Source organism: Lissotriton vulgaris, chromosome 3_1 (genome assembly GCF_964263255.1).
Source record: "Lissotriton vulgaris chromosome 3_1, aLisVul1.2, whole genome shotgun sequence".
Lineage (NCBI taxonomy): Eukaryota > Metazoa > Chordata > Amphibia > Caudata > Salamandridae > Lissotriton > Lissotriton vulgaris.
The window spans coordinates 328494008-329549705 of NC_141689.1; the positions used below are offsets into that span (position 1 = coordinate 328494008).

Below are 1055698 nucleotides of genomic sequence, written 5' to 3' on the forward strand. Positions count from 1 at the left end.
ATTGAATTTATTTTAACAATATTTCCAATGGAGTACAGTTTAAAGTCTCCGCCTTCATCATTTTTGTACAGGGGGTTGTTGCAGTACAAGTTGGTGGCCACCTGTGATTAACAGGGGGGCCACCATAGGTGCCCCTCGGCCCCCAACTGGAGGCTGCAAGGAAAAGGGGGACCCCGCTTAGGGCCACCAAACATGCTTTTCAACAAGGTTTCCATGTCGGAAAGGCCAGCATGGAAATCCTGCCATAAACTGTGCATCATAATCCGGACGGCATAAACCGCCGTCCATATGGATTACGGCCCGGTCTGACTGGCCGACAGGCTCCTTAAGCCTGTCAGAGGCCAGCCGGAATGACCAGCTGGTTCGATTCCGACCATCTGTATCGTAATCAGATTGTCAGACGTAAAACTGACAATGTCAGTCGTAAAGCTTCCGACCTAAGTTTGGAGGCTTTACAACTGACATCATAATCAGCCCCCTAAGTAGTGAACTTAAATGTTTTAGGATCTCTCCATAGAAAAGACTGGAGAAGTGGAGTTGGAGATTTCTACTTGTAGGTTTATGAATCCATTTTGTAGTAAGTAGTATTAGTACAGTACTATTTTACGTACTAAAAATGCATATGAGTTTGCAAATCTACTTCTTCAAAATGATTCCATTCCTTCCCACATTTTGCTCCAGAAATATAGACTAAAAGCCTTATACAAATAAGACAAGGCCCGTTACCTCTTCAAATCTGACTGAAAAAACCCACTCACTTAAGCTTAACACATCCTGACTCTAAACGAAACGTAAAAAATTTATTCCAAAAACTGAATGTAAACTTACATAATAATGCCTGTGTTCAGCTACGAATCTGTTAAAACAATGAGGTAAAACTTTTATATAGCCATCCTGTATCCTACTCTAATGAAGAACTGCATTTCATGTAAACTACTCTACCATCCATTTAGATAATGTCTGAAATACAAAATAAAACAAACAAGATGCATAAATAAGTAAATCTTTGAAGTTAACATATGTGGTCAACCAACCACACTCAGACAAAAAGATGAATGGTAACAAAACAACTAAAAGAAAAAGAATGTCAGCATTTGAAGTGATCTACAACAAACAACTATAGCAGCTGAAAGAATCAGAAAAGAGCGTTCCCTAATTGTTCTTCTGCAAAGAAGAACATTTTCAAGGGATGGACATCTTAATGACTCTTTTGGGCTCATCAAGGTAAGGACGGCACATTCTATTAGCTACTCTGCTTGCACACCACTGAACATGTGTAACCAGCATGTGCCCCCAAAAGAAACCACGAAAAGGCGAAATACAAAACTCATCAAGGATGTAGCTATGCAGAGAACAGTCTGCTACACAAAATAATGCAGGAACATTGAAGAAAATGGGTGCGAAAGAATAATTCAGGAACCCAGAACTACCAAGGACAAAAAGGGAACAAGCATTTGCAATGCAATAGGTCTCGCATTAGGAAAGTTTGAGCTATTGGTATTGTAAATGACAAATTTTTTAGTTATGTGTTGGTTTTAAAAATAGCGAAATAAATAGCTTTGTCATTTACAATGCCAATTGTTTTAACTTTCACAATCGTGACCCCTATAGCATTTGTAATGCAATATGTGTTGTATTTACATGACTTAGATGTATTAATATTACAAATAACAATGGCTTTTTTTAAAAATAATGAATACTTAAATGAAAGTTATTGTAATTTATAATGGCAATAGATTAAACTTTTGTTAATAACTTTTGGGAAGATTATGTTTAGTGTATTTTATTGTGATGAAAATCCAAGAACAGAAGTGAAATATTAACATCTTTTTGTGACATTTGTAATAAAGATTTGAAACATTGAGAGAACATATTAGAACCAGTTGTTGTTGAATGGTTGCACAGAGTGATGCTGTGCCGTTCAGTGGTGCTGAGTGATGCTGTGCCGTTCAGTGGTGCTGAGTGATGCTGTGGCCTTCAGTGGTGCTGAGTGATGCTGTGGCCTTCAGTGGTGCTGAGTGATGCTGTGGCATTCAGTAGTGTTGAGTGATGCTGTGGTGTTGAGTGATGCTGTGGCGTTGAGTGATGCTGTGGCGTTGAGTGATGCTGTGGCGTTGAGTGATGCTGTGGCGTTGAGTGATGCTGTGGCGTTGAGTGGTGCTGTGGCGTTGAGTGGTGCTGTGGCGTTGAGTGGTGCTGTGGCGTTGAGTGGTGCTGTGGCATTCAGTGGTGCTGTGGCATTCAGTGGTGCTGTGGCATTCAGTGGTGCTGTGGCGTTGAGGGGTGCTGTGGCGTTGAGGGGTGCTGTGGCATTGAGGGGTGCTGTGGCATTGAGGGGTGATGTGGCATTGAGGGGTGCTGTGGCATTCAGTGGTGCTGAGTGATGCTCTGGCATTGAGTGATGCTGTGGCGTTGAGTGATGTTGTGGCGTTGAGTGATGCTGTGGCGTTGAGTGATGCTGTGGCGTTGAGTGGTGCTGTGGCATTGAGTGGTGCTGTGGCATTGAGTGGTGCTGTGGCATTCAGTGATGCTGTGGCATTCAGTGATGCTGTGGCATTCAGTGATGCTGTGCCGTTCAGTGGTGCTGAGTGATGCTCTGGCATTGAGTGATGCTGTGGCGTTGAGTGATGCTGTGGCGTTGAGTGGTGCTCTGGCATTCAGTGGTGCTCTGGCATTCAGTGGTGCTCTGGCATTCAGTGGTGCTCTGGCATTCAGTGGTGCTGTGGCGTTGAGTGGTGCTGTGGCGTTGAGTGGTGCTGTGGCGTTGAGTGGTGCTGTGGCGTTGAGTGGTGCTGTGGTATGGAGTGGTGCTGTGGCATTGAGTGGTGCTGTGGCATTGAGTGGTGCTGTGGCATTGAGGGGTGCTGTGGCATTCAGTGGTGCTGAGTGATGCTCTGGCATTGAGTGATGCTGTGGCATTCAGTGATGCTGTGGCATTCAGTGATGCTGTGCCGTTCAGTGGTGCTGAGTGATGCTGTGGCCTTCAGTGGTGCTGAGTGATGCTGTGACATTCAGTGGTGCTGAGTGATGCTGTGGCATTCAGTGGTGCTGAGTTATGCTGTGGCGCTGAGTGATGCTGTGGCGCTGAGTGATGCTGTGGCGCTGAGTGATGCTGTGGCGCTGAGTGATGCTGTGGCGTTGAGTGATGCTGTGGCGCTGAGTGATGCTGTGGCGCTGAGTGATGCTGTGGCGTTGAGTGATGCTGTGGCGTTGAGTGATGCTGTGGCGTTGAGTGATGCTGTGGCGTTGAGTGATGCTGTGGCGTTGAGTGATGCTGTGGCGTTGAGTGGTGCTGTGGCATTCAGTGGTGCACTGGCATTCAGTGGTGCACTGGCATTCAGTGGTGCTCTGGCATTCAGTGGTGCTCTGGCATTCAGTGGTGCTCTGGCATTCAGTGGTGCTGTGGCGTGGAGTGGTGCTGTGGCGTTGAGTGGTGCTGTGGTGTGGAGTGGTGCTGTGGCATTGAGTGGTGCTGTGGCATTGAGTGGTGCTGTGGCATTGAGTGGTGCTGTGGCATTGAGTGGTGCTGTGGCATTGAGGGGTGCTGTGGCATTGAGGGGTGCTGTGGCATTCAGTGGTGCTAAGTGATGCTCTGGCATTGAGTGATGCTGTGGCGTTGAGTGGTGCTGTGGTGTTGAGTGATGCTGTGGCATTCAGTGATGCAGTGGCATTCAGTGATGCTGTGGCATTCAGTGATGCTGTGGCATTCAGTGGTGCTGTGGCATTCAGTGGTGCTGTGGCATTCAGTGGTGCTGAGTGATGCTCTGGCATTGAGTGATGCTGTGGCGTTGAGTGGTGCTGTGGCGTTGAGTGATGCGGTGGCGTTGAGTGATGCTGTGGCGTGGAGTGATTCTGTGGCATTCAGTGGTGCTGTGGCATTGAGGGGTGCTGTGGCATTGAGGGGTGCTGTGGCATTGAGTGGTGCTGTGGCATTGAGGGGTGCTGTGGCATTGAGGGGTGCTGTGGCATTCAGTGGTGCTGAGTGATGCTCTGGCATTGAGTGATGCTGTGGCGTGGAGTGGTGATGTGGCGTTGAGTGATGCTGTGGCATTCAGTGATGCTGTGGCATTCAGTGGTGCTGTGGCATTCAGTGGTGCTGAGTGATGCTCTGGCATTGAGTGATGCTGTGGCGTTGAGTGGTGCTGTGGGGTTAAGTGATGCTGTGGCGATGAGTGATGCTGTGGCGTTGAGTGATTCTGTGGCATTCAGTGGTGCTGTGGCATTGAGGGGTGCTGTGGCATTGAGGGGTGCTGTGGCATTGAGGGGTGCTGAGTGGTGCTGTGGCATTGAGTGGTGCTGTGGCATTGAGTGGTGCTGTGGCGTTGAGTGGTGCTGTGGCGTTGAGTGGTGCTGTGGCGTTGAGTGGTGCTGAATGATGCTGTGGCGTTCAGTGGTGCCACAGATTCGCAAACACATTACGCAGATGCAGAAGTAGTTTGACCAACGGGAGCCAAGAGTCACAAAAACACCACAATTAAAAGGAAAACAGAGACAAAGCACCCCACCAGTAAAAAAAGCATTGGCAAAGTCTGGTGTTGGCTGCCAGACTTCTGACTTTGTCAATGCTTGTTTGGTTCTGTTGGGAAAGCTACTGGGCCCTCGTGAATTTAAAAGAAAACATTTTACAAATAAATTACGGCCGGGGTATACGACTCATAATCCAAAGATTAGAGCAAAGTTTAAATCTAGGGGGGCTGGACGCAATGGGATGTGTGGTTGGAGCAGATCATCTCAGCGATGCCAGGCCATAATCCACCCTGTTGCGCCAAGCCTGTGCACACACTGCACCCAGTATGAACCAAGATGTGTACTTTGTACTGTAGTATGGACCAGTAGGCAGGATTAGTGCTCACTTCATCAGGAGACTCAGATTACTGTAGTTTACTGACACTGGATAATAGGATATTAAACAATACGACAAATCCCGTGCTGAGCAGGAACGCAGTCAATCAACTCATGTGCATTAAAGTAATGCATAGTCCAGGACACTTGGTATGCCTCAAACATGTAAAAGACCAATCACTGAAACATTACGTGATCTGTGTATTGCGTAACAAACTTTACCCTTCACAATAACGTCAGTAAAAAATACTCAATAATAAAAGCTGTGATTGAAAGCAGTTAACAAAGAGCGGCACAAATATGTAATTTTCTTTGCATAACCACCAGACACGTTAACCAGCTCCATCTCTGCTAGGCAGGGCTTTAAGTGGGATGAAAAAGCTAGTGGGTCTCTCAAAGGGGCGTGGCCAGTGTAAATAAGCGCATGATTTAAAAAAAAAACATAAGCTAAAAATCTGTGCTTAGCATAGCGTGCTGTTTCTGTCATTGCATCCAGATATATGATACAAGTAGTAACATCATACATACAGCAAGTCAGTACTATTGGCTTTGTCAATGGTTGTTAGTTGCATATGATAAATAAGAAGCAACTATGGTTTGCATATAATATTGAAAAAGCTTCCACTTAAAGCCCTGGTGACCCCACGATACTGTTGCAGCTCCCGAGTTTCCAAAAGAAGGGAAATCCAGAGAGAAAATGCGCACATCGATGGGACTGCTGTCACTTAAGTTCCGGAAAATAACTGACCACTTGTTCCAGGACACAAGACAGAGCCCGATAGAGAGCCGTTTCAAGTCCCCTTAAAACAAGTTTAATGCAATCACTGGGGACTAAAATCCTCATTTCACTCAAGAGACTTAACTGGACTCTCTTCTGTCAATCACGTGTCACAATCACTGAACACTCAGTCCCATGCGGTCCGGGGATCCAACAGTTCTTCATGGAAAAGGAGCTAAAAAGGGAGAGTCACGTCAGTCCAGGAGACTCAACCAAGACACCTCTTCATACATAGCAATGCCACGCTCTGGGCACTCAGCAGTGTCTCAAAAAACCCACCCTTTGGGCGACACCAACACATTTTAAAGACAGGATGACGCTCTCAATAATCCAAAAAGAATAACAGTCATTTATCATGGAGATGTTCAGAAGCCACCACATATCTGACGCCAACTGGAGTAACTCACCCACAGAAGCCACGTGACCCAAAGATGTGTATGTCCCGATCGGTGAAGCTGGGCACGTGCAGCCGAGACCCATGGTATCCAGAATGTGCGTCAGCAGTACAAAGCACATGAACCGTGTCCACAGGGCCTTGCAGCGCTACTTCTCGCCAGTTAACAGCGTGTCAAGCTTAGCGGAAGATATTCCAAAATAATTTGCAAAAAAAATCGTGCACATGCTCCACCGAAGTGAGAAGGTACTGACAACGGGAGGGAGGAGGGTGGGTGGGGTAAACAAGGAAAACAACGGGAGGGAGAGCGGTAAAGACGCCAAAGCAAATCGTGCCTGCAGTAAGAGAAACTGAATTCAAATTAAAAAAATGCTTGTACGCTTGAGAGCGCATTGTTACCAGGCCGGTGCCCACCCGGCATTTGCCCCGAGTGCACTTTATCTAATTATTTACGGGACCCGTTTTTAGGTCCTTTGCGAGTGCCCACCTCGCATATATAATTATATTTTAATTCGAGGGTGCCTACCGCTCTTGCCCCCGAAAGAAATCACGCAGCCCTGCTCCGTGAAAACCGGAAGTCAGGCACTTTTGGCCGAGATGGGCGGGGCCTGCAATCCGGCAGGAAGTCCCGCCCGCCGCCGCCGAGGAAGAAGTGAAGCCGGCCGACTGATGGCCTCTCCGCAGCCCGGGGCACCCATGAGTTGAGGAGAGTCCCGGGGCTGCCAACAGCAACACAGCCAGGGTGTTGCGGGGCTCCCAGGTGCTGGAGGGAGCCCTGGAAGTGAAGTCCTGACCCCTGGTGCCGCGACGAGACGAGACAGCCGCAGGGAGGAGCCCGATCCCCAGCAACAGCCCGGTGAGTGCCCGACCAGCGCTGCAGAGGAGACACGGAACACGCCGAAAGAGCCTGGTGAGTGGGAGGGGAGGGGAGGTGGGTGTACGAGCGCGTGTCTGTGTGTGTTTGAATGTGTCTGTGTGTGTGCGCGTGGGTCTGCGTGTGTGTATGCAGTGTGTGTGTGGCTGTGTATGTGCGCATGCGTGAGTGTGGAGTGTGTTTGCGCATGGGAATGAGGCACAAGAGGGGGCACGGCGCCGTGCGCGCCTACGAGGTGAAATCTGCGCTCTGCGCTCGTGCACCCTCTCGTGTCCACATTCCCAAATACGGGTAACATTAGTTGTCTTGCTGACAGCATTCAATGCTTTCGCATTGAATGCTAGGTCAGCTCGACCTAAAAAGGTGACGGGGACAATCTAGACCTTAGTGGGCGAAAAACTCACCAGAAGATTAGACCAACGCATTTCAATGCAGAGTCCACCTATTCATAAGGCTTTACAAAGCCAGCAGGGACAATCGTCTGACACTTCCTGTCAAAAACCTGTCCTTACTCATTAGTTGTGCAGGGAGTGAACAGAATAAACATGAAGGCAAGGCCCTGGACCGGAAAAGGAGGAAGGTGCATGTCTTCTTGCAACTGCAAATACAGTTGTCCCGCCTGTAGTCTTTCCTTTGTCTACATGCTGATGGGAGTCATGCTACCAGAGGTAGTGCTGGAGTGCTGGCTGCACATTGAAAACAGGTGAGAATGAGGATACTGAGAAAACAACAATGCATTCCTTAATGTAAGCAGTTACTTCTTCCTGCTGCATTCGGCACTTGGCAGTCCCACTGCGGCTGGCCCTCTGTAAATAAAATAAAAAAAATCCAGGGTTTGGCAGGCTCAGTGGTGCTGGTACTGTGAGAACCAGTGCTTCTCTTGTCTTAAATTTAGATCGTACGTGTCCCATGATACTTCATCAGCTGCTAGGAGTTCAGCAGTTTAATATTTGTTCAAAATGACGTAACTCGTGGCTGGTTTGCCTATAGCTATGTAGTCACGTTGTGTCACATGCCTCTAAGCCCACTAAACCAGATGATCAAGGCAGCCATAAGCAATGTTTGAATCCTTGTGTCCTGCACAAGGTCACTTCAAGGTCTAAACAGGAGAAGAAGGGGCAAAAAGTGTGCAAGCTCTCACTACCAGTGGTGTAAATGGTGGCAATGTTCAAGGCATAACTGGGGAGTAGTAGGGGTATGTATGGTAAAAAGGATAATCCCCTTTGTATATGATGTTTCTCTGATTTATGTTGGCCTAGGACCTACTGTGTGCACAATCATTGTTCAAACTAATTTAGCCAGAAGGCTCTGCAAGCAAAGTGTGGTAACAATTCTGCTTTTCAACGGGGGCTTGTGATGAGCAGAACTGTGGCTGCTCATCTCCTGCTGCTACTATAGGGAGCACCAGGGCACATGCTGTGTGTCAATCCTAGAATCCCAGGAGCCCATCCCTGCTCTTCTGCACTGTGTAATCCAGCAGCTGCACTTTAAGTTTAGCGGATAAGCTTGAGCTATGTCAGAGAGTGATGTGATCTCAACAGTTAACTTTGAGCTGAACATCAAAATTGTGCTACGAGTTCTGGAGCATTAGAACGCAAGCATCTGGGAAGATCATAAGAATATGTGAAGGTGCATGCTGATGTGTCCTACTAATTGCAGGCAATCCACACAATTGTGTATTTGCCCTTTATCTCTAGAGCCTGATAAGAGGGACTAACAGACTGCCGAGACAAAGGCCCTGATGCCACATAAGAAGACTATGGTAGGAGAATGCATGGTTAATTAAGGGTCCATTTAGTTCATCTTATCTTGCATCTTTATTTGGGTTTTAGGTACTAACCACAAGGTTTCACCTAATCTTTTCTATCCACTGCATCTAGACCGTCAGTCTATAGTTTCAGCCAGTGGGGGTTCTGCAAGCTGAAACATGATGGTTTGTCCAACTCTAAATGGAGTTGGCAAAACTATAGTTTAGCTGGCATGGCAGTCTGAGTACCTGGCCCGCTAAACTCTAAATAACTCTCAAAGTCTCGGCTACTCTTCTTGTGTTGGTAACACAAGTTTACTATGGTAATCAAAATACATCAAATATTTTGGTATTTTGTTCAGTCGCAATCTTACTGATCCTATTTCGTACAGTGAACAAAGAACACTGGATAAAATCAGGCATTTTATAACGGCATGGTCCCCTAATACATATCTTGGTGGGGACGGATGGAAATCTCGAAAATGATGGCAACTCCTTTAGTTAAATTTCTTATCATCTATGCTTCCTGTATACCTTTCTCCCTCTTTGGTCCCTCATTGACAAAATTACGTCCGCTTTCTTGCGGAATTAAAAGTAACCTAGAATTGGTGTTAGTAAACTTTAAATTACAATGTGGGTGCCTGCGAATTTCCTAACTGGCTTGATTATCAAATTGCTTTCCTGGCAAATTAAGGTGCTCGCTGGTTTTCCCCGGACACTGATAAACAAACACACTGGTTGCAGATTGAACAAGCGCTCTATTCCCCGTAGTCTATAATCGCCTTCTTAACCATGTCCACCTTACAACTCGCCCACTCTCGTCAAATTGTTCTGGATGCCATTAAAGCTCTAAAATTGGTGGATAAGTTCCTTTTTATGACGTCACAAACTCAAATCACATGTCCGTTTGGAAGTCTCCAACACTATTTGGCCTAATTGGGCTGCTAAAGGTATTCATTTTGTTGTCGACATTTACTTTGAAATGGGACCTTTGTCTTTTGCATCCCTTCGACACTAATGTTCCCTGTCCAACATGGATTTTTTTATCATGTTTTTGTGTATTAAAGGGAAGATATCAAAATGATGTCCTCTCCATTAACCTGCTCAGGTGACCTTTTTTGAAGGGTGCCTTTTTAAGGGAAACATTACTTCTAAAATGTACACTTCATTTTGTACCTCTACTACCATGTTCCCTCTTTCTACTCAGACCAAATGGTCAAAATACTTTCTTAACACAGACAGGGAACCCCCTCATCTGATACCCGAGACAAAATCTGTACTCACTCTTTACAGAACAAAGTTGTTCCTTCATTAGCCCAAAACAAACTCTTTGCCTCGCATTTCCTCTTTTGGGCCCCGGATAAATCATATAAATTGAAACCTACTAAGATACCTATTGGTCCTGCGCAATGGAATGCAGGGACCGGGAACACATGTAATGTCTGTAAATGGTTAACCACTGTCACTAGGACCCTATTTCTAACCACTTGAGTAGAATTGTTGCCATTAACATTGCACTAGATTTCCCCACGATTATTCTTGGCCCAAATGCTGCCCAGAGTCCGCCCACTTCACCAGATCCAGACTTGGCGCTCCTAGAGCTATTTAAAGATGATAGAAGTCAAAGCTGCTCTCATTGACTGGAAAGCTGCTAATCATGTTTCATTCCATACGGGGTGGGCCTGGATGACTTCCCATCGCTCTCAGATGCAACTCACAGGCAACCCTAAGATATTATAGAACAGCTGGAAAAGGTTAGACTCTGTTATTGGGCACCCCTTCTGTTTGTTCCATGTGGCTGCCGGGCTCTTCTCTATCTCTGTCCTCTCCCTTTTGCAGGATCGATCCCCCCTCCTGCAGCTTAGTGATGCTTATTTTTAAGGACTGTTGATGTGTCTAAAGTTGATGCTATGTTGTTCTGTAAATAGATGTTTGTCTTTTACCTTGGTATGATGTACACTCATTTCTTGTCATTCAAACAGTTTCTTCTGTAGTAAAAACATTGAATAATTCACCCAGTGGCCTGCTGTATTTTTTCTATCTTACAAGCCTCTCTAATGTGTTGCATTTCAAGCATCAGACTTCCTCCACCCTCTAAAGTCAATCTACACCTCTGTACCAATCCTGTGTCAGGTTCCCTTATTGTCGTTTTCTTTTTTTTGTCTCCATCTTAAAATCAAATAAATTATTAAAACAAAAATTACCCTTAAAGTCTTCACACCAAGGACGTTTTATCGAAAAATCATTGTGGTACCTGCCAAGCCCTTTGATCCCTGCTGATCCCCTCGAAAGACACTGAAGCCGAAGTTTTTCAATGGGATCCGTAGAAGTTGAAAGTTTTTTTTTGGCTTCCATTGCCATTTCTCGCTCATGCCGTGCTGTTCCTGCCATCTAGGATATAAATTATTTATATTAACACATTTGTTACTTAATAAACATTTCAATGCATTATATTTACAATTATGTTTACAATACATACATAAATAATCTTGCAAATATCTTTCAGGAACTATGAAGCATGTTTAACTGTGACCTAAAAACTTTCTGTTGTGAATGCTGGAGACATTCCATTGACACTCGAAAGAATCTAGGGGAGATGCAGTGTCTGTAATAGATCATCAGCAGATGCCTCACATAAAGAAGGCTTCTGTTACCTGTAGCACGGGCACTAGCCATTTAAATAAGAAGGATATTAACATCGTTCAAGATAAAAGAATCATAGGCCATTAGATTCTTAAAGCAAAGGTTAAAAAAAGAACATCTTAATAAATATAGCCTGTTTTTTCAAATTGAGGTTTTGACCATCTTATTGGTTTGGCCTGGAATAAGTTAAAGCAATCAGGATTAAATAACAAGCATTGGCATAACCAATAGGTTTGCTGCGCAATCAGGATTAGGAAAAAAAAAAAGAAACTTACGTCAAGTACTACAAAGCCTTTGCCCACTGAATGCCCTCTGTCTAATGGAAATTAAGGAAGTCTCTTGTTCTGCTGACCAAATACTAGATGGGCACGTGGCAGTTTCCTCCAATTTACCACTAGAGAGTGCAAATCAAAAATACAGTCACACATTTATTGCGTACTACTTGTCCCAAAACAAAAATATACGAGGGACTGCGAGGGTAAGCATCCCGGTGCGCATTCAAGATACTTAGAAAATCCCTCAGAGATACTGAATCATCATAAGATACATATGGTGAACAATATCACACACGTTTATCTGTTGTGAACAGTTACATGAGTTACTCCCAAATATAGATCACAGATAGTTGCAGAGGGGCTCTGCTTAAAAATAGAACCTTCAAAGGAGTTATTTGTCTGAGGAGACTTGACCTGTTGCCCTGGATCTCCTCACGGTTGTCTCCGCAGACGTCTGAAGTCACAGAGTAAGTTAGATATATGGAGGGGCTTACCCTTAACCTAACTTCTAAATGGCTTGTTCCTCATTGTAGATTGGTTGCCTGCCACTTCAATAGGAATACAACTAGCAAATCCTGCCCCTAGAAAACACTTATTTCTGGGGGAGCTTAGAACTATGTAGCAGTCTAAAATGTAGGAGGGATGTTACAATTGTATAAGACATTTGAAGATTACATTTTGTTCAGTAGAGCACCAGGGGGTTAGGGGTGCATGCGAGTAGGATTGCTGCCCTGAGGCAGGTAGGAGTGGGGGGAGCTTCCACCCCCAAAACCCGCACCATCCAGCGAGGACCGCCCTCACCCTTGCTATGCCACTGTCTGTAAATCCCACCAGTAAATACTGCACCATGAGAGACATGAAGATTTGCCCTAGCCTCCACCTCAAAAAAACACTCACTCAGTCAATATTTATTGCAGGACATCAGTTCAGAAGAAGCCTAAATATTGTTAGACATAACACAATGTGTCTTTATAGGTCCACAACACTAGTCACGTGTTCCAAGCTGTGAGTCCAGTGATTCAACATCGTTGAAACACACTTGAAAACCAAGAAGACTCATCATTCAAAGTCCCTCATTTTAGTATCATGCCTTTTCCAGAAATGGGGTCCTGGTTTCCAACCACTTGCTTAGAATACAACTCATTCAGTCAATAGATGGACAAATATATTTGTCCTCCGAAGTCTGACAGAATGCTAAAAAGTACCATCCTAGTGAACAGATGACTAGTGCAAAATAGATGACTGATGTTAGTTAATTAATTAATTGAATCAGAATCACAGAAAATTCATGCCTGCAGATTGACCTGTGACAAGTATGGTGCATCTTCCATAGTCAAGCCAAAACAGTTGTGAATTGCAAATGTTTTTCAAGCAAAAAAGGTGTGCAGTTCAGTAACAAAAGTGAGATCCCCGCCCTCGCTATGGATAATACCTTATGGGCCTGGCGGCGCAGGGTACGCCTTAAATCTCCGAGTTCCCCTGCCTTGTCGGACAGAGACACAAGACACTCTGTTAGGCGTAGAAAACCAGGTTTATTAGCTGCAGCTAAGCTCAGTTGTCCCAGAAGTACAGAGTAGGTTCTTAGGAGACTGCCACTTTATTCCGTGGCGCACAATCTTTTATAGCACACATATTTACAACGTATACTCCCAATACATACAAGGCTAGCCAATAGGAAAAGTTGGATAACAAGCTATCAAGTGTCCCAAATATGCCCTTCTTTCAGACCCTGTGTTCACCCCTCCCCACAAGTTAATCAGTGCTAGTGCCTACAATCCAATTTGCAGGTGGCAGGACGTATTTGTATGCCTCAAAGGATGGTTGTGTTACAAGAGAATACAAGGAGAGAATAGCGAAGGCCAGTCGGATAAGATACAGTAAGGAAAGAATAGGGAGAGCCAAACAGTCAGTGGAGACAGGGATGAATCAACCTAGACATGGATTATGGACTCGGCCAGACCCTGACATCGGTTTCGTAAACAAGGGCAGGGGGTTACTTTTTAACAGAAGAGACACATAGCAGCTGGAAAAGGCAAAAACACTCAGTTCGCCGTGCTGCCTGAGTGAGGGCAACACAAAATGGCGACGGGACACAAAATGGCGGCCGAATACAGGACGAAGTCGGAAACCGAAGAACCTCAGGACCCTTCTGGTCAACAGAGGCAGCTCTTGTTAGGAGGTCAAGCCCTCACCCACCGATGGTGCCTTGCTTCATCATCAGGCTGTGTTTCTCGTTGGGATGGCGCTGCAGTGCTCAACGGGCCCCTTAGGGGGGGGCACGTTACTGCAGATCTTTTTAGATCGCCGTTAGGCCAAGAATACTAGCCTTGATAAAAAGTGAATCTAAAGGAAATTCACACTATATGCAAATTGGAATGGAACTTAAAATTTACTAGAATTACACTGTGAGAATTTTTTTCCCGGGCTATCTCTTAAACATTAAAATAAATGAACCGACCTCATAAACACATACGATTCCTAGATCACTACAACTATATTCAGCATTTTTCATGCCTACTCTCTCCCAAAGCAAATCAACGGCATTTCATCACAACCTGTATTAAATCTAATCTACCAAAGCAGGCAACAAAAGGGTCTCTGAGTGATATTGTCCTACTAAATCAACTCACTTATGTGTCAAAGGATAGTGCACATGAATTAACACCCCGAGTACGGATGTCTTTCTTTTGCTCTGTGTTGATGACCGAGACGGTGCGTCCGAGGTACGGCAGAGTCACGCCATTCCAATATGCATTCCTTTCTCCCCGCAGGGCTCCTTCGCGCACTCATAGATCTAAATCATCGTTGTTGACAACATAATGAAGTTCAAGTTTTTTTATTTATTCCAGCTCAGCCAGCAGCAAACTCTACCCGTTTCTGTCTCTACGGACACCTTGCTCACAAGACTGACGAAGAACCACATTTTTTTACGTGCATTTAAATAACAAACAAACTTAGTTTGACATCACATCCTGTATAGGGCAGCTAGGCATTCTGGTCAATGCGGTTTAGTACAATACTAAGTGTTCCCCCCATGTTAACATTTATTTAACTTGAGCATATTTCTCGGAATGTTGTCCCATTGTTCCATTCGATTAAACGTGTGAACGCACCTCAAACTAAAAAATGTGGTTATGTATTGATTTTACAGTTATTGATCTTTGTATTTTAAGTTGTGTGCCTTTCTTATTGACCCTCTAGTGGGTTCATGTTATGTCAACTTTTTAATCGGCAACATGCCATTAGTTTCGGATGTATGTCGTTACTACGCATGCTTTTACAGCGCATGCCTTTACCACGCAACTTTTACAACGCAAGTCGGTACACCAACTTGTGTTGGGGGGCGCTGGATAGTGAATAGTTTAATTTACTATTCCATCTCCAGTCCCCGTGGATAGTAGGGAAGGTTTTGGATAGTAAATTAAACAATTCCCTATCCTACAGCGCCCCCCAGCGCAAGTCGTTGTAACGACTTGCGTTGTAAAAGTTGCGTGGTAAAGGTAGTGCGTGGTAAAAGTTGCGTTGTAAACGCTGTTCCCCTTAGTTTCATGGTGTATTTAAAATTTCGAAACCTCCATTGATTTAACACAACCACTAATTGCACGCAGTGATTTTCTTTCTATCAGGTATTTCTGAATGATTGGCACACTTCAATTCAAAGAAGTAATGTGCAATTATTCCAACCAACGTGCTGACCCTAACTCAATAAGATTAAAAACTACGTGTGTGTGCTAATATGTACATCCAAGGTGAAAATTAAAATTGTTAATGATAGAGAGGCTATTTCCTTTGTCCCTATTCCAGTAATTCTTTATATAGGGTACTGAATCATGTCCCAATATTTTACAGGTGATAATGTAACTCCTCATCTTGGTTCAATCCATACGGTCAGTGTTCGAAAGTTCAGAATGTGTTTGGATTCTTTCTGTCTAAGAATTTTTTCACGGTCTCCCCCTCTTGGATCGGTCCCACTGACTCCACAGCATAGAATCTCAATTCTTTCCAATTGTCACATGCTACTTTTCCATGTGCTTCGCTACAGCATTGCCCCTATCCGTGTTTATTGTAGCTCGAACATGTTCAGTGTGGATAGTGCGAGCTAGCTAATCCTTAGACTTTACTGCAAAAATGGCAAAAAGGCTGTGTAAACGTTTCTAACTCGCCACGAATAGCACTATGCTTATCCAATGTCTAAAGGTTCTGCTAGAAAAACAGACATTTGAAGTGGGCAGATTTAGAGCGTCGGTATTGCAAATGCACTCCATCAAAAAGAGCAGCGCTCCACCTAAATTTGAGAACTACCCAGAGTGCATAGCTGTTGACTTGAATAATTTATGTGGTATTCTAAGCTTGCAAGTTTTATTTATTTATTTATTTTATTATCGCGCTCAGCAGAGAAGTGAAGTTAATAGCACAAACACTAGGACAATCCTCACAAGAGAGGGGTCAAACTAACTACATGATGACACAAGGTGCTGCCTTAACAACTTTGTAAAGCTAGACATTGCGGAGGCAAAGCCTACAGACAGAGAATTTAATAGGAGCAAATAGAGCGAATGAACAAAAACAAGAAGATGCACAGGCAGTTTATGAGAAGGAATACATAAGGAGACAAAAGTACCAAGATAAGTTGGAGCCAAAAAATGCATACTTTTAAAAATAAAAAAATACACAAAAAGCTCAATACATATTATGCAAAGAAAAGTACAAAATCAGGGTGAGCATGTTAGGAGCAATATGTTGAGGAAGAGAAAACTGAAGACAAATGCAGGAGTTTTGAATTCCTCGAAGTGAGTCAATTAAATATTTTCATGTCCAACATGAAGTGATGAACAATAATTATTGCGTTACAATTGGCAGTGGGGTCGCACACTGCTCACACACCAGCGGGATCGCCCTGAAGGACTGTGGTAAGTGTAGTTTGTGTTCTGCGATGCATCTTCTTTCGATTCTCTGCTATCTTCGCAATCTTCGCCATCCTTGTACACATGTTTCGGGGTATTTACCCCTCATCAGCAGGGATTAGGCAATCTTCCGGGGTTGCCGGTGGCTGCCAAATATTACCAGGTTTAGTACCACTCCAGGCGCGCAGGTGCGCGGTCCCAGGCTCGTCAGCCGGCTGCTCAAGGGAGCATTAACATTACAATTGGGGGTGGGGTCGCACACTGCTCAAATACCAGCGGGATCGCCCCTAAGGACTGTGGTAAGTATAGTTCGTGTTCTGCGATGCATCGTCTTTCGATTCTCTGCTATCTTCGCAATCTTCGCCATCCCTGTACACGTGTTTCGGGGTATTTAGCCCTCATCAGCAGGAATTAGGCCATCTTCTGGGGTTGCCGGTGGCTGCCAAATATTACAAGGTTTAGTACCACTCCAGGAGCGCAGGTGCGGGGTCCCAGACTCGTCACCCGGCTGCTCAAGGGAGCATTAACATTACAATTGGGGTGGGGTCACACACTGCTCCCTCGAGCAGCGGGCTGACAAGCCTGGGACCCCGCGCCTGGAGTGGTACTAAACCTGGTAATATTTGGCAGCCACCGGCAACCCCAGAAGATGGCCTAATCCCTGCTGATGAGGGGTAAATACCCCGAAACACGTGTACAGGGATGGCGAAGAGAGCGAAGATAGCAGAGAATCGAACGAAGATGCATCGCAGAACACTAACTATATTTACCACAGTCCTTAGGGGCGATCCCGCTGGTGTGTGAGCAGTGTGCAACCCCACCCCAATTGTAATGTTAAATGCTCCCTTGAGCAGCGGGCTGACGAGCCTGGAACCCCGCACCTGCGCGCCTGGAGTGGTACTAAACCTGGTAATATTTGGCAGCCGCCGGCAACCCCAGAAGATAGCCTAATCCCTGCTGATGAGGGGTAAATACCCCGAAACACGTGTACAGGGATGGCGAAGAGAGCGAAGATAGCAGAGAATCGAACGAAGATGCATCGCAGAACACAAACTACATTTACCACAGTCCTTAGGGGCGATCCCAACTGGTGTGTGAGTAGTGTGCGACCCCACCCCAATTGTAATGTTAAATGCTCCCTCGAGCAGCGGGCTGACGAGCCTGGGACCCCGCACCTGGAGTGGTACTAAACCTGGTAATATTTGGCAGCCACCGGCAACCCCAGAAGATGGCCTAATCCCTTCTGATGAGGGGTAAATACCCCGAAACACGTGTACAGGGATGGCGAAGAGAGCGAAGATAGAAGAGAATCGAACGAAGATGCATCGCAGAACACGAACTACATTTACCACAGTCCTTAGGGGCGATCCCGCTGGTGTGTGAGCAGTGTGCGACCCCACCCTAATTGTAATGTTAAATGCTCCCTCGAGCAGCGGGCTGACGAGCCTGGGACCCCGCGCCTGGAGTGGTACTACACCTGGTAATATTTGGCAGCCACCGGCAACCCCAGAAGATGGGCTAATCTCTGCTGATGAGGGGTAAATACCCCGAAACACGTGTACAGGGATGGCGAAGAGAGCGAAGATAGCAGAGAATCAAAAGAAGATGCATCGCAGAACACAAACTACATTTAACACAGTCCTTAGGGGCGATCCCGCTGGTGTGTGAGCAGTGTGCGACCCCACCCCAATTGTAATGTTACATGCTCCCTTGAGCAGCAGGCTGACGAGCCTGGGACCCCGCACCTGGAGTAGTACAAAACCTGGTAATATTTGGCAGCCACCGGCAACCCCAGAAGATGGCCTAATCCCTGCTGATGAGGGGTAAATACCCCGAAACACGTGTACAGGGATGGCGAAGAGAGCCAAGATAGCCGAGAATTGAAAGAAGATGCATCGCAGAACACAAACTACATTTACCACGGTCCTTAGGGGCGATCCCGCTGTTGCGTGAGCAGTGTGCGACCCCACCCCAATTGTAATGTTAAATGTTCCCTTGAGCAGCGGGCTGACGAGCCTGGGACCCTGCACCTGCGCGCCTGAAGTGGTACTAAACCTGGTAATATTTGGCAGCCACCGGCAACCCCAGAAGATGGCATAATCCCTGCTGATGAGGGGTAAATTCCCCCGAAACACGTGTACAGGGATGGCGACGAGAGCGAAGATAGCAGAGAATTGAAAGAAGAGGATTTGCAGAACACGAACGACATTTACCACAGTCCTTAGGGGCGATCCCGCTGGTGTGTGAGCAGTGTGCTACCCCACCCCAATTGTAATGGTAAATGCTCCCTCGAGCAGCGGGCTGACGAGCCTGGGACCCCGCACCTGCGCGCCTGGAGTGGTACTAAATCTGGTAATATTTGGCAGCCACTGGCAACCCCAGAAGATGGCATCATCCCTGCTGATGAGGGGTAAATACCACGAAACACGTGTACAGGAATGGCGAAGATGGCAGAGAATCGAAAGAAGATGCATTGCAGAACACGAACTACATTTACCACAGTCCTTAGGGGCGATCCCGCAGGTGTGTGAGCAGTGTGCGACCCCCACCCCAATTGTAATGTTAAATGTTCCCTCGAGCAGCGGGCTGACGAGCCTGGAACCCCGCACCTGCGCGCCTGGAGTGGTACTAAACCTGGTAATATTTGGCAGCCACCGGCAACCCCAGAAGATAGCCTAATCCCTGCTGATGAGGGGTAAATACCCCGAAACACGTGTACAGGGATGGCGAAGAGAGCGAAGATAGCAGAGAATCGAAAGAAGATGCATCGCAGAACACGAACTACATTTACCACAGTCCTTAGGGGCGATCCTGCTGGTGTGTGAACAGTGTGCGACCCCACCACAATTGTAATAATTAATGAGTGACAAGCTGTTTACAAGTTTATAGGCAGAGAAAGGCCAAAAAGGATTAAGGTTCCCAAATGTTGTAGGTCTGAGAAAGACAGCACTCATTTGAGTACATTTTAGATATGAGCTAACTAAGAATCCATGAGCAGAAGAGGAGGCATAAATATAATGGGCTTCCACGAAAGAAGAAAGGAGCTCACCAGTCCTCTGTTCATGCCAGAGGAACTCAAACTGGCACACAGAGGTTTGAAGACAAATCAATAACTCCAATGTCAACCATGGCTGATGAGGTTTCTGGGTGGCCCTGAAAGGTTTCAGCACGAACAATAGGGTCAAAAGACGAAGATAATGCATCAGAGAGGAGCGTGGTAGCTTTATTCACAGAATGGTAAGCAAAAGGTCAGAAGGTAGTCCAAAATGGATGAAGCCATACCAGTAAGAGAACACTGTGCAGACTGAATCAATGAAATATAGTATTAGAAGTAGGCGTTACAGAGGGCAAAAGCAAGAAGAACAATGGCAACAGATCATAAGTTGATTAGAAGAAGGCGAAGGCACAGAGAACCTTAATGAACAGGCTCAGAAGATGTTCCACATGTATTACCGAGAAGGAAACGTATTATTATGTCCTGCTCTTCTGTATGGATGGATCCCAGCCCATGCTGCCATTCCGAAGTCTGACATTTACTACCACTGCATTATTTTCAAGTGAGAAGACCAGAGCTTAGCTCCTTCCCTACACTGCAGATGCCACTGTGCACATCTACTTCCAAATCTGGCTTGCACACAACTGCAAACTATCGAGAGATTGTACAGAAGTGCCTTGGTACTTCTCCTTTAGAACTGTGTCTGCTAGAGGGACCCAGGAGGCAATCTTGTTCACCACTCCTAAGGTTGACCGTCTGCCTATCTTTTAATTTCTGGTCCCTCTTTTACCTCCCGTCTTCTCAGACTACTCTATATCTCTGTGATAGTGTTCCTACTTGGCCTTTGCTCTACTTTTTCTGCAAAGGCAGTGACCTTGAGCCCAAAAACCTTACTTAGCCAGCAGGGTTACTCACCTTTGCACAATCCAAATTGTGCATCAACAGGCATACGCAATCGCGTTGGAATGCATTATAGGCTAGGACTGAGTTTACTGGGAACTAACTGTGATAATATATTCATCTTATTTACTACCTAGCTCTAATCCGTCTTTCCTAAGTACTCCTTATTCCAACTAATTTTCAGACATGAGTAATGAGCCCGCACACGTATCCTATACCAGAATTGAGAACCATGAACAAAACAACAGGAGAGCGCGACTCTGCCATGGATGCCACAGCGACGCTCTAATGGACATGCTGCCTTTCGGGATGTCGCCTCCTACGTGGAGCCTGCTAGCCGAGTTGCTTGCGCACGGTTTGGGGCGACGGGAGTGGCGATCCTTACTTGCGGCCGCACTGGTGCCTGAAGACATCACCAAACTGCGCACACCATTAGCTGAGTGTCTGGGGGCTCAATACCTGGTCCGGCGTACCCCAGTATCGCGCTCACAATGCATGCTGAACTGCGCTTCGTCTCAGATGACAAACACTTACACAGTGCATTGGGGCATCTAACTGGTCATCCTGGGCCACAATTAACAGCTTTACGACGACTAGACTGCGGCCTTCTGATCGGTCAAGCTACACCACTTCGCATCATAGTGAGGTCCTGTGACTGCAGTGGAGTGGTGCATCGAACCCTTACAACAAAGAAAATCTGTGACCAAACTGGCATTCCGTGGTCCTTCCCATGGTAACTGTGTGACTGTGGTGTATAACTCAGTGCTCCATAGTGCCACGAGCTGCACAAGAAGTACGTGAGCGCAACTAGGTAATAGGCTGCTTCTATTATTGACCCCTATTCTACCTTTGAAAATTGCACTGGGCGACATCACTGCATGAAGATATCGCCAAATTTATGCCTACTGCAGAAGCTGCATCGTGGGTTGTGACGTCTACACCTTTGCACAACTCTGACCGGGTGCCAATGGGCAGCGCGGGGCGGCGGGGGTAGCCATCTCCACTGGAGATCGCGCTCAGGCACGTAAGGCGCTGCTCAAGTCCGTCCACATCAGATCTGCCAGAAGCGGTGCAGCGCGGGTAACAAGACTGTTGTGCTGCTTGTGACTCAGTTGCTTCAGGGCCTATAATTGACATACGTGGAAGTAGCATTTTATAATACTGCCGACACCAAGGATTTATATTGAATCATCATACATGACATCGGGCGATACTCCTGACCACAGGTCCTGCTAATATCACGCTGATCAAAGACACTATTTCGAGGAGCTGGGGAGCCTACCCTTCCCGTGTCTCAGGTCACGTGCGCAATATGATATAAGACATTGCACCAGGGCTATATCTGTGATCCCATTCTTGACGTCAGTTCTGAAGGACACACAGTTTGGCCCAGTGATGCGCAACTGGCACAGATGACATAGAATCAATACTCTCCTGACCAGATGGCAGATTCTCCCTTGAATCGATTAACGGAACAAAACAAGTATGGGCAAGACCGAATGCAGCCAGCCTCGACTCACATTTGAGCCCGGCAAATCGCAACAGCGAGCAACCTCTGACTCAGAGTTAGATATTCCAAGGGACAGCTTATCCTCTATTGAGCAGACACTCCTAGCTGTACAAAACAGTTTGCAGTCTATCAATGGCAAGATTGACAATTTAAATTTATGAATGGATCATATGTCCACAAAGTTGGACAAGCATGCGCTGCGCCTTGGTGAGGCTGAGAAGAACATTTCTGACAGAGGACGGCTTACAACAAATGTCAACTACAACAAAAGCCATGGAAAAAGTGCTTGCCGTCATCTATACTACTATTATAAAGAGAGAACTGTGTCCTTTGAGCCAGGTAAACTCGAAAAGTACACCACCAATCCAAACACCCAATACATCTTTGAAAACGTCAGGGCAAGCAGAAGGACATAGGCTATATAAAAATAAAATATATATGTTAGAAGGAAAACGTAATTTTTAAGGGAAAGTAGTCCCTTAGAAGTAGCGCCAGCTAACGACGTGCGTGCTGCTGCGTGCTGACATCACGGGGGAGCGCGGAAGCCGTAAGCAACACCCTGCGAGGAGCGGACAGGAGAAAGGAAGCAAAACCCTCCAAGGTCCGGAGCGCGTAGAGGAGCAGCAACATGCCCAGGGGAGCGCAGAGTAAGAGCGGACAGGAGAGTCGGCAGAAGCGGCCAGGACCAAGAAAACGAGCGCGGAGAAACAGCGGAAGCGACACCCTCCAAGGTTCGGAGCGAGTAGAGGAGTGTCGACATGCCCAGGGTAGCGCAGAGTAAGAGCGGACAGGAGAGTCAGCAGAAGCGGCCAGGACCAAGAAATCGAGCGCAGAGAACCAGCGGACACGAGCTTGGGCAGAAGCGGCCAGGACCAACAAAACGGGAGCAAGGAAACACTGTAAGTACGCTCTGCTGCTCCCGGCCGCTCTCGTGCGCCTCTCCTGCTGCGATGCTGCCCCCAGCCCCCTTCTGCCCTGGGCAACGCCGGGGCGGGCTGCTAGTACATGCTAAAAATGAGGAATTAGAAGCCAGATCTAGGCAAAATAACCTACGAATAACGGGCCTACCAGAGTCCCCAAATACTGGTCGTCATTTTGAGGCTACAATTGTTAGGCATGGTAATTATGTCCTGATGATGATCTGTGTATCAAGATGACGGATCGAAACGCTGTCGACTTCTAATAACACCTTATACAAAGTTTTAAAACCTTTGTGTATTACTAATGTAAAGGTGTTGGTAATGTTTTGTTGTACCATGATAAAGTGTAATTACTGGTACTACAAACCTTAAGCTCTTGCCTATAAGCCCTTTTGTTCCAGTTTTGTCACTGAATGTATGTTGCACATGTGTTAAGTAGGGTGCAGGCTTGTGCCCCACTTTGTGAACTGGTTGTGTAACATTCTTCATATTCCACCACTACTAGACCTCTGTCTGACTGGACAAGTCCAAATCAATATAGCTAGGACTGTGTCTATGTTTATTCACCGTATACATTCTACCTAGAGGGACCATTGTTGTCTTAATGACATATTTAGACAGACACAAGGTAAAAATTGCCCTCATTCAGGAAACACATCTGACACGAAATACTAAAACACAAATTGGGGCACAATGGGCCGGTTATAGATTGGCCTCTTCGTACTCAGCATGCGCCAGAGGGGAGCTTACCCGTATAAAGAAAAATCTACCCTTTACTATGATCAAAAGCTGTACCGACGATGCTGGCCTTTATGCTATCACACATGGCAATTGGCAGGGAAGTTAGTAACTATAGTTAATGTCTATGGACCTAACATAAATCATTCTTATTTTTTTTACCGCATAATTTCCATATTGCGTGCTTAGCCCGATGGTACAATCATATGGGGTGGCGATTTAAACACCCAGCAAAGATAAATTAAGTTGGACGGGAGGGCACTCACCTAAAGAGGCCAGCGTTTTTATCGAAGGGATGACCAAACTCAGTCTGACAGATGTATGGCGACAACATCAAATGGAAAGCTTAGAAGGCACACACATTTCCACATCGCATGGTAGCTGGATACGGCTAGATTACTGGATACTGAGCGAGGGTGCCACGACATGGGTGTCAGATGTAAAGGGTCTACCCAGAACATTATCCGATCACAACCCAGTCAGACTTCGCTTACATATCCCACTGACTGTCAGGCGACAGTTCACATGGCGGTTTCACTCTGAAGCATATTTGGATCTGCTCTACACTCACAAGATAAGCAAGGCCATAATACAATACTTTGCGCAGAACAGGAGATCAGGTGATAGTGCAGCAATTTTATGGGAGGCCTTCAAAGTCACGATATGGGGCAAATGCATTAGCGCGACAGCGGGGATTCTGAGAGATATCGTGGCCAATTAACCAAAATCGAAAACACCTTGACACTGCTTGAACAGGAGTACGAGAGCTTTTCTAGCACACAGATTCTAGCACAACTCAAAGAATCTCTACAAGAATACAACAGTCTAGCTGCAAAAGAACTCCATCATTTGTCTAGGATGCACGTGGCCCACGCATATGGAGAGGGGGGAAGGCCAGGGCACAATCTGGTGGTAAAAATACGGACCTGTGAAGATAGGCTCACTATTGCTAAGATATCATGCCTCCGGTGGGGACCATTACACTATACAAGACACCACAGCACAATTTAAACCCACCTATACAGACCTACATACCTCCCATGGAAGGACTGATGTCCAGGAACTTGATGAATTTTCATCAGATACTGCTATTGCATGGCTCGCTGACCACCAACGGGAATACCTGAGCCAACCAATCACTGCAGAGGACATCCGTGAGGCGATCAAAGCTCTCCCAAACAAAAACGCTCCAGGTCCAGACGGCCTCACATGCGAATTCTAAAAAGAATCTGCAAAGGAATTGACACTCTACCTACTTGAGATGTATGCAGAGGCCTTCGAGGTAGGTAAATTAGCTCCCACACTCCGGAAAGCACTAATATTTACACTAATAAAAAAGACAAGCCACCCTCCCGCTGTGATTCCTATCGCCCGCTATCGCTCATTAATATAGATGCGAAATTACTCGCGGAAATCTTGGCAACCAGACTGAAGCCCCTGATGCCAAATTTGGTCCTCCCCGACAAATCTGGGTTCATCCCGTATAGATCTACCTCGCACCATTTACGTACCCCATTTGCCATGTTTCATATACTTGACCCTACTTTAAAAGCTGCAGCTATGATGCGGCTAAAGCATTTGACTCTATAGAATGGGGATACTTATTTCATATCTTACAGCGAATGGGGTTTCCACCCAATTTTATCACTTTGATACGACTTTTATATGCTGACCCAACAGCACAGATCCGTGTAAAGGCAATACCTCAGACCCTATACAAATTAGCACTCCTCTGCCCAGGGCAGTGGTAGTCGCCGTGGCCCGAGTGGAATGAGCCCTCAGCCCAACAGGGGGTTCCTTCTTAGCCAAGGAGTAACACGCCTGGATACACAGGATGATCCACCGCGAGATGGTCCGCTTGTGCACCGCCTTTCCCTTCTTAGCGCCCACGTAACCAACAAAGAGTTGGTCATCCACCCGGAACTGGCGTGTGCGATCCAGATAGTAAGAGAGCGCACGTTTTGGGTCGAGACGGTGGAGCCTCTCTTCCTCTTTCGAGGGATGCGGAGGCGGAAAGAAGTTGGGCAAGGTAATGGACTGCCCGATGTGGAAGGCAGTGACAACCTTGGGCAGGAAAGAGGGTCTTGTCCGCAACACAACCTTGTCCAGATGAACAGAGAGGAAAGGAGGTGCAGAAGAAAGAGCCTGGAGCTCACTCACTCCCCTGGCAGAGGTGATGGCAACCAGGAAGGCAGTCTTCAAAGTAAGAAGACGTAGAGGACAGTTATGGAGCGGCTCGAAGGGAGCACACATGAGGTAGGGAAGCACAAGATTCAAGTCCCACTGGGGCATCACGAATGGAACAGGAGGAAACATGTGTGTGATGCCCTTCAAAAACCTATTTACAATCGGGGACTTGAACAAGGAAGGCTGATAAGGTAGCCTTAAGAAGGCGAAAAGGGCAGAAAGGTAGCCCTTGATAGTGCCCAGAGCAGAGCCCTGCTGGCCAAGAGAAAGATGGAAGAGGAGAACCTCAGAAAGGGGTGCAGAGAGTGGATCCACACCCTTTGCTGTGCACCATGCCACAAATCTGTTCCACCTGCAGGCGTATACCGACTTAATCGGGGGACGCCTGGCTGCCAGAATGACATTACAGACTTCGGGAGGCAAGTCAAATGGCCTCAACTGTCGCCGCTCAATCTCCAAGCTTGTAAGTGGAGACTGGACAGGTTTGGGTGGAGGACCATCCCCTGCTGCTGCGACAGAAGGTCCTCCCGAAGAGGCAGACGAATCTGGGGATCGACTGGCATGCTGAGTAGCTCGGGATACCAGTATCTTCGTGCCCAGTCCGGAGCCACAAGGATGACCTGGGCCCGATCGGGCCTGATCTTCTTCAGCACTCTGGGAAGAAGTGGTATAGGCGGAAAGGCGTAGAATAGACCGCAACTCCACTCGTGACGAAAAGCGTCTCCGAGCGAGTGCCGCCTTGGAAACTCCAACGCGCAGAACTGATGACATTGCGCGTTCTCTTCTGTTGCGAATAGATCTAACCAAGGCGCTCCCCACTGCTGAAAGAGGACTTGCGCCACGTCCAAGTTGAGACACCATTCGTGATCCATCATGCACCGGCGGCTGAGTACGTCCGCCCTGGCGTTCAGGGAACCTGCCAGGTGTTGAACCACCAGGGTCACGCCCTGATGTGCCAGCCACTACCAGAGGCGCAGAGCCTCCAGGCATAGGGTCCACGACCCCACCCCACCCTGTTTGTTGCAGTACCACATGGCGGTGGTGTTGTCCGTGAACACCTGCACTACACTCCCCCGGACAGAGGGGAGGAATGCTTTCAGTGCAAGACGGATCACCTGCAGCTCCAGAAGGTTGATGTGGAGCTGGGACTCCGCCGGAGACCAGAGGCCTCTGATCTCCGCCTCTCCCATGTGGCCCCCCCAGCCCAGGAGGGACGCATCCGTCACAACTATGTGCTCCGGGAGAGGTAGGGAGAGGGATCTGCCACTGACCCAATCACGGTCCGTGAGCCACCACTGCAACTGTCTTGCAGTGCCCTCCGAGATCAAGACATGGTCGGACAAGTTGCCCTGGTGCTGGGCCCACTGAAACATCAGGTCCCACTGCAGAGCCCGCATCAGCCCCAGAAGTCGCAGCATCAACCTGACCGAGATTCGGGATAAAGGCTGAAAGATCGGAATCATAGCCTGATATCCCGAATCCGCTGTTCTGGGAGGATAAACCCGAAACTGCCCGCCTTCAACAACCAGTCGTCGAGGTAGGGGAAGACTGACACCCCTAACCTGCGCAGATGGGTTGCGACCACTGCCATCACTTTCGTGAACACCCGTGGGGCGCTGGTAAGGCCAAAGGGGAGCACGGTAAATTGAAAGTGCTCGTGGCCTACCGTGAACCGAAGGTAACGCCGGTGGGCCGGCAGGACGGGGATGTGAAAATAAGCGTCCTGCAAGTCCAACGCTACCATCCAGTCTCCGGGGTCAAGGGCAGCTAAGACCTGAGCCAGAGTCAGCATCTTGAACTTCTCCTGTCGGAGGAAGCTGTTGACGTTCCTTAGATCCAAGATAGGGCGTAGGCCCCCTTTGCCCTTCTTGGGTACCAGAAAGTAGTGGTAGTAACAACCACACCCTACTTCCGGCCCAGGAACGCGCTCGATGGCCCCCTTGGCCAAGAGGGCCGTGACTTCCTCTTGCAGAAGTTGCAAGTGATCCCCCGACAAGCAGTGGAATTGCGGTGGCATGGCTGGAGGGGTCGCCTCGAAGGGGAGGGAGTAGCCCCTTCGGACGATTTGCAGCACCCACCTGTCTGATGTGACAGTGCGCCAGTGGAAGAGGTAATGGCGAACCCTGCCCCCCACTGGCGTTACATGGGCCTGAAAGCACGGACTAGGAGGGTTTTGAGGCAGGTGCTGTGAGGGAAGGTGTGGAATGGCCTTGCAGTGGTCCCCGACTGCCGCTACGGCGGTTTCCATGGCCACCACCGCGCTGTTGAACGTTCTGCTGCGCATGGCTGGCGGCACGTGTGGGGGCGCCCCTTCCTTGGCCACGAAAGGAGAGAAAGGCACCCGTTTGCTGGTGTGGGGCCGAGAGGCCCAAGGACTTGGCCGTAGCCCTGGAGTCCTTAAAACGCTCAAGCGCATGGTCTCCCTTGTCGCCAAAGCGGCGACGGCCATCTGACGGCATATCCAGAAGGGTAGCCTTGACATCGGCCGAAAAGTTGGCGGACCTCAACCAGGCGTGGCGTCGAACCGCCACCGTCGTTGCCATTGCCCTGCCCAGTGTGTCTGTTGTATCTAGCCCACACCGGATGGAATACCGTGCTGCATCTCGGATCTCCGCAAGGGCTTGGGCAAATTTTGACCGGGCCTCCTCCGGACATTGTGGCAGCACTTCCGCGACCATGTCCCACAGGGTGTGGGTGTAGCGGCCCAAGAGGCATGCGGTATTAACTGACCGCAGTCCCAAACTCAGGGACGAGAACACCTTCTTCCCGAACATTCGTACCTCTTGGATTCCCGATCGGGCCGGGCCGTCGAGAATGCGGTCAGGGAAGTGGAGGCCTGGATCACCAGGCTCTCGGGGTGGGATGGGTGGACAAAAAGCAAGGGTCCCCCGGGGCCAGGCGGTAGCGTCTGGCCACGTTCCTATCCACAAGCGGACCTGTGGCGGGCTTGGACCAAGTGCCCACAAGAATGTCACAAAAGGCCTCATTAAACTGCAGTAGAGGCTCACTGGAGCTTGCCTGCGGTTTAAGGACCTCAGTGAGGAGGTTAGTTCTCACGGCCGCAACAGGGAGCTCAAGGTTTAGGGCCTTGGCTGCCCTCGTCAACACTACACTATAAGCAGCCCCCCTCCTCCATAGCCACGGTTGGAGGGGAGACAAATCCAGTGTCTGGCGAAGTGTCAATACCACTGGCCTCCCCAAGCTCATATGTCCAGTCCTGTTGAGACTGGCACTCCTGTGCCAGAGGGTCCTCAGACCCCTCCCAATCACCCTCGTCACCCATCTCCTGTAATTCAGGGTCAGCGGATGGGGCCAGTTCATGGAAATATAAATCTCCAAAGGCCGCCGAAACCGGACCGAGGGTAGGATCAGGGACGGCGCCCATAGCAGGCGCCGGGGACGACACCCGCTGGGCCGGCGCCGGTGAGGTCGTGAGGTCGACCGGCGACGATCCGGATCCGGAAGCGGATCCAGGGAGGGCCTGCGGCGCCGGGACCGGAGTCGCCGGCGGCGCCGGTGCACCCGACGGCGTCGGAGCCGAAGCACCCGACCCGCTAGGCCCTCCAGCCGGGGCCGTTGGGCCCGGAGGCGCCACGGAACCCGGCTGAGGAGGGAGGGACTTCATGGCCATGAGGTACCGCTCGACCTCCTCAGGTGTCGCGCCATGCCCAGGGACCCAAAGGTGTGGGGCAGGTGGGGACGTCTGCGACTCCGTTGGAGCCGCGTGGGTAGCGTCACCCAAACCCCCGGCCGCATCACGCGAGCGTTGGGGTGGGTGGGAGGAACGATGAAGTCGCTCCGACCTCTCATGCCTCTTACCTGAGGACTTGGATCCTGACGACCGATGTCCACTCCCGGAGCTACGAGGGCTCCGACCCCTCGACCCGTCCCTCGACCTCCTGTGGGACCTGGAGCGGCGCGGGGCCGACTGCCGTAGTTCCAGTCGCTTGCGGGACCGCTCCCGCCTAGCTTTAGACATCCGGGCCCGGCAGTCGGAGCAGGAGGGGTCGCCGTGGTTGAGGCCTAAACAATTGAGGCACCAGCAACGGGGGTCGGTAAACGACATCAGTCGGTCGCACCTGGAAAAGGGTTTAAACCTGGGCATCCCTACCGGCACCGTAGGAGTCGAAGACTCGAGTAGAGAAATGATCAAAAAGATCAAAAAGTTTAGTCAAAAAAGACTAAGGGGTAGAGGTTCTCCGGATCTGCGCTAGCTGGGGCGGAAAAAAGAAGAACTGACGTCAGCGCGCATGGACGGCGTCTATTTACTCCGACGACGTCATTCCGGCGTTAACGACGCCGACGGCGTACGCGGAGCCGCGGACGACGCCTGCCGGCACGCAGGGGTATTGCTATGCAAAATTTTCCGGATCCAGTTTGACGCCTGGGGATATTCTAAGGTAAGGAATCTATCACTAACGTATCTCTTTCAGATTGTAATATCTATGGTCCACTGTGCAAGACACATCACCTGAACACGACAATAATTAGTATTGTATAATCCAGCCTTATTTATGACATTGCACTGCACTTCACAAATGAGATGTCTGAAGATATATCTTTCTTTTTCATGTACAATATAGCCACAGGTTGTTTATGTTGTTATACAGATTAAAGCGAATTTTGATGCTGTGTATGTAACATGCATAATATCTAATAAAAAAATATACATATGACAATTGTTCAAGTATGCTGTGTGTACCGACTAAAGCAGAAAAAGCAGTTAGAACTTATACACATTCAATATAGTTTTGAATCCCATAAGGTTTCACATAATCTGTCATCTACAGAGGTGGCCCCTTTTGCAGGGTTTTGCCCAAACTTTTCGCCTTCCTCCTGTTTTTTTCTGAACAGTTGTTTTGGCTTCAGGTGCTCTCTGCTTTGAACTTGGTATGACTGGCTTAAAACCTGTTTGGAATAGTTAGTTTAAATGCAAGTCCCTTGCACAGTGGTATCACACATACCCATGACCCGTACATTAAATGCTACTAGTGGGCCAACAGGGCTGCTTGCGCCACCCACAGAAGTAGCCTTTCAAACCTGTCTCAAGTCAAGTCAAGTCAAGTCAGAGAATTTATATAGCGCACTACATACCCAGAGGGTCTCAAGGCGCTTAGGGAGGGGAGGAGGATTACTTGTCAAATATCCACGTTTTAAGTTGCTTTCTGAATGCTAGGTGGTTCTGGGTGAGGCGAAGGTAAGAGGGGAGTGAGTTCCATGTTTTAGCAGCCAGGTATGAGAAGGATCTGCCTCCCATGGTGGTCTTGATGATGCGAGGTACAGTGGCGAGGGCTTGGCTGGAGGAGCGTAGTTGGCGGGAGGGGGTGTAGAAGGACAGACGTGAGTTGAGGCATTCTGGTCCGATGCCGTAGAGTGATTTGTGTGCGTGGGTTAGCAGTCGGAAAGTGATCCTCTTATTGACGGGTAGCCAGTGGAGGTCTTTCAGGTGGCCAGAGATGTGTTCGTTGCGCGGGATGTCTAATATGATCCTGGCTGAGGCGTTTTGGATTCGTTGGAGTTTCTTCTGGAGTTTAGCGGTAGTACCTGCGTAGAGGGCGTTTCCGTAGTCCAGTCGGCTCGTGACCAGTGCATGGGTGACTGTTTTTCTGGTTTCGGTGGGGATCCAGCGAAATGTTTTTTTGAGCATGCGGAGAATGTTGAAGCAGGATGAGGATACGGCGCTGACTTGTCTGTTCATTGAGAGTGAGGAGTCTAGGATAAAGCCTAGGTTCCGTGCGTGGTCTGTCAGGATGGGTGCTTTTCCAAGGGCTTCCGGCCACCAAGAGTCGTCCCATGCAGAGGGGGATGTACCTAAGATGAGGACTTCTGTTTTATCTGAGTTCAGTTTCAGACGGCTGTGTTTCATCCATTCCGCAACTTCTTTCATTCCTTCGTGTAGGTTAGTTTTGGCGGTGCTGGGGTCATTGGTGAGAGAAAGGATCAGTTGGGTGTCATCCGCGTAAGAGATGATGTTGAGGTTGTGTTGGCGGGCGATGGCCGCGAGGGGGCTCATGTAAACGTTGAAAAGGGTGGGGCTGAGTGAAGATCCTTGTGGTACGCCGCAGATGACTTCAGTGGCCTCTGATTTGAATGGAGGGAGGCGGACTTTCTGGGTTCTTCCGGAGAGGAACGAGGTGATCCATTCCAGTGCTTTTCCTTGTATTCCGATGTTTCTGAGGCGTTGTAAGAGGGTGTTGTGGCAGACTGTGTCGAAGGCTGCAGAGAGATCGAGGAGGATGAGGACGACTGTGTCTCCATTGTCCAGTAGAGTTCGAATGTCGTCTGTTGCTGCGATGAGGGCGGTTTCAGTGCTGTGTCTTGCTCGGAAGCCAGACTGTGAGGAGTCGAGGGATTTGTTGGCTTCGAGGAAGGTGGCGAGCTGGTTGTTGACAGCTTTCTCGATTACTTTGGCCGGGAATGGAAGGAGCGAGATGGGGCGGTAATTTTTGAGTTCGGTGGGGTCCGCTGTGGGTTTTTTCAGAAGGGCGGTGAGTTCAGCGTGTTTCCAGCTTTCCGGGAAGGTGGCGGAGTTGAAGGAGCAGTTGATGACATCTCGGAGGTGCGGTGCTATGACGGAGTCTGCTTTGTTGAGGATGTGGTGAGGACATGGGTCTGTGGGGGATCCTGAGTGGATGGAGTTCATCAGGCGGATGGTGTCTTCAGTGGAGATTGGGTTCCATTCGTTGATAGTGTTCAAGGAGGTAGAATGTTCAGCATATGGTTGGGTGGGTTGGTCTCCGGGTTGGTTGTCGAAGCTGTTGTGGATGTCAGCAATTTTGTTGTGGAAGAATGAGGCTAGGGAGTCGCAGAGGGCTTGAGAGGGGGTGATGTCGTTGGAGTTGGCTGAGGGGTTGGTGAATTCCTTGACGATGTTGAAAAGTTCCTTGCTGTTGTGGGCGTTGTTGTCAAGTCGATGGTGGTGTGTGCGGGTGGCGTTTTTGAAGGCGTCCTTGGTGCTGGTGGTTGGGTCTTTTTTCCAGACCTTTTCAAGGGAGCGGCAGAGTTTCTTGGACTTTTTGAGATCATCGTTGAACCATGAGGCCTTCTTGCTGCCAGGTTTGTTTTGACGTTTTTTCAGTGGTGCTAAGGTGTCGGCGGTGTTGGATAACCATAGGGTGAAGTTGGCGGCGGCTTGGTCTGGGTTGGAAGAGTGGGCTGGGGGGTTTAGAAGAAGCGATGAGGAGATCTGGTCGATGGTGATTTTGTTCCAGTTTCTTTGCAGAGTTGGTTGGAGGTGGTTGATGGGTTTTGGCTTGTTGTAGGTGAAGTGAACGCAGCTGTGGTCAGTCCAGAGGAGATCCGTAGTGTGGCTGAAGGAGACATGATTGCTGGAGGTGAAGATGGGGTCGAGTGAGTGACCTGCGATGTGGGTTGGGGAAGTGACCAGTTGTTTAAGTCCGAGGTTGGCGAGGTTATCCAAGAGGGTGGTGGTGTTGCGGTCGTTGATCTTTTCAAGGTGGAAGTTGAGGTCTCCCAGAAGGATGTAGTCTTTGGAGGGGAGCGCGAGTGGAGTGACGAAGTCTGTGATGTCTTCACTGAATTTTGCGCGGGGTCCTGGTGGTCTGTAGAGGAGGGTGCCTCTGAGTGTGCCTCTGAGTGTGGTCTTGGGGTCGATGTGGATCTGGAAGTGAAGGTGTTCGGAGTTGGCGAGGTTGGCGTCAGAGCTGGTTGAGATGCGGATTGATTTTTTATGGACGATAGCGATTCCTCCTCCAGTGTGGCCGGTGCGGTCCTTGCGTGTGATCTTATAGTCTTCAGGGATGGCGATGGTGATGTCTGGGGCGGAGGAAGCGTTCATCCATGTTTCTGTTAGGAAGGCGACGTCTGGAGAGATGGTGTCTAATAGGTTCCATAGGTCAATGGCGTGCCTGTGGACCGATCGGGTGTTGAGCAGGATGCATTGTAGGTGGTTGGGGTCGGGAATCTGAGGTGTGTTCGTAGCGGAGTTGGTGACGGTACCGGAGAATTTGCAGGAGTAGCAGGAGAAAGGTCCATGTGTGTGTCCGGGAGCGGCTTGGACGCAATCGGGGGCGCGACCGGGGTTAAGGGTTAGGAGGGTGGCGGCATCGTAGGTAATGCGGGAGGGCTGGGTAGCGCGAGGGGCAGGGGGTCTGGCGCTGGGCGCGGTCCAGGCGCGGACGGGCGTAGACGGGCTTACCTTTGGCGCACCTTCGGCGCTAATTGGGCGCGGTCTCTGCGCGTGAACGCTGCGCGCTTGGGCTGCTGTCATATATGGATGGTGGGAAAAGGGAGGGGCGAGGGCGGCTCAGCTGGGAGGCGGGGCGGGCTCGGGTCAACACGAAGCACAACAACAACAGCTACAAAATGGAGGGGGGAGTCGAGCAGGGCGCTGGGGGGTATCGCGCAGTTAACTTTGGCAAGAAAACAATGGTGCAAGCAAGCGAGGTGCAGTCAATGCAGTTAAAGGCACAGTTAAATAATGCAGCTCAGTTCAATGATATCGGCAGGCAAGCGAGGTCAAAACAATTAATTAGATGGCAGTTCAAATATGCTACAGTCGCTCAAAGCAGCTCAGATCAATGATACCGGCAGGCAAGCGAGGTTAAAACAATTAATTAAATGGCACCTCAAATATGCTACAGTCGCTCAAAGCAGCGTAGTTCAACGATACCGCTACACGGTGGAGAGGCAGGGGAGCGACCACTCGGGGCAGAAGCACAGAGGGATCACAGCGCTTCTGGTACAGGGAGCGCTGTAAATAGATAGTGGGAGGGCGGCTCAGCTGGGAGGCAGGGCGGGCTCGGGTCAACACGAAGCACAACAACAACAGCTACAAAATGGAGGGGGGAGTCGAGCAGGGCGCTGGGGGGTATCGCGCAGTTAACTTTGGCAAGAAAACAATGGTGCAAGCAAGCGAGGTGCAGTCAATGCAGTTAAAGGCACAGTTAAATAATGCAGCTCAGTTCAATGATATCGGCAGGCAAGCGAGGTCAAAACAATTAATTAGATGGCAGTTCAAATATGCTACAGTCGCTCAAAGCAGCTCAGATCAATGATACCGGCAGGCAAGCGAGGTTAAAACAATTAATTAAATGGCACTCCAAATATGCTACAGTCGCTCAAAGCAGCGTAGTTCAACGATACCGCTACACGGTGGAGAGGCAGGGGAGCGACCACTCGGGGCAGAAGCACACTGCCACTGCAGGGCCTGCTTGTGCACTTTACTGACACATTAACTTGGCATTTAAAGTTACTTGCCAAGCATGAAACTACCTGTTTTCTACATATTGGTTACCCCTAATGTAGGCCCTAGGTAGCCCTATGGATAGGGTGCTGTATAGGTAAAAGGTAGGACATGTGCCCTCATTTGTGGTATTTCATGGTAGTGACAAACAGCCTGTTTGGTTTCTCACTGCTGTGAGGCCTGCTCTTCTCATAGATTTGCATAGGAAATTCCCTGGTATGTTTTTCAGTGTTCATTTATTTATCTGAAAGGAGTAGCATTGCCATTTTTGGTATGTTTGAAATAGTGATGATAAACCCTGCGTTTTGGTGAAGGTGAATCTTTCATTACTATTTTAGAAATGCCACTTTTAGAAAGTGGGCATTTATATGTTCGTAAGACTCTTCCTGCTTTGCAGTCTGACTCCAATCCACGTCTAGGGTAGAGTGACAGCAGGGCTTGTGCATCCTTTCCAGAAAGACATCACACAGGAAGGTTGGGTGTAACAGGGTTTCATCTGCATTAATCTGCATACTGAATGGTCTTCCTGTGCTGAGAGATTGGGGTCATTGACTATATACATTTGTATAGATTGTGTCCTGCCCTCACAAAAAAAAGAGTTGTTTATCCCCTGTGGATGTCTGGAGCCAGAGCTCAGATTGAATAGTGGTGTTGAGCACTTCTAAAGTTCGTTTGAAGTTACCTCCTCATCAAAGACATTTTGAGTGTTAAGTACAGGGGCTCTGACACCATGATTTAAGACACTGCTTGGGACTTGTAACCAGACACGGCTGGTTCTACAGACTGCACCCTGCCAGAAGGAACGGTTATGCAGTCAGGAGGAACCGCCATTGGACTCCCTTGTTTGTTGTGCTGAGCTGTGGGCTGCTGGACTGCAAGAAGGCCTGCCACTTGGCTCAAGGACCCTGATGTGCTGTCTGCTGCTTGTTCCCTGCCTTGGTACCCCAGTGCTCTTATGAGGCATGCTTGCAGCCTGCACACCCTGTCATTTGGAATCCCAGGGAGCAAGAAGGAATCGACCTGAAACCAGCTGTGGGACTTGTGAGTTCGTCACAAGGCTGTGTGACCAACTCAGCACATAAAGAGCGCTGTTCCTGGCTCCAAGCAGCTCATGGCTAGCGCTGTTGTGTGCTCCTAAATTCTCAATCAAGTGCAAGGTTAGTGCAGCCAGCTTCCTGATTTGAGAAATAGTGCATGTGCAGCACTTAGTTAGCCTTATTTGAACCCAAAGTGTGCTCTCGTAGCAGTGGACTCGGTGGAGGCAGCGCCTCTCAGTGCGGCCCAGTTGAAACTGAATTACCTGATCACCAAAGGCGGGCGAAGTCCATGAGATTCTTGTTGATGACCTCACTCCCAGATCCAGCACGGCATCCAAGCACGGCTGCACGAGGCTGAGAGAGGTTTCCACGCACTCCCCCCTGCTGGAGCAACACCGTGATACTTTGAGCAAACAGGGAAACCTTTAAGCCGGAGATCCGTACCCCGCACTCGAGGCACGCCACCCAGCAGCTTCCACCCACTCCGCCCGAAGGAGTGCTGCTGGCAGCGGAGTCCCCGAGGTCGGGCCGTCCGACAAAGTAGGCAGTCGGTGAGTAGGGGCCCAGCGGGAGAAGTGCCGCAGTCCTGCACTCCCTTCGCGCACAGCACCGCCTCTATTTTGACTTAGAAGAAGCGACCCAGATAGCCACATAAGGCTTTGGGCTCGCTGTGTATGGGACATTGTCTGTGCAAACATGGGGGACCAGGAGAGGTTCCTCTGCTCTTACCCACAGTGTGTGTTTGTCCCTGTGTGCTTCCTGCCTGTTTTTCACTTGCTGCATTCAGGAAAGCTCTGTGGGTGTTTTTCACATAAATTACCACTTTACCTAGAGTAGATGCGCAGGGGTCCTGCAGCCTATGTGTTATGCCTACTAACAACCATTGCACTGGGGCTTCTCTAAAATTACTGTAACCCCGGAAGCAAGGGTTAATGTGCCCACACGGGCTTGTTGTTACTGATATGTTATGGTGATATTTCATGATTTATGTCCCGCAGGTGTGGTTTTACCTGGCAATTTATGCATTATGTTCCTAACCAAACTGCTTCATTTTTATGCCATGATGTTTGCTAATGGATTTTTTTTCATCTTTAAACTAGTATTATTTCATGATGTACATTGAATGCGCAGTGATGGTGTTTTTTGACGTGTGCAATATATAACTCTTGGTCTTATTGCACTAACTGTGATGTTATGACAATTGCTTAGTTGGCAAAGTGATTAGTGGTTCATGTTGTTTTGGTCTATGTTATGTGCACAATATATACAGCGTTATTATATAATCCTGTGTGACGTCACTTTTGGGGTGAATTTATTGTGTCACTGGTGTGTGTGTGTTGAGCAAACACTTTGCACATTGCCTCTGAGGTAAGCCTGACTGCTCTGCCAAGCTACCAAGGGGGTGAGCAGGGGTTATCTTGGGTGTGTGACTCACTTACCCAGATTACAGGTGTGGGTTCTGCCTGGCTTAGGTGCACACCCTAGCCAACCAGTATTGCCATTTCTAACAGGGAGTATCCAGTTATTCCTATATATTACCTTTTCCCTTTAGCGTAAAATGTATTTCCTATTTCTCTATTTCATTTTGATGTCAGTAGACACAGCTTCTGCTTTATTGCTACCCAGCTTTAAAGTTCAGTATGTGTTACAGTTAGTCCCTCGAATCTATTATATGTTACGTTCAAATAATAAGAGTGAATAGTAAGCCTCCAGAGCACCATATGCATATTAAATATTTCCAAGGTATCAACCTTAAGTGATTAGTGACACGGACACCTAATGGAGTTATAAATGAAAGTGACAGAGAACCTCTCAGTACATTATTTCTCATGAACTTACTCAAATTAGTTTGGAATAGTATTCAACTGTCAATATGCTTCAGTAGCCAAGTGAAAAATTTGAAACATGTTGTTGACATTGAATGTGCTTTAGAGGGAAATCTATAAGGAAAATAAACACTGGGAAAAGAAACAGGTCTGATGTAAGTATTCAGTAACAAACCAGAGCTATCCCTTAGCCAAATGCCGCCGGGAACGCTAAATTATATTTCAGCAGAAACCAGGGAGCAGGAGCAAGGGAGCTGCCAAGCAAGTTGAATCTTATCAAGCGGGCTGGATGCTGAATGTGATTGCTAGGCAAGACAAACCATAGTTTCTCTCACCGAACGCGTTAGAGGAAACACCCTGTGGTTTCCCTGGCAGTTGAAAAGTGAACCAAAGTATCTTGCAGTTAAAAAACATAATAACAAAGGAATTGCTTTTTGTAAACAATGCGTATATGGAAATTAAAAAATTGACTTTGACAAAAATATGTGATGATTGAGTGTACTTTTCAGATGTAAAATAGTACCCCATCCACTGTAAGGACCACATCCTACGTGGTGAGATTCACGCACCAAACAGCCATTAGCATCACATGAGAGATGTACCCTCTTCTGCTCTAACCCAAGGAGTCAATCCCATTGTGTTAACAAGCATTTGCAATGCAATAGGTCTCACATTTGCGAGAGTTCGACCTATTGGCATTGTAAATGACAATGCTTTTTATTTATGTGTTTTTAGAAAACCTGCAAGCAATGTGTAGACATGCACTTTGTGCTTTAGTCGTTGCTTACAGGAAGCAAGGCTGGCAGTAACTATGTCTCTTTTACTGTACAAAGTGCTTATTTATGATGCTTGAGGGCAGTGTTTCTCTGGATATGAGGAAATATTTGGTGTAAAGTTTAAAAGGTGTGGTGGTATCGCCCTATTCATGCCCCACCGGTGAGCAGGATGCACACAGGCAACCCACAAAAAAGGAAGAGAAAGAGAAGGAGAGAGAATATTTATGTGTTTTTTTTTCCAAAGACAACTGAAGTGTATACACCATGATATAGAATAACCTCAGATGTGCCAACATGTACTCTGTCAATAGTGCATAGAGTTGTGTTTCCAACTGCATTCTATGACCTGTAGTTTTGCTACTTTTCTTTTCAACACAGACCTTCAAATGCCAGAAATCAAAGCCAATACGTGACTAGTGATATTGCACCAGTATTCTTGTTCAACTAATTCCGATGAAGTGTTTAACTTAAAACATGCAAACGCCATACATCGTCACACTGAAAGTAGTCATAGCTGTCAGGTATGTCACAAACATTGTAGAGTAAGTGTATTTATATAGCCATTCCAACCCATGACGAGGCAATACAAAGTAATACTGCCCGACAGTGCAGTTAACATTATCGCCAGATACCTGACTCCAGGTTACCTCGTCCTACTTTGTAGTCACAAACAGTACTTGGCTCTTGCCCAATAAAAAGCCCTGGTTAGCAAATACTGCTCCTATACATGTAATACCCCATCTAAAAAAATTCTGCCCATGAAGTTAGACCATTTTGTCCTGTGTAGTTGCCATGCCACACAGGTATATATGCGGGTCGTCTGTCAGTATCAGAACCACATTTGGCTTTTTGGATCGCCCTTGCGGGTCACCTGCCAGGCTGCATACATAACAGGAGAGTCCCAAGGCAGAAGAGGCAGCAGGCAGCAGGGGGACGGGGCAACTTCGCACACCAGACTGCCGAGATCTTGACCATGGAAAGTGCTTGCTGCCTGATGAGTAATGTGACCAAAATACCCAGCAGAAGCAAGTTCAGCCCACACAGGAAGAAAATAGAAACTTCATTGCACAATGCATTCAGGGATGTGTTAAATGTTGCGGCCATCTTGAATGTGCTTCTTGGTTATATATACCTGATCCGTCTACAATACCATAAAGCCAATAATTATTAGAAAAGTATTCATTGATTTGACTTTCGCAGCATTCTAGTTATGCATTATTCGATTGCACACGTAAACATATGTGTTACAATATTAACTGTAAATAGAAATGATAAAAGCTTTAAAAACTATCTGTAGATCCAGGCTACATATGGTGCGACTTATTTGGTTTCCTTTCAATATGTGCTACAGCTCACTTTGCAATTTGCTCAGTAATTCATGGTAGAATTGCCTACATTTACCTAAAGAGTACACAAACCAGCTTGTAGTGTTAGACCTTTTCCTCTGTTCTCTGTGGTTGTTTTGGTGCAGCTGCAACAGGGAAGGCAAAGAGTCTGTCCTTTAGAGCCAGCATGAACATTTTGAAGGGCAGGCATTAAAACAAGCACCTCTGTGTTTCAGCCAGCGTCAAGGAGAGAGTGGAAAGAAAACAAAGTGTGGTTAAAGAAAACATATGGCCCATACTGAAAGGACCCATGAAGCAGGGGCAGACGCCAGGGTGGGAAAAATGCACACTATTCAACATGAAATCTATGGAATTTGTAAAGGCAGAGCAAGCAATCACTGAAAAGTTGTGGGTGTGTTCAAAAGCCACAGACAGAAGACAGCATGTCTTGCAGAGCAGCGCATGAGCGCTGACTCTAGGTTCAAACAACAAATAGCTTCAGTAAGCTGACCCAAACAGCTTATTATGGAAGAGGTATCCCCAAAAGCCCATTTCATGTACATCAGAAACAATAGATTGTAATGGTACTCATAGGTGTGTTTACAGTGTCTTTGGGAAGATACGTTGTGAAGAGTGCATGTTTGCACCTCCCAAAACATAGCGCATTGGCATTGTAAAATGACTATAGAACAGAGGCGTTAAAGTAATCTGTTCTGCTCTTCTTGTCCTGGCAATGATAACATTTGATGGCAAATTGAAAGTAAACTGTCCTTCTACAGAACTGGAAATTGAGCCTCCACCATATATCACTCAATGCGTTCATATGATGCTTATTCAGTTATGTGTGGTACTGAAAGCGACAATGACCCACTTATATTTGAGATAAAAGTAAATAAATCCATGGATAGGAGTACATTAAAGCCAGCCTTAGTAGACCTCTACCAAGGAGATCTCACATGACCCACTCCTGACAAAGACACTTTCAGTCTGTTGCTCTGGTGAAAGTACGAATTGCCTTTTTTTATATCAATTACTGAAGAGGTCTTTGCGCCAGTCTGTTTTCCAACAATTTGAAGAGAAGATAGCGACCACGTTCAACAAAGTGGTGGTAAATATTGCAAGCAAGAAAAGGGTCTTTAGCTGACGATTTGTAAGCCCTTGTTATTGAGAATGACTATAAGTTATATCTACTCAGCCCCTTACCCTCCCGAGAAAAAAAATACCTCCAAACTGGAGTAATAACTGTGATGATTCAGTTCACAAAGTGGACGGTAGAACCCTGGTTGTTATTATTATGATAGTTGTTCTATTTTGCTTGATTTTTCTTGGCACAGTTTTAGTGTCAGTCATTACAAGCACAGAGTAAAAGGATATGCAAAATATACAGGATGTTCAGTTATTTATATATTTATTTGCACTCCACTGGTAGATACAAAGCCTAACGCTTATTCAATTGTATTTTGTTTCAGTACAATGGCAGTGGTAGTATAGGTATTTCCAGAGGCTGGTTGTAAGCCCTGTCAGCCATTGGGTGATCTTGCCCCAAACTTTTTGACCAACTCCTCCATATTTGTTTTTATCTCGTTTTTGTAGGCCTTAGTGCTCCGTGCACTTTACCACTGCTAACCAGTTCTAAAGTGTGTGTGCTTACTGCTTAAAACACAGTAACATTTGCTGGTGCTTAACGGGCATGTTTAATTAACTTATAATTCCCTAGTAAAATGGTACCTCTACCCAGGACCTGTGAATTAAATGCTACTAGCGGGCCAGGACCACTCTTTCTGTCACCCAATTAATTAGCATTGCAAACCTGCCTCAGGCCTACCATTGGAGCCAGTGTGTGCAGTTTCAGAACTGCAATTTCGACCTGACAAAATCTCACTTTTTAATACATGTAAGTCACCCCTAGGGGATGCCCTGAACAGCCCAGAGGGGTATATTTAAAAAGTTGGACATGTACTTTTAAGTTTTACATGTCCTGGTAATGAAAAACTGGGAAATTCGTTTTTCACTACTGTTCGGCCTACCTCTCCCATAGGATAGCATTTGAGTTACCTTATTACACTTAATAAGGATATCTTCCAAATGTTTACTGTTTGGTGTCTTTCAAATTGTAATTATAAATCCTCTTTTATGGTAAAGTTGGGTACTGTGTTACAATTTTTAAAAAGCTGCTTAAAAAAATTGCATTTTGCTACTTTAGCCATTTAGTGTCTGCAGCCTCTCTCTGGGTTACATGACTAAGTGTTAGCAGTTGGTCTTTATGTATTACCCACTGACAGCCACACACAATAAAGGGCTTAGGTGTTCTTGGATGGAAGGGCAGACTGGGCAAGCTCCACTTACACCTGAATAGAATTGCATACGCCGGTAGTTAGTCTGGAGCTAGGGCAGGCGAGGTAAGAAAGCTGGCCATTTTAATGCTCTAGAAGCTTCTCCCACTTCACAAAAGGCCCCGGTATAAATATTGGACCTCTTACACCAACTCTTCAGTACACTCCTGGACCTGTGGAAGACTCAGCCAGGAAGAAGTCTGCTGTGCTGCTGAAAGTACTGCCACTCTGCTGGACTGCTGCCCTGCTGTGCTGATCTGCGGGCCTGCTGCTCTCTTGCCTGAATGAGAAGGACTGGACTAGAAACTTGTACCCAGGACCACCAGAGTGACTCATAGTCTCTTGTAAACCCCACCTGGACTCTAAAACTGTGAGTCCTACTTTGCCAAGTGGTGCCACTCCAGTCCTGGACCCTTGGATGTGGGCCTAAAGGTGCTCTGCCAGCCCATCAGTGGATCCAGCAGAACAGGCACATCTCTACAACGCAGCACATTTCCGACCTAACCAGCGTATCACCTCTGCCTTCCTCAGAAATGGTGAATTGCCTCTGCTGCTCATAATGTCGCCCACAGAACCGATGCATCACCTCTGCTGACGGACTTCGCTGCAAGAATTCTGCATTGCAGCCCATCAAAACCACTGCTGTTCAAAGCCTCTTCACGCCAAGACATTACCCCGCCCAACACAGCGCCTTGGAACCACCACTGCACAATACATCTCCGAAGAAGGCCATTTCCACGCACTTGGCAGCTACCCAGAACCGCAACTGTGTGATGCATCTCCTTGCCCACACCTCGCCTCTGCTGCGGGGCGCATCCTTGAAACGGGACTTAAGGTACTCCTGTTCAGCAGGCCTAAATGTGTGACTGTAGCCGGCCTGCGCTCCATTGTAGTCGGCCTCACCTTGTTACTCTGTCCCAGTCTAGCATAAGCAGTTAACCACAGTAGGTGCTTTGTGCTTTTTGGTGCTATTTTCACTGAAATCTTTAAAATTGAATATCTCCAGGTCTACTGATTAGATTTTTGTCATGTTGGTCTTTTTTGATTTATTAGAATTCACTCAATTTGTCTTGTGTGCTGTTTCAACTTTGTTACTGTTCGAAATGGGCATAAATACTTTACACATTGTCTCCAAGTTAAGCCTGACTGCGCTGTGCCAAGCTACCAAAGGGTTTAGCAAAGGTTAATTTGGGGTTTGCCTATGACTTCACACTGACAAGAATTGTGGTTGCTGCTTCCATAGGGTTTACCCCCCTCAACAAGTAACCCAATTTCATACACTGGTGTGCGGATACCTGGATATTTTCTGGGCAGTCTCTTTACCTATGGCACTTGAAGTACTGCCTAGAGCAACAAATTAGAATGCATTTCCCTGTATACTTTTCTTCCTTAGGCTAAGAGGTTGGTGTTAGCAGGATCTCCCTTGGTGCAATCCAGAGTAGATACAGGATTCCCATTTCAAGTGGAGCAAGTGAAAGGATAAGCATGAGGGATGCACTTAGTGTTAGAGGAAGAATGAGGAGAGGGCTTTTTGTCAGTGGGAAGGGTCACCATAACCTGATCAGAGACATGCTCCGGTCAGGGGTTGTGCTTGGAATTAGGTCAGAGAAAATAAACATGCACGAATAAAAATGCTATTCTCGGATTGATGAAATGTGAAGGTAGGAAATGTCTGCATGAATCTAAAATATTGATATGTTCTACAGGTGCATTCCACACCATTTGTTTTAGGATGTTGTGCCATTATTGAGGGAGACTAAAAATATGAAAAACAGTCTTGGCTCTGTGTTAGTAGGGACAGTTCAGCCAAAATGTCTATGCTTCAACCCTTCTGGACGGGAGCACAAGCAAGCTCAGTAGTGTGCAGCTTTAAACCCCAAGGGACAGCGAGCTCCCAAAGTACATTTGGGCATTCCGATCTGACTTAAGGAGATGTCCTTGTCCATCACTTCTGCTTATCACGAGTGAGCTTTCCAAATGAGTCACTATAGGTGATGAAAGTAGGCCTAAATGTGGTTCCAAGCTTGTTGCCCAACAGAAACTCATGTTGCACCTAACTGATAAGGCCAATAAAGCCTGCTTGTACATCTCTTCAGAGATGGGCCCTAGAAGTATGTGGTAGACTCTTCTAACAGCATTAGAATGAAATACATACAGCTGGTCAGTAGAGGGAATTACAGATCAACGTTGCATAAACTGTGAAATGAAGTGACACTGAAAACAGAAAGTGAGAGAGAATTATAGAGGAACAAAACAGAAATTGTGACATTTAACAAAGTAAAACGTTCTCCTTATTAAATCAGATGGAAGTGGAAAAGATGTTTCAAACAATTCATGAAGAACAGGAGGTTTGACTGAATTTTTAATGAGGTATTGGATCCAATGATATTTCTAACTAGACACTGGAGAAATTTAAATTCGTCTGGAGTAATTTGGGTAATTCTGCATTACTCTTGGACACTTAATTACCGATAATCATGCAATTACTTGCATAATTAAGAGTAATTTGGGGGGGAAAATCCTACCGTGAGAGCACATTTAGTGAACATGAACGCACGCTCAGGCTCACTTTCTGCGTGCAAACTGCATTTAGAGCTACTTCTAAGCGCATTTTGCGCTATGCAAATAATGCTAAATTCAGGAAGTCAGTTGGGGGAAAATCCTACCCGAGGAGCACCTTTAGCGAGCGCGAGCAGCTGCTCACCCTCGTTATTTGTGTTCTGTTGCATTTCGCACTATTCTTAGTACAAAATGCATTCTCATGCCCATATTGGACTCAAGGGGTTTTTGAGCTAAGAAATAGTGCTAAATGCAGAAGTACTATTTCTTACGAACTTAAGCAAAGTCTCGTGGAATTCTCAGGTAATTCTGCCGAATTCCGCTACTCTGAATTACGCGAGTTACACCTACCCCTAGTTCTAATCTCTACAACTGGAACTATTATTAGACCAGTCAGTAAATGGTAAACATGATCTACAATCAATAACAACGTTGGAGTAATTACTAGTGGTTTAGGTTAAGTGTTTACAGCCATAATTCTTGTGATATCTAACACTACTGCGATGTCTATCAGTGTGCTCCCTGTCCACTCATCGAGGTACTACATTTGATAACATTCATACTTCTAGGGTGCATCTGTGATTTAGGTCCAAAAGCCAGCCCACTGTGCACTACAAGCTCGCACGGCCTTGGTGTCTGTGTTGTGGGAAGCTACCCTTCACCACAAGAGCTCATGACTTGATATTCTTGTGGGGTCGGGCACCAATGAGAGGGGGCTGCATTAAGGGCAGGCAAAAGGGAATGTGGAGTATATGTGCCTGTGGGATTGTGGGACTACATGGCTGTGATAGGTCCCACAGCACCTGAGGACACGTGGTCAAGAGTTGGCAGGGTGGAGAGGGCAGGCATAGGTTCACCACAAGAGTGCAGGTTTCCAGGTTCGGCAATGATAACATTGGCAGCTAGTTTTCAGAGAACCAGTGCAAGTGTCATGGGGTGCAGCCAATGTTTACAGTACCAGTTGTAAAATGGCTACAAAATGGAGGATTTTTTCAAGAATCTATGGACAATATTGAAGGATGCCATAAAGTATGCCACTTTCAAAGGCCATAACCACAGCTATCCAGGAGAGAGTGCATGCTTGATGACTAATTCCCTAGGCTTCGAAACTAGTGGGAGGGAAACAGAAAACGAACATAACGATGGGTAGCCATATATGGCAAGTCAGATATCCTAGGGAAGACTAGCAAACTGTCGGGCTGGGTGTGGGGGCGGGTCTGCCAAAAAATTCAACATGCTTTCAATCATTTCCAATCCAGAGAGATCTTTCGATCTAGAACAATTTCAATATGGTTTCCCCACTTAACTTAAAATAAATACAATGTTTCCCACAGTCTGCATTCTGCTGACTGTCATGTCCGCAAGGGCAGAGATAATGTGAAGAGGAGTTTTCCACCTGTGTCCTAGAAGAGGGCGTGATTCATTCAACATAGAGACAGAATATGCACAGCCGCTCGACACACACTCAGGGCAAAGTGAAGGGCACCAGTTATGAGGGCCTGAACGGATTTTCCATGAGCGAGTAGGAGGCAGACTGCCTTCCAGGTGCACAAGTGAAAAGACCTATGTCCCTGCACTAAGAGCCATCACAAACCCTAAGGCTTCCCACAGACTGGTGGGCGAGAAGTAGCCACTAACCATAATGGATGGGCCCATTCTATCGGGGCATTCCGCAATCCAGCAGAACCCTGTGCCCTGTTGGGATGCACAACAAAAATGTGAGGGGCAGGTGACGTCAGCCAAAAAAAGTCACAGCACCAGGATAGTACAGTGCTCCCCACAGCACAAGGACTTTCTTTTCTACAGCTTTTCTTAACATTATTATCTGAATGTAAAAGCGTCTGTTTTTTCCTGGGGGACTAAATATACATTTTCAAGTCATCTGATACACATCACATTGCTTGAATGTTTGTTTTAGTGTATGATAATATTTAATCTTTCACGGATTGGCGCTTTATGACTTCAGGAGGCAGTTCTCTTTTTTTATTAGGCATTCCATATACAAATTTTCTTTGGCTGTACACACTTATCCTGTAGTGATATTTGCTTCCATATCTACGATAAACTATTTTTGCTTATTAAGCAAGCTACAAGTTACTTTTTTTTTGTATCTTCGAAACACACTTTTTGGACAATGCATTAGAGTGAGGGAGGGAACACAAGCCCCAACACTGACATACTTGAAAAAAGGCTACATTTATACCTTAGCACCAAATATCGCCTTTGTGCCATTCATTTACAGACTAAAAAGGCCTTAAAAAAACAGACGGACAACATGATTTATAGTTTTGTTGGCAGTATTTCCGTCTGCCAGTATCTTGGATCTAGGGCACCTGTCACCTAAATGGTGAAAATTCTGATTTCTTTTGAGTTTGATGACAACAGAGTGGGGGGCGGTTTGTAATTTGGTGAGATTTAAAATCCTATTTTGGGTAGTGGACACACACCTCCAAAGTGGTGGTATGTTGTAGGCGATCGCACATATTGGCGCCCCAACACGCTTGGGGATGGTTCCCAGCAGGTTAGAACACTATTTCGCCCTTCTCCTCCTCCTCAAGGTGGTCTTTCACAGGACCAACTCCTACAAACATGGTTGTGAATCTGGCACAGTAGCTGGGCGACTAAACTGCCACAGTCTCTGGCACTGCAAGAAACATCCTTGACAGACTCAATGCACAGCCTATGAACGCCCAGGGAGCATGGTTATCTTCATTCTATCATAGACTACATTTCCCTTGTATACAACACCAAACCAGATCTAAATAACCCTAACTGAGAAAGTTTACAATCTACTGGCTTCCGAATGCAATTTCCCCCAAGCATGTTAGAATGTAAACATTCAGATTAATCTAGGGCTTGCTCACACTTTCCCAGTAAGCCTCTGTCCCTCAACTGCCTCATGTCCCTATAGCTCCCCATTGTCAACCTACAAGGAAGAGTCGGTTTTCATCTTTCACCTTAAGGGCCCCAATGGAATGTTATGGAATATCAATTTTATGTTTTACGGACTCTACATTAAAAGTAAGAAGTCGGGGGCGTGGCCAAGATGGTGGCTCGGTAGGCCTCGCCTACCCCTGTCCCTCCGACTTCCGGCCTGCAAATCCATTCTGAGAGAAGCATAGATCGGTGGGGAGCGCCCATGAACTAAAGCGGGTACCTTGCCGCCCGATCGCCCTAACTGGCACTGTTTAATACTGCCAACCAAAACAGGACTAGTCCGGAGGCGGAGCACACGGGGGACAGATAGTCAGGAGACTTCGGCGCGACTTGTGACTCACATCCCCCGGACCCGACTAGAGCACACAACAGCAGAGCCCTGCCGCTTTGCACAGTCCAGGACTGCTTTGCACCCGTGAGCGGCCTATGACGCAGCTGCTGCCTTGAGCGGCGATCTTGCGGACCCTGTCGTTTTGTGACTGTTCCTTCCCAGCAGAGCTTCCAGTTGCTGTACGGGGTCGCGAGACACCACGCTGTTGATCGTCGCTTGAGGGCGCACGAGCGATAAGGCAATTGCAGCGTACTGGGGGCTGTGGGAGCCTCGGACCCGTGGTTCTTCTTTTGATGACCCAGAGGCCGCCCAGACCATGGACTGGCATCTAGTCCCCCCTGTGGAGTGATCACATCTTGACCCAGCAGCGTTCCAGTACCTAAATTCCCCCCATGGCGACAGTTCTCGGCTCAGCCCACTTTTAAACTGCTGCGACGGCCTGACCCCTCATCAAGGGACTACTACACAGTTCTCCCTGGCAGCAGCAGTGAGCAAGGCCTTGCTGCCTACCTACTTGGGGCCTCCCTGATTGACGCACGTGGTACATAGCTGCTTGGGGTGCGGGACAAATCTGCATATCTCCTCTAAGACTTTTAGCACATATGGCCTCCTGATATGGAATATTGATGAGCGAAGCGGTTTGTGGGCCCAGCTGGTCGTCTTGGGCATTCTCCCACAGCGGCTGGCCACGATTGTGCCTCAGATCTTGAAAAGAGAAAGGGTGGCTCGGAATCAGCGAAGTGATAAACGAGACGGGAGCAGGGCCTCGATACACTCCTGCACCTATGGTGAGGGATTACGCTTTTTGCAGTGCCCAGCGTGGCAAAAACCGCGACAGCCCTACGGCACCGCCACTTACCAGGAAATCGTGGCCTTAGCATACGCCTGCCTCAAAGCAAGTGAGTTTACGATTTGGAGTGCCCAGTAGCGACACTAATTAGATCGATCTATAGGCTCCACTAGGCCCCACTGCTGTGATCTCTCTACAGAAGCTTAGACGGGCCTGCCATAGCACCATGTCTTCTGCCAGTGCCAGTAAAGAAAATTCCCTTAAAGACTTACTTCTTAAACAAACTGGCGGCCCTGAAGCGGCAAGCTCCGCTAGTGGGGACGCGAAGCAACTAGAGGCGGTGAGGAAGGAGATAGCCCAGCCACGAAAGCCTTTATGATAGAACTGTTGGCAGCTATTAAAGAAGATATTCTGGACCTGAAGGACCAGCTTGCCGCTGATCTTAAGGAAGTCCGGCATGATCTAGATGAAGTAGGAGAACGCGTGGCCACCCTTGAAGAGCATGAACTCGGATGTGAAGATGAGTTCCACCAGCTGCAACAAGACATGATCCGGCTTTAGGAACAACATTTGGATCTGCAGGCCCACACGGAATATCTCGAGAATCGTTCTCGGAGGAATAACATAAGGTTCAAGCTCTGCCCTGGAAGGCAGAAGAAGAACACCTCAGATCTTACGTCCTGGCCCTTTTTCAGCAGGTGCTGGGTGAGGAGGGCACTCGTGATATTCAAATGGACCGGTCCACTGTATGGGTCTGCCCAGTGGTGAAAAGGTCCCTCCACCGGACATCTTAGTATGTATACATGATTTCCAGCTTAAGGAACAAATTCTGCGCAAGGCACAAGAACCTCACCCTCTCCAGTTCCGGGGTCACTCTCCTGTGCTCTTTCAGGTCCTTGCAGCATCCACTCTGGTCAAACAGAGGGAATTCAGAGTGGTCCCATCTCCGAGACAATGGGATCCCATACTCCTGGAGCCATTCCTTTCCACATCATCCTTAACACCAGGGTAAACTAAGACAGATTTGTTCTCTTTCTGAGGCACTCAGTGTACTAGGTCTTGAGAAACCCTCGACTCTGAATCACCAAGAAGGGCCCGAAGAGCGTATCGTCCGCAGGGCCTCACGCTGGCAATTGGTGGGCAAACCAACATCCAATCTGAAGCCGGATCCAGAACCCATGGCCTGGAAACGTGAGGCGGTCCTCTCCTCTCTTTCTCAACCTCAGGAGCGCCCGTACACCCCCTGAGACTCAGCTGCAGTTCATTCGGGTTGGAGTCCTGATTACTGGCCAGAGGGACGCCTCAGTCTGCTCCTTGGCTCTTGCTGACGGTTTATCCATTTGAAGCTGATGCATCACCAGGTACTTTGGAACATGTTTTGCTGCCAGAGTCACGACCCTGTTGGGTTTTCATCTCTTGACAAACTTTTGTCTCTTGTTATTTTTGGGACTGGGGTACAAAAGGCTAAGTTCTTTATTCCTATTGTGGTTGTCAGTTTTCTGTGGGGCCCAGTGCTAGCACACATGCCTCTGTACCCTCCTCATCAGTCCGTCTTCGCTCCCGTCCACCCTCTGCACTCCTGGTCAATGTAGGCCAAGGCCGAGCGACACGCATTAGTCTCCGTTTCTGATGGGGAAAGATCTTAAAGTTGTAAGTCGTAATGTCCGGGGCCTGAATCACCCTGTTAAGTGCTCTGCTATATTGTCTTTATTAGAGCACTCTGGGGGGAGACATTTGCATGTTACAGGAAACCCACCTGCTGTCTAAAGATGCTACCCACATGCGCTCATGTCAAGTCCCCCACCAATACTGGTCCTGCAGCGTGGCGAAGAAGAATGGGGTGGCTATTTTACTAGGGGTGAAGTTCGAGGGAAAGGTGCTTTCCACTTTTTATATAGCATGGGGCAGGGTTCTAGCGCTTAGGATTCAATTGGGGTCCACTATGCGAACTGTAAATAATGTATATGCACCTAATAAACACCAGGAGCCTTTTTTATTTAAGCACATTGCAGAGGGCATGGCCTCCCCTGATGCTGCTATAGTTGTGGGTGGTGACCTGAACTTGGTTATGGGCAACGACCTAGATCGGTCCGGCCAGCGACACACGGGGGGGGTGCCTTCTTGCCGCACAGTAGACAGTGGTTGGCTGACAGCGGTCTGCATTACGATCGGCGACTTAAGATCCCGACCCTCAGGGACTTCACTCAGTACTCCGCAGCCCATAAAACGTATGCACGTTTAGACATTTTCCTTGTCTCTGAATCGCTTTGGCCCAGGGTTACCAATGAGTCTTTAGCAACACTTTCCCTATCTGACCATGCATTAATTTCCATTCACATACAGCCGGAAGGGGTTGGGTACACTCCTGCTTGATGGTGGCTAAGAGTGGGACTGCTACACTGGCCTAGCCATAAATAGAGCATACGTGCAAAGATTATTGAATATCTGCTCTACAATGACACTGGGGATACCTCACTGGCAAGCATCTGGGAATCCCTCAAATTGGTTATCCGAGGAGAGCTTATGGCACTTTCCTCGGGTGATATAAAAAATGTAAAGAAGCCCGACAGAGCTTGGAACTTGAGGTGGGAGAGTTTGAGGCTATACACAAGTGTACGGGTGCCCCAAGGGTTTGGAGATCCCTGGAAAAGAAACAACTGCTCCTCAAACGTTTGGACCTTGATTGAGCAGAACATGCTTTGCTTCGCCTTCGCCACAAGTTTTACTTAAGCAGTGATAGATGAGGCAGGATGCTGGCTCAGCGGCTACGCACCAAAACGGTGGCTGCAGCTATATCCTCCCTAAGGCAGCCTCCTGGTGAGGAAATACTTTAGACTCTCAAATAGTGGAGGAGTTCAGGCAATTTTATTATTCCCTATATAGTGAAGAGGCACAGGGCAACTCCGATGAAGGGACCTATCTGGAATTAAGCAGGTTTACCCGCCTCCCTGAGGCCCAGGCCGAGCAAGTGGGGGACCCCATTCGCCTGGATGAGGTCATAGCAACCTTTTCTCATCTAAAGCTGGATATATCCCCAGGGCCGGATGGCAACCCTGCCCTTTTTTATAAAACATACTGTAGGGAATTGGCAGCTGTCCTGACACGCCTTTTTAATTCCTTCTTAGATAGTGATGCAGTCACGGACTCTATGTTCAAAGCTGAAAATTCAGTTATACTTAAGCCTCATAAAGATTCTAAGCTTTGCAGTTCTTACTGCCCTACCTCGCTGCTCAACATTGAAGCGAAGCTCTTCGCAGGTGTCTTGGGGCGCGGTTGGGTCCACTCATGGCAGGTCTAATTAACCTGGATCAGGCGAGGTTCATCCCCACTCGCCTGGGCGGGGACAATACGAAGCGCCTTCTGCATCTCATGGACAGTGTACATCGTTCTCATAAGGAGGCCGTGCTTCTGTCTGTAGATGCGGAAAAAGCATTCAAACAGGATACGTTGGGGGCATTTGTTTGACACACTGCGAAGCTTTAGGTTTGGAACTCTCTTTATCCAATGAGCTCAAAGCATTTACCATACCCCTCAGGCCTTTGTTAGGGTGAATGGAGTGTCCTCAGCCCCCTTTGCGATTGATAGGGGCACGTTGCAGGGGTGTCCTCTTTCGCCAATCCTATTTGCTTTATATATGAAACCCCTCCCTCAAAGAATACGAGATCATCCAGATATCCGGGGTCTCTGTTTCGGAGGAGATACCCATAAGGTAAGCCTCTATGAGGATGATGTCATATTATCCCTTGCGGAGCCCCTCACGTTTATACCTGCGCTGATCAGCGAACTGGAGTCTTTTGGGCGTATTTCAGGCTTTAAGATTAACCTTACTAAATCTCAGGTGCTCAACTGGTCTTCACCCCAGGCCCATGTAGACCAATTGCAGCCGAGCCTTCCCTTGCACTGGACTAGGGATCCTGTGCCCTATTTAGGTATTCTCCTTGCCCCCCCACTTTCCCGCAAGCTGGTTCTGAACTATTTGACTCTGGTGGATCAGACTAAGAAAGCAGTGGATGGTTGGTCTAAACTTAATTTGGCATGGTTCGGTTGCATAGCTGCTGTAAAGATTACGATACTGCCGAGGATTCTATATATATTTCAGATTTTGCCCCAGGTGTCCCCACAAAGTGCGATGGGAGCTTTACAAAAGTGAGGGTGGAGCAAACTTGTCATTGGTCCACAGATATCTTCAGGCCGCCCACCTTTGATATGTACTAGAGTGGAACCGCCACCTTTCCAAAAAGCATTGGACCTTCATGGATCAGGTAGTCGCAGGAGCGACTGTTTGGCGGGAGATCTGGCTTCTGAGCAAAGAGCGGGCGTGAGACCTATATTCCTCTCCAGTAACTGCAGCAACAATGAAAGTGTGGGACTCAGTGGCGCTCAAGAGGGGCCTTACAACTTACCCCTCCCCTATGACTCCAATGGTCGATAACCCTGACTTTCCTCCGGGTTGTAAATCCGAGTGCGCTCAGCGTTAGAGAGAGGCAGGATGTAAACGCTTGGGTCATCTATTTGACCTGGACGGCATCATCCCCTTCAAGCAGTTGCGCCAAGATTACAACTTACCACGAACAGATGAGTCTATTACCTACAATTGCGCCATTGGGCTACCACTGCTGCATATCTATCACATGTCTCTCGAATACGCATACCTTTCGAAAAATGGGTAATTAGCAAGAACGATGATAAGCACTTGATATCGGGCCTGTATGTCCTACTTGCACCGAGCACGTGAGAGAGTCGTTCGAAAGGCCAGTTGCGATGGGAGGGGGAATTGGGGCTGGCCCCCAATGATAAAGAATGGGATAACATTTATTGCAGAGCTCACCATACTGCCTTCAATACTGCTGGAACCATGTCTGCGTTTAAAGTAGCATCCTATTGGTACCTCACGCCCGCTCGTATTAACCAATGGGACAAAAATCACACAGAGCAATGTTGGCGGGCTGTGGCTTGACTGGTTCCTTAGTACATCTTCTTTGGCACTGTCCGAGACTAGAACGATTTTGGGAGCAGGTGTTAAACAACATAGATGCGGCCTTTGAGACTGAGATCCCCCATTTGCCGGCTTACGCTCTACTGGGGCTTTCAAACCCTATAACGTTTCCATTGCGGTCACTGCGTGGCAGACAGATGGCTTTACTTGCAGCTCGCCGGCTGATCTTGGCCCACTGGGGTACAGCTACAGTCCCAGGCCTCACAACCTGGTTACATAGATTATGGTCGACCCTAGCTGTGGAATGCCTTTCCCTTTAGCAAGATCATAAGGGCGATAAGTTTGCAGACTTATGGGCTCCCGTTATCGCCCTATTATCCAAAGAATTTCGAGAAGTTACTTGCCCCAAACTCTTTCAAATTCTCCAACTGATCCCTAGGGCTCAAGATCAGGTGACCCCTATTTCGAAATAATGGGGAGACACAGGTGTAACCGCTAAGGTTGGGACAGGACACCTTTAAACATTTGTTGAAGCACGGTGTGGGCCTCCCTTTCTTCTTCTTTCCTTTCTTTGGGTGAGAGGATGGGGGGAGGACTGGTTTCTGTTTCCTATATGTTCTTTTGTTTGATATACATATTTTTTCGTAGTTGGTGTTCCTTTTTCCTTCAGATCAGACATGTTCATAAGCTATGCCAGCCTCCGGGTTGTAGGCACTGAAGCTGTGTATATAAGTATATCCTATGCAATGTTTCCCAGCAGCCGGCCCATGGGGTTGTAGGCACACGGCTAAATATGTAAGTTAGCGTGCTTCATAAAACAAATAAAAAGATTTGTTCCATAAAAATAAGAAGTTCAAGCCATTGCAAGTAAGCTGCAGCACTATGCATAAACAAAAATTAGCGCATTGTTACATCATCTTGTCTTCGGTGACACCCCACCAGGGAAGCATTCTGCAAAATAGCGATGTGTACAGAAAAGTCAAGGATTCTCAGCTGCTAATTGTTTTAAGCCTGAAATGGTGTGATACCAAAATACTGAGCACCTAATTACGAGTTTGGCGATTCATGGAACCATTAGCAATCAAAGATACCTTTATGGTACTGGGGGATTTGAATTTCCATCTGGAAAAAAACGATGACTTTAACACCTCGTCATTGGTGGCTGATCTTGCTACCATGGGTTTAACACAGCTGGTGACGGCACCTACACACGAGGCCGGTCACACCCTAGATGGGATCTTCACGAATATAAATGATATAACCATAAAAGAAATATTACCCCTAATCTGGACTGACCATTTTGCTATCGTGAGTAGCTTTAGCATAAGCCAGGCCACTAAAGTTAATCAGAACACCCTACCATCAGAACCATTTAGAGTTTGGAAGGACGTGGATACAAAGATGTTGAGAACATCGCTAGCCGATACCTGGCCATCCATTTCTGAGGAATCCAATGTAGCCGTGCAGCAATTCTCAGATTGGTTAACTTTAGCAGTAGAGACATCTGTGCCACTAAAAACTATATCTAAAAACCGGAGGACGCCTTCAGCACCTTGGTTTTCGGAATCTTTGAGAAAACAGAAACAGATCTGTAGGAGTGTTGAGAGGAAATGGCGAAAAAACTATGATAGTGAATCTAGAACACTATATAAACAGACATTGGCATTATACAAAAAAATGATCCTGGAGGCCAAAAAACCTTTTATGAGGAACAAATTAATGGCGCCAAAAATTCTAGCAGACAATTGTATGAGGTGGTGAAGTCATTAACTGGAAATCAGCCTGATTTGGCCCCCCCTCCCTCGCAGACTTTCTGCGACGCCTTGGCAAATTTTTTCTATTCTAAAGTGAACGATATCTATGCTGAGTTTTCCATGATCAACTCACCAAGTAATTTGGTACCTATGACAATTAATAAACAAATTACATGCTCACTTACCCAATTTAAAGAGGCAAGAGAGGATCAAATAATAGACATTATCAAATCGATTAAATCAGGCTCCGCTCTTGACTCTTGTCCACCTAAGATCTTTCCTCCAGTAATGGACTTGATAGGTGCGTTTGTAAAGCAAATTTGCAACACCATGTTCACCTCAGGTGTTTTTCCAGATAAACTGAAGAATACACTATTAAAACCACTACTGAAGAAACCAGGCCTAGATAAAGAGTTATTAAAAAACTACAGGCCTATTGCCAGTTTACCCTTTCTAGCAAAAGTGGTGGAAAAGGTTATGAACGCCCAGCTTTCGGAATATATTGATCAAAACGACTTGCTGGATGAGTCGCAGTTTGGCTTTCGGAAGCTGCATGGAACCGAAACTGCGCTCATCAAAGCCGCAGATGATATCCGGGCCATTAAAGATCAGGGTGGCACGGCGGTTCTGATCATGCTGAATCTATCGGCGGCCTTCGACACGGTCAATCACTCTATCTTGATTGACCGTGTCGAAGAGCTGGGCGTCCAGGCCATGGCCAGAGCCTTGCTCGCCTCCTTCCTGTCAGGAAGAACCCAAGCAGTAACCTTGGGGCCTTTCCGATCGACGGACCTGGCTCTCCCATGTGGAGTGCCACAAGGCTCATCCCTAAGTCCGACCCTTTTCAATATTTATGTGGCGGACTTAGCTAAGGTTATTAACACCTACCGGATGAGCCTTACCACCTATGCGGATGATACACAGCTGGTCCTAGCCGTCAATAACGACGGCGAAGAGGTGGCAGCCAGGTTTCAGGAAAGCATGCTGGCCATTAAGGAGTGGATGGCTTGTAACTGCCTAAGGTTGAATTCAGAGAAAACGGAGGTGATCATTTTTGGAAAACTCTTTCCAATCTGGTCCTCAATATGGTGGCCTCCGTTGCTAGGGGCGCTGCCATCCCCGGTGCAGAAAGTTAGAAACCTAGGTGTGATTTTTGATGAGAGACTCAATTTTGTTGAACATGCTAATCAAGTAGCTTCTGCAGCTTTTTTCAAACTTAAACTCCTTAGAAAAATCATCCCATTTCTTTCAGACAAAGGAGGAAAAACAGTGGTGAGCTCACTAGTATTGTCCGCCTTAGATTACTGCAATGGCCTGTTCTTGAATGCTCAAGCCCGTGTTGTGGCTAAACTGCAAATGATCCAGAATGCGGCTGCTAGGCTGCTGTCTGGCACCCCTAAATTTCAACCAATTAAACAAGCTATCAGGAGCTATCACTGGCTGACGGTGACAAACAGAATCAAGTTTAAAACTTTGTGTATCACCTTCAAAGCCACCCGTCAGCTAGGGCCAAAGTTCCTGAAGGAGAAGCTTATACTTTACCGCCCCACCCGACAACTAAGGTCATTAAATGCTCTCCGCCTAACTGTACCTAGAACAAAGACAGTCACTTGGGGAGACAGATCTTTCACCATAGCTGCAGCCAGACTTTGGAATACACTTCCACTGGAAATTAGATCCTCTCCCACACTGCTACAATTTAGTAAACTGTTGAAGACGTGGCTGTTCAACCAATAAGCCCTTCACCCTTCTGCACCACTAAATGCATAGTCCCTAGGCCATAATGAGTCTCAGCGCCAAGACGCCCATGGGCATACGCCGCGCTTTATAAATTTTAAAAATAAATAAATAAAAATAAATGGGACTACCAAACCCGTGATGGCGGTCGCTGGACAGCCAGGCTGGCGGTCCACCCGCCGAATGAGAACTACGGCGGTGGGACTGGATAGACCACCACAACCACCGCGGATCCTTAATCCTGGGACGGAGGCACAGCGGTATGGGTCTATGATATGCTGGCAGTGCCGGTGCACCACATGCCAAGCATATTATGAGTTTCTTCACTGCAACCCTTTTTCATGGTGGTGAGCCCGCCATGAAAAGGGTGCGGTGAGGAAATTGTGTTGCCTCTGTGCGCCAGGATGCATGCAGGGGGGCACTTTTGCCCACCTGTATTTTCGCACCCCCTGTTCCTGCATGGACAGAAATACACAACATCGCGTATTTCTGTCTGTGCAGGAATGGGCCGTGTCGCCTTTCTACGGCTCTCCTATGAGCCTTAGAAAGGCTCAGCGTGGGACCGCCACTGCAAGTCCACCTGCAAGGATTACAACTGGTTATCTGGCGGGCTGTCTGACTACAGGTTTGGCGGTCTTGAAGTGGGGCGCTGGCCGGGTGGCCGACTGTAAGACTTGTAATCAGTCCCTGAGTTTTAAATATTGGCTTGTTCAAAAATTAAATTAAATGAAAAATGAAATCAAGTATTTGTAAAGCGCACAATTACCCGAGGGTGTCAAGGCGCTGGGGGACGTCGGGAAGATTAGGCGAGCTATTGCCCAGAGTCACATGGTGCTGTACTAACCTGCCACCAGCACCAGGGATCGAACTGTTAACCCGTGGTCCGGAATCAGGCGCCCTGGACGCTGCGGCTCAAAATGAGGAGATAGAATAGCAAGTCTATACTTCACTATGTATGCTTACCTTAAAAATATAACAAAAATCTATGAGACAAAATCCTGCGCACACAGATTAGGTACAAACAAGTAGAGTGCTACTTTATATGATTCACAGTAACAAAAGTCCAACGTAAGGTTCATTGACGTATATCTCCTTTTATTTGATCGTCACACCAATGGAAATTCACAGCCAACCGACACGTGTTTCGTTATAGGTCTATACAAATCTAGACACTATAACTCTTCAGGGCTCAATGGCTGAATCTTTATCTGTAAGGGCCCTAGTCCGGTGATAATTCCAACCCGGCAGGGTAACCTATTAGTACGAGAATGACGGCGTAGTGGTTCAGATAAAGCAGTTCAAATCATACTGTAAAGAAGGGACGCCAAAATTTCAATAAGTCCGAGTAAATAACAAATCCGTGGTCCAGGTCGTGAAGTAAAAAGAAATATTTTTCACAGTTCACCACATGGGTACGTATGCTAGTCTTATCTGTGCTTGCGAAATATGACGTGGAATTGAGAACAAGTTCTTGAAGAGACCGGATCGTGCTGTATTTAAAACTACTGAGTCATTTGTGTTTATCATTTCCGATCCGTACAAAATAGATGGCAGAAATGTTGCTGCTATGACCTTTAGTAGATGGTTTGTTGAGCAACTGCTGGATTTTTTTAATGTGAATAGTAGTTGTACCCATGTGGTGAACTGTGAAAAATATTTCTTTTTACTTCACGACCTGGACCACGGATTTGTTATTTACTCGGACTTATTGAAATTTTGGCGTCCCTTCTTTACAGTATGATTTGAACTGCTTTATCTGAACTACTACGCCGTCATTCTCCTACTAATAGGTTACCCTGCCAGGTTGGAATTATCACCGGACTAGGGCCCTTACAGATAAAGATTCAGCCATTGAGCCCGGAAGAGTTATAGTGTCTAGATTTGTATAGACCTATAATGAAACACGGGTCGGCTGGCTGTGAATTTCCATTGGTGTGACGATCAAATAAAAGGAGATATACGTCAATGAACCTACGTTGGACTTTTGTTACTGTGAATCATATAAAGTAGCACTCTACTTGTTTGTACCTAATCTGTGTGCGCGGGATTTTGTCTCTTAACTCTTAGATGTGAATTTTCACATTTAAATTGAGGGGTTCTTGGGGTCTCCCCTCCCTGCCAGCACCAGTGATTGTTGTAAATTGTACTTGATATACACGCTAATTTTGTTTGAGCGCCATTTTTTCCTGTATCCTTAATACCCTTCCGCTGTTGTGTATAACAAAAATCTATATTTTAGAGTCGAGATATGTGGAGGTTAATCCTTCTGTGGTCAATAATTTTACATATGACTGTATGAACACACGTTCATGCATAAAGTGGGTACATAATTCTTTCGTGGGTGTTTCATTAGGCCTCGGCTAGCGTTGCAGCGCGCATGTGCTGCTCGCTTTGCGAGGCATGCAATACAGTGTAATAGGGAAGCTCTGCATACTCTCTCTCCCCAAATTTCTCATTGGCTAATTTCCTCAATGCAGCCTTCTGATTGGTTTTTTGCTTGTTAGTCCCGCCTCACGACGACCATGTCGTCATTTTTTTCCTGCCACGGCTACTGGCCCCTTTACTTCAGGCACTATTTTGTTCCCCTACATCACCCTCCCCGCAGTCCGCCCTTCTCGGTCCCTCCCACCCGCACTCCCGCTCGTGCACTTTCTTCAAGTGCGCATAGACCCCCCGCCAAGTGCTATCTGCTTCTCCCAGGCTGACATTCTCAGCGGCAACCTCACCCCTCCCCCCACAGTCCATGCTTCTCGGCCCCTCTCACCCGCACTCCTGTTTGTGCACTTTCTTCGCGTGCACATAGCCCCCCCTGCCAAGCGATGTCTGTTTATCCAGGGCTGGCATTCTCAGCGGCAAATGCCCTGCATTAGTGCCACCCTGGTGCCTATGACAAGGATAGTTTGCTATTTGACTTGGCCGTGTTAGTGAATAAAGAAAGCAGGGATAACGCAGCACCGAGTTATTAAGCTGGTGATCCGGACGTGTGTCCAGGCCGTAAAAACGAAACAGTGCTCCTCGGCTGCAAGCAGAGCATAAATTGGGAGCAGTAACGGCACGGGGGCGCGCGAGAACGGGTATGGGCGAGGGGTCAAGGTACTTGTCAAGTTATTGAATACTTTTTTTCTATGACATAGTTGCCTTTCAAATATATGATGCGCTAAAAGCTCACCCCCTGAAGAAAATGCGTAACTGTACATTTGAAAGAGTTTGCCACAGAAGTGCCTTTTCACAGTGCGGGGTCTGGTTAAACTTAATGAGGTATCAGTGGACATGCTCCCATAATGCTCTGCTTTAGGGGAATTGGAACTCCACAGGTAAACGGCATGGCGGCTAACAGAGTGAAACAGAACAGGATGTAGAGTGAGAGCTTGTCACTAATTATGTATCCTGCTTATGGTCAAATCAAGAGATTCTACTACTTCTCCAATATATTTTCTACGCTATTTGCTCTGAAGTTTAACCGTACAACATTTTAAATTATTTATGTTACTTTTGGGATACTTGTAAAATTATTGAACACTTTTTTTTCAGTATTGCACCACACTGTACGCATAACTTGTTTCTACATGGACGACGCAAATATTGGTATAGCACCGTGCCCACTTAAATTTTTTCCCCATGGCGTCCTCTTAACGGGCCGCCATGCACGTAACTCTTGATGTACATGGGTGCAATGCTTTATGTTCAGTGCTGTCCCGTCAAGATCTATTGTATTGCCAATGCATGTTTTAAATGGAGTTTCTTGTTTGTGGGTACTTGTCAAATTATTGAATACTTTTTTCTAACGGGCATAACTACCTTTTAAATATATGAGGCTCTAAAATCTCGCTCTCAGAAGAAATTGCATTACTGCACATTTCAAAGATTTTGCCACAGAAGTGCCTTTTTACAGCTCGGGGTCTGGTTAATCTTGATTACGTATAAGTGGACATGGTCCCATCATACTCTGCTTTGGGGGCATTGGAACTGCACAGAGACACGGCATAGCGGCTAACAGAGTGAAACAGAAGGTGATATAGAGTGCTTGTCACTAATGATGTATAATGCATTTGGACCAATCAAGAGATTTTACTACTTCCTGGGTATATTTTCTACGCTATTTGCTCTGTAGTTTAACCGCACTACATTTTAAATTATTTATGTTACTTGAAAGGTACTTGTAAAATTATTGACTACTTTTTTCTTTGTGCATATTTACCTTTGAAATATAAGTTGTTTTAAAAGCTCGCCCTGGGCAAAATTGCAAACTTCATATTTCGAATAGTTTGCCACAGAAGTGCCTATTCATTGGGTGGGGTCTGGTTAATCTTGATTATGTTAGCTGATACATGCACTCTATCTCTCTTTTGGAGCTTCTGTTTGGTTGGAACCCCAGCGTGTAGTCTCATCTGCCCCATTCATACTTCAAAGTCTTTTCTTTCAGCACTATGCATTTTTTCTGTAGACCTGATGTTATGCATCCTGTACCATCTTGCACTGACCCAATTGCTATTCTTCGAAGTCTTGCTCCATTAGCCTAACAGTGAGCCCTCCTCCCCCTTGCACATCCCTCATATACTACTGCAACGGTGCTATACGTCCACTTTTACCCTTGCTCTCTGTTTTGCCCTGGCAACATTAGAGCCCCAGGAAACTCTGCTTCACTTTAGTGGCATCTAAAAATTGGGACCCTGGATTCAAAATGTCTCTTCCTTTGACAGCTGCTTGGAAAAACACCAACACGTTCTAAATTATTTGATAACCATAAAAATCCATTATTAGTGAAGTATTTACCCCATTAGAATCCAAAATATACCTAGTAGGAATACCAAATATTAATTAAGTGCTGGCGGACAATAGTCGAGCAGTACTTTTGGTGCTGCTCGACCTGTCCGCAGCATTCGACACCATCTCCCACTAGATCTTACTCCACTGACTCGAGGACATAGGCATTCGAGGGATTGCCCAGAAATGGCTGACCAATTTCCTCACCAGCAGAACACAAACCATAAATCTAGGCCCTTTCAGCTCACAAACTACTAATGTCGCCAGAGGGGTACCGCAGGGCTCATGCCTAAGCCACACACTGTTTAACATATATGTTACCCCCTGGCTGACCTACTAAGAAAACTTGGTTTTATCCCTATCTCCTACGCTGATGAAACACAACTCCTTCTCTCCTTTGATAAAATGGACAAGAACATCCAATCCACCTTCTCAGATGGTATGAAGAGCATTGCCTGCTGGATGAGTAACAATCTCCTACAGCAAAACACTGACAAATCTGAGGTAATGCTATTTGGGGAAGCAAAGCTAAAATGGTCCCCCAACTGGTGGCCTGAGGAACCAGGGTCTGCCCCACTCCCCAAAAAACAGTGGAAAATGTAGGGGTAAAACTCGACCAGAAACTAACGCTCGAAGAACATGCTAATCACACTGCTGGGACATGTTACCACACACTGGGTCTGCTCCGTAGGGTTTTCCCCCCTTCGGCCAACAACTGCACGTAAAACTCTAGTGCAGGCCCAAATCCTCAGCCGTCTGGACTACTGCAATGCCCTACTTATCTCCGCCAAAGAATCCTCACTCTGAAAACTTCAAGTAGTCCAAAACACTGCGGCTAGGCTGGTGAAGAATGCTCCTCCCAGAACCTCAGCCGCTTAACTTCTCCGAGAACTTCACTGGCTCCCAGTGAAACAAAGGGTAAAATTCAAAATATGCTGTATGGTTCATATACCCCTGAACAATCAGGGTTCCAGCTATCTGACCCAAAAACTAGTCAGGTAATTCCCCCCGAGAACCTTACGTTCAAGTAATCAAGGACTTCCCCAAGTCCCACGCATCAAACTGGCCCGTATGGGCGGTAAAGCATTCTCTCGGCTCGCCCCTCGCTATTGGAATCAGCTGCCATTCCACTTGCATCAAATTTCCAACTTTAAGGCGTTCAGAAAGTTACTGAAAACAACCCTGTTCTAAGAATCTCCTCTGGTTGGCAGCCAGCAGTCAAAGTACTGAGATCGGTCGCTATAGAAATTATAAATCAAATCAAAATAATTAACCAATGATGAAAATATCAGCAACCTGAAACCTATTGAATTTGGATAAATACTCGTATAATGGAGATGTGTATAACTGGGACACTGGCTAATAAAAAGGAGCACTTGACAAAGCCAATAGCCTGGCTTGGTGGCGCCAACACATGCTTTCACAAATGCTGATTTTTACATGTGGTACAAATGGGGGGTTGACTGATCACGTCTCTTTATCACCATGCCTGCTAACAGTTACATTACACGATAAATGTTGGCATGTATACAGGGCTTTAAGTGGGCCGGGTCTTGCTGGTGATGCAGATTTAACACGCATTTGCAGTGCAAACGTCTCACATTTACATGAGTTTAAGCTATTGGCATTATAACTGACAATGCCTTTTATTTATAATACCTGGTGTGTCACGCAGTTTGGTGCTTACTTTCCCTCCATGTTAAACAACAGTAGATATTTCAGCACCAATGCTAATGTGCTGCATAGCTTGATACATATTAGGTCCCAAAGACGAGGCTGATTGCATTGCAAATGCTTGTTTTTCAATGTATCTGGTTCAGTAGAAATAATCTGCCAGTGCAGTCATTCAGCTGTGTAAAACATAGGACTCATCATGATGCGTGGATCTGCTGATGGTATATTTCCTTAATGTTCTGATACACCTGGAATATTCACTCAGAACTTTGGAGATTATGGCCTCAATTCACAAAGAGACTCGGCAGCCGTGGCAGAGGCTCTGCAGGCGTTGTGGTGGGATCTCCACAGTCGTGGTGGGATATTGCACTGCAGTATACATCTTATCTTAGAATGATATTTCTGAAGAATACTCATTTTCTCAGAATGGCGAGATGACGTGGACATGCAGATGACTATAGAAACACACTTAACACGTCCTCTGAGAGTAGTGCATATGTGGGAAAGAAACGGCAAAAAATGAACAGACATGGAATCTTAGCAAAACTATTTAACCCAAAATTGTTGAGTAAAAGTTGTATAACGTTTATCTAGTACTCAAAGCGTAGCAAACCTATGTTTAAAAATGTTGTGTCATCACAGCACAATTATTGCTACAGAGGAACCCTTGTTGTCCCTTAAGTAACACAGAACATGCCAGCAGCGATCGAACCTCTTGGTCCATTCACAGGGGAGTTACCCTCAATTAAGTTAGAATGTTCCCAACGAAAATGAAGCAATTTCCCCCACGTGTGTCAAATTAAAGGGAGTATGCTGACAAAACAGATTCACCTGAATTATACCTCATGCACTATGCGCTGAGCAATTTGAGGGCTTCTGCACATATTTCATCCCCAGTGATGAATCCCAGGTTCTGGAAGGAAGGCAGATGAGCCTTCGAACAGAACCAGGCCTGAATGTGCACGAGAAAAATGCCTCTTCCAGAATCGCCAACAAGCATGAAGGGGCTCTCAAACTTTCTTCAGGGGCCAGGAAGATGCTGGCAAACAGGGAGGGACATGTGGGGCTACCATTGTCGCATGTACTATGAACGAAGAGTATAGGCGTGCAATTAAGCAGGGTGGGCCAGTGCTTCCAAGCTGCCAACCAATTAAATAGTCGGGGCACTTGACTAGACTCTCGGTTGGACACAGGTCTATTTCAATACATTATTTAAATAATAGGCCCCAAAGTTTCAAGGACAGTTACGTCATCACTTGAGATCAATAAGATATATAGGTCAAATTACATCCTGCTGGGGCAACTCACAACCAACTTACCATATTTTTTATCCTTCGTATTTGTTACTCTATTTCTCAGAACATACAGCCAATATCAACATGGAAGCACTTAGTACTAAGTCCAGAGGACAATCCACCAATAAAAATACCCTCTAGGTGCTTCCTCTTGAGCCAGAGTTCTTTGAGTTGTTGGTAAGAAAACTGAATGGGGAAACTGTATCATGGAAATACACACATTCATATGCAACTTGTAAAGTAGTCCAAATAAAAAATTAACGTACATCCATTTTAAAGACAACAATCATGTGTAAAAGTGTGTGATTTTGAGTAAAACACAATCTCACTGTGACTAAAAATGCAAGTATGTGTGACACTTAATGCAATTGTAAATTTGTGAAATGTGATGCCATTATGCAATTCAAATATGTAAAATGCCTAATTGATATTTTTGAGCTGGCATCAATTAGATTACAGAGCTAGATTTATACTTTTATAATACCAATACATAACATGCTCATAAGACATATCCGTTTATGTTCTTCTCAGGGAGTGATTGTCATTCTGTTGGCTCTTTCAGAAGGCGCCGTGACGTCACAACTGACTGTTATAATTAGCCGCAATTACATTTTCTTAATATAGGCGATATTGATATCACAACTATACTGTAGTAAATACATTATGTATAGTTTTTTTTTAATATTGCAAGCTTCCACAAGAGTTTGCAACCTAGCCTGGGGTGAATGCTGCCATGTGGTGTAACGTAAAATGACGTCCCCCTCACCCTCTAGCAGAATGTGATGAAGTGCCCCTGGATCTCCCATATTCATTGATTTTGGACTGAATGGGGGCCGCTGGAGGGGTGAGGCTCCCTGATTGGTTGACCGCCACCCATTCCCCGAGCAGGGGCTGCAGGGGCCTGCATTACGCCCCTGAATGAGGATTTAAAGCACACTCAAACAATTGTGGCAGCTCTGAAGCTAGACGGATAGAAACGACATCCGTGGTACTTCCCTCTTTAAGTATTTCAGATGTCGTAGTTTGTGAAAGTAAAATAATTGAAAGGTATTCTTGCTTTTCTGCAGAGTGAAACTCGGAAAATGAAATAAAAATGTGCCAAGTTCACAAATAATTATCAATTTAAGGAAAACACAAACACAAACGGAGGAAAAACGCATCTACATTCGACAGTAACTCAGTAGCATAAAACAGCATTAACTATTATAAATGCAAGCTTGCTCCAGGCTGTAGGGCACAGTGCATTAGTTTGTTCGAACTTCTGGAAGCTGCATCATTTTGTCATACCTTTTAAGTCTAGAAAAGTAAATCTAATTTGAACTGGATTACATTAGAAGGAAGTCTATTTGCCGTAATATCCGTAAAAGTAATCAATAAAAATGTTCGTTTTACCTTCCAAGGCTTCTCTGTATCACGCTGCTTCAACCTGAAACTATGGACTCTCCTACATTTAGCGTAAGGACTGGGACCCCGCCCTCGCAATTTTCACTCCCTTTTCTGATTGGGCTACGAAAATCCAGGTGGCTAAACCTCGGAGGATGATTCGTAGACTGTACTGCCAGTCGTATAGTGTTGTTGTCACACAGCCCAGTCGTTTCTAGGATCGAGCCTTCGTTGCTAAGGAAGCCCAAGTTGCCTGTGGAGGAAGGGTGAGCACAAACACCGGGCTCCAGCGCAGCATACTGCCTAGCGAAGGCTACACAGCATGCATTTTACGTCATTTATTAATATTCAACAAGTAATGATACCTTTCGGAGGCAGATTCGGGCTACTACTTTCGGGTTGGAATTTTATCGTGTCTCAATCCTACAAAAAATAGTTTAATTAAAAATGGAAAAAAATGTTGATGATACTTTAAGAATCAACATAATTTGATTCTGATCAAATGACTTAATCTACCTGTGTCTAAAAAATAATAAACATGAATGCGATCTTTTGATCGAGTTCGCGCTGTACAAAAAAAAAAAAAAGGTTTGCACCGCATACAGTGTTTCAGATTTTAAAGTCTGTAGATGTGATATCAGTCGAATGATGTCCTTACAATGAAGAGGTCACGAATTACACCACATTTAAAGTGGAAATTCTAAAACTGATATTTTTATCACAAGTAAGGATTAATCAACTGATCTGTATATATATAGTGATAGTCAAACACGCAAGGAATTTAAAATAGCAGCATTTGTAGTTCTAGCTGGTTGGCCCTGCTTATGGTGAAAATGTGAGGATGACAGGAGATGTTGAGGTATATGAGTGTCAAATCTATCTTTTTAATAAATGCATTGTAATCCAAGAAAAGGCCCTTGACTGGACCACGTCCTTCCTCTCCGGCAGAACCCAGAGCGTCCGCCTCCCACCCTTCCGATCCGAAGCCACCAACATCATCTGCGGCGTCCCCCAGGGCTCATCTCTCAGCCCGACGCTGTTCAACGTCTACATGTCCCCCCTCGCACAAGTGGCCCGCCATCACAACCTCAACATCATCTCCTACGCCGACGACACCCAGCTCATCCTCTCTCTCACCAAGGACCCACACACCGCCAAAACCAACCTCCACGAGGGAATGAAGGCTGTCGCCGACTGGATGAGGAGCAGCCGTCTGAAGCTGAACTTGGACAAGACGGAGGTCCTCATCCTCGGACCCATCCCCTCAGCCTGGTATGACTCCTGGTGGCCGACAAACTGGGAACACCACCCACTGACCATGTACGCAACCTAGGATTCATCCTCGACTCCTCCCTCTCCACGTCTAAGCAGGTCAACGCCGTCTCCTCCTCCTGCTACAACACCCTCTGCATGCCCCGCAGGATCTACAAGTGGATCCCGACCGAAACAAGAAGAACGGTGACACAGGCCCTAGTCGCCACAACACTGGACTACGGCAACGCACTCTACGCAGGAATCCCAGCCAAATACCTACAACGACTACAACGCATCCAAAATGCCTCCCCCCGACTGATCGTCACCTTCCCCCGCCGCAGCCACATCACCCCCCACCTGAGAGACCTACACTGCTCCCCGTCAACAAGAGGATCACCTTCAAGCTCCTCACCCACGCACACAAAGCACTCATCAACGCCGGACCAGCCTACCTGAACAGTAGACTCAGCTTCTACACCCCCACCCGCCAGCTCCACTCCGCCAGCCTTGCCCTCGCCACTGTCCCCCGCATCCAACGAATGACCTCCGGCGGCAGATCCTTCTCCAACCTGGCCGCCAAGACCTGGAACACCCTCCCTACCCACATACGGCAGACCCAAGACCTACTCGCCTTCAGAAGACTCCTCAACACCTGGCTCTTTGAGCAGTAGCAGCACCCCCCTCCCCGTAGCGCCTTGAGACCCTCACAGGTAAGTAGCGCGCTTTACAAGTACTCTGCTTGATTGATTAGTTATCATAGCAGTGTAGGCCTTCTATTCCACTTAGTTTATGATGCTGCAGCCAATAATCTGTCTCACGGGGACATGTGAGAGTGGGGATAATTGAATCTTAATCTACGACCATAATCGTCATACAAACCCAGTCACTGGTCGTACAGACCCCGTGGGGTAAGGAAACTTGAGTGGGACCCCCTGAAAGTTATGTGGAGGGGGCCCCTTCAGACTCAATCAGGTGCTCTCCGGCCAGGGTACTGTGCTGAGGCGGCCCCTGGAGCTTGTGGTTCCTGCACTACAGGGGCTGCAAGGGCCTCGGCTACGCCACTGCCGACACAAACTTAGAATAACAGAGTAAGATTTAATTAATAAAACAGAACCAAAATGAGAAAAATACAGTCAGTAGAACCAGAGTTATGATTTTTTAAAGAATAAAGTGAATTTAATGCCAAACAACGCAAAGCACCAACTCATTATTTCTGGTTGTGCTGGACCAGGTCAAATTCAAAAGTTTAGTGTTGGAAGAATATCCGGTAATAATCAGGAAGAAACAGACAGAAGACTGGAATGGAAGAATCCGTCTTTATTTTCAGTGGGCGTCCGTCCAGTTTCAGGTCCAAGATCATAATGCTCATTATCACAAACCAACCGATCCCCCGCACCCACCAACATTCAAGAATACACAATATTTAATCACGAGAAAGCCACGAGCATTGGCACGAGTGCCATGCTTGTGACTACCTAAGATGGAAGAACCCACGTACACCTGACACACCTTCCCCCCCTAAAACACTCCCCCCGAAAAAACAAAAAAAACAAGAAGGAAAAAAAAAGAACAAAATAACCGCCTAACTCATAACATAGTCACGAAATCTCCCAGGGAGAAAGTGAAACCTTGCACACTTGGAAGAAGCACTAGAATCAATGGGAAGGGAATTGTTCGAACTCACAGTAGTATCTTGTTCTCTAACATCTAGAAAAACATTGGAGGCACAATCCCCCAAACAACTTTTACCGCCGCTAAACAGAGAAATCCTGTTTAAACTCCAAACATTACCACCATCCACCCTAACAGCATTTTTGAAGACCTCAATAACTCTTTTAGGTGATGACCAAATCGAAAAACCCTTGGAGACGCCTTCTTTTTTTTTTAATATGCACAAAATCTCCAATATTAACTGCATGTTTACTCACAGATCCGAGTCGCCTTCTCATGTCATGTTTCATTTTCTCCGTATACGCCTCAACTCTGAGTCAGACCTTTTCATAGTCAACATTGTTAAAGTGACTACTCTTACATAAACTCTTCTTCAACCACCAAGGAGCCAATCATGGGAACTAGGTTTGCGTCCTCTCAAAAGTTCAAACGGACTGACTAGAGTTAGGAGACGTTCTGTATGCCAATAACATGGATTGTAAAGCATTACACCAATTCAAACCTCACTTCACTAACAATTGGATAGCTTCATTTACAACGCGATTGAATGTCTAAACCTGGCCATTAGCCTTGGGATGGAATACAGCAATTCTTATGTGTGTAATACCACATTTCCCAAAGAAACATGCCATTTCTTTGCTAATAAACTGAGGCCCATTGTCAGTGACAACCTCTCGAGGAATACCTTCCCTACAAAAAACATCGTCCAAAAACTCGATAATCTTCTCTTAAGTAACCTCCTTTACCATCCTAACTTCAGGCCACTTAGAATAGTAAACAATTTACACAAGGCCAAAAGCTTCTTGTTTAGGTAAAAAGGCGAAAAGCCCAATTATGTCTCGGCCTAGTTTCTGCCATGGAGCTGCATGAAAATCAACAGGGTGAGGTTCAGGTTGCAAGGCTACAGCAGACATGTCACTGGAGGAACAAATGGCGCAAGCTCTCACAAAATGTTCAACACACATGTCAATACCTGGCCACTTAAAGGATTCTTTAACACATCTTCGAGTGCAAGAAATGCCTAACAGCCTGATTCAACATTGTTCTTTAAAGCATAGGGAGGAACACATTTATCACCTCTTACAACACTGATGTTCTCAATTGCCAACTCATACTTGACCTTAAAATAACTTATCATGATCCCAGACAACTTCCTTTCTTCAGGCCACCCTTGTAAAATATACTCTTTCACCTTGTTTAACTCCATATCTTTGCCCATTTCGTGTGACCATACAACCTCTTGGAGACTGGCATGTTCACCACAAACTGAATTGACATAACTCAGGGTAAAAGCAACTTCACAATCTTCTTCCACAGCTTTCGAAAGCTCAGAAACAGGAGGGGAAAACCTAGACATGCAATCAACATGTACATTTGCTTTACCTTTTACATATTCTAATTGATATTGAAAACTTTGCAACCTGGACGCTAATCTTGCCAAACGTGCGGACATGACGTGTTCACCACCCGGTGCCATCATATATACGAGGGGTTTGTGGTCAATTTTGAAAATGGTCAGCACCCCAAACACAGGCTAGAAGTTCCCTCTCTATGCTTCTCTGCAGCTCTTAAAGCTCTAGAAGCGTATGCCACAATCCATTCTTTTCCATTGTCCCTTTGGATTAGTACTCCCCCTAAACCAATGCTGCTGGCATCAACCATAACAATACACTTTTTTACAGACACAAAAGTTTTAGAAAAGGAGAATTCACAATAAATTCTTTCAAAGTACAGAATGCAATTGGCATATCATTGGTCCAAACAAATTTAGCATTTTTCTTTAAAAGGCACCTGAATGGGTCTACATTAGAGGCATAATTAGGAATAAATTTATTGTAGAATTCAGTCAAACCAAGGAAAGCCACAAGTTGTTCCTTAGAGGTGGGAATAGCAGCATTGGTGACATTTTTCACATGATTACGTTTGGTTTAATGCCCAAGCCACTAATTGTGTGTCCCAAGTATTCCACTTCAGTTGCCTTTAATTTGCACTTGTCAGGACGAAGAGTAAGAACCTTATTAGATAATGCAGTAAACACTTGTTTTAAATTTTTGTCATGTTCGTCCTCATTCTTACCGTAAACAAGTATATCCCCTTGAAAAGCAATAGCACCTGACAACCCCTCCAATGTTTCTTTCATCAATCTCTGAAAAACTGAAGCTGCACTAGCAAGACCAAACGGCATTATACAATATCTGAACAGCCCTTCATGTGTTATGAAAGCGGTGAGGTTTTTAGATTCATTCTCCAAGATAACCTGACGGAGGCACTGGCCAAGTCGATACAGGAAAAGACTTGTGCCCCAGCTAATGTGGATACCATCTCATGCAGAGTAAGTCATGGAAGGGCATTTATCCAAATCGCACTATTTAGGATGAGTAAGTCTACACAAAGATGAAGTTTGTCTAAAATCACAATTGTAGAAACCCATGGTGAAGATTCAATATGTTCAATAATGTTTTAGTCACACAGATCCTTGACTATATCTTTGGGTTTGATGCTATAGGAGAGAGGAACATTTCTTTCTCTGTGATCGAAAGGTACAACATTGTCATGGAGTTTGATAGTGTGTTTAAAACCTTGGTATTCTCCCAATTTCCCACTGAAAACAGTTGGAAATTTTGTTTTCAATTCCGAAATGTGATTAGAATTAATATTTGAAATGGCATTTAAAGGTTCTACTACATAAACAGGCAGATTAGCTCTAGGTTCAAGTCTAATCCCTATTTGCTCTTGATGAGGCCATCCAAGAAGAGATTGCCTTGGCCTCGCAACATAAACTTTACCAAATGTATGTTGTCCTAAAAATTCAAAATTAGCCCAAAAATACCTAACTAAAGCAATTTTGTACTCAGTGTAACCACCGGGTGTGACATCTCGAGCTAAAAGTGTCTTATTGGGCCGTTTGTGGTTTACAAAATCAAGAGCCACAATGGTATACCATGCGCACAAATTACTAAAAATTGCAATTTAACACCATCAATCGAAATCTCACAAAAAGGAAATTTGCTAACTCCCTCATTTCCACAGACGTTGATGACAGTATTAATATCACTTTCATGACTATCATGAATACTATCACAATCATCTGCATCTTGGATCATGTTCACTCTCCTAAATATTGACCTGCAAACTTTGCTGAAATGACCTTTCTTGCCACACTTTGAACATGTTTTGGAGACAGCCGGACACAATTTAGAGTTAGCTATTTGTCCATTACTTTCACACCTATAGCAAACAAAGAGACCCTTCTTGTTATCGCTCCTTGCCCCTTTAAATCTTCTATCAGCTCTCAAATTGTTTCCATAATTTTGTGATATTGGCTTAGCAGTATCTCCAGGAACACTAAATACATCACTTTTTTCATTGCCTCCTATTTATTTAACACAGTTTTCAGAGTTTTCAATGTATATATCAACATTAATGGCAGCATTTAAGAACATATCAGAAGAGGTCCATAGTCTTTCTTGAACTTTTTTGTTGTTTTTTCTCATCAATATTAGATCCCTAAGAACTTGTTCATAAGAAATGTGCTAGAAATCACGTTACTGCAAGAGATCTAAGAGCTGAAACGAAATCTTCAATGGATTCATCAGCACATTGCTCCCTGGGATAGAAGGTAAACCTTGCCATTACAATATTTTTTCTTTTTACCATACCTAAGATTAAGTTGTAATGATGCATAATAGTACAGATTAATATTTCCAGGATTGACTAAAGTAGGTAGATTTTTAAATTCTTTTAACCCTATTCCACTTGAACAATGTTTTAACAGTGCCAGTTTCCTTTCAGGTTCACAGTCCTCCTAGAAATACGAGTTCCCATATTACCCACTCCATTTTTGGTTCACCAGGTGTTGTCAAGAAAGAATGAGGAGGTACACTGCCTGACATTGTTAAACAATACGCAAAAAACGAAATGAGAAAATGGAAATGTGTGTATATATATATATATATCTATATATATATATATATATATATATATATATATATATATATATAGATAGATAGATATATATATATATTTATATATATATATATATATATATATATATATAATATATATATATATATATATATGTATATAAATAAACAAAACAAAATACATTTGACTATGTAGAAAAAATGTGTGCACATCACAGAGTGAGGTATATGCAACCGCTTTTCCAGTTCCACCGATAAAATTGAAAAAGTACCTCAGAATATAGCTGCTTGCTTGTTGAAGAAAATCCAAAATGTCCACAATGAAAAGACACAGACGTGATGAAAGATGAACGTCGTTTCCCAAGTTGAGTGAATTACATTTTTCCAATCAGTAAAGATGGCCGCCCAAAAAAACTTAATTTACATCCTTTTCTAAAGAAAATTGAAGTAATTGTGAAACAGTGAAGTTCCTCTTGCCGTAATCAGGTTCTTCGCCGTAAGCGTGATAATCTTCTCTGGAGTTTCCAGAAAATGAAACAGGAGGAAACCAAGTGCAGTGTTCCAAAACTGGTGAGTGCATGCCTTCTTTAAATGAAAACCCATGCTTCCGCTTGAATAAGGCAGCTGAAACAACGCAGTCCCAATTTCCTCAATAGGATTACTGTATTTCCTTGTTTAAATTGAAATAACGCTGTATCCACAATTGCAGAAGACAAATAATAAAAATGCCAAAATAAGTACAACAAGTAGAGCGCGGAACCACCGCGAAAGAAACAGCGCAATCCAGAAAAGCTTGGCAACAGTGCTGTAAGGTTCAACAGGAAAGTCAAAAATAGTGCCGCACAGCAAGTACACTAAAGGATTGTTATATTTCGGGGTCTCTAGTTGACCAAATAGGGACCCTTGCGTCTAGTCAGGGTAAGGGGGTACACTCCTAAAATAACCCCTGCTCACCTCCTTGGCAGCTTGGCAAGAGCAGACAGGCTTATCTCAGAGACATACAGTAACCCAGTGACAACACTACAGATGGACACCACACAAGTTCTAGTATAAAAATAAGTATTTTTATATAGACTTTACACAAGACAACAAATGACAAAAATCCAAAATGCTGTACTTTAAAAATGGTAGAAATAGCTTAGTTCTCTTTATATGATAAATGCGACACTTTGAGTTCAATGTACCTTTGTATGTGTAACAATATACAACTAATGTGTTGCAGGAAAGGTGATGCGTTGTTTCCTTACATGCAAGAACGGTGATGCGTCGGGTCCCTAGTGATGCGAAGGGGATGCGTTGGTTCTTCTCGGCGTGGGGCGGTGAGGCGCTGATTTCTTACTGTACTTCCGTGGCTATGCATCCAGCAGTGCTGTGATGCGATGAGATCCGGTGCAATGAAACGAAAATGGCGTCTTCTCCTAGATGTGACACGATGCGTGCACGCCCGATGGCGGTCCGGCGACTCAACCATTCTTCTGAGCCATGACAGGCGCTGCGATACGCTTCTCCGGTGGTGCGACGGCGTCTGATGCGACAGCGACACTCTTCTCCGGTGATGCAAGACGCTTCGGGGATGAAATGCGACAGCTGCAGCAGCAACACCCTTCTTTAGCGATGCAGCGGCGGCGACACACTTCCCGATGATGTGACGGCGTCTGATGCGACAGCGACTCTCTTCTCCAGTGATGCAAGATGCTTCTGCGAAGCTGCAGCGTGCACACCCTTCTTCAGTGATGCAACGACAGCGGCTGCAGTGGCACACGCTTCTTCTTCATGAGTCGCGTTTCCAGCTCCTAGCGACACGCAGTCCCTCAGAAACCCAACACAGCTGCAGGCACTTCCAAAGAACTCTTCGGGAGCTGGTGGGTGAAGTCTGTTGTCCCTGAGACTTCAGCAGGATGCAAGCTCTATCTCAAGCCCTTGGAGATCCTTCACAAGTTGAATGAAAGTAGCACAAAGTCCTTTCTCCTTTCTTTGGCAGTCAGGAAACCACTGCAGGCCAATCCCCCAGAGAGCACTCAGTTTAGGGATAGTCTCTTCCTCAGTTCCTCTGGTTCCTCTCAGCAAAGGTTTCCTCTTGTTTTCCAAAAGTGATCTAAAGTTCTTGGGTCTGGGTCCCAATATTTATACTTGCAAATCCTTTGTCCTCTGAAGGCAGAGGGTCCTGTACCCAATCAAACCAGTTCTGTGCAGTCCTGGAGCACTTTGTTTACAAAGCTCCTTCTTTCCTTTGACAGTGTGGGCCAGGGACATTAGACGCACCACAGGAGGTGGATCCAGCATTGTGGAAGGCAGGCCTGCCCTATTCAGGTCCCAGGTGCAACTCCTCCCTCCCATCTATATGCAGATAGCTCTATTCAGCCCTGTCTCCTGGAATCTCCAGCCCCTGTCACTCAAACTCCAGATAAGGAATAGACAACCTAGCAGAGGTAGGTTTGGACAGTTAGGCAAGAAAATACCCACTTTCTAGAATTGGTATTTTCTAACACAGAATAGTAAAACCAACTTCACTAAAAGATGTATTTTATCATTCTTAGTTCAGGCATACGCAACTCGAATTTCTACCTAGTTCCCTGAGTCAGTTAGGATTATAAGATGTCATAATCAAACTGCCCATTCTGGCCTATGGGGAGCAGGTAGCCTTGCAATAGTGAAAAACGAAAAGGGCTGTAGTTAACTATTAGGACATCAATCAATCAATCAATCATATCATTTGTAAAGCGCACTACTCACCCGTGAGGGTCTCAAGGCGCTGGGGTGGGGAATGCTGCTACTGCTCGAAAAGCCAGGTCTTGAGGAGTTTTCTGAAGGTCCGCACGTCTTGGGTCTGTCGTAGGTCAATGGGGAGGGTGTTCCAGGTCTTGGCGGCGAGGTGGGAGAACGATCTGCCGCTGAAGGTCGCTCTTCGGAAGCGGGGGACTATGGCGAGGGCGAGGTCGGCAGAGCAGAGCTGGCGGATGGGGGTGTAGAAGCGGAGTCATTTGTTTTGAGATACATTGGTTCGGTGTTGTGAAGTTCCTTGTGTGCGTGGGTGAGAAGCTTGAAGGTTATCCTCTTGTTGACCGGTAGCCAGTGCAGGTCTCTCAGGTGGGGTGTGATGTGGCTGCGGCGAGGGATGTCGAGGATCAGGCGTGCAGAGGCGTTCTGGATGCGCTGGAGCAGTCTCAGGAGTTTAGCCGAGGCTCCTGCATAGAGGGCGTTTCCGTAGTCCAACCTGCTGTTGACGAGGGCTTGGGTGACCATTCTTCTCGTTTCAGTGGGGATCCACTTGTAAATCCTGCGTAGCATGTGTAGGGTGTTGAAGCAGGAGGAGGAGACAGCGTTTACCTGTTTAGTCATGGAGAGGGTGGAGTCGAGGATGACCCCTAGGTTGCGTGCATGGTCAGTGAGTGTTCGGACAGTTCCCAGTGCGGTCGGCCACCTGGAGTCGTCCCAGGCCGAAGGGGTGGATCCAAGGATGAGGACCTCCATCTTGTCTGAGTTCAGCTTCAGTCGGCTTTTCCTCCTCCATTCAGCGACGGCCTTCATTACTTCGTGAAGGTTGTTTTTTTGGTCTATTTAGGAAATGCCACACACATTATTGCATGTCCTACTTTTTACCTACAATGTACCCTGCCCTTGGGCCTACCATAGGTTTGAATAATATGCAGAAAAGTGCCTAAAGTGCTTAGAGTCATAGAACAGCTAACAGCAGTTCCGAAAAAATACAGGAGGAAGGCAAAAAGTTCAGGGATAATCCCTGCAAAAAAGTCAAACACAACCCCCTTCCAGCCAAAATGCTGAGGAGACCAATATCAAAGGTTAACCAAGTTATCCTACACCTCTCCATCCATGGACTTACAATATGTTCCCCCACAATTGGATCACGCAGTGCCCTACAAGGGTTAACCGAATTATCTTTCACCTCTCCATCCAGTGCCGGGCACACATACTCTACACCACTCTCCGGAGACTGGCAAGACAGTATCCGATTGCCTCTGTCACTGAACCCACACTCTACTGGGCGGTCTCCACACTCACACACCAGGACATGAACCTTGGGGGAGCCCCTGTCCCTGCACCTCTCATCTAGAGTCAGTAGAGTGCCCCTCCCACCACTAAGACCATGAATCCCTGTGTCAGTTTTCCCATTTTCCTCAGGGACACTGCGCACTACTGGAGCTACCACATGTCCTTAAACCTCCTGGTGTATGTTAACCCCCTCCTTCAAGTCAGGCGTCAATACTGAGGGAGTATATACTACTCCCTCAGCACTAGAGAATTATATTTTGCTGCCACCATCTGAGCTGGATTCCACCTCCAACTCAGCAAAGCTCCCTTCCTGAGCTACACACATTTCTTTTTTTTAGGCTGAGACACTCATGGCCTCAAGCCTCTCGAGCTCCAAATCAAGCTCCCTCATTCTCAACTCATGCTCAAACTGCATCCTCTTTTCCTCTGGGCCAATTTCCTAGTTTGCAACTCCACTTCTAACTACCCACATGACTTGAGCTTGGTCAGCTCCATCTCATGCATCCTACTCTTCTCCCTGTCCTCCAGCTCTTCTGGGGACAGGCCCTTGGCAGAAACACCGCTGCCTGCTGGGGAAGGTGCTCTCCTCCCCCTGGACCCAATGGCTCTTCCAGCTGCTCCTCTGCATTTTCAGCCCCCTCCTCATTCCCAGGGGTATTCCTTGCTTCGACCCAGACCCTCAGTGCCTTTTGGAACTCCTCCTTCTTGGAGAGACCGGTCATAGCAACTTTAAATCTCCTGCAGAAGTGATTCAGCTATTTCACATTGTAGCATTCTAGTTTCTCCTCTTCCCAATCAAAATCAACCTATCCAATGGATGCTGCTTTACTCATGGTGGTTAAACTTAGCAGTTCTTGGCAAAAATAGAAAATCCCAGGAAAAACAATCTACCAAAAGTATGTGGTTGCGTTTTGGTCTGCCCTCACTAGTAGTGTTTTACTAATCACTGTCTATGAGTCACAAATGCAAGTCCAGAATCCTCACCGCTGACCACCAATGGTAGATTTGTGGGCCTCTAGTTGGCAGAGGTAGGTACCTTTGACCAAAGAGGAACCCTTCCATCTAGTCAGGGTTAGGGGGTACACTCCTAAAATAATCCCTGCTCATCCCCTTGGTAGCTTGGCACAAGCAGACAGGCTTATCTCTGAGGCAGTGTGTAAAGCATTTGTGAACACATACAGTAACCCAGTACAATACTACAGATGGACACCACACAAGTTGTAGTATAAAAATAAGTATTTTTATATAGACTTAACACAAGACCACAAACGACAAAAAATCCACAATACTGAAGTTTAAAAATGGTAGAAATAGCTTAGTTCTCTTTAGATGGTAAATGTGACACTTTGAGTTCAATGTACCTTTGGATGCGTAACGTTAACAAACAACTCACCATAAAACCTGCAGACATAGGCGGGGCAGTGGTGATCCAAACTACAACTGCATACAACCAAGAATGTAGGAGACTCCTATCTGATAGGAAAAACTACCAGGTTCTCTTGGATGACCCCACAGAATCCTTACGTGTACAGATAGGGGCAATGATTGAGGTAGCCCTGGCCCACAACTGGCTTACAAAGAAGGAGTCAGATTTTCTGATACAGAAAAACCCTCGTACACCATACTTTTACACAATACCGAAGGTTCATAAGAGTTTACAAAATCCACCTGGCCGCCCAATTGTGTCCGGCATTGCGTCAATACTAGAACCATTATCCAAGTTCGCCAACACTTTTTTGAGGCCTTTGGTACAGGCAACAGATGCATATCTGAGGGACACAAAAGCGGTCCTACAATTACTACAAAATCACCCATTTGACCCAGACTCGCAGATGTTGCTGAGCCTTGACGTAGAAAGCCTCTACACCAGCCTTCCGCATGATGAAACCCTCCTAATCATCGAAGAGGTGCTACATTCCAACCCATGGAAATACCAAACCCCACGAGGAGTGGTAATGGAGTGCATTTCCATAGCACTAACCAAAAACTGTTTTGAATATGAAGGCACCCTATATCTGCAACGTCATGGAACCAGCATGGGGAGTGCTTTCGTGCCGAGTCTGGCGGGGTTGTACGTGCACCATCTGGAGTCTACCAAGATCCTCCATCCTAGCAATCCTTTCAGGGGTAAAATCCGCACCTGGCGACGTTACATAGATGATGTTTTGGTCATCTGGGAGGGGGACGGCCAATCAATTACAGATTTCATGACTTGGCTGAACACACAAAACGCTTTTCTCAAATTTACCCACCAAATGTCCGGTAAGTCAATGGTGTTCTTGGATCTGAACATCTACCATGAGGCAGGGTTTCTTAAAACAGAGACTCATTTCAAACCAACGGTTCAACAGTTTCCATCCACGTCACTTAAGAGAAAATCTGCCATACAGACAGTTCCTACGTCTACGCCGCAATTGTAGCGACGTAGCCAAGTATAAATCCCAAGCCCAAGACCTGAGTGAGAAACTAAAACAGAGACGATATCCAGACAAAGTCATAAAGAGTGCAATGAAAAGGGCACGGAATAATAACCGGGAGGCTCTCCTTGAAGACAGAACTCCCAGAGAAAACACAGCTAACAGAACAGTCTGTGTTACAACATATAGTTCAGTCTATAACCAGGTCTCCAAACTGGTGAATAAACACTGGCGCATTCTGAGGAGTGGCACCCTAGATATGGAAAAACCTCTGTATGCCCACAGGAGGGGCAAGAATCTTAAAGACATCCTTGTGCACACGAGACCTCTAACCCCAGTGATCCAACAAACCAGGTTGCAAGGGCTACGTGGACACCATCCATGTGGGAACTGCAACAGTTGCCATCTAACTGAGAAAAGTCAGACCCTCACTTTCCAGAATGGCACAAAGTGGGAACAACGAGCGTTCACCAACTGTAACAACAGGAACGTGGTTTACCTCATCACGTGCCCATGTAACAAGGAGTACGTGGGCATGACCACACGAGCTGTGAAGATCAGAATAAACGAGCATAAGAGCAATGTAAGGTGTAGAAAATCGACAACAAAAATGGCAGCACATTTTTTGGAGGCACAACATTGTGTCAACGAATTACACTGGACTGTGATTGAACAACTACCAACTGATGTTGGTTTATTTGAGAAGGAGCAGAGGTGGGTTTTCCGTCTGGGCATGGACACCACTGGACCAATGGGCTCCTCTCTATAATCACACTTTCTTACTTTGGGCATTGGCTAAACCCTTATTGAATCCACACATCATTTATTCATCCTACAGAAAGTGATACTCCATCAGACCCCTACCAGACCCATACCTTCATATCCTCAGTATGGTTGCCCCTTGATAAATCATGGGATGCGAGACTTTCTGTATGCGGACACAGCGCATATACATTACATTTTGCATTGTTAGGATTGCCCGTTACCTTTTCAACCTCGTTGGCGATCTATCACAAAAAAAAAACATATTTTGTATCTATCACCTCTCTGGGTTTCATATTAATCACTGTTGGCTCCAAGGTACGCGCGCGAGTAGCTAGCGTATTTTCAAGCATGCGCGCAGTATGTAGGGACCACAATTTAGAGACACTTCCCCTACGTGCATGCGTTTGAGAGTATGACACGCCCTCCATTGGCGCGCAGTACCGGACCTCCTTCCGAAGGACACAGTCCTTCTTTGGGCATATTCCGTTTTCAATTATGCACTAATTAAAGCAATTGTTGGCAATATATAAGGGGTAGGTCAGCACGACTCGACATACCGTCGGAGCCGCGTTGAGGGGAAGGCAGCCCACCAGGTCTTGCAGAATCCGTGAGTTTGGTCATACAAGGTAGTGGCATCTACATTACCTTTGAGTATTAGCATCTAAGACCCTAAACCTAGCTTTTTAACAGCTTTTTAACATCCTGCAGGTTGCCACATTGAGCAGGAAGAAAGAACCCCCAATACTACGCTTTGGCTCATGAGGCCAGCTAGCTTTTGTCCATAAGTAAGCACTGTGTATGAAAATGTCTTTTTCCCTCCAGAATTCCAACCTTATTTTTGGTTCTTCATCACCCTCCTATGTATTGAATAGGTATTTTTTCTTGATCATCAACTGTGATGTTATGATTTATTATGTTTTTTGTTTATTCACAGGTTCTGTACTATTAACGCCAATTGGGCGCAACAGACTTTATTCGCAATAACACTAATAGATACATTTCACTTTTTTAATTTTTGTAGAGTACACTTTTACATCTACATCCCATGTGAATAAGTTGAGCATAGTTGTGCATGTCCTCGTCCTGAAGAAGGAGTTCTAACACTCCGAAACATGTCGACGCACTTTTGAGGTTGACGTACCCTAATAACAGACAACCTCACCCTGCACCATTTTAATCATACCAGCCGAGGGCCTAATAAAAACTTTTTATTATTTTTTCTCCTACGAGCCAGGTATCTTTTAACCATCACTTTTCACCACCTCACCACTCACACTTATTTCCCTCACACACACCAACACATAGTTCACTTTCAGTGCTCCTACGTAGTCGTGAGTCGCAGCACGCCGCATCCCGTAGAGGGGTGCGAAGACCCCAATGATGAAGCATGACACCAAGGGGCCTGTTGGTGTGTGAGGGGTATTTAAAACAACACTGTGTGCTCCCCACCATTGTAGGGAAAACTACCACTACCAGAGTGGATTCTATTTTGTTTATGTATCTTTCCTATCTGCCCAACTGACTGCAGAGAAGATTTAGGTATCAATATGGTTGCTCCCTCCCACACAGATACAAGTCCCACAATGTTCAATTGGTGTCAAGAGAGAAGCTTGGTTTTCCTAGTTGAGCTAATTCTTCTCTTGTGTTTTAATACTTTTCATATTGCCTCTTCTGAGTACTGCTTAACTGACGTCTACCTTGAGATGAAGTAACTTAAAGGAGGATTCAGGAGAAAACGAGTGAGGAAAGACAGCGACGTAAGACACCACAGGTCATAGAGAGGAAGGAAACTAAAGAAAGGTTTAAGAATAACAAAACACGTACCTGTGCACCTTTTTCTTTTCACAGAGGGCTCTGGTTCAAGGAAGTGCTGCACCTGTGAAAAAGAGAGAAGAGGAGAAGCTACTGGCAGTACGAAACTAGGAATATTTGGAACACATTAATATCCTGGTCTCTTACAATCAAATTAAATTACATCTCTGCAGTAAAACTGTTTTAAAAGGACCTCGAGCGTTGTATAATCATTTCTTCCCTCCGTTCCTCCGCAAAACTCTTGTGCTTCTATAAGAGCACCCTTCTGGTTGAAGTTCACAACCCACCTAGTGAACTGATGAGGGCCTCATGTCTTTCCCACAGAAGCAGCAGAAGCCACACACATTATCATACAGGCAGGCAAAACATGGACAGGCGCTGAGCAGGGCAACAATGGTGCCCAAAAATAACTGAAACTGCTATACAGATCTGAAAAAAAAACTTTTTGCCACTCTAGCCACACTACTGTCGCCCACATTTTCCCCAGTTCAGGCAGTCTACAATAGCCACCTCAGGAAATTCGTTTTGAGCTTTAGAGAAAAGCGGCCACTGTCATTGCAGGCACCAAACCACACCCCCACATAGTGCCTTTGGAGTTTACTCTTCACATCATGCATGAAAACGTATTCAGCATGTCAATTATCTTGCCTTTTGTCTAAATAAAAGAATAATAAGATGCCCTGGGTCGTTTTGCCACTGGACAATAGCACTGTAAACATCTATTTATCACATATGATGTGTAGCACGAAGATGTTTGAAGCAGATGCTTAATCCACCAAAATGAATATATGGGTAAATGAATGAGTGAAAGTGTGGGTGCTGATGCCATTTTCACTCGTGTCATTTTGTTTCCTGATGTTTAAAGACAGACAAACACACATGATAATAAGGATAACAAGTGACCATTACTCTAGTGTATTTATTCATTTATTTTAAGAGTTTTTTATAGCACTGGCTAGACCCGGAGGTATCAGAGCGCTTTACATGAGAATAAAAAATGTAACAGAAAAAGATCAATAATTACACAATAAATCCCAAAAAGTAGGCAGTACAATTAAGAGAGGAGAGAAAGGAGAGAGAAAAGTAGTGGAGGCGGCAGGAGAGGTGAGAAAGGGGGGACAAGGGAAGAGACAATACGGAGAGATGGAAAGAAGTCTGGCTTAAGACTGACTGGGTAGGTGACGTCCAAGGAGGGAATCCCTGACTTGTCTCCCCTATAGCTAAACCAGGTAGCTCCATCGGCATTCAGACAAAATAGCTAGCTCTCAAGTTTTGAGTGAAGAGGTTCACAGGAAAAACAGGGTGGGAGGGAGATACGGCAGAAAGACAAAAGAAAGTCTGCCCAAAGTCCGGCTGGGTAGGTGACAATCGAGGGGGAAGTCCCAAAACCCATCTCCTCTATAGCTAACAGGTAGCTCCACCGGGCTTAGGCCAAATAGCTAGGTCTCAATGGAAAACATTTAAATAACATGGAGGGCAAAATAAATGGAGAGTAGAGGGGATGGGACAGGGAAGGTGAGAAAGGGAGGATAGGGGAAGAGACAACAAGGAGAGACCAAATGAAATCTGTCTAAAGGCCGACTGGGTAGGTAACGACCAAGGAGGGAATCCCCAGCCCATCTCCCCTATAGCTAAACCAGGTAGCTCCATCGGGCATCAGACAAAAAAGTTCTGTCTCAATATATTGAGAGAGGGGAGAAGAAGAGAGATAAATGGAGGGAGGATGCGGGAGGAGACAACAGGAGGGACGAAAGGAAGTGCAACAATGTGGTTCAACAATATGACAGGAAAAGACAAACAAGTACACATTACATCAAACAATCAGCAATACATTCGGAGAGGAGAGAAAGGAGAGAGAAATGAAGTGGGGGGTAGGGGAGTTGATAACGTGAGGATAAGGGAAGAGAACCGTAGAGACGAAAGGAGGTCTGTCTAAAGACCGACTGGGTAGGTGACGACCAAGGAGGGAATCCACGGCCCATCTCCCCTATAGCTAAACCAGGTAGCTCCATCGGGCATCAGACAAAGTAGTTCGGTCTCAAGTTTTGAGGAAAGAGGTTCACAGAAAAAACAGGAAGGGAGGGAGATACGGCAGAAAGACGAAGGAAAGTCTGCCCAAAGTCCGACTGGGTAGGTGACGATCGAGGGGGAAGTCCCAAAACCCATCTCCTCTATAGCTAACAGGTAGCTCCACCGGGCTTTGGCCAAATAGCTAGGTCTCAATGGCAAACATTTAAATAACATGGAGGGAAAAATACATGGAGAGTAGAGGGGATGGGACAGTGAAGGTGGGGTGCTTACCACATATAAATAAAGATGATTTTCAATGTATAATTGAGCATGTAGGTTTTATTCACCTCCGCCACAAACGGTCCCAGCTTAGCTGACAATCCTGGCAATTGTACATTCTAAGAATACTCATATACATAAACTCCAAACTATTAAAGTTACAGGCACATAACATAATATACAGAGCATTACATATCTCCCTTCTTTAACAAGACAAAATAAAATGAAGAAAGAAGAGAATTATTTTATAAGGATGCTAAAATACAAATTAAAACTAAGCAAACTCAAGCAAATACAGTAATAAACAATGAAGCTAAAATAAACACAAAATCAGACATAATCTTTCATGTAAGCAGGAGCCCTGCAAGATCTTTAACTCCTCTTTTTACCATCAAATAAAGATGTGGAGTAATCTGTGGAAAACTTTACAGAGTTAAACAAGTTGTTATTATCATCAGAATCATCTTGACATAAATCATTAGTTTTAACTACCACTACATGCCTTTTGTTCCAAATTCTCCCATCTAATGTTTTAATAGCATTCTTAAAAACTTTAGTAACAGGTCTTACATTGGTATACTTAGACCAAGCTTTACAACCAACAGATGTTTTTATCTTAACTAGATCACCTATGTTCACTTCTTGAAATTGCACTCATTTCTTTTCATCAAAATATTTTTTTCTACTCAACTATTTATTCAACTCTCTTTCTCTCCATTCTCCTATGCCATTATCAACTAATCCTTTGTTCCATTTCATCCATCCTGGACACCACAAAGTATTAGGAACTCTACCTTTAAACAGTTCAAACAGTGATTTTCCAGCAGTGGAATGTGGAGACCAACGATATGCATTAATTCTGTCTTGAAGAGCAACCTTCCAATTCAGCCCATTAACCCTGGCAAGCTGTATACATTCTTTAAGAGTTTTATTAACTCTCTCTACTGCTCTATTAGTCTCCGGATGGTATAAAGAACACCTTTTATGACAAATTCCACTTTTTTTTTTTATAAAACTCTGAAACAAAGTGGAAAAAAATTGAGGACAATTGTCAGATACAATACTATTAGGATAACATTCTTTCTTGAATATATCCTCTAAAAACTTAATAACAGAATCGGAAGTAATATCTCTAACAGCACAAACCTCTATCCATCTAGAGTAAAGATCTATCAGGCAAATGCATCAAGCAATTTAGGAATCGCAAACGGTGCGAATCGCAAAATTCAGCCGTTTGCGATTCTCAAATCACTATTTGGGATGCATTAACCAAAAAGTGAAGAAATCGCTATTTTTGCGATTTTTTAAAGTGCGATTTCTTTTAAGGAATCGCAATTTTGCGATTCCTTAAAAGCAATGCATGAAACTGAAAAAAATGGTGATTTCGCAATTAGAGAGAAAAAATTACCATGAGGTTGGACCTCATGGTAATTTTGCGAAATGTTAGAAAAATGCAATTTGTTACATTTTTTTAACTTTCATGTTGTGCACACACATGCCCTTAGGGCATGTGTGCACACAACATATGTGCATTCTTTGATTTCAGGGGTGCAACAGGGTGTCCTTTGGACACCCCTGCACCCTTGAAATCGCAATCTCAATTTGCGATTAGCTAATTGTGAATCGCAAATTGAGATTGTCTTCCCATTCATTCCTATGGGCCTCTAGGCCCATAGGAATGAATGGGAAGGGATTCCCTAATTGCGATTCGCAAAATGATAATCGCAATTAAGGAATTCTAAGAAATCGCAATTTATTTAGCGATTTCTTAATGCATAGGCATTTGCAATTCCTTAATTGCGATTCCTTAAAAATCGCAATTAAGGAATCGCAAATGCCGAGTTTGATGCATGTACCTGAATAAGTACTATTAAATAAGGAGTATCAGAAACACCATTAAGTGGACCTAAAATATCTATAGCAACTTCATCCCAAGGATAACGTGGCAACTCTCTGCAAACCATGGGCATCTGCTTAGTTTTAAGAATCTTATCGCTGGCACAACATTCAACACATTCCCTAACCATTCTTTATATCTCTAAGTCCATTCCTGGCCACCAAAATTGCATGCACATCATTTCCTTTGTTTTTACAATTCCTAAGTGTCCACAATGTGCAGGTGAAAGCAGTTTTTTTCTATCGCCGAGAGGTGGTACCAATTTTGTACCACGTGTCAACATACCGTCTGTTATTGAAAGTTCTTCACAAACAAGAGACCAGGGTTTTGTCAATCTTTTATTCTCTTTCAATAAATCTATAACCTTGATTAACTCTTCGTCTTTCTCCAATTCACTTCACCACTCACCTTCTTCCACAACACCCTCAGTAATTTCACAAACATTAATTACTTCTTCATTTTCATATAAATCCTCATCATTTATAGAATTTCCATCTACCAATCTTGACAAGCAATCAGCAGATTTGTTTGCCACACCAGGAATATACTGTACTTCGAAGTCAAATTCTTGTAAAGTAATAATCCACTTCCTGAACCTGGATGAAATAGCATCAAGACCTTCTTTCAAAAATACCTCTTTTAAAGGTTTATGATCAGATAAAACACAGATCTTAGTACCCCAAATCAAATTTTTGAATTTTCTTAGTGCCCAAAAAATTGCTAATGATTCTTTCTCTCTGAACCTCTAAGCACCTTGAAGAACAACCAATTAAAAATTCCTTCCCATTTCTTTTTTGAACTAGAACAGCGGCAAGTCCCTTATCACTTGCATCTGTAAACATGTATGTTGGAAATCCAGGAATAAACGCATGAAGAGACGGAGCTTTCTTCAACTCAACTTTTATACCCTCATATTCACTCTTACACACTCTTGTCCATTCAAATACCACATTTTTTGCTGTTAACTTTCTTAAGTTGCAAGTCTTGTCAGCAAAATTTGTTATAAATTTCCCATAAAATTCTACCATGCCCAAAAAAGAAAGAAGTTCTTCTTTATTAACAGGCTCGGCGATTCTATCTATTGATTCAACAAGCTCCCTTTTTGGAAAAACTCCTTCACATGTTATTCGATGTCCTAAGTAATTGACCTCTTCCACTCCAAATTTACATTTTTCTTTTTTTAATGACAGGCCTGCCACATTCAAACGTACCAAAACTGCACAAACGCGTTTATTGTGTTCCTGAATGTTATCACCATAAATTAACAAATTGTCTTGGTAACATTTCACACCACTCAGACCTTTCAGAATTTTAGACATAATGCGTTGGAATGCTGAAGCTGCTGAAATGAGACCAAAAGGCATTCGCCTGAATTTGAATGTGCCCATAGGAGTAACAAATGCTGTTAATTCCTGCAAAGCTTCATCCAATTTCACCTGGTGGTAAGCGGAAGCCAAATCCAGTGTTGTAAAATACCTTGCACCTTCTAATGTTCCAACCATTTCATCCATATTTGGCAACGGAAATGTATTCACTACCACTTCTCTATTTAGGGAACGTAAATCAATGCATAAGCGAATTTCGCCTGATGGTTTCTTAGCTATAACAACAGGAGCCAACCATTTGTGGCTTCAGCAGGTTCTATTATTTTATTAACAACCAGTTTATCTATTTTTTTTTGTACAGCAACCTGTTCACCTATTGGGATCCTCCTTACTTTAGCCACAACTGGAAGTGCACCCTCTTTCAACCTTATATGTTGTTTGTATCCTTGCAAGCGCCCTAGACTATCTTTAAAAACATCTGGAAATTTTTCTGCAAACATGGCAGACATGTTTCCAGCCTCCTGTATCTGCACTTGAGGTGATGCATTATGATTAAGTTGTACTCCAAGTTCCCGCTGATGTCGCCAACCCAATAACGCATCACCTTTTTTAGCCACATAGATTTTACCAACAGTTATACGACTGCCTAACTCAATGGTAGCTATTAAAATATCCCAACATTTTTATGGGTTTTTCTCCATAACCCAACGGAAATACATCATTCCTTAACATTTTTACCTTATTTTCAAAATTTTCAACATAACTTTTCATCAATCATAGTAATTTGTGAATTTGAATCAAATTTAAAATTAATCAATGCATTTTCAACATTTACTAAATGAGACCGATGTTCTAATAAATCCCTTTAACCTGAAAAGTAACTGTTTTCACCTGTGGTTGTGACCATTTTTTAGTATAGTTATCTTTTTTATACATTTTTGTTCTACAACATTTCGCAAAGTGACCCTTTTTCCCACAAGTATTACACGTAGATCTTAATGCTGGACAACCTGTGAAATTAGCTAAATGACCAATTTGACCATATCTAAAACAGGAAAAACTATTGATCTAACTAGAAGAATTTGTAGCCGTGTTACTCAATTTCTGATAATTTTTCTCTACATTGCCTTCTTGCTTCTTCACTTGACAAATCACTTCTTCTACTTTAGATTCTATTTTTGTCTCAGTGTTAGATGTTATCTCTTTTTCTCCTTTTATTCTTCAACACATTTTGTCATATGTTCCATTGTTTTGCGATGACTAATACTTCTTCTGGAGGTGGTTCGTCCTTTAACCAAAGTTCTTTTCTTATGCTATCATGTGCACACCTCAAAACAAATTGATCTCTAATCCTTTCTTCCAATGTTTGTCCAAATTTACATGACAAGGCTAGTTTCCTTAAGGCTGATACATATTCTTCGACAGATTCGTCTTTTTTTTGAGCTCGTAGCCCAAAGTGATATCTCTCCATTATTGTGCTTAACCTAGGTAGGTAATGTCGATCTAGTTCTATTATAGCTATTTCATATTCATTTAAATTCCTTTGCTCTGATGCACTTAGTTTAGGTAGATGTTCCAAAACATCTTGTCCCTAACCTCCTAAACAATGTAGTAGTAAGGAATGCTTACGCTCTGCACTTAAATTTGTGCCACATACTTTAGCATAGTTCGCAAAGATTTTTTTCTCCATTTTTGCCATTTTACATTTGGTTCTCCTGGACTTGTTAAAAAGAATGCCAGTTGAGTTACGTTTTGCATCTTTACAACTAAATTTATCTTTTACTGTGTCTGTTAGAGATCCACCAGTCTAAATCCACCTTTGCACTAACTTCTGTTTAATTATTATTTTTTTTTATATATATATATATATATAGGATTAGTTCCAAAGTCCTTTATTTTGAAGAAGTTCTTTATTTTATTAATGAGATATTCCTCTGTTTTTAATAATAATTCATTATTAAGACTGTTACTCCTTGTATTTATTTTCAACAGAAAGAGATCTTTTTTTAATGTGTTTTCACTTCAATTGCGCCTTTACTAGACGTATTCCGATCTTTCTGAAATGCTAGGCAACCTCAATGCCCCTTTTACGCTACGAGATCAACGCGTTGTTAAGGAGAAACAATGCTCCTGATTAGTTTCAGTATTACCTCACAATTAAGTCGTCGTCATCTGCATCACTGAAGCGCAAGACGCCGTTTCATTCTCTCTCATGGAACGCAAGGAAATATTTCCTTAAACAAACGTCACTGGAACGCATGAGAATGAGTCAATGACACGCACGTCGTTTCTTCCATTGCTTTAACACAGCACTTTCACCAAAACCTTTTCTGACTCGTAGTAACCCTCCCACCACACTCCTCACTGTTATTTCATACCAGTGAACCCACACTTCGGATACCGCCGCTAAGAAGACAAGTCTTCGCTTCTTTACTTCTCCGCCGCTGGAGGAGTTTTCCGAGGCAAGGTCAGACTTAACCATGTGTTGAGGTGTTCTCCCTTCTTTCGATCGTCGCCAAATTAATGTGGTGTTTACCACATATAAATAAAAATGATTTTCAATGTATAATTGAGCATGTAGGTTTTATTCACCTCAGCCACAAATGGTCCCAGCTTAACTGACAATCCTGGCAATTGTACATTCTAAGAATACTCATACACATAAACTCCAATCTATGAAAGTTACAGGCACATAACATAATATACAGATCATCACAGAAGGTGAGAAAGGGAGGATAGGGGAAGAGACAACAAGGAGAGACGAAATGCAATCTGTCTAAAGGCCGACTGGGTAGGTGACGACCAAGCAGGGAATCCCCGGCCCATCTCCCCTATAGCTAAACTAGGTAGCTCGATCAGGCCTCAGATAAAATAGATCAGTCTCAATACATTGAGAAAGGAGAGAAGGAGAGACATAAATAAGAGGGAGGATGCGGGAAAAGACGACAGGAGAGACGAAAGGAAGTCTGGCTTAAGACTGACTGGGTAGGTGACGTCCAAGGAGGGAATCCCTGACTTGTCTCCCCTATAGCTAAACCAGGTAGCTCCATCGGCATTCATACAAAATAGCTAGCTGTCAAGTTTTGAGGGAAGAGGTTCACAGAAAAAACAGGGTGGGAGGGAGATACGGCAGAAAGACAAAAGAAAGTCTGCCCAAAGTTCGGCTGGGTAGGTGACGATCGAGGGGGAAGTCCCAAAACCCATCTCCTCTATAGCTAACAGGTAGCTCCACCGGGCTTAGGCCAAATAGCTAGGTCTCAATGGAAAACATTTAAATACCATGGAGGGCAAAATAAATGGAAAGTAGAGGGGATGGGACAGGGAAGTTGAGAAAGGGAGGATAGGGGAAGAGACAACAAGGAGAGACAAAATGAAATCTGTCTAAAGGCCGACTGGGTAGGTGACGACCAAGGAGGGAATCCCCGGCCCATCTCCCCTATAGCTAAACCAGCTAGCTCCATCGGGCATCAGATAAAATAGATCAGTCTCTATACAGTGAGAAAGGAGAGGAGGAGAGACATAAAAAAGAGGGAGGATGCAGGAAGAGACTTCAGGAGAGACAAAAGGAAGTCTGGCTTAAGACTGACTTGGTAGGTGACGTCCAAGGATGAAATCCCTGACTTGTCTCCCCTATAGCTAAACCAGGTCGCTCCATCGGGCATCAGACAAAATAGCTAGCTCTCAAATGACCCGGGTATTTCACAGGTAAACTGGGTGGGGGCTAGGGCAAGGACAGGAGAGGGCAAAGGTCAGTAGTAGGAAAGAGGAGAGGAGTAGAGCGGGGAGGGTAGGGGGTAGGTAGTTTGATAAAAGATCCTATGGATCTGCTGCGAGGCATTCAAAAAGCAGGTCCGTTCTTTCTCAGTCGCCATCTTGGGGTTAGAACGCCGGGTGAGAATTATGCCAGAAATCATGTGTTGCTATGACCGGTAAGAACGGCGGCCACAGGGTCAGACGCTCCCGACCATCCGATGTCCGGGGTCAAGTAAAATCCAGGGACAAGTATGGGGGTAGAGTTAAAAGTAGCATAAAGTGTAAGTCAATAGTCAATAAAGAAGGGAGTAGAGTTGAAAGGTAGCATAGAATAGAGCATCAGTGGGATGAGTAGTAAGTTAAGGAAGAAGGCAAGCACAGCATAAATGAGGTGAAAATGGATAAGAAAGATAAAGAAAAGAGATAGGGAAACAAGTAGAGAGAAGAATGTAATTTAAAGTGACAAGATAACAGGCAGGAGCTACAAAGGCAAATTGTAATCAGGGCTCCCTTCAAAGATGGCCACCGATTTTGTGGAGGTGGAGCGAGTCCTTTCTCAATGTCTATTTTTCAGCAAGGCAAGGGGACAACAACACCAAAATAAAGAAAGGCAAAATGGAGGCCCATTAAAAATTGTTTGTGATTTAGAGACTCAAAATGGGCACCACAAGTTCGAAACCACAAGGGGAACCAGCCCCAGACCCAGGTAGATCCATGAGGAGAAACAAACATTAAGACAATCCCAGAGGGCAGCATTATAAAGAGTCCAGGAAAAACGAGCCCAAAAAAATAGCACATCACCATCATGTCAGGCTGCAAAAAGTCACCTCCAGTTCAGCGCAGGGCTGGGTGAATCCCAGCCGAGTACAGGGCAGCCTGCCGGGACAGATCCGATCTCCGTGAAGTCGGCAGTGTAGGAACTGGGGTCACCAGTTCCCAGGAGGGTAGCTTGGCCCGAGCAGGTAGGCACCCGAAAGCTTAGGTGTAAAGTGACCACACAGCACACACATCCACTGAGACGGGGAGCGCACACAATGACTGAGACCACACCAGTAAGTTTTGATTCAAATCAATAAATTTTATCTAGGATCAGGATTACGTCTGGTAAATCATTTAGAGCAAATCAACATCACAGTAGCAATAACTCATCAAGGCAGTTCAGCAGAGGGGAGTAAAGGGAGCAGTTCATTAATCAATAAAGCATGTCAAACTGTGGGCCAAGGGACCAATCAAACAGCCCAAAATAGTGCTACCCTTTTGGGACCTGCCTAAGGATAGGTAAGGACAACTAGTCCCCCAACGCGGGGTTAAAACTTTAATAGGTTCAGGCCCCAAATTCGTCTCTCAGGGCTCTAGCCCGTTTCCAGTGCTTGAATCGACTAGTTAGGGCCAACGGGGCCCAAAAACAGTGTTCCCCATGGGAGGGGCGGACTCGGGACCTCCTGTGACCTTCCTTCCTCCTCCCCCGGGGTTTACCTCGGTCCTCGGCCCTTCCAGGGCCCTTGCGGCGTTGTCAGGTGATGCAGGCGGGCTCGTGCTCCTTCTGGAGCCCTCTGGCGCGTCTGGCTGTGCGGGGCCCCGCCGGGCTTCACGGGCCCCGCGCAGATGATTCTACCGGTCCCAGCGGGGTGCAGCAAGCGAGAAGGGGCTCTGACTCTTTTCGGCCCCTCCGCGATAGTCGGGGGTTGAACCGGGCCTTGGCCGGGTATGGCCCTAATCAGATGTTGGGGTAGCGGCAGCGCGGTGGGCAAATCACTGTGGAGGCGGGGGCGCGGCCTATGACACGGCCGGGCGCCCCATTACGTGATGCGGCTGTAGACGGCGTCAGGCCCTCGCGAGGCCTAGCACAGCCTATTTGGAATTCCGGCGGCCCTCTCCTGTGACCAGGGGCCGCCGCGCAGGCACAACCAGCAGCCAGGCCCACGCAGTGGGAAGTGCCATGGTCACGACGGCGAGGCCCCGATTCCCTTTGAGGCCCCACCGGGGATGGCAGCGGCCCGCTCCTCTCCCTCGACACAGGGCCGTGACGGTGAGTTCCCGGCAGGGGGGGTCACAGGGACAGCAGTGCTTGCTGGCACAGCCGGTTCACCAGTTACAGTGCTCCGGGGCCGTTGGCAGGTCAACGGGTTACAGCGCTTCGGGGACAGTCTCAGCAATAGCACTTGGGAGCAGCCCTAGTCCCCGGAATCACAGCACTTCTCACAGGGGCACAGTAGGAGAGCGCTGGGTAGGTAGGGAAGGCAGCTTCGGAGTCCCAGCAGTTCAGTAGGGGGAAATGAGGCAGCACAGCGCAGGGCACAGGGGGCAACCAAGGGGGGCAAAGATGGCACAGACCGGTAACTGGTTGAGCCCCAGTAGTCCTAATGAGCGCAGGGGGGTTCCTCTTGGCGCTTGGTGGTTCAGGCGCCCTTGGTGGAATCAGGTTCTTGGTTGCTTGAAGGGGGGGGGGTTGAGTTGTAGGCTGCTGACAGGATTCCTCAGCAGGTCACTGCAGGTGGTCCCTGGGTTCCCCTCCTGCCGGGCCAGATCAGTGGGCTAGTTCAGTGTTCCTCACACAGCTTGGTGGGCAGCGCCTAAACCCTGTCACCCACAGTGGTATAGGTTCCTGACTAGGCCCTACCTCCTAAGTCTCCTGCGTAGGGTCCCCCAGGTCAGTGATGCCCCAACTGACAATAAACTTTCCCTCCTTTCTTTATGTATGCCCAGGTCAGGTGACCACTCTCTAAGGTGGCAAATGCAGACTCCGCCCCTATTCCAGAAGGTTCCAGGAGCTTCCCTAGTCTAGCTATGGGCAGGCAAGGCAGGCTGGTATGGCAACAATGTTTAATGGTTCCAGCCAGCTCCTGGCAACTAGAGTGCACCTAAAAAGACCACGCTGCAGTAGCAGGGGGCAGTGGCAGCCATGTTGGGGGAAGAGAGCACCTGCACCTTAGCATTGATTAGCAATGGGAAGGTGCTCAGAGACCTAAGGCCAACAAATAAAAAAGGTGGGAAAAATGAGGCAAGGGAGAAGAAAATAGGGAAAGACCATCCTTGGGCTGACAGGTGTAACATGCGTCCCCCCCAGCTGGAATTGGGGAGAGCTACCCAACCTCTAGGGAGTTCTTGTCACTAAGATAGAAAAACCGGGAGAGACCGTCAGCATTGGCGTGGTCAACTCCAAGCCGATGTTCCACCCTAAAGTCCATCCCCTGTAGGGAAATGGACTGCCTTAGCAACTTGGGATTTTCGCCTCTCATCTGCATGAGCCAGCGAAGGGGTCGGTGGTCGGTTTGAATCAGGAAGTGAGAGCCAAACAGGTATGGCCTCAACTTCTTCAAGGCCCAGGCCACAGCGAAGGCTTCTCGCTCAATGGTACTCCATTGTCGTTCCTGAGGAGGAGTCTTCTGGTGATAAAGGCCACAGGTTGGTCTTGGCCGTCGTTGTTGAGTTGCAAAAGCACAGCGCCTATGCCGTGCTCAGAGGCGTCCGTCTGCACGATGAACTCTTTCGAGACGTCAGGTGCTGCAAGCACCGGAGTGGTGCACATCGCGTGCTTCAGTGTCTCGAATGCCTCTTGGCAAGCAGCCGTCCAGATCACTTTTCGTGGCTGCTTCTTGGACGTCAACTCAGTCAAGGGAGCTACGATGGTACCATACCCCTTGACAAACCTGCGGTAGTATCGAGTGAGGCCGCGGAAAGCTCGTACCTCAGTTTGGGTTTTGGGGGGCTCCCAGGCCATGATAGTTTCAATTTTGGCCTGGAGGGGTTGCACCTTACCCCCGCCCACCAGGGCTCCCAGGTGGATGACAGATCCCTGTCTAATCTGGCACTTGCTAGCCTTGATGGTCAGGCCAGCACATTGCAGAGCCTGTAGCACCTCCTGGAGATGCTGCAGATGGTCCTCCCAGGTGCTACTGAATACAGCTATGTCGTCCAGGTACGCCACTGAGAAGGACTCCAGGCCAGACAGCACCTGGTTCACCAACCGCTGGAAAGTGGCCAGAGCATTCTTGAGCCCGAAGGGCATCACTCTGAATTGAAAGTGACCCTCGGGGGTGGAGAACGCTGTTTTCTCCTTTACTCCATCGGCCATGGCAATCTGCCAGTACCCTGATATTAAGTCAATGGTGCTGAGGTACCGGGCTGCTCCCTGCCGGTCAATCAGCTCATCTGCCCGTGGGATTGGGTTAGCGTCTGTCTTAGTTACAGAGTTTAATCCCCGATAGTCCACAAAGAACCGAAGTTCTGGTGTGGTGCCCGGTGGGGCCGCTTTCGGCACCAACACAACCGGACTAGCCCAAGGGTTGCTGGAAGGCTTGATCACCCCCAGCTCCAGCATTTTGGCCACCTTACCCTGGATGCTGTTCTTAACTTTATCGGACAGCTGGTAAGACTTGGTTTTTAAAGGCGGACTGTCCCCTGTGTCCACATCATGGGTACACAGATGTGTAATTCCAGGTGTGAGGGAGAACAACGAGGCGTACTGCTCCAACACCTGGCGGCAGTCCCTCTGTTGCTCTGGGGTCAAGGATGGGGAGAGGACCACTCCCTCCACCGATCCATCCTTCTCCTGGGACACCAGAAGGTCAGGAAGAGACTCACCCTCCTCCTCCTCGCTCCAATCCGTCACCATGAGGAGAGCAAGCTCAGATCGCTCATGGTGCGGCTTCAGGCGGTTGAAGTGGGGCACCCGAAGGGGTTGTCGGGGGGTCTTCAAATCAACGACATAGGTGGTCTGGCCTTGTCGCTCCACAATGTCGTACAGACCAGTCCACCGGTCCTGGAGGGCACTAAGCTCCCCAGGCTCCATGACCCACACCTTCTGTCCAGCGTCCAACTCCACAGTCCGAGCGTTGCGGTCATACCACTCCTTCATGACGGCTTGGCTAGCCTCCAGGTTGTCTGAGGCTTCCTTCCACAGCTTGGCCATCTGGCTGCGGAATGCCAGCATGTAGCTGACAACATCACGGGGAAGCTTCTTCGAAGTCTTCTCCCACCCCTCCTTGACAAGGTGGAGGGGCCCCCTAACGGGATGGCCACAGAGCAGCTCAAAGGGGCTGAACCTGACTCCCTTCTGTGGTACCTCGCGGTATGAAAAGAGCAGGCAAGGGAGGAGGACGTCCCACTTCCGCCTCAAGTCCTCTGGCAGGTTCCGGATCATCCCCTTCAAGGTCTTGTTAAAGCCCCCTACGAGCCCGTTAGTATGGGGGTGGTAAGGAGTGGAGAACTGATAGGTCACTCTGCACTCCTTCCACATGGCCTGCATGTAGGCCGACATGAAGTTCGTGCCCCTATCTGACACCACGACCTTGGGGAATCACACTCGCGTAAATATCCCCATCAGGGCCCGCGCCACCACAGGTGCAGTGACGGTCCTCAGAGGGGTAGCCTCCGGGTACCGAGTGGCGTGCTAAACTAACACCAAGATGAACCAGTGTCCCGCAGAGGTCAGAGGGTTTATCGGCCCAACGATGTCAAATCCGACAGACTCAAAAGGGGTCCCGACCGCCGGGAGCGGTACCAAAGGGACCTTCACTTTAGTCCCAGTCTTGAACTTGCATTGGCAAGTCTTGCAGGTCTTGCAATAGGTGTCAGAGGCAACTCTCATCCTGGGCCAACAAAAATGCCGGACCAACCGCGCAAAGGTTTTGTCCTGGCCCAGGTGTCCAGCCAAAGGTATTTCATGCGCCAGTTCCAATAGGAAGGCCCGGTAGCATTGGGGATCCACTAAGGCCCTCGAGGATCCATGCACCGGAACCTTAGGCTCACTGTAAAGGAGGCCATCTTCCCAGTACATGTGATAACTGCCGGTCTCTAGGTTGACCGCTTGGGCTTCGGCCTGCCGCCGCATGCGTTCAAGCGTGGGGCACTCTTTCTGCACCCAACAGAATTCCTCCCGGGTATGCCCTCCTTCCACATGCCACTCGGCAAGGGACGGCAAGTCCCCCACAGGAACAACCTCCACCTCCACGTACTCCGGGGTTAACTCTGCGGGCTCCCCATCCATCACACGAGGTGTGTCCTCCACTCCATTCTCCTCGGGACTGGCATTGGGTTGGGCCGTAGTTTCAGGCTCCAACCTGGGTTGAGTTCCTTGGTGGGCAGCCATGGACCTCGTGACCACGCAAGTCCATCCTGGTAACCCCAGCATCTCCGTATGGGCCTTAAACTCCACTTCCTTCCAGGCGGTATGTTCCAGGTCGTTTCCTAGCAGACAGTCCACAGGCAAGGCAGGGCTTATAGCAACTCTCAACGGACCTTTCACTCCTCCCCACTCAAAGGGAACCGGAGCCACGGGATAGTAGCTCAGACTGCCGTCAGCCAACACGGCCGGATGGAATACATCAGGTACTACTTGCTCAGGGGACAACAGTCGCCTCACAACGGTGGTCATGCTGGCACCTGTGTCCCTCAGAGCCTCCACCTCCTCCCTGTTAACCTTCACCCTCCGCTGGTACTTAGCGCTGTTCGATGTTAAAGGCATCACTGGGACCACCTCTCTGTCCCCGAGTGAAACCAGGGTCAGGCCTGTCCACTTCCCTTACCTATCTAGGGGCAGCTCCATCCCAAGCGCTACACTAGCCCCCCGGGACTCTTGCCACCTGTGGGGGCTGGGGGTCTCTTGCAACACTGGCAATCCCCCTTGTAGTGTCCAACCTCCCAGCATTCGTAGCACCGGACAATTCTTGGCTGCTGACTCTTGTCAGGGTAAGAGGGCTTTGGGGAACTGGACTGAGGTGGGGTACCGACTCCTCTCCCAAACTGTCTGTTTTATGGGCCTCGTGAGAACTCCTTCTTTTTATCTCCCCCCTCTTTCTTCTGGGGGAAACCCTGTCCGCCTTTCGGGCTATCTCCCCCGGGGCCTTTGTGAGACACCCGGGTGCTAATCCAAGTATCCGCCTCCTTCGCAAGCTCACGGGGATCAGTCAGCTTGCAGTCCACTAGATGTTGGCGCAGCTCCGGAAAACATTTATCCAAGAGGTGCTCTCTCAAAAATAAATTGTACAGGCCCTCATAATCATACACCTCGCTGCCACACACCCAACCATCCAGAGCCTTAGGGGCATAATCAAAAAATTCTACCCAATTTTGCGTGGACAGCTTATGGTTGCCACAGAACTTCTGGTGATATCTTTTGGGGTTGAGGCCAAACTTTTTAAGTAGCTCTTCCTTCATGGGGGGATACCTGAACTGATCCGCCTTATCTAGGTACAGGAGGGTTTCCCTGACATTGGGGGGTATGTATTGGTACAGGCCACCTCCCCAGTAGCTCTCAGGCACCCCATGGGCTGTCATACGCCTCCAACCACTTGGCGATGTCATCCCCCTGAATGTAACTCGCTATCAACTCTTTGGATAATCAAAACCTAGGCTCGTGTTGAGCCCCTGGTATGCTGCCACCATTGGGACTTCCTGGCGCACTTAATTGCAAAGCTCTCAGCTCCAACTCCTTCAGCTGAAGCTCGTGCGCCAGCTTCTTCTCTTCCAATGCAAACTTTTTATCTTCCCTTTCTCTCTCGTGCTCTAGCTTGGCAAGTTCCCACTTCAATTGACTCTCCTCCCTCCTGTCCTCATACTCCTGTGACGACATACTCCTTCTAGACCCACCACTACTTGCCCTGGGACGTCTTTCTGGCAACACATTTTCAGACATATCAATGTTGAGTAGGTCTAGTTTATCTGGAGCACCCGCCTCCTCTTGTGTGACCTGCCCCTCCTGTTCCCCAACTCCTCTCCCCTCTGGGTGGGCCCTTACCCATGCCCACAAGGCAGTACGGAGCTCCTCTTTTGCGGCTCTCCGCCCCACGTGCACCCCCACCCCCTGTCAAAATTCCCTTAGCTGCACCACTGTATACTCTTCCAGGTCGGCTAGCTGGAACTCCATTTTGACAGGTGGGGACCCAGATAAATCAAGGGAAGATACTAGGACGTAGGTAACAGGATTGGGTCAAAACAGGACTCTACACACTCAGGTTAGACAGTGGGGGGTGAATTAAGTAGGCTTGCATGCACGAAAGGTGTCTAGTCTAATTGCGGCGCACTCTGTCTCCCTGGAGGGTGCTGTATAGTCACAGGTCCCGATCCCCACCGCTCGCCACCAATGTAGGAACTGGGGCCACCAGTTCCACGGGGGTAGCTTGGCCGAGCAGGTGGCCACCCGAAAGCTTAGGTGTAAAGTGACCACACAGCACACACATCCACTGAGACAGGGAGTGCACACAATGACTGAGACCACATCAGTAAGTTTTGATTCAAATCAATGAATTTTATCTAGGATCAGGATTAGGTCTGGAAAATCATTTAGAGCAAATCAACAATCACAGTAGCAATAACTCATCAAGGCAGTTCATCAGAGGGGAGTAAAGGGAGCAGTTCATTAATCAATAAAGCATGTCAAACTTTGGGCCAAGGGACCAATAAAACAGCCCAAAATTGTGCTACCCTTTTGGGACCTACATTAGGATAGGTAAGGACAACTAATCCCCCAATGCGGGGTTGAATCTTTAATAGGTTCAGGCCCCAAATTCGTCTCTCAGGGCTCTGGCCCGGTTCCGGTGCTTGAATGAACCAGTTAGGGCCAACAGGGCTCAATAACAGTGTTCCCCAGGGGAGGGGCGGACTCGGGGCATCCTGTGACCTCCCACCCTCCTCCCCGGGGGTTTACCTCAGTTCTTCGGCCCTTCCAGGGCCCTTGCGGCGTTGTCAGGTGATGCAGGCGGGCTCGTGCTCCTTCTGGAGCCCTCCGCCGCGTCTGGCAGTGCGGGGCCCCGCCGTGCTTCACGGGCCCCGCGCCGATGGTTCTACCGGGCCCTGGGTGGTGCAGCAAGCGGGAAGGGGCTCTGACTCTTCTCGGCCACCTTCGCGATAGTTGGGGGTTGGACCGGGCCTTGGTCGGAAATGGCCCCAATCAGATGCCGGGGTAACGGGGACGCGGCCTGGCGGGCAAATCACTGTGGAGGCGGGGCGCAGCCTATGACACGGCCGGGCGCCCCGTCACGTGATGCGGCCGTAGGCGGCATCAGGCCCTCGTGAGGCCTAGCATGGCCTATTTGGAATTCCGGCAGCCCTCTCCTGTGACCGGGGGCTGCCGAGCATGCACAACCAGCAGCCAGGCCCACGCAGAGGGAAGCGCCAAGGTCGCGACGGTGAGACCCCGATTCCCTTTGAGGCCCCACCGGGGATGACAGCGGCCCGCTCCTCTCTCTCGACACAGGGCCGTGACGGTAAGTTCCCGGCAGGGGGGGCCACGGGGACAGCAGCACTTGCCAGCACAGCCGGTTCACCAGTTACAGCACTCCGGGGCCGTTGGAAGGTCGACAGGTTACAGTGCTTTGGGGACAGTCTCAGCAATAGCACTTGGGAGCAGCCCTAGTCCCCAGATCACAGTGCTTCTCACGGGGGCACAGTAGGAGAGCGCTGGGTAGGTAGGTAAGGCAGCTACGCCGTCCCAGCAGTTCACTAGGAGGAAATGAGGCAGCACAGCGCAGGGCACAGGGGGCGACCCAGGGGGGCAGAGATGCACAGCCTGGTACCTGGTTGATCCCCAGTATTCCTGGTGAGCACCGGGGGGGGTCCTCTTGGCGCTTGGTGGTTCAGGCACCCTTGGTGGAAGCAGGTTCTTGTTTGCTTGAAGGGGGGGTTTGAGTTGAAGGCTGCTGACAGGATTCCTCAGCAGGTCACTGCATGTGGTCCCTGGGTTCCCCTCCCGCCGGGCCAGATCAGTGGGCTAGTTCAGTGTTCCTCACACAGCTTGGTGGGCAGCGCCTAAACCCTGTCCACCCAGTGGTATAGGTTCCTGACTAGGCCCTACCGCCTAAGTCTCCTGCGTAGGGTCCCCCAGGTCAGTGATGCCCCAACTGACTAAAAACTTTCCCTCCTTTCTTTATATATGCCAAGGTCAGGTGACCACCCTCTAAGGCGGCAAAAGCAGACTCCGCCCCTGTTCTGGAAGGTTCCAGGAGCTTCCCTAGTCTAGCTATGGGCAGGCAAGGCAGGCTGGTATGGCAACAATGTTTAAGGGTTCCAGCCAGTTCCTGGCAACTAGAGTGCGCCTAAAAAGACCACGCTGCAGTAGCAGGGGCCAGTGGCAGCCATGTTGGGGGAAGAGAGCACCTGCACCTTAGCATTGATTAGCAATGGGAAGGTGCTCAGAGACCTAAGGCCAACAAAAAAAAGGTGGGAAAAATGAGGCAAGGGCAAACAAATAGGGAAAGACCACCCTAGGGCTGACAGGTCTAACAGGCAGGAATAAGTTTCAGAATCCAAGGATCGGCGAGCCCAGGCTACGCGGCGGCTGAGGAAGTGGCAGAAGAATGAGGGACCCGCGGGACGAGTCCACAACATGTTGAAGCAGCCTCAGGACTTAAATGGTTATAGAGCGCATCGCATGGCATCAGGGTCCTCGGGGCTGGCACAGGTGCTCACCCAGAAGTGCCTGTGTGAGGGCGATACCAGGTCCGGGCTTGCGCACTCGCGAGCATCAATGATGCGGAAAATCCAGAGTAATGGGCGCTCATCCGGGCCAAGGAATCCTCCTCAGTTTCCCGTAACGACAGTCCTTTGGAATTTTCATCCAATGCCCCATCCCAAACAAAACAACAACTTTTGGCAGACCCTTCGATGGCACAATGTAAATTGACTGTTGGCACTTAAGACTTGTCATGTGAACATGTTAGTATGATAGTGAGAGCCGATGGATATTTTTTGAACTTTGAGAAATCTGTTCTGGGCAAATGTACAGTTTCTTTTTTACAGGAGAAGCTAATCGTGGGTCATGATCTGTTTCAGACTTATTAAAGGGGGCCTGGCAATTTAATTCTGAAATTTAGAACTGGTGATTGTATGCTAACGTACATTCATTAAAATTATAAACCAATAAAAAACTGGAAGACATCCAGGGTCACTAAATGGCACAAAGCATTTTATTTTCTTCAAAACACATAGTAGCAGTTGAGGAACACAGAAATTATGTGGTTTTTTGAAGGTCTTTCATGGATTTAAGTTTAATTGTTGCTGTAATATGTACTGCGTTTATCAAATCTACGACTAGCATTTAGTTCTTATAAATTACTATGTATTAATTGTATCATTATAACATTATCTCATCTCTTAAAATATTTTAAGAAATCATTTATATCTGCTATATTGTCGAAGTAATGTTATTATAATATGATGCGCCCTGAAGTTTTTATCGTTTATATCACCAGGATAAAACAATGGAGGGTTAACTAACAGTATAGGGGTGTGCATCATTTGTCACTGGGCCTAGTTCTCCTTAGAATGTCCAGAAATGGGGGAGAGGCAAACTGGCGGTCGACTGAGACCATAACTGCGCACTATGCTGACAGCCCAATGACTTTCCTAAACGTTATGCAGTGATTTTCCGGGCGGAGAGGTGGAGAAAGCGGAACAATGGAGAAAGAGCTCCTTCGGACCCCTCAAACCCCACAGGGACGCTACATGCAGCTCGTCTGTGACCTGCATCGGTTTGGCGCTTCTTAGGTATTTCAAATATCTGAAAGAGATATTCTCTGCGATCCTGATTCTACCCACGGACTGCGCTGGGGTTGAAGCAGGTCTCTGGGTGAGGGACCCGGTGGAATCGGTGTTGGAGTCAGCAGCGGTATCGGTGGAATTGGGCCTGTTGTGGTTACTGTGGAGAAGGCAGAGCTCGTGGGGGCCGAGGAAGCTGCAAAGATAGGCCCAAAATCAGCGGCGAAAGCAAAGGCACAGCTTATTTTGAAAAACTATGTTGCTGCAGCAAGCGCAGACATGGGGGAAGCTGTATCACCAGGTTTGACGCCCTCACGTGTTCGCTAAGGGGAAGGAGTAGGGGCGGGAGCAGGGGCAATTTCGGAAAGAAGAAAGCAGGAGTAGTGGCTAAGCCCCGACCTGCTGGACCCACAGTGATGGATCTCTTGAGGGGGCCTGGCGAGAAGGCAACTACTGCACAGGAGACCAGAGGGATGAGAAGTGTGAAGGAGCCGCCAGACACCAAGGTATCAAGAGGTGCTTTGGGGAGAGACTTGGGGGTTAATCCCAGTGAGAACAAGTGGGGGAGAAATAGATTTGGGATTGAGTGATTTAGAATTAGGGCCCGCCCTCGTAAACAATAATACTCCTGATGCTAACACTGCTGACAATGCTGCCACGATGGTTCTCGCTGTTGACATATCAGGCCAGTCGGTGATACGAGTAGAAATAGAAACAGAAGTAGAAGCAGAAGAGGAAAATATGAGTGGGGGTAGGAAGCCCGAAAAGGGTTCTGAAAATGAGCTTGACTTTCTCTCTGTTTCGGATGGGGGAGAATGGTCAGAGGGGATAACGGACAGCAGTAACACCGATCTAAGTAACAGTGATATCGAGATTGAACTGTCAGATGGGGAAAAATCAAGGACAATCTGGAGAAGAAAGAAAACACGAGAGAGAGACCTTACTTGGGACTATACCCTTTCGACCCAGCTTATTAGTGTCCCAGCAAATGAAGAAAAGGGGAAAAAGGTGTGTGGGTATAGCTCGCCGATGTTAGAGGCTATTTTCATGGCAATATCCACCCACCGCAAGGAGACATGGCAGGATGGGTGCAAGGCTCAGGCTGCGATGATGAAAGTAAATGGGGTGGTGGGAAAATTGACAAAAACGTGTAGTGCGTTTAGGGAGTGGAAGACGGATTTGGAGGCAAGGATGTGCACCACAGAATCTGATCATGCAAGCACTCAGGAGCAGGCTAAATCACAGGAGGGATAGATAGCTGATATTCAGTGGAAACTGGAAAAACATGAGAACCGACAACGATGAAATAACTTACGTGTTTTGGGTGTTCCAGAAGTAGTGGAGGGGGAGGGATGCCCGTAGGTAAGTCATTGAATTGTTCAGAGAAATGCTTCCGGAACTCACAGTCTGGAATTAGTCATTGGAAGTTCAACGGCACATAGGGTGCCTTTTGTACAAAGGCAGCCAGTAAGGGCAGGGGCATTGCCACGAGCCATTCTGGTATACTTCTGTAGCTTTCTATTACGTCAAGCTATCTTTGAAAAGGCAAGACCTGAGGCAAGGCGATCCAGGAACGGGGTCTCCTATTTTGTTCGCCCAGACTTCTGCCATGCCACAGTTGAAAGACGGTAGAGGTTGAGGCAGATGATTAAACCCTTTCAAGATAAAAATGCTTAGGCCTTCCTGAACAATCCTGCCAGATTCAAGTTGTCTGGAGTGGACAAACATGTTTTTTTTACGTCTGAGGTGAAATCTAACGAATATTTGGATAGTCTGACACGGTGAGAAGATATAAATAGGGTATAAGAAAGGGAAAAACTAAAATTGGGGTTCTTTTTCTTGGTTTTTTTTCTGTACGGTAGTATAACTAAAACACTAGGAGAAGGAGAAGATATAGTTACTACACAGCATTTACTGACTAAAGGTAGTATGTGTTTATGGGCTCTCAGCTTTGTGCGATGCATCCATCATGTGCAGACACTTGTCTGATTGTCTCTCGGAGGGGATGGTGGGGGGGGGGGTGGAGGTGCTGGGAGGGGAAGAGGGGTAGGGGGGTAGGGGGAGACAAGGGGGATAAAATGTGGAAAAGACATACCCAGAGGAGAAGAGAAAATATGTAGACTCTTAAAAGAAATGTATGCAATTCAGAGTATGAACTGTGTTGTGTTGGAGAGAACAGATGGGAAAATAGGATTGGTAGGATTACAAGGAACCGCTAAAATGAAATTAGGATGGGGAGAATAAACATCTGCTCAGTGAATGTAGCAGGACTTAATGATGCAGCCAAGATAGGTAAACTGGGAGAGTTGGTAAGGATGAATTCATTCGACATTGTCTGCTTGGAAGAGACCCATGTCCCTTGGGAAAAAAGACATTAGATGACAATCCAAGGATACAATCTTTTAACATCTACATCTCAAACCTCAAACATCAGAGGGGTAGCCATTTTGGCTAAAACATCTTTGGGGCAAGCTAAGCGAAAAGCAGCTTGTACGCTAGGAAGATGGGCGATAGTCGAGCTTGGGATGGGACTTACTATATGCTCAATTTATGGGTCGAACTACGATAACCCCCAGATCTTTGAAGATCTTGAGCTAGAATTGGCAACGTTGCCTACACCCATAATTGTTTGCAGAGATTTTAACATCGCCCTAGACCCGCAGCCAGGTCAAATCAATCAAGGGATATATCAGGTGCGGAAACCCCGGGTATACAGGGCACTAACCTCACTTAACAAGAGCCATGGTTTAGTGGATATATGGATGGCTAAAAATACATCCCAAAACATAGGATACACGTACTACTCATGTCCACATTAAAAATATGTTAGGATTGACTACTTTTTTGGAACAGCAAACCCATCTCAATAAAGCTAGTATTAAAATCTTACCCAAGGTTATATCGGACCATAATCCATTAATTTCGGGGCTGGAAATTCCAGGTTTTATTAAAGAAAGAGGAAAGTGGTCACTTGATAAGAAGTTATCTGTCAATATAGATTATATTGAGCACATTAGTAAGTGGACAATTATTTTAACATCAATAGGTATCGTTCCTCTAGAATAGTTGCCTGGGATGCCTTTAAGGCGGGTCTGAGGGAAGAAACTATTAGCTACACTGCCAGACAGAGCGCGGTGTATGGAGAAAAATCAAGAGCTAATGTGTAAACTTAAAGTGGCAGAAAAAGAAAATTTTCTATTAACTAAACAGGGAAAAGAAATAATGCAAATTCAGGGGCAAATTGCGGCCCTTAAGGTGGAAATTAATGGATAGCTAAAGCTTGCTCAAAAATCAGCGGAAGAGTTTCAGTCTCAGCGTAACAACTTATACGAAAGTGGAGAATTAGTGGGGAAGAGCTTAGCTCTTCGTACCAGGCAAAAGATAGTGCAGAATCACATACTAGTTATCAATGCGGTAATAGGGATAAATACTGACCCAGACGGTATAGTTAACATTTTTCAAGAATGGCTATCTGGTCTCCCCGTGGCAGCATGGTTTTATACCAGGGAAAGGAACAACAGACCACATCCCTAGAACAATCTCACTATTTGATATTGTGTCTGAAACGGGGAGCCAGAGGGCCATGATCTTTCTAGACGCAGAGAAGGCATTTGATCGAGTGACATGGGAATTTTTGTGGGGGATTCTGGCGCTTAAGGGGTTTGATTCAGAAAAGGGGGTGGTGATGAACAGAGTGTCTGAATTAAGCAGACCACTCTTATCCAGTCCAAAGATCAGGGCTTGATCCATCACCGTTATTTAGCTCACTGCACCATCCCAGCTCAGAACCTGGCTATATGCAAATCAGTCTGTCTCTGGCCCAGTGCATCATGGGAACAGGGCAGACTAAACTACCAAGCCAATTCTTCACCAGAAAGGAGACAAGCTTCCGGGGACCGGTTTCTGCCATTTCAGCCGTCGTCGGCCCGGCTTGCTTGAATCCTGATGGTGCAGTGAGCAAGGGACTCATGTCTGAGTATACCCTGCCACACCTGTAGTGGCCAAAACCGATTCAGAAAAAGGGGGTGGTGATGAAGGGTTTTGGACAGGGAGTTATTAGAGCAATTAATGCAATGTATCATGATCCAAAAGCCCGGATACAAGTGATAGGGAGAGAGTCTGGTGAGGTTTTTATATCTAGGGAAACTCAGCAGGAGTGTCCCTGTTCACCCATACTATTTGCTCTTTATATCAACCCATTAGTAGAGAAGCTACTACAGTCATGTAAAATCAAACCTATCTGTATCAAGGGGTATCAGACCAAAATATTGGCTTATACTGATGACGTGGAAATTTTAACAACAGACCCTAAAGGGCCCATGATAAAATTATTTGTATAACTGAGAGGTTTGGCCTGCTTTCAGGATATGGTCTAAATAGAGAGAAAACTATTGTTATTTGTACAGATTATGTAGATTTTAAGGATTCAAGGCGAGCAGAGTGAGCAGTTTATCTAGGGGTGCAAATTACAGCAAAAGTGTTTAATATAATCAATTGTAATGTTGATCCACTGGTTAAAACTATAGCTGCAGTACTGAAGAGACTGAATGGGCTACATTTGTCGATAATTGGGAGGGGACATTTCCTGAAAATGACTAATTTGCCCAAAATTTTATAGCTGTTCAGATCTATTCCGCTCGCTCTGGAGGATCATATACTCAAAAATATTGATTCTATGTTTTCCGATTTTATGTGGCAATATGGGAAGGTGAGGAGGGCTGTGAAGTTCCTGACATTACCACAAGATCGAGGAGGGCTTGCAGTCCCAAATATTACATTAGATTATTGGGCTGCCCTATTGCATCAAATATCTTTTTTGTTGAAAATAGATGGTAATAGCAGCAAAGATTTGATTGAGAGAATTCCCAAAATATTTGAACTTGCATTAGGAAATGAGGCCGCTGGGCTACTTTTACAACTTACTTTACTTTACAACTAGAGCAAAGTTATTACAAAAAAGTTTGGTTTAAAATCATACAGTGCATGGAGGCTATGGAAGCAGATTTCAAAATGTATGGAAATTCCTAAGGTTACACAATATACCCCCTTATGGCATGTATTGTGTTTTCCGACGGATGTTCATGATGCTAAGGGGATGGAGTGGGAAAATAAAGGGGTGACCACTGTTGGAGAGTTTTATGGTGGAAAACAACAACCCCAATTCTCCAAACTTCAACATGACTTCGGAATACTTCCCAATCATTTTTTTAAATTTGTACAGATCAAGAGTATTTTTACAGCATATAGACCAAGGGTGAAGATTGAGAAGATACCTCTCATGGACCAGATTAGTAGTGAGTCCTGTAGAATTAGAAGCATAAATAGTCTGTTATTAGCAGCATTGCCAGATGACTTGGTAAAGAATGAGACGTCTTGGGCAGTGAAATTAAATAACCCCGACGTAGATATTTATAGGACCTGCTAAAATGTTTTTATCCTCAAATTTAAAAGAACAACTTTATGAAACCGCATTTAACCTTTACTTTACATTGGCTAAGCTATTTACATGGGGGAAAAAGGTGGATGATAAATTTCCGAGGTGTGGGGTGGGTCCGTCTACACTAATACATATGTTCTATGATTGTGGGAAATTGACCCTCCTAAAATCAGGGCTCCTCAGTTTTTGGAAAACCCTATTTGATATTAATCTCGAGCTGACCTCTACGTTAGTGATCCTGGGATATGACAGCACTTCAGGGGTGCGATAAAAAACAATATGGCTGAGATACCCGCCACCCCCTCTCAACACAATCCCCAAGAATGGGAATACGGAAACAGTTCTGAACTTTTGGAAGGCGGGAGGGAGTTACCCTCCCGGCCGTATTTATTAAAATATGAAACAAAAATTAAAACATTAAAATAACAGTATTATATTATGTACAATTTCATTTCCACATTACGATGTTTTGGCTGACCTTAACACATTTCTAATACAAAGGTTCTCCTAGCCGATACTAACATCCTACAAATGCATTTTCAAATTGAAATTGTACATCCTAACGTTAAGGGCCAACGGCAAGGTCGTAACCGGTGTCAGATCCCTAAACCAAAAAATCCCCCCTCACTTGTGAGGGGCGGCCGCACAGAGGACTGCACCTCATGTGCACATACCAATTTCCCTTGTCTTGACGGGGGCCCCAATTAACTCGACGCCATCTTACTGGTCGTCCGAGGACTCGTGTGAGGTGTCTAGAAGGTAGCGTAGACCCCCCTCCCCACCCCACACAACTTACCACATCTGCCGTCGCAGATGTCCTGGCCCCGGGAAATTCCCAGGAGGGGCCCGTAGCCCCTCCTATCCAGGGAGGGGCCTTGACCGCCTTCCCTTTCCTTTCGGCGTCCCATCCTTAGAAGGGACCGCCTCCCCGTTGAGGGGCCAATGGCCACCTCCCCCCGGGCGCTCCCATCCGTAATGGGTGACGCCCCCCCCTAGGGATCTTCCAATTACTGCTCACCGATCATGACCTTACCGCCCGACCAAATAATAAATACGACAAACTAAGAAAAACAAAAAAGCGGCTAATTACTAAAGAGGAGAAAGACAAAAGGATATTCGAAGTATGAACTGTCTAAAACATCCTGATCCACTCTGGTGCGAATACTTTTATTCAATAAAGCATACCGTAAAGAATTATCCATTTTATTGCATACTGAATCACAACTTTATTCTGAACAACCTGTAAGAAAAATTAATTACCACGTCAAATGACTTTATTTCAAAAACAACTTGCTGTCCTCAGGGGCTGGTGGGTGGGTCAAAATTGGCTCTTCGTTCCGTCTCGAGCTCACGTGCAGCGGGGAGGTGCAGCTTCAGAGCACAGGAACAAGAGGATGCTTCCTTGGCTTGTCGCTCCTTTTATCCTTCTTCGGGCGGGCGTAAACCCGCCTCCACCCGCCTCCGGGGGCGTGGCTGGCGGCTTCAGTGTCTAGGACAACCCACTCTTGGGCGGGAAAATGCGCGCCCCGGCTACGCCGCTTTGGGCATACCAGCCGAGACTCGCCTCCCGCCCAAGATGGTTTCCCGGGGGGATCGGGGTACTCCACCATACGTTCGGGGGGACCGAGTGGTCGCCCCTTTCCATATGGCTGAGATACCCGCCACCCCCTCTCAACACAATCCCCAAGAATGGGAATACGGAAACAGTTCTGAACTTTTGGAAGGCGGGAGGGAGTTACCCTCCCGGCCGTATTTATTAAAATATGAAACAAAAATTAAAACATTAAAATAACAGTTTCATATCATGTACAATTTCATTTCCACATTACGATGTTTTGGCTGACCTTAACACATTTCTAATACAAAGGTTCTCCTAGCCGATACTAACATCCTACAAATGCATTTTCAAATTGAAATTGTACATCCTAACGTTAAGGGCCAACGGCAAGGTCGTAACCGGTGTCAGATCCCTAAACCAAAAAATCCCCCCTCACTTGTGAGGGGCGGCCGCACAGAGGACTGCACCTCATGTGCACATACCAATTTCCCTTGTCTTGACGGGGGCCCCAATTAACTCGACGCCATCTTACTGGTCGTCCGAGGACTCGTGTGAGGTGTCAAGAAGGTAGCGTAGACCCCCCTCCCCACCCCACACAACTTACCACATCTGCCGTCGCAGATGTCCTGGCCCCGGGAAATTCCCCGGAGGGGCCCGTAGCCCCTCCTATTCAGAGAGGGGCCTTGACCGCCTTCCCTTTCCTTTCGGCGTCCCATCCTTAGAAGGGACCGCCTCCCCGTTGAGGGGCCAATGGCCACCTCCCCCCGGGCGCTCCCATCCGTAATGGGTGACGCCCCCCCCTAGGGATCTTCCAATTACTGCTCACCGATCATGACCTTACCGCCACAGGCCGGATAGTTGACCGGCTATCCGGACCCCCCACAAAACTCCTACCTAAAGGTCATGCTGTAAACTCTTTAACCAAGCTACGAGGTCTCCTATGAGTAAAGAATTCCCCACCCGGGACAAATGGACCCCATCTTCCAGGTACATATGGTCCCCCCTGACACACCCATGAGGAATCGAATGCAATGTATTTGTACGGAACAGTCTACCCAGTTTGTTATTTACCTTCTTCACAGAATGATTTATAGCAGACACTGAATTAGCCCCCCGCCACACCTTTCGTGGAATCATATGGGACCATGCAATCGTGCACCCTGGAACCCTTCTCGCCAACCAACTTACTGTGGATAGTATCGCCTCGAGAAGTAGTCGTCTACCAGTGGTCACCAAATCATTGCCCCCAAGATGCACTATGATTATAGATGTCCGCCCTAACAAACCCTCGAAAAAAGTTTTAAACTGGTCAATACAGAGCCCGCCCCTTCCGTAGAAGGTCACCCTGTACCCGTATTCCCCAGCCATGTGAATCATGTCACCTGCTTTGAATACGTCCGCGGCACGCCTCACGTATGAGTGGCCCACGACCCACACCACTTTTTCCTCAGCCGGTGATCTTTGACCGCTGGTTCCCAGGTGTCGGGTCGACTGCACAGTCCGCCCCGCCTCGTAAGCTTGCGAAACTGTAAACCAAACAAAAACAAGAAGCGTGAGTACATGATATCAGCTTCACAACATGTGCAACCGCACATACCTTTTGTAACAATTCAAGGACCAACGCCCCAACTGTTTCACCTTTTCCACACTCAGACCCCTGGCTGTAGCCTCTGTAGCAGCCCCTATTCGGAAGGAATGGGTCCCAAACTCGCCCGGGTTCAAGCCCGCGGCCGAAATTGCCATTGCAAGCACCCGCTGGAACTGAAACCTCGTCAGTGGGGTGGCATCAGCGTGTCTCAGCAAGGTCCCCCCCCCATGATGCCGCCCTCTGCGCCAAATATTCCTCAACGCATACGACCGGGCACATGGGAGATCCGGGAATCCGATGGACTACTACACTGTCCCCGATCGCACCCTGATCGGTCTTGGACCTGGCAAACGAGACAATCATCGCCTCGCCCTTAACTTGAATGTGCTCTCGGCACAGTCCCCCCCCGTATCCTGCTTGTTCTTTGCCACCAGTTCGCTTACCCGCATAGCCCCATGGAATGCTAATGCAAAAGCGGCCCGGAATAACACTGTTTCTGACTGGGATGAACATGTCGCAGGGAGTACGGACAGTAACAGGGCCAACCTTTCCAGACCTATCGGGTGCCTTTCATCTACTCTGCGACCCTCAAGGCGTTGCCACCCACGCAGCGCTTTCTGTACTACAAAAGACGCTGTAGGGTCCTGGATACCATGAGCCCGTGCCATGAAGGAAATGGCGGCCCGATGCCTCTGGGCCGTGGCTACCGATTTGCCTGCCTGATGTAATGACAGCAAAAACTTTACGACAAACTCTTCCTGGCCCCAAAGCTCCCTCCTAGCAGAACCCAAAAAGGACCAATAGGAACGGAACGCCCCTTCATATGCCTTCCTTGTCCTGGGTGCTAAACTCTCTCCCACGAGGTTTTGTAGTTCGGGGCACCGAGAGACCAGAGAGCTTCGGGAAACGGTGCCGCCACCGGGTCCGCTGTGGGCAGAAAACCCCAGAAGGCCTGCATACGGAAACCAGAAAGCGCATCAGCAGCCTGATTCAGCACCCCTGGCACGTGTCTCGCCCTAAAGAGCACGTTCAATTGCATACATAGTAAGACAATTTCCTTGAGTAATCTCAGAATCCATTTGCATCGTGCAGCCTGACTATTGATACACTCAACCACGGTCATGTTATCAGACCAGAACACCACAGAGTGATCCCGAAACCCCTCAGGCCATGTTTTCAAGGCCACCAGAATAGGGAACAGTTCAAGAAAAGCAATGTTACTCGTAAGCCCACACTCGTGCCACCATGACAGCCACGTTTGAGCCGACCAGTGATTACCAAATATGGCGCCAAAGCCTATACTCCCCGCCGAATCTGTCCACAGCCCCAACTCCTCGGAGGACACCGCCGGCTTGTTCCAGACAACCCGACCATTGAAATCCGCCTGGAATGCCAACCAAATGCGCATGTCCTGGCGAACCTCTGCCGAGAGCCTCGTGCGGTGGTGCCCCTCTTTAAGACCGACCATGGCTTGTGCAATCGAGCGGGAAAAAGGGCGGGCCATTGGCATCACTCTAAGGGCAAAATTCAACTGACCCACAGTCTGCTGTAATTGATGCAAATTCACCTTAGTCTCCTTAATACATGTTTCAAGCGAGGCCCTGAATTTCCTCACCTTTTCTTTGGGCAACCGGAAGCAACCCTCTTCGGAATCGAGCTCTATTCCAAGAAACTTGAGCGAAGTAGATGGCCCCACAGTCTTACCTGGCGCCAAAGGCACACCAAACTGACTCATCAGACCACAAAATTCTTTTAAAGCCTGTGCACATTCTGGGTCCCCGGCTGCCCCCAGGAACAGAAAATCGTCAAGATAATGCATAACATGCTGAAACCCCGTCATTCTTGTGAATGCCCATTGCAAAAAACAACTGAATTTCTCAAAATAAGCACAAGATATGGAGCATCCCATTGGCATACATTTATCCATGTAATAGCGCCCCTGAAACATGAAACCAAGGAGACGCTGATCGTCTGGGTGTACCGGGAGCAACCGGAACGCTGACTCGATGTCTGATTTGGCCATCAGCGCTCCGGGCCCCAGGCGATTCAACATGGCGACGGCATCATCGAAAGATGCGTACCGCACCGATCAAACCTCCGGGTCTATCGCATCGTTCACCGAAAGACCTCTCGGGGCTGACAAGTTGTTTATCAATCTAAACTCCCCCGGGTCCTTCTTGGGGACCACTCCCAAGGGTGAACAAACAAAATTAGCAACTGGTGGCATGTCGAATGGTCCAGCAACCCGACCCCGGGCCACCTCCTTCCCAATCTTCGCTTGTACCACCACCGTATTCTGCAGGACCGACAGTTGGTTACTACAATGTGCTTTACCCTGAAACTTCCCCACTGGGATGCGGAAACCATACGAAAAACCGTCTCGCAACACCCCAGCGGAGACATGATCCGGGTATTCATTGAGCCAAGGAATCATTGCCATGGTATCAACCGGGGTAGGTAAAGGCGCCCCTCGGACTATTTCAGACCTGTTTGGCGCTTCCCCTACTTCCGTTATCACCCATTTTGGCTCTGCACATGGTCTCGGGATGCGAGGACTGCCCACACCCCCCACAGTCGTGCCTAAACTTGCATGACCCCTGGGGCCTTGTACACTTTCCCCTGTTAAAATTCCAGCAGACCCCTTTTTTACCTGCATTGCCATTCGACCTTGAATGATGCTCGTTACTTGAACCCGCCCGAAAGGGCGCCCCAGATGAATGGCGGGAAAATTCGCCCCCGTTTCCCCCCAACAATGGCGCCTTCGCCATGCCTGATTTCTCCATTTTTTGCCAGGAAATGGAGTCGTAACAATCCCACGTCAGAGATGTGTCGAACTCCTTGGCCTTACGAAAAATATTATCGTAACAAAACCACTGATTGCCCTCATATGTCTGAAAATATTCCATAATACGTGTCTGGTACACGGGTAACTCGGCCAACAGTTCAGGCCTCCGTTCCCCCATAATTGCAGTGAATATGCCAAATGCCCTGCCCCAATTACCTATAGTCTCATCGACTCTGAAAGCGGCCATCTTGGCGCGCCAAACACTCGGGTGCATAAACTCTTTTTGTACTTTCACGTGCTCGATCTCGTAATGATCAGTTAATAAAGAAAACATGTTTATATATTTCTCAGCCCATATCCTCTCCTTGATTTCCATCGGAATATGCTGAGCCACTTTCTCCCTTCTCGAGGGTACTGACCCCTCCCCCGCAATCGGCAGTAGCTGCTTACCTGAACCGGAAGCTGTAACCGTAGTCGCTGCCGAACTCCTGCCCGCTGCGGGTTGTCCCACTGGAGCCTGCGGGGGAACAAAAGGACATGGGGCCTTTGCAGCCTCTCTTGATTGCCGCAACTGCTTCATTACTGCCCTGGCGTCATCTGCCGTAGCCCCCTCACTCTCTTTCCCCAACCATGCTGCCAGCTGTGCAGCCAACTCGGGAGGCATATCCTCCCCATTCACAGGGGTGACTACAACGGGAATTGGTTGCCCCTCCTTCGGGACCGGGATCGGCGCCTCAGTCGGTGTATCAGGGTGCGCCGGCGGCGCCTCGGGAACCGGGGCCTCATCCCCAGTTGCTCCCTTCTTGACCCTTCTACCTCTCCTGCTAGGGACTACACCCGGCAATGCTGGTCCGACGACTCGCTTAGGGCCCCCTACACCGTTCATTGCCGCCATCTGTTTCTTCATCTCGGCCATGTCTTTTACGAGCATGCGGAGCATCTGATCGGTTCCGACCCGCTTTCCGGCTTTCTTGCCCGGCATTGTCCAACGCTGATTCTCTGAAAGAACAAAGACAAAATTAAAACGCTCAAAATTGGCTCTTCGTTCCGTCTCGAGCTCACGTGCAGCGGGGAGGTGCAGCTTCAGAGCACAGGAACAAGAGGATGCTTCTTTGGCTTGTCGCTCCTTTTATCCTTCTTCGGGCGGGCGTAAACCCGCCTCCACCCGCCTCCGGGGGCGTGGCTGGCGGCTTCAGTGTCTAGGACAACCCACTCTTGGGCGGGAAAAAGCGCGCCCCCGGCTACGCCGCTTTGGGCATACCAGCCGAGACTCGCCTCCCGCCCAAGATGGTTTCCCGGGGGGATCGGGGTACTCCACCATACGTTCGGGGGGACCGAGTGGTCGCCCCTTTCCAGAATACTGCCTCTTTTTAGGCACAGCTATCTTTAGAATAATGTTAGCAGCCCGCTGGAAAGACATAGAACCACCAACTTTTCAGATGTGGCTAGCCAGACTTCTTGGAGTCTGGAAACAGGAGGCAGCCTTATATGCATGCAGAGGGAGGAAAGCTAGAACTTGGGGGCTAAAAATATGGGCATGTATATTGGAATGGAGCAGAGAGGCTGGGGATTTTGAATAGCTGGAATGTACATAATGAAAGTAAACTTCTATAAAAGAACTTGGTGCTATAGTAAAATAAGTAGGTATCCCCATGAACTATTTGTATATACTATATGTATTATACCCACTACCTTTTATGGGGTTTGGGTATTGAACTTTTGATATATTCATTTTATGGATTGTGATCAATTACTATCTATTTTTATACACCATATTTATCAGATTAATCTATTTAGGAGGTATTTGTATGGAACCTTTGATATATTTGTTTTACGTATTGCCATTAGATATCCTGATGAACGGACTTTGCATTGTAAAATTGCATACAATTTGGGTCGCCAAGTATTTCTATGAATTTTTATGAATTTATGCATCATTTTGTAATTTTGGAAAACTGTCTACTCTGGATAAGAAAAAAAAATGTCCAGAAATAGTAGTTTGGTTTGAAGTTATGCCTCTTGTCTTAAACCCTAGTAACAAGTTCCCCAGGCATTTTGTTTTAGGGTAATCTAAGAATACCCCATCAGTTAACAGTATTTGGACCCACAAACAGATATGACGAATCCATGGTTTTCTGGAATTGAGATACTCACAAATGCAAATGTGTCAATGAATATTATATCTGACAGACTGGGACTCTGGTGATACCCTTACAGAGACCTTCCATACTCAAATCATTAATGGGCTAGAGGTAAACACTGGTCAGCAGGGCTGTTTCAGAATATAGTCTGTCTCCCTCTCTCCCTCTCTATCTTCCACACTCTACCTCTCTGCTTCATCTTTCCCTCTGCTCCTCCATCTCCTTCTTTTCCCCCTCCAACAGGATTTAAGCTCGCTCCCAGCCCATTTTCACTCTTCTATATATCCCTTTTTTTTCATCTCCTGTTTCTCATATATTGTTTCTTGACTCGCTCTCTGCACCTCTCTTAGGAACATACACATTCCAAGGATTTCTGTGTTTCTGATGTGGTATATTGTAAGCAAGTATTCACTAATTATAAAATGATGCCTAATTTAGACATAGTTTAGTTAACAGGATTGAGAATGAAGCCTCGTCAGCTTGCACTGGTAGCTCTTCATGATTGCAGAATATTAGTGCATGCTTATTTTATGTGAACAACCCTTTTAACTCTCTCTCTGAGTGTGTGTCTTTTTCAATTTCAGGCAAATCATCAAAAAGGAGCATACACTCTGGTCTGTAGGATTAGACTTATAATATTGGTGCTTAATTGAGGAAGCAATGTGCTGAATGGTCCTCTATCATGTCATTTTTCAAAGTGTCCTGCTGAGGCTCTGTGTATGTCATTCATTAGCTGAACAAACCATTGTTTTGCTGTGTTACAAACCATTTCAATGTGTTTCCTTACTTAAGTTTCATAGCCTAACCAATGAGATACATTAGAAGGTAAGTGACTACAGAAATATCTCAACCCCTTCAATGCTCCCGGCTGTCCTCGCACATGGCTCTGGAAATCCTTCTGGTGCAGGCACCCAAGGGATTTCCTTTTCTCCCCTAAAGCCTCGGGAGCGGGGAAGGACTTTCCCAACTCCCAAGGCACTCCCTCTGGTTTTCCTGAAATGATGATCAGCCCGCATGTCTCATTGTCATAATTTCATAGGAACCGAAACTTCAGTTTCATTTTCTATGTGCTCAGGGGGCAATCTCAGCCCCTGTGCAAGTAGAAAGAAGGCAGAGGTTGAATTGGAATTAGGGAGAATCTCTAGTGGATCCTTGCTTGGGGATCCACCCACTAGCCACCAGAGAGGTGGTAAATTCCCCTTGGGCAAGGGCCTTTGCCTCCCAAAAGAACTTGGCTACATTCCGTCTTTCTCCCCCCCCCCAGGGGCAGATAGGTGTAGTAGCCAATGATAAAATGATACCTCACTTCTGTGGGTGTCCAATGCAGAATTGGCTAAAAATGTTTTTATTTTTAAAGTAGAGCTTAGAATTCTCAGTGCTATACCCTCAATCCCTATGTTTTGGGCTCTTCGCAGTCACAGGGCCTTATCCCACCTACTCAAGTGAGGTATGATTTTAATCGGGAGACTGATAGAAACGCTGTGGGGTAGGCCATTTGTGCCGGCATGGTGATTCCACCCCAAAATATATAGAACATTTTATTTTTTAGTTAAATTTGAAGTTTGCAGGGGATTCTGGGAAGGAAAACATTGGGAGATCCACGCAAGCCTCATCTTGCTGTACTCCCCTGGGTATCTAGTTTTCAGAAATGTGTAGGTTTGATAGTTTCCCTAGATGGCCGCCGAGCCCAGGACCAAAAACCCAAGTGACCCCCCTTGCAACACCAGGTTGTTTTGTGGTCAGAAATTTGGTGGCTCCTCAATACGTTTTGGGCCCTTGCCAGTCGCAGTTACTTGATCCATCCACCGAGAGAGGTACAATTTTTATCGGGAGACCTGGATGGAATGCTGGGTGATCCACTTAGATGCAAGAACTTTCCCACACAGAAATTTGAGAAAAAAGTGATTATTTTCAGCTACATTTGAGGTTTGCAGGGGATTCTGGGTAGGAAAACATTGGGGGAGCCCACGTAAGCCTTACCTCACTGAACTCCCCCGGTTGTCTAGTTTTCAGAATGTGTGGGTTTGGTACGTTTCCCAAGATGGTACCCTAGCCGGGGGCCAAATACCCAGGTGACCTCCCTTACAAAACCAGGTTGTTTTGTGATAAGTGCCAGCAGAGCTAGGGTTCAGAACCTACATCTTGGCACTTTGCAAAAAAAGAGTCCGCTTTTTTACTGTGAAAATATGGTGTTTTAATGTTGCGTTTTGGACTGTTTCCTGTCTCGGGCACTAGACCTTACCGCACAAGTGAGATACCATTTTTCTCAGAAGACTTTGGGAAATGAAGGGTGGGTGGAATTTTGTGGATCCACGCAGATTTCGGAACTTTCCACCATAGAAATATGAGGAAAATGTGTTTTTTGACAAAGTTTGAGGTTTGCACAGGATTCTGTGTAAAAGAACCTGATGAGAGCCAGTCAAGTTACCCCGTTGTGGATTTTCCTGGGTGTATAGCTTTCAAAATTGTATAGGAGTTCTAGGTTTCCCTAGTTGCTGGCAGAGGTAGGGTTCAAAATTTAAAGCTAGGCACTTTGCAAAAAAAGGGTCCGTTTTCACTGTGAAAATGTGGTGTCCAGGTTGCATTTTGGGCCTTTTCCTGTTGCGGCCACTAGGCTTACCCACACAAGTGAGGTATCGTTTTTCTCTGGAGATTTTTGGAGATGCAGGTTGGGTGGACTTTTGTGGATCCACACAGATTCCAGAACTTTCCACCACAGAAATGTGAGGAAAATGTGGGGTTTTGATAACGTTTGAGGTTTGCAAGGGATTCTGGGGAACAGAACCTGGTGGATTTGCCTGGGGGTCTACCTTTCCAAACTGTATAGCTTTGCTAGGTTTCTTTAGGTGCCGGCAGAGCTAGGGTTCAAAATCTACAGCTGGGCACTTTGCAATAAAAGGGTCAGTTCTCACTGTGAAAATGTGGTGTGTCCACGTTGCATTTTGGGCCGTTTCCTGTCGCGGCTACTAGACCTACCCACACAAGTGAGGTATTGTTTTTCTTTGGTGATTTTGGGAAATGCAGGTTGGGTGAACTTTTGTGGATCCGCACAGATTCCAGAACTTACCACCACAGAAATGTGAGAAAAATGTGGGTTTTTGACAACGTTTGAGGTTTGCAAAGGATTCTGGGTAACAGAACCTGCTGAAAGCCAGTCAAGTCACCACATACTGGATTCCCCTAGATGTCTAGTTTTCAGAAATGTAGAGGATTTCTAAGTTTCCCTAGTTGCTGGCAGAGCTAGGGTTCAAAATCGAAAGCTAGGCACTTTGCAAAAAAAGGGTCCGTTTTCACTGTGAAAATGTGGTGTCCATGTTGCATTTTGGCCCGTTTACTGTCGCGGTCACTAGACCTACCCACACAAGTGAGGTATTGTTTTTCTCTGGTGATTTTGGGAAATGCAGGTTGGGTGGACTTTTGTGGATCAACACAGATTCCAGAACTTTCCACCACAGATATGTGAGGAAAATGTGGGTTTTTGACAACGTTTGAGGTTTGCAAAGGATTCTGGGTAACAGAACCTGCTGAAAGCCAGTCAAGTCACCACATACTGGATTCCCCTAGATGTCTAGTTTTCAGAAATGTATAGGATTTCTAGGTTTCCCTAGTTGCTGGCAGAGCTAGGGTTCAAAATCTAAAGCTAGGCACTTTGCAAAAAAAGGGTCTGTTTTCACTGTGAAAATGTGGTGTCCATGCTGCATTTTGGGCCTTTTCCTGTTGCGGCCACTAGGCGTACCCACAAAAGTGAGGTATCGTTTTTCTCAGGAGATTTTGGTAAATGCAGGTTGGGTGCACTTTTGTGGATCCATACAGATTCCAGAACTTTCCACCACAGAAATGTGAGGAACATGTGGGTTTTTGACAACGTTTGAGGTTTGCAAGGGATTCTGGGTAACAGAACCTGGTGAGAGCCAGACAAGTCACCCCATCTTGGATTTCCCTGGGGATCTACCTTTCAAAACTGTATAGCTTTGCCAGTCAAGTCACCCATCCTGGATTCCCCATGGTGTCTAGTTTAAAAAAATGTATAGGTTTGCTAGGTTTCTCTAGGTGCCGGCAAAGCTAGGGTTTAAAATCTACAGCTAGGCACTTTGCAAAAAAAGGATCAGTGTTCACTGTGAGAATGTGGTCTGTCCACATTGCTTTTTGGGCTGTTTCCTGTTGCAGGCACTAGGCCTAGTCACACATGTGAGGTACCATTTTTTTCTGAAGACTTTGGGGAATGTGGGGTGGGTGGAATTTTGTGGATCCACGCAGATTCCAGAACTTTCTAACACAGAAATGTGAGGAAAAGTTGTTGTTTTTGACAAGTTTGAGGTTTGCAAGGGATTCTGGGTAATGGAACCTGGTGAGAGCCAGACAAGTCACCCCATCCTGGATTCCCCTAGATGTCTAGTTTTCAAATATATATAGGTTTGCTAGGTTTCCGTTGGTCTCGGCAGAGCTAGGGTTCAAAATCTACAGCTAGGCACTTTGCAAAAAAAGGGTCAGTTTTCACTGTGAAAATGTGGTGTCCATGTTGCGTTTTGGGCCGTATCCCGTCGCGGGCACTAGACCTACCCACACAAGTAAGGTAAAAATTATTATCGGGAGACAGGGTAACACAGAATTGTAGAGCAATTGTTATTACCTATTGACTTTTAATGCATTCCTGCCTTTACAAATGAAAGACAATGTGTAAAAAAGAAGTCACTTTGAAAAATGTCCTATAATTCTGGTGCTAGTATTGGTACTCATAATTTTGGAAATGTACAAATATCTACTGTTTCTAAACTCTATATTTTGTTCCAATTTCAGAAATACATAGGTGCCTTTCATCCCAATTTTTCACTGTATATATTTTCCAAAATGAATTGCTATATACCCGGTACATAATACAAAAAAATTGCAAGGCGCTACTCAGTTATTGGCTCTGGGTTCGTCGGGTTCTTGGTGAACTTACTAGTCCACCGGATGTAACAGTATATTGCCTTTAAACATCTGTCATAATTAGAAGAAGTTGCAGATGAACACGTTGAGATGCATGGCTGTTTTTCTAACTCATTTTCAATTTTTACTATTTTCAACTTTTTATTTCTATAAAGAAACCTTGAAGGATCTACACAAATGACCCCTTGCTGAATTCAGAATTGTGTTTACTTTTCTTAAATGTATAGCTTTCCAGGATCTTTTATTGCTTTCATACCCATTTCTACCACTAACTGAAAGAAGGTTGAAGGCATAAAAAATAGTAGAAATATGCTATGCATAAGTAAAATGCCAAAACTGTGTAAAAAATGTTGGTTGTCTGACAAAAGTCTATCAGTTCCTGAAAGCTGGGGAAATTGTGATTTCAGCCCCACAAAACCTTTGTTGATACCATTTGCAGGGAAAAAAGAAGATGCTTTCATTTGCAGCACTTTTTCCCCATTGCTCATAAAAATAATTAGCTGTATTTTGGCTCACTTCTGAGTCCCCTCCAGGGGAATCCACAAACCCTGGGTCCCTTTCAAATCCCCATGATGTTGGAAGAAAAGGAAGCACATTTGGTGTAGATACCATGTGGTCGAAAAGTTACAGGGGCCTAAGTGAGAACTACCCCAAAATAGCCCAAAAAAGACTTAGTACTGGGGAGGCCTAGCAGCGAAGGGATTAATTAACAGAACATTGATTGGTGTACATATTTGTATCTTTGCTAGTTCACTCCTGCATGTATGTATCAGATCACGGAAACAACCTTATTTTGGAGCTCAGCCACTTTTTTCTAGGCCTTCTAAAAAGAAGATACTGTACTAGTCTGTCTACATGATTTAGAATTAAACTTTCTTCTTTTTCTAACAGAGGAGACTGCTAATTGGTTTAATGATTAGTTCTTTCCTTGAGTTTCCTTCAGAAGTTGACCTTGTTTTAGTTATGCAGAATTAGAAGCTGACTATTTTACTAATGCTAATACATTAATTAACTAACTGATTATTTTCTTGCTTCTGAAATCATTATAGATTTGAGTAAACCCATTGTTGTAAAGATCCAAAGGAGACAGGATAGCTGTACTTGGTAAAGGGCTTTATTTAAAAGCTAAAGTACAGGAGAAACCCGACTAACAGCGTCAGGACACAAACTGCCTCTAACGGCTTACAGCTAACTCTCGAGCCCTGGCAACAGAAGGGCAGACACGAGCTCAGCGCGCGAGCCACAGACTCGAGCACAAGATAAATATAACACATCTCCTTTCCTTTGGCAGAGAAACTGTAAAGTTAAACATAACAAAAGCACAAAGGAAAGAAGTACATCATCAAAAATTATAATGTTGTGACAGGAAAAGTTAATAACTCTATAACTCCACTCCATTCCTAAACATTTACGCAAAAATCTTTTAGATAAGCAGGAGAAATTCTCTTACAAACTGGTCTCTGCTCTTTATGCACGACCACATTCTTGACATTTGGCTGCAACAAATCAAAACCCTGTTGGCAATTTTTTTTTTGATAAAGAGCAACCCTAAGGAGATTCCAAGTTTGCCCATTTTGTAGCCTAACGTAGTTGTCACTCACAGATCTAACCTGAAAAGGCCCCCTAAATTTATTGAACATTCTTTGATTACCCCCAGGCTTCACCTTAACCAGGTCACCTACAGATATGTTGAACTTTCTGCATTTACCCATGACCTGATCCAACACCACAGTTGGCTTCTGCAGCCAAGTAGGAACTAACTTAGTACCTGCAGATCTCCCCCTCATAAGTTCAAATGGTGTCTTCGTCATGTTCTGATGTAAAGTTGTTCGGTACGCCCAAAGCATCTCCTTAATTTCCCTTTGTACAGAACGATTAGAAGCCAAAGCAAGTTGCATAGTGCCCTTGACTAACCTGTTCACCCTTTCACACAGGCCATTACTTTGTGGGTTGTATAGCGAAGTGCGCAAATGTTTCATCCCTATATGATCAAAGTATTCCTCCATCTCCTTAGAGGTTAGCTGAGTGCCATTGTCTGACAAAAGCACCGAAGGAATGCCTTCTCGCCTAAAAATCTCACTAAGCACCTTAATAGTAGCCTGTGAACTAATGTTCCTCAAAAAGGCGACTTCCACCCACCTTGACGCCGAATCCACCAAAACCATGGCAAACTTTTTGCTGTCCTGTAGCTCATGAAAAGGACCAATAAAGTCAATACAAACCTTTTTCCAAACACCATCCTCAGACACCACCCGACCAAGTGAATGACTACCTGCACCCACCTGTAGTCTTTTCTCTGACTCCCTGCAAAGCTCACATTGCTCCACCCAAGACTTAACTAAAGAGTCTATCCCAGGCCACCAAAATTTCTCTTTAACACGCTTTGCAGTGAGTGTTTGGCCCAAATGTCCTTCATGGGCCAAAGCAACTATACGGCTTCTTAGTGACTCAGGAGGTATGTATTTTTCTCCTTTAACTAAGATAAAATCCCCTTGCATAGAAATTTCATCTTGCAACTGGACATAAGGTCTTAATGTAGAATTCACAGTGCTCATCCTGGACACCCCTTCCTTACACATCTTGATTAAACCATGCATGGTTTGATCTTTCTTCATTGCTTCCACCCACTCATCCTTTGATATTGAACAATGAAGATCCCCTGACCAATCTTCAAGATACGCTACCACATTTTCCGTTACCAATTCTTTTGACTCTGCTTTGGTGTCAGGAAACCTTGATAAACAATCCGCCACATTGTTGCACCAACCAGGTACATACTCCACATTACACAAAAAATCTTGAACACTTACTGCAAGTCTAGCCAACCTTCCCGAGCAATTCTTAATTCCCCCAGGAGCTAACACTCTCAACAGCGGTTTATGGTCAGTTCTTAGTACAAATGTGATTCCCCACAAATAGATCCTAAAATATCTGGTAGCCCATGCAGCCGCCAGTGCCTCCCGCTCAATGACGGAGTAGTTCCTCTCACATTCCGTCAAAGAACGAGATGCAAACGCAACGGTATTCAGCTGTCCACCATTTTTCTGCATTAAAACCGCCCCAATTCCAATAGAACTTGCATCTACAGTGAGAATAGTGGGTAAGGTTTGCACAAAACTTGAAAGAATGTTTGCATTCAAAATATCATTCTTAATCAAATGCATTTTTCTGTTCATTTCCCAAACAAAGCCTTTCCCCTTCCTCAAAATATTCCTTAAGGGCTCGACCTTTCCTGCGAAATTTCTCACAAACTTTGCATAGTACTCTACCATGCCCATGAATGACCTTAACTTGTCTTTGTCATTTGGCTCAGACACATTGCATATAGCACTAACCAAATCTTGCTTTGGTTGAATGCCACTCCCACTAACATGGTATCCCAGATAGTCTACCTCATTCACTGCAAAAACGCATTTCTCTTTTCTTAATGTTAAACCAGCTCTTGTAATGCTATATGAACATTGGTTGTGGGTTTGCTTATAGTAAACCGCACTATCTTCAGAGTAATGCCAGTTGTACTGAAATAGTTAGATCGTATCTATGGCAACCAAGGCCTGGGTGCTTAAGGGTATATGACACCTACCCACCAAAGTGTCAGTTTGTCCTGAGATTCAGCCGAATCCAGGTCACATATGAAACAATATACTACTCAAGCTACACCGATATCTGTATAGTCATGTGGAGGGGCGCATGGATATCTTTACACACACATCACTTTTTTTCACAGCACCCTATATCCACATAGTCCATAGAAAATCTCATTGACACCAGAAATAGTCCAATCAAAGCTTCTGTCTTGAAGTCTTTAATTTCCACAAATTCGTGATATTCCAAGTTACAGCCGACGCGCGTTTCGCCCTCTGGGCTTTCTCAAGGCTGCAATACAGATATTCATACATGTCCATCAGACACTATACAGGTCATTTTGGTACATATCACTACATATTCGCATGCAAAATCCCTTGTGAAGGATAAGTTGTATTTATGCGATATGGAAATCATTATCCTAGACGTAACACCCTTGTGGACAGTGTCTCCCAGAGACCGACTGTTTATGTTGGCAGATAGGAAAAGGAAAATGTAAAAAAGGCCATGCTTTAAATTTCCATAAAGTTCTCTAAATCCAGTGATTTATGAGTGCCGACCTGAGCGAAAATCACTTCACCATAACCATCACCTAGTGCTCAGTGCATATGCACCATTTCTTGATTATTCTCACCTTATTTAAATTTAAATGGCCTGGACGAATTGAAGAAATTCCCTTTGCTGTAATGTCCCTCGGGTTTATGTAGTCTTTCAATGTGCATATGTAAGAGGGTACATTCACGAATATATGAGGAATAATCAGGCTTCACTTTATATGTTTGTCCAATTCTGTAAAAAATGATAATGCCCATATTTTTTGGCTCAATTGATTCACCATAAGCCATGAATATATACAGAATGTCATTTACTTCTTAAAAGCACTCTGAGTATTAAGAACTGTCTCAGTATTTGTGCATAATTTGCCAATAGATCGCTTATTTGGTATACATTGAGACACATATTTCCTGTTTCACATAGTTAAAAAATCGATAAAAGAAAAACGTTATAAAAGCCGTGGCCTTACCAGAAAGTAGTTTGTCTTTATGTCACATGAAGGAATTCATTAGAGTTGCCACTCCATATTCATCAATTGGGCCACAATTTCGATGGGATTATGATATATCCCGAATATTCCCGACTAGTTGTGAAGACAAGTCAGCATAAATGGGTCCCCGGAGCAAGAAGGAAAGGATATATGGGGGGAGATATATTAGTCAAAAATATCGCGTTTACGTCCCAGCAAACCGTTCGAGTGAACTCGAACGAAATTATAGCGTTACGCGCTACCTTTCTTATTGTGCAAAGTGCACCATCGAATCACCCTTCGGCAAATTCCTTACTATCTACCTTTGTAGCTAGTCTCACCTGAAATTAGTAGTTCTTGGCCATGGTGTGTTCCCGGTCAGTGTTTCCACTGACTATTCGTTTAGGCTCGCGTTTCCCGGCGGTTTGTTTTGAAACCGTAAGCACCTGATAAGCATGTGCATAGAAAGCGGACTTGGCAGTGTATCTAGACCGGGTCGGTCTAGGTGCCGAAATTGGTGGCCATTAATAAACATGTTTATAGTGTTGGCGCCTACAGTTACGGGGACCAAACGGGACACAGTTTTCACTCGCTCCCTATTATTAAGAACCGATTGTATATTACGAATTTCCGCATTCGAAACTAGTCGGCCAAAATAATTATATTAAAAATTGTGAGACATGTTAATCTGCCATGGTCTGTGGGCTGAGTCACGTTGTTATATTCAACTATGAATGGGGGCTTGGGCTATCTATGTGAGTGACTGAGTGAAACCCAGCCAGTCATAAACGTGTTCAAAGTCACATCCATTCCGCCAACATAGCTTGTAGATCCATAGGATCCACCGTCCACTAGGTACAACCTTTATAAAAGGATAAATCCCACGCTCATAGTATAAGAGATTGAGAGAGAAAATCTTTACAGACAGTGTCCAATTAGTCAATGTGTGCAGTGTGAATATTGCGAATATACATTTTCACTTATGTACCATTATTTAGATCCGTATTCAATGCTTACCATTTCACTAACCATGGGGAAAGCTCTTTTTTCATAATTATATATCCTCATTTGGTTACAGACAACACTTATTGTATATACATTAAGCCTATGATCCATATTGATTACAGAAGTTCATGAAAGTCTTTGGTGATGTTAATGCCAAGTTCTACCGCACGTAACCTTATAATTCAAAGACTTTCTGTTTTACGCAGAAAAGATATTGGATCCCCACCTCTTGGTCCCATATTAATACTTTCTATGCCATGCATTGTAAGCTTGTGTAAATCGTTAGGATTGTGCATGTCGTTGAAGTGGACTGCCAGTGGGTATCGTGCATTGTTGTTTTTAATGGCACGTATATGCTCCTGGATTCTTTCTTTTAGGGGTCTGATGGTACTCCCTATATAAATTTTTCCACACATACAGACAATGCAGTAAATTACAAATTTTGTATTGCAATTTATAAAAGTATTGATGTGGTAGGTCTTTTCTGTATTGTATTTAAACTCAGTTTTTTTATGTAGTTCAAAACAACAAATATTGCAGTTTCCACATCGGTAGAACCCTTTTTGTGTTCCTCGTAACCAATTGTCTTGCCTTAATGGTGGTACAAAGCTCGGGCATAAGTGTTGTCTGAGTGTTTTGCCTCTTGCATGTGTAAGCATTGGTTTTTTTCCCACTACAGAATTAAGGTCAGGGTCATGTGTCAAGAGATGCCAGTGCTTCCTTAGTATTTTAAATACATCCGTACTGGCACAGGAGTAAGGTGCAATGAAGTTAACCTTCATGTTTTTATTTCTTTTTTTAGACTTGCTTTTTTGGTTGGTCAATAAGGTGGATCTTTTAATTTGGTTAACTTTATGTCTTGCTAGTTTAATGTTCATAGGGGAGTAGCCTCTCTTTAGGAATCTATGTTCCACCTTATCAAGTTCTTTTTCTAAAGCTGACTCTACGCTGCAGATACGTTTGATGCGTAGCATCTCGCCAAATGGTATAGCATTTATTTGTGAGGGGGGATGTGCACTTTTAGCGTGCAATGTGGCGTTGCACGCTGTTTGTTTCCTATATGGTAAGGTCACCAACCTATTCTTATCCACCATGATTTTAATATCTAAGAAATTAATCATTTCAGTACTTGATTCAATGGTGAAAGTTAGGTTGTATTTGTTTGTGTTGACATATTTATAGAAAGAATCTAGTTCTGCTTTGGAACCTGCCCAGAACAGTAAGATGTCGTCTATATATCTTCCAAAATAAAGAATATGTTCCAAGAGATGTTCAGGGCAGTTGCGCCATATATGTCCTAATTCGAATAGTTCTTAATACTCAGAGTGCTTTTAAGAAGTAAATGACATTCTGTATATATTCATGGCTTATGGTGAATCAATTGAGCCAAAAAATATGGGCATTATCATTTTTTACAGAATTGGACAAACATATAAAGTGAAGCCTGATTATTCCTCATATATTCGTGAATGTACCCTCTTACATATGCGCATTGAAAGACTACATAAACCCGAGGGACATTACAGCAAAGGGAATTTCTTCAATTCGTCCAGGCCATTTAAATTTAAATAAGGTGAGAATAATCAAGAAATGGTGCATATGCACTGAGCACTAGGTGATGGTTATGGTGAAGTGATTTTCGCTCAGGTCGGCACTCATAAATCACTGGATTTAGAGAACTTTATGGAAATTTAAAGCATGGCCTTTTTTACATTTTCCTTTTCCTATCTGCCAACATAAACAGTCGGTCTCTGGGAGACACTGTCCACAAGGGTGTTACGTCTAGGATAATGATTTCCATATCGCATAAATACAACTTATCCTTCACAAGGGATTTTGCATGCGAATATGTAGTGATATGTACCAAAATGACCTGTATAGTGTCTGATGGACATGTATGAATATCTGTATTGCAGCCTTGAGAAAGCCCAGAGGGCGAAACGCGCGTCGGTTGTAACTTGGAATATCAGGAATTTGTGGAAATTAAAGACTTCAAGACAGAAGCTTTGATTGGACTATTTCTGGTGTCAATGAGATTTTCTATGGACTATGTGGATATAGGGTGCTGTGAAAAAAAGTGATGTGTGTGTAAAGATATCCATGCGCCCCTCCACATGACTATACAGATATCGGTGTAGCTTGGGTAGTATATTGTTTCAGCTCTTGTAATGCGTGTCAGAACTCTATCCAAAATTAAATTGTGATCATTTGAATCCAAGCCATATATTAAAATGTCATCCTGGAAGAATACAACACGTTCAATTCCTTTCAAGACATCTGTAATTATTCTTTGAAAAGCACTTGCTGCAGAGCATAATCCAAATGGAAGTCTCTTGAATTGGTAGGTACCCTCAGGAGTGATGAATGACGTATATTCCTTCGAATTAGGATGAAGCTTAATTTGATGGTAGGCACTCCTTAAGTCGAGTTTTGAAAACACCTTACCACCCCCCAGGCTTGACACAATTTCGTTAATGTTTGGAAGCGGAAAACTGTCCATAATTACTGCTTTATTTAAACTTCTCAAGTCCACACAGAAACGCAAAGATTTGTCCGGTTTCTGTGTGATCACCACCGGACCTAACCATTGTGCTGCTTCAACTGGCTCAATTATATCATCATCCAATAATTGCTTAATAATTTTCCTTACTTCCTCCCTAGCAGACAATGGTATTTTGCGTGCCACATGCTTTATTGGTGTAAAACACTTCTAGGTTTTAATGATATGTTGATAACCAACAGCCTCCCCCAACCTTTCACTGAACACACCTGAATGTTTGCTCAAAATGCTTTCCAAATCTTTTGTCACATTACACACTTTATCATCAGTAACACACAATACCGGTGGGTCAGCCCTTGGGTCCACTCTGATGTTTAAATCATATTGGTGTATCCACCCTAATATTGCAGGTCCATGAGGGGATACATAAGTTTTGCCCTGTGTGGCCCTCCCCTTGAATGTAATGCATGCCTCAAAGAAACCAAGTACCCCAATGTTTACACCCTGATACCCTTTCAAGATTACATCTGAAGCAACTAACTCAGCCTTTGCACAAGATGTTTCATATAGCGACTTTGGAATTATAGTATATAGGGAACCTGTGTCTACCATAAGTGTCAGAATTCCCCCATTTACACCAAAATCAGCTTTTGGTCTTGCTAAAACAACATTCTCAACATTATTGATGTCTCCTTCCGACATAATCATCATGACTTCTGCTTCATCCTCATTTCCCTCACACTCTACCATGGCAACCTTTTTAAAAGTACCAGTTCTGCACATACGTGCAAAGTGTCCCCTTTTTCCACATTTCAAGCAATCTCTGGTTAAGGCTGCACAATTCTTCGAATCAGCTAAGTGGAAGGGACTACCACATCTATTGCACGCACGTGCATTTTGCTTGTACTTGTTTTGTATAGCCGGCTTATTGTACGAAGTGATTGTTTTGCTTCCTTTAGTTGACCCTTGTTTTGTACTTATAGAATTAACCGACTCACACGTTTCACTCTGTAAGGTGGCAATATCCTGGTTACCCGCTTGTTGGATTGTTTTTAATTCTTTCATACACCTATCGCTCTCTTCCACCACCTTAGCGATAGTGATAGCTTCCGTTAAGGTTGGGTTTCTTGCAGCCCATAACTTTTCTTGTGTTTTTTTACTAAAACATTGCACAATCAACTGCTCTCTAATCATCTCTTCTTGTATGTTACCAAACTGACACTTTACAGATAGCTCTCTCAATCTTGAGACAAACTCATCTATAGTCTCATTTTGTTTCTGGGGTGCAGTATAAAATTTGTGTCTACGCATAACTACATTCTCTTGTTTTGCAAATCTAGTATACAATCTAAACAGTGCATCTTTATATACATCATCAATCTCAACCGGTGGATTTGGTAAGTATTTATAAATTCTTTGTCCCTCCTTTCCTAAGGCTCCTAACAACAATGCCTTCTTTCTAATTGCAGAAAATTTCGTTCCATCTAAGGCCACAATATAATTTTCGAACGCTTCACACCAGTCATCCCATTCCATGGAAGGTTCCCCGGGAATACTTAAAAATGGAGTTGGAGCTTGAATTGAATTGCTCACATTCATTTTTAGCATGAAATATCAAATATCCCCACAATTTAGATAATAGGTATCAATATTATCTACCATCAACCAACTCATGTGACATAGTGTACTCTTATATTAATGTGAGTGTATCACAGTTGTTAATACTTTCTAAGTTTCCAGCGATAATGTGTGTGTGTCACAGCTGTTAATATCCAGTTCACTCTAAATAATGTGTGTGTATCACAGTTGATGATGTGACACACTCGAGCCTTTCAAACAAAATGTGTGTGTGTGTCACAGCTGTTAATACTGTTCCACAGGATCAAATCACCAAAAACTTCTTCTTTTGTTAAAAAATAAAACTTTTCTTCTTTAAAGTGAGTTTTAAATACCCATTTTGTAACCTTTTTGAGGCAGAAATGCTTGTTTTCGCTGTTCGTTAAGAACTGGGCCCATAGACAGTGTATTGCCCTTTTAAGCGATATTGCCCCTTTAAATTTTGCAGTGAGGATGCTCTTGTTTAGTTAATGAGCATGCGCGAAGTCACTTTGGCTCATATCCAGTTACCGGTGTCAGCGTTAACTCTCCCCAGTGAGTTTTTCTCTTCTTTATTTTAAATATATGTTTATAAATAATGTCCACCGCACGTACCTCTTCTCAGAAATCTCAACAAGAGTCTTGCTTACTATTTTGCTGCCCTGCGCTACAAGTAGACCGTTTATTGCCGATCACTCGCTCCAATCACTGTCGGGTTTCCTCCTCACTTCTGTCTGTCCCCGTCTTCAAACGTCGCCATAAAATGTTGTAAAGATCCACAGGAGACAGGATAGCTGTACTTGGTAAAGGGCTTTATTTAAAAGCTAAAGTACAGGAGAAACCCGACTAACAGCGTCAGGACACAAACTGCCTCTAACGGCTTACAGCTAACTCTCGAGCCCTGGCAACAGAAGGGCAGACAAGAGCTCAGCGCGCGAGCCACAGACTCGAGCACAAGATAAATATAACACCCATAAAGTTCATACCTGGAATCCTTGTCTCTCGCAGATTTTGTTCATTAGCCTTGAACTATGTCGTACAAAGACTCACAAGGTCTTATAACTCAGAGAGTCCAGATCTTGCCCATCAACCTTCTTAATTCGTTAATTAGAGCATCAGCACTATCACTAGATCAAGCATTGAATGATCATTTTACAAACTTGGGCTGATGCAAACAAATCTATATTCCACAACCAGGCTATAACAGAGGTTTTGTTGATGATTTCAGTTGAGATAATCCTACACACAACTCTAGATGTCGAGTTGCACCATGGAAAAATAAGTTAGAGACTGCTGGACTTTTTCTGGATTCTTTCAGTTTACAGTTATTGCATAGTTTTACTGTCTTTGCTGTAACCTTTTGGGATTTTATTTGGAGAAGCCCATTCACCCCCTAAGCTACAACCCTTAAGGCAGATGTAGCGTCTTCCCTAGCCCTGGAGCATGCAGATAGATTATGCCACATGTGGGACCTGCAGTTAAACATATTGTTATTCTCCAACATCAAGTCACGCTCTGCTCATTACGTCATACTTCCCAGAACCACACCATAACACTGCCCTGCATATCATGTAGTTCCTGTTCACAGTCCGCTCAGAACCACAAGGGTCCTAGTGCGTATGGCATCAATATACTACATCCCCCCTTTGTTGAATAAGAAGTGTTAGGCATCATTTGAAATCACATCTCCTCAATCAGTCTGTAAGGAGCTCGTACTTGTCTGCTGGCTTGGTGATCCGAGGAGATTGAGGTTCACCCTCATCAGACAGAAGCAGCTCAGGCTCTGAAGCTGGACCTGCCAGTGTGGTCGCCTCAGCCACAGTTTCAGGAGCTAGCAAGTGTCAAGGTAGGTTTTTAGAAGTGTGATGTGGCCTGAGTAATGGACTTTCCAGGATGATGTGCTGTCACCATGTGTCCCTTGCATTCCACTGCCTGTAGAGAGTCATCACCGAAAGGGATGTCTGGCTTTTGGTTCTGTGTTTGTTTTACCAATACCCAGTTTCCTCTGCATGGTGGTGCTGATCAGCGTACGCTTCCATTTTTCTCCTATGAGTAGTAGCATTGGTGGCATGGCATTTGTCAGCATTTACTAATTGATCTGCTGTCCGTTGAGGTCGTTTTGTTCTGAAGACTCTCCCAAATTACACGCTAGCTCGGCTCACACCCGATGTGGAGGAATAAGTTGATCGATACGTCCTAAGGGCCTGGCACATAGCTTGACTCAACTCTATTTCTTCCAATGATGCTTGTTGAAGTACCCTATTGAGGGTGCCCGTAAATCTTTCTACTGCATGATTCGTTTGGGGCCAGAGGGGTGTACTATTTTGGTGTTTGACGTTAAGTCATGCAGGAAACTCTTTGAAATCCTTGCTGTTGAAAGTCAGACATGTGTTGTGCCACTGACAACTGTTTTATTATTGCATGGGTTTATTAATCATGCCATTTTATATGCAGATGAAACATTAACTGCATATGTCTTAATTTGTATGCAATTTTGTAAAGCTCATGCTCATTTCTCTCATGTTAGCTGAATATTATAGACCCGAAATGCATTTTCCTGGAGTCTCCCGTATTAGAAAATAATATTGAATTCCGTGTGCATGTTAGATTCTGTTCTATCCTATGTTTCCGTTGCAGGTAGAAAAGTGCTCTTGTTAGTTGGAAATGCATCTTGGGATGATACCTGAGATATTGGGAGAATTAGAAGTAGGGAAAGTGCCCTTTTCTTCCCTATGCCCTTTGGAGAGAGGGCATCTTAGAACAAGCTCTGTCTCAGTAGCCTCATGCTACGCGACCCATTAGAAGTGTAGAGACTTCTAAGTAAGACTCCACACGCTGACACCTTAACAGATCCTGCCCTGCAAAATGCTTAATTAGGGATGTCACATTATTGCTAGTATAGGGAGAGATTCATGCTTTATTTTCACAATCTTTCTATGCTGGGGAACTTGCAAACTTGTTCCTTAATTCTCTGTACCCTGATTCTAGAACTAATAATCCTGAGTATGCTACGCTTAACTTTATTTGCAGATTTGGCTTTGTACTGGTCCCAATGTATTTCTAAACCCTCATCTTGAGGTGTTTGTAATGTATATCTAGTTGTTTTTCGCTTTGTAAGAAACTGACTAACTTTATTCTGTAGTCTGTGATTCGTAATGGCCCTCAAGGGCTGTAAATGGATTGATTGCCATTGTTAACGGTTTCTCTCCCCCTTACACTTTCATGCTGAAAAATAGTACCATTGACTCGTTGTTCTAGAGCTGATCTATAACATGTTTGTCTGTCTTCTTCAAGGTGATATCCATCTCCTTTTGGTCCAAAGAATTCAACACTGATTTTCTCCCATGCATGGATAGGAAGGTTCGACATAGTCACTGAGTGCTGTGTCTCCTTAGGAAACAGGCAATTGTAGATGTGGCATGCTTTCGGCTCCTTTTCTACTCACTCATCTAGCTGAGGGAACCACATTCTTTTGGTGGTTACAATGGTACAATGTCCTTCTTGGGCCAACTCGGTGACCTGCTACCTCAGTCTCTCAGGTATGACGATTCTTAAGCCTCTCAGTATTATGCCTTCTTATGTGACTGGTAACTCATCCTGTATGTTTTTAAACTTCTGGAATTCAGTATTATCAGCCAAAGGTCTTGCACAATGTATCCATGATTGAGTTTCAATGAGTTCTTTAACAATAGTCTGTGTTGGTGGCAGCAATGATTTGGTTCACAGACAGGGCTACTGGTGGTCTGGATTCCACAATAAAATTAAGATATTCCTCAGTCATCCTGGATGTCGAGCTGGAACGATGTAGCTGCGCTTGTAAAAAAGTAATCGGCTGAGTTCTGATCCTTTCTAGATTTGTATACAATCTCATAGTCATACTCTTGCAGCCTCAACACCCACCTTTCGATACGAGGAGCCATCTTAGCCTTTGGGTTCCTAAAAAAATAGCGTGCATCACCTGGTGTTCCGTGATGACAATAAATCCTTCCCCAAAGATAATGTTCGCAGTCCCACACCACACCCAGACTCTACTCCTCCGGCTGAGAATAGGCATTTTCTGTTTCAGGCAGGCTTCGACTGGCATAGGCCACAATGTGTCTCTGCGCATTCGGATGGCTGTTATGTTAAGCGAAGATTGCTTCCAGCCCCTCTAGGCTCGCTTCTAGCATGACTTTCAGCAGCAATTGTTTTATTTTGCCCCCTTGTTTGTTTCGTTGCCCTGTTGCCCACAGGCCCCGAATTAAATTTCTACTTAGTGCACGGCTCGGGCAACATTTGCAGGAGAGAAGAGTGACTGAAGGCAGGCTGACACGGGTAGGGGGAGGATCCTGCTTGAATGAGTGACCAGGACTCCTTGGGATAAAGTACGCATGTCGGGTTGGACGAGTGCCTTGCACAGACCAACCTGACAGGCACACTTGCATTCTCATCTACCTTCTCAATGTAGGATCCCAGGGGATTGCTGTCACAGCCCTAAAGGCTCCTAAGGCGCGCTGGCAGTGGTTGAATAAGTCAATCTTTGCACAGCTATTTAACAGAAACAGCAAGGTAGCAGTGTGAGGACTGGTTTAGGAGTTGTGGGGGTAGGACAGGGACAGTAGAGCTGAGCTGGGCTGGTAGTCCCAATGCACATGGCATGCCTCCGCAGTCACATTTTTCTCTGAGAGACCGGGATTAGGTGGTGAGTGTTTTACCAGCAACAGTCTGGGACAGGTCAGGAGCCTCTTCCCCAGCAGCAGGGTGCTGAGCCACTATGCCTTTCCTTGCTCTGCCACAGCTGTCTCCAAAGCCCTCTGGTATAGCACCCCCTTGTTGTATCTGGGTCGGTGGAGGAGTAGAGAGCGGCAAAATGTCTAGAAATTCACCACGGTCATTGTGGTGGACCAGACCTACTCGGACTTCGGGCCCAGTGAGGCACCAGCCAGCCAGTGAGCCAGCGCGCCAAGGGAAAGGTAAGCAGCAGAGCAAGGATTTATGCTCACTTGTGTGGGAGAAGTCACAAGCGGCATCAACATCGCTAATAGGTTTGAATGTGGAATATTTTCCACTATAATTCCGGCAGGGATTTCTGAAATACAGATTGGGAATTTACCAGAAAAAAAAACTGTCTGCTTATTTTCCGAGGTCACAGTCTCATCAGATAATGTGAATCGATCCTTTTTTCTTAGATGACTACAAAATATTTTATGGAAGGAAGTAATTTTTCACTCCAAAACAAATAAATAGTGTTAACTTTTTTAAAATAAACAATATTAGTCCCGTCTCGTGTAATGCTGGGGCTTGGCTGTCCATCTCCCCCACCCCCAAAGTATTTGTTATCTGCTTACTGAAAGAACTAACTTAACTCGGGCAACAGGAGGGGGCCATAATGGGGTGTGATACAATGTTCTATGGAAACCACAAAATGGGACAAATGCAAGCAGCAGAAGTCACCCACGTCCTCCTCAGGTTGTCAAGAAGAAAGACCTGGAATGTGTCCTTCAAAACTATATTATAGTACAATCCACATTTCTTTTGCTGGATTTACAGTTAAGTCTGTCATTAATACATTCTTAAATTCCTCTGGCTTTTCAAAGTGGAATTTAGTTTTAACAAAAGTAGGAGGCATGCACATGTACAGCATTTTCAGTGAGTTATTAAGGAGTAACCCCATGAATTCATTTCTAATCTCATAGTATGAAGGCTGGCGTGTTATTTCCCCAGTGTAACATATAATCTGTGACATATCAATAATGCTAGAGACTGCATTTGAAATATGTCTTGAACAGCATACTTCATGCTATATACTCTACCTAATGAGAAATCTACTCTATGGGTTCACATACTAACTTACCCTGGGGGGAGTTGGCGTAGTGCCACTACGCAGAGTTCCCCAGAGTTATGAAAAAATCTGTGGAACAGGAGGTCACGTCCTGCGGCGAGCTGAGGGTCAATGTGCCCAGGATGCCTGGGTGCCTCAGAACTGGGCAAGGGCGGGGTGGGCTACTCCCCAGTCTGCCAACGGATGGCTGACGTGCAGGTGAGACGACCCTTCCTCGTTGCCAGGTACCCGGTTCAACCCGGTCTCGTGCGGCGGGGACCAGGGATTTGAAGACTTGTGCGGGGGATCGGTGATGTTCAGGCTGCCTGCTCCTGTCACCTCCGGGAGCCCCCTTCTCAACCCACACTCCCAGGCCGAGTGCCTGGTAATGCTTTTTTTCTCCCAATGGTGCAGTCTGACTCCAAGAGGGGAAGGCTTGAAAGGGGTGACTGGGCAGTCTCGGGGTGTGTGTGGTGGACGGACGGTGTTGCCTTCCTCCCGCCTCTCCTGTACCCACAGGTGGGCAAATGTTTTCAAAAAGTTACCTGTGACTCTTGACAGTGGATCACTCGGCTTGCGCCTCGATGCGGGCTGGGTGACCAAATAGCCCTTCGGGCTGGACGACCAGATGACCCTGCAGGCTGGGTGACCAGATGGCCAGCCTGCCAGCCACCAGGGATAGCTCCAACCATTTTTCTTCCCCAGGGTTCTGTAAGCCCCCACTATGAGGGGGCCTAATAGTCGAGGAAAATGGGCTCCCCAGGGAGGCTGTCGGGGAGAGGACATGGCCTGGGCTTTACCCTCCTTGGTTCCTGCCCCAGGCTCCGGGAAGGTGGAAGGCCCACCAGCCCGTGTCAGCACCCTGACGCCCAAGGGCATGGGTGTCGGGGGTGACAGTCAGTAGCCAGATTAGGACAGCTGCAGAGCGGGGAGGACTGTCTAGCTCCCGCTGTCTCCGGGGCGAGGAGCTGCAGGAGGCCAACCCTGTGTAAAAGGGGGTGGAGCCAGAGCACAATCCCCTGGAAAGCTTGGAGAAGCACTGAGTAGGGGATGCCTGAGCCCAGTCTGGGATGTCCTTTGATGCCCAGGGGGGTCCAGCAGGGCCCGGGTAGCTCTCCCTGGCCTGGCTAGGGTTCGGAAGCTGGGACTGGGCCTGGAGCTTGAGCTCCATCCAGTGGGTCCCAGGGTGTGGAAGCCCTCCGTTCTGAAAGCCAGCCGATGGTCTGGGCACTGGGGGTCCACCGGGGCCCGGGGAGGCTCTCCCTGGCCTTGCTAGGGTTCGGAAGCTGGGACCAGGCCCTGGGCTTGAGCTCCATCTGGAGGACCCGAGGTGCAGAAGCCCCCCGTCCTGAAAGTCAGCTGAGGGTCCAGGTGCTGGGGACGGGGGTCCATTGGTTCCTGGGGAGTCTCTCCCTGGCCTGGCTAGGGTTTGGAAGATGGAACCAGGCCCGAGGCTTGAGCTCCGTCCAGCGGGACCCAGGGTGAAGGAGCCCCCTTGCTGCAAGCCAGCCGAAGATCCTCACGCTGGGGGTGGGGGTCCACCGGGGCCCAGGTAGGCTCTCCCCGGCCTGGCTAGGGTTCGCAAACTGGGACCAGGCCAGGGGCTTGAGCTCCAACCGGCGGGCCCCGGGGTGCGGAATCCCCAGTCCTGCAAGCCAGCTGAGGATCTGGGGGCTGGGACGGGCGTCCATTGGTGCCTGGGGAGTCTCTCCCCGGCCTGGCTAGGGTTCTGAAGCTGGTACCGGACCCGGGGCATGAGCTTGCCGGAGCCCCCTCCCGCAACTCAGCTGAGGGTCCGGGTGCTGGGGACGAGGGTCCATTGGTGCCTGGGGCATCCCTCCCCGGCCTGGTAAGTGTTAGGAAGCTGAGACCAGGCCCGGGCTTGATCTCCATCCGGTGGGCTCTGGGGTGCGGGAGCCCTTCGTCCTGCAAGCCAGGTGAGGGTCCGGGCACTGGTGTAGTGTAGTTCCTATATCCTTAATAGGCTCTGCGCATTGGAATAATATACACTATAGATTTGACATAGGACTGAGGTCAGTATGTCTCTATCGAGTACATTAAACTTAATTGTGTGTGCCAGCTAACTCAGAGGTCACTAGAAACTTTCTCGAATGAACAAGAAGGGATTAGTCTCTGACAACTGCATAAACATGAAAACTTTGTTTCCCTTAGAGTCGGAACAATATCTTCAGAGTCGTGGAAACAATATATAACTATTTCACTTAGTCAATCGTGCATGCTTCGTTTCTACAGAGTTGCAAAGAAATAGAGAGATGGGCGTTTCAATAAAAAGGGGTTTATTGAACAGTCTTATTTCTCATGCAAGTGATGTGAACTGCTACAATTGTTAGAATGCGAAGTATAATGCGTACAACGTGAACAGTAATATAAAATAATACTGTAATAGCATGATCTGCAGTAGAGAGGTGTGGCTCACTGGTTAGAGGCGGCAGACCCGGAGGCTGAGAACGGCCCGGGACCAGGGTTCGATTCCCGACGCGGCAGGGTCGAGGACCAGGGTCAGCGGACTGATAATTCTCGCCTCGGTGCCCACTTTGGGCAGTGATCACACTCGGTAACTCTGGGCATTAAGCTTGCCTCATCTCTACAACGGCCCCCCACAGACGCCGGGGATGCCTGGCTTCACCTTGGAGATACCCAGCATGGGACCATCTCACAGGGAAAGCCAGGACGGGTTCCCCAGCGGTCATTCGCGCCAGGATACTCCGGTAGTAATTAAGCGCGCTACAAAACACCTTACATTTACATTTACATTTACATTTACATCTGTTGCTATGACATAAATAAAAATACATACATAAATACCACGGGCTAAAATACTCAACCTGTGCTTCTAAAATAAGCCTACCCCAGTGTACCTAACCTAAGTCTTGTACGAGGAAAGAAGTAGGTGCTGTCTTAGCATAAATTTAGTTTAGTTTAGTTTTGCCAAGAATTGCCAAAGTTTTCTCTAGGTTCGAATCAGCTCCATACTTTAGAATGAGAGAGGTTGGTATCTCTTTCCCGGGACTCGATTTCACAACACCCTGCAAGGGGAGACAGAAACACTGGAGCTGGATTCTCGGCAAGAGGATGACAGCTTCTAGTCAGTGCGCCAGCTTGGGGGATGACTTCCTTCGGGACTTGCTGTGGCGAGCTGCGTTGTGCAAGTAGGTAGTCTAACTGCACCAAACCACACAATGCTTTGCGATAGCAAGTGAAAGTATATTTATACCTTGAAGGTGTTTAGGAATGCCAGTATTGACTTAGAAGTCAGGCATATGAACGTCATGAATGAACCCCTAAGCAATAGATGTTCATGCATAATAAATGAGTTCTTAGAGAAATCAATATCCAGGCATGGGGAAGTCCCTTAAAGCCTGAGTCTGGTTTTCTAAGAACTCTTTGTGACGTAGATGAACGAATGTAAGTAGCCATGCCTGTATTTGGGTAGCATGGACTATGCCTAAATAAGGACTGGATTTCTATGCCTATATAAGGGCAATGTGAAATGTACCTATATAAGGGCATGAAACGGGAAATTCATACGGAATCTAAATCGAGACACACCACTGGGGACGGCGGTCCATCTGGGCCCGGGGAGGTTCTCCCCGGCCTGGCTAAGGTTCTGAAGCTGGGACCAGATCTGGGGCTTGAGCTCCGTCTGGTGGGCCCCAGTGTAAGGGAGCCCGCCATCCTGCAAGCCAGCTGAGGGTCTGGGTGCTGGCCATGGGGGTCCATTGGAGCCCGGGCAGGCTCTTTCCGGTCTGGCTACAGTTCAGAAGCTGAGACCAGGCCCAGGGCTTGCGCTCTGTCCTACGGGCCCCGGGGTGCAGGAGCCCCCCATCCTGCAAGCCAGCCGAGAGTCCAGGTGACCAGGCCCGGGGCTTGAAGAGGCTCTCCCCAGCCTGGCTCAGAATTGGAAGCTGGAACTGGGCCTGGGGCTTGAACTCCATCCGGAGGGCCCTGGGGTGCAGGAGTCCCCTTCCTGCAAGCCAGCCGAGGGTCCAGGTGCTGAGGACCGGGGTCCACTGGAGTCAGGCGAGGCTCTCCCAAGCCTGGGTCGGCTTCGGAAGCTGAGACGGGTGCCCCGGGCTTGAGCTCCATCTGGCAGACGCCAGGTGTGGGAATCCCCCAACCTGCAAGCCAGACGAGGTTCCGAGCACTGGGGACAGGGGTGCGCAGGGGCCCGGGCAGGCTCTCCCTAGCCTGGCTAGGGTTTGGAAGCTGGGTCTGGACCCGGGGCTTGAGCTCAATCCAGTGGGCCCCGGGGTGCAGGACTACCCCGTCCTGCAAGCCATCCGAGGTCCAGGCACTGGGGACGGGGGTCCATCTGGGCCCGGGGAGGGCTGGCTAGGGTTCAGAAGCTGGTACCGGGCTCAGAGCTTGAGCTCCGTCGGCAGTCCCTGAGGTGCAGGAGACCCCCATCCTTGAAGCCAGCCGAGGGTCCACGCGCTGGGGACTGAGCTCCTTCGGGCCCGGGGAGGAGGGTCTCCCTGCCCTGGCTAGGGTTTAGAAGCTGGAACCGGCCCGGTGCTTGAGCTCGGTCCGGCAGGCCCCGGGGTGCCAGAGCCCCTTCCGGTCCTTTAAACCAGCCGAGGGTCGACTTGTTGGGGACGCGTGTCTACCGAGGCCGGGGGAGACTCTCCCCGGCCTGGCTAGGATTCAAAAGAAGGGATCGGGCCTGGGGCTTGAGCTCCATCCAGCCTGCCCTGGGGTGCGGGATCCCCCAGTCCTTCATGCCAGCCGAGGGTCCAGGCGCTAGGGTTGGGGGTCCATCGGGGGGGCCCAGGGAGGCTCTCCCTGGCCTGCCTAGGATTCAGAAGCTGGTGACAGGGCCCAGGAATAGAGCTCTGTCCGGCATACCCTGGGCTGCGAGAGCCCCCCCGTCCTGCAAGGTAGCTGAGTGTCTGGGTGCTGGAGACAGCGGCCACCGGGGCCCAGGGAGGCTCTCCCCAGGATGACTATGGTTTGGAAGCTGGGACCAAGCCCAGGGCTTGAGCTCCGTCCGGTGGGCCCTGGGATGCGGGAGCCCCCCATCCTGCAAGACAGCTGAGGGTCCATGCACTGGGGACAGGGGTCTACCAGGGCCCAGGGAGGTTCTCCCCAGCCTGACTAGGGTTTGGAAGCTGGGAACAGGCCCAGGGCTTGAGCTCCATCTGGCTGGCCCTGGAGTGCGGGATCCCCGATCCTGCAAGCTAGCTGAGTCTACGGGTGATGGGGACGGGGGTCCATTGGGGCCCAGGGAGGCTCTCCCCGGCCTGGCTAGGGTTCTGAAGCTGGGACCAGGCCCGGCGTTTGAGCTCTGTCCGATGGGCCCCAGCTGAGGGTCCGGGTGCTGGCTATGGGGGGTCCACTGGGGCTCGGGGAGGCTCTTCCTGTCGTGCATTGGTTCAGAAGGTGGGACCGGGCCCAGAGCTTGAACTCTGTCCAGCGGTTCCTGGGTTGCAGGAGCCCCCATCCTGCAAGCCAGCCGAGGGTAAGGGGTCCATCAGACCGGGGAAGGCTCTCCCTGGCCTGGCTAGGTTCCGGAAGCTGGGACTGGTCCCAGGGCTTGAGCTCCATCCGGCGGGCCCCAGGATGTGGGAGCCCCCGGCCTGCAAGCCAGCCGAGCGTCTGGGCGCTTGGGGTCCACCGGGGCCCAGGGAGGCTCTTCCCAGCCTGGCTAGGGTGTGGAAGATGGGAACGGGCCCAGGGCTTGAGCTCCTCCTTCCAGCGGGCTGAGGGATTCCTCATCCAGCCAGCCAGCTGAGTGTCCGAGCGTGGGGGAAGGGGGTCCATTGGGGCCTGAGGAGGCTCTCCCCAGCCTGGCTAGGATTCGGAAGCTGCAACCGGGCCTGAGGCTTGAGCTCCGTCCGGTGGGTCCTGGGGGGCTGGAGAACCCCTCCTACCTGTAAGTCACAGAAGGTCCGGGCGCTGGGGGTGGGGATCTATCGGGGCCAGGGGAGGATCTCACTACCCTGGCTAGGGTTCAGAAGCTGGGATCGGGCCCAGGGCTTGAGCTCTGTCCGGCGTGCTCGGATTGCAGGTGTCCCCCACCCTGCAAGCTATCCGGAGGTCCGGGCGCTGGTGACGGGGGTCTATCGAGCCCTGGGCTAGCTAGGGTTCAGAAGCTGAACAGGGCCCAGAGCTTAATCTCCATTCGGCAATCCCTGGGGTGCGGGAGCCCCTGTCCTGCAAGCCAGCCGAGGGTCCGGGCACTGGGGATGGTAGTCCATTGGGCCCGGGGAGGCCCTGCCTGGCCTGGCTAGGGTTCAGAAGCAGGAACTGGGCCCGGGACTTGAGCTCCGTCTGGTGGGCCCCGGGGTGCGGGAGTCCCCCTTCCTGTAAGTCACCAAAGGTCCAGGTGCTGGAGATGGGGATCAGGGCCAGGGGAGGCTCTCACCAGCCTGGCCAGGGTTTGGAAGCTGGGATCGGGCCCAGGGTCTGAGGTCTGTCTGAGGGACCCCTTGGTGCGGGAGCCCCCTGTCCTGCAAGCCAGCCGAGGGTATGGGTGCTGGTGACAGGCGTCCACTGGGGACGGGCGAGGCTCTTCCAGGCCTGGCTAGGGTTCGGAAGCTGGGACCCATCCTGCAAGCCACCCAGGGCCCTGTCCAGGCCCTGGGGACAGGGGCCTATCAGGGCCCGGGGAGAGCTGGCTAGGGTTTTGATGCTGGGACCAGGCCCAGAGCTAGAGCTCCATCTGGCGGTCCCTGGGGTGCAGGAGCCCCCCCGTCCTGCAAGCCAGCCAAGGGTATGGGTGCTGGGGACGGATGTCCACAGGTGCCTGGGGAGGCTCTTCCTGGCCTGGCTAGGGTTTGGAAGCTGGGACCGGACCTGGGGCTTGAGCTCCATCCTGCAAGCCCCAGGGTGCAGGAGTCCCCCGTCCTGCAAGCCATCCAAGGGTCCAGGCGCTTGGGACAGTGGTCCATCGGGGCACGGGGAGAGCTGGCTAGGGTTTGGAAGCTGGGACCGGGCCCAGAGCTTGAGCTCTGTCCAGCAGTCCCTGGGGTGCAGGGGCCCCCCATCCTGCAAGCCAGCCGAGGGTCCAGGCGCTGGCGACGGAGGTCAATCAGGGCCCGAGGAGGCTCTCCCTGGCCTGGCTAGGGTTCGGAAGCTGGAAACAGGCCCAGGGCTTGAGCTCCATCTGACGGGCCCCAGGGTGCGGGATCCCTGGTCCTGTAAGCCAGCTGAGGGTCCGGGCGCTGGGGATGGGGGTCCACGGAGGCCCAGCGAGCCTGGCTAGGGTTCGGAAGCTAGGACCGGGCCCAGGGCTTGAGCTCCGTCCAGTGGGCCCTGGGGTGCGAGAGCCCCTGTCCTGCAAGCCAGCCAAGGGTCCGGGTGCTGGGAACGAAGGTCCTTGGGAGTACGGGGAGGCTCTCCCCTGCCTGGCTAAGGTTCTGAAGCTGGGACCGGGCCCGGGGCCTGAGGTCTGTCCAGCGGGCCCCGGGGTGCAGAAGCCTCCCGTCCTATAAGCCAGACAAGGGTCCAGGAACTGGGGACGGGGTCCATTGAGGCCCAGGGAGGCTCTCCGCAGCCTGGCTAGGGTCCTGAAGCTGGGACCAGGCCCGGGGCTTGAGCTCCGTCTGGTGGGCCCCGGGGTGCAGGAGCCCCACATCCTGCAAGCCAGCTGAGTCCTGGTGCTGGCCATGGGGGTCCATTGGGGCCCGTGGAGGCTCTACCCGGCCTGGCTAGGGTTCGGAAGGTGGGACCATGCCCAGGGCTTGAGCTCTGTCTGGTGGGCCCCGGGGTGCCAGAGTCCCCGTCCTGCAAGCCATCCAGGGATTCAGGCGTGGGGACATGGGTCCATCAGGGCCCGGGGGAGGGCTGGCTAAGGTTCGGAAGCAAAGCTGGAACCAGTCCCGGGGCCCCTTCCTGTAAGTCACCGAAGGTCCAGGCGGTCCATTGGGGCCTGTGAAGGTGAAGTACCTCAAAGGAGGATTCAGGAAAAATCGAGAGAGGAAAGACAGCGACTTAAGACAGCACAGGTCAGGGGGAGAGGAAGGAAACTAAAGAAAGGTTTAAGAATAACAAAACACGTACCTGTGCACCAATTTCTTTTCACAGAGGGCTCTGGTCCAAGTAAGTACTGCACCTGTGGAAAAGAGGAAAAGCTACTGAAAGTACAATACTAGGAATTTTTTAAACAAACTAATATCCTGGCCTCTTACAATCAAAATAAATGTCTGCAGTAAAACTTTATTAAAAGGACCTCGAAAGTTGTATAATCATTTCTTCCCTCCGTTCCTCCGCAAAACTCTTGCGCTTGTCTAAGAGCACCCTTCTGGTTGAAGTTCACAACCCACTGAGTGAACTGTTGAAGGCCTCAGGTCTTTCCCACAGAAGCAGCAGAAGCCACACACATTATCATACAGGCAGGCAAAACATGGACAGGCGCTGAGCAGAGCAACAATTCTGTCCAAAAATAAGTACAAATGGGGATGGGGACGCACACTACTCACCCACCAGCGGGATCGCCCCTAAGGACAGTGGTAAGTGTAGTTCGTGTTCCGCGGTGCATCTTCTTTCGATTCTCTACTATCTTCGTTTTCTTTGCCATCCCTGGACACGTGTTTCGGGGTATTTACCCCTCATCAGCAAGGATTAGGTCATGTTCTGGGGTTGCCGGTAGCTGCCAAATATTGCCGGGTTTAGTACCACTCAGGCGCACAGGTGCGAGGTCCCAGGCTCGTCAGCCAACTGCTCGAGGGAGCTTTAACATTACAAATGGGGTTGGGGTCGCACACTACTCACACACCAGCGGGATCGCCCCTAAGGACTGTGGTAAGTGTAGTTCGTGTTCCGCAATGCATCTTCTTTCGATTCTCTGCTATCTTCCCTTTCTTCGCCATCCCTGGACATGCGTTTCGGGGTATTTACCCCTCATCAGCAGGGATTAGGCCATGTTCTGGGGTTGCCGGTGGCTGCCAAATATTGCCAGGTTTAATCCCACTCAGGCGCGCAGTTGGATTCAAGGAATCGGTAATTTACTGATTCGGTATCTTAAGGCACAGTTCTTCTAACTGTGGGGCGCGCCCCCCTGGGGGGCGTGGATGGGTTCCCAGGGGGGCGCAAAGGCCTCTGCAAGCACATGTAAATGAAGACGCCAGGAAGTGCAGTGATGTTTATTTGCTGTATTTCCAGGCTGTCTTCATTTACTCCGAAGCCCTCAGAGTGTGGGGCCAAAGGTCAGTGGGTGGGCTGCTGGGGGCTGGGCTGTGTCTGGAGTCTTATTAAGACTCCAGCACAACCGAGTATTTCACAGGTCTTTATAGACCATTTAAATACCTTCAGGAACTGGTTACCGAGGCGTAGTTTTTTTTTCTTTTTCCTGGGCCCCGACTCTTCCTATTCCTTACAATTTAATTATAAATTTACTGCTGTAGTGAGAAAATGCATTTCATGAAAAGGAGAACAACAAAGGTTTGCCAATAGAAAAAATGCCAGCCTTGTATGTTTAAAGAGCCTGCAAAGACCTTGTTTTGACACTAAATATGGTCTTAAATAAAAAAGTATGTATTCATTTGTAAAGTGACTTTCTGTTTGTTCCTTTTATTTTCAGTCATGAATCATTCAGACAGCCCTTGAACACATTTAAAAGTGCTTTATATTTGCTTTTAAAAGTACAAACAGATAAGTGCTGAAAATAGGGCTTTCGGTGAATGTTTATTTCTGTAATGTCTGCAACATCAAAATAATGAGCTGGCATTATTTATTTCACCCTCGATTCCCTGATTAATTCCATAATAGCAATAGTTCAATTTATACCTGAAACACTACACCACATCAATAACATGCTGATTAACTTTCAAGTGTCTGGGAATTCACCCCGCATTCAGACAACTCACAGCTCATTCTAACCCTTCACTTTCACACTCACCCTGCACTCTCAGCACATATTTAGGGTTTTACAGCATTTGCCACATAATCCATCATCTGCAGCATAATTTTCAGATTAAAAAATGCAGCAACACATGTTACCTTACAGTGGAAGGCCCTTTCTAAAGGTCGACTGGTCACCTTTCTGTTGCTTATTGCTGTAAGTGGGTGTTAATGTGGTACTTATGAGGGACAATAAAGGCCAGGACAATGTTAACAAGTGTAAAAATAGCAAAATAGTGCAGTAATTCTATCACAAAATATGCAGCATAATTCGCCTTTGCTTGCTTCAGAATTGTCAACCATGCTGCATAATTTGGCCTTCTCCTGCCGCATAATTCGAATGGCCCTGTTCATAGTGCTATGAGGTCCCAGACTGTAGCAGAAAGCACTGTGAATATGTAAATCATTATTTTAAAACAGTATTTACATAATCTAAACTAGGCCTCTGAAAAATGATGCAGTGATTGAGATAAAACAAGTTCTTACAAAATATACTTTTTAGTAATAAGTAATCAAACTGTATATAATGCAGACATTTTGGTAAGTGCCTTCAACTATTACAAATCCCAGCTGATAACTCCTTTACATTACATCTTAAAAAGAATAGATCTTTGCCACCATAAAGCTTTAACCCCTTGCATGCTTGTGACGGAACCGTTCCGTCACAAGCCTCGGGTGAGCTGTGCTTGTGACGGAACGGTTCCGTCACGACCCGTTCGCCGCGCCTGCGCGGCGCGAATTCCGCACCTGCGCTGATGATTTAATGGGCGGGCGGGTTCGTGACGGAACCGTTCAGTCACAAGCACAGTTCTCCCGCGAGTCGTGACGGAGCAGTTCCGTCACAAGCACGGAACCGCCGCGCGGCCGCCCCACCCCCTTAGCGCTGCGGCAGAATAGCCGGCGCAGCGAAGGGGTTAAGCAGATCCACCTGAATTATTCAGCAGAAGAGGACAACATTATGTGGCAGGTTTAACTAAATTATGCGGCAAGAAAAGGTAAATTATGTGGCACAATGCGCCACATCGTGTGGTTAGTATTAATTCATTATTTTGTCATTTTAACTCACGGTAACGCTGTCAGGGGAAATATTTCACCTCATTAGTACCAGTTTAACAGCCAAATACAGCAGAAAGCAACTACAAGATTACCAGTCAATCTTTGCAAAGGGCCTTCCACTGCTCCGGAACATGTAGCAAATGCACTAAACTGATAATTATGTGGAATAAGCTGCTGCTGCAGAAACTCACAATTCCAGTGACCCTGGCTTTAAGTGACTCAATCAATTAATGACTGTTAAGAAGGCCGGTTTCTTTTTTTAATTTCTGCACTACCGTCACACACTTCGTTTCAGGCACAGGCATCTCAAAGTCAGTATTAACCATTTAGGGGAAGTTTTTTTGTGAAAGCCGAGTCCATGGGGTGGCAGGAAGAAGTCCAGCAGGGTTGCATTCAGATGCAGAGCCCTAATCCTCTCGATCCTTGGGGCCTCACAGAAATGGTCTAGGAAAGAAGCGAGGTTCAAAGATATTGTCAAAGAGAAGGCCCAGCCTATGCAGACTCATTTTTATGTTTACAAATGGCCAGAGACCGCTTCTTCAGAGAGATACCCCAAAGAAGGTGACAATATAAGTGTTTTTTTTTTTTAAAAGGGTCATTCATTAGTAAAGCTGGTACTGCTGCCAAGTGTGTAAATGGCCACTGCTGGTTATCATAAAGGAGCAGATGCAGCAGGACTGGGGGCCAGGAATTTGGGGGCCAACTGCATCACAAGTATGACTGTCTACCTTTAAAAAAAGGGGTATCAGAACCTATTGTTCTTTCAAGCATTAGGACAGAGGAGATGATCCATCATGGTGGGGACGAGGTAAAAGAGGCAGAGGAGATAGCCTGCTACTCAGGACTGCAGTTATCATAAGTGCAGCAGGTATTGTTGCATTGGGGTCAAAGAGTATGAGGGACTCACAACACCCCAATTATGGGGAGTAGTTTGTTTGGGATATCTGTTTTTGTTGGATGCATTTGCTGATTTATAAGTCTCATATTTGGTGCGGTTCATAAGCTATAGAAAAATTATTCCTGAAATCATCTCATAAGCCAGCTCCCTGCACGCATCCATGTCCCTCTCGCTCCCCCAATCCTTCCCAAAAAGTTTTGGAGGCGGGCCCAACATCAAAACATTTTGCTTAGGGTGGACTCAGAGTAAAAAAGTTTGAAGACCTCTGTTTTAAGGATTCAGTAATTTTCCGATTCCTTAAATTACCGAATCGGTAAATTACCGAATTCTTAAATCCAGCCACCTACATTAGAAAAAGCTAAATACCGGTCAATAACAGCAAATGTACCGATTTTCGGCCGTTACCGACCGGTATTAAGCGACCTACATATGGCCCTTAGACAGAAGGGGCCACTGTCGTTGCAGGCACCAAACCACACCCCCACATAGTGCCTTTGGAGTTTCAAATCAGTGACTTAGATGGATCTCCTCCAAATTCTTTCCCAACTGATTTCCAGAGTAAAGGATGACCAACAAGTTGACCTTGTGAAGATGCTCCCAAGAATATTTCAAGACATTGGAAAACTCAAGGACTGATATATTTGTCTACACATTGGTGAAATAATTCAACACTTTTGAGCCATAACTTAATATTCAACAATAATCAATAATCTTTTCCGGTAATATATTGAACAGTCAATTGAGAGGCCTACACAATTTGCATTTGTGTGGACATTCGCTGTTCAAACTTAGCCATACAGGGCAAGTGAAATAATGCACAGCAAGTGTTTCCTCAGCTGCTCATGTTTTACAGGGAGAAATTTGTCATACAGGGCATCCTGAAAATTTGTGATGAGTCGCTCATAAAGGTCTTTCACATGATGTGCGCAGTAAACCTGATGCTTAATAAAGGCAAAAAATAAATTTGGAAAGGCATCTCTGAAGCTTGCTTCAGATGGCTGTTTCTTTACTTGTGAAGGTGTGAATGCACCCTGATCTAGATAAAACTGCATCCTTCACCTCTGCCTCTGCACCCAGCAATGTATCAGATCTTCTCTCCTTTCTAGGTCTGGCTATCTATTGTGCAGGATTTATCGTTAATTTTGGCACAATCAGAGAGAGCACTGTTGATACAGCTCACGAATCTATAAGTAATCTGAAATTGGTGAAGAAGTGAGAGAATTTGTTAGAAGGTCATGCAGCAGTAAACCTGGCCTATTTCAATACATCCTTGCACGGGATCTTCTCCTATTTTTGTAGCAACTAAGTATAGCTACACCTCGACCTTGAAAACAAGTTAGGGTATGAAATATTTAGTAGGAAACACCACTGCTTCATTTCCCAAGTGAATTCTAAGGGATGAAGTCAGACCAATGAAGAGCAGATTTCCCCTGTTCTTCAATATTGGGGAGAGTACAGATGTGGCAAGCAAGTGAGATCAATACAAAAGGAAACAAATAAACACTGTCAGACTAATAACACCAAATGGTCACTTCCAGTTGACTCGTCTGTATGTGCATATATAGGATTTATGTAATGTGAAGCTAGCAACGAAACGCTTTTACACAATAGGGGTCAGAGAAGATAGACACATGAAGGAGGAAGGGGGAAGACACATGAAGGAGGGAGGGGGAAGACACATGAAGGAGGGAGGGGGAAGCCAATCTTACCACCACCCAACGTGCACAAGTTGGGGTTGGACGCGGGTGGACGGATTCCCCCAATTAATTTTAGAGTCCCCTTAACTCAAAGCTGAGTAAAGCTCAGTGTTCTCCTTCTTAATGTGAAGATGCACACTGGCAACTACAAAGCCTGATAAGAGGCGGTATGGTGCGGGTCTTGGTCTGGTGACCCAAACCTCCATAGACTCCTATTTTTCTTGAAAGTTTGCATCTCCATTAGTATCAGAGTAGTGCTGAAGTGCACTCTTTCGCAGCGCAATTCTAGCATTTGAGCTGGAAATGCTGCCCCCGCCTCATCCCTTTTGCCTAATAAACAAGCATTGGCATAGCCTATAGGTCTCGCTTTTGTGACTTTATAAGTATTCAGTTATGCAACACAATATCCTTGGTGCAACAACACCAACTGTTGCATGGCTAAACACTTATAAGGTCGCAAAGGCGAGACCTATTTGCTATGCCAATGCTTGTTTTGTTTGCAGTGGAGTGATCATATTTGCATAGTGCTATTGCGGTTTTTTTATGACCTTGCGGCACTGTAGAACTAGTAATTGGAAATAGGTTACGTGGGAGGTGAGGTGAAAAATAAGTGACACCAATGGAAAAAAGAATTAAAAAATAGGGAAGGAGTTGTGGATAATGAGTGGCAGGGGAGAGCGTAATACCAGAGGAGGATATGTGTGACAGAGCGAAAGAGGATTTAGAGAGAAGTACGCACGAGTGACGGGGAGAAAGGTGTGGGTAGAGAAGAATGGAACCGGGGAGAAGGAATATGAGAGGGAGTGGGAAACGGGGCAGCTGCGAGTTTGTGAAGAAGAGATTAGAGCAGAATGGATGGAAGAGCTAGGGTGAGTGTCACTGGAAGGATTCCTAGTGGGAAAGAGGACCCTGATCTCACAAAACAAGTCTTGGAACCAGAGACAAAACAATAGATGCGAGTTGTGTTTATATGTACAGCACTGATAAACTGGCCCTGAAGCAACAAATACTTTAACTTCACGACCTGCTTGTCGACTCGAACTAGTATAAATATCAACTGCAGTACAGTGCGCTCATCACATTATGTACTGTGGTCTCATCTGAGGCAGACACACATTACGCTGTATCTACAGTTCCTGCAGGTTGGTTAAGTTTACAATAGCACTCTTGCAACCAGGGAGCTTTCACTCAAAAACCATAAATAAGTTATTGCTATTTGATCGAGGCCTTGAGGTCCTTTCTGAAGACAAGTTGATGTAATACCGAGGCATGAAAAACACGAACTTCATGCAAATTAAGACCTCATACGAAACGAAATGTAAGAGCCAAAATGTCCCCTAAATAGTTGGATACTTGGAGAAAGAGCAATGCATTCGGGAACTTTGTAAGTGAAAGACAGCCAATGAATGTGTATTGAATCTGCATGTCTTTTGCATGAAACCCGACTTTACTGGGGGTGGGAGGTTTGGTGCGTGTTACATTTTGTTTTTTAAGCTAACAGACGTCCAAATACAAGTACATGTGAGTCAATTCATCTCAGACACAAAACTACTAATCCACTAGTGAGTACAAAGCTTTATTTCGATATGATAATATCTTAAAAGCACATAACAGTTAAAATACAATTCATAATATTAAAAACACTCAATAAATAATTAAATAGACAGTTTAAAACAGTATTAAACATTTTACAGCTTTGAGTTTAAAAGAAACAGGATGTTAAGGATTGCCTGAAAGAGGGTTCATCACATAGCTTTACATCTGATCACCCACGCCCAACTAAGAAATTTGGCTACCCGACACGCCAGTACTGTGTTAGAATCAGATTGCAGGATTTTTAGAGCTTGGGCATAACATCTAGTCTTGAGAAGGAGACAAACAGGTTTTAACCATTTAGATCTAGGCTTGTTGTACTGCAGACGAAGAAAACATGTGCAATAGTTTCCAGTTCGGTGCTGCAGTGTGGGCCGGTGGCAGGCGTCTGGTAAGGGGGTTTCCATTTTGAGGTGCGTTCGCGGACTGGTAGGGTTCCTATTCTAAACTGTACATACAAAGCCCTGTCTTTTGGTTTTCTAATAACATCCAGGTAGGGTTCAAGAAAGGGAACAGTTTTGAGCAGTCGGAACTCATAGGTGAGCCTGCCCAAGTTATCCGCTCTAGATTCCTGGGCGTCGACCCACCGCCAGTAAGCCAGCTTGACTTCTAATTTGGACAATGAAGCACCGGACTCCCATGCCACCCAAAGGCCGATGGCCAACAGGAGTTCCTTTAATTTGGAAAGCCAGGCTATTTTATGTGACCCCTGCAAGCTCATGATTTCTTTGATGCCATCTGCGTAGCTCTCTAGCTCCGGTGTGCGCCACAGGCGAGCCCAATAAAGAAGTGGACGCAGAATTATAAGGTCTTTGATAGATCTGCATCCAAAATCGTATTGAATGGGCTTGCTAGGGGAACTCCTGGGGATGGACAACAGCTCTTTATAAAATTGGTTTTCAGCCATTGCTAGCAGGTCAACATTGCTAAAACCCCAGAGCTCAGCCCCGTACAGTGCACTGCCTACTGCTTTTGCTGAATAGATCTCTAGAGCAGGGGCTATAGGTCTAGAGACTGAAGATCTATGCTTCCTGCTTATAGCACCCACGACCCGTTTGTGGTTAAGGGCCATTTTTTCAATGTGGAGTTTCCACTTGAGTTGGTCAGATATCCTAATCCCAAGATAATCAAACGTTTTGACCCGCTCAAGCGGCTCTTCATTGAGGGTGAACGTGCGATTAGCTTTTTTGCTGGGATTGAAATAAAGGAGCTTCGTTTTAGAAGTATTGATGACCAAGCCCCTTAATTTGCAAAAGTCACAAAATCGGTCTAGCAATTTTTGGAGCCCCATGGGCGTTTTGGAAACCAATAACGTGTCGTCAGCAAAGAGCATGGCGGGGACCTTCACACCGGCCAGACTAGGGGCGTCAGCATCGATGTCAGTTAAAAAAGAAACCACCCCATTGACAAATAGGGAAAAGAAGGTCGGAGCCAGAACACACCCTTGGCGGACACCTCTGTTCATCGGAATTTTTTCTGTTAACTGCTCCTTCGCGCCCCACCGATGCGTGCGTAGGTTCCATTGTGTATGCGAGCCAGCAGGTGCAGAATGGGCGGAGGGAACCCCATCTCATGAAGGACTGCCCACAGCCGCCCTCGGGGGACCAGATCGAACGCGGTCTTCAAATCGATGAAGGCCAGGTACAGACCACCCTTGCTAATTGAGACGGTCTTCCAATGCAGTAGTAGCAGTCTGAAAGCCTGGTCAACAGTACTTGTACAGGCCCTAAACCCCACCTGGAAGGGGGAGATAATGTTATTCTCCTCTGCCCAAGATAGGATCCTTTTGAGGAGGACTCTGCCAACCACCTTCTGACCAGCGTCAATCAGGCTGATGGGCCGATAGTTGGCAGGGTCACCCCTCGGCCCCTTCTTATATATAGGGATCACTTCAGCTCCCTTCCAGGAGTTTGGGACTGGAGACCCTAGGAGTAGGGCATTGGTCAAGAAGGAGAAGAACTTGGACCATTGCTTAGGGCTGGTACAGAACAGATCGGCATGAATGCCATCCTGGCCCGGTGCCTTGCCTAGGACGATTTTGTTGATTGCAGATTCTACCTCCCTCTGCCCTATTCGGTCCATGAATAGGGGTAAGTAATGATGGAGTGGTGAGTGTTCAGCTGTTGCATCGGGATTCTCGGGGGCCCTACCCCTGCATACAGTTTCCTAAAGTGATCGTACCATTCCCCATCCGTGATGTGGTTTGATAGTTGGTCTGTTCCATTGCCATTATTTTTTCTCACTAGAGCCCAAAAACGTTCCCCATTCCTATTCTGGCTAGCCAGTTTTAACTCCTCCCAGTGGGAATCATCCCAAGCCCTTTTTGCCACTAAAAGTGCGCGCCTATACACGGCGCGAGCTAGGCGAACCTCAGTTGGATCTCGGGTTTTGATGGCACAGATTAAATTAGACTTAGCCTCCCTGCAATCGTGGGTATACCACCTGGCAGCAGGTTTCCTTTGTTTCGGCCGGCTTGTCCCACCTCCGTAATCCACTAGTTCAACGTGCACTTATACTGTATTACTCGTACATAGGGCCATGTGGCAGCAACAGTCTCACTTTGCAATTTCGGCAGAGATAATTCAGGCATTCATCTTCCCTGTTCTACTAAATCGTGTAATAATATCAACGAAGCACAGACAACAGACATTTCTGTGCACTACATAAGTTCAGTCAGTATTATAACTTCCTGGAGTGGTGCACCAAAGAATGCAGAAGAAATAACAGTCCGTTTCATAGTTAGAGCTTACCTTGCTGCGCTGTCCCCATGCTCGAAACGAGAAAGGGAGTAAACTGTACGTTTCAGCACCCTAGGGAGAAACCAGTGAAAGGGAAGACGGGCAGCTGTCAATGACCCCTCTGCCACCCATCCAGGGCTCACATGGAGCCAGAAGCCATACTGGAAAGTGAGAATTTAGAAGCTGTCTAACTACAAAAAAGCGATGCATTAATGATAATATAGAGAAATGGTCCGGATAGTATTTAATCTCGAAATGAAAATGTTCAAAAGCTTCTCTACATACAGTTTAGAAACATGTCTATTATTATACATTATTAAAGAAAATAAATGTGGACAAAACATTTGGGTATTTTAACCTTGTCCTGTTAGCATACTCGTCTGAAACTAAAAAATGCAGTTTACGTAAAACCTAAAATCAGACCACCGAAAGAAATAGGGTGAAAATGCACAATGTGTACACTGCACAGAACCCATACAGTAGCATAAAGAAAGCATTTTGTCTGCACTGCATCAGGCTGTGCAGAGAAGGGGAACTGTAGCTGGGCCCTTACCTACATATACAGGGGCCACCGGTGCAGGGCAGGTTATGCTTCATAGCATAGGCCGAGGAGAGGGAGGTAGAAAGGGACAGTCTCTGCTGCGGCTGCAGCTAGGCTCCAGCCTCATCCAGCCCCCCTGCTATCACAAACAAGCAGCTCTGATAAGAGAACGACAAAGGAAGTGTGTGATAATGAAGGAGGGCTGGGGAGATGAACGGCTTGGACAGGAGAGGGAGTTAAAAGCAGATAGAATAAATAAAACTGCAGGGGCTAAGAAACAAGCAGCTGCACCACTCCTGTGACCCATTACCCCCACCCTTAGCCCATGCAGATCGAAGCTAGATGGCTAAAAAGGGCCTGGGAGTTGTGTGCTCGCGCGCTAAAATACATTTTCTAAAAACCACGCGAGTGGTGCGCGCGCGCGGCAGCAAAAGTAAAACCAGCTGCAGCATCACGTTTGGCGAGTGGTGTGAAATGTGCATGCACCATGACGAGAGAGGAAAGCCAGATGGCGCCTCTGCTCATCACTATGCGCATTACCGCAGGCTCTATGTCAGACAAAAAGCTGTGGTTGGCTTTTTAAAGCCCACTCACTAAATGTCTCGCCAGAGCATCGCATGCCTGGCTCAGGCGAGACCTAAAAAGTAATTGCCTCACTCTTCACAACAATCAGTCATGTTAGAGTAGGGGCCACACTCTTAGGGCAGACTGTACCTCTGAAGCACTGTAAGAAAGGTAGTCAGCAGCTGTTATCTGGAATATTTTTCGTTTCTCATTTCAAAATTACAAAAAAATGTTTTACCTTATTGTTTGCCCCACTGAAATGCACATATTGCAGTTGGTGGTAGAGAAAAAAAAACAGTTACAAAGAATAACCACAAATTCACTTTTTTTTACTTGTTACACCCCTGTCAAGCAGCACCAGGTCTTATGTTGTATTGCATTACGGTATGTAATATTGACATGAATTGACTTAAAAGTTTTGTTTTCACACGGCGATGATATTTTTGAATAATTACGAGGGAATACCTGATTTACGAGGCTCTCCCCCCTGATTCTTACTTCCGGCTCACTTCCCCGGTCCACCTTGGGTCCCAATCCCAATTGTGTGGAGGGAAGCAAGTGCTGGTTGGCAGTCTAGTCGTTTACTGATTGACACATAAAAAGGTATGCAGAGCGGAGTGCGCAGCGGACGTGCGCAGCAGAGTGCGCAGCGGACGCGCACAGCGGGGGTGCCGGCGGCGCACCGAAGACGCGCCAAAGGCAAGCTCGCCTGCAACAGTCCGCGCCAGACCAGACGCTGGGCCCAGAACCCCTGCCTCTCTTCCCTCCGCTCCTCTCCAATACTCACGAGACAGAGTTCTTCAATTCAGAAAAACCCCAACCTCAACATGTAAACATTCCATCATTCTAGAGAAAATGCTGCAAAAATGTTCCTATTGCCCTTATGAACTATCTTTAAAGACAGGAAACAAATTGACGGGTGAGAATCCTTTGAACATGGGACTGCTTAATTGAAGATCCATGCCAAAGCACGCCACAGAAATCGCCATGCTACTACAAGATAACGCACATGATGTGCTATTCCTCACGGAAACTTGGTTGGTACCTAGCTCAGACCCAGATGTAGTTGAAGAGCTTCCAACGGGCTATCTAATTCAGCATGTCAATAGAATAAGTAGCAAAGGGGGAGGGATCGCCATAATCTACAAAGACCACCTAGTATGCCGCATTCTGGGCAACCCCCTCTCAGATTGCGAAAATGCCCATTTTTCCATCACGCTCACCCCCTTTGTCACATTTACCGGTATTCTTCTCTACGACCCCAGAGGAGCCCTTGGACAATTCTGTAGCTCGTTGCTTGAATCAGTGGTAGACTTAGCCAGCACTTCTTCTAAATTTTCTTTTTTTGAAAACAGGTTTTATTTGTCATGGTTCACATAAACTGCAAAGCTCCGTAACCTGGAGACTACTGCACACATCAATCATGCAATAAGAATGACATTGACATTTCTGAAAATGAATGAACCACATCAGAACACGCCACCCCCAAAATCCACACCCTCCCCCCGATTACGCCCATGTCACCAGAGAAAACTACAATACTTCCGGAGCGAAACCACAAACCCTTCAGCCACCCAACACAGTCCGGAGTCCACACACCCATCAATCTGGCAAGCGACCATCACCCTACGGAGGCGGATCTAAATCTAATCCCCGGTAGTCTACCCACCTTTTCCAAATTCTATAGTGCTTGCGGGGGCACCCCCTGGCAAGAAAGACCGGCTGCTCGAGCCCCATACAAAAATCCATCCCATTCCTCTACGCAGCCAATGACAGGGCCCGAGGCTCCTTCCAAGCCGGGCAATATCCCTCTTTGACAATGTGAGACCTAATAACAAGAGGTTGCGCTTCTATCTATTGCCCCCAACTCCCTCTAGAACATGCAGCAGGGCCAGGCGCGACGTGTAGGGAAACTCCCGGCCCAATACCTCTGACAGGCAGGAGAACACCCCCCTCCAGAAGCGATACAGTGAGAGGCAACTCCAGACTGTGTGCAAAAGCGCACCCTCCTCCCGCCGACAGGGGAGACACTCGGGGGATTCGATCATTCCTGCCCTCCACAGCCGCACTCTAGTGAAATTTACTCTATGCAGGTATTTAAATTGTATCAACCGCAGGCGCGTGGCTATTGCCTCCCCACACGGGCTTGCTAAAGCCTCTGCTCAGTCCTCGTCCTCCAGTTCACCTACGTCCTCCTCCCATGCTGTCTTTAGCCTCTGCTGATTTGTGTGTCAGTGAATAACAAACATCTGATATATGCGAGAGATCTTGCGGTCCAGTAGTTCCCCAATGAAGACCTTTGCTTTGATGGGGCTAAAATCAGGGAGAGACTCTAGACCCTCCAGACTAGGTGCCAGGGCATGTCCGAACTGCAGGTATCGGAAGAACTGGGATCATGGCATCCTATATTCGTCCTGCAACTCCTGGAACGATTTAAGTGTCAGATCTGTGATAATGTCCCCCAGAGCCGAAACAACTATAGAGTCCCATCCCCTGAAGCCCTGCAAGGCTGCCAACTGAGGCAAACGCCGTTGCCCCAAAGAGGAGTCTCCCGGGTCAAGACATTCCACCACCCCATCCTGCCCTGAATTTGCCTCCAGGCATGGAACTAAGCATGGGTGGATTTTGCGGAACCACGATCCGCGGATTTTGCGGATCCGCAGATTTGGGGGGGGCGGGGCTTCCATGCGAGTGCACATTCTTATTCAGTCACTGAATTTGAGCATCAACTAGTTCGAGCAACCATGTGTGTGTTACTATGCAATCGCCCCGACGGGCGCAGGGGTCCCTTGAGTGAGCTGTCCATCATAGTGGGTGAATGGCGGGCAGAGGGTGCAAACCGCGAGTGTGTGGGCGGGGCCAAACTGGCAGGTCTACCATGCGAGTTCGCATGCCTCTTGTGTGTATAAAAGGTCAGAGAAAGATCAGTTCAGCAGATCAAGAGAAAGAAACCCGAGTTGGGAAGAAGGCACACCTGTCCAGCCTCGACGACGCTCACGATTGTTTTTGGGCTAATGAATGAGTCACTGAATTTGAGCATCAACTAGTTCGAGCGACCATGTGTGTGTTACTATGCAATCGCCCCGACGGGCGCAGGGGTCCCTTGAGTGAGCTGTCCATCATAGTGGGTGAATGGCGGGCAGAGGGTGCAAACCGTGAGTGTGTGGGCGGGGCCAAACGGGCAGGGCTACCATGCGAGTTCACATGCCTCTTGTGTGCATAAAAGGTCAGAGAAAGATCAGTTCAGCAGATGAAGAGAAAGAAACCCCTGGTCACAAGAGCAGCACGGGTATTGTGCTCGTGAAAGTCAAGGATGCAAAACAAGCCTCTATCCAGCATCACAGCATTACAACATGTTGTAACTATTTTAGGATGGCGCCGGCAAGCTGCCAGCGCCATCCTAAAATACTTACTAAATTAGCTTCAACAGGAAGCTCTAATAGATAAAATCCAGCACCTGCTCCATTTTATCTATTAGGGCTTCCTGTTGAAGCTAACTTAGTAACTATTTTAGGATGGCGCTGGCAGCTTGCCGGCGCCATCCTAAAATAGTTACAACATTCAACTTTTGCCCCCCGGAAAAATCCGCCGCTCGCGGATTTGCGAATTCTCGGTAAATACGCGGGAGTTCGCGGATCGCGAATTTACCGAAAATTCGCAAAATCCGCGAGCGGAACGGATTTTCCGCTCATACTTACATGGAACACCACTCGTGTGGCCGGGGGCAGAAGCTTCCGAAGCGGTGCAGAATATAATAGCGTGTGCAGAGATTTGGTCCCCATAAGGTGCCGCTCAACCGCGTAGGCTGGGTCCCCCCTACCCCCGAACCACCTTCATTGAGGACCAACAGATGTGTGGCTTGGTAATAGGAAAGAACATCCAAAGTAGCAAGACCACCGGTGTATGTGGATAAAAAACAGGCGTGTAGGGCCACCCTGAATGCGCCCTCTTCTCACAAGAATCCTCCCAGTGCTGAGTTAACCTGCCGGAACCATCAAGGTGAAATCCGATAGGGATGGTTCCTTAGTTGATACAGGAGACGGGGAAGCGCCACCATCTTGAAGATGGCCGACCTGCCGTAGATGGTCAAGGGCATGCGGGACCACACCTGATGGACAACGGAGAAACAGCGGCCCTCATCCTCCTGGACCTCTCCGCGGCATTCGACACTGTCTGCCACCGCACCCTAGTTCAGCGCCTCAGCAATGTCGGAATCCAGGAGAAGGCTCTGGAATGGATCATCTCCTTCCTCGACGGAAGAACACAGAGAGTCCGCCTACCACCGTACAAGTCAGAGGCCACCGAAGTCATCTGCGGCGTCCCTCAAGGATCCTCGCTGAGCCCCACCCTCTTCAACGTCTACATGAGCCCCCTCGCGGCCATCGCACGCCAACACAACCTGAACATAATCTCCTACGCCGACGACACCCAGCTGATCCTCTCCCTGACCAACGACCCCGCCGCCGCCAGAGCCAACCTGCATGAAGGGATGAAAGAGGTAGCCGAGTGGATGACGACCAGCCGCCTGAAATTGAACTCAGACAAGACGGAGGTCCTCATCCTGGGCTCTTCCCCCTCCGCCTGGGAGGACTCCTGGTGGCCTCCAGCCCTGGGCACCGCACCCAAACCAACAGACCACGCACGGAACCTGGGCTTCATCCTGGACTCCTCCCTCTCCATGACCAGGCAAGTCAACAACGTCTCCTCGGCATGCTTCAACATCCTACGCATGCTACGAAAGATCTTCTGGTGGATCCCCACCGAGACCAGGAAGACCGTCACCCAGGCCCTCGTCACCAGCCGACTGGACTACGGCAACGCCCTCTACGCCTGTACCACCGCCAATCTCCAGAAGAGACTCCAGCGGATCCAGAACGCCTCAGCCAGACTCATCCTCGACATCCCACGAACCAGCCACATCTCCGGACATCTGAGAGACCTGCATTGGCTCCCCGTCAACAAAAGAATCACCTTCCGCCTCCTCACCCACGCACACAAAGCCCTACACGACCAAGGCCTGAGCTACCTCAACAACCGAATCAACTTCTACGCTCCCAAACGCCACCTCCGATCAGCCAACCACGCCCTCGCCGCCGTCCCCCGCATCCGAAGAGCGACGACAGGAGGAAGGTCCTTCTCCTACCTGGCCGCCAAGACCTGGAACTCCCTCCCGACCGACTTGCGCCTGACCCAAGACCACCTCTCCTTCAGGAAGAAGCTGAAGACCTGGCTGTTCGAGCAGTAACGGCACCCCCCTCCCCCCAGCGCCTTGAGACCCTACGGGTAAGTAGTGCGCTCTATAAATGTCTTTGATTGATTGATTGAAGGTCTTCCCTAGTTTGATCCCACACCGGGACCAGATTGCGTTCCCTGGACACTGATGGTACATCTGACAAAAAAAATAAAATAATACTTCAGCCCCCTCAACGGCAGTTGAAGGGATGAGGCCCATGCTCCAACCCTTTACGCACCCCCCAGAATCCACAGCATGGAGTTGCATGGGTTCATGTACAATCCAGAGGTCTCCCCGAAGATATGTAGGATTCCTGTCCAGAGCAGTAAGAAAGAACAAGACATCGTCTGCGTAAAGTGCTATTTTGTCTGTGACACCCGGGGCCCATTAAAGCCCCCACAGTTGGGCATCTATGCGCACCCGGGCCGCCAGCAGCTCCATGGCGAGCGCAAAAAGATAAGGGGAGAGGGGGCAGCCCTGGCACGTGCCCCACCAGATGGAGAACGAGCGAGAAATCGCCCCTCCCACCCGCACCGAAGCCGTTAGATCAGTGTAGAGCAGCTGCAAATAGGCCAAAAAGCGGGGGTCCGAAATTGAGTTTCCTCAGCAGAGCAAATAAGTTCACCCAGCTCAGGGAATCGAAGGCTCTATCCATGTCGGCCAGCAATAACGCTACTGGCTCCCCAAGCGGCCCACTGGCCGATACAGCAACATGCGCGTGCCTGATATTGTGGCGAGTCGCCCTCTGAGGCATAAATCCGGCCTGGTCTGGGTGTACCAGTGCTGTGATGTGTGGCCTAAGCCGATTGCCTAATGCCGTGGCTAAAACCTTAGCCTCCACATTGAGGAGGGAGATTGGGCGGTACGATGTATACAGCTCCGGGGGTCTACCCGGCTTGAGAATCACCACCAACTCAGCGTAACTCCAACCTTGGGGAAGCAAGCCACGCTCCAGCGCCTCCTCCCCCACCGGCAAAAAATGTGGGACCAGCTGTACAAAAAAACATTTAAAAAACTCACTGGGAAAGCCATTAGGGCCCGGAACCTTCCCGGGATTCAGCTCCCCCAGAGCTGTACCCAACTCGTCATCTGACAGGGACCTATCTAGTTGGTCCCGTAGCTCACCCGAGACTGTCTTAGGGGGAAGTTCATCTATGAACTTCGTAATGACCGCAGCTGCGAGACATTCTTTTGGCGTGTACAGGTCCTCATAATATGCCGCAAAGCTTTCTGCAATAGCAGGGGGCTCGAGAATCGACGCTCTCACAGGATCAAGGACAAGGGGTAGAGGTTGGGCGTGCAAGGTGCCTTGGCAGAGGCTGTGGAGCATCTTGCTCGATTTATCCCCCCATTGATAGACCTTACTACGCGTTGCCAGCCAAACCTGACGGGCCTCCAGCAGTAGGGCTGCATATTGTTGCTGAGCCAACACTAGTTGCCGTCTGGCTGGGCCGCCGTCTGTCTCTCTACCTCTACGCTCCAGTCTTTGAAACACGGCGCCGGGAACTACAGGAGGGGGAATGCGGCTAGTCAGGTGTATCCGCCTGTCTATGATTTTGAGCTGCTGCGCTAAATCTTCTCCTCCCGGTTTTGGCCTCCATTGAACACTAATGAGAGACTGCCAACCACGCGAGCAACGTCTATTCTCTACACATCTCACCCATCCGGGTGGCCACACCACCATTTCCGTTTCATAGTTTATGAGGCCCTGAAGATTCGCAGTCTGTTCCCTGCGATGAAACACGTGTTGGCCAGTACAGAGGAACATTAAACCGGTGTTATACACCAAGAACTCTACATCTTTTGAACTCTCTTATTGCACCATATGGTCGACTTACTTAAGTCTTGATGTGCTCAGTTTACCTCTCTCATTGAAACTGTAAATCACCCAGACATTACTGTTTTTCTCCAGTGCAAGGGCTTTGTTGTTACTGTGCAATTAGTGTGGATCTTTTGGGTCCAACCTAGAGCGGTTACGAGGGATTACCGCCCGCCCTTTTTGCCTGGACTGCTGTACTCTGTAGTAGTATACACTTTGCGGTTACTCAGGTGTGCGCCTGGTTACTTCTGGAAAACCCCAAACCCTCCCAGTTGAATTCTAAGGCCATGTAGGTGTCGCCATGTATCCGCCTAATCTAGCCCTGTCACCAGGGAGTGTAACTTGGTGGGGGATCCTCCCACCCCGTCATCATCACCACTCCTCCATCTATCCTGACCCAACTCCATCACATCATTCCAGTCTCCCCCCACAACAGAAAGTGTATCTGGCATATCCCCCCATAGAGTCAGAAGTCATTCCACTAAGGAACAGTGTAACTGCGGTGGAGCATACATACTGCCCAGCGTCAAAGTATACTCCCCAATTCTACCCAGTACGAAGACATATCTTCCCTGCGTATCTGACCAAAATCTCTCATGTGCATATGGGACCCTTCAATGGAATAATATTGCCACACCCCGGGAGCCCCGTGTGAAGACTGGATGAAATACATGGTGATATCCATACCGCTGTAGACATATCGCTTTAGTACCCAGCAAGTGTGTCTCCTGTAGCAGGAGCACGTCGGCCCTAGCTCGTTTGGCATAGTGAAGAATGGCCCCTCGCTTTACCTCGTCCAGTGTCCCACGAACATTCCAGCTAACTATGCGCAGGGAACCAGGGACTATCGGACTAATCTTCTGCGTGCCAGACATTTCAAATGACGTATACCTTTGTGGCCTGCATATATGTTCCCTGGTGTGTGCGATGAGCTGCAAGCTACCAACATGGACGTGCAATCAAACAAATAGAACAAACCTCCCCCCAACAATCCCTCCACCCCATACCTCATGAACATGGAAGTATCTGTCGCGTTCGGATAGGAACCAAGTCCTCAACCGGGGGACATGAGCCATACCTCCCAATGGATCCCAAACTGGCCACCCATAGCCTCGGGCCTTACCCTTTCCCGCCCATCACTGCGTGACCAGGTGCCCAGCCCACAACATTGTGCCTGTTTGAACATCAAACCTCTCCGCGGCTTTCGACACTGTCTGCCACCGCACCCTTGTACAGCGCCTCAGCAATATCGGAATCCAGGACAAGGCACTGGAATGGATCATCTCCTTCCTCGACGGAAGAACACAGAGAGTCCGTCTATCACCGTTCAAGTCAGAGGCCACCGAAGTCATCTGCGGCGTCCCTCAAGGATCCTCGCTGAGCCCCACCCTCTTCAACGTCTACATGAGCCCCCTCGCGGCCATCGCACGCCAGCACAACCTCAACATAATCTCCTACGCCGACGACACCCAGCTGATCCTTTCCCTGACCAACGACCCCGCCGCCGCCAGAGCCAACCTGCACGAAGGGATGAAAGAGGTAGCCGAGTGGATGACGACCAGCCGCCTGAAATTGAACTCGGACAAGACGGAGGTCCTCATCCTGGGCTCCTCACCCTCCGCCTGGGACGACTCCTGGTGGCCTCCCGCCCTGGGCACCGCACCCAAACCGACAGACCATGCACGCAACCTGGGCTTCATCCTGGACTCCTCCCTCTCCATGACCAGGCAAGTCAACAACGTCTCATCGGCATGCTTCAACATCCTCCGCATGCTACGGAAGATCTTCTGGTGGATCCCCACCGAGACCAGGAAGACCGTCACCCAGGCCCTCGTCACCAGCCGACTGGACTACGGCAACGCCCTCTACGCCGGTACCACCGCCAAGCTCCAAAAGAGACTCCAGCGGATCCAGAACGCCTCAGCCAGACTCATCCTCGACATCCCACGAACCAGCCACATCTCCGGACATCTGAGAGACCTCCACTGGCTCCCCGTCAACAAAAGAATCACCTTCCGCCTCCTCACCCACGCACACAAAGCCCTACACGACCAAGGCCCGAGCTACCTCAACAGCCGAGTCAACTTCTACGCTCCCAAACGCCTCCTCCGATCAGCCAACCACGCCCTCGCCGACGTCCCCCGCATCCGAAAAGCGACTACAGGAGGAAGGTCCTTCTCCTACCTGGCCGCCAAGACCTGGAACTCCCTCCCGACCGACCTGCGCCTGACCCAAGACCACCTCTCCTTCAGGAAGAAGCTGAAGACCTGGCTGTTCGAGCAGTAGCGGCACCCCCCCCCCAGCGCCTTGAGACCCCACGGGTATGTAGCGCGCTCTATAAATGTCTATGATTGATTGATTGAAAGTCTCCAGATTCTCAGCCCCTGCCAGTTCCATGGATCAGTCCGCCGAGGCCTATCTCTCCGGTGTCAAATCCCTCCTCTGGAGGGCAGTGCCAGTCAGCGAACGACGCCTGGACCTCAATCTCCTGTTACCCCTCCGTTGGCCTCGGAGGCCCCTCCGGGCCACCACGCTCGACGATGAGTCCGATTTCCTGCCTGGTGGTGTGTGAACTCGCACCTTCACAGTCTCATCAGTCCACTTAAAGACTTCCTCCAGAGAGTCAAAGAAATTAGCGCAAGATTGGTAAACTACTCTCAGGTGGGCCGGAAACAGCAATGCATATTGGAGCTTAAGGTCCCGGAGGCGAGCTTTGGCCGCCAGGAAGGTTTGTCGCTGCTGCTGCACCAGACGTGTGTAGGCTGGGAATAGGAGGATATGCGCGTTATCACCGGTGAGGGATTCCTTAGCTCTGGCCTGCTTCAGGATATCGTTGCGGTCCATATAATTTAGAAACATGGCAATGATTGACCGCGGGCGGGCCCCATGCGGGGGCCTCTGCATTAGGGCCCTATGAGCCCGCTCCACCACGAAGCAGCGAGATAGGGCATCTGGGGGGAGCCAGCCCTCCAGCCACCGCATCAGGAAACTCTCCATGCTGTCTCCCTCACAGCCCTCCGGAAATCCCACGAAGCGGAGGTTATTTCACCGGTGCCCTGCTTGGTGTGGCCCCCTCTGCCCTTATTGCGTGTCATGGCTGTAGATTAGGTGCTTCTCCCAAGCAATCAAGGGCGGCCACTCCGGGGGCAGATCGTTGGAACAGTCCGAAATCTAGGAATCGTGACCCCAAAACAATTGTCACCTCCTCCAGGCCACTCAGCAGATTGTGACCGCCAAGGGTATTTGAGTCTAGCATGGGCCTAGTCTTTCTGTGGGTTGTCTTGAATTTAAACATCATGGAGGCCATGGATGGAATGGGATTGTGCTGATTTTTCAGTGATTTTCGTTTTTTGGGCCTGTACTTGTGGCCTTTTCACCAGGGGTATTTGAGTCTAGCATGGGCCTAGTCTTTCTGTGGGCTGTCTTGAACTTAAACATCATGGAGGCCATGGATGGAATGGGATTGTGCTGATTTTGCAGTGTTTTTCGATTTTTGGGGGTGTTCATGGGGAGGGACAGGCCATGTGGCTGGTGGCCATTTTGAGTGCAGCTACAGGCACTGGCCATGTGCTGGCAGGCAAGTTGCCATTTTGAATGCAGGCTTTGTTGTTAGGCCTGCAACCATTTTGCATACTTTTCAACCTTTATTTATGCCCAGGGGTAGTGAGTCTTGCATGGGCCTAGTCTTTCTGTGGGTTGTCTTGAATTTAAACATCATGGAGGCCATGGATGGAATGGGATTGTGCTGATTTTTCAGTGATTTTCGTTTTTTGGGCCTGTACTTGTGGCCTTTTCACCAGGGGTATTTGAGTCTAGCATGGGCCTAGTCTTTCTGTGGGCTGTCTTGAACTTAAACATCATGGAGGCCATGGATGGAATGGGATTGTGCTGATTTTGCAGTGTTTTTCGATTTTTGGGGGTGTTCATGGGGAGGGACAGGCCATGTGGCTGGTGGCCATTTTGAGTGCAGCTACAGGCACTGGCCATGTGCTGGCAGGCAAGTGGCCATTTTGAATGCAGGCTTTGTTGTTAGGCCTGCAACCATTTTGCCTACTTTTCAACCTTTATTTATGCCCAGGGGTAGTGAGTCTTGCATAGGCCTAGTCTTTCTGTGGGTTGTCTTGAATTTAAACAACATGGAGGGCATGGATGGATTTGGATTGTGCTGATTTTGCAGTGTTTTTCGATTTTTGGGGGTGTTCATGGGGAGGGACAGGCCATGTGGCTGGTGGCCATTTTGAGTGCAGCTACAGGCACTGGCCATGTGCTGGCAGGCAAGTGGCCATTTTGAATGCAGGCTTTGTTGTTAGGCCTGCAAGGCTGCAACCATTTTGCCTACTTTTCAACCTTTATTAATGCCCAGGGGTAGTGAGTCTTGCATGGGCCTAGTCTTTCTGTGGGTTGTCTTGAATTTAAACATCATGGAGGGCATGGATGGAATGGGATTGTGCTGATTTTGCAGTGTTTTTCGATTTTTTTTGTGGTGTATAACTGAACTGATGTTCCTCTGTCTTCCATTGTTTTTAGGTGCACAAGACTCAAGAGAACCACCAGTGCCAGGAAGAAGTCCTGCAGCGGTGTGTGTGTGCAGCATAACGTCACGCGACGTCACGTCTGGCCTCAGACAACTCTACAATTCGTGCAACTGCGGCCTTCTGTCTGACCTGCTCTGAAGAAGATGGCCCCCAAAAAATTTCTCCGTAGCTCCTCTAGCAAGAAAGTTGCTAGTAAGGAGCAGAAGAAGCAAGTTACCAAGGAGGCTGGTGTGCCACCCGCCACGTTTTTTGGGAGCAAAAAAAAAAGTACGCCTGCAGCAGCAGGATCTGCTGGGGACCAAGCTGGGAGCAGCACCCCTGCTCCATTGGGTTCAGTGCCTCCACCACCACGCCAACTTAAGTCAAAGCCCTTGAGTGCTTCAGAGGCAGTCAGTGTACTTCTCCAATCACCATCGACCAGTGATGTTGGCTCATCGCAAGAAAGTAGCAGCAATGTCCCTGAATCAACACAGGTTGTTGTAACTCATCTGACAAGTGTTGAACAACCACAGCCGCAACAACAACACCATGTGCAAGTACACGCCCAAGTACACGTGGAAGGAGAGGCAGCAAAAGGAGATGTGCAAGCAAAGGTGCATGGAGGTTCACAAGTGCCCACAATAGTTGTTCCTCCCGAAGTAGGGGCACATCAGGAAATCGACAATGAAGCCGAGGTATCATTGGAAGCCACTCCTCCTGATGATCATTCATTGTCTTCCACATCCCTAGCAAGGAAAAGATCAAGGGGGGTGTCTACATCTTCTTCAAGCCCACCTCGTTCTGATGCAAGTGATCTGTCTTGGGAACCACAACTGCGGTCTGACAGTGAGGCACACCATGATCTGACACAGGTACCTAAGCGTAAAAGGAAGGTCGTCGAAAAACTCATACCTATGGAGTGTGATGAGGCTCAACAAGAAGTGACAGATACTGCTGGTGATGAAGCCTCTCACGATGACGACGAGCCAGTCATCACAAAGGTCACTGCAGCCCCACCGGGCATGCAGCAAAGAGACATTTTGACCCTATCCCGAGAAGCTGCTGAGCGTGATGATGATGTCGACGAGGAGGCAATGGAAATGGAATCATTAGATTTGGAATTAAGTAGTACACCAAAACCTACCGCTTCCATATTTCTTCCTCGCAAGAAGGTACCCACCTCGACCTCAATTCGTGGTGGTGAAAGTGCAAAACGTACTGAAGTTCGGCAATCCACATCCTCCACTTCATCTGGCATTAGCAGCAGGACCACCACCACCAGTATCGCCGCCTCCTCCGGCCCCCAAAGACATTTCAAGTCTCCAGTTTGGGACTTCTTTAGTGTTTGCCCAAAAATGGAAAACGTAGCCATTTGTAGCCTTTGTAAGGTTCGAGTTGGTCGTGGTAAGCTTGGTTCTAACTATGGTACCGGAGGCCAGAGAGGTCATCTTAAGAGAGCGCACCCTGTCCAATGGCTTCCGCACCTAGAGGCGTTTATGCAAGCCAGAATTGCACGTAATCAAAACGTTGATTTGTCATCTGATGATGACGAGGAGGAAGAAGACGATTCAAACACTTCACTTACACCCAGTACCCCTGTCAGCAGCACACCCCATGTGAGCCACACTAAGAGTGTGGGAGAGAGTGAGACATCAATGCGGAAAAGTTCATCAGCGAGCGTAACTGGGTCGAAGATATCATCATCATCCCGTAAATCCTTGGTCCAGGGCAACATTAAAAAGATGTTGTTTACAGAAGCGCAATATGAACGCAACCACCCAATGACGCGTCTGTATAACACTAAGCTGGCTAAAATGCTAGCTCTGGACCTTCTCCCTTTTTCTTTTGTAGAAGGGGTTGGTTTTCTAGAATTAGTGGCAGCGCTCTGCCCTAAATGGAAGGTTCCTAGCTGGTTCTATTTTGCCCGAGTTGCGGTTCCAGCACTACATGAAGATGTTCTGAAGGTGATTGGGGCAGCTTTGCAGAAGAGTGCTGTTCACACTATACATCTGACAACAGACATGTGGGCCAGTGGCGCAGGCGCTGATTACATGTGCATCACTGCACACTGGGTCTCTTTTTCAGGGGCTAAAGCAAAGCTAAACACAGGTGTTGACACAGACATTGTTTTTAAAGCTGCTCGGAAACATGCAACACTAGCCATGTTTGGTTTGGAGAAACGTCACACAGCAGAAAACATTTTGGATGTCTTTAACACAAAGGTCCTTAACTGGCTGTCCCCACTAAAACGCCGGGTTGGTTATGTTTCCACGGACAATGGCGCCAATATAGTTAAGGCCATGAGGGACGGTTACTATTTCAGAGTGCCGTGTTTGGCGCACTGTATAAACCTGGTTGTCCAAAAATTCTTGGCTAATAAAGCCAGTGCAGCGTACAGTGTATTGGACACCTGCCGAAAAATGTGCAAGCATTTCAGCCATTCTTTTAAGGCCCGGAAGCAGCTGAGGAGCCTGCTATATCAACATAAAATGCCAGTGAAAGCACTCATCCAGGAGGTGGTAACACGTTGGAACTCAACCTTCTACATGCTTGAGCGTCTGTATGAGCAGTATACGGAACTCGATCAATATTTCCTTACAGAGGGTACAGAGGAGCTGAGGATGGGTGGGCCGCAATGGAACATAGTTCAAAGCCTGACACGCATGCTTCGTCCTTTTGAGTTCTTCACGCGTGCAGTCAGCAAGGAGGACTCTAATTTGGGAAAAGCTATCCCATTGTTGTACATGCTGGAGGACCAACTGAAGGAGGTGTGTTCTGTGTTTGAAAAAGATGACAAAAACCAAGACTCTTTGCTTCTGGCTGAGCAATTATTAGAGCTCCTACAAGGTGATGAACGTCTTAAAAAGATCCACTCAGAACAGCATTACATTTGTGCTACTATTCTGGATCCACGCTACAAAAAGGCACTGGCAGGCCAAGCATTCTTTCCTTTTGATGATGAACATGTTCCAAAGTACAAACGTTGGCTAGCCTTGTCAGCCAAGAGGTTTGAAACAGAACGGCTGGAAATTGAAGGAAATGGCAGTACATCAGCAGGCCATCCCCAGTCAAAACAATCCACTTCTGCACCTGTGGCTGTGGCACAAGTGACCTCTCAGCCGTTAAAGACACCGGCAACCGGATCATCTGTACGAAACACAACAGAAACATTGGAGGCTGAAGAGGATTGGCTAGCTCTGCGTGGGTTTGGTTCTCAAAAGGTCAGAGGCACAGCAAGAGCTAAGCAAAGTGGAGGAACCTTGGATGAGGACCTTGAGTCGATGGTGAAGGACTATCTGAATGACTCAACAGAGGTCTATGTTAATTCTGACCCATTGGCGTATTGGCATGGGAAAAAAGAATTGTGGCCACAGCTCACCAACCTGGCTTTAAACTACTTGTCTTGCCCACTCGCAAGCGTGTCTTCTGAACGGGTTTTCAGTGCGGCTGGTGGCATTGTAACTCCCAAACGGAGCCGCCTCTCGCCCAAAAATGTGGAGAGGTTAACAATGATCAAGATGAATCAGCACCTCATACCACCAGATTTCAGAGTACGAGAGAGCGTGCCTGATGAAGATGAGGTGGCCAGCAACATAGATGAGGGAATTTCTACTCTGTCAGGTGACACTGAGCTCACCCTGCCTGAATTCGCAGAGTATGATGACGAAGCCTTATTCTTATTCCTGGACCGTGATACCGAGCCCTGAAAATGAGACAACGAATCAATAACTTTCTTTTTCGTCCCTATTCACTTTTATTCCTGTGTGTCTGTCTTTCTTTGTTGTGCACAGTTAATATATTTCAAACTTTAATCAGATAATCACAAAATCAAGCCCATCAGCAGAACTGTCTTCACTGGTTTGCTAACTGATTTGAAGTTGCCGCAGTCTGTATTCCTCAGGTTCACAAGTTCAGAAGAACATGCTCCTCTATCCTCCTCCTCCAGACTCCTATTTCCATCAAACCAGAGGGCTGGTTTACGCCCAATGAAGAAAGACTCAGCACTTGTGGGGGTGTTGTTGTACCTCTTTGCAGGTGAGTTGACGGCTCTGGGACCATTGTTGGGAAGCTCTAATACCGGATAAAAGTGGTTTGGACCAAATCCCAGGAAGAAATTTTTTTGTGTTTTTGATGACTTGCTTGCCTTTTAGGTGCTCTTAGGGAAGGTTCCGTCTGTTTGTGGGTGAGTTTCGTGGTCTGGGAGCACTGCTGGGACACTCTAATCTTGATTGCATTTGCTTTTCAGGAAATCCGTCGTGGCAACCCCGACTTATGGCCTAGCTACGCAGCGCGTTTGGACCGAAGGCCGAGAAATATTGCAAGTATGAGATTTTGCTTTTGGCCTGTTTGGGGGTGTTATGCTTCTTGGCGGGTGGGTTGGCGGGTCTTGGGGCATTCCTGGGAAGGTCTAATACCGGGTAGAAGTGGTTGGGACAAAATCCAGGCCGATTTTTTTTTGGCTATTTCTGACATTTTGCTCAATGTAGCGTTTTCGGGGGCCTGTTTGGGGGGCTTCCTGGTGTTTGTGGGTGGGTTTCGGGGTCTGGGCGCACTGCTGGCTATATATACTTTACTTTGCAAGAGGTTTGAAGCAAATCCATGGTGGCAGAGTAGAGTTAGGGCCTAGCTGCAGAGCGCGCGCGGAGTGATTTGGGAAATTTGTGAAAAATTGACTAAGTCCCCATTTTTGTACTTTTGCTCTTTGGCTGTTTGGGGGTCTTCTACTCGTTTTCTCCTGGGTTGACGGCTCTGGGGCCATTGCTGGGAAGCTCTAATACCGGATAAAAGTGTTTTGGACCAAATCCCAGGTGGAAATTTTTTTGTGATTTTGATGACTTGCTTGCCTTTGAGGTGCTCTTAGGGGGGGTTCCGTCTGATTGTGGGTGAGTTTCGTGGTCTGGGAGCACTGCTGGGGGACACTCTAATCTTGATTGCATTTGCTTTTCAGGAAATCCGTTGTGGCAACCCCGACTTATGGCCTAGCTACGCAGCGCGTTTGGACCGAAGGCCGAGAAATATTGCAAGTATGAGATTTTGCTTTTGGCCTGTTTGGGGGTGTTATGCTTCTTGGCGGGTGGGTTGGCGGGTCTTGAGGCATTCCTGGGAAGGTCTAATACCGGGTAGAAGTGGTTGGGACAAAATCCAGGCCGATTTTTTTTTGGCTATTTCTGACATTTTGCTCAATGTAGCGTTTTCGGGGGCCTGTTTGGGGGGCTTCCTGGTGTTTGTGGGTGAGTTTCGTGGTCTGGGAGCACTGCTGGGACACTCTAATCTTGATTGCATTTGCTTTTCAGTAAATCCGTCGTGGCAACCCCGACTTATGGCCTAGCTACGCAGCGCGTTTGGACTGAAGGCCGAGAAATATTGCAAGTATGAGATTTTGCTTTTGGCCTGTTTGGGGGTGTTATGCTTCGTGGCGGGTGGGTTGGCGGGTCTTGGGGCATTCCTGGGAAGGTGCAATCCACGGTGGGTAAGGGGTAATTAGGAAGGGGGTACTTCGGCCTACTTTTACTTTCAAAGTAAGTTTTGTCACCAGTTTTCTGCTAGGCCTCGTTTTTTGAGATTTGATTGGGGGTCTTCTACATTTTTGCGACTGGCTTTAGTAAGGGTCTGGGTGGGAGCACTGCTAGGAAGATCTAATTTTGTTCTAAAACACAGTTTACAGTACACCTAGCTTGAGGGGAAAGATCCGCTACATTAATTTGCCCATACTTATTTATCCTTCAAAAGGTGACTCAGACAGAGTACGCACTTTCAAAAATATTGTACTGTCTACTAGGAAAATCAAATTGTGACTTTTTGCACTCCACAGCCTACATACCTTATATTAATTTATCAGTGGTGTTGTAATATTATATCACTTCCTGTTTTTCGTTGAATAATTACAGGCCGGGTTTCAGTCTCTGCAATGGGGAAAAAAGGATGGAGTCAGGCTTCACAGTAGCGAGCCACAATTCAGCATCAGGCAGGCAGTGGACAGGGTGTCTTCTGGTGACCAACATCGATGGACGAAGCGTCGGCTGCAATGGAGGAGTGCCGCTAATAAGAGGATTTTTTTTCTGCAGGCAACTTACTTACCACTTCCAACAGGACCACTACAACCACATAGATACAGTATCCCTTGCCTTTTTCTCTGATTGTGACTGCATTTCTTGGATCTCTCTCTGCTTCTAAATTGATCCCTTAACACATCACTTAGTCCACTCCACTATCACATCTGCACCACACATAGTCATTTGTAAGTGCTCCTACGTAATTCGCAAGTCGCAGCACGCCCCAGGCCGTAGAGGACTGGGATGGCCCCAATGATGAAGCATGTCACCAAGGGGCAACCCTGGTGAGTGAGGGGACACCTAGAAAAAAACCAATTTCTCCTTTTCTATCTACTATACCTTCCAGACCAACCCCATTGAGTGTTGTTGTGAATGGATTTATAGTGACCAGCAAGGCTCTCGGGTATCTGGCTACAGAGACCTTATGTTGAATATCGTTATCAATAATTCCACACAGGCCCTGTACTGTCGCATTCTTTCTTCCACAGTTGTCGAATGTACTACTTACTTTTCACTGACATGCATGCAGTAGTGCATGCACTTTCAAAGATTGATGGATAGGTTTGTACCCAAAGAATTGTTTATGTTCAATTGTTTGTCTATGCTGTGCTTTTTTTTACAGGGTGTCTTCTGGTGACCAACATCGATGGACGAAGCGTCGGCTGCAATGGAGGAGTGCCGCTAATAGGAGGATTTTTTTTCTGCAGGCAACTTACTTACCACTTCCAACAGGACCACTACAATCACATAGATACAGTATCCCTTGCCTTTTTCTCTGACTGTGACTGCATTTCTTGGATCTCTCTCTGCTTCTAAATTGATCCCTTAACACATCACTTAGTCCACTCCACTATCACATCTGCACCACACATAGTCATTTGTAAGTGCTCCTACGTAATTCGCAAGTCGCAGCACGCCCCAGGCCGTAGAGGACTGGGATGGCCCCAATGATGAAGCATGTCACCAAGGGGCAACCCTGGTGACTGAGGGGACACCTAGAAAAAAAACAATTTCTCCTTTTCTATCTACTATACCTTCCAGACCAACCCCATTGAGTGTTGTTGTGAATGGATTTATAGTGACCAGCAAGGGTCTCGGGTATCTGGCTACAGAGACCTTATGTTGAATATCGTTATCAATAATTCCACACAGGCCCTGTACTGTCGCATTCTTTCTTCCACAGTTCTCGAATGTACTACTTACTTTTCACTGACATGCATGCAGTAGTGCATGCACTTTCAAAGATTGATGGATAGGTTTGTACCCAAAGATTTGTTTATGTTCACAATTGTTTGTCTATGCTGTGCTATTTTTTCTTGTCTCCCAAAACCTTTCCCAAAAACCCCCGTACCCATCCATTTTTCAAACCCTAACCCTCTTCCCCCGGGCTGTGTGGTTTTGATTGATGTGTGACTAAATTACAGCAATAAATCCACACACTTGCTGGGGAGGATAAGGTGATAGCAACAGGCTGGTGAAGAAATCCGAGGATATATTCTTACTCTGCTTGACAAAGAACCATTGCTAATGTGAAAGAACTTCATCCGAATTAGTAGTTATACTTTACCATTTGTTAGGCTACAATGTGGCACTGTTCTACTGTACTTCTGTCACCTGCTATATTCTCAGTTGTACCGTTGAATTGCTCAGGAGGACAAACCAGATTTCATTTTCTTTTTTTTCATAGGCATGCAACTGCCACTGTGTCACACCACTAGTACCACCGCTATGAGGAAATTTTATCCGACCAAGATTGCCAACCTTATTCGCTGTTTCCCGTGGAGCCAGCCCTGGGTCTAGCCCTACTTTCAAACACAAATTACAGGTAAGATAAGCGTTTGGTGGTTTGGGGGTATAATGGAGTATTAGTAGGAGAGACGAGAGACTGAAGGTAGTACTACAAAAGTCCTAGGACTCTTGGATTCACTTCACTTAGTCTGTGAGAGGCACTTAGTGTTGAAAACATTTGGGCATTTACACTTAAAGGAAGAAAATGGAACTAAACTTTCAGGAAAACAAAGTCACTGTTAAACCCCCACCCACCAGGCAAGCATTAAGAAACGGGTATGCTCAGATAAAGTTTGAAAAAGTATATTTATATCCCTACCAAAATAATCTCCCGCAAGACCCTCCCTAACCCCAACGATTGTCCTTCAAAAGTCCCCAAAAACCCAACTCCCAATTCCCACCCCCCAAAAGTCTCTAAAAAAGGGGCAAGGGACACTATGGGTGGATGCTGTCAACTTTTTGGGCCAGGGCATCATGCTCCTGGCGGAGCAAGGCGTGCTCTACGCGGAGCCCCTCCAACTCCTTTGAAAAGTGGTGGAGCTCCTGCTGGAGGCGGGACACCATCAGGGTACTGCGGCGCAGGCGTGCCTTCAATGCCTTGTAGGTGCAACGGCTGTGAGAGGAGGAAGCTGTTGTCCTTGCTACTCGGCGGTGGCGTTTGGCTTTGGCAGCCCGGCTCAGTCTGGGTGGACCACTGTGCTGGGTGGCACTGGCAGCCCGTGGGGGAACGGAGGCCGATGCAGACGACGTAGTTGTTGTGGTCGACTGCACACTTTCTTCGTCCTCCAGGGCCACCAGCCGCCGATATTCGGCCACAGTGGCATCGATCCTCCGTTGCCGGGCCGCTCTAGCCAGCTCCTTCCTCCTTGTTCGTTTGGAAGGAGAACCTATATGAAGAAAGAAAGACATAGTCTGTAACCAATGCTGTTTAAGATTAACTCAATCATTCAGCAGAAATTTGTGTTGCACTACAACTAGCAACTTGCAAGCGCATTACATAACTATTGAGGCCAGTATCTATCTAACCTCACACTTCTTCATCCTTGCTCTAACATTAGTGGGAGTTTAAGGAACAAATTCCACGAGCACTATGGACTTCCATTGGAGTCGACTATGAAAGTACACCAGTCTTATTCTTCTTCTTGTCTCTTGTTTAGGAAAATTGGTACGTTATCTTCTGCAAGCCGGCATAATGCCAGCGCAGTAAACTTGCACCCGAGAAAAAGAGACGCACGCCATGAGGAGTGACCTAGACTTGCGTTGCGTTACTGTACCCGTCCAGTACATGCAGGTGGTGAAGCTCTTACTTTTCTATTACGGGTGGCACTGAGAATACTCTGTTACAACTCAAGGGCTACTGCTTAATTAATTTAACTTTCACCCTACAGTGGAAATGAGTACTAGAAATGGAAAATTGAAGAAGATAAATAATCTGATTATCTATCACTTCACATGGGATGTTTTTGCTTATATATGGGATGACTTTAGGTGCTTTGCTTTTTATTGAGTGACCAGTGATACATCCACACATGAATGACTGAGTACTACTAAACTTATTAAGAGAGGTAGGGAGTGGCCACCGTAATAACCGGATCTATGCAGTGCTTGCAATACAAACTACTGCTACTATTGATGGTAGTATTTGGACAAAATTAAAACTTCTTTTCCTTGCCTTTCCTACACTGGAACGGACGTGCGGGTGCAGTGTTACATGCTCTTCAAAGTTACACTTAGTTCATCCACTGACCGTCTACTCTCTCTAGATCATGGGTACTCACAAACTTTCTCTCAGGGGCTACATTTACAGTGTAGTTTGGGGCCGAGGGCCGCACTGGTGGGGGTGGAGTCAGAGGGGGCGGGGCTAAAGCAAAACGATAACTTGTGACCATGAGGTTGCACACAGGTCCCTGCAGCAGAGGCCCTCATCCACTGAGCCACCAGACCCAGCATTTACATACATCTCTCTCCCTCCTGCTCTCCCTCCTGCCCTCCCTCTCCATCTCTCTCTCCCTCCTGCCCTCCCTCTCCCTCCCCCTCTGTCATCTCACTGTGTGTGTATCTATCTGTGTCAGCCTTCAGCCCGGGTTGAGACCGCTTCCTCAACGCGCACACACAGACAACAACACCAAAGTACTTAACAGGTCTTTAAAAGACCATTAACATATTATTGAGGCTTTGTTTGTTGTAGCGCCCCTGCTTCTCCACCCTGACAATCACTGCTTGCCCGGCCCCACAGAGCAGAGGCTTTGTTCTATTTCACCTCTTTGTGGCCTTGCATCTCCACTCTGCTCTGTGGGGGCCGGGGGAGCAGTGATTGTCAGAGTGGAGATGCAGGGGCGCTAACAGGTGAAATACAAAAAAGCCTCTGCTCTGTGGGGGCCGGGGGAGCAGTGATTGTCTGCAAGGTCTGCGCACCGCCAAGGAAGGCTTGCCGGGCCACCACCGGCCCGCGGGCCGTACTATGAGTACCCCTGCTCTAGATACACATATGCTATCTAAGAGTCAGATAGTAGCATGATCCAGGTATATGGACACATACAGTTTCTGTGTCACCCACCCATGCTGTTGTCCTTCCACCCATCATTGCTTCATCATTCACCCAGCCATGCATCTCATATTCTTGCCTTCCCAGCTAGTCTTCAATCTCAATAAGTAAGGAATATATAAGAGCTTACCTCTGGCCACCACCACCACCGTCTCAACTCTCACAGCCGCCGCCTCCTCCCCTGAAGAATCGCCCTCCGCCTCCGTGTCGAGCACCACCACCTCCACACTGGCCCCGCCACCAGATGTTCCACCTACAAAGTACATTTAAGAATGTTAGAATAAAGCACTCACTAGTCTTTGGTCTAGGAATGAAGACATGTGAAAACAATGTAATTTGTGACTGTCTACGTTAAAGTTAAAAAAAATGTCCTTTTTTCCAGGGAAGGTTGTCTTGCTGCACTTTTTGGCACAACTGATGAAGGCTGTTTTTTTAACACGCACCATTTTTCTCCACACAGACAGAAGATGGACTTCTAACAACAAGATCAAGTTGAAACCAGGTGAGAGCTCGGCTCGACCACAAGAAATGTCTTCAATTAATCGTCAGCACTAACCACTTTTCCATTAAACGTTTAGTTTTATTATGACTTCATTTTAATAAATGTGTTTACTTTTAATAAAGCTTTTAAACTTAAATACAATCTGTGTTTTTTGGTCCAGACTAGAGTGACTGAGCGAAAGGTTTTGCAATTTTTCTAAGCATGAGTCCAGATAGAACACTTCAAAAGACATTATGGACAATCCCAGAGGACTGCACTAAGTTGATAGAGCTATTGCTGACTAGAATCATGGGAGTTTCGCCAACCGTGCAATCTTAGTTAGCTACACAGACAGACTAATAAGAATAATCAAGTAATACCACAGGGAGTCATAGTAGAGGCAGGATAAGAATTTAGATACAGTCTACAAGAAGATCAAAGACAATTTTGAAAAAAGTCAAATGAGGAACGCTAGGAAAAATAGGTACTAGTCTAAAATGAAAACTTACTGGGGCCAGCAGAGGAGCCCTCGCCTGCCCGATCCTGGCCCTGTTGAACAGCATCCGCCGCCTGCTGCTCCTGTGTCCTCCTCTCGCCCCTGGGGGGAGCTGACGTACAACATGAAAGAAAGAACAGAAAACATGGATGATTGTTGCTTGTAAATGTCAACCAAATCAAACATTTCAAAAGAACAATAACAAAATATTTCCGCGAAATTATATTGATTAGGGTTAGTTTTCATTTATTTGCGGACCTGTGACTTCGAAAGTCACCTAACTCACTAAATAAAGTACTGAAACGTTCACCTAGGACTGGCAGGCAGCAGTCCGCAGGCAAGACGCAAAGTGACAGACAAACTCCATTGTGATTTCAGTCAGATCAGTGACAACACTAACAGTTGCCTGCTACATTACCAGTCATTTAAATAGTCAAACTATCAATCAATCAACTATCAATTACAGGCCGGGTTTCAGTCTCTGCAATGGGGAAAAAAGGATGGAGTCAGGCTTCACAGTAGCGAGCCACAATTCAGCATCAGGCAGGCAGTGGACAGGGTGTCTTCTGGTGACCAACATCGATGGACGAAGCGTCGGCTGCAATGGAGGAGTGCCGCTAATAAGAGGATTTTTTTTCTGCAGGCAACTTACTTACCACTTCCAACAGGACCACTACAACCACATAGATACAGTATCCCTTGCCTTTTTCTCTGATTGTGACTGCATTTCTTGGATCTCTCTCTGCTTCTAAATTGATCCCTTAACACATCACTTAGTCCACTCCACTATCACATCTGCACCACACATAGTCATTTGTAAGTGCTCCAACGTAATTCGCAAGTCGCAGCACGCCCCAGGCCGTAGAGGACTGGGATGGCCCCAATGAGGAAGCATGTCACCAAGGGGCAACCCTGGTGAGTGAGGGGACACCTAGAAAAAAACCAATTTCTCCTTTTCTATCTACTATACCTTCCAGACCAACCCCATTGAGTGTTGTTGTGAATGGATTTATAGTGACCAGCAAGGCTTTCGGGTATCTGGCTACAGAGACCTTATGTTGAATATCGTTATCAATAATTCCACAAAGGCCCTGTACTGTCGCATTCTTTCTTCCACAGTTGTCGAATGTACTACTTACTTTTCACTGACATGCATACAGTAGTGCATGCACTTTCAAAGATTGATGGATAGGTTTGTACCCAAAGAATTGTTTATGTTCAATTGTTTGTCTATGCTGTGCTTTTTTTTACAGGGTGTCTTCTGGTGACCAACATCGATGGACGAAGCGTCGGCTGCAATGGAGGAGTGCCGCTAATAGGAGGATTTTTTTTCTGCAGGCAACTTACTTACCACTTCCAACAGGACCACTACAATCACATAGATACAGTATCCCTTGCCTTTTTCTCTGACTGTGACTGCATTTCTTGGATCTCTCTCTGCTTCTAAATTGATCCCTTAACACATCACTTAGTCCACTCCACTATCACATCTGCACCACACATAGTCATTTGTAAGTGCTCCTACGTAATTCGCAAGTCGCAGCACGCCCCAGGCCGTAGAGGACTGGGATGGCCCCAATGATGAAGCATGTCACCAAGGGGCAACCCTGGTGAGTGAGGGGACACCTAGAAAAAAAACAATTTCTCCTTTTCTATCTACTATACCTTCCAGACCAACCCCATTGAGTGTTGTTGTGAATGGATTTATAGTGACCAGCAAGGCTCTCGGGTATCTGGCTACAGAGACCTTATGTTGAATATCGTTATCAATAATTCCACACAGGCCCTGTACTGTCGCATTCTTTCTTCCACAGTTCTCGAATGTACTACTTACTTTTCACTGACATGCATGCAGTAGTGCATGCACTTTCAAAGATTGATGGATAGGTTTGTACCCAAAGATTTGTTTATGTTCACAATTGTTTGTCTATGCTGTGCTATTTTTTCTTGTCTCCCAAAACCTTTCCCAAAAACCCCCGTACCCATCCATTTTTCAAACCCTAACCCTCTTCCCCCGGGCTGTGTGGTTTTGATTGATGTGTGACTAAATTACAGCAATAAATCCACACACTTGCTGGGGAGGATAAGGTGATAGCAACAGGCTGGTGAAGAAATCCGAGGATATATTCTTACTCTGCTCGACAAAGAACCATTGCTAATGTGAAAGAACTTCAACCGAATTAGTAGTTATACTTTACCATTTGTTAGGCTACAATGTGGCACTGTTCTACTGTACTTCTGTCACCTGCTATATTCTCAGTTGTACCGTTGAATTGCTCAGGAGGACAAACCAGATTTCATTTTCTTTTTTTTCATAGGCATGCAACTGCCACTGTGTCACACCACTAGTACCACCGCTATGAGGAAATTTTATCCGACCAAGATTGCCAACCTTATTCGCTGTTTCCCGTGGAGCCAGCCCTGGGTCTAGCCCTACTTTCAAACACAAATTACAGGTAAGATAAGCGTTTGGTGGTTTGGGGGTATAATGGAGTATTAGTAGGAGAGACGAGAGACTGAAGGTAGTACTACTAAAGTCCTAGGACTCTTGGATTCACTTCACTTAGTCTGTGAGAGGCACTTAGTGTTGAAAACATTTGGGCATTTACACTTAAAGGAAGAAAATGGAACTAAACTTTCAGGAAAACAAAGTCACTGTTAAACCCCCACCCACCAGGCAAGCAGTAAGAAACGGGTATGCTCAGATAAAGTTTGAAAAAGTATATTTATATCCCTACCAAAATAATCTCCCGCAAGACCCTCCCTAACCCCACCTTGTTAGCGCTTTGTGGGACTAGCGCCTACCTGCCGCCCTTGCTGTGGTTTGCTGAGGAGCTCGCCGCACCCGCTCCGCGGGTGCCGCTTCGCGCCCGGACCTGTGCTGCCTCTGCCTGTTGCCGTGGGGGCTCCTTGGTTTGGCGAGTGGAACTTGGTAAGCTTCAGGGCTGCGAGCGTGCAGGGACTACCGGATCCAGGTGTCCCTGCAAGACCGAGCCCATCTTCCGGTCCGCTCTCCCTGAAGCTCCGCCCCCCGCCCATTGGAGGAGTGATTTAAGCAACAGGAGTTGCTCCTGACTCCTGGGACACCTGCACCTTGTTAGCGCTTTGTGGGACTAGCGCCTACCTGCCGCCCTTGCTGTGGTTTGCTCAGGAGCTCGCCGCACCCGCTCCGCGGGTGCCGCTTCGCGCCCGGACCTGTGCTGCCTCTGCCTGTTGCCGTGGGGGTTCCTTGGTTTGGCGAGTGGAACTTGGTAAGCTTCAGGGCTGCGAGCGTGCAGGGACTACCGGATCCAGGTGTCCCTGCAAGACCGAGCCCATCTTCCGGTCCGCTCTCCCTGAAGCTCCGCCCCCGCCCTTTCCGTCTACTATAAACATTGTGTGAACTCCCGCAGCGCGGGACGCAGCCCGGGGCAAAGACCGGGCTAAGAGCGGGCCGTTTGAGGCCGTTCGAGGACTGAGCGGACTGGACTGGCCCATCCTCTTTTGCCCGCTATTCTCTACCACTGAGGACCTCAAAGTTCGACCCTCGCCCTCCTTCTTCCCATATAATTTGTTGTGTGGCCTTGCCCCTTGCTTAAGATATGTGCACCAGAACAACCAGGAGTAAGGCCTCCAAAGGTGGTCACCCAATTAGTGGTCCAATGGATGACTTCATTACCCGCACTAACTTCGCCATTGACCAGGAAATATCCAAGCTTCAGACTCGGGTATCTCTCGAGTTGGCAGCGGCTAGAAGATTGTCTGAAGTCATTGCTACTTCCAAAAAATCCTCCTTGGGCTCTATGGCTGTGGCGGTCACTCCAGAGCGTCCTCTCATCCCCCACTGTATAATTTCTCAGGCTGAGGTACACTCGACCCCATCCCAACTCATCCCTTCCCCACACCACACCGCACAACCCAATCTACTGGAAGAGAGCGCGCCCGTCTCCTCTTGTGCCCAGAATGCCATTACTACCCTTCCCCCCCCAGTGGTCTTTAATGCCCCTAGTGCTACCCAACTAAACCGGAAGGCTCGCTCTCGTTCCGCCTACTCACGGAAGAAGGCGAAAATCGCGGTGCCACAACATTTGACACCGACGAACGGTCCAACACCTACCATCAAAGTTGTCCAGCCATTTGGGGAGCAGCCACCACTGGAGGGAGTTGGGGTGGGGACAACCATCGGGCAATCACCTGCTTCCATCCCAGTAACTGAAGGTTTGCAGATAGATGGTTTGGGTAACAATGATAGGGAATTTATAGATTTGGTATGGGAATCCCTTAAGAAGCTTCTTTCCCCCTTAGACCTCAGACTTTCACGAATCGAAAATAATTTACTTGAGATGGAAAAGAGCATTATTGCTCTGGCCACTCTCGGTTTGAGAAGTCTTGAGAATCAGGGCCTTCCTGTAGCTGATGCCATTTCTCCAGCTCCCACAGCACAAACACACCAAAGTTTGCCCACTATACCCACGATTGCACGCCCGGTTCCTAAACCGAGGACTGTGAAGGTGGACCAAATACCTACTGTCACAATCCCTAAGGCCCCGAAGCGGACCCAAACCCACCTACCTGTTAATTCTAAAGCTGGGCTAACTCCAAAACTCCAGCCTGGCAAGGTAGCTATACCGCCCACCCGGGACTTCCAGGTTAAGAATAACTTTAGAGGGGGCTATATTGACCTTCCCCCAGAAGCAAATGATTTTGTAGTTGTGTTGATGGGGGTTCCACAGATCAGCAATGACCAATACGAGGATCATTGGTCCTTGAAAAATAAAATAATGCATTGGCTTAATGTCAATAGACCTATCCCCAATGGCCGTAGAAGCAAAGTTCTGATGGTGCGCAGAACTTCCTGGGTGGGCCCAACTAGGAAAACGAATGCGGGGGATTGTATAGTTGTAACTTTTGATGACCCGCACACGGCACAGCACATATGCTCGTGGCCTTGTAGTGAAGGGTCCTCTGTCATTCCGAAACCCTTGTCCTTCTTCTATCCCCCACGACCCATGCACAACCAGATGGACAATTGGTCATTAGTCCATCACCAATCAAGGAGTAACCGTTTTATCCACCAAGTGGATCCCCTTTCACATTGGAATGGTTTCCCAATCTCAAATAGATTTGGAGGCCTGGAGGAAGTAGATTGACTCCCCAGGCACTCAGGTTCCTACACAGCTGGCAATGCACCATCCTTTCCAGCCTATGGGCGTCCTGGGTCCCTTTGTGCAGGTATCGAACCCTCAGTAACTGTACATCCTTTTGGCCTAGTTCGAACACCACATAGCTCTACTTTTGAGGGGGGTCTGATAGCTAAGAGTAGTGCAAATCTAGCCGAGCTGACTGTATTGGGAGCTGTTAGTTCACAAGGTAGGGATGTCCAGTCCTCGCATATCCTTCCAAAGGCCCCAACACAGGCCACATTATCATCTGTAGGAATCCAGCCTGAGGGAATTATGGTCCCTACAACCTCCCACAAAATTTCCCAAGATGAGCCCCTTGTCAGGTCACCCCTTGCGGCTGTCCCTATTTCACCTGTATTTGCTTACTCCCCCAGCCAACCTACCACAGCTGTACCCCCGTTAAAGTTTGTAAGCTGGAATGTGGCAGGGCTAAAGCGGAACTTTGATAATCCCGAATGGAATGTGTTTATAGAGCCATTTGACATTTGTATTTTACAGGAAACCTGGACCTTGGACCCAATACATAGAGTAGGATTTACCACCTATTTTGTCCCAGCTCTACAACAAAGGGGTTCAAAGGGTCGTCCGTCTGGAGGCCTTTTAATATGGGTTAGAATTGCTTTGGGTCTAAAAGTGAGTCATAGGTCTACTCATTCTCCCGACTTGCAAAGAATCTCAATATATTGCGAGGGGGGCAAGATGTTAGAGGTCTTCAACCTATATTTGAGGGGTGCTAGGAGCGGGACATCAAGCCTACCTCAGACAGGTCTTAGCAACGACTTAGCTGCTTGCAAGATGGACTCTTATATTCTCCTTGCAGGCGATTTTAACTGTTGTTTCGAACCGTTGGCAAAGGAAGATATTTTGAATTCTTTCGAGGAAGATGCAAGAAGGGGTATCCCGACCCTGTCCCTTGATCCGATCCCTAAATGGACACAAAGTGCGATAGATATCAATGCACTCTGTTTGGAGCATAATCTGAGATCAGCGAATGGTCGTTCAAAATCGGACCCTTTGGGAGCTCACACTTACAATAGACCGGGTCACTCCTCCAGAATCGATTTTATTATCTTGAATTACAATCTCTGGCCATTCCACCTAGATATGGAGGTTGTAGCATCCTGCGACAGTGACCACAACCCCCTTTGCCTAATCCTCTCTCCAATTTGGCAAAACAAGAAGCACAAGCAAGCCCACATTTGGAAGTCATCTCATGAAATTGTTCCGTCTAATTGTGGTAGGCGTTTGAAGTGGGCAAAAGTTAAAGCTGATGAGGCAAGGTTGGCGCAAGCCGGGTCCATCTTGTCAGTGGTGGAGCCTCGGCTTGACGCTATAAGCTCAGCCAGTACTAAAGTCTTACCACTTTTCATAGAGACCATAATATCACTGAGTAAACTATTTACTATTAAATATACTAAACCCAGGGTGGGTTCCAAAAGAGATTCCAATGCTAGAGACAATTGGTACTCTCCTAAATGTCGTATTGCTAAGGGGGAGCTCATTGCTGCAGTAAAGAGTAGAGACCAGGTCGCCATTAGTTCCGCGAGGAAATTGTACAAAAAAATAGTGGCTGAGGCAAAGGAGGCTCATGATTACCATTTCTGGTGTGACCTAACTGAAGCTAGTACCTTGAAGGACTCCAAATGGTTCTGGGATCTCCTAAGAGCAAGGAACAAGCCCATTGATCAACAAATAACCTGTAACATTCCGGGTGATGCTTGGTTCAGTCATTTCTCCAAGCTTTATTCTGTTGCACTGGACTTGTCTCCTCCATGCCCGGGATCTCTGCCCATCACAACAGCTAATTCTCTTCCTATAGACCTCCCTTTCACTAGTCAGGAAGTTGAAGGGGCTATTAGGGGCATTGTCCCCAACAAGGCACCAGGCCCTGATGGGATCCCAGGGGACCTACTTAAATCTTACCCAGCAGCGTGGAGCAGATTAATCGCTTCACTCTTAAATGAGGCTCTGCTAGGGGGTTCTTTTCCTGACTCCTGGAGGGGCGCAGAAGTTGTGCCTATTTTTAAGAAAGGCAGCAGGGACGACCCAGCAAACTATCGCCCCATAAGCTTGCTGGATTCAACCCAGAAGGTTGCGGGGAAAGTTGTCCTGGGTAGGATCCTGCAGTGGGCTGATGAGGGAAAGATCCTGTCTGATTTTCAGGCAGGTTTTAGAACAGGGACAGGCACCATCGAGCAAACATTCCGCCTTCTGATGATATATTGGAAGGTGGTGGTGCTGGGAGGGGGTACGTTATATCTAGTCTTTATAGACCTGAGAACGGCCTTCGACCTAGTCCCACGGGAACTACTATGGAATGTCCTCGAAGGTCTAGGGTTACCCACCTACCTGTTGTTCTTGCTTAAAAAATTTCATGAAGGCAATTTCGCCCAGATCAGGTGGGGTGTCCAGGGAGAAAAAACATCTCGTATCCCAGTAGACAGGGGCGTCCGCCAGGGGTGTGTGCTTGCCCCCACTCTGTTTTCTCTATATGTCAACGGAGTGGTGGAGCATCTGCTGCAACATCCTGCGGATGCACCTACCCTGGCGGGCAGAAAGATCCCAACGCTCCTGTTTGCGGATGACACCCTCCTGATCTCGAAATCCCCAGCAGGCATTCAGAAATTGCTTTCTAGCTTTAAATCCTTCTGTGACAGCAGGGGTTTAGCCATAAATACAAGCAAGACCAAATTCCTTGTCCTTAATCCCCCCAAGAAATCCGTCGCCCCACCTGTTTTAGACTCCACCCCCCTGGAGAGAGTCAAAGAATTTGACTACTTGGGAATTCGCTTGTGTGACTCAATGAGTTGGAAGGCACACCATCAAAAGGTGTTTCTGACTCATAAAAGGGTCACAGGTGTTTTGCTCAAGGAACAACGAGCCTCCTCATTGAAACCAATTGGGGCAGTGCTAGATATCTACAGAGCAAGGGTTGTAAGCGCTGCTTTATATGGCGCCAAACTGTGGGGTACGCAGAGAGTCGATATGTTGGCTAAGATGGAAAACAACTTCCATAAAGATCTGATGAGGCTACCCCACAGCACTCCTACAACCCCCCTCTTGTTGGATGCAGGCACTCGCCCAATTTGTGAGCAAGCAAAACTGCGCCCCTTGTTACTTTGGTCCCGGGTATGGAATGTCCCAGAATTGGGTAGTTACGCTGACGCCCTGAAAGATCTGTTGTCTCTCCCAGGTTGCAATAAGATACCCTGGTTTAGGGAGGTAAAACAATTGCTCTATGAGCTGGGATTGGGAGACGCTTGGGCCAATAAAACAGCACCGCCCAAGCTGCTTCTAAAGAACATCTACTGGTTATGGGTAAAAAACAACAGAATGCGTAACCCCAATCTTTGCAAATCTGTTGCCCAGTTTTTACTAGTTAAAGACCTCCCCTTCAGGGAACCTTATTTGGACCTAATCCACAGTTCTGGAGATAGATCACTTTACTTCAAATTTAGGGTGGGTGTTCTCCCCCTAGGATTGTTTACTTCTTCTTGGAATCCTCCTTTTCAAACGGTCCCATTTTGTCCATTTTGCGACTCAAGGGTTGAGTCTGATGCCCACCTTCTGTTTGAGTGCAGTGTCTATGCAGCTCCTAGATTGAAATGGTTAAAGCCCTTGTGCAGAAGTCTGGGAACAAGATCACACTTAGAAGCCCTACGTATATTGCGCTCTGATGCCCGCCCATTCTTTGCATGCTGCATGGCAAAATTTCTTGGCTGGGCATGGCGTATAAGATCTGCAAAAAAGCTATTGATCCAGTAATGCCCTTTTTCTTTGTAACCTGTTTTTAGATACTAGTGCAAACATGTGTAAGGATAGCTAAATTGTGTATTTTATGTATTATTGTCTAATATGATTCCCTACGGTATTTTATATTATGCATCTTGGTAATGATTTTACTTTTTGTACTGCTTTTATGATATGTACCGTATCGAAATAAAGCTATACTACTACTAAAGTCCTAGGACTCTTGGATTCACTTCACTTAGTCTGTGAGGGGCACTTAGTGTTGAAAACATTTGGGCATTTACACTTAAAGGAAGAAAATGGAACTAAACTTTCAGGAAAACAAAGTCACTGTTAAACCCCCACCCACCAGGCAAGCAGTAAGAAACGGGTATGCTCAGATAAAGTTTGAAAAAGTATATTTATATCCCTACCAAAATAATCTCCCGCAAGACCCTCCCTAACCCCAACGATTGTCCTTCAAAAGTCCCCAAAAACCCAACTCCCAATTCCCACCCCCCAAAAGTCTCTAAAAAAGGGGCAAGGGACACTATGGGTGGATGCTGTCAACTTTTTGGGCCAGGGCATCATGCTCCTGGCGGAGCAAGGCGTGTTCTACGCGGAGCCCCTCCAACTCCTTTGAAAAGTGGTGGAGCTCCTGCTGGAGGCGGGACACCATCAGGGTACTGCGGCGCAGGCGTGCCTTCAATGCCTTGTAGGTGCAACGGCTGTGAGAGGAGGAAGCTGTTGTCCTTGCTACTCGGCGGTGGCGTTTAGCTTTGGCAGCCCGGCTCAGTCTAGGTGGACCACTGTGCTGGGTGGCACTGGCAGCCCGTGGGGGAACGGAGGCCGATGCAGACGACGTAGTTGTTGTGGTCGACTGCACACTTTCTTCGTCCTCCAGGGCCACCAGCCGCCGATATTCGGCCACAGTGGCATCGATCCTCCGTTGCCGGGCCGCTCTAGCCAGCTCCTTCCTCCTTGTTCGTTTGGAAGGAGAACCTATATGAAGAAAGAAAGACATAGTCTGTAACCAATGCTGTTTAAGATTAACTCAATCATTCAGCAGAAATTTGTGTTGCACTACAACTAGCAACTTGCAAGCGCATTACATAACTATTGAGGCCAGTATCTATCTAACCTCACACTTCTTCATCCTTGCTCTAACATTAGTGGGAGTTTAAGGAACAAATTCTACGAGCACTATGGACTTCCATTGGAGTCGACTATGAAAGTACACCAGTCTTATTCTTCTTCTTGTCTCTTGTTTAGGAAAATTGGTACGTTATCTTCTGCAAGCCGCCATAATGCCAGCGCAGTAAACTTGCACCCGAGAAAAAGAGACGCACGCCATGAGGAGTGACCTAGACTTGCGTTGCGTTACTGTACCCGTCCAGTACATGCAGGTGGTGAAGCTCTTACTTTTCTATTACGGGTGGCACTGAGAATACTCTGTTACAACTCAAGGGCTACTGCTTAATTAATTTAACTTTCACCCTACAGTGGAAATGAGTACTAGAAATGGAAAATTGAAGAAGATAAATAATCTGATTATCTATCACTTCACATGGGGTGTTTTTGCTTATATATGGGATGACTTTAGGTGCTTTGCTTTTTATTGAGTGACCAGTGATACATCCACACATGAATGACTGAGTACTACTAAACTTATTAAGAGAGGTAGGGAGTGGCCACCGTAATAACCGGATCTATGCAGTGCTTGCAATACAAACTACTGCTACTATTGATGGTAGTATTTGGACAAAATTAAAACTTCTTTTCCTTGCCTTTCCTACACTGGAACGGACGTGCGGGTGCAGTGTTACATGCTCTTCAAAGTTACACTTAGTTCATCCACTGACCGTCTACTCTCTCTAGATCATGGGTACTCACAAACTTTCTCTCAGGGGCTACATTTACAGTGTAGTTTGGGGCCGAGGGCCGCACTGGTGGGGGCGGAGTCAGAGGGGGCGGGGCTAAAGCAAAACGATAACTTGTGACCATGAGGTTGCACACAGGTCCCTGCAGCAGAGGCCCTCATCCACTGAGCCACCAGACCCAGCATTTACATACATCTCTCTCCCTCCTGCTCTCCCTCCTGCCCTCCCTCTCCATCTCTCTCTCCCTCCTGCCCTCCCTCTCCCTCCCCCTCTGTCATCTCACTGTGTGTGTATCTATCTGTGTCAGCCTTCAGCCCGGGTTGAGACCGCTTCCTCAACGCGCACACACAGACAACAACACCAAAGTACTTAACAGGTCTTTAAAAGACCATTAACATATTATTGAGGCTTTGTTTGTTGTAGCGCCCCTGCTTCTCCACCCTGACAATCACTGCTTGCCCGGCCCCACAGAGCAGAGGCTTTGTTCTATTTCACCTCTTTGTGGCCTTGCATCTCCACTCTGCTCTGTGGGGGCCGGGGGAGCAGTGATTGTCAGAGTGGAGATGCAGGGGTGCTAACAGGTGAAATACAAAAAAGCCTCTACTCTGTGGGGGCCGGGGGAGCAGTGATTGTCTGCAAGGTCTGCGCACCGCCAAGGAAGGCTTGCCGGGCCACCACCGGCCCGCGGGCCGTACTATGAGTACCCCTGCTCTAGATACACATATGCTATCTAAGAGTCAGATAGTAGCATGATCCAGGTATATGGACACATACAGTTTCTGTGTCACCCACCCAGGCTGTTGTCCTTCCACCCATCATTGCTTCATCATTCACCCAGCCATGCATCTCATATTCTTGCCTTCCCAGCTAGTCTTCAATCTCAATAAGTAAGGAATATATAAGAGCTTACCTCTGGCCACCACCACCACCGTCTCAACTCTCACAGCCGCCGCCTCCTCCCCTGAAGAATCGCCCTCCGCCTCCGTGTCGAGCACCACCACCTCCACACTGGCCCCGCCACCAGATGTTCCACCTACAAAGTACATTTAAGAATGTTAGAATAAAGCACTCACTAGTCTTTGGTCTAGGAATGAAGACATGTGAAAACAATGTAATTTGTGACTGTCTACGTTAAAGTTAAAAAAAATGTCCTTTTTTCCAGGGAAGGTTGTCTTGCTGCACTTTTTGGCACAACTGATGAAGGCTGTTTTTTTAACACGCACCATTTTTCTCCACACAGACAGAAGATGGACTTCTAACAACAAGATCAAGTTGAAACCAGGTGAGAGCTCGGCTCGACCACAAGAAATGTCTTCAATTAATCGTCAGCACTAACCACTTTTCCATTAAACGTTTAGTTTTATTATGACTTCATTTTAATAAATGTGTTTACTTTTAATAAAGCTTTTAAACTTAAATACAATCTGTGTTTTTTGGTCCAGACTAGAGTGACTGAGCGAAAGGTTTTGCAATTTTTCTAAGCATGAGTCCAGATAGAACACTTCAAAAGACATTATGGACAATCCCAGAGGACTGCACTAAGTTGATAGAGCTATTGCTGACTAGAATCATGGGAGTTTCGCCAACCGTGCAATCTTAGTTAGCTACACAGACAGACTAATAAGAATAATCAAGTAATACCACAGGGAGTCATAGTAGAGGCAGGATAAGAATTTAGATACAGTCTACAAGAAGATCAAAGACAATTTTGAAAAAAGTCAAATGAGGAACGCTAGGAAAAATAGGTACTAGTCTAAAATGAAAACTTACTGGGGCCAGCAGAGGAGCCCTCGCCTGCCCGATCCTGGCCCTGTTGAACAGCATCCGCCGCCTGCTGCTCCTGTGTCCTCCTCTCGCCCCTGGGGGGAGCTGACGTACAACATGAAAGAAAGAACAGAAAACATGGATGATTGTTGCTTGTCAATGTCAACCAAATCAAAATTTCAAAAGAACAATAACAAAATATTTCCGCGAAATTATATTGATTAGGGTTAGTTTTCATTTATTTGTGGACCTGTGACTTCGAAAGTCACGTAACTCACTAAATAAAGTACTGAAACGTTCACCTAGGACTGGCAGGCAGCAGTCCGCAGGCAAGACGCAAAGTGACAGACAAACTCCATTGTGATTTCAGTCAGATCAGTGACAACACTAACAGTTGCCTGCTACATTACCAGTCATTTAAATAGTCAAACTATCAATCCACCGCCACTATTTTTCTTATTGTCAGGGGTACAAAGGAGGGGGCAGATTTAAGCCCCTTGCGGCTCTTTTGCGCCGTTCTTGCGTGACTTTTGTGACGCAGCAGCTAAACAAAAAAGGGCGCCATGGTGCGGCGTATAATATTATAACAACGTGACGCATTTGGGAGATGCATCCCGTTATAAAGCCCTGCGCCATCAGGGGGCGTTCCGGCGCAAGGGAGGGCATTCCTGCGCTGGAACACATCCTAAAAGTGGCTGAGGGAAATCTACAAAATTTCAATCAGTCACCTTTAGAACAATGATGCGTCACACAAACCCTGCACCTGCTTGAAGCAGACGTACGGCTTGACCCAGCATTGGGGAGATAGGGTACCCCAGAGCATTGCTGGAGCTGCGCCATCGTTGCGACGCAACTCCAGCAGTAAAGCTTCGGTGACATTTTGGGCCCATGGTGCGCCGCATTGCAAATACGGCGCACCATGTTTGGTGGTGGTAGCGGGCCGCACAATTAATGGCGCATCCCTGCTACTTTGCAGGGATGCGACGGTAATTGCAATTCTGCCCCTTAGGGGCATACTTACTTACGCGTTCTGGCGCAGCTCCAGAGATGCGCCAGATCAAATGCGTCACGCAAAACTACCCTTGCGACACGGCAGATGCGCCTCATTTACAATGCGGCGCGCCCTGGCGCAAGGGTAGGCACTTGCGTGACGCATCTCGTCACGTAAGAGCGGCGCATCGCTGGAGTCACGTCGCCAACGCAATGCAACTCCAGTAATGCTCAGGGCCACCCAATACTTAACATGCTGTGTCAGTCCTTTCGCCTGCTTCGAGCAGACATAAGGAATTGAATTAACGTAGCAGCGTCGCAGAAGTGCCTGCGTTAAATCTTGTAGATTTCACGCAGGCAATTTTGCAAGGCGCACAGCCGCCGGACCGCCCACCCTGCGTACTAGGAACGCACCCATTGTGGTGCAGGCCCATGGCTTTATAACGTGACGCATCTCCCTAGATGCGTCATGCTGTAAATGACTCGCAGGGATGCGGCACGTTTACGCCGCTGTTGCGTCACGCAAGGCAACGTAAACGTGGCGCAAGGGGCTTGTAAATGTAATCTGCCCCCTAGTGTCTAGCATTACGCAGTTCTGTAAAGTACACTCATACATAATAGTTACTCAGGCCAATGAGACCACGAAATAGAAAACAAATAAGCATAGTAGCAACGCCACTGAGAAGGAGAGCAGTGCACCTGAAATGCACAGAAGATTTTGAAATATAATTTAACTACAATGTAATCGTCATCAGCGGCATTATTGGCTTGCTCCATGTAAAAAACAAATATTTGCAATACAACAACACAGAGCAGGAGAAAACATCATAGTAGTGAGTGATTAAATGGCTACTACTACTCACCAAGCCCGGGGATCTCCAAGCCGAGCTGGTCCAGCAGGTCGCGCTCGCGGTCCAGGAGGTCCGTCCAGTGATGGGTGACCTGGCTGTAGGTGCGCTGGACCCCGTATAGGTGGGATATGGCCCAGCACACCTTCTCCCACCGCTTCCGCGCTCCCGCATGTTGTAGCCGCCGGCCGCGATCCTGCCGCCTCCTGCGATGGTCCTGGGCAGGCGGCGCTGGACGAAGTAGACCAGCGCGCCCACTTCCTCCGGGCTGAATATCTCCCGTCGCGTCACTGCTCCCCCCTCAATCTCCCGCATGCTGTCCTGGCACTGGGTCCAGCACTACTCCCCGCCGCCGCTGCGGCCCTCAAGTGCCTGGGCAGCTTCACGGCGCCTGGCTTGACCATGGTCTGGGCAGGTAAGGTAGGAAGAAGTAGAAAATTAAGAAAGAATAGGATAGGGAAGAAGAAAAGAAAAGAGTTTAAAAAAGTAGTTTAAAAGTAAAGAAAAATAGCAGAAAAGACAAAAATATACAGCTAGGAAAAGAGAGGGATAGATAAGAAGCAAAATCGTAAAAAAAAAACTGAAAACAAGCAAAGGATGGCAAAGATACCAAGAGGATTAAACACCATGCCCAGAAACAGGAAATTAATGAACAACAAGATGGCCGGCGCCCGTTCACGAGCGCGAAAGTAAGTTTGCGCGAGATTTTCCTCGCGCTCTCGTGCGAACCTCTAGATTTCCCGCGCGATCTCGTGCGAACCTCTACTCGCAATGCGCTTACTGCGCGAGATTATACATAGCGGGCGGAAACGGAAATACGTCACGCAAACAAAATGGCCGCGCCCGTACTCGACCTTGGGGTAAATTTGCGTGTTACGCTGCAAGCGGCTCGCGAATACTGCAAAAAAACTCGCGAAACAACAAGCCGCAAAAAAATAAAATGCTCATTCGCACGAATTGGCGGCTTCCGCGGTCGGTTTCGCACGACGCCGCGCCCCGCGAATAGCGCGAAAAAAACGAAAAACGATTTTAGCAAAAGCAAAAGCAATGAGCAGGTGCAAAAGGTCAACCTCATGATTTGTAACGATTCTCTGTAGTGGTTCCTGAGGGGGCCCTCCAGAATTCGGTTGCCTGCTTGCAACTATTGTGTGACCCTGCTCTGACCTTAACTGTATGCCACAAAGGTCCTGATTTACAGCTAAAGGAGCAGACAAGCAGGTCCCAGGCTGGAACTTGAAATTCTTTCACTGACACATTAATTAGCCCCTAATTCATTATTGTCAGTTGGGGCAGGGCAGGTGTTGTTAATAAACTAACCCCAAATTAATTCATGTCAGTTCAAGCAGGGCAGGTGGGCTTGCTTTTCCCCCCCATCTTCTACAGTGATGATGAACCAGAGGGTGGCATTGATGTAACAGAGGGTGGCATGGGTCAAAGAGAGGGTGCCAGTGGTGAAACAGAGGGTGCTGGGAGGCTGTGATGATGAACCAGACGTAGAAACAACATAGTCGCGACCGTTGCGAGCCGACAAGTAAGTTCGCAATTGCGAACTAGTACCAAATCCTCGCGAACTGGCAGAACACAAAAAAAAAATCCGCAAATTCGCGAGAATTCGCGGATTTTGCGGATTGCGAATTCGCAAATCCGCAAAATTCGCGAACGCGAGATTCGCAAAATTCGCCCATGCTTATTGAACGCCCTTCCACCTGCGGATAAGGAACATCTCACCGGGCAGTTCGGATTAGAACCCTAGAACAATTCCCCCAAGATCGAATCCGTCGTCCCACTCACGGAGGAACTCCTTCCCCCCATTTTTAACATAGTCAATAGCGGCTCCCAATTAGACCCGCCCGTTTCACATTCTAAAGACCGCCATGCCCACTTTAACCCTTACCACTGCCAATCTAATCAACACCTTTCCTGAATCAGGCTTAGTCCCCCAGGACTGGAAGATTGCGATGGTCGAAGCCTTACTGAAGAAACCCCATCTAGATCCTAGGGAGTTTGCCAACTACCGTCCCTTCTCCCTGGTATCTGTAAGGTTGTGGAAAGACATGTGAACCGCCAACTCTCTGCTTATCTTGAAACCTACAAACGACTCCATTACTCCCAGACGGGTTTTCGTCCAGGCCAGGGCACGGAGACTGCACTTGTGGCGGTGGTAGAGGAGTCCAGAAAGATCTTGGCCACCGGAGGGTCCGTAGCCATCATCCTCCTAGACCTCAGTGCAGCCTTCGACACGGTGAATCACGGTACCCTGACACACCGTCTCGAAAGACTAGGAGTGACAGGAAGGGCCCTTTCCTGGTTGGAGTCGTTCCTCGAAGGAAGATACTTCCAGGTGTTTGAAGGTAGCATCTATTCCCGCCCACTACCTCTGCAATGTGGGGTTCCTCAGGGCTCCTCCCTGAGCCCCACCCTTTTTAACGTGTACATGTCCCCGCTGGCTGAGATAGTCTCACCCTTTGGCATTCCGCTTTTCAGCTATGCTGACGACACAGAGCTCGTGGTGGCACTGAACCACGCGGAGCAGGATCCAACAAACTTGAGTTCCTGTCTCAAAGAAGTCGCCAGCTGAATGAGTGTGTCCCATCTTAAACTCAATGGCGATAAGACGGAGCTGATGCTGCTGGGTAACCAAGCAATCTTTAACCCACACACGCTGTGGCCATCATGCATGGGACCCGCGCCAGTCCCTAAAAAGGAAATAAAGAGCCTGGGCTTCTGGCTTGACAACAAGCTCACTTTTAGAGTCCAAGCCAGAAAAACAGCTGCCGTTGCTCCGACCTGCTTTGGTCAACACGCAAAATACTGCCCCTCCAACCCTAGAGCTAAAAAAAATCCTAATCCAAGCTCTCTTTTGTCGAGATTGGACTATGGAAATGTCCTTTATTTAGGAGCCCCCACCTCAGTGATCTGCAAACTTCAGATAGTACAAAACTCAGCAGCGAGACTACTTACAGGTACTAACAACTGCTCCTCAGCCAAACCAGCCCTAAAAACACTCCACTTGCTCCCGATGCAAGAACAAATACACTTTAAAGCTCTCTGGATCACTCACAAAAATCTGCAGGGAAAGGTCCCCTCATACTCAACAACCTCTTCAAACCCCATAAGCATCCAGGAGCCTTCGCTCCAATGATCTACATTTAGCTGAGGTCTCCAGAATCAGGAAGACCCGCACCTGAGGACGCCTTTTCTCCTACAACACTTCCAAACTTTGGAACTCCCTGCCTCTTCCCATCCGCCAGGAAATCAACCACCTCTCATTCCGCAAACAACTGAAAACATGGGTCTTCCCATAATACTCCATCTGTTCCTCACCGCACGTCCGCAGCACTGGGATGCCCACGGGTAGCCATGCGCTATATAAGAGCATATCCATATCCATAATTTACCACAGACCATTACCAAAGAAAAATATCCTTCTTTGATATATAAAAAATATTCACAGCATCACACTTCAGCTGCATCAACATGTCAACGGCAGTAAGGGAATTAAGCACAACATTACACTTTAATTTTAACACGGCCGTACACTAGAACAACTTGGCTGTACATTTAAACTTTATACTTTATTTTTTTTAACTCTGCCTTACACTAGAACTTGGCCATACATGTGTACTTGGCCGTCTCGGCCACCAATGTTCCACTCCACTGCGCACATTGTGCTGGCAGGCCCCAACGCACTACAGCCACAGCTGCACTACTTGACATCCAGGGCACCGCTTCCCGCACCGGCCCACCGGGGTACCTGAACACCGGCAGGCTCCCCAAGATTCTACTCAGTCGATACGTTGTGGGTTAGAGCAGTAGAGTCCAGGACTACCGGCAGGTCAGTCCCTCCTCCCTGCCGACCCACTGACCATGTGGAATCTACCCTCTCTTGGGCTCCGTCGAATGGCAGCACCTCCATTGTTGTGCATCCCTCTTTGTTGTTAACTGTCAGCGATCCTCCTCCGTGCAGACTTGCTCTGGCAGGTGGTGGGTGGTTGACAATGCAACTGTGGCCAGGCTTGTGGTCCGAGGGAACAAACAGAATGAAACCCCCCAGCTAAGTTTCATTTCTCCGTGCCACACAATGCCATCACCTCAGACAGCCAACCCCTTCCTTGCCCAGGGGCCCCGGAGAAGGCTCAGCCCTGTGGCGCTACTAAGAGTGCCCCTCCACTAGGCGTGGGGGGCACCTGTTCAATACAGTAGTCATGATCAACAAATGAAAATAATCATGCATAAGATCAAGAAACAAAAAGAGTGTTCTTATTGCAAAAATGTGTTCATCAGAAGTGTTTTCATGTCTTTTTTTAAGGAGGCAGTAGACTGAATCAGATCGATGTCCGGAGGCAGAGTTCCGGATTTTCGAGGCAATACCTGAGAAGGCTCTGCTGCACATTTTTATTTTTGTGGAAAATCTTAGGTTTTACCAGGAGAGAGTTGGTACTTTGCAACGATCTGCATCCATGCGATAATTTTAGTTTTTGTCCCAAATAACTAGGGGTATTGAAATTTTAGCCATTATGAGTTATGCACAAATTTTTATTTGTATTTTTACCTCATAAGGGAGCCAGTTCAGGGATTTGAAGTCCTGGGGGTATGTGCTTGTTCCTTTTTGTTCTTGTGACGAGTCTGGCAGCAGAGTTGATAGAAGCCTTTAGAGGGGCCAGCTGGTGACTAGGCAAGCCACATAGTGTAGCACTTCCATAATCCAGCCTGGGCAAGACGAGAACTTGGAAATTAGATTTAAGGCCGTCCTGGGGGAGGAAAGGTTTTAGTTACTTTAAAATGCTCATCTGATAATTCGCTCCTTTGGTGGCAGTAATTATCAAAGATTCCGCAGAGTCTATAATGTGAGGAGAACAGTTGAGGGTTGTTAGATGCTTCCGTCTTAGGTCAATGATGAGATTTTAGTTAGTTGGGGTAATAAAGAGGAATTGCATTTTGGCAGCATTGAGTTTGAGATGGTTGAAAGTAAGCCAAGTCTGGGTATTTTGTAGAATAGTGTTGAGGGACATGATATCTTCTGGGGAGGAGATTTTCAGATACAATTGGGTGTTGTCTGCATATATGTGATAATGAATGTTAAAGGATGTCAAGCAGTTTGCTAGAGGTTTCATGAATAAGTCAAAGAGAGTGGGTGAGAGGGCGGATCCCTGTGGGACCCCAAGGGGCTTGGGCAAGAATGAATTAACCGTGACTCTTTTATGGAGGAATGAGGTAAACCAGTATAGAGCGGACGCTGAGAAACTCGTCCTCCGCTCAAGTAGATTTAGTAGACTGTCGTGTTTGACAGTATTGAATGCAGACAATAAGTCAAGGAGGATAAGAAGACACAATTTATTCAGGACCAGCATTTGGAATTTGTCATCCACTATGTGAGTGAGAGTTTATTCTGTGTTGTGACCTTGATGGAAGCCGGATTGACATTGTTCAAGGAGTTGGAAATGATCTATGTGGTCACAGAGTTGGATCTGGAAAATGTTTTCAAGAAGCTACGCCAGAGTGGGAATGTTGTACATTGGGCGGATATTGTTAACGGCTTAACCGCGACGGCAATTCTGCTGCTGTGCAGGCTTTCTAAAGGGTGGGCGGGGCTGGGACAGCCAACGGTCGTTCGCAGCACCAGGTAGGGAGTGCTCCCGTCGGCCGTTGGCCAACAGGAGCACGGAAGGGGTTAAGGTCTGAGTGATCTTCAGTTGTTTTTTCAAAATAGGGGTTGCTGGCCCTACTTTTAGACCGTTAAGGATAGTGCCTTGGAGGAGCAAGGCATTGACGATCTTGGTTCATAAAAGAAGAATAGACTATTTGATCTCTTTGAAGATATTCAGAGGTAAATGGTTGATGAAGCGCTATAAGCAAGTGAATGTCAACTTCATTGAGGGGTGTGAACGTGTGGCAGGATGCGTTGTTTTTGGGGGAGTACCCATGGTGAACAGCAGGATCAGCAGTCTGTTAGGGATGCGGCAAGATGTGTGAGATAGCCGGCAGGATCTGACTTGTTGACTGCAGATCATTTTTAATGAATTCTGTTTTACCCAAGAAGAAGGAAGCAGGCTTCGCAGTTTGGGAGTGCGTTGGCCGAGGTGCCAAGAGGGTTTTCTAGGTTAAGCGATTGTTGCCCCACAATTTAAAAACAATTTGGGTCATTTTCAAGCTTGGTCAAGCTGGGTTCTAAAGAAGTTGACTTTAGAGCTTCTGATTCTTTTGTTATATGTGTTCTTCACTGATCTTAAGTGTTTTAGGTGCTCCATGGAAGGGGAAGATCTCCATCTGCTTTCAGCTACTCTCAGGTTGCGTCTTTCAGTGTTAAGGTTGTCATTGAACCAAGGTTTGGAAACTTTGATGGATGTGTTTTTAGCTGAAGGGTGGTGATCTAGTCAAGGATGTTTAAAATAGAGGTATTGTAGTGCTCTGTGAGGTTGTGAACATCTACCATGTTAATCTGGGGAGTCATGGAGTTCTAACTGAGGATAGATAAGTCATTAGGGTTTATGTTCCATAAACGTTTTCAATTTTTTGGGTCTTGATAGTGGAGCTCTTTCAGGATCACATCCACATTGATGAAGAAGGTGTTACGGTAGTGGTCTGTGCAGTCAAAAGGTACAGTGGAATCCAATGTAATGTTAACCGTTTTTGCAATGATAAGGTGTAAAGTCTCCCCTGCTTGTAAGTAGGGCTGTGACAGATTTGGCTCAGCTCAAAGTTGGATAGAAAGGATTTGAAGCTGTTCGCTGCATGGTAATTGCAGAAGATATGTGGCACAATATGTTTGGAGCAGGCGCTTAATTCAGCTACATGAATATATGGGTAAATGAATGAGTGGATGTGTGGGTGTTGACACTTTCACTCGTGTCATTTCATTTCCTAATGCTTACAGACAGACAGACACTCTCGTTAATAAGTATAACAACTGCCCATTACACTGCTTAGGTAAATTTTCCAGCAGCAAAGGTCCTTTGGCATTAGCATTCAATGCCCCCCCCCACCCCAAAAAAACTTGTTGTGGCTGGCCATTGGGAGACAAGGTAAATTGACTTTGCCGCTCTTGGTACTTAAGCCTTGCCATGGGAATATGCTACTATAATGGTGAGAGCTGATGGCAATTTTTGAACTTTGAGGAATTCTTTCTGAGTAAACATAAGTTCATGGTTTATATAGCAGCTGTTTGCAATTCATCTGACACAGACTTATTAAAAGGGCGGTCTGGCAACTTAATTCTGATATTTAGAACTGATGCATGCTTGCTCACCTACACATTCAAATTATAAACCAATACTTTAGGAACTGCAAGATGTCCTTATATATGAAGCAGGGCTACTAAATGGCACAAAAGCATTTTATTATCTTCAAAACACTTATTGGCAGTTTATGAACACAGAAATGATGTGTATTTGTTGGCTTGAAGGTCTCTCATGGATCTAAGTTTAATTGATGCTGTGATATAATATTTACTCTGTTTATCAACTCTTCAATCAGCACTTGGTTCTTATAAATGAATATGTATTAATCAGTGGCGGCTCACCAAGGAAGTGCTGCCAGGTGGTCAGGCGGGGCGGGGGGAGGGCATGGTGGGGCGGTAGTGGAGTTCGATATACGGCAGACAGGAGTAAGGTAGGTAATTAAATAAATAAAACAATTTACCTTGCGCGCGCTGCATGGCCTAGTTGGCCTCGACAGGAGCAACTGGCTGTGACTTCCTCAAGCGTTTCTTAAAAAACTGTGGTGTTAAGGTTTATCAGTCTTATTCAATAGAAAATTGATCTAAGAGCCATAGTTTCTGATATAGGGATAATATTAAACTCTGTGTACGGTGTTATGTTATGTTAGTGGCATTTGCAAAGCACAATCTGTTACCCAAAGGTGTCCTGGCGCTATCTATAATCCTTCCACTGAAGCATACTTAAGAAACCGGAAACTATACACCAAAAAGTAAGGTTTTTAAAGCTTTCCTAAATGTCAGTAAGTCTGTACTATTTCTACGATGGAATAGGAGGCATTCCATGCCTTGGCTGCACCAGCCAAAAAACTCCTACCTCCCCAGCTGGCTTTTTTTGAAGAAGGGACCCTTACTAACTTTGCTCTCAGGGAATGAAGTGGTCTTTTAGGGACATACCACTGGAACTGCCACTTCAGGTGGTCAGGATCTAAACCCTGAAGGACCTTGTAGACAGTACAAAGTGATTTGCACTGCACCCGTTTCTTGACGGGTAGCCAGTGTACTCTTTTAATATCCCCGGAGACAGAGGCAAATTTAGCAGACCCAGTAAGCAGTCTAGCGGCCGCATTCTGAAGAAGTTGGAGTCTACGCAGAAACCGCTCCTGCATTTAAGGTAAAGACTGTTACAATAGTTCAGCCTTGACATTGTTAGAGTGGTGACTACTGTGCGTTGACTATCCTTAAGTGGCAACAGTAACATTTTATTACATGTTCTAAGAACAAATGACGTGGCTGAAACTACTGCATTGACTTGGCCACCAAAACGGAGTTTGTCATCAATCAAGACTCCTAAGTTTTTTACTTTCCTAGTGGGGATCAGAAGCAAACCTAGAGAATACGGCCACCAACTTGGGGTCCAAAACTGGAGGCCATTGCCAAACAGGATGACCTCCGTTTCGCTGGATTTAAGTTTTAGACAATTTTGGGACAGCCATTTACTCACTGCTTCCATGCAGTCATGGAACCGTTTTGCCATCCCCACTTCCTGCCCTGGTAGCAGTGACACTACAATTTGAGTGTCATCTGCATACAATGTCGGAGGAAACCCAAAGGATTCGATCAGGGGGGCAAAGAAGGACACATAAACATTAAAAAGCTTGGGGCTTTGGGAGGAGCCCTGAGGAACTCCACAAGACAAAGAGAAGGGTTTGGAACAGAATTCACCAAGTGAGACTGTTTGCACTCTGTCCGAGAGGAAGGAGTTCCCATGCTTTACCCCAGACTCCACACCCCCACAACCGGTCCATCAGCAAATCATGATGGACCGTGTCGAAGGCCATGGACAAATCCAACAGAACCATGGCGGCCTTACCTCCAATGTCAAGTACAGCCCTTATCTCTTCTGTTGATTTTAAGAGAGCGGACTCCGTACTGGACCCTCTCTGAACCCACATTGCGTAGGATCCAGTATTTGCGTGTCTCGTAGATATGTACCTAATTGTGCATTCATAGTTTTTTTACCAGCTTAGACGCGAGATGGGCCAGAAAATATTACGATCCTTAGGGTCCAAAGTGGGCTTTTTAAGCAGTGGTAGTATTGATGCGATTTTCCAGGCTTTAGGGAAATAACCTTCCACAAACATCGCTTTCATCATGGAAGTAAGTGTCAGAACAATGGGTTCAGGGGCCAGTTTTAATACTGCAACCGGACATGGATCATAAGGGGAGCTTGCTTTAGTTGACATCAAGGACTTATGAATATCCATGGTGGATAAGGGTGCAAACTCTTCAAAAGCAGGATGGGGGCAAGACCCAGGTTTATATCTCTCCATGATGTCCAGTGTCCCATCCGTTATTGGACCATTGAATGTGGCAAAAATGGCCTCCACTTTATTAAAGAAGAACCTGGCTATTTCATCACAGAGACCCTGATTCGAGGAAATACTAGGTGCACCAGGGTGCACCAAGCTGGTAACTGTTTTAAAGACTTCTTTGGCTGAGTTTATGGCAAAGTTAATGCGGTTAGTGAAGAACTCTTGCTTGGTTTTAAGTAACTGTTTATAGACCATCAGGCTTTGTTTATATACTTCTTTTTCTGCGCCCTTATACTCTTTCCTCCACTTCCTCTCTAAGGCCCAGCTGTAGGTAAATCTGATTTACCGACTCTAGAATACCGAATTTTACCGATTCGGTATTCTAGATTCGGTAAATCAGATGTAGGTAAAAATTCGGTAATTTTTACCGAATCTGTATGATTCGGTAATTACCGAATGGGTATTTACCGATTCGGTAATTGCCATTGATTCCTATGGGCCTACAGGCCCATAGGAATCAATGTCAATTACCAAATCGATAAATACCGATTCGGTAAAATTACCGATTTTGCAAGGGTGACAGGGTGTCACTTTGACACCCTGTTGCACCCCTGATTTTGCCTTGTGTGCCATGTGACACACATACATGCCCTTAGGACATGTCTGTGTGCCACATGGCACAGGTGTACATGCACAGATGTGCATGTACACTGGAATTTGTTATTTACCATGTAATAGTATTACATGGTAAATAACAAATAGGTAATGGCCTGTGGCACTGTTTTCAGTGCCACCTACATCTGTATTTGCCGATTCGGTGAATTTACCGATTCGGTATTTTACAGAATCGGTAAATTTACGGAATCGGTAAATATACCGATTCTGTAAATTAAGCCTACCTACATGTCAGATCCCAAATACCGGTCAGTAACGGCCAAAATCGGCCGTTCCCGACTGGTAATTGGCAACCTACATCGGGCCCTAAGTGTTTACACTTACATTTTTGATCTTTAAGTTCCTGTGACTACCAAGGGGAGGAAGGCTGTGCCCTGTTAGAATATAAATCTTTCTTGGGAGCCAACCTATTGCCGGCTGCCTCCAGCCAGTACGTATATAGAGTAGTCGCCTCCTCTATATCTATGGGCATTTGAAATAACATAGAGTTCAACAATTCTTCTAACTCTTTGGCCTCAAATGAATTCCATACTCTAGAAACCCTCTGTTTCTTAGCTAGCTTACTCACCTCCTGATGGACAGATGCGGCTAGCTTGAAGCGAACTATCGCACAATCTGACCAGGCAAGGGGTAGCAGACCTATAAAGGAAAGGTGCGAGCTGTTGAAATAAATACCATCCAACGTTTGCCCTGCCAAATGAGTTGGCCCCACAACTTGCTGACTAAGACTTACACTAATCATTAACTCTAATAGAGTGGCCATTTCTGGGTCTGAGTGTGCCTCCTGATGGGAATTAAAATCACCAAGTATAGTATAGGAGGTGGCACAGAGTCCCTATTCCAACAAACTTCCCAACAATATTAAAAATGAGCTCCTAAGGCCAGGTGGCCTGTAAAGGAGAGTGCTCTTGAAGGTGAGATGATGGTAGTAATGGAAATTTAAGTCCAGTGACTCACAATCTATATTTGATGCTGTACCAAAGGTCACATTTATTGTAGTATGATAAATGACTGCTAATCCTCCCCCTTTTCTATTTGGCCTATGCAGAGTATGACAGGGATAACCTGGGGGCGTGGCATTGACTAAGTCTGGACCAAAAGCCTAGTCGGTCCATGTTTTTGTAAGAAAAGCAACTTTTATTTCCTCCTCCTCAATTAATCTAGCAGACTCAACACTGTGCTTCACCAAAGATCTAGCATTCAGCCAAATACACTTTAACACCAGTCATTGTGATGTGCCTTTCCTGTTCATACTAGGTTGCTCTTGAGGCTTAATTGATTGATCCAATAGTTCTGGTAGCATAGAATTACACTTAGGGCATGATACCCTGGTGGTAGAAGTCCTAGTGCCCGGACTAATGCTTAGACACCCAGCCATTCTACCTGTCCCATTAAGACTATGTAACAATTCACTGATGTAACGTAATATGCTTGCCTTACCTGCTCCAAAATGGGCAGGGTGCAGGCGCTGAGTGCGGGACGAGCGGGATGGGCGCAGACAGGCTTGTCTTTAGCACACCGCTGGCGCGCCCGCTACGCACGTCTGCTGCACGTTTGTGCCAGCCTCTCTAAATATACATTCAGGGGCGAAAACACTAGCCCGCTGACCATACTTTCCCCAATATGGCGGCCCCGCTATGCCTGGTGCGGACCCACGGTCTTGGCGGGAATATAACTCGAGGTAGTGCAAAGTAAAACTAGCTTCACAATTTTGAAATCATATAACAATTTTTAAAAAGATTAATACATAACAAGCAGCTCATTTGCAAAATGACAGGTTTAGCAGCATTTAAAACGTCACTCTCAGCTCAAGCCTCAAGCGAGTTACGTGCTCGCGCCAGCCTCTCTAAATATACAGTCAGGATCAAAAACACTAGGCCACTGTCCGCAATTCCCCCAAAATGGCGGCCTCACTATTTCTGGTGTGGACCCCCGGTCTGGACGGGAATATAACTAAAGGTAGTGCAAAGTGCAACTAGCTTTACAATTTTAAAATCATATAACAATTTTTAAAAAGATTAAAATGCAACAAGCAGCTCTTGAGCAAAATAGCAGGTTTAGCAGCATTCAAAAACGTCACTCGCGGCTCAAGCCTCAGGAGAATGTTGAGTTACATGCTCGCGCCAGCCTCTCTAAATGTACAGTCAGGGGTGAAAACACTAGCCCACTGACCGTTCTGCCCCCAAAATGGCGGCTCCGCTTGGCCCAGTGCGGACCCCCGGTCTTGGCGGGAATTTAACTCCAGGTAGTGCAAAGTACTAGAGGGGTAATTTACGGAGAAAATTATTCTCAACTACTTGGAGTGGGCGGACATTCCCAAAATCCCATGGTTCTGCACCATACATTCTGTCTGGCACTGCCCTTTGCATACATATTTTTAAAATAGCACTAATACTTCTGGCACCAGCCTGATGTCTAAACTTTAAAACTACTCCAGTCAATTGTCTCAACACAAGCATGGTCTTCTATATTTGACTGCCGCATTAAAAATTCTCTGTAAATCGAATACCCAGGGGGCGTGGACGAGATGGCGGCGAGGTAGGATGCTTCTCGCTGTCTCTCCTGCACGCCGCCTCCACAAAGCACAATATCTGAACACTGCACAGTTCCTGACTCCCTGGAACATTGAGATCCGGCTATTGCACTGATACAGGGGGCTGTGGAGCTTCGGAACAGCAATCAGTGGCTCCGTGATAGTTGGCGGCGTTCCACGATAATGTGGCTGCTGTTGTCTCCTAGTGGACACAGTCTAGTTGTTAAACGTGTAATGCTACACTTAGCACCCACCCACCACTGATGTCATGAACCACGTGACACAGATAATAAAAGGAGCCGAGCGCACGTGCTCGAGGCTCACTAACCCACTGATTTATTTTGCAAATAAAGAAATTTAAAAAACAAAAAACAAAAAAAAACGTGTAATGCTACACTTAACACCCACCCACCACTGATGTCATGAACCACGTGACACAGATAATAAAAGGAGCCGAGCGCACGTGCTCGAGGCTCACTAACCCACTATACATCCTGGTGTCCGTGTCCAGTTATTATCAGCATGTGGGCCTAGGGCCCCCAACACAACAATGGCAACGAGGAGTGGTAGCTGTGCCCAGCGTGCCACAGCCTTTTTTCTTCTTGGTGAGGGGGAGTGAATCCTGCCCGAGTGAAGGGCACCCCCAGAGGAGACAGAGATGGTTGCCGAGAGGCCCGAGGGACGTGTGCTGTGCCCCTGGCCTAGTCCGAGATAAGGAGGGAGTGACCGGGAGCCCACCCGCAGCTCTCTAGCCCAGCTGTGTGCTGCTGCGATGCAGGAGTGCCCACGGAGGAAAGCAGACCGGACACAGCCCACCTGCACCGGCCGCCACGATGAGGCCATACGGAGTCCACCCGCCACGGCCGCAGCTAACTACAAGGCCCGTCGGCCGGAGGTGAGCCCAGAGGCTGTGAATAGCCCCGGGGAGTCGCGCATGCAAGAAGCGACCCCCCTTATGTTGGCACAGAAAGCGGCCGCTACCCCACCCGCAGTGAACCGAAATGAAGCCCCCCCCCTCCGTCTCCCACGCAGCGAGTGAGGACGGAGGCTTGGCTGCGAGGGGGGGCCGGGTGGAGTGTTGGTGTGCAGACCGCGGCCGCGAAGACAGAACGGGCAAGGTAGCAGCCGGTGTGCCCCCGGCGCGGCCCAAGTGAATCTGGAAAAAGTGAGGAGAGGTGTGATAAGTCTACACACTTACAAGAAGAAGAGGTGACACACACCACAACATCGTGTACAGTGACCCACACGTACAGGGAGAACACTGATGGCACCAGGAACAGAACAGGCACCTATTCACAAGACCCCGACGACCCGTCGATGGTAGGAGAGCACAGGCCGGACTATTGGCAACACCCACCTTTGGGATCGAGCGGAAACCTGGATGCGGAGGGAGCTCAGGCGGCCTGAAGAAGGAGAACTGACCAATCCACACCAGACCGTGGAGATCCAAGGGGCAAAGGCCTCAGGGACACCGGTGGCAGAGGGTCCCGACAAGAGAGATGGATCTGTCGCCGTCTAACCTGCACATCCCAGGAAGAAGAGGAACTTGTGCGCAAAGGCAGGAGTCAACAACTACCCTTCAGGTGGAGCTACGGACTTTGTGAGGTAGTATCCTCATCGTCTCCTCCATTCACACGCAAACTGTGGAGTTGGAGCAACGCTGTGAAAGAATACCCGGCCCAGTGGAAACCTGATGAAAAGGGCCTCCGGGACATCTCGTGGCAGGAGAACACCGAGAGAGGGGCGTCCTAGTGAGAAGTATGTCCTTCAAACACTCCATCCTTTGTAATATAAAGCCAAGCTGCCTACAGTGAAGAAACCGACGGACCAGTAGAAGACAACATCCTTCAAGTCTAACATATGGTCATCCTGTTTGGCGTTACCCTCAAAAGCAAGATCTCAGTGGACTGACCAACACACCCCCAGGGCGTAAGTCCACAAGAGTACGCCCACCGAGAACCAGGACATTGAGCGCAGAAGAATTAATATTTCAGCAGCGATTTCCACCATCGTCATCAAGCAAGCTGAAGAGACTCAATGTAAATCTGTAATTAGTGTATATTTATGTACTTCCTCCCACAGGTTCGGACTTTTGTCTTTCCTTAATTTTTTATCAAATTTTGGGAGGAATGTGTGTCCTAGTGGACACAGTCTAGTTGTTAAAAATGTAATGCTACACTTAACACCCACCCACCACTGATGTCACGAACCACGTGACACAGATAATAAAAGGAGCCGAGCGCACGTGCTCGAGGCTCACTAACCCACTATACATCCTGGTGTCCGTGTCCAGTTTTTATCAGCATGTGGGCCTAGGGCCCCCAACACAACAGCTGCAGGGTTGGGCTGCCGGAAGCCATCCTTGCTCCCAAGGAGCTTGACGGTCACTGGAAGCACTAGGCGGAGGCCTAGCAGAGGAGCGGTGCAGCACGAGACATTTGCGGCAGCCCCCCGTGGCCCAGCTGTGACTCCCAAAGCGGAGGTGGAAGTTGGAAAACAAAAGCCACCGGAGGGCAGTGTGAGCCTTGTCACGGGCTTGGGAGGCCTCTACTGCAGCGTGAGCCCTGAGGGATGCCCTTGCTGCACGGAGCAGCAACGTTTCTGTTGGTCCGGTAGCGAGGAGAGCACTGGAGTGTGGTGATCCCTGGATGGCAGCAAGCCTTTGTGATTGAAGGAGATAGCAGGTGGTGGGGCCAGAGCAGCTGAGGCCTAGCAAGGCCTGGGTCATCAAGAGAGGCAGGCGGTCTAGACAGAGGGCCCTGGGGTGCTGCCTCAAGGAGCTCCAATCACAGCACAGATAGAGTGGAAGATGCTGGAGGATAGCGGGAGACCGGCAGCGGGCATGAGACCATACAGGCCGGCCCACGCAGGTTTTGTTTGTCCTGACTGCAGGAAAATATGGTGCACAGATCAGAGGGGAGAGCTACAGGCTGCTGGGATCCCAGACCAGTGATGATTGCCTACAACAGAGCAGAGCAAGAGTGAAAGAGTGCTGGAGAAGCAGCAGCCCTGCAAGGCCTGCAGTACTGAGGCCCCAAGCATAGAGGCGGGCCCAGACGAGGATCGTTGAACTGCAGCGCAACTCTCAAGACGGCCAGGGGAGAGTCTGCACTGGCTCGAGGTGCATCAGGCCCCAGAGAGCAGATAAGGCTTGGCGGTGCCGGACACACCCAGGGTGGCCCCAACTGAGGCCAGAGGGAGGCATCTCGAATTATAATAGGCAGATAGACGCTTGTGGCAGGGTCCTAAGCAGTGAAGAACAACTGACCCTGAGTGATGGGAGTGCAGCCTAGACACCTGAAGTAGGTGATATCGCTGATTCAGTGCCACATTTCAACATCACGACAAGGGAGAGTACTGGCCAGGGGGGCCCCACCCTGAGTCCCGGACACAGGAACACTAGGAACAGCACAATCCCGCAAGGGAGGAAGAGGACCCGGACCCCAGCCTAGCCTGAAATGGATGAAAGTGCACAGCAATGGCTGCGGGTAGGGGGAAGAAAGAACGCTCTCTAAAGGACATGCGAATGGCGCCCGTGGGCGGCGCAATAGCAGACCAGCAATCAATGGAAGACACACCACACATCCCAGCACCTACTTCAGCAGAAGAGCCAGTAACCAGAGCATTCCAGGAGTCCCTCTTCTCGTCGTCTCTGTGCCTTTAACGTCATCCAAAGAAATGTATGATCTGCAAGTGGCAAGGATATCGGCAGAGATACATTCCCTTTTATCGACAAATTGCCCTGTGCATTTCATAGAAATGTTAAGCCAAATCTTAAACACGTCTGATACCAGTGGCATCACACATGTTTTTAAGACAGGTTTTTCGGGACAGTTAGCACCCTTTGAAACAGTTCTGGGCATCTTCCCGAATTTTGTCCATTCTGTCTTTGGTGGCCTGCCCTTAATCTTGGGACTCGTGGCAGGAATTTTATTTTTGTTCCTTCTGCTCCGATATGGCAAGCCAATCCACAGACAAGACTCCAGCAACGATGGAAGAAACAATCCTAGCAATACGATACCGAGACTGTATCACTAAGGTCCTCGGATTGGCCCGGCTAAGAGATTTGAGTACAACCTGGTTTCTTTCATTCAGACCGATCTGGCAGAATTGCATCATACCTGTGCTTCGATGTCTGCTATGCGGAGAAGAATGCGTGTTGGATGTCTGTCTTACACTACCATCAGCAGTACCAATGGATATCGATACTTTGCTAGGTCCTGTAACGATTCATGCATGGTGTTGTCCCCAGCGGCTACCCATTCTGATGACGGCATTCGTTGAGACTTCACCACTACGAGTAGGTGGCGGTGAGGTACGAGAGGAAAGCAGCACCAAACAGGTACAACCTTCTGTGAGCATTGCTGATCCAAACATCGATGATAGCAATCATGCAGAGAACTGCACAGTTGCAGTATTTTGCGAGTCTGTCTGAAATGATGTTCTCTCCAGTCAACAAGAATAACTCTTAAAAAAACAATGAGCACACAGCGTTCCCTGAACTCTGAATTCGGCCTTCAGTTTTAAATAAACAAAGCTACAGAAAATATTTGGAACTATTTTTTCCCCAGAAAGCAAAATTATTTTTGTCCATTCTCCAAAATATTTACCTTTTTTGGCACATGGTACCCTGCTTAAAGTAGAACTATTCTTAGAGAACAGAGCTTCTATTTTTAGGATACTAGAGACAATATTTTACCTCAGCCTCTAGCAAATATACAGCATTTTGTATAAATATTTTTCTGGAATGGTCTCGACCTTCTTTTCGGTATTAAGAGCCATTTCATGTGTAATTTTCGCAATTCATTCATCTGATATATATATGCATTTAACTGAATGATGACACTGCTTGAAAAGTGTACAGTACCAACACTAATTTTTATGTATTTACCATATACCATTTCAAATGCGAAATATGTATTTTGGGATGGGTTGGAAAACACACATGCATCGTTATATGTTTACTATTGCTTAGTTTTTTAGTAATGATGGACATTAATCCGTGGAGTGGGTGTTGTATTTCTATCTAGGACCCTAATTAGATATTCCCGATTCATGCCCTTATGCGGTTATAATTAATAATATCCTTACAAAGGCATAAGAATCATATCCATAATCAGTAATAGCCCATGCAGTCCAAAGCACAGCACGGCTACTCCCATCGACTCCTAGAAAGTACAACGCGTTCTTTAAACAAACCAAGCACCAAGCAGCCCGGGAAATCCCCCCCTGCTTTTGTTTTGATTTGAACAAGAACTCCTGGAGTCCAGAAAGAACTGTTAGTTCTTAGTGACGTCTTATGTCCAACCTCACGTCAAACTCGGCACCTTTCAGGTATAAATATAACAACAGGTGCCTTAAGCAAACACACAGTGGTTTGGAGCAGAGCGGCTATCTACTTGCCCGAGAGCCCAGCTGATGTGAGAGCCCACGGAAGCCGGCCCTCCCGTTTTGACGCACTGAGAGAGACGCTGTCTTTTTCTCCAGCCGAGAAAATCCAGCTCCGGTGTTTCCAGCCACCCTTGCGGGTTGCTGGGGGATCGAGTCCTGAAGAAAGAGATACCCGTCCTCCCACATTCTATTACCAAGGTACGGAGCTGACTAAACCCTTAAGAGAATTCTTGATGCAGATTCTTGGCAAAACAATCTTTACCAACTTAACTTAAACTGCTACTTACTTACTCCTTCTCAAGTTTTAGGCTTAGGTCAGGTACACTGGGGTAGGCATAGTTAGAAGCACCAGTTGAGTACGTTAGTCAATGTTTTTATGTATGTATATATTTTATCCATTTTAAAGTACCATATGGCTAAGAAACCATATCAATGCTTTTACAGTATTATTTCATAATACTACTTTTACTGTACGCACTTTACTTTATGATAAGTATTGCAATTGTGGCAATTCATTTCTCTTGCATGAGAAAGAAGACTCCTCAATAAAATGACACCTTTTTTTATTGAAAACGCCCGTCTCTCTATTTCTCTGCATTCTGGTAGAACTAAGCATGCACGATTGACTGAGTGAAATAGCTGTCTATTGTTTTCACAACTCTAGAGATACACTCTTTATTCTGAGGGAGCAAAGTTGTCATGTTTATGCGGTTGTCAGAAACTAATCCCTTCTTGTCTAAATCAGGACGGTTAACCCTTTCCTGAACATTCGAGAAAGTTTCTAGTGACCTCTGAGCTAGCTGGCAAAACTAATTAAGCCTGACATAGTCAGTAGAGACCTAGATGACCTCAGTCCTACGTCTACACTGCTGTTTATGTTATTCCAATGTGCAGAGCCTATTGGTAATATAGGAACTACACTACAATTTCAAGTGAAGAAGGGGAAGCTTCACTCTTCAGCCAGGAGGACCAGGAGGTGTCGACAACAACCAGGATCTGGAATCCAGCTGTCCCACAAAGGATGTTTAGTGCATTTCTCTTGCATGAGAAAGAAGACTGCTCCATAAATAACACCTTTTATTGAAAACGCCTGTCTCTCTATTTCTCTGCACTCTGGTGAAACTAAGTATGCACGGTTCACTGAGTGAAATAGCTGCCTATTGTTTTCACACGACTCTGGAGATACACTCTTTTCTCAGGGAGCAAAGTTATCATGTTTGTATGGTTGTCAGAAGCTAATCCCTTCTTGTCTAAATCCGGAGAGTTAACTCTTTCCTGAACAGTCGAGAAAGTTTTTACTGACCTCTGAGCTAGCCGGCAAAACTAATTAAGTCTAATATAGTCAGTAGAGACCTAGTCGATCTCAGTCCTACGTCTACACTGCTGTTTATATTATTCCAATGCGCAGAGCCTATTGGGAATATAGGAACTACACTACAAAGGAGGATCTCCAAACCGTCAAAAAGGATCTAACATTAGAAATCAACAAGATCAGAAGAGATGCATATGAGCTGGGAGATAGAGTGGTGACGCTAGAAGATAAAGGAGACACCCGGGAGGAAGAGGCAGAGACCATGCGACAGGAGATCATTCGCCTCCAAGAGCAACATGTCGATCTACAAGCACAACTGGAGGATCTTAAAATTCGTTCCAGAAGGAATAACGTTCGGATCTGAGGAGTGGCATTGAAGGCAGAGGGAAGTGACCTTTTTGGATTTGTGAGAGACCTCTTCAACCACATACTTGGCAACCCACAGGACACTGGTCTCACAATGGACAGAGCACATAGAATGAGTGCCCCCCAGCTCAGACATAGTGCCCCCGGCAGACATTCTGGTCTGTGTGCACGATTTTCAGATAAAGGAAGACATAATACTCAAAGAGCGGGCGATGCACCCCATCTCATTTCGAGACCAAACAACGACACTATTTCAAGATCTATATGCATTAACACTGCAAAGATGCAGAGATTTTCGCCCAGTGACTACTTACCAGGGTAACCAGAATATTGCTTACTCATGGGGCCACCCCTTCAGACTCATTTTCTGCCGGCGAGGGAGGACTTTGACAGCTGCGTTCATTGAAAGAGACGTGCCGGCTGCTGGAACTGGCAACACCTGAAGAACACGGAGACAGGAAGCAGGGATCCCAGACCCGCAGAGAGCAGAGGCCGTGCTAGCGGAGACAGGGGTGCCGCCGGTACTTGAGCAAGCCGGACTTAGCTGAAATAGCAAAGGGACAACAAGTAACCCTAGAATTTATCCCGTCTGCTCTGGCAAAAGCCAAGGATAATTGAGCGCACACAGTGTTGGTCTCCCCATGGAGTCTTCTTTTGCTAGGGCGGGTGGCGGGGGGAGCGATGGGAAGTTGGCCACACTATGGTCCCCATGTATTCCTCTGAATGGCCCTGAGTGGTCACTGTACTGACTCCAAACTTCGAGCTGGGTAATTTTGTTAAGGTTATTGTGGGGATTGTGTTCCTATGTTCTACATTCCTGTTAATCTTCCGTTCCGGGGTTAATGCTGGGCGTCTCTATTCACCTTACTGCCAGTCTGCACAGAATGCTGTACACGTACTTGATAGCATGATGGTCTTGGGTACAGCTCACTGACAGTCGAGTAGAGGAAGGGAGCTCAGATTGACAGCTGGTTTTACCTCTACTTATGCACTCCTCTAAACTTAAGATTCTCTCTCTCAACATGAGGGGACTCAACAACTAGATTAAAAGCCAAGCTGTGTTATCATATTTGGAGCAGACGAAAGCTGACATTTGCTTGGTATAAGAAACCCACCTTCTATTCTGAGACTGTTACAGACTCAAAATAAAGGCATCCCACACACAGTTGTTCTCTTCTAATTTAACCAAAACAGGGGGAGTAGCGATCTTAGTTTCAAAATATTTTAAAACCCTATGGTGATCCAAAGGATGCCGAGATCAACATCAGATTAATTACTTATCGCTATGCAAACTTCCCTAGAAACAACCAAACATGGACGGTGGCGTTGCACTTTGCACCAACTTGGCTGAGTTCTTCCACCAGAAAATACAAAATATATACTTAACTTTCCCTTCTAATCACAACCAACAAAATGTTGCTCCTAATACTGTACCAGTGTATGTTATGTTATGTTATGTTACTTTATTTTTGAATAGCGCAAATCACCACTGGTCTCTAAGCGCTTTTAAAGAAAGGAACAAAACGGATAGCCACCGGTGATCCGCCAGCAACCAAGCTGGCAGTTTAGATTGAGGCTGCTGTCTTTTTAAACAAGTTGGTCTTCAGAGACGTCCTGAAGGATAATAGCATTGATTCCCCTTGTAAGATTTCTGGTAGCTCGTTCCAGATTTGAGGAAGGAGGACCGACAGAGCTCTACCACCCTTGGATTTTACTTTAAATCTCGATGGGGCAAGCTTACAGGCCTTGGCGGAGCGCAAGGCTCTGCTTGGGGTGTACTTTACCAGTCGATCTTTAATGTATTGAGGAGCCTCTCCATAAATGGCTTTGTGGGCTATACAAAGGCACTTAAATTGCACTCGGTGTTCAATGGACAACCAGTGCAATTTATGTAGAAGGGGGGTAGCTCGTGTTCTCCTCGGTAGGGAGAAGATGAGCCTGGCTGCATCTTTTTGAACTACCTGCAATTTCCTGAGGAGCTTCAGAGGGAGGCCTAGATAAAGGTCATTGCCATAGTCCAGCCGTGAAATAACTGTGGCGGACACAATGGATTGTAATGCCGGAACAGAGAGGATGGGAGCAAGTTTCCGCAGTTGACGAAGTAGGTCTATACAGGTGCCTACTACTGCGGAGACTTGGGGGGCCATGGACAGGTCTGAATCAATTTTCAGTCCTAGGCTTTTTTCTACTTTCCCTGGGGTTGGAACCTCCCCCAATTCGGGGGGCCAGAAAAGCTCACACCAGGGGCTGTTTTGTGTTTCGATGATAAGCCCCTCGGTTTTATCTGGGTTAACCTTCAAGAAGTTATTTGCCATACAGTTAATCGTAAACCTGAGAAGATTTTTTACTGAGTCTTGAGGCTGGCTGGTGTTATCGAGTTGGACCAGCAGTTGAGTGTCGTCCGCGTAATTAAAGACTTGGCAGTTTCTTCGTGTTAGGTCTTCCACTAAGGGCTGCAGATAGATATTAAATAAAAGGGGGGACAATGCAGAGCCCTGGGGCACACCACAAGTTACTGGGCTGGCAGATGATAGTTGATCTCCCATTTGCACTCTCCGGCCGGTTAGAAAAGAGTTTAGCCATTTAAATGCTTGCCTCTTTATCCCCAGATTCGACACACGGTTCAGCAAGATGGAATGGCTGACCGTGTCGAATGCTGCTGACAGATCTAGGAAAATCAGGGCGCATGGCTGTTTATTGTCAGCCCTGATTCCCAGGTCGTCAACAACGGAGGCCATCACCAGCTCAGTGCTATGGTGTGATCTAAAACCTGCCTGTCTGGGATGGAGAAGTTCATGATCTTCCAGATAGCTAGCCAGGGTGTTCAAGACCTGTTTTTACAGGATTTTTGCCAAACAAAGGAGCTGGGAGATGGGCCTATAGTTTTTTTAAACTTTTATATCCGCCCCTGCTTTTTTCAGGAGGGGGATAACCCTAGATTCCTTCAAGTTCATTGGCAAATATCCTGAGTCTAGCGACTCATTGAGTAAATCCAGCAGCTGCTTTTCCAAACATGGAAGGGCCATTTGAAATATCCTCAGAGGACAAGGGTCCATTCTAGAGCCGGATTTGATCTGGTTGGCTATTGCCGTCAGACTCACTGCGTCCAAGCTGGGAAAACTATTCAGATTCCTACTCAGGCAGGGAGGGCTGGGTGGATCTAATACACTGAGATCAGTCGAGATTGTAGTGATATCCAGGATGATATCCCGGACTTTCTGGAGGAAAACCTCCTGCAAAGTATCACAGTTCGGGACGTCGATTGTTGGAGCTCTGCCCCCCCATCTGCGTAAGTTCCTTCAGAATAGCAAAGATCTCTTTTTGTTTGTTACCGGCCTGGCCGATTCTGCCCTCATAAAAGGCTGCCTTCCTGAGTAGGATATCTGATTTATATATAGACAAAAGAGCATTATAAGTGTCAAGGTCCACTAGCTTGTAGTTGAGTCTCCACCTCCTCTCTGCTTGACGGAGAAGTTGTTTTTCCTCCCTTAGAGTGGCATCAAACCAAGGGGCTTCTTTTCCTTTCACTCTAACCCTCTCTATCCGTTCAGGGGCTAGTACATCAATTGCGACCTGAAGCCGAGATATTAATGCTACACTTTTTTGATCCAGGTTATTTATTTTATTTTATTTAAGTGTATCTTGATATAGCGTACAGCTACCCCAACGGGGTGTCCCGACGCTTCTGAGTAACTTCATGCTGCATGAGATGGTTGAAAAAGAAGAGAATCAGCAAAACAGGTAGGTCTTTAAAGCTCTCCGGAAGGGTTGTCCTCCCACATGACTGGGAGAGGAATTGAATGAAGCGTAGAGACTAAAGTTTCAGCTTCCACTTTCTTCCAGGATCTAACCTTCCTCCGCAAGGGTGCTGTCGATAGAGGAGGACAGTCACAGGGTACCCAGCATCTTATCAAGAAATGATCCGACCATACACAGGGACTGATATCTGTAATCTCCACCGAGGTAAAGAGGACCAGATCAAATCCAAAGTATGGCTCTTAATAGGAGTAGGGCCATTTACCAATTGTAGCAGGTCCAAAGAGGTCAAATTTGTTTCGAACACAGCCTCTACAGAATGTCTGGGTAACTTATCCCAGTGATAATTAAAATCCCCTACCACAAGTAGATGTTTATATCTTATTCCGAGATCTGTTAGGAGCTCCAGAAAGACATTGTTAAAGTCTGGGGAGCATTTAGGTGGACGATACACTACCAGCATCACAATACAGGAGTATTTCAGGGAGATTTTTATTCCCAGAAGCTCCGCACTGTCACAGTTTTCTGCTACAATTTGGGTCACCATGAGATTCTCTTTGAATATGGCCGCAACTCCCCCACCCCTATTGTCCCCAGATCGGTTATGCCATAGCACATCAAATTCTATTGGCAGTGCTGCCAGAATATCTGGGGTGGATGAGTCCCCCAACCATGTTTCCATAAGAGCTAAAATATCAATATCCCCTTCGAGAAGGTGGGAGAACACTTCAAGATGATGTTTTTGCAGTGAACGCGTATTGAGCACTGCTACCTTCAGGCCATTTATCGTATTCACACGAGAATGTCTCTGAGCCAATGTAGTCCCCTTCCCTTCCTGAATAAAATCCCTCAATAATGACTCCTCTCCTCAAGGGCGGGCCCGTTTTAGCCCGTTCTAGACCGGGAAAGACTGGACTGGGCCTCCCCACTAACATTTTCTTATATCTGTTACTGTACACCTAGGCCTTCTGAACCTCACTGTATAGTTCCTGGTTGTGTATTCGATATAACTGCATTATTTAAGTATGTCTCCCAGAATCACCCGAAACAGTAAAGCTGCGCATACTGCCCAGATCATAGGTCCCATTGACCAATTCATTGCTAAAGCACATGACGCTATTAACCAAGGTGTGCTATTATTAGAGAGAAGGGTATCACAAGATCTTGCTATGGCCAGGCGCTCTTCACTGGGCTTACTGGCCTCAGCTATAACACCACAACGTCCCTTGGTGCCTGACTCCCAATACGAAACCCCGTCAGTACCAGGGACGGTGGATTTATCAGTATCCATTGACCTCTCTGTAACACAAATATCCCAGCTTTCTGCTCCTCACCCCTCAAGATCACTTGAGAGAACTCCTATTCTTTTTTCCAATATGGAGGTGAATCCTCCATCCCCGAACACCAGGGGTCAACGGGAAGGTGCAATCCCGAAAAACAAAAACAAAAAGAAAAAAAAAGATAACCACCCTACCCAGAACGCCACAGACTCCCAACAGGTTTTTCACCCCCAATTTAATGATGATCTACATTTATCAACTCACTCTGCACCATTACCGGAAATTTCAATTCAGCCTAGCATCTTAATATTGCCTGAAACAATTGATCTTTCATCTGACAATCGTAGTATCGTCCCAGAAGGTACCACAGGCATAGGGCGAAACTCTTTCCCACAAGATATGCCTATTTTAGCCTCCATAGAGGCTCTAATCAAATTACATCTTAACCCCATTAAACTGGTTCTATCTAAGATCGAGAAATCATTAGCCACATTGACAACTGAATTAAAAACTAACACTACGACAACTAAGCCAGCTGCTCCAGTGACTCGGCAACCTAAATCAATACCTATTCCAAAACCGGTAAAATCAGGGGCCACTCTCCCCAAACAAACTTTACAACTTCCTAAAGCGGTGACCACCACAGCGGTGGTTCACCAAAAATCTGCACCCATAACCAGCCTTAACCCTCAGCAAACCTCATCAAATTCAGCCACAAAACAACCTGTTATTCCTTCTGCTCCCGCCCCTCCTGTACAAAAGGCCACTTCTTCCGGTCCTCCATCTGCTCCCCCCGCAGCTAAAACTCCAGTCAATAAAAATGCGGCCTATAATACAAGGCGTAATGTCCCTCGCTCTGCTCATCTCCCCCCAGAAGCTACACCGTATGTAGCTATTATGACCGGGGTCCCAGCGTTGCATGTCAACTCTGAAGAACCCGGTTGGTCCTTAAAAAATAAGGTTCTTCATTGGCTGTCATTGAATCGCCCACTTCCCCCATTTGTCAACAATGGCATTGTCTCTGTCCGTAGAGTTCCCTGGGTAGGGAAAGAGAAAAAAACCATCCCAGGTGATTGCATCATAATAACTTTCGAAGACCCCCAAATTATAGAATATATCTGCCCATGGGGTGCCCAAACCTCATCGGAAGGAATTGGCACAAAAAGGTTAGCCTTCTTCTATCCCCCAGCCAACCTCCTCCCACCGGCCCCTGAATGGAACTGGACTCAGGTAGGGAACCGACATAGAAACATGGATTGGATAAACTGGCAGGGACAAGGAGGCAGAAACGCCATGCCTTCTTTGGATTGGAGAGGAGTCCCCACGTCTAACAGGTTTGACTGTTTGGAGATGGTGGACTGACCACCAACAGCCAAAGCCCTGGCCGCTGGTAACCCCTCCACTTTAGAGCCCCGACTCTTGATGCCAGTAATCTCCCCTGTCATTCAAAAACCGTCGCCCATACCCACGTCCTCATTACCATCAGCCAAGTTAACTGTTTCAGAGGACATTCGCACCTCCCAACATGTTGGTTCTCAGTTTCACCCCCATCCCAATAACCTGTGTGTAAATCATCATGAAAGTTTGCCTCGATCTCCCAGCACTGAGACGACCTCTACACAAGGCAAACAACCTCATAATGGACTGATAGCAACTGCCAACGGACCACCAGCGACCACCTTACTGCCGATATTATTCTGGAACGTAGCTGGTCTGCGACCCAGGATGCTATCGGCATCATGGTTGGCTTTTGCTACCTCTCATACGATAATGTGCTTTCAAGAGACGTGGATAACTGACCCACTCCACATTCAAGGTTACGTAACATTCCACTCTTCCGCTACCCCCTCAACACACGGCAGACCAAAGGGGGGTCTTGTGGTATACGTATCTAATAAGCTCGAAGTTAAGAAAATTTCCCTGCAGTGTACTTCCTTGTACTACCAGATCCTTTTGATTACTTTCAAAAATGGTATTTTATACTGTCTCATTAATTTCTATAATAATCTTTTACCTGTAGAATGTGTTAAAATTGTTTCTGAAATTTCACTTTATGTAGACAATCTACGTGCAAGGTTTGCGCCAACTACATGTAATGTAATTTGGGGAGGGGATTTCAATGCACAATTGTGTTCCCACTACATGAATTCTGAATGTGGCCTCCTAGACGAAAACGATTGCCCTATGACTCATTTTACCCACTCCTCTGTAGGAGATTCTTTTAATGGTAGTCTAATGTCTTTGGAATTGTCTTTTGCTAACGAACTTACTGACCCCCCGTGGAATTTAATCCTACTTTTCACGGAAGGGGTTGTTTTAGCACCATAGACTTTATACTATGTTCTTATTCATTAAAGGGTACTGTCTCACAGTTTAGTACAGGATCTGAAATCTCAGGAGACCACTTCCCCAACACAATAGTACTATCTCTAATTTTGAATGCCCCCCAACCTTTTAAGAAAAGCCTTTTGGCTCAAGAAACACTGTCCATGGCCAAAAATAATGGGTACTGTGTGAAATGGTCAAGAATTGAACCAGTAGAAACAACAACCACCGTGATCTCAAACGCACTCCCATGGATCAACACATGTTTAAATGAGACATCCTCCCCAGCGCAAATCATCACCAGTTTTGGGGAAATTCTGAAAGTAATCCAGAAGGCCCTCTTTAGATCTCGCAAGCAGGACCGCTCCAAGGAGCCAGGTTGGTTCAATACGGCTTGCAGGAAAGCTTTAAACGCCCTAAAAAAAGAGCTACATAATCCAACCAGGGACCGAGTAAAAATAGCTAAACTAAGACAGGATTATAAGCAGGCTCAGCTTAACTGTAGGAGAGACCATAGGAACGACTTATGGGCCCAACTACACGAGAGTTGTAATAGAAAAGACAGCGTTCTATTCTGGCAAACGGTAAAAGCTCCCTTCCTGAGTGAGGGTAGCTCCCACCAATATTTGGATGTAGCTGTGTCTGCGGATGAGTGGGTGTCCCACTTTTCAAAAATCTTTAGTGACCCCATCGCAGAAAGTGTCACTCAACCAAATTTTGTACCCGAGCCCACTGAGAAGGGGGAATATCCCATCGACCTCAACTTCTCTCTTGATGAAGTTGTAAGCGCACTATCTTCTTCAAAAGCCGGAAAAGCCCCTGGTCCTGATGGTGCACCACTAGATATATTTCTTTTTAACATCGAGTTGTGGTCGCCTGTAATCACCCAGCTAATCGCTGCTGTATTAAAAGAAGGACTCTTGGCCTCTTGGTCTTCCTCCATACTGCTCCCAATCTTTAAAAAAGGCGAGAGAAACAACCCTACGTGCTACAGGCCCATATCCCTCCTGGACTCACTAGGTAAAGTTGCGGGCCGCTTAATTTTGGACCGCCTCCAGGACTGGGCGACAGAAAAAAACATCTTAACAGACCTCCAGTACGGTTTCCGGGAGGGACTGGGCACTGTTGAACAAGCACTAAATCTAACACTTCTAATAGGGAAATATGCTGGAGTTAAACGGGGAAACCTTTTCATGGTCTACGTCGACCTCAGTGCGGCGTTTGATTGTGTAATCCACGCCAAGCTCTGGTCTATTTTGGACAAGTTGGGTGTCGACCCACCTCTTCTCAAATTCTTGCGGGAGCTCTATACTGGCGCATCGGCTCGCGTAAGATTTGGCACAGGTGGTGAGTTGACCCCATCTTTTCCAATAAATCGTGGAGTAAGACAAGGCTGCGTCCTCGCCCCCTTTTTATTCAATTTATATACTAACGGCTTGGAAGCGGCCATGTTGGAGGGGAGCCGGGATCTACCTACCATCAATAAGCGCCCGATACCAGCACTCCTCTACGCGGACGACTCCGTAATATTTGCTAGGACCCTAGTGCAACTCCAGAAACAGTTAGATAAATATTGCACTTTCATGCTCTCACTTGGGCTAAAGGTCAATAAGACCAAGACCTTTGTCATGCAATCAGGCCCCAAGGTAAAAAGCTCGAAACATCTTTGCATAGACCAATCAAAACTGGAACGCGTCACGGAATACCCCTACTTGGGTATCCTCGTAGACGATAAATTATCATGGAAAAGGGCAATGGCAAATAGAAGATTGCTCTACCAACGTGCAACTTCTGCCCTCGTTTCCTTTTCCAGAAAAGTGGGCAAACCATCTCCCCCAGTATTGCTTAATATCCATCAAGCAAAATGCCTGAGCATTGCTACGTACGGAGCCGGGGTCTGGGGCTACGTAAAAACAGATGAACTACAAAAAATACAAAATGGCTTTGTAAAATATCTTCTGGCTCTCCCGCAGAGCGCCCCCTCTTTCGGATGCCATATAGAGCTTGGGATAGATTATCTAACAGATTATGTTAGGTGTCAACCAATGCTACTATGGCATCGCATATGGACAAAGCCCCAGTGTCATCTCACGCGTGCCCTGATCTCAGACTGTCTCGAGATGTCGGCCTGGAAAAATATTCCATGGCTGTCTTACGTGATTAAATTCCTGAAAGACCTTGACTTTACTCAGTACATCATCGAGCCTTCAGCCATTGCTGAAATGAGTAGAAAAACCCTGAAAGCACTTTGTCTTACTCATCTAAGGGAACTCCGTATGTCCAGTGAAGTATCCAAACAATCCAATGCCCACATTCTGATGGTTCAGATGTCTCTAGGCACCCAACCATATTTATCATATTACATATCTAATTATGAAAAGTACCTATTAACAAGGTTTCGATTTAATTTGTTTTTCCGTTTAGTTACTTTTCCTAAAATGTCTACCTGGTCACACGATTTGGATAAATGTCCATGTGATAAGGTCTCCCCCCAAACAACAATGCACGTGGTACTGTTTTGCCACTACTACGCAGAACCACGCAGGCGCTGGGTCGTACCTTTGTTACGACAAATGGGGTTGAGGACCTGTCGCCCGGCATTCTTAGCCCTGCAACAGCTTGACTCGCAATTTGTGGCAAAGAATTTAGCTGTGTTTTTGAAAACTTGTATAGCCATCCGTAAAACCCTGGAAATGAACTTGTCTGACTGTCAGTACTAGTGCTGTAAATGTATATAAACTGTACCCCTAAAATGTATTAACAACAATTGTGATTTTTAATGTATTGTTTTACTACGATGTATTTTTTATGATTGACAAAACGGTTAATCGAATAAAAGAATTGAATTGAATTGACTCCTCTCGTAGCCTGCCTAGCGCAGTTCCCTCTAACACCTCATTGCCTGTCTTCAGTGCTATAAGTGTCTCAGCTGTATAAATATGTTGTTGAACAGGGGTCCTGGCCCCCGGGCCCGGCAGGGCGCAGACGGGCTTGCCTCTGTATGGTACCCAAACAGTACTGGAGCTAATTCCCCCATTGGATCTTGAAACAATAGACACCATCATGGCTCAGGTAAAATCGGGCTTCCCAAGAGACCCAGCGTCTCGCTGTGCTCTAACCTCAGTCACCGGAAATATCCTTCCAGTAGTCCTTCATCTGGTCAATGCCTCCATCTCCTCTGGAGTGGTCCCCCTCTGTATGGAAATGCGCAATGGCGAAGGCTCTTCTAAAACAAACTAACCTTGACCAGGATAACTTGGGGAATTATCGCCCCATTTCCCTCCTCCCGATGCTGAGTTAGATCTTGGAGAAGCATGTCAACTCAGTTCTGGTAGAGTTTTTAGAATCTATCTATTTACTTCACCCCTCGCAGACTTGCTTCCGTCCTCAACATAGGACTGAAAGCACCCTATTAGCAGTGGCGGAGGAGTCCAGGAGGCACAGCAGCGATCATTCTCCTGGACCTCAGTGCTGCATTCAACACCGCTAACCACAATACACTGATCCTCAGACTTAGGAGTCTGGGAGTGACAGGTTGGGTCATCAGCTGGATGCAGTCTTTCCCAGGAGAAAGATCATTCCCGGTCTTTGAAGGAGACATCGTATCCAAACACATGTCCCTTAGTTGTGGTGTGCCTGAGGGATTTTCCCCTGAGCCCCACACTGTTTAATGTCTATATGAGTCCTTTGGAAGAGATTTTCCATCCATTTGGCATATAAATCGTTACCTACGCTGATGACATGCATCTTGTGGTGGCATTAAACCATCCAGAGAAGTCATCCAGCGACCTAGGAGGCTGCCTAGAGGAGGTAGCCATATGGATGGAACTCTCTTGCCTAAAACTCAATCGGGACTCGCCATCTTTTAATTCCGAGCAGCTTTGGCCCAACTGTCTTGGCCCTGCCCCAGAACCAAAAAAACATATCAAAAGCCTAGGCATTTGGCTGGACCGCTCCCTGAGCTTTAATTACCAGGCAGCAAAACTATTGGCCATTTGTTATGACCTGCTGAGGATGTTATGTAAAATACTCCTACTCCTCCGATTTCTGCCAAGAAGAATTATGGTCCAGGCTCTCATTCTTTCTCGCCTGGACTATGGGAATGCCCTTTATTTAGGAGCCCCCCCCAATCCACTACCTACAAGCTCCAGATCCTCCAAAACTGTGCAGCTTGCTAGCCCTTCCACGTCTTGAAGTGATTATCATGAGATTCAATGTGCGAGGCCTTCATTCGCCCGCAAATCGGTGTGCACTTCTTGCCTTGTTGAAGGAAGCCAGGTGTGATATTCGTCTACTGCAGGAGACCCACCTCATGCGGGCGGACTGGAAGCGACTCCGATCCCAGTGGTTTGACAGGCAATATTTTTCATTGGACCGGTAAAGAAGGCAGGAGTGGCGATTCTTTTGGCTACGCACTTTCAGGGGAAAGTGGTGGGAACTCACAGGGAGATTGTGGGCCGCCTCCAGGCCTCAAGGGTGCTAATGTAAGAGAGGGTACACACAATACAATAGCCTCGGTCTATAGCCCCAACGAACACCAAGAGACCTTCTCGTGAGACACTATAAGCTCGATTCTGGAGTCACCCGATGAGGACCTTGTAATCAGGGGGATTTCAACCTGGTTCCTTTTGCGGAACAAGATAGATCGACGCTAAGGATGGTACACACGGGCTCGATCTCTGACACGATGCTTCAGAGATTGAGGCGGCGGGTCTCTCACACGCCTGGCACCATCGCTTCTAGACAGCACAGGAGTACACCTTTTTTCTCTGCGGCCCATCAAACGTACAGCGCATCAACCTTTTTGGACTTCACCTCAGGTTAAGGTGTCCACTGACGATGTCTCTATTGGAGTGGCAGCGCTCTCGGACCGTTCGCCAGTTATCTTGACATTGCTTCTCCCTGGTGGTGCCTCGCACCAAAGCTCGTGGCACTTAAATCATAAACTACTTACCTACGCCGCTAATATAACTGGACTCCGAGGCACTATCAAAACATACCTGGATGTAAATGACGGGGGATCAGTGGGGATTGATGTGCTCTGGGAAGCCCTGAAGGCTGTCATCAGCAGACGCTGCTTCGCTATCTCTGCAGGCCTGAATAAGGACCTCAAGGTCAAGAGGGGGGAATTTGAGGACCAAATCCTGGAACCAGAAGAGGTGCATCACCGTTCGGGGGCGGTCCAGACCCGGCGCCCACTCACACAGTTGAGGAAGCAACTGCGGGCACTAGACCTCGACTGCGCCGAGTATGCCCTGCTTCATACCAAACAGCGTAATTAAGAAGGAGGGAACAAGGCGGGGAGACAACTAGCACACGCCCTGTGGGCTGAGACGGCAATACCTTGAGTCACGGAACTCATGAACTTGGTGAGATCCTGCATGCAGATGGAGACATAGCATCTGAATTCGAGGCCTTCGATAAGGCTCTCTACACAGCCGATAGCCTGGACCCCACTGTGGCCATGGAATACACACAAGAGGCGCTAGAGACCTTGCTTGTGGACTCAGTTGCGTCCAACTTGGAAGTGGACATTAGCCCTGATGAGGTTTTGCGGGCCATCCAGGGCATCCTGGTATTTAAAGCACCAGGTAAGGATGGCTTTTCATTGTCTTTTATAAAATCTTTGTGTCAGACCTCTCCTCCCTCCTGGCACCGTTATTCAACACCTTTAGCGCTTCTGGGAAACTCACCCCGTCCATGTACATGGCGGAGATAGTGATCCTCCCCAAACCGGGAAAGGACCCTGCTCAACGTGGATCTGAAGACCTTCACCAGTATTTTGGCATCCAGACTCACTCCCCATATGCAGGGCCTGGTGGACCCGACCAATTGGGCTTCATCCCGGACAGTAGTTGCGGAGAATGGACTCGACGACTTTGCTATCTACTGGACAAAAAGCAACATACCCAGATCCCAGCGATACTTCTCTTGGTGGATGCGAAAAAGGCATTTGACCGGGTCCACTGGACTTATTTGCAACAGGTCCTCTGTCGATTCAGACTCAGGACAGATTCCGGAGCTGGGTGTCTTGTGTGTACCACGGTCCACAGGCCTGCATCCGGGTCAATGGGATTGTTTCCAGCCCCTTCAGGGTCAGACGTGGCACGCGGCTGGGGTGTCCCCTTCCCCCCTCTTTTTTGCACTCTATATGGAGCCATTCGCTCAAAGGGTTCGCCAACTCCCTACGGTCACTGGGATCCACAAGGGGTGCAGGGAACACAAGATCTCCATATTTGCGGACGACGTCCTCCTTTTCTTATCGCATCCACTGCTCTCTCTTACCCCTCTGCTGGCAGTGGTTGAGGCTTTTAGCGTGGCGTCGGGATTTAAAATTCACTTGAAACACTCAGGCTTTGAGTCTCACGTTTACAGCGGCGGATCGACACCACCTATCGCTTCACTTCCCATTTACTTGGGTGGCTACTGATATCACATACCTGGGGCTCCGGGATTTCTCCACCACCCCGAAGACTGCTGAGGTGAATTATATGGAGGCCCTGAGCAGATTGCGCCACGACCTGAATAGTTGGCAAAAGCACGCCCTCTCTTGGTTGGGCAATATTGCAGCCATCCAAATGACGACTTTGCCCCGTCTGCTTTACATTATGCAGACGCTCCCCCTCTGCACACCACCCATGACGCTGGTTAAAATTCAGCAACTTATCAACGGCTTCATTTTGGGGGGAAAGAAACCGCGCATGGCTCGACATCTCACGTATCTGAGGCAGGATGAGGGTGGACTCGGAGTTCCACATCAAAGGTGCTTCTACGAAGAGGTGCAATTGCGATGGATGATCGAATGGTATCAACTAGAGTCAGAAAAACTCTGGTGGTTTATGGACAGGTAGGGCCCCAGGGATCCACATTTGGAAGGTCCCATGGCTACCCAGACATCATCAACCGCCGTTTGCGTACCTCTTGCCAGTCCTGCGAGCCACTATGCAGGTGTGGGACAGGGTCCAAGAGAAGTGTTGGCTGTCCTCGGCTATCTCACCTTGACCCCTTTTATTGGGAACTCAGATTTCCCCCAGGCACTTGTGGGAAACGCCTACCTGAAATGGAAAGACGCATACTGTAAGCGTAAAGGCGACCTTTTTGAGGAACGGGGAATCCTGGCTTTCCACAGGTTAGTGTCTCATTATGGGATCCTGACGGACGCGCACTGGCAGTGCATGGCGCTGCGCCATTGGGTCACTCAACTCAGGTCCGTTTGTATGCTAGTCGTCTCCTCACAACATTTTAGATTTGGTACATCATCCGCACCTCCAAAAAATGTCTTCTGTCAGGTATTTACGGCTTTCTCAACAAGGCAGGAACCCAGGCCAAGTCCTCGGCGCAGCATAGATGGGAGGCAAAACTGAGTCAGGAGTTCTCCCCCAAGGAGTGGGCGAATATTTTTCACAGGGCCCGGGCATCCTCGTGCAGCACCTCAGGGAAGGAAATGCTCCTGAAAATTACACATTATTGGTATTACAACCCGGTGAGGGTCGCTCAATGGAAGCCCTGTTGCAGTAACCTCTGTTGGGGTGACTGCGGGCAGGAGGGTACACTGTACCATATTTTATGGTCTTGTCCCAAGATACAGGCATTCTGGGAGACTATTCTGCCCATAGTCGATCAGGTATACCAGACAGAACTCCCCATATTCCCTACTTATATAGTGCTGGGGCTACCCAATCATCCCACATACCCTCTCCGGTCTTGTAGGGGCAGGGTGATCACTTTAGCACTAGGGGCAGCCAAGCAGGTACTCCTGGATAAATGGGGTTCGACCGCCATCCCGACCAAGTTAGATTGGCTACGCAAATTGTGGGACGTTGTGGGGATGGAATAGATTTCAGCAGACCTGGAGGTCCACGGTGGCTTACCTATCCTCAGAGTTAATAGAGCTTACCTGCCCTCGCTACCTATGTGTCCTGAGATTCCCCACACCACACGTAATGGACCCGCCGCCTCCTCTGAAGGTCACTCAGCCCTAGATCCATACCGAGTCACAATATAAGATATGGACGGATACCTGTCCTCTATCCTCTCCATCTGTCTCAGTCTTCTCTTTGCTTTTTTCACTTTCTCTTTGCTTCTTTCTTTTTCTCTTTAATAAAGTTTGCTTTTGATTAAGACGTTTCCCCACCAGCCGGTGGTTGTAGTTGGGTGTAATGTTTAAGATTGCAGGGTACTCAATAAAACAATTTAAACCAGAGTCAGAAAAACTCTGGTGGTTTATGGACAGGTAGGGCCCCAGGGATCCACATTTGGAAGGTCCCATGGCTACCCAGACGTCATCAACCGCCGTTTGCGTACCTCTTGCCAGTCCTGCGAGCCACTATGCAGGTGTGGGACAGGGTCCAAGAGAAGTGTTGGCTGTCCTTGGCTATATCACCTTGACCCCTTTTATTTGGAACTCAGATTTCCCCCAGGCACTTGTGGGAAACGCCTACCTGAAATGGCAAGACGCATACTGTAAGCGTAAAGGCGACCTTTTTGAGGAACGGGGAATCCTGGCTTTCCACAGGTTAGTGTCTCATTATGGGATCCTGACGGACGCGCACTGGCAGTGCATGGCGCTGTGCCATTGGGTCACTCAACCCAGGTCCGTTTGTATGCTAGTCGTCTCCTCACAACATTTTAGATTTGGTACATCATCCGCACCTCCAAAAAATGTCTTCTGTCAGGTATTTACGGCTTTCTCAACAAGGCAGGAATCCAGGCCAAGTCCTCGGCGCAGCATAGATGGGAGGCAAAACTGAGTCAGGAGTTCTCCCCCAAGGAGTGGGCGGATATTATTCACAGGGCCCGGGCATCCTCGTGCAGCACCTCAGGGAAGGAAATGCTCCTGAAAATTACACATTATTGGTATTGCAACCCGGTGAGGGTCGCTCAATGGAAGCCCTGTTGCAGTAACCTCTGTTGGGGTGACTGCGGGCAGGAGGGTACACTGTACCATATTTTATGGTCTTGTCCCAAGATACAGGCATTCTGGGAGACTATTCTGCCCATAGTCGATCAGGTATACCAGACAGAACTCCCCATATTCCCTACTTATATAGTGCTGGGGCTACCCAATCATCTCACATACCCTCTCCGGTCTTGTAGGGGCAGGGTGATCACTTTAGCACTAGGGGCAGCCAAGCAGGTACTCCTGTAAAAATGGGGTTCGACCGCCATCCCGACCAAGTTAGATTGGCTACGCAAATTGTGGGACGTTGTGGGGATGGAATAGATTTCAGCAGACCTGGAGGTCCACGGTGGCTTACCTATCCTCAGAGTTAATAGAGCTTACCTGCCCTCGCTACCTATGTGTCCTGAGATTCCCCACACCACACGTAATGGACCCGCCGCCTCCTCTGAAGGTCACTCAGCCCTAGATCCATACCGAGTCACAATATAAGATATGGACGGATACCTGTCCTCTATCCTCTCCATCTGTCTCAGTCTTCTCTTTGCTTTTTTCACTTTCTCTTTGCTTCTTTCTTTTTCTCTTTAATAAAGTTTGCTTTTGATTAAGACGTTTCCCCACCAGCCGGTGGTTGTAGTTGGGTGTAATGTTTAAGATTGCAGGGTACTCAATAAAACAATTTAAACCATAAAACCAAGGAGTTGGTCCTCCAGAGGCGCAAGCCCTCGACAAAGTGTCATTCCAGAATGCAACATGTTCGCTATACCAAGATGTAGCCCAAGCCACACTTGCTCAGCGCCAGCAGTTCCGACCAGTCACATCAGTCTTAAGAGACCCCAGGGTGAAATACCGATGGGCTTACCCCTTTGGTTTAGCTTTTTCACTTGACAACAAGAACTATCACTGCATGGAATTGGAAGAGACAGCGGATATACTCGGGATCCGGTGCCCACCCCGACAAAGGCAGCGGAATAGAGAGTTGCGGAAGCTTATACAAGCTCCAGGAAGCAGGGGAGGCCCTGTCTACAGCAGCAGAGGGCAGGCAAGAGCACTACGGGATGATGTCCTCAATCTCTTTATTCGCCAGCTTTGTTTCGCCCAGGGAACCCAGATAGACTTGCGGGTTGTGGGCCTTTGTAAGGCCCTTAGGAACTTGCTAGTCTGGCATCGGGCACCCAGACTCTTACAATGAGGGTGCGAAGGGAAAGGTTCACAGTTATCAAGCCGTCAATAACACTTAAAGTTATTGTCAGCTAATATTTTATTTGTGCTGAAGTGGCTGTTCTATGGGCCTTGGAGGCAGAATTTGAACCGCCCCAGATATTGCTCCAAATTGGGGTTCTCCTCCGTTATTGAGAACCCCCAAGCTCAAAGTTATGGTTTGTATATGTTAATGTTCATTTTGTTTTGGTGTCACAGTACTTTCTGTGCTTATTTTATGTTGCTTTGGTGGGATGGGGGAGAGGTACTGAGGGTAACGATCCCAGGGGCGAAGTTGGAGAGACATGCTGACAAGTTTTGTGGTGACTGATTGGGATTAACTGCTTAACGTGGAACGTAAAGGGTCTTAACTTCCCTAACAACGGATCTGGAAATTCCTAATTGACTACCAGATTAAAATAGCTGCCCTTAAGAGACACACCAACCACATAAAGTGGAACAACGGCTGAAACATAGGGCCTACCCATAGATCTTTTGCTCCTTGGCATACACTAAACACAATGTGGTGGCGTTTCTTTTTCACTCATGACTCCCATTTCTCCACCATAACCCTAAAATGGACAAAGTGGGAAGGTTCCTGATGGTCAGGGGTGAGATACAGGGTAGATTGTGCATTATTGCCAAAATGTATGCACCCAACGCAGGGCAATATGATTTCCTGCGCTCTTGCTTAGCCTTGCTGGAGGGGTTTGCAAGGGGTGACATCTTAATGCTCAGAGACTTTACCTGATATGGGATCTGGCCCTTGACACTACACCCTCCCATAGAGCAGCGGGTGGGGCGGTTTAGCAAACCACTTAAGGCAGCATTGCAGGGGCTGGGGCTACTAGATGCTTGGAGGGTTGCCCATCCCGCGACCCAGGACTATTCCTTCTTCTCGCATTCACATAGGACATACTCTAGGATCGATCATGCATTCATTAGTCAGTCCCTTCTCCACACAATAGGGGGATCCCAGTTCCACCTGATCTATCTGACCATGCTCTCCTACAGCTGTCCTTGATTGAGCCGCCCGTGCTCTAAGCTTGTCATATGGTATTTTCCCAACTTCCTTTGCAGAGACCGGCTTCTCAGGGATGAGTTGAGAAAGGCAATCACAGAGTATTTGGACCTTAACAACCTGGAGCAAACTTTCCTGGCCAACAATTGGGATGCCTTCAAGGCAGTTATACGGGGGAAGTTTATCAAGCTAGACGCCACCTGTTTGAACCGGGGTCTCTAGTTGGCAGGGCTATGCACCCTAGTCCAAGTAGGGACCACCGCTTCCGACCTGGTAGCTTGGCGCAGAGCAGCAAAGGCGTAACTTCAGAGGCAATGTGTAAAGTTTTTGTGCAACACGCAGCAGCGACGCAATAAGAAGCACTCACAAAAGGACACCACACCAGTTGTTTATAAAAATATAAAATAGCTTTATCTCAAATTTAAGCAAGGTCCACAATTGGTAAGATCAATAATCTGGTCAATCCATTTCCAGGTAGGATCAAACTAAACCCAGTTCATAGGCCAGTTCAATAGTAAAATAAATCCAGGTTTCGGGCAAGATCACTAATCCAAATGGCACATTGCATGCTCTTCTCTGTACTGTCTCCAAATGTTCTCGTATGGTACCAAGTTCGTTTTAGGGCTGCTCGTGTGGCACAGAGCTCACTCTAGAAATGTCCTTATGACCAAAGTTCACTTTAGGTAGGCTCTTATGGTCATCATTCACTGTAGGAACATTCTTATGGCAAAAGTCCCCTTGCATCGTAATGAGTGGGCCTCTCACAGAAATGACAATCCCAGTGTGAGTGTGCACCTATGGCTATCCCGTTATGGGTTTCTCTCAGCCCCTGGTTCGCCTTAGGACCAGAATGCCCGCTGCACGTACCACCTGCTGCTTGCACAAACAGTCGTTCAGAGCCTCACCTCCGCCGGCTCTCAATCTACTCCCAGCCCCGCTAGGCAGTTACCTGGAGGATGCAGACTTTCCTTCTTGCTCGCCGGTAATCACGAGATTCGGGGGCGGCAGCGGTGATTACAGAGGGCAGTTTAAGTTATGAATCACCGGGCAGGCAGCGCTCTTCCTCCCACAGCACTTCTCATCACACTTGGGTCCCAGGGAGCGGCGGTGAGTCGCGGCGCACAGCGCTTCCCTTCCACAGTGCGTCACAGTGCCTTAGGGACACCCGAGGTGGCGGGGAGGCTTTCAGGAATACAGCACTGCGGGGACAGTGAGGGAGAACAGATCGTTGTTGTCCACTGAATTCCCCACAAAGCCGATATGAAGGCAAAGACCTTGCAGGAGCACCTTTTAAATAAGAGCGCGGGGGTCTTGAAGAATTTGACAGAGGCAGTCATTAGAAGGTTGTAGGCTCTTTAAAAAGGTTGTAGACCCCAGGCAGTTCTTCTGAATGTTGTTCAAAGAAAAGTAGTTCCTTTGGGATGTTGTGGAGACATTCTGGTGGTGGTATTTCCAGTCTCCCTCACAGGGCAGGATCAGCAGACAGTAGGGCAGCTCAGCAGGTTATGGGGCAGCAGTTCCTTGGAGCAGTCAGCCTCCTTCCCAATGGCAATCCTCCTGTGCAGCAGTCCTCACTCCAGCAGGGATTCTTCTAGGTCCAGCAGTGTAACATGAATGTGAGGCCAGGACCCGCACTTATATATTCTACAGTCCAGGGGCTAGAAAGTGGTGGAAGTCTCTGGAAGGGTCTTGGGGCAGGGGCTTCTGGAAGAGTCCAGGGAGTTCTGGTATGTTCCCTGCCTTTGCTGACCTAGCTGTCACAGTGACGAGAGACAGGCCGTTAAGGCTACAGTGGGCAGCCCATTACAGCTCATCCCAGGGAAGAAGGTGTGAATCACCACTCCCACCTCCCAACCCAGGCAGGCTATCAGTATGCAGAGGGGAGGGGGGAGTCTGCAGAGCCTAATCTAATTGCAGGCAGGAAAAGGATCACCTTCATAAAAGTAGGATCCCTAGCGTAGTAGTGCCCAAACCCTATATATCATTGGAAAGGGTTCCCCGCCCGAGTCCAACAAGACCAAACATGACAGACTTATTAGGTCTCTGTCAGAAGTTATCCCATAAGGGGAGGTTCCCAATATTAGCCTATGGAGGATTAGCCTTACTGCGGTAGCAGTGGCTTGTGGCAGATATGCCAGCCTCACAAGGTTTTAGGGGAGAGCACCCGCAGCTCTGCACTGTTTAGCAGTGGTGAAGCGCCCAGAGTCCTAAGTCCAACAAGATGTAAGGTAAAAATGGGAAGCAAAAAGGCAAAAATGTAGGGGAGACCACCCTAAGGCTGACAGGTCTAACACCACCCTAAAAAAATAATGTAAGGAGGAACATCTTCTTTTCGAGGGGGAGCTCCGAAAGGCCGAGAATGACCGCAAGTCTATTCCCTCAATCCAATCCCTCTGTAAGATTATGCAGGTTAAGGGGAAGTTTAGGCTATATACACTAATGGGGCTGAAAAGACCCTCTTGCGATTGCAGGCTCACTTAGGAGGGGGAAACAAGGTGGGATCCCTTTTGGCTCGCCACCTGCGAGTGAGACAGGATAATGAGTACATTAAGCACATAATCAATGGGAAAGGAAGGGAATTAGGGAAAGCCAAGGCTTTTGGGAAATTTGATCGTTCCTTGTATACAGCAGATCCGTTAGACGCAAAAGTCCAGGACCAATGCATAGAGGCTCTGGACCTACCCCAGGTCCCAGCCTCCACGAACAAAGACCTAAGTAGACCAATTTCCACGGAAGAGGTCCAAAAGGTGATAGACTCTCTAAAGCTCCAAAACGCCCTGTGCCCTGATGGTCTCTGTAGGAGAGTAGGATCTGCTTACTATGGTGACCCCCACTTTTTTGCTGGTGTTTCACTGTTTTTCGAATTTATTCTGGCTGGGGCCCTGCTAACCAGGACCCCAGCCTATCTGATTTCTCTCTAAATTGATTGCATGTACTATAGGTACACTCCAGTTTGGTTACTGGGGTACCCTTGCGAGTCCCTTGTATATGGTACACTAGGTACTAAGGGCATAGGTACCCCAGACACCTACCAGGTGCTGCAGCATGTATTATGCCACCCCTGAGAAGCTTTCCAAAATGACACCACACAACTGCTACTGCAGCCTGAGTAAGGTGGTGTGTGCACCCCTTACAAAGATATAGGTTACCTATATCTACCTTAAATCACTGCCCATAGAAACCTATCAGTCACCCTTATGGCAGACCTTATCAATCCTGAAGGCAGGGTGCTTGGTTTTGTGTGAGAGGGTGCCCACGGATGAGCAGGGTCCCTCTGCAGCCTTCGGAATCTATTCTCTCGGGCTGTTCTGTGATGCAGCCAGACCATATACTTGTGCATTATAACCTCGCTGTAAATGCTAACTTTGGAATGGCTGCATGTAAACATGTCGAGTTTGGTGTAAAACACTTTGGAATCCTACCCCTTGCCAGTTCTGGCTGCGGGGGTAGAATTCCATCCTTCTAGATGGAGAGACATGTACTCACTGGTCTACCCGGTAATAGTTTAAAAGAGCCCTGGCATCACAAAATGGATGGTGCAGCCACAGACACAAGTCTGGCCTCCTGCTGCTGACCGAAACTCTTGCAGGAGAGGCCTGGATAATAGGTTTCCTGTCACAGGGAGGTGTAATCACCTCCCAGACAGGCTTTAGTGCATTGGGGCTGGGTGGGTGCACTCTGAGAGTGCTTTGAAGTCTGCACTGGGGCACATTTGGTGTCCCTGTGCATAGCCAGTTCAAACCAGTTGCAGGGGCTACCAGCCCCTGCTCTGGCACAAAACTGGAAAAAGGAAATGGGTGTAGCTACCCCTCTTTCCAGACCCTCCCGTAGGTGGGTCTCCAGAGTATTTCCAACCCCTTTCTTAGGTATAAGTAAGGAACCCCTGGCAACAGGACTTTAGATTAGACCTGGAAAAAACTCTGCTACAGAAATCCCGGAACTTCAACGCTCTACTAAAGACTAGAGGATGGAAGAATTTCCCTTGAAGTCAAGGAGTGACTCCCCTGCTTGGCAGGCACCAACAAAGCATTTGCCAGTCTGCATCTCCGAAGCACCTGACAAACTCCATAGTACTTGCAGCCCAGGAAGAGGATTTCCAAACTTCTCAGAGGCCAACCCGAGTCCCCAGTAAAGCTGAGACTTGCAGCCCTCATGAGTGACGTGGAACCGAAAGTCCTGGACACCATGCACATTTGCTAGTGCATTAACTTCTCGACATCTCTTGAAGTTGTGCTTTAAGTTACTTGTAGCCCACTCCCAAGCACTTTTTGCACTGAAGATTTTGGGCCTACACTCCACGAGTGTTCCGTGAGCCCGCTTCTTGCATTTCAGCTTGAGGCTCCTTCGCAATCCCTAGTCTGTCGACTGGTGGGTCCCTGTGAAGGCAACTCTGATTTTCCTTGGGCTTCCCTGGTTGCTCCAGATGTACCCTGACTTCCCACAGCGTGGTGCGGCCCTCGGACCTTGCTGGTCCACACAAAAGCATTTCTTTACTCTCTCTGTGAGTTGCTGTTGCCAAGGCTTGTTGGGTCCAATCCGTGCACAGATACTGCAGCACTAAACATCCTTTGTGGGACAGCTGGATTCCAGATCCTGGTTGTTGTCGACACCTCCTGGTCCTCCTGGCTGAAGAGTCAAGCTTCCCCTTCTTCACTTGAAATTGTAGAGTAGTTTCTATATTACCAATAGGCTCTGCACATTGGAATAACATAAACAGCAGTGTAGACGTAGGACTGAGGTCATCTAGGTCTCTACGGACTATGTCAGGCTTAATTAGTTTTGCCAGCTAGCTCAGAGGTCACTAGAAACTTTCTCGAATGTTCAGGAAAGGGTTAACCGTCCTGATTTAGACAAGAAGGAATTAGTTTCTGACAACCGCATAAACATGACAACTTTGCTCCCTCAGAATAAAGAGTGTATCTCTAGAGTTGTGAAAACAATAGACAGCTATTTCACTCAGTCAATCGTGCATGCTTAGTTCTACCAGAATGCAGAGAAATAGAGAGACGGGCGTTTTCAATAAAAAAGGTGTCATTTTATTGAGGAGTCTTCTTTCTCATCCAAGAGAAATGAATTGCCACAATTGCAATACTTATTATAAAGTAAAGTGCGTACAGTAAAAGTAGTATTATGAAATAATACTAGAAAAGCATTGATATGGTTTCTTAGCCATATGATACTTAAAATGGATAAAATATATACATACATAAAAACATTGACTAACGAACTCAACTGGTGCTTCTAAATACGCCTACCCCGGTGTACCTGACCTAAGCCTAATACGTGGGAAGGAGTAAGGAAGTTTGCAGTTTTTAAGTTAAGTTAAGTTATTTGACAAGTATCGGAATCAAGAATTCTCTCTAAGGTTTTAATGAGCTCCGTACCTTGGTTATAGAATGAAGGAGGTCTTGTATCTTGGGTCTCAGGACTCGATCTCCCAGCAACCCGCGAGGGTGACTTGGGAACACCGGAGCTGGATTTTCTCGGCTGGAGAAAAAGACAGCGTCTCTCTCAGTGCGTCAAGGGGAGGGGCAGTTTCCGTTGGCTCTCATAACAGCTGGGCTCCCGGGCAAGTAGAGCGTCGCTCTGCTCCCAACCACCGTGTCTTTGCTTAAGGCAACGTTGGTATATTTATACCTGGTGCCGGGTTTGACATAAGGTTGGACATAAGACGTCACTAAGAACTAACAGTTCTTTCTGGACTCCAGGAGTTCTTGTGCAAATCAAAACAAAAGCAGGGGGTTTTCCCGGGCTGCTGGAGGCTTGGTTTGTTTAAAGAACGCGTTGTGCTTTCTAGGAGTCTATGGGAGTAGCCTTGCCGTGTTTTGGACTGCATGGGCTATTACTAAATATGGATATGATTCTTATACCTTTATAAGTATATTATTAGTTATAACCACCTAAGGGCATAACTCGGGAATATCGAATTAGGGTCCTAGATAGAAATACAATACCCACTCCACGTATTAATGTCCATCATTACTAAATAATAAGCAATATAAACATATACCGATGCATGTGTGTTTTCCAACCCACCCCAAAATACATAAATTGCATTTGAAATGGTGTACGGTTTATACACGAAAATGAGTATTGGTACGGTACGCTTTTTCAAGCAGGGTTATCATTCAGTTAAATGCATATATATCATCTAAACGAATTGCGAAAATTACACATGAAATGGCTCTGTATACAGAAGAGAAGGTCGAGACCATTTCATCACATATTTATACGATAATGTACATGTGCTAGAGGCTGAGGTAAAATATTGTCTCTAATGTCTCTAAAAATAGAAGCTCTGTTCACTAAGAATAGTTCTACTTTAAGCAAAGTACCATGTGCAGGAAAAAATGGTAAATATTTTGATTTGAAAGAAAAATAATTTCGCTTTCAGGGGAAAATAGTTCCAAATGTTTTCAGTTGCTTTGGTTAACAGAACTGAAGGCCAAATTCAGAATTCAGGGAACGCTGTGTGCTTGCTGTTTTTAAAAGTTATTCTTGTTGTTCAGGGGAGAACATCATATCAGACAGGCTTGCAAAAAATTGGTCTACAACATCAGGTAAAAGTTCGACCAAGTTTGAAAATACTGAAACTGTGCAGTTCTGTGCGTGATTGCGATCATCGATGTTTGGATCACAATGCTCACAGAAGGTTGTACCTGTTTGGTGCTGCTTTCCTCTCGTACTTCACCGCCACCTACTCGTAATGTTGAAGTCTCAATGAATGCCGTCATCAGAATAGGTAGCCGCTGGGGACAACACGTTGCATGAGCCGTTACAGGACAAAGCAAAGTATCGATATCCATTGGTACTGCTGATGGTAGTGTAAGACAGACATTTAACACGCATTCTTCTCCTCATAGCAGACATCGAAGCACAGGTAATATGCAATCTTGCCAGATTGGTCTGAATGAAAGAAACTAAGTTGTACTCAGATCTCTTAGCCGGGCCAATCCGAGGACCTTAGTGATACGGTCTCGGTATCGTATTGCTAGGATCGTTCCTTCCATCGTTGCTGGAGTCTTGTCTGTGGATTGGCTTGCCATATCGAAGCAGGAGGAACAGAAATAAAATTCCTGCCACGAGTCCCAAAATTAAAGGTAGGCCGCCAAAGACAGAATGGACAAAATTCGGGAAGATGCCCAGAACTGTTTCAAAGGGTGCTAACAGTCCCGAAAGAAAAAACTGTCTTAAATACAAGTGCGATGCCACTGGTATCACACATATTTAAAATTTGACTTAACATTTCTTTTTTTTTTTTTTTTATTGAGATATTTGATGTCATACATAAGAGAGGCATATAAAAATTCATTACATCCTTATTCCAATTAAACATTAAGAAGAAATTCATAATACAGATTAATAACAATTCAGTAATAAATAAATATATGTTATCTAAAACTGTGCTATTAAATATTCCGACCGTAGTTCAATAAACAGTACAAATCAAGATACATATTATACAATTATTTTTTTAAAAAGGGCCATGCTCAACCATTCAGACTTCTCCACCTAGCAAGTGGTGCCCAGATATTTCGTCCTAATTAAGCATGGGCGGAAAATCCGTTACGCTCGCGGATTTTGCGGATTTTCGGGAAATCCACAATCCGCGAGATTTGCGAATTTCCCGCAAAATCCGCAAATTTGCACGCAGCGGATTTTTTTGGCGGCGCGCGGCGTTGGTGATACAATTTTTGCGGCGCGCGGCGTTTATCATCGTTTGCCGAGTTGTTTTTTTCGATAGTTTGCGAGTGCTGCGCCATTTTGGATCTTGCTGTGTGATCCCGCGGGAATTGGCGAGCGCGATTACGTCATCGCGGCTTGCCAGCGATAGTTTGTCAACGCGAGTACGGCGAGATCACGTCTCGCGGTACTTCCCAATTGCGAGATTTGAGATGCGGCGAGCGAAAATATAAATTTGCAATTCTGCACAAGAAATCCACCAGCAAGCAGCATAAACCTTCTAGAAATGATGATTTTTATCTGAATAACTCCTTAGTTTGACATTTGCCTGCACTTTTTTAGCGAGGAGTCCATTTTGGGGAGGGGGGCAGGGGGGTGGGAGGAAGGAAGTGCCCCACAGTCTTCAACTTCCTGTTCCTGTTCAGCAGGCTCCTCCCAGTGCTTTGTCCATCTCCTGGTCACTTTTCATTTGGGTCTGGAGCTGGAAGGATTACTTTTTGTGGATGCTGCTGGATATTTGGATTTGAGGCCTTTTTGACTTTCTTTGGATCACTGTTGGATTAGAAATTTTACAAGTAAGTTTGTTTGGGGCATTACAGTTGCTGCAATTAAAATTTTGGAATTTTCGATTTTTGGGCTGTTTTGGGGCCTTTTGCCCAGGGGTACTCAGTGGTGGGTGGACTGAGTCTTTCTGTGGGTTGTCTTGAACTTAAACATCATGGAGGCCATGGATGAATTGGGATTGTGCTGATTTTTCTGTGGTTTTCGATTTTTGACCTGTTGTTGGGGCCTTGACCAGGGGTAGTGAGTGGTGCATGGGCCTAGTCTTTCTGTGGGCTGTCTTGAACTTAAACATCATGGAGGGCATGGATGGAATGGGATTGTGCTGATTTTTCTGTGTTTTTCGATTTTTGACCTGTTGTTGGGGCCTTGACCAGGGGTAGTGAGTGGTGCATGGGCCTAGTCTTTCTGTGGGGTGTCTTGAATTTAAACATCATGGAGGCCATGGATGGAATGGGATTGTGCAGATTTTTCAGTGATTTTCGTTTTTTGGGCCTGTACTTGTGGCCTTTTCACCAGGGGTATTTGAGTCTAGCATGGGCCTAGTCTTTCTGTGGGCTGTCTTGAACTTAAACATCGTGGAGGGCATGGATGGAATGGGATTGTGCTGATTTTTCTGTGTTTTTCGATTTTTGACCTGTTGTTGGGGCCTTGACCAGGGGTAGTGAGTGGTGCATGGGCCTAGTCTTTCTGTGGGGTGTCTTGAATTTAAACATCATGGAGGGCATGGATGGAATGGGATTGTGCTGATTTTGCAGTGTTTTTCGATTTTTGGGGGTGTTCATGGGGACAGGCCATGTGGGTGGGGGCCATTTTGAGTGCTGGTACAGGCAGGCCCTGGCCATGTGCTAGGAGGCAAGTGGCCATTTTGAATGCAGGCTTTGTTGTTAGGCCTCCAACCATTTTGCCTACTTTTCAACCTTTATTTATGCCCAGGGGTAGTGAGTCTTGCATGGGCCTAGTCTTTCTGTGGGTTGTCTTGAATTTAAACATCATGGAGGCCATGGATGGAATGGGATTGTGCTGATTTTGCAGTGTTTTTCGATTTTTGGGGGTGTTCATAAGGAGGGACATGCCATGTGGCTGGTGGCCATTTTGAGTGCAGCTACAGGCACTGGCCATGTGCTGGCAGGCAAGTGGCCATTTTGAATGCAGGCTTTGTTGTTAGGCCTCCAACCATTTTGCCTACTTTTCAACCTTTATTTATGCCCAGGGGTAGTGAGTCTTGCATGGGCCTAGTCTTTCTGTGGGTTGTCTTGAATTTAAACATCATGGAGGCCATGGATGGAATGGGATTGTGCTGATTTTGCAGTGTTTTTCGATTTTTGGGGGTGTTCATGGGGAGGGACATGCCATGTGGCTGGTGGCCATTTTGAGTGCAGCTACAGGCACTGGCCATGTGCTGGCAGGCAAGTGGCCATTTTGAATGCAGGCTTTGTTGTTAGGCCTCCAACCATTTTGCCTACTTTTCAACCTTTATTTATGCCCAGGGGTAGTGAGTCTTGCATGGGCCTAGTCTTTCTGTGGGTTGTCTTGAATTTAAACATCATGGAGGCCATGGATGGAATGGGATTGTGCAGATTTTTCAGTGATTTTCGTTTTTTGGGCCTGTACTTGTGGCCTTTTCACCAGGGGTATTTGAGTCTAGCATGGGCCTAGTCTTTCTGTGGGCTGTCTTGAACTTAAACATCATGGAGGGCATGTATGGAATGGGATTGTGCTGATTTTTCTGTGTTTTTCGATTTTTGACCTGTTGTTGGGGCCTTGACCAGGGGTAGTGAGTGGTGCATGGGCCTAGTCTTTCTGTGGGGTGTCTTGAATTTAAACATCATGGAGGCCATGGATGGAATGGGATTGTGCAGATTTTTCAGTGATTTTCGTTTTTTGGGCCTGTACTTGTGGCCTTTTCACCAAGGGTATTTGAGTCTAGCATGGGCCTAGTCTTTCTGTGGGCTGTCTTGAACTTAAACATCGTGGAGGGCATGGATGAAATGGGATTGTGCTGATTTTTCTGTGTTTTTCGATTTTTGACCTGTTGTTGGGGCCTTGACCAGGGGTAGTGAGTGGTGCATGGGCCTAGTCTTTCTGTGGGGTGTCTTGAATTTAAACATCATGGAGGGCATGGATGGAATGGGATTGTGCTGATTTTGCAGTGTTTTTCGATTTTTGGGGGTGTTCATGGGGACAGGCCATGTGGGTGGGGGCCATTTTGAGTGCTGGTACAGGCAGGCCCTGGCCATGTGCTAGGAGGCAAGTGGCCATTTTGAATGCAGGCTTTGTTGTTAGGCCTCCAACCATTTTGCCTACTTTTCAACCTTTATTTATGCCCAGGGGTAGTGAGTCTTGCATGGGCCTAGTCTTTCTGTGGGTTGTCTTGAATTTAAACATCATGGAGGCCATGGATGGAATGGGATTGTGCTGATTTTGCAGTGTTTTTCGATTTTTGGGGGTGTTCATGGGGAGGGACATGCCATGTGGCTGGTGGCCATTTTGAGTGCAGCTACAGGCACTGGCCATGTGCTGGCAGGCAAGTGGCCATTTTGAATGCAGGCTTTGTTGTTAGGCCTCCAACCATTTTGCCTACTTTTCAACCTTTATTTATGCCCAGGGGTAGTGAGTCTTGCATGGGCCTAGTCTTTCTGTGGGTTGTCTTGAATTTAAACATCATGGAGGCCATGGATGGAATGGGATTGTGCAGATTTTTCAGTGATTTTCGTTTTTTGGGCCTGTACTTGTGGCCTTTTCACCAGGGGTATTTGAGTCTAGCATGGGCCTAGTCTTTCTGTGGGCTGTCTTGAACTTAAACATCATGGAGGGCATGGATGGAATGGGATTGTGCTGATTTTTCTGTGTTTTTCGATTTTTGACCTGTTGTTGGGGCCTTGACCAGGGGTAGTGAGTGGTGCATGGGCCTAGTCTTTCTGTGGGGTGTCTTGAATTTAAACATCATGGAGGCCATGGATGGAATGGGATTGTGCAGATTTTTCAGTGATTTTCGTTTTTTGGGCCTGTACTTGTGGCCTTTTCACCAAGGGTATTTGAGTCTAGCATGGGCCTAGTCTTTCTGTGGGCTGTCTTGAACTTAAACATCGTGGAGGGCATGGATGGAATGGGATTGTGCTGATTTTTCTGTGTTTTTCGATTTTTGACCTGTTGTTGGGGCCTTGACCAGGGGTAGTGAGTGGTGCATGGGCCTAGTCTTTCTGTGGGGTGTCTTGAATTTAAACATCATGGAGGGCATGGATGGAATGGGATTGTGCTGATTTTGCAGTGTTTTTCGATTTTTGGGGGTGTTCATGGGGACAGGCCATGTGGGTGGGGGCCATTTTGAGTGCTGGTACAGGCAGGCCCTGGCCATGTGCTAGGAGGCAAGTGGCCATTTTGAATGCAGGCTTTGTTGTTAGGCCTCCAACCATTTTGCCTACTTTTCAACCTTTATTTATGCCCAGGGGTAGTGAGTCTTGCATGGGCCTAGTCTTTCTGTGGGTTGTCTTGAATTTAAACATCATGGAGGCCATGGATGGAATGGGATTGTGCTGATTTTGCAGTGTTTTTCGATTTTTGGGGGTGTTCATGGGGAGGGACATGCCATGTGGCTGGTGGCCATTTTGAGTGCAGCTACAGGCACTGGCCATGTGCTGGCAGGCAAGTGGCCATTTTGAATGCAGGCTTTGTTGTTAGGCCTCCAACCATTTTGCCTACTTTTGAACCTTTATTTATGCCCAGGGGTAGTGAGTCTTGCATGGGCATAGTCTTTCTGTGGGTTGTCTTGAATTTAAACATCATGGAGGCCATGGATGGAATGGGATTGTGCTGATTTTGCAGTGTTTTTCGATTTTTGGGGGTGTTCATGGGGAGGGACATGCCATGTGGCTGGTGGCCATTTTGAGTGCAGCTACAGGCACTGGCCATGTGCTGGCAGGCAAGTGGCCATTTTGAATGCAGGCTTTGTTGTTAGGCCTCCAACCATTTTGCCTACTTTTCAACCCTTATTTATGCCCAGGGGTAGTGAGTCTTGCATGGGCCTAGTCTTTCTGTGGGTTGTCTTGAATTTAAACATCACGGAGGCCATGGATGGAATGGGATTGTGCAGATTTTTCAGTGATTTTCGTTTTTTGGGCCTGTACTTGTGGCCTTTTCACCAGGGGTATTTGAGTCTAGCATGGGCCTAGTCTTTCTGTGGGCTGTCTTGAACTTAAACATCATGGAGGGCATGGATGGAATGGGATTGTGCTGATTTTTCTGTGTTTTTCGATTTTTGACCTGTTGTTGGGGCCTTGACCAGGGGTAGTGAGTGGTGCATGGGCCTAGTCTTTCTGTGGGGTGTCTTGAATTTAAACATCATGGAGGGCATGGATGGAATGGGATTGTGCTGATTTTGCAGTGTTTTTCGATTTTTGGGGGTGTTCATGGGGAGGGACATGCCATGTGGCTGGTGGCCATTTTGAGTGCAGCTACAGGCACTGGCCATGTGCTGGCAGGCAAGTGGCCATTTTGAATGCAGGCTTTGTTGTTAGGCCTCCAACCATTTTGCCTACTTTTCAACCTTTATTTATGCCCAGGGGTAGTGAGTCTTGCATGGGCCTAGTCTTTCTGTGGGTTGTCTTGAATTTAAACATCATGGAGGCCATGGATGGAATGGGATTGTGCTGATTTTGCAGTGTTTTTCGATTTTTGGGGGTGTTCATGGGGAGGGACATGCCATGTGGCTGGTGGCCATTTTGAGTGCAGCTACAGGCACTGGCCATGTGCTGGCAGGCAAGTGGCCATTTTGAATGCAGGCTTTGTTGTTAGGCCTCCAACCATTTTGCCTACTTTTCAACCTTTATTTATGCCCAGGGGTAGTGAGTCTTGCATGGGCCTAGTCTTTCTGTGGGTTGTCTTGAATTTAAACATCATGGAGGCCATGGATGGAATGGGATTGTGCAGATTTTTCAGTGATTTTCGTTTTTTGGGCCTGTACTTGTGGCCTTTTCACCAGGGGTATTTGAGTCTAGCATGGGCCTAGTCTTTCTGTTGGCTGTCTTGAACTTAAACATCATGGAGGGCATGGATGGAATGGGATTGTGCTGATTTTTCTGTGTTTTTCGATTTTTGACCTGTTGTTGGGGCCTTGACCAGGGGTAGTGAGTGGTGCATGGGCCTAGTCTTTCTGTGGGGTGTCTTGAATTTAAACATCATGGAGGGCATGGATGGAATGGGATTGTGCTGATTTTGCAGTGTTTTTCGATTTTTGGGGGTGTTCATGGGGACAGGCCATGTGGGTGGGGGCCATTTTGAGTGCTGGTACAGGCAGGCCCTGGCCATGTGCTAGGAGGCAAGTGGCCATTTTGAATGCAGGCTTTGTTGTTAGGCCTCCAACCATTTTGCCTACTTTTCAACCTTTATTTATGCCCAGGGGTAGTGAGTCTTGCATGGGCCTAGTCTTTCTGTGGGTTGTCTTGAATTTAAACATTATGGAGGGCATGGATGGATTGGGATTGTGCTGATTTTGCAGTGTTTTTCGATTTTTTTGTGCTCTATAACTGAACTGATGTTCCTCTGTCTTCCATTTTTTTTAGGTGCACAAGACTCAAGAGAACCACCAGTGCCAGGAAGAAGTCCTGCAGCGGTGTGTGTGTGCAGCATAACGTCACGCGACGTCACGTCTGGCCTCAGACAACTCTACAATTCGTGCAACTGCGGCCTGCTGTCTGACCTGCTCTGAAGAAGATGGCCCCAAAGAAATTTCTCCGTAGCTCCTCTAGCAAGAAAGTTGCTAGTAAGGAGCAGAAGAAGCAAGTTACCAAGGAGGCTGGTGTGCCACCCGCCACGTTTTTTGGGAGCAAAAAAAAAAGTACGCCTGCAGCAGCAGGATCTGCTGGGGACCAAGCTGGGAGCAGCACCCCTGCTCCATTGGGTTCAGTGCCTCCACCACCACGCCAACTTAAGTCAAAGCCCTTGAGTGCTTCAGAGGCAGTCAGTGTACTTCTCCAATCACCATCGACCAGTGATGTTGGCTCATCGCAAGAAAGTAGCAGCAATGTCCCTGAATCAACACAGGTTGCTGTAACTCATCTGACAAGTGTTGAACAACCACAGCCGCAACAACAACACCATGTGCAAGTACACGCCCAAGTACATGTGGAAGGAGAGGCAGCAAAAGGAGATGCGCAAGCAAAGGTGCATGGAGGTTCACAAGTGCCCACAATAGTTGTTCCTCCCGAAGTAGGGGCACATCAGGAAATCGACAATGAAGCTGAGGAGGTATCATTGGAAGCCACTCCTCCTGATGATCATTCATTGTCTTCCACATCCCTAGCAAGGAAAAGATCAAGGGGGGTGTCTACATCTTCTTCAAGCCCACCTCCTTCTGATGATACAGATCCAGCTTGGGAACCACAACTGCGGTCTGACAGTGAGGCACACCATGATCTGACACCGGTACCTAAGCGTAAAAGGAAGGTCGTCCAAAAACTCAAACCTATGGAGTGTGATGAGGCTCAACAAGAAGTGACAGATACTGCTGGTGATGAAGCCTCTCACGATGACGACGAGCCAGTCATCACAAAGGTCACTGCAGCCCCACCGGTCATGCAGCAAAGAGACATTTTGACCCTATCCCGAGAAGCTGCTGAGCGTGATGATGATGTCGGCGAGGAGGCAATGGAAATGGAATCATTAGATTTGGAGTTAAGTAGTACACCAAAACCTACCGCTTCCATATTTCTTCCTCGCAAGAAGGTACCCACCTCGTCTTCGACCTCAATTCGTGGTGGTGAAAGTGCAAAACGTACTGAAGTTCGGCAATCCACATCCTCCACTTCATCTGGCATTAGCAGCAGGACCACCACCACCAGTATCGCCGCCTCCTCCGGCCCCCGAAGACATTTCAAGTCTCCAGTTTGGGACTTCTTTAGTGTTTGCCCAAAAAAGGAAAACGTAGCCATTTGTAGCCTTTGTAAGCTTCGAGTTAGTCGTGGTAAGCTTGGTTCTAACTATGGTACCGTAGGCCAGAGAGGTCATCTTGAGAGAGCGCACCCTGTCCAATGGTTTCCGCACCTAGAGGCGGTCAAGAAAGCCGGAATTGCACGTAATGAAAACATTGATTTTTCATCTGATGATGACGAGGAGGTAGAAGACGATTCAAACACTTCACTTACACCCAGTTCCCCTCTCAGCAGCAAACCCCATGGGAGCCACACTAAGAGTGTGGGAGAGAGTGAGACATCAATGCGGAAAAGTTCATCAGCGAGCCTAACTGGGTCGAAGAGATCATCATCATCCCGTAAATCCTTGGTCCAGGGCAACATTAAAAAGATGTTGTTTACAGAAGCGCAATATGAACGCAACCACCCAATGACCCGTCTGTATAACACTAAGCTGGCTAAAATGCTAGCTCTGGACCTTCTCCCTTTTTCTTTTGTAGAAGGGGTTGGTTTTCTAGAATTAGTGACAGCGCTCTGCCCTAAATGGAAGGTTCCTAGCCGGTTCTATTTTGCCCGAGTTGCGGTTCCAGCACTACATGAAGATGTTCTGAAGGTGATTGGGGCAGCTTTGCAGAAGAGTGCTGTTCACACTATACATCTGACAACAGACATGTGGACCAGTGGCGCAGGCGCTGATTACATGTGCATCACTGCACACTGGGTCTCTTTTTCAGGGGCTAAAGCAAAGCTAAACGCAGGTGTTGACACGAACATTGTTTTTAAAGGTGCTCGGAAACATGCAACACTAGCCATGTTTGGTTTTGGAGAAACGTCACACAGCAGAAAACATTTTGGATGTCTTTAACACAAAGGTCCTTAACTGGCTGTCCCCACTAAAACGCCAGGTTGGTTATGTTTCCACGGACAATGGCGCCAATATAGTTAAGGCCATGAGGGACGGTTACTATTTCAGAGTGCCGTGTTTGGCGCACTGTATAAACCTGGTTGTCCAAAAATTCTTGGGTAATAAAGGCAGTGCAGCGTACAGTGTATTGGAGACCTGCCGAAAAATGTGCAAGCATTTCAGGCATTCTTTTAAGGCCCGGAAGCAGCTGAGGAGCCTGCTATATCAACGTCAAATGCCAGTGAAAGCACTCATCCAGGAGGTGGTAACACGTTGGAACTCAACCTTCTACATGCTTGAGCGTCTGTATGAGCAGTATACGGAACTCGATCAATATTTCCTTAAAGAGGGTACAGAGGAGCTGAGGATGGGTGGGTCGCAATGGAACATAGTTGAAAGCCTGACACGCATGCTTCGTCCTTTTGAGTTCTTCACGCGTGCAGTCAGCAAGGAGGACTCTAATTTGGGAAAAGCTATCCCATTGTTGTACATGCTGGAGGACCAACTGAAGGAGGTGTGTTCTGTGTTTGGAAAAGATAAAAACCAAGACTCTTTGCTTCTGGCTGAGCAATTATTAGAGCTCCTACAAGGTGATGAACGTCTTAAAAAGATCCACTCAGAACAGCATTACATTTGTGCTACTATTCTGGATCCACGCTACAAAAAGGCGCTGGCAGGCCAAGCATTCTTTCCTTTTGATGATGAACATGTTCCAAAGTACAAACGTTGGCTAGCCTTGTCAGCCAAGAAGTTTGAAACAGAACGGCTGGAAATTGAAGGAAATGGCAGTACATCAGCAGGCCATCCCCAGTCAAAACAATCCACTTCTGCACCTGTGGCTGTGGCACAAGTGACCTCTCAGCCGTTAAAGACACCGGCAACCGGATCATCTGCACGAAAGACAACAGAAACATTGGAGGCTGAAGAGGATTGGCTAGCTCTGCGTGGGTTTGGTTCTCAAAAGGTCAGAGGCACAGCAAGAGCTAAGCAAAGTGGAGGAACCTTGGATGAGGACCTTGAGTCGATGGTGAAGGACTATCTGAATGACTCAACAGAGGTCTATGTTAATTCTGACCCATTGGCGTATTGACATGGGAAAAAAGAATTGTGGCCACAGCTCACCAACCTGGCTTTAAACTACTTGTCTTGCCCACTCGCAAGCGTGTCTTCTGAACGGGTTTTCAGTGCGGCTGGTGGGATTGTAACTCCCAAACGGAGCTGCCTCTCGCCCAAAAATGTGGAGAGGTTAACAATGATCAAGATGAATCAGCACCTCATACCACCAGATTTCAGAGTACGAGAGAGCGTGCCGGATGAAGAGGAGGTGGCCAGCAACATAGATGAGGGAATTTCTACTCTGTCAGGTGACACTGAGCTCACCCTGCCTGAATTCGCAGAGTATGATGACGAAGCCTTATTCTTATTCCTGGACCGTGATACCGAGCCCTGAAAATGAGACAACGAATCAATAACTTTCTTTTTCATCCTTATTCACTTTTATTCCTGTGTGTCTGTCTTTCTTTGTTGTGCACAGTTAATATAATTCAAACTTTAATCAGATAATCACAAAAACAAGCCCATCAGCAGAACTGTCTTCACTTGTTTGCTAATTGATTTGAAGGTGCCGCAGTCTGCATTCCTCAGGTTCACAAGTTCAGAAGAACATGCTCCTCTATCCTCCTCCTCCAGACTCCTATTTCCATCAAAGCAGAGGGCTGGTTTACGCCCAATGAAGAAAGACTCAGCACTTGTGGGGGTGTTGTTCTACCTCTCTGCAGGTGAGTTGACGGGTCTGGGGCCATTGCTGGGAAGCACTAAAAGTGGTTTGGACCAAATTCGAGGCGGAAATTTTTTTGTGTTTTTGATGACTTGCTTGCCTTTGAGGTGCTCTTAGGGGGGGTTCCGTCTGTTTGTGGGTGAGTTTCGTGGTCTGGGAGCTTATGGCCTAGCTACGCAGTGCGTTTGGACCGAAGGCCCAGAAATATTTCAAGTATGAGATTTAGCTTTTGGCCTGTTTGGGGGTGTTATGCTTCTTGGCGGGTGGGTTGCCGGGTCTTGGGGCATTCCTGGGAAGGTCTAATACCGGGTCGAAGTGGTTGGGACAAAATCCAGGCCGAATTTTTTTTTGGCTATTTCTGACATTTTGCTCTATGTAGCGTTTTCGGGGGCCTGTTTGGGGGGCTTCCTGGTGTTTGTGGGTGAGTTTCGTGGTCTGGGAGCACTGCTGGGATACTCTAATCTTGATTGCATTTGCTTTTCAGGAAATCCGTCGTGGCAACCCCGACTTACGGCCTAGCTACGCAGTGCGTTTGGACCGAAGGCCCAGAAATATTGCAAGTATGAGATTTTGCTTTTGGCCTGTTTGGGGGTGTTGTGCTTCTTGGCGGGTGGGTTGCCGGGTCTTGGGGCATTCCTGGGAAGGTCTAATACCGGGTAGAAGTGGTTGGGACAAAATCCAGGCCGAATTTTTTTTTGGCTATTTCTGACATTTTGCTCTATGTAGCGTTTTCGGGGGCCTGTTTGGGGGGCTTCCTGGTGTTTGTGGGTGAGTTTCGTGGTCTGGGAGCACTGCTGGGACACTCTAATCTTGATTGCATTTGCTTTTCAGGAAATCCGTCGTGGCAACCCCGACTTATGGCCTAGCTACGCAGTGCGTTTGGACCGAAGGCCCAGAAATATTGCAAGTATGAGATTTTGCTTTTGGCCTGTTTGGGGGTGTTATGCTTCTTGGCGGGTGGGTTGCCGGGTCTTGGGGCATTCCTGGGAAGGTCTAATACCGGGTAGAAGTGGTTGGGACAAAATCCAGGCCGAATTTTTTTTTGGCTATTTCTGACATTTTGCTCTATGTAGCGTTTTCGGGGGCCTGTTTGGGGGGCTTCCTGGTGTTTGTGGGTGAGTTTCGTGGTCTGGGAGCACTGCTGGGACACTCTAATCTTGATTGCATTTGCTTTTCAGGAAATCCGTCGTGGCAACCCCGACTTATGGCCTAGCTACGCAGTGCGTTTGGACCGAAGGCCCAGAAATATTGCAAGTATGAGATTTTGCTTTTGGCCTGTTTGGGGGTGTTATGCTTCTTGGCGGGTGGGTTGGCGGGTCTTGGGGCATTCCTGGGAAAGGTCTAATACCAGGTAGAAGTGGTTGGGACAAAATCCAGGCCGATTTTTTTTTGGCTATTTCTCACATTTTGCTCTATGTAGCGTTTTCGGGGGCCTGTTTGGGGGGCTTCCTGGTGTTTGTGGGTGAGTTTCGTGGTCTGGGAGCACTGCTGGGACACTCTAATCTTGATTGCATTTGTTTTTCAGGAAATCCGTCGTGGCAACCCCGACTTATGGCCTAGCTACGCAGTGCGTTTGGACCGAAGGCCCAGAAATATTGCAAGTATGAGATTTTGCTTTTGGCCTGTTTGGGGGTGTTATGCTTCTTGGCGGGTGGGTTGGCGGGTCTTGGGGCATTCCTGGGAAAGGTCTAATACCGGGTAGAAGTGGTTGGGACAAAATCCAGGCCGATTTTTTTTTGGCTATTTCTGACATTTTGCTCTATGTAGCGTTTTCGGGGGCCTGTTTGGGGGGCTTCCTGGTGTTTGTGGGTGAGTTTCATGGTCTGGGAGCACTGCTGGCTATATATACTTTACTTTGCAAGAGGTTTGAAGCAAATCCATGGTGGCAGAGGGGACTTAGGGCCTAGCTGCAGAGCGCGCGCGGAGTGATTTGGGAAATTTGTGAAAAATTGACTAAGTCCCCATTTTTGTACTTTTGCTCTTTGGCTGTTTGGGGGTCTTCTACTCGTTTTCTCCTGGGTTGACGGCTCTGGGGCCATTGCTGGGAAGCTCTAATACCGGATAAAAGTTTTTTGGACCAAATCCCAGGCGGAATTTTTTTTGTGTTTTTGATGACTTGCTTGCCTTTGAGGTGCTCTTAGGGGGGGTTCCGTCTGTTTGTGGGTGAGTTTCGTGGTCTGGGAGCATTGCTGGGACACTCTAATCTTGATTGCATTTGCTTTTCAGGAAATCCGTCGTGCCAACCCCGACTTATGGCCTAGCTACGCAGCGCATTTGGACCGAAGGCCCAGAAATATTGCAAGTATGAGATTTTACTTTTGGCCTGTTTGGGGGTGTTATGCTTCTTGGCGGGTGGGTTGCCGGGTCTTGGGGCATTCCTGGGAAGGTCTAATACCGGGTAGAAGTGGTTGGGACAAAATCCAGGCCGATTTTTTTTTTGGCTATTTCTGACATTTTGCTCTATGTAGCGTTTTCGGGGGCCTGTTTGGGGGGCTTCCTGGTGTTTGTGGGTGAGTTTCGTGGTCTGGGAGCACTGCTGGCTATATATACTTTACTTTGCAAGAGGTTTGAAGCCAATCCATGGTGGCAGAGGGGAGTTAGGGCCTAGCTGCAGAGCGCGCGCGGAGTGATTTGGGAAATTTGAGAAAAATTGACTAAGTCCCCATTTTTGTACTTTTGCTCTTTGGCTGTTTGGGGGTCTTCTACTCGTTTTCTCCTGGGTTGACGGCTCTGGGGCCATTGCTGGGAAGCTCTAATACCGGATAAAAGTGTTTTGGACCAAATCCCAGGCGGAATTTTTTTTGTGTTTTTGATGACTTGCTTGCCTTTGAGGTGCTCTTAGGGGGGGGTCCGTCTGTTTGTGGGTGAGTTTCGTGGTCTGGGAGCATTGCTGGGACACTCTAATCTTGATTGCATTTGTTTTTCAGGAAATCCGTCGTGCCAACCCCGACTTATGGCCTAGCTACGCAGCGCGTTTGGACCGAAGGCCCAGAAATATTGCAAGTATGAGATTTTGCTTTTGGCCTGTTTGGGGGTGTTATGCTTCTTGGCGGGTGGGTTGCCGGGTCTTGGGGCATTCCTGGGAAGGTCTAATACCGGGTAGAAGTGGTTGGGACAAAATCCTCGCGGAAAAGCCTTTAGTTTTGGCACTTTTTGTAACTTAGGGTTCGTTAGGGTTAGCCCTAGCAGCAGGATTGCATGTGTTTCGGGGTGTTCTAGATTTTTCCAACTGAGTTCTGGGGTCTTAGAGCACTCGTGAGAATGTGTAATTTTGGTTGCAAGTCATTTGAAGAAAATCCATGGTGGGAAAGGGGGGATTTGGCATAGTTAAAGAAAGCCTTTGCCACTATTCTTAACTTAGGGTTCGTTAGGGTTAGCAGTATTTCTATTGCATGTGTTTGAGTGGGGGGGATTTCGAGTCTTGGAGCGATGCTGGCTATGGCTACTTTTGCTTGGTTGCTTGCAAGTGGTTTGAATGCAATCCACGGTGGGTAATGGGTAATTAGGAAGGGGGTACTTCGGCCTACTTTTACTTTCAAAGTAAGTTTTGTCACCAGTTTTCTGCTAGGCCTCGTTTTTTGAGATTTGATTGGGGGTCTTCTACATTTTTGCGACTGGCTTTAGGAAGGGTCTGGGTGGGAGCACTGCTAGGAAGATCTAATTTTGTTCTAAAACACAGTTTACAGTACACATAGCTTGAGGGGCAAGATCCGCTACATTAATTTGCCCATACTTATTTATCCTTCAAAAGGTGACTCGGAGTACGCACTTTCAAAAATATTGTACTGTCTACTAGGAAAATCAAATTGTGACTTTTTGCACTCCACAGCCTACATACCTTATATTTATTTATCAGTGGTGTTGTAATATTATATCACTTCCTGTTTTTCGTTGAATAACTACAGGCCGGGTTTCAGTCTCTGCAATGGGGAAAAAAGGATGGAGTCAGGCTTCACAGTAGCGAGCCACAATTCAGCATCAGGCAGGCAGTGGACAGGGTGTCTTCTGGTGACCAACATCGATGGACGAAGCGTCGGCTGCAATGGAGGAGTGCCGCTAATAGGAGGATTTTTTTTCTGCAGGCAACTTACTTACCACTTCCAACAGGACCACTACAACCACATAGATACAGTATCCTTTGCCTTTTTCTCTGACTGTGACTGCATTTCTTGGATCTCTCTCTGCTTCTAAATTGATCCCTTAACACATCACTTAGTCCACTCCACTATCACATCTGCACCACACATAGTCATTTGTAAGTGCTCCTACGTAATTCGCAAGTTGCAGCACGCCCCAGGCCGTAGAGGACTGGGATGGCCCCAATGATGAAGCATGTCACCAAGGGGCAACCCTGGTGAGTGAGGGGACACCTAGAAAACAAGCAATTTCTCCTTTTCTATCTACTATACCTTCCAGACCAACCCCACTGAGTGTTGTTGTGAATGGATTTATAGTGACCAGCAAGGCTCTCGGGTATCTGGCTAAGTACAGAGACCTTATGTTGAATATCGTTATCAATAATTCCACACAGGCCCTGTACTGTCGCATTCTTTCTTCCACAGTTGTCGAATGTACTACTTACTTTTTACTGACATGCATGCAGTAGTGCATGCACTTTCAAAGATTGATGGATAGGTTTGTACCCAAAGAATTGTTTATGTTCCATTGTTTGTCTATGCTGTGCTTTTTTTACAGGGTGTCTTCTGGTGACCAACATCGATGGACGAAGCGTCGGCTGCAAAGGAGGAGTGCCGCTAAAAGGAGGATTTTTTTTCTGCAGGCAACTTACTTACCACTTCCAACAGGACCACTACAACCACATAGATACAGTATCCCTTGCCTTTTTCTCTGACTGTGACTGCATTTCTTGGATCTCTCTCTGCTTCTAAATTGATCCCTTAACACATCACTTAGTCCACTCCACTATCACATCTGCACCACACATAGTCATTTGTAAGTGCTCCTACGTAATTCGCAAGTCGCAGCACGCCCCAGGCCGTAGAGGACTGGGATGGCCCCAATGATGAAGCATGTCACCAAGGGGCAACCCTGGTGAGTGAGGGGACACCTAGAAAACAAGCAATTTCTCCTTTTCTATCTACTATACCTTCCAGACCAACCCCACTGAGTGTTGTTGTGAATGGATTTATAGTGACCAGCAAGGCTCTCGGGTATCTGGCTAAGTACAGAGACCTTATGTTGAATATCGTTATCAATAATTCCACACAGGCCCTGTACTGTCGCATTCTTTCTTCCACAGTTGTCGAATGTACTACTTACTTTTCACTGACATGCATGCAGTAGTGCATGCACTTTCAAAGATTGATGGATAGGTTTGTACCCAAAGAATTGTTTATGTTCCATTGTTTGTCTATGCTGTGCTTTTTTTTACAGGGTGTCTTCTGGTGACCAACATCGATGGACGAAGCGTCGGCTGCAAAGGAGGAGTGCCGCTAAAAGGAGGATTTTTTTTCTGCAGGCAACTTACTTACCACTTCCAACAGGACCACTACAACCACATAGATACAGTATCCCTTGCCTTTTTCTCTGACTGTGACTGCATTTCTTGGATCTCTCTCTGCTTCTAAATTGATCCCTTAACACATCACTTAGTCCACTCCACTATCACATCTGCACCACACATAGTCATTTGTAAGTGCTCCTAAGTAATTCGCAAGTTGCAGCATGCCCCAGGCCGTAGAGGACTGGGATGGCCCCAATGATGAAGCATGTCACCAAGGGGCAACCCTGGTGAGTGAGGGGACACCTAGAAAACAAGCAATTTCTCCTTTTCTATCTACTATACCTTCCAGACCAACCCCACTGAGTGTTGTTGTGAATGGATTTATAGTGACCAGCAAGGCTCTCGGGTATCTGGCTAAGTACAAAGACCTTATGTTGAATATCGTTATCAATATTTCCACACAGGCCCTGTACTGTCGCATTCTTTCTATTCTTCCACAGTTGTCGAATGTACTACTTACTTTTCACTGACATGCATGCAGTAGTGCATGCACTTTCAAAGATTGATGGATAGGTTTGTACCCAAAGATTTGTTTATGTTCACAATTGTTTGTCTATGCTGTGCTATTTTTTCTTGTCTCCCAAAACCTTTCCCAAAAACCCCCATACCCATCCATTTTTCAAACCCTAACCCTCTTCCCCCGGGCTGTGTGGTTTTGATTGATGTGTGACTAAATGACAGCAATAAATCCACACACTTGCTGGGGAGGATAAGGTGATAGCAACAGGCTGGTGAAGAAATCCGAGGATATATTCTTACTCTGCTTGACAAAGAACCATTGCTAATGTGAAAGAACTTCAACCGAATTACTAGTTATACTTTACCATTTGTTAGGCTACAATGTGGCACTGTTCTACTGTACTTCTCTCACCTGCTATTTTCTCAGTTGTACCGTTGAATTGCTCAGGAGGACAAACCAGATTTCATTTTCTTTTTTTTCATAGGCATGCAACTGCCACTGTGTCACACCACTAGTACCACCGCTATGAGGAAATTTTATCCGACCAAGATTGCCAACCATATTCGCTGTCTCCCGTGGAGCCAGCCCTGGGTCTAGCCCTACTTTCAAACACAAATTACAGGTAAGATAAGCGTTTGGTGGTTTGGGGGTATAATGGAGTATTAGTACGAGAGACGAGAGACTGAAGGTAGTACTACTAAAGTCCTAGGACTCTTGGATTCACTTCGTCTGTGAGAGGCACTTAGTGTTGAAAACATTTGGGCATTTACACTTAAAGGAAGAAAATGGAACTAAACTTTCAGGAAAACAAAGTCAACGTTAAACCCCCACCCACCAGGCAAGCAGTAAGAAACGGGTATGCTCAGATAAAGTTTGAAAAAGTATATTTATATCCCTAACAAAATAATCTCCCGCAAGACCCTCCCTAACCCCAACGATTGTCCTTCAAAAGTCCCCAAAAACCCAACTCCCAATTCCCACCCCCCAAAAGTCTCTAAAAAAGGGGCAAGGGACACTATGGGCGGATGCTGTCAACTTTTTGGGCCAGGGCATCATGCTCCTGGCGGCGCAAGGCGTGCTCTACGCGGAGCCCCTCCAACTGGTTGGAAAAGTGGTGGAGCTCCTGCTGGAGGCGGGACACCATCAGGGTACTGCGGCGCAGGCGTGCCTTCAATGCCTTGTAGGTGCAACGGCTGTGAGAGGAAGCTGTAGCTGTTGTCCTTGCTACTCGGCGATGGCGTTTGGCTTTGGCAGCCCGGCTCAGTCTGGGTGGACCACTGTGCTGGGTGGCACTGGCAGCCCGTGGGGGAACGGAGGCCGATGCAGACGACGTAGTTGTTGTGGTCGACTGCACACTTTCTTCGTCCTCCAGGGCCACCAGCCGCCGATATTCGGCCACAGTGGCATCGATCCTCCGTTGCCGGGCCGCTCTAGCCAGCTCCTTCCTCCTTGTTCGTTTGGAAGGAGAACCTATATGAAGAAAGAAAGACATAGTCTGTAACCAATGCTCCTTAAGATTAACTCAATCATTCAGCAGAAATTTGTGTTGCACTACAACTAGCAACTTGCAAACGCATTACATAACTATTGAGGCCAGTATCTATCTAACCTCACACTTCTTCATCCTTGCTCTAACATTAGTGGGAGTTTAAGGAACAAATTCTACGAGCACTATGGACTTCCATTAGAGTCGACTATGAAAGTACACCAGTCTTATTCTTCTTCTTGTCTCTTGTTTTGGAAAATTGGTACGTTATCTTCTGCAAGCCGGCATAATGCCAGCGCAGTAAACTTGCTCCCGAGAAAAAGAGACGCACGCCATGAGGAGTGACCTAGACTTGCGTTGCGTTACTGTACCCGTCCAGTACATGCAGGTGGTGAAGCTCTTACTTTTCTATTACGGGTGGCACTGAGAATACTCTGTTACAACTCAAGGGCTACTCCTTAATTAATTTAACTTTCACCCTACAGTGGAAATGAGTACTAGAAATGGAAAATTGAAGAAGATAAATAATCTGATTATCTATCACTTCAAATGGGATGTTTTTGCTTATATATGGGATGACTTTTGGTGCTTTGCTTTTTATTGAGTGACCAGTGATACATCCACACATGAATGACTGAGTACTACTAAACTTATTAAGAGAGGTAGGGAGTGGCCACCGTAATAACCGGATCTATGCAGTGCTTGCAATACAAACTACTGCTACTATTGATGGTAGTATTTGGACAAAATTAAAACTTCTTTTCCTTGCCTTTCCTACACTGGAACCGACGTGCGGGTGCAGTGTTACATGCTCTTCAAAGTTACACTTAGTTCATCCACTGACCGTCTACTCTCTCTAGATCATGGGTACTCACAAACTTTCTCTCAGGGGCTACATTTACAGTGTAGTTTGGGGCCGAGGGCCGCACTGGTGGGGGCGGAGTCAGAGGGGGCGGGGCTAAAGCAAAACGATAACTTGTGACCATGAGGTTGCACACAGGTCCCTGCAGCAGATGCCCTCACCCACTGAGCCACCAGACCCAGCATTTACATACATCTCTCTCCCTCCTGCTCTCCTTCCTGCCCTCCCTCTCCATCTCTCTCTCTCTCCTGCCCTCCCTCTACCTCCCCCTCTGTCATCTCACTGTGTGTGTGTCTATCTGTGTCAGCCTTCAGCCCGGGTTGAGACCGCTTCCTCAACGCGCACACACAGACAACAACACCAAAGTACTTAACAGGCCTTTAAAAGACCATTAACATATTATTGAGGCTTTGTTTGTTGTAGAGCCCCTGCTTCTCCACCCTGACAATCACTGCTTGCCCGGCCCCACAGAGGCTTTGTTCTATTTCACCTCTTTGTGGCCTTGCATCTCCACTCTGCTCTGTGGGGGCCGAGGGAGCAGTGATTGTCTGCAAGGTCTGCGCACCGCCAAGGAAGGCTTGCCGGGCCACCACCGGCCCGCGGGCCGTACTATGAGTACCCCTGCTCTAGATACACATATGCTATCTAAGAGTCAGATAGTAGCATGATCCAGGTATATGGACACATACAGTTTCTGTGTCACCCACCCAGGCTGTTGTCCTTCCACCCATCATTGCTTCATCATTCACCCAGCCATGCATCTCATATTCTTGCCTTCCCAGCTAGTCTTCAATCTCAATAAGTAAGGAATATATAAGAGCTTACCTCTGGCCGCCACCACCACCGTCTCAACTCTCACAGCCGCCGCCTCCTCCCCTGAAGAATCGCCCTCCGCCTCCGTGTCGAGCACCACCACCTCCACACTGGCCCCGCCACCAGATGTTCCACCTACAAAGTACATTTAAGAATGTTAGAATAAAGCACTCACTAGTCTTTGGTCTAGGAATGAAGACATGTGAAAACAATGTAATTTGTGACTGTCTACGTTAAAGTTAAAAAAAATGTCCCTTTTTCCAGGGAAGGTTGTCTTGCTGCACTTTTTGGCACAACTGATGAAGGCTGTTTTTTTAACACGCACCATTTTTCTCCACACAGACAGAAGATGGACTTCTAACAACAAGATCAAGTTGAAACCAGGTGAGAGCTCGGCTCGACCACAAGAAATGTCTTCAATTAATCGTCAGCACTAACCACTTTTCCATTATCAGTTAAACGTTTAGTTTTATTATGACTTCATTTTAATAAATGTGTTTACTTTTAATAAAGCTTTTAAACTTAAATACAATCTGTGTATTTTGGTCCAGACTAGAGTGACTGAGCGAAAGGTTTTGCAATTTTTGCAAGCATGAGTCCAGATAGAACACTTCAAAAGACATTATGGACAATCCCAGAGGACTGCACTAAGTTGATAGAGCTATTGCTGACTAGAATCATGGGAGTTTCGCCAACCGTGCAATCTTAGTTAGCTACACAGACAGACTAATAAGAATAATCTAGTAATACCACAGGGAGTCATAGTAGAGGCAGGATAAGAATTTAGATACAGTCTACAAGAAGAGCAAAGACAATTTTGAAAAAAGTCAAATGAGGAACGCTAGGAAAAATAGGTACTAGTCTAAAATGAAAACTTACTGGGGCCAGCAGAGGAGCCCTCGCCTGCCCGATCCTGGCCCTGTTGAACAGCATCCGCCGCCTGCTGCTCCTGTGTCCTCCTCTCGCCCCTGGGGGGAGCTGACGTACAACATGAAAGAAAGAACAGAAAACATGGATGATTGTTGCTTGTCAATGTCAACCAAATCAAACATTTCAAAAGAACAATAACAAAATATTTCCGCGAAATTATATTGATTAGGGTTAGTTTTCATTTATTTGCGGACCTGTGACTTCGAAAGTCACGTAACTCACTAAACAAAGTACTGAAACGTTCACCTAGGACTGGCAGGCAGCAGTCCGCAGGCAAGACGCAAAGTGACAGACAAACTCCATTGTGATTTCAGTCAGATCAGTGACAACACTAACAGTTGCCTGCTACATTACCAGTCATTGAAATAGTCAAACTATCAATCCACCGCCACTATTTTTCTTATTGTCAGGGGTACAAAGGAAGGGGCAGATTTAAGCCCCTTGCGGCTCTTTTGCGCCGTTCTTGCGTGACTTTTGTGACGCAGCAGCTAAACAAAAAAGGGCGCCATGGTGCTGCGTATAATATTATAACAACGTGACGCATTTGGGAGATGCATCCCGTTATAAAGCCCTGCGCCATCAGGGGGCGTTCCGGCGCAAGGGAGGGCATTCCTGCGCTGGAACACATCCTAATAGTGGCTGAGGGAAATCTACAAAATTTCAATCAGTCACCTTTAGGACAATGATGCGTCACACAAACCCTGCACCTGCTTGAAGCAGACGTACGGCTTGACCCAGCATTGGGGAGATAGGGTACCCCAGAGCATTGCTGGAGCTGCGCCATCGTTGCGACGCAACTCCAGCAGTAAAGCTTCGGTGACGTTTTGGGCCCATGGTGCGCCGCATTGCAAATACGGCGCACCATGTTTGGTGGTGGTAGCGGGCCGCACAATTAATGGCGCATCCCTGCTACTTTGCAGGGATGCGACGGTAATTGCAATTCTGCCCCTTAGGGGCATACTTACTTACGCGTTCTGGCGCATCTCCAGAGATGCGCCAGATCAAATGCGTCACGCAAAACTACCCTTGCGACACGGCAGATGCGCCTCATTTACAATGCGGCGCGCCCTGGCGCAAGGGTAGGCACTTGCGTGATGCATCTCGTCACGTAAGAGCGGCGCATCGCTGGAGTCACGTCGCCAACGCAATGCAACTCCAGTAATGCTCAGGGCCACCCAATACTTAACATGCTGTGTCAGTCCTTTAGCCTGCTTCGAGCAGACATAAGGAATTGAATTGACGTAGCAGCGTCGCAGAAGTGCCTGCGTTAAATCTTGTAGATTTCACGCAGGCAATTTTGCGAGGCGCACAGCCGCCGGACCGCCCACCCTGCGTACTAGGAACGCACCCATTGTGGTGCAGGCCCATGGCTTTATAACGTGACGCATCTCCCTAGATGCGTCATGCTGTAAATGACTCGCAGGGATGCGGCACGTTTACGCCGCTGTTGCATCACGCAAGGCAACGTAAACGTGGAGCAAGGGGCTTGTAAATGTAATCTGCCCCCTAGTGTCTAGCATTACGCAGTTCTGTAAAGTACACTCATACATAATAGTTACTCAGGCCAAAGAGACCACGAAATAGAAAACAAATAAGCATAGTAGCAACGCCACTGAGAAGGAGAGCAGTGCACCTGAAATGCACAGAAGATTTTGAAATATAATTTAACTACAATGTAATCGTCATCAGCGGCATTATTGGCTTGCTCCATGTAAAAAACAAATATTTGCAATACAACAACACAGAGCAGGAGAAAACATCATAGTAGTGAGTGATTAAATGGCTACTACTACTCACCAAGCCCGGGGATCTCCAAGCCGAGCTGGTCCAGCAGGTCGCGCTCGCGGTCCAGGAGGTCCGTCCAGCGATGGGTGACCTGGCTGTAGGTGCGCTGGACCCCGTAGAGGTGGGATATGGCCCAGCACACCTTCTCCCACCGCTTCCGACGCTCCCGCATGTTGTAGCCGCCGGCCGCGATCCTGCCGCCTCCCACGATGGTCCTGGGCAGGCGGCGCTGGACGAAGTAGACCAGCGCGCCCACTTCCTCCGGGCTGAATATCTCCCGTCGCGTCACCTGCTCCCCCCTCAATCTCCCGCATGCTGTCCTGGCACTGGGTCCAGCACTACTCCCCGCCGCCGCTGCGGCCCTCAAGTGCCTGGGCAGCTTCACGGCGCCTGGCTTGACCATGGTCTGGGCAGGTAAGGTAGGAAGAAGTAGAAAATTAAGAAAGAATAGGATAGGGAAGAAGAAAAGAAAAGAGTTTAAAAAAGTAGTTTAAAAGTAAAGAAAAATAGCAGAAAAGACAAAAATATACAGCTAGGAAAAGAGAGGGATAGATAAGAAGCAAAATCGTAAAAAAAAAACTGAAAACAAGCAAAGGATGGCAAAGATACCAAGAGGATTAAACACCATGCCCAGACACAGGAAATGAATGAAAAACAAGATGGCCGGCGCCCGTTCACGAGCGCGAAAGTAAGTTCGCGCGAGATTTTCCTCGCGATCTCATGCGAACCTCTAGATTTCCCGCGCGATCTCGTGCGAACCTCTACTCGCAATGCGCTTACTGCGCGAGATTATACATAGCGGGCGGAAACGGAAATACGTCACGCAAACAAAATGGCCGCGCCCGTACTCGACCTTGGGGTAAATTCGCGTGTTGCGCTGCAAGCAGCTCGCGAATACTGCAAAAAAACTCGCAAAACAACAAGCCGCAAAAAAATAAAATGCTCATTCGCACGAATTGGCGGCTTCCGCGGTCGGTTTCGCACAACGCCGCGCCCCGCGAATAGCGCGAAAAAAACCGAAAAATGATTTCAGCAAAAGCAAAAGCAATGAGCAGGTGCAAAAGGTCAACCTCATGATTTGTAACGATTCTTTGTAGTGCTTCCTGAGGGGGCCCTCCAGAATTCGGTTGCCTGCTTGCAACTATTGTGTGACCCTGCTCTGACCTTAACTGTATGCCACAAAGGTCCTGATTTACAGCTAAAGGAGCAGACAAGCAGGTGCCAGGCTGGAACTTGAAATTCTTTCACTGACACATTAATTAGCCCCTAATTCATTATTGTCAGTTGGGGCAGGGCAGGTGTTGTTAATAAACTAACCCCAAATTAATTCATGTCAGTTCAAGCAGGGCAGGTGGGCTTGCTTTTCCCCCCCATCTTCTACAGTGATGATGAACCAGAGGGTGGCATTGATGTAACAGAGGGTGGCATGGGTCAAAGAGAGGGTGCCAGTGGTGAAACAGAGGGTGCTGGGAGGCTGTGATGATGAACCAGACGTAGAAACAACATAGTCGCGACCGTTGCGAGCCGACAAGTAAGTTCGCAATTGCGAACTAGTACCAAATCCTCGCGAACTGGCAGAAACAATTGCGAACACACAAAAAAAAAATCCGCAAATTCGCGGGAATTCGCGGATTTTGCGGATTGCGAGTTCGCAAATCCGCAAAATTCGCGAACGCGAGATCCGCAAAATTCGCCCATGGTTAGTCCTAATTCCCTATATTTTTTACCCTTTAGCTCATAAAGACAAGATTCGAAATTATACATACCTAGAAGCCTTGCTATCCACATTTGAAAGGTGGGGGGGGGGAATCTTTCCACCCTGCTGAAATAAGAATACGTAGTACAGCAGTAGATATAAAAACCAAAGCTTCAGCAGTACTTCCTAACTGCAGTTTCTTATCTACCCCTAATAACATTAGTGAAGGGGATAGAACAATCCTACATTCTAGCAGCCCCTCCAAGAAATTTCCAATTTCCCTTAATATCAAAGATAGATGGTCACACCGATGGAACATATGAATTAAGTCAGCTGGGCCCTTATCGCATCTAGGGCACTTATCGTTCTCCACCAGACCCCAGGCATGCAGCTTCGCCGGAGTATGATACAAATTAAACAGCGTTTTGTAGTGCTGAGCCCGTAGGTTAGAGGATCGGAAAAGTCTCTTGTCTAGTGCAAGTGCTAGATCTAAATCCGCATCTGGATCTCCTAGCTTCACCACAATTGCAGATTCAGTTTTTTCCAAATCGTCCTGGATGCCCACCATTAAATGGTTATAGATTAGTTTGATTTTATTGCCCCCATTCCATAAATAATCCGTTAGGGGGATACGATTCATTATTGAGATCCTCGGCCTAAATGCCATCACTGTTTGAACCAATTGTCTATAAAGAAACCAATGATTAGAAGGGATCCCAAACTTTTGCTGAATCACTTCAAACCTAAGTACCTCCCCTCCTGCCATAATATCCCCTAAGGTCCTTATTCCATGTTCTTTCCAAAACAGGCAGTTCCTATCCGTACCCAAAAAGGGGAACACACTAGAGTTTCAGAGGAGATGGTGAGCATTGATCTTAGGGATTTCCAGCATTTTTTGGATAGCTTTCCATGTCCCCCAAACCCCATCCAGAATCTTATACCGGGCCCTCTTATACCATCTTCGGTCTACCTCACTCACTAGTAAACCAATAGCCTTATTCCCTAGTAAAAGCTCAAAAATGGATGGGGGATCCTGCCTATCTCCTCGAACCTCTTGGGGGCTTGTATAGACATATGAGCCAAGAGGCAGGACATATGGTATAAACGAAGATTTGGTAGGGCCATACCCCCCCTTTCGAACGGGAGCGACATAAGCTTCATGGAGCGCCTGGTCTTTCCATATTGCCAGATAAACTTGTTAAAGATTGATTCCAAATTTTTTATTAGTTTTTCATCCAGCAAAAATGGGATAGCTCGAAACAGGTATAAGACCTTGGGGAATATTGATATTTTAAGGACATTAACCCTCCCTACCAAAGAGAGATGTAATACATCCAGCCTTTTTAATTCTGTTTCAATCGATCCCATGAGGGGGCAGTAGTTATCGGTGATGATCTTGTCCACTGAGGTATTAATTCTTACCCCCAAATAAACTGACGAATTTGTGTATCTGCTGTCTGATTTAGGGATATTCTGAGTGCAAATAATCTGCGTTTTCCCTTCATTTAGAAGATACCCAGGCCTACTTCCAAAATCCTTCGCCAGCTCTATAAGTACCTCCATCGCCTGCTGTGGATCGGTGGTGAAGACCGCCAGATCGTCAGCATATGCTAGCAGTTTATTTGTAAACCCATTCTGCAGCACAGGATTATTCTGTGAGCATCCCAGGATTTTTTGGATCAAGGGGTCTATATATAGTGAAAAGAGGAACGGGGAGCAGGGGCATCCCTGGCGAGTTCCTCTCTTGATCACAATTTTATCCGAGCTATCTCCCATTACTGACACCCTTGCCACCGGATCTTTATACATTGCTCTAAGAGCTCTGATGGTCATAGGGCCAAAACCCCTACCTTCAAGGATCCCCCACAAGTACTCCCAGACCACGCGGTCGAATGCTTTCTCCGCGTCGAGGAAGATCATGGCCATCTCTCCCCCCTGGCTGCATGGGCATCAAACAGAGTTATGGCTCGTCGAGTATGGTCGGTCGTGCCTCGACCCGGCACGAACCCATGCTGCCAGGGAGAGACGAGACCGCCAATGATCCTCCCCAGCCTTTTGGCCAAGAGAGTATAGCTTGGTATCCGTGTTAATAAGCGAGATGGGGCGGTAGGAGCCCGGGTTCTCCTTAGGTTTGCCCTTCTCGCGAAAGATGATGATATTAGTCTCTTTCCAAGTGTCGGGAATATCCCCTGTACACAGTATCCCATTAAAAAGATCTTGTAAAATTGGGACCGTCTCAGATTCAATGTTTTTATATACCTCCAGGGGAATTCCGTCCGGACCCGCTGCTTTTCCGGCAGCAAGATCCCTTAGGGCAGCCTGAATCTCGCTTCTAGTTATGTCCCTTTCCAACTCCTCTCTAGATGGTACATCCAGCATTGGGCCCCTGTCCCTATTCTCGTACACTTGCTGGTCTTGACGGGTCTCTTCATCATATAATTTTTGATAAAATTTTTTAAAGACCCTTAAAATTTCCTTTGATTCCGAATAGTTCTTACCATCCTCTTGTATGCTCTCTATGACATTCCTAGTTCTATCCTGTCTGATACGTAGCGCCAGTACCCTGCCTGCCTGTTCCCCCGTCTCATACCTCTTTGCCCTAGATGCCTGATAATCCCCTACAGCCTTCTGGGTAACCAATTTTTGAAGTTCCGCTTTGATAATTGCCAGGCCTCTTTGACTCTCCGTCCCGTCTACACCCCTGCCTATATCACCAATAAGCAGTTCTTCCGCTTTCGCTAATTTGCCCAAAAGTCTATCTAGCTCTCCCCTGTCCGCTTTCCTAAGTCTTGCCGAACAGCTGATGGTTTCCCCCCTGAGAGCCGCCTTAAATGCATCCCAGACGCCATTCCTAGATGTACTATAACGGTTTGCGTCAAAGAACTCCTCTGTCCATTTTTTAATATGTTCTAAGAATCTTTGATCCGATAATAACCTCCTTTCGAAGGTCCTTCTGGAGTGCCGTTTTTCTGTTTTAATTATTTCACAGGTTAAAATCAGCGGATTATGATCCGAAATTATTCTGGGTATTTTTCTGATATTAACTCTATTCAATTCAGGAGATGAAATAAAAAAGTAATCTAATTTTGAATATTTTTGAAAAGGGTGCGAAAAATAAGTAAACCCAGGATTCAGGGGCTCCTTTTCCCCCCAAACATCTTTTAGCCCGTGTGAGCTCATTAAAGAGGATACAGCCCGGAACATCCTGGGTTTTCGCCCGGAGTACTTAATCGCTTTATGCCAGTCTGTGGATATGTTTAAATCCCCACAAACTATCATTGGGACTGGCCAATCAGCGAACTCCTCTTCCAGAAAATCAAATACATCAGGATCATCACTGTTTGACCCGTAGATTGAACGGATTGTATACCCTAGGCATAGCTCCGCAATGACCCACCTTTCCTGGTCATCACATTTAACCCGCTTCGCCCCCCCAAGACATGATCTACCTAAAATCGCGACCCCCCTAGTTGTTGATGTTTGTGAGATGCATGCTATCAAGTCGAAGCCCTTGATATATAATAAATTCCGTTTGGCCCAGGGGAGGTGAGTCTCTTGCAGACACAGTATGTCTATCCCATTATATTTAACAAACTAATCCAACTTTTGCCGTTTCTTCCAGTCAATCAGGCCACTGACGTTGACTGTGCAAATTCTAATGTCCTGCATTAGGTAGTTTACTGACCATCCTTACCACTGTCTGCTCTATTCTTCTCCACACATTCAATAACAATATTTCAACCGACACAGTAATGTCTCTTAAAGAGCCGGACTCATAGATACCAATCTCAGCACAACACCAACACCAAAATATCTCATTTTTTCCTTTTTCACCCCTCAACCCCTGACCCCTCCCCACCCCCCCTCAGCCTCCTCAGCTCCCCCAACCCCCTGCCCCACCCTCTGCCCCCTCCGCCAACCCTACTGACCCAGCCCCCCCCTGCACTCCCTCAGTCGAGGCGCTCAGACCTTGTCTGTGCGTGTGATGTAAAGCAGTGGTCACACTGAGGAATAGATAAAGATTACAAAATAGTTTCAACCTAACACCCCACCCCAGGAAAAATAAACACACCTAATCCCTGTGAGGTCCAGTACACAACCTGAGAACCAGGAAAAATAAAGGGAGAGTGCGGCTACCTGGATGTTACCCTTAATAAACACAGTGCCCAGCAAATGCACTTTTTGGCTAGAACCTAGTTACACAAAGAGTCAAGGTATTCTTTTGCCTTTATCTCGGAGGCAAAGTAGTGGGTCCTCCCTTCGTTAATACCCTTTAGCTGGGCAGGGTTTATTAAAAAAGCCTGTAGTTTTTTTTCCTGAAATGGTTTAATAAGCTGCCGCAACCTCCATCTCCTTTCCGCTGTCACGTGGCAGAAATCCGGCCAAACGAAAAAAGAGACACCATCACTAGACCTCCCCGCATCTGGTCTTGCCTTCTCAGCAATTAATTGCCTCAGTACAAAGTTGCCAAAGAAGATTAAAATGGCCCTGGGCTTGTCCCCTTCCCTTGCGTTTTTCCGAACTTTGAAGGGGGTGCGATGTACCCTCTGAATTTCAGAGGGCCAGTTCCAGCTTGAGAGCTCCGGAAAAGCTTGTTCAAATAATTTGATGGTATACTCTCTGATGTCTGACCCTTCGACCCCTTCTGGAATCCCGAGGACCCTAAGGTTGTTACGCCTCATTCTATTTTTCATGTCCTCGAGTTTCCAATGGATGTCCACCACTTGTGCACAGTGGGCATCCACTTTAGTTACGGCAGCAGCTGTCTCGGCCTGCGTTGAGACGACTCGCTCCTCCAAGTTTGAGACTCTATCCCCCAGATTCGTACAAGCTTTAGACAGTTGCCTCACCACCCCCTGCATCTTCCTCCCTGCAGCCTGTGATTTCTTACTGTCTTGGCGAGTCTCCTCACGATGGGCAATAATATCCTGGTGAATTAGTTCCAGGAGCGACATCTGGGATGCCTCCGTATTTGGACTACCTTGTAGTGGCATGGTCGATGAATGATCCCAGCTTAGCTCATAGTGTTCTTGCCCCTTAGATGTCACCCCTGGCCTGACCGCTGTAGTGGGAGGTTCTTGCTCCAGATCGCTTCCTGAGTCCTGATTACTACCTTCCAGGCAGGAGCTGTGCTCGTCCTCGTCTGACCATTCTGCATTTTCAGACACCGAAAAAAAGCACTCGCTTGGGACTTTTTCCACCAGGCCACCCGATGCCCCACCTGGGGTAGCCTCAGTGTTAGCTTCAAAAGATAGTGGGTTGAGATCGCGAGGGTCCTGGGAGGGAGCACCGCTGGTATGTTGGCCTGCCTTGGGAGCGGTGCCTGCATTATTACCCAGAGTCCCTCGGTCCAATACAGCGTCTCCCAATGCAGAGTGCCCACTTATGACGGACTCTGTGGCGGATTCCGCCACTTGCACACTCTCACGCTGGTGGGCTTCATCTGATGCTTGCTGAGCAGCCATACCTTCTTCTGTGCCAATTAGACTGATGGGTAATACATCCTGTCCTCCGATATCCTGCGCTGCCCCCCCCCACTGCCTGGGGTGGGGTCTCGCTTACTCCTTTTAACTTACTGGTTTTGGAGAACATTTCTGCTATTGTGGCAGTTGCCTGACGTGTCTTAACTGCCAGCTGCTGCTGATGTTTTTTTGCAGTGGGTGATTGCAGTTTCTGCCGGTGATCTCCTTCATCCGGCGCAGCCAGTGTTGCCGTTCCCCCTTCTGCACCACCTTTCCTCTTGGATATTGCCGCTTTTGAGTTTACTGGTTTGGGGGCCATACCTCCTAAGCACAGTAAGCAGCCTCCTTTCCTAATCCTTCTCAGGTACAGCAGACGCGCCGGGTTCCAGATATTGCCGCCACCCGCGTCCAAATCTTGGCTCCTGACTCCGCTCCCGTGCTTCGTCTCCGAACAGGACTCCGCTCTGCTCCGCTGTCTTGCTCGGCAGCCCCGCCCACCGATGCTCGCAGAACGCCGGCAGCAGGGAGTGAGCGCCGCAGCAGCCTTCACCGGAGCCCGGAGCACGAATCTCCCTGAGCCTTAGCCGGAGCACACAAATACGGTAATTCGTAATTTGTCATCAGCAGTTTGGCCCATAATGTCCTGACCGCAGGTTGCTGTAATCTCGGCAAGCGATCATCGTTCTGGGGTTACAGACGCCTCCTCATTGCGACCTACTGCAAACGACCGCAACTATGCGGCCGCCATCTTGCCCCTCAAAATTTGACTTAACATTTCTATGAAATGCACGGGGCAATTTGTTGATAAAAGGGTATTTATCTCTGATGTCGTCCTTGCAACTTGCAGATCATACATTTCTTTGGACGACGTCAGTGGCACAGTAGTCTGTAAAAGAATAGACTTCATTCTGCTTAAAGTATCAATTCGAATAGAAGAGATATTCACATAAGGCTATATTGCCGCCTCCATGTCTGGATTGATGTTTGGATACAATACTTGCATACAGCAAACGACCCTGGAAGTAACAGTTACGAGATACATTCTCCTTGCACCATTCCACAACAGCTGTGGTCAGTTATTATAACGTAGCTACCGTTGGAGAGTTGTCTGAAGAATGGTTATATCTGTGTTGCAGGAGTGCCTTGCAGGTGACATGAAAGGTTATTTGAAGACCCTTCGCAGGCTCTATGCAAGTTAATACCTTGACACAGAAGTGTACCGCTTAGTGATTTATTGCCACTAAGGAATACCTCCTTTTTCCCTTCAATATAACATTTGTGTGTGTAAGGTAAATCCCAGGCTGATTTGATGTATCCTTTACCCAACCTTTCATACTGGCCTGCTGGTATATATTCTTGGCAATATTTAAACTGGAAAGTTGTTATCGGAATTGCAATTGTTCCGTGTATTATCCATTCAATGACAGGTCTCTCTGACATTGTCAATGGTAATCTCTCAAGTTTTTCAATGCTCAAAATCGTATAATCTGCTCCTTTTTTGTGCCAAACTGATTTGTTTATCAGTAAGGTTAAAGATAGAAAATAATGTTGTTATATTGATTAGACGCCATGGCACGTAGCCTGAACGTAGGTTTTGCAACGTCCAGCCAAGCTGTACAATAGAACGCAATTGGGACTGACCATGTTGTAACATCAGCAAGTCTTGCTCTATTATATCAAAGGCAGATGATACAATGCTGTCCAATGAATATATTCTGGAGGACAGAGTCGTTAACCCATTGTCCACTACAGAAAGTGATTTTTCCAAATTTATACGATCAATTTCTCATATTTTTTCCGCTGTTTCAATTTGCATTATTTTCCAAGCTTCGTTGTATGCAGCGTATATACCGGCCGCTGTGAAACGTTTTTGATGCTGTTTGCGAGGTCCCATTATGAAATCTCGCAAGTCAGCACCTTCTTTAAGTAAAGTCAAGTGTTGCTTAATTTCAGCCAGTGTGGAGTTCTGTAGCCACTCAAGGCATAATTTCCCTACACTGTATGTTGTAACTATCCCTGGATTTTGTCTCTGGGAGTATCTTGGGTCTGGCCTGGTCAGTTTGAACCCCTGTTTTTTGTTCAGGAATGTATCTTGACAGTAATTTGTGTCTGTGGGCCAGATCAACCATTTTTTCCAATCAGGATTTGTTCTGTTTTGGTGGTGAAAAATATGGGATATGTCTATTTCCACATCAGTAGTGCTATTACTATAAGGTATGGGATTCGGAATAGACGGTTTATTTAAGTCTTTTATCTTAGCTAAACCAAGACAAGTCGTCTGTTGAATGGTATCATTCAGGAATATTATTTGTTCTGGGATCATGCAGGCTCTAAATAATGATTCTAGACCTTGTACCTGCCATTCTTTTGTAACCCAGATGGTTTTTGTTTCAATGTTATTTTTTCAGAACTCAAAACCAAATGTAGACATTTTGTCATAAAATTTTTCAGAATAAATCAATTTAGTATTTGTCAACATTGTTTTCATTCCTGTTTTGTTTAACATTTTAAAATAAAACGTTTCTGGATCACTATTGTTAAACCCTGAGAAGTATGGAAATTTCTCATAGAATGTCTTCAAGCTGCCTTTTGGCGGAGTTGGACAATGTTCCCATTGATTATAATTAAAAACATTTCTAGGTTGTGCAGATTTATGCAAATAGTGATGACCATAGTGATTGTAACAGTATAATTCTTCATAAAATTATGAACCCTGTAAATAATCATGTTCTGTAAATTTAGCTGACTTTACTAAATCTGACATCATATTATTAATATTTTCAAAGTCCCAATCATCAGAAAAAGAACTTGGTATCACAAAGTCACTTAAGGAAACCTTAAACTGGTGTGGATACTTCAAGAGCTCAATTGGGCCATAAATATCATAGTCAGTTTTGTCCCATGCAATACCCCCAGGTATTGGGTTAGCTGGGATGTTCACTCATGATAGCTCTCTTTTCTCGATGTGAGAGGATCTGTGAGACTTTAGGACCAAGTTGATGTTCTGACTTGCTGTGTCCATTGTACCATATTTTCCATCAATTAATCTACCCAAACATAAAACCATGATGAGCCAAAGCAGGAGGAAAGGCAGGAGGAAAAGTACACCTAATTCAATCCATGGTGAAATCCGATATGTTTCTTTTAGTTGGTGAAAAAGCTCGGTCATTTTTTCTTTGAAAGTTTTTGTTGCTGGCTTGTCTCCATGTTCACTTGGATCATCGGAAAAGTCATCAAAGTTGATAAAATAGCCAGATGCAGTTCTGTCAATTGGTGGGATTGCTTCCGGATTTCCATTGATCTTTGTATTTTCTTTTGTTGCATTTGTACATTCTGATGCTACATCATTGTAGATTGGTGTATCATCACGAATTGTTGCAATTTGGGTTTCAAGAGGCACAAGTTCCATTGCTTTGTTGCATAGTCCCTTTTTATTTACTTCAGGTTTATCAAATGTGATTAGTCTTTCAGTTTGAGCCTCTTGGATTGTAGCAAAGTTTGGTCTTCTGCTATTTCTTGGTAGTCCACTGGGCCTGCTATTTATTATCGGTCACATGTTTGTGGTTTCACCAGATCGATGGAAACAATTCTGTTTTCCTTTTTACCAGCAAGGGGCGGTAGTACTACTGATCTTGTTCAGCTGACAGCTAAGACAGGTACTGCTTTTCTGTAAGAGGCCCAAATTCCTTCTTCACCACGATCTTTTCTTTGACCAGATCCCCAATCTTTGGAATCCAGACAGGTCTTGCTGGGACAGGTGGTTCTTCAGTGGTTGTTGGCTTACTCTTTATGTTGCTTAGACTCTTTCTTGTTTTATTCAAGTCCTGTAAAACAGCCAAACGATCTTTGATATCAAAAGTTCTTTCTTCTACCACTGAAGTTTGACAATCCAGATCCTGGATAATCATTCTAGTACCAAGCAAAAGTTCGTATGGACTGATACCTCCTAGAGCATTTCTTGGCATGTTATTAAGACTACGTTGGACACTTATTAGATGTTTGACCCACACATCACCCGAACCTAATACCCTTGCCAATATAGATTGCTTTATGTCACGGTTTTTTCTTTCCACTACCGCATTTCCCTCAGGATGGAAGGGAGAAGAGTACCGCAATGCAATGCCCATTCTGGTCATGGCCTCTTCGTAAGCTCGAGAGCTAAACGCAGGAGCCTGGTCAGAGTGTAGCATGCCAATTGCGTATGTGCCGATAAAGACTCGCAAATCTTTTATAACAGTTCTGGCGTCAGCCAAGCACTGGGGTCTACATTTTTAAGTGAATTCAGTCTTAATAATTATGGGGACGCATTTCCTTGGCTGGATTTCTGCATATAGATCGCCTGATGCTTTCTAATAAAGGTGTCCTGGCAATAGTCTGATCCGGTTCACAACTGCAATCTCTGTTGCAGTCTGGACAATCCATTGCAAATTTGTAAATTTGCAAGCTCATCCCCGGCCACCAGTATTCTGATTGTAATTCTATTAGAGATTTCAAGATCTGTTGATGCCTCGGACCCAGTCCCATATGTGCGTCTTCAATCAAGAAAACCCTCCGGTTCGTGTTTGGAATTACTCTATCCCCCACTCCAGGGATTTGAGCAAAAGGAATGGAGTTACTTATGTATGTATTACTTAGTGGATAGTTGAGAGGTAATGCTGCTTAATCGCCTTTTAACGACGCTTTTACCGCCAGCATGGTTTCTCCATCTATGTGTTTTTCTGAACTCTTTTTAGTGGCTACGGAAGACGGTTGAACCGCTTCCGCTGTGGCTGTGTTAGCCAATGAATTCCCTGCAACGTGAACGCCTTCACGTTGATGACTCAGTGTATGTATCACGTGAGTCTTTTGTAGTTCTTTCTGTAAAAGAACTACTTGTTCCCAAAGTGTTTTATGCTTTATTGTGGCACCTATGCCATCCTTGTAACAGTTTTTGCTCCATGTCTGCATGTCATTGTTGTATGACTTGACGCAGTAATGCAAATCGCACACTATTAGTGTGGGGAATTCGCAATCGGCATTTTCAAGCGCCATCTTTAAAGATCTTATTTTAGCTCGCTGAGATGAACAGTTTCTAAGTGATTCAGTTTTGGTGATCATTGGTTTGAATTTACCAGAGTGCCAGCGACCTTTAACAATCGCGCACGCTGCATTGTAGGATTTTTTCTCTACATCGTAATGATGTGCAAATCTGTCCATATAGATTACACAGGTATATTGTTCGATTGGCAGAGGATATTTTTGTTCGTATTGTAGATCATCTAGTTTTTTCAGTTTTGGGTCAAAATAGTATTTCACGTCTTCTGTAGCAAGAGAATTTTCCCATTGTATCCATTTTGGATCTAATGCCACCGTATTCAGATTGCGTGGATTTGTTAATGCCTCAAAGGCTGATTCTGCTGTATAAACAGTTATTCTTTTGCCTTGGGCTAGGGCTCTTTCTCCAGCTACAGAAGTTTGAACCGCTGTCAGAATTTTTCCTGTACAACTGAATTTCATTTCAGCCTGTGTGTACAAGTGTGATTTGTAAGCTATAGGTACCGTTTCTCCCTCATTAGAGGTCAGGTATGTGAATCTGCATCTTCCTGGGATGACTCGGATTACAAGGTTGCGTACGTTTGCAATTTTGTTTTAGTTAACATGTCTGTTTGTAGTGATCTCAAAATTTCTGTGTGTTTTTGAGTCCAATTTATTGGTTTGAAATCAGGTTTTATTAATTCATAGAGAAATTTAACCCTCTCTGCATAATTTAGAATGTATGTTCTACCGAAATTCAGGAAGCCTAGTATTGATTGTAAATCTTTCAGCGTTTTTGGTGCTTGGAGTACTGCACACTTCTCTAAGAAGTTGTCTGCCAGGCTTTTGCCTTCACTTGATAATTCATATCCTAAAAATAGGACTGTTAGATGGGCAATTCTTGACTTTTTAAAGTTGAATTTGTAACCCTCTGAAGTGAACCCAAGAATTATGGTATTCACTCTTTTTAAGTGAGTCTACAGGTCATCGTCTGTAAGATAGATGTCATCGACATATGATAATGCCTCATTGTCATATATTTGTAGTAACTCTGTTACCCTTGCTAAGAATAATCCTGGGCTATTCTTGAATCCCTGTGGTAGTCGGCAAAATTGTTTTTGCTACCCCATTATTGAGAAAGCGGTCAAATATCTGCTTTCAGGTGCAATGTTTTGACAGAAGAATCTATTAGAGATATCTAATGTTGTTTTATATTTTTTGTGCACGATGTTGTTCATTAGTGCTGCACTGTGTGAGTTTTGTACTGTAAAAGTTCTGCAGCAGGAGTTTAAATGTCTGTAGTCCAAAACTAGACAATATGAATCGTCTGGCTTGGAGACAGGTAACACAGGATTGTTCATTTGTGAGGTGCATGTTTCAATCACCCCTTGATATTCAAGTTGATCTAAGATCTCCCTGACTTGCTTTTTAGCTTCTTGTTTAACTGGGTACTGCCTTTGTGCAGTCGGTTGATTTTGTAACTGGATTTTGTGGGGAGGAGAGTCCTCATCCCATCCTACAGGATTTTTGTATAATGCAGGGGCTTGGACCACTGCCCATATTCTTGCAAATGTGTATTTTTTATGAATCGGAACTTGATTTGAGAAGGCAGGCATAATCATTTCTTCGCCATGAGGGCACTCCCTGACAAACTCTGGTGGCCAGTCTTTTTCAGCTAACAGGATGTCATAGCCTTTAAAAAGTTTCTCCCAAAAGAGACCTTTTATTTTCCTAGTTTTATCTCCCTCTATACGTAATGTTATTTCATATAGTTTATGGGGCACACTAACTTGTGTGTCTGCAGTTTCCACCTGAATGTATTCATTCGTGTCCACTGTCTCCAGAAGATTCATCAGGATCTTGCGAGCTATGGTCACTTCTGCTACGCTGTCTAGCATTGTCTGGGCCCACTCTCCGTTCGTCAGTTGTGTCCTCAGAATCCTCGGCATGTTTAATTTTAATACTTGCTACCTTCTTTCTGGGAAATTGTGATTTTTTACTTTGATGAGCAGGTTCTTTGTCTTTGGACTTGACGTGCTCTTCCTTATGTACTGACCGTCCTCTTCTTTCCAATTTCTGTGAGGAAGTCTGAAAAGATCGAGAGGGACGTGTATCAATATCTTGATATCTATCAGGTTTTCTCAATTTATCCCTGTCTCTAAGGCTGTATCTTTTCTTAGAGGGTTCCCTTTGGGGAGACTTGCCTCCTCGGCCAGGAGACCTTCCTCTGGACTGGAAAGGTTTTTCCTTGGGAGTGGATTGTTTATTACCCTCCCAACCCTTCTCTGGAGTATTTAGATTATTTTTAATAAATGTTTTTTCAGGATTTTCCGTTAGTTGGGGTTTTACTGGTTTCCCACCCAAACTATCTCTTCCTAGTTCTTCATAGGATTTTTCTATGATTCTGGCGAGTTCAAATGGTTGGTCTGTTATATCTGTCTCCTTCAATTTCTGCAGGTACTTTATATCGTCCCTTGCCAATTGATCTAATTCTCTATATGCCTTTGTTAATTCTTTTAGTTTAACTAGGAGTTCTTCGCTTGACATTGTTTCAATGTCTGGGTGTGTTGTGTAGGTGGCTAGAACCGGCCATGTGGCTCCTGGTCTACCTAGTGGACCATGCCTGGTGATGTGATTTTGATGTTTTAGGGCACCATTAAACCAGAGCAGGTGCTCTTGGTATGTAAGTGGGATTTCAACGTCCTCGAAAGGAGTGTATATATCCGGAGGTTCCTCTATTTTGTAATAGTGGAAATCTTTTGTCACAGCGTGTGCTGCTGGAAAATTTATCCATGAATAGAACACCTCTGTCTGCCGATACTCATGTGCCTCTATCACGAATATGACCGTACCACCTCTTAGTGATAGTCCACTTTCTATAAGTTTAAGAGTTATACTTTTTATTGACTGGAATTATTATTGCATTCGGGTCATCTTGCTGGAGACTTGTGTCTTCCGTTATGAGTCGATCTGCTAATGCTTCTCTCTCTCTTTCTTCTTCACTATGCGTCATTTTACTGAAAGAACATTTTTTTGTTGCAGATCAAGTTTCAAGGAAACAAAGATTAGGTGCACAATATTTTGGAACCCTGTATCCTTCAACGTTGACTAACCCAAGAACTAATACATAGGATTCTCATCCTACTAAGTTCCAGCGGATATTAACCTTTCACCCACTCCAGACGTCTATTGGAGTTTTTACGGGAGAAAGGGGTCTGTGTGAAAAGCATGACTGAGTTAGTCTAGTGTCTTGCATTAGTTTTATCGCCTTACCAAACGTTGGGCGCCATGTAGTGTAGTTCCTATATTCCCAATAGGCTCTGCGCATTGGAATAACATAAACAGCAGTGTAGACGTAGGACTGAGGTCATCTAGGTCTCTACTGACTATGTTAGACTTAATTAGTTTTGCCAACTAGCTCAGAGGTCACTAGAAACTTTCTCGAATGTTCAGGAAAGGGTTAACCGTCCTGATTTAGACAAGAAGGGATTAGTTTCTGACAACCGCATAAACATGACAACTTTGCTCCCTCAGAATAAAGAGTGTATCTCTAGAGTCGTGAAAACAATAGACAGCTATTTTACTCAGTCAATCGTGCATGCTTAGTTCCACCAGAATGCAGAGAAATAGAGAGATGGGCGTTTTCAATTAAAAAAGGTGTCATTTTATTGAGCAGTCTTCTTTCTCATGCAGGAGAATTGAATTGCCACAATTGCAATACTTATTATAAAGTAAAGTGCGTACAGTAAAAGTAGTATTATGAAATAATACTGTAAAAGCATTGATATGGTTTCTTAGCCATGTGATACTTAAAATGGATAAAATATATACATACATAAAACCATTGACTAACAAACTCAACTGGTGTTTCTAAATACGCCTACTCCGGTGTACCTGACCTAAGCCTAATACTTGGGAAGGAGTAAGGAAGTTTGCAGTTTTTAAGTTAAGTTAAGTTATTAGCCAAGTATCGGAATCAAGAATTCTCTCTAAAGTTTTAATCTGCTCCGTACCTTGGTTATAGAATGAAGGAGGTCTTGTATCTTGTTTCTCAGGACTCGATCTCCCAGCAACCCGCGAGGGTGACTTGGGAACACCAGAGCTGGATTTTCTCGGCTGGAGAAAAAGACAGCGTCTCTCTCAGTGCGTCAAGGGGAGGGACTGTTTCTGTCGGCTCTCATAACAGCTGGGCTCCCGGGCAAGTAGAACGTAGCTCTGCTCCCAACCACCGTATGTTTGCTTAAGGCAACGTTGGTATATTTATACCTGAAAGGTGCCGGGTTTGACGTAAGGTTGGACATAAGACGTCACTAAGAACTAACAGTTCTTTCTGGACTCCAGGAGTTCTTGTGCAAATCAAAACAAAAGCAGGGGGTTTTCCCGGGCTGGTGGAGGCTTGGTTTGTTTAAAGAACGCGTTGTGCTTTCTAGGAGTCTTTGGGAGTAGCCTTGCCGTGTTTTGGACTGAATGGGCTATTACTAAATATGGATATGATTCTTATGCCTTTATAAGGATATTATTAGTTATAACCACATAAGGGCATGAATCGGGAATATCGAATTAGGGTCCTAGATAGAAATACAACAAAATCACCCGACATCAGTGGGCATTCGACTATCATGCCCTTGGTCACTGGCAAGTGTCCCAGACTCTGTCCCCTCTGCTTACACGTTCTTATCATCTTCGATCCAGGTTTGGATCCACCCGGACACTTTCCTCTTGGACGGCAGCAGCACTTTGTAGCAGTTCGCTATTGGAAACGACGACTATTCCGGACACCAAAAGACACCAATGTACCCGGTTTCCCTGTGTGAGGTAACTTGAGTACTGCAGTGCTCCATTGGGTGTTGGCTCTAGAACCCCTTAAGTCTAAAGGGGTTTGCTCAAAGTCCTCTCCTAAGTGTCCTTAACCTTTAAAATTTCCAACCAAAACTTTCCCCATAGACTTTAACGGCATCCCGCGGCTGTGTTCTCACACTGCACATGTCCTCCGTGTGTCCCCTGTGTCATTACCTTGGGTGGTTCCTTGTGGGCCCAGCGATTCTACAGGCTCTAGGCCTTGTGCCTAGTCAAGTCATGGTTCTTATACCACTTTCTTAATATATGGTTTGGTACGCCCCTAGGGCTCAACCTATACTGTGCTAATTTACTGTGTACTATTGAGTTTACTGTATGTACTTTTGCTTCTAGCCTCATAAAGAGACTAGTGGGACGTGTTTAGAAAAAATATTTTATATATATACCTGGTGTGGTTCTCTTTTCATTTGGTAATTCACAAGATTATAGACTGGTAAAACAAGCTGCTTTACATTCCTCCAAGACTTAGCCTGAAGGCTGCTCTCCATAGCTACCACTAGGATAGCTTTCAATTAAAGTTGTCTATTTACCTATCATCAATAAGGGTCGTTTGGACTGATGCAAGGTGCTCACTAGAATAGTGGAAAGCATATGCCAGGCGAACTTCTCACATTGGTGTGCAGAGGTTGGGATTCAAGCTTGCCAGTGTTTTGCCAGATAATCTCAAGTGTTTGACTAACTGAAACAACTAAAGGTACCAGAGGTACATATAATGCAAGCTTAAAATACAGTAAGTTCTACTGAACTTAGAGTTTTGTGTCAAGGGCTTAGCACACTCTTTCTACAACTCAAGAGAGTTTAGTAGGCCACACTATAATAGGTAGGAGCATACACCACACCTCACTAGTTATGTCTCCAAGGCCAGGAACCAGTGGGTCCCTTCCAGATGTCAGTACTGTGCTGGCTTCCAAGTATGACAGATTCCCATTCTTAGAATTGAGGGCATTGTGTACTATGAGGAAATTGAAGACAGACAAAAGTGCCAACACCCAACGCCCCATAGAGGTACTACTGCTAGATGATCTTAAGAAGGCTTCAGAGCCTGATGGGGTAGGCAGTGGGGCTGAAGCAGCAGAGGAGGATGGGTCCAGTGGTGAAAACCACCAGAACTAAGACTCTGATGCTGACCAGGAAGGTGAAAATGACGTTGACCTGGAAAATGCAGCTCCTACTGGAGATGAGGAGGAAGGCAAAGGTGGCACTCTCTTTGTCCCTCCAGGAAGAGTTGGAAGCATGCCTAGAAGGCCCATATCTCCTTCTGTGGAGTCTGATCATTCTGGTGCATCTATAGGGACATCTGTTTCTTCTCATAGGAGGGAATCCTCCCAGGAGAAGAGAGAAAGAGACAGACGAAGTATGAGAAACACCAGCTGAGAATTAGAAGACAGCAGGTAGTCTTAGAAAGGGAATCCCTGGAACCTAAAAGAGCTAGAAAAAAGATGGGACTAGAGTCCCATGGTGGCAGCAACTTCCCTAGTGGTAGAGCGAGATCTCATGACCATAGGAATCTAAACAAGATTGCCCCTCTCTACCAGAGTGGGAATGACATCCACAAATGGATAACTACACTGGAAAGGGCCTGTAAAGTTTAGAAGGTCCCCCAGGAGCAGTGGGCGGCTATTTTGTGGCTCTACTTTGTAGACGACGGTAGAGGTAAGCTCCTCACTGTAAGAGAAGAGCATGCTGATGATTATACAGTCCTGAAGAGTTCTCTGAATAAGTGGTTTGGACTAACCACTGAACAATACAGGATAAAGTTCAGAGATACCAAAAAAGCTCAGACTCAGGACTGGGTTGACTTTGTTGATTGTGCTACTAAGGCTCTGGCGGGCTGGTTACTTGGCAGTAAGGTGTGTGATTTCACAGGATTGTACAACTTAATTATGAGGGAGCAGATCCTTAATAATTGTCAAAATCAGCTGTTTCATCAGCGCCAGGTAGACTCTGAACAGACCTCTCCCCAACAATTGGGAAAGAAGGCAGACAAATGGGTCAGAACTAGGGTGAAGCAGAAGGTACAGAACCAAGGTAGTGACCAGAAAAAGCAAGATTCTAAAAACTCTAATAAGGGTGGGGAAAAGGGTAAAGACCAGAAGTCTTATCAAGGTCCCCAAAAATCTTCATATGGTGGGGAATCCCAATAATCCAAATGAAAAGGCCAAAAGAAACCATGGTGTAAAATATGTAAACAGAACACCCATTGAACCAGTGATTGTAATAGGCTCAAAGACTCAACTCCAGCCACCATTTCCCCTAAGGAAACTGTTCTCCCTATTTCAGCTCCAAGTGTTGGAACTCAGAATAAGGGTGTAGTAGGGTTAACCCTGGGTTCTGAGGTGAACTGTGGCCTAGTCAGAGTTACAACTCAGGCTGTACTGGTCTGTGATGGAAGCATGGATATGTCCTCCCAGTAATCTAGGCAAACACAGAAAATAGCCTTTAATTAATGGAAGAGAGGCTTTGGCCTACAGGGACATAGGGGCAAGTGTCAGAATGGTGACACAATACCTTGTGGCTCCTGAGCAGTCATACTTGTTGAACTCCACCAAGTGACCAATGCTAGCAATGTCAGTACTGACCATGCCCTGGCAGTTGTTAATTTCTCCTGGGGAGGGGTAACTAACCTCAAGAAGCTTGTGGTAAGTGCAGACCTCCCTGTTGAATGCTTGCTTGGCAATGATTTAGAGACTTCAACCTGGTCTGAAGTGGAGCTCAGGACCCATTCAGAAATGTTAGGCATCCCTGCACATGTGCTTGCTGTGACTAGGTCACAGGCCAAAATATCAAAAGCTGAACAGGCCCTGGATCCTGGACCAGATGCCTTCCAAGAAAAAGAGCAGTAGGATTAAGGCAGAGCCTTCCCCCTGACTCAGAACACAGATCAAACTCTCGAGGGACATGATTGTAGTCCTGAAGAAGGAACTGTCCCAGAGGAGCTTGAGCCTGATCAGGTTGAGTTCTTTGGGACAGGGGCCCTTCCAGGGCAGATCTGAGTCAGGAGCAGCTGAGCTGCCCTTCTCTTGAAAACCCTCAGACAGCAGGCTGCTGCTGAGGCTGCTGGGAATGCTAGTGGAACCCATAAAGAATATTGGGATAATGGACTCCTGTACTCAGAGAATAGAGACCCTAAACTTGGTGCAGCCAGGAGGTTGGTTATACCTTTGAAGTTCAGGGGCTTCCTATTGACACTAGCCCATGATATTCCCTTAGCAGGTCACCTGGGCCAAAATAAGACTTGGGACAGGATTGTCCCTCACTTTCCTTGGCCCCACATGTCTGAAGACACTAAGGTGTTTTGTAGCTTCTGTGTCCCCTGTCAAGCCAGTGGCAAGGCAGGTGGTACAACAAAGGTCCTCCTGATACCATTACCTGCGGTGCGGGCTCCCATTGAGAGGGTTGGGATTGATATAGTTGGTCCCATGGATCCTCATACAGCCACTGGGCACAGATTTATCCTGGTGGTGGTTGACCATTCCACAAGGTACCCAGAAGCCATTCCACTTAGGACCACCAAAGATCCTGTGCTGGCAAGAGCCCTCTTGGGAGTGTTCTCAAGGGTGGGTTTCCCTAGGGAGGTACTTTCAGACAAAGGTGCACACTTCATGTCTATTTACTTGACTGCAATGTGGAAGGAGTGTGGAGTGAATTACAAATTCACTACACCCTATCACCCACAATGCAATGGTTTAGTTGAAAGGTTCAACAAAACCTTTAAGGGCAGGATCAAGGGTCTCACAGAAAAGCTTAGGCGTAGATGGGACAGCCTTCCTCCCTGCCTTTCGTTTGCATACAGGGAGGTTCCTGAAAAGGGGGTTAGTTACAGCCCTTTTGAACTTCTGTTTGGGCATCCTGTAAGAGGGTCATTGTGTCTGGTGAAGGAGGGATGGGAGTTACCTCTCATACCTCCTAAAGAGGCCATAGTCTAATATGTCTCCGCTCCAGGATGGCTGAGTATATGAAAAAGGCAACCAAAAACCATGAGGCTAGCCAGGAAATGCAAAGGCCTGGCATGACCAAAAGGCTGTGCTGACTTTTTACCAGCCAGGACAGAAAATGTGGGTGCTGGAGCATGTGGCTCCAGCAGCCCTCCAGGACAAGTGGAGTGGCACCCATACAATTGTTGAACAGAAGGGAGAAGTTACCTATCTGGTCGACCTTGGAACTCCCAGGAGCCCCCATAGGGTACTCCATATCAACAGACTGAAACCATATGTTGACAGGCAGACATGGGCTTGCTCATGGCTACTGATGAGGGACAAGAGGAAGAGAGTGATCCACTCCCTGGCCTGCTCTCACAGAACCCTGATGAAGGGACAGTGAATGGTGAAGCCTTGGGAGGCAGCATCACTGCTCAGCAGCAAACTGATTGCAGACAGGTGCTCAATTAGTTTAGATATATGTTCTCTCTGACTCCTAGTCAGACTCCATGGTGCACTCATGAAGTGGACACTGGGGACAGTCTGCCTGTTAAGAATATGATTTACAGGCAACATGACCATGTCAGGGACAGTATCAGGACTGAAGTCTAGAAGATGTTGGATTTGGGAGTTATTGAACCCTCAGATAGCCCTTGGGCTAGTCCAGTAGTCTTGGTGCCTAAACCTCACACCCGGGGTGGTAAGAGAGAGATGAGGTTTTGTGTAGACTACAGGGGTCTCAATGCAGTCACTAGGACTGATGCCCATCCAATCCCAAGACCAGATGAGCTTATAGACACTTTGGCCTCAGCCAAGTTTCTGAGCACATTTGATCTTACAGCTGGCTACTGGCAGATCAGGTTAGTTGATGATGCAAAGCCCAAGACAGCATTTTGTACCCCTCGTGGGCACTACCAGTTTGTGTTGATGCCCTTTGGTTTGAAGAATGTACCTGCCGCTTTTTAAAGGTTGGTGAACAAATTCCTAACAGGCCCGAAAGTCTATAGTGCAGCCTATCTAGATGATATTGCTGTCTTTAGCTCCACCTTAGAGGATCACCTGGTCCACCTGTGAAAAGTGTTGGAGGCCCTGCAGAAAGCAGGCCTAACTATCAAGGCTACTAAGTACCAGATAGGGCAGAATCAGGTTGTGTACCTGGGCCACCTTGTAGGTGGAGGCCAGGTTCAACCATTGCAGAGCAAAATCCAGACCATCATGGATTGGGTTGCTCCAACTACCCAGACTCAGGTCAGAGCTTTCTTGGGCCTGACTGGGTACTACAGATGATTTGGCATGGGGTATGGATCCATTGTGATACCCCTGAATGACTTAACTTCCAAGAAAATGCCAAAGAAAGTTCAGTGGACAGTTAGCTGTCAAAAGGCATTTGATGACTTGAAGCAGGCCATGCGCACTACGCCCATTCTGCAAAGTCCTAACTACTCCAAAGAATTCATTGTCCAAACAGATGCATCTGAGTTGGGGGCAGGGGCTATGTTATCACAATTGAATGATGAAGGTCAGGACCAGCCAGTAACTTTTATTAGCAGAAGGCTGACCCCTAGAGAGAGATACATTGGTCAGCTATTGAGAGGGAGGCCTTTGCTGTGGTTGGGCTCTGAAGAAGCTGAGGCCATACTTGTTGGGCACTTACTTCACTGTTCAGACTGACCATAAGCCCCCCTTATGGCTAAAACAGATGAAGGATGAAAACCCCAAACTTTTGAGGTGGTCCATTTCCCTACAGGGGATGGACTATACAGTGAAACATGGACCTGGGAGTAACCATGCCAATGCAGATGGACTCTCCAGGTATTTCCACTTAGATCATGGAGATTCAACTGGTCAAGGTTAGTTTAATGTCCCTGTGTTTTTTTTGGGGGGGGGGGGGGGTTAGACAGTAGGCTATGCTTACTATGGTTACCCCCCATTTTTGCTGGTGTTTTACTGTTTTTCGACTTTAGTCTGGCTGGGGCCCTGCTATCCAGGTCCCCAGCCTAGCTGCTTACTTTCTAAATTGATTGCATGTACTATAGGTACACTCTGGTTTGGTTACTGGGGTACCCTTGTGAGTCCCTAGTTTATGGTACACTAGGTACTAAGGGCATAGGTACCCATGATTCCTACCAGGGGCTGCAGCATATATTATGCCAACCTTGGGAAGCTTTCCATAATGACACCACAGGACTGCTACTGCAGCGTAGGTAAGGTGGTGCATGCACCCCTTACTAATAGGTAGGTTACCTATATCTACCTTAAATCACTGCACATAGAAACCTATCGGTCACCCCTATGGCAGAACATGGCCACTGTGCAGTCTTCAGAATATATTCTCGGGGGCTGTTCTGTGATGCAGGTAGACCATATTCTCTTAAGTGCATATAACTTTGCTGTGAGTGCTAACTTTGGAATAGCTGCATGGAAACATGTTGTGTTGGGGTCAAACACTTTGGAATCCTACCCCCTGCCAGTTCTGGCGGCGGGGGTAGAATTTCACCCTTCCAGAGGGAGAGACATGTACACACCGGTCTACCCGGTAATAGTTTAAAAAGAGCCCTGGCATCACAAAATGGATGCTGCTGCCACAGACACGAGTCTGGCCTCCTGCTGTTGACCGAAACTCCGGTAGGGGAGTCCTGGACAATAGGTTTCCTGTCACAGTGAGGTATAACCACCTCCCACAGAGACTTTAGTGTATTGGGGCTGGGTGGGTGCACTCTGAGAGTGCTTTGAAGTCTGCACTGGGGGCACATTTGGTGTCCCTGTGCATAGGCCAGTTCAAACTGGTTGCAGGGGCTACCAGCCCCTGCTCTGGCATGAAACTGTACAAAGGAAATGGGTGTAGCCATCCCTATTTGCAGACCCTCCTATAGGTGGGTCCCCAGAGTATGCCCAACCCTTTCTTAGGTATAAGAAAGGAACCCCTGGACTCAGGACTTTAGATTACACCTGGTTGAAACTCTGCTACAGAAATCGCTGAACTTCAACACTCTTCTAAAGAGTAGAGGACGGAAGAATCTCCCTTGGGGTCAAGGAGTGGCTCCCCAACAAAGCATTTGCCAGTCTGCATCTCCAAAAGCTCCCGACGGACTCCGAAGTACTTGCAGCCCAGGAAGAGGATTTCCAGATTTCTCAGAGGCTGACCCGAGTCCCCAGCAAAGCTGAGACCCGCAGCCCTCGTGAGTGATGTGAAACCGGAACTTCTGGACACCATGCACATTTGCTAGTGCATTGACTTCTCAACATCTCTTGAAGTTGTGCTTTGGGTTACTTGTAGCCCAAGCCCCGAGCACCATCTGCACCGAACATTGTGGGCCTGCACCCCATGAGTGTTCTGTGAGCCCACTTCTTGCATTTCTGCTCGAGGCTCCTTCGCGATCCCTATTCCATTGACTGGTGGGTCCCTGTGAAGGCAACTCTGATTTTCCTTGGGCTTTTTTTGTTGCTCCAGATGTGCCCTCACTCCCCATCATGTGGTGAGTCTATCGGGCCCTGCTGGTCCACACCAAAGTATTTCTTTAATTTCTACATGAATAGATGTTGCCAAGGCTTGTTGCATCCAATACGGGTACCAACACCGCAGTACTCGACATCCTTTGTGGGCCAGCTTGATTCCAGATCTTGGTTGTAGTTGACACCTCCAGGTCCTCGTGGCTAAAGAGTCAAGCTTCACCTTCTTCACCTGAAATCACCCGATATCGGTGGGCATTCGACTATCGTGCCCCTGGTCATTGGCAAGTGACCCAGACTCTGTCCCCTCTGCTTTCAGGTTCTTCTCATCTTCGATCCAGGCTTGGATCCACCCGGACACTTTCCTCTTCGACAGCAGCAGCACTTTGTAGCAGATCGCCATTGAAAACGACGATGATTCTCGACACCAAAAGACACATTTGCACCCGGTTTCCCTTGGTGAGGTAACTCAAGAACTCCGATGCTCTCGTGGGTGTTGGCTCTAGAACCCCTTAAGTCTAAAGGGGTTTGCGTCAAGTCCTCTCCTAAGTGTCCTTTATCTTTAAGTCTCCAACCGCGACTTTCCTCATAGAAGCTAACAGCATCCCGCGGCTGTGTTCTCTCACTGCACGCGTCCTCCGTGGGTCCCCTGTGTCATTACCTTGGGTGATTCCTTGTGGGCCCAGAGATTCTACAGGCTCTAGGTCTTTTGTCTAGTCATGTCGTGGTTCTTATACCACTTTTTTAATATATGGTTTGGTACGCCCCTAGGGTTCAACCTATAATGTGCTATTTAACTGTGTACTATTGCGTTTACTGTATGTACTTTAGCCTCTAGCCTCATAAAGAGACTAGTGAGATGTGTTTAGAATAAATACAAATAGTTTACATATATACCTGGTGTGGTTCTCCTTTCATTTGGTCATTCACGAGATTATAGACTGGTAAAACAAGCTGCTTTACATTCCTCCAAGACTCTCCATAGCTACCACTAGGATAGCTTTCAATTAAGGTTGTCTTTTAACCTATCATCAATAAGGGTCGTTTGGACTGGTGCAAGGTGCCCACTAGAATAGTGGACAGCATATGCCAAGCCAACTTCTCACAGTCTCAATGCACAATTCTATCATACTTTTGCACCAAAATTAGTCCCCCGTCTAGTGCTGCTCTTCAACGATATAGCTGACATGTAAAAAGTGACCCCTTCTATGGGGGAGGCTCTGATCTCTGTCATCCCCAAACCGGGGAAAGACCCCACTAGAAGCGCCTCTTACATGCCTTTTGCACTCCTGAATTTGGACGCCAAGTTATATTTTGAAATATTGGCCTCGTGCCTGAAGCATGTTATGCTGACGCTCCTGCAGCCGGACCATGCGGGCTTCATCAAGTAGAGGCAAACTCATGATGACCTCCGGAGGGTAGTTTACATTATTGAGAAGGCACAGAGGAAGGTCATACCTGCAGTTCTTCTCGACTCAGAGAAGGCCTTTGACCGGGTGGACAGGGACTTATTGACCGGTAACGGTTTGGTTTTAATGAGACCTTCATTGAAATGGTATGGGAGGATTATTTTGCTCTGAGATCCAGGGTCTTGGTAAATGGGGTTTCTTCAGAAACCTTTTCAACTTTCCCGGGGAACCAGGCAGGGTTGCCCATTGTCCCCCCCTTCTATTAGCGCTCAGCATCGAACCTCTCGCGGAATGCATTCGGTTCAATCCAGACATAGCGGGGTCCCGTTTGGCACAGACGAACACAAGATCTTTCTGTTTGCAGATGATATGCTACTTCCAGTCATGAGACCGCAAACTTATCTCCCAGTGATTCAATCTGAGCTTGCCTCCAATGAACAGGACTTGGGATTTAAGGTTTACCTCTCGAAATCCTTCCTTCTTAACTTAACCGTGCCTAAGGAGTCCATGCGGATTATTGAAGAGGCATCCCCTTTCCAGAGCGCGCACAAAAGACATCGCATATCTCGCATCAAACTCACCCCCAAGCTAGAACACCTTTACAGAGCTTATTATCCTTCCTTGCTGTGCCAGATTATTGCTCATCTGTCTAGATGGAGGACAGCTTATCTCTTCTGGATAGGGCGAGTCAATGCCATCAAAATTAAAGTTCTCACGCGCTTGCTGTATCTTTTCCTTAGCTGAAAACAATGATTACCAAGTTAATTTGGCGGGGGCAGGTAGTGCGACTTTCCAGCCGCATGTTAACTAGGTCGAGAGAGGAGGGGGTTTGGCCCTGCCGGACTTCTTGGGGTACTATAGAGCAGCTCCAGTTAGAGTGATTACGGAGTGGTCCCTCCAAGAATCGAAAAAACGTTGGCTCCACATGAACCAACAAATAGTGGGTAGGATGATCTGGGACCTCCTGTGGAAATAGAAACACAATCGACCACGCAATGACTACCACCCTAAGGGTCTGGGATGAGCTAGCTAGATCCACAATCCTTACCACCTTCCCTTCCCTCTACACGCCCATCCACTTCAACTCCGAGTTTCCTCCGGCGCTGCGGGAGGGGTTATTTGAGGCTTGGCTGGAGGGTGGCTGTCTCATGCTTTCTCATCTGTTTGAGCAGGGAAAATTTATGTCCTTCTAATAATGTGTTAGAGCCTTTTACCTTTAGCCCTCTGAAGAATATCACTACATGCAACATAAGCATTGGGTTCTACAACCACAGATTCGGCAGGCCGCCACAAGGGATTTACTTCCAATCAAAAAATGTGCGCAGTCAGGAGCCTCTAGGAGGCGGACCATCTCTTTCCTCTATTCACTCATAAGGTCTTTGTTTTTAAGAGAGGCTCAATATAAAATGGTATCTGCACCCTCAGAAGCTACACACTGTCTTCCCTAACTCATCTGATAGGTGCTGGAGGGGCTGCGGGCAAGTGAGGGATTTTAGACATATCTGGTGGGACTATCCATGCATCATTTTGGAAGGATGTACTTTCCCAAATCAAACTGATTCTGGGCTATCCGATCTCAGACATTCTAGAACACACTCTTCTGGGGATTTGGGATCCCAACCTAAAGCGCCAAACGCAGGGGGATCATTCCGTTATGTGGCTGTGCCTCCGGGCCACTAATATGGCTGTGGCGGCTGCATGAAAGAAAGTGGAGGCCTCCTCCCTTACCCAATGACATGCCAGTTTATGGCGCGCATTGGCGATGGAAAGAATGGTGCACATTGTGGAGTACTCAAGGAAGGGTATTGGCTATGTTTGGGCTCCCCTGGTTGAATATCTATCGGAGGGGCTGCCTTTATTTGCATGTGGGCCATGACTGCAAGCTCTCCATCTCTTTAACATCTAGAGCATCCGTTGGCTACCCTGATTTGCTGGGGGGGTTCCTGGGGGCGTGGAGACCTCCTCTCTCCCTAGCCCTGCCTTCACCCGCAACCACATCTGAACTTTCTTTGACCATGACACCATAGTTTGTATATTTATGTTTATTGTTTGTGAGTTATGGGGGGAAGTTGAGGGGAAAGGGAGGAATGAACGCCAAGGACTTTTATGACCTCCCATGAGAACTTGTTGACTTTCACAATGTGAGGTGTTCGTTGGTTACCAGGGTGGTTCATGCTGAGCATATTAAGGGCTTGTCGAGTCCTAGTACACAATCCATATATGATACTTTAGCTTTCTGTACCTCTCAGCATATATAATGCATTGGTGTCTCCTTCCACGGTTTGGTTTTCTGTGTACTGTTTTATCTTGGAAACCAATAAAAATATTTTTTACTAAAAACAAAATTCAGTGCTGCGCATACCAGCCCATTTCATTGCTTAATATAGACCTAAAGCTCTGCACAGGTATTCTGGCGCAAAGGCTGGGTCGCTGAATGCCTGCTCTGATCGACCCCCAAGGCTTTATCCCCAAGAGGCAGAAAAGCGACAATACCAGGAGGGTCCTACACATAGTAGAGAAGGCATCCAGAGTTCTGGGAAGTTACATGATGATGACAATAGACGCTGAAAAAGCATTCAATAGGGTTCACTGGCCCTATCTGGAACAATTGTTGTCGCACTTTGGACATGGGGAACGATTCCGCACTCAGATTTTAAACTGTTACCGCTTTCCTTCAGCCACTCTAAGAGTCAATTGCCATCAGTTGGCTCAACTCCAGATAGCCCAAGGCACGCTGCAGGGGTGCACTTTGTCACCCCTGTTATTTGCACTATACATGGAGCTGTTGGCCCATAGAGTACAGACAAACCCACAGATTCTGGGAGTCCCATTTGGGGGTGACAACCCTACTATAAGCCTTCATATAGATGACGTCCTAGCGATCCTTAAGGAAGCTCACATGGTGTGAGGGGCATTCCTTATTGAATTGGAAGACTTTGGCAGGGCATCTGGGTTTAAAGTAAATGTAGATAAATCGGTGGGCCTTAACCTCTCTCTCTCTTCCGAGATATTGGAACAACTTAAGAGAAAATATCGATTTCAATCGTCCCCTGATACAATTTGCTACCTGGGAATCCAAATAGCCTTGTCCAAGCATGTTGGAAGTGGAGGTCCCTGTCGCTTACCACCGCCACCAGACGCTGGAGGCGTGTGTCCCCGACCCCTCGCTTCAATGTTAGTGTTAGGGTTAGTGCTCTACAAAGAGCTTGTCCCCTTTCATTTCAGTAGTAGCTCCTCCTATAGTTAACTTTACCACTATATATGTCCTTCATTTGATATCTCCCATCACACTCATTGAATCACCTGTCTTTTTAAAATACAGTTGTGTCCTCTTTGATAGTTGTGCTAAGATCAGGGATAGTTAGTTTTTTCAGGTCTTTTCATTTGGCTTAGCTTGCATATGTGATAGTCCTTATTGTTATTTTGCCGTTGCCAAGGCTTTACTAGAAACCATTCTCTAAACACTGTGGAAAGCTCTCCATGTGCCTTCATATTTGCACAAAAACAGAAGTTCTGCACGTTTCTTTAGAAGAACGTGCAGCGCGTAAGGACACACCCAGCCCAGCCTATAAAAGGCAAACATTGTGATCTTCCCATTGCTAGTGCTCGTCTATTCCCGCTTACCTGGAAACGACTCCTCCTGCGCTGGCGCTCCTGTTTCTTGGCAGTCCTGCATCCACTTCAGAAGAGATCGCGAACTCAGGGCATATCTTCCCATCGCATTCCTGCTTCCAAAAATTCCTCTTCACTTCTGGATCGTCGAACACTCACCCCCATCTGCAGAACAAACAAGACAAGGTCAGATGGCATAATCTTATCATCAAGAACCTATTAAGTTAAACATCCCAATATTACCGGAGAGATTGTTAAGAGTCAACGAAGATAAAGTTGGACATTTGATCTGAAATACGTTCAAAGTGAATTTTGGTAAAATTAACCTTTCTATTGAAACATAGACTTTTGTTGCCTGGAAAAACTTGCATCGTTGAATTTGAACTTTGTGAATTAAACATCGTTTTACCTGGAATGTAAGAACTGATACTTGCAGAACTTTCTTTGTGAAAATAAGGACAGAAAAACACAGTGTTTTGATATAAGAGCACAGAATTTGTTTATGCTGGAAATGCCAAAGCAAGGTGTAAGTGGTTGATTTAAGCAGATATCAACTCTCAAGTTGAAAAGTTTTGCTAGACATCTTTTGAGAAACTTACCACAGTTTTTGTTTTCTTTTATTTTTTTGGTTTCCAGATAACTTCACAATAATAGAATTAATATTCCCGAATAGTGAAGCACACTCACCTGGGAGCTAAAAGACCAGGATTAGAGAGGTACTTCATTTTATATCTAGAAAGGAAGGGAGAGAGACAGAGAGAGTCAGGTACCAGGTTAGTGATAGTTTTTTTACCTGTTCTTGTTTATCTCTCACTAGGCACCAGTCACACAAGGAGTCAGAGTGAGCCACAGATTGCTTCTCCACCTCTCTGCGAGATCTAAACAAAGGTGTACTTCTCTTTTTTTTATTTTATCCACTTCCCCCTTCCCTTGGGCTTCTGGTTCCTCGTGCACTGTATATATAGTCAGTGCACAGGAGCAAGCAGCTTTAGGGTGGGATCGAACTGACTTCATTCTCCAACTGAACAAACCAGATTCTCAGGTGAGCTGGGCTATGACAGAAGCACTAGCCTTCATAAAAACGATTCTATTGGACAATGAATTCAGGGGAAGATACTGAGGTTATTGACGCCACAGATATGGCGCAAGCGCTGGATGATGATCTGGCTCACAATGAGTCAGTATTTGGAGTCTTGCAGCATATGCAAGAGGAAATACAAAAGTTAAAATTGGAAAATGCCACGTTAAGACAAAATCTAGATAGGTACAAACCTAGAGAGTTGTGGTAAATGAAGATGCAGAGTCCACTTGATAAGTCAAGATTCTTTATTGCAGGTTCCTTCCAGGTTAGATAGACAGGTTAAGATGTAAGGTAAACCCCACCAGGAGCCAGCTGTAAGCAGCTCAGCCTGAGATGACCAACTGCCACAGTAAGTAATAGAAAGGCACAGTGAGCTAGAGGGACACCCTGGCATTCTATGATGTCATAGATAACATAGTACAGTCTAGCCAGAGAAGAACAGTGAAGAGGACATTTACTACACATCCTCTTCCCTTATGGAGTAAGAGCAGAATAAAGGAATAATCGGAAACAATACCTCAAATGCAACAGTCAGCAGGGAAGCACACAAATAAGAAGAACAAAAAGTAATAGTGTACAACATGAGATGACGTTAGCATGAGGTATCATTAGCAGAGAAGAAAACAACATTATGACATAATATGCCACATCCCCCTCCCTTGACCAAACAGCAAGGTTTCGAAAAAAAACAAGACCAACAGCTAAGTAAGCTGCAGACACCCATAACCTTCCCACACATGGGTACACCAGAGGGTAGACACCGTAGGAACAAAAATGAGTGTCAACAGGGAGAGACACAATGGGGGTAAGACTCACTTAAGGTAACCCAAGAGAGCAAACCCCTTTGACAAGAATTCAGAAAAGAAAAAACAAAAAACAAACTACCCCTGATAAAGATATGCTGACACTAAACGTAAGATAAATTCACAGCTCAAAATCTTACCAAAATTAAGCCCTGGCCAGTAGCTTCAAGAAGGTAGACTTTGAAAGGAAAATAGTGCACAAACCATCTCCACCAAAAGCAGGGGGTCAGCGCACAGTATGGAGAATGGACTACCCACAGACACTGAACCTCCCCTGAAAAGGGTACACCGCAGGACAGCAATCCTGAGAATAAAAATGAGCGTTGACTACCCAAAAACACACAACCTCCCCTGAAAAGGGTACACCGCAGGGTAAGCAAAATAACCCTGAGAAATGCGGCATGGACTACCCATAAACACTCAACCTCAAAGGGTACACCACAGGACAGTAATCCTGGGAAAAGACATGGGGCATGGACTACCCGCAAGCACCCAACATCCCCATAAAAGGGTACACCGCAGGATAAAGACAATAACCCTGGGGCAAACGATGGGGCATGGACTACCCACCAACACCATCTTCCCCGGAAAAGGGTACACCGCAGGAAAAAGACAAAAACCCTGGGACAAACGATAGCCATGAACTACCCACAAACACCAACTACATGAGGCATGGACTACCCACACAGAAACCACCTCCCCTAGGTAGGGTACACTTCAGGATACCAACCCTGACAATATTGATGAGCATACACCACTACATGGGCACGGACTACCCACACAGAGACCACCTCCCCTAGAAGGGATACACTTCAGGATACCAACTCTGACAAAATAGATGAGCATACACAACTACATGGGGCATGGACTACCCACACAGACACCACCGCACCATACAACGACACACTTTGTAAAGAAGCACCAGGAATTTCCCATGCTAAAAACACACTCCTATACAAAACAAAACTGTGTTAAATGATACACATTTAGGCGTTGAGAACTGCTACTCAAATACATTAATAACATAAGCTCCGGTGAGCGACCTCTCACCCGGGATCTGTACACAGCTGTGCGCGGTCATCGCTGAATGTTCCCACAAGATGAGAAGACCGAAGAAGGAAAGATACGGGCCTCGCCGGTTTCCAAATAGTGATCCCAGTGGGAGTTCACGCATAGCGTCCCAAGAACGATCAAGAATGACTCAAATGTCGTCTGTGTGCTGAGGCATGAAAAAACGTTGCAGTCGAAAGACAGATGCCTCATGAAACGTGGTTGGCAGACGAGAGCTCCGACAATAAAACGAAGCACCAAACAGCTGCCCTCAGACACGCCGAACAGCAACCAGGAAGCGCACAGAGCACAAGCTGTTGTCGTGGCAACCAAACTAAACACAAAATGGCCGCCACGTCGGTCGTAGCGACGTAAGAAGCGTGTCTCCAAAGAAAGGCGTCACAGGCGTCACAGGAGCAAAGGACATGAGGAGAATCTCGCTTCACCAACTCCCCGATGCATTCCGAAGATGTCATCATAAGAACGGCAGGCGGGAAGGAAGGAAGACCGCTTAAGACCAACCGTCAACCAACTAACATAGGCATCCAAGACGGTGAGTAAATGAGCTTGGAAAGGCGCCGAAAGCTGAGGCCGTCCAGACTTCAAATCCTGCCACAATAGCGCAGCGCCCCCTTGAATGCGCTAGACAAGAACAGCGCCGGTCCCAGAATGCGCTCATCTGCACTTTCCAATTAAAACAGCAGAGAGTAGGATTCGTACGCTACTTCTACTTGCTGAGCACACCAAAGAGAAACATACAAAAGAGAAACATTTAATCTGACCTGCGCTGAAGTCAGAGAGTGCACGAAGCGGGACTCGCAGAGTTCAGGAGAAACGACTTAAACCAAGCAAAATGTCTCTCGAGTGAACGCTCGTATGAACAGACAGGGCAGAAACGAGCAGAGCAGGCAGAGGCTGATGTAAAGTGTCTCAGAGCACACAAAACCAAGTTTGCAGGCTGACTACAGACAGATGAGCACGTCCAGTAGGCAATTAGTACAGAAAACTCATTGGTGCACAAGAACACTTCACAGCAGACATTAAGGTGAAACACACGCCCTGGGTGCAGGCTGTCCAGGTGGAACAGGACACTGGTGGGGTCAGCAGGGCGTTACCTTTAGTGTGAAAAAGAAGTCTCTTTGAAAATCTTGAATTCCTAAGTTACTTCCTTAAGTTTGTTAAGTTCCTTAGGTAGTCTTTAACCTTAGATCACGCGTAGGTTCATCCTTCTAAGAATCGTCGCCAAGTTGTGGTAAATGACGATGCAGAGTCCACTTGATAAGTCAAGATCCTTTATTGCAGGTTCCTTCCAGGTTAGATAGACAGGTTAAGATGTAAGGTAAACCCCACCAGGAGCCAGCTGTAAGCAGCTCAGCCTGAGATGACCAACTGCCACAGTAAGTAATAGAAAGGCACAGTGAGCTAGAGGGACACCCTGGCATTCTATGATGTCATAGATAACATAGTACAGTCTAGCCAGAGAAGAACAGTGGAGAGGACATTTACTACAAGAGAATCATTGGCACACAGCTTTCAATCCTTTGTTTAAATCTGCTATCGAAACAGGAACAAGAGTAAATCAATCTACTATTCCTTCTCCTGTGGAGTTAACAGTGAATGTCCCAAATGCTGTGCCCTTATCTGCACCAGAACGTTTTCATGGAGACCGTAACATATTTCCATGTCTTTTTAAATTAATGCCAATTACATTTTGTTTGCAAACCCCAACAATTCCCCACTGATGCCACGAAAGTGGTGTTCGTCTTGTTCTACTTGGGTGGCACAGCAGCCAACTGGTCTATACCTTTTGTAGACAGGGATGATCCGATCCTACATAATTGGAATCAGCTCAAACGCACCATGACCCACCTCTTTGCTAAACACACTTTTATGCAGGCAAGCGATAGTTTACTTTTGAATCTTAAACAAGGCAATAAGCACCTACTGACCTACCTCACCAGTTTTAATAGTTTGCTCACAGAAACACAGTGGCCTGAACAGAAACGCGTCTCTCTTTTTAATAAAGGCTTGAGGGACGATTTAAAAGACGCCCTGGCACATATAGTTGATTTGCCAGAAGATTATTCGGACTTTGTTGATTTGGTAGTAAAGTTGGAACACAGGTTAGGGGAAAGGAAAGGAGATAAATCTAAATTGGAATCTCGGCTAACCTTTGTCAGGCATGTGAAAAAAGACACAGATACTAAGCTCTCTGAACCTGAGCCTATGCAAATAGGGACGCCTAGGGGACCGCTTACATCAGAGGAAAAGGAGAGGAGGAGAAAATTGCAATTGTATTTATATTGTGGCAAGGTAGGTCACTTTGCCAGAGAATGCCCAGTTAAGTCAAAGACTTCCCGAAAAGCTACAGTTTCCTCTGTCTCCTCTACTGAGTCAGGAAACGATTAAACTCGACAAGGGGAGAGGTAACTTGTTCGAGGAAACAGAATAACCAGACCTCAACTTCAGCAGCTTTTATTGTACCTCACATACCAAAACATTTTTTAATTCAAGTCATCTTAATAGTAACTACCCAGTTAAGACACTCCCTCCCGGTATTATTAGACTCGGGAGCAACAGGGAATTTTGTGGATAACAAATTAGCTGAAACTCTAGGCCTTCCAGTATGTTTGAAGCCTTGTCCTGAAGCAGTATGTGCCGTGGATGGACCGGAATTAACGTCAGGCCTAATTACGAAACAGACAACACCACTTGTCATGGTTTGTCAAAATGGGCATACTGAAGTGATTACGTTTGACCTAATAGATACCTCGAATTTTGGCTTGATACTTGGGGTACCCTGGTGAACTACTCACAACCCAAAAATAGATTGGTTAAATAGAACAGTCACGTTGGATTCTACCTTTTGCAGAACAACCTGCTATCAGGAAGCAGGACCTGAGAATAGGACAGTTATACATTGTGCTAATTTGACACAAGAACAATCAAATCTCCCTCCAGAATACTGTGACTTCAGAGATGTTTTTGATCCTGTAAAGGCTAGTATTTTACCCCCACACCGGTCTTATGACTGTCGAATAGACCTCATTCCAGGGGCCCCTTTAACTAATAACAGAGTCTATGCTTTAACTGAAGAAGAAACCAAATATCTGAGAACTTATTTGGATGACCCATTGCAATCTGGGTTAATCCGTCAGTCCCCGGTGTCATCGCCGCTTTTTTTTTATCCCGAAACCGGATAAATCCTTGCCCGCGTGTATAGACTATAGAGGATTAAACAAGACCACGATAAAAAATAAATACCCACTTCCCCTAATACCGGTTTTGTTGGATCAGTTAAGAAATTCCTCAGTATACACCAAGTTGGATTTGCGGGGGGCATACCACTTGGTCAGAATTAAAGAAGGGGACGAGTTGAAGACAGCTTTCAAGACCACATTTGGACTATTTGAATACACTGTAATGCCCTTTGGGTTATGTAATGCCCCTGCGGCATTCCAATTCTTGATTAATGAGGTTCTTCATGAATTTCTTGATGTATGCGTCATTGTATACATTGATGACATACTCACTATTCAAAAAATCAGAAAGAACATGCCCAACATATCCGTGCAGTATTAACCAAATTAAAAGAAAATTATCTTTTTGCCAAATTAGAAAAATGCACATTCAATGCCAGCAAAGTAGACTTTTTAGGATACTGTTTGTCACCTCAAGGAATAACTATGGACACAAAGAAAATACGTGCAATCACAGATTGGCCTGACCCATCTTCTGTCAAAGATGTCCAAAAATTCCTGGGTTTTGCCAATTTTAATAGGAGATTTATTTCTCACTTTGCTGACATAGCAACTCCAATTACCGCTCTGTTAGGAAAAGGGCAACGGTTTCTGTGGTCAGATGAGGCAGCTTGTGCTTTTCAACAGCTAAAGCAAGAAAACACGTCAGCTCCAATTCTAAAACATCCTGATCTAGATTTACCTTTCTTTGTAGAAGCTGACGCTTCTCAAGTAGCTTTAGGAGGAGTACTTTCTCAACGGGATATAGTGGACGGTCAATTACACCCAATAGCTTTCTTTTCCAAAAAGTTATTACCAGCCGAGCAGAATTACACTGTGGCTGAAAGAGAGCTTTTGGCAATCAAAGTAGCCTTTTCAGAATGGAGACACCATTTCATGGGGGCTAAGTTCCCTGTAACCATTTTTTCTGATCATAAGAATTTAACATTTTTTGGGTCTCTTATAGCCCTAACAACACGCCAAATGAGATGGTTAAATTTCTTAAGTCTCTTTGATTTCGTAATTACTTATAGACCAGGGACACAACAAATTCAATCTGATGTGTTATCCAGATATGGCTATACTTCTGAATCAAAACAAGCTAAAATAGGAGAACCAATAATTCCCCCCAAATAACTTGTGGCACCTGTACAGCAAACAGATTTTATGACAGAACTGTATAAAGCTCATATGCAAACTGCACCACGAGAATGGTTGAAGGGCGCTCAAAACACGATACAACAAGGACTATTGTATCACAACAAATTGTTGTATGTTCCCACAACTGAGTTACAAACACAAGTGGTAAGCTGGCATCATGCTTCCCCATTGGCAGGTCATCTTGGGTGGGTGAAAACCCTAGAAAATGTGCGAGCACATTTTTGGTGGGACACTATGAGTAAAGACATCAGACAATTCATAACAACTTGACCCACGGTGAGTGTGGATTTAATTGTAGGATTACCATCAATAAAGTCTTTTACAACAGTGCTAGTTGTAGTGGATTTTTTATCTAAGATGGCACACTTTGTGCCATTACGGAAACTACCAACTGCAGCCGAATTTGCTGATATTTTTCTTAAAGAAATTGTTCGTTCGCATGGGTTGCCTAGTAACGTGGTGTCAGATCGAGAGAGACAATTTAATTCTAAATTTTGGAAAAGTTTATGCAACAAACTAAAAATAGAGGTAGCATTGTCCTCAGCTTTCCATCCAGAGACAGACGGGCAAACCGAAAGACTGAATCAAACTTTGCTTCAGACATTACGCTGTTTATTAGCAGATTATACTAGTGAAGCTCTTCCAGTAGCAGAATTTGTCTATAATAATACTGAACACGTAGCATTGCATTGTACCCCCTTTTACTTCATGCACGGGTACCATCCAAGAGTTTTACCGATCCAGCTTGAAGAGTCTTTGTTGCCACAAGTAACGGATAGGCCCTCTAAATTAGGTGACATTCAAGACAAGGCCAGGAAACACTTAGGGCTCGATTCACAGAATGAACTTAAGACTCAATCCTAAACTTACTACTGTTTTGGTATTTACAGATTGCACTTACTACTTTTGGTATTCACAGAATGAACTTACTAATTTTGGCATTCACAGAATGCACTTACTACTTTTGGTATTCACAGAATGAACTTACTCATTTCGGTATTCACAGAAGTTAGGACTCCTAACTTTAGGACTCCTAAATGCCTTCTGTGAATACCGAAAGTCCTAAAATTACGATTTTTCTCAATTTAGTAGTAGTAAAGTTAGGACTACTAACTTTACTACTACTAAATTGAGAAAAATCCTAATTCTAAGACTTTCGGTATTCACAAAAGGCATTTAGAGTCCTAAAGTTAGGAGTCCTAACTTTACTACTACTACATTGAGGAAAATCCTAATTTTAAGACTTTCGGTATTCACAAAAGGCATTTAGGAGTCCTAAAGTTAGGAGTCCTAACTTTACTACTACTACATTGAGGAAAATCCTAATGTTAAGACTTTCGGTATTCACAGAAGGCATTTAGGAGTCCTGAAGTTAGTAGTCCTAACTTTACTACTACTAAATTGAGACAAATCGTAATTTCTGGACTTTCGGTATTCACAGAACGCATTTAGGAGTCCTAAAGTTAGGAGTCCTAACTTTACTACTACTAAATTGAGAAAAATCCTCATTTTAAGACTTTCGGTATTCACAGAAGGCATTTAGGAGTCCAAAAGTTAGGAGTCCTAACTTCTGTGAATACCGAAATGAGTAAGTTCATTCTGTGAATACCAAAAGTAGTAAGTGCATTCTGTGAATGCCAAAAGTAGTAAGTTCATTCTGTGAATACCAAAAGTAGTAAGTGCAATCTGTGAATACCAAAACAGTAGTAAGTTTAGGATTGAGTCTTAAGTTCATTCTGTGAATCGGGCCCTTAGTGACATATAAAGAAAACATGAAAAGACAAGCAGACAAACACTGAACTAAGGCCTCTCTATATCAAATTGGTGACAAGGTATGGCTCTCTACAAGGAATTTAAATGTAGAAGGGTCTTGAAAACTACAACCATGTTTTATCTGACCCTTTAGTGTCACAGCCATAATAAATCCAGTCACAGTCAAGTTAGATTTACCTAGTGAATACCCAGTACATTCCACATTCCATGTCTCCCTACTTAAACCATACAATCTAGAAACTCGTTCTGAACCACCACCTCCCCCTATAACAATTAAGGGGCATCTGAAATATGAAGTGCAGAGTATAAAAGACGGCAAGAGAATTCATGGATGCCTTTACTATTTAGAAGCATGGAAAGGTTATGATGAGACGGAGAATTCTTGGGAGCCTGCCTCCTATGTACATACTCCTCGCCTAATTAACTAATAATTTTATTTAACCCATCCAGGAAAACCCCGTCCGGTGGGAGGGCCCTTGAGGGGGGAGACAGTTAGGGTTAGTGTTCTACAAAGAGCTTGTCCCCTTTCATTTCGGTAGTAGCTCCTCTGTAGTTAACTTTACCACTCTATATGTCCTTCATTTGATATCTCCCATCACACTCATTGAATCACCCGCCTTTTCAAATTACAATTGTGTCCTCTTTGATTGTTGTGCTAATATCAGAGATAGTTAGTTTTTTCAGGTCTTTTCATTTGGCTTAGCGTGCATATGTGATAGTCTTTATCGTTATTTTGCCGTTGCCAAGGCTTTACTAGAAACCATTCCCTAAACAATGTGGAAAGCTCCTCATTTGCTTTCATATTTGCATAAAAACAAAAGTTCTGCACGTTTCTTTGGAAGAACGTGCAGCGCGTGAGGATACACCCAGCCCAGCCAATAAAAGGCAAACATCGTGATCTTCCCATTGCTCGTGCTTGTCTATTCCCGCTTACCTGGAAACGAATCCTCCTGCGCTGGTGCTCCTGTTTCTCGGCAGTCCTGCCTCCACTTCAGAAGATATCGCGAACTCAGAGCACATCTTCCCATCGCATTCCTGCTTCCGAAAATTCCTCTTCTCTTCTGGATCGTCGAACACTCGCCCCCATCTGCAAAACAAACAAGACAAGGTCAGATTGCATAATCTTATCATCAAGAACCAAGTAAGTTAAACATCCCAATATTACCGGAAAGATTGTTAAGAGTCAACAAAGATAAAGTCAGACATTTGTTCTGAAATACGTTCAAAGTGAATTTTGATAAAATTAACCTTTCTATTGAAACGTAGACTTTTGTTGCCTGCAAAAACTTGAATCCCTGAATTTGAACTTTGTGAATTAAACATCGTTTTACCTGGAATGTAAGAACTGATACTTGCAGAACTTTCTTTGTGAAAATAAGGACAGAAAAACATACTGTGTTTTGATTTAAGAGCACAGAGCTCGTTTATGCTGGAAATGCCAAAGCAAGGTGTAAGGGGTTGATTTAAGCAGATATCAACTCTTAAGTTGAAAAGTTTTGCTAGACATCTTTTGAGAAACTTACCACAGATTTTGTTTTGTTTTCTTTTTTTTTGGTTTCTAGATAACTTCACAGTAATAGAAGTAATATTTCCGAATAGTGAAGCACACCCACCTGGGAGCTAAAAGACCAGGATGAGAGAGGTACTTCATTTTATATCTAGAAAGGAAGGGAGAGAGACAGAGAGAGTCAGGTACCAGGTTAGGGATAGGTTATATTCACCTGTTCTTGTTTATCTCTCACTAGGCACCAGTCACACAAGAAGTCAGAGTGAGCCACAGATTGCTTCTCCACGTCTCCGCGAGATCTAAAGAAAGGTGTTCTTCTCTTTTTTTATTTTATCCACTTCCCCCTTCCCTTGGGCTTCTGGTTCCTCGTGCACTGTATATATAGTCAGAGCACAGGAGCAAGCAGCTTTAGGGCAGGATCGAACTGTCTTCATTCTCCAACGGAACGAACCAGATTCTCAGGTGAGCTGGGCTATGACAGTTAGGCTAAGTAAGGACACCGTCTAAGATAGCCCTGCTCACCACCTCAGTAGCTTGGCACGAGCTGCCAGGCTTATCTCCAAGGCACGAGTGTTCATTATGTGCAACCACACCCACAGTAACCCCATGATGTCAACACAAATAGACTCCACACGAGTATTGATAAAAATTAGCATAACCTTTATATAAGCAATTATACACTACAACCACACAATACAAAATCAACCTATAGAATGGGTAGTATTCATTTCGGTGGGTTGGTAGGTTCTAATCCCAACAACCGCTTCTTAACCAACAGTTAAGCTCACTTCTAACTGTTTCCCAAAAGGTTAGGCAGGTCGTATTGCTAGAATCACACATGTTGCAAAAGGAAACAATACTGCAATGCGTAACAATATTCTCTTTTACTGTGCAACAGAGAAACATTGCCATACATAGTGCCACAGTCATGTACTTGCAAGTTAATGAACAATGCAATGTGTATCACCATCAGCATGCCCTGTACCAGGAAAAAAGAAAGAATGTGTCATGCTACAATCCTGTACGGTGCAATAAAGAAATAATACACTGTGCCACGTTATACTGAGATACGGTGCACTGAAGAAATAATTCAATGCGCCACGTTACAATCAATTAATCAATCACATTTGTAGAGCGTGCTACTCACCCGCAAGGGTCTCAAGGCGCTGGGAGGAGTGGGGGGTGCTGATACTGCTCGAAGAGCCAGGTCTTGAGTTGCTTCCTGAAGGAGAGATGGTCCTGGGTCAGAAGTAGGTGTGTGGGGAGGGAGTTCCATATCTTGGCCGCCAGGTAGGAGAAAGATCTTCCTCCGGTGGTGGTTCTGCGAATCCGTGTGACGGTGGCGGGGGCGAGGCTGGGGGAGCGGAGCTGGCGGTGGGTGCGTAGAACGTGAGGCGGTTGTTGAGATATTTGGGGCCCATGTCGTGGAGAGCCTTGTGTGCGTGGGTGAGGAGCCTGAACGTGATCCTCTTGCTGACAGGGAGCCAGTGCAGGTCTCTCAGGTGGGCAGAGATGTGGCTGTGATAGGGGCTGTCCAGGATGAGTCGTGCAGAAGCGTTCTCTATGCACTGTAGTCATTACCGTAGTTTGGCTGTGGTTCCAGCGTAGAGGGCATTCCCGTAGTCCAGTCAGCTGGTGACGAGGGCCTGGGTTACCGTCTTTCTGATTACGGTGGGGATCCACCGGAAGATCTTTCGGAGCATGCGTAGGGTGTTGAAGCAGGATGCCGAGATGGCGTTGACTTGCTTGGTCATTGTGAGGGAGGAGTCTAGGATGAAGCCCAGGTTGCGTGCGTGGTCTGTGGGCTTGGGGGCGGTGCCCAGTGCAGGGGGCCACCAGGAGTCGTCCCAGGCGGAGGGGGACAGTCTGAGGATGAGGACTTCCGTCTTGTCTGAGTTCAGTTTCAGACGACGGAGCTTAATCCATTCCGCAACGTCTTTCAGTCCTTCCTGGAGGTTGGCTCTGGCGGTGGCGGGGTCGTTGTTGAGTGAGAGGTTCAGCTGGGTGTCGTCAGCGTAGGAGATGATGTTTAGGTTGTGTTGGCGTGCGATGACTGCGAGGGGGCTCATGTAGACGTTGATGAGGGTGGGGCTGAGCGAGGAGCCTTGAGCGACGCAGCAGATGATCTTGGTGGCCGCTGAGCGGAAGGGGGGGAGGTGGACTCTCTGAGTTCTGTCGGAGAGGAAGGAGGTGATCCATTTCAGAGCTTTCCTTGGATCCCGGCATGGTGGAGGCGGGTTGTTAGGGAGTGGTGGCAGACTGTGTTGAATGCGGCCGATAGGTCAAGGAGGATGAAGGCAGCAGTTTCCCTGTTGTCGAGCAGGGACCTGATGTCGTCGGTGGCTGCGATGAGGGCGGTCTCGGTGCTGTGGTTTGCTTGGAAACTGGACTGTGATGGGTCGAGGGAGCCGTTTGTCTCGAGGAAGGAGGTTAGCTGTTTGTTGATGGTCTTCTCGATGACTTTGGCGGGGAAGGGGTGGAGCGAGATGGGGCGGAAGTTCTTGAGGTCTGTGGGGTCCGCTGTGGGTTTTTTCAGGAGGGCGCTCCTCTCCAAACGTTTCCAGCTCTCCGGAAAGGTGGCAGATGCGAAGGAGATGTTCATGATGTTCCGGAGTTGGGGTGCGATGATGGAGTCGGCTTTGTTAAAGATGTGTTGAGGGCAGGGGTCGGCTGGGGAGCCGGAGTGGATGGTGTTCATCACGTGGGTGATGTCTTCAGTGCTGATGGAGTTCCAGGTGCAGAGGGTGGTGGTGGGGGGCATTGGTTCAGTGGTTGGGTGCATGGTCTGGGCGCCGAAGCTGTTGTATATGTCGGCGATCTTGTGGTGGAAGAACGAGGCGAGTGAGTCACAGAGGTCTTGCGAGGGAGTGATGTTGTTGTTGCTTGTGCTGGGGTTGGAGAGCTCTTTAACGATGTTGAAGAGTTCCTTGCTGTTGTGGGTGTTGTTGTCCAGTCATTCTCTGAATGCTGTCCTTTTAGTGGTGCGGGTCAGCTGGTGGTGTTTGCGGATGGCTTTCTTGAGGGCTATCATGTTTCTTGTTGACTGTTCGTGGCGCCAGGCTTTCTCGAGGATACGGCAGGATTTCTTGGAGTTTTTGAGGTCGTTGGTGAACCATGAGACTTTCTTGCTGCCGGGTCTGCTGGGAGGATTCTTCAGTGGTGCAAGGGCATCGGCGTAGTTGGTGAGCCACTGTGTTGCGGGCTGCTTTGTTGGAGTCCGTAGTGTTGGTGGGAGGGTTCTGGCTCAGGGAGGTGGTGAGCTGGTCGGTGGTGATCTTACTCCAGCATCTTCGGGGAGCCTGTTGCTGGTGGTGGTGGGTCGTGGTTTTCCTGAAGTTGAAGTGGACGAAGCTGTGATCTGTCCAGTGTAGTCCAGTGGAGTGGCTGAAGGAGATGTGGTTGCTGGAGGAGAAGACCGGGTCCAGCATGTGGCCGGCGTGGTGGGTGAGGATGTTCACCAGTTGCTTGAGTCCGAGGTTGGCGAGGTTGTCCAGCAGGGTGGTGGTGTTGTTGTCATTGTTGTTTTTCAGGTGGAAGTTGAGGTCCCCTAGGAGGATGTAGTCTGAGGAGGTGAGGGCAAGCGGGCTGATGAAGTCTGCGATGGCTTCGCTGAATTGTGTGCGTGGTCCCGGGGGTCTGTAGATGAGAGTACCTCAGAGGGTGGTCTTGGGGTCGGTGTGTATCTGGAAGTGAAGGTGCTCGGTGGCAGTGAGGGTGTCGTCGAAGTTGGTCATGATGCGGGTGGTGTTTTTGTGGACGATGGTGATGCCTCCTCCGGTTTGGTAGATGCGGTCCATCCGGGCGATCTTGTAGCCATCCGGGATGGCTATGGCGATGTCGGGGGCTGAGGAGGCGTTCATCCAGGTTTCTCTGAGGAAGGCGACATCCGGTGCTGTTGTGTCGAGGAGGTTACAGAGTTCGACGGCGTGCTTGTGGACGGAGCGGGTGTTGAGCAGGATGCACTTGAGGAGGTTGTTGCTGGTGTCTGGCCTGGCGGGTGCGGTGCCGGTCCGGAGGCAGGTGAATTTACAGGCTTGGCAGGTGAAGGGTCTGTGGGTGCGTTTCGGGGTGGCTCGGTGACAGGCGGGGGTCCGGCCGGTGTTGAGTGCGTGGAGGGTGGCATCATCGTAATTCAGTCGGGTGGGCTAACAGCATCGAGGGCCAGGGGTCCTGGATGCTGGGGGTGGTCCAGGCATGGACGGGCGCAGTGCGCAGTGTGTTGCGCACCAAGCATAATGTTTGTCAGGCACAAATGAAGTCAGGTGTCATACGACAGTTCGATAGTTCGTTAGCAGCAATAATGCAAAGTGTAATACAACAGTTTTACGTGCTCCGTTAACAGTGCCCCCTTTATGGATCAAATGATGACACAAAAAGTACTACTTCCCACTCTGGTGCTACCCCATCCTGGGTCAGCACGGGCCAGGATTCAAGCCGAAGCAACAGCTTGCGCAGCAGACTGAAGCGGAAGGCCGAGTGAATGTCCCTCTGGGTCCGCACCCCGCCCCAGGTGTTGATCCACGTTACCTGGGGGGGGGCGCAATCCCACTCTCCTCCCCGACATCAGCGACTTGGGCCTTGATCCAGAACTTTGTCACGGGTTGCGGCAGACTCGGGCCGGCGGCTCGGTTCTTCTGTGGTTGCCGGTCCGGGCCGCTGCTGATTGAGTCCAAGGGACCCAATGACTTGGTCCTCACTCCTGGGGTCTCAGTCCACACCAAGTCCCGCCCTCAGCACTGTGGAAACTTTACTTCAATTCGGTGCACACCCAAACCCGGCACTCCTCACCCGCACTTTCAGGTTGCACTTCAACACGCACACAGCACATTCAAGATTCGCCTCTTCTTTGGTGCTCACGACGATTCAGTGCTCTTCACCAACTTACACCTCTATACGCACCCTGCGCGTTCTAGCTTCTCCTCTTCTCCCGGTGCACATGATGTCCAGGCGCTCTTCACAAATGCCCTTGCTGCACCATGACACGCACTCTTGAGTGTCTGAGTCTCACCTCTTCTCCCGGTGCACACGATATCAAGGAACTCTTCCTTAACGCCCTGGCTGCACCAGGACACACACTCTTGAATGTCGGACACTCACTTCTTCTTTTGGTGCCTACGAGGCCTAGGCGCTCTTCACCAACACCCGGACTGCACCACAACACGCACCTAGTGCGTCCGAGACTCACTTCCTCCGTTGGTGCACACGATGTCCAGGTGCTCCTCACCAACGCCCAGGCTGCACCACAACATGCAAACTGCACATCTGAGTCTCACTTCTTCCTTTGGTGCACACGAGGCCCAGGCGGTCCTCACCAACACCTTTGCTGCACAATGACACACTCCCAGCGTGTCCGAGTTTCCCTTGAAACTCCAAGTGCCCAACATTACAGGGCACAAGTTGCGAAGGTCTCAGGCTAGACAGAGGAGACGCACCCACGGCGTATCTCAGAGTCTTCTCTGGTAACTTTTATATTCCTGTGTTTCCAAAACAGGGAGCCAGCTCACCTCGGGCCCTTGGGTTTTCAAGACACAACACAAAGCACAGTCTTCTTCAAGCAGGGGGACCCAGTGCCTCCAAGCACAGTCCCAACAGCCTCTCCCTTAGTTAGAACAGCAAACTGCAGATCAGCCCCAGATCAAGAAGCAAGGATTGGTCTATCCACAGCAGTCTATTCAGTTACTTTTTCTTTAACAGAGGTTCCTCTTGATCACAGAATGGGTCCAAGCCTTTTCACTCTCAATCCATATCTGTTTCATTCCAACGTTCAGGGGTTTCATCTCTCATAGTTATACCCCTTACTGTCTTTGAAGTTTGTAGGTGCTATGGGGTCCCTGATCCCTCCCTAAATCAGTTCTGGGTGTCTCCCTCCAAGTGTCACCTCTCTCCATTTGATACTGGGGGTCTGGATCCTTAATCACTCAACAGGAGATAGGTCAATTGGTTTATAGCACCAGCCCAGGCCTTTTCACTTCCAGGGCTTCTCAGCCCCCTACTCTACAGATGCAGGGCAGCCTGGCACCATCTCAACCCCTTCCTGGGCCAAGGCCTCTACCAGCTCCTCTCACCTTTCAGTTCCAGACAGACAATCCATATTTCAGAGACACACAGAAATGCTGAGAGCACAAAATTCAGCCACTTTCTATAAGAGTGGTTTATAAACACACAGTGACAAAACCACCTTCACAGAAAAATGCATTGTGACGCTATGAGTCTATACATACCAAACTTAAGCTCTCCATTATAAACTGACAGGAAATCTAGGCTAACAAACACAACACCCAGCGTCCCCATTCTGCCTATAGGCAGAATGGCCTTTCAGCAGTGAAAAACGAAATGAAGAGGTTTTCACTGTCAGAACATAACACACACACAGTTTATGTTCTGCCTTTTACCTACACTGTACCCTACCCAGGGGTTATCTGGTACCTACCACAGGGGTGCCCCCTGTGTATGTAAAAGGGAAAGTCAGGCCTGACAAGTAGTTGCACTTGTCAGGACTACATGCTAACTTAGCATTCTGCGTGCAGGCCCTACACTGAAGGCCTGAGTTACTTTCTCTGCGCGCCCTTGCCTTACTAGACCTTGCACACACAGTGCACATCACTAGGGAGTTTTACTAGTAAGGCAACATACCAATCATGGTCAACCAATCACTGTTACATTTTACATAGGGAACTCCTGTACTTTGACACTGATCAGCAGTGGCAAAGTACCTGAAGCATCTAAATTGGCCTCTCTAGGTCAGGATAACGGTCTAGGGGGGAAAGCAAAAAGTTTAGGGAACTTTTATCAAAAAGGCCAAGTCCTACAACCCACATTAAAGTTGCTGCTAATTATATCAACCTACTTAGGCAAGTGCATTCCAACATAAGTAGGTGGAAGCACCACTCGATCTCCTGGCTGGGCAGAATAGCTGCTATTAAGATTACAGTCCTCTCCAAAATATTGTATTTGTTCCAGATGCTTCCATTGCACCCCCCTCCGGGCATGCTCCCAAAACTACAAGCCAGCATTAAGCATAACCTCATGACCTTCGCTCCGCCCTTTACCCCACTGTCTGACAACCCCGACTTTGAACCGCGAGTTGGGGAGACAATGTTTATGGCATGGTGCCAATCACAATGTCGTGCTATCTGCCACTTTTTTTACCTAGAGGGGATACTCTCGTTCCCACTAATCAAAGCAGACTTTGGCATCCAGGAAACAGAGTGCCTAAAATACTTGCAACTTCAACATTGGGTCCTACAGCCCCATAATAGAACTGCAGCATGTTGCCATCTCACCCTCTACGAGTGATGGCTGCTGTCAAAGTCCTCAGATAAGGGAATAATCACCGCCTTATACAAGATGTTGCTCATGCGTAACACACACACATACAACGCAGGATGGGATCGATGGGAACAAGATATAGGGAGATCCATTAGCAACAAGGAGTGGGAAGGCATATTTTGTAGAGCACGTCAGTCGGATAGCAACATGGCTCTGACAGACACACTCACAAAAGTGATTACTTATTGGTATTACACACCGGAGAGAGTGCACAAGATCAGTCCGTAGGCTAGCAACGACTGTTGGAGAAACTGCGGGACAATAGGCTCATTGATACACATATTATGGGAATGTCCTCTAATTCAAAACTACTGGTCCCAAGTACTAGATGACATTGACAAACACCTTGAGACTCAGTTACTCAGATTACCCATCCATATCTTTCCAGGAGTACCTGACCAATTGGCATACCGACTAAAGTCCAGGAGGGAGCGCTTGCTAGGCATAGCACTGGGGGCCGCCATGCAGAACATCCTTACACACTGGGGGACCCATCAAACCCCTACGTATACGAGCTGGTTAAACCGCCTATGGCATGTCCTGGGAATGGAAAAAATAACACTCATACTTGCTGGTAAGGCTGCAGACTTTCGTGAAGTTTGGCTCCCCTTTCTGTCCTTACTGACGCACGAGTTCCGGCAACTCATGTGTCCCAAATACCTACACTTGCCACGGCTGCCAGAGGATGGGGTGCCTCTAGCCCAGGAATTACACTGAGGTATAGATAATTGGAACTTGTTTAGCTCCACGAAGGGTTGAATGGAGAGTGGGTGGGGAGGGGGGCTTTGTTCTTTCTTGTTATTTAAGCTGCATGTTTGACCTTACATTTAGGCTCTGCGTAGCCCATCATTGAGCTTGGCTGCCCGTTGACATTCTTCATAGTCTCTTTCCTTTTGTGCCTTTTTGTTCTTTTCTCTTCCTTTTTGGAAACAATAACACAGATTTAAACCATAAATCAAATACCCAAATAGTCAAACTGTTTGACAATATCCAAAGGGATAACTTCAACCAAAGGCTTTCGCTTAAAACAAGGGGAGGGCCTCAATACCATACACTTTGTTTTACTACCATTAATGGTTAAGAACTTCTTGTCACAATACTCCACAAAACGAGTTAGTAGCCTATGGGCGGCGTTTTCTGCTAGTCTCATAAATACTGTCCCATTTGCGTATAGTAGTGTTGGCACCCACTTCCCGGATGCCGTTGGAATGTCTATTGGGTCTACCATCAAATGGTCAGCTGCATCATTTAAAAAGAGGCTAAATAGCAAGGAAGCCAACACAAACCCCTGCCGGACACCTTTTTCCTTAATTAGGTGTCATAGCATAAACAATGAGATGCATTAGAAAGTAGGTGTCTCCAGAAATATCTTAATCAACTGAATATTGATTGGTTTACATGTTTGCAACTTTGCTAGATCAATCCTGCATGTCAATATCAGTCCAAGAAATGTTATAAAAACTGCTTTTGTTTGGAGATGAGCCACTTCTTTCTAGGCATTCTCCAAAAGACAACACTGTGCTAGTCTGTCTATTTAATTTAGTTTTAGAATTTCTTTTGCATTCTGAGGATACTCTGTGCTAGTTTGTTTATTGATTAGTTCTTTCCTTGGGTTTCCTTCAAAAGCTGACCTTATTTTAGTTCTGCAGAATTAGACATTATCAATTTTACAGATGATAATACCTAATTAACTTACTGATCATTTGTTTGCCTTCTGGAATCATTATAATTTTGAATAAACCTATGAAGTTTAAACCTGGAATCCTTGTCTCTCACAGGTTTGCTTATTAGCCTTGGACTCTGTTGTACGGAGACTCACAAGGTCTTATAATTCAGAGAGCCCAGATCTTGCCCACCAACCCATTTAATTAGTTAATTAGAGCATCAACAATATCACGAGGTCAAGCATTGAATAAAACGTGTTCTGATGCAAACAAATCTGCATTCCACAATCAGGCAATATCAGCCCAGACATGTTGTAGTTGATTTCAGTGGAGAAAATCCTATACACAACTGTAGATTTCAAGATGAACCAGGGCAAAATAAGTTAGGGACTGCTAGACTTTGTGTAGATTCTTTAGGTTTCCAGTTATTGCATAGTTTTATTGCAACCTTTTGGGTCTTTATTTAGAGAAACCCGGTCACCTCTTAAGTTACTACCCTTCCAGCAGGTGTAGTGTCTTCCCCAGCCCTGGAGCATGCAGATAGATTACACCACACATGGGAGCCGCTGTTAAAACATATATTTTATTCGTCAACATCGTCACGCTCTGCTCATTATGTCATATTTTACAGAACCACACCCTAACACCCCCCCTATATCAAATAGTTCTGTTCAGCACTTTGTTTTTATGAGCCTTCAGCTCGTGTGCTAAATCTAAACTTGTGTAACCTAGAAATTACCTGTGTTTGGGAAATTCTTCGTCCTGGGGGTAAAATCTCCTGTAACTCGCTGAATCGTGAGCGAGGCAGGACCTGCTATTGCCAGCTGATTTCCTCAGCCAATCACGCTGCAGGCGGGGCGGTGTTTAGGCTGCCAGCGGCTACTTCATGCCGATTACTTCACGTAAGCGCAGCGGACGTGCGCAGCGGGTGCGCCAAAGGCAAGCCCGTCTGCGCCCGTCCGCGCCTGTACGGAGCCTGGGACCTGTCATCATGCCCAAAACTCTCTCAATTACAGTGCTAAGCAACTCCTGGCACTGTATACTTCTCCCGCCACCCTTAATACCCTGACATACTCTATTTTACAATCTCAGGGTATCTTACAGCTCAGAACTTAATTCCCTGAACTAACTATCTACCGATCAGCAACCCCGCCTCAACCCTGGTGCCGAATGGCGCTCGAACACTCTCTGTTATATACCTTAACACCCGCTCTCTGGTCAAACACCAACTAGATATCTTCTTACTGCTCAAATCTGAGCAACCAGATTTTCTATTGCTCTCCAAAACTTGGTTATCTCAAGAATCCTCCCCTGACATTCTCACTGCTCTCCTCTTTGACTATCACATCATTCAAGCTAATCGCCCTCAGGGTAAAGTGGGCGGAGGAGTAGCTATTATCACCCGCCATGATTGTAAATATTCCATGCTCCCCTCTCTAGCTTTGCCCTCTGTGGCCAATTTAGTGCTCAAACTTGATTGTGAATCATTTATGACACCTCTGGTCTGTGTCCTACTCTATAGACCCCCTCAAAGTATGCCCCTATTTCCTCATTCCTTTGGTGAACAAGTTGCTCACCTAGTCACCACTCACAGGAAGGTTATGCTGATTGGCGACTTTAATTAATGGGCAATGATCCATTGGGTGGCCCCCAATCAATTGAACTCAGTGAGTTACTCTCCAGACTTAACCTGGTTCAACAAGTTACTGTGCCCACTCACATCAAGAGCCACACCCTCGACCAGATATTGACTGTTAATATAACCCTGACTCTCGTGTCTGTACTTCCTTGCACTTGGTCAGACCACTATATTATCAAATTTTCCATTTTTGACAACTTTTCTGTTAAATCTCCTTCTCAAGGATGAGTTAAAAATTCAAAAATTAGGCCCGAGGCAACTAGAGAGAACTTGGAGATGCAAGTACCTTCCGGAAGACAAACGCCTGTATATTAACTCGCTGAAGATTTAATAAAAAATCCAGCTTGTCCGCTAAAGCTACCTGTTTCTCTTCTAGAATTTTGTCCACCTCCAATCGTACTAAAGAGATTTTCTCTATAGTAAATGAGTTGTCCAATCCTGACAGACTCTCCGTCAAACCTGCAAGAGTTCTGTAATTCCTTGAACTCCTTTTTTATTGAAAAAATTGCACTGATAAAGGCTAGCATCCCGCCTTGTAATACCTCATTGCTCTGTCCTACTGTTGTCCAAAATCATAGTTCCTTTGTGCAATTTCCCAGCATCACTGAGCCTGCCTTTTTGGACATACTCTCTAAAGTTAAGACAGGCTCTCCAATTGACTGCTGCCCCCCCCAGCATTCTGAGAGAAATCTTCACCATCCTTCCCAGTGCTGCACTCCACTATCTGAATCAATCACTCTCTCAGGGTATTGTCCCGGTTACCTTCAAGGAGGCTATTGTTATCCCCCTCTTGAAGAAGCCTGGGGCAGACCCCCAATTGTTAACAAATTATCGCCCTATTTCCCTCCTGCCCTACCTTGCCAAGGTTCTGGAAACCTATGTCACTAGGGGCCAGATGTAGGTCGGCCAATACCGGTCGGTAACGGCCCAAAATCGGTAAAATCGGCCGTTACCGAGCGGTATTGCGTGAATGAGATGTAGGTGCCAAAAATAAACCGAATCGGTAAATATCAATCGGTAAAATTCCGACTCGGAAATAACCGATTCGATATTTACCGATTCGGTATTCACCGATTGGATAAATACCAACTCGGTATACACCGATTCGGGAAATAAGGAATCAGAAAACATGGCCATCGAGATGTAGGAAAGGGAAAAAAACCGAATTCATCCAAATTCGGTATTTCAGAGTCGGATTTTACCATGGACTGAAAGGTGGTGGTAACCATGTGGATGCTATAAAAAGGCTCCCAAAATGCAACCCTCCAGTCAAAATGGCTGCACTCTATGTGATAGCGAGGAGGCGAAGGCTACAGGCTGCAGGACTGAGGGTATGGCAAAGGGAGGAGCAGGTGTACAGGCAGAGGATCACTCTGTTCCAATTGACTGAGCCTGAGATACTCCAGAGGTACAGGCTGCTCCCCAATACCATCATGGACTTAATAAGGGACCTCCACCCATACCTGGATCATCCAACACCCAGGGCCCACACCATACCTCCCCATGTCCAGGTGCTGTGCAGCATACACCTGCTTGCCTCTGGGAGCTACCAGAGTGTGATAGCTGCAGTAGGAGGAGTATCCCAGGGCTGTCTGTCCCGTTTCTTCAGGAAGTTCCTGGATGTCATGACTCAGAGAATGGGAGACTACATACAGTTCCCTGACACACCTGCGGAACTTGCCAATACTAAAACAGACTTCTATGGACTGGCTCACTTCCCACATGTGATAGGCTGCATTGATGGCACCCACATTCCTCTATGCCCACCTGCAGCCACGGAACACATATACAGAAACCGTAAGTCTACGCACTCCATCAACGTGCAGGTGATATGCAATGCAGGGAACATCATCACCGACATAGTAGCTAAATTTCCAGGGAGCACGCACGACTCCTACATATTCCAGAACAGTGGAATATATAGACGGCTACAGAATGGCGATTTTGGAGATGGTTATCTGCTAGGTAAATATGTAGCACACACCCTGAAATTTATTTCTGCTCCATGTGGAATGTGTATGAAACCCATGTACCTCTTGTTCTCTCCCAGGTGATAGTGCATATGCCCTGCGTTCCTTTGTGCTGACACCGTACCTGAACGCAACCAACAGAGCAGAAAGGCGATACAATGTTGCTCACAGGTCCACCGGCAATGTTGTGGAGAGAAACTTTGGACTCCTGAAGAGCAGGTTCCATTGCCTCCACAAAAGTGGAGGTGCGCGACAGTACACCCCCCTCCTGTGTTGCAAAATAATAGTGATCTGTGCCATATTGCACAATCTTGCGACCAAGGAAGGCACAGAGGTGGAGTTGACACATCGTGAGAACATAGATGAGGACCAAGAACATGCTGATCCCCAGGCAACAGGGCCAGCCGCAGTAGATGGCAGATTGAGACGGAGTGAAATTACACAACGCTATTTCTAGGTAAAGTATGACACACACACAGGTATACTTCCGGACATGAGTAGTTTATTCTTCACTACTTCATGATGGTAACATGACTGTACGTGAATGTCACTGGCTGCACATACTCAGTTGCTGTCACTGTGTGCAGTAGAGTCAGTTCCCTGCATAGTTCAGTTCTTGCGCCCTCACACCACATTGCGGGACTTAGGTGCCTGTCCTTCAGGTTCCCTGATGGTGCCTGACTCACCATGGCTGTGCCTGCCGCTCCTGCGCACCTCATGGACAGGTGTACTGGAGCCACTCCTGCTGGTTGACCCCTCAGTCTCCTCCACACCCGTGTCGCCAGCATTGCCTAGGTTTGAGGTCAACATCTGCTCCATTGCAGAGGTAACTCTGCCCATGCCCCGGGTTAAGTCAGTGCAGCAGTGCTCTATTGCCTCCTGCATTGAGATGGAGCGTCTGCAGAGGAGAGCTGTGTTGGCAGCGAACCTGTTCATAGCCTTGGTCTGGTCGCGCATGTACTGCCGTTCCCTTGCACGCTGGAGATGTTCCCTATCAAGCTTGTCGGAGAGGACCCCCATGTAGGTTGAAATGTCTGAGATCCCCTGTGCAATCAGGTCCAGGGTACTAGCCATTTGGGTAATGCCCTTGTCCATGTTGGACATTGTTGTGCTCAAACCGCGCACCTGCCGCTGCATGGCTTGCAGCGATTTGGCCTGCTGCCGTTGGACCTTCACCATCGTGCCCTCCAGCCCACAGAACACGCTCTCACCATCCTGGCCCTCCCCACCATCACGTGCCCTCCTGCCAAGGACAGTAGTGCGCGCTGAGCCAGCAGACATAGTTGGTCTTGGCCTGTCAGGCACTGGCGCACTCTTCTGGGGGACATCTTCCTCATCCTCTGAATCAGAGGTCTGCAGAATCCTCTGCGGGGGCTCCGCCTGGCTACTTTCCCCTCCCGGCATGGGCGTGTTTGTGAGGTCTGGAGACCCAAACAACAGAGGGGACATTGGGATTGGTGTAGTGGGTGGGTCTGGTGATGAGGGGTCCTGGGTAGGGTCGTCTCCATCTTCTCCTGCGCTGTGACGATTTTTCCTTTTTTCTTTCTCCCCTCTTTTAGATGGTGCTGCCCTCTCCTCCCTCGGCGGTGCAGAACTGCGTGACGACTCTCCTGTGGAATGAAATTGACATAGTGTCAATGCTGTAGTTTGTCCGTGTGTTTTTCTTAATTAAATGGTCTGCACACCTTTGCACAGTCCACATTGCTTGTTTGGGAATGTGTGTGGCATGCCTTGCTGAGTCATGTGTGCTGTACTTTGCTTCTGTGTGTACATGACTACGTCTACCATGATGCATTGCAGCAATAATTTCTGGCCTCTCCTGCTGTGTCATGTGTGTACACAGTGGGGTGCAGGGTTGGGATAGGTGGGGGTGCATGTGGGTACATGCCTTTTACCTTGTTTTTTGGCTGATTTCGCGGTGCTATCAAGGTCTCCAATCCCGTGGATGTATTCATACTCCATGGTGGATGCAGGATGCTCCTCAATTGGTGTGAGTTTTGGGGCTTTGGCCCTGCCACCTCCTGTCAGACCAGCATCCTTTTTCTGTCCTGCTATCTTCTTCTTGGTGACTATACGCAGGTCATACCACCGTTTCTTGATGTCCTCAATGTCCCGGTGGGTGACTCCTATGGCATTCACTTTGCCCTGAATTGCTAGCCAGATGTTACGCTTCACAGTCTCTGCAATATGCAGAGACTGCCTCCCAAATATTTGGCTGTAGTGGGTGACAATCTCATCCACAGTCACCTGTAGTTCCTCTTGGCTGAACTTCTGCTTCCTTTTCCTCTCAGCAGCATCCTTCTGTCCTTCCTGTGCCTCCATTCTCTCAGTCTGCTGGCCTGTGGATGCTGTGCTCCTCTCTCCTCTGCAGATTTGTTTGTTCAGTTGGTTTCCACCTGCATGGGTGTGGCCACTCCCAGGTACTGGGGTGTGGTGCCTCTCTCTCATTGGTTGGATTCACAGGGCCTTGGCTGTGGGGGGAGTAGGCTCTCCCTGATTGGTTGACAGGCTCACATGGCATCTTTCAAACTCCCAAATCGGTATTTACCGATTCGGTAAATTCCGAGTCGATGTAATCCGAGGCGGATTTTTCTGATTCGGTAATTCCCATTGATTCCTATGGGCAATGTGGCCCATGGGTTTGCTTGGGTTTCACCGACTCGGATTTTACCGACTCGGTCAATTCGGATTCGGTAATTAGCGATTTGGCTTACCGAGTCATACTGAGTCGGTAACTTTTACCGATTTTTTTCCTACATACCATTTTCCGACTGGGGAATACCGATTCGGTATGAGTCGGTATTTTCCATTCGGTAAATGGAAATTACCTACATCTGGCCCTAGATGTCTTACTGAGTTTCTAGAAGAGTCTGAATTCCTTGATTCCAGCCAAGCGGGGTTTCTTCCGGCTCACTCTACTGAGGCCGTGATTCTCACGGTCTTAGATTCTCTTCGTGAGAAGGTCGACTCTGGTTCTCCGCAGGGCCTTGTCCTGCTCGATCTCTCCGCGGCTTTTGACACGGTCAACAACATTTTCTTGGTCGATCGTCAGAGCCGCGGGAATCATGGGACCTGCCCTTGGCTGGATTACGTCTTTCCTTGAGAATCGTTTGCAGGCAGTTAGTACAGTACCATGTACTGCTCCCAGAGTGAGTGTCTCCTGCGGAGTTCCTCAGGGTTCCTCGCTTTCTCCCCTGTTGTTTAATTTGTACCTTCTCCCCCTCATCCGAGCTTTGAAAGCACGTAATGTCTGCACTTTCAACTATGCAGATGACTTTCAACTCATCTTTCCTATTAGTAACTCTCCGGAATCTGTCTCTACTTTTCAGTCTACCATGCTGTTCATCAGTCAATGGATGAACAGTAATAATCTTAAGCTCAATCCGGATAAGACAGAGCTAGTTCTCACTGGCGGGATCATCAAGAACCCTTGGGGCCTGCATTTTTGGCCCAGGGAACTTGGCCAAGCTCCCTCTCCATCATCCACGGCCAAGAGCTTGGGGGTCATTATCAGCCAGGACCTCACGATGAAGGCTCAGATTGGCTCAGTGATCCCACCTGCTTTTTACAATTTAGGAAAATAAAAAAGATCTGCAGGTTTCTCACCCATGAAGCCAGAATCCAGGTTATTCTTGCTATGGTTATGTCCCATGCTGATTATGCCAACTCTCTCTACTATGGCATTCCCCTCTATCTCTCCAAACGCTTACAAATGGTCCAGAACCAGGCGGCTCATTTGATTACTCATCAACCCAGACATCTTCATATCACCCCCCTCTTGAAACAACTTCATTGGTTACCTGTAATCCAGCGTTGTGCCTTTAAGGTCGGGTACGTCATCTACAAGTCCCTTAATGGGAAAAGTCCTAGATTTGTGAATGATTTGATCCACAGGCAAGCTCCCTCTCGTAACCTTCACTCAGCCCATACGTTACTGCTGTCTACACCCTCTTACAGACTAAAGTGCACTGGGGGTGCCAGGTTTGCTATGCTGGCACCCATGTTCTTGAACTCTCTCCCTCCCGACATATGATTCTGCCACACTGTTCTTAAATTCAGAAGCTGTCTAAAAACTTGGCTTTTTTGCCAGGCTTTCTAATTATGCATTTGAACTCAGGCTCTGAAGACATTGTAGCGCCAAAAAACCTTCTCGGTGTATGCGTGCTTAATACATTTTACTTAACATAACATAACATAACATAACATAGCAGAACCACACTGCTCCTTGTATGTATGGCATCAATATGCTACATCTACCCCTTTGTTAAATCAAAAGTGCTAGTCATCATTTGAAATCACATTTCTTCAATCAGTCTGCGAGGAGCTCGCACTTGTCTGCCGGCTTGGTGAGCCAAGGTGATCGAGGTTTACCCTCATCAGGCAACAGCGGCACAGACTCAGGCTCCGGATCTGGACCTACCGGTTTGGTTGCCTCCGTCGTATTTCAGGAGCTGATGAGTGCAGATGTAGGTGTTTAAAGGTGTGATGTGTCCCAAGCAATGGACTTTCCAGGGTGATGTGCTACCACAACTTGTAGAGGGTTAGCAGTAAAAGAGGTGTATGTCTTTCATTTTTGTGTTTGTTTTACCAATACCCAGTCTCCATTGTCAAAGACTGTTTAGACCGTGGAGAAGTGTGGCTCAGGGGTTAGAGGCGGCAGACCCGGAAGCTGAGATCGGCCCTGCACCAAGGTTCAATTCCCCGCCTCGGCGGGTCTTGGGCGAAAAATTCCACGGATTTGATAATTCTCGCTCCGGTGCCTTCTCGACTCATGGGTTCACACTCTGTGACTCTGGGCAATAGCTTGCTTAATTTCCACAACGGTCCCTCGCGGTGGGATGCCTGGCTTTCACCTTGTGGATACCCTGCCGGGGTTATCTCACAGGGGAGATAACCCAGGACGGGTTCCCTAAGCAAGCGCCGGGAAACCCACTGCGGGTAGCTGTGCGCTATATAAGCTCAAAACATTTACATTGACATTTTACTGGGCGTTGTGGCGCTGATCAGCGTACATTTAAATTTTACTCTTACGGGTAGCATAAAATTTGTCAGCGTACACTGATTAATCTGGTGTCTATTGAGAAAGTTTTGTTCTGAAGACTCTCCTCAATAACAAGGTAGCTGTGCTCACGCCCGTTGTGCAGTGAGGAGTTGATCGATAAGGCCAGAGGGCTTGGAACTTAGCTTGGCCCAACTCTATTCCTTTAATGGATGCTTGTTGAATTACACTATTGAGGGTGCCCACACATATTTTGACTACACCATTGGTTTGGGGCCAGAGGTGTGTAATCTTTTGGTGTTTTAATGTTGAGACATGCAAGAAACTCTTTGCACTCCTTTCTGTTTAAAGGCATGCCTTTGAGGATCTCAAGGATATCCTAGGTTGTAAAGAAATCATCAAGCCTTTATATGACTTTATTGTTGAGGAAAGTGTTTCCACCAAAAGAAAACATGGATAATCATCAATAGCTGTGAGAAAAGGAAGATCCCTTTGGGTAAATTGAATTACAGAGTCAAATCTATATTCATATGTCACACATACCTATATACTTTGTCTCATTGTCCACACATACTACAATTGGACCACATATAATAGGGAAAACAAAGTAAACAATATATATTAAAAATTAAGTCACATAAATGTAATGTTTGTTTGTTTACAAAATATCACATTAAAAAAGCCCATAAGTCCATACATTTGATAACACAAGAATAGATAAAAACACAATGCATTAAAAAGATTGATCACAGCAAGCATGAAAACATAGAAAGTGAAACAACTAAAAGCTAGACAGAAAAAATGAGTCTTAACCATTTACACCTCCGTCATCATATAATATACCAAGCACGGAAATATGCCATTTATAATTAGCCTTCTTTCACCAGTGCGCAATGACCGGATTGTGTATCAAAATGTAGCGTTGACGCGTTTCGGTGGGAATTTGTCTTATAAGTCCATCTTTATCAAGACTTGTATTATATAAGCTCTGTCTTATGTTACACGTTTTCATGCAATCACCTTCTTCAATTGGTGATTGCTTACACTCCTTAATTCAGCTGTGCATTGAGGGAATTATTAGAATTCAAGACTTGATCAGGGCACCCTTGCATTAAAACTTGCAGCTTAATATGGCGGAAATCACGGTGAGGAAAGTCCGATCTTATTTTAGAGATGGCTTTGTCCTGTTTATTATTATTATTATTAGGGTTTTGTAGAGCGCATAGTAACCCGGAAGTATCCCAGCGCTAAGACCAGGACAGTCGAGAGGGTGGAGTGTAGGGAGAAAAGAGAAACGGGGATCAGGGGAACAGGTATGTTTTCAGAAGTTTTCTGAACCGGAGGTAATCTGGTTCCATCCTTAGATTACAGGGGAGGGCGTTCCAAAGGCGGGCTGCGTTCACAGAGAAACGTCGTCCGCCAGTGAGTGACTTCTTCACTCTGAGAACTGTGATAAGGTGTTCATGGTCAGAGCTAAGGGATCTTGTAGCCTTGTAGGGCCTGATGAATTTGTTAAGGATGGTTGGGCCTTTGTCCTGCAGAAGTTTATGGGACAGACAGAGAGCCTTGAATTTAACTCGTTCTCTTACTGGGAGCCAGTGAAGATGCTTCAGAGCCGGTTTGGCCGAGGATCTAGCCGGAGTTTTGGTGAGAAGCCGGGCTGCGGCGTTCTGGATCCTTTGCAATTTATTGAAGGTTGCTTCGGGGGCTCCCAGATAGATGGCATTGCTGTAATCCAGCCTAGAAAGAATGAGGCCTTGGATGAGCAATTTCTGGGAGATGGGAGGGAGCAGGGGCAGAATTTTCCTGGTTGATCTAAGGAGCCGAAGCATATCCCAGCAATTTTTTTGGCTTGGGTCTTGAAGAACAGGTCTTTCTCTAGCCAGATTCCCAGGCTCTTGATCTTGGTTTTGGGTACCGGGGGTTCACCCAGACAAGAAGGCCAGATGTTAGGGGGAAGGGAGAGCCCTTTTTGACCAAGGAGCAGGATTTCTGTCTTAGACCCGTTGAGTTTCAACAGGGAATTATTCATCCACCCCTGAATTTTGGAAAGGCAGCTGTGGCGGTTAGATGGTTCTTGGTTGGGATGGGATAGGGACACCACTAACTGAGTGTCATCCGCGTAGCTGATGATTTTCACTCCGAACGGGATGACCACCTCCTCCAATGGGGACATGTAGACATTAGACATGTAGACATTAAATAATGTCGGGCTTAGTGAGGAGCCCTGAGGCACTCCACATTGGAGGGGGATTGCTGGGGAGTAGGTGTTGTTCTCCCAGACCTGGAAGGAGCGATGGTTTAGGAATGATGCGAACCAGGCCAGGGCAGTGCCCTCCACACCGATGTCTCTGAGTCGCTGGATTAGGACCCGGTGGTTGACAGTGTCAAAGGCCGCACTGAGGTCCAGGAGGATCACTGCCACTGATCCTCCTGCGTCCAGAAGGCCTCTGGTCTCCTCCACTGCAGCAAGAAGGGCGATGTCCGTGCCCTGACCTGGGCGGAATCCAGTTTGCGAGCTTCTGAGCAGGTTGTTAGACTCCAGAAACTGAGAGAGCTTTTTATTGACTAATTTTTCAGTGATTTTACTGATTCCGGGGAGGAGGGAGATTGGCCTATAATTGGCCAGGTCCAGAGGATCTAGTAATGGTTTTTTAGGAGCGCCTTGACAACAGCTGCTTTCCAGCTGGGGGGGACTTTTCCCTGGAGCAACGACGAATTGATGAGGTCAGTTAGAGGAGGGGCGATCGTAGGAGCCACTTTTTTGAGGATGCGTAAGGGCACCGGGTCGCTAGGGGAGCCGCTTTTGATTGTGGCTAGCGTAGTTGAGACCTCTTCAATGGTTACCGGGCCGAGGGAGTTTAGGTGGATGGTGGTTGGGTCAGATTTAGAGCAGCCCTCATCATCGAAACTGGGGTCGACCGGAGGTAGGAAAGTGAGAATTTTCTGAATTTTCTTGTCAAAGAATTTAGCCAGTTTGTGGCATTTCTCTTCAGAGGTGTTGGAATCTGGAAGTTTGTCTGGCCGCGGGTCTGGGACTTTGAGTAATTCTTTTAAGATGATGAAGGTTTCCCTGGCGGAGCAGGAGGAGTTTTTTATTCTTTCATCAAAGAATAGGCTTTTGGTATTACGTAGGGCGAGTTTATAATTTCTTAAGGAGGCGCGGAAGGCAACTTTTTTGGCTGTGGATTTATCCTTCCTCCATGAGCGCTCTGTTCTTTTGCACTCCTTACGTAAAAGGTTAAGCTCAGGAGTGTACCAGGGAGCCGGATTTACTCTTTTGACTCGTTTCAAGGTGCTAGTTTTAGGGAGGAGATCGTCCAGTGAGTTGGTGAGCCAGGAGTTAAACTGGATGTCCACAGTGACTGTGTCAGAAGCCGGGGGGGGGGGAAGAGTGACCCTGAGTGTGGCGGCCCATTCTTCCGACAAAAGTTTGTGCCATCGTCAATCAGTGACCCGGGTTTTGGACGGTTGGATTGGTGGGACAAAAAGATGCCAGTAGATGGCGATCAGGAAATGGTCTGTCCATGGTAGGGGAAAAGGAGTGTGGGTTTTGAGGTTAGAGATGTTGGTAAAAATGGGGTCCAGAAGATGTCCTTTGTCATGGGTGGGCTCTGAGTTCACTAGTCGAATGCCAAAAGAATTGAGGTCCAGGAGAAGTTCGGATGCAGTTATGTCCTTAGGGTCTAGTAGATGGAGATTGAGGTCTCCCAGGATTAGAAAGTTGTGAGTTGTTGTTGCCATCTGGGTAACCGTATCGACAAGAGCGCTAGAGAATTTGGCTGGGGTTCCAGGAGAGCGGTATATCAGTAGACCAGAGAGGGAAGTTACAGGAGATATCTGTAGAGCAAAGTGACAGCTTTCGCAGTCATGGATGTTACCATCGTTAGTTCTGCAGGTGAAGTGCTCTCTGTAAATTATTGCCAGGCCACCTCCTCTGCCGAGGGGTCTATTCTGAGAGTGGATTTGGTAGCCAGGTGGTAGAGCATTGACAATGTCAGAATCAGAGCAGGGGGTGAGCCAAGTTTCCGTGAGGAACAGAATGTCGATGGCATGATCATGGACAAGGAGGTTGATCTCGTGGGAATGTTTAGGAAGGGACTTACAGTTAAGAAGACCGATCTGTAGGCCCTGGCGTTCTGCGGTGGTAAGGGCCGGATTGCAGAGGTCACAGTTAGTGAAAGGTTTTTCTCCTGTATAGATGTAGTTACACTTAAAGTTTTTCGAGGGGTTAAGTGCACGGAGCCTGTCTTGAGTGTAGGTGAGTCAGCCTGTGAGAGAGTTGGGCATAGTGACCAGGCCTGGGGCCGGCCGGGTCCGGACGGGCCCAGACGGGCTTGCTTTAGGCGCGCCTTCGGCGCGCAAACGGCGCGCCCGCTGCGCCCGTCCGCTGCGCGTACGTGGAAGCACATTACTTATAGGCGGTGATGGGGGCGTGGTCTAGTGCGAGTCCGCGTGGCCTGAGGTCAGGCTCGGTGATGGCGGCAAAAGCTAATTTCCCTAGCCCGCGGCAGCGTTTACCTCGGCTGCACGGGTGTTAAATGGTGGAAAGAGATGCCCAGAGGAGCACAAGGCAAGATAGGATTAAAGTTTTAAAATAGGTCCAAGTTACACAAGAATATTTAAAAACAGAAGTCTATCTTTAGCCCAGAGAATGTTTGCAGTGCACTCCCAACCTTATTCCTTTATTAATCACTGTAAGGTGCTTGGTAATTGCTAGGCGTAGAATATTTGCTCTCAAAGCCCTTTTATAATTAGGGTCCAATCTCAAGCTGCTCGCACCGACCGTCCGCTCCCTCGGGTTGATTTTCGTGTCTACATAATCATCAATAGTTGCCATGATATGATATCCATCTCCTAATGGTCCAAAGAAGTCAACGGAAATTCTTGTCCAGGCATGGACAGGAAGGTCCTTGGGAAACAGGCAATTGCAGATGTGGCATGCTTTCAGCTCCTTTTATACCTACTCATCCAGCTAAGGGGACCACATTCTGTCTCTCAAGGCTCTTTGGTGGCTACAATGCCACGAGGTCCGTCATGTTACAACTCGATGACCCGTTGCTTCAGTCTCTCAGGTATGAAGATTCTCAAGCCTCTCAGTATTATGCCTTCTTGTGTGACTGATAACTCATACTGTATGTTTTTGAACTTTTGGAATTGAGTATTATCAGCCAAAGGCCGAGTTCATCATCTCCATGACTGGTTTTCAGTGAGTTAGTTTACAATAGTCAGGTTTTGATCTGTGTTGGTGGCAGCAGTGGTTTGGTCCTCCGACAGGGCTGCTGGTAGTCTGGACTTCGCAATAAAATAAAGATGTACCTCAGCTATCCTGGATGTCGAGTTAAGACGATGTAACAGCGCTTATGAGAAGTAATCGGCTGGCTTCGGATCCTTCCTAGGTTTGCGAACAATGTCATAGTCACACTCTTGCAGCTTCAACCCCCACCTTTCGATACGAGGAGGCATCTAAGCCTTTGGGTTCCCAAAAATAGTGAGTAGCGCCTGGTGGGCCATGATGACAGTAAATCTTTTTCCAAAGAGGAAAACATAAAAATGTTCGCATCCAGAGTCTTCTTCTAATGACTGAGAATAGGAATATTCTGTTTCAGACAGGCTTCAACTAGCATAGACCACAATGTATCTCTGCGCTACTAGCCCCACCGGGCTTGCATCTACTGTGACTTTAGTTTGTAGCTTAGGCCCTAAGTAGGCCATTTAAGTTGACTTCTCAGTTGCATGATTGAATAATTTGAAACTCTGATCACAGTCAAAAGACTACTGAAAAAGAACATTTTGCTTTGTCAAGTATCTCAATGGGGCACTCACCGTGGCAAAATTGTGAACGATCTTGAGCAATAACTGGCCATGCCTAAAAAGGATCGCATCAGGGTGAAATCTGGGATTTAGGGGGGGGGGGGCAAGGGGTTGACAGTGCTTGCACGTTGTCTGGCTCTTGAGTCATTCCTGCATCAGAGAATGTATGCCCAAAAAAAAAGAAGTTTGGTTTTGCGCAACTCACATTTCGCTGAATTCAAACTTAGACCTGCATCAGCAAGTAACTGGCACACTTGAGAGAGGGCTTTGTCATGTTCTTTCTGGGTTTTCCAAAGAGAAGTACGTCATCACTGTAACTGAAAGCATGTGCTGCAGGTTGGATTATTCTATGGATAACATCCTGAAATATTTCAGAGGCTGACGACACTCCAAAATTCAGTCTCATGTATCTGAACAAAACAAAATCAGTGGAGGAAGTGGTAATCTATGTGCAATTCTCTTATAACTGAAAATGGTTGTACCCTTTGTTTAGATGAAGACTGCAAAAGACTGTAGCTTTAGGTGCAGACCAGGGTGTCTCTCCCTTTCAATGGCTCTGTTTGGCTGGCACATATCAATATAAATGGGCACTGCTCTATCTCTGTCCTTTTTTGGTACACCTTCTATGGGCGACACCCATAATGTGGGGCCTGTGGAATGCTCAAAGATGTAAAGTTTCAAAAGTGCTGCCAACTCTTTCTCCACAGCTTCTTGCAGATGAAAAGCAACTCTGAACTGCTGCTGGGTAATCAGACAAATGTCTATGTTGATATGAAGCTGTACTCTCATTATCTTTAGCTTTTTCAAAATGTGAACCAACTACGGAAAGTAGCTTATGATCTCAGGCTGAGAAAAGAGGTTTTGGTTAAGAGATATTATCCCATATCAGCCGCTGTGGCAAAAATGAGCAGACATGCACCCAAGTGTGTTCCTTTTAGGAAATGGATGGTGGCTCTTACCAAAGTCGTTTTGTGCTGCATTGCCGCTGTAAAGGACCCTTGGCTCATTAGTGGTTTAGAAGCTGCCAGGGTTTATACCTTCATGTCTCAAGGAGTGAGGCACGGCAAAGGTGAGAGACTGTTGAACTTTTCCATTGGCATCCTATTGATCAATGCCCCCTGTCAAAAATGAAGGATATGGGGTGACTGTTTACCTTCAATGTCACTGTCACTGTCAAAAATATGTTTATTATGACCATAGTCTTTAAACAATGCAATGAACATAATACTGGAAGGAGAATGCACAATAAATTCCTAAAACTTTTTTAAAAGTTAATCTATTAAAAGGGATCTCCACCCGTTATCAAAAGTACAAAATAACACTAAAAATTACATTTCTTAAAACCTATATTTACAAGTTATAAAACCTATTCGTTATCTTACCCCTACAGGCACTTTCATTCAGCCTAGCTGTGCTACAGTATTACAGATTATTCTTGACTTCTCAGTGCTCTCAGGGCTCCCTTTATAAATTTCCCCAGGGCAATTACAATATCCACAGAGGGGATTTCTGCTAAGAGGTTGGCTGCCTGCGTCCTTGTTTTTATATCATGGTTTAAAAATACAGGCCGCAGCCACAGTTTTCTCTGCTCTAAAAGTGTCAGGTGATCTAGCAAGATATGTGGCAGGTCTCCTTTTGTTCCCAACTCACACCTACAGAGTCCTTGCGGGTCTAACATTTTTGTTTTGAGGTCTCTGTTTACTACCCATGGGTTAATCCCGATCCGTAACCTAAGGATCTCTTGCCTATACCCACGGTTTGGTAAAATGTCTAGGTAGGGGAACCAATTTTCTTTAGACCAAGCATTTAGCATATGCGCTACTGATTTTTTCTTTGCCAAATATTCTATATCTCTCAATTTGGAAACTTCTTTCCCTCTTTGCTTCAGCTCTCCTTTGGAACAGAGGACTTGGTAAGTTACCTGGTCTACCTCGATCTCCAGTACTTTGCAAATTCCCATACATTTTTCCCTACTGGCCTTAGCCCATTTTGGCTCACTTTTCTGGATTTCTTTACGACACCAGTGAGCTACTTTTTGCCTTTCAGGGTCTTCCAGTCTCTTCCAAAATCTGATTACCGCCATCTGAGTTTGTATCACCCAGGACTTTGTGCCTATTTCTGTTCTTATGGCCTGTATCATCGAAGATTGTGGAAGTGATAGGAGCCTTTTTATGCATTTCCCCTCTATCACGTCCCAGGATCCCTTACCGCTCAAATGAAGGATCTCGGCTCCGTACAGAACTTGGGAGGGGATCATTGCCTCAAAGGCTCTGAGCATTGGTCGATGTGACATCTCTCCATACTCCCCATTGAACCTTTTTAAACCACATATGGAAGAGATTGCCTTTGCTTCTTGTGTTTCCAGTTGGGTATTCCAATTTAACGCCCTGTCGAACCATATACCCAGGTATCGATACTCATTTACTGTCTCCAGTTTGAGATCGCCTATATACCAACTAAACCTACTTATCTTTTTACCGAAGCATAAGGTTTTCGTTTTATCAAGATTGATAGTTAGAAATTTGCTAGCGCAATATGTATTAAAGGCATTAAGTTTTCTTTGGAGACCTCTCTCTGTCTGGTCAACTATTACCAGGTCGTCCGCGTACAATAGACAGGATACCTTGTTCCCATCCATATTTGCGCTAGCACTACCCTCTACCTCAAGGTATGCCGGGAGATCTGACAGAAAAATCGAGAACAACTGGGGGGCCAACACACAGCCCTGTCTTAATCCATTGGCAATAGGTATTTTTGGGGTCAAAGCACCCATGGTATCCTTGATAACTTGCTCCAATTTTCTCTATGTAGTTCCTGAATTATTATGAAGAGATCTTTAGGGATCTTTAACCTCTTTAGGGTATCCCACAGGCAGGCCCGATCCACTGAATCAAAGGCTGCTCTGAAGTCGACGAAACAACAGCATAGCTTGCCGTTTTGTTCCGTCGACTTCTTAGCCATAGCCCATAGCGCAAAACCATGGTCTATAGTGGAGTGGCCCGCTCTAAAACCACCCTGTTCTGTGGGTACTATTTGGAACTTTTCAACCCATTCATTCAATTGTTTAAGTACAATTTTAGAAAATACTTTCTCACCTATATCTAGAAAGTTGATCAGCCGGTAGTTTTGTGGTGCCTCTTTGCTCCCTTTCTTGTGAATTGGTCTAATTATGGCACCCTTCCAAGAAGGTGGCATTTCGCCTTCTTTTAGGACTACATGGAACATCTTTGCAAGCAATCTTGCCCACCACTTAACCTCCGACTTCAGTATTACTGCGGGGAGATTGTCTGGGCCTGCTGCACGGGTTAGCTTTAATTCTTTTATTGTACGCTCTACTTGTTCTTCGTTAAATTTGGCTAATAAATCTTCTGAGATTTCTTGCCAATTTTTAACCTCTGCACCCTTTCTGGGTGTTCTCACCCCATACAGTTCCCTTATGTACTCCTCCCATGCGGCCTCACTCACTACACAGTTTAATTCCCCATCTGCAGATCCGGCTGCTGCCTTTACTAATTTCCAAAATTGCCTTAGATTTTTATCCTCTATGGCTTCTCCCAGATCTAACCAGCATTTCTCTTTATGTATCCTTTTCGAGTTCGATACCATCACTTTAAATTCTTTTTTCATCTTAATTAACTGCTCCTGTCTCTCTTGTGTGCAGTTCTTTTTTTGCCTTCTTTGTACCGCACGTATCTCTTTTTTCTTGGATTGACATGCCACCGAGAACCCTTTCCCTCTGTTTATCTGTTTTGCCCTTGTGGGTTTCTCCCTATGTAAGTGTATTCTTAGACAGTGTACCACTTCTTCTAATTTCCCAATAAACCATTCCAGGTTTTTATTCTCAACATTTTCAGGTGCCGTTTTTATTTGCATGGCCTTCAATTTTTCCATATATTCGTCCGTTAGTCGTGTCGTTACCCTTTTGGGGTATTTGACCTCCTGGCTAATCACAGTGTCTCTCTGCGATTTCCTACCCCCTGCTATTGTTAGGTGAAGAAGTTTGTGATCACTCACCTCTTTTTGTTCTATCCTAAAATCTTTGATCTGGGGGAAATTCCAGGGTTGCAGGAATATATAGTCAATAAGGCCGTTCTGGTTCCCGAGATTAAACGTCTTTCCAGCTGGGGAGTCTGTCTCTATTCTCCCATTTACACAATGAAAGCCCCTTCCTCCTATTACGTGTACTAGTTCTAAGTCCTGTTTCGAGATCTCCCCCTTTGGGAACCTAGCTGGGTTTATTCCGTACACCTCTCTCTGTTCCCTGTTCCACATGTCTGCCTTTTTTGGGTTCAGTTTGTGGTTAAAATCCCCCGCTAATATTATTATATCTGCGGGGTATTTTTCTAAGGTACTATCTATGTCCTCTTTAAAACAACTCATCTCCCTTTTGTACTCCTCCGCATTATCCCACTGCATATATACATTCATTAAAATCAACATTTTACAGTTCAAATCCACTGTCAGGAGTTCTATTCTACTTAATTGAACCCATTTACATTTTGTTTTCAGCAATTTAACTTCCCTCATTGCTTTTGTTGATATCAATGTCAACAGGCCCCCCGAGGGTCGCCCATAGTTTTTCTTTGTGGCGGGGTGATGTAACTGTAGATATCCTTCAAATGTTGGGGTTTCGTCGCATAGCCATGTCTCTTGGAGGCAGGCAATGTCCACATTATTTATAATTTCCTTAATGTATTCCTGTTTTTCCTTCAATGTCATTTTGGGACAGTGTCCGAAAGAAGTTTGACGCTCTGTTTAGTGAGTTTTTTTTAACTGTGATTTACTTCACGGTCAGCTTATTCCCCGTTAGCACACGCCCATCTTTGCAAGAGCTCAATAGCGACCTTGAGGAAGCTTTGTACGACTAACTAGATAATGATTGATTTTACTTGGTCTGCACTTGTCGTAGATGATGTTGATTTTTGGTTTTGTGGTTGTGGCAAGAGTGCTTCTGGTACATTCTCACGTCCATCTTTTTCCTTTAACATGACACACTTGATTTGTACTTAGCTCAATGCACAGTTATGAAGTGGTTCCCTTTCCTACAGCCCTTACAGATTTGTCCTAGAGCTGGACATTTACCTCCATGGGGAAATGAAAATTCAATCAGGAGCATAGTTTCATTTTTATTGATGACATCAACTTACCTGCATCTGTTGCGTGCTTGCACTTGCTTTTCATGGTCAATGCTTATTCATTGTGCACTGCCCTGGCCTCCATATGAGCAGCTTTTCATTCTGCTCGTTCTGCTGCGCTCACAGCCATTAGCATTTTCTCTAGTCTGAGTATTTCTCTCAACATGTGCCTTCTGAAAAACTCTAAAAGACAGTCATCCATGATTCTAAGACTCATGGCTTATTTATAGGTAAAGTCATAGAACTTGCAATGTTTGATAAGTAAGTCAAGTCTTCCACCGAACGCATCCATTGTTTCACCCGTCTGTTGTTTTGCTTTACTAGAGATATACCTTTCATAATCAAAATTCAGCAATTGATTGAACTTGACTCCCAGTACTTCTTTCACCTTTAGGAATGACGTTGCATCGGTCTGTGAAATGTTCTTTACCGCTTCTTTCACTCTATCACCTGCAAGATTTTTCAAATATTTAATAATGTTCTTCTCATCTTCTTCCTCTACTGCATCTATGAAGACATCAAAGGTTTCAATCCACAATGTCCATGTACCACCAAGGTTTGGCTTCTTCGATGTGTCAAATGGCGGTGGTGACTTCAAGAACACTGCTGCATTATATGCTCCATTCTGCCATCATTTTGCTAGCTTATGTTGTTCAGATGATTTCACTCCATAGGGCAGCTCTGACAACTTCTGCGAGCATAAGCTACAGAAGCATGAGTACTTCAATCAACTCTGAGTGCAAGTATGGTCTCTTTTCTTGTACCTTGTTGGCGTTAAGGTTATATTCTTGCTTCGTCTGACTAGTTGCTTAATGTTTGGGGTGCAGGACAGCATCTCTGCTGACAACCTCATCGGCAGTATTGGCAGGCATTTTGAATATGCTGCTCTTCAGGGCCTTCGATTGCTTCTGCAGCCGTGTACGGGCTGGAACACAACTTTGACTCCACTTGTGTCGGTCGCAGACTGCTTTTCATTGATTCTGGGCACACATGGCATGCACAAGCAGTTTGCTGTACTGCTGCAAACTCTTAGGTGAAGCAGTTTTATTTTCCATCTGCACGTAATCCCCGACTCATTACCAATTGTAGAGTCTTCCCCAGCCCTGGAGCATACAGATAGATTACGCTACCCATGGGAGCTGCAGTTCAACATATCTTGATTCTCCAGCATCCAGTCACACTCTGCATATTATGTCAGACTTCCCAGAACCACATCCTAACACCCCCTTTGCATATCACATAGTTCCTGTTCAGAGTCCTCCCACACCCACAAGGAGCCTTGTGTGTATGGCATCAATAGACTACAGCAGGCATACACTCGCCAAACTCTTCGAAAAGGTTTTGAATGCATGCACGTTGCAGCCTTGATGATACACCTTTTAAAATTGTTGAGCTCCACCACTGAGGCTGCTGGCTTCTTCTTGACAAAGCTTGCTACCTGTCACAAGATTTGGCCCTCAAAGCAAAGAAGGAAAAATTGCCAGTCACTTTAAAGAGACAAATGTGGTGAATTATGACATCAATTCCTTTGATAATGACCTATGACATCACTCAATTTGAAGCTATTGTGCACTGAGTATTTGATTTAGCCCACCACTACTTTTTAACACTTTTATCCTGCCACATTCCCCAACAAAAATAGGAAAAGTATACCTCTACTGTAGCCTACTAAACCTTGAAATAAAAATTATGTAATGTAGCCTTAGCTTCCCAAAAAACTCTCATTGGGGCACCATTAGTCGCTACAAGGGTAGGATCCAGGGTGGGGAGTCCTTTGTCTTTTTTTCGCCATGAAGAGGGCCGACCATGACTTCATCTGGGGGCGCCCAGCGAGGCATCATATAAGGCACCACAAAGCGAAAGTTCAGTATCTTTTCCTTCCAAAGTATTGAATCAACCACCCACCTACTGCTGGATGAAGAAGGAATTGGCGGTGGAATTTTCTTGCAGCAGAAGAAGGAGGCTAGCAAAAGTTTGGACTGATTTACTTAACTTGCCCCTTGGAGGGGTGTTGATTTTTGTGGGCACTGGGCAGGTAGGAGGTGGAACTGACCTGCAAGTGGTCCAGGACCTCTCTGCCCTACCCCAGTATGCCTGGAGTTGAACATTCTGTGGGGTTTTGCCTGGTGACAGGTACCACGGCAGGGATGGAGCGCCTATGCGGTGCCCTGGTGTATGTGAAACTGCTGGTACTGCCCATCCCTCCGCGTGATGGAAGGGAAGTTGACATTATGCCCTTGGTTGAGTGCGTGGGCGATGGAGATGAAAAAGGGACCTGCTGGCACTTTTTGCATTCCGCAGTGTTCTGCTGTAAAGGGTGGAGACAACTGTTTTATTGCTTGCATACTCTGAGCTGTTCTGTTGATATTGCCTCTTGTATTCTCATAATGTCTTTGGCTGATCTTACAAGTGCCTGCTGAAGTGTAGAGTTGTAATAATGGATGGAGACACATTTTGCATTGCTTACACAATCTCTGATCTGTTTTGCTGATTCTCATTACAATAATGCCTTTGATGGTCATGTATTCTCATCACAATAATGTCTGCTTAACTATAGCTATCTTTCCTCACTGATGCTATGTGAATAAAAGGCCGCGCCCTTGGTTAAACCACACTAAATGCAATTGTTTATCTCATTGGGGGTCGGTTCAGTGAGGGGGCAGCGATTTGCACGTTGTGAGCGCACTAAAATTAAACATCCTTATAGCGTAGACCCGTAAAATTAAAAAAAAAAACGTGTTATTCTGCTTTGGAAGCCTGCCACAAGATGGCGCCTTCACACAACAGTGCGAGTGCTGTTGCCTGCCTGGAATTAGACAGTTTTCGCTTCCCATTGGTAGTTGGAGTGATAGGAAAGTCTTACATAAGGTTGGGATTTGGATTGCAGTTACCGCAGTTTTCAGCTCTCTGCTTCGTTCACATCTCTGGAGAAAATGGCTGGAATTGGACATTTGTTTTTCTGTTTCCTCTCCTTGCTGTACCCACTTGTTTCCGAGAGTGCCAAGATTCTAACTTTATCGCTTGCAGGTAGGTAACGATTAATCAGTGCCTGTAAGTATAACGTGGACAAGCAGCAAATTGTATTTCAGTATCAAAATAAAAATGTATTTTACAGTGTAAATGCATTGCTGGAGATTTATAAATACATTTTTACTAATCGAATTAAAACTTGTAGCTACGTTTTGAATGTATGAATGCACGTGGGTTTCAGCTGAAACAAACCCAGGCACTCCCATGGTGTTCTCTGCCCATCTCAGTGTCATGCCCTGGTGTCTGATAGCGCCTAGTGAATTTGCTGAACAAAGCTGTTTGAATATGTTATTATGTTAAAATGTTAATGTGTTGAAAGGAAAGCCATAAGTGAATATTTGTCCACCCGCGCACACTAAACAACTGCTATTCAGCGCCAAGATGCCTTCGGGTGAATGAGCGCTTTACGTATACACATGTTGTGCTATGTTATGTAAGAACATTTAAACATTGTTCAAATACACATTTGGGGGCAGATTTATGATAACTGGTGCATCCCCAGGGATGCGCCAGTTATGGTGCGCTGCAGCTCCGCCACCCATGGTGCGCCGCATTTACAATGCGGCGCACCATGGGGCAACAACGGCACAGATGCGTCACGCATCTGTGCCGTAAAAGTGACGCATTGCTGGAGTTGTGTCGCAAGCGCGACGCAGCTCCAGCAAGGCTCGGGGGTGCCCTATCTGACCAATGCTGCGTCAAGCCTTTCCTCCTGCTTCAAGCAGGCGCAGGGTTTTGACGCAGCATTGGCCTAAAAGTGACTGAGTGAAATCTTATAGATGTCACCCAGCCACTTTTGCAAGGCGCACCTGTCCCGGAACGCCCACCCTGCGCCGGAACGCCCACAAGCGGCGCAGGGCTTTACAACGTGACGCATCTGCCTAGATGCGTCACGTTGTAAATCGGTCGTAGGGATGCGCCACGTTTACGCCACAGTTGCGTGACGCAAACGTGGCGCATTCACAACATAAATCTGCCCCTTGGATTTTTAATGAGAGAACGCGAGGAAATGTCTCAAAGTTGGAAATGTGAGCCTTTATTGTAGGTGACTGCGTGGTTGGTACTTTGACTAAAAAGTGGGGAGTTGTGCGATTTGTTGTGAGGTTTAACATTTGGGTAGAGTAAGGTCTCTTCTGATCACCTCTTCTTTAGAAGCACTCTCTCGCATTTCTCTGCTTCGCTCCATGCGTACGCCTTGTCAAAAGTTCACCACAACATGTGTGGAGCAACTTTCAATCTTCCAATGCAGCATCAAAAGTCTTTTCATATAGGCCCCTCTGTACACCCACACACTATCCGTCAAACACAGGTGTAATGCAGTGCTTAATTTGTGCAGGAGCTTTCAGGTGCTTAGCACCAGCACTTGTTTAACAGGGACGGGGCTATTGAATTTTTCTCCCCATTGAGATGAGCTCAATAATTATTCAAAAGAAATTTACCTACCTGTCCTGTGTCCTCCACCTTCCGTTCGGATTCATGTTGTGTCTGGTATGTCTTCAAAGGATGGCCCACCCAGAACCAGGCATGATGACTGCACCACGTTATTGATGACAGTCATTCACACCTGCCTTTCAAGGTGCATTTTCTTCAGCATTCGTTTATTATTACGGTTGAGGGCGGGCTGATGGGTGAGCTGTGGGCAAGGCAAGCTGGGTCCTGAAAAGTTCCGGTCTCGGCAATAAACTTAGTGGGACATCGTCGAAGTAATTAAAAAGTGCATAGCTGCTTTCTGTTAACAACCACGCACATTAATGAAAACCCAGCAGAAGCAGGCCATAAATTATTCATTTTGACTTGTCGTTTGCATTGCAAGCTGATGCTCTTGACCTGGGGTGCACAATCATGATTTGCCAGCGATCTAATGGAGCCAGTGCCACGGAGACTGCAGGTCGCAGGTAAGAGAGTAGGAGATAGTACTCCAACAAATTGCTATTAAGTAATCTTGAACAGATTTACTATTGTGTGTCCTCTTCATCAATTTCTTTGCAGCAAATAAATGTATAAGTTAACTCTCAACTCTGCTTTTTGAAACTCAGCGCCTCATGACTCCACGGCCCCTTTCCTCTGCCACACCTGACCTCCCAATTTATGGGTTCCCAGAGTAAATTTCCAGTGCCAGTGGTTTTCTGTATATGTAAACCGGCATGTTTTTCTTTTTGCAGAAACTGCAGATGAAAAAGGGCTGGTTAGATCACTTGTCTGCAGCTGCAGTATAAGTTTTAGGCAGAACCCAGTGACACATTTTTGGACAGGAGTTCCTGCAGGTTATCTATGTTCCTGTTTCTAGGGCAAATCGGTCCACTGTAGGACCCCTGGCTCTAGCATCTCCATTCTTGTAGTAACCTTAGATGTAAATCATGCTGTTGAATGATTATCAGACAGGCCTTGTGCGTGAACACTCACAGATATTTTAAATTTGCACATTTATCTAAAAAACATAGTCTGTGTCACGTTTCAAGTGGCAGTTTCCATCTGCGCTGCTTCCCCACCAATGCACGGCAACATCAAATGAATACTGCACTCTTTAGGCAAGCTGCTTGGAGAACCTCCAGGCTCCAGCGCTCATAGCTACTGATGGCGTTAAAATGAGAATGACTTTTTCCAAAAATAAGTGGTAGTTTCATATTGAAAAATTGTTCTTTTGAGCTTGAAACTAATTGAAACAACAGAATGTAAACAATGCACGCTATATTACTTGTGCTGTGGCCAAATAAAAGAATACCACTTTCACGCTTGCACACATATTTTTCACACACATTTTGTGCCCCTTTCATGTAAAGCACACTACCGCATCCACAGCTATCTTCTGGCTGCCTGGCCACTTCATCGTTCGGCAAAGGGATGAATTAGCACTGTTTCAGTTTGAAGTAATTTGTAGCTGCATAACTTGGGAATTTCTCAGGAGGCTGGAAGGGATAGGGTTGGTTTGCTGTTGCCCTGAGCATTCGTCACCACTTTTTCTCAAAGTTTACCCAATTTGAAGCTTGGGATAGTTAGAGGAGACTGGAATGTTTTGTTTATGTCCATATGGAATAATGCTAAACAAAACCGGACATTGCGTGGCGATGAACATCTTAGAGGACCTTATTAAGCAGGAATTAGATATGAGCAGCAATTGCAAATAGAGCTCAACTGCACCTTTTGTCAATTAAGTATTGTTGCTGCTCACCTAAAAACCATAGATTGTATAAATATTATATATACTATTACAAAGAATCACGTCTTCTTCTCTGTGGTGGGGCCAAGGCTGCTGCTGTATTTAGGGAGCATGGGTTGCGAGACATTACGTTATGAGCGGATATTGCGACTGCGAGCCTCCTTTCCTGCGAGTGCATTGCATTGATTGATGCTTCTTTTTTGGAGGGTCCGGTCCGACTGCAGCAAGGGAGAAGGGGTTGGGCAGTCAGGTGTGAGTAAGTGACATTCCAGAATATGCATCATCAGAAAGGAACAGCAGGACTTTAATTTCAGAGTTTATCCAGGTCCCCTTGCTGCCAGCACTGGACTCGAGACAAGAGCTCTGTCTTCGCATGGCTCTCTACTGCCGGACACCTGCAGGGGTTCTGTAAGTCCTGACAGCCTGTGTATACAGGAGCTAATGGGGCCTTGATGGTCTTCCTGTGGGCCAGGGATGTGGAGGTGAGATGTCATGGGTGTGTGGTGCTCAGTCTTCCACCTCTGTGGGTTGATGTGTGGTGTTTTCAGATTTACACCCCTGTGGGTGACAGGCACCTCCTCAGGATCTTGCCGTGCCACAGCTTGGCCCATCTCTGCTTCGATGACACACAGCTAGTGACTGACCTTCAGCCACAGATGCACAGTACAGGGTATAGACTGACCTGTCGTGCATCCTTATGGCCATGCACATGGCTCATTTTCTGACCTTTCAAACTGAAGATTTTGGTTCTAACTAACCCTGGGCGGAGCGGCACTACGCGGAGGTCTACGGAGTTGGTGACCAACTCTATGGAAACTCCACTCCGCCGCCCACCTCCACCCTCCCTAGGAAGAATTACATCAAATATACAGTAAAAGTAAAAAACTAAACACCTTGACTGCGGCGTCCCCAGGCTGCTGTCCTCCTCTTTCTCGGTTTCACGATGATCTGCGCATGCTTGCGTATTTCTCGCAAGGAATGCGTGGGCGCACGCGCATTAGCAGATCATTGTGAAATGCAGAGGAAGAGGAGGATGGCAGCCTGGGGACGCTGCAGTCAAGGTAACTGTTTATTTTTTAACCTTTAATGTATATTTAATGTAATTCTTCCTTGGGGGGTGGAGGTGGGGACTGGTCAACTCCGCTCCGCTACTGAGTGTGCAGAGTTGTGTCTACTCTGTGTTCTCTGCGGAGCGCGGTGTAGTCACAACTCCGCACACTCCACGGGAGGAGTGGAGTTCTCCGCCCACGGTTAGTTCTAAATTGTCAGCGTCAGGAAACCCTCCTGGGTGAGTTGTGAACTATACCAATACATAGAGCCAAGGCTTTAAGTGGGATTGAAGAGAGGGGGGGGGGGGGTTTGTCTCTCAAATGGGCGTGGCCGATGTAATGAAGTGCGTGGCTTAAAAACACGCAAGCTAAAATTCTGTGATTAGCATAGTCTGCCATCTGACATATATTTTGCTGTTTCTGTCATTACATCCAGATATATAATACAACAAGTAACTTGACACCTACAACAATACAGCATTATTAGCTTTGTCAATGGTTGTTAGTTGTAAAATATAAGTAAGCAACACTGTGGCTTCATTGTCTATAATATTGAAAATGCTTCAGTTCAGAAATGATAAAAAATGTGAAGGAAGTTACTCCAAAGGCAGTGAAGGGTGACACTGTTGCGAAATGAGATTTTTTTTTACCCTGAGGGTGAGGGCAAAAATGGAGAGCCCGATGGGGACCCGTCTCAGCTCCTGCTTTTTAGAACTGCCGGTGCTGAGCACGGGAAGGACCCTGCCCACTTAAAGCCCTGCAGATAACATAACATTACAACATACAACTATATCACTCATACACATTAATGCTTCAGTGTGTGCTTCATCACAGCTACGTTTTCGACATGATACCTCTGGAGCACCCCCAAGCCTCCTGGCCCAGTGCCAAGCTCTTCCATAAGCTGCTCTACAAATCCCAACAAGCACAGTGAACAGAGCACGCTCCTGCTCATCCACCGCCAGCGCTTTGGAGCCTGTACACAGGTATGAGGCGCTATACAAATGCTACAATATAACACAATTAAATTCTACAAATCCCAGTTAAAGGTTTACAAGCCTTCACCTTTCCCCAGATTAACCCCTTCCACGCTGATGACGAGCCCAGCTCGTCACGTAACATGCGTTTTTAAAAATCTCAGCGCAGGAGCGGAATTCCGTTAGCGCGCATGAGGTTAAAGATATGAAAAGCCTGGGTGCCTGTGCCAACAATATTTCCTTTGCTCCTTCTGCTATTCCTCCTAAGTGCATTAGTAAGGTGCACTCATGCACTACTGGTCTCGTTTACACACCTATAAAACACCACTGGGAAATGCTCGGTGATGGTATATTTGTGACTCCTTAAGGAGTTTTAAAGATGAGAAAAAATGCATCATAACACGCTCTAAGAACATAAACACGTTAAGTTATTTAATATTTATAGAACGCTTTATCACCAACGTAGCTTGGAGCTAAATGTGACTGACCGGAAAAGCAACACAACCTATGAATCCCTTACATTACACTGAGCAAGGGCATAGCTTTTGGGGGTGGAGGGGCGGGGGGGGGTGGGGAGTGGGAGGGTTGTTAAATCCTCCTTATGAATGTTTGTTTAATAAAGAGTAAATAGTTGGGGGGTACAGGAGCTTTCAGTAGAATATGGTAAGGTATCTGTAGGATTTCACCTGGAATTTCTAAATAGTCACTGAGACAAAAACACAATCACATGCACTCTTTTCTCTGTTTTAAAAGTCTTAAAACATAGTTATTTTACAAGATACTGTTTTGTATTCAGTACCTCTCACAATCTGCACTCCTTGCACTTTCCACTAGCCTGTAAGCCCTCCTCATGCTCTGCTTCTCATACAATTATTACCATGATATGCCGCGTGATAGATGGAAAATCTGTAGCTCACCCCACTCCCCTCCACCCCTAGTCTTTGCGATCAATGTACCCCCCTGACGTTGAGGGAAGCAACATTGTTGGTTTTCTGTGCAGGCACTAGGAAGAGACATCATCCAGAAAGAAAGACACAGCCTCAAGCCAGAGGTTAGGGTCGACCACCGCGGTTACATCATTGGCACTGAGCAAAGATATGCAATATTGTTTCAAAGTTTCTTTACTTTTGAATTAGGAGCGCAATAGCTCAGGGCAATATATTTATGCGCACACTGCGGTCAGTATTACCACATTTCTCAAAGCATGCACAAACGGGGGAGGTTTGCAGGCAGTAATTAGGTTAGTCCACATACTTCTTGTGGCATTAAAAGTGAGGTAGTTAGTGATTTCTAGAGGGATTATTTAAGAGAGCCGTGCGTCATTTTTGCACCATGTACAGTGGTACATGCGTGAAGTAGGGCTCTTTCGAAACATGAAGCCACGCAAAGTCACCCTGCATGGCTTTGACTGCCCTAATAAATTATGAATAAGGTGACAGCGCAAATTGCTGCACCCTTACTCTGCGCCCTGGAGGCGTTCCATTGGCATTTCAGTGGGTTTTCCCATGCAACTTCCATGAAATGTGATGCTGCCCCAGATTTACAAACTCATGTAAATCTTCTGGTGGCAGAGGCAAATCCCTGCACTTCACAAGGTAAAGCCTAACGAGAAGATCTTTATTTTTTTTATCGTTTCTTACTCTTTGGTGTTTTCTGAACCCCCTGTAAACTTGTTTGGAGAGGTGTCAGAATTCCAAATTGGGTGGTGCTTACCACACCTGGTTATTACTAGGTGCATTAAATACCTCCTCCTTTGTTAAGTTCCAACAGCCAAAGGTGCTGGAACTTAACAGGGAAAAACAGTGAACCAGTTATAATTTAAGCACCGAACTCTGCATGTTATTCCCCCAAAACTCTGAAACGGATTTACGCTTGGGACATAATTACCCACCCAACCTTTAATCGAATCACCTAATTTCTCAGTGGCAAGCATTTAACTCACAGAGCCATTGTGCTGTCCGAATCAATTTATTAACCCCTTCGCTGCTGATGACGAGCCGAGCTCGTCATCAGCTATGGCGCTCGTATGCTGATGACGCGCTGAGCTCGTCATGTAAAGTGGGTTTTTTAAATCTGCAGCACACCGCGGTAAATCGTACCGCGGTTAAGGTGTTAAAAAATTGATTTTGCAAGCTGAATCACCTCAGTAGACATCCCTTTTTATCGTCTACTTTACTGGACATACCAACCAACTAATAACAATCCTTGGACTGTTACATTTCTTGGTCACTTGACCATTTTGCCCCAATTACCTATAAATCTGTTTCAGCCACATTCAGTAGTCACAATCTAAGGAAGGAGTACCATATACCTGGTAGGCCAACAACTGAACTCTTTTACAGTCACTTACACCCTGGGGTACATGATTACACCCTGTCTTGGCGCAGTGGTCCCAGACACCACCTGCAACATTGGAGAAGGCAAACTTCTTCTTGGGCATCTTTGAATGCCCCTCTCCCTCTGGGCGAGTAAAGAGACCCAGTCACAGCAGTGTCCAGAGACTCAAGGAAGAAGATACTAGTAGTTTTGACATGCATTTAAATGAAATTAATGAAAATTAACCCTTTGATCGAGGTACCCCACTTGCTTTACCACTCCAAGTGGATTATTTTGCTTAGTGCATGCCATGTTTCATGTTTGCCTGTCTAGTGTGTGCGAATAGGGTTGTTGGTGTGGGAGTGGATTCTGTTATCAGCAGGATTTTCTTTCCCCGCACGCCGCCAGATGGCCATGCTGCAGCGGATTTTACTGCACTCCGGATTAACTTTAAATCAATCAATCAATCATTACATTTGTATAGCGCGCTATTCACCCGGAAGGATCTCAAGGCGCTGTGAATCCATATACCCCTATGAATCAATATACTTAAGTGCTGGCCTTGTGGAGCGTGAATTATCTCTACCTCTACAGGCAATAGTATTACCCATCAAGAAAAAACCGAACATCAGCATGGACATAATGGATAACCTACGACCTATATCCCTGCTACCTTATATGGCCAAGTTAGCAGAGAAAATCGCTAACAGTCAACTTATGGAACATCTTGAGACCCATAATGTGTTCCATAAATCTCAGTCGGGTTTTAGAACTGGCTTCTCTACGGAGACAGCTCTCCTGAGGGCCACTGAAACCTTACGTGAGGGAGCAGATGAGGGAAAGATAATGGCCCTCATCATGCTTGATCTCAGTGCCGCATTTGACACTGTAGCTCACTCCATCCTGCTACAGTGTCTAAATAAAGCGGGAGTTACCAACAAGGCACTGGGGTGGCTGAAATCTTTCTTGAGTAACAGGAGCTTCCAAGTTCAAAGAGGGACTTTCCTCTCCGACGGGGTGATGCTTGGGCAGGGGGTTCCTCAGGGCTCTGCCCTGAGTCCCACCCTGTTCAATCTCTACATGGCCCCGCTGGCAGAGGTGGTGCAGTCGTTCGGCGTGGAGCTCGTCTCCTACGCCGACGACACGCAACTTCTCATATCTTTGACCCAAGCCCCCTCTAAGGAAGCTGATAACTTCAATGCCTGCATGTCCAAACTGGCTATGTGGATGAATGAACACTGTTTGAAACTTAATGGGACAAAAACAGAGGTCCTCATTATTGGAGGCAATGAGGTCAAATGGACGACAGAGTGGTGGCCCAGCTGCCTGGGTCCTCTGCCCTCGCCTGCACGAGAGGCGAAGAATCTAGGTGTATGGGTGGACAATAAACTGTCTTTTGACAGCCACGTAAAGAAGACTGTTGGCAAATGTTTTGGGGTAATGAAAACCCTCAACCGCACCCTCGACCTGCTACCCATTAACTCCAGGCGCATCGTGACGCAGGCACTGATAACGTCCCGTATTGATTACGGTAACGTGCTGCTCATGGGGACATCAGAGAAAAACATAAAAAAGCTACAGGTTCTACAAAATGCGGCAGCTCGCCTGGTGCTAAGACTTCCTCGCCGAGCTCCTTCACGCCCCTCTCTAGCAGCCCTCCACTGGCTTCCGATCAGTAAGAGGATTGTCTTTAAAGCTATGCTCTGGTGCCATAAAATAATTCATCACAGAGCACCGGCATATATGTCTGACTTGGCGTCTGTGTATGAACCTAACAGATCTCTTAGATCCAAAGGAATGGGTCTGCTTAGAACTACCTGCCCCAAAAAAGCTAGAATGGGAGGCAGATCATTCCGCACCTTAGCTGCCAAGCAATGGAACCTCCTGCCTCTAGATACCAGGCTGGAGAGTAATGAAATCATGTTCAGGAAGAAGTTGAAAACCTGCCTCTTTACTATGTGATTGGATTTCTTCTCTGCTGTTGCATTCCTTCTCCACAGCGCGGGGACACGCCGGGAGGTGTTACCAAGCGCTCTACAAACTCCCTTAAACTAAACTAAACTAAATCTTCGCATCTTATCTATTCAACACTCGGATCAACGTGGCTTATATACCTGACTTTACTTCAGCTGTGTCGAGTTTACTACCCCGACCCCTGGGTTGAACTCTCCAGTTTATCGATTTCTTGACCACCGGTAATCATCTTAGAGGTCCTAAACCCAGGCACATATTTTCTTGTGTCCCTCACATGATTTGACCGCCCTGATGAAGGTGTGACCCCACCTGGGTTAGACAACGGAACGCGCGTTGGCCCTGGAGAACCACGTGCCTCCATTGATTCCACCTTCCCCAATAAGAAGACATTTTGTTTAGGGACTATATCAACCCACTAAATTAATAACGGCGTGATGTTTATCATGTATCTCTATGTCTAGTTCTAACCGATTCACGTATTGGAAAGTTTATGTATCTTGTATCTCTGTAATGTTTAACTCCTTATGAGGTCTTGGAGTAGATGAGTATGCCTGGGTCTGTGGTTGTTTGTGTGTATTGAGAGAGTGCATGTGTGGGACTATCTATATGTTTACCTATGTGGGAATTTCATTATGTCATTTGTCATTTTTAGAACTTTGATGAATTAAAAGTATATATTTTTTCAAATATTTATTTCCTACTCTGGGGAAATGTTTCTGTTTGTATGGCGAGGTTCTAACATGTCAGTGACTTTTGAGCGCTTTATAAGCATTTTTCAGGCAGTGCGGGTCTTCTCAGATTGTAAGTGAGAGTTGATTTAGTTTTTGCTGAGGGGTAATCCCTCATATGGTTTCTGCATCAGTGCAAGGTTCAAGAATGTTTGAACAAACAAACAAATGTAATTCTTATAGTCATAGAGCAGTCAGAATTCGGGTTTATGTTTTGTGAACTGTGAGTACACCCTATGGATAAGATCATTAAAGCACAGCAAACAAAATAGTGATATTATAGGGTAGGCGAGAGATGCTATTTTTCTGTACCTGCAGCTGTTGTCTGACCTGACTTGACAAACAAAGCGATTTCAGGAGGTGCCCCACACTTCAGGTATAGCAGTTATATAATTGACAAAACAAAGAGCGCTCAATCACTGTCCAGGTCACCAGTTTCTGCAGAAACATTCCAAACAGAAAAGGCCCATTAGAATCTTATGACTTTGCTCAGCCCTCCGATGTTTTATCAATATTTGATTTATAAAAGTGCTCTGGGGATCTAGGTGCAATGCCTGGCTTGCTAGGCTCGGCTCTGTTTGGGCTCGCTAGTTTCAGTGGCACAAGGGTTGAGCCAGTGGTCTAAGTCAAGCTCAGTTTCTGCTTGGCTCGCCCACCTGTAATGCTTGTGTGAAGGTCTAGGTATCTGTAGATCACAAACATAGAGACCAACAGAGCACTGACCTGATTAGCTACCCAAAAGTATTTACACTTATCACACAACCTGACACTAAAGTTGACTTCCCAATACTGTCTTGAGTGTCTTCCATGAAAAATCACACCGTAAGGTCTCTCTGCGCTTTTATGATTCTAGCCTCTGGAAACCTTTAATGTTGTCATTTCTTCTTGAAATAGACTTTGAAAGCCTTGCAAACAGTTGAAGCCCCACCGCTCCTGCCAAGCTTAGGGATCTGAAATAGTATAAGTCTTGTGCCTACAATAATCATGCAACCATCAATGCACCTGCTCTCTCCTCTTTTCTCTGTGGTATTCATTCGGGTGCAACATGGTCGAATACAATAATGAAATGAAGTAGATGACAACTGGTTAACAGCAACGTTTGTTAGAAACTGAGGAGCAGGGGAGGACGTCTACAAGATCAGAGACTGAAAAGCTCCGTAGCTTGCAGATGTGAAAATCAGATCATGGTGACGTTTTTGGGCAGGAGTATGAGATACTAAAGAAAAAAATCATCGACTTTCACACACACTGGAAAGGCCAACATGAAACTTGGCATGCACTAAGCAGATTTACCCGGAAAACAACCTTTACAACGCGGTCAAAACACTGCAATACATTTACATCGCTGTTTTTACAAAGCAAATCGTTACAACGACTTGCACTGGAGGGCACTCTAGATTAAGGAATAGTGTGATTTACTATTCCAACACCTTCCCTACTGTACGTAGACTGGAGTTGGAATAGTAAATCACACTATTTCTAAGTCCAGCGCCCTCCAGTGCAAGTCTTTGTAACGACTTGCATTGTAAAAACAGCAATGTAATGTACCGCGATCTAAGTGATCACGTTGTATCATCATACATCGGAATTACCCACTTAGAGTGGCAAAGCAAGTGGGGGACCTCGACCAAGGGGTTCATTTTCATTGATTTAATTTAAGCACATGTCAACATTGCTAGCTTCTTTCTTGAGTCTCTGGGCACGACTGTGACTCGGTCTCTTTACTCGGCCAGAGAGGGGCATTCAAAGACTGGCCAGGAAAAAGTTTGCCTTCTCCCGTGATGCAGCTTGTGATTGGGATCACTGCGCCGAGACAGGGTGTAGTAATTTACCCAAGGATGCAAGTGCCTCTGTAAAAAGAGCTAAGTTTTTTTTGGCCTCCCAGGTATATGGTACTCCTTCCTTAGATTGTGGGATATTCTCCGTTCAGAGGATTTAGGGGTAGAAGCTAAGGGCTTAAAGGACATGTTCCCAATAGTGGAGGTTACTAAGGGCTATGAGAAGGATAGTGGTTTAGTCAGGGAGAGCAGTCACAGAAAGCAGTAGATAGTGGCTAGATGCAGACCTGAAAGTGAAGTTATTTGCACTCTTTAATCTGCAAATTCCTATGTTTACAAATGAAAAATTACATTAATGATTTCAGAAAATGTGATTTTACACTCGTAAAAATAATTGCTCCACTAGCAATTCTGCCATAATTGAGAACTGTTTGCATGAGCAGATCTGCTCACAGTAGCAGGTTTGTGAGCACTGTAGCATGGGGTCATCTACAAAAGGTGGTGAATATCCACAAACTCACACATTTTTAGTAATTAGACCTCGAAAATTGATAAAATTGTTACTAGAACTGCAGGTTTAGTAACTTGATAATCTACTCGACCTAACTGTAATGTACTTGACCCGTAAACTGGTCTTAAATTGTGTGATCCTAGGCAAATATTACACTCATTGTCACAAGAGCACCTTCAAAAATATGAGTTTAAAATTGCTGCTGTACAAAAATCCCTCTTTTGTTTGATTTAATAAACTGGAGGCAAATTTATAAAGGGTTTTGTAGGATCCCGGGTCTCTAGTTCGCAGAGGTAGGTAAAAATGTCCAAATAGGGACCCTTGCTTCTAGTCCGGGTAAAGGGGATACACTCTTTAGATAACCCCTGCTCACTTGGTAGCTTGGCACGAGCAGGCAGGCTTATCAAAGGCAATATGTACAGTATTTGTACCAACACTCACAGTAACTCAGTGAAAATACCATAAATGGACTCCACATCAGTTTAGAAAAATAAGGTATCTTTATCTAAACTACACAAGACCAAAAAGACAAAAATCCAACATACACAGTTCAAGAATTTGATTTTAAAAGAGTTTTAGGGTTTATGTTAAAATAATCTACAGTTGCGTTACATTTAGCCCAAAGTACCTGTAGATGCGACAAAAGTTCCAAATGGAAGCTGCAGCATTGAAATACATGCCAAGTGTCACTCCTGAGACCCCGGGTAGGCGATGCGACAGCCCCGCTGGACGCAGCGGGCATGTTGCGAGGAATCCGGTCTGTATCGGGAGGGATGCTATACCTTGTATGGATTCCGGTGCGCAGGTTCGTTAGGAAGCGTCTCGAACAGGCACGATGCGACGATGTTCGGGACGGCGACAATTTCAGGTGCGGTGGCAATGCGCAGCGCAGCGCTGATCTTCTCCACTCGCTGCCCCTCGATGCGATGACTCTGTGACGATGCTCGCAGTGACGTGATGCGGTCCACAAGCAGGCAGTGCGGTGATTTCAACCAGCGGCGACAGGCACTGCGATGATCTCGCTCCTCGCTTCGTTGGGAATTTCCTCGCACTGCCGGGGATGCGCTCCGCAAGAGAGCGATGCGTGAAAATTTCAGATTGACTTTGTTTCTACTTGTCCAGCATCCCAAACAGCAGGCACAACTGTCAGAGGCCCCACAATTGGATCAAGCACTCTAGGAAGGGCAGAACTTTCTCGGCAGAGTTCAGGGGAAAAGCTGGGGGTGAAGTCCTTTAGTTCCTGGGACTTTTAACAAGGAGCCAGCTCTCCTCAGGCCCTTGGAGATCTCTTCAAGCAAGGGCACACAGCGCACAGCAAAGTCCTTCCCCTCTCCTTGGCAGCAAAGCAACTGCAGGTCAGTCCACAAACACACAGCAGAACAGACCTTCTTCTTCAGTCTTCCAGCTTCCTCCTTGGCAGAGGTTCCTTCTTGATTCCAGGATGATCTAATTTTCTGTAGTCTGGGTAGCCCTTTTATATCAGTCTTCCCTCATCAGCCGCCCAGCAGGAGGTGGAGCCAGCATTGTGGAAGGCAGGCACAGCCCTATTCAGGCCCAGGTGCTATCCCCTCCCACCACTCAAGATGCAGCTGCAGTCATTCAGCCTTGGGCTGACTCATCCAGCCTTCTGTGGGCTCCCCATCCCCTGTCACTCACAAACCAGACAGTCAACTCACAAACAGGCCAAGGCACATAGAAAGGTCAGACAAGAGGACAGCCACTTTCTAAAAGTGCTGTTCTCAAACACAGGATTTGAAAAAAAACATCTTTCCTAAAATATGTATTATTAAATTCTGAGTTCAGGGATACCAAACTTTAAGTTTCTATCTTGCTCCTATGGGAAGATATGCAGGTAAACATTATACACAGCATTCCCCATTATAGCCTATGGGCAAGATAGCCCTCTAAGTAGTGAAAAACGAAAATAGCTGTATTTCACTACCAGAGCATGTCACACACACCAGTACATGCTCTACCTTTCATATACACTGCACCCTGCCCAGAGGGGTACCTAGGGCCTCCTATAGGGGTGTCTGATGTGTACAGAAAGAGAAGGGTTAGGCCTGGCCAGTGTGGACACTGGCCAGGGCAGCATGGCAGTTAGCAACTGTACCAAGGCACCGCGGTGGCAGGCCTGAGACACCATTTTAGGGCTACTCATGTGGGTGACACAATCAGTGCTGCAGGCCCACTAGTAGCATTTGAGCCACCAGCCCTGGCACACTCCGTGCACTTCACTAGGGACTTCTTGGTAATACAAATATGCCAATCATGGATAACCAATCACAATAACAATTTACTCAGGGAGCACTTGCACTTTGACACTGATCAGCAGTGTGCCCAAAGCATCTAAACCAGCAAAAACGAAATCCAGCACAGCGTCAAAAATGCAGGATGTAGAGGCAAAAAGTCTGGGAAAACCACGCCAAAGATGCCAGATCTAACAGGTTTGCATCACGTTTGCATCGCACAACGTGGTGCATGTGCGATGCAAACTCTAAAATCTCATTTATCAAATCACGCACTGCCACTTTGCATGGCCCTGTGTGGCTTGATAAATCAGCAGTAATGCAAAGCAGTGCAGCGCAAATTGCTGTGTTGCGTCACTCTGCCCTTTAAAGGCATTTTGTAGGTGTTGTGTGTGTGTTCCCACACAAGTCCCATTGATGCATTCTCAGATTTACTATTACTGGTAGACTTAGGAATGCGTCAAAATGCTAAGCCTTCCCAGGAGAGGCGTAACAAGAAGAAATATCTTAATTTCTCCTTGTTATTTCCTCTTTCTAAGTGTGCTGTAGTCTGCAGCACACATAGATAGAGGAATATGCCTCAGGGGATTGTTTTTGTGCAGGAAGGTGCCCCATCCTGCACAAAAACAATCCTGCATGCAACGCAGGCATCCTTGTACGATTTAGCTGGGGTGCCTGCATTGACGCTAGGCAGTCCATTGCATGTGATTGCTTGGTAAAGGACAGGAATGCGGCGAATCATAATAAATACAGTACATTCCTGCCCTTTCCCTGGAACACAGCACAGCAAGGTGACTTGCTTTGCTGCATTTCGTTACTTTTACATAAATATGGCCCTAAATATTTTCTCTAGACATATTAAAAATCTAGCTCACAAATAAGGCACACATCACCCATTATGTGCCTATTAGTTCACTAATAGCATTGCCATCAGGGCAGGGGCAAGAATGTTTCTCAGTTCATCTGTAAAAACTCACTTTTGACAAATATATTAATAACACATGATGTGGTAGTGCATTGGCATTTACAGACAGCACATTCTGGGGCCGATTCCGATCCGGTAAAAAGCGCTCCGAATAGCCGTTCGGAGCGTTTTTCCCATACGAATCGCACCCTGCAACGTCCCCCGTACGTACGACGAAGTACGATTCGTACCAGGAGCTGGACTCCGTACAAATCGTACAGAGACCTTACGACTCTAATCTCCGTACTAGTCTCACTCGGAACCCGCTGTACGCGACATCTGTACGGTTCATGGCTGGTTTATATGACCCAGCAAGTACGATACGTGTCAGGTGCTCAACGTATGACCCTTTTTCTACGGGAGCTGAAAACAGCTGTAAAAGCAGAGTTTGCGACGAAACAGGTATGGAACGGTATGGAACGCCCCCCCCTGGGTACGGCGCATACGGATCTGAACCGGAGTATCAGGACGCGAGTCGTACAGTCCACCTCAGGTAAGGGCGATTCGCACGGAAAAGCGCACAATCACATATACACCGTACGGCGCGTACCCCCCATGATCGCAGGGTTACGGTGCATACCCCTGCGATCCTTGGGCATTCGGGCGCACTACAAATTCGATAATCAAATCAAATCAAATCAAATCAAGAGTTTACATTTATCTATGGACATAGATAAGCTACACTCAAGCATAAGATGGTACATGTATAATGTGAAGTACAAACTGAATTATAGTTGTTAGAGAAACATTCTGGAGGGCCGAGAGACCTTAACCCACTTTTTGCTATATATGATTATTTAGGTTGAATTCATAATACGTGGCTTCCTGACGAAGGCTGCATGGCCAAAATGCACATGAGGAGATGGGAATAACAAGCCATGACGAATGAGAGAAATCAATCCATACAAATCGCATATTTTGAAACAGCACCTTTTCTAATAATGATGAAGCATATTTGTATATTTTATCATGTGTATAATCCTGTAATTTGATGAATAATTGAAGAATTACTCTCTATGCGGGATCTAAACTTTAAAATGTTAATGAATATTTTGGTTAAATATACAAATATTGTACAAAATAAAAAAAAACAAAGAAGGATGAATGAGAGAGTATGAATGTGTGATAGGGTCATTTCTTTACACAGCAATGAACAATCATTTTTAATTGAATTGTATATAGATTGAAGTATATATATATTTATTTACATTTCTTTCTTGTGCTGACATAATAAACTTATCAATTTCTATTTTGGTATTTGAGTTTGGTATTTGAATTTTTGATGGCACCATTTTGAGCAAGATATTTAAAGATATAGTTACCTAAGCATTTTCTTCTACAATTTCACACTCTCTGTACAGCATCATTTTCTAACAGTTCACTGTAAAAAATCCTCTGCTTTTCTTCCTCGGACTTCGAGGTAATTTGAATGAAGACATAAACTAACTTTTGGCCTCTGTCGCTAAGCTCAGGGCAGAATGGGCCAGTAGGCTCTACAAATTGCCCACCCTGCTAAAATCTGACTTGCCACAGTGAGCGGGCAAATAGATTTTCCTAAGCCTGGTAAACTGCCATGCAAATTATTGGAGATAAAAAATATCTGTTTCTAATATGAGAATACAAAAGTAAAACACCCAAAACTATTAACATATCTAGGAAAAGCAACTTCTCTATGTGGAAACATATATTCACCATGGAAAACAAAAAGAAAAGGGTAAATATGGAAATTAACATGACATTTTCCCATGTGAAAATGTACACATAAACATTATTGCTGAAGATCAAAGAAACGGATCACTGAAAAAATATCGAATACAAAAATATAGACAAAAAAAATATCGAAGTAAAAACATATAAAGACAAAATATCGAATTCCTATTTACAAACAGGTAAGTACAAAAATATTGAATCAAAAATATCGAATAAATATATATACTTAATAAAAATTTCAAATATATTAAAATAACTTACAAATAATTTAAAATTAATGAAATAATAGCTATAATTAATTAAAGCATACTTAAAACTACCTAAATAACTAAAACATTATTAAATAATTAATTTAAGTTAAAATAATAAAAATACAACTTGATTTTCTAACACATATGTATAAATATATATTAACATAATATTAATTAAAAATATACAATATTTTTACTGTAGCATAGCAAGAGGTTAATATTTACTATTACCACTTCAGCAACTGCAACAGTAGGGTAAACATTGGATAGCGTAGGGGTAAAAATTACTATTCCCACTCCAGAGAGTGCAACAGTAGGGAAAGCTTTGGACAGCATAGGGGTAAAAATTACTATTCCCACTCCTGAGGGTGCAACAGTAGGGAAAGCGTTGGATAGCATAGGGGTAAAAATTACTATTCCCACACCAGCGGGTGCAACGGTAGGGAAAGCGTTGGCTAGCGTAGGGGTAAAAATTACTATTCCCACTCCAAAGGGTGCAACAGTGGGGAAAACGTTGGATAGCGTAGGGGTACAAATTACTATTCCCACTCCAGAGGGTGCAACAGTAGGGAAAGAATTGGGTAGCGTAGGGGTACAAATTACTATTCCCACTCCAGAGGGTGCAACAGTAGGGAAAGCATTGGATAGCGTAGGGGTAAAAATGACTATTCTCACTCCAGAGGGTGCAACAGTAGGGAAAGCGTTGGCTAGCATAGGGGTAAATATTACTATTCCCACTCCAGTGAGTGCAACAGTATGGAAAGCATTGGATAGCGTTGGGGTAAAAATTACTATTCCCACTCCAGTGAGTGCAACAGTAGGGAAAGCGTTGGATAGCGTAGGAGTAAAATGTACTATTCCCACTCCAGAGAGTGCAACAGTAGGGAAAGCGTTGGATTACTATCCCCACTCTAGTGAGCTTAACAGTAGAGAAAGTAAATATTTAATATATTAATAAATATAAATTAAATATCAATACCACTAAAAAATTGATTAAAAGTACCATGTAATACAATATAATATTTCATCAATTTAAAAATATATTAATTATTAAAATTCATTAACTATTAATACAAATTAATTACCAATTTACAATTAATTAATTAAAAAATAAAATGTACTTACCAATTAATTCAAATCAAATACCAATAAATAAATAAAAACTTTTAATTAATTACAATTAAATACCTTCCCACCCTATTCCCCTATAAACCAACAACCCGCTATGGAAAACACATTAATTAAATTCACTTAATTATCAATTAATTATCAATTAATCCATTAATAAGTTATTTACCAATTATTAATTAACTAATTACCAATCAAAAAATAATTAACAATTTTTTCTAAATAAATACCAATATATAAATTATAATATTTAATAATTAAAATTAAATTACTTCCCACCCTATTCCCCTATAAACCCACAACCCACTACAGAAAATACATTAATAAAATTCACATAATTATCAATTAATCAATAATAAAAATTAATTACCAATTAAGAATTAATTATTTACCAATTAAAAATGTATTAACAATCAAAATAAATACCAATAAATAAATTAACATATTTAGATAATTATAATTAAATTACTTCCCACCCTATTCCCCTATAAACCCACAACCCGCTACAGAATTAAAATACGCAAAAATTAAATAACATAAAATTAATTGCCTAAAATAAATGACAAAAAAAATATACACTTTGCACACATATACTAACATACAAAATACTGTAAAAAATTCGATATTATTAAAAATTCGATAATTTTAATAACCTATATTAAATACTTCAATATTTTTACTTTCTATATTTATAAAAATCGATATTACATTACTTCCCTTAAAAACAATATTTTTGATGACTATATTCTGTCCTTTCGATATTTTGTTTATTCTATATTTTGAATTGTTGATATTTGTGTAATTCGATATTTTGTCCTCGATATTTTGTCTGTATACCCAAAGAAGCAGTGACATCAACCTACCAGGAGGTACTGGTACCCAAGTAAAACAAGCATAAAGAATGGATCTCAACTGAGACTATCCACAAAATCCAAAGTAGAAAGGAAAAGTAAGCTACTGTCAACACCAGCTGAACAAGAGCAGAAATGCCAAAACTCCAGGTGAAAGCACCAAAACCAACAAGGAAGCAAAGAGAAGCTTAAGAGCAGATAAGTGAAGATTAATCAATGGTCTTGCCACAGAAGCCCAGGAAGCAACAAGCCAAGGAAACTTGAAAGAACTCTATGACATAACAAGGAAACTATCTGGAAGATACAGCAAACCAGAAAGACCAGTTAAAAACAGCACTAGGAAGACACTCATAGGTAACTAAGGTCAACAATGAAGATGGGTGGAGCACATTGAAGAACTGCTGAACCAGCTGTCAAGGCCTTACAAATCGACTGCAGCTGGTCAACCTATGAAGAAATACAGCAAGCCATCAAACATCTGAGAAATGGGAAGGCAGCAGGACTTCACAACATTCCTTCAAAGACACCGAAGGCAGACGTTGACATGCTATACCCCATTTTGAAAGGATCTGTTAAGAGGAAAATGTGCCATCAGACTGAAACGAGGGATATCTCATCAAGATCCTCAAGAAAGGTGACCTAAGTAAATGTACATACTATGGAGGGATGACTTTTTTACCAACCCCAGGCAAAGTGTTCAACAGAATCATCCTGAACAGAACAAAGAAACAAGTCGATGTTCAGCTGTGAGTCCAACAAGCTGGCTTCCGCAAAGTTATATCCTGCAGAGACCAGATTGCAATACTGTGCATCATCATTGAGCAGCTGATGGATTGAAACTACTCCATCTATGTCAACTTATTTATTTTATTTATAGGTTTTATATAGCACTAGCTAGACCCATAGGTATCAGAACTCTTTACATATCATTCTGGGTCGTTACATAGAAAAACATTAAAAAAGACTGACCAACAACATAAAGGTATTATCAAAATAAACGTGTCCAGGGAATAAATTATGCAGTCAAGAATGTTACAGGACATTAAAAACAGAATTAAGGCGAAGGACAAAGATTAATCTGAAAAACATCAGAATCAGATGCCTGCCTATGATGCAGCGCTACTCTGGAAATATCTTCTAAAACCTTTCCCTGAAGTTTCAAATCACACATTTATTCATCAGTGGGGCCCATAACACTGCGAATCACTCTCACACACTTTCTCTACTTCATGATTGGTGAGACTCAAAGGAGAGCTGCTGGATCATAGCGGAGTGTCTAAATTAAAATAAATATTTATAATATGTACACCTGCAGTTTAAATTGTTTGACCATGGTTTTATCAAAGAGAAAATGTATTCAGACACACCACCATTTAATGGTCTATGGATCTGTTAGTAAAAAATTAGGCTAAGGATGAACAAGACCAGCTTAATTCTTCAATTATTTAATTTTAATTTAAAGAAAATCTTCTAGCATGACCCTTGTTTATTCATTTATAAAGTTGTTTAATGCAAATAGATTTTAAGAGAAAGAAAGAATTTTAACTCATACATTTATTTTTTTCATTTAATTCAAAGCTCAGAAAATAAGCACGTTGTTATTGAGATTATAGGACACGAATATTAGCAAAAGACATAATAGTTCCCAAAGTTCATCTCCTTATTCTCTCTAGCTATTAACCTCATATAAAGACTCCTTACTCATTCAAGTAAAGTTAAAATTCAGAAAATGTCAAAGTCCTTACGCCCCAGGAAAATTCAGCATTCTGGCAGCATGTCAGGATACACAGAAAGAAATCGAAGAAGAGAGTTTTTTTTTTAAATCCGGTCATACTCTTTTATACCCTTTTCCCCTACTTAATCTATCTACAAAAGTAACTATCAGTGTCGTTTAACAGTTCTGATTGGTTAATCCAAGGGGTGGATGAGCATAACCTCGTCATTTTATTGTTTAATTTCCGCAAGATCAGCTCAGTGAAAATGGTCTTTGTCCTTATTATATCCGTTTCTCTCATATCCTTTAACTTGTAAGTTTTGGTTTCTTTACTACGTTTCTCAGCACGGATGTCCATTTTGTTGTCACTCAGCTGGACTTTCAGGACACACTGTCCTTGAACCATCCTGCCCGAGCACAAGCAGTTCATACTCGTCTGCGGATTCATTTCACCATGCTCATGCGTACTGCATTTCAATCTCGGAGTTGCAAAAAACGTCCATTTTGTTCTAGGCCTCATAGGCCAGAAAGGGAACTATTATAGAAACAAACACAATCAAACGTTAATTGTTGAATTATACCCTTCTGTTTACCTCCCCTTTGCTAAGATATCCCTATTAGTTATTACCTAGCAGATAAAGCAACATATATGCGTGATTTACTCACCAGTCTTCATGTCTTTGCCACAAATAAACAAACAGAAAGCACATTCAGGCCGCTTTTGGTTAATTAATAGCTGCTGCATTCATTTTGAACATAACAACAGTTAGTTGATTATCCACATCGCTACGTGCAGGATTCCCATCCTGTGCTGGACCACAATTAAAACGGGTGTGGTCATGACGAGCTCAGCTCGTCATGAGCACACAGGACTGTGCTGCATGACGAGCTGAGCTCGTCATGAGCATGGAAGGGGTTAAAGTTTGCAAATGAGCAAATTAGTTTCCCACGTGTACTTGGGTGTGCATTCTATTCTATGTTGAATAATTTTCAAAATCACACGATTAATTCATGTTATTGCTATGAGCAAGTGACTTCACGAGGGGTATACAAAATTTTGTTTTTCCACCTCACTCTATCACCTATAAGGTCTGAAAGGATTGTGTGACTTAATTGGGAGCAAAGCAAAGTTAGAATAAGTATTAAAGTATTTGTTGCGCAAAAGGAATTTAAGGTCCCGTTTGAAGCAGGGTAAGGGTAGGTTTCATCAGAGGTCACTATGGAGTGCATTCCAGATCCTAGGAGCATTACCAGAAAATGAGCAAGTCTGTGAGGATTTCTTTTTAAGTTTGGGAGGGATGAGAAGAAGTGAGTTGGAGCTTCTCAGCGCCCTGTCTTGTCCTGCTTTGTAGAGTTTGGAATCAAGGTAGTTTGGGTTATGTGTATGAAGGACTTTGTAAGTGATGCAAGCAGTCTTAAAGCTACATCTACCTTCGATGGAAAGCCAATTGAGGTTATTTAAAGCTGGAGTAATTTGCTCAATTCATTTAACATCTGTTAGTTGCAGAGCAGCCATGTTGTGAACTGTTGTAAGGGAGGCAAGGTGAGTTTGTAGAGTTCCTGTGAGGATGGCATTGTCATAATCCAGTTTTGAGAGGACAAGGGACTGCACTATCATCTTAAAATCATTCAGCGCAATAAACGGTTTGATTTTCTTGATATTTTTAACAGTGTACAGCGCTCCTTTGGCTGAGTTTTTGATATGATCTTTCATTGCCAGATTTTTGTCTAGAGTGATATCCAAGGACTTTACGGAGTTGGATAGTGTAAGAGCGCAATTGAGGGCATCCTGGTTAGTGAGCCAATCTTGGATTGGAAGAGGGTTGTTTTTCGGAGACCAAAGTATTATTTCCATTTTGTTGAGGTTCAACTTTAAGTTGTTGGTCTTAAGCCGATATTGTACCTTCATTAGTGTATTATTCAGATGAAAGGCGTCACTCAATTAATTAATGTTGTAGCAAAGCTGGGTGTCATCGGCATAAAGGTGAAATTTTATACCTGCTTGGTTTAGGATAAGAGTAAGGGGTTCCATGAAGAGATTGAAAGGTAATTGAACCTTGGGGAACATTGCAACATAACATGTGTATTTGTAAAGTGCACATTCACCCCAACAAGGACTCTTGGCGCTGAATAGGATGTTTATTGTTACTTAACATTACTAATTTTATCGATCTCAGATAGATGGAAGGCCGAGTGGACCCACCTGGATTGGAACCTGTAACCATGAGATTGAACACAGGCCCCTGCAGCGGATGCATTAGTCCACTGAGCCACCAGACCCAGCTGGGGAACTGGTGTTGGTTTCGAAAGACAGTTTTTGATTTTTAATTGTTGTGAGCAACGTTGCAGGTATGAAGTGAACCAGCTAAGTAAGGACTGTGCCATTGATACCACTATGGTTCTTGAGGGTCTCAATCAAGGCAGGGTGGTTAACAGTATCAAAAGCTGCAGATAAGTCAAGTAGGATTAAGAGACAAGTGTCACCTTCATCAAGGGATCTGCAAATATCATTCGCAATATTTAGCATAGCAGTTTCTGTGCTACATCCTTTCCTGAATGCTGACTGGATGGTGTCAAAAATATGGAATTGCTCAATATGGTGGTTGAGGCTTAGAAGGATGCATTTCTCCATTGTTTTGGCTGGGAATGGGAGGTTAGTCATAGGTCAGAGGTTATTGAAGTAATTGGGGTCATCCCCTGTTTTTATCAGTATGGGTGAGATTTGGCCAAGTTAGAGTGAGTTAGGTACAAGACATGAGGAGAAAGAAGAGTTGATGGTTTTAGTCCTGAATGGGGTGATGATATTGTTGAGGTTTTGTACTAATCTGGATGGGAGGGGATCATTTGACTGGTAAGTGGGCTTCATGTTTGCAATTATATTTATATCTCTGTCATGGGTTTGAAGTCAGACCAATACACTTCATTTTTCAATCAACAGAATCAGAGTTGACAATAGTTTTTCTTGGGTCCATTTGTTCAAAAGTAAAGTCTGAGGTGGGAGCAATGAGTGGGGAATGTGAGTCAACAGGGTGGGTTGTTACTGAAGACAGATTTCTGACTAGATTAATGGACTGCTCAATTTTTGCTACTTTGTTAGTAAAGAAGTTGTCAATTTCTTCACAATGTACATAAGTGGCTGTTATTTTGTGGGGGAGGTAAGGGTAGTTTGCTGTTCGATCATGTTGAAGTGCTCCCTGGATCTTTCTCTAAAGATGTGTGTTAGAACTGGGGGTCTCTAGTTGGCAGTGGTAGGTTCCATTGACCAAATAGGGACCCTTGCTTCTAGTCAGGGTATGGGGTTTACACACTTTAGATAACCCCTACTCTCCCCCTTGGTAGCTTGGCACAAGCAGACAGGCTTATCCTAAAGGCACTGTGTAAAGTATTTGTACCAACACTCACAGTAACACAGTGAAAACACCACAAATGGATACCACACCAATTTAAAAACATAAAATATCTTTATCTAAACTAAACAAAACCAAAACGAGAAAAATCCAACATACAAAAGCTCAGTAGAATGTCTTTAGAAAAGTTGTTGCAAAAATAAACTTGTAGATGATGAAATGCAACACTTAACTCACAAAGTACCTAGGATGCATAACGCAAAACAAACAAAAGGGTTGCATAAAAGGCAATGCATCGATTCTTCCTGCGGTCCGGTTCTGATGCGACAAGATGACGCCTCGATGCGTGCATGCCCGACGGCCGTGCGGCGAACATGGTGGTTTTATGAGCCATGATAGACCCTGCGACACGCTTCTCCGGTTATGCGGGGACACCCTCGGTGACAGTGACACGCTTCTCTGGTGTTGTGGTGACGATCAGCAGCATCGCTCTTTCTCAGCGATGCAACGGCCCTGCGACACGCTTCTCCGGTGATGCGATGGCACCCTCTGTGCGGCGGTACGCTTCTCCTGTGATGCGACGGCGAACAGCAGCCGCGGCAACTTGCTTCCTTGATGATTCGACAGCGGCTGCTGTGGCAGCGTCACGCTTCTCTCTCGTTGCGTCGCACTTCCAGCTCACCACAGCAAAAAGGCCTCACCAACAGTTACTGGCCCTCCTGGTAGACTGGAACTTCCAGCAAGGAAGTTCAGGGAAGCTGGGGGTGAAGTCCTTTTGTGCCTGGAACTTCAGAAATGGGAGGCCAGCTCTTCTCAGACCCTTGGAGACTTTTCTTAAGATGGACACAGCACACAGCAAAGTCCTTCTTTAAGCAGGGGACAAAACACACAGCAAAGTCCTTTAGTCCTCTCTTCAGTAGAAACAGCAAACTGCAGGCCAACCCCAGACACACAGCAAGGGCAGTGCTTCTCCCCTGTCTCTCCAGCTGATCTTCTTTGGCAGGAATTCCTCTTGATCACAAAGTACTCTAACTTTCAGGGTTTCAGCTCTCATATTTATACCCCAAAAGTCTTTGTTCTTTATGTGTGAGGAATCCTGGACCCAGTCCAAACCAGTTCTGGGTGCACTCTGCCAGTGCACAACTTCTTCTTTTTGTCAGTGTGGGCCAGGGTCATCAGACGCACCACAGGAAGTGGAGCCAGCATTGTAGAAGGCAGGCACAGCCCTATTCAGGCCCAGGTGCTACTCCTCCCACCACTCCAAATGCAGATTGGTCTATTCAGCCTAGTGCTGTCTCACCCAGACTTCTGGAGCCACTCCAGCCCCTTTCACTCTCAAACCAGACAGGCAATCCACAAACAGGCAGAGGCACGCAGAAAGGTTGAACAAGAAAATAGCCTGTTTCTAAAAGTGCTATTTTCAAAAACTATCCTCCCTAAAAGATGTGTTAATAAATTCTGAGTTCAGGTATACCAGATTACAATTTTCTATCTTGCTCCTATGGGAAGATATGCAGGTAAACATGTTATACAGCATTCCCCATTCTGTCCTATGGGCAAGATAGCCTTTCAATAGTGAAAAACGAATGTGGCGTTATTTCACTATCAGGACATGTTACCCACATGTTACCTACATGTCACCCATACTAGTACATGACCTACCTTTCACATACACTGCACCCTGCCCATAAGGGTTCCTTGGGTCTACCATAGGAGTGTCCAATCTGTAGGAAAAGGGAAGGGTAAGGCCTGGCAAGTGGGTGCACTGGCCAGGTCAACATGGCAGTTAGCAAACTGCGCACAGGCACTACAGTGGCAAGCCAGAGACATATTTTCAGCGCTACTCATGTGGGTGGCACAATTAGTGCTGCAAATCCACTAGTAGCATTTGAATTACCAGCCCTGGCACACTCAGTGCACTTTACTTAGGACCAACTGGTAAAACATATATGCCAATCATGGATAACCAATCACAATAACAATTTACACAGAGAGCATATGCACTTCAGCACTGATCAGCAGTGTTAAAGTGCCCAGAGTCCTATAGCCAACAACCACAGGTCAGGATAAACAAAGGAGAAAGAAGCAAAAGGTTTGGGGATAGCCCTGCAAAAAGGGCCATTTCTAACAATGTGTTTCATATAAGAAATTTGTGCAGATCTCGCAGTGTGAGTTGCATCATAAAGGAGTACTGTCTCCATATTCTTTCTGATAGTCTTAGCTTCCGCCTTTCATTTTTGAGGTCGGTGATGAACCAGGATTATGATTGTAATTTTCTAGATTGTTTTAGTTCAAACCTTGCCACTTGGTCCAGAACATCAATCATCACTTCAACTTCAAATTCAACATCAACTCCATCGACTATGAGAAGACATCCAACAGCGTGGACAGAGAGACCCTTTGGAAACTACTCTGCCACTACTGTATGCCATATAAACTCATAAGAATCATCGGGTTCTCTTACGAGAGAATGACCAACAAGATAGTCCATGGAAGCCTTCCATGTGAGGACCACCAGGGTTGTTTACTCTCACCTTTTCTCTTCCTACCATAGAATGGATCATGAAGACATCCACAGCAAGGAGAAGACATTAGATCCAGTGCACACCCTGGACACAGCTCGATGACCTAGAGTTTGCAGATGACCATGCCTTACTGTCCGATACACATCTGCAGAGGCAAAAGAATACCGACCTCATGACAACCACATCAGCACAACTTAGACTCAACAGCTACAGGGTAAAAATCGAGATCCTGAAGGCTAATATGGCCAGAACAACTGCAGTCACTCTTGCAGACGATGCATTGGAAGAGGTTGAGGCATTCACCTACCTGGTAGTGTCATACACATGCAGGGTGGCACAGACACCAACATCAAGGCAAAAATCGGAAAAGCAAGGGCTGCCTTCATTCGGCTAAAAAAGATCTGGAGCTCCAAGGACCTAATGCTGCAAACCATAATCAGGCTTTTGAACACCAACGTAATCTGAGTCCTTCTGTATTGAGCATTAACTTGGAGGATAACAATGACCACCACCAACACACTCCAGCCCTTCATCAACACCTGTCTGAGGAAAATCCCCCACATCCACTGGCCAAACACCATCAGCAACAATGACGTATGGAAGAAATCATGAAAAGATGCTGGGGCTGGATAGATCACACCCTCTTCAAGCTCACATCAAGTGCCACCAGGGCAGCCCTGACATGGAACCCTCAGAGGAAAAGGAAATGAAGAAGGCCAAGAAACCCAAACAACCAAAAAGAGGGAGTGAAGAGGTAATGCTCAAAAGAGCAAAGGAGGTGGCTACGTCCTCCTGTAGTCAATATATAAGAAACAAAAGGATCCACCCTCAGACTGAAGTGTGACCGTGTTATACCAGACTACACATGTTTCCTACAGTCTTGGAAAGCACACAGCTTGCAAGATGGCAGCCGATCACTCGGCTGTGTTAGCTGGTGCTGCTTCTCTCCTGGTTAACTCACCCTTTCTAGGTTTTAAAGCCACTGGGATATTGGAAATCTGAGATTTTGGAGCAAGATCTGCAAGCTGTCGTGGAACTACAAGTTATTGACTGTCATGTTCAGGGTTGTGTCATATTTACAGGGTACCCTCTAACGCAATATTTCCTGGCTCTGGTTTGGATCGTTTCCTTACCGCAGTGCATATACCTACTCTCGCAGTTTTCTGAGAATTTGCTTTGGTAACATTGCTCCGAAACTGCCCGCCAAAAATGTTTCTGCAAAGTCCCAAGCCGCGGCAGCCAAAGTAAGCAGCCCCGCAAATCCTCCTAGTGCGAGTAAGGCGCCACAATCAGTCAGCGGAGGAGACGCGACTGCGGCGGTAGAACCGGGCAACAATCAAGCGGTACCCGCTGTGAGCGGTAAGTCAAAACAGACTTTACCCGCGTTATTTAAAACTCAGGCTGGGAAAGTGAAGACCTGCGTCGATGCCGGGACTAGTAAATTCGAGCACCCGAGTGTCAGCAAAGTGGATAATGATATGCCTTTGCAGTCAGCAGTCGCTGTTTCCATTTTGCCAGATCCTGTGTGTACTTCTGCTGTTTCTGATGTATCTTTCTTCCGAGCGAAGTCAATCCCATTGTCAGGGGCATAGCACGCTTAGTCCAGCAGCGGTCAGTGATGGTGTCGATCCAGTAACCAGAGAGTTCCAATCTACACTTTGTCTTCCAGTCAATGGAACTATGAGAGCTGTAGGTCCACAAGCTAAAAGCACTTCTATCTCGGCTCAACATATGCCTGACATAATAGCCCAAGGTGATGTTGCTGTAAGCATACCTGAACAAACGGTTCTTCCTCTTCGCTCTTCTGGGGTCAAAGAGTCTTCTAGGGAGCCTGAAGGGGGGACACATTTTATTCATTGTCTGAACATACTGGCTCATTGGAGGATGAAGATGAAGACCAAGATAGAGAATGGACTAATGATGATAGTGATGCAGGTGACTGGTGAGTCAATGAAGTTCTTAGAGACGAGGTTTTGCCCCGGGGCCCCCGCACTGTCTGTAAGTCTATTAGTTCAAAAGATCAAGGGACCCTCTTGCTAAGCAAGGGGTATTAACCCTTATTCGTTAATTTCTTTCTTCTTTTTTTGTCTGGATTGCAACTGGCTTTAATCCTCAGATGTTTACAATGACGGGGTGAAGGATCTAGGGGAGAATGGGGAAATCAGTTCATCCCATCACAAGGATTTAAGTCCTGATGCCACACAAGGGGGGTGTAGGGGGTGGGAGGGCTTGGGGGGAGTTCCAGGGGTTAAGGGTGGGGTTAGTGGCAGTCGTGGGTCTTTGTGAGAGGGATGGTGGGGGGTCACTGAGGTTTTGGATTTGCACTATAGTCGTGGTGTCAATATTAGCCAGTTTTGCTTCACGTTAGAGTATGTGATTAAAGATTTTAAAGGCTTACAGTAGGGATCAGATCATCTTTTAAGCTTTGATGGAGCAGGGTAAATTGCGATTAAGCTCATGGAACATATGCGGCCTAAACAATGGTAAAAAACAGGCCATGTTTTCTAAAATCGTTCATACTATGCAACTGGATGTGCTATGTCTACAAGAGACGCATATACCCTGGGGGAAGCGATATTGGTTGAAAATACCCGGATATGATCTAATCGCTATGTTCTAGACTGACATCTATGATCAGAGGGGTGGCCATGCTGTTGAAGTGAGGGGTTGGGGTCTGTAAAACGGTTCGAGAGGATAGGGCGGGTAGATGGGCCCTAGCCGAAATATCGGTTGATAATAGACCACTAACAATTTGTACTATATATGGGTCAAATGTAGATGATCCGGAAGTGTTGAAATATCTAAATGTAGAATTTGCAGCTTGGCCATATCTAATGTTTGTGTGTGGGGACATGAATATTAATTTGCCTGCTAATTTTAATTTGGCAGAGGGTCAAAGGTACTCCGGCAGGAAACCTAGAGTCTTTTAGGCTCTCCAGACTCTAGTTCAAGAACATGGCCTGATTGATCTTTGGTATCGGTATAATAAAGACAATGATGGGTTTTCATACTATTCTGACCCCCATAATAAAATGGTTCATCTGGACAATTTTTTGTGTGTCTGATCAGGCGGTCGAAGCGGTCTCTATCTCAGCTCCCCCCAGAATCCTATCAGACCATAATCCACTGGTAGTGGTTTGTCCTTGGTCTCGTTCGTGTAGAACCCCTAGGACATGGGCATTCAAAAGGAAACTTTTGTTGGACCAGGCCTACCAGGTCCACATGAGAAAGTGGCTAATCGAATTTCTAAACATTAATAGGGGGATTTCTCCTGACTTTAAAGGCTGCAGTGCGTGGGGAGACTTAAAGGTTTGCATCCTTTCGGTGGAAGTCTGCGCAAGAGCAGGTGAAAGGCCGCATGGTGGAGCTCAGGCTCGCAGAGATGAAATTAACACGTAGAATTAAGGATGGCCTTAATATAGATGAGAGTCAGCAGGCTGTTGCTATAATTAGGTCCACACATCTGGAATCTTTTGGGCAGGATCTGGCTGCCAAGTATCTCCAATATCTTACAATGATGTTCGAATATGGCGAAAACTCGGGTAGAGTATTAGCTAAAAGGCTCCAACAGAAATGCTTGCAGAATCGCATCACTAAAATTCTGGATCGACATGGGGTGGTTCAGGACACACAGGAGGGAGTATTGGATGTGTTTTAAAAGTTTTATATGGTGCTCTATACTGAAGACAATGGTGACACCCTGACCGAGTCCTTGGTAGAGGGCTTCTTTCAGGACATTGATATTTCTAAGATCACAATGGAGCAGAATTAGGTCTTATCTGCCCCTATTACGTGGGAGTAGGTTGAGTTGGCAATAAAATCTTTAGCCAAGGCGAAGGTTGCTGGCCCTGACGCTATTCCCTTAGAATTCTATAGGGCGTTTCATGCAGAGATTCGTCAGGACTTTCTATCAGTCTTTAGGGCTGCACAGGGTGTTGTTGTACCCGAATCATAGCTTCAAACCACAATTGTTCTGTTTAAAAAAAGGATAAGCCCAAGTTAAATCCCTCATCTTTTCGACCAATTTCTTTAATAAATACCAATAGTAAAATATACCCAAAAATATTAGCATCTAGGCTCGCGGAGGTGATCACCCCACTGGTTTCCCTGCATCAGCACGGGTTTATCCCGGGTAGGGACACGGCTGACCATGTCCGATGGGTTATTGCCCTATTGGATTGGGCTAGGCTACTGCCTCTCCCCTCGGTGTAATCCTGTTGGATGCCGAGAAGGCGTTTAACAGGATCTCCTGGGGGTTCTTGTGGGCAGTGCAGTAGTAGAGAAGTGTGGCTCAATGGTTAGAGCGGCTGACCCTGATGCAGTAGTCTGGCCGGGACCAGGGTTCAAGTCCTACCTTGGCGGGTCTCGGGCTCAATTTCCTCGGACCTGATAATTCTCGCCTCTGTGCTTATTCTAATCATGAGTCCCACTCTGCACCTCTGGGCAATAGCTTGCTTAATCTCTACAACTGCCCCAACAACGCTGAGGATGCCTGACTTCACCTTGGGGGTGTCCAGGAGTGGGCTCCTCACAGGGGAAAGGCCAGGAAGGGTTCCTCGGCGGTATTCGTACAAGCGCCGAGATGCCTACGGGTAGTTGTGTGCTATACAAGTGCGTAATCATTTCATTTCATCATTTCATTTCATTTCATCAGTGCTCCGCTGGAAGGGCTTTAGCACAAAATTCATTCAGGTCATCCAAGCACTGCAAAGATCCCCAACTGCAGTATAACGAATCTCTGGTCAGGTGTCAGGGTATTTTAACATCAGTAGAGGCACCAGGCAAGGGTGCCCCCCTAAAACCCGTAAAATCGAAGGAAATTTGGATATATTACCGATTAGGGTCGATGGTACAGGACCCTAGCCTATGCGGATGATATCGTTGTTTTAACCTCTGACGTTGACCCTGCCTTCTCTGGCTTAAACGTCTGTGCCGAACAATTTGGTCGTTTATCAGGCTATAAGCTGAACGTTGCAAAAACACAGGTTGTTCAATCAACCAATATGCAACCTTCTGACGCCCCTGTCGTAAGTGAAGCAAGTTATTTATGGGTTAAAATCACTGCCTCTGATGACACCATTCCTGATTTGAATATTCTTCCGGTGGTTGAATCTGTTAATACTAAGCTGGAACGACTAGACCATTTGCATCTTTCTCTATATGGTCGCTGTAGCATTTTCATAATGCTGGACCTTCCAAAGTTTTTATATCTATTTAGACTATTCCATTGGAATTGTCACAAGTAAGTTTGGCCAGGGCCGAAAGGGTTTGCTACAGGTTCCTCTGGGGATATCGTCGCTCACGCAGGGCAGCCAAGTGGATGTGTCTCCCCCGGGACCATGGTGGGTGGCCGGTCCCAAATCTAGTAATATATTATTGATCTGCTATGGTGCAACACCTCGGGTTACCATTGCTGGGAGACAGGGCTGAGGTTCCGCCTTCAAACATACCTACTATCTATGAGATAGGTCTGGGTGTGGCCGCTAAGGGTATTTTGACGCAAATTCTTGAGCCTAGCTACTTTAAGAAGACAAGGTTCAAGGTCATTGTGGCAATGTTTTCAGTCTGGCAGAAAATCCAGTAGAAATTGTCTATTCCAAATGTTAATATTTACACACCGTTTAAAGCTGCCTGACTTCTGCCCGCTATTTTTCAAGATCATATCACCTTTAGATGGCAGCTATTGGGTCTGAACAATATAGGCGACTTAGCCTCTGGCGGGCAAACTGCCTCTTTTTCGTTCTTGAGGGATAAGTTTCAGTTAAACATTCACGACTTTTTCAAATATCTTCAGATTAGAGGTTTTATTGATAAACGCCTACACGAAACTCCCATAATGCTAGATAAGGTTGGCATATTTGAACTTATTCAAAGGAATGCTAGAATAGGGACAATTTATCAATACTTGTTGTCTGATTTCTCGAAGACCTTGATTCACAAAATTCCATGTGGGAGGGCAAATTTGGCAAGACTTCGGTGAATATAAGGCCGGCATTGGATTTAGCTGGTTATGTTTTAGTCTCAGGCAGTCTACGGACTCAAAGCTACATGCCAATGTTCGACCTTTATTACACGCCGGCCAAAATTGCAAAACGGGGTGGCAGGAAAGGTGACCGGTGTGCGAGGTGCGGTTTCAAGCAGCTGATTCTATACACATGTTTTATTCTTGTCCGAATCTGCGCAAATTTCTGCATGATGTGGAGTGTTTTATAAATTTGGCGTTTAATATCCCGTTCACCATGTCCTCAGAGATGATGATAATGGGGTTTGAAAGGCGTTGATTTGGTTCAAAGTAAGAGGCGTATGCCTGCTTTTTGTTCTTGCTATGTCAATGATTCAGCTGTGTATTACCTCGCAGTGGCTAAGTCCAGAAGCACCCAAGTTTATTAATTGGAGAGCTAGGTTGATTGCCTTATATAATTTGGAGTCCTCAGTTTTTACATTAAGGGGCAGGCGGAGGCGGGAGCTGGCTTGTAAGATTTGGGCTCAGCTAGAGGAATGGCTAAAGCAGTAATTAGCCTAATCGCTTATCATTGCTAAGTTGTAAAACTATAAAATGTATGGTCAACCTGTTTTTTTTACTTCAACTTCAACAATTTTTTTCTGCTGTCTTTTTTTCTCTTTCCTGGTGGTAGAATTGGTTTTTCAATTTTCCATGTTTCTCCGAATGTTCTCAATTTTATGAATTACCCTCCTCATGTATTTTGTACTTTCCCTACTGTTTTTTTGTTGTTGCTGGATGTACATATATATGTAAATATTGTCTGCCACGATTTGTATTTTCTTTTTTGCTGAAAAAAAAGCACACAGCTTTGAAATATCCCTCACACGCCAAAAGCACCCTTGGTGTCATGCTTCATCATAGGCCCAGAAACACCTGGGTCCCAGGCATCGAGGCTGATTGCAAGGAGATGGGTTATACCTGGAGTCACATTTAAAGAAAAGCCCAGCACAGAGAAGGCTGAGGAAAGTCTTGGAAGATGGCCAGAGGAGGGGTAGTAGGTGTAGATAAGTAAAGTACATCATTGTTGAAGGAAAACATATTTATGTATGTGGGTACTTTTCCTGGGCAATTATGAAAATCATGGAGATTATAAAAAAGTCAGATATGTACTCACAGTGTAGGTTTAACATTTTGAGTACAATTCCAACATTTCTTTCACACAGACTACACGACTTAATGGAGGAGGATTGGATAATGTATGAAAATGGAGAGAGAACTTTTTTACAAGCCAGTACTGTAGACTGAATTTTCTGTAGTCAAATAACTCATAGTAAGGCAGACAGATAAATTAATAGAGCTATAATAAGAACAAACAAATCCCTCATCTGTGAATATAAAGTTGAAGCATTTTAGCACAAAATAAGGCTACATATGACTCTCAGTTGAAATAGCGCATCTCCTGTGATCTGTAAAAAGGAAATCTTAGGCTTTCATTCTGTAAACATTTCAGCCGCTAAGTCTTAAAACCCCTATTATTTGTTGAAGTGATGCCCCACACAGTAAATACTAACACAGTGGGATGTGGTATTTACCAACTGCAGGATTACCTCCTTTTAAGTTTGGGGGTCTAAAATTGGCATAGGTAGGTACCTGTGACAAATAGGGACCCTTGTATCTAGTCATGGTAAGGGGGTACACTCCTAAAGTAACCCCAGCTCACCCCCTTGGTAGCTTGACACGAGCAGAAAGGCTTATCTCAGAGGCAGTGTGTAAAGCATTTGTGAACACATACAGTAACAACACTACAGATGGACACCACACACGTTGTGGTATAAAAATACGCATTTTTATATAGACTTAACACAAGACCACAAACCACAAGTCCACAATTCTGTACTTTAAAAATGGTAGAATTAGCTTAGTTCTCTTTAGATGGTAAATGTGACGCTTTGAGTTCAATGTACCATGAAATTCGTAATGCTATACAACGAAAGTTGTGCAGGGAAGGTGATGGGTAGGTTCCTGACACACAGGAACAGTGCTAAGACAGTTTATTATTGCGCTTCCAAGGCGATGCGGCTCGCTTCGCCAGGATGCTATAAAGATCCGGTGCGATGAAAATAAAAAACAAAGATGGCATCTTCTACTTGATGCAACACGATGCATGCATGCCCGACGGCCATGCGGTGACTCAACGATTCTTCTGAGCTGCAACAGGGCCTGCAGCATGCATCTCCAGTGATGCGAGAAGCTGCTGCGAGGTGATGCGACAACTGCAGCAGCGACACCCTTGTTCAGTGATGCGACGACAGCGGTGGCGACATTCTTCTCCAGATATGCGAGATGCTTCTGCGATGAGATGCGACAAGCTACAGTGGCGACACCCTTGTTTAGTGATGCGACAACAGCGGCTGCAGAGGCGATACGCTTTTCTGGTGTTACAAGACGCTTCTGCAATGCGATGCGACAGCTACAGTGGTGACACCCTTCTTCAGTGATGCGACCACAGTGGCTATGGCATCGACACTCTTCTCCGTGAGTTGCGCTTCCAGCCCCTTGCAACACACAGTCCCTCAGAAAGCCCAACACAACTGCAGGTCCTTCCAAAAAACTCTTGGGGAGCAGGGGGTTGAAGTCTGTTGTCCCTGAGACTTCAGCAGGAGGCAACATCTTTCTCAAGCCCTTGGAGATCCTTCACAAGTTGATGAAAGTACACACAAAGTTCCTCTCTACTTTCCTTGGCAGTCAGACAACCACTGCAGGCCAATCCACCAAGCAGCACTTCAGCTTAGGGATAGTCTCTCCCCAGTCTCTCTGGTTCCTCCCCTCAGCAAAGGTTTCTTCTTATTTCCCAAAAGTGATCTAATTCTCTGGGGTCTGGGTCCCCCTTTTTATACACAGTTTCTCTTTCTGTCTCTGAAAGCAGAGAGGCCTTTTACTAGTCCAAACCAGTTTTGGTAAGTCCTGGAGCACGCTGTTTACATGACTCCTTCTTTTCTGTCACAGTGCAGGGCAGATACATCAGACGCACCACAGGAGGTGGAGCCAGCATTGTGGAGGGAAGGCACAGCCCTATTCACGTCCCAGGTACAACTCCTCCCATCCATCTGCATGCAGATCTCTCTATTTATCCCTGTGCTGACTCAACCTGTCCCCTGGAATCCCCCAGCCCCTGTCACTCAAACTCTAGGCAAGGAATATACAACCTAGCAGAGGCAGGCTTGGATAGTTAGACAAGAAAATACCTACTTTTTAAAAGTGGTATTTTCTAACATAGAATGTTAAAACCAACTTCACTAAAAGATGTATTTTATCATTTTGAGCTCAGGCATACTAAACTCGAATATCCACCTGGTTCCCTGAGTCAGTTAGAATTATATGATGTTATAATCAAACTGCTCATTCTGGCCTATGGGGAACAGTTGGCCTTGCAATAGTGTAAAACGAAAATGGCTGTAATTCACAATTAGGACATGCCACACATCAGGGCTTGTCCTACCTTTTACCTCCAATGTACACTGCCCTTGTGCCTACCATAGTGGTGTCTGATATGAAGAAAAGGGAAGGTTTAGGGACTGGCAAGTGGGTGCACTTGCCCAATCAGCATGGCAGTACGAGACTGCACACAGGCTCTGCAATGGCAGACCTGAGACACACTTTACAAGGCTGCTTCTGTGGGTGGAACAACCAGTGCTGCAAGCCCACCAGCAGCATTTGGACGACAAGCCCTGGGCACACTCAGTGCACTGTACTAGGGTCTGACAAGTAAACCAAATCAGCCAATCATGGAGTCACTAATCCCCTACATCAATTTACCATAGGGTGCACTTGCACTGTGGCACTGGACAGCAGTGGCAGAGTGCCCAAAGCATCTAACACCAGCAAAAACACATGAGGCAACCGCAAAAAATGGAGGGAGACCCACGCCAAGGTGCCAGGTCACCTCCGCTTTCCAAGTTCTGCACCACGGAATTGTGATTATATAGCAATGTAGAATTTATCACTTGCAGCCTAGCATGACTCATTGTGAACATTATATGTCCAGCGTAAGTATGACTTAGTAGCTACAATGTGACATTACCAGTTAAAAGCTTCTTGACTCTGGTCCAGATTCAGATAACATGACTTTGCAGGACAGGCATCAGCAGATACAAATGTAGTAAGAAGACCAGTAAGAATGATATTAGTAGATGCGATTTTTAAAAGAAAATCACATCTTTTAGGGCCTGCTTGTGGACTGGTTATCAGCTGATTATTGCATTTTCTTTTTTATATAGCCTTCACTTTGCACACACCCCAATTTACACAGTGCACAAAGTGACATGAAGAGCATTCTTTCCTGGACTTTTGTACCTTACAGTGAGAGTCAGTCAGAGGCACTCACTAGTATGTGCCCAGTATTAGTATCATAACATTAACTTAATGGAGGATGAAAGGCTGCATTACCATGGAGAAAAGGTCTGTAGAAATCCACTATCCACTGGCCTAATGGGACCAAACAAACTGTTTTGCCAGCCCTCTACTTTTTCACACAAATCATAACTGCATTGAATATAATACAGACCCTTCATTAGGTGAGAAAATGAGTGAATGGCTGGCCCTGTATAGTTCATTATATTATTAGAACTTAGGAATTTATTGAGCTCTTTTGAAAACAATGGAGTGCTCCGGGCTTCCAATAGCCAGTAGAAGCCCGGAGCTCCAACATTCCAATGTTTGTTCACAGCTGTTGCTGTGAATCAATCAATCAATCAATCAATTAATCAGTACATTCGTAGAGCACGCTACTCACCCGTGCAGGTCTCAAGGCGCTGGAGAAAAAGAAATGGGGGGGTGCTGCTACTGCTCGAATAACCAGGTCTTGAGGTGTTATCTGAAGGTGAGATGGTCCTGGGTCAGTCGTAGGTGTGCGGGGAGGAAGTTCCATGTCTTGGCTGCTAGGTAGGAGAACGATCTTCCTCCCGTGGTGGTTCTGTGAATCCGTGGGACGGTGGCGAGGGCGAGGCTGGAGGAACGGAGCTGGCGATTGGGGGTGTAGAACGAGATGCGGTTGTTAAGGTATTCAGGGCCCATGTTGTGGAGTGCTTTGTGGGCGTGGGTGAGCAGCCTGAATGTGTTCCTCTTGCTGACGGGGAGCCAGTGCAGGTTTCTCAGGTGGGCAGATATGTGAAGAAAGGCCTCCCGGAGCCCGAGGGGATTTCATTACCCTAGGACTCTGCTCTGTTTGGCCTTTGTTTTACAATTAAAACATTCTGCCCTCTAGGGGGGGAATGGGAATGTTCAAATAGCCTTAGAGCCCTCCATAGCGAGCTCTACTGGCATTAAAGGACCACTCACTTGTTAGGGGTACTCACCTTTGGCTATCCCCTTTGACGCTGGAGCGGGCCTTTAATGGTGGCCTCTATAGTAAAAGAAAACAACCTGGCAACTGGGTACTTCTCACCTTCTCTCCCATTTATTCCAATGTTATGTCATGTTAAGTGGACTTATAAAGCACATACCTGGTCCAAAAACAGGGCTTCCCAGACCTAGACCTCGAAGAGAGATAAGCTGTAACAAACTGCCGAACAGAAAGAGCAGGCATTAGATGGAGAAGAGCCATGTCTTCAGGGATTTCCTGAAGTGTAGATGGTTCTCAATGTTTCAGAGAAAGAGGTAGTGAATTCCACAGAACAGGTACTTTGACATGAAATAAGCGACCTCCAGCGCTCGCTCTCTTAAAATGCCGGACAATGGGCATATAAAGTTGGCTGAGCAAAGAAGGTGTGGGGGGAGGTTGGATCAGCAATAAAACATTGGACAAAATGGGGCCCCTAGGAATACAGAATCTTTTGAGCAACACACAAGGTTTTAAAAGGGATGCGCTTTCCCACTAGAAGCCTATGCGGTTTGTGGAGAAGACAATAGACATGGCAAAAAATAGGGAGCGAAAAGAGCAACCTGGCTGCTGCATTTGGGGCAAGATAGAGTTTTCTGACAACAGACTTGTTAATTCCTAGGTACGCAAAGTTACAATAGTCTAGCTGTGACAGAATTATTGCCTGAATGATTGATTGTCAGATGCCAGAGTAAAAGAGGCCAAGAATGGGTTTGAGGCTTTTCAAACACCCAAAACAGTTGCCTGCTACCGATTTAGCTTAAACCTCAAAGGCCAAGGTGCTTTCCATGATAACACCGAGATTTTTTTATGGAAGATTTGGTCCATGAGAATAAAATAAAAGAGAAGGGTGCAAGTGGGAGTTATCAAAAGAGTCTGAATGGAGGGAAATTCTTTTTTTTTTAAATCTCTTTATTGAGCAAATAAACAATCCACTCTTACATGTATAAGAATCATGCAAATAGACAAAAAGCAACAATTGGAGCATTATCCAGTAAACAAAGTCGCGCAGAGGGATTTCGGACGTTGTGTATGTCACATTGCATTTTTACAATTTTGTTTTTAGTGAAACCATAATCACAAAAATGTATTAAAAATTGAAAAAAATAAACAATATACAAAAGACAAATTATATCTGCAAGTTTTCGAGAACGATGGAGCAGATCAATTAGCACAATAATTTTTCCAATCTTAGTACGGTGGTCCGATAAATGCAAACATCATTACATTCTGCATCAGTCCAGTTCGCATTGAGCACTACTGGAGGAGGAGTATTTTTCCACAGTAAAACGGGCACAAAACAGGTTGTCCTATGAAACACCCATGCCATCCATGATTACAACAAACAACTGTAGCTGGTTGTGTATTTTTGGCGTTCCTATACAGAAATAGTGGTGAATACGGCCACAGCGCCGTCATGGAAACCAGTCTAGCCCACCCCCTCCGGTACAATGGAATTAATCGTTTGGGACTGTGTTTCCTGAGTGAGTTTCGCAATATACATGCAATATGGCCCCCATATGTCCACTGGTCGGGAAGCAGACAGAATCTGTTCGGAGTATTCTACACTGTTAACATTGCAGTAGGCCAAACTGCAGAGCCAAGCTTGGTAATGGAGGGGAATCCTTTCAATGGAGCAGGTAAGTAGTTGCTAACTTACAGGATATGACAGTGTCAGCAGTAGAAATATAGACAACAGGAAAGGACTGTTAATTGTAAGACTTGGTTTTTTCACATTCAATATTACTTTCATAAGTGTGTCATAAAATCAATGACATATATTAAAATGTATTATGTGAGAGGGGTTTCACAATGTGCATGGCTTATGATAATGTTACGTTATATTCAGACGAGTTACTCCGTATCAATGGTGATGGATTTCTCTTCCCCCGAAATATAAATCACATTATTTCCTATGGGATTTATATTTCAACGGATGGGATGTACGTCATTGTTGTGATGGAGTAAACTGTCCGAGAAGTTTTAAATCAGGCCCTTAGAGTCTTTTTACAGCACAGACCTATTTGCTTAGGCAGTGAAGCATTTCACATATGCATGTGCAGCGGGTGATGTCCAATGAAGTCAGGTTTATAAAATGTATAACTGTGAGACTGAAAATGGTGTCAGGTTACAATGCCCAAAGAGGTATTTCTATCAGCAGTGTGCACTTTATCAAGTAGCCATACGCACTTGTTAGTTTATCTAGGGGCTTGCAATCATAGGTTATGGTTCACATAAAAAGTTATCAGTTAAATTAGGTTGAAAGATATAGTCATAGTGGAAATGTTTTGGTAGTAGAGGTCCATTTAACCCTGTACTGGGATTCAGAAGGTAAGAGGCAACGTTAGGTTGTAGCAGGTACTGTATGTATGTTTTTAGCTTGCATAATGATTTGTTAGGTCGAGCCTGTCAATGCGCTTGGGCATTGAGCTTGCGAGAGATATTGGGGCTTAACCAGAGCTTAACCATCGGCGGTGATTTGATGCTGTGCCCGTGAAAAAAGCGCGTGCACAATGCACATCAAAGCCACCAGCCTCCCTCCCACAAGCTTCCCCCAGCGTGCGCTCTGCCTCAGGCATTTCTCCTCCCCTAATTTATTCACTGCCCACGGCCGGGCGGCCATACTTTCACTTTCACGGCCGTCAGGCCGTGTCTTGCATTTCCACTTCTCTTTCTTTCTTTCCATCTTTTCTCGCACCCTATTTCTTCCTCTCAACTTCTCTTGCCTTCACCCTTTTCACCCCATGTCTTCGTTCTCCCTTCTCCCCCTTTCTCTACCCTTTCTCTCACTCGGTTACTGCTTAAATCATGCCTCTTCTGTTGTTTGCGCTATAAGTAAGTACTTGTTTTTCCAGGAGATTACGGATCATAATCTGAGGTGTTGCTTACGTAGTTTAACAGAAGAATGATCTGTGCCTGCTTAGATTTAAAGTTTAAATGCACATAGTGCCCGGTGCAGCTGAAGTCTGTTAATTTATGTTCAAATGTCACCCTTTTCTTGTGTTTTTTCAGAACTGTGCTGATTACGTATAAAAATGGACTAGCGGTTTGATTGCTATCTAGGTAGTGTTTTATTTAATAACCTCCAAACGTTAATTTGCATTTCTTTTTAGACAAGTAGCCCATTGCAATGCTGTCTTCGTGGGTAGAATAATGATGCTTTATCGTCGTGACACGTAGGCCGCGCTTCTCATTCCGCCTGGGATTTGTATGTCCCTGTGCTGCTCCACACCTGTACGCTATGCCGCTTTATATTTTCGAGGTTGCCCTCCTCACTCTCGTTAACAGCTGGTTTTGAATTGCACAGAGTTTTAGGCAGAATCCGAAAAATCCCAAGCCCAGTCGCCACCTGTGCATTACTGTCTTCTCATGGTTAGAACTGTTCTCTTTTTTCCGCTTGACTAACTTTTGTTTGATTGCTTGGCTAAAGCAATTGCTTCTGTTTAAAGATATGCTGTTCACGGCTGGCTCCCAGCATCTTAGCATGTTGGAAACCATTCTCAGCATTTGACGCATTCATAGTCTGTGCAGTCTAGCATTTGACATGGATTTTGTGTGAAGTGTTTCCTTTTAATGGTGATGATTGGGTGGCACAAGAAATGCTTTACTCGATTGGCGGACAGAAACTGAAGCTGTGTCAGCTGGAGTGGTGAGTATCCCTGCTCCTGTGACATCACTCCACAAAAACCGGACATCGACTATGGAATCTCTTCAGGAACCTAAACTCCAGTCAGTGGCTTTAAATAAGGTGTTTGATGGAAAACTGAGCCCCCCACACAGCAATGCCAAGAGCTTTGTGCCCCTTGCCCTCACTGGAGCCTCGTACCAGAAAAAAGGGTTAACCCAATAGAGTCACTGGGACCTGGGTGTCTAGCGTTAAGAAGAAGGGGTCCCAGTAAGGAAGACGCAAAAATAGAGACAATTTAAATAAAGTAAATGAAAATAAATGCATCTATAATGTTTTATTCACATTATAGGGAAAGGTATTCAAAACCAATTATAATATACAGTTGTATCAGTGCCCCTGGGGGTAAGGTGGACGTGCAGTCGTGAGGGTAGTGTAGGGAGGTATAGTGACAGTAAAAACACGTATTATTCAGACATTCATATGAGTTCAATGTCGAATAGACAGCATAACGATATTCAATCAACACAAAAGTTCACAATACACATGCCCCAAAGTCCATATTATGCAAAAATTGGGATAGGAGGAGGCTGTGTTATAAGGTGAAAAAGTCGACGTTTCGACCCAAAGGAAGCAGGAATCAATGAAATCCTTGCAGGTGGGTCTTCATCAGGACGAGGAAGGGGTAGTGGGGCAGGCAACCTGAATATATCAGTGTTGGTGGGTTGTAATCATTGGATGAGGTCGATATTGGCATTGAATCTTGAAAAATAAGGTCCAATATCCCACATGGGTAAGGCAAAACGATCCGGGTGCTAGGCAGGGAGGGATCACTTCACGTATCGATTTTTATGAAGTTAATCCTGTGTCCCCGGTGCAGGAAAGGATAAGTCAGGATCCGTATCCGGTCTGTAGCGGCTCAATTGAAGTGAAGCGTCTCTCTCGGCTGTCTCGAGGAGGAACATTATAGATGCATTTATTTTCATTTACTTTATTTAAATTGTCTCTATTTTTGCGTCTTCCTTACTGGGACCCCTTCTTCTCACTGGAGCCTCGGCATCACACCTCAAAGTAATCCCTTCCGCTCCCCCGCCCACCCCACCCTGCCACGTCGCATTAGTAGGCAGCCCACCCCCTCCTTCTCCATATGGTCGCTCGAGCTGCAGGCAGCCCACCCCCTCCCTCTCCAGCGCCTGCCTCCTCTCTGCCCAGGCATCGCACCTTTTCTATTCATTTGTGCCTCGCATCATCAGACTTGTTTCTCTGTTATTCCAATGTTCTTTCTCGTTTTCCCGCCTCTGCCCTTCTCACCGTTTCTGTGTCCCCAGGCGACGTGCTAAATGCAGTCCTGCTGGCTCTAAAGAGGTTAACTGGTCCGTCTGGAAGAAAGTGTTCCGTTGCGCCATCATTAAATCCTGATTAAAAATGCGATTTCTCCAGAGACCTTTCCCATCAAACATTTATCTAACCTCGCTACGGCTCACGGCTGACACACTTTTTATGAATATGGCGTTTCGTGCCATTGGGAAATATTTAACGTGTGAAATATGCTGTCAAGGTTTCTCCCTAAGTCCCAGTTCTCAGCAAAAATGCAATGTATCAATGTTTAAAACGTTATTACAACAGTACAAAAAACAATTATTATTACACTTTTAATATTCATTTTTTTAAAGTTACAATACGCTACACATAATCTTCTCACAGAATTTTTTTTTAAGGTAGTGCCATTACACATTACAAAAATATTATGTAATTATTAATTATTTATAAAATTTAAAAGCCATTAGGATTTGTCATATCAATACATGTACATCAGTGAAAAAATAAACATGTAGCTTTAATAATGCTATAGGTGTCACATTTGCAAATTCTATAAATATTGGCATTTACAATATTAACATTAATACATTTGCTATTATAAAAACATAAACATAAGTTAACAAATTATAACAATTACAAGACCAATAGCTCCAACTTTTCTAATGCGAGACCTATTGCAATTCCAATGCTTGTTTTTAAGAAGGAGAGAATTTTAAGGTCAGTGAAAGATATACTAGAGTCTTGAAGCATGGAATGGAATTGTTTGGCTCCTGGTTATTTGCTTCCTGGGTTCTAGTCTGACTTGGTTTTGACAGAACGTCTTCCAGAAGCAACTGAGAATGCTTGGTTGGTCAACATTAAAATTGGTTCAAATTAATAATTTTTTTAAAAGGAACCAAGCCAAGTTTACTGTTGGAGTCAAGCTGGCAAAAGAGAGCTATAGAATCCCTTCTGAGTGGGAAGAGGTGTACTTAAATGTATTTTGACCAAAGATCATAAGGGTGTAAGCACAGAAAGTGGGGCTACAGTCGAATCTGGTAGCTTGGTTAGAATTCATTACCCATTTGATGGCAGGTTGTGGTCCCTAGGACCACTGCCTGCCCTTAAAAAATATTTTAAGAGACCGTCACAAAGTGAAAGGGGTCCCCCAGAAAACTCTTCCAAATTGTGACTGCATTACCACCCTCTTGAGAAGGGTGGTAATTTGTGAGAGTTTTGCAACCACAATTAAGGTCACAAAACATTTGTATATTGATTTGCGGACGCAATTAGGAAGGTTACGCCGACTTGCTCTTTAGGAATTGTACATGGCCCTGGGCTGTTTTGCATGTGTAAACAGGTCTCAAACAGTTTGCAGATGCAATTTAGGGTCATACATCTGGCCCTATGTCTCCTCCTTTCAGCTGCATTAGAGTGATCAATACACTTTCTCTGTCCGGTAGCAGAATGGATCCGATTAGGGTCCAGTACTCTGGCTGCCTCAAACACACCCTGCGTATGCAACATGGCTTATACACTGACACGCCTAACACACAATCTGTGTGTTAGCACAAAAGACTGAGCACGCATATAGAAGAAGAACTTTACACAATTGGAACAGTAGGCCTTTACTCCAGTGATCTAGATAAAAAGGTCTGCTAACACTTGATCCTTACAAAACACAGTATATACTAAACCAGATGAAAGGGATGGTAGTTTACTGTCTCAAATGAGGGCATGTGTGATGTGCTCCTTTAGGTTGCAGAACCAGTGCAGGACTTCTCATGGTCATGGACTGGTCTAGGCCTCTGTGCACACACTGGATTAGTCTGACTAGGGCCAAAATAAAAAAATAGAATACCTTATACAAGGAATTGAGTACTCAGGACATGGCAACACACCCCTTTTCTATGGGAACTTCCCTGTTTACCATGCAGTGAACATTTCTGTCCTAAAAATCCCACACACAGATCCCCAACTCAATCCCATCTCTCAATCTGAAATTTCTTAGAGAATTTTAAAAAAGTCGGAAATGTACTCGCAATTTAGGTTTAACTTTGTGAGTAAAATGCCATCAGCAATCAGACTAAATTACTTACTGGAGGAGAACTGGACAATGTGTAGAAAGGGAAAGAGAACCTCTATAGGAGTCAATACTGTAGGTTGAACTTTTTCTAGTCACATGATTCATAGTAAAGCAAGCAGGAAAAAGTAGTAGAACAATAATGAAAACAAACAAATCCCACATCTGAAAATATAAAGTGCAAACATTTTAGCACAAAGTAGGGCTACATATAATCCTCAAATGAAGAAGCACCTTTTCTAAGAGCTGTACAAGATTCAGGCACTCATACTTTAGTATATACTTTAGTAGATACTTATATGTGTATGTACTTTGTGGGCGCTGAAGATCAGCCCTAGAACTTGTGTGCTTCCACTTAGGGACTTTTTTTCTGTTCAACTGCCTCTATTTAACTGTCTTGATAAAAAACGACCAGCAGAGGTCAATACAATACCAGAATTGCTTTCTTTTGAGGTTCTTTCTGTTTTTTTCCATTTTTCTGGCAACTGCCTCTATTTAACTTTCTTGATAGAAAACGACCAGCAGAGGTCAGTAAAATAACAGAATCACTTTAGTTTTCTCTAGATTCCAGTCCATGGAAATGGTTTCCCACGAGCACCCGTAGACAATAATATTTTATTCAAATCTTATATTTTCAGTGATATGACCACCGAAGCCCCTGCTTTTATATTAAAAACAGAGCTTTGGACTATACCATTTCCCGCTTAAAGGCAATAATTCTCTCCATGTGTTCCCATACCTGGCATGTCACGCAGTTTGGTGCTTACTTTCCCTCCATGTTAAGAGCAGAAGATGTTTCAGCACCCAGGCTAATGTGCTTTATAGCTAATTTAAAAAAGACAAAGGAGCGTCTTCTTACATCAATATACTATGTAAATGTTTTAATTACATGAGTCCCAAGAACAGTCTCAAGGTCATTTTGTAAATTTGAATTCCACTTATGAAGTCCAATATACTTCAAAACATGTACTCATCTACCCTGTACAATGATTTTGATGGTCAATCACAATGTTATTCAACAATACATATTCATATTCATTATACAAAGGTCTTGACAGCTACTAAACAAAGATCTTGACAGCCAACACGTTTCGTCCATTTGCTGGACGTCATCAAGGATAGATTTCAGATCTGTACTGGCATCACTCTTTTGACACTGTGAGATCCCTCATTCAGGCCATTCCTTGCTCCTCTGAATATCAATTCTCTACTTTGTCGTATAATTCCGTTTATATTTCTGTTCTCCCAGTTTCTCTTCCTCAACCTAATTGCAAGTTCACCGTGGCTATTACAACAATTTTCTCAAGGTTTTTCTTACTCTTCTTTAAAACTTGTATTAGTGGACATATTCTATCAGAAACAACAGTCTTAAACAATCTTCATTCTAAATGTTATGTTTATTCTTCCTTTCCAATCCACATATTACTCATGAATTCCTCAATCTGCATTCTCCTGCCACACGTTTGTATCCGCGAACAGCCAGTCGGATAACTCCTGATAGTGCACAGGTGTTAGGCCCTCATCGTGCTGGGTATATTAGGACATGCGTTATAGCTAAATACATATAAGGTTCCAAATGCGAGACCAATTGCATTGAAAATGCTTGTTTCGAAAACTGAGGCTCAGTCTCTCGTTATCTGTTGAAATAATACCACACACAGGAAATCCTAACAGTGTGGAATGTGGTATTTACTGTATGCAAGACTACCTCCACTTCCCAAGTTCTACACCTCGCAATTGGGATTATACAGCAATGCAAAGTTTACCACATGCAGCCTAGCATGAGTCATTGTTATGTGTCTTGGGCATGAACTTTCTTTGTGTATTGAAGAGTAACTATGGCTTAGTAACTGGAATGTCAGATGACTTTTTAAACACAACTAACCTCTGTTCCAGATTCAGAAAGCATGACTTGGCAAGATAAGCATTTGCAGATTCTCAGTAAGCATGTCAGCGGGGGAGGAGGGTGATATTAGTAAATGTGTTTTTAACATTATTTTTTAATATTTTAGGAACAGTCAGTGGACTGTTTAACAATTGATTAACATGGAGGAAAAGACAGTGGTTAAATCTGCTATCTTGTGCCAGCACTCAACATTATCTTCCAACTCATAGTATAATTCTATGTAATATAGGCCCTTCAGTGAATCTGAAAGTGAGTGAGTTCTGGTCCTGTATAGTGCATTATACAAATAAAGCTTCACCATGCCCCAAACATTCATAGGGAAACCCCCCTGCAAAACATGTCACAGCAACAATCGGTATGAGAAACCGACCTGGCAACTGCCTACTTCTCGCCTCTTCTTCCATTTAAACCCATCCGAATAAAATAACAAAAGAAGGTGAAGAGTGTTAGTGGGAGCTATGGAAAGAGAGGAAAAAAAGTTGAATTGAAGTAAATTCTTACAATGCAGCAGAGAAATAGTTGTAAGCTCCCAAAATATGACAATGGCAGTACAGTAAAAGTATAGACAACAAGGAAGGACTATCCACTGTCAGACATAATTATTTTTTCACATTCAATCCTACATATATAAGTGTGAAATGGTGAATGCCTGTTCTCAATAAAAGTTGGAGAGCTTACCTAAGATCACCTTTCCTGGATCACAGATTGTATCCCAAAGAAGGACGAATATACATGGAACTTTACCAAAAACCTATGGCCGCAATGCCCTCCTCAATTACAAAAGTTTCCATCCCCGAGCCCTCAGGGCTAACCTCCTGGTGGGCCAATTTTTACGGCTCAGGAGAAATTTCTCTGAATTGATCACATACCATGAACATGCAAAAAATCTTTGTGAGAATCTCTGTGTACGTAAATATCCTTCGCATATGGTGAGCATTGCTAACAAGAGGGCTTGAATTAACAACCGAGAAGCGCTGTTAGAAACTCACACTAAGGCCCCTTCTGGTCGTCTGGTGTGTGTAAGTACCTATATTCATCTTAGTGCCAAGGTTAAGAAGGCTATCAATTCTAATTGGCATATTCTCAATAAGCATAAGAAGGTGTGTGAGAAACCCTTGTTTGCCTTTAAGCGCAGTAAAAACCTGAGTAATATCTTGATACATACAAGACCACGTCAGGCTTGCACTGTAAATATTCCACAAGCTATCTGGACAGGTATAACCATACAGGGCCATTTTACTTGTAGTACATATTTGGTTTGTCATCTCACCACACGTACTGTACAACTAGACTTAGGATTCAAAACACCCTGGAAGCTGACCATTCATACTAACTGTAGGTCAGAGGTGGTTATTTATCTGATTCACTGTCCCTGCAATATGAAATATGTAGGTATGACTACCCACAAGGCCAACACCAGAATGATCACAAGAGTTCATAAACGCAAAAAATCCAACACTAAACTAACACGCCATTTCTTAGAAGCAGTACACATAGAGGAGGATCTTAGATGGGTGGTTGTAGATAAGCCCCATTACTACAGATACATTTGCCCCCTTGATGCTATTCTGTTTCACAGGAAACAGCAGTGGGTGTTTAGGTTGGGTAGTCACCAGATGGATCTTAATGATGATATACCATGGTGTAGCATCAAATAGATGTGTCTCTATGCTGAAGTTCTGCACATACACGATTACGGTGCCCAGTAATACACCACAGGGCAACATAATGGAAAGAACCAACAGAGGTGCAAAAAGTGGGAAGAGAAGTGCAGAAAGTAGCAACAGAGGTGCAGAAGGAGGCACAAGGAGTGTAGAAAGAAGAAAGAGAAGTGCAGAAAGAGGCAAAAGAGGTGCTGAAAGAGGCACAAAGGGTGCAGAAAGAGGCAAGAGAAGTGCAGAAAGGAGCAACAGAGGTACAACAAGAGGCAAGAGTGGTGTAAAAAGAAGAAGGAACAGTGTAGAAAGAGGCAAGAGAGTTGCACAAAGAGGGAAGACGGGTGCAGAAGGAGGGAAGAGGGGTGCAGAAACAGGCAAGAGAAGTAGAGAAAAAGGCAAGAGAATTGCTGAAAGAAGCAAGTGAGATGCAGAAACAGGCAAGAAAGGTACAGAAAGAGGGAAGACGAGTGCAGAAAGCGACAACAGGGATGCGGAAAGATGCAAAACAGGTGCTGAAAGAAGCATGGAAAGTATAGAATGAAGCAACAGGGGTGCAGAAAGAACCAACATATGTTTACAAGTAGGCAAGTGAACTGCAGAAAGATGCAAGAGAGTTGCAGAAACAGGCAAAAGAGGTACAGAAGGAGACAACAGGGATGCAGAAATAAGCAAGACTGGTTCAGAAAGAAGTATGGAAAGTACAGAATGAAGCAACAGGGGTTCATAAAGAGGCAAGAGAAGTGCAGAAAGAAGCAAGTGATGTTCAGATAGAGGCAAGAGAGGTGCAGAAAGAAGCAAGAGAGATGCAGACATAGGCAAGAGAAGTACAGAAAGAGGCATAAGAATTGCTAAAAGAAGAAACATAGGTGTAGAAAGAAACAGGAGAAGTACAGAAACAGGCAAGTAAGGAAGAGAAAGGGGAAGATGAGTATAGAAAGAGACCACAGGTGTGCAGAAAGAAGCAAGACAGGTGCAGAAAGAGGGAACAGGTGGGCAGACTGAGGCAAGAGAGGTGCAGAAAGAGGGAAGAGGGGTACAGAAAAAGGCAAAAGAGGGGTGCAGAAAAATGCAAGAGGGATGGAGAAATTCGGAACAGAGGTGCAGGAAGAAGCGAGAGCAGTGCTTGAAGAACCAACAGAGGTGCAAAAAAAAGCAAGAGGTGTGCAGAAAGAGGTAGAAGAGGTGCACAAAGAGACAAGAGAGGTACATCAAGAGGCACGGAGGGTGCAGAAAGAAGGAAGAAAAGTGCAGAAAGAGGCAAGAGAATTGCTGAAAAAGCAATAGAGGTATAGAAATAAGCAAGAGAATTGCAGACAGATGCAGGTGAGGTGCAGAAAGAAGCAAGAGCAGTGCAGAAATACCAACAGAGGTGGAAAAAGAGGCAAGAGGGGTGCAGAAAGTTGTAAGAGATGTGTACAAAGAGGCAAGAGATGTACAGAAAGCAGTAGGAGGGGTGCAGAAAGAAGGAAGAAAAGTGCAGAAAGAAGGAAGAGAAGTGCAGGAAGACGCAAGTGGGGTGCATAAAGAAGTAAGATCAGTACAGAAATAACCAACAAAGGTGCAAAAAGAGGCAATAGGGGTACAGAAAGAGGAAAGAGAGGTATAGAAAGAGGCAAGAGATTTGCTGAATGAAGCAACAGAGGTGTAGAAAGACATAAGAGGGGTACAGAAAAATGTAAGAGAGGTGCGGAAAGAAGCAGGAGAAGTGCAGAAAGAAGCAACAGAGGTGCAGAAGGAGGCAAGAGAAGTGCAGAAAGAAGCAACAGAGGTGCTGAAAGAGGCACGATGGGTGCAGATAGAGGCAAGAGAAGTGCAGAAAGAAGCAAGAGAGGTACAAAAAGAGGCAAGAGTGGTGCAGAAAGAGGAAAGTGAGGTATAGCAAGAGCAAGAGAGTTACACAAAGAGGGAAGACAGGTACAGAAAGAGGCAAGAGGGGTGCAGAGACAAGCAAGAGAAGTGTAGAAAGAGGCAAGAGGATTGCTCAAAGAAGCAAAAGGGGGAAGACGAGTACGGAAAGGGGCAACAGGGGTGCAGAAAGAAGCAAGACAGGTGTATAGAGAAGCATGGAAAGTGCAGAATGAAGAAACAAGGGTGCAGAAAGAGGCAAGAGAAGTCCAGAAAGAAGCAACAGAGGTGCACAAGGAGATAAGAGAACTACAGAAAGAGGCAAAAGAAGTGCAGAAAGAAACAAGTGAGGTGCAGAAAGAGGCAAGATAGATGCCAAAAAAAGCAAGAGAGGTGCAGACACAGGCAAGAGAAGTGCAGAAATAGGGGTGAGAATTGCTGAAAGAAGCAACATAGGCGTAGAAAGAAGCAAGACAAATGCAGAAACAGGCAAGAAAGGTACAGAAAGGGGAAGATGAGTGCAGAAAGAGAAAACAGGTGTGCAAAAAGAAGCAAGACGGTACAGAAAGAGGGAACAGGTGGGCAGACTGAGGCAAGAGAGGTACAGAAAGAGGGAAGAGGGGTGCAGAAAAAGGCAAGAAGGATGGAGAAATTTGTAACAGAGTTGCAGGAAGAAGCGAGAGCAGTGCAGAAAGAATCAACAGATGTACAAAAAGAAGGAAGAGGGGTGCAGCAAGAGGTACAAGAGGTGCATAAAGAGGCAAGTGAGGTACAGAAAGAGGCAGGAAGGGTGCAGAAAGAAGGAAGAGAAGTGCAGTAAGAGGCAAGAGAATTGCTGAAGGAATCAACAAAGGTGTAGAAAGAAGCAAGAGAATTGCAGACAGAGGCAGGTGAGGTGCAGAAAGAAGTGAAAGCAGTGCAGAAAGAACCAACATAGGTGCAAAAAGAGGCAAAAGCGGTGCAGAAAGAGGTAGGAGATGTGCACAAAGAGGCACGAGAGGTACAGAAAGCAGCAGGAGGGGGGCAGAGAGAAGGAAGAAAAGTGCAGAAAGAGGCTAGAAATTTTCTGAAAGAAGCAACAGAGGTGTAGAAAGAAGCAAAAGAAGTGTAGACAGAGGCAAGAGAGGTGCAGAAAGAAGCAAGGGCAGTGCCGAAAGAACCAACGGAGGTGCAAAAAGCGGCAAGAGGGGTGCAGAAAGAGGTAGGAGATGTGCACAAAGAGGCAAGAGCGGGACAGAAAGCATCAGGAGGGGTGCAGAAAGAAGGAAGAAAAGTGCAGAAAGAAGGAAGAGAAGTGCAGGAAGACGCAAGTGGGGTGCATAAAGAAGTAAGATCAGTACAGAAATAACCAACAAAGGTGCAAAAAGAGGCAATAGGGGTACAGAAAGAGGAAAGAGAGGTATAGAAAGAGGCAAGAGATTTGCTGAATGAAGCAACAGAGGTGTAGAAAGACATAAGAGGGGTACAGAAAAATGTAAGAGAGGTGCGGAAAGAAGCAGGAGAAGTGCAGAAAGAGGCACGATGGGTGCAGATAGAGGCAAGAGAAGTGCAGAAAGAAGCAAGAGAGGTACAAAAAGAGGCAAGAGTGGTGCAGAAAGAGGAAAGTGAGGTATAGCAAGAGCAAGAGAGTTACACAAAGAGGGAAGACAGGTACAGAAAGAGGCAAGAGGGGTGCAGAGACAAGCAAGAGAAGTGCAGAAAGAGGCAAGAGGATTGCTCAAAGAAGCAAAAGAGGGAAGACGAGTACGGAAAGAGGCAACAGGGGTGCAGAAAGAAGCAAGACAGGTGCATAGAGAAGCATGGAAAGTGCAGAATGAAGAAACAAGGGTGCAGAAAGAGGCAAGAAAAGTCCAGAAAGAAGCAACAGAGGTGCACAAGGAGATAAGAGAACTACAGAAAGAGGCAAAAGAAGTGCAGAAAGAAACAAGTGAGGTGCAGAAAGAGGCAAGATAGATGCCAAAAAAAGCAAGAGAGTTGCAGACACAGGCAAGAGAAGTGCAGAAATAGGGGTGAGAATTGCTGAAAGAAGCAACATAGGCATAGAAAGAAGCAAGACAAATGCAGAAACAGGCAAGAAAGGTACAGAAAGGGGAAGATGAGTGCAGAAAGAGAAAACAGGTGTGCAAAAAGAAGCAAGACCAGTACAGAAAGAGGGAACAGGTGGGCAGACTGAGGCAAGAGAGGTGCAGAAAGAGGGAAGAGGGGTGCAGAAAAAGGCAAGAAATATGGAGAAATTTGTAACAGAGTTGCAGGAAGAAGCGAGAGCAGTGCAGAAAGAATCAACAGATGTACAAAAAGAAGGAAGAGGGGTGCAGCAAGAGGTACAAGAGGTGCATAAAGAGGCAAGTGAGGTACAGAAAGAGGCAGGAAGGGTGCAGAAAGAAGGAAGAGAAGTGCAGTAAGAGGCAAGAGAATTGCTGAAGGAATCAACAGAGGTGTAGAAAGAAGCAAGAGAATTGCAGACAGAGGCAGGTGAGGTGCAGAAAGAAGTGAAAGCAGTGCAGAAAGAACCAACATAGGTGCAAAAAGAGGCAAGAGCGGTGCAGAAAAGGTAGGAGGTGTGCACAAAGAGGCACGAGAGGTACAGAAAGCAGCAGGAGGGGGGCAGAGAGAAGGAAGAAAAGTGCAGAAAGAGGCTAGAAAGTTTCTGAAAGAAGCAACAGAGGTGTAGAAAGAAGCAAAAGAAGTGTAGACAGAGGCAAGAGAGGTGCAGAAAGAAGCAAGGGCAGTGCCGAAAGGACCAACGGAGGTGCAAAAAGCGGCAAGAGGGGTGCAGAAAGAGGTAGGAGATGTGCACAAAGAGGCAAGAGCGGGACAGAAAGCATCAGGAGGGGTGCAGAAAGAAGGAAGAAAAGTGCAGAAGGATTCAGGAGAATTGCTGAAAAAAGCAACAGAGGTATAGAAAGGAGCAAGAGAAGTGCAGAAAGAGGCAAGTGAGGCGCAGAAAGAAGCAAGAGCAGTGCAGAAATAACCAACAGGTGCAAAAAGAGCCAAGAAAGGGGTACAGAAAGAGGCAGCAGAGGGGCACAAGAAGGCAAACGAGGTACAGAAAGAGGCAGGAGGTTTGCAGAAAGAAGGAAGAAAAGTGCAGAAAGAGGCAGGAGAATTTCTGATCGAAGCAACAGAGGTGTAGAACGTTGTAAGAGATGTATAGAAAAAGGCAAGAGAGGTGCAGACAGAACCAACAGAGGAGCAAAAAGAGGCACGAGGAGTGCAGAAAGAAGGAAGGACATGCAGAAAGAAGCAACAGAGGTGCTGAAAGAGACATGAAGGGTGCAGAAAGAGTCAAGAGAAGTGCAGAAAGAAGCAATAGAGGTACAAAAAGAGGCAAGAGTGGTGCAGAAAGAGAAAGCAGAGGTGTAGAAAGAGGCAAGAAATTGGCCAAAGAGGGATGACAGGTGCAGAAAGAGGCAAGAGGGGTGCAGAAACAGGCAGGAGAAGTGCAGAAAGAGGCAAGAGAATCACTGAAAGAAGCGACAGAGGTGTAGAAAGCAGCAGGAAAAGTGCAGAAAGAGGCAAGTGAGATGCAGAAACAGGCAAGAAAGTTACAGAAAGAGGGAAGACGCGTGCAGAAAGATACAACGGGTGCAGAAAGAAGCATGGAAAATGCAGAATGAAGAAACGGGTGCAGAAAGAGGCAAGAGAAGTGCAGAAATAAGCAACAGAGGTGTACAGCAGAAAAAGGCAAGAGTTGCAGAAATAGGCAAAAGAGGTACAGAAAGAGGCAACAGGGATGCAGAAAGAGGCAAGACTGGTGCAGAAAAAAGCAAGACTGGTGCAGAAAGGAGCATGGAAAGTACAGAATGAAGCAACAGGGGTACAGAAAGAGTCAAGAGAAGTGCAGAAAAAAGCAAGTGAGGTGCAGAACGAGGCAAGAGAGGTGCAGAAAGAACCAAGAGAGGTTTAGACACAGGCAAGAGAAGTGCAGAAAGAGACATGAGAATTGCTGAAAGAAGCAACATAGGTGTAGAAAGAAACAAGAAAAGTGCAGAAAGAGTCAAGAAAGGTACAGAAAGGGGACGACGAGTGCATAAAGAGACAACAGGTATGCAGAAAGAAGAAAGACAGGTGCAGAAAGAGGGAACAGGTGGGCAGACTGAGGCAAGAGAGGTCCAGAAAGAGGAAAGAGGGGTGCAGAAAAAGGCAAGAGGGCTGGAGAAATTTGATACAGAGGTGCAGTAAGAAGCGAGAACAGTGCAGAAATAACAGACAGAGGTGCAAAAAGAAGCAAGAGGCCTGCAGAAAGAGGTAGAAGAGGTGCACAAAGAGGCAAGGGAGGTACAGAAAGAGGCAGGAAGGGTGCAGAAAGAAGGAAGAGCAGTGCAGAAAGACAAGAGAATTGCTGAAAGAAGCAACAGATGTATAGAAAGAAGCAAGAGAAGTGCAGACAGATGCAGGTGAGGTGCAGAAAGAAGCAAGGGAAGTGCAGAAAATAAAGGTCCAAAAACAGGCAAGAGGCATGCGAAACATGGTAAGAGATGTGTACAAAGAGGCAAGAGAGGTAAAGAAAGCAGCAGGAGAGGTGCCTAAAAAGGAAGAAAAATGCAGAAAGAGGCAATTAAGGTGCAGAAAGAAGTAAGATCAGTACAGAAAGAACCAATAGAGGTGCAAAATGAGGCAAAAGGGGTACAGAAAGAGGAAAGAGAGGTATAGAAAGAGGCAACAGAATTGCTGAATGAAGCAACGGAGGTGTAGAAAGACATAAGAGGGGTACAGAAAAATGCAAGAGAGGTGCATGAAGAATCAGGAGAAGTGCAGAAAGAACCAACAGAGGTGCAAAAAGAGGCGAGAAAAGTGCAGAAAGAAGCAACAGAGGTGCAGAAGGAGGCAAGAGAAGTGCAGAAAGAAGCAACAGAGGTGCTGAAAGAGGCACGATGGGTGCCGAAAGAGGCAAGAGAAGTACAGAAAGAAGCAAGAGTGATAGAAAAAGAGGCAAGAGTGGTGCAGAAAGAGGACAGAGAGGTACAGAAAGAGCAAGGGAGTTGCACAAAGAGGGAAGACGGGTGCAGTAAAAGGCAAGAGGGGTGCAGAAACAAGCAAGAGAAGTGCAGAAAGAAGCAAAAGAGATGTATAAAGAAGTAAGGAAAGTGAAAGAGGAAAGACGAGTGCAGAAAGAGACAACAGCGGTGCGGAAAGAAGCAAGACAGGTGCTGAAAGAAGTATGGAAAGTGCAGAATGAAGCAACAGGGGTGCGGAAAGAGACAAGAGAAGTGAAGAAAGAAGGGCGGTAAATTCCATTCCGTTCGCGGAATTTGGGTAATTTCGCGTTTTGCAGAGAATGCAAAATTGCGTGTTCACAAGATATTTGCGGACGTGTTTGCGGAATTTCTGCGTGTTCGCAGAGATTTTTTACCGTTTTGCCGAGATTCGCGTAACGCAATTACGCGAATTCTGCCACCCCTACAACAGAGGTGCACAAGGAGGCACGAAAGGTACAGATAGGCAGAGGACGAGTGCAGAAAGAGACAACAGCGGTGCAGAAAGAAGCAAGGAAAGTGCAGAATGAAGCAATAGTTGTGCAGAAAGAGACACAAGAAGTGCAGAAAGGTGCACAACGAGGAAAGATAACAGCAGAAATAGGCAAGAGAGTTGCAGAAACAGGCAAAAGAAGCACAGAAAGAGACAACAGGGGTGCAGAAAGAAGCAAGACAGGTGCAGATAGAAGCATGGAAAGTGCAGAACGAAGCAACCAGAATGCAGAAAGATGCAAGAGAATTGCATAAACAGGCAAGAGAATTGCAGAAAGAGGCAAGAGAATTGCTGAAAGAAGCAACATAGGTGTATAAAGAGGCAAGTAAGATGAGGAAACAGGCAATAAAGGTACAGAAAATGGGGAAGACGAGTGCAAATAGAGACAACAGGTGTGAAGAAAGAAGCAAGACAGGTGCAGAAAGAAGCATGTAAAGTACAGAATGAAGCAACAGGGGTGCAGAAAGAGGCAAGTGAAGAGGTGGTGGTCCCCGGGGTTGGACCCCCGCATTTAAATAATTAGTGCCCCAGGGAGGTGGTTGTCCTCGGGCAGTGGGGGGGGGGGGCAGGAGCCCCACCACAGTTCATTTTTTTAATTTATGCCCCAGGGAGGGGAAGGTCCCAGAGTCTTGGGGGGCCTACGAGGCCCCTGCATATAATCAACAATGCCCCAGGGAGGTGGCGATCCCTGAAGCAGCGTGGGCGGGGGGGCAAGAGCTCCCCCACACATTTTTTTACAAGCCCCAGGGAGGTGGCCGTCCCCAGGGCTGCGGGGGGCTTTATGCCCCACGTATAATTAGCATAGCCCAGGGAAGGTGACGGTCCCTGGGGCTGCAGGGGTCCCCACTACGTATTTGCTCATGGCCCCGGGACCTAGCCCACCCGGGGGCTTATAGAAAAATGAAGCTCTGGAGCCTGCGCTTCACTTTTTTTATTTTCTCAGCCGGATTCGCGCACCTAGCTCAAATTCAGATGATTTAAAAAATAAAATGCTTTTTTTTACCTTGTGGGTCCTTGTGGGACCCCCTGAGCAGGCCTAGGCGGTCAAGGTGTTTCTACCCTGCCCTCTTTTCTTGTTCTTAATCTTTTTTTTTTACTGTTTTCTTGTGACTCGGTTACTGAATAACAAGATGGCTGCTAACACTACCTGGTTTGGAGTTTTGGCAGCCAATCAGAAGTCAGCTCGTGCTCGGCATGAGTTGCGACTCCTCCTCGGTGTTCAGATATTGATATTTTTATTATTTGAGTGTCTCAGGAACTATTGAACGGATTTATACCATTTAAAAAATGATCGCTTTCTGAACCAAGAGCTACCTTCCGGCAACATTTGGTGTAATTCCGTCCAGCTGCAGCCTGTACCAAAATTCCTATGGAAATGAATATGGGGAAAATGCATTTTGGGACCCCCTTTTTCTTCGGCCTCCACTTGACGAATGACCCCAAAACTTTCAGGACGGGAGCTGATCTGAGTGACCCATTATTTTTGATGATTTCACAAAGATTAGTCAAACGGCGCCAAAGATTTTAGGTAAAAGAAAAATTGCTTACTGAATAGAAACAAGGTCCTAACCATAACTACCTACTGGCAACCGCCAGTAGGTAAAAAAAAAAATGTATATATATATATATATATATATATATATATATATATATATGTATATATATATGTGTGTGTGTGTGTACGTATATATATGTATTGGGTCTACCTCGTCTCATTGCAAGTCCGTGGTGAAGTTGTGGAGGAGGCGAGCTTTTGAAGGGTATATATATATGTATGTGTATCTGTGCTAGTGCATGTTTGTGTTTGTGTATGTATTAACTAGCAGCCCGTCCCGACGTTGTCCAGGAGCAAATAGGCTTCAGGGCCCCCGCCCGCCCCGACGTTGTCCGTGGGTCCCCCGGAGCCTTCCTCCATATATTGCAGTATTATACCTCTATGTTTACTTTGTACTCTTTTGTAACCTGCACATGTAACTTTTTCCTCCTGCAATGCACCATTTAGCTCAGTTTTTTAATGCTCTGTTTGCTTCCTCTTGCTACCTGCACACGTCATGTTTTCCTCCTATACCTCTATGTTTACTTTCTACGCTTTTGTAACCTGCACACGTAACTTTTTCCTCCTGTAATGCACCGTTTGGCTCACTTTTTTAATGCTCCGTTTGCTTCCTCTTGCTACCTGCACACGTCACTTTTTCCTCCTATACCTCTATGTTTGCTTTCTATGCTTTTGTAACCTGCACATGTAACTTTTTCCTCCTGTAATGCATTGTTTGGCTCACTTTTGTAATGCTCCGTTTGCTTCCTCTTGCTCACGATGTACGCTTTTGTAACCTGCACACGTAACTTTTTCATCCTGTAAAGCACCGTTTGGCTCACTTTTGTAATGCTACGTTTGCTTCCTCTTGCTCATGATTTTCATTTTTGCTTCATTTTTCCGCTGCTCACCCCACCTAAACAAATAAATAAATAACCTACCTCATCCGCCGCCCACCGCTCCTCACCGCCTGTCCGCCGCTCCTCCCCACGCCATGTCCACCGGTCCTCCTCGCGGTCCTGGACGCCGCTCCTCCCCGCGCTCCTCACGTCGGGCACGCACGTCGCGGCTGGCACTTCTTCCAAGGGACTACTTTTTTTTCCGGTACATTTTTTAAATAACGTATATTTATTACGTTTATATAGCCTATGTCCATCTGCACACCCTGACGATTACAACGATGTATCGGGTTTGGTGATTGGCGCTGTGGTTCCCGAGTTTACCCGCCTCAAAGGTTCAAAGTTCTTCCTTTATAATAGTAGTATAGATATAATTTGAATATATATAATGTCATTTGAGATGTCATCAGTGATGTCAATGACCATGTTGTGAGTGATGTAGTATGTGAGGTCATAAGCAGTGCATTGCAGGGTCATAAGTAAGAGTTAGCTCAGGTAACTATAACTGCTGAATTTCACTGGTTTTGCACAAGTGAAATGTGAGACTTACTATAACATACCTTCTTTTTTTATTCTATTTCCTAACTGTAACCTTAGAAAATGAGAGTGTGAGTGAGTGCAACAATGTTTCCTAGGGTGTATGACTGGATGCATGAGTGTCTCAATGGGTGCGTGACTGGGTGAGTGAGTGTCTGAGTGGGTCTGGTTTTACCAACATACGTGTCTCACTGGGTGTGCGAGTGGGTGCGTGAGTGTCTTGCTGTGTCTGTGAGTGAGTGCATAAGTGCCTGAGTGGTTACACATGTCTGAGTGAGTGGGTCTGTGAGTGGATGTGTGAATGTCTAAGTGGGTGTGTGAGAGAGTTCTCAAGCATTGGAGTAGGTCTGTGAGTGTTTATGTGAGTCTCCAAGTGGGTCTGTGATTGGATGAGTGCGTCTAACTGGATCAGTAAGTGAGTGTATGAGTGAGTGGGTCTGTGAGTCGTTGCATGAGTCTGAGTAGGTCTGTGAGTCGGTGAGAGAGAGTATGAGTTAATGGTTGCATGAGTGTCTGACTAGGTCTGTGAGTGGGTGTACATGTCTCAGTTCATTTGTGAGTGGTTGGATGAGTGTCTTAATTGGTCTGTGAGTAGCCGTGAGAGTGTCTGAGATGTTCTGTGAGTGGGTGCATGAGTGCTTGAGTTTGTTCTGCTCATTCTCTTATAATTTGTTGTCTTTTTCTGCTTGTTTCTGACCTTTATTTTGCATCTTTCTGTTAGTTTCTGACCTCTACTTTGCCTTTTTCTGCTTGTTTCCAACCTTTATTTTGCCTCTTTCTGCTTGTTTCTGATCTCTATTTTGCCTCTTGCTGCTCCTTGCTGGTCTTTATTTTGCCTCTTTCTGCTCATTTCTGATCTCTTGTTTGACTCTTTCTCCTTGTTTCTGACTTTTATTTTGCCTCTTACTTCTCTTTCTTGATCTTTATCTTCCCTCTTTCTGCTAATTTCTGACATTTATTTTGTCTGTTTCTACTCTTTGCTGACCTCTATTTTGCCTTTCTGCCCATTTCTGACCATTATTTTGCCTCTTTCTGCTAGTTTCTGACCTCTATTTTGTCTCTTTCTGCTTGTTTCTGACCTTTATTTTGCCTCTTTCTGCTAATTTATCACCTTTATTTTGCCTCTTTCTGCTAATTTCTCAACTTTATATTCCCTCTTTCTGCTCGTGGCTGACCTTTAATTTGCCTCTTTCTGCTCCTTTCTGATCTTTATTGTGCCTCTTCTGCTCTCTTCTGACCGTTATCTTCTCTTTATTAGTAGGGGATGGGACCATGCAGCTTCCCTCCTCCAGCTGATTTTGGTCCTGGTGACCCCATCCCCTCACTCACCTTTTTGCAATGGGATGGGGGCTCGCAGCGCACTCTCTGGACCAATTTCGGCCGGGGGACCCCATCACCTAGGGCCTGGCCTTTTTGCAATGGAGGAGGGGAAACCATGGAGTGTCTGCTGTGACTTGGCGGGAACGGTTATGTCCCAGAGGTGGGCACCCAAGGACATAGCAGGAGCTGGCTCTGGGGGGTAAAGTCCCCAGGACCATTCCTGGCTCCAGGAGGGGGGCTGTGCAGCCCCCTCCTTTGATGTAGTAGGGCCTGTCCCAGGGAGGTGGTGGTCCCCAGGGCCAAGAATGGTCCGAGAGGTGGGGTCACTCGGCCTCCCTCTAATTTGAAACATACAATTTGGCCTTGTGGAGTTTATGCTCCCCATAACACCGGGGGCTATCATGTCTCCCCGTTAAAAGAAACTTTCCCTGGGAAGATGGCAGTCCCCAGGCCCGGGGTAGTCTGCGCGGCCCCCTGCAACACAATATAAGGCTTGGGAGGTGGTGGTCCCTGGGGCACAAGGAGGGAGGCCCCTTGCTCCCCGTCCAATGAATTTAATTTAAGCCTGAATGCCCCCGGGACCTGGCCCACATGGGTGCTAAATAATAGAGCAGCACAGGAGCCCATGCTTCTTTTTGTTATGAGCCATTAATGCCCCGGGGATGCCATTCCCAGGGCCGGCTCGCTAGCCATTTATCGGGGGTCCCATCCCACGGACACACCACTGTGGGCAAGGTAACCTGTGTTAGCGCCTGTTTGGTGGGAGCCTTTTTGAATCTCCTACCTTGCCAGGGCAAACAGAATGTCTCCTCCCAGTCGGTGGGGTGTTTAAAAATGCACCCGCCAGCAGGATATGTTTCATTAGGGGAGAGGCTGCATGGCCCACTCCCATATTTTCTGAGATTTTGCTCTGTGGGTGGGCTCCTCGAAGGGGGGCTACCTTTGGAAAAAAAGGCCCAGGTGATCGGGCCCTAGGGCCTAATAAGGCTTGTGAGGAGGTCACTCGGCCCCCCTTCCCTTGTAAATTCAGAGGACCCTGGGGGATGGGGTCGCCAGGGTGTTATGATGCTTGGGGAGGGGAGCCACGCAGACCCCCTCCCTTTTAAAGAGATATGGCTCTGGGAGATGGGGTCCCTATGGCCTCTTAGAGGCTTTTGGGAGGGGGCACTTGCAGCGTCTTCTCCTCAAAAAAACACTGCTCTGGGATGAATGTGAGTCCCCAGGGCCTTTAAAAGGCTTGCAGAATAGGGGGTCCCAGGTCCCCCTGCCCTAAAAAAAACAGCCCTGGAGGATGGAGTCCCTCTGGCCTAATAAGGCTCAGGGAGGGGGTCACTTGGTCTCCCTCGACTTTAAAAAAGAGGCCGCCCGGACCCAAGGGCCTAATGAGGCTCAGGAGGTGGGCCGCTCGGCCTCTCTCCCCTTGAAAATATATAGGGTCCTAGGGGTTGGGTTCCACAGGACCTAATGAGGCATGAGAAAGGGGGGCATGTGGCCCCTCCCTATAAAGAGTTGTAGACCCGAGGGATTAGGTCCATAGGGCCTATTAAAGGATCGGGGAGGGGGGGCACTTGGTCCCCCTTCCCTTTAAAAAACATAAGGTTCTAAAATATGGGTTCTGCAGGTCCTAATGAGATTCGGGCGGGGGGGCTGCTTTGCCCCCTTCCCCTTTTAAAAAAAAGGACCTCGGGGATGGGATCCCCAGGCCTAATACAGTTTAGGAGAGGGGTCACTTTGACCCCCTTTAAAAATATAAGTCCCTTTTCAGGATTTGCTGCATTCCCTGTGGCCAACTCATCGCTGCACAAGGCCGAAGGGGGATTGGCTTCACATATGGTAATAAAATATTACTTTATGGTGAAAAAACTCTAGAAATTCACTGAAAAAAACAAAGTTTTTTTTATGATCTATCATATCAACAGATCAGCATGAAAATGTTCCATGAAGGAGCCGAGGTGGGTGAATCTTTTTGTAAAGGTTTGTGTAGATTCAGCAAATGGTGCCTAAGTTATTATTTAAAAAAACTTTCTTCTAATGGCACCTAACTATACGGTGTTTAATATGGTGGTGTACACCATGAAACTACCTTTCCAAGATTATGATACTACTTTACATAACAAGCAAGCTTGCACTAACACTTTGCTACAAAGAGTTAGATTTCTATAAATTATAGACATAGGAATGCTGCAAAGTCTTGGTAATTTGAGGCAGCGGCACTCTAGATAATTCTCACAATTTCCACATTAAAATAATGTGTTAATATCCTCATTATATTGACCAAAAGTTGCAAAGTGATTATGGCTCAGAACATGGTTTTATTCTAGCACAAGGGATTTATTGCATAGTAGGGTTTGCAGAATTGACCATGAATACATGCATTGTACTGTATTCCAGTAATTAGGAATAATAGATTTTGCAATAATGGAAACTAGAGAGTTACACAAATGTGTAAACCAAGAAATATTGCAGGTGTTTTTTATTCTGTTTAAGCAGGTAATGTGGCGAACCATCTTCAGGGCAAATTATTGAAATAGTATCTACAACCCTCGAGTACAACAGACTCCCACTGGCCTAGAGTTGTGATAAGGCACAAATGCATGATTAGAAATAAATAAAAACATTAATATAGTTGCAGAGCAATTGAATGCATGTCCACTAAAATTATGTCCTTTGGAAGCTATGTTTACATAAAATGAAGTAAACATTTACCTGCAGTCTGTATATATTACATGTAGCTAATATCCAAATATGGTTTTTAACCTGTATCATTTAGGAGGAAGTCATTACCTTCAGATGAGTGAGATTTCGCATATTCTTCAAGAGAGCGGTCATGAAGTCACAATGTTGCTGCATTCTGGAAACATCAATATCGCAGGTATATGAATTCTCTTTGAGTATGGATATTGCATTTTACTGATATGTCAAAATGTATAGTATTTCCGTGAAAACCATTGTCAATTAAAGTCAATTAAATCTTTATTCGGCACTTAAAAAGACACCATAAAAGTACATAAACAATACATACATTTTTTTATATATATAAAAACGAGTTTAAAAATGAGTTTTAAAAAATAAGCTAAAATACATTTCGTTTACAAAGAAGACGGGGAAATTTCCGTAGTTGGGTCTCTGTTTAAGGAGCATTACAGTCGCTTATTTATCTGGTGTTCCTTAACCGCATTGCCACCCTGATAAAACTTACTGTACAAAACAACGTATGAGCATCTGAGGCTTCCTGGAGAAACCTCAGGGCCATTTTTGCTTGTCTAAGTTTAGTTTCTTTCAGGATCCCTACTAAGAACTTACGTCTGGGAACAGAATAAAAGGAACATAGCAGAACAAAGTGAAGGGTATTCTACGGAGACCTAGCGTCGCAGCCGCAGGTACCCTTCGCCTCCAGTGTTAGAGTGAATCCAGAGGGGACGGCAAGTAAATGATGTAGCATATTTAGTCGAAACCGGGTCATATAGAATCGGTCCTGGGCGTTGTGCATCACAGTGAGGTATGGCTCCATTCCTTGTTTCTTTGTCAATAAGCAGTAGGATAAAACAGTAGGCTTACACCTTTCCACCTCGGCCTTAGTCGTAAGTGTCCATTCTGTAAAAAGTTTTTTAACCATTGTTTTATTCTGGCCGTTTAACGATTCTGGAGCAGTGAAAAAGTTTTTGCAGCCGATTGCCTCAAGAGAATCCTTTACATACTTCAGCCATGGAATATAGCCCCCTCTGTCACGTTTCAAACAGTCTTTTAGGATTTGTCTTGTGAGGTCCGCTTCTGGATTAATCCAGATTTTAATCCAGGCGAGAAGGGGTCTAATTTTGATACGATCTTCAATGTAGGGCTCCCCTACTTCCTCATGGATGATGTAGGCCGGGGTACTCTGCGGCAATTTCAAGATTCTTTTAAAGAACTTGTTTTCTTCCACCTGAATCTGCTGCAATTGTTTATCTATAAAACCCCATACTTCTGCTCCGTAAGTGACCTTGGCACAACATACCGATCTATACAGGTTTAGCATTTGCTCTGGAGACCATCTGCCAAGTCTTCTCCCGTAACCCATGAGGGCCCCCGATGACGCCACCAGTTTCGCTGCGTGTTTGTCCGTTAAGGGTTTAAAGTTTAACTGTTCGTCGAACAGTACACCAAGGTACGAGAAAGTCTTAACCTGTCCAATCTTGTGTGACCCAATTTTATAGGTAAACTTCCCTTTTTCTTTGACTCCTTCTGACATGAAATAAGATTTTTCCAGATTTGCCGATAGGTCAAGTTTAGCCATAAAATCGACAAAGCCATCGATCAGCTTCTACAGCCCCAGGGGTGTTCTGGCTAACAACACCGCGTCATCCGCGTAGAGTAATACGGGCAACGCTCGGTGTCCTATTTGGGGTGAGTCCACACGCAATTTGAGTAGTTCTTTGTCCAGGAGATTAATGTATATAGAGAACAGAAAAGGCACCAAGATGCAACCCTGCCTCACTCCACTCGTACATAAAAAGGGCTCAGTCCTGCTTCCCTCTTGGTTGTATCGGACTGTTGCGGAAGTGTTCCAGTGAAGGGATTTTAGGAGGTCTACCAGTGTTTGTTCCACTCCTAAGTTTAACAATAGGGTCCAAAGTTTTTCTCTATTTACAAGGTCAAAGGCCGCGGAGAGGTCCATGAACCCCATGTATATAGCCCCCTTGCCAGCGATGGTATATTTGGCTGTCAGGAGGTAGAGATTCAAGCATTGATCGGTGGTAGATCAGCCCTCCCTGACCCATATTGTATGTCTGTCAGGACCTGGTTCTCCTCCTCCCATTCCTGCAAACGATTTAGAATAACACAGCCCAGTACCTTGGCCGTCACGTCTATGAGGAATATAGGGCGGTAACATTGTGGGTCATCACAATTCCCTTTTTTGTAAATCGGGACTATGGTTGCCGTTGACCAGGAATGAGGTAGCCCTGCCACCACTGCCTTGTTCAGAACCCTCGTGAGCAGTGGAGCCCACAGATCTATATTGCTCAGGTAGAGGTCGGGGTGCTTTGTTCTTGCTCAGTCCTGCTATTGCCAGTTCCACTTCTTCCAGGGAAAAGTCCAATCGTGTAGTTGGATTTAACCTTGAACCTTCACCCTGGGTTAGTTGTCCTGTATGGTTATAGAGGCTCTGGAAATGGGTCTGCCATTGTTCTGGTAAAATGGTATTTATTATTTTGGGTACTCCTGGGTCCTGGAAACATGGTGTGTTAATGACTTTCCAGAATCCCGAAATATCTCCCCTTTCTGCCGCCTCCCTTAAGTCCTCCCACGCTTGTATTTGTAAACTCTTTTTATGGGATTTCAGGGCTTTTTTATATTCTAATCTGTACTGTGCAATTTTAAGGTTATCCCTAGGGCGAGACTTGAGGCTAAGTTTAAGGTTTTTGTGCGCCTTAGTACAGTCTAGGTCAAACCAACGCGGGGTAAGAGCTACTTTACTGCCTTTGGAGGTCTTTAGTAGATTATCTACATGACGTGCAATTTCTTCAAATGCACTGACCACCATTGCTCCCCCCATGCTGGGATCAAGGCATGTATTTATAGCGTTTTGCCCTTCTGTTATTAATCTTCTGTAGAATTTATCTCCATCTATCTTGGCCCACTTGATCCTCCTCCCCTGGTCCACTGCCTTTTCCATAATATCTGTTCTGTGTAAAGGTTTTTTTAAATTAAAGCCTTTTAGTGCTAAGATCAGAGGGTTGTGATCGCTAAAAATGCTTGTGTCAATAGCCATGCTGCTGATGCTTCTTTTTATGAAAGGTGAATCCAAAATGAAGTCAATGTACGAATGGCAGCCTCTGCCTTTGAATGTTGGGATAGGGTCTCCATTTCTGCCTATCTCTATCAGGTCCATAGTATGGACCAGGTTGTGCCTTTTTGTTAGTTTCTCTAAATCCCATCCCTCTATAGTGTGTACAAAATGTGGGCCTTTTGATACGGTGCATCGCGACCAATCCTTATTCAATGGTCTTAGATTCTCGCAAAGGTGGCAATTAAAATCCCCCATAAGTATTATACTATGGAGTTTGGTGTCTTATTTAATAAATCCTGCTTGTCTTGACCGGAATCCAGTTCTTTTGTAACGGTCCCCTTTCCCATCGTGCCTACAGCGTTGTACCAATTTAGTAAAAGGAGGTTAAGCCTTTTAAAGCGATACCCTACTGCTTGTATGTTTCGTGAATCCCAGTTATAATTAAACCAGGTCCCTTGAATAAGGAGGTCAACATACATTATTAATTCCCCAATCGCTCTCCCCGATGGTGATTTTGTGGCCGGAACAGAAAAGCATTTATTCCCCTCTAAGCTATACAGATTTGGATCAACCGCCCATGTTTCTTGCAGGCATATGATTTGGAAGTTGTTTATGTACTTCCGCTATTCCTGGGATTCATGTTTGGCTGCCAGTCCTGCAATGTTCCAAGATATGATTCGGAGGCTATCCTGGTTATCCCCCAAGGGAAACCCTTTTGGTTCCCTTAGTGAATGCGCTTCCTTGACTTCCCCTATTGTTATTATATTAGTGTGGGGTTCAAGTATAATTTCGCTGTTCCGCCTAATTCGAACGGGGGTTATCTTTTGGTCTAATTGCTCTGTCATTTTTATTCCCCCTTTTTTTGTTTTCCGATTCCTTATACTAGCCTCCCTACCATCGCTATGTCCTAGGGTACTCGGTGTACGAATTCCTATCCTAGTAATCCCTTCCTCCTCTAATCTCTTCATGGGATGTAAAATACTGGTTTCCTCCAATACAAGTCAGTCCACCTCTTCCAGGGCACTGAACCTGTTCCAGTGCACATGCTGAGATAGAAAAGGGTCATAGGCTGGGATGCCTTGGCAAGGCATTTGCCATTGGGGAAATCTATGCCGTGGTTCTAGCTGCTGAACCCTACTCATGGGTGTTCTATTTGCCTGCATTGGTCTTTGGGGTATATTCGGGTAAAAATATGATAAATGTAAAGGGTGAATTTGTGTGTGGGATCTATTAGGGGGTGCATTGCATATATAATTCACTGCAGCAATGTCTCTGAAATTAATTGTTATTATGTCCCCTGCTATTGTTTTTATTCCTCTCCCAATCCACTCCCCTCTTCTTACTGTAAGTATTTCGCCACAGATATTTGGAGGTAGGGGTCTATTTACCTGCAGCCATTGCACACATTTATTTTTTAGTTCGAAGTGTGTTTCCCTTTTTCCCTCTTTAAGGGGTGGAACTCCTGTCAATACAACCACAAAGGGCAGGGCTTCAGGTGGGAGGTTGATTGTCTGGAATCGAGTCAATCTTATTTTTTCAGGTACATTTTTTACTGGAGGGGGGTTTGTGATGGTCCTTTCTTTTAGGGTTTGGCCTGTTTTGTCATTTGAGTTGGAGTGTTCCTTTGCCTTGTTTTATTTGGACCTGTGGAGTGGCACTAGAGGTACAGGGGTTAGGGGGTTAGGGGCTTTTTCTACTGTTGGAATGTTCATTTGCCTGACTTTCTTTAGTCTATTTGCAGTAGGTTCATTAACTGGTACTGCCTTATCTTTTGGTGTCTTGTTAACCATACCCCCTTCTTGTCCCGCTTTGGATGCTGTGCCATCATGTCCCAATTGCCTAGTGAGGCCCACCCCCTTGTTGTTTATTAGGGATGTTAATCTGTCAATTTTTGACATAAGGGGTTTAATCAGGGCAGTGATCGTATCTTCTAGGTCTGCCTTGAGGTCGGCTACCATGTTTGCCACCCAGCAGGGTATTCCTGGTGTAGAGGTAGTTATAGGTGCCACAAAATTGTGATTTATTGTATTGTTTTGACCCTTTTTTTCCCCTGTGCTTGACCTTCTCTAGATCGTTTTGCCTCAGTATTACTTGAAATCGCCTTTTCTGTGGCACACACGGTGCTTAAATTAGTCTGGGTATTCACTGTATCCCTATTGCTCTCAGTAGGGGCCTGAGCACACGGGAGCTCGGCGAAGGAGGAAGTAACACCAAGGCTTGTGTCTGGGTCGTCTGTAGCATCTAAAGTGACTACTGAGAGATCAGTTGCTACTTCTTGTGTATCTTGGATGATTGTCATCGGTGGTAGGGACATCCTCCTTTCTGTATTTGCTATCGCAGTGGCTACAACCCCTATTGTCTGCTGTAGCATTTTGTCGATCGCTGTGAGTGTAGATACTGATTGTGGGGTGTCCACCTTCTGTTTGGTGCTAGATCTTAAGGTGGGCATCCTGGAGCTTTTAGTTACCTTCCTCATGCTTAGACACCAGTCAGTCACAACGTGGGAAGCTCGGGTAGCCGTTTACTTGTCAGGTTGTATAAATACCTTGTGTGAAGCAGGAAAGAAAAGTTAGGGGGGTGGTCCAGCCCAGCCTCTTCTGGCCTCTGAGGGCCGTAGAGGGCCCGCCCTTTGCCCGGGCTTCGCCCGGCGGTCCCGCGTGCTCTAGCGCAGCGTGTGGCTGGTGTGGTTATATTGTGTTTCGAAGGCGACCAGGGGGCGGGGCTAGCAGGGGGAGCAGATGCGTCCTCTCACCCCAGGCACACTCGAGGTCACAGGCAATGGTTCAGCGGCGATTCACAAGCCGCGCAGTGGCACCCACGAAGCGGGTGCGGCAAGTCGTTGCTGCAGAGGTGTTGAAGGAAAGCAGCGTCCCAGGTAGGGTCTCCTCGGCGATTTTTAAGTTCCCACTTTGACCAGGGAGTGCAGATAAATTTGTACTTTATGCCGTCCAGGGGGCGGGGCTAGCAGGGGGCGCAGACCAGCTGACAGGGGTCAGGCAGGGACTCCTGGGAGAGCGAGTCCCTGCAGCGCAACACCCCTGCTACGATGCGTCCTCTCACCCCAGGCACACTCGAGGTCACAAACAATGGTTCAGCGGCGATTCACAAGCCGCTCAGCGGCACCCGCTCAGCGGCACCCGCGCAGCGGCACCCGCGCAGCGGGTGCGGCAAGTCGTTGCTGCAGAGGCGTTGAAGGAAAGCAGCGTCCCAGGTAGGGTCTCCTCTGCGATTTTTAAGTATGGATATTGCATTTTACTGATAATATGTCAAAATGTATAGTATTTCCGTGAAAACCATTGTGTCTTCCAGTATGACAGTCATCTTATCAGTATTAATATGTTTATTCCCATGCGGAGAAGGTAGAATATTAATGTTGTGTATGTATTTCAGGAGTGGTATATGCTGTGGCTTATAGTCTTATCAACTAAGTGTGTGTGTTATGAAATCACACCAATGTTATATCTTAGTAATGGCTCATCAAAACCCCATACATATCCGGTGCTAGGCCTATGCCTTAAATTTGAGGTGGTCAAATTCAATAAATATCATAATATGCTCTTTTGGTTCTTGTTACTGCTTATATGTAATTGTTTAGGATTGAATTTGGTTGTTTTTCTGTGGCTTGTCTAGGTACAAAGTGTTTACAATAACATTAAGCCTGATTTTATATTTTCTTGTCTGTTATGTCCAACACCAAATGACATGCCCATTATTTTACAAAGTAGAGGTGATAACGTTGACCACTGCTCAGTTCCTTGTGTCTATCTGCAATTCGTGTGTAGCTTGTACCTTAATCAGTAAAGTGTTTGTTAATTTGTTGCACAACGTCGAATTGCCACATATTTAGCCTATGTTGCTGTGTTATTTGTAATGAATATCAAAGACTCTTGTTGCTGTGAGTTGACTAGGTTAGTGGCGTAGAAAGGACTGGCCAATTGGTGGGTGAGCAGCATGTCAAGATGTCGACCTTGAAGCTTGAGAACCGGGTTCAAGTCTCAGCAGCGACGCTCAACATCCTGTGATTCTGGGCAACTCACTTAACCTCTGTGTGCCTAACAAATATTACTGTGTCCATCTGTACCAAAACTGGTGCTCATTGAAAGTGCTCTGATACCTGATATATGTGGGTCTAGTTCACGCTACATAAAACTCTAAAAGAAACAAACACATATCTGAGCCTTACCGTTCCTCCTGCATGACCCTGAAGGACCAGCAGCCATTGAACATGGCAGATAGAACCTGATACAACAGAACCCTGTTACCCCCCTGGAGGACAACTGGTGCTACTGTGGGTGGGCACCACAATGCAGGCTTAGTTATCCCACATTGCAATAGGACTGCTACTGAGGGCGGATCCCCCTCCCTCCATTTATTTTTCACTCCCTCCTCTTCTCTTCATTTGATTTTTTCAGAGGGAGTTTTATATATCGCGAACTTGACCCGAAGGTATCAGAGTGCTTTACATGAGCAACAGTTACTTTACAGACGTACACATTCATTTTTGCCCAAATCATAGGATGTTAGTGTCCGTGCTAAGACTCAAACTCGGTTCTCCAACTTCGATGTCGACCGTTGTTGGCCATGTGTCCTCCAGGCATTCGTGATATTAAACCAGTGCATCCTGTATCACCAAGCCAGAGCTCTTAGGCCACCAATATTTATAGCATTTGGCGTTCCGACCCTTGGACATGTTGACATGATAAGGAGACTTGATCTTGGCAATATGGAGTGGAAAGATTATGTGGATTAAGGAGGAACTCACTCTGAGTAACAATGGGGGAAATACCTTGGTTGCTGAATTTGCATTAGATGTCTGTGTGTCTGCTTTGTAGACATGGATGTCTTTGTTAAGTGGGTTGTGGGCTAGTGGACTAGATCTTATCCTATGATATCCTTAGGGAGTGATGAACAGTGAAGAGACAGTCTCCGTGTCTTGTTGAGTGCACATATGTGTTCAGGGGAACAAGGTCCCAAAAGAGTAGATGAGATGCCTTTAATCCCAGAAGCCGACCTTGCAAGCTCGAGAATAGGCTTCACCACAGGCATCTTCGATGGGTGGTCATCCTTATTCACATACCATCACAGACAAAATGCAGGGTAAATCAAATGCCATCTTTGAAGCAAAAGGCCCTTTTTGGGAAACCCTCAAAGGTCAAATCGATGCAGTGGGGAATGACCTGGGTCTTCAGAAGGACAATCAATGGAAGTTGGCAGGAAGAGAGGCCCAAATAGAACAGAAAGTCTTGGAGATCCAACCACAGCCTTCAACACTTACTCTAAAAAATGCAAAAACTCATGGATAGAGTAAAATTAATTGAGGAAAGGGTTGAAGACATTGAGAGATGTGTCAGGTAGAGTAACATTCATATTGTGGGTGCAGTGGGCTGAACATGTGCGAATATCTAGAAGGCTGGCAGAAGGACCTGGTTGCACAACAAATGCTGTCTCCTTTCTTATCTGTTGAGTGGGAATATAGGGTCCGGGCCCATAGCAGTGTTAGTCAAGTTGTTACATTACAACAACTTTGATATAATCGTAATGGAAGCCAGGACTCAACAACACTTCGCCGTTGAGTAACAAAAAGTATTTATATTTCCAGACTACACACTAGTGGTGCAAAGTCGGAGAGGAAGGAGGAACTTCAGGTACTGGCAAAGTTCTGGTCCTGCCATATTCACATCAGCAAAAGGGGTCACAGAGAATAATAGGCACATAAGCAAGCTCAAACATAGGATTGCTGCAGCTCATCACTCAGAAGCTGGTAGCATATAGTAACCCTGGGCAAAGCACTACGCTCCGCTCGCGTAGTTTGCGAAGTTTGCACAACTTCGCACTACGTGAACTGCACGTAGCACAGTTCAAACATGCGTAGCGTAGTGCAGCGGTCATTTTTTGCTTGCTCACGGTCCTCAACGTCAAGTTGGCGACCGCGAGCAAGCAAAATGACATCCTTGCAAGACTTTTTCCTTGTTCGCGATCAGCAACATCAAGTTGCCGATCACGAGCATGGAAAATAAACCGCCCGGCGAGGTCAGGTTTTTCATTGTGAGTGGTTGCGCATGCTCGCGATGAGAAACTACCTGTCCACATTGAGAAGCTGCAGCTCGAGTAAAAATCTACTCAAGCGCCAAAAAAGAACAGCTCGTACTGTGCAAGATTCTGTTTTCAATGATTGCACAGTGCGGGATGCTTGTCCGCACTGTGCAATCATTGAAAATGACATCTTGCACAGTACGAACATACAACTACACATTTCGCATAGTGCTACGCGTAGCTCGCGAAGTGCACTTTGCGTAGCTACGCGTAGCGCTACTTCGCGAACTACGCCCGCCCCTAGCATATAGCACAGTTGAGAATCAAAATGGGAAAGCTGCTAAAAACATGACAAAATGGAATAGGTAGATTTACTTTAAATGGGCATGGATTTATCAGCACAATACAATCTCTTAACATGGAATGTCCTGGGGTGTGGGTAATGTGGTCAGGAGCCATGAGGTACATACATATTTGAAGAAAAGAGAGGGGTACACTTTGTCCTATTGCCAGAAACACACCCCACTACCACAGAAGGGAAAAATCACAACATAAATGGCAGAGGCATCTGATTGCAAGCAATGTGTTCCTCTGCTCTTCCCTGGGGGACAGTGCTTGAGCATCTCATGATTACTACATAGGGAGAGGTGTGGGGCAGCAGTCACAGAGGCTGACTCCAGAGCAGGTGGCACACAGTTTGTTCCCCAGCAGCTCAGCTCAGGACCATGGAACTCTGGGCAATAGCTCACCTAATCTCCCTAATGGCCCCCAGGGTTTTGAAAACTTAAAGGATGCTATGCTCACGCTTTACAAATATGGATTATAGGATTTGTAGGTCATAGAGTCCCTCATTGGTGCTACATGCAGAAAGCTTTTGTACCCCGCAAAGTCCACCAACACCATATGGGCACTAGATGTTGCTTTGTGCCGGGTTGTTAACAGGTGGTAAGGAGACCTGCCTACTAATTCAAGGGAGTCGTTTCGGGGAGTCTGGTTTCTGACCCCGAGAGAAAGGCTCCAAATGATTTTCAAACAGATATAGGGCACGCAGCCTGGGGGGCACCAGGCGGGAGTGCTCAGTCTTGGTGAGGTGGTGTATAAGTGGCTGCCAAATGTGTTCAAATCGTGTGTCCGTGTGATTAAGACGTGCTGTGAGTAATTCTAAGGCCAGAACATCGTACAACCGAAGAAACCAAGCTGCAATGGGTGGAGGGTGGGGCCTTTTCCAACAGGCGGCAATGGACTGTCTCGCTGCCCCCAGCAGGTGTAGGATCACATGCCATTCCGCGTTAGTCATGGCTTCCAATGTGCCGGGTTTGATGCCCAAAATCGCTAGTGACGGGATACAAGGAACCGGAAAACCCACCACTTCTTTAGTGTGACTGAGGACCTTCTTTCAAAATAGCGTGAGACCAGAGCAAGACCACCAAATGTGCAGGAAGTCCCCTCTATCGCCCTAAACCTCCAGCAAAGCATTGGGGAATTCAGGAACATCCGATGGAGGCCAGCGGGGGTATAATACCATTGTGTCATCAGTTTGTATGCTGATTCGCGCTGTGGTGTACTGCGGTATACGTTGGGGATGTCCCTCCACAGTCGGGTCCACCCTTCTGGGGGATGTCATCAACCAGGTCCGAGGCTCAACGCATCAGATAGCCATGAGTAGTGGGTTGTTGAGAGTGCTGTAAGACAGTGCAAATTTTAGAAATCAGACCCCTTGACCCGTCAAACCTAGGAACCAAGGATTCAAAGGCGGTGAGCTGCCAAGTCGCCTCCTAGGCATATGTCGGGGAGCTAAACCAATATTGCAACTGATAGTATTGCATGCCTGCGCCTTCCGAGAGGTGGAAGGTTTGTTTGCATTGCTCAAACGTACGGAGGGCAGTGCCCTGAAAAAAGTCCTGGATAACTCGCGTCCCTCTACTATCCAGGCAGCAAAGGCCTGAGGTTGTAAGGCAGGGGGAAACATAGGGATGCACGTTAGAAGTGTGTTGGGGGAGGGAAATATCGTTAGGCCCTGTGGTACTGCCATTTTATCCTAGATCTCCAAGACCGTTCTGGTTGGAGTAGCTATGTAAGCAATGCGGGGACGGACTCCACATGGGAGCCAGGCTAGGTCCCGCAAGGGTCTATAGATACCGCCCGGTCCAAGTGGAACCAATGCTTCTTGCTTTCGGGAACTATCCATTCTGATATAAACCAAAGGTGGCAGCCCCAATAGTATTCCAACAGGTTGGGGAAGTCAAGACCCTCCCTGGACCTTCGAAGCATGAGAATCTTATGAGAGAATCAAGGACAAGACCTCCCCTAAATAAATTTGGTAAAATCACGCTGCAGAGCCAGAATATCCGCTTGTGGTACGGGGGTGGGTAGGGTTTGAAAGAGATGAAGAATTTTAGGAAGAAGGGACATTTTAAGGGTATTGATTCACCCGAACTGTGCCAGAGGGATGCCCTCCCATCTGCGCATTTCCTCTCATATGGACTTCCTATAACTGGACCAATTAGACAAAGTCTAAGACTAATGTGTGGGAATCAGATCCAGACCCAATAGCAAATCGACACATCAGTCCAATGCATTACAATCAAGTACCGCAGGCCCTGGACTTCCAGGGCCGAAAGTGTAAGATTGAGGGCGTAGGATTTTGCAGGATTGATAGCCGAAGGCTGCTTCAAAGGACCCCAAGAGCGTCACCACCGCAGGAACGGAGGTCGATGGGGAAGATAGGGAGAGCAGAAGATCATCGGCGAAGAGAGAGGCCTTATGCTCATAGCCACCCATGGGGATACCCTGTATGTCCTGATCATGACTTATAGCAATTGCCAGGGGGTCTACCACAAGAACAAAGAGTGAGGGGGAGAGCTGTATCCCTGTTGAGTACCGCGATGGATAGAAATAGGGGCTCTGAGAAGACCATTAAAACAAATGCAAGTGGTGGGCTTTGCATATGGGGCCATCAGTTTATCCCAGGTCCCAGACCAACTTTTTGAAGGACTGCGCTAAGAAAACCCCAGTCCACGCTGTTGAACGCTTTTTCGGCATTGAGAGACACCAGGCAGGCAGGGATTTTTCGGAATCGCGCTTTCTCCACTACATGGGCTATCTGACGGATATTATCGGCACCCTGATGGTGACGAATAAACCCCACTTGATCAGTGTCAATGAGACCCAGAAGATGAGGTTCCAAACGATTCGCCAGGATATTTGTGAAGATCTTGACGTCTGTGTTTAATAAGGCAATAGGGTGAAAGGAAGCAGGTAGGGTCGGATTCTTTCTAGGCTTAGGGATAGGCACTATTTCTGCCTCATTTATCATGGGGGAGAGACCCGAGCGATCAGTGAAGCTATTAAAGAAATGAAGCATATCGTCCCGAAGTTGCGGGTAGAAGACCTGATAGAAAGTAACCGTCAGTCCGTCAGTGCAAGGGGTCCTGCCTAACGGAAGCCGTTTCAGCACTTTAGCTATTTCTGCATGGGAAATAGGATCTACAAGTAATTTAATGAAATAAGGATCAATAGGATCCCAGGGGCAAGAGTCAAGAAAAGCCATGACCGTGTCCGGGGGACAAGGAGCATGCGTGTAGAGGTCCCTGTAGAAGGTCTCCAATGTAAGGCTGGAGTTCGCCTCCAAGGTAGCCCAACCATCCGGTCGCTTGAGCTTAGCAATAGCAATGTGAGTTTGGGTAGTCTGAGCCCGAAGGCACAGCGCAAGGCACGCCCCCACGTTATCCCCTCCCGAGTCGAATTTCTGCTTGAGGTTGACTAAAAGCCGCTCTGCCTTGTTGGCACATGTTACAAAGTCAAATGAACATTTTTAAAATAAAGAGATCCAATAATCATAGGTATACTTAAGTTGGTTTATTAGTCATAGTTGGTAGAAAGGAAGGCCCCACCGGGAGCAGCATCCAGCTGCTCAGCCCTACTCACTCAAACTGACCACACATTCAAACCATGCATACACGAACATTCTAATGACATCACACACACAGGCTGAGCAGCAGAGAAGTAGAAGACCAGAATATAACACATCTCCCTCTTTTAAAACAAAGAAAAGAAAAGAAAGCAAGAGGAAATAAGAGGAAATAAATACAGTATGCCCTGACGTCGACAAGGTCAGGATTTCAAATAAGCAGTCAACACAAATAAATGAATGACTACAAATAAAAATTATGAAATAGCAATATAGCATAGTATAGGAATTCTTGCACCAAACATGAAAAGAGGCATAACATTTATTTATTTATTTATTTATTAATATTAATAAATAAATCAAGGGCGTCTCGGCGCTAGAATATCTGCAGAATTTAACCGGTGAGGGGAAGAGTGGGTCTACTTGTTAAAAAGCCAGGTCTTGAGTTGTTTGCGGAAAGACCAGAGTGAATGGCTTGATTTGATCGAGGAAGGCAGTGTGTTCCAGAGTTTGGGGGCTGAAACAAAAAATCTTCTGTCCCCCCATGAAACAGATTTGCTGCGTGGGACCACAAGGTCATTTAGACTGGAGGAACGTAAGGTTCTGGAAGGACAGTAAGGAGTCAAATTTTGCGTGAAGAAGGCAGGTCCCATATTGTGCATGGCCTTGAACACTATATAGAGAGCTTTGAATTTTATCCTATTCCTTATAGGTAGCCAGTGTAGCTCTCTGATAGTTGCAGAAGCGGAATAGTGTTTGGGGATTCTGCCCAGGAGTCTTGCTGCTGAGTTTTGGATTATTTGCATTTTATTCAAAACTCTTTCTTGTGCATTCAAGAACAGAGCATTGCAGTAATCCAGGGTCGACAGTACCAGTGAGGTGACCAATGTTTTGCCAGCTGATTCGGGAAGGAAGGGGAGGATTTTCTTGATTAGTCTCAGTTTATGAAAAGCGGCGGACGTAATCTGGTTAGCATGAGGGAGAAAGGTGAGACGGTTGTCAAAAATGACTCCGAGATTCCTCACTTTGCCAACAGGCTCAGGGGGAGGGCCAAATGACGCGGGCCACCAACAAGAGGACCATTCCGGGGTCAGATGACCAAAGATGACTACTTCCGTCTTGTCGGAATTTAATGTTAGGCAATTGGAAGCCATCCAATTCCCAATTGCCAACATGCCCTGATTGAGATCATTGGCTTTTTTATGACCATCATTCTTAATGGCCAGGACCAACTGAGTGTCATCCGCATAGGAGGTAAGGCTCATCCTGTGTGCACGAATGGTATTGGCAAGGTCCGACACGTAGATATTAAAAAGTGTCGGACTAAGGGATGAGCCTTGAGGAACTCCACATGGCAGAGACAATGTGGAAGAATGGAAAGAACCCATTGTAACCACCTGAGTCCTATTGGCCAAAAAGGAAGCCAGCAGTTTCCTGGGGTTGTGTTGGACACCAATGTTTTCGACACGGTCGATCAAAGTAACATGATCGACCGTGTCGAAAGCCGCCGACAGGTCAAGCAGTATTAAAACTGCAGTCCCCCCGGCGTCCCGGATGGATCGAATATCATCCGCGGCTTTAATCAGAGCCATCTCCGTCCCATGATATTGGCGAATGCCAAACTGGGAGTCGTCGAGAAGATGATGTTCCTCTATAAAGGCCGAAAGTTGTGAATTCAGAGCCTTTTTGGCTATTTTTGCCAGAATTGGAAGGTTGGCGATAGGTCGATAGCTCTTTAATTCTTCCATGTCAAGATGAGGTTTTTTTAACAATGGTTTGATGAGGGTCTGTTTTAATGTGGCTGGGTAGTTACCTGAAGTGAACATAGAAGTGATGACAGGAAGCACCACTTCAATGACCGGGAGTAACACTTTAAGAGGACATGGATCAAGAGCAGAACCCGATTTTATGGTGGATATAATGTCCGCCACCTGAGAACTGGAGATATCTTTGAACTGAGAGAGGGTGGGTCCTGTGCGAGAGGTTGTCGACGAATTAGAGGGGGAGTTAATATTATTAGCCAAGGCGGAGTAGATATCATTAACTTTGCCATAAAAGAAGTTAGCTAAGTCGTCGCATAGCGACTAAGAGGGTGGATAAAATCACCTCTCATAAAACAAATGCCAAAGACATCAATACAATCTGACAAATTAGACCTCACATAACCACCATCCCCATCACAAACCAAAACCCTAAATATCACAAATCATGCCAGTTGGCCAGACTGTCACAAAAAGCAATATACAGGGAACCAAACTAGATAAAATGGCGTCCCAATAGAATAACAAAAATAGGACGCAGCAGTCTCCACACGCTACCCGAAACACACTTAAAATAAAACAAACAGCACAAGGCGCATAACTCCTAGTGCATGGGTACATGACACTCCAAGTTAATGTACTCAAATTACAACATTCCGCACGAGGTACATGACTTCCCAGCTGCTCTCTGTATAACTGAACACCTCTAACTGAATAGAGCACTTACGTGGTTCAACAATATAAATCATGTATGAAACAGAGCATGAACAAAACTGAGGACTATGCAGCCCCATAAAATTTAACCTGAAACGGATGGAGCACCTCAATCAATGAGCACCTACGTGGCTCCGCAAAAGATACACACTAAAAATCCAAACTTGAAAAACTAAATTCACACTAGAATTGAACACCTCAAAACATTTTGAGCACTATAAGTGGTTCAATACAATAGAATAAAAATGTAGCCCCTGCATAACTCCTCACAGAAAAAATGGGAACTCCTCTATTAGAATAGAGCACTAAGCAAAAGTGGTTCATCAAAAACATACAGCAAAAACATACAGACCCGAGAGCAGAGGACGGCCCGGGACCAGGGTTCGATTCCCGGCGCGGCAGGTTTCTGGACCAGGGTCAGCGGACTCGATAATTCTCTCGCCTCTGTGCCCACTCTGATTAGCGATCACACTCGGTAACTCTGGGCATTAGCTTGCCTCATCTTCACTAACGGCCCTACCAGACCGCCGGGGATGCCTGGTCTCACCCTGGAGATACCCATTAAGGGACCATCTCTCAGGGAAGCCAGGAAGGGTTTCGCAGCGGTCGAAGCGCCTTGGGACCCTCCGGGTAAGTAGTGCGCTATATAAATGCCTATACATTACATACATTACATTACATTACAACACCTACCAATAGTAGTTGAAAAAAACATATAGCAGAAACACACGCTCCTACTAAGAATCACTAGAAATAAATTAAATTGAGCATCCTAACTCAAATTGCGCACTTCTATGGCTCAACCAATTAAATCAAATACAACAAAGAATGAACTCCTCAAATAAATTGAGCACATATGTGGTTCATTAACATAAAAGAAAAATCCAGCACTTCCACGACTCAGCATAGTAAAACATGACCACTAAAAATCAACACTTAAGGAAATTAAATGAGCACCTGAACAAAGATTTCAGTACATAAGTAGCTCAATTCAGTAAACGTAAATTAATCCATTAAAATGACAATAAAAGAGCACTTGAATAAACATCTCAGCACATAAACGCAGTAAAAGTAAACTAAATCAGTCCCTCTGAACACAAACATGTAAACTACCGTAAACATATCATCACTAATACACATCTGATTTACAAATAATTCAAAATAAGAAACTAAAACAATAAAAGTAGTCACCGTTGTCACAATAAACAGCTCCACTTCTCCAGTAAGGCAGGTAAATAACATTCAAAGAATTGAATCACAGTGTCTAAATCGCATGGATAATATTTTCCTGTAAATGTGAAATGAGGAAAAATAGACACTAGGTGGCGCAGATGAAAAAGAATTAGAAATACAGTACTTCAAGCGTGCCCAATAATAAAATGAATAATTTTGAAATCGTCATGTTGGAAGTTCCTAAAGAAGAAAGTTCCGTTGAGCGATCTGTGGCAGTCTCAAAATCCATATCGATGAAATGCCACTCGAAACAATACCTTCCTCTTGCAGAACGCCTGGAAAGTCCACTCGATGTAACTGAGGGGACAGGAGCACTCGGTCATGCGTAATCTCGATGCTCCATGATGCTGACGTGACAGTCAACAATGCGTAAACTTAACCCTTAGTGACACTGACGTGACCTGAGGAGAGGAGCGGTGTGTTCATAGATGACGACGCGCTCCACAGAATCACCGATATCGTGGTGACATTCTTTTGCGTCATCACTCACACACAGCTGGCAAAGAAGCAGGTCCTCAGCTGAACAAAACGACCGTTGGAGAAGACGGTGAGCAAAACACAGTATCTTACATACGGCGACAGAGTGCAAGGTCAAAACTTTTCACTAAGCCAGTGGTCAGCACTCCGGGGCTCGATGTTGGCCCCCGAATACAGCAATAAATCTTTCAATCCCTCCAACTTGTTTAAAGATGCCACCTCACACAAACTGCTGAAAGATTTCCAGGCATACCAGCCACGCAATGTTTCACACTGAGGCTCGGTCTAATTCTGAAATACCGACGGCCTTGATAATAAATCAGCAAGTTTAAAACAAATAGGGCAGACAAAGTCCAACGCTCGAAACATACCTTTAAAAAGGATGTCTTCAGTAGGCTGTCAGATGTAACATGACACCGGTGGGGCATCAAAAGCGTTGCTAGTCTTCTTAAAGCTTTTTTCACAGTTAATTTGCAATCATCATTGTAGTTCCATGTTTCAAGTTCCAAATGTACTTCCTGCACACGTAGTTCTTTCTCCCTCGTCGCAATTTAAAAGTCTTTTACTTAATTCAATTCATTTCCTTAGATTTTTATTGCTTGAAGGTACCTTAGTTCGCTTGAAAGTAGTATCTTGCACGCTTTCAGTTCTTCAAACGTCGCCAAAAATGTTGTGAATAAAAGATGGGTAGTCATGTAGTTTCTTGAAGCTCCTTTATTCAAGTAAGATGGTAATAGGAAATACAGGAGAAAACCCCACCAGGAGCAGGATGGTAGCTGCTCAGCCCACTCTCTTCAACTGTCATTCCCCACACACACCAGGCACACTAACATTCTACTCACTCTGTCATCCAGCATTCAACATTCCACGCAGACATCACATTCATACCGGCTGAGCAGCTGACAAGGAGATGACCCAAGGTACAACAGCACACTGTAAGCGTAGTTGTCCGCAAAGGTCCGTGAGGGGCCACTTGTTGCGAAGGGACGGATGCACGTAGTCCCTATGTTCTGAAGCTTTAATATCCCTAGAAAGGGTAGACTCAACTAGATGCACCTCCCTAGACCGGTCGATGGATATTGGCGTGATGACCTCCAGAATAAAGGCTTTGAAAGCGTCCCAGCGGACGTCTGCAGGAGTATCAGAAAGAGAATTGGTGAGGAAGAAGGCCTCAATCTCCCTGCCTGCCACATCAACAGGGCCTCGGAGCGCCTGGGGAGGCAGTTTCCACCAAGGAAGTGGAGCTCTACAAGCATCAGGAGGTTGGAGTGTGAGCAGGACGTGTGCGTGGTCCGAGATGGATATGTCAGAGATCTCTGCGCTGCACAGCATGTGGACCAAGGGGAGTGAAAGAAAGAAATAGTTAATACTTGAGTACCAACTGTGCACGTGAGAAAAGGAGTAATCATGAGAATCCGGGTGTAAGTGTCTTAAGGTGTCGACCAGACCAAAGTCGGTGATGGCATTCCGCAGTATTGCTGACATCGCTCCGGCGGATGTTGGGGGGTGGCGGACACACAGTGAGTCAAAGGTCTCCGCCACCTGCATCCCATGGTGTAGTGGAATAAGCAAAATTCAAAGCGGCGAGAAACACCAAGCGTTGGGTGCGGGTGAAACCATGCAGTAGAAAGTCATTTCACCGGAGGTGGCTAGTTTGTAAAAGGTGGAGCGCCACTAAGAAAGTAGATGTGGCTTCTTATGGGACTCTGATGTGGCGGGGAGGCAGACACTCAGGTAATCAAAGGTCTACGCCACTTGCATCCCATGAGAAAGTAAAGTGAACACAATTCTATCAGGCCACCGGGCCTAATATGTAAGAGGTGTCAAGCGGAAATCAGAAGCCAGTTCAAGTTGTGAAATGTCATTCAGCTGGAGGCAGCAGTTTTATTGAAGCAGGAGAGTCAATTAAGGAGCGGATGAGGCTTATAATGTCTTGTCTGGTTTGCAACGAGTCAAACTCCTGCAAGCGGCGTCTAGATCGAGGAGGAGGAACAGTAGACCACTCCGGGTGGAGAGCGCCAGGCCGACTCTATTGGGAAGATGGGAGATCCTCTTCCTCAGGGTCCACAGGAAGGCGGAGGAGCCGTTGCGCCTCTCTCAGGGACCGAAGAATGTGCTGTTTACCCTCCCAGTAGAACCTCAGCACAACTCATATTTAACATCAAGGTCTCCTAATTTGTCCGTAATGGGCTTAAACTCCTTCCAGCTTAGGACTGTAGAGGGTGCCAGGTCTTGGAAGATTTGTATCGATAAGGTGTTATAAGAGACCGATTTGATACCCTGCACCTTTTTACAAAATGGCCTCCTTGTCTGTGAAAAAGTGGACCTTTGGAAGGATATCTGGGATAAAGTCAGGGCGATTACAAAGGCCAGGGACCCAATGCGCTCTATCACGCAGAGGCGGGGAGGCATCTTTGTTTTCCTGAATGTTGTGCAGGAGGTTCTCTGTGTATGTTAGAATGTCCTTTCCTTCCGTTCCCAGTGGAACCCCTCTGATGCGGAGGTTGTCCCACCTACTGCGGTTTTCCAGGTCTTCTTGCTTTAGTTGTAGGGTGATATTTTGATCTTTGATTTCAGCCATCCTTTTCCAGAGGTTTTTGATGTCTTCCGTCCTGTGGTTCATCGTGCGTTCGAGGCCATCAACCCTGTCGCCTATCTCCATGACTTCCCTTCATATATTTTGGAGCCCAGTCTTAAAATCCTGACGGAGGGAGCAAATCTAATCCTAAAATTCCTACAGAAAAGATGGCATAAAGGCTTGAGTGATTGGCACATCAGATGTGGGTTACCCAGATGACACTGCTGAAGAGTTAGGGTCCTCTTGGGCTTGAGAGTTTGTCTTGGACCAGAGGGAAGTAACCGGATTCGGGAGGCCGAAGAGTCAGCATCCTTGTTGGCCATAGGGTTGGGGGACATGACAGCGATCCCAGTCAGAGCCGAGGGCCCAGAGACAAAAAAAGAAGAAAAGACACAGAAGGTGGATCCTGGAAGAAGCGGCAGCAGTGCAATGTAAGGCAGGAGACCGGCCTTTTGCCCTGTAAATGGTCCCTGGAGTTTTGAGCTAATGCAAAGGAACACCGTGCAGTTCGCCAGACCAAAGGCAAGAGGGGGCCCAAGCAATCACCACAGCAAGCCCGCAGGGCTATCCAAGGCCAAGTCCAGGAGGCGAAAGCAGGTGGGTAGCAGGTTACAGGTGCCACCCCGCTAGTATCAGCCTGCATTGCTGGGGTACGGTTAAGGATTCCCAGGCATCCACAGCAGCACCACCAGTGTAAAGACAGCTAAGACGAAGCATCCCTGCACCCTCTGTGGAGGGGATGCACTGTAATAGAGCTGGAATAGTCAGTGTGTTTAAGGGGCTCAGCTACCAGGTCACTCCAATTAACAGCGCTCCGCTTCCCAGGATAGAGCTGCCGAGTGTCACCGCGCTCGCCAAACCACTAGCAGAGGGTCAAGGTTCAGGGGCCACATGTCCCAGGGTCCAACAGTATAGCCACAGGCGCCATGCAGGGTCCCAATCATGGGCAAGGGGGGGTCGTACACGCAGAAGGGAGAAACCCTCCCGCAAACAACCACAACGCCCCAAGAGTAAAGGGGGCCTCCAGCTGGGAGCCAGCATTCTCGGCACCGCAGGGAAAGTAGCACAGCAGGGTTGAAGGCAGTAGAAGGCTTACCTGCTGTCCCCGGTCCCCTGCAGTTGAGAGCTAGGTCCCCACTCAGCGCAATCCTCTCCAACCATGGTCCCTCCGTGGATCCAGGGGCATCAAAATAGCTGAGCCTCCCAGCAGCGCAGGGCGAAGGATCCACCAGGGGCAGGCAGGACAAGGCGAAGCGGTCATCTCCCTCCGCATCTCCCATTCTGCAGTGCTCCCGAGGGCGAGATCTCCAAACAGAAACCGCAGGAGTGGGAGAACTTCAGACCGCAAGTAGGCCGCAGGAAGCCAGGCTTCACGGAGCTGAGAGAGTGAAGCCAGTAGGGCCCTTCCAGTCACCAGTGGATTTAGGCGACGTGTCCTACAAGCTCCGTCCAGTAGTGTTCCTCCGGGCACGACGTGCGCCATGTAGATTTCCCACAACCGCCCCCAGGGCCGGGCAGCCGGAGCAGCAAGGGGGTCGAGGGGCCCCACCAAGTGTACTGATCGTCCCAGTGCCAGGGCCTCCACCGCGGGAGCCAATCACCCTCGATACGCAGAGATAGGGCGGATACACAGCAGAATGGACTCCCCCCTGGTCACTGCCCAAGATGGCAGCCGGGGTATCCGAGACCCAGCCGATCGAAGACCACAGCCATGAAAGGCTCCGGGGCCAGTCTCCGTCAGGAAAGTCAACATCACAGCGTCAGCATAGTAGGCGACAGGCCCTGGGATTAACAGCAGTTGCAGGATACGGCGGAGCAGAGACCCGGAGAGACGTGTGTCACTCCATTTGTGCTGAAGCCACGCCCCCCCATGACGTGTTTCAAGAATGTATATTTTATGTTATTGTGTTTTTTGATTGACATGCATGCAGTATGATAGATACGTTTTTCAGCTTACTGTTCACTGTTTTGTGTGTTGTTTTTTGCAGTGACCATATGTGTAGTGATGAAATACTATTTACATTGTAAGTAACTAATCACCTCGATTGTTCTTTAGAGTTGAGTTCTTCATTTCTGTAGTTTACTTGTTTCTCACCTTCACACGAGGATTGTCTCAGTGCATGTTATTTACCCATGGTTATGTTGACGCTACGTGTCCTTATTTCTGGGGTGGGAATGGGTGTTAGTCTTATTTCTACAATTTACACTTTAGACTCTTACATTGTGGGTGCCCTATGGGTACTAGACGCATTTATGCAAATCTATTGACATACCCTTCCTTGAGGGTTATGTATGGTGTATAAATAGCCCTGTGCTACACCTATACATTTGTTTGTTAAATGGTGTGTAACTCACCTTGTGCTGCACTTTGGTTGTACGGTGTGTACATCACCCTATGCTACACGTATACATTTGTTTGTGAAACGGTGTGTAAATCACCCTGTGCGGCACATTTGTTGCACAGTGTGTAAGTCACCCTGTGTTACACGTATACATTTATTTGTTAAAAGGTGTGTAAGTCACCCTGTGCTGCATGTTTGTTGTATGGTGTGTATGTCACCATGTGCCACACACATTTTCTGCCCCTAGGGCATAGCGGCTGTATGGGTAGGTATCAACCTTCTTTTCATTTTCCCCTAAACTCTTATACATAGAATGTTGTTGGGTGTGGGTGTCCCCTATTGTTTCAGGTTCATCCACTCACCCATGAATGTGTGATATATTATATTATCCTACAGTTTTTATCCATGCATCTCCTCTATGCTTCTTTATTCTTCATGCATATTTTTCTATGCATTTTCTTCTTGTCCTTGTACTTCCTTCTATACCATCTACTTTATTTTCTCTTGTATATTTTCTTGTTTATCTTCCGTGTATTTTCTTTCATGTTCACGGTTGTTTTTTGTTGTATCTATGCTGTGATTCTTTCATTTTTGAGTTCTATTCCTCCTTGCATTTTTAGTTCTGTTGCTTATTTCTCTTTCTTGGACCTTACATGAGTTTTCTGTTTCATATTTGTATTGTGGAAGTAGGGAGGATATGTAGTAATCTGTATTGAAATTATCTTGTTACTTTCTCCCTAGCTGCTCAGCCAGTGTGAATGTGCTGCTTGGAATGTTGTTGTGGTGATGATAGATGAAATGTTTGGGTGCCTGGGAACTTAAGTGTGACAGTTGGAGTATGGGATGAGCAGCAGGCAGACTGCTCCTGGTGGGGCTGCTCTACGTGATCTTTACAACTTGTAACTACAACTTAGTAAATCTACTTGAGGTACATCTCGGTTGCTGGACTTCATTACTACACTCAAGATGAGGAGGAAAGAAGTTTGAAGAAATCCCAACAGCTCATATCAAAGCAAAATATAACAACACGCACATTGAAGTCACGTCCCCTGAAAATGAGCCACCTCTTGTGTCACAGAGGGATTCAAGAATGACAGAAAGAGCATAGTCATTGCAGTACGAACCGCTGGTATATCTGCAGCATCAAAAGCCTCTGGTAAGGGCATGTGCCACATTCAAGTTGTTGCCAAGATTCTGGGGCCTGGTTGAATGGCTGCCATCAAGGTCTTGACTATGGGTGGTTTGGAAGTAATCTCCATCACTGACAACCCTCCAATTCCACACATTGGATTCCAGCCACAGAAAGCTTGGGCGATATAGAAAGAAAATAAATCCAGCAAGGTCTAAATCCAAGGATAGCCAAAACATTAGTCTTTAGTTTCCGAATGAAAAAAAAACTAAAAGTATATGGATGACTTTTTCATTTAGCAAAGCACGTGATTAAACAAATTCTGTCTTACATAACTGGCACAAGACAAGGAATGGAGAGAAGCAAATAAAGTTACCTCCTCTGTATAAGGAAATACTCATACTTTATTCATTCAAAGAATAATTCTGGAATCCATTCATTGTGTTTTCATTTTTGATATGCTGCATTAATATATTTCTTTTTATTGGTATTACCATATTTTCTCACATTACAAATAGTAATACAACATTATTTGTAAAAAAACAATAGCAGTTAATTATTAATTCAGTGTACATTAAATATTACTATTACTGCCTCTCAAGCCATTCTTATAGCTTTGGGGGCATTGAATAGTCTGAAATGCCATACTTGTAGGAGAGTGATGGTTAGTAGTTGTGTTGTTACTATCATTTGCAGCACGACGGGCAGTGTGTGGTGGATGCTGCAGCAACCTCCTGACAGTAGCCCCCACACTTACTTTTTTACAAATCAACCACTTCTGGGGTGTTTGGTGTGGATCCACCCATGGGTCCTCTTTCTGCTACACCATCAAGCGACTCCTAAGGACATTTTGTGTGTAGATTTGGGTGTTGAGAAGACAGAGAACTACATATACTGACATCATATCTCCCCAACACAGTACAAACTGCTGTTCTACAAGATCTTAATTCTCTACTGTCCAAGAATCCACACACACCAGTGGTATTGGTGGTGACTTTAACGTCACTGGACTGTTATTGCGTATGGCATTTTGCTGAAGGATATTGCGAAGGAAGGAGACTTAACTCCAAAATTAAATCTCGGGAAACCATCTTTGTTGATCATACACAACGACGTAAACTGAAGTGAAGAAACTTAAAGAATGTTTAAATGAAATTTAAATAGCCTTGAGAAAGCCCTGGTGCCACTCGCCACACAGAGCGAAACACATGTCGGCTGTTTGTGCTCAGTTTTGAATCAATAAAGGATTTGTTTGGAAAAACTGTAATGAAAATTGAGTGAATTTTTTATGGATGAACGACACTTTGCACCCAAGGAAAAAGGATTCAACCTCAAATATATACACTTATATAAAAAGAACACACTCATACTTACCTCAAAACTTTGCAATTTTGAAGCTCATAGGGTCCAGAGCTTTGAGTATGATTCCCTCGTCCCTATAAAAACTGTGAAAACAGATATAGGCCTGGAATCCTTGGATCTATTGTTTTTGTTGAAAACTAGAGAGCATGTGCGAAGACCCAAATGTTAGCATGTGGCTAGTTCTTAGCAAAGGTGCCCGTCCAAGCGGGCAGCAAATGCTGCTGGAGTGAGTTCCGCTCCTGACAGTAGAAAGTCCTGCAGGTTATGATGCTGCCGCATTCCTAAACCAAGCACCTCCCTTCGATACCGCCAACAAGCAGATTATTGACAACAGATGGACTACATGGATTGAATCCTTCGATGATTTCACTGATGCTCTGAAAGAAACAAATGGCAAAAAAATAATTATGTACCTAAAGAATTTAGTGGGTGAAGGTTTGTGCATGCCTCACCACAGATGCAGCGCACCTGGGCTTCTTTTTCCTGTTATGCAGTAAATATTGTTGGCCCGCAGGGCACAGGGATGCCTGTTATGCTTTATTTTACTTGAGGGGGGGGGGAGCTGTGGGAACGGAACCTCCTTCGAGGGTTTGCCTCCCATCCTGGTTTCAATTTCTTCAAGGCCCCCGAGGTATGCGTCAACATGGGGAGGGGCACACCCATGGCACAGCGCTGCAGGGAGGCCTAGCTGTCCACCAGAGCAGGGTGACACTGTCCACCATAGCAGGGTGCACTTGACTTGTTTTCCAACAAAATAAAGAGCTCACCACGCACTGGGATGAAACGCAAAGCACTCCAACTTGGATTCCAGCCAAATAAAGTGTTTACACAAGCCCTTGAAGATTTCTTTACACACAATATACCACAGCAGGGCAAAATGAGTCAGGCTTTTTCCTTCACCACTTACAGAGCAGCAAATGCAGGCCAACCCACCCCTTGTACAGAAAAGGTGGTGCTCCTCATACAGCTCTTGTACTCTTCTTCTTTGCAGGGTCCTCTTGATTCCGGAACTAACCTAAAGTCCTGGGGTTTAAGGTCTTATACTTATACCCCATTTTCTAATCGTTCACTTTGCTTCAGAGTCTCTGAGCTTAATCCATACCAGTTCTGGCCTCCATGGTCCAGCATGATCACAGGGGGTGGAGATAGCATTGTGCAAAGGAGATACAGCAGGTGCTAGCGAAACTCCTCCAACCACTCTAAATGCAGACCAGGTCTATCCAGCCTAGCAACAAGTCACCCAGGAGAGACAGGACACACCTCAACCCCACTTGTGACTGGCTAAAGTGAATGCACATCCCCAACTCCTATCACTCCAAAACCAGACTGTGAATAGACAAACAGGCAAAAGCATACAGAATGGTCAATCAAGAAAATGAACAAAGTTGGGTAGGGGGAGGGCCTATAGGGAGTTTAAAGACCTAGCAGTGGCATGTTCCCTTACAAACTGAAAAAACATAGTATGTCACCGGGTCTACACAACAAAAATGTGGTCCTAAAAAAAGGTATGTGAGTGAACTTACATCTGAATGATTGTAAGAATAGGTAGGCACCTTGTGAACCCTGACAGGGTACCCATCAGTCACCACTCGGAACCGCCCTTCATCATTTGGGATTCCTGTATTACCATTAGTTAGGAACAGCAAGGGTTATACACTGGAGGTGATGTTGAGCCTCTAATGAACCTAATGCTGTCCTATATGGTAAGAGTCTCACAGGCTGTTCTTAAGCTGGAAAAAGAGGGTGACTGGGTGTGCAGTGCATGAAGTGGAAGTGATAAGTGAAACTAAAATTGGGTGAGGGAGCAAAGAATACCTTTATTCCATATTTTGCTCGCTCCTCCAATGTTAAAAAGCAGTGGGGTAAATTAAACAAATATTTACCCAGATGTATTGGTTCATTAGAGGCTCACCATCACCTCCAGTGTATAACCCTTGCTGTTCCTAACTAATGGTAATACAGGAATCCCAAATGATGAAGGGCGGTTCCGAGTGGTGACTGATGGGTACCCTGACATGGTTCACAAGGTGCCTACCTATTCTTACAATCATTCAGATGTAAGTTCACTCATATACCTTTTTTTTAGTACCACATTTTTGTTGTGTAGACCCGGTGACATACTATGTTTTTTCAATCAAGAAAATGCCCACTTTCTGAGAGGCCTTTTCAAAAACAAAATGTAAAAACCACCTTTACTTAAAGGTGTGTGTTTAAATTCTGAGTTCAGAGAGCCTAAACTCGATTTCTCTACCTTGTTCCAATGGCAAGTTACATTTGTAAGATGCTACATGGCAGCTCCCATGTTAGCCTAAAGGATAGATAGCCTTTCAACAATGAAAAATGAAATACCAGTGGTGGCTCCTCCACTAAGGTGAATGAGGGTTGCCCCACTGTTTCAACTGCAAGCTCAATACAAAAAATAGATGACAATAATGCTCCGTTATTATCATTCTGTTTTTTGTACTGAGCTTGCAGTTGAAGCAGTGGGGCGGGACTGGGCTCCCCATGTCACAGTGGTGGCTGCACCTCAAGGGTGCATGTTCTCCACTCAGGCTGCATTAAAGCCTTGGTGGAGAACATGCTTGAGCTCCCATACCCCGTCTGAGCTCCAAACCACAGCTCAATCCTGGTTCCTGTGTGGAAAAAGTCGGCGGCTGGTGACCGGTGCCACAAGCAAGTAAGTTTATTTTTTCTTTTCTATTTTTTTGGCCCCCCACCATCTCCCCCAGCTCCCCCTGCCACTGTTCCCTACCGGCCGCTACTGTAAAATACACAGTATCTATCAGGACATATAAAACACACCAGCACATATCATACCTTTCACATACACTGCACTCTGTCCATGAGGGTACCTTGAGCCTACCTTAGGGGTGACTTAAATGTAAGAAAAGGGAAGGTTTGGGCCTGGCAAATGGGTGCACATGCCAGGTCATCCTGGCAGTTAAAAACTGTGAGCATAGACACTGCAATTGCAGCTCTGAGACACATCTAAATGGCTGTGAGTGGCACAACCAGTGCTGCAAGCCCAATATTAGCATTTGATTTACAGGCCCTGGTACACTTAGTGCACTTTACTTGGGACTTACCAGTAAATCAAATATGCCAATCATGGATAACCAATCATAATCATAATTAACACAGAATATGCATGTTAGCACTGATCCACAGTGGTCAAGTGCCCAGAATCCTATAGCCAACAGAAACAGGGCCAGAACAATAGGAAAAAGGCAAAAAGTTTGGGGATAAACCTGCAAAAAGGGCCAGTTCTATCAGGCAGTAAAAGATGAAAGTGGTAAAAGGGAGGTACCATATATGGAGTGGGGTGCCATATATTGAAGTGGAAGAAATAGGAGGTGGTAGCCTGTTGCCTTTGTCCAGTTGCAATGTAACTGGAGGGATGTACTGTGGGTGCGACTTTCGATTCAGGAGCCCTACCTCCTACTATACCCTCTAATCATCGACATCAATAAATGGCAAGTAAATCTGGAGATACACCTCTATTTTACACTGTACTTTATGTACTAATAAAAATGTACAAGGCCACCTTGTACATTTCTATTAGGCATTCATAATGAGTAGGAATATGTGGGGATCTCCTGTGTTGCAAGATGCTGTGGATAGTAAATGTCTTTCATGATTTGCTATAGAAGGGAAGCTGATTGTGTAATGCAGCATGATCAGGTGTCGAGGTAGGGGTGATTAAAGATCTAGGGGTTTGATTAGGGTATGTCCTATCAAGGACCTTAACCTAAGTATATACAAACCGTCCTGGAGAATAAAGATATTGTAAGATTGGAGAGCCCTTTATGTCCCAGGGTGGTGTCCCTAGTCTACTGCAAAATTATTGTCATAGTTGGAGGTATTTCCATTTCTGAGTTTTGGGTAGATGGAATTCTTCTTGTATCACCTCAAAGGGTTTTAGTTCACCTTGTGACAGGAGTTGATCCAGAGTAGGGATGCCTGCAGGCCTATATACTTTCCAGTGAAGCAGTAATCCTCCGCACAGATGTTAGCGGTATTCCATGGAACGTGTGCATATATAGGCAAGCATCAGTGTGTAAAAGCTTATAGGCATGTGTCCAGGACTTCACCATAGAATGAACTATAGGGTTTGGTATTAAGGATGAAGAAGCCTTATGTTTGTATATTGATTGTAAACCTGGGACACTGAATGTAAGTGTTTGCTCAATGATAACCCATAAGAGGGTGGGGGGGTGTCTTTGGATTGTGACCACAAATGGGTTAAATGTGACAGTTGTAAGACTGTATGGTAGTGTTCTATGGATGGAAGTCTTAGGCCACAATGCTTATTGTGGGCTATCAGTTTAGAGACTTTATAAAAACAGCTGTCCCAAATGAATGTCTTGATGTCTTTATGAAATGTTCTTAGGGTTAAAAGTTTGATTTGAAACTGGGGCGCATCATCACTGACAAGTACTGGAACACTGTTCTCACCACCTACTGACCCTAAAAAAGCAACAGACACTCCAATGCTATAAAGAATTCCTACAATCGGGTTGGAGTGTTGGTAATAGCTTTGACTGTTGATTAGGATATGAGAGGTATTTAAGCATGGCAATGGATACATTAATTTTGATGTTGAAAAAATAGAAAGCTGAGTAAAAGACCAAGAGAAAGGAAAGAATAAAATGGAGGGTGCAGCAAGCATGATCATGCCCGTGTGTAGGATTCTGCCCCGGTTAATTAGCCAGTAGGAGGTTGCAGAATGTTATCACCCTTTGCAGTCATACTCATAACTGTGATCTGAATATGCCACAATGTTTGTTCTTCCACAGTCCGGATCACCTTTTACCTCTCAGCTTGCTTCCTGAACAGATGATCCTGCAGTCTACAGTGGCGATGTTGGTATCTGTCTACTCAGTGGCAAGTCTTGTCTTTTCTTGGTTGTGGTGTAGTTTCCATGCTTGAGTCTTCCAGGCTGTTGAGGAAGTCCATTAAATTATCTGGCTTTCTAAAGACTCTAAATTTTCCATATATCATTACCCACATCTATGTCTATTGCAAGAGCCTATACTTAATACCCCATTTTCAAAGTTTGGGTCCCAAAGAAAAGAAGATGTTATAATCTAGCAAGTGAATAATGCATCCTCTCTATTGTGGCCCTTGCCTTGCTGTCAGTCTATGTGATGTCATCAGTATGTTTAGGAGGGTTTGAGTTGAAGAAGGAATCAGTTGATATGGAAGGGCTAAGCGGCAAGGAGACTGCTCCCAGTGGGGCATTGAGTGAAGCATAACTTGGATCCTATCTGAAGAATAAAGCTGTGATCCTAATATACATCACTCGACTACCTATCTTTCTTTCAACTGTAACACTGGCGACGATTTAAAGAAAATGCGTGCTACTTCAATGGAAAATGGACTTTTAAAACTGAAGAAATTAAAGGAAATTAAAGTAAATGAAACTACAATCTGTGGATTTGAAGAAACCTGGCACCCCTATGGCCCCACCAGTGACCAGAATATCGGTCAGCCCCATTGTGGACATGCCAGTTAATGATGGACTTAACAACTGACACCCTTGAGGAATTAGGTATTTTCTCTGCCTTGTGGGGGAGGACATTGTGTCGTGGGATGTTCTCATTGTGCAGTGCCTGCACTTTCTAGCTCTGTGACTGATGTGTGGAGTAAGGTTGTGGAGACTCTTTGACATGTCTTGTGGAGGAGCGTCAATTCTGAGGAGTTCCTTATTGGTAGTGTTTGCCATCTGGAGTTTTCACGCTTCTGGTCAATTTGAGCTACTCCATTCTACACCTTTTGGGACAAGTTGGTCAAAATGGATGGATTTTCCTCACTCTCCGGGTGAAGAGCATCGTTTGTGCTGCAAAGTTTTGCCCCATACTTCCTGCAAATTGCCGACTGTACTGTGCAGGGTGTACTGTATTTGGTGCGACACTCCCACTTTGTTGTCTTGTTGTTGGTCTTTTACAGAAACAATTTTTCTCCAACTACGGGTGTTTTCAGTGACAGTTTAACCGTGGTGTGGCAGTTTAAAATTGAGACGCGTGTCATGTTTAGCGCGCAGTCTTACCTGCATCTCGGAGAGCTGTGATGTCTCCATGGATCCTCTACGACATTCTGGACTGTGCGCTGTGGATTCCTGTTCTGAAGCCTGCAATGCGTACGTGTAAGAGCCACCAGACACGCCGTCACCTACGTACAGCCATCTTAAGATTGAAGTTTTGAGATCGTATGACTTGTCTGCCGCTACGTTGTTGTCCGGGACAGATTAACTTCTTCAAGAATTGTCAGTGGCATTTTTCGACAGCAGCGATATTAAGGGAACTGGTTCAGGTGATTTTATCCACGGTTACCAGTAAGCAAGCAGAGCCACATGGAAGATTTTTTGGGGATGGCGATCCTTGGGTGAGAAGTCGCTCACTGGTCATTTTGACTGTTTCACTAAACTTCTCGACTGTGACATCCATGTTTTTGCTATAATGTCTAATGCCATACTTATACATGCCTATGAAGCTTTACTATGTTGTGTTAATAGTATTCAAAGTGTTGAGTGAATGTTATCATATGTATGTGATCAGCAGCATAAGGTGCAAGTCCTGTAATTATCCCTAGTCCTGCAAGTGTATGCAGAAGGGGGAGTATGTTTTATCCCCAGTCCTGCTAGTGTATGCAGAAGGGGGAGTATGTTTTATCCCTAGTCCTGCTAGTGTAAGCAGAAGGGGGAGTATGTTTTATCCCTAGTCCTGCTAGTGGATGCAGAAGGGGGAGTGTATTTTATCCCTAGTCCTGCTAGTGTACATCTTGTGGGTATGAGAGTATATGTTCTCTAATTGTTTGGGAATATGAGAAGACTCCGAAGCTTCTCTGGATTTACAGTTGTTTGTTGGGGTTTACGTAGTACCCTGTGTTTACGGGTCGTAATATAACCCTTAGAGTGTCACGCCTTGGAGTGTTAGGCGTGCGATTTGAAGAATACAACACTTGTGTGTTTCTCTCATCTTTTCTAGATGGGATGGGGATGTGGTGTTTGAGGATGTTCTTGAAGATTGATGTTATTCTTAAAGCTTTATTTTATTTTTGAAGCTCGTTGACTTTTCGTATGTGTGGATGTTCACATCCACACATTTATTTATTGTCAGTCATATTGCATGTATGTACTATGATCTCGCATGCTACCATTTTTACAATTTTGATGAAGAGTGATGTGTTATAATCTAGCAAGTGATTAATGCATCCTCTCTATTGTTGCCCTTGCCTTGCTGCTCAGTCTATGTGATGTCATCAGAATGTTGAGGAGGGTTTGAGTGGAAGAAGGAATCAGTTGGTGTGGAAGGGCTGAGCGGCAAGGAGACTGCTTCTTTCAACTGTAACAGAAGACTTTCCAGTTTACATTTGTTTCTCTTGAAACGTCAGCTTTTATTTTAATCTTTTGCGTGTCTAAGTCATACAGACCATGTCTACAAGCTGCTAGTAATATCTGTCAGTTTGTTCATGATAAAGGAGGCAGGCTAAAATTGGTGTTTCCCTGTTGGGTTTTGCGCAGCTTTAGAAAAGGCCAGAAGACGGTGTAGCAGTTCTATCAAGAAGCCTTTCACATCCTTTTCCAATTTTTTAGGGATATCACAGAATATAATGTTGTCTCTCTGGGCTCTGTCTTCCAGATTGATCACTTTCTTTCTAAGTTTCCAGATATCCAAGTCCCAGGAGACCAACTGCTCTAGTTGATTTTCAATCACATTCACTCTTCTATCCATCCCTTCCATCTGGTCATGAAAGGCTCCAATTTCAGCTCATATTGATTTCTTTTCCATGGCGAGGTCATTCATTTTCATGTCTATTGCTCCTGAACTTTTCTCTAGTACAGTATTTTTTTCAAAATATTTTCAATGGTGGCTTCCTGTCTTTCTGGTGCAGGGACCGCAGCCCTGCTACTCTCCCACCCCACTCAGTAGAGGATTCATCCCATTCGTCTTCATCCTGTGGGCCCGAAAGGGTTTATTCCTGACAAGGTAGTATGGTTCTTCTCTTTCTAATGCTAGGAGTCACAGCCATGCTAACTTTCTCACCTTACCCCTCACCCATAAACCACAGCCGTTAATCAGGGCATATATAATACAATGTAAGGCCTTTGGGGCGGAAGGGTATTCATTGGTGGACTGCGGTGATTCTGTTCACTGTGAAGCATGATTGTTATTGGTGGCACCCTTGTGTCTCCCTGACGTATGCACCTGGTTGTTTCATCCCTCAGGGGATTCTAGAGTAGCCATTTTTAATTCTTGGCCACCCAGTCATGGAAAATTCAGCACCATGGTGGTGTTTCACTGACTGTGAGGGGTTCCTAGAATGGAAGGGTGCAGGCATATTGGTTAGGAGGATGCTGTTTCATGCTACTGCTCTCCTGATCCAGTCCCTGGTCAACACACCTTGCTTAGGCCGCATGGTTCTGGCAGGAGCAAAAACAAAGGCCTAATTAAGGAAAGAAGGGATAGGACCACTGGGGATAGCGCTATTGTCCACTCCGTCAAGTCAGTCAGTCAAGGGGACTGGGGGTATGTGGCCTGGCGCCGATGTAGTCAAGAGCTCCGGCTGACATATCACCCAATGGCAACTATCCTGAGCCCCGGGCATGCTAATTTTAGGAAAACAGTGAAGCGGAATATCCCCAGGGCAAGCCTCCTCATAGGAAAAAGAAGCGACTGAAATCAAATGTGTGAAATCGTCCGACTTTACTAAAAAGGGAACCGCACAATGAAAAGCAAGATGGTGGCCATGATGCAGAGAGGCCGAAACCACTGCAGCCTGAAAAACAAGGAGAGAAACTAAAGGGGCTGGCTGGCGTTTTGGAGGCAAGGAACAGATTCCCAGTGACAGCAGAGGTGTGCCCAAAGAGCCGACCGACGAGAGGAACGGGCGTGGAGTCGAGCAACTCACTGCAGGGCACCAGAGGGACCTTTGTGCATCGCTGCGAGGCAGAGGAGCCTGCACCAGAGACAGAAAAATGGCAGGATTGCTCTTATGTACACAGGAGCCCCGTGGACACTAACGCTGGAGACCTGGCGACCCCAGCGCTGGTAGTGGAGATTAGCGTATACAAATAGTAGTGGGAGAGAAACCTCCGGTAGAGTCCTCTGACGGAACATACCGCATACGGGCCAGCAGTGGGCCTGGGATTGCAATGCCTGCGGAGTGAAGGTCCAGAGGGGAGCATGGATTTCTAAGTTAACGCTGCCAATAAAATTACGGCGGATCTAGATGAGCGGATTATCGCATTGGATGGCAAGAACAGCTTCAAACCTCTGCATCACTGAGTGGCAAAGAGTGGGCAGGAGACAAGGCTGCTGGCGAATAGGCGGCAGCTCAAGGCCGGCTATGAGATCTGCAAAGACTGAGGTGAGGAGTGCTGATTTGGAGGTGTCCAAGGGAGGGCAGCGAAGATAGAACAGGCTGGAAGAGTACAGCAGGTTTACGTGAGTGGGGAAGCCATTAGAGTGCATCCTGCTTCATAGGTCAGGAACTCAACAAGACATAAGCCCAGATTAGGCCTCTGTTGAGGCCCCTTGATGCATTCAGCTGTGCATCAAGGGGCAAAGCAGAGAGCAGTATGTCGATGCATGGAGGGGCTGCAGGCGCTGCCTGAAAACCAGCTGCGCTGTCATTAAATAATCACACTTTGGGTGCAAAGAACCATCGAGAGAGATGGGGAACGTTTCTAAGAGAGAAGGATATAGTGCCCTCAGCATGGGAGGAGCCGGAACCCAGATGGATGATACATTTGAAAGCATGGAATCGGGGAAGGACACCACTGCTACTCGGCCTATCTTGATGGACATCATGCAGGCCATTCCGGCCTCCAGGGAAGCGCTAGAGATGAAAATAGATGCAATTGGAACAGATCTGAACCTACTGAAAGATGACCACCGCAAATTAAAAGAAAGAATGGGGACCACCGAAAAGACACTTAATAGGATAGGATATGTGCTTGTAGAGCACTCGATTGCCATGACGTCTTGGCGCTAGTGTATGTGAAAGGGAGTACAGCCTGTATTACCAGGGTGACTAGGTAGAGGTAAACAGCCATGTTTTCAAATCCTTTCTAAAGAGCTGCCGATTGGATTGAAATCTTATGGCCACTGGCATTTTGTTCCACAGCTTTGCTGCACAGTTCGATAAAGTCCTGCCACCCCATCTTGATGATCTCCCTATGACAATAACAGCCTTACAAAAATCGCTCAGAAAGGTAGATGCCAAGGTGAAAGTTCTTGAAGTAAGGGCAGAGGACAGCGTGGCTAGACCTTGTAGAAATAATCTACGCATAGTAGGAATACCTGAAAAGACTGAAGGAACAGTCATGGTACAATTTCTTGAAGACTGGATCAAAGCCGAAATAGCACCAGAGGGTATCTTGTCTTTCTATGTGTTGGAAAGGGCAAATAATTGACCCAGATGGGAGGTATGTCATATTGTCAGGAAGGCTAGATGATAAAGATGTAACATTGGGTTGCATTTATGGTCCAAACACACACCAAACCTCATTTTTGACTCATCTTTCCGGAACGTTGGCTCCGTCACTGACGGGTTGAATAATTTTAGGGGGGACTTTAACTTTGTTACAGATGTGGAGTTAGATCACTCCCACACTCCTCTCCCATGCATAAAATAGCAGAAGCACGAAGGCACAGGCAGCAGCGGTGGAAGTTAGTGGACACCTAGAGGGAGCAACATCCAGGGGACAGAGATTATTTGTTTTACTTGGCGCTGCAAGAGTTAACTGTCAGACAAGATTTCATACTATGTTCCCCTGACGTACATGAATGTGCACAGATAAGCGAATACCTAGCCAGAACAATCTTGGATCATAACCAGTTATTGCTGGGACTGGTCTGGTCCCGAGAGAGCCCCAAAATCCCAACCTGGCACCTTAGGCCTGAAGCATTGGAAGACCAAGTCTTCCAAGCGACAATCCACATGGCTATCGGACAATATTTTGAGGAGAATGATGGCACAGCGACAAACAAATTAGTAGAGTGGGAGGCCTTTAAGATCATAATAAGAGAGGGTTGCATCTTGGAGGTGGTGGGAGTACAGAAGGTGCTTCTGAGGCTCACTCTGGTGGCTGAGCAGAGACTTTGAGGCCATGAGAAATAATGACCTGTAAGGAGAGATAAGCAGGAGGAGCTCCTGACTGCCAAAGTAGCAGTAGCTGAGCAGGTAGAGAGGCTGTGTTGCTTTGACTATAAAAATTATATGGTTCGAGGTCACCCAGAAAGGGACAAATCTGGGGCTTTGCTGGCATGGCTGGCTAGGAGAGTTTTGGATATACTAGAGCTGAAGGGCCCGGAGGGAAAGATCCGTCACTGACAACAAGATATCAATGACACATTTCTGGAATATTACACAAACTTATATGAAATTGGCTGTCCCCTACAATGAGGAACTAGTAAAATGTATAGGTGACATTGAGCTGCCGGCGGTGTCGGAGGAAGTAGCAGAGACCCTGGGAGGAGACATAGAGCTGAGTGAGGTGAGGGTGGGCATTAAGGCCATAGCCAGGAATAAGGCGACAGGGACAGATGGACTCCCTGTGGAGTTCTACTCCACGTATATCGAACTGTTGGGTTCCATACTTTTAGAAGTATATAACCAAGCGAAGCAAGAGGGAACACTCCCTGGCTCAATGAGAGAAGCGGTAATTATTCTGCTGCTGAAGCCAGGGTAGCCAGCAAACAACAGAATGGCATATAGACGGCGCTCTATGCTAAACTTGGACTAAAAAATATTCAGTAAAGTTCTGGCCACTCGCTTTTACCACATATGACAACACTCATAGATCAAGACCAAGCAGGCTTTATTCCCACCAGAAACACAGCATTACATGTCAGAGGTCTATTGCATATCCTCGAGGCCAATTCCAATTGCAGTGATGAGGGGATCATCATTACTGTAGATATTGAAAAGGCCTTCGATAGTCTTGAATGGACTTATCTACTTCAAGTGATGGGGAAATTTGGATTGGGGCCTGAGTTTGTTGGGTGGACAGCCCTATTATATTACCAAGAGTTAAGATGGGCAGACTAGTCTCCAATGCTTGCAGAGTAGGGAGAGGAACATAGTAGGGGTGTCTGCTGTCACCCCTGCTGTTTGCTTTGGCCATGGAGCCACTGGTGGTCAGAGCCAGGACAGGGAATCATTACGAGGTCTAGAAATAACCGGGCAAACACATCATATTGCACTGTAAGCTGATGACCTGCTGTTGTTCTTGGCAGATGTGGAAGGAGCCCTTCAGGTGGCTATGGAACTCCTACAAAGATTGGAGATGGTGGCGAGGCTTAGGGTGAACTGGACAAAATCATGCCTCTTCCCTACCAAGAAAGGTAGGGTAGGACCACAGGAGACGGAGGGCATCCAGTGGGAGAACCGGTGCTTAACATATCTGGGTACTCGGATATACCATACCCAAGGAGTTCTATTGCAAGCTAATATAGGGAGAGCCTTGAGGGGCGCAAAAGTTAGCTTTGACTTCCGGGGGACCCTTACTATATCAGTAGCCGGCAGAGTCGCCCTATTGAAGATGGTGACTTTACCAAGGCTCCTAAACAGTTTTGGAGTGTTGCCAGTTTTGATCCCAGCGCAAATGTTTACTCAACTAAAGACACTGAGGACAGCTTTCCTATGGGAAACGAGTAGGCGAAGAGTAGCACTCACCAAGCTTATGAGACCAAGAGCAGAGGGAGGGCTGGCTGTACCAGATTTTGAGTATTATAACCTCGTAGCACAATTACAGTGGCTTACGAAGTGGACGGCTAATAGAATAGGAGGGACAGTAGCACAGGGGGACACAACACCAAGCCTGAGGCTGCTGTCACGAGTGCTGTTGAGACTCCCTATTCAAGATCAAGAAATGACCATAGAACTGAAAAAAGCTTGAATGGTTTGGAACAGGAGCTTACGAAGGTCTTAGACTAAGTGTCCCTATAACCCGGAGATCCCACTGATTATTTGCGAGGCATTACCTCATAGAGGAGACTGGCGAAGAGTGGAGGCCTGGGGAGAGTTAGGAGTGTCACAATGGGAGACTTGTATGACGAAGCCACCCTGATCCCCTTTAACAACTTTAGAGAGGCATATGACATACCAGGGAGGAATTTCCTGCTGCATACTGGCCTCACTGAATATCACTAGAAATGGATTAGACCTTGGCTTCTTAAGCAAACATGAATTTGAATTTTTGAACTCGGAGAACCCCAGGACTCCGGTCCTATATACTTTACCGAAAATCCACAAAAGCATTACACATCCTCCAGGTAGACCAATTTTATCAGGTTGTGGCTCGATCCTAGAGCCAATAGGTAAATATATAGACTTCTTCATCCGAGACTATGTACCCACTCAACCTAGTTACGTTCGAGACACAATGCATATGATTAATCTGTTGGACATTGTGACATTCAATGAAGAGACTGATTTTTTGGCTACCCTAGACATTTCATCATTATATACGAATATACCTCAGGAGGATAGCATTAATGTTATTGAATGTCTTCTTGATACCAGACCCAGGCCTATGACTGTACCTACCTCATTTATAATTTCTTTATTGAGTATTGCCCTCCAAAAGAATTATTTCGTGCATAAGGGTGTATATTATCAACAGTGTTGCGGGACCAGCATGGGAGCAATTTTTGCTCCCAATCTGGCGAATATCTACATGGACCAACTTGAACGCACCTTTGCCATCCATGATTCCAACCCATATCGTACCAACATCAAATGTTGGTACCGATATATAGATGACATTTTTTTAGTTTGGAGTGGCACAACGGAAAACTTTCATGCATTTGTGACCCATCTAAACAACATTCAGAAACATCTTACATTCACATCCACGATCTTAAAAGACCACATTGCTTTTCTAGACTTGAATATTATAAATGAGGGAAACAAGTTGATCACATCGCTGCATAGAAAAGACACAGAGAGGAACACACTACTGTCGTACAAAAGTCATCACCCCAGAGCCCTAAGAGATGGCCTTCCCTTCGGGCAGTTTTTGCGCATTCGTCGCAATTGTGCCCGCAGGGACGATTATAAAAGAGAATCAGAAATTTTGAAACTAAAGTTACTAAACAGAGGATATCCCAACAAGTTGGTAAAGAGATCGCTAAAACGTGCGTGGTATTGCCCGCGGGAAGAACTTTTGTTGAAACGCCCAAAAAAAGACACGCAGAAAATTGTCTGCGTAACCACCTTTGGTACACACACCAACAAAATTCGCAGTTTAATAACAAAAAACTGGCATATTCTAAAGAGCATTGATACATCACTAGAGGTTCCTCTCTTTGCCTACAAACGAGCAAGGAATTTAAAAGATCATCTGGTAAATTCCTCCAGTGAAAAAATAAAAGCAGCATCAGCTACATTGGAGACAGCGTGGCGTCTACCACCAGTGGTAGGACACTACCCCTGTGGTAGCTGTGTGGTATGTCCCTTTACGTCCAAAACCACTACGTTCCAACATGGAGATATAACACACACATTGGGAACATTCTCAAATTGTAACACACGCAATGTTGTGTATTGTATATGGTGTCCCTGCGGCCTTCCCTATGTTGGACAGACACAACAGCCAATCAAAGCAAGGGTAGGCCAACATCGAAGCCGTATTAGGAAACTAGTTCTGACAGCACCACTAGTAACACATTTCAAAGATCATAATCACACTGCAGATCAAATTAAATGGCAAGTGATTGATACCATAACTGTGCCAGACAGAGGAGGTGATATCGCACAAATCTTACAGCGCAGGGAATGTCACTGGATTGAGAGAATTGACTCCATCAATCATGGTTTGAATTCAGCGGATGAATGGAGAGGATATGTATCTAGTATAAGAAACTAAATTGTTTACATCCCAGACTTCCTGTGAATATACCATTATCCTTTGTCTCTCTGTTTAGATCATTCAGATGGTTTTTTTCACTGTAGCCAATGTCTTCTGTGTACTGGCTCTCATATACATATAAGTTGTTCCTACTCACGTGCGTTTCTGTACATTATTGCACATTGTACAACAGTAGTAATAAGTCAACCTGTATTGCATACCACTATTTGTAAATTGCTAAGTGTTGAAAATCAATGTGTAAAAAAGATCGAATATAAAGTGTTGTAAATAGTCTGCACACATGGAGGCAGTAGCCATAAGACTGTCTTTATATGCCAATTCCACAGTAAAAACATGCCTCACAGCTATTCTCCGCTAATGTTACGAGATATCCCACTTGTGTCGGGTCAGCCCACATATACTTCTATCAGACTCGACATTCCATTTACAGAGCCTGCGGCGGATCGAGTTCTCGCAACTCTCCCCGTCAGGTCTGTCAGCGTCAATACCCGGAAGTGCAGACCGCCCGAGCACTACCGACTCACGGAGACGCCATCGAGCGTGACAAGATCCTTGCAGGTAGGATAACTTCCCTGTACCTGCCCTTTAATCGTACCTCTTCATTTTGGGTACATCCTGGCACTTATAAGATGTCCGTTTCTCCACCAGGCATCGCCCTGTATGGGAATATTGACGTATCTCGTCGCTACTAATCCAAGCACTATTAGGTGCCAGCGCAAAACCCTCAGGCACTGTCCTGTAGATATCAAACTCCCTGGAGAGAATAACTCATCATTCTGAGTCGCTGACCACTACAGTGGTGAGTACTGTCTTTTCCTTAATAACTTACATAATATGTAAATTAATGAATACCGTCTTGTTTCTTTGACGCTAATTCCCAATTTCTGTCCCACAAATGACAACAGTACCCGGCTGGGCTACCTGTAAGTCAATTTTATCTTTTTCATCACGCATGGGTGATTACAAGTCTCTATACAGGTACATTGATCCCTTAAGCAAATACCGATTAGATTACGAAGTTGTCACTTCCAACACTTAATTTTCACTCCGTTTTAATTGTAGATGTCCCCATATGTCCTGTCCTGATGAGACCCATATTCTTAAGGGTTGAAACGCCGTCGACGCTATAAGGAATTGAACCTACAACAAGTGCCTATGACTGGATATGGTCACTAGTTAGAATCATTTATTAATATTTGGGTCATTTTCCTTAATTAGTCATCCTATAAGAAACCGTCATGTTTATGTTTATTTGTGTGTTGTTGTAATTATTCTTTTTGGTTTCATATGTATACACTTGGGACACTGTGCACCCGTACAGTTCTTTGTTGTGCTTTTCACATGATTATGTGACAAACTATATATCGATTGTATAATTAAACAACGTATGTTTTGAAATATAAACATTACTGAGACTGATTGAAACTTGTCCTTGCATCTCTTTTCGACATCTCCTTCCACCTTTCGTTGTTATGCTAAAGTGCTATTAAGCAAATATTTGAATCATTTATACAAATATCATACCACAGGAACCGCTGTTCTTTGTTATAATATGACGCCCTGGTTCCGATGTGAGTAGGGTTTTCCTTGTTCTTTCTTGAGGCATACTGGCCTCACAGCAGTGATACGAAAACCATAGAACCCATAGAACCACAGACTTTGGTGGGATGTCAATATGTGGTAACATCAGCTGTAACCTTTAAGAAATCACCTGCCTCTACAGGCAACTCACGCATGGGACGCTCCCTGCTCTGAGTAAGTTGCATCAGAAATGGGAGGAAGACCTAAGTGAGCCAATAGAGCAGAGAACCAACAGCGGACCCCACCGACCTCAAGAATTACCGCCCCATCTCGCTCCTCCCGTTTCCAGCCAAAGTCATCGAGAAGACCGTCAACAAGCAGATGGCCGCTTTCCTCGAGACGAACGGATCCCTCGACCCCTCACAGTCCGGCTTCCGAGCCAACCACAGCACCGAGACCGCCCTCATCGCCGCCACCGACGACATCCGAGCCCTGATGGACAATGGAGAAACAGCGGCCCTCATCCTCCTAGACCTCTCCGCGGCATTCGACACGGTCTGCCACCGCACCCTAGTACGGCGCCTCAGCAACGTCGGAATCCAGGACAAGGCGCTGGAATGGATCACCTCCTTCCTCGACGGGAGAACACAGAGAGTCCGCCTACCACCGTACAAGTCAGAGGCCACCGAAGTCATCTGCGGCGTCCCCCAAGGATCATCTCTGAGCCCCACCCTCTTCAACGTCTACATGAGCCCCCTCGCGGCCATCGTACGCAAACACAACCTCAGCATAATCTCCTACGCCGACGACACCCAGCTGATCCTCTCCCTGACCAACAACCCCGCCGCCGCCAGAGCCAACCTGCACGAAGGGATGAAAGAGGTAGCCGAGTGGATGACGACCAGCCGCCTGAAACTGAACTCGGACAAGACGGAGGTCCTCATCCTGGGCTCCTCTCCCTCCGCCTGGGACGACTCCTGGTGGCCTCCCGCCCTGGGCACCGCACCCAAACCGACAGACCATGCACGCAACCTGGGCTTCATCCTGGACTCCTCCCTCTCCATGACCAGGCAAGTCAACAACGTCTCCTCGGCATGCTTCAACATCCTACGCATGCTACGGAAGATCTTCTGGTGGATCCCCACCGAGACCAGGAAGACCGTCACCCAGGCCCTCGTCACCAGCCGACTGGACTACGGCAACGCCCTCTACGCCGGGACCACCGCCAAGCTCCAGAAGAGACTCCAGCGGATCCAGAACGCCTCAGCCAGACTCATCCTCGACATCCCACGAACCAGCCACATCTCCGGACATCTGCGAGACCTTCACTGGCTCCCCGTCAACAAAAGAATCACCTTCCGCCTCCTCACCCACGCACACAAAGCCCTACACGACCAAGGCCCGAGCTACCTCAACAGCCGAGTCAACTTCTACGCTCCCAAACGCCACCTCCGATCAGCCAACCACGCCCTCGCCGCCGTCCCCCGCATCCGAAGAGCGACTACAGGAGGAAGGTCCTTCTCCCACCTGGCCGCCAAGACCTGGAACTCCCTCCCGACCGACCTGCGCCTGACCCAAGACCACCTCTCCTTCAGGAAGAAGCTGAAGACCTGGCTGTTCGAGCAGTAGCGGCTCCCCCCCCCCCCCCAGCGCCTTGAGACCCCACGGGTATGTAGCGCGCTCTATAAGTGTCACTGATTGATTGATTGATTGAGAGCATAGGGAGAATGAATGAAAGGGCATGAAAGAGTACCAGAAATGCTAGATTTCAATTGGTGCATTTATACATTTTGCACAGAACCTACCTCACTCTGGGCAAAATCAATAAACATTTAAATACACAAACAGCAGTGTGCTCACGATGCAATGTAGGAGTAGAATTCCTGCATATGTTCCGGAGCTGCCTGAAGAAAGATGTGATGGGAAATGAAGTGGCAGTAACACCTGCGTATTTTCTACTACACTGGTTTCCCATACGGCTAAAAATAAGGTGACAAGTAAATTCCGTGACATTGGCCTACTATTGGCAAAAAGAGGCATTACCAGTAACTGGAAATAAAAAGGGGACCCTAATATACTTTGATGGAAAAAATAATTAATTAAATGGGTCGAATTTGAGCGGGCAGTAAGGCTAAAAATAGCCAAGAAAACAGGGAGCAAAGGAATTATTGAGGAACCCAGAAAATGAGGCAGAGGAGGACCTACCAGTGGAAGACCATGCAGGTGGAAGCTGAACCTCACAATTTAGACAACAAGGGATGAGGAGCAGGAGAACATATATACAAGGGTAGCAGCTCCTGAGACTGACAAGGTATAAGTTCGGGGCTCATAGGGACAGTTAGTAAAGCAAATGGATATTCATCCCCGCATTAGGAAAATAGGAGATTGCCTACACACAACACGCCTGGGTGTGGTGAGGGAGAGGGGGGCTGACGTAGACAGTTTATAATGTTAAGAATATACTTTTACTAAGTGTTAAGTTTAACTAGTAGGGAACTAGGCAGATTGAATGTGATGTAGCTAGTAGAGCCCTTACTAAGCGCTTGTGGATGGTAGAAGACTTAAACTGATATCACAACACAACATTCTGCCTTAGCCATGTAATTGTATTGTCTTTGAACGTGTGACTGAATATCCGCATCTAGAAATATTGTCCTGAACTGTCGGGAACTACCCGAATGTATACTCAAAAGCTTAATAAAAATCTGTTGGAAAAAAATCAGTCACTGTTGCTGCCCGCAGGGCCGCTGCATCAGGCGGAGGCATCGGTGGCCCGATTTCAGGCTTCCAAAAGTGGCAAAGGAACAAAAAAGAAGTTCCTGCCTGTTCTTCAGAGGTTCATTTCCCCTTCCCGGTCTTTTAATGAGTCTTGTGTGGTGTAAGTCCCTTCCTCCATCCATATTGGCACACTTAGGCTAGGACAGTACTCACCTGGATCATGAACCCTCACACACCTAATGTTTCATGCTATATCTTCAGGCTCCCCTTATACCACTGGAAAGCATCCCTGGTACATCCTGCTGAGTACTGCTTTTCTTGAATGGTTGTGAACTATGTGAGCTGTACATTATTATATAGTCTAGTTTTAGGAGGACATGCAGTAAACTCCTCCTCACACTCCCCACTCTTTGCATACTCATTTAAGTAGCATTAGGAAGAATGACAGTGTGAAGGGAACCTGCAGATAGGAGGACACATATCCTACAACTTACACACAGAATTCTGTAGCAGGAGCATTATGCGATGGAGCAAATGCAGCTACTCTCTGTACATATTTGTTTTTCGCTCTGCCTATGGCCAAAGTTCTACTTTGAGGAGAACGTGTTACTTCAATAGGAAAATGTTCGATATTGTCCCTCATCAAATACACCTTGACAGTTTTAAATTGTTTGGGCTCAAGGATACAGCTCTAAATTGGCTTTCTTCCTTTCTGGATGGGAGAAGCCTAGAGGTTTGGATGCCCGTGAGCGGACGGTAGGAGTGCCTTAGGGCTAGGCACTTAGTCCTACTTTGTTCAATGTATACCGTGCACCTTTGACAATTTTGGGGGAGTCTGCAGGAGCCAAGGCAATCTCTTACGCGGATGACACCCAGCTTCTCTTCTCCTGTGGGAAGGAAGACGAATTAGCAGGAGAAGTCATTAAAAATTGCCTTTTTAAAGTGTTTATTTGGTTGGCCTTTAAAAATTAAAATGTCACCCGGACAAAACTGAGATTGTGTTCTTTGGACCATCCTCACCGGATGTATGGAGATCCTTTTGGCCCGAGGACGCCCCCTCATCAGGCCCCTAAATGGGTACTGTAAAAATACTTGGTATTAGGTTCAACAGTGCCCTCTCTTTCCTTTCACAGATTAAATATATGTAGAAGTAATTCAAATGTATAGGTCACAGTTTGTGTTTTTCCTTTATGTTTTATGTATGACATACAGCCTTGAGGAAGCCCGAATGGGGCAAAACGCGCTTCGGCTGTGGATCATTATCGATTGAAAAATAAAATTCGAATTATCAACACCAAATTGTGACTGGAGGTCGATTTTGATAAAACAATATTGATGGACAAGAAAGTGCTAAAATTGCCCAAAGGATAAAAGTGACTACTTTGGATGTTCAAGTTCAAGTTCAGGAATTTATATAGCGCACTACTCACCCAGAGGGTCTCAAGGCGCTTAGGGAGGGGGTTCATTATTTATCGAATAGCCAGGTTTTAAGTTCTTTTCTGAAGGATATGTGGTTCTGAGTAAGGCGGAGGTGAGTGGGGAGTGAATTCCAGGTTTTGGCTCCAAGTAGGAGAAGGATCTTCCTCCCATGGTGGATCTTTGGATGCGCGGAACTGCGGCGAGGGCTTGATTGGAGGATCTTAGTTGGCGGGTGGGTGTGTAGAAGGACAGTCGAGTGTTGAGGCATTCGGGTGCTATTTTGTAGAGGGCCTTGTGTGTGTGGGTGAGGAGACGGAACGTTATTCTCTTGTTGACGGGAAGCCAGTAGAGGTCTTTCAAGTGACCGGTAATGTGATCTTGGCGAGGGATGTCCAATATGAGTCTCGCTGATGCGTTTTGGATACGTTGGAGTTTTTTCTGTAGTTTGGCTGTGATTCCGGGGTAGAGGGTGTTTCCATAGTCCAGTCGACTTGTGACCAGTGCGTGGGTGACAGTCTTTCTTGTCTCGGAGGGGATCCAACAGAAGATTTTTTTGAGCCTGCGAAGTACGTTGAAGCAGGAGGATGAGACGGCGTTGACTTGTCTGGTCATCGAAAGTGAGGAGTCCAGAATGAAGCCGAGGTTACGTGCATGGTCTGTGGGTATGGGTGCTGTGCCCAGAGCCGAGGGCCACCATGAGTCGTCCCAGGCAGAGGGGGATGATCCTAGGATGAGGACCTCCGTTTTGTCTGAATTGAGTTTTAGACAGCTGTTTTTCATCCATTCGGCTACTTCTTTCATGCCTTCGTGAAGATTGGTTTCGGCGGTATTAGGGTCTTTGGTGAGGGAGAGGATCAGCTGGGTGTCATCGGCGTAGGAGATGATGTTAAGGTTATGTTGACGCGCGATGGATGCGAGTGGACTCATGTAAACGTTGAAGAGGGTGGGACTGAGTGAGGATCCTTGTGGTACTCCGCAGATGACTTCGGTGTCTTCTGATTTGAATGGGGGAAGTCGGACTCTTTGGGTTCTCCCGGCGAGGAATGAGATGATCCAGTCAAGGGCTTTTCCTTGTAAGCCGATGTTGCTGAGGCGTTGTATGATAGTGCTATGGCAAACTGTGTCGAAGGCGGCGGAGAGGTCAAGTAGGATGAGGGCCACTGTTTCTCTGTTGTCCAGTAGTGTTCGGATGTCGTCTGTTGCTGCAATGAGGGCGGTTTCGGTGCTGTGTTTGGCTCGAAAGCCGGACTGTGATGGGTCGAGGGAGTTGTTGGATTCAAGGAAGGCGGCGAGCTGGCTATTAACAGCTTTCTCAATGACTTTGGCAGGGAATCGGAGGAGGAAAATGGGGCGGTAGTTCTTAAGTTCAGAGGGGTCTGCTGTGGGTTTTTTCAGGAGGGCGCTGAGTTCGGCGTGTTTCCAGCTTTCTGGGAAGGTAGCGGAGTTGAAGGAGCAGTTGATGACATCACGGAGATGGGGTGCGATGATGGAGTCTGCTTTGTTGAAGATGTGATGGGGACAGGGGTCGGTTGGCAAGCCAGAATGGATGGAGTTCATTAGGCGGATGGTGTCCTCTGTGGTGATTGGGTTCTAGGCATTGAGGTTGTTGGAGGGCGGTATAGGTTCGGAGGTGGGTGGAGAGGATAGTTCTTTGGAAATGGTCTCAAAGCTGTTATGTATGTCGGAAATTTTGTTGTAGAAGAAGGAGGATAACGAGTCGCAGAGGTCTTGGGAGGGAGTAATGTCGTTTGAGGCTGCGGTGGGGTTGGTGAATTCTATGATGATTTTGAATAGTTCCTTGCTGGTATGGGCGTTGTTGTCGAGTCGATCCTTGAGTGCTGATTTCTTGGTGGAACGGATCAGTTGGTGGTGTTTGCGGGTGGCGTTCTTGAAGGTGGCCAGGTTGTCAGTGGTTGGGTTTTTTCTCCATGTTTTCTCGAGAGTACGGCATAGTTTCTTGGATTTCTTAAGGTCGTTGTTGAACCAGGGGGCCGTTTTGCATCCTTGTTTGGTTTGGTGGTTTTTCAAGGGTGCTTATTCTTCAACGCTGTAAGTGATCCATTGTTTGAGTTTGGTGGCAGCTTGGTTTGGGTCCGAGGAGAGGGCGGGAGGGTTTAGGTTGAGTGATGTGAGGAGTTGCTCGGTGGTGATTTTTTTCCAGTTTCTTCGGGGAATAGGTGGTGGGGGGTAGTGGGTCGGGGTAGTTTTGTAGCTGAAACGAACACAGCTATGGTCCGTCCAATGGAGAGCTGTGGTACGATCGAAGGAGATGTGTTTGCTGGAGGTGAAGATTGGGTCAAGCGTATGTCCGGCTATATGGGGGGGGTGTCAACAAGTTGTTTGAGTCCGAGATTGGCCATGTTGTCCAGAAGGGTGGTGGTGTTGTTGTCGTTTTTATTTTCCAGGTGGAAGTTGAGGTCTCCCAGTAGAATGTAGTTCTCGGAGGCGAGGGCATGTGGGCTGATGAATTCAGTGATGTCTTCGCTGAATTGTTTACGGGTTCCTGGAGGACTGTAGATGACGGTGCCTCTAAGTGTGGTCCTGGGGTCCGGTGTAGTATATATTACAGATTAAAGCTGTGACAGGCTCTTGATTTAGGCTGTTACGGACCATGAAACAAGTGCCACCTCTGCTCTCTGAGGATTTTAAGGATTCCAAGAGAACAGTAATCCAAGCATTTATAACCTCCAAATTGCATTATGGGAATGGTCTCTACCTGGGCCTCCCTGATTATCTCATGGGTAGCCTTCAGGTGGTGCCGAACTCATCCACACAGATTCTTATTTTTTCTTAAATTTTATAAAATTTTTTTTTATAAAGATAACACAGAATACAAAGTGAACCAATAAGCAGTGGGGACCTCATCCCGGCGCATATATAAGTAATAATACAACAATATGTGAGTGAACCAATACAGCCTCACTCACATGTGAGTGGAATCAACAGGATACATGTCACTTATAAGATTGTAGGGCTTTGTTCGCCGGATACATTCGAAGACACAGGATGGAACAAGTAGCCGCTCACCACACAAGGTTATAAGGTGGGGGGCAGAATAAGTATTGGGGAAGAAACGCAAATAGAAGGGAAAAGGGGAATAGCAATTGAATAACATGAGAGCTCTACGTTTCACAGTATACCAGATATAGCGTGTTAAATCCATTCGTATTCATTGTAATGTTATACCAATAAAAAATGCCACCAGGCAATATGGATGTCAGTTCCTGTTGAGAACGACACAGTGTAGTGGCAAAAGGGTCTGAGGGTGGGCAGGTGGGAGAGAGCGGCAACATGATTGGACCACAGTTGTGGTTCTGTGTAGGTGAATGTTTGCGCATAGGAGGGGAGACCCTTCCCAGGGCAGGTGGGAGTGAGTGAGGACTAGGAGGGAGTAGTGGTGGATGTAGGGAGAAGTGAGAACATGAATATTGTATCCACATCCATTAATGCATCATGGATGAGTGCACTTATCAGTCAGAGCGCTCAAGGTGGGTGGTCATCAGTTTTAGCCTCAACAGAAAGCAAATATGTTTCCAATTCTTCGCCACTCATGCAGGAATTGCCCCTTATGCGCAGCAGTCTTAGGGTGTGTACCCCCACCCTGGTCCATATCAGCAAGGTTTGAAGCCAGCCCTGAATTTCTGGTAGAGCAGGGGGCATCTAGGCCATAGCAAAGTTATGTTTAAATAGGACAAAGGCCAGGTCAATAAATCAGTGCAGGTATTTGTCGCCCTTTGCACAGGGGCGCACTCCCAATAAGCAAGATTCAGTGGTGGGGGTGAGAGAGTGGGATGACAATTTCTCTACTACAGAGGTGACCTCCTGCCATACCTGTGACAATAGTGTGCAAGCCCATACCATGTGATTGCAGTCCACATTCGGTAGGTTGCAGCGGGGACATACTGAGTAGAGTTCCGGACACGTGCTGGATGGGGACTGGGAAGATAGATGTGGTGAATGTAATTAAACTGCGTGAAACAAAACATAGGATTGCAAGAGATATTCTTGGTCATTTGAAGAGCGCAGGTCCAGGCTGCACCAGTAAGTGGATGTGATAGCACTGCATTCCATTTGGCGCTTGCCCTTGAGGTGTGAGTGAGTGGGGTAGGATTAAGAGCAGAATACAGAACAGTGATGGCAAGGCGTTGCATGACATGTAGTGTCAGAAGTCAACAATGCATTCAATGCCTGCAATGTAGGTAGTTCAGTCTCCCCAGCGCCCCAGGTCTCGCGGATCACCCATTGCATAATACAGTACTTTAAAAACTGGCCAGCACTCAACCCGTATAACTCCACAAATTTTTGGAATGCACAGTTTCCCCTCATTATAGAGATCGCTTGGTTGCTCAATTGCGACTGCAGTCCATGGGATCAGATCAATGTGTCTCAGAGACCTTCATAGTGACAGCACATCCCAGATGGGGATCGAGGGGGAGTATGAGAAGAGTGAGCCCTTGTCATGTAAATATCGACACCAGCATTAGAGGGCCACTGTCATTTGTCGACATACTGGCACAGAGCAAATGATTTGGTCAGAGAGACAGAAATAGGTGTTAATGTCCCTCAGTGTGGCACACAATAATAGAGATTCAGGATAGCTCGGTATACTCAACCAAGCCAAGGGCAAATGTAGTTGGGCTGCAGCATATTAAAACTAAATGTTGGTTGCTCCCAACCCGCTCTCAAAGAGCGGATGTTGCAGAACAGACAGCGCAACTGGGCGTGGCCTGTGCCCCAAATCGATTTGAGTAACAACCATTAAGATCTCTGAAAAAGCTCTTGGGGAGCACAATGGGAAGGGCCGCAAAATAGTAAAGCAAGCGGGGAAGTACCGACATTTTGGAGATAGCAACCCGACCCAGTGGAGATAATGGAAGTGAACACCAACAAGGAAGAAAGCGTCGTGTAGACCTTACAGCCTTATCAAGATTGCCCTCCTTGAGATCACATTCAGAGTGGTTTATCGTTATGCTGAGGTACTTGAAGGTGAAATAGCACCATTGCAGGTGCAAGTCTGGACATAGCACGTGATCCTCGGTCGGACACGCACTAGAAGTAACACACAGGATTTAGGCCAGTTCACCAATAGGCCAGAAATCATGCCATAGTTATCTAAAATCTGCATCAGCTCCGGCAGGGAGGAGTTCACATCCCACTGAAAAATAAGGGCATCATCAGTATATAGTGAGATGACGTAGTGCACATCACTCTCACCTATGTCCCATTCGACAGCTCACTGGCGGAGCTGACAAGCGAAAGGCTCTATGGCGAGGGCAAAAATGAGAGGAGACAGGGAGCAGCTCTGTTACATGCCTCTGCTGATAGGGAATTTACCAGAGATAACTTGTCTAATTTTAACACGTGCCTCAGGCTTGGCAAAAACCTCATTTTGGTAAGAGGCGAGAATAAATATTCCCAGCTTAGGGCATCGAAGCTTTCTCTATGTCTACACCTCAACACGGACAGGAGCGCCCTCTGTTGTACTATGCAAGAGGCCTAAAAGGCGATGTACATTCAGGAAAGTGTTACGACCTGGGATAAACCCAGACTGATCTGGGTAAACCAGTAACTGGACCTGGGGAAGGAGACGATTCACCAGAATATTGGCCAGAATGTTAGTCTATGTTGAGCAAGGATATGGGGCAATATGAGCGAATGTCCAAAGGATCTCTGCCGGGCTTAGGCAAGAATGCAATAAATACCCCCAAACTGAAAGATGCTTTCACTGAGATGAAATTCATGGTATCCTGACTCACAGCAGAATCTAGATCTATAGAGGAGCATGGTGAAGATGCAGAAAACAGAGCAAGGAGGAACCATTTATGATTCATCAGCTTCCCGAAAGGAGTAGAGGGGCTGGCTACGGAGAAATTAATGGAAAACTGCATTACCTCCTGACTGCCCCAGAACAAACTATTGCCCTGCTTCATTCTAGAAAGAACCTACAGGTCACTGACATAGGAACCCTCTACAGGTGTCATAACTTGCCCCCTAATCATGAGGAGTGGCTTCTACCTTAAGGTGGAAGAACATTACCCCACAAAAGAATTTCCCCAAGTGATGGAAAAATAAAATAATAAAATGTTAATAAAGTTTATTTATTACCATTTTATTTTTCAAAACACCGTGCTGAGTGTGGGGAGCGGGGATTTCTGATTTCTGCTGCTCCCAGTCAGGCAGCAGCAGAAAGAAGAGATGGGCAGGGCTCTATAACCCAGCTGTCTTTGACAGCGGGTTAGTTAGAGACAGCATAGGACTCCAGTGTCCCTGGGAGTGCCGAAGGAGACTGTTCCTTCCAATCCTGTTGCTTCTTTCCTTCTGCATGAGAGCAGTGCCATGATTGGTTACTGCAGTTTCCTGGGTCCCGCGTTGGAGCCTGCCTGCCTGGAGAAGATCCGAGTGAGGAGGACGTTGCCAGGAAGGTAAGGGGAATTAAAAATGTTGCACTTATTTTTTACATTTACTGTTGTCACACCGCACCCTCCTTACATGCCAGCCGCCACTGCTTATCACAAAAATATTAAAATTACAGAAACAGAGATGCAATACTCAAGAGTGATAGAATGATGGAAAATCTCTTGTTCCCAGACTACACTCGGGCTGTTCAACGAAAGAGAAAATCTTGTGATGTGATCAAGATGCAAGCAATGAACTTGAAGTACCTGCTGATGTCTCTGTCCAGGCTTAAGTCATCCATGAGTCTTGTTCTTTCTTCTTTGACTAACCTGAAACAGCCGGGGACTGGATGCCGTAGAAAAAGGATTTAAAATTACACTTTAAATATCCTGTTGTGGAGAACTCCTTAGTGGGTGGGAGGGGAATGGAGGGCCTACTGGCAGAGAAAAGCTGAGGAGGAGGTGACACTTACATTGATGCATAGGATCACAAAGAGGAATGCTGGAGCAGTATGACTCGCAGACTAACCTTCCTCTTGATGGTAAAGTTGTGGCTAGGGCCTGATCACCCGGCCCTTCTCCACCCCAGAGCCTGAATGTCAAAAGGATCCAGGCCCCAGGCTAAGACTGACCCAATAGATCATTGAAGCATTGCATGAAATACTCTATATCTGGATATCTGGCTGTGCCACCACTTCACTCACTTAGTTCATCCTCGAATATGACACTTTACAATGCACGCATTACAACACGTGTCATTACAACACATTGTTTACATCGCAAAATCCATTAGAACGCATGTCGTTACAAAGCATTTCGTTACAATGCATAATCATTACAACACAATTACTATTCTAACTTCGCTGGGGCATTACTGTGGGGAATGCGTTCTGATGGATGATGCGCTGTAATGGCATGTGTTTTAATGGATTTTGCGATCTAAAAAATGTGCTGTAATGATACGCGTTGTAACATGTGCATTGTAAACAATGTTTCCCTTTATCCCTCTCTTGTATTTTTTGTATTTCTTAGATTTCCAGTAATGGGTTATCCTTAACTGCTGCAGCATGCAGAGGAGGTCTCATGTTTTCAATAGAAGCCAGTTGGTATTAGATGTGGCTAGTTAGAATAACAGCTGCTTCTGTGATAGAAGCATGGGGTGGGGGTGGTTAGGGAAAGTTGGATCCATAGATCTGTTAGTTGAATGCTTTCCATGTTGGTCCTTTAGTCATCATCATCAATAAACTTTATTCGGTTTGCATAATAGAAAACTATAAAAAGTTACAATTAATCTAAAAAAACATACAAAGCCCATAAATACATATCTGAACATACAATACAAATATATCAATTTACATACAAAATATTATGGGTTAGAGAGGACACCACAATATAGAAATTTAAAAGTTAATTCATAAAAATACAGCATCCAACTTTTAGCATTCCAGACATTTTCTATACCTTAGGGAACATTTTAGGAAGGCAACCACAAATGGAAAAAATTCTGGCTTTAATAATTGTAGTAGTTGCCTCCACCACCATGGCCCTCATAGACTGCCACAACTTCCCCGATTGACACAGTCAAAAGCGGAGGAAAGATCTATGAAGGCCATGTAGATTGTCCCCCGGTGGGCAACAGTGTACTTTCGGAGGATCAGATAGAGATTTAGGCATTGTGCCATGGTAGAGTGACCTGGGCGGAACCCATGAATGTCGGAAATAATCTTGTTTTCTTCCGCCCAGGCCGTTAATCTATTTAATACGACTCCGCCTACAACCTTAACCACAGAGTCGATAAGGGAGATCGGTCTATAATTCATAGTACTGTTACAATCTCCCTTTTTGAACACAGGAACAATTGTGGAGACACCCCATGACTCTGGACACCCTTCCTTAGCTGCGGCATTAAGCACAGCCACCAGGATAGAAGCCCAGAGGGAAAGATTTAAAAAGGTCTGGGGGAATGCCATCCGGACCTGGTGCCTTATTACACGAGAGACTAGCGATGCCTTCCTCCACTTCTCTTTGGGTAAATACAACTACATTCTTATTCTGACTTCTCGCTTGCAACCTGAGTAAGGTTGAGGCACTCTTAAAAATACTGCTAAAATGAGACACCCATTACTCTTCTGTTATGTTAGTGCCCAAATCATCAGCTCTGTGCCTTTCAAAAAGAGGTCTGTTAATAAGGCTCCAAAATTTGGAACCACTAGATAGAGTTGAAGGATCTAAAAGTTCCGGCCATGTTGCCTCCTTCAATTCCGTTTTGTGATTAGCCAGTATTCTTTTGTAATTAGTGCGAAGAATGCGAATTTGGGAATGATCCCTATGATTCGCTTTCAATGCAGCCTTTAGTTCTCTAGCGGCTTTGGAGCATAAAGGATTGAACCACTTAGGGTCACCGATAATCCTTCTTTGGACCGGTACCGATAACAGTTTCCCCACCTTGGAAACGATCCCATTAAAATCATTAAGAATACCCTTAGCAGTAGAGTGAGAGTTCGCACAGTGAGAAAGTTCTGATGCGCAAGATTCATAAAACTTTTCATAAAAAAGAGAAGGGGTTACTTGGGCCCATTTGACGCGTCGCCCGCCATCAGTAGGCTTTAGCGTACCTTGAGCTATCAGCCTATCCTGCCTTTTCAATATACTACCCCCCAAGCACACACACACACAGGATTATGATCACTAAAAGCACTCTCTAGTATAGTAAACCCCGATAAAAGGGACTGGACGCTTGTTGAGATCAGGATATGATCTATAAAGGAACCACCACTACGACCTTTAAAAGACGGAACCTTTTGTTTACTAGAAGGCGCTACAAGGCACATAGCTGAAAACAAATCATAATCGTTGAGAAAGTCGTTAAGAACATCTCCCTGTAAAGAGTGCTCAAAATGGAGACCCCGGATCCTTGGACATCCCAAATCACCCATGCTAGTAGTTCCAGGATCCCCACACGGGTGGACGTTAAAGTCTCCTAATATCATAAGGCTATTTCTTAAGGGGCCACAGTACTGCTTAGCAAAATTGTGCAGCTGAGTTATCTTACATACCCCTTGTCTGTGCACTGCATTATAAAAATTGATCAGACACAGACTAAAGTTTCCTCGCCTTAAAGCAATTGCTTTAAAATCACTATAAACACACAAGATATCCTTAATCCTACATTTCACGGCCAAGGGAATAAAAATAACCAGGCCACCCCTTGCTCTTCCACTAGCTACTGGAGTAGCAGGGACAACAAACGTTTTATACCCCTCCAAAAAAAGATTACAGTTAACCATCCATGTCTCCTGGAGACAAATCACAGAGAAGCGCTTGACAAACTGCACCCATAATGGATCTACAATCTTCTCTGCCAACCCCGCGATATTCCAGTACAGAACATTATAATCCTGGATCTTAAATTGGTCCTCGGTGGGTACAATAGGTAGATCCTACGGTGGCTTGGAGAATGGTATTTCTGGTAGCTCCTGGGCCAATGGCCCCTCTCCAATTATAACCTCCAAAGCCTCTCCAACGATGAAATAAGATCATCAGTCATAGGCATCTGGGCTGTTGGCTCTAAGGGCACTACGTTTTTACTCAGTCAGTTGCAATCATTCAACCCTGTGCACAAGATGATCCCATTCTACCCGAGGGTTAAAATGACAAGTCCTATACTGCTCCACCGGTTTATGGATTCACATTATTCTGTCTAAGGTTCTCCGCCTTATAGAAAATCCCAGAGGCAGTATCTGAATACCTTGGCCCCTATATGCCAAGCCAGCATTGACCTCCCTGAAGATTCTCTCAACAGGCAATGGGTTGTTAAAATTCAAAACAATGCAGACCCCACCTCCTTGTTTTCCTGGAGCTTCCCAACCAAGCAACACAATGAACCATAATGATGTTATGTATGGTCATTGGGCCAGCAACAGTATTAAAAGACAGCCAGTGAGTAACCTTGTTTTAAGTTGAACATAATCCTCCTTTTTTCCAACTGGGAGAGATGGCACATTCCCTAAAATTACCACAAGTGGGGTTGATTGTGGGGGTAAATCAATAACTGGTCAATTTTGTTGTACTTCATTGGTGTGGCCCTGCAACATAGCCCCTTTCTTTCCCATGACATTAGGGGCAGCACCAGGCTTCTCTACTACATGTACTCTGTCTGTTAACAAACAATCAAGAGCTTTGGCATTCAGCCCCCCACCACTGCTAGTAATCATATCTGTGACAGATGAAGCACAATTATTTAGAGGGCCAGGGGCTCCAAGCTTTCCCTCTAAAGATACCTTCGGCAATTCATTATTTAAAGCAGAAGGGGCCAATGCTACACAACTACGGTTTTGAAGGGATTGAAGAATATTGCGCTGATCTGCTATACTTTGCTCAATATTATGTAATTTAGTCATAATTGGGCGTAATTTATCTTCCAATATGCGGCATAGGGTGTATTTAAACACTCCCATCAATGGGAGATCAATCGCAGCGGGGGCTGCCCCAATTACTGGTGCTGGAATCACCTGAGAAATAGATTTAGACTTTTTCGCTTGGTTGCCCATTTCTTTTCCTTTTCTCTTAGTGCTACCAGTTGAGAGGTGCGCCCCCCCAATTGTTGCAACAGAATGGGGTTACTAGAAGCCTCAGTGGAAGTGAGAGGGGTGGAGGTCGGTCTTCTTTCCACACCCTTTCTGCTAAGATCTGGAGGGACAGCCCTCTGCCTATTTGTCACAGTAACAACAGGAGACAGGGACATGGCTATAAAATCCTGCTGGGACTCCAAAACAGGGGAGAGGACAACCAAAGCTTGAGTACCATTCCCCAACCTCTGTGTATTTATGGTGCTGTTAATATGTTTTTTTGATTGATTTATATCCCCATCCAAAAGCGGTAAAGAACCGCCAGTAGGTGATCTAGATAGGCGTCTATTTACCATCTCAATCTCCCTGTCAATTACTGTCGCAGCCCTAGACAGAAAGGCATCGATAGTGGTCACGGTTACTCTAGCATTACCCAGGACCCCGTCCTGATTTGCCTGTGTCTTACGCCTCCCCATAACTGGTACACTAGAATAGAGTCCCGGGCTTGCCTTAGACACAGGCGACCCCCAAGATTAATTTTTCATACAGCAAGTTAACCACAGGATCCTTCAAAACAAAGCTACTAACAAAAACATGTAGATGTGTCCAATATCTAACCATTAAAATAAAATCACTGTATGAAATAATCCTAGATCACTAACCAAGTCTTTCGGGACACCGATGCAGCATTGAAAAGGGTATAGCCCCGCCCTGCCTCCTCCTGGCTTTGCCCGGGCACACCCGCACGCATCCGGTGCTGCGGGAGGGCTGGGCCGATTTTGAGGGCCTCTGGCGCCCTCCAACAGCGTCACTGGCTCTGCGCCTCTCCGAGCCTTCTGGGAGTTGTAGTTTGGGCTTTAGTTTTTCCAGGCGACTCCGCTCCTCGCAGTGAAGGTAGTTCTGGCGAAAATGGCAGGCTCCCGCTAGGTCCTGCAAAGGTAGGTTTCAACTGCTGTTCCCCTCACAGCTAGGTCAGATTCTGTGGCGTCCGGCGCTGCCGGAGAGCCGGGCCGATTTTGAGGGCCTCTGGCGCCCTCCAACAGCATCACTGGCTCTGCGCCCCTCTAAGCCTTCTGGGAGTTGTAGTTTGGGCTTTAGTTTTTCCAGGCAACTCCGCTCCTCGCAGCGACGGTGGTTCTGGCGAAAATGGCAGGCTCCTGCTAGTTCCTGCAAAGGTAGGTTTCAACTGCCATTCCCCTCACAGCTAGGTCAGATTCTGTGGCGTCCCGCCCTGCGGGAGGGCAGGGCCAATTTTGAGGGCCTCTGGTGCCCTCCAGCAGCGTCACTGGCTCTGCGCCTCTCCGAGCCTTCTGGGAGTTCTAGTTTGGGCTTTAGTTTTTCCAGGCGACTCCACTCCTCGCAGCAACGGTGGTTCTGGTGAAAATGGCAGGCTCCCGCTAGTTCCTGCAAAGGTAGGTTTCAACTGCTGTTCCCCTCATGGCTAGGTCAGATTCTGTGGCATCCTTTAGTCACAGTGCTCTCATTCTTTGAAGTTTAAGATTTACAAACACCCCAGAATTCGATTTCCCTCTAAAAAAAAATATGCCCTTAGTCCTCATGTCTATAAATAGGGCAGACCCACCAGCCTAGGACTGCATAGGACTTCATTTGAGTAATGTTGTAGAATAGTAACAGTATCAATGATCACATTAAGAGAGGTGCCATCTTCAAATTTGCTAAAATGGCATTTGCTGGTAGCTGATAGCACTCCTCCTTCAACAAACTCACCTCCTTTGTTTACCCTGTTCATTTTTGGGAGATTAAGACAAAACTGAGTACTCCATGAATGGCATGTTAAACGGTCTAGGAGGCGGCAATTGTGCATCATAAATCCCTTCCATTGGTGGCCGTCCAAGTCACTACCGATTTACAGGACAGATTAATAGCAGTAGATGGTTGGATGGATGGAAAGCATTACAGTTTTTTCAGCCTTTACATTCCCCAAAAAACATTTTGATTACACTCTAGATGATCTCAGAACTCTAGTATCCAAACTATCACGCATACCACTTATAATAGGTGGAGCTTTCAATGCAGTCATGAATCCAACTACGTATCTGAACTATGCGAAATGCTTGCAATTCCTAGCCAAGGAATTGAAGGCATACTTTGAACTTAGTGAAGAATTAATGGAATCCCTTGGGATAAAATGGGTGGCAGGAAAACATAGCAGCATGAGAGGCCAAAAGCTCATTTGAAAGGGAAGGAGTGGGAGAAAACTCATTTCATATGTGTCTGGAGGCAAGAGTTCTTAGCCTCGAGCAAGAAAGTCTCACCAACCACAAAGAAGAGATCCCTTGGCAACTGGAGTCTGATTAGGCCTCCTTATGACAATACTACCTGGAAGAAGTCAGCCAATGGTGGGTGGCCTTGAGCAAATAGGCCTACAAAATGGGGCACAAGTCTAGGATATGACTCTATTTGCTGGCAACCACGAATGTTGCCTCCAGGAGTGATCCCTAGCATAATAGAGCCAGATGGGATGAATGCAGACACTACGCTCTGTCTTTGCCTCTTACTACCAAATCCTCTACACACGGCAAATGATCGGAACATGAGAGATCACTCTCCACATCGGACAGAGATGAGCTTGAGCAACCCCTCATGGAAAAAGAGCTAGAGATAGCCATTAGCAACATGCATTCAGGCAAAACTTCCCACACACTTCCACCGTCATTCATTCAACAGACATTCACTCTCAAACTACCTCACTCTAATCATGCACTCATACACATTAGATCATTGGGGTACATAGGGGCCTGCAGAAAACAATTTATAAACTGCTAGGACTAAAATAACATGGAGGCAAAACAATGTGGGTAGGATATTTTTACAGCGACTACACTAGAGGCCATCCATCCATGATGGTGGAAGTGTGTGTCACATGAACAATGGATTGTTCTTCGTGAAAATTAACTTTGACGTGTTTTATATTTAATGTTTTATTCACTTTTGCACATTTGTCCTAAAATTAGCGCATGTACTCATGTCTGAGCCACTGCTTTATCAATAAATAAGCTCTATTTTCATAAAAAGATGTACCTAATTTGTGTGATGTACTATTGTCTCTGATACGTAGCTCGTTGTCACCACCCCCATTATTTTCAGGATCCCACCCCCTGGGACCTAGAAATCTACCTTGGCAGGGTTTGTCTGTTCTATTCAGCTGTTTACTTCCCCTCCTTTTCCTGCCAATATCCTAAATATCCCACCGGGGAACCCCCTTCTATTCTGTTGTCAGAGGACACAACTAGCTCGGCACATGCACAGAAGCATGCCTACTACATCTGACAGAGCTGGAATCTGTGAAATGGAAATGTACGCATACGACCTCACATCCGTCATGTAGTCCAAATGTACACTGTCCCGCAGCAATATTCAGCACCTCCCAAACAGTCACAATGTACATTGTCATATAGTCTACATGTAAACAAGAACAATGCGCCAACACACATGTCTACACAATGTCAACATGCATCTCCCCTTCACATTGCAGAGGGGCACACAACACCTCCATCAGAGCACAGAAGTCAACACATCTGTGATGCCGGAGAGGACCACCACACCTAAAACACTGGCACCCTACAACAGCCCATGGACATCCCATGCAACCCACCATCAGGACCTGGGCAGGCAAGCGACTTAGAGGAGAACACAGACCCTGCAACAGATTACACAGCAGGAAGCACCCGCAAGCACAGCTGGCGCACAACACTTTACCCACCCACACATGGTACCCCAATGCTAAGTGTCAGCATGCCAAAAGGAGGTGGCCGAACAAGTGTGGGTGGGGTACGAACCCATGGAAGGTGAACTAGATGATATACATTGGTGTCCATTATCCTTCAGGGACCACCTACACCCCACAAAGGAGACCCACACTGCCATAGAGACACATGCAGATGCACATTCACAGTACCGAACCACGCCCAGGGGCACGCAAATAGCAGTCACACACCCAGGTTGGCTCTGCGTATGATGGCCCAGGCCACTCCCCTTATCAATTGAGTGGGTGACGACCAAGCTACATGTCCAGGCTCTAACCCGCTGCCTGCGGTGACATTTCTGTGTCCGCTGTACACAGCACAATGTAATGTTGTAGGGCCAGGGGCAACATGGAGGGAGCAGGAGCAAGTCCAGCAGTCACCCAACATGCAAACAGAAGTGTCCGTGAGTTGCAGTGCACTGAGGTTGGGGCACTAGAGCTGAGCATGCTCATTTGAAGAAAACTTCTAGGATTGTGTCCCTTTGAGATATCCCAGATGCAGAAGCATTGGGGTGTGTTAGACCTGCATCATCTTCCTCATCAACGTCCCAGGTCTCCCACACTGCTTGGGGTGACATTGCTACACAACCTCTCCACAGCACAAAACTCAATCTGTAAAAATCCATGGGTTGCATGAGTCAGTGGCACCTGGAGTGCTGAGCAGGGGATCAGGCAGAAGATGGCATCCATGACAGGTGCCAGCAACTCCGTCAGTCTGCCAGTACCACTTTGGCAGATGGCGGTTGGAGGTGGTCCTGGTGATGGTGGTGTGTGCCTCCTGCGGTGATGCGACGTTCAGGCTGGTCAGGACTTATTTGATGTGTGAGCCCTGGTGGGCCCCAGTTGACCCCAGGGCCATCGCCTTAGAGGCCATCCAACATCTCAGAAGAGTTAGTGGCCCCGGATGCACAGCGACTGGCAGAGGCACCCTGCCACAGGTAAGTGACTTGCGGTGCACTGAGGTAGGGCCACACAGACTCGGCAGTTCCTCATCGATGTCGAAGGTGAATTGTGGCGGAGGGTTGCTGGGCACAGTGGAAGCTGTCCTCCAGGGCATGATGCGGAAGGTCTGATTTTATCCGGAAGCAGCAAATGGTGGGGTGAAAAGCCACAGCCTCATAGCCAGAACCAATTTGGTATCAGCTACATGAGGATGAAACTACCCCCTAGTCCATAGACTCAGACGCCACCAATGTATGACTAGTGAGTGTCCATGAATGTCGGGGAACAGACTTAGTGGCACTGGGGCTGAGAGGGGATGCAGTCTGCGATGATGCTGACTGATATGAACTCCGCCATTGCTAAATCAAGACTCTGTGACCTACTGGACCGCAGTGTAGGCCGTAGGTAGTGGTCAGCAGTTGCCCACAGCCATGTGTCGTTGGCTCTTGATGCAGAGTTAATGACACCAGCGCAGTTGTCTGTAGTGTTCGATCACCTCCCTAACGATGATCCTTTTTGCTCCTGGCTGCAATGCGTAATCCTCTTACACCTCTCCTTGCATGCAATATGTACTTTGTCATTGAGAAATCGATGCTCAGTTCCAATTGTGCGACCATCTCGACCGCAGTGTAGGCGGTAGGCTTTACCAGCAAGGGGCCACGTTGGCTTGTAATGCCATACATAGACTTGGTGTCACCACATCGAAGGGAGTATAGTGATGTAAAGTCTGCATTACATGTGCGCCCGGCCATTGTATGATCAAGACTCAGTTCCAAATGTGTGACCTACTCGAGCTTAGTGTGGCCCGGAAGCAGTAGTCCGCGTGGGCCCACAGACATGTGTGGTTGTAATGCTATGCACAGACTTGGTGAAACCACATCGAAGGGAGTATAGTGACTTCAGCTCAGCCATACACATTCTCCTCAAACATAGTGTAGTGTAATCAAGACTCAGTTCCAAATGTTTGACCTACTAGTATGCTGTGTATGCCGGTAGAGTACGTCAACGAGAAAGGAGTACTGCGGGCCTTGCTCATGGAGGACGTAACAGTCGTAGCAGATTGCCAGGGTTGCGGGCCTCGGGCTTGGAGCTTGCACCGGCACGTGGTGGGCCCTCTTCGACACAGACCATTGTCAGCAGGTGGGCATTGAGGTCTGAGTGGGCAGGTGCGGGTACGACTAGTTCGGGGACCAGCAGCAGGTACACAGGATCGCAGGCAACACTGCTCACTGTGACGGCGTCGGCCTTGTGGTGGGATGAGAGGCGCCGCCCTGGCAGAGACGTTGGGCATTCCAAAAGAGAATCATGCCCAGAGCTACGTGCCTTTTATTCACACCCCTACGCTGGCCTGGCATGCCGCAGGCCAGCCCACTCCGCTCACGTTTATAGGGGGACGTAACAAGCTACATTTCCGCTTTCCTCCCCATTGGCTGGGGTGACATGGTTGCGTCTACTGACACTACACTCAAAACACCAGCGGTGTGTGTTGACTGGATATGCGTGTGGTCTGCATACCGCAGTGTGGCCATCACATCAACACCACACTTGGAATTGTGTACATTCTCATTCCTGGGTCACTTGCCTCCTTTGCACATGCCTGGTCCCCACCCCTTCCCACATCCTGCTATTGTGTGGCTGAGGTGCCATGCCATTGATGGCTAATGTACATGGCTGGCCCAGGTTCCCAAAGTAAGTTGTGCTGTTGTGTCTGTTGGGTGTGCATGTTGTATGTGAGCTTGTGACGGGTGCATTTCCTGTGTTGTGAGTTGCATGATTGTGGAGTTGAGGTGTGTGGTGTGTTCATTTGGTATTGGCCAAGAAGCAGTGCATTTCAGTGGCTGCCGTCCCGGTAACCCAGGTTGATGATGGACTGTCGAAGGGTGTAGGGCTCATGCACACTGCCTGGGGTGTTGGCGGGGACTTTGGCGGGGATTCCCCGGTGGTCCAATATTGCCCAGACATTGGTGGTATATATGCGCTTTCTGTTGTGCTTACTGTGTGCAGTGTTGCCAGAGGGCACAAATGGGACATGGGTGCAGTCAATTGTCCCTTGACATGTGCAGGAAGGCAGCTGTGGCATATACGCCTTGCTTGGTCTCCAGCTTCGACTCGTGCGGATGTTGGTTGGAGGGTACCAGTGGCCAACAGGTGCATCACAGCCAGCAGCTTGGTCTGCGGTGGGATGTTGGTTGTCCGCTGTGTTGGTACCGTCAGCCTGTGTGCAATGGTGGTCAGGATGCGGTGTATGGTGGATCTTTTGTGCCTGTGGTGGGCTATGACATTCTCTGGTGTTGGGTCGGTGAGGTTGGTGCATTTTTGGAGGATCGCTGACTGTCTGCACTGCCTTGGGGTTCGCCGGGGGTAGTAGAGGTCCGGGGGGGAAGGGGGCTGGTCCTGGGGGTGGAGGCGGTGGGTGTTGTGGCCCTCTTGGGTGTCTGGGCCGCATGTTCAGTGGCTCCATGGCATCTTCTGTTCTTCAGGTGTGGCTCTGGGCTGGCCTCCCTTTTGTGGTGCAGGCTGTGGTCTGACTTTACACCAGGTCAGAGCAGGTGTTAGTTTCCTGCTGCTAACGTACCTTACTGCCTTTTTAGGGTCTTATCGCCGATCTGGCTGGTCGTTGAGAATGTTGCGGAGTGGTGTTGTTGTGGCTTTTTGCTCGGGTATGCCTACTCTGCATCTCATTAGTGATAGTTGCAGGGGTCATCTGTGGTGATGTTTCTTGCGGCTGCTATTGCAGGTAAACTGGTGCTAAGGGCTGTTGGCACCAGCTTGTGAATGGGGTGATACATTTATTGCGACTTTGGCTGCGATAAAGTGCTGTTAACTTGGTGATAGCTCCTTGAGAATATGCCCCATAGTAAGATATAAAACCAATTACAGTGTCAACAGAATTCACAAGTTCCCCAGAATGGTAAATGTTGCCCAGATTACAAAATTGGTGCAGAAGTCAAGGTTCTAGTAAACTCCACATAAAATGCACATAATGTTGCAGAATAGAACATTTATTTCTGCAGCTGTCTTTTTATACGCTTTTGAACCCGCAACCGGTATTAAAGGAATTAGGATCAAGGCATCTCACAATAATATTTATTCACGAGAGGTCCACCACCCGGATACCGCTTGAAGGAGGGAGGGACTCCATAGTGGCCCAGGTGCTCCGCATCTTGAAAGCTGGTATTGCAACGTTCCCATATTTAACACTCTTTTCAAGCACATGTGTCAGCTGGAAAGGCAAACTTGCTTAAGAAACATCCACTCCCCATGACTTTGTGGGCACGTGCAACGACTGTTGCTTGCGCCAAACTCTGTATGGAGTCATTACGTTTTGCAATGTCTCTACCCTTCTTGTCTTAATAAATCTTTTAATGTCTGTTCTATGCACCTTTATTCATACATTTCTTAAATCCTTATGTGTTGATCCTAGTAAAAAAAAAATGAAGCCATTTGAGGATGGTAAAATCCCAGGTAGTTTAATATCTATCAAAGTGCTTAGCCAAGAGCTCATGAAGCTTTGGTATGACAGAAGGCTACTATTCCTGAATATAAACCAGAACATTTGGTGTGGGTTTTGGAGCCTGTGGCTCCCAGGACCCTTCAGGACAAATGGATTGTATTTGGAAGCCTAGATGATGCTTACAAAAAATCGCAAGATATGGGGGAAATGGTGGAAATACTATAGTCTAACAGACAATTAAATTGCTTTGACAGTTTCTTCACTGATTGCTTAGATGAACTGTTTTATTGTGATTGCACTGTGTACTTTTTAAGGCATAATGTTATATTTTTCCAAATCATTATGAGAAAGTCATCCTTTTTGCCCTGAAAATCCCCCTTGTTTTACTGATACTGGAGGCTACTGACTCTGATTGTACCCTGGGCTCTACTAACTTGGCCCATATCCAGTGCTCTGTTTAAAAGGTATATGGTAATTAGGTGTAATTATTGTTTGTACTGACAACCTACCTGTAAGTCCCTAGTATATGGTGAGGGCATGTAGGTTTAGAGCCCAATATTAAATGTATTTATTTATTTATTTAATCAGCTTATAAAGCGCACTGTCACCTTACAGGCATCCTGGCGCTAGTGGCTACACAAGAGGCAAAGGAAAGTTAAAGCAGGCACAGGAGAACTATGGCTTGGGAAACAACCAAGTCTTCACCGATTTCCTAAAAGGGAGAAGTTCCCTAATTTGCCTAACCTCCCAAGGGAGGCTGTTCCACAACTTAGCGGCAGCCACCCCAAAAGATCTGCCCCCTGATCTAACTTTTCTAAATCTAGGCACTCTCACCAATCTAGCCGAAGAGGAGCGAAGCAGTCTAGAGGGAGAATACCGAGCAAATTTAGATTCAATTATTGGGGGTCCAAGCCCATGAAGGGCTTTAAAGACCAGGCAGAGAGACTTGAATTGTACTCTCTGCCTGAGAGGAAGCCAGTGAAGTTCAGCCAATGCTGCTGACGCAGATGATCTTCTGGGCAACCCTAAGACTAGCCTCGCTGCAGCAGATTGAATGCGTTGAAGCCTATCCAACAAAAAGCCAGTAGAGTCAAGTAAAAGGGCATTACAATATTCGAGTCTACTCAATATTGTACATCTGGCTACCAGAGCCCGTGCATGAGAGGGAAGAAGAGGCATACTTTTCCGCAAAGACCTGATTATTGCAAAACAGTAGGTTGTAGTCTTTGTGACGTGAGCTTCCATAGAAAGTCTACTGTCCAACATAATACCCAAATTGTGGACAGTTTCAACTGGTTGAACTTTGACCGATGTTTGAGGGGGCCAAAAGTCATCCGGAAAAAGAGGGGGAATCCTCCCCCCTGCACAGAAAAGCACCTCAGTTTTAACCGCAATAAATTGAAGGGAGTTGTTCTGCAGCCAACGGGCCGTATCCCGTAAACACTCATGAAACAACTCCACCGGTGTCGAATCCTCGCCCTCAAAGGAGAGGATTAACTGAGTGTCAACCGCATAGTTTATGGTATTAATCCCGTAGGATTTAATAACCGTGATCAAGGGTTTAAGATAAATGTTAAATAGCATAGGGCTAATTGCTGAACCCTGCGGAACCCCATGCGACACAGGACAAAAAGCAGACTGAAAAGGCGGAAGAGACACCGCCTTCTGTCTATCCTGCAAGAAAGATTGAAGCCAGCGCAGGGCAAAACCTCTCACCCCAGCCTCATACAGTCTTCTCAGAAGAATCCCGTGGTTAACCGTATCAAAGGCGGCGGACAGGTCAAGCAGGATCAGTGCAACTGCCTGTCCCCTGTCCGCGCGCCTTTGCAGTTCATCCATAGAGGTCACCAAGGCTGTCTCAGTTCCATGGGCAGGTCGGAATCCAAATTGCACCTCCTCCAGCAGCTGATGCTGCTCCAGATGTTTAGAGAGAGAGGCGCTAACCAGGCGTTCCACAATTTTAGCCGGAAAAGGTAGTAGAGAGATCGGCCTGTAGTGTTTAGAGCACTCGGGATCCAAAGATGTTTTTTTCAGTAATGGGGATACCAAGGCCTGCTTCCAATGAGAAGGCCAGTGATTGGTTGCAGATCAGGCAAAGAGTAGGAAAGAGTTCCTTCTCATACTCTTTCCAAATTTTATGTGGGACCGGGTCCAAGGGCGAGCCAAAGGAGATACCCTGTGCCAGCGAGCTAAAGTCCTCCTCCCTTAGAGGCGGGAACTCCAATAACTGCTCATCAAGCTGCCAGATAGGGCCCTTATCTATACCCTCCGAGGCCTGATCCCCCAAGGCCAAGGAGCTACTTAAGTTAGAGGGACCCTCAAGATCTTTAATAATCAGTTCAGTTTTTTTGTCTGAAGAACTTAGCCAAGTTCTCACAGAGCTCCTGAGATGGAGGTATCGAGTTCTTAGCACAGTCAGGGCTAGTAAGACCATTCAGTATATTAAAGATGCCCCTAGAACTATTCGCAGCATTGCATTGCAAATCATGAAGCAAAAATACATTAAAAACCAGCCCTACCTTTCAGGCTGCTTTTAAAATATAACTATGTCCAAATTAGGAATTAAGGGTACTTTCAAAGTCTTAAACTACATTATTATTAAATATAAGTCACCCCTAAGGTCTGCCCTAGGTGCTCCAAGGGTAGAGTGCATGCTAAAATAGGCAGGGGCATTATAAACAATGTTTTATTTGTCCTGTTTAGGAGAAAAGTGGCAATTTCGTTTTTCCCCATTGCAGTATATTAGCTCCATAGACTAGCATGGAAAGGCTTTATACAACATTAATAATGCCTAGCTTTTGACAGGAGTGAGCTGAAATAATACCTTAAAGTATAAAAGGTTGGATTGATTATAACTATTGCAGGAAAGTACTTTTAGAACTGCTCTCCTAAAGTTACCTAACATCAGCCCTGTATTAGCCTAATTTGATTGGCCAGCATTTGACAGGCTGAGCCACGCTGCCTTAATGAGGTGTGAACCGGCCTGCCCTGGGACAAAGGAGAGATCTGAAGGCAGGAGATCTGCTGCCAGGAAGGGAGCTGAGTAGCCAATCTGGTCTTCAAAGGGGGAAAGACACTTAAGACAGGACCCAAGCCCACCCTGACTTCCTCCACCCCCAGCCAGATGGTAGTCCCTGTAATTGAATTAGGAGAAGGGCTGGAAGGTGAGTGCTAAGGAAACTTAGCTACTTCTGTGGGTTGGCTTAGCCAGACCTGAACCTCCAGGAGAGATTATATCCATTTTGGATTTTTGTAAACAGTGCTTTCTGGGAAAGGGAAAGGCCACACTTCAGGGAAAGGGGTGATCACAGAGGGTGGCACCCATTGGTCACAGTCTCCAGGTTTGCCCCACAGAACGATCCAGAGCTCTTCACCGTCAAAATGAGAAACAAGACCTCCAGGAATCATGGAAGCATTGCATGGAAGCAGGCCACCGTCTTCGAACTGCAGCCAGAGCTGACTAGGAGCCTCGCTCTGCATTGAGAGAAATAGCTCCAAAAAAGTAACTGGGTCAGAAGGTAAAAACTTGTTTGGGCCCTACCACTCATGGTATCCTACTCGCGCTCTATAGCGGTTGGCCTGAAACTTTGACTTTGTCCCGGTCAAGCACGACCAGATGTCCTTGTGGTGCTTTCAGGCACCAGAAAGCACATTTTTACATTTAATCTTTAAAAATTCAAATCTCAGGTTTCCTACATTGGATTGTTGTTGTTTTGGTATCATTTTAATCATAAACATAATTCCCAGTTTTATAAATTCGTGTTGGATTTTTTTATGTGTTATGTTTTACTTGTTCACTGTTATTGGTGTTTTTAAATGCTTTACACACCTGTATTCTACATTAAACCTGACTGCTCATGAGCCAGGCTACCAAGGGTTGAGCACTCATTAATTTATTGAGACATGACTGGACTTTATTTGTGATTGTGGTATAAAACTAAGTGTAGGAACCTACTTGCCCTTACTAATACACCACTTCCAACAATAATAATATTTGGTTTATTAAAAAAACAAAACACTAATTTCTAAAGTCCACTCAGGTTACCTTATATCATTAGAATAAAGAGGTGAGAAGTTGTCAAGTAAGTGGATAGCTTCCCATCCCCTATGCCAATAATGCACAATCCAGATTTTCCCCTTTATATCAAAGATGGTGTGAATTTGCAATGCCATCCCATACATGAGGAGCATTGTTTGCAAAGGCACCTCAATGAATAGGGAGCAGCGTGCTATTGAAATCCAGTTGGGCCCATGGGATTTATGCAAACTGACCCAATCACGTCTTTGAACTGACCATGACAAGGTTCAACATAGGGTAAATAGGGACTCATCATCACCAAAAAAGAGGAAAATGAGAGGAGTTGGTAGCGATCCAGCAAACGTCCTCCCCAGGCTTTAATTACAAAATCAAATGTGTGTGCAGTTCTTCTCATCCACTGCATATCAATTCTGTTCAGTGGTAAACATGTTTTGTTGATTGGGCATCACTGTTAGGATGCACAGCCTCTCACTTACCACAGTAGAATGCTGCATCATCAGAGTGTGCTTCTCACTGAGTGGGTAGTTTAATATCCATAGGGACCCAAAACAGGGCTCTTTACCATAGATCTCTTTATGATTTATGTGCCTGGAGCTGTACATAGCATAAGATGGTGCCCTTTTTAGCAGGTGTTTAGCAAGGAAACGGATAAAGAGCAGCAATAGAGATGCCCTTTTGAAGACAACACAAAAATCTTCTTTGGAGAAAACGAAGGGCCATATTATCAAGAAAGGGCGATACATTATTGCCACTTTTATTGGCAGGAAACTGCCGCTAAAGCGGCGATAATGGGCTTGATAATATGCCCTTGAGAATTCCCATAGATGCCCAGGTTAACACCAGAACCAGAAGGGTTCTGTGGGTAGTACTGGTATTCTTGGTGTGGGTTATGCCAATGATTCGATGGGGCTGGTGGGTCTTGTTTTGTGGGCGGACCGTAGAAGAATGGAACATGATATGCTGGAGGGCCTTGGTGATTGCCCCATCCTCTTGCCCTTCGTGAGTGCATTCTTCTTTCTTGACTCCTTCTGCCCTGGTGGCTTGTCCCACTGTTTCAGATTGAGCCCGAGCTATTTGAACCTGTGTCTGAGGTGTCCACATCTGTATTAAAATCCTGCTGTCTTGTAGATGGGATGTAGTCCTCTCGTATGTAGGGATAAACCCGCTCATAACTGAACCGCGTCCTTATTTAATTTAATGAATGTTCTTTTCTTCAGAGTGGCTTCAAATTCATTCATAGTTTGGTTTAGCTCCTCTAGACGTTTTTAAATTGAACGGACTTACTGGTAGCTTTTGAGATGTACTTTGATGGCCTGTATCCCCCTCTTTAATTTGGCTCTTTTTATTATCAGAATAAGCCAGTCTCGTGTGCAGTGCCAGGATATTAAAGACCAGTCCTTCTTGAATGTGTTATCATTAGTAAAGATGAAGGGTTCATTTTTGAATATCAATCCGTGTGGGGCCGCATTTGCCCTTAAGTATTCAGCCATCATTGAACCATGCAACGCAGTCTTAATCTGGGTTCTTCGTAGTGTTGTGAGCTCATCTCATTAATTGTTGCCTGAAAGGACTGATGGTAGCCAGGATCTTTCCACCTCCTCATCGGAGAAGGTGGGGCCTGTGATTTCTGTCATAATAGTGTGACTGATCTCTCACCGAGAAGCAAGGTAAAAACAGATATCAGGGGAAATGGTACTCCTTTTGTGATCTGAAATAATCGGCAAAAAACTTGCACAGCTGTGCGCTGTCGACGATAACTCAAAGAAGAAAGATGGAGAAAGAGATAGTAGTGGACTCAGCCTCCTTAGGAAAATATGAAAAAAACACAAACCAAGAGGCACACTTTCCAAATATTATTTTATGTCAAGTCCAGCATCTTCAGGTTACTCCGCTACTAATATGGAAAAACGGCTGTGCAACTTATCATTGGGGGGAGTGATACATCCCTTGGTGATCACTGTAAATTGCGGCTTTCATTTTACACCTAAGGCCATGGTTTAACAGTTTATCCAATGCTTGAGGGCTAAGAATAAACGTGTTTTTCCTTTATGGGGTCAAATGGGACAGAAAGAGGTTCAGATAGTGAAAGACTCATAAGAGTTTCAGCTGAGCCCTGAACAACTGTGCTAACATCTGATGGTGGTATTTGTCTATCTCCCACACGTAAAATGCCCCTTCCAAATAGCGACTCCTTAATGTTTCCTAAAGTCACTTAAAGATTCGGAAAGCCATTCTGAATGGTTGTATGATGGAACACCCTATGCATTTACCCCTCATGTCTTTACAAGTCAGTCACTATCACCACTGCGATGTTACCATGTGCTACTTTCTCACACAAGTCGTTAAATGACTTGCTTTAAGGGAGCTGGACTTTGGAATAGTATAAATTACTATTCCAACTCCAGTCTATGCAACTGTAGGGAAGGTGCTAGACGTAAAAGTCCAAACCGAGATCCAACAACGCGTCCCCTACATCATGTCATTGTAACAACTTGCAAAGTAAAAATAATGTGTGGTAACGTTGGGCTAGTGACTTTGTTGTCAAGACTGGTTTCCCATTCGAAATCTTTAAATGTGTTCAGTACATTTAACAAAGTGTTTTAGCTGTTGAGAACCCTCAGATTTACTGAATGTAATGGTTTGTGACCATTAAAACACTTTGAACATGAGACCCAAGGTCTTCAGCTGAAAGAAACTTTATAGGAAAAAGGCACATTTATCATAAGGGTTTCAAACCATGGGCAAAATCCTTCCTGGCTGCTTTGAGGTACAGTCAAGAAAGACCTTCCTTAGGTAGAGGAAGAGGTGTAGCAGGAAGTTCAGGGGTCATCTTGTTAATCTTTTATTGGCCATCTTGCATTGGGTTGATAAAAAACCCTGTCCTCAGAAAAAAGAGAATCCAAAATGCGGACAGGGCAAGGAATGCTTATCCGAGCATGGAGTAGCAGCTACCCTAATAGCCGCAGAACACGCCAACCCTAAGACTGTGCTGCACCCTGCATGGATTGAGGCTAGTGATAGGGGGAAACAACCTTTACAACACGGTCATTACATCGAGATACCTTTACAATGCGGTCGTTACAACAACTGCGTTGTTACAATGCAGTACTATTACAAAGAAAGTCATTACAACGACTTGCTCTAGATGGCGCTCTAAACTAAGGAATAGTATAATTTACTATTCCAACACCTTCCCTACTGTTGCACACAATGGAGTTGGAATAGCAAATTATACTATTCCTAAGTCCAGCGCGCCATCTAGAACAAGTCGTTGTAATGACTTTCATTGCAACGGTACTGCGTTGTAACAACCGTGTTGTAAAAGCACGCAATGTATTGACTCGGGTTGTAAAGAGACATGTTCGTGATAGGTGAACAGACCCTAAGCCATGCCCAATACACCCACAAGTTCTGCAGCAAAGCATCACTAAGCAGGGATTTGAGAAAAGTCTGATCGTTCCTAGTAAGCAAGATCTCCACGCTCTGCTGGCTAAAGAATATCAGACATTCCTACATAATAATAAATAACAGCAAGCATTGGCAAAGCCAGTAGGTCTTAGTAATGCCCGAGCTATTGGCTTTGTTAATGTGAATGTCTTTTGCCATGTTGCCTAGTCACACATCTGCTGTTCATTATGGCTGAAAGTCACTGAAAGTCCAGAATCACAGGATGTTGAGCCGATGTCAAGTCTCTTAATGCCCATGTTGAGTTCAATGTCCCACTCCTCCTAACACAAAAAAGTGATATGATGTGCCCTGTGGTGGCTGCTTCATAGCACTTTTTTCTGTGACTTTCAGCCATTCTGAATAGCAGATGTGCTGCTAGACAACATAGCTAAAAGCTTTGCCAGTGCTTGTTTGGTGTTGATGAGGTCTTGCTGAACAAATGTGAAAGTGATAGTGAGACACAGTGGAGGAGCTTTGAAGTGAACCGAGGATATGACATGAAGGCCAGAGCTGCCGACAGGAGAACTGGGGAACCAGGTTTGAATCTTGAATGCAGCTGAACAAGCTGTGATTCTGGGCAATTCACTGTTCGCCCTGCCTACAACAAATACCCTCTGCCTACAACAAATAATTTGCTACTATGTGATGTAACTGGTGAGCGCTCAAACTGCTAAAATACCACTGGTTCATGTAAAAAAGAAAAATAAAGGAGCAGCTATGAGAGGTAGTGGGAGGACGAGTCAAGCAACACGGGAGGAAGCAACAATAAAGGGGGAAAAAACACTTCAATCGAAACAGAATCTGCAAAAAAAATGAATATGTCACTCTTTAATGTAACTGTAGGGCACTTAAAGTGCTCCATTACACTGAATCGTGTTCGCACTGTGGCAAGACAGAGGACGGAGTGAGAGAAAACATGAGAACTCGATTGGACAGCCTGAACACAAATAAAAACATAGCTCTTAAAACGGGAGCAGTGGATGGACATTAGTACATGGCACATGCTTTGGGGGCGGGCTAAACACATGGGACCTCATTTATGAGAAATGACGCATCGCTGCGTGAAAGCAGCCATGCGTCACTTCTCAGTGCGCACTCCTTGCGACATTCCTGATGCGTCATATTTAATGTATGACGCATCATGTCGCAAGGAGTTACAGATACGTCACTATTTCTGACGTATCTGTAAGCGCAAAAGTGACGCATTGCTGGAGTGTGTCACAAAATTGACGCAACTCCAGCAATGCGTCTTTTCACATGGGGCAAGCCCCATGTGAAAGGGCCTGCGTCAGTCTTACGCCTGCTGTGAGGCAGGCGCAAGATTTTGACTTAACAGCATCCTAAAAGTGACGTAGTGAAATCTCATAGATTTGACTGCGTCACTTCTACAACCCTTCCTTGCGTCAATACGCCCCCCTTGCATACATTATACCTGGCGCAGGTATAATGTGGCGCAGGGTTTACAAAGTGACGCATCTACCTAGATGCGTCACTTTGTAAATATGGTGCAACAAAGCACATTTTTTACGCTGCTGGTGCGTCACAAAAAATGACGCACCGGCGGCGTAAAAGTGACGCACGGCCTCATAAATGAGGCCCTTGGAAAGGCATGACGCATATATGCCGAAATGAGAACAAAGTATATGAAGATGGAGCGAGTAAATGGTAAGCCTGAGGATGGCTTAAAACTCACAGATTGAACACAATATGTCTCTTCGAGACAGCACATGTGCTGTCTAGCCAAGACCTAAAAAATCATTGCATCATGATTTTTACTTCGCAAACATGTACATTGACATTTAATGCAATTTAAAGTAAATAACATTTGCCATGCTTACAAATGCAAGATCACATTGTTTTTAAATCTGCAATGCAGTCTATTTTTACAGTGAATGAGTAAGTTACAATTAATCATCAGAGTCGTTTATCAAAAGAATGCTAAAATATCCAAGCTGTCTCTGCTGGCAACACGGTATGTTGACATTCTAATGTAACCACACATACATAGAATGCAAACCTGTGACTACACAGATTCAGAATTACAGCGCATTGAAAAAAAATGCGATGTAAGTGTTACTTTAAGTAAATAGCATACAAAAATGCACTGTAAATGTAAACCTATGTAAATGATTCATTGTAATGCATGGAACAGCTGGACAACAAGATGGGTCGTGGGGGAGCCGATGTCAAACAAGTCTAGCTATTTTGACTTTTGACAGTACGAGTTCAATTCAATTATTTATAAGGACAATGTAGTACTGTTTGTTGCTGTTGAACATTGCCGGGCATTTATAGTATAGGGCACATCTGCAGATCTCTTTGCTTTACTTTTATGTATCTTACACCAATTGTCAAGTGCAATTCTTACACATTCTGATAACTTTCCGTATTTTAGGTATAAGTGAACGTGGTCATAACTCGGCCAGCAGCTACAAGATTACGACTTATTCGACAGGAGAGGAATCTGAATCAGCCCTCCAAACATTATATGCTGAGGACCAAAAAAAATTTCTAGAAGGAAGGTACAGAAGACAGTAAAACTTTCAATGGATATAATATTTACAGTATATTATATAACCCAATGTATGCTTACTTGACTATATTTACTATCCACAGGGGTGTACTTGTTGATAATACTTACTATTAGATTGTATAGACAGTGTTACACTTTTTGACAAATATGCATCAAGAGACATGCCTAGATTTAAACATGTATTCTGGTAAATGTGAGGCAGAATAGTGAAAATATTTTGCCGAAGACTTCGTGGTTGTGGGAATTGCGCATGGATTTACTGAGCTCATCAACAACTTATCTTGTTCAGCAGAGAATACGTGTGTGGTGAAACAATGCCAATTGCAGCAGTGACGTCTATGGAAACAGCCTATCCTGCACGTGTGAGATGGGGTCTGTATGTGGGGACAGGACGATCAGTGAATGAAGTCGGTGCATAGATGCAGTCTGCTATGAATGTGTGAGATGGGGTCTGTATGTGGGGACAGGACGATCAGTGAATGAAGTCGGTGCATAGATGTAGTCTGCTATGAATGTGTGAGATGGGGTCTCTATGTGGTGACTGGACGATCAGTGAATGAAGTTGGTGCATAGATGCAGTCTGCTATGAATGTGTGAGATGGGACTCTATGTGGTGACTGGACGATCAGTGAATGAAGTTGGTGCATAGATGCAGTCTGCTATGAATGTGTGAGATGGGGTCTCTATGTGGTGACTGGACGATCAGTGAATGAAGTTGGTGCATAGATGCAGTCTGCTATGAATGTGTGAGATGGGACTCTATGTGGTGACTGAACGATCAGCGAATGAAGTTGGTGCATAGATGCAATCTGCTATGAATGTGTGAGATGGGGTCTGTATGTGGGGACAGGACGATCAGTGAATGAAGTCGGTGCATTGGTGCAGTCTGCTATGAATGTGTGAGATGGGACTCTATGTGGTGACTGAACGATCAGTGAATGAAGTTGGTGCATAGATGCAATCTGCTATGAATGTGTGAGATGGGGTCTGTATGTGGGGACAGGACGATCAGTGAATGAAGTCGGTGCATAGATGCAGTCTGCTATGAATGTGTGAGATGGGACTCTATGTGGTGACTGAACGATCAGTGAATGAAGTTGGTGCATAGATGCAATCTGCTATGAATGTGTGAGATGGGGTCTGTATGTGGGGACAGGACGATCAGTGAATGAAGTCGGTGCATAGATGCAGTCTGCTATGAATGTGTGAGATGGGACTCTATGTGGTGACTGAACGATCAGTGAATGAAGTTGGTGCATAGATGCAATCTGCTATGAATGTGTGAGATGGGGTCTGTATGTGGGGACAGGACGATCAGTGAATGAAGTTGGTGCATAGATGCAGTCTGCTATGAATGTGTGAGATGGGACTCTATGTGGTGACTGGACGATCAGTGAATGAAGTTGGTGCATAGATGCAGTCTGCTATGAATGTGTGAGATGGGGTCTGTATGTGGGGACAGGACGATCAGTGAATGAAGTTGGTGCATAGATGCAGTCTGCTATGAATGTGTGAGATGAGGGTCCCTGTGTGGTGAGAGGATGAGCAGTGCAGTGTCTTGAATATGTGTAGCAAGTTCCCCCCTTGTAATGATGGGTGCATGACCAGAGTAGGAAGATTGATGTATAGAAGCAGTCTTCTATAAATATGTATGATGTGGTCCACATAATGTGATAGGGTAACCAGGGCCGGGGAAGGGTGGACAGATGCCCTTTGCCATCAGTGTGTGAGAGTATCCTGAGTATGTGAGCTGGAGTTCCCAGCGTGGCAAACAGATGAATTGTATAAGAAGTGAGTGTAGGGCTGTGCTCTGTCTTCAAATCTGAAAGCAAGAGGTGCGATCAGCTGCGTCTCCTCTATTAGGATGGAGGCACATCGCCCCACTGCATTTCAAGCATTTCAAGCAGTGGATAAAAGAAAAAGAAAATGATAATAACACTAGGTTATAACCATTACCATTTTTTTTATCGGTTTACAGGATAGGGCGGGGCTTGGCTGTGTCACAGCCAGCACAGGGGGGGGGGGGGGGGGGGGAGTGGTGGGCACTTAAGTGGGCAGGACTTCTTGGTCCGGCCAAACAGTCTTGCCCACTCTGCATGTTCCAAACCAGCCTGGTGAGGATCCACAGCGCTCAGACCAATCACAACGTTGCATTGCAGCTGGGGGAACATGTTTGTACTTCCTGCTTGAAGCAGGAACAGAAGAGGATGACATGAGAAGAGGCTGTGGTTGGGGAGCAAGGTACGTAATTTTTTTCCTATACCCATGATACTTGGTGGCAGCCGCCACTGGATGAGATTCCCTTCTAAGGTGATTTTATGACAGGTGCAGGAAGGGGTTGTACGGCTGCTTGTCTGCCCTATTGAGATTGAGGAACTTGGAATACAAGGGGCTGTCCTTTCTCTTGTCTGGGCCCCAAGTTGTGTGCATGTCAGGAAAAGTATGTGAGATGAGTTGAATGGGTTTTACTGATTTTTTCGGTGGTAATGATCTTGAAGTATTTGTGTTGTATGTGAATGTGTGTGAATGTTGATTCGTATAAGGAGGTGAGATGTTTCCCCTCTCTTATTGTGCTGCATGCTGTGTGTACCAACTCAACACAATTGGCAGTCATCCTGGAGGAGGGCACACAACCCACTCTCCAATGGATACAGAACGTCCGTAGGAAAGAAGAGGAGTGACAAGGGATAGACATATACAGATAGGCACAAAGAAGAAGGGGCAGAGAGTATATTTCTCCTGCTATGACCATGCCATATGACATACTTAGCGGAATGATATTACTCTTTGCATGTGGAATATCTATTATCCTGCCATTGAGATGTGAAGAATCCACTTTTGTGTTTCTGTAGTTGAAACTTAGTTTTCAGGTTAAAAGAACCTTGATCATTAACTGCTCTGTGAACTAGACACCGACCACTACATCTTGACATTACATTATTGGAAGCCAGTGCAGGGATTTGATATATGGTGACATATTGGTTATACAATCCAGTAATAATAGAAGTCACTACAGAGTTTGGCAATACTTGTAGGCTATCAAACTGATAGTGAGGCAATTTCAAATGAGGCAGCTTCTGTAATGTAGCCCCAAACATATATAGCTTAGACCATTCTCAAGTAAAAAGTATGATGGTTACTTCATTTATTTCATTGAATAGCGATAGAGTATCCTAGATTATGAACTGAGGGAACAAATCAAGGGGGGGTCCTTAAGGCTAGTTGGCCCTTAGTCCATGAAACTAGTCCATGGAACAGCCGGATTTATACATTTTTCGCACAGAACAGTCGGAACACCACGTCTAAACCTCGAATGTTCGGACTCTGCAAGCCCTACCACGCATGCCTTAGCCATGCATATGCCTTAACCACGCATGTGTGTGGTTAAAGCAATGTGCGGTAGGGCTTGCTGATGGATGGAAGCCAAAGCAGGGAGTGATCCACGGTATGGTAAGTGGGCCTGGGCCGGTGAGTCGAGGTACTTTTGTGGGATGTGGATCGGGGTTGTTTTGTGGGCTGGGGTGGGTCAGGTTGTTTTAAATAGGGAGGTGGGTCGGGGTACTTTTGTGGGCTGGGGGGTTGGTGTTGTTGTGTGCGCTCGGGGTGGGTCAGGAATGTTTTGTGGGTTGGGGATGAGTTGTGTATCCTTTGTGCGCTGGGGGTGGGCTGGGAATGTTTTGCCGGCTGGGTGGTGAGTTGGGAATGTTTTGTGGGCTAGGGCAGAGGCGGGGGCAGTCTAGCTTTGACAGACGAAAGCAGAAAGCAGAGAGAGATACGCAGTGAGATAAGTAAGGCTGGGGTACTTTTGTGGGCTGAGGGTCAGGGTTTGTTTTGTGGGCTGGACGTTCGTGGGGTTTGTTTAAGTGAGGCTGGGGTGAGTTGGGGTAATTTTCTGGGCAGGGGTGGGTCGGGGGCAGTTTGGTGGTCTGGGAGGTTGGTTGAGGGTAGTTTTGTGGGCTGGGGGTTGGGTAGTTTTCTGGGCTTGGGGTCAGTCGGGTAGTTTTCTTGGATGGGGTAGGTTGGGGTAGTTTTCTGGGCTGAAGGTTCTGGGCTAGTGTTCAGGGCTGTGGGGTTGGAGGTTGTTTTCAGGGCTGGAGGGGATTTGGGCTACTTTTCAGGTCTGTGGGGGTGGGGCTAGTTTTCAGGGCTGGGGCAAGTTATCAGGGCTGGGGGTCAGGGGTAGTTTTCAGGGCTGGGTGGTCGGAGGAGGTTTTAGGGCTGGGGGAGTGTTGGGGTAGTTTTTTTTACTAGGGGTTAGGGTATTAGGCTTCAGGGCAGGGGGAGGGGAATGGGTAGTTGAGTCGTTCATAGGGCTTAGGGGAGGGCAGGCAGTTTTAGGTTTGGGTCAGGGCTGGTCAGAGGCAGGTTAGGGGACAAGTTTAAGGGACAGGGACTTGAGCTGCGCCAAAAAGAGAGGAAATGGAGATCAAAATACTCCGCTAAAGACAAGGAGCAATTTTCTATAGCTCGCAGAGAATATAAAAAAAAACATTTTGAACATTAAAGCAGCTTATTTCTCTACCTAAATACTAAGCTCTCTTAATAAATCCAAAGAAATTTTTAAAATAGTGAATGATTTATGTAACGATGAGAGAACCTCACCCACCCAGGACCCTACTCAAGAGCACTGCAACTCCCTGAACAACTTCTTTTTGGATAAAATCTCTTCCACCAAAGACAGCCTCCCTAATTCTGCCAGTTGCAAACCACTGGACAATACTTTCAATAACCAATCCACTCTAGATGCCCTCCAACCTATCTGTCCTAAAATACTTTTGGAGCTAATGACCCGTGTCAATTCCAGGTCTCCTAACAACAGCTGCCCATCACATGTCTTAAAAAAAATCTTTTCGGCCTTGGCTCAGAGTGTACTCACCTTCCTTAATGAGTCTCTCGCTCAAGGCAAGGTTCCCAGCGCCTTCAAGAATGCGACGCTCGTTCCCCTTATAAAAAAAACAGGGGCTGACCCCACAAACCACTCTAATTATTGCCCCATTTCCTTCTCCCCTTTCTGGCCAAAATATTGGAGGCCCATGTGTCTAGATGCCTCTCAAATTTCATTGAACACTCTGACTACTTAGAACCCAATCAAGCCGGCTTTCGACTGGCGCACTCAACTGAGGCTGTGATCCTCGCAGTCCTGGACACTCTCAGAGCAAACGCTGACAGGAGTGACCACCAGGCCCTGAGGCTCCTGGATTTGTCGGCTCCGTTCAACACGGTCGACCATAACATCTTGTTCAACCGTGTCAAGCAGGCTGGACTGCGAGGACCCACACTCAGATAGATAGAATCTTTTCTTGCCGACTGGACTCAATCAGTCAGGCTCAGAACTTTCTCTACTCCCAAACGTACATGCACCTGTGGGGTTCCTCAGGGCTCTTCTCTATCTCCGCTATTGTTTAATCTATATCTTAGACCCCTGATTCATTCTTTAAAAAATAGGAAGATCACTATATTAAATTACGCAGATGATCTTCAATTTATAAACCCACTAGGTTTCCCGGTCTCTGTGGCTGAGTTCCAGACGACCATGTCTCACATCCAGCGCTGGATCAACTTGAACCACCTGAAACTCAACCTAGGCAAGACGGAACTAGTGCTGCCTGGGAAGAGCGAGATCAGCTGGGGCCCGCATTACTGGCCGGCGGACCTGGGGTCTCTCCCCTCTCCTTCCCTCTTGGTTAAAAGCCTAGGAGTTATTCTTAATGCCGATCTCTCGCTCAAAGGACAGGTAGGAACAGTGATCTCTTCCAGTTTTTTTCAACTACGGTAAATCAAGAAAATTGCCCACCTGCTGACACACTCAGCCCTCACACAGGTGGTGATCGCCCTGGTACTTTCGCGGCTCGATTTTTCGAACGCAATTTACCTCAACCTGCCATCGGGCCTATTAAAATGATTACAGATTGTTCAGAACCAGGCAGCAAGACTCATTCTTAAACAGCCTAAATAGCAGTCAGTTAGATCAGGACTGTCGAAACTCCACTGGTCACCGATGGCCCAACCGGCAGCCTTTAAGACGGGATGCCTAGACTTCAAGGCCCTGCACGGCAACAGCCCTGGATTTATTAAAAACATGATCACTGAATACGAACCCCCGCGTAATCTCCGTTCAGTCCCCCCTCCATCTGGTAACAATCCCCTCATTCAAATGGAAACGGCAAGGAGGATGCTGTTTCTCTTACCTGGCCCCCAGCTTCTGGAACTCTCTTCCCCTGACACTCAGGAGCTGCGACAATCTCCTGGTCTTCAGGAAAGCCATGAAGTCTTGGTTGTTTGAGCAAGCCTATGCATAGGTACTTGTTATAATAACAACTTAACATAATTTATTACCATAACATAGCAGGGTTTTAGGCATTAGGGCAGGGGGAGGGCACAGTGTGGAGGTTGGGGGCGGTCAGGGTTTTTGTACCTCAGGGCGGGAGAAGGGCAGGGGAGTTTGTGGCTAGGGTGGGGGCGACCTTAGCCACACATACCCCTTTACCATGCATGCCTCTCCCATGAAAATGTGTGGTAAAGGCATGTGTGGTAAAGCAATGTGTGGTATAGACGCAGTCGTTATTCAGAACGTGTTTTTTAGGTATGCGGGGTTAGGGATTTCGTTGTTCCGTCATACAACCATTTTCCAAATTTTTGCAAGATATGATCCATCCCCTAGAAACTCTAAGGGGCATATTTATGAGAGGCATACATTGGTTTCATTCATACCATGCAGACTGCACCTGTGTGACACAAGCCTCTAAGTCAGATTTATGAAGCCACGCAAAGCCACATTGTGTGGCTTTGAATAGCTTCATAAATCTGAAGTAAGGCAAATCAGAGTAAATCACTTCATTGCCTTACTCTGCGCAAAGGAGGTGTTCCACGGGCATTGCGGTGGGTGTTCCCACACAGATACCATGTTTACCAAACCTAGTAAACCTGAGAATGCACCAAAATGATACGCCTATCCAGGTGAGGGATAATGGGGAGGAATATCCTTATTTCTTCTCATTTTTTCCTCTTGCGAATGTGGTAGATACCACTTCCGTTCCTCCTGGTGGTTAGAAACCTAGGTGCCCGAACAATCTGCAGTGGCTAAAAATTATCGCTGTGTTGGCCAGAGCTTAAGGGGACTCTGTCAACACTTCCTCCTCACACGCACAGCACGAAGACTGAGGCCTGTTCTGCACTTGTCTGCCTGGATGTAGAAATACATGATCCAGATTCCATGGGGCCTCCCAATGCATGGCAAAACTAATCTCAACATAAAAATACAGGATAGACACGTATTCACCCTAGACACGTGGCAGGAGGGCATGCAAGCAACAACTTGATATTGCGCTTTTCCTTAGCACATTGATCCCACAGTCCTGCATAGAAGAAGGCACCGCACTGGAACGTGGCCATTGGCACTAGTTATGTTGGGAATGGATACATTAGGGCATGATAGTAGCGGCGCCTCTTTGGTGTTGCCAGCCACTCTGCTCCACTGGAGATTCTTTGCTGCTTCAAATTATAAAGAGGGAAGGGGGAATTATGTTGGTTAATATTTTTGTTTGTAGTTTTGCTTGTGGTGCGATAATCACTCTTGACGATTATTACCATACCCACCATCTCCACACCCTCACCCCTTCTTGATGACCTGCAGCAAGAATGCAGTCTTAGACACCCAGATATGCCTTAATATTATTATATAATCTTATAAAGAGCAAAGCTACCTGAAAAGGGTTTTTTGGCACTGAACAAAGGTAAGAGTTTTTCAGATTAACAGCATTAAAACTGCCAGCTCTTTAGGCCTTTTAAGAAATGCCAGTAGGGAATCTCAAGTGCTCAGGAGTTTCAGACCCAGGACTACGAAAGAGAGACCTCCCATACAGCCCAACCGAAACCTAGGTGTAGTGCATAGGACCTCGTTCAAAGATCTTTGTATAGGTGTGGGCTGATAAGGCACCACCAGATCTTAAATGTAATGTGGCCCTACCCTGACTGTGGCCTTAAACATATAGCACAAAGCCTTGAAGTGAATATGCTTTGCAACTGTAAGCCAATGAAGCTCTTGGAGAATGTGTGAAACTGAGGCGTGCATTGGGAGCCCAAACAGAAGTCTAGCCACTGAGTGCTATATCATCTGTAGATGGCGAATGGATGCCTGATTTATTCCCAAGTTCTGTTGTGTGGTTCCTACTAATCTGTAGGCTCTGAGCATTTGTTGGACATCATAAACATAAGCCCCACCAAACCTTACCAGTGAGTGAATGGCTTCTAGCAACCACTGAACATGACAATCCTGACCCCTCAGGGATCGTGGAAACAGATCATACTCTTTTACTCTGTCACTTGTGCTTACTTGTGCACAGAGAAATCTACAGAGAATACACAGTGGGACGCTTTCAATATATTTTTTGAACCAACATTATTCTTGTATAGAATACATGTGCTGTGATAATCAGTAGACAGAAGTAGATGAAAGTCATTACAAGCATCAAAAGAGTGAATAGTAGATACAGTGCTACCATGCTGCTAAAACAGTGTATATATGCAGGCACATAAACAAGGTTGTAGTCAGGCGTACTCCTACTATGCAAACCCTACTTTGCATACCCAGTGTGTGTAGTTGTGAAGCTAAGAATCTCTTCCAGGGATGATCCAACCCCATTACCTGGCGGGAGAGAATGTAGGAGCCTGTCTTGGTCAAGAACTGGACACCCCTCATGTAGATGTCAGACTGCTGCGTGGTGAAATCTCAGCATGCAGGGACCCTCAGTGTCAGCGGAAGTGCATCCACTGCTAATCTTTTGGGATGCTCATTATCGATAATAGAAAGCATCCTTGTGATGTACGTATAGACTGGCAATGTTATAGATATGTAGATAGTACTAATGCCCCGTGGATGAAGATAGGACAACATTTGTACATTGTGTGTAAAAAGGCCTTGTACATGGTGTTCAAGTTATCGTGATAATGTTATGCGAAGCTATATGTGTAAATAGAAGTAGTTTCAAAGAACACTGTCGCACACGCAAATATGTGCAAAAGGTTATAGCAGAAATGTTACTGTGTAAAATTAGGACAATGTAAAAAAAATGGATGTATGACGTTACAACGCATACTTTTACTCCGCATACCATTACAACGCGGTATTCACAACGCATACCATTACAATGCATAGCGCTTTGGGGTGCTGGATAGTGGTAAGTATAATTTACTATTCTAACTCCAGTCCCCGTGGACCCTAGGGAAGGTGTTGGATAGTAAATTAAACTTACCTCTTATCCTAGAGCGCCCCCCAGCGCTATGCGTTGTAATGGTATGCGTTGTAATGCCTGCGTTGTAGTGGTAGTGCGTTGTAAAAAATACGTTGTAACAGGTGCATACCAAAAAAAATGTGCAGCTTGGTGACTTGGGCCTAACCTGGGCACTTAATAGTATAAGATGTTACAATTGTCCAGTCTTAATAAAGTTAGTGCATGGATTGCTATCCTTTGGGCTGATTGGGGAATTTTCCAGATGATCTTTTTCACCAACGTGAGCACAGCAAAACAATCGGCCGTAAACTTGATCACCTGAGACTTCATTTTTAAAAAATATATATTTTTATTGTTTTTTAGACAAACAAACAAGTGCAATTTATATCAGAGATATCTGTACACTCAGCATCTTGAGAATGATCGTCCAGCTACCGAGAGTGGGAGCGTACCCTAAAACTCAATACAACCCTTAAGCGCACTAATGGCCCAGCCCACGTTACCCTCCAATAGGTCAGTTGGGGTGTGATAAATGCAAGTGCCAAGGTACGTCAGGCATTGTCGCTCCCATCGTACCTCCTGCATATATTTACAGCCCTCAGATTGCAGCGCCGCAGGGAACAGACAAGTCTTTGTCCAATTTACCTTCAGACCGGTAACCGTGCCAAGGTCTTCCACCCTCTACATCCGCCAAAAATAGAAGGAGATCATCAGCATACATTGCGATGTGGGGAATTTGCTCTTGTACTCTCAATCCTGAATAGTGCAAGCCCGTCCTAGCCCGTGCCACCAGCGGCTCCATGGCTAGGGCGAACAGCAGAGGAGATAAGGGATAACCCTGTCTTGTCCCTTGACCAACAGAACAAGTGTCTGATGTCACCACTCCCATCTTCACCCACGGTGTGACCTGTCTATACAACAGAGATGTCCAATCTACAAAACCATCCCCTAATCCAAATTGTCGCATGACTTGGAACAAATATGGCCATTCCAAGCTATCAAAGGCCTTTTTAATATCTATCACCAATATGGCAGCAGATTCTTTGTGGTAGGTGTCTGCCTCTAAGATAGTAATGAGGCGCCGAACATTATGAGCCATATTCCGTGAAGGTATAAATCCCGCTTGATCCGTGTGTATTAAGTGGACCATATATGGGAGTAGACGGGTCGCCAGAATTCAACTCAAGATTTTATAATTCGTGGTTAGCAATGACAATGGACGATAGGCGGTCCTGTCATGGGGAGGCTTACCCGGTTTAGCAACCACATAATTAACGCCTCTTGAGTGGTTGCAGGCAAAAGGCTCTCTTTCCTTGCAGTATTATACAGTGTCACCAACTTAGGGGCCAACAGGTTAACAAACGCGCTATAGAATTCCACCGGGAGACCATCCACACCAGGGGTTTTCTTCTGAGCCATATGCTTAATCCCGCCACAAACCTCTCCCAGGGCAATGTCCTGACCCAGTTGCTCCGCCCTCTCACGATCTAGCACTGAGGAGATCCGCCGCCTCTAGGATCTCCTGAATAACCTCTTTGCCAGGGGCCACTTTGCTTTGGTATAAATCATTATAATAAGCAAAGAACAGGTCATGTATCCCCTTCTGCGTATAGCGAGCTTCCCCATCTGGGGCACAGAGTTCTAAAATGACCGTCCCTCTACACGCTGGGTTAGCTAGCCATGCCAACAGTGCCCCAGATCAATTGTACTCTGCCTGCGCCCGTGCAGCGTATTTTTTATAGTCAAAGCAGCATAATCTCTCCACTTGTACTGCGACCGCCTCTCTCGCTGTCATTAAGTCCCGTTGGCGATCTGGGCACTCAAGCCTATCCCTCTCAGTATCCTGCAATTTTTCATCCGCCCTCTCCAAATCTTGCAAAAGTACTCTACTCACTTCCAACTTATACGCTATGCAATGTCCACATACTACACTTTTGAAAGCGTCCCACTCACCATTAGCGATGAGGCAGTACCACTATTTCTCTGAAAACAATCAGTAATGCCAGTTCCCACCACTTTGCGAAATGCTTGATCTTCCAGTAAGTTCAAGGGTTCAAGGGTTCAAGTTCCAAGTCGGAATTTTGGGGCGATCAGGCAACAAAGTCAAATGTAATAATAATGGGTTATGGTCAGATAGCATTCTAGTTAAGTATTCGCTATGTTGTACTACAGCATGTATATCAGGAGAGCAAAGCATCGCATCAAGTCGAACATGGAGGTCGTGTATGGCAGAGAAGTAGGAATAATCCCGGACAGTCCGATGGTACGCCCTCCAGGTGTCTATCAGACCCCATCTATTTTGCCATTCCCGCCTGACATTTGAAAGAGCATGAGTAGGTGCGTCTGGGAGAGGAGGATGAGATCTATCTAAGTGGACATCCGTGACAGAGTTGAAATCCCCACCCATTAGCACTGACCCAGTTAAGAAAGAAGCGAATTTCCCAGACAATTGTGTGAAAAAGGCTGATTGTTTTGTGTTTGGAGCATATATGCTGTCCAGCACTACATCCCTACCATTTAGCCGTCCTGCAAACAATATATAACGACCATCGGGATCCTTCCGTTGTTGAGTGGGTTGAAATGGAACACCCGCCCTGACCCATATCAGGACCCTCGTGCAAAGGCGGAATACGTTGTGCAAAAAATCTGTCCTCTCCATCTACGCTGTAATGCCACATCTTCCTTTGGTGCTATATGTGTTTCCTGAAGAAAAGCCAGTTGGACCCCCCCTACGGACTAAGTATGCATAAAGCGTATGTCTCCGTATCATGGTGTGCATACCCCTGACATTCCAAGATAAGCATTTCAAATCAGATATCAAACCCAAGGTGTTGAGCCACACTGACTCCACACAGCTAATTTTAAAAGGCTACGCCATATACTCTGTAGCATTCCCTTACTGTTAAAGAAAGAACTCCAACAACCCCACCCCAGGACAAGCACTAAAAAACGAGTCCCCATCCAAACTACTCTAAACTGATTTTCCTCTAGTAACTACAGAGGAACAATGGGGAAAAGTGGCTGCAGTTTGTCAATTACCAACAATAAGATTATGAGGAAAAGACCACACGCATGCCCCACTTTGTATAATTCGCTCCCATCGCTGGAAGGTGCGGCACCAGCAGAAGCACCCAACTCCCACCGGCTTTAACCCACAAGCAATATCATGATGAAGCCCATATGCATATTGTTAGATGTGGCATCATTGGCGTGAGTCTGCATTCCATTTTTACTGATTGCCTCCTCTGTTTTTGATATGTTTTTGCTGGTTATATGCTTTGGCACTGTGCCACTGCTATTCAGTGTTATGTTAAATTGATGTACTAATTAATGATTCCATGATTGGGTTATTTGATTTACTTGTCATTCCCTAGTACAGTGCACCAGGGCTTGTAAATCAAATGCTGCAGGTGGGCTTGCAGCACTGGTTGTGCCACCCACAGAAACAGCTTGAAAAGTGTGTCTCAGGCCTGCCATTGCAAGGTCTGTGTGCAGTCTAGGAGTGTCATGTCGACTTGGCAATTGCACCTACTTGCCAGTCCCTAAACCTTCCCTTTTCTTCATATCAGACACCCCTGTGGTAGGCCCAAGGGCAGGGTGCATTGTAAGTATAAGGTAGGACATGCCCTGGTGTGTGTAGCATGTCCTAATAGTGAATTATAGCCATTTTTGTTTTTCACTATTGCAAGGCCACCTGTTCTCCATGGGCTAGAATGGGCTGTTAGATTATTACATCTTATAATCCTAACTGACTCAGGGAACATGGTAGAAATTCATATTTAGTATGCCTGAACTCAGAATGATAAAAGACATATTTTAGTAAAGTTGTTTTTAATATTCTGTGTTTGAAAATACCACTTTAGGAAAGTAGGTATTTTCTTGCCTAACTGTCCAGGCCTGCCTCTGCTAGGTTGTGTATTCCTTGTCTGGAGTTTTGAGTGACAGGGCTGGGGGGTTCCAGGAGACAGGCTGAGGCAGCCCAGTGGTGAATAGAGAGATCTGCATCTAGATGGGAGGGAGGAGTTGCTCCTGGGACCTGAATAGGGCTGGGCCTTCCCTCTACAATGCTGGCTCCACCTCCTGTGATGTGTCTGATGTCTCTGCCCTGCACTGTGAAAGGAGAGGAGGAATCTTGTCAACAAAGTGCTCCAGAGCTGTACCTTCCCTCCCCCTTTGCTGGCTCCACCTCCTGTGGGGCGGCTGATGTCTCTGCCCTCCACTGTGAAAGGAAGGAAGGAGTCATGTAAACAAAGTGCCCAGGAACTGGTTTGGACTAGGCAGAGGCCTCTCTGCCTTCAGAGATCAAAGGATTTTGGGGTATAAATATTGGGACCTAGCCCCAAGAACTTTAGATCACTTCTGGGAAGAAGAAACCTTTTGCCAAGGAGAAGAACCAAGGAAGCTGCAGGAGTTTGGACTGCCCCTCTGCCAGTGTGCTGTTTGCTGGGTTAGCCTGCACTGGTTTCTTCATTGCCAAGGAAAGGAGAAGGAACTTTTTAAGGACTTTCATCCTCTTACAGAATATACTCTAAGGGCTTGAACTTGTGCTCGCCTCCTGATGAAGTCTCAGGGACAAAAGTCTTCATCTCCAGCTTCCCTCAGAGTTTCCTTGATGGGAATTCTGTTTGCCGAAGCTGAAATTGTGGAGAAGCGCGCTTTCGCCGCATCTCCCAGGAAGCGTGTCTTCGTCAAAGCTGCCTGCTGTTGCATCACCGGTGAAGCGTGACGCGATTGAGAGAGTCGCCATCGCATCACCGGAGAAGCGTGTCGCAGGACCTGTTGCGGCTCCAAAGTACAGAGACGTCGCAAGGCTATGCATCGTCATCGCATCGTCGCATCAAGGGCGCCATCTTCTCGAATCGCATCAGGATCATAGCATCGCATCGAGGCGCCATCTTGCGCATCACAACCGGACCGCAAGCCGAGAACCTACGCATCAACCCCGCACCGGTTAGGATCACAACGCAACCTTGACTCTGCGCAAGCATAGAGGCACGACGCATCATTTCCCCCGGATCACGGAATCGACGCATCTCCCCTTTGCGAGTCTTTTGTTCATTTTTGCGTTACGCATCCAGGTACTTTGTTGAGAACTTTGCCGCATTTATCATCAACTTGAACTAAGCAACATTTATCATCTTTAAGTCAACTTTAAGTATAGTATTGTGGATTTTTGTCGTTTGTGGTTTTGTGTTAAGTCTGTAAGTCTGTATGAAGAATACTTATTTTTATAAAACCTGTGTTGTGTCCATCTGTAGTGTTTTCACTGTATTACTGTGTATATTCACAAATGCTTAACACACTGCCCCTGCGATAAGCCTGTCTGCTTGTGACAAGCTACCAAGGGGGTGAGCAGGGGTTGTTGAGGAGTGTAATCCCCTTATTCTGACTTAGAAGTAAGGGTCCCTATTTGGACAAAGGTGAATACCATTGCCAACTAGAGACCCCCAGATCTAACACATATAATACCAATAACAAGAAGGCCCATAGCTCGTCCAACAACCTGCAAGGAAATCAAATCAATGAGACACAATGAACAATTTAAAACAATATCATAAGCAGTTCCTGGTGTGACATGGGGCATCTGCAGGCCACTAGCCTGGGACTCATCTCTGTTTGTGCCTGCAGCTGATTAATCCATTTCTTTGCCAGTCCCGAACCTTTTGCAGGGTCCTGGAGCAATTCTGATACTGCACATAGCACTTTATTTCTCTCCCTCTCTGTCTGGGAATTGCTGGGCACCTTCACAGTGACCGGACGCCGCTGCCGCCCTCGTCGGCGCTGTGGCAATCGCTTCAGGGGTATACTAGTCCCAGTGTCCCCAGCCAGTCTCTTGCCTGTCTTATATGTTTCCAGCCAGTCCCATGCCTCCGACGGATCCTCACAAAAGTGCGTTGTACCCTCCAGGATAATCCGCAATCTGGCCGGAAACATAAGTGAATACTGTAGCCCCTCATCGCGGAAAGCTCTTTTGACAGCTAGGAAATACGTCCGGCGGCGCTGTACCTCCAGTGTATAATCCGAAAAGATGGAAACGTTGCTGTTGTCCACCATATATGGCCCGGCCTTGCGCGCCGTCTGCAGAAGATGGTCCCTATCCTTGTAGTGGAGGAGCCTGGCCACCACTGGACGCGGAGGTTGACCCAGTTGCTCCGAGTCCCACAGAGGAGTAGTTTGCATAAGCCTTTGTTCCCAACCCAAACTTCTATTGACTGCATACCACACCGGTACCGAATGCCTGGTTGTCCCCGTCAGGGCAATTTTTCTGGGTTTAGAGTAAAGGGCCATGTTGTTGTTATCGCCTAGCAGTAACCATTTGTCCATCATTTAACTCGGCTCATCCCAGTGATGGTATGTGCACTGATTGATGGCAGCCAGGTGGGCCGCCCAATAAAAATGTTTAATCTCGGGGAGTTTGATCCCCCCATCATACCAGCTCATGACTAATTTTGGAAAGGTTATACGATGTCAACCCTCCCAGAGCAATTCTCTCTAGAGACTCTCCACCTCCTTGAAATATTTTGCCCCGACCGGATCTGGGAAATTCTGAAGCGCGTAGAGGAAGCGTGGTAGGGGCATCATTTTGAACGACGCCGCACTCCCCAATAGCGAGATCGGGAGAGTTTTCCAATTGGTCACATCTCACTTCAATCTCTGCTGCAGGGGGAGCAGGTTACGTGCATAACTAGTTTTCGGGTATGCCGTTATAAATATTCCAAGATATTGGAATGCATCTTTCGCTTCCTGCATAGGACAGACCCTGAGTTCCCTCAAGAACTGTGGAGACAGATCTAGAACCTTTTGCTCAGCTACTTGTGCTCTATTTTGCTCAGACCAATATACAAAGAACACAAAGGGACGTTTTGAATATTTATTGTGATTCTTGTATAGAACATATGTACTGCAATGATCAATAGACAGAAGCAGAAGAAAGTTATGAGAACTGTCTAAACAGTAAATAGCACGAAAAGTTCCACCATTTGTTTTGGACAAATTATGTAGGCATACATATACAATACTATCACATTCTAGCCTACTCCAACAATCCAAGCTCCCTGTCTATGGTGTGAATGTATGTTTTGCTTAGAAACCCCCCTCTGGATGATCCAACCAATTTACCTGATGGGTAAGAGTATAGGACCCCATCTTGATCACATACTGGAAACCCTTCATGGAGATGTCAGGCAGCTGCTAGGCAAAAGGTTTCAGCATGCAGGGACACCCCAATGTCAGCAGAAGTGTCTCCTCTGATGGTATTTGGAAACAAAAGGCTACATTTAGAAAACAGCATCCTTGCCTTGGGCAGTGATTGTTTTCAGTCCGCTATTGTTTGCATTCCAGCTATAGCTGTGTCACCATGTAGATGAAATAATAACACATTTGTGTCATGCACATGAAGGCATTGTACATAATGTCAAGGCAGTGTGATAGCGTTCACATGAAATTCCCTGCGTCAGCAAGGTAGGTGTTCCTTAGAAGTAATCCAACTGTTATAAATGCAAATGTGTGTCAAAAGGAAAGGCAAAGAATCATGTATATGCATTTCCTACCAGGCCTGAGTCAGGCATATGACACAGGTCACTAAATGAGATCTCCCTTGGGCACTTTCAGTCTAGGGATTATAATAGATTCACCCCACATCGTTGGAACAGTTTTATAGACATCGATGGGGACCCCGTTCGGCCCCTGGGCCTTCCCCCCTTTGCTGGTACTAATGCCTTGTTCAACCTCGGCAATAGTGAAATCCAGCGGCACTATGGGCCAGAAACTAAGATTAGCACATTGCGGTTTATCAGACTTGAATATGGTGGAAAAGTGGGCTACCCACGCCTCCCTGGTGACATTAGACGTGAGTTCTGGAACCATACCTTCTTTGAGAAAGGGGGAATTAACTGTTGCCCAGAATAGCACACTGTTGGAAGTTTCCGCAGCCTGTGTCAGCTTTTCCCAGGCCTCTTTCTGGAGTTCTGTCTTTCTGTGCCTGATGGCTACCTTATAATCACATCTAAGTTTAGATACCGCTTTCTTATCTCTCGGCCTGGTTGCCAAGACCTGTTTTAATTCAGTGAGCATTGCAGTACATGCGTGATCAAACTGGGTAGGTTTCCCCGAACCAGTTTTAGTAAACATAGTGTCGATGACCTTATTAATAATCGTAAAATCCCTTAAAATATCTACTGGGTCATGATCAACATTAAGAATGGCATTAATCTCTCCAATGCACCCTCTGACAATGGATTTTAATTCCACCTCAGATTTTTCTCCTTTCCATCTTACTCTCATTCCATTGGGTCTGTGGGGTTCAATATTCTATAAAGTGCGTGAAATGGATAAGGGCCTGCCTTCCCAAATAATAGCTTCTAAAATAATACAGTTGTGGTCACTTAACATGGTTTCATAAATCTTTGGGACATTACACAATGAAGTAATATTAGATGATACACATACATGGTCGATCACAGTATTAGCATTCCGGCCCGTATATGTAGGAATAACATTACCAAGTTCGTCCTTAGCATAAGCCAGGATTTCTAAATCATAATCTGCCATTATTTTATTTAGTGGCTCACCATATGAGTTGTGTAGGAAATGCAAATCATCTTCCTCTAAATTATTTTTGACCCCACATACCCCCATGGTAGACATGGAACAGATGGGAATATTGAAATCTCCCACCCAGATAAAATCAAAAATAACGTTTTCCCCTACGATCAGTTCACCTACAGCGACCTCCAACTTGGTGCTGCATGTTATCAAAGACATTATTATGATAATTGATTAAAAGAACATTACGGGCTTGTTTCTGGTGCAGCCACAGGATCTGAGAGTGAGCCCCGACCATTAGATACCTTTTCACAGTGATGTGGAGGTTGACAGATACCAGTATCAAAAGGCCTCACTTAGCTCTACCAGAGACCGAGGCCTGCGCTGGTAGATTAAAGGAGACATGACCATCGTATCTAATCATATCCTGACACCAGGTTTCCTGAAAACAAATAATGTCATGTGACTTAATAAAATCTGTCTATCCCAATGTGTCCCCTTTTGAGGCTAATCCAGCAATGTTCCAGCTAACGATGGAACAGTCCGGGAGATGTTTCCCTATATTCGGCAGGATGGTGGTCAGACCTTGACCTGGGCCCCCAATGCCATCATCCCCCTCTCTTCACGTATTATTAGGCCCAACCCCATCTTGGACATCTTGGGCATCATTACTAAGTTCGATCACATGCATTATCCCTGATTCTCCCAGGTTATCCCACTCCTTTTCAGCATTTCTAGGGATCACCACCTCCACCGTAACAGTATGGTCCTGGTTATGTCAATCGTTAACATCCAAGGTGCTCAAGGATTGAAACCGGTTGAAGATAGGGACCTCATATTTTCTAGAGATATCAAGGGGGGGAGCGTGGGTCTTTGTAAGGAGGTTAGCTGCTATGCAAGATCATCAATATAGAAGTCTGAGAGCTCTAGAAACGATAAAAAGGGGGAGCAGGCGATCCGGGTGTTGATAAATTAGGTGTAACAACCGGTACAGCAGAGGGCTCAACTAAGCTAATATGCGGGGTAGTATTGAAACTAATATTCTCCCTGTTATCTTCAGCAACTACTAACGGGGCTGGGGGCAATACTGTTGAGTTACTTAAATCGAGCGAGAGTCGCCGCTTGGCTCTAATTATTTGGTTGTTAATGACACTCACAGCTTTTACAAGATAATTATCGAGAGTAGAACAGGCATGCTCAACTGTCGTCTTACTTCCCTTACGCCGTGACATTATGAGGTTTTAAAATTAACCAGTTAAAAGACAAATAATAAAGCTTATGAAAAGATGAAACACATAAAAGTATTATGATTAGGTAAAATGTAAAAGTGCAGCACAAGGACAAATAGGCAAGTCAGTCCAAAAGAGGAAAGTTCGGGTAGGTCTTACCCACAGAGTGATCTTAATGGTCCTTATCATTACTACTAGGGCCCGGTTCTAATTACAAGATTTGGAAAATATTAGCCGAAAGCTCTGGCCCAGCCCAGCCTCAACAGTCTCGGATGGGCCCGCTCTTCGCCTGCGCGCATGCCGCGCAGCGGAAGTAAGTAAAGGATTAAATAGCCCTCGTTGGTAAAAGAGGATGAGTCGACGGTGCTCTCGAGGCCACGCTGTGTGCTGGGGCTCCGAGTCCTGCCCCGTTGGTCCTGCCACTGATGCGCTCTTTCCCCTTTCGCTGGGCGCCGCATCCCCCGCGAAGCGGGAGGTGCAAGCAGCTGTTAAGGCCCCTGGTGACGAAAGGGGGGGGCGCCGGTGCTCTCGAGGATGCGCTGTGTCCTGGGGCTCCGAGTCCTGCCCCTGTTGGTCCTGCCAATGATGCGCTCTTCCCACTTTCGCTAGACGCAGCGAATCCCGCAAGCAGCTGTTAAGGCCCTTTGTGATGAAAGGGGACGGGCAGCCAGTGCTCTCGAGGCCGTGCTGTGTGCTGGGGCTCTGAGTCCTGCCCCTGTTGGTCCTGCCACTGATGCACTCTTCCCCCTTTCGCTGGACGAACAAACTCCTGACCAGCGGCTATCAAAAGGACATGTTACACATGTGGCGCTGTAACCTTCGATATCCTGCTTCTAGAAAATAAGCGTGTTTCAGTGTCCTACAATGCAGCTTCTTATCTTTAAATAATAGGCTTTCCGGACTGAAATTATCTCTGGCCCTTCCCTTATCGTGGCGTTCTTTTTTTAAAAATATTGCAGCACACTCAGTGGGACAGACTTCTCCGGATAGAAATGTCGGTAGTAAAAAAACGGTAATCCGGAAGTGCTAGTCCTATGGCGTTACTCACTTTCACAGAACGTAAATATTCAAGCAGACCCTTCTTGATATATGGCGCAGGAGTATGGGGCATAAGCCTCCGAATTACACTTCAAGCGATTCAAACACTAGTGTTTGTACTCCTGCGCACAATCTAAGAATATCGTGCGTGACCTGTCTGGCATTTATATGGTCCATAATTTCATTCGGAGGCGTAGCCCTGTGGAATGTGTTGCTCCCTATAAGGACGCCATATATCAAGAAGGGTCTGTTTGAATATTTACGCTCTGTGAAAGTGAGTTGCACATTTCAAACTCCATGACATGCGATTGCGGGAAATGAGATTTTGATCTCTTATCTGATCACCTACATACCTATCTCATTTGAGTCCCTTTTTGGATCGGTTATTGACTGTCATTGAGTAAAAGGCAAACCCACATAGGTTAAATCAACCCCATTGACTGACGCAACTCCTAAAGAACCACTTACGACTGAAAAGGTTTAAAGGTTTATTATAAAACCAAAATCAGTTGCAAATACAAGCACCTCAATATAAGGTTCAACAGGTATACAGGTACAAGAAGGAACATGAACTCTCTAAGAAACCTCAATCTACTGAAGAAAACAATCAAAACTAATTCAAAAATCAATAAGTTGAATATCATTGACACAAGGTGGATCTGAAGCGTCATTTACAGAAAAGAAATGAAACAGGTTAAGCTGTCCCTACTCTATGCTAGATGACATCCCTACTCAGCAGATTCTTTACCTAAAAAGGTGTCAGCCGTTTGACTCCCGAAGAAGCTCAAACTCTCTTAGTCTCAGATGGAAACCTATGTCGCATAGCAGTACCCTTTCTGCCAACCCATCCGCTCTCTAAGGGTCCTCAGGCCATCTGCTCTGCCTTCTCCCCAGGGTGCTGTCCCTAATACAAAATCACAGTATGGGTGGAACGCCCCTTTGAGACGCCCACCACGTACACATTTCACGTGGTCCTGCTTCTGTTTTTTTCCATAGATTTGTTTCTTTGAATCGTCTGTTAAGTTGACCTTGCTTCCCAGGCGCTGTCTCCATCGTGCTGGTACCCCCATGACATTCCGGTCAACTCCTCCGGACCCGAGCCTATTTCCTCAAACAGAGCTCTATTCATTACATTTGTGATTGGTACCCCCCTCGCACCTGGAAACAGACACTTCGAAACAGGGCCCCAAATTCCAAGCTTCCCTTATCTCACTAGGCCGTAAAACTTCGACCAGCATTGGCAATTTAATTTAACGAGACTTTTGACTCTTGGCTCGCACGTGCAGATCAAAGCTATCCCCCTATCTCTCCAAGCCCACTAAATTATGTGCAGTAGTCTGCACTCTGTGAACTCTTACTTCTTCAGTTTAAAATAATATGTTAACACATCACTCTAAAATCATACAGTACACTTCTATGAAAATATTGCTTTTAACACACATATATATAAGTAAGCAAATCATTGAATAATATCGAATCCATGCTACATGAAAGATACAATGGTATATTTTCGTTCTTACACAGTGCCATGTGGTCTGCACGTTTCTTCATTTTACATTTCATCTCTTTCTCCGTTTAGTAACTGTATACATGAATTCTGTTTAGCACGTCTAATGTTCCTAAGCATTTTCACACATTTCTACATTAGCCCACTATGTATACGGGCTTTTCTAATTCTAATAAACACTCTAGAGTAAATACAGATACATTTTCTCACTCCTTAAGTTACATAAGCCAACGTCACGCCACAAGCTTGTAAATATGATGCAGATATAATTTTCATTCAAATTGCGCTCTCTCAGTTCCCCCCTTTGATGACCTCTAGGGGTCATCACTAACACCTCAATTTGAATATTTTACACAGAACTGGTTGCAAGGCTCCCCCTTTTTATCGTTTCTAGAGCTCTCAGACTTCTATATTGATGATCTTGCATAGCAGCTAACCTCCTTTCTTGCTCTTTCATGGACCTTTGCAACCTTCTTGATCTATACCATTTATACAGCCTCACTAAACCCCACAATATAATTATGCAAATTAATATTGTGAAGATAGGCTTCAAGATATACCAAACAAAGCTTTTTCCGAGATTTGCAAACCAACCTCCAACTTTACCCATTCCATGTCCTACTTTTTCCCACACATTTATCTTTGTCAAGTCTTCGATTTCTTGATGTATCTTAGTAATATTTTGAATAACCTTCTCAAGGGGTTTGGAATTGTCTGGAATGTAAGTACAACATTCCTGGACCTTCAAAGCCTTGCAGACTCCACCCTCTTTTGCTAACAGAACATCTAAAGCAAGACGGTTCTGAAGAACCATGGCCCTAATCGATTGCATCTCTCCTTCCACTAGCATCAATGACCTTGCAGTACTGGCAGACAATCTATCTACAACTGTAGCTAATCTCCTGATCTTAACATCATTAAGTATCAAACCTAAAAGAGGAAACATGGCTCCAAATACGTCTCCAACTACCTCAGCATCTCCTACATCCCTTTTCCCTCTTGTCGACGTCTTTCCTTCTATGATCTCTAAATCCTTTGCATGGTATATTTTGGGGAAGACAATTGCCAAATAACATGAACCATACCAATTGTCAGGCAATTTTACATAGGCATTTCTTCCACATACAAAATATACATTAGGAATCACCTGCATCCCTTTCATGAAATCTTTCGTGTAATATTCTAACCGAAAAGCATGTTCACAACTAACTTCACCTACAAATACACTCTCATAATATGTTTTGCTTCGGGTCAAACATAACTTTCCTTTCTGTGTTCTATCTAAAGCTATTGGGCCATTGCTACCCTTCTTTTTGTGTGCCTTTTTCTCTTCGGTCCAATCTGTTTTCCATTGTCCTGACATTTTTAAAATCTTCTGCCTCCTGTAACGGTCATCAACTTGTCCAATAAACTTTTTCTCGATCTCTGACACCTTGCAAGTTAAATTATTTCGGCGTGCATATGAAGTATCTAATGTATCCCAAGGAAGAAAGAATTTTGCTAATCTATCTTCCTTCTTGTAATAGTCCCACTTATTCATTTGCTTATAATTCGGGACTTCAGGCAGTACCGAATCATAATTTGAAAAGTAGTACTCAAACCCCTCTCGACCATAAAATATACTGAGCAATAAACTACATGTTATCCCATATGTCAATGGAAGATGATGATATCTGATGCCTTCATCAACGGAAGCCGGCAATTGCATGCAGACATAACAATCTTTGGCCTCCATGGCATCAATATACTCGTACAATAATTTGGCATATGCGTTGGTTCTGAAATTTCCCTGCGACTCATCTATGTGTAACCTACGGGCTTCATCTGCCAGTAACGCCTTTTCACGTATCACATTGCTCTCCTCCTTTTTTCCAACAAGAGCAGGTTTCAAAGTCGTTACAGGCTTTACATCTGTTGTCTCAGTTATACTTGCATGTCCCACTATGTATGATACAGTAACTACTGTGATTATAAGAGAAATTACTACTGCTATAAGTGTGCCTATTATGCATTTTGCTTTACGGTTTGGACTGCCGGTCTCCATGTTATCAGACAACGTAGAAAATCCTTTTGAGGTCTTCACTCAGTTTACATTGATTTCTCAGTCTGTGAAGCACTTTTAACTAACAAAGTCTCTTTTCAACAAAGTCTTATTTTTCAGCGACAGACAGCCCTAACCCTTCTCCGTCCTCTAAATGAAATCCCTAATTTTCTTCTTCTTTCCACTAGGCACTAGGTTATCTTCTTTCTTTCTGGTTTAATTACAAAGTCCTTTAAATATCTACAATAATTCTGGTGCCAGCAGCTCTAATGGCATATTCCAACAGTTCTAAACGAAGGATGGTTTCTTCATGTGCTGGTACTGGATGACCCAAGGTTGGAAATTCTAATCTATTCAGCACCAGGTCCTTGATCCGACTTAGGTACAGGGGAACGGGGAGTGTGAATGTCAGTAACCCTTCAGTTTCGATTCCAGGTGTCAACAGCCGTACTTCCACCGTTACAATTGGATCGAGATTGGTCCCCTGCACTTCCCTCACCCTCCCGGATCTCTGTCCCCAAGACGTCTGCTGCTAGGTAGGTCCGCTCAGGAGTGGCGTATCTTCTGCAGGGCACACGTACCCTCCTTGATCTTCTCGGACTCTCGGAGCCTGAGTCCGTTGCACCTTCGTCTAGATCTGAGTCTTCAGAAATCGGGACAAGGGTTCTTTCTGGATTTGCTCTTGGGCTTGACCTTCTCCTTCTTTCCGGCCAGCTAGCTTCTCCACTCCTTGTCCTCCTGCTCCTTGTTCTTGCACTTGACTCTTGACCACTTACAGCTTGGTCAGTGTCTGACTCGAACTCCCAGCTGCTTTCTCCCTCTGAGGCGGCTTCAGTCTCACTGGTGTATTGACCGTCCTCAGCCTGGTCAGACACGCTCTCAGCCTCTTCAATCACCTCTACAGCTTGACTTTTCCCCTCTGTGGCTTCTCCGCTTTCAGCTGGATTTTCATCCGAGAGAGGAGCTGTTTCTTCCAGAGGTGCTGGAACTCTTCGGGTGTGTGAGGCGTGGATCCAGTTGGGCAAGCCTCCACACTTCACTGCAGTGTTCGTGACCAATATGACTTGGAAAGGTCCACGCCAGCGCACGTCTAGACAGTTTTTCCTGACGTGTTTCTTCACCAGGACCCAGTCCCCCGGACACAGGTCATGGCACAGGTCCTGAGATGATGGAACTTCTGCAGCCTGCACCTGAAGGGACACAGAATGAATGGCGTCAGATAGTCCCTTGCAATAGTCCAGGATCAAATCATCTGTGATGTTCAACAGTGCTGCAATTGGAACGGATGGCAGTCTCATAGCCCTCCCCATTAGCACCTCATGTGGGGAGAGACCTGTCCTTCTATCTGGTGTGCTACGTATGCTCATAAGGACCAGTGAAAGTGCATCAGGCCAACTCAAGGATGTCGATGAACAAACTTTGGCGAGTCGGGATTTAATAGTGCTGTTGATTTGCTCCACAATCCCCGAAGCTTCTGGTCGATAACTACAGTGCAGCTTCTGGTCTATACTTAGAGCTGAACATAGCATCTTCACTATTTCGCTGTTGAAATGTGTTCCTCTATCTGATTCCAAAGAGGCCGGCACCCCGAACCGCGGTATCAGTTCTCTAAGCAATAGTTTTGCTACTGTAAGTGTGTCGCACCTACGTGTGGGGTAAGCCTCAACCCATCTGGAAAATATACAGACAATCACTAGGACGTATCTGAGGCGATTGCATTTGGGCATTTCGATAAAATCTAATTGCATTCTATTGAATGGCCCCCCAGACCTTCCTATGTGGCTCAATGTGACTGGTGTTTTCTTTCCTACATTGAGTTGCTGACAGATCACACAACGCTGACATACTGCTTCTGCCGCTACTCTAAACTTCGGGTTGTACCACGTTTGTCTGAATACCCTAACCATGGCATCTCTACCTATGTGCGCTGGTCCATGCAATCTCCTTGCCATTGGACTAACGAGTTCGTTTGGTAACACTGCCCTCCCATCTGCAGAGATCCAAAAATCCATCTCACTCTTGGTACAACCAGCTGTCTCCCATGTTTTTTTCTCAAAATCAGGTGCATTATCTTGGATACACTTCAACTCATCCCAAGTGTCTACCGTTTCCAACAACATAGTTAATTCAGTCCTTTCCTGTATCCCCCCCACTTCTACCTCCGTGAGAGAATACCCCTGTTCCGCACAGTAACGTGCGACTTCATCAGCATACCTATTGCCTTGGGACACAAAGTCAGTATTTTTGGTATGCGCGGTACATTTAACAACTGCAATAGCTGCTGGACCTTGTAGTGCGTCTAACAATAATCTCACGAACTCTCCATTCCTAATAGGAGAACCTGAGGAGGTCATGTAACCTCTCTGAGGCCATAACTGCCCATAGTCATGAACTACCCCAAAACCATACTGGCTATCGGTGTAAATGGTGACTCGAATTTTATTGCCTGCCAAACAGGCACGGGTCAAAGCAATGATTTCAGCTACCTGAGCGGAATGTACTCCTTCCAGGCAGGCGGCTTCCACAACTCCGGTAATGGTACAAACGGCATATGCTGCTCTCAGCTGACCAATATCGTCTCTTACGCATGAACCATCAACAAAGAATATTTCATCAGGGTCGGTCAATGGCTCATCTACGATATCTGGTCTTGGTTTGGTGCATAGTTCAGTCACATCAAGGCAGTCATGATCTGTACATACATCATCATCAATGTCATTTGGAAGTGGCATTAAAGTGGCAGGATTCAAAACAGAGCATCTCTTTAGGGTCACGTTCTCGGCAGCCAAAATGACTTGCTCATAGCGAGTGAGCCTGCTATTCGTCAGATGCTGTGTCTTGGTCCTGGTCATTAACAATTCTACAGAATGCGGTACATACACCACTAACTGATGTCCCATAACTACATTTTCACACCTTTCAATGCTGACACCCGTTGCAGCAACGGATTTGAGACATCCGGGCAACGCTGCGGCTACTGGATCTAAGGTAGCCGAGAAGTATGCAACTGGTCTATGGGCATTTCCGTGTATCTGGGCCAAAACTGACAAAGCACAACCTTCCCTTTCACAACAGTAAAGTAAGAATGGTTTTTCATAATCAGGCATTCCTAAAGCCGGGGCACGACACAAATCCTCCCTCAGCTGCAGAAACGCCATCAAACAATCTTTGTCCCATGGTACCGGATCGCTCACCCCCTTGTGCGTCAGTTTTTGTAAAGGTTTTGCCTTCAGTGAAAAGTTGGCTATCCACTGCCGGCAATAACTGACCATTCCTAGGAACATCCTGACTACTCTTTGTGTTGTGGGCGCACTCATTTTCATGATCGCCTCTATTCTGTCTGGAGACACCTTCCGTTTTCCCTTTTCAATCCTGTGGCCCAAGTACTGCACTTCTGTCAAACAATACTGCAGTTTACTTGGAGACACCTTGTGTCCGTTCTCGGCCAAGTGATTCAGTAAGGTGATGGTGTCTATTTTGCAAGCTTCCTCAGTTTCTGACGCCACAAGTAGGTCGTCTATGTACTGGACCAGAACCGAGTTCATGGGCAGTACTAGACTTTCAAGATTTTTCTTTAACAACTGGTTAAAAATCGATGGGCTTTCTGTATACCCCTGGGGAATACGACACCATGTTAAAACGCGATTTTCCAGCTTAAAAGCGAAAAGATATTGGCTTTCCTCATCTAAGGGGATTGAAAAGAAGGCCTGGCACAGGTCTATCACCGTGAACCATTCAGCTTGGAATGGTATCTGAAACAGTATCACTGATGGATTCGGTACCACTGGACAACATGAAACAACTATATTATTAATCTTTTGAAGATCTTGCACTATTCTGTATTTCCCACTAGGCTTCTGCAAACCCATAATCGGGGAGTTACATGGGCTTCCCACGATTTCCTTCAGTATTCCCTGTTTAATCATGGATTCGATCACAGGCTTTATTCCTGCAATCGTCTCCGGTGTCAACTTGTATTGGGGTGTTCTTGGATACTCAGCATTTGGTTTTACCATGATCTTTACTGGCTCTACCCCTTTGATCAGTCCTATTTCTTCTCCAGAGAAATCCCACACCTCAGCTGACACCGCACTTCTCAAGTCCCATGGAAGCTCCTCCGCCGTTAAGGTAGGATACAGCTCCACGCATACCTGTGAGTTTGCAACCTTAAAATCGGCATCATCATCGTTAGTTTGCACTTCTACTCCTTGAGGTGTGCAATATATTGTACAATTTAGTTTACATAACAGATCTCTTCCTAACAGACACACAGGACTGGAATCGCAAATCACAAACTGGTGCTCATCACTGTACTTCCCTATTTTTACCGACACTGGTTCTGTCAGGGGATTCGTCATTCTCCTATTTGCGACTCCTACCACCTGGATCGTTTCTCCCGACATTGGCAGACCTGGGACCACCGCCGATCTCAGAGTGGATCGAGTGGCCCCTGTGTCCACTAAAAAGGTCGTAGGACACCCTGCCACTTCAGCCTCCACGTATGGTCCCCTCTGGTCTACCTCTAAGGCTGCCCCTAGGGTACAGTCTTCTTCTCTATTCACTCGTTGTCCCGTAAGGGGATCAACGTAGTAGCATTCCTCTCCTCCTACGAACAGTGGCAGTTGTCTATAGGTTTTTCCCCCGTTTGCAATACGAGGCGGTTGAGGGAACTGGGCTCGCGGAGTCTGAGTCCCCCCTTTGATAAACTTTCCCTTCAGTATCGCTGTTCCCTTCACCAGACTGCTCTGAACATCGTCCTCCTCCGGTTCTAATTCCCCCGTCTCGACATTATAGGGACACTCGCGTTTCCAATGTCCCACCTCGTTACACTGGTGGCACCTCGTCGTCTTTTTCAGTGTCGCGATATCTATCCTAGGTCTCTGTTTTTCCTCATCGTCTTTACTTAGATTATTCTGCTTTTTCCCTAGGGTTCCTGTTCCCTGTTGCCGCTGTCCACCCTTTCCAGCTGACTGCATCTGTACCAACATCAGCTTCTCCTTAAGTTTCTTTGCTTTCGAGTCTATTTCATCGCTGCAGTACCTTGCATATCTCAGGATTTCATCTAAGGGTTTGTTTTGCCAACAAATCAAATGCTGTTGGATCATCAAGCTAATGTCAGGTCTCAACCCCAGAACAAACTTTGACACAAACTGTCCTATGTCTTTAGGATCCATCACATCCAACCCACTGTACTGTTTGAATGCTTTCAGCAATCTCTCATAATACTCGTGGACAGTCTCTTTAGGTTCCTGAGTGGTTCGATCTATTTTAACCCAGTCTATGTCCCGCAACGGCACCTTCTCTTTCAACCATGCCATTACCCTCTCATACTTTTCCATGACTTTCTCTGATGGCCCATTCGTCAGGGCATCCCTATCCGGTTCAGAGATGGGCCATTCAACACTAAGCTTACATGCCGTCCACAAATCCCCTGGTACTACAATGTCAAACAGGGTGTTCAAATCGACCCACAGCACTTTAGAGATCTTCACGAACCTCTCTACCTGTTTGTACCACTCCACGGGATTTTCCCTCAGCTTAGGGAAGGAATTGGTAAATGCCGCTAAATCCCCCCTACTCCAGGGCACATGCACGTAGTTTCCATTCGCGATTTCTCGCAAAGGGAAAGCTTCCATCCGCGGTGGCCCTCCCTCTGGGGACATTCCAATTGTACTCCTTCTGACGGTCCCCCTCTTGGACCATCTTTCCTCCCATTTATCCAAATCCCTCCACGTTCTTATACCCAGGATCAGTTCCTTTATGTGTATTTTCAACCCAATCGTCCTCCGTTCATCTAGGTCCTGATCCGTGCAATTCAGCCTATGGTTACCCTGTAAGGCTTTGGTTCTTGATAAGTCTATCATATACCTGGTTGCCAACTCGGACAATCTTTCATGTACTGACCTTGCCTTCCGAGTAACATCTTTTGCCATAAACAGTACCTCATCTTGTTCGTAAAGGTCAATCCTTTCCATTGGCAATGTGCCGTCTATTATTTCATCTAGATCTGATTTTAGACTGGTTACATCGAGTCTTTTTGCCTTTACCTCAGCTCTCAGTACCTCACTCCTAGGTAGTCCGTTTACATCTCTCTCATCCCAACTCCGAGTCCTACGTCTAGGCACAGGTGAGCTATGAGGAGTCCTCCTTGATTCCCTTTGTTCCCACCTTTCTAAATCCCAAGCTTTTCCATCTTCCCTAGGTGTATGGTGGAACAATGTTCTATTTCCCACCACTCCATTCTGTCTCTTCGGCTCTGTCTCTCTAGATGCAAGATAGGATCCCCCGTTATGTTCTAAGTCACCGCAATTCCCTTCCTGTCTGGTGTCACTCAGTAAACGATAAGGTCCCTCACAGCCCTCCATGTTCCCGCGATCCCGTCCGTGATCACCGGACACATGGTGAGACCCTTCGTGACTCCCCATACTCCCGCGACTCCAATGTTGCACATTTTCGCCCGGCGTATGGTGAGTGCACCTGTAACTATTTCGGTACTCCTGTGTTCTTCGTTCTCCCTCACTAAGGATGGGGCGAGGCACCCCCCCACATCCTGCATTCTTGTCTTCACACATTTGTCTATTGCCACCGATGGTATGGCAAGTATCTCTTCTACTTTCTTAACTCCCTCCATCCCACTCCGGACTGCTTTCGCCAGCTCCGCAGTGAGAGAGGATCCTGTTATCTTGGCCTCTCCATTCGGCTTCCGTTTCTATTCTTTTATTCTGAGTCTCTACAGCAGCGTCCCATTCTTTCAAGTACTCCTTTAACTCCTTAAAGGATTTCGGTCGCGGTCCCCTCAGATCCATCTGTCCTCTCTGACCCCCCTGCTCTATTAAGGGATCCGTTACTGTATCCAATGGGGTACTCCGACCCCCTGGTCCTAGCAACTGCCTTTGGGAATTAATCGTATTGTTCCTACTTTCCATCTCTGCTCTTTCCCTGTCCCAACGTGCCTGTTCCTCCTCCTGTGCTCTCTCTGGGTAGATTGACACTACAGGGCCTATGGTAACAGGTACTTGTAGAGCGTCCGGCAGTTGATACGACCTTGCACACTCCATTTCCGGCACCTTCTGTACCACAAACCTTCCGACTACTCTCTGTACTGGACTAGGTTGAGGTATTTCCTCGCCTTTCTTAGGTTCCCAATCTGATATGGGGAGCGGTCTATATTCCCCCTTCCCGGCCCCGTCCCCCTGCTGTAGTTCGGGACGTTCGGCCTCTCTATTGTACGGAGGTGGTCTGTCTGATAATAACCTATCTATCAGACTATCATCCGTCTCGCTCTCATCATCCTCCTCTGGAGGCTTCCTTTCTCCTGTGACTTCCATCACTGGGTACAGTTTGTCTGCCTCTATTCTCTGCACTCTCCACTTTTTAGCTTCATCATCCCATTTAGCATCCTGCACTGCTCTTACCGATCGTCTCACTCTTTCTTGGCGCCTGTTCAGGCTCCGGTCGTACGCCGCCCTGAACCATGCATTGAGGGCTTCGAACTGTGTTGGCCTGGGTAGAGGTCTCGTTGCGAGCATTACCGCTTTCAGCTGATTCAATGCTTCTAACCTAAACGTCCCGTATCTCGGGAACGTCAGTTCCTCATTTCCCTCTGTTATCTTGCTCCACTCGGAGATCCACAGTATCGTGTGTAACCCAACATTCACGGCCATATAATGAGCTGGTGTACCCTCCGGCGGGGCTTCTTCCCCAGCATACGCATTTCCCCTGTCTCTCTTAAAGATCGCCCTTAGACATTTAAAACACTTCATTTTCAAGAATCTACGATTTTCCTTAATTCTCTTCCTTATTTACTTCCCGATGGCGAACCACCAACCTCTGCGCGGCTCTCGCTGACCAGCCTATCCCAGCGCGGTTCTCGCTGACCAGCCTATCCCAGCGCGGCTCTACACCAACCAGCCTATCCCAGCGCAGCTCGCTCTGACGTCACTCGTCCCCTTTGCAGCAGTTCCCCTCCTTTCTCAGCTCGTCTCCCGGTCATGCATGCGTCCCATTCATACACCGAAAAATGACTACTTCCGACCAAGCGATCACTTTTCTTGACTGTACGTCCACAGTCTAACTGTAATTGTCACCTCAACTGACGAAACGTCTTCCACAAACGTTCAGACGATCGTCTTAACTGATAGGTTGCTTACACACAGTAAACGTCCGACCAGCGTCCGTTACTCATACACTCACTCTTACGTTCCCCCTATCACGGTCCTACGGGCGATCAATGGTACCTCATGACCCCCTTCACAACGGTAGACAATTACTCTGGATGTCCGATACACCCGAACCACTCAAGCCCTTGTCTGGACTTAAGATTTTCACCGGTTGCGCGCGCTCACAACCGTCTAACAATCACGCTACAGGCATTCAACTCCGCTTGACATTACAACACAGGTACAACACAAAACACCGCAATCTGGCAACGCATGACCCTTATACTCACTCTCGACCGACTCTGCTGCTTTTTCTCTCTCGCACCATCAGCACCTTCTTCGGCAGGTAGCTCTTCTTCTGGTCGTCGATGACTAGGGGGCTTGGGGTAATCTAGACCTAACCTAGGTTGCCTTCCTCAAGAAGCCAACCATCCTCTGCTACCAACTGCGGGAAATGAGATTTTGATCTCTTATCTGATCACCTAGATACCTATCTCATTTGAGTCCCTTTTTGGATCGGTTATTGACTGTCTTTGAGTAAAAGGCAAACCCACATAGGTTAAATCAACCCCATTGACTGACGCAACTCCTAAAGAACCACTTACGACTGAAAAGGTTTAAAGGTTTATTATAAAACCAAAATCAGTTGCAAATACAAGCACCTCATTATAAGGTTCAACAGGTATACAGGTACAAGAAGGAACATGAACTCTCTAAGAAACCTCAATCTACTGAAGAAAACAATCAAAACGAATTCAAAAATCAATAAGTTGAATATCATTGACACAAGGTGGATCTGAAGCGTCATTTACAGAAAAGAAATGAAACAGGTTAAGCTGTCCCTACTCTATGCTAGATGACATCCCTACTCAGCAAGTTCTTTACCTAAAAAGGTGTCAGCCGTTTGACTCCCGAAGAAGCTCAAACTCTCTTAGTCTCAGATGGAAACCTATGTCGCATAGCAGTACCCTTTCTGCCTACCCATCCGCTCTCTAAGGGTCCTCAGGCCATCTGCTCTGCCTTCTCCCCGGGGTGCTCTCCCTAATACAAAATCACAGTATGGGTGGAACGCCCCTTTGAGACGCCCACCACGTACACATTTCACGTGATCCTGCTTCTGGTTTTTTCCATAGTTTTGTTTCTTTGAATCGTCTGTTAAGTTGACCTTGCTTCCCAGGCGCCGTCTCCATCGTGCTGGTACCCCCATGACATTCCGGTCAACTCCTCCGGACCCGAGCCTATCTCCTCAAACAGAGCTCTATTCATTACATTTGTGATTGGTACCCCCCTCACACCTGGAAACAGACACTTCGAAACAGGGCCCCAAATTCCAAGCTTCCCTTATCTCACTAGGCCGTAAAACTTCGACCAGCATTGGCAATTTAATTTAACGAGACTTTTGACTCTTGGCTCGCACGTGCAGATCAAAGCTATCCCCCTATCTCTCCAAGCCCACTAAATTATGTGCAGTAGTCTGCACTCTGTGAACTCTTACTTCTTCAGTTTAAAATAATATGTTAACACACCACTCTAAAATCATACAGTACACTTCTATGAAAATATTGCTTTTAACACACATATATATAAGTAAGCAAATCATTGAATAACATCGAATCCATGCTACATGAAAGATACAATGGTATATTTTCGTTCTTACACAGTGCCATGTGGTCTGCACGTTTCTTCATTTTACATTTCATCTCTTTCTCCGTTTAGTAACTGCATACATGAATTCTGTTTAGCACGTCTAATGTTCCTAAGCATTTTCACACATTTCTACATTAGCCCACTATGTATACGGGCTTTTCTAATTCTAATAAACATTCTAGAGTAAATACAGATACATTTTCTCACTCCTTAAGTTACATAAGCCAACGTCACGCCACAAGCTTGTAAATATGATGCAGATATAATTTTCATTCAAATTGCGCTCTCTCACGATTTATATTTAATATTTATGTTGTGTATGCATTTTATATGTAAATGTCTTGTGGCATTAATGTGATCATTATCCATGACAGAGCAGTGAACTTTGTAATGAAGAAATGTTTTTGTTTATGTCTATTGCATATACCATTGTGAGTATTTAAACACCCTACAAAAAGGCCTCTCACATGTGATCAAGGCTAGTTCCCAGCTGAAATGTGTCCTGTATCTGATGTTGCCTGAATGAAAGTTACATACTTCACATCTTCGAGTGCTTGGCCTCTCTTATTTTGAGTGTGGAATTGTCGATATGAATTAGGCACTGCGCGGCCCTCCTCCCCCATTAAAAAAAAGACCTGGCCTCAGGGAATGGATTCCCTGCGGCTCAAATCAACATCGGGAAGGAGGCCATGCGACCCCCACCAGAAATAAAGAAAAAAATGGGAAAAAATGCGGGACTGGCAAGTCGCCAGAGGCCCCACCTGCTTTCTCCACCACTCTGTAAATGCGCCTCCTGGCACAGTGCTGGTTAGGGGGTGAAGTCCCCTTGGGGGCAGAGGGTCTTTGTGGAACCCAAAACCTCCTGTTATGTTCAGTAAGGCCCACACAGCATTATTGCTGAGAGGACTTTGAAGGCCATCCTCCCTTTCTCTACCACTTTGCAAATGCACCTCCTGATTCACTGCTGGTTGAAGGATGAAGTCCCCTTGGCTCCAGAGGGTCCTTGGGTCCAACAAGCCCTCCTGTTACCTCAAGTAAGTCTCATATAGCAAAATTGCTGAGAAGTCTTCAGAGATCACTTCACTTTTCTCCGCCACTCCGTAAATGTGCCTTCCGGCACACTACTGGTTGGGAGAAGAAGTCCCCTTGGCTACAGAGGGTCATTGTGGGCCAACAAGCTCTCCTGTTACCTCCAGGGAGTCCCACACAGAGGGATTGTTGAGAGGACTTTGAAGGCCATGCCCCCTTTCTCCACCACTTTGCAAATGCGCCTACTGGTTCACTGCTGGCTGTAGTCCCCTTGGCTCCAGAGGGTCCTTGGGGCCAACAAGCCCTCCGTTTACCTCCAGTAACTCCCACACAGTAGGATTGCTGAGATGTCTTTGAACGCCACGCCCCCTTTCGCCACCATTTGGCAAATGTACCTCCTGGGGCACTGATAGTTGGGGGATGAAGTCCTCTTGGATGCTGATGGTCCATGGGGGCCAACAAGTCCTCCTGTTACCTCCAGTAAGTCACACTGACCGCAATTGCTGAGAGGACTTCAGAAGCCAAGGCCCTTTTCTACACCACTCTGCAAACACTCCACCTGGAAAACTGCTGGTAGGGAATGAAGTCACCTTGGGTCTAGAGTGCTCTTGGGGGCCAACAAGCCCTCCAGTTACCTCCATTAAGTACCATATAGTGGAATTGCTGAGAGGTCTTCGGAGGTCACGCCTCATTTCTCCACTGCTCTGCAAACGTGCCTCCTGGCGCACTGCTGGTTGGGGGGTGAAGTCCTCTTGGATGCTGAGGGTTCCTTGGGGCCTAGAAATCCTCCTGTTACCTCCAGTAAGTCTGACACAGAAGGATTTCTGAGAGCTGGTCAGAGCACCCACTCCCTTTATCCACCACTCTGCAAATGCAATTACTAGTTAAACAAAATAGAAATTCACTTAAAAAAAAGCAAAGGATACAGGGACGTTATTGTTAGGAAACAGAATTTGAAAACCTTAGACATTCACTTAAAAAACAGAGGTTACAGTATCATTATAATTAGGAAATAGAATTAAAAAACTTTGGAAATTCACTGAATAAACCAAAGGTTACAGGGATATTATTGTTAGGCTCAGATTTCACTCGTACAACTCCAGTAAAAATTAGCAGTTATGGTTACCTGAGCTATAACTATAACTTATGGCCCCACATTATACTACTTATGACCTCACATATTACATCACTAATGACATGGTCAGTGACATCATTGATGACATCAATGATGACATCTCAAGATGACTTCACTGATGGCATAATCCATAGAACAACCCACTCACACCCCATACAACCTCTCATATGCCCACTCCCACTCCCACTCAACCATTCACATACCCATTCACAGACCCATACCAGTACTCACATACCAACTCACTCCTCCATATAGGCACCCACTCACTCACTTGTACAGCCACTCACACAACCATTCACTCACTCATACAACCACTGATACAACCAGGCACACTCCCATCAGCCACTCAAATAGCCTCACACTCACCCATACAACTACTCACACACCCATTTATTTGCGTACACAGTTGCTCACACAATACTCACTCACCTATACAGCCTCTCAACACAGCCACTCACTTACCCATACAAGTACTCACACACCCACATAACCACTTACATACCCACTCACACATCCATTAAAGCACTCACACTTCTGCTCACTCACCCATATAAACATTCACATAGACACTCACTTTCTCCAATTCAGCCACTCACACACCAATTCAATTAACCAAACTCCCATTCAAACAACCCCTCACTCGCCCATACAGCCACTTACATGCTGAGTCACTCCCTCATTCAGCCATTGAGACACCGACTCACTCACCCACAGTCTCTAAACACCCATTTACCCACCTATGAAACTACTCACATTGCACTTCACTCACCCATACAGTGACTGACACACCCACTCACTCACTCACCAATACCCCAATACCGCCACTCACACAGCATTTCACTCACCCACACTGCTCCTCACACACCCACTTATACAACCATACAGTCACTTACACACCCATACACACAAGGATAAAGAGAGTCACACAGCTACTCACTTTATATATGTTAAAAAATTGTATCACTCAGTAGTAGTGCACCTAGTATACTAATGTAACTTTTGTATTAGGTTAGTATATATGTTTAGCATGCATAAACTCTTTAAAACATTTACACTATCTTAATTATGTCATCAGTGATGTAATTTAAGATGTCATCAGTGATGTCACTGACCATATCATGATTGATGTAATATGTGATGTCATAAGCAGTGCATTGTGGGGGCATATCATATAGTTATAGCTTAGGTAACTATGACTGCTGAACTTCATTGGTTTTGTGTGAGTGAAATCTGAGCCTAACCATAGCATACATATAACCCATGTTTTTTCAGTGAATATATATACAAGAGCAGGGAAAACACCTCAAACACTTTATATGTATGAGTAACCCCATGAATTTAGAAAAAATAATAAAATATCAATAAACAAATTACTTAACATAAATATCTAAATATGTCTTTAAAAAACTAAAAACAATTAATTAATTTACATAATTAATACAAACATAATTAATAGATAATTGTTATTTAATTATTAATTAATTAACTTCTAAAGATGTACTTCTTGCAGTCTGCACCTAACAAAAGCCTAAAGAAATAGCTATTTTATAACTTACATACTTAAAACAAATAATTAATTACCATTTTTTTAAACTAATTGTTAATTAATTATTAATTAACTTACCAACTTAGACCCCTTCCAACCCAGGATCCCACAATTAAAATGTAACTCAAATAAATGATAGCACAATTTTCATGGTTGATAATTGAATAATTAATTAACAAATAAGAATCAGTTGATAGTTAATTGTTATTTAATTAACAGCCCAACCTATACCCCTACAAACCGAGTGGCCTGCACCTAAACCATAACAAGAATATACAATTATGACACAGTTTACATAACTGATAGTCAATTAAGTAATAATTATAAAATAATAATTGTTTGTTAACTAATTATTACGTAAATACCTGCCCACCTTATACCCCTCAAACTTAGCAGCCTGCACCAAAAATAGAACTAAAATAAATCAGTGTTACATAATTTACATAATTAATGCCAATCACATAACTAATTAAAACATATTAATTAATTCATTCATAATTTGTTTTTTACTTACATTAACTTCCCTCCCTATCCCACTACAAACTCAACAACCCGCTAAAATACAACAAATTACTATTAACAGTTAAATATAAAATTCTAAATCACTTAAAATAACAAAGTATATTAAAAAAAATGAATAATGAATACGCAAACACATAAAATTAATATATGAACAAAAACACATGAAAATAATTACGAACGAGATTTTTGCTCCTGTATAACTGAAAACGATAATAAAAACAAATATATTCTTAAAAATGATATTACTTATCTAAAATAGTGATATTCTTGACAACAATATTTTTGCATCATGATATTTTTGTGTCATGTTATTTTTTTTCCTGAATTTTTCTGTCTCCTGATATTTAACCCCTTCGCTGCTAGGCCTTGCCCTGTCCTTAGCCTTTTTTGGGCTATTTAGGGTAGTTTGCGCTTAGGCCCCTGTAACTTTTTGACCACATAATGTATTCACGCCAAATTTGCATCCTTTTCTTTCAACATCATGTAGATTCTAAAGGTATCCAGGGTTTGTAGATTCTCTTGAAGGGGACCCAGAAAGTAGCCAAAATACATCAAAAGGTTTATTTTTGTTGGAAAAATGTGAAAAAGGGCCCCAGTTGAAAGCTTCTGATTTTTTCACTGCAAATGGTATCAACAAAGGGGTTGTGGTGCTGAAATCACCATCTTCCCAGCTTTCAGGGACATGCAGACTTATATCAGAAAACCACATTTTTTCCCGCAGTTTTGGCATTTTTCTGGGACACAGCCTATGTTGCTATTTTTTGTGCTGTCAACCTCTTTCCAGTTAATGGTAGAAATAGGTATGAAAGCAATAATGGATCCTAGAAAGCTATACATTTTAGATAAGTAGTCAAAATTCTGAATTTGGAAAGGGGTCATTTGTGTAGATCATTCAAGGTTTCTTTATAGAAACTAACTGTTAAATATAGGAAAAATTGAAAATGAGTTGAAAAAAACGGCCATTTGTGTCAACTTTTGACCTGTAACTTCTTCTAATTATGAAAGCTGTTTGAAAGCAATACACCATTACATCTGCTGGACCTTTCTGGTTGTGGGGATATATAGGACTTGTAGGTTCACCAAGAACCAGACAAACCCAGTGCCAATAGCTGAGCAGCGTCTTGCAATGGTGTTTTATTATGCGCCGGGTCTATAGAAATTATTTTGGGCAAATGTATACATGGAAAAATAGGTATGAAAGACACCTATGTATTTCTGAAATGGGAAAAAAATATAGAGTTTAGAAATAGTAGATATTTGCACATTTCCAAAATTGGGAATACCCATACTAGCATGAGAATAATAGGTCATTTTTCAAAATGACTTCTTTTTTACACATTGTCTTTCATTTGGAAGCCAAAAATGCATCAAAAGTCAATAGGTAATAACAGTTACTCTACAATTTTGTGTTACCCTAAGTCTCCTGATAAAAATGGTACCTCACTTGTGTGGGTAGGCCTAGTGCCCACGACAGGAAATGACTCAAAACACAACGTGGACACACCACATTTTCACAATGAAAAATGACCCTTTTTTCGCAAAGTGCCTAGCTTTTGTTTTTTGGCCCTAGCTCTGCCTGCACCTAGGGAAAACTAGCATACCTATAAATTTCTGAAAACTAGCCACCCACGGGAATCCAGGATGAAGTGACTTGACTGGCTCTCACCAGGTTCTGTTACCCAGAATCCCTTTCAAACATAAAAAATTGTCCAAAAAAACACATCTTCCTCACATTTCTGTGGTGGAAAGTTCTGGAAACTGTGTGGATCCACAAAATTCCACACACCCTGCATTCCCCAAAGTCTTTTGAGAAAAATGGTACCTTACTTGCGTTGGTGGGTCAAGTACCTGCAACAGGCAAGGGCCCAAAACCTATTGAGGCAACATCAAAATTACCTATCACAAACCAACCCGGTTTTGCAAGTGGGGTCCCATGAGTTTTTGGCCCTGGGCTCGGCAGCCATCTAGGGAAACCTACCAAACCCATATGTTTCTAGAAACTAGACCCCCGGGGAGTCCAGCGAGGTATGGCTTGCTTGGGTCACCCAACATTCTCCTACCCAGAATCCCCTGCAAACCTTAAATGTTGCTGAAAAAACCCCTTTTTTCCCAAATTTCTGTGGTGGAAAGTTCTGGAATCTGCGTGGATTCACAGAATTCCACCAACCCCGCGTTTCCCCAAAGTCTTTCGAGAAAAATGGTTACTTACTTGTGTGGGTGGGTCAAGCACCCGTGAGAGGCAAGGGCCCAATACCTATTGAGGCGACATCAAAATTACCTATCACAAACCAACTTGGTTTTGCAAGGGGGGTCCTATGAGTTTTTGGACCGGGGCTTGGCGGCCATCAAGGGAAACCTACCAAACCTACACATTTCTGGAAACTAGACACCCGGGGGAGTCTAGCGAGGTATGGCTTGCTTGGGTTCCCCAACATTCTCCTACCCAGAATCCCCTGCAAACCTCAAATTTCGTTGAAACAGTCACTTTTTTCTCAAATGTCTGCGTGGGAAATTCTGGAATCTGCATGGATTTACAAATGTCCTCCCACCCTGATAAAAATGGTACCTCACTTGCGTGGGTTGGTCAATGACCCGTGACAGGCAAGGGCCTAAAACCTATTGAGGCAACATCAAAATTACCTATCACAAACCAACCTGGTTATGCAAGGGCTGTCCCATGAGTTTTTCCCCTGGAACCACTCCATCATAACCACCGAACGGGTTAAAACTCAATATTTCGTCCAAACGCCAGCTTAATGATGTCAGCATGCCTTGGGGCTGATCTTCATGTAAAAAATAAAAAAACCATATCCTACTAACTAAAATAATTCAAAGTACATCTTTTTAGCCTTTAAGTGCTAGGACGAGCAGGACACAAACTTAGCACCAGAGAGGTTGTGCTAATGATGCGCCCATCCTTAGCACTGAAGTGGTTCATAAAAGGAAGAGAGGCTGTCCAATGACATTGAGTCGTCTGGTCTTTTATCTCAATCTAGTGGGAAGAATGGGAAGGAAGCAGCATAGTGCAAGGCAGTAATCAACATTAAAAATAGTAATAAAAGAGTTAAATCATTTGAGAGCTCTCCATTTCCATAATGAAACCAGCGGAGTTGTTGATTCTGGCATCCCAGTAATAGCCTGGTAATTGTTACTATCTGAAATAGGTCATTTACTTAAGCAGACTGATTAGGTTCCGATTGATGCACAGGGAAATGACGTCATCTCCATACATATGTGTTTAATTTGCCTGGTATCTCCACATAGCCATGGAGAGAGCTCCAGGTAAAGGGCTGTGCATTGTGATCTGATGGATAAAAGTAGGTTCTGAGGGGAAGAACTGTGTTCATAAATGGCAGTAGTAAGTAGGAAAAAGGAGTTAACGTAAGTAGCTTATAAAGTTTGTCTTTTGACTTAAAGGAAGATTGTTAAATCCTGAGTTTGGAGGTAAATAACATCTTATTGAAGGCTGTAAGGAGAAAAAGGAGGGGATAGACGACTCCCTGTGGATGAACTTGGATTGTGTCATCTGAGGCGAGCAGGGAGAAGCATTGCACGGCTGCAGAAGTTCGTGTTAGCAGTATTGCCATTTACGCATCCTGAAGTGAGGTTTCTAACTCTGGGTTAAGGTACATGCTTGGGTTAAGGTACATGCTTTACAATGGCAAACATTTAGACAGAATGATTGTATCTTGGAGAGGGATGGAAGTAGGGATTAAAGTCTGAACCCCTCATTGAAAGCATCGGATTGATTAAAGGGCCTTTAACCCAAAACCAATTCGCGGGCCAAGTGATTTGAATCCATTTTGATGTGAAGGGATGGTCATAGAAGTTTTAGAGGTTTTATGATCAGGGTGTGGTATGATACTGTGTTAAATGCTACTGAGAATTTGAGGAGGATCAGGACATAATTTCATATTCTGGAGACATGTTAAAGAATCACATCTTCATTACATATACTGGAAAAGAAATGTGGGTCCTGCGCAGATTAGTTCCAAGACTACCTGAAGTGGGGTAAATGTTACCATACAAGGAAACCTGGCTAAGTACACTTTGAGATACTCTATTGAATGAAATAATTTGCATGTTGTTCTTACACTATTGGGTTATGGTAGTGAGCATTACGTAGTTTTCAGATCGCAATGCTTGCTGTCTCTCTGCGAGTAAAGGAGTACCTTGGTTTATTTTCAAAGATATCAGTGTATGCTGAGGCCCATGCAGCAAATCATTTAGAAGCTGTTACTTCTTTAATATGTCATAATTTCATTGTAATCGGTATTCAACTGCAACATTATCTGCACTGTACTTTGAGGTTCTAAGTATTTAATGGAGGTATTAGAGCATTACATTCACCCAGCCGCCCAACTGCTCCTCTAAACCTTCCCTACTAAGCCGCCTATTGTCTCTGGACTGTCTCTGTACTTCCTGACTGCCCATAGACCCCCGATACTACGTATTCCTTGATTGCCCTGTAAAGACCCCTGGGCCAGATGTACGACCTGCCCAATAGTGCCTCACAAATTGCTTTGCATTTGCGAAGCGCTATTTGGCATATACAACAGTGTGTTTAACACTGGGTGCGATTCCCAATGGGGTCACAAATTGAGGGGTTCATGAATATTGATAAGTCTCTCGCAATTTGCGAGTCCATTGGGAATGACAGGCCCTCCCAGGGATGGTGGCCTGCTGGGCTCAGCAAACCATCATGTCTGGGTCTGCTTTTAAATAAAGCATCTTTTTTTTTATTAAATGAAGTCCGTTTTCCCTGAAGGAAAAGGGGGTGCATTTAAAATAAAATATAACGTTTTCGTTTAATTTTCTAAGGGCAGGAAGTGGTCCTAGGTAACACTGCATGCTCTTAAAAAATAATATTACATGCATTTGCAAAGGGGAAGGGGTCCCCTTCCCATTTGCGAATTCATTACAACCTACTTGAAGTAGGTGTTAATTTGTGAGTGTTTTGAGACCACAATTGCGGTTACAAGACATTGGTACATAGCTTTGCGGTTGCTATTAGGAAGGGAACTGCTCCTTGCTAATAGCGAGTCACAAAATACTGTTTGTACATGGGCTCATGCTTTTAGCATGCCCAAACGGGTCTAAGACCCGTTTGCGCACACTAAAAAGCATCGTACATCTGGCTCCATGTGTGCTGCATTGGCACCAAAATTCTGATGATGTCATTGACATATGTATGGATGCTGTAAATCCCTTTGCATAGTAAAGCATTCCACTGAACACCAAGTTTAAGTGGACACTGTAAAAATAACTAAACAGAATTTTAAAGTTGCTTTTATCGAAAAGTATATTCTATATGCATGTCAGGTTAAAGTTTATAAGATTGAGTATATTGAATTAAAGTGAGTTGCAGGAAAATGCATGTTACATATTTCTTTATTTTTATTCTTCCTAGATTTGTTCAGAGTGATGTTCTGGGGCTTATGAGTCACTATGCAAGCCAGTGCAACATCCTGTTGAACCAATCAGAAATCTTCAAATCCCTACAGACTGAGAAGTATGATATTGTAATAGTTAACAGCTTTAACCCTTGCAGTTTCCTGTTTGTAGAAAAACTGGGATTGCCTTTTGTTTCTTTCTTTCCTACATTCTTTATGGATGCCCAGAAAATTGGCATCCCTAGTCCCCTTTCCTATGTTCCAGTTCACAGTTCTCAATTAACAGATCGCATGGACTTCTGGGAGCGCATGAAGAACATCTTCACGTATGTTCTTACAAAAATAGTTGATCATCAAATACATGGAATTTTTGACAAAGTCATTGAAAATCATTTCCAAGAAGGAGTCAGACCAGTTTTTTCTGAGCTTTACCAAAAAACGGAACTCTGGATCTACAACACAGACTTTTCCTTTGAATTTGCACGTCCTCTTTTACCCAACACAATTTATGTTGGAGGGATACTGACAAAGCCCGCAAAGCCAGTTTCTCAGGTGAGTCATCTGCATATATTTTACTATATCCCTTTCCTTGTGAAAGTCAGCAGCAATGCAAACAAAAATAATAGTCATGAATTACATTTCATATTACATAAAATATGCATTATAATGCCCCTTCTTTTTTCAGATTTATATATAGTAATTTCTGGGAGTTAGCTTATTGAAACACTCAAAATTATTAATTAATCTTAATCCCTAAATATCAAAGTTGTATTAACAGCCAATTGCTCAGAGGTCATGACAGCGGTCATGATATAGCCTGGAATACCTAAAAACAAAAATGCTTCTTTCCATATTCGTGTATGGGATGTACAAAGTGCACTTTGTGAATTGATCTCTAGGCATCCTTGGCACTATGTAGATCATGTTGTTGGGGGTATTTGTAGCACACTTAGGGGGATATTCTCAAGAATGTGTGATAATTATCGCAAAATTAGCTTAACGCAACTCTTCACACAGCAGTCCACCATGGGAAAATAACACTGTGTTAACATTGTACTCTCAACACAGCAGTACCATGTGATCGTCTCAGGATAATGCATCAAATGACCGTGTTAAAATCAACGCGATGCTGCAAAAATGCGAAACACGAACGCGAAAAAAGCGGCGATGCCCCAAACCGCGATACAAAAATCTGCGATAACCAGCGACAGGCCTGCAATTCCCAAGCGTCATGCGGGAAAATGTACCATAAAAGCAGAGAACAAAAACAGTGAGATGACAATGTACGAGTGCAACCCCACATCCGTGATGTAGAATAAATGTCCATTGTCCGGCATCAAATAGTCTTCTCCTCACAAAAGGTCACAATGTACATTGACATGCAGTCTGCATGTAAACTGCGCAACATACATGGAACACACTGTGAAACCGCATCTCCCCTTCACATTGCAGAGGGACAATCAACACCTCCTGCACACAGACGTGTCATGTCTCTGATCAATCAAGTATGAAAGCATGGACAAATGTAGGGGCAGTGACGTCCACTTTTTTATTTGTTTTTATTGATTTCACATTACAGTGAGCCAGACATCGTAAAGCAATATATGGACACAAAAGTACATGGCATAGTTCACATGTTTACAACCAATTTAGGATAATACAGATTAATAGTGTCAGACCTCCATGATAGTCCCTGCGCAACACCACACTTTGGTCTTAAATCATTATTATGAGTCTCAAACGGCTACCAATTACAGAAAGCTTACAGCATTCTCGTCTACACCAGGTGTCTCGCCAAAAATGTCAGGTTTAGTCGAATGTATCAGGATCTAAAACAGCTATAGTATTCTAGCAAAGTGACTCCCCCTTATGTACATGTTGCTCATGTTGTGGGAATTGAGTCACAGGGTGCATCCCTGCATTATGGTGATACATATTTGACACAACAACAAAAAGAGAGGTAGGGAGAATGAGGAAACACTCTTAGTCCCCGGTTATACTTATTTAAACAAGAAAAGAGTGTCCAAGAACACAAATAAATACAAATGGAGCAGGAAAACAATGAGTATATGACCCCTCTCGGGTCAATATAGAAAGCCGTGATAGTGAAAATCGCGTGTTAAAAAAGTGCATGGAGAAGGAGCGTACTCCTCCTAAGGTCCTCCCAATTTAGGAGACCTCACAGTCAGTGAATATGCACTTGAATGGTGAGTCAGATGCACACCATGGATCTCGGGAGGGGGGTGGTAGCGTGATTGGCACACTGCCCTCGATGCCAGGCACTCGCTTGGAACCTGCTGACACCCTCGTTAACCGGATTAGGAGGAGTTCGCTCCTTCTCCATGCACTTTTTTAACACGCGATTTTCACTTTCACGTCCCTAGGTTAGGGTGGGCGTTAGAGTGCTCATACCGCCAGGGTTTAGTACACTTTTGTCCTGATGAATGCCTGGTAAGTACACACCGTTTCAAGGCAGAAACATGTTGACTGATTATTAACCTATTGGAAATAACCAAACAATGTATTTGGACCATTTTCCCACACTATGTTAATCTGTCCAAGTGATCAAGTAATAAAATATCTTTTTTGAGACACTGAAGAGATTTTTTAACTATCACTATCACCTCCTAATCACTCACTTCACGTCTATTTCACAAAACCCGCTCCGTAGTAGATCTGGCCTGGAACTACACTGGGGAGGCACTCGGCCTCTCCGGTGGGGCCCTATGATGAAGCATGTCACCAACCAGGGTGGTGAGTGAGGGCTCTCTATATTGACCCGAGAGGGGCATATACTCATTGTTTTCCTGCTCCATTTGTACTTAAGTTGTGTTCTTGGACACTCTTTTCTTGTTTCAATAGGTACATATTTGACCCCAAAAGGAGACCTGTTGTCACTTATAGGTCACAAATGACAGCCTATATGTAAAGATTTGGGACACATATGAAACACTGTAGAGTGGGATACCATACTATCTGTGACACACAGCTTGCGCTCCCTCATTTTCCCCTTCAGCCGAGCCCGCACTCCGGGACATTGTCCATTGAGGGGCAGGTGGTGCCGACACTACAACAGAGACACACACATTAGTTACTTCCCTGGTAAGGCCTAAACTTAACCACACCCAGAGCCCCGGGTTGATTAACCACACCCTTACCCTGAATTGTCATACTCAAGTCCACTCCGCTTATGCTCACAGGGGTGTAAAACACAGCTACATGGCCCAGGTCTAACCCACTGCCTGAGGTGACATGGTTGCGTTCGCTGCACACAGCACAATGTAATGTGGTAGGGCCCAGGCTCCTCATGCATACATAATGACCACACAGACACACTTAGATAGTTTGTGGGACTGGCTTCAGGCACGTGCGCCCGGCCCCTCTTATTGCCAGGGTCACATGTCCAGTGACGCCTGTGCTGGATGTGTGTGGGGTGAGCATAAGACACCCCTCAGGGGCTGGTTGGAGCTGGCAACAACTGCAACAGTGATCAGACAATCAGAAGTTCAAAGTTCAAACCGCAAGGGTCCATAACTTGAGCTGCACAAAGTTAGTGGCTCTGGATGTACAGTGGCTGGCACAGGCACACCGCCACGGGACGGTGACTTGCGGTGCACTGAGGTAGGGCCAAGTGAGCTGAGCGTGTCCTCGTCAATGTTAAAGGTGAATGTCGCGGAGGGTTGCGAGGGACAATGGAAGGTGTCCTTCCAGGGCATGATGCAGAGGGCAGAAGCCAGCAAAAACAGGCAAATGGAGGAGTGGAATGCTACAGCCTCATTTTTACCACCAAGTCAGTATCACCTACATGATGATGAAGACAACCCCCAGGCCATAGACTCAGATGCCACCAAAGTTCAACCAGAGAGTGTTCATGAATGTCGGGTCACAGACTTAGTGGCACCGGAGCTGAAAGGGTATGCAGTCTGCGATGAGGCCTGTACAATGATATAAACTCTGCCATAAAAAATCAAGATTCCGTTCCAAATGTGTGACCTACTCTACCGCAGTCAGCAGGGGCCCACAGCTGCGTGTCGTTAGCTCGCGATGCCAAAAGTTAGTGACACCAGAGCAGTTGTTGGTAGTGTTCGATCACCTCGGTAACGATGATCCTTTTTCCTCCGAACTGAAATGCGTCTTCCTCTTCTTCCTCTCCTTGCGTACAATCATATGAACTCAGTCATTGAGAAATCAAGACTCAGTTCCAAATGTGTGACCTACTGGACCGCAGTGTGGGCCGAAGGCAGTAGTCAGCGAGGGACCACAGACATGTGTGTTTGGAATGCTATGCACAGAGTTGGTGGTACCACATTAAAGGAGTACAGTGATATCAAACGTCCCATGAACATATGAACTCGGCCATCAGGATATCAAGACTCAGTTCCAAATGTGTGACCTACTTGACCGTAGTGTAAGTCGGAGGCAGCGGTGGAGTACGTCAAAGAGTAAGGAGTGCTGGGGGCCTGTGTTGCAGAGACCAGCGATGGTCTGAGGAGGCTGCCAAGGTTGCGGGCCTCAGGCTTGGAGCTTACACCGGCCCATGCTGTGCCCTCTTTGACACATGCCCATGTTGGAAGGTGAGCAGTGAGTGCTGGGTACGCAGGGGTGGGCAAGATGGGTTCAGGGACTAGCAGCCCGGGGTGCAGCAGGCACACAGGATCGCAGGCAATACAGCTCACGGCATCAGCCTCATGGCAGGGGGAGAAGTGCTGCCCTGGCAGACATGTTGACCAATCCGGAAGAAAACTACGCCCAGAGCTACGTACTTTTTATTCACACCCACTTTGCTCACGCTTACAGGGAGGGATGTAACAAGCTACATTTCCGCAATCTTCCCCACTGCCTGGAGTAATATGCTGTTGCGGGGATTCTGCTCTTACACAGAACTGTGCACAGAGACCCAGGACCTCAGTGAATTGTGGAGTACCAAAAAACTCACTTCAGTACCTAGAACCCCTAACCGACTAGCATCAGTGTCTGATTAGCTCTCCGTCCTACAGCATAGCTACTAATGATTAGACAAACCAGAACATGCAACTTAGGTTACTCTCAGGAATGGTGGGAATCAAGAACACTCTTTCGTTTGTCATTCTCATACCAGTCCACAACATGAGTAAATAGAGACACAGAAAAGTTTAAAATGTTTATTTTAACGACGTGCTCTAATATGCAGTATTTATGCTAACATAAGCAGGCATATGATTAAAAATATTACGATCAGCATAGTGCCTGACCTAATCATGGGTTCACACTCTGCAACTCTGGGCATTAAGCTTGCTTAATCTCCACAACGGCCCCCCGCGGCGGGATGCCTGGCTTTCACCTTGGGGATGCCCTGTAGGGGCAATCTCACAGGGAAAAGTCAGGACGGGTTCCCAAGGCAAGCGCGGAGATACCCCTTCGGGGGTCGATTCAGGCGCTATATAAGAAACATAATAATAATAATAATAATTAAAACATAAAGGGAGAAATCATATTATAATGACAGTGGAAACAGGTCCTATAGTGCTTTGTGTACCACCCTCCTGTAGGAAGTGAAATCCTTGCATCCAATAAAATGAATAATTCAAATATTGTTGAGAAGATGTAAGATTTATTCCATACAGAAGACCCACGACTGAACACATCAGGAACTGCCACTTGACTGAAATATGCATCATAACAATTCTAGAATATAGAATACATAGAAACAGAGCAACATGCCTACCTTAAAGGAGTACACTCTCTACACACCCCCCTAACATCACAGCCATTTTTGAAACTTTGAAAATTTTAGCAGGCACTGAAAATTTTGATTCACCCTTTGTAATTCTTATTGGTTTCTTTATGATTACCAAATCACCAGGAGACAAAGAAGTAACTTTAACATGTTTTCTTAAATCTATTTTTTTTATATGCAGCTTGTTTACATTCAACCTGTTTTCTGATTTTGTGTAAATCCACATTCGTACTTTCATCTCCTACTTTATGTTTTAACCAAGCAGGATTAAGAGATGACATTGGTTTTCTCCCTATAATCAATAAATAGGGAGAGACACCCGTGGTAGAATGGGGAGTAGTATTATAACTCCACACTTTCTGACAAAGATACTTGCAAACATCTAAATTATTAGAAACAGCGGTTTGGATACCTTCCTTTAGCAACCGGCTAGCTCTTTCCACCAGACCATTTGAAGAAGGACTGTACAAAGGAACCAAAACATGTTTGATAGAAACTTCACCCAAGAAACTTTCAAATTCACTAGAGACAAAATGAGTTCCATTGTCCGTCACAATTCCCACCGGAAAACCTTCAACCATGAATAAGCGTTGCAAGAAATTGATCACAGAACCAGAATCAGACCTCTTAACAAACGAAAAATGGAGCCTTTTTGAAAAGTAATCAATGACCACAATCAAATACCTATTTTCAGAACTAAGCAAATTAAAAGGACCTGAAAAATCCAAGCCCAATTTTTGCAAAGGACTAGAAGGCCATTCAACAGGACATAAAGGTGAAGTAGACAGGCGCCAATGCTTATCTGAACATAAACATTCTGGACATTTATTAAAAGCCTTAACTTGTCCATCAATGCCAGGCCACCAGTACGTATCCTTTATCTTCCTGACTGTACTTACAGTACCTAAATGCCCCTCATGAGCAAATGAAATGATCTTTGGACGAATACCCTCTGGAGGAACTATTTTGTCTTCCCTAACCAAGATATTGTCTACAACAGACAAATCTGCCGCAACCTGCGCAAAACATCTATCTTTAATAGACATACTCCTATCACAGGGCCAACCATGCACTAAACATTTCTTAACTCTTTGAAGACAAAGATCATTATTATCTGCAGTTAACCAGTCATTTTCAGAAATTTTACTAGATTGTGTCAGATCACTTATGTTAAAAACAACATCAAAATCATTACCTTTCACATCAGATGTAGTGTCTGTAACTTCCAAAGTAATACGAGACAAACAGTCCTCCCTAACATTATTTCCTCCTGGAATATAATTGATGTCAAAATTATATTCCTGTAACCTAGCTAACAATCGGACTAATCTGGAAGAAGCTCTATTAGAAAAGCTATCACCTAGCATATAGAACAGAGGCTTATGATCAGTAAAAAGTTTAAACCTAGAACCCCAAACGTACATGCAGAACTTTTTAACTGCCCAACAACATGCTACAGCCTCTCGTTCCATTGTGCTATAATTGGAATCAGCACTATTTAAAACTCTCGAAGCAAAAGCTATAGTATATTCTTGGCCATCAATCATTTCGCTCAACACAGCCCCCAATCCTTTAAAACTAGCGTCTACTGTGACCATAGTAGGTTGTCCATGAGAAAATGCTCTAATTGTTGGTGCTTCCAAAATCAACTTCTTAACATTAATAAAAGCTTCTTGCGTATCAGTAGACCAAATGTATTTCGCATTTGTTTTAAGCAAATGTCGGAGAGGCTGTACAATCAATGCATAACTCTGTACAAAACGAGCATAATATTCACTCAATCCTAGAAATGCCCTCAAAGCATCCTTATCTTGCGGTCTCGGAGCATCTTTGATGGCATTGATAAGTGACAGTTTTGGTTTTATACTATGCATAGAAATATCATGACCCAAGTAATCTACATCTTGAGTAATAAACTTACATTTGTTTTTATTCACAGTCATACCAACACTCTCAAGCTTTTGCAATACCCGTTCCAGAAGATTGTAATGAGATTCTAAAGTAACAGAATGAACCAAAATATCATCCTGAAATGCTTGTATGCCGTCAATGTTAGAAAATACCTGATCCATAAGGCGTTGGAACACACTGGCAGCGGACGCAAGTCCGAATGGCAAGCGTTTTTACATATAGACTCCAAACGGAGTAATAAAAGTGGTTAAATGTTGGGAATCTTTAGCCAAGGGAATCTGGTGGTAGGCAGATTTCAAGTCAATAGTTGTAAAATATCTGCTACCACCTAAATTCGCTAACATTTCCTGAATTCTTGGCAAAGGATGGCAATCAATAAGGATATTACTGTTCAGTGCCCTCAAATCAGCACAGAGATGAATCTCGCCTTAACTCTTACGTGCTACGATACTAGCAGAAACCCACTCATATGATTCTACAGGAGTAATATTGTCTTGAGAACACAAGTCTGAAAGGATTTTCTTAAGATCATCACAAGCAGATAATGGAATGGGTCTACATTTTTGAATAACAGGAACTGCGTTCTCCTTAAGAACAATGCTGTGCTGAAAACAATTAACTAATCCAACTTTATCAGAGAATACTGGAGCATATTTACCTAGTAACTCTGATAGAATAGGGTTATCAGTAGTTATAGGAACTTTATCCAAAACAGAGAGAATTGGAAGCTCACCCAAAACAACTGGATCTGCATGCCCGGGTTTCAGCATAGTTCCCAACTTCGCCTGATCCTGCCAGCCCAATATGTCACGACCGTTAACAGATACATATACTTTTGTAAAAATTTGTCTCCCTCTGATATTAATAGAATCTGAAAAATAACAACACATAGTGATATCGAATTCACCAAATGCCTTTGGATTCACATCAGTAGGCTTCAGTAAGACATTGCTCCAAAATTTTTCGAAGGTTCTTAGATCCAAGATGGTGATTGGAGAACCCGAATCGGCCATAAAATTTATGCTGATTACTCCAATCAACATATTGCACAAAGGACCCTTACACTTTTTCGTGTCACTATCCAAAGTATTAAACTCTATAGTAGATAGAGTATTGCTCATAGCTTGGCACAATTCATCCTCATCTATTTCAAGAGAATTAACCTTTTCCTTATACTTTGCAGTTCTACATATAGTATTAAAATGCCCAATTTTCTTGCAGGTGATACATTTTTTTCTATGAGCTGGGCATGTAGGATTGTTGCCCATATGGTATTTAGAACCACATCTATAACAGAACCCCTTACTTTCAAAATGTACATTGGTGTTCTTATATTTAGTAGCCACAACATTAACAGTGGGATCATTGCCTTTTATACTGGTGGAAGAATCCACAGTTGTGAATTTACAAGAAGAATCTTGTGTCAAAATCTTTGAAGAGACTACAGACCTCTCAATACTACGAGCGATGTCCATAGCCTCATCCAGAGATGGATTCTTACAGGTTAAGATGCGCTCTTGGATTTTTTTATTGAAACAGTTGAAAACCAACTGATCCCTTAATGCTGTATCCAAATCATCACGAAAATGACATTTAGAAGCTAAAACTCTCAAGACAGCCAGGTAATCCTCTATTTACTAATCTTGCATTTGCTTTCTCTTGAAGAAAACATGCCTTTCTACCATGACAGAAGGCTCATCAACGTAATTTCTTCCGAGTCTAGCTAATGCCTCTCTGTAAACATTCCAAGCGTCATCACCAGATGGTGCTGGTACAACAGGCAAATTGTCAAAAACAACCTGGTCAGCACTACCTAAATGATTAAATAATAGCGCTTTCTTTCTTGAGTCAGCATATTTAGTGGCATCAATAGCTTCAAGATAGTTGTCAAAAACTCTAAACCACTTGTGCCAAGGCACTAAAGGTTTACCAGGAACTTGTAGAAATGGAGGCAGTTGCAACACGTTATTTGAAGAACCAGAGGACATTTCTTCTAAATAAACATACACTGCTGAAAAGAAATCAAAGTTAAACAGAAAGATAAAATCATGAAAGCATATAAAATAAACATATAATTTTTAAAAATATATATATATAAAAGTGCAGCATAAGAAAATATGTAGAATAAATTATGAAAGTCACCATATGAATTGTTTTATCCAATAACGTGTGCTTATCAGTCACGGAAGTATAAGCACTGGCAATGGAGAAATGAGGAAGTGTCTTCAAAACGACGAAATAAGGTGAAATATGGAGATATTTCCCTCAATTCCTCTTAAATAAGCTTTTCAGCAAGAAAAATGGTGATTAAAAGCTTGAAAGTCGTTGAAATTATGATCTCCGCCGCATCCAAGTCGTAAAATACATTGCAGATGGCTCCTTGACGTGACCTCCACGTTCGAACGTGACGTGATGACACAGTAGCTTGACCTAAGTAATTCAGCATACCATACGTCACAGCAGAGAAAGGAGGAAAACAGAAGTGCTGATGGTGGAGTGCAGAGCACGGAGACAGAGATTCTGTTCAGGAAGCAGGACGCGCTGATTGTGGACGCAGGCAGAGATTCTTCGCTCGAGGAATAAATCGTTGGGTACAAGGCAAGTATTTTAAATGTCGCGCAGAGTCAATTAATGAAATTAATTATGGGCAGAGTTACGAAAGTTCACTGAAATATCTCCAGACTCGTGGATGTGTCAATATACTGAATTTATAGTGCTCTATTTACGGCACTCTAATGATAATTAAAACGAAAAATAACACTAATGTCGGAGCGATTTTTAAGGTTAGACCCTAGTTAGCACATGAAATAAAATAAAGCCAACGTTGGAGTAAAGACCAGTATCAAACCGACAATGTTAAAATGAAACAGTACCTTAGAAGAGCGAGTAAATAGTTCAAATTAGTGTCCATGAAGCTTTTTCATAAAGTTGAAATAATGTCCATCCAAAGTCAGTGGGTCTTTAAAACGTCGCCAATAAATGTAGGAAGTGAAATCCTTGCATCCAATAAAATGAATAATCCAAATATTGTTGAGAAGATGTAAGATTTATTCCATACAGAAGACCCACGACTGAACACATCAGGAACTGCCACTGGACGGAAATATGCATCATAACAATTCTAGAATATAGAATACATAGAAACAGAGCAACATGCCTACCTTAAAGGAGTACACTCCCTACACCTCCCAGCTAGGAACTATGTTTTATAATAATAATAGAAGGTCTCTTAGGCTTGACTGGGGAACCCCGTACCTTCAAGATCAGCAGAAGTGAATCACATCAGGTCAGCAAAAGCTCTCTCTGGAATAGGATTTTCTCCAAGTGTCTTAATCATGCATGCAGTTAAATATTAAAGGCGCTAGAATTTCAGTTAGCTGCAGATGTGCATGTTGTGTCTAGAGCATGGGCCGATCAGCCCGAATAACAGCTCACATTGTTATGGTAACCTCGGAGGCCTCTGCAAACACTGTACAGACTGAGTTCGCAATTTAAGTCTAGGGATCTTGAAAACAAGCCTTTCTTTTGTGAAGAAATTCAAGCAGTCTAACTTACAACAACAGTTACACACAGTTTTTTGTGCAAAAGCTTCAAATTGGAAAAAATTGTGTTTAAACATCTAATAGGCTTAGGCTAGCATTGGAATGTGTGCCCGCCAGGCCCTGCCTTCAATACACCCTCCCCTGATTGGAACACGTACAAGAAGGGAGGCAATTTTGGAATGCAGAGTTCAAGTTTGAGGGAGACAGAATCCATATCAAAATTTGCCAAAACGTATAAATGGGAGTAATAGGTTCTAAATAGTCTGAAAAATGTAGAAAAAAGCAAAAAGGAGGAGTAGACTACCCAACCATAAAAAGGAAAAAAAACACAAAAATTGTCTGAGCATAGGCCCCGGTGAAGATGGACAAATGGCAAATCAATCCAACAGGGTATAGGCACAGTACGTTGCAACCGCCTCCATGAGGAAGTCATTGTTATCATCAGAAAGCATTTCAACCATCTAATTCAATAACGTGAAGGAAAATACATGTTCTTCGACAGCCGGAGCCTCTAGCACCATCAGAGGACAACTCGGGTGTTCTTCAAGATAACTGCGAGCCAGAAAGTCATTGGCTGCAGCCCATATGTTCCAATTGCCCAGGACTCCATGTGCCTCTGCACAGGCCATTATTCCGATACCAGAACAGTCTCACTCATAAGCAACTAAGGGACTCATCAGTAGATCATAATCCGGGTTTAGGAGACACAGTATTGCAGAGACACAAATCCAGAGCCCATTCAAAACAGCAATCCAGGTTACACGCATGTAAAGTAGGAAAACCGGAAGGACAATCCATAGGCTGCACTCAAGGTGGCTAAGGGTAGTGATCCATAGTATTCAAGCATCCGGTTGCGAAGCTGGAGCAGCCGGGGCAGGTTGTCTTGTGACACAGGGTGTGCAGCCATTTTTGAGAAAGCAAATTAACAGCAGTACACCAGCAGCCAAGGTGAGAATTAACGGTAAACCGTTGAAGAGGCTGGAAAAAATGCCAGTATCACACCAAATAAACAGCCTGATTCATCAAAAACCCGTTTTGCGAGTCTTTAATAGCGATTCATAAGGAATCGCTATTACAGGCTCGCAAAACAGGATTCATGTAGGAATCGCAAAAAAAATGCGATTCCTACATATTCCTTATTTGCGATTAGCAAATTGCTAATCGCAAATAAGGAATAACTCCCCATTCATTCCTATGGGCCAAAAGTATTCCTTATTTGCGATTTAGCTAATCGCAAATAAGATAGCGATTTAAAGGGTGCCAGGGGTGTCCAAAGAACACCCTGTAGCACCCCTTAAATGCAAATTGAAACAGGTGTTGCGCACACACATGTCCAAAGGACATGAGTGTGTGCAACATGCAACTTAGAAAAATGCTTTTAAAGGTTTTCGCTATTTACCACGAGGTTTGACCTCGCGGTAAATAGCAGGCCGAAATTGCGAATTCGCTATTTGAAAATGGATGAATTCCTCGCAAAATAGCGAAATCGCTATTACTGATTTTTGCATTTGGGATTCATCATCGCAATTCTCAGAATCTGGCCCTTTGCGAGCGCAATTCAGCTTGATGAATCAGGCTGATAGTTTGTAATAAAGTCACAAGGCCAGAGCTTACTATTTAAAAAAAATGAGCCAAACCTGTGATTGACGAGGCAATAAATATAGTGTCAATAAAAGTGCTGAAATGTAGGGTGAGATCAGTATTTAAAAGGGCATGCACCTCAGTGCGGGCGTTTGCCACATGAAGGACAAATGTTTCACAGGATGAAGTAAGGGCAACTGCTTTCTGTGGCAAAATGAAAGGTGAGGGCCAGTCTTCCTCAACTAACAAATTATCATATGTAGAGTCAGATTTTCCCAAAAAATCACTTTTATAGTACGCTGTATGTCACCTTCAATTAAAATGACTATTTCATATAGTCTGTCAGGGGGGCCACCCTAGTGTCAGCTGTTTCTACAGTGATGAGCAAGTTAGTTGCTGTAGCCTTCAGATACGGACACAGTGCTTGCCGCACCACTGTAATTTGCGTCGCACTCTCTAGTAGGGTCAGCGCCCATGTCAAGTTCCGAAGCTGTGCTCTCACTATCCGTGGCTTACCTCGCTGTTAAAGTAGCAACTTTCTTTTTCTAAAACTGAGGGCGTTGACATTGAAAATCGTGCTGCTTGCCTTTATCTTCCGTCTAGCGGGGCTGTTCCGTTGTTCAGGAACCTGAAAATGATTAGGTGACTTAATATTTGCGCGGTCGGGCAAATCATACGCGCGCTCAGTAGACACAGGTATTGACGATGCAGGCCCGACCCTTGTTTCTTTGGTTGCTTTTCCTGCTTTTTAGATTTCCATGTCTGTTTAGGAAGGGTGGGACGGTCGTCTTTATCAGACTTCGCCATCTGAGTTTGTGGTTGAGATGTCACTTTAGCAAAAGGCTTAACACTCAAACTATTGCGGCCAATGGTCCTGTAAGCCTTTGCAATAATTTTCGGTAGCTGCCGAGGCTTATCGGCATCGAGTACATCGCGCAAAGCATCAGACACTTGAAAGTTCACTGCATCTCCCTTGACATTAGCAAGAACGAGATCAGAAACTACGTCAAACACGCCGACTAGCCTCATTCCCAATTCAACAGCCGCCTCAGGACCGTGGTGATCTTGGACACGCTTAATCACGGTGGGTAGGACAGCCATGGGCGGTGTGCTGAAGCACTTTGCATAGACTGCCGCAAATATCTTACCCCAGGTCTCACAATCTGTTACCTCTGGCACTAAGTATTTCTGCAAACTAATGGTCAGAATCCTGTGTTTCTCAGCAGGATTCTTATTAGGAAATACTGCCTCCAGTTGGTCAAATTTCTCAGCAAGTCAAAAAGGCATATCATCCTTATCTTGGGGGCGCTTGCCCATAACCTAATTAACCATGATGGGACTGAGTTTCATCCCGGCCAATACAACTGGATGCACCGCAGCACCAGGTGCCCCCACCTGGATGTTGCCAGAAACGTATTGCACTAAAGCCCGATGCACCCCTACAACAGATGCGTAAAGGACTCTTAATTCCGCAAGTGGACTGTAAGGTTATGTGGGTGTGGAGTAAACCCGGCCAAAACAGGTCAAGTGGCCCCAGGAATAGACAAAGGCCTTAACCGAACTGCCATTACCGAGTGGTGAAGGGCACCATTAAACCAAACTCGATGCTGCCAAGCTGTAATTAGAATCTCCCGTGTCCTATACGGTGTATATTCAAGAGGCACAGCAGTTTGAGTGTAAATATGAAACGTACCACTATCTGCATTCCCTGTAGGAAAGGTAACCCATGAGTAGAAAAGCTCAAATAATTATGCGGCTTCAGCACTTACCACAAAAAGTACCGCCATGCCTTCCAAGGGTACGCCAAATGCCTGCATATGATTGCGACTGCTACTCGACTATGTTGGGCTATTTCAACGTCACCCATCAGGACACAGGAGAGAAGAAACAATCTATAGTAAATGTAGCACAAGCGGGTTGTAATTCAAATAAAGAACCGTTTTAAGATATCAAGCTTGAATAAACCTATACTTAAACCATATAGGTAGGTTAATCCCTCACTACTGTCAACCGGAAACAGTAATGAAGGTGTCGTGGACTGTTGTAAGCACTACTCGAGAGTCTCAAATATAAGGCCACATCGTTAGGTGTGCCATGTTGCGGGAATTCTGCTCATACACAGAACTGTGCACAGAAACCCAGGACCTCTTGGTGTACCAAAAAACTCAAGTCAGTACCTAGTACCCCTAACCGGCAAGCATCATTGTCTCATTAGGTCTCCGTCCAATAGCAAAACTACCAACGATTAGACAACCCAGAACATGAGACTTAGGTCACTCTCAGGAATGGTGGGAATCAAGAACACTCTTTCGTTTGTCATTCTCATACCAGTCCACGACGTGAGTAAATAGAGACACAGAAAAGTTAAAAAATGTTTATTTTAACGACGTGCTCTAAGATGCAGTATTTTTGCTAACATAAGCAGGCCTACGATTAAAAATAGTACGATCAGTGTTCTAGCTGGCTTGTAGTCTGAATCGTGTGGGTTTACTGGGTTTAAGGGGAGTCAGGGTGTTAGTGCAGATAGTGATTCAGTTGTTGAAGTTGTTGATGGATCAGGTAGGTTTGTGCTGTGTGCTCTGGCTAGTGTGTTGTGAGTGCTGTAGTTAAGTCTTTCTATAAGATGTTGTTTTAGTTTTGGCAGGTTGGTCTGTCTGTGTTCGATTGAAGGTTGTGTGTGGCAGGAATGCTGAAACTGTTGATGGTGTGGTCTGCCCAGGTGATTAATGTGGGCTTGCTGACCAAGATGTTGTTGAAGAAGGTGAAGATCAGGTCTAAGAGGTGTCTAGCAGAGTGACACAAGGTCTTCAAGTAGAGCTGGTGAGTTTGGGTCAATGGTGTTTCAAGGTGGAAGTTCATATCTCAGAGGATTTTGCTGAAGTCTAGGATGAGGGATGCAACGAAATCTGATATAGTATTGGTGAAGCTTGTACATGGTCCTTATGGTTTGTAGATGAAGTTGGCATTCAGGGTGAAGTTGGCTGTGATGTGAAGTTTAAATAAAAGGTGTTTCCTGTTGCTGAGGGATACAACTGTGGAAGAGATGCAGCGGATGATATCCTTGAGGATGATGGCAATTCTATCTCCAGGGTTGTGCTGTCTGTCCTGCCTGGAAATTCTGTAGCTTGAAGGGATGTCTGGGGTAATGTTGTGTGTTGATGTGGGGTTCAGCCAGGTTGTCTGTGAGCAAAAGCAGGTCTGGTGAGTGCGTACAATGTGTGCTTGTGAAGCAGGCCCCTGGTTTCTGTGGCGTGTTTGGAGAATGAGAGAGTTTAAGGAGCATGGATAGGAGTGCAGAGTGTTGAGTGGTGTGCGTCTGGTGAGTGTTGGTATGAGTGTTGGATGCTTTCAGAGCAGGCCACAGTGACAATGGAAGAACTGCTCCGAGCAGGAGCATGGGAGAGTAAATGAGAACTTGCAGGAGGGGTAGGCAAACGCTCCCTCAGTGTTTTGTGGTGCTACGCATTAGGAGTGTGCTGAATGGCAGAAGTAGTTTAGAGCACGGAGGGTCATGGTGGGGTAGCGGAGGGTGGGAGGATGGCCAGGGTTCCTGAAGCTGTGCACAGGTGAGGACGGGCGCAGGAAAGATAAATTTGGTGGACGTTCTCTGGGGAAGGCCAGTGCCTCCTGTCATCCTTCCTCCTCAAGCTCACCTATGTTTTCCTGCTAGCGTTCTCATAGCCTCAGGAGGGGGGTCAGGCATTTTATTGGGTATTTTCTTATATGTCATCAATCAATCAATCAATCAATCAATCAATCAATCAATCAGTCATTTGTAAGTTTGCACTACATACCCGTGAGGGTCTCAAGGCGCTGGGGGTGGCCGGTACTGATCGAACAGCTAGATCTTGAGCATCCTCCTGAAGGTCAGCAGGTCTTGGGTCTTTCGTAGGCTCAGTGGGAGGGTGTTCCATGTCTTGGCGTCAAGGTGGGAGAAGGATCTCCCGCCTGTGGTTGTTCCTCGGATGCGCGGGACGATGGCGAGTGAGAGGTCGGCGATCGTAGCTGGCGGTTGGTGCTATATAAACAAATAAATAAATATCTGCCTGTGGGTCTGTTCAGGATCATCCCACAATAAAGGGGAAGCATCTGTGTAGAAGTATTCCCATCAAGAGCCTGAGGTGAATCCTGTGTGAGCAACCAATGCATATCCCCATATGTTTAATGCTGTACAGATGTTACCCACGAGGTGGGTCTCTTGTAGTAAGTACTAAAATCCAAATGGAATGTGATTTATCGCACTCCGTGTAATTATATTAAATTATGTTTTCTCCAGGTGGTGGGTGCCACGTCGGTGAACCCTCCTGGGCATGGGCATGAGGGTGATTTACAATATTTTGCAATACGCGTTTCCTTCCGTGGAAGTAACGTCTCCAAACCGCCACTCCTTGTTTAAAAGTTTCAATAAAGTTTCATAGACATCTTGTATTTGATTTATCCATGGGTTAATTTTATTTTCTTATCCATACTATTTCATTCATAGTATCATTTTTTACATGTCATATTAGTGTGCCCAATACATTTCGGGCGGAAGCCCTTTATCGGGGGACTTGAATTCTGAAAGTTTAAAGGATGACAATGTTTCATATAGCACAGGACCAGTCGCATATTTATGTTTATCAAACATATGTCAATGCTTTGTGATACATGCGTACAAAATAATATTCTTTTAGCTTTGTTTTCATTAACTTCTTATTTAGAACCTGATTGACAGTGAAGTGAATCTGAGTGAAGCGTCAAGTGACTCCGTGAAAGTTGAGTGAAAGGATGGGGCTACTAAAGTTAAAAGTGGATGATGTGCATTTTCTCGAGGCTTTTGTGTGATATGGGATACTGTTGTTTTAATAAAAACCGAGTGTGTCTGGATTTTTTATTGTGCAAGTGATCGAAAAATAGCATTAAAAAAATGTGTGCAATGTAGAGTACGTGGGAGTGTTCCAAATGTACAAAACCGGATGTATCTGCATATTTTTATCATGCAAGTGATCGGAAAATAGTATGCGTAAAATACGTGCAATATAACGTACGAAGGAGCGTACCAAATGTTGAATGTTGTCAAATCAATCCTCTTGGTACATTTAAATTTTTCTTGAATGTCGCGAGCACCTGCAATGTGCATAAAAACATATCCGTTGTAATCTATGAGGTCACGCAGATTAAGTTATCGGAATCTAATCTCAAGAATAACGCTTACCCTTACTTCGGTATATGTGTCCAAACGCCAGTGTCCATATTCTTGAGTAAAGTCTTGCGTAATGTGTGATTTTGTCAAAAAAAGTTCCGATCCCGTGGTCCTAGACGTGGAAAAAAGACTACCTATGGTGTGGTCGAACCTGCTGTGTGCGTGAAACTTCTAATGTAGTAGGACCACATCTGTGCATATAGTTTGATAAATTTGAGTACTATCACCCTTTTGAGTTCCTAATCCATTAACATTCCAGGATGGTAGTCAAAGGGATCGTTCTATAGTGTCAGGTGCCATTGGGGTTTTGATAATGTGTATCTCTTGCCACCCCTTCAATAGTGCAGTAGTAATAATGGCTATAGTACAGAGGTTTTGTTATGTGCTGTCGCCTTGGTGTGGTTTGCCGCTGCAGTGTGTCTTATAGTCATGTTTGTGTATGGTGTGTCTTAACTATTGAGCAAAAGTACCCCATTTCCATCCCCACTTATATAAATGATGTGGTTTGTAATTCCCATTGTAATTTGAAGAATCCCATCCCCCACCCTGCCTCCCTGCATGACATTCATAAACTTTCCACCTCCCCAACATTACAGAGTCTCTCTCCAACCAGAACTAAGTGGACCTGGGTAGAACCCTCCTCCCTTCCACCCCTATTCTCATTTGCTGTAAAGGCGTGGTGCCATTGACATATATGCATTATAATCTATCTCTATGTCGCTCCCTCCCTCTGTTTTCCTCCGTCTGTCTTCCTCCCTCCCCCTGTCTCTCTCCCTCTCTCTGACTCCCTCTCTCTGTCTCCCTCACTCTCTGTCTCTCTCTCTATCTGTCTCCCTCTCTATCTGTCTCCCTTTGTCTATCTCCCTCTATGTCTCCGTCCCTGTCTCTCTCCCTCTGTCTCCCTCTCCCTCTCCTTCTCCTTCCCTCTCTATGGGCCCGATGTAGGTGTCCATTTACCGACCGGTAACGGCCGATTTCGGCCGTTACCGACCGGTAAATGGACATTCCTGATGTAGGTGAGCCATTTTACCGATTCGGTAAATTTACCGAATCTGTAAATTTACCGAATCGGTAAAATACCGAATCGGTATTTTTACCGATTCGGTAATTTCCTAATGTAGGTGGGACTCTTCTGAGTCCCACAGGCCAGTCAGATTCGGTATTTTACCATCCAATCCTATTGGATGGTAAAATACCGAATACAGGTGTGCATGCACATGTGTGCATGCACACCAGTGCCATGTGGCACACAGACATGCCCTTAGGGCATGTCTGTGTGCCACATGGCACACGTGCCTGAATTCAGGGTGCTAGAGGGTGTCAAAGTGACACCCCCTGCACCCTTGCAAAATTCGGTATTTACCGATTTGGTAAATACCGAATCGGTAATGCCCATTGATTCCTATGGGCTTCAATGCCCATAGGAATCAATGGGCATTACCGATTCGGTATTTACCGAATCGGTAAATACCGATTCCTTCCGATTCGGTAATTTTTAAAATAAAATTACCTACATCTGCCCTTCTCTTTTTGACCACTTCTTAAATACCGATTCGGTATGATTCGGTATTTATGAAGTGGAAAAAAAGATTTACCTACATCGGCCCCTATGTCTCCCTCTCTCTGTCTCTCTCTCTCTTTCTCTCTGTATCTCTCTTTCTCTGTCTCACTTCCTCTCCCTCACCCTCTGTCTCCCTCCCTCTTTCCCTCCCTCTCCCTCCCCAGTCCTGCCAAGTGTCACGCCTCAGGCGTGACGCTAACGCATTTCAGTGTGGTGTTCCGCATCACCGCACTAAAATGCATTGTCACGCATTTGCTCCTGACTCTATGCTGACGTGCAGCGGCGCTGAAATTGGCTAAATTAAAGCCAAGGTGCTGCTAGCGCGCGCTGCCTGGCGTGCCTCTGACCTGCTGCGTGCGCCAGAGGGGGGGGGGGGGCAGCTGCTCTGCTGAGTGTACATTGAAAACTCTTGCTCCCCGCAGACGAGACAGTAATTGACATCGGATCCTGCTCTGACAGCCTGTGCGTGCCCAAATGCTTCATTAATGGTTGCTACTACTAGCTACAATGTAGCAAAACTGCAGAGTGCTGGATGATTTCCTCCGCGGCGCCGACCACATCATATGACAACATGACTAACCCCTGCCCAATTAAAATTATCAGGACCCTGGGGCCTGCCCTCTCAGACACAAGTCATACATTTACTTGCTTCCAGTGCAGCGCCTGGCGCGATTACCTCACATCCTGGCCAACACTGTGCAAGCGCCTAAACGGGCCGCTCTGACGGCCGCCGCCTCTCCCAAAGGTGCTGAGCCACTTAGTGTGTGATTTTGAGGCATTGGGGAGTCTCCGTTCTACTAACAAGTTTTCAGAGTTAATTAGGTTAAGGTCAGTGGTGGGTGAGAGTCAAAAGCGGCGGGGAAAGGAGATTAGGTTGAGAGCCGAGTGCTCATTGTCGTCTCCGCGACCGGTGGTTGGATGACGTAGATTGGATCCCACCCTGGCCATGCAACTGACCCTAGCCCACTGGACCTTGGTGCCCGAATCATCAGTAAGTGCAGCGTTGTCGGAGTGAGCGGCAGTATTTGTTTCTTTCAATAGTTAAGACATGTTGTGCTGTTATTTTATTGCTGTAACGTTTGCCTGGCAATTTGGCGGTGGTAGTACTAGTTAACAAGAGGCCCAGGGGTACTTCTGCCGGTCTCACTTCCCTTACAGCATCTGCATCCCGCTGTGCTGCTGCCCTCTGGCCTCCTCCTTTCCCTTGACGTCCTGCTCTTCAGATGGAGTCGCTTGAAATTAAAGTTACCAGTTTCTCTGGGGGATCAGTTTTTTTTCACTGCGTGATAGGTGCTGGGTGTGTAGAGGTGCATGCAAATCATTAAACATAGCGGGTGGCTGCACACCAGAGACCACGGGGCAGTGTGCAGCTATTGATTTAATTACATTGCTTAAGGAGCCCTGTCGGAAAAGCGTGAAGCTAGCACAGGGGCAGAATGTTCGAAGAAATACTTTGTTTCATAAGATGTTTGATGTGTGTTTGGTAACATTGGCTTTGAGAGTGCATCTGGCTCAACTGAGGGAGCAGCTTATATTATCTTGTGTCTGGTGCAAAAATATGAATTGATTTTTCCAGTCACGCTTGCGACTTCGTAATTTTGAGTTTAATGTTGAATTGAAAAGTACAGATCTTCCATTTAGCTGGTCACATAATGCAGTCAATTAAAGGTAAATGCCGTTGCTTTATAACGTTGATTTCGGAAAACCTTACCAATACCTTTAAAGTTAACCACAGGCACAGGGTACATCTGTATGTGGGGGGAACTGCTCGGCATGTCTGTTATTTCTGATATTTAATTCCCTGGTCTTAATTACTTGATGTCACTCATAGTTGTTGAAATGACACTCATAATTACACAGAAATTTTGAAAAAGTCACACATAGCAATCTGAAACCTTGGCAGCTATGCCTCCCTCTTCCTCCCTCTCTGACTCCCTCTCTCTGTCTCATTCTCTCTGTCTCTCTCTCTCTCTGTCTCCATCCCTCTGTCTCCCTCTGTTTCTGTCCCTCTCTCTGTCTCCCTCTGTCTCTGTCTCCCTCTCACTATTTGTCTCTCTCTCAATATGTCTTCCTCTCTGTCTGTCTCCCTCTGTCTGTCTCCCTGTCTGTCTCCCTCTCTTTCTGTCTCCCTCTCTGTTTGTCTCCCTCTCTGTCTCTCTCCCTCTGTCTCCCTCTTCCTCTCCCCTCTCCTTCCCTCTCTCTGTCTCCCTCTCTCTGTCTCTCGCTCTCTCTGTTTCTCTATATCTCTCTCTCTGTCTCCCTTCCTCTCCCTCCCTCTGTCACCCTCCATATCCCTCCCTCTGTCTCCCTCCCACTGTCTCCCTCCCTCTGTCTCTATCCCTCTGTCTCCCTCTCTCTCCCTCCTTCCATCTCCCTACCTCTGTCTGTCGCCCTCCCTCTGTCTCCCTCCTTCTCCCACCCTGTCTCCCTTCCTCTTTGCCTCCCTCTCTCTGTCTCCCTCTCTCTGTCTCCCTTCCTCTCCCTCCCTCCGTCCCTCTCTGTCTCCCTCCCCTCCCTCCCTCTGTCACCCTCTGTCTCCTCCCATCTCTCTGTCTCCCTCCCTCTCCCTCTCTCTGTCTCCCCCTGATTGTCTCCCTCGGTCTCCCTCTCTTTGTCTCCCTCCCTTCCTCTCCGTCCCTCTGGCTCTCGTTGGGTCATCCCACTGCTGTGCTCCCCGGCTTGTGCACGCCAGCAGGCCCCACTCTGGACTTGGGTTGTGGCGCCTCGATAACACCTTTATTTTCCCCTCAGAGGAGAGTCCTAGGCCATCAGACCTCGTCAGAGTACTATCAGCACTGCGTCTTTGGATTTATGTCCAGATAATGGAGGGTTTTGGGCTAGGGTCCTGGGAGCTTTGCTAGTTGGCTGCCATTTCCTTTTGTTGCTGGCCATGCCCTGGCCTGTTCAAATTTCTTGATGTGTCATCTGCACTCACCTTGTTGGACTCTAACAGAAGAGAACTCAAAGAAATATGACATTCACAAAAACTGATCTTTTGGCCAATCTCACTACCTTGAGAAAATATCCCAAAGAAGATTTAAAAAGTGAACTGTAAAAGGGGTTGCAGGCCTTAAAAGATGAGATACACCCTAAACTAGACACTTTGAGATTGGACAGGCATTCACTGGGGACGAGGACCCTAGAATAGAAGGCAAAATGGAGAAGTACAACTCAACTTCTCAAAATGTGGAACAAGACCTGTAGAGACTGATAAGAACATTGGACACCATTAGAGTATGCACTGTCCAAATGTGAAGCATTTGAAAATTGACTTTGCGGGGACAAAATCTGTATTAGGGCCTTTCAGGAAGAAGCAGAGGAGGCCTCACTCCTAGATGAGACAAGTAACCCACCCAGAATAGACAAGAGTCCATACTGTTGGACCCTGGAAAACACAATCAAATAAGCACCCCAGAGAGATGCTGACCAAGCTTTATCACCACATGGGAAAAGAAGAACTAATGAAGGCAGCGTTTGGCAAAACAGGGCCAAGTTTGTTTAATTAAATGCAGCAGCTGGGACAGAGTCAACAGAGTTGCATCTGAAGAAAGTCTCTCATACAAAGTTTAGGCCGACAATTAATACATCTTGTGAGGTACAATAAAACAATTCTGCATTCTGGGAAAAGCATCTCAGTCATGAAAAAAATATTTTGGTCATCTGATAAGGGGGCAGATGGCCCTCGACCTAGGGGAGGGTGTAGTGACCGGATATTTTGTCCTATTTCTGAGTGATGGTGACTTTAGTCTACTACCATCTTAGTATAGTAGATTGATCCCTATTTTCGGCCTATTCTTAGGGTTAGCCTACTGACTTTGGCATAATAATATGCCCTTTCATCACTTTCGGGCCTGAAGGCCTATATTAGAGGATAGATCCTTTATTTCTGATATCATATTACCTATTGGTAGAGCTTGCTTATGTATTTTGATAGAGCTATGCGTCTCTTTCACCTTTTTTGGGCCTACAGGGCCCAAACGAGAGAGACTCCATTTTCTTTCCTGCCTCTGCTGCTCGAGGCGCTTGTAGGTCGAGAGTGATGTTTTAATTATGAGCTGTTGTTCACTGGAGAGGAACCGGTCAGAGCTGGCCCTTATCGGAGGAATGTAAGCAGAGCTCGGGTATTAGACGAAACAACAGTTGGCCAGTGTGGGAGCATCGGAGGCCCAGGGCCTAGTACAGGAATCTGGTGGGCGGCAGGTTACTGTCTGGAAATTTCCATGAACGAAGAGCTCTTTGTATTATCGAGGTGTAGAGAGGAGAGGCAGGCAGTTGACAGTTGGCAGTTGCAATCGACAGTTGGAGTTTGGAACGATCGAAGGCTGATGATCTTTTGGAGAGACTGAAGTTACATCAAGAGTCAGTCTGTTAGAGCAGTTAGAGATAGTTAAACGTCGGAGTTAGAACAATCAGAGTGAAGACGTTAGTTGAACAGATGGTTTCCAGAGCGGCTGAAACTATATCATTAGATTGAAGTCTGGAGGTGAAGACAGTTCGTGGGAGAGAGGAAGCCAGTGCAAAGTGATCGGTGCAGAGTTGAGAAACAGAGAAGAAGAAGAGAGAAGGGTTCCAGTGCTTTGAAGGAGCATAGCGGTGCAGACGTGTATCTGTGGGTGCAGAGTAGAATCTGAGATGAGCCAAGGCACAGACGAGAGAGGGACCCAGATGACAGCTAGAACCGGACTCCGTAATTATAAGGTGAAGTCTGTCCTGCTATATAGTGCGCAAATATACTAACTCTTACCTTTACTTTTCAGGCTATGCTCAGACTGTTAGGTGGTATTGTGACTTTATAATACAATGTTTTCTTTGTCTGTTATTGTGTAATAAAGGGACCCCAGTTTGTAACGAACATATATATGCGAGTATTGTTTCTATGATAAAGCTAACCTTTCTTTACAGCCAGGTGCCAGCGTATGGAAGGATGGGCGATTCCCTTCCTACAGGTAACTGATGCGGGAGATTGATGTGAGCTTTATGTCAGGGAATATTTCTTAAGTGTAACAATTTGGTAGTTCTTGTGTGAGAGGATCGGATCTCCTATCTATCACATGAGGGATAACAATTTATATAAGATAGAAGATACTCCCAGTAAATATTAGGTACTTAGAAACTTCCCCAATAGAGAGAGCAGAAGGTATTAATAGGACAGTGAGATCGCTCAAGATAGGGCGGTAATGAGAACACCAATTGGGGATTGGTGTGTAATGAAATTGCTCAAGATAGGGCATTAGTGAGAACACCAATTGGGGATGGTGTGTAGTGAGATCGCTCAAGATAGGGCGTTAATGGGAACACCAATTGTGGTTGGTGTGGTAGAGTGAGCTGCTCTCCAATATGAGAAGGAGGGTAGAATAGTCTGGGCCAGATTGTCGCGGGGCTATAAGGTGAGATCATAGGATGAGACATGGAATTCCGTAGTTATTAGTGACTATTCTTAGTAATCCCTAAGATCGAGCAGTGTTTTTGATGGTATAAGTTTGTATATTGCGAATTCCCCATTACCGGGTAAGTACTCAGGAACTGTTGTAAATAGGGTCTGGGAAAGGATGGTGTTAAGTTTTGGCCGAGTTGGGTGTATCTAGGTGAGTCTGAGAATCCGGTCATTACAGAGGGCTATTGTGGCCATGGGGTGTGTCCAAAAGTCTAGTGTGGGGAGCACATAATCACTACGTGTAATGTGCATGGCAAGTCCTTATTGGCTGAATGTTTCTAACTCTGGAGTCACAGGTGAATGGGTTCCTTTCCGCAGTAAGGGAGTAGCCTTGATGAAGGTCTGACTACCGGCAACCCTCCTTCCCAGATTTGGACTCATGAGGCCTGAACATGGTCGTTTTCATTGTTTTAGAAAAACTGAGAGCAGACTAAATTGGTGCTGTGTGCATTTCCTTTATTTTCATCCTTTATTTTGCATTTTCTATTTGGTATTTACTTGGAGATCAGTTGACTATAGGAGTGGGAGCAATTCTTTTCGGTCCTGAAGAAAAACCTTGGGGTAGGACTTACAACTTGCTGACCTCATATACTCTAGGAGTTTCCCAGCATCACCAATTTGTAATCATATCTGCTAGGGGAGTAAATAAATTAACCTTTTTCCCACTAGTTAGATATTTTTTTATCCTTTTTATGAACAAAAGAACCCATTTCAATACCATCCCAACCAGCATAGGTGTATAGTAACATCACAAAGTTAGTGCTCCCACATATCTGCTGGTTGTAACATGCCCCTTTCTGTAGCAGGTTAGGGATGAACCCTATGATGAAGCATGCCACCAAGTGGTAACCCTGGTGGGTGAGGGTTACTTAAAAGAAAAAACGTTTCTCTTTCACAACGAGGTTGGTGTTGTTGCTTTTTTATCTCTCTTTTTTTGTCCTTAAAGGGACTCTTGTCTGATATTTTGAATGTTTCTATCTACATGTGGCATCTAGCTTTGTGGTATTTTTGGGGAACGCGTGCCTCTGACTTAATGGGTTTTATTGGGGCCAACTTCCTCTGACCTGTGGGATCAAGCAGGTGTTCTGTTATAGGATAATAAAGAAAAAGGCAGCTCCATAAGACAAAATATTTGCCTAGGATCACACAATTTGAGACCAGTTCACGGGTCAAGTACAATACATTTAGGTCGAGTAGAATATTCAAGTACTAGATCTTCAGGTCTAGTAACACTTGTATGATTTTTCGACCGCTGCCAATATTGTATCACTATCAGGCAGATGGATAGCAGTTGTTCCTTGATAGCATTTGGGCTGAGCTCAGTATCGTTTGTCATCTTCCGCATGTCCCACCTGGTTATTTGTAACCAGTGGGAGCATGCTTTTGTTTGCATGCGATGTTCAAACTTCAATTTTGATTTAAATAAACATAAGCAAAAGCAACATTCGGTTGCTTATAGATTTGCCTGAATTAACATTTTCACAACATATTGATTGCCAAGCTGAAGGATGAGATCTCAGAGAAAATGGAACAGGAAGATTGGAGCAAAGTACTCGAAGACATCAATGCCAGACTAGACACCAACGTCAAGGAAATTCACCAGCGCAAAATAAGGAAATTTAGGCGCGATACAATTGATTATAAGTCCACTCATGGGCAGTGGCTTACGCCCAGAAAAGATTCTATAAACGATCTGGCAATACCTCATCTGAAGAGAGTGTAGTTCAGGACCAGGATTTATCATTACAAAGACCACCAGTACCAGTGATTCCATCACAAGCAGGCACAGTAACTGATGAGGCCGCTACCACCTCGACTGATAAACCGTCTTTTTTGGCCGAGGGACAATATTCAAATCTACCACCGGACAAAACGGTCCAATTAAGAGAAGCGCCTCCGGGGGGGACAAATAAAAAAAAGTCACCGAAAGTGGGAGACCTCAACGCAATGTGAAACGGGTAAGTAGTAGTTAACATCTCTAAAAGGAAGAAACAAGAGTATTAAACAAAGGGACTTCTTTTGTTCCCATACACACTTCCAACGGATTGGAAACTGAGATTGCTTTATTCAAATTTAGCCGCAAACTCAGATTAAAATGGTTCTTCTTCTCCACCATGGCTAATCAAGATCAAGGTAAACCACCTGAAGTGTTTCGTACAAAAAGCAAATTCATGTCTTCATTATCTTACAAAAGTCTAGATAATTTTGAAACTTTGGTGAAAAAGGATCTGGAACAAATTAAATATACCAAACCTAAGCATACCAACTTGACAACAAAGGAGTCACAGATCAGGTTGTATGTCAGTACAACGCATGCTTTTACCCCGCATGACATTACAACGCGGGGATTACAACGCAAGTCGTTACAACGATTTGCGTTGGGGGGCGCTGGATAGTGGAATAGTTTGATTTTCTATTCCAACTCCTGTCCCCGTGGATAGTAGGGAAGGTGTTGGATAGAAAATTTAACTATTCCCTATTTAACAGCGCCCTCCAGCGAAAGTCGTTGTAACGACTTTCGTTTGTAATTCCCCCTGTTGTAATGGTAGTGCGGGGTAATAGTTGCGTCGTAAAGGATGTTCCCCGATCCTGAATGGTCTGAGACAAGACAAGAGTATAATTGTTCAACCAGCAAACAAAGGGGGAGCTCTGGTGGCAATGGACACTGAGTTCTACGAGCACAAAGTGAATTTTCATGTTAACCCATTTACTGCGGCCCCGATTTTCCCGCAGTGCGGCACTTCTGCAAAACGGGTGGGGCTGCGTCGACGATTGGCCGACGGCAGCACTGGGGAGATAGTGCTGCCGTTGGCCAATGGCCGATGGCAGCAAGGAAGGGGTTAACGACGAGGAGACATACATGAGGTTGGATACAGACCCGACCATGGTATTCATGGAACTTTTGGATGACATTTTAACTAAAGACGAGAACACAGGTCTGATCAACGCAAATACAAAAAAAATCTACAGACCACCACATCAAAAACACCGCATATTTACATGCTCCCGAAGATACACAAGCGTGCAACAAACCCTCCATTTCGTCCGATAGTAGCAGGATGTTGGTCCATATATGAACCCATCATCTACAACCATTGGTACAGAGCTGGGGCACATGTGTCAAGGACACCGCGGATTGTCTCTTGAAATTGGACTCACTTGGTCATCTTCTTGACAATCAAATGTTACTTTGCACCATTGACGTGGTGGCACTATATACGTCTATCGCTCACAGTGAAGGTCTTGAGGCGGTGGAATGGAGATTACTAAACACTTCAATAGATGAAGATTTTGGGTTATTCTTTTTGGAGTTACTTCACTTTGCATTGTACCGAAGTTATTTCACCTGGAAAGAAAACTACTACCTACAGTGGACTGGTACATCGATTGGGTTTCCCGGAGCCCCATCGTATGCCAATACGTTTATGGCATACTTTGAGGACACACACATTATGCATGATCACAGATGGCTAGAGAATACCGCATTATACATGCGTTATATAGATGACATATTAGTCATTTGGAAAGGCAACAGAGCAATGCTTGAATACTGCATACGCGACCTGAATTTGTGCAATCCCAAGATACAGTTTACTCATAACAGACAGTCAGACAAGATTCAGTTTTTGGATATTGAGATCCAGCTAACAAGTAAAGGATTGTCGACCACTGATTACCACAAACCAACTGATTTTAACAATGCATTACATTATTCATGTGCGCCTCCGATCACCCTCAAGAGCCAACTGCCAGTATCACAACTTATCAGAATAAAAAGGATAACGTCTGATTCAGCACTCAGTCATAATCTAATCAAAGAACAACTTGATAGGTACAAAGAGAGGGGATATCCGGATGAGGTTATTTTGAGAGCGAAGCACAAGGTAGAACAAAAAAACTGTGAGGACTTACTCAAGAAATCAGTTAAAACCTTGAGTTAACGAGAGGTATTTGTCCTGAAGCAATCAGTACAGGGCACCAAAATCAAAAGAATAATCAGAGACAGGTGGGAGATTGTTGAGCAAGAACCTGACTTCGCGACCTTATTTCACAGAAAGCCTATGTTTGCGCACAATCGCTCCAAGAATTAACAGGAGCTTCTCAAAGCTAAAACCACAAACAAAAAGCTCTTGCAATAAGGGCATGCGAAAATGTTGGAATTGTGGTCAGTGCAGCAACAGGAAATAAAATTGCTTTACGACACACATCGGATTGCAACACTGAGGGTGTCATATACGCCATTCAGTGCCCATGTGTATTGGTCTACGTGGGAAGAACTTCTAGAAAAATCAAAACTCGAATCATCGAGCACAAAAGGACTATTGACAACAAAAACCTAAATTCAAGTTTAGCGGCACACTGGGGGAATGCATCACATACCATTCCTCAGATCAGATTTACAGTTTTAGAAAAGGTAGATGACATTCCTGGGAAAGATTTCAATACATCCCTAGCACGCAGGGAAACATTTTGGATAAAACATTTAGGTACCACCACACCCGGGGGTCTTAATGACCATTATGAACTTCTGTGCTTTATATAGGTACTGGTCTCTGCATTTTCTATAGCATTTCTATAGTACCTTTGTAAGTCCAGCAACCTGTTTTTGAAGTGAATGTACAGGATTTGCACATATTTCTTTCAATCTTAATATTACAGAGGAATCACACCTCTAGGGGCATTGAATCTTAATTCTTCATCAATCTTTTATTATTTACACAGGCTCAGGTCAGTTTGGGACTGTCAAAAGAAGAAAGTGGATCTGTCTTATATATCTTTCAACTTTGTCACTAGTCTTTAAAGCACTTTGGCGTTTTTTCCGACAGACTCGGATTCTGGTAACTTTGAATATCATCTTTTACATTCGGTGACATTTGAGATACCCATTTCACAGCTTTACACACATTTGTAAATGTGTATCTTTTGGTATCAGGTTCTGCATCGTTACAACAGTTTGGCGCAATAACGTTTTTTTAGGTCAAATAACGGTATCGACTAGGCGTTAGTATGTTCCTATTTAAATAAACGTGCACGGATATGGCGTCTCTGCCTCTTGACGGAAGGAGACTTGTCGTCGGTCGGTTTGGAATTGCGGAAGGTGAGCGCTGGATTCAGTATCATTGGCAACACGTCCCTTTTGAATATTTTTTTAACCCACGAGACAGCGGATTCACACGGGCATTGCTATCTGTATTTCAGAGGCAGCGTGCGATGAAAGAGGACTTGGTAAGCGAGCCCGGTAGTATGAGGCATTCCTTAAACCAGGGGTACTCATAGTACGGCCCACGGGCCGCCAACGGCCCGGCAAGCCTTCCTTGGCGGCCAGCGGACCTTGCAGACAATCGTACCTGTGCTAAAAAAATAATTTATTAGTGTTAGCAAACACCGCCGCAGCAGCGCTTTACTCAGAGGACTCGGAGACTGATAATCAATGCTCCCCCGGCCCCCAGAGAGCAGAGGCTTTGTTGTATTTCACCTCTTAGCGCCCCTGCATCTCCACTCTGACAATCACTTCTCCCCCGGCCCCCCAGAGCAGAGTGGAGATGCAGGGGTGCTAAGAGGTGAAATACGACAAAGCCTCTGCTCTGTGGGGCCGAGTGAGCGGTGATTGTCAGAGTAGAGATGCAGGGGCGCTACAACAAAGCCTAAAAAACATGTAAATGGTCTTTTAAAGACCTGCGAAGTACTTTGGTGCGGCTGTCTGTGTGTGCGCGCTGAGGAAGCTGTCTCAGCCCAGGCTGAAGGCTGACACAAACAGACACACACACAGTGAGATGACAGAGGAGAAGGGAGAGGGAGGGCAGGGAGAGAGAGAGAGATGGAGAGGGAGAGGGAGGGCAGGAGGGAGAGAGAGATCGAGAGGGAGGGCAAGAGGGAGAGGGTGGGCAGGAGGGAGAGAGAGATTGAGAGGGTGGGCAAGAGAGAGAGGAAAGGCAGGAGGGAGAGAGAGATGGAGAGGGAGGGCAAGAGGGAGAGGGAGGGCAGGAGGGAGAGAGAGATGGAGAGGGAGGGGGAGGGCAGGAGGGAGAGAGAGGACAGGAGGGAGAGAGGGCAGGAGGGAGAGGGAGGGCAGGAGGGAGAGAGAGGCCAGAAGGGTGAGGGAGGCCAGGAGGGAGAGGGAGGGCAGGAAGGAGAGAGAGATGCAGAGGGAGAGAGGGCAGGAGAGATAGGGAGGGCAGGAGGGAGAGAGAGGCCAGAAGGGTGAGGGAGGCCAGGAGGGAGAGGGAGGGCAGGAGGGAGAGAGAGATGCAGAGGGAAAAATGAGGGCAGGAGGGAGAGAGAGGGCAGGAGCAAGAGAGAGGGCAGGAGGGAGAAGGAGGGCAGGAGGCAGAGAGAGATGGAGAGGGAGGACAGGAGGGAGAGAGAGATGGAGAGGGAGAGAGAGGGCAGGCGGGAGAGAGGGGGCAGGAGGGAGAGAGAGGCCAGAAGGTAGAGGGAGGGCAGCAGGGAGAGATAGGGCAGGAGGGAGAGAGAGGGCAGGAGGGAGAGGGAGGGCAGGAGGGAGAGGGAGAGCAGGAGGGAGAGGGAGAGCAGGAGGGAGAGAGAGGGCAGGAGGGAGAGAGAGGGCAGGAGAGAGATGAAGAGGGAGAGAGAGGGCAGGAGGGAGAAGGAGGGCGGGAGGGAGAGAGAGATGAAGAGTGAGAGTAGGAGGGAAAGAGAGATGGAGAGGGAGAGAGAGGGCAGGAGGGAGAGAGAGGGCAGGAGGGAGAGGGAGGGCAGGAGGGAGAGGGAGGGCAAGAGGGAGAGAGAGGGCAGGAGGGAGAGAGAGATGGAGAGGGAGGGCAGGAGGGAGAGAGAGATGGAGAGGGAGAGGGAGGGCAGGCGGGAGAGGGAGGGAGGGCAGGAGGGAGAGAGGGCAGGAGGGAGAGGGAGGGCAGGAGGCAGAGAGAGATGGAGAGGGAGGGCAGGAGGGAGAGAGAGATGGAGAGGGTGAGAGAGGGCAGGAGGGAGAGGGAGGGCAGGAGGGAGAGAGGCCAGAAGGGAGAGGGAGGGCAGGAGGGAGAGGGAGGGCAGGATGGAGAGGGAGGGCGGGAGGGAGAGGGAGGGCAGGATGGAGAGGGAGGGAAGGATGGAGAGAGATGGAGAGGGTGGGCAGGAGGGAGAGAGAGATTGAGAGGGAGGGCAGTAGGGAGAGAGAGATGGAGAGGGAGGGCAGGAGGGAGAGAGATGTATGTATGCTGTGTCTGGTAGCTCAGTGGATGAAAGCATCTGCTGCAGGGACCTGTGTGCAACCTCATGGTCACAAGTTTTCGTTTTGCTTTAGCCCCGCCGCCTCCCCCACTGACCCCGCCCCCACCAGTGCGGCCCTTGGCCACAAACCACGCTGTAAATTTGGCCCCCGGGAGAAAGTTTGTGAGTACAACATGCCTTAAACGGATTTCTCTATGCGTGACTTGAGTGGGGACTTTCAGTGATCGGCCGGTGAGCGGGAGAGACGGGTGCACAAATTGGGATACGCCGTGTATGTATTTGCAGAACATCGGTTCCAGAGCTCAGCAGCTACTGGACTGGGTAGCAGTGGCTCTCTGAAAGTGTCTCTTATTTAATACATTTTGGTCAACGGCATGTCTTGACATATATTGGGTTAATTTTCATTTATTTACAGAAGTGGGTTTTGTCTTTTGCAGCTAAGTGAGTAGAGTTTTTGTTCATCCCATGTTTTTAATATCAGTTCACAGGTCACGCCATTGACAAGCCAGCCATGGTTTACTTTAAGTTTCACTTGGTCACTAGATAGGGTCGAACACCTCCTGATGCACTCCTGTTTATGTTAACACTGGGATAGCATCTTTAATGTACACATACATATTTCTGAAACAGGGACAATGTTGTGTCATACCCGTTTTAGCAATGGTCACCATCTTGGCTACAGGGGACTTTCTCACTTTTATTCACTTCTCCATCATGTGCAAATCCTATTGCCATTGTAATTGTTTTCTATTTATGTTGTAGTGTGTATCTGAAGGAACATAATTTTCTCTTCTTTTCTACCAATTTGTACTTGAAAACATCCTTGAGGAAGGGTTGAAATAACACAAAATGCATTGGGATTTTTTTGTATTTTGTATTTAAAGTGTTGTGATAATGGTAATTCACACAAATCTATAAGCAACCGAATGTTGCTTTTGCTTATGTTTATTTAAAAAAAATTAATATAGAAAATTGTTTCTTTCAAACCTAGTGTGTATTGTATTTGAAGAAATATAAATTATGTGAGTGCATGTTTTTTTAGCTTTATCATAGTGACACATTCTTAAGGGAAAGTTAACCACATTTTGAAACCTTAGAGGCCAGGCAGTGCATCTCACAGACCAGGGGTTTCCCAGGCCTCAACATTCTTGATTCATAGCACATGGGTTAGGGCTGTACCCCCTCAGTGAGATAGCAAGCTTACTCAGATATATGTATTGTTCAAGTCATTAAAATCCAGATTAAGGCTTGTTGCACAAGGTGTGCGGGTCCACCAACATACAAAGCAAGGTCACCACATTGCCAGTAGAATCCATCAACGTGGATGTGTCCCATTTCAGGTCCGGTATATGCAGTATCACGCCACAGTTTTCGTTGCTGCCGAGTGGTATAGTTCCTTTGCCTCTGAAACACAGAGAATACAGTGTAAGTTTCTGTACAGTTAGGGGTTGTTCCTTCCCCTTCAAACATGTGTACCTAATGTTCTCAGTATCTCAGACTTCCTGGCACGGGGTGTCTATGATACAGTTGGACCCCCTCCTATGAAACTGATTTCCCCTTGGTTGATCGAGGTGAGTAGCCCTGCACTGGAATTCCATGCCAGGGGTCAACTTGTCATTAAATCAGAAGTTAAGGGTCACCCTGGAACTGCAGACAGAGGCAGGAGTAGACTATTTGTACACTGGTGTGGTGGTCTTGCTACCTCCAGGAACCTCTTCTCTACGAAGTCCCGGGTCCAAGCAGTGTCCTCCCTCATAGTGCCCCTTCTGTGCATCCTGTCTAACTTTGTTTGGATGCCACTAGGTTCAGTGAAAAGGTACAGTGTGGGAGGAGCAAGATGGTAAAAAAAAAATGTAAATCCAGTACTTGTATAGCGCACGAATCACCTCCGAAGGGGTATCCCGGCGGTGGGGGCCGTTGAGAAGATTAAGCGAGCTATTGCCCAGAGTCACATGAGGCTAGCCAGACTGCTGCCGCCGGGGATCGAATCGTGATCCTCAGCATCCAGCGTCAGTCCACCTGGCCGCGGTGCCACACCTCTCCTGGTGTCAGCGTGAATCTATGCCGTTCAAACGCGCACGCCGTTCACACTGACCATCGGCTATACGGACTGACCAGTGATGCCGAACCTAAGAGGGAGCAGGTCACAAGTGATCATTCTCCATTTTCAACTTGGTTTGATCGTTCCGGATGCTAACAACTTTCGCGGGGTGTTTGCTCTCGGAAGAGCGTTCCAGACATTCTTTAAATGCTGGCTGCTCTGCTACTTTGTTACCTCCATTTTTGGTTCAACTACCTTGAAGCTTGTGCTACGGCTGGCAGGAAGATGGCAGCGGAGCTCGATTATGTTGACCAGCGGTGCCGAAAGCAGCAAAGGCAACAAGATGAAAGCTACCCAAGCAGCCCAATCCAGCGATGTTCTCGGGGACGCTGTGGCGATGGACAATCTATCCAGAGGTAAACGGGAGGCCAACAGTCTTAAAAAGACTACAGGGAGACTCAAGGGTGGAGGAGCTATGAAAGAAGGTGCAGGCTCTCAACCGTCTAGTGCTAAAATGTTTTCTGGAGTTAAGGCACCACCCCTCACACAAAACATTACATTAGACTCCACACTCCCCCCTGAGAGTGAACCTGATAGCTCATTACTAGAAACACAAAGGAGCCTGAACCCTAATCAACTGTCTACTACCTTAAAGGAAAACTGTGCCTTCAAACAACCAAATGCAACTGCACCCCCAAGGGAGCAGCAGGAAGACGCAAATGGCACAGAAGGATTGCTGGACCCTAGTAATTTATCTTAAAATCCTGCCCCCATGGAAGGCGCCACTGGAACCATAGCAGATTTAGGATGAGCGGCACCATCAGCTTCTGCTACCTCAGTCTTCGGCTCTGTTCCGATAAAATATGCATCCGAGACAGGGCAAAAACTCCTTGCAGCCGGCACTACTAACTAAATCCTCAGTCTAGGAGCTAATCCTGGCCGCCAAGCTCCTTGGACTCCGGTGCTCAGTGTTGAAAATGTTTACTCTGTATCGGATGGCTCTTTGACGACTACAGACGAAGGCTGAACTAGCTCAAGCGAAGATAACAGCATCGATCCCTCCAAAGACACTGAAACCATGTAGCGCTAGAAAAAAACGAGAAACATGACAAAAAGACGCAGCTAGCTCAAATGGGACTACTCAGAATCGTAGATGTCTTATCCCCGTGGCGAGAAAGCAGACTAGACATTGTTCTGGGAAAACTTGAAAACTACACCAGAATCCATGGCAGAACCCTCTTTTGCTTCTATCCTAGGTTCAATCAAGGAATTCCAAGAAGAGGTTCGCTCCAACAATCGCTCAGCCAAAGGGGCCACCAATAAACTACAAGGGGGCTTGAGCAAGCTTAATAAAATATGCACTAACATCAGTGATCGTGTCAACATGGTGGGGGGCCGCACAGAGAGTCTAGAAACAGAAGTTATTACCCTAAAAGACCAAGGCTCTGCTCACGAGGCATGCCTGACGGACTTAATGATAAAGATTGAAGAGCTGGAGAACCGTTAACGCAGGAACAATCTCCGCCTGCTTGACATCCTGGAAGGAGTTGAGGGAGACAACCCAAGGCGATATATCATGAAACTCCTACAGGAGGCTTTCCCGAATCAATCGAACTAGAACTGGGACCATGAAGTTCAGAGGGCGCATCGCTTCCCCTTTAACTTAAAAGAACGGCGTAATGGTAGCAGCTCACACGGATAGGAACCAAGGGCTTTCCTGGTGTTCTACTGGAACTTTCTTCTTAGGCAGCTAGTCTACGACCAAGCCCAACCGAATTCACAGAAAGGGGCTAATGGGGTAATTTTATTTGCCAAACCTGATTTTTGCCACTCAACAGAAGAGTAGAGATGGCGCTTGTGCCAAACAATTGCCCCCTTACAGCAGCTGGGAGCCCAAGTGTTTTTTAATGAACCCTGCCAGATTGAAAGTCATTTTAAACGGGGCCTCCCAGATTTTTTTGTCTGAGATCAAGGCGGGCGAATTTCTGGGGGAAGTTAAGGCAAAAAAGGGTCTGAGTTAAAGGTCAGATGAACCTTATCTGGTTGATAGAAACCCACTAAGATTAGTAATTTAGTACTAGTCCATTGTAATGCCTTTTCCTCAACTTTTCTGACTCTTTCTGCTACTATTTGTCTTGCTAGTTACATATACAGGGGCCTTTGGCAGGTTAGTTCCTGGATGGGGTAGCCTTCTTCTTTCGGCCTTTGGTTTTTGGTGTTTTATTTTACTTTTTTTTTATTGCCTCTGTTCTCTCTCTCTCTCTTGTGTTTATTCACGTCTTTTATGTATTGATTAATGCCAAACTTTCCTGGCTGTTCTACAAGGCATGGCTTTGCAGCGAGGAATCATTACTGACAGCCATCACTCAGGGTTCTCCTGATTGCTCTAAATCTCGGGGGTGGGATCTGGAGGGGCGGGAGGATAACTGCACTGTGGTGGAGGGACCAATGACACTTGTAACTACTGTATTGGTTAGAGTTAGTGTGAAACTACTTTTGAAGCTAAGACATTAAAAAATATAAATAAGAAAGGAAAAGAAAAAGAAAAAAGAGAAAGAAAAATGTGCAAATTGAGTAAACATGTGGCATTGGCCGAGAAAAAACTCTTGGGGCATCATTGCATACAGGATACAATTGTCTGTATAATCAATAATACGGTGCACACAATTTTTATGTTGGTTAAACCTGATTATTTGAAGAACAAAAAACATTTTGTATGAATAACCAAAACACACTTAGAATTGTGTCAGTAAATATTTGTGGCCTGAACAATGCCCTGAAAAGACAGAAGGTGGCACAGGGCTTGCGCTCACTGGGGGCCGATATAGTTACCCTTCAAGAAACACATGTAGAGGGATCACAGAAACATCTACTGAACTCATTGGGGTACAGGGTCATAGGAGGGCCTGCACAAGGTGCAAAGATAAGAAGGGTAGGGGTCATGGCACAAAACAGACACCTGCTGAAATCAACCCCGGTGAAATCTGACCCTCTCTGTTGATGGGTTATAGCGGAATGTCACCTACCTCCCAACTTTATTTTTACTTTATGTTCCATCTATGGGAGTAACACTGACGACCCCGGGGTTATTAACTGGATCACAGGAGAACTCTCTCACTGGCCACTTCCAATTCTTATCTGTGGGGACCTCAACATCAATTTACCTAGTAACTGGAAAGCAAATGATCAATGGCTCTATGTAGGTAGAAAGCCCAAAGTATATCAAGCCATATTTAATGTAATACAAACTCATGGGCTTAGTGATGTGTGGGCCAGCTTAAAATCTACCCAGCTGAGATATACTTAGTTTTCAGCCCACACCTCTCCCTAGCACCTCTCCTTAATTTCTGGTTTCTTCCTCTCTAGTTCGAGACTTCTCTATAGATATTGCCCCACGATTTATGTCAGACCCTAACCTTCTCATCTTAAACATCATGGGGGTGGGTTCCAGCGGGGAGACCCCGAATTGGGCCTTCGAAAATGCTTTACTCTATGATGATGTATATCGCACGCACATGCAAGTGTGGATCCAAGAGTTTCTCGAGCTAAATATAGGGTCTGCCAAAGTTATGATATTTGGGATGCACTGAGGGCAGGCATCCCTGGGGAGACCTTACGGTTTCCGATAAGGAAAAACAAGAAAGAAAAGGAACAGATCTCGAAATTTCAAGATAAGATGAAAAAGGCAGAGGAGAAATTAACACTGGCAGCTCAAACGGGGGCTGAAATTGAAGCTGCTCAACTTGAAGCAACAGTCAGCAAGGCCGAAATTGGGTCAATATTTGCAGAGAAGGCGGCCGCTAAATGGGCTTTTGCGCGAGAGAAAATCTATGAATGCAGCAACTGCATTGGCCATCAACTGGCTCTCAGAACCAGACAGCAGGTGTCTGTTAGTGAAATACTCTTGATTCAACTTAATATAGGGGAGACTTCAAATGACCCAATTAAGATCCAAATGGCATTCTGCAAGATCTATCAGAATCTCTACTCTGAGGAGAATATTGGGCCATCAGACCTGAGAGAGGATGAGATCTCTGAATATCTAGACAAAATCAGCTCATCCAAACTCAGTGCAGAAGATTATGACCAATTAGAGGATCCTCCTCCTACCTGGGATGAAATAGCTAAAGCCTTAGCAAGTCTACTTAATAGGAAAGCGGCTGACGCCGACTGTATCCCGGTTGATTTTGCAAATTCTTTGCCCCCCAATTAAGTGCTCTTCTCACCTTACTAGTAGTTTCTATTTTCAATGGGGTTTCTCCACCTGCTTCCTGGTCCAGTGCTAGAATTGGAATATTCCCGAAGAAGGATAAGTCACCACTCGAAATGGGTTCTTACAGGCCAATTACTCTAATTAATTGCGACTCCAAGATATATGCTAAGATCTTTGCGACTAGACTATCCCTAAGAATAGAACCTCTAGTGTCGCATTGGCAACATGGGTTCATCCCCAAGAAAGGTACTACTGAACACATCCGACGGACCACCACACTACTTGACACAGCTCAGATTTCAGGAGACCCGATGTCCCAAATTTTACTTAACGCTGAAAAAGCGTTTGACCGGGTCGCCTGGAAATTTCTGTGGGGCGTCATGAGAAGGATATGTTTTGGGCCTAAGGCAATCCAAGCCAATCAAGCTCTTTATCTTAATCCCACAGCTAATATCTCAATTAATGGGAAACTGACTGAGCAGATTAAAATCTCAAGGGGTACTCGCCAAGGCTGTACGCGCTCTCCTCTGCTCTTTGCACTTTATATAGACCCTTTCATCAAAGCAATAGAAAATAAACAAGCTATTCGTGCGGTGAGCAGATTTGGATTGGACACTAAAATCATGGCCTATGCCGACGACCTGGCTATAGTGACCCCTGATCCTGAGAATGCAGTTATAGCACTAGAACAAGAGGCCCAAGAGTTTGGGAAAGTTTCGGGGTATGCTCTTAATAACGGAAAAACTCAGATCATCTTAACCCCTTCCCTGCTCATGACGAGCTCAGCTTGTCATGCAGTACACTGGTCGTGTGCTTATGACGAGCTGAGCTTGTCATGAATAATGGAAATCTGAAGCCTTCAGCACCGAGCGGTAATTGCTGTAGCAGTCAAGGTGTTAAACAATGAAATCGATTGGGTCGACAGTCGGGTCGTTCAGAAAGCTCAATATCTGGGGTCATCATTGTCACAAACATCAACTTGATTGTAGAAGAAAATCTGATCCCGTTGGTGGTAGAAACTAAAAGAGCGCTTAAGCGGATAAATAATTTACACTTAACTAACAGGGGAGGAATAATGTCATCAAGATGACCTACTTCCCTAAATTACTATATTTCTTCAGGGCTATCCCTTTAGAGATCAGCAAAACAATGTTTAAGAGATTTAAACAACCCTTCTCTCAATTTATCTGGACATACTGTCAACCGAGGCGGGCTTTTAAGCTGCTTTCCCTCTCCAGGGAAAGAGGTGGTCGGGCGCTCCCTAACCTTAGACTTTATTATTGGGCTTCGGTTTTGCAGTATCGCATGGAACTGCTCCAAGAACATTCTTACATTCCAACCACATGACTCCCGCCTCCCTTTCAACTATTACTTGGGGAAGGGGCCCGGGGATGTCTATGGAGGCAATTGACACTTGGATATTACAAACGGGTCAGATTTAAGACCCTGATAAGTACATACAAAGTTTTTTCCAACATCCGCAGAATTTATGGGCTTGGCAGACTGAACTACTATTCCCCCATTACCAATAACACCAACTTACTAGCAATTTTTGGGAAATCCTGTCTCCAAGAATGGTATAGAGCGGGAATCCTAAAATTGGGAGATCTGATTACTACATAAGGCCTTAAAACATATACTGATCTTAAAACTCAATATAATCTGAGGAAACAGGAGGCCTTTAAGTATACCGCCATAAGAGATTTTTGGGGCTCGAAAGGCCGGTGGGCCTGCTGGGTTCTCAAAAGTGGATCTTATCAATAAATTAAAAAACCCAGCTCTACCCCATATTGGATATAGTTTTGCCACATTAAATAGCCTAATGCCAGATGATATGCTTAATATAGCAAATAAATGGCATTCAAAGCTGAATATTCCCTATAATCCCTTCAATCGGGCTGTGCAATCTGCTCAGAGTGATTTGCAGTTGGCCAAACTGCAGGCACAATTCTACAAGACCGCCTTTTTTTTGTATATCAAACCTAGCAGAGTTGCTAAATGGGGAACAGGAAAAGGGGCGCTCTGCCCTAGATGCTCAGAGTTCAGCGCAGATTCGGTACATCTCGCTCCTTCCATTCCCGGCCAAAGTCATTGAGAAAGCTGTCAACAACCAGCTCGCCGCCTTCCTCGAAGCCAACAAATCCCTCGACTCCTCACAGTCCGGCTTCCGAGCAAAACACAGCACTGAGACCGCACTCATCGCAGCAACTGACGACATTCGAACTCTACTGGACAATGGAGACACAGTCGCCCTCATCCTCCTCGACCTCTCCGCAGCCTTTGACACAGTCTGCCATAGCACCCTTCTACAGCGCCTCAGAAACATCGGAATCCAAGGAAAAGCACTGGAATGGATCACCTCGTTCCTCACCGGAAGAACCCAGAAAGTCCGCCTCCCACCATTCAAGCCAGAGGCCACTGAAGTCATCTGCGGCGTACCACAAGGATCTTCACTCAGCCCCACCCTTTTCAACGTATACATGAGCCCCCTCGCGGCCATCGCCTGCCAACACAACCTCAACATCATCTCCTACGCGGATGACACTCAACTGATCCTATCACTCACCAATGACCCTAGCACCGCCAAAACTAACCTACACGAAGGAATGAAAGAAGTAGCCGAATGGATGAAACACAGCCGTCTGAAACTGAACTCTGATAAAACAGAAGTCCTCATCCTAGGTACCTCCCCCTCCGCATGGGACGACTCTTGGTGGCCAGAAGCCCTTGGAAAAGCACCCATCCCGACAGACCACGCACGGAACCTGGGCGTCATTCTGGATTCCTCACTTTCAATGAACAGACAAGTCAATGCCGTCTCCTCATCCTGCTTCAACATTCTTCGCATGCTCAAAAAAACATTTCGTTGGATCCCCACCGAAACTAGGAAAACGGTCACCCACGCTCTGGTCACGAGCCGACTGGACTATGGAAATACCCTCTACGCCGGGACTACCGCTAAACTCCAGAAAAAACTCCAACGAATCCAAAACGCCTCAGCCAGGCTCATATTAGACGTCCCGCGTAAAGAACATATCTCTGGTCACCTGAAAAACCTCCACTGGCTTCCCGTCAATAAGAGGATCACTTTCGGGCTCCTAACCCACGCACACAAAGCACTCTACGAAATCGGACCAGAATGCCTCAACACACGTCTGTCCTTCTACACCCCCTCCCGCCAGCTTCGATCTTCCAACCAAGCCCTTGCCACTGTACCTCGCATCAACAAGACCACCATGGGAGGTAGATCCTTCTCCTACCTGGCAGCTAAAACCTGGAACTCACTTCCCACTTACCTTCGCCTTACCCAGAACCACCTAGCATTCAGAAAGCAACTTAAAACGTGGATATTTGACAAGTAATTCCCCACCCCCCCTTAAGCGCCTTGAGACCCTCTGGGTATGTAGTGCGCTATATAAATCCTTTGACTTGACTTGACTTGACATATTTTTTTCTACCTTTATATTCGCTTTTGTATTTTCATTAAAAAAAAGTTCTACTCTATTAAGTTGAATCTTGGCCCTGATCCCACTTATGTACAGATGGACCAGGCATGTTGCTTTGTCAGGGGCTATCGCTTTGGATAAGTAAAGCCTGCTTGTGCCTATGGCGTGGGGTATAAGTGAACATATGTAGTATGATTGGTTTGCTGTTTGAGTGCTTAGAGTGGTCATATGTTGTTACCAGGTGTTGTGTAGTAGTGCACTATGTAGTGTGTGAGAAATGCTAGTGTTTGGTTCAGTACATGTGTACGTGAGGTGAGAGAGATGTGAATGAATAAGTAGAGTCTATGAGGTTAGGCATACTTCTAGCCCCAGAGGGGCTCGAGAGCACCCAGCTAAATAGAGTGTGTACAAAAATACGTAACTTAAAAACATTGGTAGGCTGTAGGATCTCCTTCATAAGGGAGATCTGTCATCTGGGCACCCAGCGGTGTCTTTGTCTTCTTGCTACAGTACAAAAAATGTCTCTTTACAAAATGGATGCAGATTTCAATTTGTAGTTCATGTTACTTGAGCAGATGGCCTGGTGAAAAGTCCTTTTCAAAGCTTTGAGCAAAGGAGTGGTCGACCGCGACAACGATGGTGCACATGCATCTCAATCGCAGACCTCTAGGATAAGAGCTGTGCGCTGTAGGTTAGCTTGGAAAAACACATTGTTAGCATTTGTTTGGAAATCTCTTGCATTTACATTTTACCTTTACACTTGATAGTTTTGCTGTAGATGAATTTTGCTAATGGCTTACTGGAAGGAGGTGCTCGGATTTTCAGGGAATGGTGAATTTGAGGCTGATTTTAGTGCTGCTTGTATTTATGTTCCTTCTGCTCCATGCTAGGGTAGGGACAGTGCTCTTCCTCTGTGGGCTGGTCTGTTTTAAAGGCGTGGTGTTTAAATCAGTGCTGAGGTGTCCTTTTGGTCTGCATGTGCTGCGTGTAATTGTGAGGCGAATGGGAAATTTGATTTTTAGGCCAAAGTTTCCTTTGACATTGCACGTCCCATGGGTCTCTGCACTTGGCATGGAGCAAGGTTTTCTCTAATTGGAAGGAGTTGCTGGGTTAAGCCCATCTTCTGGAAAGGGTTAAGAATTTTGGGCTGCTTTTAGGCTTGCTTGAGCAGGTGATGGTGGGCGTTTACCTATGGTCTACCGAAGGTAGCTGGAGGGTATACTGGATACTGGAGGGTCATTTGTGGAGCCCCCTGTAGGGCCCTGCAGGGAAATGTCTGGAATTGCAATTGTCTGCAGCGTTTTTCAATGAGTTGCCCGTCTCACTGTGGACTTTGTGTGTGTGGCATTATGTGGGTAAGGCTAATTAACTCAATGGATTTTCCCTATGGACTGGGGTCATATGAATTTGGTTTCTTTGGAGTTCTGAGGACATTTTAGCCCTGCCCATGTTGAGGATCATGATGCCACAGTATTTGATTGTTTTGGAACTAAAGGAGGGACTCTGTTTGGTGGGAAACCATGAGGCACCCTCCTCAGGGTTGAGACTTGCATAGCCCACCCAAGTGAGACTCACATAGCACACTCAAGTTGGACTTACATAGCACACCCAAGTTGGACTTGGGTGAGCGGTCCTGGGTGCCTGTCATTTATGCACCAGCTGGGGGCCACGCTGCTCCCTCATCAGACTGTCCTCCCCTGGGGTGTGGTCGGCTAACCCACCACAAGGCACCAACAGCAGTGGGTACCTGGATGGAAAACCTTAGAGTGGATTCCAGGTCGACATACCATGGCCGTACTAAAGGCTGGCTGTGAAGGGAAGGTAAGTCAATGGGATTTGGACCAGTATGAAAGGGATAGGTTGTACAGGGAGATGAGTTTGGGCTTTACAGCACGCTTGATTGTGTTCATGCATTGCCACCACACCCTGCCACAGCTGTGGTTCTGGTTCCTGCTGGACTTGTTGTGGCGGTTGCCCTGTGTTCGGCTAACTTCCCAGCCCTTGTGGTGGTGAGGTGGCTGCAGCCTTATTACCGTGTAGCTGATTGCGCACATTGTTCTGAGATTGATTTGGGGAGTGGATGCTCTGTAGGGGCTGTCCCAGTACTATTCCATTCTGATAGTTGTATATTCTTAGACGGCAGTGGTTAGCCATGTAGCCCATTTTGTGACAGTAGTGGCACTCTAAGAGGCTGGTTTGGACACAGACTTCCTGACCTTGGCTGCTAGAACTGGGCGGATACCCTCTGGGGTCTGGAGGTAGAACTCCCCTTGAGACTGATGCCATCTGGACCTTCGCATCCAATGCATCCCCCTGTAGGGCTGTCTTTTACAACTTATGTTGGACCAGTTTGGTGTTTCTACGGTACTTCTCCTGCTTTTCCCTGTCCTTCTCCTGCCTTTTCCACTAGTAGTGTGTATTTCCCACTAAGGTTTAGTGTCTAGCCCTACTACACCATCCAACCCAGTCTGGATCTCAGTGGCTAGTCCCCTGTTGAGGATGTTATAATAGGGTACAACCTGGTCACCCGTGTCGGTCAAGGGCTCTCATTCTATCTAGGAATTCAGTCATGGTTTTCCCAGCCTTCATGCTATCTGCCATTATTCTCCATATGTCCAGGCAGTCAGGGAATATCTTCCACAAGGCTGTCCAGATCTGGTGTCTGAATGAGTTAAATGCAACCTCGTCATGCTTGGTGTTGATACACATGACTGTGGGGATGCGGGCTAGGGAGAACACAGTGTTGGTCTACTCCCCAATGACGCTGCTGAGCAGACTATCACCTATAGCTAAGTTTATACCTGCAGTGTTCTTTTCAAAGAATGAGAACCATTTTTCGGCCCCGTCCATCAATGGGGTGCTTTGTTCCTAAGCCCTTCTTTGTTCATCTCTGCCCACGGCATATAGATGGTTCTTGCTGTACCTTTCTACAGTAGCAGACAAATTCTAACTCGGGTCGGCTCAGTCAACATCTCCCCGATGTAGCACTCCCACTGTCTCAGGCATTCCTGCAAATTGGGATAGTTCCATTTTGGATCCCCCCTTCCATGTTCAATGCAGTCCTCCGTAACAGGCATATCCTCTGGCTCGAAGGATCCCCATTCCGGTCAGGGACAATCATACTGGCCTTTCCTTTTGGTCCATTAGGCCAGAAGATGGCAGAAAGGTCACGCAGAGGCCTTGCCATCTTATCTGGATACTATCTCTTGAGGTGTTGGTCTGCCTGACTGGCACGTTCAGGGGTAGTGGTAGATGTCCTTGTCATTGCTCTCCTCGTGCGCGCGTAAAGGTGCCTTACTACTACTTCTGTATCTTAGCTGAGTTCCAGTCAGGCTTTCTTGACTTCTTATTTCCTTGTCAGTCCCTCTCCTATGCTAATGGTCAAGTGATGTGTGTGCTTCAGTTAGGGGGCTTCCTTCTGACTCTTCCCTGAGCTCGTCTCTATGTAGGGTCCAAGACCTAGCCCCGGTTACTTCCAGAGGTGGGGGAGTTCCCTTACCCTGCAGGGCTTCCCCAGTGAAAGCTCTCTCTCTCTCTCTAGCCTTAACTCACACCTTTCCTCCAACTCCCACCTGGGTTGCCTTCATCGCTCAGCATGCTGTTCTTCTAGGCAATGTTTTGGCCTCAAATGTACTCCCTGATGCTTCCTATGCACCATAGTCATACCTTGGGAGATTATAGCCCATGCCTCCCACTTTGGAATCAGATTTTGAAGGACTGTCCTCCTCTCCACTGGTGGAATCCCCTTCCAGGAGGGCAACAGACTTCCCTCTGATACTATGGTGCCCTGTAGGATGATCAGGAACATGTGCTCCCTGCTCAGACCTGGCTGGCTGCGATATTTAAAATGGTATACTTTCACTTTTGTCATTTAAAAGTACCCGCGGAATCATCCTTTTACATCAAACTGGACTCGTAATTCATTTTTAGAATCAGTCTCATTTGAGCACATTTGCTTAGAATAATCTGTGCTATATCTTATCATTGGTTTCAGCGAAGGAGCCTGCACTGGACTGAGCCAGAGCTGACAGCGTTTGGGCTGGTTGGCCACTCCCCACCCCTGGTCTGGTGACTCGCTGCCCCTGTCACTGACTATGTCATGAATGATGTAATATCGCTGCTGTGAGCGGTCGCTCCCCAAGCTCCCTGCTTGAGCTGGTATCGTTGTGCTGCGCTTGTTGAAGTAGCATTTACATTTGTAGCGTGATAATTGCACTGTGACTGCTGTAACGCTTTCGGTGTGCAGCGCTTGCTGAACTGGCATTTAAATTTGTAGCGCGATAATCTCTGGCGATTTGTTGATACTGCTTTACCCTCCGCTGCCATTTTGTTGTTGTTGTTTTCCCTACAAGCCCGTCCCCTAGAGCCCGCCCCGCCTCCCAGCTGAGCCTCCCTCCCACTGACTTCATACAGCGCTCCCGTACCTGGAAGCGCTGTGACCATCTCATCGCTACTGTGAGCGGTCGCCCCCCAGGCTCCCTGCTTGAGCTGGTATCGTTGTGCTGCGCTTGTTGAAGTAGCATTTACATTTGTAGCGTGATAATTGCACTGTGACTGCTGTAACGCTTTCGGTGTGCAGCGCTTGCTGAACTGGCATTTAAATTTGTAGCGCGATAATCTCTGGCGATTTGTTGATACTGCTTTACCCTCCGCTGCCATTTTGTTGTTGTTGTTTTCCCTACAAGCCCGTCCTCTAGAGCCCGCCCCGCCTCCCAGCTGAGCCTCCCTCGCCCCTCCCCCTCCACTCATTTATGTCAGATGCACTTGCGTGCAGCGTTCACGCGCAGCGATCGCGCCCCATGCGCACCGAAGGTGCGCCAAAGGTAAGCCCGTCTACGCCCGTCCGCGCCTGGACCCCGCCCAGCGAAGACCCCTTGGTCCCTGCCATTCCCAACCCACTAGAATCACTTATGATGCCGCAACTCTCCTCTCCCTCAACCCCGGACGCACACTACAATGCTGCGCAGCTACCCCAGGAAGTACCCACGGCCCTTTCGCCTGCCTCTCCTGCAAGTTCAACTGCTTCAGGACCCTCACCAACCCCACCTCCCCCACACATAGCTCCGACTCTAACCAACTGAAGTGCATCCTGCTTAGCACCCGCTCGATCCACAGACACGCAACTGAACTCTGGGACCTACTCGACACTGCGTCACCAGACATCGCTTTCCTTACAGAAACATGGATGAACACATCATCCGCCCCCGACATCGCCATAGCCATTCCGGAATCGTACAAGATTACCCGAAAAGACCGCACCAATCAAACAGGAGGAGGCCTCGCCATCGTCCATAGAAACACCATCAGAATCACAACCAGCTCCGACGACAATCTTGCAACCGCCGAACATCTCCACTTCCAGATCCACACCGACCCCAGGACCACACTTAGAGGCACCCTCATCTATAGGCCTCCAGGCACCCGCACTCAGTTCAGCGACGACATCACAGACTTCGTCAGCCCACACGCCCTCGCCTCCGAGAACTACATTCTTCTAGGAGACTTCAACTACCACCTTGAAAACAAACATGACAGCAACACCACCACCCTTCTGGACAACCTGGCCAATCTCGGTCTCAAACAACTTGTTGACACCCCCACCCACATAGCCGGACATACGCTCGACCCAATCTTCACCTCCAGCAAGCACATCTCCTTCGATCGCACTACAGCTCTTCATTGGAAGGATCACAGCTGTGTCTACTTCAGCTACAAAACCCCCCTGACTCACAACCGCCCACAACCTATTCCTCAGAGAAACTGGAACAAAATCACCACCGACCAACTCCTCACATCTCTCAAACAAAACCCTCCCACCCTCTCAATGGACCCAGACCAAGCGGCCACCAACCTCAAGCAATGGATTACCCACAGTGCAGACGAACTAGCACCCCTGAAAATGCACCAGATGAAATATGCCAGCAAAAAGGCTCCCTGGTTCAATGATGAACTTAAACAATCCAAGAAGCTATGCCACACCATGGAGAAAAATTGAAGAAAATACCCTACTTCGGACAACATGACCTCCCTCAAAACAGCCACCCGTAAACACCACCAAATGATTCGTTCCGCCAAGAAATCAGCACTCAAGGATCGTCTCGACAACAACACTCATAACAGCAAGGAACTCTTCAACATCGTGAAAGAATTCACCAACCCCACCGCAGCATCTAACGACATCACTCCCTCCCAAGACCTCTGCAACGCGTTATCCTCCTTCTTCTACAACAAAATCGCCGACATCCACAACAGCTTTGAGAATTCTCCCAACGATCAACACTCTCCACCCCATTTAGATCCTACTCCGCCAACTAACAACCTCCACGCCTGGTACCCAATCACCACTGAAGACACCATTTGCCTCATGAACTCAATTCACTCTGGCTCGCCTTCTGACCCCTGCCCCCACCACATCTTCAACAAAGCTGACTCCTTCATCGCACCCCATCTCCGCGATGTCATCAACTGCTCTTTCAACTCTGCCACCTTCCCAGAAAGCTGGAAACACGCCGAACTCAGCGCCCTTCTGAAGAAACCCACAGCAGACCCTTCTGAACTTAAAAATTACCGACCCATTTCCCTCCTCCCATTCCCGGCCAAAGTCATCGAGAAAGCCGTCAACAGCCAGCTTGCCGCCTTCCTTGAATCTAACAACTCCCTTGATCCATCTCAATCCGGGTTTAGAGCCAAACACAGCACTGAAACCGCCCTCATTGCAGCGACCGACGACATCCGAGCACTCCTGGACAACGGAGAAACAGTGGCCCTCATCCTACTTGACCTCTCCGCCGCTTTCGACACAGTCTGCCACAGCACCCTTATACATCGCCTCAGCAACATAGGAATACAAAGAAAAGCCCTGGACTGGATCATCTCATTCCTAGCTGGGAGAACTCAAAGAGTCCGACTTCCCCCATTCTATTCAGAGGCCACCGAAGTCATCTGTGGCGTACCACAAAGATCTTCACACAGTCCCACCCTCTTCAACGTCTACATGAGTCCTCTCGCCTCCATCGCGCGTCTACACAACCTAAACATCATCTCTTACGCCGATGACACCCAGCTAATCCTTTCCCTCACCAAAGACCCCAACACCGCCAAAACCAATCTTCACGAAGGCATGAAAGAAGTAGCCAAATGGATGAAACAGAGCCGCCTAAAACTCAACTCAGACAAAACGGAGGTGCTCATCCTAGGATCCTCCCCCTCAGCTTGGGACAACTCTTGGTGGCCCTCCGCTCTGGGCACAGCACCCACACCCACAGATCATTCACGCAACCTTGGCTTCATCCTAAACTCCTCCCTCTCGATGTCCAGACAGGTCAACGCCGTCTCATCCTCCTGTTTCAACGTACTTCGCACTCTCAAAAAGATCTTCCGCTGGATCCCCCTTGAAACAAGAAAGACTGTCACCCACGCACTGGTCACGAGTCGACTGGATTATGGTAACACACTTTACGCCGGAATCACAACAAAATTACAGAAAAAACTCCAGCGCATCCAAAACGCGTCAGCGAGACTTATACTTGACATCCCGCGCCAAGATCACATCACCGAACATCTAAAAAACCTCCACTGGCTTCCCGTCAACAAAAGAATTACCTTCCGCCTTCTCACTCACGCACACAAGGCACTTTACAATCTAGGACCCGAATGCCTCAACACTCGACTGTCCTTCTACAAACCCACCCGCCAACTAAGATCGTCCAATCAAGCCCTCGCCGCAGTCCCGCGCATCCGGAAATCCACCATGGGCGGCAGATCCTTCTCCTTCCTGGCTGCCAAGACCTGGAACTCCCTCCCCACCCACCTCCGCCTTACTCAGAACCACATCTCCTTCAGAAAAGAACTCAAAACCTGGCTATTCGACAAATAATGAACCCCTCCCCCTAGCGCCTTGAGACCCTCTGGGTGAGTAGTGCGCTTTACAAATGCCCGAACTTGAACTTGAACTTGAATATTTGACGTCATCAGCAGTGCATTGCGGGGGCGCGAGTTATAGTTAGCTGAACTAACTATAATGGCCGAATTTCTCTGGTTTAGTATGAGTGAAATGTCCAACTATGACATCCCTGAAACCTGTGGTTTTTTCAGTAAATTTCTAATGTTTTTTAAATGCTAATTTCTAAAGATAACGTCCCTGAAACCTGTTTTTTTCAGTAAATTTCAAAGGTTTTTTAAATGCTAATTTCTAACTATAACGCCCCTGAAACCTATGGGTTTTTCAGTGAATTTCAAAGGTTTCTAAAATGCTAACTTATAAGTATGTTATTTATAATACCTCTCTTTTTTCTGAAAATTGCTAGTTTTTTTAATGATATTTTGTAACTGTAATATCCTATAATTATTTTCTCTTATTTTTTCCTTTTATTGTATATATGTAATGTCTTATGTCCTTTCAAATATATATATATATATATATATATATATATATATATATATATATTCACTGAAAAAACCATAGGTTTCACACCAGTTATAGTTAGCTGGAAATTTTACTGATATAAAACCATTGAAATTCCCACGTTATAGTTAGTCGGACTCACTATAACTTGCGCGTGCAATGCACTGCTGATGACGTCACATATTACATCACTCATGACATGGTCAGTGACATCACTCATGACATCACTGATGACACCATCCAGTGAATATGTGTCTTTCTGAAAAATAAATATTAGTGAGTTATGTTTAAATATTTAAATACATATATTAGTGTTTCACTTTGTGTATAAGTGGCTACATGTGTTGATAAGTAGCTACATGCGTATGTATATGGGTTATTTGATATTTTTATTAGTATTAGTATGAGTGTCTATATGGTTAGGTGGAGGTATTACTTAGCACATAGATGCATGAGTGACTGACTCTTTGTTTGTATGTGTTTTGAAGACAGCATATGTACAGGACTGTATGGGTGGATGAGTGTCTATATGTGTTTGTTAGTGAGTGAATGACTGTCTCACTAGTGTCTTTATCAGTAACTACATATGTTTTAATCTAGTATATATGAATATTGATGTATATAACTGAGTATATGTGAGAGTAAGAGATTGTAAGATTTCCTGTTTAAATAAGTATGTGTTTCTATAAGTGATTGTTTAAGAGAATAAATATGTGTAATTTTCAATAGAAGTAAGGTGGAAGTGTGTGTATAACTCTATTTTCAAATAAATGGTTGTTCAATAGTTTATTTGCACGTGTGAATATGTGTGTGAGTAACTTTTGGATGAATGTCGGTGTGTAACAGAATGTATAGGTGTATCTCTTCATATGATGAGTGAGTATATGTATGAGTGACTATATAGAACTGTTGGTGAATGAGTGGATGAGTATATAGATAGTGGAAGTACAGAATTGCTTGTTGTAACTGATATAGGTATGTCCATTTTTTAAAAATTTCAGTTTCTATTTTTGAATATGTGTCTCAAGGGTTACTTTACACTGAGAGGAGGTCTGTCACTATGTCACAAGGATGGTGTCATCAGTGATGTCATGAGTGATGTCACTGACCATGTCATGAGTGATGTAATATGTGACGTCATCAGCAGTGCATTGCACGCGCAAGTTATAGTGAGTCCGACTAACTATAACGTGGGAATTTCAATGGTTTTATATCAGTAAAATTTCCAGCTAACTATAACTGGTGTGAAACCTATGGTTTTTTCAGTGAATTTAATAGGTTTTTTAAATGCTAATTCCTAACTATAACTGGTGTGAAACCTATGGTTTTTTCTGTGAATTTCAAAGGTTTTTTAAATGCTAATTCCTAACTATAACTGGTGTGAAACCTATGGTTTTTTCAGTGCATTTCATAGGTTTTTTAAATGCTAATTCCTTTGTATATCGAGTTTCTAACCTTTTTTTTTTTACAATTTGCTGTTTTTTTTAAGTATTCATTTTTTTTATGATTTTTTTTTTTTGCGCTCTGGGTGCGCGCACGGGGAAGCTTTCAGCTAAGCTCTCCTGTAAGCTTCTCCGTGCGCTCATCTGAAAGCGCACCCAGAGCGCAACTGTCGTTCGTGAAAAAAAAATATGAATGAAAAGTTAATAATAATGCAAAACATTTCGTACCATACAAATAAAATTTGTTTTTTTTAATATGGAAAATGATTATGCATTTCTATTAAAGTTTGATGACGTCACTTCGGCGCGCAACGTACATGCCCTCGGAAGCGCATACGTGCGCGGCGCCTAAACGCACGCAAAAGCGCCTACGATCGCGCCACGTGTGCGCCCCGGAAGCGCCTACGATCGCGCTGCGTAAACGCACCCGGAAGTGCACCCGAGCGCGCATCGTAAGCGCGTCAGGTCATGTGACCCTAAAATAACACTTTTCATTGGTTGCTAACAGTTTTTTGTTACAATGAATGAAATCCCCACCCATTTCCTTCACTTCTTCTTTCACTTTTGTGACTGAAAGACCTGCATTTTTTGCTGCTCCATATTCCTGGATTCATCATGGCTGCCAGATCATCCAGCAGTGAAGATGACTTCATTGATGAAGAGCCACCTACCCCAAAGAAGAAGGGACATTTCATTTGGAAATTCTTTAAATTCCCAGCAGACCAGAAGAAGGTGAATGCACCAAAAGTAGAGTGCAGGATCTGCAAAAAGGTCCTGTCACGGGGTAACCCCCAAAAAAAGTACTCTTTTGGAAACTTTACGATGATCCGACATGTGGAGACCAGGCACCCCCAGAATTTTGCCCGGGAAAGTGTCAGGGCTCTGGCACAGGAGGTTCCTAGAGATGGGGCCTCTACATCTACAGGAGGAGCAACTTCTTCCGGAAGAGATCAATCTCAGGGGCAGGTGGCAAACATCCAACCTGCATTCAACCATGGGGTCGTCAGATGCAGATACTGCAATCAACTCCTCACCTATGGGGAGCAAAGTGTCCTGCTCATGGTTCGGGCATTAGAGAACCATCACTGCCCTTCCCACCCCTAATTTTTTTCTTTTCTTTTTGCTCCTGTTGAGCAGTTTCTATTCCCTGTTTTTGTTCCTCTTCAGTTAAAAGAAGAAAACCAAAAGTTCTTTTCAGAACTACCTCCAATTCTCATCAAAGAGCTATAATCTTAAAAAATGAAGAGTAAGTGAAATATAGTGCATTGATAATTGAAAGGAGAATGAGTAAGAAAGAACAGAAAGGTATGAGAGGTGAAAGGAAGTGAAGTAGGAGGACTGAAAGAAGGTGAGTGTTAGAAAAGAAATTTATGACACAGTGAATAAACTGGAGGCCTCATTTCTGAAAAGTGACGCATCGCTACGTGAAAATAGCGATGCGTCACTTATCTGGACGCACTCCTTATGACATTCCACATATGTCATATTTAATATATGACTAATCAATTCGCAAGGAGTTACAGATATGTCAGTATTTCTGACATATCTCTAAACACAAAAGTAACGCATTGCAGGAGTGCGTCACAAAAGTGACGCAACTCCAGTAATGTGTCCTTTCACATGGAAAAAGCACCATGTGAAAGGTTTGCTGTGAAGCAGGCGCAAGATTTTGGCGCAACTGCATCCTAAAAGTGACGCACTGCGTCATTATTACCAAGCTTTTTGCAAGGAACACCCCCTCTGCATGCATTATACCTGACACTATTTTTTAAAAAGTGACGCATGTAGGTACATGGGTCACTTTTTAAAACTCTGCGCCATATTGTATCTGCATCAGGTATAATGTATGCAGAGGGGGCAATCCCTCGCAAAAAGCTTGGTAATAACAACGTACTGAAATCTATGAGATTTCCCTGCGTCGCTTTTAGGATGCTATTGCGTCAAAATTTTGCGCCGGCCTCGCATCACTTTTATGTTTACACATATGTCAGAAATACTGACGTATCTGTAACTCCTTGCAATATGATTCGTCATACATTAAATATGACACATCTGGAATGTCATAAGGACTGTGTACAGAAAAGTGACGCATCACACCAGCAGTGTAATAAAATGTGCCTCGTTGCACTATATTTATATTTAAATCTCAAACATTTCACTGCGTCGCTATTACAAAGCTTTTTGTGGGGGAACACCCCCTCTGCATGCATTATACCTCACGCAGATATAATGTGGCGCTTGATTTTAAAAAGTGACCCATCTACCTAGATACCTCACTTTTTAAATATAACGCAACGCAACACATTTTTTTACACTACTGGTGCAATGCGTCACTTTTCTGTGCGCACTCCTTATGACATTCCAAGTAACGCATTGCTGGAGTGCGTCACAAAAGTGACGCAACTCCAGTAATGTGTCCTTTCAAATGGGGAAAGCAGCATATGAAAGGTCTTGCCTCAGTCTAACACCTGCTGTAAAGCAGACACAAGATTTTGACGCAACAGCATCCTAAAACTGACGCAGTGAAATCTCAAAGATTTCACTGCGTCGCTATTACAAAGCTTTTTGCGAGAGAACACCCCCTCTGCATACATTATACCTGACGCTATTTTTAAAAAGTGACGCATCTAGGTACATGGGTCACTTTTTAAAACTCTGCGCCATATTGTATCTGCAACATGATTCGTCATACATTAAATATGACACATCTGGAACGTCATAAGGAGTGCGCACAGAAAAGTGACGCATAACACCAGCAGTGTAATAAAATGTACCTCGTTGCACTATATTTAAAAAGTGACGCATCTAGATAGATGCGTCACTTTTTAAATATTGCATAACAATGCGCATTTTTTTACACCGCTGGTGCGTCACAAAAATTGACGCACAGGAAGCGCAAAACTAACAGCGCAAGGCCTTCATAAATATAGTCCTGGATTTAGGGGGTCAGAGGGGGTCTACTCTTCCCCCTTATGATCCAATCAGCTTCCTGCGCGCAAGTCGCGTGTCGCGCCTGGAGCGCACTCCCGTGCGCGCACGGGAGCGCGGCTATCCCCGCGCAAAACGAAAAAAAAATGTTAATGCCCTGCAGGACCCTATTTTAGTCCCTACATCAAACCTAGGGGGTCAGAGGGGGTCTACTCTTCCCCCTTATGGTCATTTGCCCCTTTTTTTTTCAAACTCCTTGTGTCTCGATTTTACCGAGACACAAGATGGCGGCCGCTCCGCACTGTTTAGAATGTTTACAGACAACTGAGATCCAATCAGCTTCCTGCGCGCAAGTCGCGTGTCGCGCCTGGAGCGCACTCCCGTGCGCGCACGGGAGCGCGGCTATAGATATATATATTTTTTTGAACCTAAATTACTCAAAATCCACTGGAGCACATATCTTGAGACATAGCAAAGGCACATCGGGCTACCAGTCCCTACAATTTTGCCAAGTTTGGTGGAAATCCATTCAGCCGTTCGGGCTAAAAGTGAAATCGACCGCCCTATGGAAATTAACATGGGGAAAACGCGTTTTGGGACCCCCCTTTTATCTCGGCCCCCGCTTGACGAATCCCCCCCAAACTTTCAGGGAAGGACCGGACCGCCATGAGACCATTTTCCTGAAAATTTCAGGCAGATTCGTCAACCGGCGCCAAAGTTATTCAAAATAGAATGTTGAGATTTAACATTGAAAATTATCCTAACTATAACTACCTACTGGCGACCGCCAGTAGGTAATATATATATATATATATATATATATATATATATATATATATATATATATATAAATATATGTTGCGTACCCATTGTGTACCTATTACGGTGGATGACCGGATTCAAGCCGCCATATTGCTAAAATCAAGAAGGATGTGCATTTAGTATGCAACAGGTGTGCGGTGCCTGGCCCCCGCATAATGTGATATACGTATGGGATCGCATCATGTGCGTGTTTGGTATGCGATGGGTGCGCAGTGCCTGGCCCCGCGTAACGTGATATACGTATGGGCTCACGTCATGTGCGTGTTTGGTATGCGGCGAGTGAGTGGTGCCAGGACCCGCATGACGTCATATACGTGCTGGGTAGCATCGGGTGCGCGTTTGAAAACTATATGTCTATTACTTTAATGTATATATGAGGGCAAGAGATGATCTAAACTATTTATAAAAATAATATATTTGTACTTGTTATAAACTTATATTATTGTTAAATATATTTTCGCGAAGTCGCGTCGGGTGCGCGGTGGTTGCGCGCCGGGTGCATTATTCCCATGTGACTTTAAGAGAAATCATTTGATTGGTTCTTAAGGTTTCCCATTCTAACAGTTGAAGGACCCTACCCATTTTAGTAATTCTCTCTGCAGCATCACAGGAGAGACACCTGTTGAGTTTTTTGGAGCTAGATTGACAATATTTTGGTGTTTGCTGGAAAAGTTTGGCAATGACTTCCTCAAATCTACATATAGCCCATCCTTCTGATGATAAAGACTTGGATCCACCTCCCAAGAAAAGACCGGAGTGTATTGTATGGAAGTTTTTCACCATCCCAGATGGTAAAAAAAAAGGTAAATGCTCGGAAGGTGAGCTGCACACTTTGTCCCAGGATTCTTTTGAGAGGCAGTGACAAGAAGTGTTCGTGTGGGACTGCAATCATGTATAAACATTTACAAACTATACATCCTAGACATCTTTTTTTTTTTTAAACGTAATTTATTGGTTTTTTGTACAAAACATACATAAATCTTTACATAATAGTTACCATCGCATCCGCAAAGAATCGGTAAAAAAACCCCAGCAGTTATACATTACATGGTATGTTGATATATTAGCTCTTTGCAATCAGTGCACCGGATTAAACAGAACCCTTTGTAATATAACCCTTTCACTAATTTCTGCTAGAGCTGTAACTTCCCTCCCCCCTCCCTAACTTCCCACCACCGACGCACACACCATATCTGTTCTCTTTTAACATGCGTTCCCAGGAGTGGCTATGTGTTGAGCTATGCAATGTACCTGTCATGGTCCGGTGCTATCCCCCTATTAGTGATCTGCCCCTCTCAATCGTCATGCGGCTCGTAATCTCTTAGTGCCTGAACTAGTGCTTCCCATGCCGCCGCTGCCTCTAGCGCTTTATCGTTGTTTCGCCTACGCGCCAACTGATATCTTAGCGCGCTTTCACTGGTGGCCCACTTTAGGAACTCTCCCTTCCATCTTTTGCTGGTGGGACCCACTGTTGCTTTCCAATGTTTCGTAATTTCTCGTAATTTCCTCATATCTATAAATTTACTTGTAATCTTATTCTTGGATGTGTGGGGGAACCAGTGCAGTATACTAATGGTCATATCAAACATCAGTCGCCTCTCTGTTATCGCATTTAGGGTATCTCCCACCTCCTTCCAATAGAGTCCCATTGCTGGGCAAGACCAAATCATATGTTCTAATTCTACCCCAGCTCTTGTGCATCTGGGGCATGCCGCCTCTTCTACCTTAACCCGTTCTATGCTCATGACGGAGCCGCTCCGTCATGAGCCTCGGTTGAGCTGTGCTCATGACGGAGCGGTTCCGTCATGGCCCGCTCTGCGCGCCTGCGCGGCGCGAATTTCGCGCCTGCGCTGAGCGTTCCATTGAGCGGGCGCGTTCGTGACGGAACCGCTCCGTCACGAGCACAGCTCAACCGCGGCTCGTGACGGAGCGGCTCCGTCACGAGCATGCGAGCGCCGCTCGACCCCCCCGCCCCCTTAGCGCAGTGAAGGGGTTCAAATATTTCCGGATTTTCCCAGGTGTCAAGTATGCTCTGTGGAGTATATAGAAGTGCACTAGTTGGAACCTTGCATTCCTCGTGCTCTTCCAGGCTCGTTGCACAATCTTCGCCCAGGCTGCCTCAGGGATATCTTTACCTAAATCCATTTCCCACTTTCCTTTCAATGTATTCAGGGGTGGTAGGCCTTCATTGAGCATTCTAGAGTACAGACACGTGACTGCCTTAAAGGTCCCTGTGGCCATCATGGTGTACTGGCAGGCCATCGACGTCTTAGGTTCCATCAGTCCTTCTTTCCAGTGCGTTTGTATTGCTCTAGTTAACGCTGCATGCAACAAGAAACCTCCTCTCAGCAAGTCAAATCTCTCTTGGAGAGTTTGGTAGGGTAGCATAGCCCCATCTTCGTACAGGTCCCCTAACATTTGTAATCCCGCCTCCTCCCAAATCTGTAATTGTGACCAATCTCCGCCATGTGGCAACGCCGTCACCATCCCAAGAGGTATCTCGGGTGCATATGGGTGCAACACTCCCGCTCTGCGTTCGGAGCAATTCCAACAGAGTCTGATAGTTTTCTCCTCTGTGAGAAGGTCCCAGAGGTCTAGCTTCGGCTGCAAAGCTATATACAAGAGGACCTGGCACGTGTTCCTCTACCCCTCTTGTGTTCTGGTCCTCTAAATTCCCGTGCTATTTCTTGTGTAAAGATCTGCAGTTGGGCTGCTAAATAGTATAACTCAGGCCTTTGGCCGTATGAGTGTCACCTGTGCGACTCTACGCCTGCCCGCACCCCAGAGAAAAGACACTATTAGTGATTTCAGTAATTTGAAAGTGGAGCTAGGTATCCACACTGGCAGCGTTCTAGAATAATATAAGAAGCGAGGGAGTGCTACCATTTTCAAGAGGGCTATGCGGCCTGTCACCGACAGTGGGAGGGTGGCCCAGAAGGCCATGCTGCCTTTCAGCGCCCTCACGCCACGGCCCACATTCCCCTCCAGCATGTCCTCCGCCGTGTGATAGATGTGAACACCTAGGTTTCAAGCAGGTGGGTTCCCAGCTCACTGCTCGAACTATGTTTGGTCGAGTCTCCCCCTGCCTTACCGGGAACAGACATGTCTTGGACCAATTTACTCTCAAGCCCGATACTTCCCCAAAGTCCAAGAGCAGGCTGTCCATTGCCCTGTCAGCGTCCTCAAGGAAGAGCAGTAGGTCGTCCGCGTAAAGCGATATGTACTGTTGCCCGTCTCTGCTCCCTAGGCCTCCATAGTGTTTTCCTGTCCGAATCTCAACCGTGAGGGGGTCTACTGCCAAGGCGAACAATAACGGGGACAACGAGCACCCCTGCCTCATCCCCCGTTCCACCAGGTATTGCGATGATATCAGCGAACCTATTCTCACTCTGGCAACCGCCGATGTATACAGTACTTTCATTCATTGTAGATAGCCCTCTCCTAAGCCAAAACGTCTCAAAACGTAATGTAAATACCCCCATTCTAAGCTATCAAAGCTTTCTCGATATCTACTGACAATATCATTGGCTTTTGCGCCTCTGGGTGATCTTCGGCAAGTAGTCGCACCAATCTCCTGATGTTCGCGGTCGTGTTCCGCGTTGGTATGAAACCAGCTTGGTCTTCGTGGACTAGCGTGGTCATGTATTGTAACAATCGAGCCGCCAGCATGCTGCTCAGTATCTTGTAGTCGGTGGTTAACATCAACAGTGGTCCATACGAGGCCGTGTTCTCACTCTCCTTTCCTGGTTTCAACAGTGGAATCACCAGTGCTTCCCGCATTGACTGGGGTAACTGTGCTGACTCTCTTGCCTCTTTATAAACTTCCTGGAGCCTCGGCGCCAACAGGTCAACACATTTCCCATAAAATTTTATAGGTAGTCCATCTAGTCCCAGGGTTTTCTTGTGGGCCTTACGCTTAATGGCACCTCGAATTTCTCCGAGCTCTATATCTCTACCCAAGACTTTCACCTGCTCTTGATCTAGTCCCGGCAAATTCAATTCGTCCAGGAAAATGTTGATGGCAGGGTCCCCGACCTCTAGTTTACTTTTATAAAGTGCTTCATAATAGCGCTTGAAACACTGCAAGGTTTCGTTTTGAATATGGGCCATTTCTCCTCCCTCCATTTCTAAAGCTAGGATGGGGGAAATTCTCTTTCTGGGGTTGGCCAACCAGGCCAGTAAAGTCCCCACCTTGTCTCCCTCTGCATGAGCTCTCATCGTGTAAGCCTTATGGTCAAAGCTGCGCAAGCGCTCCACTTCAACTGCTACTGCTTCTTTAGCTACACTAACCTCTTCCTGTAGTTCAGGGTGGCCAGGTCTCGCTATCTCTACCTCTCGTAACTTAGATTCAGCTTTGTCCAGATCGCTTAAGAGTACTTTCTGAATTCCCGCATGTTTCCCTATGCAGAGTCCCCTGATGACCACTTTAAAGGCATCCCATTCTGTCGCCCTCGTCGCGGTCGTACCAGCGTGTTACGCAAAATACTGTGTTATCCCCTCTTCCAGCACAGCATGGAAAAGCGGGTCATCCAGCGTTTTGGGGCACAGTTTCCAAGTAGGGACGCACGAGATCCCAGCCAACCAGTCCATGTGATGTGATGTGAAAAGTATTTATAAAGCGCAACATACACTATACAGTTTCTTGGCGCTAGGGCAAAAGGACAGTAGGCAGCTGCCTAGGCAGGGCAAGGGTGTGCATAGCAGTAACAGGGAAAAAAGAAAGGTGGAAGGAACCGGGGAAAAGGAAAAAAATTTAATTATACGCAATGCGAAACAGGTAGGTCTTAAGGAGGGATCTGAAGTGGGTATAGGGAGAAGCCAGCCTTATGTCTAATGGGAGGGTATTCCAGAAGGATGGAGCGAGGAATGAGAATCTTAAACCTCCCCATTTCTTACGCTTGACTCTAGGGACTTTGAGTAGAGCCGAATGAGCTGAGCGAAGATTACGAGAGGGGACACAGGGATGAATGAGGGAGGAGATGAAAGTAGGACCTAGGCCGGCCAGAGATTTAAAGACAAGGCAGCCCAGCTTGAATTTGCAGTATTCGGAAACAGGGAACCAGTGCAGAGATTTTAGCAGAGGACGGACGTGGTGGTGCCTCGGTTGATGGAAGATGAGGCGTGCCGCCTGGTTCTGGACAAGCTGCAAACGTTTGAGGTGATAATCAGGGATGCCTACGTACAAGGAGTTGGCGTAGTCAATTCTAGAGACGACTAACGCCAAGAGGGCCAGGGTAAGAGCTTTGGTGGTGAGAAAGCGCGCGATTTTCCGGATTTTGCGCAGTTGGAAAAAGCAAGAAGAGACAGTGGCATTTATCTGGGGTTTCATCGAAAGATCTTTGCTGATGATAACCCCCAGACTTTTGGCAGAGTCAGCTGGACGAGGGGGGAGGCCCAAGCTAGCGGGCCAGAAGTTGGAATTCCAAGGATTGGAAGGCCCTCTGACAAGAACCAATTCGGTCTTGTCGGGGTTAAGTTTCAGGTGATTTGCCCCCATCCAGTTGCTGATGTGACAGAGGGTGGCTTGAAAATCTGAGACTGACTGGTCCGAGGGGTCGATGTTGAAGACTAGCTGGATGTCATCCGCGTAATTGAACGCGGTGACATTCCTATCTCGGAGAGATCTGATCAGGGGGGTAAGGTATAAGTTAAAAAGGAGCGGGGACAAAGAAGAGCCCTGCGGCACGCCGCAAGTCAACCCCACCCTGTCCGTGGAGAACTGGGATAGCCGGACCGCTTGTTGGCGACTGGTGAGAAACGAGCGAACCCAGTCCAGGGCAGTGTCCCTGATGCCTGCCTGCCTGACACGGTCGACCAGGATGACATGGTCGACCGTGCCGAAGACGGCCGACATATCCAGGAGCACTAGGGCCTGACTGATGTTAGAGTTGGCCCCCCTGCGCAGTTCTTCCATAACAGAGAGTATGACCATCTCTGTAGAGTGGGCGGGTCTAAACCCGGCCTGTTGAGAGTCAAGAAAATGAGACTGCTCAACAAACAAGCTCAAGATGTTTGTAACGTGGGACTCGAGCACCTTGCTGAGGTAGGGAAGGAGGGAGATAGGACGGAAGTTGCTCATGATCATGGGATCTGCTGTAGGTTTCTTTAAGATAGGCACTACCTCGGCTGCCTTAAAAGTGCTAGGGACTAGGCCAAGAGTGAGGGAATTGTTCAGGAGTGCCAATGGGGGGGCTGGGCAGGCAATGAAGGCCTCGCGTAGGATCTTGGGTGGACAGCAATCAGTGGGAGATCCTGAGGTGACTTTGCTTAGAAGAGCGGAGAAGTCCGTCTCCAGAATGAGGGGAATCTGAGTGAGAGAGTGGGGGTTAAGGGGGTCAGCGCGGGGGTTAGCGAGGGACCCGGAAGAGTCAGATGAGGGCGACACCGAGATGCTGTTTTTGATTTTTTCAATCTTCTCAACAAAGAAATGATTGAGAGAATAACAGAGCCCCTGTGAAGGCAGGGGTTTGATGGAGACCCTGTCGGGGTGAGATAGTTCCTTCACGATCGAGAAGATGTCTTTAGCTTTGTTAGCTGACTCCACAGTTTTGTTGGAAAAGTACAGGGTTTTGGCTAGCACAATGGAAGACTTGTACCCCTTAAGTAGGGTTAAGAACTCTAGCCTAGCTTCAGGGGCATAATTTCTACGCCAACGGCGCTCAGCTTGTCTAAGTCCGAGTTTTAAAACTTTAAGGTACTCGGTAAACCATTTCTGAGCGTCATGGGGGTGCCTAACTTTGACCAGTTTGAGAGGGGCAACCATATCGCTGGCCGATTCGAGCCAGCGGGTTAAGTCAGAGGCTTGAGTGTCTATTGAGTTGGATTCATGGGGGAAGGGAGATGCTGAGTAAGTCGATGAATTGGCTAATGTCAGCTTTATTCCAGTTCCGGGCCGCGAAGTTCGACTCCAGAGGCCTACTGGGGCAGATAGGGGCTTTAAGGGAAAAAGAAATAAGGGAGTGGTCAGATCATGCACACGGCAGTATAAGGGGGGCCGAGATCTCTAAATTAGAAGTCCAGACCTTGTCCAGTATGTGGCCTTTTGTGTGCCTGGCAGTGTTAATATGTTGACAACAATTCAGGCCACATAACAGGTCAGAGAAGGCCGCAGAGCAAGCACTCTCCTTCTCGTCCAGGGGCCAGTAGTTCAAGTCTCCGAGGACTAGGATTTTAGAATTGTTGATGACTACCTGGGACAATAGGTCTCTGAACATAGTCGGAAAATCAGGAATGGGCTGAGGAGGGCGATAAACTAAGATACAAATAAGGGGTGACACTGAGGATTCCAGTCTGAGTGCTAAGCAGTCAACCTGTGGAATACAGGGTACGGTAAGGACGGAAAATCTGGTTGGAAGCTTGATGATGGCTGCCACTCCCCCTCCGGGTTTGCCAGAGGCCCTGTTGGCTTGAATGATATAGTAGCCAGGCGGAATGGCTGCCAAGATGTCGAGAGAGGATCCGTCATGCAACCAGGTTTCCGTTATAAACAATATGTCGGAACTGTCTGCCTCTAGGAGGTGATAAATTTCCGTCTGATGTTTTGCTAGTGAGCGGGTGTTAAGGTAGCTCACTTTAAGCTCAAGGTTGGGGGGGTTTGTGGAGGGGAGGGGGAAGTGGACTGATGAGAAGGAGAGGCCAAGCAAGCATCAAGCTCAGGAAAAACTTCTCGAGCGTGTCCCAAGCCCAGTTGATCAAGCTGCGAACGGGCACTCGGGGCTAGAGGCCAGGGGGCATGCAGATCGAGCAGATCAGTAGAGGAATATTGAGTAACATGGGCAGGGTGACATGCCCCATGCCCCGTCCGGCCGCGGACGGGCGCAGACGGGCTTACCTTCGGCGCGCTCGCTGCGCTCGTCCGCTGCGCGTCCGGGGAATGCACATTGAAGAAGGATCTAAGGGTGGATGGCGTCACGAGAGTGGGCGTGGCTAATGGCTTGGCGCGAAAGGGCGCCAATGGCTTCCTCAACCCGCGGCAGCGCTAAGATCCGCAGCACGGGGGAATTTTAGGAGGATTTAAGGAGGGAAAGTGGTTTTAACACCTTCGCTGCTAACGCAATTCCCCCCGGTGCTCAATTATCCTGATCCCCATTGTTCATGACGAGCTCAGCTCGTCATCAGCACACGACCAGTGTACTGCATGACGAGCTGAGCTCGTCATCAGCATCGAAGGGGTTAAAAACAGTTACAAGCGGTGCTCTCGGCTGTGCCTCAGGAGTGTCAATGTCCTAATGCGCTGCTAGTTTTCAGCGCAGCTTTATGGAGACTGGGGAGGAGTGGGCATGGCCTCACGAGAGTCGGTGTGGCCAATGGCTTGGCGCGAAATGGCGCCCATGGCTTCCTCAACTCGCGGCAGCGCGGGGGAATTTTAGGAGGATTTAAGGAGGGGAAGTGCCCAGAAGTAAGTGGCAATACAGATAAAATTGCGAGCAAATACAGTGGTTTTAAAAACAGTTACAAGCGGTGCTCCCGGCTGTGCCTCAGGAATGTCAATAAAAAAATCACAGGGGATTGATTCAATTAAGGTAATCAGAGGCTGGAATCAAAGTAAATACTATCAAGTGTACGTTGCCTCTGACACCATGGATCTTGCAAATTATTTGTTTTCAGTGTCCTATTTATTGACAATGACTGCATTAATACTTTTAGCACTTTTCTTTACGAGTAGTTCAATGGTACACAATTGGGTGTGAACAAATCATTTGTACTTATCTCCTTTGATAATAAAGCACATTCAACATATATTAAGACAAATAACTTCCTAACATCAAAATGAATCAACATGAGACTTCACATTACTACACAAATAGACAATGAACAATAGTGAAACTAATTAATTAAGCTCATATGTAAACATAATCCTTCGAACTTGCTATTTTATCAGGTTTGCAAGGGAAGGGGGGTCCTACTGAGAATCAGAGAAAGATTTTGTGAGTAGCTTGGGGGTATAACTATTTTTCCCTCAAAGAGTCATTAATTGTCCTGTATAAGGCCGGAGAAAACCACTTGTTTTTGGAAAAGTTTGTTGCCGTAGTGTGAGATTCGGCTCTCACTAAATGTCCTATTGCTTTACTGGATCATAGGGCATACAGTTCTCCTGGCCTGGGAATTGAGCCTACGCGTTTCGACCTTCTTAATCTTGGCAGGAAAAAGTTTTTGGAAAGGTCTTCATCAGGGCTCGCTGTTGGTGCTGTAGGACATCATGCTACACCTGAGGTGGGGTGTAAGGGGCATGTTTTAGTACTGAGTTATCAAATGCATGAGCATATACTGTGCTTATTCTCAGTGTATTCAGGTTCTTATTAGTGCGTGTTGAGGTCACGTACCCAATATAAATGAAGGCGGTTCTGCTTGTCTTATCTGCAGGTTGATCGCAGAACTCGGTGTGGTAGCGTTTAACTCGTTTGTCTGGTACAGTTGCGGTCCCGTCGTCCCACAGTCCGGGGTGTACTGTGAAAAAGGGTGAGAAGAAGGGTTCAAATGTCTTAGTACTTCTCAGACACCCTATTAGCGTATGGCATGTTGCATGGTAGCGTCATAGTGCACTGAACGCGAGTTGGGAAAAAAGGGGGGCGGTTGCACCTATTCTGTGTTCCTTGTGAAAACGGTGCGTGGAAATGGTTCATGTAATCTTTTGCCCTGTTTGGGAGGCTACTCAATAAAAACGGACCCACCATGGACGTCTCGTGCCTGTGAGTTGGCCGGTGGCCGTTGTCGGCTTTTCTTTTTTCACGTTCTACGCGGCATCTTCTCGCGGAACTGTCTCTCCACGGGATTGGAAACCGCTGAGGTGGCTGCTTTTCTTTTTAGCATTCAACGCGGCGTCTCCTCGCGAAACGTTTCTCCACGAAGCCGGGTACCCCTGTGGTGAGATCGGAACAGCGCGCAGCCGGCATTGATTCTTTCACGTAGCGTGTGAGTAAAAGCGGCTTGCTCATTGGTGGAATCGCCGATATGTTTGAAAAGGGGCTCCTGATTGGTCGATGATTCAGCATTCATGCACATGTGATCTCGTTGCTGGGAGATCAGAACGCTTTCTTCAGTCTGCGTTGTTTAAGACTGTTATTTCGTCACTGGGTTTCTAAGACTTTATTTTGCGGTTAGCACGTGAAGCTAGATATTTCCGCAAGTTCATTTAGTCCATGATCAACAGTGCCTAGATACATGATGGTTTTCGCTTCCTGCTTTGACAGATTGTTAGCCACATCTTTTCCTTTGATATATTTTACCACTGTCCATTTCATGTCATCTGGTCCATGGTTTTATTCGGTGCAGTGGGGGACCATAGGTGCATTTTCTTTCTTGCATCGAATCCTGGAGCGGTGTTGGGATATTCTTGTTTTTATAGGTTGGCTCGTTTTGCCGACATACGCAAGTCCGCATGGGCATATCACACAGTATATAACGTTATAGGTGTTACAGTTTGTGAAGTGGTCATGTTTGATTTGTTTTTGGCCATATGAGAATATTGATCCATCTATGGTACTGTCACAAGAAACACAATTTCCACATTTGTGGTGTCCTCTGATGGGTGGAAGGTTCAGGAATGACTGGATGGAACTTTCTTGTCTTGGCAATGATGTATCTGCTCGGACCAGTTTATTTCTCACACTCTCATTCTTTGTCAGTGCGAAGATTGGTGGGACATCGAAAGGTTTCAAACCCCGTACTGTGTTCCAGTTTTTGGAGACTATTTTCTTAATTTCTGTGGTTGCCCCTGAAAAGGTTGTCACACATACGATTGGAGTTTCTTCCTTGTTCTTTTCTTTAGGGGTCAAGAGAGTGTCTCTGGGGATGTACCAAGTTCTCTTCATAGTTCTCTTCAATCAGCTTCTTGGGATATCCTCTCTCAATCAGCTTCTGAATCAGCTCCTGAGCGTGAGAGAAGTAGTCAGTTTTCTTTGAGCAATTCCTGCGTAATCTCATAAATTGACTTAGTGGTAAATTTTCGCGGAGATTGCGTTGATGGAAGCTGGAAAAGTGTAGGAAAGTGTTCCGGTCAGTCTCTTTGGTGTATAAAGTGGTATAAATGGTGCCTTCCTCGTGTTTAACCATAAGGTCTAAAAAGTTGATTTGTGTTTTGTTGTATGCCAATGTGAATTGGATGTTGGGATTGCGATCGTTTAGCCAAACGACATATTCTTTTAGTTGATGTTCTTCACCTCTCCATAACATGAAGACATCGTCTATATAACGACGCCAAACTTTTATATGACCATCATAGGGATTGTTGTTATAGATCCAGGTAGCTTCGTATAGTGCCATGTACATAATTGCCATTTCTGGCGCAAATGGACATCCCATGGCCGTCCCCATGGTTTGGAGGTATTGGACGTTGTTAAATTTGAAAAAATTGAATTTCAGGCAAATTTCCGCTAGTTTCAGTAGGAAGTCCGTGGGGACGTTGTGTGGTCTTTCTCTCTTGTCTAGAAAGAATTCGAGGGCTTCCAAGCCGTCTTCTTGCAGGATATTGGAGTATAAGCTCACAATATCCATGGTAACCAGAATTTCCATAGACTCATCAAATGGTTGACCATCAAGAAAATGTATTGCTTCCATCGTGTCTTTGATGAAGCTTGTGGTCTGGCCCACGAGGGGTTTAAGAAAGGTATCGACATATTTGGCTGGTCTTTCTAGTATAGAGTTGACTCCTGAAATTATTGGGCGACCAGGTGGATTCCTGGGATCCTTATGTATCTTGGGGAGAATATACATCAATGGTGTTCGTGGATTCTTGTTTATCGGGTATTCTCCCTCTTTCTTGGATAGCCAGCCTTCCTTGCGGCCTTGATTTACTAGAATTTCCAGACGATGGGTCAATTTTTCATTCCAGGTGTCGTTAGTTCTTTTGCAAGTTCGAAGGATTATGTTTACATATGAGCTTAATTAATTAGTTTCACTATTGTTCATTGTCTATTTGTGTAGTAATGTGAAGTCTCATGTTGATTCATTTTGATGTTAGGAAGTTATTTGTCTTAATATATGTTGAATGTGCTTTATTATCAAAGGAGATAAGTACAAATGATTTGTTCACACCCAATTGTGTACCATTGAACTACTCGTAAAGAAAAGTGCTAAAAGTATTAATGCAGTCATTGTCAATAAATAGGACACTGAAAACAAATAATTTGCGAGATCCATGGTGTCAGAGGCAACGTACACTTGATAGTATCAGGAATGTCAATGTCCTAATGCGCGGCTAGTTCTCAGCGCGGCTTTATGGAGAGTGGGGCGGAGTGGGCGTGGCCTCACGAGAGTGGGCGTGGCCAATGGCTTGGCGCGAAATGGCACCGATGGCTTCCTCAACCAGCGGCAGCACTAAGATCCACAGCGCGGGGGAATTTTAGGAGGATTTAAGGAGGGAAAGTGCCCAGATGTAAGTGGCAATACAGATAAAATTGCGAGCAAATACAGTGGTTTTAAAAACAGTTACAAGCGGTGCTCCCGGCTGTGCCTCAGGAGTATCAATGTCCATCGTAACTAACAGAGGGTTATGATCTGATATCGTTCTGGTTAGATATTCAGTTCGCAAAATAACTGGCATTACTGTTGGGGAGCATAGCACCGCATCTAATCTTACGTGTAACTCATGCATGCCAGAGAAATAGGAGTAGTCCCGGTCTCCCGGGTGTTGCGCACGCAAGGCGTCTATCAGTCGCCAGAGTTACTGCCAATCTAGTCTACCTTTGGTCAAGCGATGTATCGGGGAATCTACTAGGGGAGGGTGTGATCTATCTAGGGAGACATCCACAACGGAGTTGAAGTCACCCCCCATTACTAGAGGACTTGCAAGATAATGCTCCAGAGCCCCAGATACCCTCACCAGAAAACTCAACTGATCAACATTGGGTGCGTATACACTACAAAAGGCGATGTCACTGCCTCTTAGCTTACCCTCAATAGCTACATACCTACCCTCAGGGTTGATCGTTTGCCTAGTCACCTGAAAAGGGACCCCCGCTCTAATCCAGATCAGTGCCCCTCTAGCAAAGGCAGAGTATGTGGTGTCGTATACTTGGCCCCTCCATCTTCGCTGCAGCGCTATCCCTTCAGCCTTTGTTAAGTGTGTTTCTTGGAGTCGGACTAGATAGGCAAGAATCTTATGCCGTCTCATCATAGTATGAAGCCCCCTCACATTCCAGGTTATACATCTCAAATTAGTTGAATCAGCCATTCTCCCATAGCATCCTGTGCGATCGAAAACATTCCTCTGTTTCTGCGTTGGTGATGACCCCTCCCCAACTCCCCCCAACTGCAACTGTCCCAATCCCCACACACTCCCAAGAACAGGACCTAGTAACTCCCATCTAGTTCCCATCAAAACCATGACATCTGTCAAACTGCTGTTAGGCCCGACAGCAGACACTGTGGGCATGCCTTGTGGGCAATGAGGGGGGCTGGTTACCAATGGCTAGCCGCCACCATTCCTCTAAATCGCATTGTCCAACTGAGCCCTCTATAATCAGGCTCCTCTGACATCCCCCTTCCCCCCAACAGCACAGGGCCAAACTCTCTCGACAGTTCACACCCAGGAGTCTCTGCCAGTACCAGGTCTGTAATCCGGCCCACTCTCCAGGCTTGTTTACCTTACTTCCCACATTTCCCCAACTGCCTCCCCTCCATTCTCATGTCAAACCTGCGGTAATGAGTCTGGCAAGTTCAGGGCGGTTCACCATAAGCAGTCCCACGGTCGCCTTAACCTTCGTCCAGCATCCCGTCTGCCTTTGCTGGCGTGACCTTCGGCAGGTGTGTACTGTCCGCCTCAGACTGTTCAGCATCTGAACCATCTTTATCTTTGTCGGAGTCTGTTTGTTCCGGAGATGGTTGTCCTTGCGAGCTCGACAGCGCTATCGCCGCGTTAAGTGCATTTTGCCGTTCCGCCTCTGCTTCCTGCGACAGTGGTCTTTTTAAGCTCCTTTGATGGCGTCGAAGCCTCCTTGATCTCCTCTGATGGAGAAGATCCACGGGAATCTGTGCATTGTGTCCCGGTCCATCTTTTCCTGCCCTGTATAGTTCCAACCATGCACAGGCCTCTTCCGGTGTGTCATAGAAGTTCATTGAGCCATCCACATTGACTCGCAGTCTGGCCGGAAACAGCAGTGAATATTGGAGTCCTTCTTCCCTCAGTTCTCTCTTGATAGCTAAAAAGGAGGACCGGCACCGCTGGGTCTCATATGTGTAATCCGGGAATAGGTTTACCTTGCTGTTTCCCACCTGGTAAGGGCCGTACATTCGCGCTCTCTGGAGCAGGATGGTCTCTGTCGCGATAGTGTAGCAGCCTCGCCACTACTGGTCATGGGGGTTGCCCCTGTTGGGGTGGTCTAGCCCGCACCCTGTGAGCTCTCTCTCGTGTGTAGAAGGTCGATAGGCCCTCGGGAGCCACCCCTGTCTTGAGCCAGTCCTCCAGGTACTTCAGCATGTCATTCCCCTCCATTTCTTCTGGTAATCCTACTATACGGATGTTGTTCCGGCGATTGCACCCTTCCACCTCCTCCGCCCTTTTCTCCAGCGCTCCTACTCGATCCAGAACATCAGACATAGTGGCCTTAAAGGCAATCTGCACTGGTCCCATGGTATGAAGCGTATCCTCCACCGCTGTCACACTATCCACAAGCTTGCCATGGTCCGCTCTCAAGAGACCGAGGCCTGTGGCTACCTGCGCTATATCCTGCTGTAGTGCCGCCTTGGTGTCCACTATCGCCGCCAAGATCTTGTCCAACTGTGGTTGCAGGTGCTGGTCGCATGATTGGTCCTGCTCTTCATGTCCGCCATGCCCCGGTAGTTCAGTATCCGACTGTTGTTGTGTTCCTTCTTTCTTGCCTTTAGGTTTCCCCATGGTGGGTCGTCGCAGAGGCAGAGACCCTCCTCTCTCCCGTCCAGTCCAGAGGGATCCTAGGGTCTCACAGCGTCAAGGGGCGCGCTCATTCTCCCTACAACAGCCAGGTCGGTGTTTCGGTGGCCCCCTATCAGATCTTAGTCCAGTGCTGTGCAAGAGTGTTTTCCCGACTCTCCAGTCCTCGCCTTCGTTGTTGCACCAGTGCCGGCAAATTCCCTCGGCATGCACTCCGTGTCTCCTTTGTGTGGTTCTCCCTGGGCCACCTAACTGATTCCCTGGCGGTGCCCTCTCCGCTTCTAATCACCCGGGCAGCAAGCAATTAGGCCGGGTTGTGTAGGGCGGTACTAAGCTCTGCCGTTCAATACATGAGGGTGAGCTGCCAGCTCCTGTATGCCACCCTGCCGCACTTCTCTACCAGGGGAAATAGCAGTGTCCTGTAGCCAGCCTCTAATTATTGAGCTCTGCGCAGTGGGGTTAGAGCTCAACGATATCATCGCCAGCCGGCATTCATAGTAGGCCCACATTCTTCGGGTAGTCGTCAGCTCTCTGATGTATCCGGGCCTCTCAAGGTCAGTGTCTCGGTACTGCAATCCTCCCTTCTCTTAGTGGTCGTTATTTATTCAGTTCCCCCCCCTCAGAGGTGTCCACGTTCTCCAGCTCCCAGTTGGGCCTCCCGCTTATCGCTCTAGGTCTTCCCCACAATCCACACCTGTGTCAGGCCCAGGAGCACTGTCGGGCGTCACCACAGCAGAAGTTCCCTAATGGCTCCGTCTTCACGTTTCACTGCCGCCCGCTGCTCTATCGCCGTTGCACTTTCGCTCTTGATTCCGATTTCTCAGACGGGAGTGCTCCCACGGACGTCGGGGGCTGCGGGGTGCGGATGCTGGTAGGCGCAGGGGTCGCGTTTTGCGGGCAGGATTATCAACTCTTCTGGGCCCTGCTGCTCCACTCTAGCCCCGTCCTGTCCGTATCTCAACCGGGGCCGCCTCGGTCTCAGCCTCCAAGTGGGGTCAGTACAAGCCGGCAAGCTTGCACCCAAGAGCTTTGTCTCTCTTCCTCGTCGGTACTGGCATCTTAGCTCCGAGGCTCTCGTCCCTCCGGACTGTGCAGTGGCTTCAGGCGAGTGCCGGGTGTCCGGGCCCATGCGGCTCACGAGCCCGCAGGCTCACGTGCTCTCGGGCCCAGAGGGCTCACGGGCTCAAAGCGCTTCAGTGTTCCAATTGGTCCGGTTAGTTTGCAGGTCAGCACCCATATGATATTGTTCCTCAGTTGCCGTGTCTCTCGTCTCGCTGTTTCCCGTCTCGCGCCTCACGTCCCCGTTTCCGCTGTTGCTCAGGGTAGCTGCGAGGCAGGAGGGGGGTCCGCTCTGCACTCCCCCCGCTCTAGTCGTATCAAATCAGTGTCGCGGCTCACCCTTCTTCGCAATCCGCTGTCAGTTACTTGCTTCAGCCGGGCGTCGGTGTTCAGGCTACCTCGGGTTTCGTTTTCCCCGTCAGGCCGCCATTTTGGGCTGCGCTCCTCCGTCTTCACCGGCCAAACTTCTAATCGCCTGATCTCGGGCCGTTGGCCAGAGATCCTCACCAAAACTGTGTTGAGTGGTCTTAACCCCTTCGTTTGTCCACTGAATTGGTCAGGGGGGTCCGTGGAGTCTTCGTTGCAGGATAAATAAGGGCTCAGTTACGGAGCTCACGATCTAGGCGGTTTCCATCCGCGGCTCCAAGCTACACCCCCCTACATCCTAGACATCTTGCACGGGAACAATTGGTCCCAGCACTTCTGAAGCCTCAAGCTCTGCCTCTTGTGGTCCAGACATTTGTGTAGAGTTTGCGACCCTAAAACAACATTTCATGAAATGCAAGATGATTTTATGTTGTGGGAAGCAGTCAGTTGACGATTTTTTCTGTTGGAATGACTATATCATTCCAAAAGCTAAAAGTTTTGTCTGTTGTTATTTCCGTTTTCAAAAAACACCCAAAAAATTGACAAAATAGTTTAAAAAACACCCAAAAAAAGAAAAAAAGAAGTGCTTTTCAGAACTACCTTATTTAGTTAATAAAGAAAAATAACTGCATGCTAATGTGTGGGTGATTGCTTGAGTAAATATGTAGAGCATTATTGATTGAAAGAGAGCATGGGTACTGACAGAGAGAGGCTGGACTGCATAGGTAATTCACAGGTGATTGTAGCAGTGCATGTGTTAGTGCCTGGGTCATTGCATGAGTACATGGGTAGTGACTGGATGATTAGAGTACTGCAAGGAGAGTGCATGGTGAATTTGTAAGTGCTTGGGTTTTGGTGGAGTGATTGGTTAAGTACATGGTGCTGACTAGGTGATTGGAGGAGTGCATGGATACTGACAGGGCGATGGCTGGACTGCATAAGTAGTGACGGGATTGTAGCAGTACATAAGATAGTGCATGGGTCATTACATTAGTACATGGGTAGTGACTGGATAATTAGATTACTGCAAGGAGAGTGCATGGTGAATTTATAAGTGCTTGGGTTTTGGTGGAGTGATTGGTTAAGTACATGGTGCTGACTGGGTGATTGGAGGAGTGCATGGGTACTGACAGGGCGATGGCTGGACTGCATAAGTAGTGACAGGGGATTGTAGCAGTACATAAGATAGTGCATGGGTCATTGCATTAGTACATGGGTAGTGACTGGATAATTAGATTACTGCAAGGAGAGTGCATGGTGAATTTATAAGTGCTTGGGTTTTGGTGGAGTGATTGGTTAAGTACATGGTGCTGACTGGGTGATTGGAGGAGTGCATGGGTACTGACAGGGCGATGACTGGACTGCATAAGTAGTGACAGGGGATTGTAGCAGTACATAAGATAGTGCCTGGGTTATTGCATGAGAACGTGGGTAGTGACTGGATGATTAGAGTACTGCAAGGCGAGGCATGATGAATTTCTAAGTGCTTGGGTTTTGGCGGAGTGATTGGATAAGGACATGTGGCTGGCTGGGTGATTGGAGGAGTGACTGGATGATTAGAGTACCGTAAGGAGAGTGCATGGTGAATTTATAAGTGCTTGGGTTTCGGCAGAGTGTTTGGATAAGTACATGGTGCTGACTGGGTGATTGGAGGAGTGCATGGGTAGTGACAGGGCGATTGCTGGACTGCATGGGTAGTGCTCAGGGGCTTGTAGCACTGCATGAGTTAGTGCCTTGGTCACTGCATGAGTACATGGGTAGTGACTGGATCATTAGAGTGCTGCAAGGAGAGTGCATGGTGAATTTATAAGTGCTTGAGTTTTGACAGAGTGATGGATAAGGACATGGTACTGTCTGGGTGACTGGAGGATTGCACAGGGAGTGACGGGGGATGGCTGGACTGCATGGGTACTACCTGGGTAATTGAAGGAGTAACTCAGTAGTGTTTAATTTGTTAGAGGACTGCATGGGTAATGCTCAGAGGATTGTAGCAGTGCATATGTTAGTTCCTGGGTCATTGCATGGGTAGTAACTGGATGATTAGAGTGCCGCAAGGGGGGTGCATGGCAAATTTATTAGTGCTTAGGCATGGCAAATTTATTAGTGCTTCGGTTTTGGCGCAGTGATTGGATAAGAACATGATGCTGGCTAGGTGATAGGAAGAGTGCACAGGGAGTGACAGGGGGATTGCTGAACTGCATTGGTAGTGCTCTGGGGATTGTAGCACTGCATGAGTTAATGTCTGGGTCATTGCATGAGTACATGGGTAGTGACTACATGATTAGAGTACTGCAAGGAGAGTGCATGGGGAATTTATAAGTGCTTGTGTTTTGACAGCGTGATTGGATAAGGACATAGGCTGACTGGGTGATCAGAGGAGTGCATAGGTAGTGACAGAGAGATTATTGGACTTCATGGTTAGTGCCCAGGGGATTGTGGCAGTGCATGTGTTAGTGCCTGGGAGTTGCATGAGTACATGGGTAGTGACTGGATGATTAGAGTACTGCAAGGTGAGGCATGATGAATTTATAAGTGCTTGGGTTTTGGCAGAGTGATTGGATAAGGACATGTGGCTGGCTGGGTGATTGGAGGAGTGCATAGGTAGTGACATGGACATTACTGGACTACAGAGGGAGTGCTCAGGGTATTGTGCCGGTGCATGTGTTAGTACCTCGGTCATTGCATATGTACATGGGTAGTGACTGCATGATTAGGGTACTGCAAAGAGAGAGTGCATGGTGAATTTATAACTGCTTGGGTTTTGGCGGAGTGATTGGATAAGAACATGGTGCTGTCTGGGTGACAGGAAGACTGCATAGGGAGTGACAGGGGGATTGCTGGGGTGCATAGGTAGTGCTCTGGAGATTGTAGCACTGCATAAATCAGTGTCTGGGTCATTGCATGAGTACATGGGTAGTGACTAGATGATTAGAGTGCTGCAAGGAGAGTGCATGTTGAATGTATCAGTGCTTGCATTTTGGTGCAGTGATTGGATAAGTCCATGGGGCTGGCTGGGTGATTGGAAGAGTGCACAAGGGTGACAGGGGGTTTATGTTTTGCATGGGTAGTGCTCTGGAGATTGTTACACTGCATAAGTAACTGCCTGGTTCATTGCATGAGTACATCGTAAGTGACTGGATGATTAGAGTGCTGCAAGAGTTCATGGTAAATTTATCAGTACTTGGGTTTTGGCGGAGTGCTTGGATAAGGACATGGTGCTGGCTGGCTGACTGGAAGGCTGCACAGAGAGTGACAGGGGGATTGCTCGAATGCATGGGTACTACCTGGGTAATTGAAGGAGTAAATCAGTAGTGTATAGGTGGTTAGAGGACTGCATGGGTAGTGCTCAAGGGATTGCAGCAGTGTATATGTTAGTACCTGGTTATTGCATGAGTACATGGGTAGCAATTGGATGATTAGGGTACTGCAAGTAGAGTGCATGGTGAATTTATAAGTGTGTGTGTTTTGATGGAGTGATTGGATAAGGACATGGGGCTGCCTGGGTGATTAGGGGAGTGCATAGGTAGAGACAGGGAGATTACTGGACTGCATAGGTAGTGCTCAGGGGATTGTAGCAGTGCACGTGTTAGTGCCTGGATGATGGCATAAGTACATGAGTAGTGACTGAATGATTAGAGTGCTGCAAGGAGAGGCATGATGAATTTATAAGGGTTTGGGTTTTAGCAGGGTGATTGGATAAGGACATGGGTCTGGCTGGGTGATTCGAAGAGTGCACAGGAAGTGACAGGCGGATTGCTGGTCTGCATGGATAGTGCTCTGGAGATTGTAGCACTGCATGAGTTACTGCCTTTGTCATTGCATGAGTACATGGGTAGTGACTGGAGGATTAGAGTGCTGCAAGGCGAGTGCATGGTAAATTTATAAGTGCTCTGGTTTTGGCGGAGTGATTGGATAAGGAGATGGTGCTGGCTGGGTGACTGGAAGAGTGCACAGGAAGTGACAGGGGGATTGCTGAACTGCATGGGTACTACCTGGTTAATTGAAGGAGTAAATCAGTAGTTTGTGGGTGGTTAGAGGACTGCATAGGTAGTGCTCAGGGGAATGTAGCAGTGTATATGTTAGTGCCTTGGTTATTGCATGAGTACATGTTATGTTATGTTATAGGAGCTTATAAAGCGCACTTCTATCCAAGGGTGTCTTGGTGCTACACTGACTCAGACGAAACAAACGGGTGCCTATAACCTGAATAACCATGTCTTCATCCCCTTTCTAAATAAAAGGAGCTCCGAGGCATTCCTGAGATGCATTTGCAAGCTGTTCCAGGCTTTCGCCGCACAATAAGAAAAGCTGTTGCCTCCCCAACTAGCCTTTTTTATTCGGGGCACAGCTACTAATCTGGCTTTGGGGGAGCTCAACGCACTACCCGGAACATACCATTTAAAGCATCTGCTCAGAATCTCCGGGCCACTGCCCCTGAGTGCCCAATGCAGTTGCCGGAGTCCATCTCTAGCAGCGGCAAACCTTGGAATGCCTGTTAGCAGTCTCGCCGACGCATTTTGTACTAGCTGTAGTCTGTACAGATATTTTTTTAAATTCAAGTGCAGACTGTTGTTGTAATCCAGGCGCGACAAAATGAGGGCTGAGTCTCCTGCCCTGAAACCATCGGCTGGAAGGAAAAATTTGATTTTTCTCAATATCCTAAGGATGTAGAAGCAGGTAGATACAACTCCACTAACCTGGTCCCCAAAATCAAGTTTCTGATCCATAATCACACCCAGAGGTTTAGCTTTACCTGGGGGAGCTGGTAACTTTCCCATAACTTCAGGCCACATGTCAGGTGTCCAAATATTGAGATTGTTCCCAAATATAATGACCTCGGTCTTGCGTGCATTCAATTTCAGGCAATTGGAGTCCATCCAGCCAGAGATGTATTTCAGACAGTCATGACATCTCGAGGCCATAACATCTTGGGTCCCTTGCTGTATGGACAACACAATTTGTGTGTCATTTGCATAGGATGTGAGTTGCAGACCGAATGATCTAATCATTGCCGCCAGTGGGCTGACATAAACGTGGGGCTCAGGGAAGACCCCTGCGGCACCCCGCATGGGAGGGCAAAAGGCTTAGATTTGTCCTGCCTCAAGTCTACAGTTTGGATTCTGTCATCCAGGAAAGATTTCAGGAGGGTCCAGGCCCTGCTTTCCACCCCCACCTTCGAAGATCGGTCCATCAGCACACCGTGATTGACCGTATCGAAGGCTGCCATCAGATCCAGTAAACTCAGGACAGCCACCCCTCCCTGATCAACCGCAGCTCTAACCTCCTCCGTGGCCTTCATAAGGGCCAGCTCTGTGCTATGTCCCGCACGAAACCCAAACTGCGTGGTGTGGAATGCTTTGGTGCTCTGAAAAAAAGAGCTGAGCTGCCGATTGATGGCCTTCTCCAGCATCTTAGCCGGCAACGGGAGTCGAGATATGGCTCTGTAATTGTTGGGATCATTTTTATCCAGATCAGGTTTTTTTATTAGAGGGAGTATTGAGGTGGATTTCCACCTCCTGGGATATACGCCTAAGTCTATAACGCTGTTAAACAAGGGCGTAAGGGTAGTTTCAACAACCTCAGGCATATTTTTAAGTACTGCGACCGGGCAGGAGTCCTTGGGAGAGCCAGACCGAGATGCCCGCAGAAGGCTTATGACCTCTGAGGCCTGCAGCGGACTAAAGCCCTCTAATCTATCTGACGCCAACATCACCCTCAAATCAAGACTTGCTGCCGCATCACCCATCTCCCCTTGAGCCTTGGAAAAGGAGGAGAAGATCCTTTCCACCTTGTTCCGGAAAAAAAAGCTAGCTAGCGATTCACACAGTGCAGGGCTACTGTGTGAGATGGAGTTGGTGGGGATCGTTAGATTCGAGATAGTCCTAAACAGTTCTCTGGAAGAGGACTGGGCCTCCTTTATCTGATCTGCGAAGTACGCTTTCTTAGTTTCTAAGAGTAATTTCTTATAGTTAGTAAGGCTTTCTTTATACTTTTCTTTATTATTAATGCTATACCCTTTCCTCCATGCCCTCTCTAGTCTCTTGCAATCTGTTTCTTGCTTTTGTAGTTTAGCTGAACTACATGGGTAGTGACTGGATAATTAGAGTACTGCAAGGAGAGTGCATGGTGAATTTATAAGTGCTTGTGTTTGCACGGAGTGATTGGATAAGGACATGGGGCTGCCTGGGTGTTTGGAGGAGTGACTAGGTAGTGACAGGGAGATTACTGGACTGCGTAGGTTGTGCTCAGGGGATTGTAGCAGTGCATGTGTTAGTGCCTGGATGATTGCATGAGTGCATGAGTAGTGACTGAATGATTAGAGTGCTGCAAGGAGAGGCATGATGAATTTATACGTGCTTGGGTTTTGGCAAAGTGATTGGATAAGGACATGGGGCTGGCTGGGTGATTGGAAGAGAGCATGGAGAGTGACATGGGGATTGCTGGACTGCATGGGTAGTACTCAGGGGATTGTAGCACTGAATGAGTTAGTGCCTGGGTCATTACATGAGTGAATGGGTAGTGCTTGGATACTTACTGGGTGGTTGCAGAATATGGAACCAGTCAATCATTGCTCAAGTAGTTTTAAAATCACATATTCACTACCTTTGCACTCCTGTAATCGGTCAGGACCTCTCAATAGTTCACTAGGTATACATACAACTGTAAAAAAAAGAATCTGAACACATAGATGAGTCATGACATACTATCTAGTTAAGTAGATAAGTACAACATCTTAGTATCATTCAACTATACATTTGTAGAGAGAACAAAAAATGAAGGCTAATAAACTACACCTTATTTAAACATTTATCAAACTACACATTTGTACTGCATCTTCAACCATCTATCTAAAATAAGTACATCATTCAACCATACCTTTGAACAGACTTTAACAACAAGCTTAATTAATAACATCAGTAATCATCCTAAAAAATACACATATTGCTGTAAAGACTCTTTTTTAAACAACTTTCATCTACAATGAAACTAATTCCAATATACATCTCTACATTTAATAATATATTTCAAACAACAACCGTTTTAAAATAATTTTAAATCTTTTTTTAAATAAACCTCAACAATGTATAACTCACTTTGCAAATAAATGTGCTGAATGAAAAATCTCACACACTCAGACAGGATTTCTTTTACGCACAATCAATGTAATGCACCAGACTCAGCAAGGTAAAACTAGTAATGGCAAGGTTTCCTTCTCTTTCTCTATACAAATACATATAAGCAACCAATAACATTACTTTCCAGAGATTTTCAAATTCTAAAACACATTTCCATTGGTTACAGATAATAACCCTTATTCTTCACTCTTTCTGCTTAATGCCATTTTCCATAGCAACAGGTCATGGAGCATTCAACCTAATTGACAGGTCACAAGTTCACCATATGTTCAAGTTTACCACACAATGTTGCAAATGAAAACAGCAGGTGTGGTTGGCTTTGCAAAACATGACCTTATCCTTTCTACTGTTCCTTTCAAACATTGTTTACTGACCACTAACAAACATGCTTTTTAAACAAAGTCCCATGCACCCTATTTTTTGGTGTACAACGTTCATAAACAACTAATCATTTCTCTGCTTTTTTTAAAACATCATCTTGTCCACCCTTTTAGATACCTCTCATTCTACCAACTGACTACCTCAGCTACAGACATCTTTCGATTACCTACAGACATCCCTCCAAGATGCTTTCTGTGTGGATTGTTGGGCACAGCTCTGTTTTCTGATGTACAAGGTATGCTTAACACAGAGGTATTGACAAAAACCTACCTTTGCAAAATGTAGACATTAAAAGTGGCACCAATTGATGCGTTGATTAAAACCTTTTTGCATCTCCAACCCCCTGACCTCATGATTGTGCACTGTGGTGGCAATGACCTAGGCACATTGACTGGGGTAGGTCTGGAAATGCTAATGAAGGACACCTTTGCACAATTTTTGTTACTTTTCCCCAAGCTGTCTTTGCATACGCTAACATATGCCAAAGACAGAAATGGAAGTGGTCCAATCAATTTTGTTCTCAAATGTAAAAAGCTAGAAAAAATGTCAATAATGCTGTTTCTGCTTACTTCAGAGACCATAGAAGTGGCTCCATTTATAACAACAATCTACGTTTCTATATGGATGCATCTACAGAAGTGATGGAGTATACTTTACTGATGAAGGGAACAGAGTGTTTTTCAACAACTTGAAGCTCTGCATCCGCACTTACATGTAGCTACAGCAATCTCCCAATGAAAACAAGGGCTCTTTTTAGAGCCACCCAATAACCCAACTTATAGCATATGTTTACATAAAAATATCGTAATTATTTTTGCTAGGAGTCGTGCACCCTGCGCAACTAATGCAGCTGTGTACCCATGGTGTTCAAACTTGGGGCAGAGCTGAGAGCCGCACACCCATTGCGTTCAGACCAGAGGGCCGCGCTGAGAGGAGCACACTCATCGCGTTCACACCAGGGGTCGCGCTGAGAGCTGCTCACCCATCGTGTTTACACCAGGGGCCGCGCTGAGCGCCGCCCTAGGGTCACGACCCCACACTCTGGTGAAAACAAAACGTCCATTTCCATTCATTTATATTTCCCCGGGACCCCATTCCATGGAGCATCCCCAAATCTAGTTTTTTTTTTAATTTTAAAAAAGTGGGGGGGACCGCGCAACCCCCCTCCTGGGCCATTTTGGGCCCCGGGGACCCCATCCCCCTAGGCCTGCCCTCATGGTTGGGGACCTTGGGGGGAAACCTGCTCTCCCTTCCAAAATCCAAACCAGTGTTTGCTCAGACAAGGCGGGAGCCACACAGCACCCGGCCTCCCATAGCAAACAGCAGTGTCCTGAAGGTGGACACCCTGGACACTGCAGGAGGTGGCCCTGGGGGGTGGCGGTCCCAAGGGCCACAAAGGGCTCCAGGAAGGGGGCTGCCCGCCACCTCCCTACCATTAGAAAGCCCCAGGGAGGTGGTGGTCCTGGGGCTCGGGGTCCGTAACGGACCCCAGCATTTACATATTTAGTGCCCGATGCTTTTTTTTAACAGCCCCAGGGAGGCGGCGGTCCCCACAGGGCTGTGGCGGCCCCCGCAGGCCTCGGCTAATAAATTGACATTGCCCCTGGGACCTGACCCACGCGGGGGCTTTTTTAAACAAAGTGCGGGAGCCCGCGCTTCATTTTTTAAAAATAATTTTGCGGGATTTGCGACCCCATCACGATTTCGGCTGAAATTATTTTAAAAATATTCTTTTTTGGCCCTGGGGGTCCTTGTGGGACTCTTTAAGACGCGATGGGCACCACCTGACTTTCCCTAATCATGCTTAGCTTCTGAGAGTGCGGCTCAACTCGGGGCAACCTTTTCCTTTCATTAATGCTGCCAGCCCGGTTGCGAGTGGACATCGCTGCTGATGGTGTGGATCTGTTGCTGGTGACTTTTCAGTGCGATATGGAGCAGGAGGTGTTTGTTGGCACTAGGGGGAGTGCTGGGTTGTGAACCGGAATGTTTTTAAACTATTACTGCAATCTGCCAGCAGTCCACTGGGGAAACAATGTGAATGGACTTCCAGTCCCAAAATGCTTACTGATGTGCTCACTTGAGCATGTTTATGCTTCAAATAAAAGGGAAGGATCTGGAACTTCAATTGCTGGTGGTTATTTGCAGTTTACCTTCGATGAAGAGTACATGCTCGAAACGAATCAGGACTGTTTAAGGCACGATGGGCACAACCTGACTCTCCCTAATCGTTACTTACCTTCTGAGAGTGCGGCTCAACTAGGGGCAACCTTTTCCTTTCATTAATGCGGCCAGCCCGGTCATGAGGTGACACAGCCGCTGATGGTGCTGATCCAGTGCTGGTGACTTTTCAGCATGATACAGAGCAGGAGTTGTTTGTCGGCATGGGGGGGAGTACTGGGTGATGAACAGGAACGTTATTAATCTATTACTGCAATCAGCCAGCAGCCCACTGGGGAAACAATGTGAATGGACTGCCAGTCCCATAATGCTTACTGATGTGCTCACTTGAACGTGTTTGTGTTTCAAATAAAAGGGAAGGATCTGGAACTTCAAATGCTGGTGGTTATTTGCAGTTTACCTTTGATCAAGAGCGCATGCTCGAAATGCATCAGGACTGTTTAAGACGCAATGGGCAAAACCTGAATCTCCCTAATCATTACTTACCTTCTAGAGTGCAGCTCAACTAGGGGCAACCTTTTCCTTTCAATAATGTGGCCAGCCCGGTCGCGAGCTGACTCAGCAGCTGATGGTGCAGATCCGTTGCTGGTGACTTTTCAGCAAAATACGGAGCAGGAGGTGTTTGTTGGCACTGGGTAAAGTGCTGAGTTGTGAAGTGGAATGTTTTTAATCTATTATTGCAATCTGCTAGCAGTACATAGGGAAACAATGTGAATGGACTTCCAGTCCCATAATGCTTACTGATGTGCTCACTTGAGCATGTTTATGTTTCAAATAAAAGGGGGGATCTGGAACTTCAAATGCTGGTGGTTATTTGCAGTTTACCTTTGATGAAGAGCGCATGCTCGAAACGCATCAGGACTGTTTAAGATGCAATGGGCATAACCTGACTCTCCCTAATCGTTACTTACCTTCTGCGGCTCAACTAGGGGCAACTTTTTCCTTTCAATTCAATTCAATTCAATTAAGTCTTTATTTCGATTGTATTGATCACAAAAGACACAATAATATATAACATCACAAAAAAATACATACATTGTCACCAGCCCTTAGCAATAAACAATTAATAAAAATAGACAATACGTTACAAAAATAAACAAGTTAATATTTGTTTAAAAAAGCTTGAACAGTTTTAAACGGTTTAAAACCAGTACTATCCTATGGCAGTAATTTGTGTGAGATGCCTTTCATTACGTCTAAATTCTAAAACCATTTGAGACTAGTTACACTGTATGCTAGAGTCCCGTTGCAGGCTATAAATTGTAAGACATAACAGAGCGACAAATACAAGATGGAGAATGGTGATAAAAAAATCATCACTGTCGCCAGCGGCTTGCTTACAGTCCTGTGTCGGATTCTCCACACCCAACCTAGAAATTTTGCTAGGGCAATCACAATGACCTCCTGAGTGCTTGACTTCAGATTCATAATGCAGTGGCACTCGACCTGGTGCCCATATTGGAGCAAATTGGTTTAAGCCATTTGCTCCGTGGAGAGCTATATGCTGGACATACAAATGAGATGTGAGGTATTGTCTCATCCATGTTTTGACAATATGAACACTTGCTATCCAGGGTATTATGCCAAGTTTAGGTGAAATATTTAATCGGTAGTGTTCCTATCCAAAACTGAAAGAAGTGTTTTCTGTCAATGGGCTTTGTTATGAAGTCCCAGAAGTCTTTATGCATTGGTTCCAACTTGTGCCCCAGGAAGATACTGGTCAATGGTAAAGGGTTAGAAGAACACAAGTTACCAGCTCTAATCATTGCCCAGTATGCTTCTTTAAAAGCTTTTTTTGGGGGAAACATGTTGTTTGCAGGATCTTCCCACAGGCGTCTCATACCCATGTTCACTAAGGGCTTTTCACCTTCTGTAACCAGCTAATCTTGTGAGAGGTGTAAGTATCTCTAATGTCTTTGAGTGCTTGGGGCTCCATTACCTGACCAGGCTGCTTTGGGACCTGACGTTGAACTTGCCTTACTGTGCTTACTGGGACCGGGCAGTGCCCTGCACCACGAGTCCTCCCGCTGCCGCTCTTTTCACCCGAGCGGCCGCCGAGCGGAGGACTCGCTATCCCGCCACCACCTGCGGCGGCGCACCCTGACGCCGTCACCAGAGCGCCCAGAGGCGCATTAAAAGTGCTTCCACCCCCGCGTCGCGGGAGCACGCGGGTGCGCCCGGGGCAAGCACGGGCAAAGGGCGGGCCCTCTGAGGCCCTCAGAGGCCTGAAGAGACTGGGCTGGGCCCTTGATCCTGGTCAAATTTTCGCCGGTGGACCCTGGAACTGTAAGCATCTATATTTTATATAGTGTACTGAATTCCTCCATATTGGAAGCCATTGACACTGCCTAAAAAGCTTTAATTCAACTTAGAACTCTGGATACATTCGGACTGTAGATATCTGCCTATGATTGGTACTTGTCACTTTGTTCAAGCTCAAATACCCTTTTTAAAGACATATTTCCCCTCTTCTTGGTGATCTTTGATATAATGACACGCGAAACTAGAAGTAAGGCTGCAGCCGGAGGGACAACGTTGACGGGAACTCTTGATGATTTTATAGTACGCACAAACTCATTGATAGATCAAAGAATTGTGCTTATGGAGAGAAGGGTATCTCAAGATCTTGCGTTTGCCAAGAGGTCGTCTATGGGCCACATTGCTGTGGTTCGTAGTCCGGTAAATGCTTTAAGTAACTCCACCTCTTTGCTGACATACGTGGAGGTCCATAATATCAACTGTACCCAACCCGCTCTTCAAGATTCTATCTCTTACGACACCCAGGACTTGGCACCATCGGGAAATATCTTGACTGCTACACAAATAGATTCCCGGGCTGAAAGCAGCAACTATGAGATGAGAGGGAAAAGGTAGGGAGCAATCCCAAAAAATAAGCGTACTAAAAATAATAACACTACTGCCAAGAAGGCAAAATCGGTAACTGTGAGCAAAATTCGAGATGATACTAGTAAAGAAGCAGCGAGGGGAGTTCCTGGGGTGGATTCAGGGAAAGAAGAGGTTGGTTCTAGAACCTTGCCTATGACTATTCCAGATGACTCCATCTTAGATGACACTTTAGCTGATATCTTCACTAACAGCACTACAGCTAATACTACAGCCAATAGTACAGGTATCAGTGTAGATAGGGAAGATCTTTTAATAACTACATTGAAGACTCTAATTAAAACCTTATTTTCTCCCCTAGAAGATAAGCTTTTGGTAATAGAAACCCAACTCAATGAGCTACATAAGGATATAAAAGCTTTGCATACTACCCAGGCCAAAAAAGTACCCCATAAAAATCTTCCTGCTAACAAACCCCAAATATTAGATAAGTGTCCAACTGAAGGTAAAAAAGCAGCTCCGAAAACCCCATTGCCAAATCCCACTCGCCCCGAAACAAGTAAAACCTTTGTCAAATCCACTCCGACCACTGAGGCCAAGACAAATAAACCAGTTAGCCTCAATGCTCCCACCCATAGTCCCGATAAAGTCCATCAAGATAGGGCCGAAAAGTGTAGAAGCATCAACTTACCACCAGAAGCATGCCCATACGTGGTAATTATAACTAGGGTCCCAGAATTGGCTCCTCAATTCACGGAACCCTTCTGGGCACTTAAAAATAAGGTGCTTCACTGCTTAAATTCCAATCACCCTCTCCCACTAACAATACCTAGTAACATCTTAATGGTACAGAGAGTTCCTTGGGTGGGACATAATAGAAAGAGAACTCAAGGAGATTGCGTGGTCGTAACTTTTGAAGACCCAAGAACAGTGGATCATATCTGTCTGGGGGCACCTAGAAATAATGGAGCGACAATCGTGGCAAGAGCACTCTCTTTTTTCTATATGCCAGTACAGCAACCAGACAACAGATGGAGTTGGATGAGGGGCAATAACTATGCTAGGGGAGGGTGGGGGCACGAAATGCGTAGGGATTCAAACCAAAACGTTTGGGGAGGGGGGGAAATGATGGTTGGACTCTAATACAGCGAAGGGCTGGGAGAATACATCATGGTGACCGACAGCATTATGGAGAATGGATGGGACCACAGTGCGTCCCACCCATCGTCCCTTGTTATAATCGGTTCAGTGAATTAGAGGCTGTGGATTGACGTCCAGTGCACGAAGAGGCCCCACAGTCCTCCCCATTTCTATCCATTCCCATCAAATGAATGGATAGTAGCGTAAAACAGGAAATGCTCGATATGAGTGTAAGAAGGGCAAGCGATAAAAGGGTACTAAATGGCAATGAAACTATAAATCTGACAAATAATTTGCGGGGGGAGAATAATATCCGTAAAAATGGAGTAGACATCAGGAATAACAGTAAACATACTGTTGTAGATACTAAAACCCATAGAAAAATAGTATCTGTAAAACACGGGAAGGAAATAGGAACTGTTAGTATGGATGAGACAGTTGTGCACCAAAATAAAGATATGTGCATCCTGATGTTCTGGAATGGGGCAGGCTTAACACAGAAAACCACTAATCCCTCCTGGGAAACTGTCACAAATGGCCAGGACATCTTGGCCGTTCAAGAAACTTGGGCTATAGATCCCATACATCTAAACGGCTATAAAACATACTGTACACCGGCAGTAGGAGGAGCTTATGGGAGACCCAAGGGGGGTTTAACTACATATCTCTCAAACTGTTTAGTTTATGAGAAGGTACGTTTTTATTCTAAATGCAGTTTTTACCACAAATTAGCGATAGATACTAAAAGAGGAAAGAGTATCATTATCATAAATTTCTATAATATTATCCCAGGTAATGCGATTCGGGATATTTTGAAAATGTTAGGAAATGATTTACAAAGTTAAATAGACAGCAAGGAGAAGGAAGTAATGATCTTATGGGGGGGGGATGTTAACTGTCCACTATGCAAAAAGGGCCAAAAGGGCATTTGTGATTTAATGTTAGAGCAGGTCATTAATCTTACACTTTTTAATCATACTCAAATTGGGGATCTGTTAAATGAGTTACTATTTGATTATGACTTGGGATACGTAAATGAAATGGCTCACCGGCCAACACCATTTGTGCCAACATTTATTGGCAGGGGAGCATCTACCACTATTGACTTTAGCCTCTGCTCAAATGGTTATGGTCAGAGGATAGGTAGCTTCAAGATTCTCGACTCACCAATGAGTGACCATTTACCACAAATACTTGAGATTGAGAACCCTTTTGTGGCACGGCAAAATGATCAGCCCCCAATGCAGGCTGCCCCGGATGTGGCGCTAGGGAGACAAAACGGGTATACACTTAAGTGGAGTAAGGTGGTCCCGGATGAATTCCTAGTAAAGTTGGTAAATACCTGTGCCGATAGTTTTAAAATTTGCCTGGATGAAGACTCTAACAGTGAATGCATAATAGAGCATTTTAACATCATTGCAACTACTAAAAAAGAGAATCTGAGGGTGGAGTTAAGGAATGGGCCAAAGAATAGTACAAGATGGTTCGATAAGACATGCACCAAGGCCCTTACAGATCTTAAACATGCAATCCACCAGGTGCCCCGGGACACTTCTCAAAAAAGAAACCTAAGGAAATGTTATAATAGGGCATTGACAAATAGGAAGAATGTCATAAAAAGGGTGGCTTGGGAAGAATTATGTGCAGCCTAACAATCTAAAGATACATCTGCTTTTTGGAGGGTGATAAATGCCCCCCTCCTCTATGATAACACTAAAGCTCGCATGGAAATTGCGATCAACGAAGATGATTGGGTTGCACATTTCTCCACTCTTTACATGTCCTTAGAGGAAACTGTTGATACAGGACTTAACTTAATACATGAGAAAGGGGACGAGGCACAAAAGTTGGTGGTAACTCTACCCGAAGTCCTAACGAGTCTGAAAGCCACAAAGGGCGGAAAGGCGGCTGGGCCAGATAGGATACCGGCAGTTTTGTATAAAGCTAACAGCGAAATCTGGGGCCCAATGCTCGTACAGCTTTTTAACGCAGCCTTAGCAAGGGGACTGAGTCCATCATGGTTTACATCAATCATTGTTCCCATCTACAAGAAGGGAGATAGACAAAACGGTGCTTGTTATAGGCCAATATCCCTTCTTGATTCATCTATAAAGATCCTTGGTAGAGTCATTTTAGCTAAATTTCAAAACTGGGCAGAGGAGAATGGGGTAATAACCAACCTATAATTCGGATTCCAAAAGGGAATAGGAACAATCGAGCAGGGTCTAAATTTATTTATTGTTCAACAGAAATACACAATGATAAAAAGGGAGCGCTTATATTTTACGTTCGTCGACCTTACAGCTGCTTTTGATTGTGTGTCCCATTATAAATTATGGGATCTGATGTTAAGGCTTGGCGTGGAAGAGTCGATCATTCGATTCCTGAGGGAGTTATATTCAGGGGCCACTGCTACTGTTCGCTATGGAAAAGGGTGGGAATGTAGTAGGTCTTTTGGGATAGGGCGTGGTGTACGCCAGGGGTGCGTTTTGGCGCCCTTTTTCTTCCTGATCTTCATAAATGGCCTGGAGCCTTGTCTGCTGCAAGAGTGCAGGGATATGCCCATGGTTGGAAAAAGATCTATCCCTGCACTCTTGTATGCGGACGACGCTGTGTTAATGGCTCGTACCCCCATGGCCCTGCAAAAATTGATAATATCCTTTAACAGGTTTATGCTCAGTTTGGACTTAAAAATTAACTTAGGCAAGACTTTTTCCATGAATTGTGGTTCACGTACTAAGAAGCAAATGAAAGCGATGTATATAAATAACGCTCCCTTAGAAAAAACATCCAACTTCCCTTATTTGGGAATCCTGTTCCACAAGACTGGTCTTGGACAAGTGCGGTGAAGGCAAGAACGCTCTTGTTCTCAAAGACAACAATGGCCTTAAAGAGTTTTATAAAAAAAACTGGGGAAAAAAACGATTAGGGAAATTTTAACTATTTATAATGCAACGTGTGTATCGGTGGCTTTGTATGGAGCAGGGCTCTGGGGGTACTCTAATATAAAATCAATCCAAATAGTGGAAAACAAATTTATGCGGCATACCCTGTCCATACCGGAAAGTACAGCGACTTTTATTTGTCACGCGGAGCTGGGGCAGCCGCATATTTCAGATACAATTAGAACCCAGCCCGTTCTCCTGTGGCATAGGGTATGGACTACAAATGAGTGTGTACTAAACCGCGCCATACTGTGGTAAATTTAAATTACCTATACTTAATTTATGCGGTAAAGTTCAATAGGAATAACTCAGTCAAAAATAAGAGGCAGAATCCGTGGTATTTGAGGTTTTAAAAGGGGTTTTATTCCTTAAAAAGGAATTGGTTCGAACCAGGCAATCGGGTTCCGTCACCACAAAGGTTCAGGAAGGGATAGACAATACTTTATTGACAGGTTATCATATATATAGTCAATGCATTACAGTAAAGGCAGATGCAGAAGGCGTAACAGCTGAGAGAAACGAGATAAGAAACATGTGCGTAACAGAAGGCGTGCATGAGGGCGTACACAGAGGTGTGTGCTAGACAACGTCACATGAAACGTATTACAAGTGGGTGGATCCATAAGAGAATCCTGCAGGGTCAGCAGAAATATGTGGCAGGGATGCGCGCGCAGCAGCATGACGTGTGATTGACGTGGGACTGGAGGGTGAAGGGGACTTGACATTTAGCCCTACATGAAGAGACAGAAGTCTGGGATGTCAGAACAACCTAATCCCAAATCGTATCTAATATCTTGTGTTTAAGGAACTGCATTATCTGGAAGGAAAGGTCTCTCGGGCAGAGGCTATTCTATACGGACTGCTAGTGCGTGCATATGCGTCTACGTGTCTACATGAGATGCGAGGGGGCCATGGGCCTACCATGGTAACAGGAGCTATGAATTACTTGAATGGAGACAGTGAGGCCGGGCCCTATGCTCTGCAGCTGGGAGGCTGGAAGGATGTTTACCTAAACTACTAGACAGGAATGTATTTTTCGAGGAGCGGAGCAGATAACTTGAAGGCAAAATACAGTCTTGGCAGGCAACAGGCCGAGCCAGGCACCGTTAGCCGCGCAGGGAGTAATACAAAGGTCATGGATACAGATGCAGGTCCAGGCTGGAGCATTAAGAGGCAGAAGGCAGGAAAAGGCTCAATGGCAGAATTCAGGGCCTAACTCGCCAGAGCTAGAAATACATAAAAGTGCACCATGTAAAGACGTTGGCAAGGCACACTTAGGAACGGGATATCTGACCCATTCATGGTGGATCTGAAAGAGGACATGTTAACGTTGGACGCAAATGTATTTGCGTCTTCATAGCTGGAAGTGGAGGGAACATACATGTACTTGTAGCCCGTACATGGAGCCGTTGGGGTCTAAGATAGGGGACACAATTGATCATAAAAATTCATATTACCTCATTCCCTCCTTGTCCCCTACGGACCCTTCATGATATATCAATCCTCATAAATCTATCAATCTGTTCACGTAACATCATTTGCTCTTCTTTCTTCTTATGGCGTTTTGAATGAGAACTGGAATGAGGAATACATGATGTGGCGCACAAGCCGCAAATCGCTGGCCCACATTGTAGACATAGGCAGCAACTGAATACTATGAGAAGAGCAATACCGAGGAAGGATAGGACCTTCCATCCCCAGGCTGACAACGTGGTCCAGAACCAACCGGACCAAGTCCAGGTGCCTGGATTCTGGTGTATCAAACTTGCAATCTTGTGAAGACGGGTTATGGCTCTATATACTGATGGCGCGTTTTCTGGAATGAAAACACAGCAGCTCGATCCGATGATTCTACAAGCTCCGCCCCTATCGGCCAGGATGACGTCAAGGACGAGACGATTTTGAAGAACAACAATCCGCATAGCAGACTGCTTCTCTGTTAAGTTGCCTAGGGCAGAAGTAGTTTCATTCACTACAGCTTCGAGGGTTCTGGTTAGTTTTCGTATCAATTTACTATTAAAGACAGCACCTAAGTAGGGAAAGAAACCTTTATTGAAGTCTGTGTATTGCTCCCATGCCGTTTCAGTGTAGTCGACAATCGGGAGATCTCTCTGCGGTCTATTGTGTACTAGATGGGTATTCCTATGGTAATCAGGAGGGGCTAGGAAAACAGGTGGCAGAAGGAATGCAATGTAACAGGTACCATCCCAATCTAGAGGTAAGCATATGTATGCAGTATGACCACAAACGAAGTAAGAATGACGTGAAGCTTTAAATGTAGACTTGCCCTTATCACTGAATTCGATCACAGTAGTACATTTACTATGACCCAGGTGTACTGAACCATTCTTTCTGATACATAATTCACCTTTGACTGGTAGTACTGACATGGCGGGCAAGACTGGTTCGGATTCGGATTCAACATTCAGAATCATGAGGTTAAGTGTAAAGTTACCTAATCCATATACTTCATTTTCTAGATCAGTTCCTGTCCTTTTTGGTAAACCCTCTTGGTCAGGGAAACATACTTTATGCAGAACTGTGTTCAGGTTTCCCCATACCCAGTTGCCCTGGTAAACTACGGAATTGGAATCTAGAGAGTTCATTAATCTAAACCATGCACCACAGGAACCATTGTGTGTAAACGGGTACGGGAAGAGGGGCAGAACTCCCTTGTATTTCTGATAGGGAGGAAGCCGGCCACATATCCAACAATTTGTAGCGTTGCTGGTCTGATGAGAGTGATGTAACATACTAATGAATGTGTTGTTGCGCAGCGCAAGTCTGTAGGACAACTCATGCGGGGGTAATTCACTAAAAGAATGTTCAGCAGTAACATTGAAAGCAGAATGTGCACGCTTGAAAATAGGGTAATAGATATGCAACAGTATACTTGCAGCAATAATCAGAAGACTTAGAAAAAACATAATCAATAATGTCACTATACAGTGACTACGAAGTGATTTACAATATGCACGTTTCTTGATCTGTTTCTGTCTATCTCTCTCTCTATTTCGGTCTAGGGGATACATGTCAGAAACTAATTTAACCGATTCACCTAGGGGAGGACCTAAACAATTAAACTGTCTGACTTGCTAGACCTTAGTTTCAGCTTATATTCCTGGGAAGCGGTTTTCTCGACCAGGGGGAGTTTTGAGTCAGTCTGTGGAGGAGGGCAGGGCTGGGAATTCAAATCAGAAGGCAGTCCGTGAAATTTCTTAATGTGACTTGAGTGAAGCCAGCCCTTGCGGCCCTCGACTTTCACTGCTGTCCTTGTAGTCAAAAGTACTAATTTTGGTGTCTGCCAACGGGGCTCCAGTGGACTTCTTCGGTCGAAATTCCTTATAAACACATAGTCGCCGGGAACCACTTCATGGGGCTTCACCTCGGTGTTGTCTGGAAAGGCTGCAGCTACCTGTGAACGACAAGATTGTAGTGCAGACATCAAGGAGGCAAGGTAATCTGTCAGCATATTACAATCAACATCAGTGATTTTACGAGGTATAGGCGTCCCCCACATATTTGGTGGCCTACCGAAGACCACCTCGTACGGGGATAGCCCTGTTCGAGAATGTGCTATCATTCTCATGTAGAAGAGCGCAACGGGTAAAGCTACTATCCAGTCAACGCCTTTCTCTCTGCAGATTTTAGAAAGTCGGATTTTCAGAGTCTGATTATGGCGCTCCACGAGACCTGCTGCCTCGGGATGCCGGACACAGTGGAATTTCCACTGATAGCCTAACAGGAGTGTAATGTGTTTCACAAGCTCGGATGAGAACGGTTGTCCGTTATCTGAGTACACGATACGGGGCAAACCATACCGTGGGAAGAATTCACGAACCAGCTGCTTGGCAGTGGTCGGAGCAGTGTAATCTGGGACTGGATATGCTTCTGTCCAACGGGAAAGTGCACATACGACTACGAGGACATATTTGAATCCTCGACAACGTTCCATCTGAATATAATCCATCTGGAGGACTTCAAAAGGGTGATCGGGAGGTTGAAATCCACCTTGCTCTACAGGAATGCTTTTACCTGGGTTGAACTGACAACAAATCATGCAAGTACGCACTTTCTGTTTGGCTGCTGTTCGTAAGTGTTTATTGAACCAGATGTTTTGAATACTGTCTAGCATAGCTTTCTCTCCTAGATGCGCTGGACTATGTACTGTGCTAATGATAACTTGAACCATAGAGTCGGGGAGAAACCATGTAGATTTTCCCTTCGTCATCCATCCCTGATCTGTTTGGATCCCTCCTAGTTCAGTCCATTTCTTGATTTCATCTGGTGTAGCATGTGTCTGTATGTCAATTACATCATGGGTGGGATCCCTAACTGTCATGCAGTGTGTTGGAACTATTGTCTTTGTCAAGTCAGATGAATGAGTCTGAGCTGTATGCTTGGCTGTTCGGTCTGCCAGGTCGTTACCCTGGGAAACAATATCGGTGACTTTTGTATGTGCCTTGCACTTCATGATAGATATAGCAGTAGGCAGATGTATTGCATCTAACAGAGCTTGAATGAGGGGACCGTGTTGAATGTTGGCACCGTGAGAAGTCAAGTAACCTCTCTCTCGCCATAATACACCGAAGTCGTGCACAACTCCGAATGCATAACGGGAATCTGTATATATATTAACTCTCTTGTTCTTGGCTTGAATACAGGCTTGTGTCAGAGCGATGAGCTCTGCTGCTTGAGCTGACAGGGTGTCAATACAATTTGTTTCTATGACTTCAGTGTCTGTCGTGACTGCGTAGGCGGCCACTAACTCTCCTGTACTTGTTCTCATACATGAACCATCCACATAAAGTGTCAGGTCTGGATCTGGTAATGGAGTGTCTGTCAAGTCTTGTCTAGGCTTCGTCGTAATAGTAATGACTTCAATACAATCATGTGCCAATGGGTCTGTTCCACTTAATGGCAAAAGTGTGGCAGGATTTAATGTACTACAGCGTCTGATCTCTATGTGTGGCTGAAACAATGTCAATTCATAACCTGTCAGTCGTGCTATAGTCAAGTGCTGAGTCTGTGTTCGGTTTAAAAGAACTTCCACGGAGTGTGGAACTTGTACTGTCAATTGATGTCCTAACACTATAGAATCACTTTGTCTGATTGCTAGAGCTGTCGCTGCAACTGATTTCAAGCACGCAGGCAGAGCCTGGGCTACTGGATCCAATGTGCTAGAAAAGTAAGCACACGGTTTGTGTGAACCAGCTTGCTCCTGAGTGAGTACTGACAAGGCAGTACCTTCGCGTTCTGTGACAAAAAGTGTAAAAAGCTTACTGTAACATGGTGTTGCTAAAACAGGTGCTTGACATAAGGCTTTCTTTAAGTCTTCAAAAGCTTGTGTATGTTCCTGAGTCCAAGGAAGGACAGTCGAAGACGCTGCCTCCTGCGTTGTCAACTGAATAAGTGGCTTGGCTAGAAATGCGTATTGGGGAATCCATTGTCTGCAGTAAGAAGTGAGGCCTATAAAGGCCCGTACCTCCTTTTGTGTCTTGGGTCGTGACATATTTACAATTAACTGGATGCGATCAGGTGTGAGCTGTCTCTCCCCTTTGGACAGCAAGTGCCCAAGGTAAACAACTTGCTGAACACAGAATGGCAGCTTCGAAGGGGACACCTTGTGCCCCTTGTCAGCCAGAAAATGCAAAACCGTCAGTGATGCTCGTTCACATTCAGGTTCGCTTCGGGCGGTGATCAGCAGATCATCGACATACTGAAGCATGGCAGTGTTATCAGGCATGTGAATACTGTCAAGTTGTCTTTTCAGTGCTTGGCTATAGATGCTGGGGCTTTCTGTGAATCCTTGAGGTGCGCGTGCAAATTTGAAGCTTCGTCCATTTAAACAGAATCCGAAAAGGTATTGGCTTTCCGGATCGATTGGGACACTAAAGAAGGCGTTCTTGAGGTCAATTACAGTAAAGAACGCTGCTTCTGGATCAATAGCTGTCAACAATGAAGAGATATCTGGAACCACGGGATACTGTGGTACAATACATTTATTCAATTCGCGCAGATCAATAACTAATCGATAAACAGGGGGTGCATTTGGATCAGTACGTTTAAGAACTGGAATGATAGGAGAATTACATACATTGGAGTCGGTTTCCACGACCACTCCTTGTGCAATGAGCTCGTCAATGATTTGCAGTAAAGCCACTACAGCATCTGCGGGTAACTTGTATTGTCGAATTCGTGGTAAGACTACTCCTGGCTTGAGTGTGACTCGATATGGTGTGATGTGCATACAACCTACATCAGTGGGGCCTTGTGCCCATAAATGTGCAGGGACATTCTGTAACCGATGATCCATATCTCTCAATACATAGTGACCTTTAAAGTCGCGTAAAAATAGCCGTACTCCTTCCGGAGAACAACATATTACAGCTCCTAGAGCTTTCAGTGTCTTTATACCTAACAAGTTTTCTGGGCATGATTTCGTGAGCAATAAATCTGTAGTACGTGTCAATGGGCCAACTGCAAGAGGAAGGGGTTGTGATACTTCATTAATAATAGGCTTTCCTGAAAATCCAAGGGAAACATTCTGTGAGCCTGAGAGGGGTGCCCCTGGAACCTCGTCGTGACTTATAGTTGTTCTGCTTGCTCCTGTATCAATTAAAAACTTTCTGTCTTTCCCTAATACTTGACTATGTACATAAGGGCCTTCTTGATCTACAGGAACCTCAATAAGAGGCAAGCCAACCTCCCTCTCTAGGCTGTTTCATGTGTAACGTTGATAATCGGGGTAGTCATTTTGTGCATACTGATACATCTGTTGTGTCGTGTTTTGTGTTGCGGCAATAGGCTGTGGCTGTGGCACTGCTACGGTCTGTACCGACTGTTGTGAGGCTTGCATAGGCTGTACATTCTGAGGTACTTGTTGTTGGACCTGATCTTGTCTGGGCGGACGCGGTCTCTCTTTGGTTTTACCCGTGGATATATTGTGTTTCAGAACTGCACAATCGTTTATATAATGACCTGGCTGTTTACAATAGTTGCATGTCCCTTTAACAGGAGCCGCTGAATTACTGGACTGTGTCGTACCCTTTTTATGACCGTCAGCTGGAACTGACTGAGCAACTAGCATTTTCATTTTCGTGTCTTTCATACGTCTTTGTTCGTGTTCTTGTTCTTCTCTAATTCTATTCTGGTGGTACTGTAACATTTGTAACATTTGCGAAGGGGTGTTAGCTTGCCATGTGCTCTCAACTTTCAGAACACGATTCTTAACTTGGGGCAGGGAGTTCTCGACCAATTTTGTTACAAAAAGATGTGGATATGAGTCACTACTTGCTTTCAGACCGCTATTAATACCGAAACATTTTTCAAATCGGGAATAAAAATCACTAGTGTCTTCATCGGGTTTCTGTTTACAGGCTGAGATTGCACCCCAGTCTTCCTTTTTCGTTGACAGTAATCGTGGCAATACTTGTACTAACAATCCTGGTAATGCTTTGGTTTTGTCCCCAAGCCCTAGGCCTGGAGTTCGAGTATTTTCTTCGTTTTCTAATGCAGCCCAATCAATCTTTTGCTCTCCCACCTCCCATTCTTTTTCTTTGAGTTTCTCGTAAATACCAGCAGGCAATAATACTTTTAATATTTTCATAATGTCAGGATAGGTATAATCACCCATGAGTAACATGTCTTTTATTTCACGGTGAAAACCTGCTGGATCTTTGTCATGGCTGGGCACTAATTTTTTCATTTCCAATAGTTCTATTTTAGTTATGGGCGTGTACACAAACACGCGTCTAAAAGTATCATCATCATTCTTTACTGGATGTACTTCTCGTAAGGGATTCTGTCTGTCTATGTAATACATTTTTCTTTCCATGGAGGGAGCTGGATCAAGCTGTGGACACAGGAAGGCACTGTATCTGTGCCGTTGTTCTAGAATTATTTTAATTAAATCGGTACCTAGACCTCTCCATCTCCTCATGAGTAGTTCTATCAATATATCAGGTAGGGGACCTGGATCAGAGTGTTGGCTTTTATATAATATAAGGAGATGTTGTATCATGTACATACCAGCTAAACGCTGTTCGTCTGGTGAAAGATTCAAAAACGTGTGTGCTAGCGCATCATCACTATATTTATCAGAACCGTCAGCCCATTGTACTGCTGACCTGGCTAATTCTTGTTCATCCATAGAATCGAGTACATGGTACCCCATTCGTTCTCGAAGTATTTTATCAGTAGCCTGAAATAAGTGTTCAGGCGTCTTTGGATTTGACATGGCAGCTTGAAAAAGTCTCTTACTTTCTGGGCGTACCGGACGCATTGAATTATTAAAGGGTCTTCCCTTACCTACATAAGCTATCATTTCTCTAGCTGGAAATTGTAATTGTCCTGTTGTCGTTTCTGGTTGTTCCTCCTCCTCCGAGGATTCAGTCTTATCTGCATCTATTTCTCTTTCAGGCTGTTCTCTTTCATGTATCTGTTCTACTGTTTTTCGGATCCTTCGGTACATATTTTCTATACTACTCTGTTTATCATGTTTTCCGTCTGCTATATTCTGACCCCATTTGTTAAGTGCTTTCATTTCTTCCTGGTCTACACCAGGCCTATCTCTGTTTCTTATCAAGCAGTTTATGAAGAAACGTAACAACAGTTTTTGAGTGTCAACTTTCTGGTATGCCATGGCCTCGCCAATGCTTTCAGGACCTTGCCCCGTTTGGACAAAGAGATATATTTTGTCTAGATGATCAATCATTCCTGGTAGTATCATTAAATAGTTTGCAACTCGTCGTAGACGTACTGATGATAGCATCATTCTGTCGTCTTTACCGGGTACTGGATCATATCTACAGTCTGTAAGAGGCTCATTAAGTATGTCGTAATTCGCTGCTTGAGGTGTACGTTGGTGTGCTAAATCCCTATAAGTTAATCGATGTGCTGGTGGTGGAGTCTGAAAACCTCCTGTGGCACCTCCTGAGGTGCCAGGTCCAAAAGGATTTGTTGGGTGTAAGGTAGGGAGAATAGGTGCAGGAAGGAGTGGAGGAGCGGGCGGAAGGTGTGGAACGGGAGGAGGAGTATGTTGCTGCAGAGGTGGGGGCGGATTATCTCGGGGTCGAGCGCCGTCAACAGGTGGGGTGCGTGGCGGCGGAACATTAACATATTCGGGGGCTGCATCGTCTAAATAGGAAGAAAGGAAAAGGTCCTTTGCGGTCTTGTGGTGCAATTTAGTCGGAAGCAATGGAGGTGGCAGATCTTTTGGTACTTCCGGGGTGGCCTTAGGTAAACCCTCGGCCAGAAGAGGATACATACCATTCATAAGAGTGTTTCGTTGTCTGTCTACTTGTTCTGCTTTTACTCGTATACCTTCCTCAACTAATACATTTTCTCGGGCTTTGTCTGAATCCTCCCTACTTTTCCCTTCTTTTCTGAGCGCTTTCTCTGTGCGTCTATGCGATTCCTTACGCCATAATTCAATCAATCAATCAATCAAAGACATTTATAGAGCGCGCTACATACCCGTAGGGTCTCAAGGCGCTGGGGGTGGGGGGGTGCCGCTACTGCTCGAACAGCCAGGTCTTCAGCTTCTTCCTGAAGGAGAGGTGGTCTTGGGTCAGGCGCAGGTCGGTCGGGAGGGAGTTCCAGGTCTTGGCGGCCAGGTAGGAGAAGGACCTTCCTCCTGTAGTCGCTCTTCGGATGCGGGGGACGGCGGCGAGGGCGTGGTTGGCTGATCGGAGGTGGCGTTTGGGAGCGTAGAAGTTGATTCGGCTGTTGAGGTAGCTCGGGCCTTGGTCGTGTAGGGCTTTGTGTGCGTGGGTGAGGAGGCGGAAGGTGATTCTTTTGTTGACGGGGAGCCAGTGAAGGTCTCTCAGATGTCCGGAGATGTGGCTGGTTCGTGGGATGTCGAGGATGAGTCTGGCTGAGGCGTTCTGGATCCGCTGGAGTCTCTTCTGGAGCTTTGCGGTGGTACCGGCGTAGAGGGCGTTGCCGTAGTCCAGTCGGCTAGTGACGAGGGCCTGGGTGACGGTCTTCCTGGTCTCGGTGGGGATCCACCAGAAGATCTTCCGTAGCATGCGTAGGATGTTGAAGCATGCCGAGGAGACGTTGTTGACTTGCCTGGTCATGGAGAGGGAGGAGTCCAGGATGAAGCCCAGGTTGCGTGCATGGTCTGTCGGCTTGGGTGCGGTGCCCAGGGCGGGAGGCCACCAGGAGTCGTCCCAGGCGGAGGGTGAGGAGCCCAGGATGAGGACCTCCGTCTTGTCCGAGTTCAGTTTCAGGCGGCTGGTCGTCATCCACTCGGCTACCTCTTTCATCCCTTCGTGCAGGTTGGCTCTGGCGGCGGTGGGGTCGTTGGTCAGGGAGAGGATCAGCTGGGTGTCGTCGGCGTAGGAGATTATGTTGAGGCTGTGTTGGCGTGCGATGGCCGCGAGGGGGCTCATGTAGACATTGAAGAGAGTCGGGCTCAGTGAGGATCCTTGAGGGACGCCGCAGATGACTTCGGTGGCCTCTGACTTGTACGGTGGTAGGCAGACTCTCTGTGTTCTTCCGTTGAGGAAGGAGATGATCCATTCCAGCGCCTTGTCCTGGATTCCGACGTTGCTGAGGCGCTGTACTAGGGTGCGGTGGCAGACAGTGTTGAATGCCGCGGAGAGGTCTAGGAGGATGAGGGCCGCTGTTTCTCCGTTGTCCATCAGGGCTCGGATGTCATCGGTGGCGGCGATGAGGGCGGTCTCGGTGCTGTGATTGGCTCGGAAGCCGGACTGTGAGGGGTCGAGGGATCCATTCGTCTCGAGGAAGGCGGCCAGCTGCTTGTTGACGGTCTTCTCGATGACTTTGGCTGGAAACGGGAGGAGCGAGATGGGGCGGTAATTCTTGAGTTCGGTGGGGTCCGCTGTGGGTTTCTTGAGTAGAGCGCTGAGTTCGGCGTGCTTCCAGCTCTCAGGGAAGGTGGCGGTGTCGAAGGATGTGTTGATGATGTCTCGTAGGTGGGGTGCGATGACAGCGTCAGCCTTGTTGAAGACGTGGTGAGGGCAGGGGTCGGTCGGTGATCCGGAGTGGATGGAGTTCATCGTGCGTATGGTGTCTTCGGTGCTGATCGGGGTCCAGGCGTGGAGGGTGGTGGTGGGGGGTGGTTGTTCGGTCTTGGTGTGCGTTGGTTGGTTGTTGAAGCTGTTGTGTATGTCCGCGATCTTGTTGTGGAAGTATGAAGCGAGGGAGTTGCAGAGGTCTTGCGATGGGGTGATGTCGTTGTTTCCTGCGCTGGGGTTGGATAGCTCTTTCACGATGTTGAAGAGTTCCTTGCAGTTGTGTGCGTTGTTGTCCAGCCGGTCCTTGAAAGCAGTTTTCTTGGCGGCGCGGATCAGCTGGTGGTGCTTCCGGGTGGCCAGCTTGAAGGTGGTCCTGTTGTCCGGTGTAGGTTCCCTTCTCCAGACTTTCTCGAGGGCTCGGCAGTTCTTCTTGGAGCTCTTGAGTTCGTCGGTGAACCACGGGGCTTTCTTGCTGCCGGATCTGCTGGGCGGGGTCCTCAACGGGGCGAGTTCGTCCGCACAGTTGCTGATCCACTTCGTGAGGTTGTCGGCGGCCTGGCTGGAGTTCGCTGAGCTGGCAGGAGGGTGCTGGCTCAGGGAGGTGGCGAGCTGGTCTGCTGTGATCTTGTTCCAGCTTCTGCGGGCGGCCTGTTGCTGGTGGTGGTGGGTCGTCGTTCTCTTGAAGGTGAAGTAGACGCAGCTGTGGTCCGTCCATTGAAGCTTTGTGGCGTGGCTGAAGTCGATGTCTGTGCTGGAAGAGAAGACTGCGTCGAGTGTGTGTCCGGCGAGGTGGGTGGGGGTGGACACCAGCTGCTTGAGTCCAAGATTGGCGAGGTTGTCGAGCAGGGTGCTGGTGTTGCGGTCGTTGTTGTTCTCCAGGTGGAAGTTGAGGTCCCCCAGGGGAGGGCATGCGGGCTGACGAAGTCGGCGATGTCCTCGCTGAATTGTGTGCGCGGTCTTGGGGGTCGGTAGATCAGGGTGCCTCTGAGGGTGGTGTTTGGGTCGGTGTGGATCTGGAAATGCAGGTGTTCGGCGGTGGTCAGGGTGTTGTCGGTGCTGGTCGTGAGACGGATGGTGTTCCTGTGGATGATGGCGATGCCTCCTCCCATCTAGTTGGTGTTGCGGTCCCTCCGGACGATCTTGTAGCCCTCTGGGATAGCGATGGCGATGTCGGGAGCTGAAGAGGCGTTCATCCAGGTCTCTGTGAGGAAGGCAACGTCAGGGGCTGTGGCGTCTAGGAGGTTCCAGAGTTCGATGGCGTGTCTGTGGACGGAGCGGGTGTTGAGCAGGATGCACTTGAGGTGGGTGCTGCTGGTGGTCGACTTGGCGGGTGCTGGTGCGAGGCAGGTCCGGATGCAGGTGAATTTGCAGGCATGGCAGCTGAAAGGTCCGTGGGTGCGTCGTGGTGTGGCTTGGTGGCACTCTGGGAGTCGACCGGTGTTGAGTGCGCTGAGGGTGGCGGTGGAGTACGTCAGGCGGGTCGGTCGGGGTCTTCGTGGGCCAGGGGTCCTGGCGCTGGTCGCGATCCGGTCGCGGACGGGCGCAGACGGGCTTACCTTTGGCGCGCCTTCGGCGCACAATCGGCGCGCCCGCTGCGCGTGACCGCTGCGTGTTCGCACTGTCGCCATATAAGGCGAAGTGCGCGGGTGGGCGGAGCAGCTGGGAGGCGGGAGCGGGGAGGGAACAGAAGGAAAAAAGGGGCGGGGTCAGCGGTGGTGGCGGGAAGCGGGGAGCGGGGAGGGAAGGCGGAGTGCGGCGAGGTAGGTGGGCAAACAGGAAGGAGAACGCTGATACAAACTGACAAAAAATAACAGGCACAAATGGAAATAAACAACGCTAACACGGGAAAAAAATACTGGTTAAACAAGCACAAATGATGAACAAAACAAAACAAAAACAAAACAAACGACAGCGGAGTCAGCCGGCAGCGAGGCAGGCAGCGAGGCAGAGGGCAAGGCAATGGGGCACACGCAGCAGCTGGTGGCGTTGCGGCGCGGGGGCATCTTTCTGTGACTGTCTGGCTTTCTTTTTCCATAATGCTTCTTCTACTCTCATGATGCAATCAGCATCCCATGTCCCAGCAGCGGGCCATCTCTGATTCTCTGCTAAATCCTTGGTGTAATCCACCCACAAATCGAGATATAATACGGCATCTAGGCCATGTTTGTGGTACATAAAGTACCCTGGAGTATCCCTAGGTGGAATAGGAACAGCTTCCTCGAGTATCCCTTTTCTAGTTTTTATCTGTCTTAGTTTGGAGAATAAAGGCATCTTGAACCTTACTACTTGATACTTACTCGGATTTGAACACAGTTAATACAATAAACACAATAATGAAGATCGAACAATCACTCATACCACGACATTTAAAACCACATTAAAACATTTTCAAAACGTACAATAATAATTAGAATAAAACTAGCTAACTGCATAATACCGGATGTACTGCTAAACAGTACAGATACACCGCTAAAACAGTGCAGACCGGGTCTGTGTACCCAAACCCGTCGTGACCAGCACAAATTAATGCGCACGTCTAGATGCGTCCCCAGCAACGGTACTCACCGGGAAGCACGGAAACGGAAGGCCTCGGAAACTCTGGACTGGACTGGACCGGACTCGACTGGACTCGACTCGTGACGTAGATACTTCGGAACTTCGGAACCTGGTGGGCCTCTGTATACCTCGGATCTTGCTCTCTCAGCTAGGCTCTGGTCGGGATCCTCCGCACTCCTCACCGCCTCGTCTGGGTGTTGATCGCAGCCTCAGTCACCTCCGTTGGCCTGAGGGAGGTACAGGAAATCCTGCGGGTACGCGTAGTTGTCCGTCCGGCTGTGGCAGGGGACCGGGCCTGCAACGCACCTCCGGCGCGTGGGGTGGGGGAGGGGTCCCTATTCGGGCGGCAATTATGTGGTAAATTTAAATTACCTATACTTAATTTATGCGGTAAAGTTCAATAAGAATAACTCAGTCAAAAATAAGAGGCAGAATCCGTGGTATTTGAGGTTTTAAAAGGGGTTTTATTCCTTAAAAAGGAATTGGTTCGAACCAGGCAATCGGGTTCCGTCACCACAAAGGTTCAGGAAGGGATAGACAATACTTTATTGACAGGTTATCATATATATAGTCAATGCATTACAGTAAAGGCAGATGCAGAAGGCGTAACAGCTGAGAGAAACGAGATAAGAAACATGTGCGTAACAGAAGGCGTGCATGAGGGCGTACACAGAGGTGTGTGCTAGACAACGTCACATGAAACGTATTACAAGTGGGTGGATCCATAAGAGAATCCTGCAGGGTCAGCAGAAATATGTGGCCGGGATGCGCGCGCAGCAGCATGACGTGTGATTGACGTGGGACTGGAGGGTGAAGGGGACTTGACATTTAGCCCTACATGAAGAGACAGAAGTCTGGGATGTCAGAACAACCTAATCCCAAATCGTATCTAATATCTTGTGTTTAAGGAACTGTATTATCTGGAAGGAAAGGTCTCTCGGGCAGAGGCTATTCTATACGGACTGCTAGTGCGTGCATATGCGTCTACGTGTCTACCTGAGATGCGAGGGGGCCATGGGCCTACCATGGTAACAGGAGCTATGAATTACTTGAATGGAGACAGTGAGGCCGGGCCCTATGCTCTGCAGCTGGGAGGCTGGAAGGATGTTTACCTAAACTACTAGACAGGAATGTATTTTTCGAGGAGCGGAGCAGATAACTTGAAGGCAAAATACAGTCTTGGCAGGCAACAGGCCGAGCCAGGCACCGTTAGCCGCGCAGGGAGTAATACAAAGGTCATGGATACAGATGCAGGTCCAGGCTGGAGCATTCAGAGGCAGAAGGCAGGAAAAGGCTCAATGGCAGAATTCAGGGCCTAACTCGCCAGAGCTAGAAATACATAAAAGTGCACCATGTAAAGACGTTGGCAAGGCACACTTAGGAACGGGATATCTGACCCATTCATGGTGGATCTGAAAGAGGACATGTTAACGTTGGACGCAAATGTATTTGCGTCTTCATAGCTGGAAGTGGAGGGAACATACATGTACTTGTAGCCCGTACATGGAGCCGTTGGGGTCTAAGATAGGGGACACAATTGATCATAAAAATTCATATTTCCTCATGTTTGTGCCATACTCCAGGACGTGTTAAAACTTGAAAATGTAAATGGTCTCAAATGGTTAAATTACGTCAGAACGTTTCTGACGGAAATTGACCTCTTACAATATTACGATGATCCATCTACAATGGTACATATCTCTAGAAAACTATTGAAAAAGTTGTGTATGGAGTACCTGAGGGATAAAAGACTGTTAGAAGAAACTAAGAAAACACCAGTTGATTCTAACCGGAGATAAATTACAGCCATACTTAAGCCTCCCTATGTCTAACTATGATAGATTTCTTCTCACACGTTTCAGATTTAATATTGTTTTTAGATTATTGACCTTCCCTGAAATGAACTCTTGGTCAAATGAACTGTCTTTGTGCCCTTGTGATGAATTATCCGTGCAATCTGATATTCACGTTTTATTTTTCTGTAAATTTTATACCTTGCCTCGTAGGAAATTTATTGTCCCTATCCTAAAAGAGAAGAATTTAAATAGATGTCGCCCAGCGTTTTTAGCACTGCAAAAAATGGACACTGTTTTTATTGTTGCATCATTATCAGAGTTTTTTAAACATGCTTTTAAATACCAGAAATCAATTTGTATGGATGAAACTTAAATTGTGTATATTATGGAAAACAAAAACTGTGACAATTTCTCTTCATACAAAAAGCTGTTCTATCAATCACTGTAAATATATTTTATTTTATTTTTCGCTTTTATTGTTATTGACTTTTTAACCTAATAAAGTACTTTTTGAACTTTGAACTTTGAGTGCTTGGGCATAGTGAGCTAACTCCGGGGTGGACCATAGTCTTCTCCAATAGGCTAATGGTCTAAATCAAGCGACCGCTGCCAGTGTGTTAGACCCTAGATCAAAGTATAGGGGTGTGAGTGGAGTACTTTGGGAAATACCAATTATACCTCTCACAAATCTCTTTTGAGCCAGGACTAATGGGGACAGATTCTCAAATCCCCAGAGTTCCGCACCATAGAGGATAGAAGCCATAACCTTGGTACTATATATCTTAAGTACAGGGCCAACCGGCTTAGTCTGGGAGAGCCTATGTTCTTTCAGAAGAGCTCCTGCTAGCTGGGAGTGCTTAAGTGCCATTAGATCTATCTGGGGTTTCCAGTCTAGTTTACGGCCCAAAGCTATTCCAAGGTAGGTAAATATATCCGTTTGTTTCAGTGGCTCCTTATTCATTCCAACTCTTGCTTTATGTTTGTGCAGAACGATAAATTTCGTTTTGTCCACATTTACCACTAACTCGTGTGCTTTGCAGAAAGACTCAAAACTACTTAGTACTCGCTGCAACCCAGCTTGAGTTTTTGATAGAATCAGGGTATCATCAGCGAACATAAGTATTGGGACCTTTATGCCTGCAACAGAAGGAGCAGAGTGCGCTATGAAATATTTAACCACCCCGTTTATAAACAATGAAAACAGGGTGGGAGCCAAAACGCACCCTTGGTGTACCCCTTTTAAGATTGGAAACCTGGGGGTGATGTTTCCTTGTGATCCTCAGCGGACCTGTTCATAGTTAGATTTGTGCAGTTTAACTACAAGCTGTATGAGCTCTACAGGTAGCCCTAGATCTTTCAAAATGGCCCAGAGCTTATTTCTCGGGACCGTGTCGCATGTAGCTTTGTAGTCTACAAAGGCAGCATAGATGGTGCCATCAGGTAGTAGTACAACACGCCAGTAGATTGAAACAAAATAAAAGACTTGGCCGATTGTACTTACGAAGGCACTAAAGCCTGCCTGAAATGGGTATAATATATTGTTCTCTGCTATCCAGATATGTATTCTGTTCAGCACTAGCCTGGACAAAGGGCCATATGTAGGTAATCTCTATGTACCGATTCCTAAATACCGAATTTTACCGATTCAGTATTTAAGAATCGTTAAATAGTATGTAGGTAAAAATTCGGGAAATTTTCTGTATATTCAGTATTTAAGAATCGGTATTTGGCCTATCATTCATTCCTATGGGCCTGGAGGCCCATAGGAATGAATGGGAAGCCATTCACCATTACCGATTCGGTAAATACCGAATCTGTAATAGGGGGAACATATTCAAGGGTGGCCAGGTGTCACATTGACACCCTGTTGCACCCCTGAATCGTGCATGTGTGCACATGTGGCACACATACATGCCCTAAGACAATGTATGTCTGCTACATGACACTTTTAAAAAAGCACAAAATTGCTTTTTTAACCACTTGGCTGCTAGGCGTTTTCCCCCCCCTGTGCTGGAAATTGCCATTTTAGTGGCACCATGACGAGCTCAGCTCGTCATCAGCATCGAAGGGGTTAAAGGTTTTCGATATTTACCACCAACTACATAACGAATCCTTAAATAAAAAATGCAGTCAATTGAGTGTTCCCTACATGGGATTTTAGGATTCGGTAATTTACCGATTTGGCCTTTTAAGGAATCGGTATTTTACTGAATCCTAAAATTACCAAATCGGTAAATTACCGAATTCTAAAATCAAGCCACCTACATTAGAAAAAGCTAAATACCGGTCGGTAACGGCAAATTTACCGATTTTCGTCCGTTACCGACCGGTATTAACCTACCTACATATGGCCCTTACTCTTTTGGGTAGAGTCAATTAAACTGAATGGTCTATCATTGCTAGGGCTAGAACGATTGAGGTACGAGTGTTGCCGCGCTGCTACCAGTAAATTTGTTCATTTGCGCTCTGTTGTTATTGCAGGGAGCACGAGTTTGGTGTTCACACTGCTTTGCTTTGTTTGGAAACTTTTAACTTTTAACTGCCATTCGCAGGGGGCACGATTAAGGTGCTCGTACTGCGGGCTCATTTTTAATAATTATTTCCCAGCGCATCACTGTTCTGGACACTGGTGCCACTGCTGTGAGAGAGCAGGGGAGCACGAGATCAGGCGCAGTGCTATAGACCTTTAAAAATCCACGCTCACCTTCACTTCCTACTCCCCGGTCCACCCCGAGCTTAGCTCGTTGTTGTGGAGGGAGTTCTTTCTTTACCTTACTCACTTCCGGCAGAAGGGGGGAGCGGTCTAGTTTCCTACTGCCGCCTCCCCTCTTAAACCGATGTGCTGGCCGACGCGCAGGGGACGCGCGCAGCGGGCGCGACGATGGCGCGCCGAAGTTGCGCCAAAGTCCAGCCCGTCTGCGCCCGTCCGCGACGGCCGGGACTAGGGGCTATGACCCCTGGTACCATACTCTCTGGTCTACCTCTTACTTATTCTAGGGAGGTTCTCCTTAGCCTCAGGCCATCGCACTGTTCACACTGCATTACTATGAATCCTCATTATGTTCCTTCAACCTGCTCGGCTTGCTATTTCCCCCTTACATCCTTTCCCTCTCTAACCAACATAGCCACTTCTGATTTTCCTCCATTACGCCCAAAACCTACATCTATAGACCTGCCTCAGGCTCGGACGCTGATCAGCTTAAATTGTAGATCATTAGTTAAACATAAGAGAGAGATCTTTGATCTCCTCGTCTCGGTGGAACCTGCAGCTTTATTCCTCACTGAGACATGGCTAAAAGACTACTCTGGCCCGGATATTGCTGCTGCTCTCCCTGATAACTACACATATGTTGGAAAAAACAGATTAATGAAACATAGTGGAGGGATAGCCATAATTTACAATAGACTGTACTCCTGCAAATGGGAAGACTTTGAACTACCGAACAGCGAAGCCGGTCTTTTAAAACTCTCGCTATCTCCCAACTTTACTCTCTCTGGGATGCTAATTTATCGTCCCCCTGGCCCAGCGAGTTCCTGGGCCTCCACTTTTCCTGAGTTCGTAGCACCTCTAATTCAGAATTCCACAAACCTTTCAATTATTGGTGATCTGAACTTGCACTTGAATGATCTTTCCTGTTCCACCAGCATCAATCTTTTACAGGACTTGGCTGCTTTAAACATTATTTTACATAATTCTGGTCCTACTCATAAAGCAGGGAATCTTCTGGACCCCATTCTTTCTAATTTAGAAACCATTATTTGTGAGGCTCCTTTACCTATTGTATGGTCTGATCATTATATGGTGACTTTCTCTGTTACCATTGGTTGTCTACCGAACACCCTCTCTTCTTCTATTGAATCAAGGCCATCCAGAAATTGGAATAAGCTGGACTTTAAGAAACTTAACTCTTGTCTTGAGAATTTCAGACCTTTCACGGAAGTCACTAGTATTGAAGCAGCTGTTGTTGTTAATGCCTTGCTTGTACATGCTGCCGATGCATGCATACCGCAGCGCATGCAAAAGCACAACCCACACCACCCACCTGCGCCCTGGTTTACAGCTGCATTAGAAAAAGAAAAAACCATCTGCAAAAACCTTGAGCGCAAATGGCGCATAAAATATGATCTGTGTTCCAAGCAAACTTATAAAGCTGCCTTAACTAAATATCATTCACTGTGCAAAACTGCAAAAGTTGAACATGTCAACTTAACTATTCTTGAGGCACAACATCGTCCTAAGGCACTTTTTAAGGCAGTACAAAATCTTTCGGGCACATTGTGTCAGCCCAAACCACCTTGTCTAGATACTGCACAGTGTAACTCTCTGGCTGAATTTTTTATCGCCAAAATTGACACCATTTACTCTGATTTTGAAAAACCTGCCCCTTCTCCTTCTCTTCTCCATCCACCTGTTCCAGTCACATTTTGTGATCGAGTGACTTTAGAGGATAGGTCCCCTACCCCTGCACAGCAGACTCCTCCCATAGCATCTAACCCTACGATCTCCTGTGAATCCGGGGTCCCAAGGGATACCAGTCCTCCTTCTTCACAGTTGATCGGCACATGGGATCCTCTTAATGTAAATGTAAATGTAAATGTACATGTATTTATATAGCACAAATCACCACTGGTCTCTAAGCGCTTGCTTAGGGAACCCATCCTGGTATTCCCCTGTGAGATAGCCCCAGCAGGGTATCCGCAAGGTGAAAGCCAGGCATCCCGCCGCGAGGGGCCGTTGTGGAGATTAAGCAAGCTATTGCCCAGAGTCACAGAGTGTGAACCCATGAATCGAGTAGGCACCGGAGCGAAAATTGTCGAGTCCATGGACATTTTAGGACTCAAGACCCCGCCGAGCTGGGAATTGAACCCTGGTCCCGGGCTGACCTCGGCTGACCTCTGCTTCCAGGTCTGCCTCCTCTAACCAGGTCTGCCTCCTCTAACCAGTGAGCCACACTTCTCCACAATACTCTACACAATACTCTTTCTGATATTATCAGTAACATCAAATCTGGCTCCCCATTGGATCCTCTTCCCCCTCAAATATTAAAAATGCTGGACAATTCTTCCCTTGAACTCATTGTAGATCTTCTTAACTCTTCCCTTAGAGAAGCTACAATACCCTCTGCATGGAAACATGCAATGATAGTGCCTCTGCTAAAAAAGGCGAACGCTGATCCTAGCATTCTATCCAACTTCCGCCCTATTTCACTTCTCCCGGTTTTTTCAAAAATTTTGGAAAAGCACATCAACTCTCAACTCTCTTTGCATGTTGAATGTAGGGGAATTTTACATCCATCCCAATCCGGTTTTAGGTCCGGTTTCTCGACGGAATCTACTCTGTTGGGGGTCTCTGAAAACATCCGATGCCGAGTGGATAGGGGGGAAACCGTGGCACTCATTTTGCTTGATTTGAGTGCCGCATTTGATACGGTTTCCCACCCCATTCTTATTAATGCCCTTAGATCATCTGGCATCACCGGCTTAGCCCTCAACTGGTTTGCTAGTTTTCTTTCAGACCGTACCTTCCAAGTCTTCTCTTCCACATCAGCTTCCCAAACCTATAAATCGGCGTACGGTGTTCCGCAAGGTTCCATCTTGAGCCCCTTGCTTTTTAACCTGTATGTCAGACCCATGGCTACTATTGCGGAGCAAGCTGGGCTCACTATTTACTCGTACGCCGATGATACCCAGATCATCTATTCTCTCTCTACGGGTTCTCACTCCTCTTCCTCTTCCCTCTGCGCAGGACTCAGTAACATCGCAGCTTGGATGTATGATAACAAACTGAAATTGAATGGGGGGAAAACAGAGCTTCTTCTGTTTGGCCATAACACCACCCTATGGGGACCCCAACATTGGCCCTCACAAATGGCCACTCTACCCATTCCATCTAAAACAGCACGCAACCTCGGTGTCACTTTTGACGACCAGCTATCTATGAAGAACCATGTGGTTAAAACTTCGTCCACTTGTACTACCATCATTAAGTGGTTGCGTAAGATCATCTGGATGCTCCCCCAGGATACTCAGAAAACCGTGGTCCAGGCTTTAATCACCTCTAGACTGGACTACGGGAACATTCTTCTCCTGGGGGCCTGCAAGGAGGTGATTTGTAAATTGCAGACAGTCCATAATATGGCGGTGCGACTGCTCTGTAAACTCCCCAATACATCCTCTACCTCCAGTACCTTGCGTACGTTGCACTGGCTCCGCATTGAAAGCCGCCCAAAATTTAAGGCTCTCTGCTTCATGCACAGAATAAATGCTGGTCTGGCCCCACCCTATCTTAACTCTTTGGTTCAGCACTATTGTCCCCCCCGCACTCTTCGATCATCTAATCAGCATTTGTTCTCGGTTCCTAGAATCAAAAGATCCAGAATGGGTGGCCGCTCCTTCTCCTGGCTGGCCCCCTCACTTTGGAATTCCCTTCCCCTTTTGTTGCGTACCGAACCCTGCTACCTTAAGTTTCGCAGACAGGTAAAAACTTGGTTATTTAACCTCTAATTGCCTTCCTTTTGACTCTCCCTCTCTCATTTGGTTTTAGCGCCGGGAAACCTATGGGTAGCTGCGCGCTTTATAAACTTAAATATAATAAAAATATAATAATAACGATCTCCGTTTTTTTATAAATTTGCAGTATTTCGGCTCCTTGTCAAGAGCCGGGAATGGAAGCTCCAAGGCTATCGGATTGGCAAGTATCTGGATATACTGAAGCCAGTTGTCTTTATTGAATAAAAACAAGTCCACGGGACACAGTCAGGGCGGGAGGGCCCTACCCTTTGGCGCTGAATTCATGGCTTCTTCCACTTGCCTTATAGTAAAAATTACTGTCAAATCTATGTTGGGCACTTGAAATGGAGAGTTGTTCTCTCCAACTGCAAATTGGTCCTAAAAAAAAAGAGACCCACTGATCTGGCGCTATGTGATTTTGGGGTATGTGGCCCAAACCTCCTCGGCCCCATCTTTACCAGCTGCAAAAATGATTGCAAATTTTTCATTTTGCTAGCCTGTAAAAGTTCTACCCACCGTAATTCGTCCCATTCCTTTATTGCTGCTGTAGATTTATACTTTTTGCTTGCTATTTAAATTTTACCGATGTCCTTGGATTTGATTGCCCGGAATAATTGTTTATATGCTTCCTTACAGACCTTGTTGTACCAGTGGTCATGTTTAAATGTGGGCCTCTTAGTTGTTTTGTGAGGTTTGACAAAGAGATACCTAATCTTGTCAAACATGGCCTCGTGGACTTGTGTTATGCTGGAATTGATTTCAGCCTGATTGTTCATTTTGTGTAGACCATCTAGTGTGCTCGCCACCACTTCCTTCATGTTCGCAAGGGAGCTTTCATTTTCAACAATCCTAGACCATTTGACCCATCTCATGTCGTTACTTATGATAGCATCAGCGGTCTCACTTTCATTGGCTATGGGCAAGGGTGTTGTGTGGCCTTATATCTTAGGTTTTAGCAACAATGAGTTATGGTCACTTTCGTTCCTCTCACAAACCTCCATATCAACAAGAGATGGCCAGTTCTCTACATTGAAAAGGATGTAGTCGATACAACTGCTTCTCAGACAATTACTGTATGTGTGGGATCCTTGGCGATCAGAAGGTGTTCTACCATTCACTGCTCTGACCCCTTTCTAAGCTAAATGCTTTGAGGTGGAGCGCTGCCTCTGTCGTTTTTTAATCTGTGGGATCTCCAGTAGGGGAATACCCCATTGGGCATCTTCGTCTGCACTAAAATTGCTATTGATGCAGCGAGGCTCCAGAAATTCTCTGTAAAACCATCCCCTTATCCCAGGAAGATATTCATACATTACTCATCAGTGGGGCCCATAACACTGTAAGTTGCTCATACACACATTTACCCTGCTCTGAGGATTCGGTGAAGACCAACGGAGAGCTGCTGGATTATAGCGGAGTGTCTAAATTAATACTAAATGTTGTACATTATATACATCTGCAGTTTATTTCTATTACCATGATTTAATTTTAAGAAATATTTAAACACACCACCATTATTTGTCAATGGATCTTCTAGTAAAAGTTAACTAAAGGGCAACAAGACCAGCTTAATCCTCCATTTATTTAATTTTTATTTTAGAGACTAAATCTCCTAGCATGACCTCTCTTTCATTAACTTTAATTATTAGTCATTTAAACATCAATAGCCTGGAAAAGAAAAGTGATTAAATTCAAACATTTATATTTATTAACATAATAGTTCAGAAAATAAACAAAAAAATTATATTACCAAGATTTCAGAACACGGACATCAGCATAAGGACAGAATTGTTCCCAAAGACCACCTCTCTATTCTCTCTCGATGTTCACCTCCCATAAGGACTCCTCACCTATTCAAAAGTTAAAGTTCAGAAACATTTCAAAGTCCTTGCGCCATAGAAAAGATTAGCAGTCCGGCAGCATGTCGGAGTGCAAAGATAAAATCGAAAAGCAAGCTCCTTTCATACTTCCAAATGTCCTCTTTTATACCCTTTTTCACTAACTTATCTATCTAAAAATTGTAACTTTTGGGGTCTTAGACTGTCCTGATTGGTCAAGTCGAGGGGTGGATGAGCATAACCTCATCACCTTATTGTTCATATTTCCACAAAGTCATCATTATGTTTGAAAAAATAAAGTTGCTATTGTCCTTAGTAGTTTTCTTCCACTTGTGTCCTTTAAGTGGATAGTTGAGATGATTTTCCCATGCTCACAATGTTGACATTCAAATTAGTTGGCACCCATTCGGGTAGCCAGGCACACTGTCCTTGACCCATTCTGGACAGGCACAGGCTGCTCGTGCTCTTCTAGAGTTCAGTCACGCATGCGTACTTCATCGCAAACTCGGAGTCGCAGACAGGGCAGACAGCGTCCATTTTAAGGTAGGCCGCACAGGCCACAATGGGAACTATCATAGAAATAAACTCAAATAAACATTAATTTAAAAAAATATAGCCCTTCTGTTTACCTCCCCTCATTCTAAGGTAACCCGATTAGGTATTACCTTGCAAAATAAGCAAAACATAAGCATGGTTTACCGACCATTCTCCATCATTTATGCCACAATTAGACAGACAAAAAGCATATTCATGTAAATTTCAGTTAGATTATAACAAATGTATACAGAATAATCATGACAACTTCACTTAACTAGTAGATTATGGTTTGCAACACATGCAAATTAGTATCCCACGTGTGTTTGAGTGTGTGCATTCTATTCTATGTTGGTTAATTTCAAAACCACACGATTAATTCATGTTACTGTTATGGCGAAGTCACTTCACAAGGGGTATGCACATTTTTTTGTTTCCAACCTCGCTCCATCAACTCCCTCTTTTGGTGATTTATCACCAAATAACACCCAACATTTCGCAAATTTATCTCAACATGTTTCAAATTCCTTCAATACTATGAGTTATATTCTAGTTTCTTCTAATTTCTTTCTATCTTGATAAATCTTCTCTTTGAACTATTCCATCTCAATATCACCTTTTTCACGTTCTCTTTCTTGTTTCTCTTCAATTACTTTCTTTATAGATCTTTTGACATTCCTTCTCTTTCTCAGTTTACAACTTAATCTTAAAATTAAATTCACTACTAGTTTAATTGTTACTGGAATTAGAACATTCCCTATAATAGACGCCCGTTCGCACTAAGGACGCGCTTAGCGCTGGTCCTGCTGCCTCTTCCTTGGTCCTTAGGAACTCAGCTCAAGTAAGTTACCCGCTTCGGTACTCGGGGGCTGAACTTCACAGCATAAACAGAAGGGCTAGCTGTAAGGGAGGTCTCGGTTTTGCTGAAACCGCCCCTCCTTTGTCTGATTTTCTGGTTAAAGACCTGCCATGTGGGCTGCTGAATGTTCGATCTCTGTCAAAACACAGGACCGAAATTCAGCTACTGTTGGAAGTTCATGAATTGGAAGTGCTGTGCATGACAGAAACCTGGACTCGTCAAGACTGCGAGGTCGACCTTGGTCTGGCCTGCCCCCCATGCTATAAAATTCTCCATAAGCCAAGACTGGGGGGGGAGAGGGGGAGGGATTGGGTTGACCCACAGGGAGTCCCTGACCATTGATATTGACACGGTTGCAGGGGCTGAACTCCTTGGGTTTACAATTAAGAGTGCTTTAGGCCAGTCCCTGACAGGGATCATTTGTTATCGTCCTCCAGGGTCTTTATGTGCACAGCTCCAGCAACTCCTACTGGAAATTTTTACCAATATGGCTGCCACACACCGGAGACTGCTGATCTTGGGCGATTTTAATCTTTGGCTGAATGGACCCCTTGACATAGGCTTGGCCAACATCACTCAATCTTGTGCGGGGCTGGGTCTTCGTCAACAAGTATCTAAAGCCACTCACTTGGGAGAACATATGCTGGATCTTATTTTTGCGGAAGATGATCAGGTGTACATTGGGGAAGTTCTGGACTGGACTGACCATTTTTTGGTGAAATTCTATTTGAACATGGCCAACAAGTGGGAAGGCAATCGGGTGAGTGAATTTGTAGGCAGGGATTGAAGGGCTCTTATGCGGAAGAGAGGTCCTGATGGGGTGTTCTCATCAGAAGACTGTTTCTCCCCGGGGGCCCAAGTAGAGGAGAACTATGCCGCCCTGTGTAGGAGGAAAATCACCTTGACTCTTGACTCTCTTGCGCCTCTTAAGCACCTCCAGAGCAGGGGGAGACCCTCTGCCCCTTGGTTTAGTGAGGAACTAAAAAACTTAAAACTCGAGTGTAAACGGGCTGAGAGGAGTTGGAGGCGTGGCTATTTAGATGAGGACAAGAGGTTATGGAGAACAAAAATTATAGAATATAGAAAGGTCATTAATAGGTCGAAAGCCGACTATTTTGCCTCCCTGATACTTAAGGCTCCAAATAGCTCACGCAGTATCTTTAACATTCTTAACAGCTTGACTAACCCAGACTGCTGTAAAAATGAGTTTAATTCTTCTCAAGTGCTCTGTGATGACCTTGCCGGCTTCTTTCACAATAAAGTTGACAACATTATTGAGGAGCTGGGGAGGGTATCTTACCCCTCTGAGGGGGCAAATGTTTTGTCATCTGCCATGGAGGACACTGGTGCGATGGTGGCAAGCGTTAGCACGAAGGGGGCTGCTTCTGATTCTCTCTCTGAGTTTCCTCCCTTGCAGCCGGAAGATTTTTGTAAAATAGTGGACAGTATTGCATCAGGATCTCCCCTGGATCCACTGCTTGTAAGATCTGGAAGGAGTTTGGGGCAGAGCTGTTTCCCTCCCTCCGCCTGATTTGCAACCAGTCTCTTACTAGTGGAGTGGTGCCTTTTCAATGAAAGCAGGCACTGGTGACACCACTTCTTAAGAACCCTTCCCTTGATCCAGAGTGTCTTAAAAATTTCAAACCTATATCCCTCCTTCCTTTTCCTGCTAAACTATTAGAACGGGTGGTGAGTGGCACGCTGTCTGCATACTTAGAACAAGCTAAGCTCCTGGAGGAGGAGTAGTTTGGGTTTCAGCCGGCTCACGGCACTGAGACGGCCTTGGTGACCGTGATGGATGAGCTTCGGGGGCGGGCAGACAGGGGTCAGGCAGCAGTTCTTATTCTGCTTGACCTGTCTGCCGGCTTCGATACGGTTAACCACGATATCCTTCTGAGTCGGCTGATAGAGGTGGGAGTGACGGGTTGTGCCCTTAGGTGGTTTCACTCCTTTTTTATCAGGGAGGCAGCAGGCAGTGTCCCTCTCCCCCTATCAATCCACCTATACATGTGTCTCACATGGCGTGCCACAGGGCTCGGCCATTAGCCCTATTCTTTTTAATGTCTACATGAGACCCCTGATGGCGGCCAACATGCGTTATAACATCAAGATCGTTAATTACGCGGATGACACGCAATTAATTCTCTCCCTCGAGAGAGAGCGGTCATCTTCTTTAGAGGGGTTTCACAGCTGCCTGCGAGACATGTCGCAGTGGTTGAGGGAAAATTCACTACAATTTAATGAAGCTAAAACAGAGGTGCTTTACTATGCTATGGGCAAGACTCCCTCTGTGCTGCCCGGTAATTTTTGGCCCCCAGAATACCCCAACCTTGGCCAGCTTGTTAAGACAGTTCGCAACCTGGGTGTGACATTTGATTGTAAATTCTCCCTAGAGGCGCATGTCACGAAAGTGGTGGGCTGTTGTTAGTCCATTATTCGCTCTCTTAGGAAGATCTTTCCTCTGTTACCCCATATGGCGCGCTCCTTGATAGCACGGAGCACCATACTTAGTCGAGTTGATTACTGAAATGCCTTACTCCTTGATTCTCCAACATTTTTATTGGATAGGATGCAGAGGATGCAATCAACCGCAGCTAAGTTGGTACTAGGCTGGTCGAGACGGTCCTCCGCCTCTGGGGCCTTGGCGGAGCTGCATTGGCTCACTGTGATACAAAGAATTAAGTTTAAATCACTTTGCCTAGTCTTTAAAGAAAGCCTTGCACGGAAGGGGTCCTATTTCCCTTCAACGTAAATTTGAATGGTACGTCCCTGGTCGAACTTTGCGTTCATCCGGGGCAAAACTGATAAAAGTCCCCTGTTTTAAAAAAGTCAGAGCGGGGGTAGATCATTTGGGATCGCTGCTGCAAAGCTCTAGAACACCTTACCTCTTGAGCTGAGACAAATCAGTGATTTCCTGCCATTCAGAAGGAATCTAAAAACATGGTTATTTCCTAAGAACTAGGGCCTAGCTACAGTAAGTTCTTGCGGAGGTGTCAGACTGAGTTACGAGTGCCAAGATGCCTGTCAGGTGATAGTGCACTTTAGAAATGCAATAAATAAATAAATAAATAGATCTACCTATTTCATAAAACCAATTTTTAACTGCTGAAAAACTTCTACCAAGTTTCTCAAGAACACCGCCAACCTCTAGTGGTTCAACTTCCTTATGCAACTCTGTAAGATTTGTAATATATCTTTCAATATTTTGACTTTTGTCTGGGATTTAGGTACAGCAATGTTGTTCCTTTAAAATTCAACAAACTACTCCTTTTGCCAAAATTATGTCAAGAGCAAGTCGAATTTGCATCACCATAGCCCTCATAGCAACCATTTCATTGTTTACCATTAAAAATCCTCCAGCTGTGTCTGTTGACAAACAATCTACTATTGTTGACAATTTTCGAATTCTGTTTGCATTAAAGGATATACCCACTGCTGGTATCAGTGCTCCAAAAACATCACCTATTATTTCTATCACATTTTCTCTTCTTCTATGACTTAAAGGTTTACCTATTTCATGAATTCCATTAGAGTCAATCATTTTTATTATGCAGGAAAGCATCTTGGTACACAGCCCAGCTGCCTACATCAACTTGCCGGCAGGGCGAACTCGCATAACAGTGACACAGCGTCTGGGCCCACACCCCGGAGGGCGACCCCGCGTAAATGAAGAAGCTCTAGAAGCAGCCCCATCTGAGCTATAACCACCGCTTTTATAAGGGAACAAACATGAAAAACAAAACCCCTCCAGCCTCCCACCCTCCCTTAACAACCCCCACCCATTCCCACCCCGCTCCGCATCAGCTTCTACCTACACCCGTCACCCTCCAGGATCCGCCTGTTCTACCAAGTAGCACTCAAACAGCAGGCGTAGCCCCCACATTTTCCAAAGGGATGAGTTGTAAGATTTGTAGCTATTTCGGGCAGGTCACTTCTCGAAGGTCTTTAGAAAGGAGTTGTAGGAACGGACCCCAGAGTTTAGCATATTCAGAGCCCTTCCCATCCATGCCCAACAAAGCCCTTTCCATGGCTAGAATGTGCCAGAGCCTTTGAATCCAATCTCGGGGGTCAGGTATGGCCGGGGAGCCCCATTGCGCCAGGAGGACCTGTCTCACAGCCAACAAAGCCAAATCAATCTGTCTACCCCTCAGAAAGCACAAGGGAAAGAATTTAGGATTGGAAAGCCCCAACAGCACATGCTCAGGCATCCGGGTGAAAGTAATCTGAAATGCAGCGTCCAACTCATCTAATACCATGTTCCAATACCGCCCCAGCTTCGGGCAATGCCACAGCAAGTGCACCAATGTCCCTGAAAGCCCACACCCCCGCCAGCAGAGGCCTGACTTCGTAACATCCCATGCCTTGACACACGCTGGAGTATAGTAGCAATAGGCCGCTACTTTGTAGGCCGACTCTGTACCTGCAGTGTTAGAGGCCGTGTGCAGTGCGCGATAGAAAATGTGCTCCCACTCTTTTCTGGTCAGGGGGCGCCCCAGCTCTGTTTCCCAGCAGACTTGCGCTTTCGTACGCTGCTTCTGAGGATGGCGGATAATCATCGCAAATAGCTCCGAGATGAGCCTCCGGTCATCCTTCTTGCAGACCAACCATTTTTCAAACGCCGTCAAGGGCCGAGACATAAGGGCCACATTGGCTGGTTGGGTCACCCAATGCGCCACCTTTGAATAGTGGAAAGTGTCAGCCCTTGGCAGCTGGAAGTATTCTGCACATAATCGGGGAAACAGAATCAGACCATCCAGGTCAAAGAGGGAACCCACCCTCTTACAGCCTTCCTCTCGCCAGCGATGGAAAACTGGGGACACGCATCCCGATGTAAAGTCCGGGTTATCCACGATAAGGGTCATTGGGGAGGGGAAGGTAGTCCACCCCTTTCGCTGCGCCAGTTGGTCCCATGCCTTTAGGGTCGGGGAAGCCACCGGGGAGAAATACAGAAACCATGCCCTACGCTTATGCGGCTCCCGCCATATGTTACAACCCGCCACTGTTTGCTCCATAAAGTTCCAATGCTTACTAGACAGTGGCCTATTCCATTCTACGATGTATCTAAGACTGGACGCTTGAAAGTACGCCGTCAATAGGAGAAAGCCTAGCCCACCTGCTGCTTTCGGCGTAGTAGCTATGGACAATGCCAGCCGCGGCCTTTCATTGTTCCATAAGAACCTATTGAGGGCTGCATAGAGGCACTGGACCCATCGTAGGAAGTTGTCCCCCACCCAAACGCCCTCAGCACAGCAAACAGATCGTCCCAATCTACGCGGTCAAAGGCCTTCTCTGCATCGATAGAGAGCAAGAAGGCCTGCGTCAAAGAGTGATGAACCAAATCCATGAGGTGGAGCTACGCCTTAGTGTTGTCCCCCTCTTGCAGAGTTGGGATAAATCCCTCTTGATCTGGCTCAATAACTCCATCCATTAAGGGGCTAAGCCTTGCAGCCAGCACTCCTGCGAATAATTTGGCGTCAATGTTGAGCAGCAAGATTGGCCTATACGAGCCACACTCTGCAGGGTCCTTCCCGGGCTTGAGAATGACCGTGATCGCCGCCTCTGCCATGGACGGAGTCACTGCCCCCGTATCAAGAAAGGAATTAAAAAGGCGGGTTAGGAGAGGAGCCAGCTCCACGCAAAATGTTTTATAAAATATGGCTGCGAAGCCATCTGGCCCAGGAGATTTAGCTATTTTCAACCGCGCAATAGCAGATATGACCTCCTCGATGCGAATCGCCTAATCTAAAGCTTCCGCCGACTCCCGATAGAGGGGCGTAATGCCACACGACGCAAGATAATCCGCTATTCCTCCAGAAGCCGCATCCTCCCTCCTATATAAGGTCTGATAGAACTGACGAAAAGTGCCCACAATGGCGGCATCAGTGGTTCGCTCAATTGCCCAAGGGTCCCTGATGGATTTGATAGTGGTTAATTTAGTGTGCGCACGCAACATGTGTGCAAGCATCCTTCCCCCTTTGTCCACACAGAGGTAGAACTTGTGCCGCAAGCGCAATAAGGCATGCGCAGCCCTATCGAGGTCAAGGTGCTTCAGCATGCACCTTTTCGTCTCCAACTCCCTCCATACCCTCAGTGCCCCAGTCCTCTTATGGATCGCTTCCAAGCCCCTAACCTCCTTCTCCAACGCAGCGCGCTTCTTTTTGCACAGGCTAGAATGCGTCCCTGCAAGCGCTATAAATTCTCCCCGCACCACCAGTTTCAAGGCCACATTTTTGGCAAGGTAGTGAGTAATAGTGTCACGTATCTTTGCAACCACCGAGTCCGAGTGAAGCAATGAGTCGCTAGGCGCCAGCCAGCTGGCAGCGGCCGAGCGCCGCTGGAAGTAGGTATCACAGAGATAAGTGCATGATCTGATAAGGAACGCGGCACAATGTCTGTTGCTAACAGATGAGGCAAAAAGAAGGGCGTGGCCAGAAAGTGGTCTAAAAGCTCGTATGTCTTATGGGCTGCCGATAGTAGGTGTAGTCGCGCTCCTGGGGGTGCTGAACGCGCCATACATCATGCAACCCACCCTCTAAAAGCCACTGCTTCCCCCCTGTGACATTGCCCCGCCTGATGGACCTCTGCTCCGATCTGTCCACCCCGCCTCCATTACAATATTCAGGTCTCCATCCACAAGAATCAGGGCGTCGGCGATGCCAACACCTATGAGAGGGCCACCTGCAAGTAGGACTCCTGCTTGACATTTGGGGCATAAATGGACCCTATTGTGAATTGCATCTCCCTCTATTGCGCGCGAACAGCCAAAAATCTACCTTTAATGTCCACCACCTGGGAGATAACTTTGCAATGCGTGCTTGCGCTAAACAGAATGGCCACCTCATGCTCCTTATTCGGACCCAAGGACCAAAGTTGGAGCGGGAAGCGCTTGTCTGCCATGCGCCTGACATCCTTAGAGAGGAGGCGAGTCTCCTGCAATAGGCACACACCACCTTCCGCATTCTCCAGGAGGGAGAGGATAGCAGCGCGCTTCACTGGGCTATTTAGACCCATAACATTGAGGCTGGCAACCTTTAGGTCCCTACCTACCATAACAATGAAAGGGATAGGTAGCCGATGCACATCCCATCACCAAAGCCCCTAATGTACCACATTGTCCCATCTGATCCCTGGATCCTCGCCCAATTCCCCCGAAAGCTGATGCGGAGCTCCCAAAACAACCCCGAACCCCAAACCCAAACCCCCCACCCCCACCCCAGTCACATGAAAACCCAAAAGGACAAAGAGCTCAAAGTTCGCAAAAGAGAAGAAAAAACAACAGTCTGTTAAACAGGCCCCAATAGCAGGGGAACATGAAGCCATCATCTCACCCTCCCAGCTCCTGATACAGGACATACCACCGCCCAAGGACATAGGCATTCTACCACACTGCATTGGAGAAACGTCCGCCTCCGGCGCCAGCTACAGTACCGTGCTGTTGGGCCTCAAGAGACCCCAGACGTGTCGGTGACCAAGGCCACAGATGCAACTGCAGCCCTTCTCTCCAGCAGACTCGCTGACAAGTCAGGCTTTGTAGCGGAAGAGGGCTTCCGACATGTTGCCACTCCGTGGAACACCTGCGCTGCCTGTTAGGCGACCTGCCTTTCCTAGGTGTGGAAGCAGTCTGCTCCAGTCCCAAGATGTCGAAGGCTGATTCCAAGGAGCGGACCTGGACCAGCTTGCCCTTGAACTTAAAGATTACCCAGAACGGGTGTCCCCATGAGTAGGGAATTCCCTGCTCCCTCAAGTGGTTGGTTATGGGCTTAAATTCCCTGCGCTTGACATGAGTGAAGGCCGCCAGGTCCTGGAAAAGCGCAGGGTGGTGGTCGCGGAAGTGGAGGGGATTGAGATCACAGGCTTTCCGGAGGATCTGCTCCTTGAGCTGAAAATCATGGACACACACCAGCATGTCTGGGGGAGGGGCCCTGGCCCCACGTGGCAGACCAACACGGTGGACACAATCCAAATAATTGTCCTGTATTTCCTCCTCGCCAAGGATCTGGCGGAAAAGTGCTCCCACGTACTCGCGCAGATCATCCCCCTCTCCTTTCCACGGCACCACCCTAATCCGGATATTGTTCCACCGAGATCTATTCTCCAAATCCTCGGCATGCGCCTGAAGGTCCAGATTCTGCTCTGTGAGGCGTCTTGTTGGAGTTGATGGATGTCCTCCGCCATTCCCAGGTCATGCTCCTCAAGAGTTGCCACCCGCTCCCCCACAGCGTCCACATCCCGCCTCATCTCGCGCCGGTCTGATGTAAGTTGTGAGCGAAGCTCTAAAATGTCCTCCTTGATGACAGAGAACAACTCCAACATGAAGGCCTTGGTCGCCGGAGCCTCACTATTGTCAGAGCGCGGGGATTTGGTAGCGGGCAGCGAGGCCGACTGCCCCGCTACTGTCTGAGGTACATCCTTCAGGGGTTTATGCTTTCGATTTCTGGACGACACCATCATGCCCCTTGAGGGGCCCGTGCCCCAATATGCAGAACTGCGACAGAGGCGCAGCCAACTCTCAGGGGCCCAGCCAAGAGCCCATGCGCTCGCCCCCAGACGCAAGCTCAGGTCCACAACAGATCTCCCAGGGGGAGGGGCGGGGGAAAGCAGGACCACCCTGTGACCAGGGCTTCAGTCAGTGTTTTAGCAGCCTGGCCGTCCACCCAGGCAGCTGTAGCCATTCGTCAGGGGGATAGAGACAGCACAGGCCAGGCAAGGTTAATAGGCCTCCCAAATCACAAGGGCACAGTCAGTGGGTGGGCCCCCTGTATCCCGCCGTACAAATCGTCTAGGCCCCAGTCCAAAAGCAGGGGCGGGAGGCTTACCGCTGCAGGGGCCCGATCAAGGATAGGCCCCAAGCTCACCACCAGACACGGGGCTAATGCCTGCTGCCCGCCCGCATCAGCGCTCCTCTGCTGCACCAGGGTTCCGGGGGTATAGCGGCCACGAGACTCCTAGGCTTCACCCAGGCCCATGCACCAGAGCAGTTGCCCCCAGAGCAGGCCAAAACAAAGGCCCCCGCCGAAATGCAGGCCGATATCAGTGCAGCCCCCCCCGGCTAGTCCTCACCCAGTCATGTGCGCAATGATATAGTCTGCAGGCGCCTGGGGGGGGGGGGAAAGCCATCCGCTTACCTCCAGGCCCGCTTCGTGCCTCCAGAGCAGTAGGCCTCTTCTAGCCAACAAGGCCCCCAGTCACCAGGTCCAAGGGCAGCCGGGATCGGGAGCAAGAGGTCGCTCACACCCCCAACACCGGGGTCCCTGTGCCAGCTCCACCCGCGTAGGCCCTGCACCATCCCCTGGTCTGCGGACCGAGCCTCAGTGTTCCCGGGAGCCGCCCCCTCGCTCCTCACCTCTCTCAGCATGGGCCAGTGCGTAGGGGGATGTCAGCCTCACTCGGGTCCCAGCGGTGCGGGAGCACACGCCCGCCCCATGGGGGTCTCAACCGCCGCCTCCTCGATGGGCGTCCGGACCGCTCCGGGCGCCCCAACTCCTCTTGGTCCGGCCACGGCTCCACACCTCCGCGAGCACAGCTCCAAGCTCAGCAGTGGCCGCCCTCCTCCTCCGGCGCTTCAGACTCAGCGTCACACTCCGCACCGCTCAGACAGAGCCAGCAATGCTTAGCCGCCGAGGCGCCAGTCCTGCCAATACAGGCCACCGCTCTCTTTCTGCCACGAGGCCCGCCAGGCCCGAACTTGGCCAAGGCATCACTGCACAAATCTGCTACGTGCCTGCACGGATCACAAAAATAGGGGCCCCAATTGCATCAGGGCAGCTTAGGGACACGGCCACGCCGTTGCCAGCGCAGATGGGCACTAGCCGGGGTGATAAACAAGGCAAAATATCTGGCGGCGCCGGTGGGACAATGAAGCACGTCCTACTCAGTCACCATCTTGGCCACACCCCCCATGAATTCCATTAGTACCTCTATCTACATGGAAAATTTTAGGAAAGACTAGGCCTACGTAACAGGAGCCGTGCCAGTGAGCAGGCAATCTATGATAAGCTCTGTTCCCACACAAAAAGTAAATCCTAGGAAAGACTGGGTCATTGCCACCTTTAAATCCCCCACCCCCTTTTATGATATATGTATCTTCACATTGACTCGCTCCCACAAAATAATTATCATACACAGTGTTAGCTCTCCGAATACATAATTTCCCTAATAATGGTGTATCTAAATTTATAGCCACATTCACATTATGTCCTTCATTGTTATCATCATCAAATGTCCACATTGTAGATTTAGTTTGTTTCACTTTTTCCCTCCATTTGTATTGACTTCTACTATCTTCAACCATATCTAGAAAAGGTTTTTCCTAATTTCTCATTTTACAAGTCAAATTATGTTTAAATGCATAATCTAGTGTTTACAAAAAATATTCTCCAAACAACTTTGTATGCTTACTTTGATTCAATTCAGCTACAATTTTCAATTTTGCAAAAATATAATCAGAATTTGAATAATAATACTCTAATTTTCCTGTTCTATAAAGTAAACTTGTTAATACACTACTAGTAACTCCATACGTTAATGGAAGATGGTGAAAGGTCACACCCTCCAATACTGATGCAGATAATTTCACACAGACGTAAGAGTAACTGGCATCCTTGGTGCTCACATACTTAGATAATAACCTCGAAAATGTATTTCGAGAGAAATCTTTGATAGAGCTATCTTGGTGAACTTCAGGCTTATACACATGTAAATTTTCGCCTTTTGATTTATTATTATTTTCTTTCATACTCTCATTTGTTTTCATCTTTTCAAAGTCTGGTCTAAAAGGAATAATAATAGCTAAAATCAACTATACCAACAGTAATAATCCAGTACATAATAACAACATTCTACACCATTTTCTAAAAAAGGAACACTTCAATTTAGTTACCTCATTAATAGCCATTTTTTACACAGCAATTTTCACATTCTTTTGCACCCTTATATTATCTCTCTTTAAACCTTTACTTTACACTTACAGTGTTCTTTCCACCAAGATTTTCAAATCTTGTTTTCGTTTATGCTTTACTCTTCCACAGTTTTCCCAAAAATTTTAAGTATTTCTTTTCTTTCTTTGAGTCACAGTTTACTCACTTTCTTTTCCTTCACCTTGGCAACTCAAATTTCCTTGGCTGGTATTTACTTCACTTGTATTTCTGATTTGGTCTTCTCACTCTTTTTGGCACTTGCACTATCTCTATTTTCTTTCCCAACAACTCCGTTTGACTGGTTATTTCATGTACTTGATCTTCTAGTTCTTTTGCTTTATTATCTTTCAGTCCATCAGGTCCTTCAGGCCAAAAATCTCCTTTACGTGTTCTTTTTGTTTCAGGTTTGACAGTGTTACGTTCCACTCTCCAAGCTCTTTTTCTTGAACTTCTCCTTAACTGAGTTTCATCATCACTGTCATTAGTTTCATTTTCAGATCTTTCTACAGTTTCATTTATGGTGAACTTTATGATATCTGGTTCTTTCTCTGAACTTGTTTTCTCTTTGATCAGTACTTTCACTATGTTAGGAACTTCTCTATAGCTGGTACTTAGAAGCTCATCCTCATAGTGAGTTATTTCCCTTTCACCAGTTTCAAGATTTCAGTTCGTGCTTTCAGAGCTTTCAGACTGTCCTTCAGTATTTTCTTGACTACCAGTTTTATTTTCACATTGCTTAGTGTCCTTACTGGTATCAGTTTCTACCAAATCTCGAGTTACAGGTCGATCTTCAAAATTTGGTACTTCAACAGATTCACTTTCTCCTTCAGATGCAAAAATAGCATCTGATATTTCCAGATGTCGATGAACAGGTTGAGCTTCAGTATCTGGATCTCTTTCTGGTTCTCCTTCAGAATCCGAATCAGTTGTGCTTTCACTCTCGTCCTGTGGATTTTCAGGCTCAGGCACACGGATGGTGTGGCTGGCATGCAACCATCTCTTTACAGCAGCATGTTTAACTGAAGTCGTACTAACTAGAATGACTTGTCTGGGCTTCTGCCAGCGAGGCACTAAACAGTTTCTTCTCCTGTGAACTTTTTTCCAAACCCAATCTCCAGGAACTAGATCATGAGCTGGATGTTTTTCTTTCGAGTTTGTTTCAGTTCCCACCTGATGGAACACAGAAGTTATCACTTCAGACAGATTTTTTCAGTAATCCAGTATGATATCATCATTAATAGTCAACAGTTTATCAACTGGCACAAATGTTTGTCTCATCATTCTTCCCATCAGAATCTCATGTGGACTTAGCCTTGTCTTTTTATCAGGTAGGCTCCTTCAAGTCATCAAAACAAGTGGTAAAGCATCAGATCATTTCAGTCCAGTGGCCAAACACATTTTTGCAATTCTGTTTTTTATTTTTCCATTCACTTGCTCAACTACCCCAGAGGCCTCTGGTCTGTAAGCACAATGCAATTTCTGACGAACGTCCAGTGCTACACAAATCATCTGCATTAACTCGTTGTGAAAATGTGTTCCACGATCTCTCTCAATAGTTACTGGAAAACCGTAGCATGGTATTATTTCATGCAACAACAGTTTTGCAACAGTCACTCCATTGTTTCTCCTTGTAGGAAAAGCCTCCACCCACAGAGAAAACAGGCAAATAATCACAAATACATATCGAAGTCTGTTACAAGGTGGTAGCTCAATAAAGTCCAACTGCCTTCATGCGAATGGACCTCCCTCCCGTCCTATGGTTCCCAAACTCACAACTGTTTTTCTTCTTGGATTCGATTGTTGACAAACAAGACATCTCTGGCACAAGCTTTCAGCAATCATCCTAAACTTAGGATTATACCATGTCTGTCTGAACATCCTGATCATGGCGTCCCTTCCAATATGAGCTTGACCATGGTACATTGGGGCCATGTTTGAAATCATGTTATCAGGCATTACTGGTCTTTTATCTTTATAAACCCAAATTTCATCCTCTTCTCTCTGTCCACATCCTGCTTTTAACCAGATGTCTTTCTGTTCCTCACTAGCTTCTTCCTGCATTTCCCTCACTTCTGGCCAAGTCTCAACTACTGTTGTTAGCATCAAAGGACTTGAAACATGCTCAGCTTGTCTGTCCCTATTTATAGATGCAAGATTTTTAGCACAGTATTTTGCAATTGAATCAACATACCGCTTGCCTCTGGTGACATAATCATCTCCTTTCTTGTAAGCTGCACATTTCCCAACAGCAATTTTATCAGGTAATTGAATTGAATCAATCAACATTCTCACAAATTCAGCATTTCTAATGGGGGATCCTGCAGAAGTCATATAACCTCTTTGGGACCACAGTTGGCCGTAATCATGGACAACCCTAAATCCATACTGACTATCAGTCACTATGGTGACCCTTATCTATTTTCTAGTTCACATGCTCGAATCAAAGCAAGTAATTCTGCTATTTGAGCAGAATAAATTCCTTTCAGACAAGATGCTTCCAGGACATCTGCTACTGTACATACAGCATATGCAGCACTCAGAGCACCTTCATCTGTTCTCAGGCATGAACCATCAACAAACATTACATATTCAGATTCAGGCAATGGTTCATCTTTGATGTCAGGCCTCGGTTTGGTACAGTATTCGAGAACATCCAAACATTTGTGATCCACTTCATTTCTTACTTCAACATCCATAAAATCAGGTAGCAGTGTAGATGGATTCACATTCACACATCGTGAAATGTCGCATTATCTGCACCTAGGATTGTCTTTTCATATTTTGTCATTCTGTTATTGGTAAGGTACTGTGTCTTTGTCCTATTGAGGAGAATCTCCACTGAATGAGGTGCATATACCCTTAAGGGAAATCCCATCACTATACCTTCACTTTGTTCCAGACTCACACTTCTGGCAGCTACTGCTTTTAAACATCCTGGCAATGCTCTTGCAGCTGGATCCAAAACAGCTGAGAAATATGCAATTGGCTATCTCAGTTTTCCATGTCTTTAAATTCGAACTGACAATGCACAACCTTCTCGCTCACTGCAATACAGTTCAAACTCTTTTTCATAATCGGGCATTCCTAATGCGGGTGCTTCACATAAGCTTGTTTTCAGTTGCTCAAAAGCTTCCATTTCAGTTTTATTTAACACTATGGGATCTTTTACATCTGCTTTTGCCAATCTCCGTAAGGGTTTAGCTATTAGTGAGAATCCACTAATCCATTGTCGACAATAACTTACCATTCCTAGAAACATTCTCACTTGTCTCTGTGTTTTTGGAGGCTGCATTCCTTGTATCATATTAATTCTCTCTATAGTAACTTGTCTAATTCCTTTAGCAATCTTGCGACCTAGATATTGCACTTCTTTCTGACAAAACTGTAGTTTTGATAGGAACACTTTATGTCCTTCTTCTGCCAAATGATTCAGTAATGCAACCGTGTATGAAACACATGCATCTTTTGTTGTTTATGCCACCAACAGGTTATCAATGTGTTGAACCAAAACTGATTCTCCAGGCATGCTTAAACTCACTAATGATTTCTTTAGCAAATGATTAAAAATAGATGGACTCTCAGTATGCCCCTGAGGAATTTGGCACAATGCCAAAATACGGTCTCCAAACCGGAATGCAAATATTGGCTGGCTTTCAGGTTGTAATGGAACAGTGAAGAACGCATTGCACAGACTGTATACCATTCTCCATCATGTGGAATTTGGTATAGAATTACTGCTGGGTTTGGTACAATTGGACAACATGGGACAACACCTTTATTGAACTTTCTCAATCCTGTACTATTCTGAATGCTCCATTAGGCTTTTTCAGTCCCATTATAGGTGAATTACAAGGACTACTTTCTATCTCCCTCAAAATTGCTTGTTCAATCATTTTGTTTATCCCTGGGGTCATTCCTTGAACTATTTCAGCTGTCATTTTGTACTGAGGAATGTTTGGGTAACTCACTTCTTCCTTCACAGAAACTTTTACAGGATCTCCATTTTTCATTAATCCAATATCTTCTCCTGTGAAATCCCACACTTGCTCTTTGACTACCTCTTTCAATTCAACAGGTATCTTTTTCGATCAAACACAGGAAACATACTATTCTTTTCTGATTCTATCAGTGACATGGTCATGTTATACAGGCTATCCTCATCTGGGGTTTTGAGCTCAATGCCATCAGGTGAACAGGAAATGGCACAGTTCATTTTGCACAGAATGTCCCTACCAAGAAGGTTAACAGGACTGCGTCACACACCACAAATCGGTGCATGTCTTTGAAATTTCCAATTTTTACTTCAACTGGTTTCGTTAGGGATGTTTTGATCCGCCTATTTGCTACACCTACAACTTGGATGTGTTCTCCAGAGAGAGGACGATTTTGAACTTCTACTGATCTGACAGTAGAACAGGTAGCACCTGTGTCCACTAGGAAAGTCACATTTACATCATTCACCTTTCCATTCACAAAAGGACCAGATTGATCTACCTCTAGAGTAGCGCCAAGTACGCACTCTTCTCCCTCTCTCAGGCACCGTCAGAAGCTGTCATCCGACAAACTCCTATATTTCTTCAACCAATGCTGCGGACTCACACTCACTCTTGGTGATCTTATTACCTGTTCTCCTCCACAGAATACTGTCTCTGCACTGTATTTCTGTAGGTTTAGACTGTGTGGAAGTGAATGTTGTGGCACCTGACTTTGGCACCTGACTTTGTTGAGTAACTACCTGCTGCTGTGGCGATGGCTGTTGAATTACCTCATTCTGCACCTGCGTATTCAATGATGTATTTTCGGGATTAACCTTTGGTGGATACTTACACTCTTTCCTCCAATGCCCTATCCTGCTGCAATTATGACAAGGATATGTTTTCTTAAGCTTATCCAGATTTCCATTACTTTGGTTTTATTGAAATTTCCCTTCATTCTTCCCTGATTTACTTCTGCATTCCTGTTTTCTAATTGAGCTACTTGATGTTCAGCTACTTTTACTTGTGCCCACATGGCTTTCTCTTTAAGCTTTCTTTGTGTAACCTCAATCTCATCACTACAGTATTTTGCATGTCATAAAACCTCATCTACGGAACAGGATTCCCATCCCATCAAATTATGCTCTAATCATGTCCCCTATTTGTGGTCTTAATCCAATATACAAAATGACACTCATAAAATGCATGCACTGATTATTTTGGTTCTTGCAATGTCCTGTCAATCTTTTTCCATTCTGTCTCTTTTGGTGGGATTTTATTTTTCAAAAACACTATTACTTGTTTATATTTTCACAGAGCACCTGTTACTTTATCTCTTGGATATTCAGTTTTAGGCCAATCCACTGTGATTTTGCATTTGGACCAAAGATCTGCTGGTAGTATGTCAAACAATCCATCTAAATCCTCTCGTAGCACCTTTGAAACGTTTGCAAATCGATCCGCCTGTCAATACCATTCTACTGGCTTTTCTCTTAGTCTGGGGAAATCATTAGTGAACGATAATGTATCCTGTCTAGACCACGGAACATGTACATACCCTCCTCCCAGTATTTCTCTCATAGGAAATTCATTTACTACAGGTTCTTTTTCTCTTACTGGGAATGCTAATGTTGATTTATCACTGCTTTCTTCTCTTTTCTTTGCCCATATCGCTTTCACTTATCAACGTCTCCCCATTTTCTAAGCAGTACACTTAAATATTTTATTTGGGTTATTCTTCCAGCAGTATTCATATTTTCAATGTCTTTTTCTGTAAAATCCACTCTGTAAGGTTTCTGTAGTGTTTTATGCTTTACAAAGTCTACATTTAGCTCACTTGCCAATCCTTCTAATTGGTCATGCATATTTTTGTCTTTTACACATAAACATTAATTCATCATCTTCATATGTTTTTAACCTATCTGTTCCAATTGTTCCAATTATTAATTCTTCCCTGTCGATTTTTAGTCTAGCCACATCTAATACTTTTGGTTCATGTTCTTTTACTTTCAAAGTTTTAATCCAGTCACTTAATTCCTGCTCTGTCGGTCCTACTGGGGTTTGTGACAAATATATTTTCTCTATATTTTTCTTAGGAGTCACAGAACCAGATTCCGCACCAGTCGGAAACTTATACGGAAGACTTAGGTTGAAAGTCAAGTCGGACGGTGTCATATGGCTAGTACGCCTAACCTCAGACAAATCTGGATAAACCTTTTCTCTTACTTTTTGTAAACTCTGATTCAAAGGAATTGTTAAGGACTTTTCTGTTATTTTCTGATTTTCGAACACTGGAATCACAGGACCTATTGTTACAGCTTCTATATTTTTAGTGAGTTCCTTTATCTTTTCAGTCAATTCATTTGTAGAACATATATATTCAGATGTACTTGGTTGTTCTTCAATTTTCCTCTCTACTCTAGCCACATTCCCACTAATTTCATCATTTTGTTAAGGTGTACCGGTAAGTTTAGTTTCTATTAATGGGGCTTTAGAATAATATCTCATTTCTACTCTCTCTGGAAGTTCTCTGAAATTTGAAAATCGTATTGGGGTTTCAGCAAGCCTATCCTCCATCAGTGGAGCATTCAGGGTTGTACTTATAAAACTCTGTTGATATGGTGGTGGTCTTCTATTTAATATCTCCTCCAGCACTGCATCCTCTGATTCACAATCCTCATAACCTTTCCTTTCTGTCTCCACATTATTTCTTTTCTCCATGCATTTCCGTCCTACCACTTCATCAACCATTCTAACTGGATACATCCCATGACACATATTAGCATTTCTCCATCTCCGCATTCTATTCTCATGAGTTTCTCTCCAAGATCCATGAAATCTGCCTTTTGGTTCTATGAATTCTCCAAACCGTTCTTGCTTCAAATCATGCATCTCATCTTCCCACTCAGCCAATGCTTCGAATTTAGTCGGTCTAGGTCTTGGTTCAAGCTTCATCATTTTGTCTCTCAAATTTCTTAGTACTGCAAGACTAAATGTTCATACTTCTGGAAAAGCAAAAGCACCATCATTTTTGGTATATCGAGCCCAATTTTCTAACCACATATATGTATGGTAGCCATATTTTGTCATCATGTACGATGCAAGCGTTTTAGGTGGAGGAAGCAATTTTCCCTTTCTTGTCACTATTGCCTTATCCTTTTTAAACACATTTTTCAATTTTTGGAACCATGTAGATTTTTCTTTCTCTGCTTTGTAATAAAACTCAATTTTCTGAAGATTTCCTGACTTTCAAAACAATCGTGCACACTTCCGCAAACTGCTTCGTTATACCAACCTATCACAGCGCGGTTCACACTAACGCGCCAATTAGAAAAAGATACGTTTTGCTTAAGCACAACCAATGATTTCACTGCCTTGGCTGATGCACCAATCCGCTCTTACTCTGTCTTAGTCATGTGGACTAATCCCAGTGTGACACTTTTAACGTCAGCCCTACTCTGGCTTCTGCAGCTTCAACTGACCCCTCCTTTACAAAATTTATCGGCACACTATATTTACATCTTTATACAACTAAAACCAGTTAGTAACCACATAAAACAACTCCATTCGTCTGTTTAGCTAAAACCAGTGATAGTTTCCTCAAACACACAAGTATTCTGTATTTCCAGTGGACAGCGCTTACCTCTTCTCTACCACAGAATTTTCTTTCGCCTATAAAGTAGCACTTCCCTCTACCTTACCCTTCTCTCAAGCTTAAGTTAAAATCTATTACTCTCCTAGCAATAAGTTTTAGTTGGAAAATCCATTCCTTTGCTTAAGTCCAAGATTTAATAGGGTGCCTTTGCTATACATTCACCACAAGTGATGTGCGACTTCACTTGCCACTGCTCCTCTGCCTGTAGACAGAGTGACCAGCTTCCCACTTTCCAGAGCCTTTTCCAGACTACATATAGCCTCTACATATGTTAGTCATAAATTCTGTACATCAAAATTTTGTATACTTTGCCCAATACATTATATATCCTAGTTAACCTATAGCAACCACTGCTCTGCCCCCAAGTAATTAACAGATGCAGCGAGGCTCCAGAAATTCTCTGTAAAACCATCACTTTATCACATCATTGGGGCCCATAACACTGCAAGTTACTCATACACACATTTACCCTGCTCCGAGGATTCCATGAAGACCAAAGGAGAGCTGTTGGATTATAGCGGAGTGTCTAAATTAATATTAAACTTTGTACATTATATACATCTGCAGTTTATTTCTATTACCATGGTTTAATTTTTAGAAACATTTGAACACACTACCATTATTTGTCAATGGATCTGCTAGTAAAAGTTAACTAAAGGACAACAAGACCAGCTTAATCCTACATTCATTTAATTTTTATTTTAGAGACCTAGGGCCAGATGTAGGTAATCTCAATTTACCTATTCTTAAATACCGAATCATACCGATTCAGTATTTAAGAATAGGTAAATGGGATGTAGGTAATTTTTAACTAAAAATTACCGAATTGGTAAGTTTCGGTAATTACCGAATCGGTATTTACCGATTCGGTAATTGCCATTCATTCCTATGGGCCTAGAGGCCCATAGGAATGAATGTCAATTACCGAAACGGTAAATACCGATTCGGTAAAAGGGGGAAACATTGAAGGGTGGCAGGGTGTCACTTTGACATCCTGTTGCACCTCTCAATTGGGTATGGGTGCAGATGTTGCAGACATACATGCCCTAAGGGCATGTATGTCTGCAACATGGCACTGTTGGAAAAGCAAAAAAAACGCTTTTTCAAAGGTTTTCATTATTTACCACCAACCTCTAGTTGGTGGTAAATAATTAATCCTTAACTGAGGAATGCACTAACTTAAGTGCTTCCGACATCCTGGATTCGGTAATTTACTGAATCGGTATGTTAAGAATTCAGTATTTTACTGAATCCTTAAATTACCGAGTCAGTAAAATACTGAATCCTACAAAAAAATGCCACCTCCATCTGAAAAGCCCAATACCGGTCGGTAACGGCTGAAATTCGGTAATTTCGGCTGTTACCGACCGGTATTGGGCGACCTACATCTGTCCCCTAATCTCCTAGCATGACCTCTCTTTTATTTAACTTTAATTAATAGTCATTTAACCAACAATAGCCTAGAAAAGAAAAGTGATTACATTCAAAACATTTATATTTATTTACATAATAGTTCAGAAAATAAACAGAAAAATCATATTACCAAGACTTCAGAACACGAACATCAGAATAAAGACAGAATAGTTCCCAAAGACCACCTCTCAATTCTCTCTCGATGTTCACCTCCCAAAGTCCTTGCGCCATAGAAAATATTAGCAGTCCGGCAGCATGTTGGGGTGCAAAGATAAAATCTGAAAGTAAGCTCCTTTCATACTTCCAAATGTCGTCTTTGATATCCTTTTTCACTAACTTATCTACCTAAAAGTTGTAACTTTTGGGGTCTTAGACTGTCCTGATTGGTCAAGTCGAGGGTTGGATGAGCATAACCTCATCACCTTATTGTTCATATTTCCGGAAAGTCATCATTATGTTTGAAAAAATAAAGTTGCTTTTGTCCTTAGCAGTTTTCTTCCGCTTGTGTCCTTTAAGTGGATACTTGAGATGATATTCCCATGCTCACAATGCTGACATTCAAATTTGTTGGCACCCATTTGGGTAGCCAGGTCACACTGTCCTTGACCCATTCTGCACAGGCACAGGCTCCTCGCTCTCTTCTCGAGATCAGTCACGCATGAGTACTTCATCGCAAACTCGGAGTCGCAGACAGCGTCCATTTTAAGGTAGGCCGCATAGGCCACAATGGGAACTATCATAGAAACAAACACAAATAAACATGAATTTTTGAAATATAGCCCTTCTGTTTACCTCCCCCCGTTCTAAGGTAACCAGATTATAAATTGATACTTGTATAGCGCACTACTCACCCGCAAGGCTTTCAAGGCGCTTGTACGAATACCGCTGTGGAACCCGTCCTGGCTTTCCCTGTGAGGCGTCCACTCATGGGCACCCCCAGGGTGAAGGCCAGGCATCCTTAGCGTTGTGGGGGCCGTTGTGGAGATTAAGCAGGCTATTGCCCAGAGTTGTAGAGTGGGACTCTATGATTAGAATAGGCACAGAGGCAAGAATTATTAGGTCCGTGGAATTTTGTAGCCCAAGACCCGCCGAGGCTGGGAATTGAACCCTGGTCCCGGGCTAGACCTCTGCATCAGGGTCTCCCGCTCTGACCATTGAGCCAAACTTCACACTTCTTAGTAATTACCTAGCAAAATAAGCAGCACATAAGCATGGTTTGCTCACCATTCTCCATCATTTATGCCACAATTAGACAGACAAAAAGCATATTCATGTAAATTTTGGTTAGATTATAACAAATGCGTACAGAATAAACATGACAACTTCACTTAATTAGTAGATTATGGTTCGCAACACATGCAAATTAGTATCCCAGGTGTGTTTGTATGTGTGCATTCTATTCTATGTTGGTTAATTTCAAAACCACACGATTAATTCATGTTACTGTTATGGAGAAGTCACTTCATGAGGGGTATGCAAAAATGTTTGTTTCCAACCTCTCATCATCACTATCCTCATTATCCAGAGGCTCAAATGTGGTGTTAAAACCGCCTTCTATACCTAAGTTATAACCATCACTCATTGTGTCTAAAAAATTACAGAGTTGAGAGATTGTCTTGGATGATCTTCCTCCCACCATACCCCTGGCGTACACATTAACAACAAGTAGGTTAGGAGGGTATTTGGGCTTGATGAGTATTGCCAAAATATTGGGGTTGTCCATCTCCTTTTCTTCGATCTTCTAGGAGGAGCTCTGCCTTACCCAGATTGTTACCCCTCCTGAGGGTCTACCTTTTCGTCCACCTATTGCTGGCTTTGATAAATGTAAGTAGCCAGGTTGGTAGGCTGGATTAAGAGCCCAGGTCTCTTTAAATGCTGTTATGTCCTGATTATCTATAAAAAAATGACCAGTCCAGTGAGGTTGTCTTAGACGACAACCCCGCCATGGTCCAGGAGACTAATGCCATTAGAGAAGTGTCTTGATTACCAATAGGGTCACACGAGCTATCCTCCATACCATTTCCCAGGTTCAGAGTCACTGGCACTGTAATGTGGTTACCTGTGGTGCAAGATGGGTTGTCCTGCGATGTTACTTTGGGCCTAAAGGGATCTACTACATGGTTGTTCCAGACAGCGCTGATGTTGGAAATTGATCCTATTCAATGACTAAAATCAGCCCCTGTTTGTATGGCTTCTGACAATCTGTCATTTGAGATGTCATCAGTGATGTCATGAGTGATGTCACTGACCATGTCTTGAGTGATGTAATATGTGACGCCATCAGCAGTGCATTGCGGGCGCGCGAGTTATAGTTAGCTGAACTAACTATAACAGGGGAATTTCATAGGTTTTGTATGAGTAAAATGAGCAGCTAACTATAACTGGTGTGAAACCTATGGTTTTTTCAGTGAATTTCAAAGGTTTTTAAAATGCTAATTCCTAACTATAACGTGTGTGAAACCTATGGTTTTTTCAGTGAATTTGCAAGGCTTTTTAAAAGCTAATTCCTAACTATAACGTGGCTAAAACCTATGGTTTTTTCAGTGAATTTCAATGGTTTTGTAAATGAAAATGTTTTAATGTAATAATTGTTATATTTTTTATACTGATTTACTACATTATTATAATTTTTTTATTTTTAGATATATTATTTTTTAAATTACATGACATATTTTTAATATAAATTGATAAAAAATGTTTGTACACCTCTCTGCAACGCAGCCCTCTGGCATGTTTGCAGAGGGGGAACTAATTCCCCTTGCATACTGGGGGTCCCTGGGGGCCACCTAGCCCACCTGGAACCTCCAGTATGTGCCAGGGGGCTGCATTGCAGAGAGGTGTAATGAGGCTATGCCCCTTTTTACACCTCTCTGCAACGCAGCTCCCGGGCGTGTTTGCAGAGGGGGAACTAATTCCCCTTGCATACTGGGAGTCCCTGGGAGGCAAGTAGCCCACCAGGAGCCTCCAGTATGCGCAAGGGGGCTGCGTTGCTTTGCCCCGGAGGGCGGCGATCCCCGGGGCAGTGTGGGGGGGGATTGGGCACCCCCCACACTTCTTTATCACTCTGCCCCCCAAAATGTGGTCCCCCTGGGGGGTAAATTTTAAATAAACATACCGGGTTTTAAAAAAAAAACATTTTTGGCCTTGGGGGTCCTTGTGGGTCCCCATGAGCAGGCCTAGGGGGTCAGGGTGCTTCTACCCTGCCCCCTTTTTGTGTTCTACATTTTTGTTTTTCTGCTTTCTTGTGCCTCGGTCTACCGAGCACAAGATGGCTGCCAACACTTCCAGGTTTGAAGTGTTGAAAGCCAATGAGCATGCAGCTCGGGCTCGAGAAGTTTTAGAACTCAAAAAGGGGGCAGGGTAGAAGCACCCTGACCCCCTAGGCCTGCTCAGGGGTTCCCACAAGGACCCCCAAGGCATGGTAGTCTGTATTTAACACTGGGTGTATCAAAGGTTATATCAGAGTGTGAGGAGGTGCATCGTATTATCACATGAATGATATCATCAGTGATGTGATCAGTGATGTCGAATGAGATGTCATCAGTGATGTCATCAGTGATGTCATTTGAGATGTCATCAGTGATGTCATCAGTGATGTCACTGACCATGTCATGAATGATGTAATATGTGACATCATCAGCAGTGGATTGCGGGTGCGCGAAATATAGTTAGTACAACTAACTATATAGGAGTAATTTCAGTGGTTTTCTAAATGCTAATTCCTAACTATATAAGGCCTGAAACCTATGGTTTTTTAAGTGAATATATATACATATATATAATATATGCGAAGACAAAACCACTCCTGAACCTCCTTTCGGCGAACAGAGTAAACGGACTCTAGGTCATCTGCATTCAAGTATTCTTTATTTTCTTATTTTTCTTCTCATGTACCTTGCAACGCGTTTCGGGCAACGAATGCCCTTGATCACACAAGGATGCATGGATTGCTGTGCAAATATATACGAGTGATCTCGTACATATATATATATATATATATTTATATATATATATTCCACATTGCTACGGGATGCAAGCAACAGCAGATCCACCAGCCCACTCAATCATGTTAGCAGAATTATTGTTTATTTCTCTGCAACAAAAATACGCGTTTCGACCATTGCAGACCTTATCCTTGCCCATGCCCTTGACCTACTCCTTCTAATGGAAACTTGGTTAAAGAACAATTCTGCACCAATCCTGAACATCCTAATCCCCCCTGGCTATGACATCGTAAGGACCAGAAAGATCGGGGGAGGCATAGCCTGCATAGATGCATCAACCTATTGGTAACTCAATCATAATCTATAGACCTTGACACGTGCGAATACCTAGGCATAAACATTGCGAGCAACAACAGTCCCCTATGTAAATTACACCTGGTCTACCACCCTCCGTGCAACAATCTTACATTCACCAAACAAATCGTGGAGATCATCTCTTCCAACATGGGGCAACACTGCCACCAAATCAACCTCGATGACTTCAATCTTCAATGGAATGACCATAATGACCCCACAGTTAACAGCCTAAAAACCTTCCTAACTGACCTCAAACTTGTCCAATTCTGTGATAGCCCAACGCACATACTGGGTGAAACACTGGATCTGGTCATTGCAAGGCCAAACTCCATCATGCTTAAATTGATCATCCCTTGTGACTGGATGGACCACCACAGCATCTCCTTCCTCATCATTGAACCAACGAAAACACATAAACTCCAACTGAAGAAACCAAAACGTTGGAAAAGAAATACTAGGACATTAGCTGCAATGACCTAACATCCCTCACCAACAATTTTCTATCGCCACCAGTGGACCTCACAGATGTACATGAACTCACAACCCACTACAACAACTCAATGAGTAACATTTTCGACAGAGTGGCAACCCTTCAACTTAAAAGGCCCTCCTCTAAAGACTCCAAACCATGGTACCATGGGAGCCTTAATGTCCAACGCCGCAACCAAAGACTAGCAGAAAGGACCTGAAGAGTAGCACCGTTCCTAGAGCCCCTTAAACATCTAAGATCAAGCAGGAGGATTTACAACAAACACATTAGAATCTTCAAAGCTAATTTCTTCAAAGATCAACTTAACAATGCTAAAAATTAACCAAGAAAACTATTCAAAATTATTAAACTTCAATTCGCTCAACATCACACTGACTCCTCTGTAGGCCCCAACACGCAACCCAACTGCAACACTTTTGCCGGACACTTCTTAAAAAAATACAAAATAATAGAAAAAGAGATCCTTACAGCAAATGAACAACTCTCATTGTCGCCCAACCTAACCCCATCGGGCCACAATCGGCACAAACACCTATCCAGCATGATCTTACCCTCAAAAACAATGCAGCCTGGAACACTTTTAGAATCTTTGACAAAAATGACATCCTCAAGTTATTAATAACACCTAAACCATCAAACCACTTCTACGATCCTCTTCCAGCCAACATCTTCAGCGAGATCAAAACTGTTCTTATACCCATCTGGCATCTGGAGAAAGATAGTGAATGCATCTCTATCACTAGGAACCCTTCCAAGCTACTTAAAAGAAGGACAGGTAACCCCTATTCTTAAAAAATCCACAGCTGACCACACAATTCCAGATAACTACCTTCCAATAGCCACAATTCCTACACTAGCAAAACTACTGGAGAAGTGCTTCCACTCCCAAATATGCAACCATATAGCCCAATTCCACCTTATTGAGCAGTTCCAATCAGGCTTCAGGCAGAATCACAGCACGGAAACGGCCATGACCCACATTGTCGATGACGCACTCAGAATACTAAATCAAAACGAATCCTGCCTCCTAATCCTCCTAGACCTATTATCATCCCTCAATACGGTCAAACATATCAGTCTCCTAGACCTACTTGAACATAGAATGGGTTTATCAGGAACTGTCTTGAAGTGGTTTGTCTCCTTCTTAGACAACCAAACTCAAAGAATCAAGATTAACCAATCACTGTCCTCGAACACACAGGTCACCCTGGGAGTCTCACAAGGGTCCGCGTTATCTCCTACCTTTTTCAATCTATTCAAGGAACCCTTAACCGAAATTCTGAAACTCTCCAAAATCCTCTACCAAATGTACGCTGATGATACCAACTATACCTAAAAATATCATTGCCGGATGACATCCGCCTACTCAACACAACTTTACAAAAAAACCACATCTGGCTAACAAAAAGTCACCTCAAACTCAATGCGCTCAAAACTGACTTACTCCTAATCTTCCCACCACAAGGACAAGGTGACATAGTAAATTGGATGAAACACCTAACAGCCCTCAAATGCAAACCTCACATTATCAATTCCACAAGATCACTGGGAATAATACTTGACAAGAATCTCAACATGAGGGAACACCAGAGGAGCCAACTTTCATATGAGCATTCACAGAAAACAAAAACCCTTCCTCAACGACAACGACCTAAAAATAGCTGTTCAATCATTAGTTCTACCCAGAATAGACTATGGGAATATAACCTTATGTGGGCTGCCGAGATCCATTCTGGCTCCTTTAAGAGCCTCACTCAGCGCAGCTGTAAGACTCGTCACTGGATCCAGAAAGAACAACCACATCACCCCAGATCTAAAGGAATTGAAGTGGCTCCCTTATGAGGCAAGAGCACAGCTAAAAATTGTACGCATGATGCACAAAGCCCTGCATCTCAATACACCAAAGTGTTTAGCCAATAAACTCGAATTATCAGGCAATAGCAGAACTCTGAGAAGCACCAACACCCTGCTATTGAAACCACAAAAATTGAAGAAAAAGAAAACCTACACAAGCACCTTCTCAGTCCTAGCACCGAGGATATGGAACGCCCTGCCCCAAGCAATCAGAATGAACGCCTCCACCACCTCCTTCAAAAATAATTCAAACTATTTCTAATGACTAAAACTCTCTCCTGATCCCAGCCCTGAGGCAAGTTGATACCAACCAGAAGCTGCTCATCTACCAAGATACGTGATGATCTCTAAACAAGAATGACTAACACAATCCTGACCTTCAACGAGAACTTACATGATCTTATCTTAGATACTCATTTATATGTGACTAGCGCTCAACATTTCTTTTGATGTAACTTATGTAAAGCGCTCTGATACCTTCATTGGGTCTTGTCCGCGCTATATAAAACTTTATAAATAAATAAATCAAAATAAGACCACGTCTGTGGTCTTGATCACATGACCCCATCCTGGGTCGTACACCATTTAACAGTTTTGATTGCGGTCCTACATACCACATGACAATAGACATAGAAAAAAGTGTATATACAATTGTTTTTTGCCAAAAAAATGCAACATAACGGCTTTGTTAGATTTCATTTTTTTTTCACAACCAATAGCATTTTTCGTTTTAAAAAAACATTAACATGCAACCTAGTCTTCAATCTTGAGTTATAAGAATCAACCAATCATTTTTAGTTTTTCAAGTACACCAAACCTCATCCACTTATTTATCCTAACTCTCCGCTTCTAACTGCCATTCCACTTCCAGAACCCATCGGAGTACTACTGCATCTGCCTTGAAAATGAAGGTTTGGCTTTTAGGACACAGCTACATTCACTGGAGTGAAAAATATGCAGCAAACAGACGAATTTCCAACCTTGATTTACCAAATGTGGACATTACGTGGATTGGCCAGAGAGGATTGAGATGTCACCAACTGATACCATTGGTGTAAACTTTTATGCATCTCCCAGAGCCTGACCTTGTAATTGTGCACTGTGGTGGAAATGATCTAGGCACATTGACTGGGGTAGGTCTGGAAATGCTTCTAAAGGACACCTTTCGGCAATTGATGACACTTTTTCCTCGAACTGTCTTGGTGTATTCCAATATATGCCAAAGACAGAAATGGAATTGGCCCAATCAACATTGTCCACAGGTTGAGAAAGCAAGGAAACATGTAAATAAATCTGTTTCTGCTTTCCTCAGAGAATATAGCATGGGTTCTATATACCACAACAACTTGCTTTACAACATGCAAGGCATTTCTAGGCGAGATGGTGTTCATTTTACGGATGAGGGGAATAGTATCTTCCACTTACTTATAAGTACAAAAAAAACTCAATTAACACAACAGCTCCTTTTAGAGCCACCTTACATCTAAACACTCAAACTTGTAATGTATCTCCATCTTTTTCAATTTTTTTGTTCGCCGTGTGCGAGCGGGTGCGCGCACCCCGCAACATTTTTGCAAAGAAAAAGCTACTTTTAGACGGTTGGGGTCCTTAATAAACCCCCGGAGAAAACCTACGAGATCAAAGAGTCTCCACCCTGCTCCCTTTCCATGCTCTCCACTATAGTTTTTCACACTCTTGTAAATAGCAGTGCGCAACCGGGTGCGCGCACCCCGCAACTTTTTTGCAAAAATCTCTACCTTGTCCCCTTTCCATGTTCTACCCCTTTGTTCTGTACAATATATTCACTCGCACTAACAAAATGGCGGTCAACACTTCCTGATTTCCTCCAAATCGAATGTTGACAGACGTCAAACAGCAAATCAGAATTCCGCTCGCGCACAGCCGCATTAGTGCATGCACCCGTGCGCGCTTATAGATATATAATTGATTTCAACTTTAATTTTCTCAGCAACTACTGAACGGATTTACACCATTCAAAGAAAAGCGTAATCTGCGAGCCGGACTCTACCTTTTTACCAAATTTCTAATAAATCCATTCAGCTGTTCGAGCTGTAGCCGTGTCTAAACGTCCTATGGAAAATAACATGGGGAAAACACGTTTTGGGACCCCACTTTTATCTCAGCCACTTTATTACAACTGTGTGTGTTAGGTGATTGAATAAATACCTGTATTTATCCGTTTGGATTTTTTTGACATAAAACATATTTATCTTCTATGATAATTGTTCAGTGTGAATTCATATTAAGTGACCACCTGTTACTTTACGAATATTTTTACCCACGTCCCATATATATACCTTTCGGCTTCCTTATCTACGAAAAGAGGGTCCTTCTTTTAGGGCATAGCATGGGGGTGGAGATGGAGTGGGAGGGCTCCCCAGTTTGGGGACCTGGGGAATGGGGAAGGGGGCGTCATTTTTAGAAGCCTGGGCCGGCAGTTTTCTTTTCTGGTTGAAGGGGTGGAAATGGTTGAGGGTTTTAAATGAAGAAAAGTTGTTTGGCGGGCAACAAAGTGATAACTGATTTGTTGGACGAGATTCAGTGGGAGATGTGGCAGAAATGTGACTGGCTAAGGGTTAATTTGTGGATTTTGATATTCAGTGATAATGGATGGTGATAATAGGTGTCTTGGCCAACAATTTCATATTCTTTCCTAGAACATTAATGGGGTTAAGGCTTCGCACAAAAATAAGGTAGCCGGGAAAGAATTATATACCATCAAGCCACAAATTGTCCGCCTTTAAAAGATGCATCTATCCCCCGCAGAAATGTAATTGATAAAGAGACTTGGCGGTAGAATCCTATGTACCTCTTGTTTTACCTCTGCTCAGAGTGGTGTTGCATTATTGGCCCGATCCAGCAAATGAGGGGTCCTGAGGCAAAAGGTCAACTCTGGTGGTCGTTGGCTTCTTTCAACATCCAGAAGGATAGCATGTGTCTTACTATCTGTGTAGTCTACAGACCGAATAATGATGACCCGGCAATCGTTGACTTCTTGTTGGCTGAGTTCCATCTTTGGCCATCTGCCTTCATTCTTTGTGGAGATTTTAATGTCACATTATGCCTGTTAAAAGATTTCACAAGGCCACTTGAGTCCGGCATTTTGGGGGAAGCATCAGCTCAGTGGGGGATTGAAACAACTCATCTCATCATATGCACTAGTGACCTATGGCATTTTGAGAGAGCCAATGAACCCGGCTTTACATTCTATGCCACCCACCATAAAACGTATAGATATGTTCCTAGTGAGCAATACGTTATTCTCGCTATTGATTGTGCTTAATCCAAGATATATCTAATCACAATTATCTATTTCTGCTCATTTAATCAAGTGGCCTATTTCGGCCCTCTGGGCTTCAAGGATGGATATGTGAGTGAAGACTACTCTAGGAAGAAGATTACATTCGCTCTATGACAGTACTGTTAGGTGTGTTTCTGGAGGTCAACATCGGCTCGGCACCTAGCACAGTTGCCTGGACGGCACTTAAGGCGTTTTGTCAGGGACTTACAGTTCAGTGTACGGTCCATTAAGGGTGAAAATATTGGAGAAGACCGAGGCACTCCTAAGCCTTAGCACTTTGGAGCCTAGTTTGGAACAAAGTGCAATCGCTAGGGATGGGCTGCGGTTTGAATCTCACATGGAATGGTTTGCTGTCTTGCATGTCTCTCTCAAGACAATTAAAAAAAGCTGAGCTCAGCAAATGTCAAGCTTCATTAACAGTAAAGAGATTGGTCGGCTGCTCTTTAGAGAGGGCTCCCAGCAGTTCTATTAGAACCTTTATCAAGAGGACTTTTTTCCCTCTACTGATGTTTTTATGCCAATGTGTTGGGCGGTATTCTCATTATAAGCTGAATTACGCCCAACAGTCTAATTTAGAAGCACCCATAATTCTCTCTGAGCGAGAAGTTGCTAACAGCTCCCTAGCTAAGGGTAAGGCCTCTGGACCCAATCAAATTCCTTTAGAATTGTATGGGGTTTTCTCGCATATCTGGGCCCCAGTTCTTTGGGATTTGCTTAATTCCTTTAATGCATCTGGTCAGGTCTCTGGGTCTTGGGGGGAGATGAATATTGTCATCTTTCCTAAAAAAGGGAAGATTTTACTCTTTGTGGTTCATATTGTCCAATTTCTTTTTTCAATGCTGACTTGAAGATTTACACTTGCATCATGGCTAACAGGCTCTCAGCGATTATTTCAGGTTTGATCAGTATAAACCAGCAAGACTTTATCCCTGGACATGATACAACCTCACACGTCAATGTGGCTTTCACTGTTGAAAAGAGCTCATTTGGTAAGATCATTCTTTACACTCTGAAGGTCTTTGACCAGGCCTTCTGACCTTTCCTCTGTCTGGTCATGGAGCCTGCAGGGCTCGACTCTGGCTTTATACCTAGAGTCTGTCAACTTTAGGTCAGCCTGATTGTGCAGATTCCCTATTCAGGAGCTCTCTATGATTCCATTAACATTTCTCATGGCACCAGGCAGGGCTGTCTTCTCTCTCCTCAGCCTTTCATTGTGTACACCAAACCTTAAATTCAATCTCTTTAAATGGCCGATGATATCCATTCTTTGAAAATACACTGATTTGAGGTGAAGGCTCTAGCTTATGCAGATGACATAGCATTTCTAACTTTCACCCCAGATATATAGGTTTTCTAAGCATTACAGGACAATTCGTGTCCTTGAATTTCAGAGTGTTTGCTCAGTTTCTTTGCTTTCTTTATGCAATTTAGCTATATCACTGTATGTTTTCTTGCCTTATAACATGTCATTAGCCCTCTTGTGAAGCATTTTAGAGAGTCCTAGGAAGGAGATGGAGTCTTTATTTTGCCCATAAAAAGATAGCTCTTATCTCTTAAATCGTTGGCTATCTACTCATCCTCTAACAATTCTGGATCCATGTCCTAGAATCTGGTTCTGGGAATATAACCAGGGTTTTGTTATGATATAGTGATGATGGTGTGGCCTGAAATTAGGATATGCTTGATGGTTGATTCAACCACAGAGTTTAGCAGGTAGGAGTCAACAAGTAAATAATTTATCCCTGATAGATTTGATGGAGGACAGAGAGGAATGTGAATTTGTTGCCAACCGGGTCGTGAAGTTTATGTACCGAGCCGTATTGTGCCTTTGTATGTGGGCTTTGGATGGCCTAAAAGTACATTTTGATTGTTGATCTTATACGACATACATTGGGAGATTGAAAGTGTCTTGCTTAATGATTGCCAAAATCCAAGTTAGGATCATATTTATGTATAGCTCACTTTCCCTGGTTTTAAATCTGGTATTGGTCCACTTCCCTTCATCATCGTGTTTTGCAGTAATGACGGAGAGCCTTAATGTTTTGATATTAGTTTAAACACTCCATTTATTTTTCCCTTGGTGTTAGAGGATGTTATGTTCTGAACCCAGTCTATTCTTATGGTTAGGCCATTCTGTAACCAATTGTAAATTCTTGTAGGAAAGCTATTTCAGCCGTTATCCTAGCACAGTTATAAAGGAGCTTTGTTTCTTCATTAGGTACTTGGGGCCATTGAAAGTTACGTTTATAACTTTTATACCAGCCATTACTTTTAAACTGATGTGCTTGGAACAAGCATGGTGACATTGGCTCTAGAATTGCTTAACTGGCCAGTTATCCCCTAATTCCTGTGTCTGAAATGATGCTGTATTTATATTGATGTATATGAAATCATGGAGGCAGAACTCCTTCCTCCAAATGCCATTCTGAGTGTGCACTATATTAAGACCAACAAGGGTATGGATAGGGGTAGTTGGGCTATGCAAAGCTACGCAAAATGGTAAAAAATCTCAGCGACAATGCGCAGAGTTCCGCGAACACGCAAAATTGATTGTTCCGCCCATTTGCGATGCTTATTTCCTGTTCGCGAATGCTGTTTGCGTGCTCATGGGGAAATATCTCACGAGCACGCATTTTGAAAGCGCGAACAAGCAAAAAATTCAGCGAAGCCGCGGATCGTGGAATTCTTGGCAATTTCGCATTCTCCACGGAACGCGAAATTACCCAAATTCCGCTAATTCCGCAGGTGGAACGGAATTTATCGTCCAGATCTAGTATGGATATTCTTAATTAGACTTGATTGGGAGTAGAAGAGAAATGGAACTGAAAAGCTTAGGTAGAGATTAGAAGGGAATAGATATTATAAAATAAAGGCTTTTAAGACTCTGCACACTTTACCACTACTAACTAGTGATGAAGTAAATGTGCTCTCTCCTTAAAACATGGTAGACTTGGCTTGTACCCAATTGGCATATTTAATTTACTTGTACGTCCATTGTAAACTGGTACTACATGAGCCTAGGGCCTGTAAATTAAATGATACTAGTGGGCCTACAGCACTGATTGTGACCCCCTTCAAGTAGCCCTCTAACCATGTCTCAGGCCTGCCATTGCAGCCTGTGTTTGCAGTTTTAAACTGACATTTCAACCTGGGAAAAAAACATTTTGCAAGCCCAAACCTTATTTTTTAATACGTACAAGTTATTTCTAGGATAGGGCCTGGACAGCTCAGAGGGTAGGGTACAGGGCATTTATAAATGTTGGACATGTACTTTTGATGTTTACATGTCCTGGTACTGAAAATGTCTTAAATTCATTTTTTAACAATTGCAAGGCCTGCCTCTCGCATAGAAATACATTGGAGTGACCATATTACATTTAACAAGCTGTAACTCCCAAATGGGGACAGATAACCAGTTCATGTTTGGTGTCTTTGGCATTGTAATGAAAAATCCTCTCTTAAGGTAAAGCTGGTTTTTAAATTACAATTTTGAAAATACCACTTTTAGAAAGTTGTAATTTTTCTGCCTCACAATTTAGTGCCCGCATCCTGTCTCTGGTTCACATGACTGGGTGTAGCTGACAGTTGGGCTTTGTGAATTCACCTTGACAGCTACAAACAATAGAGAGGTTAGATGTGCCTGTTTGGGCCATCATTGGCAGGATGGGAGGGCAGAGCTGAGCACAGCCCTACTTACAGTTGAATAGGCTGTGCCCTTTCTCCACACAAAGAGCTAGATACCAGTACTTAGTCTGGAGCCAGGGCAGGGGAGGCAGGTACCCAGTGACCTCCAAAGGAAAAGCTCTAGAAGCTTCTCCCACCTCCTACAGGAGAAGCTGCACTTAAATCAGGATCCCCGGCAGACCCTTGTCTTGCCAGGCAGCTGGCAACAGTAGCGACAGTAGTTAAACCTGAAGTTAATAACATCAATAAATTGTGTCTGCAGTCTGCCACAGTGCCTGAGGAATGGAAACAGGCCAAGCTATTACCCCTGTCAAAGAAACCCTCACTAAACCCAGACACCCTGGCTAGCTATCGACCAATCTCACTCCTTCAAGCCGTGGCGAAGGTTTGTGAGAAGGCAGTCTTTAAACAGCTGCCTGCGTTTATTGAAACATCTGGTGCTCTTCACTCGGCTCAGTCCGGTTTTAGAGCCTCATACAGCACCGAGACTGCTTTGGTCGAGATAACAGAGGCCATTAGGGATTGTTGTGTTTCTGGTGGCAGAGCGGCTTTGGTTTTATTGGACCTCTCTGCCGCATTTGATACAGTTCTACACCGTCAGCTTCTAGCTCGCCTGTCTAATATTGTAATCTCAGGCCAGGTATGGGACTGGATCGAATCTTTTCTGGCAAACAGATCTCAACAATTGTGGATACCGCCTTTTTCGTCTACACCAAGAAACATTACTACAGGTGTCCCTCAAGGCTCTACGCTGAGCCCTCTGATTTTTAATGTGTATGTGACTCCACTGATATATTTGGCGGAAGAATTGGTTGCCAAAATTATAGCTTAAGCAGATGACACTCAGCTGCTTTTCACATGGAAGAAAGATGAGGTCTTCGTGGAAACGGTTAGAAACTGCCTGATGGAAGTTTTCAACTGGCTGGCACGGTCCCAACTCAAATGTAATGAGGAAAAGTCGGAGGTCCTTCTTTATGGGAATTTTCCACCGAGTTTTTGGGATGACCTGTGGCCCGCGGGCTTCCCCAAGCCAAAAACCTAGGGTAGTCCAGCAAAAAACCTGGTAGTTTAGTTTGGTGAGGGACTCATATTTCGTACTCAGCTGGCAGGAGTGTGCTTTGGTACATTGAAACTGCTTAAGAAGTTTTTGCCGCTCCTGCCAAAAGCGGTCAGAGAAATGGTGACCTGCGATCTCATCCTGTTGCGGCTTGAATATGCCAACTCCCTTTACATCGGCCTTCCCTGCTACAAGATAAAAAAATTGCAGACTATTCAGAACGTGGCCGCTCGAATGCTATTAGGCATTCCGTGAAGCTTCGGTATCAAGTAGTCTCTTCGCAACTTGCATTGGATACCTGTTGACCAGCGTATCTTGTTTAAGGCACAAACCATTCCCCACAGTGCCCTCTACAAGTCTGGACCCTGTTACCTTAGGAGGCTTTTCAATTTGTATTCGCCATCCAGGCATCTCCGGTCAACGTGTCAATGTCTTGTTGCCGTTCGAAGCTACCGCCTCGCCAGAACGGGAGGGAGCTCCATCTCCGTAAGGGCGGCCAGGGCCTCTAACATCCTGCCCTTTGAGCTCCAGAACAACCATGATCTGAGGACGTTTAAGAAGCAATTGAAACCCCTATTTTTTAATTAAGTGGTTTAGCTGCTATTTTCACTTCTGTTCACCCCCGCATTGGTTTATCGCGCCGGGACACTTCCGGGTATCTGTGCGCACTATAAATGCTTGGTAACATAACATAACTTAACAGGAGGCACCTGTTATAAATATTGGACCTTAGAAACAAATGCTTCAGTACACTTCTGGAACTGTGAAGACTCTGCCAGGAAAAAGGACTGCTGTTATGTCGAAAGGTCTGTGACCCTCTTCGAATGCTGAACTGCTGGACTACTGCCTTGCTGTACTACTCTCTTGCTGGAATGCTGCCCGTCCACCCTGCTGCCGTCCTGCCTGAGTCAGAGGGATTGGACCTGCACCTGAACCCAGGACTCCCAGAGTGATTGCTAGCCTCTTGTTCAGAGCCACAGGGATATACCAGGCTCCCTTCCACCTGAACTGGCAACCAGATCCAGATGGAGCACATTTCTGACCCACAAGGGGTGCCCCTAAGGTCCTGGACCTTTGGTGTGGCCTCAGAGAGTTTGAATTGAAGTTTTTGAACTTTCCCATCTGTAAAAAGGGTCCACTGATGCCAAACCTTTTTACTCACAGATCCCGCCAACACAAAGCTCGCGGGGAGAACCACCATAAAGCTCCGGCCTACACGATGGCGACTATTGGATTACAGGAGGTAACCCTTAAACCCCATGGAGACTAGGGCAATAATGTGTAACAGACAACAGTGTCTCAAGCAAGGGTGCTAATTGGCGAACAGTTATACACAGTACAGTTAATTTACATGGGAATGAATCCAGGGGGAAGAAAGCCAAGGAGACAATAAATCAACAAGATTGCAGTGTATTTCAAATGTTACTCATGTTAGACATATTGTAATTCATATGTACAATCACATGAAGAGGAAGCACTGTGTTACATTAAATGGCATGTAACCAAAAATATACAGTGTATCAGTGCTCGTGAAATTACGGCGACGACGCAGGTGACACGTGAGTGGGTATATACAGCAGTTGTGGTGGGCGCAAAATAAACAATAAATGAACTTTAAAAGGTCTTTACATAGTTTGAGATACCCCAACAATTAATGCTTTATGAATACAAGAAATAGGACAGGGTATCCACAATAGAGAAGCGCCAGGGGTTCCGCTGTGGAAATGTATGGCGTTTCTGGCCAGTAGGGAAGTTAGGCCATCATCAGGACTTGGTTACAAAATTTACAGACACAGTGTCATTGATCAGAAACCGGGCTGTATCCGGAGGGGCAAGGAATACCCACAGTAAATATGGGAGGGGGTACCTGGCGGAATCAATCTCGCGCCGGGATTAGTCAGGCAGGGGACGACAACAGATTCTTTGAGCTACAGTGATGGCCATTCCATGATGCCTGGCCTGCTCTTTGTGCTACATCAATGACCGTCCGTGGCATTTCACTGCTTGTCACGGACCCTTCCACCGCAAATAGGACTCTTTGCGATGGACCGAGAAGGTAACTTTTCAGTAGGACTACTCTGGTCCCTGTATCTGACCCGTTCCCCATTGCAGTCAGCCTGAACTTGTAACTATTTACCTGTTTCGCTTGACCAGATAGCTACGAGTGGCACTTTGGGCATGTTGGCACTATTTTCACTTAAATCTTTAAATTTGCATATCTTCGGTTCTACTGATAAAGTTTGTGTCAGTTTGGCCTTGTTTTATTTATTACATTTTTCCCTAGTTGTCTAAACTGGTTTGAGAATTTTATTGTGTTATGTTTTCACTTTATCACTGCTTAAAGTGCTACATAAATACCTTACACATTGCCCCTAAGTTAAGCCTTACTACTCTGTGCCAAACTCCCAGAGGGTTGAGCAAAGGTTAATTTGGGGTTTGCTTGTGCCTAACCCTGACATGGATTATTTCACCCCCTCAACTAGTTTTCTAAATTTCTCACACCTACACACACTTGTGATGCACAAGGTCATTTGCACAAGAGGTGTATTTATATTGCAAATGACTCTTGATTGCACCTATATGCAGTGGTCTTCCTGAGGACACTGTATAATACCTTCATCTATCCTAGATTTCTGTGGATATAATCTTTTTGGGAGAGTTTCGGGTCCAACTATTTGTTGGACTGTAGGTACATTGATGGAACAAGGTTTTGGAGCTAGGAAATGTGGAGCAGTGCAGTGTGGTGTGTTAAGGATACTCTTCTTGTGGAATTTGTTGAGTGGCACAGACAGCTACCTGATTGGAGTGTGATACGCCTTGATGCAGCAGATATATCTTACAAGCATGCAAGAGCGATAACATAATTAAAGTGTATTCTAGGTCATTCCTGATATTCAGTCCTGCAGGTCTTTCCTGATCACCACCATTTATGCTTGTTTAAGGTTGTATTGGTTTTAGAGCTCTGAGCACTATAATGTACTTTGTTTAGCTTATTTAGAATATCTTCTAGGGTTGTGTTACTATCTATCAGGTATCATACTCTCTCGTAGGTCTCTGTCCTACCCCTGAGGTTGATACACACTTTCTTCAGAGATGGGTCAAAATGGATCTGCAGTGCCAGGATGTGGATTTACCATCTTTTGATACATGCTGGAGTTCTCTAGACAACTCACGTTTGTCAGGGTTTTGTTCATTTATTTATTCAGCTGCCAGTATTTGCTAATTTACTGCACATGAAAGTCAACAGCTGGTCCAAAGGCACCACACGCCCAAGCACCCATCAATACAAACTATCTGGGTACTGGGAAGGCTAGTCAGTAGTGTTGGGTTTACCATCTTATTTGGTATCCATGGTCAGCACCTACTTATACCAAAACCCACTCACATGCCAGAAATTAAGCTGTGAGTAACCCCCCCCCCCCCGCCCCCATGGGGCTGCTAGGAGCTGGAAACAGAGTCTGGTCGACAGTTGGGAAGCAGATGATAATGGTGCTTTGTTAGAGAGCTTGGATTGAGAGATTTGGGACGCTGTTTGGCCAGCTTGGGGCGGACGCACTGAATCATTTGGCAGATACAGGTGACGCCGCCAATTTCCTTACAGCATGTTTAGTAGGACCAAGATGAAGTCTGTGTCCATCCATTGTTTAACAAATATCCAGCCAGTCAACCATGTGCATTTGCTATGTTGCATGTCAGTACTGAAATTTGGATAATGTTTTGTTGGCATACGAGGCATCTGGTGGCCGTTTAGGAGGAGGGGTTGATGGAGCTCACAAAAGAGCCATCCTCTTCCCAGGCAACAAGACCCCCACCTCAAAGACACAAGGACTAATAATTTTACAAAATAAAAGTAAAAGAAAAGCCAAATTAAAAAAAAAAAATTACAAACATGAAAAAAACAAGTACTCAGAACACTATGAAAAGTGCAATACTTTCCCTCGCTTATCCCATAGCCACATATTACAAGGCAATCTCAAAATGGCAGCCACCTACTATTTTAAGTGGATTAGCAAAGAAACATTGCATGATGATGAAGCCTCTTGGGGAAAAAAATGCACAAAGCACCCTATAACAAAAACAGCCATTCACCACACAGTTGTGCTGGGAACAAAATAACTTTATTGTGAAGTTACCGTCACAAATCAGTGAAAGAGAAATAGGGGTATAATGAAAACACCAACAAATATAAAAGAGAATACTCAAAGCATTACTGTAAACCATGGTAAACACAAATAAAAACATGTTTCAAAATAAAACACGCCCCAAATGTTTCCGAAAAAATGTAAGTAAATTCCACTAACAATTTACAAATCTCATACCAAAGAAAAGTACACATTTGCAGAAAAACAAACAGTGCAAGCAACCCAAATATAAAGACCTGCTCGATTAACAAGCACATTACCCAAATCCCAAAGGCATTAGAGTAAATAAATAACAATCTCACAACATTTCAAACAATCAGTGGCAGATCCTCCGCTATGGCAGGGGAGAGTTGCCCTCCGCAAGCACTTTAAAAAATGAGAAAAATAAAAGGATAATAAAATAGGTTTAAAACCAGTTTTATAATTGTTTTTTTCCTTGTGCTGAGGCTTGAGGAGGGGCCAGGGTGGTGATAGGCTGGGTGGGGAATGCTGGGCACTGCCTTCACTGGGCATGTGGATTTGGCCCGCAGTCCCCGGCCGGCCAAACCCACATGCGCAGTGAAGCAGTCTCGAACCCAGCTGCATTGCTGGGTTGAAGAGAAAGTATGTAAAGAGTCCCAGTCTGTCGTGGAGCTCAAATCTTCGGCACTCAGGCCAATCCCAAAGTTACTCTCGCATGAGAGCAGCTTCAGGATTAGCTGCATGATAGTCCGGGAGCCTCTGCCTGCCTGCAGTGAAGAGTAGAACAAGAGCGCAAAGCAATACTGGAGGGCAGCAGGTAAGTTTTGTTTTCTTCTTTTTCTGTTTGTCTCTGTCGTCCCAAGTTACATATTTGTCCCTTGTAAATGGTGCCTGCCTGCTCTACATTGCTCACTTAGCAATCTGGTGATTGCAGTCCTGGCCCTACAGTCAAATCAAATCAAATCAAATCATCTTTATTCGGTTTCCATTTTTTTGAAAGCCATAAAAGTACATAAAAACACAATAAATTTTAAAACTCACATTCATTCTGTATCAAACAGTGCCTTGAAAGCGTTTTTAGAAATCCATCTTAAGCAGGATACTCAATCAAATTTCATAAGTTCATTCGGTGCCTAATACATAATTTCAGATACTGTGCCACAGATTTTGTCATCAGATTATTTTCCAAAAATTGTAGCGCCAAGTAGGCAGGGCGACATTTGCGAATTTTTAAAACTTTTAATAATGGTGTTATCCACCTCCTGCGTAATGGCGTATAGAATTTGCAGAAAAAGAGGACATGAATTGTAGACTGTGGGGACATTAGGTCACAGGGACACACTGAAATGTTATGTGTCCAATCATTCTGGTTAGGGAATAAAACCATATAGTGATATAAATTAAACCTAAAACGAGTAAGAAGAAGTTTTTCATATTGTGATAAGTCATACTGCAAATACGGTTGGATGGTTGGAACCAGCTGTATTAGTAGACATTGTTGGAATGATGGCTTCCCTATTTCACTCAACATCCGTAGTTGAGATAAGTGCGACAGACAGAGTGTTTTTTGTTCTTTTTTCGATATGTCTGTTACTGACAATGGGTCATCAAAGAATCTCGGAAGACCAATGTCTATGAAAAATGATTTCACATAGACCAACCATTTTATCTTTGTCATGTTGTCTAGTTTCATGCAGTCCAGAATTATTGTTCTTGTGAGCTGGCACTCGTCCGTTGCCCATATTCTGCGCCACAGCATGATTGGTTGGATCTTGATAATATCGGAGATATAATCCACCCCAAGTTCAAGGTGACATCCAAATGTGGTTGTGCTTTTTGGGACAGCCAATAAAAATCTTAAAAAAGAGTTTTCGACTTTTTGTAATTGTTCTACGTTTGTCGTTCCCCAGACTCCTGCTCCGAAGGTGGCTGTGCTAATGCATTTAGCATTATATACCTTGATCATCTCGGTCGGAGGTCTTTTACCAAGACGAAGAGAGAAGGCCTTTAAAGCGCCAACTGTTCTTATGAGGGACAGTTTTCGGGAATTAATTGCTTCTTTCCAATTGAATGCCTCGTCAATGGTGATGCCTAGATAGGGATACGCATTTGTTCTTTCAAGGGGAAGATTATCCACATAGATTTTCTTTACTTTTTTCCCCTTGGTACCGGCATGCATCACGTATGTTTTCTTTATATTGACTTTTAAATTTAAACTGGTCATAAAAGTGCAGTAGTTATTTAAAGCCCGTTGAAGCTGGACTGGAGTTCGGGCGAGAATTACCGCGTCGTCGGCATATAATAATGCTGGGATCTGCCGACGACCGGCTTCTGGGAGATCTTTTACATCCTTTAACATTGCAGCCTCAAGACCGTTAGTGTAGAGCGTGAATAGGAAAGGGGCCAGCACGCACCCTTGTCTGACCCCCTTCTGTATTGGAAAACTGTCGGTTAATTGTCCGCCTGTCCCAAATCTGACCTTTCCCGTGGCTCCGGTGCATAATTCACGGAGAAAGTCGACTATTGGTGGTTCAATCCCCATTTGCAGCATTATTGACCAGAGTTTTGAGTGTTCCACACAGTCGAACGCTGCTGTGAGGTCGGCATAAACCATATGTAGACAAGATCTTTTTGCATTTACGTATTTTCCGGCCAATAGTGTTAGATTTAGGACTTGATCCACTGTACTCAGTCCTGCCCTAAACCCATAGTGTAGGTCTGAAAGTACCCCATGTTCTTTCGACCACTCCTGGAGTCGATCAAGAAGTATGCGCCCTGCCATTTTTCCGATCGAGTCCAGGAGGGAAATGGGACGGTAACAGGAGGGGCTATCTCTGTTGCCCTTCTTAAAAATGGGGACGAGTATCGAAGTAGACCAAGAGTCGGGGAGATCAGTGTCCTTTGCTGCATTTAATACTTTAGTTAGAAGGGGAGACCAAAGGTCAGGTAAAAATTTATAGAGATCCATGGGAACAGAGTCTGGTCCTGGTGCTTTGCCAGTTTTAGCAGTCTTTATAGCCTTCATCGTTTCATTAATTGTAAAATGTATTGCTAATGGATATTTCACCAATGGAAGAGGATCCGGGGAAGTTGAGTCTGTAAATTTGGCCTCTCTAAAAACCCCTGAGAAATGTTGCACCCAGTCCTCTGCATTTATGGCAACGTCCAAGGAAGGGTCATAGTTGTTTTCTGTTAGAAAGGGAGTTTTAACTATCTCCCAAAAAGCTGCTATATCTTTTAGAGTACTGCTTTTTAGTAGTTGGGTCCAGAGATTTGCTTGTAGGTCCTTTTTTCTTTGTCTGATTGCCAGCGTATAAACCTTCCTTAATTTGATTACCTTTTCTCTGTTGCTTTCTTTTTTGGCTAGAGCCCTCTTTAAATCGGAATAGGCTTTTGTGCATTTCGTATTGAACCATCCCTTTCTTATAGTCTTATTTTGTTTGTTGATTCAGAAAAGGGGGTGGTGATGAACAGAGTGTTTGAATTAAGCAGACCACTCTTACCCAGTCCAAAGATCAGGGCTTGATCCATCACCGTTTTTTAGCTCACTGCACCATCCCAGCTCAGAACTTGGCTATATGCAAATTAGTCTGACCCTGGCCCAGTGCATCATGGGAACAGGGCAGACCAAACTACCAAGCCAATTCTTATACTGGGAAGGAAACAAGCTACCGGGGACCGGTTTCTGGCATTTCAGCCGTCTTCGGCCCGGCTTGCTTGAATCCTGATGGTGCAATGAGCTAGGGACTCACATCTGAGTATACCCTTCCACGCTTATGGTGGACAAAAATGATTCAGAAAAGGGGGTGGTGATGAACCGAGTGTCTGAATTAAGCAGACCACTCTTACCCAGTCCAAAGATCAGGGCTTGATCCATCACCGTTTTTTAGCTCACTGCAACATCCCAGCTCAGAACTTGGCTATATGCAAATTAGTCTGACCCTGGCCCAGTGCATCATGGGAACAGGGCAGACCAAACTACCAAGCCAATTCTTATACTGGGAAGGAAACAAGCTACCGGGGACCGGTTTCTGGCATTTCAGCCGTCTTCGGCCCGGCTTGCTTGAATCCTGATGGTGCAATGAGCTAGGGACTCACATCTGAGTATACCCTTCCACGCTTATGGTGGACAAAAATGATTCAGAAAAGGGGATGGTGATGAACAGAGTGTCTGAATTAAGCAGACCACTCTTACCCAGTCCAAAGATCAGGGCTTGATCCATCACCGTTTTTTAGCTCACTGCACCATCCCAGCTCAGAACTTGGCTATATGTTGTAAATATTTTTGTCCACCCTAAGCGTGGAAGGGTATACTCAGACATGAGTCCCTTGCTCATTGCACCATCAGGATTCAAGCAAACCGGGCCAAAGACGGCTGTAATGCCAGAAACCGGTCCCCGGGAGCTTGTTTCCTTCCCAGTGTAAGAATTGGCTTTTGTAGTTTGGTTTGCCCTGTTCCCATCATGCACTGGGACAGGAACAGACTAATTTGCATACAGCCAGGTTCTGAAACTGGGATGGTGCAGTGAGCTAAAAAACGGTGTTGGATCTAGCCCTGATCTCTTGACTGGGTGAGAGTTTTCTGCTTAATTCAGAGACTCTGTCCCTCACCACCCCTTGTTGTAAATATTTTTGTCCACCCTAAGCGTGGAAGGGTATACTCAGACATGAGTCCCTTGCTCATTGCACCATCAGGATTCAAGCAAACCGGGCCGAAGACGGCTGTAATGCCAGAAACCGGTCCCCGGGAGCTTGTTTCCTTCCCAGTGTAAGAATTGGCTTTTGTAGTTTGGTTTGCCCTGTTCCCATCATGCACTGGGACAGGAACAGACTAATTTGCATACAGCCAGGTTCTGAAACTGGGATGGTGCAGTGAGCTAAAAAACGGTGTTTGATCTAGCCCTGATCTCTTGACTGGGTGAGAGTTTTCTGCTTAATTCAGAGACTCTGTCCCTCACCACCCCTTGTTGTAAATATTTTTGTCCACCCTAAGCGTGGAAGGGTATACTCAGACATGAGTCCCTTGCTCATTGCACCATCAGGATTCAAGCAAACCGTGCCGAAGACGGCTGTAATGCCAGAAACCGGTCCCCGGGAGCTTGTTTCCTTCCCAGTGTAAGAATTGGCTTTTGTAGTTTGGTTTGCCCTGTTCCCATCATGCACTGGGACAGGAACAGACTAATTTGCATACAGCCAGGTTCTGAAACTGGGATGGTGCAGTGAGCTAAAAAACGGTGTTGGATCTAGCCCTGATCTCTTGACTGGGTGAGAGTTTTCTGCTTAATTCAGAGACTCTGTCCCTCACCACCCCTTGTTGTAAATATTTTTGTCCACCCTAAGCGTGGAAGGGTATACTCAGACATGAGTCCCTTGCTCATTGCACCATCAGGATTCAAGCAAACCGGGCCGAAGACGGCTGTAATGCCAGGAACCGGTCCCCGGGAGCTTGTTTCCTTCCCAGTGTAAGAATTGGCTTTTGTAGTTTGGTTTGCCCTGTTCCCATCATGCACTGGGACAGGAACAGACTAATTTGCATACAGCCAGGTTCTGAAACTGGGATGGTGCAGTGAGCTAAAAAACGGTGTTGGATCTAGCCCTGATCTCTTGACTGGGTGAGAGTTTTCTGCTTAATTCAGAGACTCTGTCCCTCATCACCCCTTGTTGTAAATATTTTTGTCCACCCTAAGCGTGGAAGGGTATACTCAGACATGAGTCCCTTGCTCATTGCACCATCAGGATTCAAGCAAACCGGGCCGAAGACGGCTGTAATGCCAGAAACCGGTCCCCGGGAGCTTGTTTCCTTCCCAGTGTAAGAATTGGCTTTTGTAGTTTGGTTTGCCCTGTTCCCATCATGCACTGGGACAGGAACAGACTAATTTGCATACAGCCAGGTTCTTAAACTGGGATGGTGCAGTGAGCTAAAAAACGGTGTTGGATCTAGCCCTGATCTCTTGACTGGGTGAGAGTTTTCTGCTTAATTCAGAGACTCTGTCCCTCACCACCCCTTGTTGTAAATATTTTTGTCCACCCTAAGCGTGGAAGGGTATACTCAGACATGAGTCCCTTGCTCATTGCACCATCAGGATTCAAGCAAACCGGGCCGAAGACGGCTGTAATGCCAGAAACCGGTCCCCGGGAGCTTGTTTCCTTCCCAGTGTAAGAATTGGCTTTTGTAGTTTGGTTTGCCCTGTTCCCATCATGCACTGGGACAGGAACAGACTAATTTGCATACAGCCAGGTTCTGAAACTGGGATGGTGCAGTGAGCTAAAAAACGGTGTTGGATCTAGCCCTGATCTCTTGACTGGGTGAGAGTTTTCTGCTTAATTCAGAGACTCTGTCCCTCACCACCCCTTGTTGTAAATATTTTTGTCCACCCTAAGCGTGGAAGGGTATACTCAGACATGAGTCCCTTGCTCATTGCACCATCAGGATTCAAGCAAACCGGGCCGAAGACGGCTGTAATGCCAGAAACCGGTCCCCGGGAGCTTGTTTCCTTCCCAGTGTAAGAATTGGCTTTTGTAGTTTGGTTTGCCCTGTTCCCATCATGCACTGGGACAGGAACAGACTAATTTGCATACAGCCAGGTTCTGAAACTGGGATGGTGCAGTGAGCTAAAAAACGGTGTTGGATCTAGCCCTGATCTCTTGACTGGGTGAGAGTTTTCTGCTTAATTCAGAGACTCTGTCCCTCACCACCCCTTGTTGTAAATATTTTTGTCCACCCTAAGCGTGGAAGGGTATACTCAGACATGAGTCCCTTGCTCATTGCACCATCAGGATTCAAGCAAACCGGGCCGAAGACGGCTGTAATGCCAGAAACCGGTCCTCGGGAGCTTGTTTCCTTCCCAGTGTAAGAATTGGCTTTTGTAGTTTGGTTTGCCCTGTTCCCATCATGCACTGGGACAGGAACAGACTAATTTGCATACAGCCAGGTTCTGAAACTGGGATGGTGCAGTGAGCTAAAAAACGGTGTTGGATCTAGCCCTGATCTCTTGACTGGGTGATAGTTTTCTGCTTAATTCAGAGACTCTGTCCCTCACCACCCCTTGTTGTAATTATTTTGTTTGTTGGGCTTGGTTAATTCGCTTCTTATGTTTTTCACGATTTCGTTGTAGTTAGTCATGATCTCTGTTGGAGTTGTAGAGGGGTCTAGGCACTTGTCAATTTCATTTCTACATGTTTTGATTATTCTTGTATTAGTGGTTTCCTGATCTATTTGCCCCATTTGAGGGTATAACCGTTTAATCTGTCCAGTGTTAATGCTTCCTGGTGGAGCATGCCAGGATAGGCCTTGTCTGTTTTCTTTCGATGGTCGGGTTCTTGATACATCAATCTGAGTGGGAAATGATTGCTAAGTGCGTTCTTGTGCACCTCGAAGGTCTTAATACGTGTGGATTTATTGATGGATACTAATATATAATCTATTAGAGTTTCAAAACCTCTTCCATGAAAGGTTGGAGTGAATTGGGTTATGGGCGTCTTTATCATGTTGGAAAACCCTATATCTAATTCGGACATGATGGCCTGTATGTTGTTGCCTTCTGTAGTGTGGGTGAAATGAGTTAAGCAATTTCCTTGTTCATCTGTGATCCCACAGTTAGAGGTGTCACTTTTGTTACATATGTGGAGGTTTAAGTCTCCTCCCCAAATTATTGTATGTGAGTCCTTAGCGTGTTTTGCTTTAAGATCGTTAGTCTCGTTGGAAATTTAGTTTAAGGCCTTGGACAGCTCCGTTGGGCTCATGTTGTTGTAGAAGTTTATTATAGTATAAACCTCTTGATTGATTCCTTGGATGTTAATGATCTGAAAGTTCTGATGTAGTATTACAGGGGTTATTTCACGACACGGCCAAAGGTTGGAAATGTATACTATTAGGCCTTCTTGCTTGGGAGAAGTATGTTTTATAACCCAGAAGATGGATTGGGTCGTTAAGCCACGTCTCCTGGAGACAAATTACATCATTCGAATCGACCAATTCTAGGAAGCTTTTTTCGGAGTGTTTGGTCGCTAGCCCCGCAACATTCCAAAATATCACGCTCTTGTCAAGGTTTTCTCTGATAGCAACAGGTGGCATTGTCTGAACACTAATTTCTTCAAATTGGATAAGTTGTAATTCAGGATTCAAGTTTGGAGCGTTTACCTGCGCCTTTGGGGCGATTTGTAACGCTGTCGAAGGTCTGATGTGAGCCTTGGAAAGACGTTGCGGCTCTTGTATCTGATTTACCGTATTTTGAATTTTTGTCGTTGCTGTGGGATCGTGTGGCCGAGTTTTTGTTACAAAGTGATCTTTATTAAATGTCTTGCTTTTAGGGTGATTAGCTGAGTTGTTTGGTGAGACTCTATTATTGGACAGAGGAGTAGTAATATGGTTCCGTGGTGATGGTCAGTCGACCATCTCTAAACAGCTATAGCTGTTGAAAGTTGGTGTTCCACCCCATGGATCCCTGTATGGTAATTGCTGTACTCTCCTGCCATAGGTATTCCAGTCACCCCGATCTTTATAATCATGCCCCCATTCTCCCTGCTACCAACTCCTTTGGTTGTTTCCATAACCCCAGTCACCCTGGTTCCAGCTTCTCTGTCCGTAATCAGGCTGGTTCCAGGACCAGTTTGAGGGCCAGTTAGGGTCCTCAGAACGATGGCCTTGTCGAGGGTAGAAAAAGGATAGACGTTTTACGTTTATTCCTCCGCTGTTTCCTGGTGAGTCCCATGAGCATATGTAATCCACAGCACGGGGATTTTCAAAATTGACTATTATACAGTCACCGGGAATTGTTTTTGGTTGATGGCCTATCCATGAGGCCCTTCTCACCGTAGTGATTCTGGTAATGTTGTTAAGCTGATTAGGTCTGTTAATGTTCAGCCAGTAGCGGGTTTTGTTTAGTAAGGACCAGGTTGGTTCGTCTGTGTCGTTACTTAGCTCTGGAACCCCTGTTAGGATGGCTACAAAAGGGGCTGCCTCCGGTGGGAGGTTTACTGGTTTAGGACATCTTTTTTTTGACCGTTCTGGTTTATTATTGTGCCTCTGTGTCTGATCATGCTGGGGGGTATTTGGTGCAGGTGGTCTGGAGGGAATATTTGCTGGGAGAGCTTTTGCTGGGGGGACATTTACTGGGGGAACATTTACTGGTGGTTGATTTTGTAGGCCTGGAGCTATTTTGAGGGGTTCTTGGGGGGGTCTTAGTTTTTGATGAAGGAGTTGGGTTGTTTGAATTTTTCACTGGCTCTCCTAATTTTGTGGTTGGAGTATTTGTTGTAGCCGTGTTGTTAACTGGTTGTTTAGATTTGTTAGTGGACTTTACATTACCAACTGGGGCTTTAGGTCCAGGCAAGTTTGAGAGATCTTGAATTCTTGAGTTTGGAGTTTTTTTTGAAGTAGCAATTAATATCGCTACGTGTTTCTCTATGATTTCTAGGCTTTTTTGAATAGGTTGTAGCTGGTATTTGACTATTTCAGCTATTTCTTTTAGCAGGGAGGATTGTGTCTTAACATTATTGAAGTTTCTTACTGAAGGTGGAACTAAGTTTTCTTGATGGGTCTGATTGTAGTTAACTCCGTCGTTATGGTCTTCGACTATAAGTACATCAGAGTTAGTATTGCTGTTAACTTCAGTAACTGCGGTAGATTTGATGTTATTTTGACTTTGGTCTTTGTTTGAATCACAAGGTTTAAAATGTGAGTCAAATTCAGAGGTTGTAGCAACTATGTTTGTAGGATTTTTTGAGTGTATTTCTTTGTGTTGCGGGTGTTTCGGGATTGCTCCTTCCCTAATCCGTCTTATTTCACTCTGTGTGGGTTCATTTTGTGATGGCTGCGGACTTGCGAAGATATCTGGGGTTTGCTCGAGATCCTGAGTCAATTGTGAGTCTGACAGTTGTGAGGATACTGATAGATCGACAGAATTCGGAATTGCATGTATGTCCGCATATGTTTCCAGCATAGTGATATTTTGTGGTAGTACATTTGGCGTTCGTGCCTGTGCCAACATGCCCATTGACGAGCGTCTTGCTTGATCTAGTTCGTAGGAAACTCGTCGATCAATCAGCATTACAGTTTGATCGATGGTTTGGTTCACTTTAGTAATGAATTGATCTATGGGGCCTACAGCACTCGCCATATTTTTATGTGTTTTACTCCTGGAGCCCCTTGTAGTCATTATGTGTGTTTTGACCAGTCGAGTGACAGATTACGGTTTACTCAAGGTTATAAACGTAGGTACTGTGTGATCCCTCTCTGGGCAGCGTACAGTTCCTTTTTTGAGGATTTACCTTGTAATAGTTGTTAGGGGGGTGGGCCCAGTCCAGTCTTCTCCGGTCTGTGACGGGCTAGGACGGGCCCACCCTTGGCCCAGGCTTCGCCCAGCGTCCCGCTCGCGTCCCGCGAGAGGGAGCAGTGAGGACCTTTATGTGCCTCCTGGCGCGGAGTGATGACGGTGGGGCTGGAGACCTCGAGGGCTGCCGGGAGTTGTTGGCAGCCCCTCGCCTCACTCCACTCGGCGACCCCGCTGTCAGGTGGCAGAAAACAGCAGGGCGGCGGGAGGCTGGCGGTAATGGGTCTCGACAGCCCGGGTAAGATTATTTCCGATTTCTCCTCTGGGCGCAGTGCAGGTAGTGATTCAGGCAAAAGCGGGCAAAACAGCGTGACCTACAGTCAAAACTACTACATTCCAAAAACAAGCAATCAATCATGTGAATCAAGCACTATCGAACAGGCTGTGAAAACACACTGCACAACCCAATCCCTAGTAAAATACCAGCATTAGTAATGTCCTATCTCGTGATCTAGTGGTATGTTCCATCCTGGAAACGTAGGGCTAGATGTAGGTAATCCAAAAATACCGATTCTAAAATACCGAATTTTACCAATTCGGTATTTTAGAATTGGTATTTCGGATGTTGGTAAAAATTTGGTAATTGTTACTGATTCGGTAAAATTCGGTATCTGTCATTCGGAATTTACTGAATCGGTATTTACCGATTCGGTATTTACCGATTCGGTATTCCTTTGGCCCATAGGAATGAATGGGAAATACTGAATCAGTAAATACTGAATCCGAAAGGGAAGAAAGTGAAACCTATGAGTCAGCCAATCAAATGCTACCATTCACCCCCTCCCAACCAGGAAGTAGCCAAATCCAGGCAGCTGGAAGTAATTAGAAGCTTCTGGAGAGAGAGAGCAAGCAGAGTTGAGTCACTGAGCCACAGGAAAAGTTTGTTTGTGCTTTAAAACTTTGAAAATGGCAAGCAGCAGTGAAAAGGAACATCCAGAGAGGAAAAAAAAAATCAAATTTAGCACCACGGAGCTGCAGGTCCTTGTGGAGGAGGTGGTTAAAAAACACCAGAAATTGTTTGGAAAGCAGTCCCTACAGACATAGGTGAATGCTGTTGGAGTGACTCCAAGGGACATAGACGACCTGAAAAAGAGGTGGTATGACCTCAGGAGCATAACCAAGAAGAAAATAGCAGAGCTCCACAAAGAGGCAAACAAAACTGGAGGAGGGAAGAACTGAGCGCCTCCCCTGACTGAGCTGGAGGAGTTGGTGGGGTCCACCATTGAACCAGAGAGCGTCTGTGGACTGGGAGATGCAGACAGCTCAGCCAGATCTGCCACCAGAAAAGGTAAGACGCATACACAACAATCACCCCCACCCCATCACCTTCCCTTTTCCCTATGTGGCAAAGTTTACCCCACTGCAGTAGAGGTAGCATTAGACAGGAGCAATGAATCATGGGACATGTAGTATTTAAAAGACCTACCATGTCATACAGCACAGGAATGTAGAAGTTAGGCTACACATATCAGTCATAATGAGGCAAAGACAATATGTACAGTGTTTGATTAAAATAAATGTAATTGTAGAAGCAGTAAGACAGGAGAACAGAGCTAATGTACGCTTTTATGTCCACAGGCGGGACATCTTGCAGGCCTACCAGGGAGATGGAAGGCACAGCACCACAGAGGGATGACAGCCAGGAGGCAGGCACAAGTGCAGAGAATGTCAAAGAGGAGACTGGTGCACAAACACCACTGCCACCATACCAAGACCCTGAAATGTCTCCACATCTGCAGGCGTCCCCAGAACGTTCAGGATCCCTTCTGCTACTGTCCTCACCTGAACTGCCTGCGTCACTGCCGCAAACAACACCTGCACCTCAAAAGAGCAGGAGGCATGCAGTAGCTCCACTGGTAGAAATGGAGACTTCAGCAGGTGAAATGGAGGGTGAAGACACTCAAACCATGGCTGGGGAAGGAAGCACTGCCACACAGCAGCCCAGTGCAGAGTTTGGCCGTATAGGTATCAGACCCCGCAGGCCCAGAGATAGCAGTGCTGCACAACATGTGGAGGGTCCCAGTGTGGTCCGTGGGCTGGAGGGTAGCATGGTGAAGATCCAAAGAATGCAGGGGAAGGCCATCCAGTCTGTGCAATGCCAGGTGAGGACCTGGAATAAATATATGGAAAACATAGGGAAGGACATCAGTGCACTGGTAGAGGAGAATAAAGACATGGCATCAGGTATGAGGGAGATGGCCTGCAGGGGGAGCATCACTTACAACGCATTTTTTACAACGCACTACCATTACATCGCAACCATTACAACGCAAACCATTACAACGCATTGCGCTGGGGGGCGCTCTAGGATAGGGAATATATTTAATTTACTATCCAACACCTTCCCTGCTATCGGGGACTGGAGTTGGAATAGTAAATTAAATAATTCACTATCCAGTGCCTAAAAGCATTATGCGTTGTAATGGACTGCGTGGTAAAAACCGCATTGTAAAGGCATGCGATGTAAAAGCATGCGTTGTAGTGACACCAATCCGGCTGCAGGGATGTGGGAGTTGGCCACAGGTGTGCGGAACATGACACAATCAGTGCAGCTCCTGTGAAGTAAACTGGACCAGGACAGGTTAGCAAGGCGCAAGGACAGACAACATGCGCAGCAACAAACTAAGGCTATGGACCGCCTGGCCACAGCCACTTCCCTTCTATGCAGACAATGCATCAGCATGCAAGAGGGACTAACACACAGCAGCAATGAGGTGTCTAGGGGCCTTGCAAGGGTGACCAGTGCTGTAGAGGTGCTGCTTAATGCACAGACAGCACAAACTGCGGCTCTGGATGTACCAGAAAGTGAAGAAAGCACCAGTAAGAGCAGCATGACAAGCCCCCCTGTAGTTGAAACACGGAGGAGCAGCAGGTGACATGGTGAGCCAACACCCCAAACACCCAGTGAGGACAGCCAGCCACTTTCATCTGGCACTGGTAGGCGTGCCCGGAAATGACTCCTACAGCCCACTCTCCATGAACCTAAATGGGGAAGTGAGACGGACTACCATTATTGCATGGATGACATTTGTGTTGCACATTTGTGCTTTTGAGTACTTGCGTAGTGCCAAATATTAAACTATGTTGGGTGCATACTCCACCTGTCTGTGTTTATTTACTTACTCAAAAAAAGTTCTGTGTTATCTCTGCCCATCTCTGTCTGCCATTGGTTGGTGGCACAACTCCTGCTGTGTTTGGTTCAGGCAATGCATGGTCATCATTGTGGTCCTCAAAGTCGCTCAAATCCACCTCTGTGCCCCTCTTTGTAGCAAGGTTGTGTAACATTGCAAAAGTTGCAATCATCTTCCAGCAGATTATTGGTGAATACTGCCGTGCCCCTCCACTTTTGTGCAGGCAGCGGAACCTGCTTTATAACAGGCCAAAGGTGCGCTCCACAACGTTCCTGGTGGATTTGTGTGCCACGTTGTATCGTCACTGGCTGCGGGTTGAAGGGCTGAGGTAGGGTGTCAGGATGAATGAGCGGACAGCATATGCACTGTCCCCTATGTGTAAATAAGAAAACCATTACTCACATGCACACATACACATACATCTGCTATTTCTATCAGGGTGTGTTACAGTGTTTTACCTAGCAGGTATCCTTTGCCAAATTCCCCTGCTGTCAGGCGTGTGTAGATCCCATTGTTCTGAAAGATGTAGGAGTCATGGGTACTTCCTGGGAACTTGGCCACAATGTCTGTGATTATGTTGTTGGCATCACAGATTACTTTTACATTGATGGAGTGGGTTGACTTCCTGTTTCTGTATATGTACTCTGTGGCAGCAGGTAGACATATAGGGATGTGGGTGCCATCAATACATTTATTTATTTATTTATTTATACCATTTATAGAGCGCACTAATACCAACCGGTGTCCTGGCCCTAAAGTGGTAGCTCCCTGGGTTTATAATCTCAGATCTAACTCGAGAATAGTAAAGTTTTTAGGCTTTTTCGGAATGCCAAAAGGTTGGCGCTTTGCTTTAAGGCTAAAGGAAGAGCATTCCAGGCCAGCGCTGCCCCTCTCACAAAGCTTTGGCCCCCCCAACGCACCTTCCTAATGCGGGCGACCTTGATGAGCCCCAAGTTAGCCGTTCTTAATTGTCTTTCCGGCGTATACCATTGGAAGAGCTGTTGGAGGAATTTTGGACCTATTCCATGGAGCGCTTTGGAAACAATGCATAGGGCCTTAAACCTGATCCGCTTCCGCACCGGGAGCCAATGTAGCTTAACCAACTCCCTGGAAACGGAGGCGAATTTCGGCAGGCCAAGAATAAGACGGGCCGTCGCATTTTGCAGTATCTGCAGCTTATTAAGCAGCCCCTGGTGAGCCTCAAGTAGTAGACTGTTACAGTATTCAAGGCGGGAAAGCACCAGGGCTGACACCACCGTCTTTCTACTCCCTACGGGTAAGAAGGGAAGGATTTTCCTGATAATTTTCAAGGTCCAATGAATGGATGATGAAAGCGCATTCACTTGGGGTTTGTAGGAGAGTTGGTCATAAATAATTACTCCTAAATTCTTCACCTTTATCGCGGGGGAGGGGGGGTACCCATATCTTCCGGCCACCATTCCGGGCTACAAAGATTGGTTTTCTGCCCAAAAAGTAGCACCTCTGTTTTAGAGGAATTCAATTTTAAGCAGCTTTTTTCCATCCATATGCTGACTGCTTTCATACAGCCTTGAAACCTGGCAGCAGCGCCTAGGTTTTTTCCCGGGAGCAATGATACCACAATCTGGGTATCATCGGCATACGATGTCAACTCGAACCCGTAGGATCGGATCACCGGGGCAAGAGAGGAAACATAAAGGTTGAATAATGTGGGGCTTAGGGAGGATCCCTGAGGGACCGCCCGTGGAAGTCTAAAAGGTTTCGCCTCGAAATCTCCCATTGCCACCACCTGAAACCTGTTCCTCAGAAAGGCTTTCAAAATGCTCAGTGCCTTCCCCTGAATTCCGCAATCTTCGATGATGTGTGGGAAATGTGCAATTTGATAAAAATCAGTCTTGGTATTCAGCAGATCCGCATGTGTGTCAGGAAAGTAGATGTAATGATGCATCCTCTGCATCATGGCCTCTAGGAACTTCCTGAAGAAACGGGACAGGCAGCTCTGAGACACCCGATCTGCCACAACAATGACCCCCTGGTAACTCCCAGATGCAAGCAGGTGTAGGCTACAGAGCACCTGCACATGGGGTGGGATGGCATGAGCCCTTGGGGTTGGGTGCTCCAATAGTGGGTGCAGGTCCCTGATCAAGTCCAGGATGGTTTGGGGGTGTAATCTGTACCTTTGTAATTTCTCTGGCTCAGTTAGTTGGAACAGCGTAATCCTCTGCCTGTAGACTTGCTCCTCCCTCATCCAGACCCTCTTTCCTGCTGCCTGTAGCCTTAGCCGCCTTGCTATCACGTAGAATGCCGCCATTCTGGTCACAATGTTGCATTTTGGGTCCTTTTTTATAGCCTGCTCCTGGTTACCACCTGCTTTCAATCCATGGTAAATACTGACTCTTAAATACCGAATTTCATGAAATTCGGTATTTAATAAGTTTGCTACATCTCAAAACTAATTGTTTTCCATTTCTTATTTACCGATTCGGTAAATTTCGATTCGGTAAATACTGAATCGGTAAATTCTGATTCGGTAAATTCCGATTCGGTAAATTACCAACTTATATTTACCGAATCGGTCTTTTTTTGGCCCCTATATCTCAATATCCAAATACCAGTTGGTAGCCCTGTGTTGCAGAGATTCTGTGAAATCACAGCACTAAGCTTAGGATCTTAGATCATTGGTAGGCAAGGAATGAGTTATCCTACCACCTTAGCATCCATGAGCCCGGTACCGACTAGCTCTAGTGTCTCATTTGCCCTCCAACTCACTCACATAGGAACAAGTGATTAGACACCCCAGTACATAACACTCCCGCCCTCTCAGGAATTGTGGTGACAGGACACACCCTTTCACTCTCACACACATTTGTCCACAATAAGATCCGATGGAGACACGAGAAAATGGTAAAATATTTATTTTAACTATTGTTCTCCAATATGCAGTATATTGCTGCAATATGTAAGAAGATGCCTAACACACATACAGTCAGCATAGCAAGTAATCCATAAATCATAAAAGTATCTGTCTTTGGTAAACTAATCCCCCTCCACTTCTACAGAATCGAAGTGATTATATATCAAAAGATCTCTGGGTGTTTGTAGCATAACCCCTATCTAAGCATGCACAGATGGAGGTTCTACACCTCAGGTGTAGTCGCGGCCTCGTCTGTTTATTTGCCTGTCTATGAATACCTATATGACAAAGAGTCTGTGTTCTGAAACAACAGCTGCATGTGTGTTTTGCCTATGTGCTACAGCTTGACCAAAACACAATAACAAGGGGCCTTGTTGTTTGACCCTGTGTACAGTGTTCAGACTAAATCCAAGGAAAATACAGAACACAAAAATAACTGTAGGTTCTGTGTGAACATACAGAGTGGCACAAAGCAAAATACGTATGTGTAGTAGCATGTGCAAAGCAAAGTAAAGATTGCAGCGTGCTCCCGCTAACATAGGAAAAACAGCTATGGGCCTGCCCGGGATATATGACACCCTTCACTGGGTCAGGATGGTAGCACCAATATTGATGACAGATTTCAGGTGATAAGTATGCTCAAAGCGTTAGAACAGCAGTGCAGTCATTGTTATATAAAAATGTGCTAATGAGTAATTGTGAATTCCCCAACATTTGTTTCTTTAAGCATAGTAATGTCCCAAAAAAGGCAGTCAGGCCCTATAAAGCGTGATGTCAGCTGAGAGGCCAATGAATCCATAATTATATCCGCTCCGGCAGAGAGACAAATATCAGCAATCCAGTCGAGCAGGACAAAGAAACAAACATGCTCCTCAGTGCCAGATGTCGATAAGACCCTCATGGGGTAACTTGTGTTGATTTTGATGAACTGAGATCCAGAAAATGCTTTACTGTTGCAAAGGAACCATTTACGGACACTGGTCATAACTCTGGGTTAGGAATCTTGCATGCCCAAGGAACAATCCTAAGGCCACTAAGGGACTCAACAGTTAACAATTGAGGGTAACTTGCAACGGGGTAGTAAGGCAGAAGTCCAGAGCCTACTGAAAAGGGCATTGGATGCAACTAAACACAGGTTGCATGCACGTTAAGTTAGTTTAGCGAAAGATGAAACAAGACTCTGTATCTAGATTGTCCAGGGCCACTACTCCAAAGAGTGGTAGCTTGTGCTCACAGTACATGAGCATCCATTGCAGAATAGCAGGAGCAACACTATGATGCCCAAAAGCAGGACGAGCAGCAGCGGGAACTCACCGAACACAATCGAAAAATAGAACGTATAAAAGCAGGTATTACTCCAGAAATTGTTTGAAATGAGGCCACAAGGCCAAAGCCCACACGTTTAAAAAAGTGGGCCAGGCCCATGGTATCAGTCGCATTAAATATTTGATGAATCAGTTCAACAAAATGTAGGGGGAGATTTGTGTTTAACAATGTCCTCACCACCTGCAGTTCTAAGGTTTTGCAAGCCGAAGTGAGAGCCACTTCTTGTTGAAACAATAATGCTTTGAATGTGCTGAGCATATTGAAATCTGTTTTCAAAGTGGAAAGGGAAGGCCAGATTGAACTATCAACACTCTTGTGAGAAGAAGGAAACAGGACGTTGTGGCAGCAAGTGACTAACTGGTAAACGGTCACCACATACGGGATTTCTGCCCACAGACCACAACAGTCCTGATTATTTAGGGCAAGATAGCTTCATTCAAAAGCAATGTGAGATTGGAATAAGTTCTGGAACAGGAGTTCATTTCAAATAATAAGCCAAATTAGGGGTAGACACATTACAGGGGCCATGAATCTTTACGTGTTGCCAAACTAGAGACAGACCGGCAGTTGAGTCACATTCCTACCCTGTAAACTTCTCTCTCAACCATTGACAACAATATGTAAATGGTATAATTTGTATATATAACCACTTCCAAGAGGTTTGTATCTACCAACTGGGAAGTGTTTCATTAAAGCAGTGAATTGAAAAATAGCGAGGTAACTAGATTACTCTGTGTATTAACTAGAGTTCAGATGGTGCTTCTGCTATTATGAAGGGAAGCTGTTCAAGTTTCTCAATGTGTAACATAGTATAAATAGTGTCTTTCATAGCCATTGATTTTTGTCTACTTGTTAAATTAAAGGATAATAACAAAGCGGTGGAATTGAGGTTGTGGCTAACCGTGGGTGCAGTGCTCTGCTCCGCCCATGGAGTGTGCCTAGTGTTGCCTAATTCGCGATCCGCAAAGTAGGTGTAGTAGGCGGGCTACGCGCACGCCGTTGAGAAGCGAAGTTGCCGGGCCCACGAGAAATGTGCATGGGCCAGCGGCTGCGCATGCACATTTTTCAGGAAGAAGTCGGCGATAAAGCAGGAAGAGGGAGCCCCGGGACGCCGCATCTCTGGTAAGTCTTTTTAATTACTTTTATTATGCTTTTAAAGATTATAAGACCATTTAAAAGAGGGGGGAAGGGAGCCAGGCAGCGCGTTGTGGGGCTACGCAAAGTGTGCGGATGTGCGTAGATTCCCTCCACTTCGTGATGCTCCGCGTAGCCCCACTACGCCCACTATGCCCAACCTTAGTAATGGCAAGGACCCCACCTGTTCTTAAGTGTTTGAAGAGTCCAACTAAATTGAATTATGGAGCAAAGTTGAGTCTGACAATGATATAATGTAGATGCATCCCTTTGCCCAATATCAATGACAGACAATATACTACTATCTAAACTATAAATATGAGATGACAAAGTACTAATATTGTTGTCTACCACAGCAAGGACTTTATCCAAATTATCGTGATCAATTTGGCATAAACAAACTGCAGCCTAATTTGCGACAATTTCCGACTTTCATTATAAGCAGCATAAACAAATCATTTAGAACAGGGGGATTTTGGACCCAAAAGGAAATCAGACAGATTCATGTCTTTGGATAAGAGGGAACGGTGTTTTTTCACTGAAGACAATGTGGAATGTTTTAACCATTGTTGGCATAATTTACCCACAGAGTAAATGTTGACAGTGTTCGAGTGCATTAATTGTAAATATAAGGGATTTGATCTACTTGATTTGAACCCAGATACGGAGTTTAAAAATGAGCATGACAAACATTAGTGTCAACTGGCCATGTTAACCATCTACCCGAAGCCATAACTGAAGAATGAAAGGTACCATTTTGTATCATACTATTTAGTTGGCCTTCAGAATTTGTATAAGAATTCCAATCATCAAAAAGGGCAAAGGATGGAATAGTAAGAGTATTCAAATTTTTAATTTTAGCCAATCCTAGACAACTAGTCTGTTGGATCATGTCATTTATAAAATTATTTGTGCGGGTATGAGACATGCATGAAAAAGAGATTCTGTACCTTGGACCTGCCAGTCTACATTGTCTTTCCAATAATCTTGGCCTCTTAAGGCTAATTTTTCAATAAAGGAAGCTGTACAAATCAGCTTGGTTTGAGTAAGCATATATTTCTTCATGGTAATAGGAACCAATTTCTAAAAGTGTGATTTCCGGTCTGATGCATTATAACCTGTGAAATATGTGCACTACATCTGTTGCGTTTTTGAGCTACCATGAGGTGGAGTTGTGCAATGCTCCCACTGATTTCAACTATATGGGGAAGGCTGTACACTAGTCTTGTGTACCAAATGATGTCCGTAATGTTGATAACAGAACAAATGGGCACAGTTAGCAGAATTGAAATATAAATCCTCAGAGTCAATGACAGTGTATTATTGCAATTCAGAAAACATAGAATTCACAGTAGCAACATCCCAATCATCTGAATGCCAATATGAGGTACTATGACATCACCCATGGAAACATGGAATACATATGGTATTTGAAGGGTTTCCGTAGGGCCAAATACATCGAATGGTACTTTGTACCATACAATTTCATCAGAGAATGTGGTGCCAACACCCTGTAGACCTGTTCTGTAGTAGAACGTTCTGGAAGGTAATGGCCGATGATCAAAATGAAAAAAACAGTCATGAACCCAATCTACTTAAAAAAAATATCATGGAACATACGATGCAGATATGTATCAAAGGCGGAACCAGATAAGCGCGTTTTGACCAAGAGATGAAAACATACATTTGCGCAAGTAGTAAAGGAAAACAAAAGACAACGAAGACCTGTCTGAAAAAAAATTATCTTAATCAATATAATAACATGGGGCACTAAGTTGAAAGAGAGGAGGATGTGATTCTTGATGGACAGTTAGTTCTTGGACCGCAAATGGGGCATCTACTGGCGGATCCAAATAAATAATGTCCATTACTGAATGTGTAGCATGTGTAACAAGTATGAGGTCAATTGAAGTCTCGAGATCCCCCTCCTGTACCCGGGAAGAATCAGCAAGGATGGTGCTATGGGCTGTATAGCAACATTCTATGGTGGAACACATTTGAGGAATATTATTTAGGATCGGCCATATGGTGAGTCTTGACATGTTCAATGGAAACAAGGTGATTATCCTTGTATCTGGGAGATAGAGGCAACATTACAGTTTGAGTACCCTGTAGTCCAAGCACTGGAACAGGAGCACTGTAGGAGGGACCAAATTCTTTTATGATCGTGATTTTTTCACAAACTAAATCACCAACTTTAGGAGGCCATCCGGTAACAGGAATCTGAACTGCTGCATCCGACTGGAGAGAAGAAGGCAAATAAATGACTTTTAGCCAGAGTATCATGACTTTTCTGTAGATGCTGCAAGTCAGGACAGTATTTATCTATGTCAAAGGTCGAGGCAGCCACCACAGCGTCTACACCATCAAGTTATGGAATATACATCTTTATGCCAAAGACCATTTTGTAAGGGGTCCGCCCACCCAGAGATCTTTGCCGGAAGTTAATAAGCTCTCACTGTACCCCATAAAGATGAGTTAAGGAGCCATAGCCTCTACCCAATACCCTTGCTGTTAAAGACTGCTTTAAGTCATGGTTCATCCATTCTACAACAGAATTGCCCTCTGGCCTGAATGGAGACGAGAAATGCACCTGCACACCAATCAATGCCATGGAATCAAGGTACGCCTTAGAGGCGAAAGCCAGGCTCTGATCTGAATGTAAAGCGCCACAGGCATAAGTAACCAAAAAGACTTGCAAATCCTTAACAATAGTTTGTGCATCAGCCGAGCGTCGTGGTCAGACCCAAAGGAACCTAGACCAAGAATCTACTGCAACCAAATTATATTTTGATGCATTATCAGAAATAAGGGAACCGCAATGATCCAGACGAACACAACCAAACACAACCAAAAGGCTGTTTAGAAATATAAAGTAGAACCTTTACAGGATGAAACACATTGTCTCGGCTGGAGTGCATAATATTGACAAAACATTGATAAACAAATTGAAAATGGGGCGACATATCACCCCATCTCCGGACGCACTGCCATAATATATATCAATGATACAGCATGTTAATCCAGGTTTGCTCAAAGCATGGCAAAAACGCCACCACTAAGTTGATGCCCGAATGCACCTCCCTCATTCTCCCTCATATCTCTCACTTGTAGTGCACCTTTAAATTCCAAATATTGGTTATCATAAATATACATACAAGCCTTCTCCGTTGGCATTTTCGCAACGTTTAAGGTAATAGTGACCAATGTAAGATGTCTCTTTTGTGACGATGGATGAACTTTGGAAATCGTGAATAAAACTTTTGATGAACTGAATAAACTTTGAACAATCCTGGATTAACTTAATGTATCATTGGTATATATTATTGCAGTGCGTCCGGAGATGGGGTGAGAAGTCGCCCCATTTTCAATTTGTTGTTCACAATACACGTGGCTTAGGGCAGAACACGATACTGGGCTAGCACGTGAACAAACCCAAAAAGGATAACAAAGTTGTTAAAAGGAAGAAACTGGTGTGCACTCTGTCAACCTTTTTTGATTGATTTATTGTCTGCCTCCTCGACAAGTTAAGCATCCACCGATTAAAGACGTGAATGGAATTCCGCGACGATGTCACACGAGAGACTTTTTGAAAATATTATGTTATGTTATGTTAATAACATTTATTTGGCGCACAGCTGCCCCAGCGAAGGGGCGTCCTGGCGAACCTTGCCTCAGCAGTCAATTTCTAGAACTACTCTTTTTGGAATTGCCTGTAATAGATTTTGATGTTTGCACTGTGGCGTGTATGTTATTCTAACTAGTATGTTTGCATGCTTTCATTGATTATACAACACTGTAAAGTTTAACTTTTAACATAGAGCATGTCACTTGAGTTACCACAAGTATTGATGTTATAATTATCAACAGGATGGGCGTGGAAGTTTAGGTTGAAGCCCAGAAAAGGTCGTATACATATGATTAGTGTGATTGATTTGATTTGGGATGCTGAAAATTTAGGCACCTAATGTTGTCACACTTAGTGCATTATGGGAGTTTGAGCATTGCGTTTTTAGCCGGGACACATGTAGGGATTGTATTAGTTGTCCGCAGAATGGTTGGTTAAATATCTTGGATTATCACGGGAAGAAATGGGTGTTGACATCCGTATGAAATATAATTTACGGTTATAAGGTGGGTAGGAGCATGGTAACAGTTCAAACTGAAAGTGATGGGATACGCAGAGTTAAGAGTAGAGAGTGACCCTTGAAAGAGAGGCGTCACTGGAGGGCGGGGATACAACTTCAGGTGCTTTAAATACAGATTGCAGATAGAACTTAGTATGCGAACCACTCGTGAAGTGATTTGAAGATTACTTTGAAGGTCACTATTTGGGTGGATTTGACGTGGCTCTTGTATTAATTATAATGGAGAAGGCTCGTATGTATACTTATGCTAACTAATATTTGGGATTTAAAGGCACAATACAAGTGAGAGATATGAGGGAGAATGAGGGTGGTGCATTTGGGCCTCAACTTAGTGGTAGCGTTTTTTACCACTATTAGCGGGAAAATGTTAATGGCAGGATGAGTTATGTGGCAAAGACTTGCAACATTTTAAATATGAATGAACAGGGGCAAATGGTTTAAAAGGTTTGTCATTTAAACATTGTTTCTTAAATTGTAGTATACCCCTGACGAAGGGCCATTTTTAGGACCGAAATGAATTGGCTTACCAGGATGAACTAATGAGGATTGCTTACACACACTACCAGCTACTGATCAAGGCCTGTTGGCATTTGTGCAACGTTTAAGGTTATAGTGAGTAGCGTAAGATGTCTCTTATGTGACGATGGATGAACTTTGGAAATCGTGAATAAAACTTTTGGTAAACTGAATAAACTTTGAGCAAACTTGGATTTATTTGCAGTATCATTGGTATATATTATCGCAGTGCGTCCGGAGCTGGGGTGAGATGTCACCCAAATTTCAATTTGTTGTTCACAATACATGTGGCTTAGGGCAGACCACGATACTGGGCTAGCATGCGAACAAACCCAAAAAGGATAAAAGTTGAAAAAAGGAAGTAACTGGTGTGCACTCTGTCAACACTTTTTTGGTTAAAATATTAAAAAAGACGTTCATTTTTGGAAATCCTTTGGCTCCCTCCTCTTATGTGGATCAAAAGAAGAAAACTTATGGGATTACAACTATGAACTAAAATGAGTTCTAAGAGATTGTTGAACAATACTAGGCAGTAAAAAGTGAGCACCTTAGATCGAAGAAATATTTAAAAAGTTTGAGATGAAAAATTACATCCAGCCCTCCTTTGTAAAGATTTATTATAGAGACTGAGATACATTTGTCATGGAGTTTATTTATCCATTTTGTGCAATCTGATAGGCAACTGAATATCAATGCTTCTTTCATATGCTTTCATGAACCGCGTACCTCTCTCTTAGTACAGTACCCTCATTCCACTAAACATGGGTGCCAATTATGCACCCAAATGTATCACAGCACAAGGAAAATTTACAATGGGCTATGCAAATACCTGTAGAAGAAAATGCACATTTATGAGTAAATAGCACCAAGGGACAGTTGTCAGTGCACAGGATTCAGCACAATTTGCACTAAAAATCAATAATAAGAGCTAGTGTTAAACAAGCAGCAATGTCATTTGCTCACAATTTAGCACAAGCACGTTGGGATGAAAGACTAGGGTTGATTCACAAAGATAAACTTACACTTTGGGTCCGATTCTGATCTGGGTCAGAAAGCTCCCTGACCGAGCCGGATCCGGAGTATTTCCCGACCGAGTCGAATTCCTGCAGTCCGACCGAGCGAGTACGATGCGGCCGCATGCTGCCGGACTTGGTTCGGTCGGACTCCCATAGAAGTCAATGGGAGCCGGTCGTACGACGGGTACATGGGCTCCCATTGACTGAATTGGTACGTCTCACACAAGGGCGCCCGGTACAGTGGGTAAGTGTTGGTGCTATCTGCACCGTACATGCCTGTGTTGAGGAGACCCTAGGGTCTCCCCCTGTGTCTGAGTCGTAAGGCTGCGGGAGACAGGGGGTCCGACATGGACCCCCAAAGGCAACTTCCCGGACATTTTGCGAGCCGGAAACTTCAGCTCACACTGGCTGTGTGACTTGTGCATCAGACTTGCTCGGTCCTAAATCGCATCCATTGCACAGCAAGGTTTACTTAATTATGGAGCAGGTCAGACCGGAAACGGCACGGTCGGTGAATATCACGTTCCTCGCATCGTGCTTGCTCACTCGTACAGCTGTACGAGTCTGGCGGAAAACACGCGTACGGCTTGTACTTTTTCCAGCCGGATCGCGTTTTGTGCCCTTCCGATCGAGATTGGAATCGCCCCTTTGTGTACGATTGCACTTTAAGTGCAATTCAAAAACTATGTGCAGAGTTTAACTACCCCACCTATCCTATCTTTTTATGTGTGGAGGTCTCCGCCTCGACTGCAGAGTCTCCGCACGGTTAGGTGTACAGGGATCTCTGCACATAAAAAGATAGGATATGGGGTCGTAAAACTCTGCACGTAGTTTTTGACTTACACTTCGTAGTGTGTTTGTAGTATTAAAAGATGTACTATAATACACAGTTTGAGACTCAGGCTCTCTGATAATACTGCTGCAACACGGGATCTCTTTCTCAGAGGTGCCATAAAATGAATACACACATTTTGATCAACAATACAATAGAGTACCTATTACTCATTTTTTCTCTTTTCACTTTTTATAAGATATCATTTTACCACCCACTTGATGATGAACATAAATAACATGGACATCTGAAAGCAAATATTGCAAAGATTCCCATGCCGCCCTCGGTAACCTTCTTAAAAACAAGAATCATGCTAAACCCAGCAGAAGTAACTAGGATGATAGCACAGATAATGATATCAGGGGCAGTTGGATGCCATCTTACATCTTACAAATTACGCTCCATACTGGGTTTTCTAGTGAAGAAATAGAGGTAGCAATCTCCAAACAACACAGCACTTGTGCACTAGGCCGAACCTGGCTACCACAGGCACTTTTTAATGCTATGGGCCAATAGGCTTGCTGTGCTTTATAAATATATCCTGCAGGTAGAAGAACTTCCTGATTCCCGGAGGGGCTCAATAATTCATTCAATACACAAAGGTGAGGGCTCAAAACCGAAACACTTTCGTCTGATCACCCCGATTGACATTGAAACCAAATATTTTGCAAACTTACTAGCCTTACAAGGACTTCGAATACTGGGGCAAAAGAATGTTGGATCATTCCACTGAATCAAACAGGATTCCACTAATACCAGAGCTGTCTTTTGAACATAATGGCTATTTCAATGTAACATGATCATGCGGCCCAGACTCGCTCACTTTTGCAAACGTTTTTTATTGATTTTAAGGCAGCTTTTGATTGAAGCTTAAGAACTCAGCTCTGGAAGAAGTTATAATCCTAGGGGTTGCCAATTGGGCTCTTGAGATCAAAACAGTGATGGAGCATCCTGTCAAGGAAAATTGTCACCATAGAGGGCCTAAAACAAGGGTGCTTTATGGTACCCCTGCTTTTCAATTGGTTTTCTCTGAGGAGAGCTGGGTAAAGATATCTGACACACCCTCAATCCTCTGCAATAAATCCTTATTTAACTTACTTTACTCAGATGATCTGGTCCTGCTGAGCCACGCTCAAGTGGGTTTACAGAGGTTGATAAATGCTCTGTTCGAATATACAAAGCAAAATAAACTTGAGGTGAACCTTGAAAAAACTAAAATTATCTTCGGAAGGAGACAAAACTCGATGATCCGAATATGTTTTATTGTTTTATGTAGGTTGGACTGTAAAGGTTTTTATTAATAATGTAATAAACTATATTATTATAATGACATTGTATAGAGTAACATAGGATGATGTAAACCTGTTTATACTAAGAGAACCTTTTATGTGTCAATAATACCACAATAGCACAACATTTTGTTTTATTTCCTGTTTTATCTAGGAACTGGAAGAATTCATTGCAACTTCAGGAGATGCTGGTTTTATTATAGTTGCTCTGGGATCAATGATATCATCATTCAGGCATTTAAAAGTACTGGAAGAGATGAATGCAGGACTTGCTGTTATGCCCCAAAAAGTGATTTGGAGGTACCTACCATCTAAATGGCCTACCGAGCTTAAATTGGCACCTAATGCCAAGCTACTTGACTGGGTGCCCCAAAATGACCTATTAGGTAAGACATGCATGTCCTTTTTAAAGTTTAAATATCTTTATTACAAAAAAATAGAAAGTATTGAAGAATTTACATATTTTTTCTACAAACAAGCACAATCTGTATTGAAACAGATTTGTGACAATTATATTAGAAAGCAGAAAAGAGCACTTCAGGTGGAGTCCAGCTGTAATGATGGCAGCCTACCTACAGTGTCCACCGGTGATGCATGCATCAGTGGCGTAACGAAAATTAAGGGGGGCCCCCCTGCAATGTACATGGAGGGGGCCTCCTCCCCAGGCCACCACCTACCACTTTTACAGAGGAGGCCCCCTGGAGCTTGAGGACCCACCCTGCACGGAGGAGGCTGCGGGGGCTTATCTTATGCCACTGTGAAGATGTCAGAAATGCCTCTTATTTCAGTTGTGGAGCTATCTCATTAGAAAAACAACAGACCTACAACTTCGGACCATAAGACATCCACTTTAACTCCAGTAAAAAACAGAACAAATTAATTTTGCACTGACATAACAACAATATTTAGCCCATAGTAAGCTTATTCTATTTTGGCCACAGCTCAAAAATAGAAAAACGCTCTTATGTGCCCCGGCAGTGAGGTATGTGGGACTGGCAGGTTTTTGTGCCCAGGAAGTCTGTGGGACTGGCAAATTTCTGTGTCCAGGGAGGTCTGTGGGGCTGACGGATTTCTCTGCCTGAGGAGGTCTGTGGGTCTGGCAGGTTTTTCTGCCTGCGAAGGTCTGTGGGACTGGCAGGTTTCTCTGCCTGGGGAGGTCTGTGGGGCTGGCAGGTTTCTCTTCTTGGAGAACTCTGTGGGGATGGCAGATTCTGTGCCTGTGTAGCCCTGTGGGACTGGCATGTTTCAGCGCCCGGGGAGGACTGTGGGACTGGCTGGTTTCTGTGCCTGGGGAGGTCTGTGGGGCTGGCAGGTTTCTCTGCCTGGGGAGGTCTGTGGGACTGGCAGGTTTCTCTGCCTGGCGAGGTCTGTGGGGCTGGCAGGTTTCCGTGCCCGGGGAGGTCAATGGAACTGGCAGGTTTCTGCGCTTGGGGAAGTCTGTAGGGCCGGCAAACTTCAGTGCCCGGGGAGGTCTGTGGGGCTGGCAGGTTTCTCTGCCTGGGGGAGGTCTGTGGGACTGGCAGGATTCTGTGCCTGGGGTGGTCTGTGTGGCTGGCAGGTTTAACACAGGAAGTAAATGGGGCTTGCACCGCTCAGTTGATCAATGGTTATCCGTGTTATTATGATCTGTAGCGTGCTAAAGAGGTATCGCTGTCTGGTCAATACAGCGTGTATTGTAACAAAGTCTATTGCAAAGCTGCCCAAAAATGGGGGAAGACTCCTCCTAGCACTGCGAGAAAGACTAGACAAGTCTTGTTTAGATCTGTGGGACTGGCTGGATTCTCTGGCAGAGGAGGTCAGTGGGACTGGCAGGTTTCTGTCCCCGGGGAGGTCTGTGAGGCTGGCAGGTTTCTCTGCCTGGGATGGTCTGTGGGACTGGCAGGATTCTCTGGCTGGGGGAGGCCTGTGGGACTGGCAGGTTACCTCTCAATTATCTCCACTCTGGCCTCTGGGATGCCTCCTCGCTTCACCCGTCAGCAATACGCATTACAATTGGTCACCAGCCCCACCCTAAGGGTGAAGAGTAAGACCGCGCAGACACGGCGGTGGAGGGGAATGTCTGACATAATATCGACAGACAAAATATCTACATACAAAAATATCGGCACAAAAATATCGAAATCAAAAATATCGGAGTCATATCTTCATAAAGGTAAGTACAAAAATATCGAAAAATTAATATCGTAGTACAAAAATATCGAAATTAAAAATATCGTTTTTTTAAATGTATTAATAATAATGTAAAAATAATTTTAAAATACATATAATTTTACAAATATTAAATAAATATATTTAAACATAATTAAAAAATTAAAACTAATACATATAATTTTAAATAAATTAAACACTTAGGGCCCGATGTAGGTAAATCTACATTTACCACTTCATAAATATCGAATCATACCGAATCGGTATTTATGAAGTGGTAAATTAGAGGGGGGGAGATGTAGGTATTTCAGATTCGGTAAATACCGAATCTGTAAGATTCGGTATTTACCGATTCTGTAAATACCGATTCGGTATCCCCCATTGCTTCCTATGGGCCTTGAAGCCCATAGGAATCAATGGGCATTACCGAATCGGTAATTACCGATTCGGTAATTACCGATTTGTGCAAGGGTGCAGGGGGTGTCACTTTGACACCCTCCAGCACCCCAAAAAAAGGCATGTGAGCCATGTGGCACACAGACATGCCCTAAGGGCATGTCTGTCTGTCACATGGCATAGGTGTGCATGCACACATGTGCATGCACACCTGGATTCGGTATTTTAACACCCAATTGGATTGGGTGTTAAAATACCGAATCTGAAGGTCCTGTGGGACTGAAAGTAGTCCCACCTACATCCCAAATTTAAAAAATCGGTAAAATTACCGATTCGGTATCTTTGCGATTCGGTAATTTTACCGAATCGGTAAAATACCGAATCGGACAAAAGAAGGTCCCCTACATCTCAGTAGGCCAAATACCGGTCGGAAATGGCCGAAATCGGCAGTTTCCGACCGGTATTTGGTACCTACATCGGGCCCTTAATAATTTAATGTAATTTTATTTTTTTTAATTTCATTTAATTGATTTAATTTAAATTTATTTTATTTTTACCCTGTACGCCTGTACCCCAAAACCCCAAAACTGACCCTGAACCCTAAAAATATCCCTGTACCCCAAAAACCCAAAACTAACCCTGAACCCTAAAAATACCCCTTTACCCAAAAACCCAATACTGACCCTGAACCCTAAAAATACCTCTTTACCCAAAAACTGAAAACTGACCCTGAACCCAAAAAATACCCCTTTACCCAAGAACTGAAAACTGACCCTGAACCCGAAAAATACCCCTTTACCCAAGAACTGAAAACTGACCCTGAACCCTAAAAATACCCCTTTACCCAAGAACTGAAAACTGACCCTGAACCCTAAAAATACCCCTTTACCCAAAAACCCAAAACTGACCCTGAACCCTAAAAATACCCCTTTACCCAAAAACCCAAAACTGACCCTGAACCCTAAAAATACTCCTTTACCCAAAATTAATTAATATTATTTAATTACCAATTAATTATTAATTAACAATAACAATAAAGTAAATATATTAGCACATTAGCTGTAATTAATTTAATTTAATAATTAATATTATTTTTCCCAATTAATTAATTAAGAATAACAAAAAAATATATATATTAAAAAATTACTCTAATTAATGTAATTGACTAATTAATAATAATTATTTACCAACTAATTAATAATTAATAATATGTACAAAATTATAATAATTAATTAACTAATTAATATTAATTAATTACCAATTAATTATTAATTAAAAATATTTACAAACATATATTAATTAATTATTTATTATTAAATGACTTCCCACCCTATTCCCCTATAAGCCCATAACCCGCTACAGAACATATGTATCAATTAATCAATTAATTAAAATTAATTAAAATTTAATTCTTAATTAATTAATTAATAGTTCTTACTAATTAATAATTAATTTAACATAATTAAATTACTTCCCACCCTATTCCCCTATAAACCCACAACCTGCTACAGTACTAAAAGACAATATTTAATTAAATTACATTAAAAATAAATAATAAAACATAATAAATACAATATAATATACACAAAATTTATTTAAAAATTGATATTAGTAACATTGGAATTATTTATTTCGATATTATTGACATCGATATTTAAAACTTCGATATTACTAATATCATACTAATATCGATATTAAGACTGTCGATATTACTTACCTTCTATATTATGTCCCATCGATATTTAAACTTCGATATAATTGTATATCGAAATTTAAAACTCGATATTTTGTCTGTGTACCGGTGGAGACATATGCAAGCTGCGCAGTGTGCACCATTACCATTTCGTTTTTTTACATTTTACCATTTAATTTATGAAGAAAAGTTCAGAGCGAGCGTAAGTTACATCACCTACCTATATTCATTAATTACCTATCCCAGACGGTCACTGATATGTAGTGCTTGCTGGCACAGCTGAGGGGACCGCTGGAGCGCAGGGGCATCCCACAACACGGGGGCTGCAGGGACCTGTGTTAAGCCCCTGGGGCCTGTGTTACGCCCCTGCTTATAATTCCACACCACACAATTCAACTATAAATAATTTAACCCTATAACATTCCATACCACATAATTATAATTCTAAAAATACACATATTTCAACTTCACTCCATACCACATAATTCCACATCACAGAATAACATTCCGCACAACTTACTACCACTCCTAACCACATAATTACACTCCACACAACTCAACTACACATAGTTCAACCTATATAATTACACTTCACACAACATATTTACACTCAACTCTAAAACACATAATTAACCTTCACAAAATACAACTCTGCAACATGTTGCATAATTCCACTCTGCATAATTATACACCACGATACATAATAACTAGGGCTCCCGGTTTTATGGTATTTATTTTTTTGCCATTTCCGTCTGTATTTATCCATATTTATTTTTTGGGCATTTTATCTGTATTTATCCACATTTATTTTTGCGACAAGCAAAAGACGACGCTACAACTAGTATTTCTCCACATTTATTTAAATTGACCCAGGAAAGAGGCTGTGGGACATAAATACCGGTTGTTACAGAGCGAACCCCACGGTAAATGTTAGCTCTAACGTGGCTTTAAGTCAGCCCAATTGTTTTAACTGGAAGCAAAGTGGACTCCCTCATAGCTGCCAAGGTTTCAGATTGACATGTGCGACAATTTTATAATTTCAGTGGAATTATGAGAGACGTTTTTATGGCTGAGTGGCTTTGTTACGACCAAAATCAATCAGGCACACTTACTAATCCAACTCGACAATGGTGCTGAGTTAAACTGCCCTCAGAAGGATGAAAGGAACAGCCAGCCCTGCTGAAACCTCAACCTAAACCTGATCTGCAGTCAATTATGTGAAATTTGTAGCACGCAGATGAATAATGCCTCGGTCAGTCTTTGAGATTACACATTGTGGGAGCTGCAGACGTCCACGCATGGCCATGTGCCAAGAAGCCACTCGGTGTGGCGCTGTACTCGTCTGTCTGCAATCACTCTCCTGAAGAGCTATCACATGTGAAGTCTCACTGCATCACGTATGCAGCGAGTCCCCCTGCACACCCCACTTCCAAAATACATATCTAACGGTCGGATCAAAGTAATACTCCCAGAAAACGAACATGCCTGGCTGTGTGCTATGTATGGAGATCTGAAGGTGAATGGTTAATAATTGTTTCAGTACGGACTCAACTGGTTGGTAATAACTTAAATTCCATACAGTGAAGTTCAAGCTATTGAATATTGAAGATTTTCTCTAAATAAATGTATGCCAACAAATCTAGTAATTTCTGCTATGGTTCAGCCAAGAGGCGCAATTAGAACCAAATTTGTGGGGGTGGGGGCTGATTCTTCAAGCAATAGTCGAGTGGAGCTGCAGGGGCTCTAAGAAGGGGTGGAAAAAACAACAAAGCCTCATTAGCAAGGAAATGGTCTTTTAATGACCTATGAAGTACTCGGGCGCGGCTGTGTGTGTGCCCGGGAAAGGTGTCTCAGACCAAGCAGACACACAGGACGGAAGGAGGAAGTGAGGGGGGGGGAGGGTTAGGATGGGGCCCTTTCAGTCGCCTGGTTCAGTTCTCAATTGCTCATGGCTTTGCCTGTTGATTTTCTTAGAATTCACCTGCATTCTTTCTGCTATCACTGTGGCATTGCCTGGAAGCTGCACCACGGAATAACAGCTATATTTGCATACAAGCAGAGCCGGGGTAGTGAAGGGCACAGCTGGCTATCAGAGGCTGGGTGCGAGGTGCACAAGGCCTGAGGGCTTGCGAGAGGCCCTGGGAGGGCGGAGTAGTGGCCCCTGTTCCTCGCTGACACCTGCCACTGTTACCTGCACTGCTGCCTTCTCACACCGGCTCCTGTTGCGGAGAGGCGGGCCAGCCCCTGGGCTTTCACTAAAAGACCCTAATTGGGAGGAATTGAAAGGAATTTCAAGCATCATGAACAGGGGGGAGGCAAGGCAACTCTGAAGCAGGACTGCGCGGCAACAGTTTCTAAATATAAATACAGACGGAAGACAAGTAGTTTTCCGTCTATATTTATATGTAAAAATTTGTATAAACGGAAAACCGGGAGCCCTAATAATAACACACGTCACACAATTCCACAATTCATCCCCACCCCATTCATCACACAGCATAATAACACTCCACATACACCACACAGCTCCACATAATTAACCTCCACATAATTATGCTCTACTCCATACTGCATACATATACTCTACATAAATCCAGTCTATGCCACGTAGCAACACTCCACATAGCTACACTTCACACCATGCCTCATAATACCACTCAACATAATTTCACTCAACACCGCTACTTCCACATCACACAATTCAAATCTACAAATTTCCATTCCACACCACATAATTCACAACAAACTACATAATTCAGACTAATACCACAAATACACAACACACCACATACATCCAATCTACACCACAAAATTCCACATCATGCTACAATATTTAACAGCACACCACATAAGTAAACTGTACTACATACCACTCCACAACACAAAATACCATTCCAGATATTACCACTCCAAGACACACAATCCAACTCCACTTAATACCACTTAATTACACTGCACACCATGCAACATTATTTCACTACACAGATCCAATCAACACAACACAATTCCACACCTTACAATTTCAATCCGAACCATATATGTCCACTTGACACCACACACATTCCCTCCACTGTAAACAGAAAACACATAGGTAAAATGCATAGGTAAAATGCATTGTCCTTTACAACATCAATAGCTCTAACTCTCACCTTCAAATGCATCCCAGCAGATCCTATTTCTGGAGCTGCAAACTTTCTGGCTGAAGTCAGCTATGTGTTGCCTCAGAGGAGCAGAGCCTTGTGGAGAATGCTGTCTCTGGGTCCCCTACCCCCATCCTTTCTCCTGTCAGCTCTCCTCTTTTCTGCCTCCTGTGCTGTCTCTGGGGCCCCCACCCCATCCTTTCTCCTGTAAGCTCTCCTCTGCGCTGTCTCTGGGGCCCCTACCCCATCCTTTCTCCTGTCAGCTCTCCTCTGTGCTGCCTCCTGTGCTGTCTCGGGGGCCCCCACCCCCACCCCCACCCCCATCCTTTCTTCTGTCAGCTCTCCTCTGCGCTGCCTCCTGTGCTGTCTCTGGGCCCCCCATCCTTTCTCCTGTCAGCTCTCCTCTGCGCTGCCTCCTGTGCTGTGTCCGGGGCCCCCACCGCCATCTTTTCTCCTGTCAGCTCTACTCTGCTCTCTCTCTGGGGCCCCCACCCTCATCCTTTCTCCTGTCAGCTTTCCTCTGCGCTGCCTCCTGTGCTGTCTCTGGGCCCCCCGCCGCCATCCTTTCTCCTGTCAGCTCTCCTCTGCGCTGTCTCTGGGGCCCCTACTCCAGCCTTTCTCCTGTCAGCTCTCCTCTGCGCTGCCTCCTGCGCTGTCTCTGGGGCCACCACCCCCATCCTTTCTCCTGTCAGCTCTCCTCTGCGCTGCCTCCTGCGCTGTCTCTGGGGGCCCACCCCCATCCTTCCTCCTGTCAGCTCTCCTCTGCACTGCCTCCTGCGCTGTGTCTGGGGCCCCCACCCCCATCCTTTCTCCTGTCAGCTCTCCTCTGTGCTGCCTCCAGCGCTGTCTCTTGGGCCCCCACCCCCATCCTTTCTCCTGTCAGCTCTCCTCTGCGCTGTCTCCTGCGCTGTCTCTGGGGCCCCCACCCCATCCTTTCTTCTGTCAGCTCTCCTCTGTGCTGCCTCCTGCGCTGTCTCTGGGGCCCCCACCCCATCCTTTCTCCTGTCAGCTGTCCTCTGCGCTGTCTCTGGGGCCCCCACCCCCATCCCTTCTCCTGTCAGCTCTCTTCTGTGCTGCCTCCTGCGCTGTCTCTGGGGCCCCCACCCCATCCTTTCTTCTGTCAGCTCTCCTCTGTGCTGCCTCCTGTGCTGTCTCTGGGGCCCCCACCCCATCCTTTCTCCTGTCAGCTCTTCCCTGCGCTGCCTTCAGTGCTGTCCCTGGGGCTCCCACCCCCATCCTTTGTCCTGTCAGCTCTCCTCTGCGCTGCCTCCTGCGCTGTCTCTGGGGCCCCCACCCACACCCCCATCCTTTCTACTGTCTGCTCTCCTCTGCGCTGCCTCCTGCGCTGTCCCTGGGGCCCCCATCCTTTCTACTGTCAGCTCTCCTCTGCGCTGCCTCCTGCGCTGTCTCTGGGGCCCCATCTTTTCTCCAGTCAGCTCTCCTCTGCACTGCCTCCTGCGCTGTATCTGGGGCCCCCACCTCCATCCTTTCTTCTGTCAGCTCTCCTCTGTGCTGCCTCCTGCGCTGTCTCTGGGGCCCCCACCCCCACCCTTTCTCCTGTCAGCTCTCTTCTGCGCTGCCTCCTGCACTGTCTCTGGGGCCCCCACCCCCATCCTTTCTTCTATCAGCTCTCCTCTGCGCTGTCTCCTGCGCTGTCTCTGGGGCCCCCACCCCCATCCTTTTTTCTGTCAGCTCTCCTCTGTGCTGCCTCCTGCGCTGTCTCTGGGGCCCCCACCCCATCCTTTCTCCTGTCAGCTCTCCTCTGCGCTGTCTCTGGGGCCCCCACCCCCATCCCTTCTCCTGTCAGCTCTCTTCTGTGCTGCCTCCTGTGCTGTCTCTGGGGCCCCCACCCCATCCTTTCTTCTGTCACCTCTCCTCTGTGCTGCCTCCTGCGCTGTCTCTAGGGCCCCCACCCCATCCTTTCTCGTGTCAGCTCTTCCCTGCACTGACTTATGTGCTGTCCATGGGGCTCCCACCCCCATCCTTTGACCTGTCAGCTCTCCTCTGCACTGCCTCCTGCGCTGTCTCTGGGCCCCCCACCCACACCCCCATCCTTTCTACTCTCCGCTCTCCTCTACGCTGTCTCTGGGGCCCCCATCCCACCCGGGGAAGGTGGCGCGCTTTCAGTGGCTATGTGGGGTAGGGGAAGCCGTGGGGCAGCATTCCGAGGGAGCCTTACATTGCTGTAACGGTGTTCATTGTGGATGACGGCTGAGGCTGGAATGCTAAAATTTTGGTGTAACAGTAAGGGTAAAATGGGCACCCATGGCGACACCAGTGGGTTAGGGGGGATGAAGGAGATATATTGACGCTATAGTGGCCCTAGAGGGATACAGAATGTCTTGGGTCACGAATTATAATGTGATGGGAGAGCCTCCTTCGAGCGCCTTCTCTTTCCCTTAAGGTGCCTGTCTCCCCCGCCTCCTTCTGGTGCCTGCTTCTTCCTCCTCATATCGCCCAGTACTGCCCACGGACTTACCTGCCCCGAGCAGTAGCAGCAGGAGGTGGCTCATGGTGCACGGAGCCAGCAGCGGCGCCCGGTGTATGTAGTGCCGGAGGTCTGCAAAGCCCAGAGTGGAGCTGGGCCAGGGAAACCTGAGGAGAGGGAAACCCCGGGCCTGGAGAGAAACATGGAACGAAGGGAGCCCGTAGTAAGGGAAAATTCCAGAACCGAAGCAGCGGAGACCCGCCGGAGTGCGAGCAGAGCCCTCAGATTCGGACACACGGAAGAGCGGAGTCTGGAGCGATAAGGAAATTGTCCAGGAACAAACAGTTGCACGTAGAAAGAAAAGTCCCGATTGTAGAGCTCGGTGTAGGGACTAAGCAAATAATTCTAATAACTAGTTTTCCATAGGGTTTATGTCGTTCCTCAGCTCTTCATACGCTAGGGCTCACTCCGACACAAATAAATGGCATACTGAACTGTCTCTGCCAGGATTCATACTGGTGAAATGCAGATCATAGATGTCAGTGGTGAGTGTTTAACTCACTGAGCCATCTGTGTACGTTTATAACCCCTGAACAAGTAACATTGGGGGCCATGTTAAGGAAGCTTCCAGATGTGGGTAAATACCCACTGCAACTGCGCTCATGTGGCTTAATAGTAGGGGCAAGATGTCACTACTCCCGCCAGGCCCAACGTGAAAGAGAGAAACCGGAAACTGTGCAGACCAGTACCTCACTTTCTAATGACTGAAGTAAAGGACAGTGCGAGATACAAAACTCGTAACCGAGAAACCACGGAGAAGTTCACAGGAAATAAAAGTAGGTACCGCAGAGTCAAACTGAACTATTAACAAATGAAGTCTTTACTGTGGGTGCATCCTATTCCATTATATTTTAGTTCCTCTGTGTCATTACAAGCAGGGGAAAGCATTGGCAAATCTTGTGCTATCGAATCTGGGGACCCAGGATGAATCCTGGCCTCAATGCTAAACCCAACATTGTGTGATTCTAGACAAAACTCACTTTTCCTGTGCCTAAACGCGTGCTAAATGTATTTGTGTAGCCCCCCCCCCCCCCCCCCCCCCCCTTGGTGTATCTGACCGTTTCCCACCCCTCAGGTTATGCACATCAATCCATTGCTTCACGGCTAGGTTTGCGCTAAATAAATACCAGCACATTCATATCTACAGTACTACTGTGAGCTGACCCTAAAGAGGTCCGGGTAGCATGAATGTCTATCACGCCTCCCTTCAGAACGAGTAGGCACATGACACCAGCCTTGTTGGGCCAAATGGGTGTGGAGCAGATTGAGTCCATATGAAACAGCAAAAGCTACACAGCTGACTACACCCCTCCCCAACACGTAGCATGATTTAATGCTTCACTCCACGCGGACCTCTGGTGATCACACTTTATTCATTTCATTCCAGTTTGCTCCCTTGCACAGTCGGGCTCTGCACGCCTAAATCTTCAGTAAGTGTCAGTCCTGACAGCTCGACTCTTCAGGCTCGACCTCTGAGGGTCCAATCCCGAGTCCTGCTGCCCCAGCCCTTCACGCTGCAGTCTGGTAACCCCTAGTTCAGAAGCGTCTGTTTCACACCTTCAGACACGGAGCGCCAGCTGCAGGATTTGAACCTGCAGTCTAGGCTCCGCATCAGGGGCCTTATTTATGAAGGCCTTGTGCCGCCGGTGCGTCACTTTTTCCCATGTTAAAAGTGACGCACCGGCGGCGCAAGGCCTTCATAAATAAGGCCCCAGGGGCGCAATTAGAGCCAAATTTCGAGAGGGGGGTCTAAGAAACAATTTCAGGAAAGGGTTTAATTCTTCCAGCGCAAATAGGCAGAGTGGAGATGCAGGGTCTCTAAAAAGGGGTGAAAAAATAGCAAAGCCTCATTAACAAGCAAATGGTCTTTTAAAGACCTGTGTAGTACTCGGATGCGGCTCTGTATGTGCCCGGGAAGCTGTCTCCGCCTGGGCTGACACACACCATGGGGGAGGGGGTTGAAGCCCTTTGAGCCCAATGGACGTTGCACGCCTGCTCAGCACACATTGGTAAGACCCACGCTATGGATGGGCTGCTGTAGACAGCTATCTTACACGCGCCACGGCAAGTAGTAACATTAAAGGGGCAGTTTGCAACAATTGACTTAAATAGGATTGTGTTGCTAGCCATGGGAAAGGCAGCTGCTTAAACAATCGCTTTGCACCTTGGTCAAACACACCAGGCAGACCAAGACCTATGGCTGCTAGGGTCAAACAACAGACTAGCTTATCAAGTGTTGCCCACATGGAAAACGTTCCTTATGACTATGAGGTCTTGGTATCTCACATCAAATATTGTACACCTTGGATAGATCAGTGCAAGCTTCTCTCCTTTAGAGGACAGGTGCATCAGCTCAGCTAGGTCAGCAACAGTGAATAAGTTCCCCATCATACAACATGTAAAAATTGGGCAGCACCAATGCATGTTAAGCTTCCTCACAGAACAAGTATAACATGACAGTTGTAAAGGAAGATTCCTTCTTTGACAGAAGGCAGCCTTTGCAGTCTTCCTTTTCCACCAGAACATATTCACAGTTCAGATTTATACAAGCTTTCATTAGTTACACGACATGTACTGTTAAAACATGATTGACATGTAGATTACAGACTGATCTTTGGAGGTGAACTCTCGCTAAGATGAATGTAGACACAGATGAATAAGGGACTATACCAGTTCTGACAAAGTTCTCAATTAGGTGATGTTCCATATCAGCTTCTGAAAGTCTTGCTACTGTATCTCAGAGGCCTGTCAGTGCCCTTCCATGTCATGTCCTAGAGTCCTCTTCTATCCCAATGTAGTCTTTAACAGATGTCTTCTGTCATACTCTTTTAATTTTTCACCCACTCTCCCCCCTCTATATTTCTCCCTTATCCCCTCTCTTACTTCTCTAGTACTCCTGTCTCCCATTATACCACCTTCCGCTACCACAATGATTTAGGCCATCCTAGTTGAAGCTACATGTTTCTATATCCCCCACTCTGTCAATGATGACACATTTCCCGCTATCCTGGCAATATGATATTTTATGCTGGTGGTAGCCAGGCAACCTTCTAGTATTCTCTTCTCCAAACTTTGTCTCTGCTCTCTCCTGTCTCTTGCACTGTCATGTCTTCTCACAGCTACTCACTTAATCTCTTTTTATCTCTCTCCATCTTCTTACAAGCATAATCTTCACACGTTTCCTGTCTCACCCCTCCACCTCCCTTCCTTTATGTAACATAACATCATTTCTCATGCTTTTATTTAGACACTGTTTTTGTCCATCCTCACATACTTTGCTACCTCTATCCTCTTCATATTACTCAAGCTAACCACACACCCACACCACTCTTCCTGACAGTTCTCGTTCTTGTACCTCATGCATTACTTCATCACATCTTCCTTTTGCACACCTCCTACTCTGACCTTCTTCTCACACTCTTCTCTCAAAGAGCTTCTTTTCTTTCCCATATATTCCTCTTGCCATCCCTTTTTCTATCACACACACTCTCTTACCCTCACCTCCACAAGAAATGCTCCTCACACACACACGTACACATTACTTTTGCACTTTCAAATCCTCGTTCCATGGCAAATCCCATTTATTTGCTCTTCGCTCACATGTAATCCCCCATACACTGTGCCTTCTCTTGTTCATATCCCTCTCTTTCTCTTCTTCTGTTTCTTACAAGCACTTTTACTTTTTCAATACCTCCCTTCTACAGATAAACACTCACATCATTTCATTACACAAATACACTACACACCACCCAATTCCAACCCAAACAATCCCACAGCTAACAATTCCACTTGAACCCACAAAAATTCACTCCAACCAAATTAATAAAAGGCATTATCATTTAAAATGTTATGTTATGTTATGTTATGTTATTTGCATTTTTAATGCGCGCAGCTGCTCCAGCGAAGGAGCGTCCTGGCGCAGGGAAAGGTAAACACAACACAACACTAAGTCCAGTAACAAAAAAGCAGAACATTAAAAGCAAGGAACATTTAAAACAGGAAGGTTTTCAGAGCCCTACGAAAAGATATTAAGTCATTCGAGAGGCGGATTTCCAAGGGGAGCGCATTCCAGAGGGTAGCAGCTTTCACGCGGAAGGAGCGACCCCCCATCCGACTAATTCTAAAACGGGGGACGACCACCAAGGACTGTCCAAGGGATCGTAGTGAGCGGGTAGGAACGTAGGGAGAGATCAGTGTATTGAGTATCCCGGGTGCCAACTCTCTCAGAATTTTAAAAACCAGGCAAAGAGCCTTGAATTGGATACGCTTGCTTATCGGGAGCCAGTGCAGGGACCGCAGAGTATTAGAGGTAGGGCAGGTTCGAGGCAGACCAACCACCGCCCTAGCCGCCGCATTCTGGACTCGCTGTAAACGAAGAATCTCGGCTTGGTTCGCTCCTAAAAGGAGTGAGCTGGCGTAGTCCAGCCGCGAGATGATCATTGCTTGAATGACCAGCTGTCTTGTAGGAGCATCAAAGAATCGCAGCAGGGGTCTTAGCCCGCGTAATACTCCAAAACAGCAGGCCGCCACTCTCTTCGTGTGAGTCACAAAGCTTAGCGTGTGGTCAAGCCATACTCCCAGATTCCTGAGTTCCAGGACAGGGGCCGGCGCTGATCCCAGCTCCGGAGGCCACCATTCGTCCCCCCAGTGGTCCGCTTCCCTTCCAACGATCATCACCTCTGTTTTTGTCGCGTTCAGCTGGAGACAGTTGTTATTCATCCAGCTGGCCACCTCTCGCAGTCCACTTCGGAACCTGAGGGCATCCTGCTTGGCATCCCCGCTGATCGTAACCGCCAACTGAGTGTCATCAGCATAGGAGACCATGGTTAGGCCCCATTGCCTGACGACCTCAGTCAGCGGCTGCACGTACAGATTAAAAAGCGTGGGACTCAGCGAGGAGCCCTGAGGGACCCCCAGGTCCAAAGGATGGTACTTGGACTGAAATGGAGGGGTGGCAACGCAGAAGGAGCGATCACTGAGGAAGGAGCGGAACCACTGTAGAGCTGAACCACAAATGCCAATGTCCTGCAGACGGTGTAGCAAGATGCGGTGGGAAACCGTGTCAAAGGCAGCGCTCAGGTCTAGTAAAATAAGCGCTGCCGTTTGACCTGCATCGAGCACACTCCGCAAATGCTCAACCATTGCCAGAAGGGCCGTCTCAGTGCTGTGGCCAGCACGAAACCCATTCTGCGTGGGATCCAGGACATTCACTAGGGTCATATGCTCCGTGAGGGCCAGATTTACATGGGCCTCCATAACCTTGGCCGGCCAAGGGAGCAAAGATATTGGGCGGTAGTTTTCTGGTCTCGACGGATCCAAAGATGGTTTTTTTAGGATCGGGGAAACCACCGCTTGCTTCCATTTGGCAGGGACCAGGCCAGAGGTCAGGGAGAGGTTAATCAGAGAGCACACTGCTGTGCGTCCCTGAAAAGCAACGTCCCTGAAAAGAGCAGATCTTACCGGGTCTGCCGGCGATCCAGACTTGACTCGCAGGGCCCACTTAACAAACTCCTCATTAGAGATGGTAGGAAGGGAGTGCAGTGATGGACAGCTGCTAGAGCCGCTCCAGGGAATCACTGGTGACAGTGTGCTCGGAAACGCCTGGTAGATTTTCCTGACTTTGTCCAGAAAGAAGGTGGCTAGGGCTTCACAGTGGGCGGTGGAACTGTCCGACTGTGGGGGAACTCTCTTTGCCATCAGGTCTTTTATGGTTTTGAAGATGGTTTTGGTCGGGTTGGGGCTATTTCTGAATTCGGCTGCGTAAAACGCCGCCCGGGCCCTACATATAGCTCGATGGTAAAGCTTAACTAAGGCCAGGTAGATGGATTTTTTGTCGGCATCGTACGACTTACGCCACTCCCTTTCTGCCCGTCTGCAAGAGGACTTCATTGCACGCAGCGAGCTGTCATACCAGGGGCTAGCCTGCCGGGGACTGGACTTGCTGGAGATGATAGGTACCAGGACGTCCAGCGCCCTGGTAATCCAGTTACAGAACCGGTCATAGCCCGAGGTGGCATTCAGCAGGGGACCTAGAGGCTCAGCACCCATAATGCGGTGAAGATCCTCTAACCTGAGTTTGTTCCAGTGGCGTCGGGGTATCCGCAAAGGAGGTGGTATAGTGGGATTGGCAGGGAGGGGAAGCCAAGCAGACACCAGATAGTGGTCAGACCATATCACAGGATCAACCGCCACAATCCGGACATCCGAGAGAGTCGTAAAAAACGGATCAAGAGTGTGGCTGGCCACGTGTGTAGGCTGAGAAACAAGCTGGGTCAACTGCAAGGCCTCTAAAATGCCAATAGCTCTAACTTTAACAAATGCGAGACTGAAGCATTGCAAATGCTTGTTTGCTCTCTTGCCCCTTGAGCGAAATTGTAAATGCAGGCTCGATTAGATTTTCCTCTATCAGGATCTTTCTTTATTTACAGGTTCTGTGACATCCAATTTGTTGGGGACCGGAGCTCCATCTGCTGGTAACTTGAAGGATTTATTCCGCAGAATTTAACATTGTCCCATAGGATCGTGTGGTGTCTTCTTTATTCTTTACTAGTGCTGGGTCCAGAATTATTCCACCACTGGCGGAACTCCGTGGAACCACACAGAGTTTTTGAGTAACTCCACAGAATTTTGCAGAGTAAAACTCTATGAGCGCTGAAACTTTTCAAACACTCACCCCCAGTCACAGATCATGGTTGAATCCATCATCATTCTTTTGCTCACTTCACCACCTCAGTTCAGACCCAGCTATATACAAATCAGTCTTGACTCTGGTCCTCGTGGGAACAGTCCAGACAGAATTGCCAAGCCAGGTCTTCCCTGAACCAGAAATAAGCATCCTGGTACCGGTTTCTGGGTAACACCCTTCTACAGCCTGGTCAGCTTGAATCGAATGGCAAAGTGAGCAAGGGACCCATACCTGGGCATACCCTGCAAACTTAGGGCGAACAAAGCAAACACAAGGAGACGATGGACTGGGGTGCTGAAACTTTTTAGACACTCACCCCAGTCACAGATCTGGGTGGAATCCATCATCATTCTTTAGCTCACTTCGCCACCTCAGTTCAGACCCAGCTATATGCAAACTAGTCTTGACCCTATGCCTTGTGGGAACAGTCCAGCCCGAACTGCAAAGCTAAGTATTCCCTGAACCATCTGCAGCCTTGTTTCCAATACATGCCTGGGGTGGGTGACAGATTGACTTTGTGCATTCCCTCTAGACAGCCAGTCAAAGTAATGTTAGGTGTGTTTGAGTGTCCATCTGCATCCTGATGGCTCATCACTGGGGGCAGGATGGGAGAGAGTAGCTGACACTGACAGCTGAATAGGCAGTGTCTTATCGCCCACACAGAGGTTTTATTACAGCTCTGTAGTCACTCTGCACCAGGGCTAGGAAGAAAGGACCTCTGTGCACTTCAAAGACCCTTCTTTCAAGTCATCCCCACTCCGTAAGCGCAACTATGGATAACTACTCAGACTCCACCAGATCATACACTCTGGACCTGTAAAGACACTCTGTCAGGAGGAAGGCCTGCTGTGCCGCTACAAGGACTGTCTCTTTGCTGAATTGCTGTTCTAGAAGAACTGCTCTTCTGATGTACTATCTTGCAGCCTGCGCCTGCTACACTCTGACTCTGCTAAGGAAGAACTGATTGAACCAGGAGTTATCTCCAAGGGCTTGTTTGCTTTCCTCCTGTTTTTTAAACTAAGGAATTTTAAAGTCTGACCACCTACTTCTGTGCCTGGTCCATTGAAGTGGAGTCAGGTGTTTTCTCCAGTCAAACCAATGCATCTCCTGTCAGCAGGAAGCAAAACTGAATCATCGTTGCTGTTGTGGAGGCAGAATTGGAGCACTGCACTCAGAACCAGCACATCGCCTTAGAGACCCGATGCAACTGATCCAATGCATGGCCGCCACTGCAGTGTGGGAAGGTCAACGCATCTCCTCGATTGTTTGGAGAAACCCAGGGCATCGTATACAGAACCAGCACCAAGTCAAGTCAAGTCAAGTTAAAATTTGTATAGCGCACTACTCACCCAGAGGGTCTCTAGGCGCTTGAGGGAGGGGGGTATGTTACTTATCAAATATTCAAGTTTTTAGTTGTTTTCTGAAGGAGAGGTGGTTCTGTGTAAGGCGGAGGTGGGTGGGGAGGGAATTCCAGGTTTTGGCCGCTAAGTAGGAGAAGGATCTTCCTCCCATGGTGGATCTTTGGATGCGTGGAATCGCGGCGAGGGCTTGATTGGACGATCGTAGTTGGCGGGTGGGGGTGTAAAAGGTCAGGCGCGTGTTGAGGTATTTGGGTCCAAGGTCGTAGAGGGCTTTGTGTGCGTGGGTGAGGAGACGGAACGTTATTCTCTTGTTGACGGGGAGCCAGTGGAGGTCTCTCAGGTGACCGGATATGTGATGAGTCTGGCTGAGGCCTTCTGAATGCGTTGGAGTTTTTTCTGTAATTTGGCTGTGGTTCCGGCGTAAAGGGTGTTTCCGTAGTCCAGTCGGCTTGTGACCAGTGCTTGGGTGACCGTCTTTCTTGTTTCGGTGGGGATCCATCGGAAGATTTTTTTGAGCATACGTAAGATGTTGAAGCATGATGATGAGATGGCGTTGACTTGTCTGGTCATCGAGAGGGAGGAGTCTAGGATGAAGCCCAGGTTACGTGCGTGTTCCATTGGTTTGGGTGCGTTGCGCAGGGCCGGTGGCCACCATGAGTCGTCCCAGGCGGAGGGGGATGATCCTAAGATGAGGACTTCCGTTTTGTCGGAGTTCAGTTTTAAATGGCTGTTCTTCATCCACTCGGCTACTTCTTTCATCCCTTCGTGTAGGTTGGTTTTGGCGGTGTTTGGGTCTTTGGTGAGGGAGAGGATCAGCTGGGTGTCGTCTGCGTAGGAAATGATGTTGAGGTTGTGTTGGCGCGCGATGGATGCGAGGGGACTCATGTATACGTTGAAGAGAGTGGAACTGAGTGAAGATCCTTGTGGTACACCGCAGATGACTTCAGTGGCCTCCGATCTGAAAGGGGGAAGGCGGACTCTCTGGGTTCTTCCGGTGAGGAACGAGATGATCCAGTCCAATACTTTTCCTTGTATTCCGACGTTACTGAGGCGTTGCATAAGGGTGTTATGACAGACTGTGTCGAAGGCTGCGGAGAGGTCCAGTAGGATGAGGGCAGCTGTTTCTCCGTTGTCAAGTAGTGTTCGAATGTCGTCTGTTGCTGCGATGAGGGCGGTCTCGGTGCTGTGTTTGGCTCGGAAGCCGGACTGTGATGGGTCGAGGGAGCCGTTAGATTCGAGGAAGGCGGCGAGCTGACTGTTTACAGTTTTCTCAATGACTTTGGCAGGGAATGGGAGGAGTGAATTGGGGCGGTAGTTCTTGAGTTCGGTGGGGTCAGCTGCGGGTTTCTTCAGGAGGGCGCTGAGTTCGGCATGTTTCCAGCTTTCCGGGAAGGTGGCGGTGTTGAGGGAGCAGTTGATGACATCTCGGAGATGAGGGGCGATGATGGAGTTTGCTTTGTTGAAGATGTGGTGGGGACATGGGTCGGTTGGCGATCCGGAGTGGATGGAGTTCATCAAGCGGATGTTGTCTTCAGTAGTGATTGGATTCCTGGCGCAAAGGTTGTTGGAGGGGGGTTTTGGTTCGGAGGTAAGTGGGGTGGACTGGTCGCCAAAGCTGTTATGTATGTCAGCGATTTTGTTGTAGAAGAACAAGGCTAGGGAGTCGCAGAGGTCCTGAGAGGGAGTGATGTCGTTGGTGCCGGCGGTGGGGTTGGTAAACTCTTTGACGATGTTGAATAGTTCCTTGCTGTTGTGGGCATTGTTGTCGAGTCGATCCTTAAATGCTGATTTCTTGGTGAATCGGATCAGCTGGTGGTGTTTGCGGGTGGTGTTCTTGAAGGTGGTCATGTTGTCAGTGGTTGGGTTTTTTCGCCAGGCTTTCTCGAGGGTGCAGCAGATCTTCTTGGATTTCTTAAGGCCGTCATTGAACCAGGGGGCTTTTTTGCTACCTGGCTTGTTTAGATGGTTTTTCAAGGGTGTTAATTCGTCGGCGCTGTGGGTGATCCATTGTGTGAGGTTGATGGCTGCTTGATTTGGGTCTAATGATTAGGCAGGAGGGTTTTGGTAAAGCGATGTGAGGAGTTGGTCGGTGGTAATTTTGTTCCAGTTTCTGCGGGGGATTGGTTGTGGGTGGTGGTGGGTTGAGGTCTTTTTGTAGTTGAAGTGAACGCAGCGCTGGTCCGTCCAATGGAGACCTGTGGCGTGATTGAAGGAGATGTGCTTGCTGGAGGAGAAGATTGGGTCGACCGTGTGTCCGGCGTAGTGGGTGGGGGTGTTTACCAGTTGTTTGAGCCCGAGATTGGCGAGGTTGTCCAGAAGGGTGGTGGTGTTGTTGTCGTTGTTCTTTTCCATGTGGAAGTTGAAGTCTCCTAGTAGAATATAATCCTCGGAGGGGAGGGCGTGTGGGCTGATGAAGTCTGCGATGTCTCCGCTGAATTGTTTGCGGGGTCCTGGGGGTCTGTAAATGAGGGTGCCTCTGAGTGTGGTGTTAGGGTCGGTGTGGATCTGGAAGTGAAGGTGTTCGGCGGCTGTGAGGTTATCGTCGGAACTGGTCGTGATGCGGATGGTGTTCTTATGGAAGATGGCGATGCCCCCTCGCTTTATGGTTAATGCGGTCCTTTCGGATGATCTTGTAGCCGTCCGGTATGGCTATGGCGATGTCGGGGGCTGATGAGGCATTCCTCCAGGTTTCTGTAAGAAAGGCGACGTCCGGCGTTGTGGTGTCTAGTAGGTTCCATAGTTCAGTGGCGTGTTTGTGGACCGAGCGGGTATTGAGCAGGATGCACTTCAGGTGGTTGGTGTCGGGGTTCTGTTTGGCGTTAGTGGATTTGGTGTGGGTTCTGATGCAGTCGAACTTGCAGGAGTGGCAGGTGAAGGGTCCATGGGTGTGTCCTGGGGCGGCTTGGTAGCAGTCTGGGAGCCGGTCGGAGTTGAGTGCAGAGAGGGTTGCGGCGTCGTACGTTATGCGGGTGGGTTGGATTTTACGGGGAACAGGGGGTCTGGCGCTGGGCGCGGTCCAGGCACGGACGGGCGTAGACGGGCTTACCTTTGGCGCGCCTTCGGCGCGCATAGGGTGCGTCCGCTGCGTGTGAACGCTGCGCGCAAATGCCTTCGTCATAAGTGGATAGTGGAGGGGGGGCGGAGCGAGGGAGGAGCAGCTGGGAGGCGGGAGCAGGGTGGGGAGACGGGCTAGGAGGCACAACAACAAAATGGCAGCAAAAACAAAAGCGAAACAGGACGAGATTGGGGCACAGTGAGGAATATAGCTATGGGCAGTGGCACCGGCCCAATCAGGCACTACTTAATTTACAAAGCAATGCGAGCAATGCAATGATAGTGATGAGCAATAGAGTGCTACGATACTAATCAGGCACAAATACTTTTAAGGCAATGCGAGCAATGCAATGATGGTGATGAGCAATAGAGCGCTACGATACGAATCAGGCACAAATACTTTTAAGGCAATGCGAGCAATGCAATGATGGTGATGAGCAATAGAGTGCTACGATAATAATCAGGCACAGATAGAAGACGATCCACTCAGCTCAGTGGATCGTCTTCAGAACCGGCACATCGCCACTACTGCATGAAGAAAATCAACACATCACCTCGACTGCGGGATCGACACCAAAGCATCACTCCGCTGCACCCTGCATCTCTCAATTGCAACAAGGTTTAAGGTACTTTGTTCAGCAGGCCTTGCCTGGCTCCTGTATCCAGCCTGCGCACCATTGCGGTTAGCCTGAACTCCTAACTTTGCCCCATCAAGCATGACCAAAGCCATAGGCGCTTATTTCTACTAAGCTCTATTTTTACATGAAACCTCTAAAACTTCATATGTCGACTTCTACTTATCATTAATTATTATTATTATTATTATTATTATTATTATTATTATTATTATTATTAATTTAAATTTGATAAAGCGCATGGCTACCCTTACGCATCCCAGTGCTAGCGGCAGCAAGAGAAGTAGAGCAGTCTCAAGGCAGGTTCTGAAAAAGCCATGTTTTTAGTTGCTTCCAAAATGAAAGATGATGAGTCAATGAAATGAGATAGATGGGGAGCGTGTTCCATAGTCTTGTCGCATTGTATGCAAACATACGGCCTCCGGCTTATGCTCTTTTGATTTTAGGTACTGTTGCCAGGAACATATTAGCTGAACGCAGGATTCTTGAGGGATGGTGAAAGGCAATAAGGGCAAAATTCATTATAGGGCCAATACCCCAGAGGGATTTGTGCGCTATGCATGAAGATTTGAACATTATGCGTTCCTTTATTGGTAGCCAGTGCAATGATTTCTATGCAGGCTTAGCAGACTGTGATCCAGGGATGTTGTGCAGCAGCCTGGCTGCACAGTGTGACAAGTTGGCCTGGCATATGCTGTCCACTAGATATAGTTTGCACCTTGCACCAGTCCAAACAACCCCTTAGAGGTGATAGGTTAAAGACAACCTTTATTGAAAGCTATCCTAGTGGTATCTATAGAGAGCAGCCTTCAGGCTAAGTCTTGAAGGAATGTAAAGCAGTTGTTTTACCAGTCTATAATCTCTTGAATGACCAAATGAAAAGAGAACCACACCAGGTATATATATAAAATATATGTATTTATTCTAAACACACCCTACTAGTCTCTTTATGAGGCTAGAGGTAAAAGCACATAAGTTACACTTAATAACACAGTAAATTAGCACAAAATATATTGAGGCCTAGGGGCGTACCAAACCATATATTAAGGAAGTGGTATAAGAACCACGACTTGACTAAACACAAGAACGAGAGCCTGTAGAATCGCTGGGCCCTCAAGGAACCACCCAAGGTAGTGACACAGGGGACCCACGGGGTGCGCGTACAGTGTGAGAACACAGCGGTGAATCACCGTTAGCTTCTATGGGGAAAGTCACGGTTGGAAAATTAAAGATAAAAGACACTTGGAAGAGGACTTTAAGCAAACCCCTTTACACGTAAGGGGTTTTAGGGCCAGCGCCCATGGGAGCACCGGAGTACTCAAGTTACCTCACCCAAGGAAGCCGGGTGCATAGGTGTCTTTTGGTGTCGGTAATCGTTGTCGTTTTCAATGGTGATCTGCTGCAAAGTGCTGCTGCCGTCGTAGAGGAAAGTTTCTGATGTAATCCAAGCCTGGATCGAAGATGAGCAGAACCTGAAAGCAGAGGGGACAGAGTCTGGGTCACTAACCAGTGACCAGGGGCACAATAGTCGAAAGCCCACCAATGTCGGGTGATTTCAGGTGAAGGAGGTGAAGCTTGACTCTTTATCCACAAGGACCAGGAGATTTCGACGACAACCTGGAGCTGGAATTGACCTGTCCCACAAAGGACGTAGAGTGCTGCGGTGTCGCTGCCCGGATTGGACCCAACAAGCCTTGGCAACAGCAACCCGTGCAGAAAGTAAAGAAATGCTTCGGTGTAGACCAGCAAGGTCCCAGGGATTCACCACATGGTGGGGAGTCAGGGCACATCTGGAGCAACCAGGGAAGCCCAAGGAAAATCAGAGCTGCCATCGTAGGGACCCACAATTCTACGGACAAGGGATCGCAAAGGGGCCTTGATCGGAAATGCAAGAAGTGGGCTCACGGAACACTCGAGTGTAGGCCCACAATCTTCGGTGTAAAAGGTGCTTGGGGCTTAGGCTACAAGTAACCCAAAGCACAACTTCAGGACAAGTCGAGAAGTTAATCAATCAATCAATCAGTCAATTTATATAGCGGGCTACTTAGCTGCTAGGGTCTCAAGGCACGGGGGGGAGGGGTCCGTTACTGCTCGAAAAGCCAGGTCTTGAGTTGCTTCTTGAAGGAGAGATGTCCTGGGTCAGCCGTAAGTGGATGGGGAGGGCATTCCATGTTTTGGCCGCCAGGTAGGAGAAGGATCTTCCTCCGGCGGTGGCTATGCGAATGCGTGGTACGGTGGCTAGGGCGAGGCTGGTCGATCGCAGCTGGAGGGTGGGCATGTAGAAAGTGAGGCGGTTGTTGAGGTACTTGGGGCCCAGGTCCTGGAGAGCCTTGTGTGCGTGGGTGAGGAGTCTGAACGTGATCCTCTTGCTGACGGGGAGCCAGTGCAGGTCTCTGAGGTGGGCGGAGATGTGCTTGTGGCAGGGGATGTCAAGGACGAGTCATGCGGAGGCATTCTGTATGCGGTGGAGTCTTTTCTGTAGTTTGGCTGTGGTTCCAGCGTAGAGGGTGTTCCCGTAGTCCAGTCGGCTGGTGACAAGTGCCTGGGTGACCGTCTTCCTGGTTTCGGTAGGGTCCATCGAAAGATCTTTCGAAGCATGCGCAGGGTTTTGAAACAGGATGACGAGACGGCGTTGACTTGTTTGGTCATCGAGAGGGAGGAGTCCAGGATGAAGCCCAGGTTTCGTGCGTGGTCCGTTGGCTTGGGGGTGGTGCCCAGGGCAGGGGGCCACCAGTAGTCGTCCCAGGCGGAGGGGGATGATCCCAGGATGAGGACTTCTGTCTTGTCTGAGTTCAGTTTCAGGCGGCTGTTCTTCATCCACTCGGCGACGTCTTTCATTCCTTCATGTAGGCTGGCTCTGGCGGTGGCGGGGTCGTTGGTGAGGGAGAGGATGGGCTGGGTGTCGTCGGCGTAGGAAATGATGTTAAGGTTGTGTTGGCGTGCGATGGCCACGATGGGGCTCATGTAGACGTTGAAGAGGGTGGGGCTGAGCGAAGATCCTTGAGGTACGCCGCAGATGACTTTGGTGGCTGCGGATCGGAACGGGGGGAGGTGGACTCTCTGGGTTCTTCAGGCGAGGAACGAGATGATCCACTCCAGTGCCTTCTCTTGGATTCCGGTGTTGCTGAGGCGCTGTATTAGTGCGCCGTGGCAAACTGTGTCGAACGCTGCAGAGAGGTCCAGGAGGATGAGGGCAGCTGTTTCCCCGTTGTCGAGCAGGGATCTGATGTCGTCAGTGGCTGCGATGAGGGCAGTCTCGGTGCTGTGGTTGGCTCAGAAACCGGACTGTGAGGGGTTGAGGGATCCATTTGTCTCAAGGAAGGCGGCAAGCTGTTTGTTGACGGTCTTCTCGATGACTTTGGCAGGAAAAGGGAGGAGCGAGATGGGGCGGAAGTTACTGAGGTCGGTGGGGTCCGCTGTAAGTTTCTCCAGGAGGGCGCTGAGCTCGGCATGCTTCCAGCTCTCTCGGAAGGTGGCGGTGGTAAAGGAGATGTTGATGATGTCCCGGAGTTGGGGTGCGATGATGAAGTTGGCCTTGTTGAAGACGTGGTGGGGGCAGTGGTCGGTAGGGGATCCGGAGTGGATGGTGTTCATCTTGCGGGTGGTGGCTTTGGTTTTGACCGGGGTCCAGTTGAGGAGGGTGGTGGGGGGGGCTTTGGTTCGGTGGTTGGGTGCGTGGTCTGTGCGCCGAAGCTGTTGTGTACGTCAGCGATCTTGCGGTGGAAGAATAAGGTGAGTGAGTCGCAGAGGTCTTGCGAGGGTGTGATGTTGTTGTTTCCGGCGCTGGGGTTGGAGAGCTCTATGACGATGCTGAAGAGTTCCTTGCTGTTGTGGGGTTGTCCAGTTATTCTTTGAATGTTGTTCTTTTGGTGGTGTCAATCAGCTGGTGGTGTATGCGGGTGGCGTTCTTGAGGGCTGTCATGTTTTCTGTAGTCTGGTCGTGGCGCCAGGCTTTTCGAGGGCGCAGCAGTTTTTCTTAGATGTTTTGAGTTCGTTGGTGAACCACGAGGCTTTCTTGCTGCCGGGTCTGCTGGGTGGGTTCTTCAGAGGTGCGAGGTCGTCGGCGCAGTTGGTGAGCCACTGTGTGAAGTTGCGGGCAGCTTCATTGGGGTCCGTTGCGCTGGCGGGAGGGTTCTGGCTGAGGGAGGTGGTGAGCTGGTCGGCGGAGATCTTGTTCCAGCTCCTGCGGGAACCCTGTTTCGGGTAGTGGTGGGTCGTGGTTCTCCTGAAGTTGAGGTGGACGCAGCTGTGAACAGTCCAATGAAGTCTGGTGGAGTAGCAGAAGGAGATTTGCTTGCTGGAGGATAAGACGGGGTCAAGCGTGTGGCCGGCGTAGTGGGTGGGGGTGTTCACCAGTTGCTTGAGTCCGAGGTTGGCGAGGTTGTCCAGCAGGGTGGTGGTGTTGCTGTCATTGTTGTTTTCCAAGTGGAAGTTGAGGTCCCCTAGGTGGATGTAGTCAGAGGAGGTGAGGGCATGCGGGCTGATGAAGTCTGCTATGGCTTCTTTGAATTGTGTGCCTGGTCCCGGGGGTCTGTAGATGAGAGTGCCTCTGAGGGTGGTCTTGGGGTCAGTGTGTATCTGGAAGTGGAGGTGCTCGGTGGCGGTGAGGGTGTCGTCGGAGTTGGTCGTGATGCGGATGGTGTTCCTGTGGACGATGGCGATGCCTCCTCCGGTCTGGTTGACGCGATCCCTCCGGGTGATCTTGTATCCATCCGGGATGGCTATGGCGATGTCGGGGGCTGAGGAGGCGTTCATCCAGTTTTCCATGAGGAAGGCGACGTCTGGTGATGTTGTGTCGAGTAGGTTCCAGAGTTCGACGGCGTGTCTGTGGACGGAGCGGGTGTTGAGCAGATTGCACTTGAGGTGGTTGTTGCTGGTGCCTGGCCTTTCAGGTGCGGTGCAGGTCCGGAGGCAGGTGAAATTGCAGGCTTGGCAGGTCAAGGGTCCGTGGGTGCGTTTCGGGGTAGCTCGGAAGCAGGCGGGGTTCCGGCCGGGTTTGAGTGCGTTGAGGATGGCGGCGACGTAAGTCTTCCTTTGTGGGCTGGCATTGTCGGGACCAGGGGTCCTGGCGCTGGGCGCGGTCCATGCGTAGATGGGCGCAGACGGGCTTGCCTCTGGCGCGCCCGCTGCGTGACTTGGAGCGGCCTGCATTAAGAAGGGTGGAGGGAGGAGCAGCAGCTGGGAGGCGGGTGGCGAATGGGAGAGGATGGGGGCGGGGCCGCAGGGAAGGCAGCGGTGGGAAAGGAGAGCGGGGGCAGCGGGGGAAGAAGGGCACTGAAAAATAAACCAACAGCAGTGAACAACAGAGAGTGAGAGGAAAAACAGGCAGGCTAAAGGAAGAAAGGCTTATGAAAAATAACACGTGCAGATGCTAAAGGCAGAATACAATTAAGGGCAGCGGACAAGCAGGAGGAGGGAAATCGGGAGAGAGAGAGAGACGGACAGAGGAAGAGGTCAGACTTGATACTTGCCGCCCACCACTGGGCCACCAGGGATGAGGCGAAGGCGGGAGCCTGTGGGTGGTGGAGGGCCTCGAACTTCCAACAGCAGCAGCAGCGAGGGCAGCAGGCAGAGCACCAGCAGGGAACGCTGGCGCAGTGGGGGAGCGGACCTGGCCTGAGAACGGGTCAAGGTTCTTAATGCACTTGCAAATGTGCACAGTGTCCAGGAGTTCCAGTTCCACGTCACTCACGAGGGCTGCGGGTCTCAGCTTTGCTGGGGACTCGGGTCGGCCTCTGAGAAAACTGGAAATCCTCTTCCTAGGCAGCAAATACTTCGGGGTCCGGCGGAAGCTTCGGAGATGCAGACCGGCAAATGCTTAATTGGTGCCTGCCAAGCAGGGAAGTCACTCCTTGACCCCAAGGGAGATTCTTTTGTCCTCTAATCTTGAGTAGAGCATCGAAGTCCCTAGATTCAGTTTCAGAGTTTCGTCCAGGTGTAATCTAAAGTCCTGTTGCCAGGGGTTCCTTACTCATACCTAAGAAAGGGGTTGGACTAACTCGGGGGACCCACCTATGGGAGGGTTTGGAAAGAGGGGTGGCTACACCCATTTACTTTGTACAGTTTAACGCCAGAGCAAGGGCTGGTAGCCCCTGCAACCGGTTTTAACTGGACTATGCACAGGGACACCAAATGTGCCCCCAGTGTAGGCTTTAAAGACTCTCAGAGTGCACACATCCAGCCCCATATGTTGTAAACCATTTTAGGACACTATTTTAAATTTCCCGATTTATGCCCTCATATAGGTATAAAACACTATGTCCTTATATAGGTATAAGAATCATAACCATATTTAGACATAGCTCATGCAGTCCAAATACGACATGGCTACTTACACTAGTTCCGAAAATCTACAACGATTTCTTGGAAAACTCGGCTTCAGCAGCTATGGTCTTTCCCTTGCTTGAGAACTGACTTGTCCAAGAACTCATGGAGTTTTCAAAGAACTGAGAGTCTTTAATGACTTTGTTATGTCCACCTTTACGTCAAACTCGGCAACTTCAAGGTATAAATATTCCCACACTTGCCTTAGCATACACACAGTGGTTTGGAGAAGTTCGACTATCTACTTGCCCAACGCATCCTGCTACAGCGAATGCCGAAGGAAGCCGACCCTCCAGCAGACGCACTGAGAGAGACACTGTCTTTTCTCCTGCAGAGAAATCCAACTCCAGTGTTTTCAAGCTACCCTTGCAGGTTGTTGGGAAATCGAGTCCCGAGACTGACCTTCTTCATTCTAAACTAAGGTACAGAGCTGATTAGACCCTAAGAGAAATCTTGAACAGATTCTTGGCAAAAGAATACCACATTGATGCTACACCTCACTTACTTCTTCCCACGTACTAAGGTTAGGTTAGGTACACCGGGGTAGGCGTATTTTAGAAGCACCAGCTGAGTACTTTTAGCCTCTGTTATTTATGTATGTATTTATCTATCGTTTAGGAACCATACAATGCTCTTACAGTATTATTTTGTTCTACTCTTTATACTGTATGCATTATATTTTACAACCAGTTTTACGATTATAGCAGTTAATTTCTTATGCTTGAGAAAGAAGAATGTTCAATAAATACTTTAATTGAAAACGCCCATCTATCTATTTCTCTGAACCTCTGGTGAAACGAAGCATGCACGATTGACTGAGTGAAATATTATCAGAGTCGTGGAAGCAATAGATAGATCAGTTTTATCTTGGGGAAACAAAGTTGTCATGTTTATGCGGTTGTCAGAAACGAATCCCTTCTTGTGAATTCGAGAAAGTTTCTAGTGACCTCTGAGCTACCTGACACTCACAATTAAGTCTAATATATTCGATAGAGACCTAGTCAACCTCAGTCCTACGTCTAAACTATAGGATATATTATTCCAATGCGCTGAGCCTATTGAGAATATAGGAACTACACTACACATACACTAAAGCCTGTGTGGGAGCTGGTTACACCTCCTTGTGTTACACCTCCTTGTGACAGGAAATCTATTGTCCAGGCCTCCCCTGCCGGAGTTTCGGTCAGCAGCAGGAGGGTGTGTCTATGGCTGCAGCATCCATTTTGTGATGCCAGGGCTCTTTTAAATTGGTACCGGGTATACCGGTGTGTGCGTGTCTCTCCCTCTAGAAGGGTGGAATTTTACCCCCGCCGCCAGGACTGGCGGGGGGGGGGGTAGGATTCCAAAGTGTTCGACACCAAACACAACATGTTTCCATGCAGCCATTCCAAAGTGTGCATTTTCCGCGAGGTGATAATGCACTTAAGAGTATATGGTCTGGCTGCATCACAGAACAGCCCCTGAGAATATGTTCCGAAGGCTGCAGAGGGGTCCTGCTCATGCATGGACATCCTCTCACCCAAAACCAAACACCCTGCTTTCAGGATTGATAAGGCCTGTTAGGTGACTGATAGGTTTCTATGTGCAAAGATTAAAGACAGATATAGGTAACCTATATCTTAGTAAGGGGTGCATGCACCACCTTACCCAGGCTGCAGTAGCAGTCCTGTGGTGTCATTTTGGAAGGCTACCCAGGGGTGGTATAGTACATGGTTCAGCCCCTTGTAGCATATACTAGGGACTCACAAGGGTACCCCAGGAACCAAACTGAAGTGTACCTAATGTACTTGCAATCAATTTAGAGAGGAAGCAGCTAGGCTGGGGTCCTGGATAGCAGGGCCCCAGCCAGACTAAAGTAAAAAAACAGTGAAACATCAGCAAAGTGGGGGTAACCATATTAAGCAGATCCTACTTTCCTACACACAGTACTGCACAACCTGTAATTTTCTTGTGGTGGCCTTTGGAGTGCCCAGGTAGAGAGAGTTTCCATAATCTAACCGAGACAATACTAGTGCCTGTACCAAGGTCCTTTAAGCCGTTTCAGGAAGCAGTGGGAGAATTTTCCGCATCTGTCTGATGATGCCGTAGCAAGAGGCTGCTAATTGTACTGCTTGGTGGTCAAATTTAAGTGACCTATCCAGCCATACTCCCAGGCTTTTAATCCTTTCTTTGGGTTTTGGAGCTGTGCCAAGTCATTTGGGCCAACTCAGATGGAGTACTTACCAAGGATCATTAACTCAGTCTTGTTTTACAGAATGTTTGTCATTTTGGTCTTGTTTTATTTATGAAAATTGTATCTATTTTTCTAACCTGTTGAGTCTTTTTGTGGTCTTTTTACTGTGCTACAGGTTAAAGTGTTGCACAGATACTTTACACATTGCCTATTAAATGAAGCCTGACTGCTCTGTGCAAAACTACCGGGATGAGCACATGTTAATTTATGGTGTGTATCCTGACTAGGATTGCGGTACCTGCTTGGACAGGGTACATACCACTGCTAACCAGTAACCTTATGTTTAACAGGGATACATTTGCCCAGGGGTGTCAATCTAAAAAGGGGTCCAATATCTGATTACACACTCCGCCTAAAATATGATTATCTGTTGAATAGTTCATGGGTTTCTGTGATATGGTAGACCAGAACCCAGGAATAGGATAATTAGGACCATATACATTCACAATGCATATTTCAGTGTCATTAACGTTCAAGTTTGCAAAGAGCGTCTATCCTCTGAAAACACGTTTGAATGTAAATGCTTATGACACAGAATAGCTACTCCACCTTTGTTACCAGAAGCTGAAGATTATAAAATATATCCAACACATTGTTTCTTTAGTTTAGGTATATCATTGTCTAACATATGAGTTTCTTCTAATAGGACTATTTGCCCTTTACGCCAAGCCAAATCAGCAATACTTGTAATCTCTTGACAGGAGTTTTCAGATTGTTAATATTTCAAGTAATAATCCTAAGAGATAATTACAAATGGAAACAGAGAAAAGATAAGAAAGGGCTTGAAATAGGAAACAGTTTAAAGGAAAGGAAATGAAATCAAACTGGAAAGTAGACAGGGAAATTTCCCTTAAACCTGATGTATACAAACAAGAGGTGACTAACGAAAGAGCCCCCAAGGGAATCATTACAAAAAATTAACCCTACACTATTAAAAGTGTATGGGTGTTGGAACAGCTAAGGGAAGACATGCACATTTTATTAGCTGTCCAAAGGCAGCTAATAAAATGTGTTTGAGTTGAATCATAATTAAATATAGAAGGATAACCATCAATTACATACAGAATGCCCTGCAAACCTCAAATTTAGCTGAAATAAATACATTCTTCACATATGTTTGTGTGGAATCACCGTGCCGGCACAAATGTCATACCCCACAGCATGTTCCCTATTGTCCTGAGTAAAATGATACCTCACTTGCGTGGATGACTAATAAAGAATTGGCTAAAACCCAATTAAAAAAAAATGTAGTGCTTAGAATTCCAAATACTATACCCTTAATCACCATGTTTTGGGCTCTTCCCAGTCACAGGCCCTTGCCTCACACACACAAGTGAAGTATCATTTTACTCAGGAGACTGAGGGGAACGCTGTGGGGTAGGACATTTGTGCCGGCACTGTGATTCCACCCAAAAATATGTGGAAAATGTGTTTTTTTCAGCAAAGATTTGTGGCTTGCAGGGGATTCTGGGTAGGAAAACATTGGGGGATCCATGCAAGCCATACCTCTCTGGACTCCCCCGGGTGTCTACTTCTCAGAAATGTGTGGGTTTGGTAGTTCCCTAAGATGGCCGCTGAGTCTTGGGACAAAAACTCTGGTGACCCCCCTTGCAAAACCAGGTTGATTTGTAATAGGTCATTTTGATGTCTACTCAATACGTTTTGGGCCCTTGCCTGTAGCGTGTACATTACCTACCCACGTGAGTGAGGTATAATTTTATCAGGGAATTCTGGGTAGGGAAACGTTGGGAGATCCATGCAAGACATACCTCATTGGAGTCCCCAGGGTGTCTAGTTTTCAGAAATGTGTGGGTTTGGTAGTTTCCCTAAAAGGCGGCTGAGGATAGGTAATTTTGAAGTCTCCACAGTATGATTTGGGCCATTTCCTGTTGCAGCCACTATGCCAACCCACACAAGTGAGGTACCATTTTTATTGAGAGACCTAGGGGAACACTGAGTGGTAGGAAATTTGTGTCGGCCCATTGATCCTACAACTTTCCCACACAGAAATGTGAGAAAAAAATAGATTTTTTCATCAAAAATTGAGGTTTGCAGGGGATTCTTGGTAGGGAAATGTTGGTGGACCCACTCAAGCCAGACCTTACTGGACTCCCCCGTGTATCTAGTTTTCAGAAATGTGTGGGTTTGGTAGGTTTCCCTAGATTGCCGCTGAGCCCAGGGCCAAAAACTCATGGGACCCACCTTGCAAAACCAGGTTATTTTGTAATAGGTAATTTTGATGTTGCCTCGATAGGTTTTGGGCGCTTGCCTGTCGCGGTACTTGACCCACCAACACAAGTGAGGTGCCATTTTTCTCTGAAGACTTTTGGGGATGTGGGGTGTGTCGAATTTTGTGGATACACTCAGATTCCAGAACTTTCCACCACAGAAATGTGAGGAAAATATGTTTGTTTTGACAAATGTTTAGGTTTGCAAGGGATTCTGGGTGACAGAGCCTGGTGAGAGCCAGACAAGTCACCCCATCCAGGATTTCTCTGGGCGTCTAGTTTTCAGAAATGTATAGGTTTTCTAGGTTTCCCTAGGTGCAGTAGGAGTTAGGGTTCAAAATCTACAGCTAGGCACTTTGCAAATTAAGGGTCCGTTATCACTGTGAAAATGTGTTGTCCACGTTGCGTTGTGGGCCGTTTCCTGTTGCGGGCACTAGGCCAACATATACAAGTGAGGTACCATTTTTCTCAGGAAACTTTGGGAAATGTGGTGTGTGTGGGATTTTGTGGATCCATGCAGATTCCAGAACTTTCCACCACTGAATGTGCGGAAAATTTGTTTTTTTGGACGATTTTCTAGGTTTGCAAGGGATTCTGGGTAACAGAACCTGGTGAGAGCCTGTCAAGTCACCCCATCCTGTATTCCCCTGGGTGTCTATTTTTCCAAAATGTATAGGTTGGCTAGGTTTCCATATGTGCCGGCAGAGCTAGGGTTCAAACTCTACAGCTAGGCACTTTGCCAAAAAAGGGGCCATTTTCACTGTGAAAATGTGGTGTGTCTATGTTGTGTTTTGGGCAGTTTCCTGTAGCAGGCACTAGGCCTACCCACACAAGTGAGGTACCATTTTTCTCAGAAGACTTTGGGGAATGCGGGGTAGGTAGAATTTTGTGGATCCACGCAGATTCCTGAACTGCCCACCACAGAAATGTGAAGAAAATGTGTTTTTTCAAACAAATTTTTAGGTTTGCAAGGGATTCGGGGTAACAGAACCTAGTGAAAGGCACACAAGTCACCCCATCCTGGATTTCCCTTAGTGTGTAGTTTTCAAAAATATATAGGTTTCCTATTTTTGCCTCGGTGCCTGCTGCGCTAGGACCCAAAATCCACAGGTAGGTACATTCCGAAAAAAAGTCAGTGCCTAGTGGGCATTCTGCTGCCCTGGGGGGGGGAAATCAGGGGCTATTGCCCCGATATATCCCTGAGGAGGGCCAAAAGACTTTGGCTATTCTTTTTGGTGGTTGTGCCCATTCTGGTTAGCCCCCACCCCTGCGTATGAAAAAGCAAGAATATTCGCCGGCGCATTGTGGGCTTTCTGCCCCCCCGGGGGGTGTAGATCAGGGGCTACTGCCCCCATCTCCCTCCCAGTGGGTGCAGAAAGACTATAGAATTTTTAATTTGAGTGGGGGCCCATTCTCGGAAGCCCTCCACCCCTACCTATATAAAAAAAACTGGCACTTAGTGGGCTTTCTGCCCCCTCCCCGGGGGCTATTGCTCCCATCTGCCTCCCGGAGGGTGCAGAAAGTTTTCTTTGGGGGTTAGGGTAGGGGCATTTGCATGCCCATTCTGGGCAGCCCCCACCCCGGGTCTATAAAAAAAAGAATCCCTGGCATCTAGGGTCCTTTCTGTCCCCCGGGGGGGGGGGGCAGATTGGGGATAGTGCCCCCATCTGCCCCCAGGGGGCAGAAATACTGGATTTGTGTGGGGGAGGGGTTGGCAGCCCCCACCCCTAAATTCTTGGGGGGGGGGGAAACCTGGTGTCTAGTGGGCTTTCTGCCTCCGGGGTGGCAGATTGGGTGCTCTTGTCCCGATTTGCCCCACAAGGGGGGGCAGAAAGACTGTAGCTTTGCGGCAGAGAACATTGGCATGCCCATATTGGACAGTCCCCACCCCTATTTATAATTTTTTTAATAATCCCTCGTATCTAGTGGGCTTTTTGCCGCACCAGAGGGATTCCCAGTGCCATGGCGTCGGACACGTGAGAGCCGTTCGACGCACATGTGCACTGGTGCGTCGGACGGCACCCCCGCGTCCGACGCATCAAATGGGTTAAGAGTCCCATGCTAAATGGCTGATCCCAATTTGTGTAAAGCTGAGTGCAAGTAGGAATGTGGAAGCTTACAGGATTCTTAATGCTGATACAACCTCTAATTTGTTTTTTGTAGTCTCTAGTTACCTGTTTTATTTATGGTTGATAAGAAAAAGAAAACAAGTCAATTCCAACTAAAATTGGCTTTTTCTATTTTCAATTTTCAACTCGATTTGATAAATTGGGTATTTATTTTTTATATATGAACTTGTAAGGGTCAAGTGCATTTTAAATAGTCCTTAGACTTAAAAGTATGTACTGTCCGTTTGCTTAACAACTTGAAAGCACTCATGCTTCTCTACTAATGGCCAGGTGGAATTCCAATTTTAATTCTGTGGGAAGAACCTTTCCCAAGTCATGAAGGTTGTGTCATGCTTAACTTGATTCAAAAGGTTTCAAAGCCTGCAAGAAGTAAACACAATTAATAGAAGTCATCCTGATGGAACCTTCCTGTACCTGACAGTCTAAACCTATTTGCATCTCCAAAGTTTAATTAGTCATATAGGGAATAATGTCATATGCTAAGGATGTGCAGAAGTTCAGAAGAAAGATAGGCTTCACCAGGGGACTGTGGCACTCAACTGGTGCATACACCAGTCTTTGTGCACCTGGCCACAGTGGGCTTACAGAAGTGGTCACAGTAGTTTCTGTGGCTGACCCTGAGTGCATTTTTCAACTTTAAAAAGTCTTTACCTGTAGGTTGCTCAAAACCTAGTACGCTTATGACACAGAGAGAAGAAACCATACATTTTAGAGTGGGAGCATGTCTGAAGTCATTTAGCAGGCCTTCAATTATTTATTCCATAGCTAAATTAATACAAGTGCCGGACATTTCTTGCACTATATTGTGCTTTTTAAGGCTATAAAGTACAACATAAGAAAACCAAAACAAAGTCTATGTATGCATAGTAATGTGGAGTTGTCAACATTAAAAAGTTCAGCATTAAAATAAACAATATAAATCTGTGCACATAATTCCCGTATAAAATAGTAAATATTCAAATGATATCAACATCTTTTGGTCTTGATTTGGTGCTAATAGGCATTCTTGAATTTATTTAAACAAATAGGTATGAGGAAGATTTTAGAACAAAATCTTGAGAGTCATTTTATGCCCCACAATAGCGCACTATTTTTTAAGACTTCCCCGGTGCTTTAGGGGGACATTTATAACAAAAGTGCTACTTCAGACAAAATTTAAGCACCATTTTTTACACAAAGGTAATGCCAGGTGGGCCAACAAGTTATGGCAGCCTTCTTGCTGTTAGTTGTGCTGTTACAGAACATACCCCCAGATGCATCAAGAACCCATTTTGCTATTCCTTAATAGCGAAAAATAATGATTCGCTCTTAAGGAATAGCAAAATGCAATGCATGAAGAAATCACAAAAAAAATAGCGATTTCTTAAAATTCCTTAATTGCGACTCGCACATTGCGAGTCGCAATTAAGGAATACCTCCCCATTCATTCCTATGGGCCTAGAGGCCCTGAGAATCTGAGAATCTGCCCCTTTGCGAGCGGATTTTACCTTGATGCATCTATGCCATAGTTATGTATCATTAGCGAAATATATATCGCATAAATATAATTGTCTGACTAATATCATGTTACAGTGCTTACAAAAATGGTGTTTCGTTGGCTGTAGATTTTTTTTTAGTAACTCCTGTGGGGCAATATTTTTGTAAATGATATTTCGGACACAATTTTTTTGCTATACAATATTTTGGTTCTGATATTTTAATATCATACCAGATTAAGATGACTTAATTTGCATAGTTGTGTAAACCCATTGCATAGGGTGTGCCTGGAGGCCGAAGATGTCGGCTGCAACTCTTTGGGCCTTCTCTTGGGTATGGAAAGATACCCAAACTGGCATGCCCAATCTACAGACAGAAATGCAAAAAATTTGAAAAGGAATCCAAGGACAAACAAGAAATCCACAGCAGAAAAAAGAATACAGGGCTGGTCTGGTGCACACATGGAGGAGAAAGCGTCTATTAAGAGAGATACGTGAATGTAAAGTGGAAAGGCACAGGAGGAGAGGTAGCCTGTGTGCACAGAGCCCAGGCGGGGAAGAGAAGGTGATGGAGGTAGCCCAGTAAAGGCACTAAGGAGGACATATCAAGCCACAAAGCAAACCTATTCCCTAGAGTGTGCAGCAAAGACACAATCCTGCTGGGGAATCCCCTCTACCTCTTACTGAGAACACATGGCACAGGCCACGAACAAGAGGTATAACAGGAGACCATGCCAAGACCCATAAATAACACACCAGGCAAGGCAGAAGTTGGAAACTCCTATCCACAGTAGGTGTGTATGGGTAGGTGGATTTGAGCGTACAGTTAGAGGGCAAAAGGACATTGGCACCTACTGCACAAAATCACTGGAAATCATTTTAGAAAGTGAAGATGGAATCCCAAACTGGAGGGGGCAGGCAGTCAGATGAATCCCTGCTGAGTAAAAAGGACCTAAACGGACTGGTTCAGAAAACAATGGAAATAGGACTTAAAGAGTGAGTTACTGGAAATCCGCTAAGGACTAATGGAAGCAGTATACTCCTTGAGATTAGACCATTTGGGTAATACAATGGAGGAATGGGTTTGAATGTGGCCTCATTAGAAGAATAGGAAGCTACTCACGTACATGAAATTAAGAAGGTAAAAGAACAAATAGGCATGCTATTTAACACATGTCAGGATCTGGAAAATTGTGCTGTAACAAAAGGATACACAACATAAAAGAATAAGTGAAAGGAAACAATCTTGAATTCAAGGTCAAACTCCTATTTGCCCAGATTCGGAACCTAAAGTGGGGAGAAGTAGGAGGTATCAAACGTATGCATAAACTAGATATAAAAATGGCAGATTCTATAGCTCAACCACAAGATATCCTTGCTAAAATGTCCTCTTTTCTCCACAAAGATTTACTGATAAGAGTATTCCAATTCCAAGAACCTATAACATACAATGGTTGCAAAAACATTTTGCTTTAATACCTCTTGCAAAATACCCTCAGGGAGAGAAATGCCTTCAGACCCCTGGTGAGCGCAATCACAGGTCGAAATATCAGATTCTTCTGGACCTTTCTGTGAGGCCTGCAATTTCAAAAGGACATAGCAACTCATGACATTACAAAAGTGGGGAGAGATTTCGAAATACTGGGCATAGTCGTGGTAGAAGAAGCCAATGTCAACTAGAGGAACACTATGCGTGAGAAACTTGACAAACACATATCGGACCGGCAAAGACAATGGAAATGTTTGATGAGAAAACAGAATACAGTTTTGACAGAGAAAATGCATAGCGGAGCACAGAATGATAAGAAACTTTGCCCCTGAAGACTTGACAAAAAGGACTCACCGGATCATTTAAAAGCTTAAAAACAACCGTAAGCTAAACATGAAATTTGTGACTGAGGTGAAAAGGAGAATGGGCCCCATCTTCTGAGAAAAGACATACTTTGACCACAGGGTGCTAAAGACTTGTGCTCAGGTTGAAACTCCATTTAGAAATGTTTTTTTTGCTGCAGTTCTGCAGAGGGTGAAGAGGGTGTTAAAAGTCTAGTGTTGGTGCAGAAGGAGAAACTAGAGATGGAGATAACAGCACCAACCAGCAAATGAAACTCTACTAGGACAACAGCATTTGTCGTCCAACACAATCAAAGTACTATCACTTAATGTACGTAGCTGACACAATCAAAGTACTTTCATTTAATTTACATGGCTAAACACCCCATAAAATGCTCAGAGTCAATGCTGTGTTTGAATCATAGAATACTGAAAAATGTGCAGTAGACACATTTGAAAAAGGGAAATTCAACATGTTTCTCTTGGAATACTACGCCACAAACGTACATGTCACAGAGCACACTATAACATGCAAGGATGATAATTCTGAAAAGAAACAAAGTTGGTCTAACAATTGTGGAAACCCTATCTAACCAACTGGCAAGGAACATTATGGCTCTTAAAAAAAGCCAAAACTCGACTACAGAGTATCTTTATTGGCCACAGTCTTCAAAAGCATCAGGATCAACTGATGTTCATACAACCCAGATAAAACAACTGACCACACACATTCCAACATTCCAAAGAACTTGGAACCTAGAATGTCAAATTCAGAATGATGACTACATCACCACATGTTTTCCAAAGGGAGGAGGAGAGGTGCCAAACACTGGCTATAGCCACAATTTACATCCCAACCTCACATTAAGATACTTTCATGCAAAATGTGCTGCACAAGGGGAAAGGATTTATGGAAGGCACAGTTTTATTGGTAGCCGACTTCAACCAAGTAACTGATCCTAAACTGGACAGATCATGAATGAGTGGGAGCGCGGACATCGAAATTAGCTTAAGTAGAAGTGGGGGAGGGGAGATTTACCTGACCTGGGAGTACAGGATGTGTGGCGTACCCTTCATCAGGATGGGTTTCATTACAGAACATTGTGGAAAACAATAATGACTTATCAAAATATCTTCAAAATTATATTGTTTTTAAAAATGTCACTATCCTTTACGTAACTAAAAATATTCTATTTTTAACAATATTGAAAATACAAATATCGAAACAAAAAATATTGTGCACTGCAGAGAGATATAGACAGTAACAGAAATTAAAAAAACATATCAACTACAATATTATCGTTAAACATAAGAAAAAACTATTTAAATTATAAACATTCTTATATTAAAAGTAATAAATATAAAAAATATGAATTTAGTATACAAAAAATACTAATGTATAAACATGTAAGAAGTAATATATTCAACATACATTAACTAAAAAAATGAAAACAACCTTCAAATACAAAAAAATTTATTCTATAAAACAAATCAAACCATAAAACATATATAGTAATAATAGCACAATAAAACAAACAGACACATTTCAAAGTAAAACAGAAGCACTAATTAGTGTTCACCACAAACAGCAATAAGTGAAAAACAAAATTCAACACGAACTAACCATTCAGAATAATCATAAAACAAACTAACTAATACACATATGAGCATAATTATTCAAACAGTATAAAAAATCATAAAAAATCATGATTTTTAACAGAACATATATAATCAGTGCACGAAAATAACAATCTGTCAGACTGCATGAAGAAAAGCCAAAAGGAAGATGTGAAAAAAATTACCAAGCTCCATCACAAGTTAAGTTAAAAGATTAAGGGGCTGATTATGACTTTGGCGGTCTTGGGACCATAGAGGTGTCTATGGTGGTCCGAGCGCCGCCTCCGTGGCGGTCCGATCGCCCAATTTACGAGTTGTGCAGTTGGACCACAACAAGTAAATGTAAATGTAAATGTAATGTACATGTAAATGTAAATGTACATGTATTTATATAGCGCAAACCACCCACATCGCAGGCATCTAAGCGCTTGCTTAGGGAACCCGTCCTGGTATTCTCCTGTGAGATAACCCCGGCAGGGTATCCACAAGGTGAAAGCCAGGCATCCCATCGCAAGGGGCCGTTGTGGAGATTAAGCAAGCTATTGCCCAGAGTCGCAGAATGTGAACCCGTGAGTCGAGTAGGCACCGGAGCGAGAATTATCGAGTCCGTGGAATTATTGAGCCCAAGCCCCGTCGAGGCGGTGAATTGAACCCTGGTCCAGGGCCGATCTCAGCTTCCGGGTCTGCCGCCTCTAACCCCTGAGCCACACTTCTCCACAAGACCGCCACCACCGACATTTGAGCTACCGCAGTGGCAGAGGTATGGACAGCGACAGTCAATGGTGTTGGTGCTGGAGTTGGCCTGCAAGGGTATTACGACTAGCCTTTCCGCAGATGTCGGTGAAAAGGCAGCGAAAGGGCCACAGAGAAGGGCCTCAGGGCAAGCATCCCCCACTATGTCACACATGTCTGTGCATACTGTTTGCCATGCACCATATGGTGCATGCAACAGTGCACTCGATTTGCTGGTGGCATAGAAGTGGGGTCAGCATTGGCTTCAGGTTCTCTTCTAGAAGCAAAGCATGTTGGCACCTTGGCTGCACTGGCACAACACAACCAGACCGCGGAATGTTGTAATGAGGTGGTCCAGATACTGCCGCCTTGGTGGTGTTCTCTCAAATGCCAATGTGGTGGGCTGACGGTGCCCCCGTCAAACTCATAATCAGCCCCTAAAAGTTCTGCAATGTAACCTAACATCATTTTAAAACCCTAATTGAAAAATAATTTTAAAACTCTCTTTTGATATGTATATCACTTCATAAGTACTAAAAATCCACTCATAAAAATAAAACAACTCTTATACTTTAAAAATAAAAATAAAACCCTGACTAGCCCCTAAAACAAGCAAACCTGCATGCTTAAAATGTAACTAAAAAGCACTATTCCACAAGTAGGACAGAAAAGCCTACTTGACCCACATCTCAACGACATCAATAGAAACTCAAATAAAAACACTGCAACTTAAATCAACAGCTCATGTGCAACACAAGTAAAATTGTCAAACGGTTTAATGCATGTTTACACTATATTTGCAAACTAAATTACTGTTCTAACAGAATAATTAATTTTATAATTAAACTATTATCAGACAGAATGGCATAAAGAGCAACTACTTTCCCACATTGGGTACACACGCAGCCTGGAAAGATCAAGCACCAAGAATGTGAATTGGAAATGCAATAAAATGTGATAAATAGTACATTAACTATGGGAGGGCTACAAACAAAAACAATATTATAATTAAAGTCACAGAACTTAACCATAACAGAGATAGAATGAATCCACAAACTTCAAGATTTAAAAGAGGCAAGAACCAGTTACCAAGAGCGCACTACTAACATTTTAAAAGATATACTCTCTAAAGAACCTGTGCACCTGAGTCATCTATCAGCAATTCCAACTTTAAAACAACTAATATCACATACTGAAAAGCAAGAAGTCAAACCCCTGCTGCCCATTAAATATATCAAGACTCACAGAATTCAGGACACCTAACCAATGTGCCTTATGATGTACTCTTCCTTCTACATGACGATCACAATAATGAGAGAGAATAATTATATTTGCAACAAAAAATTCACACAGATATACTCCATACATACCTCTCATTTATATACTGCTGCAAAACAAACAAAGTGCAATTTTTGTTTTCAGAGTTTTATATAGCGCAAACTTGCCCAAAGGTATCGGAGTGCTCTATATGAGCACCAGTTGTGTTATACAAGGGTACATTCATTTTTGTTAGGCACAGGGTAACTAAGTGATTTGCCCAGAATCACAGGATATTGAGCGTCATTGCCGAGACTCGAACCTGGTTCCCTAGAGTTGATGTCAACCATCCTAACCTTTAGGCCACATCCTCTCCCCTTTTTTACTTTTACTTTTTAAAATATACTGTGAACTCTAAAACAACATCAAAAGAAAAATGAATAATTACTCTTCGCACAAAATTTTAATAGACTTTGAAAAGGCAATGCTGCAAACAATACTTAAACTATACTCACACGCAGCTGTACGAGGTTGCTATAGCTACTCCGAACAAAGCATTTGGAGACAGCTCCAGAAATCTTCACTCAGTGTAACGCATGCTACAAAGAGCCAACTTACCATTGAGATTTAGATGTTAATAGCTCTGACATAAGTACCTCTGACAGATGTAGTTAACCGCTGCAATATGCTAATGTAATCCCTATTTTACCAAAAGAATGAACAAAAATGAAGTACCCTAAAGGTCTATTTTGAAGACCCCTGACTTGGTAGCCTGTACCTCTCTAGACACAAGCGCCAATAGACATTCAAAATACCATGGTGGAATGCCTGCGACAGCACCATGGTTAAAAAAGCCAAAATTAACCAAAATGTTTTTTAAAAATGAACAGAAATTGAGTCCATTAATGGACTATTTTAAAGACCCTTATGGTGACAGACTGCACTGCTCTGGTCACAGACGCCAACACAAATACCAAATACCAGGGTGGAATGTCAATGACAGCAGCATGGCTCAACAAGCCAAAACCAACAATGCAATGGAAAGATGGCATAATGCCTTCCAATTCACACTATGAGGGACCCAACCCTACAGATTCATGGAAGCCGTCCAATAAGAATAAAGCTACCATCAACTAAAGATACAACAATCAGTAAACCAAATGAAACCTAAAATAAGTGAACAAACCAGGGAAATGTTTGAAATGCTGCAATTCAAAGTCTGAACTTTTTTTTAATAACAAAGGAGCACACTACCTTGGAATGATAGCTAAATCACTATGATAAACCCCTTATCTACTTATATACTCACTAGTAATGGGCAACAAAAACAACCACTGTAACATAACCATTTTTAAATACATTATACAAAAATATTTTTTATAAATCATTCCAAACATATTAATAAATTACAAAACAAGACTGATAAAAATTAATGATTTTAATTCTTAATTAGCAGTATTTATACAAACATAAAATTGATACAATATTAAAAATAAACACAGCAGCTCACAGTTAAATCACACACATCAAAAATAAAACGTTTGCATTAGAATAAAATGATAATACCTATGCATATTAAAATATTACATTTACCACCCATTAATAAAAATATCATACTTACAGTTGTGTAGCTGCAGTTCTTGATCCGCATCAATCTTACAAATATTTAATCTACAAATAAGTCAAAATTAAATACTAATTAAAATAAAAAACAAATGAAAAAAATGAAATGTCCAAGATAAATCTACCTATGTAATCCACAGTCACTAGGAACCACAAAAAAACAACAAATTATTAACAAAAGTGCTCCTTGAAAAAGTAAAATTCCAAGGAAATACACCTACAGAGTAAAAAATACTGGTAGCAGTAAAAAAAAAAGGCCACAAATGAAAATTTTGAAAAACACTATTTTCTAAAGAAAACAACAGAAATTCAAAAATAAATATGTAGAAATGTTTTTCAAATGTTTAAAACATGCAAAAAAATTAACAAACTTTAACTGTAGATGTAAAGTATCAAATAAAAACAAATCATTGTATTATAAAGTACTAATTCATATTTTTCAAACAAATGTATCATATTAACCCCTCCCATGCTTGTGACGGAACCGCTCCGTCACAAGCCACGGGTGAGCTGTGCTTGTGACGGAACGGTTCCATCACGGCCCGCTTGCCGCGCCTGCGCGGTGCTGATTTCGCGCCTGCGCTGACGCTTTGATGGGGGGGCGGGTTTGTGACGGAACCGTTCTGTCACAAGCACAGCTCGCCCGCGAGCCGTGACGGAGCGGTTCCGTCACTAGTATGGAGCCGCCGCGCGGGTGCCCCACTCCCTTAGCGCTGCGGCGGAATAGCCGCTGCAGCGAAGGGGTTATTATAAAAATACAAACTAGTATGTTTATGAAATATATGTGTTAACAAGTATAATTTGCCTATTTTTGAAAATGTTTAAAAATATCCATGTGGTAAAACTTTTTCAAACCATACTTTATCTGTAACACTATACAAAAAAGTTAAACATATATTGTACCACTGTAATGAGAATTTTTTTTTTTAGTAAAGTATGAATGTGAAATAAAATGCAAATGTATGCATTAAATAAAAATTATTTTAAAATAAAAATAAAACATGTACAAGCTTTGACATGTGTTGTTACTACAAACAAATGCAAAAGAAATAGAACTAAAAATGGCAAAACATTTTGTGGAAGGTGGTTTACTGTTACAAAGTGAGATGACACAGGTAGGTACAAGAAAAATCTTTATTTCATCTCTACAACACCACTGGTTCCTGTCATCTGGAGTCAGCTGTGGAATGTTCACACAACAAATTCATGGTACATACCTATTGGCATAGGATGGGAGGGGAGACCGAATGTACCAATACATTAATTAAAACACACATCCTTTACATAGGGTGACCAATAAGCTGTGAGGAAAAACAAGGAGGAAAGGAAAAGAAAACTTGGAGGGGGAAGTAAGTGAAGAAGAAACTTCAAGCCTAAAGGAATACATCACTTTGGAGAGATAAGTCACACACAGGAGTTAACACTTAGAAATAAACTAACTTTGCACTGTAATCATTATACCACACAGGAGATAATTTAGTTCTCTGAGATCTCCTTGGAACGCAAGGCACAGCATCCCCCTAACAATGTTTCCAGAATAGAACGCGCCCTGGGGATGTCAGTGGGCCTGTGTGAAACACTTTTGTCGATACCCCAGGTTTGACCATTTTCAAGATTGACAACATTTCTGACTACCCTGGCTATCCTTCGCCACCTCGAAGACAACAACATCCTGGACCCATCCCAATCGGGCTTCCGCAGCAACGACAACACCGAGACCGCCCTCCTCGCCACCACCGATGGCATCAGGACCCTCATGGACAACGGAGAAACAGCCGCCCTCATCCTCCTGGACCTATCACCAGCCTTCGACACGGTCTGCCACCGCACCCTAACAGCACGCCTCCAGGACGCAGGAATCCAAGGGAAGGCCCTGGCCTGGACACATCCTTCCTCTCCAGCAGAACACAAAGTATCCGCCTCCCACTGTTCCGCTCCGAGACCACAGAGATCATCTGCGGCGTTCCTCAAGGACCTTCCCTCAGCCCGACGCTGTTCAATATCTACATGGCTCCACTCGCCCACGTTGCACGACAACACAGCCTCAACATCATCTTCTACGCTGACGACACTCAGCTGATTATATCCCTCACCGAAGGCCCCCACACCACCAAAGACAACCTCCACAGAGGCATGAAGGCCATCGCTGAATGGATGAAAAACAGCAGGCAGAAACTGAATTCAGATAAGACGGAGGTTCTCATCCTCGGCCCCACCCCATCAGCCTGGGACGACTCGTGGTGGACCACATCTCTAGGAACAGCCCCGGAACCCACCGACCATGTGCGCAATCTGGGGGTCATCCTCGACTCCGCCCTCTCCATGACCAAGCAATTCAACGCCGTCCCCGCATCCTGCTTCAACACCTTCCGAATGCTCTGCAGGATCTTCAAATGGATCCCCTCCGACACAAGGAAAACCGTGACCCAGGCCCTCGTCACCAGCAGACTGGACTACTGGATCGCCCTCTACACAGGAACAACAACCAAGCTCCTGAGATGGCTGCAACGCATTCAGAACGCCTCGGCACGACTGATCCTCAACATCCCCCGATGCAGCCACATCACACCCCACCTAAGAGGCCTACTACACTGGCTCCCTGTCGACAAGAGGATCACCTTCAAACTCCTCATCCATGCATACAAAGCCAAACACAATGCCGGGCCGGCATACCTCAACGACCCACTCAGCTTTTTCACCCCTACCCGCAGTCTCCGCACCGCCAACCTTGCCCTCGCCACAGTGCCACGCATCCGGAAAACCACCGCCGGCGGAAGATCCTTCTCCTACCTCGTCGCAAAGACCTGGAACACGCTCCCCACCGACCTACGGCAGACCCAGGACCTGCTAGCCTTCAGAAGACTCCTCAAGACCTGGCTCTTCGATCAGTAGCAGCACCCCCCCCCGTCCCCGTCCCCCCCAGTGCCTTGAGACACTCACGGGCAGGTAGTGCGCTTCACAAATGTAATGATTGATTGATTGATTGATTGATTGATTGATTGATTCACAAAATCTGGAAGCATGCCTCATGTGTGGTTTGTGGCCCATTCCTCTTCTTGAAACACCCTGGGTTTCACATGCTCAGTCTGATCATACCTGTTTTTGTATTTGTCCTGGTGTTCAGAAACCATCCTAGATATTTCACTATGGTCCACCACAGACATACCCTTTTTCATCAACCATGAAGCAGACAACCTGGTCCTAGGAGCTCAGCCCTTCAATGACATGAAAGGATAAACCCCAGTAACACACTTAGGTGTGGAGCGATATGCCCATAATGTGTCCTGCAAGGCATGAGCAGCAGGAGTACCTAGTAATTCCGTTCTTTGTAAATACTCTTTGATCATGCAGTTTATTCGTTCCACCAATCCATTTACACAAGAGCAATACAAAGTGGTCGTGTGAGGAGCAATGTGAAGAGCAGACAAAACCTCTTTCATGCATGCATTCTGACGTGAACTGTAGCCCATTGTCTGTCATGAAGATGTCAAGAATACCTTCTTCAAAGAATGCCCCTTTCAAGAACTGGATGAAAGTATCGGTATTTTTGATGTACACATTTGAAAACCACCTGAGTGTGATAATCCACCAACAACAGAATGAAATGCTCATTCTGCACTATGCGATTGAGGGGGCCAATTATATTGAGCGCTATTGTGGACCAAGAGCTATCCTGGACCTTCACAGGTGACAACTGAGGCTTCCTGGTTTGGTTGGTTTTGTCATTCTTTCTGTAATCCACGCAATCTCTTATTTGGTCTCAACAATGGTGTACATGCCTGCCAACCAGTAATCTAGGCGTATTTTGTTTTTGGTGAGACTACACCCTAAATGGCTCACATGAGCCAACTCCACAACTCCCTTAGCTTCTTAGGGTGAATACATTTCTCCCCCCTGCACACTGTACCATCTTGTATGCATAACTCCAACCTCATATCTCAGTATTTAGACATTAACGCTGGAACTTCGTTTTTAGTATTCTTTAAAAGAAGCCATTTCCTTATCATGTTTTACACAATCATCCCACTCTTTCCTATTTATGATCCTTAATTGAAGTAGGACATCTTTATGCTCCACAATGTTGGTATCTTCATCAACTTTTGTAGGAGAACGGGACAAAAAGTCTGCAACCACTTTCTATGCTCCAGGTAAGTATTTGACCTTGAAATTGTACCCTTCTGTTCCCAAAATCCATCTTGCAATCCTTGGAACCCTGTATGGTGAAGGCATACATTAAGGGCTTGTGATATGTATGCCCCACATGAACAATTGGAAATCCATGACCGCCCAAAAACAAGCAAGCTCCTCTTTCTCCACAACCAAATAGTTCTTTTCAGCCCCTTTTAGTGCCCGAGAGGCACATCTACCCAGGGAAGGGGCTGCTATGATACCAGCCTTCACAGACATAAAGGCACTATGACACTCTTTATTCCACACAAAAGGGACCTTGGATTTAAATACCATCCATAATTGTTCCCCAGTGCTGGCATAATTCCGTGCAAATTTGGAGTAATATTCCAACATGCCTAAAAAAGATTTAAAGTTTTTGACACTGGTTGGATCTGCTGTATTTTTAACAGCTTTTACCAAATTTAACTTCGTTTTTTTGCCGTCTTGTGAAATGGTGTGCCCTAGGTACTCTACCCACCCTTATGCGACATTTCTCCTTCTTCAAGGTGAGCCCTGTCTTCCCTAAATTAATCTACACTCTTCTAAGCATGACAGTGTGCTCCTCCACATCCATGCCCAAGATGAGAATGTCATCTTGAAAACATAATGTCCCAGGCATGTCCCATGACACATATTGCATAATCCTCTGAAAAGTGTCTGCAGCAGAGGCCAACCTTAAAGGCATATGTAATAACTGGAACACCCCTAGAGGAGTCACAAAGGAAGTAAGGTGGCATGATTTGGGATGTAGCTCAACTGGGTGGTAAGCTGAGGAGAGATCTAGAACACTGAAACAACTTGTTCCCTTAATTAAAGTAATAACTTCATGGATGCTTGGCAAGGGATGTCTGTCCACCCGCATGTTCTCAATGAGATACTTTAGATCAACACTAAGTCTGACGTCCTTACTGGATGCTTTAGTTGCAAGGACAATCTGAGCCAATCACTGTGAGCTCTCTATTGGTTCACTTACACCTGAAGCTAACAATCTGTCCTATTCAACTTTCAAGAGTGCATGCATCATGTGAGAGATATGCCTTGCCCAAATACAACGGGTTTAGCATTAGATTTGAGTCTAATGCAATGTTGGTAATTTTTTAACAACCTAAGCTTGCCAGAAAAAACATTAGGAAAATCTCTTCGGACCTCCTTACCCCTTACAGAAGGATTAACTTAAAGAACTTGAGCAGGACTGTTAGGATCTGACTTCAATAAATCAATCAATCATTCAATCAATCAATCAAAATCATTTTATTCGGTTTTTGCATCAAGCCATAAAAGTAGTCTAAAACAATATAGAAAAGTAACATGGATAGCAGCTCAAATTTTAAGGGTCACATTATACAATACATACTTAAAACACAATAAGATAAAATTTAACATAAAACCGGGTCATAAAAACGCCTAACAGTCTCTTGGGGCCATGAACAATTAGTCACAACAGGCACTAAGTCTCACTGCAGATTTAAAAAATCTAAGGACAGATAGAATACTGTCACCAGATAACATTTGTAAAAATATAAAAGCTGAATGCACTTGCCTAAAATCCAGTAATTTCAGGGTTGGAATAATGACATTTTTCTGGGGGATACAAATTACAAAACATTAAAAATTGAAGCACGTCCTGTGGAGACTTACCGTTGGAGCCACAGGACCATAAGCTCTGACCTCTACTACACTAATGTGGCTGAGCCAGAGGAAAGTGGAAGAGGTCAAATCGAAACCTAGTTAGTAATGAAATGATCATGGCTACTAAAAGGCCCTAATAGATATGGCTTAGTACGTTTTTCAGAATAACAAACCTACAAACGCTCAGTTTCCTCAGCTCGCACCCTTCCCTTTCGGCAATCCTCCAAATAAAAAAGGTCTCCTTTACCCAGCCCAGGTCCTTTTTGTGCACAGATTTTGGGTTGGAGAATAGTTCTTCTCTTCCCAACCACTCAAAGCATTTCTTGATCTAGCTAAGCCACAGGATATAGAGGGCACGATCAAGACCCATACACTCCTTTAGAATTAATTTGCGTAGGGTCGGTCTCTCGTGCAACCATAACTTCAGCCACAATAAAAGAGGCCGAAGAGCCAACAGATCTGACAGATAAGAGACCCCCAGCTACTCATGAACCATATAGCTTGAGGTACCCTGTGACACACGCAGGAGGTGTTTAAGAAAATTATTTTCAACCACTTGTAATTCATCCATGGTGATGTAGCCCCGAATTTCACTTCCATAGGAAATGTTTGCAATGCACTTTGCCTAATATATCTGCAAAAGTGCTGCAATCGGTTTCGTATCCAGTTTGGATGCAAAATTAACCTCATAGATGCTCGCAAATATCCCTCCCCAGTGCTGCGCTGTCCATTGGAACTAGTGCTGAATGGACGTCCAATGGTCGTGCGCAGCACTGGGGAGGTAGTGCTGCCGTCGGCCAACGCCCCGACGCAGCACTTAAGGGGTTAAAAACAAAGGTGTTAGCACGTACTAATTCTCCCTCCTTACTCCAATTTAAAGGCCCCTATTTCATTTTATCGTCCATTAGATCCCCAAGGTAAGAGAAAACCTCTGTGCGGGGAACCAGTGCGGCACCAACCCTAAACTGGTACCGCTTTTTTGTACGAGGTTCCACCTGCATCACATAAGATATGGAGATGTTTATAGACAAATCCAAATCTTCCATGAAAGAAGAGAAAGAGTTAAGCAGGTAGTGTAACCCCCTGGCTGCCCTGGCCATAAGGACTGCATCGTCCGCATAGAGCGAAACCTGCCAGCCACGCTGTCCCACATGGGGGCAATCTATCTTAGTCTCTAACAATCTGCTGTAATTTATTAATATATAAATTAAAGAAAAAGGGAGCCTGGATACACCCTTTGCACACTCCTCTTTTAATTGGTTGGAAACTGGTGCAATACCTTAAGGTTTTGTGAGTAACAAACCTCAGCCTTGGTATCGTTGAGGAGATTATCAAGAAAATGAATATTATCGCCATCCACCCTATGGACAGCATGGTCCGCCAGAGCTTAGTTGTAATCAAGCAATCAACTGCGGAAGACCGATCCATAATGGCCAAATAGATGGTACCAGGGCGGGCGACTGTATACTTGTTGAGGATCAGATGTTAATTAGGACCATGGGCCATGGTTGAACGTCCATATTTACAACAAGGGGTGGTGAGGGACAGAGTCTCTGAATTAAACAGAAAGCTCTCACCCAGTCAAAAGATCAGGGCTAGATCCAACACCGTTTTTTAGCTCACTGCACCATCCCAGTTTCAGAACCTGGCTGTATGCAAATTAGTCTGTTCCTGTCCCAGTGCATGATGGGAACAGGGCAAACCAAACTACAAAAGCCAATTCTTACACTGGGAAGGAAACAAGCTCCCGGGGACCGGTTTCTGGCATTACAGCCGTCTTCGGCCCGGTTTGCTTGAATCCTGATGGTGCAATGAGCAAGGGTCTCACATCTGAGAATACCCTTCCACGCTTAGGGTGGACAAAAATATTTACAACAAGGGGTGGTGAGGGACAGAGTCTCTGAATTAAACAGAAAGCTCTCACCCAGTCAAAAGATCAGGGCTAGATCCAACACCGTTTTTTAGCTCACTGCACCATCCCAGTTTCAGAACCTGGCTGTATGCAAATTAGTCTGTTCCTGTCCCAGTGCATGATGGGAACAGGGCAAACCAAACTACAAAAGCCAATTCTTACACTGGGAAGGAAACAAGCTCCCGGGGACCGGTTTCTGGCATTACAGCCGTCTTCGGCCCGGTTTGCTTGAATCCTGATGGTGCAATGAGCAAGGGTCTCACATCTGAGAATACCCTTCCACGCTTAGGGTGGACAAAAATATTTACAACAAGGGGTGGTGAGGGACAGAGTCTCTGAATTAAACAGAAAGCTCTCACCCAGTCAAAAGATCAGGGCTAGATCCAACACCGTTTTTTAGCTCACTGCACCATCCCAGTTTCAGAACCTGGCTGTATGCAAATTAGTCTGTTCCTGTCCCAGTGCATGATGGGAACAGGGCAAACCAAACTACAAAAGCCAATTCTTACACTGGGAAGGAAACAAGCTCCCGGGGACCGGTTTCTGGCATTACAGCCGTCTTCGGCCCGGTTTGCTTGAATCCTGATGGTGCAATGAGCAAGGGTCTCACATCTGAGAATACCCTTCCACGCTTAGGGTGGACAAAAATATTTACAACAAGGGGTGGTGAGGGACAGAGTCTCTGAATTAAACAGAAAGCTCTCACCCAGTCAAAAGATCAGGGCTAGATCCAACACCGTTTTTTAGCTCACTGCACCATCCCAGTTTCAGAACCTGGCTGTATGCAAATTAGTCTGTTCCTGTCCCAGTGCATGATGGGAACAGGGCAAACCAAACTACAAAAGCCAATTCTTACACTGGGAAGGAAACAAGCTCCCGGGGACCGGTTTCTGGCATTACAGCCGTCTTCGGCCCGGTTTGCTTGAATCCTGATGGTGCAATGAGCAAGGGTCTCACATCTGAGAATACCCTTCCACGCTTAGGGTGGACAAAAATATTTACAACAAGGGGTGGTGAGGGACAGAGTCTCTGAATTAAACAGAAAGCTCTCACCCAGTCAAAAGATCAGGGCTAGATCCAACACCGTTTTTTAGCTCACTGCACCATCCCAGTTTCAGAACCTGGCTGTATGCAAATTAGTCTGTTCCTGTCCCAGTGCATGATGGGAACAGGGCAAACCAAACTACAAAAGCCAATTCTTACACTGGGAAGGAAACAAGCTCCCGGGGACCGGTTTCTGGCATTACAGCCGTCTTCGGCCCGGTTTGCTTGAATCCTGGTGGTGCAATGAGCAAGGGTCTCACATCTGAGAATACCCTTCCACGCTTAGGGTGGACAAAAATATTTACAACAAGGGGTGGTGAGGGACAGAGTCTCTGAATTAAACAGAAAGCTCTCACCCAGTCAAAAGATCAGGGCTAGATCCAACACCGTTTTTTAGCTCACTGCACCATCCCAGTTTCAGAACCTGGCTGTATGCAAATTAGTCTGTTCCTGTCCCAGTGCATGATGGGAACAGGGCAAACCAAACTACAAAAGCCAATTCTTACACTGGGAAGGAAACAAGCTCCCGGGGACCGGTTTCTGGCATTACAGCCGTCTTCGGCCCGGTTTGCTTGAATCCTGATGGTGCAATGAGCAAGGGTCTCACATCTGAGAATACCCTTCCACGCTTAGGGTGGACAAAAATATTTACAACAAGGGGTGGTGAGGGACAGAGTCTCTGAATTAAACAGAAAGCTCTCACCCAGTCAAAAGATCAGGGCTAAATCCAACACCGTTTTTTAGCTCACTGCACCATCCCAGTTTCAGAACCTGGCTGTATGCAAATTAGTCTGTTCCTGTCCCAGTGCATGATGGGAACAGGGCAAACCAAACTACAAAAGCCAATTCTTACACTGGGAAGGAAACAAGCTCCCGGGGACCGGTTTCTGGCATTACAGCCGTCTTCGGCCCGGTTTGCTTGAATCCTGATGGTGCAATGAGCAAGGGTCTCACATCTGAGAATACCCTTCCACGCTTAGGTTGGACAAAAATATTTACAACAAGGGGTGGTGAGGGACAGAGTCTCTGAATTAAACAGAAAGCTCTCACCCAGTCAAAAGATCAGGGCTAGATCCAACACCGTTTTTTAGCTCACTGCACCATCCCAGTTTCAGAACCTGGCTGTATGCAAATTAGTCTGTTCCTGTCCCAGTGCATGATGGGAACAGGGCAAACCAAACTACAAAAGCCAATTCTTACACTGGGAAGGAAACAAGCTCCCGGGGACCGGTTTCTGGCATTACAGCCGTCTTCGGCCCGGTTTGCTTGAATCCTGTTGGTGCAATGAGCAAGGGTCTCACATCTGAGAATACCCTTCCACGCTTAGGGTGGACAAAAATATTTACAACAAGGGGTGGTGAGGGACAGAGTCTCTGAATTAAACAGAAAGCTCTCACCCAGTCAAAAGATCAGGGTTAGATCCAACACCGTTTTTTAGCTCACTGCACCATCCCAGTTTCAGAACCTGGCTGTATGCAAATTAGTCTGTTCCTGTCCCAGTGCATGATGGGAACAGGGCAAACCAAAATACAAAAGCCAATTCTTACACTGGGAAGGAAACAAGCTCCCGGGGACCGGTTTCTGGCATTACAGCCGTCTTCGGCCCGGTTTGCTTGAATCCTGATGGTGCAATGAGCAAGGGTCTCACATCTGAGAATACCCTTCCACGCTTAGGGTGGACAAAAATATTTACAACAAGGGGTGGTGAGGGACAGAGTCTCTGAATTAAACAGAAAGCTCTCACCCAGTCAAAAGATCAGGGCTAGATCCAACACCGTTTTTTAGCTCACTGCACCATCCCAGTTTCAGAACCTGGCTGTATGCAAATTAGTCTGTTCCTGTCCCAGTGCATGATGGGAACAGGGCAAACCAAACTACAAAAGCCAATTCTTACACTGGGAAGGAAACAAGCTCCCGGGGACCGGTTTCTGGCATTACAGCCGTCTTCGGCCCGGTTTGCTTGAATCCTGATGGTGCAATGAGCAAGGGTCTCACATCTGAGAATACCCTTCCACGCTTAGGGTGGACAAAAATATTTACAACAAGGGGTGGTGAGGGACAGAGTCTCTGAATTAAACAGAAAGCTCTCACCCAGTCAAAAGATCAGGGCTAGATCCAACACCGTTTTTTAGCTCACTGCACCATCCCAGTTTCAGAACCTGGCTGTATGCAAATTAGTCTGTTCCTGTCCCAGTGCATGATGGGAACAGGGCAAACCAAACTACAAAAGCCAATTCTTACACTGGGAAGGAAACAAGCTCCCGGGGACCGGTTTCTGGCATTACAGCCGTCTTCGGCCCGGTTTGCTTGAATCCTGATGGTGCAATGAGCAAGGGTCTCACATCTGAGAATACCCTTCCACGCTTAGGGTGGACAAAAATATTTACAACAAGGGGTGGTGAGGGACAGAGTCTCTGAATTAAACAGAAAGCTCTCACCCAGTCAAAAGATCAGGGCTAGATCCAACACCGTTTTTTAGCTCACTGCACCATCCCAGTTTCAGAACCTGGCTGTATGCAAATTAGTCTGTTCCTGTCCCAGTGCATGATGGGAACAGGGCAAACCAAACTACAAAAGCCAATTCTTACACTGGGAAGGAAACAAGCTCTCGGGGACCGGTTTCTGGCATTACAGCCGTCTTCGGCCCGGTTTGCTTGAATCCTGATGGTGCAATGAGCAAGGGTCTCACATCTGAGAATACCCTTCCACGCTTAGGGTGGACAAAAATATTTACAACAAGGGGTGGTGAGGGACAGAGTCTCTGAATTAAACAGAAAGCTCTCACCCAGTCAAAAGATCAGGGCTAGATCCAACACCGTTTTTTAGCTCACTGCACCATCCCAGTTTCAGAACCTGGCTGTATGCAAATTAGTCTGTTCCTGTCCCAGTGCATGATGGGAACAGGGCAAACCAAACTACAAAAGCCAATTCTTACACTGGGAAGGAAACAAGCTCCCGGGGACCGGTTTCTGGCATTACAGCCATCTTCGGCCCGGTTTGCTTGAATCCTGATGGTGCAATGAGCAAGGGTCTCACATCTGAGAATACCCTTCCACGCTTAGGGTGGACAAAAATATTTACAACAAGGGGTGGTGAGGGACAGAGTCTCTGAATTAAACAGAAAGCTCTCACCCAGTCAAAAGATCAGGGCTAGATCCAACACCGTTTTTTTGCTCACTGCACCATCCCAGTTTCAGAACCTGGCTGTATGCAAATTAGTCTGTTCCTGTCCCAGTGCATGATGGGAACAGGGCAAACCAAACTACAAAAGCCAATTCTTACACTGGGAAGGAAACAAGCTCCCGGGGACCGGTTTCTGGCATTACAGCCGTCTTCGGCCCGGTTTGCTTGAATCCTGATGGTGCAATGAGCAAGGGTCTCACATCTGAGAATACCCTTCCACGCTTAGGGTGGACAAAAATATTTACAACAAGGGGTGGTGAGGGACAGAGTCTCTGAATTAAACAGAAAGCTCTCACCCAGTCAAAAGATCAGGGCTAGATCCAACACCGTTTTTTAGCTCACTGCACCATCCCAGTTTCAGAACCTGGCTGTATGCAAATTAGTCTGTTCCTGTCCCAGTGCATGATGGGAACAGGGCAAACCAAACTACAAAAGCCAATTCTTACACTGGGAAGGAAACAAGCTCCCGGGGACCGGTTTCTGGCATTACAGCCGTCTTCGGCCCGGTTTGCTTGAATCCTGATGGTGCAATGAGCAAGGGTCTCACATCTGAGAATACCCTTCCACGCTTAGGGTGGACAAAAATATTTACAACAAGGGGTGGTGAGGGACAGAGTCTCTGAATTAAACAGAAAGCTCTCACCCAGTCAAAAGATCAGGGCTAGATCCAACACCGTTTTTTAGCTCACTGCACCATCCCAGTTTCAGAACCTGGCTGTATGCAAATTAGTCTGTTCCTGTCCCAGTGCATGATGGGAACAGGGCAAACCAAACTACAAAAGCCAATTCTTACACTGGGAAGGAAACAAGCTCCCGGGGACCGGTTTCTGGCATTACAGCCGTCTTCGGCCCGGTTTGCTTGAATCCTGATGGTGCAATGAGCAAGGGTCTCACATCTGAGAATACCCTTCCACGCTTAGGGTGGACAAAAATATTTACAACAAGGGGTGGTGAGGGACAGAGTCTCTGAATTAAACAGAAAGCTCTCACCCAGTCAAAAGATCAGGGCTAGATCCAACACCGTTTTTTAGCTCACTGCACCATCCCAGTTTCAGAACCTGGCTGTATGCAAATTAGTCTGTTCCTGTCCCAGTGCATGATGGGAACAGGGCAAACCAAACTACAAAAGCCAATTCTTACACTGGGAAGGAAACAAGCTCCCGGGGACCGGTTTCTGGCATTACAGCCGTCTTCGGCCCGGTTTGCTTGAATCCTGATGGTGCAATGAGCAAGGGTCTCACATCTGAGAATACCCTTCCACGCTTAGGGTGGACAAAAATATTTACAACAAGGGGTGGTGAGGGACAGAGTCTCTGAATTAAACAGAAAGCTCTCACCCAGTCAAAAGATCAGGGCTAGATCCAACACCGTTTTTTAGCTCACTGCACCATCCCAGTTTCAGAACCTGGCTGTATGCAAATTAGTCTGTTCCTGTCCCAGTGCATGATGGGAACAGGGCAAACCAAACTACAAAAGCCAATTCTTACACTGGGAAGGAAACAAGCTCCCGGGGACCGGTTTCTGGCATTACAGCCATCTTCGGCCCGGTTTGCTTGAATCCTGATGGTGCAATGAGCAAGGGTCTCACATCTGAGAATACCCTTCCACGCTTAGGGTGGACAAAAATATTTACAACAAGGGGTGGTGAGGGACAGAGTCTCTGAATTAAACAGAAAGCTCTCACCCAGTCAAAAGATCAGGGCTAGATCCAACACCGTTTTTTAGCTCACTGCACCATCCCAGTTTCAGAACCTGGCTGTATGCAAATTAGTCTGTTCCTGTCCCAGTGCATGATGGGAACAGGGCAAACCAAACTACAAAAGCCAATTCTTACACTGGGAAGGAAACAAGCTCCCGGGGACCGGTTTCTGGCATTACAGCCGTCTTCGGCCCGGTTTGCTTGAATCCTGATGGTGCAATGAGCAAGGGTCTCACATCTGAGAATACCCTTCCACGCTTAGGGTGGACAAAAATATTTACAACAAGGGATGGTGAGGGACAGAGTCTCTGAATTAAACAGAAAGCTCTCACCCAGTCAAAAGATCAGGGCTAGATCCAACACCGTTTTTTAGCTCACTGCACCATCCCAGTTTCAGAACCTGGCTGTATGCAAATTAGTCTGTTCCTGTCCCAGTGCATGATGGGAACAGGGCAAACCAAACTACAAAAGCCAATTCTTACACTGGGAAGGAAACAAGCTCCCGGGGACCGGTTTCTGGCATTACAGCCGTCTTCGGCCCGGTTTGCTTGAATCCTGATGGTGCAATGAGCAAGGGTCTCACATCTGAGAATACCCTTCCACGCTTAGGGTGGACAAAAATATTTACAACAAGGGGTGGTGAGGGACAGAGTCTCTGAATTAAACAGAAAGCTCTCACCCAGTCAAAAGATCAGGGCTAGATCCAACACCGTTTTTTAGCTCACTGCACCATCCCAGTTTCAGAACCTGGCTGTATGCAAATTAGTCTGTTCCTGTCCCAGTGCATGATGGGAACAGGGCAAACCAAACTACAAAAGCCAATTCTTACACTGGGAAGGAAACAAGCTCCCGGGGACCGGTTTCTGGCATTACAGCCGTCTTCGGCCCGGTTTGCTTGAATCCTGATGGTGCAATGAGCAAGGGTCTCACATCTGAGAATACCCTTCCACGCTTAGGGTGGACAAAAATATTTACAACAAGGGGTGGTGAGGGACAGAGTCTCTGAATTAAACAGAAAGCTCTCACCCAGTCAAAAGATCAGGGCTAGATCCAACACCGTTTTTTAGCTCACTGCACCATCCCAGTTTCAGAACCTGGCTGTATGCAAATTAGTCTGTTCCTGTCCCAGTGCATGATGGGAACAGGGCAAACCAAACTACAAAAGCCAATTCTTACACTGGGAAGGAAACAAGCTCCCGGGGACCGGTTTCTGGCATTACAGCCGTCTTCGGCCCGGTTTGCTTGAATCCTGATGGTGCAATGAGCAAGGGTCTCACATCTGAGAATACCCTTCCACGCTTAAGGTGGACAAAAATATTTACAACAAGGGGTGGTGAGGGACAGAGTCTCTGAATTAAACAGAAAGCTCTCACCCAGTCAAAAGATCAGGGCTAGATCCAACACCGTTTTTTAGCTCACTGCACCATCCCAGTTTCAGAACCTGGCTGTATGCAAATTAGTCTGTTCCTGTCCCAGTGCATGATGGGAACAGGGCAAACCAAACTACAAAAGCCAATTCTTACACTGGGAAGGAAACAAGCTCCCGGGGACCGGTTTCTGGCATTACAGCCGTCTTCGGCCCGGTTTGCTTGAATCCTGATGGTGCAATGAGCAAGGGTCTCACATCTGAGAATACCCTTCCACGCTTAGGGTGGACAAAAATATTTACAACAAGGGGTGGTGAGGGACAGAGTCTCTGAATTAAACAGAAAGCTCTCACCCAGTCAAAAGATCAGGGCTAGATCCAACACCGTTTTTTAGCTCACTGCACCATCCCAGTTTCAGAACCTGGCTGTATGCAAATTAGTCTGTTCCTGTCCCAGTGCATGATGGGAACAGGGCAAACCAAACTACAAAAGCCAATTCTTACACTGGGAAGGAAACAAGCTCCCGGGGACCGGTTTCTGGCATTGCAGCCGTCTTCGGCCCGGTTTGCTTGAATCCTGATGGTGCAATGAGCAAGGGTCTCACATCTGAGAATACCCTTCCACGCTTAGGGTGGACAAAAATATTTACAACAAGGGGTGGTGAGGGACAGAGTCTCTGAATTAAACAGAAAGCTCTCACCCAGTCAAAAGATCAGGGCTAGATCCAACACCGTTTTTTAGCTCACTGCACCATCCCAGTTTCAGAACCTGGCTGTATGCAAATTAGTCTGTTCCTGTCCCAGTGCATGATGGGAACAGGGCAAACCAAACTACAAAAGCCAATTCTTACACTGGGAAGGAAACAAGCTCCCGGGGACCGGTTTCTGGCATTACAGCCGTCTTCGGCCCGGTTTGCTTGAATCCTGATGGTGCAATGAGCAAGGGTCTCACATCTGAGAATACCCTTCCACGCTTAGGGTGGACAAAAATATTTACAACAAGGGGTGGTGAGGGACAGAGTCTCTGAATTAAACAGAAAGCTCTCACCCAGTCAAAAGATCAGGGCTAGATCCAACACCGTTTTTTAGCTCACTGCATCATCCCAGTTTCAGAACCTGGCTGTATGCAAATTAGTCTGTTCCTGTCCCAGTGCATGATGGGAACAGGGCAAACCAAACTACAAAAGCCAATTCTTACACTGGGAAGTAAACAAGCTCCCGGGGACCGGTTTCTGGCATTACAGCCGTCTTCGGCCCGGTTTGCTTGAATCCTGATGGTGCAATGAGCAAGGGTCTCACATCTGAGAATACCCTTCCACGCTTAGGGTGGACAAAAATATTTACAACAAGGGGTGGTGAGGGACAGAGTCTCTGAATTAAACAGAAAGCTCTCACCCAGTCAAAAGATCAGGGCTAGATCCAACACCGTTTTTTAGCTCACTGCACCATCCCAGTTTCAGAACCTGGCTGTATGCAAATTAGTCTGTTCCTGTCCCAGTGCATGATGGGAACAGGGCAAACCAAACTACAAAAGCCAATTCTTACACTGGGAAGGAAACAAGCTTCCGGGGACCGGTTTCTGGCATTACAGCCGTCTTCGGCCCGGTTTGCTTGAATCCTGATGGTGCAATGAGCAAGGGTCTCACATCTGAGAATACCCTTCCACGCTTAGGGTGGACAAAAATATTTACAACAAGGGGTCCCTTTCTACTGGCTTGGTAGTTTAGTCTGCCCTGTTCCCATGATGCACTGGGCCAGGGACAGACTGATTTGCATATAGCCAGGTTCTGAGCTGGGATGGGGCAGTGAGATAAATAACGGTGATGGATCAAGCCCTGATCTTTGGACTGGGTAAGAGTGGTCTGCTCAATTCAGACACTCTGTTCATCACCACCCCCTTTTGTAAATCGATTTTGACCACTATAGGTGTGGCAGGGTATACTCAGACATGAGTCCCTTTCTCACTGCTCCATCAGGATTCAAGCAAGCCGGGCCGAAGACGGCTGAAATGCCAGAAACCGGTCCCCGGTAGCTTGTCTCCTTTCTGGTAAAGAATTGGCTTGGTAGTTTAGTCTGCCCTGTTCCCATGATGCACTGGGCCAGGGACAGACTGATTTGCATATAGCCAGGTTCTGAGCTGGGATGGGGCAGTGAGATAAATAACGGTGATGGATCAAGCCCTGATCTTTGGACTGGGTAAGAGTGGTCTGCTCAATTCAGACACTCTGTTCATCACCACCCCCTTTTGTAAATCGATTTTGGCCACTATAGGTGTGGCAGGGTATACTCAGACATGAGTCCCTTTCTCACTGCTCCATCAGGATTCAAGCAAGCCGGGCCGAAGACGGCTGAAATGCCAGAAACCGGTCCCCGGTAGCTTGTCTCCTTTCTGGTAAAGAATTGGCTTGGTAGTTTAGTCTGCCCTGTTCCCATGATGCACTGGGCCAGGGACAGACTGATTTGCATATAGCCAGGTTCTGAGCTGGGATGGGGCAGTGAGATAAATAACGGTGATGGATCAAGCCCTGATCTTTGGACTGGGTAAGAGTGGTCTGCTCAATTCAGACACTCTGTTCATCACCACCCCCTTTTGTAAATCGATTTTGGCCACTATAGGTGTGGCAGGGTATACTCAGACATGAGTCCCTTTCTCACTGCTCCATCAGGATTCAAGCAAGCCGGGCCGAAGACGGCTGAAATGCCAGAAACCGGTCCCCGGTAGCTTGTCTCCTTTCTGGTAAAGAATTGGCTTGGTAGTTTAGTCTGCCCTGTTCCCATGATGCACTGGGCCAGGGACAGACTGATTTGCATATAGCCAGGTTCTGAGCTGGGATGGGGCAGTGAGATAAATAACGGTGATGGATCAAGCCCTGATCTTTGGACTGGGTAAGAGTGGTCTGCTCAATTCAGACACTCTGTTCATCACCACCCCCTTTTGTAAATCGATTTTGGCCACTATAGGTGTGGCAGGGTATACTCAGACATGAGTCCCTTTCTCACTGCTCCATCAGGATTCAAGCAAGCCGGGCCGAAGACGGCTGAAATGCCAGAAACCGGTCCCCGGTAGCTTGTCTCCTTTCTGGTAAAGAATTGGCTTGGTAGTTTAGTCTGCCCTGTTCCCATGATGCACTGGGCCAGGGACAGACTGATTTGCATATAGCCAGGTTCTGAGCTGGGATGGGGCAGTGAGATAAATAACGGAATGGATCAAGCCCTGATCTTTGGACTGGGTAAGAGTGGTCTGCTCAATTCAGACACTCTGTTCATCACCACCCCCTTTTGTAAATCGATTTTGGCCACTATAGGTGTGGCAGGGTATACTCAGACATGAGTCCCTTTCTCACTGCTCCATCAGGATTCAAGCAAGCCGGGCCGAAGACGGCTGAAATGCCAGAAACCGGTCCCCGGTAGCTTGTCTCCTTTCTGGTAAAGAATTGGCTTGGTAGTTTAGTCTGCCCTGTTCCCATGATGCACTGGGCCAGGGACAGACTGATTTGCATATAGCCAGGTTCTGAGCTGGGATGGGGCAGTGAGATAAATAACCGTGATGGATCAAGCCCTGATCTTTGGACTGGGTAAGAGTGGTCTGCTCAATTCAGACACTCTGTTCATCACCACCCCCTTTTGTAAATCGATTTTGGCCACTATAGGTGTGGCAGGGTATACTCAGACATGAGTCCCTTTCTCACTGCTCCATCAGGATTCAAGCAAGCCGGGCCGAAGACGGCTGAAATGCCAGAAACCGGTCCCCGGTAGCTTGTCTCCTTTCTGGTAAAGAATTGGCTTGGTAGTTTAGTCTGCCCTGTTCCCATGATGCACTGGGCCAGGGACAGACTGATTTGCATATAGCCAGGTTCTGAGCTGGGATAGGGCAGTGAGATAAATAACGGTGATGGATCAAGCCCTGATCTTTGGACTGGGTAAGAGTGGTCTGCTCAATTCAGACACTCTGTTCATCACCACCCCCTTTTGTAAATCGATTTTGGCCACTATAGGTGTGGCAGGGTATACTCAGACATGAGTCCCTTTCTCACTGCTCCATCAGGATTCAAGCAAGCCGGGCCGAAGATGGCTGAAATGCCAGAAACCGGTCCCCGGTAGCTTGTCTCCTTTCTGGTAAAGAATTGGCTTGGTAGTTTAGTCTGCCCTGTTCCCATGATGCACTGGGCCAGGGACAGACTGATTTGCATATAGCCAGGTTCTGAGCTGGGATGGGGCAGTGAGATAAATAACGGTGATGGATCAAGCCCTGATCTTTGGACTGGGTAAGAGTGGTCTGCTCAATTCAGACACTCTGTTCATCACCACCCCCTTTTGTAAATCGATTTTGGCCACTATAGGTGTGGCAGGGTATACTCAGACATGAGTCCCTTTCTCACTGCTCCATCAGGATTCAAGCAAGCCGGGCCGAAGACGGCTGAAATGCCAGAAACCGGTCCCCGGTAGCTTGTCTCCTTTCTGGTAAAGAATTGGCTTGGTAGTTTAGTCTGCCCTGTTCCCATGATGCACTGGGCCAGGGACAGACTGATTTGCATATAGCCAGGTTCTGAGCTGGGATGGGGCAGTGAGATAAATAACGGTGATGGATCAAGCCCTGATCTTTGGACTGGGTAAGAGTGGTCTGCTCAATTCAGACACTCTGTTCATCACCACCCCCTTTTGTAAATCGATTTTGGCCACTATAGGTGTGGCAGGGTATACTCAGACATGAGTCCCTTTCTCACTGCTCCATCAGGATTCAAGCAAGCCGGGCCGAAGACGGCTGAAATGCCAGAAACCGGTCCCCGGTAGCTTGTCTCCTTTCTGGTAAAGAATTGGCTTGGTAGTTTAGTCTGCCCTGTTCCCATGATGCACTGGGCCAGGGACAGACTGATTTGCATATAGCCAGGTTCTGAGCTGGGATGGGGCAGTGAGATAAATAATGGTGATGGATCAAGCCCTGATCTTTGGACTGGGTAAGAGTGGTCTGCTCAATTCAGACACTCTGTTCATCACCACCCCCTTTTGTAAATCGATTTTGGCCACTATAGGTGTGGCAGGGTATACTCAGACATGAGTCCCTTTCTCACTGCTCCATCAGGATTCAAGCAAGCCGGGCCGAAGACGGCTGAAATGCCAGAAACCGGTCCCCGGTAGCTTGTCTCCTTTCTGGTAAAGAATTGGCTTGGTAGTTTAGTCTGCCCTGTTCCCATGATGCACTGGGCCAGGGACAGACTGATTTGCATATAGCCAGGTTCTGAGCTGGGATGGGGCAGTGAGATAAATAACGGTGATGGATCAAGCCCTGATCTTTGGACTGGGTAAGAGTGGTCTGCTCAATTCAGACACTCTGTTCATCACCACCCCCTTTTGTAAATCGATTTTGGCCACTATAGGTGTGGCAGGGTATACTCAGACATGAGTCCCTTTCTCACTGCTCCATCAGGATTCAAGCAAGCCGGGCCGAAGACGGCTGAAATGCCAGAAACCGGTCCCCGGTAGCTTGTCTCCTTTCTGGTAAAGAATTGGCTTGGTAGTTTAGTCTGCCCTGTTCCCATGATGCACTGGGCCACGGACAGACTGATTTGCATATAGCCAGGTTCTGAGCTGGGATGGGGCAGTGAGATAAATAACGGTGATGGATCAAGCCCTGATCTTTGGACTGGGTAAGAGTGGTCTGCTCAATTCAGACACTCTGTTTATCACCACCCCCTTTTGTAAATCGATTTTGGCCACTATAGGTGTGGCAGGGTATACTCAGACATGAGTCCCTTTCTCACTGCTCCATCAGGATTCAAGCAAGCCGGGCCGAAGACGGCTGAAATGCCAGAAACCGGTCCCCGGTAGCTTGTCTCCTTTCTGGTAAAGAATTGGCTTGGTAGTTTAGTCTGCCCTGTTCCCATGATGCACTGGGCCAGGGACAGACTGATTTGCATATAGCCAGGTTCTGAGCTGGGATGGGGCAGTGAGATAAATAACGGTGATGGATCAAGCCCTGATCTTTGGACTGGGTAAGAGTGGTCTGCTCAATTCAGACACTCTGTTCATCACCACCCCCTTTTGTAAATCGATTTTGGCCACTATAGGTGTGGCAGGGTATACTCAGACATGAGTCCCTTTCTCACTGCTCCATCAGGATTCAAGCAAGCCGGGCCGAAGACGGCTGAAATGCCAGAAACCGGTCCCCGGTAGCTTGTCTCCTTTCTGGTAAAGAATTGGCTTGGTAGTTTAGTCTGCCCTGTTCCCATGATGCACTGGGCCAGGAACAGACTGATTTGCATATAGCCAGGTTCTGAGCTGGGATGGGGCAGTGAGATAAATAACGGTGATGGATCAAGCCCTGATCTTTGGACTGGGTAAGAGTGGTCTGCTCAATTCAGACACTCTGTTCATCACCACCCCCTTTTGTAAATCGATTTTGGCCACTATAGGTGTGGCAGGGTATACTCAGACATGAGTCCCTTTCTCACTGCTCCATCAGGATTCAAGCAAGCCGGGCCGAAGACGGCTGAAATGCCAGAAACCGGTCCCCGGTAGCTTGTCTCCTTTCTGGTAAAGAATTGGCTTGGTAGTTTAGTCTGCCCTGTTCCCATGATGCACTGGGCCAGGGACAGACTGATTTGCATATAGCCAGGTTCTGAGCTGGGATGGGGCAGTGAGATAAATAACGGTGATGGATCAAGCCCTGATCTTTGGACTGGGTAAGAGTGGTCTGCTCAATTCAGACACTCTGTTCATCACCACCCCCTTTTGTAAATCGATTTTGGCCACTATAGGTGTGGCAGGGTATACTCAGACATGAGTCCCTTTCTCACTGCTCCATCAGGATTCAAGCAAGCCGGGCCGAAGACGGCTGAAATGCCAGAAACCGGTCCCCGGTAGCTTGTCTCCTTTCTGGTAAAGAATTGGCTTGGTAGTTTAGTCTGCCCTGTTCCCATGATGCACTGGGCCAGGGACAGACTAATTTGCATATAGCCAGGTTCTGAGCTGGGATGGGGCAGTGAGATAAATAACGGTGATGGATCAAGCCCTGATCTTTGGACTGGGTAAGAGTGGTCTGCTCAATTCAGACACTCTGTTCATCACCACCCCCTTTTGTAAATCGATGGTTGAACGTCCAGCACGAAACCCGTACTGGATATCAGTTAAGATGTTATTTTCATCTGTCCAATTTGTAGTAGTAGTAGTAGATATTTATTAAGTGCATATTTCACCCTTAGGTCTCATAGGACTTTGTCAAACACAGGAAGCTAGAGGGAGGAAACAGAGTTAAAATAGCCATGTTTTGAGATCTTTCCAAAATGTTTTATGGTTTGTTTCCTGGCGAAGTTGTAGTGGCAGTGAGTTCCATAGCTCTGGTGCAGTTTTAGAAAAAGACCTGTCCCCATTTTTTACAGTTTGAACCTTGGCGATCCTCAGCAAGTGCTTGTTGGATGAGCAGAGGGAGCGGCCTGACTGATATTTAACCAGTTTCTTAGCTAGATAGATCAGACCCTGGTTGTTCAAGGTTTTGTGAGTCAGGCAACATAGTTTAAAAGAGACCCTCTTCTTTATTGGAAACCAGTGGAGCGTTTTAAGGCTCGGAGCTGATGAGGATCGGGAAGGCAGATTCAGGACCAATCTTGCCACTGTGTTTTGCAACATTTGTAGTTTTGACAGGAGTCTTTCATTTATGGATGCAAACAGCGCATTGCCATAATCCAATCGGTTGATAATTAAGCCCTGTAAAAAGGGGCAACCGAGAGCAGAGGGGAATCCATTTAAAGATTTTCCTTAAGGGGCGCATTATTCGGTAACTGGTATGAACCAAGGATTTGATGTGGTCCGTCATGGAGAGTTTGTTGTCCATGATAACTCCCAGATTACAAACTGGTATTTTGGGCAAAGGGCATGGTCCCAGTGAGGAAGGCCAACAGTCTGGGGTCAATATGTGTTGTGCGTCTCCAAAGAGCATAATTTCTGTTTTGCTCGCGTTAAGGAGCAAGTGATTAGTTGACATCCATTTATTTACTGATGACATGCAGTGTTTAAATCTGCATTATGTGTCAGTAGCATCTGGGTCGATAGTGATCAACAACTGCGTGTCATCGGCGTAGGAGACTGTATCAAAGCCATAGTCTCTAATAATGTTGGCCAGGGGTGACACGTAAAGGTTGAAAAGTGTGGGACTTAAAATAGATCTCTGGGGGACGCCTTTATCGATAAGTTGACTTTTGGAACAGAAACCCCCTATTTGAACTTGTGTAGAGCGTTCAGAAAAGTAACTATCTAGCCATTTCAGGGCTGGGCCCTCGACACCAAGCTCCCATAGACATTCCAGAAGGATGACATGCATGATGGTGTCAAAGGCCGCTGATAGGTCGAGCAGGATGAGAATAGCCGACTGTCTGGCATCCAGGGAAAGCCTGATATTATCAATGATCTCTGCCAGAGTTGTGTCGGTACTATGATAAGACCTGAAGCCTGATTGGGAAGGGTCCAATAAATTGTTTTTTTCCAGATATGTAGATAATTGCTGGTTTACTGCTGTTTCCATTACCATGCCAAACAGGGGTAGGAGAGAGATAGGTCTATAATTAGCATGTTGTTTCGGGTCAGCTGTTGTTTTTTTTAAAGATTGGTCTGATAATAGCATTCTTCCATAAGGGTTAAGTTGGGGATGAGTGCTGGACCAATTTTGGATAGGATCTGTGTGGATGCAGGGTCAGTTGGTGAACCAGATTTCATCCTACTGAGTAGAACCGAGGTGTCTTCGTCTGTAAGTTTCTTAAATTCTATGAGAGAATAAGTGTTATGAAGTGTGGTTCTGTTCTGACTATAAAGTGTGTTGGTGATCTGTGGAAAACCTTTGCGGATATCGTTTATTTTATTTACAAAGAAAGTTGAGAGTGAGTCCGCCCACTCCTGTGAGATGGTATGTGTTGGTGTATCTTAGGGGGGTGGGGGGTGAATTCCTTCACAATTTTGTAAAGTTCCTTGTGGGAATTGGAGGCTTGATTGATACGTACTCCAAGATAGAATTTTTTGGCAGTGGCTATGTTATCCAGGTATCGTTGGTGTAGTGTTTTGTATTTATGCCTATCTATTTCACTTTTTGTGCGTCTCCATTTGCGTTCTGCCTTTCTGACGGCTACCTTAGTGCTTTTCAAGACAGAAGTGAACCAGGGTGATCGTTTTTTTTCCTTCTTCGGGGCAATAGAGTCTAAGGATGTGACAATGGCCGCATCAATTTTTTTCGCAACCTCATTTACGTTAATCATTTCAGAAGTGGGGATGGGGACAAAGGTTGTCAAAAATGCCATGGTCGACTCAGCTTCTGCTCTTTCTTTGGGGTAAGTTGAGACAACATTTGTCCCATTTGAAAGCTTATGAGGTGATGGTCTGATCATAGGATGGGGAGAATTTGATTGATCTTTATGTGATGAGAGTTGGTGAATAGCAGATCTAGAGTGTGACCAGCGATGTGGGTAGGGCCTGTAATCAATTTTTTTAGGCCCAGTGAGGCCAGATTGGTGATCAGGTCTCCTGTATAGGGGTCATTTTCGAGCTCGGCATGATGATTAAAATCTCAAAGGAGTATAAACGTATCTGTCGCGAGAACATGTGGTGCAATAGTTTCCGTTAGATTATTTGAGAAGTGGGTTTTATTTCCTGGGGGTCTGTTCAAGAACGCACCTTTCAATGTTTCGCTTCTTGTGCCTTCTATTGCAAAGACACAGATTTTGCCCCAGTCACCTGGACAGCCTCTATGGTGTGTAATTTGTTGTTTGCTTTGAATGCAATGGCTATGTCTCCTCCTTTCTTCCCTATCCTATCATGCCTGATAATTCGGTAGTCGAGGGGGAGTGCTGTTGCTACATAAGGCTATGAGGACTCGTTTAGCCATGTTTAAAAAAAAAAAGTAGAGGTCTGGCTTCTCTGATTCCAGTAGAGACCAGACTTCAAGTGAGTGTTGGGGGAGGGAGTGTTTGAGTTACAATATAGTGCCTTTAAAAACTCCGAATCTGGCTTTGGACCGGTGGGCAGTGGGAGAGTGGTGTTGTGTACTACTGGTACGACTGCCTTAGTGATGTCTAGGCACTCCGGAATATTGGTAGTAGAGGAAGGAAAGGCGTTTGTTCCCCGGGTACACGTTTTGTTTAAGGACTGTAACTCCTGGCTGGTATATCTGAGGATCGTCATCACTGGTATTGATGAGGGCTAAGATATGACCATAATGTTTAAGGGAAAAGAGAAAAAGGCAGAGGGGCTGGCAGCTGGCGACAGTCATGCGCGGATGGGCACAGACAGGCTTGCCTATTGCTCGCTGCCGGCACGCTGCTGTGCGCTTCTGCTCTGTGCACTCCCTTTTGGCTGCAGGAAGTGGGCGGGACTGCCGCAGTGACTAGAGTGCTAACCTCACCTTGGAACTGTGAGGGAAGGAAAATGGTGGAGTCGGTCCCCTCCGTTCAAACCGAACCAGCCGCGGCGGACCAGAGGAGACTATAATCAATGCGGGGTGAGCGGTGCAATTTTAAAATCAAGTCTAAAGAGCAATATAGTTTTTAACAAGTTTTGAAACATGCAAACAAAGCACGGACATCACCTTAGCCAAGTCAGGGCTCTGGTCAATTGCCCTCATACTGCCTGTGTCCGCTGCGCATCCACTCTGCGCACTCCCTTTGTGTTTGCATGAAGTGGGCGGGACTGCCACAGTGACTAGAGTGCTAACCCCATCATGGAACTGTGAGGGAAGGGAAATGGTGGAGTCGATCCTCTCCTTGCAAACGGTACCAGCCACGGCGGACCAGGGGTGACTACTATCAATGCAGGGTGAGCGGTGCAATTTTAAATTCAAGTCTAAAAAGCAATATAGTTTTTAACAATTTTTAAAATGAGCAAACAAAGCACGGACGTCACCGTAGTTGAATCAGAGCTCTGGTCTATTGGCCTCATACTGCACGTGTCAGCTTCATGTCCGCTCTGCGCACTCCCTTTTGATTGCAGGATGTGAGCGGGACTGCCGCAGTGACTAGAGTGCTAACTTCACTATGGAACTGTGAGGGAAGGGAAATGGTGTAATCAGTCCCCTCCGCGCAAACGGCACCAGCCGCGGCGGACCAGGGGAGACTACAATCAATGCGGGGTGAGTGGTGCAATTTTAAAATCAAGTCTAAAAAGCATTATAGTTTTTAACAATTATTAAAACAAGCAAACAAAGCACGGACGTCACCGTAGCGAAGTCAGGGCTCTGGTCTATAGCCCTCGTACTGCCTGTGCCAGTTAACCTGTCTACAATAACACAGGCAACCACCTGTTTTTTAACTTTATTTATATATTTTGCAACCAATCCACATCTTATAAGATATAGAAGGTACATCACAGCAAGACGTAGACCACAAGCAATGTTAGGTAAACAGATATAGTCTGACAATAAAAGACAGCAGTGCAGACACACCATACATATGCAAATTAAGTAGTAAGGGGCGTCAAATATTACATCAAGGCCTTATCCTGTTATGAGACTGTGGGAAACAAACTGGTGTGAGTACAGGAGATTAGCTCCCCCCTTTCTTGACATCTGCAGTATGTGTAACTTCAGTTCGCTCTTGTGTAGTGGTGCAGCAGAGGGGTGCAACGAGGGGGCCAATGGGCTAGTGGAGCTAGGCTAGGTCCCAGTTCAGTGGGAGGTGGTGCAGTGTCATTGAGGCTTAAGAGGCCAGGCTCGTGAGTTGTAGGGGATGAACGGAGCCCAGATATCTTTGGGTCTAGGTGCCATGGGCATCAATTCCCAATATGCCGCCAACATCTCCTGGCAGTAAGAGATGTCTTGTATCTACCTGTTTATGTTGGGTGCACTTTTTCCCCACTGTATTGCAATGCACCATTTGGCAAGGAGGAGCATTATGGCCATCAGGCGACCCATGCCTGGAGGCGCCTCCGCCACATGACCCAGCAAAGCAGTGAGGGGAGTGCAGCTAAGTTGATATCAAATACTTTGTGTCAGAATTGGAAGATAGGCCGGCATGTTCATGCTAAATGGAGGAAGGAGTTCTGCGCTGTGGCGCATCTGGTCTCAGTGCAATTTTGTGTAGTTGTATGGGCGTGTGGTACAGCCTATGTATGTACTTGAAATGGATGAGCCTGAGCTTACAGTTGGGTGGAAGACGAAGGAGCTTGGCGCAGCACTATGCCCATTGTTTCTCAATAGGAGGTGGGGTTAGATCTCTGCTCCAAGGTTCCAATGATGAGGGTGTCGTGACCGGCGAGGTGCGCTGTGTCATGTTGTATATACGAGTAATACGTTTTGTGGGTGATGGCCGAGTTAGGATGTTTTCTAGAGTGTCTAGTGGTGCTGGTGCAGGTGGGAAGGTGGAGTGAAGCTCTTAGTTGATAATATGAAAACAGTTCCAGGATGGGGGTCTGAACACTCGTAGGACTGTACGGATTATCCAGGAATTTATTGTCTGGATAGAGGTCCCTAAACGTGTCTAGTCCTACTGACGTGCACATTGAATAGAGCTAGTCTCCTGCATAACAAGAATGCTGTGGTGGTGTGCAAGCTATATCAATGCAGAATGTAGTAATGGCAGCTTTGCACAGCATAGTAGACCCTCCCATGCCCAGCGCAGTGTCTCCACTGTGTTGATTTTTTCCCTCGGTCTTTTGTATGCAGAGTAAAGTGCTGCTGGTAATGGGATGGGTGAGGCAATGTCTTTTTCAATCACAACATTAGGCTGGAAGAGCGTGGGGTGCGACCAGAAGTGTAGGTACTACGCCTGTGCGCTTAGCGCATTGACCTCAATGTCTGGTGCTCCGAGTCCCCCCCTGTTTGAGCGGCAGTGTCAGCACCTCCCGGGAGATGTGAGGTTGTTTTCCTGCCCAAGTGTGAGTGATAAGGAGAGAGCATAATTTTCGGGGAAAGGCTTGTGTGAGAATGAGGGGTCTATTATGCAACAAATACAGGCGTTTAGGCAAAATTAACATTTTTGCAATAGCAATTCTGCCAACTAAGGACAGCGGCATCTTAGCCCAGATGGCTATTTTGGTCTCGAGCCAAGTTATCAACCAGCCATAGTTCAGACGCCATATTTCTTGGAGGTCCCTACTTAGCCATATTCCCAGATACTTTACTGCTCCATCTGCCCAGGTCAGGGGGAAGTCCAGCGCAAGTGTTATAGGGGCTGGCATTAGGGCAAGTAGCATTGATTTGGCCCAGTTTACCTGTATGCCCTTCATGCCACCAAACAACAGGATGTCCCGTAGTATCGGGTTAAGGTTAGATTCCCGGTCTCGTATATAGAGAGTGATGTTGTTGGCATACATCGATATTATCAGGCCCCTGTCCGAAAACCCCCGTCCCCTAGCAGTGTGATGTTGTCTCAACCAGGCCGCAAGGCTCTATCACTATTGCGAATAGCAGGGGTGAAAGAGGACATCCCTGCCTGATACCGTGGGACACAGGGAACAGGTTCGATATTAAATTGTTTATCTTGAGCCTGGCTGTAGGGCAAGGGTAAAGTAGTTGGATAAGTTTTAAAAAATTAACACTTAGGCCAATTTTAGGTAGTAGAGTAAAAAGAAATGGCAATTTCAAGGAATCGAACGCCTTGGTGGCATCCAGAATTGCCGCCAAGACAGGTAGGTCTGGGTCTATTTGGTGCATGAATGAGAAAAAAGTGTGCAAATTATGTGAGGTAGAGCACCCCGGTAGAAACCCCGATTGGTCTGGTCTGGCAACAGTCGGGAGAAGCGGTTGCAGTCTATCTGCGATCAGTTTAGCAAGTATCTTTGCAGCAATATTTATCAGAGACAAAGGGCGATAAGCGTCATACATATTGGCTTGTTTGCCTGGTTTTAGAATAGTAATTATCACTGCCTCTTGCATTGTAGGGGAAGGGAGCCACTGTCAAGTAATTCCTAATAAACTGCTAATAAGTGAGGGGCCAGTTCTTCAGCGTACGTTTTATAAAAGGAGAGTGTCAGTCCGTAGAGACCAGGAGCTTTGTCACCAGGCAGACCTCTAATTACTCAAATAATGTCTTCTACTGAGAAGGGTTCATCAAGGTATACAGGATAGTCAAGTGAGCCACAGGTACGGGTGTGTTAAAGAACAGCGCCTAAGAGCAATGTGTAGTGTTAACCGCAGGATCAGTTCGAGCCGCGTGGCGCATTGCATTGCAGCCTGGAAGTAGTTTGCCATCAGTCATTGTCACTAAGTCCTGCGTCTTTTTTGGCGGTATGTAATGGGCAAGGCGAGTGCTGTACGGAGCAAACATATTTGGCATATTTAAGACATTTGGCATCAGTGAAGAAGTGGGCCTGGCTGTTGTATGAGATCTTGAGCTTGGCCGGGTACCACATTGCGTACAGGATCTCTGCACACTGCAGGAGGAGTTTAGTAGGGAGGAATTCTTTGCGTGCCGCCTGGACCAGGAGGCTGAAATCAGGAAAGAGGGAAATATTATTGCCCCGGTGATTAATGGGGCTGTGGTCTCTAGCTGCTTTTAAGACTGAGTCCCTGTCAAGAGATGCGCCAATATGGGCCGGGGCATGCCGGCAATAGGTGGTCTAGGACCCAGCGTTCTATGTGCACATTCTACCATGAACATGGCCGATAGTGCAGTCAGGAACAGTTCACGCAGCTGAGATTCGACGTATGGCTCCAGTTTGGGTATGGCTGTGGCTTCCGGTATTCCAGCTATGCAAAGGTTGTTACGCCTAGAGCGCGTTTCCAAGTCTTTGTTCTTCGCTTGGATTACGGACAGGACTTTTTCCAGATTGAGAACATGCTTCTTGGACTCAGCTTGGAATTTGAGAGCTTTAGTCGCACGGTTTTCTAACGCATCTAATCTGGTGTCGTGTGAATCTACTTGATGCTTCACTGAGTCCAACCTGGATGTGAGCCCGACAAGTTTAATTTCAATAGATTTTAGATTTGTGCGTACTTCTAGCATGACAGAACGTAAATCTTCCTCTTATGGGTCTCCGTTAGGTTGAGATTCATGGCCAGGCTCAAAGCTAGAGTCCATTGTGCGAGTGTGCCGCTTATTCTCAAACGTGATCTTGGGTTGCTTTGAGTCGTTTTTCCCCATGTTGTATGCCAGCAGTGTTACACACAGCGACGTCTCTTGTCCCAGCACCGTGAGGTGCCTCTCTTAAACATCTTGAGCAAACAAGAGTTTCTCCAGCAGGGCTCCAGGTGGGGCAGACGCCAGTGCTAGGCTCTTAGGCAGCGTGTGATGTGGTGGCATACAGGCCCCAGTCTCTGCGGGGATACAGAGTACTCAGGAACCCGTTGCACCGGGTACCCTGTGCTCTGACCCAACACCTGCCTCTGCCTCCGCCAGTGCCACAGAGCAACCCCAGGTACACAGGGCCCGCAGACCAGCGAGCAGCGCACAGCGCCCTCAGCTATCAGGGAAGGGGCAGCAGACCACAGCCCCAATGTCGCCAAAGGGTCAGCCCACATGCACACAGGCCCGCTGAAGCCCGTAGGCCTGAATGGGCACTCACTTTTGACCTGGAAGGTCTCCTACCAAGCATCATAGGCAATTTCTGATGGCGACACTACTCCGCAATCCACCTCGCCGCCGTGCAGGTACTCTGGGAGGGACCAGAATCTGGCGAATGAGCTATCGCACCTCACTCCTAAGGCAGGAACAGCTTCTGTCAGGAAGTGCCTCACCCGGCGGCAGGGCCTTGCCAAGGCAGGTCCCAGATGCACTGCCACTCACACTCACATGCTAGGGCGTCCGGGTCCGTAGCTATAGCACTGGGCAATGCCCCCGGCCGCGATCTCCGCCACAGCCTCCCTGATCCTACCCATCACACCTCAGGGCGTTTGGGGCAGATTGCCGCTCAGATCTAACAGGGTCAGCCCCAGCCGTACAGCATGTTGATTACATGGCCGCAGCAGCAAATCCTTTGCGAGTTGGTCCGAGCTGCCGTTGTGGCGTCACATGGCCCTCCTCGCTGCTGGACCTAGGCTTAGCACTCCCGGCCATGCCAACCCCTTACCAGAATAGTTGATGCACTCCGCAACTTAAAGATAGAAGATTAATTGCAGCGGCCCGAGGTTTCCGATGAAATGGGCCACCAATCCAGGGAGGCTCGGCTAGAAGGTAGGGCTGCAAAGCATCCGCGCCTGCAGCAGTCTCAGTGCATCACAGGTCATTTCTTGCGCATTCGGCAGCCCTGGGCTTCCAAAGCAGGCTTGTTCCATGCAGCGTAGTGCACAGAGTTCAGCTCCTATCATTTAAGGGCACGATTTCTCTGCTGATGGCAAGATTTTGTTGGATAGAAAGCCCGGTCGGCAGAGCCCACTTAACGAGTGGCCATCTTGCTGCTCGACCAAGCCACGTCCCCCACAGCCAACCACCTTAACCACTGAGTCCAACAAAGATGCAGGTCTGTAACATAGGGTACTATCCCTGTTAGCCCTTTTTAACTCTGGAACTATATTGGAGGTGACTTAGGAGTCAGGGGGACCAGATTTATTAGGAAGCAATAAGAAACATTTAGAAATTTGTCCAAGAGATAATCCTGTAGCTTCAGGGGAGATGATTTGGAAGAGGTTATGATCCAGCGCTCCTACTAAAATTCTGCATAAATGATGTCACAATCTACCACCATACTTACCAATCAATACCAGGCCCATAAAAATAACAGAGCAGCTGAATCATGAGGCGAATGAATCTAATATGTTGTTTAAACTATCTACAATAAACAAGACCAGCTTGTCATTTAGTAAGTTTTATTCAAACATATTCATGAAAACTTAGGCTTTGGAACTTTATTAAACAAGTATTAGAAAATGTCATAAAGAAAAGTTTATTCAGCATTTATAAAGAGAACTTAATTCAAGAAATAATATTCATTAACAGAAATAAGTGAAAAAGAGCATTTCCAAACCCTAACTATTTCCCTGTCTCTACCCTCATCGCCTGAAAACAAAGTCTTTAAAAGTCTCCTTTCCTTACGTGCGTTCGTCAATCAGCAGAACACGACCCTCTGGAATCAAGAAGCGTAGGCAAAAGTCTGCTCCTTGAGCCAACTCTTATACCCTAAAACTAAGGCTAAACTAACTATTTTCACATTCCAACAGCTGAATTCTGGCTCCCCATTGGCTGAACCACCTCATGCCACAGTAAATTGTGACATCTTCCACCTCAGGTCCGGGCTTTTACACAAAGCCATTGTTCATGCACAGAGTCCTGGCGGCACTTCCTTAGGCTGCTACATTTTGTAGCAAAGATGCTCATGTAGTGCACAAAAATTCCGCAACTCACATCCTGGACTTGAGCCTGTCCGTTCTGTGCTTCTCGTGGGCACAATAGCAAACCTCTCCACAGGATCGCCTTTGGCAGTACTTTTCAAACTTTTCACAATAAAAGTTTATAGGCTTCTGATCTTTTTCAAAATAAGTTTTTCTCTTGTGGCTTTTCATCAGCAGGCCTCTTTTCAGAAAGCGTCAATTTTGTCTGCGCCACTTTAGCTTGCGTCACTTTTTCAGAATGCGTTATTTTTCTGCAGCCAACTCTATGCTTCTTTCAGTAAACTATTATTTAAACAAACATAAAACATCAATTAATTAAATAATTGACATTTGTTCTGTTACCCACCCCCTTTGCTAAATGTTAACTCATTCATTATGTTACCTAGCAAAAGCGCATTTAAGCAGCATATATTACCTTTGATGTACCAATCCGATCTGGTACTGCATTTGTCACAGAAAAGACAAGACAGAAGCACATTTAAAAGCACATGCTATTATTTTTTGACAGCAGCAGTTAGTTTATGTCAAAGACAATAGACAATAGACAATAATTATTGTATTATTTTCTTTTGCATTTTGCACAAATAAGCATATTGTTGCACAGTTTATTCTAGGTTGATTTAATAACATGCAGCAAAACATATTAGTTTTATTAAACATTATGGAAGTCTGACTTCACAAGCCTGAACAAAATATTGTTCATTAACCCGCTCCATCAACTCCCTCATCTGGTGATTTAAAAATCACCAAACACCACCTAAAAATTTCACAAATTTTACCTATTGAACATGTTTCAGGCTTATTCAGGATTAGTATTTAAACTCTAATTTCATCTATATTTCTGCAACTCTCATATTAAGTCCTACAAAATGATAAGTTTGATCTTTTCCACCTTTGAATCCCCAACCCCCAATGAATTTATAGGTATTTTGAATTGCACCAACAAAACAAACATCAATCTGAGTATTATAAAACAAAACAAAATAAATTTAATTTTTGAAAAATTAATATATAGTATATGCCCCCTCTTTTTTTTAATTTTTTTTATTCTAAAACATGTTTTCTTCGACCTTGCGTCTAACATAAAAGAGTTTCCAGCTAACACAATTTCTTCGACCTTGTGTCACCTAACACAATTTCTTCAGCCTTATGCCAAAAATAAACCTCAACCTAAAGAAAGCTAAATCCTAATCAATGTCACTATTTTCTTCCAAATCTTCTTGTCTGCTATTGCTAACCTCGACTACTGGTGGAATCAAAATATAGGCCCACTCTGGAGATTTATACTTGTCATTTGGCTTTAATGATCTCTTGCTCTTTCTAGTAATTACTTCAATCTTCTTTCCAGTTTGTTCTTTTTTGTCAGATTCACTCTTTTGACTTGATATCTCGTTAATCTGTTCTTTTGATTTTTTCACCAACTTGAACTTCAAGTCTTCTTTTGGCCAGACATCACCTTTTCTCAAGAGTTTCTTTTTAGACTCGATTTCATAAGCCCTTTTTCTGAATTTTCTTATTTCAGACTCTTCATTACTCTCGTCTGAGTCAGTTTCAGAGATTTCAATACTGTATCTAGGAATTTCTTTACTCTGCAGCTTCACTCCGTTAGAAACAACATCTCTGTAGCTGGTACTTGGCAATTCGTCCTCTTCTTCTGGAATTACTTCTAACTTCCCAGTTCCAGAATTTCTGTTCCAGCTTTCAGAGCTTCCAATCTGCTTTTCAATACTCTCCTGAGCTTGAATCTCTTCAGTCTCTGACTCTTTTTCTGCTTCTTTTTCCAGCAGATCTTCATCATTTTCTGAATCTAGAATCACAATCTCCAGATCTTTTTCATTCAATGTTTCATTCACATTGACTTCATCATCCAGATGTCGACCACCTTGTCGATCTTCAAGATCTGGATTTTCTTCAGAACTTTCTTCTGAGTCTGAATCAGGGTTATCAGGAGGTGGTACATGAATGCTGTGGTTTGCATGCACCCACCTTTTCAAGCCCCTGCACTTGACAGCATTAGTTGTTACTAAAATCACTTGCCTTGCTTTCTGCCACCTGGGTAACAAACAGTTCCTTCTCCGATGAACCTTTGTTCTGACCCAGTCTCCTGGCAAAAGATCATGAGCCTGCTCCTTTTCTTTTGAAATCACATCTGTTCCCACAGTAATTGTGTCATTTTTTCTTGTTGGAAAAACTTCTACCCATTTTGAAAATAAACAAATGATGACTAGGACATATCTCAGTTTGTTATGTTGGGGCATTTCATGAAATCTATTTGAATACTTGTAAATGAACCACCCTCCCGGCCTATGGTTCCCAAACTCTCAATTGTCGTTTGACCTGGATTGTATTTCTGATATGTCAGACATCTTTGACAAAATGACTCCACAACTAATCTGAACTTTGGATTGTACCATGTCTTTCTGAACATTTTCATTATGTCATCTCGATCTACATGACCCTCCCCATGATACATTTGAGCCATATCTGAAATGATGCTGTTTGACATGACCAATCTCTCATCTTTGTAAACCCAAATCTTATCACCTTCTCTTAGCCCTGTCTCAGCCATCCAATTTTCTCCTCCTCATCTGCCTTATCTTGTAATTGTTTTAATTCTTGCCATGTCTGAATTACAAAAATTAATATGAGAATGCTTGAAACATGTTCATTAAATCTTTCCGATTGATTGCAACCCTCTCCCAAGCACAGAACTTAGCAATAATGCCTGCGTACTCATTGCCTTTTGAGACATAATTATTTTTCTCTCCATTTGCAGCACATTTCAGCAATGCTAATTGGTCAAGAATCTCAAATCCATCTATAAAACTCTCTTGTCTGAGCTTTGTGCAAAAATCGAATACATCTTGACACTCATGGTCATTTTCAGCGATAATAATTTCTGTTTAAAAAATATGTGACAGTAATGTATAAGGATTTAAATTTGCACATCTGAAAATTGAGACATTATCTGAACCTAAATTAATTTTCTCGCACCTGATGAGTCTGTTACTCATTAAATGCTGCATCTTACTCATGGTGAGAAGAATCTCAACAGAATGCAGAACAAAAACTTTCACAGGAAAACCCATGATAATTCCTTCACTTAGTTCCAAGCTCATGCTTGTTGCTGCCACTGTTTTTAAGCAACCTGGAAATGTCTTTTCAATTGAGTCAAGAACAGCTGAGAAATGGGCGATAGGCTTCCTTAATTCCCCATATCTCTGAATGAGAACTGACAATGCTGACAATGCACATCCTTCTTTCTTTCTTACTGCAGTAAAGCTCAAACTCCTTCTTGTAGTCAGGCATGCCCAGAGCAGGAGCTTCACATAAACTCCCTTTTAATGAATGAATGAAAATTGCACTTGTATAGCGCTAAACTACCCGGAGGCCTCGTAGCGCTTGTGACTGAATTTGCTTAACGCAGGCTCAGGGCAGGTCAGCAGAATTTGGCATACAATTGTGTTTTCAAGGCTTTCCTGAAGGACAGGTGGTTACTGTTGCCTCGAAGGGATAGAGGGAGGGTGTTCCAGAGTTTGGCCGCAGTATGGGAGAAAGAGCGGCCTCCCCATCGAGCTTTCCTGACTCTGGCGGAAGTGGCCAGCCGGAGGGTGCAGGAGCGGAGGGAACGGGACGGGACGTAGGGAGTAGCCAAGGGATGCAGAATGGCAGGACCTGTGCGATGAAAGGCTTTGTGTAGGATACACATAGCCTTAAATTGTACTCTTGCCACTATAGGGAGCCAGTGAAGCTCCCTTAGGGCATTCCTCGCTGACTGCCAGCGAGGGAGATTATAGAGTAGGCGCGCCGCACTATTTTGTGTAACTTGGAGCTTCTGGGTGGCAAAGGTTGGAGCTCCCATGTAGAGGGCATTCCCGTAATCCAGGCGGGAGAGTATGAGGGCCTGGACCAGGATCCTCCTTGCCTGGAATGGGAGCAGAGGGAGCACCTTCCGCAACATCCTCATAAGCCCAAAGCAGGTGGCGGCGGTCTTTGTGGCTTGGACTGAAAAGTCCCAAGCTTTATCGAACCAGATCCCGAGGCTTTTTATTTGGGACTTGGGGACGGGGGGCAGGCCCAAACATAGTGGCCAGATGGATGCAAGAACAGAGGGAGAAGGATTGCCCAATAGGATGACGTCTGTCTTCTCCCCGTTAAGTTTTAGGCAGGAAGATTGCATCCATCTGGCAACAGCCTCCAGACAGGGGCCTAAGGTGTGGGACGATCCCTCAGAGTGGTCTAGAGAGACCACCAGTTGGGTATTGTCCGCGTAGGTGACGATACACACACCGAAGGGATGGACTATCCTGTCTAGGGGTTCCATGTAGGCATTAAACAGGGTAGGGCTCAGGGAGGAGCCCTGAGGAACCCCACACCTGAGTGGGTGTTTAGGAGACACCGCCTCGCCCTCAAAAACCTGGAAGAAATGGTCAGCCAGGAAGGATGTCAGCCATTCCAGGGCCGCGCCCGACACGCCCATGTCCGCCAGTCGTTGTAATAGCGTGACATGGTTCACAGTGTCGAACGCGGCGCTGAGATCTAAAAGGATGATGGCGACTTTTCCACCCCGGTCCAACACAGCTCTTGCCTCTTCCGTCACCGCTAAGAGAGCGGTTTCAGTCCCATGCAGAGGACGGAACCCTGTCTGAGAGGCCTGCAGAAGACTATTAGACTCCAAATAGTTCATCAAGGTGTTATTTACGTGCCTCTCTAGCAGTTTGCTCAGCCAGGGGAGTAAGGAGATAGGACGGTAGTTCGCCAAGTTGTTCTGGTCGAGGTTGGGCTTCTTCAACAGAGCCCTCACCATCGCGCACTTCCATGAAGGTGGTACGGATTTAGAGGTGATGGATGTGTTGAGAACGTCCAATATGACCGGGCGAATAATGTCCGTGACCTTAGTGAGGGTCTGAGGGGGTGCTGAATCGTTGGGGGAACCAGAGGTAATTTTGGGGATGAGTTTATTCAAGGCAGGAATGTCCAAAAGTGGGATTGTATCAAGCGTACAAAGGACAGAGGAATCGGAAGTTGTAGATACGAGGGGTTCCGTATCATTGTTAGCGTCCCTGAAAGAGGAGTATATGGTCTCGATTTTTGGGGAAAAGGAAACAGCCAAATCGTTACAACGATTTTGGGCGCCCTCGGCAGAGGGACACTCAGCAGGGGGTGAAATAAGGGATTTGACAATTTTAAAAATTTCCCTCTGGGCATTAGCGGCTGCGTTAATTTTGCCACCGTAAAAAGAAGCTTGTGCCACCTTTATCTCCTGTTTGTAGAGCTTAATGGCAGCTCTATATTCAGTTTTCCTGAGTTGGGAGTAGTCCTGTCTCCAGGCTCTCTCGATTTTCCGGCAAGCTAATTTCATGGTCTTAAGGGAAGGTGTGTACCATGGGGCTGCTTTGGGTCTTTTTATGGAGTTACTAGATTGTATGGGGAGGACCAGATCGAGTGTGCTCGAGATCCAGCCATCGAAGTTGTTGGTGGCTGTGTTGGGATTCGTTACCTTCCTAGGTGGGTCTCTAGCAAGGGCGTCTTCCCATGCAGGGAGGGGGATTGAGGACCACTTCCTACCTCGATGTCTAGCAGGATGGAGAGTCGAGGGAGGGGGGGTTTGTGCGCCACGTGAAAGGTATCAAAAAGTGGTCGGTCCAGGGTAGTGGTGTAGGGGGATCCACCACAAGGGCGTCTATATTGCTATAGATGTGGTCAAGAAGATGACCCCTATTATGGGTTGTGTGAAAGCCCTTTTGATGTAGATCCAAGGCTCGTAAGTTGGAGCGAAGATTATTAGCTGTAGTGTCGTGAGGATCATCTAGATGTAAGTTAAGATCCCCCAACAGAGTGAAATTGGGCGAGGACAACACGAGACTTTCAGCAAGATCTGTTATTTTAGTAATGAAATTGTTAAGCGCGCCAGGTGGGCGATTGGCTAGGATGCCAGAAAAGGTGGTAGTGGGTGAGAAGTCTAGTGAAAAATGGAAGCTCTCACAAGTTGGTGAGGTGGTGGGTGTAATACGGCATTTATAGCTGTCTCGATAAATGATGGCCAATCCACCACCTCTCCCGGTCTGGCGATCCAGTCTTCTAAGCGTGTATCCTTGTGGATAGCTCAAAGGCCTCAAATTCAATTTTTGTCAGGACAATTGGGTCTTTTCCACCTGCTTTTGTCAATCTTTGCAATGGCTTCGCAATTACTGAGAAACCACTAATCCATTGGCGACAGTATCCAACCATGCCTAGAAACATTCTTACCTGTTTTTGTGTCTTTGGGGATTCCATTGCCTGAATCATTTTAATTCTCTCAATAGTTACCTGTCTTGTTCTTTTTGCAATTCTATGTCCAAGGTATTTAACCCCTTTTTTACAAAACTGCAATTTTGCAGGTGACATTTTGTGTCCCTCATCTGCCAATCGATTCAAAAGTGTAATGGTGTCTGTTACACAATTGTCTCTTGTTTTTGCTGCTACAGGCAAATTATCTATACATTGGACCAATGTTGATTTACCAAGTAATTCTAAATCCTCTAAGGTCCTTTTCAGCAATTCATTAAAAATAGAAGGACTCTCAGTGAACTCTTGAGGAAAGCAACACCATGCTAAAATTCTCTCTTGGAACCTGAAAGCAAAAATTGGTTGGCTCTCGGGGTGCATTGGGACAGTAAAGAAGGCATTACATAGATTTATTACCGAATACCACTCAGCATCATGTGGTATCTGACAAAGGATCACTACTGGGTTGGGCACAATAGGACAACAAGGGATAACTATCTCGTTAACCTTTCTCAGGTCCTGTACTATTCTGTATGCTTCATCTGGCTTTTTAATACCCATAATTGGTGAGTTACAAAGACTGCTCTCAATCTCTTTTAGGACACCCTGCTTAACGAAATTTTCAATAACTGGAATGATTCCTTCAATTGTTTCTGGCTGCATCTTGAACTGTGTAACATTAGGAAACTCAATTCCCTGCTTGATTGCAATTTTAAGTGGATCTGGTCTGTTTTCCTGGTCTCCACTGAATCCTGTATCTGTATTGTATTTCTGCTCATTAACATAATTTGGAAATGGCGGCGGAAGTATCTCATTCTGCTGAATCACCTCCTGTCGCTGTATTTGTAGCTGTTGATTCAGCAGCTGTTGCTGCTGATTTATCTCATTCTGCATCCGTGGATTTTTACACTCTCTTACGAAAGCTAAATTTGCTTTTTCCTTCTCCTTTTTCTTCGTTCATTTTGTTTTCCATTTATTCAGATTACCCCATTCTAACCCAACATTCAAGAAATATTCTCTGCACCGCTCAGTCAACCAGCAACCAGTTGTAATCTTCATTCAAATCTTGACAGAAAAAGCACATCAGCTCACAACAACGTAATCTAAGTGTAGCCGTCAGCCCAAACATAATGCATGACCACTTCAAACACAGCGCGATCTCCCCAATGCACCTCGTCCATACAATACTGCTGTCAACAAATCACACGCTACCCTCGTGGGACACCACAAACAGTGACCTTCAAATCGATTTCGCCTGTGACACAACATTTGTCAGCCGCCAAAACACTCATCAGCTGTGACACGCAAGGCGCGGTTATAGCGAGAAGGAAAATCTCATCAAAACACTTGTAAAAGTAAACAATTACTCGACAGGGGTAACGCGCATTAGCCAATAGCAGCGCGACCACTCAGAGTATCTCAGCCAATCACAGCACTGTTTGTGCCGCTTCAGCCAATTACAGCGCGGCTTGGATATGCCTTTGACTCTTTTCACAGAGAGTTTTAAAACAGGCGCCTAGTCGCTATGCTCAAAGTTCAAATTTCTTAGACAATCCTCACAATCATACATACAATGTACTCAACACACCTAGAATAGAACCCTAAACTTGTGTTGCACGTCCACAACACAGTGATATGCGGCGATATCACCTTCTGAAGCAGAACAAATGAACTGTGTAACCTGATAACAGCGTCCTGATAACAGCGTCACACTACTCTTGCCATGGCAAACCAGGAATTTTTCTCACTGCTGGAAAAACCCTTACAACTACATATAACAGTATGACAAAATCAAAAACTCAACATATGTTAAACATTAATCCTATAATTTATACTGACATGTATGTAACATGCATATGTCATGTATGTCAAAAACAACATACAACCGTACGAATTATACCAAAAACTGATCCAGCGCTCCTACGAAAATTCTGCATAAATGATGTCACCATCTACCACCATACTTACCAATCAATACCAGGCCCATAAAAATAACAGAGCAGCTGAATCCTGAGGCGAATTAATCTAATATGTTGTTTAAACTATCTACAATAAACAAGACCAGCTTGTCATTTAGTAAGTTTTATTCAAACATATTCATGAAAACTTAGGCTTTGGAACTTTATTAAACAAGTATTAGAAAATGTCATAAAGAAAAGTTTATTCAGCATTTATAAAGAGAGCTTAATTCAAGAAATAATATTCATTAACAGAAATAAGTGAAAAAGAGCATTTCCAATTATTGTATTATTTCTTTTGCATTTTGCACAAATAAGCATATTGTTAATCCCATGTATTGATGTTGCACAGTTTATTCTAAGTTGGTTTAATAACATGCAGCAAAACATATTAGTTTTATTAAACATTATGGAAGTCTGACTTCACAAGCCTGAACAAAATATTGTTCATTTACCCGCTCCATCAGTTACACAAAGACAGGGAAACTACCTTTTACATAAATAAAATAAAGTAGGAAACGTTACCTTAAAAAGGGTGCTGCCGGGTTTTGCTGAAAGTAGAGACCACTTGTGCATGCAGAATGGCAGTAGGCCAGTCAGTCTACCTTAATTATAGCGCTGATGCCAGGGCATGTGGCTCCTACCCCTCATAACCCTCACTGTCTTATGTAACACATTCTTTATCTTGATGTACACACCCGATTTACTGTCAATGTACCTGTGATGTAAAGCACTCTGACAACCTGCAGAGGAATGAGTATTGCTAAAGCGCTTTAAAGAAATAAAAAAAATTGTGGTATTTAAATTGTCATTCGTGTAAATACTGGGGCGACCAACACATCTGACATTCTTACAGTGTATGCATATCTCATATAAACTGGGACCGAACAATGTCAAAAGCATTGCCTTGATAAATACCTGGAAGATTTAAAATGTGACCCAGCCAGGATACTCCAGGAAAAAGAGACCTGATACCCCCTTAATTTACGATTTTGTTATGGGCGAAGCAGTCATCTGATAAACCCCCTCCCCCCTGCACCTTGCTGCTGAGGACAAAAGCAGAACGTGCAGGCGCTGCTGAAAGTGTCAGGAAAAATACAACATGATGTTAGAACTGGCTATTTCTGGTAGGCTAAGGCTGACACCAAAGCCAGGCAGAAACCACCATTCTGCCTGACCCTTGGGCGCAAACTGCACCCACTGTGGGAGCCCCACAGGCTCTAAAAACACATTCCTTGCAGGCAGGAGAGGGCGAGCACCGGCAATGTGCCCCGACACCCCCTCTAACTAAATATGGCTAAACGCTGGAGCCAAACAGGCTCTTAAACAAAATATGGCCCCTCTGAGCCACACAGGCCCTCTCAGCAATTGTGGGCGGGGAGCCTCGCAGGGCTCATCAAATATGCCACCAGGAGCCTCGGGGGTCCAATTCTCATGCTGCCGCCTCGTTGGAGTCCCTCACGGGGGACTCGACACAAACAAATGCCCTCACGAGCCTCGCAGGCTCGTACATCAAAATAGGCGGGTTGAGCCTCTCTGGGCTTGAGAATCCCTGGGGCCTCGCAGGGGCCTCTCAGCGCCCCCACAAGGAGTATGCAACATTGGAGGGGGGGGCCACCGGCAATGTGCCCTGACGCCCCCTCTCCTTCACACAGTCCAGGGCCCCACTCACCGGCTCACGGGATGGGGTCTGCTCCTCCTCCGAGGCTGCTTCCCGGGGCGGCGCTTCTCCTCTTCCACCGGGGCTCCCTCCTGGTCCAGGGAGCCCCGCGACATTCGGCGGCTGGTTCCTGGCGGGCCCGGGGCTCTCCCCAGCTCACGGGAGCCCCGGGCGGCCATCACTCTTTTTCGCCTTCTCTCATCAAACGGGCACCCAATCAGTGCTCGGCGGCAGGCGGGACTTCCTTTTTAAAACCAGAAGTCCCGCCCGGAGTCAGGCGCGATGCCGCCTGACTTCCTGTTTTCGGCCCGGCCGCGGCAGTGATTCAAAGTGGCAAAACGAGGGGTGGGCACCCTTGAAATTCAAAATAAAAGTAGAAACAGGGTGAGCATCCGTTAGGCAATGAAATAAATGGGGTGGCACCCATCTATAAAAATAATTAAATAAAGGTGCCGGGTGGGCACCAGCACTCGCACATAAAGCGCTAAAGGCCAATCCACAACGCTCCTAGCGCTATAACAGCAACCAAAGCGCTTCCAGGCGCTTTAGGCTATAAGAAGCCCTGGCAAAAGCAATAAAAAGGTTCTCTGAAGGAGAATGCAGCTTCTCCATGCTGCATAGGTCCCAGAGATTCCCAGGGGGCAAAGCCAAGTCCCCCCATCAGCCCAGCAAGGCAGAGGGGTCCCCCAGGAGTCCAGGAAAGTCCATCAGAGGTCCAGGGGCTGGGCAGGGCCGAAGGGATTCCCCTGGGCCCAAGCAGCAGCAGCCCCATGCAAGATTCAAGTTCATAAACAAGAACATTTTGGAAGGGCACACAGCCCCTTCTTATACACAGAAAAGTCTTTGAAGCCTTTGTGTAGGCAGTGTGAGAACCAGCTAGAACTGGTTATAGGGAAGTCCTGTCAGTATCAGGGACAGAGGTGACAGTCCCCCAGCGGGAGGTGGAGCCAGCTTTGTAGTCAGGCAGGCACAGCCCTTCACTATCAGGTGCCATCTCCTCCCACTTCCCTGGCAGCAGATGCTGCCTTTCATCCATGGGCTGACTCAGACAACCTCCTGGACTCTCCAGCCCCTGTCACCCTCAAACCAGACAGTCAATCCACAAGCAGGCCCAGGCACTCCTGACCCAGGCTCACCAGCCAATCACACGCCAGACACAAATTACACAAATATGCCAACCTCTAAAAGTGGCACTTCTAGACTAGACACACTCATGCCGCATATACCATTTCGCAGCATTCAGTTTCACGAGTTCTCTCATACCAAACTCGCCCCTGCACTACCCACACATCAAAAACTACCATGGGCATACATATTTCCCATTCATTCCTATGGGAGGGCAGGTCACTCACCACACATACACAGAGAGCTCAAGCACTTTACACTGTACCACAGTGAAAAAGTGTGCAGAGGCCTAAAATCACCACCACCAGGTTCCAGAAACAGGCTAGGAAAAAGCAAAAAGTCTCAGGGTGAACCTGCCCAAAGGGCCGGGTCCAACACATGACCAGTTCTGCACATTTCTGTGGGGCCCAACGTCTTGGCACGCCCCGTCTACCCTCGACACAAGCCCTGCATTCATCTTTCACACATCCATCCTTATCTGAGCAGGAGTATTAAAGAAGTAGTCAGGAAGGGCAGGCTGCACAAAGCGAGCACCTTTGGCGGCCTTTGAGTGCTCTCTCCGGACCTGGAACGGAGACATTACCTGCTTGCAGACGGAGCTACCAGAGTGGGGCGACAAGGTGCATTCATTAAATAATGCATAAGACTTGAGCAGACGCTGTGCAGGTGACGTGACTTCTGCATTGTGTGTGAACTGCCTCGTGGTTGCGCCGCAGTTCTTGCTGAGAGGGGGCAGATTACATTGACTCATACGTCGTTTAAAAAAATATATTATTGCCTTAGCTCACCTGCTTTCTTCCCTGGGCACTGGGATGGTGTGCACTGATTGGACGGCAGCTGCTCCAAAGGTTTGTTCAGGTTCACGCTTCACCACCGGTCTTGCTGGGCACGTTCACGCGACCCTCACCTGACTCCTGTGAGTCCTGGGCGGGGCCGTCCTATGGTGACAGACTGACTAGACTGTGGATATTTATTGAATTAAGCGTGGAAGAGGAATTAAATAACAGAAATGCCCGCCTTTAAAAGTTTAGCTGCTATTCGAGTGACCTCAGGTCAGGACCATGGCAGGGGCAGGAAGCGGAAACAGAGAGGCGGCTGAAGTCAGAGCGTGGGGGGAAGGTGCCGTGCCCCCAGGCTCTTCCCTGGAGGCTGGGCAGCGTTGTTTATGGCAGGAGGGACGTGATTACAGCCTTACAGCCGGGAAAAAGAATGATCGTTGTCACCTTAGGATCATGGGCAGGCACTGCTTCATTGTATGCTCTCGGTCTCGGGCAGTCCCTCCTCAAGGAGGCGGAATGTGCCGCTTAACAATGCATGCATCAAAGAGGCATTCAATTTGAAATATTTTCCGACGTAGACCCGGCCCTGAGAAATAAGTGCCGGTGCTAAGCACCGGCACAAATTAAGCACTGGTGATCTCACAGTGGAGACAGCCGTGTGATGTTCTTCCATGATTACATAGCAGCAGAACAAAGAAGGAGGGGCAAGTACATGGCTGTGAAGCGACAACTGAGGGAACTAGAGCTCCCCTACTCCTTGTTGTTCCCCTCTCGCGTTCGTGTGGTCTCGAAGGAGGGTGCCCGCTTTTTTGATGCCCCATCGGATGTCTGGGACTGGCTGGAGGAGACGGGGCAATGGAAAGGAGCAAGACCTGCAGGCTCGGAGGAGGGTGGGTGGCAGGAGCAGGGACCGAGGAGGCGCAGAAGGAGAGGGGCCCATCAGGGCATGGGCCTTAGCCCAGTTACGCCCATTCTGGAGAAGATGCGACTGGAACGGCAGGAAGCACTTGTGGCGGTTGCGACCCTGGGAGCAGTGAACAGTACTACCCGCCTGGACTCCCAGCCACACAGCGACCTGGAAATGAGTGGCGCCTCGTCCCCCTCCACAGTGATTTCAGAAGACATGAACATGCCTGTGGTGACACCCAAAACGGCTGACCAGCTTATGTGACTGAACAGTGGACTATAGCGGTCACTCAGGACCTCTGTCTATGAATATTCTACTTTTTGTATCCATCTAGAAATATTGATGTGCGCGCTGTTGCAATGTGTTCTATGCCAAGTGCGTTTGCGCTGTCATGCAATGTCATACAGTTAAACACTGTGCAGTCACTGCATTCGCGGGCTCTCCCGCTAGTGGCCCACATCGGCCCTGCGCGTTTAAATTACCTGTACTTCCTCGTGCACCTCTTGAACGCCCGGGAGGTCTGTGACAGGGGAGTAATGCAGCTGGGTTGCTGACAGCACACTCACCAAGACAGCTTCTGCGCTGGACTAACACTTTCTAGGAGGTGGATCTTCTTGAGGTTTGGACGTGTGTCCCATTGGGGACTCCCCCTTTTAGTTATACTGTTTGTAATTGTTCTCATGTTTCATTTGCGGCACAATGATACCCCCTTCCCTGATGGTGCCCGTAGGCCCCCCTCCGAGGTGCTCCCCCGGTCCTGTGCGTGTCCAGACACATGACACACACTAACATATTAACCTGGAAAATCCGCGGTATGCACACCCCATCAGGCCGTTATTCTGTCTTCTATCTGCAGCAGCATGCGGTGGAGATTGCCCTCCTCCAGGAGACCCACATGACCCAGATAGAGCTCGACAGACTCCGGAGGCGCTGGAGGGTAAAATTTATGGCACAGCCTTTCTTGCGCATGCACGCAGCACGCTGGTTTTGGTGAGGGCGGGTGTCCCCTTCATTTGTAAGGAAGCAAAGGTCGATTAGGAGGGGAGGTACTCCCTATTGCGGGGGCGGCTGAATGGTCAGGAAGTCCTTTATGCCCCGAACACGGACCAACCCTCCTTTCTGGCGAGCTTGAATCAGGTCCTTCATTAGTATGCTGGTCTCCCCTGGCTGCTTGGCAGGGACTTCAATATGGTGCTGGACGTGCACCTAGATTGGTCTTTCCCTCCCCTCCGAGCTGCAGCGGTGATGTCCAATGCGCAAACGTTCCAGGACTGGCTCTCACACTAGGAGATACATGACCTATGGCGTGCGCAGCATCCAACGGATAAGGTATTCTCCTATTACTCACCAGTTCACGGCTTGCATGTCTGGTTAGATAGGATGGTTGGCACCCAGTCCCTGCTCCCACTCCTTTCCAAAACAGAGTATCTGGGGAGAACACATTCTGATCATAACCCCCTATGGTTCCAGATTAGTTGGGAAGCAGACCGCCCACCTGTACCTATGTGGAGGCTACAGCCCACCGCGCTGGAGGATGCAGAGTTCCGCTCCTCGTTGGGCATGGTCATCCTTGACCACTTTGAGGTCAATGAAGGGACTGCGAGTAACGCCTTGGTAGAGTGGGACGCGTATAAAGTAGCCATCTGGGGGCACGTGGAACATACGCAAAATACTCTCGGCTTCCCTGGCACACCTGGAGGCTGAGCTTCTGCGGTACGAGCGGGGGGTGAGGGGACAGGTGAGCACTCACACACACTGAGCGACCTCCGCGCTAAGAATGCAGCTCTTCTGGAGCAACTGAGGTGCCATAATTATGAGGCACACACAGCTAGAACGCACGCCAGGGCGGACAGAGACGGCCGGCTGTTAGCCTAGTTGATACAGAGAGAAGGACGTGGTGTCCTGATAGGAGCTCTATGCACAGCAGAAGGGGGGATGGTGTACACGCTACGCAAATTACATTGTGCTCTGACCGGTCACTACAAGCAGCGCTACAAAGAGCGAGGTACTGGCCCCAGACACATGCTGGAAGGGTTCCTAGATTCTGTTACCTTGCCTGTGGCCGCTGAGGAACAAAGGGATGCGCTTAGTGCCCCTCTCACGCTGGAGGAAGTGGGAGAAGCGATTGAGGCTATGGCATCGGGAAAAACTCCAGGGCCGGATGGCATGCCCGCCGAATACTGCAAGGCAAACAGAGATACCCTTACGCCCTTACTCCTTCAGCTATATAACACAGCAATAGATGAGGGCTTGTTACCTCCCTCCATGCGGGAAGCATTCCTGGTCTCCTTGCCCAAGCCGTGAGGGAAGCCAAAGCCTTGGGTTCATATAGATCATTGGCAATTCTCAACGTGGACTATAAGGTCTTCCCAAAAATACTCACGGAACGGCTAGCGCTGGTGGTCCCCCACTTAATACACTCTGACCAAAACGGGTTTGTGCCAGCGAGATCCACGTCCTTGAACCTCAGGAGGTACTTCAGGTTGGCAGCCGAGGCAACGCGGGAGTGGCCCAGGGCGGGGTGCCTGATATTAGACCTGGAGAAGGCCTTTAATTGCCTGGAATGGGGTTACCTGTCAGCGGTACTAACGGGCTATGAGCTTGACATAGAATTCCTGCAGATTGTGAATATCCTCTACAAAAACCCGGTAGTCCGAGTGCGGCCGGGCGGTGGCGGTGGGCCGGGGCACCCAGCAGGGATGCTCCCTGTCCCTTTTACTGTTCGCACTGGCTATTGAACCTCTGGCGGCAGCAATGTGGCAGAATCTAGGCGACGGAATGCCTTTGGGCGATGCAACCCATCAGGTATCGCTTTATGCAGATGACCTGTTGGTGTTTGTGAGGGATGTGGGATGCATACCGGAACAACTAGCCCAGTTGCTTCATCAGTTCGCAGATGTCTCGGGGCTCCGGGTGAATGCGGGTAAATCCTGCCTTTATGCTTTTGGCAGAGTGGTAGAAGATCCGGGGTATTGCCTTGAAGGCACGAGACTACTATTGAAGGCTGACACCTTTAGGTACCTGGGGATCCAGATCTACTTTCAGCCGACTGACCTATTTGATGGAAATCTGGGACGGGCGATTGCATCGCTCAGGTCTCAGATATGATTTTGGTCCACGCTCCCGCTGACGACCACGGGCAGAGTGGCCCTTGCCAAAATGGTCATGCTCCCCCGACTCCCCCGACTCCTGTACTATTTTGTTAATCTGCCTCTATTTGTCCCGGCCTTCTTCTTTCAATGCTTATTGCGGTCTTGCAGGACTTTATTTGGGGTACGTCCTGGCACCCACTGGCACTGGTGAAATTATTCCTCCCAACGGATAGGGGGGACTGGCCGCCCCCTGTTTCGAACATTACTATCTGGCCGTGCAGCTCCAATGGGTCGCCTGCTGGTTGGCGGGTAGGGGCAGAGATGATACAGCCACAGACCTGCCGCCATATTTTCTGGAGTGTGTCACCAAACTCTTTCATCCACTGGCAGCACCTGAGCGACCCACTCCGCTACTGCTGGCAGTGGCGTATGCTTCTGTAGAGCAATGTTCCTCACACATAGGGTGCTTCCGTACGTGCCTGCTATACCTCTGGAGGGTTCCCTGGTGGCGAGGGGGTCCTCACATGCCCCATGCTAGAGCAGTGGAGGGAGGCAGACGTCCAGACACTTGGTGATCAGTACAGAGGTGGAGCGCTAGTGGCAAATGAGACGCTGGTCTCTGAGGATGGGTTCCCCCCCGGGGGTTCTTATTACATCGCTCTCTGGTAGCGAAGCTGACGGCCCGGTGGGGCGATGTGGCGACGGAGCATGAACAGCATTTCGCCATGCAGTATCTCCATGTCATGGGAAGGGGCAAACACCCGGTCCCCTGGTTTGCTGCGTCGTTACGGACGCACACGGTGCCCAGTTTGGCCCCTCTCACAGGTGAATGGGAGCGTGACCTGGGAAGGTCGCTTTCTGACAAGGAGTGGGAGAGAATCCTTAAAAAACCGGGACGCATTGCAGAAACATGCGCTTTCACCAGATACAACTTTACGTTCAGGAGGGGGGGTTAGTATGTGACTGTGGTTTTGCCGCTGTTGTTTCAGTTTATTTACTGTTGTTGTATAAATATTACTTCTATGTGCAAGTCCAGGTTGGGGGGCACACCCAAACCCTTGCTACAGGGCCCAGCGCGAGGACAGTCATGGACAATTCTGGAGTTTTGCCTGCTTATGTACTCTAACGTCTATCAAGCCTGGGGCGATTATCCTCTGTCTCTGAGATACCACAACTGTGTCATAGTGACATGCCCAGATAGCTTTGCTGAAATGGTTGAAGTTCATACCGTAGTAAGAAACCCTAAAATGCCAATAAACCGATTTGACAAAAAAAAAGGTTCAAGTCTAACAATCATCTCATTGTGTAAGCATGTATAAGGTGGGGGCTTGCCTATAGGTTCACAAACAGCATGGTTGTCACTGCAGAGGGGGCATACATGGTTTCATGCGCGTGTTTGGAACCTGTCACTTCTAATAGCCACCTCGGTACAATGAAATGCCTCGCATTCTAAAGGATTGCACACCAATAACAAGAGTTCTATTTTTGTGTGTGTGTGTGTGTATGTACATGCGCGCGTGTCTCTATGCTGTTTTATATAGTGCAAACTTAAACTGAAGGTATCAGAGCGCTTTACATGACCACCAGTTGCATTATAGACGACCACATTCATTTTTTAAATATTTTTTTAGGCACAGAGAGATTTCGTGATTTTCACAGAATCACAAAATGCTTGAGCCTCCCATCAGTAGTAGCCAATGCTCAACTGAGATCGCTAGAACCATAGTCTATGTGGCCATGAACATCTCAGAAGAAGCCATTCTTCTAAGCTACCAGAGACAAGTCAATGCAGTTGGCCCTGCCAAAGTAAGACACCAGAGCTAGGAATGGATCCCAATATGGAGCTGGTGATACACGCATGGATCTTTTGTAGAAAAAAGGTTAACCATAGAAACTATGAAGGATTAAAGAAGCGTTTTGGCATAATTGTTTGGAAAAACATCCAATACGGTTTTACAAAAGGTTTTATCTATCTTCGGTTTGAGTTTTTGGAATATTGGTATCCTTTCTGGAATCCTATAGTCACAATACAGTGCAAAGTGGCCGGTGCTTTGCCTTTCAAAATGCATCAGTCGACCTCACATTGTACTTCTTGTTCCTATGTTCCACATGTTCCTGTGACGTAAATAGATTTGCCCCTTGAACATTCTGTTTTATGGGGGAATCCTCAATTACACCTGAGGGAGATCTGAATTTGACTCCCAGCAAAGTTGGGATAGGATAGGCATAAGTTCCCTTCCCCTATTTATTAGTGTGCACAATTGTAAGAAAACAACAACAAAAAACACAAAGGACTTGTATGTAAACCCAGACACCAAAATGAAGAGGGGCTGATGCCCAGACAATGACATGAGCCCCTGTGGTTTATTTAGACTCAGATGTCTTAAGTGAGAACCGTTCAGACATTGTGTATAATAAAATGAGTAACAAACCCATGTCTACCACTCTGGATACATTTGGCAAAACAATCCAAATAAAAATGCTCTTTATATTTGTATCGCTGATGCACCGAAAAGTAGAACGGAGATGTATACAGCCGACACAAGCAGTTCTGCGACTTACAACGACATTACCTACAGCTCAGCACACAGCCCTATGCATTGCCCTCAACTCGTTTCTCTTACTGCCATTCACCACTGTTTTGTTTTAGCCATTTAATCCTATTTTTCCAGACAAGTCTTGCTCCTTTTCTTACCCAAGCCCCCATTTTCCCTAGTAATAGCACATTTTTTGTCCAACCCTAGTTTCTCACGGTCCGCCCCACTGCACAACTATTTTCTTATTTTTTGCATTTTCTTAAATCTTTGCACAAGGCAGCAACACCTTTTACTTCCAGTCGTGCCTGTCCCTTCTTTCCCATAGCTTTCCTCAACAGTCCACTTGTCTTACGCAGGTTTCTCCCAGTTGTCTTCCGGTCACACTGCCTTTTATGTTACCTCTTGCCTATGTGTTTTTTGGGCTCGGCGTTCTCTTCGACTCGCATACTAGTCTCTCCCAGCTAACTTATCTCCACTATCTAGTTTCTTTCACCCCTCTAATATCTCTAAGTTTCTCCTTGCCCACCTCCCCTAGTTACTCGCTCTCTCGTGCCTGCCCTCTCCATGCCCTCCTTGGTTTCGTGCAGTCTTCTTGTGCCACCCACTGCCTGCCAGCCCTTCTGCTCTTGGCTCCACCCAGGTTTGTCACAATCCTCCCTAACTTGGTGCTTCGATCTGCTTCTCATCCCTGTCCACCATGGTGCCCCGTACACTGCACCTTCTAACACCCTGTGCTCCTCTAGAGCGGGTTGTGCCGCCCACGCTGACTGTGTGTGGAATTATGCTCACCCCCTATCCGTTTCAGTCACAGTTCGTCGGTGTTTCCCGGCGGGCCATGCCCCCCCCCCCAGTTGAAAGGGGGCAGTTGGGAGGGGGGGGGCTCTTCAGAGCTCAGCCCCTCTGGCCCGAGCCCGTCACAGGAGGAAGTTAGACGCCCCCATACAAGAGTCGCAAACAGGAGAAAAAGCAAGAGTTGGGGAAACTCCCAATCCCCCGGGACAACGGGGCAGCTGACAGCTCCTCACAGCCCATCACAGGGGGAGGCCCATCCATGTCTCCATGCGACCCCACGCTGACAGGACGACACCGACAGCTCAAGGGCTGAAACACCCCACTCCCACCAATAGTAAACAGGCCCTGGGAGAGGCACAAGCAGCCGGCACCCCGGGGGACAGGCACACTGCCCCCTGTAGCTCGACATGAGCAGCCGCCCCACAGGGTGACAGTACACAACCCCCCCTCCCCTCGGAGCTCGACACTAAGCCTGGGCATAGTATGCGTAGCAGCACTACACGTAGCTTCACGTAGTATACTTTGAACTTCACGTAGTACACATAGTCTGTGTAGCATAGCTGATGACACAGTGTACTTGTCTGCACTGTGAAAAAATTGCAAAATAATTGCAAATGGCATCCTGCACAGTGCCAGTTATGATAAAATAAGTATCTCTATCTTCATATGCTAATACTTTCACAAAAGTGAAACGGAAAAATTAGCAAGCAGTGAGAGAGGTGATGATTTTGGGATCCTCCCAAACCTAGGGGAGTACCAAACAGATGCCTTAAAAAACAAAAAAGCACATCTAATTGAACAATTTGGTGGTAGTCCCATACTCTTAGGACCACCCCAAGCACATTTATTGACAAAAAAACATTCCCCAACCAAAGGCCCTGCAAAGCATTATGGGATGAGATTAGCAGTGGGCAGTGAATATTATATAGTATACAATATCAAAATAATTCTACAAAGAGCTGCAGTTCAACTGGTGCTTACTAGATGTCATGGAGAGTGAAAGCTGGCACTGTCTGGGGTGGGGGGGTCTGTGCTCCTCACCGAGAGCTCGATGAGTCCATACCCGGCCCACGCACAAACCCCTCACCCAGGGGCTCCTGACTGAAGCAGACACACACCACCTCAGAGACACACACCACCTTAGAAACACAATCCTCCCTAACGCCAACACACACAGCTCCGCGCCGCCAAAACAGCTATCAGAGCTCCACAGAGCCCCAGACCCGTCCCTCCCCGGGGAGTGGCACTCAGTCTGTGAAGGGCACCGTGCTGCCCCTCCACGAGAGAATGGCGAACAGCTCCCACCCAGGACCCCTGGTGCCCCTGACTGAGCCAGCTCCCTGGGGCATTGGGACGCCCACGGTCCCCACCTCGAGGCTAACAAACAACGCTTCAAAGAGAGCAAGTGCTGATCCTCGCAATTTCTTGTCTTTATGGGGCCATGTGTTTTGAACACATGGCCTCATGAAGATAATAAAGCTTTCACGACGCGCGTAAGGCAGACGAGCCCGTCCAAAGTATACGTCACAAAAAGCTCTTTTCCAATGGCTGGCCACCGTTTAGCAAAGCGGTGAAGCCAGCCAATGGAAAAGAGGGGCCGGGCTTAAAGCTCTTTACAGAAGTTACTCTATATCATTAGCTGCCCGATTCATCAAACAAAATTGCGCTCGCAAAGGGCCAGATTCTGAGAATCTGGCCCTTTGCGAGTGCGATTTTTGCATTTCGGATTCAGCATCCCAAATGCAAAAATCGCTAATTGCGATCTCGCAATTTTGCGAGGAATTACATTTAAGGAATCTCTATTTGAGATTCCTTAAATGCAATTCATCATCCATTTTTTTTTGCGAATTGGCCCATAGGAATGAATGGGCCCATAGGAATGAATGGCGAGTTATTCCTTATTTGCGATTAGCAATTTGCTAATCGCAAATAAGTAATATGTAGGAATCGCATTTCTTTATGCAATGTCTACATGAATCCCATTTTGCGAGTCCTTAATAGCGATTCACTATGAATCGCTATTAGGGGCTCGCAAAACGGGAGAATGATGAATCAGGCTGTAGATCCCACCGAGCGAGCTGCACATGTGCGCAGCCACGCTAGCCGAGACCTAAAAAGGAGTCCATGGTAATTACGGTGCTGGTTGTCACCTTCTCAGGTAACAACACCGCCTTACGTTTCCCCACTAATGGTCTGAAAAATGAACACAGCCTGCTCTGCACTCTCCTACTAAGGCCTGCTAAAACAGTGGCAGAAACAGAAACTGCTACCACTGCTGCAGAATCGTAGAGGGAGATGTAAAAATAATTAGAAAGGGTCAATGTACAAATTAAGTGCTACTGGAGTTACAAACATCTAAACACGGGGCAAAACCAATAAAAATGCTAGGGGGGGTAACACTAAGTAACACCGTCCTTTCCTACCCGAGTCGTCGGTCTTAGCTGGATACGAGTCCCCCACTTCATCTCGCCTTGCTGCACCATATTACTTCAGTGGTTTCCAGCAACCCAGGTTATCCAGTCGGGTAGGTATACATGTACAATGGAGGATCCAAGAAGGGTGGCCCAGCCCAGCCTCCTCCAGGCTCTGACGGGCGCGGACACGGCCCATGCGCGTCACATGCCGCGGGAGATCAGTTGAGCTTTTCAGCGCGCATGACGGGTGAGACTCCGCCTCCTCTCACCCTGCTGCTGCTGCTGCCTTTTTTCCAGGTACATCGAGTCCCCCTACTGAACATGGGTGAGTCCTGGCCGCACTTCCACTTAACTTCCCCCGCCGAGGGAGATCAGCTGCTCTTTCCAGCGTGCACAGCGTCGGAGCCTCCTTTCCTCCTGCTGCTGCTGCCTTGTTACCTTGGGACAGCGAGTTCCCCTCCTGAACACGGTTGAGTCCTGGCCACACTTGCACTTCAATTCCCGCACCATGGGAGATCAGCTGAGATTTTCAGCGTGCATCAAGCGGCAGACTCCACCTCCTCTCCTCCTGCTGCTACTGTCTTGCTTCCTGGGACAGCGAGTCCCCCTCCTGAAAATGGTTGAGTCCTGGCCACACTTTTACTTCACTCCTAGGGTCTGACTTGATTCCAAGTTCTTTTTGATGTCTCCAACCCAATAAGTTAGATCCCTTCTGCGTGACATAGATTTTACCCACAGTACTTCTTCCCTTGAACCCAGTTTCAATGGTTGTCGTACCCAACAATGGTATGGGGTCTACATTGTAACCACCCAGTTTAATGTCTGGTGTTTGTAAGACCTTATGAAAATCAGGGAATAATTCACAATAGAGATTTTACATCCACCAAGGTGTATGGAGAGCATGAGTCGGCCAACAACCTAACAGGTTTATTATCTAATGTAATGCTACAGGATGGGAAACCCATTAATTCATCACTGCTCTGTAGTTGGAAAACTAGTTTAGAATCGGAGAATAGTCTTGTTTAACAGCCGACAAAGGTTTAGTATGTAGCTCCTTGCAAACCCTTGCCAAGTGACCTCTCTTAATGCATTTGTGGCATACAACTGTTTTAGCTTGACAAGCAATATTATTGGCTAAGTAACAGTTGCTTAATGCGGAAGCTAAGCCTATCAGCTTGAGAAATGCCAACTGGCTGAAAGAAACTCAACTGCTAGCGTAGGAAATCAAATGTGTAAGACGTAGTACCAACAAAGGAACAGCTGTGACCATCAGCGTGATAATGACAAGATTGCAGGTGAATAAGGAACACCAACACTGCCAGTAATTCCCTTAAGACGTTGACCGAAAGCGTGTAAACAGCAACGCCCCCACCCGCTTGCTGTCATGAAGAGCTGAGGAGAGGGAGGCCCAACAGCGTAGATGACCTCCCATGCTGTGGCCCTGCCCAGGGAGGATGGACGAAGTTGCAGAGGCAGCTGACGGAATGGAGAAGAGGTATCTCTGACAAGCTAACACCGGATCAATGCACACCGGCCTCCCACAGGGAGAGCTGACAGCAGGGATTTCTGTAGAAGCGTCTCTTAAGAGCGGGTGCCGGGAACACGCACACCAAGTTCCTGCTGGGAGTGCCGGACAGCGAAAGACACAGAAATGCCGGTGTCAGTCTACAGCACACCGCATTCACGCTGGGATAGCAAGATACAGCGGCGTCCACACGCAGGGAGGCACAGCTGGCAGCAGCACTTCTCCACAACCACTGTAACAAGGGGAGCTGGACCCCCAGGAAAGTGGGTAACAGCAGTTGAAAGAGGATACAGCAGGAGGGCAAGGGCAAGGCAATGCAGACACACGCTACTGCCTTAGGTACTAGGAAGGCACACTGTCAGTAAGTAGGATTAAATTGAACCACTACCTTAACTTGTCCACCCGTGAATACATTGTTCAGTAGAGCGAAAGGCATGAAAGTCGAACACCACAGAGTCACTGCGCAAGTAGGGTAAGGCTGCCACTGGAGAAGAAGTTGGGAGTGGTGGTGATGAACCGTCCCCACACTGTAAATCATCACCAGTGTTACAAAGTGAGATGACACTGGTAGGTACAAGAAGAATATTTATTTCATCTCTCCACCACCACAGGTTCCAGTCAGCTGGAGTCAGCTATGGAATGTTCACACAACCAAGGCATGGTACATACTAACTGGAATGTTCACACAACCAAGGCATGGTACATACTAACTGGGATAGGACGGGATGGGAGATGGACTGTACCAATACATAAATTATAACATTTACTATTCCCACCTCAATCTAAATAATTTTTGGAGATGTTGAACACTAAATGGGTTAGACCCTTATAAGTAAGGTATTGGACATTTAAAGGAATAAATTTACTGTTCCTACTCTAATCAACAATTTTGTGGAGGGTGTTGGACACTAAAGGGATTGCAATTATCATTCCCACGCCACTTTAAAACATTTTGGGGAAGGTGCTGGACATTAAGGAATTGCACGTATTATTCCCACCCCAATCTAAAACATTTTTTGGCAGGTTCTTGACACTAAAGGGGTTACATTTACTATTCTCACACCAACCTAAACCATTTTGGGGAAGGTGTTGGACATTGAAGGAGTTAACTTTAACAGTCACGTTCCAATGTTAATCATCAGTTCTTCTGCCATGAAAAGGCTGGTGAAAAATTATGGATTCAGATGCGGACTGAATGATTAACAGTGGCTGAGATTAATGTAAGTATTCCATCCATCAGTTTGTTTTTGTTGTCCTTTCAGCTGGCCATGATTCTGATTCTGTCTCAGCCCATGCTCCTGCTCCCTACATCTCCCTTGAGCAGGACTTTTAAGGTTTAGGTGGAAAGTCCTAGTTGCCAGGGAACCCTACCCAGTCCATGGATGCCACTGCCTCCCTCTAACCCTGTTTCAACCCCCTTGCATAGCATTCTGGGACAATATAATATGGTGTTGTCAAGTCTTCTCTGTGCAAGGCTCCTATGAGGTCCTCAGCGCCACCCCTCAAAGACATCACTGCCAGCTACCTTCACACAAAAACTTCAATGGGGAGCTGCTCACATGTTTGGTTCCGAGTGTCTGGCTTCCTCCATTCGTCAGTGGACCTCACTCAGGTGCAGGGTGAGAGCTAATTAGCAGATGCAAATTTTCTTCCCCAGCTCTTTCTTTTTGAGGAACTGAGTCAAGCACTGATATTTCTGATAATTGCTCCTTTTGTTAGGGGAGACCTTTGTTCCCGCCTCAGGGTAGTTCAGTAACTAACTTGGTTCAGCAGAGGAAAATGGCCTGGAAATATGACACACCTAGATGATCCATAAGTTGTACATTTCTGTTATTTTGATCTGCATATTCAAACACAGCATGCATGTTTCACGCCAGTTTAACATCTCACTAGACTTAGTAGGCCTCAATGGAGGAAAATTGTGCTTTCAGGCAGATTTCACCTATGTGTATAATAGATTGACACAGCAGCTTTTCTAGCAAACAACACTGACCTAACTATGAATGCCCCTTAATATTATAAGGCCTACTCCAGGTCAGAACTTACCCTGACAAGGCCCCTTCTGCACCAGGCTATCTGTGCGCAAATACCGGGCTGTGAAAAAGGTAGTCTCACATGCGCAGCCCATACATGTGTGGATGCAAGTATGTACATATGTTCACATGTAACCAGTCCAGAGCCCCTTTCGCTATCTGCCCTGCAGCAGCCATACCTAAAAGGCGGACACAAGTGGTAACCACACTCAGTCCAATTATCTTGTTCTTACTGTGGGTGAAACTCAGATAGTATGACTCACCCAAACCAGGTGATCAAAAAGCAAAATAATCCTGGCGTACTAAATGACCAGAACACATATGCAACACACCCAATGCCTAATCTGCATACCTTTGTAAAAAAAAAAAGTAATGTATCACAGTGAATAGCCCTGCCTTGTATTACATTGCATTGAGTAGGCGTGAGTGTTCCTCTGCATCCACTCTTGCATTGTTTAAAATGTGTTTATTTTGTGTCACAGGTAGAAAAAATGCAATACATTACCTGATCCATGTCCTACAATCCCCCAACTAGAATACATATTCCTAAAGTAAATCAATGTATTTAGAAAACCTGCTGCAGTACTGTAACCCTTCCATTTTTTGACAACAGCGACATTCTCCCCTTCACAGATTTTTGGGAACTTCACTAAAGCTCCTACTCTTTGGGAATACAGCTCTTCCTTAGATATCACCTGCTTCATCTTATAAATCCATGAATAGAAGGACGAGTTTCTACCAATCTCCATTTTTGATTTGGCCACTAGGGATGCAAAGAATATTAATTGCTTCTGACGAACAGGTAGATTTAGTGGGACGTTAATGCCAAAAGGGCTCCTGGTGGATCTGGAATTAGGGAGACCTGGAGAATGGTTCTAAGCTACTGAAAGGCTCTCTTTCATAAATCTGAGCGAGCTGGGCAGGTAAAACATACAGGCAACCAATCACCTGTATCTTGTCTACACCTGAAACAATTCTCACATACCGAAAGCAACATTCTATGTAGGTGAGACAGCGTATAATAAAGCAGTCAATTAAAAATAAGCCTTTTGTTTAAAATTGGCCCCTCTGATGGCTTTATGGGCCCATTTGTTTTACAATTTCTAGGAATTCATTTTGATCTTACACCCAGTGGAGGACTGTATTTTATTCAAAGATGTTGGTGCGATGCTAGCATGTAGCTCTTGCTGTAATATACAATACCAGTTACCCCTCCCATTACTCCACAGACATATTATGACTGGCTAATAAAGGAGGCTACTGTATCTCCTGAAGATTAAATCTTTTGCAAAAAAATTGCGAAATTGCAGGTAAAAAAAAAATAGCTCTGAATTACTCCAGTATTTTTGGGGAACCTTAATCATTACATTGGAGAATAAAGAGAGAAAAAGTGGAAGAATCATCTTGACTAACGCTATTCATCCAATGACTGAAAGCGGGCCATTGTCAAAGTAGATTCTGAGCTTTTAGATGAGTTGGCAAATATTTTAGTTGATAAAGCTGCATAAAAGCATGGAATACCCAAATATCTAATGGAACCTAACCTCCGAAATTGGGATCGCATATCGATGGGTAGTACTTGGTCAGAACAGTCGTACAAGGGGGCTTCAGACTTTGTATGGTTAATTCTATAACCCTCTAAATCCGAAAATGTTTTAATTTTGGCAAAACTTCTCACAACATTTTGTTCGTCTGCATCCAGATAGATAATCAGATCATTTTCAAACAATTCAGTTTAGGTGCCCCCTGTAAAGGTGCCAAAATTTGGAGATCTTGGTGCAGAAATCAATCAATCAATCAATCAATCAATCAATCATTCAATCTATCAATCAGAGCATTTGTAAAACACACTACTTATCCGTGAGGGTCTCAAGGCGCTGGAGGGGGGGGAATGTTGCTACTGCTCAAAAAGCAGGTCTTGAGGAGTCATCTGAATGTCAGCAGGTCATGGGTCTGCCGTAGGTGGGTGGGGAGGGTGTTCCAGGTCTTGGCGGCGAGGTGAGAGAATGATCTGCTGCCAAAGGTCGCTCTTCGGATGCGGGGGGACCGTAGCACAGGCGAGGTCGGTGGAGCGAAGCTGGCGGGTGTAGAAGCTGAGTTGTCTGTGGAGGTTTGCTGGCCCGGTGTTGTGGAGTGCCTTGTGTGCGTGGGTGAGGAGCTTGAAGGTTATCCTCTTGTTGAAGGGGAGCCAGTGCAGGTCTCTCAGGTGGGGTGTGATGTGGCTGTGGCAGGGGATGTCAAGGATCAGGTGTGCAGAAGCATTCTGGATGCGTTGAAGTCGTGTCAGGAGTTTGGCCGAGGCTCCTTGAAGGACTGGGTTCTGTAGGACCCAGCGGTGCCAGGGCACAACACCTGAAACCTTCGTGGGTAACCTGCTCCGGCGTACGAATCACAGAGACACGGGACACTTCCTTCGGCGTCAAAGATTCAAGGTTTATTTACTGCAGGGAATACAGTAGTCACGACAAGCAACACACGTGCAACTTGGGGAGACTGCTTCAAATTGGTTCTGTGAATCGCTCCTTTTATACACAATTTCCCCATAAGGTTACATTGGACACAAAAGTTTATGACCCGGTTCCCACAATCATCCCCCAGAGGGGTCGCTTTGGTCACTCTGAAACACACAAGGTCCGGATCATAAGTGCGGAAACATTTGGCGGTTCCCAACTGTAAAAACCCATCTTCCCAACATTAGTGCATTCCAATCGGTAATAAACAGATCGAAATAGGAACAAAAACAGGTGTAGAGGAAGACGGAGACAGTGGGGAATCGGAAAGGGTGAAAAAGGGGAGGTATCGAGAAACACGAGATACAGGCATCAAAGGGACGTGCCTAATGAGATGCACGGCTGAGACAATAAGTCCATGCAGCAAGATGAGCCTCGAGCGGCGCCATCTGCTTTACAGTAGCATCCCCCTCATCATAAAGACACTTACAAAGGACATGTGTCTTCCGCAAATATCTTGGGAGTCCCAGGGTCGCGAAGCGGACAACGTCCGTTCGCTGGCTACTTGAGGGCAAGATACAAAATGGATGCCGTATCTAAGATGGAACCCGTGGGTACAGATAGAAATACCCCCATAACAGACGAATCGTTTAGGTTAGCACAGCGAAACTGCGCATACTTACTAAACTCGTCATTTGCGGTTCATAGATACCAGACTCGACCATATTCGTACGAGTCGAAAGCACCACTTACAATTGTCACGGAACCTCAGACGCTCCTTTTGCCCTCATGTAGGCAAGCACTAGTCGGAATCATACTCAATATTCATCAGACCATCTAGATGTTGCTGTAGCATAGCTCTGTCCAATCGAGTCCCATTGGTAACAGGCGGCTGTCTCATACACGTTGTAGCACAGAGGCCACATAAGGCAGGACCACACTGCACGCAAAGACAACACGTGAACAGGAACACCACAACAACTCCGATAATCATCAGAATTTTCCAACCCCAAGTCGACATTAGGCCCCAAAACCACCCACGTAGCGTCCAATCCCCTACATCCACGTGTATGGATTCAGAGATCTTATGCAACTTAGAGATGGCTTGATAGACAGTTGGAGCATTATCTGGAATGAAAATGCAGCAGCTCGAATGGATCACCTTACATACCCCACCTCGATCTGCTAAGATGACATCTAAAACCATACGGTTTTGTAACGTCATTAGTCTATCCGCCTGAAGTTCTGTGGTGATATTACCAAGTGCACTGGCAGTAATATTAGCTGTCGATTCTACCACTCGAGTCAACTGTCTCAGGTTCCTACTATTAACCATAGGTCCCCAAAACGGGAGGAAACCCTTGAAAAAGTCTCCTGCCTCTTGACCGGCAGTGTCCTCTTCGCTAATTACGCCTCTCACAACTCTAGTCTTGTGATAATCGGCATCTACAGTGAACGTCGGAGGCAACAGATTTGCAATGAAACATGAGCCCATGAAGTCAGCGGGCAACCATGCGTATGCACGATCATGGCAGATGAAGTATGTACCCTTGGCAGCCAGAAACACAGGGGACGAGAACATCGGCAGAATGTAATTTTCAATGCAAGCACTCGCTCCAAGTCGGGCTTGCGATCTTCGGCCACGACCCATGAGACAATAATTACCAATGTGGGGTACGACCCATATCGGAGGTGAGCTTTTAAGCTGCTTCTCACTCGTGAACACACTATACTCGCCTCTACTCAGGACCCTGTAAGCTTGTACCTCTTCTTCGGGAATAAGCGAGGGATCATAGATATCGCTGTCTAAGTCCTCTATTGCTATCGACAAAGGTTTCTGATACGAAGTAGGACCAGAGTAGGGGGAACGTGGTTCTCGAATGGGGTGGAAACCCAGTGCGCTTCGAAACATTGTTTGAAATGCTCGAGCTGACCCTTGGGAGCTATATGGTAACACCAGATATGGAATTCCCTTATCCGTAGTATGTGGCATCAACCCACACACCCAACAATTAGTAGTGTTAACCACTAACTGATGCTGATGAAGGAGCTGAATAAAGGAATTATTGCGGAATTCTGCACGTCTAGCCTGCTCGTGTTCAGGTAAGATATGAAAAGAATGAGGGGAAGCAGTGGAAGTAAGTCTAGGGTCAGGGGTAGGAGTAGGTGTAGCAGAAAGTAAGAAGTAAGACATCGTATAATACACCCCACCTGCCAATAATGCAGAAGCAGTCAAAAACAATAAACATATTTGGAATATAAAACATTTGGTACGACTAAGTTGCTGCAGCTTGAATCTATGAGCCTGTGCTCCTTCCACATCGTTCAGCTTCGAGAATGCCATTTCCTACGACCGTCCGCAACGTTTCTTGACGCACTTCGTTCTGTGTAGCAATAGTCAATTCCTAGGAGTTCCCAGAAGGAAGTACGCGCGCGGCCCTACGGCCTTTAATGCACAATATATATATATATGCAAAAACAAAGTCTCTCAGCTGTGGAAGCAAAAAGTATAAGGAATGAAACTCAGTGTGTATATACAAGAATAATCACAGTAATATGAATGTTCAAACTGATCGTGGAAAACGGGATAATGCAATTATCAAAGAACAGAACAGGATCTTTTATTAGTCTTTAGTGCGGGATCGGAAAAAGTATCGAGTTTTCCCAGGACGTGTCTGCTCGTCGAACAAAGGATCCGTTGAAGAGGCAGTGTCCTGCTGATCAGTTGAGTGTTCTGGTCTCGAGTCTTTTGATGACAATTGTTCAACAGAGTCTTTCTGCTGTGCTGAGGATTCTCCAACAGGCTGTGCGTCGCTGAAAGGTACAAACGCCGGCAATCCTTCGGTTTCAGTTGATGCAATGCCTTTCCTCACCCACGAGTCTGCTGGCAACGGGATGGGGACTTTCTTCGTGTGGGTGGCGTGCACCCAATTCTTCCGCCCCTCAAGACGAACCGCAGTTCTCGTGGCAAGGAGGACCTGGTAGGGTCCGGTGAACCTCGGGTCCAAGTTATTCTTGCGCGAAAAGTTCCGCGTCACCACCCAGTCTCCGGGCTGGAGCTGGTGGCCTGGACCCTCCGTCTGCGTCGGCAATGCTTCGTGAACCTGTTGGTGAATTAACCTCAGTGTAGCAGTCAAGTCATGAAGATAATCGATCAACATTGGGTACTCAAGATCACAGAAAATACCTGGCCTAGGAACCCCCCACACATTCGCAGGACGACCGAACACTATTTCATAGGGACTAAGCCCTACTCGGGAGTGTACAGTCGCCCTAGTTGACAGTAATGCTAAAGGTAAAGCGTCAGGCCACGAAAGACCAGTCGTAGCCTGAATCTTCGCTAGCTTTAATTTAAGGGTACCATTATACCCTTCAACCAAACCAGCTGACTGGGGATGATTGGCGCTGTGGAATTTCTGATTAATTCCAAGGCCCTTACACACACTCTTCATCACACTACCCACAAACTCACTTCCGTTATCTGACCACACGACTCTAGGCATTCCGTACCGAGGAAAATATTCCTTCAGTAGGATTTTCGCAGTAGACAAAGCAGTATTGTCTTTGAGAGGATAGGCCTCGATCCATCGGGAGAATGCGCAAACCACAACTAAAACGTATTTCAGGTTATTGCATCGCTCCATATGGATGAAGTCCAATTGAATCACCTCAAAGGGACATGAAGGGGGAGCAAAACTGCCAGGAGGAGTTGGGGTTCCCTTGCCAGGATTGTACATCATACACACCATACAATTCTTCACCAGACGTTCAGCACATTTCGTGATACCATCATTCTTCCACACAGGAGACAACAGCTTACAAATACCTTTCGCACTAATATGTGCTAACCCATGTGCCATTGTCACAACGGCCAGCACATACGCATCAGGCAACAACCATCTTTTCTGATCCGACAAATCAATCCAACAACCATTCACATCCAACTTTCCCGTGCTTTCTTTCCACTTCATCTTTTCAGTCTCGGTGGCCTCATTCTGAATTTCTTCCACACTTTCAATAGTGTCTTCACACATGCTCGATTCTGTAGGCCACCTAACCGAACTCGTCACATACATCCGAGTGCTAAGGTTCCGGGCAGTCTCCTTAGCAATCTCGTCTGCAAACGCATTACCACGACCAACATCATCCGTCACCTTACGATGCGCACTACATTTAACAATCGCTACTTGCTTAGGCAACGTCAGTGCATCCAAAAGATCATTCACAAGCTGTCCATGCTGAATCTTCGTACCGTGCGACGTCAAGAAACCTCTCTCTCTCCACAATCGTCCAAAACTATGTGCAACGCCAAACGCATATTGGCTGTCGGTAAACACATTCACACGTTTCCCTTTTGCTAATACGCACGCTCTAGTGAGAGCGATCAACTCTGCAGCTTGGGCAGAATTCTGATTCAACCTTGCAGTCTCAACAACAGTATTCAACGTTACAACAGCGTAAGCAGTAGTCACATCGCCATTCGGCAACTTAAAACATGACCCATCCACATACAGTGTACCGTCCGGGTCCTCCAATGGGGTGTTTTTAAGGTCCACTCGACCTTTTGTTTCTTCCTCTGTCCTCAAGTAGCAATCATGTTCTGCTACTTCATCTGACTCTGCGCTAATTGGTAACAAAGTTGCCGGGTTCAGAACATTGCAACGTTTTATCTGAATATGACTTGCCAGTAACGTCAGCTCGTACCCAGACAACCTCGCACTCGTCAAGTGCTGAGTTTTCGTACGATTCAAAAGAGTATCGACTGCATGCGGAACCATCACCGTAAGCATATTATCCATGACCAATCCTGCTGATTGTCGGATGGAGACCGCAGCTGCCGCAGTTGCTCTCAAACAACTCGGCAATGCTCTAGCTACTGGGTCCAAGGTCGAGGAAAAATATGCACATGGACGCTGTTTACCACCAAAAGGTTGCGTTAAGACACTCAAAGCACAACCTTCTCTCTCGTGAACATATAATGTAAACGGCTTACTGTAGTCGGGAGTACCCAACACAGGGGCCGAACACAATGCATCACGCAGTTCAGAAAAACTCTTCTGACATTCTTCCGTCCATGGTAAAGGAGATGAAACATCCTTGCACGTAAGAGCCACCAATGGTTTTGCTAGCAATGAAAAATTTGGAATCCATTGCCTGCAGTACGACGTGATACCTAGAAAGGCACGCACATCTCTTTGTGTTGCTGGCACAGTCATTCGCGCAATTGCTGCAATTCTTTCTGGGGTCAACCTCCTTCCCTCCTTTGACAATAAGTGACCTAGATAGGTTACTTCTTGACAACAATATTGGAGTTTAGAAGGGGACACCTTATGAGTCAACTCACAGAGATGTTGCAGCAATGACACCGTAGCAAGTTTGCAAATGTCCTGAGTATCAGCAGCCACCAATAAGTCGTCGACATATTGGATTAAAGCCGCACCGACCGGCAACCTAAACGCATCCAGTTGACCCTTCAAGGCTTGACTGTAAATCGATGGACTTTCACAGTAGCCCTGAGGAGCGCGTTTGAACCGGAAGCTACGTCCACCGAGAGAGAAACCGAAAAGGTCTCTGCTCTCCTCGGCAATCGGGATGCTAAAGAACGCATTCTTTAAGTCAATCACCGAAAACCACGATGCAGAAGCTGGAATCAGAGTCAGTAGCGCCGTGATGTCAGGCACAACAGGGAATTGAGGAACCACAATTTTATTCACCTCCCGCAAATCAATAACAAAACGATAAACAGGCGGTTTTGAAGGATCAGTACGTTTAAGAATGGGCAGTACAGGGCTGTTGCACACGTTTCCCTGAGTCTCTTCAATAACGTCTTTCTCGATCAGATCATAAATGATCGCTAACAATGCTCGTTCACCATCAAGAGAGATACGATACTGGGGAATACGTGGCAATCGCACATTAGATTTCAACTGAACAACATAAGGGGAGATGTCAAGCAGGCCCACATCGTTGGGACCTGTTGCCCACAAAGACGCAGGAAGAGAACTCAATTCCGGTGGAAGCTTATCGAGAGACAAATACATAGGAGAGACAACCCTCTCTCCTAACGTAAGCTTTACACCCACAGGAGAACAATACAAAGTTGCATACAAACGTTTAAGCAAATCCAGGCCCAAAAGATTTTCACCACAACCAGTGGTCAAAATTAACGGAGCTTGGAGCTCGCGTGGCCCAATTGTAAGGGGCAAAGGGCGCGAAACTGGATTGCTAACGGGGGCGCCAGAGAATCCAACGGAAACATTTGTTAAGCCAGACAAAGGTGCGCCAGGGAGTTTCGAATGCTTGATGGAACTTTTCGCTGCACCAGTGTCCAACAGAAAAGGCTCGACGACGCCCGATGTAGCAACTGCGACGTAAGGCCCTCTCTGATCAACCGGAACTGATACCACTCCCTCTCCTTGTCTTTGGCTGTCCTAGTAATTACTGTCGTCAGTGGCCTGATCGACGTAATAATCGTCTACATTGTACTGCGCAGATCGTCCTTGCGATGATCCACGTTGATCGAAACAATTATTAGAGTTGGAGGAGTTATCGGAACGATCATTCTGAGCACCACGACCCCTACCACGTGATACCTGATGAGAACCACCACGACCTCCTTTGGACGAATTACCACTATTTCGATCGTTCAAAACAGGGCAATTGAATTTAATGTGTCCCTCCTGTCTACAATAAGCACATTGGTTGTACCCTAACGACGATCTTTGGGAGGAGGAATCATTACGCGGCTGCGATCGATTCGATTGCGACTGCGTTCTATTCTGTTGGGATGCATTCTGATTTGAACGCGGAGGATACGCTTGTTGCAGCAACACTTTAGTTTTTAGTTCTTTCGTCTTTTTATCCGCGCGGTCGTTCTCTTCTTTCTCTCTGTTCTCATAATATTGTGCTGTAGCCAATATCTGAGCTGAGGTAGAAACGGCCCACGCACTCTCCGAATTCTTTAATTTATTGCTCAAATCGGGCAATAAGTTTGAAACAAATTTATCCACAAACAATCGCTGACCACCCTCGGTACCCATATCCTGTCCACTGTGGTCAATAAATGCTTCCTCGAACCTCGTAAAGAAGTCGGAAACACTCTCATCCTTCTTTTGCTTACAAGCTGATAGTTTGTCCCAATTTACCCTCATAGCTGGCATAAGAGTTTTCATTAATGTTATTATTCGCTGAGGAAGAGCAGTAATCATCTGCTCGGGTTTAGCCCCACCAGTTTGTAACCCATCCGCCGCCACAATGGCAGCCCAATCACCACCTAATTCATTCGGATGATTTTCCTGCCGAATCTTAGCCCATACAGGTTGCGGTACAACATTGCCGAACAACATATCAATATCGGCAAGATTCATTATCGTAGCATCTACGAGCTGCGATAATTCCTTGTAATACCCAGTAGGATTTTTGCGAGGGTCAGGCAAAGATTGCTTCACCTGTAGCACTTCTGAGCGTTTCCATGGGAGATGTATCCATACTCTCTGGAAATGCGCCAACGTCGCTGGGTTAGCATTAGGATCAGCTGGCATCCACACCGGTGGCACTTCACGCATGGGAAACTGACCAGACTCATCTGGCTGTCTTTCAATATCCTCAACAAACAATGCATGAGGTATCGGAGTGGGACGAAAAGATAGCAACCGCTCAACAGCACGTCGCACATTGGTATCCACTATCAGTCCATTTGAGAACTGAAGCTGAAGATCAGACAAAGCGGCCAGCACCTCGTCAGGCGCATCAGCCGATATCTGATCGCGAAGGAACTTACACATTTCATCGAACACGTATCTTTGGGTTGGTATATTGAATTCACAAAACGTTTCGAGTACAACACGGGGTGGACTTCTAAGAGGGTTCACCATCCAACCCATCGCCATATTATATAGCGCAACACGTTCTCTGTTTCCAGGAAGCTGACTACGTCTCTGAGGACCATCGGAACCAGCGGACCCATGAACAGGTCCGAGCGAATGAAAGAAGCTAGCCGCAAGAGGAGTAGTACGAGAACGAGTCGAGGGAGAAGTATAGGACACAGGACTAACAAGTGAAGGAGTAGAAACAGTAGCGACAGCAGGAGTTAACAAAACAGGAGCAGTAGCGGGAACAGGAGTATGTGGAAGTGGTGGAGCAGTAGGGATAGCAGCAGGCAGAGGAGCAGGAACAGTCGGAAGAGCGGGTGCAGGTTGAGGAACAGGCGGGGGAAGAATAGGTGGGAGAATAGGTACTGCAGGAACCACAGGAGTTGCGGTACCCTGTACGTACGGTGGTGGCGACTTCATAAGATAAGACATTAAAGGATCCTCAACTGGCTCTTCCTTCTTTTCCGACTCCGTAGGCAAAGCGGGATAACATTTATCAATGGTCATACGCTGTAGTCTATCAAACACTTCCTTATCCTTAACCTCCTTGTCGCGCTGAAATTGCTCTGCTTTCTTCACTATGGTAGCAACATTATCTCTCTGATTTCGTTTAGTCTGTCTGATTTCTTTCTGTTTGGCTTCTTTACGCCACAACCGAAAGGCATCAAACATGGCCGGCCTTGACTTTCTTTCGAACAATTTAATTTCCAGATTATCTAAGATCGGGGCCTCGAAGCTACCATGAGGTGGCCAACGAAGGTCACCGTCCTTCTTCGTATATTTAATCCAATAGTCATTAAAAGTAATCGGACCTAGTCCATGTTTACTATATAGTTCATAAGTGGGAGTTCCAACCGGAGGTATCGGACACGAGTCCTCCAGTCGGGAATCCGTACCACAAGGTCTGAAACAACTAAACAAAGTACTATGACCAGGCATCTTGCACACTAGCCGAGTTTCACAAACTTCAAGGGTTACGGGATTTACCAAGTCCCAGCAAGAACAAAACCCTCGGTTTTTGGCGGCTGCAGTCGTAAAACAACACAACAACAACAAAAACGCTAGAAAAGTGTCATCGACAAAAACACTCTCACAGCATTAACAACAAAACACTCGCTAAAGTGTCAACAACCAAGGATTCTGGGAGCGACCCACAAATACTTAACTCAAAGATCAATGGCGTCACCAGGAAGGCCCGTCTATCGTCTCGCTCTACCAAGGTCTACGCCAGGCGCCAAAACAGGTCTACAGTCAGGGCAGCAGTCCGTCGCAGCCGTCAGGAGGCGGGAATCTTCGCGGGAAAAGTCTTCGGGCCACTTATTTCGACAACAGGATCGATGAAGCGGGGTGCACCTTCCCTCGGAGATTTCACACGAAGTTCCTCACGATCGTCGGGCTTGGACCGGTACCACTGATGCAGCCACACGTTGGGCGCCAACTGAAGGACTGGGTTCTGTAGGACCCAGCGGTGCCAGGGCACAACACCTGAAACCTTCGTGGGTAACCTGCTCCGGCGTACGAATCACAGAGACACGGGACACTTCCTTCGGCGTCAAAGATTCAAGGTTTATTTACTGCAGGGAATACAGTAGTCACGACAAGCAACACACGTGCAACTTGGGGAGACTGCTTCAAATTGGTTCTGTGAATCGCTCCTTTTATACACAATTTCCCCATAAGGTTACATTGGACACAAAAGTTTATGACCCGGTTCCCACAATCATCCCCCAGAGGGGTCGCTTTGGTCACTCTGAAACACACAAGGTCCGGATCATAAGTGCGGAAACATTTGGCGGTTCCCAACTGTAAAAACCCATCTTCCCAACATTAGTGCATTCCAATCGGTAATAAACAGATCGAAATAGGAACAAAAACAGGTGTAGAGGAAGACGGAGACAGTGGGGAATCGGAAAGGGTGAAAAAGGGGAGGTATCGAGAAACACGAGATACAGGCATCAAAGGGACGTGCCTAATGAGATGCACGGCTGAGACAATAAGTCCATGCAGCAAGATGAGCCTCGAGCGGCGCCATCTGCTTTACAGTAGCATCCCCCTCATCATAAAGACACTTACAAAGGACATGTGTCTTCCGCAAATATCTTGGGAGTCCCAGGGTCGCGAAGCGGACAACGTCCGTTCGCTGGCTACTTGAGGGCAAGAGACAAAATGGATGCCGTATCTAAGATGGAACCCGTGGGTACAGATAGAAATACCCCCATAACAGACGAATCGTTTAGGTTAGCACAGCGAAACTGCGCATACTTACTAAACTCGTCATTTGCGGTTCATAGATACCAGACTCGACCATATTCGTACGAGTCGAAAGCACCACTTACAATTGTCACGGAACCTCATCCTGCATAGAGGACGTTTCCGTAGTCCAACCGGCTGCTGACAAGGGCCCTGGGTGACTGTTCTTCTCGTTTCGGTGGGGATCCACTTGTAGATCTTGAGGAGCATGCGGAAGGTGTTGAAGCAGGAGGAAGAGACAGCGTTGACCTGCTTTGTCATGGAGGGGGTGGAGTCGAGAATGACCCCTATGATTGCATGCGAGGTCGGTAGGTGTTGGAGCTGTTCCCAGTCGGCCACCAGGAGTCATCCCAGGCAGAGGGTATGGATCCGAGGATGAGGACTTCCGTCCTGTCTGAGTTTAGCTTCAGTCGGCTGTTCTTCATCCACTCGGCTACGACTTTCATTCCTTCTTGGAGGTTGGTTTTGGTGGAATTTGGGTCCTTGGTGAGGGTGGGTTCAATATAGAGTAGAAACAGCACCGGGGACAGGGGACAGTACTGTTCGGTGCCACTACTAATTCTCAAAGCTCCAGCTGTATGCAATTTTATAATGATTTTTGCTTCTACCATGTAGTATTAATTTTACAGAAGCCTTACCAGTTTAAAGAATAAATTAAACCTATGCAAAATGGCAAATAAAATCTCCCATTGAACTAAATCGAAAGCTATCTTAGCATCTATCATGATGATCACCGCTTTACCACTGTTGTATGCAAGGTAATTGATAGCTTGTAGCAGGAAGTTTGTGTCATTTGCAATTGATCTCCATGGTAAAAAGCCACACTGGTCGCTATAGACAACTTCTTGCATTCAGGGTGTTTTTTTTTGAAGCAATGATCTTTGTAAGTAGGTCAAAGTCATTGTTAACTGGCTAATAGGGCGAAAGGAACCGAGCAAGTCTGCGCTTTGTCCTTTTTCAAAAAGCTAACAATTATGGTCTCCTTGAAGGAACAAGGTATCTGACAGCCCTCAAGTATTTTGTTAAACAGTTTAACCAATATTTCCGCAATTTGGGCCATGAACGTTTTATACAACTTGGTGAGCAATCAATCGCTCCCACAGGCTTTTCAATTGGGAGCGGTATTAATAGCTCCCTGGAATTCAGTAAGCATAATAGGAGCTACTGCCTGAGGTAGCATTTCTCTACTGAGAGTACGCAGGCTGATTGCTCCAAGGTAATTGCTGTTTCTTTTGGGGGGGACAGTGTGTGGGAAGGCATATGGCTTAGTATAGGGTGTAAGGAAAACCCTAACTATATCCTCAGCATGATCTACCCTATGACCCCTGTCCTAGTCATTCATCGATTTGATGGCTATGTTATTGCTCCTTTTCTTTACTGACCCAGGCTGAAACCTCCCAGCATGTTTATTCTCTTCATAGTATTGCTAAAAGCATGTGTTCTGGTTAACTATTGGCTGGGACTCGTAATGATCTTTTAATCACAGTCTGACTTCCCTCAGCCTGAACTCAGTTATCAAGGAATAAATAGCATGTCAAATGCATTTGTGTTGCTTGGTCTAAATCTTGCTAAAGTGCCACAGATTTGTCCTTTCTTAGCTTGCATATGTTAGCTTTGTAGGAAATTGCTTTGCCCCTAATGAAAGCTTTGCATGCCCTGCCGGATTAAAAATGTAGAAGCTGAGCCTGTATTCTACTAAATAATATGCAAGATTGGATTGCATGACTGCTACCCACCCGTTATCAGTTAGCAAGGCCTTGTCTATAACGCCCATCGTGTTTACTCAGCCTGTTCAATATTCACCCTTAGCTCTATCATCAGGACAGAGTGATCTGAAAAGGGATTTGTCAGTATGTGAGACTTCCCCCTAGCCCACAGATGTAAAATAAAAAAAAAACTAAATATGGGATGAATCCAGCTTTATGTCCTGTAAGATATTAAACTCCTCCACCCAGCACCAAAAAGCCTGGAAGTGGAAGAAGAGCAATATAAAACTCTTCTAGAGCAGTTGTACCATCCTCAATAGGGCCATCAAATATGTTTATATGGAGGGATTCGTTTACTATTTATATACTCACTATAATCCACCTTCCTTAGGGGTCCCTAATAATCTGATACGGTATACACCTGTTACAACGCAACTTTTACAACTACCTACTATTACAACGCAACTTTTACAACGCATACCATTACAACGCATTGCGCTGGGGGGCGCTCTAGGATAGGGAATAAGTATAATTTACTATCCAACACCTTCCCTAGTGTCCACGGGGACTGGAGTTAGAATAGTAAATTATACTTACCACTATCCAGCACCTCAAAGCGCTATGCGTTGTAATGGTATGCGTTGTAATGGTCGCGTTGTAATAGTAGGTAGTTGTAATGGTATGCGTTGTAACATGGTACATCCATCTGATACACTTCTTTTGCATTGTCAGAACTGCTACCCTGCTGACTGCTGCCCTATCAGATGCAAAAAAGGCTTGGGGAACTTGGGGTATTTTAGGTGGTGCTATTTGTGTCATTTGAGACTACCTTTGTTCACAGCCTGGTATTTGCACACAGGTAGCCATATGTACAAATATGTGAAATCTGCCTGAAAGTGCAATTTCGCTCCATTGATGCCTATTCAGTCCAGTGAGATGTTAAACTGATGTAAAACATGCATGCTGTTTTTGAATATGCAGGTCCCATTAACATACATGTACAGCTTAGGGGCCATCTAGGATTGTCAAATTTCTCTGATTCAGCTCAGAATCAGATTCCAGGCTATTTCCTCCTGCTGAACCAAGTTAATTACTCTACTACTAAAACAGGTCTCCCCTTTCAAAAGGAACAATAATCAGAAATATCAGTGCTTGACTCAGAAGGAAGGGCTGGGGAAGCAAATCTGCATCTTAGTTGCCACCCTGCACCTCAATCAGGTCCACTGATGGAAGGAGGAAGCCAGGCATTCAGAACCAAACACAGGAGCCCCCTTGAAGTTTTGGTGTGAAGGTAGCTGGCAGTTATGTCTGCTAGGGGTGGCGCTGAGGCCCTCATAGGAGCCTTGTACAGAGAAAACTTGACAACACCATATCAGGTTGTTCCAGAATGCCATGCAAGGGGGTTGGAACAGGGCTGGAGGGAGGAAGTGACATGCTAGGACTGAATAGGGCTCCCTGGCATCTACAACATTCTACCTAAACCTTAAAAGCAATGCACAAGAGAAAGCTAGAGAGCAAGAACCTGGACCAGGACAATGGCCAGCTGAAAGGACAACAAAAACAAAGTGATGGATGGAATGCTTAAATTAATCTCAGCCACTGACAAACATTTGGGCTGCATCTCAATCCTTCATTTTTCACCCACTATGTCACCTCGGTTTGGACGCAGCCATGTGCAAATCTGTCTTGCCCCTGCTCCAATGGGAACAGTACTACTTGAACTGCAGGCCCGGGCCCTGCCTGAATTGGAACCAAGGCTAGTTTTGCCCTTATTAAGGCTCAGTAGTCCAGTATGGCTTGGTTCCAGTGGCACAATGAACAGAGGACCCACGTCTGGGCATACCCATCACATTTATGGCATCAAAACAAGGTGATGGATGGAATGCTTGAAATAAATCTCAGCCACTGGCAGTCCTCCAGTCCACATTCCAATCCATATATTTTCACCCACCATGCAACCTGAGTTTGGACCCAGCCATATGCAAATCAGTCTTGAACCTGCTGTATTGAGAACAGTTCATCTTGTACTCCCAGGCCAAATCCTCCTTGAACTGGAACAAAAGCAGCCCAGGACTGATTTCACCCATAATAGGACTAATCTGCCAGGGGATGTATGATGTTTCAACGCATACATTTACATCGCGGTACGATACATCGCGGTTTTTACAACGCAAGTCGTTACAACGACTTGCTTTGGAGGGCACTGGACTTAGGAGTAGTATAATTTACTATTCCAACTCCAATCTACATACAGTAGGGAAGATGTTGGATAGTAAATTATACTATTCCTTGTCCTAGAGTGCCATTTAGCACAAGTCGTTGTAACGACTTGCGTTGTGAAAACCGCGATGTAATAGCATTGCAATGTAATCCCTGCATTGTAACCAATGTTTACCTTGCCAGGCATAGTTTGTTTCCAGTTTGGGCTGAATTGTTTCCATTGGAGCAGGGTCAAGATTGCTCTGCATATGTCTGGCCCCAAGCTGAGATGGTATGGTGTGCAGAATAACTATGGAGTAGGATACAGCCCTAGTAATTACCATTGGCTGACAATAATTAAAACATGCTATCCATCACTTTTTTGTATACTTTATTGTGTCACCCTAAGTAGGACGAGTATGCCCAAATGTGGGTCCTTTGTACACTGTGCCACTGAAACCAAGCGGTACCTGGTTGATAAGCCCTAATAATGGCAAAACAGGTCCTGGGTTGCTTGTGTTCCTGTTCAGGTAGTAGCTGGCCAGATAGGTCAGGCTGGACTGTTTTGATTGGAGCAGGGCCAAGACTGGTTTGCATTTGGCTGGGTACAACTTGAGGTGGTATGGTGGGCAGAATAGCAATGTACTGTGAGATGGTTCCTAGTAACTATTAGTAGCTGAGGTGAATTCAAGCATTCCATCCATCACTTTTTTGTATACTTTAGTGTGGTGCCCTTTGCGGGATGGTATGCCTGGGCTTGGGTCCTGTGCACACCGTGCCACTGTAATCAAGCCATACTTTGCTGATGAGAGCTAAAAAAAGACAAAACAGGTCCTAGTTCATGGAGTACCTGGCCTGACAGTTTGAGTTGGACTGTTCCCACAAGAGCGAAGTCAAGACTGATTTGCATATGGCTTGGTCCAAGCTAAGAATGCATGGTGTGCAGAAAAAAGGTGGACTGGGAAGTGGCCTGAGTAATTACCAGTGGCTGAGATAAATTCAAGCATTCCATCTATCACTTTTTGATACACTTTAGCTTGTCGCACTCTGTGGGATGGGTATTCCTAGATGTGGGTTCCTTGCACACTGTGTCACTTGAACCAAGCTATTGAGGGGGAGGCCACACACGATTTTCTGAGCTGGGGAACCGCATAGACAACAGGCAGTGCACTACACTGGACCATCAGGTGACACCAGCTCCACGCAGCATAATGGGGAAACCAAGGTTCTCACAGAACGCGACGGGACCAGAAACCACACCGGAAAACCTACCAAATACCTGCGCCTCATCAACTCACCAGCGACCCCCTTGGATCCATACTGGTCCTCTACCACATTGTGCTACTACTATTGGTCATCGACCAGTCCTCAAGAATATCCCCTATCCGGCGCACCCATCAAGACATTGAATCTGCGAACCGTTGAGACCTAGCAGTTTGGCCGATGCCCGGTGGAACTACCTTGATAGCTATAATAGAGATGGGCTGGGGGCTTCCCCCCTCGGCCGTCACTTACCCAGCCGGACTTTGGACAGACTTTCCTTTGTCTCTCCGCTGTATCTCCCTCCTCCCCGCTCTACTCCTCTCCACATTCCTGCTACTGACCTCTACCCTCTCCTGTCCTAGCCCTTAGTCCCCACCCTGCTTATCTTTGAATATTCCCTCGTCATTTGAGAGCTAGTTATTTTGTCTGATGCCCGATGGAGCTACCTGGTTTAGCTATAGGGGAGACAGGTCAGGGATTCCCTCCTTGGACGTCCCCTACCCTGTCAGTCTTTCGCCAGACTTCCTTTCGTCTCTCCTGTCGTCTCTTCCCGCATCCTCCCTCTATTTATGTCTCTCCTTCTCTCCTCTCTCAATGTATTGAGACTAAATTATTTTGTCTGATGCCCGATGGAGCTACCTGGTTTAGCTATAGGGGAGATGGGCCTTGGACTCCCTCCTTGGTCGTCACCTACCCAGTCGTCCTTTAAACAGACTTCATTTCGTCTCTCCTTGTTGTCTCTTCCCCTATCCTCCCTTTCTCACCTTCCCTGCCCCCTCCCCTCTACGCTCCATTTACTTTGCCCTCCATGGTCTTTAAATGTTTTCCCATTGAGACCTAGCTATTTGGCCAATGCCCGGTGGAGCTACCTGATGGCAATATAGGAGATGGGTTTTGGGAATTCCCCCTTGACCGTCACCTACCCAGCCGGACTTTGGGCAGTATTTCCTCCGTCTTTCTGCCGTATCTCCCTCCTACCCCTTTACCCTCACCCCTTCCCCTCTACACTTCACTTACCTCGTCTTCTATGCTCTTGTAATTGTTTGTCTAGCAACTGATGTAAATTGGAACTGATGTAATCTTGTAATTTTGTGGAGCCTCATGTAAAGCACTCTGATACATCGGGGTCTAGCCAGCGCTATGTAAAACTCTTAAAATAAAATAAGGGTGAAACTAGTCCTGCTGTGCTCGTGTTACAGTTCAGGGAGGAACTAACCTGGTAGTTTGGGCTGGGCATGGTCAACACTGATTTGCATATGGCTTGGTTCAAGCTAAGCATGCATGGTGTACAGAATAGCGATAGCCTGGGATGTAGCCCAAGTAATTACTGGTGGCTGAGATGTACTCAAGCATTTTATCTATCACTTTTTTGTTCAGCTGGAAGGCAGGCAACCCAATGCCCCTGATGGGCTAAGGACTCTGTGCAGCTGACTTCAAAAGACCAGATGGATCTCTCCTGGGCCAGTGATGCAGGCCCCCTTACACATATACCACTGAAAGTCGATATTAGGAAGGGACGCCCTTAATACCAAATCACAAACCCATTTTACAACTTGGTAATAGTTTATCGAATCTGGAACTAGGGTTTTGTACATATAGAAATGCTTTTTTGTGATTGCAATTGGCCCGATTCTGGGAATGAGGCCATTTGCGAGTTCAAAAAAAATCTATGTACATCTGGCCCTTAATGCTTTAATCTGTGCTCTGATTATCAATATCTGCTGTAACTTAATTTCCTGCTGATTAATTCAGTTCAGCTGTTACTTTTTTCCACAAGACTACTCATTGTCTGCTGTTGATCTTCCTGAATTCTACTTTGTCTTTGTGCTACCTATTCTTGCACAAACCCCGAATAGCTTTCTTCACTGTATACCACATTATGCTGCACATTATTTGCAAGTTCTCATGCTAGTGATTAAAGGGCATAATCTGAACTGTAGGCTAGGTAAATACTAACTGTTATATCTTTAACCTTTTACTAACCAGAAAGAAATCTATTGAGTATTGACTATAGAAAAGACAGCATATACTCATGGGTTCAGATCACTCCATCTTCATTATTCAATCAGCTTTAAGCTATCAATTAATGATGACAAGCCTGTCTCATTTTAGACATTTGGGTGAGACCTATGGTATTGGTAGTGTCCTTGACTTGACTCTGCTTACAGTTAAAGTCATGTGTAAATACATAATATCCAGATAACGAAAGGAAGACTTCCAAAATCTCTGAGTACATTTTTGGATCCACACACACAAAAAAGAAGTAAGATTATTCAAATACACGCCGCTGTACTTGGTGGCACGTGCTTTGTGTTGTAAAACTACTCTCACCCACAAAATGCAGCCTGCTTCTTCATAGGGCTTGCTAAGCAACACCGTCGAACATACCAACCCCTGGGGTGGAGCAAAAGAGAAGGGGAAGACAATACAAACATAAAATTGTAGGGATCCAAAATTGAAATATTAGTGAGAACATAGAATCTAAAACTGGCTAAGGAATATCCACCTATATACTTTATTCATGGATCTCCTGGTCAGTATTAAAATAAATATAGGATGCACTGCATATTTGTTAACATGTTTCAGCCGATTGGACATAGCCCTTACATGGGTCTTTACGGCTTTCATCAGGATCTATGCTCCCCTATATTCCCCTACTTTCTAACCTACTGTAGTAGGTTTGAGGATAGACCCACTCAGGTCCTTGGCTGCTTAAACACACTACAGTAGTACCTGTAAATGAAAATGTTGCAGTCATAATCACAGTTTCACGCTGAGAGACCTGGCTACCTGAATTGTACAGTCAGATAGCATGCATAGGTTCTTTCTTATCACAATATTGAAAGTTCATTCATTCTTTCGAAGCGTAGAAACCTCTCGAGGTCTTGTTCGCATAACGCCCTAGATAACATGAATACAGGTTCTTTCTTTTATTAACTGTATGTTACAATTCTGCTGTTGGCTTTTCTATTTTATACAAATAGTCATTTATCGCTATAGAGTCCCACACCAATCACCAACCCCTGACCAGTGGGAATATAGTTAAGACAGAGGTTGGACACCTGAAACATCAATCTTGACTAAATCTTACTGAATTTCTCAGTAGTTGAAGCTCAAAAAGGCGCAGGAGTTATGTGGCTCCCTGTAGTCAAACACTACTTACATTAGGAAATAATACACATAATTATAAGCATTGTCCAGCATTGCCCCCCCACCCGGGCCCGTTTATTTATCTATGTATTCTCAAGGTCAAGTATGGGGGCACTAGTACACTGCATCCCTTATGTTTCGGTGGTCTCTAGTAGCCAGAAGGTCCATCCCGTCTGCATATTTATTTTTATCGTCAGGATTTAAAGCATTGGTGCAATGAGGCCAGTGTAATTCTGTTCTCTCTAGTCTCCAGTAGATCGGCCCCTCTCCAAGCTTTCCTTACTATGGCAAGGTGAAGCCGTCATCCCTGTTGTTCCCTCCGCACACCATGTAGGTACTGGTCGTTTCACTCTGCTTTACTACATCATGTGGTCTTCCATTGCAGTCACAATATCGGGGCTAGCACAGGATGTCTTTTCTGTCCTGCCCTTCTTCATCCACCATCTTGAAAGTATAAGGCTTAAGTTCTTGCAGTAATATTCTCACCTGCATTCTAATAGTTTTTTTAAAAATAGTACAAATTTGGGGCTCTTTCCCAATGGATTTTTAATGAAAAGAAAGTACCATTGTCTCAGTAGATAATATCTGTATCAAGATTGCAGTTTATAATGTACTCATCTCAGGGCAGTGTATCAATTATAGTCTTTTGTTTAATATATATCAAAGGTACACATGTTAATTTTCTAACCAAACATGTGTGTTGGGTCAGACACTGGTAGGATGAAACCGGGGATTGCCCCACCTAAGTAGCAAACTTGCCTCAAGTGTATGAATGGTATACACCCCCTATTTGATCATTGTGGGCACATTCCTCATCCTAGGCTTCTGTGTAATGGAACAGTCAGTCTGAGTATTGTAGTATTTAGTTTCACAGGGGCACTCATACCTGAAATGTGTCAGGTAACATGTGGGAACAGGTCTGTTAGGATTCACAACCTATTGAGTAAAATCCACAAAATGCTGTTGTTTAAACCATTGTCATTGCTCTGGATCCTTTAAATCCATTTCTGCTCCCTGAGTAGCAAAATCCTTTTGGTGTCTCACACTTTATTCAGGATATTTGGTTTATCTAGTACTGTCCAATGGAAGCCGTCCACTGTGTGCTTTTTCTCCAGGTAATGTGTAGTAAATTTCATCATTGCTTTCTGACATCTGTTGTTGCTCCTATATTCCGTAAACCATATCTTGAATTTACGGGTTGTCATCCCTATGTATAACAATCCACAGCAACATTTAATTAGGTAAATTACATTTTCCGAGTTGCAATTAGTATATTTCTTCTGCACCCATGGATATTTCAAACCTACGAAGATACTTTTAGGGGGGCATTAGGATGCGGTCCAGCAAGGAACAATGGATTGAGAGACAGCAGTGAGGCAGTTGGACGGAAGCGGGTCATTAAAGTGATTGTTAGGTTTTAGGGTGGAGAGGATTTTGGAGATGGAGTCTTCGTCATATTATTCGAAGTCGGGCCAACAGGCTTGGTTTTTAGGAGAGACCAGAGGGTGTTGAGCGGGGAAAGGGGAAGTGAATATTAGGCGGTACTGAGTTCAATTCCTAAAGCCGTGGATTTATCAGTGAAGAAAGAGGAGAATTCCTCTGACGATATTAGAGATTTGGGGGATTCTTTCGGTGTTTTAGCCAGTTTGTTGGACTGGTGTTTGACCACACCAGAGTTTACGGGGTCTATTCTTGGCGTTACTCAGTTCAGATCTGAAATATTCTTTTTTGGAATTGAGGATGTGCTTGTTGGAGGAGGTTCTCGCCTGGCGAAGAAGTTTAAGATGCATCGCAGAGGGGTGTTGTTTCCATATTCTTTCCCATTGTCGTAAGGACCTCCTTTCCATGTTGAGGGAACCAGTGCACCAGAGGTTCCTGTCTTTGACTTGTGTTCTTTTTACCTTCTGAGGGGCAAGGTCGTCCAGAATGATCAGCATGATTTCCAGTACTCTTACCTCTCTTTTTTGTATACATTTGTAGGGGAGGTTGATGTAGGAGCTTACCCTTTTCCTCCTTAGTTGTGTGTGATCTACATGTTTTAATTATCCGCATTACGAGCATTCAGGCAGCAGATATACATAGTACTGTTTCCTATTTTTAGGCTATATATCACCCACCACCCCAGGATCTGATCTATATTAAATAATTTGATTATTGAAATTAAATTGTAAAATCAACGTTCATTTAATAGTAGCCTCTGAAGAGCTATCTATCACTATGATTGGATCTCTGCCATAGGACAATAAGGTCAGTTCCACCTTCCCCATTGTTTGTTAGCCTGTATGTAATTCCAAAAATGTTAAGAAGCTGTTTGAAAGGGGAAAGGGTGTATGGGACTGAGAGGGAAGGAGACACGTGTTCCAGTAGGCTGGGTGATGGAAACGTGGACTGGACTCTCTGAGTTAAGGAATGGCACAGCTTCACAAGGCAAATTACAGAGCACAACCTATCTGTTGTAACAGAAAGACAGTAAGTGCATGATGACCAACATGATCTCACAAGACACACAGGCTGTTAATGAACACAGTGAATGAACACCTGGTGAGGTAAGGAGATGCACTGAAACTAGCCCCCAGGCACATCTGGAACATTGCCTGAGAACTGAAGAAGGGCTGTGCTCCACAGGAAGCACAATTGGTCTTGCAAACAGAGAAGGGTGTCCAAAGGAAAAGTCAATTCTCTTGTTGTCCAAGAGGGACACAGAAGAAAAATAAAGGGGACAGACAAGGGCAAAACAACAAAGATGAAGGATTGAATATGGTGGCGAAATAGTAAGAAAAACAAACAATGTTGCCAGATATCTATTGTTCACATAACCCTTTATAGAGCTATGCCTTATCTGTCCTGGAAATCAAATAGTGACCCTGTAGTGGCTGGTGACTTTAGCAGTGTGTTTTCAAATGAACACAGAAAGTTTATCTCCTCGATGATTGTAAACTCCATTGTCCCATTCTCTATGTGTAATGTTTCCTAACTCTTTTGTGAGGTATTTCCCAGTGTCCTGACACTATTACTGAGACTGTAGTTCCAAATCTCCTATATAGAATTCTGTCCTTCGCCACTCTTATTTCCAGGAGGCAAGCAATATCAGGCATACAAAGGTAAGATTGCAATCATAATTAGATTCAGTAAAAAAATAAAGGCCCTTTCACACTAGAATGTAGACACTTAACATTAAAGGTAGTTATCTAGGTTTGAATCCTTTCTGGGTATATAGGTCATCCACACACCTTGGTTTTTGTTCAGGACTGGACGCTTACCTGTAATCTTAAACCGCTTCTTCTGCTGTCTGAGATAAGAGCGACTGTTTCTAGAAGCCAGAATGTCACCATACACTGGAATATTTAGTAGGCAAGTGCCCTCGAGAAGTTTCCACCTTCTCAGGAGGAAAAATTCAAATCATAAAAAAATACTTTGCTGATGAAGCCTTCATATGGATGCAGAAAACCAGGAGTCCAGTATCCAGGTGAGGAAGTCCTAAGACTGAAAAGTCAAAATCAGCAAGTAAAGGGAGCGAGAAAACATGTGATGCATCGTCCAATCAGACAGGAAAAGGAAATGACATCAAGCACCACATTACAGAAAAACATAATAGACTGGGAGAGTCAAGAAAACCCCAAAGAAGAATCAGCCATGCTAAAAAAGGAAAAGAAAAGAGTGTGAAAATCTGAAGTTCACCAGCTGTGGGGTTACCTTAGAAAGCAACTGAAAATCCTTAGGCAAATGATTTCCATTTTATTTGAGTTTAAGAGAGAAGAAGCAACAGCCAGAAGACTGAGAGGAAACAGGGCCAAGAGAGAGACTCTGCAAGCCCGCACTTTTAGGCATCATATGGCATATTCTGAGCCAGTGTAACCAATTGGCCTGTAACATAAATTGGTTATCTGGCACCCATGCAGCAGAGAGATCTTAGTATGCAACAGTTTCATCATCTCCTGCTTATTGTTTTGCTCCCCCTTCTTCATTCATTTGCTTTCCTGGCACCTCTTACCATGGAGTCTGTTATCTCATGGGGCTGGTCTAGCCAGTAGAAGAGTTCTTCCCACTCTCTTCCTATTGAATGCTTGGAACTATATCCAGAAAATATAGAATATATGTATCTTAAGTACTTTATATGTTTTATCTACCTATTTTATTTTATTTTACTCTATGGCCTGCGATGATGTGGAAACTTTTATGGCATGAAAGCTGAAAAAATCCAAAATATAGCCTCTCCTGTCCCACTCACCCCTTTGACATAGCACATGATAATATTTGCTCATAAGTTCCTTTCTAAGGTATTATCAGGTCAAATCTGGAGCCTCATTTATTAAAATAAATATTATGGGGCTTTTCCCCTGTAGCATAAATTGCTTGGACACGTATGTGACATTCTAAAAGGATCCATGCGAATGGATTCTCATATTTGATCCTTGATTGTTAAAGTGATCAATAGTGCCCTAAATCCTGGGAATAAGACCCTAAATTCACATTGTCTCTTTGCAGTCTCCTAAGTGAGATCCAGAAATACTGTGAGAGAAAATTCATGCTTGGTTACAACTCTTTTTTTTTTATCTTGCAATAGTGAGGACCAGTTCTCACATTTCTAGACCTGAAAGTAAGCAATAATGGTCCTGGGTTTGCTGCTTGTTTTAGACATAGTTGTAGGCATGCATTGGGCTCTTGCAGCTGCTAGATCCACCCAACTCTACTCCACCTAATTCATCACCTGTAAGTTTCAACAAAAGCTCAACAATCCAGGTCATCATATCTATCACCCTTGCCTCTGCAGCCTCCGGAACTTCAATTATAATTATGTTGACATGTCTGCATCTATCCTCACACATGCGCCTTAGAGTATTGATCTTGAAACTGTGCTCTATTCGCACCTTTTTACTGCCTTTGGTTTCTATCAGCATACTTTTAAATGAGGACTTAGTGGGGTCAATCCTACTCTCAGCAGTTAGAATAACGTTCCTTGACATTGGTCTGGATTTAGTAGGCTGTACTTACCCATCTACGGGTTGCATTTTAGATTGGAGAACTGGACTTAGAAGGGTATATCTTTGCTTGTATTGAAAATAATATACTCCTGCAGCCTTCAGAATACATTGTGCATAACGAAACTGATCAGGGATATTCAACTCCTGTAAATAGTTTTTTATAAGTGGGCTCTCTATTGGATGAGGGTTGTGGAGTAGGGTTTTGTCTTCGAGGGGACCTGAGAAGTGGTGTCCCTTAGGCACCAGCCTTTCTAGAAGAGCTTTTGAGTCATCCTCCCTCATTTCCTCTTGTACCTGTAATTGGCAGACAATTCCGGAAAGCGATGGGGCTGTGAAGGCAAAGTTTCCTAGAAAGATCATCAGTTTCTCCAGAAACCTCCTTATCTATACAATCGCAAAATGAGGATAAAAAAAGAAATAAAAAAAAAAAAAAGTACCTGTAATTGGCAGGCTGTTTTATTTGACTATCCTCCCTGATTTTCAGTAGTGATTGGAGCTTCTGGGACGTCTCAAGTGAGTTGCTTTGATGAAGAATTGATGGCAGAAGACTCTGAAAGAGGCCTCTAGATATTACCATCTTATCCACTTCAGAAAGGGTATTGGTTTTCCTCGTTAATTGTTCATTTATTCTCGACAAGGTGATTTGTCTTGCTATATAGTCTGTTTTCTAGCTGCCTGTGTAGGATTTTGCTATCCTTGCATAACGTTTCTTCTTTGCAGTCCAATTTTGTTAGTGTCTCTTAGGTTGGATGCTTGCTAGCCGGGATCCATTCTATTTAGGCTGATCGAGGGGATGCATTTTGTGAGCCCTCCTGTTGGACTAGTAATGTTTTTGATTCGGCCCTGTCATGTTCTATTCCCACTCTGGCCCCTACCAGAGTTAAATGATCTCAACTGAGGCATTTGGGGCCAGATGTAGGTAATTTAATTTTACCGATTCATAAATACCGAATTTTACCGATTGAGTATTTATGAATCGGTAAAATAGAAGGGGGGAGATGTAGGTGAAATCGGTAATTGAATTACCGATTCTGTAACAATTCGTATTTACCGAATCGGTAAATACCGATTCGGTAATGCCCATTGATTCCTATGGGCATTGAAGCCCATAGGAATCAATGGGCATTACCGAATCGGTATTTACCGATTCGGTAAATACCGATTCCAGCAAGGGTGCAGGGGGTGTCACTTTGACACCCTCTAGCACCCCAAATACTGGCATGTGTGCCATGTGGCACACAGACATGCCCTAAGGGCATGTCTGTCTGTCACATGGCATAGGTGTGCATGCACATATGTGCATGCACACCTGGATTCGGTATTTTACCACCCAATTGGATTGGGTGGTAAAATACCGAATCTGTAAGGCCATTGGGACTCAGAAGAGTCCCACCTACATCAGGAAGTTACCGAATCGGTAAAAATACCGATTCGATATTTTACCGATTCTGTAAATTTACCGATTCTGTAAATTTACTGAATCAGTAAAATAGGGTCCCTACATGCCAATTACTAGATACCGGTCGGTAACGGCCGAAATCGGCCGTTACCGACCGGTATTTTGGCTCCTACATCTGGCCCTATGTTTGCTATTTACTGGCCACAGAGGCTGGCTAGGGCATCAACAATTTTCTAATTATGCTGATGAGGATCTGTTTAGTTGAGCCACTTATCTAAACCCGGTCGTGACTGGACTTAATCACTTGTACATCCAAATTTTTAATAGTATATGTCTAAATAAGCTTACATCATTAATTCTATTTAATGAAGCCTTTGATAACTAGTTAATAAATAAATCAGCTTGAGTTGTATCTGCAGGTAAGTCACTTCAAATGCCTTTATAATTCATTCATGAAACTGTGAAATAACATACTTTTCTTTTGACTTTAATCTCCTTTACCATTGTAAAGATGTTAAGAAGTAAGATTTATGATTCATGAGTACTTTGTTGTGACATGCCTCATTGTTCATGCCATAAATCCACCTAATGAAAATTCTTTGTATGTCTTTATTCTGATTTAAAAGCTGAAGGTTATTTATAAAATTAACGACATTTTTTTCTTTAAAATGGTTACATTTTTTTTTAATTGAAACAAAGTTAATCCATTATTTTAAAATGAAATAATTGTTTCTAATTTGTATATTATTTTTTTAACACTAAAATAGTTTTTTATATATTTTTCAGAAACAAAATGAGTTAATTTCTTTTAACATTATTTCCTAAAGCGTTCTATTTGAAGTTCCTACCTCCGTTATTTCCTAAAAGAGGGTCTTGCGGTACCTGTGAGTGACCAAGTGTTGTACTGTGCTTACTCCAGATCTGAGCTTTTGGGTTTCTTTTTGCTCTTTAGTAACTTTAGCACCTTTCTATTCAGTTTGAGTATATGAACGTGCTTACTCTTTTTGTTGGATTGGTTCTTAACCCTCCTTAAACCCTTTCCTAGCCCTCTCTTAACCCCCCCGCCCCTTGTCCACTTCAAGCCTCTCGCCTGTAGTAGTAAAAAAAATTCTAGACACTCCCCACTGTTCTCCCACATTTAGTTCTAAGACGTATAACTATGGGTGTGGAGGTCTCCACAGTCCGGGTGGCAAAGGGGTAGGTTTCATATTTTAGTACTACTACATGTAGTAAAAATGCAGTTTGTGAATTGCCTCCTTAATTTTATGCTTGCTCTCACACAGAACAATGTTTATAGTTGGGTGCCAACTGTAAGTTTCTTTACTACCCCAGCTGGAGATTTACTCCTACTGGAGGATTCTCCACCCACACAGAATAGTGCAACTCTAAATCAGTATTAACCACAGATAGCAAGAAGCTTTCTACTGTACATCAGAATGAGCCTACAAGCTAATGTTTCTTAATTCTGATATCTTGCATGTGATGATTTGAAATAAAAATTGTAAATATGGCATATTTTGATTATAGGGCACCCTAAGGTCCGGCTAATGGTTACCCATGGTGGAATGAACAGTTTGTGGGAATCCATTTATCACGGCGTTCCTGTTTTGGGGATTCCCCTTTTTGGAGATCAGTTTGACAATATGGCTCGAGTCGTGGCAAAAAAAATTGGCACTACAATTCCTGTTGGGCAGCTCACCGCGCAGAGATTTACATTGGCAATGAAGCAACTCATAGAAGATCCAAGGTATATCAAATGTGTTACAGATTGTTCTAACATATGCATATGTTTGATTTACAGATCAATACTCAGACCTTTTTGATAATTCGGTGTGTGTTCAACAGTTCTTCTCTACAAAATGAAGTCATGATGCAGTTATTAATACAATAATAATAATAATAATAATAATACAAGATAATAAATAATATCATTTATAAGTATTACGTTCATATATTTATTCAAGTCAGAGACTGGTTACTTAGAACGGATGCCGGAATCAATGCAAGCCTTCATATTTGACAAATTGACACCGATTATAAGGAAAATTAACTAGCTTGGATAAATAAAGAGATAATCATACGTGCTGGCCTGAGCTTGGCATTTCCTTTGTGGGCCTTGTCTGAATGTTACATTACCAGGTTTATCCCGACCAGTGGCGGCTGATACAGGGCAGTGGTAGTTGGGTGGGTGGCTGTGTTTAAAAAGCAAGAAAATTCCACTTACCTGTCCGACGCCTCTCCTCCTTTCTTCTGCTGTTGGTGGCCTAGAAAAAGGAAGCACCCAGGCTTCCAGACTCTCCTAGCCAATCCCCTAGCCCCTAGCTAATAGCAGTGCTGTGATTGGTCGGAGTGCCGTGGCACGGCGCTCAAACAGGTAGTGGGAGCCTGGGCATGTTCTCTACCCAGGCTGTGTATTACAGCCGGTGGAGAACATACTAAGTGAGCATTACTGTTTGGCTGGCCCAAGACAGCCGGCCAAACAGTCATGCACACTTAAGTACACATATCACTCCTCCTCCTGCTGACTGACAGCCCAACCCTGCCACGCACCTTAAAATACACACATGGGCCAGTACGGTAAAAATAAAATGATAATAACATTGTGCTAATATCATTTAATTTTTCTTGTGGGGCGTCACTCCTCTGCCTTAGCGGAGGAGCCGCTGCTGATCCTGACCATCTAATACATTTCCGTTAGCCCGAAGGAAGTATGCCATTCCAACGTATCCTTCAGAGTGTAAAAAACAGACTTGTGTGCCCCATGAAAACTCCAATGATCTTACCCAGAGGTAATTAAAATTAGGAATGCAACATTACCTGTCAGAGAAACAGATGTTTAAGTAACTTCACGCATTCTCCCAAGAGAGCACACACAAGAAAACTGAAGTAGTATTTTATTAATATCTGTTCTAGTGGATAGTGGATACAAATATACTGCACATATTAAAAGCATTGTGTTGATAAGTGAACACAAAAAATATAATTTAAAAACATACATCAAATTATGCTACCTGAATTCTCTTCTTACTAAGTTCTGGCCCATATTCCTTAGCACTGAAATGTCTGTCATTTTGAGGGATGCATAACATTTGTAGAGTAGCTGAAAGAGGAAACAAGGCAATCTGTCTCTCATAAGGACAAATTACACTTATGTGTTTCCTTTCCAGTCTACAACCTCGATGTAGAAATAGCAAGCTCCCTATAAGTGTCAAAGACTATTATAAACATGAATGGGGCCAAGTGTCTCCTTTACAGGATCCCATTTAAGAGCAAAAAAACATGAAGGTAAAACATTTTACTAAGTAGTCTTGGTGATTCTTGATTTCGTAACATGGAAGTTACAGTGTCACCAAAACTACTCTGAACCTGAACGGACAAAAAGCCAGGCAAAAGATCTTTTGAACTAGAGAAACCGAATAAGGTATGCGGCTGCAGGCAAGGTGAGAAAAATTCTGGCACTAACAATTGTTTTGGGGGTTCACTGTATACTCAACTCGGTGCAACCTATGATGGCAGCCCTGAATAAGGCCATACATACACCCACACATACACAATTGAAACAGAATAAATGTGTGGCGGAGAGGAAGGTACCTCACGGGCGAACACCCTCGGGGAAATTTGGTCAGATATTTACCAAATACTCAGCCCCTTTCTCATCATAGGTGACCATTCCTTATCCAGATTTTGTGAAAAAATCAAGAAGTATAAGGAGTGAAAGTTTGAAGAAAGAGGTGCAAAGCAAGGAGCTTAGAGCATAGCTCCTATACGTGACAAAACAGTACAGAGTGAAAATAAAGTAAAATCAACAGGCAGACCCACTGAACTACTTTATTAATAAATGAGGAATGCACTGTTGAGTTAAAAAGGCTGGTAGCTTATTGTCGCATGCCACTACCTGCAACCGACATGTTTCACTGCCCAATATAAATTACGGCAGATTCATCAGGGGTAACACTATGTTGCTGCACCCACTTCAGACATCTTTGAAACAGGAAGCCTAGATCAGCTATGCTCACTCGTAACAGCTGATCAGATATTCTCCGCCTTTGCTGTCGGTTGTAGCATCAACCGTACAGCCTTTGTTGAGGGACCGTAAATCATCCCAGGAACCTGAAGTGGGTGCAGCAACAAAGTGTTAACCCTGATGAATCTGCCGTAATTTATATTGGGCAGTGAAACATGTTGGTTGCAGGTAGTGGTATGCGACAATAAGCTACCAGCCTTTTTAACTCAACAGTGCATTCCTCATTTATTAATAAAGTAGTTCAGTTCAATTGTTAGTGCTCACAAACAAGGTGTTTGTCTGGGACAGTGGGGCATTAGAGACAATAGATACCTAAACATAGAATTAAGATAAGGTATATCCCGAATCTTACGATAGAAGATTCCAGTGGAGAAGGTTCTCATGCCCGCTAGATAATTGCTAACTTGAATCCTAGGTACAGGGATTTTTTTGGATTGAATTTCACTGAGTGGAGGGCTTTCCCTAATAGTACCCGTTATTCCCTCTAAGCTCCTCTTGCTATTATATGAGAAAAATTCTGGGACAGAAAGATTTCAAAGTAGGCGATGAATGTGACAAAAAGTAAAGCAACAAATGCATTGTGACACATGAATCTAAAGACAACGTATGGTCCAGACAGGACATGACTTCACAGGAAAAACGTTGGCACCATCTTCAATTGGGAACTGTAAGAAAATTGCTCTTTTATTATGGTCCCAACCAAATGTTGGACTGATGCTGCTGGATTTTTTTACTCTGAGAGTGCACAGAGGCCTGCTAACCAGACCCCTGTGCCCGAACCCTGACCCTAAAACACATATAATGCATTGGCTTATACGCAAATGGCATTAGCTAACTTACGTATAAGTCTGTAGTATTTGATGCCAAAGGTACCCAGGACAGGTAAGTTAGGGGGTTACCCCCAGGGATTGCAGCACTGGTTGTACCACCCTCATTGTGACACAGGCAAAACGAGTCTGCTAGTCTGCCACTGCAGATTGGAAGAGCAGTTTGAAACTGCCAGGCCTGGGTATGCCATTTAAAGATATTTCAGAGCCAGACGTCCCCCTGGCATATATGTAAGTCACCCCTATAACAGGTTTACTGAGCCCTAAGGCAGGTTGCAGCATATTACACAGGAAGAACATGTGTTTTGTTTACGTGTTCTGACTGTGGAAACACAAAACTGTTGTTTTTACTGTGGAAAAACGTGGTCTCCACTTTGGCAAGTACCCAGTTACATTGCCAACCCCTCATATGTGCTAACTCAACAATGGTGCAACCAAAGTTGATACACCAAGGTATCGAACAAATATTTGCATTCAGCCTGACCCGATGTCATAGTCAGAATTAATGTAACTTATCGCTGTGTGCAACTTTTGTAAAGTTGCCACTTTGATGCCTGTAGTCTCCCTCACCCTCAACGGTTGCACATGGGGGTTTGTCTCTGAGACAGCCTTTTGCCCTCCTGGGGAGGCATGCTAATGACTCCCAGGAAAGGTTACAATAGAAGCCTGTACAAGAGAGAGATGTTACCTCGCTCCTCCAGTAAGCCACATGGGAGAAGCCGCCTTTAAAGGGCGATTCGGAACAACTCCAGACAAGTGCTGCTCTATTGTTTAGGTGGATAGGCTGATACTTGGGATAGGGAAGGGTTACACTGTTGCCAAACTGGTTTTGCAGGAGCATGTAGCCCCCTTGGTAGCCACACCTCTTTGTTGGGTTAGAAAGCTCTGGACACTGAGAGAGGCATTCTGCCATGTTGTAGGGGACCGAATGGTGGATCCTGGGATAGCCAGATGCCACACATCCCAGGAAGTGGTCACCACGAGGAAGGGGAAATTAGCTGCCCATTGACTTCTGACAGCATCTGCCCTAGTGGCACTTTCTGAGCAAAAAAAGGGCATCAATAGAACACAGAAATCAGATCTTGACTGGACTGAGAGAGGACCAAGGAGGACTGCTTTGCTGCCTTGAGGACCAGGCATAAAGAGGCTGCACCAGCATGGACTGCCCCAGCTGACTGGTCCTGGTAGGTAGCAAAGGAGAAGGAACTGTGCCTGTTGTGTCCTGATTACGGGGAGGCCATCTCCAGAGCCCAGCTAAAGCAAGAGACTCCAAAAGTCAGTTGTCTGACCTCCTGTTTGCAGCGTAGGGCCACAACAGCTGAAGAAGCCTGCTGTGGCAAGTTGGTAGCCCAGAATATTGAGGAAACCACCAGTGGCTGCCAGTAAGCACCAGAGACCACAGCCCAGCGCTCAAAGTTGCACCTCAGTCCGCTGGACGAGGTAGAGTTGTTAGAGGGTAGCTTGGCTACCCAGAAGATGCGCTATTGCCCAGGGAAGGATTTGGCTGTGACTATGGGTCAGGTAGCCCAGTTGGTACTGGACTTCTACCAGGACCAAGAAGACTTTGAGGGACACTGACCCCGTGGTCAGGAAGGTGTCACTACTTTCGTGGACCAAGGTGTAGCCACAAGAGGACCCCTATTGACCTCTTCGCATCACTAGCATCTTTGAGCATCTTCAGCATTATATATCACTTGCATCAGGACCACTTCCATGGGGGCCTACAGTAAAGTGATAAAAGTGTCTGGAACTGACTGAAGACTGCTTTTCCTACCAAGGTAACAGTTTCTGAGGACGTTACTGGTCTACATGACTGGCTTTCTGTCAGAACTGGTCACTCAGAGTAACTCTGACCGACCTCAATAAAAATAGCCAAAGTTTTTGTTCAAAAAGTATTTCCATCAAATTCATTGAATTTGGCAATTCTGGTTTGCGGTTGAGTAAAAAGTATCTATTTACTGTACTTTGTAAAATCTATATCTCTGGAATTCTCTAGTGAACATTTTTTCATTGTGCGGACTAAAAATACAATGTACTTTTATTAAATTGGTGCCAGATTTCTTCAGTGGCTCATTTATTTTTTCTATTGTTTTGTTGCAGTTTAAATGTTTTACACTTGCTCCTTAGAGCCACATCTACCCAGGGTTGAGCTAGAGGGTTTAACAAATGAAACCTACTCGCCCTAAAGGTGTTGGTAAGTGTATTACATTATGAGGTCATACAATTCTATATAATATCAGGACAGTCAGTCAGGATATCTTTATTCGACTTATTCCAAGTCATACAAAGAAACAAAAACAATAAAACATGACATAGGATACATACATAACCCCACGTTTTCCTAAAAAGCATCAAACTACATGCACATTTAAAATACTATATACAAAATTAAGAAAATACATTTTCAGTTCATGTCAAGAGAAACATGGTAACCCTTTTAAAATTACTAAGGCGAAATTTGGCCAGCAGCTTTCACCCTAGCAGCAGCCACTAAAAAGTTAGCAATGCAAAAGGTTGTGCGGGGATTTGTCGGAAGCTGTAAATAAAGCAGCGCCGGGCGTACCTGTGTAAAACCCGCTTCTTTCAGGATGGGGAGCAAATATTTTTTCCTCTGCTCATGATACAGACTACAAAACATGACAAAGTGCATTGTGTCCTGCACCGAAAAATCATCACAACTGCAAGGTGGGGCTAGGTCTGGCTTCTGCCAGCACTTAAAAAAACCTAAGTAGTAATGTAACAGGTTAAACCTAAACTTGGTTAGTAAGAACCTGTGATAAGGGAATGTAACGAAACTAAGATAAGGTGCGAGAGAGGGGACACTAACCAAAAGGTTGTGTGACCTAACTGTTGGCTTCAGTAGTTCAACATCCTCGCGTCGTGCTTCCTTCCTTTCCCTGAATGCCTTTTTTATATAACCTATGTCCAAAGCCCTGATTTTTTCTGGGCAGGAAAAAAGTTCTGGGCGACCCAAATCTGTGAATGATTTAATTAAGTAGGCCAGCCATGGGATACTGCTATATTTGTCTAAAGATAGGACATCTTTCAGTATTTTATGGTTCAGTGGGAGGTCTTCATTCAACCACATTTTCAGCCATAGGATCAGGGGCGCTAGGCTCAATAAATCTGACAAGTAGGGTAAGCCCACCTCTTGATGGATCGAATAAGTTGGGGTTGACTGGGGTACAGAGAGAAGAGATCTAATGAATCTATTTTCTGCTCTCTGGATAGGGTCAAGATTTACATAGCCCCACAAAGGAGATCCATATAGTGCAATGGCCACAGGCTTACACTTATAGATTTTTAGAAGGGCTTCCATGGGCCTAGCTCCCAACTTACCCGCAAAGCCCAAGATCGCTGAGGAAGATCTAGTTACCGCCAACCTTTTTGCTCTTATCTGTGGCCCCCATGTTCCCTTTTGATCAAACAATACACCCAAATAGGGGAATGTGGTTACCTTTGAAACAGGGACCCCTCTGCAAAAGAATGATTTATGTCTTTTTTTGGTACACTCACGCCCCATTACCATCGTATGTGATTTGGAAACATTAACCTTCAGGTCCAAATTATCCATAAAAGAGCCAAAGGCATCCAAGAGGAGCTGAAGTCCAACACCAGTGCGGGCGATCAACACGGCGTCATCCGCGTACAGGAGTGCCGGAATTTGTACATCTCCTGCGCGCGGGACGTCCGCGTCCTGGCCACGCAGGTGTGCCCCCAGGCCGTTAATGTAGATGGTAAAAAGCGAGGGGGCTAAAATGCAACCTTGCCGTACCCCCTTTAGAGATTTAAACAGTGGAGTACATCTGCCAGTGTTTGACACTCGTACGGCTGCAAAGAGCTCCTGATGCAATGTGGCCATGAACGTAACCAAAGCCTCATCGATGCCCAACTCCAACAGGATCGCCCACAGTTTTGACCTATTGACAAGGTCGAACGCCGATGAAAGGTCCATAAATGCAAGAAACACGGAACCCTCCTTGGCAACCGTGTACTTAGAGATGAGTAAGTGCAGATTAATACATTGTTCAATCGTCCCTTTTCTCTCTCTAAAGCCATATTGCAGTTCAGACAACCCGCCACAACCCTCAACGTTCTCCCTCAATCTGGATAAGAGGACTCTGCCCAAGATTTTTATGGTTGAGTCCAAGAGGGATATGGGCCTATAAAACGCGGGATCATCCCGCCGTCCTTTATTTTTAAAAATGGGAACGATGGTAGATATGGCCCACGAGGCGGGGGCTGAATTGCCGTTAACTGCATTAAACACATTTGACATAACCTCAGCCCACAGTTTAGGTGAAAACATGAAAAAGTCAGCGGGTACTCCATCTGGACCAGGTGCCTTATGTTTAGTGGTTGCCAGGAGAGCTTTTTCCGCTTCTTGAGGATTAAAGATGATAGGATGTACATCTATGTTGGGCAGTTGGCCTTTTTTAGATCCTTCATCATCATCGCCCCCATATACGTTTTCGAAAAAAGACAGCCATGTTTCGTCGGTAATCACGCAATCCATGGGTGCATTGCTATCATCCGAAAATAGGGGCTGTTTGATGATCTCCCAAAATCTCCTACTGTCCTTCAGTACTGCCGCTGAAAGGAGATTATCCCATGTTTCACGTTTAATAATGTCTTTACGGTTCTTTATGGCTGCTTTGTAAATTTTCCTTAGTCTCGAAATATCATCTTTGACTCTCGGAACAGATTTTAGTGCCGCCAGCAATTCTCTGTGGGCTTTCGAGCATGCAGGGTCGAACCATCGCTTATGTCCTTGAGCTCCCTGGATGGGTTTGGCTAGAAGATCCTTAGAGACCTGATCGCATATTGCCTCGTAAGCTACTACTATAGTATTCCCTTGAGTGCCCGGATTTCTACAGAGCTCTACCTAGGCTTTAATTTTAGGGAAGCATTTTTCATAAAAGTTTTCCGGGATCACTTTAGCCCACTTTACTCGTCTATCTTGGTCAGAGGTCCTCAGGGGATGTGCCATTTTTGCGATTACTGGTGGTGCCCCCATATGGGCTCCCCAAGCCACTTCGAGTAGTACTGGGTTGTGGTCACTGTAGTGTGTTGAAACTGTACGGTAGGCCATAGACCGATTTAGAATGCCTGATGAGACAAAAATATAATCGATCACTGTTCCATATTGGGCGCCAGTAAAAGTTGGATTTCTCAGGCCACAGTCAGGTTCGTATAAGTCAAAGTTAGCAAGTAGATCTTCAAGCTCCTGCCCCTCTGCAGAGTGTTCGAAGTGAGGTCCCTGTAGGGCTGCATCATCGGCCTCGTTGACATCTCTTCCCTTGCAGGCTAATTTACATAAGTGAATATTAAAATCGCCTAATAAAATAAACTCAAAAGCTAAGTTGATATCCTGTGATACTGTGTTTAAAATATTGTCCAAGCTGGCGATATTACGGCCGCTGTATTCGCTGTTCCCAGAATTATAAAAGTTGACATATAATGTCCTGCTATCTTTGTTGATCACCCTTTCGACCATTAAGATGTTATCAGAATCAGAGCTGATCTGCCTATAGCTACCTTTTAGAGCCAATGAAAACAAAATCACCAAGCCCCCTTTAGCTCTGCCCGCTCTGCTAGGGACTGCAGGTTTAGTAAAGCTGGTGAACCCATCCCACCAGAGGTTGTTAGATGTGTCCCAAGTTTCTTGCAGGGCAATGATGTGATATTTTGAGACAAAGCTCAGCCAAGCTTGATCCTGGCGTTTTGCATTTAAACCTGCAACATTCCAGCTTATAATCTTACAAGAGTCAGTGGGTAACCTTGAATCATTTACGCCCTCTGATACTCCTTCAGCTGTTTGTTGCGATACCAGACCACCACTTATTAGTATCGTTCGACACCTCCCTTACTTGATCGGCTCCTGGTTCAAGTCAATCACAGGTATTTAAATCAGATAAAGGAGCAAACCTATTGCCAGTACCAAAACCCCACTCAAAGGGAGTAGCTACCTGACCCTGACCATATGTAGCTGAGTTCCACATGGGTTGTGGAGTATTTGGATGTGTCAAGAACTGATCGTTTCTCAGCCAGTGTGTTGGCCTGAAGCCCCGGGCGCTGTGATCGTAACCCAGGAAGCCAGAACCCCAGACATTTCCTCTTGGCTCTTGTGCCAAGACAGGCCTGATGTTTAACTCATTCGGGCGATTGAATCTTCCTGGCTCCCGATGTGCTATAGGCTGAAACCAGTCATTGGGATGTCGAAATCTGGTGCCCCCTCCCCAGCTGCTAGTTTTAGTATGTCTGTTATAACTGGGGAATTTGGGTAAGGTGACAAACTTAGTCTCATCAAAGAAGAACTTGAGGGTGAGAGGAATTATAGAGCCACTGCGACGTTGGGGTGGGAGAACATTGCTCAAAATGTCTGGAAGGACCTCAGCATTAGCAAAGTTTAGAATAACGCAATCCCCTTTAAACTTTTTTGGCTTGCTGCCGATCCAAGATACCCTCCTAGACATGACGATGTCCCCTGCCAGTTTATCAAACCCATGTTCTGTCATGTGCATATTGTTAGTGAGCCAATGTAACGCTTTATCTTTTAGATCCTGATTGGACTCTACTTTGTCTTGTAATGATGGTAATGGAGGCGGAAGCAGCGGCCCTTGCTGAATGGGTTGCAAATTACTTTCAGTTGGGGTAACCTCCACATTTGTGGGTATTAGATTTGTAACGAGGGAAGATAGATTTTCGACCTCGTCAGCCACCTTGCTATGTACCACACCCAACTTTTTGACCTCAGATGTTAGCTTATCCAGTTTCCCGATCAGGGGTTTAATAATAGTCCTGATTTTGATGTCTATCATATCTTGGATCCTATTAAAAAGGTCATCATCAGTAATACTTCTTGCCTCAGTATCAATATCGAGATCAGCGTGTTTCCCTACCCGCCTAGGGGGTGGGGTAGTGGCCTTTTTCCTACCTAGATGTTTTCCCCCTCGTTTAGCTGCGGATTTTCGACAAGCTCTGACAGCCCGTGTAGCGGGCTGCAGGGGTTGTGGGGCTTCGTCCGTAACAGCTGTCTGATGGTTTGAATCATTGATAGCATTGTCTGATAAATCTATTAAATCTAGTCTATCTATTAGAGGGTCGGAATCAACATCATCCACAGTTCCGTTATCTAGAGGGTTCAAAACTGCTGGGTTTAGTGGAGGATTTTCTAGCGGTAGTTCAGATGTCGCTGTACTTAGTACGCTTGTCGAGGGGCTTTCTGAAGGCAAGATAGGTGATTGACTCAAACCTAAAGATTGCCTTCGCTTATTGTTAATATCGTTGACCACTTGTACAAGATATGAATCTAAAGTATTCACAGTCTCAGCCGGGGCAGGTACCCGTTTTTTCACCATTATTGGGGCTGTAGCTATAGACAGCCTACAGAAAGCTCAGCTCAGATGGATTCGATAGAAGTCAATGGAATGAAGTGATATGGCTGGCAGTCAGTGACAGAACAATGGCAGGCCAATAACAACAATACAGTGTGTTGAGCAAAATATCAGACTGGGAAAAGTACCTTAGTAATCAGCCGGAAGATGTCAAGGGAATGGCCTAGCCTGGCCTTTTCGTCCCGCGTAGTTGAGGGCTTTGTGATTATATACGCCCCTCCTGGCGCCGTTGGTCAGGCGTCAGGGAACGCGCCTCCGCCGCTAAGACTGCCGGGACCTGTAGTCCCGGAGCGGCGGTGGCGTGCCTGGTGCTCGCGGTCTCCGGTCACTTCTCCCTCCCAGCGAAAGATGGCAAGTGGCGTGGACAGGTAATTTCCCCTGTTTTCCTTTTGCGCTTACAACGCTCCGCAGGCGTGCTCTTTTGTCGCGTCGCCTCGCTGAGCTCCTTTTCTCCTATTCTATATAATATACCCCATTTCCTCCCATTGGTGCCTGTTAGTGGGATCGAGAACATTTGTTTAGCAGTACCATACATTTGTTATAGAGGTTTTGAGACCATTGAGAATCCTCTAATAAAAGATAGAGGGACCCCACAACCAAAGGGATGGAGTACCACAAAAGACTTTTAGTCAAGCAAATATTCCCTTTGGGACACCTTATTGTTAGAATAAATATTCTCAAAGACACATACACAAAATAGACACTAACAAAATACTGTACTAGCAAGGCAAAATGTAAACACAAACAGAATTATGAAAAATACTGAACAGTTTATTCATTACACAATTCAATGTTAAAAGATTTTTCTTTTAAAAATAATTTAAAAAGAAGGAAATAGATTTTTTTTAAAACTCTTTATTCGTGACTGTTATAGTATGTCATACAGTACATTCCTTCATTATATCACATATCAGTCTTTTCCGTTTTCTTTACCATTAACGTTTGTCAACACATCATTCCAAACATGAGTCATTTGTCGTACAAGTCTCCGGAAAGAAGGAAATAGATATTAAATAAAGAAACCATAAGTTCCTATTAATAAAAAGGAGGTATCAACAGAGAAAATTAATTCAGCGAAACATCAGAATTATTCTCCAGTTTATTTATGAAACAATCCTCCTTTTTCTTATGCAACGCGTTTCGGTGGATCATCTAATAAAACCACCTTCATCAGGAATACATGTTATGTCTCCCAAAGTTTCTGTAATTTAAGAAAAATTATTTTAAAACCTTTCAATATGTATACAATGAGAACCCTGCACAACACATCTCTTAATTACATTATTACATTGCCTCCAGTTTCTTTCAACAGTATTAGCAAAACAACATAAATATACATAACAAACTGCACATTTAATAACATTTGATAAACTGCACATTTTATAGCATTTGACAGACCTGAATAATTTATCCAAGTTTTGACTATAAAACAAAACATAATAAATAACGACAGAGAATACAATAATGTTCCTAAATAAAGGAAACACATTTTCTAATACATTTTTTACACACATAGGCTTATTTACATAATGCATAATTACAGTTGAACACATATGCCTAGAAGTAGTCTTATGGGCTTGATAGTAATGGTTAACCCTAGAGGCCAAAATTACCACCTACACTGTGACCCAAAAATCAAGAGATGAGACAATGAGTTCATCCTAGTAGAGGGTCCGCTAAGGGGAGCAACAGAAACACCATGTGCGCATCTATCTAGAATCAACGTGTTAATGCTCACATACCTTAAGGACTACTTCCTAGACATAGCTTCTCGGGGTAAATACCTCCTAAGTCTTAAAAGCGTCTCTCATCCAGCGAGATAACAGCTCCTTGTCACCGGCAATCTATATGTTAAGGGATAAGTACATAAAAACATAAGGTGCACATTCGCCGTTTAACTATATTCAAGTCATTAGAATCGACCAAACCCTGCAAGCACCTAGTAGCAGAGGAAACCCACCTTACTCAGTGATTGTAACAGCAGTGTGGTAAATACCTGGACAATCTCTCAGGTACTACAGCAATGGACTGATACGAGTACACAGTTGAACTGGAAATAACAATATAAACAAAAATATCCCATAAGTAAAGGTCTTCTAAGAAGCAATAGTAATTTAAGAAGTACAGTCCTATACTCACATCTGTATATTTTTATAAAGTCCATCAATGACACACGGTAAAGTAAAAAGCCTTATAGTTCTAAACAGAATTTAATCTTCCTCAGTCACACTGATAAAACGGCAGTATATCGCAACAGCAAGATGGTTCCTTCATATATTATGCTTGGATACCACCTGAAAAACGTCAAAAGACAGACGGACTTCCATTAGCATCAAAATATAGTTAGCACTAAATGGAACCCAAAGAGAACACCCGCACCTCTATTTACCGAAAATATCAGGATACAAGCGTCCCGAGTACCTCCAAGTCTGGAAAACAATTACCCCAAGGTAGTGGGGAAAAAGATGGTGTGGAGAAGCATAACAACAGTATCCTGGGTGGAGTCAGTTTGGACGGTAAGAGCTTACACTCCTACACAAGGTCAATGTGACTTCCAGAGCAGGCTCTATCACTAGTCAGAGGTTCCCTTTCAGAGGACATTGCAGCTTTGGACTTGGAGTAGAGGGCTCCAGCTCTGGCTGAGGAGATTGACCTTTGAAGAAAGATGGGTCAGGCTGGGCCTTGGGTCCATGGAAGATGGTGGAAGAAGTGTAGCCAAAACTCTTTGTTTTGACCCCTGAAAAGATAAGGCAGAATGTTAAGTCAACATGGAAGGGGGCAACACAGGCTTGGGATCTGTTTCTTGATGCTTCAGTTAAGGCACTAGATGGTTGGATCAAAGTCAACAAGTAGAAACATTTCAAGGGCTCCAGCATCTGATGGAGTCTAAACTGTATCGCCACAGGGAATTGCGCAGTCAGCTAATGAGTGGGTGTGTACCAGGGTCATCACAAAGTCCCTGGGAAGTGACAAAAAGAAAAGTGGACAGGCCCCCCATCAGGGAAGAGGGGGATAAGAATAAAAAGTACCAAAGAGTCCCCCCAATGATAAAGGGGTAGAGCCCAGGTCTAGAAGGGGGTACCTGGAGAAGAAATTTGACCCCTCAAAGGCCGTAGTGTGTTTTGACTGTAATTTACCAGGACACAAGAGGGGAGATGCAGTGTGCACCAAAAAGGAACCCATTAATGAGCAGGCAAAAGGGTTGGCTAATGTAGCGATAGGGTGGGAAGTTGTCCTTGGAAATCCCAAAGGGTACACAGAGGCCCCCTTAGTGCCCACGGGTGGGGAGAACATTTAACATTTGGCCCACTGGCTTCCTCCTCACATGGAGAAGTATAGGCAGTGGCCAAAATTCAACGGGGTAGAGGTGAAGGCTCATAGGATACAGGTCCAGTGGTGATGGCCAAACTGGTTTCCCCAGACCTGATCCTTCCAGAGCAGGTGCACAAGATTGTCAATCTTGACAATGTCACATAGGCCCATCCAATAACTGTGGTGGACTTTGAGTGGGGTAGAGTAACACACTCAAAGTAGGTAGCTGTGCCCCCTTTCATTCCAGTAGAACATCTTCTGGGTCTGAAAACCTCTGCTTGATCAGAAGTGGAAAGAAGGACATATGTATCAATGCTGGGTCTACCTGACTTGGTGAGTATTGCTACCAGAGAACAGAGGTCCTGAGGGAGAATCAAGGGATCCTGGAGCCTAAAACGATGGACTAGGTCCTTAAGCTAGGAGAATGAACAGGAAGACTGACTAGATTCCACAAGTCCACAGGCACAGAAGTAGCCTAACCCTCTGGAGGAAGGCATGGTGCCTGGGGAAGAGCCTGCTCTTGAAAACTTGCTTGACGTGACAACATTCTAAGAAGATGTGGGTCCCTCTACAGAGGACCTGAGCAAAAGACAAAGACATGCCTCACTCTGGAAGAACTTTGGCACACATCTGTCAGACAGGACAGGGGGATACCAGTGGTACCCATAAGGTATTCAGAGGAGAGGGACTTCTGTCAGTGTGCCAAGAGGCCCCACACCAGGAGCAACCAGAAGATAGGTGGTCCCCCAGCAGTACAGAGAGTTCTTCCTTAACCTGGTCAATTTTATCCCCTTAGCTGGACAGCTGGCGAGACCAATACCTGGGAAAGACTGGCCAATCACTTTTTCTGGACCCATATGTGTGAGAAGGTAAATGAGTATTGTCACTCCTATCTTACCTGCAAGGCTCCCCTCATACAACTCCAATTGTTGGAGAATCCCGTTGAGAGGGTGGGGGTTGAAATGATTGGTCCCCTAGACTTTTCAACAGCCTCAGGGAACCGATTCCTCCCAGTGGTAGTGTACCATGCCACTAAGAACCCTGAAGCTATTCCCCTTAGAACAGTCAATGTTTCTGCAGTGACTAGAGCCCTCCTGGAATCTTCATCAGGGTTTGGTTTCCTAAAGACGTAATCTCAGATAGAGAAGCACATTTTATGTCTGCCTAGCTGAAAGTCATGTGGGATAAGTGTGATGTAACTTACAAGTTCAGCACACCCTACCATCCCCAAGAAAATAGTTTAGTTGAGAGGTTGTACAAAATCATTAAAAGCATGGCCATAGGTTGCCTAAAAAACTCAGGGGGTGGGATTTCCTTCTCCCATAACTGCTATTTGCCTAAAGGGCAGTCTCCCAAGAAGGGATTGGCTTTAGAGCTTCTCTTTTACACCATGTATGAGGCACACTCAGCTTGCTAGGAGAGTTTTGGTGGAGACCCCTCAAGGAACCCAAGCAGAACATAGTGGAGTATGTACTTGGCCATCGCTCCAGGATGGCTCAGTAAATGAAGAAGGTAAATAGGAATGTAGGGGCCAGCCAGGAACTTGTGAAGCACTGGTATGACCAGAAAAGTCCTCCATGGTGGAATACCAGCCAGGACAGTTGGTGTGGGTCTTGGTGCCTGTGCCACCCAGAACACTGCACGATAAGTGGGCAGGGCTGTGTCCAATTGTAGGGAAGAAGGGGGAAGTCACCAACTTGGTAGATTTGGGTATTCCCAGGAGCCCTCATAGGGTCAGCCATGTGAACAGGCTCAAGTTGCACCACAACAGGGTAGACATCATGATGTTGAAGGTGACAGATGGGGGAGAGGAAGCAGCGGGTGAACCTCTACCAGACCTCTAATTCTCCAATGCTGAAGATGGTAATATGGTGGGAGTGGTTCTCTACTCCACCGTCACATGCCAGCAGCAAAGGGACTGTTTTCTCTGACCCAAGGTCTGGCAACATGGCATACCCATGATGTGGAAACCGGTGACAGATTCCCTGACCAAAGCAAAATATACAAGCTGTCTGACAAGGTCAAGCCAATATCAAGGCTGAGGTCACCAAGATCTTGAAGCTTGGGGTGATTAAGCACTGGTACCCAAGCTCAATCCCAAACCCAAAGAAGAGAAACCTGAGATAAGGTTCTGTATGGACTACAGGGACCTCAGTGCAGTCATTAAGACTGATACCAAGTTCATATCAAGAGCTGATGAGCTCATTGACAGGTTGGCGGCAGCTAAATATCTGAGTATATTGGACCTAACTTCAGGTTACTGGCAGATAGATATGAACACAGATTGCAACACTGATTGTGCAATTCACTTAAATAGCCCATCTTAACATGTGGCTATCATCTGTCTTTCTCTTGCTGCATAAAATCATGAAAATCGCCAACATTTTTACCTTGGAGGCCCTCATCCAAGCGGATTCGGTCTTGTTATCTCAAGGATCGACTATGCCAACTCCCTGTATGCGGAACTACCTAAATGCCTTGTTAAAAGGCTCTAAATGGGGCGTGGTCACACTGGGAATGCATTGAGACGCACGTTGTGGGAACTCCGGCCAGCCGCTGCTATTTGAAGCAATTATAGCGGAGCTGGGGGCTCACTGACGCTGCTCCTGGGGGTGCAAATTCAGCGAAGGTGAGAGGCATCTGTTGCAGAGATGAGGACTGCGCGGGGGCAGCGGCAGCAGTGATAAATAAAATTACAGAGCTTTGGCCTCCGGACCGAGTGCCCACCATTTTAAGGCGCCTAGACCTGGATCCTCCTGATGGCTGACAAGAGCTGCTCCCGGGCACTCAGGGGCCCCCCTGTACCTGCACCGCCTCTGGACGGACGGTGGAGCGGCTGGGGCGCTTACGCTGGAGCGGATGGTGATTGGGGTTGGCCTGGAGCAGCCAAACAGACCTCTGACCCAGACCTGAGATGCCATTTTAAATACTGGGCCTGAGACATCCCCCAGCATGATCCGCCATTGACTGCCTTCCCCAGCCCGGCAGACACATCTAGGGAGCTGTGGAGTGATGGCTGAATTGTGCGTGGGCCCCTTGCTTTCGGGGGCTTATCGCAGTGGTGGCCGCCATCTTACATGTGTCAGACTCAAAGCGCCCTATCCTGTGAGTGGCTGCTGCGAGGCACGGCGCACGGGCCTTGGGAAATGTTGTGAGCCCTGTGAGGGGCTCCCTGAATGGACGCTTCAGCTGCCCTGCGACACACCCCAACCTCCTGAGCGGCTGAGAACACCATCTTGGGCCTCATCTGCTCCTCTGGCATCGGGAGGAGGTGAGCGTGAATGCCTGGAAGACCTGGTGGTGGACTGGAGGTGGTGATCTCCTCCGCTGGCCAGATGCTGGACCCTGGCAACATGCACATGCTGCGCAGGTGAGGAGTAAGGGGTGGGGACGCATCTTGCTGACTCACCTCTCCATATCCCCTCCCTTCCCCGCGCCCTGCTGCCCTATGCAGCCCCATCGCCCTGCACCTACTTCTTGCCTAGCTTGGCCAACTGACAGCTCGACTGTCCCGACGGCGGGCCCCTGATGACTGGCCTTCCTGATACTGGTGGCTTCCCCGAGGGAACTGGTGGGGCTGGATCCACGCGGCCTCACCTGAGTTATCTACACGTCGAGTGGCCTCTAACCATCCTCTTGTGAACCTTGGAGGGCAGGCGCATTCAGGGGGGCACACCATGAGCTCAGAGCATCCTTAGGACATGGGCACAGAAAATATTGGGGCCTCCTCTGAACTGATCCCGGCGGACTGCCTCTCCGGCCTGGACACTGCAGCCCCTTTGCAACCTACCCTGGTAGCACCTTGACAGTGTAACACGCGCCCCTTAGCATGGTAAGATACAGCAGACTGGCTGAGGTGACTGTGGGCTGTTGGCCCTTGGTGGGGCTGGACAGATCTGTGTGGCCCCCGGCCTCTGGGTTCTTACCTCCCGGATGGGTGAGGGAGCAGCTAAGCGTGACCTTGCATCTGTACCTGACCTGATAGCCCTGCCACCCCTTTGGATAGCGCACCTCTTGAGCAGATGGAGAGCTGAGGGAAGAACAACTAGGTGAACAGTGGTCCTACACCACAGATCTGGTACGCATTGCTCTATTCACTGCTGACCTTGATGAGATGCATGCCAATCTCCACCAGCCGGCACTAGGTAAGCGCACCTGACGCCCAAGCTTGATCCCGTACGACCCCTCGACCACCCACTGGTTCCTACCCTTGGTGCTGCTGAGGGCCACACATACACAGGAGATGACACGCACCAAAGTGGGGAAGGACTCAGCGGCACCCCCCAAAGACAATCCTGCCGCCACGATGTGGGGCAAAGTGGGCGCACCAGCTCCTGTGGAGATGGCTTCACAGACTGGAAGGGACTAGATGCCTGTCACACAAGCTTTTATGGCCACCTTTATGTCAGAGCTTAAAAATAAAATAGGTTCTCTGCGTACTGAGGTCCAATCCTGTCTCCAGGAGCTCAAGAAGGAGGTCACAGACCTCGTAGATAGGGTGGATGGGCTGGAGAAGACTGTAGATGCCCGAACCGAGGACTAGGAGAAACTCTGGCAACGCCTGGTCACCCTGGAGGAGCAGCACATCGAATTACAACTGAAGCAGGAGGACCTGGAAAATCAGAGTTGCCGGAACAACCTCCGTATCCGGGGGTTCCTCTTGGGGCGGAGGGGAACGACATCATGACCTATGTGGCACAGCTCCTGTACGAGGTCTGGGGAGATGAGGATGCCTCTCCACCGGCCCTGGACCGGGCCCACTGGGTCTCTGGCCCTGCTGGCAGGCTGGGTGTTCTACCGGACATCCTGACCCGGGTCCACTTCTTTACAGAAAAAGAGGCAATTCTCAGGGCTGCACGTGCCAAGCCGGACCTCACCTACAACGGGATCAAGATCCAGATTTTCCAAGACATTGCACCTACCACCCTTCGAAGACGCCGAGATTTTAAACCGGTCACGGACAAACTGCGAAGCATGGACATTTCATACCACTAAAACGGTTGGGGTCGCAATCCTTTGCAGAGCTGGCATCAGGTAGAGGGAATCCAGGGTCTTCCGTAGCATGGATGACCGCTTCATCAGGGCTAGGGTTCGGATTGGAGAACACGTTTTCATGCTGTGTAATGTGTATGCGCCCAACCAGATGCAGGATTCCTATCTCCGGACAACCTTTAGGGAACACCTACCACAGGACGATCCCTCGCTAATCTTAGGGGGGTACTTCAATTTGGTGTGGGACCCTAAAATAGACCGCAGTGAAGCCTCCTTGCATGGGACGGGGGCCATGTCCTCGGCCCTCAGGAGACAAAGAGCGTCCATCGCTCGTACTCAGGCATAGATTAAATTTATATCTCTCACGCCCTGATCAGCGACACGCTTTCAGCACCTATGTCCCCAATCTAGCTCTCCGATCACGCTCATGTTGAACTTCTCCTGCAGGACCCAGCCACTTGTATATCCCATGCCCCACGATGGCATCTGCCGCCGCACATTCTACGGAACCCAGTGAATGTGGAGACCATACGGACTGCCAATGACTCTTATTTTACGACGAATGATATCCCCGAAACACCCTTACCTTTAGTATGGGATGCCTTGAAAGCTACGATCCATGGTCATATCACATCCCTGGCAATTGTGCTGGCGCGTGAGGCCCGTCTCCTGGAGGATAATCTCTCCAAGGACATTAAAGATCTAGAGAGGCAGGACCAGGGACACCCCACACTTGCACCTAAACAATGTCTTGCAAACCTTAGGGGGCAACTCCGTTCTCTCCGCACCAATAAGGCTGAGAGGGCCCTATTAGCGTTAAAGCAGCATCACTTTGAGGGGGGGGACAAGGTGGGTAGGTTGCTGGCGAAACGCCTGAGAGCTCGCACTGCGAGGGCACATATCGCTAACATCCAGCTCCCTGACGGTGAGAGGACCACCGCAGAAAGGGCCAAACACAAGGCATTCCAGGCATATTATTCAGCCCTGTACAAGGTGGACGAGCAGTCCCCGGATCAGATCAAAGTTATCCTAGACCAATGTCCCTGGACCCCACTTAATCCCCATCAAGCCAAGAAGTTGAAGGAACCCCTGACAAAAGAGTTGGCTGCGGCACTAAAGGACCTCCCTCTTGGAAAATCACCGGGCCAGGATGGCCTTACATTGGCCTTCAATCACCTGTTACTAACACAACTCCAACCCTATCTTCTGCGGCTGTTTAAGTCTTTCTCTGACACGGAGGGACCAACCCTCTCTAAGGGAATGGCAGAAATAGCCCTTATTCCCAAGCCGGCGAAGTACCTCACGTTGTGCTCATCTTTCCGTCCAATAGCCCTCCTGAACACAGACCTTAAAATCTATACCAAAATACTGGCCGATCGCCTCGATCCCCACATGCCTGGCCTTGTAGAACCGGATAAGGTCGGCTTCATCCAGAATCGACAGGGAGCAGATAATGTATGCAGAATTTCCCATCTTGTGGGGAAGGCATAAAACTGGAACATACCAGCATGCCTTCTATCGCTACACGCGGAGAAGGCGTTTGATCAGTTTGATTGGGCCTTCCTACGAGCTGTACTGAAGAAAATCGGACTAGGCCAGAACATGATAGCTAGGATCATGGCCCCTTACCTCTCCCCGCAGGCTCTGGTGCGAGTCAATGGTCAGCTAACGGACCCTATCTCCATACACAGGGGCACGCGGCATGGCTTCCCCCTGTCCCCTCTGCTGTTTGCTCTCGTGGTAGAGCATCTAGCTGTGATGATTAGGCAAGCAACGGACATACATGGCCTCTTACTTGGGGGTCGACAAAACAAAGTGGTGGTCTTTGCCGATGACCTCATCTTTACGCTATCTCGCCGCATACATCCGTCCCGGCGTTACACTCCTTGCTGCAGTCCTTTTCGGGGGCCTCTGGTCTTAAAATTAATAATGGGAAGTCTTGGGCCCTGAACCTTATGATCCCTGAGGAGGAGATACTGATCTGCAAGCACTCGTCCCATACCAGTGGGCCACTAACTCCATTCGATATCTAGGGCTCCAGCTGACCCCTTCTCTTGCCACATGGAACCAAATTGGCGGGAATGTAGGAAAGCTATCTTGAAAGACCTGAGGCATTGGATATCCTGGCTAGGCTGTCTAAACACTATAAAAATGTTTATACTCTCAAAAATACTGTATTTGTTCCAATGCCTACTCACCCACAACACCAGATCCAGAGCCTTCATCAAGATCTCACCAGTTTCATATGGGGGGGGGGCGTAGGCCGCGCTTTTCCCACAAAGTCCTCATGCTCCCACGGGATAGAGGGGGGCTAGCGTGCCCCAATCTACTATTGGATCTCCCTTCTTCGTATTGTTTTGGAATGGATAACGACTGAGATCGAGAAGATCTAGTTTCATTTGGATAGGGTGGTAACCGGACGAACCATCTGGGATCTCTCTTGGCTCCATCGGACTGCGCGCTCTCGCAGCACTTATTTTGCTGTGCCCACTAAGACAGTGCTGGATATATGGGACAAAGTGGCAGTATTTAAGGGGCCTTCCCCTCCCCTCATGCTCCCATTGCAGGTAACCCGCTATTCCCTCCGGCCCTTTACCCGCAGGCATTTTCACAATGGCTGAAAGGTGGTTGCAGAACCATCATCGACCTGTACGCTGTGGGCACACTCAAAACATTTGCTCAATAAAAAGAGAAATTTCAACCCCCGATGGGAGCTAGGCTCCAATATGCACAGCTGTGACATTGGTTATCCTCGCCCGAGATGCAGCAGGCTGCCAACCATCCATTCATCCCCTTTGAGTGATTGGTACACTCCTTTGATGAGTCAAAGGGTCTTTTTTCTCAGACGTACCAGATCCTGCAACACCCTCCGCTAGTAACCATTCACCCATACCTGTGCCAGTGGCAATCAATGTCCCCCACGGAAATTACACCAGCTCAGTGGAGCTGCCTCTGACAAGACATACGGAAGGTCTATCCCAGTATATCGCAGTGAGAAACTGCATATAAGATCGTGACGCAGTAGTATTATGCACCCTTTCGATTGCACAGGATGTTTCCCACTTCCTCACCGTTGTGCTGGAGATGTTCTAATGCTTCTGGGGACTTCATTCACATCTGATGGGCGTGTCCTCTCCTGACCCTGTTCTGGAAGGAAGTTCTTAGTCATATTGAGGAGGCACTGGGCTTTCCTCTGTCTTAATCCACAGCCACGGTCCTTTTAGGCCTTAAGCCTGACAACCTAAAACCGCTTACTTGTGGTGACTGGCACATAGCTCTCCATATGCTAGGAGCCGCTAAGCAACTCATAGCGCTATACTGGAAAAAAAGCTGAGTCCCCCCCAATTGCTGCCTGGTTTGTGCGCCTATGGCGCGTAGTGATTATGGAACTCTTCACAGCGCGACTGCAGTCCCGCGACACCCACTTCCCCAAAATCTGGAATCCATTAGTTACATATCTCTGTAAAATAGAACATGTGCGTCTCTTTCCCCCGAAACTTCGGGCCCTACGCCTATTTGAAGATGCTGTAACTCCACCTGATACCTGATAGATTGCCTACACAACCATAATGGCCCTGCTCATAGCCCCGCATGACCCGTATACTGGCCCATGGCCTGGCTAGTACACGACATTGGCTCCCCTTGCTCCCCCTCCCTCTCGCCTGCCCTTTCCCCATCATCGTCTTCCCAACATAGCTCCCTCGCTATAGGGGCTTTTCTCTCTCTTGATCTTTTTACTCTTTTGCCGCTACCTACCTGTCTGCTCCTTAACACTTTCTTTCCGTAGGTCTCTTGCCTACAACCTCTGTCCTTTTGTTTGTTAGGTTATTGTCCAGGTTAACTATTGGTCTTGAAACTCACCCATGAATATAAATCTAATGCTACGCTACATGCATCATGCAGCCGGCCCAACAAGGAATGTAGGCGACATGCTGTGTACAAGCTGTTCTGATAAGCCTCCCCGAAATCCCTCGAGACACTTCTGAATTGCTCAGCCGGCCCTACCTAGACCCCCCCTTTGTTCTCTATATGAAAATAAAAACTGATTTAAAACAAAAGGCTCTAAATCATTCAGAGCCAGGCAGCACGTTTGTAAGAAAGTGGCTCAGTATATACTGGACCAAAGTAAGGTACAGTGTGCACAGAGTCTACAGTCCCCAGAGGTATTGCAGAGGCTAAAGTTAGATATAACCTCACTCTCTAAAGTGGTAGCTTGGTAGAGCAGTAAGGCAGTATCAGAGGACAGTGTAAAGCATTTAATGTACACACTCAGTCAGCAAATGGTCTCACACACTCAAGAACTGAACTCTAGGCCAATTGTTTTGTATGTAAAAATATATAGCTGTTTATTTTAGAACCACAAGTAGGTATCATAAATACTTTCTCAGAATGAGATGTTGCAATATAATACTTTCAAATGGCAATATACTTTTAAATGCAATAGTTACAGTTGTTGCAATATGCAACACAAGTTAAACACAAAATAATATTGAGCTCAAAGGGAAGTTTTAAGTAAATGCAATAAAATCACTTTACAAATGGTTTTCTTACTCAGGGCTGGATCCTGGATTCAGCCCTAGTGCATTTCCTGTAAACAGTTGAAAGAAATTGTTTTTGTTACACATGCGATTTTTAAGGAATATTTGTAAGTTTTGAAAATTGACACTGGCAAAACCCAGGCAATGTATTCCTATGGAGGAAAATTAGGTTAACGGAAAATCACGGTTATAATTACTTTACAGGTTCAGAGCTGGCCTCAAAGATACAGCACTGGGATCTCTCCTGATAGAAAGAAAGTGTCATCAATTGGAAACTGATGGCATCCCTCGGGGCACACTGATATGTGGTGAAATCCTCCTCTATTGATCAAAAAAGGTTTACACTGGTAGTGTTTCACATGAAGAATTCAAATTTTATTTTCTTCTTATTCATTAATACATGTTTGCCTGTATTTTCATTGTTGTCAATAAAGTTTTCATTGACGAGCTTATTTAATCCTGCTCCAATGCATTTCGGCAACGCCCTTCATAGGGGAGTATCTACAAAAAACGACATATGGTGGAAAATACATCATCTCACATCTGTGTTGTCGAATATCATAATACAACTGTGGCTAAACACGCACTGGGTAGAATTGTGTTGGTGCTGAAAAATTATCGTTGTGACCGTCGATCTGGAAAGTGCAGTTACCGAGTGAAAAGGTAAATGGAGGTCACTGTCTCATGCTATTACAAGTGTTGGGTGAGTGTACGAAAAAAATGGCCAGGGTCATGCTGTTCGATAGGCTGTGCTCAAATAAAGACTTACAAGGTGGTGTATGTCAAGACGGAATGCTACTGATAACAAACTCGAGTGAAAATAAAAATAAAAAAATGAAGTGAAACATAACAAAAACAATGACAGCGCTTTACATGCTGCGGTGCGTGATCGGAACGCTTGTGCTTACTTACAGAGATTGTCAATGCGATGTTGTATTCGTTCTGCTGTTTCGAGTGGTGCAACTCACACTCGCAGTTGTTTAAACGGGTACTGGTGCGAAAAAGCGGGCTCAATTAATGAAGTGGAAACGTCTACCGGTCATGTGATCGTGAGAGCGTTAGGGTAAAAATGGGACTAACGAGGTGCCGGAAGCTTCAGTTGCAATGTAATGATGGCATATGGCATGTGTGTGAAATGTGTATTAACTAATAAATGGTAAACTAAACACTAGTAACCACTAGACAATAGGTGTAAAAACATAAGGTAAAACAAATACAATTAAAAACACGGTCAGGGGATGGTCCAGAACAATTGGGCCCATAAAAGTGGGCCTAATAGTCAATATATAAGTATCTTATAGGTAACATGAAAATTCAATATGTTCATTGAGCCCGTGGGGCTTGATGGGATTAAGTCTGTAAATCCAGTAATTTTCTCGTTGGAGTAACATTTTATTATTGTCTCTTCCCTCAATTTTGTCAATCACTTCCAACGCCATGAACTTAAGTTGAGAAATGTTATGGTTCATTTCTATGAAATGACTGGCCACTGATGATTTCAAATTCTTTGTCCTGGTGCTGGACTTGTGTTCATTTAAACGAATCTTGAGTTTACGCTCGGTCTTCCCAATATATACCTTGCCGCATGGGCATTTTAACAGGTATATTAGATTGTTGGTATCGCAGGTGGCCGTAACGTTCAAGGCTATCTCATATTCTTTCATTGGGTGCATCACCTTGTTGCCTGTGATTATGTTATTGCAGTTATTGCAATTACTGCATGGTCTGGTACCTCGTGAGGGTAGGTTAATGATTTTGGGTTGTTTTAGAATTTCTCCCAGGTTTCTTGCTCTTGTGTATGCAAAGAGAGGTCTTGGCTTGAACATGTCTTTGAAGTCTGACTCTATCTGCAACATTGGCCAATGTTTCAATATGTTTTTGAACATAGAGCTCACATTTGAATATTTAGATAGTATGACCATTCTGTCACTTTGTGGTTTCGCCTTAGATTGTTTTAGAAGATCCAAACGGTTTAGATCTTTCACCTGGTTTTTGGCTGTGTCTAGTATCTGTTCTGGGTATTTCTCGGAATCTGTTGGTCATTTCTTCTGCTATGATGTTGGCCACATTGGGATCAGAAGTGATTTGTTTAACCCTTAGTAGTTGAGATTTGGGTAAGTGTTTTTTCAAAGATGCCTGGTGAAAACTTGTGTAGTGCAAAACATTATTCCGGTCAGTAGGTTTACGGAATATATCTGTTGTGATATGGTTGTCCTTTAAAGTGATGAGAACATCCAGAAATGTTATGGTTTGAGGATCAATTGTCCATGTAAATTGAATTTGTTGGTTGTCTGAATTCAAGGTGTGTAAAGCTTGCTCAAGGTTCTCTCTTGTATCTTTCCAAAGAATAAATAAATCATCAATAAAATGAACATACATCTTGATATGTTTGTTCCAGATGGGGTTGGACCAAATATTGGTATTCTCAAATTCACCCATGAATATGTTCGCGTAGACCGGAGCTGCGCTATTTCCTATGCTCGTGCCCACTAATTGCTGAAACCAGTCTTCATCATGTTTAAAATAACTCTGATATAGAGTACACATAACGAGTTCCATTAGAAATACTTTAATGGTTTCTTCCATATCTAGTTTAAGGTTAGCCTGTTCCATAGCCTCAATTCCCTCCAGGTGTGGGATTGAGGTGTATAAGGAGCTGACGTCAGCTGTGCATAGCCATAGCTGTTCGTTGGGTTCAATTTTGTTGCTTTGTAGTTTGCACAACAAGTCTGTGGTGTCTCGAATATAGCTGGCTAAAGACTGGACTGTAGGTTGAAGATGATGATCCAAATATTGATCATATTGAAGTGAGGAAGTAAGGTAGGATAATTGCTGCACTTCCAGTGCCACTCGGGCGGCTGAGTGCAGGGTGCTTTTGGGCTTTCGGGTGCCCAATGTATTTCAATAGGATGTGTCCCCTTAGGCACAGCCTGGGCTCAGCGGGTGCAAAGTGTGCTGCATTCGTGGTTCCTGGCTGCCACCAGGGTTTGTTGTTGTTTGAGCAGAACCACTGCTTGTGGGAGTCCCAGTCTTTAGATGAGCAAGATATTCAGGTCCTCCGGGGTTTTCGAGGTTGCTGACCACAGGAGACGCCGGGATTTAGCAGGAGCAGGTACCAGGATCAACAGGCCGGTAGGGCTGGGGCCAGTCTGTTGGTGTCGTCCTCTAGTTAGCAGCTGCACAGCCGGTCTTCTTTCTTCTTGTTCTTCTTGTTTCAAAATCAGGATCTGTGGAAGGAAGTTTCAGGGTGCCCCTAAATACTAAAATCAGGGGCGTTACATGTAGGGCAAGGGCAGGGACCAATGGGTCTCTGTCCTGGGGTGAGTACACCCCCTATCCTGCCACTCTCCAGTGGGAGGGGGGCTGGAGCCTAATTCTGATTGGGTAGGGCTCCCCATTCTCAAAATGGCGAGAGCCCGGAGTTGTGTTTTTTCTTGCCTCCCCCACCTGAGGGGGGGAGGGGGTTGGCAGAGACTGGCACACACCCTTTCCTTCCTATGTCTTTCCCGCCTGTCTTTCCTCCAGAGTGGGGGTCAGAACCGGTGGGGGCCAGTTGCTGAGTACAGCAAGTGGCCTGGAGAAGCTTACAAAGGTGGCTTGCCTTTGAAGCTTCCCCTGCCCATCCTGGGGGATGAGACCTAGCACCCTGTCCCAGGATGTGCATTGTTGCAGGCCCCAGAGAGCGGAGGGCTCTTTACCCAGGGGTCCAGCAACATGTGTGCTGGGTGGCAGCCTAGGCAGGCTCTGAGTCCAGACACAGGATGTGGGTTGGTTTCAGGGGGCAACTCTAACTTTCCCTCTGTTGTGCATTGTACATTAAATCCCACACTGGCATAAGTGCGGGTTTAATGTGCTGAGAAGTTTGATACCACACTTCTCTGTCTTCAGTGTAGCCATTATGGTGCTGTGGAGTTCGTAATGGCAACCTCCCAGCACCATATACTCTTAATGGCATCACTGCACTTACAGTGCTCAGGAATGGCCATGGGTACTGTAGGGGCACAGGGCTCATGCACCTGTGCCCACACCACTGGCATAATGCACCCAGCTAGAGGGGTGACTGAGGTATGCCAGGGCAGTGTGTTTGTGGGCATGACACACAGGGATGTGTGCCATGTCGACTCTCTGTTTAGTTTTGCACCAAGACACTCAGGCAGTGTGTGTGTCAGGGTGCAGGGCCTCTAAGGGTGCCACAATATGTGCTGCAGCCCTTAGGGGTCTTCTCTGGCCACAGTGCCCTGGGTACCCAGGGTACCATTTACCAGGGGCTGACCTGTAGCCAGAGATGCCAATTGGGTTTAGGCTTTAATGCAGTTTTAGGGAAGGAACACAGGTCCTGGGTACCTGATTGGCAGGAACCCAGGGCACACTCAAAGTACATCAGCAATTCAGCAAAAAGTGGGGGCATACCATGCAAGAAAGATGGCACTTTCTCACAACAATTATCCATAAACAACCTAAACATTGTCATATCACTCCACTCATGAAAAATCTCCATTGGCTGACTGTAGAACAAAGAATGATTGAAAGTAGTATATATCACTTTCAAAGCTTCTATAATAAAAGACCTTCTTTTATCACCTCCGACTACATAAATACACCCCTACATGCTCATTACTCTGTCGACTGGAACTATATGTCTATTCCCAAGTTCAGGTTTAAGAGACAGGATAGAACCAGTTTTTCAGTCAATGCTCATAACCTTTGGAACACCTTCTCCACTGAAATAAGTATCTTGCTACTTAAAATTCAGGAAAGCATTGAAAACCTGTTTATTCAGGCAAGCCCACACTTAAACTGATGTCCTTGTAGCTCTCCTGGATAATAGTATTGCACCCTTATATTACCTCTGTTCCCCCTCAGTGCCAGGAGACTATTCTGGTGACCATGCGCTTTACAGTTGCATTAACATAATATAACAATATTATATTGATATTGTGTCAGGAACACCTGTGTCATATTGTAATCTGCAATTTGGGGCTGACAGACACAAGATTAAAAAACGTTGAAAAAATAGGGCTTGTAATCTAATTCTGTCAAGCTTTTTAGTCATACATTGCTTCGTCTCACCAAGAAGTTTTCTCTATATTTTCCCAAAATGTAATGCTCTTTCTCCTTAAACCTAAAATAGAATCCACTACTTAACCAGTGGAGTCATGTGAACTCTAATCATTGATCAGAAACATAAGGAATCTTATTCCTTGTGTTTCCCTCTGGGTTCGGAGTGCTTTCAGAGACATCTGCCAAGTCGTCTTTTATCTGTGCTATCGTATACAGACCCCCCCGACTATATGCCCCTCTTTCCCCAACTCTTTAGCGAGTCGATCGCTCAACTCGCGATCAATCACGCCAACATCTTGGTGATTGGCGACTTTAACTATTGGCCATCTTCCGCCCATGAAAGCCAATCCTCCGCGGAATTTACAGACCTTCTAAATAGCATGAACTTCTCCCAGCATGTTCACACCCCCACCCATCATAAGGGGCACATCCTTGACCAAGTCTGGTCGTCCAATCTTGACATCTCACCTCCTGATGTCCTTCCCTGCTCTTGGTCCGATCATTGCTCCATCTCCTTTCAACTTCATCTGCACACTATGTGCCCTCCCCCCCGTGCTAAGAATCTCGTGGCTCGTAACTGGAAAAGGGCCAATCTACCTGAATTCCATGATCTACTGGCCCCCACTGCACCCACCTCATCCAACTCACTAGGAGACCAGGCGGACCATCTAGATGATTGGCTACGCCAGGCTAGTAATAAAGTTGCTCCTCTCAAAAAGATCAACGCTAAGCGCCCTCACGACGCACAGCGGTGGTTCACGGACCAACTTAAAGCAGACAAACTTGCCTTGCGACAAGCTGAACGCCGTAGGCGCCGCAACTATGACCCACAGCTCAAACTCGTTTACACTGACTCCTTAAAGTCCTATAAAAAATCGATTTTGATAGCCAAGACGGCATACTTTTCTCAAAAAATAATGGACTCGAACAACAAAACCAAGGAGATTTTCTCTATTGTCAACGAGCTTTCTCTACCTGACAGGGTCACCCCCCAACCCCAGCCTACCCAAACCCTGTGCGACTCGTTAAACTCCTACTTTATTGAGAAAATTTCAACTATAAAAAATAACATCCCAACCCCCGCGTCTCCTACTCCCCCTCCCCTTCCTCCCAGTAACACCAGTATCCTGACGGAGTTTCCTCCGATCTCCCTACAAGAGTTTTCCTCTCTTCTTCTCAAAGTCAGCTCGGGTTCTCCTAATGACTGCTGCCCCCCGCAGATCCTAAGAGAAGCCTTCCTTGTGTGTCCAGACCCACCTCTTGCATTACTCAATAACTCTTTGGCTACTGGGGAGGTCCCTCGCTCCTTTAAGCAAGCAGCCGTTTTACCCATCCTAAAAAAAACTAATGCGGACCCCACAATTCTAAGCAACTACCAACCCATCTCCCTCCTCCTCTACCTAGGCAAAATTCTGGAGACCTATGTCACCCGTTGTCTGAGCTCCTTCATAGAGAAATCCTCCTTTTTGGACCCCCAACAAGCTGGATTTAGACCCCTTCACTCCACTGAGGCGGTCATAGTAGCAGTCATGGACACCCTTAGGAAAGGTGCAGACAAAAACATCTCTCAGGCCCTTGTCCTACTAGACCTCTCGGCGGCATTCAACACGGTCGATCATACCATCCTGATCGACCGTGTCCAAAATGCCGGCATCCAGGGGGTGGCCCTTGACTGGCTCAGATCATTCCTTGACCAGCGATCACAATCTGTTCACCTCTCCACCTTTTCTGCACCCTACACCTCCCTCACCTGCGGTGTCCCACAGGGCTCTGTACTATCCCCCCTTCTATTTAACTTGTATTTGCAACCCCTCTTAGTTTCCCTCCGCAACTCCCCGGTCACAATCTTTAATTACGCGGACGACCTCCAGTTAATTTTTCCCATCAACTCCCTCCCTTCCTCCCGCCTTAATTTTCAGTCGATTATGATGACCATCGCAGAGTGGATGTATCACAGCCAACTAAAGTTGAACCCCACTAAAACTGAGCTTGTACTTGTGGGGGCTCCCAATCATCCATGGAATTCCACCTTCTGGCCAACATCCCTGAGGAAGGCACCCACTCCAGTGAGCACAGTGAAAAGTCTGGGGGTGATTATCTCTGATGACCTTTCAATGAGACCACAACTTAACTCTGTCACCTCATCCTGCTTCTTCCAGCTTAGGCGGATTCGCAAAATCAGCAGGTTTCTCACCAGAGATGCCCTGACTCAAGTCATCATCGCTCTCATCACCTCTAGGCTAGACTATGCCAACATGTTGTACGTGGGGATTCCTGCATGCCACCTCCACCGACTGCAGCTGGTGCAGAATCAGGCTGCCCGCCTGATTTTCCGCCAGCCTAAACACCAGCATGTCACCCCCCTCCTCCGCAGTCTGCATTGGCTCCCTGTTTCCAAACACTGTACCTTCAAGCTGGCATGCTCAGTTTTCAAGGCCCTCTCTGATGAAGCCCCTGCGTTCATCTCTTCCATCTTGACTCGCCACATTCCCCTTAGAGCTCTTCGCTCAGCATCTCTCAACCTCCTAGTGGTCCCAAATTCAAACGTAAGAAGCACGGTGGTTTGAGTTTCTCTGTTTTGGCCCCCTCTACCTGAAACTTCCTGCCACCTTCACTTCGTCTTTGCTCCAACTATGACTGCTTTCGTAGACTACTAAAAACCCTGCTCTTTCAATCTGCCTATGAATAACCCCCCTCACCCTTGATCACTGCACCTGTCAAAGAGCGCCATGAAACCGTTGGTGAAAGAGCGCGGTATAAATAATTTTAACGTAACGTAACGTAACCTCACTGATATTACCTCTTGGTACCTTATGCTTTATTGTTGTCCAAAAAGATAGGCCTCTTTCCCCAGAATTCATTTTAGACCAAGGGACAAACAGTTTTTATCTCCATTATCTGGAAGAGAACACTCCACACACTGTGGCACCAGGGATGTGCTTACCTTTCCTCTTGCCTTACCACAAGCCTGGAAATCTTGACAGTTACAGCATCATTGTTTATATTTATCCACATCCACTGCCCTTAAAATGCCTCAACAATCTTCCTTATAAACATCGGCGTAATCAAAAGCAACTCTTGTATGGCAATTATACCATATAAATTGCAACCTATCACTGATAACCAATTTTTTACTTTGGATGGAATCCATATATATTCAATGAGTCTTAGCCAAACCAGGGACCAGAGTTCTTACTCTGGCTGCTCCTCATCCCGCATTAGACCCAGGACATACAGTGTGCCTATGGCAGCTCAACCCCCAAATGCTTCAGAGACAGCAAAATTTGAGGTCTCTGTTAAGGGCACCGTTAGACATGGCAACCTTGGGTGGTTGTTCCCCAAACCTTTTGCCTTCACCCCTTCTGTTTCACTGAACTCATTTTTGTTGGCTCAATTTACCACTGCTAACCAGTGCTAAAGAACTTGTGCTCTCTCCTTAAACATGATTGGCTTACACCTATTAGTTTACTTGTAAGCCCCTTGTACAGTAGTACTACAAAATTTCAGAGCCTCTAAATTAAATGCTACTAGTGTGCCTGCAGCATTTATTGTGCCACCCACTTAACCCCTTCGCTGCGGCGGCTATTCCGCCGCAGCGCTAAAGGGGCGGGGCGGCCACGCGGCGGCCGCATGCTGGTGACGGAGCCGTTCCGTCACCAGCCGCGGTTGAGCTATGCTGGTGACGGAGCGGTTCCGTCATGACCCGCCCCGCTCATTAGAACGCCCGCGCAGGCGCGAAATCAGCGCCGCGCAGGTGCGGCGGCTGGGCCATGACGGAACCGCTCCGTCATCAGCACAGCTCAACTGTAGCTGATGACGGAGCGGTTCTGTCATCAGCAGGGGAGGGGTTAAATAGCCCTTGAAAACATGTCTCAGGCCTGCCGTTGGAGCCTGTGTGTGCAGTTTTAAACTGTAATTTCAAACTGGCAAGATAATCATTTGCCCAACCTAAACTTAATTTTGTAATAAATATACGTCGCCCCTAGTGTGGGCCCTTCACAGTCCATTGGGCACGGTGCATTGTATTTTAAAAAGTGGGACATGTACTTTTAAGTTTTACATGGTCTGGTAGTGAAAATCACTCAAAATAATTTTTTACTATTGGAAGACGTAACTTTTTCATTGGATAACATTGCGTTACCATATTACATTTAAGAAGAGAGAACCTTTGTTTGGGAGCATATAGAATTATCATGTTTGGCGGTGAGGAAATGTAATTTAAAATGCTGTTTAAAGGTAACGTCGGATTTTAAGTCCCAATACTACAAATGCCACTTTTAAAAAGTTGCAAAAAGGTGAATGGTTGCATTGTTTAGCATTTTGTTTATCATTTGTTCCTTTTGCATTTGTCGCCCTAAGTGGGAATGGTATGCCCAGACGTGGGTTCCGTGCATAATGCGCAACTGGAGTCAAGCGAGCCTGGCTATGAATGGTGATGCCACAAAACCGGTCCCAGGATGCTTGTTTCAGGTACAGAGGACCTGGCTTGGCAGTTCGGGCTGGACTGCTCCCACTAGAACCCTTGGGCGCAGAGTCAAGACTGATTTGCATATGGCTGGGTCCAAACTGACATGACTTGGTGAGCAAAAGAACGATGGATTAAACCAGATCTTTCTGACTGAAAGTGAATTATTTGCATTGTTCAGCATCCTGTCCATCATTTGTTCCATTTGCATTTGTCGTCCTAAGTGGGAAAGATATGCCCAGATGTGGCTCAATGCACGACTGGATTCAAGCTAGCCTGGCTGCTGAGGGGTGATGCCCCGAAATCAGTCCCAGGATGTTTGTTTTAGGTCCAGGGAGGACGTGCCTTGGCAGCTTGGGCTGGTGTGTTCCCACGAGGAACAAGGTCAAGACTGATTTGCATTTGGCTGGGTCCAAACTAGGGTGACATGATTAGCAAAAGAACAATGGATCAAACTTAGATCTTTCTGACTGAAAGTGAATGTTTGCATTGTTCAGCATTCTGTCCATCATTTGTTCCTTTTGCATTTGTCACCCTAAGGGGAAGGGTAAACCCACACATGGGTTCTGTGCTCACTGCGCCACTGGATTAAAGGTAGCCTAGCTGATACGGGGTGATGCCCGGAAACCGGTCCTAGGATGTTTGTTTCCAGTCCAGGGAGGGCCTGGCTTTGCAGTTCGAGCTGGACTGTTCCCATGAGGAACAGGGTCAAGACTGATTTGCATATGGCTAGGTCCAAACTGGGGTGGCATGGTGACCAAAGAACGATGGATTAAACCCAGATCTTTGTGACTGGGGGGTGAATGTTTGCATTGTTCAGCATTCCGTCCATCATTTGTTCCTTTTGCTCTTTTAGAATGTTTTCATTTTCTTCCCCCCAACAATTTGGTGCCTGCAGCCTGTTCCTGGGTCATATGACTAGGTATAGTTGGCAGTTGACCTATGTGTATTCCTCCCAGACTGCCACACATTACAAGGTCTGGATGTTGACAGGATGGGCAATCTTGAGTTGATGAGGGGGCAGAGCTGTCACTTGTCACACTTGCACTTTCAAGACACTGCCTCAACTCTCACAGAGAGGAGTTCACAGCAGCCTATTCTGCCTGCAGACAGACTGGGCCCAGGACAGGGAGGCAGGAGAATTACCCCCTACACTTCTGTAGGGGGTATTCTCCGGATGTTTCTTCCTCTTGTGCAACAAGGTATAACAAGCATTTACAGTGCAATGGTCTCGGCATTATTAAAGGTAGAGCTATTGGCATTGCTCATGGCATTTTTTATTTTAATTTTTTTTAAATCATAAATAAATAGCATTGTCATTTACATTGCCAATAGCTTAATCATTAAATAAATGGCATTGTCATTTACAATGTCAATAGCTTAATCGCTCGTATATGCATGACCTATTGCATTTACACCCACACAGAGACACACATACACACACATACAGAGCCATCCACAGTCATTCACATAGAGCCACCCACACACACAGCCACCTACTCAGAGCCACCCTCACACAGACAGAGCCACCCACACATAGAGCCACCTACAAAAAAAGCTATCCACACAGAGCCACACACACACACAGAGCCACACACACACACACAGCCACGCACACACACACAGCCACACACACACAAAAAGCCACACACACACACAGCCACACACACACACACACGCACAGCCACACACACACAGAGCCACACACATACACACACACAGAGCCACACACACAGACAGCCACACACACACACACATACACACAGCCACACACACAGACAGAGCCACACACACAGACAGAGCCACACACACAGAGCCACACACACACAGAGTCACACACACACACAGAGCCACACACACACAGAGCCACACTCACACAGAGCCACACACACACACACACAGGGCCACATACACACAGATCTACACACACACAGTGCCACACACACACATAGAGCCACACAAACAGACAGAGCCACAAACACACAGAGCCACACACACAGACAGAGCCACACACACAGAGCCACACATGCACACACACAGAGCCACACACACAGAGCCACACACACAGAGCCACACACATAGAGCCACACACAGAGCCACACACACACAGACAGAGCCACACACATACAGACAGAGCCTCACACAGACAGAGCCACACACAGACAGAGTCACACACAGACAGATCCACACACACACACAGCCACACACACACAGAGTCACACACACACATAGAGCCACACACACACAGAGCCACACTCACACAGAGCCACACACACACACACAGGGCCACATACACACAGATCTACACACACACAGTGCCACACACACACATAGAGCCACACACACAGACAGAGCCACAAACACACAGAGCCACACACACAGACAGAGCCACACACACAGAGCCACACATGCACAGCCACACACACAGACAGAGACACACACACAGAGCCACACACACAGAGCCACACACACACAGACAGAGCCATACACAGACAGAGCCACACACACACACACACACACAGAGCCACACACACACACAGAGCTACACACACACACAGAGCCACACACACACAGAGCCACACACACACACACACACAGAGCCACACACACAAGCAGAGCTACACACACACACAGAGCCACACACACACACAGAGCCACACACACAGCCACACGCACAGACATAGCCACACACACACACACGCACAGACAGAGCCAAACACACAGAACACCTCTATTTTTCTATGTTTGCACTGAAAAAGTAGGTTTTTTTAAACCACGCAAATGAAGGTACTGTAAAAACCGGGATTGTGAATATTTAGTTGTGTTCCATAGTTAAAACAGAACATGCATACAGCAACATGACCCGGTTGCAACGCGACATGCTGCCCCGCTGCAGGCACTAAAACAACCAGGCCTAAACCCGGCCCCCAAGAGCGTCCTGCCCCCCACACGCTGCAGCACCACGAGACGCGCAGTCCCCGCGGCATACGCCATAACACCCAGGTCTCAACCCGACCCCCAGGTGCGTCCTGCCCCCCCCCCACTCGCTGCGTCACCAGAGCAACCCCGGACATGGCCACTCGCCGACCGCCAACAAAGAACAGCCCCCGACCTGATCCTCTCCCTCACCAGTGACCCCGCCAACGCCAGAACTAGCCTACACGAAGGGATGAAAGACGTCGCCGAGTGGATGATGAACAGCCGCCTGAAACTGAACTCAGACAAGATGGAAGTCCTCATCCTGGGACCATCGCCCTCCGCCTGGGATGACACCTGGTGGCCCCCGGCCCTAGGCAGCGCACCCAAGCCAACAGACCACGCACGCAACCTGGGCTTCATCCTGGACTCCTCCCTCTCGATGACCAGACAAGTCAACGCCGTCTCCTCATCATGCTTCAACACCCTACGCACTACACCCTAAGATCTCCCGATGGATCCCGACCGAAACCAGGAAGACGGTCACCCAGGCACTCGTCACAAGCCGACTGGACTACGGAAACACCCTCTACGCCGGAACCACAGCCAAGCTACAGAAAAAACTCCAACGCATCCAGAACGCCTCCGCCCAACTCATCCTGGACATCCCCCAACGCAGCCACATCTCCGGACACCTGAGAGACCATCAGCAAGAGAATCACGTTCAGACTCCTCACCCACGCACACAAGTCCCTCCACGACCTGGGCCCCAAGTACTTTAACGACCGCTTGACCTTCTACACGCCCACCCGCCAGCTACGTTCGACAAGCCTCGCCCTCGCCGCCGTACCACGCATCCGAAGAGCCAGCGCCGGAGGAAGATCCTTCTCCTACCTGGCGGCCAAGACATGGAACTCCCTCCCCACCCACCTCCGGATGACCCAGGACCATCTCGTCTTAGGGAGACAACTCAAGACCTGGCTGTTCGAGCAATAGCAGACCCCCCTTCCCCCAAGTGCCTTGAGACCCTCCGGGTGAGTAGTGCGCTATACAAATGCTATGATTGATTGATTGATTGATTGACTGGGGCGATTTTTTTTTCACAGAGCGCTAAAAAGTTTGAAGACCACTGCCTTAGTCAGACCGCTTTTATAAGGATTGCATCAGATCTGTTAACATGCGGAACATAAGGATTTGCTGGGCATTAACAGCACGTGTGAAAATGAATGTTGCTGCAGATGGAATGCGTATTGGAATTGCATTTATATGTCGCTTACTACCCATGACGAGGCGGCAAATCACTTTCTGCGAATAGCGCTACTTCGAAACCCATAAAGAATTAGTGGTTAATTATTATAATGAAATATTTGTGTGGTCGATACGTTAGTTGTTTGGATTGAGAAGGATGGTAGAGGGACAGAAGAGGGAAAAGGTGTGCATTTATATAGCGATTGCTACACCGGATGAGGTCTTTTAGCACATAGCAAGCTACTTCGGAACCCATTAAGGATTACTAGTGAAATATAAAAGTAACAAAGTAAGACGTATGAAAACTCTGATTGCGAGACGACGTGCACCACCTTACAGGTCGATCACCCCGATATATATTTTACAAGCTAGATGCTACAAAGCAACACAGCTCCAATACGGACTACTCTAACATCGCTTTGCACAGGGTTCCTTCCAGAACCACTTCCAGGAATTCCAAATAGGAGACTGCCCAACTCAAACAACTAAAGATGTGAGCTAATCAGTGAACCTTTGACCGGTGTATCGTTGCAATATACAGATTTTTTCTGATAATGTGAAAGTTTAAAAGAAAAAAAAACTGCAATTTAACCACCAGCAATGCGAAGATGGGTCTTCTAATTCAATACAAAAACATGTTTGCAGCACCTGACGCACTGTTTGCTGATTCAGCTAGTCTAGAGAATCAATCACTTGCCGGCAGGTTTGGCCAATGCACACCATCGCAGATTTAAATATGGCTTGTTCTTGCTTGATCCATCGCAACATGCGGCTTAACAAATTTTTGGGCTTGGAAATAAGTCCACACAACAGCTCAACATGGCTGTCACCGTTTTTGTAATAATTCACCCTCGTGCTATGAAACATCCAAGCATAATCTAGAAAAGGCGGGTTTATTTGGACAGCGGTATAGGGAGTCCAGCCCCAGAATGCTAGATAAAGACATCCCCTGTGATCCCATGTTGCCACACACACACACATATATATCTTTAACAGCAGGATGCCGTCCTAAGCGTACTTCAATAGACAGCACTGAATAAACAACTGATAATTGTGAAAAGAAAGTTCTTCAGTGGCTATCCTTGCTGCATTAATTCACCCAGTCACCGCGCCGTTAGATGCCATGATCACGCTAGAACATTATACCCTCTTCCCTCCGGCCTCTGTCGGGGCTCTCTATCCTCAACTACTGTCGTTATTCCCTTTTCTAGAGCTCAACGTGCTCTTGAGGAGCAACCCGAAGTAATTTAATAGACCTCCCCCCTTCCCCGGTCCCGCAACAGACACCACAGGTAAGTAATTTTCTCCTCCACATGTTCCTCACCTCCGCCTGTAACAAATAGTCGACAGCGAAAAGAAGGAACCCTGCTCCGGAAGTGCTCTCTAAGGCCACGAGCACAGACAGGCGTACAACTTCCTGTTCGCTCATGGAAAAATTATTAAAAGTGTCTTAGAGAACCGTACAAGCAGCTGCAGCCTTCATGCACTGGCATCAGAAATAGAAACCTCCATAAGATTTTTGCTACAGTCACGTAATTTTGAAATATCCGCGAAGACATAATATATGCTGCGCATGGTATTGAAATAAAGTTTTCGGGATCAATAATTTTGCTTCAATGTCTGTGAATATCTATTATTGTTTTCGCACATTGTACTCTCTAACCGGATTATTACCTCCCTGAATTGAATGTTAAATTATGACACGTTTAAGATGGCCGCTGAATTAATGTACAAATTTACAAAAGTCCCTTGGGAAGTACTAGGGACGCCGAAGAATAATCCAGGGCAGGGAATGGGCGAGGGGGAGAGGACCACTCACCTCAGCAAAACAGCGTCGGGTAAAACAGCGTCGGGCAGCATGTTCAGCGAGGTCCAGGAGGGGAGGGGATCCGTCCTTTTCAGACTGGGGGGCGTGTTTTTTAGGTTTGAGTGACTGAAGACGTCACAGATAAAAAAAAACTAAAAAACACGCCCCCGAATCCGAAAAAGACTGGGCTTAAACAGAGTGACGCCCCTCTCCTCCAATGGCTGCCCAGCATTTACAAGGCCAGACAATGGAGAAGTGGGGCGGGTTCAAGCCCTCCAACTAAAAATCATTAAATCTTCGGACCGAACTGTGCAAGCGCAGCCTACGGTCCTCGACCTAAAAATGGAACCCTCAGAACCGCTCTCCCGTTCACATCTGGACCTGTTGATACTACAGAAGAAGGACTGACCTTCTGCCAGAAGACTACCATTCTGCTTGAGCCCTGCCCTGCTTACTGAGAAGGAAAACTGGACATGCACCCTTCATTCCAGACTAAAATGACTCCAAGGGTCAGCTGAGTGACCTCCTGTTCTGGACTACAGCAAAACAACAAGTTCAAGAGGCCTCCCTGCGTCTGCCCAGCTGACCATATGCACTGAACTAACCTAGACCTACAACTGGACCTGCCTGACCCCTGCTAGGCTCTGCTGGAATTGGTTCCTGATCCCCAAGCTATACCCTCTGGTCCTGTACCCTTGGTATTGCATCAGTTGACTGCCTCCTAATAAAAGGATACATTCTGAAGTTTTTGGCTTTTCACAACTGCAAACTGGCCTATTCAAGCTAAGAACTTGCTACCATGCTGATGAACAATGTGAATCTTTTATGTAACCGACTTTTCGCACTAGAGTGAGCACCAGCTACGACCTGCAGCCACAGATACGCACTTTGCACTATATCATCGACAGCCCGCAGTGACCACCAGCGCAAAGCTCCAGCCACGACCATCAATGATGCCCGGCTGGATCTTCGTGCTAGAGGGACAACAGTCGACGACACCTGGCCTGCTTACTTGCAACAGTGACAATTATCCATGGTGCTGTCCTTTCTCCTCGTGGCCTTCTCCATCGTGAACCGGACACTTTGTGCTGGATTTTAAAAGGTCACTTTTTCAGTGAGACTAACCTAATCCCTGTATCCAGCCCATGCTCCATCACAGTTGGTCTGAACTTGTTACTTTCACCTTGTCTTGCATGACCAAATAACCATGAGTGACACTTTGTGCTTTTAGGTGCTTTAATTACCTCACATCTTTGGAATCGCATATCTCTGGTTCTACAGATTTGTGTTCTTTTCGTGTCAAATAATTTGTTAAATTTTAGTCCATTTTTCTAAAGTGGTCTGGGACTTTGTCTTGTGTTTTTACTTTATTATTATTTGAGTGCTGCATGAATACTATAAACATTGCCTCTAATGTATGCCTGACTGCTTTCGTTCCAAGCTACTAGAGGTTTAAGCACAAGTTAATGTAGTTATTTTTGTAGTTCACCCTGACAGAGATTGTGGCCGTTGCTTGAGAAGGGATACCACCCCCTCAATCAGGAACACAATTTCTCACCGGCACCTAGATGTAAGAATTTTGATTTTAAGGGCTGTGTCCCTGTAAAGTGTATCAGTCTGAAACCTAGTCACATTTCCCCCACCTCTGAATATTTCATGTCATCCCCTGGGATGAATTATTTGGTTAGCTCAGAGCAAGCAACCAACTTTCTCTTTTTGCTTTCTTAGCACTTCCACTCACACCTTATTTATTGGTAATATATGCTCTGGTCCTTCAAGTGACATACACATCTTGTAGAATCTAGGCTGTACAAACCATTGGTGTATCTACCATTATCCATCAATGGAGTAATTACCTGTCCATTTATTGTCACCATCTATAAATACTAATCGGTTAGAGGACAGCTGCTACCATTTGTGGGTCAGGCTTTATCCCTCCCAGTGAGACTAGAGCAGGCTTATCACTTCCATTTTCTCCAAGCACCTCCTTAAATCTGGAATGCTTCATTACAATGGCGCTTTCTGGCGACCTAGATGTAAAGCTGGTGCAATGTGGCATTCCTCTACAACCAAATAACCACAATGTGACTAGAAAGAATTGCCCTGGGCATGAAATATCTACTCTTGACTTTGTATGGAACATGGTGGTGACTGGATCTTCCTGCTCGGAACCCTTATTAAACCTGCTTGTGTGCTCCTTTTGAAAGCTCCAAAGACTTTGGGCCAGATGTAGGTAAGTATATTTTACCGATTCATAAATACCGAATTTTACCGATTCGGTATTTATGAATCGGTAAAATAGAAGGGGGGAGATTTAGGTAGAATCGGTAATTGAATTACCGATTCTGTAAGAATCGGTATTTACCGAATCGGTAAATACCGATTCGGTAATGCCCATTGATTCCTATGGGCATTGAAGCCCATAGAAATCAATGGGCATTACCGAATCGGTATTTACCGATTCGGTAAATACCGAATGTTGCAAGGGTGCAGGGGGTGTCACTTTGACACCCTCTAGCACCCCGAATTCAGGCAGGTGTGACATGTGGCACAAAGACATGCCCTAAGGGCATGTCTGTCTGTCACATGGCATAGGTGTGCATGCACACATGTGCATGCATACCTGGAATCGGTATTTTACCACCCAATTGGATTGGGTGGTAAAATACCGATTCGGTAAGGCCTGTGGGACTCAGAAGAGTCCCACCTACATCTGCAAATTACCGAATCGGTAAAAATACCGATTCGGTATTTTACCGAATCGGTAAATTTGCTGAATCGGTAAAATAGGGCCCCTACATGACAAATACTTAATACCGGTCAGTAACGGCCGAAATCGGCCGTTACCGACCGGTATTTTGGCTCCTACATCTGGCCCTTTGTTTGCTAATTCCCAGTCATCTGCTCTGGCTTACTTCCATAGGTATGTGAATTTATAATCCACCAGGCGTTGGTGCAGGACTATGTTGTGGGTAACAATTGCTCTGCAACACCATATCTTCAATGTCCACATCATTCCCATTTATTACATGCAGGTTTCCCCATGACATTGAAAAGCATTTAACACCTTCTACGGTCTATCATCTAAGGTCTTTGTAAATATAGACAACTTTTTGCCTCAATTGTACATTATACTTTATCGAGACTAGCTGCTCTTTCCTTCTATGCTCGTCTTTTCCTTAGCATAGTTGCCTAGCGTGTAATGTATCTAGACTAGAGTGTGAAGCATTTTACCACATGAGATATTTATATTTTGTGGTTTATTAACATCACTAGGCTAAGCAGGCAAAAGGCCTGTTCAGATTAAACTATTGAGGACAGTTCGAAAAACAATGCAGTTGTTGCCATGAAATAGAAAGCTTTGTTTGTGCACTGCTTTCCTCTTAGAATAGGCATATAATAACTAAAGCATATCACATACTTCTACCTTTCCAGCCCTTATTTTTTGCATCCAAACGGGTGTCAGGTATCTCTTTATGTTGTCAGTGTGCAGCAGGTAGTAGCATGACATAGAGCATTGTATGCCCCGGTCATCTAGCATGGGCTATTGAATGATATAAGCGGTAGTGCGATTCTGTTGTCTTACTTTGTCCAGGAGAAGCCCCTGCATCCCTAGTCCATAGTAGTAAGATTAAGGATTAAAGAGGGCAAAAATCTGGCTTCTAATTCAGTACTAACAAGCACTGATTTAGCCAGCTTTCCCAATGTCTTTTTTGTCCTTATTCATGACAAAAAACATTCCAAGATGGCTGTCATGCGTGCAAACCCGGGGCAGCCATCTTGGAATAATAAAGTAAAAGAAGCATTTCAATTTGGCCACCATGCCTATGTATGCATATACTCACACAGGATCAAACCTATTTGAAGATGTCTGTCCGCCAATACAATGGTAAATGGAGCATGGAAGGTTCATATGCATCTCGGGAAACCCCTTTATGGGCTCTAATGTAAGCAAGTTTCTTAGATCAACAACAGAAAGATATAACTCATCTAGTCAAAACACAGTGAGACTCAAATACTTCGGCAGACCAAACGCAAGAATAGTAAAGATAGCCATTGAGTAAGGAGCAAGGAACTGAGAGTTAGGGTGTCTGTAGGCGAGACCTCTTCTATTGTTATTTTTCTGTCTCCTTCAACTTATGGGCCAGTGTTTCATGTATATCTCTTTTCAGCCTGAAAACACTGAGCAAATATGGTTGGGAATAAATCAAAGATGTGGTTTTGCCTCCCGTTCCTTTATTTTTCATGCATTTCGGGGTGCTACCACATAATCTCTTGTTTTCTTTAAAAAAACATTTGTTATTGAATTTAAACATAGGTAATTGTGCACGGGCTTTTCAAAGTGGGTAAGTAAAGAGGTATGGCATGTGTTATTTCTAATTTATTGTGTTGTTGTTTATTTTTGACAAATGAAGAATCATTTAGCCAGTTTGTTGCTTTCATGATCCAACACCGGAACAAATGTGGATCAGGTGGTTGTCTGCTATCCTCTTGGCAGGTGAAACAGAGTCTCAGGGTGAGCCCTGATCATTGACCACTGAGGCTGAGAGGGGTTTATTCCGCTGCTGCGAGTTGGTACATTGCTCTCTGGTGTGGGGTCGTGGGTTCTCCCCTGGTAATGACATGGGCTATTCTGTATCTTTCTCACTCCGTTAAGCCTGTTAACCCAGGCTTGTAGGTAGTTCTTTTTCCTCAATAAATAACAACACTTCGTTTTACACAGGGGCTAATGGTCTTCTGTGTAATCCCTGTTTATCTTTCTTGTGCAGCACCATACTCTCACTCCTACCCACTTCACAACAGTTTTGGCCCACCTCCCCATGGGATGTGCCACTGGCATTTTCTGAGTCAATGCAATGGCTCTCTTGGCAAATGATACTGCAAAGTCTAGGAATCTATTGCTTGCTTTCTTAGTTTTTGGATGGAGAAAGTAACCCTGTGAGCAAAAGTCCAGGGGGTACAAGCCTGTCTTGTCTATCCCACATATCTGTTGTTTTTTAATGATATAGGGCCCGATGTAGGTAAACGCGATTTTCCGATTTCAAAATACCGAGGCGGGCCGAATCGGTATTCTGAAATCGGAAAACGAGATGTAGGAAAAAAATACCGAATGAAAACCGATTTGGTCGGCATCGGTAATGAGATTCGGTACGTTCCGATTCAGCTCGGTCCGAATCGGAAATTACCGAATCGGCCAACAACGAATCGGAAAACACCGATTCGGCTACCACCGAATCGGATATTTCCGATTCGGCGAATACCGATTCGGTAAAAGCCGATTCGGTAAAAACCGAATCGGCAATCATAGACCCATGGCGAAAAAGCCCATAGGAATGCATTGCATGAACCGATTCGGCTTTTACCGATTCGGATAATACCGAATCAGATTTTACCGAATCGGATATTACCGAATCGGTAAAAGCCGACTCGGCAATAGGCGATTCAGCCAATGAGGTGGCTCCCCCTCCCCCACCCAAACAGGGAGTGGCAACCCTGGCAGGTGCAGACAATTAAGAAGTTTCTAGAAGTTTCTGGAAAGCCTGCCTGAGCCCAACACACAGTTAGCAGCAGTGGGAGAAGGAGGTTGCAGACTGAACAGCAGCAAAATGGCAGATCAGGCAGGAAGCCAGAAGTCCTCCCAAAAGAGGAAGCCCAAATTCACCACCACAGAACTGCAGGTGCTGGTTGAGGAGGTGGTGAGGGTGCACCGCCAGCTCTTTGGCAAGCTGTCCCTCAACGTGCCAGACAGCACCAAGAGGAGATTGTGGGCCGACATCGCCCAGAAGGTCAATGCTGCTGGAGTCACCCCCAGGTCCATTGAGGAACTTAAGAAAAGGTTTTACGACCTCCGCAGCCTCACGAAGAGGAAGCTGGCCGACCTCCAAAGGCAGGCTGGACACACCGGAGGAGGCAAGAACCCGGCGCCACCCCTCACCGAGCTGGAGGAAATTGTCTCCAGCACCATCGAGAGGGCGAGCATCGTAGGGATCGGGACCCTGGACAGCACTGCGATGGCCACAGCTACAGGTAAGAAGCATGCGCATCATGACACACCCTACCAGACACCTCCCCATTAGACACAATGCATAGGCAAACACCAGCACTGTACTGTCACCAACATACAAGAGACAAGCATCATGGTACATGTAGTCAGCAGAAGTTAGCCAAATATGTCAGTGCAGAATCACAAGACAGGAAACAGTGTGACACGGTGTAAGGAGATGCTAGGACATGTGGAATGCCATAATTGTACTGCCTGTAATACATCGGCACTCAGTTTACAAATGCTTCTTTGTACCTAGGGGCACCATCAGGCAGCACCACTGTGGCAGCAGAGGGAGCTTCGACATCAAATACTGCAGTGGCAGGGCCGAGCACCAGCCAGCCTGGCCAGGAGGAGGAGGATGAGGATGAGGAAGGAGACACCCCAGGGCTTGGAATGGAGGGAGTCCTGGTGATTGATTTCCAGGCAGTGCACTCCCCAGTACTGCCCAGCTCACCCCCCTTGCAATTTTCACCTGATAACTCCCCTACAAGGCAGACCATTCCGCCGACAACAGCTCCTGCCACAACCGTGGCCTTGCCACCCGTCCAACCTGTCGTGGGAGCAGGGGCTCCGGGACCGGCCAGCACCACACCACCACCAGTGGCACCCCAGCCCACTCAGCAGGCCGGAGGCAGCAGTGCCAGACGCCGTGCCACCACCACCACCACTGCTGCACCAGCACGGGAGGGCAGTGTGTTCCTGGGCCTGGAGGGCCAGATGGTAAAAATCCAGCGCCAACAGGCCAAATCCACCATGGCCTGCCAACGCCAGCTCCTGCAGCACAACCTGCAGATGGGGGAGTTGGTGAAGGGTTTCCAGGCTGTTGTGGACAGCAACAAGGAGGTGGCAGCAGGGTTGGGCAGGCTGACCACTGCCATCACCCACTCCTCTGCCAGGCAGGAGGAGCATGAGGTTGCGCGCAGGAGGGATGCCCGGGTGCTCAACCGGGCCATGGCCCGCCTTGCAGCGGCGACCGCACAGCTGTGCCATCGCAGCTCAAATCAGGAATCGGCGCTCAGTCAGCATACAGCTGAGCTGACTAGGGGGATGGCCAGGATCACCACGGCCATGGAGGCCATGTTAATATCAAACGCCGCCTCCAATCCTGCCCTGGACCTGGCTGATGCTGGAGACAGCAGCAGCCGCAGCAGCCCGGCCAGCGCTGCATCAGAGCCAAGGAGGAGCACCAGGCGATCCGCTGATGCTGCTGGCCATTCGGAGGGGGCCGAGGGACACCCCAGTGGGTCTGGAAAGCGGGCCAAAAAATAGGCTGGCAAGGGGGGATGCGCAAACCAGAACCCTGGACTTTATTTGAGTTGACAATCTCCATTATTTGATGCACATCAGTGCTGTAACTGTGGTGCATCTTGATTAAAAAAAAATTTTTCCAAGCAACATTTAGCTGTCTTTGCATCTGTACTCAGTCAGAAATAGTTCTCAGTGATCTCCTCACGTCTGTATCTGCCATCACATGGCGTACACACCCCAGCTGGCTGTGTCAGTGGCACAGCTTCGTCGTCGTCATAGTCCTCGTAGTCAGACAACTCCACCTCAGTGCCCTTCTTGACCGCAAGGTTGTGTAACATTGCACATACAGCTATGATCTTGCAGCAGGTGATGGGGGTATACTGCCTTGCACCTCCACTCTTGTGCAGGCATCTGAATCTACTTTTCCAGATGCCAAAGGTCCGTTCAACAACATTCCTGGTGCGTATGTGGGCCCGGTTATACCTCCTTTGGCTGGGTGTGGAGGGGTTGAGGTAGGGGGTGAGTATGAATGAGCGGAGGGCATATGCACTGTCGCCTGGAAGAGAAAGGGGTCACATTAGACACATGCATACATGTATTACACCTACCTACTATGTGTTATGGGGGTCTGATGATGTGGCTCACCTAGGAGGTATCCTTCTCCAAAATCGCCAGCCATCAGCCGTGCATATATGCCGCTCTGTTGGAATATATATGAGTCATGGGTACTTCCTGGAAATTTTGCTACCAGGTCTGTGATGGTGCACTTGGCATTGCAGATCACCTGCACGTTGATGGTGTGTGTAGATTTCCGATTGCGGTATATGTATTCGGTGTCCGCTGGTGGGCAAATCGGAATATGCGTGCCATCTATGCAACCGATGACTTGGGGAAAGTGTGCCATCTGGTAGAAGTCCGCTTTGGTTTGTAGCAGTTCTGCGTGGGTTGCAGGGAATGAGATGTATTGGTCCATCCTGTCAATCATGGCGTCAAGGAATATGTGGAAGAACCTTGACAGGCTGCTCTGGCTCACCCCTCCTGCTGCTGCTACTCCACTTTGATAGCTGCCAGACGCTACCAGGTGTAGGCTGCATAGCACCTGGACGTGCGCAGGGATGGCGTGTGCCCTTGGGGTGTGGTGGTCCAAGTATGGCTTAAGGTCCCTGATGAGCTCAAGTATGGTGTCAGAGTCCAGCCTGTATCTCTGTAGGATCTCAGCCTCAGTGAGCATGAACAGGGTTATCCTCTGTCTGTAGACCTGTTCATTTCTTAGCCATTCCCTCTGTCCTTCCTGCTGTAGCCGTAGCCGCCTCGCAATGACATAGAAAGCTGCCATCCTGCAAGTTGCAATGCATTTTGGGACTGTTTATATGGGTTGGAGTTGGTTACCACCTGATTGCAATCCATGGTAAATACCGAGTGAATTCTACCGATTTTGAGCCGTTTTCGGTGTTTCTGTGCCTCCCTACATCTCCCCAACTGTCGGAATCGGGGAATTTCCCGATCGGAGATTCATACGAATCGGCATGTTTTCCGATTCGGTTCATGTCCGAATCGGTATTTTTTCCGATTCGGTACATGGACCGAATCGGTGAATTTCCGAATCGGTGTCACTAACGAATCGGTAGTAGGACCGATTCGGTGATTTTCCGAATCGGTGTCACTAACGAATCGGTAGTAGGACCGAATCGGTGATTTTCCGATTCGGTGTCACTAACGAATCGGTAGTAGGACCGAATCGGTGATTTTCCGATTCGGTGTCACTAACGATTCGGTACATGGACCGATTCGGTCTTTGTGACCGAATCGGTGTTTTTCCGATTCGTTACATATCCGATTTTCGGTATGTACGTATCGGAATCTTTCCCATTCGGTACACATTCCGAATCGGTTTTCTATCCGATTCGTTCTGTTTTTGGTTCCCTACATCTCGATGGCTGTTTACCGATCGGTAAGGGCCAAAAATCGGTATTTTCGGCCGATACCGATCGGTAAAGCCCTACCTACATCGGGCCCATAGTGTATTTTGCATTGAACTAAGCAGTGTTCCACCCAGGGTAGTTCATCATGATTAAATTGGAGAAACTTCAGTCCCAAATATTAAGACTTTACTGTTATATGTAGAAACCGTTCTTAAACTTACCACTTCATCATTCTAGGCCAAAATGAACATGATTGAAAAACTGCACAATTTAGCAAAATGGCCAAATAATCCCAAGCTGCAAAAACATAAAGTAAGAAGGTAGTTGCATGCTGCCTAAATATGATTATAGAACGCATAATTATCAGGACTAGGTAGTACATATAGAGCCACCTGACACAGTATGGTCCACTTATTACAATGGAATAGATCCCTGTGAGATCATAAAATACAGATGGAAACTCCTTGCGCCATTATGTAAGAATAATCCATACTATTGATTTACAAGCACCAACTCTTGAAAACGATAGAAACCTATGGCTAAGGAGATAAAAATCAACTGACATTTTAAGTCCTTTTTGGACGCCTAACTGTTATATGTTCATCCTTGTCCGGCAAACACATAGATTTCCACAGGCACTGCTGGGCCAATCAGAGATTGATCTGTCCAAGTGCCGCCTTCATCCATCTCCAATTTCAATGCCTGTACTAGTAAGTACCTTGAGACCCTCACGGGTGAGTAGCAGTGCTTTAAAAGTTCCTGATTGAATCTTTGATTGATTGATTGGTAAGTTGATTTTATCAGCACCTTGAGCTTCATTGATGCAATCAAGAGTCTTTTTTAGAAAGAAACCCAGACAGCTTCTCGTGCAATCCCTTTGTAGAAGGTTAGGTTCTTCGAGGTTAAACCATGAGCCTAGGTGCTGTACAGATGCTGTGGAATTTTTAAATTCTCTGATCAGATGATAGATAATGTACCGCGAAAATTATTTCCTGGTCCATCAATTAGTAGCCTTCCAACCTTAGTGTACACCAAAGACTTTTAACATTGTTTTTATAAATATATCAGGACAATATATTAAGATTTGGCTTTGACCATCTGGGGGCATTACCATAACACACCAAGGCCTTTGGACTGATTTGCCTCGATTTCCATCAAGCCAGTCTTTTTTCTTGCCTAAGACAACTAGCAAAAAAATCATCTGAGATATCCCAAGAAATTGTGGCTACTGTCATATGTCGTGTACTGACTAAGGTAAACAATCAAATCTGCTTTTGCTGATCGGAACTCACACATTGGCATTTTGAGATACTACAATTAGAAAAGATAGTGTAACTTTTTTACATGTACTAAAAGTAAGCATTTCAAATGGTGGAGTGACACTGTATGTTTTTTCTTTTAGTTACAAGTTAGCGGCCACAGCTCAGAGTAAAATTCACCGATCTGAGCCCCTTCCACCCGACCAGAAGTTAGTTCGATGGATAGAACACATCATCGCGTCAAAGGGAGGCGCTCATCTCCGCCCATACAGCTTCCAACAACCGTGGTACCAGCAATGTTTGTTGGATGTTATGGCCTTCTTATTTACATCTGCTGCTGTGGTTATCTACATTTGTGTTAAGCTGCTGAGAACTGTTCTTTCAAAGCTGCTTCGACAAGATAAGCTAAAAAAGCCCTGATACGACAGACTTTTTTTGATATGTGCTTACTTTTAAGATCATCCTGTCATAGTCAACAGTAGTTCAGTATAAAATGTAAGAAGTTTAAAATATATATATTTAGAGGATGTTTCTTTACAATTATCAGTTGAATTTTGTTATATTACATTCTTTGGGTTCAATTTGCGTGTGTGTAGTACTTACATGCACAAAAAGCAATTCTGTGAGCAGATGTCCTTGATTCTGGTTCACTACATCTGGGGACGTTTCCGCTCCCAGATCAGACAGGTGTTGACAGTCTACCAGTGGTCGGTTGAAGGAGGACGGGGACAGCCTTACAAAATGGGCATATTCAGAAACAGTTTCCAAATAACCTCCTGTCCTTAAAAAAACAATTTTACTAATGGCAAGTAGTGGAGTAAGTGGAACAATTTAGAGTAGTTTAAAGAAATGGTGCACCCCCTCAGTCAGGGGGAAATGCTTTGGCCTTGTTGAACAAAAGCAAATAAAAAATGTACTCTTTGCAGAATTTTATTGGGCAGTCTTCTGAATAAGCATTGCGAACTAGAAGGACGACAGGATATCCAAAGTTTGTTTTTAAATAATTATGTTTAGCCAGCCTGGCATAGATTTTGCTTGGCAGTGGTTGAAAAGTGTGACAGATGTAGGAAACTAAACCAGCAAGGAAGAAATGATCTGTGTTTTCAAGATTCACCACCTTGATTGTACTGCATTGTTGATTGTCAAATAAAGACAATTATGATTGATCTGAACTAATATATCCCTGATTTGCTGTCATTAAAACTCCTATACCTTGCTCTGTAGCTTACATAAGCAATGTCTTGATGCCTAAGAGGAGTTTTAAGACATACACTCCAGTGGATCCAGGGACCTGCATCTCTGCCTAGTGAATCAGGAGATCCACAGTTCTTTACAAGGTCCTTCAATGAAAGCACCCTTGATTATTTTTGCAGTTCACAATGGCTGTCTTCTCACACAAGTATATTGTATGTTTCTCTTTGTACACAGAAAAGCACATATCAAGTCAAGTCAAAAGAAGTCTTTATTCGATTGTTCATCTTAAAAGACATGCTACACATCTAACATTATATCTCAATTTCTAAAGTGCAAGCATAATTAGTAAAAAAATAATTTAATATGATGTTAAAAACATGACTAAGACAGAATTAAATCACTTATACACGACTTCATTTACAGATTTAAAAAGTTAAACATAATAAAAAACAGTTAATACAAGATATCACAGTCCAATTTGGACCTTGTAGATTATTTAACTGGGACCTTGATGCGAATTAATCAACCTCAAGCGTAGAATCCAAGCCCAACCAAGGTATTTTGCAACCCCTATTACTATCAAGGGCGATAGATCAGATTTTAAAATTCTACAGGCTGTAGATGCTGAACGAGTGCCCAGACTTCTACGTAATGGGCGTAGCCACTTTTGTCTAGGGGCAACATACAGGGGGCATACAAAGAGAAAATGACACACACTTTCACCCTGCCTAGTACACAGTGGGCAGTGCTCTGGCCCTCCCTTACCCCATGATGTAGTTAGGCACCTCAGTGGTAACGAGCCAACTCTCGGTTGATGGAATAGTTTGCGATCCAGGGGCTTGGTGATGACATCCCAGTACTTTTCAAGGGAAGAGACATCCTTCAGAAGAACAAATGTCGTTGTAAGAGAACTTCCTGTCATTTCCGAATGTCTTTTACCAACAACCCATTTCCAGTAAAGATTTCTCTGCTCTTTTTTGGGAGGGAAGGTGGCCGAGTCAGGGTTATGCCATAGTTCACCAAGCCCCATGGCGCAAAGAGAAGATCTTACCCCTTTGAACCATCCTATATTGTCAGAGCCCAGGGAATCCCTTACCTCTAAACTTGCTTTGGCATAAAGCAATAGCTCTGGTGTGGTCCACAGACGCCGCCAAAATGCTAGGGGTCTGAATCTCGCTAGGTCTTCCACTGGTTGGCACCCTAAGTCGTACAGGAGCAGGATGCGCGGAGTGGATTTTGGTAAACCAATCGCCGCCCTGAGAAATTTATTTTGGGCTACCTTTAGGGGATCCAGATTGCTGTAGCCCCAAAGCTCTGCTCCATACAAAACAGAGGGTAACATTTTTGTGCCATAGATTTTCATGAGCGGGGACATTGGCTGGGTGTAAGCACTTTTATGTTCTTTGAGGAGGGCTCCTCCTATTTGTGCATGTTTTAGTGCCAGGAGCTCGACTTGCGGTTTCCAACTAAGATTTTCACTAAAAGTGACACCTAAGTATGTGAATAGCGTAGTCTGCTCAAGGGAGGTACCACCCATTGTAACCCTGGCAGCAATTAGAGATGGTCCTCTCAGCACCATAAACTTTGTTTTGAACACGTTAACCTCCAGCTCATGCTTGCGGCAAAACAGCTCAAATCTTGACAGGGCCTGCTGGAGACCCTGCCTCGTCTTAGATATTAACAGGGTGTCGTCCGCGAACATGAGCAGAGGTACTTTCATCCCCGCCAGTGTAGGAGCATCCGTGGAGTGGTTCACAAAATAATTGGTGACCCCATTTATAAATAGGGAAAACAAAGTAGGGGCCAGAACACACCCTTGTCTAACACCTTTGGCAACTGGAAATCTATCCGTAACCTCCCCGGGCTTACCCCAACGTACTTGTGCAAAAGTGTGGGCATGTAAATTCACTAAGAGTCGCACAAGAACAGCAGGCATTCCCATTTTCAATAGGCATTCCCACAGCTTGGCCCTAGGAACGAGGTCAAATGCGGACCTTAGGTCCACAAAGGCTGCGTATAGCTTGCCCTTGCCAAAAGCAACTGTCTTCCAATATAGGAGCACAAAACGGAATGCTTGGTCAAGAGTGCTCACATAGGACCGGAAACCTGCCTGCAGAGGTGTGAGGATGTCAAAATCATTAATCCATTCCTGGATCCTACCTAATACGAGGGGGGCTGTTATTTTTTGCACCGCATCGATGAGGCTGATCGGTCAGTAGTTTGAGGGAACCAAGCGATTGCCTTTCTTATAGATTGGTAGAATTTCAGCCCATACCAGGAATCTGGGACCTTCCCTCCAGAAGCAAGTGCATTTACCAGATGGGAAATATATGGGGCCCAGAGATCCTGATCCTGCAGGAATACATCAGCAGGAATGCAATCGGGGCCAGGTGCTTTACCTCTCGGGATTGTTTTCATAATATTTCTAACCTCGGGAATAGAAAACGTGAGTGATTCCTCAGAAACGGAGCATGGGAGATCAACCAAAACTACATTGTTACTCCTGAATTGTTCCTCAAAGAAGCTTACCCACTGTTGTTGACCAATCGATGCTGGGCTAGGGTGATCATCCTGGCATTTCCCCCATTTTAATAGGTGCCAAAACTGTTGCATGTTGCGATAACCACAAGCTTCGGTCAAGGTTAACCACCGGTCCTCATCCCAGTTAGTTTTAGCCTTACGTTTTGCTTCATTGTAAACTTTTCTACAGGACCTAATTCGTCCGTGGTTTTTAGATTTGATTGCTAAAAACAAGTCCCCTTGAGTCCGTCGACACTCATCATCATACCATGTGACTACTCTAGGCTTCGCCTTCCTGACCTGTTTAGGGATAATCTTAATAAACAGCTTTTTGAGGCCGAGAAACAGATCGGTATGTATACTTGTAAGATTTGCATTAATCTCGTCCTGCGACCCACAATTATTCAAAAGCTCCAAAGAGCTGGACACTAAAGTTCTAATCTCCTTTCTCGCCCCTTCATCCACAGCTATTTTAGGCCAGCGCACCCTTCTCATATCATTACTTAGGGTAACATCAGCTAGGACTACGTATGTTTCACAACTCTTGATCCTTTGAAAGCTAAAATCCCTTAAAGCCAATACAAGCGGGTCATGATCACTTTCAGGGCGTTCCATGATTTCCATATCAACAACTGCAACCCACAGCTGCACATCGACTAAAATATAGTTGATACGACTACTGTGTCTGCCGTTATTGAATGTGTGCCTACCCATCCTATCCGATCTTACCCTACCATTAGTTGCTCTCAGGCCCAAATTTAGGCACAAACCCTTGATAAATGTGGCGGAGCAAGACCATTTCCCAATCGGTGGTAACTCGAGCTGTGATATTACCCACGACATATCTTCTTCCTCCGTAAGGGAACCATCTTCAATACCCAGGGGCTCAAAGCATGTATTAAAGTCCCCCAACACAACCTTATGCCCCTCTTCAGATACTCTAGAGAGGAAGTCGTCCAGGAGGAGAATAGTGGGTGAAACCCTACCACCCTGGAGGCCCCTAACATAAATAATAACTAAAAGGATATTTAAGCCTTTAGAAGATCTAATCCTAATTATTAATATATCTGGACTCTCTATGGCAACTTCCTCAGCCCATACACCCTCACATTGGCGAACCCATGTTGTCAGCCCTCCAGCGGGGCGCCCTTTTTGTCTTTTTGTAGCGGGTTTACTGAAATTTAAAAACCCCACCGGAATACCGGCAAAAGTGACCATGTTTCTTGAAAGGAACAAACATCCCCTTGATCTATAAAATCCACCCAGTCAGGGATGCACAAGCGGGACTCTAGCCCGGCTATGTTCCAACCTACACACTTAGGGCCTCATTAGGATCGCGGACAGACTTGCATCCGTCCGCGACCCCAGAGCAGGAGGGAACCTCCGCATGGCATGCGGAGTTCCCTCCTGTGCAATTAGGATGTGACCGCCACCCTGGCGGTCACATCCTCTATTTTTAACATTGCGGCGGGTGCGGCTTCAAGCTGCACCCGCGGCAATGTTAAAAATGCAGTCATTGCATGTGCATGCAGAAAGAGGCAGGCACTGCGCGGTGCCTGCCGCTTTCTGCATGCACATGCAGGGGGGTACCATAGGTACCCCCCATGTGCACCCCCCACCCCCTCTTCACCTGGGGGACCCGCAATGGGCCCCCGCAGTGATGTTCCGTATGCTTTTCCACGGTGGAAAACCGCAGCGGAAAAGCTTAATTGATAGCCCATCCTAATATGGCGGACGGTGTCTGAGAGACACCGTCACCATATTAGAGCTTTTCCGCCGCGGTTGTAATCCGACCGCGGCGGAAAAGCTGCGGACAGAAACCAGGACCCACCAGCCATCCTAATGTGGCGGTGGGTCTTTGGTCAGTCCGCTGCGGTTTTTACGCATCCTCGGGGCCGGCGGTGGCTTCCGCCGGCCCGAGGATGCGGAAAAACCGCAATCATAATGACCCCCTTAGTGTACTTGGAGTCCAACAAATGAGGGTTTATTACCGCAAGCTGGGCTGGCGCAGTAACTGGGGGAATGGATGAAATATTATCTTGTACCGTTGTTGTACTAGCACTAATACTAGGTTCAGAACACTGAGCAATGGATAAAACCTCCGTACCTATATCAGCTGGTGCAGAGCCCCTCTTTTCCCCAGTATTGCATAAAACCTGCCCAGCAATGAGTCAATCATTTTCATCAAGATAAGACAGAGGAGCATATCTCCCAGCGGGAATCGAAGACTCAATGCTTAACAGGTTTGTCCGAGCCCGGAGAGGGATATTGTTAGGCCTGGATAGCAAAGGTGTCACATTAGTGCTAGGGCGGGCTTTAGGATAAAAGTCAGAGAAGCACATATGTCCCAGCTCATAAGCTGACTTCCAGTCACACATCAGGAACACCTCGGGCGGGATGGCACATTTAAAACCCTTGGGAGCCAAGATCAAATGCGGAAAAGGCTTCTTTAATGAAGCAGGTGCAAATTCAAATTAAACAAACAGTGGCGCTCGCCTTACAGCTAATAAAAGCTCGGCCTCACTACTAGACATTGTACACGCTAACCACCCCATTACACATAATGCTCCCTGTCTAACATGCACTCTCCAACCTCTTCACTCCAAACTTCACCGTCCAAAAACTGTTCCGAGTCCTCCAACACTTTCCTTTTTTGTTTCCCTTCCAACTGTATCTTTAAACTGACAATCTTTCTAAATAAAATAACTTAAAGCCTGTTCAACTACCGCACCTCTGCACCTGATCATCAGCGACAAATAAGTTAAACGAACCCACACCAACAACCTACCTCATCAAAGACGGCCAAACTTCTAAACCAGTGATACTCAAAGTACAGCCCAGGACCTCTTGCGGCCCTCCCGACCTTTACAATTGCCCCCCTGGTTAAAAGTTGCGCAAGCTGCTGTTTTCCTGCTGAGCACTAATATTCAGATTTGTTTTTAAAATAAAGAGGCATGCATCTATTTGCAGGTCAAATGAAGAAACTACTGTGGTGTCCTGCACTACTTAACTTTAGTTAACCTGTACAAAAATGTTTGCCCGTTTATTTAACAATTTTGTAGACATTTTTATGCAATCCTGGACTACCTAAGACCTCCTACCGCCACAGTGAGGCCCTCGGTCAAACCACAGACCATAGTTGGGACCGCTCTGCAAATGTTTACCCATGACCTAAACGAACAAACATTAGAAATGCAATAGGTTTAGCTCTTTTTTTTAGTTAGAGCTATGTCATTGTAATGGCAAAGTCTTTAACCCTTATGTGATCACACCACTGCCAACAAAAACACAAAAACACATAAGTAACCAAGTACTAGCGACCAATGTCCACTGAAAAAGGATTGGGAAAGTTGCGGAAAGAACAAAAGTGGATGCCGGTGTCCATGTACGCTGTCTGTCCTTTAACTCTAAAGGCACATGCACTAAAGCGGATGCTAACAAATCACCTGCTTATAGAAAGAAAGGCACAAGGGCCCAATGTACATAAATAAGCATTGTAGAAGGAGTGCTTTTTAATACTTAACTCCCCTCAAAAGGTCCCCAACAAACATTAGAACAACTGACCGAATTAAACGTGTGCATCTGAAAGAAGATGTGCATTAATTGCAAGTGCATCAACACAGAAACCTTATATGTATGGCATGTGTAAAGTGCATTACCTCTTCGTAAGTCTTCCTCGCCACATGATAAATTAAGTGAGCTTCAGCTCCACACCAGAACCCTCCGAAGTAAAAGTTCGCCTCCCATCCCTTCCCAACATGGGCGACCAATATCACCCTTGACCTCTATAAGAGATAAAAAGTATTCCTCTGATGGAGCAAGGACTCGTAGAGAAGAGACTTGCTCAGACTCAATCACTCAATCATGTAACCTTTAACCCCGTCTTAACCTCGTATTGTGAAATTTAATATGCACAACAAAAACTACACACAAGAAGAAGCTTGCCTATGTGTTTTACTAACCAGTAACTCGAGTGGGGGGCGTGGCTTAGCCAGCTGCAAGATGGCCGCACTCTGAGTGGGCTCTGCCGGCCAATCCTTTCTATCCGACATCATCCTGCGGACTGTGGTGGCTCTGACCCTCTGCATCACAGGCCACATTCACGGCTCCTGCGTGTGTCAAACTCATTCGTCCTTCTATTCTTGCTATTCTCGCGGGGTTTCCATCCTATTGCATAAAGGGCTTCCTGACATACATCTCAGATCATTGCGGACCCTGGGGGGCACTTTATTATTTTTTGCGGCAACCTCCTTGCCCAATCCCTGATCTTTGCAGCGAAATACGGTCCCAACTCCGATGACCCAAAATTCTTTGCTCAGGTTTGGCAACACATCTCTTCCCTGGGCCATGCCACACTGCTTTGGGGGGGGGGGGGGCGATTTCAACATTATACCTTCGGCCACCCTTGATCGCTCTGGGTCCCCGCTAACCATGTGCCACCTCTCTCCTACATTCCATACTAACAACAGCATACCCATCCGAGGGCGTGTGAGGGCACTTGCGTTATGGGCTCTCTGGGTCACCTCCATAGAACATATGGCGCATACCTTCTCTTGACCTTTTTACTGGACACATAATAGTGCGGAAGATTCCTAATCACTCTTCCTACGCACGATATCATTTTAATAAGCCTCACAACAAGACCCAATACATTTCACTTTTCTATGGTTATTAGGGCTTTTTTTAACATTTTTCTTTAATTTCACTTATCACAATTGTTTCTCATCACTACTGTATTAACCAGTGGTTCACCTCCTGGCGGAGGAAGCACAACAACTAACCCTATGATGATGCTATCACGTAACAAATGAGGCGGAGAAACAAGATATACCGCCAACCGATCCTAAGTACGTGAATGAGGGTTTTTTATCGGTATAGGAATGAAAATTAAGAATAACCCTGGTTACTCAGGACAAGTGATCCCTTCTCCCCTCATCATTGATTTTTTGTAACTAGTCTAGGAAGCTGAAGGGACCACGAACCTTCCTTCTCCCCTCTCCTTGATTGAAAATAGCATACTCTCTCCGACCATTCTCCCGTCCGCCTCAGCTTGCTCTGCCCGCATTCAGCGCGTTGTATGTTTGCCTGGCGGCTGCCTCCAATGCGCTCCGGGACTCAGTGTTCTACGATGAGATCCGAATCGCAAATGTGAACTATTTCGGCCTTAACACCAGCTCCGTTGATTCCCCTTCCACACTTTGGGAAGGCTTTAAGGTAGTGATTCGGGTGCAAGTATCTCTAAGCAGGCTGGAGTACTGCGCACTATTTGGGCTACCCTGGAGCGATTAGAGGGAGAAATCAAGACTCTTGACTCTTCACATTCTCTCTGCCCTAACCCCGACATCCTTGCGCAGCTCCGGGCAAACTTTCTGACTTTCATGATGAGGCTAACAGGAAACTTTCCTTTCTGGGTAGGGAGGCAAGGGCGCGCCGTTTTAGTAATGGGGATCGCCCGGGCAAGACTTTAGCTAATCTCCTATGCCAACCTCACGCTGCTTCTTATATTAAAGTGCTCCAGGATGGTGGCCCAGACGGATGTACCATGTTACAACGCATACCATTACAACTACCTACTGTTACAACGCGACCATTACAACGCATACCATTACAACGCATAGCGCTTTGAGGTGCTGGACAGTGGTAAGTATAATTTACTATTCTAACTCCAGTCCCCGTGGACCCTAGGGAAGGTGTTGGATAGTAAATTATACTTATTCCCTATCCTAGAGCGCCCCCCAGCGCAATGCGTTGTAATGGTATGCGTTGTAATGGTCGCGTTGTAACAGTATTGCGTTGTAACAAATGCGTTGTAACAGGTGTATACCGGCCCAGACAGAACGACCTCTCCCGAGGCAGTGATGGCCTTCTACTCTCAACTCCACACCGCTGGGGCTGTTCCCTGGCGCGACATCCTTGACCAATACTTTGACACTTCGGAGCTCCTCTGGGTTGGTAACAGCCACCGGGAGTATCTCAACGAACCCTTCTCCTTGGAGGAGATCCTGGCTACCACAAACGGTCTACCCGGTGATAAGGCTCCGGGCTCCGACAGTCTTCCAGCACCCTTTTACAAAGCCTTTGCGCCCCTACTGGTCTTGCATCTTGCCCCTATGTACAACGACTCCTTTGAGTGCAGCCACTTCCCTCCTTTGCTTTGTGAGGCCCTTTTGACACTTCTCTTGAAGCCGGACAAGTCTACCAAGCTCCGGGACTCTTATCGCACTCTGTCTCTCATTAACACCAATAATAAGATCTTCGCTAAGCTGTTGGTCTCCCGCCACCTTCCGCTCATGCCCCTGATAGCTCTCCCAGACCAGTCCAGTGTTATTCCGGGTCGTGCCACGTCACATAATCTCCGGACTATATTTGCCGTTCTCCATCAAATCAACCCCGCACTCCCAAGCCGTGGTGCCCTCCTGGATGCTACCAAAGCTTTTGTTACTCTTGAGTGGCCCTTTCTCTTCTATATTCTCCCTTGCTTAGGCTTTAGCCCAGTGTTTCTGTTCAAGCTCCACCTTCTTTATTCTCTCCCTACGGCTCGCCTCTGGAACTATGGTCTGATCACAAAGCCTATCCTTGTCACTGGGGCACGAGGCAGGGGTGTCTACTCTCACCCATGCTTTTTGCTGTAGCTATGGAGCCCCTCGCTGCCAGGCTCCGGCAGCATCACACCTAGAGGGGTCTTGGCTTTGCTGCTCGAGCCTTGGTCGTCTCCAAGTATGCGGACAACGTCACACTCCATGTCCGCAACCCCCAAGAGAATCTTGGCCCCGTGGTCCACGAGATGGTGTGCTTTGGGGTTCTGTCTGGGATTCAGGTCAACTGGGGTAAATCTATTCTCTTCCCCCTGATGGACACCACTATTCCCTTCACTCCGGAGTATCCATTTGTATGTGCATCAGGGCACACTAGATTTCTGGGCATTTGTCTCAGCAGGGACGTGGACGAACTCTGGAGGGCCAATTTCGGACGGGCGGTCGACTGGCTGGAAACTAAGATCCACCGTTGGCGGCGCCTGCCCTTGCCTCTGCCGTGGCGCATAGCCATCGCTAAGATGGTGGTGCTCCAGAAATGTCTTTATTTCTTTCTGAAATTCCCATCCTCCTCACTCTACTCATTATTTTAGTAAACTTCGCACCCTTATTATTTCTCTTGTCTGGGCCGGGCATCAGCCTAGAATCGCTTACAATATCCTCACGCTTCCCTCATCATTAGGTAGACTGGGAGCCCCAGATTTCAAATTATATGCCCTTAGCTCCCAGGCCAGCTTCCTTCACGTCTGGCTGCACCCTACTCCTTTCCAGCCTCACAGTGCAGTGGAAGCTGATCTTGCAGCCACCTGGCCACTCCAGACTGGCGTTGTTGCCCCAGTAAAACCCCCACGTGGTGAGATTGACACTTTGGAGACCATGCGATGGGCCTGGAATGGCCTTCGTAGATATTCCAGCGCTAGTACGCTCTTTGCCAGTGCTATGCCCCTTGCACACAACCCGGTATTCCCCCTTTGCAAACTGCCAGTAAGGCCAAACGTGTGACGCGCCTGGGGCTGTCCACGCTGTCTGACCTCTATCCAACCGGCGGCTTCTTTTCCTTCCAGCCGAGTCTGGCCCCATGGAAACTCTGCTGTATTATCAACTAAGAGCGTCCTGCAGGGAGCTGCAACCCGCGTTTCCTCAGCCTCCCCTCCATTGGCTGCCCTCGACTGCTCATATACATCTGCCTCCCCAAGCTTAACTGGTCTCCAGACTTTATGCCCTCGTGCTGGAGGGGGCCCAGATTCCACTGGAGCAAGGACCTAGGAACTGATCTCTCACAGGAAGACTGGCTGTACTGTTGCAAGCAGACCAATAGGCTGTCCCCCAACTACTGCCTGAGCCTCATACATTTCAAATATCTGCATAGACTGTACCGCTCCCTGTCCAGCTGCACAAAATGGGCCTCCCTTCTAGAGCTAGGTGTCTCCACTGCTCTGACCCTGCTGCTGACTTCTCCCATCTTGCCCGGCTGTGTCCAAAGGTCTCTGCATACTGGTGCGCTGTGTGTGCCGCTATCACTGAGATCACCTCTACACCTGTCACGCCTGAGCCGCTGCTCTGTCTTTTAGGCTTTGTGAAATATTGTCCGGATTCTGGCTCACTGCTATGCTGCTCGTTCTCGCATGGCGTAGGGTTGCCATGCATTGGGGACAGAGACCTGCGCCCAAGGTCAGTGCTTGGCTTGAGGACGACTTACGTTGTCATACACTCCTATCCGAATTACTGGATTTAATGCCCAGGGGCTTCCCGCATGCTTGACATCTGGGGTCCTCTCATTTCTTACCTCCTACACCAGAGCGCTCTGACCCCCGCAGCCTCTGCCACGTACCTCTCAGGCCTCTGCCAGCGACGGGTCACCGGTGTTGGCTCATACGGCACTGCCACCCCCTCCGTGCGCTCTGTTCGCTCCCTGCTGATTTTCACACCAGCACTTGACCTCTTCAGGGCGACCCTTTATCCCTTTCTCACTCCAGCACCTGTCATTTCTCTCCAGGTACTGTTATGAGCTGCTTATGTACAATTGTTCCCATGATGCATGTACCAGATGTGGTTCTCTTCTTTTAGTGCGGAATCCCCGTCTATGTACATTGTAACTTGATGTGCTTGATTATCAATAAAGGTTTTTAAAAAAAAACAGTTACTCAAGTGTGATTCTAAAATGGCTGCTAACTGAAAATCTTTTGTACGCATGCGTCTACTGCATCTATGTAGTATGACGTACTTTTGCTTGGAGGGAATTTCTTGCACTTGCACAGTTGCTGACAAGATTGCTGCTTTGAAACTCATATGCTTGGCAGCTACTTTGCTGAAAACTAAAACAAGTTATTTTACTAATGCTAACGCAGGGAAAGCATTAATAAGTAAATAGGGTTAGAATAAAAATAGGTGGAATACAGTGAAACCATTTATTTTTTAAATTAACATTTGTTTTTCTGACTTTATCATTAGTATTTGGCCTCCCACAAATCTGGAAGAAATGAAGAAGTTTTTTGGTTTGAGTTTATTGATGGGTTTGAGAAGGAAGTCGTCCATGGCTTCATATTGGTCTACCAGTCCCTTGATGGCAACAGCCATATTTCCTGCAATTATTACTTGTAATCAGTATTTACTTTTGCTTCGTATGCTGCAATTGGTTGATAATGCTTTGGCGTTGCCTTGAGATCACCCTGACTGTGACCGTCTTTTTCTTTTTTGTTTAACTTTGTTTTATTAAGTTTCTGCTGCATTAGGTGCGGTACATTACAATAATCACATGCCCCTGTTGTACAGTCATCGCTCAAATACCCCTCCGAAGCAGGAATTGTACATGCCAAAAATGTGTAGGTAAGTATAGTTTCCATAAGAGTTCGTAGGGGGCAGGCTTTAGCAGTCGATGTACCCAACCTCCCCATGAAGTAACAACGCCCCCCTCCCCTCCAAAACCCCCCAAACCCCCAACTCCCCCACCCACCCTCCTCCCCTTCCCTTCCACCCGGTGTGTCACTAGTTTGTCCTGTGTGGGTTTAGGAACATATTGTCTGTCTTAACTCATCATGCAAGGACGCTCTTGGCTGATGGTACGAAGGTAAGCCGCAGCAGGCGAAGGTACTTTGGGCAGGTGATTTCATTGAATTCTCTGGTTAGCAGGGACAGGAAAGGCTGCCAAACAGTAGTAAATGACTCTGATGATTGTGTGAGGGTTGCCTGAATTCGCTCTATACCCAATATATACCAGAGTCTATAGAGGCAGCCTGTGTGTGAGGGACGCCTCGAAGTACCCCAAAGCGAGAGGATGTGCTGAACCGCCGCTCCCATTGCCAACCCCATTTGCTTTCCTCTGATGGATTTTAAGGGGAAGGTGAGTGCATTTGGAAGACCCAAAAGAGTGTAGGCCGGAAATCAAGGAATATCAGTGTCAACGTGTGGGTTTATGTCATCTAGAACCTTTGTCTAGTAGTCTCTCACTTCTACGCAGTCCCACAGTAGGTGGGTTAGAGTCCCTGTTTCATCACAGCCCCTCCAGCATGTGGGGCTCCAGCTTGGATTGCCTTTATTTAGTCGGGCAAGCGTCAGGTACCAAAAGGAAGAAACATTAATGGCTGTTTCTTTACTGGCCGTGTTTCTGGCTGTGTGGTGTGCTCTGTAAAAGATATCCCCCCACTCTTTATCCGTGAGGCTTCTCCCTAGCTCGGATTCCCTACTTCTCTGGCCCGCCGAGCGGTGTGGAAATGGCTCGGGACTGATCATTTTATAAAGATCCGTAATCACCTTACTATCAGTCTTTTTCGTGAAGGGCCATTTTTTGAAGGCCATGAGTCGCCTTTCCACTAGGGGCCGCGTGTCGGGCTGTGTCAGCCAGTGTCTGATCTGAAAATATTGAAAACGCCGTTGGGCATGTCTATTAGGTCATCGAGTTGGATGAAGTCATCTAGGTCAAAAAGGTGTACGGTTGACCTGCAGTCAGAATCCCTCCATTGCTCGAATGCCTGAGGCTTCGTCAAACAGTGGTGTGATAGGTGAGGGGAAAGTGGTAAGTCCCCCTCTGACCGCCACCACATCCCACACTCTGAGTATCATGCGAGTAATGGGAGACTTCTTAAGGTATGCTGGTCTATCCGATCGTTTCAGGAATGGGATCTTCCAAAGCGACATCTGGGCCATCACTAAGTCCTGGAAGAGCCATCTCTTTTTTTGACTCAGGGCGGTTCCATTCTCAGAAATAATGTAGCTGTGTCGCCTGGAAATACCTCAGTAGGTTAGGAATCCCCAGGCCCCCCTCCTGCGTGCCCATTGAGCGAGATCTCGACGCATCCGTGGATGCTTCCCCACCCACAAGAACTGCTGTATTGTGTCTTGCAACTTCTTTAGCATTCCTAGGTGTAGAGTCACAGGGATGGTTGGGCAGTAGGGACAGTTTGATCACCGCTACACGACCCAGCAGCGAGAGCGGTTGTTGTCGCCATTTCCTCAGGTCTCCCTGGATTTGAGAGTAGAGATCCGAATAGTTTCGGTCAGCAGTCTGCGTTGTATTGGTGCCAAGGTGATTCCCAGATAGGGGATCGAGGTGCGAGAAGACAATCCCCCGTATGTCAAGGTTCCGCTAGCGGACTTACAAGCATTGCGGCCCAGAGAGAGGATCAAGGACTTATTCGTATTCATTTTGAACTCAGATACTTTCCCAAAAGCCTCAATTTCTTTCAGGAAGGCTGGCACGGACTGCTAGGGATTATCCAGGGCCACCAAAATGTCATCGGCATAAAGGCTGATGGTATGCGGTTCGCCCCCAAATGTGATGCCGGTTATGTCGGGGTTGTCCCTGATTCTTTGCGCAAGTGGTTCTATGCATAGCGCAAAAAGTAAAGGCGAGAGGGGGTACCCCTGTCTAGTGCCCTGTCTAATGTCAAACCGTTGTGACGCGATGCCGTTGACGCAGACAGATGCCCGGGGCTCATCAAAGCAGCTGGCAACCCAGGCTCTGAAGCGATCACCTATACCAAATCGTATGAGCGACTTGTCCAGGAAGCCCCAATCCACTGTGTCAAACGCTTTCTCAACATCGACAGAGAGGAGCACCACATCAGAGTTGTTATAGTGGACTTTGTCTAAGACATGTAGAAGTTGTGTGGTGTTGTCACTGCACTGTCTATTTGGGATAAATCCGGATTGGTCGGGCTCTATGATGCCAGGTAAATACAGTCCCAGTCTAGCTGCCAAGATCTCCGTAAAGAGCTTTAGATCGAGATTGAGCAAAGATATAGGCCTGTAGGCGGCGCAATGCAAAGCATCTTTGCCCGACTTGCGCAGTACTATGACATCGGCCGCCAGCATGTTGGGGGGGATGGATTGAATAATTTAGTCAAGAGGGGCGCCAGCTGAGGACAAAAAACCAGGTGGTGAAGCCGTCCTGCCCCGGCACTTTCAAAGGCTTTAGGCGTGATATCGCCGCTATCACTTCCTCCGTCCGGATAGGTGCATCTAAGGAGGTAGCACCCGCCTCGTTGAGCACAGTGACCGCTGCCTCATTCGGATAAGCTGCCCCCTCTTTGTCTAGAGATGGGTATGTGCTGTAGAACGATGCATAGAAGGCCTGAAAGGCTTTTGTTACTCTTTAGCCCATAAGAGACAATCATAATCTTGCACAGTGACCTATAAACTGCCATCAAAGAGGTGCTTACACACTGCATGGTACAAGTTAGTAACTTATGTTTTTTCCCAGTCTTTCATTATCCTGATGCTGCTAAAGGGGTTTATTTGGGTGGAAATACATTTGTATTGTTAAAGTCAATGCTAACCACTGTGTTAGGTTCTGAATCCCGAGTTTGTGCTTTTCCAGACCAAGCACTCTTTAAAAATGCCTATCAGTATGAATGACATGTGAATCTACACCTTGTAGACCCCTTTGCCCTATGTAATATTTTCTCTACACTTATTTACAAGTATGAATGAATGAATGAATGAGTGATTATTTCTATCGCGCAAGAAAATTTAACCCCAAAAGGGCATCAAGGCGCTGTCAGATGGAAAAGACAAAAACGTAACTGAGGCCGAAAAACAGAAACAGAGTAGGGACGCCAATCGTGTTGAGATTAATAAGCTGATGAAAACAGCCAAGTTTTTATAAGTTTGCGAAAAATAATCAAAGAAGGTTGACTAGCAATTTCTGGCGGAAGCGAATTCCATAATTTAGAGGCCAACAATGAAAATGCTCTACCACCCCATCTAGCCTTGTTGACCCTCGGAACTATCAGCAGATTTTTTGAGGCAGATCGCAAACATCTGCTGGGGATATAGGGTGTCAGTAAGGATTTAACCCCTTCAGGACCTGATCCAAAGAACACACTATGGGCAAAACAAAGAATCTTAAATGATATTCTCGCCTGAATCGGCAACCAGTGTAGCTCTCTTCTAGCCGCCGTCGCTGACGATCGTCTAGGCAAGTTCAGAGCTAACCTGGCAGCCGCATTCTGAGTTACCTGTTGTTTTTGGATCGCTTTCTTATTTATTACAACGTAGAGAGCGTTACAATAGTCGATCCTGGACAATACCAGGGCAACCGTAGATTGCTTGCGCGCCTCAGGGGGTAAGAAAGGGGCTATCTTCTTTAGAGTCTGAATGATGGAGCAGCAGGTGCCAACCGTTTTATTGACCTGTAGATCAAATGACAGGGTAGGGTATATAATTACACCTAAGTTTTTAGCAAGTTTGGCGGGACGAGGGCATTTGCCCAGGGAGGTAGGCCACCATTCCTCACTCCACAGATCTTGATTCCCACCAAATACCAGAACCTCGGTCTTCTCACTGTTGAGCTTGAGAAAGTTCCTTATCATCCATGATGATACTGATTCCATACAGGTCTTGAATTTTGCCGCACAGTCATGCCCCGAATGGGTTGTTGAGACGATGATCTGTGTATATAGCAGGATAGCACCTGATATCCAAATGCTCTTATTATTTTTGCAAGGGGGGTCACATATATGTTGAACAGAACCGGGCTTAGCGCCGAGCCCTGTGGGACTCCACATTGCACCGCCTGAGTGGAGGACATAAAGTCACAGAGTTTCACCTTTTGCTTTCTTTGGTGCAAAAAAGAGGACAGGAGGCTCAGGGCACTCCCTTCGACCCCTATCCCCCTCAGTCTGTCCACAAGAATAGAGGGGGAAGTATGATTCAGTGTCTCTATATGTGTGTGACGTAAAGTGCTCCAACATCCTACAATGGTATGAGAGATGCTATAAAACAAATGATATACATGTGACAGATGTGCTTTGGGGAAATGAGAGGCACTGTTGAAGGGTGATAATAAGGGTATCATTGAAGAACTCCAACAAAGATTGTTGTATCCTGGTGCATAATAAGATCATCATTTACTAATCTTTAAAAGCTAATACAATTCAATATATAATGATAAATGTGCTGTAGAATGCACCATTGTATCCTAAATATTCTTGGGGGGGGGGGGGGAGGACATCACTCACTGGTGTGCACTGTATGGGGACTGGTCTGAAAACATTTGCCTAGGCTGCTTTTGGTTTCCACTCTGGCTCTGGCCGGAGCAGGAGCCATGTACTGCGAAATAAAAGTAACCATTTAAAAGGTAATCACAGAGATGCAGCACCAACCTTCCAATTAAAGTTTCCCGTTTTCTGCAAACTCTTTCAATGTAAAATACTAAAATCCTTAGTAATTCGAGTATTTGTTTTGTGTGCACATGTGTTTATTTTTTTTATTACTCTTTTAATGTTTGAAATGTAAATCGTACAAATTGCTGGGGGGTCCCTGACTTCCCGTGGTGAGTCAATGGGGGTCCTCAGGAGTCAAAAGTTTGGGAACCACTGTCGTAAACTAAACACCGATCCCAACAAGTTATCTTATCCACAATGCCCTACAAACCTCTAAATGTTACTGTGACATTTTCCTTGCATTATTGTGCTCAAATTTTCACGCTGCATAAAGTAACACCAAATTTCCAACCCCCCCAGCATTTCTCCAAGTATCCCAATAGAAATGGTTCCTCACTTGTATGGGTGGGCCAAGAACCTGCGCCAGGGAAGGGCCCAAAACCTATTGATGCGACATCAAAATTACCTATCACAAACCATCCTGGTTTTGCAAGGGGATCCCTTGAGTTTTTGGCCCCGGGCTCTGCGGTTATCTAGAGAAACCTACCAAACCGACACATTTCTGGAAACTAGACACCCAGGGGAGTCCAGTGAGATACGCTTGCGTGGATCCCCCACCCTTCTCCTACCCAGAATCCCCTGCAAACCTCAAATTTCACTGAAGAAATTAATTTTTTCTCAAATTTCTATGTGGGAAAGTTCTGGAATCTGCGTGGATCCACAAATTTCCTCCCACCCAGCGTTCCCCCAGGTCTCCCTGTAAAAATGGTACCTCACTTGCACGGGTGTGTTAAAGACCAGCGACAGGCAAGGGCCCAAAACCTATTGAGGCGACATCAAAATTACCTATAACAAACCAACCTGGTTTTGCAAGGGGGTCCCATGAGTGTTAGGCCCTGGGCTCAGCGGCCTTCTAGGAAAACCTACCAAAACCACACATTTCTGGAAACTAGACACCCGGGTAAGTCCAGCGAGGTATGTCTTGCGTGGGTCCCCCAAAATTTTCCTACCCAGAGTCCCCTGCAAATTTCAAATTTTGCTGAAAAAATTACTTTTTTCTCAAATTTCTGGGGAAAGTGGGAAAGTTCTGGAATCTGTGTGTGTGAAAAGTTGGCCTGGCATATGCTGTTCACTATTCTAGTGGGCACCTTGCACCAGTCCAAACTACCCTTATTGATGGTAGGTTTAAAGACAACCTATATAGAAAGCTATCCTAGTGGTAGCTGTGGAGAGCAGCCTACAGGCTAAGTCTTGGAGGAATGTAAAGCAGCTTGTTTTACCAGTCTATAATCTTGTGAATGACCAAATGAAAGAAGAACCACACCAAGTATATATATATAAATATATGTATCTAATCTAAAGACATCCCTCTAGTCTCTTTATGAGGCTAGAAGCAAAAGTACATACAGTAAACATATTTAGCACTTAGTAAATTGGCACAATATATGATTAGCCCTAGGGGCGTCACAAACCATATACTAAGAGAGTGATATAAGAACCACAATAGACATAGAGACAAGGCCTAGGGCCTGTAGAACCACTGGGGCAACCAGGAACCACCCAAGGTAGTGACACAGGAGACCCACGAGGTCAAGTGCAGTGTCTAAATACAGCCGCAAATCAGCTTTAATTCTAAGGGGGAAGTTGCGATTCGAATTTTAAGGATTAGGGACACTTTGAAGTGGACTAGGAACAAACCCCTTCAGAAATAGGCAGTTCTAGAGTCAATACCCACTGGAGCACCGGAGTACTCGAGTTACCTTACCCAGGGAAGCCGGGTGCATAGGTGTCTTTTCGTGTCAGGTTTCGTCGTTGTTTTCTATGGCGAGCTGCGGAAAAGTGCTGCAGGCGACCAAGTGGAAAGTGTCTGGACAAATCCAAGGGTGGATCAGAGATATGAAGAAACTGAAAGCAGAGTGGACAGAGTCTGGGTCAATAGCCAGTGACCAGGAAGGCGATGAACAGATGTCCACCGATGTCGGGTTATTTCAGGTGCAAAAGGTGAAGCTTGTCTCTTCAGCCATGAGGAGCAGGAGGCATCGATAACAACCAGGAGCTGGATTTGAGTTGTCCTACATTGGATGTCTAGTGCTGCGGTGTTGGGATCCGGATTGGATCCAACAAGCCTTGGCAACAGCAACCCACGCAGAAGGCAGAGATTGGCTGTGGAGCAGACCAGCAAGGTCTGAGGGACTTACCCTTTGGAGGGGAGTCAGGGCACATCTGGAGCAACCAAGAAAGCCCAAGAAACAAAAGAGTTACCTTCATGGAGACCTACCAGTTGACAGACCAGGGATCGTGAAGGGGCCTTGAGCAGAAATGCCAGAAGCGGGCTCACGGAACACTCGTGGAGTGTAGGCCCACAATCTTCGGTGCAAATGGTGCTCAGGGCTTAGACTACAAGTATCCCAATGCACAACTTCGGGAAAGCTTGGGAAGTTGATGCACTAGCAAATGTGCACTGTGTCCAGGAGTTACGGTCCCACGTATCTTGTGAGGCCTGCAGGCCTCAGCTTTGCTGTGACCTCGTGTCGACCTCTGAGATGTCCGGAAGTCCATGACCTGAGTCGCAAATCTTTCGGGATCCGGCTGGAGCCTTGGAAATGCAGACCGGCAAGATGCTTCTTTGATGCCTGTTTGAACAGGGGAGTCATTCCTTGAGCCCAAGGGAGATTCTTCTGTCTTCTAGTCAAAATAGAATGTCGAAGTTCCAGGATATATGTTGAGTGTTTCGCCCAGGTGCAATCTAAAGTCTTAAGGACTGGGTTCCTATACTTATACTAAATTTAGGGGTTGGACTTACTCTAGGGTCCCACCTATGGGAGGACCCAGCGTGGGGGTGCTTACACCCCTTCCCCTTTGTCCAGTTGCACGCCAGAGCAGGGGCTGAGCACCCCTGCAACCGGTTTGAACTGGGGCATGCACAGGGGCACCAAGTGTGCCCCCAGCACTGTCTGAAAAGCATTCTATGACTGCACCCACCTAGCCCCAATACACAAAAGCATGTCTAGGAGGTGGTTACACCTCCCTGTGACAGGAAACCAATTGCACAGGCCTGCCCTGCTGGAGTTTCTGTCCAGCAGCAGGAGGTCATACTCTTGTCTGTGGCTGCAGCATACATTTTGTGATGCTGAAGTTCTTTTAAACTATTACTGGACAGGTAAGTGTGTACATGTTTTCTCCCTCTAGAAGGGTGGAATTCTACCCCTGCTGCCAGAACTGGTGGGGGGTAGGATTCCAAAGTGTTTGACACCAAACACAACATGTTTCCATGCAGCCATTCCAAAGTTAGCATTTACCTCGAGGTTATAATGCACCTCGCGCAGGTATATACAGGGTCAAAGCGCCAGGATACCCTCTGGGTGACAGTCTGCGCTCTACAAGTATGCGTTACATTATACATACATTAAGAGTATATGGTCTGGCTGCATCACAGAACAGCCTCGGAGAATAGATTCCGAAAGCTGCAGAGGGGCTCAGCACATGCTTGAGAGCCCACTCACACAAAGCCCACCACTCTGCCTTCAGGATTGATAAGGCCTGCTATAGGTGTGACTTATAGGTTTATATGTGTCAGTGATTGAAAGGTAGATATAGGTATCCTATACCTTACCAAGGGGTGCATGCACCACCTTACCCAGGCTGCAGTACCAGACCTTTGGTGCCATTTTGGACAGCTTCCCAGGGATGGCATAATATATGCTTCAGCCCCTGGTAGGCCTCTGGGGTACCTATGCCCTTGGTACCTAAGGTACCATATACTAGGGACTCACAAGGGTAGCCCAGTAACGAATCTGGAGTGTACCTTAAGTAAATGCAATCAATTTAGAGAGGAAGCCGCTAGGCTGGGGTCCTGAATGGCAGGGGCCCAGCCAGACTAAAGTCGAAAAACAGTGAAACACCAGCAAAAAGTGGGGGTAATCATAGTAAGCAGATCCTACTCTCCTACACAACCTGTAGGGAAATGGACCACCTCAAAAGTTTGGGGTTTTCACCCTTCATCTGTTTTAGCCATAAGAGGGGCCGATGGTCAGTCTGAACAGTGAAGTGAGTGTCAAACAAGTATGACCTCAGCTTCTTCAGAGCCCAAACCACAGCAAAGGCCTCCCTTTCAATAGCTGACCAACGTTTTTCTCTAGGGGTCTGCCTTCTGCTAATAAAAGCTACTGGCTGGTCCTGACCTTCATCATTCAATTGTGACAGCACAGCCCCTACCTCCAACTCAGATGCATCTGTTTGGACAATTAATTCTCTGGAGTAGTTAGGACTTTGCGGAATTGGTGCAGTGCACATGGCCTACTTCAAGTCATCAAATGCCTTTTGACAGCTTACTGTCCACTGAACTTTCCTAGGCATTCTCCTAGAAGTTAAGGCATTTAGGGGTGTCACAATGGAACCATACCCCTTAACAAATCTCCTGTCAGGCCCAGGAAAGCTCTGACCTGAGTCTGGGTAGTTGGAGGTTTGCTAAATGGTTTGGATTTTGCTCGGCAATGGTTGAACCTGGCCTCCACCTACAAGGTGGCCCAAGTACACAACCTGACTCTGCCCTATCTGGCACTTGGTAGCCTTGATAGTTAGGCCTGCCTTCGGCAGGGCCTTCGAAACATTTCTCAGGTGGACCAGGTGCTCCTCCCAGGTGGAGCTAAAGGGCAGCAATATCATCTAGATAGGCTGCACTATAGTCTTCCAGGCCTGTTTGGACTTTATTCACCAACCTTTGAAGAGTGGCAGGTGCATTCTTCAGACCAAAGGACATTACCACAAATTGATAGTACCCACTAGGGGTTGAGTATGCTGTTTTTGGCTTTGCATCATCAGCTAGTCTGATCTGCCAGCAACCATCTGCAAGATCAAATGTGCTCAGAAATTTGGCTGATGCCTACATATCTATAAGCTCATCTGTACTTGGGATTGGATGTGCATCAGTCCTAGAGACTTCATTGAGACTCCTGTAGTCAACACAAAACCTCATCTCTCTCTCTTACCACCCTGGGTATGAGGTTTGGGTACCAAGACTACTGGACTAGCCCAAGGGCTATCTGAGGGTGCAATAACTCCCAAATCCAATATTTTCTGGACATCAGTCCTGATACAGTCCATGACATGATCAGGTTGCCTGTAAATTTTATGTTTAATATCCAGACTGTCCCCAGTGTCCACGTCATGAGTACACCAGGTGGTCTGACTTGGAGTCAGTAAAAACATATGTCTGAACTGTTGAGAACTTGACTGCAATCAGTTTGCTATTGGTCAGTGAGGCTGCCTTCCAAGGCTATACCATCTACTGACCCATCATCAGGGTTCTGTGAGAGCAGGTCTGGGAGAGGGTCACTCTCTTCCTACTGTCCTTCATCAGTAGCCATGAGCAAGTCCATGTCTGCCCTGTCAACATATGGTTTCAATCTGTTGACATGAAACACCCAATGGGGGCTCCTGAGAGTTCCAAGATCTACAAAATAGGTAACCTCTCCCTTCGTTTCAACAATAGTGTGGGGTCTACTCCACCTGTCTTGGAGAGCTGCTGGGCCACAGGCTCCAACACTCACACTTTCTGTCCTGGCTGGTAAACAGTCAGTACAGCCTTTTGATCATGCCAGGTTTTCTGTAATTCCTGGATGACCTCAAGGTTTTTAGTTGCCTTTTTCATGTATTCAGTCATCCTGGTGCATATACCAAGTACATAGCCCACAAAATCCTGTTTAGGGGGTTTGAGAGGTAACTCCCATCCCTCCTTCACCAGACATAATGGTCCTCTTACAGGATGCCCAAACAGAAGTTCAAAAAAGCTGTAGCCAACCCCCTTCTGAGGAACCTCACTGTATGCAAACAAAAGGCAGGGTAGTAGGATGCAAACAAAAGGCAGGGTAGTAGGATGTCCCATCTCCGCCTGAGCTTTTCTGGGAGACCCTTGATCATACCCTTTAAGTTTTTGTTGAATATTTCAACTAAACCATTGCACTGTAAGTGATAGGGTGTGGTGAATTTGTGATTCATTCCACACTCCTTCCACATTGCAGTCAAGTAACTGGACATAAAGTTTGCACCTCTGTTAGATACTACCTCCTTAGGGAAACCCACTCTTGAGAACACTCCCAAGAGGGCTCTTGCCACCACATGTGCTGTAGTGGTCCTAAGGGGTATAGCTTCTGGGTAACTAGTGGCATAGTCCACCATCACTAGGATAAACCTGCGCCCAGATGCTGTCTGAGGATCCATTGGTCCAACACTGTCAATCCCCACTCTCTCAAAGCGAACCCCCATCACAGGTAGTGGTATCAGGGGGGCCTTTGTGGTTCCACCTGCGTTGCCACTGGCCTGACAGGTGACACAGGAGCGACAAATTTCCTCTGTGTCTTCAGATATGTGGGGCCAGTGAAAGTGAGGGACAAATTTGTCCCTCACTTTCACTGGCCCCACATATCTGAAGACACAAAGGAGTTTTGTCGCTCTTGTTCTGGCCTAGGTGTCCTGCTAAAGGAACATCATGGGCTAGTGTCAATAGGAAGCCCCAGGACTTTAGAGGTATAACCAACCCCCTGGCTTGGGGTCTCTACTCTCTTAGTACAGGAATCCATCATCCCAATAAATCTTATGGGTGCCCCAAGCATTCCCAGCAGTCTCAGCAACAGCTTGCTGTCTGAGGGGTCAAGAGAAGGGCAGCTCAGCTGCTTCTGACTCAGCTCTGCCCTGGAAGGGCCCCCTGGCCCCAATAACTCAACCTGATCAGGCTCAAGCTCCTCTGAGACAGTTCCTTCTTCAGGAGAACAACCATCTCCCTCAAGAGACTGACCATCACTATGAGTCAGGGGGGAAGGCACTGCCTTTACCCTACTGCTCCTTTTCTTGGAAGGCACCTGGTCCATATTCCAGTGTTAGACTTTTTGACCTGTGACCTAGTCACAGCACGTACATGTGCTGAGATCTCTAACATTTCTGCATGGGTCCTAAACTCCACTTCAGACCAGGCTGAAGTCTCTAAATCATTGCCAAGCAAGCATTCAACAGGGAGGTCTGCACTTACCACAACCTTCTTGAGGCCAGTTACCCCATCCCAGGAGAAATTAACAACTGCCAGGGCATTGTTGGTCCTGACAATGTTAGCATTGGTCACTTGGTACATCTCCCCAAGTAAGATCTGTCCAGGGTCCACAAAGTCTTGTGTCACCATTGTGACACTTGCCCCGTGTCCCTGTAGGCCAAAGTCTCTTTTCCATTAATCAAAGGCTGTTGCCTGCACTTGCCCACGTTACTGGGATTCATAGAGGAGGTCATATCCATGCCTCCATCACAGACTAACACAGCCTGAGTTGGAACTCTGAATAGGCCAGAGCCCATCTCAGTACCCAGGGTTAACCCTACTACACCCTTCTGTTGGGTACCACCACTTGAAGGTGAACAAGGGGGAACAGTTGCCTTAGGGGCAATGGTTGCTGGAGTTGCATCTTTCTTGGTACAATCACTAGTCCAATGGTTATTCTGTTTACAGATTTTACACCATGGTTTCTTTTGGCCTTTTCCTTTTTTAGAAGATTGGGAATCCCCACCATTAGAAGCTTTTTGGGGTCCTTGTGAAAACTTCTGGTCTTTTCCTTTCTCCCCACCCGTATTATGATCTTCCTTCTTTTGGTCGCCACCTTGGTTATGTACCGTCTGCTTCACCCTGGTTCTGACCCATTTGTCTGCCTTCTTTCCCAAATCTTGGGGAGAGATCTGATCAGAGTCTACCAGGTGCTGATGCAACAGCTGATTTTGACAGTTGTTAAGAATCTGCCCCATATATATATATATATATATATATATATATATATATATATATATATATATATATATATATATATATATATATATATATATATATATATATAATCACAAACTTTACTGCCCAGTAACCAGCCCTCCAGAGCCTTAGTAGCACAATCTACAAAGTCAACCCAGTCCTGAGTCTGTGTTTTCTGAGTATCTCTGAACTGTATTCTATACTGCTCAGTGGTTAGGCCAAACCTATCTATTAGAGCACTCTTCAGGACCTTGTAATCATCAGCATCTTCTTCTCTTACAGTGAGGATCTTGTCTCTACCTTTGTCTGCAAAGGAAAGCCACAAGATTCCTGCCCACTGCTCCTGGGAAACCTTCTGTACTTTTCAGGCCCTTTCCAGTGCAGTTCTCCATTAGTGGATGTCATCCCCACTCTGGTAAGGAGGGACAATCTTGTTTAAGTTTCTATGGTCATAAGACCTTTCCCTACCACTAGGGAAGTTGCTGCCAACATGGGGCTCTAGCCCCATCTTTTTTCTTGCTTTTTCAAGCTCCAGGGACTCTCTTTCTAAGGCGACCTTGTGTCTCCTTATCCACAGTTGAGCTTCTTCAAGCCTCAGCTGTCTCTCTTTCTTATCTTAGGAGGTGTCCCTCCTGTGAGAAGAGACAGAAGTCCCTACAGATGTGTCAGAATTATCAGATTCCACTGAAGGTGATCTGGGTCTTCTAGGCACACCCTCAACTCTTCCTGGTGGGACCTACGACCTGGAGGTGTTTATGCAGTACAATGTTGACGCACACAGGAGGTAATGCACATTGTACTGCATAAACACCTCCAATCTCACCTTTTTAACAGTACCAGCCCGGGAGCCCATTAAAACTTTTTTGTGTCTACCCCACGAGCCAGGTCCTTTTTAATTATCACTCACTTGATAACCCTACAACTCACGCACATCATTATTTTTTGAAACCCTCACATGCACCACACATAGATACAAAAGTAAGTGCTTCCGCGTAGTCGTAGGTCGTAGCACGCCGCATCCCATAGAGGGGTGCGAAGACCAAATGTGAGGGGTATTTTACAAACACTGTGTGCTCCCCACCTTTGTAGGGAACACACTCTATTTACAGTTGGATTCTCATTGTTTATATGTAAAGTCATCAAGCAGCAATGCCTCTATGAGGCGTCTGGTATTGGGATTTTGTCCTGGCTTCAATATCCTCATAGCACACAGCCCTTAACTCTTGAAAAGGGAATGTGTCATATTTGTATGTCTGTACTTGACTGAAATCTGGCAGAGACCCACTAGGTCCTGTCCTTGAAGTCATTACTAGTGAGGTGTGGTGTATGCACTACCTACACTACTTGTTTACCTACTAAACCTCTCTCGAGTTGTAGAAAGGGTGTGCCTAAGCCCTTGACACACAACTCTAAGTTCAATAGAACTTACTGTATTGAAGCTTGTATTATATGTACCTCTGGTACCTTTAGTGGTTTTCAAATGATCACACACTTGAGATTATCTGGAAAAATAATGTCAAGCTGGGATCCCACACGGTGCACACCAATGTGAGAAGTTGGCCTGGCATATGCTGTCTACTATTCTAGTGGGCACCTTGCCCCAGTCCAAACGACCCTTATTGATGGTAGGTTTAAAGACAACCTACATAGAAAGCTATCCTAATGGTAGCAGTGGAGAGCAACCTTCAGGCTAAGTCTTGAAGGAATGTAAAGCAGCTTCTTTTTCCAGTCTATAATCTTGTGAATGACCAAATGAAAGGAGAACCACGCCATTTATTGTTGTGATAGGTAATTTTGATGTAGCCTCAATAGGTTTTGGGCCCTTGCCTGTCACAGGTACTTGACCCACCCACACAAGTGAGGTACCATTTTTATCGGGAGACCTGGGTGAACACTGGGTGGGAGGAAACGTGTGGATCCATGCAGATTCCAGAACTTTCCAATACATACATTTGAGAAAATGTTATTTTTTCAGCAAAAGTTGAGGTTTGCAGGGGATTCTGGGTAGGAGAATGTTGGGGGACCCACTCAAGACATACCTTGCTTGATTACCCCGGGTGTCTAGTTACTAGAAATGTGTGACTGGAAATGTGTAAGTTTGGTGGGTTTTCCTTGATGGTTGCCGAGCCCAGGGTGAAAAGCTCATGGGACCCCTCTTGCAAAACCAGGTTGGGTTGTGGGTAATTTTGATGTTGCCTCAATAGGATTTGGGCCCTTGCCTGTCTTACTGGTTGTCCAATATATCCCCACAACCAGTAAGGTCCCGCTGATGTAACAATATATTGCTTTCAAAGAGCTGTCATAATTAGAAGAAGTTACAGGTGAAAACGGTGACACAAAAGCTGTTTTTTCAACTAATTTTCAATTTGTCCTATATTTAACTATTAGTTTCTATAAAGAAACCTTGAAGGATCTACACAAATGACCCCTTTCTGAATTCAAAATTGTGTCTACTTTACTAAAATGTATAGCTTTCCAGGATCCATTATTGCTTTCATACCCATTTCTACCATGAACTGGAAGGATGTTGAAAGCACAACAAATAGCAAAAATAGGCCATGTCCCAGAAAACTGCCAAAACTGTGTAAAATATTTTGGTTTTCTGAGAAAAGTCTGTCATTCCCTAAAAGCTGGGAAAATGGTGATTTCAGCCCCACAAACCCTTTTTTGATACCATTTGCAGGGAAAAAATCCAGATGCTTTCATTTGTAGCGCTTTTTTCTCATTTTACCCCCAAAAAACTAAATGTTGCTATATTCACAAATTTGGCGTGGATACCTTATCTGGTCAAAAAGTTACAGGGGCCTAAGCGCAAACTACCCAAACAGCCCCAAAAAGGCTTAGCACGGGGGAGGCCTAGCAGCGAAGGGGTTAAGCTAATTAATTTAGAAGAAGATCACAAAAGTATCTCGTGGAGGAAGAGAGTGTCAGAGAGGGGTGCTACGGAAGCATTGGTGATAGAGAGGTCATCTGTTCTGTCCTAATTCCTGTCCTGAAGCCTTTGGCCGCCTGATCTTCCCTTGGGGACCCTTCCAAACACCTTGGCCATTGGGTTGGTTTTCACACTATACTTGGTAATTATAACTATTTGTCTGTTTATGTGCCTATGTCCTTTTCTCTCTATCCTCTCCTTTCATGCATCAACATTGAGTAGTAAAATGGAATGTATTTGATAATTGATTGATTGATTCAACCTTCCTTGAATAGACGGAGACTGGTCTGTATTTTGTAAGTGATTCATATGAAATTAATCTCTTAGATAAAGATTTAAAACACTTTCGGACTTTGTGATCATTTAACATTCACAGGTAAATTGATCTATGTCATTTCACCATCAACTAATGGTCCATTGACCAGAGGAAAGAACCTTTTGAGGAAGGGAAAGATTGGTTAGGAGCCAGCAGTAACTAATCTTGGTATGGTAAGAAATTCATAGAACATGACCCCAGCGGTTTTTGCCAGGTTATAGTGAATTGTGTGTGTGGGCCCAGGTGAGTATATAGAGTTGGATTACTCATTGCTGGTAAGCCGTTGGATCACCTCTTCTCTGACTGAGATGTTGAAAACTAATGGCAGTATGGGTCACATGATTCTCCCCCTCTACATTTCGTTTTGCCGAAGCCCACACCCCTAAGTACTGTCACATCCATGCATTTCAGTTAAAAATCAGTCATACAAATGTTTAAAAGCTATATCCATATTTTGGAGCATATTGTGTTGTAATGGATTTGCACTTGAAGGACTTCTAGTGCACTGTGTTATTTTGTAGTGTCCGCGAGATAGACGGTATCAGGTTATGAACGGTCCTTTCCTGTTTATGGAGTGAGTATTAAAGTTTGCCACTGCAAAATGGCCTCCGTGTGTTTTTCACCAAGTCTTATCGGCATAAAGTAAACCCCGAACTGCACCAGGATCCCATTCAAAAGCAAATGACAACAGAAAGCTCTTCCTGTTTCGTTTTTGATCACACCAGCTAGCACTGTCAAAATAAAATTTCCAGTGTACTGCAGTGCCATAATTCATAGGTAATGTACTCATAAATCAAAAGATATTGTCAGAAGAGTTTTATTAATTTGGAAATAATGTTTATTTATTTGTGTTTAAGTTAGCATAACTAGCCTGCAAAAATAATATACTGAGCCTCTTGATTGTTTACATCGACATTTAAAGTTGCTGAAGAAACATGACATTCAAAGTTGCACGATGTGCATGTTTTTCTTCTGTGTTTTTCCTTTCCATAAAGCAGCCGCAATGGGATTCGTTTCATGGTGATGTTTCTTGTATCACATTTAACTGTGTACCTTTGGAGTAAAGCTGGTCGGAGATGTTCTTAAATGTTGCAATTATGAAAGCTGTTGACGCCTGCTGCCAAATTTGTTTGTTTATTCATTTTAAATGGTTTATTGTTCAGTCATTCAAAGTAATTTTCCTTGTATCTAGGCTAAACGGGATCATTATTAATAATCTGAGTGGTCCCTAAAGTAGTCTATTTTTCACAACACAATTTCAGCGATTTCAGATGGGTTTATCCTATGTATTTTAGCTAATACAGTCCAACTGTACCACCTCACACTATGCCAAGAAAATGATCTTCCACTACTTTTCTGGGATGTGTGCCAGACTTGTCTGGGAATTTTCTAAGATGTTCACCTACATTTTATGCTATGTTATGTGCATTCGCAAAGCGCTCAATCACCCGGGAGGATATCTTGGTGCTGATGGGGAATCTTGGCTTGTCCTATGGTTGGGCTAATGAAAGTCTAGAGCCATGTGTTTAGCTTCTTTCAGATGTCGGGAATTGAAGATGCAGCTCAGATGTGTAGCAGCAGGTCATTCCAGGCTGTAGGATCAGTTGCGAGAAAGCCCACTGTGAAATGCAAGAAAAGAAGTACAGTGAAATGGAGTTATATCAAAAAGGTAGATTTATTCTTCAGTTCAATCAGGACAGGAACATTTGATGATAAGGTAGTTGTAGAAGTTTCAGCCCCACTGGGAGCAGCATCCCTGCTGCTCAGCCCACATACAGCAACTGACTTTTCATTCAGTCATACACACAAGAACCCTCTGTGACATCACTCACACAATGTCTCAGCAGCAGAGTCCAGAACACAGAGAAAGAAGTATACATAAATGAGAGCAGGATACCACTCGTCTTACCAAATTGTTGGTGTCTAAAACAATACTTAGTAAATGTATATTGAGTCCAAGCTAAAGTCATAATAATTATTTCGACAGTCCCCTATAAATGGAAATAGTCCAATTAAACTCTTTTTGGTTTAGCAGTCATAATATGAGGTATAAAACTACATCTGTCAGGTCCGGAACATTTTCTTACGACCTTTAGACGAGTAGATGTTTCCCTTTTTCAGGTCTTGAGGGTTCTGGTTTGTCCAAGGTAGGGCGGCCTTTCTTGTAACCATGGTGCTGCTGACAATACAACATCAGGGCAGACTGAGCCTCCTCGACGGAGTACCCGAGAGAAAAAAACCCTAAAGGGAAAAACCTCTGGTGGAAGCAGTGACTCCAGAATCCAGGCAGCTGGACATGTCAACGATGGTAGGAAGCAAGGTGACAACAGACCTGGGAAAGAGAGAACCGTGAAAAGGAGGAGCCCACTGGAAAATATCAAACTGGAGCAAGAATCACCAGTAAAAGAATAACAGGAGCCAAGAATGCCAATAAGGGTGAAAAATCACCAACGGTAGAGAAGAGACACCAACAGGAATGAAGAGTGTTGCAACTGATGGAGCGAGGTGGAGAAACAAAATTTTGTATACCCCTCGCGAAATAATTTCCTCATAACTATAACCTTTATTAATTCTGTGACGTGGAAAACATTAATCAACATATTACAGAACGCACGCACAAATACACTTGGGAATACTAATCTGCTTGCATGAAAAACTATAACTGACTAATTTAGTAATGTCGTCATATTGTTTACTAATGCAAAGCTTTAATTTAATCAAAAGCGGCATAAATGTGATTTCTGTTTATGTATTTTGTGGCAAACACATGAAGACAGGTGAGCATATTACACATATGTGTTGCAAATTTTGCTAGGTAACAACTAATAAGGAAACCTTAGTATGGGGGAGGTAAACAGAAGGGCTATCGTTCAATAATTAACATTTATTTGTGTTTGTTTCTATGATAGTTCCCATTCTGGCCTGTGAGGCCTAGTGAAAATATGGCTGCTTTATTAACTGTGAATAGAAGACGAACTGAGCATGCACAGCCCAAGTCCGAGTTTGAATGTGAGGTGCATGTGCCTGAACGAAACCAGTTCAAGGACAACATGCACTGGAAGTCCTGATGACTGCCAAAAAGAATGGACGTTTGAGCTACTGAATGTGGGAAAAGTTCATGGAGTTGTTAGTTGAGGATGTGACTAGGCCAAAGACTTTCTTAAACAAAGGACTCTAAAATTCAGCTGACACAACGGAAATTGAATATTAGAATGATGAGGTGAAGCTCATCCACCCCAAATTGTCCAATCAGAACTCGAGTTTATGCTGATAGTTACTTTTGTAGATAGATGAAGTCAGTGAAAAAGGAATAAAAAGTGCTGATTTTCCTTAAGAAAAAACTCTCCCGATTTCCTCCTGAGATGCTGTCGGTATGCTGATTTTCTTCAGAGGTAGACTTTGAATAATTGTCTTTTTTCTTTAAATGAGAAATGAGCTTAGATGAGGTTATTAGTTAGGGAAGTTAGGAGAAGATGAATTTTGGGAACTTTTTGTCTTTTGCTAATACTTGTGTTCTGAAATCTAAAATAATAATGTCTATTTTCGAACCTCTGAAATAAAAATGAATGAATATAACTGATTGAGATAAAACTTTTATTCTTTTAAACTGTTAGGCATGCTAAATTTTGCTTTTAATAAAAATTAGATAAATGGAGAATTAAGCTGGTTTTGTATTTTCCTACGCCTAATTTTTTACTAGCAGATTTGTCGACCATAATGGTGGTGTGTCTAAATAAAATGTTTTGTTGATAAAAACCATGGTAAAACTCCTTTGAAACTGCAGGTGTAAATAGTATAAATAGTTAGTTTTAATTTAGACACTCCTCTATGATACAGCAGCTCTCCTTTGAATCTCACCGATCCATGAAGTAAGATGGAAGTGTTTTGTGAGTAGCTCACAGTGTTACGGGCCCCACTGATGAGCAAATGCATGATTTGGTGATTCAGGGAAAGGTGATATGATTTTAGAAATTATTTCTGGAGTAGCGCTGGATCACAACGCAAGAAAGATGAGGATCCAGCCCCTTAAATTTCCAAAGACAGGAAGTGACTTAACAGTAAGTAGAACCACCATCTTGGTTTGGAATAGGAAAAGGAAAAAGAAAGAGAAACCTCCATCTTGGAATGGTGAACAAAAAAAAAACCCAAGGAATTCTGGGAACCAGGCAGAGGAAGGGAAAAAGAACAGGGAAAGATGGCCCCTGAACAAGACTGCAGGCAGCTATGGATGATATCAGTTGAGTATCGTTTTGCCATAGGTAGACCGCCATTTATATTGGTGGTGTGCACTTAAGGAAACAATTGCAGCAAAGCTCGTCTTAGTGCCCGGTGTCTTGAAATAGGTGCCGCAGGTCGAATAAGGGCCCACTGCAGTGAGGCAGGAGAAGCTTTGGGTCAGGTTACAGCCCGTTGTGTAACAACATCTTATTCCTAATATGTCATGAGGAATCCACAATTACAATATCGTAATTGCTCTTATCAACCTGCAATATGTAGAAAATGTTTCTGTAAAGTGCATGGATATAAAAATATAAAGGTAAGAATTTTAAGTTGACACACAAATACCTACAAAGACATCATTTAATTATCATTCCATTTACTCAAAGCACGACTTTTCATAGCAATAATCATTTTTTATGAAAATTAGACCATCCCACATTTCTTACAGTATAGCATTTAACTTTTAATACCAATACAAAAAAGGAAATAAATAACCCCAAATAATATTAACATAATGTAAAATAAAAAAATGAGTACAATACATTTGACCAATTAATTACAACACATAAGAAATGGGGTTGTGAAAATATCAGCACATTCTTCATCCAAACTATACTAGTATCCATAATGTTTTGTATGGTTCTCATATCTTCATAGAAACTATGCTGCCATATTGGAACAGGCCAAACATAACCTGTAAAATAATATTCAAGCCATTCACCATAAATGAAACATATATCTTGCTTACCAACAGACTACAGTCATCTTAAGATACCCTATCAAAATAATACATTTGTATGCCAAACTTAGACTGCTGAACAAGAGGTAGAGTCCCACGGCGAGGGATTTCTGCTGAAAATCATGACTTCTGTCTTGTCAGTTTTCAGTTTAAGACAGTCGGTTTTCATCCAGTCAGCGATTTCGGTCATGCAAGCAGGAAACTTGGTCTAAGTGTTAGTTTTTTGGGACTGAGCGGTAGAGTATCAGATATGTGTCATCAGCCTAGGATAAGAAGCCTTGTCAATGGGTGCAGATGATGCTGGCAAGCAGGATCATGCAGGTATTAACGAGGGTTGGGCTGAGCAATGCGCGTTGTGGTACTCCACAGATGAGGTTGCGAGCTTTCGAGCAGAAGGAGGACAAACTAAGTGACTGGGATTGACCAATCAAGAAAGATCATATGCAGCAGAGCACAGGTCTTCAGATTCCAGTTTCATGCAGTCGTTGGATGACTGACGGGGTGAGATACTGCGTGGAAAGTCATAGAGATGCCTAGGAGGATGAGAGCAGCTGTGTCTTCAATGTCCTTGATCATTTGGATGTCTTCTGATGTGGCAATGGCAGCTGTTTATGTGATGTGGTCAAGTCTAAAACTGTATTGATTGGCATCATGGAGATGGTTTTCATTTTGGTAGCTGGTTAGGTGTCTTTTGTTCAGCTTCTACAGGATTTTGGCCCGTTAGAGTAGCAGAGAGATGGGTCTGTAGTTGGCTAGCATTGTCGGGTTGGCGGATGGCATCTTGAGGAGTGGGGAACTGTGGAATGTTTCCAGGCATCTGGATAGATGGCTGTTGTGATTAAGGTGTTCAGGATCAGTGTGAGCAGTTGCCATTTCATTTGGATGCCACGCTAGTCTTTGGGCTGGGAGGGACTACAAATGGCCGAGCTGACACACCCTTGCAGACCTACCTGACCGAGGTTGAACTGGATGCACTTTAAAGCTGATATTTTGTAAGTTTTAATGTTGTAAGTACACTTATGTATTCATTATGTTTGCCTTTCTGCAAATTCTGAATGCCTAGTCGGTACCTGCCTGTTAAAACCGGTCTGCCATTTCTTTTGGCTGTCACACTAGTCTTTGGGTTGGAAGAGACTACAAATGAAAGGGCTGACACATCTGTGCATCACAGCTTGAACAAAGTTGGAAATAGATGATTTTCAAAGCTGATATTTTTAAGTTTTAATTTTGTAAATGTTTAAGTTTTAATGTGCCTTCATCATCCTTGCTTTTTTGCACATTCTGAACACCTCGTTGGTACCCGCCTGTTAGAGTGGGTACGCCATTCCTTTTGGTTGCTGCACTAGTCTTTGGGCTGGGAGGGATTACAAATGACTGGGCTGGTGCGTCTTCACCACTGGCACATCAAAGGCACTCCTAAGGAAAGACCATCTGCTCCCATCCATGTGCGGATCTCGCCAAGGGCTTGTACCCTAGGTCCTTTCACATCAGGAAAGTCTCCCGTTTTACTGTATTCAAGTAATGAAGTTCGGCTCTCAAGTTGGATGGTATGAACAAGCTTTGTCACTCCCTTAAACCACACCTTGCCCACACTGTAACCTGACTCTTACAAATGCCAAAATTCAGAACCTTCCCAATCTAAGGCCTGTTTTAGTTCCTAGAGATTCCTCACATTAATTTTTTAACTGTACCTTGATTAATGCAAGATCATTAATTAAGCACAAAATTATACTTTTTGAGTATTTAAAGTGACAAATAAGTTAGATAACATTTTTGTCACAGGAACCAGTGTGGATAATACATCTGGTCCTGATTTGGCTCAGGTAGTCCTGTTTGGTTACACGATTGTTAATGTACATACAGTTAGTAAGAGATAAGGTGGGTTGGCTATTGTTACATGTGACTATTTTTCCATAAGTAGCTCTCAGGATGTAAGTAGTTCTATCTGTGAAACTCTTTTCTATAAATAGAGCTCATGAAACATCACGCCTTTTGATGTTCACTGATATACTGCCCACCTGGTCCCAGAGCATCCTTTGTATCAAGTATGAGCACTCTGATAATATCTAAAAAAGTGCAACATGTAGCATTAGGAGATTTCATCTCTTATCGGTTTTGCTTGCTATGTGGGGTGCCTCAAGGTCCCTTTAACCTTTAGACCTTCAGAAAACAGTGTGCATCACTCTTTTTCTATACAGACTGTACTATGAGAACACCTTATTTATAGGCATCAAGAAAAGATTCCTTCATAAACTTCGGATGCTACAGAATGCATCGGCTCAACTCTTGTTGAGCACCTCAAAATAAAAGTCTGTGTCTCAGGACTTGATTCAGCTATATGGCGGCCACTGGTAAAGAGGATAGCATTTAAGGCTCTCTGCATAGCTTTTATAGCACTGCATAAAATGGTCCCATGCTATCTCCAGGACAGATTCATTTGGTATTTTCCATCCAGAAAACTTAGCTCCTCAGAAGCTACGTGTTTAGTGCTCCCAAGGACCAAACATGCATCATGGTGGGGGCAGAAGCTTCCTGCTGAGGACGGCAAAGATATGGAACTATGTTACCCATGGATCTAAATTACTGCTCAACCTCCTGTCCTTCAGGAAATCTCTTACATCCTGGCTTTTAGATTATTTGAGTAGCATCGTTTTATGGTTCGCATTCAGATTAGCAGCAGCGTCAAGACGGTTCCGGGCATTAGAGATCTAAATAAAATTCAATCGAATCAATCAAACTGATGGGTTGCAGTAATTTGACAACGATGTGGTGGAGACAAGTGTGAAAGGGCCCAGAGTGGGTGGTCTGCATGGTGGAATCAGTTTCTTCCATGGTGATGGCTGGCCAGGTCTTTATTGTGTTTCCTTGGTTGATATGGAAAGGAGCACTGCAAGGTCAGCACTGTCTGATTGGGGATCGAAAGTGTCTTATAAGTTAGCTATCTTGTAGCACAAGAACTGGGAAAGTTTGGTACATAGGTGCTGCGAGGGAGTAAGCTGGCTGTTGGGGAGGTGAAATATTTCTCGATGGCAAAAATCTCTTTGCTGCTGTTATTGTTGGCATCGATTCGGTCTGCGAGTGTGGATTATTTGGTAGCTTGGATCTTCTGTTGGTAGCGTCCGAGAGATTTCAAAGTGTTCCTGTCCTTGTTGTCCTGGCTCTTTCTCCATCAGCACTCCAGTTGTTTGAATGGTATTTGGTTATCCTAAGCTCCTTCGAGTACGAACTGGCATGTGATTTGGATCTTGTGGTTTTGTTGAATTTCAGGGGTGCCACGGTGTTAGTGCAGGCAGTGATCCACTCATTGAGGTGGGACATGGAGTTGGGTAGGCTACTACTGGGAAGTGGTACAAAAGGGGGTGGTGATGGATGGAGCATCTGAATCAATCAAACACTCACACCCAGTAAAAAGATCTGGGTTTAATCCATCACTGTTCTTTAGCCCACTCTACCACCCCATCTCAGACATGGCTATATGCAAATCAGTCTGACCCTGTGCCTCATGGGAACAGTCCAGCCCGAACTGCCAAGCCATGTCTTCCCTGGACCGGAAACAAGCTTCCGAGGACTGGTTTCTGGCATTCCAGCCGTCTTTAGCCCGGCTTGCTTGAAACCAGGGGCAAAGTGAGCAAGGGACTCATGTCTGAGCATACCCTGCCACACTCATGGCGGCCAAAAGCGGTTCAAAAGGGGTGGTGATGGATGGAGCATCTGAATCAATCAAACACTCACACCCAGTCAAAAGATCTGGGTTTAATCCATCACCGTTCTTTAGCCCACTCTGCCACCTCAGTTCAGACATGGCTGTATGCAAATCAGTCTGACCCTGTGCCTCATGGAAACAGTCCAGCCCGAACTGCCAAGCCATGTCTTCCCTGGACCGGAAACAAGCTTCTGAGGACCGGTTTCTGGCATTTCAGCCATCTTCAGCCCAGCTTGCTTGAATCCAGTGGCAAAGTGAGCAAGGGACTCACGTCTGAGCATACCCTGCCACACTCATGGCGGCCAAAAGCGGTACAAAAGGAGGTGGTGATAGACGGAGCATCTGAATCAATCAAACACTCACACCCAGTCAAAAGATCTGGGTTTAATCCATCACCGTTCTTTAGCCCACTCTGCCACCCCAGTTCAGACATGGCTATATGCAAATCAGTCTGACCCTGTGCCTCATGGGAACAGTCCAGCCCGAACTGCCAAGCCATGTCTTCCCTGGACCGGAAACAAGCTTCCGAGGACCGGTATCTGGCATTCCAGCCGTCTTCAGCCCGGCTTGCTTGAATCCAGTGGCAAAGTGAGCAAGGGACTCACGTCTGAGCATACCCTGCCACACTCATGGCGGCCAAAAGCGGTACAAAACTGGGTGGTGATGGACGGAGCATCCGAATCAATCAAACACTCACACCCAGTCAAAAGATCTGGTTTTAATCCATCACCGTTCTTTAGCCCACTCTGCCACCCCAGTGCAGACATGGCTATATGCAAATCAGTCTGACCCTGTACCTCATGGGAACAGTCCAGCCCGAACTGCCAAGCCTTGTCTTCCCTGGACCGTAAACAAGCTTCCGAGGACCGGTTTCTGGCATTCCAGCCGTCTTCAGCCCAGCTTGCTTGAATCCAGTGGCAAAGTGAGCAAGGGACTCACGTCTGAGCATACCCTGCCACACTCATGGTGGCCAAAAGTGGTTCAAAAGGGGGTGGTGATGGATGGAGCATCTGAATCAATCAAACACTCACACCCAGTCAAAAGATCTGGGTTTAATCCATCACCGTTCTTTAGCCCACTCTGCCACCCCAGTTCAGACATGGCTGTATGCAGATCAGTCTGACCCTGTGCCTCATGGAAACAGTCCAGCCCGAACTGCCAAGCCATGTCTTCCCTTTACCGGAAACAAGCTTCTGAGGACCGGTTTCTGGCATTTCAGCTGTCTTCAGCCCGGCTTGCTTGAATCCAGTGGCAAAGTGAGCAAGGGACTCACGTCTGAGCATACCCAGCCACGCTCATGGCGGCCAAAAGCGGTACAAAAGGGGGTGGTGATGGACGGAGCATCTGAATCAATCAAACACTCACACCCAGTCAAAAGATCTGGGTTTAATCCATCACCGTTCTTTAGCCCACTCTGCCACTCCAGTTTAGACATGGCTATATGCAAATCAGTCTGACCCTGTGCCTCATGGGAACAGTCCAGCCCGAACTGCCAAGCCATGTCTTCCCTGGTCCATAAACAAGCTTCCGAGGACCGGTTTCTGGCATTCCAGCCGTCTTCAGCCCGGCTTGCTTGAATCCAGTGGCAAAGTGAGCAAGGGACTCACGTCTGAACATACCCTGCCACACTAATGGCGGCCAAAAGCGGTACAAAAGGGGGTGGTGATGGACGGAGCATCTGAATCAATCAAACACTCACACCCAGTCAAAAGATCTGGGTTTAATCCATCACCGTTCTTTAGCCCACTCTGCCACCCCAGTTCAGACATGGCTATATGCAAATCAGTCTGACCCTGTGCCTCATGGGAACAGTCCAGCCCGAACTGCCAAGCCATGTCTTCCCTGGATCGTAAACAAGGTTCCGAGGACCGGTTTCTGGCATTCCAGCCGTCTTCAGCCCAGCTTGCTTGAATCCAGTGGCAAAGTGAGCAAGGGACTCACGTCTGAGCATACCCTGCCACACTCATGGCGGCCAAAAGCGGTGCAAAAGGGGGTGGTGATGGACGGAGCATCTGAATCAATCAAACACTCACACCCAGTCAAAAGATCTGGGTTTAATCCATCACCGTTCTTTAGCCCACTCTGCAACCCCAGTTCAGACATGGCTATATGCAAATCAGTCTGACCCTGTGCCTCATGGGAACAGTCCAGCCCGAACTGCCAAGCCATGTCTTCCCTGGGCCGGAAACAAGCTGCCGAGGACCGGTTTCTGGCACTTCAGCCGTCTTCAGCCTGGCTTACTTGAATCCAGTGGCAAAGTGAGCAAGGGACTCACGTCTCAGCATACCCTGCCACACTCATGGCGGCCAAAAGCAGTACAAAAGGGGGTAGTGATGGACGGAGCATCTGAAGCAATCAAACACTCACACCCAGTCAAAAGATCTGGGTTTAATCCATCACCGTTCTTTAGCTCACTCTGCCACCCCAGTTCAGACATGGCTATATGCAAATCAGTCTGACGCTGTGCCTCCTGGGAAAAGTCCAGCCCGAACCGCCAAGCCATGTCTTCCCTGGACTGGAAACAAGCTTCTGAGGACCGGTTTTTGGCATTCCAGCCGTCTTCAGCCCGGCTTGCTTGAATCCAGTGGCAAAGTGAGCAAGGGACTCACGTCTGAGCATACCCTGCCACACTCATGGCGGCCAAAAGCGGTACAAAAGGGGGTGGTGATGGACGGAGCATCTGAATCAATTAAACACTCACACCCAGTCAAAAGATCTGGTTTTAATCCATCACTGTTCTTTAGCCCACTCTGCCACCCAAGTTCAGACATGGCTATATGCAAATCAGTCTGACCCTGTGCCTCAACGGTACAGTCCAGCCCGAACTGCCAAGCCATGTCTTCCCTGGACCGGAAACAAGCTTCCGAGGCCTGGTTTCTGGCATTCCAGCCGTCTTCAGCCCGGCTTGCTTGAATCCAGTGGCAAAGTGAGCAAGGGACTCACGTCTGAGCATACCCTGCCACACTTATGGCAGCCAAAAGCGGTACAAAAGGGGGTGGTGATGGACGGATTTACATGGCTATATGGAAATCAGTCTGACCCTGTGCCTCATGGGAACAGTCCAGCCCGAACTGCCAAGCCATGTCTTCCCTGGACCGGAAACAAGCTTCCGAGGACCGGTTTCTGGCATTCCAGCCGTCTTCAGCCCGGCTTGCTTGAATCCGGTGGTAAAGTGAGCAAGGGACTCACGTCTGAGCATACCCTGCCACACTCATGGCGGCCAAAAGCGGTACAAAAGGGTATTTTGATGTACGGAGCATCTGAATCAATCAAACACTCACACCCAGTCAAAAGATCTGGGTTTAATCCATCACCGTTCTTTAGCCCACTCTGCCACCCCAGTTCAGACATGGGTATATGCAAATCAGTCTGACCCTGTGCCTCATGGGAACAGTCCAGCCCGAACTGCCAAGCCATGTCTTCCCTGGACCGGAAACAAGCTTCCGAGGACCGGTTTTTGGCATTCCAGCCGTCTTCAGCCCGGCTTGCTTGAATCCAGTGGCAAAGTGAGCAAGGGACTCACGTCTGAGCATACCCTGCCACACTCATGGTGGCCAAAAGCGGTACAAAAGGGGGTGGTGATGGATGGAGAATCTGAATCAATCAAACACTCACACCCAGTCAAAAGATCTGGGTTTAATCCATCACCGTTCTTTAGCCCACACTGCTACCCCAGTTCAGACATGGCTATATGCAAATCAGTCGCCATGAGTGTGGCAGGGTATGCTCAGACGTGAGTCCCTTGCTCACTTTGCCACTGGATTCAAGCAAGCCGGGCTGAAGACGGCTGGAATGCCAGAAACCGGTCCTCGGAAGCTTGTTTCCGGTCAAGGGAAGACATGGCTTGGCAGTTCGGGCTGGACTGTTCCTATAAGGCACAGGGTCAGACTGATTTGCATATAGCCATGTCTGAACTGGGGTGGCAGAGTGGGCTAAAGAACGGTGATGGATTAAACCCAGATCTTTTGACTGGGTGTGAGTGTTTGATTGATTCAGATGCTCGGTACATCAAAACACCCTTTTGTACCGCTTTTGGCCGCCATGAGTGTGACAGGGTATGCTCAGACGTGAGTCCCTTGCTCACTTTGCCACTGGATTCAAGCAAGCCGGGCTGAAGACGGCTGGAAGGCCAGAAACCGGTCCTCGGAAGCTTGTTTCCGGTCCAGGGAAGACATGGCTTGACAGTTCGGGCTGGACTGTTCCCATGAGGCACAGGGTCAGACTGATTTGCATATAGCCATGTCTGAACTGGGGTGGCAGAGTGGGCTAAACAACGGTGATGGATTAAACCCAGATCTTTTGACTGGGTGTAAAAGTTTGATTGATTCAGATGCTCCGTCCATCACCACCCCCTTTTGTACCACTACTGGGAAGTGGCTGGTGCTCCAGGAGTTCAGGATGCTTCCGAAACCTTGGTCCATTCTCCGCAGGTGGGTCTTGTGGTGGTTGTTTTATGGTGATATGCTATGGGAAGTATGAATCTGAAGGGGGTGGTTGGTTGAGGGAAACAGGCTTGTCTTGTTTACCATGATGCCGCAAAATATAGGGTCCAGTAGGTGTCCAGTGGCGTGAGTGTGTCCTTACACTTGTTGGTTGAGGCCATGGTTTCCCAGGTCTTCGTGTAGGGGGGCAGAGTTAGGTTCAGTGTCGTCTTCTAGGTAGTAGTTAAGGTCTCAGAACAGGGTGAAGGTGCTTGAGTTGAGAATGAGTAATGAGATGAAGTCCACAATGTAGGAGAGTAGGATGTGCTTCTTATAGTTACTCCCCACTTTTTGCATATGTTTCAATGCTTTGACTTAGTGTGGCTGGGATCCTGCTATCCAGGACCCCAGCCTAGCTGCTTTCTCCTCTAAATTGATTGCATGTACTTCAGGTACACTCCAAATTGGATTCTGGTGAACCCTTATAAGTCCCTAGTATTTGGTATACTATGTACCTAAGGCATAGGTACCCCAGAGGCCTCCCAGGGGCTGCAGCATGTATTGTGCCACCCCTGAGAGACCACTCAAACTGACACCACAGGTCTGCTACTGCAGCCTCTGTAAGGTGGTACATGCACTCCTTACTTAGATGTAGGTTCACTATATCTACCTTATATCACTGCACATATAAACCTATGGCAGGCCTTATCAATCCTGTAGTCAGGGTGCTGGGTTTTATGTGAGAGGGTGCCCATGCATCAGCAGAGCCCCTCTGCAGCCTTCGGAATCTATTCTCTGGGTTCGTTCTGTGATACAGCCAACGATATACTCTTAAGTGCATTATAACCTTGCGGTAAATGCTAACTTTAAAAAGGCTGCTCAGATACATGTTGTGTTTGGCGTCAAACACCTTGGAATCATACCTCCCCGCCAGTACCTGGTGGGGATGTATGATTCCACCCTCCTAAACGGATGCATATGACACACCGGTACACCCGGTACCAACTTTCTCGACCTGGGCATCACAAAATGGATGCCCTCCTGCTGCTGAGCTGAGCTCGAGCAGGGGAGGCTGGACAATAGGCTTCTTGTCACAGGGAGGTTTAGCCACCTCCCAGACAGGCTTTAGTGTATTGGGGCTAGGGGGGCTCTGATAGTGCTTTAATGTCTGCACTTAGGGCACATTTGGTGTCCCTGTGCATAGTCCAGTTCAAACCAGTTGCAGGAGCTATTGGCTCCTGTTCTGGCGTGAAACTGGACAAAGGACATGGATGTAACCAACCCTTTGTCCTGACCCTCCCATAGGTTGGTCCCCAGAGTTTGTCCCACCCCTTCCTTTGGTATAAAGTAGGAACCCCTGATTACAGGACTTTAGATTTTTCCTGGACTAAACTCTGCCACAGAAACCAAGTACTTCAACGATCTGCACGACACTGGATGACTGAAGAATATCCCTTGGAGTATAGGAGTTACACCCCTGTGAAGCAGGCACCAAAAATGCATCTGACTGGTTTGCATCTCTGAAGCACCTGAGGACTTCGAAGATTTCTGCAACACAGGAGGTGGGTTCCCAAGGTCTCCGAGCTTGATCTGCGCTCTCAGCAATTCTGACGCCTGTATCCCTAGTGGGGACTGTGCAACACGAACCCCTGTGCACTGTGTTCTTTTGCAACAGCATATGCTTTCCGTTCACCCCTGAGTCTGTGATTTGGGCTAGTTGTAATCCTGACCCCAAGCAATGTTTCCACTGAAGATTTCCAGCCTACACTCTACGAGTGTTCAGTGGGCTGATATTTTGTGATTCCTCTTGAGGTCCCTTCGCGATCCCTGGTCCATTGGCCTGTGAGTGCCTGTGAAGGTAACGTTGACTTTCCATTGGCTTTACTGGCTGCTCCAGACGTGCCGTGACTCTCCATTGTTTGGAGAGTCCCCAGGACCTTGCTGGTCCCCACTGAAGCTGATTTCCTCTGACCGCTTGGGTTGCAGTTGCCAAGGTTTGTTGGTGTTCCATACTAACACTGAACCCCCCAGCACTCGACATCCTTTGTGGGACAGCTCACTTCCGGTCTCTGGTAATCCTCGAAGTCTCCTGGTCCCCATGGCTGCAGAGTCAAGCATCGTGCAAACTCACCTGAAGCACCCAACATTAGTGGGCATTCGCCTACCGAGCCCCTGGTCACCCTGAAGTGACCAGACTCTGTCCCCTCTGCTTTCAGGTTTTTCTCACCTCGAATCCAGGCTTGGATTCCACCGGACACTTTTCCTCTTCACAGCAGCAGCACTTTTCAGCATCACGCCATTGAAAACAACGAAGATTCCCGACATCACTTGACACCTATGCACCTGGCTTTCCGGGTTAGGTAACACAAGTACTCCAGTGCTCATAAGGGTGCTGGCCTGAGAACCTTCTATGTTTGAAAGGGTTTGCTCAAAGTCCTCTCCTAAGTGTCCTTATTCTTTAAAATTCCAACTGTGACTTTCCCATAGGGTTGTACGGAGCTCGCTCCTGTGTTCTCACACTGCACCCGTCCTCTGTGGGTCCCCTGTGTCACTAGCTTGGGTAGTTCCTTGGGGTCCCAGCAATTCTATGTACTCTAGGCACTGTGTCTAGTCAAGTCATGTTTGTTATACCACTTTCTGAGTATATGGTTTGGTCTCGCCCTGGAGCCCACTGTGTATTGTGCTATTTGCTGTTCTTCTAGTGATTTAATATTGTGTGCTTTGTTCTCTAATCTCATAAAGAGGTTAGTAAATAGTGTTTAGTAATAAATACATATATTTTATATATTCCTTGTGTGGTTCACCTTTCATTTGGTCATTCGAGAGGTTCTGATCTGGTAAAAGAAGCTGTTTTACATTCCTTCGAGACTTAGCCTGAAGGCTGCTCTCCATAGCTACCACTAGGATAGTTTTCAATAAAGGTTGTCTTTAACCTAATCATCAATAAGGGTTGTCTACACTGGTACAAGGTACCCACTATAATTAGTCGTCAGCATATACCAGGCCAACTTCTGACACACAATAGTGCTGGCAAAATTGGTGCATGGTCCGGTAGATGAGATTGCTGCTCAGGGTGAAGTTTGGCAGTGATGTGGAGCTTCAAGGTCAGGTGTTCCATGTTGCTTCGGGTCGTGTCTGTAGTGGTGGTGCATCTGATTCAGTCCTTGAAGACAATGCGATTCCACCTCTGGGCTTGCATTGTCTTTCCTGGGTGACAGTCTTGTCCAGGGGAGGGATGGCCATTGAAATTTCGGAGCCGATGTTGGGGTCAGCCAGGTTTCTGTGAGGGAGAACAGGTCAGGTGAGTGGTCACAAAATAGGTCCAAGATCATGGTGTGGTGGGTGTCTGGAATGGGTGGTTGTCAATCAGGTATTGGATACTGTTAGTACGGTGTGGTGACTGGTGGGAGTGCAGGGGAACTTGCAACTGGCGTAGGAGATGAGTCCTTCGATATTGCAAGGAGTGGTGTCATGCTGCAGCAATGCATGAGCAGCATCTGGGGTTGATTGCATGGAGGGTGATGGCTGGGCATAGGTAGGGGAACAGACGAGAGTGGATGGATGCAGAATCTTGCCTTTGGTGTGCCTTCAGCAGTGTGGCTGTGCTCCAATCCACCATGTATTAGATCTTGGAGCTGGGAGAAGAGTAGGGAGTGGAGGGCAGGGCTAACAGGAGGAACTGGAATTGGAAAGCAGGCGAGCACTTCAAGGCAGAGGCCAAAAAGTTATTAGGGAGCACATGGCTAGGCCAAAAAGGTGAGAAAACAGTAAAAAAGAAAAAGCTGCTAGATGGTGAAGGAGCAAGCCAGGCAAGCAAGGCAGAACGCCCAGTACTGAGACACGGCGAAGGCAGAAGCACCAAACAAAGCAAACAGAGATAGAATGCATGCAGCAATAAAAGACACCAGAAGAGAGAGTGAAGCAAGAGCGAGAAGTGAGAGGGATAGAAGAGAGTGACACTGGAGAACAGCTGAAGAGGGAGGCAGGAAGCCTCACATGCATTGGTGCTGGTCCCAAAGGGGCCTTGCCTGATCAGAGGACCAGCCGGTGCAGGTATGTCTCAAGTGTGGAAGTAGAGGCTCCAACTTATTGTCTGGTGCAGGCCGGTATAACCATTAGGTAGGAACAGGAGGGGGAAGAAGAGCAGGAGGTGGTGGGTGTGGCTGGGTGGAGGTATTGGGAGCGGGAGATTGAAGAACGGCATAGGTGGGACAGGTAAGCAGTGCGCAGGGAGGCCTAAAAGAGAGGAGAACATTGCCAAAAAATAATGTAAGGGGGTAAAATGGAGAGTGTGTAAACAAGCTAGATGAGAAAAAAAGAAAAAATAGGCAAGAATGGAAAATGATCAAAACAAGAAAGAAGAGCAAATATGATCTAAGAAAAGTACCAAGAATAAGCAAGATAACCGAGAGCAAAAAGCGAGAAACAAGAGTGAGAGGATAAGTGGGCAAAGAGAAAGAGTGACGAGGAGTGAAATTGCACAGTGAGAGAGTAAAAAACCTAGTGATAAAGGCACAAAAAGCAGCGAGATTCGGAAACACAGGCCATCAAAAATACCGCAAAAACAGAGACAATAAGGAAGGCAGACCGACAAGAACAGAGACAGGGCAAAGACAGAGGCACTAAACAAGACAAACAGAGATAGAATTCAAGTACCAATAAAAGACACCAGAAGAGAGGGGGCAAGAGAAGAGAGCGATAGTGGAGGGCAACTGGGGAGAGAGGTAGGCATTCTCACAGGTTCCGGTGCAGGGTCCAGAAGGGTATTTCAGGTCGTAAAGATCAGGTGCAGGTAAGTTACATGTGGGGGACAGGAACCTTTATCTATATTATTCTTTTCTCAGACCCTTGCCAGAATTTTTGCTCATTTCTATGAAGGAAGTCTGTTACGATTCTCAATGTTATATATGCCTTCATGGTTTTGACTTTGAACATTGTCTTGCATACCCTTTCTTTATTTGTTTTGGGCCACTGTGCTTTGGGATTTACACAGCTCGTTCCTAAGTGCAAAGCGCCAACACTATTGTGTGTGCTGTGGAACAAGCTCTATTTTGTAAGACTGAGCAAAAACGAAGGACTCTGCGATTTTGGTATGTGATTTATCACAGTTTTCGACTTAAACGTAGAGTGCACCACGCTGATTTCCTAAAGGCCGAAACCGCATGCCCAGCAACTCCTGTAAGCATACTGATGTTCCCTTCCTATGATTGGCTACCCTCCTTTTCTTAATGCACTAGCAATTCTTTTGATCTGGCAAAAAGATAGCTTTAGCTGTCTTGCCAGTTAGGCCTGGCCTAAATACAGCTTTAGGTATCTTGCTAGCCTCATGTTTCCAATTTTGAATGAACAATTGAAAGTGTAGGGTTCTACTTTATAAGCCTCTATTTTTATAGAAATTGTCTGTAGCACTACATGTCAACTGTTTTTACTTATTATTATTTTAAATAACAAGAGCAACCCATACGTCCTTGTGAGCTGGGTAAGTACAGAAGCACAATACAATGTTCACAAGGAACTCATTTAAGTACAGAATCTGCAACTAAAATCGTTGCTCTGATTCAATCATAGACAAGCTTATTGTATTGTATATTGGATTTATATAGCGCTTATCACCCAGGGGTCTCTAAGCGCTTGCCTTGGGAACCCGTCCTGGCTTTTCCCTGTGGTGAAAGCCAGGCATCCCGCCGCGGGGGGCCGTTGTGGAGATTAAGCAAGCTTAATGCCCAGAGTTGCAGAGTGTGAACCCATGATTAGGTCAGGCACCAAAGCGAAAATTATCGAGTCCATGGACATTTGAGCTCAAGACCCTGCCGCGTCGGGAATTGAACCCTGGTCCCAGGTCTGACCTCTGCTTCAGGGTCTGCCTGCTCTAACCAGTGAGTCACACTTCTCCACTTATCATGATTCATTAATGACCCTCTATTAAGTCACAGTATTAATCATATGCATTCACAACCCTTAAAAAGCCCACTAAATGTTTTAAATAAAGGTATATCTAACTGCAGCCGAAGTAGGTAATTTTGTTTTGCAGTTGTAGTCTGTACCACAGACGTGTTTCTTAAACATAAGTCATTGAGATGCACATTCTGAGTGGTATTGCGAACCCCAGTAACGTGACCATATCCTATTTTAGTGAGTACTGTGTCACATGGTGAAAAAACTGAGAAGGATATTGGTGAAATTCAAAAGGACGAGCTTAATACAATAGACAATATTTTAATCCAGGCTATCTGGGCCCGATTCACAGAACAACTTAAGACAAAATCCTAAACTTACTACCATTTGGGTATTCACAGAACGCACTTACTCATTTCTGTATACACAGAAGTTTGGAGTCCTAACTTTACTACTACTAAATTGAGAGAAATCCTAATTTTAAGACTTTAGGTATTCACAAAAGGCATTTAGGAGTCCTAAAGTTAGGAGTCCTAACTTCTGTGAATACCGAAATGAGTAAGTACATTCTGTGAATACTAAAATGAGTAAATGCCTTCTATGCATACCAAAATGGTAGTAAGTTTAGGATTTTGTCTTAAGTTAGTTCTGTGAATCGGGCCCTCCCTTTTCTATGGTGTCGATGGCGTTTCGACCCTCTCTAGATATGGGGTCTCTTCAGGACTGTGTTTCTGGGGACAGTACAGCACAGACACATATCCATGTGGGATCCAGGATGTCAGTTGACAATGATGCACATGAGCGATAATTATCCGGACATTGTTCAGTTCCACCAAGTACTAATTGTGATACTTCAGGATGTTTGTAGAACCCACACCGTTGGTTCCACGCGTATCTATTCACGCTTATGGTGATGACCCAAGTTGGTGTCACCTGTCCTGCTCTGGATCGAGTTAGCTTCCGTGTGTGTCGAGAATCCTGATAATCTTGACTATGATTGAATCAGAGCAACAATTTTAGTTTCAGATTATGTATTGTTCAACTGTTTTTACTTAAGCATACAATAATACATTATAAGGAGAATCGTTAGCTGTTTTGATATATTTTTGGTAATAGTCCTTTGAATTAATGCACAATCTGTTTAAAACGTACATCTGCAAATTCACACAAGATGCGCTCAGTCTCTAATGTGCTTTACTGAAGTACTGTTTACACTTTAAATGGGTGTACTATTTTGCAACGTCTTTTCCACTGCACCATTGCCTACTGTTAAAATGTTTTTGTCCACATTCACAAACAAGGAGAGGTGCCTTAGGAAAATCTTCTGGTTGGCGATTGGGATGCCTTTACATTGATGTACTCGGTTTAATGTTTTTCTAATTGATTTCGGTAGCAAAACATTATTACATCTCATTCCGAAAGGCATTCAGAAGGGACACCCTAAAAGGTCCCTGCCAAATATCTATTCGGTATGTAGTCACCAACCAAAATTGTGATTTGGTAATATGTTCCCAAATCACAATTTGTGTTAGCTACATACCAAAAGGTCTATTGCCATCACAAATGGTCCAAATTAGTAAATCGGACCCTTTGCGAATACAAAATAGCCTCAGTAGATTTGACCTCACTACTCTATCATGTTGCCTTGTTTACAGAGATATATCGATAAACAATTTATGGAGAAGGGTAACTTTTCTTTTTCTCTTAATTCTTTGAGAATTACCCATTGATGTAATATAAAATCTAAAATGTAACTTTTACTATATGTGTGCAGTATTTACCTTGTTCTTCTGAAGTATTGTTTGGATTGAAAACTTTAATGGTAGTTATATTGTGTGGCATTTATATTTCATCACAGTGAAAAATTCTTACCTTCAGGCCAGTACTAGCACTACTTTGTACATGCACACGCTTTCTGGTAATTTATGCTTGACATGATCCTTTATCATTTATTAGTTACATTCATGTGTGAAATGTTGTACTGGTTTATAAAGTAATTTGATCACTAGTAAGTTGGTTGATGTCATCAATAATGTCATTTGAGATATCATTGCTGATGTCATCAATGATGTAATTGAACAAGTGATGCAATATATGAGGACATAAGCAGTGCATGGCGGGGGAGCAAGTTATAGTTAGCTCACTTAATTATAATTGACAACATTTGGTTTTAAAACATTAACTTACGATTGATATTGTCAGCTAACTATAATGTCTCTTTACCCTATGTTTTTAACAGTGATTTTCTAGGATTTTGTAAACATTAGTTAAGGTCTTTTTTCATACCTAATTATAACATTACTTTACCTATGTAATTTTCAGTGAATCTCTTGTCTTTTTTAAAACATAAGTTATGATTTTTTTCAACACCTCGGTATAATGCCACTTTACCCGTTGTTCTTTTCAGTTAATTTTTCAGTTATTTTCTAACATACAGCTGTAGTTACCATACCCAACTAAGATGTCAATTTAATTTTTTAGTACATTTCTAGGTTTTTTATGTAAAGTTAAAGCATATTAGTTCATCTTAAGTATAAGGATTCCTCTACATTTTCAATAGTGTCTTTTAATTTCTCAACTGAATGACTGCTTTTTTTTCTTACTTTGCACAGACATTGAGATACTCTCCCTGGACTCATAGAATGAATATAAGGGTCCCAAGGGAATCACAGGTGGATTTTACTTCCATTTGAGCTTTTTTTCATCGACACAATAAATTAGGATGTTTTGCGTTGTTTTCTGAAGTTTTCATGTTTTTGGGTGTTACGGTACCATAGTACCTGAATATAGTGATGAAGACCCATGACACAACGAGTCATGGCAGCCGATTGGATGAAATCACTGTCTCGCTCCATTTAAAAAAAGTTCACATCCTTTCAATCTCATTTGGGATTAGTACTTGTGTGTGTCCAGATCTTGTGCTGTGCCCTGCTCTTTTTTTAGGGGGGTGACACATTTTTGGAGAGGAATTTATCTTTAAAAAGAATTGCATCTGGAGGGGAAAGACCCGCGGACCTGAAAGATGAGCAGGAGGAGACCCCAAGACCATTAGAGAGTCTGTGGTGTGGATGTTTTTCTCAATTGTTCTGGGATAGAAGAAAGTGTCAGCAAAGATTGTGACACACAGTTTCTGCCACAAGGTATTCAGTAAGGGTACTGGCAACAAGTACTCCTTCAGTACTTCTGGGATGAATAAAACAGATGAAAGGATGGTATCCCAGACACCTATCTTATGCCGAACAAAGTTGCACAGAGGAGGAAGTGCCTACATATGCTGCTGGATCTTCCCTTGGAGCTGAAGACACTGTTCCACCTCAAGTGCAGCTGAGGCAGATTGATGTGAACCCGGTTTACCAGAATATGGTTCTCTACTGCAGCAAGTTCTCCAAGATGGCTGTTTTGAGGAAGCAAAGTGTGTCTATTAGGGAAAGGTTGCCCATCAACTCCACTAAAATATATATATATATTTTTAAACTCCAAGTTGAAATGCCCTTATAGTTCATTTTTCCCCTAAAAATGTTTTTTAAAAACCCAATAAAATTATGAAATAGTTTCAAAAACTCCAAATAGGGTCTTTCTGGAGCCGCCTTTATTGGTTTAAAAATAGACAAATGTAGTGTTATTTGTCATGTCTCACTATTTATGTTACTCTATAATAATAGTCTGGTATAGCAGCCTGTGCATAACAATAAAAGGTAAGTCTACGGTTGTAAATGTAAGCAAAAAGAAAACACATAATTAATTTTGTCTTAAATAATTACAATAGCATGCTGTGGCAAACTTTTAATTTATGCTACATGACAACAGAATGCACTTACATATCCTTATAGTCTGATGTAGTCGTAGATACTAATCATAAAAGGCACACTATGGCATAAAACAAGAGAGCAGGCTTTTAATGGCCGGTAGACACTACTATGATAGTATTGACAACAATTACAGAATTCCACTGTAGAAGTGTGAAATGCGAACAAAGCAGGCCTCAGGAATATACAAAAGCTTTACAGCCCCTTGCTCCTGCAAAGTTTGAGTGCCTTTTGAATATTTTGCTAGTTGATACAGGTAGTTACTAACACACATGCTCACACAAAGAGCTATGCTACTGTCCAACATAAAGGTATATGTCTAAAGGGAGTCTGCTCTCCTTGAAATGTTGTGCACAGGGTGTAGCCCACACTCAGCATGTACTTGCCTTCTTTTATTGTTTCAAACACAAGACGTCAGCCATGCACAAAGGGTTCACTAGAGGGTCAACACTATGCATAGTAGGGACAAGGCCACCTGACGGGGTTTGGGTGGCAAATGGGCTGTCCGTGAAGAGTTGTGTACAGGGCATAGCCTATGCATAGTATGGGCATTAAAACCGAAGGGTACATGGAAGTCTAGAGATAAAATGCTCTTTATGATGGGTGGCACATAAGGTGAAGACCATGCACAACAGTTACTAGGCCACCTATATGTTGTTCAAAGCCCTAGAATGATAAAATGTCTATGTTGGGTCAGTACAGAGCAAAGTCTGTGGGAAATATAGTGCATAAGTGTCTCAGTGGGTGTGTGAGTGAGTGTATTAGTGTCTGAATGTGTGTGTAAGTGGTGCATTGGTGAGAATGTCTGTGAGTGAGTGCATGAGTCTCTGAGTGTGTGCAAGAGTAATTCAATGGGTTTGCGAATGGGTGCACAAGTTTCTCTTGGTTTTTCAGTGGGTGCATGAGTTTCTGAGTGGGAGAGTGAGTAGGTTTGTGGGTGTCTGAGCGGGTCTGTAAGTGGCTGTGTGACTAAGTGGTTCTGTGAGTGGTTGCATGACTATCTGAATGTGTCTGTGACTGGATGTGTGAGTATCTGGGTGGGTCTATGAGTGGGTTTGTAAGTCTCTGAGTGGGTGTGCGACTTGTAGCGTGAGTCTCTCAGTGGGTCTGTGAGTGCATGGGTTAGTGTCTAAGTGGGTCTATGAGTGGGTGCGTGAGTGTCAGAGTGGGTCTGTGTGTTGATGCACGAGTCTCCTAGTGGGTCTTTGAGTGGGTGCGTGAGTGTCTGAGAGGGTCTGTGAGTGAATGTGTGAGTCCCTTTGTTGATCAAGACTGTTTTGACATCAGATAGGTCCTTTGCTCTAATATTTGACAAATGGAGACTGTCATTGATAATTACGTGCAAGCAGCGCCCATTTGTATTCTAAAATTGGGCTATTTAACTTTAAATATGGGACTCATACGTCATTGTTCTGATCGATGTTGTCCCTTATCATCTACACATTTCTTGGACGTATTGATTTTATGTATATAGTCCTTTGACATTGTGTCTAGAAATATATGTGGCACAGGATTAGGCCATTCATTTGCCTCATATTACTTTTTAGCCAATTCAATTGGACAAGTCGGTAGGCATAATTTGAAGACGCCACCTGCTGAACCCACAATTGGAGGCAGTATTGAGACGCCTACTTGATAAATGTATGTGTCTCTTGTGGAATCCACTAAGTAAGTGGTTGAGCGTATTTCTCTATATAATCCGAATTGTTCCTGCCATAGGTTACGGCCATGTTTATTAAGTATATATATATATTTCATTCACAGAGTCCGGAATTCTCTTCAAGGCCCATTACAATTTTTGATCGGCCGATTGTATTTTAAGGTGATTTTTATCTCCCTTTTTTATCTTTGGGACGTTGGTATCTCGATTGGTGTGGTGGTAGCTTTCTTGATTTTCAATACATTATCTTTAATTGGTGGTCTCTCTTTTCTAGCCTTTTCCTTTGAAGAAGTCTGTTTTTTAATTTTTTAATATATGACTGATAGATGTTTATATCTTTTATTGTATACAGCACAAATTTCCTTTGCACAAGTTATTTTTTGTCCTGATGATGACCGAATAGTAACCCAGTGGTCGAAACGCAGTTGACGCCCCTGTGTGGCCATAATTTTGAGATGAACACATTATCTTGTCTTTGTTGTTCCTTGTAGATATCATGTTTGTTTGTTAGCCACCTGTTTGGCGTGTGAATTTTTTTTTGTTCTGCCAACATTTTTCTTGAGCGTTTATGTTTCTAGGAGTGTTTTTTATATAAACAATGAAATACATACATAATAAATTTTCCCTGCTTTTGTAAATTCATTTATGTGTATTTAGGCTTCTTCTTTTCCTTCTCTTTTTCCTTTGTGATTCATTCATGTTACAATTGTTCACCTGAACCAATTGTTTGTTATTATAATTAGTTGTCCTGGTTCAGGGGTGTTGGATAGCCCTTGTAGTTGGTTAATAACCAGTCTGCCATAGTCAGAAACCAGAGCACCAACCAGGCATCAACTGGGGAAAAAACTGGGAAGCCGAAGCAGAAACCCTGCAGCTGTTCCCATTTGACCTGCTTTGACCTACTTGTCCAACTCTAACAAATCGCCAGCGACGTGACTAAGCAAGGACTCAACAAGCCAAAAAAAGAAGTGAAGGGAGAAAGCAGGAAAAGCAGAACAATGAGACCTGGAAGAATTAGACAGATACCAAAACCAAAATCCAATTCTAAACCTAAAACTAAATCACGGAAAAGGAAACTGGGGAAATTGGATCTAGCATCCCCACTACATCCAAACAATTTGCAGGAAGACAGCCACTCCGCCTGCAACAAAATAAAAGAGGACGCAACTCTCGCACTGGTGGAAATAACAACATTAACAGTAAGCCAAAATTCAACCCCAATTCAAATTCAAATAACAAATAAAAATGCTCAAACCAAGTTCTCTGCTGCATCCCCTTGTCTAGTTACAGCCCTTCAGCAACCGCAGAGACCTACACAAACCTCATTACCTTTGGCATCAAAGCCTGCACCAACGGTTTCAGATAATCTGGTAATCATTGATGGAATGCCAGCAAAGAAAAGCATATGTTTCCACCAACCAAAGATTTACACTAAGTTCTCATTCCTAAAAGATCCTGGGACAGCTATTTATTCCAATATAGGAAACATCAGTGGACTCCACACACCGCTCCCCCAAAGCGAATTCGACTGTAGCCGGACCGCTAGTGATCAAATAGTCAACTCCCGACTAGCTGAAGCCCCCGACTCATCCAGAATTGAGATTGCCGCTATCACAACAACACCAGCACCACCTGCTTCTAGAAGAGTGGCAGTCTTCACTCATATAGGAGACCTAGACCCCACTGATTACAATACTTCGGAAATGGCGTCTACTAGAAAAATTTCCATCAACGATTGGAGTCTACCAAAGAAAGCTGAGCCTCTAGAGACAGTAACTGCTGCTCATCCAACTGGCCCGGCCGAGATTGACCCTGGGAAGCACAGCTTGCCGCCATACGAAATCAAGACATGTCAGTGAAAGTCAAGGTACTGATCCACAATGTGGAGCAAAGATAAGACATATCTTCTTCTCAATTACTTAGCAGTTCGTTCAACGCAACGAAGGAAACTAGAGACCCACGACCAAAACCATTTACAGCTATTGAAGAGCAAGGAAGTGACACTCAATCACTTCCATTCTTAAACACAACCTTGTCCCAAACTAAGTCACTTCAACTAAACTTGTGTAACACTCCTGAACAAACAGTCTCAAACAACAAGCTAGCAACGCCAAATCCATCTTAACGCCGTACCTTACTACCATACAACTATTCTCAATCAATCAACAACTCCATAAATAATGACATATCTTCCATAGCAACACAGGAGTGGGAGGAACTAGTTGCTACTTATAGCCTCAACCCATCGAAAGGGAAACCATTGATGCATCTCCAACACTAGAGAGGAATAGTAATCCAGGAAAGCTAGCCCCCTATATGGCTAACTATCTTGAACACCTTGCAGCACTCGGCCACAGCCTTGGAATTTCAGTCTCATAAAATGGACCTGCAGCTTTCTGTTCTGCAGACAATGGCCGATTCCATTTCAGGAATCGACTGGAAAATGTCAGGAACTAAACCGTCTGATAAGAAGGGGTCAAGTGACTGTTTCTGCTGCTCAACTAGCTCCATCACAATTACTACCCTGTGAACCAATCTTAGATAAATTATCATTCTTACCATCAATGTTAGGTGACTTGATATCCGCCCTAAAATCGACAGTTCTACAAACCAGAATCCTGCAGACCTCAGACCCACCTCTAGAGCCCCCAGTGGTGCCAATAGACCTAACGAAGGAGCAGTGGGCTGAGCAGAGCTCAGTAATTGCTCTGCCCTCAGTCCAAATACCATCGTCTAGACCTACGGAAATAGAGCTAATGACCACTTCTGCGACTATATTTGAATCATCGCCAGCAGTGAAACAGGCCTCTAGCAGGATCTGTAGAAAGAAAAAAAGGAAAGGAAGAAATCGACTACTAACGGACACAAGATTAAACCCAATTGAAATACAATCAAATTCTTCTCCTTTATCAGCAACCGATGGCAGGACACCAAATTATAACGATCAATCGCCTCCCACGTGCAAGGTCACTGAAAATGCTTCATTAGAGCCCCACCACATCGCGTAAAATTGACAGCTAGCGTCACTAAGAAACCTGTACCAAAAAAAAAAACTGAAACAGAAACTTTTACAATTCAAACCAACTCAAATAGTACATAACGCTTATAATGCTGAACTAACTCCATCCATAATAGGAAGAGATGAAAATGCTATAGCTATCAATGCGGAGTCAACTCAGCAATCTGTACGCAAGTTGAATACCAAAACCTGGGAACCAAGGATAGACTGCGACCAAAACGAACACCCAAATTACTTGGATATGGTACGCCCAAGTCACTCCCCTCAACCAACTCAACAGGGCTACGAGAGACCTCAAATAACTCACCAACACCAGAGCATGTGAATAGCCCAACATCAATTTTATTCATCCCTGAATACACATCTCGAGGTAGGGATGATATACTGAATAGGAGTAATATACTAAGACTCCTATGCTCAGTGACCAACCTAGCAACCATTAGCTCCAAAGACCTTATGCAAATAGCGTTTCAGCCAAATACTGAGCCTCATCACCCAGACCTAACAAAAGCAGGATGGCACTCACAAGAAATAGCACACAAAATTATGGAAGAAGGAGCAACATTCCAGCAATGGGGGATCGAACTGAGGTTCAAACAGCGACCACGCTATCCGACACCTCTCCTACCATCGACAAGACCGTTGGTTAAAAAAAATCACTAACTCCATACTCAACGGAGCAAGGAGTAGTTCGCCGGAGTTGTTGCCACTAGACATAAAAAGTTCTCGGCCTGGTCAAAACCAAGCTAAAGGCAGCCATTTATCGCCAAAAACCATCCATAACTGGAAGTCAATAAAACGTACAATCATCACAACGACTGCCGATAATTGACAAAAAAGGGAAGAATTCACCACCCATTCAGGCAAGCCCAGGGAACTCAGAATCTGCTCCTGAAACATCAACGGCTTAGCTAGTAAAAGCAACAATACCGAATGTCTTCAATACCTGAGTGCATTTGACCTTCTATTGCTCCAAGAAACTTGGGAAGAAAAAGCATTCGAGCTCCAAGGGTTCACTTCGTGCTGTATTCCGGCAAACAAAAACACCATCTTTGGGCGAAGGTCAGGTAGGGTTAATGTTCTTCGCCTCAATACCTACAATAGGCGAATTTGAGATAATGAATTTTTACATAACTCCCCCAAGTGCCATACATCTGGTAAAGATCATGTTTCGGTTAAAAAAGCAGGCTAAGGGAGTAATTATAATTAACACATACATCCACCCCAAGCAGAAACAAAAAGCAGTGGAAGACTTGGCAAAATCGCTGGGAAAAATAATGGAAGCAAGGGAGTTCGACTAATTCATATTGGCTGGCGACTTCAACATGCACCTCATCAAAAAAGATGAAGACAATGACCCTTATACAACATCTCAATGCAGCATGGGGCGTACCAACATAAGGCCCAAGAAAAAATCAGAAATCAACAAAGCACTCAAAAAACGTATTACAATCTTTGGAGCAACTTAACATAAGGGCCTTAAACGGTCGCTACGTTGAGTATGATCCACCAGTAGCCACCTTCCACTCCAACAAACAATCTTCTCATCTCGATTACATGTCTATATCTTTAAACATGCTTTGTTGGGTGACAACTTTTACAATAGGGACGAGCGACTTCAGTGTCCACTTGCCTCCTGAAGCCAAATTAAGATCTAACTGTCAACTGATAATAGCACCATTTACAGGCCCGACACAGAAGTCAGCTCCAACTTAAAGCGGCTTCGGTGCAACGTCAGCAATATTGACTCCGTAAGCTGCAAAGCGAAAACCCTCTTCAATGAAATTACCAGCTCTTCAACCAAGGTGTCGGATGTTTGGCAAAACTTTATTCATGCCATCAGAGAGTAAAACGAAGAAATTATGCCTAAAAACTCACGTCGAGGGAAGGGAAATTCACATAAACCAACCTTAGAAATGAAAACACAAAAACGACTAATAAATCAAAAACTGAGGCAATTGCGGAAGGATCAGACAAACCAATGCCTACAAAGTGATCTACGGGCAGCAAAAAGCCAACTCAAACGGTTGAAATGGGAAAAGCAGAAATGAAGAAATGAAGATCTATGGGTAAAACTTCTCTACGAAGGGAAACAGAAAAACTGCTCCAAGCTTTGGCAAATGGTTAAAAGACTACAGAACCCTGATCATTTAGGTCAAAACTCAAATATTTCAGAGGAGGTATGGACAAAATACCTATCAACGCATTTCAATAATGACGACACCATGGAGGGTGCCGTTATAAACAATCCTTCTTCAAACCCATAAGGTCAAAATCAAAAGGAAATTCGAATAACACGGGCATAGAAGCCCAGGGAAAGTGTGCCCACGGAGTCACTAGCACACTAATATTTGAAAAATCCAATACGGATGAAGATCCTACAAAGGCTATCGAGCCAGGCCCATCGTGTGATATCTTGCCGGTAGACATCAAACAGAAAATATCGAGGGGGCGACCCACTGGGGCACCGGGGCCGAATGGCATTCCACCAATACTGTATAAATCAGATGTGGAGTTCTGGAGCGAATCGCTGGCACCAATATTTAATAATATAAAGCACACTCAGACTCTCCCAGAGTCTTGGCACGGGTCATTCATCAGCCCGATTTATAAACGCCATAGCAAGAAGCATCCCAGCAGCTACCGGCTCATTGCCCTACTAGATGTGGAGGCCAAATAATTCGCTGGAGTCATCCTGGAGGAACTAACTTCATGGGCATCCGAAAACCTAATTATCCCAATAAATCAAACGGGTTTCTCCAAAGGCCAAGGGACCACAACCAACATCATGGCATTGTCCTTGCTGATGGGAGCTGGAAAAGAGTTTAAGTCATCTTTATACCTCTAGTTCATCGATTATAATGCGGCAATAGATCATGTGGACCGCAGCAAACCATGGCAGAAACTGGACCACTGGGGAATACTGAAACACCTCCTAGATGTGCTAATTATGCTCCATTCAGAAACCTGAATCAAAATTAAACTTGGGGCAGGTACGCACCTTTCGAACGCCATCAGGACAACAAAAGGGCTAAAGCAGGGGTGCGTATTAGCTTCACTACTATTTAATCTTTTCCTAGCCGACCTACCTGGGGTCCTCGATAAATGCCCTAACCACGAACCCAAATTGGGGAAAATTGTCCTTTCTAACCTTTTATTCGCGGATGACCTGGTGCTGATAAGTCGGACGCCAACGGGCCTCCAACACCTCTTGAAAGCAACTCACACTTTTTCAGCAAAAAACTCCCTCCAAATTAATTTTAGCAAATCAAAGGTCATGGCCGTGAACCACAGGGAAAAAAGAAATCTCTGTTGGCATTTGAATAGAGAACAGCTTGATCGGGTGACGTCTTATAAATACTTGGGAGTTATCCTGGACTCCAAAAACACGTCTTGGGTACAACTTGACTCCTTACTAGGGAAGGCGACGACGATCTAACTGCCATTAAAACCATTAAAGGCCAAACTACCTGATCTCACCTTTAAACCGCTCCTTGAAATTTTGCGTGCAACACTACAGCCCACTCTCACATACGGCAGCGAATCGCTCCATGGGAAGGATGCCGTATTACTGGATACAGTCATAGCCAACGCATACAGGGGTATTTTCAATCTCCCAAAATACGTCTCTCCAGCCCAAATTCGACTAGAGTTCGGCATCCTCAAACAAACCCTAGAAAGGCGGAGAGTGTGCATAGCCAGCTGGCACAAGATCTGTATAGCAGAGACGGGCTCCCTAAGTTCCAACGTATGGGAAGAGCTACTTCGGCAACGCAAACCCTCCCCCAGAGACTACCTATTTGAATCTATCCAAGTCCTTGGCCTGACCGACATCTGGGAAACATCATTAGACCTTTTGTCCCTAACAAAAATCGCCCAAAAATCGGCGCGCATTATTCCAGTGATCGAAGACAAGCAGGATCGAGCAAACCGGGCCCACGGCTGGATAACGTTGGGTGACTATGGAAAAATACAACCACAAGCATACCTCAATATCGGTATGAAAAGGAAACTCAAAGAAAAGCTTCTAAAACTACGCCTAGGCGTGATCCCCATATTCCCTCACCTTCCACCCTGGGGAAAAAAAACAACTCTTTGCGGCAGTGTCGCCTGTGTAAAACCGCCAAGGAGGACATTGTCCATTGTCCATGTGATTTGCATCTGTCCTAGACTAAAAGACCTGAGGCATAACTTTTTACTACCATTCTTTACACTACATGCCGTTCGGTCCTGCAGGCAGGCATTCAAATTGTGCTTTAACACCTATAACTTTAAATTGAACTGTCAGGTCATGAGGTTCTTTGATTCGGCTAAGAAAAGACTAAACAGTGCTTGACGAACATTACACGGCCCGAGGGCTAGCACCAACTGATCTCAATTAATTCTTCACTTTTAACTTAATTTAATCTGATACGCCTAAGTATACACGTCTTTTAAAATGTATATATTGGTGTTTTTACAATTTTGTAAAGATTTTTATTAACAATGTACAAACAATAAACGTATTACATCCAACCTGACCCCTTATGCCACTTTCTGTCATTTGGTTTGAGACCCTGGGGAGTGTTACGATAAGGTAAAATGGTGAATGTTTTGGCCAGCCAATCATGGCACTCCTGTTGGTGTGGAAATTTGTGATTTGTCACAATTATCCGCAATCCTACATAAAGAAATTAAAGTTTCCTTAAATTTCTCAACAACTACCATACTGATTTACACCAAATAACCGAACGAGTGATCTGCAAACCAAAATCTACCTTTCTGCCAAATTTGGTGTAATTTCATCTAGTGGTTCGGGCTGCAGGTGTGTCTAAAAATTCTATGGGAAATAACATAGAAACACTTTTTTGAACCCCCCTTTTTCTCCAGCTGACAGATCACCATGAAACTTCCTGCACCAAACTGCGCCAAAGTTATAGGCAAATCATTTATATATATATATGTCATCAGTGATGTCACTGACCATGAATCATGTAATATGTGACATCATCAGCAGTGGATTGCGGGCGCGCAAGTTATAGTTAGTACAAGTAACTATAAGTGGCGGAATTTTAACGGATTTGTATGAGGGAAATGTCAAACTAACTATAACACTCTTAAAACCTATGTTTTTTCAGTGAATATATATATATATATATATATATATATATATATATATATATATATATATATATATATATATATATATATATATATATATATATATATACACACACATATATATATATGTATATATATATATATACTACGTACTTTGAGCTGCAGGTATGAGAGAAAAGAAGGGTAAACGAACAGTTACACAACGTCAAATAACAACATCTATCAGTACAGTGGCAAGACACAGACTCAGGACTCATTCTAACCTCCCTCCCTCCAAAACGTGGTGACCCCTCACAAGGGCACTCTGCATGGCCCAAACATTTGTGATTGCAGGCACACATTGGGGCGTATAGGCTCCATGATAATCTCACAAATGCAGGATGCCTCTACACAATATGCATCAACAGAAGTGTTTAACTCTGAAATTATACAGGGCACAGATGGGGCATATCTACTATTCAGTGTGAAGGAACAGGAGCATGTGAGTCTGGTGATGTTTAAGCGTTTGGGTGGGCAGCCACTGAACCTAATCTGTGGGTCACACTGACTCAGACTACAGGGGCACACAGAAACATTCACACAAGCAATTACTGTCCTGGCACCTACATGGCTAACATCCATTGGCTCTGTATGGCCGACTATGTAACACACCCCACTCACACATACAAGTACAGGCATCGAAAAGAGTGACATTGGGACACACACACACTCCCTCACCCTGGAGACAGCTTGTCTGTCAGTGTCCACATCCTCAGGCATACACTACAGCTGCACAACTACATGTCTGACAGCCCCCTGCCCTACAGCTACCTTCATGGAGACTTACCACAACATTGGGACCACCAAACAGCCTTGGGTACTGTTCCAGCACCTCGTCCACAAGAACCTCCAGCTCCTCACTTGTGAATGGACTGGCACGTATCTTCTCTGTCCTTGCCATCCCTGTGGACATGGAGCACCTGTGATGGAAGTGAGTGGTGAGGGGTCCCAGGCAGCAGGCTCTTCAGGCAGCAGCAGGAGAGGGTCCCAGGCAGCAGGCTCTTCAGGCAGCAGCAGGAGAGGGTCCCAGGCAGCAGGCTCTGTGAGCAGTGGAAATGTGAGGCTCACTCCCACAGATTTATAGCCCCCTGGGGTCGTTTGGAAGCTGAAAAGCTGCTGCAATGGTTTGTCCAGGGCTGCCTATTTCAAAAGCATCCAATGACCGCCTCTGCGGTGGCGGTGCACACCTTCCGCGATTTTCAAACCTTCATCATGCCACCGCGATCATCGCTGCCATTGGCTGTAGGCAATGCTCCATGGTGGTGACGCACCGCAGGTGCCCAGGGTATGCTACCGCGATGGTGCATCATTCAAAAGTGTCCAATGACGCCTCTGCGGTGGCGGTGCACACCTTCTGCGATTTTCAAATCTGCATAATGCCACCGCGATCATCGCTGCCATTGGCTGTAGGCAATGCTCCATGATGGTGATGCACCGCGGGTGTCTGGTGTGCCCTACCGCGATGGTGCATCATTCAAAAGTGTCCAATGACCGCCTCCGCAGTGGCGGTGCACACCTTCCGCGATTTTCAAATCTACATCATGCCACCGCGATCATCGCTGCCATTTGCTGTAGGCAATGCTCCATGGTGGTGACCCACCGCAGTTGCCCAGGGTATGCTACCGCGATGGTGCATCATTCAAAAGTGTCCAATGACGCCTCTGCGGTGGTGGTGCACACCTTCTGCGATTTTCAAATCTGCATCATGCCACCGGGATCATCGCTGTCATTGGCTGTAGGCAATGCTCCATGGGTCACGCACTGCGGGTGCCCGGGGTGCGCTACCGCGATTCAAAAGTATCCAATGACAGCCTCCACGTTGGCGGAGCATGCCCACCACCATCTACACATGTCTCCATGCCAATGGCTACCGCACTAGTGAAAGGGGTGGTGCTGGTGTCGCACCGCTGGGGCCAGGCGGTAGCTACCGCGATTCATGCGGCGGAGCATGCCCACTGCCATCTATACATGTCTCCATGCCAATGGCTACCGCACTTGTGAAGGGGGTGGTGCTGGTGTCACACCGCCGGGGCCAGGCGGTAGCTAGCGCGATTCATGCGGCGGAGCATGCCCACCGCCATCTACACATGTCTCCATGCCAATGGCTACCGCATTTGTGAAGGGGTGGTGTTGGTGTCACACCGCCGGGGCCAGGTGGTAGCTTCCGCGATTCATGCGGCGGAGCATGCCCACCGCCATCTACACATGTCTCCATGCCAATGGCTACCGCGCTTTTGAAGGGGGTGGTGCTGGTGTCACACCGCCGGGGCCAGACGGTAGCTACCGCCATTATCATAAAATTAAATGGCTATGTCCATCGTGAACACTGTATCAGTACCCAGCAGCAACAGGGTGAAGGGCACATCCTTGTACGCACAATGCCATTCTTCCATGTCATCCACAGGTGGACGCACGTTTCGTGTGACACCCTTTGGTCTGTGGTCCCTGCCATGTTAGTTATGCATTCGATGGTTGATGATGCTTGACACTCTTGAGCTGGTGTCAATGATGTTGAAGAAATCAATGTGTTGTGGGTCATTGCTGACCTTGACAAGGCTTGTGCCACTGTATGGTTTCGTACTAGACTGGTGCTTTCACATCAGCTCATGCACACAACTGAAAGTTTTCCAGCTACTGTGATGAATGTGTGGATAGATATGTGCAGACTTTACATGATGCATTGAGGTGTGACAGGTACAGCAGATGGGTATGATACAGGCATGGTAGTTTCAGACAAATTAGCGGATGTCACAGCACCTGGCGTGCACATGTGACATGTGTGGTTCAGTATGTGTGCATTCACATTCACCAATGTGTTTGTGGCACTCGTGTATTGTTAGTGGAGAGGTGTGCCCTCTGTGTGTATCAAAAGGCCACCCTTGTAACCTGTGTGCTATGCATCTCTCAGGCAGTCTTTGTATTTCCATGACTTCGTTGATGGTATGTGCTGAGGCCATCTTATGATGGTTGTCACTGACATATTCTAATTTACATCTCAACTAGGAGGAGGCCAAATCTCCTACGTCACCTGACAGTGCTGGAGGACCTGGAGAATGTTGCAATAATTCGGAAATTCCGCCTGGACAGACCAACACTGAAGATCCTGTTTGATCTTTTGGAGCCCCACCTGCAGCCTCGCCGTCACTATCCAACTGCATTCACACCCACATATAAGGTGATGGCAACCCTCCACTTTTTTTGCAACAGGTTCCTTCCAGGAGACCATGGCTAGCGCTGGAGGGATGTTGCAGCCCATGTTCAGCCAGGTGCTGAGGGATGTTCTTGCAGCCGTGATGCTCCATAGGAATTGCTACATTCATTTTTCTAGGGGAGCAGAATTGGCCGGTGTGAAGGGTGACTTCTATATCCTTGGGCGCATCCCACATGTTGTTGGTGCCATCGATTGAATCCATGTAGGTCTGGTGCCACCACAGGCAAAAGAGCACAATGTGCAGGTGGTGTGCCTTGCGGACATGACCATTTCCCATGTGTGTGCAAGATTTCCTGGCTCTGCACATGATTCCTACGTCATGAGGAACAGTATGGTGCCCTGGTTGATGGAAAATCTGCATCCTGAGCGTGCTTGGATTGTGGGTGAGTATGTCTACTGATGTTGCGTGCTGTGTGTTACCTGCTGCACTCTGGCTGTGCAACATTGCAATGGGTGTTTGTCATTCACAGGTGACTCTGCATATCCTAGTAGGCCTTGGCTGTTGAGCCCGCTAAGGAATCCCAGGACCCCGGCTGACATCCGGTACAATGAGGCTCATGGCAGGACCGGACGTGTAATTAAGCGGACTTTTGGCGTGCCGAAGTCAAGATTCCGCTGCCTTGACAGGACAGGAGGTGCACTGGCATACTTGCCTGGGAAGGTATGACCAGATAACCCAGTCAGAAGTTATTTGTTTGAACCATCTGACTTTTTTGCAGTCTATTGTTTTTATTGTTGGAAGTGCACGACTCCAGAATAAAATTATATTGCGTACACTATCCAATTTTACCACAAGCACATTTCTTTGTTTCTTTTCACTAATCACGTATGCACTGCTTTCAGTTACGAACAAACAACATCCACCAATCATCTTGTATAGTAACATCACCAAAACCAACCATCTCTTTGTAACATCTCTGGAGATGGTAAAATACGAACTACCTACTATGTGAAGTAGACCAAATGATGAATTAGGTGGTACAGGAAGAGTAACTGATGGACATTTTTTCATATAGGGTAAATGTCCGGTAGTCTGCTCCAACTTGGAAGCATACACATAGTCATCTCCACACACACACATAGCCTTCCCATTGTCAAAGACCTACAGTTACTTTTTGTGTTTTCTATAGCTTGTCAGGGGGTTTGTAACTGTGCTGAGGTCATTAAACACTCCCTCGGACCCTCCACTTATCTTTTTGTTTGTTGTAGAGGAACCAATGCCACCACCTGCTCAAGGACCTGAGTCCAGTGATGAGGACAGTGGAGAGGAGGAAGGAGTTGACCTGCGCCAACAGCTCATCCACCGCTACTTCACTTGAAGGTGGGTGCCGACGTACGACGTGTACATTGTCTGGTGTGGTTGATGTTGTTGTGAATGGCTATGCGCAGATGTAACAGATAGGCACACGTACAGTCACCTGTGTGTGGTTAATGTGACATTGACGTTACATATGGGGACGTATGCTGGCCTCTATTTGTTCACACCTACAGCCCATTGTCTTGTATGCCAGTAGTGTCTTGTGTATGTTTTGTGTAGTGTTCTGTCTGTGATGCCATAATGACACCAGTGACTGTGGTTCTGTTGTGTCTCCCTAGGTGCTTCAGAATACTCCTGCCCTACATACAGTACATCATTTGGACACATCATGGACATTGTCAGCACTAAAAATGTTGTACTAAAAAAGATTCTGCACAAAATGTGGTGCGTCAGGTTTTTTATTAGTAAAGTGGACATGTGATTTGTGCGTGAATATTCACATGAAGGTGGGGAATGAGCAGTGAGTTGACAGTCATGGTCGATGAGATGCAAGAGTAGACACCACATGGATGTGGTGACCCAGTCCAACAGACTAGTGCCATTGCCAAGGAAATGTGGGGAGAGACAGTCCACACAGTCAGTGCAGTGGGGAAGAGGGTTGCCATCAGGGCTGGCTCCCTTACTGGCGTGTGGCAGGTGCTTTGCCTCCGGAGACTCCCAGGCTCTTCTTTGGACGCCCCCATTGATATTTTTGGCGGTGGGGGGTCTGCTGACTGGCCAGCGACATCAGGGGACTTGTCCCTCTCTGTTGGCGCAGGGGAGGATGGTGCACTGTCATCCTGCGGCACAACAGGAGGGGGCTGTGGTATTGCCTGGGACACAGGCCTATCCCTCTGCACCGCCACTTGCTGGCCTATGAGGTCCACCATCTGTCCAAGGAGGTTTTTGATGGACCTCATCAGCAGGATGAGCTCCCTTAAAAGTTCATCAGACCGGCCACTTTGTCCCTGGACCTCTTTGTATGCCTCCACAACTCTGGTGAAGTGATCCAGGGGTGGTGTCCACTCCTCCCAAGGTCTGGTGGTGACCCTGGCCCTACCACCTGCCCTGCTGACACGGACCTGCTGCCTCACCAATCTGGGTCCACACACACTATCCCTGCCCTCCACAGTTGCTGGTGTGGCCTGGTCATCCCCTGGGACAGGGGGGGTGCTGCAGGTGGTACTGGTGGTACTGGTGGTGGTGGTGGTGGTAGTGGTGGCGGTGGTGGAGGCAGAGGCCGTGACTGCAGGGGTCTGCTGTGCTGTTGTTGGTGCAGCAGACGTGGTGGTGGGGAGGATGGTGTCCTGGGACCTCTGGGTCTGTGGCACTTCAGATGGGCCGGGCTGGAGCTCATCGTCCAAACTGTCCTGGGAGTCAACATCTGAGAGTCCATGTACCGGGGGTGGAGACTGGCTCTGCTGGTCGATGTTCTGGTCCTCAGCAGTGAGTTCTTCATCACCTGTGGATTAGATGGGGAATGGTCAGTGTTGTGCACTGTGCAAGTATTGTATCATCTGCGTTTCATTGACTGTCTGTACACTACACAATTATGAAGTCTCCACTAGTATTACTGATGGCAACACTCTGTATAATTTCATAGTGCAGAGGAACATCATTTACTCATTCATGTCAGATGTCGATGCACTGCATGAAATTGTTGCTTTGTGTAGGGATGCAGGTCTCACACACATCAGGAAGAGTTAAGATGGATACCTACATGTTAGCTGAGGGGGAGCAGTGCAATGGCTGACACATGCTCCTGGGTGGGGGAGGCCTCCATGCTGCTGGAGTGTGGGACAGGGAGCATGCTGGGAATAATGATACAAGCCTCCCACCCCCAAACAGTGCTCCAATATAGGATGGCTACCTACCTGTAAGTCTTTTTTGTTGAAAAGTGCAATTGCTGACACATATTCCTGGGTGGGGGAGGCCTCCAGGCTGCTGGAGTGTGGGACGGGGTTCATGCTGGGAGTGGTGATACAGGCCTCCCACCCCCAAACAGTTCTCCAATACAAGATGGCTACCTACCTGTGAGTCTGTTTGTTGAACAGTGCGATGGATGACACATGCTCCTGGGTGGGGGAGGCCTCCATGCTGCTGGAGTGTGGGACAGGGGGCATGCTGGGAGTAGTGATAGAGGCCTCCCTCCCCCAAACAGTCCTCCAATACAAGATGGCTACCTACCTGTGATTCTGTTTGTTGAACATTGCGATGGCTGACACATGCTCCTGGGTGGGGGAGGCCTCCTCGCTGCTGAAGTGTGGGACAGGGGGCATGCTGGGAGTAGTGATACAGGCCTCCCACCCCCAAACAGTGCTCCAATACAAGATGGCTACCTACCTGTAAGTCTGTTTGTTGAACAGTGCAATGGCTGACACATGCTCCTGGGTGGGGGAGGCCTCCATGCTGCTGGAGTGTGGGACAGGAGGCATGCTGGGAGTAGTGATAGAGGCCTCCCACCTCCAAACAGTCCTCCAATACAAGATGGCTACCTACCTGTAAGTCTGTTTGTTGAACAGTGCAATGACTGACACATGCTTCAGGGTGTTGCTGTAGGGGTTATACATCTTGGTAGGCTGTGGTAGAGGGGGTATGGTGTGAGTCGTTGTACAGACCTGTCTCCCCCATACAGGCCTCCTATGCAAGATGGCTAGCTACCTGTTGGGTGAGGGTGGACAGTGTAATGGGGTTTTGGTTGTGCAAGGGAGTAATTCTCAATGTGGTCGTTGTCATTTTTTTTGTACTTACCAGCCTATGTTCCCCCGGCTACTCCTGTGAGACTCTCAGGATGCTGTATGGCAAGCACCTTCTCCTCCCATGGTGTGAATGTTTTCGGTGGGATGTGAGGGCCACGGCCAGTCACGTTCGCCAGATGCCAGTTCTTGCTCCTCTTCTCTTTGACCACCCTCTTGAGATCATGCCACCGCTTCATGATCTTCATGATCTCCTTCGGTGGCATGATCTCCTTCTTGGATCTTGGGGTGGTCCCTACAGCATTGACCCTTTGGACTATACTTTCCCACATTTGTGTCCTCGTGGCTAATGGTGTCTGTTGGACCAGGCTACCAAACAGTTGTGGCTCTACTCTCACTATCTCATTGACCATGACTGTCAACTCACTCTGTAAATTTGAGCATTTTCTGTGATGTCATGGTGTGTAGTGGTTGAAGTGTTTGTGGGTGCAGGTCTGTGGGTGGGGGTTGTGGTGTTAGTGTGTGAGGTGTTTTGTGTGCTGGGGGATTGTTGGTGCTGGTGTGATGGTGGTAGTGATAGTGGTGGTGGATGTGTGTGTGTGCTGTGCTCTTTTGCCTCTCCTGTCAGATGTGGTGTATGACCTTTCCTTCTGGAGTGTTGCAAAGGATTGTGGTCAGTGAAGGTGGTAGTTTTATACTCAGCTGTGTGGGTGTGTCCACGTGGAATTTGGCTGTCAGGTGTGTTGTGGGACTAGTCCTGTGCTTTTATATTTTTATTTGCATCATTGATTTTTATTTGTATGTGTTTTTGGGGGGGCATGGCTACTTTGATTTGTGCAATGTTTGGCATCACTGCGGTGTTTTGGAATAGACCGCCATGTTTTTCATGGTCAGTCTGCTGCGGTGGTTATGCTGCCGCTCTTCCGCTATCTCTCCCATTCACTCCTGTGTGCGACCGCGGCGGTCAGGAACAGCTGTTCCGACCGCGGGACCCTCAGGGATATCCTAATTTCCCGTGCGGTGTCTCCGCTGTCCTTGCGGCAGGTTGTTGCTTTTCCGCTGCTTTTCCGACCGCCACGGTCGGCATTTTAGACCTCACCGCCTGCGTCAGGCGGTTTTGGTAGGGCCGCTACCGCCGCGGTCGGTCTTTTGTGGCGGTTCATCCTAATTTGGCTGCCGGTTTATCCACGGTCTTGGCGGGCCGTTGTTTTCCACCTCCATGGCGGTCGGGGTGATTTTCCGCCTACTATCCTAATGAGGCCCTAAGTATGAGTTACTATATATATATGAATAAATAAAGTGGTGTTTGTATAAGTGTGTAGCTGAGTAAGTATGATCAATTATTTGCATAAGTGTAAGTATGATCAATTATTTGCATAAGTGAGTAGGATGACTGCATCAGTGAATAGGGTGTGTGCTGGTGTATAATGTTGATATAGGTGTATAAGTATATCTAATAGTGTTCTATTGATCTTTGTCAGCATGTATGAGCGAAACTATAGGTAAGTGTTTAGATGTGTGTGTAGATCTACAAATCACTGAGTGGGTTTTTAGAAACTTGTGTTGATGTGTCAATGGTTTAAACATGGTACTCTATATTTTATAGTGAGTAACGAAAGGTTATACTAGTGAATGATGACGTGTATTAGATTGTCACGTGGATGATGTAATCAGTGATGTCATCAGTGATGTCATCAGTGATGTCACTGACCAAGTCATGAATGATGTAATATGTGACATCATCAGCAGTGGATTGCAGGCGTGTGAGTTATAGTTAGTACAACTAACTATAACGGAGGAATTTCAATGGTTTTGTATGAGTGAAATGTCCAGCTAAGTATAACACCCCTAAAACCTATGTTTTTTTCAGTGAATTTCTAAGGTTTATTTAAATACTAATTCCTAACTATAACATACCTGAAACCTATGTTTTTTTCTGTGAATTTCAAAGGTTTTTTAAATGATAATGTTTAAATTCATTAATTGTTATATTTAGTTTTTTTATACTGCTTTTGTACATTTTTAAACTATTTATTTTTACATATTTTATTTTTTAAATTACATTACATATTTTTCATATAAATTGAAAAATATATTTATAACAATTTTTTATAGTTTTTTTTCAAATTTTTGGGGGAGTGGCGCACCCAAAGCGTACCTTTCTGGATCACTGTGCGGAACCCAGCTGCCATTTCACGATTGTTGTATAAGATCCACATAGGGTGTGCGATGAGTACGTATTTTCCTGTGCAATTACTATGCAACCGGTACCCAACTCCAGGCCCCTACGTGACACATACGTATTATGTTACGCGACGCTTGCGTGCTTCCGCGTGACATCACATACGTGTTCGATGCGGTGGGTGCGCGACTCCTGCAAAAAATTTTAAGGTCTAATAATATATATATGTATTTAATATAAATGTTAATGCAAGACATTATCTGAGCTAATCATAAAAATAATAAACTTTTACTTTTAATAAACCTATATTAGTTTTAATGCTTTTTCGCGAAGTCGCGTTGGGTGCGTGCTGCCTGTGCGTAGGGTGCGCAGACCCCATGTGACCTGAAAAAAAGAGATTTGATTAGTTCACAATCCTTCCTATTCTAACTATTGAAGGACCCCACCCTTTCAATCATTCTTCTTAGACCTTCTTTGGAGGAACAACTCTCTACTGCACACCTGCTATTCCTTGCAATGACTTCAGGACAGCAGCTACCATCTGAATCTGACCACTCTTCGGATGATGAATTTGTTCAAGAACCTCCATGTCCAGAGAGATACACCTCAGTGGTGTGAAAGTATTTTTTAATACTGGAGGGGCAAAAAAATTGTGAATGCAGTGAAAGTCACCTGCAAAACCTGCAAAAGGGTCCAGTCAAGAGGTGACCCCATGAAATAGTACTCTTGCAGGACCGCAAGTTTGTATAAACATCTTAAGACGCAGCACCCTGTGTACTTGGCAAAGGAGGAATGCAGAAGACTGGCTGAAAACCCTCCAGCTGCAGCTCAAAGCACCTCTGCTGCTGCTTCGCTCTCAGAACATCTGGACATATGTCCACAGTTTGCTAACCTCAAAATTCAGGTTACACGATATCCTATGACAGGGAGATTCAAAAACTACATAGGTATAAACTGGGAGTTTTGAAGACTGTATTAATACTTTGTAGCTTCTTGCAGATCTACTTGCATAGTACATAAAGAAATTAACTCGTAGTAGGATTAATGGCTAGGCCAATCCTTAACTATATGAGTAATAAGTAGAGTAATTTCAGTACTGCAAAGAGAGAACAAGATAAACGTATAAGTGCTTAGGCTTCGGCAAAGTGATAGGACATGTTTATAGAGTGGTGAAGGGAAAGGATGCTGCCTTATGTGACATGTGCAAACACACTCTGTGACGTGTTTTAAGTTAAGGAATTTAGTCTCTTTTAATCCTGAAAGTCCTTGGGTCCTACTAGCCCACCATGTCTCTCTATTGAACACCACACAGCTGCATTGCAGAGAGGTGGTCAGAAGCCAAGTCCCATTTTACACCTCTCTGCAATGCAACCCTCTGGCACTTTCTGCACATATCTGGTGGGTTAGTTGGCCCCCAGCGACACTCATGATTCAAGGCAACTTTCTCCTGTAACTTAAAATGCCCACAGAGCATCTTTCCAAACATATCTACTCCGACCAGCCCCCCTTTCTTCACCAGTGTGCAAACACAGGCCATTGTGTTTATGAATACTTAGTTAAACTTACCTTCACAGTAATAAAAATGAAAAATGCGACACATTTTTTTAGTTGTTTTTCATAATTTAACTTTTTGAAAATGTCATATTTTATAATTAGGATTGGTGAAAGAAAAGAAAAAATACAAATATAATATATAATATTATATTTTTTACAACACATCATAATTTTAACATTTTTTTAATTATTTTCTTTGCCTTTTTTGCTGTTCTCAGAATATATTGAATTTTACTAGAAACAGTGATTTCAATCGCACTCATCACATAACAGCGAGCAAAAAAATAACAATCAATAAGATTGTTTAAAAAAAAGAAAAACTACATGTAACATATTTATCATATACCCAACTATTTCTGAACAGTCCACAAAAACTACATCCTCAATTACAAACCATATAATAGAAATCACACATATGTAAAATGCTTTCTTATAAGAGAAATGTCTTACTTGAATATGAAAGAACTCAAATAATAATACGATGAACAATTATTTTTAATTGTCATACACTGTTAATAATGTTCTTTAAAAATATATGCTGACAGAATGTGCAAGAGAAAGTCCTTAATTCCGATATATACTGTTCCTCTGGCCCAAATAGTATTCTTGAAATCCTTTATTTTGAAATTATCCAATAGAAATCATTTTAATACATATTAATAAATTCCTCAGAGGCCGAAATATGTTCCTAAAACCATGGCTTTAAAAATATTTGGTAATTCGCTAGGCAAACATTGTTTAAAACCAATTGAGCATCATTACAATATGTCCATCCCTTATCACATTTTAAATAGGCAGAGTAGTGTCCAGATGATGTAGAAGGACCATCATGGAAAATAATTGCTACTGCTTCAAAAGTTCTTCTTGATATTGATACTTGAGTTGCTATTCAATAATCAATATAGCAGTATTTTTTGGATTAATTAGTGAGGGCAAACCCACTGGCAATTCAACATACCCAATAGTGAAAGAACACAAATAAAGCGGAACATAGGGTCTTCTCTTTTTAAAGATGGCGCTACTTTCGAAACGATCAAGAAGTCCTTTTAAGCTGTTTACACCCTCTGGATGGGGAGGGAAATGACGTTCTACGGTGAACACCGACTCACGGCTCCGACATTTAAATGAGATTTGTAAGTTCCTCACTCGAGCGTACTCTGCCTCGAAGACCTTTGGTGGCATCTCGGAGGATTTCAACAAAGAAGAAGGTAAGAATCTCAGACAATATAGCGCGATTTGAAATGTTTAACTTGACCTATAACTAATTTCCTGACAATATTCTCTGGGTTACCACGGTACCAGCTACTACAGTTTGCTGGATTCTAACACGGTCTAACAGTGCCATTAATTTACGGCAAATACCTATACATTCGGAACAGGCATTTTTTTAAACAAAACGCCAATATTTTAAAGTGTACCTGACACGGGTGCATACGAAATTAGAGCATCACTGACAAAATAGTGCCATACATAGAATAACAATAGTACAATGGTGCGCCGATTAACCCTGCACACTCTTGGTTTCTATACCGATAACACTTGATAATATGGCCATATTTAGCCTGGTCTCTTGAACTTAGTAATGTTAATGGGTCCCAAACTTTGGTTATTGCAACAACTATATGTTAAATTTGAAACTAGACATGCCGCTGACATTAAACATTAGGGGATTAAGTAGGAAACATAGATTATGACAGGCTTTATTTAGCAACTTCTAATATTTTTGCAGCACTGAAGAATGTTAAAACCACATGATTAAAAGACCAGAGACACCGACCCATACCAAAGGACGATACCATTTTGGAAACCCTATGCGGTTTGGAATTATCACTGCATATTAAGTATGTCCAGTATAATAGTCTAATTTAAAGTAAATTTGGTTATTATAACCAAGATATCGAGTGATTTATACATATTCCCTCTGCTTGGTTTTCAGGATATACTTGCTTCCAGGAATTAGGTATTTATATATGTATCTTACAGATTTGCTCTTATTGATGTTCTGAAACCTCACTTTTTCACCATATCACTGGATCTGAAATTTTAAAGGCACACGTCGCATTTATTAAGTTTAAGCACCAGGAGTGACTCACATCGCTCACGACCTTCAATACAAACACAAGCAGCGCACCTTCAAAACAGCACCTAAACGCACGTACTTGGTCTCTCCATTGCTATTAGGCTCATAGACCTACTGTTCCACAAGAGGTACTTCTTTGTGTAAATTACAAATAGGGTATTTGTTATTATGGCTTTCTTATTTCTGATCATTAAAATACCACTAGTTTAGGTTTCACTGTTTTAGTGACTCCCGGTACTATTACAGTATGGGCAGTTTTGTATTTAATGGGACTAAAGTGAAAGCCCCAGTATACATACAGTTTTTTCTTATTGTCTTTTTATAAGTACACAGCCTTGAGAAAGTCGTGGGACGATTTCCCCATTACGATGAAACACGTGTTGGCTGTTGAGAACTTCTGGGGAAAATTACACTGAATAATGTGACCAACAAAGAAGAAAGAATACTTACCTTCTGTTCAATATTGCATCTTTTTGTGGAAACACTCACATACTTGTGTTTTTTAAACTATCATGGGTGCTAAGGAGTGTTATTTGTTCAAGAAGGCTGTGGCCTATCCTGAAGAGAGGGGTGGTTTATCCTTACCTTATAGCACCGTCAAATACAGGGTTCTTGTATAATAATTTGTGTGAATTATCTATGTGGCGCCGTTTACCTAAAAAAAATACCACTGTCTGGTTTACTTAATCTGTAGCCACGAGGACCAGGAGGCGTCAACGACAACCAGGAGCTGGATTCGAGCTGTCGAGTACTACAGTGAATGTATCCATATTTGACCCAACAAATCTAGGCAACAGCAACCCATGCAGAATGCAAAGATTCTCTTCGGTGCAGACCAGCAAGGTCTGAGGGACTCACCCTTTGGATGGGAGTCAGGGCACCTCTGGAGCAACCAGGAAAGCCCAAGAAACAAAAGAGTTGACTTCATGGGGACCCACCAGTCGACGGACCAGGGATCAAGAAGGAGCCTCGAGCAGAATTGCTAGAAGCGGGCCCACGGAACACTCGTGGAGTGTAGGCCCTCAATTTTCAGTGCAGATAGTGCTCAGGGCTTGGACTACAAGTAGCCCAATGCATAACTTCGGGAAACCTCTGGAAGTAGATGCACTAGCAAATATGCATGATGTCCAGGAGTTCTGGTCCCACGTCTCTCGAGATGGCTACAGGTCTCAGCTTTGCTGGGATCTTGTGTCGGCCTCGGAGATGTTTAGAAGTGTATGTCATGTGTCGCAGATTCTTTGGGATCTTCTTCTTTGGGAACTTCTTTGGTGCTTGTTTGAACAGGGGAGACACTCCTTGACCACAAGGGAGATCCTTCTGTTTTCTAGTCGAAATAGAATGTGGAAGTTCCAGGATATATGTTGCAGAGTTTCGTCCAGGGCAATCTAAAGTCCTAGGGACTGGGTTCCTATACTTATACTAAGTTTAGGGGTTGGACTAACTCTATGGTTCCACCAATGGGAAAACCTGGGTAGGGGGTGGTTACGCCCTTTCCCCTTTGTCCAGTATCATGCCAGAGCTGGGGCTGAGTGACCCAGCGACTGGTTTGAACTGGGAAATGCACAGTGACACCTTGTATGCCCCAGGCACTGTCTGAAAAGCATCCACTGAATGCACCCACCCTGCCCCAATACACTAAAGCCTGTCTGGGGAGGTGGTTACATCTCCCTGGGACAGGAAACCTATTGTCCAGACCTCCCCTGCCGGACTTTCGTACAGCAGCAGGAGGTCAGACATGTGTCTGTGGCAGCAGCATCCATTTTGTGATGCTGGGGTTCTTTTAAACTATTACCGGGTAAGTAAAGGTGTACATGTCTTCTCCCTCTAGAAGGGTGGGGGGTGGAGTAGGATTCCAAAGTGTTTGACACCAAACACAACTGTTTTGATGCAGCCATTCCAAAGTTACCATTTACCGCTAGGTTATATTGCACTTTAAGAGTATATGGTCTGGCTGTATCCTCGAACAGCTAAAAGGAAGGGATTCAGAAAGCTGCAGGGGGGCTCAGCTCATGCTTGGGCACCCTCTCACACAAAACCAAGCACTCTGCCTTCAGGATTGTCAAGGCCTGCCATAGGAGTGACTTATAGGTTTATATGTGTCTGAATCTATAGGTTGATATAGGTATACTATTTCTTAGTAAGGGGTGCTTACACCACCTTACCCAGGCTGCAGTAGCAGACCTGTGGTGCCATTTTGGAAGGCTTCCCAGGGGTGGCATAATACATGCTTCAGCCCCTGGTAGGCCTCTGGGGTACCTATGCCCTTGGTACCTATGGTACCACATACTAGGGACTCACAAGGGTAACCCAGTAACCAATCTGGAGTGTACCTAATGTACATGCAATCAGTTTAGAGAGAAAGCAGCTAGGCTGGGGTCCTGGTTAGCAGGGCCCCAGCCAGACTAAAGTCAATTAATCAGTGAAACACAGCAAAAAGTGGGGTTAACCATAGTAAGCAGATCCTATTCTCCTTCACATAATTCATCTGAAAGCCTTGTGGCTCTTCTGACGTAACACAACCTTCCCGTGGGCACATCATAATCCCACTGTGCTCTGCAAGTAAATGGATATAGTGTGAGGGGAATAAGGAGCATGATGTACAGCAGAGAAATGTCGTATCACCCACGGTCCCACTGGACCCTCCGGCTGAACTGGTCTGCGCCATTGTAAGGTGCCCCCCAATTACTTTGTTAAACATGTACACCAGCCGCAGGCAGCTGTACGCAGAGCACTGGTTTCACCAGGTAAAGGAGCAGTGGGGGACTTACAGGGTAAGATGCAGTTGGAAGCCCCCACTTGCTACCTGTGAACTTGTTCTTTCCCAACAAATGGCCATGTGTGACAAATAGAGTTACCAGAGGGAGTGGGGGGCATAAGAGAGGCAGGTAGGTGAGGTACGCAGGGCAGTAGAGATCCTTCATCACCCTTAACTACTCTCCCGAACTTCCAGGACCCTCATTACCGTGCTCGCCCCGGCACCTCTGCAACAGTGCCAACGAGCAAACAACGCCCAGGGGCGATTAGCACTGTAGCCATGTGAATACGGCCACTTACTGTCTATACCGACAGTCAGCCCGCAGCCTGGGTGTACTCCTTCACGGCGTGAATACGGAACGCATACACTATTCTTATTCTTTTTAAAATGAACCTGGCATCTAGCACCTCTAGTCCCCGGTATTGGGTAAATACAAGAAGGTCATCATGCCCCCCGATAAAGGCTAGATCAACCGCTCTGTTGACCCAGCCCCATCCTTTCCACATCCATGCGCAGCCTCACTCCCATGTGGTCTCCTCCCCCCACCAAAGAGCTGGACCCACTCTTCCAAGAAACTCACACCAACCTCAGAGTAACGCTCTAAGTTACCCGTCAATACCTATTCTACCGTTCCAAGAGCGACCAGCTGAATCTGCCCTGCCAATTTTGCCCCATATACTGAGCCAATTTACATCCTGCTAATGAACTAGAACGAGGAAATTATATTCAGGGTGACCAAATATTCGAAAGCAAAAAAAGGGACATTTTCCACACTAGAACAAGGACTAAAATTTTACTCCAACCGAGCGTACATGACAACAGTGCTTCTTAGTAGATAATTAACAGAAGAGGCAGTAAGAACAGAAATGAAATGCAATTTTAAAGCCATTAACATGCCTGTTTATTAAATTACTTTCTTATAAACAGCTGCCAACTGTCTCTGCTTTGCAAAACATAAAAATATGCCTCCCACCGTTCTCGATCGACCCTCTCTAAAACCGGGGCATGAGCTAAATTTTGTGAAATCTGCGTGGACAGCTGATGAAAAAAACGGGTCTCTCTGGGCAAATCTAGGACGCCTGGTAAACCCTAATTATATTACCCAGATGGATGACCAATACTCCCTTTTCGGCCAGTACAGCAATGCTGTTGTTTCTAAGCCCCCGTATATCGAGTGTAAAGAGGAAAATTAAGGGATTAACCCCGCATTACGGTTTTGGGCAATTACCGAATGCGGCATCAGTATCTGTTTCCTCCTCCTGAAAACCACAGACAGCTCCATCTCGGCCTACTGTACTAGCACACAAAGTAATAATGATGTACAATGTTTTTTTAGAAAACTACCACAAAATAAATTCACCGTCCCATATGGGGATTGTTATAAGCCAACTACGCCACAGCCCCCCTCCCCCCGAAAACCCACCATGCCACACTCCGTCTCGCTCCTTTCGACAACGCTCCTGCAGCTAGAGTAAGGTCCAATGAGGGCAAAGCAGGCATAGTGAGGGTGTGGGGATAATTTGCTGAGTGTTGGAATGATGCACCAAGGGTTTTGGAGAGGGAACATGGTGGCCTGGGGGGTGGTGTAGAGATAGGGTCGAAAACGGGCAATGCGGGGTGAAGGTTTAGGTTCAAGGAAGTAGTGTGCAGTGAGCTCAAGTATGAGCTTCAACCCAGGCAGTGAGGGCTGTGAGGGTGCAATGAGGGTCGGACAGGGACTGAGAGGACTATAATAGGGCAGTTAGAGATAAGGTGAGACAGTGCATAGATTTGTCTAGAGGTTGCAATGAAGGTTTCAGTGAGGTTTGGAAGTGAGTGTGTTGTAGTGAGAGGTTTAGTGAGTGCTGGAGAGTGGGTGTGTTGCATTGACTGCTGTGCTGAATTCTATAGTGGTAGGTGTCAGAGTGCGGGTTTTAGTGAGTGGTAGAGTGGGAGTGAGTTGCAGTGAGTGCTGAACAGCATTGTGTGATTCCCCATTCCTCCTGTACAGCACTGTGCCTCAGAGCATCCCTGGCACACATTCTTGACACATAGGTACTCAGGCGGCAGACGCAGCCTTGTGACGCGCTTCTGGAATCATGCGTGCCCTGTGAGCTTGAAGCCTCCTGCCACCCCTGGTGTGCAATTATTCTGTATGTGTAAGCAGGGCATCAGCAGGGACGGATAAAGTGGATCGAAGCTTGAGGCTGGTACTCTTCAACGCCATTCCAGGCTTGTTTGTCTTCCTGCAGCACGCGCATCATGAAAGAGTGGAGAGCCTCCTGTATGCTTTCAGAATCATCTATCACCGGATCTATAGCAAGCACACACAGCAAACATACTGAAATAACAAGCGTACTCAGGCGACAGACGCAGCCTTGTGACGCGCTTCAGGAATCGGGCGTGCCTGTGAGCTTGAAGCCTCCCTCCAGCCCCTGGTGTGCAGTTATTCTATATGTGTAAGCGGCACGTCAGCAGGGATGATGAAGTGGATCGAAGCTTGAGGCTGGTGCTCTTCAGCGCCGTTGCAGGCTTGTTCATCTTCCTGCAGCAGGCACATCGTGAAAGAGGGGATAGCCTCCTGTATGCTTTCAGAATCATCTATCACTGGATCCATAGCACACACGCAGAGCAAACATACTGAAATAACAAGCCTGGGCGCCTCGCGCTGAAAGGAGGCAGCAGGGGGCGGGAGAGAGGAGAGGGCCTGCGCTTCCCTCGTGGAAGCGAGAAAACATATGTTGCCAGCGCTAGCTAGCAAACATATGTTGCCAAAGATCGCTCCCGCAAGTGAATCACCAAACGTGCATGAGTTGTCATTGAAGGCAATGGAACGCGTGCACGTTTCTTGGCTGAAAAGCTGTGCTGATGACTAAAGGTCTTTTGCCTCTCAGCGCATGCGTGCTACGTAGGCGAGACCTAATGAAGAGTCACCTATAGCTGTATTTTCAGCACTTATCTGTGCATAGCAAATGTAAATAAAGAGCATTTTAATTGTGTTCTAGGGCTGCCTGAATGATCCATGACTGATAATTAAAGGGAACAAAGACAGAAAAGTCACATTTGAAATAAATAAAAATTTTTTTTATTTAAAACGCTGTTTAGTCAAAACAAGGCCTTTAAACAACACCTGACTGACATTTTTCTTTTGTCAACCTTCTTTAAATTCCTTTTCACGAAATGCATCCTTACACTACAGCTAAATAGAAGGCAGAGTGGGGGCACAGGGGGTACTGGAGCCAGAAAAACAAGCATTGGCAGAGCCAATAGGTCTCGCCTTTGGGACCTTAAAAGTGTTTATCCATGCAACAGTTGATGTTGTTGCACCAAGGATATTGAGCTGGATGACTAAACACTTATAAAGACCCAAAGGCGAGACCTATTCGCTATGCCAATGCTTGCAATTTGCAATTTGCAATGCAATAGGTCTCGCATTCACACGAGTTTGAGCTATTGACATTGTAAGTGACAATGCCTTTTATCTATGTTTTGAGTTTTAAAACAAATGAAAGGCATTGTCATTTATGATACTAATAGCTTAAACTCTTGCAAATGCAAGACCTGTTGTTAGATTGCAAATATCAGACGAAGAGACCGGCCTGCAAGTTCTTCAAAGTAGTGAGAAATAGTGCAGTGAAAAAGATGTGTAAGTGTAAATTACATAGACACAAAGCGTGTAGTGAGAGCTACATATGATCCAAGCTATAAACACGAGCAAACAGCTCCAACCCCTTTCGCTCTGTGATTACACTGTTGCGGCTCAGGAGGAAGAGGGGGGGCTATTTCCTGCCCTCTTCGTGATTTGAGTGTGCAGTGTGGCATTGCATAATGTCATTGCTATCTTTGGCCTAATAAAAAAACACTCCAGCTGTACCAAACCACCAACATTCATTCATTTGACCTAGGTTCACAAAAGTCGCACTAATGTCTGTGACTACCCTTTACATTGGAGGCCTATATTCTCTCACGTCTCATGCCTCTTTCTCTTCTATTGAACTACTAACAGAAGCTACTAGCATGTTCCCACAACAATTCTCTTGGCCCACCCTCTCGTCCACAGCATAAACTTGAATGCCTATCACTGATTTAGTTGACCCAAGATTTTTTGCAAACCTCTGTGGCACGCAGAGAAAACAACCAGCCCCCTTAGCCAACACACAAATTAAACACAGCACATGACATACACCAAACACACCCAAAGTACACTGTGCAACGAGCTATCTTGTGGCTCACAACAATACTTTTGATTAATATATGTCACCTAAAAATAGGACAGAACACAAACAACTGTCATACATCCAATACAGCTCCGACGTACTATATAGTTGGCCATACCCAAATCCCCAGTGGTCAGTTCAGTCATGAAATGCCACAAACAAACAATCCACATGAACACATTACACATATATAAACAGCACAGAAAACAACTCAGATATTTTATATGGTCTAGTAGTATGATCTTCAGAAACACTTGCCAAGAAATGCCACATAAACACATAATAGCATCACAAATGTCGAAAACGAGTTAGAATACTATACACAAACATAATATAGGCTAGACATGTCAAATAGGCGATTACCAATATGATCCGTCTATTTGAGCCCACTGGCCATATTTTCTACATTTGATGTGTAAACAAAGTGTATCGCCCACTAGGTCAATCTCCAAAGTATTAAAATATGCACCCTACACCTAATGGACAACACAAATCAAAAGACACCTTAACACAAAACGAAAGGTGTTCTCAAACCAAAAGGTGTCTCCGGTGTGCAATGAAAACATTGAAACATTGGAGGGTCGTGGGACAAGCACTGAGGCAATACTTCGGTCAGGCTTGCATTATACAAATGACATAAGAAGTGAACCAAATATGTGTCTACTGTCACCGGTGGACCTTGGATTTGAGTGCACTCATAATAAGCGAGGAGACATGTTCATTTTCAGAAGCAGGAACTGGCTGTTGACATTATGTGCTTATGACGGTGGTCCATCAGAGCCTCCTTTATATTACAAGGCACAACTTTGGCTTCAGAGCTTACATCCCTCAGAATAAAAGGCTCGTGAAGCCAGAGCATTAACTCAAAGAAAGCAGAGTGTCATGGCACACTACAATGGAGGGAGGATTACAGCTCTATCATAGTACATATAATGGCCACCAAAGCATCAGCTGCAACTGCTGATTGGAACTTATGTTAGTATGCTCCATGTCATGAAGACTAGGGGGCAGATTTACAAGCCCCTTGCGCCGCTTTTACGCCGCCATTGCGTCACTTTTGTGACGCAGCGACGGGGCAAAAGATGCGCCATGGTGCGGGGTATTTACAACGTGACGCATCTCCCAGATGCGTCACGTTGTAAAGCCCTGCGCCAGAAGAGGCATACCATCGCAGGGGGAGGCGTTCCAGCGCAGGAACGCCTCCCAAAAGTGGCTGAGTGAAATCTACAAGATTTCACTCAGTCACTTTTTGGCCCATGCTGTGTCAAAACCCTGCACCTGCTTGAAGCCCGCTTAAGGATTGATGCAGCATTGTGCACTTAGGGCCCCCCTGATCATTGCTGGAGCTGCGCCGTGCTTGTTGCGACGCAACTCCAGCAATGCGCTGCTTTTAAGGCACAGATGCGTGACGCATCTGTGCCGTTTTTGCCCCATGGTGCGCTGCATTATAAATACGGCGCACCATGGGTGGCGGAGCTGCGGCGCACAATTACTGGCGCATCCCTGCCGATATGTAGGGATGCGCCAGTAATTGTAAATCTGCCCCTAGGATTCTATTCGGCCGGCCAATATGTTATAGATCCCCTCCAGTCCCCCCTCTAAAATTGCCACGAGATGGATACCGGGTAAGAGATATTAGGCAGTGTACATTAGAAGCACAGGTGACATCAAGCCGCATATTTCTGCTGCACTTACAATCACCGTATGGCGGCAGCAAAGAAAACAGAGATCAAGGAAAAACATGCCACACTCCTATTCAGTTACTACAGAAAAAAAGGCCGTGGGTAACAGACTTAGGACCTTATCGGAGGTGCTGGTAACTTTGCAGGTTTATTGGTGATTAAAGATGGAAACCCGAGGTATCCTTAAGAAATTAGTAACTATTATTGATGATATTCTCCCAAGAATTTTCAACAGCTGAAATCTATGGCTGAATCAAAACAGATTTGCAGTGTTCCTTTAACCTCGTAATTCTTATGTGGTCAGTAACGTCTGTTAATTTCTATAATGGAGATACAGAGAAAATTGTACTTGGCCCCTAACTTTGATTTCTTTTGGAAGCCACAATCTTATTGCCCATTCAGTACTTATTTTACTGGAACAACAATTTATCGCACATAAAGAAATATCGCCAAAGAAGCAAAGACAGGATGAGAACAGATGTGGTGCTCCCCATCCAGCAAAGGCAATTTCTTTGCAGCCACTTTGAAATGAACAAAAATGACTTGATTTGCAGGGCAGGTGCTGGGTCAGTGATTTACTCAGCAGGCCACACATAATTATTGGGAAATGTGCAAAGGAACAGAGTCCATAAGAAGTAGGTGTTTTGCACCGCAGGACAAGTGCCAGAGGCTGTGCTCCTCACAGCTGGACACCAGCAGGCTTGTTTCTTACAAAGTAGATTACCTGTAGTGAGTTGGGCGATACTGCAGTCATGGCTGACAAAGCCGAGTTTACTGGCCGTAGGCTCCGGGGAAATGCCATGTGCTCGAGTTTGTGCAGTTCCCGGCTGTCTGGAAGTAGAGTAGTGGATTCCATTCTGTTTCATTTGTGCTCACATAAACAACATAAATCCACAACATATCACATACATACACTCAATAACACATAGCCAAAATACAATACCATTAACAAAGCAGATCACTCTAACTTAAACAAATGTGAGACCTATTGCATTTCCAATGCTTGTTATGTTCTTGCAGCACGGGTTTCTTGTTATTCGCAGCCAGGTACCTGTAGAGCTTCTGTCTGGGAGATAGAGGGGGGGGGGGGGGTGCGGGGGTGGAGTTATTCACAGCTCTGAATATCCAAAAGTCAATGAAAGGCTATACAGGGAGAGCGAAATGCTGGAGAGGGAAGAGGTATTTCTCTCAGGTGGGGGTGGAGCGCACAGTCGCCTTCGGGATAGGAGGACGACCCTGGGGGAGGGCAGTAAGGATACATAGGGTAGAAGATGCATGCAGTCCGGGGAGGCTAGGAGGCCAAAAGGAACAGTGCATGAAAGTAGGTGGGGCCCGGGTACTCTTGGCCGAAGAGTGTTCTGCATCTAAGCTGAGCAGCAGGGCGCGGCTGCACCAACGGCTTAGCCCAGGTACAATCTGGTGGGCCTCGCAGCAGTGTGCATTGAGGACTGCACTGCGCCCTGCGCAAAGTCATCCGGCAGCAGGACTGAGACAATGGGTGGGAAAGAGCACATCCTTGAGGAGTGGAGGGCGAGAGTTGGGGTGCTTGCCACAAGCCTAGACTTTTGGTGGGCAACAGGGGGATTGGAATAGGCACAGTGAGGTGAATTAGATTAGGTAGGCAAGATCGGGTTGCACACAAATGCTGGGAGATGGCATAGTGGGGTTGCAAGCGCCATTCAGAGGCAATGGATGGTTGCAGGGCTCAGGCCACTAATAGGTTACAATCTGTGAGGGATGAAGTGTGGCAGAAGGAATGAGGAGGACTACAGTGAGGTTATATGAGTCTGGTACAAATGTGGGATGGGAATGGGGAATGTTCACACAGGAATGCTTGGGTGCAGGGAAAACGCTTGGGAAGGGGGACTGTGTCTCGGATTGCTGGATGCTCGTAAATGGGACTTGTAGGTACAAGGTATAACGGGAGAAAACAGTAGGCAATAGGGGGAGGGGGCTTATTCTCATAGCTGCCTAGTTTAGAGCGGGGAATGAGGTTTGGACCTCGGCGTGGGTCAACATCCTGTGATCCTGGGCAGAGTAAATAATCTCCTCTCTGATCCTTAAAAAGGATCTTGACCATGTGTGACCCAATGGGTGCTCAAGTAAAAGGGCAGCAATACCGGAGTCGGGTTATGGGGGAGACAGGCTTGTTAAAGTTAATGGAGGGGGGTGGTATTAGATGGCCCAGGAGGAGGAATTTAAGATAAGGAGGACTGGGTGGGGCATGCCATGGATCCATTAGGTGTTGCCTCACATCTGGTGGGGGGGCATGGGGAGTTGCGCGCCAGGCACTATAGGGGGTGTGGCTCCCAGAATTAATGAGTTGGCACCATTCCTACAATAGCAGGAGTCATTAGCACAAAGGGGTGGCACGCAGGGGATAGCGGCACCATGTCGGGTAGAAGTAGCACCGTCCCACCGATTGTGAAGGGAGACATTTTCTCGGATGGCTGGAGGCTCGCTGGGGAGGTTGTGGGTTAGAGGGAGACGTAAGAGCGCCACAGCGGGGAGAGGGGCAGCATTGAAGTTTAGTTGCAAGTTGGGGCGTGGCCAGCCAGGAGAAGGAATTTGTTGATAAGGAGAATAAGGGGGAGGAGGGGGGGCTGGCTATCAGCAACTGGGCCGGTTCCTCAATCTGGTCTGTGTGGGGGAGGGGTTGCTCCAACAGGCACCGCGGCGTGTTGGTGGTGCTCCCTAACCCTCATCTGGTGGAACAGCACATAGAGGCTTTCTAGGTCTCTCTCTGGGGAGGGTCTCAGCACGCACCATAAATAGCACTCGGATAGCCTCCGGCCCTGGGATCATTAACCTGAAACAATAGCACTGCTTTGGCTCAGTCACCCCCCCCAACCCCCTGATGGGGCAGCGCTTGCAAAGCCTTGTGGGTTCTAGGCGCCAACCCATTGCACTCACCCGGAAGGAAGGCACTTTGAGGCAGCAACGGCCTTCTCGCGGTGGATACACTGTGCTCACCGAGGCAGGCTTCTGTGAGCAGGTAGACGTGTCCCGGAGTAGATGGAAGGTGCGCACTTGGGATGGGCCAACCCGGATCGCTGTGGGATAGGCCGGTGGAATGGGGGTGGGGAGTCATCTGTCCTTTGCCCTCCAGGATTGCCAGTTTTGGTGTAGCTCTCATGCTTAGGGAGAGGATGCAGGAAGCTGCTCTATAGTCATGGGTTAGGGTTAGGGGCTCGGTCGCCATGCCCTCGCCCTTTCATCCTTCTGAGGCCGGTGGGATTGGGACAAAGAGCGCGGTCTGGGACACTACCAGCAGGTGGGACATGGGGAGTAGTAAAGGCTGAGCCTCGAGGGGGAGGGGAGTGAGTGCACCCCTCTACCCGGGCCTCGTAGGGCAGGTGAAGACAGGGAAAGAGCCGCCAAGGTTTGGGTATTGTTGAATGGGAGTATTTCGTTTTGGTGGGGTGGCGAGGGACGTTGTAGGCACTTTAAGGGAACCCGATCCTGCGGGCGGGAGACACGTGTGCAGGGTTCATATAGCAGCAGGAGTGGAGCAATGGGCTGGAGAAGATGTGCACTTGGGGACGATAGGCATGATCGGGTGGCTTTGGGGGTGCATGGGTGGGCGTTACAAAATGCGGTCTGGTATGCGCAGGCGCTATGAAAGTGGCAGAGCGGCAGATTTAGAGATGTAAATGTTCTTTTTTATGCACCTTGGTGCCACATACGAGTGCATAATGTTTTGTAAATTTGAAACCCCGAAGTGCGGAGGTATCCTCCTTCTGGGAGAGTATCCAGTGCTTTAAACATGCCAGCACCTTATTTTGAGAGTGAGAGTACCTGCACTTCTCAAGAACAATTTAATCATTTTAATTTGCGAGTACCAGCACTTCTCAGAGAGTACTCACAATCAAATTTATAGTAAGGGTGGGCGTAGTATGCGTAGTGGAGCTACGCGAAGCTACGTGAAGTGGGCATGGAGCTAAGCCCACCCACACACTTCGCGTAGCCCCACTACGCCCCTCCCTCTTCAACATACCTAATTCCAGCAAAAAAATACTGTAATAGTAAATTAAAGGCACTTACCTGGTCCGCGGCGTCCCGGGGCTCCCTCTTCTCTTTCGCGCCGACTTCTTCCATCCAAATGCGCATGTGCGGCCGCCAACGCATGCGCATTTCTCGCGAGAAATGTGCATGCGAGGGCGGCCCGAAAGTAGAGGGAGCCCCGGGACGCCGCAGACCAGGTAAGTGCCTTTAAATTACTTTTACAGTATTTTTTAGCTGAAATTCGGTATGTAGAAGAGGGCGGGAGGGAGGCGGGCAACTTCGTTCCGTCCAAGGAGCGTGCGTAGTGTTGCCTACTACGCCTACTTTGCAAAGTGCGAAGTAGGCAACACTACGTACACTCTGTGGGCAGAGCGAAGCATTGTGCCCAGTGTTAATTTAAAGGCACCACACCCAATGTAGTCAATGCGAGTATAAAGAGAAGGGCTAAATTCTCCCTCCAGGTTTTTGCCCCCGGGAGCTCAAAATTACGTTCGATTTCCAAGCCTGACCTCTAAAGACCGGCGACCCTGGTCGTGGCGGTCTCAGCTCACTGTCATTTGTCGCCTGCATGCTCTCTTTTGTTTCTTTTTTTTGCGGTTCAAAATGAACTTACAGAAATAACAGGAAGGGATAGTGACTGAAAACGAGCAAACCAAGAGGACGCCTCCACCGACAAGAGCAGGCACGCAGCAGTAGGCAGCAGCTGTCAGCGAAGACAACAGCAGCCGTACTGGTACGTTTATCACCGTGAATAATTATATTTCCATCGCCCGTAAACATTTTTCATTTCCCCACCAGAGCATGGTTAGCAGTGTTTCACATCAGCACTCCCAACGAATATGGCACACAGACATAACAAGGGCGCCGACTGAGGAGAAATACCGCCTCCTCTGCGTGCTGGTTTCAAGAACGCTGCCGCCAATCAGCGGTCAAACAGCATGACGTATGCGATGTAAACTTCCTGAGACCTTTCCCTTGCGGGAGTTAACAAATACGCCATCTGTTAATTACAAACAGATGGAATCGCCAAACGTGCACGCGTTGCCATCCAAAGCAATGCAAAGTGTGCTCTTTTTTGGATGAAAAACTAAATTGATTCCTAAATGTCTCCTCTTATGCAGCACATGCGCGCTGCATAGGCGAGACCTAAAAACTAAGCCTCAGTAACCAGTTTACAAAGGTATATAAATAGGCAAATGACCTGTGAAAAACGTAGGCGTGCCAGAGAAAAGACTCAAAACACTGCCCACCCCAGCCCCCTGCAGACCGGGCTGAGACAACCCACAGGGGGGGGTGAGGTGGGGGACTGAAGCTCTTTCAGCCCAATGGGCATTGCGTGCCTGGTGGCCACCATAACTCTGTTAGTGCAAGCCATTTTACCTAATTCACAATAGGTGCTCCATTCCACAGCCACAATACTGAGGTCACTCCTTGAACACTGTGAGGAAACACCTTCTTTTAGCATCATCACCTCCACTTTTTGCTAATCGTTTTGACTCTGGAATTGGCCTGGGGTCTGCTAACCAGACTCAGGGGCAGTTATTTTGACCCCTAAAATTATACATGTGAATTGGTTACACCTAATTGACATGACTAACTTACTCGAAAGTACCTAGTTTATGGTACTGTATATACCTAGGACAGTAAATTAAGTGTCACTCATCGACTGCAGTACTGATTATGCCACCATGATGCAGACAAGAGAAAACTCAACTCTCAGACTGCCAGGGCAGCCTGGAAATACACTTTAAAACCGTAAACTCACCTTTGACATTTAAACCAATGGCAAGGCCCGGTAAATGCATTTTTTTGTGTTGCTTATAACTTTGATGCCGCTTGATGATTCTCTATGGCTCGTTTTTGCCTATTTCTTGCATGGGGTGATATGTCAAGAGGGGGCCAAGAAAAAAGGGGGGTCCAAAATGCGTTTTCCCCATTCATATTCCCATAGGAACTTAGACAAAGCTACACCCTAAACCGCTAGACTGATTTACACCAAATTTGGTAGTAAGCTAGATCTAGGTCCAGAAAGAGTGCTTTTCGTGTTTTGGTGTAAATCCATTCAGTAGTTTTTGAGCAATTAATGCTTAAAGACTTACAGCCTGATGCATCATACTCCCGTTTTGGGAGCCCCTAATAGCGATTCATAGCGAATCGCTATTAAGGACTCGCAAAACGGGATTCATGTAGGAATATGCAAAAAAAATGCAATTCCTACTAATTCCTTATTTGCGATTAGCAAATTGCTAATCGCAAATAAGGAATAACTCCCCATTCATTCCTATGGGCCAAAAGGCCCATAGGAATGAATGGGGAGTGTTCCTTATTTGCGATTAGCAATTAGCTAATCGCAAATAAGATAGCGATTGAAAGGGTGCCAGGGGTGTCCAAAGGACACCCTGTAGCACCCCTTAAATGCTAATATGAACAGGGGTTGCGCACACACATGTCCAAATGACATGTGTGTGTGTGCAACATGCAACTCAGAAAAATGTTTTAAAAGCATTTTTCTGAGTTATCGCTATTTACCACGAGGTTTGACCTCGCGGTAAATAGCGGCCCGAAATTGCGATTTCGCAATTTGAAAATGTATGATGAATTGCATTTAAGGAATCTCAAATAGAGATTTCTTAACTGTAATACTTCGCAAATTTGCGAAAACGCAATTACCGATTTTTGCATTTGGGATGATGAATCCCAAATGCAAAAATCTCACTCGCAAAGGGCCAGATTCTCAGAATCTGGCCCTTTGCGAGCCAAATTCAGCTTCATGAATTAGGCTGATTGTATATTTTATAGGATGGATATATATATGATGAAAAATGGCTCTTACCAACAAGCACTGTATGTATTGGGAGCGGAGGAACGCCCCGATATTCACGCCAACTGCAACCACAGTGGCGCTGTGGCACTCTACGACCGCTTCCTTGGGCTGGAAAAATAAGATTACCCTGGTCACCCCTCTCTTTGACTCTGAAAGGTTGGGACTCCTGGCTCATAGTCCTGGGTTTCACAAGTGGGATTTCATTGGGCTCTCAAAAGTGGGTGATATGTGGCCAAAAGGCAAAGTGGTCCCATTTGGTGATTTGCAATGTCAACACGATCTTAACCCGAGGGAAACTTTTTGATATCTGCAGGTGAGAAATGCATTGTATGAGGCTGTCCCCATGGTAACTGACTTACCGGCTGCCTTGCCCTTAGCAAATAGGTTACTAGATGTTTATTTGAAGGAGAAAGTAATCTCCTTGACTTATCAGAAGATTTCAAATAACACACCAGATGCTCTAGTGAAGATCCGTTCTAAATGGGTGGAGGATGTGGGACATATGGATGACGAGGAGTGGGAAGAAGCACTGGAGTCTCCCCGGGAGGTGGCGGTGCGCTCTAGATTTAAATTGAGGTAGAAAATTATAAAGGGGTTCTGCCCAAGTTACCCTCCCATACCTGGGCAAGGGACATCACAAAGATGGGGAAGTAGAAAAGAAAGGTACTGAGGAATCAATCAAGCATTTACTTTCACAACAAGATATATTTAATTATCCTGTTTTTTACAATTATTTGTATCTGCATCAAGTTGTACAATTTAATGAAGATATATATACGAGTCACAGGACAAGGTGGCACAAAACAACCTAGTAATCAAAACAATATATACAATAACCTACATATACAATATATACACTATATGTACAACAATATAGCCTACAAAAAACTAAAAATAATAAAGTCATTACATTTTTTACAATACCCACTCCTAACTTAGAGTGAAGTATCACAGAAAAGGAAGTCCTCGCAGAGCCTGAGTTGTAAATTCTCTTTAACAAAAGAAATATATATTGATCAAGGCGCCTGACATCAAACACAAAATACAAAATATGGGGACTCCTTATCACAAAGGTGTCGACGCAGTCGCTGTAGCGTTTCCGCCAGTTGTCTCTTTTGGCTTCATTAGGACAAGGGTACTGAAATAATATATTAAAAAGCATAAGTAACACTAGAACAGATAACCAATGCCTGTTCAGCTCTCACCCGTCTGTGATAATGCAGTGCCAAGCACAAAAAGGAAACACACAAAGGGACCACGATTACATTTTAAACGGTCCACAAGAGGTGGCAAAAAAGAACGAATAAATAAAGAAATTACAAACACCAAATCCAAGATACACCCCTAGGTGGCTAATACTGACACCGTGCCTAAGTTTAAAATACCAGAGAGTGTGCTAAGCAAAAGTGTAGAAGGCCAACTAAAGAGGCACCCGGGGTACCAGACTACAAGGCAAAGCTAACTCAAAATACCTTCAAAGAAATGTGGAATCCACACAGGGAAATTAATCCTGGGGACCAGGAATGCTTCCTCGTCTAGTGCACACAAGGCTGGCCCTGAACAGAGGAGAAAGCAAACAGGGAAAATATCCTTAATCAGAGCTACAGCTAAAAACACACGCCTATTACTCATGGGGGCTCTTGCTCTAACATACCTCCAGTGGGTAAGGGCATCCGCTAAATGGTCCAAATGTCCACTCGCTCGTCTGGCTACTCGGGGAGATTATATCAAAGTAAGTGCAGTCCTGAGACCTCCTGGTGTCGTCATGCAAAGAGACAGAAAACATAACAGGGCAACCTCCTGTCAGTCACGGAGGGCCAGGGACCAAAAAATTATCTATCGGGGTATAATTCGCTAGCTAAGTCCCAATCATACCTTATTCTTAAATCAAGGCCGCAGAGCAGAGTAAAACCGCATTCCAGGAACTACAGGGCAGCACAACCATCCGTGTATTCGAGTGAAACCCGGTTCACTGGACGCGCCATAAAAAGCGTGATGACGTCACACGTGATGCGTCTCGGGGGGGGGGGGGGGCAACAGCAACGAAGGACTGAAAGCGTCTCGAGGAGGCAACAGCAACAAAGGACTGATTGCCTGGACAGTGGTTCGATTACACGGCCCTAACAGCGGGCGACAGAGAAGAAGGACTCCGAATTACGTTGCACTCAGTCTCTCCGGCAACCATAACACTGCTGCACTCGAGCAATAAAAACAGGGAACTAATCGCCTTGACTGCAATTACATCGCCCTCAAATAAGGGACCGGAGAGGAGGGGCTCTAAATGTATGCACCAAAATTGCGTTACTCAAAATAATAATGCTGCGCTAAGGCAAAGCGCAAGGAGAAACAACAATGCCCACTCCAATGGTGAGGAAACAAATACTGACATAAATAAAAACCAAACACCAAAGGAACCCTGGTTCTTCAATTTAAACAGTATTTAAAGAAAACCTAGAGTGCACAAAAGTAAAAAAGAATTCAAAATTTGCAAACATTCGTGACAAGAATTTTCAATTCTATTAAGGACTAGGAGGCGAGGATTATGCTAGTCTCATTTCTTTATTGAAATGCCCAGCAGCCAAGTAAAAAACCACATTAACCAGAAACACTTGGGTGATAACCATAGAGTCTTGTAGTATAAATAAGCATACAGACAATCCCACTTCCTCTTTGCTGTTCCGCAGCCAGTTACCTTATTATCATTATTGTTGCGCTTTCTTGTGCTTAAATTGCTGCATTGTGTGTGCCTTATAGTGCGCTCTGTTTGCGCTTTTCGCCGCGTTGTGTTTATTGCTCCCGTTTTGATTTTCGGCGTCTCGCGGCTGGGAGCGAGGTTACTCCTTCCAGGAGCCAGGCGCTTTGTGCCTGCGCTCTTTTCTGTTTATTGCGGAGTGGTTGTTTGGGGGTTTGGTGGCCTCGCGCTGCTTGCGCGAGCTCTCCTCTTTTCTGTAAGGCAGCCGGTCTTCGCGCATGCGCGTTTTGGCATTTCCGGCGCTCCGTGTTTACATTGCACCGGAGCTTCTCTGACAGACGTCTTTCACGACGTTAGCGCCCACAGCCTTCAGAATTAACCCCTGTGGACGCCGGAGCCTGGCAAAAGACTCCGGCTGTAATAATTTTGCATAGGCTTTGCCTTGAGTGACGTTTTTTGAGACAGTGAGCCGACCCTCCACTCTTTATTCGTATTTTGCCTGTCGTTTTTCTACAGTTGGGCTTGCTGTGAGGGTTTTTTCACTCCCCTTTGAATTGGCCTTTGGCTTGTATTTATTTTTCCTTCCTCCTTTGTGGGCATAATTTTCACAACACCTGTGAACCATGAGTGAATACTATTATGAGGAGGAGGAGGAGTTTGATGAAGAGGCTCCGGACACCATGGAGCAGAATCTTGTGGAGGCTTTAGACCGGGGAGTTCAACACTCCATGAATAAGGCTCTTGTGCGTGCTATCACGCCTCTAAAGCGGCACTTGACTAAATATGCCAGACAGCAGGGTTGGGTCCCTGCGGCTAAGAAGGCTTCTTCCTCTTCGCCTGCTAATCCGCATGCTTCGGACTTTAAGAAGTTGGCACAGTCCTTAACATCTGCCAAGCCTACCACTATTGTGGAAGAGGATGAGAGTGATGACCTGCAGTCCTCTTCGTCCTCGGACCCCGCTCCTCCCTCTCCCAAGAAGAAGAAGTGTAAAGAACATTTTGTCGATGCGTCGACGCATCCACCTGTCCTTACTTTTGAGTCGGCGGACATTGTCCACCCCCAGTCCACGGCTTGGCTTCCTTCCCCGGCTGTGACGGAGTACGTCCAGCAGCACATTCGTCAACCCTTCGAAAAGGAGGTACGTGCCCGCCTCCGTTCCGAATGTCCTCGCCCTGATTTGGCTGACCACCTGGCGGAGACCCCTGAAGTGGATCCCACCATGACGACATATTTGCGCAAATTTGCGAAAGATCCGAAAAAGGGTCTTGATAGGTCTTGGCGGGCTTGCCAAGACAAGGTTTTAGATCTGTTGGGGCCCCTCACCAAAATGTTGGACCTTGGCTTTCTGGCGAAAAGTACGAACAGGATGGTTGACCCTGATGTGCTCATTCAGTGGGCTCAACGCGCCATTTGCCAGTTGGGTAATGCCAACTGTGCGCTCTCTAGCGAGCGGCGCCGTTCCATCTTACTCAAACTAGACCCTAAGCTGGCAGAATTGGCGACTTCAGAGTCGGGCCCTGCGGCTCAGGGTCTGCTTTTTGGACATCCATTTTTAAAAGAATTGACAAACTTCGTCAATACCTTCAGTGGCCTGGATAAGGCACAGGCATCTCTGCGCCGGACCTTTCGTCCGGTTTTCAACATGAGACTAGCATAATCGGAGCCTCCTGTCCTGCAATAGAATTCTATTAATTATCCCATCACCACAAAAGTGTGAAATCAGTATATTACAGACACTGCATCCCCACATATAGATTTACAATCTGATATCAGTATTGCACACAAAATACATGATGAACAGTTTCGAATTACACTCAAAATTGAGTTAGAGCAGTACAAACTACAAGCAAACCACTATGGATATGTATTTGCTCACCTATATTTGCAAAAACGTCACATTCTATCTTTCCAACCAAGGTGGTACCCCTAACCTAGGTGGTACCTTCACGGGTTCATAGAGAGTTGGAAGAAGAGAAGCAGGGGACCTCTTTATGAATATTCGCAGTTAAACAGTGTACTTAACAACTGTGGACAAATCCTATCAGAACACATAAACATAACCAACTAAGGCTACTGTCCATGGATACAAGATCTACCTGACTCTTTAAATTAATGCCCATAATTCGTCACAGTCATTTAGGCCATTTGTGGTGGTATGATATCTCTCAATTAGCCTAGCCTCTGTTCGATTCAATTTCATTTCTAGGTCTCCTCTGTTCTTAGCTGCCACTGCCACTAACACTGCCCAGGTCAAATCCTTCTCACTGTGCCCAGAATTAATGTAATGTTGTACTAGTGGAGCCCCGCTGGTCTTGCATCTAATGCAGGACTTATGTTGGCCAATTCGCATTTTAATAGCTTGCGTAGTCTGCCCTATATAGGCTAAGTTACAGGGGCAAAACACTATATACACAACATTTTTTGTGTTGCAGTTGGAGAAGGAGCACATAGTATGAGTCTGGCCATTGATCAAAATGCTTTTTAAATCTTTTGAATTTGGTCAAACTGCACAATTCATGCAACGGAAATGTCCTATCACGGCCGGCAGGCCTAACAGGGTCCTCGTATCTTTTTGGATTATCGGTTCTCTGCTTGCTCTAACTAGATGTTCCTTATTGCCATTCCAAATCAGGAATATATCATCGATGAAACAAACACAACTCGCCAAACAATGCCGAAATGCGTTCGCCTCACCGAAGACATATCTCCCCTCAAATTGGTCCATAACAAGGTTAGCTATCTCCGGGGCAAAACAACACCCCATCGCTACCCCTTTCAGTTGTAAATATAATACCCCTTTGAACGAAAAGAAACTGTTTTTTAGATAGATCCTTGCCAGATCTAAAATGAATTTGGTCGGTACCTGGTGTGGCCTACTCCTTTGCTCTAATACTAGTTCCATCACCAGCAGTGCTTCATCCTGCGGGATGTTCGTGTAAAGACTCTCAATGTCGAAGGAGACCAACAGCTGCTGGTCTCCATTGAACACCGAGCTCTCAATCTTATGGATAAAATCCATAGTATCCCTTATATAAGCCTGTGTGGTACATACAAATGGCTTAAGGAATGTATCTATATATTTCGCCAAAGGCTCAAGCATAGACCCACACGCCGCAATGATTGGGCGACCTGGGGGTTTAGCGGCATCCTTGTGTACTTTTGGAAGTACGTACAGGTTAGGTGTTTTCTGCATCGAGGTATTCAAATATTCATATTCTTTCTTCCCTAAAAATCCACCATCCAGTGCTTCAGTTGTAAGACGTAAGATCTCAGCTCTTAGGTTGGGGGCAGAGCTGTCTAGAATTTTACGGTAATGCATAGGGTTACCAAGTTGTCTTACCACTTCATTATCATATTCATCACAGTCCTAAACCACAATCCCCCCACCCCTGTCAGAAGGTTTTATTACTGTCAAAGGGTTGTTAGCTAGGTTAACTAGAGCCTGCTGTTCGTCTCTGTTAAAGTTGGGTTTAAAGGAGATTTTTTTAGTATTCAGCTTATCTATTTCCCTCAGGACTTAGTTTTCAAAAAACACAATTCATCGGGCATACACGCACTGTCTGGGCAGAAAGTCGATTTGAGTTTCAAACCACTTACATTCCATTGTTCATTCTCTTCTCGTTCTAAGAAATAGGTTTTAAGTCTGATTTTTCTTAGGAACTATAAAACTTCTGTCTTAGTATCAACAGGGTCTTGTACAACTAAAGGCACAAACGATAGGCCCTTTTGCAGAACGTTCAATTCTAAAGGTAACAGAGATTGTTTTGACAGATTATAAATAGGAATTGCCTCCATGTCATTTATTTTAGGAGACAACATGGAGAGGGCACTCCCTGAATTTTCCACTCTCTCTACCGCATATAGACCCGTTGTCTGGCTCAGAACAAATTCTGGTTCTGGGCCGGCGGTGGCTGTGGGAAAGGCTGGAAGGTTGGAACTGTGGTTGTCTCCATCCCCTTCTGAAACCCCTGCCTCGACGTCTCCCTCTGTCTAAAAAAGGTGGCGGCCCTTGTTGGTATCGATTGATGGGTTGATACTGTTGATATGGTTGATAATAGGCTCCTCCACTGTGGTCCGAATCCGAGGAGGAATCCGAAAATGTTAGGAACCTTGTCCGTGATCTCCCCTTATATTGGGAGTTCCATGCCCCTGGGTTGGTGTTTTTGAAAAAATCCTCTTTCAGATAAGGATACTCTTGTTCTTGATTAAAGTTTTTTATATCCTTACTGAGTTTTGATGTTTTTAAGTTAACTGTATGAGTTTTGAAATCAGCTAGGGCTTTATTAATACTTTCCAGAAGACCTTTCGCATCAGCTATGGTGGAGTCTCCTTCTATCTCCTTCTCCAACTTCTTTATTTCCTTCAATTCTTCTTCGCTAATGCGTAAAGCGGTGTTAATTGATAGGACTATCCAGTCCTGTGATCACTTGGTTCCAAGCCCACTGAAGTCAATAAGATACAGTTTATCCTGAAGGAAGATAACCAGAATATTTTTAACTTGTAACGCCACTGGGATGGTGTTTGTCTTTAAATGCCCTAACAGCACTTCAGCATGCAACTGTGTCCGGGTATTTTTCTTTTTTAGTTGAATTAATCTCTCTCCTTTATCGGAGCTTAATGGTCTATCGCCAACTAAATCGGCTCCTAGCAAAGAGGGTATCTGTTTAAGTAAAGGAAATGACTTCAATCTGACGTGGGATTCCACAGCAGATTTAAATTACCATGAGACAGGGAGAGCAATAGGTATGGCAAAGACACAGTGAGGAATCAAACATACAACCACAACAATATATATTACAACAAATGTACATGAGCCACCCAAACAAGTGACCCCGTATAGACAAACATGAACAACACCAGATATTGGTCCATATAAATGGTATATTTGATAATACCAACAACCCTCACACTTAACAAAGTGTAAAGAAATAATAGAAAATTATAAAGAGGTTCTGCCCAAGAGACCTTCCCATACCTAGGCAAGGGACATCAAAAAGATGAGGAAGTAGAAAAGAAAGGTACTGAGGAATCAATTAAGCATTTACTTTCACAACAAGATATATGTAATTATCCTGTTTTTTACAATTATTTGTATCTGCATCAAGTTGTACAATTTAAGGAGGACATATATATGAGTCACAGGACAAGGTGGCACAAAACAACCTAGTAATCAAAACAATACAATATATACAATAACCTACATATACAATATATACACTATATGTATAACAATATACCCTACAAAAAAACTAAAAATAAAAAAGTGATAAAAATTTTTACAATACCCACTCCTAACTTAGAGTGAAGTATCACTAAAAAGGAAGTCCTCGCAGCGCCTGAGTTGTAAATTCTCCTTAACAAAAGAAATCCATATTGATCAAGGCGCCTGACATCAAACACAAAATACAAAATATGGGGACTCCTTATCACAAAGGTGTTGACGCAGTCGCGGTCGCATTTCCGCCAGTTGTCTCCTTTGGCTTCATCGGGACAAGGATACTGAAATAATATATTAAAAAACATAAGTAATACAAGAACAGATAACCAATGCCGGCTCAGCTCTCACCCGTCTGTGATAATGCAGTGCTAAGCACAAAAAGGAAACACACAAAGGGACCACGATTAAATTTTAAACGGTCCGCAAGAGGTGGTGTTGTACTTTGTATAAGAAGACACTTGTAGTCAGGTTGTAGATTTCTTGAAGTCTTCTTTAATAATCCATGTCTAGCAACATCAAACAGGGATCATACATGTACAGCTGTAATCCAGCTCTAGTAACTCCTATGCCAGCACCTGCCAGCCCCACCAGGAGCAGCCTGCCTAGCTGCTCGGCCCATCTCCAACTGTCACACACTCATACACACAGGCACCCAGGCATTCCATTCATCACAGACACACCAACACTCTGTCACCATCTCTTGCTCTGGCTGAGCAGCTAGGAAGACCTAGGCTGATTCACATAGTAATGTAAATCTTAGGATACAACATTACCCCTTTTGTTTAAAACTGAAAACAAAGCTTACAATCATCAAAGAAAGGAACTATAGACAAAAAGCAAAGATGTCCATATCTAAGGGATGAAAAGAAAGCTTAAAGCATCACCAAAGAGAGAACAAAGCTAAGAAGAAAAGATGGGCATGATATTGACATATTAAAGAAAACATGCATCGAAAACCCCCATCTTCACTAATGAAAGTTGTTAAGATTCATTGGAAATAAAGCATCACACAATTGCAATAAGGAAAGGAAAAACAATGTAAAGCAATATCACATTACAAATAGGAATAACCCCGTCCTTTCCCAAAAGCACAAAAGAAACATTTATGAAGAGAAAGATGCACACACCCCACGACGAACACCTGAGGCCAGAATTTAACATCAAGGGTGTACAAACATTACAAACACACGTGCACCACAATATGGACCACACAGAGGGTACACACACAGTGAGGCACAGGGCGACTTACACTCAACAACATCTGAAGCACGGGGCGACTTACACAGAACAACGTGTGACGCGCAGGGCGACTTATACACTACAACATCTGAAGTGCAGGGCGACTTACACAGGACAACATGTGAGGCGCAGGGCGACTTACACACAACAACATCTGAAGCGCAGGGCGACTTACACAGGACAACATGTGAGGCGTGGGGTGACTTACACACATGCAAACAAATCGGACATGCAGCGCAATGCGACTTACAAACACACCACAATAACATGGGAACCACCCACCAAAACCAGAACGACCCTCAACTAAGGGAGAATCAGTGATGACCACCCAGCAGAAGACTAAGACGTCTTAAGCTATAAATAGCGTAAAAATTGTGGCAGTACAACACATGAAACAGTAGCATAGTAATAATACTAACACACATCCAGGAACACTGGAGCAAGTAAACTGAAATACTGTATAGTAACACTATACTTGAAGTAATACATTAAATATAGCTACATGCATACTGCAAATGAAATTTACTTAAACACAGCAACATCCAAAAGAAAAATGTGAAAAATAGCCACTAGATGGCAGCATTATACAGCGCAGTGAATGCTGCAATGAAAGAAAACACAATTCCTACAATGCACTCGTGGGAACAGAGACTCCGATAAGATTTGCAAATCATATTAACGCATAACAGCTTGTGTGAGTTGCCGTACAACAAATAACAAACGCTCAAAATAAAATTAAATGTTCCCTTCAATGGTGGACATGCACTACAGTGAAGTACCTGGTTGTCGTATGAGGCACAGAGACCTTCCATTCTTGACACGACGTCCGTGTATCCCACACAAACACCTCATTGTGACAGGTCACCAACTGTCTTGTTGAAACTTTATTGTACTTCACTCGTAAAAATATTTTTTAGACAGTAAATTTCTCATCACGACTGCTATCTTTAAATTACCACCACAGCAAAAACGAACTGTCATATTAAACGGTGCTCTCTGAGGAATGGACTCCAGATTACAGGCACATTTCCAAAAGAAACCACAAAAAGAGCGCTTGGATTCACCATAGCCACCAACTTTTACTGTAGAATTTCGATCCAGTAAAGCATATCCACAGGCATATCCTTCAGAATTTCCGCAGTGAAGACATAAACTCCCCGCTCTAATCCAGTACAGGCAAAGTTGATCAGACGGCTTAAGACATGAAATCACCATATAGGCACATCAGAAGTAGTGCACAACTGTAGAAAACTTGAAGTGCTATACTGAATATTGATCTGTGGTTCCTCCATAGCATAAATTGAGTAAGGCGACATCTGTCCCTGCGCTTGAGGAGAATCAAATCAGTTTCCACTTTGTTAAATGTCAAAAATAGTGCACTCCTTGACACAAAGCACAAGACTTAAAAAGCTTCCAGTCATCCATTCCACGTGCACTAGACTCCAGATTGCGAACAATTGTTCAGGGTCAGACCAATATCCTCTTTGTAAAAATGCCTTAATTGTTCTCTAACGGCACAAATCTTATTTCCACACCACTCCAGAGTGGCACTTCTGGAATCACTTCACTGAGTTAGGACTTAACTCATAACTAGAAACAGCCACAGTTCCTTTGCTCAGTGGATACATCCATACTGCAGATACTAAAGGAAGTGGTAGGGTGAATCTTAAATCATTCATACCCTAACATACAGGCCATACCTGTGGTCAAGTCCATGGAGTAAAATCAGGCAGGACACTGGTTGGGGCCGTCCGATGACAGGACACTGGTGGGGCTGACTTGCCTTTTACTCCATACTTTTTCTTACTTTTTTTTCCTTCAAGTTACGCTGGTTACAAAGTTTTCTTAGGAGTCTCTGGATTTGTGTTCAGTCCTTAAATAGGCTTGGGTCTTGTCCTTGGTCCTCGTTGCCAAAAATATGTTGTACTTTGTATAAGAAGACACTTGTAGTCAGGTTGTAGGTTTCTTGAAGTCTTCTTTAATAATCCATGTCTAGCAACATCAAACAGGGATCATACATGTACAGCTGTAATCCAGCTCTAGTAACTCCTATGCCAGCCCCTGCCAGCCCCACCAGGAGCAGCCTGCCTAGCTGCTCAGCCCATCTCCAACTGTCACACACTCATACACACAGGCACCCAGGCATTCCATTCATCACAGACACACCAACATATCGTCACCATCTCTTGCTCTGGCTGAGCAGCTAGGAAGACCTAGGCTGATTCACATAGTAATGTAAATCTTAGGATACAACAGGTGGCAAAAAAGAAAGAATAAAGAAAGAAATTACAGACACCATATCCAAGATACACCCCTAGGGGGCTAATACTGACACCGTGCCTAAGTTTAAAATACCAGAGCGTGCGCTAAGCAAAAGTGTAGATGGCCAACTAAAGAGACACCCGGGGTACCAGACAACAAGGCCAAAGCTAACTCAAAATACCTTCAAAGAAATGTGTAATCCACACAGGGAAATAAATCCTGGGGACAAGGAAAGCTTCATCGTCTAGTGCACACAAGGCTGGCCCTGAACAGAGGAGAAAGCAAACAGGGAACATATCCTTAATCAGAGCTACAACTAAAAGCACACGCCTATTACTCATGGGGGCTCTTGCTCTCACATACCTCCAGTGGGTAAGGGCATCCGCTAAATGGTCCAAATGTCCACTCGCTCATCCGGCTACTGGGGGAGATTATATCAAAGTATGTGCAGTCCTGAGACCTCCTGGTGTCGTCATGCAAAGAGACAGAAAACAACACAGGGCAACCCCCTGTCAGTCACGGAGGCCCAGGGACCAAAAAATTATCTATCGGGGTATAACTCACAAAGCTAAGTCCCAATCATACCTTATTCTGAAATCAAGGCCGCAGAGCAGAGTCCAACCGCATTCCAGGAACTACAGGGCAGCACAAATATCCGTGTATTCGAGTGAAACCCGGTTCACTGGACGCGCCATAAAAAGCGCGATGACGTCACGCGTGATGCGTCTCGGGGGGGGGCAACAGCAACGAAGACTGATTGCCTGGACAGTGGTTCGATTACACGGCCCTCACAGCGGGCGACAGAGAAGAGGGACTTCGAATTACGTTGCACTCAGTCTCTCCGGCAGCCACAACACTGCTGCACTCGAGCAATAAAAACAGGGAATTAATCGCCTGGACTGCAATTACATCGCCCTCAAATAAGGGACCGGAGAGGAGGGGCTCTAAATGTATGTACCAAAATTGCGTTACTCAAAATAATAATGCTGCACTAAGGCAAAGCCCAAGGAGAAACAACAATGCCCACACCAATGGGGTTTAAACAAATCCCGACATATATAAAAAACAAATACCAAAGGAACCCTGGTCCTTCGATTTAAACAGTATTTAAAGGAAACCTAGAGTGCACGAAAGTAAAAAAGAATTCTAATAATTATCCTATTGTGTTTTTATCTAGGAACCTGAATCAATATTGCTATTTTATGCCCTTGTACGGCTATAATCAATAATATCCCTATAATGGCATAAGAATCAGATCCATATTTAAGTAAATAGCCCTTGCAGTCCAAAGCACGGCAGAAGCTACTTCCTTGGATTCCTTGAAAGCACAACAAGTTCTTTCGACACACCAAACCTCCAGCAACCTGGGAAATCCCCATTTGCTTTTGTTTTGATTTGTCATTAAACTCCTGCGAACACTAAAGGAACAGTCAGTTCTTAGTGACATCTTTATTGACGTCTTATGTCCAAACCTTACGTCAAACTCGGCACCTTTCAGGTATAAATATACCAACCTTGCCTTAGGCAAACACACGTTGGTGGTTTTGGAGCCGAGCAGCTATCTACTTGCCCGAGAGCCCAGCTGATGCGAGAGCCCACGGACGCTGCCCCTCCTCTTTGACGCACTGAGAAAGACGCTGTCTTTTCTCCTGCCGAGAAATCCAGCTCCGGTGTTCTCAGCCGCCTTCGCGGGCTGCTGGGATATCGAGTCCTGAAAGAGAGATACCAGACCTCCTGCATTCTATTACCCAGGTACGGAGCTGACTAAATCCTTAAAGAGAATTCTTGAGTCAGTTTCTTGGCAAAACCAACTTAACTTAAACTGCTACTTACTTACTCCTTCCCACGTATTAGGCTTAGGTCAGGTACACCGGGGTAGGCATATTCTAGAAGCACCAGTTGAGTACGTTAGTCAATGTATATATGTATGTATATATTTTATCCATTTTAAAGTATCTTATGGCTAAGAAACCATATCAATGCTTTTACAGTATTATTTCATAATACTCTTTTTACTGTACGCACTTTACTTTACATTAAATATTGCAATTATGGCAATTCATTTCTCTTGCATGAGAAAGAAGACTACTCAATGAATTACACCTTTCATTGAAAACGCCCGTCTCTCTTTTCTCTGCAGTCTGGTGAAACTAAGTACGCACATTTAACTGAGTGAAATAGCTGTCTATTGTTTTCACACGACTCTAGATTACACTCTTATTCTGAGGGAGCAAAGTTGTCATGTTATATGGTTGTCAGAAGCTAATCCCTTCTTGTCTATCCAGGGAGGTTAAACTCCTCCTCGTTTATTCGAGAAAGTTTCTAGTGACCTCTGAGCCAGCTGGCAAACCTTAAGTCTAATATAGTCAGTAGAGACCTAGTCGACCTCAGTCCTACGTCTACACTGCTGAGTATATTATTCCAATGTGCAGAGCCTATTGGGAATATAGGAACTACGCTACATGGCGCCCAACTTTTGGTAAGGCGATAAAACTAACGCAAGACGTTAGAGTAACTCAGTCGTGCTTTTTCACACAGACCCTTTTTCCTGTAAATACTCCAAAAGACGTCTGGAGTGGGTAAAAGGTTAAAATCCGCCGGAACTTAGTAGGAAGAGATTCCTATGTATAGTTTTGGTTTAGTCAACGTTGAAGGATACAGTGTTCCAAAATATTGTGCACCTAATCTTTGTTTCCTTGAAACTTGATCTGCAACAAAAACCTTTCTACCAGTAAAATGGGGGAAAGTGAAGAAGAGAGGGAGACAGCTAGAATAGCAGCTCAACTCCTAGAGGATGACACGAGTCTCCTACAGAATGACTTGAATGCTATACTCATTCCGGTCAACATAAGAAAAACGATAACTCTTAAGCTTATAGAAAAGGGACTGACATCACAAGGTGGTACAGTCATATTTGTGGTAGAGGCCCATGAATATCGGCAGACAGAGGTATTCTATTCATGGATAAACTTTCCAGCAGCAAACGCTATAACACACGACTTCCACTATTACAAAATAGAGGAACCTCCGGATGAATACACTCCTTTCGAGGATGTTGAAATTCCACTAAATTACCAAGAGCACCTGCTCTGGTTTAAAGGCAACCTAAAACATAATAATCACATAACCAGGCTCGGTCCTCTAGGTAGACCAGGAGCAAAGTGGCCAGTTCTAGCCAGCTACACACCACATCCAGACATCAAAAAAATGTCAGATCAGGAAATTTTAGCCCAGCTAAAAGTACTAATTAAAATACATAGACAATTAGTGCAATATGTAATGCGGACTTCAACAGTCCAACCAGCTATTAACATTCCACAGCTGAACCCTCATCAGGGAAACACAAACAAAATTACACCACAGAACATACACTCATGTCTTGCTAAAACACCTGCAAAACAGGAACAAATTCCATTCTGGCTAGCACAAAGGATTACTCAAATAGAGGCGGTATTTCCGAATACTACCCCTAGTGAGAAACACAGAATTCTGACTATCTGCCTTCCAATGGGGATCGCACCACATGTGGAGGATTGTGACACTTGGGGCACAGTCTTTGCTTCCATTTACACAAAAACTCATGGTGTTCCGTCCATGGCGGTAATACCAGATTTGCTAAGACAGATTCAAAATGAATATGATCCAGAACCTGCTTTAACTCTGGGTATGAAATTACTGAAAGACTTCAAGCAGGTCTCGGCTATATTATTAGCCAACATAAAAGGAGAAGAAGCATCTGTGGCGATCCGCCAGAAATTGAAAGAAACAGATATAGCAGACCAACCAATTGAACTTGCCAGAATCATAGAAAAATCCTATGAAGAACTAGGTAGAGATAGTTTGGGTGGGAAACCGGTAAAACCCCAACTAACTGAAAATCCTGAAAAGATATTTTTTACAAATAATCTAAACACTCCAAAAAAGAGCTGGGATGGAAATAAACAATCCACTCCCAAAGAAAAAAGATTCCAGTCCAGAGGAAGGTCTCCTCGGCGGAGAGAAAGATCTCCGGACCAAGGACACAAGTCTCCCCAGAAGGAGCCCTCTGAGAAAAGATACAACCTTAGAAATAGGGATAATTTGAAAAAGCCTGATAGATATCAAGATATTGATACAAGTCCCTCTCGATCTTTTCAGACTTCCTCGCGGAAATCGGAAAGAAGAGGACGGTCAGAACACAGGGAAGAGCACGTCAAGTCCAAAGACAAGGAACCTGTTCAAAGTAAAAAATTACAATTTCCAAGAAAGAAGGTAGCCAGTATTAAAATAATCAAACATGCCGAGGATACTGAGGACACAGCTGAAAAACAGAGAGTGGGCCCAGACAATGCTAGACAGCGCAGCAGAAGTGACAATAGCTCTCAAGATCCTGATGAATCATCTGGAGACAGTGGACACGAATGAATACATTCAGGTGGAAACTGCAGATACCAGACTTAGCGACCCTCATAAAATATGCAAAATAACATTGCGTATAGAGGGAGATAAGACTAGGAAAGTAAGGGGTCTGTTTTGGGATAACCTTTCAAAAGGCTATCACATCGTATTAGCTGAGAAATACTGGCCGCCAGAGTTTGTCAGGGAGTGCCCTCGTGGCAAAGAAATGATAATGCCTGCCTTCTCAAATCATATTCCAATTCACAGAAAATACACATATGCAAGAAAATGGGCAGTAGCCCAAGCTCCTGCATTATATAAAAATCATGTAGGATGGGATGAGGACTCCCCTCCTCACAAAAGCCAGTTAAAATGTCAACCAACTGCACAAAGGAAGTACCCAATTAAGCAAGAAGCTAAAGATCTTAGATCAACTTGAATATGAAGGGGTGATCGAAACATGCACCTCTCAAATGAACAATCCTTTGTTTCCTGTCTCCAAACCAGACGATTCATATCGTCTAGTCTTGGACTACAGACACCTTAACTCATATTGCAAGACATTTGCTGTGCAAAACTCACACAGTGCAGCACTAATGAATAACATCGTTCGCAAAAAATACAAAACAACATTAGACATCTCTAAAGGATTCTTTTGTCAAAACATTGCACCTGAAAGCAGGTATTTAACCGCTTTCTCAATAATGGGGTCACAGAAAAATTTCTGTCGACCCCCACAGGGATTCAAGAATAGCCCAGGATTATTATCAGCAAGGGTACCAGAGTTACTACAAATGTATGATGATGAGGCATTATCTTATGTCGATGACATCTATCTCACAGATGATGACCTGGATACTCACATGAAAAGAGTGAACACCATAATACTTGGGTTCGCAGCAGAGGGTTACAAATTCAACTTTAAAAAGTCACGAACTGCCCTTCTAACTGTCCTATTTTTAGGATATGAAATATCAAGTGAAGGCAAAAGCCTAGCAGACAACTTCTTAGAAAAGTGCGCTGTACTCCAAGCACCAAAAACGCTGAAGAACTTACAATCTATACTAGTTTTCCTGAATTTCGGAAGAACTTACATTCTAAATTATGCAGAGAGGGTTAAACCTCTCTATGAATTAATAAAACCTGATTTTAAAGCAATGAATTGGACTCAGAAACACACAGAAATTTTTAGATCATTGCAAACAGACATGTTAGCTAAAACAAAATTACAAAATCGCGACAACACACGCAACCTTGTAATCCAAGTAATTCCAGGAAGATGCAGATTCACGTACCTGACCTCTAATGAGGGAGAAAGGGTACCAATAGCTTACAAATCACATCTGTACACAAAAGCTGAAATGAAATTCAGTTCAACTGAAAAAATTCTAACTGCGGTTCAGACTGCTGTAGCTAAAGAAAGAGCCCTAGCACAAGGTAAACAAATAATAATCGTTACACCGGTACCAGCCCTAGAAGCGGTAACAAAAGCAAGCATTCCAAATGCTAAAGCACTACATCCGAGATGGACCAATGGGTTAATTCTCTTGCTGCAACAGACGTGGTATACGAATTTGATCCTAATTTAAAAACACAAAAATTTTTACAATATGAATATGAATGTCCTCTGCCAACCGAAATCCTGCCGCTAGAACACTATGGCTGTATAATATATACAGACGGATCAGCACAACCCGCAGTTGGGGGTAAACAAGCTTACAGTGCTGCATGCGCGATTGTTAAAGGTCGTTGGCACAAAGGAAAATTTAGACCACTGGTCACTAAAACGCAATCTCTAGGAGATTGTACAGCTCAGTGAGATGAACTACTAGCATTTAAGATGGCGCTTGAAAATACCGATCGCGAATTCCCCACACTAATAGTGTGCGATTCAAATTACTGCGTTCAGTCTTATAATGAATACTTGCAGAACTGGGTTCAAAACGGTTTCAAAGATGCAAAAGGTGGCATAATCAAGCATAAAACGTTTTGGGAACAAGCAGTTCTTTTACAGAAAGAACTACAAAAGACTCTTGTGATACATACACTGAGTCATCAACCTGATGGCGTTCACGTTGCGGGGAATTCATTGGCTGATGAAGCCGCTAAGGCAGCTGTGCAAACGGCTTCCGTAGCTGCTATCACCCGGTCAAAACCAAAAATAGACTGCGATATAATGCAAGCTGTCAGTGCGTCAGTAAAACACGACAGAAAAACACTCCCGAAAGGCTTTCCAGTAAAGTACTCATACATAACTGATGCGAATAATGTTCCATTTGCTCTAATCCCTGGAGTGAGGGGCTAGGGCAATTCCAAACATGGAACACAGGTTAGGACTAATTACAGCGGCACATGAAGGGCTCGCTTCTGCACATGCTGGTGTCTCCGCCACAATATCATTATTAAAACAGAGATATTGGTGGCCACGCATGAGAATACAAACTAAGAAATATGTTCTAGAATGCGAAATATGCCAAAGAATGAACGTGTCAACAGTGAAGCGACCAGCACAGACGCCCCTTCTAATCTCAGATAGACCTTTAGCTTGTGTTTACCTGGACCACTGTGGTCCCTTACAAAGGGATGTTAACTATAAATATATCATGGTCGCAGTGGATTCCTGCACGAGATTCATTTGGATGTGGCCCCGGTGCTCGGCTGACGCCAGAACTGTTATAAAAGATTTTGCAAGTCTTTATCGGCACATACGCAATTGGCATGCTCATTCTGACCAGGGTCCTGCTTTTAGCTCTCTAGCTTTTAAGGAGGCCATGACCAGCATGGGCATTGCATTGCGGTACTCTTGTCCCTTCCATCCTGAGGGAAATGGGATTGTGGAAAGAAAAAACCGGGACATAAAGCAATCTATAATGGCGAGGGTATTAGGTTCGGGTGATGGGTGGGTCCAACATTTAACAAGTGTTCAACGTAGTCTTAACAATCTGCCAAGAAATTCTCTAAAAGGTTTCAGCCCGTACGAACTATTGTTCGGAACTAGAATGCATATTCAGGACTTAGATAGTCAGACTTCAGTGGTAGAAAGAAAATGCTTTGATATCAAAGATCGTTTGGCTGTTTTACAGGACTTAAATGAAAAACGAAAAGACCTCAGCAACATAAAGTTAAAACAGCAGCCAACAGCCACTGAAGATAAACCACCTGTCCCAGCAAGGCCTGTCTGGATTCCAAAGATTTGGGATCTGGTCAGAGAGAAGATCGTGGTGAAGAAGGAATTTGGGCCTTCTTACAGAAAAGCAGTACCTGCCTTAGATGTCAGCGGAACAAGATCAGTTGTACTACCGCCCCTTGATGGTAAAAAGGAGAACCGAGTTGTATCCATCGACCTGGTAAAACTACAATCATGTGGCCAATAATAAGTAGTAGGCCCAGTGGACTCCCAAGAAATAGCAGAATACCAAAATTTGCTACAATCCAAGAGGTTCAAACTGAGAGACTAATCACATTTGATAAACCTGCAGTGAATAAAAAAGGACTATGAAACAATGCCATGGAACTTGTGCCTCTTGAAACCCAAATTGAAACAGTTCATCAAGAAACACCTGTCTACAACGATATAGCGTCAGACTATACTAATGAAAGAAAAAATGAAAAAGCAAAGGAAAATTCGGAAGCAATTCAAACAATTGACCGAATTGCATCTGGCTACTTCATCAATTTTGATAACTTTTCTGAAGATCAAATTGAACCTGAAGAAATGCCAATGACAAAAACTTTCAAAGATAAATTAACTAAACTCTTTCATCAGCTCAAAGAAACCTATCTGATTTCTCCATGGTTTGAATTTTGGATTGTGTTAGGTGTACTTTTCCTCCTTCTTTGCCTCATCATGGTACTTTGTTTGGGAAAATTCATTGAAGGAAAATACAGTACAATGGACACAGCAAGTCAGAACATCAACTTGGTCCTAAAGCCACACAAATCATCTCACATCGAGAAAAGAGAACTATCATCAGTGAATGTCACAGCCATTCCAATACCCGGTGGGGTAGCTTGGGACAAAACGGATTACGAAATCTATGGCCCGGTTGAACTCTTGAAATATCCACATCAGTTAAAGGTTTCATTAAGTGACTTTGTAAAACCAAGTACATTCTCTGATGATTGGGACTTTGAAAGCATAAATAATATGATGTCAGATTTAATAATGTCAGCAAAATTTACAGAACATGATTACTTACAGCGTTCGTCAAATTATGAACAAATGTACTGCTACAAGCACTTTGCACATCACTATTTACATAAATCTGCTCAACCTAGAAATTTTTTAAGTATAATCAATGGGAACATTGTGCAACTCCACCTAAAAGCAGTTCGAAAACATTCTATGAGAAATTCCCATACTTCTCAGGGTTTAACACAAGTGATGAAGAAAGATTTATTTTAAACTGTTAAATAAGACAGGGATAAAAACAATGTTGACAAATACTAAATTGATTTATTCTGAAACATTTTATGATAAAATAATTACCTTTGGTTTTGATTTCTGGAAAGACAACATTACAACGAAAACCATCTGGGGTACAAAAAATTGGCAGGTCCAAGGTTTAGAAGCATTATTTAGAGCCTGCATGATCCCAGAACAAATAATATTCTTGAATGGCACCATTCAACAGACTACTTGTCTTGGCCTAGCTAAGATTAAAGACTTAAACAAACCGTCTATTCCAAAGCCAATACCTGATAGTAATACCACTACAGATGTTGAGATAGACGTATCCAACATTTTACACCAAAACAGAACACATCCTGATTGGAAAAAGTGGTTGATCTGGCCCACAGACACAAATAACTGTCAAGATAGATTCCTGAACAAAAAACAGGGGTTCAAAATGACCAGACCAGACCCTAGATACTCCCAGAGGCAACATCCAGGGATAGTAACAGCATACAGTGTAGGGAAACTATGCCTTGAATGGCTACAGACATCCACACTGGCTGAAATTAAGCATCACTTGACTTTACTTAAAGACGGTGCTGACTTGCGTGATTTCATAATAGGACCACGCAAACAGCGTCAAAAACGTTTCATAGCGGCCGGTATATATGCTGCGCACAACGAAGCTTGGAAAGTAACTCAAATTGAGACAGCAGAGCAAATACGAGAAATTTATCGTATTAATTTGGAAAAATCACTTTAAGTTGTGGACAATGGGTTAATGACTCTGTCCTCCAGAATATATTTACTGGACAGTATTGTATCCTCTGCTATCAATTTAATAGATCAGGACTTACTAATGTTACAACAGGGTCAGTCCCAATTACGTTCTATTGTACAGCTCGGCTGGACGTTGCAAAATCTGCGTTCAGGCTGATAAACACAACGTCATTCTTCTCTATCTTTAACCTTACTGATAAACAAATCAGTTTGGCACAAAAAGGAGCAGACTATACGATTCTGAGCATTGAAAAACGTGAGAGATTACCATTGACAATGTCAGAAAGACCTGTCATTGAATGGATAATACACGGAATAATTACAATTCTGATAACAACTTTCCAATTTAAATACTGCCAAGAGTATATACCAGCGGGCCAGTATGAAAGGTTGGGTAAAGGGTACATTAAGTCATCATGGAAATTGCCTTACACACATGTTATAGTGAAAAGAAACAGAATGTATTTCTTAGTGGTAACAATTGTAAACAATCACTAAGCGGTATACTTCTGTGCCAAGGTATTAATTTGCATGGGGCCTGTGAGGGGACTTCAAATAACCTTTCATGTCACCAGCACGGCACACCTGCAACACAAATAGAGCCATTCTTTAGACGGCTTTCTAACTGGAGCTATATTCTAATAATGGACCACAGCTGTTGTAGCATGGTGCCAGGGAAAGCCTATCTCATAAGCGTTAGTTCCATGGTCACTTGCTGTATGCAAGTATTGTATCCAAACAGCTCTCCAGATACGGAGGCGATGATTTGGCCTTCTTTAAATATCTCTTCTATACGAATTGACACTTTAAGCAGAATGAAGTCTGTTCTTTTACAGACAACCGTGCCTTTAACGTCATCAAAAGAAACGTATGATCTTCTAGTTGCAAGGACAACTGCAGAGATACATACCCTTTTATCAACAATAAGCCAAATCCTAAATATGTCTGATGCCAGTGGTATCCCACATATATTTAGGACAATTTTTTCGGGACTGTTAACACCCTTCGAAGCAGTTCTGGGCATCTTTCCCAAATTTGTCCATTCTGTCTTTGGTGGCCTACCACTACTTTTGGGACTCGTAGCAGGAATTTTATTTTTGACCCTTCTGCTCTGATATGGCAAGCCAAGTCGCAGACAAGACTCCAGCAACAATGGAAGAAACGATCCTAGCTATACGCTATTGGGACCGCATAACTAAAGTCCTTGGATTACCCCGGCTAAGAGATCTGAATATGACCTGGTTTCTTTCATTCAGACCTATCTAGCAAAATGGCATCCTACCTGTGCTTCGATGTATGCTATGCGAAGAAGAATGCGTGTTGGACGTCTGTCTTACACTACCATCAGCAGTACCATTGGATACAGATACTTTGCTAAGTCCGATAACGGCTCATGCATCGTGTTGTCCCCAGCAGCTACCCATTTTGATGACGGCATTCGTTGAGACTTCACCACTACGATTAGGTGGCAGTGAAGTACGAGATGAGAGCAGCATCACCCAGGTACGACCTTCTGTGAGCATTGCTGATCCTGACATCGATGATAGCAATCATTCTCACGAATGCACTGCTGCAGCACTTTCAAACTTGGTCGAACTTTCACCTGATGTCGTAGACCAATTTTTTGCGAGTCTGTCTGAAATTATGTTCTCCCCTAACAGAAAGAATAACTTTTTAAGCAACGAGCACACAGCGTTCTCCTGAACTCTGAATTTGGCCTTCAGCTTTGATAAACAAAAGCCACTGAAAACATTTGGAAATATTTTTTCCCCTGAAAGCGAAATTATTTTTTCAAAAAACTTCCAAAATATTTACCTTTTTCTGGCACATGCACTCTGCTTAAAGTAGAACTATTCTTAAAGAACAGAGCTTCTATTTTTAGGAAACTCTAGAGACAATATATGACCCCAGCCTCTAGCACATTTACAGCAACTGTATTTATATGTGATGAAATGGTCTTGACCTTCTTTTCTATATTAAAGAGCCATTTCATGTGTAATTTTCGCAAATCGTTCAGCTAATATATATAAGCATTTTTAACTGAATGATTGCACTGCTTGAAAAGCGTACAGTACCAATAATCATTTTCGTGTATTTCGCATACACCATTTCGAATGCATAAAATGTATTTTGGGGTGGGTTGGAATACACATGCACCTTTAAATGTTTACTATTGCTTAGTTTTAGTAATGATGGACATTAGATCGTGGAGTGGGTATTGTGTTTTTATCTAGGAACCTGAATCAATATTGCTATTTTATGCCCTTATACGGCTATAATCAATAATATCCCTATAATGGCATAAGAATCATATCCAAATTTAAGTAAATAGCCCTTGCAGTCCAAAGCACGGCAAAAGCTACTTCCTTGGATTCCTAGAAAGCACAACGAGTTCTTTCGACACACCAAACCTCCAGCAACCTGGGAAATCCCCATTTGCTTTTGTTTTGATTTGTCATTAAACTCCTGCGAACACTAAAGGAACAGTCAGTTCTTAGTGACATCTTTATTGACGTTTTATGTTAAAGCCTTACGTCAAACTCGGCACCTTTCGGGTATAAATATACCAACGTTGCCTTAGGCAAACACACGGTGGTGGTTTTGGAGCCGAGCAGCTATCTACTTGCCTGAGAGCCCAGCTGATGCGAGAGCCCACGGACGCTGTCCCTCCTCTTTGACGCACTGAGAGAGACGCTGTCTTTTCTCCTGCCGAGAAATCCAGCTCCGGTGTTCTCAGCCGCCTTCGCGGGCTGCTGGGATATCGAGTACTGAAAGAGAGATACCAGACCTCCTGCATTCTATTACCCAGGTACGGAGCTGACTAAATCCTTAAAGAGAATTCTTGAGTCAGATTCTTGGCAAAACCAACTTAACTTAAACTGCTACTTACTTACTCCTTCCCACGTATTAGGCTTAGGTCAGGTACACCTGGGTAGGCATATTCTAGAAGCACCAGTTAAGTACGTTAGTCAATGTATATATGTATGTATATATTTTATCCATTTTAAAGTATCTTATGGCTAAGAAACCATATCAATGCTTTTGCAGTATTATTTCATAATACTCTTTTTACTGTACGCACTTTACTTTACATTAAGTATTGCAATTATGGCAATTCATTTCTCTTGCATGAGAAAGAAGACTGCTCAATAAATTACACCTTTTATTGAAAACGCCCGTCTCTCTTTTCTCTGCACTCTGGTGAAACTAAGTACGCACATTTGACTGAGTGAAATAGCTGTCTATTGTTTTCACACAACTCTAGAGATACACTCTTATTCTGAGGGCGCAAAGTTGTCATGTTATATGGTTGTCAGAAGCTAATCCCTTCTTGTCTTTCCAGGGAGGTTAAACTCCTCGTTTATTCAAGAAAGTTTCTAGTGACCTCTGAGCTAGCTGGCAAACCTTAATTCTAATATAGTCAGTAGAGACCTAGTCGACCTCAGTCCTACGTCTACACTGCTGAGTATATTATTCCAATGCGCAGAGCCTGTTGGGAATATAGGAACTACACTACAATCCGATCACCACAAAAGTGTGAAATCAGTATATTACAGGCACTGCATCTCCACATACAGATTTACAATCTGATATCAGTATTGCACACAAAATACATGATGAACAGTTTCGAATTACACTCAACAATGAGTTAGAGCAGTACGAACTACAAGCAAACCACTACAGATATATATTTGCTCACCTATATTTACAAAAAGGTCACTTTCTATATTTCCAACCAAGGAGGTACCCCAAACCTAGGTGGTACCTTCATGGGTTTATAGAGAGTTGGAAGAAGAGAAGCAGGGGACCTCTTAATGAATATTCACAGTTAAACCGTGTACTTAACAACTGAGGACAAATTCTGTCAGAACACATAAACATAACCAACTAAGGCTACTGTCCATGGATACAAGATCTACCTGACTCTTTAAATTAATGCCCATAATTCGTCACGGTCATTTAGGCCATTTGTGGTGGTATGATATCTCTCAATTAGCCTAGCCTCTTTACAATTCAATTTCATTTCTAGGTCTCCTCTGTTCTTAGCTGCCACTGTCACTAACACTGCACAGGTCAAGTTCTCTTCACTGTGCCCAGAATTAATGTAATCTGGTACTAGTGGACCCCCGCTGGTCTTGCACCTAATGGTGGACTTATGTTGGCCAATTCGCATTTTAATAGATTGCGTAGTCTGCCCTATATAGTTACAAGGGGCAAAACACTACATACACAACATTTTTTCTGTTGCAGTTGGAGAAGGAGCGCATAGTATGAGTCTGGCCATTGATCAAAATGCTTTTTAAATCCTTTGAATTTGGGCAAACTGCACAATTCATGCAACGGAAATTCCCTATCACGGCCGGCAGGCCTAACAGGGTCCTCGTATCTTTTTTGATTATCGGTTCTCTGCTTGCTCTAACTAGATGTTGTTTTATATTTTTTCCTTTTCGGAAAGCAAAGAGTGGTTTAGGGATATTCAAATGTTCAATGAGCCTCCAGTTTTGTTAGAGGATCTGCTTAACTTTGTTGGCCTTTGGATTGAACGTCAGGACGCAAGTCATTGCAGTTATTTCATTTTTTTGTTGTTTTGGAGTCAGTGAGGTTTCACAGGCTCTTTTTAGAGAAGCTTTAACCAATTTCCTAGGGTAACCTCTGGAGCATAATTTAAAGAGAATTTCTGCATTGTCAAAATAGTCATTCTTATTAGAGCAGTTGAGTCAAATACGCAAAAACTGCCCGTAGGGCAAATTCTCTTTGAGGCTCCTCGGGTGTCCACTGGAAAAATCCAATAAGGTATTTCTATTGGTGGGTTTAGTAAAGGGACTAACCTCCAGTAGGCCACCGTTATTAAAAATCCACAAGTCTAGGAAATTGATTTTCTCTTTACTAAAATTATAAAATTATTAGTAAACTTGAGATCAGGTGTACATGAATTTAGCCATCCGTGGAACTGGTCCAAATCTTCCTTTTTGCCATTCCAAATCAGGAATATATCATCAAAGAAATGAACCCATCTCACCAAACAATGCCGAAATGGGTTCGCCTCACCGAAGACATATCTCCCCTCAAATTGGTGCATAAGAAGGTTAGCTATCTCCGGGGCAAAACAACACCCCATCGCTACCCCTTTCAGTTGTAAATATAGTACCCCTTTGAACGAAAAGAAACTGTTTTTTAGACAGATACTTGCCAGATCTAAAATGAATTTGGTCGGTACCTGGTGTGGCCTACTCCTTTGATCTAATACTAGTTCCATCACCAGCAGTGCTTCATCCTGCGGGATGTTCATGTAAAGACTCTCAATGTCGAAGGAGACCAACAACTACTGGTCTCTATAAAACACCGAGCTCTCAATCTTATCTAGATTTAAATTGGTCCAGCTTAAACTCCTACACAGGGAGTATACAGGCATTGCGTTGGCCAGGATGAGTGTTTTGGGCTCTCCTTCGTGTGCCCGGGGATGTGGGCAGTAGGGCACATACCTATTACCTACACCAGTGTTGGGAATGTCCATGTATAGGACAGTACTGAAGGAAAGTTACTGCAAAAGTGTGGGAAGTCAGTTGGAAAAGTATGGAGGTCATGCCCTGGCTTTGTCTTTTGAATATATGGGAAGCTACTGACCTGACAGCTAAAGAAAGGATCTGGGTTTCCCTTGGGAATGTTGTTGCAAAGCGTAACATAACCAGAACTTGGGTGGGCAATAAAATACCCACTCTCCGAGAATGGGAACCAGATATGGACTGGTGTATGCAGATGGAGAGGGTGGTTTATGAAGGGAGGGGTTGCCCACAAGTGGAATAAGATCTGGCGTAGCTGTAATAAATCAAGGGGAAGGCTGTGTGAACTGTTTCTCAATTCCCCGCTGCAAAAGAACATGACTCCATGATTGTACTGGTCAAGATGTTATGATTAATGTTTTGTGATGTGTTACAGATGTCGGACTGCAATGCTATCCTAATGCTGTGATAGTACCTGTGCACTATTTCATTTTATTTTATTTTGATATGTCTGTTTCTTTTTATCAATAAAAAGATTTATTAAAAAAACCTTGTATATCTAAGGACACGGAGGTTCCATGGATCCCGACAGATATCTAAACTGATATCTGATTGGCTGCTACCACCTCAACCAGGAAGTGTTGGCAGCCATCTTAGGACTTGGGTCTTGGTCTTGAGTCCTGAAAAAAATATGAAAAAAGACACAAAAGCCAGGGTAGGATTCCCAGAGGGACCCCCCCCCCCTAAGACTAGAAATGTTTTCTTTTTATTTTTCCACAAATTCATGGAAGACCAGCAGCAAACATCAAAAAAAGAAACAAGTTCTCTTGTGCTTGTTTTTCTTTGAACCCCTCGGGTGGGCCGGGTCCCATGGCGAACAAGTGTTTACATTTTGGGGGGAGGGGCACAAGTCGCCTCCTCCTCAGGCTGATTTTAGCCCCAGGGTTCCTATTCCCTGGGGCCCAATCCTATTTTGTGATTAAAGGGCAAGCGTCCCCATTCCATCTGCCGATTTAGGCCCGGGGACACCAACCCTTGGGGCCTAGTCATATTTGTAAAGAGTGCCCTCATTGTGACTCTCCAAGCCAGTTTCGGCAACAAAGGCCCCATTCCCTGAGTCCTTGTCACAGGATCCCATTCACCCACAGGCCTCAGAGGCTATGTCCGGGTCTCACCCGCCCGCAGACATAGTTGCACGCAGGGAAACCTGTGTTTGTTATCACTAGGGAGGAGCATTTTCAAATCCATCGCCAAGCGGGGGCAAACACCAAGGCCGCTCCCTGTGGCTTGAGCTTGAAAAATGTTTTTGCCGACTCTGGGAAGACTTGAGATCTGCCCACAGAAAAACAGATCTAAATATTGCTCCCACCTGGAGGGAGCAGCATTATTCACTGCTCCCTTGGATGGATGCAATGCCACCTTCCATTGGTTCTTGGGAGCCGGTTAGGGCTCACAACAGCCTCCCCAAGTAACTGTGCCACATCCGAGAGGATGGGGTTCACGTGGCTGAAATAGGCCATGGGAGTGGGTCTGCATGCCACCTTTCCCAAATACTATTGCCGGGCCACGGTATGGGGTCCATGGGGTCAAAATCAGCCCGAAGAGGGGGTCCATGCGTCCCCTCCTCCAAACATTAATGCATTAATGAATGGGTTACCGGCGACCACAATTGGCTTTAGAAGGGGGGCTGTGTGCTGTCCTACTCTAATGATGATGCTATGCCCGGGAGATGGGGATCCTGAGGCCAATTTCTGGCCCAGGAAAGGGGCTGTGTGCCCACCTACCCCTTATAATTTTATCATTCCCCTGAGTATGGGGTTCCAAGGGCCCATAATGGTCTGAGTAGAGGGGTTATGTGCCCCCTCTCCCACCAGTAGCACCCGGGGTGTTGGGTCTCCAGGGCTGAAATCAGCCCAGGAAGTGGGGCTGTGTGCCCCCTCTCCTTAACAACAACACAGTTGCCGGGGGTGGGGTCCCCAGTGTCAAAATTGGCCTTAGGAGAGAGGCTGCATCCTTCCTTCCTCCTGACTCTGATACCCGGCCCTGTGGGATGGGGTCCTCACCAGCATCCTCAACTACTCCCTCTCCACTGAAACCTTTCCGGACACATGGAAACAAGCAGATGTCATACCCCTCCTAAAGAAAGATTGAACCCACTCCAGCAATCTAAAGAAATATCATCTTATCTTCCTGCTCCCCTAATTGGCCAAAGTACTTGAGAAAGCCATCAACCAGCAGCTCACCAAATTCCTGGAACAAAACCTAATACTGGACACCTCATAATCTTGATTCCATGCGAGCCACAGCACTGAGACAGCACTGATTGCCCCCACAGATGACCCTAGAATACTCCTCAACCACGGAGACACAGTGGCTCTGTTCTTCCTTGACCTCTCTGCAGCATCCTCCCACAACACCCTCATCAACTGACTCTACAACATATGCATACAGCAAGACTTCCTCAAGTGGATCGCCTCCTCACTGACAGGATGCACTCAGAGCATTTGACTGACTCCCTTCACCTCTGCGCACAAATATATCATAGGCGGAGTTCCACAAGGATTGCCTTCAGCCTCACCCTGTTCAACATTTACATGACCTCCTCACAGACACTGTCAGATCCCACGGACTCAATATCATTGCCTATGTAGACAAGACTTAACTGATCCTCTCACGCACCGAGGACCCTCCAAAGCCAACATCTGCAACACCATGGCTACAGTAGCCAAATGGATGAGAGACAACTGCCTTCAACCCAACTCTGACAGAACTGAAGTACTGCTCTTTCGGAAGAACACCTCTGCATGGGACCACAGCTGGTGGTCCACAGAACTCGGGCCCACACCAACCGGCCATGCATTCAACCTCTGCATCATCCTTCACAGTAAACTAACAATGAAAAAACAAGTTAACACATTCACCTCCTTCTGCTTCCACACACTTTGCATGCTCTGCAGTATCTTCAGATGAATCCCAACCAACATCATAAAGACCGTCACTCAGGCCTTCATCACCAGCTGCCTCACCTACAGCAAGTCCCTCTACATTGGCATATTTACCCATGCTCCTCAGAAGACTCCAGACCACATAGAATGCTGCAGCCAGATTCACCCGGGACCTCCTGAAAAGAATCCACATTGTCCCCCACCTGAGAGACCCCCACTGGCTCCCCATCAGGAAGAGATACCAGTTCAAGACCTTTATGCGTGCCTACAAAGCCCTCCATGACCTAGAACCTGCCTACATCAACCATCGACTGAACTTTCACTAGCCCTCCAGAGACATGCACACTTTTTCACTGGAAAGTTTTAGGGTGAATAATTAGGTGGGCCGAGAAAAATGGGGGGGTCCCAATTGGAATTGGAATTGGAATTGGAAACGGTATTTATAAAGCGCGACTGTCGCTTCGGAAGAAGCATCCTGGCAGGCTTTCCCCATGAAATATCCTAAAGGGATTTTTAACAAGACTACAGACCGAACTGGTGAACAGAATTACACCATATTTGGCAGAAAGCCAGCTCTTGGTCCACAAAGAGCCCTTTTTATTAGGTCAGGTTCGACCTTTTGTATTGTTTCTGTGGGGTTGGCAAACCCACCAATTGCCATTGGTTGTTTACGTTGGCACTCAGAAATGCTGGCTTCTTATTGGTGTATTTCTATTAAAGTCCCTCCTTTCTGTGTTGAGCTCTCTTTCCGGCGATTTCATTGCATTTTGGTACGCCATCACACAGTACACAGTGTGTGATGTCCCCTTCTTCCTGGTCTCTACAGGGATTGTTTTTTTTCCGTTTATTTTGTTTACTTGGCGATGTGCAGTTGTGCAGCCATAACTGCTTGTTTTAAACACAGTGTATGCGTGCAGCTGGCAAATACAGTGCGATTTTTGCCTTTTTGTTTCGGTAACTGCTTTAAACACATTGTATGATTGCAGCTGGTAACGTATTGTTCTTTTCAAATTTGTACGAACTATTGAGTATTGCTTTCAATTCATTATTTTGCAATGCTGTTGGTAATTTTTGTTGCCACGTGCAGCTGGTAACAATGAAACCCATTGCAATTGTATTTTTGAGCGAAATCCAGAAAGAAATAATACTGATCTCAACTACAGTTCGACTTTGTAATTTTTTTCCTATGTGCAGCTGGTAACAAGAAAACCCATTGCAATTGCATTTTTGGGCAACATACAGTGGACAATATTATTGATCATAAATACAGTGCGACTTAGTGCATCTGCTACCATTAATACCCATTGCAATTGTGTTTTTGGGCAACATACAGTGGACAATCAATATTGATCGCAACTAGAGTGCAATTTGTACATTTTTTGTTCAAGCATAAACATTATTCACAACAAATGGAGACTCAATGCAACCCCTTCATACCACCACACACTTTCTGTCTCAGCCACTCTTTTTTTTTACAATAAAACACGTGCAAATTCACACCTTCACAAACATTGCAACAAACAATAGCAACTGTTCACAGTTCCACAGACTTCCTGGCTCGCATGCACTCTTCTTTCTTTTAGGAACAAGGTGCATGTGCATTTCAAAGAGCTTCCAATAAAGTCTGTAAATTAGCTTCACAATGGCGTCCTTGCCCACTTAACCCAACTATTACCAATTTCTTTATAGTTAATATTTTGCCACACGGTCTGTAACTTTTCTTTCCCACGTTCAGCTGGAAACAATAATGCTTATTGCAATTGCTTTTTAATTTTCAACATAGCCATAACTGTCTGTTTTAAACACAATGTATGCATGCAGCTGGGAACTTATTGTTTCTTTTACGTTTGTAAGAATTATTGAGCATTTCTTTCTATTTAAAATGTTTAAATACAGTTGGTCATTTATTTTTGCAACGTGCAGCTTGTGACAATAATTCCCATGGCAATTGTATTTTTGGTCGACATGCAACAAACAATAATAGCGAGAGAAACTACTATGCGACTTGTGCATATTTGGGCAGATTTACAAAAAAGTGGCTCATATGTAGAGATGCGTCACTTTCCCTGCGCCACCATGAAAAACCCTTGCGCAATCATAGATGTGCCGTTATTTACAGTACTTGTAAAGAAAGAGTGCCCCCCCACTTGTTTTTCAGCACAGCTCTTAATTATGAGCAACACATCCACTAGAATTAGATATGTTCGGTATATTTATTTGTACCTTGAATCCAGCAATTATTTAGAAAATTCTGTACATTTCATGTCAGACAAAGAACACCACAAATATAACATAAGTTTTAAACATAAAAAAGGAAAAAATCACTAAATACATGTACTGTACAAGGAAAAAATCACTAAATACATGTACTGTACAGTACATGTATTTAGTGATTTTTTCCTTTTTTTATGTTTAAAACTTATGTTATATTTGTGGTGTTCTTTGTCTGACATGAAATGTACAGAATTTTCTAAATAATTGCTGGATTCAAGGTACAAATAAATATACCGAACATATCTAATTCTAGTGGATGTGTTGCTCATAATTAAGAGCTGTGCTGAAAAACAAGTGGGGGGGCACTCTTTCTTTACAAATACTTTAATCAAGGTCCAGCCTTCCCCATTTTTCAAGGACCTAACTCCTTCACTGTAACAAGTTATTTACAGTACAGCGCACCATAGCACTAGGATTGACAGATGTGTCAGAAATTCTGACGCATCTGTTGGGGCAAAAGTCACGCATTGCTGGAGTTGTGCCGAAAGCACATGACAACTCCAGCAATGTATTTTGAGGCCAATTCCCACTACACTGCCTCACTCCTTGCATCTGCTTCAAGCAGGCACAAGGATTTGATGCAGTGACATCTGGTAGACTTCACTGTGTCACTTTTACAAGGCTTTCTTGCGTGGGAACGCCCACCCTGCATACATTATACCTGATGCAGGTATAATGAGACACAGGGCTTTACAACGTGATGCATCTCCCTAGATGCGTCCTGTTGTAAATTGGGTGCATTATTTACACCACCACTGTGTCACAAAAGTGACGCAATGGCGGTGCAAAAGTGTTGCAAGGGGCTTGTAAATCTGCCCCATTTTTTAGGTCTCGGATCTTGAGACCTATTGTCGTTGAGATGCCTCTCAAGGGAGACAGACCGGGGCACGAGCAGATTGTGGTCTATGGTCGCGCACATCTCCTGTCCCGAGGCAAAAGCATGCAGTCTCACTTTCGCGTCGACACTGCACTTACACCAGGCTTTTAGTGGACAGTAAACAACACAGCATTCAACATGTAAGTCTTTAAATGTTTTAAATGTAGATATACCCTACTTATCAGCAATTGTGGTGACTTTGCGCTGGTCTCGTGTCTTCATCGGCATACTCCGTCTTGATCACAGGAGCCCTCTAAAGTCTGCATCGCCGCCACTGTGCACGAGCTGCAGATCCAGGAACAGCGCATGCGCGAGCAGCCCTCACGCTCCTATCCCCCCCTGTCTCCTCCCCGGCCCGATGTGAAGCACAGGTGCCGCGATGTTTGTTTTCAAACAGGTCTTTACCCCACAAACTACCGTATTCCCGAGTTGCTCACAGACCACTGCACCTTAAATCCTGCCCATAATACATTCTTTTGTTAGACAAACTTTTCGCAGCCCACACCCATGCCTTTTAGCACTTTCATTTTACATCACAAGCTCATTTGTGGTGCCTTACCACACTTATTCCCGTTTGCTTCCTGCTTGCTTTCTCCCTTCCCTGCCGGGCCCTTCTGGAAGGGGTCTGTGTGCAGCACATGAAGGAGTCAGTGAGAGCGAGGACCGGCGTGTGGCAGGTGCATGAGTTCAGGCCTGAGAAGGCGGCAGAGAGGACGGGGACTCGGCCATGGTGAGAGCCTTTCTTTCATCGCTTCGGGCTGTGTTCAACTTCCTGCGGTTGTCGTTGGTGCTAATTAGATGCGGGTTCCCACTGGAAAGCGACCATAAGTAGGACTCAGCCTCCATGGGACGTGATCGCAGAGGGTTTAACATGGGAGAGTGCTTGGGGTAAGATTGTCTTTCGTCGGGGGCAAGTAGAGGGTTTCTCCTGGTAAGGTTTTGACCCAGTGAGAGGGGAGGGTGCAGAAATATAGATTTATTTATATGCTGGTAGAGTGCGACCCCAGAAAATGAGTGGGTATAGGGTCAGATGAGTGCTTTGAGAGCAGGGCTGTTCACTTGGGGGAGCTTTCAACTGCGTCACTGGGGGTGGTGGTGGGGGGGAAGTATGATGGAGGCATTTTATCCTATTGTTTTTTGGGTGCCCCATACAGGACATATTTTGGTTGGGTGAATGTTTTAATGTTATTAATCATTTCCTAGTAATCTGAGCCTGCAAGATGCAAAACGATTAATGAGATATATATTTACATTCTTAGAAACGAACCACAGAAACCAGCGGAGATGTTAAGAGTCACTTTCTCAGGGAAGCTGCACGCTTTACACACCCCTCAAAACATTTCCGGATGGAATCCTCGCAGTGCATATTTTTGTGTTTTGTATTTGGGGAAGGGCTCCTACTACAAGATCCGTAGTTTCATTTGACCCCACACTCCCTCTTCCTTAAAGACACCGAGGATTGCGCGTCTGGTCCACAGAGGCACAGATGTCATTCATGTCTCTCACTCTTTCAGGCACTACTTTTTAAGGTCTCACCTAAAACACCACATGCACTGTCCATTGCAAGACATATTGTTGGCTTACGTGGATCTTAACGCCTGTCCGTTACTTGCTGTTGGCTTACGTCATTGTCACTCATTTACTTGCTTCTTATACATTGGTTCTCTGTGCGTTCCTTCGTCATCTTGTGTCTATCCATCCCCTGGAGCATAAACACATTATTTTGTCCTTCCACAGCTCACTTTTTCAGGCACGACTCTTCTTTTTTCTTTTTATTTAAACATTCTGTGAGTGCATGTGTTTTCCATCTGTATTCTTCATGTATTCTTCCCCCCTCACCCTCCGCTGCACTCCAGGTTCCTCTATTAGCTATGTGCTTTTCACCAACATGCCCATGTTGTTTTCTCGCCTGTGTGCTCAACTCTGCTGTCTGTTTTCTTCCCATCACCTGTGCCCTCCATGTTGCCTCTCCCTCACACCCTATGTGTTGCTTCCCAGCTGCTAAAAAACAAAAAAAATACAAAAAAAGAGTTCCCATGTTTTTGTTGTTAATCCAACTTTGGTGGGTGCCAGCCTATATAACGTGACCGGGTGTATGAAAATCTTTTTACTTCAGTTCTTTAACCATGTAGCTGTGCGGCGTTACAAAAAACTTTGGCATATGTAATAAGTCCCAAAGCTGAAGCCTATTGGCTTTGCCAAAGCTTATTTTCAGTTTGATTAAGCAATCCACAAGAATGCATGTTTTCTGGCTTTCTTGCTTATGTACTTCTCATCCACTCTGTGCCACACTCTGTATTGCTGTCTCTTGCTCAGTGTGCCTCCCCCACACCGTCCTTGATGCACTTCCCCACTCCTCCTTGCTTTTTTGCCCATTTGCTTGTCCATCCAGTTCCATTTTGTTCTATCTCCTGCCCGTTTGCCCACCTCTGCGCTTCAGATTGCGCTCTCTCCATACCTTGTGCTTTGTTACACCAGTGCCCCTAACTGCTTTAAAAACAAGCATTTCCAACATTTAACAGGACAAACCAAACATCCATCATTGACTATCTAATGGTGGATGCCAAAAACTGGGACGAATTAAAGGAATTTAGGGTTGTACAAAGACAGGATAGCGACCACAATGCCTTGGTCCTAACTTTGAACCCAGGTTCCTTTGGACTAACTAATCCTGACCCTAAATCCGCTATGACGATCCCCCCCCCCCCCCCTTGTGCTGACTAACAATAGAAGGAGGGTTAAATGGCCTCATCTTGCAGACTCACCTCAACAACTTGCAAAAATTTACCAACTTGCAATTCCCCTTATAGCTCAGATGGGCAACTCGACTGGCCAACAACACTAGATACACATAAGCAGTTAGTTGTGGTATTAGGGGATGTGTTCTACCCTGCAAGTAGAATTAAGAGGCCCGTGCCGAAAACGCATCCTTGGTTTGATGATGCCTGCAAGAAATTAAAAAAGGAGCTTCTCGCGGCAATCAAATCGAAAGATAAAGTGAACATTAGGGCTACTAGACTGATGTATAAAAAGGAGCTGGCTAGGGGCAAGAGAGAGTGGGAAGAAGCCAGGTGGGAACAACTGAGGGGCGCCCTTGCGACAAAGGATGCAAAACTATACTGGGCACTTGTTAACTCTGGTGCGAGAGAGGGAGGCAAGACTCTTTTACCAAATATTGCTCCCTCAGTGTGGGAGGTGCATTTTGCTGCACTCTACACTAGTCCTGTGACTGAAATCCCTGAATACTTAGATAGGACTAGGATATTAGAGCCAGATGGTCCTCTTCTGACCTCCCCAGTCCTAGGCCTCCCGCACGAGGGTCGATTGCGGGGGCCTCGGGCTTGGGACACGAGACAGACCAGTGGGATATCGGGGCGAGGGTGGCCTCTGGTAGTGTTGTGAGTATCTCACTCAAGGAGGTAGAACTTGAGATTACCAGGCAACTCCCTAACAAAGCACCAGGCCTTGACAGGACACCAGGTGATCTTTTTCGCTCTCAGCCAAAAATTTGGGCACCGTACCTGGCCGTATTGTTTAATGCAGTCCTCTTGGGAGCCAAGTTACCGGATACCTGGGCGGGGGCATAGATTGTCCCCATTTTTAAGAAGGGCTGCCCTCTTGTCCCCTCAAATTATAAGCCTATTAGCCTTCTGGATACTACTCAGAAGCTAATGGGCCGGATCCTTCTGGATAGAATACTGGGATGGGCGGAGGAGAATAAAGTAATGACCACCCTCCAGGCCGGCTTTAGATCCGCGATCTTGACCCTGGACCAACTTTTTAGGCTGCAGGTCCTTTTTTGGAAGACAGTAAGTGTTGAGGGTGGCAGCCTCTACCTTGTCTTCGTAGACCTGCGGGTCGCTTTCGATCTTGTGCCCAGGGAGAGTTTATGGAGGGTTTGAAAGAACTAGACCTTCCGGCCTATCTGTTAGATGTCCTGAAGCGTTTTCATGCAGGGAACTATGCCCAGGTCAGGTGCAGGAAGAATGGGGAATTATCAGCCCGCTTCCCAGTAACTAGAGGCGTACACCAGGGCTGTGCCCTGGCACCCACACTTTTTAGCCTCTATACAAATGGCTTGGTGGGTGAACTAGACAATGTCAGGGATAGCGATGCCCCTTGGCTGGCGTCGGGTCGGGTGCCTGCTCTGATGTTCGTAGACGACACCTTATTGTTGTCTCGAACATCAACAGGCATCCAGCGGGTTCTGGATGGTTTCGTATTATTCTGCGTCTCGCGGGGACTCGAGATTAATCTAGAGAAGACGAAATTCATGATCTTTGGTCCTCCGAAACGCACCCGCCATAGCCCTGTACTAAATGGCACCCCGCTTGAAAGGGTGAGAACCTTTGTATACCTGGGTGTCACCCTGACTGAAGATTTCTGCTGGGGCCCACAGGTAGCCAAGTCCGCCCTGAGGCTTTCGCAGATTGTAGGGGGTATTCGTAAATTCCAGAGTACAACCCATTTCAAGCCAGTCTCCCCAGCGCTTGAAATCTATGGTGCTCAAGCCAGACCAGCTGTAATGTATGGTGCAGAGCTCTGGGGTCATACGCGTATATCAAGCCTCCTGAGGGTTGAGCAGGCCTTTATGAGGAACTTGATTGGCCTCCCCCAGAGCACTCCGCTCATACCCTTGAGACTAGACCTGGGTTTAGAGCCCATTTCAGAACTGTTAGCGGCTCAACCTCTCCTGTATTGGAGAAGGCTCTGGACAGTACCCGAGCTTGATGATTACAGAGCTGAGTTCTCCGCAGTTTGGGGGCGGCTGAAGAGCAGAAATATACCTTGGTTATCCCATATAAAAGCTGTTGCATACCAAATAGGTTTGCCCCAATTATGGGAGACACCAGAGGAGAGTTGCCTAGCGGTGCGGAGAACTGAGCTGCTGGCCTCCCTGAGACAGTATAATCTAGGTTTGCTGCATTGTTCGTCAACTATGGGCAGGTTGTCTACAGAATGTCTGCAGGTTAAACTTGTGCCCAGGAGGGAGGAGTTCATGGACTTAATACAGCCTCCCACTGCAAGAAAACTATATATACAATTAAGACACGGCTGTTTGCCGATTGGGGCATTGATTTGCAAATGGGCGGGACGAGAAGAGGGAATCTGCCCAGCGTGCAACAACAGTAAAGAAGATATGGTCCATGTCTTGTTCTTCTGCCCTGCCTATAGTGCAATACGGAGATCTTGGCTGGCACTGCTGTGCAGAAATTTGGGCTTAAAACAATGTGCTCAAGCTTGTAGAATTTTAAGATTCGATACTTCACCCCCTATTGTGTTCTCGGTCCTTCGCTTTTTATTTGGTATGTGGCGTAGAAGGTCTACTCTGATAAATTGTGTTAAAATGTGATTAATTGAACCGACTGTCATCCTTCATTTGATAAGTTATTGTTTAATCATTTTTAACAAAGGTTTTTAACTATTTATGTATTCTATGTATTTTATTTTGTATGTACATATTTTATCTGTGCTTTTATGGCCTTGGCCGAAATAAAGTTATCAAAATGACAAATGGCATTTCCAATGCAATAGGTCTCGCATTTACGCAAGTTTCAGCTATTGCCATTGCAAATAACAATGCCTTTTATTTTTGTTTTCATTTTAAAAACATAAATAAAAGGCATTGTCATATACAATTCCAATAGATTTAACTCGTGTAACTGCGAGACCTACTGCACTGCAAATGCTTGTATTAATAGAACAATCTAGCTGTAGATGTTGCTATGTTTAAGATTAGCGCAATTTACCAATTATTCAATCAACGGGTTTTATCTGCAAAATAATGTTGTAGCTGTAGATGATAGATTGACAAAGATTAGCACAATTTACCTATGACTCGATTTATGGCCTTGGATAATAAAATAATGCTGAGGCTGTAGATGTTACTCTGTCAAAGATGAGCACAATATATCGATTACTCTGGGAATTGGTTTTAACAATAACAGAAGGCTATAGCTGTATATGTCACCGTTTCATAAATTAATCTATATTTGTTGTGACGATCATATTTAAAATACAACAACCTAGTTGTACATACAAATCTTTTAAAGATTAGCACAATGCATCTATTACTCTAGAAGGATTGGCTTTAATAATAAAGGAATGCTATAGCTGTACGTGCTGCTCTTCTAAATATGTTTATTTTTTAAACAACACTATAAGGTTGCAAAGTGTTTTTTTTAAACATAGAAGAATTCAGCAGCTATAGATATCACACTTTCAAACCCTGCATAATTTATGCGGCACTCCTGATTTGGCATAATGGGGTGTACTAATCTTGCAGCAGCAGGCGTTACTGTTTCGAAGTTTGCACAATGTATGCAGCACCTAATGTTTGTTGTAGCTGTAGACGTCACACTTTCGACGATCTGCATAAGGTATGCGGCATTTGACTTTGTGCCCTGTGTTTTTAAGCTAGTAGAATCCCGTATCTGGACATGTTATGCCTTTGACGTTTTGAATAATTTGTGAATCCTAATTTTGGGCTCTTTACACAATTTACAAAACCTCATTTTTGGTGTCTTCTAAACTGACGTTATGTGGTTTGAAAACAGAAGGCTCACAGAAGGCTCCTGTAGCTGGAGATGATATTCCGTTCAAGATTTACATAATTTAGAGCACTCTGCGATTGCCACCTCGAGGTTGAAAAAATGGACGTATCCTGTAGCTGCAGACGTTCATCCTTCACGATAATCATAATTTATTGGCATCTTAAGTTTGTGACGTGCGGTGTAAAATACAGAAGAGTATTGTAGCTGGAGATGCGACTCTTTCTAAGGTTTGCGCACTGAATGCAGGGGGGCTGTGCATTATACATGACGGTGACTGATGGCAGCTGCTCTGGGCCTTCACGGAATTGCCTTCCGTGCTGTCCTCTGCAAGAGCGGTGCCACCGCAGGCATGAGCTCTGTGCGCCCCGGATGCAGCCCTGTGCCGGAGCCTGCTATCTCGTGAAGGTGAGTTAGCCGATACAACCCCTGCCCTATTACTCAGTTTCCAAGACCTTTAGGCCGGCGAATCATTAGATTATGGGCGCAGGCCTCACTGCTGCCCCCTGTGCCTTCTTGACGCCCTTCATACTTCATCTCTGCCCTTGTTGGATCTCTGTACCGTGTGCATACCCAGTGCCCCTGGTGGCCCCTGTGTCCTCTCTGAACTCCTGTGCCTCCCTGCTGCCCCTAATGCCTGACCTGACCTGACCCTGGTCGGTGACGGTCGCTCCACTCGCCGCGTGACTCTCCGTGAGTGTGCCCGGTCTCCCTAACTGCCTCTACCTGCTCGCTACCAGTGCTTGTTTTTGTTTCGTTCACGCCATCTTTTCTCGCCCTCCCTGTTCCCTGCCGCTGCTCCCCTGCGGCCCCGCCCCCCCTTTTGCCTTCTGTACCCCAAACCCCTCCCTGCACCACCCGGCTCCCGCCTCCCAGCTGCTCCTCCCTCCCTCCGGATACTTGAGGTGCTGCAGCGCGACGGGGAGCTGTGACCTGACCTGACCCTGGTCGGTGACGGTCGCTCCACCCGCCGCGCGGCTCTCCATGAGTGTGCCCGGTCTCCCTACCTGCCTCTACCTACTCACTACCAGTGCTTGTTTTTGTTTCGTTCTCGCCGTCTTTTCTCGCCCTCCCCGCTCCCTGCCGCTGCTCCCCTGCGGCCCACCCCCCCTTTTGCCTTCTGTACCCCGATCCCCTCCCCGCGCCACCCCACTCCCGCCTCCCAGCTGCTCCTCCCTCCCTCATGATACTTAAGGTGTTCCAGCGCGACAGGGAGCTGTGACCTGACCTGACCCTGGTCGATGACGGTCGCTCCACCCGGCTCGCGGCTCTCCGTGAGTGTGCCCGGTCTCCCTACCTGCCTCTACCTGCTCGCTACCAGTGCTTGTTTTTGTTTAGTTCTCGCCGTCTTTTCTCGCCCTCCCCGCTCCCTGCCGCTGCTCCCCTGCGGCCCCGCCCCCCCTTTTGCCTTCTGTTCCCCGATCCCCTCCCCGCGCCACCCCGCTCCCGCCTCCCAGCTGCTCCTCCATCCCTCTGGATACTTAAGGTGTTCCAGCGCGATGGGGAACTGTGACCTGACCTGACCCTGGTCGGTGACGGTCGCTCCACCTGCTGCGCGGCTCTCCGTGAGTGTGCCCGGTCTCCCTACCTGCCTCACCTGCTCGCTACCAGTGCTTGTTTTTGTTTCGTTCTCGCCGTCTTTTCTCGCCCTCCCCGCTCCCTGACGCTGCTCCCCTGCGGCCCCACCCCCCCTTTTGCCTTCTGTACCCCGATCCCCTCCGCGCGGCACCCCGCTCCCGCTTCCCAGCTGCTCCTCCCTCCCTCCGGATACTTAAGGTGTTCCAGCGCGACTGGGAGCTGTGACCTGACATGACCCTGGTTGGTGACGGTCGCTCCACCCGCCGCGCGGCTCTCTGTGAGTGTGCCCGGTCTCCCTACCTGCCTCTACCTGCTCGCTACCAGTGCTTCTTTTTGTTTCGTTCTCGCCGTCTTTTCTCGCCCTACCCGCTCCCTGCCGCTGCTCCCTGGGGCCCCACCCCCCCTTTTGCCTTCTGTGCCCTGATCCCCTCCCCGCGCCACCCCGCTCCCGCCTCCCAGCTGCTCCTCCCTCCCTCCGGATACTTAAGGTGTTCCAGCGCAATGGGGAGCTGGGACCTGGCCTGACCCTGGTCGGTGACGGTCGCTCCACCCGCCACGCGGCTCTCCGTGAGTGTGCCCAGTCTCCCTACCTGCCTCTACCTGCTCGCTACCAGTGCTTGTTTTTGTTTCATTCTCGCCGTCTTTTCTCACCCTCCCTGCTCCCTGCCGCTGCTCCCCTGCGGCCCCGCCCCCCCTTTTGCCTTCTGTACCCCGATCCCCTCCCCGTGCCACCCGCTCCTGCCTCCCAGCTGCTCCTCCCTCCCTCTGGATACTTAAGGTGTTCCAGCCCAACGGGGAGCTGTGACCTGACCTGACCCTGGTCGGTGACGGTCGCTCCACCAGCCGCACGGCTCTCCATGAGTGTGCCCGGTCTCCCTACCTGCCTCTACCTGCTTGCTACCAGTGCTTGTTTTTGGTTCGTTCTCGCCGTCTTTTCTCGCCCTCCCCGCTCCCTGCTGCTGCTCCCCTTCGGCCCACCCCCCCTTTTGCCTAATGTACCCCGATCCCCTCCCTGTGCCACCCCGCTCCCGCCTCCCAGCTGCTCCTCCCTCCCACTCCACCCCTCCCAATACGCTATTTATGGCAGAGTCCGCACGCATGCGCAGTGTTCGGGCGCAGCGGGCGCGCCAATGGCGCTTCGATGGCGTGCCTAAGGCAAGCCTGTCTATGCCCGTCCATGCCTGGACCGCGCCCAGCACCAGGACTCCTGGCCCCCGCCGACGCCTGGCCACACGACGGACCTACGACTCCGCCACCCTCAAGGCACTCAACGCCGGCCAAACCCCCGCCGGCTACCAAGCCACGCCGAGGCGCACCCACAGACCCTTTACCTGCCAAGCCTGCAAATACACCTGCCTCCAGACCTGCACCGCACCCACCAAGGCGAGCACCAGCAGCAACAACCTCAAGTGCATCCTGCTCAACACCCGCTCCGTCCACAGATACGCCGTCGAACTCTGGAACCTGCTCGACACAACATCACCAGACGTCGCCTTCATCACAGAAACCTGGATGAACGCCTCCTCAGCGCCCGACATCGCCATCCCGGACGGATACAAGATCACCCGGAGAGACCGCGTCAACCAGACTGGAGGAGGCATCGCCATCGTCCACAGGAACACCATCCGCATCACGACCAGCTCCGACGACACCTTCACTGCCGCGGAACACCTCCACTTCCAGATACACACCGACCCCAAGACCACACTCAGAGGCACCCTCATCTACAGACCCCCGGGACCACGCGCACAATTCAGCGAAGACATCACAGACTTCATCAGCCCGCACGCCCTCCCCTCCGCCGACTACATCCTCCTAGGGGACCTCAACTTCCACCTGGAGAACAACTAGGACAGCAACACCACCACCCTGCTGGACAACCTCGCCAACCTCGGGCTCAAGAAACTGGTGAACACCCCCGCCCACTACGCCGGCCACTCGCTGGACCCAGTCTTCTCCTCCAGCAAGTACATCTCCTTCAGCCACTCCACCGGACTTCATTGGACTGACCACTGCTGCGTCCACTTCAGCTTCAGAAAAAACATGAACCACCACCACCCGCAACAGGCTCCTCGCAGGAACTGGAAAAAGATCACCGCCAACCAGCTCACCACCTCCCTCAGCCAGAACCCTCCCACCAGCACAACGGACCCCAACAAAGCAGCCAGCAACCTCACACAATGGATCACCAACTGCGCAGATGGCATCGCACCACTGACGACCCCTCCCAGGAAATACAGCAGCAAGAAAGCCCCTTGGTTCACCGACGAACTCAAGAACTCCAAGAAAAACTGCCGCACCCTTGAGAAAGCCTGGCGCAACAACTAAACCACAGACAACATGACTGCCCTCAAGCACTCCACCCGCAAACACCACCAGCTGATCCGCACCACCACCACGACAGCATTCAAAGAACGACTGGACAACAACGCCCACAACAGAAAGGAACTCTTCAGCATCGTCAAAGAGCTCTCCAACCCCAGCGCCGGAAACAACGGCATCACTCCCTCGCAAGACCTCTGCGACTCTCTCGCCTCGTTCTTCCACCGCAACATCGCCGAAATACACAACAGCTTCGGCGCAACAACCACTCATCCAACGACCAAACCTAAGCCCCCCACCACCACCCTCTGCGCCTGGACCCCGGTCAGCTCTGAAGACACCACCCGCACGATGAACACCATCCACTCCGGATCCGTAACCGACCCCTGCCCCCACCACGTCTTCAACAAGGCCGACTCCATCATCGCACCCCATCTCCGGGACATCATCAACGCCTCCTTCAACACCGTCACCTTCCCGGAAAGCTGGAAGCACGCCGAGCTCAGCGCCCTCCTTAAGAAACCAACAGCGGACCCCACCGACCTCAAGAACTTCCGCCCCATCTCGCTCCTCCCTTTTCCTGCCAAAGTCATCAAGAAGACCGTCAACAGACAGCTTCTGCCTTCCTCGAGACGAACGGATCCCTCGACCGCTCGCAATCCGGCTTTCGCGCCAACCACAGCACCCAGACCGCCCTCATCGCAGCCACTGACGACATCAGATCCCTGCTCGACAACAGGGAAATAGCGGCCCTCATCCTCCTGGACCTCTCCGCAGCGTTCAACACTGTCTGCCACCGCACCCTAGTGCAACGCCTCAGCAACATCGGATTCTAATAGAAGGCACTGGAGTGGATCATCTTGTTCCTCGCGGGAAGAACCCATTGAATCCGCCTCCCCCCGTTCAGATCCAAGGCCACCGAAGTCATCTGCGGCGTACCACAGGGATCAACACTCAGCCCCACCCTCTTCAATGTCTACATGAGCCCCCTCTCATCCATCGCATGCAAACACAACCTCAACATCGTCTCCTACGCCGTCGACACACCGCTGATCCTCTCCCTCACCAACGACCCAGCCACCGCCAGAGCCAGCCTACACGAAGGGATGAAAGACCTCGCCGAGTGGATGAAGAACAGCCGCCTGAAACTGAACTCAGACAAGACGGAAGTTCTCATCCTAGGATCATCTCCCTCCGCCTGGGACGACTCCTGGTGGCCCCCTGCCCTGGGCACCACTCCTAAGCCAACGAACCACGCACGTAACCTGGGCTTCATCCTGGATTCCTCCCACTCGATGACCAGACAAGTCAACGCCGTCTCATCATCGTGCTTCAACACCCTGCGCATGCTCCGAAAGATCTTCCGATGGATCCCCACCGAAACCAGGAAGACGGTCACCCAGGCGCTCGTCACCAGCCAACTGGACTACGGAAACACCCTCTACACCGGAACCACAGCCAAACTTCAGAAAAGACTCCAACGCATCCAGAACGCCTCCACATGACTCGTCCTGGACATCCCCCGACACAGCCACATCTCTGACCACCTGAGAGACCTGCACTGGCTCCCCGTCAGCAAGAGGATCACGTTCAGACTCCTCTCCCACGCACACAAGGCTCTCCACGACTCGCCCTCGCCGCCGTTCCACGCATCCGCAGAGCCACCGCCGGTGGAAGATCCTTCTCCTACCTGGCAGCCAAGACATGGAACTCCCTCCCTTTCCACCTCCGGCTAACCCAGGACCATCTCTCCTACAGGAAGCAACTCAAGACCTGGCTCTTCGAGCAGTAACGTACCCCTCCCCACCCCAGCGCCTTGAGACCCTTCCGGGTGAGTAGCGCTCTATACAAGTGTCATGATTGATTGATTGATTGATTGATTCCTCCTACCTGAACCCCGTACATCCCTCATTCTCCTGCCTCCCTGCTGCCCTTGATGCCTCCTAGCTGAACCCCGTGCATCCCTCACTCCACTGCCTCCCTGCTGCCCTTGATGCCTCCTATCTGAACGCCGTGCATCCCTCACTCCCCTGCCTCCCTGCTGCCCTTGATGCTTCCTACCTGAACCCTGTGCATCCCTCACTCCCCTGCCTCACTGCTGCCCTTGATGCCTCCTACCTGAACCCTGCCCCGTGATGTTGCCCTAATGAAGCTTTCAGGAATCACAGAGGCAGGGCTCCCGCAGCCGCGGTGTGAGCCGTGCGCGTCCAGTTGTCGAGGGACCCCCGAGAGCTCTCGTGAGTGGGGCTTGGTGGGGGGCGCAGTGCTGGTGCTCGTTCATTGCATGAGATGAGTGGAGGGATGAGGCCTGGGAGAAGTGGGGTTTTCTGCTAAGCTGCTCTTGGGATGCCTATACCTGTTGCAGTTTCTTACTTTTGCCTTGGTGACTGCTTCCTGTATGCTCTGACAATATTCGGCATGTTTATTCCAAGTTTTTTTATACCCCAATGAAGACTACCGCTCCCAGAATGCACTCCGTTCATTAAACATCATGTATTTCAGTGACATGGAGTTACCTAGAAGCAACATCTATCGGTTTCAAAGATTTTCCGATATGGGTCATGACCAATCTATGGTCAAAGGTTCTTCATTCCCTTTTAAGCCGAGCACTCATTTACCAAAAAAAGTGTGTCCCCTCCCCCTGCACACCTCTTTGTAACATAATCTGCTAAAATGCTTTAAAATGTTTTCAGTGTGTGACAGGAAGGGTGGGTCTGGGAGTAGCGAGGCTTTGTTTAGGTCTCTGGCGGCCTCATGATGCAGGGTGTTTACCTCAGCACCCTGTAATGGACCCCTGGGCGCACGATAGCAAATGAGCTGTCAACGCCTTCACGGTGCCCTGGATGCTTCTTCAAAAGTAATTTTTAAACTACATTGGCTCTTGGAATTATGCTCTGAGGCTCTGTGTATGTATGTGTAGCTCTGTGTGTGTGTGGCTCTGTGTGTGTGTGTGGATCTGTGTGTGTGGCTCTGTGTGTGTGTGGCTCTGTGTGTGTGTGTGGCTCTGTGTGTGTGTGTGGTTCTGTGTGTGTGTGGCTCTGTGTTTGTGTGTGGCTCTGTGTGTGTGTGTGTGTGTGTGTGTGTGTGTGTGTGTGTGTGTGTGTGTGTGTGTGTTTGTGTGTGGCTCTCTGTGTGTGTGTATGGCTATGTGTGTCTGTGTGTGTGTGGCTGTGTGTGTGGGGGGCTCAGTGTGTGTGGGGGGGCTCTGTGTGTGTGTGGGGCTCTGTGTGTGGCTCTGTGTGTGTGCCTCTGTGTGTGGGGGGCTGTGTGTGTGTGTGGGGGGCTCTGTGTGTGTGTGTGTGGCTCTGTGTGTGGATGTGTGTGGCTGTGTGTGTGTGTGGCTCTGTGTGTGTGCGGGTGACAATGCAATAGGTCTCGCATTTGCAAGAGATTAAGCTATTGGTATTGTAAATGACAATGCCATTTATTTATCTGTTTTCAAAACCAACACATAAATAATAATGTTGTCATTTACAATGCCAATAGCTCTAACGTTTGCAAAGGCGAGACCGTTGCATTGTAAATGCTTGTTTATTTTTTTTATAGACAAAGCTTTTTTTTTACAACAAATGGAGACTCAATGTAACCCGTTCACACCACCACAGACTTCTTGTCTCACCCACTCTTGTCTCTTTTAACAATAAAATATGTATGCATTAACACCTTTACAAACATTCCAACAAACGAACAAACAACTGCTCACACTACCTCAGACTTCTTGGCGCCCAAACACCCTTTTATCTTTTAGCAATAAGGTGCATTAACCTTTCAAAGAGCTTCCAATAAAGTCTGTAAATTACCTTCACAATAGCGCCGTTGCCCACCTAACCCAACTATTACCCAAAAAAACGGATTACCTGCACCAAGTGTGGCTTTTTGACTTTCGGATCCGGATGTGCGCCTCGTGGAGCTTTCTTTTTATTTTAACCACTCTTACCAAAAAAATATTTGATCTTACCTGCAGCTGTCCTTTATTTACCTTTGCTTAACAGAAATTAAAAATTAACACAGACTTTTTGTTGTACACATCCTTTTATATTTTAGTAACAAGGTGCGTGCATTTTTGAAACAGCGACCAATATAAGTGTTGCCTGATGGAAACCGTTACCATTGTTGCCAATAAAATGCACATATAAAGTAATATCAACTGCTACCACTACCATAGACTTCTTGCAAGCGCATGCTTTTTTATTTTACCAATAAGGCGTGTGCACATTGTAAACAGCTTGTAATGTAAAGGTTGCCGGATAGAAACTGATAGCCACAATTACACAGAGCTTAATTAACAGCTCTCACTTGTTTCTACATATATAAAGACCCAATTCAACTCGTTCACACTATAATAGACTTCTTGTCTGAGCTAATCTTCCTTCTTTTAGCAATTCAATGTGTGCCAATTTATGCCCTTAAAAAGATTACTACAAACAATAGAAACTGCCATGCATTTGCAATGCAATAGATCTTGCAATAATAAAAGTTTGAGCTATTGGAGTTGCAAATTATATTGGAACTCCAATAGCTCAAACTTTCAGTAATGCGAGACCTATTGCTTTGCTAATGATCTCTGCCAATTACTGTTCAGATATGCTTCTTTCATTGTTTGAGATGTCGGTAGTGCTCTAAATTCTGGGATTAAGGCACAACATTCATGTTGTTTCTTTGGTGTCTCTAAGCAGCATCCATGAATACAGTAAAAGAAATCCATGTTTGTATACAAACCATCTTCTCTTTCTAGCAATACTGTGCAACAGTTCTTTAACTTCATAGATCTGAAAGTAGGTGATGATGATCCTGGGCTGATGCCATTTTCAGGCTGATCTGTAGGCACTCCATGTTCTCTTTCAATGTATTACAAAATCCAAATTTTACTCCACCCGATTATTCACCCATATTTTCCATCAATAGTTCGGCAATCCAGGTTGTCACATTTGCCGCTCTTGCCTCAGTATCTTTCAGTACCCATATTATCCATATATTGGAACATCTGATTTATTCTCAAGATCCTCACATTTGCACATTAAGATTTTGATCTGAACATCAGAGTTGACTGCTGTTTCTTTAGCTTGCTTTTCTAATCAGGATAGTCTAGTAACCATCAATTTGTGGTTTTCCATGAATGACGCAAGCATCTAACGCATTCACTTTTTATGCCAGTGCTTCCATATTGAAGCCTTGCTCTACTTTCATCTTTTTAATGCCTTTGATTTCTATCAGGATACTTTTAAGCATGGACAGGCTTTGTTTTTCACCACAGGGAATCAGAAACATGTCTAGTGTAGACCAGTCAGGCACACACTAGTGGCTTTGTAGGTTTTTAGGGGGCACCTCTGAGGTGCGCTCTGAGTCCATTTATTAATTCAATTTCAAAATATTTATTCGACCTATTTAGGTCATAAAAGAATTGACAGAATACAAAATATAAATAAATAAAATAATTGAGATACATATCCGACTCTGTGGGATACAACCTCTAAAATACCATTACGGTCTAATACAATAAAACCAGTGGCGAAAAAAGAGGGGGGGGGCAGAACAAGTTTTGGGGGCGCCGGCCTTCCACCCAGTTCTTACATGTGGCAAAGGCAGGGACTGCCACTCGTGGCAAAGTGTCTAGATATGCCACTGAATAAAACTATGCTGATTTAAAAAGACTTTATAAAACCTAAATCATACTCTGTCATGAATTTACAAAACAAATGTGTGACAAAGAGAAAAACATCATACATTTACCCAGCCATTGTTTTTCTTGCCCGAATGGCCAACTTCAGAGCAGCACAGACACAGTAACAAATTTCAGGAGAGCTTAAAGACTATAGGTGGAAGAGCGCTACTATATACCGTGGGAACGCTAACTTTCTTAACAAGGGTTTCAAAGAGTGCCTACGTGACAAACTATGCAAATCACCCAAAAAAGTAAAGGACATTTATATTTGAATAGAATGATTAACACACAGGCATAATGACACTGCATTCTCCTCAAGGTCTGGCACACTTTTGGAGAAAATGGGACTAATAAATTGTGCACACCCTGAAACGAAAAAGGAGCGAGCGCTCCCATTATGTAAAATCATGGGAAAAATACATAGCTAGTTCCCCTGTTGCTAAGGTTCTATAATAATTCATGACTGTGGAAGGATTATAAAAGAAGGGGTTCACATCAGGTCAGGACACCCTTGGGGTGGGCCAGGCTGAGAGGGGACCCACCTCTAATGCTTACTCATTTTCCAGCCAATCTTGCCGCCAGAAGTGGGGCTTGGTCGGGGGCGGACATCTCGACTAACTGAAGAGGCCCTGTCTAGCATATCAAAGAGCCGTAAGCCTTTGAGGTTCACCACCCTTCAATGCTGCCCCTGCTTGGGGTTAGTTGTGAAGCACCTCCACCCAGAGCAGGCTATGCTTCTGACCCACGAGAGTGCAAAGCTCCCACGTCAGGGAGTCAGAAACATCTCTAGTAGTGGCAGGCTGGTGCAGACCAGTCTGGCACACGCTATTGATTTGGTAGGTTTTTGAGGGATACCTCTGAGGTGCCCTCTGAGTTAATTAATTAATGAATCCAACACTGACATAATTGTGGGCTCATTAATCTGAGACGTTTGGTACCAAACATTTTAGGATTTGGTAAAGCCATCATGGATCTGTGGGACTTGTATTGTATTGAGAAGCTCTCAGCGCATGTACACAGTATGGCTTCACTACGCCCTTATAATGTCTTAGAATGGACTTAGGCACTATGAGGCTATAGTGCACCCTGCCTTAGGGCTATAAGGCCTGCTGTAAGGGTGACTTACCTATGCCTCTTACAGTGTTGGCAGGTCTGGCACACAGGGATGTGCGCCAGGTCAGCTCTTTACTTTTAGCTGCACCAAAACACGCAGGCTGCAGTGGCAGTTTATATTTTTTTGCTGAGGTGTCTCTTAGGGTGGCCCTTATTGACCCTCTCTGGTGACAGTTCCCTTGGTACTACTGGTACCTTTTACAAGGGACTTATATGTTGGCCAGAGGTGTGCCAATTGAGGAAACAAGGGAACCGTTTTGTGAAAAGACACAGACACTGAGAACATAGTTAGCAGAATCCCAGTACACATTCAGTCAAAGTGCATCAGAATCAGGCTAAACGTGGGGGGTAACCATGCACAAAGGGGCACATTTCATACTCAATGCAGCAGCCAGCTTTTAGCGTTTCACGGACCACGTCTTTGCAGACATGCTAAACCAGTTCCTTGTAATCTACCTTGAAGATAACATGCTTCTTTATTTGCATCATCAGTATATCAGGTAAGTTTTAAGTAGACTCTGCCACAACCATTTGTTTGAATTTGACCAGTCCAAGGTAGAATATTTTGGTTTTCGTTTGAACAGCCAAGGTATATCCATGGACTCTCAAAAGGTTTCTCTCATACCACACATCCATTGCGCATGTGCAGAGGGCGGACACTATCACAGAGCCTCACAGTCCGTGTCTGCCGTCCATCAGAGCCGCCCGCCCGCCGACCGTTGACCACCGCTTCACAGGGACCCCTGACAGCAACGGTGAGCACCGGCGGCGGCTTCCAGGCACAGGCACGGGCGCAGGCAGCGCTCCTCGCAGAAACGCCGGCCGAAAAACGGCCGAAACGGCGGGAACGGCCCGAGAGAGGCGGGAGCCTTGGCGAGCAGCGAGTTGCCCAGGAGCAGCTGCGGGAGCTTCTTGAGGGCTTCTTCAAGGCTAAAAAAATTGCGGAATTGGCGGGAACGGCCCGACGGAGACGGGAGTCGCGGCGAGCCAGCCCGAGGATCGTCCTGTGAGTCGGGCCCCCAGGCAAAACACCTGTCAAAACTTTCCAGTAGAACTGGTAGCCCGCATCCAGCCAGACAGTCAGCGGAGGAGGAGCTGCAATCTGCACCCTGGGGAATAGGTGAACAGGTGCCAGCAAGCCAGACGCCGTGCGAGCGGAGCAGAGCAGAGGAGAGGCGAGGAGGCTACGGGTGCGGTCGGGCGTGAGCGCCGATCAAAGCGCTGTGAGAACAACGCCGACGCCGCCCCCCCGCACCGCGCCCCCGCACCGCCACTGCCGCCAGAGAAGCCAGGTCCCGATTCTGTGGCCGAGCGAACTGAGCGAGCTGCGAGGCCGGAAACTTAGAGGCAAAACTGCGCTGGCTCAGGTGAGCTCCAGGCACGTCGAGTAACGGGGGACGGGGGACAGGAGACCCTTGATGCAGTGGGAGTTTTCTCAGCAGGAGCGGCTGAGTGCTTTCTTCCACGAACAGCGGGTCCCCACAGGAGCCGTCTCTCTTGTCGTCACCCTAGCCTCGGCAAAAGTTCCATCTCGTCGCGGCCCCATGGGGGCTTGACCAACCTCAAGGAGAGGAGCCACGATCCACAAGGAACCTTTCAGCCCCTTGCCTTTCTCTCCCGTGTGGATGGGACAGTGAGCAGCTGCGAGTCTGCTCACCTGGGTTCCTGCACGGAGGGCGGAGTGGACCAAGTGGAGGTCTCAACCCCCTGACGCGGCAGGGGGGCGCAAAGCTTCGAGTGCAATAGGGGTTGCAAAGCATCGAGTCTGTAGAGCAAAAAAATATATATATATATAACAACTGCGAATAACAGTGAGAGCACACAGGGTTATTCGGTGCTCATCCAGCGAGGAGTCAGTGAGCCCAGCCCGTGGTCTTACATCAATGGTACTGCTTGAGTGACTTGTGCTCCTGGCATTTAAGCTGAGATAGCAGAGACAGGTGGCGAGGAGCGGAGGGAGAAGAAATTTTCCTCCCGTGACCTGCATGAGACTGCGCAGCAAGCAAGCAGCAAGTACCGCCAGACCAGCCAGAGTCACAAGAGCCCCCCAGTACGGCAGGGATTCAGGTCTTGTTTCCCTGAGTGGAGAGAGCTGGGAGCTGGGGGTGAGCAGTTAGAGTCCTTCTTATCACTCGGTCTCCAGTTTGAGGAATTTACCTGCAGCCTTACTGTTGCCCCCGCGTGAAGACCAGAGCTGCAACAAAAAGCCACAACAAAGATGAGGTCTGGGAAAGTAAGGAAGGCGGTATCAGTCCCAAAACGAAAAAGGACCAGGCAACCGATATCGGCGATGGCCCCCCATCCAGCCAGTGAAACCCAACCAGCAGACGGAATTCCACCCGAAGGGTTTCCGCGGCTCTTCCCAAAAGGTCACGACCAAGATCAAATCACACGAAGGAAAGCAGTCTGATCTTTTAAATTATTTTTTAACTACACCCAAATTGCTCAACAGTCCCAGCCCCAGGAGGCAACCAGGAGCAGGAATCCACTCTGGGAGTGGAAACTAACTTCCCCTCTTCAACAACACCCGAACGTCCACCCTTGGGAAGGCGAACACATCAAGTCAGCTCAAGTCAGGGAGGTATTCACCTTTGGCGCCACTCCAATCAAACCACTGCCCAGTCTTGGAAGTCTTGAAAGCCGGGGTGGTGCCAACCCAGAACCATGTAACTTCAACAGCCAACAGAATATATTCTCGGGTGAGGCTTTGGGTCAGCATCCGGCTCATCTGGCGTCAGACACCCAGGGTGGTCTCCTGTCGCAAACCTCTCCGACGAGCCCATTGAAAACACAGACTGGTTCCACAACAAAAACCCAGAAACAATGTACTTTGGCAACCTCCCAAGGAAAAGAAGACTCTCCCACTGCAACAGAAGATTTGCCGGACCCACACCGGAAGATAATCTGTGCTCAAATCCACGCCCAAAGCACCGCACTGAGCAATAGTACTGCTCAAATTCCTCACCTAATTAGTATCCCTACCGCTCAATTGACGGAGCCAAGCCAATGCCCATCGCCCACGGTTCTGCATTCATTTGCTCCATACGAACTAACTATGCCCCCGTCTCAAAAGACCCCTACTAAAATCGATCCAAGTGACCAGCTCCTAGCAGATCTGTCCTATTTTTTTAAAGATACCCAAAACCCTGCAAATGACTCTCCTACCGTCTTAAACTCCAATCATGATGTTCAAACAATTTCCAGCGTTTGGCCCCAACTTTTGCAGACTTTTCAACAAACAGTCAATGCCCTACACTACCATTCGGACAAACTGGACGTACAGGTTGATCTCCTAAACACGCTAGCCGTATTCACGGCAGGGATAGATAATAAATTAGACCAACTGAACAATCTAATTATGGGTGCCCAAGCGTCGACAAAACTAATTCAGTCGGTATGCTGCTGCTCCCCAATAATCGATTCTCTATCATCGCTCCCTGACTTCCTGGCCAGTGTTCTACAGGAGGTAAGGAAGTTGAGGAGCAGCAGCACAGGCACCACACCGGGAGCTCCAACTCAAAAGTCATCATATTGGACCCAGGATTATGCCACTTCCCAGCCAGTTGCCAAAGAAGGCACTAAGCCAACCGAGGGCACAGACTCTCGCTTAAACCAGGCAAGGGACCAACCAACCCCAGGTCACACACAACCCGGCCAGGCAGAAGCTGAGCAGGGAAAGACGGGGTCGCCAAATAGAGGTACCACCAGTTCGGCTAACTCACCGAAGGGTCCACTGGCCAGTCCCCAGTGTTTGACACACACCACCCAGGACGATCAGTCAGGTTTTGAACCCCAGCTAAGCAAAAGAGAACGCAAGCGCCAACGTAAACAAAGAAATAAGGCCAAGGCACCAAGAACTGCTGCCAACCCGGGATACTACCCGCTTTTTTCAACGCTACCAAGCAAACAAGCTCCGAGTGCGACAGATGCACCACCTTTGCCAGGAAACCTTGCTGCGCCCAAGACTAAAGAGGACCTACCTGTAACTAACATCCAACCCATAATGGGGAGTCCCCAGGAAATAAGTGATCCTTCAATGCGAGTAGCCAAAAAAGAGTCTGGTCCGGCTTCAATAAACAAGGACTCGACAAAAGACGAAAAAGGGATATCAAGAATCAAAGAAACCCAAGTGTCTCCAAAAACCGGGTACGTCAAACCCCCTGTTCAGGGTGACATTACAATGATGGGTCAGAATCTGACTAAAACGTTTCACATTCAGAGCCCAGATCATCCCACAAATCATTGCTGGTCGCCAAAGACCAGGACCAACTTGATAGTACAGGAGAACAAGCAAAATGAAGGAACGAGACCTAATAAAAACATAATGTGCCACCATCAAACTGAGACTGCAAATGCTACATCATACTCTTGCATCATACTAGCCCCAGAATACAAATCAAAGGGCCGCCACAACATCCTCAACAGAGCAAACATACTCAAACTGATAGAGGGGATCCCTGGATTCATGGGCTTAGTATCGGATGAAATCGAGGCTATTGAGTTCCTCCCACTAAGAGGAACACAATCATCGTAGGTAACTCTGGTGACATTCAAGGAGGCAAAGTGGGCATCCACGTTTTTGAACAACAAAGCAACCTTAAGGGAATGGGGTATTTGAGTCTACCCATACTCTTTGCCGGGCTACCCAATCACACTCCTCAACCAACTACATTCACCTAAAAAAACTAGGACAACAAGGCAGAAGGGTCAAGAAAAAACCTACTCAATTCTAAAAAATGCCTTAGGGCCAGAAGAAGACTGCAACATCCAATTCAGAGAGGTAGCCACCAAAGACATTGGCCAAAATGGGACTGGCTCCCAGCAATTTTATCAACTAAAAGCCACGAATGACCATCTAATCCTATGATCATGCCATCGGCATAAACATTCCAGCGCAGCCACCACAGTCAGGAGCAGCATCCAACTCACCATCAGAACAAATTACTCTACTATGCTCCTGGAACATAAGCGGCTTACACCAAAAAATTGGGGACCCAGACACGCAATCTTTCTTGGAGAATCACTCAGTAATAGCACTACAGGAAACCTGGGCTTTACAGGGGTGCCCAGTGCTCGGGTTCACTGAGACATGGAATCCAGCAACCAGGGACAGTCGCTTTGGCCACTCGAAAGGCGGGCTGGCAACTTATGTATCAAACTCTATAAAAGCCCGAATAACACAATGGCCCCTTAATGAAGACTGGATCCTAGGGGTCAAGATCGATCCCTGGCGGAGACACCGTCCCCTCTTTCTCATAAATGTGTACATTAACCCCAGTACACGCACAAAAAACGTCCATCTGACTCGTCTAACCGAGATTATGAATGATTTTGCCACGGACCAACCCAATTCAGACTGCATAGTTACTGGGGACTTTAACACCTACCTATTTCAGGGGAACGTAGCAGATAATGATGGCCCCCTCTAATCCAAATCATCGAGGCCACAAAGCAAACTAAACCGCTCATACAAACCCAAACTAATCTAGGCGACCTATGCGTGAGCCAATTTTATAGTGCAGGTTATCTTGTTATCAACGGCAGAACAGCCGGGGACACTCCACCAAAGTGGACATGGACAAACGGCTCAAAGCAATCGCATCTGGATTACACAATCTGCATCGCACCCCTGTTAAATTGTATCATTGACTTCAGAATACACCCAAGAATTGAAAGTGATCACAGGCCCCAGGTCACAGTCTTCAACAGAAACCCAGAGTATCACAAAAAGGCACCATCGACACCTCAGGGAACTTACACAGAAAACTTAAAGCGCCTAAAGTGGACTGAAGAAATCAGTTTGAATATTCTCCAGGCAAGCTCGGACATAATAAGACTGGGCCAGGAGCATGAGGCCAGTCCAACTGAACAATGGTCCATGTTATGCTCCCACCTTATTCATCTGTTCCCTGCAAGGCATCAAGCCCAAAGGGCAACCTCGACACATCAATTAACATTATCTCAGATGACGAAGTCACTAAAGAAAGCGAGAAATAAGGCCCTGCGGGCACTGGCCAAACTCCCGGGAAACAGTGATTGCATATCCAATTATCAAACCTCACAAAAGTCACTCATGCGAGCGATTAAAAAGGACAAATGGGCACATGAAAACCAATTCTGGAGTAAACTGGTGTGGGAAAGTAAGCAAAAAAACTCGAGGAAATTCTGGGCGCTTATTAACCGCACCAGCTTAGGAACAGTGTGTACGGGGTCGGCCAACATCCCGGAATCAGACTGGGCAAATTTCCTGCTCGATCATTTTAAGTCTCCTGATTATCCAAGCCCTATTGGGAACACCACCGTAATTAAGACCAGCCAAGGGCATGGTCCTTCGTGGAGTATAACACATGAAAAGGTCTCGAATCTACTGTCAAAAGTAAGATCTGACGGGGCGCCAGGCCCAAACGGCCTGCCACAAACTTTGTTTAAATCAGATATTACCCTCTGGTCAGGAACATTGGCCAATCTCTTCAATTACGCATTAAGAACAGCCACAATCCCAGAGTCATGGCGGGGAGCCATAATACACCCAATTTATAAATCTGGATCTCATGCACACCCGAGCACTTATAGACTCATTGCCCTCCTGGACATTGAAGCAAAACATTATGCAGGTCTTCTATTAGAGGACCTAAGGTTATGGGTAAAGGACAATAAGCTTTTGCCAATGAACCAGACAGGGTTAGTGGCACACTCAGGAACCCGTACCAACTTGCTAGCAATAACAACTGTAGTCGACAGGGCAGTTGCAACCTCAAGATTAGTTCATTGCTGCTTTGTTGACTTCAAAGCAGCATTCGATAGAGTCCCCAGGGAGGCCCTATGGGCCAAACTAAAGATGTGGGGGATTCCAGAGAAACTACTAGAGGGAATAATTCAGCTCCACACTAGGACGTGGGTGCGGGTGAAGCTGGGGACCGGCACACATCTCTCACGTAAAATAATGACAACTAGAGGAGTGAAGCAGGGATGTGTGCTGGCCCCTCTCCTTTTTAACTTATTTGTAGCAGATCTGTCAGCGGTCCTAGACGCCACTAATAGTCACTCTCCGAAGGTGGGTGGCATGACTCTAAGCAATCTTTTATATGCCGACGACCTGGCTCTCTTTAGTTTAACCAGGGTAGGGTTTGAGTATACGATCAGTAACCAACTCGAGGTTAACCTAAAGAAAATGCAAGTAATTACATTCGGCAAGAAACGACACACAGGGGGCGGCTGGTCATTCAATAATGTTAGTTTAGAAATTGGCCAGTCCTATAAATACCTAGGCGTCCACCTGGACTCAAAAGGTAGCTACAAAAAACAGCGTAAAGAGATCGGAGTCAAAGCAGTGACCCTAATGGTGTCACTGGGCAAACTTGCGAAAGATCTTTCCGGTCCAACCCTAGCTCCCCTTTTGGAGGTAATGAGAGCAAAGGTTGGCCCCACTTTATCCTACGGTGTTGAGATTTTCAGTGGTAAAATGAACGCAACCCTGAACCAACAGACCACTAAAATTTACAAAGGGGTGCTCCGGTTGCCAAAGACCGCCTCTGCAGCGCAGATCAGGTTGGAGATGTGGCTAATAAACTACGAGGCCTCAGCCACTGGGGCATACCTTAACCTGTGTCACAAGTTAAGACAAGCTGAGCCAGGTACTTTAGAATCCCTAGTCTGGCAAGAAATCAGCCAGATAAATCCGGGGGGTTTGTACGGACGTCTTTTTACAGACGCCATTAACCAAATGTCAGCAAGCGATTTGTGGGCCCTAAACCCAGGCCAGATAGCATTTAAAAAAGCTATAAAAAAATGTGTGAGAATGACTTCTTGTCTCACTGACAAAGCACTTTTTCTGAAACGCAGCCATGGCTGGGTCACGATAAATTCCTACAAACACCCGGTCCCAGCCTGCTATCTGGCCAGCACATATCCATTATACCTGAAACGCGGCTTTATTGCCATCAGACTGGGTGACTGGCGTTTCTTGCAGGACTTACCATCATGGCGACGTACATCGGAAGATCGCTCTTGCAGAGGGTGTGGGGAAACAGCGGAAACCATGTTGCATGTAAGTTGCCTTTGCCCAGCCCTTAACACAGAACGTAGGTCCGGATTAAAATTAGAATGGAATAGGCTGGGGGTTCGGTCCTGCAGGCAAGCCATCATGGCAGCTCTGAACCCGGAAAACACAGTGCTAAACATAAAATGTATAAAATTTATCCAGCGAGCATATCACATCTTTAACTTAAGGAGACCATGCTAAAGTGCTCAGTCTTTCTTTTCTCACCGAAAACAGTATTAACTGGCATTATTCTCAGCAACGTTAGACATAATTTGGTTATATCCAATGCAATCTGGCGCCTTGTTTCAATTTTTGTGATTTTAATATACACTATGAGATAAAATCCCTGTTTTTATAATGTTTGTTAATGGATCGTGCCTTTATATCTACACTCGTGTTGCTATTCCTAGAAGTTTTTATTCTAATATTCGGTCAGGCTGTGAATCTGTAAATTCTTTTAAAGATATGTTTTATATCTAAATAAAGATTATTATTATTGTTTTTCTCATTATGGATGGAGCTACCTGTTCTTACAGCAAGGACATCCAGTGTTTCCTCGGGTTTGACAATTTGTATCAGAAGTTTGTCAGTGATTTTACTTGGTCAACCTGTAAAATAACCAGCATGCTAGAAAAGGAAATGTTTAGCCAAGGTTTCCAGGGGAACTCTAGAGCCAAAAACTCCTTCCGACTTTAAAACAAGCCTTTACTCAAGCCCAATTTTGAACCATACTGATCCTAATGAGAAACTAATTTTTGAGACCGACGCCTAAGACTGGGTCAATGGGGCTGTTCTCTTACAGCTTTAAGCGGGTGATGGATTAGAGCATCCCATTTTCTATTTATCTCATATCTTATCTGTAGGAACGTCATCCTTTTTTGCTGTGACTACCCACATTTTGAGGTCAAGCCTAGCGCAGCGCGCATGCGCTGCCCTGCGAGGCTTCTTGTATCTACTCTTATCTTCTCTGTGTGGGTCTTACTCTTCCCTCACATTGGATTGGGTTTTGTGTGTGTCTTTGTAGAATCAAAGCCTGTAAATGGCTAAAGGTGGGTGCATGTCTCACCTCTTTGAAAGGTTCACTCCCATGGCATTTTCCTGCTGGTGCAACAGCGCCGCGCACAGCGGCATCTGCAGGGCCTCCTTATCTCCGTGTGCCAGCCCCCACCACTCCTTTTTGTGTTCCTTTAGATTGCCTCAGCTCGTGTTTGTGTTTGGAAGGTTGTTTGCTGGCTTTCGGAAGCAGACCCCTCCCAAGCCCATTGTGGCTGAGTTTTTTCTTCCTTTCCCTTCGCTCGTCTATCAGCATGGCCTCACAGACGCCTTGCTTTAAGTTTTAGACACATTGCTATTAGGGCACCTCTCACTTTTACTTTCGTTGCTGCCTGTTTATGTGTGGCTTTCTCCCTCCCTCGTTGTGCTTGGAGCACTCCTCTCACCCTCCAAGAACACACACAGCTATGGGTTTCTCAGGGCTAAGAAACCTTGCACTGTGACCCCACCTCTCCACTTCCAAGCACTACCCCCGCTGCCTGCCTCTTAACTCCAGCGGCAGCATGGGCAGGTCGTTAACCCTTTTCCCCCTTGTTTCACTGGTCCTTTATATTTATTCCTCTATTAAAGGTCTGACCGAAGAAATAGAACTGGTAGAGTCACCCTCATTTCATCTGGTCAGAGGTCAAATAAAGAAGCAGGGTCTTTTAATAGAGGAGCCCACTACTACCCTCTACCAACAAACTTGAGTCAGCAACATCTAAACCACAATGGGCTGCATCTAGGTTTTGATCTTTTCAAGTGTTACATTGGAAGTCTCTTCTGATGGAAATGCGCTCATTCTCTCGCTCAACAATTAAAAACGCATTTAAGGAACAATGCATACAAAAACAAAGATCTTAAAACTCATCTTACCTCATCCCTACCCTACAACTGTATTTCTGTAAATACGTCTGTATTATATTGTATTTACTATCGTTTAAGGCGCTCTAATATCTGTGGGTCAAGTTCGCACTATATAACACTCCCCCCACCTCCAGAAAAAGACTCTCTCACTGCATACATATGATATATAACGTGCACAATTTTATCTAAAGCTGCATTTTTATACTGCTTCTTTTTTGTGAAGATTTTCCACAATAATACCAACCCTACTGACCTTAAAGTGAAAGCTTTTTAAATTGTCCAAATTTTTTTAGCACATACACACGTATTTTCATTGGTCCTGTATTTCTTTTCTCCATTATATGTCTAGGCTGGTAAGTCTTAGAAAGTACAGTGCAGAACTGGCAGAGAGTCGCCTTCTTGACATTTGGTCAGAGGTCAGAGAAACAAAAAGGGTCTTTTAATAGAGGAGCCCACTGCTACCCTCTGCCAACTAACACGAGTTATCAACATCCAAGCCACAATGTGCTGCATCTGGATTCTGATCTTTTTAAGGCACTACATTGGAAGTCTCTTGTGATTTTTATTGTTTGACTCCGGTCCTCTATCAGCACGGCACCTTCTTCATGTGGACATGTGCTTCATGTTTCGTCTCAGATTGCAATAAAAAACAAGCAATTGCAATGCAATAGGTCTCTCATTTGTGAGAGGTAGAGCTATTGGCGATGTAAATGACGATGTCTTTTACCCATGAGTTTTGGTTTGGTGTTTGCTTGAAGCGTCACAGATGGGAGATGACAAAGGAGATGTGAAGGGAAGAAGGAAAATAGACAGGGGTGGGACTGGAAGAAGCCACAGGGACCTGATGCAGTTAAAAGTTAAAATGTGTACATATCACATTAACATTAGCCACAAGAGCCACAAAGAACATTAAAAACTATCCTTGCTCCTGTTTTCCAGTGCACACGAGAATGAGAGGGAGCAAAACAGTAACAAGAGTAATATGCTTCCTGACAAAAAATTAGCTCACATTGAATGCTTTACAAATAAAAACTCCTGTAGGGGAACTGCTTTCAGCCATGCATACAGAGACCTTGCAAGGGACACTAAAATACTTATTGCCATTCCCTAAAACACTCCCACTGGAGGAGCCTGAAAGGTACATTAATACTTAACACTTGGTAGACACACACCTTGAATTACTTTTGCTGTGAAATACACGAACTTAGATGCAAGCACACCAGCTACATTTCCTGAAAACACAAACATAATAGCACATCAATCCACGTGTGTTGTCAACGAAGCATTTACACTGTGTGAACGTCCTTTGTATCAGGAACATAGACAATGGATGTTGTTGCTCAGAAATGTACGCCAACTGTGTTAAAAGAAAATGCATCCCATGTCAGCCATGTGATACATACAGAAGAGCATTAATTTTAAAATGCAAGTCCTACTTTTGTTCTCTTGTAGTGACAAGAAATACCTTGATGCGCTCTGGCAAGAAATAATAGCACTATCTGTTTGAAAAGTGATGGAAAAAAGTCCACACAAATTTCCAGAACTGTAAATGAGCCACCATGGAAAAGTACAGAAGTAATGCACTATGTATTATGGCAAAGCAATGATATGTGAGGTATTCTGCTAAGTTCAGGTGGCCCTCTTCTGGAAACACTACTTTTAAAAATGTCTCCCAAGGAGTTGAAAAAGCATCCCATAAAAATCTAAAAAGGCTTTTATTGCCCAATCACAAAAGGAAAACCGAGCTAAAGCATGTTTCCAGTTTTATTCAGTGGAAAATAATTACACTCACAAAAATCAGTTGAAAATAATATAACAGAGAGGGAATACACACACGTCTTCAGTCTTACCTGCACACTCTAGTTTCATGTACTAAATGGCTGTGCTACCAAAGGCTGGGTAAGAACATACAACAACTATCAGAGCATGAAATCTAAATCCCTAGGCTTAAAGTTTCTGAACATATCCCATCCACCAAGAAGATGTGACTCTTGTACCCTCAAAAACATCAGTGCTAAAATGAGTAATTATAACCTACTGGAATCCGGTTTAAAGTAAACAAATACTTTAATAAATGCCCATAGAGTGCATGGTTCCCTGGCACTGTGAACGTACTGATAAGCAGGAGAAATATTGAAAAAAAATCCAGGAGTCGCTGACAAGACTTTACCAACACACACAGCGCCAGGCAGTGACATTTGGATGTTAAATTATACTGTAATTTGGTTACGCAGGCTACAGGGTGTTGGTATGATTGGGTTGCAGCATATTCCGACTCCCCTGTTCGTGCACTTAGTTAAAAGTAGCAAAACCGTTGAACAAAAGCTGAAAATACTGTCAGCTGATGCAAACCTAAAGAAATAGACAGCTTGGAATTGCATCACCTTGCTAAACCATGCATCTGCATTCCTGACCGCTGTGAAAAAGAACGTATGGGGGGGGCACAGGACAGGCAGCCCCACTAGGAACAAGTGTTTGAGGGCTGCTGGAACCAACATTTGCATTGCCATATTTTATATATGAACATGAAATAAACCGAGGGACACTCAGATCGATAATGGCAAAATGATAAATAATGTAATTCACTTAATAATATAGGAAAGTGGAATAAATCTGTATACTCCAGCCACACTCGTCCCTTGGAGCAGAAGTACAGTCAAAGATACATACTTAATAGCAGTATTTCTCAGAAAAATGAGAAATAAATTACTCTGATTACTTGTACAATAAACAGCCGGAAGACATCCATTACCCGAGTGGATTGGAAAGATTTGCTTCCTGGTGTGTTTTTCTGTTATCTCTCACATTGTAAAAGCTGATCGCAATCATACAGAAAAATGTAAATGTTAATTTTCTGCATTTATTTTAATTTATTGGAACATTTGCTACTGTATTTTCATGTAAATTGGGAATGCACTGCATGTATATCAAATATGCAAATCAGGGCGTTCTAACCAAGCTGCACATTATTCTGTAGACCTCACTGCATCTGCATTGTGCAGCAGAGTAGAGTCTCTGTGCATGGTTTATTTTTAAATTGAGCACCATGAGCAAAATGCACAGAGGGTCCTTCCTGCAAAAAAACTGCATTCTAGGCTTCGAGCAAGTTACAAACGTAGACAACAGAAACACACATACAAAAGCACACTATAAACTATGGTGGGAGATGCTCCACAAATGGGATGTTATATGATCTCTTTAGGTGAAGTGGAGAGGGAGTTGAGTGATATCCCTGGAGAAGAGGGGCGTACTTGTGTAGTTAGCCGGGTTTGTGTTTGGCGTGGGTGACAGGACGTCTTCCTTGACGAAAGCATGTGCGCTCTTTCTGATTTCCATGTAGACGGCCAGAAACTCGAGTTGCTACTTCTATGGAGCCCTAGGTGGGAGTAATGGAGACATAAAGCAAAAAAAAGCCCAGCTCTTCGAAGAGAGAATGTGGCATAACAACTAGAGTAGAGTTGTTGACTTTGTCCTTGGGGAACCGAGTTTGAGTATCTGCATCGCCTCTTCTCGTGCATAGAAATCGCAAGATTTTAGTTTTGCATGGCGTATTTTACCCCAAGTGAACTGAATTATGATGTAAGGATGAAGTGGCCACCGCACTAATAATGAGAACCGTTCATGAAGACCTTTGAATTGCTGTTCATAATAGCAAGCAAACTTGGATGGCGTGAAGGATTATAATATTACTCCTGTTGTGTGACAAAGGGAGGAAGTAGGCATGAAAAAGAACCTGAAAGTGCGAGTCCAAGGGGCAGTGAGTGCCTGTTGAGTCATCGAGAAGGTTGCCAACAGACAGCTTGCCGCCTTCCTCGAGACGAATGGATCCCTCGACCCCTCGCAGTCCGGTTTCAGAGCCAACCACAGCACCGAGACCGCCCTCATCGCAGCCACCGACGACATTCGAGCCCTTCTCGACAACGGAAAAACAGCGGCACTCATTCTCCTGGACCTCTCCGCCGCGTTCGACACTGTCTGCCAACGCACCCTAGTCCAACGCCTCAGCAACACCGGCATCCAAGAGAAGGCATTGAAGTGGATAATCTCGTTCCTCGCTGGAAGAACACAGAGAGTCCGCCTCCCCCCGTTTCGTTCCGAGGCCACCGAAGTCATCTGCAGCGTCCCGCAAGGATCTTTACTCAGCCCCACCCTCTTCAACGTCTACATGAGACCTCTCGCAGCCATCGCACGCCAACACAACCTCAACATCATCTCCTACGCCGACGACACCCAGCTGATCCTCTCCCTCACCAGAGACCCCGACACCGCCAGAACCAGCCTCCACGAAGGGATGAAAGACGTCGCCGAGTGGATGAAGAACAGCCGCTTGAAACTGAACTCAGACAAGACGGAAGTCCTCATCCTTGGACCATCACCCTCCGCCTGGGACGACTCCTGGTGGCCCCCAGCCCTGGGCACCGCCCCCAAGCCGACAGACCACGCACGCAACCTGGGCTTCATCCTGGACTCCTCCCTCTCGATGACTAGACAAGTCAACGCTGTCTCTTCCTCTTGCTTTCACACCCTCCGCATGCTCCGCAAGATCTTCCGCTGGATCCCGATCGAAACCAGGAAGACGGTCACCCAGGCCCTCGTCACCAGCCGGCTGGACTACGGAAACACCCTCTACGCCGGAACCACAGCCAAGCTACAGAAAAGACTACAACGCATCCAGAACGCCTCAGCCCGACTCATCCTGGACATCCCTCGACGCAGCCACATCTCCAGCCACCTGAGGAACCTGCACTGGCTCCTCGTCAACAAGAGGATCACGTTCAGGCTCCTCACCCACGCACACAAGTCCCTCCACGACATGGGCCCCAAGTACCTCAATGACCGCCTGACCTTCCACACACCCACCCGCCAGCTACGGTCCGCCAGCCTCGCCCTCGCCACCGTACCACGCATCCGAAGAACCACCGCCGGAGACAGATCCTTCTCCTACCTGGCGGCCAAGACATGGAACTCCCTCCCCATCCACCTTCGGCTGACCCAGGACCACCTCACCTTCAGGAGACAGCTCAAGACCTGGCTGTTCGAGCAGTAGCGGCCCCCTTCCCCCAAGCGCCTTGAGACCCTTCCGGGTGAGTAGCGCGCTATACAAGTGTTTTGATTGATTGATTGATTGATTGGTGAAAGAAAGAGGCACCATGTGAAACTATAACTACGCAGCCTTGGAAATTTGGACGCCCTCCCCTCCCATGTTCATAGCACCGCAAGCAGACTTTTTAGCCAACCTTTGGGTCTCTGCATTTGAATCTTTACAAATAAGGCACTGCTTGTATCCATAAGGAAGCAGTCAAGAAGTTAAAAATTTAACTTTTATTATAGCAAATATAAAAAAAAATCATTCACTCTGCGTTGCTGTTTAGAAAGTGAAGGAGAAGTCTAACCGCCATAATTAAAGTGTAGTGGGTATCATGCACTCTGAATATTTTTACCTTTTGCTTAAATTTCATACGCTTTCTTTTGTCTGGAATGGATCTTTAAATAGCCCTCTTCTTTACACGTTCGGTGCTTTCTCAGCAGAGCCCGCAGAGACAAAAAAGCAAAAAAAGCCCAATCTATTGGAAAGAGAATGCGGCATGACAAATACAGCTGCAGCCTTTCTCCGTGGAGAACGGAGTTCGAATCTTTGCATCGCCTTTCCTCATGACTACAAATCTCACGATTTAATTTTTTGCACTGCATATTTTAAATGACCTCTTATACACTGCACAAAATCCTAAATAAGTACATCAAGATATCCTGATTGTGTAGCACGAGATTTAGATTCTGTGCCTTTAATAGGACGCCAATAAAAAGGTTAATTTAAAAACTGGAACCCCGTGGGACCATTTAGAATCTTTCCAAACAGCATGTATCCATTAAAGACTGGTAAATCAGACTGACTCTGCTCCAGCCCTACTGGGCACAAGGAAAAAACAGGATGCAGAGGACACATTATCCACCCAAATCACTAGAGACATCGAGCTGTCAACTCGGTTCAAAAGGAAAAAAGAAAGGCAATTTTAAGCCTGAAAGTGGTGTTCTGACTAAAAACAGGGGGGTGGGGGCGCTGGCTTTATGATTAGGTCGCTAGATTTCTCTAATTATGTACATGTGTTGCAGGTGGGTGCATATGACAAACTCAGTGCCAGCCCTACTGGACTCTGCAGGAGGTTTCCTGAAAGACGATGGCTTGTAGTCTTCAACTAACTGTTAAGAAAGGAAGCTGAAAGCGTCACTCTGGGCACATCTCTCAACTGTACTTGCTACATCCAGCGGTGGACTCAATTAATTTACAAACGAAAGGAGTTAGGAAACAAGCATCTCCAAGACAGACACTGGAGTTCCAGGGAGCGGATCCAGCCAGTGGGGTAGAAGGCATGGGTGGGGGCTGCTCGAGACTTATCATCCAGGCATTCGACCTGCTGGCTCTCTGGTTATCTTCCACTCCGGGATAAAAAAAATGCAACTGTACTAGTGCAAGCGTTAACGAATGGAATTCCAGTGTATTCTTCTCTGGCAGGCCAAGATAGTGTCTCTTTAAAATGTCAGAGCCATAGCAAAAACAACATACGGAATAAAGAAACCTACAGAAAAAAAAACATTAAAAAAAATGCTGCAGATATAAGAAAGCCTTGCTAAACAAAGATAGCATATTATAGAAAGAAAACCTAAGAACGCATCACGCGCAGGCTTAACAAAAATGCATGGCGCACAAGTTTGACTAAAACAGCATGCAATCAAAGAGTGCGCAAACAAGCAGCGAAAGTGAAGGCATTTGTAAACTGACCCAAAACAGATGGCAGGCTGTGCTGAAGCTGCTGACTTTGGAGCTTGAGAACAGGATCGGGCGTGGGCTGCATTATTTAACTATTAAAAAATAAACAGCGATCTCGAAGGGAGGGGTGGGGAGAGACAAATTAAAAAAATAATACACGTGGAGGGAGAGAGATACAATTTTTTTAAAACACGTTTGAGACGGACAAATGTAGCATCTGAAACCCAGTAATTCAATCAGTGTGAGGAGGTGGCTCAACATATAACGCTGCCAACTTTGGAGCAGGAAAACAAGGATCGAGCCTCGGCAGGGGCTGCATCATTTAAGCTGTTTCAATTCTGAATAAATTAAACGTAAATATATAAACAGCTCCAGTAAAGGCAGGATGCTGCCAGATGTGGAAATGCAAAACAGCAAAGAAAAAAAGTAGTCCCTAAATAAAAGAGAACAGCCAGCAGCGTTAAGTTAACTGAAGTTGGTCGATGCTGCTTCCTCCAGAAATGGAAGAAAAGGGAAGTGATGTATTGGACCACCAGCCAACAATGAGCAAGATAAGTACAGCAATGCCTGATTCCACCAATGGCAAGGGACAAAACAAAAAGAATGGGTGGAGTTTCAATAGAGGCAGCGCATCGAGTACCTGATGCGAGACTAAACAAAACTGACCAAATCCAAAACCTGCTTGAAAACACGCCTGTAAATCTTTCTTTTCAGGAATTTGCCTGTGCCACTCCGCCCATCACTGCCTGTTATTTTAACTACTTCGGTCCCCGTCCTAAATAACCCGTGCCACCCCGTTCCGCCCATATTTTCAGTTGAAAGATGTCAACGGATAAAAGAGTTTATTTAGATTCATGAAAACTAGCTTGATTTAAAAGCTACAGTGATGGACAGGAAGTGGAACCAGTTAAAAACAGGAAACATGGAGGGGCGTGGCTTTGCTGGGCTGCGAGATGGCCACAAGTTAAAGCGGCTCCGTCGGCCGAGCCTAATTAATCTGGTATTAATCCGTTCCATTTTGCCTGAATATTGAGCCTATTACTGGAACACACACTGTGTAAGCGGCAGCGGCAGGAGGAGGCGACTTGCAGATGAACCGGAGCAAGAGGAGACGAGCGAGGAAGGAGGGCCTACTTGAAGGCTAGCCGCACTGAGCCGAAGACTCTGGTAATCGTCTTCCCGGGCCACGCGGAGTGGTAGTGGGCAGAGTGTAGGCGGAAGCAGCGGTGCCGGATGTGTGCGAGGGTGCCCGCACGTCAATTGTCTTACACCTTCATAGAAGCAGCTGCTGAGTGTGTTATATGGTATCGAGGATATACGCCACCACGAAGGTTGGGATGCAGCCCTGAGGTCGGAAGAGCGGCGAGCAATTCCCAGGGATGACGTACGATTGACAACACCCTGTGTGGCGACCGGGGTGACATAAACTGTTTTGCTGGTAAAAAAGAGTGCTTAGCATGCTCTGGAGTGCTGGCGTGGAGGGTCGTTACACTCCTGTGACCTGATGCCTAATGGCGTATGATAGGAGTCTGAGGGGACTGCCATTTTGTGGGGTGCTTTGGAGGTCCGTAAGTGCGACTCGGCTCTGGTCAGCGGAGCGGGCCCAGAGGACTTTTGTTAACACTGGGTCGCGGTTTGATTAAATGCAGCCCTATACAAGATGTGAGTACCTGATTGCCTTTGTTGGGCTCCGTCGGGTACGGGCTGTGTGGGGCACGGTGGCGCAATAAACCTGGGATCCACACTGCAGCGCAAGGAGAGGAGCTGCTCAGGGAGGCGTCTGCTGGCGGTCCCGCGCTGATTTGCTGTAAGGAGAGCGCAGGTCAATATCGGTACCTGGGATTGCTATACCATGCCTGTTTGCGCCTGAGGGGCTGGCAGCGGCCGTGCAGGGTCCACAGTACGATGCAGCGGCTGAGTGGGGGCACAATAAGGAGGCAATAAGGAGGCATTTCCGGATAGGCTGCTAGTGACATTGCATAGTGGAAGCGTGCTGTACTGCAGAGGCTGAAACAGGGTGATACAGGCAGCAGCTCGCTGGTAGAAGCTGGAACTGGTGATCTGAGGACACGCAGACCTGGAATACTGTGAGCTGCGAGTGGTGTTTATATGAGGAGGGGGTCTGTATGACCTAGGTGCTGGAGAGGTGCCACAAACGGACATGGACAACATCTTTGCCGGAGGAACTGGGGTACAGCATGATACAGAGAACAATTGCTGTCGCTGTCTGAGCGAAACTTGCAGGATCTGCTGAGAAACTGTGTGCTGTGCAGCTAATTGGCCACTTTCTTGTTAAAACATAGTAAGGCCGCAGGAGCGACGCGCGAGACCAAGATGGCCGCGTTAGAGCTCGGCTCCGTTGACCTCCTCGTCCAGCCTCATCATCCTGGAATTTATCCTGAGCGTTAACTCCACCACCCGACTGCTTTGAAGAAGCGGTCTTTGCCGCTGTGTCTCTGGGCCGCCTGTGACACCCAGGTTCAAAGATATGTCGCCTGGCGATCTGCGGCCTATACACGCCTGCACCCGGGAGTTGGAGTGGCAGGAGTGCCCGCCGCCAAGGTCACAAACACCGGGGCCGAAAAACAGAAGTTTCCGGTCTGGCCCGAGACTCATCGGCTGACTGCCCGGGGTTGCGGAGGGCTCAGCAGAGTGTCAGAGGGGGGCAGCACCGTTGTGGAGGGCCCCCGGGAGGTCGGCTCTAATTGCCCTGAGGAATGTGAAAAGAGGCGCAGCCTCGCACCTCGTGTGGAGACGGAGTATTGCCCCAGAGTGGGGCGGCCCGGGACCGGCAGAGGTGAGGAGCTGCAATAGGAGGAGGGGGCACATGACATGCTGTGACCCCGGCAGGCCGTGGATTGGCAGTGTTGGCCCCCCGGGGTGGAAGTAACTGTGCTGCACTGCCCCGGACTTGCAAAGGGGCCAACACTGAGCACTAGTGGCAGGGAGGAACAGAGGACACTTGGCGCCAGGTGATTTAACTGATCTGCGGGCGGCTGGTGGCAGTGGAGACGCCTGGCAGTGGAGAGAGGAGCTACGGACTGTTGGGGCAGTTTGGCCCGGGAGGGGCCCAGGTCGAGTGTGATTGGCCGTGCAGCGGCGACTGGGTGCCGCAGTGTAATCCTCTGGTGAAGGCGGCTGCGGAGGGGCGAATGTGACTGAGTTATGCCAGGAGGCGAGTGACGCCCCCCTGGGACTTTGAACATTGAGCACTGTCTGTTGGAGTCCTGTGTATCGTCGGGCGGCTGGTTAATACGGTGGAGCATCAAGACATGAGTGGCCCTGTGCTATCTACAATTCCTGCACCCAGCAGTCAAGACGGTGGACTGCACTGATTTCTTTATGTGGCAGGGGTTGTGGGCACTCATAGTGATGAACTGACAATTGTCTCATTGAATAGCCAGTATAGGCGCAGCGTTCATTGGGAAGACTGCCCCCTTGTTGGCTGACTAGGGGGCCTGGACGTTAACTGGCCACGGCTCATCGGAACACTGCTACGCGGCGTACAGACGCAGAGTGGCCAGAGGACACACAGTAAGCCCTGAGATCCCAGACCCCGGACACGTTCTTAAGATCTGCGGCTGGAACGGGTGAATGAACGGCGTTCAGATGGCGACCAAGCCAGATACCGAAAAGTCCTTGCCCGGATCCTCCAACGGGTCTAAAAATGTTCAATCTAACAATTTGGATTGCTATACTATGCCCAAAGGCTCCCCTACTTGAAAGGGGCTCGGTCGGCGGGGGGTGACTCCGTGGGCCCTCCCACTGAACCGACACTCATGGATGTCATGGCAGCCATAAGTGGGTTCCAGGTGTTCCTGGGCCAAAAAATGGAAGCTCTGGACAATAAGTTAGATACAGTCACGATTGAGGTCAACTTGATACGGGCAGATCTTACGAAAGCCAGTGAAAAGGTTAAATTGCTTGATATCAAGACTGCCAGCTTAATCGATGATATGGCATTGCTGAAACAGGAGGTACGAGACCTCAAGACCTCACGTGCTCTGACGGACCGGAAGCTTGATGAGTATGAGGGAAGGGTCAGGCGCAATAACATACGCATCCTTGGGGTGCCCGAGAAATCAGAAGGCCCGGCACCAGATCTGTTTGTCGAAGACATTGTCCTCAATCACCTCAAGCCCAAGGGACTGAGCAACCTTTTCACAACTGCGATCGCTCACAGAGTACTGGGGGAGAGGCCCAGGCCTGGAGCCCCCCCTTGCCTGATGATCGCGAGAGTCCTGAATTTTCGTGACAGAGATGTAATCTTACAGGCGGCTCGAGCGGGGACTCCCCTGCGGTTCAAAAATGCGACGCTCTCCTTTTTCCCAGACTTTACTCAGATGGTACAGAAACAACGACAGAGTTTTCTACCGGTGAAGAAGAAACTCAGAGACAAGGGACTAAAATATGCCATGATGTTCCCGGCTCGCCTGCGGGTAGAACTCAAAGAAGAGGCCTAGTTTTTTGATAACCCCAAGGTGGCATCGGACTGGGTGGACAGCAGGTATCCGAGCGGGCCAGAGGAACGAGACCGAGGCGGAGGAGATGAACAGCGAGAACAAGAATGAAGAATGCCGTAGGAATTTGCATGCAGTATTGGGATGTCAGGGGGTGGGGCGGGTTGGCAGCCAGTTTCTCTGCTTGACTCATCTAACAGTACTATTGCTGTGGATTGCCCCAGACTCCGGGGAAGTGTTTGGGGGGCTGGTGAGAGGGGGCGGGTTGTTGGTCCTCTTCCTTTCTACTACCTTTAGTTAGCTTGTAGGTTAGGTATTGGGTGACAGGCACACTGCAAGTTGGGGAAGGGCGACAGCCATATGCAGGGGTGCAGGGAGGGAGGATGGGGGTTGGGACAGGTGGGGTTTTTCGAATTTGGGATTGTATTGAGTGCAGTATCTTTTGCAATCTGTCTTCTTTTCCTATTTGCATCTGGTGACAATGCTAAGACTGGGTTGATTCCTTACCATTACAATGTCAGCTGTTAGATGGGGATCAGGGATAAATGTGATTAGTTGGAATATGAACGGTCTATGAGACAAAATTAAGAGGGGAATGGTAAACCAGTTGATCAGGCGACATTCCCCAGAAGTAGTGCTACTACAGGAGACTCATCTAGTTGGTAATCATGGCATGGCCCTACACAAGGGGGGTTATAAATTGGTGGCACACACTGGATTCACCACAGGGTCTAGGGGAGTCGGTATCTTGGTTAAAAACTCCTTTCCCCTAACCATACAGGCCACGTGGGCTGATAACCGAAGCCGATATATCGGAGTGTCGGGGCAGTGGGAGGGAAGAACTGTCATGTTCATGTCTGTCTATGTTCCGCCAGGCCTTCCTTCAGATACTTTTTGGGATCTGGGCACTATATTCCTGACTTTGCCTCTGGGTTTACTGGTGATGGGGGGGAGACTTTAACGCAGTGATGGATGGAGAGGTAGACAGGCTTCCGGCCCGAACTCTGAGGCCGGCGCAGAGGTGGCTTCCCGAATTCTTAGAAACAGCAGGGCTTATTGATGGTTGGAGGTTGAGAAACCTAAGCTGGGTGCATTATACACACGCATCCGCCGCACATCACGCCCTGTCTAGAATAGACTATGTATTGATACTGGCAGCTCAGGCAGCTGCGGTTCGGGAGGTGCAACACCTGGGAAGGGGAGTTTCCGATCACTTACCAATTTGGTTCCAGTTGGAAACTGGCCAATCTGTTGTAGCCAGAGTAGCCCCTATCAATGCATGGCACTTGAGAGACCCCGCCATTAAGAAGGAAATTATTAAAAGTTCGGTAAGGTACTTCCAAGAGAATAAGGATTCAGTGGATTCAGCACAGACTTTGTGGGAGGCGTATAAGACTGTTATTCATGGGGAGGTTTTATCTTTGGTCGCGGGGGAAAAGAAGAAGCAGCAAGCCACAATAGAGCAGGCGGAGGCAGAGGTGACTAGGTTGGAGATTGAGGTATCCAGGGACGCGACTCCGGAAGGTATACACCAGTTAAAACTGCACCAGGATGACTATATGGGCCTTGCTAGAGATAGGGCCAGAGTACAGTACGATGAGATCAAAACAAGATCTACGAACATGTGGATAAAGCGGGCAAACTGATAGCGTGGCTTGAGAAGGGGGAGTGGGCGTTGCGGCTGGTACCGGAGTTGCAGAGAGGTGATTCTGAGAAGATCACTGAACCGCAAGCCAAAGCAAATGAATTCTCGGAATACTATGGGGAAGTGTATACCTCTGCGGGGCTATACACGGAGGCCGACAACGCAGCAATGATCAGTGACATTCAGATGCCAACACTATCGGATGATAACCAGAAATACTTAGATTCCCCACTTAGGAACGACGAAGTGGCACAGGCCATCAGAGGAGTGCGCTCCGGGAAGGCCACGGGCCGAACGGAATCCCTATAGAGCTGTATAAATTGAGTGCAAATAAACTTGCTCCATTTCTTTGGTCCATGTTTGTAGAGAGTAAAGAGGGGGGTCAGCTCCCATACGACCAGCGGGTAGCAAATATAGTGGTCATTCACAAAGCAGGTAAGCCCAGGACACTCTGCTCCTCATATAGACCTATTTTGTTGCTCAACGCTGAACCTAAAGTTCTGCCGAAGCTACTGGTGGCGAGGCTAGCTAAAGTTATCACCACCCTGATCCATCCAGACCAATCCGGCTTCATGCCATGTCGGAACACGGCCCTTAACCTGCGAAGAAGGCTGCACAGAATAATGGGCAGGGCCCCGACGATACAGGAGCCGGCGGTACTGGAATCCCTAGATGTCACCATAGCTTTTGACAGGATTGAGTGGCCCTATTTGTTCGCAGTCCTGGAGAAGATGGGCTTTCCACCAGAGTTCATCAACTGGGTCCTTCTGTTATATACTGACCCCCTGGCCAGAGTAATAGTGAATAATCGTAAGTCCGATGACTTCCCTCTGGGTACAGGCATGAGGCAGGGATGTCCCTTGTCCCTGCTCCTTTTTGCCCTGGCTCTTGAGCCTTTGGCAGCGTGGGTTCGGTGGGACCGATCGATCAGAGGGTTGCGTTGGACGCTGGAATGGGAGGACAAAATCTCGTTATAGGCGGATGATATCCTGCTTTACCTTACCAATCCCAGGGGTTCCTTGATTTGTTGTCTTCATGTACTTGCTGTATTCGGGAGATACTCCGGATTTGCAATCAACTGGTCGAAATCAGTGCTCTTTGTCCTTAGAGGAGATCCCCTCGTAATCCCGAGTACTTGACCTATACAAATTGAACCGGTGGGGTTTCGACATCTCTGCATTTATGTTACATTTGACCCAAAGTTAAGATATGCCAACAACTTGGGCCCCCCTCTGACGCGATTTAAGGGAGATGTGGTGAGGTGGAAGGCACTTCCGCTCTCCCTTTTGGGTAGGGCAGTGCTATTCAAGATGATGGCCCTTCCTCGATTCTTGTATTCTTGTACGCCTTTCAGAACGCGATGGACCCTGTACCATTGTCCTATTTTAGGGAAATAGAGGCCCTTCAGAGGCAGCTTCTCTGGGACGGCAAGCCTCGTATAGCCTTCTCCAAGCTTACTCTCCCCTGGTATGATGGTGGGATAGGATTGCCGGATCTACGGAAGTACTATTGGGCCTCCCAGTTAGCGGCGGTGAACCATGCCATATACGGACCCCCCGGAGACCCTGGATACGGTATGGACCGTTGGCAGGTGCCAGGTGGCGACTTCACAAGGGCATTGTATGCCTGGCCTAGATGATTCTCCCTTGCGGGACCGTCGGCACACGCAGTGCAGGTGTGACATGCGGCCAATCGACACCTTAAGTGGGAGGGGAAACTTACACTTGCCACTGCATTGTGGAGCTCGGAGAAGCTGGGCAGTTTGTGGAAATCCAAGGGATTTGACAAATGAGATCGTATTGGGATCACGCAGATCACAGCAATAGTGCCACCTTCAATAAAGCGAGCAATACCGCTACCTCCATGTCAGGCATGCTCTACTCACACACATCCCTAGAGGCACTGGACTCCCTGACGCCTCCCCTTGGAAGATCAGTGTTAGACGGCCACCTCCCGGAAAAGACCACCTCCCGGAAAAGACTCATTAATATACAAAAAACGTGTTAACAATATGGAGGACCCTCTGGTAACTATTAGGACATAGTGGGATGCTGATGGGGTGGAGCTGGATGATGAGGACTGGAGGGAGGCGGTCTTCTCTTCAAAGGTGATGGCTATACAGATGAGGCTCAGACTAGAGCAATTGAAGATTCTCCCCAGGTCATATGTCACGGGGCCCCGTCTGGTTCAAATGGGTCGGGCGGAGAGTGGGGAGTGTCGGAAGGGGTGCTATGAGCTTGGAACCTTCATGCATATTTTGTGGTACTGTGTGGAGATACAGGAATACTGGGTAAAGATCCACGAAGAGATGCGCAGTGCTCTAGGGTACGGAGATCGTTCCGGAGGCCCGCAGGTGTATCTTGAATGTTTGGGAACCCATGGATCTGAGTGTGTATGGGAGACAATGGGTAACGCTGGCATGTATGGTAGCCAAGCGTAACATTGCTCAGCTGTGGGGAGCTAGTCAGTCACCTCGTGTCGAGAGGTGGATGGAAGACCTGGACTGGTGCATGTTCAGAGAGAGGTCGGTTTACGTTGCCAGGGGTTTCTGCAAAATGGGGGAAGGTCTGGGAGAATTGGAATCGATATCGTGGTGATATGTGTGTCCCCTGATAGGTCAGGAGGAGGTAGAGACGCATGAGTCCCTGTGATCCCTTAACAATATTCTGTATTTATTATTTTGAAGTATGGAAATGTATTTATGACAAATGTGAATGCGGCTATTGTCACCCAATGTTTTTCTTTGTGGTTTTGTTAATAAAAAGATTTGTTTTTAAATAAAAATACTACGGCCACTATGTGAGAGTTAAAGAGAAGCCCCTACTAGGCAGTGGACAGAAGATAATAGTTAGGCTGGGCAGCCCGTCTGAAAAAGCAGCTCCATACAAAGTGCGCCATAATTACTTACAGTGCCCCCTCGCAGTAGCCACTGCGAGCCACGATGGGTAAACCTGATACGCGACAGCCGAAGATCGCATTTGATAAGAAATCTAACAAGATGGCGGAGGGCGAATCCAATTTACAGAGTCAATCTGAAGAAAATGCAGTTGCCCCTCTACCAGAAGACGACATCCGTTCAATGTTTGAGGACCTGAAGACGAGTCTTCAGGGCATTGACTCCAAATGGATACCCTGGCTGAAAGAATGGACAGGATAACGCATAGGGTTGAGAAGCAGGAGGGTCGTCTGAGCATTCTTGAAACCAGGATGACAGAGTTGGAAGAAGGACAAGCGGACATGGACAAGAAATTGCGTGCTGTGGACCGACTGCTGCAAGATGTCCAGCAGAAGAACGAGGATTTGGAAGCCAGATCATGGAGGAATAACATAAGAATCACAGGGATTTCTGACACTACAGACATGCATAACATGGAGAAATACATAGAGACAATGATGACAGATCTTTTTGGATCAGACCTATCCACCATGTTTTTAATCGAACGTGCACACAGAACGCTGGGCCCTCAGCTGTGCCCGGGTGGCCCCTCCGAAATCCATACTGGCAAGAGTGCACAACTACAGGGACCGGGATATGATCCTCAGACTAGCACGGGAGAAAGAGGCCATACAGTATAAAGGTAATGACATTGCAATGTACCCAGACTTTAAATTACAAGTGCAAGCGGCCCGCAGGGAATTCATGCCTGCAAAGAAGATCTTTCAGCAAAGTCGGAACTAAATACTCTTTGATCTATCCAGCCAAGCTACAAGTTCAGAGCCATGGGAAGCCCACCTTCTTTACAGATGCGGCTTTGACATATGCAAAGCAACTGGCCAAGGAACCAAAGCAAAGAGAACAGTCGAGTGATTCCCAAGCCGATAACAACCCAAGCGACAATGATTGAGAGACACGTTACTAATTGCTGGATAAGCAGAGACATTTTTATATGATGTATTGGGGTATTGGGGGGTATCGTTTGCTGCAGCTAAAGCTGGCTCGATGACTACATGCATATGTGACTGATGTTGTTCGTGGGGTTGGCCTCCACTTGCATGCATGCTGAGACTACCAAGGACTTTCAGTATAAGGTGCTCCTTGTTCAATGCCAAGAGTGCAGGGTAGTATGCCGACTGCCCCACGTTCCCCCATGGGATGAATCCTTTTGGCTCACTTCTGTGGAGAATTGGTTTACAGTTGTGGGGAGTTGGAGTGGGACTTTCACAACCTGATTGGGGGGTTGGTGTGGGTGGGGATGGGGTGGGAAGTTGATCTTGTGCTAGAGTCCTGCTAATCTCTATGCACAAAGGTCAAGGCCAGATGAGGTTGACCAAGTTTTCAGAGAAGAGTTAAGAGGGAAAATAGATGACTATTTTGCACTCAATGAGGGTACGGTAGAATCTCCTGGAACGTTATGGGAAGCGTTCAAAGTAGTGATACGTAGCGATTGCATAGCACTTAAGACAGGAAGTCCTACGAGATATACACAACACATTGCAGCGGCTCGAGGGAGTAGTAGAGTAGTAGAGAAGTGTGGCTCAATGGTTAGAGCGGCAGACCCTGATGCAGGAGTCTGGCCGGGACCAGGGTTCAATTCCTGCCTCGGTGGGTCTCGGGCTCAATTTCCTCGGACCTGATAATTCTCGCCTCGGTGCCTGTTCTGATCATGAGCCCCACTCTGCACCTCTGGGCAATAGCTTGCTTAATCTCTACAACGACCCCAACAACGCTGAGGATGCCTGACTTCACCTTGGGGGTGCCCAGGAGTGGGCTCCTCACAGGGAAAGGCCAGGAAGGGTTCCTTGGTGGTATTCGTACAAGCGCAGAGATGCCTACGGGTAGTCGTGCGCTATATAAGTGCGTAATTATCCTTATCCTTAGGGCAACCTTAGGGAGTTGGAATGATTGCAACTACAGTCCCCTTCCCCCGACACTATGGCACAGATTAGGGCCAAATTAACTGAATTTCAGGCAGAGGCAGAGAGGGAAACAACATACCTTCACAAACATGCCCAAGCACGGCGGTATGGTGAGGGAGATAGAGCCGGGAAAACGCTGGCAGGCCTACTCATACCACCTGGAGGTGCAGATTTTATCACCAAAATGATAACAGGGGATGGTGAACTAGCTAGAACGCCACCAGACATTTTGGGTAAAATGTTGGATTATTACAAAGCACTTTACACTTCCAAATACAGTCCTTCTCAGGCTGATATTGTGGACTACCTGGACACATTAGCACTGGCCTGGTTGAATGATGGTGCCAGGCAGTATATGGAACGGCCTATAACTGTTGAAGATGTCAGGCAGGTAATAAGTAGCATACCAACAGGTAAGGCTCCGGGAGCAGATTGTCTGACAGCAGCTTTCTACAAAGAATATGTAGATGTCCTTGCCCCCGCCTATTAAAGATGTATTTAGAAGCGATGGAAACAGGCATCCTCCCCCCCTACATTGCTCGAGGCCACAATAATTACTTTGCTGAAACCTGACAAAGATCCCATGGTGCCTGATTCTTACCGCCAACTGTCCCTAATCAACTTGGATGCTAAGATTTATGCCAAACTCATTACAAATAGGTTGCAACCAATGCTACCGCAGATAGCATTGCCGGAGCGGTATGCAGCATTTAGAACACAAGCATTACCACGGAATACCTTTACAACGCGGGCGTAACAACGAAAGTTGTTACCACGCATTGCACTGGGGGGCGCTCAAGGATAGTAAATGATTTAATTTACTATCCCAACACCTTCCCTACTATCCACGGGGACTGGTGTTGGAATAGTAAATTAAATTAATCAATTTTGCGCACCCCAGCGCAATGCGTGGTAACAACTTTCGTTGTTACGAACGCGTTGTAAAGGTACGCGTTGTCAATGTATGCGTTCTAACGTCATACATCCGCCGGAGCAATCTGGTTTCATACCAGGTCGTTCCACGGCTCATAATCTAAGAACAGTGTTTGACCTCCTCCATTACTTGACCCCACATATGGAGGCAGCTGCTGCATTACTAGATGCCACAAAGGCGTTTGACTCTTTGGAGTGGAATTTTCGTTTTACCTTGCTGCCCCGTATGGGGCTTAGCCCTCTATTTATTAAACAGATTCAACTAATATAGACTAATCCCATGGCGAGAGTCAGAGTAAACAGACAGATATTGGATCCGTTTCCCGTAATGAGGGGGACACGACAGGGTTGCCTTCTGTTGCCACTATTGTTTGCAATCGCGACCGAACCATTGGCAGCTAGGCTCCGACAACACCACACACAAAGAAGTATTGGGTTCACATCCAGAGGATTATTGATCACGATGTATGCCGACGACATGGCTGTCTATTTAACAAATCCAAAGGATAACTTTGTAGTCATTATGAGGGAACTGCTCAGATATGGTGGGCTAACCAGCATTCAAATAAACTGGTCGAAGTCCTTAATAGTCCCGTTTACCGATGCCACAGTCCCGTTCGACACGGAATTCCCCATACAGTTGGCTAATAGAGAGGTGAAGTACCTGGGAATATGGGTCAGTAGGTCACTGCAATAAATATGGCTAGCAAACTACGGAAGAGTGGTGGATTGGATAGAGTGTAAAGTACAGTGATGGAAATCACTGCCGCTATCATTGATTGTTCAGAAAAGGGGGTGGTGATGGACAGAGTATCTGAATTAAGCAGAACACTACTACCCAGTCAACAGATCAGGGCTTGATCCATCACCGTTTTTTTGCTCACTGCACCATCCTAGCTCAAAACCTGGCTACATGCAAATTAGTCTGTCCCTGGCCCAGTGCATCATGGGAACAGGGCAGACCAAACTACCAAGCCAATTCTTTTACTGGAAAGAAAACAAGCTTCCGGGGACCGGTTTCTGGCATTACAGCCGTCTTCGGCCCAGCTTGCTTGAATCCTGATGGTGCAGTGAGCAAGGGACTTATGTCTGAGCATACCCTTCCACGCTTATGGTGGACAAAACGATTCAGAAAAGGGGGTGGTGATGGACAGAGTATCTGAATTAAGCAGAACACTACTACCCAGTCAACAGATCAGGGCTTGATCCATCACCGTTTTTTAGCTCACTGCACCATCCCAGCTCAGAACCTGGCTACATGCAAATTAGTCTGTCCCTGGCCCAGTGCATCATGGGAACAGGGCAGACCAAACTACCAAGCCAATTCTTTTACTGGAAAGGAAACAAGCTCCCGGGGACCGGTTTCTGGCATTACAGCCGTCTTCGGCCCGGCTTGCTTGAATCCTGATGGTGCAGTGAGCAAGGGACTCATGTCTGAGCATACCCTTCCACGCTTATGGTGGACAAAACGATTCAGAAAAGGGGGTGGTGATGGACAGAGTATCTGAATTAAGCAGAACACTACTACCCAGTCAACAGATCAGGGCTTGATCCATCACCGTTTTTTAGATCACTGCACCATCCCAGCTCAGAACCTGGCTACATGCAAATTAGTCAGTCCCTGGCCCAGTGCATCATGGGAACAGGGCAGACCAAACTACCAAGCCAATTCTTTTACTGGAAAGGAAGCAAGCTTCCGGGGACCGGTTTCTGGCATTACAGCCGTCTTCGGCCCGGCTTGCTTGAATCCTGATGGTGCAGTGAGCAAGGGACTCATGTCTGAGCATACCCTTCCACGCTTATGGTGGACAAAACGATTCAGAAAAGGGGGTGGTGATGGACAGAGTATCTGAATTAAGCAGAACACTACTACCCAGTCAACAGATCAGGGCTTGATCCATCACCGTTTTTTAGATCACTGCACCATCCCAGCTCAGAACCTGGCTACATGCAAATCAGTCAGTCCCTGGCCCAGTGCATCATGGGAACAGGGCAGACCAAACTACCAAGCCAATTCTTTTACTGGAAAGGAAACAAGCTTCCGGGGACCGGTTTCTGGCATTACAGCCGTCTTCGGCCCGGCTTGCTTGAATCCTGATGGTGCAGTGAGCAAGGGACTCACATCTGAGTATACCCTTCCACGCTTATGGTGGACAAAACCATTCAGAAAAGGGGCTGGTGATGGACAGAGTATCTGAATTAAGCAGAACACTACTACCCAGTCAACAGATCAGGGCTTGATCCATCACCGTTTTTTAGCTCACTGCACCATCCCAGCTCAGAACCTGGCTACATGCAAATTAGTCTGTCCCTGGCCCAGTGCATCATGGGAACAGGGCAGACCAAACTACCAAGCCAATTCTTTTACTGTAAAGGAAACAAGCTTCCGGGGACCGGTTTCTGGCATTACAGCCATCTTCGGCCCGGCTTGCTTGAATCCTGATGGTGCAGTGAGCAAAGGACTCATGTCTGAGCATACCTTCAAGCAAGCCGGGCCGAAGACGGCTGTAATGCCAGAAACCGGTCTCCGGAAGCTTGTTTCCTTTCCAGTAAAAGAATTGGCTTGGTAGTTTGGTCTGCCCTGTTCCCATGATGCACTGGGCCAGGGACAGACTAATTTGCATGTAGCCAGATTCTGAGCTGGGATGGTGCAGTGAGCTAAAAAACGGTGATGGATCAAGCCCTGATCTGTTAACTGGGTACAAGTGTTCTGTTTAATTCAGTTACTCTGTCCATCACCACCCCCTTTCCTGAATCGTTTTGTCCACCATAAGCGTGGAAGGGTATACTCAGATGTGAGTCCCTTGCTCACTGCATCATCAGGATTCAAGCAAGCCGGGCCGAAGACGGCTGTAATGCCAGATACCGGTCCCCGGAAGCTTGTTTCCTTTCCAGTAAAAGAATTGGCTTGGTAGTTTGGTCTGCCCTGTTCCCATGATGCACTGGGCCAGGGACAGACTAATTTACATGTAGCCAGATTCTGAGCTGGGATGGTGCAGTGAGCTAAAAAACGGTGATGGATCAAGCCCTGATCTGTTGACTGGGTACGAGTGTTCTGCTTAATTCAGATACTCTGTCAATCACCACCCCCTTTTCTGAATGGTTTTGTCCACCATAAGCGTGGAAGGGTATACTCAGATGTGAGTCCCTTGCTCACTGCACCATCAGGATTCAAGCAAGCCGGGCCGAAGACGGCTGTAATGCCAGAAACCGGTCCCCGGAAGCTTGTTTCCTTTCCAGTAAAAGAATTGGCTTGGTAGTTTGGACTGCCCTGTTCCCATGATGCACTGGGCCAGGGACAGACTAATTTGCATGTAGTCAGGTTCTTAGCTGGGATGGTGCAGTGAGCTAAAAAACGGTGATGGATCAAGCCCTGATCTGTTGACTGGGTATGAGTGTTCTGCCTAATTCAGATACTCTGTCCATCACCACCCCCTTTTCTGAATCGCTATCACTGATTGGGGGAATAGCTATCGTCAAAATGGTGATTCTGCCCAAACTGTTGTACTTATTTGTAAATATACCTATGCGCTGAACACCCACTTTTTAAGAAAACTTCGCTCTCATGTGCTTGAATTAGTATGGGCCAGTAAGCAACCTAGAGTCATGTGGAAACTACTGGCATTACCTTTTACACAGGGTGGCCTAGAGGCTTCGGATTTTGAGCTATATGCGTACAGCGCTCAGGCGCAGTTCCTACACTATTGGCAGCACCCGACACCATACGAGCCCCATGTGGCGATAGAAATTGATAGAGTGGCTCCCATTCCATTGAATACAGCAGTTATCAGCCTTATAAAAGACCACAATTGGAGATAGGCACAGTTGAAACTACACATTGGGCAAGGAGAGGGACTGCAAAAAGGGCAAAACTTGAGGAATTGTATACTCCCTCAATGCCACTCGGGGGTAATTCGTTGTTATCTCCATTAACAGATAAAGCGACCACGTTGCGGGCTAAGGCTCCTGCATTGGTGAAGGCTAGTAATTTGTACCCAGATGGAACTTTCCTGACATTACAACAAATTTGCAATACTCAACCACCTAGAGCGTCAGATATGTTACTTTATTATCAGATTAGGGCGGCATGTCCAGCCCTATACACAACTTTTCCCCAGGAACCTCCGGCGCTACCTGCATTAGAAAATATTCTATCCAACCCTTCTCCTCGTAAATTATTAATGCGCATCCACAGTATAACACAAGGTGAATCTCCTATACTTGCTCCCATGGCTGAAGCGGAATGGAAGAGAGACACTAACCTTGTCAGACAAACTGTGGCAGTATTGCTGCTCACAATTAGAGCACCTCTCACCAAACTATGGACTCAGGCTCATCCACTTCAATTTTTTGCACAGACTATACCGCACACCATCTCAGCTACACCGCATGGGCATACATTCAGACAGTAGATGCTGGAGATGTGGGGCTCAGAACGCCTCGTTTACACATCTATCATGGGACTGTGAACCAATATAACAGTTTTGGACGGAAGTTTTCAGACATGTTGGAGAAATCACTCATTGTCAGATAACAGTTACTCCATTGACAGCCCTTTTAGGTTTTGTATCGGAAGTACCGAAGAACTCTCGCAAGCTTACAGCCATGTTGCTACTACTGGCCAAGCGGCAAGTGGCAATGCACTGGAAAGAACAGCAGCACCCGACAGTAGCTGCATGGTTAAATACAGTGGTTTATTGTAAAGACCAGCTATCCCAATATTGGGAGCTAATGCCTAGTAGATCTAGACCGGTAGATATATGGGAACCCTTTGTGAACTGGTTGGGATCCGGGGGATCCGACCTCGTGGTAGCCAACCCACGAGACATGTTTAGTGTCGTTATGGTATAGATAGATACATGGACACCAACTGACTCAAGGTTTACGTGCAAGGTATTGAGCGGAGGTTTCAGTGTAGCAGGGGTTAAATGGAGAGACCCGTGTGGTCGACGTGATCAATATAAAACAAATAGCTACGTGACACGAGGTGTGGTGTAGGGGCAATTAGAGAAAGCAGGGGGAAGGAGGGGGAAGGAGGGGGTGGGACAAATAAATGCAGTTCAGCTTAAAGAATTCTTCTTACAGTGAATGTATTTTTTTATTGTGTGTTCTCCGAGGGGGCACGGAAAGCAGGGGGCGCCCTCTTACCCCCACCCCCAGGGTGCCTTATCGGGAGAATCCGTCCCTGCAAGGTGTTTGCAACTCTTGTGTCTGCCTGCGGAGAGGGGCTTGGTGTATGGGCACGCAGGGGTCGCAGCTGTAACACATCTCTGAGGCTTGCCCGTGGCTCACCCTCTGTCCTCTGTGCTCTATAAACAGAAGCTGTTTATACGAGCTCTCTAAACTCTCCGGACAGTCAAGGCCCTGGTGCTCAGCAGTAATCTATGGCTTCTCCAGGGGCGGGCTAATGCCTGTCCGGACCCCTGTGAATAATCTGGTGTCCTTCTGTAGCGCCCACAGTAACAGAATCGCGGCTAGGTGCTATGAAGGATTAGGAGCATACCTAATACGCTTACGAGTGCCTTATTTAGAACCTTGGACATGTACACTTGAAGCCTGCCTCCATAACCTTCGCACTCGCCCCCACCTCCCCTCTTTGCACCATTCAACATACTGCATTCCCATTTTTGCCAACTAAATAAACCAATATACACTTCTGTCTCATTGTGCTCATTTGTTGCCCGTAGTTTTTATTTTGGAATACAGTGACAATATACATAACTTTAGCATTTTGCTGTTTAGTCTCCTTATGCCTTTGCGGGTCATTTTTTTCTTTTGGTAGATTAGATATGGGCTCCCCTTGTGCGGAGGGGAGGGGTAGCTTCTGTGCCGGGAGTTAGGCCATGACTCGCTGCCTTTTCCGGTTCTGGTTGTGCCCTGCCATCCGGCGGGGGCTGGTCTGTGAGCGCCGTCTCCATTTTTGCTACCCCCCTTTTTCGGTAAGCTGGCTCACCCAACCATGAGGCATCTGAAGGTGAGTGGTCTTACCCTCTGCCCTTTGGCCAGCTCTCCCAGCCGTGAGGCATCCCAAGGTTAGTGGTCCCATCCTGGCATACCGCTCTCTGGTGTGCCTCGTACTAACCCTTATCCGCGTAGTTCTCTGCCACGCCGCTGAGGAGGCTTCCGTCTCCCTACGGCTCCCCCTCCAACTACGCCATGTGTCCTGCTATTTGCACCCTGCTAATGCCATGGTGCCCAGAGGTTGCTCCAGAAGAGGCTCATGCCCTCGCCTGTCAGGTGAACTCCCTCTTTGGCGTATAGTTCTGGGTGACCCGTGTGAATGAGCCCGTGCCTCACTGACGCCAGGCCATTAGCCCTGCAGTATTTGCTCACTGCCAGATTCAATTTCTTGTGGGAATTACCGACTGCCTTTTGTGATTCCGACCTGCGCCATTCGTGCAGGCTGATTATCTCAGACTACACTACCGCCGAGCCCCTGAATGTCCTGGCTATTTCCGCGAGTGAGCTCTGTATGTTGTGTAGGAGCGTCCTCCTCCCGAGCTGTGCCAGGTCGTTGCCGCCCAGGTGTATTATTAGTACGTCTGGGTGCCATGCTGTGTCTGCCCTCAATTCCTCGAGGGTTGCCGGCAGCTGGTCCCACCTCATTCCTGGCCGACCAAACCACCGGATGCAAGTGCTCGCTGGTCCCCCTTTTGTCTTACTGCCCCCTTCGCGCCACCATGTTTGCATCCGGGATATGAACGAGTGCCCCACCACCCATACCAGGCATGGTTTCCTTCCTGTTAAAGTAAGGAAAAATGAGTCACTCGTGGTTCGGCCCGCTACGGGTTCGCCTGTCCTGTGGGTCAAAACAGCTAGGGTATTACATACTTTCTGTAGGCCTGTGACCTCCATCTCCCTAACGCTTTAGTGCCTGCTTCTGTCATCCCGTGCAGAGCTGCCGTTGTGGCTGCCCCTATCCTAAATGAATGGGACCCGAAGGCTGCCGGGCGTAATCCCGCTTTGCCTAGTGCGTTGCGCATGACAGTCGTGAATTGCAACCTGCTTAATTGTGTACCTTCTTTGTGCTTGAACAGGGGGACTTTCCCCGCCGGACGCACTGCCATGAAGGCAAGCAGGCAACATACCGCGCAGCACCCATGGTCTTTTATGCAATGCAGTCTTGTCCTGGCTCCTTTACCCGCTTGGTCTGTTTTTGACCATTTTAGTACTATCTCCACCCCATTTGCTGTGGGTCTTATATCGCTCGCCTGTATGCATTTCCCTGCTGGTCCCCATTTCGTTGGGGGTACTAGCTCGCTGAGGCGGAAGGCCCCAAAGAAGGCGGTGGAGAAGGCCGCCCGAAAGAGCGCTAATTCAAACTCGTCTGTTACAACTCCCCCAAGAGCGCCGAGTAGTATACGCAGTCGTATGAAATCAATGGGACGCCTGGTATCCTTTCTAGGACCCTCTTTCCTTCTCCACCCCTTCATTGCTGCCTTGATGTAGTGTGATGCTACTGGGTCGTGCCCAGTTTCTATTCTTGCGAAATGGGCCACGGCAGCCAAATGGGCCTGGGCCCAAGATCTGGATTTTCCTGCCTTGAACGTCCATTGTATAAACTGCTCCGCTGCCCTGTGTGTCGCGCATGAGTCACCCAGGGAACCGATCCCACCTACCTCATCACTGTCTCCACGTACTTCTTGTACCTCTTGGCCACTTCTGGCGCGAGTGCCTGGTGAACCAGCTCCGTCACGCGGTCGCGCTGGAAGGCAGCAAGACCCGAGCTGCCGCGAAGGAGGACACACGTGTTGTGCTCCTTAATGAATTGGTACTCACCAGTTTATGCAATGCTGATTACATTCAGCATTATTTCACATATTACCCAACAGCCGGGACGGAATTAGAACCGGCGGAGAGCACATAGCCATTTGGCAAAAGTTTTGGAAACATTGCCCGTTCGGAGCCCTGATGAAGTCGAGGGGCGGTGGGTGACATTTCAAAGTGGTGGGGCGCTAAGTGATTTGCATATTGCACCGTAGCGAGCGAGCGCAGCGAGCGAGCCCGAACTCCATAAGGGGGGTTTGGGGAGATAACCCCCCCCCCCAAGAAAATTTTGGAAAAAAAGAAGAAAAATCGTGCATTTTCAAGCAAATTTGAAAAAGCAGGAAGGTTAATAAAGCAATTGTGAAAGTGCAGTTATTTCATTAATAGATGGCATAACATAGGTAGCTGCTTATTCAGTATAACCACAGAATGACCATGCAAGGTTCTACAGCATATTCTCTAAAGCAGAACAAAACAAGTGGAACTACCCCTCCCTTAAACCATACAAAAGAGGATGAATGAACTAGTCAAATAACAAAAAACAGGGGAGGAATAGGAAACATACATGGGCAAAAAAGCGAAATGACAGAGCAAAATTTACAGCGTGATAAAGAAACCTGTAAAATTAATAAAATATCAGATATGCATGTAATAGCAACCCAGCAGTAGGCTGCTCTCCCTCCTAGAGAGGGTAGAAGAACTACAAGGGCTGGCTACAGAGCCATGAACACAGTTGGGCGGCTCTCCAGAAGAACCAGTGCACAAATCTGGGGGAGAACCTAAGATTATGTGGTTTTAATGCATTCACCGCCATGTATCTGCAGCAGAAATGCTCTGGGTCTGAGAGAAGCACTGGCTTTTGAGAGATGTTGTGGCTGCCGTCTCTTGCTGCTCCATCATCACAGTCCCTACCAAGACCGGCGTAGCCACAAACCTATTTGCTCTGGGTCACGCCTTGAGTCCTGCATTGCTTGACAGGTTACTTCAGGCTCGAGGACTCTGATTACTGGTTTACTCAAGTAAGATCAGGGCAGGTGATTATATTGTGGTAAACTTTAGGTCCCGCCTATTAACAGAAAGGATTCTTAGGGAAGGTGAATACCTAGGGGGGCTTGCTGGTCCGGGAATTGAGATCTTGCCCCTTGGCTATTTTTATAGGTCGCAGATGGTCGATCTCCATATTAAATGGAGAAGAGGGGGTCAGAATGATAGGTTGTTTGCAAGAAGAAGATTAGAGACATCAGAAAACCCGGCGCTAAGCCATCCGATGGCAATTCCAGCGAATAGACACGAGGGCTACTCCCCCCTAAATCTAGCAAACCGATATGCAGCACTCTCAGGCTTGAATGATTGCGACTGACTGGTCCGCGATCATTTGAGATATAAGAATCAAAGTGGAAAGACCGAAGCTGTAATCCACGCTGGAGGGAAGACCAGCCTAAGCTGTAGGGTAAATAGCAAGGATATTCTAGTGGGAGTTCAGCCTGATGTGGAGAGAAAACAAAATGGAATATCATCGGGGGGAGTGACAGAAATATTGCTGAGCCCCAGGCAGGGGATTGCCCCTCAATTAGCCCAAAAGGGCTCTCGATAGCTAAGCGAGGCCCTACTGGGCCACTGCGCATTTGTGGTGGGCAGGGGAGCAAAATTATCTCCTGGAACATCGCAGGGCTTGCCACCAGATTGCAGTCCCCAGAATGGATGGACTTTGTAAAAGGCTTTGATATATGCCTGTTTCAAGAAACTTGGGCAACGGAGCCCCTGTTTTTACAGGGTTTCCTGAATTATTCCATTCCAGCATCCAAGGGACTTAAGGGCCGGCCACAAGGGGGGTTAACGATGTGATTGCGTCAAGAAACCTTTGTTAACCCTCTTGAGATCCACACTAACAATAGAGATCTTCAGTTGATCAGGATACCCTTAGGCAATCTAAGTACACTAGACATTTATAATATATATGCTAGAGGGACTGGGGGTGCTAAATTGCAAGTTCTGGGCGCCTTGGACTCTATAATGGGCTCTCAACCGTGCGATAATAATATCATAATCGCCGGTTACCTAAATAGGACCTTTGAGCCACTAGGAAGCGGGGATTGGGTACTGGGGGAAACGGAGGATACAGAGTGGGGGATACCGAAACTGGATCTCAAACCAGTGGACAGATGAACTGACAACATAATTCAGATGGACTGACAACATAATTCTGATGAACTCAATCTGTTGTGAGAGAGGGATTAGAGCCCTAAACGGGCATACAAAGAGTGATAGTCAGGGGGAATGTACATTTAACAATGGACGTTCAAAAAGCAGAATTGATTTTGTTTTCTGTAATCTGGCTTTATGGTCGAGTGTCCAGGACATGGAGGTGGTCACGAGGCAGGAAAGCGATCACAACCCCTTGTGTGTCACCCACACATTTTTGGGGAAGCTTCAAGGGGAGTTACATCTGGTAGAGCAGGTCCCGCTATTCGAGACTGTACCAACTAATGATATGAGGAGGGTAAAGTGGGCACAGGTTCTAGTAAATGATGAGGCCACGGGATCCATCAATGAGGAGTTGGATTAAACCTTATCTGCTATTGAGAGACAGACTAAAGGGGGAAGCGGAGGGTATGAACCAAGTTACGAATCTACACGATAGACTGTTTAGAAATATCGGGGTCCACTTCAGGAAGACTGTTACGAAGCCAAGGGGGGTAATTCCTTGCCCAGCAAGCGTGGGGTGGTATGATGAGAATTGCCGAATTGCAAGGAAGTCCCTAGGAACCGCGATTAAAAGAGGGCATCCTCCAGCGGTTCGCAATGCTAGGAAAAATTATAAGAAAATAGTCCATTTGGCTAAGAAAAGGTGGGACGAATTGCACTGGCAGAATTAATTATTAGCTAGCCGTGCCAAAGACTCTAAGCTCTTTTCGAGCATTATTAAGTGGGGGAATCATGGACACCCTGCACCTCCCACAAATTTTGTGAGTCAAAGGATTTGGGTGGACCACTATGGCCCTCAATATGCATGTAGCCCTAATGATAGGTATAGGGAAGTTGTGGAATACACTTTGTGTAGATCCACCTTTTAGCAAGGAGAATGTAAATCGAGTCCTTAAAACACTCCCCAGAGGGAAAGCACCAGGGCCTGATGGGGTCCCGGCTGACTTGTTTTTAGATCCTAATATGCAATTGGACACACACATTTTAAAATTGGCCAATGCTGTAGCTCGGGGAGCACCCGTACCCAATTCATGGCGTGGGGCTATAATAATCCCAATTTATAAAAAAGGGGATAAAACCCACCCTGGGAATTATAGGCCCATCAGCCTCATAAACACGATACAAAAGATAATCGTGAAAATGACTTTAAATAAGATCTTAAACTGGGTCGAACTCGAGAACATCTTATCTCCTTTTCAAGCTGATTTCAGGAGGTTGACCAGCACTGTCGACCAGATCTTCCGATTTGCCTTACTATGTTGGGAAACCGTTTTGTTAGGTAATGGTAGCATCTATGCAGCTTTTATAGATTTGCATGCAGCATTTGATTTAGTGCCTCGATTTCAGCTATGGGAGGTGCTGCATAAGCTAGGCATGCCGGTAGAAATTTTGACCCTAGTGATGAGACTGCATGAATCTAATTACGCTAAAATTCAATGGGGGGGTCATGGGCAGGTAACAGATGACTTTGTGGTGGAACGAGGTGTCCGCCAAGGTTGCGCCATGGCCCCAACTTTGTTTTCATTGTATATTAATGGGGTAGTTGAGGGTATGCTTTCAAGTGATCTGGACGCGCCATCCCTGGCAGGAATGAAAACCCCCATTCTATTATTTGCTGACGATACCCTGATAATATCAAAGACCCCTAGTGGTCTGCAGCGAGCGAGCCCTAAGAATTTTCGAAATTTTTTGTGTGGACAGGGGATTAGAAGTAAATATAGATAAAACAAAACTTATGGTTTTCAATCAGCACCGCTCTTTTAAGGGTAACTTTTATATGAGTGGGCAAAAGCCAGAGAGAGTTCCTGATTTTGTTTATTTGGGTATACATATGGACAAATCCAGCAACTGGAAGAAACACATAGAAATGTCTGCCCTTAAGCTCACCCAGAAGGCAGGTATAATCACTAGAGAACACACGAAATCACAAACAAAGCCGATACATCCGGCTCTGCAAGTTTATGAGGTCCAGGCACTTAGCTCTGCACTTTATGGTGCCGAGATTTGGGGCTATGAGAAATTAACTACCCTAACACTTGTAGAAAACAAATTTCTAAAAAATCTGGTTGGGCTCCCTAGGAGTACTCCCATTAAACCTCTACGTAACGATTTGGGCAGAAGGGCCATTTTGGATAGTGCAAGATTGCGACCCCTTTTATACTGGCGAAGGATCTGGGTAACCCCTGAACTATCCCAGCATGCCTTGGGATTTCTGGTTGTTTTAAAAGCGGACAGGTTCCATAAGATTCATTGGTTAAACAAACTTTCCAAAGCCTTGAAAGAAATGGGTATGCCGGGGTTGTGGCAGACCCCTGAGGCTGCCAAATTTCCTCCCAAAAAGGTACTCAAAGAAAAATATTGGGAAATGGTAGAGATTCAGAATTGGCATGCTGCAGAATCTTCGTCTATGGAAGGGCGCTTCCTGGGATTCAAACCTTTCCCTAGCTTAGAACCTTTTGGGGATTTTATTTTAAAACCTGGCGACAGGAAACTGTATTTTCAACTGAGAGTGGGGTCTCTGCCCTTAGGAGCATTAACAGGAAGAGGGTTCAAAGGAAGTTCAAACATGTGCCCAGTGTGTAAAAGTGAAAAGGAAACCATTGGCCACTCCCTATTCGCTTGCAATGCCTATAACTCCCCCAGGCGAGTGTGGCTTAAACCCCTATGTAAGTTATTTGGCACAAGGGATAGCACGGTTGCCCTAAGAATAATTTGCACAGAGACAGCACCAGTAATAACGGTCGCAGTTGCTAAATTCCTGGGTTGGTCATGGGCTATTAGGAATAAATTTCTCTAGTGTTATATGAGTTAGGGTCGGATGGGTAGTTTGTTCATTCCATTCTTGTATTTTTGCACTAGTTATATTTGTTGCACTTTATAATGATGCATTGCTGAAAATAGAAGTACTACAGGGGACAATCTACTAAACTCCTTTTTAGCAAACAGCAATGTTTTGGTTTTTTAACTGGATTATTGAATTTAAAAAAAAAACTATTAAATGTTTTTATCAAGCATGTTTAGTATGGTCTAATTGCAATGATTTCCTTGATATTGTAACAATGGTATGGTTTTTAACTCTGCTTTTATGAATTTTACTTCGAATAAAGCAAATAAAAATTGAAATTGGTTTACATTTTGCATTTTCTTAGTTACATTGAAAATGGTTCCAGCAAGACTTAATCTTTCAGGTTGATTTTGCTGCCAACTCTATTTTTGTGGAGTTTCTTTTTAAGTTTTGGCTTTTAGCTGGCTGAAGGCAGACCTATTGTTTTCAATACATAAAAGAGTTTGCGCTTTGCTTGTGATTGTATGGCTTTGTTGACTATTTCAGTGGTCTCTGCCTGATTTAATGGCTTTCCTCAAAAAGATTACATAACCAAAATACATTTGTCGTGCAAAACACTCCGTTCACAATGCCAGAGTGCTTTTTTCACGAAGATGGCCAGACAACAGCCAAAGTTGTTAAGGGAAGGAGGCGGCACACCCAGAATAGCATTTAACATTGTGTAAGTCAGTTTATCACAGGGTAATAGCAGGTTTAAGGTGTTGGGTGTTCCTCTTACAGGTCACGAACTCGATGGAGGAATTTGAGCTCAAGTTTTCATTCCACGGAGATGAAAGGGTTTTCGAAAAGGTCCTTCCAAAGTGCTGACCTTTTCCTGGAAGTTCTCATTTCTGTAGTACAGTCACTTCCTGCACCCTTTGTAACCTTCCAATACCCTTAGGTCATCTGGGCCTTAATGATCCCCTGCCCTACAGAAATACCTTCTGCTGTCACAAGTCAGCGCCGGCTGACTGCAGGAGGCAACTTTTAATCTCTCGGCTGCTATAAAAGGCAGCGACACTAATGGCGCAAAGGTCTGTAGAAACACAGGCACAACCACTGATAAAGACAATCGCATTAGCTTTTGAATAGTGAAAATATTTTACGAAGCTTCATTGACACACACACGCACACCCCCACACACACTGTCGTGTGCCACACCCCGATCACTTACTTTATCTTCGGTTGACCCTCGCAACCTCCTTGATTGCCAGCGAGTGGCACAAAGCAGAAAATGGACAGGCCAATCAAACGTCACAGACAGCACAGCAGGACACCAATGCTGGCTGCAGCAAAATAAGGCTCTGAGACAGCCATAAACATTACAGATTGCGACTCGATCGCTTCAATCCACCTTGGTGTACAGAGGTTAACAGTGAAGAGTTACTCCTCCTGGCTTGTCACAGAACATTGCAAGACTGCGTGTTATACTCTGCAGTTAAACAACCACAGATGACTGACTCCCACTGGCACCTTGATGTATATCCTGCTGCATAGTAATTACTACTTTGAATACACAGGGGGAAATATGGAGGCATTAAGTCCACAGAATCATCAGACTGCATTTCTGTACTGTGTAACAAAAAGGTTACTGTTTCACGCAAATTACGTATTCTGTAATGAAGTGAGATACTGCTCAAGGGACGATCCCTGAATACCATGATTGACACTGTCCGTCACTTCCTTGCTGCACCGAATCTGATTCCTGAGTCGATTAGTCGTGTCACTAGAGTGATGTTGAGTGGCAGCATGAGCATCACTACTTGAGAATACGTTCTGAATGCTGAGAATCTGACTGGCATATTAGAAAGAGTAAGAGGAGTGTGCCCACGGTTGCTGGGCAGGCTTACAATGTGCGCAGAAAGAAGCAAGGGAAATATTCAGCACAGTTACACAATGTTTTGTCAAGACTAATGTCTTCATTATAAAAACATAGTTCGGGTTCTCTTTTAATGACCGAATATGTAGTTCATTATTGTGAGATGACCACTGTAATAGCCGTGGGTATCCTAGTCATGCTTTCCTGCTCCTAAGATAATAAACCAATTAGTGTCTAGTCTAACCACAAATGATGAATGAAACATGTGCTGGCGATTTGGAAACCCACTCAGAATATGATTAAGTAGTTATGGCAATCTGACAAGGGAAACCTAACCTTTTGAATGAATCTACCGATGACTTACTTAGAATTAATTTATTTGACCATTCTAAACAGAGTCCAAACGACGCACATTTGCAGAAGACAGGCCGGTCATTATTTCCCGCCGCCGCTCTGTTCCCGGCGGGAGATGTAAACAATTCACAGGCTTTGGAGAAGCATGCATCCGTGGAGATATAATCAGCTAGGCTTATGGAGGACGGCTAGAGGTTCGAATAACTGATCTTCAAAAAGATTACACAGCCAAAATACATTTGTCGTGCAAAACACTCCGTTCACAATACCAGAGTGCTTTTTTCACGAAGATGGCCAGACAGACAACAGCGGCAGCCCAAGTTGTTAAGGGAAGGAGCCTGCACAACCAGAATAGAATTTTACATTGTGTAAGTCAGTTTATAACAGGGTAATAGGTAGCAGGTTTAAGGTCTTACTGTTGGGTGTTCCTCTTACAGGTCACAAACTCGATGGAGGATCCGATCCCGTCATCCCGATCATCGTCAGACTGACTTTACTTCCCTTCACAGCAGCGCAGTAAACGGAACCCACGCATCCCGGCGAAATGGCCAATCACTGCATAGCTTCACTGTGAAGCCATGCAGTGATTGGCCATTAAGTTGTGGCACGGTGGCAGAGGCAGTGTGTGTGTGCCACCAGCCAATCCTGGCGGCTAGGGGGGCACATTTGCTACTCGCCCTGTCGCCCGTCTGTAAACCCGGGCTGTGGTAGGTGAAAGTACCCCTGGGTCCCGCTGGGGAGCTTCAGTGCGCATGCTTCGGCGAGTTGGATACCATATCGCACTTGCGCACTACGGTCTGCTGCAGCCTGAGTGTGTGCACTGTCTGTCACTCAAGCTGCAGCAGACCACCCCCCCCTGCGCTCTCCGAAATCGCCGGGTGTGTCCCGGATTCCTGGCGGCTGATTATTGTTGTAATGTTTATTTACAGTCAGTAATTGTATTTTAATAGGATTGCGGCCGACGGCCGCGATGCGGGTCCATGTGGGCTGGTGGGGCTACGCCCCTACGCCCCAATGGATGCACCGCGGATGATGAAGTCGTGGGCAAAGTACCCTGACGAAACACGTGTTGGCTGGGCATTGTGAATAAACCTGAATTGAAGAAATACATCAATCAAGACTACCTCTTCATTTATTATTTGTATTTGTTGTTCTTTGCATTTAGTATTTAACACTGCAATAAGAAGACGTGTGCACAGATCCCAATTGTATCAACCAGCTCCATCAAGTCTGTCCTGCCAGTTTCCACAGCTGCTCTGGTAAAGGGGTCATGCTTTGCTCCGCCCTGGGTGCCAGCCTCCTGAACCTGTCTGTCTGCTGTCTAGACAAGGTGTCTGCCACTTCGTTCTTCACCCCCGGGACATGGCGCGCTTGCAATTCCATGTGCTGTCCAGCTGCAATGCAACCAACCTATGCATTAGACGCAGTGTGTCCGGGCACCTAGCTGACCCCTGTTGATGGACTGCACCACCCCCTTGTTGT

The 1055698-nt window shown here is 45.9% G+C and overlaps 2 protein-coding genes across 3 annotated transcripts in view; one reads left to right on the top strand and one right to left on the bottom strand.

The window, feature by feature from the left end:
* Positions 1 to 66444, bottom strand: part of CAPSL (calcyphosine like) — a 157720-nt gene extending 91276 nt beyond the window's left edge. The window contains exons 1-2 of one of the 2 annotated variants that reach the window (XM_086960527.1): positions 66379 to 66444; positions 10890 to 11026 (exon numbers count right to left, since the gene is read on the bottom strand). In XM_086960527.1, coding sequence (XP_086816653.1) covers positions 10890 to 11026 — 137 coding nt within the window. In that variant the 5' untranslated portion in view covers positions 66379 to 66444. The remainder of the gene's footprint in view (positions 1 to 10889; positions 11027 to 66378) is intronic. The other variant, XM_086960528.1, reaches the window with a different exon arrangement.
* Positions 66445 to 332507: 266063 nt separating this feature from the next.
* Positions 332508 to 872063, top strand: LOC147726407 (UDP-glycosyltransferase 3A1-like). The gene is made up of 7 exons (XM_086960529.1): positions 332508 to 332685; positions 396184 to 396285; positions 470261 to 470387; positions 513436 to 513970; positions 692344 to 692575; positions 821363 to 821582; positions 871041 to 872063. Exons 1-7 carry the CDS (start codon positions 332592 to 332594, stop codon positions 871315 to 871317), a joined length of 1587 nt encoding a protein of 528 aa, XP_086816655.1. The 5' UTR covers positions 332508 to 332591; the 3' UTR covers positions 871318 to 872063.
* The last annotated feature ends 183635 nt before the right edge of the window (positions 872064 to 1055698 follow it).

Bases quoted from the DNA above. Each gene is read 5' to 3' on its own strand.
- LOC147726407 (XM_086960529.1), top strand. From the start codon at position 332,592: ATGGCTGGAATTGGACATTTGTTTTTCTGTTTCCTCTCCTTGCTGTAC. The intron at 692,576-821,362 runs GTAAGACATGCA...TTTTGATTATAG, and splicing joins GCCCCAAAATGACCTATTAG to GGCACCCTAAGGTCCGGCTA. The intron at 821,583-871,040 runs GTATATCAAATG...TTTTTCTTTTAG, and splicing joins CAACTCATAGAAGATCCAAG to TTACAAGTTAGCGGCCACAG.